The sequence below is a fragment of the Larimichthys crocea genome, chromosome XV, assembly GCF_000972845.2.
Source record: "Larimichthys crocea isolate SSNF chromosome XV, L_crocea_2.0, whole genome shotgun sequence".
NCBI classification, from domain to species: domain Eukaryota; kingdom Metazoa; phylum Chordata; class Actinopteri; family Sciaenidae; genus Larimichthys; species Larimichthys crocea.
In genome coordinates this window covers 19,053,312-20,104,395 of record NC_040025.1, presented here as the reverse complement: position 1 = coordinate 20,104,395, position 1,051,084 = coordinate 19,053,312, and the positions used below count along the sequence as shown (strand labels likewise).

The 1,051,084-nt window shown below is 40.3% G+C and overlaps 45 protein-coding genes and 4 long non-coding RNA genes across 113 annotated transcripts in view; 20 read left to right on the top strand and 29 right to left on the bottom strand.

The window, feature by feature from the left end:
* Positions 1–4,075: 4,075 nt before the first annotated feature.
* LOC109142456 (taste receptor type 1 member 1-like) lies at positions 4,076–8,792 on the bottom strand. Its single transcript, XM_027288807.1, has 6 exons — positions 8,562–8,792; positions 7,760–8,066; positions 6,929–7,654; positions 5,657–5,863; positions 5,312–5,432; positions 4,076–5,004 (listed from the first exon to the last, which is right to left on the bottom strand). Exons 1-6 carry the CDS (start codon positions 8,741–8,743, stop codon positions 4,076–4,078), a joined length of 2,472 nt encoding a protein of 823 aa, XP_027144608.1. The 5' UTR covers positions 8,744–8,792.
* Positions 8,793–16,377: 7,585 nt separating this feature from the next.
* LOC104939893 (taste receptor type 1 member 1-like) lies at positions 16,378–20,839 on the bottom strand. Its single transcript, XM_027288792.1, has 6 exons — positions 20,418–20,839; positions 19,796–20,102; positions 18,968–19,693; positions 17,958–18,164; positions 17,614–17,734; positions 16,378–17,306 (listed from the first exon to the last, which is right to left on the bottom strand). Exons 1-6 carry the CDS (start codon positions 20,597–20,599, stop codon positions 16,378–16,380), a joined length of 2,472 nt encoding a protein of 823 aa, XP_027144593.1. The 5' UTR covers positions 20,600–20,839.
* A 5,617-nt stretch (positions 20,840–26,456) lies between these two features.
* Positions 26,457–30,939, bottom strand: LOC104938209 (taste receptor type 1 member 1-like). The gene is made up of 6 exons (XM_019256654.2): positions 30,761–30,939; positions 30,076–30,373; positions 29,171–29,896; positions 28,697–28,903; positions 28,281–28,401; positions 26,457–27,385 (listed from the first exon to the last, which is right to left on the bottom strand). The coding sequence occupies exons 1-6, from the start codon at positions 30,937–30,939 to the stop codon at positions 26,457–26,459; spliced, it is 2,460 nt and encodes an 819-aa protein (XP_019112199.2).
* Positions 30,940–33,840: 2,901 nt separating this feature from the next.
* On the bottom strand, positions 33,841–37,678 carry LOC104938210 (taste receptor type 1 member 1-like). Its single transcript, XM_010754567.3, has 6 exons — positions 37,497–37,678; positions 36,882–37,179; positions 36,068–36,793; positions 35,678–35,881; positions 35,161–35,281; positions 33,841–34,769 (listed from the first exon to the last, which is right to left on the bottom strand). Exons 1-6 carry the CDS (start codon positions 37,676–37,678, stop codon positions 33,841–33,843), a joined length of 2,460 nt encoding a protein of 819 aa, XP_010752869.3.
* A 5,388-nt stretch (positions 37,679–43,066) lies between these two features.
* Positions 43,067–46,962, bottom strand: LOC113747725 (taste receptor type 1 member 1-like). Its single transcript, XM_027288556.1, has 6 exons — positions 46,784–46,962; positions 46,198–46,495; positions 45,339–46,064; positions 44,722–44,928; positions 44,200–44,320; positions 43,067–43,995 (listed from the first exon to the last, which is right to left on the bottom strand). The coding sequence occupies exons 1-6, from the start codon at positions 46,960–46,962 to the stop codon at positions 43,067–43,069; spliced, it is 2,460 nt and encodes an 819-aa protein (XP_027144357.1).
* Positions 46,963–50,580: 3,618 nt separating this feature from the next.
* On the bottom strand, positions 50,581–54,542 carry LOC109137941 (taste receptor type 1 member 1). The gene is made up of 6 exons (XM_019256682.2): positions 54,361–54,542; positions 53,928–54,225; positions 52,910–53,635; positions 52,234–52,440; positions 51,626–51,746; positions 50,581–51,509 (listed from the first exon to the last, which is right to left on the bottom strand). The coding sequence occupies exons 1-6, from the start codon at positions 54,540–54,542 to the stop codon at positions 50,581–50,583; spliced, it is 2,463 nt and encodes an 820-aa protein (XP_019112227.2).
* Positions 54,543–76,364: 21,822 nt separating this feature from the next.
* LOC104934085 (taste receptor type 1 member 1-like) lies at positions 76,365–80,464 on the bottom strand. Its single transcript, XM_019256653.2, has 6 exons — positions 80,124–80,464; positions 79,560–79,857; positions 78,701–79,420; positions 78,246–78,449; positions 77,786–77,906; positions 76,365–77,421 (listed from the first exon to the last, which is right to left on the bottom strand). Exons 1-6 carry the CDS (start codon positions 80,297–80,299, stop codon positions 76,493–76,495), a joined length of 2,448 nt encoding a protein of 815 aa, XP_019112198.2. The 5' UTR covers positions 80,300–80,464; the 3' UTR covers positions 76,365–76,492.
* Positions 80,465–88,020: 7,556 nt separating this feature from the next.
* LOC104934080 (taste receptor type 1 member 1-like) lies at positions 88,021–92,145 on the bottom strand. Its single transcript, XM_019256652.2, has 6 exons — positions 91,724–92,145; positions 91,183–91,480; positions 90,318–91,043; positions 89,724–89,927; positions 89,299–89,419; positions 88,021–88,949 (listed from the first exon to the last, which is right to left on the bottom strand). Exons 1-6 carry the CDS (start codon positions 91,903–91,905, stop codon positions 88,021–88,023), a joined length of 2,460 nt encoding a protein of 819 aa, XP_019112197.2. The 5' UTR covers positions 91,906–92,145.
* A 2,445-nt stretch (positions 92,146–94,590) lies between these two features.
* Positions 94,591–102,261, bottom strand: rer1 (retention in endoplasmic reticulum sorting receptor 1). Of its 4 annotated transcripts, XM_010749658.3 has the most exons (8): positions 102,072–102,261; positions 100,076–100,157; positions 98,352–98,456; positions 97,853–97,949; positions 97,552–97,630; positions 96,983–97,118; positions 96,567–96,621; positions 94,591–95,110 (listed from the first exon to the last, which is right to left on the bottom strand). In XM_010749658.3, the coding sequence occupies exons 2-8, from the start codon at positions 100,154–100,156 to the stop codon at positions 95,100–95,102; spliced, it is 564 nt and encodes a 187-aa protein (XP_010747960.1). In that variant the 5' UTR covers position 100,157; positions 102,072–102,261; the 3' UTR covers positions 94,591–95,099. The 4 variants fall into 4 exon arrangements, with proteins under 4 accessions (XP_010747960.1, XP_010747958.1, XP_010747959.1 ...); XM_010749656.3 differs by having other exon boundaries at positions 94,591–96,621; positions 102,072–102,260; XM_010749657.3 differs by lacking the exon at positions 102,072–102,261 and adding an exon at positions 101,578–101,694 and having other exon boundaries at positions 94,591–96,621.
* A 200-nt stretch (positions 102,262–102,461) lies between these two features.
* On the bottom strand, positions 102,462–124,137 carry tp73 (tumor protein p73). 3 transcript variants are annotated; one of them, XM_019256722.2, is made up of 14 exons: positions 123,347–124,137; positions 122,741–122,836; positions 121,855–122,005; positions 116,767–117,015; positions 108,665–108,851; positions 108,312–108,427; positions 107,665–107,774; positions 107,343–107,485; positions 107,069–107,157; positions 106,696–106,823; positions 106,336–106,490; positions 106,103–106,232; positions 104,738–104,831; positions 102,462–104,456 (listed from the first exon to the last, which is right to left on the bottom strand). In XM_019256722.2, exons 2-14 carry the CDS (start codon positions 122,797–122,799, stop codon positions 104,055–104,057), a joined length of 2,013 nt encoding a protein of 670 aa, XP_019112267.1. In that variant the 5' UTR covers positions 122,800–122,836; positions 123,347–124,137; the 3' UTR covers positions 102,462–104,054. The 3 variants fall into 3 exon arrangements, with proteins under 3 accessions (XP_019112267.1, XP_019112268.1, XP_010747964.1); XM_019256723.2 differs by lacking the exons at positions 121,855–122,005; positions 122,741–122,836; positions 123,347–124,137 and adding an exon at positions 120,867–121,088 and having other exon boundaries at positions 102,463–104,456; XM_010749662.3 differs by lacking the exons at positions 121,855–122,005; positions 122,741–122,836; positions 123,347–124,137 and adding an exon at positions 118,086–118,397 and having other exon boundaries at positions 102,464–104,456.
* Positions 124,138–126,189: 2,052 nt separating this feature from the next.
* On the top strand, positions 126,190–139,907 carry wrap73 (WD repeat containing, antisense to TP73). The gene is made up of 13 exons (XM_010749659.3): positions 126,190–126,373; positions 126,938–127,025; positions 127,156–127,308; positions 128,716–128,832; positions 135,357–135,429; positions 136,167–136,270; positions 136,696–136,782; positions 137,555–137,689; positions 138,102–138,179; positions 138,259–138,361; positions 138,472–138,597; positions 138,834–139,025; positions 139,448–139,907. The coding sequence occupies exons 2-13, from the start codon at positions 126,957–126,959 to the stop codon at positions 139,558–139,560; spliced, it is 1,350 nt and encodes a 449-aa protein (XP_010747961.1). The 5' UTR covers positions 126,190–126,373; positions 126,938–126,956; the 3' UTR covers positions 139,561–139,907.
* A 217-nt stretch (positions 139,908–140,124) lies between these two features.
* tprg1l (tumor protein p63 regulated 1-like) lies at positions 140,125–144,662 on the bottom strand. The gene is made up of 6 exons (XM_010749663.3): positions 144,270–144,662; positions 143,914–144,005; positions 143,694–143,744; positions 143,290–143,415; positions 142,900–143,053; positions 140,125–142,231 (listed from the first exon to the last, which is right to left on the bottom strand). Exons 1-6 carry the CDS (start codon positions 144,495–144,497, stop codon positions 142,037–142,039), a joined length of 846 nt encoding a protein of 281 aa, XP_010747965.1. The 5' UTR covers positions 144,498–144,662; the 3' UTR covers positions 140,125–142,036.
* A 1,385-nt stretch (positions 144,663–146,047) lies between these two features.
* On the bottom strand, positions 146,048–147,320 carry LOC109137926 (uncharacterized). The gene is made up of 2 exons (XR_002041786.2): positions 147,199–147,320; positions 146,048–147,105 (listed from the first exon to the last, which is right to left on the bottom strand). It is a non-coding gene; the product is annotated as an uncharacterized LOC109137926 (long non-coding RNA).
* Positions 147,321–157,494: 10,174 nt separating this feature from the next.
* On the top strand, positions 157,495–158,883 carry LOC104939814 (complement C1q-like protein 2). The gene is made up of 5 exons (XM_010756363.3): positions 157,495–157,684; positions 157,811–157,882; positions 158,008–158,091; positions 158,249–158,380; positions 158,503–158,883. Exons 1-5 carry the CDS (start codon positions 157,624–157,626, stop codon positions 158,784–158,786), a joined length of 633 nt encoding a protein of 210 aa, XP_010754665.2. The 5' UTR covers positions 157,495–157,623; the 3' UTR covers positions 158,787–158,883.
* A 3,381-nt stretch (positions 158,884–162,264) lies between these two features.
* LOC104920230 (uncharacterized) lies at positions 162,265–164,006 on the top strand. The gene is made up of 5 exons (XM_019256647.2): positions 162,265–162,593; positions 162,676–162,789; positions 163,157–163,240; positions 163,396–163,533; positions 163,658–164,006. The coding sequence occupies exons 1-5, from the start codon at positions 162,344–162,346 to the stop codon at positions 163,939–163,941; spliced, it is 870 nt and encodes a 289-aa protein (XP_019112192.2). The 5' UTR covers positions 162,265–162,343; the 3' UTR covers positions 163,942–164,006.
* A 1,174-nt stretch (positions 164,007–165,180) lies between these two features.
* LOC113747686 (uncharacterized) lies at positions 165,181–167,213 on the top strand. Its single transcript, XM_027288236.1, has 5 exons — positions 165,181–165,509; positions 165,589–165,681; positions 166,046–166,129; positions 166,289–166,420; positions 166,545–167,213. Exons 1-5 carry the CDS (start codon positions 165,260–165,262, stop codon positions 166,826–166,828), a joined length of 843 nt encoding a protein of 280 aa, XP_027144037.1. The 5' UTR covers positions 165,181–165,259; the 3' UTR covers positions 166,829–167,213.
* A 2,002-nt stretch (positions 167,214–169,215) lies between these two features.
* LOC109137927 (uncharacterized) lies at positions 169,216–169,774 on the top strand. Its single transcript, XR_003463784.1, has 3 exons — positions 169,216–169,243; positions 169,373–169,444; positions 169,701–169,774. It is a non-coding gene; the product is annotated as an uncharacterized LOC109137927 (long non-coding RNA).
* Positions 169,775–172,098: 2,324 nt separating this feature from the next.
* On the bottom strand, positions 172,099–419,790 carry prdm16 (PR domain containing 16). Of its 9 annotated transcripts, XM_027288338.1 has the most exons (19): positions 419,626–419,790; positions 417,012–417,080; positions 416,717–416,792; positions 362,618–362,751; positions 288,754–289,223; positions 254,407–254,457; positions 198,101–198,241; positions 192,719–192,821; positions 188,329–188,530; positions 188,018–188,183; positions 187,599–187,752; positions 185,403–187,080; positions 185,160–185,247; positions 183,186–183,358; positions 182,935–183,012; positions 181,899–182,068; positions 180,035–180,206; positions 176,813–177,070; positions 175,498–175,645 (listed from the first exon to the last, which is right to left on the bottom strand). In XM_027288338.1, exons 5-19 carry the CDS (start codon positions 289,198–289,200, stop codon positions 175,633–175,635), a joined length of 3,894 nt encoding a protein of 1,297 aa, XP_027144139.1. In that variant the 5' UTR covers positions 289,201–289,223; positions 362,618–362,751; positions 416,717–416,792; positions 417,012–417,080; positions 419,626–419,790; the 3' UTR covers positions 175,498–175,632. The 9 variants fall into 9 exon arrangements, with proteins under 9 accessions (XP_019112266.1, XP_027144139.1, XP_019112260.1 ...); XM_019256721.2 differs by lacking the exons at positions 362,618–362,751; positions 416,717–416,792; positions 417,012–417,080; positions 419,626–419,790 and adding exons at positions 176,163–176,343; positions 348,844–349,135 and having other exon boundaries at positions 172,099–175,645; positions 185,403–187,047; positions 188,036–188,183; XM_019256715.2 differs by lacking the exons at positions 362,618–362,751; positions 416,717–416,792; positions 417,012–417,080; positions 419,626–419,790 and adding an exon at positions 348,844–349,135.
* A 1,547-nt stretch (positions 419,791–421,337) lies between these two features.
* On the bottom strand, positions 421,338–424,008 carry LOC104920226 (chymotrypsin-like elastase family member 2A). Its single transcript, XM_010732416.3, has 8 exons — positions 423,868–424,008; positions 423,542–423,630; positions 423,350–423,447; positions 423,006–423,128; positions 422,744–422,880; positions 422,005–422,150; positions 421,742–421,894; positions 421,338–421,423 (listed from the first exon to the last, which is right to left on the bottom strand). The coding sequence occupies exons 1-8, from the start codon at positions 423,902–423,904 to the stop codon at positions 421,406–421,408; spliced, it is 801 nt and encodes a 266-aa protein (XP_010730718.2). The 5' UTR covers positions 423,905–424,008; the 3' UTR covers positions 421,338–421,405.
* Positions 424,009–425,715: 1,707 nt separating this feature from the next.
* On the top strand, positions 425,716–428,423 carry LOC104920225 (chymotrypsin-C-like). Of its 2 annotated transcripts, XM_010732415.3 has the most exons (8): positions 425,716–425,830; positions 425,967–426,055; positions 426,552–426,649; positions 426,844–426,966; positions 427,094–427,230; positions 427,647–427,792; positions 427,993–428,145; positions 428,328–428,423. In XM_010732415.3, the coding sequence occupies exons 1-8, from the start codon at positions 425,794–425,796 to the stop codon at positions 428,343–428,345; spliced, it is 801 nt and encodes a 266-aa protein (XP_010730717.2). In that variant the 5' UTR covers positions 425,716–425,793; the 3' UTR covers positions 428,346–428,423. The 2 variants fall into 2 exon arrangements, with proteins under 2 accessions (XP_010730717.2, XP_027144089.1); XM_027288288.1 differs by lacking the exon at positions 428,328–428,423 and having other exon boundaries at positions 427,993–428,169.
* A 284-nt stretch (positions 428,424–428,707) lies between these two features.
* Positions 428,708–432,180, top strand: LOC104920224 (chymotrypsin-like elastase family member 2A). 2 transcript variants are annotated; one of them, XM_027288289.1, is made up of 9 exons: positions 428,708–428,778; positions 428,867–428,868; positions 429,073–429,159; positions 429,361–429,458; positions 430,358–430,480; positions 430,623–430,759; positions 431,506–431,651; positions 431,840–431,992; positions 432,115–432,180. In XM_027288289.1, exons 1-9 carry the CDS (start codon positions 428,739–428,741, stop codon positions 432,130–432,132), a joined length of 804 nt encoding a protein of 267 aa, XP_027144090.1. In that variant the 5' UTR covers positions 428,708–428,738; the 3' UTR covers positions 432,133–432,180. The 2 variants fall into 2 exon arrangements, with proteins under 2 accessions (XP_027144090.1, XP_027144091.1); XM_027288290.1 differs by lacking the exon at positions 428,867–428,868 and having other exon boundaries at positions 428,724–428,780.
* Positions 432,181–433,729: 1,549 nt separating this feature from the next.
* On the bottom strand, positions 433,730–437,564 carry tmem51a (transmembrane protein 51a). Its single transcript, XM_010732413.3, has 3 exons — positions 437,388–437,564; positions 435,690–436,134; positions 433,730–435,568 (listed from the first exon to the last, which is right to left on the bottom strand). Exons 2-3 carry the CDS (start codon positions 436,097–436,099, stop codon positions 435,172–435,174), a joined length of 807 nt encoding a protein of 268 aa, XP_010730715.1. The 5' UTR covers positions 436,100–436,134; positions 437,388–437,564; the 3' UTR covers positions 433,730–435,171.
* A 4,770-nt stretch (positions 437,565–442,334) lies between these two features.
* Positions 442,335–446,808, bottom strand: LOC109137930 (kazrin-A-like). The gene is made up of 7 exons (XM_027288291.1): positions 446,474–446,808; positions 446,228–446,346; positions 444,736–444,967; positions 444,522–444,623; positions 443,711–443,877; positions 443,444–443,585; positions 442,335–443,294 (listed from the first exon to the last, which is right to left on the bottom strand). Exons 1-7 carry the CDS (start codon positions 446,573–446,575, stop codon positions 443,136–443,138), a joined length of 1,023 nt encoding a protein of 340 aa, XP_027144092.1. The 5' UTR covers positions 446,576–446,808; the 3' UTR covers positions 442,335–443,135.
* LOC104920222 (kazrin) lies at positions 446,604–605,217 on the bottom strand. Of its 5 annotated transcripts, XR_003463788.1 has the most exons (12): positions 604,522–605,020; positions 584,761–584,918; positions 550,983–551,169; positions 493,680–493,787; positions 467,673–467,864; positions 457,088–457,224; positions 456,739–456,909; positions 456,223–456,306; positions 454,987–455,176; positions 452,962–453,129; positions 452,485–452,596; positions 446,604–446,682 (listed from the first exon to the last, which is right to left on the bottom strand). XR_003463788.1 is itself a non-coding variant. In XM_027288284.1 (11 exons), the coding sequence occupies exons 1-11, from the start codon at positions 604,595–604,597 to the stop codon at positions 452,426–452,428; spliced, it is 1,611 nt and encodes a 536-aa protein (XP_027144085.1). In that variant the 5' UTR covers positions 604,598–605,017; the 3' UTR covers positions 449,501–452,425. The 5 variants fall into 5 exon arrangements, 4 of the variants coding, with proteins under 4 accessions (XP_027144085.1, XP_027144088.1, XP_027144086.1 ...); XM_027288284.1 differs by lacking the exon at positions 446,604–446,682 and having other exon boundaries at positions 449,501–452,596; positions 452,993–453,129; positions 604,522–605,017; XM_027288285.1 differs by lacking the exon at positions 446,604–446,682 and having other exon boundaries at positions 452,449–452,596.
* Positions 605,218–612,223: 7,006 nt separating this feature from the next.
* prdm2a (PR domain containing 2, with ZNF domain a) lies at positions 612,224–620,912 on the bottom strand. Of its 4 annotated transcripts, XM_019260087.2 has the most exons (5): positions 620,804–620,912; positions 619,321–619,391; positions 616,944–618,786; positions 614,534–616,901; positions 612,224–614,056 (listed from the first exon to the last, which is right to left on the bottom strand). In XM_019260087.2, exons 3-4 carry the CDS (start codon positions 618,716–618,718, stop codon positions 614,567–614,569), a joined length of 4,110 nt encoding a protein of 1,369 aa, XP_019115632.2. In that variant the 5' UTR covers positions 618,719–618,786; positions 619,321–619,391; positions 620,804–620,912; the 3' UTR covers positions 612,224–614,056; positions 614,534–614,566. The 4 variants fall into 4 exon arrangements, with proteins under 4 accessions (XP_019115632.2, XP_019115630.2, XP_010730713.3 ...); XM_019260085.2 differs by having other exon boundaries at positions 614,534–618,786; XM_010732411.3 differs by having other exon boundaries at positions 614,534–618,786; positions 619,321–619,388; positions 620,804–620,910.
* A 5,297-nt stretch (positions 620,913–626,209) lies between these two features.
* pdpn (podoplanin) lies at positions 626,210–636,855 on the bottom strand. Of its 2 annotated transcripts, XM_019260078.2 has the most exons (5): positions 636,172–636,855; positions 629,318–629,737; positions 628,962–629,070; positions 628,540–628,588; positions 626,210–627,792 (listed from the first exon to the last, which is right to left on the bottom strand). In XM_019260078.2, exons 1-5 carry the CDS (start codon positions 636,233–636,235, stop codon positions 627,736–627,738), a joined length of 699 nt encoding a protein of 232 aa, XP_019115623.1. In that variant the 5' UTR covers positions 636,236–636,855; the 3' UTR covers positions 626,210–627,735. The 2 variants fall into 2 exon arrangements, with proteins under 2 accessions (XP_019115623.1, XP_019119477.1); XM_019263932.2 differs by lacking the exon at positions 628,540–628,588 and having other exon boundaries at positions 636,172–636,836.
* Positions 636,856–637,509: 654 nt separating this feature from the next.
* Positions 637,510–701,910, bottom strand: LOC109138771 (forkhead box protein J3). Of its 9 annotated transcripts, XM_027288891.1 has the most exons (16): positions 696,771–697,079; positions 687,859–687,913; positions 687,615–687,702; positions 685,894–686,017; positions 685,135–685,612; positions 666,433–666,507; positions 662,818–662,901; positions 659,372–659,437; positions 656,749–656,850; positions 651,607–651,765; positions 647,115–647,334; positions 643,951–644,238; positions 642,187–642,288; positions 640,898–641,170; positions 640,184–640,312; positions 637,510–639,624 (listed from the first exon to the last, which is right to left on the bottom strand). In XM_027288891.1, the coding sequence occupies exons 5-16, from the start codon at positions 685,495–685,497 to the stop codon at positions 639,500–639,502; spliced, it is 1,986 nt and encodes a 661-aa protein (XP_027144692.1). In that variant the 5' UTR covers positions 685,498–685,612; positions 685,894–686,017; positions 687,615–687,702; positions 687,859–687,913; positions 696,771–697,079; the 3' UTR covers positions 637,510–639,499. The 9 variants fall into 9 exon arrangements, with proteins under 9 accessions (XP_027144692.1, XP_027144693.1, XP_027144691.1 ...); XM_027288892.1 differs by lacking the exons at positions 687,859–687,913; positions 696,771–697,079 and adding an exon at positions 701,798–701,896; XM_027288890.1 differs by lacking the exons at positions 687,615–687,702; positions 687,859–687,913 and adding an exon at positions 692,612–692,682.
* An 878-nt stretch (positions 701,911–702,788) lies between these two features.
* On the top strand, positions 702,789–716,322 carry rimkla (ribosomal modification protein rimK-like family member A). Its single transcript, XM_010732407.3, has 5 exons — positions 702,789–702,967; positions 709,149–709,379; positions 711,275–711,361; positions 712,645–712,848; positions 713,630–716,322. The coding sequence occupies exons 1-5, from the start codon at positions 702,805–702,807 to the stop codon at positions 714,124–714,126; spliced, it is 1,182 nt and encodes a 393-aa protein (XP_010730709.2). The 5' UTR covers positions 702,789–702,804; the 3' UTR covers positions 714,127–716,322.
* On the bottom strand, positions 715,358–724,167 carry zmynd12 (zinc finger, MYND-type containing 12). 4 transcript variants are annotated; one of them, XM_027288897.1, is made up of 9 exons: positions 723,915–724,167; positions 722,213–722,342; positions 721,861–722,032; positions 721,285–721,454; positions 721,039–721,161; positions 720,853–720,946; positions 720,090–720,235; positions 719,459–719,516; positions 719,123–719,362 (listed from the first exon to the last, which is right to left on the bottom strand). In XM_027288897.1, exons 1-8 carry the CDS (start codon positions 724,052–724,054, stop codon positions 719,505–719,507), a joined length of 987 nt encoding a protein of 328 aa, XP_027144698.1. In that variant the 5' UTR covers positions 724,055–724,167; the 3' UTR covers positions 719,123–719,362; positions 719,459–719,504. The 4 variants fall into 4 exon arrangements, with proteins under 4 accessions (XP_010730706.3, XP_019119489.2, XP_027144698.1 ...); XM_010732404.3 differs by lacking the exons at positions 719,123–719,362; positions 719,459–719,516 and adding an exon at positions 715,358–718,472 and having other exon boundaries at positions 723,915–724,166; XM_019263944.2 differs by lacking the exons at positions 719,123–719,362; positions 719,459–719,516; positions 723,915–724,167 and adding exons at positions 715,358–718,472; positions 723,370–723,720.
* A 440-nt stretch (positions 724,168–724,607) lies between these two features.
* On the bottom strand, positions 724,608–729,400 carry LOC104920217 (epithelial membrane protein 3). Of its 2 annotated transcripts, XM_027288470.1 has the most exons (6): positions 728,918–729,400; positions 727,454–727,831; positions 726,295–726,382; positions 726,095–726,197; positions 725,866–726,006; positions 724,608–725,317 (listed from the first exon to the last, which is right to left on the bottom strand). In XM_027288470.1, exons 3-6 carry the CDS (start codon positions 726,370–726,372, stop codon positions 725,142–725,144), a joined length of 498 nt encoding a protein of 165 aa, XP_027144271.1. In that variant the 5' UTR covers positions 726,373–726,382; positions 727,454–727,831; positions 728,918–729,400; the 3' UTR covers positions 724,608–725,141. The 2 variants fall into 2 exon arrangements, with proteins under 2 accessions (XP_027144271.1, XP_010730705.3); XM_010732403.3 differs by lacking the exon at positions 728,918–729,400 and having other exon boundaries at positions 727,454–728,353.
* ccdc30 (coiled-coil domain containing 30) lies at positions 728,545–743,087 on the top strand. Of its 5 annotated transcripts, none has more exons than XM_019263948.2 (28): positions 728,545–728,659; positions 729,409–729,675; positions 730,618–730,800; positions 730,970–731,090; positions 731,354–731,544; positions 731,678–731,758; positions 731,893–731,967; positions 732,442–732,598; positions 733,004–733,075; positions 733,829–733,944; positions 734,046–734,164; positions 734,256–734,448; positions 734,693–734,791; positions 735,188–735,316; positions 735,499–735,636; positions 735,910–736,088; positions 736,242–736,509; positions 736,785–736,907; positions 738,175–738,345; positions 738,570–738,779; positions 739,230–739,387; positions 739,542–739,707; positions 740,177–740,298; positions 740,465–740,606; positions 740,722–740,858; positions 740,959–741,076; positions 741,357–741,421; positions 741,500–743,087. In XM_019263948.2, the coding sequence occupies exons 2-28, from the start codon at positions 729,655–729,657 to the stop codon at positions 741,705–741,707; spliced, it is 3,762 nt and encodes a 1,253-aa protein (XP_019119493.1). In that variant the 5' UTR covers positions 728,545–728,659; positions 729,409–729,654; the 3' UTR covers positions 741,708–743,087. The 5 variants fall into 5 exon arrangements, with proteins under 5 accessions (XP_019119493.1, XP_027144270.1, XP_019119494.1 ...); XM_027288469.1 differs by having other exon boundaries at positions 731,890–731,967; XM_019263947.2 differs by having other exon boundaries at positions 728,578–728,659; positions 729,439–729,675; positions 731,890–731,967.
* Positions 743,088–743,199: 112 nt separating this feature from the next.
* znf362b (zinc finger protein 362b) lies at positions 743,200–751,808 on the bottom strand. Of its 3 annotated transcripts, none has more exons than XM_010732402.3 (9): positions 751,425–751,808; positions 749,313–749,376; positions 748,781–749,009; positions 748,538–748,642; positions 747,398–747,731; positions 746,623–746,847; positions 746,446–746,524; positions 746,186–746,344; positions 743,200–745,423 (listed from the first exon to the last, which is right to left on the bottom strand). In XM_010732402.3, exons 2-9 carry the CDS (start codon positions 749,373–749,375, stop codon positions 745,307–745,309), a joined length of 1,311 nt encoding a protein of 436 aa, XP_010730704.1. In that variant the 5' UTR covers position 749,376; positions 751,425–751,808; the 3' UTR covers positions 743,200–745,306. The 3 variants fall into 3 exon arrangements, with proteins under 3 accessions (XP_010730704.1, XP_010730701.1, XP_010730702.1); XM_010732399.3 differs by having other exon boundaries at positions 748,781–749,036; positions 751,425–751,807; XM_010732400.3 differs by having other exon boundaries at positions 747,398–747,716; positions 748,781–749,036; positions 751,425–751,807.
* A 1,391-nt stretch (positions 751,809–753,199) lies between these two features.
* Positions 753,200–765,550, top strand: si:ch211-112c15.8 (tumor necrosis factor receptor superfamily member 1A). 2 transcript variants are annotated; one of them, XM_019263930.2, is made up of 10 exons: positions 753,200–753,769; positions 755,439–755,520; positions 755,727–755,852; positions 756,138–756,269; positions 756,420–756,468; positions 757,666–757,847; positions 758,220–758,387; positions 759,215–759,252; positions 759,522–759,627; positions 763,964–765,550. In XM_019263930.2, exons 1-10 carry the CDS (start codon positions 753,755–753,757, stop codon positions 764,320–764,322), a joined length of 1,257 nt encoding a protein of 418 aa, XP_019119475.2. In that variant the 5' UTR covers positions 753,200–753,754; the 3' UTR covers positions 764,323–765,550. The 2 variants fall into 2 exon arrangements, with proteins under 2 accessions (XP_019119475.2, XP_010730700.3); XM_010732398.3 differs by lacking the exon at positions 753,200–753,769 and having other exon boundaries at positions 753,803–755,520.
* A 509-nt stretch (positions 765,551–766,059) lies between these two features.
* ttc34 (tetratricopeptide repeat domain 34) lies at positions 766,060–773,835 on the top strand. Of its 7 annotated transcripts, none has more exons than XR_003463863.1 (8): positions 766,060–766,396; positions 767,485–769,247; positions 769,456–769,678; positions 770,713–770,905; positions 771,268–771,434; positions 771,808–772,081; positions 772,166–772,418; positions 773,184–773,427. XR_003463863.1 is itself a non-coding variant. In XM_027288729.1 (8 exons), exons 2-8 carry the CDS (start codon positions 767,548–767,550, stop codon positions 773,178–773,180), a joined length of 2,793 nt encoding a protein of 930 aa, XP_027144530.1. In that variant the 5' UTR covers positions 766,061–766,396; positions 767,485–767,547; the 3' UTR covers positions 773,181–773,267. The 7 variants fall into 7 exon arrangements, 6 of the variants coding, with proteins under 6 accessions (XP_027144530.1, XP_027144527.1, XP_027144526.1 ...); XM_027288729.1 differs by having other exon boundaries at positions 766,061–766,396; positions 772,204–772,418; positions 773,160–773,267; XM_027288726.1 differs by having other exon boundaries at positions 766,064–766,400; positions 772,204–772,418; positions 773,184–773,835.
* A 142-nt stretch (positions 773,836–773,977) lies between these two features.
* Positions 773,978–781,112, bottom strand: LOC104920213 (aminolevulinate, delta-, synthase 2). 2 transcript variants are annotated; one of them, XM_010732396.3, is made up of 10 exons: positions 780,983–781,112; positions 779,347–779,698; positions 779,121–779,219; positions 778,767–778,989; positions 778,285–778,469; positions 778,014–778,193; positions 777,064–777,228; positions 775,744–776,012; positions 774,917–775,079; positions 773,978–774,614 (listed from the first exon to the last, which is right to left on the bottom strand). In XM_010732396.3, exons 2-10 carry the CDS (start codon positions 779,675–779,677, stop codon positions 774,451–774,453), a joined length of 1,779 nt encoding a protein of 592 aa, XP_010730698.2. In that variant the 5' UTR covers positions 779,678–779,698; positions 780,983–781,112; the 3' UTR covers positions 773,978–774,450. The 2 variants fall into 2 exon arrangements, with proteins under 2 accessions (XP_010730698.2, XP_010730699.2); XM_010732397.3 differs by lacking the exon at positions 779,121–779,219.
* A 1,925-nt stretch (positions 781,113–783,037) lies between these two features.
* Positions 783,038–800,580, top strand: LOC104920211 (N-terminal EF-hand calcium-binding protein 1). The gene is made up of 12 exons (XM_010732394.3): positions 783,038–783,357; positions 786,757–786,781; positions 791,179–791,287; positions 792,570–792,595; positions 792,925–793,022; positions 796,328–796,586; positions 796,708–796,787; positions 797,675–797,728; positions 797,892–798,004; positions 798,167–798,244; positions 798,415–798,506; positions 799,338–800,580. The coding sequence occupies exons 1-12, from the start codon at positions 783,241–783,243 to the stop codon at positions 799,364–799,366; spliced, it is 1,080 nt and encodes a 359-aa protein (XP_010730696.1). The 5' UTR covers positions 783,038–783,240; the 3' UTR covers positions 799,367–800,580.
* Positions 800,581–807,597: 7,017 nt separating this feature from the next.
* Positions 807,598–817,091, top strand: LOC104920210 (large neutral amino acids transporter small subunit 1). 2 transcript variants are annotated; one of them, XM_019274693.2, is made up of 11 exons: positions 807,598–808,069; positions 808,621–809,151; positions 809,281–809,406; positions 811,243–811,348; positions 811,506–811,550; positions 811,771–811,894; positions 812,004–812,107; positions 812,297–812,393; positions 812,702–812,851; positions 814,350–814,524; positions 814,709–817,091. In XM_019274693.2, exons 1-11 carry the CDS (start codon positions 807,994–807,996, stop codon positions 814,783–814,785), a joined length of 1,611 nt encoding a protein of 536 aa, XP_019130238.2. In that variant the 5' UTR covers positions 807,598–807,993; the 3' UTR covers positions 814,786–817,091. The 2 variants fall into 2 exon arrangements, with proteins under 2 accessions (XP_019130238.2, XP_010730694.3); XM_010732392.3 differs by having other exon boundaries at positions 807,600–808,069; positions 808,618–809,151.
* A 2,182-nt stretch (positions 817,092–819,273) lies between these two features.
* Positions 819,274–892,456, bottom strand: LOC104919424 (thymocyte selection-associated high mobility group box protein TOX). Of its 3 annotated transcripts, none has more exons than XM_010731440.3 (9): positions 891,768–892,456; positions 865,651–865,743; positions 856,783–856,842; positions 842,600–842,860; positions 827,118–827,348; positions 824,740–824,820; positions 822,364–822,762; positions 821,895–822,034; positions 819,274–820,974 (listed from the first exon to the last, which is right to left on the bottom strand). In XM_010731440.3, exons 1-9 carry the CDS (start codon positions 891,870–891,872, stop codon positions 820,935–820,937), a joined length of 1,410 nt encoding a protein of 469 aa, XP_010729742.1. In that variant the 5' UTR covers positions 891,873–892,456; the 3' UTR covers positions 819,274–820,934. The 3 variants fall into 3 exon arrangements, with proteins under 3 accessions (XP_010729742.1, XP_010729741.1, XP_019130234.1); XM_010731439.3 differs by having other exon boundaries at positions 819,274–820,977; positions 891,768–892,455; XM_019274689.2 differs by lacking the exon at positions 865,651–865,743 and having other exon boundaries at positions 819,274–820,977; positions 891,768–892,454.
* LOC113747747 (uncharacterized) lies at positions 890,359–910,264 on the top strand. Its single transcript, XR_003463857.1, has 3 exons — positions 890,359–890,665; positions 898,434–898,525; positions 909,289–910,264. It is a non-coding gene; the product is annotated as an uncharacterized LOC113747747 (long non-coding RNA).
* Positions 910,265–925,840: 15,576 nt separating this feature from the next.
* wfdc2 (WAP four-disulfide core domain 2) lies at positions 925,841–927,364 on the top strand. Of its 2 annotated transcripts, XM_010731441.3 has the most exons (4): positions 925,841–925,987; positions 926,161–926,304; positions 926,476–926,613; positions 926,699–927,364. In XM_010731441.3, the coding sequence occupies exons 1-4, from the start codon at positions 925,885–925,887 to the stop codon at positions 926,830–926,832; spliced, it is 519 nt and encodes a 172-aa protein (XP_010729743.2). In that variant the 5' UTR covers positions 925,841–925,884; the 3' UTR covers positions 926,833–927,364. The 2 variants fall into 2 exon arrangements, with proteins under 2 accessions (XP_010729743.2, XP_010729744.2); XM_010731442.3 differs by lacking the exon at positions 926,161–926,304 and having other exon boundaries at positions 925,843–925,987.
* Positions 927,365–928,088: 724 nt separating this feature from the next.
* pigt (phosphatidylinositol glycan anchor biosynthesis, class T) lies at positions 928,089–935,408 on the bottom strand. The gene is made up of 11 exons (XM_019274661.2): positions 934,947–935,408; positions 934,263–934,440; positions 933,825–933,952; positions 933,608–933,708; positions 933,277–933,451; positions 933,068–933,165; positions 932,374–932,530; positions 931,461–931,661; positions 930,441–930,606; positions 929,571–929,654; positions 928,089–929,458 (listed from the first exon to the last, which is right to left on the bottom strand). The coding sequence occupies exons 1-11, from the start codon at positions 935,320–935,322 to the stop codon at positions 929,209–929,211; spliced, it is 1,914 nt and encodes a 637-aa protein (XP_019130206.1). The 5' UTR covers positions 935,323–935,408; the 3' UTR covers positions 928,089–929,208.
* A 632-nt stretch (positions 935,409–936,040) lies between these two features.
* Positions 936,041–966,949, top strand: phactr3a (phosphatase and actin regulator 3a). 2 transcript variants are annotated; one of them, XM_019274665.2, is made up of 12 exons: positions 936,041–936,353; positions 954,551–954,715; positions 956,057–956,224; positions 956,855–957,067; positions 958,452–958,680; positions 958,988–959,238; positions 960,207–960,360; positions 964,639–964,694; positions 965,084–965,145; positions 965,300–965,440; positions 965,798–965,874; positions 966,328–966,949. In XM_019274665.2, the coding sequence occupies exons 1-12, from the start codon at positions 936,251–936,253 to the stop codon at positions 966,341–966,343; spliced, it is 1,635 nt and encodes a 544-aa protein (XP_019130210.1). In that variant the 5' UTR covers positions 936,041–936,250; the 3' UTR covers positions 966,344–966,949. The 2 variants fall into 2 exon arrangements, with proteins under 2 accessions (XP_019130210.1, XP_019130209.1); XM_019274664.2 differs by having other exon boundaries at positions 936,042–936,353; positions 956,852–957,067.
* Positions 966,950–966,991: 42 nt separating this feature from the next.
* On the bottom strand, positions 966,992–984,725 carry sycp2 (synaptonemal complex protein 2). 8 transcript variants are annotated; one of them, XM_027288479.1, is made up of 47 exons: positions 984,613–984,725; positions 984,106–984,163; positions 983,849–983,989; positions 983,630–983,764; positions 983,441–983,545; positions 983,304–983,328; positions 982,814–982,899; positions 982,615–982,709; positions 982,491–982,525; positions 982,256–982,398; positions 982,099–982,151; positions 981,781–981,826; positions 981,509–981,613; positions 981,336–981,396; positions 981,107–981,255; positions 980,878–980,952; positions 980,580–980,666; positions 980,051–980,159; positions 978,574–978,731; positions 978,425–978,493; positions 978,175–978,238; positions 978,028–978,073; positions 977,817–977,887; positions 977,287–977,714; positions 977,072–977,190; positions 976,925–976,964; positions 976,782–976,843; positions 976,642–976,690; positions 976,492–976,535; positions 976,332–976,389; positions 975,889–976,054; positions 975,689–975,753; positions 975,418–975,594; positions 974,885–975,043; positions 974,332–974,430; positions 973,984–974,140; positions 972,968–973,260; positions 971,846–972,118; positions 971,623–971,674; positions 971,312–971,440; positions 970,957–971,138; positions 970,637–970,731; positions 970,233–970,332; positions 969,920–969,978; positions 968,089–968,167; positions 967,705–967,761; positions 966,992–967,549 (listed from the first exon to the last, which is right to left on the bottom strand). In XM_027288479.1, the coding sequence occupies exons 2-47, from the start codon at positions 984,127–984,129 to the stop codon at positions 967,493–967,495; spliced, it is 4,881 nt and encodes a 1,626-aa protein (XP_027144280.1). In that variant the 5' UTR covers positions 984,130–984,163; positions 984,613–984,725; the 3' UTR covers positions 966,992–967,492. The 8 variants fall into 8 exon arrangements, with proteins under 8 accessions (XP_027144280.1, XP_027144283.1, XP_027144284.1 ...); XM_027288482.1 differs by having other exon boundaries at positions 973,984–974,137; XM_027288483.1 differs by having other exon boundaries at positions 974,332–974,427.
* On the top strand, positions 984,066–986,063 carry LOC113747706 (uncharacterized). 2 transcript variants are annotated; one of them, XR_003463821.1, is made up of 3 exons: positions 984,066–984,171; positions 984,661–984,726; positions 985,960–986,063. It is a non-coding gene; the product is annotated as an uncharacterized LOC113747706 (long non-coding RNA). The 2 variants fall into 2 exon arrangements; XR_003463822.1 differs by having other exon boundaries at positions 984,661–984,730; positions 985,960–986,037.
* Positions 985,224–987,404, bottom strand: ppp1r3da (protein phosphatase 1, regulatory subunit 3Da). 2 transcript variants are annotated; one of them, XM_027288489.1, is made up of 2 exons: positions 987,259–987,404; positions 985,224–986,685 (listed from the first exon to the last, which is right to left on the bottom strand). In XM_027288489.1, exon 2 carries the CDS (start codon positions 986,667–986,669, stop codon positions 985,734–985,736), a length of 936 nt encoding a protein of 311 aa, XP_027144290.1. In that variant the 5' UTR covers positions 986,670–986,685; positions 987,259–987,404; the 3' UTR covers positions 985,224–985,733. The 2 variants fall into 2 exon arrangements, with proteins under 2 accessions (XP_027144290.1, XP_010729746.1); XM_010731444.3 differs by lacking the exon at positions 987,259–987,404 and adding an exon at positions 986,958–987,226.
* A 44-nt stretch (positions 987,405–987,448) lies between these two features.
* On the top strand, positions 987,449–991,326 carry fam217ba (family with sequence similarity 217 member Ba). Its single transcript, XM_010731446.3, has 4 exons — positions 987,449–987,961; positions 988,051–988,150; positions 988,305–988,366; positions 988,477–991,326. Exons 1-4 carry the CDS (start codon positions 987,855–987,857, stop codon positions 989,906–989,908), a joined length of 1,701 nt encoding a protein of 566 aa, XP_010729748.3. The 5' UTR covers positions 987,449–987,854; the 3' UTR covers positions 989,909–991,326.
* A 67-nt stretch (positions 991,327–991,393) lies between these two features.
* Positions 991,394–995,428, bottom strand: ttll9 (tubulin tyrosine ligase-like family, member 9). 2 transcript variants are annotated; one of them, XM_027288488.1, is made up of 14 exons: positions 995,276–995,428; positions 994,955–995,001; positions 994,779–994,871; positions 994,581–994,692; positions 994,297–994,482; positions 994,083–994,154; positions 993,886–993,976; positions 993,714–993,754; positions 993,524–993,611; positions 993,184–993,242; positions 992,856–993,052; positions 992,316–992,429; positions 991,930–992,051; positions 991,394–991,770 (listed from the first exon to the last, which is right to left on the bottom strand). In XM_027288488.1, exons 1-14 carry the CDS (start codon positions 995,288–995,290, stop codon positions 991,700–991,702), a joined length of 1,308 nt encoding a protein of 435 aa, XP_027144289.1. In that variant the 5' UTR covers positions 995,291–995,428; the 3' UTR covers positions 991,394–991,699. The 2 variants fall into 2 exon arrangements, with proteins under 2 accessions (XP_027144289.1, XP_010729749.1); XM_010731447.3 differs by having other exon boundaries at positions 994,086–994,154; positions 995,276–995,427.
* A 9,220-nt stretch (positions 995,429–1,004,648) lies between these two features.
* edn3b (endothelin 3b) lies at positions 1,004,649–1,010,943 on the top strand. Its single transcript, XM_019274662.2, has 4 exons — positions 1,004,649–1,005,000; positions 1,005,120–1,005,297; positions 1,008,639–1,008,797; positions 1,009,091–1,010,943. Exons 1-4 carry the CDS (start codon positions 1,004,931–1,004,933, stop codon positions 1,009,143–1,009,145), a joined length of 462 nt encoding a protein of 153 aa, XP_019130207.2. The 5' UTR covers positions 1,004,649–1,004,930; the 3' UTR covers positions 1,009,146–1,010,943.
* Positions 1,010,944–1,031,891: 20,948 nt separating this feature from the next.
* The window catches only part of LOC104919431 (band 4.1-like protein 1), a 40,496-nt gene continuing 21,303 nt past the window's right edge, over positions 1,031,892–1,051,084 (top strand). The window contains exons 1-3 of the mRNA XM_019274682.2: positions 1,031,892–1,032,176; positions 1,047,893–1,047,982; positions 1,048,321–1,048,467. Coding sequence (XP_019130227.2) covers positions 1,047,911–1,047,982; positions 1,048,321–1,048,467 — 219 coding nt within the window. The 5' untranslated portion in view covers positions 1,031,892–1,032,176; positions 1,047,893–1,047,910. The remainder of the gene's footprint in view (positions 1,032,177–1,047,892; positions 1,047,983–1,048,320; positions 1,048,468–1,051,084) is intronic.

Below are 1,051,084 nucleotides of genomic sequence, written 5' to 3'. Positions count from 1 at the left end.
TAATATTGTTTCCAGTGAGCCTCTTATCAATTAACAGAAAAATACATCAAACAAACAGCACCAGGATTAAATAACAATCAGAGCAGCTTTTGCAGCCTTGTGACAGTTTCAGTGTGATGGTGAGCTCTCAGCTTTCTGTCATCACTACATACTGTTGATAATCAAAGAAGCTCCGAAGCTTTACATCTGTTATATATGTTAGAATACGAGATTTCAGCACTGAGGTACAATCAGGCTACATTCATGATTTTTTACCATCAAACTAACCAAATAACTTCTTATTGATTATCATTATAAAGTTTCAGGGCATCTCACATGTTGACTAAACTTTAACTGAGTCTCAAAATGACGTCATAGCTCTTTGAGGAGTCCATGCTAGCTAAGCAGCTAAACTTTAGTGCCGATGATCCATGTTTAGATCTCGCCCTGTGTGGGTCTTTACATTGTCATTGGTCAGGCATGCATACACTGTAAACGATACCATTTGCTGAAGAGTGTGACAATCTGCCAATAAAAATCAGCCATTAGCCAACACTTTCTTTGTTCTTCTCCGATCTATGTTGATCTCATAAGTCGCCTCTGTGAAGACTGAATGACGGAAATTGAGTAACGAGGTTGTTTTAAAAATGTAAGGAGTAGAAAGTACAGATAATTGCGTGAAAATGTAAGGAATAGAAGTAAAAAGTCGGCTGAAAACTAATTACTCCAGTGAAGTATAGATACCCAAAAATTCTACTTAAGTAAGGTAACAAAGTATTTGTACTTCGTTACTTGACACCTCTGGAAATGTGGATCTCTTATCAACAAAATGGACGAGCTAACGGAGCGGTAAGCGGACAGGTGGGGGGGGGGCTTGCCGTTCTAGTTAACAGCAGATGGTGTAATCCCGGTCACATCACAATTAAAGAACAGCTCTGTAGCCCGGATGTTGACCTGCTAGCCATTGGACTCCGTCCATACTATCTGCTGAGAGAGATCCCGCATGTCATCATAGTTGTCCTGTACATCCCTCCTTCTGCAAACCCAACATCTGCCTGCAGCACCAATCATACCATCATCTCCAAACTGCAGACCCAACACCCCAGTGGCCTTATCATCATGTCGGGAGACTTTAATATCACCTTGGAGTCCTGCCGACTTTCAAACAGTATGTAAGATGTCCTACCAGAGAAGACAGGACCCTGGACCCTGCTGTATGCTAACATTAAGGACGCATACATCTCCTCTTCTCTCCCCCCTGTGGGCAGTTCAGATCATAACCTGTGCTATGCTATGTGCCTCTGGTGAAGAGGAAGCCTATGACCACAAGGACTGTGAGGAGGCTTATGAGGCACTGCAGGGCTGCTTTGAAGTGACTGACTGGCCTGCACTCTGTGAGCCTATCAATGTCCACCCTGTGGGGCTCACAGAGTGCATCACTGACTATATCGACTTCTGTGTGGACTGCAATGTCCCAGCTCGAACTGTCACCTGTTTTGCCAATAATAAACCTTGGATCACCAAGGACATTAAGTCCATCCTTAATGACAAGAAGAGGGCGTTCAGAGATGGCAATCATGATGAGGTGAGAAGAGTGCAGAGGGTACTCAAACTTAAAATCAGGGAGGCTAAAGACAATTATGGGAGAAAGTTGGAGAACTCCAGCGAAACAACATGAGGAATGTGTGGAGTGGCATGAGAACCATCACCGGGTTCCAGAAGACTGGTAGCATGGGGCTGGAGGGACGTGTGGACCGAGCCAATAAACTGAACCTATTTTTCAATAGGTTTGATACTGTGACTCTGCTGCTGGCTGCCCAACATCCACTACCACTCTACCGCCCCCTACTCCTCCTCCTTACAGACCCCTTGTCTGCCCCTCACCACCTCAATTCACTACTACCTACTCCACCCTCCCCCCTGCTCTGCATCATGTCCCCCACAACCTGAGGATCTCACCCCTCCCCCAACTGTCATCTTTACAGTGTCCTTCACACCTGACCTGGTGAGAAGACAGCTGACGAAACTCCACCCCGGCAAAGCTGTAGGCCCCGACGGTGTTTTTCCCAAGGTGCTTAAAGCCTGTGCCCACCAGCTGTGTGGAGTACTGAGTCATGTCTTCAGCCTGAGCATGCACCTTCCAAGGGTCCCAGTGTTGTGGAAGATGTCCTGCCTCATTCCTGTGCCAAAGACGAAGCGTCCCAGAGGCCCTCAGGACTACAGACCGGTGGTCCTGACGTCCCACATCATGAAGACCCTTGAGAGGCTTGTCCTGGATCAGCTAAAGCATATTGTCAGGCCCTTCACTGATCCACTACAGCTTGCCTACCACCCTGGGAGTTGAGGACGGCATCATCTACCTGCTGAACAGAGTCTACACTCATCTGGACAAGCCCGCGAGCACTGTGAGAATCATGTTCTTTGCCTTCTCCAGTGCTTTTAACACCATCCGTCCAGCTCTACTGGGTGAGAAGATGACTGCAATGCAGGTCTGGACACTCTGACGACTGTGGCAGAGAGGAGGATGCTGTCCAGACGTCAGTCCATATTGGACAATGTTTCACACCCTCTCTACGACACACTGGCTCAGCAGAGGAGCTCCTTCAGCAGAACACTCCTCTGACTTGGATGCAACACAGAGCGACACAGGAAATCATTCCTGCCTGCGGTCATTAAACTCGGCAACGCCTCCCTCAGAGAGTCAGACACACCCCCTTCTGTAATCTGTAGATGATTACTTGTTTAAAATATGTTGTTTTTGTTTGTTTGTATACCTGGAGTATTGTAAAAAAATAATTTCCCCCTGGGATTATTAAAGTTTTTCTGATTCTGATTAAACTCACTGAAAATGGCAGTAAATAAGGAAATTTGTCATCACTTAATACTTTGACAGTGGACACTCACTTTCAGGTACATACACAAAGGCTGAGTAGCCCTTCTTGAATACTCCAAGGTACAAGTTTGATTATAATTACATGTAGAATTAATGTTTGAACAAAGTTTTGTACACAAATCCCACGCAATCTGAACCTTTACATAATCTGCGCAAAAGCCTTATGTGGAATAGAAAAAGGCAAAAAAATAACACCAGAGATAATATGTGTTCACTCTCAGGCATTATTAGAGATACCTTTTACATTTGAGGAAACTGAAGCCATGCAAATTAGGTGCGCCTGTAGATAGTATTACATTGAAGTGGTGCCATCATGTGGTGAGATTGTTTTATAGCAATCTCAAATAACAATTGAACAGAGAAAAAACACAGTCAGCCCATAAATATATATTTTTATTATATCATTCTTATAATTATATTACTCTAGGTAATGTAGTCAGAAATTCACAAATGTAGATATTCATTTAAAATGAAAACACGTCCTCCTAAAGTATACTGTACATTCACTCTTCCAGTTGTATATATTGTATGAATCCATATGCCAATAACATTACAAGCACATATTCTCTGGGATTTAATTACTCAAGTACAAAGATTCAACTTATAACAACAGCTGTTTCTTAAGTGTAATACATTTCTGACCTGGTAGTGTTCATAAACTAATGGGTAGTTCAGTACTGTGGAAGATTTACTATCTTAACTAAGAGATTAATTAAGAGACATACATTTGTATCAAGTATAATATATCAGGTTTATATGTAATATGTTTGTTAATTTGACTAAAGAACTGACTACATTTTTTTCAGGGAAACCATCACTGTTAGTATTTACCCTGTCCTTTAATGAGACTTGTAAAATCAAAAATTACTACAAATTATATTACAGTCAGAGCAAGGCAAAATCCCTGACTGCCGACCAAAGGTCCAAGTCTTGAAAAGGCTTAATTAAAATATGTTTGAGGAGATGTTGTGATACAGCTTGGAAAATTCAGAACATTTGACTTTTGTTGTTTTATACATCAATACATGCTTTGGATTAGATCAATTTGCGACTCTAGGGAAAAATGTGAAAAGAGACAAAAATTAAATTATGTACTGTTTTCCTTACTCTAAAAGACAAGATTACTAGAGTAGCATTTCAAATATTCAGAAATATGAAGCACATTACTTTTTCTGGTTTTAGAAACTCATTCACTGAAGGCATCTATTGGCTGATGGTTTTGGTATAATTCTGAATGAGACCTTGGAAGTACTGCTGTGTGTTTTTGTGGGGTTGGAAAATGATGATGTAACATTTTGGGAGGAAATACCACAACAGAAACGAGTAGAGACTGGAGAGCACTGCCAGAGCGTTTAGTGTTGGGATGTACTTGCCACGGTAAAGTACATATACAGTAGCAAAGATGATCCAGGTGAGGATCAGCAGCAGCAGGCAGAAGGTTATTGCTTTGGCCTCATTGTAATTTTTTGGGAGGTCTTTTCCCATGTAGGAGAAAATAAAGCAAAGGGAGGACAAAGCAGTAAGTAAAACCACAGAACTAGAGGCTGCATAAAGATTAATGTCACAGCCAAGTATGATTTTGTCTGGATACCAAACTGTTTCATTGTAGGGCTTGGGTGGGGCACAAGAATAGCTAATAACAAGTAAGAGTGCCTGAATTACAAATGCCACAGTGATGAGCAGCCATTGTCCATGATATTTCATCCACCAACTGTGGAGCTTGGGGAACTTGGCAGCTATTTTAAAAATGCAAACAATTTGAAAAGAACGAACAACAAAACATGCCAGACAAACAGTGTAGAACAAAAGAAATGGTAGGAGCCTAAAGATACAAAAGGAAATTGTTGGAGTACCAAAGTAAAAGAACACACTAAGACTGCACAGACTGAGGCAGCCTAAAATTAGGAAGCACATTGGTCCCCCAGCAGATCTGACAACAGGTGTGTTGTAGTTGATGGCAAAGAGAACAGACATGGCTAGTGTGAGACCCACCAAGGCCCAGGTCCCAACCATGATCAGGATAGCCCCACTGTCTGTGAATGGGATGTACTCCACCAGTCGCAAATTGCATGATGTACTTCCTACTGCAGACCATTCTGTGTCCTTACAGGGGATGCATTTGTAGGGATCCTCTGTTTTACACAGGAAAAGATCAGATTGCCAATAAAGTTAGGGATAACTTTTGAAAAAGAGAGATCAGGCTTTTACTTAATGTTCAAATTGCTTTAGTTGTTTATAGTAATAACAATAATTGGCATATGTTCAGGGTAAACATGGGAGCCACTGTATATAGCTTTGTCCAGTCAACAAGAATGACTGTTAAACTCTGTCAGCCATGAAAAAAAATACATTGTTTAAGATCCCATATAGCTCCCATTAAGTAAAGAATGGCAGCAGTGCTTTTAATTTATTTTCTTACACTCACGTATAGTAACATACCTGTACTGTTGATGTAAGTACCATTTGGACAGATCTTACAATCGAAGCAGCATTTGTGGACTCCATTGTGCTTTTTTGCATATCCTACAGGACATTCTGGGGAACACAGTGAAGTAGGCACCTGGACAAGACAATTATTTAGCAACAAACCAAATTTCAAGTAAGCCAAATTAATACTGTAAAATGTGGAGAAAAAGTATTCAATGTAAGTATCACTAATTAGGCGTATATAGCATTTAAAAAGTTTCAGTTTTGTAAATATAATTAGACCATGAGCAACTACTGATGCTGAACTGCTGATGTTCCAGATTTTGTGTCTTGACCTTGTCCCTGCACACAACTTACCTCTCCTTTCATGTGCCACTGAATTTTGCTGTTGTTGATGAAGAAATGGACTGATGGGTGAAGTTTGTAAAAGCCGACCTCCTCAGCATCACCACTATTGTTCCAGAAAACTATAGAATAGGGGTTGTACTTGAGGTCACCGTTCTCATCAAACTCAATCTTCATGTTTAAAAGTGTAAAGTTTGACTTCTTCAGCTCTTCCAGAACCTGATGTAAGTACACAAAGTTTAGATGACCATGACTTTATTGTATTTAAATTGAAATTCAAACCGATTAAAATTGTATATGGTAATTAAACACAAAATAAAATAAAAAATAGAATTGTATGAATGAGTTGACTAATTAATTAGTTGATTAACAGAAAAACAATCGCCAACTATTTTGATAATCCCTGAAGTAATTTTTCATGCAGATATGCTGCCATCAAAGAAATTTGGTGTTCCCTCTTTTATATCATACTAAATATATTTGGACTTTGAACTGACAATACAAGATATTTAAAGACATCACCTTGGACTTTGTGATCTTTGAAAGACCAAACGATTTTAGAAAAGAATGAACAGAATAATTAATAATGATAATAATTGTGAGTTGCATCCCTAAAATATTCAAGTAAAGGTATAAAATGTAGCTTCATTCCCTCCTTTAGAGGATTTAGGAAGTGGTGAGATCATAGACTACCTTTTGAGTTCTCTTCAAATGCAAATGTTTTGTCAGTCCAAACCACACAGTCATCTTGATGATCATTACAAAGCCTGACAAAGATCTCTGTGAGAGAATGAATTGTTGCTACATTACATTAAATGTAATAGCAGTGTCTGGATGTATTGACTGATTTCTACTATATGTATGACAGTTAAGTGTCTGGATGTATTGACTGATTTCTACTATATGTATGACAGTTAAAAGCTTTCAAGGTTTTATTTATGTCAGCTATTGATGTATTTTTTGCAGTTATTTCTTTATTTGCATAGGGGTTCACTATTCCTAACTTGAACATACCAAGTACATAAATATACCATGTATTGAGACTATATTAAATTATAATTCTAAATACTGATTTTTGCCCACCCTATTCCCAAACCATCTCACTCATTTACCCATCTACCCATCCAAATTCACCCCACCACCCTGTCCCTGTCCTGTTCACATCAGTTATACATGTAAGATAGAACACAACAGACTAATAGATTACCTTCAAATGATCAAAAACACCAAGGAGCAAAATTCAATTACTGATTGACAAAAATCTTAAATGATTTCTATGCTTACCATGTGTGGGTACACTGTAATATTGCCATCACATCTGCCAGCTCCGCATTGCAAAGTATTATGTAAGGCATAAGCGATGGCATATATAGCAGAATAAACAGGAAAAGAGAAAGATGGGTCTGCAGCAATGACATCATCTGGACTCAGGCTACTGCAGTTGCAAACCTGATTGCAAAACTTCTGTTTTTGTGAATTTTCACAATGATTCTGGCTTTTTGCAGAATAGACAAAATCACTGAATCCAGGTATTGTCACTACTGGCTGAGACACCCCAAGTACAGTTCCAATATTTTTGATTCCTTTCTCTTTGGGGAGCTTCTTGTTTAAGGACCATGCAATTCCTCCAATCCACACCTTGTTTGTGATATTCATTTGTATTGCTGACTTAATGACAGCTTCAGCAGTCCATTCAGCACCAAAAACAATTATGACACCTATCTTTTGTGCCTTTATCTGTTTGAATATTTGAGAGTAATCTGCATTGTTGTTAAGACTTTTGGTGTATCCCAGGCAGATTTCCGTATCCTTTATCGTGTTTATGAACAATTCTTGTCCATCATTTCCATAATCGTTATCACTGTTCAGGAAAGCAACCCAGCGCCAGTTGAAGTACTGCAAAATTTTAACAATCACTTCTATGGTGTTTTTATTGGAATATATTGTTCGCAAGAAAGAGGGGAATTTCACTTTTTTTGAAAAGACAGAACCAGCAGATCCATAACTAACCTGTTAAAAGTGTAATCAAGAAATCCATAATTTTCAGTGACAATAATGTTTCAAATGAACGAAATGACATATACTGTATTCCATTGATAGACTGAAAAAACTTACCATAGGAATGAGATCCATCATGAACAGGGGTGCCACAGTCAGGACCCGAGTGCTTGAAAAAGGGCCAACCACTGCAATCACTTTGGATTTGTGTGTTTGTTGCTTGTATTGTTCACCCCAAGGATGGATCAAGCCATCGGCAGACATGAGTTTCAAAACCCCTGGAAAATTGTGTGTATCTGTGCAGTAGTCAAATATCTCATAGCCAAGAGACACATTTGGCAGGAGGTTGGTAGAATTATTAATTTGCTCTACAGCGAATCTCATCAACTGGAACCTCTGATAACCTGACATTATGAAGGGTCGACTGAGGGCAGAGAAAGGACAACATGAAAGAAGAGTTAAGTCTATTGGCATGTTTGCCTCAGTGCATTAATATTTGCGATGGCTAAAATGACACTATTGTTCTTGAGACCCCTGTACTAACCAACCATGGAATTTAATGTATTCCTTATGCCTAAGCTCAAATGTTCCATGTACAATGCATATTTTTATGTGGCTAAAACACAGCTGACCCTGTCCACAGCAGTGCGTTGCTTTAATTTTGTCCTAGGACTTCTGTCTGCTACTCCAAAGTTGGTGTCCACTTACCTACTATGCATAAGTACCTCATACAACCCCTTACTTCAAAAACCGGAACCGTCCCTTTAATGTTTGACTGTGCAGCAATTAACTACACTGATTTATTTTTAAAATAAGGAAAGGTATGGCAAAATTATTGAATGTACAAAATATACCAGTGACACTTACTGTGCATTAGTTTTAACTTCAAAAGATATCTCAGATTTGTTGTAAGACTCACCTGAAACAGTCAACGGCTTCTGGTCTGTTATGATAGAATGAGGTACTGACATGATGAATATTAAAAAGCCCACCTATCAAAAAATCTCCATCCAGCTGAAACTCTGAGGCTGGAACAGTGCATTGAGTCAAAGCATGCAGAAAGGTTCCCAGGATACACAGAAAAGCAAGACAGCGTTTCATTGCTGTAGTTACTGTTTACCAGTCTGAACTGGTACTGATGGGATTTGGCTCTGCCTTTAGTAAGTTATGAGACACTGATGATGGTTGATCAGTGATCATTTCCATGCACTTGGGAATGCATGAGGTGTGATAAATGCATACCAATAAGTGGTTGGAGGAGAATTCACAAATCAGTATGCAAAAACATCTAAACTGCTGCTGTAGATCACTGTGATTCTGTGATTACTACGTGTACTATTTAACAACCCTTCCATATTTTACAAATTTTACACTTTAGATTCTTTTAATTACTCAATGAAGATATAAAGATGACAAGAACAAAACAAAACAAAAAACAAACAAATAGTGAAAAACAGAAAATACATCTTTTTTTAAAATCTTGGAGACATATTTCAACATTTGGCAAAAAGGAGTAAAGATCTATATATATTTATCATAAGCATTTATTTAGTTAGCTAACGAGTTCAAACTTTTGAGTATTATGATGAGGATTTTTCAAACAAATTGATAACACCTGACACTTTATATGGAGAATACTCCGGAACATAACATTTCCATCACCCAATAATATAACCATCAGTTTAAAAGAAAACACTATTACAATAATATCAAAGCATTAATTTAATGAAATTAACAAAATACTAGTTGTACAAATCATGTGGAGTTATGCTGTTGTACTAATTCCAAAACTTTCAGAAAAAAGGGGGTTTCAAATTTGAAAAATCCATCAGATTTTCTACTTCATCCTGTTGTGGAGAAATTGCTGAAGTCAAAGGTCAATGGTGAGGTCACGAAGGAAGAAAGTGTTCAGGAGCCTCTGATAACTTATGCTGTATTATTTATTGACGCTTGGCCAAGGAGAATTAGAGACACACTCAAAGTACATCAGAAGTGCCTAAGTCGGTCTTGCATTCTGCCCAACTCATCCTGGGGGATAGACTTTAAACCCCAAGATAACACCACAAATACTACACGCCCAGAATTAGTCAAAGAGAATGTTTTTATTCATGGGGGTGTTATTGTCAGCATATTCTAGTCTGGAGACACAGATGTCTGTTTACGCAGATTGGAACATCAACGGCAAGCTATCTATTATGTCTAAGAAATCAGCAATGGGTCTCTTCGACCCTGGTCACCACAGTGTTGAGAATGACTGGCACCTACTGTTCTCAAGCAAAGCCAAACAACTAAAACTGCCGAGGACCTCAAGGCCCATAAGTGACCTTGTGTAACCTAAGGATAGAAAATTCCATAACAATCCAACATGTTGCATGTATGATGCTCAGCAGAGCACTTGTCCTTGGTGTATGCATGCAGGGAATGTTTAACAACTGAATGGTTCTTTAGGAGAAAGGTATCATAATTACCACCAAATACAAATGAGCCTGTAAGATCACACAGGATGGACAATTTAAATTTATTCAACCCAGTATCTTTGGTTTTGCCTAAAAAGCCACGTCCTCTTACAAATGATCCCTGCACGATTTAACACTGAACCACACAGGTAATCTGAAATGGGAAAATTTGCAATCACTCAGCAGATAAAGTGATAAATGGCCAGGACTGTCACCAGAATTTGAATTAATGCAACCTGCTGGTGGAAAGGCGGAACTCTTGGTAGGAAGGGCTAAGCCTTCATCAAGTGAGACACAAATTGGCAAGGTTTTCTTTTTTTTCGGCCGCTCGTGCACCCTCACGGAGACTGTGCCCTGGGCGGTCGCCCACATTGCCCATAGCTAAAACCGGCCCTGCTCATAAATGATATACAAGTTCGTTTCACTATGTTTAATTTCTTGAAAAGACCAAATTACTATAAAACTGACATTAGTCTGAAAAATGTTTACATGCTATACTAATTCTATACTAATGTTTTTAAGAAAGCTGAACTGACAATATGGTAGGTAAAGCATTTCACAATAGAGATTTGCATTTTAATGTCAAGAGGTTAATCATTTGTTAATAGGCATTTTATTTTCTTCGTTATTATGATTAGGTTCTACGTTTTAGTATGAAGTGCAATTTCCACTCAAAGGTTACATATAAAGTGAGAGATGTAATCACTTTTTTACTTTTCACTTTTTTTGATAATTATAATACACACCCACAGCAATCTGTGAAATTTCAGTCAAAGGTGCATTCATAACTTTTACTTGAAATAGTGATGCATTTCAGCATTCTTTTATATTTATACTGAAGGCACTAATTTCCTGTTCATGATCTTTTATGTTTATCCTCAACAATGAGGTAATTTGTAAGGTTTAGTTAACTCCATGCTGACACATGTTTGTTTTTTCTTCGTGTTTTTTATTCTCACGCTGCCTTTGTTTACTCCGGGGAACAGCTGATCACGTTAATGCCGGCCAGCATAGTGGCAAGACCACCCGATATTACCAGCTGAACTCTGGAGAAAAACACACAGGGGATGCAGAGGAGGGAAGCAACGTTGTGGGGACAGAGGAGGGTCGAGACGGGCTTATGGAGAGGAGAAGATTTCAGCCATGTCTCCTCTCTGTTGTTATGGGAAATGTGCAGAGGTGTCAAAATTATTCACATTCATTACCCAAGTAGAAGTAAAGACTTCTGTAGAAGTTAAAGTATCACCTCAAGCTTTTTGCTCAAGTAGAAGTGTAAAAGTACTGGCTTCAAAAGTACTTAAAGTATAAAAGTAAAAGTAATGTAAAGGCACTGGGCATACTGTAGAGCCATCAAATGTTATAGGCCCCGCGCCTCAGTGGCCTATAATGCTCTACACGACCTCCCCCCAAAAAACATCAACATCAAGGCCATAATGACTACAATGTTATATTAAAATGTTAATATTGAAAGATTTGTGATGCACTAGGCTTCCTGTTTCAGCCTCATATATGCCCAATGAAAATGAATGCATTTTAGTTAATATGTGTGCTACTGAGCATTAACATGTGTTTCATGGAGCAGAAGATACGATGACTAGTTATATAACTATAAGTAAATACGTAAATAAATATTGTAATGGTATACATGCTATGCTATGTATAACAGCACTATACAGAATAGTGCTGTCAAAATTAATGATTAATCCAAGTGATTCATCAAAAATAATAATAATAATTCTCATAAAAAGCAACAACTCAGATTTCTCTTGAGTTCTCTTGAGTCTCTGCTACAAACATTTTCGTACTAGGCTACATAAATTCTTCTTGCTTGCGTGTGACATGATTTGTAATGTGCAGGGGTGATGCATCACCTACAAACCAATAGTGTTTCGGAATGGTATATGTTTATACTTCTCATCCAATCACAATCAAATTCACTCTATCGTGGAAGTATTTTGTGAAAGATGGTACAGGAAACGTTACTTTACACGTGCTAAATAAGATTTACAGCCTGACTGCTCTCATAACCATGTTCTCTAATGCAGACTGACCCACACAGTTCTACAGCAGGATGCTTTAAAGAGCTGTTCTGTTCACACTTTTCTTTAATCATGCCAAACTCGTTTCAAGTTTTTGTCATCATCATTATTATTAATTATTATTATTAATATTGTTTCCAGTGAGCCTCTTATCAATTAACAGAAAAATACATCAAACAAACAGCACCAGGATTAAATAACAATCAGAGCAGCTTTTGCAGCCTTGTGACAGTTTCAGTGTGATGGTGAGCTCTCACCTTTCTGTCATCACTACATACTGTTGATAATCAAAGAAGCTCCGAAGCTTTACATCTGTTATATATGTTAGAATACGAGATTTCAGCATTGAGGTACAATCAGGCTACATTCATGATTTTTTACCATCAAACTAACCAAATAACTTCTTATTGATTATCATTATAAAGTTTCAGGGCATCTCACATGTTGACTAAACTTTAACTGAGTCTCAAAATGACGTCATAGCTCTTTGAGGAGTCCATGCTAGCTAAGCAGCTAAACTTTAGTGCCGATGATCCATGTTTAGATCTCGCCCTGTGTGGGTCTTTACATTGTCATTGGTCAGGCATGCATACACTGTAAACGATACCATTTGCTGAAGAGTGTGACAATCTGCCAATAAAAATCAGCCATTAGCCAACACTTTCTTTGTTCTTCTCCGATCTATGTTGATCTCATAAGTCGCCTCTGTGAAGACTGAATGACGGAAATTGAGTAACGAGGTTGTTTTAAAAATGTAAGGAGTAGAAAGTACAGATAATTGCGTGAAAATGTAAGGAATAGAAGTAAAAAGTCGGCTGAAAACTAATTACTCCAGTGAAGTATAGATACCCAAAAATTCTACTTAAGTAAGGTAACAAAGTATTTGTACTTCGTTACTTGACACCTCTGGAAATGTGGATCTCTTATCAACAAAATGGACGAGCTAACGGAGCGGTAAGCGGACAGGTGGGGGGGGGGCTTGCCGTTCTAGTTAACAGCAGATGGTGTAATCCCGGTCACATCACAATTAAAGAACAGCTCTGTAGCCCGGATGTTGACCTGCTAGCCATTGGACTCCGTCCATACTATCTGCTGAGAGAGATCCCGCATGTCATCATAGTTGTCCTGTACATCCCTCCTTCTGCAAACCCAACATCTGCCTGCAGCACCAATCATACCATCATCTCCAAACTGCAGACCCAACACCCCAGTGGCCTTATCATCATGTCGGGAGACTTTAATATCACCTTGGAGTCCTGCCGACTTTCAAACAGTATGTAAGATGTCCTACCAGAGAAGACAGGACCCTGGACCCTGCTGTATGCTAACATTAAGGACGCATACATCTCCTCTTCTCTCCCCCCTGTGGGCAGTTCAGATCATAACCTGTGCTATGCTATGTGCCTCTGGTGAAGAGGAAGCCTATGACCACAAGGACTGTGAGGAGGCTTATGAGGCACTGCAGGGCTGCTTTGAAGTGACTGACTGGCCTGCACTCTGTGAGCCTATCAATGTCCACCCTGTGGGGCTCACAGAGTGCATCACTGACTATATCGACTTCTGTGTGGACTGCAATGTCCCAGCTCGAACTGTCACCTGTTTTGCCAATAATAAACCTTGGATCACCAAGGACATTAAGTCCATCCTTAATGACAAGAAGAGGGCGTTCAGAGATGGCAATCATGATGAGGTGAGAAGAGTGCAGAGGGTACTCAAACTTAAAATCAGGGAGGCTAAAGACAATTATGGGAGAAAGTTGGAGAACTCCAGCGAAACAACATGAGGAATGTGTGGAGTGGCATGAGAACCATCACCGGGTTCCAGAAGACTGGTAGCATGGGGCTGGAGGGACGTGTGGACCGAGCCAATAAACTGAACCTATTTTTCAATAGGTTTGATACTGTGACTCTGCTGCTGGCTGCCCAACATCCACTACCACTCTACCGCCCCCTACTCCTCCTCCTTACAGACCCCTTGTCTGCCCCTCACCACCTCAATTCACTACTACCTACTCCACCCTCCCCCCTGCTCTGCATCATGTCCCCCACAACCTGAGGATCTCACCCCTCCCCCAACTGTCATCTTTACAGTGTCCTTCACACCTGACCTGGTGAGAAGACAGCTGACGAAACTCCACCCCGGCAAAGCTGTAGGCCCCGACGGTGTTTTTCCCAAGGTGCTTAAAGCCTGTGCCCACCAGCTGTGTGGAGTACTGAGTCATGTCTTCAGCCTGAGCATGCACCTTCCAAGGGTCCCAGTGTTGTGGAAGATGTCCTGCCTCATTCCTGTGCCAAAGACGAAGCGTCCCAGAGGCCCTCAGGACTACAGACCGGTGGTCCTGACGTCCCACATCATGAAGACCCTTGAGAGGCTTGTCCTGGATCAGCTAAAGCATATTGTCAGGCCCTTCACTGATCCACTACAGCTTGCCTACCACCCTGGGAGTTGAGGACGGCATCATCTACCTGCTGAACAGAGTCTACACTCATCTGGACAAGCCCGCGAGCACTGTGAGAATCATGTTCTTTGCCTTCTCCAGTGCTTTTAACACCATCCGTCCAGCTCTACTGGGTGAGAAGATGACTGCAATGCAGGTCTGGACACTCTGACGACTGTGGCAGAGAGGAGGATGCTGTCCAGACGTCAGTCCATATTGGACAATGTTTCACACCCTCTCTACGACACACTGGCTCAGCAGAGGAGCTCCTTCAGCAGAACACTCCTCTGACTTGGATGCAACACAGAGCGACACAGGAAATCATTCCTGCCTGCGGTCATTAAACTCGGCAACGCCTCCCTCAGAGAGTCAGACACACCCCCTTCTGTAATCTGTAGATGATTACTTGTTTAAAATATGTTGTTTTTGTTTGTTTGTATACCTGGAGTATTGTAAAAAAATAATTTCCCCCTGGGATTATTAAAGTTTTTCTGATTCTGATTAAACTCACTGAAAATGGCAGTAAATAAGGAAATTTGTCATCACTTAATACTTTGACAGTGGACACTCACTTTCAGGTACATACACAAAGGCTGAGTAGCCCTTCTTGAATACTCCAAGGTACAAGTTTGATTATAATTACATGTAGAATTAATGTTTGAACAAAGTTTTGTACACAAATCCCACGCAATCTGAACCTTTACATAATCTGCGCAAAAGCCTTATGTGGAATAGAAAAAGGCAAAAAAATAACACCAGAGATAATATGTGTTCACTCTCAGGCATTATTAGAGATACCTTTTACATTTGAGGAAACTGAAGCCATGCAAATTAGGTGCGCCTGTAGATAGTATTACATTGAAGTGGTGCCATCATGTGGTGAGATTGTTTTATAGCAATCTCAAATAACAATTGAACAGAGAAAAAACACAGTCATCCCATCAATATATATTTTTATTATATCATTCTTATAATTATATTACTCTAGGTAATGTAGTCAGAAATTCACAAATGTAGATATTCATTTAAAATGAAAACACGTCCTCCTAAAGTATACTGTACATTCACTCTTCCAGTTGTATATATTGTATGAATCCATATGCCAATAACATTACAAGCACATATTCTCTGGGATTTAATTACTCAAGTACAAAGATTCAACTTATAACAACAGCTGTTTCTTGAGTGTAATACATTTCTGACCTGGTAGTGTTCATAAACTAATGGGTAGTTCAGTACTGTGGAAGATTTACTATATTAACTAAGAATTTATTTGTCACAAGTATGGATGTTCAGTTTAGCATTAAGAGACATACATTTGTATCAAGTATAATGTATCAGGTTTATATGTAACATGTTTGTTAATTTGACTAAAGAACTGACTACATTTTTTTCAGGGAAACCATCACTGTTAGTATTTACCCCATCCTTTAATGAGACTTGTAAAATCAAAAATTACTACAAATTATATTACAGTCAGAGCAAGGCAAAATCCCTGACTGCGACCAAAGGTCCAATTCTTGAAAAAGGTTAATTAAAATATGTTTGAGGAGATGTTGTGATACAGCTTGGAAAATTCAGAACATTTGACTTTTGTTGTTTTATACATGAATACATGCTTTGGATTAGATCAATTTGCGACTCTAGGGAAAAATGTGAAAAGAGACAAAAATTAAACAAAATTAAATTATGTACTGTTTTCCTTACTCTACAAGACAAGATTACTAGAATAGCATTTCAAATATTCAGAAATATGAAGCACATTACTTTTTCTGTTTTTAGAAACTCATTCACTGAAGGCATCTATTGGCTAATTGTTTTGGTATAATTCTGAATGAGACCTTGGAAGTACTGCTGTGTGTTTTTGTGGGGTTGAAAAATGATGATGTAACATTTTGGGAGGAAGTACCACAACAGAAACGAGTAGAGACTGGAGAGCACTGCCAGAGCATTTAGTGTTGGGATATACTTTCCACGGTAAAGTACATATACAGTGGCAAAAATGATCCAGGTGAGGATCAGCAGCAGCAGGCAGAAGGTTATTGCTTTGGCCTCATTGTAATTTTTTGGGAGGTCTTTTCCCATGTAGGAGAAAATAAAGCAAAGGGAGGACAAAGCAGTAAGTAAAACCACAGAACTAGAGGCTGCATAAAGATTAATGTCACAGCCAAGTATGATTTTGTCTGGATACCAAACTGTTTCATTGTAGGGCTTGGGTGGGGCACAAGAATAGCTAATAACAAGTAAGAGTGCCTGAATTACAAATGCCACAGTGATGACCAGCCATTGTCCATGATATTTCATCCACCAACTGTGGAGCTTGGGGAACTTGGCAGCTATTTTAAAAATGCAAACAATTTGAAAAGAACGAACAACAAAACATGCCAGACAAACAGTGTAGAACAAAAGAAATGGTAGGAGCCTAAAGATACAAAAGGAAATTGTTGGAGTACCAAAGTAAAAGAACACACTAAGACTGCACAGACTGAGGCAGCCTAAAATTAGGAAGCACATTGGTCCCCCAGCAGATCTGACAACAGGTGTGTTGTAGTTGATGGCAAAGAGAACAGACATGGCTAGTGTGAGACCCACCAAGGCCCAGGTCCCAACCATGATCAGGATAGCCCCACTGTCTGTGAATGGGATGTACTCCACCACCCGCAGACTGCATGATGTACTTCCTACTGCAGACCATTCTGTGTCCTTACAGGGGATGCATTTGTAGGGATCCTCTGTTTTACACAGGAAAAGATCAGATTGCCAATAAAGTTAGGGATAACTTTTGAAAAAGAGAGATCAGGCTTTTACTTAATGTTCAAATTGCTTTAGTTGTTTATAGTAATAACAATAATTGGCATATGTTCAGGGTAAACATGGGAGCCACTGTATATAGTTTTGTCCAGTCAACAAGAATGACTGTTAAACTCTGTGAGCCATGAAAAAAAGATACATAGTTTAAGATCACATATAGCTCCCATTAAGTAAAGAATGACAGCAGTGTTTTTATTTATTTTCTTACACTCACATATAATAACATACCTGTACTGTTGATGTAAGTACCATTTGGACAGATCTTACAATCGAAGCAGCATTTGTGGACTCCATTGTGCTTTTTTGCATATCCTACAGGACATTCTGGGGAACACAGTGAAGTAGGCACCTGGACAAGACAATTATTTAGCAACAAACCAAATTTTAGCTAAGCCAAATTAATACTGTAAAATGTGGAGAAAAGTATTCAATGTAAGTATCACTAATTAGGCATATATAGCATTTAAAAAGTTTCAGTTTTGTAAATATAATTACACCATGAGAAACCACTGATGCTGAACTGCTGATGTTCCAGATTTTGTGTCTTGACCTTGTCCCTGCACACAACTTACCTCTCCTTTCATGTGCCACTGAATGTTACTGTTGTTGATGAAGAAATGAACTGATGGGTCAAGTTTGTAAAAGCCGACCTCCTCAGCATCACCACTATTGTTCCAGAAAACTATAGAATAGTTTTTGTACTTTAGGTCACCGTTCTCATCAAACTCAATCCTTGTGTTTAAAAGTGTAAAGTTTGACTTCTTCAGCTCTTCCAGCACCTGATGTAAGTACACAAAGTTTTATATGACCATGACCTTATTGTATTTAAATTGAAATTCAAACCGATTAAAATTGTATAAACCAAACGATTTTAGAAAAGAATGAACAGAATAATAATAATGAAAATAATTGTGAGTTGCAGCCCTAAAATATTCATGTGAAGTTATGAAATACAGCTTCATTCCCCCCTTCAGAGGATTTAGGAAGTGGTGAGACCATAGACCACCTTTGAGATTTCTTCAAATGCAAATGTTTTGTCAGTCCAAACCACACATATTTGCACATTGTGCAAATGATTGTCAGCTGTTGTCAAGTGGCATTTTAATGGTCATTACAAAGTCTGACAAAGATCTCTGTGAGAGAATGAATTGTTGCTTCATTACATTAAATGTAATAACAGTGTCTGGATGTATTGGCTGATTTTTACTATATGAATGAATGAGCTTTCAAGGTTTTATTTATGTCAGCTATTGATGTATTTTTTGCAGTTATTTCTTTATTTGCATAGGGGTTCACTATTGCTAACTTGAACATACCAAGTACATAAATATACCATGTATTGAGACTATATTAAATTATAACTCTAAATACTCATTTTCCTACCCTATTCCCAAACCATCTCACTCCTTTACCCATCTAGCCATCCAAATTCACCCCACCACCCTGTCCCTGTCCTGTTCATATCAGTTATACATGTAAGATAGAACACAACAGACCAATAGATTACCTTCAAATGATCGAAAACACCAAGGAGCAAAATTCTGTTACTGATTGAAAAAACTTAAATGATTTCTATACGTACCATGTGTGGGTACACTGTAATATTGCCATCACATCTGCCAGCTCCGCATTGCAAAGTATTATGTAAGGCATAAGCGATGGCATATATAGCAGAATACACAGGAAAAGCGAGATGTGGGTCTGCAGCAATGACATCATCTGGACTCAGGCTACTGCAGTTGCAAACCTGATTGCAAAACTTCTGTTTTTGTGAATTTTCACAATGATTCTGGCTTTTTGCAGAATAGACAAAATCACTAAATCCAGGTATTGTCACTACTGGCTGAGACACCCCAAGTACAGTTCCAATATTTTTGATTCCTTTCTCTTTGGGGAGCTTCTTGTTTAAGGACCATGCAATTCCTCCGATCCACACCTTGTTTGTGATATTCAGTTGTATTGCTGACTTAATGACAGCTTCAGCAGTCCATTCAGCACCAAAAACAATAATGACACCTATCTTTTGTGCCTTTATTTGTTTGAATATTTGAGAGTAATCTGCATTGTCGTTAAGACTTTGGGTGTATCCCAGGCATATTTCCGTATCCTTTATCGTGTTTATGAACAAGTCTTGTCCATCATTTCCATAATCGTTATCACTGTTCAGGAAAGCAACCCAGCGCCAGTTGAAGTACTGCAAAATTTTAACAATCACTTCTATGGTGTTTTTATTGGAATACATTGTTCGCAAGAAAGAGGGGAATTTCTCTTTTTTTGAAAAGACAGAACCAGCAGATCCATAACTAACCTGTTAAAAGTGTAATCAAGAAATTCATTTTCAGTGACAATAATGTTTGAAATAAACGAAATGACATATACTGTATTCCATTGATAGACTGAAAAAACTTACCATAGGAATGAGATCCATCATGAACAGGGGTGCTACAGTCAGGACCCAAGTGCTTGAATAAGGGCCAACCACTGCAATCACTTTGGATTTGTGTGTTTGTTGCTTGTATTGTTCACCCCAAGGATGGATCAAGCCATCGGCAGACATGAGTTTCAAAACCCCTGGAAAATTGTGTGTATCTGTGCAGTAGTCAAATATCTCATAGCCAAGAGACACATTTGGCAGGAGGTTGGTAGAATTATTAATTTGCTCTACAGCGAATCTCATCAACTGGAACGTCTGATAACCTGACATTATGAAGGGTCGACTGAGGGCAGAGAAAGGACAACATGAAAGAAGAGTTAAGTCTATTGGCATGTTTGCCTCAGTGCATTAATGTTTGCGATGGCTAAAATAACACTACTGTTCTTGAGACCCCTGTACTAACCAACCATGGAATTTAATGTATGAACCATCTCTTTAATGTGACACAGCTTTGACTGTGTAGCAATTAACTACACATATTTTTTTTTTTTTACAAGTTAAGGTATGGCAAAATTATTGAATGTACAAAATATACCAGTGACACTAACTGTACATTAGTTTTAACTTCAAAAGATATCTCAGATGTTGTACGACTTACCTGGAACAGTCAAGGGCTTCTGGTCTGTTATGATAGAATGAGGTACTGACATGATGAATATTAAAAAGCCCACCTATCAAAAAATCTCCATCCAGCTGAAACTCTGAGGCTAGAAAAGTGCATTGAGTCAAAGCATGCAGAAAGGTTCCCAGGATACACAGAAAAGCAAGACAGCGTTTCATTGCTGTAGTTACTGTTTACCAGTCTGAACTGGTACTGATGGGATTTGGCTCTGCCTTTAGTAAGTTATGAGACACTGATGATGGTTAAGCCTCAGTGATCATGCAGGTGTGATAAATGCATATCAATTAGTGGTTGGAGGAGAATTCACAAATCGGTATGCAAAAACATCTAAACTGCTGCTGTAGATTACTGTGATTCTGTGACTATGTGCAGAATTTAACAATCCTTCCGTGATTTTTTTTAATGAACTCAATGAAGATATAAAGATGACAAGAACAAAACAAAACAAAAAAACAAAAAACAAATAGTGAAAACATAGAAAACATATCTGTTTTTAAGTCTTGGAGACAGATTTCAACATTTGGCTTTCAAGGGCTTACATTAATTTAAAAAAAACTAGTAAAAATCTATAAAATTATATCATAAGCACTTATTTATTGAGATAACCAGTTCAAACCTTTGAGTATTATGATGCAGATTTTTCAAACAAATTGAACACCTGACGCTTTATATAGAGAATACTCCGGAACATAACATTTCCATCACCCATTAATATAACCATCAGTTTAAAAGAAAACACTATTACAATAATATCAAAGTATTCATTTAATGAAACAAAATACTAGTTGTACAAATCATGTGGAGTTATGCTGTTGTACTAATTCCAAAACTTTCAGAAAAAAGGGGGTTTCAAATTTGAAAAATCCGTCAGATTTTCTACGTCATCCTGTTGTGGAGAAATTGCTGAAGTCAAAGGTCAATGGTGAGGTCACGAAGGAAGAAAGTGTTCAGGAGCCTCTGAAAACAATTTCCCTATGGGGATTAATAAAGTACTTCTGATTCTGATTCTGATTCTGATGTCTCATGCTGTATTATTTATTGACGCTTAGTCAAGGAGAATTAGAGACACTCTCAAAGTACATCAGAAGTGCCTGAGCTGGTCTCACATTCTGCCCAACTCATCCTGGGGGATAGACTTTAAACCCCAAGATAACACATAAATACTACACGCCCAGAATTAGTCAAAGACAATGTTTTTATTCATGGAGGTGTTATTGTCAGCATATACTAGTCTGGAGACACAGATGTCTGTTTACGCAGATTGGAATGTTAACAGCAAGCTATCTATTATGTCTAAGAAGTGTTGAGATTGACTGGCACCTACTGTTCTCAAGCAAAGCCAAACAACTAAAACTGCCGAGGACCTCAAGGCCCACACATGACCTCGTGTAACCTAAGGATAGAAAATTCCATAACAATCCAACATGTTGCATGTATGATGCTCAGCAGAGCACTTGTCCTTGGTGTATGCATGCAGGGAATGTTTAACAATTGAATGGTTCTTTAGGAGAAAGGTATCATAATTACCACCAAATACAAATGAGCCTGTAAGATCACACAGGATGGACTCACCCAATTTAAATTTATTCAACCCAGTATCTTTGGTTTTGCTTAAAAGCCACGTCCTCTTACAAATGATCCCTGCACAATTTAACACTGAACCACACAGGTAATCTGAAATGGGAAAATTTGCAATCACTCAGCAGATGAAGTGATAAATGGCCAGGACTGTCACCAGAATTTGAATTAATGTAACCTGCTGGTGGAAAGGCGGAACTCTTGGTAGGAAGGGCTAAGCCTTCATCAAGTGAGACACTTTTAGACTGTCTGATAATATGGTAGGTAAAGCATTTCACAATAGTGATTTGCATTTTAATGTCAAGAGGTGAATCATTTGTTAATCAGCATTTTATTTTCTTGGTTAGTATGGTTTAGTTCTAAGTTTTAGTATGAAGTGCAATTTCCACTCAATTGTTACATATAAAGTGAGAGATGTAATCACTTTTTTACTCTTCACTTTTTTTGATTATATTATCATAATTATAATACACACCCACAGCAATCTGTGAAATTTCAGTCAAATGTGCATTCATAACTTTTACTTGAAATAGTGATGCATTTCGGCATTCTTACTGAAGGCAAATTTCTTGTTTATGATCTTTTATCTTTCTCATCTTTTATCTCCTCAACAATGAGTTAGTTTGTAAAGTTTAGTGAACTCCATCCTGACACATGTTTTTCTTCGTGTTTCTCACGCTGCCTTTGTTTACTGCCGGCCGGCATAGTGGCAAGACCACCCGATATTACCAGCTGAACTCTGGAGAAAATCACACAGGGGATGCAGAGGAGGGAAGCAACGTCGTGGGGACAGAGGAGGGTCGAGACGGGCTTATGGAGAGGAGAAGATTTCAGCCATGTCTCCTCTCTGTTGTTATGGGAAATGTGGGTCTCCTATCAACAAAATGGACGAGCTAACGGAGCGGTAAGCAGACAGGCGGGGGGGCTTGCCGTTCTAGTTAACAGCAGATGGTGTAATCCAGGTCACATCACAATTAAAGAACAGCTCTATAGCCCGGATGTTGACCTGCTAGCCGTTGGACTCCATCCAATCTGCTGAGAGAGATCCCGCATGTCATCATCGCATACATCTCCTCTTCTCTCCCCCCTGTGGGCAGTTCAGATCATAACCTGGTTCACCTTAAACCTATGCTATGCTATGTGCCTCTGGTGAAGAGGAAGCCTATGACCACAAGGACTGTGAGGAGGCTTATGAGGCACTGCAGGGCTGCTTTGAAGTGACTGACTGGCCTGCACTCTGTGAGCCTATCAATGTCCACCCTGTGGGGCTCACAGAGTGCATCACTGACTATATCGACTTCTGTGTGGACTGCAATGTCCCAGCTCGAACTGTCACCTGTTTTGCCAATAATAAACCTTGGATCACCAAGGACATTAAGTCCATCCTTAATGACAAGAAGAGGGCGTTCAGAGATGGCAATCATGATGAGGTGAGAAGAGTGCAGAGGGTACTCAAACTTAAAATCAGGGAGGCTAAAGACAATTATGGGAGAAAGTTGGAGAACTCCAGCGAAACAACATGAGGAATGTGTGGAGTGGCATGAGAACCATCACCGGGTTCCAGAAGACTGGTAGCATGGGGCTGGAGGGACGTGTGGACCGAGCCAATAAACTGAACCTATTTTTCAATAGGTTTGATACTGTGACTCTGCTGCTGGCTGCCCAACATCCACTACCACTCTACCGCCCCCTACTCCTCCTCCTTACAGACCCCTTGTCTGCCCCTCACCACCTCAATTCACTACCACCTACTCCACCCTCCCCCCTGCTCTGCATCATGTCCCCCACAACCTGAGGATCTCACCCCTCCCCCAACTGTCATCTTTACAGTGTCCTTCACACCTGACCTGGTGAGAAGACAGCTGACGAGACTCCACCCTGGCAAAGCTGTAGGCCCCAGCGTTTTCTTTTTCCAAGGTGCTTAAAGCCTGTGCCCACCAGCTGAGTAGAGTACTTTGTCATGTCTTCAGCCTGAGCATGCACCTCCAGAGGGTCCCAGTGTTGTGGAAGATGTCCTGCCTCCTTCCTGTGCCAAAGACGCTGTGTCTCACAGGCCCTCAGGACTACAGGCCTGTGGCCCTGACATCCCACATCATGGAGACCCTTAAGAGGCTTGTCCTGGAGCAGCTAAAGCATACGGTCAGACCCTTCACTGATCCACTACAGCTCGCCTACCAGCCCCGCCTGGGAGTTGAGGACGGCATCTACACTCATCTGGACAAGCCGGCGAGCACTGTGAGAATCATGTTCTTTGCCTTCTCCAGTGCTTTTAACACCATCCATCCGGCTCTACTGGGTGAGAAAATGACTGCAATGCAGGTGGAGGCCCCCATCGTGTCCTGGATTGTTGACTATCTAATGGGCATACCACAGTATGTATGCCTACAGAACTGTGTGTCTGACAGGGTGGTCAGCAACACTGGGCCCCACAGGGGACTGTCCTCTCTCCCTTCCTCTTCACCCTCTTCACCTCAGATTTCAACTATTGTCGCCACTATCCTGCCACCTTCAGAAGTGCTCTGATGACTCAGCAATAGTTGGTTGTATTGAAAAGGGTGATGATAGTGAATACAGGGCTGCTGTGGGTAATTTTGTCACTTGGACTGTTTCCATCCAGGGGGTCCCTGTGGATATTGTAGAGGTACTTGGTGGTGTACTTGAATAATAAGTGGACAAGAAATACAGAGTCTGTCTACAAAAAGGGCCAAAGCCGACTCTTCTTCTGAAGGAGGCTAAGGTCCTTTAACATCTGCCGGACGATGCTAAGGATGTTTTATCAGTCTGTTGTGGCCAGTAGATCTTCTTCGCTGTCACATGCTGGGGCAGTGGGCTGAAGGTAGCAGACACCAACAGACTAAATAAACTAATCAGGAGAGCTGGTGATGTCGTGGGGGAGGAGCTGGACACTCTGACGACTGTGGCAGGGAGGAGGATGCTGTCCAGGCTGCAGTCCATATTGGACAATGTTTCACACCCTCTCTATGACACACTGACTCCACTCAGCAGAGGAGCTTCTTCAGCAGAACAATCCTCTGACTTAGATGCAACACAGAGCGACACATCCATAAACTCTACAATGCCTCCCACAGACAGTCAGACACACCCCTTCTGTAACCTTCTGTAATCTGACACAAACACGGACAATTACTTTTTGCAGTTGTTGCACATTATTTAACTGTAAATTTTATGTATATATATATATTGTTTTAATAGATGATTACTTGTTTAAAATAGGTTGTTTTTGTTTGTTTGTATACCTGCAGTATTGTAGCAAAAATAATTTCCCCCTTTCCCCCTGGGATTATTAAAGTATTTCTGATTCTGATTCTGTCTAAACTCACTGAAAACGGTAGTAAATAAGGAAGGTTGTAAATACACGAAGGCTGAGTAGCCTTTCTTGAATACTCCAAGGTACGAGTTTGAAAAAAATTACATGTAGAATTAATGTTTGAACAAAGTTTTGTACACAAACCCCACGCAATCTGAACCTTTACATAATCTGCGCAAAAGCCTTATGTGGAATAGAAAAAGGCAAAAAAATAACACCAGAGATAATATGTGTTCACTCTCAGGCATTATTAGAGATACCTTTTACATTTGAGGAAACTGAAGCCATGCAAATTAGGTGCGCCTGTAGATAGTATTACATTGACGTGGTGCCATCATGTGGTGAGATTGTTTTATAGCAATCTCAAATAACAATTGAACAGAGAAAATACACAGTCATCCCATCAATATATATTTTTATTATATCATTCTTATAATTATATTACTCTAGGTAGTGTAGTCAGAGATTCACAAATCCAGATATTAATTCAAAATGAAAACATGTCTCTAAAAGTATACTGTACATTCACTCTTCCAGTTGTATATATTGTATAAATCCATATGCCAATAAGATTACAAGCACATATTCTCTGGGATTTAATTACTCAAGTACAAAGATTCAACTTATAACAACAGCTGTTTCTTGAGTGTAATACATTTCTGACCTGGTAGTGTTCATAAACTAATGGGTAGTTCAGTACTGTGGAAGATTTACTATCTTAACTAAGAATTTATTTGACACAAGAATAGATGTTCAGTTTAGCATTAGGAGACATACATTTGTATCAAGTATAATGTATCAGGTTTATATGTAACATGTTTGTTAATTTAACTAAAGAATCGATTTCTTTTCATGGAAACCATCACCGCTAGTATTTACCCCCCTGTTTAATGAGACTTGTAAAATCAAAAATCACTACAAATTATATTACAGTCAGAGCAAGGCAAAATCCCTGACTGCGACCAAAGGTCCAAGTCTTGAAAAGGCTTAATAGTTTGAGGAGATGTTGTGATACAGCTTGGAAAGTTCAGAACATTTGGCTCTTGTTATTTTATACATCAATACATGCTTTGGATTAGATTATTACATCCGTTTTTCACTGAAGGCATCTATTGGCTAATTGTTTTAGTATAATTCTGAATGAGACCTTGGAAGTACTGCTGTGTGTTTTTGTGGGGTTGAAAAATGATGATGTAACATTTTGGGAGGAAATACCACAACAGAAACGAGTAGAGACTGGAGAGTACTGCTAGAGCATTAAGCATCAGGATGTACTTGCCACGGTAAAACATGTACTCAGTGGCAAAGATGATCCAGGTGAAGATCAGCAGCAGCAGGCAGAAGGTTATTGCTTTGGCCTCATTGTAATTTTTTGGGAGGTCTTTTCCCATGTAGGAGAAAATAAAGCAAAGGGAGGACAAAGCAGTAAGTAAAACCACAGAACCAGAGGATTCTTTAAGATGAATGTCACAGCCAAGTACGATTTTGTCTGGGTACCAAACTGTTTCATTGTAGGGCTTGGGCGGGGCATAAGAATAGCTAATAACAAGTAAGAGTGCTTGAGCAACAAATGCCACAGTGATGAGCAGCCATTGTCCATGATATTTCATCCACCAACTGTGGAGCTTGGGGAACTTGGCAGCTATTTTAAAAATGCAAACAATTTGAAAAGAACGAACAACAAAACATGCCAGACAAACAGTGTAGAACAAAATGAATGGTAAGCTCCTCAAAATACAAAAGGAAATTGTTGGAGTGCCAAAGTAAAAGAACACACTAAGACTAGACAGACTGAGGCAGCCTAAAATTAGGAAGCACATTGGTCCCCCAGCAGATCTGACAACAGGTGTGTTGTAGTTGATGGCAAAGAGAACAGACATGGCTAGTGCGAGACCCACCAAGGCCCAGGTCCCAACCATGATCAGGATAGCCCCACTGTCTGTGAATGGGATGTACTCCACCACTCGCAGACTGCATGATGTACTTCCTTCTGCAGACCATTCTGTCTCCTTACAGGGGATGCATTTGTAGGGATCCTCTGTTTTACATGAGAGACATTTTGTTAGTAAAGTTAGAGTTTTGGAAAAAAAAAATGGACAAAAGATATGAATTCATTTTTTCAATAAACAACATGCAGCTGAGGAAGCAATGTTCCAATTTTCATCTTTTTCATCTTTTATATTGTATGTTCTCCAGAGATAAAGTTTGTTTAATTCAAGCCTGCTTTAATTTTTGGTAGTATTAACTGTCTTAGAGGTCATTTTAAAGAGATGGCAATGTATTGCATGATGAAAGGACACTGGGTCAATGCGTGTCCGGAGTGTCCTTACAGTAAAGAGAATGGATGATATGGGCGTGACGCCACCCATAGGTTTCTGAAGACTCTCTTTGAAGCTCAGAATATGTGGCTGTGGCTGCCGCCATTTTGGCAATTGTGCCTGTTCTGCTTCCAGGCTAATCTAAAAATCTGCAAAGTTGTGGGTCATTGAAGGTCCTGAGATGGGCTGAATGACACCTAGGTACTCAAACAAGCCATCTGTAACAGCACCTACCTGTCAATCAAAGCCAACACTCTGTTAAATCTGCATAACTTTAGACCTTAATATAATTTTAACGGGTGAGCTAAAAAAATAAAACAAAAACCAGACAGTAGAGTTGTCATAAACAGGGAATTAGCTATTGAGACAAAACTTTTTTTCTGTACCAGGCTGTTTCTGTACCATGTTTATTTCTGCTGCGTGGAGTGTCTTTTTTATACTGCTGTGAAGTTGGACATTTAATATGGAGGCTTATGGAGACTGTCTTGTTCTGTAGCCAGCATCAAGTGGCCTTTCAAGGAGTACAGTTTTGGCACTTCAGCATAAGCTTCACTTCACAGCCACAGATGTTGCTGCTGCTTTTACGTTCTCTTCCACTTGTGTTTAAAAACTTACCCGTGCTGTTAATATAAGTACCATTTGGACAGATTTCACAAATGAAGCAGCATTTGTGGATTCCATCTTGCTCTTTTACATATCCTACAGGACATTCTGGGGAACACAGTGAAGTAGGCACCTGTACAAGACAATTATTTAGCAACAAATAAAATGTAAGTCGAGCACATTGAAGATTACCTCTGTGCAGCCAAAAGTTTAGACCTCCCAGCAAATCAAACCCTAACCAACCGTTACTTGCACACGATTTTGTATTTCAAGCCTTCTCACAGCTGTTACGAAAGAAATCTAACTTTGTACATGTGTGCACTCGACCAAACCCAAACAAACCACTTTTATTATCATTATATACTGTATAAACTGTGAATATACTATACTATGTTGTACATACTATAATTAGGAAAAAAGCAACTTACTTTTCCTTTTGTGTACCACTGGATTTTAGTTATGTTGATGAAAAAATTGACCAATGGGTAAAACTGATAAAAGCCAATCTCGTCTGCATCGCCACTGTCGTTCCAGAAAACTATAGAATAGGATCCAAACTTGGGGTCACCATTCTCATCAAACTTAATACTCTGGTTTAGAAGTGTGAAGTTTGACTTCTTCAGCTCTGCTAGAACCTTATGTGGGTACAAAAAGTTCAGATAACCATTACTTGCATGTGTTCACAATGGACATATGAGCTGTTGATTAAATAGATCTTGATCATTTGATATTTGAAAGGTAAACAGAGTAGAGAGAGTGCACGTTTAAAAACTTTGACAGGTTTACAAGTAACTGGACTAACTAAATAAAAATAAGATGTTACTTTCCAAAAGGCTTGTATTTAAGATAAAACAATCACAAACATAAAAAAATTTAGATAGTGTAATTATTTGTGTACTTACCTTATGGGGGTACACTGTAATATTGCCATTACATCTGCCAGCTTCACATTGCAAGGTATTATGTAAGGCATGAGCGATGGCATATATAGCAGAATACACAGGGAAAGAGAAAGATGGGTCTGCAGCAATGACATCATCTGGACTCAGGCCGCTGCAGTTGCAAACCTGATTGCAAAACTTCTGTTTTTGTGAATTTTCACAATGATTCTCGCTTTTTGCAGAAAAGACAAAATCACTGAATCCAGGTATTGTCACTACTGGCTGCGACACCCCAAGTATAGTTCCAATATTTTTGATTCCTTTCTCTTTGGGGAGCTTCTTGTTTAAGGACCATCCATCATCTGCCATCCAAACCTTGTTTGTGATATTCAGTCGTATTGCTGACTTAATGACAGCTTCAGCAGTTGTTTTTGGAGCAAAAACAATAATGACACCTATCTTTTGTGCCTCTATCTGTTGGAATATTTCAGAGTAATCTGTATTTATGTTGACATTTTTGGTGTATGCCAGGCAGATCTCAGTGTCCTCAATCATTTTCATGAACAATTCCCGTCCATCAATGCCAAAATCATTATCACTGTTAAGGAAAGCAACCCAGCGCCAGTTGAAATGCTGCAGAATGTTAACAATCACTTTGATGGTGTCTTTATTGGGATGCACTGTTCGTAAGAAAGAGGGGTATTTCTCTTTTTTTGAAAAGATAGTACTAGAAGATCCATAACTAACCTGCCAATAGAGTAATAGAGAGATTCATTATTTTCAGCGATAATAAAATCTCAAATGTAACGTTTAAACCCATTTTAGATAAAACAATTAAATCAATAAAAACATAAATTGACAACATGTTTTTAAAAACTGTATCTGTCTGGAAAATAATGTTAAAATACAATAGTTAGCAAATTTACCATAGGAATGAAATCCACCATGAACAGTGGGCCCACAGTCAGGGCCTGAGTGCTTGTAAAAGGACCGATCACTGCTATCACTTTGGACAGATTCTTGTATGGTTCACCCCAGGGTTGGATCAAGCCATTGGCTGAGATTTGCTTTAAAATATCTGGAAAATTTTGTGTATCTGAGCAGTGGTCAAATATCTCATAGCCAAGAGACACATTTGGCAGGAGGTTGGTAGAGTTATTGATTTCTTCTACAGAGAATCTCATTAACAGAAACCTTCGATAATTTGGGAGAAGGAAGGGTTGGCTGAGCACAGAGAAAGGACAACAGGAGAGACAGATTACCTGTTCAGAATTTGAACTGTAGCAAAAAAATAATAATATCATATTTCTAAGATTTAGCTTGATGCTTTAAACATTATTGCTTGTAAAGGCTTAAATAACATTTACATTCTTGGGCCTCTATATGGATATGGATGTCAGAAAATAGATGGAACAAGGACTCAGGTCATACTTAACATCAGCAAATGTGAGAATGTAGCAATCAACTGGATTAGGCTTGTCAAGGAATTTGCTACCTAGCTATAGCTAATGGTCCCATGTGGCAAAATTATTGATATCTCTTACACTAGCCATTGTACATTTTTTGTTTGATCTTAAGAAGATATCTACTCAGATTTGTTATAAAACTCACCTGGAGCAGTCAATGGCTTCTGGTCTATTATGATAGAATGAGGTACTGACATGATGAATATCAAAAAGTCCACCTATCAAATAATCTCCATCCAGCTGAAACTCTGAGGCTGGGACAGTGCATTGAGCCAAAAAATGCACAAAAGACAGGAGGGACAGAAAAGCAAGCAAATGGTCCATTTTTGTAGTTTGTTTACCAATCTGATATGAACTCGACTGGAGTTTGCCTCTGCCTTTAGTAAGTTATAGTATCACATGGCAATGGTTTAGCCTCAGTGATCATTTCCATATATGTGGGAAAGAAATACATATCATTTAATGGTTGGGTGACAGTTTACAAATCAGTATGCAAAACCTGCTGCTGCTGCAGAGACTTTGCGTGATGTATAGGCTGCGGGTTTAACGATCATCACAATAAAGCAAGTTTAATGCCTCAACCAAGAATAAATCTGGTAATCCTTTTAAAAGAAGTAGAAGTTCTCTCTGGGAAAATTTGACAAATTCACACTCATACTCAAGATCAGTATACTTACGTGGTCACAATAACAACAATGACAACAACAGCTGATGTACTTTTTAAGGTGTGAATAGATGTTTTTAGTCGGGCCACACAGACCTGATAGCCCATATCATTCTATATGACTCAACTGATAGGAACTTTATATGAAGAATATACAAACATTATTTTATCACATAATGAAATTACCAACAGTTTAAATTAAACAGCCAATGTTCTCACAGTGATATCAAAATACTGATATCTGATACTGATACTGAATTTATATATATCTATACGATATATATATATATCTATATATCTATATATATTTCTATTTATATTATATCTATTATATATATATATATATCACATCAAGAGATGCAGTGATATCCAATCACTATGCAAAGAGTATAGTTTATAGGAAAGGGTTTATAAACCTATAATAGGTTTTTCTTTGCACATTGTCATTGCATGTATGGTACTCAGAAAACATTTTTCTTAATATGCCCTTTTAAAATAATTATTTATATAAACTAATGTACCTTGAGGCTCTTGCTATTGCAGGAAATGTTTCACAATTGAATGGTTCTTTAAAAGTAAAATAGACTAAAATCAGAATGCTCACCAAGTATAGATAAGCTTCTAAGATCACACAGGATGGACTCACAAGCAAATACACCCAATTTAAATTTATTCAACCCAGTATCTTTGGTTTAGGTTAAAAAGCCACGTCCTCTTACAAATGATCTCTGCATGATTAAACACTAAACCACACAGGTAATCTGAAATGGGAAAATTTGCAATCACTCAGCAGATGAAGTGATAAATGGTCAGGACTCTCACCAGAATTTGAATTAATGCAACCTGTTGGCGGAAAGGCGGAACTCTTGGTAGGATGGGCTAGGCCTTCATCAAGTGAGACAGACAGACATGGAAGTTAATAAAAAAAAAAGTGAATCAGCTATGAGCTTTAACCATATCAAATCAAATTAAACACATATCCATTTTATGCCTTTATTGAATTGAATTTATGACTTAGTTAACTGTGATTTAACATTTAATGTCCAGAGGCAGTTAAATAACACATAACCTAAAACATGAATCTTTTTAAAGTATAGTGTACATTGAATCTTACAGTTATATATGTTTTAATCCATATGCCTGTACAACCTTACAACCTTACAACCACATATTATCTTGAAATTGGTTATTCAAGTGCAAAAGAACAGGTTATCACAACAGCTCATTCTCATGTGCAAGTACATTTCTTGAAATCCAATTTAAAAAATCTTTATTTCTCACAGACATCATTATATCATCATAAGTACAATGTCTAGAGAAATGCTACATTGCCATGGTTGAATATTGGCGCAGTAGCAATTATTTGCAAAATGCACATCTATACTTATATTTTATAGGTTAATGAATAAGAAGAAAAATTTCTAAAGAATTTTTTAGTGTGCCTGACTCTGGCCCAGTCACCCCCATACATTATTATTGACACTGCTCAGCAAATTCAGTATTAATACAACAAGCTGTGTCATTATTGCCTTTTTAATGGGCTCTTATTTTGAAGGGATTTTTATTTTGAAAGACTTTTGTCTTGTGTGTGCATGCTCGGGTGGGTAGCGTGCCAAAAAAAGTGTGTAAGAATAATAATAATAATCGCAGTGAATAGTATATAGTGTGCTCTTTCAGGCACAGTCAATAAAGTGGCTAAAGCACTTCACAAGCATGTTTGTTGCAAAGCAGTCATTGCATTGATATCTCAGCCTTAAGGTAAACAATTCTGTTCACCTTACAACATTCAGCCATATAAATATATTTAAGGTCCAGCAGTAGTCTAGCACGCTGACAGCATTACAGTAAAGTGTTGCCATTATTCAGTGAGATCAGTGTTATACCCCAAAACAAACATATCCATTTTATGGCTTTTATGAATTGATTTTATAACTTAGTTAACTGTGATTTAACATTTAATGTCCAGATGCTGTTAAATAACACACACAATTAATCTATATTATATAGTGTACATTGAATCTTACAGTTGTGTATATTTTAATACATATGCCAAAAATGGTACATGCTTATATTCTCTCGGATTTAGTTATTCAATTGCAAAGGGCATTTCATGTTTGAGTACATTTCTTACCTGTTAGTGTCTATTAGCTGATGAGTAGCTCAGTATTGCAGAATTTTGAAATAACCAAGATCACAAATTTATATTACCTCACTGTATTAACTCACTGTGAACATTGTGCACAATTTAGTACTAGTCAAGCAAGGCCAGAAAGATCTGGCCTTACAGGTACAGTGTGTAAGATTTAGTGGCCTCTAGTGGTGAGATTGCAATCAATTCAACTGTTAGCCAGAACCAGCAAATGCTTCTTCTTTTTCTGCTACATATGGAGCCCTTTGACTGTTCTGGGCTACTGTAACAAAGATGGTGGACCCGCTCCTAATGTAAATATAAAAGGTTCATTTTAAGGTTATAAAAATGTACAATTAGTAGTTCATTTTCTATCAGTGAAAACATAGTTATGCAGGTTATATTCCATCAGACATCTTTTCTGTCTGGGCAGCTACTGGCTAATTGTTTTGGTATAATTCTGAATGAGACCTTGGAAGTACTGTTGTGTATTTTTGTCAGGCTGAAAAATTATAATGTAACATTTTGGGAGGAAATAAAACAACAGGAATGAATAGAGACTAGAGAGTACTGCCAGTGCGTTGAGAGTTTGGATGTACTTGCCATTGTAAAGCATGTATTCAGTGGCAAAGGTGATCCAGATGAGGATCAGCAGGAGCAGGCAGAAGGTTATTGCTTTGGCCTCATTGTAATTTTTTGGGAGGTCTTTTCCCATGTAGGAAAAAATAAAGCAAAGGCAGCACAACGATAAAAGTAAAGCCACAGGACCAGAGGATGCTATAAGATTAATGTCACAACCAAGTATGATTTTGTCTGGGTACCAAAATGTTTCATTGTAGGGCTTGGGTGGGGCACAAGAATAGCTGATAACAAGTAAGAGTGCCTGAATTACAAATGCCACAGTGATGACCAGCCATTGTCCATGATATTTCATCCACAAACTGTGGAGCTTGGGGAACTTAGCAGCTATTTTGAAAATACAAACAATTTGAAAAGAACGAACAACAAAACATGCCAGACAAACAGTGTAGAATAAAATGAATGGCAAGAACCTTAAAATACAAAAGGACATTGTTGGAGTACCAAAGTAAAAGAACACACTAAGACTAGACAGACTGAGGCAGCATAAAATTAGGAAGCACATTGGTCCCCCAGCAGATCTGACAACAGGTGTGTTGTAGTTTATGGCAAAGAGAACAGACATGGCTAGTGTGAGACCTACCAAGGCCCAGGTCCCAACCATGATCAGGATAGCCCCACTGTCTGTGAATGGGATGTACTCCACCACTCGCAAATTGCATGATGTACTTCCTACTGCAGACCATTCTGTGTCCTTACAGGGGATGCATTTGTAGGGATCCTCTGTTTTACATCAAAAAGAATAAAATGTATATAAAGTTAGGGTTAATTTTTGAAAATACGTCCATACAGCTAATTAATAAATTGACATCTGAAAATGATCCGCAAATTAAACTTTGATGTTCATAGTAATGACTAAACTTTTCTTCTTTTTTTTTTGCAAGTATGTGCTGCATGATGAAATGAGAAATAGTTTTGAGATTAGTTGCCATTTCAATGCAGAGTGAAAACTGAAGCTGAATTTGCTATAACAGTTACTTTATGTCCAATTAACAAAAAATGATGGTAACCTTAACCATGAAAAACAAGCTTAGTCTAAAATAAGAACCCATCAAGTAAAGAACAGCAGCCGTGCTTTTACTTCATTTTCTTCCTCTAAAATATAATATTTTACCTGTGCTGTTGATATAAGTACCATTTGGACAGATTTCACAATTGAAGCAGCATTTGTGGATCCCATCTTTTTTTTTTGCATATCCTACAGCACATTCTGGGGAACACAGTGAAGTAGGTACCTGGACAAGACAATTATTTAGCAACAAATAAAATGTAAGTCAAGCAAAGAGAATACTGTGGAAGATGGAGGCAAATGAGAGGGAAGTCATGACAGCAACATAGCTTTTAAAGTTTTCAACAGGAATTGTAAAAAATGAACATCCTATTAGACACTGAATGATATGTTTATGTTTATGTTTTGACAACATTAACAACCTCCTTATGTTCATTTTCTTGATAATGGGTGATAAGTTCTCCCACTGTCACTGCTATTACCAAACCAATGTGCCTTTGTATAGACTTACAAATTGCTGTAGGAGGGGAAAGAAACAATCAAAGCATTTTTAATTACCATATAATGTTATAACTCTTGATATACTGCATTGCACCACACAAAATTATGAAAAACAACTTACTTCATTTCTGTACCAATTAATTTTCGTTCTGTTGATGAAAAAATTAGTCCGTGGTTGAAAATGATAAAAGCCTATCTCCTCTGCGTCGCCACTCTGATTCCAGAAAACTATAGAATAGGATCCGAACTTGGCGCCACCATTCTCATCAAACTCAATACTTTGGTTTAAAAGTGTGAAGTTTGACTTCATCAGCTCTGCTAGAACCTTATGTGGAAATAAAAAGTTCAGATGACTGTTACTTTATCTGATTTCACACTGCTAAATTATATCCCTTAGAGGGAGACATATATTAGGCTAGTATTTTTAGTTCTTAAAGACAGTTTCATGTCATAGCTATACATGTAAACTATTCAGATAGTTAATTAACTGAATTATCTAATTATTACTTACCATGTGTGGGTACACTGTAATATTATCATTACATTGGTCAAATCCACATTGCAAGGTATTATGTAAGGCATGTGCAATGGCATATACAGCAGAATAAACAGGAAAAGAGAAAGATGGGTCCTCTGTAAGGATATCTTCTGGGCTCAGGTTACTGCAGTTGCAATCCTGATTACAAAACATATGTTGTTCTTCATTTTCACAATGATTCTGGCTTTTTGCAGAATAAATAAAATCACTGAAACCCGGTATCGTCACTACTGGCTGAGACACCCCAAGTACAGTTCCAATATTTTTGATTCCTTTCTCTTTGGGGAGCTTCTTATTTAAGGACCAGGTGTCCGCTGCTATCCACACCTTATTTGTGATATTCAGTTGTATTGCTGATTCAATGACAGCTTCAGCAGCCAATTTTGGAGCAAAAACAATAATGATATGTACTTTTTGTGCTTCTATTTGTTTGAACATTTGTACATAATTTGTATTGTCGTTGAGGTCTTTGGTGTATGCCAAGCAGATCTCAGTCTCTGTAATTCTCTTCAAGAACAATGTCAGTCCATCTTTTCCAAAATCATTATCACTATTGAGAAAAGCCACCCAACGCCAGTTGAAGTGCAGTATGATGTTAACAATCACTTCTATGATGTTTTTGTTGGAATGCACTGTTCGTAGAAACGAGGGAAATTTAGCTTTCTCTGTAAAGGCAGAGGCAGCAGCTCCATAACTGACCTGATGAAAGAGTAATCAAGAAATTGTCATAATTTTCTGTGAAAATGAATGAATCTGCAAATGTCAGGTTAAGCTGTTTCAAACTTACTATAGGAATGAGATCCATCATGAACAGTGGTGCTACAGTCAGGGTGTCAGTACTTGAAAAAGGGCCAACCACTGCTATTACATTGGACATATTCTTCCATTGTCCACTCCATGGATGGGGCAAGCCATCAGCAGAGATGAGTTTGAAAGTTCCTGGGAAACTGTGTATATCTGAGCAGAGGTCAAATATCTCAAAGCCAAGAGACACATTTGGCAGGAGGTTGGTAGAGTTATTGATTTCTTCTACAGAGAATCTCATCAACTGAAACCTCCGATAACTTGACAGAATGAATAATTGACTATGAACAGAGAGAGGACAACAGAAGAGTAGGATTACATTTTAATTAAAACGATTAGTCTTCAGACCCTTACACAGATACAGATACAGATGCAACAAAATGCAATGAGCATGGACTGAGGTCAGATCTAATGTTATACCTCAAATTTGATAACAATAAATTTGATAGCAATTTATAATAGATTATGGGTGAAATGTGCTACAGCAATGGCTATTGAATTTGCATTTGGGGCAATTGTTATAATCTATTGCACTATTGCATCACTTTGTCATTAGTTTCAACTTATGCATTTATTAAGTATTTTTTATGAAACTCACCTGGAGCAGTCGGTGGCTTCTGGTCTGTACTGATAAACAGGGCCAGAACCATGATGAATATCAAAAAGTCCACCTATCAAATAATCTCCTCCCAGATGAAACTCTGAGGCTGGAACAGTGCATTGGGTAAAGACATGTAAAAGAGATTTAAGTAGACAAATAAAGACTAGAAAGTATTCCATTGTTGTAGTTACCATTTCCCAATCTGATGTGATCTCTAATTAGGTTTAGCCTCTACCTTTAATAAGCAATAGGATGTTCGTAAAGGCAAACCCCCAGTATGCATTTCCATGTGCTTGCATGATTTCAGATGTCATTAGGACATACTTGTAAAAGGCTGGTGGAGGTTACTCAAATCAGTATGCAAAAAGCATTTAAGCTGCACACACTCTGTGATGACCACAGAGAATAACAATGTTTACAGTAACTATGATAAATGACTTGGTTCAGCCAAGATGACAAATGCACTATATACTGTTTGTGTATGTTTGTGAAATCCTGTTTCTTTCCTGTAACATTTGTATTGTTTAGCATGCATACTTTTCTTCAGAGCAGGCCATTGTGTCAACATAAGTGTACCTGCAGCAAATTTTCCAAACTAAATGGAAAGTTAGGTGTTGAAGGGACAGTCTGGGTATTTTGAAGTGGGATTGTATGATGCACTGATCTATAGTCAGTGTATTACTTACAGTACACTGCAGTGTTATGGTATTTAAGCCACATAAAGTGTAAGCTATATTTGAAATATTTTCACCATTCAATATCTTCCCATCAGACCGCCTTTTTCTTTAGCACTAACCAGTGGCGGACTGGCTATCGGGAGCACTGGGACATTTCCGAGGACCAAAGGCTCGGTTCGGGTTGCGTTTAATTTTTAAATAAACAGTCCGTCATGCAGCTCATTAAGTTATCTGCCTCGCTAAAGCTCACACAGACTGAGCAGCAACGTTGCCCCCCCTTCCTCTCTTTTTGTGAGGCTCTCTGTCCCAGAACTGCAGGGACACGCACACCAACCTTTATTTAACCAGGTAAAATCCAATTTAGATTAAGAACATATTTGTTGTTATATGAACATAGCCAATGCATATAAAAATGGTCAATTACTGAATTTGAATAACTGGGAAATTCTAGGTGGCTTTTGGATTTTTTTTACAAAGGTGGAGAAGGGAGCAGTGTCAGCACAGTCAGCAGCACTAGTGCTGCAAGAGCTCCTGCTGTCATAGCAGTGGTGGACAACAGCAGTGAAAAGTCAGAGCAGGAACCTTCAGATACAATTTAAGTACAACAACCAAACATGCAGGCTATATTTTACATACTGACATCAGTAGGCGCCCAACCTAACTTACTCTTAGTGTTTTGCGTTAATCGGGTGGTGGCCTGGAATGGTATTCAAATTCTTTTCTGTCATTCTCGTGTATCAAATTGCTACTCAGACTGCAATCATAGGGGTTGATTTTTTTTGAGGGGTTGAGGGTTAAGGTTGAAGAGAAGCTGTACAGTATTTTCCAGATGTGGTCTATACTTCACTATGTCCAGACATTGTGCCGTGGCCTCCACAAAACAAGAACATAATTCTGGCTTAGTACTCCTGGCACACAGGGCCAGTGATAAAGATTATACCACCCAATCTCCAGGTCTGAGAAGGTGTTGAGGCTTATGTCCTCGACCCTGCCCTGAGCTAATTGAGATTCGTTCTAATATTGGGAATTGGGAATTAATGTTACATACAGTCTCTGACATCTGGCCTGAGTGTTTTACTGTTTGGTCACTTTGAAGTGGTAGTCTCCTATATGGAGCATGAGATCCACATTGATCCTGTGTTTTATAGCTACACATGATTGACTGACAAACCCAATGACATAGTTTGACTGGGTATAAGGGATGAACACAATAACAGAAACACTTGGACAAAATAATGCAAGTGAATGCATTGAATATGGATGTTTTTGGATAAGGCTTGCCAGATCTATTGTAACTTTTGAATTATTGTTATTATTAATATCATTATATAGGAAAGAGTTCTTGATATTTTATCCCACTTATGTGAATAATGGAATAATTTTCACATCAACCAAAAAACCAAAACCAAAAAAAAAAAAAAAAAGGAAATACTGAACTAAAGTTAAAACTGTGTACATCTGTTGCATTTAGGAACCATACGTCAACATTATCCACAACTCTTGCTCACAAAATGTTACTTGGTTATTTATATATTAATGTTAAAATAACTCATTTTCAAAATAATTAAAATTACCCAATAACAGTGCACATATGAAACATCTGGAAAGAACAACTAAAGATCATCTTTTTATACATTGGGCAAATGTCATATGTTAACTCAGGGGTCGCGAGCCAGATGGCTGGCTCTTTTGATGACTGCAGACCGGGGTGAAGGTAAGCCGGTACGGTCCGGTACGGTCCGGTACTGCGTACCACTAAAGCATTCCGTGGCAGTACGCAGTACCAGGAAGATGGGAGAGCGGCTGTCTGCTATAAAGCCCTCATTTAGAACAAGTCATGGCCGCACTCTGGGTCTTTTTCTGTTTAAACATTGCTTTTAACTCCGTGCTGTGTTTTAGTCCACGCTGGACGGAGCCTTGGCCGGGCATCTCCCTCTCTCCCCCCGGTGGTCTTTTCTGCGCCCAGCCTTTGAGACGTGTACCACACCTTTAATGTCTTTACGTTCATTGCAAAATGAAAATCAGTAGGAGAGTAAGCAGTTGCGTTTCGTGTTATTTTGTTCAATTTTTACGATAGACAACAGCTCGGAAATATACTACTGATGAGCTAATGATTAATGACTCAGCAGTACGTGAGTGCGCATGCGCGTCTACATCCGAAACACAGCGGTGCTGCAAGATCGGGACCATGCAGCACCAGAAGTTACATTAATGTTAAGAAGTATTTTATTTATTATTGGTTAGCTTCAGTACAACAACGTTATTAAACAGAATAAATCCAGAGACTTATTATACTCTAAAATTGTTGTCTTACTTAAAAATGCACGCATTTATTTGTATTCAGTGTTAAAGAATATTATATGGCTCTCACAGAAATACATTTTAAAATATGTGGCTTTCATGGTTCTCTCAGCCAAAAAGGTTCCTGACCCCTGTGTTACTGCAAAATCACTTTCCTTTCTTGCTGCTTTGATACACTTCCGTACTAGAAGACACAGAACTATATAAACGTACATCTTTTTTGAATGTCTAAAACAGTGAAGCAAACTCATGTCTGTCAAAGTGAAAGTCCAATGAAATGTTTTAAAATGAAAAGTTTTGCTATAGTAATGATCTATTAATGACATAAATGAATTTAAGTTCAGATGAGGCAGAAAGATCACACAGGGTCACAAACAAATACACATACAAATGAATTAATTAATTCAACCGTGTATCTTTGGTTTATGCTAAAGTGCTACATCCACTTACAAATGAGCTCTGCATGACTTAAGCTTTGGCCACATAGGTCATTTGAAAGGAAATCATTTGCAATCACTTTATGGATGAAAGCAATATATACCCAAACCATGAGGTGGACTCTCACGGAAGTTTGAATCCAGCAACCTCCTGATGAAAGATAGTGTGGCCTGTAGAGGTATAGTCTTCACTGCCCTCATGTTTGAATTTGACTATGATTTTGATTGATAAAATCTGTCAATAATTTCAATGCACAATTATTATTGCTCTATCTCAGTGCATTTTAATGTATTGTATCCTCAATTTTCTATATTACTGCACATGGCTACTTTTTCATCAATTCATTTAAGTCAATACCAGTATCTGTGTGACCCAATTCAGTACATAAACATGATCCTCCTCACTCTCTCAAATTCAGAAGGCAAAGTTGGCTTTGCCTTCTCAATGGCTTTTTTTTTTAATGAAAACAACTTGATTGTCAATCTCTCTTTTGGGGATAGAATACATAGATAGACTTCTACTGGTGTCTAAAGGGATAAGTAATACAGTGCATCTCTGCGTTTCTCATGCTAATTTCTTCCTGGGTGGCAGCATGTCTTCCTGACTATAAATCATGGTACCAAGACATAACACATCTAAAGAACACAAACAAAAAGATTAACTGAGCATTGAATGTACCTAATAACAATTTTACAACAGCAAAGGAGTAATACAGATTTTGGGGTCAGCTTGTATGTGATGTGATTAACTATGATTCAATTTAGATGGAGAATTGCAATACCTCTGAGTACACAAAAATAAAATCGGTGCACAGAGAGACCAGATTGATACCCATGCAGACTACAGACATTTGGACAAGGGCCTGCAGAACAAATCTAGTGTAGCTCTGCTAGGAAATAAGAGACTAAACATTGGTGATGTAACTTAAACATAAATTATCACAACATTTTTTTGTGTCTACAGTGCATGGTATGTGTAATAAGCCGCTCCGGTCAAATAAACAAGTCACAGCAACCCGTCACACTGTGGGTGAATGTCATTATCGAGTGTCAATATCAGCATAATTAAAACCAGTTACTGTTGGTAAAGTGGAAAGGATGTATTTAAAGTTCAGCTCTCACAAACTATGCAACACCTAGTATTCACTCAGTCTCTTACATAGAGCAGTGATTTCATCACAGATGTATTACTGTAGAGTTACAGCATAATTCATTACAGGAATAATAAAGATAGAAAAGATTATATGATGAATAATATGTTACAATATGGGTGTATAAGTAAGTAGAGAAATTGGTAAAATGAGGTGGACCAATAGGTGAAGAGGTTGGATTCTTACAGTGGCATCCCGTTTTTAAGTTGTGCTCTATATTGGATTGAGATGAAAGAAAAATATTGCAGTAAGACACACAATTAAGAAATAATCACATTATATTCAAGAAAAACAGTTGGCATACAGTCTGGCTATGTAGCCTTTATTTATTACTCCAGGGTAAAGTATTGTATATTTTAACACAGAATCTGTAATAAAACTGCACATGAACACTGACATTCTACAGCCTAATGTTAATCTCAATACAGAAAGTTTGATTATACCATGAGTATTATCAGACATCCAAATAAGAAATAATCACATTATATTTCCAAAAATCGATGCATCCATAAAGAAAGAGAAACACACTGGACATAGGCACTGAGAAAAAATGGCAGCATAGTCTAATATCCTAAGTAGCCTTTATTTATTACTCCAGGGTAAAGTAAAGTAAGTAAATTTCACTAAATCTGAATCTGTAATACAACTGCACTTAAATACTGACATCCCACACCCTAATCTCAATACAAAAAGTTTATTGATACAATTTTATTCCAAGTATGCCTGTAGTACAGCCTGGAGACAGCATCACAGTGCCTTCAGGTGGTGATGTCACTGACATAAGAAATGACATAATGAGAATATAGATCTGAGTAAAACAGCCAAATAACATAGTAACATGATTTGGTTCAAACTAAACAAAGAGATGAAGATTTAAACTACTATGTACTTTTTTGTCTTACTATGTACCATGGTTATCCTTTGATTGAAAGTATTTAGAAGGCCTGAAGTACATCTGTCACATCTGTCTACTATACAGAGTAACACATATTGACTGGAAGCTACTGGCTAATTGTTTTTGTATAATTCTGAATGAGACCCTGGAAGTACTGCTGTGTGTTTTTGTATGATTGAAAAATGATGATGTAACATTTTGGGAGGAAATACCACAACAGAAAGGAGTAAAGACTGGAGAGTACTGCCAGAGCGTTTAGTGTTGGGATGTACTTGCCACGGTAAAGTACATATACAGTGGCAAAGATGATCCAGGTGAGGATCAGCAGCAGCAGGCAGAAGGTTATTGCTTTGGCCTCATTGTAATTTTTTGGGAGGTCTTTTCCCATGTAGGAGAAAATAAAGCAAAGGCAGCACAAACACAAAAGTAAAACCACAGAACCAGAGGATTCTCTAAGATGAATGTCACAACTAAGTATGATTTTTTCTGGATACAAAACGGTTTCATTGTAGGGGTTGGGTGGGGCATAAGAATAGCTGATAAGAAGTAAGAGTGCCTGAATTACAAATGCTACAGTAATGAGCAGCCATTGTCCATGATATCTCATCCACCAACTGTGGAGCTTGGGGAACTTGGCAGTTATTTTAAAAATGCAAACAATTTGAAAAGAACGAACAACAAAACATGCCAGACAAACAGTGTAGAATAAAATGAATGGCAAGAACCTTAAAATACAAAAGGTAATTGTTGGAGTACCAAAGTAAAAGAACACACTAAGACTAGACAGACTGAGGCAGCCTAAAATTAGGAAGCACATTGGTCCCCCAGCAGATCTGACAACAGGTGTGTTGTAGTTGATGGCAAAGAGAACAGACATGGCTAGTGTGAGACCCACAAAGGCCCAGGTCCCAACTATGATCAGGATAGCCCCACTGTCTGTGAATGGGATGTACTCCACCACTCGCAGACTGCATGATGTACTTCCTACTGCAGACCATTCTGTCTCCTTACAGGGGATGCATTTGTAGGGATCCTCTGTTTTACACAGGAAAAGAACAATTTCATTAAAGTTAGGGTTAACTTTTGAAAAATGTGTTCAAAATCAATTTACAAAGCAGTGTTAGATGTGGTGTTCAGAGTGAAAATGCAAGCTTCTTACATTAACTACGTTCAACCAATATGAAAATTCCAGGTAAACCCTGTTAGCCATAAAAAATGCTCTCATGTATAATAACTTACCTGTGCTGTTGACATAGGTTCCATTTTGACAGATTTCACAATCGAAGCAGCATTTGTGGACTCCGTTGTACTTTTTTGCGTATCCTACAGGACATTCTGGGGAACACAGTGAAGTAGGTACCTGAACAAGACATTTTTTTTTTGCAGAAAAATAATGTAAGTGCAAGATAATACAGTGAGGGGTGGAGGCAAATGATAGAGAATGATAGTGATAGAGAAATAGCAGTAATTAGACCAACAGAACTTCTTAAAACTCTAAACAGAATAATAAATAAATAAATAAATAAATAAATAAATAAATAAATAAATATAGTCAGATAGAATGTTAAACTAATCCATGAATAACCATTGGTTGATGTTTCTGATATCATGTTTTGTTCCCTGTCACAGGTATCACTAAACAAAGGTATAATTTTTCATATTTGCATTCATCCACACAGACATCCTTGCAGAATTGGGAAAACCAGAGCAAAGTGTTTTTAAGTTAACCTTATAAACTTTTGATAGGAATAAACAACTTACTTCTCCCTTTGTGTGCCAGTGAATTTTGCTACTGTTGATGAAGAATTGAAACGATGGACGAAAATTATTAAAGCCAACCTCCTCTGTATAGCCATTGGGGTTCCAGAAAAGTATAGAATATGATCCGTACTTGGGGTCACCATTCTCATCAAATTCAATACTTCGATTTAAAAGTCTAAAGTTTGACTTCTTCAGCTCTTCCAGAACCTGATGCGGGTACACAAAGTTCAGATAGCTCACATGTGTTCGCAATGTGATGTGTTGATTAAATGGTTCTTAGTTCTCTAGATTGTACACATTGTCTGAAATGTTCGATACCAAGGCATTTTTTGCAAGGTAATAAGTGTAGAAAGCATGTACTCCCAGGTGAAGGATCAATTAACTCAATATTAATTGCAGCAATCAGACAAAATATTTCCAAACTGTGCTGTGCTTTGACAGCAATGAACCTCACAGAGATCTAATGAGATTAAAGTTTAACAGAGGTACAATTCTCTTTTGATGACTATATGGTTTAAAGACTTAGTTCACATTACTTCTATCTAATGACAAAACAGATCAGCATTTAGTGTATAATTGTTTACTATATTGAATTCTGAAATTATTTGTGTACTTACCATGTGTGGGTACACTGTAATATTGTCATTACATCTGCCAGCTCCACATTGCAAGGTATTATGTAAGGCATGAGCGATGGCATACACGGCAGAATAAACAGAAAAAGAGAAAGACGGGTCTGCACCAATGACATCACTTGCATTCAGGCTGCTGCAGTTGCAGACATAATTACAAAAGTTCTGTTGTTCAGCATTTTCACAATGATTCTGGCTTTTTGCAGAATGTACAAAATCACTGAATCCAGGTATTGCCACTACTGGCTCTGCAACCCCGAGTACAGTTCCGATACTTTTGATTCCTTTCTCTTTTGGGAGCTCCTTGTTTAAGGACCATGCATCTCCTGCTATCCACACCTTGTTTGTGATATTCAGTTCTATTGCTGACTTAATGACAGCTTCAGCAGTCCATTCAGCAGCAAAAACAATAATGACACCTATCTTTTGTGCCCGTATTTGTCTGAATATTGAGGAGTAATCAGAATCATAATGCAGGCCTTTGGTGTATGCCAGGCATATTTCAGTGTCCTTAATCATCTTTATGAACAAGTCCCGTCCATCATTGCCATAGTCATCATCAATGTTTAGGAAAGCAACCCAGTGCCATTTGAAGTGCTGCAAAATGTTAACAATCACTTCTATGACGTCTTTATTGGGATGCACTGTTCGTAAGAAAGAGGGATAATTCTGTTTTCTTGAAAAGACAGAGCTCGCAGCTCCATAACTGATCTGTGAGAAACATAGAAATTGTCATTATTTTCAGTGACAATAAATTCTCAAAATATATACTTAATATAAAAAAAAATTAGGATTTGGTCTATCAGTTAAATATATGTTATAAAACACTAATTGGCGAACCTACCATAGGAATGAGATTCATCATGAAGAGTGGGGCTACAGTCCGTGTCTCAGTGCTTGTATAAGTGCCGACCACTGCTATCAATTTAGACAGACTCTTGTATGGTTCACCCCAGGGTTCGATTAAGCCATTGACTGAGACAAGTTTCAAAATTCCTGGGAAATTCTGTAGATCTGTGCAGTGGTCAAATATCTCATAGCCAAGAGACACATTTGGCAAGAGGTTGGTAGAGTTATTGATTTCTTCTACAGAAAATCTCATGACCTGAAACCTCCGATAACTCGATAAAATGAAGTCTTTACTATGGAAGGACAGTGAGAGAATGTAAGAATTATTTTTATTGTTCAAGTATGCAGACATGGATATTTAAAGAAGGATTCCATGGAAGTAGGACTGAGGTCTATAACGCAAACTTGTCCTTCAACGTTTATAATTGTGCAATTAATTAAATTAGTTTTGGTGTAAATGGACTTCACACTAATTCATTCACCTGAAGCAAAACTCTTACATTTATAATGACATATAATCTGTTATACTAGCTCTTCATTAATTTCAGGTACGATTCAACCAGATTTATTTTAAAACTCACCTGGCGCAGTCAGTCAGTTCTGGTCTGTCATGATATGCAGGGCCATTGGCATGATGAATATCAAAAAGTCCACCTATCAAATAATCTCCTTCCAGATGAAACTCTGAACTTGGGACAGTGCATGGAGCCAGGACATGTAGAAAAGTTCCCATAAGACAAAAAGCAAGAAGATATGTCATCATTGTTGTTAGTTTATCAATCTGATGTGATCCCTCCTGTGATTTGTCTCTGCCACTAGAAAATTATGAGACATACATCATGGCCAAAACTCATTTCCATTAAATTTGGGAGTATAGCCAACCCACTTAAAATGGCTGGAGGAGAATAAACAAATAGCATGCAAAAAATATCAACACTTCTACTTCAGAATCCCTGTTATGTATACCAACAGTGTTTAACAAACACCATGGATAGACAAATGTATTGCTTCTATCATTAAGAAATCTAGAAATTCTGGAAGTAAACACATTTATTAGTATTCATTTTAAATGTATGCGTGGAAGTAAAGAAATAAACAAATATATTATTGTATTCATGTCGAAAAATCATGGAGACACTTCTCATTTGTTACATTGGAATTTACCTTCCCCCAGCCCAGGTTTAATCAGGCTATTTTTGCCCATCAATGGTTTTAGACCAATTTAAAGAAAATCATAGTGATGATGCCTTGTGTAGCTCATTGAAAAATGACAGGACCTCAATTAAAACAACCACAGCCATCCACATTTATATCATTGAGGCAGTATCACATGTTAACATCAACATTAACATCTGCAACTCTAACTCACATGTATTTCCTGATTCCTGATAAATTTGATTAAAATATGAGGGTTAATATGAGTGTTAACCCTAACCCTAAACTTAAACCTAACCCTGTCTCTAATGTATTCTGACCTTAGGTTTAGTTAAAGCAGTAAGTCTTAAATCAACTGATTAATAAACTTCAATCCTATTAAAGTTTTCACATAATTATAAAAATAGCCTGGCCCTTTACAGTATATTATGTTGGCTGATGCAAACATACTTTCCTCTCTTCCTGCATTGGTACACACAAGACAGAGTTTGCATAAATGCCTGTCAGGCAAGGTTTAACACAAACTATCAATGGTAGAACACAATGAACTTTATGTTGAAGAAAAACTCAAAACGCAGCATTTTAATGTTTCACTCTTGCAGTGAACATTTGTCAGGCCATGTTTACAAAAGTCTGTAGAAAGCATTTCATACATTGCTCCTCAAACTTGGGTGCATAGATGACTAGGTGAAAAATACTGAGTGAAACTAAGTTGAATGAATATTAGGAAAATAACCATGAGTTTGCTCATTCTATCATGTTGGATGCTTTCTCATTAGTTGCTTCCATTTATCATTGTTTACATGAATATGATAAAAATTGTGGATTGGGGGACTGAACTTTTCTTTTTGCTTCTCTTGAGGGGCATGCCAGAAAAAGTTTGAGAACCATTGCTAGAGGGAAAGTGCATGATTTAAACTTCTGCTTAACAAGTCATTCAGAAGAATTTATGATAACTCTGTGGATGAAAGCACTTGACACTCAGACCAAAAGCTGGACTCACCAGAATTTGTAAAAGGGAAACCCTCTGATGAAAGGGCTATCAGTACTGTATAGGCTTGCAATGTTTTTTTATTTATTTATGAAAGACAGATTCATTTACTACTTCACAATAAGCTTTGGTGCATGGAAGTCATTGCTGTGAAATATGTGCACTTTACTTCCAAGAGATCACTTGCATGGGGAGTCTGCCATCAGCCACTGTGGCCTTAGTCTCTGGAATACTTTGACTGTGGATCTAAAGGGACTCCATCTCTGTAGACATTTTTAAAAGAAACCTTGAACTTTACCTTTTTAGCCTGGCTTTTATTTACTTGTCATTTACTGTTAGAGAGAACAGTAGCAGACACAAAGGTGCAAACACAAACCAGAGAACTGACTCAGGTTTAGACAGTTTATTGACTTCACAAAGGTAATGGTACCGATCAACTGGATTGAAATCAGCTTGGTTAATCAGCACCTAGACAAAGATCCTCAGAACAAAAACAAACATGACAAAATGTCTGGCTGTAACAGTAGTACTAGTACTGAGTAGTGCCAAATTTTCTTTGATGTCGGGAGACTTGAACAATGCTGTACCAAAAAGATAACAGGATATGAACCAGATAACTAGATCTCCAAACTGTCATAAAGCTGTACAACTTCAAGCCTCATCTGTGCTAAAACAAAAGGGATCATGAAAAAAAAAACTAATACTATTATGAACAATTAAATATTTTGGGATTGTCTTCTGTGGAATTAAGCAGATCAGATGTAAAACGATATTAACTATTTTCAAGAATCCCTGGATTTATAGAAGAAATTTTGAGACATTCCAAAAAAGTAACATTGTGTCTTTCTAATAAGATCTGATTGATGTTATTCACTTAGCCATATACCACCTATGGCTGCAAAGTGCAGGTTAATTTATCACGTTGATGTCTATGATTTTTTTCCACTGAAAATCTAAAAATGGTTCTGCTGACAAAACATTCCCAGGTCTACAATCTTATGTGTTGTGAGGAATATCCTGACTCACCATGCTTAGTGATAAGCACCAAAGACATGTTCCACATTTTTTTATCATATAAGTTCCCAAAACACTACCCACTACCACATTACTGTTGTTTGTGTCACAATGTGTGTTGCTTGAAATTACATCACATAATCACCATAAATAGACAACAGGACTCACTCGACTGCAAATTGGAATGGCTGACCAGTGGTTTATTTTGTTTTATTAAATCACTCTTTTCCATCACTCTGTTATAAAACTGTTGTACATAAATATCTATAAATATTTAAATTAGTGCAGACCTTAACAAAATTGACATTATGTGAAGCAGTTATATAACATAACATAAACAAGCAATAACATAAATAAGATTTTAAAGTGTATGTAAAATAAATATATAAAGCATATAATGTACATTAAATTGTAATCCATATGTCAGAAATATTCTTTTTGATTTAGTAGTGCATAGATACATCTCATCACAACTTCTTCTTTCTCATGTTTCAGTCCATTTGTAAACTGGTAGTATTCATGACCTGATGACTTCAGCATTTTAGAAGTTTAAATTTTAAAATAATTAAAAATTATAACTTAAAATAAGTGGCTAAATTGTATATAATTATCTTAACAATTTGGATGAAAAACATCACACTTGATATCCACCCCTATTTAATGATAGCTGTACAACTGAGGAATATTATCAAACAAGAAGAGTATTAATGCTAGTGGCTCTGTGAAGCTTTACTTGCTATAATTACATCCTGTCAGCTTCAGTACACTTTGTATTTGGAGTTTAGCAACTGTATGCTAACAGGCTAGATTAAAATGGTGACTATAGCAACGTTATACTTATAGCATCAGCATGTAAGCAGAGTAAGTATGAGCATATTAGCATGCTGATGTTAGTATTTGGGCTAAGGCACTAAGTCTATAAGGACAGTAACACATAGACAGTAGCTGTAGATTATTAGTCTTGTTTAGCTTCCGAAGTCAGAAGCTCTGAGTAGGACTGCGCCATGCCTATGAAACCACAATATTTATATTGTATATTGTGAAAGCTAATTTCACTTTGCTCATTAATATATCTTTCAGTAAAACAAACTAATAATTAATCCAAAATATATGTAACATGATTCTGTTACAATAAAACAAAGAGACAAAGATTTAAACTACTGGGTTGTTACTGTTACCCTGTCATTGAAAGTATTCAGAAGGCCTGAAGGACATATGCTACTGGCTAATTGTTTTGGTATAATTCTGAATGAGACCTTGGAAGTACTGCTGTGTGTTTTTGTGGGGTTGAAAAATGATGATGTAACATTTTGGAAGGAAATAAAACAACAGAAAGGAGTAGAGACTAGAGAGTACTGCCAGAGCATTAAGAGTGTGGATGTACTTGCCATGGTAAAGTACATATACAGTGGCAAAGATGATCCAGGTGAGGATCAGCAGGAACAAGCAGAAGGTTATTGCTTTGGCCTCATTGTAATTTTTTGGGAGGTCTTTTCCCATGTAGGAGAAAATAAAGCAAAGGCAGCACAAACACAAAAGTAAAACAACAGAACCAGAGGATTCTCTAAGATTATTATTGCAACGAAGTATGATTCTATCTGGATACAAAACTGTGTCATTGTAGGGCTTGGGCGGGGCACAAGAATAGCTGATAACAAGTAAGATTGCCTGAATTACAAATGCTACAGTGATGACCAGCCATTGTCCATGATATTTCATCCACCAACTGTGGACTTGGGGGAACTTGGCAGTTATTTTAAAAATGCAAACAATTTGAAAAGAACGAACAACAAAACATGCCAGACAAACAGTGTAGAACAAAATGAATGGCAAGAACCTTAAAATACAAAAGGAAATTGTTGGAGTACCAAAGTAAAAGAACACACTAAGACTAGACAGACTGAGGCAGCCTAAAATTAGGAAGCACATTGGTCCCCCAGCAGATCTGACAACAGGTGTGTTGTAGTTGATGGCAAAGAGAACAGACATGGCTAGTGTGAGACCCACCAAGACCCAGGTCCCAACCATGATCAGGATAGCCCCACTGTCTGTGAATGGGATGTACTCCACCACTCGCAGACTGCATGATGTACTTCCTACTGCAGACCATTCTGTCGCCTTACAGGGGATGCATTTGTAGGGATCCTCTGTTTTACACAGGAAAAGAACAATTTCAGTAAAGTTAGGGTTATCTTTTGAAAAATGTGGGGTGAATAGATAGATCAATTTACGAAGCAGTGTATCTATCTACTATCTACTTTACCTGTGCTGTTGACATAAGTTCCACTTTGACAGATTTCACAATCAAAGCAGCATTTGTGGATCCCATTATATTTTTTTTTATATCCTTCCTGACATTTTGGGGAACACCGTGAAGTAGGCACCTGAACAAGAAAAGTATTGAGTAGAAAATTCAGTATAAATGCAAGATAATACAATAAGGAGGAAAGGGAAATGATAGAGACAGCTCAAGAGAAACAGGAATGCGGAAAGAGAGAGATGGGGAATGACATGCGCGAAAGAGCCACAGGTCAGATTCAAACCCTGGGCATCTGCAGCAAGGACTGAGCCTTGGCACATGGGGCGGCTGCTCTACTAACTGAGCTAAACACTGCCCCCAGTTGTGCATCTTAAAATTCAAAACAGTTTCTAAAATATATTCAGATTGAATGGTAGATCTAGATGAAAATGACTCCATGAACAACCACCCTTGGTTGGTGTTCTGTTTTGTTCTGTGTCACAGGCTAAACAAAGGTATAATTTTTCATATTTGCATTCATGCACACAGACATCCTTGCAGAACTGGAAAAACCAAAGCAAAGCGTTTTTTAAAGTAACCTTATAAACTTTTGATAGGAATAAACAACTTACTTCTCCCATTGTGTGCCAGTGAATTTTGCTGCTGTTGATGAAGAAATGCAACGATGGACGAAAATCATTAAAGCCGACCTCCTCTGCATCGCCTCTGTGGTTCCAGAAAACTATAGAATATGATCCGTGCTTGGGGTCACCATTCTCATCAAACTCAATACGTCGGTCTAAAAGTCTAAAGTTTGACTTCTTTAGCTCTTCCAGAACCTGATGTGGGTACACAAAGTTCAGATTACTTGCATGTGTTCACAATGTGATGTGTTGATTAAATAGGTCTTTAAAATATTCTCCTGTGGAAGGAGGAACTGCAGTATGATGCCACTTTATGAAGTGCTTGAGATTATACATGTCTTTCATCATGAAATTTGCTGTGTGAGATTTTCATACCAAGGCTATGTTTGTAAGATAATAAGATTAGAGAGTGCGCATATCCAGTTTCAGGATCAACTTTTCATACTGTGCTGGTAGCTCCAAGTCAATTAAATTTGACACAGCCTCACAGTTGAACCTCACAGAGATCTAATGAGATTAAAGTTTAACAGAGGTACAATTCTCTTTTGATGACTATATGGTTTGAAAACTTTGTTCACATTACTTCCATCTAATGACAAAACAGATCAGCATTTAGTGTATAATTGTTTACTATATTGAATTCTGAAATTATTTGTGTACTTACCATGTGTGGGTACACTGTAATATTGCCATTACATCTGCCAGCTCCACATTGCAAGGTATTATGTAAGGCATGAGCGATGGCATACACGGCAGAATAAACAGGAAAAGAGAAAGACGGGTCTGCACCAATGACATCACTTGCACTCAGGCTGCTGCAGTTGCAGACATAATTACAAAAGTTCGGTTGTTCAGCATTTTTACAATGATTCTGGCTTTTTGCAGAATGCACAAAATCACTGAATCCAGGTATTGCCACTACTGGCTCTGCAACCCCGAGTACAGTTCCGATACTTTTGATTCCTTTCTCTTTTGGGAGCTCCTTGTTTAAGGACCATGCATCTCCTGCTATCCACACCTTGTTTGTGATATTCAGTTGTATTGCTGACTTAATGAGATCTTCAGCAGTCCATTCAGCAGCAAAAACAATAATGACACCTATCTTTTGTGCCTGTATTTGTCTGAATACTGAGGAGTAATCGGTATCATGATGCAGGCCTTTGGTGTATCCCAGGCAGATTTCAGTGTCCTTTATCATTTTTATGAACAAGTCCCGTCCATCATTGCCATAGTCATCATCAATGTTAAGGAAAGCAACCCAGCGCCATTTGAAGTGCAGTATGATGTTAACAACCACTTCTATGACGTCTTTATTTGGATGCAATGTTCTTAAGAAAGAGGGATAATTCTGTTTTCTTGAAAAGATAGAGCTAGCAGCTCCATAACTGATCTGTGAAAAGACATAGAAACATAGAAATTGACATTATTTTTTGTGATAGCAAGTTCAGAGACTCAGGTTTAGTGTTCAATAGTCTGATGGCAGTGGGGTAGAAACTGTTTCTGACCCTCACAGTCTTGGTTCGCAAACTGCAGTACCTCCTGCCAGAGGGGGAGAAGGACAAAGAGTCTGTGGCTGTGGTGGGTGGAGTCTTTGATGTTACCTTTTGCTCAAAAGCCAAAAGCTTGATATAAACTACTTGATCTATCTGCTTAAACATAAAAACACTAGTTGGCAAACTTACCATAGGAATGTGATTCATCATGAAGAGTGGGGCTACAGTCCGTGTCTCAGTGCTTGTATAAGTGCCGACCACTGCTATCAATTTAGAAAGACTCTTGTATGGTTCACCCCAAGGTTGGATCGAGCCATTGACTGAGATAAGTTTCAGTATTCCTGGGAAATTCTGTAGATCTGTGCAGTGGTCAAATATCTCATAGCCAAGAGATACATTTGGCAGGAGGTTGGTAGAGTTATTGATTTCTTCTACAGAAAATCTCATGACCTGAAACCTCCGATAACTCGATAAAATGAAGTCTTTACTGTGGAAGGACAGTGAGAGAATGTATGAATTATTTTTATTGTTCAGGTATGCAGACATGGATATTTAAAGAAGGATTCCATGAAAGAAGGACTGAGGTCTATAATGAATATTATAGATTTATTTTAAAACTCACCTGGCACAGTCAGTCAGTTCTGGTCTGTCATGATAGGCAGGGCCATTGGCATGATGAATATCAAATAGTCCACCAATCAAATAATCTCCTTCCAGATGAAACTCTGAACTTGGGACACTGCACTGAGCCAAGGCATGTAGAAAAGTTCCCATGAGACAAAGAGAAGCACGAAAATGTGTCATTGTTGTAGTTAGTTTGTAAAGCTGATGTAAACTCTAACCAAGTTTGCCTCTGCCTTTCTAAAGTTATGAGACACTGATGTTGGACAAACCTCATTTCCATTATTTGGGAGTGTACCAATACAGCTAGAAATGGCTGGATAAACAAATCGGTATGCAAAAATCATCCCTGGTATGTACATCAAGAGTGTTTACTAAACACTATGAACAGACTAGTTTATCGTTTTTGTTTTTTCATGAAGGAATCTAGTAAACCTGGAAAAAAAACACACGTATATGTGGCAAATATAAAAATAAAAAACATTTTTATGTTAAATAATAACGGGAGATTATTTTCCCTTCCTGTTCTGTTAAGGTCAATAAAAAAACATCTGAAAAAAGGTGCAAATCATGGTGAAACAGTTCAGCCACATTTATATCATTGAGGCAGTATGAATAAAACATCAATGTTAACATCCGCAGCTCTAACTCACAGCGATTTCCTGATTGTACAGGAAAGAGAAATGGAAAACAAATTTGATTAAAAACTTTTATCAATTAACCGTTAACCTAACCCTATCTCTTATGTCTGTCCAATTCTGTTTTCTCATGTTTAGTTGAAGCAGTAAGTAAGTTGTTAAAACAACTGATTAATAAACAGCCTTATCAAGTATATGTGTTAGTATATAAACACCTGGAAAGGGGAACCAAGTGTCAACTGCAGGGTGTACTTTCCTCTCTTCCTGCATTCGTACACAAGACACAGAATTTGCATGCACCTGTCATGCAAAGTTTAAAACAAACTATCAATGGTAGAACACATAGAAACATAGTATTTTTAACCTTATCATCCTTGTCAAGAGTGAAAGATTGAAATGCTGAGTGAAACTAAGTTGAATTAATATGAGGAAAACAAACATATTCATATTAGTTTAGACCGCTAACTCTAACCCTATCTCTAATGTATTTTAACCTATACTGTTTGTTTAAAGCACTAAGTCTTAAAACAACTGATTAATAAACTTCAGTCCTATTACAGTTTATGCGTTTTATTTTAAAAACAAACTGGTCTTTTACTTATTTATTTTTAACCACACGAAAAACGAAATGAGGCACATTTAAGTTGTATGTTGGCTGCTGCAAAAATACTTTCCTCCTGCTTTAAGATTTAAGAAAGTTATTCACGCTATTTTAGTGGGAGAAGACCATCAGAATCAGTAGCAAACTGTACTAAAGTTTTCCTGCTATTTTTGTGTTTTGTTAAAGTTGCTGGAACCTCAATAAAAAAAACAACTCCAACCTACAGTTATTTCTGGACATACAGGGAAGTGGAAAACAAATTTGATCAAGAACTCTTGTCAATATGAACAGATGGTTGTTGGCTGAATGTAATATATGTATTGCATTTGAACCTATTATGTTTTCTCATGTTATATACAGTATATATATACACAGTACAGTGGGTTGCAACCATGAAAAAGTTGCCAATTCTTCTCTGACAGTGCCAAACAGCTTTTCTTTGCCGGGGTTGAGGTCAGGACAGCTGGCAGGCCATTCCATCCTCTCCACTCCCAGATTCTGGAGGTCATTTCTGATAAACCCTGCCCTAGGGGCAAGCGTTGTTATCTTGGAGGATAGAGTTTGGTCCCAAACTGTGGAGATATGGGAGACTGCCACTGGATTTAGGATTTCACCTTGATATATCTCTGCATTGAGACTGCCTCCAATCATGACAAGTATCATTTTTCCAGTGAGGGGGATGCCGCCCCACACCATCACAATGCCTCCACCAAAAGATGTTACTCTGTAGATACTGTTATGGTTCCGTTTATTATGTCGTTTATTATGTTGGTTGTGCTGTTTGTGCTCTTTCTGTCTGCCCCCCCCCCATTTCTGTTTTCCTGCACAGCTTGTGTGTTGCAGGGGGTGTGGCTGGCTCCTCCCATTTGTTTTCACTCGCCATTGTCTGTCTTTGACACCATTTAAAAGGGAAATAATCATGTTTCCACTAGCATGAGATTTGTTGCCAAGAAACATTGTCAAAACAAAGAAATTACTTACCAATAACAATTTTCTTTACTTTTTGTGTGTAGTTTTTATAGATCAACTCCTTCACTCCTCTTTTAAACTACCTGTCTAAAATACAAACATTATTGTCACTAATAAGTGTCTCTTCGGTGAAGGGATAGTGCAAAGGGATGACAATGTTGTATCAATCCTTCTTGTCTTCATCTCCCATTCTGAGTGCGTCCTTCAAATATGAAAAGTTTTCTTTGTTTCTTGGTTCCTTTTCTTGGGCTTGGGCACTCGTTGGTACTTTATCAGTCCTGTGTTGCCGGGGTTTGCTTGTGTTCTAGTGGGTGGTGAGAGTCAAAGAGTAGATACTGGTCTGTGTGTGTGTGGGTTTCGTCTTATCCCAATATGAAGGTTCCTGTCTTCATTAATACATATGTCACAGTACAAGAAATGCAAGCTGTTGTTAACGTCCTCCTCATGTGAACTTGTTGCTGTTCCTGTCCACTAAGATGATATCTTGTGTGAATACTTGGACTTCCTGGATCTCAATTTTGAACCGCAAATTTTATTCATTGTTGTCTGTTTCTGTTTTTACTTGTTGGTCTGTGCAAGGACTTTAGGCTGCATGTTTTCATGAAAGGTGCAATATAAATAAATAAAGTTTAAGTTTTAATCAGTATTGTGTACTACTATACTGTGATTTATTGTTTTCCCATGAATGTTAAGATGATAAGTTTGATTTTGTAGCTCTAGCGTTCCATTCATTGTCTGTGTGCATACATGTCTTCTGAAATGACACGTCATCAATGCAACATTTTTCACTTTTTACTACATGGTCAAAATGTCAGTGGTAGAAAGCAAATCAGTGTGACCCTGATGCTTATCTTGCAAATACCATGATCCATAACTATCATTACATTTTCTAATTTAAATATCCCCTAACCATTAAAAAAAAAAAAAAAAAGATATTTTTTTAGCTGTATTTGACAGAGACAGCTTGAAGAGTGACAGAAAATGTGGGGAGAGAGAGGGATGGGGAATGACCCACAGGTCAGATTCGAATCCTGGGCTGCCACAGCAAGGACTGATCCTTTGTACATGGGGCGGATGCTCTACCAACTGAGCTAAACAACACCCCTAAATTCCTTATCTTTCTTTATCCAGAACCAGACATGCTGACTTCACATTTATTGTTCATTAAGTAGCACTAGTTGGTATGTTTAAGTACCAAATCCTTTTATGTTGGGAGACAACTTAAACATTGTGTTTTTTTAAGTTTTTAAGTTCTCGTTGAATATACTGTATATCGTCTTTAGCTTTTTTCTAGTGCTAAAAATCTGCGTCTTGTGCGTTGGTCCCAAGGAGAGACAGAGCAAAGAGAACTGGCTTGTGTGTGATGTGGTCCTCTCACTATGATTGAATTTAGATAGAGAATGCAATACCTCTATCTATTGATACACAAAAATTAAACCAGTGCATAAAGAGACCAGATTGATGTCCATGCAGATTACAGACATAGGTTTAAGTTAATTAAGTATAGCTCAACAACAAATATCACACATTGATATGTAAGCATAACTAATGATGACAGTTTTGTGTCCATAGTGCATGGTATATGTAACTAGCAGACCTGGTTAAATAAACATGTCCCATATGACATCATAATTCAGCACAATCAAAACTGTTGGTAAAGTAGAAAGGGTGAAAATAAAATTCCACCCTTTACAAACCACAAAACACATCTAGTACAGTATTAACACATCCATCAGTAGCCTTTATTACTCCAGAATTGTGTATTTTAACACACAAAGTTCCCTAAACTTGAATCAGTAACATTTCCGACATTCTACAGCCTTATTTTAATCTCAATACAGAAAGTTTGATTATACAAGTACACAAAGTATGTTTGGAGTATAGGCTGAAGACAATGTCAGAGGAAACTTGTGTCCTCATGTGGTGACATAATGCTATAACAGCCATAAATAACTGAACAGAAAGGAATAAACTCACATTTCATTTTCTTTTATGAAATCACTTTTGCTTCCATATAACTGTTGTACACATAAATATCACATTGGTAAATACACATTAATATAAAAGAATTCACTTTATGTGAATTATCACTGAATGTTCTGCCCTGTTAAATAACATACAACCTAATCATATTTTAATCTATATGTTTAAAGCGTCTAAGCTACATCAACTTTAATAAGTTAAGTTTTAATCCACATGTTATGTATATATTTATATCAAAATATGTAAATATTTTTGATTAAATTCAGATTTGCAACTGTTCTGTCCTGTTTGTAAGTACATTTGTAATCTATTTGTTAAGTAAAGAGTTCAGTATTTTAGAAGTATATATAAAAGCTAGCATGCTGAAATTTAATCAAAATATACAGTATGCATTAAGATTTTAAATGGCGTCAAAAATGCACCACATCAGCTCCTATCAGCCTCTAACCCCAACCCTCTACAATAAAAGCAGTGGGCAGTGAGCTTAGAAGATGGTCAAAGCTTGCCCTCTTGACAAATCTGTTTTTCTCTGGGAAGAAGAAAAACAGACAGTGCCATTATTTAATAAAGATTAATATGCAGCAGTAACCTATAATAGCGCCCAATTAATGTTAATATATTAAATTTCTCACCTATAAAATGACCCTAATCTATCAGAACCTACAGTATCCCATATATTCATATAGATTTTAAGGACATAATATTAAATTTATACTGAAATTGAACAAATGCAACGCAATCAGGGCTACATGTTTCCATTAGTGTTGTTCGTTAACTGAATGTTCACAATTACTTGAATTAAAAGGAGGCATTAGTCAAAGGAGGGTGTACTGTACACAGCAATGCCACTACTGTAAAAAAAAATGTCAGACACAGTGTATTATACTCAGAAAAATGGGAGATTTCACTGAAGTGCTGATCCATCAAGTCATTATTGAGATATTTCATATTTCATAAAGTGAAACTGACCTGCTTGTAACACTAGAGAATTAGAAAAAGTTAAGGGTCTCCCAACCAGGGAATCTGCTTCTGGGGACCACAAATAATTGTGCTAAATTTCATGTTATTGATCTGATAGTTGATGAGATATTTCAACCTGAACTAAAGTGGTAGACCAACTGACATACCAATAGATCGGCCTGCTCTCAGCGTAGCACAAAAGACTGACAAGACATAGCTTGTCAGATGCTAACAGCATGGTTCTATAAATGGGCGTGCCAGTTTGGTGATATAAATATCTATGATGCCCGGAGGATGAATTTTGTGGTTTCTTTTGGTAATATGGCAATAGTGGTTTCTTAACTGTTCTTCCAGAAGGTCAAAGGTTTCAGTTATCCAATGAAATATCTTCACATCTGCTTTGATGTTCACATTTGTGGTTTTGAGTGAAATGTCTCAATAACCATGAGATGGATTGCCATGAATATTAGTTCAGACATCCAACATGGAAAGAATTTTGTTTAGTTCCATCAGTGGATCACATTTTTGATTTACGTTATCCCAGAAGCAGCCTCAGTTGCTCATGTTTGCTACTACTTAGTAAATGTTAGTGTGCTAACAGGCTTAGGTAAGCTGGTGACCATAGTAACCATTTAGTCGACTGTTATTATTATTATTACTACTTATTTCTAAGTACATTGGAACAAGGAACTCGTTGAAATTGGATGATGTGGGCCACGTGCAGGAGTTTTTTCTTCCTCTCTAAAGTATTGTTTTCACCATTTCAGCATTACTGCTATGACATTTTGAAGGAGTACTTCTCCCTAGATGGGGACCATACTTCTCAAAAGGGAAGATAAATACAATTGATTTTTATTGATTTTTATATTGCATAAAACACATACAGTCAAGGTCAGATTAACTTGTTCGGAGTCAAAGAACAAAAGTTTACTGCTGCCTCAATTGTCCACTTCCACCTTGTTCATGCTTACCTGCTGCCTCCATGTTCATATCAAGCACACAGCAGACCTTACATAGTAGCTTCATTGTTTTCCCTCACATCAAGAACCCAACAAGGACTCCTGGATTAAAACATCTGGCTCCAGGTTTTCAGTCTGTCAGTTTGATTGTGGTCATTTCATTAAATACAACTTTATTTAGAAATATATGCAGTCAGGAGGCAAATGTCAACGGAAATAATAAAGATGATGGAATTAGATTTGACACAGGGCCGCTGCTGGACCTGCAGGCGACCCACCTGCAGACTCTCCACCTCCACCTCCGAGCCTCATTCTACAACCTGGAGCACTGGCAAACAGCAGTAGCCGCAAGTGTCAGCCAACAATCTGCAGATAACCACACCTACCAGCTTCTGTCCAGAACCTACAAGCCACCTCCACCTGGAAAAATTGGTAGAAGGTTGTAGTCTAAAACTCCACCTACCAATTAAATTAAATTAAATTCAAGTCATGAATGGTTAGCTCCTAAAACTGATGAGCAGTTGGCACTTTGCATGGCAGCCAGTGCCATCAATCTATGGATGTGTGTGAATTGGTGAATGAAATATGTAAAAGCAGTTTCAGTGGTCAGATGACTAGAAAGGTGCAATGTTAGTAAAGTCCATTTACTATTTATCGTTTTAGTGTATTAATTTAAGCAAAGCAAAGTGGAAATTAGCTGCTGGGCCTCCTATTAATGCCTGTTGATGTCTGTAATGTATTTGATAAATTTATTTATATATTTATTTATTTTCCATGATCATTCAGATACATGTTAAAATAAAGGTCTAAGTAATTATTACAGACATTCAAGACACACATTTTAGAACAAAAACATATATAATAGACAATATATTATTATTAATCGTATTATTCAAACATTCTATAGAATGTTTGAATAATAATAATATATTGTATATATGGTTGCTATATATTGTATATATGGTTGCTATGTTTTGTCTCCAGGTGCATCATTTTAATAGATCATAACTAGGGAAAGATCATAACTTGAACATAAACAAAACTGAACGGTCACGAAAAAGTTTGTCTCCTGTTTCACCGACTATTAACGAAAAATTAACCCTTCAACTGCGGATTGTTTACATCCACTCGACGATTAAAAGAACACAGAGTGAAGAAGCCGACCAAGAAACTTGCATAATGGAAAATGTGAGATTTGATTTTTTTTTTTTTTACTTTTTAAAATGTTTTATATCGATTTACCGGACTGTACCGGATCAATCAATCTATTTGTTTGAAAACAGGCCAAACATGCGCATGAAATAATTACTTTATAACAAATATTAAGATTTAAATGTGCAAACGAAGTATTATCTGATTAGAAATGTGTTCATTTCCATACATGTCCAGAACATGAATGTGAACACTGGATAAAAATCATGTTGACGTATCATATCGAGTCAAAGGTTTTCAGAGGGGATTTTGTAGGCCTATATCTCTTTTTATCTCTGAATAAACCAGTAAATACTGTCAACAGACAGAAAAAATTAGGAATTAAATATGAACAAACCCCTCGTGTATTGTAAAATTACACTGCAGGTATTAACAAATCCATATCACCGTCAAACTTCCTCAGTTGATTAGATACATTGAGATAATTATTTTTGGTATTCTTCCTGACATGTTATGTTAAATTATGTAAATGAGCTTTTTGGTAAATTCAGGAGAAATCTACAGACACAAATAAACAAAATATTTACATACATTTATGTTCTTATAACAACTTAGTGTGTTTTTAGCATCGTCTTTAGTCTTGTCTGAAAAAAAACATTTTATGGAGGCAAAAATGTCCAAAATCATAAAATTGACCAGTTTTAGTATGCAGTCTCAGCCGAAACTATACTATCTAATAAATTATTTATGTCACACATTGATATAAACAAACGTTGAACGTTAACTGAGGCCAAAGTCTTTGACTTTGAAAGCCTGCACTAGAGGTTAGATGGGCACAGCCTGTCACTTGTTCTCTGGTAGATAAATGTGTCTGTGTTAACGAGGAAAGAACAGAACTCTATGGGTTGAAAGGGCTCCGATGTAATTATCTAAGAGAAGTTCATTTTTTGCAGGAAATGTGAAATTGACATTATAGCAAAGTGGAAATTAGCTGCTGGGCCTCCTATTAATGCCTGTTGATGTCTGTAATGTATTTGATAAATGTATTTATATATTTATTTATTTTCCATGATCATTCAGATACATGTTAAAATAAAGGTCTAAGTAATTATTACAGACATTCAAGACAGACACATTTTAGAACAAAAAAATATATAATAGACAATATATTATTATTAATCTTATTATTCAAACATTCTATAGAATGTTTGAATAATAATAATATATTGTATATATGGTTGCTATATATTGTATATATGGTTGCTATGTTTTGTCTCCAGGTGCATCATTTTAATAGATCATAACTAGGGAAAGATCATAACTTGAACATAAACAAAACCGAACGGTCACGAAAAAGTTTGTCTCCTGTTTCACCGACTATTAACGAAAAATTAACCCTTCAACTGCGGATTTTTTACATCCACTCGACGATTAAAAGCACACAGAGTGAAGAAGCCGACCAAGAAACTTGCATAATGGAAAATGTGAGATTTGATTACTTTTTTTTACTTTTTTAAATGTTTTATATCGATTTTACCGGACTGTACCGGATTTTTTAAATGTTTTATATCGATTTTACCGGACTGTACCGGATCAATCAATCTATTCGTTTGAAAACAGGCCAAACATGCGCATGAAAATATTAAGATTTAAATGTGCAAACGAAGTATTATCTAATTAGAAATGCGTTCATTTTTATACATCTCCAAAACATAATTGTGAACACTGGATAAAAATCATGTTGATATATCAAGTCAAAGGTTTTCTGAGGGAATGTTGTATATCTCTTTTTATCTCTGAATAAATCAGTAAATACAGACAAAGAAAAATTTAGGAATTAAATATTAACAAACCCCTCGTGTATTGTAAAATTACATATACTTAACTTAAGACTGCAGGTGAAGAGGGTAAAAAATATTAACAAATCCATATCACCATCAAACTTCCCCAGTTGATTAGATACATTAAGATAATTATTTTTGGTATTTTTCCTGACAGTTTATGTTAAATTATGTAAATGAGCTTTTGGTGAATTCAGAAATCTACAGACACAAATAAACAAAATATTTACATACATTTATTTTCTTATAACAACTTAGTGTGTTTTTAGCATCGTCTTTAGTCTTGTCTGAAAAAAGACATTTTATAGAGGCAAAATAGTCCAAAATCATAAAATTGACCAGTTTTAGTCTGCAGTCTCAGCCGAAACTATACTATCTAATAAATAATTTATGTCACACATTTAAATAAACAAACGTTGAATGTTGTCTGAGAGGAGGCCCAAAGTCTTTGACTTTGAAAGCCTGCACTAGAGGTTAGAGGGCACAGCCTGTCACTTGTTCCCTGGTAGATAAATGTGTCTGTGTTAATGAGGAAAGAACAGAACTCTATGGGTTGAAAGGGCTCAGACATTTATGTTGCTCAAATGTAATTATCTAAGAGAAGTTCATTTTTTTGCAGGAAATGTGAAATTGATATTATTCGGTGCTGTTTGTTGCATATTATGTAATTGTAAAGCCTCATTCTAATGTGTGTGTATCCTTTCAGTGTAATGTGGTAAACCAAGACCATAACTACAGCAGTAAAAGACAAATTGCTGTACGTCGGTCAGAGAGAACAAAGAAGCCTTCAGCTCACAGGCAGTGTCCGTGCTGCAGGGACGACCAGGTTAGAAATCTGGGATTTATTTTTAATATATTTATTTTTCAGTGGTTTATGTCCCAAATTGTTCAAAATGCCACTCTCCAGAACGAGAGAATTAGACTGCTTGACAAAATGTAGAAATCATGACAGAATCTATTTTCAACACTGAGTGTTTTGAGACATCGTACAGGCAGATTGCACTGTATATAGCAGTCATTTACATTTACATGAGTGTAATAAGCAGTGCATTTCCATCTAATCTCTGACAAATTTAAAACTTTGCTCTGTGAAATCTTCACTTTTCAATTTCAACTTGTTTAGTAAGTAAGTTTACTAAGCCTGACATCCTCTTTCTTAATTCTCCAAAGCACCAGCACTCTGCTACACCTACTAGCCTGCCCCAGAAGAGGAAGCGGACCTCTGTAGCCCGTCCTTCCCAGCCTTCTCCTGGTCACGTTTCCACTGCTTCTTCCAGCTCGTTGGACTTGGTCCCAAGTTGCCAACATGATTTGTTGAGGTATGATTTAGACAAAATCTCTTTTCAACACAACACGTGACATTTTCCATGAAATAGATCATAATTGTTTCATTTCTGTTTCTCTGCTCCTCACAGGTACAAGAATGGACACCCGCGTCCATACACTTTAGAGCTGGGACGTCGGATCAAAACCGAGCTGTGGGAGCGACTGGGTCGTCCTAGCTTCACAGAATCAGTAAGTGAAGATGGACTGGTGACTATCAACCAGCATTTTGGGGTCGGAGTCCATCCTCCTCATTATGATGTGGACATTTCTGGCGAACCAAAGCCTGGCAAGCCAAAACAGAAGAGAGCCAGGAAGTAGAAATTGAATGCTCCATTTCATCCTCCACCTACAACCTCCTACCTCATCAACCAACAAACCTATCATCCACCTTAAGTCTCAAAATAACAAAAGACAACCAAAAGACAGATCCATCTCAGACAACAGCATCCACCTGAAGCCTCCTTTAACTTTACCTGCAAGCCTCCTTCACCTGCAGACTCTGACCACCACCTGTAACACAAGCCTCTGACTACCAACCTCAGCCAACAAGCTATAGAGCTTCTCCACCTGCAGACTCTGTAAAACAGCTGACTCCTGGCCCTCCACCAACCAGCTTCAACCTACAACCTGTGAGCCTCCTCCAGCTTCAAATCCTGAACACCACCCACTGTCTGTCTCTGCCAACGACCTGCGTGGACTGCAGGTCGTTGGCAGAGACAGACACTTCCACATTCTGGCAACAAGCTGTAGCCTGACCCTCCACCCACCAGCCAACACAATGCAGGTCTCCTCCACCTGCAGATTCTGACCACCACCTGTAGCACAAGGCTGTACTTGCCAACCTCTGTCAATGACCTGCAGGCCAACTCCACCTGCATATATTGGCAGAAAAGTACAACAGAAAATCATCTATGAGCCTCTAAGAACAACCTGGAGGTCCTCCACCTGCAGATTCTGGCAAGCAGCTGACTCCTGACACTCCACTAACCTTCTACAGCCTATGTCTTCGAAGCCTCCTCCACCATCAAATTCTGAATACCACCTGTACCACAAGGCTCTGCCTGCCAATGACCTGCAGGCTACCTCCACCTTTACACTTGCCAGCCTCTGCCTCCAGCCATAAGGCTGTCTCCAGCTGCAGACCAGCCATAAGGCTGTCTCCAGCTGCAGACTCTGGCAAGAAGCTTTGACTGACCCTCCATCTACCAGCCTCTGCCACCAGTCTTCAGGCCGCCTCCACCTGCAGACTGTGGCAAACAGCTGTACCCTGACCCTCCACCTACCTGCCTTTGCCAACAGTCTGCAGCCCGTCTCCACCTGCAGACGGTGAAAAGCAGCTTTACACTGACCATCAATCTACCAGCCTCTGCCTCCAGTCTTCAGTCCGCCTCCACCTGTAGACTGTGGCAAGAAGCTCTGAATAACCCTCCATCTACCAGCCTCTACATTCAGCCTTCAGGCCGCCTACACCTGCAGACTGTAGCAGCCAGCTTTGAGGGACCCTCCACCTACCAGCCTCTGCCTCCAGCCTTCAGGCCGCCTTCACCTGCAGGCTGCCAAGCAGCTTTGACTGACCCTCCACCTTCCTGCCTGTGCCACCAGCCTGCAGGCCAACTCCACCTGCTGCCTGTTTCAAGCAGCTGTACCCTGACACAGCACCTGTCAGGCTCCTCCACCAACATTCTGTCCACATCCACCTGTATACTGTGGATAGCAGCTTTAGACTGACCCTCCACCAACCAGCCTCTGCCTCCAGTCTTCAGCCCACCTCCACCTGCAGACTGTGGCAAGAAGCTTTGAATAACCCTCCATCTACCAGCCTCTACATTCAGCCTTCAGGCCGCCTACACCTGCAGACTGTGGCAGCCACCTTTAAAGGACCCTCCACCTACCAGCCTCTGCCTCCAGCCTTCAGGCCACCTCCACCTACAGACTGTGGCAAGCAGCTCAAGCCTGATCCTCCACCTACCTGCCTCTGCCACCAGCCTGCAGACTGTAGCAAGATGCTTTGACTGGCACACCATCTACCACTCTCTGTCTCCAGTCTTCAGGGTGCCTCCACCTGTAGACTATGGCAAGCAGCTGGTAGATGGAGGGTCAGTCAAAGCTTCTTGCCACAGTCTGCAAGTGGAGATGGCCTGCAGGCTGGTCGCAGAGGCTGGCAGGTGGGGGTTCAGGGGGCAGCTGCTTTTCTGCTGTCCATCTTCCAGCCTCTGCCTCCAGTCTTCAGGCCACCTCCACCTGCAGACTGTGGCAAGCAGCTCAAGCCTGACCCTCCACCTACCAGCCTCTGCCACCAGCCTTTAGTCTACAGGCCGCCTCCACTTGGAGACTCTGGCAAGCAGCTCGAGCCTGATCCTCCACCTGCCAGCCTGCAGGCCACCTCCACCTGCAGACTCTGGCAAGCATCTCTGACTGACACTCCGCCTACCAGCCTTTGCCAACAGCCTGCAGGCCACCTCCACCTGCAGACTGTGGCAAGAAGCTTTGACTGGCATTCCATCTACCACTCTCTGTCTCCAGCCTTCAGGGTGCCTCCACCTGTAGACTATGGCAACTAGCTGGAGCCTGACTGTCCACCTACCTGCCACCAAGCTGCCTGCAGGCTTGTGGCAGAGGCTGGTAGGTGGAGGGTCAATCAAAGCTTCTTACCAGAGTCTGCAGGTGGAGGCGGCCTGCAAGGTTGGAAGCAGAGGCTGTAGATGAATGGTCAGGATGCAGTTGCTTGCCACACTCTGCAGGTGGAGGCAGCATTATGGCTGAAACCTGAGGCTGGCAAGTGGAGGGTCAGACTACAGCTGCTTACTAGAGTCTGCAGGTGGAGGCAGCCTGCAGGCTGGTGGTAGAGGCAGGTAGATGGAGGGTCAGTCTAAAGCTGCTTTCCAGAGTCTGCAGGTGGAGGCGGCCTGAAGTCTCTGAAGTCAACCCTGACCCTCCACCTACCTGCCTTTGCCAACAGCCTACAGCCCACCTCCACCTGCAGACTGTGGCAAGAAGCTTTGACTGACCCTCCACCTACTAGCTTCTGCCTCCAGCCTTCAGGACACCTCCACTTGCAGACTATGGCAATTAGCTGGAGCCTGACCCTACCTGCCTCTGCCACCAGCCTGCAAGCCGCCTCCACCTGCAGACACTGGCAAGCAACTTTGACTGATCCTTCACCTACCTGCCTCTGCCTCCAGGCCACCTCAACCTGCAAACTCTGGCAAGCACCTTGAGCCTGACCCTCTACCTATCTGCCTTTGCCATCAGCCTGCAGGCCGCCTCCACCTGCAGACTGTGGCAAGCGGCAGTACCCTGACCCTCCACCTGCAGGCCGCTGCCACCAGCCACCAACCTGCCTCCACCTGCAGACTCTGGCAAGCAACTTTGACTGACTCTCCACCTACCTGCCTCTGTCACCAGCCTGCAGTCCGCCTCCACCTGCAGACTGTGGCAAGCAGCTGAAGCCTGATCCTCCACCTACCTACCTCTGCCTCCAGGCCACCCCCAGTTGCAGACTCTGGCAAGCAACTTGAGTCTGACCCTCCACCTACCTGCATCTGCCACCAGCCTGCAGTCTGCCTCCACATGCAGACTCTGGTAAGAAGCTTTGATTGACCCACCACCTACCAGCCTCTGCCTCCAGCCTTGAGGCAAACAGCTATACCCCGATCCTCCACCTGCCTGCCTCTGCCTCCAGGCCACCTCCACCTGCAGACTCTGGCAAGCAGCTCAACCCTGACCCTCCACCTACCAGCCTTTGCCAACAGCCTGCAGCCCACCTCCACCTGCAGACTGTGGCGAGAAGCTTTGACTGACCCTCCACCTACTAGCTTCTGCCTCCAGCCTTCAGGACACCTCCACTTGCAGATTATGGCAATTAGCTGGAGCCTGACCCTACCTGCCTCTGCCACCAGCTTGCAAGCCGCCTCCACCTGCAGACACTGGCAAGCAACTTTGACTGATCCTTCACCTACCTGCCTCTGCCTCCAGGCCACCTCAACCTGCAAACTCTGGCAAGCACCTTGAGCCTGACCCTCTACCTATCTGCCTTTGCCATCAGCCTGCAGGCCGCCTCCACCTGCAGACTGGGGCAAGCAGCAGTACCCTGACCCTCCACCTACCTGCCTCTGCCACCAGCCTGCAGTCCGCCTCCACCTGCAGACTGTGGCAAGCAGCTGGAGCCTGATCCTCCACCTACCTACCTCTGCCTCCAGGCCACCCCCACTTGCAGACTCTGGCAAGCAACTTGAGCCTGACCCTCCACCTACCTGCCTCTGCCACCAGCCTGCAGTCCGCCTCCACCTGCAGACTGTGGCAAGCAGCTGGAGCCTGATCCTCCACCTACCTACCTCTGCCTCCAGGCCACCCCCACTTGCAGACTCTGTCAAGCAACTTGAGCCTGACCCTCCACCTACCTGCCTCTGCCACCAGCCTGCAGTCCGCCTCCACCTGCAGACTGTGGCAAGCAGCTGGAGCCTGATCCTCCACCTACCTACCTCTGCCTCCAGGCCACCCCCACTTGCAGACTCTGGCAAGCAACTTGAGTCTGACCCTCCACCTACCTGCCTCTGCCACCAGCCTGCAGTCTGCCTCCACCTGCAGACTGTGGCAAGCAGCTGGAGCCTGATCCTCCACCTACCTACCTCTGCCTCCAGGCCACCCCCACTTGCAGACTCTGGCAAGCAACTTGAGTCTGACCCTCCACCTACCTGCCTCTGCCACCAGCCTGCAGTCCGCCTCCACATGCAGACTCTGGTAAGAAGCTTTGATTGACCCTCCACCTACCAGCCTCTGCCTCCAGCCTTCAGGCAAACAGCTATACCCCGATCCTCCACCTGCCTGCCTCTGCCTCCAGGCCACCTCCACCTGCAGACTCTGGCAAGCAGCTCAACCCTGACCCTCCACCTACCAGCCTTTGCCAACAGCCTGCAGCCCACCTCCACCTGCAGACTGTGGCGAGAAGCTTTGACTGACCCTCCACCTACTAGCTTCTGCCACCAGCCTTCAGGACACCTCCACTTGCAGACTATGGCAATTAGCTGGAGCCTGACCCTACCTGCCTCTGCCACCAGCCTGCAAGCCGCCTCCACCTGCAGACACTGGCAAGCAACTTTGACTGATCCTTCACCTACCTGCCTCTGCCTCCAGGCCACCTCAACCTGCAAACTCTGGCAAGCACCTTGAGCCTGACCCTCTACCTATCTGCCTTTGCCATCAGCCTGCAGGCCGCCTCCACCTGCAGACTGGGGCAAGCAGCAGTACCCTGACCCTCCACCTACCTGCCTCTGCCACCAGCCTGCAGTCCGCCTCCACCTGCAGACTGTGGCAAGCAGCTGGAGCCTGATCCTCCACCTACCTACCTCTGCCTCCAGGCCACCCCCACTTGCAGACCCTGTCAAGCAACTTGAGCCTGACCCTCCACCTACCTGCCTCTGCCACCAGCCTGCAGTCCGCCTCCACCTGCAGACTGTGGCAAGCAGCTGGAGCCTGATCCTCCACCTACCTACCTCTGCCTCCAGGCCACCCCCACTTGCAGACCCTGTCAAGCAACTTGAGTCTGACCCTCCACCTACCTGCCTCTGCCACCAGCCTGCAGTCTGCCTCCACATGCAGACTGTGGCAAGCAGCTGGAGCCTGATCCTCCACCTACCTACCTCTGCCTCCAGGCCACCCCCACTTGCAGACTCTGGCAAGCAACTTGAGTCTGACCCTCCACCTACCTGCCTCTGCCACCAGCCTGCAGTCCGCCTCCACCTGCAGACTGTGGCAAGCAGCTGGAGCCTGATCCTCCACCTACCTACCTCTGCCTCCAGGCCACCCCCACTTGCAGACTCTGGCAAGCAACTTGAGTCTGACCCTCCACCTACCTGCCTCTGCCACCAGCCTGCAGTCCGCCTCCACATGCAGACTCTGGTAAGAAGCTTTGATTGACCCTCCACCTACCAGCCTCTGCCTCCAGCCTTCAGGCAAACAGCTATACCCCGATCCTCCACCTGCCTGCCTCTGCCTCCAGGCCACCTCCACCTGCAGACTCTGGCAAGCAGCTCAACCCTGACCCTCCACCTACCAGCCTTTGCCAACAGCCTGCAGCCCACCTCCACCTGCAGACTGTGGCAAGAAGCTTTGACTGACCCTCCACCTACTAGCTTCTGCCTCCAGCCTTCAGGACACCTCCACTTGCAGACTATGGCAATTAGCTGGAGCCTGACCCTACCTGCCTCTGCCACCAGCCTGCAAGCCGCCTCCACCTGCAGACACTGGCAAGCAACTTTGACTGATCCTTCACCTACCTGCCTCTGCCTCCAGGCCACCTCAACCTGCAAACTCTGGCAAGCACCTTGAGCCTGACCCTCTACCTATCTGCCTTTGCCATCAGCCTGCAGGCCGCCTCCACCTGCAGACTGTGGCAAGCAGCAGTACCCTGACCCTCCACCTGCAGGCCGCTGCCACCAGCCACCATCCTGCCTCCACCTGCAGACTCTGGCAAGCAACTTTGACTGACTCTCCACCTACCTGCCTCTGCCACCAGCCTCCAGGCCACCCCCACTTGCAGACTCTGGCAAGCAACTTGAGTCTGACCCTCCACCTACCTGCCTCTGCCACCAGCCTGCAGTCTGCCTCCACATGCAGACTCTGGTAAGAAGCTTTGATTGACCCTCCACCTACCAGCCTCTGCCTCCAGCCTTCAGGCAAACAGCTATACCCCGATCCTCCACCTGCCTGCCTCTGCCTCCAGGCCACCTCCACCTGCAGACTCTGGCAAGCAGCTCAACCCTGACCCTCTACCTACCAGCCTTTGCCAACAGCCTGCAGCCCACCTCCACCTGCAGACTGTGGCAAGAAGCTTTGACTGACCCTCCACCTACCTGCCGCTGCCACCAGCCTTCAGGACACCTCCACTTGCAGACTATGGCAATTAGCTGGAGCCTGACCCTACCTGCCTCTGCCACCAGCCTGCAAGCCGCCTCCACCTGCAGACACTGGCAAGCAACTTTGACTGATCCTTCACCTACCTGCCTCTGCCTCCAGGCCACCTCAACCTGCAAACTCTGGCAAGCACCTTGAGCCTGACCCTCTACCTATCTGCCTTTGCCATCAGCCTGCAGGCCGCCTCCACCTGCAGACTGTGGCAAGCAGCAGTACCCTGACCCAGCACCTGCCAGGTTCTTCCACCAGCCTGCAGCCTGCCTCCAAGACAAGCTCCGACTCTGGCAAGCAGCTGGAGCCCGACCCTCCTTCTACCAACCCTTGCCAACAACCTGCAGGCCACCTCCACCTGCAGCCTGTGACAAGTAGACATGGCCTGACCATCCACCTACCAGCCTTTGATAACAATCTGTAAGCAACCTCCACCTGTAGAAAGTGGCAGACGGTTGCAGTCCAAAGCTCCACTTATTAATTCAATATAATTCAATTCACTTCAATTCACTTCAACGCAATCCATGTACCACCAAATCACAACAACGTCAACAAGTTATCTCATTGCACTTTTTATATAGAGCAGGTTTATTAAATAATTTACAGAGACACAACAGTCCCACCAGGAGCAAGCACTTGGTGAGGCAGTAGCTTGATTATCCACCTCCAAGCCTCAGGCTACAATATGCAGGTGGAGGCAGCCTGCAGGTTGTAGCCTGTAGTGGTGGATAGTTAGTTCTTACTTTTAAGGAAATGTAATTGACCAAACTCCACCTTCTGTTTGTCTGTCTCTCTGTTTTGTGTGTTGCTGGATGTGACCTCCAGCCTCTCACCTGACTGTCAGCTCACCACCTGCTGCTCATCAATCAGTCATCCTATATAGAGGACTGATTCAAGCTTCCAGACTTCCAGATTTGTTTTTTTTTATTCTGTTTAACCTTACTTTCCCTGTGCTTCAGGAAATCCTGCCAGTCATCCATCCAGCTCAGTCTTATCTAAACACCTGCTCCTGAAGTTTGCTGCCACCACCAGCTTTGCACTGTTTTGTTTCTCTAACCTTTAAGATCTCATCCAGTTACCCTGCTCCTGAGTTGCACTATTAATTTGGTTTAATAAACTGTATAAATGTATTCTCTTCTGTGGTTGGTGTTTGCAGTTTGGGTCCTCTACTGTTCATTATAATAATCTGTGTATATAGTATCATACCTTAATCAAAGCAAAGTGGAAATTAGCTGCTGAGCCACCTATCAAGGCCTTGTTCCTCATTATCTCTGTGCAGTGTGTGCAATATTCCTGTGCTAGAATACATCGTCAGGTTTGCTGTGTGATAATGTGATCAAACACAAAAATAATTCTTTAACATAAATCATCTAAGCACACTGTCAATATCAGTCTAAAACTGGATTTTTAAACATAAGAACCCTGATAAGCCTGAGGAGCACATCCACACAGTCCTGACAAGAGGCCTAATTAGACAACATGTGGAACGACCTTGTGGGTGAACCAGGCTTCACTTAATAAACCACAGGCTCAAATATCAAACATGTTAACACACCTAAAAAAGTTTGGCATCCAGAAAAGGTTCAAGGGCTTTTTAAACCTCATCACACCTACACTTTAACCCTCGTGTATTTACAGGACACATCATGTTCATCACTGCCTGTTTTCTCTTCACTTTTCGTCAGAAAGCAGTTGTGTTTGGTTTAGTGTTAGGTTTGTCCTGGTATGCCTTCACATGGAGGAGAGGAGCAGTCAATGAAATGGCTCAGATACAGTAAACTAAGATTTCTGGAGCAGGGTTTTATTTTTAAAACGACATTTCAAGCACAAAACGTCTAGCTTGGATGGATTCGTAGCTTCATCATGTTAATAAAAAATAGCATCTTTAGGAGGTCGTGGTATTATTATGATTCATTTTTTTCAGTTCCACAATATTGTCAAAGTTTTATTCTGCAATATATTGTCATTAGTGCCATGTAACTGTGTCTGGTTTGTTTACGTATAATCTACATATGTAGTGGTGTGTTAAATTATTTCTGATGTGAGCAAACGTTTTACGAACGGCCCCATCTTGAACTACCTTGATGACGTCACGTGTAAAAACTCAAACCCCCTATGCACGAGGACAGATGTCGCCGGGTGCGGTGGCGCGCGCCTGTAATCCACGTTACCGGGAGGCTGAGGCTGGAGGATCCTTTGAGCTCAGGAGCTCTGAGCTGCAGCGGACTATGTCGATCGGGTGTCCGCACTAAGTTCGGTATCGATATGGTGCTCCTGGGGGAGCCCGGGACCACCAGGTCGTCTAAGGAGGGGTGCACCGGCCCAGGTTGGACACGGAGCAGGTCAGTAGTGGGATCGCGCCTGTGAATAGACGCTGTAGTGCAGCCTGAGTAACACAGCGGGACCCAGTCTTTTTACACTCTTTGTACTGTTCAACAAACAGCTGGGACAATACACACGGTCAACAACAAGCTCCTTCTATGTTCGACAGCTTCATCACAGCCTTGTATTTTCTTGTTGCCATGAAAAACCTCCAGAAACCACTTGTGTTTGTTTGTCCTACAGCGCCTCCACCTGGAGGAGAGCAGCAATGAGCAGCAGTCACAGCAGTCAATGAAACAGCACACATTCAGTAAACTAACAGGTTTTTCTGTCACTGATTCAATGAACTTCATCCAGAGGAGAAAATCTTAAAAAACATGAATGTGCAAAAATGAATGATGTCTCACTTTTGAGGGATTTTGCGTTTTGCTGTGTTACGTCACCATGAGGTCTGTGACCCCTCAGTGATTGCTTGTAATATTTATTTGTAATATTTGCCTTCAAAGAGCTGTTGGAAGTTGTAAAGTTAGCACCAAATTAAAGGTTTGTCTGACAGCAAAGTTAAACACTGAAAATATTCTTAATGTGGTGAACACTTAAACAGATGTTGAATTTTTATTTAGATGAGCCTTTTTATGTGGCAAAAACATATTTTTCTGCTGACCCTGTTCACAGCAGTGCATAGCTCTACTTCTCTACTGTAGCTATAAGTACCTCATACAACGCCACTTCAAAATACCACAACTGTACCTTTGTAGGTGCCATATGTAAGATTCGGAGGCATTCTACGTATTTTTTTCATATTTTAATCAGTTTTTATTGGTAATGGGTAAACCAGTTGTATTGTAGCTTAAAAAAATCAACCCTTCCATGAATTTCTCAGTTGCCTATGACTGTGAAGGACAAAAAAGGAATTTAGCATAAACATTTAAAAATAATAAAATATTTGAATGAATATTAAAATTGAATCTTTACTCATGATACAGTCATGATTACATTGCAATATTTTTATATCATGGTCACTTTTACCTTCAGTACTTGTTTTTGTTTTTTTTGCACATTGTCTGTTGTTTGCAGGCTATTTTGTTCTTTTGTTTTATTGTGTAGGTTATAAGATACCTCTGTCTGTTTGCTGTGTTTTGCCCTTTCTACTTTAATATAGTATATTACACTCTGGTGCTGTAACAAGTACATTTCCCCTTTGTGGGATGAATGAAGTACAATCCCTATATATATATATATATATTGTACTTCATTCATCCCACAAAGGGGATGTCATCCTAAATCAAGATAAGATACAGACAGAAGAAGTACTGTACAACTACAAAAACTACAAAAATATAACAATATCTGAATTCTTTTCTTTTTTTTAAATTGCTAGTTTATATATGTGACGGGTTCTCTTCCAGACAGAAGGTGGTCCTGCTGTCCTCTCTGGAACAACAGGACTGATGGTCTCCTGCTGCTCGCACTGCTTCTCCTCATTGACTTCAGTCTCCTTCAGTGGTTCGAGCAGCAGTGCAGGACTGATGGATTTCTGTTGTTTGCATGGCTCATTCTCACATTCGTCATAACAGCTGGTGATTTTTTGGGGCTCAGCCTTGAGCTCAGTGAACAGCTTTAGGCTGAGTGAGATCTGAACACTGAGCTGAGTTTTCATCTTCTCCAGGTCTCTCCCAAAAATCTCCTCATTCTCGAGAGCATTTTGCTGCAGGACAGTGATCTCCTCCACCATCTTTTGACAGAGGGCTTCCTGCTTAGCCCTCAAGTTGTGGATAGCACGCCAGCCCTGTGACACTGAGTCTGCATGAGACTTGATTTCTTTGTCAAGCTCACGCTGAAGGGTGTCAGCCTGCTGTCTGACCATGATGACATCAGTTTCATACTTCTGGGTAATCTCACCATGTGAAATGTGGATCTTGTCCATTTCTTACTGGAGAATCTTGTTCTTCTCCTTCTCTGCATCAAGCTGAGCAGAAAACTTCTCCTGGTTCAGTTTGTGTGCCTCTTGCAGCTCCTCATAAGTTGTTTGCAGGAGTTCTCGTTATCGAGATCATGCTGAAGAGCATCAGCCTGCTTTCTGATTTCTGGAACATCAATTTTATACCTTGCATTTTCATACCTTCACAAAGCTGCCTTCACAAGTAACTGAAGTCAGAAGCTCTGATTAGGACAAAGCAATGAATACCATCAACACTATGAGTGCCTCCTGTTGAAATGTTTAATTGCTATTTTCAAGATGCTTATAAATATATACCTCAGTAAAACAATCAAATAACTACTCAAAAATAAAATATATATATATATAATAGATCAAAAATATCAGCATGCAACATATACATTACAACAAAACAAGATTTAAAGTATGTACTTATTTGACCACAAGAAAAAGCCAAATTATTATCTTTTAATTGAAAATATTTAGAGAGCCTAAGTACGTCTGTATTTCTGTATAGAGTAACATATTGACTGGCAGCTACTACTGGCTAATTGTTTTGGTATAATTCTGAATGAGACCTTGGAAGTACTGCTGTGTGTTTTTGTGGGGTTGAAAAATGATAATGTAACATTTTGGGAGGAAATAAAACAACAGAAAGGAGTAGAGACTAGAGAGTACTGCCAGAGCATTAAGAGTTTGGATGTACTTGCCATGGTAAAGTACATATACAGTGGCAAAGATGATCCAGGTGAGGATCAGCAGGAACAAGCAGAAGGTTATTGCTTTGGCCTCATTGTAATTTTTTGGGAGGTCTTTTCCCATGTAGGAGAAAATAAAGCAAAGGCAGCACAAACACAAAAGTAAAACAACAGAACCAGAGGATTCTCTAAGATGAATGTCACAACTAAGTATGATTTTGTCTGGATACCAAACTGTTTCATTGTAGGGCTTGGGTGGGGCACAAGAATAGTTGATAACAAGTAAGAGTGCCTGAATTACAAATGCTACAGTGATGAGCAGCCATTGTCCATGATATTTCATCCACCAACTGTGGACTTTGGGGAACTTGGCAGTTATTTTAAAAATGCAAACAATTTGAAAAGAACGAACAACAAAACATGCCAGACAAACAGTGTAGAACAAAATGAATGGTAAGAACCTTAAAATACAAAAGGAAATTGTTGGAGTACCAAAGTAAAAGAACACACTAAGACTAGACAGACTGAGGCAGCCTAAAATTAGGAAGCACATTGGTCCCCCAGCAGATCTGACAACAGGTGTGTTGTAGTTGATGGCAAAGAGAACAGACATGGCTAGTGTGAGACCCACCAAGACCCAGGTCCCAGCCATGATCAGGATAGCCCCACTGTCTGTGAATGGGATGTACTCCACCACTCGCAGACTGCATGATGTACTTCCTTCTGCAGACCATTCTGTGTCCTTACAGGGGATGCATTTGTAGGGATCCTCTGTTTTACACAGGAAAAGAACAATTTCATTAAAGTTAGGGTTAACATCAGAAAAACCCTCTGTACGCTGAGAGAGAAATGTACTATCTGTGTAATCTGTGCATGTTTTCCTAAAATGAGTTTATACTTTATGTAAAATTTACTTCAGTAATAGACACTTGAGGAAATTAAAACAAGATAAATAATTTGTTACTCTAGTTTAGTTGGTGTGTCCAGTGTTCAGAGTGAAAACAATCTTAGCTGTGTCCGACCAAAAGAGTTTAAATGACTGTTAAACTCTCTCAGCCATATAATAAGCTACAATAAAAAAAAAAAAATAGATCCATCAAGGCCAGACTGACAGAACTGTTTTATAATTACTTACCTTTGCTGTTGACATAAGTTCCATTTGGACAGATTTCACAATTGAAGCAGCATTTGTGGATTCCGTGATACTTTTTTTTATATCCTTTACGGCATTTTTTGGAACACAGTGAAATAGGCACCTCAGTAAGACAAATATTGAGAGAAAAAAAAAATCAATGTAATGATAGAGAAAGAGAAGTATAATAGGAGTAAATAGAGCAATAGAACTTCTTAATATTCTAAAAAGAGTTTCTAAAATACAATCAGATTGAGTATTATATATAGATAATCCATGAACACTCATTGGTTGGTGTTCTTGACATGATGTTTTTTCTTTCCCTGTCACAGATATTACTAAACAAAGTTATCTTTGTGCATTCATCCACACACACATTCCTGCAGAAGTGAGAAAACCAAAGAAAAGTATTTTTAAATCAACATGTACCTTATAAACTCTCTGTAGGAAAAAAACAACTTACTTTCTTTGTGAACCACTGAATTTTGCTAGTGTTGATGAAGAGAGGACGCGATGAATGAAAATTATAATAGCCGACCTCCTCTGCATCGCCATTGTCGTTCCAGAAAACTATAGAATGCGATCCGTGCTTGGGGTCACCATTCTCATCAAACTCAATACTTTGGTTTAGAAGGGTGAGGTTTGATTTCTTCAGCTCTTCCAAAACCTGATATGTGGACACAAAGATCATGTTACTCTTATATATTCCCAATGGATCTGTTATTTGATTCCTGATGTCTGACAGGTAAAAATCAATTTTGATTGTATTCTAAAGATTTAAAGGCTTATATAAAATCTTTTATATAGCACAACAAAACAGACCAGTATTTTGTCTTATGACAATTCTAATGTAAAAAAAATTTCAGGACAGAAATATACATGGCTAATAAATTAAATACATTATTTGTTTTTCCTTACCATGTGTGGGTACACTGTGATATTGCAATTACATCTGCCAGTTTCACATTGCAAGACTTTGTGTAAAGCATGAGCGATGGCATACACAGCAGAATAAACAGGAAAAGAGAATGATGGGTCCACTTTAAGGATATCGTCTGGGCTTAGTTTACTGCAATTGCTAATCTGATTACAAAACTTCTGACCTTCATTTTCAGAATAATTTTGGCTTTTTGCAGAATAGATAAAATCACTGAATCCAGGTATTGTCACTACTCGGTGAGACACTCCGAGTACAGTTCCAATACTTTTGATTCCTTCCTTCTCACGGAGCTCTTTGTTTAAGGACCATCCATCTGCTATCCACACCTTGTTTTTGATATTATCTCGTATTGCTGACTTAATGAGATCTTCAGCAGTCCATTCAGCAGCAAAAACAATAATGACACCTATCTTTTGTGCCCGTATTTGTCTGAATATTGAGGAGTAATCGGTATCATGATGCAGGCCTTTGGTGTATGCCAGGCAGATTTCAGTGTCCTTAATCATCTTTATGAACAAGTCCCGTCCATCATTGCCATAATCATCATCATTGTTCAGGAAAGCAACCCAGCGCCATTTGAAGTGCTGCACAATGTTAATAATCACTTCTATGACGTCTTTATTGGATTTCACTGTTCGTAAGAAAGAGGGATAATTCTGTTTTCTTGAAAAGATAGAGCTCGCAGCTCCATAACTGATCTGTGAAAAGAGAAACACAGATATTGTCATTATTTTCAGTGACAATGAATTCTCAAAATATATACTTAATATAAAAAAGATTTTAGGATTTGGTCTATCAGCTAAAAATATGTTGTAAAAAACTAGTTGGCAAACTTACCATAGGAATGTGATTCATCATAAAGAGTGGGGCTACAGTCCGTGTCTTAAGGCTTGTATAAGTGCCGACCACTGCTATCAATTTAGACAGACTGTTGTATGGTTCATCCCAAGGTTGGATCGAGCCATTGACTGAGATAAGTTTCAGTATTCCTGGGAAACTCTGTAGATCTGTGCAGTGGTCAAATATCTCATAGCCAAGACACACATTTGGCAGGAGGTTGGTAGAGTTATTGATTTCTTCTACAGAGAATCTCATCACCTGAAACCTCTGACAACTTGATCGAATTAACTTTTTACTGTGGAAGGACAGTGAGAGAATGTTTTCTATTGAATTTTTATTGTTCAAGTATGCAGACATGGATATTTAAAGGAGGATTCCATGAAAGAAGGACTGAGGTTCTTCAGCTTTAATAATATTCCAATTTACTAATTTACATTAGTTAACTAGCTTTATCCATTAAACTGATATCTGAAGGAAAGCTCTTAATACTATTATATGTTATACTAGGTCTTCATTAGTTGCATTGATTCATGATTCACTACCATTTATTTTAAAACTCACCTGGTGCAGTCAGTCGATTCCGGTCTGTCAGCAGGACCATTAGCATTATGAATGTCAAAAAGTCCACCTATCAAATAATGTCCTCCCAGCTGAAACTCTGAGGTTGGGACAGTGCATTGTGCCGAGGCATGTAGAAAGGTTACCATGAGACAAAGAGAGGCAAAAAGATGTTTCATGGTTGTACTAACTGCTTACCAAAATGATGTGAACTCTAATGCAATTTGCCTCTGCCTTTGGAAAGTCATGAGACACTGATAATGATCAAGCTTCATTTCCATGAATTTGGGAGTATAGCCATACAGTTAGAAAGAAAGAGGGAATACACAAATCAGCATGCAAAAATCATCGACACTGCTGCAATGTTTACCAAAAGTGTGGGGCTTGGAGGTAGAGAGGGTCGTCCACGAATCAGATGATCAGCGGTTTGATCTCTGTCTCCTCCAATCTGCATGTCGAAGTGTCCTTGGGCAAGATATTGAACCCCAGATTGCCCATTACCAATAAATAGCTAATGCCATCAGTCTGTGAATGTGTGTGAATGGGTGAAGGAGATATATAGTGTAAAAGCGCTTTGAGTGGTCAGAACACTAGAAAGGTGTCATATAAGTACAGTCCATTTACCATTTACCATGAAAATAGCCATACAGTGAGAAATGGCTGGAGGACAATAAATGATCAATTGTAAATGAACTGTACTTATATACCGGTACCGTTTTTGCTGCCATGCAAGGTGTCATCTGCTATCAGTCAAATCAGTTTTTGAAAGCTAACCATTCATACACATTCACACACCAATTGTGTAGCCTTTGGCAGCAATTTGGGGTTTAGTATCTTACCCAAGGACACCTTAACATGCAGACTGGAGGAGCCGGGGATCAAACCACCGATTATCTGATTAGTGGATGACCCGCTCTACCTCCTGAGCCACAGCTGCCCCAATACACAAATCAGCATGCAAAAATCTTCCCTGTTATGTTATCAAGAGTGTTCATCAAATACCATGAACAAACAATGAAAGCAGTGTTTAACAAAAATGTTGTTTCATTTGCATTGCTTGATCAGCCTCCAGCATTACCTACCGTCTGGGAAAAATATTACGGCAATCTCCCTCTAAGTAATATTACATATTAATGATTCTAATTCAATTACGTTTTATTTATATAGAAATCATAACAAAAATTACATTCCATAGAACAGGTCTAGACCATACTCTTTATCTAGAGAGACCCAACAATTCCTACCACGAGCAAGCACTTGGCAACAGTGGTAAACTGGGACGATTCCTAATCTTTTCAGATGATCTATGGCGATGTAATAGTCCCTAACATTTAACAGGCTCAAGTACATTAACAGATGCAGCATGTTTCTGAGTAAAAACTAAATAACTTCACTTACTTAAATGGAAAAAAAATAATGGGCTATCATCCATATTAATGTGTAAACAATAAAAAAATTCAAATAAAGAAAAAGTAGTAAGAATAATGCTGATGTTTTTACGAAACATTTACATGTAACACTGCAACCACTTCAGTACCATTTTGGATCTGTTTCTGTGATTGTGGTATGTATAACCACAAGTCCGACGTTTTAGGCCACTGCACAGGATCAACAGAAATAAAAAAAAAATTAAAAATCTATTCTATCTATTATTATTTTGATGCCATGATGCTATTGTTAATGGTGCTGTGATGGCCACAGCTGTGGCTACACAGCCATAAAAATGTCGGTAACCTTCTGCACTCACACACTTGTTTCTATAGTTAGATTTTGGTTATACACATTATACATTTAATTAAGTTATTAGTCTAAATTGGTTTAACACTTATCTGTTTCAGATAACACACTTTATTGTATGACAGTACATTGGTTTTCTATTTGAAGCGGGCACATTTAGTTAGCTTTTGTACAGTCTTCATTTAATACGGTTTCTAAATCCACCCCACAAGCTCAGCCATTTTGTAGCAGAGGATGCAGATTGGGCCTTGGGTTGGGTTAGTGCTTTACTGTTTATTCCTTTTGAGAAAATTAGTAATTTCACTTGGTTTTGTTAAGTATGGATTATGTTTATTTCAAGGAGTTCATTTTCCTGATTTGCTTTGGTAAATTAGCTGTTGTCTTTTGTGTTTGTTTACCCCCCTTGTGTTGGTATGGGCTGATCACCCAGTATATAAGTTTCCCTCTTGTGTTTAGTTATCAGGTCCGTTTGTTTTGTCTTCTGTTAGCTTGTTCCATTAACGTTTATACAGTTTTGTTAATTTGACCTCTTTTATGGGCCCAGTTCTTTATTGCTTTTGTTTGGAAATTTTGTTCTTTCATACTTTGGGTAAATAAAAAACCCTTTTTTGAAAATACTACCTGTTGTCCTCATTGCCGGCTGACTTGGTCCCTCACAAGTGCCTACCATTATTTTCCTCCTTCCTGCAGTGAATGGTGGACGACTGTCATTCATGCTTCCATACCAGTCGGCAGACGTCACTCACTGGCTGTGTGACAGGTCAGTCCAAAGATGATTTTGACTTAAATACCCCACAAACAGAAGTCACAGCTTCCCTATCATAGCAGCTTGGATTTGCTTATAACCTATAAAAAAGCTTAAATGTTTTCTGAAGCATATAAATGCTTCACATAACAAATATGGGGGTTTGCCTGGCTACAAATAAAGACAGGTACTTTTAATTCTCCCAATATATATTGAGGCTGAGCTTGCAGCTTGGCCGTATACATCTGCATAGTCTGCATATAGCAGGAAACGGCTCTGGTGGTAAAAAAAAAAAAGCTCCCTTTTAACAGGCAAGAACCTTGAGCAGAACCTAGCTCATTGGTGGACAGTCATCTGCTGCGCCTGGTTGAGTTAAAGAGAGATAGAGGCAGAGAGGGAGATTGAGTCGATAGATAATTGGAGAGACAGACGGGGCCGACTGTTGGCATAAGCAGGCTATGCGGTTGCTTAGGGCCACAGCTGCAACGTGGGGCCACAGACTAACTTGGACTTATGTTGCTCACTTTGTATGGTGTTAAGTTGACTAAGAGGCTGCCAAGTCTTACACAAAGACCATAACGTTATCAGTTATCAGTTCGATTTTGACTGCGTTACAGACATGTGTTGTCATTTTGAGAGGTTTGTAAAGTTTTGTCAACATGTGAGAACACGTCTGAAAAAAACCCCAACCCAGTCTGGACTCGTTCTTATTGATCAGACAGGACCACTGGTTAGCACAACAGCACAATCAGATAGATGTCTGCTGTAGGTGATTCTGCCTATAGACCAGTAATATGAATTCAAAGGTTACTAAATATTGGTCAGATAGAAGAGGATTTTGCGGAAAGACTATTAAATGTTCATTTACACTCTGACAGAAGCCAATTGAATATAATAAAGAAATAAACACAGTATCAACTAATCATTATGGACGTCCACCTCAATGTCAAAATCACCTACAATAATTACTTTATGGACTAAACCTTATAAAAACAAAAAAAAACACTACTCTGGAATAAGGACCAGGAGAATGATACACTATAACAAATACAACTGTCTGTAGTGTTTTCCAGGTTGGCTGTGAAAAACTAAGAACAAGGCTTTCAAATTAATTATAATTTAGTTTAGGTCCAGGATTAATAAGTAGCTAGTAAAACTGGTTAAATTAAACAAACTATCAGAACTGTAACATAACTGTTGTCGTGAGCAATATAAGAACATCCGTTTGAGTGACCAAGAGCAGAAAATACAGTAGCAATATCACAGACAACTGACAGAATAAGCCTACGATACGTACGTCTAATTCTTTACGTTTCTTTATGTTTGTAAAAACGCATGACTCTAGAAGCACAAGATACAGGCCTTCATGTTGCTGCTGTTACAGTCTTTTAGTGACTTTAACATAAAGAACCTCAATAAAAAAACAACTCCAACCTACAGTTATTTCTGGACATACAGAGAAGTGGAAAACAAATTTGATTAAGAACTCCTGTCAATATGAACAGAAGGTTGTTGACTAAAGTAATATCTCTAATGCATCATGTTATCATGTTACATACAGCATATGTGTTCAAATGCAATAGATATATTATTTTTCCACTTCCCAGCACATCCTGAAATAACCTTGGTTATGCAAAAACACTTTCCTTTCTTCCGGCATTAGTACACAAGAAGACACAGAATTTGCATAAATACCTGTCAGGCAAGTTTTCACACAAACTATCAATGTGAGAACACAAAGAACTTCCTATGAGTGGTTTTAGGCCAATTTAGGGAAAAGGTTATACTTACATGTACTATATATACTTATACAATACCCCCCTGTAGAAAATCAATCAACACACACAGTCAATTTCAGACAAACATCATCATATTGTAAAACGTACCATGTTTCTGTAGCTGTGGCAAAATGTTGAAAGAAAAATACGTATTAGCAGTTTAAATTAAACTAAAGCAATTAACGATGTCTGAAAAAATATATATATATACAGCAATCTCCCTTCAAGTAATATGACATGTTGAAAATTGGTAATATGACATAACACAAACACTTGTGTTTTGATAAGGTCAGTAAAGAACATCTAAAAAAAGAAAACAAATTTGATTAAAAAACATTTGTCAATTAACCCTTAACCTAACCCTATCTCTTATGTCTGTCCAATTCTGTTTTCTCATGTTTAGTTGAAGCAATAAGTAAGTTGTTAAAACAACAGCCTGGTCCAGTATATTTTTAAACACATGGAAGGGGAAGGGGAACCAGGTAAATGTCAACTTTAGAGTTATGCAAAAACACTTTCCCCTCTTCCTGCATTAGTACACAAGAAGACATAGAATTTACATAAATACCTGTCAGGAAAGGTTTAACACAAACTATCAATGGTAGAACACAGAGAACTTTATGTTGAATTAATATGAGGAAAATAAACATATTCATATTAGTTTGCTGACCCTATCATGCTGACCTTTATTTTCAAATCAAATTATCATTATTACTATTATCAAATTTAACTTGCATGCTTTTTTCATTTGTTGCTCAGAAAAGGTTTGGGAACCATTGCTTGAAGGAAAGTGCATAACTTTAATCTTTGACACACAAGTCATTCAAAACTGTGGATGAAAGCAATAGACACTCAGACCAAAGCAAGAATCAGCAGAATTTGAAATTGGGTAACCTATTGATGAAAGGGTTATAGGTTATAGGTATTGGTTGTGATGTAGGCAGTGATGTTGGTTTTATGAAAGACATGTGAAGTTGGCAAACTACTTTACAATAAGCTTTGGTGCATGGCAGTCTGTGAAATATGTGCACTTTACTTCCAAGAGATCAGTTACATGGGGAGTCTGCCATTCGCCACTGTGGCCTTGAAATAGTCTGACAGTGGACCTGAGGGACTCCACCTCTGTAGACATTTTTAAAAGAAACCTTGAACTTTAACTTTTTAGCCTGGCTTTTATTTACTTGTCATTTATTGTTAGAGATGGCAGCAGACACAAAAGTTCATAAGCAGAAGTGAATCAGGTTTAGGCAGTTTATTGAGTTCACAAAGAGAATGGTACAGTGTGAATGGCACTGTAAATTTGTTTGGGATGTCCTTATTATGACAGCTTGACATTAGTGACATAATGGTGTCATGCAGTCAGTTTTGGGTATCCTGTCTGTATCCTGTCAAACATCTATGACCAAGTGCTAAAATTTGTCTGTAACCTTGCACATCTAATTATAGTAATCATCATTATGTCAACTTGCTATAAACACAAATAGATGCATATTTTGTTAATGTCAAGTTGTCATGGCAAAGAAAATTTCTGGTAATGTCACTAATGTCAAGTTGTCATAATAAGGACATCCCAAACAAATTTAATGTCAAATTGTAATGACAAAGACAACTTCTGGTCATGTCACTTTGATTAATGTCAAAACCCAAATAATGTCGACTTGTCAATACAAAAACCGAATGACATAGCAGTCATAAACGTTTATGACATTGACATGTTTATGACACGTTCATGACTGTGTCATGTTACAATTATGACAGTGTCATGTCACTGTTATGACAATACCTTCAAGTAAAGTGTTACCAAATATTTATGATGCCTAGAGGATACATTGGCATGAAAATTAGTTCAGACATCCAACATGAAAAAAAATTACTTTGATGATCCCTTGCAACTTTCCATTTACTTCCATCAATGGGTTAAAAGTATTATTATTTAATTTATGTATCTTGTCTTGTGTGATAGTTTATCCCAAAATGTGCTTGGTGGTACTTAAATGATAATGACTTAAATGATAGCATGCTAAAAGGCTTAGGTAAGATGGTGACTAGAGTATACATGATGATCAGCATTTAGCTTAACTGACTGTTGTACCTGTGAGTACATTGTCACAAAGTTGGCACCATGGCTGTAACTATCTTGTATAGTTTTGATGTCATGAGTCTCTGAGTTGGACTAAGCGATGAATCAACACTATGAGTGGCTCCTGTTGAAATGTATTGTTATAGCTAATTTCAAGATGCCTATAACAATCAAATAACAATCAAAAATATCAAAATAAAACATAAAAAATATGAATAAAAATAACATATTTACTGGAAGCTGCTGCTGGCTAATTGTTGTGGTATAATTCTGAATGAGACCTTGTAAGTAATGCTAGAAGGTTCTCATGACACAAAGAGAAGCAAGAAAATGTTTCATTGTTGCCTTTAGAAAGTTATGAGACAATGGTAATGGTTAAGCCTCATTTCCATAAATTTGGTTCCATGAATTTGAGAGTATAGACATACAGCTATATGGCTAGATAAGATTAAACAAATCAGCATGCATCATCACTGTTATATTTACATAGTGTTCATCAAATACCACGAACAAACAATTATAGCAGTGTTTAACAGCTATGTCATGTCAAGTTTGCCATATCATGAATGAATCTGGCCATCCTGGAAATAAACACATTTCTTCTTTGGTCTCTAAGTTTTAAAACTTGTTGTTGGCAAATTTAAAATGCACTCCAGTTTATCTTCTCCCATAGCAGCCGAGGTTTAAAAATATTAAAATTGTACCAAACTTTGCACGACATGATCAGTCTCCAGCATCAAACCAATGACTAACAGTTGTCAACGTCAGAAAACCTTATCACAGTTTAAAAGGTTCTTGGCCGACATTAAAAGTTACCTGCTGTGTTTCTGTAGTTTTGACTAAATATTTAAGATATACATATTGTAACTATGCTACTTGCGCTGTTTGGGAAAAATATAATAATCATATAGTTATTATTATTATTATTATTATTATTATTAGTAGTAGTAGTAGTAGTAGTAGTTGTTGTATTATCAAACACTAAGAGTTTACTGCTAGTGGCTCTGTGAGGCTGTACTTTGGCTGAATTACATCCATTATCTTCAGTACGCATTGTATTTTCTTCTTATCAACTGCTAGTATGCTAACAGGCTAAATTAAAATGGTGACTAACTAATGGTGACCAAACATTATATATAGCATCAGCATGGAAGAAGGCATTGTTGAGTAGTACAATAACACAAAGCCAGTAGCATAGCTGTAGACTGTAGTCTTGTTTAATTTATAAAGTCAGATGCTCTATGAGACGATACCTCCCCTTCCTCAAAACCACAATATGAGTGCCTCTTGTTAAAATGTATATTAAATTATTAATAATTGTATATTGTTTTAGCTACTTTTACAATGCTTATGGATATATCTCTCAGTAAAACAACTGAACAATTAATCAAAAATCTGTAACATGATTCTGTTACAATAAAACAAAGAGACAAAGAGGCTACAACTACTAAACTATTACTTGTCTTACTATATACCACTATTATCCCTTATACAAACATTCAGAAGGCCTGAAGTGCGTCTGTTCTACTATACAGAGTAACACATATTCACTGGCAGCTGCTACTGGCTAATTGTTTTGGTATAATTCTGAATGAGACCTTGGAAGTACTGCTGTGTGTTTTTGTACGATTGAAAAATTATGATGTAACATTTTGGGAGGAAATAAAACAACAGAAAGGAGTAAAGACTGGAGAGCACTGCCAGAGCGTTTAGTGTTGGGATGTACTTGCCACGGTAAAGTACATATACAGTAGCAAAGATGATCCAGGTGAGGATCAGCAGCAGCAGGCAGAAGGTTATTGCTTTGGCCTCATTGTAATTTTTTGGGAGGTCTTTTCCCATGTAGGAGAAAATAAAGCAAAGGCAGCACAAACACAAAAGTAAAACAACAGAACCAGAGGATGTTTTAAGATTAATGCCACAACCAAGTATGATTTTGTCTGGATACCAAACTGTTTCATTGTAGGGGTTGGGTGGGGCATAAGAATAGCTAATAACAAGTAAGAGTGCCTGAATTACAAATGCTACAGTGATGACCAGCCATTGTCCATGACATTTTTTCCACCAACTGTGGACTTGGGGGAACTTGGCAGTTATTTTAAAAATGCAAACAATTTGAAAAGAACGAACGACAAAACATGCCAGACAAACAGTGTAGAACAAAATGAATGGCAAGAATCTTAAAATACAAAAGGAAATTGTTGGAGTACCAAAGTAAAAGAACACACTAAGACTGCACAGACTGAGGCAGCCTAAAATTAGGAAGCACATTGGTCCCCCAGCAGATCTGACAACAGGTGTGTTGTAGTTGATGGCAAAGAGAACAGACATGGCTAGTGCGAGACCCACCAAGGCCCAGGTCCCAGCCATGATCAGGATAGCCCCACTGTCTGTGAATGGGATGTACTCCACCACTCGCAGACTGCATGATGTACTTCCTACTGCAGACCATTCTGTCCCCTTACAGGGGATGCATTTGTAGGGATCCTCTGTTTTACACAGGAAAAGAACAATTTCAATAAAATTAAGATGAACTAAAATCAGGTTAAGAGAGGTCAATTTACAAAAAAGTGTTAGATTTAAATGTGTAAACTATATACCGTCACCTAAACTTTATACCTCATGTAGAATTTACTTCTGTAATATACGCTTAAGGAAATTGTAACAAGACAGTAATTTAATGCTCTAGTTTAGTTTTTTTTTTGGCATGTTCAGTGTTCAGAGTGAAAAGCTTTTTGGCTGTGTCTGACCAACATGAAATGGCAACAACACTTTAAATTTAGATCCATCATGGCTAGAGTGACGGCACTGCTGTTTCTCATTCATATAATAACTTACCTGTGCTGTTGACATAAGTTCTCTTTGGACAGATTTCACAATCAAAGCAGCATTTGTGGATCCCATGATACTTTTTTTTGTATCCTATGTGACATTCTTTAGAACACAGTGAAGTAGGCACCTGAACAAGACAAATATAATCACAGGAAAGAAAATGTGTGCAATATGTAAGATAATACCGTAAGAGGTGGAGAATTCTATAATAATTATACAGATAATTATAGATATAATATATAAAAATGGCTTCATGAATAACCACCAGTGGTTGGTGTTCTTGATATGATGTTTTGTTCCCTGTCACAGGTATCACTAAACAAAGGTATCTTTCTGCATATTTGTATTCACACACACATCCTTGCAAAAGTGGGAAAACCAAAGCAATGCATTTTTAAATCCTAATAAACTCCTAATAAAAAACAACTTACTTTCTCTGTGTGCCAGTGAATTTTGCTGCTGTTGATGAAGAAATGCAACGATGGACGAAAATCATTAAAGCCGACCTCCTCTGCATCGCCTCTGTGGTTCCAGAAAACTATGGAATATGATCCGTGCTTGGGGTCACCATTCTCATCAAACTCAATACGTCGGTCTAAAAGACTAAAGTTTGACTTCTTTAGCTCTTCCAGAACCTGATGTGGGTACACAAAGTTCAGATTACTTACATGTGTTCACAATGTGATGTGTTGATTAAATAGGTCTTTAAAAAAATGTTTCTGTGGAGGGAGTAACTGCAGTATGATGCACCTATAGAGGTTTTTATGAAGTGCTTGAAATTATACATGTCTTTCATCATGAAATTTGCTGTGTGAGATTTTTGGACCAAGGCAATATTTGTTAGGTAATTAGAGTAGCTTAACAAAGTTAAAATCTTCTTTTGATTACTACATGATTTAAAGGCTTTGTTCACATTACTTATATCTGATAACAAAACAGGTCAGCATTTAGTTAAGCATTTAAATTGTCAAGAATAAGATGGTGGTAATAAATTAAATGACTTCTGAAATGATTTCTATACTTACCATGTGTGGGTGCACTGTAATATTGCCATTACATCTGCCAGCTCCACATTGCAAGGTATTATGTAAGGCATGAGCGATGGCATACACGGCAGAATAAACAGAAAAAGAGAAAGACGGGTCTGCACCAATGACATCACTTGCATTCAGGCTGCTGCAGTTGCAAACATAATTACAAAAGTTCTGTTGTTCAGCATTTTCACAATGATTCTGGCTTTTTGCAGAATGCACAAAATCACTGAATCCAGGTATTGCCACTACTGGCTCTGCAACCCCGAGTACAGTTCCGATACTTTTGATTCCTTTCTCTTTTGGGAGCTCCTTGTTTAAGGACCATGCATCTCCTGCTATCCACACCTTGTTTGTGATATTCAGTTGTATTGCTGACTTAATGAGAGCTTTAGCAGTCCATTCAGCAGCAAAAACAATAATGACACCTATCTTTTGTGCCCGTATTTGTCTGAATATTGAGGAGTAATCAGTATCATAATGCAGGCCTTTGGTGTATGCCAGGCAGATTTTTGTGTCCTTAATCATCTTTATGAACAAGTCCCGTCCATCATTGCCATAGTCATCATCAATGTTTAGGAAAGCAACCCAGCGCCATTTGAAGTGCTGCAAAATGTTAACAATCACTTCTATGACGTCTTTATTGGATTGCACTGTTCGTAAGAAAGAGGGATAATTCTGTTTTCTTGAAAAGATAGAGCTCGCAGCTCCATAACTGATCTGTGAAAAGAAAAACACAGAAATTGTCATTATTTTCAGTAACAATGAATTCTCAAAATATATACTTAATATAAAAAAGATTTTATGAATTGGTCTATCAGTTAAATATATGTTGTAAAAAACTAGTTGGCAAACTTACCATAGGAATGAGATTCATCATGAAGAGTGGGGCTACAGTCCGTGTCTCAGTGCTTGTATAAGTTCCGACCACTGCTATCAATTTAGACAGACTGTTGTATGGTTCATCCCAAGGTTGGATCGAGCCATTGACTGAGATAAGTTTCAGTATTCCTGGGAAATTCTGTAGATCTGTGCAGTGGTCAAATATCTCATAGCCAAGAGACACATTTGGCAAGAGGTTGGTAGAGTTATTGATTTCTTCTACAGAAAATCTCATGACCTGAAACCTCCGATAACTTGATGAAATGAAGTCTTTACTGTGGAAGGACAGTGGGAGAATGTAAGAATTATTTTTATTGTTCAGGTATGCAGACATGAATATTTAAAGAAGGACTGAGGTCTACAATGCAGACTTGTCCTTCAACTTTAATTATAGTGCAATTAGTTAACTAGCTATATCCATTTACCTGATATTTGAGGGAAAACTTATATTATTTTGTCTCATACTAGCTCTTCATTAGTTTCAGATATGATTTACTCACATTTATTTTAACACTCACCTGGCGCAGTCAGTCAGTGCTGGTCTGGCATGATAAGCAGGGCCATTGGCATGATGAATGTCAAAAAGTCCACCTATCAAATAATCTCCTTCTAGCTGAAACTCTGAGGCTCTGACAGTGCATTGAGCCGAGGCATGTAGAAAAGTTCCAATAAGGCAAAGAGAAACAAGAAAATGTTTCATGGTTGTACTGAGTGTTTACCAAAATGAAGGTTATGAGACACTGATGATGACCAAGCTTCATTTCCATGAATTTGGGAGTACATACAGCTAGAAATGGATGGAAGAGAATACACAAATCGGCATGCAAATATCACAGATACTGCTGCTTCAGAGTCCCTGTAATGTATGTATTTAATAAACACCATGAACAAGTTTATTGCTTCTATGAATGCTTGCTCCTGAATGAATCTGGTAATCCTGGAAATAAACACATTTCTTCTTCTGCCTATACGTTTTAGGTAAAATTATATTTGGCAATTCTACTAATAAAAAATAAAACAAAAATTCACGTTTAAGAATGACACTTTTCATTTGTTAGACCATTGGAGTTCCCTCATAGCAGCCCAGGTTTAAACAGACTAATATTGCCCACGAGTGGTTTTAGACTTGTTTAGGGAAAAATTCTACTGTACTTGTTCCCATGATGCAATGAGAATGCCTGCAGAAAACGACAAACAGATATCTCAGACAATTTGATAAAAACATTTTTTAACAAACTTTGCACCACATGATAACCCTTTTGGCAGTAAACCAATAACAAACAGCAGTGAACATCAGACAACATTATTATACTTTAAAAGGTTTTTGACTGAACTTGTAAGTTACCAAGTGTTTTTGTAGTTGTGACAACAAAATAATATATACATAATCACAGTTTGAATTAAACTAAAGCTACTGGTGTTATTTGGAAAAATTATATCACAACAATCACAAGATATAGACTTTCATGTTGACAGTCTTTTTTTGGCAATTTAATCCATAAACTGTATTTCTGTACAACTTTACCTCTTTGACCTTGTCATCCCGACAACTTGATACTAACCATTCATTGCTTAGCTGCACTATTTTAGTGGGAGGAGAAATTAGGGAATGAGTGGCAAATTGTTTGCCACTCAAACATCCATGTAGTTTCTGACAAATTTTACTGACAATATTCTTTTTTGAAAAGCTGACCTACACCCTATGTCATAGTATTTATTAAGGTATGGCAGCCAGTCTTGGACATGACACCTGTCAGGCAAGGTTTAATACAAGCTGTCATGTCACATTTAATATTTGTCAGGCCTTGTTTGATTAATTAATTTTGTCAAGTCTATGGAAAACATTTTATGTCTAACATCTTTGTTTTGGGGATTGCTCCTCAGACCTGGAGGTATGGAAGGTAAGGTGAAAAAAGATGAATGAAAATAAGTTAAATGAATATGAAGAAAATAAACGTGCAGGATTTTGCTGATGCTATCATACTGACCTTTATTTCACTCAAATTCAACTTGGCTTTTTATTAGTTGCTTCCCCTATCACTGTTAATAACTGATAAAAAAATATGTGCAGTGGGGGGCTTTTTTTTTTCTTCCTTAGAGGGCCATGCCAGAAAGAGTTTGAAAACCATTGCTTAAGCACAGTTAGCTTTGATACAGGGTTGTTGTGAAATATGTACACTTTATTTTTTTTTAGAAACTTTATTAATTACATTGAATGTAAAATTATTTCTCTGCATTTATCCCATCCAGGCTGGCACCTGTTGGAACACACACATGCACAGGGTCACACACTCAAATTGACAGATGCCAGATGCGCCCGGGCATTTATAAAACTTATATTATTTTCTCTTATACTAGCTCTTCATTAGTTTCATATTTGATTCCCTCACACTTACTTTAAAACTCACCTGGTGCAGTCAGTCAGTTCTGGTCTGTCATAATATGCAGGGCCATTGGCATGATAAATATCTAAAAGTCCACCTATCAAATAATCTCCTTCTAGCTGAAACTCAGCAGAGGAATGCAGAAAAGTTCCCATGAGACAATGAGAAGCAAGAAAATGTTTCTTTGTTGTACTGACTGTTTAACAAACCTCTAAGGGGATTAACCCCTGCTTTTAGACAGTTATGACGACAAATAAGCTTCATTTACATGAATTTGGGAGTGAATTAGTTGTCATAAATAGATACTATAAATGGCTGGAAAACAATACACATAAACATGCAAAAAGTTGCAGAGACCCTTTTTTTTACCTAAATAACCTTGGGCCCAGATCAAATTATTAGCACTTCTTCCATTGATAGCTAGAAAATATGAGGCACTCAGATCACTCATACAACAAAAAACAATAATATGAAATCCAAGAGAAACATGCTGCATTTAATTCATTATAGCTCAGCTATCATCAATTTTGGTTGAAATGTATTTTAACACCTGACTGTTCACCAAACTGATGTGAACACTGATGATGAGACACTGGTGATGGCTAAGCATCATTTCCATAAATTTGGAAGTGCAAAAAAGTGGCCTAAGTAGATAGCCATCAATAGCTGAGAAAGAATATACAAATCAGTATGCAAAGATTCCTGCTGCGGAGTCCCTGTAAACAGTGTTTGCTTCTTTCAAGAATAGATCTTGTAATGGTGAAAGCTGAAATCAAAAAGGATTAAAGCACCTTTTCCATAGTTTTTTTCTTGTAATTTTAATCACCAATCTAGGGACATTTGAGTAAGGAAAACATTATGTTAATTATAAACTGGACTGAAAGGGTGTTGAGTTTTGGAAACATACGTGTAGTGACATCTTGGACCGACGTCTTATTATTTGATATTTGCCCCTTCACTATCCATGAATAACTACAAAATATGAAGCCGAGACACCTAAGTACTGTATGAAGGGACACAGCCTCTTTAATAGCATTTGGAGTGAAAAAATTACACTTAAGTTATTAAAATCAAGTTTCTGTTTATAACTGTAGCACAAGAAAACAATAACATGCAATCCATGAGAAACATCTGTATTTAATTCATTAAATTTATAACCCAATTAACCAATTCTGCTTTCATCAATTTCAATTGAAATGGATTTAAACACTTGGAAACAGTACGGTGGTTCGAAGAAAAAACAAAAAATAAAATAATCTCAAAAAAATTTCATATTTTAAAATATATATATATACAAATCCTCCAGACAGTCCTTTGAAACACAAACTTTTTACAGGAAAATGTTTTGATCCCTTACTACAGTGCAGATCAAAGTTTAGTAATGACAGATAATCCCCAGCATTCTGATAAAAATGCAGAAAAAAAAAATCAACAGGTTTATAGAAAAGAAAGTGTGATCACCACCCACTTCATCCATTTGTTATAATAAAAGCTCTCAATCTCTGTTTTCTTATGTTTCCTCTGCAAAAGAAAGAGAACAAAAGTTTGCTTGGAATGACTATATTTACCATAACTTTTCAAAGTAAACACATATTACAAAGGACTACAACAGCTAGTCTACACAAATCGAATGGACCCCAGCCTTTGAAACACAGATGGGGAAATGCTTCAAAGAGAGAATATTGTTGGGGTAAATGTGTTATTGCTCGACTATTATCTCAGATTAGCACTTAATATGAATTGGCCTTGACTACCGGTTGTGCACTTCGAAGACACTGTGTATTTTTAAATAATTATCCACATAACAAGTGTAAAATTTTGAGATAAAGCAAATTCATTGACTTGCTATTGCAGGCTTAATGTCACCTAAAATAATGAAGAAATTTGGTTTATCGGGGTGGTCAATGACACAGTATCCCATCTGTTAAACACTACAAAGACGCAAAAGTAGAAACAACTGATTTAAAGTTAGACTACAGGCTACAGGAAACTAAATGGCTTGGGGTTAGTGACACTTGCTTTGAATTATGCATTCAATGATGAGGTGGGTGGCTGGGAGATCCAGATTAAGTCACTGATGATCAACCATATTGATCTTGCTTCACTAGTTATGCTAGTGAGAATCAGGTAACACAGAGATTCAGTTCCCAATTCAACATCCATCAAAAGATTTTTGTGCTGAGTGTATTTATTTCAAGAGATGAATTACGATAGGCGTTTTTGTGCCTGTCATGAATGCATATTCAAGTGAAATGTGACTAATTTCTCCATAGTGTCTGCATTTAGTACAGAGGATATCTGGCTGAGACATTTGTGATCCAGAGCAGCCGCACACTTGTATCTCAAAAATTAAATGATGACTGTTGGATTTCCTTCAGATTTAATCTTACACATCTAATCATGTCTTTTTTCTGCTACTAATACTACTGATTTCAATGTATAACGTGTTACAAATAAGTAGATACCAATATATTAAATTAAAAGTTGGCAGATTTGTTTCACTTGGGAGAAGGACATGTACTGGAATCACCATCATAGGGGAAAAAACAAAACAAAAAAACACAAATTTCACTGCAATTTATTTTCAGTGTGGTTCCTTCGGATGACTTTATACTTACCCCATGGGGTTAAAAAGGCAAAAGGCAACAATGAGTCTCACCTACTACTGAAAAATGCAGACCAATCCTAAAATGAGGATTGTGGTCATTAAAAGAAAAAAAATCCTACCCCTTAATAGACAAAGGCAATAATTTGATCCATGCTGCTCATATCCTCATCCAACAATTTGAACCATGGATCAAAACTCGTTTTTGTCATGTTATGTTTTCATGTTACTGTCCTGCTTACAAAAAAAGAAAATAAATCTCAAACCCTGGTTACTCTCCACTAGCTGTGACAAATAAATTTCAAATGAGAAGGAGGGGAAGGGTAGGTGGGAGTTTTTAACTAGCAAAAGTTTTCCCTGTCTCTTCCTTGCCTTTGTATGTTCTCTTCCCATGTGTGAAGGGTAGGTATCTGTACTTGACCATGTGCTGGAGAAAGAAGAAAAAGAGGAGAATAATTAGGAGAGGCTTTTTGCTCACTTGCTTACAAAATATTCCATGTGATCACAAAGATGGTTGGCTGGTTTCATCAAATAGATAAAAAATGAAAAAAGAAATGAAATTAGCATTTAACACGAGCTATTCAGGTACTCAAAATGACAGTTGTTGAATCATCTCTACTTTCATTTCTGTATTAAATTATATATTTTATACTACTACGCATTTAATAGTTTTTCTGTTTATTCTAAAGAAATTTGTTTTCATTACTCTGTGACTCAGTACAGCAACGCTGTAACTATATATACACACACACTATATGTATGAACTGTAGTCAGTGTATACTATTTACCTTGATCTGCCGCTTCATGGTGATGCAGAAGAGCATGATGAAGTACATTACAAGTATAGGCCAGAACACTGGCACATTGAAGGCATCAAAAAATGTGCAAATCATGGCGATGACGATGCCTTTCGTCGCCGAATGCCTGCCAAGAAAGATGACATGAGCTCAGTTGACAGTGACATTAAACCAGGAGGCATTTCAATTCAACACATCCTCATGCTCTTACCCACAGTCATTTACTTTATGTGTCATATATGTCTAGATGCAAAAGGAAGGAAGTGATTTAGGAGTTCTTAATGTGAAATAAAGCAATATTGGAAAATTCAAGAAAACATAAGTGGAAAACATTTTAACATCTAATGTCATTTTAGGGGATGGTAATGCTGCAACGAAGTAGAGATTAGGTTTGGATGAGGATGTCACATTGGGTCACGAACAAATACAAGCAGATTAATTCAATCCAGTAGCTTTGGTTTATGCTCCCTCCTTTTACAAATGAGGCTTTGAGTTCAGCCAGCAAAAACACTAAATTGCATAAGAGCAATAGATGCCCCGACCAGCTGGGCTGGACTCACCAGAATTTGAACTCAGGCAACCTCCTGATGAAAGGGCGGAACTCCTCATTCTGCTTGGTAGGAAGGGATGGGCCCTCGTCTACAGGTGAGATAGGCATGGGGTCATATAGAAGTTACAAAAAAAAATGGGAACGAACAATGACGACTCAGCAACATCCGAGACAAAACATAAACACTATTCGATCAAATGTATTCATACATGTATAAAGTAAGTTAGGTTAGTTACTAGTCAAATGCAACGTACTGCCAATCACAAACCATGACCACATAACAAAACAATGTTCTAACTGAATAAACTTGCCTTCGTCAAGCAGTGAAGGATCCACTTTTGGCGATAGAAAAGCAATGAACAGGTTGAGATGGTAGATTCCCAAAGCGTATGTTACTATATACCAACCCTGAAAAAAAACATATGGAACATCACTACATTAAAAGGCTAGAAGTGCACCATTGTTAGTAAAACATTATGTACACAAATGAGCAATCGAACAAGGCAAGAGAAATCACACATGAGACAGGTGAGTCCTCTAAACCAAATCTCTGACCTTTAGTGAAAATCAGTCAATACAATGAGTCTAAAAGATCGTACAATCCAGAACAACAAAAGCACAAATTACTTGCAATTTATTAGTCCAGGTAAATAAACACCTCTCACTCTCTGACAAACTCAAAAAAATGGACATTGCAGGGCAAGTAAACATTGTGTAATGGAATTGCTTTTACTACAACTATGCTGACTTCCCTGACCAAAGAACAACATAGTAAATTGGCCAAAAGAGAAATAAACTGATATAAATTACCTGTAGTATGTACACTCTGATCATGTAGACAGCAGTGAGTAGTAGAGTGGCTGCCCATCGCACTGCATAGAATGGCGTGGACTTGTCTAGCCATGACTGGTAGATCTGTGGGGAAAAAAATAAACAAAATGTAGCCATCAGAGGTAGACAAGTAAGACACAACCTCAGATAAAACACTGCAGAGCCTCTGAAAGACACCGTCATGTTGCTGAGATATAAACTATATTGACAAAAGTATTCGCTCACCTGCCTTGACTCGCATATGAACTTAAGTGACATCCTATTCCTAATCCATATGAATATTAATATAACTTCGGTCCACCCTTTGCAGCTACAACAGCTTCAACTCTTCTGTGAAGGCTGTCCAGACGGTTTAGGAGTGCGTTTATGGCAATTTTTCCAGAAGCACATTTGTGAGGTCACACACTGATGTTGGACGAGAAGGCCTGGCTCTCAGTCTCCGCTTGAATTCATCCCATAGGTGTTCTATCGGGTTGAGGTTAGGACTCTGTGCACGGTACCTGTCTGACTGCATTGAACCAAGTGTAAAGTTTGGTGGAGGGGGGATTATGGAGTGGGGTTGTTTTTCAGGAGCTGGGCTTGGCCCCTTAGTTCCAGTGAAAGGAAATTTCAATGCTTCAGCATACCAAGAGACTTTGGACAATTCCATGCTCCCAACTTTGTGGGAACAGTTTGGAGATGGCCCCTTCCTCTTCCAACATGACAGGGTCCACAAAGACATGGATGAGAGAGTTTGGTGTGGATGAACTTGACTGGCCTGCACAGAATCCTGAGACTGAGAGCCAGGCCTTCTTGTCCAACATCAGTGTGTGACCTCACAAATGTGCTTCTGGAAGAATGGTCAAAAATTCCCTTAAAGACACTGCTAAACTTTGTGGACAGCCTTCCCAGAACAGTTGAAGCTGTTATAGCTGCAAAGGGTGGACTGACGTCATATTAAACCCTATGGATTAAGAATGGGATGTCACTTAAGTTCATATGCGAGTCAAGTCAGGTGAGTGAATACTTTTGGCAAGATAGTGTATATTTAAATTTAAGTATCCTCTACCCCTTGATCCCACGTCTTTCTCTGCCTGACTGACCAATACAATTAGATAAATTGACGTCACCTTCCCACTTTTAGTCAGGATGCACAGATAACACTTCTTCAGCACCGATACCACTACTGAGTACCAAGCTTGAAGAATCCTGCTACAGAAGTGATTGTTTTCACTAATGGAAAGCAAGTAAAGTAATACACTGGAACACTGTATTGCTTATTTTCAGTTTGTATAAATGACATATTAACCACAAAAGAAAGAAAGCAATTCATCTGTTTCTTTGATTCCACTAGAAAACATCGCCTGTGCGTGGTAAATGACTTCCACTTCCACTTCCACCAGCAGGTGTGCTACTTTTAGGAATTTTGAATATGGCCAATGTGATAACAGGCACAACAGCACTGGTCTTGTAACATTCCAGTACAGAAGTATTTCTTGGAATAAAAAGCCACTGACGTAACTAATGCACTCCTTAGAGGTGACTTTAATCACCGCCAGTTTAACTGATACCTATTCAACATGTTGGCAGCACATCTGAATATTAAAACTTTTATTTTATTAGCAAGGTAATGAGGCTGGTTGTCATGAGACATACATTCCAATGTTAAGACACTAAACACTGACCTATAGTATAATAAATGATAAATAAATATGACATATTACCTGTCCAATCCGTGTGAAAAAGGCAGCGACTACAGATGGTTTCCCATGGATTGACTCCCCAACACTGTCCCCTTCTGACATTCTGCCAGCAAAGATAAAAAAGGACATTTTGATTAGTGGGGCATGAATATTGACAACTTGGCTAGTTTGACTGAAACAGACTTTATAAGCTGCAGTAGGTAGTACTATTATCTAGCATGACCAAATCCAGCAGCTCCCTTTCTTGGGTGTATTGACTGGAATCTCAGTCAAGTTTGTAAGACAGCATGGAGGAGCTATTTTCAATTTAAACAGTTTTGGTAAATCATATTCACTTCATTTGTTGTTCATTGTCTCTTTTTAGTCTTCTTTGACTTCCAATAAGAAGTCAGAGAAGACTAGTCAAGCATGAAATGTGGGACATTTTAAATACCTAATTTCTCTGAATTTGGTTTACAACCTAAACAAGATTCTCCTTAAACAGAAACTGAAACAGAAACAAGTACACTCACACTGAAACATGTCTAATTTCTAGTCACAGCTATAACCACAATGAGAAATAAGAAACGATATAGCAATTATTGGAATAACATTTTTTTTTTAATAATTTTATAGTATATACCATACTTTGTGATTTCAGGTTTTAAATATACATTTCTACAAGGCCTTTTCGAGAGATCATCCTAAATACGGATGTGATTCTAGAAGAAGCTGATCTAGGGGCAAATAATAAGCACCCGGTGTGCTGAAAAAAAAGATGAAACTGCAAAAGAGGAAATGGGTATTTCTGTCTATTCATCAGTTGGTGTGTTTTCAATTCTAAATAAATGTCGATGTCTATTTATTTTTTTTTACTGGTGGTATTGACAAATAGCTCTAGTAATGTGTTCAGCCGTTTGGAGCTGTGCCGAGGAGAATCAGGCAGTGATGAGTCCAGAGGGTCAGCTGTTTGACAATACGTGTCTATCAGGTACACATGATCACTACACGGGGAGATCACAATGATGCCCATGTAGATTGTAGTGTAGTATGACTATACATGTGGTATAGTCATCACTCTGTTAAAACTAACATGTTCAGTGACGATTTTAATAGCTATGTCTAACCAATGACTTCCTTTTTCGACTATGTACTCACTGATGACTTCGTAGCGAGTGCATCAGGGATATTCTAGGCAACGATAGCTGGTTGCCCACCTTTAGCAGTTCAGTTTGAGGTCATGTTTCAGATATACGATTACCATCTCACATTGCGTTGGCGTAGCAATTACATGGCATTTCAATGATTAATTTTGACGCGTAATGTCAGCTTAAAAAGGCAAGATCGCTTTAGACTATGTATGCTTATGGCTAACGTTAGCTGCATAAGTAGCTAACAGGCTTAGACAGTCACGAAGACGCCTAATAACCCGTATTAATTAAAACAGGCTCATTTATGAAACCATAATATGACTACGATCGAAACAAATATTGTAATAACAGTTACTAACCTTTCGTCGATGATATTATTTAGAAATTACTCACGTTAGCTTACAAATTAGCCCTCGAAGAAGCTAACTAGCCATCTAAATGTACATTGCCCTTTGGCCCAAATTACCGCTTGTATGGGTAATGTAGTTTTAGTGAAGCTTCAGTTAACACCAGCGGCCCTTATGCAACTACATTTCCCACAACTCCAGCAAAGCGCCCATTAACGCCTTATAAAATGAAATGTAGTTCCTGACTCACTCTCTTCCCGTTGTAATGAACGTCTATCGGGAAACCGGAAAACTACAAATACCAGCAACGAATTTTAGAATTTGACAACTCACTTCCGGAGAAACAGTACTACGTTGCCAACGGCTCCGAAGCTAGCCAGCTAGCCCAGTTAGAAATCAAACTATTCTCTAATAACCACAACAGCATTCACAGGACGCTTCGATAATTTTGAAATGTGCTTCTTAGTGTCAATACCTGTCTGCGTCTCTTCGCTGCGTTTCTAATTACTGTGAAAATAATCAATGACAGTACTTTCTTACCTGAAACGGCCGCTGTGTCACTACCCGGCTCTACCTAGCTAGCTAAACTAGCTACCTCTCGTGCAAGCTGGTGTGAACACGTCAGTACTTCCGCGAGGATTCGAACATAGCGCAGGCGGGATAATCGAGCTCCGAAAACGGAGCGATGTGCTGAGACACTGCGGCCAGTGGACAATGGAGGAACACAGGCCCATACACTTGCCTACTAATAATACAAATAAATAGCCTCGTACTCTCGATGCATGTCTCCTTCAATCCCACATAGATGTAAACAGTTTCCCTTGACAATCATCCTAAATGTTCATTCAAATAAAACGTTGTTAAATAAATGAAACCATTTTGAGTTCGATAAAGAGAGACATTAAAGGAAGGCAAATATTTTAATATCCATGATTTTAAGAAAAAACACAATTTAACAACATTAGAAACTAATGGACTGATGAACAGCAATAGTTATATAGGTACACTTCTTAATAATCTTTACAAAACTGATAACAAAAAACTTACCAGGAATATCAAAACAAGCACTATTTCTATTTGCATCGTGGTAATGCATAATACTGATCATAAGCACAAATAATCCTAGATTATTTTACTTTTAAAGCATTAAAGTGCTCTTTCTTTGACCAGTTGGTGGTTTGTGGGTGAAAGTATATCTATCTGTTAGTGATAAGGCCTTTATAATGAAAATGGCTGCAAGTTAAGTACAAATTATCATCATGGTACAATGTGATGTACTTACTACAAACAATTTTGACACCATTACTAGAATTGCACCATGATTAATCATGTTAGATGGCCACCTAGAAATAAAACTGGAATGTTGCTATTCAATATCCACAAACAAGTGCCATGAAGATACATACGAGGTACACAACTAGCTAAAATCAGTATATGAGGACCTTGCCCTGCAAGGTTTTTTCAAAATACACAGCAAAGGACAAACATGCTACTGTTTTATCTTGTGTCTTGGTAAACAGGGATGAGATTTCTAATTTAGTCACAATTCTGATTCTGAAATCCCTGCTAAGATATAATACTGACTTTGATATTTTGTCTTTCAACTGTTCTGAAATGTGTATTTATACAAGAATCATTTAAGAATATTTCCTATGACTTAAAAAAAAGTAATGGATGCAATGAATACATACTATTAATACCTAAGCCCATTAAACACATTTTTAACAATGAAATTACTGAACTAGAGATCATCACATTATCATAGTCATTTAAAATATGCATGACTATGAGTTTCTGTAGCTGTGAGTTTGATTTACCATTCAATACATTCTATACATTTGGTTCAACCAGGAGATGCACACTTTTAAGTCTAAATACCCCTTTTTAAGCACATCTACTCCAAAACATTTACAGAATACAGTATATACATTTGTACAAGTGAAGGAAAACTGAGAGAACAATAAATAAGTCAGCTGAGAACATTTCTTTTGTATTCAAACACCAAATGGAAACTGGCAAATTATGAAATTTGTGATTTGTCAACTGCGACATTTGTGTGATTGCGTAATTGCTACATTTTATGTTAACCATAAATGAAAGAAGATGCTGTAAAACATGTGATGTAATATTGCACAGTGCAATCAAACAACATCCAGAAAAAATTATATTTCCCTATTTTAACCTGCAGAGTTCCCAAAACTCTAGTCCAGACCATGTGTGTTTAGCATTTCATCATCCTCAACAATGCTATTGCCACAGTGGCATTTGCTATTTAGACTTGATATGTCCTTTTGTGTCTTGGGTGGGTCAATTGTTGAAGCATAAAATAAAGACTGCACAGGATGGTGTATTAACACACTAAAAATATCCCACATATTCATGATTCGCTGCAAAATCACGGACTGAAATGTGGCAGCAGGACATAAAAGCACATTTAAAGACCCTATCCACATGGTTTTACTCAGCAAATAGGCTAATTCTGACAATAATATTGGTAAAACAGTCCAAAGATGCTGTTTGGGCTCAGTGAACATCACTTTCCATGAACTCCTCCTTGATGGAGTGCTTGCTCCGTGACAGCTTGCAGTCAGGCATGTCGAAGCCAAAGTCAGCCCACTCATCAGTAGCTGCTGCCATTCCCCCTGTCCCAACGACACCTGATCTGTTGGGGATGGTGATGGTGTGGCGAACACGAAAGTGCACAGCCTCCATGACGCGCTGACGTTGCAGTTCCCCACCAGTGGCTCCAATGGCGGCCATGGCAGAGGCAGCCATGTTGCTGCTGGAGCGAAGAAGTTGCTGGCCATGATAGTCATGGTGATGAGTAGGGGCAGGCAGTTGGAGGGAAGAACCTTGTTTCATGTCCTGCAGACCTCGCCAGATGGCAAGACGGGACTGCTCTGGTATCTTCAATGCAGCTAAATCCTGGTGAAGGATGAAGGAGTGAAGAAAATAATAAAAGACAGATGATAAGAGTGCATGTACATCCTTGTGTGCTGCTTATAGATACAAAAACAAATGGCACCAAAAAATACATGTAGTAAGAAAAGGCACAATTAACTGTTTTATGTTCACAATTGTTTATTTTTTCCATTACTGTTTTATTTTCCCTTTGTTTTCTATGAAGATCTGTACACATAAAAATTTTTATTCATTAATTATTACTTATTAATGTGAGATTATAAGTGCAGGAATGCAGTGGTTACCTCCATGGAGAGAGTCTGGAGATGGTAGATAGATTGGAGGCCTTGGGAGGTGAAGTACTCAATGAAGTTCTGACAGCCCAGACTGGTTAGAAAACTGTATGGGGAGAAAAGCAGGGCTGCTTAGACTGCCATTACACCACAGCTACAAAGCTAAAAGTAGGACTATAATGTAAAAATCAACTTCATTAATACAAAAGAAAGGTTGTGCTTGAGTAGAAGAAAGAATATCTTGATAATTAGGGTCAGCACTTTTTTTAGACAGAACTGAATAGAAAAGCACTCGTTCTATTATGTTACATCATCATGCCACCATCTACTCAAGCTATTATGAGTTTATTTCAAAACCAAGTGAAAGAATTAGGGCACAGATCTAGCCTCACATGTAGAGAAACTATACATCTTGATGGATGCAGTGGAAGTAAAATCATAAACATGCATTTTTATTAATGATTCATAAGGCCATTCTTGCTTTGATGAAGAACCTTTATTATAAATACATGAAATGTTAAAGTTTTGGCAACATACAGAAAAATAAGCTAACTGTGCAATTCATCTGTACAATAAACATAACAATCTAGAAACATGTTTAAAAAAAAAAGTTAAAGCAAAGCCTGAGTATGAAAACGACTGCATTGACACATCATGTTAGAAAAAATATGAAAAAAAGAAAATTAAAATGAAAAAGAACTTAAACAGTGGAAATTTCTTTTGAAGAAAATTCTCTGTAGTGCATTGCAAAGGATGGCTGTATACACAGTGACAGTGTGAATGATTTTATATGTAAGTTTATGATACACAATTTTCGGCTTTTGTGTGACATAAACCCATAGTGGAGGTCTACAACTCTTGAGCAGCTTGGCTGTATGATCAGAGTAAATAGACATGATTAATGTGCTGCAACATGATTTTGACACTTAGTATTTGCAACGAGTAGGGGCTAATACACTATTCACTTACAATATAGTGCTACTACTATAATAATAGTACTTAAAACATTAGTTTTACTCCCATAATGCAACCTTTCCAGGGAATGTCTTTTTCCAGTTGTATTATATATAGACATTATTTCCATGCAGCCAATTCTCCAGTGGACCTTCAGTATGGCACCAGCCATGGTTGCAAGGAGATTTGCGATGTAATTGCAAGCCTTTACAAAGCAGCCATAATCAAATCAAACTGTATAACACAGTTCCACCTAGACACATTTTGCTGCAAAAGGGAACTTTTCCAAAAAACTGTTTGAAAAAGTCTAAATTTGTACAAACATGGCCACACAAACTACCTATTTTGGCTTCAACGTGGCACTCTTTGGTGTTTAACCTTTACAGGAGGATAAAGAAGGAGTGTCATTGGAGGGTGAGGTACCTGACGAGGCTGGGGTCAGGGTTATACGGGGGTGGGCTGCAGTGGGAAGCAGACACTATAGACTGACTGCTGTGGCCACCATTCATGTCACCATTGGCCTGCATGTGGTGGTTGTTGAGCATGTTTGAACCTGTCGGAAAGGGAGGGGTGATCAATAAAATAATGAGCAGCAAAAAAACACCAAGAATTGTAATATAATGGCACAAACAGGCCCTCTTGACATAGATACTCACCCATATGAGCTATGGAGGTGGGGGCAGTGGCGTGTTGCTGGGGCTGCTGCCCCACCAGCTGGTTGACTGAGGGTGGTTTGCTGAGCCCTCCGTGGGCATGAAGCTTGTTCATGTTGGACAGTGGAGAGTAAGAGGTTGGAGATGCTATATGGCTCCTAGAGAAAAAGAGGAGAGTGTGGCTGAGGTTAGAGAAACGTGTGTCTGTGAAGTATACCAGTCTTAAATTTAGCTTTAGGTACCTTTTGTGTGTTTGTATGTTTGGGCTGATCAAATCTTTTCACTCACACATTTATATACACAGTATGTGATGTGTATGTACCAACAGGTATCTCTGTGCTTGTGCATATGTTAGTGACTCACGGTCTCTGCAGAAGTTGCTGCTGAGTTTGTTGTCTGTAGGAGTCCACCAGTGACTGTGGTACCAGCTCAACCAGTTCCAAACTGTCTTTAATCTTCATCAGCAGCTCAAAGTTTTCCCGACCACGAACCTACACACAAACACAACACATATGATACCATGACATATTATTCCCAGTCAGGGAATAATGACTTTTAAGCCTGTCCTTTAAAAATAATTCATTTGTTTTAAATGTTTAAAAGAATGGTATCTGACTCTCTTGCAGTCAGTGTAAATATTCCCACATACTGCCACATGAATAAATTTAAATAAATTTAAAGGGCAAAAATCTTATACATCAAATCTAAATCATCCAAGTCTGTGAAATACACTTACAGGAATATAGTAAATCTCTTCTTCTCCATGCCGCCTCTTCCTCATGTTAATATTTGGACTGGGAATATTCGGTGGACTCTGTTTGAAGTCTGCAGATGACAGAAACGGGATTGTGATCAAACAGTTTTCAAACCCATGAATCAAAAATACAACCTCCAATATATGTTAGACAATTTTGGTCAGGCAAGTATCACAATATACATAAAGTAATTGACCTTTAATTGTTTAAATGTGCCATTAACATGACAGTGTCATTCGATTTAATTCAACTCACTGCGTTTGTTGGCACCGCCATTTTTGACCACACTGTCATTCAGAGCCTGTTGTTCCCTGAAGTGGTCCTCATCTGCTTTGCGATCTCGGCCAGGACACGCACATATCCGACCTTCAAATGACCTTCTGCCCAACACTTGACCACTGCAGAGATGATTGGGCAAGAAAATATACTCATCAAGGAAAGTTTGTTAAGAGGTTAATTGAGTTTAAATAAATGTCACTGGGTATGTCAATTCTCAAACTTTACAAATTGAGTCCAACAAGGTAAAATCAAAAGAAGAACCTTGCCTTAGTGTATGAAATATGAATTGCTGACTTACTCCCTGGTTTCCAAAGTGATTATGATGAGGATGGGTCTCCTGTTCATGCCGCCCACACAACTGCTGTTGCACATGAAGTTATACAGGATGGTGGTAAACTCAGTTCCCACCTGAAACACAGAGAAAATAATCCCACCAATAAGTGGATCCTGAAGAATGACATATTGTTGGCTTAATTTCTGGTTTAGAGGAATAATTTCCTTCAACCTGAACAAGCAAACCTCCTGTTTTACAGTAAATGTGACCAAACTACCAGCAGAGGGCAGTGTTGCAGTGCACTCTGATGTGTGGCGAGACAATGCGCTTTTCATTAACTTCCTCAGGTGCAATCACAGACATGATGATTTCTCACTCTTGTGCTTGTTTGGACATGCCTGGTATCTTTATTTATAGATGTGCTTCCTCTGAAGTACCTCAATGGAATTGACTGTTTCTTTGGTATGACTGGTCCATTGTGTGTCTTGAACGACAACATTTGGACTAAAGGTTTTCTCTACATCTGCTTTAATTTGCCATCAGCCCAAATCTCCATTTTTAATGGTACTATAGAAATCAGCTTCATCAGTATGATTCACGAAAGGGGTAAATATTCTGAACTGGCCTAATTGCGTCTCTGTATAATACACAGTATCTGACGAAGCACCAACCTGTGGAGCCTCATAAGGAACGAAGACACTCTGCCGGCCAGTGACAGGATCATCTACATACTGACAGAGGTTACTGCCTTCCACTCGGATCAGGTGACTGGCCGGGGCTGTTTGACCTGTGGAAAGCATAATGGAAGAAAGGTGAGTACAGAGTTGACAGCCACACACATACTAGACAGTCTTATTTATTAGGAGTGTAATGCACAGATTAAAATCACACCAAGGTTATGATGAATGAATTTTGCATCCTAAGCATATTTCTCAGACGTCATAATCTAGAAATAATGGCGTATTTTGGGGGAAGAAAATAAAAAAATATCCATTTAGTTAAGGTTAACAACCAGGCTTCATACCATCATTGAAGTCTCGTCCTAGTTCGTGGTTGGGGCAGCGTTTGACCACTTCTGTGACATGCTCCGCCTTCTTGTAGACGGGCATGGCCCTGATGATGCTGCCATGTGGAGGAGAGGAGGACAGCTTGATTTGGATTGGGCAGGTCTTGGCAATCTGACAATAGAGCTTCTTCAGCAATGGAGAGTACTGGATGAGAGAAGAACACACAAAGGCTCAGCGATCTAGGTTGATAAATGACAATTATGTGTGCATGCATATGTGAGAAAAAACAACAGTGAAAGAGCTGACCACATCTGATATTCTCAGGTGATCATACAGAAAGAATTCTCAAACAAATATAATTAATGCCATCACATTTACATTTTTCCAACAATCTACTGTGAATTAAACGTAAGACATCAAGACACAAATTGAGAGCTGTGTTGACTCAAGTCAAAAAGGGAAAAAACTGTGTAACCACAGAAATCATATCAGGAGGTGAAGTTGTTCCAAAACTAAAAAGCTTTTCATTTAAGCCATCAGTCAGCACAGCAGCTATTTTAAATAGTCATGGTGGACAAATACAGATCTGGTAATAATATAATGACAAAATAGAGGGGTGTGACCACAGGACAGTGTAATTATCACATAAAATCTATAAATTGTGTCATTTAAAGGAAAGGGAGAGTCTGAAAGGAAGGGGAGAAAGGGAAAATATGAAGACTGTAAAACAGTCAGCAGTAAATTTACGTCTGTGTAGTAAAGGTAATTGCTGTGTTATTAGAATGAATAAATAAATAATTATTATCCAGTCAACTGGGTTTGTGGGTAGTAATGAGAGATGTTACAGCTGGCAGAAGAGAAGTTAAAGTTCAAAAGGACAGATAAAAAAAAAAGAAGGTCTCAGCGTGTGCAGATGAACAACAGCACAAAGAATGGATGATATTCAATTTAGGTCTCCAGTGATTCCTTAGTTTACGATGTGTGTAAATGCCAGAACAGATGTATCTAAAGACGCTGGGACAAGGGATAGAAAAGATTTAACATGCCCCAACACAATCACGAAATCTCAAAAATCTTCCCTGTGGAATCAAACAGGGACCTTCCAGGAAAAAAAAAAAAGAACTGAGAAGACACTTGTCCTGTGTGGACTTGCTATAATAAGCCTGAATACAAATGCAACAGCGCAACCTATAACATAAATACGGAAGTACATGCAGCTCAAGATCTGTGCACTGCATTTTGGCTTTTTGTATTTCATAGATGAGCAAAAGATTCCCATTTAAAGTATGAAGTCTTTGTTTCAACATACACCTTTTTGTTATGTTTTCAGCATTGTATTTTACTTACCTTGAACCCTGGTGTTAACCATATATGTTAGCCATTTATCACCCATCTATCATCTGATTGCTTATCAATTATTTTCAGAAAGTTCACAACATAAGCCAACATGTGGAAGCATATACATCCGCCTAGCAGTCTACCAAAAGTTCAGTTGACTCATCTTTAGTGAAAACAGTTGTCTTCTGTGGCTCTGGAGGGAGCTTTCAAAAGTAAAAAAACAAAAACAAAACACTAATGATGTCATCTGGGTTTTCTCAGCTAAGGCCTGAGACTTATATTGTGTTTAAAGCCTGTATTACTAAGTGGCTGTATGGAGTTTGAAAGAAGTAGGCCTTCAAGGAGGGTCTAACAAAAGATTTGAGTCCTGGGAAATGTAGTATCCATTAAGGACTGAAAGTAAGTATATCTTTTAGGCCTGTCCTTTTTCTTTACTTTTATTTCTAAACCTGTCCTTCATGCAAGATTTTTCCTGGATATTGATTACAATTACATTTCTTTTGTGTGATTCTGTTGCACAAACATCAGTTCAATTCAAGTTAAATGTAGAAACCCTTTAAAATGTTTCACTTATCATCTAGATTCAAATTTGACTCTCCTAACAAACAGCCTCTGGCTCAATGACGGCTGGGAAAGAGTCAGTCCTACACCAACAGCTTCTTGGATTCCTTGTTGTGACATCGTTACTAAGCCCCTCACAGCCACACACAAATTTCAAATTCTCATACACACACACGCCCTTAGCCACGAGCTCTCCCTTGAGGGTTATGGAAATACCTGTGCACAACATTACCTTTTCCCACCTAGTTTTCCCTGACAAGTCTCAACAGCCCGTCCATACCATGAATAAATAATTTCTGAGATGCAACAGCCAGACAGACTTCTTGTTTACAGACTGGGGGACTTTTCCTTCAACAATCGCATCTCGGAAACTGATGATCACAATAAAGGGAATAGCATTTGAAAAGGCAACATGGGAAATGTGGTTTAATGGATTAGTTTGCAGTGTCACATAGAGGAGTCACTGACTATTTAGTGTCTTTATTCTGCATCACTACTTCAATGCTTTTTAGCAGCTGTGTGAGTCAAGTCCGATATGAGTGTCAGATGTGGAGCCAACAAAGTTTTTAAACAAAGTTTTTACAAATATCCATGTTTTCATCTAAATTATTATGCAATGATGTCACTTCAACAAAAGAAAAATTACTCATATTAAAGGACATGTTCAGTCATGTGAGTTCATTAGTCATTAACAAAGACAAGAAACTTCTTTTTCTGCAGGTTAACTGGGTAAATTAGGTTTTGAAAAAGAGACTGACTGGAGGACCAAAGACCATGCAACACAAACACACCCGAACCATTTACCTTTACTCTAAACTTTAATATTTACAGATGGATACAGTACTTATGTATAGCCATGATGGTGCCAGATGATTTTCAATCAATAATTATGTGGAATTACACATCAATATTAAAATTGGCCCTGTATTCATAGGAACCATTCTAAACAAAAACATTTGGTTCTTCATCCACAGAAAAAAAGGGGATCAAAAGGGATCAGCATTTGGTGATATTGTTTTTGAACACCTCGGAATACATGAAAAAGTCAAATTACTTTTTGTGTTTTCAGTCTTCCCATGGGATGCCATGGGAGGCGTCTAAACTCGTCCAGCATACAGACTAGTGTGCACAGGCACCAACGACACATAGGCATGCACACACACGCATACACGCGGATCTCCAAAAGTGAAGCACAGCATTAATAAAAGTACTACAGTATCTGATGCGTATCTTCGTGTATAGACCATGAGGATTGGATGAAATTGACTTCAGTTCAATTTCAGGACATGGTTAAGGATGATGGGATGGAAAGAAATGGAAAAAAGGTAGAGAGAGACGAACACAATTAACGACTAAAGAGACTTCAAGAAATCTTCAAATCTTCATGGTGAGAGAGAAGGAGAAATTAAGAATGTGAAGGAGGAAAATTGGATCAAGTGAAGCAAAGCAATACAATTCTGAAAGTGTTAAAAGAATGTTACGAAATCTTTGAGAAATTTCCTGAATCTGATCAATCAGTCTTGGCCAAGTGCCTACCTTTGCACCAATTTTCTTGTATGTACATAAATGTACATATTAGAGTTCTTTGTTTTCTGTAGGTCTTTTTTTGTTTTATTACATACATTCCAATGCTATTTGAGCCACAAAATATATTAAATCAAATGTGCTGATCTTTGGAGCAGAAACATTCATCTCAAAATGTTGTGAGGTGATCCTGACATTACAACAGCACTGTACAATGCATGTTTTCATTGCAATTTCATTAATTGATCATCCATCCATCCATCCATCCATCCATCCATCCATCCATCCATCCATCCATCCATCCATCCATCCAAACATCCATCCATCCATCCATCCAAACATCCATCCAAACATCCATCCCTGCTTCTGCACAGTGGACCAGTGGAGGCAGGTCCCAACAGGCTCCTGGAGACAGGGTGATAATTGCCAGACCGTCATCCATAAATACAAGCAACAGCTTGCCTGCTGCAAATTCGCTTAACTGTCCAAATATCGAATATGTTCATGCACACACACACACACACACACACACACGGGCACACAGAATGCATGTTGTTCACATCCACACAGTCTAAGCTGAATATCTATATAGTCTATAATTATATTGGATTCAAATCAATATAGAAAATTGGAGAATCTTCAACACTGTCTTTGACGTCATGATAATTGCTGTTTGTCTCTATGAGAGAGACTATTGAGGAAATAAGGAAAGATGTAATGGCCTTTAGAGGCTGTTTTTTTTAACAACAGCTATTATCTAAACGTGGTTCTCTGTAGTTAAAGATTTAACTTTGAAATGATTGATGAGTCATTCAAACCTAACATTTCTGTCAAACATTTTTTCCTCAGATAGCAGTAAATTAGAAATCTCACAGGAAAGTGTTAGTGTTGAGGGAATCATTTGAGCCACTTATGATGTGAAAATAATAATTTTGTCGCCTCCAACCTGTTGACAGATCACACACTCTAAGTAGTAGTTGAATAGCTTCATACTGGATGCATTTACAGTACTGACACAGTCTGTGAAGATTGAAGTTCAGTCTTCTGTACATGATAGCACATGCACAGTGTTTAAGGACACACAGCAGAATAGTGGATCAATGGCATGCCACAGTCCAAAACATTTCCTAATGTTTATACTGGCCAATGTACAATGTTAGATATCAAGCTTGGAGGCTGTTTTCTTTAAGCATGCCACTAAGTGCAGTACAAATAATGTGAATCACACAATCTCATATACAGTACGTATGAATAACTTCATGTATTTGCTTGTGCACTGCAATTGATAAACAACAGCACCGAAATGTGTGAAAAACCTTTCTTATTGAGTGTATTTTCCCAGATCAGTTGCTCACCAGGAAGGCCAGCGATGATGTGGCCGTGGATGATGCATGAGGAAAGGAAGGGAAGGATGCATTGTGCAGGGCGTGTTCAGACCTGTGTTCTAACGGAGAGAGGCTAATAGCTGGGAAGAGCAGCTTCTGACAAACCGCCTTGCAGTGCATGCTTGAGCCCGCAGCCACCGAATCACACCGCCTCCCACTCCTGACACATACTGTACACACACACACACACACACACACACACACACACACACACACACACACACACACACACACACTAAAGTCTGAGTGTATTAAAGGAGGTCTTATTATTTGACAAGGCTGAGGTGTTAGTTCTCATTTCCAGCCACGGTGACGCTTGCCTGCGTCCAAGCCAAGAGTCATCTTCAAGACGCAGAGCGGCAGAGTTTCAGAGCTATTATCACTAATGCATGGTGTCTTGACGAGACAGGAGGGGGACTGGAGGATTACCAGACTAGCTTAACATGGGCTTGAATGGACTTACTGTATGTGGAAACATTATGATTGTGTTTTCTGTTCCCATCAGCTCTTCTCTTCTCTTCTCTTCTCTTCTCTTCTCTTCTCTTCTCTTCTCCCTGAATGGTGAAGCGGATGTGTACTGACTGTACTTAGTAGCCAGATGTGTGCAGACACAAATCTAACTTCCCGTCAGTCATCCACTTGACAACTTGAGAAGGGGGAATTTAATGAGAAATGCTTGATGCAATAGGCATTTCTTGTAATCTCCCAAAGCACTGCATGCCACCCGCTCTTGGTGGGAGGCAGACGGGTGGGGATATAGGGCGGCGAGGCAACTGATTATAGTCAATATGCCCCTATGGCATTCCCCACCGCCTGGGGCCATGAAAAATTAGACAGAAACCCAGAGACTGTTAACTCCTTCATTCAAACAAGGTGACTCAACCTGGTCCACATTGTCATGTTTCTTTTCAAGCATGTTCAAACCTGGGCCTCCCACTTAATTTTGCATAAATTCACATAGCCAGATGTGCATGCAAGTTGGAAACACACACACACACACACACACACACACACACACACACACACCTGGTATTATTTTAGGGGAATCTCCAAAAATCGTTCTGAAAGGCTTGACCGTAATCTTTTTTCTTTTCAAAACTAACACTTCTGAAATAACTCGCCATCATGATCTGATCTGATGCGTTCAAATGTAGCCTTTATGTGTATTTGGTTTGCATTTTCTGTGAAACTATTTTCTGCCTGCTTTCATTACTTTTCTTTTTTTGCCTGCAATTCAAGCTTCCTGTATGGCCATGGTATCATATTTTATCCTACAGGATCAGACATGCATCATTTCACACTTCAAAAATGCTGTTGTTCTGTATCCACTGTATACTAACACTTAAATACATCCTCTGATACTTTGCCAATCGTATAATCAGGTGTGCAAGATGAAAACAAAGCATTACAGTAAACTCCATAAAAGCTAAAAGCAATCACCCAGTCTCTCTCTCATTGTAATCCCTCCCGTTTAATGGCAGCAAAGGCATCTGAATAATCATAGGTTTCTTTACAATCCTTTTTTTGCTGCGCCATCATCTGTATCTTAAGTCATGTGCCAGTCAAAAACCTTCTCTCTCATCTCCTGGTAATAAAAAAAACTGCTGGCAGCTGAATTAAAATCTTCTTCTTTGTTCATAAAATTGGGATCATTTTAAACTATTATACATGCAAATCAAAGTAGATGTTATTTTGTGGTTAGGGGTAGGAGGGACTGCAGCAGGCTGGTGTAGTGAGCAAAGATACTGAATCAGAAAATCTGCTGACAAGCACTCTTCAATTCAAAATAAAAACATTTTATTCTATTTAATGTATTTCAAAATCAAGTTATTAAGAACTTATGAAACTAAACTAATGGGATGTCATGGTGAGTAAGGCAGGTTAATATGAAGGGCAGAGTAGTACGCATCATGTTTAACCAAACAGGTTAAAACAGGTTTTGCCATATTTTAAGGATTTGATTTCATTACAGTAATTTCTAAGGTAAAACAAATAATGTTTATAATTTTTTAATATCTTAAAAAAAAAAATCCCTGTTTTGCTTTGTTTCTGTCAATGTAGCCTGGCCGTGAGAACGACCTAAGTCAGTGGAAGTAAAAGAAAGGAGATGATAGACATATTTTAGGAGAGGACAGGCGAAACTTTAGGCGCCAGAGGTGACAGCTATGAGTGTGCGTTAAGAGTGGAGGAAGAAAGAGACAGAAAAAGAAAAGCAACAGGTCAAAGACCACCGCTCTAATGTCCCGAGGGGGATCTTCTTACATCACTGAAGGCTGAGTAAAGGAGCGCACCACGCATGGTTACTTTCGGCAAACAGAGCCACAGAAGAGCCCCTTAGTCGATCACATGGAGATATTCATAGGCCTGAACGCTCACAGACACACGAAGAAACACACACAGTTTGTCTCTTGGTTCTCTTGTTTCAGAGAGGTCAACTGTGTGACAGTCGGAGGTGACACCTTTCTAGCAGAAGACCTCTCATCGGGTCATGACAAATTACACAGCTCCCATTTCACCTGTCTCTCACCACCATCACATCACATAGTTGTGTGTTTTGGTGAAGTCTTGCCTGGAGTTCCTGAGTTTTTGTTTATTCTTGTATCCCATAAATGGTAAAATGTAGTAGTGTATTGTTGCTACTGTGTATTGATAGTAAGAGCAGTAGCAGTAAGAGACAGCAACCCAATACAAATAAATACATGTAAAGGTGTAAATGCAAAACTAATAATAACACGTGTAGCCCCTCTTACAATGTATTAGAACTGAACTGATCTCATTTTATGAAGCAGCATATGAGGCAATGATTACTTATACTCATACACAAACTTGAGGGAAACTATTTTTAACTTGTAAAAATAAAATCGTCTCTCATGGCGATCTCAGGAACCAGAATGTAGTTCTGTTGTCGTTTTGTTTTATTTTAATAAAGTGAGTGCAAGAATTTTTAAAAAGTCGTACACACAGAGGACAAAAACTTTCTCAACTGCGCAGCAAACTTTCCCTGTTGCATTTATTACATTAGATTTCACTACGGCAGGTGAGTAGAGGACAAGATGAATCAGTGAATGATGCACTACTTTCTCTTGCACACGACAAGCTTGCACATGTGCTGGCTTGATTGAGTATGTGTAAGTGTACATTTGTATGTGGGTGTGTGTGTGAGAGAGAGAGAGAGTGTGTGTTTGTGAACTTGTGTCATGTGCATGTGAGTGCAATTGCTCAGTAAGACAGAAGGCCCGAAACAGAGAAAGAAAAAAGACACAGACACGCAAACACACTGCATGCCAAAACCAGAAAGTGTGTGTACTCACGGTCCATGTGGCAGACTTGGCAGTGCTAGACTGCTGGAAGGACACCTGGAAGGAATGCAGTCCGGGATAGTCGGTGTTAGAGGGGATGGCCGGGGCAGGCGACAGGCCCTCAAAGGTGGAGTTGGGTTGAGAGTAGGGTGAGGGGGTGGGCACGGCCGATGAGGAGGCGTTCTCGGAGCTATAGGGGCTGGCGGACGTCGCACGGCTCCCCAGGCTCTCCATGCTGCTGCTCAGCAAGTTGTATTGGGACTGGGGAGAAAAGAAGAGGGAAGAGAATGAGGGAGGCGAAGAGGGAGGGAGGAGAGACACGGAGGGAGGGCACAGGTAGAGGTGCCAAAGAGACAGGGGCTCAGAGGCTTGAAGGAAGGTCGGATTACACTGGGATGGAGAGTTGTTGGAAGTGTGTGTGTGTGTGTGTGTGTGTGTGTGTGTGTGTGTGTGTGTGTGAGTTTGCATGTTCAACTGTCTAGGTAGATGTCCATGATTGACAATTTTTTGTGTGATTTACACATGAAAAATGAAAATTGGTGATAAAATAATTATGAATGGAGGCACACAAATGTGTGTGTGTGTGTGTGTGTGTGTGTGTGTGTTTGCCTGTTTGTGTGTGTATGTGTATGTGAGTGAGTGAGTGAGTGAGTGAGCAAGTGAGCGACTGAGCGACTGAGTGAGTGAGTGAGTGAGTGGCTGTTGCAGTGTGGTCCCCACAGTAGCCTCCTTGGGGCTATATGAGGCAAGTTGTAAAACACAGGCGTAATCTGCCTAATTGCCTGCCATTCCCCTCTTGTCCTCTCCGCTGTGTTTGAGCAGAGGGAAGATTTGTTGCACTGTCAAAGTTAACACACTCAGTGAGGCCCATATATAGCTGTACACAAACTCAGAAGCTACTGTAGACAAAAAAATAAACTGCTTTGTAGCTACTGCTTTTTTTATTATCCAAATTCATTTGTTAATCTCACACTATTTAAACAAAAATACAGAAAAGTCAAAAACCACAAACAGCCAACTACAATACTGTAAGTCCTCCTGCCCACCTTCTACTTATCAAAATCACACATTTACTTCTTTGAACAACAATAAATCTATTATCCAATCAATTCAACACCAGATTTAACAAGACAAACCAACCATAAATATCAACATAGTAATATAAAAACACAAATAATGTAAATCATTCATAAACAATAAAACCCTAGATTTATCTCCACTGCTGTATTGTACATGTGTGTGTCAAAAATATATGACACTGATGGTTCACACATGTCTACAGCATTACACACACACTATTAGTCCATGAGCAGAATAAACAGAATTGTTACCTTCTTTTTCACGTAGTACATCCTCTAGTGCTTTAGTCTCATTTGCCAACTCTTCAGTCAGAAACGTCCAAAGACAGCAAAGCAAAGAGAGTGCGGGACCATAGCCTAACCAGAGAGTTCAAGCGAGGTGTCCATCAGTGGACACACCACAAACACATAGACAGACACATGTGCAGCCAGAACAGGGAGAAAAAGGTGAGGACTGGTGTGGAGAGAGAGAAACTATAGACTGAGGCAAAGGGAGAGAGGTGGAGAGGGAAAGAGAGGGATGGGAACCCAAAAAATGGTACGACGTTCTAATTATGGCATGCCCGGACATAGACGGCAATGCCGGGGCGCATGTACACACACGCTCCAAAACACCTTGTGAAGGCCTGCACTAAGTAAACACTGTCTGGTCTGACTGAGTGAGAGAGAAGGAGAGAGAGACAGAGGGAGAGAGACAGAAAACATATGAAAGAACAAGAGTTCAAAGGTCAGACCCCCCTCCACCCACCCAGTATTGTATATCAATACAGCATTAAATCAGCATTCAGGGCTGAACATGTTTAAAAAAAGAAACCCTTTGGACACCTTAAAGTAAATATTTAATCCTGGATGGAAATGTTGTTATTTTGTTTTGTTTTTTAAGATTATTTTTTTGGTCTTTTCAAGCTTTATTTTGATAGAAACGAAGAAGAGTGACGGGAATGTGGGGAGAAAGAGATGGGGAATGACATGCGGGAAAGAGCCACAGGTTGGATTCAAATCCTGGGCTTCTGCAGCAAGGACTGAGCCTTCGCACATGGGGCATCTGCTCTACCATCTGAGCTAAACACCGCCTCATAAATTGTTAATTTTATCTGTATATTCTATGGATCTAACCTGAAGAGTTTTATTTTTTTATTTTAAGTCAGAAACCAGATTTAGAATCCAATTATTTGGCAAATAAAATGTACCCCTTTAATTTAGATATTAATATTTATTATCTAAATATTAATATCTAAATATCTAAACCAACTTGGTGGAAAAAAAACTCAAATAGGTTCACTAAATGTCTTTTTCATTATATTTACCTATACCACTTCCTTAGTCATAAATCCCCAACCTAAAGTAATACCAAGCAGACCCCAGAGTTACACAAGGATAGGTAAACTTGATGTCTGTCCATGCCACTGTCTGTCTGATGAACGCAAAAGGACGGGTCAATGTCCTAAATGTAATACAAACTATAGGTTAAATAAGACTGCAGACATGTGTGGGTGCTTGGATCTATAATTTCACTCTAACTCAGGTTCATACAGCAAAACACATCAGGAGGGAGGCAGTTCAAAACAACTCATGCCACATAGTTGTTCACCTTGTGTGCTCCACACAAGGTCCCCAACTAATCATGCATATTAAATTCAGAGCTGGATGGACAGAAAATAGACAAATAGACAAAGACTTTTCACCCTCATGAAAAGTATGAAAGTAAGTGTCCAGGCTGATGTGCTCTAATGTCTGCTTTCATGTGATAGATGTATGAAAGAGTCATTCTATCCTCCCTTTAATAACTGTCAGTTTACTGCCATTGAAATCTTCCCCTAACAGGTATTGTCAAAGGGGCTTTATATGCACAAGGTGAGCCCAGGTGTATGTGGAAAAAAAACACACACACACACACACACACACACAAAAAAACCCCACTTCTCACACACTCCCATACACTGTGACACAGACTCACGCACTCACAGGTGTGCTTGCTCGTAATACCTGAACTCGATATGCAACAAGTTGAAACACAGCTAAAACCTCCGCCGCCACTGTGTGAGCAAATGTGTGTATGTGTGTGTGTGTGTGTGTGTGTGTGTGTGTGTGTGTGTGTGTGTGTGTGTGTGTGTGTGGGTGTGTGTGTGGGTGTGTGTGTGTTCACTCACTGTGCATAAGTGTTTAAGCCTCTCATCCCATCAACATCTGACGTTGCCTATGGGCAGCCATCCTGGTAGCTGCCACTCAAAGTCGAGCTTTAAAGGCTCAAAACATTTAGAAACGAAGATAAGCCGGCCACAACAACCCTTACTTGTCAAGATGAGTGAAACATAATAGTCTGAGGATAGGGAGAGTATCACCCTGCTAATGACTTCTGTTTACAGACTTTTAGCAAGACTCACATGTCACATGGCCCTACTAAAATAAGGAAATAACATGACCAAAATGAAGGAACGAAACACATAAATGAGTGATATGACATCATGTGAAAACTGAACCATGTCTAAACGACGCCAGCTATGTTCGACAGAGTTAAGGATGAGAGGAGGTAAAATGTGGAGAGAAGGCTGCCACCTGTTGGGAATATTTAGCAAAAGTGCAGCAACTGGATTTACCATTCATTCTTAAGCGGTCCACATTCATGCCAACCTGTAGAATATACAGTGTATATAAATATATTTAATAAACACCAAGTATGTAGTGATGATTACTATAATTACTATACTTTTCTCCAGATGAATCCAACTTGTTCATGTAATAATAATCAAACTAGCTGTATTATATCAGCATCTCTGATAATACTATAATAAGCACACAAGGTCATTGCCATGGCCACTTATGCATGCATAAAAAATACAAGAGCAGATCAACAGCGTGATGAGTCATGAGCAAACAACTTCACCTGTTCATCCGTTCAGTCTGAACCAAAGTAATACTACAACTTCTACACTCCATAACACAAACCATCTTCACTACCAGACACCATTTTCAAACATTTTTTTAAAGTTCTGAATATGTCAGAAGACAAACAGTTTACTCTAATCCACTTACCACACTACACAGCATCTTACGACTGCTGAAAGATAAGATGAGGCTTTTTCTATGATGTCCCTGTTTCCTGGCTGTTTCTCATAGGACTTACACTCTGCTGTGGTCAAGTGTGACTGTAAGAGTCGAACCCTCCATGGACAGCTGACCTCTCTGTGGAGCAGTACATGATGGAGCATAGAGGAGACAGTCTGCCTCTCTTCTCCTCCACTTGTTTCCCTTGCCTAACTGGGCCTTCTCAACTTGCCTAGCATCTAACAACAAATCCTGGCTCCACCCCCTTATTTCTGTCATGACTATTCATTAACCGGCCAGGCAGGCCCAGGCTTGCCCTCTTAAAGATTAGATCAGACCAATATTTCAGATCAGAAGGGAAGGGAAACATTGGTGTGTAAAAATGTGTGTCCTCCAAAAACTTTATAACTGACCATCAGTAAAAAAAAAAAATGCTTTTGTCTCTGTGGACTCAAAAAAAAATCATTTCAAATTCTCTCAGGAAAGCTATGATGGTCAATTCATAAAAAGATGGCATACTCTGAATAGAAAGTTTCCATCCAGGAAGAGAAATGTGCAGGTGCATGCATACACCTGCAAACATATGTCATGTTTGTTAATGCACACAGACACACCCCAACCTACAGATGGCTCTACGGTGAAGCAGCAAGGGGTCCAGGCTTGGGGTTTAATTAGCCCTTCCCCAACATACACACACACACGCACACACACACACACACACACACACAGTCCCTACAGGCTGCCCAGCAGGGAGTTAGAGAGAGGGAAAAGGCTGCAGAGGAGAGGGAAACTACATAGGAGGGAATCTCCCCTTCACTGGAGGGAAAAAGTGAAAGGATACAACAAACAAAACAAGATTTGACACCATCAGACCAGAGGAGGAGAAAACCCTTCAGGTAACAGAAATAAGCTCCAGCTTATTTTATCTTAAACAACAGATACAATCTGAAATTAACATGAAAGCTCATGTCCCTACCATCACATTGTCATTCATGTCCCTTAGGTGGTATACATCCATGGAGCCCTCTGCTGCATTACGGTGGCTCCCGGGGGTGCTGGTAGAAGGCATGGGGCGCTCACCAGGCTGACTACCTGGGGGGAGTTCAAAATAGGTGCTGTCTGGCTCCCTGTGAACACACAACATCATGAATACAAGTTAATCAAAGATGGAAAGTTTTCAATTCAAAGGTTTTGAAAGGAAAATTAACATACGCATGTCTTTGTGTAATATAGCAAAGTACCTGATGTGCAAAGAAACAGGAAGGAAAAGGTTGAGTAAATATAGGTAAAGTAAATCCTTTTAATTATTATTTCTGTAATTCTGTAATATTGTTATTGTATTAAAATAAAGAACATTTTCAGGTGTGCTTGTTTTATTACAGGTAAGCAAACTCTCATTTCCATATATATATGTATAGAAAAATGTATAGAAAAGCCTTAGCTGTTAATAATTTTTTCTTAATTTTCCAGGTATAGGAAAGCTGTTTTAGCCAACGGTAGACATCCTTACTACTAACTGATGTGATCTTTTACTCCAAAATGTTAACCTGGTTAAATGCATACATTTAGAAAGAAGCTGAAATATAAAATAATAATAATTAATAATGTTTTTTTACTATGGAAATATTTATTACAGTTTATCATGTACAGAAGTTAAATGCTCTCAGGAAGCAAGACATGAACATGTGGCTGAAAATGCAGATCTCTTTTGCTCATCTTTGACTCAGTTATCTCTACGTACCAGAAGTTCTAATTTATTATTGACTCCATAGGCTGCTGGTATCAAAACCATTACGTCAATGGGAAAATATGTTCATTGTAAGGAACTAAAACAATTGTCAACAGGTGTTGTTGACACTTACAAAGAACTCCACAGGTGCTCGAAGGTGCCTCCTTCTTCAGCAACAGTAGACTGGGACATCTTAGAGGATGGATAGTCTGGTGAGGGGCAGATTACTCTGTAGAGAGCATGCACATGTGCGTACACACACACACACACACACACACACACACACACACACACAAATGTACAATTAACAGCTTGAATAAATACAATAATTGTAAATTGTACATGTTAGAAAAGCTTGAAACAAACTATTAGTTCATACATGATAATTTCATCAGAAGTTCGAAACACACACACACACACACACACACAAACATACACCCACACACACTCATCCAGGTGTGATCACACCAATGTAGTCCCAGTGAGGTGGTACAGGGTGTCAGGGGGCCTAGGCCTGCCTAGACCTGCCTGCCTCATCACAGTCTCACTCCGAAGGGAAGCGTCCTTCCCCTTTGTAAAATCTGAGCATCACCTCCTCCGACTCTGTCTCAAAATAACACAACCCTGTACTGCAACCTTTAAATGTGCTCAGAACTTTACAGAACTCTGCAGAATCATTGACAGAAAACTGGGTGCCTTATTTTCAGAGTAAATGATAAAAGAGAGCTTAGAAATATACCTGCAAGGGGAACATCCGGGGATCTTTGATGATTTGAGTCAAAATACTTCGAGTAAATCCGTATTTGTCGTAAACAGACAGTCAGTTGGATAGCAGGCCTGTCGCGTAAAGCTGACAAAGGGACGTCTCCATAGTCTGCAGTTTGATGTGCCAGTGATCACATCCAACACTAACCCCTGTCGGGCATTTTTGGTCGTACCAAAGTTTACTATATTCACAGCTGCGCACCACAACAGCGTCACATCTCCTTAGTAACCCCTCTGATGGACTGCACAAGAAAAAGTGTGGCAAAGGTGCATTTCTTTAAAGACGCACACAGAAAACGTTCCTCTGGGATTAATGAGTTATTATCTGAATTTATTGCTACATAATAAGGACCTCTCAGTTTCTATCTGTAAACTACTGTAACTTTATCTCTACACAAGTGTGACACGTTTCACTTTGGCCTGTACTCGATCGATTGAAGATACGCAGCTCAGTAAACACAAAAGTGATGTCTTGCGTAAAGACAGTTGTTTTCTTGTCCTCAAGCTGATCCTGAGGCTAACACTACACATAGGCTCGTCTAATGTCTGAATTGATTCAGCTGTGACATAAGAAAACAGCAAAACAAGATACATGTTAGAGAGGCCTGCAGCACGCACACACGCGTATCATTTGCTCCGCAGCAGCTGCGTCGCTGCAGGTTCCCGCTGTTCCCGAGGTGGCTGCCGCCGCAGAAACCAGCTCCCCTCTCCCCAGCTCGTTGTTCATTGCCGCCTCGTCAGATCCCAGAGCAGCTCGTGTGTACGCGCAGGGGATCTGACAAAGCGCCACTGCATGACGAGCAGAAGATAAGACAGACAACGGGACGGCCTCAGAGCTCTGCTCCGCTCATTGGAGCTGCTTAATTGGGATTCCACCTGGACGCAGACGACTTTTTCACTTTGCCTGCACTTCGGGGAACGGACGTCTTCTTGTCTTACACTGTCCAGAAATAAACACAGCGTAATACTTCGTCCAGCAGGGCCTACTGATTATTTATCAGCCTACTTTTGATCTAATACAGACTACATGCGCATGTCAGAATGTTGGTTTGCGTGTTTTTAGTAAAGATGGAAAAACGTGTTTCACCAGTGAGAAAATAAAACCTATATTTTTGTAATACGGGCCCTATAGAATCAAACAGAAAGGTTGAAGATAGATGTAGAAAATGTAGCATAGTGAAGAGCAATTTAAATTTGACACAAACATGTTCCATTATATGACATGCATGGAACAGTTCTTTAATACTCCATATCCTACAAAGAAGCAAACACATGCATGTGTTATTTCTGTAAAGCACGGCCTCTGCTGGTTCTTTGCCTAAATGTCACATCATCCTTTAAAGTTTGACATTGTGGTTTTCTGAGAGTCACCTGTCCCTACTTTGTGTCTTCACTCCCGGGTTACGGCACCCATGACAACACACACATACACATACACATACACACACACACTGCATTCCCAAGGGCCATTTTATGCAAGAAAATACACAGTCCCTACTGAGAAGAAATTAATTTTAAAATTGTTTTAGATTTGATCCCTCCTAAGTGAAATATTTCATACACAAGGACCCAAAGGACGAGCTTGTCAGAGTCGCTCGTTATTCCCATCAAATATACTGAAATAAGACTAGAAAATATAAAAAGCAGTATTTATTTATAGAAATAACTCTGCCTTTTATGTTAGTCACAAAAGAATGATGCTGATCTATATGTTAATAATTATAATCAACAGATTTTTCCTACTAGTTACAATTTCAACACAAAAATCGAAAGAAGGACAGGCCCTGTAATATTATAATTGTGCATATGTGATTATTTCTATATGGCCTACATTTTTATTTATATAGGCAGATTTATTGTTTAGGCCTCTGTCCTAAAAATCATAGCGCAGACCCCTAACAAACTATTACCCCAACCACGATCAGTTAAAAAAATCTAATCAGCAAAACAATCTGATAGATTTTAAATTACAACTTTATATGCAACCACTTCTCAAGCTAATTTTTAGAAAATTATTCTTCCATCACAGTGATAGGCCTGCTGCTGAATAAAAAAAAGAAAATGACATGACAAATCTAAATCACTATTTCTATTATAATTAAATCAACATACCTGAAGGTTATTATTATTCCAGTCCAAACACCCAAGAATTATGTTGCGCCGAGCACCTGTGTATTTATTATCGAACATGCCAAGAGAGTGACCCTCCATAAAAAACAGCAACAACAAAAAACAAAGGAAAAAAATCGACCGAGTTTACTGTATGATAACAGTGGCTGGAGATGATTGACTTTTCGGAGAAACAAAATTAACTGCGAGGAAACAGGAGGAAAGCTGCATGCTGTTCAGGGAAGTGTGAGCTTTTGCTGAGGGAGATCAAGGAGGAGGTGAAGCGTTTTTTGAGCTGGGTGAAGTAGGGAGGCGGTAGCGCGGTTTGGCCGCACATAAGCGGGAAAGCCTCTCCAGCAGAGGGATAATGGTGGGGGATGTAAAAAAAAAAAAAATCAAACTGTGCCATACATATAGCACAAGACAGATTTTATTATTTATAATGATTAAACATAAACTACTGGAAGAGGAAATATGATGGGAGAGCTATGACAAATATATTTATAAAAAAACATCTATTAGCCTACACAATGCAAAATAACAAGCTCATTAGCCTGAAATAGAAAGAAAATATTGTTGCTCATATACGTCTGTATTAATCTGACACACACACGCACGTACACGCGCACACGTTCACACAAACACTCGCAGAAATAAAAACGGAAACACAATAATGAACTACATTTCCCAGAAGGCAAAACACTCGCAGCCCGACGCTGATTGGACGGCACCGCTGTGTCGTCATCTGCTCGTACAAACTAACCAGCAACAGTTAGATCCATAACCTGTGCCGCGAAGACAGTCATGCGAAGAAAAAAACTTTAATAAGCCGACTGTGGGACTTTTGGCGTCTCTCATCTGGTCGACAGAAGCAGCACACTTGTCGTTAGAGGTACGTTTTATCACCGAGTGTGAAGATAGTGATGGTTAGCAACCTGCTAAGTTGCTAGTAACGTTAAACGCTAACGTTAGCGTCGAGCGAGTCCAGTCTAACTTTAGCATGTAGTGTTTGTTTCTCTCTGTCTGCTGGCTCGGATATCATGTGAAATATATGAATAAGCAAGGCGACAAAATGGCAAAGAAGTCGTGATTCAGTCGGGATTCGTGCGTGGCTTTATTTTGCTTTAGCTACTTATTGTTATTGCAGCGAGCTGTGCTAACATAAGCACCTGTAGCTCAGCTCTTTCTCCCTGTGTCGTGTTTCAAACAGACCTAACCAGTTTTTAGCAGGTGCACACTTTCCCCACGTAACAACTCATGAGACGCAGAAGATGAAAACTGTTCCTGTGTGTGTTTACTGTCTGAAGCCTGCTTCATTTACTGGACTTATGGCGCCATCACGTGTTGACATTTGGACACTACACGATTTGATTCGTGTAGTCACAAACCGCCTCATACAAGTATGGATGTAAAGAAACTCCGTTTTTTAAAAAACTGTAACATTTTTCTTGTGCAGGAACAGTTGTGATTATAAAATGAATTTCTCTGAGGTCTTCAAGCAATCCAACCAACTTTGTAAAGTTTCCCCTGATGGGAAATATTTGGTAAGTGGTTGAAATATTTTGCCAATATGTGGTTTTGTAGTCCATGTATTGTAATGTAGTACAGTACATACTTGATTATTTAAAAGAAGCCATTTCCTTTCTGACTTGTCTCATTGGTTGTACTCCTCAGGCTACCTGTGTGCAGTACAGGCTGGTGGTGCGAGATGTGAGCACCTTGCAGATCCTGCAGCTCTATACCTGCCTGGACCAGATATCCCACATGGACTGGTCTTCTGACTCCCTCTTTATCCTCTGTGCTATGTACAAGAGAGGACTGGTACAGGTAGGCTATGAGAAGAAGACAGTACTGTGAAGATATAACTTAACGTGTAGTGTAAAGGCTTGTGATGACTCAAATGCTCGATAGGTGGTGATATGATTAATCAGTGGTTATTTTGAATGACAGAACATTTTTTATATGTTCTTGCCTTTCTTCGTAGAGTATCACTATAAATGGTATACTTTGATTGTTGGTCAGACAATATAAATAATATGAAAGCATCTCTGAAAACTAGAGTAGAATATATGGCGGTCACATACCATTAATCTCGATGTTATTTTTGACACTTCATGGATTCAACAATAAACTAAGTGATCTAAGAAATCACTGAGAAATTAATAAACAACTAAAGTGTATAATTGCAGCTCTACAACAACAGAAAATCACAAGTTTTCTATCGCTTGTGATACAAAGTTAACAACAAAAGTAACATTTTATCAACTGTACATATGTACACAGCTATATGCCATGTAATTATTCATAATAAGTTTGCGACAGTACAGTACAGTACAGTAAACAATAAGTTACATTATTGAAACAATGTGAGTTAGTATCAATTGATTTTATCTTTATTTTCTTTTGTGGCTAGTAAATTAATCATTTTTAGCTTGAGTTTTGCCTTGAGATAAGACAACATGTGATCGGGTGCTATCCAGATTTTATGTGCATAGAATTTATTCTATTGCACTACTAAAACTGTTATTCGGGTTAAAAATGCTTTTTAAATTCCAATGTTTGCAGAAATGGAATATAATATTCATAAGCATGTTTGTCTTGGTGTGTAATCACCTGAAAATAAGAATAGAAGAATCAACCCATTATATCTACAGAGGTAGCGGGTCCTCCTCCACATAGTACACAATGTTGGACCACCATGTTTCTACAGTAGCCCAGAAAACAGACAGACCAAATAAATTTGAATTTTAAAAAGATCCAAATGTACCTATAAGTCTTACTTTAGTATGTCTTCTTGTTAAATAGTTGTGTTGTTAAGAGGTGTTTCACATTATTTGTTCTGCACCTTTTTATGGCTAATTTACACCAGATCCTTTTTCCATAGGCTCAAGTATCTAAAAATGTATTAAATTATTAATTATTTCATTCACTATTGAGAATAGAGACACTACATTTTGAATTTATGTCCATAAATGTTTTTAAACTTGCAACTTAATCAACAGACAGAGATTATAATAATCACTGTCCTGTAGTAGTGAAAACAAGATCTGCATACAAAGGTAGTGTCAGTGCATCACAGGGCAAGTAGCTTACCTTTGAAGGGGTATCCAACGCCAGTCCTTCATGGTTTCTGATGCTTAAGTTTTTCTTACTGTTGAAAATCAAGTTTATGGAGGGATGTCATCAGTGATGGATGATTCCTATCTTTCTGTCACTCTCTGTCTTTCTCTTCAGGTGTGGTCTCTCGAACAGCCGGACTGGCACTGTAAGATTGATGAGGGCTCAATAGGACTACTCTCCTCACGCTGGAGTCCAGACGGACGTCACATTCTCAACACCACTGAGTTCCATGTAAGTGTGAAGTTGGTGCGTGCATGGGTGCATGTATTCATGCGCATGAAAGTATGTTTATGCATATGCTTGTCTGGTTTCAACTGTTGCTGCCCCGCAAGGAAGGGGGACCTGAAAATAGCCAGACACCAGAGCCTTTCTTGACCACCCCTACTACCCACCCACCCGATGCATGTATTCAGCCTGATTTCATAGCTTCCCTCCTGTTAGCGTCCTGTCATACATGGGTCTCAAGTACCTCTGGAACATGGTTGCAATGTGTATGTGCCCTTTTTGAATATGGGTTTGGTATTTTCTTTGGCAGCAAGTCGTAGAAAGATGTTCAGTCACTCAAATACTAATAGTGAACTTACTAACTTAGTGAACCAGAGTGAAGCAAAAAAGACACCAAAACCAATATAGTACAAATAGATGGTAAAACAATAATTCAAAGTTTCATTAATCTACAAAAAGTAACTTTTTAAGAAGTGATTTATTCAACCAGTCTGAGCTCCTTAGTTTTATTGTTACACAAATTCACTGTCATTGAGTAAAATGGTTTGTTCTTGTTGTAAATATTGGCTACCACATCAGCAAAGGCATGGATGGAAACATTTTGGTTTAGTTTATCATGAACCTTAAAGAAATTATGTAGTACGCTGAGATCTTGCAAGACCAAAAGTTAGACCTTGGGGAACACCAGCTACAAGAAAATATGTTGAGCTTGGTAGTAATGAATGCAGCAGTTAGATTCTACTCTCCAGTTTGTTTATTTTTGTTGTTGTTATTGTTGTTTTATTTATAATGGAATCATCCCTCAGCAGTGGGTGTGGCTAGCGGAAGTTCTCTCCTAATGAATATTGTTTCTCTAACACAGGCGTGTCCAAACTTCCTTTAAAAGGGGCCAGATTTGACAATAAAAACATTTTTAAAAAATGAAAAAATCACCAAAAAAAGTTATATACAAATGCACTTCTTTAACTATTTTGTTTTTGTTGTCACAATACATTATAATACAAATGACAATGTAACCAAATCTAAACCAATTGGGCGTGAACAAATCTAAAACCAGTTCTGCCTTTCTTTCACATCTGGAGTCAGATAACAAAGGATAAAATGTATGGAATACGTTAAACTTGCATGAAGATCATGTTCATTCTAAACATGATTTATTATGAGTAATGCAGATCATGTTCATTCTAAACATGATTTATTATGAGTAATGCAAAGTCTAAGTGTAAAATGCGTCACTATCACTCTTCTTTTTCACAAAATCATTCAGAAAGTAATATTTTGTGTCACATCCAGAGGTATGTAACACCAGCAGTTATATTAAAGGTTCAAATGCTTTGTTATGTCAACCAAAAAAGCCATATCTGACAATCATAGAAGGCCATAAATAATATACTACAAAAATAATGCTTCGGGCCGCATGAAATCTTATCGTGGGCCGTGATTGACCCCCGGCTGGGCCGTACTTTGAACATCCCTGCTCAAGGGTACAAATGTCATATTGACCACCAGGAGGAATCAGAAGGTTTTAAACATGTATAATGGTCTGCAGAATGAAACCCAGACTAATAAAAATGTGTTTGGTACAAGTCTGTGCCTCTTGACTCCTGGTTTAAAGTCACTCCATCGCAAGCACGTGTTGCAAGAGGTGAGAAGCGACAGCAACTACCCTCAGGCCATGTGGAAATATGACAGGGGCACCGTGGTGGGCTCTGTCTGTCATGCTGAAGCTGACTCCAGGAATCCTTTGACAGGTGTTGTGCACCAACACACAACTGTGTCTGGTCTGAAGAAGGGTGCAGGGAGTGCAAATGTCTGTGGCATGTCTGCTTTGTGTCTGTCTGCGTCTTCAAGAAAAGAAAAAATAAGGAATAGGATAGAAAAGAACGGCAGCTCTCCTAAGGAGAATAGTGTAGTGTCAGTGTTGAGTTAGTCGTATCTCCAGTTTGATTACAGTCAGAAAAATAATCAGCAACTATTCTTATAATCAGTTGAGTTTTGAATTGTAAGTGTTTCTCCAGTAAAAATATCAGATATTGGTTTGCTTCTCAGTTGTGGGCATTTTCTTTTTTTTCCCCCTTTGATTTATGTTGTAGTTAAATGACGTTAAGTGAAGGTTTGTTGTTGCATCGTTGGCAGACCTTTGTTTCCTGTTGATTTCAACTCAGAGTTGACTGTTTCTTGAGAAAGGTAATCCTGTATTGATGCTTTCACTGGGAACTAACAAAGGTCAGGTAACCATACTATGCCTAATTTAAAGTTGCACTTTGAAAGGTAGTTGAATTCTATTCTAAGTGAGCCACTCCAAATCAATATTTCTGGCAGAGAGCTCTGAGAAAACGCTGTTGTCCTGCAGGAAAATAGATGTGAAGCCCTGACACTGTACCTTTTAATATTATGGACACATTATTACCATTCTCTAGATTCCTTAGAGATGATTGATGGGTTGGTACAACATCCTGTCAGCTGTACTGTTGTGCATTCAAAAACCTGTCACTGACTTCCCTTATCAGCTGTCTAAATCTGAGCAGAAATTTAAGTACTCCTTATTGTTACTGAGCATCCTTTTGTTACAAATTGAATTTAACAGAGCAAAGTGGCACTGGCTACCACATTGCCAAGGGGCCCACTGAACTTGCCTTCACCCCAGTCCAAGATTTCATTAAGGCTGTGCCAGACGGGTGTTCGTGTCAGGCTTGAATTTCAGCCCCACTCATAAACAGCCTGCTATATTAACTTGTTTAGGGACAGCTGCCTTTGGCGTGGATCGTGCCTCTGTGTGTGTGTTTGCCTGTCTGTCTATGTGTCAGTAAATCTGCTTAGCTAGCTGTGTGTGTGTCTGGCTGTCTCTTTGTAGCTCTTGCGGGTGTGTTCGTTTTTTAAAATTTTAAACAAAATATCATCAGACAATAATTCAGTAGTTCACAATGACATTGTAACAATTGGAAAAGTGTTTTAGTCTCAGGGAGTTTCAGTAGCAGCCCCTAATAGGCTACAGGTGGGGATGGGATGGCGCCATGTCACAGATTTAATAGAAAGTCACATTGCTGAAACCTCCTGCGTATGTATTGTGAGACTTCACGCAAGTCATCTCCTATTTGAATTCCGATCGTTTATCTTAGGACCTCACAAAATGCCACTCACACATCCACGTTAATCCACCTTTACCAGCTGAGGGGTGATAAACTGAGGGTGGAAAAACTCCAGCCAAGGCCATCATTGAGCTTGACTTCTCTAATGGTTTTTACATTGTTGGGGTCGGATTAGCAATAGCATTCTTGGCCAGTACTGCTGGAGCCTTGCTAACATGTAGCATTGTTGGCAACAACGCTACTGGACTAAACTGCAAATGTAGGCAGCTGCTGCACTGCAACGTGGAACAATAGCTCACCCGTACTTACGTGTGGCCTGCAAGAGGCTCCAGTTCCTTGGTAGAATCATGAGGCTGTAACAGGAGAAATGGGCTATATTGGTTTGAGATGGCTTCCTATGGGAAATGCCTACAGTCTAATCCTCTGCTGACAGATAGGCCTATAAGGCATCAAATACACTCGCCCATTCTCTCGCTTTGGCCAAGGCGTGCAATAAGAATGGCTGATGGATAGGTTTGTATTCCAGGTTGCTGTCAGTAACTTTGGTCTACAAGTGATCGTAGTTATCATGTTGCCCACAGGCTGTCCTGTTGGGAATGTTCCATAATTTTGTGGTTTTCTTGTTATGAATACTTGCTAATAGATGCTAAATGGATGTGATGGTGGAAATTAGCCGTAGTTGTCCCATTTGGCAGTGTCTTGAGAAGATTGTCTTGTCACAACATGTCAAATGAAGTTCAGCACAGCTCTTAATTACAGTTATAGTCTCAAAGGGTTTTACAACAGCCATGTGAAACAATAATTTTCAGGCCATCCACCCCTTTATCTAAAACCTTTACAACCACCCCATTTAGTGAGGGATCCCTAGGACGCATCTCCTAATGACGAATCCATGGTCATGTCATGATCAAACCAATACTAAAATAAAAAGATGTACGTGTCTGTAATTTCAGCCTGTACTGATCAGCGTTGCAGTTATGCTAACCCCAGCACAGACGTGAATTTTTCCATCTCTGATGGATAAACAGCAGCTGTTGTAGTGGAGTTTTGCCTTTTCACACCACCCTCAAACGCGTAGACCTCATCAACATACTGCTGCTCACCTTTGGTGAGGATACTTTATCTAAAGTGTAGATTTACCAACTAAGGATCTTGTTGCATACCACCACACATGGTAAAGCATTTCCCACCTATTTTCCTCATGCTATCCTTCCTCCACCAGGTTTTAAGTTACACTGCCTTTCGGGTCTTGATCTCCCCGCATCCCCTATGTGGTGGGTTCAAGGCATCTAAGAAGTGTAAGTGTGTTTGTGTTTGAGCACTGTTGATACTGGTTGCCATGGCACCATGTCTGAGGGGATGTCCAGGAAGCGTGTAGTGAGGTGATATTACAGGGTCCACACAGCTGGATGTCTTGACCGAAGAGGAGGGTCGACACTTCAGCCCAGTTCGGTAACAGTCTTGGCCCAGTTCAAATGTCTGTCTGGACAATATGATGAAAGCCTTGTCACTTTGGTAGATTTAGCCCTGCACATTCTCAGACACAAAATACATCATTTGTATTACCATATTGCCATTTATATATATGTACACTTGGTTGTCTCCTGGCTATGATGGTGCTAAGAATTTCAATGTAGTACAAGATAGTCAAGTGTCAATAGCACAAGAATACATAGCGCTCTTATTTAGAAGTGCACTGTAATTTGTCGTTTCTGTTTCTATTGACTTTACTTGTTTCTCTATAAGAAAAGGAATCTGTTTAACTTTCTTCTTGGCTTGTGTGTACGTAACCAGTTTAGTTCAGCATTTTCACATCTTAAACATTCAAAGCATGATCACACAGGGCTTCATGCACCCACGTTACATAGGCTTACTGTAAGCTGTAAAGGGGACAGTATGAGGGCCATGCATTTAACACCTTACTGTTGCATTGTCGAGCTTGCATGCCTTTGCTATTAGTATTGTTAGTAATGACTACTGTCACAAGTTGTGACCACCACAGGTTCTCTTACAGTGTCCCAAAGACAGCCACGTGTTCCTTGTTTCTTGAAGGGCAAGACGCCACATGTCATACTGGTCCTTGGGTCAAAATATGCTGCACTGTTGGCTGTGTGCCACTTGCTTTTGTTGGCATCAGTCTTGTGAGACTGGTGGATTATTTGAGTGACTCCTGTCAAAACTGAGCATTAACACATGTGGTCTCTGTTTTTATGTCGACTTGTGGCCAGATAGTTATTATTGGCGCTGCTTCATATTTGTGGGGATGTACACAACCCGCAGGCTACCCAACTTGCTGTTAATTTGTCACACTTGTAGCAAACATCTAACATTACATCTTGGCTAAATGGACCAGTCCCACGTTGCCGCTATGTGCCAAGATGTTGTTTTGGATATGTTGATTTCATAAGTCCTAATTTAACCTGTATAATCTCTTTTGATCCCTGTCCCTGCAACCATTAAACATATACCTCCATTCCCAGTGGAAATACAGATAGACTACACTCCACTCACTCAGGGCCCTACAGAGCATCCATCTAGGATACCATATCAGTGTCTCATATCTCTTAGAAATGTATCATAGACCGCTTGAAAGACACAAGGCACCCTGTCCACAGGCCTTAAAGGGCATGATGGACTTTAGTTTTGACTGTTTGTCAGCTGACGGACAAGTCTTTGGGTGTAGAGGAACACTTCATTGCGCTAGTGTCCCGGTTGATTGAGCTCTTGTTAGGTCACTGTTGACACTTACTCACCATACGCAACACTTATTAGATAACAGCCTCTCAGATCTTCTTACAGAAAACTTATCAAGCTGATTATACACTAAAGTAGTCATGCAGTCTAAAAGTGGTTTGTTTGTACCAGCTTGCACTGTCAAAACCCAATCCCTAATCCAGTATCTTTCCTTTAAATGTGGCATTTGGTTTCAAGGGCTACTGATGTGTGGTCAGTATTATTATAAAATGTAGCTTATGACAGATATAGCTGTCATTTTATGTATTGGCTAGTAAGTAACAAGGAGTTGCAGACAAAATAAATATATGTTTGAGGTAGTTTAGAGTTGTCAGTACACTGTTTGTCCACTAGAGGGAACTGAAAATTCTTTCTAACTGTAAAATGTCCCACTCAGTAAATATCTTGTTCACAATTCTTTAACATCCACATTTAAAAGATCCTTATCAAAATATCTGTTTAGGTTTTTGTGTCTAAAAATGTTTTTTTTAAAATGGAATATTCGCTGATATATTGTTGTCAGATCTTTTAAACTCTAAATCATCAGTATCTCATCCTAGCATTTCTCATGGTCTAACCTGGATGTGTTTATACCCTTTGTGCTGCCAGCCTTCCACAAAGGTATGCTTGTTATACTTTCACTTGGAAATAATGCATGATTTGTTTGTGGGTTTTTTCTTTCTTTCTTTTCCTCTGGTGCCTTGACAGCTGAGAGTCACCGTCTGGTCCCTGTGCACCAAAGCCGTGTCATACATCAAATATCCCAAAGCATGTCAGAAGGGTCAGTATGAGAATAATATTGTTTTATTTGTCTTGCTGTGGCTTACGAGGATATGTATCATCAGGAGTACCTGAGGACAGGGCCAGTTTTCTAAGTGCATCGGCATGCCCCATGAATCACATGCCGTCCTTTACCTTGTGGCGCGACCCTGGGTGTGTAGCCAAACTATGGTCTTTGCTGACAGCTGTGCCCCTCTTCAGTAAATGGGGCATGCTCCTCATAACAGGCCTGTCAGCAGCTAGCGGAAAAATGATTGTCTATGACTCTCCCCATTTTCCGCATGCAATACTATGCGTTTCTGCGACCTGTGTATCATATAAATAATATGGTTGTGATGGTTACATACCACCGACCTGATGGTGCCGAAGTGTCGCATAATTACATTGAATGAAATACGCAGCGAGTGATGAAGTTACAGTTCAGTTTGCAGAATCAAATGATAGAAAAGACAGCAAATAAAGTATTTTCAGTATGTCAGCTAACTTTTTTGAGTCTTGATTACACTGGCCCAAAACTGAATGTGCAAAGCCTTATTTTCAAGGACTATAAAACATTACCTTTTAAGAATTAAAAAGAACTAACGCATGATTTTCTAGTACGGCTTCTAGTCTAGTCTAGTCTAGTGTTTAGTTCAATGCAGCAGTGCCATTGTCTTTGAAAGATTTGTATCATACTTATGCCATAACTGGTAGTTGTCTATAAAAGTCTAACTTCCTCCCATCATCTTCCACCCACAGGTATAGATTTCAGCAGAGATGGCAGCTATATGGCCTTGGCTGAACGGCGTGACTGTAAAGACTATGTTAGTGTATTTGTGTGTGACGACTGGCATTTACTCAGGGTAAGTAGGAGCAGTTTTACGACCATCATTATACGTTTAACATTTGAGTAAACTCATTAAGTAAATATTAAGTAAGCAACAGTGACCACAAAGATATATAATTTCAGCCTGTGACAGTCAAAATATAATTTAGTATAGTGTTTTGTTACAGCTTTACATAATGATTTACAGTGGTGTAAAAACTTCCTTTCCTCATAGACTCTAAATATTTTTTCTTTGAAATTGTCATTGACCAAATGAAGAGTAGTCCTCTACGAGATGTGATGCAGATGCATTCATGGACACAGTGAAACTAAAAAAAAACAAACAGAAATCGAAATTTTAATTTTTGTTCTCTTTAGGAATCACTTGCATATGTTTTATTTTCTGTAAATGTGTAGTGTAAATAATTTCTTCTTTTATATTTAAATTGAACTCTTGCACAGCATTTTGAGACTGAGACACAGGACCTGGCAGGGGTGGAGTGGTCTCCCAATGGCTGTGTGTTGGCTGTGTGGGATAGCTGTCTGGAGGTGAGTCATTTGCCTTATAGACTCATGATTCAACAAGAGAGTGTGAAAGATGAAATTCTCTGAGACCTTTGCTGAGCAGGAGTTTATTGTTTCTGCCCTAGTGGATCATCTTTTTTTTTTTTTTAAGATTATTTTTTTGGCCTTTTATGCCTTTAATGATAGAGAGCTGAAGATAGACAGGAAGCAGGGGGGCAGAGAGAGGGGGAGTGACACGCAGTAAATGGCCGCCCGATGCGAGATTCGAACCGGGGCCAGCTGCAGCGAGGACTGTAGCCTCCACACACGGGGCGGCCGCTTAACCCACTACGCTACCGACCGCCCCAGATCATCTTTTAAGGTGTTGGATTAAAAACAGAGGCAGCTGTTGCACACACTGATACAGAAGGTGAAGCAGCTCACTGAGAATGGTCAGTTAAGATTTGAATACTGCACGCCGGGGCTGTCAGTCAACCGTTTGACTTTTAAGGCTAGAATATCTTGATTTATGATTTCATTTAAGCACATATACAGGATAAGACTCTAATAACACAAGATACCCTCGATCTGTGACATGCAGCATTGGAAATTATATGATATCTTAAATATATGCTATGTTTTTACACCCTGTCAAATCCTAGTGCAGGAGAACTGTAAATTAAGTGACAATTGATAAGTAGTCACCTGCTATTGTGAGGCATCCTTGTTGTCAAAGTACTGCATTATTGCAGTTGATGAAGCCTAGTGAGGATACAAACAGAACAAAGTACTTCACGTGTGTGTATCATCCTCACAGTACAAGGTGTTGCTGTATTCGTTGGACGGCCGGTTGCTGTCAACCTACAGTGCCTATGTGTGGTCGCTGGGTGTGAAGTCTGTGACCTGGAGCCCCAGCAGCCAGTTCCTGGCCATCGGCAGCTATGATGAAAAAGTATGGACAAGTTCTTTAAAAAATTAATGGCTGATGATATTGAGAAATAATATATCACTTTGCAGCTTGACAGAACACAACAAACACAAAGTAATCATTGCCACGTGTCCTTCCATTAACCATTAACCACAATGCAGCGGTGTCCTATGCTTTCAGCGGCCATTGTAGCATGTAGTATTCATCGCCAACCAACACAAACAATGTGGCAGTTTATCAGATTTTATGAGCCACAAGGCTTCACAGAACTTTTCAGACTGACGGACTTTGATTTGTGGAGTTCCCCTTTAAGAAACAGATGAAGTAATTTCTGTAAAGTAAGAAAAGTGTAAACGTCAAACATATATCTGGATTATGATTCGTTGTGTATTCGTCACGATCAGTACAAACTAAGATTTTACTACCCTCATGTCAGGTGCGCATCCTGAATCATATCACATGGAAGAAAATCACACAGTTTGAGCACCCAGCTAACATCAACAACGCAAAAGCTGTGAGTATTTTCCAGTCTTCATGATGAGCCTTAAAAAAAAAAAATCATTTCACTAATTGACTGTTTTTTATGTCTCTAGGTTGTTTATAAGGAAGTTGAGAGAAGGCCAGCTGTTGGCAGTGACGACCTTTCGCTACACAACATCACAATTGGCACCACCCTCTTTAACACCCAAAGCAAATGTATGTCAGCCTCAGCCATTATGAAAATATTCTAATAAATTAAAATAAAACTTCTGATGTCAGGAGCTTTGTCTAATCACAAACTCAATTGTTGTTGTCGCCTAATCCAGACGAGATCTGCCAACCGCCAGTCCAAATTCCTGTGATCAAACCAGACCCAGACCGAGCCAACCCTAAGATCGGTGTCTCCACTTTGGCATTCAGCTCAGACAGTCGCTATCTAGCCACCAAAAACGGTGAAACTTTACAGCTGTTTACTTACCTATACCTGACCACCCAGAAAACTGTAATATGTAAACCGTGTACATATTTTCAATCATACACCTAAACTTCTGTGAACTTCTTTTTGCTGCAAAGCTAGTGTTTCATGGTTCTTTAAGCTGAGAATGGCTTTGAATGTGTGTATCTGTGTTTCGGTTCTTTAAGCTGAGAATGGCTTTGAATGTGTGTATCTGTGTTTCTCTGACCATAGACAACATGTCCAGTGTTGTCTGGGTGTGGGACATGCAGACGATGAGCTTGGAGGCTGTGCTTGAGCAGACATCGGCTGTGCGTTGCTTTCAATGGGACCCCCAACGCCCTCGGCTGGCACTATGTACAGGCAACACCAAACTCTATCTCTGGTCCCCGGCAGGCTGCGTCTCTGTCCAAGTCCCCACTGAAGGTAAGATGTGCAGTCACTGAGAGTTAGAAGCAGCTAGAATAGACTGCTCCATTACTCTAATGTCCTTCCATTCAGGTTCACTTAAGTTTTACAAGGCAACTTCTGCATGTTAGCAGCAAAAGGTCACAGTTTACGTTTAAAGACTCAACTCATATTGTATGACATCAGCTTGGTCCTAGTGACATGCTGGCAAGGTCATGGGTTAAGTCTTGTTCTTCAATTTCAAATCATTCCTTTCTGTGCAAAGAAATCCCACCAGTGATCTAATGTACGAAAATGCAAACAAGAACAAATCTGCAGTCTCTCAGTTTTTACCTTTGTGATGCTCATCTGTGATACATTTTGATTTAGTCTGAAAGATGGGTGTGTTTTACTTCAGTTGATGCATTATGATCACACTTGCTCTCCCTCTGTCCTGCCAGGTGGTTTCCAGGTCCAATCACTTAACTGGCACTGCAGTGGAGACACTCTGATCCTTCTTGGAAAGGAGCAGCTGTGTTTGTGCTACATGGACACTGACCAGGAGGACAAGTAAAAGACACAAAACAATGGGACTCGCTGGATTACAGTTCACGCTTATTTAACCATACACACTTGGCGGGTAATGTGTTATGGCGATGACCAAAAGACTGCTCACCGAGCCCTCAGTTCAAGTTTCTGGGACACTAAAAACCCCAACATGACATTCCTCCTGAGAGACGTAGAATGGATAGCCACACTTTTTAAATTACCAAAGGCAGACTGAAGCACTAGTTTGAAACACTGTGAGAAGATAGAGGTTTACAAGTTTTATAGATTTAACTGCACTTGTAGCTTTTTTATGTGTTCACCTTGAAATTGTTTAATTATTTTTGAATAAATGCAGTCATAAATAATGCATCACATGGTGGGTTCCTCAAGTGTATGCGTCATTTAGTTTCAGTTTTCATACTACTTTACGTAATTTTTCTATCTTTTTTTATTATTATTTTTTTTTTATCCACAGGACGTTTTGGTTTAGATTCATGGTACCACAAAAGGTTCCAACTCCTGACTATTTGACACAAAGCTTTTATGTTTATGGTAATGATTTCGCTCGGTGGAACAAAGACACGAGACAGATTTTTCAAAGTGTATTTCTAAAGCATTGTACAGTGTGCAGTTCTTACTGTCACATGAGTGGCATCATCTTATTCTGGAAACACTGCATCATCACTGTTAGGATTTAATAGCTGTTACCCGCTATGACCAAACTGAAAATCCAGTAAAGAATTCAAACAACAACCAGGCAGTGCTAAATATATGAGGACTGTATTACATGGCTGAAAGGCATCATCTGTGCGTATGATGTCCCATTTATAAAAGCTTCAATTGTACAGCAACCTGAACTGTAATTTAGTCCTTGACAGTACAAACATAATGCAAATGCATTTCTTAACAATGACGGTCCAGACAAGAACATGTAGACATGTATTATTTTCCATTGTGACGACTGTGCTACAGGTACCTAGAACAAAAAGTAAGCCTTCACATCATTTGTAATAACGGATTAATCTCTTTTTAAACCCTTAAATGAAATACTGAAGAACTGGCAATGAAATGTTCATTTTCTAGAAGCATTCATAAGTTAACTGCATCAAAATATCATCAGATAAATAAAACCTAATCACTATTTACAATTCCATTAAGGATATTCCTTTAAAAAACATTTGTCATGCAAACTCAACGTGCAGGGAACATGCACAAGTTACGATCAGAGAAAGGCATTCTAGGACACAATTATTCATTGGCATTGTCGAACATGAAAATATGGCCTGTTACCTTTGGTAGCACAATAATAAAATAAAATCACCTAAATTCTGTGACAGATACATACAGCATGTGGGTTAATGAATTGATGCAGAGCTTTGTCTGTATGTATTTCATTTTGTAACCCAACCATTATTCCCAGTGCAAATAACTGCTCAAAACAAATGCAAGTTGTAGGGCCGTTAAGGCAACTTACAAACAAACATAAACAGGGTTAACAAATTGCATAAAACATCTGTAACATATGTTTAGCTGTAGCTAATGCAGCTTTCCAAGTGGCACATCAGTTCCCTACTCTGAGCAATGACCTAATTTAGGTGGACGTAAACATGGAGACCACAACTGTGTTCAAGAGAAAAAGGTCACAACATGTAATTCATTTCCACTGAACAAGTTTCAATAGTGAATTCCAGCTGTTATTTTCCAAGTAACACAGCGGAGCTCACAGATTTTCAGTATAGCCGTTCAGTTCCTGGAACAGTTTCCCTATAAATAGCATTTATTACAATAATCATGTGACATGACCGTTAATCAATCAGCTGCTATTCCATACCGTGAAGTTACCCCATGACCCTCTGAATAGCACAATCCTTCATTTCAAACCATATTTGTGTAGCAAATACGGAACATCTTCTTGGCTGATGTTACTGTTTCATTGCATGTTCCACAGCTTCCCTCTGGGCCTGTTTTATTATTTATTTATTTATTTGTGCTGCAGAAAAATATCTCAAACAAAGCACATCATTAACCCTGAAATAACAACCCTGATGTTTGTATCCCTCTACCAACATCTAAACATCACAGTATGTCAATCAGCGATTAAATAAGGAGCAGTAGACTACAAGAAACTTAATTTAGAATAAGTCCAGTGGTGATGAATTAATGCAAGTGCTGTGTTCTTTCTCTCCAGCTTATGTCACATGGGCATACACTCCTAAGGCCCCTGAGGGTATGGCAGATCTGAGAGCAAAGGGGGGGGACTGGAGACGTAATAACAAATTAGCAAACAGTCCATGCACTGCTGCGCATCATTCGCCTACAGTAGGCTGACCACTTGTCTGTAACACCAACTTCAGGAGGTGTGGACATCTCATGGGATCAACGTACACACACAGATTGGTTGCGCATTATACTGCAGTGGAGCGACAGCTTCCCTCAGACAGCGCAGTGTTAACACAGACACATGGGTTGAACTCTGTTGTGATAATGAGAAACTGTGGATCTTAGAAGCCGATCTTGCCACGGGTCATGGAGTAGCCCAGTTTGGCCTCATTGTTGATGAAGGACATGATGCCCAGATAGGTCTCGATGAGCAGGGGTCTCTCCAGGATCAGGACACCGTTAGCCCGACCGGGGATGGGGTGCTCTTTGTGGGCTTTCTTTACCGCCTGCACCAGCTGGGTCCTGAAGTTGTCCATCTTGTCAAGTAAAAGAAAAAGAACATGAAACCTCCAAAAACTACCAATCAATGATGTTTGTTTTACATAGTATACAATTCATTTCTATATAAAAGTTAACAATATCTGAAATAAAATCAAAATTTCCTGGAGCTGCTCTCAAGTTTGGAAAACTGGGTACTGTAGCAATGCTCTGAATGAGAAAATGCGGTCATATCCCCCGAGAACCACCCCAGGCCCCTGATGTTGCCTTGCCAATAAGCAATAAACAAACAGCTTTGAAAATAAGTTCATACACAAAGCCGTGACTACACGGTTTAAAGATATATGAATAACTGGCTTTCTCTGAATGGGTGATTTCTGTTTCTAAGGCAGCAATTAGCCTTTTGTTTTCAGTTGAACTGTGACTGCCCGTTGTGCATGAATGAAATCCTGCACCGGTGGTCACCATTGTTTGTACTTGCGTGTGAAATAAGCAGAAGGCCAACACACACACAAAAAAGCAAAAGTATCTTACATTTCAAGCCTTAAATCCTTAGATGATTTTAAAACATCAAATAACATAATTTTTTACCTGTATGGTGACATGTGACAATTACATTTGAACAAATCTATTAGATGACTGACTCAAAATGCATTTTTAACATTATTTAGCTGATTTATGATTAGTTTAGTTTAGGTGATTATACCTGGCAAAGAGAGGCCACCTTCTCATCAGCGTGGGCCATGGGGTGCTCTGTGAAGGTGGCATAGGGCATGTCTGTGGACCAGGGGTTCCAGCGGTTTAAGAACGAGGCCCGAGGGCGTTTGTCCCACTGGACACGAATCCCATAGCCTTCTCTCCTGTAAGAAAAACACAACGCACTTTAACTCTCCCTATTCTAAAATAACAATAATACCACTAACAACGCAGAACTTGAACTGTTAAGGGAGCAGTTACATCTAGGCAACAACAAAATCACAGCTGCAATGTTTTAATGATTACTCATGCCAAGAGAGAGGTCCTATTCTTAACACTGGCATTGATACACAGAGTAAATACTAGTTTGCTCTTGGCAGACTAAAACGTGTTGTCGTACTTGTTCAGGGATTTGGGTGGGAACTCAAATTCGCCCACTGAGATGGTGTCTACGGCGTTGAGAGAGATCCTGACGACCTGCTGGCACAACAGGTTGATGAAGTCGTACTTGCACACCAGCAGCGACCTGCGCACAAAACCAAAAGATGTCAACTCGTGTCAAACAGACAATATCATCTGCTGGACAAAATAATCTTTTATTGATCCCTAAGAGAGGAAAGTCAGTTGTTACAACATAAGCACACATAAAAGACAAATGAGAGCAAATACACAAATGTGTATAACATATGAACAGAATAAAATAGAAACTATAAAGAGCAATTAGACACATAAGACAAAAAATATATAGGCAATAGCAGGAGACATGAATGTTATGTCATGTTAAGCATGAGTAAACGGACTTACCTATCAGTTATGAGCACAAGTCTCTCCCTCTCATTGTTCCAGTGGTCAACTCTTTAGAAATGGACAAATAAATAAAAATACAAGATGAGGAGGCAAAAATATTAAAAATTAGACACTTATTTATTATCATATATGTACACGTACACTTGTTTCCCAACAGTTGCGTCATGTGTGAGGCTGATAATAATATTAAACCACATGCTGCTGCTGGGATACTCACTCAGCCAGCAGCCAGACACTGAGCACCTCTCCATCCTCAGAAGGGAGTGCCACGGTCCTGATGTCACTCACCGCCTGCTCAATGGTACCTGGCTGAGATCAGTGTAGCATCACACAACTGTCAGTCATCAGCATCATCTCCCATTCCTGCCTGTGATGGTGCTGCTGTCGTGCGTTATGGCACTGTAATGGACTGCTACTTAGGCGTGGTATATTAGTGGCCGTGTGTCTTTACCACAAGCACCTTTTAAGAGCACGAGTGTACTGGAGGTTTATGTTGACACATGCATACAGTCTAATTAATAACAAACTGGGCCTTGGTGCCGAATAGCCGTCATATATTAAGGAGAAACTTACCCTGAACACGAAATAGTCCTTCACTTTGGCTTGGATTGTGGGGTTGTGAACGTGAAAAGGCGTCAGTGTTTGTAACGGGGGGCAGCAGGCCACGGAGACTCCGTGTCCGAGGCTTCGTCCGGCCTCCGGCGGCGTGAAGGCAACCTCGACCCCTTCCTCTGCTTCTGCGGGGTGGAGAATCGCAGCGCCCGGGCTCTCCGGATCCACCGTGTCGTTCAGCTGAAGCATGGTGCAACAAACGCTGTCCGCGGAGCTTCCCGACAATGTGCGCCAAATGCTAGACTAGGAGATGTCCTTTTGGGGATGCAGACTCTCCCATTGCGCACGAATAATGTTTTGATTGCGAGGGCTACAAGGAAGTGGTGCCCCACTCCCCCTTCCTGTAATTTCCTTCCTCTTAAAGGGGCATGAGCTAATGTTTCAACCGAGCTAATTACAGAAACAAATGTTTGGATGAGCCCACTTAAAGATAAGTAAAGTAAACATATAACTAACACATATCACTATAATGTACAGTACATGTTATGAATCTATATAATTTGATGTTATTGTATATTGTCCACTTTCCTTTTGTGTTGCCTATTAACGGCACTGTCTCATGCACTTCATGGTCACCTGTCACAGGGGGCACAGGTGTCAACAGCCTTTCCAACATGTTCTGCTTTGTTAGAAATTAAGAGTTTGATTGACTGTTTACAAGTTCTGTTTTACATGTAAAGCTTGTGATTGTGCAGTGTTTGTTTTTGTATATATATTACTTATTAGTTCACAGAGCACTGGTATCCTGCAGTTTGTGTTAAATTGTATCGTGATGGGATGGTTTCTGAAACTGACTAAATATGGCACAGCCCCACCTAGAATATTTTCCACCAGCCGCCACTGCCCACAGCATTAAAATGTTGCACAGATTGTAATCTATATTTGACATTTTTTTAAAATTTTTTTATATTGCTTTTATTTTTTTTTGGTATCAAAGAAAATCATTCTCTTGTGGCTTCCAGCATGGCGATAGATCTTTAGTTTTATATTATGAGTGAAGAAAGCATCACAAAGTAATACTTAATTACGGTATGAAATAGTCTTGCTACACTAAACTGTTAACTGTAATTTAGGAAACAAACACTGTAGTAGAAAAAGCCTTTTAAATGTCATAAATCATATATTGGTTCATGTAAAGTCATTTTCTTTTTTTATTCCTGGTCACCCTGCATTGATTTCTTTACAGTTATGTTCATAGACTTTTTGAAGTTCTCATAATTTGTGATCAGAAATGTGATCATCTTCTTAATCCCCTGACTTTTTGCTGGTTTTCTCAGAAATGTTGGATCTGCAGGAATACTTTATTCTTCAACCTTTTTCATCCCAAGGAACCCTTAGACAAGCCAACCTTTTTTCTGTTTTTAGCCTAGCTTATAATAACTTTTATATTTAGTTCATTCAACTTTTATTTCAAAAATGCCAAGATAATTTCTCAATGATCTGCACCCTCACAGTCACCATTATTTTGGTGAAAATTGTCAATTATTATGACAAAAAACTGGCGGACCCCCTGCAGTATCTCTACGGACTGCCTAGGGGTCGTGGACCCATGGTTGAAGACTCCTTTTAATAGACAGATTAAAGTTGAATCTGTGCGTGAACTGATTTAATATGACTCTGTGTACTTGCTGAATTTGGTTGTTTTAACAACAGTTTAACTAGATTTTATGACGCTTAAAACTGATTCACACGAACCAAACATCAGTGATTTTAAAGAAAATCTCACAATATAGTGTCACTTCAGACGTCTGAGTGTTTTATTTAACATTAATACAGTTAAGTTTTAAAGCAGAGTGACAAAGTCAGTTCAGTGGACTGATGTGACGGTTTATTTGAGTGCTTTGGTTTTCATCCTCGTTCAGGGGGCCTCGGGACACAGTGAACAGCGGCAGCTCAGGCAGTGGGTAAGGAGACAAAATTACGTTGAGACAGACAAATAACCCTTGAATTGCTAAATAAGTAATATATGATTCACAATAACATGAATGATGATGTATGGTGTGAACGGCAGCGACTCGGGAGGCAGAGAAAGACAAAAGCATGAGTCAAACAATCTGTGAGTTGTGCTGTTACTTTTTTTTACCCGTCCACAGCTCCGGGGATGGAGTAAGAGAGAAGAAACAGTGATAAGTAAGAGAGACAAATAATATTTAAATTGATATGTAAGTGATATTATTTTAAGTGAGAAGCTTGTACTTACTTTTTTCGTCTGGTGAGAGAAAAATTGGTTAGTAAGCTTGTTTTTGAATTTTTGAATTAATCATATTCAATGTTGAAATTTGCTCAGAAGCTCGTACTTACCTGAAGAAGACAGAGCTCCACAAGATGTTATCTGTTTGGTCAGAGTTTGGTTGTTTTGGGTTTTGCTCCAAATGCTCCATTAAGAAGTTTTCTTGGTGGTGAGTGGAAGTGGCTTTGTTTGATATTTCTTTGCAGCTTTTTGCCGTCTTTCTCTCTCTCTCACCACACAATTAAGTTGTTATCCTATCCTGCCCTTTAGACGAGGGGTCAACAGCCCTGCCAGTTGCAAGGGCTTCCCACAGCATTTCCACCCAGGAGGAAAGAAAAGTCAACCCAGTTGTTGTGTCAAAGCAAGGAGGAAGGATTAAAACTCCCAGACGCAGAGGCTGTCGGGATATGTTTGCCCCGCCAGACACAGAGGCTGTCGGGATTTGTTTGCCCAGCCAGACGCAAAGGCCGCCGCACAGACTTAAATAACTTAACTAAATGATAACTAATAAATGTTTGGAACTATTTACATACAGAGACGATGGATGGTCCCAGTGCAAGACGCTACCTGAAACAGGAACAAAGACAACAAAGATCAAATATACAAATATTTACGTGAAAAGAATATTTAAGATGTACGAGATGATGTGTGTTAATGTACCTGGGTTTTCATAACCATTCTCAATCTGAGTCGCTGACGTCACCAACGGGGCACCTTGGCAGCAGGCTCCTCGTCCTCCGAGTCGCTGTCCTTCCTGCGCCTCCTTTCAGAGGAGCCGAGGAAAATATCCTCTAGGTCAGAAGATGAGACAGTGTCATTAGGGGAGGGAGATCTGAGGAGGAGGAAGTTGTCCTCGTCAGACTCCACAAACAAATCCAATATGTCACCATCAAGATCGGCAGAGGAGGCAGGCGAGTGTGTATCTTCCCCTTTAATGAGCAGCGTGTGGCATTAATAAGGCACCAAAGTGCTAAAGAGTTGAAGCTGTTGTGGATTGGGCGCACATATAGCATCATACTAAATATATTAATGGCTGATCATATTTTTTACATATATGCACTTGCTGCTTGATCAGCTATATTGATTTAGATCAAGTTTAGATCAATAATTGTCTCTTGTCTGTCTCAGTCTGCAAAGGAAGTAGCTGCTCAGCCTGCAGAGGAAGAAGTTGCAGCTTGAGCTATAGAGGAAGTCAGTTACGCAAGTACAAACCGTCTCTAATGCCATATATGGAGCAGTCTTGAGTGTATAACCTTTAACCTGGGGACCTGGGGAATTTAGGACCCCCAAATTTTATTTACTGGGTTTGAGGCCCTCGGAGTGCAATACCTCCATAAATTCTAGTGGGTTTGAGGCCCTCGGAGTGCAATACCTCCGTAAATTCTAGTGGGTTAGAGGCCCTCGAAGCTAGAACTTCGTAAATTTTGAAACAAAAGGTGAGTGTAAAACATGTTGAATGTATGAGTGTGTTGTGTGTGTGAAAAACATCAGGGTTATTGGGTGTGGGAAGAATAAAACTTTGAGGTGTCTTCAGTAAGAGTCATATAGAGCAGTGTCTTGACAAAAAACAGACAGAGGAAACCTTTGCAGTGTTAACGTAATCTGTCTGGGCCACGGAAACCTTTGCGGTGTTAACAGTAGTGGTCATTTTTGTCACAAAGGTCAGTTGCTCGGGTGTATGCCATACAAACTGACTGGCTGCTCTGACTCTACTACTGAATAGGACTGGTTGCTCGGGTGTATTCCATACAAACCAGTTGGCCTCAAAGTTTAGCATTAAAGCATTATTATTAAATAAATTAGGTAAGAAGAGATGGACAGGGAGTTTGATAGGGAGATAGATGATGATGAGTGGGGCCCAGTAGCAGGGTTCTGGACACAGGTCGGCAATGTAGTGCTAGTGGTAAGTAAGATGATGAGTGATAAAGAGAAAGACAAGAGGCTGAGGGAGATAAAGGAGAGACTAGAGGGGTTGGTGCAGATAAAAGGAAGAAAGCTGCCTGACACAGGGGCATTAGGACCCTGGTTATGGGAGAAGGAGCGGGAGTGTATAGTTAAGAGAGATGAGGCAAAAAAAAAAAAAAAACAGGAAGAGAAAGCAAGCATTTTAAATAAAGAGAAGTGGAGAAAGGAAGGGAAAGCTCAAGAAGAGGAACGAAGAGAATGGTCTGAACTGGTGGTAGAGCGTGGAACATCTGCATCGAGCTGGAAATCAGGAGCCAACCAACTCAAAGGTAGGACCTGACAACCCACCCACACCGCGCCCACCTCCATATGCCCCTCCCACTCCCAAGCCAGAATCAGTTAGGGGTGTCTATCCTGCATTAAATATAACTGAAGCTTATTGCTATGTGAGTGATGCCAACACAACTCTCCCCAGAAGTAGACAAAGCTTCGTGTTAGGATGTCCTAACGTGGGCACAGGTGAGTCAGAATCAGGGGACAGTGACAGATACTGGCAACAAATACAGACCATTCGGGATAGGAGACATACAGGCTATCGTAGACAAACTACCACCTGTAGCCGAGGGCGGTGCCATGTGGCTAGGCAAATTAGACAGCCTTACTGCCGGCCAAAAGTTAGCTTTAGGAGATTTTAGAGCAGTAATTGTGAGGTGTCTGACAGGTGCTGATGCTAGGGAAATAGAAGAACAGGCCGGTACCAACCGTAACAGCGATCAAATGCCATTCACACGAGTTAGCACCAACATAGGTCGCGTTCTAAGAGAAAAATATCCTCTGCCAAATGCCACAGTAATGCCAAAAATGAGATGGGATCCTAATTAAAATCTATGCGAGTTTCTGGACAAAGCCAAGCACCTGTGGCTTAAGTACACAGGCTGTCATCCAGGCAAAGCAGGAGCACAGAGGGAGTCCCAGACAAAGTCAGAGAGGCGATTAAAGACAATCCAGACTTATTAGGGTGTGAGTCACATGTGTGGGAGAAACACTTAATTCATCATTTATCACGTGCACAGGATTCATGTCAATAGGAACAGAACGACATTAAAGACCTGCAGGCTCATTTATTGAAACTTCAGCTTAATGATGCACGACAGAAGGTACAAGACGGGAGACGTGACTAAACTAATGGTGTCTGCCGCACAACAATCTAGTGACCCTGACTCGTTACCTGTTCCCCCTTGGGTTTCATAACCACCACAGCATCGAGGGGGTTACGGGGGAGGGCCTGCGAGGGGTAGAGGGGGATGGAGAGGACGTGGTGGAAGGGGCGGACCACCAAGGGGACCGCCGGGAGGAGGCCGCTGCTACTACTGTGAGGAGACGGGTCACTGGGTACGTGACTGCCTCAACCCTGCGGCTTGGACACCGTGCGATGCCCCATCGTAGGCCAATGTACAACTCACCCACTGAAACTACAGCTGCCCGTGACAGAGTGGGATCGCTGGGAACATATCAGCAGCAATGACATGCCCCACAGAGAGACTCAGACAGCATCAATATGGCAGACCCAATGCTGTCAGTACAGGTCGGAAAAAAGGAACTGCCTTTTTTGATTGACACTGGGGCTACATGCTCTACATTGAATGAAGCATCTCTTAACATGCTGTCAGGCAATAACATTACCGTAATGGGCTTCTCTGGGGAAAAACAGACACTGCCAATCATTAAACCATTGCTCACCAAGGTGGGAAAACAAACGTTAGTCCAACCATTTGTATATTCTCCAACAGTGCCACTGAACCTGTTGGGAAGAGACCTTTTGATTAAGCTAGGGGCGTCGATCCTGTGCCACCCAGACAGACTTGTGACTTTGCCCGACGGCACAAAACTAACATGTTCTAGCCCTAATCTTGGGGGACAGTATCCTCTACAGCCAGTAGAGGAACAGTATGTCTCCCGTCTTGTACCTTCTGTCGTGCATCATTAAGCTGAAGTTTCAATAAATGAGCCTGCAGGTCTTTAATGTCGTTCTGTTCCTATTGACATGAATCCTGTGCACGTGATAAATGATGAATTAAGTGTTTCTCCCACACATGTGACTCACACCCTAATAAGTCTGGATTGTCTTTAATCGCCTCTCTGACTTTGTCTGGGACTCCCTCTGTGCTCCTGCTTTGCCTGGATGACAGCCTGTGTACTTAAGCCACAGGTGCTTGGCTTTGTCCAGAAACTCGCATAGATTTTAATTAGGATCCCATCTCATTTTTGGCATTACTGTGGCATTTGGCAGAGGATATTTTTCTCTTAGAACGCGACCTATGTTGGTGCTAACTCGTGTGAATGGCATTTGATCGCTGTTACGGTTGGTACCGGCCTGTTCTTCTATTTCCCTAGCATCAGCACCTGTCAGACACCTCACAATTACTGCTCTAAAATCTCCTAAAGCTAACTTTTGGCCGGCAGTAAGGCTGTCTAATTTGCCTAGCCACATGGCACCGCCCTCGGCTACAGGTGGTAGTTTGTCTACGATAGCCTGTATGTCTCCTATCCCGAATGGTCTGTATTTGTTGCCAGTATCTGTCACTGTCCCCTGATTCTGACTCACCTGTGCCCACGTTAGGACATCCTAACACGAAGCTTTGTCTACTTCTGGGGAGAGTTGTGTTGGCATCACTCACATAGCAATAAGCTTCAGTTATATTTAATGCAGGATAGACACCCCTAACTGATTCTGGCTTGGGAGTGGGAGGGGCATATGGAGGTGGGCGCGGTGTGGGTGGGTTGTCAGGTCCTACCTTTGAGTTGGTTGGCTCCTGATTTCCAGCTCGATGCAGATGTTCCACGCTCTACCACCAGTTCAGACCATTCTCTTCGTTCCTCTTCTTGAGCTTTCCCTTCCTTTCTCCACTTCTCTTTATTTAAAATGCTTGCTTTCTCTTCCTGTTTTTTTTTTTTTTTTGCCTCATCTCTCTTAACTATACACTCCCGCTCCTTCTCCCATAACCAGGGTCCTAATGCCCCTGTGTCAGGCAGCTTTCTTCCTTTTATCTGCACCAACCCCTCTAGTCTCTCCTTTATCTCCCTCAGCCTCTTGTCTTTCTCTTTATCACTCATCATCTTACTTACCACTAGCACTACATTGCCGACCTGTGTCCAGAACCCTGCTACTGGGCCCCACTCATCATCATCTATCTCCCTATCAAACTCCCTGTCCATCTCTTCTTACCTAATTTATTTAATAATAATGCTTTAATGCTAAACTTTGAGGCCAACTGGTTTGTATGGAATACACCCGAGCAACCAGTCCTATTCAGTAGTAGAGTCAGAGCAGCCAGTCAGTTTGTATGGCATACACCCGAGCAACTGACCTTTGTGACAAAAATGACCACTACTGTTAACACCGCAAAGGTTTCCGTGGCCCAGACAGATTACGTTAACACTGCAAAGGTTTCCTCTGTCTGTTTTTTGTCAAGACACTGCTCTATAAGACTCTTACTGAAGACACCTCAAAGTTTTATTCTTCCCACACCCAATAACCCTGATGTTTTTCACATACACAACACACTCATACATTCAACATGTTTTACACTCACCTTTTGTTTCAAAATTTACGAAGTTTTAGCTTCGAGGGCCTCTAACCCACTAGAATTTACGGAGGTATTGCACTCCGAGGGCCTCAAACCCACTAGAATTTATGAAGGTATTGCACTCCGAGGGCCTCAAACCTAGTAAATAAAATTTGGGGGTCCTAAATTCCCCAGGTCCCCAGGTTAAAGGTTATACACTCAAGACTGCTCCATATATGGCATTAGAGACGGTTTGTACTTGCGTAACTGACTTCCTCTATAGCTCAAGCTGCAACTTCTTCCTCTGCAGGCTGAGCAGCTACTTCCTCTGCAGGCTGAGACAGACAAGAGACAATTATTGATGCCACGTAACATCTATCGCTACATTCATTGCAAGAATTAGAGAATTGGAAAAGGTGATCTCCTTGAGGGAGATCAAAAGAGGGAATTGTGGATTAGGCACACATATAGCATCGTACAAAATATATTAATGGCTGATCATATTTTTTACATATATACTTGCTGCTTGATCAGCTATACTTGGGGTTAAGTTTAGATCAATAATTGTCTCTTGTCTGTCTCAGCCTGCAGAGGAAGAAGTTGCAGCTTGAGCTATAGAGGAAGTCAGTTACACAAGTACAAACCGTCTCTAATGCCATATATGGAGCAGTCTTGAGTGTATAACTTTTAACCTAAGTCACCTAAGAGTGACACAAGACTGCCACTAAAATAGCGGGTTCCTCTTTGATTGGCTGTGACAGATAGGATGGTTTATGGGATGTGACTTTACGCAGAGTATATATGAGCTTGATATTGAGGAAGTTATTCAGATCTCGCTTGGTGTTTTACTGTGACAGAGGTATCCTCTAAGGCGAGATCTCCAGGAGCTCCTGTTAAAAATAATAAAGCTTGCTTGTGTGATATTCAACTACTCTCAGAACTCATCTTCACATTAACCAACTCGGGTGGAAGCAGCAAGGATGCTTTCAACACTGTATTCATTCAGATTTAGTTATGACATTCAGTACTTCTGTCTCTGCTCATTAAAGGATGAGTCAGTCAAGTTAACCCACGTTTGTGTGACAGAAACAGAAATCCACATAAAAAAAACCCTGCAACATTCCTGTTTCAGCTCCTGAAAACATCTTGGTCAATAAAATAAAATGAATATCTGAAGCATGAGCTACAGATCTTTCACACTGCATCATACTTATGTTATATTAAATATGGAAAAGGAAATAATACTGTGTGGGTGGGAACTAATGTAGTAACATTGTTTTTCATGTCTAGTCCCTTCAACTAAAATGTAAGATATTTTTTAACATTTTGCGCCTGACCGGAAACATTCAGCCAATGTTTACCATCTAGAAATCATTTTACACCGAGAAAAACGGCGAGTGTCGCCAAAAAAGTAAAAAATCTATTTACATAAATCCCTTTTTAATTACTACACAACTACATTCAGTCGAATTTCTTATCATCTAATAAACAATTTAAACTGAGAAAAACAACGCGTAGGATTGTTGTTTTTCTAACCCTAACCCTAACCCCTGTTATGACAGGCCAGTTTACATGAATTAAATACATTTTGTAGTAAAAGATGAAGATGATTAAATACATTTGGGAAAAGTTTAAAAGTTGTCTTACGTGGCATGTCTCAGCAGGTTGGTCTTTTGGTCTTTTACGGAGCTTTTCTCTCGCGTAGGATGAGTTTTCAGGTTGGGTTCAACTTTTTCACAGACAGGTATTCACAAAAGTCAACATGTCTCGAGTCCAAGTGCAAATGAGCAAATCCGCCAGTCTGCGTGCTTTACGTCACCACGGTCGTGCGTGACCTTTTCGTCTCCATGACAATGACGGATGCACATGCGTGCGTGATGGAGATGATGTGCAGTAAATCCATTTAGTACATGTACGGCATCAATAAAGGGATGTGTGTGGTATTTGATTGACACAAGTAAACTGACAGAAACTGCTGAGTTACTGCAGGTCACACCATCTTCACCCAACCACCCACCCAACTTTATGCATTTGTTTGTAATTTTATACACACAATAATGAATATAAATCTCTGCAGACAGTAAATATAAATCAGTGCATGTTTCCATCAGCTATTGGAATATATAATCCCAGTGGAAATTACATAATTTACTTTATTTATTACTTTATTATATAATATACTTTAATTGGCCAATAGAGGGTGGTAGGGCGCCGCCCTCCGTAAACCACAAAAAAAGAAAGAAAGAAAAATAATAATAATAATAACATTAAATCAATCATATTTTCAATATTTGTGTGTTTAAATAATGGAATACATCCAAAGAAAGAGAACTTTGCTGAACAAACTACGTGTGAAAGAGCTCGGCCCAGATAAGCCTGACCTTGATATCAGACAGAAAGCTATCAAAAAAGGGAAGCTCATGTTACTATATATGTAGTTATATGTAAGATTTGAGTTCAACCACTTGATATACATTTCTATATTGTATGTCCTTTATACAGTGTAAGAATATAGATTCTATATATAGATTGTATATGAATAAATAAATATTGGGTTTGGAATAAATACTGAATGGGTATGTAAGAGATTCATTTATACACATGCAGTAGGTGGATATGTACAGCATATGAATCCATACATGTTTATATACAGTACATACAGCACACCTAGATTTATATATAATGATGTACATATATTTACATGTTAAGAAACCCAGTGTGTATTTAAACTATAAATGATAATTTATAGGTATAGTTGTTTAGTGTTGCACAGTTATTGCTTTCCTCCTTTCTAGAGAAAGTTTTTACTCTTTGATTCAGAGCAGCCGGCTCAAATCTGACCATCTGTTTTAGATTTTCTGTAGTTGTGCTGTATGTGTCTTGATTTAAAGTTTACATTGCTAGTTTGTCAACCAGAAATTTGCCACCAAATAACAAAATGATGGTATGTGGCGCTCCAGTATGTAAAGCGTGTGTATGTAGAGCACACATACAGTAATGGCTGCATTTCATCCCATCTCTCTCCCCTCCTGTTTCTGTCACAAATGGCAGTGTCTATTTTTAGCTGCAGATTGATACAGTGAAAAGGGATGTAGAAATTGGCGTAGTGTTGTCTCAGGAGGAGGGTTGACTGGAGTGATTTTTTTCATATGATAGTAACGCCCTTTCAATAGACAGGAATTGACCCCAATAGTGTGAGCTGTACACTCCCTGAACCCACTTTTTAACCTATTTTTTCACTAAAAACGGAAATACAGTAACTATATTCAGCTTATAGTATCTAAGAAGTAACAAAATACTGAACAAATAGTATCCAAGGAAGATACACTGCTGCAGAAAAAACACTTTTTTCTACCATGCTTCATTAACCCTGAGAGAAATTACCTCAATTAATAAACCTAAATAACCAGGAGGGGGCACTGTAGTACACAAAAATAGAAAGTAGAACAGATCACCACCAAAAACTACCTACTTACTGTTTGGCCCACAGGAGCTCACTAAAGCATCACACCTTTACTGTTTAATGTTTTTAACTTTTTTTTTTTGCTTTGTTCTGAAGAAACGTAGCTGAAGAAATGGTAGCTGGAGAGGTGTCAGTTCACCTCCTGGGCATTGCCGAGGTGCCCTTAAGCAAGGCACCGACCCCTCCCCAACTGCTCGCTGGGCGCTCCTCAGGGGGGCTGCCCATCACTCCACCATCTCTTTTCATAATTGCATGTCATGTCTATGAGCTCTTGTACTGCATGTGTGTGTGTGTCTGGGTCAAAAAATGCATGTAAAAAAAATAGAGTGTAAAAAGAATTACCCTGTGGTGGGAAGTACATCTTCTAAAACGTGGACGTGGACATAAAGATTCTTCCATTATATAATAGTTGTGTTGTTTTGTTTGTTTTATATGTTTTACTCACTGAATCTTTTTTTGTAGATTTGCAGTAATCTGCATACCAAACAGTGCAATAATGTATAAATTATTTATGCAGTTTAGATCCTTTTAATCTCTGCAATTTAAATGAAAACATTGAGCTTATTATCTGTGCAATTTTCATGAACCCATTGTAAATCTTTCTATATGCCCACCACAGAGGGCACATTATCTTGTTTATGTACTATTGGAGCATCCAAGAAGGAGGTTTTGCAACATTCTTTTTAAACATGGGGGCAATTTCAAGCTAAATTTAAACTTTTTAAAATACTACACTTTGATACTCAGTGGTAAAAAATTACATATCCCAGGCTAGCACAACTGAAAAGGACTAAACTTTACAGGGAATTAACATAACAGCCCCCTATAGTGAAATGGGAGATTAAAGTGCAAGATTGTGAATGATCTCATATAAAAAAACTAACATTAGTTGTTTCCATTGGTTAAAGGATGAGGCGTTTTAATTATAATACAATTGTGATGTGAACTGGGGTTTCGTTTCAGTTTCAGTTACTTTGAGTATTGGCCTACTATTTGTTTGTGACCAGGTTGTAACACAGTATAAGACTATTCTTAACACATAGGTGTTATTAAGATTACAATCTCAGTCATCAAGAGTCACATCCATTTCCAGTTGAGGCGCTTTGCACTTTGTCATATTATGATTTTATGATTTAGCACTTGTGTTTTGTTTGGGGAGAAACTTGTTCATGTCAGGTAGGAAAACTGATTGAAGATCACATGACCTGTATGCCAGTGCCAGCGGATGTTTTTGTAATATTGTGTTGTTACTCCTTTAAGAACAATCTTTATTGCTGTTGTGGATTTATTGAGGAAGCAAAGAGAGAAAAATATTGTTTACTGCTCATCTAACTTGGGTTTCTGGTAAGTCCTATCTTATCTTAGCCAATTAACAACCTGAGGTAGGTCAATATATTTAACAATGTCTTTAATGTTTGAACAGGTAGGAATGATAATTTTTTGTTTACTACCCCTAATTTTTTCATGTTTTCTTCATATGAAGTTAGTCAATATTTCTAATCTTAAACTTCAGGTAGGATGACATTTCTATCTAGCACTGTCTTTATTAGAACCTGTCAGTGTTATCAGACCTGAATTGATTTTAGATACTGATTTTATATTTTGATAATCCACATAATAGTAATTAAAATGTGTTTGCATCTCCTAAAATTTTACAGTGCGATTTCCTAGATAGACACACCTTTGAGAATAGATATTAAAATATACTCCATAGAATTTGAGTAAACTTACTATTCAATGCATGAGATCTACATGCCAACATACAGATACTCATAAATCATTAATGTTTCTGTTTTCAGTGTTTTACAGATGCCATTCTTGAAAAAATAAATGTTATCAAACCGATCTCCTGCACGTGTCTCTTATCTTAAATATTTCTAGTAAATTAAAAACACCTTAAGACACATATAAGTGGTATTGACACAGAAACTACAGAGAAAAACATAGACTGGCTACTTTGAGAATGGAGATGACAATGCATTTTCCCACTGTTGCTGCTGCTGCTCTCTCTGCTCAGCTCAGCTTCAAACAGAGTCTGACAATGAAGTCATTCCACTTGCAAAGGAAACTGAACCCCAGAGAAGAGAACCAACAAATGCTTCAGACCGACAACAGACCTGTGTGCAAGACATCCATGCTGTGGTGAGAGAGATGAGCATCGCCTTGGCTGAACAGAGAGTGGAGATAAGGCACTTACAGCGAGAGAATGAAGGTAAAGTTGTATGTATGGTAAAGAAGAAAGAAACAGCAATAGGAAATACGTCTTTATAGTAGGTTTTATCGCTCATACACAAATAACATAAATGCTATATGCAAACAATGTCTTTTTTTTCTATAGCACAGGCAGCTAAGCTGAGAGAGCTGGAGCTGCAGAAGACTGAGGTGGACAAGCTGAAGCAACAGCTACAAGGTATATATGGATATTGAGTAATGACAAACAGTTATAGGGTTTGTCAAAATTAGAGATGAAGACACTATATTAAAACCAGTGATGATAACATACTTAACTTTTAACTTTTTCTTTATTTAATTCAGCACAAACAGCAGAGCTGATCACCATTAAAGCCAGAACAAATGTCACAGAAAACCAGGTGGAGGCTCTAAAGAAAGATGAACAAGGTGAGACTTAAAACTAAATTAAAAATTTAGTAATAGAACAAATCAGTTTGAATGTTGGAAAAACTTAAAACCCCACTAAGAATGCTGACCATTGTACCCATCACATTGCTATGACATTAGTCACTTTAAAATAAGTATGCCTCTTGCTCTTTCTTAGTCAAACAGGTGGCTTTCTCAGCCTCTCTGTTGGCTTCAGGATCAGGAACTCTTGGACCATTTAACACACACACTCCTCTGGTCTTCAGGCATGTCCCCACAAACATTGGGAATGCCTACAACCCAAACACAGGTACTTTAATCCACAAATTTCAATAATTAATTTAACTATTTGTTTATGTTGTTTTCAACCTGGTTGACTGATTTTGCAACAAATAATTATCCATTTATATTCTCTGTCAAAAACTTCCATAGGTTTTTTCATTGCACCAGTGAGAGGAGCCTACCACTTTGAGTTCTACATAGGTGCACATGGACATGCTTCACATCCTTCAGGTGCTGTGTTGGTAAAGAATGGAGAGCATATTTTTATTGCATATGAGCACCAGCCGTCCCATTATGCGAGTACTTCTAACGGAGTCACCCTGCTTCTAGAGGTCGGAGATGTTGTGTTTTTGCGTCTGTGGCACAACACAAGGATATTTGACAATGAAAATCACCATAGCACCTTCAGCGGACATCTGCTTTTCACCATTTGAGCAGGAAATTAGTCGGGTTTTTTTAACCTGAATCTGTAAAAACATTTGTAAAAAGTAAATTTACAATATGTATCCTGTGTATGAAAACTGGATGACAAATCGTCATAGCAACAATAATTTGTAAATACATTTTTATTATTGTGTTGCCTTACATTTAAATAAAAAACAAAACATATCATTGCAGAAGTGCCTGGACCTTTCTTTAACGAAGAATGAATTTTGTTTAAAAAGAAATAACCTCTCATTGCTGGCAGGAAAACCAAATAAATGTGTCATATCTGTTTGTGAGTACAAAGTATAATAACAATAGTTAGACCCAACCCACACTCAAACAGCACCACTCAAACAGAACAATATAATGTACATACAAGTAAATTATAATTTGTAGATACAGTTGATTTAGTTTAGTATTACAGAGTTATTGACCCTATTTGACTGATCCAACTGTGGCCTGCAGAGAGAAACTGTTAGCGTCTGGTTGTTTCAGCTTACAGTGTTCTGTAGCGCCTACCAGAGGGCAGAAGTTGGAACAGGCTGTGTCCTGTGTGTGGTGTATGAAGGGCAGGTTGTATCGGCCTGCTTTGGTTTCCTCCTTGTCGAATTGTTTAGGTTCAGTGCAAAAGTGTCTAGATGGGATAGACAGAAGTTCTTACTCTTCTTCTGGCAGCGGGTATCAATCTGACCATATGTTTTAGATTTTCAGTAATTGTGCTATATGTGTGTTATTTGAAGTTTACATTGCTTTACATTATTTGTCTCCCAGAAATTTGCCACCAAATAGCAAAATGAAAGAAATGCAAAGCATGTGGCAGCCGAGTAGCTAATCTGGTAGAGCATGTACCACATATAATAACTGAGGCCTGGGCCCTTTGCTGCATTTCATCCCGTCTCATTCCTGCCTTTTCTGCCACTGTCAGAAAAGGCAGTATTTTCTGGTGCAGACTGGTACAGTGATGAGAAGTGATGTGGTTAACTGGAGCAGTATTGTCTCAAGAGGAGGGTGGACTGGAGTGTGTTGTTGCATATGATAGTAGTGCCCTTTCAAAACAAGAACACAAATGTGTTACTACCAAAAATTCTATATTTTCAGAACTTGGAGGGGCAGTTGGTTTGTTATTCATCCAGGCAAGCTACACCGCAACACCACTGACTGTCATTTTTGCTTAAAAACAAGCAACAGAGAATAGAGAATAATAGGAGGCAAGAAATTTTCTAAAATATCAGTTTTAAAATGTGGATTCAAAGTGGCGATTCTTACACAATGGCAACAAACTTGAACTCGCTGTTAAACATTTTTTTCACTAAAAACAAAAATACAGTAACTATATACAGCTTATAGTATCTAAAAAGTATTAAAATACTTATGAATAAATTGTGTCCAAGGCAGCCATGTAGGAAGATACATTGCTGCAGTAGAAGAGAGAAATTCCCTGAATGAATAAACCTGAATAACTAGGAGGGGGCACTGCAGTACACAAAAATAGAAAGTAGAACAAATAGCGATCACTGAAAATACATACTTACTCTCTCTCTCTATCTCTCAGAGTACTGACAAACATGAATACTGTAACAATACCTGCAGATAAATGTATACTCATTTTTTAATTCTAATTTATTGTTTCCATATAAAGAAGAAAACTTCATAACAATGCAGTGCAAAACCAATAATGTTTCTGTATATATGCAATCTGCATCCTCATCCTCCAAAAAAAAAAAGAAAAAAAGAAAAGCTTATTATCTGTGCAATTTTCATGAACCCAATGTAAATTCTGATTCAAAATCAAATATCCTCTTTTATCCTCTATTGTTAAACCATGCAAAATTGTCATAGCTGTCTGGAAATCAGAAACGTTTGTTTTGGGCAGAAGTACTTATGTTTGACGGACAGTAGAGGTAGAAACAATAATCTTTTTCTTGCACACTGGGCCACCTAAGGAGGCACATTATCTTGTTTATGTATGCTTAGTGTGTGTTTACTGTGTCTTATGCTGCTACTAGATGCTTCCAAGAGGGAAGTTTTGCAAAATTCTTTTAAACATGTGGGCAAATTCAAAATAAAAACATTTATAAATACTACACTTTGATACTCAGTGGTAAAGAGTTACATATTCCGGTTGTAAATGATCTCAACCGACATTAGATGGCGATTTTTATGATTTGTTTTTAGGGGTTGGGTTGCCAACTTTTCACATTTAAATTTTCAATAGCTGTAGTCACAGATGTTGATAAGATTACAAGCTCATTCAAAACAGTCACATGTATTTTCAGTTGAGGAGATTTGCACTTTCTCATATTATGACTTTATGACTTACAGCTTGTGTTTTGTTTTGGGAGAGGCTTGTTCATGTCAACGCAGTGAAGATAACATGACCTTGTATGCATGACTGCTACTTTGTTACAGCAGATGTTTTTGTAATATTGTGTTGTTGCTCTTCAAGAACAAGACTTTATTACTGTTGTGGATTTATTGAGGAAGCAAAGAGAGAAAAATATTATTTACTGCTCATTTCACTTGGATTTTTGGTAAGTCCTATCTTATCTTAGCCAATTAACAACCTGAGGTACAGTAGGTCAATATATTTAACAATGTCTTTACTGTTTAAACAGGTAGGAATGCTATTTTTTGTTTGTTTACTACTCCTATTTTTTTTGTTTTTTCATATGAAGTTAGTCAATATTTCTAATCTCAAACTTCAGGTAGGATGACATTTCTGTCTAGCACTGTCTTTATTCGAACCTGTGTTATCAGACCTGAATTGATTTTAGATACTGATTTTATATTTTGATAATCCACATAATAGTAATTAAAATGTGTTTGCATTTACAGTGCGTTTTCCTAGATAGACACACCTTTGAGAACAGATATTAAAATATACATAGAATTTGAGTGAACTTACTATTCAATGCATGAGATCTACATGCCAACATACAGATACTCATAAATCATCAATGTTTCTGTTTTCAGTGTTTTACAGATGCCATTCTTGAAATAATAAATGTTATCAAACAGATCTCCTGCACGTGTCTCTTTTCTTAAATATTTCTAGTAATAATTACACACCCTAAGACACTATATAAGGCTGGTATTACGTTTACTGATACTTTTAATAATCCATAAAATACTAATTAAAATGTGTTTACAAATCCTAAAATTTCATAGTGAGATTTCCTAGACATACACACCTTTGAGAATAGATATTAAAATAAACTTGACAAACTTGAACTTTGGTAAACTTGCTATATTCGCAACATCTAAAATTTCACAGTGAGTTTTCCTAGACATATACACAAATAGATAATAAGATGTACGTCTCTGAGTTTTGGTAATCTTTCTATTCAAGGCATAGGATCTACATTTCAACATACAGATACTAATAAATCATTTATATTTGTGTTTTACAGTTGCCATACTGAAAATAATAAATGTTATCAAACAGACCTCCTCACATGTCTCTTATCTTAAATATTTCTAGTAATAATTAAACACCCTAAGACACTATATAAGGCTGGTATTGACACAGAAACTACAGAGAACAACATAGACTGCTACTTTGAGAATGGAGATGACAATGCATTTTCCACTGTTGCTGCTGATCTGCTCTCTCTGCTCAGCTCAGCTTCAAACAGAGTCTGACAATGAAGTCATTCCACTTGCAAAGGAAACTGAACCCCAGAGAAGAGAACCAACAAATGCTTCAGACCGACAACAGACCTGTGTGCAAGACATCCATGCTGTGGTGAGAGAGATGAGCATCGCCTTGGCTGAACAGAGAGTGGAGATAAAGCACTTACAGAGAGAGAATGAAGGTAAAGTTAGTAGTGAAGGAAGTTTTAGACTAGTTTAGCATATTATCAAATCTAACATACTGTCATGTTTTCTTTATTTAAGCACAAGCAATGAAACTGAAAGAAGTGGACCTCCAAAAGATTGAGCTGGACCTCCAGAAGACTGAACTGGACTTCCAGAAGACTGAGGTGGTCAAGTTAAAGCAACAACTTCAAGGTACTTGTCAAGGAACTTGTCCCTGATATTGTATAGTGGGGAAATACAAATAATATAAGATCAATGTTACAAAAACAAATACAACAACTTCAAGGTACATCATATGTCTGATATTTTCTAATTAAAGTGACTTAAAATAGTGTGTCATAAGTTCAAATGAATGAATGATATAATAAAAATCAGTCTGAGTATTTGTAATTTGTAATTTGTTCTATAAATGTTATTCTACATGAACTGATTTAAGTGTTTTATTTAACAAAATATCTAAATGTTCAATGTTCAAACTTTTAAAAAGACAGTGATGATGAAATAACAAACATCATTTTCAGCACAGACAGTTATGCCATGATGTCACTTTTTTTTCCAGCACAAACAGCAGAGCTGATCACCATTAAAGCCAGAACAAATGTCACAGAAAACCAGGTGGAGGCTCTAAAGAGAGATGGAGAAGGTAAGTCTCAAATTAAAACCAGAAATGTCCTGTTTGAAAAGGTTAATTCTAAAAATATGATCTGGTGGATGGTGGATAGCACAAAAATAAATAAAATATATGTGCTTGTTCCACATTAAAGTTAGAACAATGACATCGCTTTATATCTCTCTCAGTCAAACAGGTGGCTTTCTCAGCCTCTCTGTTCGCTTCAGGATCAGGATCAGGATATATTGGCCCATTTAACACACACACTCTTCTGGTCTTCAGACATGTTGTTGCAAACATTGGAAATGCCTACAACCCAAACACAGGTACCTGAATTCACAAATGTCAGTAATTAATTTAACTTCTTGTCTATGTTGTTTTCAACCTGGTTGACAGATGATGCAACAGACGATACTCCATTTATATTCTCTGTCAAAAAATGTCCCACAGGTTTTTTCATTGCACCAGTGAGAGGAGCCTACCACTTTGAGTTCCACATAGGTGCAGGTGGACTTGCTTCACATGCTTCAGCTGCTTGGTTGATCAAGAACGGAGAGCATATTTCTTCTGCATATGCGCTTCAGCCATCCGGTCATGTGACAGCTGCTAATGGTGCCAATCTGCTTCTAGAGGTCGGAGATGTTGTGTTTTTGCAACAGTGGGCAAACACAAGGATATATGACAATGGAGATCACCATACTAGCTTCAGTGGACATCTGCTTTTCACCATGTAAGCAGGAATTTTTTGTGAGCTAGCGATGCATAAACTGTATCAGTGTATCAAGACTTGTTAATTTATTAGTCATTTATCTTTTCCTTTTATATGAAAACTAATTGACAATACTGCACAACAACAATAATATTTTATAAAGTGCATGATTTTTTAAAATTTATTTATTATTATTTTTTTTATACCTGCATCTGTTTCTGGGTTTGTATCAAATTTGTAAAAAGTAAATCATATAAGCATATATGATAAATCCTCCATTCTCCTTGACCAAGCTTGGTTATGTACTTCATCTTCATCATTGATAAATAAAAATCTTCACAACACACAGTAGTTGTGTTTTGATTACTCCATTTCTAATTATAATGTTGTAATATTTCTTTCTGCCTGTTCATTCACATTCAGTTTTTAAATGGCTTTCATCACAAGCACTGACGAAGCACAATCACCACACAGTCTCTCTGATCCATTTTCAATTGAGAAGCTTTGAACTTTGAACTCATATTATGACTTTATGACTTTGAGTTGTCTGCCAGTGAATGTTTTTGTAATGTGTTGTTGCTCTTGAGGACCAGACTTTGAGGCTATGCTGGATATATTGATGGTGTAAAGCGAGAAAAATGTTATTTATTACATATCTAACTTTGGTTCCAGTTAAGTCTTATCTCAGTCAATTAACAACCTGAGGGAGGTCACTATATCTGAGTGTTATCAATGTTTGAACAGGCAAGGCTGATATTTTTCTTAATTTACTACTCCTTCAATTAATTGTTTTTATGTCAAGTTGGGAAGATGACATTTATATTCACCTAGTATTGTCCTTTTTTAGAACCTGAGGTGATTTTAAACACTGATTTTAACATTTGATACTGTTAATAATCCATATAATACTAATTAAAATGTGTTTACAAATCCTAAAATTTCATAGAGAGATTTCCTAGACATACACACCTTTGAGAATAGATATTAAAATAAACTTGACAAACTTGAACTTTGGTAAACTTGCTATATTCGCAACATCGAAAATTTCACAGTGAGTTTTCTTAGACATATACACAAATAGATAATAACATGTACGTCTTTGAGTTTTGGTAATCTTTCTGTTCAGGGCATAGGATCTACATTTCAACATACAGATACTAATAAATCATTTATATTTGTTTTTTACAGTTGCCATACTGAAAATAATAAATGTTATCAAACAGACCTCCTCACATGTCTCTTATCTTAAATATTTCTAGTAATAATTAAACACCCTAAGACACTATATAAGGCTGGTATTGACACAGAAACTACAGAGAACAACATAGACTGCTACTTTGAGAATGGAGATGACAATGCATTTTCCACTGTTGCTGCTGATCTGCTCTCTCTGCTCAGCTCAGCTTCAAACAGAGTCTGACAATGAAGTCATTCCACTTGCAAAGGAAACTGAACCCCAGAGAAGAGAACCAACAAATGCTTCTGACCGACAACAGACCTGTGTGCAAGACATCCATGCTGTGGTGAGAGAGATGAGCATCGCCTTGGCTGAACAGAGAGTGGAGATAAAGCACTTACAGAGGGAGAATGAAGGTAAAGTCAGTGAGGGAAGTTTTAGACTAGTTTAGCATATTGTCAAATCTAACATACTGTCATGTTTTCTTTATTTAAGCACAAGCAATTAAACTGAAAGAAGTGGACCTCCAGAAGACTGAGCTGGACCTCCAGAAGACTGAGGTGGTCAAGTTAAAGCAACAACTTCAAGGTACTTGTCAAGGAACTTGTCCCTGATATTGTATAGTGGGGAAATACAAATAATACAATATCAATGTTACAAATTAAAAACAAATACAACAACTTCAAGGTACATCATATCTCTGATATTTTCTAATTAAAATAGTGTGTCATGAGTTCAAATGAAAAAAAAAATCAGTCTGAGTAATTGTAATTTGTTCTATGAATGTTGTTGTACATGGGTCAAATTTCATGAACCGATTTAGGTGTTTTATTTCACAAAATATCTAAATGTTCAATGTCTAAAGCAAACTTTTAAAAAGACAGTGACGATGAAATAATAAACATCATTTTCAGCACAGACAGTTATGCCATGATGTCACTTTTTTTTCCAGCACAAACAGCAGAGCTGATCACCATTAAAGCCAGAACAAATGTCACAGAAAACCAGGTGGAGGCTCTAAAGAGAGATGGAGAAGGTAAGACTCAAATTAAAACCAGAAATGTCCTGTTTGAAAAAGTTAATTCTAAAAATATGCGCCTAATTTAAAAACAGATCTAGTGGATGAATATATAAAATATATGTGCTCGTTCCACATTAAAGTTAGAACAATGACATTGCTTTATATCTCTCTCAGTCAAACAGGTGGCTTTCTCAGCCTCTCTGTCGGCTTCAGGATCAGCATTACTTGGCCCATTTAACACACACACTCTTCTGGTCTTCCGACATGTTGTTGCAAACATTGGAAATGCCTACAACCCAAACACAGGTACCTGAATTCACAAATGTCAGTAATTCATTTAACTTTTTGTCTATGTTGTTTTCAACCTGGTTGACAGATGATGCAACAGATGATACTCCATTTATATTCTCTGTCAAAAAATGTCCCACAGGTTTTTTCATTGCACCAGTGAGAGGAGCCTACCACTTTGAGTTCTACATAGGTGCACAGGGACATGCTTCACATGCTTCAGCTGCTGTGTTGTTCAAGAACGGAGAGCATATTTTCATTACATATGAGCATCAGCCATCTGGTCGTGGGTCTTCTGCTAATGGTGCCACCCTGCTTCTAGAGGTCGGAGATGTTGTGTTTTTGCATCTGTGGGCAAACGCAAGAATATATGACGATGATAATCACTTTAGTACCTTCAGTGGACATCTGCTTTTCACCATGTGAGCAGGAAATTAGTCATTTTTTTGTGAGCTTGCGATGCATATACTGTATCAGTGTATCAAGGCTTGATAAATAAAATTGTCATTTATTTTTTCCTTTCATATGAAAACTAATTGACAATACTGCAAACAACAATAATATTTTATAAAATGCATGAGTTTTTTATTTTTTATTTTTTTCACCTGCATCTGTCTCTGGGTTTGTATCAAATTTGTAAAAAGTAAATTTACAGTATTTACCCTGTGTATGAAAACTGGATTACAAAGCTTCACAGCAACAATAATTTCTAGATATTAAATTAACAATGTCGGACCAAAAAAAGCATGAACATTTTTCTAGCTTGTAGACCAGTGACCTATTGGAAAATACTTACACTGTAGATCCATTGAGTATGAGCATTTAGGGTAGTTGTGGCATTATTATGTGAAGACACAGACAAGCCAGAGAGGATTCTTTAGAATTGAGGCGGCATCATGTCATCATAAGCATGTATGATAAATCCTCCATTCTCCTTGACCAAGCTTGGTTATGCACTTCATCTTCATTGATGAATAAAAATCTTCACAACACACAGTAGTTGTGTTTTGATTCCTCCATTTCTAATTATAATGTTGTAATATTTCTTTCTGCCTGTTCATTCACATTCAGTTTTTAAATGGCTTTCATCACAAGCATTAACGAAGCACAATCACCACACAGTCTCTCTGATCCATTTTCAATTAAGAAGCTTTGAAATTTGAACTCATATTATGACTTTATGACTTTGAGTTGTCTGCCAGTGAATGTTTTTGTATTGTGTTGTTGCTCTTGAGGACCAGACTTTAAGGCTATGCTGGATATATTGAGGGAGCAAAGCGAGAACAATGTTATTTATTACATATCTAACTTGGGTTCCAGTTAAGTCTTATCTCAGTCAATTAACAACCTGAGGGAGGTCACTATATCTGAGTGTTATCAATGTTTGAACAGGCAAGGCTGATATTTTTCTAAATTTACTGCTCCTTCAATTAATTGTTTTTATGTCAAGTTGGGAAGATGACATTTATATTCACCTAGTATTGTCCTTTTTTAGAACCTGAGGTGATTTTAAACACTGATTCTAACATTTGATACTTTTAATAATCCATATAATACTAATTAAAATGTGTTTACAAATCCTAAGATTTCATAGAGAGATTTCCTAGACATACACACCTTTGAGAAAAGATATTAAAATAAACTTGACAAACTTGAACTTTGGTAATCTTGCTATATTCGCAACGTCGAAAATTTCACAGTGAGTTTTCCTAGACATATACACAAATAGATAATAAGATGTACGTCTTTGAGTTTTGGTAATCTTTCTATTCAGGGCATAGGATCTACATTTCAACATACAGATACTAATAAATCATTTATATTTGTGTTTTACAGTTGCCATACTGAAAATAATAAATGTTATCAAACAGACCTCCTCACATGTCTCTTATCTTATATATTTCTAGTAATAATTAAACACCCTAAGACACTATATAAGGCTGGTATTGACACAGAAACTACAGAGAACAACATAGACTGCTACTTTGAGAATGGAGATGACAATGCATTTTCCACTGTTGCTGCTGATCTGCTCTCTCTGCTCAGCTCAGCTTCAAACAGAGTCTGACAATGAAGTCATTCCACTTGCAAAGGAAACTGAACCCCAGAGAAGAGAACCAACAAATGCTTCTGACCGACAACAGACCTGTGTGCAAGACATCCATGCTGTGGTGAGAGAGATGAGCATCGCCTTGGCTGAACAGAGAGTGGAGATAAAGCACTTACAGCGAGAGAATGAAGGTAAAGTCATTTGTAATGTAGTCAGGGACGTTTTAGACTAGTTTGGCATATTAGCATGTCAACATGTGCTAATTCAGGCTAACACAAAGTATAGCTGAGGCTGATGGCAGCATATGTACTTTTGGTTTAAACCAAAGTATGGACTAATTATGATGTTGATGAAATGTTAATGGGGTCATAAAAGACGTTGCAATCCATCTTTGTGGAGAACATGAATGTGTGTACCACATTTCATGACAATGTTTGTGAGATATTTTAGTTGAAAGGCACTTACCACCAAATGTCAAACTAATTGTAGTGTTAATTAAAAATATTGACCTGTTAAGGGTAGAGATCATAGGGTTATTACAGTTTATCCTCTGGGGACAAATATATCTGTACAAAATTTAATCAAAGTAGTGGACTGACTGGATAATTGACCTGCCATCCCTCATGCAACCGGCATGGCCAAAAATAACCCCACAATTACAGTAGTTGTTGTTTGTGTGATGTTTCTTTATTTAAGACAAGCAACTAAACTGAAAGAAGTGGACTTCAAAGCGAGCGAACTGAACGGACTTCCAGAAGACTGAGTGGTCAAGTTAAAGCAACAACTTCAAGGTACTAGTCAATGAACTTGTCCCTGATATTGTATAGTGAGGAAATACAAATAATACAAGATCAATGTTACAAATTCAAAACAAGAACAATACAAGGTTGTGCAATCATGTTATCATTTTTTATTTTAAGTGCAGACAAATAAATTGAAAGAACTGGACTTACAGAAGACTGAGTTGGAAAAACAAAAACAACAACTTCAAGGTACATCATATCTCTGATATTTTCTAATATAAGTGACTTAAAATAGTGTGTCATGAGTTCAAATGAAAAAAATAAAATCAGTCTGAGATTTGTAATTTGTTCTATGAGTTATTGTACATGAACTGATATAAGTGTTTTATTTAACAAATACTAAATGTTCAATGTCTAAAGCAAACTTTTAAAAAGACAGTGATGATGAAATAACAAACATCATTTTCAGCACAGACAGTTATGCCATGATGTCACTTTTTTCCAGCACAAACAGCAGAGCTGATCACCATTAAAGCCAGAACAAATGTCACAGAAAACCAGGGTGGAGGCTCTAAAGAGAGATGAGGAAGGTAAGTCTCAAATTAAAACCAGAATGTCCTCTTTTGAAAAGGTTTAATTCTAAAATATGCGCCTAATTTAAAAACAGATCTATGGATGGTGGATAGCACAAAAAAATATAAAATGTATGTGCTCGTTCCACATTAAAGTTAGAACCAATGGCATTGCTTTATATCTCTCTCAGTCAACAGGTGGCTTTCTCAGCCTCTCTGTTGGCTTCAGGATCAGGAACTCTTGCCCATTTAAACACACACACCTTCTGGTCTCAGTCATGTTGTTGCAAACATTGGAAATGCCTACAACCCAAACACAGGTACCTGAATTCACAAATGTCAGTAATTAATTTAACTTCTTGTCTATGTTGTTTTCAACCTGGTTGACAGATGATGCAACAGACGATACTCCATTTATATTCTCTGTCAAAAAATGTCCCACAGGTTTTTTCATTGCACCAGTGAGAGGAGCCTACCACTTTGAGTTCTACATAGGTTCACATGGACATGCTTCACATGCTACAGGTGCTTGGTTGGTCAAGAACGGAGAGCATATTTTCATTGCATATGAGCATCAGCCATCTGGTTATGGGACATCTGCTAATGGCGCCACCCTGTTTCTCGAGGTCGGAGATGTTGTGTTTTTGCGTATGCGGGTAAACACAAAGATATATGACGATGGAAACCACCATAGCACCTTCAGTGGACATCTGCTTTTCACCATGTGAGCAGGAAATTAGTCATTTTTTGTCAGCTAGCGATGCATAAACTGTATCAGTGTATCAAGACTTCTGGTCTGATCTGGTTCCCTGTGGAATATTAAAAACAATATTAAAACAGGTGTTTTTGAGCATTCAACAGCTTTCCCAGTTTTTTGTTGTCCCTCTCCAAACTTAAAAAAAAAGTTTTGTTCAGTTTGAACATTCAGTTAAATATATAGTACAAGTCAAGTTTGGACACACCTTCACATTCAATGATTTTGTAGATTAATGCAGAAGAAATTCTGTTTAAAAAGTGTATGATAAAAATTATATGTATATTATAGATTGTTATAGGTAGACACCTTTTGCCACAGTTTTACACACTGTTGGTATTATTTCAGTCAGTTTCATGTCTCCCGTAATGGTTTTCCCATCCGTCTTAAAGGTGTTCTCATATAAGCTGAACATTTCTTGGCTGCTTTTCCTTTACCCTGCAGTCCAACTTATCCTATACTATCTCAGTTGGATCTCAGTTAGGTCAGGTGATTGTGGCGCCCAGGTGATCTGATGTACAGTAGCACTCCATCACTCTTCTTGCTCAGATAACTCTTAAAGAGCCTGGAGGTGTGTTTAGATCATTGTCCTGCTGAAAAGCAAGTGATGGTCCTACTATGCTCTCACCAGATGAGATGACGGGATGAGATGCAGAATGATATGGAAACTATGCTGGTTCAGTGTGCCCTGACTTTTTAAAAACATTTGCCACAGTGTCACTAACACTAACACCCCCACATCATTATACCGTGCTTCATAGCAGGAACTACACATGCAGATACAATCTGTTCACCTTCTTTGTGTCTCACATAGACTTCAAGGAACTGTGTGGAGAACATCATAGCTGTGATAATGAACCTAATAATAGTGACTCATAGACTAAAATAAAAAAGAAAATAAGGATAATACTGTTTGAGTATAAATATTCCAAGAAATGTTATCAAATATACTGTTCTGTTTTTAGACAAAATACCTAAATGATAATGGCTAAAGTAAACTTTTAAATAGACACTGATGATGAACTATTTGTTATAGTAATTTTCATCAGAGACAGTTATGTCATGATGACACCTTTTTCCACATATTTCAAGTTGCATCTTCACGTTGTAGCTACAGTAACTGATGCATCTCATTTTAATAGGTTGCAGCTATGTTTAAATGTCTAGTTTAACTTATAGCTATAGTGCAACAGCCCGCAAAAAGCAGGCAAACTGTTTAATGAAGTTGGCTGGAGGGCTGAAACTAATTATTTTTAGTCATTTTAAAAAAATGAAATATTCAGTGTAAAATCAATGTGACTGTAAATGTAAGAAGTAAAAGATTGTCCATCAGTTTCCCAGAGGCCGAGGTGATTTCTGAATAGCTCGTTTGGTCCAATAATCATCCTAAAACCCAAATGTGTTCAATTTACTAAACAACAAAGTAGCAAATAAGTTTTGCTTTATAAATGACAAACAATTAATTAACTTGTTTGAGCTTTAGCCATAAATGATAAATCAGAAACTGGGAGGGAAAACACTTGATGTGTCTTTCACTGGTCATTTTCTTTGCTCACAAATACACAGTGGACATTTCATTTAAAAAGCACACAGGTTTTATTGCATATCAATTTCATGTATAAATTCTTCATAGCATTGGAAAGATTACATTTGGTATACATCGCTATTCTACAGAATTAACATCAGAGTCATATCTTTTCAATGAAATTTCTCTAAAGTACATCTTCAATAATCACAAGCATCAAAAGAACTGCAATTTCAGAGTTGTTCAATATTATTCTACAATCCTTTATTGTTTTTCATTATGTCTTGTCCCACAAGTCTTTTCTATGTCTTTCAGAGCCACCTGTAAGGCAGTCAAGAACTTGAAGTCAAACCTACTAACCTAACCACATGTACAATAAGTGCATCTACGGATTTATTTTTTTCTTTTCTTTTTTTTTTTCTCATTTTTTGATTTGATACACATTTCACAAATGGACATCATTATGACTGCTAAACACGTCATGCACAATATCTTTTTTTTTTGTTTGTTTTCAATAAACATAACAGAGGCGATATACAACTCAGATTCAAACAAAACAAGCACCATCCATTTAAACCCATATTTTTCAATGATTTTTTTTTTCTTCAGACAAATGCATCATTGTTTTTCATTCTTTAAAATACTATACAGTTAAAAAGAAACAATATGTATATTTTTTACTTTCTCCTGTAACAGTGGGGGGAAAACAGCAACCATGTTCTATTATGCTGAAACATATTTCAGTGACCATCTGCCAGAATACTTTCTGAAGTTGGCAAAATGGAATACTTCAATGCCTTCAATTACTTTGCTTTACACAGCGCGTACTTATTACAGTAGTCCATGACATGAATTACTACATATAGTCAACCTAAAAACTTAGCAACCCAAGTCTTTACATTTTATAACCACGAGTTGGAAAAAAATGTGTTTACCTTGAATGAAATCTCATTCAGTAGAATTATAAAAAAGACTTCTGTCTTTAGAAAAATGAGATGATGCATCAGTCCTAGCATCACACCACCACCACCACCACCACCTGCTGTGGTGAAAAATTACAGTGCTTCTGTTTCAGATTTTTCCTAACTCTCCATGTTGAGCATGCGTTGCTCATCTACTGAAAGTGAAACTAGTCTGAAAATGTATCTGTTCTAAGTTCTAGAGACCTAAGCCTGATCAATTTATGGCTTGGACCCATATGGTTTAAGTACTAGTTTGAAAATACAGCATCAGGCCTAGTTCTGAAAGTCCCAGTACGCAGGGAGGATCAAGGCAACAATGATCAACAATGCTTACCCCCCCTACCTCCTGCAGCTATCTACAGTTATCTACAGTAAATGACTCACGCCCTCCATGGCACAGCTACCTTATAGACCACATGGAATGAGTTTTCAGTATGATCTCACAGGAAGAACAGGGAATATAAATTTAAACTCATAATCAAGTGTTTCTGATTTCCCCATCCAGAATCAAGCCATTTTTTTGTTTTTAGGAAGGACCGACCAGCAGAATTACGATGTCCATTTTAACACTATCTGTGGTTTAGTTTACTTTTTTTTTTTTTGGTTTCATGAGTCCTTGCTTTACTTCCTGACCGGTGATTTTATCCAATACAGTGGAAACCAGATGTCCATCCAGATGTGACTGTGTGTTTTAGACTTTTAGACCATGTAATATAGGACAACTAACTAAAAAAAGAATATTCATTGGTTACACTAGTTGTACCAAATGAAATACAGAGAAAGGGGAGCTTGATGTGTGGAAACTAGACAGATTCAATAGTGTGATAACATAATGCCCTTTTCTGACATTCATAAGTTGCCACCCTCCCCCCTCCCGCCGCCATAACACTTGAGCCAATTTGAACAAGACACATTCAGCATACTGGGTAATGGTTGAACTAAAAGAAAAAAATAAAATAAACACTGCAGGACGTTACAATGCCAAATTGGACCTAAAACTAACTACAGCTATCTTTCACTATAAATAAAAACAATTAATTTCATGGGTTCTTTCCATTTTGGCACACTAACGCATCAAAACCAGAGATTCAGAATCTCCCTCACGCTCTGATAGGCGTTCAATCCTTCAGCAACAAGAAAAGAGGGATAAAATGACTTTTCTTCATTTTCACTCCTCCAGTCATGACGAAACAACCAAAAATAAATACATACACACACTTCTGAAATCAATTTTATAAGAGCGTAATAAGAAAAAAAAAAAAAAAAAAAAAAATCTATGACAGCAAAGGCAAGACCCTTGGAAATGAAATGATTGTCAGAGAACAAAACATTTTCTATGGGTTATTTGGCACATACCACTCTTGCTATGAACATCTAGGTTATTTTGTACATCATATGACAATATCATACAATTTTGGTCCTTCTCTAAAATAATTATATTAACAATTTAGCACTGTGGTGCCTACAAAGAAACAATACTGTGGTATCTAAGAGGGAAAAAAAGTAAATAAAATTAACACATGACGATGAAATAAACAAGCAGAGAAAGACTTTCCTCATTTTTTTTTCTGAGTATGATTTAAATTCATTTTCAGCATGATCAAATCGGGTAACCAATTACGATGGCTAGTGTCCCAGATAGCTCAATAAAATCACCAGTTGCTGTGCACATTTGAACATCATTCTCTGTGTAATCATTCAAAAATCAACAGTCTACTGGAACTGTCATTTCCTCAAGTAACATTTAGTGTGGTGCTATTGTTGATTCTGCAGTTCTAACTGAAACAAGATCAGTAAATGAGTCGCCCATGATTGATGGGATAAACCTGGAGACAATAGTGCACGCGCCCACTATGTTCCTAGTGAAACAGCACCACCTTGTGGACATGCAGTGCTAATGCAGTGCTGATGCTGCAGTGCTTGTAGTAGGCGGTGTACACAGACTTTAGAGACATACTAGTCATTAAGTGTCTTTATGAGAGCCTTACGTAGGGTCTCTGTGGTGCTGGGGTGAGCCTTGTGGACTTGGGGAGGATCAGAGTAATGCAGAGTTTTAATGCTGTTGAGAAGCATTCATCATGTCCTTCACATCAACAGGAGCTTAGCAGTGCTTTCTCTTTGACAGAGTCTTGCGAGACGCCTCACTATGGGACAATCTCTCCCTCCTCTCTCTCACTCACTCACTCACACAAACACAAACAAACACAAACAAACACACACACACACACACACACACACACACACACACACACACACACACACACACACACACACACACACACACACACACACACACACACACACACACACGTATCCACACAAACATATTCTTTCTACCTTGAATGTATGTGACACTGAATTCTTCTCCGTCCTCCACGTCTTCTCACTACTCATGTCCACTCAATCTTTTGCTTCTGTCTATCCTCTTCCTCCCACTTCCTCTTTCTCTCTGCCTCTCTCACTCTCACTCTCTCTCTCTCTCTCTCTCTCTTTCTCTCTCGTCTAGATGTGGTTGAGCGGGTGAAAGCTGCTTGTCTCAGACGGTCCACCTCCCATGCTCAGCCAAGCGTCCAGAGAGTTCTGGGAGGGCGCGTGCAAAGGGTTGTTCTCCGAGAGCGACAGCATCATTGCATAAGCCTGCAAGAGAAGACAGGTGACTTTTAACAACAGGAAACTTTACAGCTCCTTATTCTTTTGTCCAATGACCTGTCAAGAAATTACAGTTTTGGTTTAATAGTTTAACATTTCTGTTGCTTTAGCGATCATTTCTAATGGTAATAATAAGATTGTCAGGCCACTTGTGTTTTTTTTTTGGCCCCTGGCTTTCATTGAAGCAGTATTGCCATGTTCTCAGATGAGATGTAATAAACAATAATTATCCTGTTAAATACTAAGAAAAAGTAAGAAAGACAGGAGCACTTTACATGTAATATGTTAGTACATTAAGTGAGAGAAAAAGACATTTTTTATCAAAAAGTTTCAGCAAATGTTAACCTTTTTTTTTTTTTAAATTAAGCACCTCAACATGTGAAAGGATCCCTCTCATCGCTTTATTTCTCGATCAGTTTTTTGTCCTTCCTTGTGTCTTATCGGAACAAACAAGCCTTTCCTGTCCCTCCCTCATTTAGTGGACATCCAAAAGCCAGTCACATACCTGGGTTTTAGCCTGCCTGTACAATGTCTCTTTCAATGCCTCCGACTCTAGTGAAGTGTTAAATATGTCTTTAACGTCAAAGGGTTGCTCGCCACTGGCTGCTTTACGTAACCCCTCCAGGCTCTTGGGAAAGGTGGGCAGACCCTCCAGGTCCAAGAGAGAGCCCTCCTCCTCTATACACCTGCACACGAGGGTTGGATGGATGAAATGGCGCAGTATGGATGGGTTGGATGGTGGACGGATGGATGGGTAAATGTATGGACGAAAAGATGCAGGGAAGGGATAGATGAAGAGTTAATGCGATGAAGGAGGAAAGTTAAAAAGAGGAAATGTAAGAGAAAGGAAATATGAAGAGAAGAGAAAAGGAGATGTATCATTAATAAAAGGACAGGTAGAGGGAATAACAGGGAGAAGAAAAAGGAGAGAAAAGAAGGAGCAGGAGCTGGACTGTAACTGAAACACTGACTTTTGAGTTTAGATCTTTACGTTTAATCCATGTTTTAATTTTGTCTGTCTTTTCCAGTGTGGAGAGTTGTTTAGTTTTGACATTAGTTATAATATAAGAAGGTATAATGGGTGGTTTCTGTTGTTGTTTGCTGTGGTTGTTAAGTATAGATTCTGTTTTTTTGTATAGTTGACAAAATAAATACCTGCGAGTGTGTTCATAGCTCATAGCTAATGGAGCCGTCTCCGTCTCTTCCTCCTCCTCATCCTCCTCATACACTCCTGTTGTGACGGGAGACGGGGACTCAGGTGCCTCGTCATGAGACTTCTCTGTCAGGCTGCCTTCCTCCTCTTCTTCATCGTCCCCCTCCACTTCCTCTTCCTCCTCCTCCAGCCCCTGGAGCCCTAGCTTGGAGTTGGACAAACTGTGACTGGGCGGGCGCTCCTCCTCAGCCTGGTCTGATCTGGAGAGGGATCAAAGGTCAGAGCAGAGAGGAATTGTTACTAATGTTGGCAACTGTTTCTGAAACCATTGCCTTATTCCTCATGTATTCGTGACATTTCAGTGTATTTAGAGCTCATGTAAAGTTATGTTCATCCTGTCTGTGGAGCTGCATGTTTCTGAAAACTGTGAGTCTACCAGCTAATAAGGGAGGGTGTAAGGAAAAGGGCTATAAATATGAATCATGGGCAGTAAAATATCCAGAGTTTTTTTTTTAGAGAATGATGAGCATAGGAACAGAAATGGAGCACGTATAATGGGGAAAAAAAGAGCTTTGTGCTCATTTTATTGTTTTCCTACAATGATTACGAGCTTATTTTAGTTTCTTCCATGAGAAGTATATCCAGTTTAGAGCTTGGTGGCTGTATTACCATTTCCCGACTAACTAAAGACATGACTCATCACAAGCAGAGAGTGAAACATAAATAATCTGTTGACAGCACGCACAGTCCAACTCCAGTGTCCACACAAACAACATGGGTGCTGACAGTCTGCCTGGAGTGCTTTTCAAATGGGCCGCACATGATTAATTGACTGGCTCTTCAGACACAGAGCAGGAGATGGCCCGCTTCAGACTGGTTCCCCTAAATCCTGTAATGGTGGAACATACTTTGTGTGACTGAAGGAAGACGATGGTTGATCTGCAAACAGGCTATCAGCACACCACCATTACGACCTGCCATCTGTACATTTTCCAGCCAGCACCCCGACTCCCCCCTCCATCACCCCAGACCACGATGTCATGGCTCATGATATCATTTCCTTTGGGACGGCAAATTTACCCTTTCCATTTTTTGCCACACAGTGGACATTTATCAAATCAGACAGGATTACCTCTGGGAAGGGCTGCACAGGGACAGGATTGGGTCACACACAGTGGGTGGGTAAATGTGGGTAGGGGGACTTTCGGAGTGGTGGTGTTGAGGGGGGGGGGGTTCTCCTCTTTCAATCTAGATTAAATATCACCATAATCAAATTGCAGAGCTAGTTGGCGGGGAAAAAGTCCATGCCTGAGTACAGAGAAAGAAGCGTAGCTCTGACATAGGGGGCCCTGGATTTTGTCATTTAGTCTAAACACGTCAGTTGGGTGTTTGTGTTAGCGGGCTGGGGGTATGGATATAGCGGGTGGATGGGGGAAGAGCTCCATCATCAGTGGATCTCCTAGATAAATGCCTCAACCTGAGTCCCCCTTAGGGTCCAAACTGCCAGCCATTGTAACCCAGACCCAGACAAGGAACCAGCTCCAACTGAAGTTTTATCCAAACCATATAGCTCAAGCCATGGCCTGGGTCCTTGTTCCAGCTTTAATTATGACCTGGATCGTGGTCCCTCAGAGACAGATACCTCTTTAACACTGCAGTGCTGGAAATATCTGTGTACATCTAAACCCTCTAACTTTTTTGTTTGAATCTTCCCACCCTCAGCGCAGCAGTGCTGCCTCAGCATCTACGAAGTCCCCAGCTTGGAAACTGGTCAAACAAAGTTTTCATGTGAAAACCAGAGCTACCAGGGACTTTTATTTTGACTGGCTATGATGCTGAAAAAGGAGTTTTAAAGGGAAGGAAAACTATGTTGCAAGAGCGGTTAAGAGCGATTACAGATAGTCATCCATGAATGTGTGTTTGCATTCGCCATTTGACTTCAGTCACTCAGAGGGAGAATAAACAGTGGGCTGTCTGGTGGGAGGATAGAAAGCACAATACTTAGTCTGAATTACAGATATTAAAATGTCAGGCCAGCTTGTTGTGGATGAGACTCAGTATTGATCCCAGATGGCAGAGGGGCTAAATTGCCACTGGGTCTGCTGGCCATAATGCGTGTTGACAAGAGGGAGGGGGGATGATGGAAGAAGAGACAGACAGAAAGTGAGACTACCAGAAAGGAATTCACTTTGAGAATGAGAGAGAGAGAGAGAGAGAGAGAGAGAGAGAGAGAGAGAGATGAAGAGTGCATAGAGTCAAGGAAAGAGGCAACCACTGACTGAGAGAGAAAAACATTTCATCCTCCATTTCTTTTCCGATACCCTCTTCTTGCCTGAAACCTCTGAAGCTTCCCACCAACTGAGCTCCTAACACTGAAAGCATTTCAGTACTTCAAGCAGGGAGCTGACCTTTTGATCCGCTGGAGTGGATGTTAGGTTTAAAAATAAGCCAACCATTTTCATTATTTTACAAGCAAGTTATGGTTTTTAGATTGCAGGAAAAAAAACAAAAACACAGGATGATCATTCATGCCAGTTACTGGTGATGTCCCAAACTTTTAAAACTATGTACTGAAATATAAAATCATGAAATTCAGAATGCACCCAAGACAATTAGAAGCAACAGTTGCAAAAGTGTGGACAAATTGTGGATAGTGTCAAAAATGCTGCAGGCAAATCTTAGAAAACAAACTAAGTATAAAATAAAATTGTAATTTTAATATTTGTTTTATTTTTGTCAAAATAAATTAGCTGCAGATTAAAAAAAAAAAAATGCAGTTAAATTAACCGTTAATCCAACTGCGACTGCTGTATGCAGTCCAGTGTGGAATTAGGATTTAGCTCTGATGTTGGTTGCCATACACATTATAGCCACTAGAGAGCACTGTGCACCAACTACTAGTATGAAGAACAGAAAAAGAAGGAAGAAATAAGAGCACAACTGTAACTTTTAGTTTAACAGAATGTATGTTTTTATCCTGCTTATTCATACATATCAAGACTGCATGTTCTGATAAGAAGGAATATATAAAAAAGTGAAACATTTCACCAGTACTTCTTCCTTTAGAGTTTGGATTACAGTTAGATTTAGGATGAGGTTGGGGCAAGAATTAGAGCTTGGCTTGAAGAGTACAAGGTTAGACTCGTGGATCAAATGTAATTATTGAAGACCTTTGCAAAAATCTTAATTCAAATGTGGTCCGTGAGAGTGAGTTTTCGTGTTACCTTTTATCCGTGGAGCTGGAGGCCTGGTTCATCTCACTATTGGAAATAAAGTTGCGGATTTCTGAGAAGTACGAGTCCTCCTTCTCATCTAAAAGTGCATGATTGTCTGGCTCGGAGTTTGGGGAGGAGATGGTGGTTCCTAGGTTGGAAAGCATCCCGGACTGTTGGCTCACTGTTGGGGAAAGCGTGCAGACACACACACACACACACACACACACACACACACACACACACACACACACAGACAGACATGCACACCAGACACACACATAACCAAATACACAAGCACGATTAGTTTGATGATCATCAGACATACATAATAAATGAGTTTTAAAAAATGCTTAACATTATAAAGGTTATTATACACATTATTCACATTTTATCAAAAAGTTGATGGATTTCTTTGGTTTAAACTTGTTTGTTTGTGGAATTTTGTGTAGCAGATAAACAGTGACAGAAGACAGAAGATGAGCCTTGTCGCATTTTGACAGAAAGTCACATTACATCTTACATTTTCCTGCATTTTTAAAAATTTTTTACATAACCCTCCTTAGAAAATTCTAAAATACGAATATCACAGTAACATACTGTGGGACAGTTAACTGAGGAAACGCATTTCTTTTACTAATTTGTTGTTGGTCTGGCACTTAAATTTATCCACAAAGGGTGAGGGTTTCCAAGGTTTTTCCATAAAACACATTTCTATCAGATAACAATAATGGACAGATGACAGGAAATGAGGGATTTGAATTGAAGACATAGCAGTCATATTATATCTACTAAAGAAGGATGTGACACAATCCAGGAAGGACTGAACTGAACTGTAGTGGTTATTTTTTCTACTTTGTTGTTAGCTTTCCCCCTGGTGTCCTGCTCATGTGACAACACTTGTCCATTCGTCTCTCCCTACAGTAGTCAGACATGAGTCAGACATGTCCTTTATTGGCAGCACCCAGTTGAACATTCACATACAGGAGATGGCCAGTTATACCACAGTCTTTTACTGTCGGTCAATGTGTAGCCAAACTCGAACCTTACTTTAGACTTTTAGGTTGCATTTTTAGGTTCAGAAGAAAGTCTTGGATGAATCACTAGTATTTAAGGGGAAGGGATGGTGGAACTTACAAAATATCTGTGTTTGCATTTAAGAACAGTGCTGGAGTGCATGGAATATTTTGAATGAAAGATAATATACTTCAATCAATCAATGTTTTCTGTATCTTTGCAGTTTATATTGAATAATTTTAGCAGATGCTATTGCTTACATTCATTCAAATAAGGATACAACCCGAGACAAAACATCTCACTCTGTCACAAGGAAGTTGTATAAATTGTTTCTTACTAACATCCTCACATCCTCAAACAATGACAGTCCTTGATATCAGACAGATTTAGTTTGTATGTTGGTGACGTCAGCAGCTCACAGCTCCACTGGGGACAAGTTGCATGAGGTGAATGTATTGCCTTGTTTCATTGGGGTGTCATTTCTAGTGTAGAAATGACAGCATAATTGTGAAGCTTGGATCATTCGGATGTAAATGCTCAAATCATTCAGTTCAAAAAGTTTGTGTTCCATCATATTCAGTGGCATACTTCCATGCTGGACATAAATAGGTTGTTTTTGGCAACTCTTGTAGGAAAAGTAAGTGTGAATTCTTTAATTAAGTGGTTTTCCTACTTTAAATCATTTGCAGCACCAAGCTAAACATTTATTGAGGTGAAGATTTTTTTTTTCAAGCTGGGTAATGTGAGCCATTCATTATACAGTTCATTAACATAACACAAAATACCAAGTCTCTGTTTAATAATTGCATTTCAGTTCACACAGCTTCACTTTTTTGAGTCATGGATGTTGCAAACTGACCAGGAATGTTCTCATGCTCGTGCTTCTTGAGATGGCGGTCGAGGTTGGTTTGCTGACCAAAGCAGCGGTTGCACAGGTGACACTTGAACGGTTTCTCCTTGTTATGGATGTTGCGAACGTGGCGTTGAAGATTGGATGAGATGCTGAATGAGCGGTCACAGTATTTACACCTGCCAAAGGAGAAGAGAAGGTGGTGAATGTTGGTTAAAACACATGCTGCACGGTAGTATAGTGAGCGAGAATGCCCGTCACTCAGATAAAGGCAGGGTTCATGGTGACTTCATTATCCACATGCTGAGGTGAGCAAGAAACTCCTCAAGCCTCAACTTATTGTAAAAAAACACAAAGGAGTAAATTGGTTTTAGACAGTTTCATGAGAAGCACAACTTGGAAAATGTTTCAGTAGAGTCTGCTAGTTAAAATTCTAATAATCTAAACTACATAGTGGTTGCAATGTATCCATGGTAAATCTAGCCACAGATACACCATTCTGTGTTGAGCTATTTCCAATTTCCAATCTGATTCCACTCTCTTTTTCCAAAATTAAATATTTATACCACAGGGTGTGAAAGTCATTGGGGTCATTGGTATGTAAGAAAAATTAGGCTAGGTATATCTCTGGCTCTAAAAACTGAGTCAGTCATGGGTTAATCAATGTGAGTGACTTTACAGTTATATAGATCGCTAATGTCTGGCTGATTCCCAATTCACTTAATAAGACTAGTATTAGTCCCCAATACTAAACCAGCAGATTATATAGGTGCATCCCTAATTCTGAAACCTTGTTTTAAATAAAACACAGCTAAATTCCTGGATATGGAACAAAAAACAACAGCCCTGTGTCTCCTGTTGATTCATCCAAACACAAAGAGAATAAAGTCTCAGGAAAGGCAGTCCCAAGCAAAGGGATGCCAAGTGTGTAGAATAGCACTAAGACAAGCAGACAAAAGGAAATACATCAATGACAGCATCTGTGGGAGCAAAGAGCCCTTCACAAAGATTAAAGACTAGACTGAACTTGAATAGAATAGAATACCTGTAGGGTTGTTCCCCTGTGTGTGTCCGCAAGTGTCTGGTGAGGTTTGCTGAACGAGGGAAGATTTTCCCACAGTACCTGGAGGGGTGAATGGATGGAAAGGCAGGGAAGCAATGTGAGGGAATTAAGAATGGTTGAGTAACATAAAGTGAAATGTGTATTTAATTGTCACTGCAAGCATTTTATGTAATATGGTGCAGTTTCATGTACGTAAACATCTGGAAATAACACACTTCACCACAAGCACTTACCTGCAGGCGTAACGCTCCTTGCCCTTGCGGAGAATGGCGTCGGAGAGGGATGGTGGTGGCGAGCGGAAATTGAACAGTGAATGAGCCGAGTGTTGCAGTGAATTGGGCGGCGCGTCCAGTTTTAGAGCGCCAAAGCTCTCCAGCTTCTCTGTCATGTTCTCCATAGCTGACATCTGGGAGGGAGGAGAATGAGGAGACAGGTAAGATAAAATAGTTTGATGAGAGACTTTGATTTTTAAAAGAGAATCACATTCACGCGACCATATTTTTATTACTTGTATATCAAAGGTTTAGTTAGAAAACTTGCAGTGATAAGCTCAATACAATCACATCTTAAGAGAAGCCACTAAAAACAGACTGTGTGTGTCTGTGTGTTTGAAAAGGAAGCATTGAAAACAAAGGCACAATGTCCAAAAAAAAAAAAAAAAAAAAAAAACGGAGCAAGGGAAAGAGACAGAGAGCGGAAGCAGTATATCAGAGGTTAGCCTCGTTGTTTGTGCTAAAGGCGAGTCACCTCCATGACCTATAACACATTCACAAATGCTCAAGTACCATTCCTGCAGTACTCCCCTCCATACACCCACACCTCCAGCTTCAGCCAGGGCTTTGTTCTCTACCTCTTGCGTTTGCCTGCTGAGGCTACTGTTGCAGGCCGGCAAACTGGCTAAATGAGGCATTCAAGAGCCCCGATTGGAGCTGTACAATATAGTTTGAGATACCCCCAACTGATAGCCGCTTCCCCTCCCCTAGAAGCCTGTGAACAAAGGGGGCCGGTTATGTAGGAGTTTATTTGCCAAAAACAGCTTACATCCTTCCTTTTTTAGTGAATACGAGACGGGAGAGACACAGGGACAGACACTCCGTCTCAATGTGTTTATTCGCAGTCTGAGAACCGGTGGAGGGGGAGAGGGTGATTTCGTCATGAGACTGAATTAGAGGTGGCATTGTGTTTGGATCACTGGGAGTGTCACAGCTGAGACATGTTTTTACATGGGAGCCTGTGAAAACTTTTCATCCTGGGGATATTGATCAATTACGACTTGATGCCTTCAAAAAGGCAGCACAGTGGAGATTGTAGCTGAACTCTTCTGAATTCTTATCATCCAATGATCAATAATAAACTGTTCAATTGTACAATTACTCATTTGTTAGGAATAACTACACACATATATGATATATAAATTTATCTATCTGCATTATGCACTAAATGAGTGTATTGCAAAGTCACAGTTGATAGAGGACACAGATTTCCAGGTCAGATTAAACTGTTTCCCCAACGAGAGCCCCCCATTCTCCTGGAGACAAATACAGGATGTCCTTGATGGACACGGTGCTATTATCTAGCCAGCCAGCCAGCCAGCCACAGAGAAAAAAAACTTGGAGGGGGTTGAGTTATTAGCTGGCCTGTGGGCTCCCAGCACATGAAACAATGCCACAACTAAGATTAGCGTGGCCAAGAGAGGCAGTTTGTTGCAATTCAAACGGTTATTATTCTCTCTTTTATTAATACTATCATTCCTGGTAATCAAGATTTTAGAGGTAGGGAGGGTCTGGGGACAGTCAAACAATGTGACTGATTATCAAAGGAGCTGCGATAACAGACTGTGTCTTCTGAAAAAGGTAGAAGTGACGAGGTACACAGGCGCCATTCAGTAAACAAAGGAAGAAATCATACAGAACCCTTGAGAAAATAACATCAACACTGTGGAATGATGGTGCATAGGGCCCTATCAATTCAGGTTGAAGCAGCGTGGGAGGCAGGAGTGAGGTATTTTCACATAATACATGGTTTGAAAATAATAGTCGATAGCATCTGGGAATAATCAGCCTGTATGCAATACCTGGACGTCAATTCCCCTGTTTGGTGTTCCCTTGCTGTAGGTTTGTTCAAAGTACATGTACTGTTTCTTCCTAAGAACATACCAAGTGCCTTCCTAGATATGAAATGTCCACATGTGTGTGCTGTAAGCCTACCTGTGGATGGAAGAGTGGCGGTGAAGGCCTGAGGAACTTTTCCTTCAGAGCTCCTACAGGGTCGAGTAGCTTCCTCTTCTCCACCCTGCTGGACCAACAACAAGGCAGAGGGTTACGTACCAGAGTTCATCTACAACCTACAACCACACATGACTACAAAACAACAACCTCTACCTTTGTCAATGTGTGAACATAAAAGCGTTGCTCATGTGAAAATTTCTGGTCTAATCGGGGCTGAAATACCTGTATATGGGGTCCATGAAGAATGCTGAGGGCTTGGCGTAGTGCAGGGGTGGTGGCTGGTGTGGCTGTGCCTGAGGCTGCTGGTGCTGGGCAATGGAGGATTGGTGTAATAACTGGGAATGGGGGTGTGGAAATCCAGCTGGGGTTTCATCCTTGATGGAGACCCCCTTTCCGGCACCAAAAAGGTGGTTCTTTCTATTTTGTGGCTCAGGTGCCACACCATTATGACCGCCTCGGCTCCGGCTGCCAATACTGAGGTCCAATGGCTGTTCTTCACCGCTAGATATTGCTAAAGGTCCACTACTGCTCCCAGTACTACTGTTGGGGTTTGAGGGGTTTGTTGGGGTGGGAGGGGCTAACTTGGTTTCCTTGGACTTTGTGGTGAGATCAAATGGTGACTCTGCTGTGGAAGCAGGAGCTCCTGGGGCACCAGAAACCATCTTGTGCAGCTGTTCGCGTGGTGACTTGGGTTCTGCCTTAAAAAACATGCTAGGATTGAGGGCACCTCGATCAGCACTGAAGGGATACAGGGAGTTGTGGAAGTTGGGCAGGAACTGGAAAGGAAACATGGAATGGTAGGGCAATGGACCCATCTTCTTCTCCTGATGAAGACCAATTAAACCTGGACCAAAATATTTCTCAGCAATAGAGGCAATGGCTTTGATGGAATCTGTGGTGGCTGCATTGGCATTTGTGGTGGTGGGCGGGAGGGCTTGTTCATCAGGAGGAGGAAAGAAGGAGTGCTGGGATGTTGCGGAGAGAAAGGGACGATCAATAGCAAGGTTCCCCGAACTAGTCACTGCTGATATCAATGCACTGTTCGTCTCTTCTAACTGGTGGCCTTCTTGACTTGATACCGCACCAGATGGCTTCCTTCTTTTACCACTTCGCTCACGTTCACTATCTCCATCACTCTCCAGGTCAGAACCATCACCTGAAGCAGTACCAGTGGTGGTGTCCAAATCTGTCCCACTTGTGGTATTTACATCTTCAAGGTCACTACCATCAGACATGTCTACCATCTTGGATTTTGGCTTTGCTTCTCCACTAGACGACAAATCCAGTTTATTCTCTTTTTCTTTGTCTTCCAGCTGACTGAAACTATTACCTCCATTGCTGTTTGTGGAGCTAACCAGGGACAGTGGTGGGGCATCTAGGGGACTCCGAGGCAGTTTCACTTCCTGACTGCTGCCACCCAGCGGGCTCTTTATCAACGGACTTGCCGGCAATAAAGGTGGTCGCGGATACAGTGATGGGGGGAAGATACCTGGGAAACCATGGGGAAGGGATGGGAAGCCATGGGGTCCAGGGGAGAAGGGCAAGCCAGCATGAGGGTGATGTCGGGAGGGAAAGTAGTCAGCGAAGCCTAAACCTGCCTGGTTTAGACCTGCAAGATGGGGATGGTGAGATTTTGCCTTGGGCATGATGGGGCTAGAGCTCATGGGGATGCCAGGGTTGAACATCCCTGCTGGAGAGCCGTAATGGTTTTTGCCCTCACAGAAGCGGCGATGCTTGTTGAGGGAGGAGGTAGTGCTGAACAACTGCCCACAGTCCTTACACTTTATCTGTGTGCGGCAGTCAGCATGCATACGCTTGTGGCGGCAGAGGTTGGAGAACTGGGTGTAGGATTTGTGGCACACCTCGCCTGGGGGAACAAAAAGACGTAGCCCATCAGGGCCTGGTTAAACCCATTTTAACACTGTCTCTAACTTTGTATACCAAATCAATAGCAAAACCTACATCTGAATGGAAACTGAAGATGAAATGGCTCTAGAAAGTTTTCTAAGAATAAAACCAATCACTTGAAACTGTCAAAACACTCTATGTATTTTACTGCCAAATAATTACTAAACATATGCAAGAAAGATCATAAAACACATATTTAATTAGCTTAAAGAGAGCAAAAAAAAATATGTCACTGATTTAAATGTATGTATCAACATGTTTCATTATTGTAAAGTAGTCCAAACTAATAATTAATAGCAATACGAATAATCTCCTTGGACCTGTCTTCTTGGTTCAGAAGATGTTAACAGCATCAAAAAGTTGGTGCAAAGAAAGGAACTGCAAGGTGTTGGAAAAGTGGATGAGGTGGAAAGATATACAAAAGGTATAAAATAAAATGACTGATGATTTTAAAATTCAAGGTTCAAGTTAACAATAAGGTGGTCTTTAACTTCCAAAGCTCTCACTTACAGATAAAGGGTTTGACACTGCTGTGGATATGCTTATGCTGCTTGAGGCCTGACGAGGTGGCAAAGGTCTTGCCACACTCAGGGCATGTGTGAGCGCGAGCCCCCACGTGCTGGGAGCGGATGTGGCGCTGAAGGTTGCTGGGATCTGTGAACACCTGAAATTTGAAATAAACGTATAAAAATACAATGTGCAACATAATTAAAAAGAAAAAAAAACATTTTCCCCCATGTATATTATATTTAGCCATTCTTAACATTGTTAATGAAAATATACAGTTTCCATTACTTTAATGTCTAAATTAGGTATGTTCTTTCAGAATGAATAAGTCTATGTCCAGTACCATTATGAGTGAAGCCTAAAAACAAGACCAGCAGAATTTCTGAAGCAGATAAAGCCTGTGTGTCCAGTGCACAACTTACGTGCCGGGTATGCTGTACCTTATCACAGTTTTCACACTCAAAGCGCTTGCCACTGTCATGTGACATCTGGTGACGGATGAGGTTGGACTTCCAGTTGAAGGCTTTAGGGCACTGGTCACACTTGTACTCCCTCTCCTCTGTATGGACTATCATGTGTTGGCCCAGACTTGATAAGAAGAACACATGCTCATCAGTGAATTCATCATACAAGTCACATTTGTATGACCCATAGGATAATTGGATTGCATTCAACGTGTACATCTTTATAAGAACTAAAGTCGTGTAGATATTGTTCCACTGTCGCTGTGTACCTGTACTCATTCGGAAAGATCTTCTCACAGTCTTTACACTCGTGGACTGGCTCATCGCTGTCCTCACGTTCCTGTTTGAAGTCTTCTCTCAGTGTGTCAAAGATAGAGCCGGTACTGGAGCATGAATACTTCTGGTGCCGCCGTAGCTCAAGTGTTGAAGAGAACAGCTCATCACAGTCTTCACAGCGGTACATCTGCTCGTCTGCACACACAAACATAGACAAAAGATTTGTTTAGTCACACAATTCAGCTCCCTGAAATACATAATACGCCTTGAAATTCACCTTAAATGCTTGAAGAAAAACTTTTGACATGAATAATGAAGGTTCTTTATTTATTCCTGTTCTCAAAACTGCATTACCAGTTTCACCATTATTTAACAAAATATATATTTATTGGATATTATCCTATACATATATTATCTGTATTATGCTAAACTATATATTACATTAAAAAGTAAGAGTTTTTGTTTTTACAATCAGAATTCATCTAAATAAAAGTAGACTGTCCCCATAAAGATAAAGAACAAATAATAAAACTTAATAAAAGCTATTTTATCTTCACACAAAACAATGTTATATTTTTCTGTACTATAAGCTTGTGAATTTTTTTGTGCAAGAGAATTTATAGTGTTAATGGAAGACATTTAACTGTGTCCAAATTAGGAAACTAAATCAATGAATAAATACTTTTTATGGGAGTCAAGACAAACTACTAACTTGTAGGTTGCATCATCTTGAAGATGCAAACCCAAGTGTCCAATTGTATAAAATGTGGACAAAGGGGAAAACTCTGGGCTTATTTCAGGCACACTTGCACTAAGGAGTAATAGAATGTTAGGGTGAAATAAAAATGCTTTTTTTAGTAAGGCATATTTAAGTTAAAAAACACAAATGGAGAATGTCAACTGCTTTGGACCACCTCTGGGTTTTGCTCACGGTGAAGCTGGAAAGAGGATTCAACCAGAAAAACTGTTGATACTAAAGAACACAAATCTATTAGCTATCTCTGTGTTAGTTACAGCTAAATGTCCCATTCAAGTGGTAAAAGCAACAATCTTGCAATTGACATTCACATAAAATGGAAATCAATTAACAGTGAAATGTAACCTTCATTAACACAGTTAATTGCTTGTTAAAGCAAGTGTTTGCTTGGGACTGTAGGTGTAATAGCACACAGGGGAAACAATAGGGGCCGGTCTTCCCCTTCCATGTTGATAACCTTTACAATACTTCTCACCACCAAGGTCAAACGCATAAAACTCGGGCCAGCTTTTTCAATAGCAAGTTCCTGAGTCAGACGCCAAGTTCAACAGATCAGGGGAAAGCCCAGTGGAGTGTCTTTGTGCACAGGCATATGTGTGTGTATGTGGGAGTGTGTAAATGTGTTTATGTGAACATTTCCAAAAAGAATGAGCCACAAGGAACAGAGGTAAGCAGGGGCACAGTGGCGCCAACCCCATGGTGATTTCAGCGCCAACCTGCCATACCCTCTTTGCCATGACCCAAACAACCAACTCCTGAGTTGGCCCCCCAGGTGTCCCAACACGCCATGCACACCAATCCATCATTTCAAGCAGCACTAAATGAGTTTATCCAAAATGACTTACAGTGCATGGCTCACCTGCTTTCTACTGCATGTGACCGTTTATCCAGCTGGAACTTCTTGGACACATTAAAAGGGCATTAGTGTAGCAACATCAATGTGTCTAACCTTGGGGAGAAGGATAAATGACCTTCTGGTCAATGGGCCATTACACTGAGCTCAAATACTAAACTAACTTGCTCACTTGGACACCAGTGTGCACAGATTTCATGGGGAGCGTGTGTTTAACTGTGAGAGAGTTGGTTATCATTTGCTCACAGACAAACTCCTCATACTTTTTATCTGTCTGTTAAACAAAAAAGATGATTCATACACAACAACAATCAACTTTGTTGCATTTAAAAATATGAAAAAGCATGTGTGCATGTGCCTGCAAACACCGGAAGAAGGAGAGAATCCCAGAGCGGATAATCAGGTGTAAATGTGTGTGAATTTCAGTGAGGATGCACGTAAATGAAGGTGCTTGCGTGTGTGCATCAGCAGGCCTGTGTTTTTTTAGTTAGTCTGGTCTGGGTGAGTAGGGTAGGGTGCAGGGTGTGTGTGTGTGTGTGTGTGTGTGTGTGTGTGGAGGGGGTGGGGGTGAGGGGGTTATAAAGGGGAGACTAATAGCTCTCTGGGAGACGAAGGGAAGCACAATTATGTGCAGTTTAGCAGCTAATCTGGGAGCATGGGTGAGGTCTCAGGGGACTCCTCAAGTCCTCTACTTCAAATTCCTTCACCGATAAGCCAGACACAGAGAGCAGGGCTGCACTGCCAAGCTCCCACTCAACTCTGCTACTTTTCTCTCTCTCTCAGACGCACACACAAATACATGGAGACACACACACACAGCAGACACCCTCATCCCTACAGTAGACTGACTGTCTCTCTTTGTCCTCCTCTCTTTCTGCTTTTCCGTCTCTCTCGTTAACAAACAAACATCTTTGAACAGTAGATGAACTGTTGCCCTTTATTTTTGCCTCTATCCCTCTCTCACACTAACACACAACGCCAAATACTTTGGCTCTGACACGCACATTCTGGCAGGTGGAGAGTCTCTCTTTTCTCTCTATCTGCCTCCATCCCTCTGTATTTCACATACATACATACACACAGAGGAATTGAACAAATCATTTACAAGTCTGCTCCATCTTTGACACACTCCTACAACATGCCAATCTGTTTCTTTTCAATAATCAAGCTTGCTTTCAGCTCCCGTTTTCTTCCTGTTCCTTTTGTGTGGAGATCCGTGCATCATGCAAACTGCGAGCATCTCACGAACATCTTGTTCTTCCCTCCACCATTTTATAATCAATGACAAGTAAGAATAATCAGATTTTTTTTCTCCATCCATAGTTCCAGAAAGACTGGAAACACAACAAAACAATGTTACCTGACAACAGCAGTTCACCACAATAAATCCAAGATGTTTAAAGAAATACAGCGGAACTACGGCCCCTTTTCCGCTTAAGTGAACTTTGAAAGAAAAGCCCAGATCGACAGTGAACAGCTGTCCAAGTTAGATTATGAGATAAAATATTGGACATATTCAGTCTGACGTATAGAGGCATGGTTGAAAGGTAGAGAATCAAGTGAATCAGGTTACCCGCTCAGACCGAAGACGAGTGGGTGAGAGCACCCAAAAACATGACACGCTTTGAAATGTGAGCCAAATTTGCAGAAAACAGTTGTACAGCAAGGTGTAGCGGAGCACTTAACACACATGATCTTACAGATTTTAGTGTTAGAACTCAAAAAAAGAAAAAGAAAAAAATTATATATACACAGAAAATTATCTGAAAGACAGACAGAAATTATTGGATATTATTATTTATTTATTTGACACTACTGACTGACAGCCAGTGTTAGGAAATATGGTTTTTCTCTCAACATAAACTGTAATACTTGCATAATATTTAACATATATCCATCTAAAAAGGTGAGCTAAGAGATGACTGATTCTAAGAGATGAATGAAAAAAAGGATTATAGGCTGCTGCATCAGGTTCAATCACATTATTTCTTATTTCTATTATTTAATGATTAAATAGTGCATCTAGATCTCATGTGCTTCTTCTGCTAATGTTTTAAAGGTGCAAAAGTTCATTTACTTATTGAAATATTTGAACTCGGAACAAGCTGCCGATTCCCAGGGGCATCAGGTCACCAAACGCATCGCAAAGTTCTTGAGTAAAAAAAAAAGAAAAGAAAAAAAACTAAAGAAAAGAGGCGCTTAAGCTGAATTTCGGGAGAAAATCTGCATAATTATCATTATTGTTTGGCTGATATAATAAAAATAAAAAAATGTAAAACTCTCGGCTTAAAGGTTCTGAGTGCTCCCATATAATGTGTTCTTGAGGACATGGCTTCCTAATAATTTCTGTTTGATCCGGGCTTTCTGTTAACAGAAAATTTCTGCTCACTTTGGATGGAATATGACAAGTGCCAATTGACGCCCTAATACAGTATTTCAGGCGAGGAGGCCCCATTACATTGCAGCATTGTAAAGGCGCACAATTCAGACCAGACTCTTACGAGAAGCCTTCATTATTGGCAGGCCTATTTTAAATGACAGGTCCAAAACGGCCTTCAACCAGATGCTTTAATGCGGGATTTAATTCCATCCTGGAAATTTATGATTCGAATAATTCACATTTCTTAAGGAAAAAAAAAATTTGGAGGGAGAAATGGTGACTTTTTCCCCCGTCACATTAGCGAGGTTATGGAGTGTGTTGGCCGTGAAAGCAGCACAGGATGCAGGTTGGAGTTTGTTTAAAATGTGCGCTAATGACGCGCATTAATCTTACCTTGTAGGTTGGGTGCCATGGATCCCTCGGGGAAAATACCGTCCTTCATATACACTAAAAGCTCCTCCCCTGCCTCAATGTCCCGGACAGCTTTATAATAAATCTGAGGAGAGAGAAAAAGAGAAAGGGAGACTTTAACTTAAGGTCAAGATGGAATTAATAAGTCTGGACCCCCGCGTATTTATTATCGATGTTGAAATTGATAATATTAACATATTAATGGGGTTGTTATTACGAAAATAAACTACATTACCCAGGTTGCAGCACAGTTATGGAAACATATTTTGTTCAGAAATGTTTCACTTTTGTATTTGTACAAAATAAAAGCCGGCCGTTCAGATGTGGTTCTGATATATAATGCACATATAATGATTTATTTTATTTCACACTCACTCAAACTTTATAAAAATAAATAACGAATATAAAATTATATTTTTTTTCCAACCTGCAAAACATTTAAAATGCAATACAAAAATGTCTGCGTTCTTTCACAGAGAATTAACTCACTCCAGCATTCAAACAGAAGAAAAAACAGAAGAAATCCAGACGATACAAATAGTGCTGTAATGAGTCTAAACAGTCTGAAAGAAAAGTGGTGAGAGAAACGAAAATAAACATCAAACCGCTCAGCTGCTCTCCTGCTTTTTTTTTTTTCTCCTTTCATTTACAGCTGCAGCAAACCGGGAAATGGCGACTCTTTATCTGCACACAACTATACATTTGACTGAGGTCATTTAACTTGTGTGATCGGGAATAACTTTCTGCTGCACTGTGACTTTTTGTTTATTGTTGTTATTGCTCAATGTAAAGACAAGACAAACAGGAATAATATTCGAGGCCATTCAGAGCCGAGGCCTTTATCCACACTCCATCCAACATCTAGAAAATCTGTGAACCAAACCAAGCTTATATATATATACACACACACGCGCGAATAAAGCATCAAGAATACTCAATCACAATGAACGTGTATAGCAATACATTTTCCAATAAATAATATTACAGCTCCATGCATCCCAATAAACCACGGCGCAAAGTGCCCACTTCAAAGTGCACGCAGATAAGAAGCTGTGAACACGTGGGGGCGCTCTGCACCAACTCAACGATGTCACCACAACAAGGAAACAAGGAAGGCTGAACACACTCAGTCATATCACACACACACACACGGACACACCGAGTCGTAGATGCACACAGAGAAAGGCCGGTAAAAGTAACTTCCAAGACTTAGTGTTCTTAAGATGAGACAAGGAGCAAAGGCTTAAAATCAATGAAATATTTCGCATTATTATTATTATCTTATTATTATTATTATTATTGTTGTTGTTATTATTATTATTACTACAGGTATTTACAACAACTACACAGCCGGCTGCGGCAGCCTCTCTACACGGTTTCGACCTGACCTTTCTTTTCTCCGTGAGACGGAAGAGTTGAGAAAGTTGCGCGGCGCTGCGGAGAGCCTCCAGCTGCTGCAGTAGCACTTCAGTCCCGGTGGAGTTGGCGACGCAACCCATAGTAGGTCTACCGGAGAGGGAGCGGTGCGCTGGAGCGGACAGGGCCGGGGAGAGGACGTCGCGGAGCGGCCAGGCACGCTGCGGACGGTCGGTGATTGTTTCCTCTGACTGGATGAAGCCCGATGCTCCTCTGCTGGACTACTCTCTAATCTAGTCAGTGAGCGCGTCTTTGATGATGATGATGAGTCTCTCTCTCTCTCCCCCTTTCTCTATCTCTCTCTCTCTCTCTCCCTCTCTCTCTCTTTCTGACTCTCTCTCTTTCTCATTAGTGATTCCCTATTGCCCCTCGGTGCTCTCTCGGTTGCCCGTCGGCCACTCCTCCTCGTCTTATCTCCAGCCAAAAGGATTGAGGGATCTGCGGCGCAGACCCCTCCCCGCATCTCCGATCCCAGCCGCCGCTTTGGCCGCTTGATAAATCTATTATTGATGTAAATAATGGATAAAGCAGCCGGACAGACTTGCAGTCACTCGATCACTCGCAAACACACTCATGTAAACACGTGCACGCACGACAAGCAGAGAAAATGTACCAACAGGCCTTTTATTGATTCATGTTATTTAAGTTTTCTTCAGAGCGCAGTGACATGATTTCGTTCTCTTTCTTCCAGTCTGGCCTAAACACACCTGCACTAACGACGGGATCAACTTCTTTAAACTCTGAGGTCAAGTTTGGATTAAACGGGGTCAAAACAGTAACGTGGTTTTAAGACTTTTTAATACATCTCGTGACAAATGAAAATGCATTCATAATCGAATAGTTTTTTTGTTTAAAATAAAACGCTTTTAATTATTAATGTAATTATTCGATGTTTCCACTCAATTATTTTAATCTATATTTATAACCAGATAAACAAAGAAAATCATTTAATATGAAAGACAGAATATTGACAATGAAGAAATAAATGATAAAGGATGAAGAACATCAAAACATCCTATTTAATTTTTTTAAATAATATACTTTGATATCAATTTATTTTAATCTTTTAAAATAACTTTATTTGTGATATTAATAACATGTCTTCCCTGTTAGGGTTCAATAATGTTACATATTTTTGACTTTTTAATGAATACAGCCATTTGATAAATAAGGACATTTTAATTACATTCCTAATTAATATTTATAATGTCTGCAGCATTTTGAATCTTTACAAATCCTTGTATGTGTGTGTTTTCTACAGTAAGTCCCGCACACTCAGACCTGTCTTGACCTCTTTCCATCTCTGCCCAGTGTTCAGGGGACAGATGTCTCATCGATCAATGCCAGCCGTAGGGCTCACCATAATCCCCGACTGTGGCCTCATATGCACACACACACTGAATACACACACACACACACACACACACACACACACACACACTGCATACACACACACACACCAATGTCTATTTATTGATGGATCCATCGCGGGGTAGAAGGGCAGATCAAACAGCATTGGAAAAGGCTCCACTCCAAAACACAAAAGATGAAGGACTGACAAGAAGGTGGACAAGGTTCATCTTCTCTTCAAACCTCATCAACTACCCACCCTACACCCACCCACCTACACACACACACACACACACACACACACACACATATACACACCACCCCCTGCACTCTCTCAGCCGTTTCCTTCACTAGATGCAACTTGGCCTTTGAAACACTGAATGGGCTCGCTTACAAACCAGTTTTGGGTGATTGTTGGATTGAATAGGAACTGTTTCATTGGGGTACACACACACACACACACATACACATTCACAGACACACACACACAGGGGAAATTGTTGACTTGTTTTGTTGGATTATTATTTAAGGTGCCTGAATATTGAATTATGATGAAATTCGCTATCAGGATTAAGTGAGAACCAGAAATGTGTGTGTGTGTGTGCGTGTGTGTGTTTGTGTGTGTGAGAGAAAGAGGACTGATTGTGAAGAACAGACAGTAACATGAATCTCAGCATTTTTTTCTAGTTCTAACTCAAAGTCCAACAGTTGCACATTATGCATTTGATGTATAAGGAAGCAAATATATAAAATAATACCAAATTATTGTATGACCATAAATATCTAAATTATACATGATCACACACACTTTTGTTCACCTTACATCATTAATGACAAACAAATAAACAAATACATTATCCACTTGCTTTTTAAAAGGTTACTGCCCGCATTTGAATTTGCCCCGTGTGCACATATTTCCATAAACTCATGCATTGTGCAAAAGAAGAGAAAAATCACTGAATACGTCTGTTAAATTATACATTCTTTCACTGAGTGGCTGTACATATGTGTGTGTTATGTTGGTAAATAAATGATAGGGTCATACCTGTGAGCCACTATACCAAACAACTGGTATGGCAAACACAAGCAAAGCTGTTGGCTCAGTACAAACAACCGCAAAACATATAAAAAAAGAAAAAGGAAAAAAAAAATGTGCACATGGCCTTTTCTGGGTCTGATAATTCTCCACAATTTTCCCGGTGCCCTGATTCTTTCTTTGACATTGTGTGGCAGTGGCAGGGGGCACTGATGTGAAAATCTTAAAAGGATTAGACGGGTTGGTGTTGCCAGCCAATTGGTGCTTGTCAATCTCAGAGGCCCCTGTGTGTTGCCTCTCTTACTCTCTTGGTCCAAGCCCCCTTTTCTCTCTATCGGTCAGGCTTAATGTCTGAAGCTTAAATGGACACACTAGCCTGTCCCCTCGGTGTGACAGAGTGACAGGTGGCAGATCAAGACATGAGGACAGAGAAAGGAGACAAAGACAGCGAGGAACAGGCGGCTAGAGACCAAGACAGGAGGGGGAAAGAGCCATGTAGGCAGGGATTAGGAAACAAATAAGAGCAGAGTGACAGGAATGTGGAAACACACGGGCAAGTCATATGTATGCATTTGGATACTGTCATAATGCCATCATGTTTCCTTAGTTTGCTTCTTTTGTCTTTGTTTTGAGTTGACACATTTTTATTCTCATTGCTCCTTTTTCTTTTCTTTTCTCTGTCTTTTATGTTTTGTCAATTTCTGCAGTTATATTCTAGTAGTTGACTGTGAGCTATCTGAACTGAACTGAACTAAAAGTGAAATGTGTGTCAAATAATGGCAGAGTAATGGCACAGGTATTTCATTTAACACCAAAAAAAAAACAAACAAAAAAAAAAAACACCCTCTGCAGGATAAACAGAAACAGAGAAATATGCTACTATATTGCAGTGGTAAGTTGTGGCACACACATTGCATGGGGTTGGGGTTAGGGCCTAGTTAAGCAGTTGGGGTTTTTATGGGCACTGGCTGGGCATCTTTCCAAAAGTATCCGATGCCTTACCCAGGTTTCTTGAGAGGGAGGGGGAGAGAGAGAGAGAGAGAGAGAGGGAGAGAGAGAGAGAGAGAGAGAGAGAGACAGAGAGAGAGAGAGAGAGAGAGAGAGAGAGACAGAGAGAGAGAGAGAGAGAGAGAGAGAGAGACAGGGAGAGAGAGAGAGAGAGAGAGAGAGAGACAGCGAGAGAGAGAGAGAGAGAGAGAGAGAGAGAGAGAGAGAGAGAGAGAGCTGGGACATAAGAGCAAAATAGGGAGAGAAACTGCTGCCTCCACAGAAGAAGACTGTGCCTTGGATAATGGCTATTATGGGACTCAGGAGTGTCAGGCTATTCTTTAGCCTCTTTACATGGGTCATTTCCTAACAGCGCTGGCAACTGTCCCAGCCACGGACACACAATAGAGCCATTCCCTGGTCATTACCAGCACACACATTTTGCTACCTCAACAGTAAACACACACACACACACACACACTCACGCACACACCCAAACATGCATGCCTAGATCAACCCAGTGTCCCTTGCTAACAACACATAATGTAGCTGTTTTTCTCTGTGATGTCACTCACCTGGTCTCCGGTGAGGTGACAAGCAGCAAGGTTTTGCTCCTCAAATGACGGGGCAGAGCGGACATATTTGAGCCAGCTATTGCCAGTGGCGTCCGGGCCTGTGTCCAGCGCAAACTTGACGTTGCCCATGTCATCCACCACCTGTTGGAGACAGGAAACAGGTTAGATGTTATAAAAGGGACAAAAAAGTAATTTAGAAAAAAAACAACAACTAGCAAAGATATTTATATAAATGACATTTTCTAAGGGGGTTCCTTACAGTTTAACAATGCAGCATTTTTAAGGTGAACATCAGAGTATAAGAAGGTTGTGCCAAAAGTTTGATGTCCGTCAACTTTAAGACACACAGAGGCAACATGTCAGCGGGTGTTAGGGCCACCTAACCCTGTCAATCCCGACAACAAGAAGAGGAAAGAGAGAAAGGAGGAGGGAGTAGACAAACTGTGGCTTCTTTCACTTGTCTAAAGACTTTCTCTGGCACATATTGATCACCCTTTGTAACCCCTACGCCCCCCTGAGACTCCAAGAGAGAGTTTCATGTTACCCGCTTTCACAGAAAATGAAGGCGGATGGAGGTAGAGGTGAAGGAGGAAAGGGAGGAGAAGGAGGAGAAGAGGGACTTATTGTGGAGCAAAAACATAAGGGGGGAAAACCAGAAAGGAGTAACAATGTTCTATGTATGCATATGAAAATAGGACCTTATTCTTCACAAAACTGAAAATTCTGACAAATCTGAATGAGGAAATGAGAAAAGTCCTCAAATTTGCCAAAAGAACAGATATTGGAAATCAATTTAAGAAGCAGCAGAGATTGTACTATATACATTTTAAAAAGCCTTGCCTCCTTTGACTACATTTGTGTGTGTGTGGTGGTGGTGTTGGCAAATCTGGGGGTTGCTGGGCTGAACCCCCTAAGCTCACCCTCGCCACCAAGTTAGGGTTGAAGCTCCGATTTCGGCCCAGCGCTGCATGTGATACTGAGCCTGTGCGAATCCTCTGGGGAGAAGTGGCCTGAGACAGGGCAACTCCTCTAATTACAACTCCCAATCAGCCTGGCCTGAGTTCAGCACTGACCTCTAGCTTGACTTTCTGCACTCCTAATCACAGTCAAATGTCTGCCGAAGGAAATCGAGGTGTGATGGAGAAGAACCAACAAGCCATCTGACGTTTTTAGATGTGCAAAGTTCGTGAACCTCTCTAACTGGCTGCTTTTTTGAAAGCAATGTTCGTGTTTTTTTTTTTTCTTTTCTCCAGCTCGTAAAGTGTGAATGGTCATGTTCTTGTTGTCTGGGTGTACGCGTGCAGAAGGTGTATTTTCATGGGTGGGGGTGCAGGTGCCAAGTTTGGTGAGTAAATATGTAAAGGGTCTGGTTGGAGGTGTGGAAGAACTGCCATGTGCTTGTTTGTACAAATACGGCAACCGTTTTAGGCGAATGCATGTGTGCATGTTTGAGTTAACAGCTTGATGTAACAGAAATGTTGTTCTACTTTTGAGCCAAGGTGTGAGTTTACCCTCTTCGCTAAATGTGCCTGCCTTAGAATGCCTGTTAGTGCCTTGGCTAAAAATAATCAAAACCTTGTCCTATGTTTAAAAAGCATGTTCCACAAGCCCAAAATAAAAAAACTGTAGCTTCTGTTTATGTAAATATATTTGCTGATTGTGAGAGTGTGGAAGAAGCTTATGCAAATCAGTTCCTGTAATTCACACTGAGATAGTCAGAAGCAAGTAATGTGACACTGTTCACTGGAAAAGCTTATTAATAAAAACAATCTCATCCATTCCCCACACACTCATCTCACATCCACAGCTACCGCCTCTTCTGCTTCCAGTTTACAACTTAAACACTCAGCTTGATCGAGTCCAGGCCTTTATTTTATGTGTGAAAACAGTCACTGAAAACTAACCAGGCATACCCCCTCCTACACACCTTCTACTCCACCCAATATCTTTTCAGCAGGCGGTGGAGTCAGAGTGCACTTGTCACGGTGTTGCCAGGGAGCTGCGACAGATATCATACATGTTTTATGAACACATGGAGAAAAGCTAAAGATCCAGGTGGAGTCAAGATGGGATTATTTCTTTTTTAGGGGGAATAGGTGTGGGAATGGAGACAGGGAACTGCACAGGCTCACACACATGTAAGAATACTACCATGCCTACATACTGGGTACGGTAGTTTACACTCACGTTTTGGTCCCCCACCATCTCCTACACACACACACCCAAGGGTCTGATCATGGGCTTAATGAGCAGCAGACCTGTGTGTGTCGTGCGTTCTTGAATGTGCTTGTGTGTGTGCGTGTTGTCAGAGAGGCCTGCTAACACCCTGTCTCCGGGTGGAAGCCTGATTTATAAGGCTTCAAATGAGGTGCAACAGAGAAGGAGAGCCAGAACAAGCCTGCGGCTGATTGTTTGTTTATTTACCTTTCTTTTTCATTCTTTCCCACTCCCTACGTCACGGGGGGGGAGGAGGACACGGGTGGAAATCATCAGCTCCACGTGTGAAAGGGTTTCAGCAAAACAAAAGCAAACCAGGCTCCTCAAAGTTCAGACTCAGCGGCCAGAAACAGAAATTGTGACGCTAAAGACGTCAAAAATGTTTTATGATGGTACTTTCACACTACCATCATGGCTCACACCCTATCATTCATAGTTTTGGTGATTATTCCTCTCAATAATACCAAAATTGTCTTCACTACGTTAACTGCTGCGCCCTTGGAGTGTAGCAAAATTACTAAAAGGAAGTTTGGGGAAAAAAAAAGAAATACCACTCTCAGGTTTTTTCTGTCTTCAAAAAAATGAAGACAGACAATAAATCTAATACCCAAAGATCCATCACAGTTTAGAGATCGATTTCCTTGTTTAACTTTCAACTTTCAACTTGTGTAATGAGAGATTATTGCTGACGTCTCAGGGTTTGATACATGGTTTAGATAAACTGTTTGCTTGTTTACAACTTGACTGATCATTGGCCTGGTTGTGTTTGCAGCCTTGTCACACTTCGCTGTAGTCATTTTGCTGGCTTTCTATGTTATTATAACTGATACAAATGATAGCAAAATATCTGAGTAAAAAATCAAAGTCAAAATAAGCAAAGTATATGATCCTTTCAGAAAACAGTTACCCGTATTATGTTCACTTCACAATTACTTATATAGAAAGAAAACACATTTTAAAGATTTCCATTTCAGAGCTTGACCTACAGTTTTATTTGATTAAACAGCACCAGAAAATGACTCGCATGACAGCACACACACACACATGTACCAACACATGCACACAGACACAATAAGACTTCAGTGAAAGAGAAGCAGCTCTGAGTGGACAGGATGCAGAGCAAACTCCACAGGAAGCTCTGATAAGAGCACGACACTTATATCGCTCCTCACAACACAAAGGGGAACCTTTGACAGCTAGGAACCTTTAATGGATGTCTCGGCATGCCCTCTCCTCAGCCAGTTATATCTGACGGATGTGTGTGGTGCGCAGTCCTGAATTAGTAGAGGAAAGTTGCTTGTACGGATAGACGTTGGTGACAAGGTACATATTATTTTCTGTTTGACGGAGGGCAGAAAATGGAAATGGCAGCTCTGAGCGCAGTGGTGATTGTGATTTTGATGTGAGATGGAGATAGAAGCAGACTTACAGCATGTGAGACATAACTGCTAGATTATTGTGTGTCTTGAAGGGAATATATTTATCAAGTGTGATCTTAGTGCTTTGTTGCACTCTCTCGGGTTTCAATGTGTGAACACACCCTAGTTTGCATGTATTTGTGTATGTGCTGTGTGTGATAGAGAGCAAACTAGCTGTTTTCATAATGTTTTTTTTAAAACCCTATGTTACATCTTTATTCTGACTTAAATGTTTTCCATGTCAGGAAACAGACAAAGGTTTCATGTTTCAGAGGACTGAGAGATCAGTGATCAGTGGTAACAGCAACACGCAGTGGCAATCCATCTATGTGAAAGTCTACAAAAGTCTTTTCTGGATTCCGCTTCTCAAACCTGAATTACATAAAGACACATAGAGAAGTAAACTCCTTTTTTGACAAAAGTTAGCTCTAAATTGAAGGTTGTTCTGCCTGTGGAAAACAGGAAAGCAGCACTTTGAACATGGAGAGGGTGACTCTCCCCTGGTTCACCTACTCATATCCTGGGGAAGTGGCTGACAAATGAAAAGTGTTTCAAAGAGAAAGAGCAAAGAGCAGGAGACAGATTGCCTTTCGATATGGATCCTGCTTTTAATCTATCTAGATGAAGAATATGTGAAAATGTAGAGAAAGACAAGCAGTGAGAGAGACAAGGAGTAAAAAGAGAGGGATGCAGGATTTAATGCACTTCTCCTTGCAGCAGCTAGGGGGCAGCCTGGAATGAAATCTCTCCATGTAGAAGAACAGAAGTGGAAATGAAACTTCCCTCCGCTCTCTGCAGCTGTACACACATGCATATACAAAAACAAAAATATAAAAATGGTAGACATGGTAAGAATTACACACACACGTACACCCTTTACCCTGACGAGAGTGCCAGTCATGGAAACACAGCAGTGACAGTGACAGATTGAGTGGCTGTGAGGAGGGCTGCAGAGCTGGTTGTTAGAGGTGTTGCAAATTAAGGCGCAAGACGACTAACAAGAAATAAAGAAGTGTGTGTGAGAGTGTGTATCCTTTCTAGAGAAGGGTCTGTTTCCAGTTGGGAGGCCCCTTAACATGCACACACACACACACACACACACACGGACTAATAAAGCGCCTGACAGAGTACAGATCCCCACAGCCTTCGATGTCTTTGTGCACATTCACATGTATGTATGTGTGTGTGACTGCGTGTGATGGATGGGGTCCTGCAGAGATGACCCTACCCTGCCACATCACTCAACAGTCTAAATGAGTGTGTGTCCGTCCACATTTGTGTGTGTGTATGTGTGGAGGTGAGAGGTGGACAGGCACACAAGGGGTCCTGTCAATAGAGCAGGAAGGAAAAAGACGGAGAATAAAAGACAGAAAGAAATAGAAAGAAAGAGCGATTATTCATATTTTATTAACCTCAGTGGATTCTGGGTACAGGTGATGTGTTGTTACTAAAGAGACACACAAACAGATGAAAGTATCTGATTTCTTTGTGCAAGTTAGTAAACCTGGGAGGAAGGTGTTGAGTTTTTGTTTTTACAGTTTTAAAAAAGGTGATATTCAATCACAAGCTTTGAGATTATTTCTGAACAGTAAACTCAAAATCTTACTGAGCCTTATTTGAACCAATAGAAAATGCTACACACTTGTTTTGCTATGTCAAAAAAGCAACATTATTATGGGAAAAACCACACACCAGAACAGATGTAGGAGAGTTGATATATTCCTCGATTACGATTTCAGTTAATTCAAGATCATATTTATAGTGAAACCACAATCCAGGGAAATTTGCTATTTTCAGCACTGCTCTGATGGTGAAGTTGACAGCATTTGTCAAGCATGACTCATTCATTTTTTTATCCAAATCTTTCCCAGCCAGTCCCAAGATTTAAGCAGATACAATCCCTAGCAGAATGAGTTTGTGTTAATGCTGCACATCCTCGTATGAGAGTCCTTATCTTGGTACTGGTATTTGCAAACTACAGCATAAAAAAAGTAACTGTCAAATGTAGCAGCCAATAATCTGTTTGTCCAGCTAAATTCAAATTATATTCAAATATTATTCTAATGTGTTCCCCTAACAGCTGGAATGTGAGAAGATGTTTGAACTTCAACTGTCTTAGCCCATAAAATCGTGTTGATAATGTGGTTTTTATTCATGCTCATGTTTAGGAACTTAAATCAAACCACTGGAATTATTAAATCACAGATTTAGCTGCTGTCACTAACACATGCGTTGGTTAAAATGAAAGATTTTTTAAATATTCTGAAATATAAAAATATGTTAAGCTCAGATAAAGAGAATCAGTAGCAGAACCAAAGTGTTTCATCAGGAGGAGCCATACTGTGAGTATGGATTGGGCCTTTAAGGTTAGAGTGTATTTATGTGTGTGTGTGTGTGTGTGTGTGTGTGTGTGTGTGTGGATTTACAGCCTGTTTCCTCTTTAGCTGTCATTAGGCTGCCAGACATGGCTACACAGGTGTACTATTACCAGCATCAGTAATTGGCCTTAGACACACTCACACATACACACCTACACCTACACGCACACACACACACACACACACACATATATACACACACTTCCTTTTATAAGAGCCCTTATTAAGAGCCCTTGTGTTGAATATCACATATTTGCCGTTCGTCTCTATCAGAAGTACAAGTGAATACCACTGTAAAAGTGTGTTTGTCTGTAACTTGTGTGAGTGTTAGTTGTATGACTGGTAATATGTATGCAAGGTGTTGGAATTTGTGTTCACGGTGTGTAAGTGTATGTGTGTGTGAAGGTGAGTGAAGGCGTGTTAAATGTGACCCATTTTATCTGGGCCGGGCAGCCATCGACATAATTAAAAACCAGGCAGGCAGGCCAGGGAGGGCCTGGGGCCTTGTAAAAGCCATCTGGGTTGTAGTGTGTGTGTGTGTGCGTGTGTGTGAATGTGTGTGTTTCTACATGCATTGTGAGTGTCAGAATGTGGCCCGGCTCACTAATGACCCATCTTGCTTCTCTTAAATCAGCATCTCAACAGTCAGCGTCACACAAGCTATCATTTGTGGTGAGTGTGCATGTGCCACACTGAACACAGCATGTGAAAAGTTCCAGTTTCTATCTCCCACACTTAAAATCATTGTAAAGTCAAATCTCATTTAGTTTGAGTTTGACTCATGTAACCTTTCCCTTTCCCCATGCTGGTTGGGAATATGAGACTACATAGGGTGATTAATAATGATTTTATTTCAAACTTGTTCTGTTTTGTAGATATTATACACATAAGGGCAGGGCAGTATGACAGATTAAATATTAAAAATGCACTTATGATCATTGTTTAGCTGTATGTGATAATAATAATAGTCCTAATATAATAGCATTTTGTTTAGCTCCTGTTTAATGTCATAATTAAACATGATGCCATGTACTTGCTGATATATAATAATACAAACTAATATGGATTATTGCATTAAAATGTTTCAATACATTTTGACTTATTCTGTAAAGTTATCATTAATTTTGCATGATCAGACCGTCAGTAGCTACATAAGTTTTCCACTCTCTGCTACTCTTTTTCTAACAGCAGGATGCCAGACATCAATTCTGCCTTTAAAACCTACTAATAACCGTTTTTCAAATCTAGGCTGCTAATATGTCTAAATGAAACAGGACAGGAGCTTTTCATGTGTGCAGCCAGTGATTACATATCTGCATCGCTGTGTTATTTTTAGCATCACGCCACCATGTCCACCTCCGCACCCCTGCAGCTCATCTGAATGAGCAGGTTGCCATGTGCTGGGTTGCCAGGTTAGGGTAACTTTAAACAGGAAGTGTGCGCGCTTTAAAAGAAGAGAGGCAGTGAGTTTTCAGGCTGGACCTCGTTAATGAAATGGCTTTGTGTTATTTACAGCCCCTTGTTAAAAGGCTGGATGAGTGTGTGTGTAAGACCGTCTGCTTGTGCACGCGCTAATGCTTGTGTGTGCCATCTTATATGTGTTGTGTGTACGCGCAGGTGTATGTGCGCGACTTTTTGCCGGTGTACATGTGTGGTTTTATGTATGTGTGATGTGTTCAGTGTACACGTGTATATATGTGTGTGTGCACAGAGGTTACCATCATGCCATGTCTGTTTTACTGTTGGACAGCCTTTTACAGGCCGGGCTTTATGATATGTATTTAGGGCAATTAGTGAGCAGATATATTGGCTCATTATAGTGAAGCAGGTGCAGTGTAAATGGGGAAATATATGAACAGTACATCAGGGTCACACACTCTGTCTTTGGTGTTTGAAGGCTGACAGCTAGACTTATGTGTGTGACAAACAAGAGCACACACACTGAACTCAGTGAGAGCCAGACTGAGGAAACATTTTCTCAAAGAAATCATAAGGTCAAACATTTATCACATTTTAAAATGAGCTGAAATAATTGTTAACAGGCTCAAGAGGAGAACAAGGGAAGTAAACTGGTTGAATATTAACAGAGCAAAGCAGATTTAGTAAAGTATGTGTTATTGGCTGGAAGGAATGCACAGTAAGCAAAGTGTTTGTTTATTGGTTACAGAGAATAATGTTTGATGGTGCACACACACAGACAAATATGAATCTACAAACACAAATATTCATACTGAATTACACGTATGCACAGCCACTATGTGTATGTTTTTTTTTTTGTATGAACAAATTATTTTCCCACATTTTCTGATGTCATTTGTCATGTTTTTTTTTTTTTTTAAAGAGACAATCCCAGTGAAGACTACTTATTTACGCGTCTCCATGGGAGGGGAAATTCTCAAATTTCTCAACAACAGGAATTCTTAAATTTTATACAGTGCTTTCTATTTTTTTCTAGAGCAAAATTACATGTGCATGTGTGTTCTTTCATATCACTGCAGCAGCCAAGTTTTGTGTTTTATACTGTTTGCATTCTCTAGAAAACTAAACAACAAAACTTGGCAAACCATTCTGGAAATATATAAAAGATCAAAAATCCTCTTTAGTCACCATATTTCTGCCCTCCTCAAAATGAGCATATAATGCATATCAGCAAACACAGCTTACTCTTTTATAAGCTCTCAAGTGGGGATATAAAATAAAATTCCCTGAGCTCGAACAAAGCAACTAAATCAATCAAGCCTAATGCATCCATGCCAAGAATAATGGGAAATAATAACGCAAGGAAGCTTGCATTCAACACTAACACAAGTTGACCTCCACTCTATCGACTGACATCGGAAGTGAAACACAAAATAGGACAATTCCTGGAACTGTGCAAACACAAATAGGGAAGTGGTGTTCGCTAGAAATTTATAGAGCACATAACACTATCAATTATTTATTAACACCCTAATAAAGGAATACTTCCTTCAACAACATTTACTTTTGTGATACAATGGAGCATGATGGAGGGAGAGCGAGAAACAGAGAATGAAAGACTGAGGGCCGCAGTGACAAAAACTATTCATTTACAATCAGATATCTAGTGATCTAAACCAGACAACAGGGGTTTCCAATATGAACGGAAGGAGAATTTTCTCTCTGCATGTCAGCTCCTACTCAGTTATCAAATCAACACTGGCCTCAGCATTTATCCCATCTACTACCTCATTCCTTGAATCTCGGAGAAGGAGACTGACACAAAACAGAAGATGCCTCTTTAAGTTTCATTTTTTGGTGGAATCTCATTTGGTTGCGACATTGTAGAAAGTTGCAGCGTCCTTGTGTGTTACGAGATCAGTACAGAGTCGAGACAAGATGAAATGTAAACTCTTTTTGTCTTGTAGTCTTTCTCACAACATTATCATCACGCACACTCCACCTGGGTTCATGCAGGAGGTTTGAATTTGAGAGTTAGCTCAAATCGCCAAAAAATGCCCCCCCCCCACCAAAAAAAGAAGCGTTTTTCAGCAGCTGGCCAGGACAGCATGTGGCAGAACCCCTGTGTAGCTGCAGGCCTGGGACTTATTGGAACCATCTGAGCAGAACTCTTCGTTTACTGTAACAACCAGACTCCACTTTCTCCTCTCACCACCTCCTCTCTCCTCCTCACCTGTAGTGACTAGCCAGACTTTTACACTTCAGTCCAATAAAAAATAAAAGATTCACTTCAGATTCAAACATTTACAGATGTGAAAAAAGACTTTTATTAGCTCATTACAAACAAGAGCCTCATTGTTTTAGTGACACTGTGTTGTAAAGACTTATTTCCAGATGAAGAAGACTTTTTGAAGAATTAAATATGATATTATGTTATTAATGTAAAGTCACATAATTAACAAAAATAATGTTTTTTTTTTCCATACAAAACACATCACCGAATTAAGTTTAAGTTCATTAGTTGTAAATTAAGTTCATTAGTTGTAAATAAAATAAAGTAAACACATCAAACTAGAGCCTTCTGGTCTTTTGAGAAATTAAAATGTGACAGTAAAGTTCTTGGCTGCTTTACTGATCACTTCGTCTGGGCCTATTTGTTTCCATTGCAGTAAAACAACAAAATCTGCTGCTGTAAAAATAGAAATATACTTTACATACAATGAAAACCCAACATTTTTGTAAATCCAGAGAAAATAAACACTGTTGCACATCAATATTATTGCCCGAACAAGGTAACTGCGGCCAGTTTCCATCCCTTACACTTTAAAAGTATCGAAAAAGTCCACCTCCCCTCTCCTTTTTTAATTATTTTTTTTTACAAAAGAAGACAGTAAAGAGAAAAAAACAACACGTTCTAACTCTTGACTACTCTGTGTGGAGAGGTGCTCTGCCCAAAAGGATTAGCTGTAGCCATAGAGGAATTTGTGATGCTATGAGACGTGTTGCTCTCCTTGAACAGGATTAGTAGAATATCTGGCTATTCTCATTTCTACCAAAGGATAATTTAATCTGTGTGTTCTCATCTGCGCACTGTGTGTGGCTGCTGAACATGGGTCTGCCTATCAGAGTGTACTAGCCTGTACGTCTGTCTACACACATATCGGCTCAGCTCAGCCCGGCCCTCCCCTCTTCTGCCCCACCAGGGGCTGAGACTAGCCAGGACAGGAGGGCCAATAAAGCTTACTCTCTGAGTGTTGGGCCTGCTGGCGAGAAGCAGAGGAAAAGACCTATTTCACTGTTGTGTAAACCATTGTTTCATTTCCACACTTCTCTCTCCCTCTCTCTGCTCTGATATTTCACAGGGTTTTTGGCCCCCGTTCAAGTGTGAACACAATACAGCTATTGACATCATGGCTCGCACCTCCTGGCCTGAGCTGGGCCCGGCGATAGCTTTAGCACTTGCAGCTACCACCTCATGAGATTTTTTTTTTTTTTTTAGAGCGCTATAAGTACATTTAGCTTTTTTTTTTTTTTTCCAGTCCTCAAATTTTGGTTTGACTCAGGATGCGGTACAGACAGACTCACCATAACTCCCTTCCCCATCCCCCTCATCATCTTTAGCTTTGTTCTGGAGGGCCCCAATGTGCAGGTAATGGATCCTGCTTGACCACCTCCACCCAGAGGCCCATATATCCAACTTTTAATTAAGAACGCTCATCCCCTCTCCTGAGACAGAGAGGCAAACGGTAGAAGAGGCTGGGGGTAACAGTGTGTGAGTATATTGTGTGTGTGCGAGCTGCAGAAGAGCCTGCAGCCATCTGGTTTGTGTTAGACACAATATTAAGAGTGTGTCAGTGGCCGAGGCCTGGCTGATGGCTATCAATCTGCCCTTTAATGTATGACGGGATATATGGAGGGATGGATGGATATGGGCCCCCCTCAGAGAAGCTAATGGCCAAACGGGTGCATTAAGGTGATTGAGGTCCACAGTGGAGATGGGGCCCAAAGTGGAGCTGTATGAGGAGGCTTGGGGGCCTTCCTATCTCCTATGGCCTTGACGCTATTTTAACTGCGGGATAGCTGTTAAGGGGATGGATGAGTGGAAGAAAAAAATAGCGGAGGAGTAGAGATGGATGAGTGCAATGCTAAATCAACAAGAAATCTCAGGAAAATGTACAGTGCTGAAACACTTTTTTTAACATTTATTTTTCATTTTATTTATTTATTTATTTATTTTTTTTACAATTATTCATAAAAACAACAGATAGATCAATAATTTATATAATTATTAGTATCTTAACAGCGCTAAGCAAAGCACAGCATGCTTTGTTTAATTTGTGAGGAAAATAAAATGGTAGGAGGGGGAGAGGAGGAACAGGGAGATAGAGAGAAGTGAGATAAATGAGGAGGAGGAGCAGCTGTTGACACAAGCCCTCTCCTCTCCGTCAGATAAGAGATAACTGGGCTGCCAGTGTTTAGACACACCATTAGTAGTGTCATTAATCACACACACACACACACACACACACACACACACACACACACACACACACACACACACACACAGTGAGGATTGCTGGGGGGTGACAACATATTGCTCTATTACTGCTCCAAGCATGTCAAACTACATCCTTTTCTTTACAGCTCATCACACACACACACACTAGAGGCCCCTAATACTACTGTGGAACACAGGCAGCAGTCCGTCATCAAACTGAGCTGAAGAGCAGATTGATGCACATAAAAGTTTTTTTTCTTTCTTACAGCTCTTACTTGTAATTGCATGCAGTATATGTATATGTAGGGGAGTTTATGTGTATATGAATATTAACATGTATTGAATTATTATATAATTATATATATATATATATTATTATATATATATATATATATATAATATCTATATATATATATTATTCATTATATATTGTCATATTAATTTCAGTAATAAATGGCATCAGAGCTACTGCATGCAGTTGGAGCTCGATATACAGAGTTGGGGCTGGTTATACAGAGGGGTCATGAAGGACATAGAAAGGGCGCATATCCAACTTAAACTCCCACCTGGAAACTTCTCATTAAAGCTCAAACGGCCCACGGCATCCAGGTCGCCATTAAAGTCACACTAGCAAATAACAATGACTTTCAAACTATCCTTTGACTAATAATGCTGTCAGTACAAGTTACTTGTGGCTTTGCAAAGACTAAAAAAACTTTTTTTCTGGAGTGGTCCTGGACTCCCCATGGTCACATTAAAAGCTAAAGCATAATTTGGCCATTCACTAACAACTCTTGGAGAATGCTTCCCTCAAGGAACACAATCAGGCATAATTGGCCAATCAACATTAGGAACAAACACAACAATATACCTCACACAGTGAGGCTGTTGGATGCAGTCATGTGGACAAGACTTCAAACTCAAAAATAAACACTGTTTTACTGCTATACTCTTGATAATTTACATAGCTCTGTGTGAAGGCTGGCTGATTGAAAACATGATAAATGTGATGTATTTCACTCTTAAAGCAGAGAGATGTACAGGTATGTAGAGTGAAGGAATCATAGAAAGAAGTAATAACTTCCTCACTTAACCCCTAATGTACAGTCTATACATCATATTATTTCTGACCATAGAAATGATGGTAACATTTAGGTGTATATAACTATACTACTATAACGCATGTTTATCTATGAAATTACAAACCCTGAATTTTAAGTGATCCTTAAATGTGATTCCTTACAGATATGTTCTGAGTTTTGGGGGTGACGTGACGCTTTTGATCACACATAACACCACTGAATTTTTGCTTGAATGATCTTGCCATTCATTAGGAGATGATGTCCACTCAGCCTCAACAGGTTGTAAAAAAGCGATAAATAATATATAAAAAAGTTTTAATATTTATTTGAGGTATCAGTCAAGAAGTCGAAATGTTCATGATTGTCTTTTTTTTCTTGAGTTCCTGCATTGTACATTTGGAGATGCAGGGCTTTCAACCAACAACGGGGATATGAATAAAACCGATGCCAGTAAAAAGCTGATCTATGATGCTGTTCGAGTATGATCAATAACACTGAGGACACTAAAGGTGCAGCGTGTCATCGCTCAGCACTTAGACATCATTATCTATTATTGACAAACTATCGATCAGCTCAGCCAAGAGGAGTCAATACAAGCAGACCTAATTTGATAGACTCTGTAAAGTCGATAGACAGTATCTTAATTTGATGACATGAAAGAAGCAGGTAAACTCATCCTGAATGTATAAAAAATAACTCTTGTTTTGGTAGCGTACCTTGAAGGCATCATGGACATGCATTTTCATGCATTTTGTAATCACAATAAAAGAAATAAAATGAAATGAATTTATTTAAACAACTTCTGTATGAGTTTGTATGTATGTAAACGTGTGTGTGTGTGTCTGTACAGTATACAGTATCTCTCTTAATGTGGGCTTGAGCTTGTTAGTTGTACTAATTACTCCAAACAGCACAATGGATCTTTTTAGCCTGAGGGGCGTATCCACTATGACCTCCCCGTGTGCTGGAGCTCAGTGGTCCTGGGGGGTATTTAGGAGGTAAACATGTTGACTGCACCTCTACCCCACCGTACCACCATCCATTTACTTCCTCACACGTCCAATTAATGAGCCACTAGCTAATTTGGGGTCGGTGCATATATGTAAATGAAAGGCAAACAAAAGGAATGGGTGATGGATGACAAGAAAGGGAGCTTGGGAAGGGTCCATGAGGGACACTTAGCACTGCAACACTAATTAAAAAGCCATAGCACTGAGAGCACTGAGGTAACTCATTAGCCGCAACCTGCTTCTGAGCCACACAGAGCACTGATGCTAATGCTACCTAGCTGTGAAAGAAGGAAAGCCACATAGAGAAAGAGAGGAAAAAAACCCAGCAAGGGAATGATGGACATGGGCATTGTGCTAGACTGAGGTGTCCATGTGGGCATATAAGCCCAGCCAAATTAGCTTGGTTGCATTAGCCCTCCTGTGCCATTACCCATTAGTTTAGTGCAGGGGGTAGAAAGCTGAAGAAAGGTTACCATAAGCATGGCAATTAGGGCTATAATAGGATAAACAACAACCTAGCCGATGGAGGGAGTGAAGCAGAACACAGTGTTGGGAATGATTACAGAGGCCAAGTGTGTGGAGGTGGGTGACTTTAGCTATATTGATCTGTGGCACTGCGGTGGAGGGAGCTCAAAGAGGCACCCACTGAGCCTGCAAGGCTTCTCTAGTCAGTGGAGACAGTGCCAACAGTGTCCACATAAAAATAAAGGCACAAACTGATGTGCACAGGCTCTTTATTCTCTCACACCACACCGATACACACTGTACATGTATGTGATTTGTGTGCGTACAGTATGCAACACAGACTATGTGAGTAACCCCTCTCCATCAGTGTCTATGCCTGCCGTGTGTGTGTGTGTGTGTGTGTTTCTCCTCTGGAGATTTATTTCATCTCAGTATGAATCGTCACGGTCTTTCCCCTGCTGCTCTTTATAAAACGCAGCCATCTCCTAACATTTACTTCATCTCTTAACAACAAAACCTGCAGAAAACATTTTCATAGAGGAGGACCAGGAGGAGAAAAAAAAACAGGAGGGAGAAACAAGTGCTGTGGGATCAATGGTGCAAAAAATTGTTTTTATCGAATGCTGCGTAGCTCACATTTCCTGCAGACACAGATAAGAGAATGGGAGCGAGCAGACCCTTCTGTGTATTTGTGTACGTGGTTGGTTAGGTGAGAGAAGGGGGGAGGGGGGGGGCAAGAAAATAAATGAGATTATTGATGTTACATGTCAAATATAATTGCTGAAATCTGAGAAAAGAGGAGAAGAGGGTAGTCTGATGGGCTCGCTGATCCGTGGAATGCTTCATTTGGGAGAAAGGCCAACAAGTCACAGAATTTGGATTGTGACCTCGGGTGTGTGCATACGTGTTGTGATGTGTGTGATTCTGTGGGGGAATGAGATCGCTTAGCCTAAAAAAAACACACACACCCACACACACACACACACACAAACAGAGTTGTCAACTTTTCAACTTTACGGACACACATGGACACACACATCTCTTGCCTGCATGTCATAATTCCAAAACAAGGTGTCAGAGTCACAGTCTGTCAGATGTAATATAATCTGATGTTTGCCTGTACATGTACTCTTGATTTTTCACCTCTCAGGTCAGACCTTTTGGAAACACCCTCCCTTTAAGATTCTTTGTGGCCTTGAAGCATGCTTTATTTCCCCTGTGGATCAGGCTTAAATCAGAGAAGAGCTGAATGGTAACTTGGGTATGCCTACACAGTACTAGATCTGCATATGTGATGAAAAATCGTTTCAAAGCTTTAAAGATGAAGATAGAAAAATAGATGGATGAATGGATATATGTGTGTTTTGTATTTAAAGTCCTGATGCAGTAAGAGAGAGATGTTCAGAAATTGTGCAGAGTTAGAGATCATCTGCAAATGGACATCCTGTCTGTGTGTGTGTGTGTGTGCGTGTGTGTGTTTGTGCGTGTGTGTTTGTGCGTGTGTGTCCACCTCTCACAAAGACACATTCAGAGGCCCTATGGCTCTAGAGAGGTTTGGGCTTCATGATGGAGTCAGAAATCTCATCTCATTCACAAAGCAAACATTCCAACTTTGCACAGCTTTTCAACACTTTCCACTAATTCTGCTCATTTTCAGCGTACATCGTCTTCAAGTAAACAGCTGCTCTCGCCTGGAGGAAAATCTCAAATCCTAACTTATCCCTCTTAAAAGGTAACATTTTCCAGCTCTGTGGCCAAGGTGGCCCTCCAGCTCGATCATTATTTAAATGTCAAATGTCAGCATCAACTTCAGGACAATTTGTTCCTTTTAACAGAGAGATGTGTTTGTGGCAACGGAGGAAAGTCATAAAGAGACATGTCAAAAATGTGCCTGATGGCTTAACAAAGTAGTTTAAAGGCCTGAGCTGTCTGCATACACAGAGGAAATATGAGGGTTCATTATGAGATAAATGTACTACAAATGGCATAATACAGTGTTCCTGCTGCATTGTAGAGCCAATTTTGAAAGAGTAACAAAATATAACACAATCATATTTTTTTTAAAGCAAAAAAAGAACAAAAAAAATTAAAAAGTTTATATAGTTTTATGTCCCTTTTAAAAAATTTTTTTAGAACCCCCAAATACTGTTCAATTCAATTTACATAATTACAAGCAACAAATGTAGAGAAAGATGGAAAGAAAATACAAATCAGTGCCCCAAAGTACCATAATTAAACAATTTTTACACAAATTTTCAAAAAAAACACTAGCACATTTATTTTAATAAAACATTTAAATGAAAGCCTAAAGACACACAGTAAGTGTAATGGTGTACTGTGTCCTTTAACCGCTACAATTTATATTACGGCTTTCCACTTATAACACAAACCTACAAATACAGGAGTTGTGTGTCTGTCAACAAGCTTGTGGGTGACTTTGTGTGTTTGTGTCCGAGTGTCTTTTTTTCCTCCTTTTGTTTCCTGTGTATCTCTCTTCGAAGAACATCCTGTCCATCTCCAGTTAAAGCAGGCCAATTTGCAATAGGATCCCAAAGGTAGTCAAATCCCACTGCCAAGTCTCTCATATTTTCAAGCTGACCGTTTTATGGCAAGATCTGTAAAATAAGCTCTCCACCTTGGCCTTGGGTTCACGCCACCCTCATAAACACTGAGCTTATGACAACAGGGCACAAAGGTCAGTCCAGACTGAAGAGAGTGGTGGACATCTTCAAGCCAAATTTAGTTAGATTCTTTGAGTCTTTTATCACCGTTTAATTCTTGTTTTACTTCCAGTGTTCACAGCACACTTTTCAAAAATACGACTATTACAGTTGTGTTTATAGTGATTTGTAGTTGTATGCCAGCAATCATTTTAAGTGTTGCATTTTAAACTTGGCAGATATGTATTCCCTCATACTGCCTCTCTTCTCTCTCCCCACCCGTCTCTTTCTGTCCACAATCACTCCACACTGTGTGTGTGTTTGTGTGTCTGTGTGTGTGTATTCAGATGCTGGTTGAGAATGTATCTAATGACTCCAGTGCTGCTCTATCCATCAACGGCCTTATGTGGACAGTGAAAATCAATGGTTCCACACAGAGCTACCTGAGGTCCCTCACACTTCCTTTGTCATAACCGCTCAATATGTCAATAAGCAGAAAGTACAACACATTTCAGTAAGGAGGCTATTGGCAGGCGTGGTGGGTGTAAATCTTTTTGGTGTTTTCCGATGATTGTGAACTTCTCCATTTCAAAGCATCATTGTGTTGTGTCAAAGATCACCTATTCAAGTCTGCGGCTATAGTCTTTCTTTCATTGATAATTCATTCATCCGTTTTCTTTGTTCAACCCAGCCTCTCATATTTTGCGTGTGTGATCTTTCTTTGATAGATTCAGCTTTTTTCTCTTTTTCCTGTCTACATTTCTCCCTCACTTTCTCTCCTTCCAGCTCCTAACTCTCTTCTCTCTGGGCGCTTATTGACATTTCCCTGCTAACCTTCTCTTTTACGCTCACCTTAATGTGTGCTGCCTTATCAGATGCACAGGTGGTTTGGAGTTTCATTCGACCTCACTCCTTACTCTCCTCCTTTCCTCCGGGTTATTCATCCCTCCTTCCTGTGCTCTGAAAGTCAAGCTTCCCTTTACAAAACCCCTGTGGTCTTATCTGGGAGACCCCGCGACCCCACAGTCATTGCAGCAGGCAGCGGGAGAGAATAGAGACCACAGCTCCCTCGAGAGGAGGACAACGGGACCATGGTGTGTGTGTGCGTGCGTGTGCAAGGGTGTGCGAGTGTGAGTTCAGTGCCATTAGAGTAGTCTATTTACTGCCCAACTGTCACTGTCACAACACTTGTGATAACATACAGTAGATGACAGTACTCCAGGGACAGTGCTGATGCTGCTCAACATGAAGTGAAACTTAAAACTAGAACTGCAACTATTTTCAGTATTGATTCATTCATTGATTATTCACTGTTATGAACTGATTTATTGGTTTGTGGTGACTCCTCAAACCACTTGTCTGAAACCCAAAGAAATTTGACACTGATACAAATGATGTTGGATTTTGCTCAATGAATAGCTTAAATGATGAATCTGTCATGAATTTTCTATTTAATCAACTGATCATTTATTTCAGTGTTAACAAACATGTTGCCAGGGCCTTCTGCTGGCAAACTAACCAACACATGTGTCTCTCATTTCAAGGGAGAGAGAGAGAAAGATCAAGTTAAAGAGCAGTAGCAAGAAGTTTTTTGTTTTGCTCGTTTGTTGTCTTTTTTGTTTTTATCATGTTTTCTTTGCCTCTGATTTTTAAATAGAGAATTGTTTTACTTGTGTGGACTCAAGTAGGAATAGTAGTTGCTACCTTAGGAGTGGCTAATGGGGAGCCACATAAACTAATAAACAGATACATCAACACCTAAATAACTTGCTCTTATGCTGTTTCTTACGATTTGTCAAGTAACCAATAAGAGCATGTCATCAAAGAGCATTTCCTCCCTATGTTGTTTGCTTGTGTGCGTGCTTGCTTGTGTTTGTGTGCATGCATGTGTGGTCCTTTTTCACAGTCTCTGCAGGTGCACATATCCTATATTCATATCCTTATTCTATTCTGGCCAAGAGAGCTCCCCAAGGAGAGCACCTGCCACAAACACACGCACACACACACACACACACACACACACACACACACACACACACACACACACACACACACACACACACACACACACACACACACACATACACACACACACACAGATTTTGATTAACGTAGAGAACAATGGAGAAAATCCGCATGGAAGAGCAGGAAAGAAACCGACACCAAAGGGAATATATAGGAACTAGAATGATATGAATGGGTACTGAAAATACAATGAACCCCCAAGCTCAACAATGAAGGCCTCTAAACAAATTAAGAAGTGATCAGTAAGCAATGATCGAATGAAATCACAGGAACAAGATTATATACACAACACATTATAAAGATTGCTGAGTGTTAAACTTTTATTTCACACAAACCCTTTGTATTTTTAATCCTATAAACTTAAAGTCAATTTTGGACTAAAGTGGTCTGTGCCAAAACATTTTCATATATGACTATTTAAGGTCATACATTCCAAAATGGTGAGATGGGTAGAGATAGACAGACAGGGCCTGGCTGCTGCCGCTGCCGAGTGTATTTATAGGTATTATCATCCAGTCTGTAATGTTGGCAATCTACGCTGAAGGCATGCTATTAGGTTACATCGGGATAATGACATCACATCAAAACGAGAAGGACAGATGATCAAGACATTACAGTTACTCACAAAACTTTACTTCAATTACCCTTTTTGGAAAAAAAAACATGCTCACTTCACGTCTGATGTCAGATCTTTTTTGAAAACTGAATTTGGGAAACAGTTATGAGCTCATTGTTACGGACGCAACAAACCAGTTCCTTTACAGCTACCTACAGGGGTTTCATTTTTTTTCGACAAGTTGATTATAGAGTGTGCAATCCTGCCGTTTTCCCAGTCTGAAGTACACAATGAAAGATGATGGAGTGGGCAGCACCTGTGATAACAGGTAAACCATCTTGAGGAGCCTATCGATTTTTTGATTGCAAAGTATTTGATCCCATGAGAAAAAAAAAAGGGACCAAAGGGACCGAAAAATAAATTCACAGATACCGAGTTGTGACCTGAAGTGCAACATGGGTGTAAGCCCACAACAGGATTCATTTGCTGGATCATTGCCATTTATAGAAACTTATTCAACAGAAAAACTTTAAAAGAAGTTGCTAATAAGACTGCTATTCACTGACTTTACTATGTACTTTGCAATACATAATGTAAAATATATGCCTGTGCAGTGTACAATGCAGTGTTTTGAGAGGGGTATTTTTCCCTATTTTTAACACCACTACAATTCATGTATTCAACAAGTTGCCACCTAACATTTCAACCGTACTTCTTAACCTTACAAGTGGTGAAGTAAACAACCACCTTTGGGTATGTAGAATTTGTCCTGTTGTGAGGGTAAGTGCAGCAACGCCTACATCTACACCCTTAGAAGATGGAGGATAAAGGACACGTAGAGAAAGAGGAGGAAGATTAAAAGTGTGAGTGAGAGAAAGAAAGCTCTACGTGGAGTTAAAGGCAGGAGGTGAGAGAACATTACGCAGGAAGTGACAATTTGGTTGTCACATAGTGCTCTATAATCTACACCTCATTCTGGAGCAGCCATGCTTTGCCTGTTGGACACTACCCAAGGTCTGTGTGTGTATGTGTGTGTGTGTGTGTGTGTGCCAACTGTTCATGCTTGTGTCTTGGTTGTAATGGAGGATAGTGTTTCAATGCATACATAACATTAGCTTGTTCCTGTGGAGGTTGGTACACGTTGATATTAAAGCCAGTTTTTCCTGGTTTACTTGCAGTTTACCGTTTGTACGCAAACAGTTTCTAACGCAAAACAGATGATAAGACAGTGTTATTACTCATAAACACTTACATGAATATGCAAACAAACACCTTGCAGCATTCAGTTAATATTTTCGTGAAGATTTTTCCTTGGATTGTCACTTTCTTCTGTACACTTTTAACACAGTATTCTTCTCAGTTTAACTTGATGACACCGCATGGAATATATTTATCATGTTGTAGATTTCTTTACTGCTAAGAATAACTTAATATGACAACATTAATAACATTCTTTGTTCGGTCAACAACCACAATATTCTATACAAAGCTGATATCTGTGAACTGTGTCCAGTGCTGTGTCTTGTCTACCCACTCACAATAATTTAACTCAACTGTAATCCAGCTGCTGCATTTATCACAATACAGATTACATCTGCTACACTACACGCCATCATTTTTATTCTCTAAATGCTTTTGGTGCCCCTTCTTATGCATCATAGACGCTGTGTTCACGTACATACATGTTCATGTTTAAGTTCACGTGAACACAAAGACTCTCTGTATTAAATAAAGACTAATATGTAAGGCTCAGTGCATGATAACCAGCCATCTAACTGGACAGTTTGTTACTGAGACCTGGGGATCTGTGAAACTGCCGAGACGCCAGCATGGATTAAGCTGACATGTTTGCAGAGGGGCACCGGGAGTCCACATATGCACACCCGTACACACTCACACACCGGTGACATCATAATCCAGACAGCCAAAAGTTTAGACGACAAAACTAAGGTGCATGGGACTATGAGGAGGAGTGTGTTTGAATTGGGGTACTTTTACTGAGCGTACGCTCGTATGAGATGAATATATATTATACATTTAGCTGTACATGTAAACACACACACGCACACACACACACACACTCCACACACTGAACATCCAGCCGAAGGATACAGTAGCTCAACTTTCAGACAGAAGACAAGTCTTGCCTTTCACCTAAACACTAAAGGTTCTCTGTCTTTTCAACTATTAGCCCAGGGGCCAACAGATATGTTGTTAATGGCTAAAATAAATGGTTCTCCAATCACAGAGGGCGAGCGGTGGAGGTTATCATCCCTGGTGTAGGGAGAGAGAGAAAGAGAGAGACAGCCTAATTCCTTCCAGCTGTAAGGCTAAGAGTGTGTGTGTTGGTGTGTCTGTGAGTGACTGAATGTTCAGGGGTTGAAATGACAGATTTACTTGGCCCCTTAAATGCACCAGACAGGCCGGGCTGCATATACTGTAAGAGAGGCCTTGTTAGAAGAAGACGAGGCCCCTCAGACCAGACTGTGTGCATGTGTGTGTCCGAGTGTGTGTATGTTTAAGGAATCCATTTGTTGATTTAAACAAATGCAATGATTCCAATATTAACACTTAAGTGCAGCTGTTGTCATGTAGAATTCAGATATTTTATGTACTTGCACCTTTATTTGTGCGCATGTGTTTAATCTGGATATAGCAGCCACCTGGACACATACACTATCTACACACACCTTTTCTCCTAAGTCCACTTAATTCATTTCCTCACTTATGTAGTTACAGTTGTGGGACCACCACAACCTCTCCTGCAAAGCCCACCTTGTGGCGAGAGGCACCTAGTTCACAGCCTCACACAAACATATAAACACACACACACACACACTAAGTGGGTTTCCCAGACCTATACAGTACGTTGGTCTTGGCCAATGCTTGTCGAAACGCATACTCTATGAGCGAGGTTGGCAGTGCTCACTGTAAGGAAGCCACACATTTGGAAAGGAAGAGTGGTGGACAGGAGGGACAGGAAGAGGACGCGGGAAACGTGAAGATATTTGGGTCTTTTTTTTCTCGGCTTTTGATTCAGGAGGCGGCCCTCTATTTGTCCCTAAGGTCAAATACATGTATTGTCTGAACAACAGTCCCAAACCTAAAGATATTCAAATATTCAACGTTGATATGAATCAGGGAAAACCAGCAAACACTCATATTTGAGAGGCTGGAACTATTTCAGCACAATTACATTTTGCAAAACTGCAAACACATTTTAAATCTGACATTTCTATAACCATTCTATAATATAGCTCTAACTTACATAAAGTTATTAAGGTCCAGGGTGGCAAAATACATGCTATATACACGTTTTAATGATCTTTAGGACTTTGGTGAGAGGAGACTATGAGCTCATGATAACCGGGTTACACTGGAAAGACACTGATTTGGTCAAGGACAGATGGGTACACTGACATGTGCAAAAGTAGATGCACAGACATTGAGAGAGCAAAAGCACATGGATGGTGCACTTATACAGTATAAGCACACACACGAATCCACATGCACGCATGAAGCCCCACATAGCCAAAAGTACACCTTATAGCACATACTGTACATTTGGTCCCTTGACATGTATGCATATGTGCACACACAAAGAAAAAGAAAAAAGAAAAAAAGACGGAGGGGGAGCACAGAAGAAAATGCAAAGGGTATAATTTTCCACAATCAGCCTCCGCTTGAAACAAGCAATTAGGGAGAATGTGCAGAGCATCCCCTTGTGCTGGGGGAGGCTCTGTGTGTGTGTGTGTGTGTGTGTGTGTGTGTGTCCATGTTTGTGTAGACCTTTCGTCTCCTCCTCTAGGTCTTTCTTGTGGTTGGGTAGGCTGGTTCAGGGGCAGTGCACAGCAAATTCGATAATTCCACCATCAAATGGGCCAGAGCATGCCCTCATATCACGGCTATCCCACACAGCATTACAATGCAAGTTATCTGTTATGCTTACAGTAAAATACAGACAATATATATGTGTACGGCAGCTTACTTAGGTTACATTTTATCAGATGAGTTACATTTTTCTCAAGATGTTATTAGTATTTTTAATAAATTGCAAAAAATACTGAAATTTATTTACTTTATTAGCTAATTTAGCTATTTCTTTCTACAAACAACCTCTTTTAGTGTTATTATTGACAAGGACTAACACATGCAGTCACGTAGAATAATAAGAATGAAAGAATAAAAACACGCCAGTTTTTAAAGATGCTTCCCTGATTTGAACATAATATAATTTCTACACACCAGAAGTCATTTGCAGTACACTATATTAGGAGGATCACTTTACTTTTAGACTCACAAACAGACTCGGATAGTAGGATGTAATGAATATCTTGTACATCATATATGGATATAAGCTATTAGGGTTCGCCTTGGGGGGTTTCTTTATGATGATCTTGCTGATGAAGAGAAGAGAAGCAATGATACAAGACGAGCAGAACAGAAATATATTGTCCGAGGCAGCCATGGCAGTAAATTGGGGAAACACAAGCCTTAATCCCAGAGGTGGAGTTTCCTACTTCAGGTTCCTTCAGGAGGAAAAAGAACAGAGCACACTCTTTTATCTGTGTGGTCCACCGGCTCAGCTTTCTTTCTCTCTGTCTGTCTCTGCCCCTCTTTCCCCTCCTGCTATGCCTCCTTCACAGTTCACAGATGCGGCTTGTTCTCTGTTCAGGTAGTGTGTGTATGTGCATGTGAAGTCTGATCTCCTCCCCCGAGATGCCCCTTTACCCCACAAGTCACCTGTATGACCTGCCCTTCCTATTAAGGCTAACTATTTACATTCATGCAAAAACCTAAAATTTACACTGCAGACCATTTCCCATATCTTATTTACTCTGTAACATTCATCGTCTATTTCGTCCATTGACCTTTAACCCTTCTTCCCACCAGTTTCAGAATCCACCACATGCAATCGCAGAACATGTGAGGTAACAGGATATGTGGTGGCTGCTATCAGCTTGCAGCCTTGTCTGTCTATAGAATAGACACCAGTGTTTGTTCTCCAGATCGCTTCAATACGTGTTCCCATCCAAAGTACACGGTGGCAGGATCTTACGCTTAAAAACTCACATTCTCTGGCGTGATTATTTTCCTACAGGGTACTTCTGCCTAACACATGTGTATGTGTGAGGTTGTGTGTTTATCTTAGATTAATTACCAAGGCCTGTGTGTCTGTAGGAAGAAGTGAGCATGTACATGTGTGTGTATGTGTAGGTGTAGGTGTGAATGTGTGTGCACAGCGTCCAGGGGCCAGGTTTATTGAAAGCCGCCGTCTCTCAGATAAACATACAAGCACCGACAAGATTCTCCAAAGAGGAACAAGGTGTCATGGGAGATGCAGGGAAAATAATCGGCCGAGTTCAGGGGTGGAGAGAAGAAAAGCGCAGAAGGGAGAAGAGCACCGAAAACAACATGAGAGAAAAATAAACGGCAGGTGTTTGAGAAGATTTAGTGTAGCACTTGCAAAAACGGGAAACGGGTTCATGCAGAGGAGGAGGAGGAATTCCACATTCTTGGGAAAAGACTAGCATCAGGGGTACTTTGGAGTAGCAAAGCAAGCGGGAAGACGAAACGTAAACCTTTTTCTATTGTTATGCTACACTCCCCCTTTTGCTTGGAAAAACACAAGTAATTCAATAAACATTTACCGCTTGAACAAGAAGGGACTCCTACTGCAGTCTATAGACTGGGGGAGAACTGTGCACCCAAATGGCAGCTGGATTGAGGCCGGCCGGGCTTTGCTCTGTGGGCGGGTATTAAAATGAAGTGGTTGTGGCTGGTGTGCAGAGAGCGAGGCATCTGATATGGGGTCTGTAAATGGGAGTAGTAAAGGATGGAGACTCATTCCACCTCCTCATTTGGGGGAATTACGGTGACAAAGAGCAGGCCTAGCAAAACCAGCAGCATCCTGCCATACATGTGCGCACAGACATGCACAAACGGGGGCATGAAAACAGACGCAGAAGAATTCTCATGCATCTCTGTTTAAATGTGTCATTCATTGACTGCATGCTCCACAGTGAAAGAAGGAAAAAAAAAAAGTACCATGATTCAATAAAAACTCTGTAGTCCTAACCTAGCAGGAACACAGATTAAAATAGGAACACCTCACAAACCACAGACTTGCTTTGTTGGAGAGAAATTCCCAAAAAATCCCAGAGGGGGAAAAAAACAGAGCAACGTATGGAGAAGACAAGGAAAAAAAAAAAAAAAGTTGCCTTGCTTAAGAGGTTCTTCCTTGCCGCCATGGTGGCAAAAGCCACAGAACGATGGCAGTACCTGCTTCCCAGGACTGGAAATACGAGCACTCCTAAAATAAACCTTTAACTCTTGCCACCAGGCAAAAAACAGGCACTAAATGGGGTTTTCAAAACAGCAACAGCTAAAAATACAATATTGGTGGAGTGTGAGGTCCAGCAGCTGTGCATGTGTGTGTGAGAGAGACAGAAAGAGAGGCTGGCATTTCTGTGGCGGGCCACGAAGCGTGAGCCAAAGGACCTGAGGCAGGCTCGCCGCTGGAATGCCTGGGCCAACCACCAGCTTCCTCCTAACAGTTATTGACAAGTCGCTGCTGGCACCTGCTAGGGACGCCCGTGGGACAGCAAGTAGCCTCCCCCCTCCCCTTTTCTCAGTTCTAATAGTAAGATATAATACATTTCATATTTAATCATGGTACATCCTTTCTGTATTACTAACTTTAATTTGCTTATTATATATGACACAGGAAAATATAGCAGGAGATCTGTTCCATAAAAGGAGCTGCAATTGCTTCACAGTTCATCTGATGTGGATGCAATCACCCTGAATGCAAAGCTGAGAGTCAGGACTTTGACCTCATAAACACTGTTTTCTTTCATACTAAATACACTTCTCTTCTACATTGATTAGCCTATGGCAGGAAAATTAATTCACAGGCATTTTTAGAACATTTTAAAGACTAAATGATTAACTGATTAATCAATAATGTATGTAATAGATGTATTCTAATATGCAAAAAAAAACAAAACAGTAAAACATTCGGCACAGAAATCATGCAAAAGTACAATTCCTGTCGCCAATTTCCACCTCAGTGAAACATTATTTAACATTAGTCATCTGGAAATTGAACAGAGATTTCTTTTATAGCTGTCACTTTTCATCATGATACTGATGTGGTGTATAACTATGGACAGGAAGAATGAAGCAGGGCAAGATTACTTGGGCATGCCAGGTAAAATATGAGCCATGTTTCTTTTGGCTGAATGGAAGCTAATGGGGGGGAGGGGTTTGGTGGTTTAATGGGGGGGCAATGGTCGGCGCATCTGCAAGCACTGTCAGCGTCTGGCATAACATCTTCCCTTGTTTTAGGAGGCCAGGAGAAACCACTGTGGGCCTTTGAGAGTGTGTATGTCTGTGTCTGTTAGTGTGTGTATGTGTGTGTACGTGTGTGTGTGTGTGTTCTGGGCCCATCTCCAGAACCAATGTATTACAAGTGTTCCCACTGTAAGATTATATTTAGATTCTCTAGGCTCGCTTCCAATTATTACTGGCACTTAATACTTTTCGCACCATTCACAGATCCCCTTACCCCAACACCAGTCATCCTCTCTCTCTCTCTCTCTCTCTCTCTCTCTCTCTCTCTCTCTCTCTCTCTCTCTCTCTCTCTCTCTCTCTTTCTATCTCTCTCACACACACACACACACCTCGTCAGCAGCTTTTGGATGTCTTATCAGTTTAGGACGCATTGTATAGAGGCAGAAGATTGAATTGAATCAGAAGAGTGTTTAGAACTTTTTTTTTTAGAAAGAAACACAAAGCTACAGGCAAAAACATCATGTATACACAGAGGAAATAATTTATTTCTATTGAAATGCAATTTAACTAAAGACAGACAGAATCTTCTGTCCATATTTAAAAGGATGAGATTAAAGTCTGTATATTTTACTATTGAACTGTTACTCCAGACATACATAAACAGTGACATTAAGCAGTGCAGTGCCACTGACCAAAGAGGAAAACAGAGGAAGAGACTATTAGGCGAGAAAGCGAGACAGCGGGGGTGAAAGAATGAAAGAGGAGAGGTAGAGACAGTGAGTGACAGGCTGTAACAGAACAGGGATTGTTTCAGCACTGATCTGTTTTTCATTACACAGGAGGTGTGTGTGTGTGTGTGTGTCTGTGTGTGTGTATGTGTGGTATGGCTGGAAAATTTTAAAGGGAAGGACATTAGATGAACCCTTTTTCGTGTGTGCATGTGTGTGTCAACTATAAATGAGCATATTAATAATTAAATGTGAGGAGGTGTAAAAAAAATAAATAAAATAATCACACACTTTTGCTACAAATATATGCATAAATGTTAGCATTTAAAACGAAACATCCAAAAACAACATACTGAAGTGTTATCCAAAGCATAATTGCCATTATGCCAACTCAATACTGATTCATTCTTTTAAGACCAGTGAAATGTTTTAAGAAGTTGTTTTGCCACTAGGAAAGCCCAGAGCTGGGAAAAGACAAGAATTGTAATGATGTTATTTTTCTTTCCTGGCGTGAAATGGAGGTCAGCATGCTGCCAAAGTGTGCCAAATGCACAGTCTCTTTAACAAGCTTTTAAAGTAGTACAAAGGATACAAGCTGCCAACCAAAAGTAACCCAACATCTTGTTTTATAATGAATGGAGACCGTGTTTGTTTGGATTTTATTACATTAATGATAGAACAGCGTAGTTACATGCATGTAAAGGTGCAAGTTTGTGGAAATTCAGCCTGGTTCAAGTGCAACGTCTGCCAGTAAATCAAACTCAGTGTTTGGTAACTATTATAAAATGTGATGACTTGGCAAAGGTCCTGTCATAATAAAGATATTGTTTTAATGGTTACATCAAACAGTGGACTGGACTTAGCATGCAAGCAATACTCTTGATGAATCTTTTTTTATCTTCAAGGACCCATTGATTCTTTAAGGCACTTGACAGGCTATAAATTAGCTTGCTTGTCTGTTATTAAGTGCAAGTAAGGTATTATGATTATTTCCACTGCAGATAAAGTGAGAATGCACCACTAGGGAGCACTAATGTTGGGTTAGCGCTAATTCTGCTATAGATTTTTTTCTCTTATTATCACCTGGCTTGACTCATGTCAATAATATAGCAGCAGTGATTGAAATGATGTCAAGCAAATATTATTCACAGCCTGTGTCTTTCAGGCTTATGATATTTTATTATCACTCCTATACAGTAGAGTGATGGGTCTTTCATGCACTTAGAGCAGTAAAAGTTTCAGGCTTTGATTAAGTTCAGTAGCAGGACTATTGTTTTAGATGCAGAAGCTTACAGAGCATGCTTGCTCAGCAGCACATCGAAGCTCCGTGTTTGAAGTTCAACCAAGTTCTATTTTATGGAGCAGAAAGACACGCTCTGACTTGGATTTCTCAGAGGTCTGCTTGGTATCCAGCGGTACGCCTGGTGTGTTCAAAGCTTTTTGCTCTCATCTTCGGATGGAGGGGGTTTGTTCTGATTTATTCAACAAGCCTGAAAATAAATGCACAATCTAGCAACATGACATGTGCATTAAGGTGCTATTACAAAGAGGTATAAGGTATACTTCAGCTCACAGATGCTCAAACACTCATACCAATCAATTGGCCATGCCCCCCTGAGAGCACACCTTTCTTGGGGGAAAAAAAAGGAATTATAATAATTCAATAAATAAACAAGTGTATTTCCCAAGTCAGCAGAAACAGCATATTCCATTGTGTATGTGTGTGTGTGTGTGCGTGCAAGATTCCTTTTAGTTCACAGAGGTACAACATCCCCCAACACCAAACACACACACACAACCGACACACACATCCAGCCTGTGTCTCATCATCTGTGAAGAAATAATGGAATTATATATATTTTCTCCCCTGCGCGCGGCGAAGCATCAAAGTTCAGTGCTGTGATAAGTTGCCTGTGTGCTTTGCCCCTGGCCATAACGGTGTGTGGTGTTTTCCTATTACTGGCATGTCCTGTTTCATAGATGGATGGACCTCAGGCTGACGTCTGCCACTGCCTCTGCTCTGCTCTCCGTGTTATTACCGAAATCGATGTCCATGTCTGCCGCCATTTATTATCCCCCCACCACCTCAACAAACAACCACACACACACACACACTCAACTAAACACACACACACACACACACACACACGCACACAGCATAAACTGAAACAAGATGAAGGGGGAATATTGGGAAGTTCTATAGCATGGAAATTCTGCTGGGCTTGTGAATCTCTGAGTGTGTGTGCGTCAGAGTACACTTTCGCCTCGAGATAAGCAACGGCTTGCAGATTTTGAAAAGTAAGTAATGTTATTTGTCTCATGGCGCCTGTTTCTTCCTCCCAGTTTAATTTGCTCTGTATGCGTGGCCCATAATTTACTTTTTGTATTGTTTCTCACAACATGAGATCACCATAACAAGGCCAAAGAGAACAGATGTTAATGAGCAGAACTAATGAAAACCAAATTTATTAAATTAACATGCAGTTTTATGAATACAAATACTAAAAAAGATCAGATGACATCTTCATTGATAAGAGGCATAACATAAATTCAACTGGGGCAAGAAGGCAAGTAAACTTGACATATTTTCCTCTATGACAGTTTGTTAGTTGTCATTTCAGCAGTCTGATTTTCTATGCATGTTCTTTACAGGCACTGTGGCAGAGGAGTGATGTATCATGTGTCGTAAAGTTACCTCAGACCTTCATCCATACATATAGTCAGACTCTTTTTTTGTTGCATTAACTGAAAAATCACTACACCTCCTGGTGGCAGAAAGGTCTGAAAGGTCCCCTTGGAGCAGGAGTGAAGCTTCTGACACTAACATCAGGCCCAGTAAAAAAAAGTTAGATTTTAAGCACTGCATGAACACATGCATGCACGAGAATGTGTGCTTATACCTGTATGTATGTGACTGTGTGTGTCAGTTTGAATGCACGTGTCCTTGTCCATGTGTGCGTGTGTGTGTGTTATGTGAAGGTAGCATCTCAGCTGAGCCCCTGCGGTGCTCCGGCCTTTCTATCCTCCCCTCATAACCTCACAAAGACACTAATAAGCCCCCCGATGATGGACGCTTATGGATTTCTGCGCCGCTAATTTCCGTAACTATCACTGTTTGAAAGATAGCTGAGGGATTTAGCAGAGGGGGCCAAGAGAAGGCCCCCTTGTATTCTGTGGGAACACAAGAGCTGTATTATGTGATATAAAAAAAAAAAAAAAAAAATTGAATGTCCCCCCCTTTTCTCTCCCTCAGGCTAAGTCCATGATATTTATCTGCACACAGTCACATGAGACCATTATGTTTATGGAATATCAAATGCAGGCCAACACTGTTGTATTGAGTTGAGCCTCCATAATTACCAGGGGGGATGCACAAGGCTTATGCCACAATCCACTCTTTCAGAGGTGACATTTGAACTTTGGTTAATAGTCTGAGATAAATTTGTGTGGCCCATGGAGTGAAAAGTGCAATAGCTTACTAATGTTACAGTAAAACTGTATCAGCATTATACACCTGGATGGCAACAAAGATGACTCCCTGATAAACACACACAGAAAAACAAGCTAACGTGAATGCCAGTTCTTTCAAAAGCAACGACCAGGTGGTTACAAAATGTATTAACTTTCTACAATTGATTTGCTAATAGATTTCCTATAAAGCGCCCAGCTCTCCATGCAAGAGGAGTTTGTCATTCTGAGGCCGTAGGCCCCAAAAATCCCTTAATTACATTGTAAAGACAAATGCAGGCGAACTCCTGTAACCCTATCCCATGCAGCTGAAGCAAACACTGGCCAGAGACTGCACAGCCTGATAAAGCCAGAGAGCAGAACTTTTACACCACACGCACCACATAACAAAATGTCCAACTTTCCTCTTGCAATTGAAAAAGCTCTGTTAATGTTATACGGCTGTTTACACTTCCACTTTAAGAGGGTTTAAAATGTAGCTTATTTACGCTGCTTCCAATATCCAGTACTGTTACAATGTTCACTTTCTTTTCTCAGGCTTTCACAGTTTCACACATGCTGCAATCTCTAAAAAGTGAACGTGGAACAGGTTTGCCCCCACGTCCCCACTTACTGCTGAGTCCAACACTAAACACCATCCATCACTGCCTGTCATATCAACATGCTACAGAGCTGAATACACTGGTCTAGGTAAGTCAGACCACATGCACAGTAGCTGCACACACCAGAACATGAGTGTATGTGTGTGCGTGCGCGTGTGTGTGCACGCACGTCTTCTTTTCCACTTGCATTAATTAATTTGTCATCACCGGTTATCCCCCCACCTCCACCTTCACCTCTACAGTGGATGGATCCTCCCTGTGCTCCAGCCATGCTATGGCGGGTTTTGCTACCTGGGCCTTTTGCGGGAGTGGTCAGGGGCCAACTTTCTGTCAGTGAGGAATGTAATTAGGGAGAATTAAGCGGCATGGGGCTACAAGGGAGGTCAGGAAGAGCTGGCAGGGTCGAGTCGGGTCACTACCAAACATTCTCTCTCTTTCTCCCTTTCTCTCTCTCTCTTACTCTTCTCTTGTAAGACAGGGTCAGGGTGAAGAGGTGTCATATTTAGTCCTTTGCTGCACTGTGGGAGGCTGACACAATAAGCCATGGATATTTTTTCTCTATGTTCCTCTTGCTCCACACATCTACTGTCTCCCCCACTCTCCCTTGGCTTTAAGATTTGACTCTTGGCTCTTGTTTCAGGTATGCCCTTCACTTAACTTCCTCCTCTTAACTGCAGTGAATCATTACTGCTTGAGAGTCCCAGACATTATGGTCATGTTTCTTTGTATAGTCAAATATAACATGCAATGTCTCAATGTGGTTTACAGTCTCAGAACAGTCTCAATCTTTGCTCATCTCAGCCCAGATCAACTCCAGCACATTTCAGCTGCCCAAATATGGCATTTATTGCCCATTTAATAGACAATGATGGTGTGAGTGGTGAACCTACAGACATATTAAACCATATTTTAAGATGGTGTTCATTTCTATGAAAGTTCCTCTCTGGGCATACACATCGAAAAAGTCTGTAGGACCTTGAGAGCATGAGCGCTGGAGTCCTTTACTGGTCGAGCTTGGTGAGCTCTAACCAAGCTGGCTGACTTCCTGTTGGCTCCCCACACAAATAAATGGCATAAAATAATTTTATTCAGCTCTTCTAGACCTTTTAATTTTATTGGACCTAATGGATCAAATTCTGATTATACAGGAATCATTTCTGGGTGTTTGGGGTGATAAAAAAATATGTATTTAGCGTTTTACAGCTGCTCATTTTCTTATGATTGTGCATGGGAAAAATGCTTTTTAGGCCAGTGTGTGTTCATTGATACTGCACTACAGAGTGTGGCTTCCACACCAAAAATGTCTCACAGCCCAGAGGTGCAACTGGGGGCTTGGGAAAACCCACATCCAAACATCAAAACTTCCCACCTATCAATGATGTCACACTTACTAGCTCCAGATTTTTATACAATCTATGCTCCTCGCACAGATATGTGAGCAACATCAACAACAACAGAAGAAGAAAATGTGTTTTGGTGTCCAATAAAGTCACGTACAAATGCACTCAAATTATACTTGCAGAATATTCCAATGACATCTGCAGTGCAATCCTGGGAGGTTAGGTGTGTATGCAAGTTTGAGTGTGTGTTTGTGTGCGAGACATAAAAACCACATGTGTGTTAAGGCCATCAGATACAGTGTGGAACAACATTAAGACAAAATCAGGCAGGAAGCCCCAGCCAGAATACATCCAAACGAACAGAACTGCTCCCGGCCATCTGAGTGGGAGGCCTATATGACTCTGAATATATTAGGGCCTGTGTTTGTGTGTGTGTGTGTGAAAGTGTGTGTGTGTGTTCCAGAAGAAGGTCTGTATAAGTGCTTTTGGATGACATAATATAGACAGGGAGTCCTCGGGGTAGAATACACTGTATAAACTGAATACACCCCTCTGACTGTCTCAATTACACTACACACACACATACGCACACAGATACACACACAGTGCAGCTGGGTGATTTTATTGAATGTGTGCACAGAGGGGATTTCCCCACTCATCTCCGGTTCAGTCTGTCTGTCATTGGGCTACTCACTCGCTAACTCACCCTACCCTTCTCTCTCTCGGGACGTCTCCTCTTGCGCTGCCTCTGCATCTCCTCGTCTCCTTCCTTCCTTGTTTTTGGCTCTGACTCCTTCTCTCTTTTGGCTCAGTGTGCATTTTCCCTCCCTGTCTCTCCTTTGCTTGTCCTAGAAATCAACTCCTCATCTGTCAATTCACCTGCACTTTTCTGTCATCTATGTGTCTCGGTTTGGTCCCTCTCTGTCCACACTTCATAACTAAATAACAATCTGTTCTGTGAAATTATTTTATCATTTAAAAGCCAATTTTAAAAGGATTAACAGGATTGTTAGAAATTTGATGATAAAACATTTTTGAAATTCTGGCAATAGAAAAATACTGACTCCAGACCACTGAAGCCACTCACATCTCGGATCTTTTTTCATTGGTTTAAATAGATTTGGTGTTATGATAACTGTTTGGCGACCGAGCCAATCAGAGCTTTACAGGTGGGATTAAGAGTGATGGCGCCTTCTTCCTGTTCCAGAGCCAAACAACGGCTACAAGCATCGATGACATTAATACAAGTATACAGGTTGTTCAAAGTCATGTCACATATATAAAAACAATTTAACCTGCCAGTTTCTTTTACCAACATGACAAATGTTAACTGCACCAAGCAACCACCACTGCAGCTTCTGTGTCAACAGAAAATGGCATCAGCGGGATGAATATGTTATTCACCACTGATCACTTAATGGAAAATGGCTAACATGAACTCAGTGTCAGACTGAAGGATGAGGTGAAAATGAAATGGCAATTTAGGACTTCACCAGTTTTGAATAGGATTCACAGCCTCACCTATGACACATACGATCTGTCAGCTCAAATAAAAACAGGCAAAATACATATTAAAAGTCTTTTCTGTGACAGCAGGGAGAATTCCTTTGTGATCTAACCAGGGCTTTACAACACTACAGTGAAAACAAATACCTCTTTTCCTTCCTTTCTCCTCCCTCAACATCTCCTTCTCCCCCTTGTTTTCTAAAAAACTGATGAGACTGACAGGCAGCAGTGTGTGTTTTGCACTCCTCTCCTTCTTTGGCTTACAGCAACTGCCAAATCCTCTGAGGTAGACGTGGAGAGAGGTAGAAGTGGAGAGAGGAGGTGGTCGAGGAGGCGGGAGGGAAGTGAAGAAAAGTCCTAGAGTTTGTGTTGTGTCTGCTGGATCTAATAAGAATGTATGAGAATAGACAAAGACTGGCTAGACAGAGAGAGCAAAAGGGAGACAGCAAGATATGTCATGTGAAGGTTAAATCATGCCAGGTTCCATTTCCATGGCCACCATTTGACAAAAGTAACAAGAATGACTGCACGATTGTGCAGGTGATTTGTTACCAAAATGTCATACCATTTTAGACATTTATATCATATGAATGTGGATTTTAAAATAAAGGCTGCCTTGTATTTTTGACACTATACTGTCAAAAACACTAAAACCACTTTCAGTTGTAGTATTAGCTATGTACTGTATTTATTTGGGCCTAGAAACATTAAATATCTCTATATTGGTCACGTAGGCTTTGAATGACATCTATACACAATGCCTTCCGTCCTCCATATGTTTTATGTAACAGCTGGAAAGAATTACAGCTATGTACGGTCTTGGAAAGCGATCCAGAGGTTTTGAAGAGACAAGCCAGATTTAGGCCTAACATACAGTGTTTTAGACCATAATTACATATGTATCGTATAATCGTCCAAAATAGAAAATGAATGGTAAAAAGCATAATAAGGAAGAAGTGCTCCTGCTGGTGACACAGCCTAAGTTAGAGCTTGCGGTGCAAAGAGGTGATAGAGTTTTATTTGGTGGTAGTTGGGTAATTTATAAAAGAAATCAAATTTGAATAATCGAAAGGGGGTCAGAGCAAGACTTGTTTTATGGTTTCAGTAAAATAAGTAACAAGTTCAGTTCAAGTTTTATCTTCCAACTTCAGTAATGAAGACAGATATATCTCCCAGGTCTTCAACTATCAACTTCCTGTTTCTGTCGTAAAGCCTGAGGTTGCCAATCATGCTTTTGCAACTCAATCTTTCCACTAAACATGAGGCAGTAACACACGGGCAGAGATACACACACACATATACATAAACACACCTTAACAAGTATCATTACACGACGGACGGTTGTATGGGATGGTGTTTCTGTCGACCAGTGGGGGGATATTGGAGCCAGACGTGTGGAGCTGTCAGGGTCTAGTGATAGGAATAGGTGTCAGTCACATCCCAGGGGTCCACACACACAGACGCAGACACACACACACCTACACACACAGATGAGTGTGATTTGATGTGCTGTAGCAGATGTAAGTGGACACCCTTATTCTCTTTAATGAAGATATATTCCTGTCCAGGGGTGGATGTGGGGCTCTGACTCTGCACCTTTACCATGCAGGGCTCAGTCCACATCTGCTTCCCATCAGCCACAAGGCTTACCTTTTTAAGGCAGAGGCGAGGGCGGGCGGGGAAACGAAGCAGCGTTCGGTTTTGGCTTGATTCAATTACTAGCACCACCGTGAGAGAACATTCCCCCTCGGGTGTCTAACTCTGTGTATATGTGCATGTTTGCATGTGTTTGTGCTGCTGTATTAGTGTGTGTGTTGGTTGACAACACAGGGTCACTGACATGTTGGCTGGTCACTCAGTGACCCACTAAGGTCCATAAAAAAGTTTCTGGTCTTTCTATTATTTTTCACCTGGTAATAAGACTATTACATTTCCTTACTGTTCAGCGAGTGGCGCACTCTTCTCTGTTATGCTTTCTGACAAATCAGAGTGGGTGGTTCTTCAAAATTAGTAGAGAAAGAGTGGATATGGTTAGTGGAATTAGTAAATAAAGGACTCTTACTTAGTTTATGGAACCATAATTTTATTTGGGTTGAAAAAAAAAAAGGATATATCCCAGTTTGTACCGCTTCTCAGCATTTAATGACTGGCATACATTTTTAAGGGCACCGACAGTCACCACAAATATTCACTCAGTGCCCATGATAACAACCGGCAGCACATGGCCCGTGTGTTGGCAAAGAGGGTAGCTGACAACTACTCATCAGGACCCTTTAAAATAAAGTGGATGAATACAGACCAGACGCAATTCTCCTTCTGGTTTATGTTATTTTCATGTTACTGCTGGTTACAATTACAGAAAAGCTTGAGGTAGTTACGAGGGCTCATCTGTGACTACAATCCTTGCAACAGGAGCCGGTTCATACGCTGGCATTTAACAGTTGTCAACAATCACACATTTTGAATTTGTTCACAATTCATTTGCTAATTACGTTCTTTAGACTCATGTGTCACAAGGGGGGTGGATTCATGAAGGTGTTCTTCCTGACCAAAGACGACATCAGATAATTAGCACAACCACATTACATTAGGTACTGTCACGTTTTGTGATCCCTTGCCTAAATGTATCAAAAAGTGCTTACTTTCATATTCGCTGTGATTGTGTAACACATACATTTACATGAAAGCTGCTGACATTATCATTTAGTGAAAGAGAAACTCCTGCTGTATAATTGGATTTTTCATCATGCCCCCCCCCCTTCAAACTATGTGACATTTTCATTTTAATAAATGTCATACTGATAAGGAACGCAGGTTAGCCACATATGGACAGAGATGGACTGTACCGACTGTTGCAGTGCTGCCTCTTAAATATATATGTATAAATGATGACAGAGGTGCTGTCTATGCATCTTATATGGATGCTCCTATGTGGATTTATAATCTAAAGCTAAATTACACTAGCCATTCATTGGTAGAATATGACATATGGCATCCACACTAATCAGCAAAACGAGCAACATTACTTGTATTTGTGGGATACTGACAGACCTTGAATACAAGTACAGAGAGAACAATGCAACAGAACATTACATTCTCACAGTAGCTTTTACTATACATGGTATCACTGGCTCTGAATAAAACAACTATTACTAAGCTATTTAGATATTTTTAAAACATAATTCATCCAAATGCTTTTGCGGTGAAACTCCACTAAACCAGCCATCACTCTCTATCGGCTTTATTTGCATGGAATCAGATATCAGATGCATCTGTGACATCTTTAATAATAATAATAATGATCAAAATGTGTAAAACTTTGATCAAAATCATTGCAATTAATAGTCATTTTTATAACTTTTACACTTCACTTCATACAAACCAAGTAGAAAATATAAATCTAACTGCAACATCTTGGCTTCAAACACTATAGTCTTATGTCTCTATATCACATAGACACATATACCTTTCTACTCTTTTTTCCCACTGTGGCATGCTGTGAGTTTCAGAGAGTGGCTGCCTGATGGGTTCACTTCTTTTTTTTTTTTTTTTTTTTTTTTTTGGGGGGGTGTTGGTGTCTCAGACGGTGAACAATGGCCAAACTGTTGAGCAGCGACTCAGCTCAGCCCAGAGGATTTCCTCCTCAACCCTGGACCACCTAATACTGTATGACACGCTACATCATGAAGAGAGGAGACACGCATTAAAAAAAAACACAGCAAAGGGCAGAGCGGGGTACATTCTGCACCGTTTTGTCAAATCAGAGCTTTGCCAGGTTTGTTGTCAAAAACTGGGGCTTGTTTTCACTGACGCTGACAATAAATGGACCTTTTTAAGACGGACATTCACACCCAAAATCCTGGCTTATTATCAGATTCCCCATAAAAACTAACTTAGCTTGGACAGTGGAAACAGTTGTTGGGGAAAAAAACATGTGTGTGTGATTTAAAAAGCAGTAGACAGACAGACAGACAGCTATACCTCTCACTACACACACCCCCTTACCTTCTCTGCACACATCATCATCAAATCGACTATTTGACTCACACATGGGTTCTCTTCCATTGCTTCCCCGGCCCAAATGCTTTTACATCATAAATCAGTAGTAAAAACATCGCTCCGTGTAGCAGCTCCACTCGTCACATGACTAGCTTTGACCTTCTCCATCAAATATCTCCCACCTCGGCCTACTGTAGCCTTTAGCAGTGCTGCTAACCAGACACAGATGGATATTTACAACTGACAGCAGATGGAGAGAACTTCACAGACTGCGTCACGCCTCGACATTGTAGCTTTGTCTACGGCCTAATACGTCCTGTTTTTATAATTATCTGTCCTACACCATTTAAGTCTTTTCAGTCCATTTTTTTTCTATGTTTGACTAGTTTAAATCTAAAAACTGATGATAAGTAGTGTACTGCCATGTACACACATGTAAATCAACATAATGTAGCTATAAGAGAAGTTGGGGAGACAGTTCATGCATTGTCATCTGGCAATAAATGATTAAAACAATTTCTGTCAGTTTAGAATAAGTTCAAACAATTAAAAAAACCTTCTTAATGCCTGATGATACTTTCCCAACATATATCTATGAAAACATGAGTTTGTTTGTATTTCAATGCCTGATTGTCATTATCAGCATGGGATATGCAGTTGTCATGCCCATAAAACATTTCTTTTTTCTGCGGCTATCTTCTTCTCATAACCCCACCTACCCTAAACACACCCGGGGTTGTCCTGCGGTGGGCAGACAGGGCTTAGGCCTGGGGATAAGAGAAAGTGCTTGGTAGACGACGCGGGCTAATTTGTAAAAGATACAGCGGCTGCATGGCTTTCCAAGTCACTGTGGGGGAACCAAAACATTCAGCAGTTGTCCAAACAGATTCCTCGCTCCACTCCGCAGTGGACGACACAGCACTGCTATAATTTACACACACACACACACACACACACACACACACACACACACACAAACACACAGGCTCACTCTTTCCTCCGGCGCAGGAATTTATTTTGCTTGGGGTGATTGCTGTGTCTGCAAGTTTTGAAGCCTTGTTAATGAATTTGAAACGGGGTCACGCTGGGATTGATGGGTGAGAATTATGTGCGTGTGTGTGTGTGCTGCAGGAAAGGGAAGTAATGTGTGGAGCTATTATGAGATCACGCAAGCTAAGCACCTTTGTTTCACTAGAAAGTCTGACATTATTTTGATAAAGATGTTCAACTGTGGCAGGTTTGATCGATGTATGATCAGAGATACGGCTATAACACGACTGTTGCTACATGCATTTATGTAAGCCCATGTGTGCGTGTACGTGCGTTCGCATGTGTAACTTTTTCCTTGTTTGCTTTCTTCAGAGAGGAAAGTGAAAGGTAATGTGCAATAGGGGGCGCCTGCACACAGCTGGACATTCAAGTAATGCCACTGCATCTACACAGAGTACACACACACGCATACGCATAAACAAAAAAAACACATACACACACTGTGACAAGAGAAAGTTGCGTATGAACCCTTTGTCATACATTATCTTTATTCAAATATGTGTTCAAACACTAATAGTAAATATCCTGGGTGAGTAATCTTTTTCAGCGCTAATAATTTTGGCATAATGTTGGATCTGGTCTCCGGGTACAAGCCGTGCCAGTGTGTGTTTGTGTGTGTATGAGTGTGTGACCACTGCCGCTGCCCTTCCCATATCTGTCTCCCATCGCTCTGTCTTATCACAGCACACATACCTCAGCATTGCCTCCTGTGATTGTGTAAAATGCCTGGGGCTTTTTTTCCACGCCACAGAGACAAGGAGAGGAAAAGTGAGCCTAGTTATTTGTGACAATACCAGGGTGAACAGGCGCTGCGGTGCTTGGGAGATTCTGTTGTTATAGGGACAAAACAAATAAAGTGTCAGCCATTCAAAAGATGGCTCGGCTCAAGAGGGTCAGGCCAAGCTAATTCCCTTGGAAAACAATCAGCTGCCATCTTGTTCTCTCCCTCAGCAGCTGTCTTGACTTTTTTGCTTGGATAACTTGGATGGACATTTTGAAAAACTCTCCAGTAGTGGCAAGGTCAAGGGTTAGGTTACAAGCAGATATATACAATTATGTTAAATTGGTTGTTTCACACATAGCAGTAGTTGGGAGCAGATAGTTTTGAGATCTCTGTCTCAGATATTTCTGTATAAAACCCTTCATTTGTGATGATCACAGCTTTGTATCTTTCTATTACCACTGCTCTTTGGATGGTCTGCACAAAAAGTCCGCTCCTTAAAACTACCTGTCAATGAAAATGAAATTAAATGATGATGATGTGTTCTGTGGATTATGAGATACTAGAAAGAGGTCCTGAAAATATGCGTTTTTTTAATTTGGGGTAAACTGACCCTTTAAACTCTGCACAGCCATTACGTTAACCGTGCCTCTTTAAAATTTCTGACAACATTTGCTCAAACATTTGATGCCAGGTTAGGCAGGTTGCCAGTTCATCCTTGGCCTGCCACGTTGTTTACGGGCAGCAGTCCAGTAGCTCTCTTTCCCTCTCTTTGTGAGACTCAATGCGTTTAACTTGTGTTAGCACTGGAAATGGCTGCGCTAGCTGGCTCAATACATAGGTCAGCCAGGATAACCCCATATCCTGATTACTGACACAGAGTGCCCTCTGGAACATAGGCCAGCAATAAAAAAAGGCTTCAATGAGCTGGTGCAATCCCGCCTGCACGGCTAGTATGGCTGACTGAGACAGAAGCTGTAACTATGAACAGAAAGATTTATTTACTGTGGAGAAAATGTGGTGTGGTGTTACTTGCTTAGTGGCTGAGAGAGGACTACGAACGGTAAAAAAGTGAATATGTATGGGTAAAGAAATCAGTAGGATGTTCAGCTAAACAAGAACTAGTCACAATGTTTTTGTGGGTAGGACATCGGAGAGCTTTTTGTTTCCCCTGCTGCCTCCACTTTGTCTGAACAGGCTGAAGGATTGATGGGGAGAAAAGAGTAAAAGAGATGGAGACACATAGAAAGAGAGAGAGAGAGAGAGAGAGAGAGAGAGATACAAAGAATGAGAGAGACTGTGTGTGGAGAAGAAAAAAAAAACAGGGCTTTTAAATCTTCAGCTGATATGGCAGAGTGAGAGCCCCCCCCCACATGTCTATGAATATCTCTTTTATTAATACTATTGACCCATGTGCCATAAAGAACAGCAGGGGCTCTGCATTACTCAAGCCACAGAATTATGCGGCTACTATTAAAGGGCAACGGGCTCACAAACAAACAAACAAACACTTGCACATATATATTATTGTGCCCATTAATGTCAGATTGTCCTTACATACAAATCATCAAAAGGTCCTATTGATGATTCAATAGAGTAATACGAGTAAAGTAATACGCAGAAATGTAGTATCGACAAAGCTCTACATCTAATTTTTATTTTAAAATTAGGAATTGCTTACAAATGTTAATGGACAACAGAAATGTGTTATGTATGTTAATGTTCATAATATCATGAAAAATTCCTGAAAAACATGAATGTGACAACTCACTCGCTTCTAGCTAACTGGTGGAGAAATCGGAGAAGAAAGTTGTACTAGATATGCATTGTACTACTGCCAAACAGCTTTTTGCACCACTTAGACAATACTTTGGCACGATTCCTCTAATGTGTGTATGTGTGTGTGTTTGTGTGTGTGTGTTTGTGCGCGAGTGAGTGCCTTTGTATGTGCGTGTACTGGGGGGACACTTTGATAAATGGCCAGTTTATGGTGCTGTCACACTGAGGATGTCTATGGGGAAATACTTCCCCACAAGCGCTAGTGTGTGTTTCTGTGTGTGTGTGTGTGTGTGTGTGTGTAGAGAGGGGTACAATGCTCTGGTCATCTGATTGTAAGACTGTGGTCTGGCGCATGATTAATCAAACTGATTGGATGGGGCAAATATGGTTTGTGATAGCACAAAGAGGGAAAGGGTCAGAGAGAGAGAAATGGATTACTTTGTTGTATGTGAAGATGTGTGCGTGGGTGTGTGTGTGTGTGTGTGTGTGTGTTTATGAACGTGTAAGTGTGTGTGTTATTGCACATGAAGGTGTAGAGGTGTGTATGAAGGGGGCTGAAGTGAAGCCGCTGTGTGTTTGAGGGTCAGGGGTCAAATAAATGGAACATGAAAGACTAGAAACACAGTGCGGCGCTGCTGACACAGCCACAACCCTGTTAATATCTCACAGGGGCTACGCACTCACTGTGAGTACACAGACATTTTCTCGCACACTAACACACACACACACGTACACACTCACCTACAAACACATGTATCCCAACGCGGTACACAGCAACGTTTGAGTAATTGAGCTGTGCCATTGCAGCTTTGTAATCGCTGACGTGTCTTTACATAGCCTTTGTGCCTGAACAATAGAGTGCCGGGACTAAGTTGTCGCTGGTCACAAGGAAGGAGGAAGAGAGAGAGAGAGAGAGAGGGGGAGAGCGAGGGAGAGAGAGAAAGAGAGGGACAGAGAGGGAGGGGGTAAAAAAGCAAACAAGCAGCTCAGCCTGCGTGTATGGGTGCCACCTGGTCTTAGATCAATGCACTGACACATAGGTCATTTTTAATATGCTTTGATCTGTCACCCCAGCTGGGTGTGTGTGTGTGTGTGTGTGTGTGTGTCTGCTCTATCAAGCACATCTTGTTTCAGGACGCCAGACACGGTGTGTGTACTATCAAATTGTCCCTTTAATGGGCCCATTCTTCTTCACTCATTATCTCTCTAACCGCCTCCCTGGAGATGTGGAGGGGGGGGCAAAGATAGACTAACAATATGAAGGAGAAGTGACATGGGAGCAATTTTATGTAGTTATTAATTAGAAATTAATTCTGTTAATTTATGAAATATTTCTAAGCATATCATTTATTGTATTTCATCAGCTGGGCCATGAGTTAGCAGTGCCTGCTTTCCGACCCCCCAGCTGAACCACAACACCTATTAAAGCAGCGAAAAAAAAGCAAAACTGAAGCTCAGATAAGTATCTTTTTATATTTTAGTATTTTCTTTCCACATTTACACAAACACACACACAAACCAAAGTCAATCTTCTCTTCTCTCAACCTCACATTCTTCTCCCCTTGTACCACAGCGCCCTTGCCAATCATGTGCCGTATGTGAGAAAAACAACTCCTAATTGTGAGAAAGAGGTGGTGCCACATAAGAGCATCCCTGGGTTTACTGATTCATTACACCCAATCAACCCAAGACATGAATATAATAATACATGTTCTCCGTCTTTCTTTACTCCTCGCTCTCTTTCATTTTCTTGTCTCTTTCTCTATGTCTTTTTCCTCTCTTTCTCTCATTAAATCTGTTCTACCCTTTAACCCTGTGGGCAGGTGCTACTGTAATTAGCCATTATTTGACTATCAAAAGTCAGGAGTTGATTAAATGGCCACGAAGCAGCACGCAGAGCACTTTCCCTCTGAGCCCAGCCCCATAATTTCAAAAGCTTCTTGCAACCTGCTGAGGGCCTTTCAGGTCTGTGAGACGCCGCTTCCGACCGCTGGTAAGAGCCTGTTGCAGGCGGTAATCAAAACTGATAATCTTACAGGAGAGAAAGGGGGAGGGGGAGTGGGGTGTGGGTGGATGAGAGAAAAGAGAGCGAAAGAAAGAAATGGTTGGGGGCTTTCGGGAGGTTGGAGCTCAAGCAGAGAGCCTTCCATTAGAAATGTGTTGTGGCTCTAAGGGGGCCGGTGGCCAGCAAGTGGTGAAAAATGCTGCCTTCTTAAGGCAAGTGAATGGCATCTCTTTAGTGATTAGGAGCAGTAATAATGGGCACCCCTGCCTCTTACCCCTAAGTCCATTTTATTGCTAATTCATTTACCTGTTATTTCAGACAAACTTGACAGGAGTCACCTGCTAAGAAGTCATGTTTGTCAGGCAGGTATGCCCATTAGCTAGGGATCTTAAATCAGCTTCACAAAGGCGCCAATAGGGGAGTAGAAAGGCTGGCCTTGCCGTTAGCAGATAACACCACACCACAGTTATCCTGACCAATGTGGAAAATCTTTTCTGCTCCGAATAATTAGACTTCATCCCCGGAGCGATTCTTAATTAATGCATTTTGTTGTTTTTTTTTTTCCATTGTAAGTGGATTTTAAGCCAAGCTAATCTGCTTTTGTGCTCTGCTGTGAAAATCCTGTACACACAGGAAAAAATATTACATCTGACCTGGTGCATTAAGGAAAAACAGCTGATTGAAAATGAGTTATGAAAACATGTAATAATACTTTTTTTTGTGTGTGAATTAAATTAAATTAGATTTTGTATTCGGTACAGTTTCAGTTGTGCGCCAACCTTTATGCATTTTCACGGCAGAATCCCTTTTCACTGAGCAAACCTATTAACATCCAAATAAATATTTGACTAGATATAGTTTATATTAGAATAAATCATGTCATATACATGCTATTATATTCCCCAAGGAGAATTGAGGCAAAATAATCACTTTGACTCTCTGGTTAATGTTGTGGATAATTCTCCCTAGGGAAACACTCTCTATGATAATATCCTCATATGAGCATCTCGATCTGAAATGTCACAGCTGAGATTAGAGCGGGGTTGATTCCCAGTGTATGGTGTATTCCCATGGAGTGTGGAAAAACAAAATGGGTTTTGGTATTAACGTAGCGGAGTGAAGAAGCACAACAAAAATATGTAAATATATACAAAGATTTGATTGGATTATTACATTTGGGTATTGAATTTTTCGGTGAAAGTCTACTGCTTGAGACAATAATCAGCACTGAAAAAGAAAGGAGGTGTAATTGCATTTAAATTGAGCCTTCGCCTAACATCTCAGCCTTGCTTTAGATCGCCCTCTCCTTCAGTGGCCAGGCCACAGGCATTGTCTATGAGGGTTTGTATCAGCAGAGTGCAGGTCACTCTCCTGACTGCACTGTTCATATCAGCCTCAATGTTGTTAGCTGAATAAAAGGATTATCCACTATGAACGAGTACTAAGACACAGAAAAGCCCTCTCTCGGGACACTCTGTATGTATGTGTGTGTGTGTGTGTGTGGGATCCCATCTCACTGCCTGCCTCTCCTGGGATCCCCCACTCGGCCTAATCATTGTTTCTCTAACAGATAATTCTCCATGTCCTCACACGTGTCTGTGTGCGTGTTTGTGTATGTGTTAATTAGCGCTGTGCCGGCTGAGAGTGCTCTTCCTTGTAATCACTTAATTAGGGGTGACGGCCCCGATGCTTGTTTACTCAATTAGCCATCCTCTTTAATTATCTAATTCACAGCAAGTCAACTGTCCTTGTTAGCAAGCTCGGTGAAGGACTGATCTATGTTTCTGTGTGTGTGTTTGTTTAAAAATGTACTTCCGCTGGAAAGTGCGTGTGCAGTGATGTGTTGGAGAAAATTTGCAAACCACGAAATGATTAAAAGCCAAATGCAGAAAAGGGAAACTAGAGCCATGTAAAACAGAGAACGCACACACATATGCATCATCAGACACTAGGCCATGCTCACGGACTGCATATGGGCACTGAGCCACATGCCTCAGATTACTGTCGCTCTGATTCCCTGAGATTTAGTCATTAATGATAAAATCTATGTAAAAAAAAAGAAAAAGAAAAGAAAGTGAAATCTCATGGTGAGTATGATTGATGGTTGCTTTAAATGGAGGGGTCCAGGGCCAGCTCTATTGTTTCTCCTGACCAGTCATGCCACCTACTCCACCTCTTCCACCCCCGCTCCTTCATGTGGATTAAGGCCTGCCGTTTATTTAACAGTTCATTTGAGCGAAGGGGTGACCAAGGTGAAGCCAGCGGGGGGTGAGGAGGGTGAGGGTGGGGGAAGGTTGGCAGGGTGTCTGCGCTGTGCCGTTGCGGGACGTCCCTTGCGGGACAGTGCCAGGCTGCGCTGTGGGGAGACGAGACATGGCCTCCCCAGTGGACTAATGCCCTGTAATGAAGATTAAGACTCAGTCAAAGACCATACTGTTCAGCCGAGATCGGAGGGGAGGAGAGAGGGATGGAAGGAGGGGGAGAGGGAAGGAAGTGAGGATAAAGGATAAAGTAGGGATAGAGAGGACAGAAACGCTGGTCTTCACAATGTGTCTGCGGGAGGATTATCCTAATTTGCAGCAACAGGTACTGATACCACCAACTATGGAAAAAAAATGAATGCATTAAAATGCTGTGATTAATTGTAAACCCACATTTTTTACGTCTTCTAGTGCATTCTTAATCAAAATATCAGAATTTTCTGGGAACAAAAACAGATTTTCATCAATAATACGCTGATTGAATTACAAGCTATGTAGAGTGATCGCCTCTTAAACCATGTTTGCAGCCACAAACGTTCATAGAAAAAAAATCAGTGAAACAAAAAACGCTATAAAAATCACCATTCTGTATTCAAGCAGCCACAAAGTGTAAACTAGGAACAACAAAAACATTTATTAGGATAACATTTGGTAAATTTATTTGAGCCCTGTTTCATTATAAAAAAAATCATCCAGATGTGAAAATTGTGCCAAGCCAAGAGGCCAGAATTTTATTAACAAAAACTGACTGACACAGTTAGGAAGAACAAGAAAAAGCTACTGTGCTGCTTACCTCCACATATAGTATAGATACAGAGTGTCAGTATTATCTCATATTCCTGAAAAAACTCAATATTCATCACCCTTTTAGCTTAGGTTTTGTTTCCTGAGAACAAAAAAAAAAACAAACTGCTACATGTTCAACTTTCTTCTAGCAACATTGCTAACTTTGTCGGTTTCGCTGGTGAGTGTAGAAAGGTGTATTAGGGACCTGAGAGTCTATATCATATAGACAATTTTCATAAAACCAAATCAACAAGATAAAAGACCACAGAGTCAGTTAAACTGACAGTTAGCAACCCAAGAGTCCTGGAGTACTTTTTGTATCTCTCTCTAATTTCCTTGTTCTAAACATAATTGCGTATGATTTTCATAAAACTAGCTGCTGAATATTGAAACTTTCCAGCCATTATAACTGGCGTATCTAGAAGCCACCGAACACATGCTAAAAGACAGAGATTTACACACACATGTGTCTATGTGTGTCTGAGGCTCTTGCTTAAAGTATGAGGACAGTTAACAAGAGCTGCCTCAACACACGGCGCGCTTCACTTACCACTCTGAGGCTAAAAGCTCCCCTAAGACTTGTTACGCCCAGACACACTTCCACTGTCTCCCGCCATCTCCTCATCGACTCAGTTCTCTCTCCCCTCCTTTTCTCTTCTTTTCTTTTTTCCCCTGAACAATTTTCAAATGTTTTGTCTACCTAAAATATTCAAGGGGGCAGAGTGATGTGCTGCCACAGGGATGGATAGATGGATAGATGGATGGATGGATGGATGGATGGATGGATGGATGGACGGATGGATAGATGGGTAGGTGGGTGGGTGGAGAAAGGGGGATCTTTTTTCACATGACCTTGTGCTGGCGGGGCCAGCCTCTCACCCCCACTCTCTGTCTCTCTTCCCCAGACGGGCTGTGTCTGTGACTGGCCTGGCAGTTCTTGCCTCTCTTGGGCATTCTGGCATTCCTCCCCATCATGCCCTCCCCCCCATCCCCCTGCCTCCGGCTGTCTCTTGCCCTCTGAGGGTTTCCATCTTTACTGACGCTCGCACTCTTGCTCGAGCTCCATCTTATGCGCGTCTATCTATAGACACTGTGTTGTGTCAACACGTCACCATCTCTCACGCCATCTTCGTTTCTCTGCCGTTTTTTTTGTCTTTCCTCTTTTTCGTGCTGATTTGTGAAGTGTTGTGAAAAACAACGGAGCTCACGATACACGTAGCGATCCTCGAAGCACAAATAGGTATTCAGTGAGATATTCTGAGCTGCGTACAATATTAAGATTTTGTGGAAGATATTGTTAGCTGCAACAGCTGAGGCTGCAGTACAGTGTGACCAGAGGACTTTTCTAACACAAAAGAAATACTCCCTCTTGTGATGTGAAGTTTTAAATGCACCCAGCCGTTCTCACGCACAGATGAACCTTTATCTCCCTTGTCTGACACGTGAAACATTTTTGAAAAGCAGGACCACACAACTCTCTGTTCTCCGCCTCCCTCCGGGCTCCTAGGTCTCCCTGGCAACGCCATGCAGGTCGTCTTGTTATTATCACCAATGCTTGACCAGTCGGCCTTCTGCATTCACTCTATCAACATTAATGGGCTTGCTACTTTCTTGACAGACAAGACAAAAGAGAGAGTGTGTATGTGTTTTCATGTCAATTCTGAAGTGTATGAGCACCAAGATGTCCTTACAAGCACAGAGAGATGATTCTAATCCTGGGGACATTTTACCAATAAGAGGATAGAGATGTCAAGTGAAGTGACGTCTGTTTTGCATTTTATTACAGAAATATCTCTGCTTATCTCAAAATGTTCATTCGTTCGGCATCAAATATCAGAGCATCAGCATTGGGATAAAGTTTAGAGAAGCATGAAGGTTGAAGGATGTTAAATGGTTTCCAGGAGGGATGCAGTGCTGAAATGCTTTTTCAGGTTGTGATTGTTTTTGCCTCTACTGTAATGGATTTGTTAGCTGAGTACAATCAACAGTTGGTGAGCCCAGACAGTATAAAGTTGTATGTATGAAGATAAGCATGAAGAAAATTTCATCTATGCGCCAGGTTATTTACAAGAACATAAAAAATAGTTACACGATATGTCGAAAAGTGTTTCATTTAACAACAAAATAAACCCAGAAGTTCAAGTGTTTTTGGAGGGGAACCTTGTTTCTTTAGATATAGTGGTGAGGGTGATCATTAAGGAGCAGCACAATGTCCTCATACGAATAGTAAAAACAAAAGTGTGAAAGCGAGTGTGTGCGTGTATGTGTGAGGAAACTCATATGACAGCCCCCGCAACTGTCAGACTATCGCCCTCCTCCTTTTGTTGGGTGACCCCGGAGAATGTGGTGGGAATGGCCACTGGGAGAGAGATTATGGAGAGACAAAGAGTGCAAGAGAGGGAAGGAGAGAAGGATAGAAAGAGTGAAAGGCGCAAGAAAAGAAAGAGAGGGAGAGAAAGAGAGGGAGAGAGAGAAAGAGGTCAGGAGCCAGCTGATGTGAAAGTGCCTCCGATCACCTCGTGCTTCTCCTCCACCCCCTCGTTCTGTCTCTCTCTATCTGTTCCACTCTTTCTTTCTTTCGTTCCCACTTGAATTCCTCTCCCAGCGCTTCACTCCATTGTGACGTCAGGTTTCGATCAGCGATAACAACAGAGATGCGTCAGTCAGGGCCCACACATACAAACTGGACACACACACACACACAAACTAAAAGTGCCACTGCAAGTTAAAAGTGGCCCTCAGACACTCGGGCGCACACATACACACTCACACACATACATGAACGCAGTGACACAGCAGTGGCCTTTGAGTGAAAGCTCCTCACAAGGCATAATGACAGCATTCTGCAGTAACCATAGCTGGGACGGTTCCCACAGACAAGACAGACAGAGAGAGAGAAAGACCATTTCTTTCTGTCTTCACCTCTCCTCCTACTCCCCACCTCCTCTCTAACAACCCTGACTTTGTCCAGACCATGTGACCTACCACAGATCAACGCTATTGGCTAACAAAATCTGGACAGATGAATCTTCCAGGGGTTATGGACACATGAAATGAATACTACAAGGTTGTAGCTGATTAATCAGTAAATAGAGTTTTAGAGCTAAGGGGTGCAAGACAGAGAAGGAGTGTATTTAGCTATGTTGTGCACTTATTTTGAGTGTTTGGAATCATCAATAGCAGTGCACTGCTCATCAATAGCAGCGCACTGCTCTGCTTTGAAATGGATCTTTGTTGCCATTGACATCCATCCATCTTCTGCAAAGGGACAAGCATCAAACTTTTCAGAGCTACCTTTCAAACTTACATGCAGCGAGTATTTTGGAGTATTCCTTTAGCCGAGTTCATTTTCAGTTTAATCTTGTGTATGCCCAGGATGATGTTAGAAGGCTAACGCCATGCTTTGAAAGATTATCCTGCCTTCGGATGCAAACATTCCATCATACATGATTTCCACCATGTGAGCTCAGCCTCTGCATATTTGTCTGTCTGTCTGCGACGGACCACTCCCCATCCCTCCGTAACCTACCACACAAACGCTACATGGACGTTTAGTGCTGACTAGATCTCTACCTCTTTTTTTTTTCATCTGACCTGACACAGTGTAGGATTTTGCAGTGTATATTTTGAAGGGGGGGATAGGGGATGAAGGTGGTGATGGTGGTGCTGGGTGGTGGTGCTGGGTGGGGGGGCAGGTTACGGAGCCAAATGAAAACATGTCACTCAGGGCCCATTAAAACGTAACCCTGCCCAGCAGAAGAAAGGGACCCATATCATCATTAAGTCATCTTGGGGCGAAGTGAAAACCGCAAATATTATTCCTGCACCCCCCCACCACCACCACACCCAATACACACACGCTCACACTCCCTCCCCTTCTTTTCCTTCAGATGACAGAGAAGACGGGATGATTGGAGCTACGGTGTGTTTGCTCACTGCCTGAGAATGACAAGAAGATGTTTGGGAACTTCCTGATCATGGAATGGTTTATATGTTTTCAAGGGCAGGCATGAAGAAATGTGAAGAGTATATATAGTCTGTTTTTAAAGTCGGTGTCTGATCTATCTGTCTATGTATGTATCTATGTATCTATCTGTCTATCTGTCTATCTATCTATCTATCTATCTATCTATCTATCTATCTATCTATCTATCTATCTATCTATCTGTCTGTCTGTCTGTCTGTCTGTCTGTCTGTCTGTCTGTCTGTCTGTCTGTCTGTGCAATAGTGAGTGGAAAATCCAGCTTTCTAGACCTGTACTATAGGCTTTCTATTTATGTGTGTGTGTATGTGTGTGTATGTGTGTGTATGTGTGTGTGTTCAGGCTATTTCTTGCTCTTTGGGTTCATCACTCCACAGTCAAGTCATGGCTCTGGGGAGCCCACTGCCAAGCCCTGGGCATTCTACACAAACAGATAAACACACACATACACACACACACACACATAGAGCCACCCCTAACCAGGAGGCATTTGTGATGTTCTGCATTATGAAAAATGACTTGCCCCCATGGCGCACCGGGGTGGCAGTGATTATAATATCCAGATAATCATTTCAAACAAATTATCATAATTATCAATCAATCATGAGCCTATTTAAGCAGGGGGAGGGATGGGGAAGTGTGGTGCTGTTGGCAGGGGGTAAACTATGGCCCGGAGCACTGGATCACTTCTGTGACCCATGAGCCTCCCTCTGTCCACATAATAGCCCTCATACATTTAGGGTCATTTAGCTAGCGTATTTAGAGACTCAATTCCCCAGCTTGATATCAGAAAAAAAAAGATATTCACACATTCACACACAAGAGCATGCACATACACACCCATGGAGTCACAGATGCAGCTGACCCCCATTTGGTGCCCTAGTCTTTCAACAAGGAGTGGGAAAAATCTACTTATAGGTCAGAGTTCATATCAACCCCTCTCATTTTCCCATTTAGAACTGACACTGCACCTAATATCACACATTTAGTGCATACTTTAGATTGTGATGCAAATTAAATGATAACTAGTGCCTCGGCTTGACTAAAATAACATGAAAGCACATGTCAAGAATAGAAAGAAAAACACTATCTGGAAATCATCGATATGTTCACTCAGACAAATAGGAGAGGAAGAGCGATACAGACAGAGGAACAGAGACTTAAAGAGATATTCTGTTGTATCTTTTCACAGTAAATCCCCTGTGAAAAGCAGCATGAATTGATTCAATCTCAGCGGTATTGAGAGGTGAATGAATGGGGATCGGAGAGAGAGACAGAGAGAGAGAGATAGAAAAACAGAGAGATAGATAGTAGCCTTCGGGAGGAGATGGTCGTCTTGGGAAAAAAGCAATCAGTGCTCATTGATTTTCTCTGCTGGTTGAATGGAGGGTGTCTATCTGGAAGTCATTATCTGCCATCTGATCTGCTGGAGTGTTTACACACGACGGGATGGACAGCGGCGCTCCTCTGGAGAAGAGGATTAGCACAAACACACACACAGAACATAGACTGCCTACTTTTCTCCTGCTGCCTACCTGCCCACCACTTAAATCAAAGGAATCCAAAAAGAAACACAAGTTGCCCAATACCCTATTAACTTCCACACACACAGACTTAAGTGTATGTGCAGTGCGTGGATGAGAATATACGTAAGCAGGGCCTAGACAGCTAAATAGACAGTCCTGTTTTGTATGGCTGGACCAGACCAACCCAAACAATCCCCGATCCTATCACCAATAGCCACTGATAGCAATCTATAGCTCCAACAACACCATGCTGTCTACTGAGAGACAGAAAGAGGGGAAAGGGGGAGAGCGGAGGGGTGGAATGAAAGGACGAGGATGGAGTAAGGGGAGAGGGGATTCAGATAACACATCTTTTTATTTTCTGTCTGTGGGTGGGGTGTGAAGATGCATGTGTGTAAGCCAATACGGCTCGACCCACGTCTTAGGAAGCACAGGATATGAATCCATGGCCTTAAGCCTCATACACACACACACACACACACACACACAGACACACACACACACACGTACAGCTGTAAGCTCTGGGCAGCTTTCAGTAAGTGGGCTTGAGAAGCTACAATAACATCTTTGCTTCCGTTTTATCCCTCGCCTTAACCCCGACTCTGCCAGTGCCCCCCACTTGCCTTTACACTCAGACTTACTCAGCAGTGTGGAATGAGCCTGTGTTTGTGGTCAGTTTGTTAATGCGTGGAAAGGGTGAACACATGTTTGTATAATAATTATGCTATTACTGTAAAGTAAGTACTTCTTTTATCAGAGAGAATGTGCTTATTTTACTGGAACTGCATTTTTAATTCTGTTATTAATTATTTTTAATTGAAGTTTTTCAATATATGAGTACTTTAAAACGAGTTTAGAGTTTAATCTGTACAGTGTCTGGTATAATTTAGCATAATAAATTCAGCAATGAACTCTGCAGAACAATCTATTTTTTCAGCACCAGAACCTTAAACATGGGGTTTGTGTGGGGCAGTGGTATTGATAAAGTTACTAAATATTCTGTAACTTATCAAATATCTTGGTCAGTGCTAAGACAGTGCTAAGACTAGACAGTCCTCCAGAAGCAATTTAAAATTAGAAGCCAAAAGTGAGTCCTCTTTATGTCTGCTCGTATGTGTCATCTCATTTATTTTGTGCAGCAGCATGTCGGCATAGACTAAAACTGTGACTTACATGGACTCAGTAATGAATACTGTAGTCATATGTAGATATTTCTTTCGATATAAAACATAGTATAAACACATCAGGTCTGTTTTAATGTGACCTAAAACACAGCAACAAAAAACAACTAATAACACATACAGTCATGCAAACACACACGCCTTTCAGCAGTGAACTGGTTTATTCACAAGCAACAGCTCAATTAACATTCTGCCTTAATCAAGCATAGCGATGGTAATGACATGGTGCAGCTAGGAGAAGTCAATGTTTACGTGCATGTGTGCGTGCCCATGCCCTGTGTGTGTGTGACTGAACGATGTGGATGAATGAGTCATGTCATAAGGAATGGCTCATGCATAATTTCATTCATATTCATAACAGGCATGTGGTCTGCCACCGCCCGATGAGGGCCCACCGCAACTCACACTCTGCATAATGAGATGTGGCCAGTGAGTGTGTGTGTGTTTGCGTTTTTTGATTTTATGTACTGTAGGTGTAAGTGTAATGTATGTCTGTGTTCTGTCATCCGTGTGTGTGTATATTACGTATGCTTCTATCAGTGTATGTATGTATGAGTATGCGCGTCTTTGTACTTGCAAATGTGTAAATGTGTGTGCGTGCGAGCGGAGTGCACGCACGACTTTCATGTGAACGGTGGTTAGGTAGTTTATAAAACAGCCTAGGTTTTTCCACATTGTACGAACATGTGGGGAACAGGGAACAGCCCTAACCACCTGCGGTCAACTCCTAAAATAAGCTCATTGACTAATGTAGGATTTCAAATCAACCAAGCCGTCGGTGACTTGCATGCCTGCCTGTTTATAGAAAGCACAGCAACAAGACCCTTGACCTAAAAATGCAAATGAGGAAATTTAAGTGATCTTGTTTTTCTAAGGGCCAAATTGGTCATAATTGTAAATTACGGCAAAAGAGATTTGAAGTGAAATACGTCTTGTTATGGTTGCTCACGAAGTGTCTCTGCAAATATGCTCTTTCCTGATGATTTGACTGCACATACAGATTTACAGATAAAGTTCAAATCTCAGTTTAAATTTCTTTGACAAATGAATGATGAAAACAAGTTGGCAACAACAGCAGCATACCAGTCACATTTTTAACTCTGCTCTGTATATAAACCCTAAATATATTAATCCAAAAGTCCACATAAGACGTATAAACAAATGTTTCCATATAATACTCATTTTTCAACCATGTCACACTGATGCTTATTGCACAAGGTTAGTCAATCAATTTTAAAGTGAAAAAGAAAAAAAATCAAAAACATCAAAGACAATGCCAATAGTCATTTTGGAGTATTGTCGTACTGCTCCTCTTAAACTCAAATCAGATAAAACCCCACATAATTCACAACTGTCCCATTTTCAGCCATTGATTTAGGTTTCAACTGCCCTGCCATTGACTTGAGTTGGAGCTACGCCTGCATGGCTTCAGTCATTCTCAGAAAGAGTGCCCACTCTGCTGCGGCCATTGTTCTTTCATGGACCATTAGGTGGACGTGAACTCTCTCGCCGTCCTGTCTTGACCCGGCGACACCGGCCGTAAAAACAAACTGCCCAGCCCCTTCAATAAATTTATCACCTCATAAAGTGGTCAGTGACTGGTCAATGGGACGTATCGGCCACAGTGTGTGTGTGTGTGTGAGAGAGACTTTCCTAGATTGCAGATCATTGTTAGTCTCCTTTGATCAGCAAGGCTTATTAATAACTCAATCACATCAATGAATCCAGAGAAAGAAAGATGATTTATTCGTTCAAGCCTTTAATCTATGACCTTTTGTAGATATTTAATAGTAGAAATTAATTAGTTAATTAGTTAGTTAAGCTTTATTTATTTCACAAATCTCATTGACATGAAAATGTCTTTTGCAAGAGAGACCAGAGAACAAATTGCATATACACGAGAAGACAAGAAACAAGAAAACACATTCAACCCTCAAAAAAATAAAAAAAAAATAAATAAAAAAACATCACACACACACACACACACACACACACACACACACACACAGCCAAACTAATTTAAATAAGCACAAATATTATGACAATATAATGAGAAAAGTCCTTTCAGGATTGGTATGAGGAACCTTTAAAGTCCAAGTGTCATGTGATGTGGTGTCATGGTTATATTAGGCCAAAATCTGATTCTAATGAGTTTTTGTTTACCAGGTAAATTGGTAACTGGTCCTACTTTTTGTGCTTGCTATAAACTGCCACTTTATTACTTCACAATCCCAATGACTTTGGTTTGTTTGATGTGTAGGTGAACACAGCAGAATAGTTGTTATGCAAGACAGAAACAGGTTCAGAGAAAGAATCCGTAATGGTATAAACAGGTATAACAATCCTACCTTTTTGATGCAGCTGTCAGGGGAGGCTTCTTCGTGGTCATTCATCATCTGCTGAGAAACAGAAAAAAAAAGGAAATACATTTGTGGTTCATGGTATAAAAGAAAACACACTTATATTCAAAATTCTGTTTATTGAAGCATTAAAAGAGAATATTGATCCCTGTGTTGCACAGGCTTCGACCATGGGTTGTGACCATCGCAACTTGATGACATGAGCACATGGTGTTCACAGTTCATCACACAGACCCTCTGGGCTACAAATGTGACCAGAGTGATATAATAATGGACTGAGAGGTCACAAAAGACACATATACACACACACACACAGAAGCAAACATAACACTTCACACACACACCCACTCTGATGAATGAATGCCCCACAGATTTGATGTTAATTCTCCGCTTCAGCGTTGCAGGAAATTTCGCTGAGACTGTGTCTGTGTGTATATGTGTGTGTGTGTGTGTGTGTGTATAATTAAGCCTTCAAGCAATATTTACTGGGGGCAGATGGGTGGTAGAATGCTCCCAGTGTCTGCCAGAGGAAATGAAGGAAGTGGGGGAATGATGAAGAGATGGGGCTGCTCTGCTGCAATGAGGGGGCATTTCACATATAATGGCAACCCAGAGTCTCTATCCATCTTTCTCCCTCTCTGAAGCCCATTGATGCCAACCGAGGATCAAAGAAGAGATGCAGACTGTTTTCAGAGCAGTTTTAGGTGGGGTGGGGATCAGCATGGTACTTTAGTTCAAGTGAAATTAGGCCTATAAAACTTCCTCAAGCACAGACACACGGCATATCTGAACCTCCCTTTTCCTGCTCCCTATCCTCCCCATCTGCCCTTTAACAGTAGGTATGTTGTTTGGGTGATGTGACAAGACTGGCTGTCTTTATATTAAAGCTGACATATTTACGTTTGGATTTCCTAAACCAATGTGGCCCACCGTGATTGGGAAAAGAGACATTTATCTGCTGTGGAATCTGCCATGAAACTGTGGAGCTTTTCTTTGAATTTTGTCAAACAGCAACTTCTTTTATGCACCTTTCTATACAAAGACTCAATTCACAGGAAGTGATTATGAATTGTGCGTATGACCACGAGATAAAGGTGGCCATAAGTTTGTCCGTAAGACTATTTATTCCTCACTGAATAGAAACAGTTATTTGAAAACACAGCAGCACATAGAAGCTCACTCTCAATTCTTCTTTCTCTCCTCTCACCATACAGTGAACCAGATGGGCCATATGTGCACCGATGTACCGTACACCATGGTTTCCTACATTAAGCTGTCAAGGGATCTGTTTCTTAGCCTCCTCAAATGGGAGCAATTACACCACAGATACTTACAACAGTGTTCCCAGCCTACTTACACATCATCTAAACCTTTACAGAAGCATCCTGTTCCTGAAATCAGTTTCAAGCAACGCAACAGTAAACATGCCACAACTCCCCAGAAGAGTTATAGTCTCCCTTACGGCCAATGCAGTTTGTCACATTGGTTTGACTTGTAACTGTAGCATAGCAACTATTCTGAAAATGTGTAAATCGGGAAAGAAGTCAGATTTTCATGACTCACTCTTCATGACTCACATTGCATTTTATGTTTTTGAAAGATGCATGAGGATGAAAACCTCATGAAAGTAAAGAATGAATGAGTAACTATAATATGTGCAGTGCTCCTTAAGTTCTTTGCATATTATGTTTAAGATTGCCATTTAGCTCCTGCATAGATCCTAATGAATCAGTAGATAAGAACGAAATGATCTGTATGTGTTGTATTTCTGAAAGACTGAAAGAAATGGTTTCACTCTAGCCACAGATTCATGTTCTGGTTTTAAGGAACAAAAGAGAGACTACAAAATTATTTTAATTGCTTTTCTTTTAGTCATTTATTTCTTCAATGCAACAACTGTGTTGGGGAAAGTAAAGCAAAGTAGGGGAGAAAGTAACTATTAAGTGGAAAGAAAGATAAATTAGAGTTAATGAGTCTGCTCTGTAAGTAAAAATGTGCCTGTGAACTTTAAACATGGCGATAGAGTAGATAGTGAAAAAGAAAGAGTAAGAGAGACAAAGAGAGAGAAAGAGAGAGAGAGAGAGAGAGAGAGAGAGGACTTCCCCTTTCTTGTAATGCACAAGACCAGCTGCAACAGTTTACAAAACCAACAGCTTGGCTGGGTCGTCTAAAATGCTACCAGGCGTTCAACAACTATAGGACAATTTCTGGACTTTCCCTCTGCTCTGTTCAGCTGCATGCCAAGTGTAAATATGTGTGTGTATCAAATTGTGCAAGAGTAACCTAAAACCATAGAAGACATGCAAGCAGACATGAGTGGTTTTACTGATGCCTTAATGTCTTTCAGCTTCAGGTGGGGGGTCGGGACGCTGTGGGCTTTCTAGCGTCCAAACCTCAGTTTTGGGTCCAGAAACACTGAGCTGACTGTTAGGAAAATGCTAATTATAAAGCTTCCTGGCTTTGAACTCTATATAATTCTAATCCAAATTGTTTGTATGTTGAAAAGTTACCCAATCAGGGTTTTGTTTTTTGTTTTTGTTAAAAGTAACATTTAAAGATCAATGGTTAACAGGGTTTCCCAGTGGTGAAAAGCAGGGGCTTGTGCAATAATTACAATAACTGTAACACAAAGGCAGGTGGAGATGCTCTTTCAACGCTGCCATACTGTATACACACACACACACACACACACGCACGCACACATACACTGACACACATACCAGACAGACACACGCAGACAGAAACACACAGAATAGCGTAGCCTTGCAGCAGGACCCCGCCAAGCAAATAAATAAGCTATTAATTAGGGAAGGAAAATTTGATTGGCCACTGACTGGCGGTGCTATGATTTATTGCACGTGTCACCGTCATCTCAAAGTGACTTTTACTCTGGCTTGGTGAGACAGGTCCAAATAGAGCCTGGCCTATGCTGAGAGGGATGGATTTTCCACTACACAGTGAGAGGTAAAATTGTCCATTTGTTCTGTATCTTGCCTGCTGAATGCTGACATGTCAATATGTCTTATGGAAAAGAGAAAACACTGAAGCGAGGGTAATTAGAAAGTGTGTGTAAGTGTGTGTCTGGGCACACAAACTTCTCTCTCTGGCCCATATGACCTCAAACATAAACAAATCCAGTCGTGGCTTGATGAAAGTGCAGCCACCTGCAGAATCCTTCCACCAAGAGCTGTCCAGACCCTCATTAGGGGTATGCATAAATGTGTGTGTTTGTGTGTGTGTGTGTGTGTGTGTGTGTGTGTGTCTCTCTCACCATGTCTGTGGTGTGTGCTTTCACACTAGGCTGGAGGGAAAACCCCACCATTATTAGTGTTTCATAGCACAGCTTTTGTTTTTGGACAGAGTCAGGAGTTTTTCATCACCACTTTAGCACCATGCGTATTGACATGCCATGATGACCAAGCGGACAAAAGAAAACACAACGTGGGGAGAGACACTCAGTGAGTGGACTGCCTCATTGTTTTTACAAGACCTGTCACAGCCTAAAACACATGACGAAGCGAAATCCCGCTCAGTTTATTTCCAGAACTCATTTAACGTGAAAAAACATCAGAAATGCCCCAAAGGGAGTTTCCGTACTGTATAGGGCCCATAAACCATATGTAGTCTTGCACTTAAGTCATACCTTGAGAGAACGACCCATGCAGTAATCTTCTAGTCATACAATTCACCAATGAGAAAGCTCAGTAAGTAGCCATAGCAACTAGAGGAGGACCTTACAAAGCTTGCTCATCATCATCATCAGGCGTGAGGAGAAGAAGAGGGCCCCACTTGGAGGTTTGCGTTGTAGGAAAATGTTAGCATTCTGTTGCCAAAAACAATTCTCCTCAACTCTGGATAATATGAGGCAATACAGCAACATGGCCCAATGGATGGCTGCGGATGTCACAAAGCCACAAGTTTCCAAAAAGAACCAGCAGCAAACAAACCTCAGGGCTTTTTGAACCAGGGCCCTGACTGACAACCCATTGGCTGCAAGAGCCACACCAAGAAAGCCACAAATTGAAAGTTTTGCTACGCATTTATTGGGAACCTTTGCAGCTTCTTGGCACGTTGACAGGATTTCATTGTGGTGGCAATGCCTGGGATGGATTATTGATCTTTTTGACGTATAGATGGGAGAGGAAGCAGGCTTTTACTGTGGGTCGTGTTGAATAATAAACTGCAGAGAAAGTGTATTTGTGTCAGAGAGCAAGAAAGAAAGAAAAAAGGAGAGAAAAAAATGAAAAGGGAGACTCTGTTTCTCATTGATGGAGCATTTAAAATAGGAGCTAACTATTATGTCAAACATGATCTCAACAAATGGATCTGACTCCTGTGACTCTTCAATGCTGGCAAATCTGATCGGAACACTTTACAATCAATAAAACGACACAACTGCCCCAAAAAAGGAAGAAAAAGTGGGGATATCGAGTCTCCAGTGTTTTTCTCCGAGGTCTCTTGCTATCATTTGAACTCCATGATAACGAACCTTTTACACGTTCCTGCCAGAATCTGCTAGAGATTGTTTAACTAAGGATACAGGTCTGATTCTGTCTGCTTTTTAGCATCAAGTCAGATGGGGCCTGGTTGTGGTTCCAAGTCCTGTCTCTAGCTTGTCCTTTAAAAGGGTGTAAAATGTAGCTATTTTGGGACTTCCCAGAGATAGGGGCCTTGACAGCTGACCCAAGACAAGACCAGAGCTAGGACTTCTTAAAAACATGCCTTAACAATGAGGTTGCTTATAGAGCTTAAGTGGGGAGGTGGGAAGACTAAGGCAGGAGAGGAGGAAACAGGGTAGAAATTTGCACTGCTAAATACCAGGAAGTTGGGCGTCCATCAGATAGAATATAGTTATGATGACTTTAATAAGCGGAAGACTTAAGGTGCTTTGGCCAAGGCAAACATCAAGGAGAGTGCTGATAGTAAACTTTCCCTCTCGTTCTCTGTCTTAGTTGATAAAGAAGGTAATTATGAATGTAATCATTTTTTCGGTTCCTTATCTCCATCTGCACTTTGCTGTGAAGCCTAATGTGAGAAAATTATAGAGCTCATTGGCAAAAGCAAAATAAATTGATGCCAAAGGAATGCATGTGATGCCATTGTCTGAAAGAAAGAGGAGAGGTCAGATTAGTTTGACACTTATCACACCACTCTAAAGCTAACACAGTTACCCAACCCTACATCCAGATGGGTCTATGCAGGGTGCGGCCTGTGACGGAACTAAGAACTGTTGGTGAGATAGAGCTTAGCGCACAAAGGTTAGATTTGGAAGGCAAACACTCAGAACTATTGTGCGACTCTGGAAAGTCACGGCCACTTGTCAAATACAAACGGCTGGTATTTACAGAACGAGCAATGACCCCGTGTGTCCTAAGAGTCTTTGTGTGATTAATGAAGAAAATGCCACAGTGAAATATCCTGGCAGGTTTTACATTGACTTCGGACAGGCTTGTCCCATCCTTTCAGTGTCCTGTTTGATACACAGGTCTTGCACAGACATGTGCGGCTTAGGTGCCACACATTATATACTCAGTACAAATGAGTGATTCAAATATTTGTATTCACAGGTCTGACAGTTGCAGCGTTTGAAGTCATTTCTCTGTAAGAAAGTGATGTCTCAAGGTGAGGTTAGCACTTAGTCAGCAAACAAACCTTGGGAAAGAAGCTCACTTTCATAAAAATGAGAGTAAGATTAATGCAAAGGGAGGGAGGGAGTTAGGGTGGAGAAAGCGAGCAGGATTCTGCAAATTCATTAAAAGGGTCATATTTTCATGGCAGCCTTGTACAACCATCCATCATCTGACGTCCAAGGCCCCTTATCCTTTTAAGGCCGTTGACTCTGAACTTGATATCGACAGAACCATAGAGATAAATTATCTGCTTGGCCTCCGCTTTATTGATAAGTCATTTGGGCAGATGATCAGTAATAATCATAAGTGAATAAGGGTGTGCCAATAGATCTTCTGCCAGCAGATGTTGTGACAGCCGTAGGGTTGAGGCCCAATAAATAACCCTACCTTTTGGCCTAAGAGGATTGCCTACACAGCATCGGCAGCTGATGTGGCATGCCTTTCAGATAATGATATATCATGCTCTCCCTCTTCATTTTGATAAAGGTTGTAGTTTATCGATACGTGGCAGCAGGAAGAAAAATAATATTGCCTTATTTCTAATGATGTTCTATTCTTCCCATGACACATATTGCCTCTTAGCAAGCAGGGGGTTATGGGAGTAAGATTTAGGGTCTTGACTTGAGGGCATATAGATCGAATCAAAGGTCATGCCACGGATACTTTTCATTTCACATACCTCAGCTGAGCGAGATGCCTATGCAGCCTATGCATAAATGAATGTTTACATTTATGCACTACATAAATCTGATATTGGCTTTTCAGCTCAGCAATGTCATATGTTTCATATCTCCATTTCCCCTTGCAAACTGAATTTGTGTATTTAGAAACATACACCAGACCACACTGTCTGTTCCTCTGTCTAGTGCCAATATGAATCCCTAATTCAAACCAGGAATTCCTTTAGGTAGGTAGAAAAGGACGCGGAAACACAGAGAGGGGGATCTCTCATCACATCAGGGGCTTTTCTGGACAGCAGCCACTGAGATATTGTCACGTGACGACGGATAACTGGCGAGTAAATTGCATATCGTTTATCGGGGTCCGGCTAAATATTTACACCGTTTGCATATTTCAACATAAACAAAGGGGTTTTGGTAGCTTTTCACTTCTCCTCTCTCTCTCTTACTTCAAATCCAATCTATGTACAAGAAGGACAAGCTGGCTTATACAAGATGGAGGCTAGACAGAGAAATTAGACAAGACTGTGTTTTCGCTTTAAAGAGTGCATTTGTTTTGTATCCGTACTTGTGTGTCTTAGTTGGTCAGGCATCCCCTTGCAAATCCATCCTGTGGCTTTTCTACATTTTTGGACCACACACACATACACACACATATATACAAGGAGCTTGGGCGCGGGCCCAAACATAGAAGTGAAAAGTCTCTAGTGACTTGGAGGCTAAGTGCATGTATATACGGGTCTATGCCTGGGACAAGCAAGGGCTTTCTTCAGGGCTCTGAGGGTTTATACCGAGGTCAAGCCCTACACACGATGATGATGATGATGATGATGCTTGAGAAGGCCTAAGCCATGCTGAGTGAGTTGCTGATGAGATTTCTCCAGCAGATAAATAAACAAGGCCTGACCGTGGATTTCCTGCTCAGGGGTATGGTTGTGTTTTTGTTTGTGTGTAGCACGGTACTTTGGATATGTGAGATTGATCTGATGCACCAAACAGAGACAAATTATACACATACTAGAACCATTACATAATTACGGTAGTAACAGTTATGCAGATCAATTATCACCTCCCACAGGTCCTCTGTCTTCTGTATGTTTGAAGTATCCACTTAGTTCTTCAGCCTGACTTCAGTCTCTAAATGGTCTTTTTGTACAGGTATGGTGTGTTTACAGCTTAGATGTTAGGTCATTAGTAGGACAGAGGTAGATGCTGTGGCGTGTGCTGAGGAAAGAGTAAACAGATTCAAGTATTCATAAGACACTCTTTGTTAGATAGGTAAGCTTGTGTATTTTGTTGGTTTCATTGCACCAATACGCTTGAACACAATCTTTTTCCTATTTTTTATTAACCACCTCAAACATGTAAGTAAAATGACTGAGACATACTGAATGCTGCGTCTGTTAGACATGACGCCGACTTTCCTTCTACTTCACCGTAGGAATAAAGAGTGCGTGTCAGCATTATACAATTGCTTTGAAATTCTGCAATGCCATTGTTAAGTAAAGTCCAAAAACTTAAAACAAACCTTTTTTTAAGGTTGGATTCAAACAGAATTACGACTGACTGAAGCACGTACACGATATAAATATCAACAATAATAACGGCAGCTTAATAGTTCTAATGGCTGCTATTAGCATGTGTATTATTTTGAGCATGATGTGCAGATAAAACACAAAAAGCGTTTGTGTATAACAAATGGACTGTAACTAGTGCACTGTTTATCCTTGTGATTTCTTTTGGTGGCCAATCAGATTATTTACATGGTGGAAACATATAAAAGCCAGAGCAGTTAAGGCAGCTGCTACTGCCAAAAGATACTGTCTGGAGATAATGGCTACAAATGGTTTCTTTCACTATGGTGGCCAGTGAGGAACACATTTTATATTGGGTTTATGCAAAGGAAAGAAGAAAAAACAACAACTTGATTGCCAAATACACATAATGGCCCCTAAATAATGATGACTGGTTATTTTCAAATTCTGTTCTTCCACCAGTCATTAAGTAGACGAACAATTAAATATGGTTCAAATAATGGCGTAAATTCCACAGTTTTTCTGACTATAAGAACTGAACAATAAACAAAACAATCGTATCTGCCCTTGGATTATTTGCTGACAGATTTTATTACGAAAATGAATTTTGTAAATTGCTGCGCTCGACAATCCACATGGAAAAAAATGACTTGAAAGTACTGAAAAATACACTAAGTGGAACCACAAAGGTAACACTGAGAAATGATAGATCGAGCCCATGGTTCAAATGAATCTTTCACCAGTCTGCGCTCATTGATTTGCTCCATCTAATATTTGTCGCTGCACAGCAACCTCTTTGGGGCTCTCATGCTCTGTGTCCATTTTATTTTCTTTCTTTCTAACCCTCCCTGTGTCTTTCTGAACACACGCTCTATTTATCCTTGCTCTCAAGAGATAGCAACATTTATCACCACGAGAGCTGTCTCCAAGTCCACAGGATCAACCCATCACCTCCACAATAAATGTCAAGCTGTCATGATTTACACAGCTAATGAAATTGATTAGATGGCTACAGAACATTGTAATCTCATGATTCACTACTGTCCTGTTAACTGCACTTGCTTTGAGAGATGTGTGCGTGGGTCTGGGATGAAACCGGTACTGGGTGGTTAGAACAGGTTGTGTGGCATCTTGTTAACCACCACTTGGCAATGTACAGTTACAATTTGGAGCCTCTGTCATCAGTCTTTATGATTTGGCCTTGAGGACTCTTAGAAGAAGATATAATTGAGTGGAGATAATGTAGCAGTCCCACTCCCTTGTACAAAGGCCATTGCCTGATGTTTTTGCCATCAAAAACCAGGATGAGTTCAAGTGCTACTTGACATTGATAATTTCAAGGATGGTCTCAGACTTCAAAAGACTGGCTGGTAATGATGTTGCAAAAGCGATGATATGATGCTGCTGGATATCCTGAGAGAATGACTGGAAAAACTGTGTATAAGAGTGGACTTTGTGGTGCAAGACACTGCCAAGTAGAGATTTAATATCTGACAGATACCTCATGTCATTCCAAAGTTCAATCTCTCTTATAAAAACTGTTGCATCAGTATCCGTATCATCACATGTATGACAAATACTGTAGACTTTTGTCAAAGACAAAACCCACCTCTAATGTGCAGGTGAATGTGAGTATCCATTTAGTTGACCTTCGGGCTCATCACAAATGAGTTTATTAGCTGGGCCATATAAGGTTAAGGTCCTTTACAACCCTATTAGTGTGAAGCAAAGACTATCTCTGTCACTAAGATTGATGTTCCCCAGCTTATCGAGCGCTTCCGTTATCAGTAAAAACCTTCAGCGAGGGATACTAAGTCCCACTTGCACACCTCAGACTTGAGACTCATCAACCCTCACAGGTTTTTATCATTGGCATCATCAACTGCTAAAAACTCTTATCATCATTATCTTCATTGGTGTCACTGATAGAGTTTTATTTTTTTAATGCAGAGCTATCACTATCATCCTGGTTGTTGGAATAACAAAGGTATGATATGTACAGATGAACCCTGGTTTATAGCTGTCTGTCTGTCTGGCCTGTCCACGGGATGATGACAGATGACTTTATTGGGGGAGTTGCATGGTCACAACTTGCAGCAGGGACTTTCCATTAGTCATCTAACTAGAGCAATCAGCATGGAAAATGTTTGCGAACACCCTCTTGACCCTTTTTGTTGTTTTTATATCTGCACAGCCAGAATGTAAGCTATTCTTCGCCCACGCCTTAGTCTATTTCAATGACAAAACAGAAAAAAAATGACCAAACAAACAAGGAGCAGGGAAGAAACTGATTTTGGAGTAGTTCGCTCATGTAATTTCTTCTCGTTTTTGGCCCCTGCGGTTGTAATAGATGACTTAGGGAGAGAGTTATTGGACAAAGGAGGAGGGAGGGCGAGGGGCAAGCTTGGTGAGAGGAAACTTATCTGTCCTTGGGCTGTGGGACAGAACACAGTGCCGGCTTTATTCCACGTCTCGGACCCGTCGTTAAGGAACGATGACACACTCCTCCAGGCCCACATTAATCTTTAACAGTGTGATTTCTAAAATAACACCAGCGTTTTCCCTACGGCACGTGGAGAGAGAGAAGGCCCCGTTCAGTCCTGCTGAGCTCAGTCAAGTTTTGTTTGTTTTTTTTCTTATTCCCCACACTGTTAACATCGCAGAGCGGAGACCAGGGGAAGGGCTTAGAAAACTCAAAAGATGGTCAAGAGTTTTAACAGAGAGGGGAGAAGAAACCCACTGCGTGGAAGTATGGACAGCGTTAAAGAGGAGCTGGAGCAGATTTGGAGCAACGTCACCAGATCTTAAAAGCCCTTGACCTCACTTACTCACCCTGACAGTGGCAGCTCCAGTGGCTCCCTCGCACCACACATTACTGTTGTTAACAGTGTTATCACAAGGCTGCCCTGGGCAAGATAAAGACTGTGGCCGCTGATTGGCCTTAAGTGAATGAGGGACTGGCTGCAGACATATAGACGGAGAGGGGAGTGTCAGTCAGTCTGCCTCTGGTTAATGACAGTGGAGAGATAGAAGCTGAAACAACATTTTGTGGGGAACTATGTGTGTTTAACAGCGGGCTGGGAAAGGGAGCACGGGAGAAATAGGACAGTGCCACTAATGTTGTTTGGGTTTTGGGAGCCAGACAGGAATCTCTCTTTCTCTCTCTCCCTATCAGGGACGAGGGAGGTAGCTTGGCCGCTTGCTAGTGACCATTACACAGCTTGATAGCGCCGCAGCTTTGAGGTTTCCCATCGGGACAAGCAGGAGGCCTCATAAGGCACAAAGAAAAAGATGGAAGATCCAGTGAGCTGATTCTGACACAACTTATGAAGCCAATGAATTCTTGCAAGCATCTTGTCTCACAAAATAGCATCCCGCTCCCTTTATCTCTCTGCTTCTCACCCACTTCCTAAATATAGTACTGTATAGCATTTTTAATTCAGCAGATACAAGAGTGATGGGAGTGCTCGCTTTAAGACTTTTTAAGACTTTTTTGAGACTGTTAAGCTGTCGGATTGGCTTATCCTTTCTGTAGCTTTCAATAACTTCCATGTGCATTTAATTTCTCATCTCCTCCCTCCTTCCTCTGTCTCCTTTCCGCTGAGTGCTCCACACAGTATACAGAAGGTCGGGCCAAGGCTAACATGTATCTATAATGTGTTCGTCTCAGGCAGCCCCCTGAGGAGTGGAGCGCTGCTTTGGCTCCTTGGCACAGTGGACAATGTGGGTGTTGTGTGGAGGAGCTGGCTCGCTGTACACTCATAGACGAGTCAATCTGGGGCCACTGCTGAACTGCTGCCTGTCCTGCCGCTCTGGTGCCTCAATAAGACCCCTCTTCACTGATTTTTTTTTTTTTTTTTAAATGTGCTTCCCTTATTTGTTTTGCATTAATTTAAAAAAAAATGACTTAACTTTTTCTTTTCCTCCCCATGCTGGATTTGATCTGTTCTCACCCCCTCACACTCAGTACAGCATGCTTTCTTTTATGGGCTTGTGTGTCTCTATAAGTGTGTGTGTGCCTACATGAGAGTACTCCTTTTCACAGTGCTGACACCCGGCAGATTGAGACATCAGGCGTCTGCTCGCTGTGGTAAATTAGCCATTCTTCTCAGAGGCTAATTGGAAATCTAAATGTTTTGCAGGGGGAGAGAAGAGCTGTGAAGGAATGCGGTCTGCCTGGGAGCGGAAAATCAGATTACACATTTGTTTCCTAATATTTTTATCTAGTGATATTTGATATAAATTTACTCTGATGAACAATATATTGAGGGAAACCCCAAAGAACAAAACATATTTAGTGAAAATGGATAGTGGAATGCAGTAAACAATGTTTATCAAGAAATCTTTGTGGCGATGTATTCCAATCCTGAAACCCCTACCACTTTTAATGAGCAAACATGCAAAGCTCTGAATTAGAGGGAAATACATTTCCATGCATAATGACCCAACCACAAAAAAGAAAAAAGGGCATTAATTACAGTGCCTCAATCTACATAATTCAGAATAAAATATGAAACAAAAAATGCCACTAACACTAATTGACTAATTCATCACAGGACCTTGTTGGTAAATGTTCTTCCCTGCTTGAGTAGTTTCGGCAAAATGAAAACATTTGCATAAAGTTAAGGTTTTAGGCCTGCCAGTGAACAATGAAAAGTGAGACAAAATATTGTTAAGCGATATAGTATTTCTTTATGTAATAATTCTGAATACCACTTTCAGTAATGAGTTTTGTTTAGCTAAAACAAACAACAACAACGTCAACGTCATTGCACAGCTGCAATGTATGGAGTACACAAAAAGGAGCAGACGTACATTAAATGTACATTCAATTTATTAGGTCTGCTTTGTCTTAAAATTTCAAAGCATAACTTGGTTGAAATTTTATGTGATGTTTTAAAACTATAATAATAAAAGCACATATTTGCAATGGTACATTTTCTGGCAAACATTATTGTCAAAGTATCTTGACAAGTCAAAGTGGTGTGACTTTGTTCTTTATAGACAGACAGTCCTGTGAATGTGGCCGGAGGCTGGCCCGTGCACAGTTATGGGCGGTACTCCCCGTTGTTGGGGGTGAGTTTGAGGTGCTGGGAAAAAGGGCTGTGCATTCACAGTAAATGAAGCCTTGTGAGTAACCGTGGAGAGAGTGCTTCTTAACTGATGAGTCCAGAGACAACTTCCCAGATCTTCTCTGCCACATGGAGACACCCACAATGCTAAAGACCTACTGCCATCTTTAGAGCAAACCACAGAAAGCCACTGAATAGCTTAGTTTTAGCCTCGGCCATGAAAACAAATCTAAACACCGTGAATTGAGTTTTGTCTCATTCTTCTTAATTGGCAGCAGCAGGTTTTTGCCTCTTTTTCTTCTCCGTTCAATATGAATAAATGCGACAAGCTTCTGATCCCAGCTTTTCAGCCTATGACTGTTTATTTATCTATTTCAACTACACCCAAGGGAACAAAAGGCATGCAGAATGGCCACTGACAGCCATGTCGAATATCTCTTTCTGCCAAATCTGGCTGTTTTCTCTCACTGCTGTCACTTGATGTCTTTATGCGAGGCTGAGAGTTCGCCACTATGAAAAGGGTGGGGGCGAGCTTAGTGAGTGACCCCCACAGGAGGGGAGTATTAAAAGTAAAAAAGAGACCGAAAGCGAGGGATGGATGAACCACAAGGCGGGAGAAAAGTGTAAGGGGGAGAGGGGGCACCCCTGCCGGGTCCCAGGCATCTCGGCTGGCAGTCCCCATCTTGGCTTCAGACGGCTTTTGTCAAAGAGGGGAAAAGAGGGTCTCTTCTTCACTTGGGCATGGGACAATAGATGTTTTGTCAGTCGGGGGGGTGTCAGTGGGGGAGTATGGAGGGATGCTGAAAGAGGAATAAAGCCAAGGACCCATCTTCACAGGGGTGGGGTGGCGGTGGTGGGCAGCCCTTTGGGACTGGGCAGATGTTGAAATGAGGATGATTTATTAGCTTTAGTGTCCTTGGTGGCACTTGGCCACCATCCCAGAATTAGGAGTGACTGAGAGTAACAGGAGGAGGAGGAGAAGAAGGAGGAGGTGGAGGGCAACTATGTATCGGAGACATCTTAATACCTTCTATGGGCATGGGGCGCTTCTTGCTCTCCGACCGTCATGGTATTTTTGTCTGATTCTCTCGTAGAAAATAACTTGGTTGGGAGTCATCTGCATCACTGAGCTGGACCTTGTCACCCAGCATTACCCTCTCCCTCCACCACAACCTCCTCCCCAACAAACCCAAACACACAGACTGTGTGTGCTGCCCTCGCTGCGCTACCGCCATCACCACCTTCCCTCCCCTGCTTATATAAAACAACAAATTACCAAATTAACATTCCCAACAGTCCCTGCTCTCCCTTCACAGTTCTGGGCAGAGACGCTCTCAAACTTGCCAGAGAACAAGTGTAAAAGAGAAGACGTTCTATGGGTGCATGTGGCTGTGTGCGTGTGTTTGTGTGTATTACGCATGTTTTGCATGCGTGTGTGGTCAGCAAGATCTCCACTTGTTGCCTCTGCTGCTAAAAAAAGGAAAAATTAAAAGAAAGTAGTTAAGTAGTTTCTGTGTGTGCATACTATGTTTCTGTGTCTCAGGCAGCTGCAGATACTTGTAGCTTTAGCCCGGTGCTGTGCTGTAACTGGGAGGTGTCACATGTTTTAAGTCATAGCATGTCACCCTGTCATGCCACCCATGAAGACCCAATGAGCCTAGATTTGTAAGTGTGTGCGTGTGTGTATGTGTGTGTGTCAGAAGCTACTAAACCCAAAGTGAGAAGAAATACGACACATTCCTCAGTGCAAACCTTCCTTAACAGTTTCCATTTTTTCTATAGTGCATGAGTGCCTCTTTCCATCCCCACAGCACATCTCTGCCTGTTCTTCAGTCCAAACTCTACTCTCTTCACACATACACACTCATTTTCTCTCGAACTTGACCTCCCAATTTCTCTCCATTCCTACGGTCCTCTCTGTTTTTTACTCTACTTTCCTCTCTCCTCCCAGCAACATTTAATCTTGTGACTTGTTTGTCCACCCTATTTCCCAGCCCTCTGCTGACAAACTGTAGGAGGGTTACTTAAAGTAGTGGGGGAAACTTTGGACAGCTTTCATCAAGGGTACCCAGGGGGAAGATTGATTGGCAAAGTAATTTACTGCCCAGTGTCCGTTCTGCACTCCTCGTTCTACACCTCTCCCCGCCCTTTTCCAGATCCGTCTATCCATCCATTCATTCGTCTCCAACTCTTTACAAATCCATACCTGCTGCCTGGAGGTAAAGGTCTCAGTGGGAGTGATAGCGAGTGTGTGTGTCTGTATATATGTGTGTCTATGACAAATTCTGTAGGTCTACATGTAAGGTTGAAAAGAGTCTCGCTAAGCACTGGCACAGATGAAAAAGACTGATGGTCTTTGGGTTGATGAGGAGATGGACTAGACGGCTGCGACAGTGTGTGTACGCGGCGTGCGCGTGCATGTGCGTATGTGCACATGTGTAGACAATAGGCATGTGACTTCGGAGGTCTGAGGGGGGCAAGAGCTTTTGACATGAATGAGAGGGAGGGTCATCTATCATCTACAGAGAAGGGTTGAGGAGGGGTTGGAGGAAAAGGCAAGAGAAAGGAGGGAAGGGGTTGCAGGGGTCAAGTCTCCATCACTCTCGCTGTCTTCTGTTCTCTCACTGTCAACCTCATGGCGACTGACCACTCAGTAGACCCCACTTCAGCCTTGCTTCGGCTGTTCTCTCTCACAAACCGTTCCCCCCTTCCAAAGGGCCCCCGGAAACTTTTGTTCCGTTCATTAGTACAACAAATACATACAGATGCTCGGGGAAGGAGGACGCGGAGAGAGAAAGGATTTCTAAGCACATGCTCCCCCCCCAAAATGACTGCTGATTTGGAGACAATCTGCTTCTTTGTAAACAAATGGCATGCTGAGGAGCTCATGCGAGAAGTGGTCTCATTATTCAATGTAAACGTGGACAGTTAAGTATTTAAACAGGGTATTAGTGATAGGATGTGATGTGTCTGTGATTTACTTTACTTATTTTCAGGTTAATAGGGGAAATGCAGGATGGGAAAAAAAAAGTGCAAATGCAGCATGTGACAATGAGACACCTATAAATACTGTAAAACAAGCGCCCATGGGACATTTAGAAATGCTTGAGGTGCTGATTTTATGTGTTTCTCAGTGTCTTATGTGTGAATATCATGTGAACATGTCTGAGAATGAATCTTTATGGCTAACGTCAGCATCACCTCACCATAATCAAGTTTAATTTCATCTAACCAAAGCTCTGCCTCTCCCTTTCTCTGCCTTGATAGCTACAGTACGTTCAGGTTAATGACTTTTGCCTCTGTGGTGTCCATCAAAATGTCTACATCAGCAAAGAAAAGGGCCACGAAACATCTATTTCCCTGGTTTGCCAAGACATGATGAAATTATTTCTTTCCCATGGAGACATGTCTTGATAGGAAGAGAGGCGGCTGACTTATACCAGAGGTTAATGACGAACATGGGACAATGACTGTGTGTGTGGGGAGTGGTGATGAATGGAGAAAAGCAGGGAAGATGGGTCCGGGGGCACAAAGACTGGCATACATATCCCTCCACCCCCCATGACTGCTCCATCCAAACTTTTTTTTACTACTCAATGGCTCGTTTTCTCCTGTGTGTCCCATGAATTATGTAAACGACTATGGAATCCCTTTCTTCCCCTGGCCAGAGCAAGGCAGGAAAAGGGAGGAAGAAAAGACAGAAGTGAGAGAAAAATGCCTCCTCCTCACTTTTTTCTCTTCCGTATGCTGCTTCTGAACAACCTTTCATGTTGGCAGTGTGGGCCTGGGTTTCGGCTCTGCGGCCATGTGAAAGGATGATGGTGGCCGCCGAGTTGGTGGAGGGGGAGGGTCAGGGCACAATGACATATACGAGGAACCGAGGAGGCAGGCAGGGAAAGAATGCCGGCCTTGTTGTTGGACGGCTTGACATTGATTAATGAGAGAGAGAAAGACAGAGAGAGAAGAGAGAAAATAAGAAGAGAGGGGTGGCATTGGTATAGTAGGCCAGACAGGGGGGAGTTGGACTCATAGGGGTGAGAGACTCCGGAAGAGCCCGGGGCTGCACTACTGATCAGGAAGAGGGTAGCTGCAGTGTAACACCAACCATCAAAAAATGTGTGTGTGTGCGCGCGCCTGGTGATACCCTGACTATATAGCCTGAGGGGATTGTCTGTCTTCTCTCATACACAAAAACGCATGTAGGCACACAATTCAACGTAGGTCACATCAATCCTCATCCATCAAAGTGGTGCTAAAAGACTGCCATCATCATTATCATCATCATCATCATCATTAGGAGTTACTTTGTTGTCAGTTGTCACACACACTTAAAAAGCTCAGCTGCTCCATGGAAAGGGAAAACAGCAGTAGTAAAAACTAACAGTGCATGTGGTGCTGAAGTTGTATTTTGATCACAGTTTGGAATCTTAACATCCTGATAGTGAGCATGCGACTTGATAAGTAATGTGCTGCATTGTGTGTACACCAAGATTTTAGAAGCAATTAAAAATACCGTAAGAAAAATAGGCTTACAGGGCATAGAAGAGGCCTTAACAACAGTTCATAGTTCAAGTGATGAGAAAATGTGGATTTTAGTGATGTGAGAAGTTTCTTTATTTTTTCCCCTCAGGCAAATGGTGAAATTGATTGTGAAATTAATTTAGGCTGACTACAGGAGGGAACAACTTTCACCATCCACCTTTCAAGCCTACAGTGAATATTTGATACTGAAAGACAAGTTTGCAATTTTGCAAGAATTCCAGTCACTTTTAATTCAAATGATGGAAATCTAATTTTCTAATCTAAGGTTCCTATCTTTTCCATCCTCTCAAATTCTCAAGTTAAATCCTCCTCAATTCGGTGTCTATGCTGACTGAGCACTGTTGACCTTTTCTACACCAGGAGCTACTCCAGGCCGCCTCCGTCTCCAGCCAAGAGGGATTTCAAAGCCTCTCCTGGATGTCCCAGGATCTTTTGTCTCCACTCTCATCTATAGGTAAGCGCAGTGTGCACCCCCCTCCCACCACCAGCCTCTTCAAAACTCTGCACAATAGCCAGATTTCCTCCCAATTTGCTGGTAGAGAATAGGAGGCTCAGGAACTCCATTCACTAGCTTTGAATGGTGGGCCTAATTCAGACTCAATCTTTGGGTTTGCCAGGCCTCACCCCAACCTTAGCTGGCCTTACTTTGGAGCTCCTGACTTTGGCTAATGCTCGGGCAATCCCACTGTTGAAGGACTTAGCCTCGTGCACATTTGTGCCTCTTTGGCAAAACACACTGGCTTGCATTTATACTTTTGTCTATGCCAACTGATATTTCAAATCTTACTTGCAGAGGGTAAGCCGACAAAACACATAAGCTCTTTCTCAGTAATGTCATGCTTCACACACTTATTTTCATCTGGGAGCTTCCCACTACAAACCTCAGGCTTCTGTTGTTGGACATCCCTGCCTGGGGAGTAGAACTAGTAACTTTTTCCATCACAGCCTCTCTTCACTAACCTCAAAGTGACCAGTGCACCTTAAACATACATACATATGTGGTGAGTGCTTGTGTTTTTTTATAGACTTTGAGTTCACTCCGCTGACCATTTGTTCTACTTGACCTCGCTGCACTCCTCTCTGCCCCAATTATGCAAGTGCACACGTCCACTTTGCATATTTGTACTTCTTTTTCTCCTGACACTCTTGAGGTCAGTTCTAATCAACCACCCTTTGGTCGTACACACAGTGCACACACACATACACACACCGTTCTCACCAGAGTTCCTTAAAGACGCCCACCTTCCAGGTCCAAGGACTGCTATTAAAGCAATCAGGAGCTTTCTAAGCTAGGTCAAGAGCAAGGTGCTCACATGGGGATTCTGATTTGAATTATGCAAAGGGGGAATAGGAGGAGAAGAAAGAAAATAGAAAGAGAAGGAGAGACACAGAAAAAGATGGGAAAGAAAACAACCAAGCCTTTTGTAGTCACACAGAGGCGAAATCTTGCAAACAAAAGAAACAGTAGAAGTGAAAGCGATAAAGGTGGGCAAGTGACTTCTGATAAGACAAAAGGGACTGAAACAGTGAGGAATTTAAAAGATTAGTCTTAAGTCCAAGACCCTGACCTACGGACCTGATGAAGCAAACACGGAGAGGACTAAAATGGTGGGACCACACGCAGTTTTGTGTGTGTGCGTACGTGTGTGTGTGTGTGTGTGTGTGTGTGTGTGTGCGCGCGCTTGTGTGAAGTGTGTGTGTGAATATGTGTCTCTGAGATCAGCTTTCCCTGTGGTCCATTCAGTGTCTAGTGGCTCAGGATACCGAGACAAGAGCAGCGAGAGGAGAGAGAATTATCTTGAAATACGATTGGATCCTGTGTGTGTTTTTGTGTGTGTGTGTGTTTGTGTGTGTGTGTGTGTGCAAAAGAGACAGTCAGTAAGTGAATAGAGACAGTAAACATGGTAACCGTAGAGCTGATATAGTGGCGAGAAGGGAAATGGGACAGGCAGAGTAAGTGTGCCTACTTTGTCATTTGGGTGAATCGACCCTTTAAAAAGATAAAGACTTTAGTCTTATTTTGTATCTAATGAAAGTTCTCACTTGTTAAAACAAGTATCATCAAATGATACCTCAATGCACAGCAAAACAATAAAAATAGAATTGAAATAGAATTGAATAAAAAGCCAAAAACTAACTGAAACTCCTGAAACACAGAAAGTGACTTGCGGAAAATATAAGCCTATAATTGCCCCAGTGTCAACATATGTCATTGTATGCATGTCCCTTTGTGTGTATAGTTGAGCGTCCTTTGGCCAAGCCTACCCTGCGGTGAACATAATCATGGCCCTGTCGTCCCCAGGTTAAAGGCTCACTGCTGGGTCTTCTGGCACTAATGCAGTGCCAAACTATAGGGGTCACATTATGCATTACAGTAAAAAAGAACTCTATTCCCCATTAAAAGCCACCAGCAGGCTATGATGTGGACCTACCTGTGATGGCCTAAATGAGTCACTTAATGATAACCGTGCTGCAGGGAAGGAGTGCTCAGACAAAGAAATACTGATTGGATACTGATTTAGTGCGAGGGTCAGAAGAATATGAGTCAGTGTGTAATATCAGTTCTGTCACTTTCGTCACTTCAGGAATAGCAGGGGCCCAAGCTTTGAGTGGATATTATTAGAAATCGTGCACTTTACATACTTTTTGTTACTTTTTGTCACATTTCAGTATACAGTTTACTATCCATGCTGCAAAACTATATGTGCTTTTAGATTTTTACCACATCTCCCACAACCGTACTTTATGGATAAGACCAAAGATATCACAAATTATGAACAGTAGTAATTAATTCCACAGTGTGTGTATGCTATTCTTTATCTGTAGATACCCTTAGCATCTCCACAAATACATAACTTTCTCCTCCTTTATCTCCTGATTCTTTGTATTGTATTCTCTGTATTGATGAATAGGTCGGTGGCAGTGGCCTAGGAGGTAGACGAGGTCGTTCACTAATTGGGTTGGCACTTAAAACTCTTAGCTCCTATTGTCAACATGTTGAAGTGTTCTTGAGCAAGACACTGAATCCCAGGTTGCATGGGCGCTATGGTGTGTACATGTGTGTGTTAGTGTGTCTGGAAATGAGTGAGTGCACTCCATTAATGTACAAAAACATGAAACATGAAGAAAAGAAATTCCAGCCATGTTTAGATAATCTCTCAGAGCACAAGTTGACATATTTGTATTGTTTGCTTTGTTTGGTTGAACATCCAAAGATATTCAATTTACAACAAAAACAAGCAGCAAATTCACACTTAACACTTAAACAGCTGGAATAACTCAATGCTTGGCATTTATTCTTGATAAATTACTTAAATGTAAATTAATTCAGTCTCAAAACTGTTGATTCACTTTCTATTGATCAACTAATTAATTAATTGGCTAATCTTTTCAGAATTGCTTAAGAGCAATGGCTTTGCAAACAGCAAGGTGATACATCATCATAGTCTGATACTGTTTCCTAGCCTTCACTGGAAGTCTACTGTGTATTATGCTTCTTGTTCATTTGTGTTTCTTTAAGTGAACAAACATAAACCACCTGTGGGTCATTGTAAGATGACTGGAGCTCCATTCATCTATCTATGAGTTCATCTATTTATCCAGCAGACCAGGAAGAAGGTCCACAACATTGGATGACAGAAATCAACCCCTGCGTTCCCCTGGGTACATCACCAAGGTCAAGTGCACAGGTTCAGAGCCTCCTTGGAGTCTGGAGCCATATGGCAGGTAAGCAGCATGATTAATGAGAAATCTGGGCTGATATTAGGGTTAATTGACTGTGTTAGTCACCCCTTGGATATGGAGTTTCTTGTCCTTTGCACTACTAGTGTTGACAGCAGAAGTTACTAAATAGTGTTTTTTAGATGACTTTTAGAGCTTTCATATTTCCTTTTTCAAGTAGTCAACCAAACGTTAGGGTTTTTCAAGTGCACGTTCCCTGTGCCAGTATGGATCTTTTCCCCCTAACTCTCCTTCTTCCTTCTCACTAGAAGCCCTTTTGTTGGCTATAAAGCAAATAACCCAACGGAAATCAATGAACTCTGAAAACTGAAGATTAAATACACAATTCCAGTGTTTGTTTATTTGAAAAAAGTCTGGCAATTGTAGAAAAACGTGAAAATCCTGAGTTTCTAATTGGCTAGCATTCACATAGATTTTGGGTTATCTCGGCGAACCTTTAGAGAGAAATTGGGTGTAAACATACACGAAAACTTTCTCAATGGATATGTTTGTATCCTAGCTGAGGGGTGTGGGAAGAGAGGGTGAGTGTGTCCCAGCAGCGGAGATGAGAAGAGGGTAAGTGAGCCATGTGGAGGAAGCCAGAGGGTGAGTGGTGATCTGTAAGACGATACCCTGCTACCTTCCCTGACCCCCCTGTCGGGCCACTCTGTTACCTGGACAAGATGGGAGGTATTAAGTGGCCCGCTGTCCCGCTAGGTTGAGTTGCTGATCCGCTAGCCAGAGAGGAAAGCCAACCCCTACTCCCATCTTCACTTCAGTGGGAGCGTTTGTTTTGATTTTTGTCCTCTCTTTCTCACAGACAAACCTGAGAGGCCCAATTTATCTGGGATAGAGTGAGGGGAAATAGGGCGCCTTGCCACTTGAACACTAGAACTTTAAGCCTGCAACGGTTCGCCGACTCTCTCTGCCAATGTCTTCCTTGACTGTAACGCAATGCTGACATACACAGAACAACAGAAGGCTTTTGATAATACATTAATGACAGATTAATAAATAATCATCATGATATAATCATAACATTGTAGAAAATTGGAAGCCATGACTGAATCATCTGGTTCTTTGATGGATCTGGCACCCAAAGGCCAAAAAGCAGATGAAAAGTGGAATCAAAAGCCACCACTTCCGCCATGATTTATTTTTTTCCTTTCTTTTAAACTGGAGGACATCTCTAGATTTCCTGTGAGGAGTCAACAATGTGTGCTGGTGCCCACCCACATCTTTAGGCCGGGCAACATAGGGACTGCAGAGAGAACAGGAGGAACAATTTGCTCATTCTCAACCAAGACATGGGGGCTTTGGACGAAGGGAAAAAAAGACACCCAATATCCAAAATCCCTCTCTCAGGGCCATCATGTGAAGAATTCCCCCTCTTCTCCTCCTCCTGTGCCCTCAACTCCACCCCCCCTCCCTCCTTTCCTCCTCTCTTCTCTTCTTTTCTTTTTTAATCAAGCCGTCTGGGGTTGTCAGGTCTTTTGAGACGAGGACTCCCAGCCATGTGAAAAGTTAATCCCTTGTGGGCCTTCTTCTCCGTGGCGCTCATCTCCCTGGGAACACTGGTGGTGGCTTGCAGGCAGGTGGTGGTGGGCGGGGGGAGGTGGAAAGGAGGAGGGATGGATGGATGGAGGGATGAAGGGTGGGATGAACACAGGGCCACCCTGACCAACGGATCTTGTGGTGCAGATTCTCTCTGATCCATCACTAACTCTGAAGCCTACACCTGAACTTAGGGCCCTGTTATGCTCCTGTCCCTTGCCCCCCACCCTGATTCTTCACGTCTTGCTTCCCACCCTGTTTCTCTCCATCCACTCTCTCAATCCCGAACTCCAAGACCTTTTGATGAGGTTCCCTGCCTGACCGACAGACGGCTGGAATAGAGAGCAGAGAGGATTTGCAGCGTGGAGAGCTAGTTGAGTGGATTCTGAAGGATGACAGTGGTTCACAAAGGAGAGGGTACTCTTGTTGCATTGTGCCCAAAACCTCCCGGGCACAGCAACCACCACCCCCCACCCGACCCACCCCCCCAGCCACTTGGCTATAACCGTTCCTCTCTAGCCGTTTCACTGTGTGTCAAAGCAACAATCCCGACAGACTCCTCTTGGGCCTTCTGCCAAGGAATGAGGGACATGATAGATAACAATGGAGGTAAGGCGAGGGGTTCAACGGTGCTTTTGTCAGGATTCTCTCAATGAGCCATTTCAGGAACATCGACAGCAAGTAAAAGACACTAAGAAACAAGCTGTCTTTTATGGCAAAGAAATCATATTTCTGGTTGAACATTGAAGGCAGGAAGGTCAGGGAATGTGTCTCACAAAAGCCTTCTCTGGCAGCCTAAAGCCTAAAGGAGACAGAAAAATGCACACTTGAATGCTTTGCTCGCAGTGCACTTTTTCCTCCTCTGCCTCCCTCTCAGAACGAAGTGCCATTGGAAATATAGACAGGCTCAGTCAGCCATCTTAATCCCTCTCCCCTGTCCATCTCACGCTCACTCAATCCACCCTGACCCCACACACTCTCACTCTTTCACACACATGCACACATACTCATCCACCTTCTCCCTCCCACTTGATGTCCACCAAGCCCCCACCCAACCCGAAAAAAAAAAAGAGCTTGAGGCAGAGAGAATCTCTGTTGGAGGGGTGTACAGAGTGAGATTTGGGAGTTTGTAAAGGTCAGCGCGGACTTTGTTCAATCTGAGGGTTTATCTCAGCAACAGCAGGGCAGGACAATGGGGCCGCTCGCCGCGCAACAGAAACCCAAGCTGTGGCAGCTAAATTACTTCACTGATAAGGCCGAATTAGAAGCACTGGGACCCCGGAGGCCAGGAAAAGAGGAGGAGGGAGCAAAAAGAAAAGAAGGAAAGGAGAAATAGAGAGGAAGGGCATGTAAGATTGAGGGGGTTGAAAAATCAATGAATCACAAAAGAAAAGATTTGAGTCTGTGATCTGGGTATAATTAAAGCACATGCTCTGTATCTTGTCATGAAAGCACATAAAGTCTAATGCATAGACATCAGAACTTGACAGTACATTGGCAAGTCAAAATAGATCAGTCTGCCATCTGCAAAAATTGTAATGGCACATTAGTATGTTTGTATATACGTGTACAGCTGAACACAAGGCTCTGTGAGTGATGCTCAGAAGGCCCTGTGGTGATCCATCATGTGAATGCTAGAAAGGGGGCTGTGGTGTGTGTGTGTGTGTGTGTGTGTGTGTGTGTGTGTGTGTACTTGTGAATATATGTGCAAGTGTGAGAGAAGAGGGGTAAAAGTAAAAAAAAGAGAAAATAGCATATGGAAAGCAGCGTAAAAGACAAAAAAAAAGTGTTGGTGACTTCTGTTGCTCATGCCCCACTGCACAGGAGAGGAAGAGGGGTTGGGAAAAAAGCTGACTTGTACTGCTCGAGTGCACCATGCTTCAAGTGTGTGCACACTGCGTGTTTGCTGGGGTGCTCTTGTACTGTACACTTTCTACAGTTGTACTAGTTATCTTCCTCTCTCTTTCTCATTCTCTCTTTCTCCCTCCCTGAATAAACAACGTCAGGCACACAACACTAAAAGCACTTAGAACTTGCTCAGAAAGTGGCATTGTGAGCTCTTGGCCAGCAGAGGGGAGCAGGCTTTGTCACCAGAAACACCGCCCAATAAAATAACAGCCGGAAGAACGACATATATTTATTATAAACTATGGTGTCCAGTATTTGATCTCAGCTATTAAATAATAAGGAATGGGAAAAAAAGACGAAGAGATGAAGATGATAACACGGGGATAGCAAGTGTCATTATGTTGTCCAATAGATACATTTGTAACATGAACGTTATCAAGGTAAGGGTGGGGGTCATGTGCACATACAGTCACACTCTCCCACAATGTTACAATGCTTCGTTCTGTTGTTTGGCATAACCTCTGCATCACATGGCTCAAGCCTAAGAGTTTCAGAGAGCTAGAATATTATTCAGGGGTTTTTTTTCACCCTTGTGTGGTACTGGGTGGCATGCTGGGTACCGCTGCGTACCAACATCAGCTCACCTCCTCTTCAGAAAGAGTGACACAGAGTAGAATCATATGACATTTCCAGAGGACTGAGAGGCTTGCAGAGCTCTGCTCTGACCATTAAGACGATATGCAGAAATCCAGCCTCTCTCACCTTCCCTTTGCCTCTGGACACCCAGAGTAATAGTCTAGACTGCACACTATTAAGGTTTCAGCATTGACAGAGCAGTATTCTAGAAAATAGCCATTTTACTGGACTAGTAAACACTGCTTTCTATACATTCACATAACTTCATGTAAAGCCTTTTTTGGTCCTTTGCATTACTTTAGAATATCAATCTATTTCACACCTAGATGTAAATAAAATGACACAACATATTAAGCAAGTTATGACACCTATCATGTCATCACTTGCATAACATGTTGTGTAATTTCCTGACATATGATTAAAAATACTTTATATGTTACCTGAGGTCTAAATATCTTTTAAAGACTCTCGTGCTGTTGTTTTTAGACTCCTCAAGCATAAATACATCTCCCAGTTAACACATTTTCAAACAGTTGCAAGACATATTCTTACAGTTACTGTGCCTCTGATGATGACAGTCATAGTAAACATAAAACTCAACTACATACCACAGCCCTGATGCTTTACAAACAGCAAATAAACATCAATATTCACTGTCACAGTGACTAGCGTGCAGAATAATGCAAACAACACTGAACAAGGCAATGATAGCTCATAAATGAAATGTCTGGGAAACATCTGTTTAATCTGTTGTTTGTCATCTTGACACAAGCACTGGTACTAAAGTAAGATATTACACCAAACTCCTAGAGAGATCTTGTTTTAGTTGGGGAAATTTGACAGATTTAAGGTTATGTGGACGGTGGACCAGTGCCCAAGAAGATTAAGAGAGTAATGTGGACATGTGCGTCAGTGTGCACATAGATAGATACACACACACACTAACACACAAACGCGCCTCTACAAATCTTGACTCTGTCTCCTTGTTGTCTCATGCAGACAAGACTCCCAATGACAGTGGTGGAGAAAATGAGTGAAAATCACTCGAGCGATTCCGGAGACTTTCCAAAGTCAAGACGTCCCAGCGTGTTCGACACTTCAACAATTCAACACTGTTTTTAGATCTAATGTCGTCATCGTGCTTAGCTTCTCACTCTACCCTGTTATTCTAAATGACCGAGTAGAGGAAAGAATAACATAGGAGAATGTCTTTTTCCTGCCTGCCTGTGTCTCTTTATGTTTGTGTGGACATATGTGTGTGTGTGGTACAGGTTATATATGCCTATACACGTTCGTGGTGAACCACATTACAGTATACACACACCCAAACATAAAGGTACATTATATGAAGATTAAAAAAAAAACAGACTAATAAGGTTACCTGAACTTTTATACTCATTATAAGACGATTGGTTAATGAGATTTTTCCCTCTCCTTCTACCAGTCATATGCTTATGAGGGCCATTTATACTCTCTCCCTGTACCATAACTGTTTGACACAGACAAAGACACACTGCGCTGCCACTTTAGTCCTTATACCTAATAAAATGTAATTAAAAAGCACAGCCATGTGCTCCAGGTTCCTCCTGGGCTCAGTCCTCATGGATTGAGTTCTACAATAGAGCACAAGAACTGTAAGGAGTTAACGAAAGTAAGTATTTCTTCAGCCAAAGCTTTTGGACTGTGTTGTGTATCTGATTATGGAAAATGGCAATCACAACAGCCACGGGAACCTGATTAATAGGTCACCACCTCCTGCTTGAACCACAGAAAAGTTAAGCAGCACAGGGGATTGAGATTTAAAGTAAGGGAGAAAGGGAAAGTGAGTGAAAGAGTTAGTGATCTGTGATGACCAACAGAGGTTTCGCATGGCTCACACCTATACCTAAATGAACACGTAAATAAAATACAAATATCTGACAAAACCTGACAGAAAATTTAGAGCTGACCTAAGATGAGCCTTGTTTCATGACTAATTTATAAATATCAGCCTGGCAGCGAGAGCTCGAAAGGCGGAAAAGGTTATGTATATATAATAGCATAAATCTAATCACCAATATAAACAGAATTTGACAAATGTCATCATCATCCACTGTGGCAAAGAGCAGTATCATTGTCTGCTCCTGCCCTGAGGCTCTAACTGATGGGACTATTCATCAGTGCAATGATGAACGATGAGGGTTTCACTAGACACATAGTGAAGGAGAAGGGGAGAGAGGGACTGGACAAGAGTTACCTGCGCTTCACCACACACGACTGATGGGCCAGTGTGAGGGTTTTTAAATTAATGTTTAAAGCACCTCTGCTAAGAGAAACCTCATGCAATAAAGGATAGCATTGTGGTGGAGATGCGTGAGGAGACTGTGGGGGGGTTATTCGGGCAAACAAGAGGTTCCATTGAGAATGCTTGGCTGGAGTGGCTGAGGTCTGAAACCAATGACCAAGTAATAACAGCCCAAATCCCAGGGACAATATTTGTCGAGTCCCACTCTCTTCAAAGATGGATGACTTTGCCCCATGTACTTCCTTGGGAGTCTGCGCCCCTTTCATCTGAGCCCCGCAGATTAATTTATTAACTAATTAACAGATGTTGGTAACGAGTTATGAACAAATGATAAGGTATCAGGCTTCTAATCAAACCTGACATTTAATTTGCTGCCTTGCTTCCTCGTTATCAATTACCGTGTTCATTGAAGATAATTGACAACGGTTTGCACTGGGACACAGGAGGCTTGTCTTTAACAGCTTTCTTTAAAAAAAAAAAAAACACTGCTGCTGTGGTGTTTCTAGGGGCAACGGCAACCATATGTTTAATATTAGATGGAATCTGTTCCACTGGAGTGCTCCGAAAGCTGGGAAAATTGGATTAAATTGGCTAATGGCATGTTTAAAACCTACATAAAATGAACGTGAATGGAAGATATTACAAAACCCAGACCTGAGACTTGTGGTGTTACGCTCTCTGGTGTTTTTGCTCTGTGTGTAAACTTGGGGTTTCTGTCAAAGTCAAATAATGATGACAGAAAACCGCACACTGTTGGTCAATACTGTTATTAGAAACCACAGGTTTGATATCCTTTCATTACAATGTGGGACTATATGCACATGTGCCAAAGTAACTCCTTACGTTAACACATAAGTTCATACATCCAATCATGAAAAAAATGCAGTTAGTTATGAATATAAAGAAATTTTCATCATGCACAATCAGCATTAAATGTGGATCTTGTCAGTTAAACAAAAAAACAAAAAAATGGACACCCAGATCACAAAATCATGTTTTTGTGCTCATCCCTGTTAACAGATAATTGCATATAGTTTTAGTTTGAAAAACTGGTTCTGAGAAACTAGCTTTTCCCAAAACATTCAATGTTTTTTGCACCAAAAAATGAATTTGTTCTCCGTTGTACAGGGGTGCAATCAGAAGTCTCAGTGTTGAATATCTCAAAATCATATCTAGATAAGGCAAAGTGGGAAATGTGTTTTTTCTGGTGTGGCATTTAGGTGAACTGACCCTTTAATATACAATTATCCTCTACTTTCCAATGAAACTAGATCTGAGGAGGTAAAACTAAGAAGGCCTGCTGTTTTCCCTGTTGTGACTTTAAGGGGAAGTACTCTCAGCTCAAGGCCATGCTCATCAGAGCATGGTCCTGATTTGATTACTAAAAGACATGATAATGACCCCATTTACGTCAAGAGCTTCACTCATGCTATACAATAGTCCACACTGTGGGGGGTTCAAGTTAACTGGAGGTAATGTTAGGTCTGAGTGTCTATAAATGACTGATGAACAAATGGATTCCTGTATTGTGGTTAGCGAATGCTTACTTTCTGTGACATTAACCAAGAGTCATAATCAAAGCGGGAGAACATGACAGTCACCATGAGAACACTGGAAAGCACATTAGTCAAATCAAGCAGGAAATAACTCTATCTCATGTTATCTCACTCGCTCTCTTTCTCATTCTATGCATTCACTTGGTGTGACTACTGTCTCCTGGCAGTCCCAGGGAGTTGCTGCCCTATCAGTTTGGTACCAGTCACCTTAAGGGCCAAACATCATGATAAGGAACACCTTTCTGGAGAAGGCAAACAGATCAGACAAGTTTCAAGCTGCACCTTGAATGCCCTATAGGGATATCTTGAAGCATAAGAACTTGGCCATCCGCCCTTCTCATGCACAACACAAAAGGCGAGCAAACACTTTAGGAGGCGAGAGGTGGGTCAGGACAGATAAGTGTCAGGGTGTGCCAGGACTTCTTCGTTCTAAAGTTTGGAGACAAGGACGTTGGCTTAGCACATTGATTAGGTCAAGAACAAAGGGGCACATCGTCAGCATGAAAAGCGAGCTGTCAAACTAGAGATAAAGCGTTTGATAGTGGGTGAGGGAGATGCATGATGCCATGGCCGGATGGTATCTGTCACGTAGAACCTTGGCGACATGAGAGTGCCCGCCAGATGTCTTAGCTTATCACTAAGTCAATAACAGGGTAAACAGAAGAGCCAGCATACTTTTCTCCCCTTTCCACACATCACTGGATGAATGATACTGATATGGAAAATCACACCACAAAAAGTAAACAGAAAAAGAATGAGGGACAGAGAAAAAGAAGTTTGCCTGGCAACAAAGTCATCCCAAGGTCCACTGCTACAAAGAGACAAATATGGCTGCAGGGCTGACACGGAGTCTATGATACATGATTTTGTGTGTGAAAGCATTTGTGTCGACCTTGTCCAAAGGGTCTACATCACTGCACATCCCTAAAATCAAAATGCACAATATGTCCTTTGTATATCCCATGAATCATGCCTCAGAATATGCAATACCCCGAGGGTATCATGCTGTGTACCGTTTATATTCTATAACTTGACAATGGCAGAGGTGAACTGACCTTTATAGGGTTGTTCTCTTTATAGGGTTATACCTTTATAGGGCTATTCTCTTTATAGGGTTATTCCATTTATATTCTATAACTTGACAATAGCAGAGCACCAAGATTGGTAATTAGTTCAGCAGCCAGTAAATTGTCCAAAACTGACAAGCAAGTGGCTCTGTCTTCTCACAGTTGAGATTGTGCCTCAACACCTGATGTGCGTTGACCTTCGAGCAAGAACTTAGTGAGATAGCAAACACACAAGCTGGAGAAACAAAAGATAGTGAGGAAAGACAAAGCTAATAGGTGCTAGAGGAGTTTCAAAAGCAATGATTCAGAGGTGCAAGGACACACCCAGTGGTCACAGGGTAAGAAGTGAGAGTAAACACCATTAATATTGCTTCAAAAGGGCTTGGCCGTATCGTTTTTGTTTGCTTCACGAATACAGACATAACAGAGATTTGATTTTCTCAAGTCATTACTGAAGGAAGGATTTATTGTTGCTCATAGATCCTGGCTGTAAATGTTTGTTCCTCTTAACATGCTCCAAACACATCCACAATTGTGTTGCACTCCTGCCATCTGAACTGAGTTAGATCAGTGAGTCCATTCAGTGCCAGTCAGTGAAGAGCACAATACCTCCAGCCATTGTATGGTGACATGACTCTATCAATAGGCAAGTCAGGTCAATCTACCAGCCAGATAATAGCAGCAGTCACTCTGACAGTAGATCCCCATAGTGGACTCTCTGAGGGCCTTGCCTCACTCTGCTTGCTCAGGCCTTCCTATCCTGAGGGGTTGGCAGCCCTATACGCACACACACACAACCAGAGACACACACACACACATACGCAGACCTGGGGCCCTGGCGTTCTATCATGTTGTGCTAAAGGGAGAGCATAATGGTTTTTAAATGGATGACTCGGTGCTGGCCCAGAGAGGGAGTCTGCGACAGAAGAGAATAGCCATGGCCTGCAGCGAAGCAGCTCTTAGATTGAGCTGTCCGTCTCGCTGAAATGAGTCTGAGTTAACACCTCTTCCAGTCCCCGGTGCCCCAGGACAGACAATAGTAGGCTTCCTCTCTGCCTTCCTCTTTCTTCTTTCTCTCACTCCTACTCTTTCACGCTCTCTTTTTTTTTTATTACTCCCTCTGTTTCTCTCCACCAATCTACACTTCCACTCAGATATCCAGAAAGTACTACCGCATCGGCCATGTGATTGTTAGAGCTGTTTGGCTTCGTTGGTAGACCGCGGGCTTGCAAAGCCAGCATAATGAGTTATTGCCAGTCTTAGTAAAAAATCCACAAAAATGCAGTCAGTGTAGTTAAACTGTTTTGGATTCGAGTACTGCAGATGGCATATATCATTGTTGATGATGTAAAAAAACCTTGTCACTGCAATTTTGGTGATTTCATGTTTCTAAGGATTATAGGGCTACATGTACAGTATAGTCCACAGCCTTTGATTTTAAGATAATTCAATCAACTTCAAATGAAGTGGTCACCATGAAGAAAACAAGGCGTTTTAACTCTTAGGAGCACTGTGCAAATTGTGTTATACAGCAAAACGTATATATTGCAGCTTATTATGAAATGGAAGCACAGTTAAACTAATCACTCTGATAAGCAAATTCGACACTTAATCCAATTTTTGCCTTCCTACCAAGAAGGTTTGAGCAATAATGTATGAGGCCTTGGGTAGATATGATCACATTTATACTCCAGAGATCTCAGATGACTTCACATATTATCTCTCATAACATATCCCCCTGTTTTGGCAGGGGACTGGGGTAACATACATACATTCACAGAATTTCCACGAAGAGTATTAGACTCCTCCAGCATTTCTGATGCTGTGAGAAATATGTTTTCTGCATCTTTTCTTTTCATACACTATCCATCTCCATTAATCCTTGTTTCTCTCTCATTTCTTTTAGCTTCTTTCTTCACTCAGCCATAGCGCTGTCACTCCCTCGCCTGTCTATTTGTCTAAGACCAGAGGCAGTAGATGAGTAGAGGGGTAGATGGTGAAAAGGGGGAGAAAGGGGGTGTATGGGACTCCTAGGGGAGTCTGTTGATGACTATCAACAGGCTGACTGTTATGACTATCTGTGATAAGAGTCTGGGAGAGGAGAGCCCCCGAAGGCTTCCAGCCCCAAACCAGACAGGATATCTTAAAAAAATAATACAGCCTATGAGTCCTCCAACAAGCACTCAGGAGGAGGAGGGTGAGGAGGAGGAGACGGATCAATTCCCTTTTGACAGGTTGGGAAGCAAAAACTAATGATTTTTCCTTGAGGGGAAACAAAATTGACCTCAGGCTTACATGCTTGTTATTAATCTGAGAAATGGCATTGCTCATAAACAAAACTTCAGAAATGTCGCCAAAAAATGAGCCAAAGTCAGAGGTAGTATCTGAACATGGTGTTCGCGTACACACTGTATCATACCTCATCTTCACTTCAAACTCCCTCTTAACGTGGTAAAAAAAATAGACATCTTAAAAATGCAACAATATGCTGAGTCTCTCCCTTTTTGAGGAGGTGTGCGTGCGTGTGTATGTGTGTATGCCAGCATATTTCCGTGAGTGCATAAGTGAATGTATCTCTTTAGAGTTGAAGGTGTTTTTTTTTTCTTCTGCAAGCCAGAGGGCTAAAGCTTCGCTGATGAATATGCATTAGGCGGGTGTCTGGGGAGAAAAAAGGAAGGAGGAGGAAAACTGAGAGAAAACATGAGAGCTATGGGGAGAGTGTAGCTTTTGGACAGGTGCCCTTTGCACCCCGAATGGCTAGCCATAATATGAACTTTAAAAAGGAAAATGTTCAGCCTGGCACAGTGCCACATAGCGTGTGCCTGTGTGCTCTAATCGTCTACTCTTACAACTGTTAAGAAGAAAACAGGGTGAAAAAAGAAATGACAGCTTTGGTGGAAAACCACCAGGAATTGATCAGACTGAACCTTGTAAGGGAACCCTTAGAGATTCCTTTAAAATCTTGTCATTGAGGGAATCATCAACAGTATTTTTATGAGCCAAGTTTTAGAGATATTCATTTACAATTTCTTTCACAAGGGAGACATGGAAATAATTAGCCACATGCTCTGAGAATATAACTGTCAATATTAATTGTAAATGCCTTTAACGCCTAAATTTAATACTCTCCAATATCTTTACACCCAATTTAACTGTACTACTACACCAGTAGCAGGCATCTGTGATGTTTTAATTAAAATAATGTCCTTGCTTATCTGATTAGAGATATGTCAGCTGCAGAACAAATTCTCCCTGCTCTACGAGTAAACTTCATCATTTTATCTCATCATTTTATGTGGCCCAATGTGCAAACATTCAATATGAAATATTTACTTCAAATGCACAACAGCTTCTTAAATCATAGTTACCAGAAACTACAATTTAACAGCGTGAAAATTTTAGAAACATGTAACTGTGTACATGAGCTGGTGGTGTCTAATTCAAGCTCATCATGCGCTTTCCAACATGGTGTTCCAATGATTAACTTGTCAAAGTCCTTTTTCCTTATTACATACAAATGTAATATTAGACTATGTGAATGACCGGCCCCCTAAAAATGAAGAGTCAAGGAGTCAGTGAAATGAAAAGCAGGCCAGCATATTTCATCTCTGATTAGGCCTATAAGAAAGAGAGAAAGGGAGACATAGAGAGAGACAGAGATCAGGAGTTTCCTTTTTTTTCCCTAATGAGCTTACTGAAGCAACTTCAATATCCTCTAATGTCATGTTGAAATGAAAATTAATAGTTCAATATGCCGCCACCGCATTGGGCCATGCTTCTTCCATTTCCATATCGTGTGGCGTGACCAAATGAGTGTGCTCGCTCGGACCGACGCCCAGAAAAGCTGATACCTCCACTAATCAGCTAGATTTTTCCATCCGACATTGCTGTGCTGCTTGAATTCTGGACGAGTGTGTCCTGAATGTGTGTGTGTGTGTGTGTGTGTATGTCTGTGTGTATGTGTGGGATCAAAGATGGGGTCCAATCATACAAAGGATGCTGCAAGAGTAATGGCTTGAAATGTGAATGCATGAATGAAGTGCAGATCATTCATTCCTTTACCCCGACTCAGAGTCGCTTCATTCTTTCTTCATTATTCATGACATGTCTTTTGTGCCACAAATTATGTAAGTGGTCAAACAAGATGGACAGTTGTAGTGAAATGAAAATGAAATGAAGGGGGAAATAACAACAAACAGGCTGGTTCCTACCTCCCATCCAAAGGAGCTGTCTTTGCTTGTGGCCCCATGATGCAGCGTGCTGTGCAGACCAAACCTCTCACCAGCACTAATGCGGGTCTTGGCCCAAACACCCAGGCCAGCACCAGGCACCGAGGACTCCCTCAGCTCCAGGTCACTGGGAATGGGAATGTCGTCTGGAATGTAGACAGGTGCCTCGTAGGGCGAGCCCTCCTTGGGTGTGGTGAAGTCCTGATCATTGCTGCTGCTGTTGCTGCTGTTGAGAAGGTGGTGGTGGTGGTGGGTGGCGTAAATGTGGGGATGCAGCAGATGGTGGTGGTTGTTGTTTGGATGGGAAGGAGTCGGTGAGGGCAGGGGGGACATGTTGATGATGCCGTCTTCTGCGTCATCTTCTGGGCTGTCAGCACCACCTCCACTGCTGGCTGCTAAACCGGGGAGGTCGGCCTCTGTGTCGTACATGCTGTCCACTGGCTCACTGTCATCTACGAGACAAAACACACAAACAGAGATGATTGTTAATGGGCAGGTAATGGAGGTATAACAACAATGTTTTGTTGGAGCCCCAGCTCAGTCAACAGACCGGCTCCAATTGAAATAAATGAGAGGGTGCCATTTCTTTCACCTAGGACTATTGGCGGTCTAACCATATCTCCATCCTCAGTAAACACTCCAGATCCAATGACTTCTTGACCCTAAATCACATAAAACCACTCACCCAATCTCCAAACCTCTAAACCGTTAGAAAACCACACTTGCAATGAGAGAATTTGGGGGTCCTCAGAAAAGAATACCTATCCATCTAATGGTCTTCAGCTACAAGATGCTGAGTTCACAGATTTGTAAGTTATGTGAGAAGAGCCAGACAGATGAAGAGAGAAGAAACTTTAGGTTAGCCAAGTTCTTGATGGGAAAAGTTCTCAATTCCATCGCAGACGCTGTTTTCTGCCAGGACTCATCTTACAAATAATGGTCGTGTCTATCACTGACCTAGTTAGCCTCGTCACCTATCATTATTGTCACGTTCAGAGATTGACAATATGATTGTGCCTGCGCTCCAGGATCCCACCATTCCAACATGAGTGAAAAATGATGATGAGCACTACAAGTGTGTGCGCACGCAGATGCAAAAAACATTTGCCTTCACCCATTTCTCTAAGTGTGTTATTAAAGATTGTTTTGTGGACAGTGAAGGTTTGTAAATGTGCATGTGAAAATGCCACTCGCTGTGTGGGGTATGTGGGAATTTCTCAAATGTTGGTCATACAAGAACTTTGCCTTAATAAAAGAGTACACAACTTGTAAAATTAGGATTTAAATCAGGAACAATCTGATCAAAGATTAAGAAAGATCACAAATATGACCAGACATCTGATGCAAGCCCCATGCTGTAATTGACAGTTTTTAATATTCAGTGCTGCCAGTGCACTTCATCAGTACCAAAAAAGGTTCAATATCCAGCCCTAGTCTGTACAAATTTGTTTGTGTGTGTGTGTGTGTTTGCCACATTTATGTGTGTCTCCTTCTTTTCCTCTCTGGACAGATCCTGGTGTCTTTAGTCAAAGCACCACTGCAGTTTTACTATCTAAACACAGGGACTGGCAATCAGCAGGCTAACTAGGCCCAAAATTACAGCAGGAGTGGTTCCAATCAAGCTCTCTCCCTCCGTTAGCCTCCATCTAGCCTGCTGCCAAGACTGCCACCACTTCCCAGGTTTTTAGCTGGAGCTGCAACATGGCCTTTTAAAAAAAAAATTGCTTGTTACTACATGGACATTTATTAGGTCACAATGAAGGTTTTTGGGGCAGGATATTAGTAAAACGTCATGTAAGTTTAACTAAAACAACAATCAGTGCACTTTCTCTGTGTATTTAGAGTATACTAATTTCTAAACTATCTTTCCGTATATACTTGATAAGGTGAGGAGGAAAACCCTGACTGTAAATTGTAGAAAGACTGAATGAGCTAATCAAGAAACCAAAGTAGAAAAAATCATCACTGAAATAGTCCAAGAGCACATTCATCGTACAATGCATCATTTTTTTTGTTCTTTGATAAATATTTGGGTTTCTGCCCACTGACAGATGTGGACTGTGAAAGTTGTTAAATTAACTGACATGTACGTTTTAAATGTGAAATGTGAAACTATGAAAGCATGCGACAAGGGCTTTTCAGCACTGGCAAACCTGCAGCCTGTCCAAGCAGATCCGGGAAACTTATCATATAAAGCTGCAGCAATAAAATCCAGCCTTTTATGACTGATTCTGCGTCATCCAGTGATTTTGACTGGAAAAGAACCCATTTTTTAATGATCACTGTTTCATAGGGGCTCAGACCAGGCGTGCAATTAAGCATTGGAACATGTGAGCCAGAAGTAGCTTCCACTTTTCACAGATCAATTAAAGTTTTATAACTCAGCCCTATCTGCTGCTCCCCATGCACAATCAAAAGTGTTTTCAGGCTGTTAAACACTTTTTCACTCACTCTCCCTCTTCACGCCCCCACACTCACTGGCACTTGACCCACTGAGAGCAATTTTGACAAGCAGAGAGACAGCCTCGGAAAATCTATTAAATACTATTTGGCTTTAAGAGCCTCTGTGCACAAAAAAATGCACAGATCACTACATCAAATAATTAAGTAACAAGGAGAAAGAGGAAAAAAACCCTCTTAATTTTAATGAACAAAACATCTTTTGTGAGACACATGAAGCAGTAAAGTGAGGCAGAAATGGCAGACGCAGTGTGATATTAAACAAGTTCAATTCTCAGTCTTAGTTAATTCATAAAAATGTTGCCTGGAGAGAAAACTGGGAATTTTTTTAGATTACTCGCCATTAGAGACAAGCTCTTTTACTCTCTCTCTCTCCTCCCCTCTGTTAGACAAGTTGACCATGTTCGACCAGTGGTGAAAAAAGTCACAGATGAGGAAAGTAAGCAGGAAAATAGGGAAAGGGGCCAGGAAGAGGACGAAGAGGAGGAGGCGAAGAGTCTAAAAACTGACGACTGAGCTGCTTTTAAACAGCTGTATGTTAGCTTTGGGTCTCAAAAGACCCAGAAAGAGATGTTAGGTCCGTCTCCCGGAGGGCTTCTTAAAAAACACCCGGGCCAGATAGTGCCTTCCTCTCCCTGGCTCCTTATGTTGTTCTTTCTCTCTCTGTTCCTCTCGCCATCTCTTTCTCTTTTACGGGGAGCTATTTATCCTGATTACATCAGGGGTCAATCATTAATTCGCACCTTGGGGGTCCCGGTGCTGGCTGTGGCTACAATGGGCTGCTTGTTCAGCGGCTGTTATTCCAGTGGAAAACTACGCTGCTCTGCCTGAGAGCCGGGCCCAGGCCACATGAAGGCATCCCATTTATTTGATAAATTGTAAATGTGTGCCATAAACGGAGCTCTTTGCTTTGTAGCATGGCTTGCAATAACAAAGATTTTAGGGCACGTATGAACACAGATGCAGGCTATCACACAAACACATCTGTTTGCAACTGCAGGAGCTGTTACTGTACTCTAAACACATGTGCAAGAGATCAGATGGTGTTGTAGGTAAAGATGATATCTCTATAATTACGGCATGTCACAGTTATGAGATGTGAGATAGATATGACATTTATAGAGAACAACCTCTAAGATTTAACAATGTCAAAAATATTTCAAAAGACACGCACATAACACTCGTTCAAACCATTAAAGAAAAATCTGACTATGCTTCCTTTCAAGAGTCAAGATTAGAAAACTAAAAATACAAAAAAAATAAAAAAATAAATATGAAAAGCTGTTAACATTGTAATCAGCGTTGCCATGGCAAAATAACTTGACACGGTGCTGAAAATCAGCGGTTTAATCGGAGGGCCTTACAACAGGCAAATTGTTCTGTGGTTGTGTTTAATCAGAGCACTCTAGACTTAAATGCAGAAAGATAGAGATCTGGAGTCATTTTCTGCCGTCTGCCTGGACGCACACAAACACATGTGCCTTGTGGCATATAGACTGAGCTGTATTATTGACCTAGTCTGGATAGAAAGAAACAACTCTGACTGCATGCACAATTTTTTTGGGACAGGAACCTATAAATACTCCATCAAATAAGGAACGACTTCTCGCAGAATAAGCAATCATGCCTTCATTGAGAAAAATCACAAATCTTTAATTGAAACTGGAGTTAAAGATGAATTTTACTTGTATACAGCGATGCATGTACTGTAAAGCACTGCAGACCAGAGGCTAGAATAGGTGCCAACAATAGCTAGAGTATTCAGAGCCAGGTGCATGCTTTGCTAGAGAGCAAGCAGCAGAGTGGAGCCATGGCTGTGGCTATGATAACAATAAAAGAGAGCTGGAAATAGGACGTGTGCGCCAATGATGGCCATCATAAAGCACACACGTCCTATTTCCCTCACTGCCTTCCCTCTCCAACGCACACAGAGACTCTATCTTTGTCTGGCCGTAAATTGATCTGGTTCAATTCAAAAGGAAAGCCAGCCACTGATGAAAAGACAGTATCCAGGGAAAAGGCAAAACTATGCAAAATTCTGCACAGGCTCCAAATATGGGGAGAAAAGATCGCCTGGTGAAAGAAAAAAAATCACAGGCAGAGGGAGAATGTGTGGACTATGACAGATATGAAAAATGGGTAGCTGGTTGAGCAATAAATGACCAAACATTCTGATGTGGGCGCTCTGTGCATACATGTGCCACATATGTGAGGGGAGGCATTCAAACCCAAGCTTAATCTGCTGTTTGTGCGGCTATGTTGTGTCAATATGGTCCCACTTAGCTGCCTTATTGGGCCACAGAGTGATATTGGTACCTGTTCCTCTGTAGTAAGCAGGCCTTTGATGATTCTGTCTCCACACAAAAGAGCCTAAACACCCTCTGCTTTAAAACAGGAGGGGCGGAGGAGAGAGGCAGCTGTATAAATCAAACGAGTGCAAATCAAAGGTGGAGAGTGAGAGGTGAAAAACTGTACAATGGTGTATTTTTCCACGGTGGCACCATATATTCAAAATGACGTATAAATGGAAGCATGTGACGAGGCAGCCAAAGGAGGGTGTTCGGGGGAAGAACGTGTGTGTGTGTGTGTGTGTTTGGTGTGTGAGTTTGTGTGTGTGTGTTTGGAAGTAGTGAGCGAGCAATGAGGGCACGGTCAGCCATAATACCAGCAAGCCTCTCGAGAACGAGAACGCCACACTGTTTCCCCTTGTAAAAGCACCAGGGAACATTTCCAAGCAACACTTAAAACTACAACATGGCTTCTTTAGAGCGGGTAAAAGAGGATCACAGTGGCAGAAAAAAATTAAAGGAACACAGAAAGAAAGAAAGAAAGAAAGAAAGAAAGAAAGAAAGAAAGAAAGAAAGAAAGAAAGAAAGAAAGAAAGAGCAAATCAAAAATAAATTGTATGATTGTATTTACAATAATTACACTGTAACCATTTTAACTAGTTATTGCTGCATTAAAGTTTATTCTATTGTGAGTCACAGTTTATTCAGCTTATGTCCTCGACAAAAGGTGTGGTGAAATGTAAAGTGTTTTTTTATTACTTTAAAGCCCTGATGTGTACCCTTTCTACACATTTTAAATCATTGTTTCTGCACTTGGCAACTTTGTGCAAACTTCAAACTATAGCTGCTGATTTGCTGTATATGTATGCTAATGTTAGCTCAGTTTGTTAGTGTTTTGGACCAATGGGAAGAGGAGTTTTTTAGGCCCAGGGCCCCAGACAGGGAGCAGCGCCAGTGTCATGCTAGAACCAGAGCTGAGCGAACATAGACTGGCTTAGCAGCTTTTTTTTTAATGGACAAAGCTAATGGTGAAGACACCAAATAGAGAACTTCATTAAGTAATATTCTGAAAGACAGACACCAAGCTGGGCTTCTTGCAATTGGACTACTAAGTAATGTTTGCTGGCTTCTATGTCTTGTGTTTTTGCACTTTCTTGATGTTTGGCTGTTAGCAAAGTAGTCGACTCGCTAGTTTTTGATCATAAATAATATAAAGACGACAAAAACACAGCTGTCCACATTTACAACAATGGAATTGCACTTTGAAGCTGGGGGCACTAAATGGCAAAAATATGTGACCAAAATGAAAACAAAACTGAAATAATGTTCTCATTTATTATCTATACAGTTCACGCAGCACATGGACTGCGTATGAACTTGTAGGTTGAAATGCATACCGTGTTGCTTGCCAACATTCAGGGCATAGTCTTTTCATGTATATATCTGTGTGCGTGTCTGTGTGAGCAGTCTAAATGGGTGCTCCTTCCTGACTATCTTTGACTGGTATGGTTGTCTGTATCTGTGTCTATAAAACCTGCTAGGGGGAGCTGTCTCTAGCCTGTTCTCTGCCTCTGTGCAGTAGTTTGTTTTTCCCTCACTTCCTTTGTCTTGTAGTTGTGAACAGTAAAAAAACTATAATCACAGCACTTGTAAACAGTTCAACATTTCCACATAAAAACAACAGACAACTGGACTGAATTTGGTCACTGCAGGCTCAATAAGGAACAGACTGGAGCGTTTGTGTGTTTTTATCCGTGAGTGTGCACTTTTGTGTTTGTGTGCAGTGCCGATACAACTCGGATGATGTATTGATGTGTTATTTGTGCTGAGCAGCCTAGAGGCATTCTGTCCTCCAATAGTGGGTGTGTGTCTGTGTATACGCTGAGATCAAGCCTCCAAGCAAATAGAAGACAGCAGGCAACCTCCTACAGCTGAGAGCAGGTGTGTGTGCGTGGGTGGGTGTGTGTGTGGTGGCCCTGGGGTCCCAAGGGTCCTCGGGGCCCAGGCTGCTGCAGACATTTATTAACAGGGCAGATTAATAGCACTAGAAGAAAGCATGTTCACAAACATGATAAATATTAATAATAATCAATATTGAGTTACATTTGCCAAATTGACTTGCAAACATCACCCAGGGGGAGAGGGAGGGAGAGAGAGAGCAGTACGAACAGAGAGGATGGAAACAAGAAAAAAGGTATAAGCAGTTGAAATGAAAGTAAAAATGAAGATTCACATGAAAAATAAGACAAGAAGAGATAGAAATAGAACGGTACATGATTTATCTACATGAAACTTTGATGAGAAACACCAAGACCTTCACAGAGGGGGCTCAGTTTCACGAGAAGACAGGTCTTATCTTTACAGTAAATAGACTATTTAAATGAGTGTCTGAGTCACCTTTACTGTGACAAACCTGTCCAGGCACATCAAAACATATCTAAACAAGATGTTTTATATATTTCCCTTCCTGCCAGACATGGGAAACATTTGTGGGTGGTGGCACCAGACTAGTGACATCATCAACCCTTGAAAACATTTACAAACAAGGTGGTGGAGCAGAGTTTGAATGTCCACCGCCATAGTCAAATCTTTTCTCCTCTTCCATGTAAAACAATTCATAGACTTATTTTATAGTTCATATCCTATCCTGTTGTCAGGGTGAAGAACAGTGAGTGTCAATATCCAGAGAAGTGATAAAAAGTATTTTGAACATAATTTAACCTAAATACAATTTTTCAACAACAGTAAGGCAATTGAGGGATGTATTATAATAGAAAGAAGAACAGGATAATAAGAACAGGAAGATTTTTTTTTTAGAAATCGTCCTTTACAAACTCCGGTTAAACATTAATGTTACGGCATATAAGGTGAACTGATGCAGTTGTCCCAGATAACAGGACAGAAGTCAGGGTGAACAGAGAACACCTTCCACTATGCAGGAACAAACTATTGCACAACTCCTCAGTGTCTCTTTCTTTTATTCTCTTCTTCTGTGTGTGTGTGTGTGCCCCTACACCCACTCCTGGTGCTGCTTCATTTAGCAAGCCACTCGGGAGGCCAGACAGCCAGCTAAGGGAGCACCAAGGCAGACAGCGTGCAGAACAAACCCATCCATTCTTATTAACCAGGGAGCAGAGAGGGTTAGCTTGTGTGTCTACTTGTGTGCATGTCAGTGTGCATATGTTTAAGGGAGACATCATTTCGCCAGCATCTATTGTTTTACTGTTTGCAATGTGAAGCGGTGGTCACATCTTTTGTTCGATTTAATAAAACCTCATAACATCTTGGTCAACTTCTTGTCACGTCAATCTAAGTTTTGTACTGTATGTCGTCCCCCGTGTCCAGCCTAAACACTAGAAAAGAGTGATTGCATACAGTATCTAATGTGTGCTATATCTATTGTAAAGCAATGTGAAGCGGATAGAATGCTTAGTGCAGGCACAAACTTAGCGAAGCTTAATACTTTTTTTCTCTTTGTTATTTCACTTAAAAATTAACCAGTCCTTCTGACAAGTCACAATGTTGCAATAGCAGCAGTTACCACAAACATGCTCATGCAAGGTACAGTAATTCATTTATAAATTCTAGGAAATTTCCACAAAATATGGTGGAAAGAAGCAGAAATGAACTAATGCAGAAATGCAGAAACCTAAAAACTCGCTGGAACTTACAGCTGTCCTTTTGTTACACAGTTGATCTCTTGAAATTTTTAGAAAAATATTTTGGAAAAGTAATTTAAAACCTATGTATAAATTTTACTGTGACATCCTCGCAAATCTGATAAAGTTCAGCAGGAACTATTTCAATAAACAGTATATCCAGATATCAATGCCTACATGTATGGTTGCACGCGAGTGTGTGTGTGTGTAACATCGTAGATTATCCTGGTTATGATACAGCAGCTGTATGTCTGAGGTTGTACTTGTGTGTATGAGGAGTGGCGGTGGTGTGGATTGATGGGGGGGTGGAGGGGTTTGGGGTGATGATATTCACCTCTGCCACTGGAAGCAGCCTACACTCATACATCAGTCTATTACTCTCCAGCCTCGCTCCGCTCTGCTCCTCTCTTCTTCTCGCCTGCTCCCTCCAGTCATTAGCCAGTGAATTAACGACAATCCAGCGTGCTATTAATCACCCTGACAAAAGTGTTAGCATTGCCTGGCTAGTCCGGCACGAGACTATGGAGGAGGAGGAGGAGGAGGAGGAGGAGGTAGAGGAGGAGGAGAGTGGTGGGGTAAGAGGAGGGTGAGAGAGAAAGAGAGAGAGAGCGAGTGAATGAGGTGGTCGGGTCACGGGAGCCTAGAGAGTCTGTGTGGTAGGAGAGGAGAAGTGAGAAAGGATGGAAAGGCAGCGAAGGAGAAGATGAGGTGTGAGAGAAGCAAAGCGGGTGAGATGAAGAGGAGTACTGTAGAACTGTAGAAGAGAGGAAGGCCGGTGTGAGCGAGAAAAAAGAAAAGGCAGGAAATATGACTGCGTTTGATTTTCTGTTATAGAACCGTTATGGACAGTTAAATATAGTTACAGAAAGCAAACTACACTCAGAGTAAGTGACTATCAGTGAACAAAAATAATAAACCGGCTGACCAGCAGTGGTCTTGTGGAGCTGCTGCAATTAGGAGGTCCACGTTTAAAATAACACAACTACCTATTTTGAGCATACCACTCAGCATATAATTACCTCTATTTTTAGTTCCAATTCAATGAAATAACCTTTAGTGAAATAAAAATAAAAACTTGTATGTAAAATGTTGTGACACAAATTATTATATGTACTTCTTATGTCAACAACCATTGTTTATGGTTTGTGTTTTACATAATTATTTCCATTTTCATACTGACTCCGTGATGACATGCAAAATACACACACATACTCTTATCTCCTGACACACACAACGTATTAAATATAAACTAAAATTTGTATGAAATTCTACTCAGCCGTTGCTGTTTTTTCATAGGTGCTTTATTTACAGAAGCAAAAGCACTCGTTCTCCACAGCTAGGCTCAGAAACAAAAGGGTGTTTTTGCTGCCCACCTAAAAACTGCTGAAAGCACAACTTCGCCCATCTCTGATTCCACCCACCTCTCTTTCTCTCTCTCTGCCTCCCAGTGTCAGACCACCTGCTGGGAGGCCTGAGCCGTGGACGTCAGGTGGGTCGTGGCCGTCACACAGTCCCATGTCATCAGGCTGTCACAGTGAATGGAGCTGACATGGGAGATATGCTAATCCACTTAGCTTCAAACTCAGCCAGGAGGCCGGTACGCAGCCCTGTCTCAGTCCGCAATGAACACACACACATCTGAGGCAGACACATTAAGTCATGTAACACTGAACTTTCCACAATATGTATATTAGATTGGATCAGATGTAGCTTAAATGATCCCTGTGGGGATATTAAGCTGGCACTCAATAGGATATATATTATACGAGAAGAATAGGCTGTACAGGGGGTGGACAAATTAACACAAACACCTGTAAATATAAGACAAGTCGATACAATAGGCCTTTAGTAAATAATGGCTTTGGGAAGATTTGAATGTTTAGGTTTTGTTAAGACTGTGTGAGAAGGAAGCTGATTCTGGTCTATGCTAAATTAAAAATACAAGAAAACAATCTTATTATTAGCCATATAAATAACAAAATATGTCCAACACATTTTTTTTTGCTTGAAAATTATAAATATTCTCTCGTTCCAGCTTTCCAGGTGTGATGATGCTTTTCTTATTTAGTGCACTAAGTCTTGTAAACTGAATATTATTTTTTTTTAATTTTGTTTGTAAGTTTGTTGGATAAAACAAGATATAAACTGTAGCATTTATGCAGATTGTGATGGCCATGTTTCAGTTCTTTTTTTTGGACGTTTAATCTGAAGAAGTTCAGTGTCAGTTCCTGTCAATAATTATGCCTCTTAATTAACACAGACTGAACTGGGAATTAATGTGAAGTGTGTGATTAGACAAGAAGACTTCGATGATCAATTTAAGTTATTAATAAAGTAGCAATGGACAAACATTCCCATTGTCAGACAGTGTGGACACTCTCTCACACATTCCTTAAAAATAAATGTTTTATCAGAAAAATGAATCGACAGAGTAGTTAACTACATTAAATACAATTAACTACAGAGAGCTGAATCACTCTCATCGAATGCAGTTATATTATAGGCTTACCTAAGGACGTTACTGCATGGTACTTCCTGCATCAAGTCTTATCATGTTCACCTCATGTAAGTGAGAATGCAGCCAGGTAAAGGTCCTATAAATACATCAACTGATGAACAGCAGGAGGTGGAGAATTACAACAATGCATCGATATCTAAATTCCATCTTGCACGTACACACACACTCTACTCCAAAGTGATCAAAGTCGGCCAGCGAGCAGCTAGGTGTCAGAGTTCAAAACTATTGCACCACTCAGCCAGATGATATCGCAAACCTATCCATCGTATTTCCCGACCATGACTTCCCCTATTAGGAGCCGTGGCGGTGCTATTACTAATCAGTTCACTATCCCACAGAAACAGGAAGGAAGAGAGGGAAACAGATGGGAAGTCAGGAGAATGGCGAGCAAGGGACACAATGCTTACTGCTCCCTTCCTCCTCCTCCTCATCCCCTCTCTCTCCGTCTCCCTCCTCTACTCTGCCTGCTCTCTAGCCGTCCGCGAGCACGAGAGAGCGGAGGCTCACAATCAGTCTGACAATACTGTATACAAGTGGTGGCGAACAATGGGGGCCAACCACAAAGAATTCTGGGAACAGGGGCACAGCCTTCTTCTCCTTCGGGTGGCTCCTGCATGCCGGACCCATCGATACACATCGGCCTGCTGAGACTGACCGGTGCCAGAGAGAAAGAGAGAGAGAGTGAAGGAGTGTGAGAGAAAACTGCTTTATAATACAGTATTTCTGTGTGTGTCTGTGTGTGTTTGTGTGTGTGTCTGTGTGTGTGTAAACGTGAAAATGACAATAAACTGTTTCCTGTTTATTACAATCAAATACACATGGACGCAGGCTCAGTGTCAAAAATCTTCCTATAATTAGGCCACTTAATTAACCAAAGAAGCACAGAGTGAACTGGGAATAAATATGATGTGTGTGTGTGTGTGTGTGCGTGTGTGTGTGTTTGAGTGAGCGGTTGGCTTAGCTGACTGCATAGGCTGCAACAATAAGCGCAAAATTATTTCTCAGTGGGTAAAAAATGCTGAAACAAGAGAAGGAGAGAGAAAAAGAAAGACCGTTTATTTTGAAGAACGAATGAGTTTGACAGAGAGAGAGAGAGCGAGAGAGAGAGAGAGAGAGAGAGAGAGAGGCAATTTTGTTCCTCTCCTCTTTAAGTGTGCAGGGTGTGGGGTGAATGCGGTCCATTTGGAAATAATTGGCTGGTAATTAGGCGGGGGTCGACAGGTCGATTTGGGAACAAATGGCTGTCTTTAGCTCAGGTGGCCCTCCACACGAGATAATGGGACCTTTCCCTCCAAACCCCACTGTCTCCTCTCTACCTCCCTCTCCTCCTCTCCTCTCCTGTCCTCTCCCTTTTCATTTCCTTGACTTCCATATCCACTAGCATGAAAAAGAAAAAAAAGAAAAAAAAGAAACCAAAGCCATGCTGACAGCTAAATATGATGACAAACTTTTTTTTCTTCTATTGGTTAAAGTAGCAACATACTACAAATATAACATAAATATAAAAGAAAGGTACTTTAGCTTAGAAACACATATAAACATGTATTGTACTTTATGTACATGTACATATTGCACAAATGTTAAAGGTGCAAAATGGCCGTACAGCCGTATAATTTACATAAATATGCAGATAGTTGTGATGTAAAATGTATCAGTCCCTGTCCTCCATCACACTCTATAGTGCTACCATGATCATGTTTCCCTAACAAACCCCTTTGCTTCCTGTCACAAACAGGATGTTGCTACTTTCGAGCCTCTCCTCCTTTTTTGCTTTGTATGTATTTAATTCACATTTCACATTATTAAAAAGTGAAGGGGATAAATATGTTGAAAATGGGTTTCGACTGGCTTTTGTAAGATTCTATGAATGACTGCACTTAAAAAAAAACAAAAAACAAAAAAAAACAAAACATGCTGCATGCTGTTCAGAATCGCTGTATCTCTTGCAGCATGCACACTGTACTGCCTAATTGTGAAGTGAAAGTGCCCCAGTTTATGGGCCCCTGAGTTTTACTTAACCTTTATTTAAATCACAGGGAACATGTCGAGGGTGGAGAGCTCTCATTTACAATGGTGCTGTGTTGTAACAGCATAATGAGAGAGCAAAGTAAGAATAAATGAAGGCAACTGCCGTTCACACAAAACCAAACTGAGAATTAAATAATTGATTCAGTGCTACCACACTGTCAAGCATAAAGTGATATTCATGCAAGGCAACACAGAACACGTCTGGAGTCTATCAAAGACCAAAAGTTAATAATGCATACATTTAAATATATATTTATATGAAAGTAAACAGTAATATAATTGATCCAGCATCTAAACAGTGTGTGTATGTGTGTGCATGTGTGTGAGCCCCCCACCCTCAACTACAGGCTCTCTCTTTCTGTTTGTCTCTCTTTCCCTCTCCCGTCCTCCCATTCAGCAGTGCCGGGGTCTTGTTTGGCTTCCTGCTGTTTGTGTCCAGACAAGGCCTTGATTTGAATACTGATTCCCCATTGATAGGCCCGCACTTCCGATCTAATTAACTTGTTTTGTCTTTGGCTAAATGGAAACGTCCGAGGGAGGGTGAGAGAGAGAGAGAGGGAGAGAGAAAAAAGAGAAGCGACACCAAACAATGTCACTGATCCTTGCAGGAGACGCGCCGTAAATAACAACAAGTAAATACAAACAGGATGGAGGTTAAAGAAGGACATGTTGAGATTAAAGAGACTCACAGTGTGCACATTAAAAGGATCACAAGTAATTAAAGAGTGCATATTTTCAAAAAAAACAAAAAAAAAAAAACTGAGAGGATTTGATTTGAATTCAGAGAAATTAGGGGAGGATGGAGCCCGAATGTTGGTGCAACTGTGCTGAGTGGTGACTAGAGAAATAAAAAGACACTACTTAATATAAATCTCTTGAATAAATATGGAATTACTAAATGCTAGTAAAATACTAAATGTCAACTTAATTTAAAAAACAACTGCTAAGGTTGAGATGTAATTGTGTGGCCATTTTCGACACATTTTCCCTCAAAGTTGGGAAAGAGATCAATCAAGATGATTTTCTTTTATTTCCAACTTATTTAACCCAGATGTTTGCTGACTTATTAGCCAAAATATCAGCCGCATCAAATCACCATGTCCTTCGATTCGATGTCTAGTCGAATACACGTTATCCCTCTCAGCTGATTGATTTAATTCATGTCTAACTGTTAATTTTATGGTTATTTTATAATATCAGTTAATGTCTATATCATGAGCTGCAGATGAGAATGAGTAAAACAAGTGTGCATGTGGTTTCCCTGCTGCGTATTGTCCTCTGGTCCCCTGTGTGCGTCTATTTGTGTGCGTATGTGGCCCTTGCAGCTATTTAGCCTCAGCTCGGGTCACGGAGGGAAACATCGGCAAAGAGGGCACCAGAGGACAATACACAACATAGAAGACACACAGGAGGAGGAGGAGAGGCAGACGTCACTGAGAGAAAGATGACAACAACGAGAGGCTACCGACAAGAAAAGGCAGGAAGGCAGAGGGGTGGAGGGGCAGATAATGACATACGACCAAAAATAAACTGCATAAACAAAAGAAAGAGAGGCTGAGATGGGCTAAAGGAAGAGGAGAGGGGGAGATGGAGGAAGGATCAAAGGGGATGTCCGTCACTGATACCACACCTCAGATAATGTGTGGTGCAATTAGCGCGCTGTGACGATTTCCATTAGGGCTAATCAAATATTTATACTGCCTTCTGAGCATGTCACAATGCTGCCCTGGCCCTTCATATCAATGTGACAAATGCCTAATGAAAGAGCGGGCGTATAGACAGTGAGAGGAGGTGGAGAGACAGATAGAAAGAAAAGAAGAAAGAAAGAAAGAAAGAAAGAAAGAAAGAAAGAAAGAGGTGGGGAGGTGTTAGAAGCAGAGTTTGCTCTGTCTCCCATTTCCACATTTGGTTTGCAAATGCTTAGCCCTCTGTCATCAATTACAAGGCTGGTCTGGTGGCAATGAGTTGTTATATGTGTGCGTGTGTGTCAGTGTTTGTACGTGTGTGTGTGTGTGTGTGTGTGTGATGAAACAAGGACGAGGCAGCACTGATGCTACCTCACCTAAGCCATTAATCAAACTGGGCCGGCTGCAGAACCAGTCCAAATTGGGCTCATCAGTCTGGGCATTAAGTAGGAATCAAGGTACAAGGACGGGGAGAGGGGGAGAAGGAGAGACGGAGAAGGATGAAGGGGGTGAAATAAATTTAAATCCACGCTATTTTACTTTTATGCTCCTCTATGAAGACATCATTCCACTGGAGAGAATAATGTTCCTCAGCGATACTGATGATCTCGTTCATCTCAGGGTTTTTGACTCTTGACTGAAACTCGTGTGAGATGTAGTGAGTGTAAGTGACTGGGGGTAAAATTCACATACGACATACAAACTAAGAATACATCAGTTGCCTTAGGACCACAATGTGGCAGAGGTCCTGCAGTTGTGTTCAAAATGGGGATAACAATTTCATCTCATTACTTTTAATGAATGTCCAACCTCTGAATTAACTATGTTTAAAATCGTCTGTGGTATAATACTCTGTGGTATTATTCTACGTCTACTCCCCTGTCCAACCAAGTGCAGACAATTTATCTTAATATTTATACAGGCTACACTCCTGTATTTTAAAATATTACAAGAACCTTAATTTAGTTTTCAACCTGAGTGATTTTCTTTATGTCATTTTAAAGTTGGCTTTCAATAATTTTCCTCTGAACCCTGTTTCCCTAAATGTTCTCTTTTCAGAGAGAGTGAAAAAAGACACATTAACCATTGCTGGTCAGTGACACAATCAACTGGAGGTTAGGAGTAACAAGATGGGCGGGCCTCCAGAGGTGAGAGGTCAAGTCCCGGCCTGACAGACAGATGGAGGAGAGTGGTCAGGACTTGAAGGATGAGAGAGGAATGAAGGATGGACCTGCTTGGGTGCTGTGACAGTGGGATATGGATGACCCTCCACACCAATGTGACGGGGAGAGGGTCCCACGTTAATAACCTTTTATTTTGTCTTTTGATTCAGTTGTGTTTTAGAAGACTGTCGAAAGAAGAATATGGTTGAAAAACAGACAAATGAAATACAAAATTTGTGGTTGTTGCACCTGGCCAAACACAAGCTGCAATACATAAACTATAAATGTGCGTGTGGAGCACCTCCTAACAGGGCTACTTTTTGCTCAGTAATAAAAACAATAATGTGACAAAAGGGTGAGCACACATTTTTTTACAAGCTTCATAAGTCTATTACTGAAAAAAACATGCTAGACATGTAACAAACATGCTCTGCAACTCTGTAAACATTATTTCTTCGGTATGAGGCTATTGGATAAGTAAAGCCTGGAAAGCACTGAGCTAGACCTCTCCTTCTAACCTACATAACTCAGGATAACAGAAAATGTCAGGATAAGATGCTACAGCGGGCTAATCTCCGGCACAAGCGATAACATTCAGTGGGTGAAACAATGACGGATGGGTATTGATCCAGGTTGTTGAAGGGGGGTAAAATAGATAACTAGACCACTTTATTGATATTGATGGAAGAGTCAAACAGGAGAAAATAACTTCCCTAAAAAAATAAAAAAAAAAGAGACCTTGTTGAATAAATTGGCAGTAAATGTTGATTAGGTTCGGCGGAAAAAGAAAACATCAAGATTAATGTTTTATATTTGTGGCAACTGTAAATTTTAGCATTTAGCTACAGGAGACACTGCTATCGAACTGCGTATGAATTAAAGGTACTTCACATGCATAGACACACACAGACACATAATGAGACAGATGCAAATATTTAGCGACATCCACATTTAAATGTAAGATGGTCGTCCCTCTCAACAAGGACAGCCATGGGACAAAGACGACAGTGCGGCGACACAACCTGAAATTCAAGCGGCACGCGCAATAGCCCTAATCTCACACAGCGCCCTGCTTCAGACATACATCTCAAAAACTCACACGCGTGGTCATAACTCACCAAAAGCCGACATATTATCTCACGCGTCTTCTCGCTGCAGCGAAGTCGAAGTATTAGTTCCCGTCTACCCATAAAATCTAGTTACCAATTAACCATGTGTGTGTGTTTGTGTGTGTGTGTGTGTGTGACAGAGATACTAGCAGAGCACAGGGGGTGTCTGGCAGGCCTATCTGCGGCGCTGCGATGCGCTAACGTGAAAGAATGCCAGTGTCAATGTGACAGAGATAGGGGAAGTGCAGGGGGCCAATGAGTTGGGTGAAGGTCGATGTCGAGGTCAAGTCCTAAAGTGGTGGACACTCCAGCAACCGCCACGCTTTTGGAAGGTGGTAAGAAACCTCAAATTGTGATCTGTGTTGACAAGTATTTGTTATTATTTAATGTTAAAGTGGTACGAATGTGACTTTCAGTGAAGTGGGTTTGTCCGGGCAGTGTGACAGCTTGCTGTGAGCTAAAGCGAGAGCAGCACTTCCAGGTGTAATCCACCTTCTGTCGGCACATTTTCTGAAGCCTTTTCAACCCTGTCTCCTTGATATTCCCTCCATACTTCCCTTTGCCCCATCCTTTCTCTGTCACTGAAACACATTTTTCATTTTCATTATCCATCCTAACCTGACAAAATATCTGCTCCCTCCACAACACTGTATTTAACCACCCACTCATGGTGATCTCTGTTTCTTCTGGTGATGGCTGGAGACCGGTCTCGAGTCAATTGAGGAAAGTCTAGGTCGAGACCTAAGTTGTTGAAGTTAGGTCTGAAGTCATTTGAGTCCAAGTCAGACTGAGTTGTAATTGTCCATTTCAATTTCTCAGAGCAAAAGGTGCGACCAAACAAAACAAAAAGCAGCTGTATCCTTAAATGTTTTTCTTTTTAATCTAATTCAAATTTAAATAATGTCTCACAGCACTTAAGTTCAAGCCAGAGGTTCTTATTTTAATGACTTAAGTCTGACGTTAGTCCAAGTGTCATGTGTCAGGTACAAGCTCTGGCAGGATATGACCAGAGGGGTGAATGGGTGCTTGGATGGGTAAAGGCATGGGACACTGGAGCTGGAACAGACCAGCATTCCTTATGAAGGGATGATACTGGCCAGGACGGAGTGATGTGGGGGATGGGGGTTGGAGGAATGGGTGGCAGAGGGCTGGGCACAAAATGGAGGGGGGGAGGTTTAAGGGGGGCATTAGCACTAAATCTGTTCCATATGACACACTCACATGGCCTCTGTCTGGACTCTCTCTTTCTGTCTGTCTGTCTGTCTGTCTGTCTGACTGACTGTCTCCCCACCTCTCTCTCGCCGCTCTCTCTCTGAGCTGTGCGATGAGGGAAAGGAGGTGGGGGGATGAGGGAGGGGTAGACGTGGATATTTCTCAGCCACAACAGGAGCTCTGTGATGACAGGGGCCAGGCCATGTCACACACCAGGGACTCTGGTGGCTCTCCTTATCATGCAGAGAGGGCTTCATTAAATACCCCTCTTCTTTCCCTCCCTATCTCTCTCTTTGCTTCTGTAGCTCCACAAAAACAACAGTCCGCTGCTGACGACTAACGCACTCACTGTGTGTCCAAAATACATTCAGCATGGCCCCACAGATTCACAGAGAACAACTCGGTGTCTCTGTGTTTTAGGTTTAACAATTCAAATGGGAGAGTGATTTTTTTTTTTTCATGTCTGAGTGCTGAACATCCGCTGCATACCTTTCACCTTCATTGGAGACAGTTAGAATCTGCCTTGTGGGTGGCCGTTTGTCCCTTTGACTCTGAGTTCACAAGCTATTGGGTTTTTGTTTTTAAATGTAGCTCGCAATTTAAAAACATGTTTTCACCAACATCCCATCATTTGTTTGAATCACTCAATATACATAATTCTGTTTAGACTATCCATGTTTGTTCATCATCTGCTCTCCAGGTTTCATTTTCTGACATGAATAGAATGGTGTTCGGCATCTGTCCTGAAGGCCTTGAAAGTCGGACCTAACACACGAACAAACAAAGATTCATACAAACACCATACTCATTTACTGTTTGTTATATTCTCAGTCAAATTTAGTTTCAACACAGTAGCTTAAGTGAACTTCATATTTACTATGATTAATATTCTTAATTGTATTGCTTTGGTCAAGCTGTGCATGTTGTTTGCTGATAGAGCTTATATTTTTAAGACTGTAAATTCAATATAGACATGTGACTTATAGATTATTCACAGATGTGTTCTGTTTTCTCATCTCTATCGCTCTCCTATTTCTTTCTCTCTCTTGGGTGAAGACTATAATCTCACTGCTAATACCTGGCCTGCTTGTTATGCAAGTACCACCAACACACACTGGCCGGGATCAGTCTTGTCCTCTCATCCTGCACACCACAGGCCTGATGACTCTCCACCACGTACACACACACACACACACACACAAATCACACAGTGTGCCATGCCTTGGCCTGTGAAACAAAAGCAGGCCTTGTCTGACCAGGTCCGACGCTTGTACAAGAGGCTTAGGGACATTTTTCTCATTTTTGAACAGCTAATATCTTGCAAAAGTTGTCTAATCTCTTTGCGTTTAAGTTGAGATTTGCGCGCACCCACGCCACAACACCCCACCTTCTCCACATGCCTAACACCTACCCCTGCTAGGCCCTGACGCATGGTGCTTAACCAGGCCATTTTAATTAGGTTAGATGTGTGTGTCTGTGTGGTGTGTGGTGTGTGTGTGTGTGTGTGTGTGTGTGTGTGTGTGTGTGTGTGTGTGTCAGCATCAGGGCCCCATAGACTTACAAGCTGATATAATGAAACACAGCAGGTGATGAAAAGATCAGGACCGCTTTGAAATCAACCAACTCAATTTGTATAGAGACTGAACAAATATGAACTGGTTCCAGGACAAAAAACAATTTGTAGTATGTGTTTTCTTATATGATGCCTCTGAATAAAACTTCTATATTAACGGGTTATCTACACTTTGCCTGAAATGTTTTGTTTAATGTTTGCTAAATAATATATTATATTTTTCTACATTTCATACATATCTGTTACATTCGTCTAGTCTGCACAGCATCTATGGCATGTTTGTCTAGAAAAAAATAATATATATATAGTATCTAAGTATTGGATTGTAAAGCCTTCAAGCCAAACTTGTGATTTATGCTAAATAATAGGACATACTGTATATACAATATTCCCATAAATTGACATTTGGAAACAATACACATTGTAGATCTCAGTTTTAACTAAAGGTGAAGAAGAGGTAGATGTAGAGGTTTGCACTGAATCCACTTTAGTCTCCCTCCCTCCCTCTCTGCCTGCCTACAGCATGAAAGGGACTATAGACACTAAAGCTAGACAATGCGCTGGGAGCTGCAGTGCAACTGCAAACCAATTCTCTCAGTAAAAGGAATAAAGGATACCAGGGTTACAGGAAGTACAACCAAGTTGGACAGTGACAAAAAGACACAGAAAGGAAAGAGAGAGAAAGAGAAGAAGAAGGGCTGCTTTTGAGAGAACCGAGAGACAGACGGGCTGTTTTCCGACAGTTTGCCATGCCAGCTCCAAGTGTGCTGACGGCTGTGATTTCTAACAGGCTTTAAAGAGGGTCATTTTCTGGGCTCTGCTTCTCTTTGTCTGTCTACCTCACAATCTATCTTCCTCTATTTGTCATTCTTAATGCCATTCTGTCTGCTATGCTATCTCGCTGTCTGTATGTGCACAAGATTGCATGTGTGTGTGTATCTACGTATATCTGTGGCAGTGTTGAGACAAAGTCAGATAGAAAAGGCAAGGATACGGAAAAAGGTATTCTTATAAATGTTCCAAAAAGTGTTTTTCCTTGTGTGTAGGTGTGCATGTATGCATGTGTGCTGCTTCTATGTTCTGGTATCGGGGCCCTGCGCTCTACAAAGGCAGCTGATTAGAAACAGTAGGTGAGCTTTGCTAACAATTCCCAGTGAATATGCAAAAGAGGACAGGAGTAAGAAAGACACAGAGATGAAAATAGTGAGGAGAGAGAATAAAGAAATTTCAGGGGTGGAAAAAAAAAATGGCAGTGATACGTAGAGATCTCAGCCAGATGAAAACGAGCTCAGCTCTGTTTCTCTTTCTCGTGACTCCTCTACTGCAGCTTTTGAACTGAGACCTTATATGGCATCATTTCACAAAACAACACACACACACGCAAACACATGTATCCACAGATACATACAAGAAAAAGACACAAACACAACATGTACACAGGACCAGGTTGCCTATATTTTAGACCTGAAGTTTAGGCATCATCATGCATCAAGTGTATTACATCTTAAACAACGGGCTGCTTATGTTGTGTTATAGATACCTGAAACACAGAGACAAAGACTCTTTCAACTCTTACTAGTTCTGCAGTTCAACAGGAAGTTTAATAAAAGTTTGACCCACGGAGCATTGTGTTTTAACTTTTTATACTTCATCACTTAAACATGTAGTGTGCTCAAGTATTACAGTACATCCATAATTGTATTGTATTAAATCAAATACATATGGGAGAAGGCTGCGATTACTACTTGTTTGCTCGTCTTTGCCAAATATTACATATTCTCCTGTAATATTCCAGAGAAGCGTGAGGGTTGTCAGGCTGATCTAGAGTCCTTTCCAGGCGTTGCTGAGAGTCTGATCCAAAAGAAGTCAAACTGATTCCAGAACAGCACTTACACTCTCAAGAGCTTAACTTCCATCCCTATTACTAGAATCAAGCACTGTAGCTGGCAGCCATTCCTGTCCTCAGACAGCTGCTGAAACACTGAAACTGAAATCAGGCAAACTAGGCTCCCAGACAAAATAGTGCTTCATGTTCAGGGAATCTTGCTAATAACTGACCTCTTTATTACTTCTACCTGTCTCCTCTGTCTTCCCCCTGTAACAGAAATTAACTTTTCTGTGAGTTTAAGTCAAACAGTCAGCGTCCTCTCTTCATAATAAAAATACCAATTTTTCCCTCAGCTTGGGAAGTTGGCAGACAACTCCAGTAGACATTCTCTTCCTGTTGCTTCATGTTTTTGGATGGGGGCAGCGTGTACCCTTGACTCGCTGCCTTAGAGATTCTAAATAAAAAGTGTTTGGGCTATTTTGAGGCCAGATATGTTTTCAACCCTCTTTGGCTGGGTCAGACAGGTCTAGGGTCAATGATAAAAGAAGGAGAGTCGGAGATAAATAAAGAGGGAAGCTGGGTAAATAAGGAGTGTTTCTTGAAATGAACACACATCCTCTCACATAAAGCCGCCTCTTTTTTTTTTTTTTTTTTTTTGTATTTCGGCAGTCAGAGTGTGTGCATGTGCTCGTGTGCATCTGCATGTCACAGCAGGGCACTTGTATTCAGGCTTGCAGAGGCTCTCGCCATCAGCTGCTCTGATTAGAGACGTAATTAAAAGCTGTGTTAATTGGTGTTGAGGCCAACACTGGCCACCCAGTTCATTAAGGGCCTCTATACAATTCTCCTTCTGCATTCCACTGAATGGTGAAAGAACTAGCATTATTAATCTGCTATACCCGGGGGACAAGTCAAGTGTGAAGGAGCCAAACAAAAGAGAGAAAGAGAGAGCTCTTTCTATATCGATCAAGTTGATTCCTGCTTTGTCAGTGTTTAAAAGGTGAAGGGTTCACAGTGATAGATTAAAGCAACCTGAAGAAAAATCAGAGAAAAGGTGAGAAGATAATTTACTCAATGTTTCCAAAGTTGGGTTGCACAAAATCTGAAGGAACTCACCGCAGAGAACAGCAGCACAGTAACTCTGAACACAAATCTTAATGTCACAGCTTTAACTACAATCTTTTAGTGAATAATAAATATATATTATATATGAATTCTCTGTCCCTCTCTGTCAAAATAGCTTAAAGCCATTAGCATGCAAGCTAGAATTTTTTTTTAACTATAGGTGTGTGAACTGATTGGTTTCAAATGTAAGCACCGCTGTATTCAACTACAGGAGGTATAGGAGAAGTCAGTCTATTCTATTGACAAACTGACCGAGTCCCTCCTAACATCTATACTAACCTCCATCTGATTTTGCTAATTGCACTCAAGTGCCAAGTTACCGGCAGTCTCATTATCACCCATTTCCCCAAATTACTAAACAAGATCCAAGAAACAATTACTCTTCTCAGGTTCGCTGCAGCAAGCGCTAAAACATGTGGTGCTGATAATGACTTTTTTGTTGTTGTTGTTTTTTTCTGGTGGTTCTTGCCCACACCTTGCCTTACCTTGTCTGGTTTGTGTGTGTCTAAGAGTGTGTTGTAGGTCGGGTGGGGTCTCTCGGCTCTTTCTCTATACAGATGTCTATCTCACTGCCCTGCCTTCCAGGAACAAGCTCAAGAAAAGCATTCATGCTTCAAGGAATGCCACTTTCTGCCAAACAGACCAACAATGTTTAGAAAATGTACCAGCGGAAGTCTGTGATACCTGAAAGGTCTTTAACTCCTCAATGCCAATATTCACTGGGGCCAACATTTAAGACCTTGTTTTCTACATCAATTTCCTGCCCTCCTAAACTCTTGAGAGAACAATTTGTTTTTTCAAACCTGTCTTATGAATGTGATACATCCGCACAGCGACATCACTGTAAGAAACCGAGGGGGAGGATCTCAACACCCTTCCGTGACAAAAATGTTGCTTTTACTGATTAGTTAACCGGGTGCATGTAAAGGTGAACTGCACATTAAATAACTCCCCTTTACACCGCTCCCTTTGTCAGTAAATAGTCTAGACTGTGCCCCCTTTTCCCTCGTGGAGTTCACCAGCTAAGATGTTGACACAATGAATCCCTCGCAATAACACTTTTGTTTTTGCGCCCTCTCTGGTTGTGCTTACATTCACCAAACTCACAGACAAGGAAGCTGTTCAGTGTCCAATGGCCAAAGTTTCTGTATGTGTGTGCGGTTGAAGTGGGAGGGGGAGAGGGAGGAGACGCAGGAGGAGGGTCCTGGTAATTTCCCACTTTTTTTTTTTTTTTTGACATCACGGAGGGTGGAACGACAGGTACAAAGTAGAGAAAGAGCGAACAAACAGAAGGGAGCAGAGGGGGAGGAGCTTCAGACTTTTTCAGGTGCCTGACATTTAGACGTGGTGGAAGCAACTCGAGTTTCACCCACCCGTCCCAAGGTCAGACGCTGCTTTTCATGCAGCCTGGCCTGGAACAAACACCTGGCACGCTCCAGAGACAGGCCACTAGCCATGCCCAGCATTCGTTAGTCATTACTGGCTCGACAACATGGCCCCGCCATTCTCATGTAAATATCCACACCGGTCGGCATTTTGCATGGAAGCCTTTGATTAATGATCTAAATCAAAAGAAAATGGTGCTTCAGTATGTGCGATGTAAATGTATTGAAAATGACAACAAAAGCTACGATCATGAAGAAATAAAGATAAACAAGCGATTGCAATGTCGTGTTTAATGCATCCATGACATGCTTTTAGCAGCATGCAGCTGGGTTACAGCTCCATCATGTTTGAATCAAAAGTAAGCCCGAGCCCTTCCTCATACACTAAGCAAACACAAGCCAGCATTCCTCTGTGTCTGCCATTTTAGCTCCAGTCAAACCCACGTCGATGCGAGGGCATTAAAGCATTAGTGGCTAATGTTTTGAAAAGTGTATGGTATCTTGGAGGGATTGTGGAGGTGGGCGCCGTGTGCGTGTGTGTAATGGTGGATGAGATGGGTCCGCACATGGCAACCATTACACACACAGCCCCTCTAATCGCTGCCGACCTGCCTCCTCGCCTGCAGCCATCCCACCTCTGACTGGTGTGTGTGTGTGTGTGTGTGTGTGTGTGTATGTATGTGTGTGTCTGTGTGTGTCAGGGGGCATCCCAGGTTCAGGAGGGCAGAATGTTCACATAGATGCATATTTTGCCACATTAACACAGTATTCAACACACACACTCACTCACACACACTCACACGTATACATATATGAACACACACGTGAGTTTCTGAACATTTTTAGACAAAACTTTCCACAAATAAATAAATATGAATTAACATACATAAATAAACATAACACTCCTCCTTCGCAGCTTTCTCCAGTCAATGAATTAGTGCCTGTGTTCAACAGATTGTGTTTGCTTGTGTTGATGAAAAGTGGCTGCAAGCAACTTTGGCAGACAGAGAGGGGAGGACTGACGAGATGGACAGAGGGGGAGAGAGCCAAGAGGAAGCATGGAGAAATAAAAAGCGATACGTGGGAGAGTTTGAAAGACTTTAGAATGACATCATAGAGCATTATGGATAGAGTAAAATAAATGAGGCTAGAATAAATAAAAATAGATGGACAAATCGACAGATAGATAGGACTTGGTGTTGTTTACAATTTTTTATGCCAGTGCTATAATAAAACCTTTTTCAACACCTTACTTTGAGGACTGTAAACATGTTTTCTCACAGTACTCTTATTTTATTAAACAAAAGAAACAAGCCAAACTTCTGAAATATGAAATGCTGCCTAAACACAAGCAGCTGTAGAAAATGTTTGCCTAAATAAAACACAGCTTAAAAGTGACTGAATTACATCACTTTACCTCAGAAATTGTCTCATCATATAAGAGTAACAAGTATGCAACGCCAGCAACAAGTACACAAACGCCAGCTATTTGATTCTCAATGCTACAAAAGCCAAAACCCAAACGGTGTTGAGGTTCAACATGCAGTCTTTACAGATGGATGGATGGATGGATGGATGGATGGATGTAGGATCGGTTGTTTGACTGACGAGGCGCTCGTCAAAACTGCCATATGCTCAAACTCTTGAGTGTGTGTGAGGCTGAAGCAAAAACAGATATGAAGCCAGACGGAAAGAAGCAAGAACAATGTGTCCTCGTGTGTATATATACATGGGTGTGCACATGTCTGGAGTTGTGCGCATAAGGAAATATCTAAATATTATGGAAGATTTTGTTGTATGTTTATGTCTTATGTCTCTGTATACGTGTGTGTCTGTGTGCACATGTGTGTTCCCGGACATCGGTGGGAAGAGCAGTGTGCCCCAATAATTCGTAAAAAGATGCGTCACATGTTGTACCTACACCTACTCATCTCCGTGAAGACAAGGACACACGCGCGCGCATGCATACTCGTGCACAACAAACATACATACACTGCCTCAGGTGAGCGTGTGTGTGATCTGGAGGGGGATAACTTTGTGGCGAGACCACACAGGAGACAGCTTTCAACTGAGTAAACACCACATCAAACACACACACACACACACATGCTCTCTCTCACACACACACACACACACACACACACACACACACACACACACACACACACACACACACACACACACACACAGACACACACACACATGCACACACACACATATAGCACTGGATACAGTTTGCCTGCCTCCCTCCTGCGTAATTGCGAAAAGCTGCCGTCCATTAAAACTTGCTGACATCACTTAGACAGCTAAATATGCAGGGAGCTAACGAGCTAGTGGGGCCTTTGATTGAGCTTCCAAACAGGTTCAAACTTTATCGCCAGCTACCCGCAGGACAGGACACAGGCCTGCCTCACACTCGCAATTGAGCATCTCAAACAAACAATCCCAGACACCAGCGGTGGAGGTAAATATCTGCGGAGAGGAGAGCAGCATTTTTCCCATCCTCTATACATGCAACCTTGTCCATCACACTGTGCCCACTCTAAACAGCAGGCGGCATCACTAATTCAACTTTTGTGTGGTTGTGTAGGTTTACTGTAGCATCTGTGCGGACATGCTCATGCTTAGTTTGAATGTTTTTTCGGTGTGTTTCAAGAGTGTAGCTAGCCAACACACAAGAGGCCTGACTGCAATCTTCAATTCCTCCCCCACATCCTTTCATCGCTCGCTCACTACATCACCTCAGAGAAAGATATAAGGTTGGCTGGAGCCTGAACAAGCCTAATTAAGTCTGGTTAACTTAGCTCTGAGACTTCTATTACACGCATGCACTCACACACACACACACACAAGAAACGCACACTTATACACACACTCTTACTGTGGCTCTCTCCTCTCTCTATTAACACCTGCTTCTTTTCCAATTAGCCCTCCAAATAGAGACAAATGGGCCAGAGGGGTCTGATTAATTCACTTCTGTCAAGGACTCTGCTACACAATGCCGTCAGGGCGCTCAGGCAGGCATGGACTCATGCGTGTGCAGACACACACGCGCACATACACACAAATGTAGTGTACCTCGAGCACGTCATCACAAACACAGTACTTAACGCCCCAAAAGATTTGAAATTTGTAACACAAAATGGGCTATGATCATGCCAATGTGAATTTTGAACAAAATATATTTTCCCTGTTCGGTGTCAAGACGTTCAGTAAAGAGAGCTGCTGGGATGTGTCGTTAAAAAAAACACAGACATGGACTTATCCTTCTTTTCATCCTCGTACAGATCGACGGTTTATCTCAACCACTCCTCTTCCGGGGACAAATTCCTCTCGTCTTTGCTCTACTGAGTTTGTGAGTGTATACCTGCATCTGTGTACGTGTGTGTGTGTGTCTATACATGTGTATGTAAGCTGCATGGATCCCATCATTAGTCTTGCTCTCCTGTCCTCCCCTGTTTGTTTAAGCAGAGCTCAGTGTTTGCTTGGAGCTGCATGTCCTCCAAAGAGACTGCTACAACACAACCACTTCAAAACCTGACCTGTTCCCTCTACACACACCTACACATAAACACAAGCAGGTAGCACATAGACAGGCCATGGCTTGTTAATCTGTGACTTTGACTTTTCAAGGCACCCATCTTATTGATAAACACACAGGGTTTTTGTCTAAGGACATGGCTGTATGGTTTCAGGCAGCTACGTAAGGTTTCAAGATATCTGATGCAGCTTCAACTTATACTTACACTGCAATCAAATGAAGATTTTCACTATCATAATCCTCATCGGCAGGATGACTTAAAAAAACAGACAAAAAACTTATCCCCAAGCTGCTGTGCGTTAATTTTATATATTAAGAAGTAAGTGAAAAAATATAGTATGAATGTAATGTCATCTAAAAATGTATCAAACTGAATAGAAAGGGAGAAAGTTGAACTTGTGAGCTCATAACAGCACAGGAATATTTGATGAATAGTTGCAGAGAAGGCATGACAATCTCACCTTTGAACTATGAATAATGAAGACCGATCTTTTTATGAAGATTACCACTGTTTACTCAGTGGGTGGAGGTTTGCATTACTCTCAGAGTGACAGAATGATGCAATGCCTTACACTCTTTTAAAAAGGCAGGTGCCTATTTGTACATTTTCTTTGCCTAGAAGCTTGCATCCACCTAAAAATAGATAGCTAATGCCCTTAACATTTGGATGTTAGGTTCAAAGTAAAAACAGCTGCAGTGCTGAAGGAATAGTATCCCTAATTGGAAAAAGAAGTCTTGGTTTTGTCCTTTTGCCATAGCTTTATTGGTTTTCTGACAGATGTCATTTAAGTCAGCTCCAGTTGTCAGTGGTCTTGAAATGGTATTAGCACTCAAGTCTGCTGACCACCAGCTTATCCAAGCGCACAGCAACTCAAACACAATGCTAACATTGCTTCAAATCTCCGCACAATGGTGCGGCCACATATTAGTTCCACACCAAATAAATAGCTGCTGCTTCAGTTCATAAACTCTGGGTTCAGAGGTCGAGCTATGTCAAGTAGGGCGCTGAATGAGACGCCATGGGATAAAAGAAGAACAGAGAAAGGGATTTGGACGAGGAGGTGGGTGGGGGTGCTTATAGAATACCCCGGCATCTCCCTTTCTCCGGTCCACCCGTTGAGTCTCAAATGCCACTCTACCGTTGGTCCTATTGTGCGTCCGTCTCAAAGAGCTTGTCTTCAATTAGCCTGATAAGAGGAGAGAGGACGAGGGTGGGGCAGATTTGGGGAGGGGGGTTACCTGGGCAGCCACTAATCGCTTTGATACCATTGGGCCCTTGGTTGCTTTTGTCGTTTTTTGCCCCCTGCGTTGATGCTAAATTTGAGTGTGCAATTTATCTTGTGGCTGGGGCAAATGGCAGTTCTGGAGGCAGCCACCTTTACTTTTGTTGTTTTAATGACATCAGTTGGCTCATGTAAGAGAGACAACAGGCAAGTAGATGTCTGAACGCCAGACAGCATGTTAGGGTTCATGTTGATCGATGTGTATATGTCAAAATAAAATGATATGAATGAAAATAATAAAATTAAATAATAAATGCATTGCTTAAATACATGAAAAAAAAGGTGCAGGGAACAGAAAATAGTATGTGGATGAAGTCAATCTCGTGTCTTATTAAATCTTCTCTGTGTATGTTGCACCTGTCACAGACCTGAATCATGATTCCTCCTCTATATTCTGCATCTGTCATCAAGGCTTCAAGAAAAGCCTGAAGAAGCAGGGGCCTCTTTCCCCTTCTTTCTCCTCCTCCCCCACCCTCCTCTTTTTTTTCACAATCTATTTGCTGAATGAAGTTAATTTTGTGCATGTGATGTATCACACCAGGGCGAGCCGATATTCATTCGGTGCCCTTTGTACTGGAAGGTAGGTGGGATATAATCAGAGGAAAGAGAGGTAGGGGATGTGAAAAAGAAAGAGTGAGGGAGCCAAAAAGAGAAGATAGAGGAGGAAAAAGTGCACGAGGGAAAGTTATTACCAGCGGTGTCTGCTGATTGCATTCGGCAGGGGATAGGAAATGGGCAACCATCTAAACTCTGCTCTGAGATCCTACTGATGTAGGAGGTCGGGGAAAGAGTTAAAAAGAGATAAGACAGAGAGAAGGGATCTGAAAGAAAATCAGGCACTGATAAAGACAAAGTGTAGACCGTTTCTACTGTTAAGGGCTATACAAATAAACCTGACTACACACGCTACAGTAGTAATGTCTTGTTATGGTCACTACAAATGATGTATAGTCGAGGTGCATAATATATCCCACCTCGCTCCCCTGCAGCTTTGTACTGCCCCTGGTCTTCACCTGTTGATGGAATAAGCTGTTGTGACAATCCGCCGACACTGTCTGCCAGTATCTTGTCAATGTGTTATCACCACGAGGCCTGATTTGGCAAGGCCACAGGCTGTCACAGCTGTAAGCTCTCACACACCAACAGACTCACACTTCTGTATGCTAGCAATGTCCCTGACCCCGACACATCACGATTCCAACCAACCTGCTCCACAAATGCAATTCTCATTATCCAATGTTTGATATTTGAGTGGATTATCATGTTAGAATATTTATTTATAGATAAAAAGTAGATATGCATTAACGTATGTTACATCTTATGTCAAATGCACCTGAGAATAGTTTGCTCGTCCAATCAGTACCCACAGTCAGTAAAACTCTGCTGCAATCCACCTACTCTGCTAGTAAACAGCTAAATCACAAATGTACTGCATTACGCACTAATAACGGAAAGAAATTAGCTTAGCTGTTTGCTAATACAGGTACGGAATGTGCTAAGCCAGGGAATGTGGGGATAGGACGGAGTGTGCGCGTGTGTGTGTGTTAGATGGCAGAGCAGGGATCTACAAGCATTGTGTGCGTCCTGCTTAATCACTGTCATATGGAAGGGATTGAAGTGACCACTGCCACGCAATGGGCCGGACCACACTACATCTGTCACCAACTAGGCCCCCTGTGTGTGTGTGTGTGTGTGTGTGTGTGTGTGTGTGTGTGTACCATTTGTATTAAATGTCAGACATATAACGAACAGCCTCTTATCCAGACTGAATGAGAGAACAGGTAGAGGTTCAGTGTCTTGCTCAAGGACACTGACCAGATATGTGGCTATTGATAGACATGAGTGTAATACATGCTATCTTCCAGTTATCATTGCTGTAACGTGCCTGCTCTGTGTGTGTGTGTGCACGTGTTGTATCTATGTGAGGTGAAGTTCTTCTCAGTTGACTGTCTAAATGACATTGACGATAGACACTAGGAAGATATCCTATTGTATACAGGCATAAATTGTTCTCGTAAATCATGTGACAACTTTAGAAAACGCCTCTGTTTGTCCGGTACACCTTTGCTTTTGTGTCTACAGTCACGCAATATCTCCTGAACTTCTGAAAAGAAACAAAACGAGCTTACTAGCATGACAGGGATAGCAGCCCATCTGTAAGTGCTTATCGTGATGGATCCAGCCCTCTAACCACACATCTAGCTGTTTGAGAAGGACAGCGATAGAGGGATGGAGAAAAGACTGAGGTCATGAGAAATGAGACAGATGACAGAAGACAGCCCAGCCCAGGCAGAAGAGGCTAAACAAAGCTGAGGCCTGCACATTTTCATAAACTCCCTTTCCAAATAAAGAACACATTATAAGACTCTGTATCAATCAAAAATAAAAATGTGTAATCACATAAAGGACTCCAGAGTTGATGACATTTGGTGGATTGATGATTATTTAGTCAGATTCAATCATGTGGATCTTGATGGTAATTTGATGCTTGAATCAACAGTAACATACTCTCTCTTCTAGTACTTCTTTCTTCTTATGTAAAGTCCCCATGAAATGGAAATGGGAAGCAGAGTGCTATTTACTTCCTCACATTCACACCCCTGTAAAAACGGTCAGATAGGGTGGGACCTGCTGCTATGCATTGCAGCTAGTCCTAAAACCTAGTGTCAACATCTATCATCCAGTGAACGGTACCGGACCTGGGACCAAACACAACTTCTGAAGGCAGCCGTGGCCAGTCTGGCAGAGAATACAGTAGCATACCCAGATGGTTTTCTTGCCGGGTTTCGGTCCTGGCATCACAGGGCTCAGTCAGTTCAGCTAGATACATGCCTGACCAAGCTAACAACAGATAGCAGTTTACTACTTAGCTTGTTTTATATTAAGAAAGTCTGTAAATCACCTCGGTGGTGTAATTTTATTCACTGTTGGTCTCAGAAGCTGTGCTGGAACCCGGTCCAGTCCAACTTCTGAGCCCAGTTCTGTTGCCTGCTAATGGCAGATTAATTTAGCAGTTAATTAAACCAGGTAATTAGTGGTTAGCTACTATTCACAATAGATAAATCAAAGATTAAAGACACAAAATAAACATTGTTTTTGGGAGCAGAATTAGGTTTCTTAATTAAGAATAATTCTCTAGCCTTGGTCACCAAAAAGTTTTTGTGACGCACTTTGAAGGTCCTATCACTCTGTACTGTGCAGTTCATGTCCTGCACTAGCAGCAGACAGAAAAAGCAGTAGCCATGGACCAGGAACAAACAGCAGTTGCTGTTGTGCAGATGTGTTCCCACAATGGCGACTGTCACCTCTGACCCTGCACACCCAAACACTGTGCAGGAGACTATTTGTCCCCACAATACACCAACCAATTGCCCAAATCTCTCCATCCCTTTGGCCAACCCCATTTCCTCAACTGAAAACAAGTCATCACCCCCTCCTACACCCACTACCACCCCAGCATCCAACAGAACATGAGGCCCAGCACCAGCCACTAAGCAGCCTCTTCTTTATTGTACCCTCTTCCTGCTGTACTTTTCTCCTGACCCCCTGTTGTTGTCTTTCCTCTGCCACCCCCCGCCTCTTCCTCGTCTTCGCCCACACCCTCCCTCCACGATCCCTGTTTCGTGCTAATTAATTTAATCCTGTAAGCAGGTGTAAGCCCCGTCATTAAGTGGAGCCAAGTCACGGTAAATGGGGGTTGAAGGAAAGGAGGGGTGCATTGTGCAAGCGAGGACAGAGTGGGCATAAACAACAAATGGGGAAATTGGTGGCAAAGCGGAAAAATCCTGTTTTTTCATACAAGGGGCAAGAGGAGGAGACTTTGGTGGCACAAGGGAGTCCAAGGGAAGGTTTTCACTTTTTCTAATGAGAGGAGTGCTAATGTGAAGGGGCATTCAGTGAATGTTATATCGATATATCTCTCTCACCATCCATTTCTCTCGCTTTCTCTCTTCTCTCTTTTTGTGTCTCTTCCTGGAGATAGCTCCAATAGGGGTAGTGAAAGAGAAAGGGAGAAAGGGGTGAAAAATGGGGACGCAAGGCTTGTTTTTCTCCTTGGGCCAAACAGAGCAGGACTATAGGCCTGAGTCTGCACAAGTTCTTTTTATTTGCCAACCATCCTTTCTCTGTCTCTGTCTATCCCTTTTCGTGGGACCAGGGGGGTCTGAATTGAATCTGTTCGGAGGGGGTGTGGGACATCCAAGTGTTGTGAAGCAGTAGGTCTTAGCAACTGGTGATGCCTCCTGGACTGGAGTTACAGAGATGCTGCTGTAGCAATAGGGTGCAAAGTAAAGGGAAGAAAGGGAAGGAGGGGGTGAGTTTGTTAGGTGGCATCCAGACCGCATGCCAGGAGCTCACAAGTGGTTTCTTCCGCTGGGGCACCTCTCTCTGTCCTCCAATGGGGCAGCAGTTTACCATGCTGCTCGCACTCCCGGAGAAAGCAGACTGAGCGGGCCACTATTCTTCTCTGCTGGCCTCAATCCCCCGGCAGCAGTCAATCAATCCCGCTCTCCCGTCCCCTCTCCTTCAGTCAGCTTCTATCGGCACCTCAATCTGCCTCCCAGTGCACATCCTCTGGCAAAATAGAGGTCGCAATTCAGGCGCTCACTTTCTCTCACTCTCTCTTTTTGCACCCCCCCTAATTCCTTTTTAACTCAGTGAGCGGGTGTCAGGGATACAACTTGGTGCATTCCTGCCTGGCTTGTAGCGCAACAAGCTATTGAGCAGGAGATAAGCCTCTCTTTTAGGAGGGGTTGAGGAGAATTGAATACAGGCCCTGAGTGACGGGAGGAGGAAGATTTATCCCCGTCGGTGGACAATGCCGCCTTTTCGGGGACTTTAATCTCCCCAGGACAATGGGCCTGGTTTTCCTCCTACCACCAAGTGCAGCACCACCGCTACCTCCATCCCCCTGTGCTTTTCCCACGATAGTCGCTGATTAGCACCACGGGCCTATTGGACATAAGCCATTATCTCTATCTTCTGGGTTTTTTTGTTTGTTTTGTTGTTTTTTTTTTCAAGGGGACTCATCTACGTTTTTGTCAAGAGAGGAATAAGGCAGCTAGGACGAACGTAGTGAGAGGGTAAAGGATCTGTAAGGCGATGAAGAGAAATTAGGAGACAGACAGACAGGGAAGAGAAAGTGAAAGGAAGCTGGGAGTGGTGAAAAAGGTGGAGTGAGTGCCAAGTTCATTGAGTGTGCCCAGGACTGAGGGTGATTCCACTCAGCTGGGTAGACACTCACACACACACACATGCACAGTTAATACCATGAAGTGTACAACTCAGAAGAAAAAAGGAAGGGATAGGAAAGGATTTTCCAGGATTTGGTGTGGGGTCGGGGTTGGGTTCGGATAAGGTAACCTTTACCAGTGAACCAATGTGGTCTAATAGTCGTGACACTTACTCGAGACACTGGGATGACAGGCACAAATGTCTAAATGTCTAAAGGCAAGATGAACTATTACTTCAACTGGGAATTTCCATTGCTTTACTACTTGTAGGTGTGTGTATGTACAGCTGTCGTTCAAGGCCATAGATTATTATAAGAGGGCAGACTTGTTTATCCCAGTCTGAACACCTGAGGACAGTGTCATCCCATCCCTGTTTCTTTACAGAAACACTAGTGAGTAAGTTGTGTCGTATGAGAAGAGACAAAACTAAAAGAGGAGTCAAAACTATGAAATTGCATAATATGTTTTGCTTATGACTCATTTGGGAACATTTGTAATTTCCCCAACATGGGATCATTAAAGTATATCTTATCTTACCTTATCTTACTTAGATAAACTGTAAACGTTTAGTCTCAAAAGAAAATTGTATGATAATGTAGAGCGATGAAAATAACGATAGTTTAATTATTAATTAATCTTTTGATTTTTTTTTAATCAAACATTTACTGATCGACTCTATAAAAGGTTTTGAAAAGTACTATCCCAATTTCTGAAGAGCTGAAACATTGTTTTGTTTTTGTAGAACAAAGTGCAAAGAAGATAGATATTCCAGAAGAGAGAAAAAGCAACAAATCAATACATTTGATGATCAATTATAAAGTGTTGATGATTCTCCCAATTAGTTAATTGACCAATAGTTTCAGCAATGTGTTTGCAAAAATCCTCCTTGAAATGTATTGAGTAAACCAATAGTTTTATAGTTATGCCTGGAAATTTACAGACAAACTTTGACTTTAAATTTCAGCCTGAGATACTGATGAGATGTACAACTCGTGTAAAGCAATAAAGCTCTAAATTTATGAATAAATTACACATGCAAAGGTTGTTACAAAGTCAGTCAGGCATAATGGCGGTGGTTCATAAGTGTTATATAATGCAAAGAGACGTTATAATATCAAATCTCACTCTCTTGGCATTGGCAAGACTCAATCTGTCGAGCGTTTGCTCCGCTGTGAAAAGTTACAGCCTCGCTCCCTCTCTCCAATACTTGCATTCACAGCTGTGCACAAAAACACACACACATACACACACGCACACTTCCTCCACATTACATTAAATCTCTGAATTATGGGTTACCAATTTCTAGTCAATGTACTGTGCGCCATTTTTTTCTGCTAAGCTGGATGTCTTGAGCGGAGTGTGTTTCCATGTCCAAAACCACACCACGGGACGCTCCTAACCCAGCGGGACGATCTGAAAAAATAAATACTGCCATAATTACAGAAGAGAGAGACATGGGCCATGTCTGACATGACAAACCCCAGATGAATATCTCAGGCTGACCCTGTATGTGTTTGTGTGTGTGTATGTGTGTGTGTGCATGCGTGTGTAGTAGGCATGTTTGTGTATATGTTTGTACACCCTTTTTTGTGAGTTGGTGTGTGTGCTTGAGTGGAAACATGACCTGTGTTCCACGTCTTCATGGGCCCCTACTCTGCTGTTAGTTTTGTGGGGGACCATGATGGAGAATGAGAGTCAATGAAAAAGAAGAAAGCGAAGGACAAAATGAGGAGGAAAAGGGCAGAAGCAGGACAGACTGACTGAAATACAGAGGGACAGAAATGAGGGACAAACGAAGAAGAGACAGAAAACGCAGACAGAAATCTCTGGATGTGATTTGGGGAAGCTTAGAGTAAATATTTATTTCCCATCGCTGGGCCTGTCAGTGGTAGCGTGATGGATTCACCGCCTGATGTCTTCCAACACACACTGCTGCTATTCCAAGACGCCTGTCCCCCCTCGTGTTTATGGTGGCATGACTTGCACTGCGGCAGACTGCTACACAATACAAACGAAAAATGAGATACTTATGCTGTGGGCGAGCGAATACACAGTCACAGCCCCACACATTTACACACACATACAAGCACACACAAACAGACAAACACACGTGTCTCGTAAATGCATTCCTTTGTTGAAGGGAAGATTACCAGCTCTGCTTATCCCCGCTTGTTCTGCACTCATTGCCTTTCTACGTGAAAGTGTGTGTGTGTTTGTGTGATACCTGTCTTTATAGCTACACAATATGCTGAATCCAAGATATCTCTCGCCAGCTCTCTCTTGCCCACACACACACACACACACATACACACACACACTCTCAGACACCCACATACATATAATTTGTGCTTGTGTGATGTCTCTATCTTTGCTAAACACATGCTCGTTTGGAAACAAAGTAGAGACGAGAAGACAAAGAATAGAAGTAAAACTCAGCCATTGCGCAAGAAGAAAATAACGGGGAATGAAGCTCCTTTGATATATTTGATCTGATAATTTTCAGTCACCACATCCAGCCTTTCCATTTCTGTCACTGCTCAAAGTGTTTCTCACTTTTTCAGAGTTGTGAAATCCTGTCCGGGAAGCCTGCGCGGATCTCAGTCTCAGGAGGCCTTTTTCCCAGAGAAAGCCAGATCTTTGGCTCATCTCTCGTTCAACACATCGCAATTGGACAGGCCAGTCTGCGAGCCTCTGCGGGCTCTCTGTCCCTCTGCACACCCCCTTCTGGTCATTCTTCTCCCCTCAAGCCCTTTCCCTCCCATCTTCCGAAATAGTCTTCCTAACGAGTGTTGGCCCATCCCTGTTCCCAGCTATAAAAACAGGCCCCGGTGGCCGAAGATGCTTAGAGAATGTGGTTATTATTGCACATACACACACACATACGCAGGGGCCCCTCTCCAGTAGTTTGGTAAATGATGCCCCAAACTTAGCTCGAAGCAGGAATGAGTCCAAGGTTTCTTCTCATCATCATCATCATCATCATTCCTCGGCAGGCCCATGACTCAGCCCGAGTCACATTATTTGTTCCAGAGAAAACATCATTTTTTTCTGTCAAACCTCTCCCTCCCTCTGTTTTCTCTCGTGCTAAGTTGCGCTGTTATTCTTTCTTTTCATATCTTCCTATGTCTTTATCTCTTTTGCTCCCACTGTAAATTACCTCTCGTGTCTTTCTTTCCCCCCATTTCTTCCTCTGTCTGTCTCTCGCTTTTCTTACTCAATACATGCTCACTGCCCACATTTTTTTTTTTTCCACAGGCAGACTGTTCTTTAAGAAGCAGGCCGGAGTAATTCAAACAACATGGCTCTAATTTGCTATGACATGTTTCATTTCTGACCTCACTTCAGATAACCATCTTGCTCTCTCGCTTTCTTTTTGCATGTCTCTTTTCTCTCTCTCTCACATCCAGGGACATGCTTTGGATGAGCCGGGCCTATTTGTGGAGGATTCTTCTAACCATGCGCTCATGCTAACGGTTTTGTGGGTACTCAAAAAGACCAAAATGTTTGCTTTTGCTTTGTAGGTCATTTAAACGAATGTATTCCTCGGGATCCAAAATTTGCTGAAGACTCCATGAGCCGTCAGTCAATTTCTTATCTGGATTCAAGAGGTTTTCAGCGATCATGTTTTTTGGAAGGCCACTTTCTTTATACATTAAGCGTGGGCGACTATTTTGTACAGGAAAAGACGCGCTACAGGACGTGATGTTTTGCCCCATCGGACTCAACAATGAAATGTGACATTATTGGCAAATGTGGGATAGGGAGGTGGTTGAGGGGGGATGACAGGAAATGACTGAACAGTTCAATTTGGGTGCTGGGGTAAGTCGGAGTGAAAAAACTTGACAGGCGCAGCACACTTTGCTGCCAACCCCGAAAGCCACAAATATGAGCGTGTTCCCTGAGAAGTCGGCCATGTGAAAACAAAAGTGCCTGGCAGTGGGCAGCGGAGAGAGGTTGAGGGAGGAGAAGAGAGGGAGCGAACTGTGGAAGTTTAATTTGGGTGAGAGGTCAACGCGAAGCCAAAGCCAGAGGACGCTCACTGAAGATGACATGTCTTTCTGCTGCTCTGTGCCAACACACACACATATAAAACATGTTGATGCTTTCTGTCGCTCCCTCCTACACATACATACACCACTTCAGGGCCTTCAGCACAATTTTGCGCCCCACTCCTGGGCGTTTGCAGCCTCCGAAGGAAGAGCAGGCGAGTTCACATGCTCTGTGGAGAGCTGTCACACATCATCATCATTTGCAACCACACGGAGAAAAAAACATCTGTCTTAAAATATTATTGTTTTGAAAAAATAAAATAAAATACATTTTTTTAACAAAAAATGTTAATTAAGTAATGTTTTCCTCTTTTCAGTTACAAAGAAGAAGAAGAAGAAAAACAGACAAAACTGGTGATTTGTGAGATGTGAATGGGCTGGTTCCACAATATGCTGTAAATATTACGCTCCAGTCTGTGAATGTTGCTTTTTGGAACTCTCCAAACTGGCCAAATTTTATGACTGAGCTATGGAAGGCAACAATTCATGAATTTACAGCCATCACAACACACATCATATATATGCCAATAGTTGTGTATGTGAGACAGTCATTGTACGTGACGGCTGCCACACAAAGACCCCATCCAGGACACTGATGTAACTCATGTTCATCTCTTCTAACAGAAGCTGTATTATTCGGGTGTGGATATATCGTACAGTAGGCATCACTGTGATAAAATGTGGAATCAGGGTGGCCTTGTAGATGTGGAAAGAATCACATTAACTTAAGTCACCTCTGACTTCTACAAGAACTAAAGCCCATCAACATCCATGTGTCCTGTCGAGCTGAACTTGGATCCTCTTATTCTTTGTCAGCAGGTCACTGCAGTTCACTCTGAATAAAAGCGACAGCTAAATGGATAAAATGTATGTGAAACAACATCTGAGAGCGCTTCGCATGGTAACTCATTTGTCATTTGACACAGACTTTCTTACTATGTCTAGCGAGAGCTCAGGCCAGGGATTTTTCCTCAGCATGTAATCTACCCAACAGAAACACGCATCCAACCTCCTCCGGACTAATTTAAAAACTGTGTGATTCTCATCCGGTTACTGAGCATTGGGACAGATGCTTGGTATCTATCGCATACCCTGTATTCCCCCTGGAAATTCAGAGCACTGCAAATGGCTAGAAACTCTGAAAACAAGGCCACCCCCCAATCAAACAACACTGGGCCAATGCAAAGCTGCTAAACTGTACCAGCTAATGCCTTTGGCTGCTTCAACAGCTGCGCTGCCCTGCCCCGTCCCTCATGTGCACTAATAAGTGATGTGTGCGTAAATGAAAAACGGTGTGTTTTTCTGAGGGAGGAGGCACTTTGTGCGTGTGTGTGCACTTACCGCATGTGCGTACGCATGAAGCCATTTGCATAGCGCGGGCCATAAGAAAGACTTCATTCACAGCTTCTGTGAAGTTAGCCAGAGGCTCACCTCAAGATGTTCACACTCCAGACCTGCCAATTGTAAACAGACTCAACTCTGTCTCTCTGAATTTACTCCCTTCCTCTCTCACTCTCCCGTTGGGTTTTTATTTTGATGAGATGCCTCAGAGTTAAGTCAAAGAAGCAGCAAATTTTTTACAAATATCAGTGAAACAAAACGTAAATTTGCGTGTTTTTATCAACTACCTTTATGAAAAAAGAGGATGTGAGATTGCACAAGTTCACTGTGCACCAGTAACTCTCATAAATCACATCATTTAAGATGGCACTTATGTTTGTTTGCCTTATTTAATCAACTTGTCCTCTGATACCCTGAGGCATTTCAACAGCTGCTAAAGTGATAGAGAAGGGTGGCATGCAACAAGGGTTGCTGCCCCGGGGATGCTTGGGTTAGACCCACTTTTATATACTGTGTATTTTGTATTTCTCTCTATTTTGACTTTCTAGTATAGTGGAGGCATGTAACGGACAACTTATACAAGGTCTGTTTGGAAAATATATTCCTATCAGCCTTCATCACATCTTTGTTTCTCGATATGGAAACTGTTCAACCCCAGAGAAGTGTAAAAACAAACATTTATGGTTCACTTTTCCTGGCATCGGGACTGAAAATGCATTTTGTGGTACATGGTGACTGGTTCATCTTTTCAGCAATACGATATGTTGCCTGAACACCGCTTGTAAACTGAGGCTACCATTGGTTATTTCTCAAAAATTATTTTAGAGAATTTGTTCCAGTTCATGACATGTTCCTGAAGCCTAGCATCGAACCAATGACCCCTCAATGGCCAGTACTTCCTCTGATGGCAGAAAACCTGCAGAGTCAATTTGATTAGCCGCCACTCTTTCTTCCAACACAGCCTCAGGTAATGAGGTATGTCTGGAAGAAGGTAAGGCAAGATAAAGTGGGGGTTTCGGGGAGGGGGGGCATTGACTAAGGGAGGGCGTGTGGAGGGGCAAAGGGACCTTTCAAACTTCAAAGGCTTCAGATTGGACACGAAACACACGTTTCGCAGAGGGGGAAGAGGCGGGACCACACAAATCTAATTTTCCTAAATAGGGGAAATGCAGACAATGAGGAGGTGGAGGTAAACTACTTGTGACCCCACTTTTACCTGGTTACCCCCACCTCTCTGTTCCTCGTCCTTTCCTCCCTCCCTCCCTCCTTTCCAGATCTGATTAAGCCGCAGTGGAAGGGAGCCTCCACTCGTTAAGGAACCCTGTCATGACAAATAGAAACACAAAGCATGACCTGCCTTCAATTGGAAACGGATCCACAGTGGAGGGGCAAATAGGGAGGGAGGCAGAGGAAAAGAAAGAGGGAGAGAGGTGGAGATAATTGAATCAAGGCTGTGGGGGAAGACAGATAAATCTTATTATTGATACTTCAGTTGAGCAGAGAGACAGAGAGAAAGAGAGAGAGAGATCAGTCTCACTTCATTAAAAGACAGCTTATATATCTGGATCATTTAGCTGCCTGCTGAAGTTTAGAAAGTCGGTAGATGGGCAGGGCATGCCTGTTTCTCCTTTTTAATACTCTCTGAGGAAAGTCGGGCAAAGTTGGGCTCAGATGATTTCCCTCAGATTCACTGCTAAAGACAAACTAAGAAGAATCTGGTCTGGGACCTTTGGTTGGTAACTATCTGGTAATGTGAGGGGTAATGTTTGATATTTATTTAAAATCTGGATGATTATGTCAATCTCCTTAAGCGGGATCAGGATAACCAATGAGAGAGACAAGTCAACAAAGATACAGAGGAGCTGATGTGTTGCTAAGCAACAGCTAACAAGTCCTTGAGGCTAACCATAGCTAGCATACTATTATTGACAGATAATAAAACAGTTAAAACTGCACTTCCAGATGATCCCCAAACATTTTCTCACCCAGACTTGTTTAGCCTTCCGCTTTGTTTTTTTTCTCATTGCATTATTACAGCTTGCTGCACCACCTCAAGCTGACATGTGAGATTATGCGAGATATAACATGAGGTGGTGGATTGTTCCCCCGGCATGACAATCTCAATAATATCCTTCCAAGCATGTTGCAACCCAAATTTCAAAACCGGGGACTTCTGCAGTCTGAGCTCTGGCTTTAGTCAACCAACATTTCATTTGTTTGACAGTCCTAAAAAATAAAAATATGTTACTTATAACAATCTTTCTCAGCTCTGGAACTCAAACCATTATATCTGATGCCCTAAAAACATACATAAGTAATTATAATAATAATAAATTAATACCAGAAATGTGTGATGGCTAGTTGACTAATGGCTACAGCTACTAGTCGACAGGGAAAACATTTTTAGTTGGGGGCAGCCCTGCACCATTCTATTATTCAACTCAAAAACTCTCACAATGATCCCGTGCTGTAAAATACATCCCAATTTACTTCTTCATAGATCTCTCATGATGCCTCTGAAGGATTTCCAATCACAAGAGACGGAAAATAAAGAAAGCAGACTCTGATTTGTCTTTTCCCAAAACAAGGTATTCTGTCCAGAACAAACACAGAACAAATGTGTCATATTTCCAGCTTTCCAACTGGATAATTTATTGAGGCCTCATGTTGTTATTCTAATGTTCCTCTTCACAGAAATGCCAGCTAAAACAATTGTTGTCTTGGTAACCATGTTCAGATAGGTGGCTGAGCAGTTATTTTCTCTCACTCACTCGCTGGCTGCGCTGAACTGCCGAGCTCCTGCACCTGAGTTTCAAGAAAATAAACTACAAAATGTATGCACATGTGTATTTCTAGGTGTGTGCAATGTAAGAGTGTCTGAATGTGGGACCCAGTGTTCAACTTCACAGCAGTGCTGAGGAAACAACTTACAAATCTGTAAATTATCCCGATGACAGCTTTGGTCTGCAATGGTCACCTCAGCCACACTGATGAGCTCATACCCTTGTGCGAACACACACACACACACACACACACACACACGCACTAGATGTTGGGCTATATCACTCCTTGGAGAGAAGTTAGAAAAACAAATGCACTCTTCTCCTTAGAAAGCCACACAGGAGTTGTAATGAGTTCTTGAGACTGGTGTGAATGAATGTGGTCAATAATGGATGAAGAGGACACTAGCTATGTGGAAACTCAAGAGGCAGGCAAGCTGAGGAAACTGTCGCTCACCTCTTCTCTGCCATCTCTCTTCCTCCCCCCGAGTCTTTATCTCTCACATGCAAACATGCAATGCGCAGCTGGCATGTACACAAGTGAGCGAACGCAGCATATATGCATCGAGATATGCACACAGAGACGCACAGACGCACGTACAGAAGGAGAGTCAGCTGCCATTTGAAACATTCTAATGTGTAAATAAACACCTAGGAGCGTTCCAGCCAAACAAATCCAATTTTCAAAGCTCCACAAACAGCGCTGGACCAATCGTGACACTGGCCTTTCTTTTCTTTAGAGGAACTGCTCAATTAATATGTCACCACAAGTCAAGACCACGAGACCCTGCTAAAATAAGCGAGCCACTTCAGCCTCTCGCCTCTGGAGAGAGACGAGAGAGGGACATAAATTGCCCTCTTTAGAGTAAAAGAGTCATCCAAAAAACCAATAAGCTGTGAGCGAGCACCTGCGGCACTGAAAATAAATAAGTTGTCTTTTTTTTTTTTTTTTTTTGTTCCCACTCTGCTTATTCCCTCAGTGCCTCATGAGCAACCTGTTAAAACAAATGTATTTATCCCCCTTCATCAGGTATTCCCCACCACCTCTGCAGGAGCCAACATCATTTCCATCGATGTTCTGCTCTTTATACTAGTCATTTAACCAATTCAGACCTCCATCATATACATGAACTACATTCACATACATATACTCATGACTTTTAATCCATTTTTTATCAGTACCAAGTTCTGAATTCCATTCAAAATACAGTATATATTTCTAATTTGTGGCAGTTGTCATCGGTCAAATTTTTATCATCTCAGTTTTTGTTTGAATACCTCCTGATTTTTAACAGTTTATCACAAGAATGAATAAATGACATGATCGGTGTCAAAACTGCCACTTTTGTTCAGGCACAATGTTTTTTTTTTTTGGCCAGCGATGTTCCTCACACGTGCTGTGACTGTAGGTGATGAAAGCAGAGAGGAGCAGCTTTGAGGAGGGCACTACCGCTGTCACTGTCACAGACACCGAGTTGGCTCGCCGCTACGCATCCCTGCATTGTCCCTCGCTACACCTGACACTGCCCCTTCCACCTGTGTGTGTGTGTGTGTGTGTGTGTGTGTGTGTGTGTGTGTGTGTGTGTGTGTGTGTGTGCGTGTGTGTGTGTGATCTGATCTTGAACACAATGAAGGTAGCAGAGGAAGTGATCAAAGTGTCAACCAGAACCACTGAAACTCGCAGGGTTCCTTGCTCAGAAACACTATCTACACAGATAGATACCAACAAAGTACTATGAAGCTTTGATGCTACTTTAATGAATATTCAAGTTCAAAACATTAACTGACTTTGCAGCCTTTACATTGTCTACAAAGAATAAGATCTAATAATCTTTATGTTTTCTAAAAGGATGTCTTGCTGATTGAGCTATTGAGGAATCTAATAGATGCTATTTGGATGCTGAGCAACGTGACACTCAGCAGAATAGAAATAAGCCGTAAACATTTCAAAAACCATCCGATATTGACTCAACAGTCCTTATAAACAGAGACAAAGTGAATGTTGAGATCTGTATTTGTCTGCGGTTTCTGCAAGTTTGTATCAGTTTTTTCAAATCTGTTTGAATATGATTATTTTAGAAATCGGCCATATAAAAGCACGATGTAAACTGTTCACCTCGGAATAAAAACTGTTAGAACTGTAAGAAAGAGCACTTTGAGAGAAAAAAAATGTTTGATTCTTTATATCAGAACAAAAGAAAAGAGAAGCGAGAAGTTGAGAACATAGATGGTGGACTCCATTTATCGCTTCTCGTCTGTGTGATATTGGTTTCAAAGGTACACTTGTAAGTGAAAGACACAGGTTAGAGCATGAGGACCCCTGTCCTTACTATGTTGTGTGTGTGTGCGTAGGTGTACAAGTGTGTGTATGTGTGTGTGTGTCTCTTGGCAGACCCAGATGGCAGGCGGGCAAGGGGGAAGGTGGGCCAAGTGGACAGGAAGCAGTAAAGGAGAGTTCTGGTTACGAGGATCAGACGGCAGGATGAACCGCGCTCAAAGCTACCGCCGCTACCGTACTCAAGGTGTGGGTTACACTCCTGGACACAAGGGACACACACACACACACACACTCTTGTATATATACTACCTAGAGGGTACTGTGCTGGTGTGTGTGTGTGTGGGAGTGTGTCTATTAGTATCCTACTTAACATGCAAAGGCAAATGTGCACACACATGCGCGTGTATTCGGTCGCACACAGGCTCTCACACGGCCTGCCCCACCCCCTCTTCAACCAAGCAGATCCACTTAAAAGGCCTCGTATCAATTGTCAACGGCCATGTTTAGTTGTTTAGGCCCCTTCTTCCCACTGATGAGGACCAGACCATGGAAAATGCAGCCACCCATTAGCCACATGTTGCTTCTAATACTGACCCAATAAAATGCCATTCCCCCCTGCCACGGAGAGTTCATCTGGCCTACCACACAGAGAGATGAGGGATAAGGGGAAAAAGACAGGAAACAAAAATTTAAGAAGCAAGGGAGGGATGGACGGAGAGAAGGAGGTGATTTTAAATAAAGATGTAACAGTGTCAAAGAAAGAGGGAAGCACGTAGGCCTGCTGCTAATTTCCCGCCCTGAGTGCAGTAATCTGAGGGGAAGATTAAGGTGAAGGAGTTATTCTTGACTATTTTATTAAGAGGTGCTTTAGGCGCTGGAAGAAGGGGCTTTAGCGCTCCTCCAGCAGCGTGCCATACAATACAAGACAAACATTTGCTGTTATTTCACCAAAGTACTCTCAGATGTGCTGGGTCGGGGCCTTGCCTTTTGCCGCGGAGGAACTTGGCATCAAAGTTCCCCGCAGTTCTCTAAAAACAAAAAATCTGCCCTTCTTTTCCGCGGGTCCTGCCCTCAGCCCGTGTCAGACAGATAAATAGTGAGGTGTCAAAAGAAAGGACGGCAAAACCTCACACCCAGTTTTAATTAAAATGGGAGAGGGAAGGACAAGGAGAAGCAGAGAAAGAGCAACAAAAAGATGCATGAATATGTTTCTTATATTAGGAAAAAAACACCACCAGATGCTACCAGAGGGTCTGAGTACTGATATTAATATTTGTAATTTCATCTAAGTAATGTACATAAAAGTGTTTTCAAAATGTAGACTGCCCCTGTTGGCCTCACAGTTAAAGAAAAATGCTCAATTCTCTAGAAATGTAGAAAATATCTTCAGCAGAATGCAAAGAAAAATAAAAGCAGAGTATCTCCTGTTACAAATATCTTTGAAAACTAAATGAAAAACTCTTTTTTGTGTCATACAAAACAAAAAGGACATTGCGGTATATTAAAAAAAAAAGTTTAAAATGGAGCCAAGGCCAGCGACAGGCCAGCAGCCGCCTCACCCACCTGCCTCTTTTGTTTGCTTTGTCATTGCTTCACCGTGCCATTCTTAAACACTTACTGCTCTTCAGTGCTCTTGAAAAACAAGATGCCTCTGTCAGTGCATGTGTGCATGTGTGTGTGTGTTTGTGCAAGCGGTCATCCAAGTGAGTTTTTACTGCATTCAGGGGAATGAAGAGAAACAGATTTGCAAAGCCAACGTGGCGTTGAAACAAAGAAATAACAGTAACACCAAGCTGCATGTCATCAGCTGCCGCTACTTCGACCAACACGCAGCACACAAACATTTGTTTGGAATAACATCGTCCCAATTAAAACAGCCTAATTGACATGTCTCAAAAACCTCAGGAACTTTGAGTCGAACGGTCAGCGCGGACAGACAAAAACCACAGAAGTGGCCGTTTCAACCACTCATAAAACACAATTCAGAAACCGGATCTTCCTCTTTCCTTTTCTGTACTCTAAAGAGAGGATGTGGCTAGACTTGATGAGGAGTGAGGTGGAGAGTGAGGGAGACATGAGACTCGGGAAGCCTCTCCTTAAACCCAAACTATAGAAAGTCTAAATGCGCCAACTCACAATGTAGAGACAATGAAGTCCAACTGATTAAAAATTGTAAATGTTTAGGTGTCATTCCCGAGATGCTTTTGTAAAGTCACCATTTTGTTCATTAATAATACAGGAGGAGGAGGAATCCTTCATAGTATGGAAGAAGATATCAGTTTCTCCACTGACAGTACCAACAATACCACAGTGCAAATCAGACACAGGATATGTTTAGTATCTGAAGATTAATGCTCTTCCTCAACAGCAACGACTCATTCCAGTGGAACAAATTCATGCACATTCTATGAAGAAAATTGACCCCCAGACTGCATCAAATTACACAAATTTATACCTAACAGTGTAAAAGTATCCAAGTGTGGAACTTCACTTTAATGCCTGGACGACCCAACATAGATGTAACATCCAGTTGACGGTCATTATGGTTGTGGCCGACGAGGAAGAAGCAGCCTGGTTCATGACATCATCCAAGTCCTATAGGTGATGATGTGTGAACTGCACAGGGAAGGGCAGCTGTGGCTGGGAAATGACAGCAACAGAGAGGATGTCCAGACTGGATGGCAGGCGATGTTTGAGACAAGTTGTAATTTTCATTGAAAGAAAGTAGGATTTAAATCTTGTATGCAACAACAGCCACAATAGCTGTTGGTTTCACAAAGCAATCATCACAAATTCAAATTTACCTTTGATGTGAGCTACATAGATGTTCCAGCCATGTTTTTTTTTTTTTAAATCCAGATTCAGTTCAAACATTTCTGAAGCTTGCTAAAACCCTGTCTATCAAACTCCAAATCCTGGTGGCTTTAAGGTCCTCTGTGTGTTAACTAAACTAGTCCCAGTCTTACAAAACCAAAGGCAAACTACACTACACTTGTGTAACTGGTCTGGGTGTGTGTTCTGCCAGTGTCGTGTCGGAGTCAACACAGGACAAGCAACCAATGCTTTGCAGAACAGGGCTTTTTTTTGTGTGTGTGTGTGTGTGTGTGTGTGTGTGTGTGTGTGTGTGTGTGTGTGTGCGTGCGTGCGTGCGTGCGTGCGTGTGTGTGTGTGTGTTTCCTCTTTACTGGAAACATTAGAAATAAACATAACACAGAAAATGAGTTATTCTGTCCATGCATGACATATTTTTAAAAACTCAATGTAGACCAAAAATTAGATTAACAAGGAAAGTTTCATCTGTCTGTCATGTATTACAGATCCAGTTTATTCAACCAATTTATTTCATCATATCCTTTCACTACGATAATATAATTCTTTTTTTCTTTTCTTTTTTTTTTGCTGTAGCTTAGTCTCACTGCTGCCTTTCGGGAAGATTTTGCCAATATTTGTGCAACACTCTTCTTTCTGGACATACAATTAATACAGGCAAAGTACTTTGCCTTTGGGACACTGAGCATCACAAAGACGCAAGCTTGTAATAGAGCTATTTGTTTTCCTCAGAAAGCTGTCTAAATGCCCTCGCTGGGATCGCTAGACTGCACAAAGGCGTGCTATGAATTGGTCAAATCCACTGGGGCAGGATATTGATTAGGCCTACGGCTAGTAGAACGCAAATATGCAACTAAATTAGATATTTGTCTTCCTCTGTGTGTGTGTGTGTGTGTGTGTGTGTGTGTGTGTGTGTGTGTGTGTGTGTGTGTGTGTGTGTAATGCTGTTGCAGTAACACCAACTTAATCTGCATCAACACCCGGTCAAGTTTTATACACCACAGGCCTCTACATGCAATATTAATTTCAAACACCTTCTTTTGAGCAAAGTCTGACTCAGCACCTCGATGAAGGAAGGAATCAATTCTACAAACCTGTGATTTTATATAATTTGTATTTTTTTATATTTTATTAGTTATTTTGGCAGGGACTGTGCTCACTGATCGACAGAAAAAAGAAAAAAATTGTAACCCAACGAGTCTCCAATTTTTATCTGCTGTCCTTATTTAACTCTGCAACCATAAAAATGAAGGTGTTTTAATATTTTAAGATAAGAGGAAACACCTCTTTGTTCCTGTTTAACATCATGTTAAACAAGTAGTTAAAAGTCAAAGTACCATATCCAGTCTCCTTAGGGGCAAATTGGGGTTAGTGAGGGGTTGGATGCTTCTCAGGCAAACTTACAGAGTCTGATGCACTATAGTTACATGCATGCATAACAACTTTCTACTGCCTCCCTTGTCTCTTCCATTTCTCGCTCACATCCGCTGCCCTCCCTCTTCGACATCTCCCTTTTCAACAAGAGCAGTTTGTCAGGGTCAGAAAGCAATTTAAAACCTCTAGTAATGAGAGTCAGTGAGAGAGAGAAGTGAGAGAGGGAGAAGTTAAAGGGAGGGAGAGAAAGAGAGATGAGGTAGTGGGGCGGAGAGAAGAAGAGGATGAGGAAGGAGGGAGGGGTAGGCTGGGGTGTCAGCCATCAAAGCAGGCCAGGAGAAAAGAAGGCCAGGTGCTGGTTGTGGGAATGTGCCGTCCATGGTTCCAGGGACCAGGGAGCTGGTGGGGGCTGTGAGGGGGGGAGCACGGTGGTAATTAGCCAAGCCTGGAGGAGAGAGAGGGCCCTCCAGGGCCCGCGGGGATAGCCCCTCCGAGAGGATACCATTTGCACTTCTACAGGAGCCGCCAGCCCCGGGCCACAAAGAAGGGGAAAAGGGGAACTATGGCATCCTTTATCAGGCCGGACAAAGACGCCGCATCTTTTCAAAGGAGACCGGAGAGAGAGAGAAACTCCAGTGTTCCAGAGAAGGAGGGGAAAAAGAGAAAAAGAGAAGAGAAGAAAGAATCCTAGGACTGGTCAGGAGAGAGACAGAGAGAGAGATGCCAGTGTGTGGGTTGCAAAGCGAGACAGGAGGTTACGGTCAAACTGTGACCCAGTCGGTCCTCTGAGACATCAGAAATTCACTAGTGTCCCACACACACACTTAGATAACACATAGAGTTGAGTTACACAACCATATTCCCAGTGCATAGCAACTAAAAACAATACCATGTTGTTTTTTCACATTTCTATCATTTTCCATCTCAGTTCCCATCCGTTATGGAAAATTTGAAATGTCTCTTTATCCAAAAGAATAGTTTTGCCACAAAAGAGGTTTGCTTTACACTTCATCTCATGGGAGCCAAGCAGTGGAGGCAGTGGACAAGGAGCCAAAATGGCCACCCTCTACCTCTGACATTATCAGGGAATCTTAAGAGTTTTGCCCTCCTGTAGAGGGAAGGAAAGTGGAGGTCATTGACATTACTTTTACCTATTACCTTTGGAGTACGGCTGCACGGGGGGGGTGAATGGTAGCCTTTGAGGCTGTGAGGCTTTGCGCTCCCTGTTGGAGAGCAGCCTGACAGCCTTGGCTGAGTGGAGGGCAAAGGTCAGACAGGTCATGTGATAAGGCATTTCAGACCTGCATATAGGGCCCCAGACTGGTGAGGTCTGAAAAACCTCAAGACCCCCCCGCCCCCCTCAATGTCTCCCGTCTTCTTTTCTCTTTCCCCTCTCTGTCCCCTCTCTCCCTCTCTCTCTGGACACAAAATGCCATTTGTTGTCCGTCAGTCAGTAGCGCAGGCCCTGGGTCGGGCCCGGCGCTGAAAGCTCCATTCACACACCCTCTCACCCAGGGATGTTTTTGCAATTCAATATTTTCACACGCAGGCAGCTTCATCGTTACTTTGGAACCGTACACTTGGCAGGATGAGGCTGGGGGCCTCTGGGACAGAGGGGCTGAGAGGTGGAGGGGTGGAGTAGAGGGGGTCAGCACAGAGGAATCCTAGTGTCGGGAGGGGATGGGTCTGTGCCGGCTAATGGGCCATCTTGAAATGTTTTACCCAAGACCCCTCCGACACCTACACACACACAGAAACAAGTGCGTTCACACACACACACAGACAAACAAATTTGGCCCTGCTCATCGACTCACATCCAATCTGACTGCAGGTTAACGAGGAGGGCTCTCACTTCCTACATCAAAATTTCTGGGCTAATATAGTCACACCATCCTTGCCAGGAAAAGACTTTCTTCACATTCCCTCGCTCACACCACACAGGCCACAGTTAGTAACAACCAAATTAGAATGGCTTCACATCTATATGAGCAAAGTTCATATCTGTCAAAAAAAAGGCACCTTTCTCTAGAGACAACATGGTGAAATTCAGCAACCTCAGCACAAGCGGATGAATAAAAAATACATTTTGAGAACATGTATTTGATGTTCAACAGGTGCTGTACACAGATTGCCAGAGTAAACAGGAAACAACAGTCAGAAAACATCCCAGAACAAAAGTATTAACTTCATGGAAATGTGCCTCGTTTTAAACCAAACCATTTCATCAAGAGATTTGTTCCAATTCTACAACTGTAACACCAAAGGATTTGCTTAGCACACAGAGTGGCTGAGGTAAACGGGGGGGAGCTCTTAATATATTTATCCTGTGCGCCACACTCTACTTAATGAAATTAAACCGCACCAATAGTGGCCCTTTGTCTCTGGGGAGTTCAGTAATCAACGTGCCACCAGTTTTCATTTTGTATGAAAATAAATGGCAGCTGGTGATATGGACCTAATTGTGTTGCACCAGGGAGGAGCTGTGTGTGAGAAAAGAAACTTGCAGCGGTGATGTAGTGGAGCCCATTTTCATGGACAGCGGCGCTCAAGAGAGGTGGTCAAATAAGCAGAGGCATTCATCTGGGGAGCGGTACCCCGCTTCCACTCTCTCCCCCTCTCCCCTCCTTCTCTTTCTATCCATCATACTCACAAAGAAAGTTAGCCAAGTATTAAACAAATAGAGAACTGGTGAGCCTTACGCACTAGCGCCTGGCAGGGTCACTGGATAATGACAGCTCAATTACGGTGAATCTCCTTCTACACCACCCCCTCAACCCCCACCCAATCCCAAGCACAATCCCCACAGCCACCCCACCCAGCACGGCAAATTTGTCAAACTCGCCAAAACGATGGGTCTGACAGTGTAATCGCTAACCGTCCCCACCGACATGAAAGAGGTCTTTATCTGGCCAAATCAAAGAACCTGATCTCTGAGAGAAAAGGGTGGAGGGGGGGGTGACTAGAGTAGAGAAATGTCCCGCTCTGCCCCTGTGAGACATGGAGATGTCTCTAATCCGCTTTAATGAGTGTGTCCCATCTTTGCGGTAATGAGAAACACAGTGAGAAAGACGGTGGGGGAGAGAGGAGAGGGATGAGTGGGAGAGATAGAAGCGAAGATGGAGCCAAGGCTTTGAACTGGCGGCATGATGAAAGGGGAAGCTGGCGGAGGGAAGTTTAGAGCCACGCTACCGCTACACACCACTGTCTGTTTTAGACACAAAACAGCCCTGGGGACAGAGCAGTTTGTCTGCTTATCATATCAAGACAGGATGAGGAGCCATCATCACCAGCACCGGACTGGGACTGGGGCTGGAGTGTGTGTGTGTGTGTGTGTGTGTGTGTGTGTGTGTGTGTGTCAAGGGATGAGCTCAAATTTGTGAAACCACTCCAGAAGAAGAAGAAAACTTCAGATGAAAAGATGAAAAAAGTTCACTGAGAATTTCAAGATAATCAAGTGTCATTTTTCACATTGTAGAAAGTTTGTTTTTGTTTTTTTTGTTACTGGTGGCAAAGTTTTGCTTTCTTCATGTCCACAAACTACACCTTGAGTTGACTTTGTGTTGTATTGTCATTATACTGTTTATGTTAATAAGAGATTCAGCCGGATGATGCTATACACTGCATTAGCTAATATTCCAAAATTGATATTATGATCTAACTAGTGTCTGCAAATTTCAGTCAACAGTCGTCCTTATTAGTAGATCATATTATTACAATATGTTTCAGCAGAAACATATTGAAAAATAACACAATTAATAAATGCCTAATTCTTGTTAATAAAGGCAGAAATGTTGTCTTCACGCCAAGACACAGCGTTCCCGCACAGCGAACAGAGAACACGGTGTAAATGAAAGAGAGGACAACATAAAGGAGACGGGGAAGTTCAGGAATGGATAAAAGGAAAAGAGCAGGGTAAGGACAAATGAAGAAATAAAAGGAAAGAGCGAGAAAGAGGGATAAAGTGCACGGGCTAATACCAAACAAATCGGGATTAGACCCAGATAAGACTAGTCACAATGCTGAGCAATCCCTGGGATATCACAATGCAAGGGGGAATCATGAGGGCTGCTAAAACACGCTAATTAGGGACTCGACACATTTGCCCCTTGTTTTGCAAACAACACACACTGTTTAACAGCGGGTGGTGCACAATCACACCAGACACACAGAGAGATAATCATTTAGCGTTAATCAGCGCACTCAACAAAGTAAGGATGAGGTATTTCCTATGGGATGACTCCAGCCGTCACGATGTATTCTTAGCCCTGAGAAGCTGGGATGCAGCTCCAAGATACGGACCAGCAGTGGTTGGACGTAACTCGATAAGCAGCCACAGGTCAAGACAAAATGCATTTAACTGCAGTGTAATGGCTTTTCATTTTTTGAAGGCCCTTTTCGCCAACACATACCGCTGTTCGAATACTGCTCGGCTATTTTTAACAAGACCCTGCCCCCATATGCAGGCTGAAAACGAGGGCTATGAGGAGAGACGAAAACAGGGGGGCCGCTTAAAAAGAAAACATCAGGGATATATCTTAAATTCTCTTGGGCATGCCACAGTCTCCGCTGCCAAATGATTGGGAGATTGCTGTGTTTTTACAAACATGGCGGATGAGGTCATGGTGCAAAGAGGCATATTTGCCAACTGGATAATGTGAGGTCAATGTATCAATGGAATGAATGGGATTTAGAGCCATGTGCAAGAGCTTAATGCAATGGTATTTGTATGTCAACTCAAAATTTGACTTAGCCAGCATGAGACCAAGCTGGAAGCATGAGGCTGAAATGTGTGTGTGTGTGTGTGTGTGTGTGTGTGTGTGTGTGTGTGTGTGTGTATGTGAGTGCCTACGTGTGTCCAGGTATAAGACGTGCCCACCCATCACAGTGCCAGACTTGGCCAAGGTCAAAGCTCAGAACAGTGACAGGACCTCCAACAACTCAACAACTGTACAAAATGACACACACACTGATTTTCACACACACACACACACACACGTGTATTTAGCCAGCCAACAGTGCCAGCTCCTGCTGTTTGGATGACATTTACACTCAACCTTTCTCGTTTTTGATTGATTGGGGTTAAATCCTAACATTGCCCAAAAATCTGTCACCACTAAGGTGTGTGCGTATGTATGTGTGTGTGTGTGTGTCCATCCAGGATCCATCTGCATTAGTGTGTATGTATGGTTTCTCGGTGTACATGCACGTGTCAGAGAGCTGTTTTCAAGCCTTCAGTGAGTCTCAGTGACTTTACATTCAAGACAAGAGTCACAGTGACTTTAACTTTTGGCTAAACTGCAACTTGAGTTTCTGTTTCTGCCAAAAACCAAAAACCAAAGTTCTGTCTTCATTTCTATCTCTTTTACACAGAATGAAACAATGCAACTGTCTCAAAAAAGAGTGTATTGACCATGTATTGTATCGAGCAAATACATATTTTAACCAATGAACACATAAATCTTACATTTGAACCATCCAGAGTTCCTCTTTTTATCATTACAATTCATTTTAAGTGATAAAATTTATATTATTCAGGGCCAAAAAATGAATATAACGGACAAATATTACATCTCACTAGACAGAATAAAACACGGTGATGCCTGAAACTGCTAAATAATGACTTTCCTTATAATCACAGAAGGGTATTGAAAGGTTTTCACATTTTATGGCAGCTGTATACTTGACTGAGATTAGACATCAGACATCACTTTTCTAAGAGACACTTGGCCAAAACAGCAGCAGCAGCAACACATTTACAGCAGTAACAGACTGAATAACAATAAAAACATTTCCACAGAGATAAAACACACGCGTCCAGGGAGGAAGAGAGGGAGTCATTGATAGTGAAAGAAAACATTAAGAAGTTGGCAGCGGAACAGTCGTAAAACAGACTATTTAAACAAATTATTGTTATATTCCATTTGAACTATGCTCGAGTAAATTAACCTTCCCCCTTTAAGCTTTAGAGCGCAGGTAATTCATGGAGTAACCGGTAAGCATTGTAATTCTTTCTTCGGTTTACTCCCTGCACAGGTGGAAGAGATCATGAACATTTTCTTTATTGGCTGGCTGTTTCAGAGATTTAGGACTAGTAAGCAGAACTGAGACTTTAGACTACACTGGCCTGCACATTTCAGGGTAATACGAATACTTTACTGGAAAGAATATTCTTCACTAGTCTGCTCTCCCAGGAAATTTGAAGATATGGTTACAAAAGGCAATGCATCTTTATTTGTAGCATATTATGTGAATCAAATGGGGACCATATGTTACTGACATTTAACCAGCAGTAACCATGACCAAAACCTTACCCTAACCTTAACCAAAGTCACTTCCCTTATGACAAATGAATATGTTACAAATAGGCAGATTTATGACGATGTTATAAATAAAAGTGCCTTCGCTTTTGGGGCGCTGTGATAGAGTAAGTTACTCCTTAGCATACCATACAGTATGCTCTGAGAATTACAGTTGCCTTTCATGAACAGGACAAAGGTATTTCAGTGAACACACATGAACAAAGATGCGGAAGCAGTCCTGGAAATAAATATGGAAAGTCCTGGAGCTTCACAACACCCACTACACTGTATCCTACATGTGCACACACACTAGAATGAGGAACTCATATCCAACAAACTTCCATAATCAAGTACTTATGCAGCATATGTGCCTGTGCCAAATGTGAACTGATGCAATTAGTTAGGCTACACAATTTTTCAATCCCTCAGAAATTGACACAAATGGTTCTAAAATCGGTCCAAAGGCTCGGGGGAAAAAAACTTCCCAATAGCATGAAAAAGAGAGCAAGTGAACATTTCTGTATCAAAAACCCCAATATCTCAAAATCTCTGCATCTTCCTAATTTTAGAGTGAAAAGTATTTCTGTAAATCGGGAGATTCCTAATTTTAGAGTGAAAAGTATTTCTGTAAATCGGGAGAAAAAAAGACTGTACAGTACCAAGGTATACAGTCTGACGTCACCTGAATGGCTTCAGTTTTATTTTAGGGGTGCTAAGATTCATGAGAGTGTGCAGTCATTTTAGACCAAGACGTAAAACTGCAAAACTGGTGTCGCCTGATTCAGAGCACGGCTAAGATGATTCACATCATCACACATGAATGCAAATTGGCTTTGTGGAACCACAAGAGTCTCAAGTTTCTCATCGCATTTTATCTACGAAAGGTCTACAGCAAGAAAATAAAGATCTCACAGGTATTTTTTTTTTATTTTGCATGAAATCCAGCATGACGCACAGTCAATATAAAATAAAATGAGCACTGTAGGCTAATCACTAGTGGCAGTATTAAAGTGAACTAGTCAAAATTACCTGCAATATGAGGAGGTCTTCAAAGTAAGAGTGATGAAGAAGATTTCTGTTGTCTTAACTCACCAACTTCAAAATAAAAGCAACTAAAACTGAGAATTGTATTTCAAAGAAAATTGCTGACGTCACATTTCCTTTTCATTCCATGATCCTATCATTTTTATGTTCAGGCTCTAATCTGTGAACATGGTGGAGGGCTATCTGACAAACATTACAGCTGCACAGCAGTAATACATGGAAGCTTGCACAGGACCCTGAACGTTTAGCCATAAGTTCAACATAGCTACCATTGTTGGTTTTAAAGTGTTATGGGTTGGGTTTTATTACTTCTGTCAAAACATCAGAAGCTGTTGAGCCAAGCCAAGTTCATGACTGGGAGTCCATCTAATAAGAGGCATTTAACACAAAGATCAATAGGATAGCTGGCAATTAGTATATATATATATGTATATATTTATAGGCCAAACTGATAGAGAGAGAGAGTGAGGTGTATGGGAGAGGAGGACTTGTGTGCGTTTCTTCAGTGCGGTGGGTGAGGAGAGAGGTGAGGGTGGAGGTCATTTTGTGCAAAATCAGCAAAAGAAAAAAGAAAAAGAAAAAATCAGGTGGTTAAAAAAAACAACCCCCCCTCCAAAAAAAAAAAAAAAAAGTGTGGAGCTACGTTTCATTTTATTGACTTGATAATGCAGACGGCCCCAGTAACTAAAATAGGTTTTAGAAAATCAATAACGTGTGTAAGATGTCGTCAGAATCAGTGGATTCAAACACCTTCTTGTTTCTCCGGCTGTGTGAAAAGCTGATACATGTTTCTAATTGAATTATATTTCTTTAGCTTTCTGTGGAGACGGTGCTGCGTGCGTGCAGCAGAGCGAGAGCGTCTGTTTTATGTGTGTGTGTGTGTGTGTGTGTGTGCGTGTGTGTGTGTGTGTGCGTGTGTGTGTGTGTGTGTGTATGAGAGCTGGTCTCACCTGCACACTGCAAAAATACCGAAGAAGAAGAAAAAAAAAACATCTACACTCACTCTACTGGAAGTCTTAACTGATCCAAACCCCAATTTTAAAAGCTACATATGGAGCCAGCACAATTCCACAATCAAACAGCCGCAAGGTGTTTAACTTTACGCACACACATACAGCCCTCTGCGGCGCGCACACACACAGATACGTGAGGCTTGATGTGAGCAAAAAAAAAAAACCTCGCTCATTCGCATTTTCTGTGTTGTTTTTAGGATAACAGGAGTCTGATACCAAAGGCGTAATCTTCGAGAAAATGAGATGCGCTGTGAGATCTCGCAAGGATTGCAAAAATAATAATCTGGGAAAATATAGGACATTTTAAAATTCTAATAATTAATTAGAGAGAGCACTGTTGCAGCTACAATTAAATGTGATAAAAAAAATCCTAAATTAAAGCCTGCAGAGAGGGAAAAAAATCCAATAATAAAGAAAATATTGTGGGATAAGAGCAACAGAGTGATATTTCTTTATAATAAACAAAAGGTTGACTTCGTGAGGGCGATATCATATTATAGTCCAAACACACTAACGTTCACTTAATCATGACCACCAAAGCATTATGTAAACAAACCAGAGCGACTGCATGCTAATCAATGCGAGCCTCTATTAAAACACGCACATATCCATATTCTGTGTGCGGATGCGGAGTTTCTACACAGTCGTGTTGCAATGTGCCGAGAGAAGAAAAACATACACGAAGCCTTGAAAAAAAATAAATGATAAAGCAGCTGCATGCTGAATAATGCTGTGGGCCTTCAGTTGCAGGAGAGTATTTTACCTAAGCGGCAGAAAAAGGAAGAAGGAAAAAAGGGAGGGTGGAACATACTCCCACGCGTTGTATTCAAAAGTTGTGGGCCTGCATGTTTTGAATGTTAAGAAGAACAAGATATTTTTCATGGCTGCTTGTCTCCTGTTGTTTCTCTCTCTTCTCCCGCAGCACCACAACACACATCTGAGGGCCTCTGAGGCTGCACAGGCTTGCAGCGGTCCAGCGATGTGAGAGTGCTACAAAGCCAGGTATTTGTGTTCATTAGCACCCGGATCAACAGACTATCAAGGCTGTTTAGAGATCAAGACCAAGTGCAATTACTGGACCAGAAGCAGGATCCTCGACATGTTTAAGTATTTTCACAAAGTAGCCCAATTAGCGTTTTCATTCTTTCCTTTTTCTTTTTTTTTTCTCCCCCTCAACAATTTTCTTTTCTGTCTTTGTTCTAAACTTGATCCCTTGTGCACCAATCATAGAGTACATACACGAATAAGAAGATAATAACAAAAACATGACCGCAAAAAAAAAACAAAGAGTTGCTTATTCTTTTTTTTATTATTATAATTATTTATCTGAATGCACATGTACACAAACATTTAATAATAATCTAACAGATGGAACAGCGTTTTTTGTTTGTTTTTTTTGGTATAAATGTAGGCCTCTTGTAATTTCAAATAAACACGTTGCAGGTTTGTTTTAAAAATCTGTGCACACATATTTATTCCACTTAAGGTCTAACATGTAAATAGTATACGTTTTAAAATAGTAGATGTGTTTTTATTTTTTATTTTATTGTAAAAAGTCTAAACTGTGTCTAATATAAAGCTCCATGTTCGGGTTGAATTAAAGCCAACAGCTTTGGCAAAGTTACAAACCTTTTTAAAGGCCTGTAAACATGCAATCGTGCATGCCCAACATAAAAACAATAACAGGTATATTTTTATTATTTTTAATTTTTTTTAATAAGCTTGTTTTTTTTTAAAGAGTAAATAAACACAAAGCTTGTCGTGGTCTGTGTTTTAGCTCTGCGTTTTCACTAAACTACAAATCGAAACTCAGCATGAGTCAATTATAACAAACATATTTCAGACATAACAAATGCCAACAGGCCTGCAGAAATCGTTCACCTATTCAGCATTCATCTTTAAAATTGTGGATTTAAAAAAAAATGAAAATAAAAAAAAGCATGCTGACCCTCATCACTGGCCGCAGAAAACAAAATGCATTCATGCAGGAATTAGAAAAAAAAAAAAAGAGAGAGAAGACGGCGATTCGTAAAATCAACCCACCAACAATAAACACAATGTCAAACAATAAACATGGTCCACTTCCAACAACAAAGTGCAACTGAATACATGAATTTTCCGTGTGACGCGAGCAGCAGTCCACTAAGCAGTAGACTTGTAGTAAGGGCGCTTTCTTGCACAAGACGCATTATTGATTGGCATTCCCTGGAGGAGGAACCAGTCTGCAGCAGTCCGAGGGCCCTGGGACAAAACAAAGTTACCGGGAAGCGAAATCTTCTGCGGTTCAAGCAGGATTGACTAAGAAAAAAAAATTCTGCATTAAAATATTGCTCTTTCTGTCCAAATTCACATCTTGGCGTCTCCGGGTTTTTTGTTTTTTTTTTGCAGGCGAGTGAAAAGAGTGCGCTCAGCTCGGTGTGAGCTGTGCAGCAGCTCGCACGCAGACAGCAGTGCCACAGCGCCCACTATTTCAGAAGCCGGGAATATTATTTCACAAGACTTGGTACGGCTCTATATATAAAAAAAGAAGTTACTATCCATTTCGTCAACTTTGGTTGGTAACTTTCGGGAAACGATTCTGCGCCTTCAGTGAAACTCCAACACCCGAAATGAGCAAATTACGAGATCGAGCTCAGATTTTTAGTTGTTTTTTTTTTTAACTGAACGGCATTGTTGATCTGCTGTGCCTTTACAGGAGCGTAATCAACTAAAGCACCAGCGGCGTTTCTCATCACACATGAAACTTTCTGACGCCGGGAAACCAACGAAGCCAAGACCGCAGCATGCGGGGAAACGACGCAGAGAAGCCGGAGCGGAGCACATTTTTTTAGCAGAAAAAGTTAACTCTGGACAAAAGAGTCGCCCCCTCCTCTCTTAAGGATATGACAAATGACAAGGACACACTGGACATGTAAGAGACGCAGGAGTTTGGAGCCGGTGGCCGAAAGCGATAAGAAGGAGAAAAAAGAACACCTACTTTTGGCCAGTTTTCTCGCCCTCGCCTTGGATCTCATCTTGTCGGCTTGTAGATTCCTCTCGTCGTCCTCCGTGAGCCCAGAAGCAGCAACAACACTATCTTCATCTCACCAGCATTGTCAGTTTGGACACCTTCGCACATGCGCACAGGCCATTCAATCTGACACCCTCGCCAGGGCCAAAAAACTTTCCAATGTATTCATCATCATCACTTTTTTGTCCTATCGTCTCCCCTTTAGATCACTTATCTCTTCCCCTCCTCCTCTTCCTCCTCCTCCTGCTCTCCCCTTCACCATCTCACCTCCACCACCCCCCCACCCCCCCATCTTGCCATCCCCTTACCCTCGTCCCCCTCCTCGCCCCCCACCCCCCCCCCTCCCAAAACTCCCCCCCCCCCCTCACCCCCGCACCCACCCCATTCAGCTCCTGCCAGCACCTTCTTGGATTTTTACCCCTTTAACAGCGACAAGTTGGTTTTCTCCAACCGGCGGGTGGACACAGGGAGGTATGGTGAGGTCAAGGTCGTATTATAATAACAGAAACGCACCAGACTTATTATTAATATTATTATGATTTTTATTTCATGATTTTATTTTGTAATTCTTCTGATCACATTTATGTTTTTTGTATATAAAATGTTTTTTTGTTTTTTTTTTAAAGAATTTTATTTTGGATTTAAGGGACTTTAGAGAAACTTTGGATGCGAGATGTAGACGGAGCCAAAAAGTGCTCGAATTTCAGGGACTATTTTTAACTTCATTAATTCACATGTGGGTGTAAAAAGGTGCAAGACTCGATTGGAGTTGCACTTTACAGGATTTGGTTGTGTGTGTGTGGAGGTGTGTGAGTGTATGTATGTGGTGTGTGTGTAAACCTTGTTGCCCTCAGGACAAGCAGCGGCCAGCAGCTGTTTGACGCATGCATGGAGCCACCACCACCACCACCACCGCCAGCAGCAGCAGCAGCAGCAGCAGCAGAGAGAGTCCATACCGGAGAGAAATCCAGCCTTTTTTTTTCTCTCTTTCACATTTGTAACAATCGTATTTGCAGCAGTTGTTTCTTGGAGAAGTGTTTGTGTTCGCTGTTAGAGCCTCTGTGCCGCGTAAAGTTAAGCGCAGATCACCTGAACGGAGGTGGATAGACGCTTTCTCTTTGTAAGTATGACTTTTGCCTCGCACCTGTTTGTTTGTCTGTCTGTCTGTCTGTCTGTGTGCTGCAGGCAGGAGGAGACCGGATTCACGTTAGTGCATGCATCCAGCAGTGTGATGGAGTCTGAAGGACTACAAGGTAATTTTTACATTTTTACTGACAGATTTTTTTTTATATTCAAACACAAATATCGAACAAGGACGTGAGTCTGTAGCGTTATTTTTTTTTATTACGTTGTATGTCAGTATTGAAGTTTGATATGAGGCAAAATGACAGATTTTATTCATGTTATTACAACTATTTTGCATGATTTCAAATGTAATATATTGCATGACCAAAACTATTATTGTAATAATTATAATTATTATTATTACTACATTAAATCACACTGTGTTGATAAATTAACGTTGTATATTTTTGTTGTCATTGACACGTTGACTTCTTAAAACAAACTAAAGGAGTTCACGATAGAAGCTGCAGACGTTCAAAGGAATCTGAATTTTATTACAGATAAAACGTAATAAAGTCCAGTTTGACTGATGGTGGCAGGCTGCTCGTCATATTCATGCGCTGCCTGCATGCATGGGCCTTTAGCCTACATGTCATATGGGAATGGTTTCCGTCTAGTTTGGCTGCATAAAGGCGGCTCTATGTTGGAGCCTATTAAAGATCGGTGGTGATGGAGCAACTGCAGTCCGCTGGGAGAGCGGCGGGGATCAATTCTCTGCACACTAATCACGCCGCACGTTTATGGGAAGCTCTCAAATCCATGCTTTAAGAATGCTTATGAATATTATTCTGATTACTGCTATTATTATTTTATTTATTTATACATATAATATATTCTATATATTTTGTGCTTTTCAGTTCAGATGAGTCGCGGTGTGCCTGACATGTCTTTGGTGGTTGGACCGCAGCTTGTTGCTCATTATGATGCACATGAAACAATTGATTTGAATAAAAAGGAGCTCGACTTCATCAAACACCTCTTCAGTCTATATTGGACAGAAATTGCCGTGGGATGTTTTCCCACGAGTTTGAGGTGAAATGAATCATTAACCAATAATAATCAGCAGTAATTAGCATACATTATCTGTATATTAGGGAGTTTGTCTTGGCATCATGAGGCGGGGAGGTTCATTTTATTGGCTCTGCAGAATGCAAGGAAGCGTGCGAGGTGTTCTTTCATATACCAAAGGGGGGAGTGTGAGGAGTTTGGAGGTGTAACATTGCTTTTCTTTAAAAAAAAAAAAAAAAAACTAAAAATATTTCATTCAGAATCAAGAGGTTTTTTTAAAAAAAAAAGACAAAAGCTCTGCGGCCTTGCAGCGCAGAGGTGGGAGTGACAAAACAGGTCGATAAACAAATAATAAATTATGTGAATAGTGTACAAAGGTTTTGTTTATTCCTTGGTCTGTCTGAAGGCAGCGTGGCGACAACCTATCAATAATCCATTGTCTTAATCGATTGGCTCTATCGATACCGCGTCCTTCATCCAGCTTTAGTCAGAGAAAAACTGAGAGGAGGGAGAAGAAAGAAAAAAAATCTGCAGAAGTTTCCTCAGTTTGGGGTGGAAATTATTTCCATCAGCCACCCGAGACAGCTCAGCCCGGGCCTGTGAATATTTCTCGCACATCAGGTTGGACAAATTATTTCACATGGTGCAACACCTTTTTTAAAAGAGAGCAATTAACTGTGATTAGGCTCGCAAAACAAAAGTGTTGCTCTCTCTCCGACACTGTGGGCCGTTAAGGGAATACTTTCCTGCGTAATTTTAAACGTCAACCTTTCCCTTTTGCGGCGTTTTGTAGCGTGTCTGCTCTCCACAAATGTGCCTCTTTTTTTCCCCCCCTCTTTTGTCCCGAGGCTGGACGGAGCGCACGAAGGCAGCACCGCTGACTCTGTCCCCCGGAAGAGAGGTGCGCTGCTGCACTCGTGTTCAATCATGTCCAAACAGGACCCCTCTGTGTTTTATTAATCCGTCTCATTAGACCGAAGAGAGGCAGATTCCTAATCAACTGGATGTGACAACAAACAAAAATAGTACGATCCAGTTTAATAAAAACGCACCGAGAGGCCTTTATCCGGATTTTATAGTTTATCGAGTATTTTACGCGGATTCTTTCTTAAACTGTGACCTCTATGACTTCTGTTTGTACGTCCTGATACTGTCTCCACGGCCCCTCGCACAGGCACAGGCCTGTTTCTGTACATGTCTGTACAGTGCAGTGCGTCAAGGACACAATCTGCGTCAAATCGGTTCAGTTTCCTTAATCTCATCTTGGTGAAGAGATGACGTCTTCACATCACCTGGAACTGACAGGTCGGGCTCCAGCCTCACCCAAACGTGTTCATGTTTGTGTCACATATAGTTTTTTCATTGGAATTTTGAAGCTTTCACACTGTGTTTACAACCAGAGTAACCAAACGTATGAGCCGGAACAGCTTGAGCGTACCTGGAAAATCGTCCCTTCAGACAATTATTCAATTAAGGAGGATGAGATGACTGTTAAGAGTTCGTTTACAACAGTTTGTAGGTGACAACACAGGAACAAAAATATAATGCTATAAAAAGATTAACCTCTGAATCTTACACAAATAAACATAATCTTACTCAGTATCAACATCATCGTCGATTATTAGGCGTGCGCTCTGACGACGATAAGTGCGTAAGGGTAGGTGGTGGATGTGGGGGGGCTACAGAAGTTTATAACACTGTGGACTGGTGTGGTCAGACTGCGGTGACTGTATAGCCCCCCCCTTTCCTCCCTCCTCCCACCCACTCACACACATACAGACTCGCTGAAACCCAAGCTTTATCCACGGTGGAAAAGGCTCCGGGTCTCTGGATTAGACGTTACGCGCAGATAACATCAGCGCACATTAGATATGTGAAACGGAGAACCTCGCGGTCCGGCCTGTGGATGAGGAGGGGACATCAAAAAAAAAAAAAAGAAAAAAAAAAAAAAACCTTTTGTGAGCGCTGTGAGCATTGTAAATTTGCTAACTGCAATTCTGCCACAGTCGATGTAATGGGAGAGTAAACATGGTAACTAGCTGCGGCAGGGCGCTCGGACTTGCGTGGAGGCACGTGTGCGGTGATGATGGGAGCGCCGGCACGAGGTGGGAAGGATGAGCCACACACACACACATGTCAAGAGAGAAATGGTATACACAATAATAATCACCTGCACCAACACTGTTTTTTTTTTAAAAAAGAGATCGATAAATACAAACAAATTCCCCAAGAGTTGTGTGTGTGTGTGTGGAGGGGGGGCTTTCTAAAGTATTAGTCTAGAGTGCCACTCCACAGCGGGCCGCTCCCTCCTTCCCTCTAATGAAGTCCCCAGAAGCGGTCATAGTGAAGTTGCCTTGGTAATTATTAGCCATTAATTGGGTTCAGGACCTTGTGCGTCTATGGGAAATGGGAAATCTGACCGCTAATCCAAGACGTTTCTTTGGGGCCTTTTGCAGCGTTGTTAACATGCTGTCAGAGACAGACGGGCGCTGCGCCACAGCTACTGATAGCAGGAATATGAAGAGGTTAGAGGGCAGCGACTGTACTGATACAGACACACTGCAGGAGGCCTGCACTCCAGCGGTGCTTAACTGGCAGCACATCTGGAGACACAATAAAGCCAAAATACAACATATGTGTGTGTGTGTGTGTGTGTGTGTGTGTCAGACAGATTTTATGAAATATACAGTTTGCAACATATATATTTTTTTGTGGGTAAATCTGATTTTTAACCCTTTGATTAAAACATTATGGCATCATATTTATCCTACATTAATCTTCATGCGTTAAAGGGTTAAAATCCTCTTATTTGAATCTTGAAATGTGAGTCAGCTCCGTTGATGTTTGAAACATACATTCAGCACACCCGCCATCGATCCAAACACAAACCAATAAATGCATTTAATCATTTTCGTTTTTCCCTTTCGAGCCTGGAAAAAAACAAAAACAAAACAACAATAACAACAATAATGTCATGATTCCGCCGGATGGATTTTCAGTGACAACTAATTCCGCATAAAATGAGGAATCATATTTAATTGCAGCAATGAAAATTACAGGGTACCCGTGAAGATATTTTTCTTATGACAAATGCTAACAGATATATATTTTCAACCATCCTCATCATGTGGTCGAAGTTAAAGAAAACTAATTATGATTCAACAAACAAAAAATGAAACCACAACTGGCTAAATGTAAACATGCAAAATCTGACTGAATCTGACATAAAGGAATACAGAGGAATAAAATTATATAAATATATAAAAATAAAAAATTTAAAAAAACGCCTCCCGTCCCATCATCATCATCATCATCAATGTTGTTGTTTTTAATTAATCGCTCGTTAATGTCGCCATCCATTTCCCCGCAGATCAGAGGAGCGAGGAACCGACAACCCCGCCAAACAAATGCACATTAAAATATCGCCGGGAGGCATGAGTGAAAATTACCCCGATGTAGAAATGACCTTAATATGATGTAATCAATCAAGCTGTCTGCTGGGACACTGGGAATCACAATGTTAATCTTTTAGTTTGGAGCGGCGGGGGGAAAATAGCCTGTCATATTTTACAACTCAGCCAAAGAGCACAACGGTTTATGCAAGTTCACTGACATATACTGCAGAGATACACGCTTTATAATACATATATAATATATAATACACGGAGTATTTACAGGAAAGTACAAGCATTTTGTGGTATAGGCCGAAAAGGCCTCTGGGCCTCAATCTTTTTTTCTAAATATTTCACCTCATTAACACCAAAGTGTTTGTAACTAAAGGCAAAATAATGAAAAAAATAAATAGCACATCGGTTGGCTATTTATTTTAACATTATATGATGAATAATCTAAACTGAAATCATATCAAATCAATTCTGCAATTTAGAAACATATTCTGATAACATCATTTTTCACAAGGTTATGTCAAAATTCCTGATTGAACACAATTCACTTTGAATTCATTAAAATAAGAAATGGATAAAACCATAGATATTTTTAAGAAAATATATTTGAGTCCTTTCGTTGCAGGTTTGAATTAAACTGGTTTGGCATTAATAAAGTCAATGCAAAACAAGCCAGGATGAGGTTTCCCTGGTTTTCACATGAGCAATGAAAAAAAAAAAAAAGGTCAGCTGACGTGGTAGGCTGCTGAATAAATCTATGACTATCGCAGAAATAAATGTTGCTGTCGACAGTGATTTCCTTCGCTAAACTCGCTGAGAGCTGTTGTGCAGAATGAGTCCAGTAGGTACCGAACACAGGTGCAGAAGTATTAGCACCAAGTACATATACACAAGTTGGCAGGCGACAAGAGGCTCATGTGGGCAGCATGAAGTGCTGAGGCCGGTGCATGTTATCATTAACAACTGTGGACAGATAGAGCAGGCCGAGCCCACAAGTGTCCATTTCAACCAGCCTGGCATGGCAGCGGGTTAGGACTCCAGAGAGCCGTCTGCCACCCCCCTCAGCTGCCCTTTGAAGCACACCAGCTTCTGGGATTTCTGGTTCTCATCTTTGAAACAAACCCCCTTGAAGGTTTCCAACCTGAGATGTGTGTTCTCACCTCTAGTAAAGATCTGATCTGGGATTTTGTTCTCATCATACCAGCTTCACTGACCCCTTTTCACCGCTACTGGGCTTTGATAACACACCGAGGCTTAGAGAAATGTGTAGTTATGAGGTGCAATGGACAAATGGAGTTGTAGCTGTGCGGCTATATCAATATAATATACTGTACATTCAAAGCAGGGCCAGGTGTGTTTATTATGATGAGGCATATAGCTGATTCAAACTCACTTCAATACATTGTCCATTCACGATCTGTCTAACTAATAAAGTCACAGGTTAAAAAAATAAATAAATAAACACACAAACCCAACAAGACTAAAAAACATTCACAGCTCAAAATCCAGTGAAAATAAAAAAAAGTCCTATTTATGAATACGGACGATTTCTTGTTGGATTTCCAAACAGCTCCAGATCCCACGATCGCCATTCAACCACTGAACCAGCCCTGGTGTATTATAATACTGTATGTAGAGAGTGACGTCACTGCAGCCAGCTATAGTGGGGCCCCACAACACAACACACACATACTCATGGTGGTGAAAATGCTTAGCAGGAGGGATGGGGAAAGGTTCACTATTGGAGCGTTTTCTCCGCCCTGTCTTGAAGTGAAATCAATGCTGAAACGCGTGCAGCGTGGACATACTGGACACGGCACATTCAGTTTGCCCGAATAGCCTTCACGAGTGGGTGTCTCTTAAATGTATTTACGTAAAGAAGCTGTTCGCCGTAGCAGAGTTATCATCTCTTACCCCAAATCCATAAGTCCTGTTGACATTCTCAGGCTAAATGGAACTGATTTTTTGTGATGTGTTTCCACTGCCAAGATATGCAGACCTTCAGTCCAAGGGGCACTGTAAGGGATTTCAGCAAATCACAAAAATGGCTAAAAACTTAACCTGATACACATCCATCCACGCAGACACACGCACATTTCTCCATGTGTACGCACACACTTTTACCAATCTAGAGCTCTGCTGCTGCTGCTGCTGTGTGCTGCAGTGTACAGTATTGTACTTGGAGGCAAACATTTTCAACTTAGCCTCTTTTCCCAACAGGAGCGGGTGACTTCCCAGCACAAGGGGAAAAAATAGCTTAGGCCAAGCTGCACACTTACACTATAAGCCTGACATCACGTAGGAAACAAACCATAAAACACCAAACACTCTACAACCCAACAAAGACCAATAAAGGTTTCAATGACTGAAGCACAAACATTGCAAGCAGCAAACAAACCCGGCAGCTCTCCTGCTCCGTATCCATTTCCATAGAGATTATTTTCCCATTCTCTCTTTAGACTTCTGCAGCCTGGCAGTGACCAGCTGCATTATTTATTTGTTTGTTTCGTTGCACAATCTATACGCGTGGTGGTGGTGTGTCCGTGGCGACAAAGCATATGTGTGTGTTGCCGGACTGACAGGATGATTAATAGGAGCTCCAGCCAGGAGGGTGTGCTGGTGGGGTGGGGGGTTGATGGTGATGGTGAGTGGAGGTGGAGGTGGGGGCTGGGTAAGACTTCAGCAACACATCAAAAACAACAGCACTTCCCGGGGTTTGCCGCCACTTCCTCTGTAGGACCACCCCACCACCCCCCAAAAAATCTCCATCCCGGCACATAACCACAGGGGTGGCTGGATGGGGATAAACGGAGAGGAGTTAATGAAGAATGTCTTTACAACACACAGAGTCACAGAAACAGGCTGCACCAAATGCATAATTAGTCTGCTTACTGCAAGAAGAGGGGGGGGGGGGGGGAAGAAACACAAGCAGAGGAATTTCAATGTGCATCAGAGCTGCATGTTGTTTGTTGACTGGGCACAGCAAGTGCTGAAATGGCAGACAGCTTCATGCGCGAACCGGGATAAATATTGACTCTGGACTTGTTTCACTTAGGAGGGCTTAAGCAGAAGTTTTAAGCGTTTTAGGGTGAAAAAAGAGTGACGGAGGGATGGGTGATGTAGTGACGGTGACAAGAGGAGGCTGAGGATGTTAAAAACTTGAGCAAAAGTTTAAGGAATTTAAGGACAACGGAGGTAAAGAGCAAAGAGATGTTAGTTTCATGCTAAGGTGAGGTTCAAGCAGACACATTTTCTCTCTCATCAAGACGACGGGAATGAAAACATGAATGACTTGACATCATTATTGGAGAACATGTACAACTGCAAAGGCCCAGACCTGAGAGTACAGTGCAGCTCAACAGTTAGCTGGTCCCCTCCACAGACGAAGGGAAGCTTTGAAAGACTGCCCTCCTGTGTCAGACGCACAAACACATGTTGCACAGTGGACCTTAGTCTGTCTCTGTCACTTCACTTATTGAAAACTGACCTCCTTTAGGAGACATAGCTGGGAGTATTTGTGCTGGGAGGGTTACTGGATCTGGATGTATGTTGAAGTTAAACAGTGTATGAAAGGAGAGCTTTCTGTTTTAATTTGTGTACAGTACATGTATTTATACAATGGTTGGATGGGAGTCAACACTCGCTTTGTATTTACCAAATGCGCCTAAAAGCACCTACATAATACAAATCCTGCTTCACGTGTTCATGTGCGCTCCTTTCTCCACCTAATCACGAGAGAGAGAAACAAACACAGGATTTTAACAGGTTGTCATCGTCCACTCCTGCTCTTTTCCGAAGGAAGCCGGCTGCCAAATCCCTGAGCATGCTTAACAATTCCATTACCGCCGTGCAGAACACCCACACTACTCTTTTGAAGCCAGGGCATTTTAGAGGAGAAGAGTTTATTGACTTCAAATTGTTACCACTTGGGCCTTCTCCTCTCATTTCTGAAAAAAAAAGAACAATAAACCTGCATGTCAAAGTGCAGCGTGTGTAGCTCCGAGGTGAATTTTAAGTGATGTTTGTTCAGATGAGGTCGGGAGAAGGGGGGGTTGGAGGAGGAGCAGCACGTGGTGACAGTTGCTCAGTGGGATGTCGGCGTGCAAATGTTAGCCCGCACACTAATCCTGATTGCTCATCATTGGAAGGATTTTATTCGGCAGTGTGGTTTCTGTTAACATCCAATGGCTTGTTTTATAGCGGAGCTCATCTGTGGACCAAATGTGTCACACAGTAAGATGGGAAAGATTCGGTCCTTCTGGTTGCGCTAATAAAGTGTGACAGACGATTGGATTCGCCGTCCGCCCTGTCTTCGCTTGCCATTTTCATAAGCCTGTATATGTCACACGGTGACATTTGCCATGTGGTAAAACCGGACAACTTGCCACTCTATTTTAGGGATTTTTTTTCTTTCCCCCCACCGTCACATCACACATACGCTGAAAATAATGTTTTGTTGTGACCCATGCAGTGTAACCTTTGAAGTTGTCAGTTGGAACAAGGCTTCTGTGGGACACTTATAGCCTGTCAGCTGCTGGGACTTCAGTGTGTGGAAGACTGGGCTTACAGACACCTGTAGGCCTCGGGTCATGGTGGCACCTCTCAACTTTCTCAGTCCTGTGGGATGGTCTGTGTGTGTGTGTACTCATGCAACTCTAAACTCTAACTACAGGGAATTACCTACCTCAAAACTAAATTATCCCTCCACAATAAAATGGTTTTATTTTGAAATGGAATGGTCACTGTTAACATCTGGGCTTGATTGCCACATGAAGTACTACTCTACTAAAGGTTATTGCAGCGTAAAACTGAGTTTTATCATTCTATCACACGCTCTGCTGTGTCCACACCATCAGTCACAACATGACCGTGTTGTGATTTCTGATTTACGCCGCCTGGTTTTTTTTAGCGTTGTCCTCATGTGTGATGTCATGCAACAGTTCAGCTTCAGTCGACTCTCCAGTGCCAGCGAGGAGGAAATGAAGTGACCACGGTTAACACCAGCTGACGTCTTTGTGGTGCTTAAAAATAAATGGGTTTTTGGTTTTTGGTTGCCTGCAACAACAAATGCTGAATGTCCAGAATCTGACTGTTCTTTTAATGCCATGTAGTGATTTTACAATCAAACCCAAAGGCCAATAACATTTGACTTTTTTTGTCACAAAAGGCTTGGAAAACAAATTACTGCGTCAATTGTTGCCACGCAGAAAAATATTATTAAAAAAAAAAAACATTTTGTTATGCTGATTGCCATCGGGAGACAGACTGTGCCAGTGTTCGTGGGATGGAAGAGAAAGGGAAGAGTTTGTTTGCAGAATACTCTAAGTCCATTTTGGAAAGAAGGATTAACTGAGGTTTATCATTCAATATCTCTGGAATATAGATGACTTAGAGTCTAATTATACAGACATGTTTATTTCCCTCATTTTGGAAGATCAAATGGAAAATAATCAAGTGCAGAAAAAACAAAAAGAAAATGAATTTACTGTACAGACACGTGTACATGACTATGTCCCAACCACACATACAGCTTGAGAGATGGGAGTCAATGCGGCGGCATCAGTCATCACTCAAATAGCAAAATACTGTGGCGCTTGTAGCCAGGCAGACTGATCTGTTTCCTCACATTCACAATCGGCTGCTGTCTGCTCTCAGCAGCTCAGCCCTGCCCGGCTGCCTACCTGCACTGAAAAAAAAACCTTCATCCACAATATACAAACTGAAAAGGCGCAATCAAAGAAAAAGAGGAAAATCACACATTTGTCTTTGTTCCGTTATGCATTTGGTATTAGATCAAGACGGGAGAGATGGTGGGAAGGAAGGAGGTGAGGCGTGCAATATAGGAATAAACGTGCATTTGTGTGTAAGTATGATGAGGGGTGTGTGGTGGGGGGATTCTCTGCCACTGGGTGAGCTTATCCAGAGGATCTGTTCTGCTTCAAGAGAAGGAGAGAGAGGTCTGATAGGAACAGTGTGCCACACACTTGCACTGATACACACACACACACACACACACAAGCCAGGACTTTGTCAGCTTTACCTACCGCTGAGTGTATGAGCACCCCTGGTCCAAAATCAGAGCTTCAATAACAAACTCTACCCGCTCCTCTGATTGGACGTGACGAATGCTCTCTGCTCACCGGACCCGGGTAATGTCTGCCACGAGGGGTTTGACGGCCTGCCACCTTTATTTCATGCAAGTCCATGACTGTGTGTGTGTGTGTAAGACTTTTTTCATGTCAATATACATGCACGCAAGTAATATTTGTTCGAAGCATCGCAGCATTTTTCAAATCTGACATCGCAGATATAATAAAATGCATTAAAAATTAAAAAGATGCCTCTTTATTCATGTCACAACCTTAACGTCAGGGTCAGCGAATGACTGCGTAAAAAGCACACAGTGTGTTTTTTTCTCATTACCACATGATGCATGCAGAGTTATGAGAGGTCAAACTCATCCTTCACAAGCGACAAGGATGAAGGGCATTTTATTCATTTGAAAAGTCAACACAACGACAAGAGCAAGTAATGATGTAGTGTGCAAAAGTGTTCTATCTATCTAGTTGCCGAGATAGTAGCAAAGGCTAGGAAGCCACACATGATTGCAGAGATGATCACATTGCCAGCATGCTCAGCAATTTGTAGAGTGTGTCAAGTGTTCTTTAATGACTTTTAGACTAAGGTGACTTCAGATCAGATTGAAGAAAAATGGTTGAGAAATGCTGGCAAAAGTGAGAGAAGAAACAATACTAATGCAAACATCAAAAGAATGAAGCTTTCAGAAAATAAGATCCATCTATTTATTCAAGCTGTTTTGCCTTGGCTTTAATTAAAATGTACTTTGTCTTTTATCGGAGAGTGGGCAGGGGGGTGTGGTGGATTTGCCCTTTATTCCGTCCACCACCTTTTTCAGTGAGGAAAACCAGTGGGTGCCAAACGGCAAAGCCTGCTGGATCATTATTTGAGTGCCAAAACGGCGGGAGAGGAAAAGGCAGCAGAAAGCTGGTCATTAAAATTCCTACCACCTTGTTGACTGCATCTCCCCAACCAGTTTTCATTTCCCTCTCAGGACTTGGATGCAAGGAGACAGTGAGGGAGTGCAGCTTGGCTAACGACAAGAGAGACAAACTTTAAATTGGATGTGGAACGGATGGCCTGGAAAACAGCTCAAGACACTGAGATGTATCTAAGAGTAAAACAATGCTGACCTCAGATCTGTTGGAGTTTGTGAGTCAGAGGATGGGGAAAAGAAATACTATATCAGCTCATCACTACATTTGATGTTTAATACCAAAACAAGACAAAAAAAACCCAAGAGTCAGATTAACTTGTCCACACGAAGCTTCAACGGTAGCAGACGTATGACGCAAAGATGAGTGTTACATCTTCTACATCTTTTTTTTTTTTTTTTTTAGTTTTTAGAGCCACAGAAGAAGAAAGAACCAGACGGGAAAGCAGCTCGCTTCTGATCTAAATTGCACCTCAGAGTCTCTGCCATAGATATCGGATAGGTGGCTGCCAGAAAAAGGCAGAGCATCTCAGACAGAGATGTCAGCTCTCTTTACCATTTCCCCCTTTTGTCTTTGATGAAGCACGGAGGAGGACCACACAGAGAGCCGAGGGCGCACAGTCAGCGCGTATTAACGGACTGGATGGCGCAGAGGGGGATTTATTCAGTGAACCTTGGAGGCTCTCGGGGGTCTGGTGGTGGCCCTAGGTATTGGTGACAGTGTCCAGGCTACTAGAAACTGAGGAGAAAGGGGGCGACCATATGTCTCTAAGGTTAACTAAAGACTGGTAGGATTGAGTGTAAACAGGGGTGACCATGTAAAAGTAGATAACTTCATTGACTTTATGACTTCATTTGAACTATAACTCAGCAGTACTGATGATGACGTGTAGTTTGGACCCACTTCCGATTGAAATAAACTCATGCTGTTGGATACTGTAAGAAGTTATGTAAGTATAGTACCTAAATCAGTAAGATTCTGTTGTCTCCAGATGCATTTACAACATCTGGACAGGTTTGTAGAAATGTGAAAGAATAACATATTCTCAAAGTAAAAAAGAAGAATTATTCTGAGTAATGATGGATAAACATTAAATAACAGAGGTGGCCTTGCCTGTTCACTCATACGTATGAGTGTGTGTGTGTGTGTGTGTCTGTGTGGGGCGTAGACCCCCCCTCTGGTCTAAATTACCTGCTGATGGACAGGCCGACGGCTGTCAGCGAGGATGTGCTGATGGGCAAACAGTGGCGCGCTCCTCCCTCCCCATCAACGGTTTTCTCCCTCCTCCTCACTCGCTCCAGCCTTCCTCTGCGCCCCGTGATGCGCTGCGGTAGGTCAGGTAGGTAGAGACGGTGAGCAGAAAGAGAGAAAGAGAGAGGCACACGGGGTGAAAGGGGAGACTTTTATTATCACCATTGTTTCAAGCTCACTGATTCCCCCCCCCATCGCTGACTGCTCGAATGTCCTGTCTTTTCAACACACCTGAGCTCCCTCCCCCCACTCCTCACTCTCCTCACCCCCTCCGTCCGCACCGCTACCCTCCTCTTTTTCTCTCCAATCTCAGTCCTGCAAATCCCTCCTTACCCCCGCACGACTCCTCCACTCCCCATTTGCTCCTCTCCTGTTTCTACCTTCCCTCTCAATGGGCTCACACTGCGTTTGGAGGATTGGGGAGAGGGGGGGAGAAAAAGAGGGGGATAGAAAGAGAGAGAAAGAGAGAGAGAGGAGAGTGCACCAGGCCTCTGGCTGTAAGGGAGAGTGCACCTGGATGGGCAGGCTTCCTGGACACGCTGTGAGGGGCTATTGTCCTGCATGTCAGCAGCCCCTCTCTTTTAATGGGGCCCGTATATCATCGTTCTGATTATGGCAGATGACTGGGACTTGGGGAGGAGGGGTGAAGGGGTGGAGATGGTAGATCTGGGAGAGACGTACATGTCTGTGTGTGTGTGTGTGTGTGAGTGAAAGAGCAAGCGAAAGAAAGAGAGTGTGTCTTGGGGAGGGAGGTTGGATGAAGGCGAGGTTTGGGGACAGAGGCTTAAAAACGCAGGGACCCCCAAATCCCCCATCGACTGAAATCCTAGCACTTAACCCCAGCTATGGCATTGTGTGCTGCCGTGGGTATTTTTTTTTTCGTCATTCTTTTTAATGGACTCTCTCTCTCGCTCCATCTACCCCTCCCTCTCTGCATTCACCCGGTGGATTCTTTAGCTGAGAAAGTTTTTTTTTTTTTTTTCCTTCTTTTGGTTTATGACTTGTTTTTCTTTTCAGGAGGTAGGAGGAAAAGAGGTGAAGGGCGGTCACCTGTCCTCTCAGACCTGAACACTCTCTCCAGACCAGAAATGGTTAACAGATCTCACAAAAGGTAGAGAACCATGGAGACCGCTGCAATGAACCATCTTTTTCAACATACTCAGTTATAATTCTTGCGACCATGTAAACGTCAGACAGTGACAGGCGGCAGGATTTATACACGCTCAGCTAAAATATAAAGAACGAGTTATTAACCTAATGAAAAATCATACTCTCCTGGTACATGATCTTCTTGACACATGACATCTACAGCACATTTATCTCTCCATTATCAACCCATCAGATTAGACTTACTTTACCCCTCACCTTTGTGCGATGTACCCTCCTTCAATGTGCGAGTGCCTTAACATGATGCACTGCCTTATAGGCTGCCCTTTATGCTACAAAAAAAGAGTACCACTTCACCATTACTGCATCTTTCTGCATGCTGGACCTCCATCACATGCAGCTGGTCACCCAGCCCACCTTTTTTTCCCTGCCCCTGCCCCTCAGACAGCCTGAGTCTGCCACTGATTTGCATACTGCATAATTAGGAAACATCTATTACCAGCCAGTCACAGGAGCCGCTAGCTGTCCTACAGTCAAGTTTAGAAAAGGACTTTTGTCTCAGTAGCTGAAATTTCAAATTAGCTTGCTTCTTTTTTTTTCATCATGTTTCATTCATTTTGTTGCAGTTTCAATATAAAGTCTTAACTTCTCGCTAATTAAACGGCATTGTTTTTCATTGACAATACTTCTGACAGACTTCATCACTGGTATAAGGCCTCTATAATGAAGTGAAGCATTTCCACTCACTCATATTTCAGTAAATTACAACTAGTCCATTAAAAATCTGCCATGAAACTATTCTCATTAAGTCTTTAAACAGCTAAATCTGTTTCAACATATTTTCTTCATTTTTATGATAGAGTTTATGGAGGTATGGTTTGTACAGCTAAGCCATTTAAATAAAAATGTACACCCTTTTCCCACTGCACTGCTACCATTTGACTGCTAAGTGTTTCACTTGTGGAAGATCTGATCCTCTGTTTAACTCAACAGCAGATCAAAGACTGAAGTGTTCGTGTTTTGGGTGACTGAGGAGAGAGCGAGTCATTCATTTCAAGGGGACAAATGGCAGCTAATTGAGTAGGTGTTGTAAGAGCTTGTCTGGATACCTTTCAAATGAGTAAAGGGTCATTTCCCTCATAATTAGCTACCTATGTTGGATTTTGTACGGCGTGAGAGTGTGTCTGCGTGTCTGCGTGTGTGTGTGTGTGTGTGTGTGTGTGTGAGTCAGCAGGGAGTGTTAGGTTGTATATATTTAGAAACAGAGTAAGCTAAGTTAAGCCCTATACCAAGAGAGTAAATAAATGAAAATAAAACTTTATTAACTCAAAACTCTTTGCATTTTTCTAAACAGGTATGACAATTTAAAAAAAAATCATTATATATATCATAATATTTACTGACCACAGATTTCAATAAACTAGATCAAAAACTTTGTTCACATTTACTGAAACATTACAACGACTTGTTTGTGTGTCTAATGTGCATGTGCATGTGTTAGGGTTAGTGCTCATTTCCCAGAGCTGATTAGGTGACAGGGGCCATACATCACACTGTGACCCTGTGGGTGCTGAATCTGGAACAAATATTTACACAATTAGACTAAAGCAACAACCCCGCTACCTTCATCATTTTTTAAAAGAAATCCTTTTAACTCCTGTGTCATAGCATAAAATGATCAGAATGTTGAATTCATTATTACTTTAGATTTGCTAAGAGCCTGAAATATATATATATATAAAAAAAACAAAAAACATTATGCTGAACGTTGGGGAAAGATGCGTGCCCCTTTAAAGTCGCAGATGGGATGACATTACAGAGGGTATGTTTTGCAGTAAGGGGTTCATTACTTTTCTGCACAGATGGAACTTTATTCAATTTATGTACGTTTCTTTAAATACAAATACTGTGGCTGACTTGAAAAAAAACAACTGATGAACACCTATAGTAGATCATATATTCCTTTTTTTTTATTTTTCCAAGAAAAAACATGAGGTGGTAGATTTACAGAGTGTGAGTGCATGTCAGAGTACTTCCTATTTGGATGGCGGTAGCCATGTAGAGGGCAGAAAGAAACCTATAATCCCTCTATGCCGCTTGAATAGAGTCATTCTGAAAACAGTGAGTCAGTGTCCGCTCGCTGCTTGGTGCGTCAGATGAGAAGCAGTTAATGTGTCAGTAATTGGACAAGCAATATATTTTTGGGAAAAGCCCTTTATAAAAATATCCACCCACAGACTCGGCGTGGGTGTGTGTGCGTGTATGTGTGCGGCGCACAGGCAGCCCTCTTTAAAGCCTGCAAAACAAGCAAACAAACAAAAAGAAAAGAAGAGATGGAGGGCAGTTAAGGAGGTTGAAATAGCAGCTGTATTCTTCTGGTGTGTCTGGCTGGCAGCTCTCAGCTCAGGATTGGCGGGATTAAGTGAGAGCTGCGGATGACATCACGGGTAAGGACGGCCGCTTAACTCGTAAAGTGCCCCTTCGGTTTGTGCATCCACAGGCCGGGTGCCAGAGCCAGGGTGTGGGCGAGGAGGGGTAAGGGGGATCATTAGTGAGGTTTTATTGGAGCACTGGGGAGGAACCGCTGGTACATGGGTGCAGACTCACAGGAAAACAGGATTCAGACGGGCTCTGTAGTGCAGCTATTTGATTGCTCCCAGACCCTCACTGCAGTGTGTGTGTGTGTGTGTGTGTGTGAGACAGAGAGAAAGTATTGTGTGTTTCATATGAGATTCATACACATGTTGTGGAAGCCAGTGTGTGCGGCTGAGATTTCACTTGTACTTGTGTTTGAGGCACAAAAGTGCGTGTGTGTGTGTGTGTGTGTGTGTGTGCGTTTGCAAGGATTTGTTGGCACGTGTGTCTAATTGTCCTTTTATACATGCTCGTGCACGTTCATGCGCGCGTCCTCCTTCGTGATGGAAACCAGAGATATCCTATAGCCGCGGGGGCCTGATCTGCTAGTGGGCTGTCCAATGACGTTTGCGCCGAGTTTCTCATTAAATGCACGAGGCAAAAGCCAGAATTCCTTTTGGTTTCCAGAGCCAGCCACCCCTTCGCTACTCCTTCTCCCTCGCCTCTTTTCTCCTTACATATAAAAGACGACAGCGAGGATATCCAGCGCTGGCTGATACAAATCCCACTCAGTCACCTCCAGATGGGATGGCTGCCTTTTACATTGAGAGCCCTGCAGTAGCCCGTCCTGACTCATTGTTTCACTCCATATAAAATGAAATCAACCACATCTTCTGGGGGTGGCTAAATACTAGCTACCTTTTCCAGTTACACTGGAACAGATCTTCTTTGAGTGATCCGGGTCTTCCGCAGAGATCTGTCGCGCTGAAACGGCTCATAATTGACCCATGTGGTGTTCGGTACATGAAGCAGGGCTTGCAGACAGTGGTTTGACACGCTCTTTAAGATTTGCTCTGTCTGTGCGTCTCGTCACTAACAGGCCCGGAGGAAAGGATAGAGGAACTGTATCCTCTCCATCATGCCACGGCTAGGAAATGAGCCATTCACTCTGACCGCTGCTGTCGAGCCGTCTGACCTCTCAGGGCTGGAAGGCCCACTGTGGTCTCATAAAAAATGCCAGTCATAAAACAGCTGAGGGGGTAAGTCACTCTTGAGCTATTAGCTGGCGATACTGGATGAGATTTCAGTAGGTGTCAGGGTGTAAGATTGGACGAGGCTAGGAGGTAGGGCTTGTGTCTTGGAAATGATAGATATGCTGAGCGTGGTGAAAACGTCATATCACGCAGAGGTGAGGTGAAGTTATTAACTTGATCATTATATTACCTCCATGGGCCTTTTATTTACAATATTAGCAGCACAGCCCATTTAACATAAATATGCTGGCTACGCCTGTCAAACAAGAACACAGTTGGCCTTTAAACTAACACTAACAGTACCATTAGTTCACTTTCTCAGAGTTTACATTCAAACAAATCGCAACCCACACGCAGTCTCAAAGCACTAAATGCACTTGTTATCAATTGGGGGGAAAGGCATTATTACCTATTAGCTGTTTTAATGGTGCAAACAGGGGCGCACAAAGTAAATACTGAGGTTTACGACTTCCCGTACTTCAGAACAGCATATGTTTGATTGTGGTTGCTAATGTTCAACTAATTAGGGGGGTCTGAACTGAAATACTGTGCAGAACGTTCATGTTCACTCGTTTGTGACGAAACGCGGGTTAACTGTGAGCAGAGTGGGAGCATCCATGCCTAATAATGGCACATAATAATACATTCTGTATGTATCTGTTATGGTTAAATATAATTAACCAGCCATTAGAAAGGAAGTAGGATGGTGGTCTTCTTAGAAGAGCTCTTTCTCCATTGTGGAAAAATGTGTTTTGCAAAGAACGTTAACTAGAGTTTTATCTGAAAAAACAAATCCTAGGTACAATATTAGCCGGTAATTTCCCTGTAGAGATAAAGAAATAACATTACATTTATAAGCCACTAGTTTCCACCTGTTTTGTGAGCATTAGCTCTTCTGCACACTGTGGATAATATGATGTGTTTAAGCATATATCACTGCTGAATGATTTTATACTATTTGGGGAAAAAATACACACAAAATGGTTTGTCTCAGAAGACACGGGAAAATTGATTTCAAATTCAATTTTCAGGGAGTTTAACGGATTAAGTTCCTTAAATTTAAACACTCGAGTGGTAAACCACCAAATACAGTGTGGACTAGCATAATAATATTAGAATAAAAATGTATTTATGTATCTCATGTTTTCAGTGATGTAAGGGTTTCTCTGTGTGTATATCTTACACCAGACTATAACAGAGGATAAAACCTATACAGCAAATACAAACACTGATAAACTGTTTAGGTGTGTTCATGATTATATCCCTATTAGGGATTTCTACTGTTGATCTTATATCTTTGCTCATAAAAGGCCTGCCCTGAATAATGTTTCCATATACAGATAGAGTATTCTAACACAAACAAGTGGTCTTACTTGGATCCGGTGTTATAAAAATATGGAAACATTCTTTTCAAACATGGCAATGCCCTTAGGTCAGGGTGAAAAAATGGCGTTATCTTAAAAGACTGCGGAGAGACAATTTTTCAACTGGACTGGCATGTCTCAAAGAGAGCGTATGCTGATAGAAGAGACGGGAGGACTGCAGCAGTGACGTCAGACACTCCGAGAATATTGATGGTCAACAAACAAAATCTTATTTTTCTTCATTTTTTTGGTCTTTGGTTCCTCTGAAAATGATACATTCCTCACGGATCCCAGATGAAATCAGGAATTTACTGGGACTATTTTATGTGTGAATTTGTGTGTGTGTGTGTGTGGTGCGGGTTTCTATACGGTGTACAGAATTAGCCTGGAGGAGTGACAGAGAAACAGTGCTGGCATTTATTCATAAACTAGTTTCCTCCAACAAGGAAAGAAAAAAAAACGACTAAACACCATTTCCAAAGCACTTCACTCAGCAGAAAAACTGCCTGGGCAGTATGTCAGTCAGCTGACCCCTATCAAACACTCGCTCACCCACACACACACACACACACAAAATTCATTCTTGACCCCCCACCATTCTCTTAATCCCGTAAATGTTTTTACAACTTGGTCTGTCACTGAGAGCGCCGGACATCGAGGTGTTTACATTTGGCTAACCATGCTAGCTAGCGGCAGTGCGCGCCGCATGGTCGTCGATCACAATGAAAGTGCTCTCATAAACATACTAATCAGGCCGAGCTTTATTGATATTTTGCCCACAGATCGTTAGGTTAGTGTAAACCAACACATTAACCTCTGATTGGGTTGGCTCTGCTAATACTGTGTCATCACTGCGCCACATTTATCATAGCATTTAACATAACATTTATTACAGGGTCAGTCACCTGTAGCAGCGTTGAACGGCTCATTAATCATGTTAATATCCCAAATTACAAATTATGGTGGCATGGCAGCTCTAAAGGTTTATAATCGAGAAGAGAAGAGATGAAGCTAATAACATTATAGAAACATTAAGGTTTTTAATGCATGTGTGTATATTAGCTTGGCTGCAACTGATGACTATTTTCATTATCAATTAAACTTTTGATTATTTTGTCGATTAATCAGTTAACTGTTTGATCCATAAACTTTTCTCAAAGCCCCAGGAGATGTCCTCAAATGCCTTGTTTTGTCCACAACCCAAAAATATTCAGTTTACTGTCTTAGAGGACTTAAACTAGAAAATGTTTTCGAGACAATTTTAACAAAATAGCAACCCATTAATTCAATAGTTAACAGCAAATCAATCAATTGACGAATTGTTGCAGCTCTAGTGTGTATGTTACATTAATCCAGTTGTGAATGATATATCATAGATCTGTATCATTCTTACTTCACTGTATTTCAGGAAGGCAATGGCTTCAAAACAGCTTTGATCAAAGCCAAATATGATTATGGTATATTTAATTACTCACTGAAACAAAAGCACAGTGTCACTTATCAATATTTGTTATGATTCACACACATAGTAGCAGTGAAAACTGTTGGTTACACTCATCTTACAAACATTTATGCATTTTCTATTTTTTGCTTTTAGAAGCCACCAAAGTTCAGCGCTGTCACATATATTTACATCCACAGATTCAGGTCCACGTGATCCAAGACCAGCTGACAGGCTTACTGTAGCAGTAAGTGAAGCAGCAGGAAAGAGGAGGAAAGAAGAAGGTGGTGCAGTTGGACTTTCAGGTACGACTATATTAAATTAGCATGCTTTAGTTAAAGAAATAGGAGTCCATGACATGGGCAACAAGCTGGTGGTGCTGGGAGACTCCTGCTGCTTTCAGCTGAGGCACGACAAGTAGTGCTGAATACTGTGAGCTGACAGCACATGGGGAACTACTAAAACTGTAATGTGTTATACATACGATCATTTATCTCTCTCAGTGCTTAATGTCTTACTCACTATGTTCCAGGTAAGAAGCCAAAGAAAAACTAAAATCGGAGAAACGTGTCATTTTTAGTTTTGAGGACGTTTCTCTGCAACATTTCAGTACCTAGAATATTGTGCATTTTAATGTAATCTTTCATGATGGCTAGATTATGAATGGATAGATTTGTGACAAACAAAAAAGGAATACAGTATTTGCCTTAGCTGGGAATTATTCTAAGGGGAAAATATGCTGTTTGGGACATTGCCCTTAAATGAAATCCTGTGTGAACGGAGACGTCTGGAGCTAATATAACACACAAAGGCTTTTAAAAGTTGAGAGATCAAACACCGTGAATCAAGGCTTTACAGTGCTACCATTACTGTTGTTCTGCATTTAGAGTTTAATCAGGAGATCAATCCGTTTTTGGAAAAAGAAAATCTCCTCAATTTGCACACAACTTATGCAGACAATATGGAGTGTAGAACTCAACTCGGTGGCTAATTACATTTTATTGATATGGAGAGAGCAGCCTGATGTTAAGAATTAAGCTACAGGAAACTAGAAATATTTAACTTGCAAATATTTGAGAGTGCGCTGTGTTGGCTGCCTTTATTCTTCTTCTGGAAACATCGTCAATACTCAAGGTTGCATATATCTTCATTATTGTTCCAAATGCCAAAAGTTGATTGTGAACAATTGTCTTGCAAGTTTCTCGTTGAGATTCATTTTCAATTCAAGCTTTTTGAGGGAATAAACAATATTTACATGCAGCATGGATTTCATCCAGGACTGAAAAATAGAGAAACACTAAATGGTCTAAATGTGCAGAATGTGGTCCCATTGTTACGTCACAGGCAGATTGTCTATCCTGTAGACAACCACAATATAACCACAATATAACACGTCTTTTATAATTACCGCACTAGCTTTGGGCGGACATATGACTGTAAACGTCCTGCTGGCATCGCTTAATTGTCTCAGTAAGGCTTCTGTTTCCCTTGTACTCTCCTTAGCTCAAACATACACATCACAAAGTACAGGCACACACACACACAAACCACAAATTTAAACTTAGTTACAGTATTAATTAATGATTTGGGTTTAATTAATTTAGTGCTCAAAAGCTAAAACCGCAGCTCCCTCATAGTTAAATACCCACTCTGTGAATCATCAACATCTGTAAATAATCTTAAACTACTTGTTAATAAACATAGGAGGGCCTCCTACATGTTATTTTAATTATTATTTTTTTAATTACTTTTCAGATTGTTGAGGTGTTAAGTACATTTCTGGTAAAAAAAAAAAAAAAAGGTAACGTAATATGCCACTGTTTGAACCACGTGTATTTTCTGTAATGAGTCTTTGCATTATTTTGATGGTTTATCATTCGCAAACTAAAGAAATGCCCCCTGCTAAAGCCAGGCTGCAAATTTTATTTTTGTTACATTATGGTGAGGAGAGAGAAGAGAACAGAGAAAACTGCAAAATATATAATATGACTGAGCTTAATTTCATCGATTTATTCAACATCGAATTTAATCACTTGAAAACAATAATTGTTATGTGTCCATCACCTTCCATAATCCACCTTCAGTCATGTTTCTACAGTGGCCCAAAACCAACAAACTGAACACTGGCTCTAGAAAAAGTCTTTTGCATTTTTCATGTGCTTCTCGTCCATGGAAGGAGAGAGTGAGGCGAGGCAGTCGCAATCGCTAAAATAGGCCCCTCGAGATGCTAAATACTATACTATAAACACTGCTCCTTTAAACAACTGAATCTGAAAACTTTTTAAGCACCCCTGGTGCTCATCAGATCACTGGTCTTATTCATTAATGTGTTACTTTTTTTTAAATATTCATATTTGCTGTAGTCCTAGTCAAAGTGCACACATTCATGTTATATTATAAATATGTTGGTCTCACTCTTTAGATCATAAATACAATGGTCAATAAAGCCTAACAATGTCACTTTTACATTTAGTCAAGACCATCTGTAGAAAACTGTAAAATGCCCAAATGAGACATTGGACACTGTCCATTAGCAGTTATCAGTGGTCACAATAGTATTAACATAGCTCTTGTGTGGAGCGGTTTGCTTTGTGGTGAACTTCCTCCTCTCAGTTCTGCTTTGGCTGCAGAATAGTGAAGTCATTGTTTCCATTTTTTTCACTCTTGCATATCTCACAACAATGCTCAAGTACACCACCCACATTTGTGCATTTTACCCCATTTATAACATTTAATTAGAGAAGTCTAACATTGCGGTGTATTCACATGCTGTTTTATGCTGTCAGATATTTGAGAGCTGCTTAACAGCAGCCTCTTTGATCCAAGTAGTTCCCACACTCACGTTATCCCTTTACAACATCTACCTTTGCTAACAGTTTGTCTTTGGGTTTGCTGTCTGATGTCAGAGCTTGTGAATGCAGCGCTGTCTGCTATTCAGCGCTGCCGCAATGCAACACCAACAACACAAACATGCAGAGCATTCTGTATACATTTTGTCTTTTGTTTTCCACCCTGACTCACACCGCACGCATGACTACTCATATTTGGTTTCCACATTCTGAATTGACCCCCATCACTGCTCCAACAAGTCATGGAGCAGATCAAAACCACAGTGACTGGAGCAGACTAAACACCTAAATACTGAAACTAAACGAGACAGCCTTAATAAACATGGGCGCACACCTGCTTTATGTGCACAGTATTACTGCATCTGATGTGACGATCCAGCCTAGAGTGCAGATGCTGAAATTTTCACCTGCTTCACGCCCACCTTCAGAAAAGACCTTCACTTGCTGCTAATGTAGGTAGCAATGTTTTTGGCATAGGTCACACGATTTACAGGAATGGTCAGTGACAGACAGGAATGCTTAAAGAAGTAGCTGCTTAAAGGTGTAGTTGCTGACTGCAACCTCTTTCCCTCCAAGCGTGATGGAGACAGTAGCTGGGAAACAACATAGAAGACCGTATCTGGAGTCAGTGTTTAGTTTGTCCACTCTGGGCTACTGTAGAAACATTGCAGCACAACATGGCGGACTCTGTGGAAGTTTGGCATGTGTAGATACAAAAGGCTCATTCTAGTAAAAACTTAACCATTCTTATTTTGAGGTGATTATACAGTAATGAAAACACTGTTATGCATATTCTATTCCATTTCTGCCAAATTGTGTAAATGAAGCGTAAATCTTACACACTGGACCTTCAAAGTATGTTAGATGATTAATTATCAAATGTTATTGGTGTCAGAGGAAGTTTGGCATCCCATAAAAGAGTCCCTGGTCTTAATGTGAATGGTTCTGGCCCAAACTAAGCCCTGTTGCTGTCCATACTTCTGTGTCACCCCCAAGTCTACAAAGGCTTTAGTCGAGGTCAATGTCTCCTTGAAAAGTTCCAGGATCTGAACAATCACCACATAAATTCTAAACTATTTTCTCTGACTCTGATTATGTGAACATACTGCGCAATGCTGGATAAAAATCGCATTTCAATCATGTTGGTGATTTATATGGGCCATTATCAAGTTCACATCTTCCTTCCTCTAAACAATGAAATCCAAAAATCTATAGACAGATTACTCTAAATCCAGAGGATGGTTTGGTGATTACAGTAACGACTTGAAATAGCACATAATGACAGACGTAGTGGAACAACATGCAGCAGGAAAAAAGCCGGAGGGTAGAAATCTTTCTGGGGGAATATTATTGCTGACATCACACCACTAATGCTTTTTATGGACATCTTCATTATCAGACATTGGCATTCACTTAGGGAGATCAGGGGAAATAATCCTGGTGAGAGAAACACATTTACAGGGGTGTGCAAGCAGGTGTGCATGCTTGTGTGTGTAAATGCATGCACAGGTATGTATATACTGTAGCTTAGTACATATATATCTGTATGTGTGTGTATAAGGAAGAAAACTCTGGGGCTGAGTAGATCTTTGCGTGAGTGTCTATAATTGGCGGCAGAGGGAGAGAATCTGTGAGCTGACATCTGCAGTTGATTTTTGGTGATAATAAATCAGGTTTCTTTCTCCGCTGGTGTGCTTTCACACAGCTCTCACTCTCGTCTGTGTTTCTCTACGTATTACACACGCTCTCTTCTCTTCCTCTTCTCCTCCTCATTTCCTCCAGCCTGTGGAAACCCAAGGACTAGCTGTAACAGAGTTCCTGCAAAACTTTGGACTCAGCTGTACTTTTTGGGTGGCCACACAAGCTGAGTTGTGAAAGCTCCTTCCTGGCCAAAGCTAGTAGTGGGAGAAAAAGGAAAGGAGTGTAAAAAAGGAGAGACCTGCTTTGTGATTATCAGCGAGTGGAGGTGGATGGAGACAACGAGGTGTGAACAGGCCGCAGCTGAGGTCAAAACCTAAAACTACGTGTGTGGAGCCCAATTTTTGCTGACTGCACCTATCTTTACCATGCATGGCTGAGTTAATGGTAAAGGTTTGCCACTGAGCCATTTCTTTCCACATCAATTTCCTGTCTAGCCACAGCCTCGACACCAGATTTAGGGCTCAATGACTGCTGTTTTGATTATCCTTCTTCTTGTTACATTAAACATGATCTGGAGTCAGACAGAGTGAAAAAAGTCAGGAAAATCCCTCTGGAGTGCAGTAGGAGGTGACTCCGTTTGTTCAAAACATATTCCACTGACGATTACAGAATTCATGCTCCGAAACATGATCTGTATTGCAAAAGATTACCCAAGGTAAATACCGTAAACACTAAAACTTTTGATTATTGTGTTTTTTCAGTTAACTGACTTAAGCGACTAAAGAAAACAATTCAAGATTATGTTTACTTAAAATGTTTCTCCTATTCAAGTGCATTTTGTGCAGAACATATCATGTTCGCTTTAAAAAGACCTGCCTGATCCTGAATACTGACACTGCCATGCAGGATGTACAAGATTATGCCTCAACATTTTAGTTTTGTAGCTTAGTGAGCACTTTCATATGCATCTCCCAACATACTGTACACTCTAGTAGAGAGAGTACCAGCAGATCATTTCGAGGTCAGACAGAATGTTATGTTTTACAAAGTGGAGCTCTGTCATGTTGGCTTGCAATCGGGATAAAAAGAAGTGGATCCAGATACATGAAATACTCACACAGAAACTCACTGGACAGGTAGGTTTAAGTTGATCTAAGTTAAGCAAAGCAGGCCATTTTTATCGAGCTAATTTATAACATACTATTGTTTTTTGACAAAGGCTGTCATAAACGTGATGTGTAAATACAGACCAGGATGCCATACAGACATTTGATATACAGGTCAGAGTTATAAGACAGAATAAAAGAGTTAGAAAGCATAGTGTGGCTTCATGTGGACTATTCTTCCCTTTGTCTTTCTCTGAGGATATTGATTCATGTGTGACATGAGGAAAAATCCAATGATGAACAACCAAACAAACATCATGCATACCTCAATATTGACTTTGGAACAAATCTGTGTTTGTGTGCATGCACACACGGAATGAGGGGCTGAACTATGAATATGGATGTGTCTGTGTGTATATTTGTATGTGTACAGTGTGCACGTGTGAATGCAAAACAGTTGCCAAACTTCTGGTGGGAGACAAGAGCACGCAGTCCTTCAGCGCACTGGGCGTACAATATTTCCTTGGATCATTTCCACTACAGCAATTTTACACATGCAAGTTCATTCCTCAGGGTATCAGAGAGTAGACAGGTGAAATGATCAGCCTTTGAACCTGGAATACAACTTCCCAGCTCATCTGTCAAAACTTCAAACAGGAAGAGCATTTCTTATAAATTGAAATATTTACAGCAGAGAAAAAGATGAAGATTTTGACTAGAAAGTAAAGTTAGAGGCACATCACCTGATTGATCTGCAATCAGACTCAAACTGATCATAATTTCATTAATTAACTAACAGAGAGGAGATCTCACTCAGTGTCTATGCAGTATGTCTATAACTGATTTGAGAGGGCGTTGTGGTATGTGTGTATTCGTAAAACATCTTTTCCTCACAACCAAAAATAAGCAGCATCATTCCCTCAGGCAACTGTAAACATTGGGCCTCAGCCTGTCAACGCTGTTGTGTGTTTAGACATCTGTTTCAACCACAACTTTGCACTGATCGTCAGTATCATGTGGCTGTAGTCTGGAGTTACATCCGCACTCCCAAATACATGTTGTCTATTACCACATTTGGATCTAATTCTAAGGAGTGCTTAGCGGTTGCGGTGGTGAAAGACCTATCCCCTCTTGTTGTTATGAAATTTGTAAGAGATGGTTAGCATCAGAGCGTGCGTGTGGTGCAGTGTTTCAGAATTAGCCATGTGTGCTCTGAATGATAAAAGTTGAACTGACAAGAATACACGTAAAGTATCATCACTGAGGTTGTAAACTGTTCTGTGAAGAGTGCTGCGTTTAACACACATTCAATTGACTATGAGGGAAAATACTGGGTGCGTATTTGGTTGAACAATTCACTTTTCTTTCATTCATTTTACAATGCAGCTCAAAGTCCAATCTGTAAAAGCGGCATGCTTTTGGACAGTTTTCAGAAAACACAGCAGTGTCACAAACGACACAATCTTAGCACGTAAATCTACGATGACGAGAGACCGACTTACTGAAGATGGTACTCGTTAAAATATATACAGTACATCAAACTCACGAGCTGGACCACAAACCTCTTCCCCCTTACCTTAGCTTTTTGAATCTCACATATGAAAAGAAATATATGACTTGGTCCAGTGTACCATTAAAGTATATGGAGCATTACCCATACTGCACATAGGGGCCATGCCGCAGTTTTATTGCAGGTTTACAGCTCGCTGGTGGAATAACAGCGGCTTGTTTCCTTAGGTGGAAGATGGGAATAGAGAAAGAAGTGAAGCGTGTGTGTGTGTGTGCACCTATTAGGACCAGGTGTACTGTAGGAGGCCAGGTAGCTAAAAGTAGCAGCCAGTCCATCATTAGTCAAGATGATGACGCAAAAATGTCACAATATCCTTTCTATGCACAGGGTAAAGTTACAAATTGAAACAGTACATTCATATATAAGCGCACCACTGGGTATCTTATATTGATGGTAGGATGTGAAGTTGTCACGATACCAGAATTTTAAACTGTGATACACTAGTATAAAATATAAATATAAATAAATATATATATATATACACATATCTTGTTTTTCTTGTGTTAAAGTTAACAACATGCACACTGTGCTGATACAGAAAAAAATCACAAATAACTTATAATGTTCTGTTAAGATCTGTTTTTTTCCTTTCTTCCTTCGACCCAATTGAATGATGTATTGTGGTACTAAAAAAAGGTATCAATACTTGTGACAACCTTATGAAGATGATGGTCAAATAAAATAAAAACGGTGTAAAAAAAAACAAAAAAGTTACAATAATTGGGATCCCACCAATTACGACTTCAGCAAGTTATTTTAACACAACGTCTGCACCTACAATCTCTGATCTAAGACCCACTACCAATCATGCAATTATTTGCTGATACCTCAGTCCTTCAAAAACACCTCAAAACGCATTCTATCAGCTCCCAACTATTAGGCTAACAAGAAACACATGAATGTGTTATGTAACAAAACATTTTTGAACTAAACTGTAGTAGTAGTAGCAGAAGTAGTAGTGATGAAGATTATTAATAATTATGGTAAGAACAACATTTTACTCCTACTGGACTTACATATAACAGGTGCAATCATTTTGCTCCAAATTAACAACGAACTTCACAAACAGCATCACAGTTTTTATAGAAAAACACAGCAACTTTAACTCCACAAGATTGAATGACTTTGGTAACTGGCATTATTATAGACATATGCATTCGGTGAGTGTGCAAAAATTGCTCCTTCAGCACAAGAGTCATTACTAATTGCTTAACACTTGTGTGTAGATGCAGCAGTCTTTAGTGGGAAGGAAAGTTATTTTCATTGGATACAACAAAAAATTTGTCAGAATAGTAGGAGTAAAGTCCGTATGTTCATCCTGATATTGTTTGAGCATTTCTGAGGATTCCAAAGGACACAGTGGTGTGTGGAAATGTAATATTAACCAGTTACCATTCAAGTTGACTCAGACATGTGAAAATGGACCCTGTGTCAAGCCCTGTGTATTGCCCAAGAGTGAATTTCACTGCTCATACAGAAAGTAATCACATTAATCTCTCTAATGGCAATAGATCTCAAATAACCTGAGTGACTTGGAAAACAATACCTGTTAAAAGCCTTTTTTATATCTATACAATGCAGGACTTGCAGCTTAATCGCACGATTGAGGTTGTTAATCTATACAGAACTAAATCAATACTGGACGGTAGTGTGGTGGGATCAATTCCCTGAGGGGGAGGTTTGCCATTGAACATGACACCAAGGGACGAGCGTGCCTAATCCATGTTTGAACTTTAAGTGAGCGTGGGCCTCTCTCTTCTTTACATGACCACTCCATTCCAGCAGGACCTTCCAAAGCTGACATGGTTACTCAGTGATAATATGCAAAAGGTCCAGTGCCCATGTGAGATAGCGCTATATTCACTCATTCACCCAAACGTCTACCAGCTCTCTGAGAAAAGCAACTTTTCCCTGCGCTCCCATAGTTCCAGGTGTTTTGGTCATTAGGGCCTCTAGCTATTAGAAGCGCCATGGTGCTTGCTTAACGGTTATAAGGCCAACCGTCGTGCTCGGATCACACCTCCACAGCTGTAAAGAGCGATGGGGAGGGGTGGCAGCCGGGGAGGCATGCGCAAGGGGGGATCGGGCCAAAACGCCCGCTTTGTTCTCTGGGGGCTCCGGTTACCCCCAGCTCTCCCCACAGCCTGCGTGACATTCAATACTGCAACTGTAAATTTTACATTAAGCGTGTGAAATCACAGATGCACATGTCACAGCACTGTCATAAAGTGAATTTACTTAGCTCGACTTCAGCACGCACCTCAACTCTTTAAGTCTCTGTAGGGGGCAGTAGGGGGTGGGGATGCAGGACAAAATTACAGCAATTAATTCTTAAAAATGGTTCCCAAAAAGTGCATTATGTTGACGTGCTCACGGTGCACACCTGGTCCTATTCACCTTATTAACAATAGCCCGCCGTCATTATAGTTTCTTTGGTACTGCGCATTAAAGAATAATTGATATTCAGTCTTGGCTTACAGCTTGTTAAAGGTTTAATGGTCTGTGAATGTGAATAATAACTATGGGTGAAAACTAAGAGAGTGAGAATGACCTTTACAGTACATGCAAATAGTATAGTATAAGTGCAATGTGTGTACACACAAACAGGGAGTACAATTCACAAACAGGATATGAGAGTGGAATATGGAAAAGACAGTAAAGTTTATGTGCTATGGTATCACATCTACAAGTTACAACACTTTATTCCAGTCTAATGACATTTTTAACATTCACAGACACAAACAGAGCTGCAAATCTGTGTGCTTACTGGTGACAGAGCCCGAGTCCACCTGTTCTCTCTCAGATCATCCCTCCACTAAAAATACAAAGAGAGGAATCTAGACAAGTCTCAGTCGTAAACAGCAACCAAAGGGAGCCCCATACATAATGTGCCTCCATGCTCGTGTTAAACAACCATGACTGTGCAAGTGCCAGAATTAGGCTTTGATTATGTCACCCATTAAAGAATTTGGTCATTCACCACTCTTTGATTTTTGGACACTTGTCTTTTTTTCTTTTTTTATTCTATTAATGCAATATTAAGTCATCAGCACCCAACATGTGGTCAGCTACGCTGTGTGTGTGACTTCGCATAGAGACTTGAGAAAAAGAAAAAGAAAAAAAAAACGTAGGAGGGTCAATCCCATGCAACTTCCCCACTTCCTATGCATAAAATGCTGAATATGACTAATTCATGCATTCCCTTAACCCCCACAGTTCATTTGGCAATGGCTCAATAAATTCTGCAGAGCACCCCGTGCCGCCTACCCTGTAAGAGTATTCCCCTGCTCAAAGGGTAAGGGGGAGCCAACATTAAGACTGGTGGCTTGTAAAGTGAGCTGGGAAGTTTAATTGATCTAAAAGAATTTAATGTGGCGTAGTGAATCGCGGTAGACAGCATGGATTTATATCGCAACCCTGCAGAAACGAACATAATATAGCCAGGGTTTTACAGCAGAAGGGGGATTTTTTTAATTGTGGCCACAAAAATGATTGACTTTGTGTTGAGTAAAACTGCAGTTCAATAACAGCCCTGAATGGCTATTTTAATTCACACTCTTGCATAAAAAGTTGTGGAAAGTTTAAGACAATATACTTTATTTCAGACCAAAATGAGTTTATTCGACAGATACGTTTTAGAATATTAATTAAACCCATCTCTCTTGCAGGAGACTATTTTTTGGCACTGATCCATTTCACACATCACAAAGCAATATTCACGCCTGAGCTGTATCATTTTAAACTAAGCTCTTGCTCTCTCAAGTGTTAAGTCCATCCTGCAAGGACCTCTATAAAAGCACAGAGAACTCTGCAATGTGTTAGAGATTTTGAATGTAAAACCAAGATTACCACACAGCCACAGGGAAGGGGATTCAGCACAATCCCCACAGGATGTGTAGCGGCCAAGTCAAACAAGAGTGCAGATATTTACTAATATGTTCTGGATATTGTGGCCACACAGATATAGAGATGCACATGACAAATAGCAGATGGATGTTAAATAACTTTTCTTTTTATTGTCTTTTGCTTTATTTTCTTTTTCTTCTTTGTTCAAACACTTTTCACACACTGCTACAAATAAATTTAAAAAAAATCATAAATGTTATGTTTTTCTTGCAGAATAATAAGTATGATTGCAGAGGATTAAATAATAATAAATACTAATACTTAAATAATAATAATTAAATACTAATAATAACTAATCATAAGAATAACAACAACAACAATTATAGGCTAAAAGTCAGATCAGATATTTTTGACATACAACATACAACCTAATATATTTACTCTATATTTACTGTGCTGCAAAACACAATCTAATATTATCAAAAAGTTTTTTGTCCAAGTTTGAATAATCCTAATTAATACACTTGTACTCATTACTTATACTGTAGGACCATTTGAAGGCAGAGAAATAGTTTTGGTATCAGTGCCCACCAAATTGACTGTGATGATAATTAGGCCTAACAGGTTTGCACTGGCTGAACTGGGTTTAAAATAAAAAAATAAAAAAAATAAAAAGAATTACACTGAGAAATGCCTGATGTGTTAAATTTTAGTATGTAACTAAGCATAATCTGAAGCTCAACTAATGCTCTTGTTGACTTAGCTTAGCCATCCTATCTGGGAAAAACCAGATAGACCACAGCTCAGCAAAACCTATTTACATTACGGTAGGGAGCACCGGATGAGGAAGATTGAGTCAGGGAAAATGTACGATGTATCATAAAAAATGTGATTCTTCTCCAAAGGGGGAAAAAAATGTTCCACTGTGACTTCCCGTTGGAATGATTTTCAGACAGACACAAACTCACAGGAGGAAACCAAGCACTCGTTAAACCTACCAGACCTGGCTCAGACCACACCTAAACCTGGCTATCCATCAGACTGACTGGACAGAATTTACAGTGTGACCTGATCGGTCATCATTTATTACTTTTACTGGTCCTAAGTGGAGGCAATCACCGGCTGGTGTTTGTGTAAGAGGAGACCTCCACCTGCGAGGGTCTCCCATTAACACAAACCTAACTTGGGGGGAGATATGTCATCTGTCGACGTTCGTTTGGACTGGGCCCGAGGTTTTTTCCTGACAGAAGTCTGTGGGGGACTTTTTTTTTCTCCCTAAATGAGCTGCTGTGTATCTTTATTCAAAAATGATGATTGACCATTCTGGATGCGTAATACTGCTCTTAAATAATTCCTCAGAACTGACTTTCCTCATGCAGGAACTGCCCTTTAACCAGTCATCTGGAACACTATCAAAGACAAAGATGTGCAACGAAATTAACATATCTCAGTAAACAGAGAATAATGGGCAGGAAGTGTAACACAGAAATCGACCATGTGTGCAAGACACTAGCTCTCAACCAGATCTTGCCGCGGTCTTATCTTCTTGATCGGTAAAAGATCTAAGGGACAGGTCGAACTGAAAACCTACAGGCTTGATGATGGTCTAACTACTCGAGCTAGTAACACAGCTTCCCTGAGGCTACCGTCACCTCAGGGGGTATAGGTAGTTTGTGGCTTTGAAATGCCGCTGATATTGGCTTCTGTTCAAGCACATGACACGTCCTTTAGACGCTCCATTGAACTTGATCAGTCACTCAGCAACTAAAAGTACAAACCAAAGAGAGGGACAAAGAGGGGCAGATAAAGAAGGAAGCAATCATAAAATAACAATACATGGGTGACACACACCATGAAGTTTACAGAAGGTCATTCCTTCTAGATACTTCATGTTGAACACTGCTCATATTTGGGTCTGGGTGCTAATGTTTTAAACAGGGAGGATAGAAAGAGAAAACAGAGAAGGAGATCCAGTGCCAGGGCATCTGATGAAAATATGTTTGGCCCCGCACCATATCCCTCTTTTGGATGCTCATCAATTAGCCAAATTTGATCAAATGCCACAGGTGAAACACTCCAGCATGTGCATCCCGACACTCTTGACATGACAACACGGGGCTAATTCTGCATAATGGGCCTCGAGGGGATGTGTGAGGGGCTGTGGGCGAGGGTTAACAATTTGGTGAGAGAAAGAGAGTAATAAAAAAAAAAAAGAAATAATAGACAGACGAGGTCCACCTGAGGCTCACCTTTACTTCCCTGTCTAATCACAACCACATGCTGATGAGAGGCACATGGGACTACACATTCTTTCTTATTCACCTCACTTCCCAGGTTGTGAAGGGTTTGGGATTTCCCAAAAACATTTTTATATTTAAGTTACTCAGTGTATGACTAAGTCGTAGCTAACATCTAATTTCAAAAGATAATATCAAGTGAAACAACGACTAAATGACAGAGCTCAGAACTTGTAATTGTAATGTTGAAATGGCATTGCTAATGATTGTATGGGAAGTAAATTCCTTTGACTATGTGGTATCCGGGGCAGGTTAAAACCACCAAAAGGCAAAGTATCTCCTCCCGGCTCATGCATAAAAAAACCTCACCAAAAGCAACCATAACTGTCCCAGTGAAGGTGTGGGAACCCAAGCCACAACCTGGCATTACATAGCTGACAAATAAATAGCATTCCCTACCTCAACTCTCATCTAATTACAGGTATGGTTTACCAGCTACGGCTTATTAGTGTTTCCTTAGCAAACTATAAAATCTAATGACACCATTTTGTAGTTGCCTTGGTTTTCTTGCACCTCCCTTTCTTTCCATGTTCTTGGACAGCGCAGCTTATTTTTAGCCCCGACTGGTGAGAGTTAAACACTCACAGCCAAGGCTAAGGTCTGTTTTCTCCCTGGGTCAGCATTTAACATCCTGCAGAATTTGGTTTGAGTTTTAAGACACTGCGGCTGCTTTGACTGAAACCAAGATGGAGCATAATTTGTAATGAAATAATACCTGTATGTCTCCTGTGGCTGTGTCTCTTACATTTTAGAAAAAATAATCAACTGTATGTTTTGATAGTGAAATGATAAATTTAAAATGGACGATAAATTATTCTTTAATGAATTCACCACAGAAACCGCCACAAATTTACCACAGTGTCTTCCAGCCCAGTCCTCTTAGAACACCACTCTGACACAGCAGTCCTCTGTAGTGAGTACTTTTAATAGACTTGCTCCCCCTAGTGCCAGGGCTTTTAACTTCAGTCAGAGCTCTTCTAAATCTGCACTTTGCTTTTTTGTCACAAGCCTGATTCTTTCAAACATGTATGCTTGTCACAGGCCATCGTTTAAGATTAATATACAGATTTTAAGTAAGACTCTGCACTTTTCTTTGACTTCATCATTTGGCGGACCTCCTTTGAACTCTGGAACATTAAGCCATAGATGCACAGTGCCAAATGTATTTGAATACTGGGACACTTTGGCCAAACATAAAGCCAAGGCCACCATGTGAGTGATCAGAGACCACAGGCTTGTACTCAGTTTCACTGCCACAGGTCATGCTTAAGCTGTGTGTGAGTATCAGGGTGTCTGGACACTAAAACAGGCTTGAATGACTTTAGTGCTGTCCTCAGGGCAGCCAGAGTGCTCTGACCTTCCTGAACACACTTCACAGACAGTGCTGCTGAATACTTTGCAGCGCATGTTTATTAACGTTCGGTTCTGCTTGGGTAGGAATGGACACACAACACGAAATAAGACTAAAGGTCATCTTAAGTTGAATGGAGTTACGCTTGAAATATAAATGATTGTAAGGATTTCTTTTTTCGAGTGGTTATTATGACAAAGAATGTGCTTTAGGATCATTTGTGTATGCACCTGTGCTTGAAAAACATGAATTTCTCATGCAGTGTTCACAGATGAGCAAACCTACCTGTGTGAGCGCTGAAAAGCGGGTTTCAGAAATACATTAAGATTAGTGGTGAAACATCTCTAAAATATACACGCAAGCAAAACTGTCACATTCCTTTTGTCTAGAAAACCATGTGCATGTAGTCTCGCATCCATTATCAAGCATTCACCACCATCCATTAAAACATATTGTTTGCTTGTTTGTTTACTTGTCTATGTAGAAGCCCAGGGTTGTCACCACGTCGTATATACATTCCACCTATTCAGCGGTGTTTCAATATTCACAATGATGTAAAACATGCACATCTAATATATTATTTAGTCACATTCTCCAGTAATAAAACACATTTTTGATTCTCTCTGGTGTGATCCTGACATTGTATTTCCATTATTTTCTCTTTAAACATTAACCATGGCTTTGTTGGGGATGCATTCCATCTTCTTCTTCTGCTTAAAGATTCAAATGGCCTGCTGCTCAGGACAGAGAGGGTATAATGTTTAAACAGAGCTGACAGAGGAAGCAGAGGAAGGAATGTTTTGCCTAAAATCTGCTGAAAATTCACTTTTTCCAGGTCTCTCTCTCTCTCCCCCATTATAGTACAGTGCTATGACTGCAGTTTGAGGCTGGCTAGATGCTGAGTGAGGACTTCTTCTACACTAACGTTGATAATAACCTTGCATAACACACATACACTAACGCACACACACGCAGCATTTATTGTATGTTTACTGATCTATATAGTAAAATGAGCATCTGAAATGCTTTGACAGTAGAAGTAGGAATATTCCTAATATTTTTTATCCCAATATATATATTTTAATAATAAATTAGAAATATAGTAAAATATAGTAAACAGAATGTGGTTTCTAGACAGCCACTTTGACTTTGATATATTAAAAATCATTATTATTGCTGTATTGCTTCTTTAAAAAAGTCTGGATATTACACATTTCTAAAAAGCTAGTATTCTAATATTAGTCAAGTCACATTGGATATGGATATAACAATAATATATGATAAAACAGATCTTCTATTCTGTGGCCACTTTAATGAATTCTGAAGAAGTGTTTAAGTTTTACAGTAGTGAAAAATTTTCACAACCTGAAATAGATCATTGTAATTGGTTTATACTCACGTACATGACATAAACGCTCATTAGTCAATCAGTTTGTCTAATTTATTAAATTGAATAGCACAGTCTTATTTTACTGTTTAATCCATTAATGAAGCCATAACTCCTCTCTTAATTTAGTTTGGCTAAATATTTGGAAACTCTTTGATTGTGTTTAATTGCTACACTTAATCCACAATTGTCATATATTTATTTATTTAAATTAATGAAACATTTAAGAGCAACCAAGTACCTCCACATACATTTCAGTTCTCAATTCAAAATCTGTAACAAAATGAATATGAATATGCCATCGGTACAGGATATTTTTAACTTCTAACACACCTTATGGCATGACCAAATCCAGAATTTTATGCAACAAATATCCCATGCATTGTAAAACAATGTTACTGAATGAATCACTTGACCAAGGTAGACTAGGTAGTGGTAGACCACCTGTCAAGACCACCCTGCAGGTGGAAGAAAAGAGCCTTGTTATCCCGAAAGTTCCCATTCTGTTTCGGTGATTATAGAAGCCATGGGTCTCCTCCAGAAGCGCTGATGTCCCCTCTTGCTGCTAGCTGGTTGATTGGCGAGCTGCTCGAAGCCTTTCTCACATGGCGTCCTGACTGAATCTGAATCAGATCCTGATTAGATCAAATTGCGGAGGGAAACCTGTGTACCCCTGTGTGTCCACCTTTATATGGTCTCAGTGCCAGCATTTAAATTGGACTTTTGGAGGTAGGGAAGCCCTGTCTTTGATTATACATTAACATCTTTGGGATGCTGTCCATGGGGTTTTATATCTCTCTGTCCTTAACAGAGGAACTCAGACTTTAGGTGTCTTGCCACCAATTTAATCCCAGCTGGCAGCAGAGAATAGTATGGAGGGACAGGATACAGCCAAACTACAAACTCAAAATGCTGCACAATTACCTAGCCGTAGTCTTCCTCTAGCCTTTGACCTTTGCTCAATGACAAAGACGTGGTTGCAGATTCCCTATCATGACATTCATGCATCAAAGGAACAGATAAATTCATTTTAGAGGCACAGAGAGGAGGGGCAGCACCCCGACTGTCTGGTTAACATTACAAATGAGCAACGCGTGTCTCCGTCTCATCATTTATCTGTCAGGAATGCTCTCAGGATGTTAGCGCTGGCTTTGACACAGCTCAGGCAAAAGACAGAGTCTATAGAGCAGAAATGTTAATGAGAGGATGGAAAGAAAGATGGCAGGTGTGGGGGGGCAGAGGTGTATAAGTGAATTTGTCCCCTCTCTATAATTGTTTTATTATACGTGCAGCTTATTATTAGTGAAGGAGACAGGAGGGTAATGAATGACACAAATAGACGTCCTCTGCGGCTGACAGCTGCGTCAGGATGAAGAAGCGTCTCCTTGGGACAGAGACAGAGAGCAGAGGAGTGTGTGTGTGTGTGTGTGTAGCAGATATTACTATACTTCTGGGTCTTCCAATTAAATTTCAACCACAATATACTATACAATAAAGCAAAACAGTTGTGTCATAAAATTAATTCATTTGTTGGACATCTGAAGGTCTCATAGGGAGAGCTTTAGGACAGGCGACTGAGCATGTCTTGTCTTCATGAGCATGGTAATAACACTGCAGTATATGTGTAAAATGAGTGTGCACGTAAAGGCAAAAGAAAGTGAGCCATAGGGAGAAAACTGAAAAAACAGACAGCAGTAGAGGAAAAAAGATGATGATCATTAGCTTTTGATGGATCTAATGACCGGCTGGATTTATGTAAAGCGGAGCTGGATAATGGGAAAGAGGCGAGAGGAAGGAGAAAATCATTTAGAAGAAGAGAGGAGGAGGGGGGAGTATATCAATGGCATGCTGAGGGGCTAACGACAACAAGCTGAGAGGCATCGTGACCAAAGATATAGATCAATAACTTCTCCATTACGTTATGAAGAACAGGGAGATGACAAGAGGAGGGGTGGCAATGGAGAATAATTTGCTTGATAAGTACACGGGGGAGAAGAACGTGTGTATGTGTATGGGGGTTACTGACAGGGTCACATAAACAAGTGGCAGCGTCTCTCCCCAGAGGACCAACAGTGATGATGAGGAGAGGAGGCGCCGCTGGAGTCTGGAGGGGTGAACGGCGGGACGCGCTCTGGCAGCATCTCTCTCTTGGCAGGTAAAAATAAAAGTCAACAGGAAAGGGCTGGCGCACGGGTGCCGCCGTGATAGCTGCCATCCGTTACGGGTAAATTGAACTGTCAACCCCTCGGTGTCATTTCCATGGCTGGATGAGAGGGAGAGGCAGAGGCAGAGAGAATTATGAGGGTATTCACTAGGTGATCACAGTGTGCAGTGGGAATGTTCCGGCAAATTAACTCCCAGCGGAGAGGGGGAACGATGTTATGGCTGTCAGGGAGATAGAAGGATGGGAGGATAAACAGGCAGAGGGGAGGAGAGAAAATGTGCACCAGTAAGCTTTGGAAAGGTGTCCGCCCTCTTTTTCCTTTGCCTAGTTATGGCGTTCAAACACGTTTTGTCAGCAGATGCATTTGGCTCATGTTAGCACCTCGCGTGCAGCTAAAACATCGCTGTTGTTTATATTCTGCCAAAACCAGGTTCGCTGTGTTTACAGAGGGTTGTAGCTCCGGAGTTGATTGCCTGTGATTTGAGATATACACTTTGTGCAAACATTAAAACATTTAATCAGTTTCACTTAAAGTTGCCCACGCGCTGCCATTTTTGACACGTATGTGTGCGCATCTATTATGGATTAGCCTGCATGTGCACATACACACAGGCAGCCTCTTATAGGTGAATAAAGCACAAGATGTGGACCTACTTCTGCCTTCTTGTTTTTTCACTGTTTATCTGCATGAGTGTGCATATGCACCAGTGTTACTTTTATGCACTCAGTACGACACACAGCTCCTCTGACTTTTTGCCCCCACCTCTTTTATTCTCTTACTTAAATATTTATAAAGATTCCTATTATTGTATTAACTATTTATTGATTTATAATTTAAAAGATTTATACTGGGCCACTAGAACTGCAGGGGGAGAGTAATTCCCCTGTAAGAGGCAGACGTCCATTGCCATTGTTTGTCTTTTAATGGTCAAACTGTGCCTGTGTGCCTCTTGGCATTCAGAAGAAGAAAAAAACAGGATCCGAGAGAGACAGACACACAGCGAGAGAAAGACAGAGAGAAAATGAACAGGAAGGACAATCTGGCTCAATAACAGTCCTGGTTAGATGGCGCTGAGTTATACTCCATCTCCCTCTGGAGCAGGTCACGCACTGGCAGTCCAAGCAGAGCCTCAACAATGAAAACGTATTGCCTTGCTCCATCTCTTATTGATTTACATTTTAACACTCTTTGGATGTGAAGTGTTCTTCTATAGGGCTTCAGCTCTCACCTCGGCTGTCAATGGGCCAAAATACAGACTGATTTCGTCTAAAGATCAGATATTAAATTCTTAGTTTAATATGAATGTTAGTTGTCAAGCTGAATCAAAATCTCTAAGATGAAGGTTCAACTATCAGCACTTGTAACAAAACTAGTTTATCACAGCATCATCGGTTGACATGAGGATTCTGTAAACTTCGATTATATAGGGAGGTGTTTCCACATTTTCCCCACCAGTGTTTTGAATTCGTGACTGTCAAATTACTTGTAACACTGCAGTTTGTGAGGGGAAAACTATGTTTCTGTATACAGTAGTGAAAAAAACAAAACAAACAACAGTTATTTGGCAAGTCCAGAGACTGTTTGATGGCAGCACTGGAGAAGCAAAAAAACTGTATTTTAGTTAACACGAATGTAGCAAGTGAGTAATTTGTTCTCTCGTTAGGAAGGGGTGGGGGAACCTCCTAAACCAGACAAGGGGCAGACTCATCATAATTCAAGAGCTCAATCAGAAGACAAGGAATGAAGGGAGGGAATAAAAGAAGAGGTCTGTGGTGGTCAGCAGGAGGAAGGATGCTTGGATCTAGGAGTGGTGGGCTCGAGTAGGAGGGACAGAGCAGAAAGAAAGAAAGGTGTTGGGAGTGAAAAGCAGAGCTTGCTTTTATGCAGTGCCCGGTGAGTGACAAGGAAACCATTAACGGAGTAGCGCTGGCCAAAGGGATTAAGTCCACACATGCATGGCTATTATTCAAGCTAATTAAAGGCTCTTTTTTTCTGGAGGCCAGGTTTACCTCTACAACAAAGCCAGCAGAGAAAGAAGCAGGAAACAGCTCAGGCGATTTTGCTTAGCTGGCAAATCTTTAGCATACATTGATCCAGAGGGGACAATGATTCGAACAATTTGGAGAAGCTTGTCTGTACTAAATCTAATAAATGACAAGCTGTTTTAAAGGGCCTGCTCCAAAGGACTCATTTTTCTACGATCTTTCATTCAAACCATTCTCACAATATGCTCAGAAGACTGAGATTTTCTTACCGCACTCCACCAAAGTAATCAATTATAACACCTCCGCTGCTCTGCTGGTAGGTTTAAATGAGAAAAAAATAAGAAACAGATTTTTTGAAGCACATACTGATGGCATACTCATGTGATGACCAAAGGTCTGTATCAAAGAGAACTATGGTTAATAACAGTAAACTATATGGTGGACAGCATATAATTAACTGTCGAATAATATATGTATATATTCTACATATTGTGGGAAGCAGTCAACAAAATCAGTCAAAAAATGTACAAAGTCAACTTAATAGACTAAATTTCTTTTTTTTTCTTCTTATTTTTACTAGAGCCAGTTAATTGTCTAATCTGATATCCGTCAATATTAGTTTATTGGAGATGTCAGCCTGTGAGTAAATAAACTATATCACAGAAATGCTAAAGATTTGTTTGAAGTAGTTTCAACAAAATGGCACCTTCACATAGTTTGTCCACCTGAGAGCAGTTCATTTTGCAAAATGTCCAAAGCAGCGCATATCATGGTCATAACAAATTTAAGCAATCATCTAAAAATGTTTAGTTATCTCACTGTATGTATTTATGTCTACAACAACAACAAAAAAAAGACTTCAGCTGATATATTGTTAGCCAAAACACTCAAATATCAGTACGGTTATCCGCTTCAAAAATCCACCAATAGGCAGGCTCGAGCTTTCACTATGAGCCATCAGTTAGATTACATTAAACTGAATCTAGCCTGAACTACCTGAACAGGCTGAGGGGCAGGGCCTATTGTCACACACCTGTCTCCAATGAAACCCTATAATCAGACCTAACTCTTCACTTGGTCTTGATGACTCCAGTTCTGGATGGACGGTGGGGTAGCTGTTGGCTGGTCGCTGGCATCAGCATTAGGAGCTGGAGGCAGCATGCTACAGGTGCAGCTAATTGAGTTAATAAGGAACACAATGATGAGTAACGGTCCTTCATGTGGTTAAGGAGTAGTTTTAGGCTTAGGTTTTAGGCTTGATTGGATAGTGTGATCCAGGAAAGCCTCTTGCACTTTAAACTGATAGCAAAGTAGAGGACAAATAGATGTGCGAGGCATATGAATGGGCAGCAGCCAAGTACAACATGGGGACAGTGATAAATGAAGAGTGAGTAGAGGAGAAAAATTTGATTCACTTCATGTATTTCCACTTAATATTACAGTGAAATTCTGTTTAGGGGGCCATATAAAGAAGAGTAATGATAGTGTTATGAACTTATAAGCATTATTGAAGAGGCATTCCTTCAGTCTCAGACATTTATTTACTTTTCACAAGGAGTACTACTCTGTGAAAACAGTTAATTAATAATGTCTCCTGCGAAAATAGAACATGAGAAAATAGCAGTCAGACATCAGGGTTATCTCTGGGGCTGGGCTTGGAGTGAAAAATAGGGTCCAGGGTTCGTGGAGCTTGACTCATACAAGGACTTAAACACGTCTCTCAAGTCTCCCAACTTCATATGTGCGAGTTACTATCAGTATCAGACAACAAACTGGGTTTTGGAGCTAATCTTTCTGGTGTTTAAACTGGTAACCACAAGCCCTGAAATAATAAGCCAGTCACTCGAGCACCACCACAGACTCAGCCTGTCAATCTGGACAAAAAAGTAAAAGGAGACTGCAACCAATGAATGTCCTGTGACACACAGCCTGTTACTCACCAACAGTGCAGTACAACTGTGGGATCAGTAGAGGTTCTGTCCCTAGTGGCTGCAAATGGCTGCCAAGTATCTTTGCTGGGGGGATTTCACCCTAACAGCTCCTTGGAGACCGCTGAGGGCCTGCTGGCCTCTCAACAAGCAGGAGCTTTACCAATGCAGACAACCCCGGGGACAGAGGGAGGGATGTGGGAGAAAGAGAGGGGAGTGAGTGGGGGACATCACTTTACTGGTTTTACACCCACACACACGCCACAGCGGATCAGTCAGCTGGGATTGCACCTGACACTTGACATGTAGCCAACAAAGCAGACAAGCATGGAGAGATGAGAGAGAGCGTGAGGAGAATGAGGACGGCAAAGAGAGAGGGAGGGGATGTTAGAGCTCAGTGAGTGACAGACAACAAGCTGATGGGAAGAGGCGGGTGTAATGGGGTGTGAAGTGGAAGACCTCTGGAGACAGCGAGAGAGACCATCTGCCTGTCAGCACGGCACAGACTCTCCTCTCCCTCTCTCCATCTTTTACTGTCTCATTCAGGCCATCGTTCAGACACACACACACACACACACACACACACACACAAACGTGCAAACACACCATTTCAGGTCAAGAGAGATAAATTAACGAGACAATCCCTGTTCATCTCTTTAACAGGCTGACACTTGTTGGAAATAGGCTGGCAGCCACTAAACTGAAGCTGCAACACTTGAACTGTAGTTACGAACAGAATGCAAGAAGATGAAAGTAAAGAGGAATTAGAAAAAAAAATCTGTCTGGTAATAAGGAAACCATGAGATGATAAACTGTTATTCCACTCCATTCATCACAAAAAAATAATCAATTTACCAGGAGTTACAGACATTGTATTATGTGAACAGTTGGTCAGTCTTCCCTCATCTACTCTAGGTATATACGTGTCAGGAATAATTGCATCATGTGGAATTGAGATTAGATGAACCTAAAACTTGAAGGACTGGATGTGTATAATTTAGTTGCAACCCCATCGCCCCACCATCTCCTTCCTAGCATGAAGGAGAAACTACATTGCAAAAAGCCCTATCTGAAGCCAGCCTTACTTAAGAGAGTAGAAGAGGACCTGCAGCATCTGTGGATATAAAAGGCTCACTCGAAGATAAAGCATAAAGAGTGATGAGTGATAGTACTGATATACAATTTAAGTATCAATATCATTAAATGTTTTAGATTTAAATGTCTAGGAGGGTGTTTTATATAGTTTTGGGGCATCAGTTTGAAATTGATGTAACAGTTCTTGTTTAAAGTATAAAATCTGTAGAAACAGATACACAAATACAAGCTTACTCAGTGGTCAACTAGAGAAACTACACACTGTACTGTGCAGGAGCTCAACGTTTTTTTTTTTTTTTCAAATCAAATCATTTCTAATGTGATTTTGTTTTAGAAACATTGAAATAGTGACAATTTCACTATATGGAAGATATATATATATATGTTTTAAGATTTAAAAATTGAACGTTTACTTCATGGTTCTCTTCAATAAAAAGTCAGATTAGCAGTTAATTGGTTTAGCAGAGTATTGGCTCAAAGAAAGGTCGAGTCAATTCTGTTTATATTAGAGCTAGTCCAATACATTGGTCAATATTAACCTTTTGCAGATGCATTGATACTGGGGACTATATCAAAAGCATAACCTCGAGCGGATGCTTGAGAGAGGCTCCATAAGCACCTGTATTAAAATGACCAACTTCACAGCAGAAATAAACATGTTTACATGTTTACAGCCTGGTACAAAAAACATTTTTGGTCTTTATAGCTAATTTCCTCATTCATGACAACTGTACTGAGGGTGTTTTTCTTTTTTTTTTCTTTTTTTAATTGACAGTGCAGCCACTTTGATTGACAGGTAAGTGCCATTACAGATGGCTTGTTTGAGCACCCAGTCATCATTCGGACCGCCTTACATTCGTCAATGATTCACGTCTTTGCCGAAATTTAGATTAGCTGGAGATGGAAGAAGCAATACAGCCAACCTGGCGGCAGCCATCGCCACATATTTTCACATTTTCATCATTAAGCTGACGTATAACTGAATAGGATCCTTCCTTCCATCCATTATCTGACCGGTTTATCCTCATCATGGCAGCAGGGTGGTGGAGCCTACCCTAGCTAACTTTGGGGCTAGAGGTAGGGTACACCCTTTGACAAGTCTCCAGTGGCAAAAATGACATGTTTTCAGTTTCTGCAACTAAAAGCTGGTTGCCTGCCTAGTAACCACTTTTAGGAATTAGTGCTGGACTATGACAAAATTACAATATGGAAAATCATGATGACCATATTAAACATAGATGCCGTGAAGGAAAAATAAGCATCTGAGAGAACATCAATCAACTTCCAGGTGCAGGCAAAGAGATCAGACCTGGGCCACATGACCTCCTCTCCACCAGGGGTCTCCGTCAAGTGACAAAAAGACACACCCACACAAATATCTATACAGCACATTGAGTGATTTTGTATCATGACAGCTAACCATCACTTGATAAACTCTGTTATTGAAAAACTATCACAAGTATAAGACTTAGACTAAGATTAGACAATGATTTTCCCTTTATGTACACAAGTAACCTGACTGAAGAACAATAATTTAAGCTGCAATTGTTGACAAAGATCACAAGTTGAAGGGAGGTGGGCAGCATGAGGGCCTCTTGCCACGATAAGACGATGAGTATTAAGTCATTTAAATCACAATCTGCACACACACTCTATTGCTCTCTCTCTCTCAGACACACACAGACACACAAAAAGTAGAACAAGCCCAAGACATACAGATTACAACTCCTACAACTATTATTCATTGTATTATTGTACACTAATTATACCCTGATCTATTTGTCTGAAGCCTCATCATCAAGACCAGCTGTCTGAATGACCGATAAATAAATATATAAAAAAGAAAGACATGCAATAGTTCCCTCATTTATCCATCCATCCATGTCTTCTTCTGAGGGGTCTGTTTTTGGTGCCTAATTACCTCTCTCTACCTTCTGTTTGGTCTCTTCATCTGTTTATCTGCTGACGCTTGCTCTCTCTCTCTCTCTCTCTCTCTCTCTCTCTCTCTCTCTCCCTCTCTCTCTCACGCTCTCTCTTTCTCTCTCTCTCTCTCTTTCTAGCCGTGATAAAAAACAGTAACACGGGAGGGGAACCAAACTGCTTCTTAATTTTCCCTGACAGCCTCCTTTAAACACACGGGCCCAAATCCACACTCTAATTGAAAGCACATTCCTATTCCAAACAAATTAAGCACAATTAAGGCCCCTGAGTTATGAGTATCTATCACTGTGCGATGTTTTTGTAAAAATCACTGCGCTCTAGATCAAAGTCTCTCGACCCCTCAGCTTAATTGCCTCATTAAGAGCTCCCTTCTTTGTGCTACGGGCTTCATAAATACAGGGCCTGCTCGTTTCATTTGGGAATTACACTAAAAGACGCCCCTTAAACTAATCGCTTCCACGTTTTCAATAAAAGTTCATCTGTTTTTAGGTAGAGAACAGAATGAGATTTTCCTCCATTTATAGAGCATAATTTGCCCTTTTAGCTCAGAGTGTGATATATTAGTTCATTGTGTCTGTGACAAGGCACAAACCTGTAACCATGTTTAGCTACTTTATAACGTGTTAAAAAGGCTTCCATAACATTTCAAAAAAAAAAAAAAAGATGCGAGAACTCATAACCCTGGATACATTAGCTTTAGGGTCTTAGGTGTGCCATTTGACACATCATAGCAGGTGACAGGAAGAAGGTGTCACCACCAGGAACCAGCAAATCACATGACAGGAAGATGATTGTGTGCAGCTGAAACCGTTCCCTCCCTCCCATAACCTCCCTCCTCCTTCTCCTCATCATCACAAAATGCCATCCGAGCATGGCTGGCTTTTAATTTAATCTTATAAATGAGGTGCGCACTCCTAGACAACATGCTGTTCCAATTTGAAATGGCTGCTTTATTGGGGGACAGCGACACAGGGGAGAGAGGGGGGGCAAGAGAGAGAGAGAGAGAGAGACGGAGAGATAGAGTGAGAGAGGAGGGGGACTGTGAAGAAAGAAAGAAAAAAAGGCCAGGGGAAAGACGGTGGTATGGAACATTTGTTAGTAATCCAATTCCACATACCATATGGCTTCATTACCATTATGCGGGAGAGAAGACTTCAGTCAGTCTGAAAATAAAGACCTACTTAGCCCCATCCAAACTGACCCCAAATGAGACATGTTTGTCTCCGTGTGACAGTGTTAGTGTTATTGCCCTGCTCTTGCATTTTTTGTGGTCGGTTTAGATTGAGCCTGCAGCTGTGCATGGTTTCAACGCGTGCGTGTGTGTGTGCGCGTGCACGTGGCCGCCTGTGTCTGGGTGTGTGTAAGATAGGGATCGGGCGGTTTCCCAATGACTGATTATTACTAAAGACAGTCCTAAGTCATTACTAGAGAGAGCGAGAGAGAGAGAGAGAGAGAGAGAGAGAGAGAGAGAGAGAGAGAGAGAGAAGAGAAGAGAAGAGAAGAGAAGAGAAGGCCCATAAGCCAGCTCCATTCAGATGTGAAGATGACTGATAATGCAGGAGCAGCAGGACCCCTCGCTGGGTTCATTGGCCCCTAAGTGCTCCTTTGCTGAATGTGTCCCTTATCTTGCCCTGACAGCAGTAATAGAATATGCATAGCTCTATTAGCATACAAGGTAATGGCACCCTTGAGGGAGGGCACTGACATAAAACTTTAAGTAGAAATCAAAACATTGGTGAAGGCAGAAGCAGAATAAAAGGGGTTATTGTCACCCAGTGCAAACACGGCCCGAGGCCTTGACTGTGGCTGCGCACAAGGTATGCTCCCTTTTACGCTTCCATGCACATCTGTCTGTACACACACACACACACACACTGTCTCACACACGGATACACAGAAAATTTAATAAGCTTGTTATACCCATACATACAAATATGTTTCATTTTATCATACACAAAGAACACATTACATATTATGTGCACGTAGGCATGCAGGAACACGCCCTACTGAATCATCCTCCTCAGGGCATCTAAGTAAATGAAATGGGGTGCAAAAAATGGCACTGTACCATCTCGCCTCAAAGTCTTCAAATGAAGGAGAATAACAGTGAATTTATGGCAAGAGAAAAACATTTGCCATTTACATGAACATTCACACAGTATAACAGATCTGAGAAAGCTCAGAATCTCTGCTAAAGTGCCAAAATGAGCTGTAATGAAAAGGCATTTGGAAGAAATAAAGCAGTCCTTGAAGAAGCCTGTAGAGAAATTTGGCTGACACGAGAGGCTGACACGAAGAAAGGCGGAGAGGTGATGGGTAAGACAAGGTGATGAGAGAGGTTGTACACACATTATCTGACTGTAGTTTCCACCAAACCACAGGCTGCAGCCATGAAAGTTTAAATCAAAGCAGGTCAGACAAACAACACAAGGCTGTCTGCAGGACGAACGTTCGGCATAAGAAAGCAATTTACTGCTGCTCACACGTCACCCAAAAAAATGATACAGTGAGAGGCCGGGTCCAGTGAGAAGTCTAATTTAGTCTGGTGGGACAAACCCAGAGAGTGTTAGCTTTTCCACATATTAACTTTTATTAAAGATATTAACCTTGCGGAAGAGGCCAAGGAAGCCGTGTCAGTAGAGGTTAAGAATTAACGCCACCAGGGCAAGCAGTTAAAGAAGTACAGTGCTCACGTACAGGACAACCTCTACCTCTTCTCTTTTCTTTGTTCAGCTCTGGTAAGTGTGTGAAACAAAATCAACACTAATAAGGCAATAATATCAGTAATTGCATCCTCAATTGTAATTATGGTGATTATGCCGTCCTCTTTGATATGCAGTTCTGCTCCACTGTCGATACGAGCCATATGTGAGCATGGGACAATTATGCTAATCACTCCACATCCAAGCATGTAATTCTAAAGTGAAATAAAGTTCACCACCTTGGGTAGGAAAGCCCAGTGAAGAATGCCCCCCTATGTTGGACCATTAAGAAATAAAAATTATGGTATGGTCAGTCATCAGTGTAGGTCTTTGAAGTAAATTCAAGAGTGACTGACCAGTTATTGACTGTTTTATGCTAATTACCATAAAGATGTAGACTATATATCAACTATAAAGCAATGTTGACGCATTCCAAAATACTTAATATTATAACACTGGCACATAATTAGACTTGGCCCAACTTTTATGGGCTATTTTGGCCCCTGCTAATGGCTCTGTGCTCGGACTCAAACAGACCAATAAAGCATAGTCTAGCGTTGTAGACTGGGCATTATTAAATAGAGGCAGACACTATTAAGAGCCATCAAATCCATCTCAAACTGGGCAGCGCAATTTCTTTGCTGCGAGACCGGTAAAACAAAAAGACAGCCTTTTCTAATCTGTGGTTTATTTAATATGTTTATTGCATGGGTGGCCAGTTTAATGAGCAGTCTCTGGGCTGCATCTCTTCGGGAATATAATAGAGATCAGTTCCAGCAAGAATCCACTCGGCGAATGCAGCACAACAACTGCGTAATGTCAAAAATATTTTGTCTCCATGGTAACCCCACAGCATTCATATATGCAGTGGATGTTCATTGAAAGTGGCTTTTTCATTGTTAAGGATTTCAACATTCAGTTCAGGCTGTGGGGTCCCGCTGGTAGGTTGCTCCTGCTGGTTGGTCGGTTTAGTTAAAGATGGATAGGAGTAGAGCAAATACTGTTTTGACTTTCCCTCTGGTCTATACAGATGGTTTGGCATGGTGACAAGACAAACTGGGCCTGGCATCAAACTCCAACCTCTATTTCATGGTGGCTTAGCACTTTCTCTTTCACTAAATTACACTTGCTGTATTACGAAGGTCCAGCCCTTCAGACTGATTTACCAATCCAATGACCAATCCATTTTGCCAGATATTATTGTAGAGAGCTTGTAACAGGGGAGCAAATAAGACCTGATCAAAGATGCCACAGTCCCATTCAATCCACAACTTTCTTCATTCGAGGCAACTGCAATTCATTTTGAAGGTGTGGCGTTAATGTCAAGAATGATCTGTTGATTAGAACCATAACTGCTACACGAGTGTGAGTCAGAGAGCGTAGGGCTGCGTAATGTGATATGCATTGTGCGAATGATTGTTTGAGTATGAGCTTCTCTCTACATGGTCTTTCCTCCAGGCCCAGGCTGAAAGCCACTAACACATAAAGCGCACAGCATACACTAGACACACATAAAACACATATCTATTCAAGAAACGGGACCAGAGCCTAGGATTTCCTGGATTTCTCTGTGGGCCTCTTTCTCCACCACATATACACATACACATGCATGAACGGCCACACAAACCGCATGAGCACACACACTCGGACATGGACAGCTTCAGTCAGCAGAGGAACAGGCAGAGGAATGAGGTGACTCATACTGGTCTATTAACTGTAGTGGGAGAAATGAGACGGTGCCTCAACTCAGCTTCACACTGACCACAAACCAACAGTTTGAGGTTATGAGGATTTAAAAATGAGACTAAAAAGCATCACTAGTATTTTAAACACCATACCTGAGAGAGAATGAGAGTGACAACTTCGCTAAATGTGTGTGTACGGTGATACTGAACATTAATTTTCATAAAAATGTTATTGCTGTCATTATGGTACAGGAGGACAGTGGAGAATAAGTGAGTCTTTGAAATGCCACAAAGATTGGGCCTTGTTCCCATGTTGACAGCACTGACATCATTACAGGTCAATGGTCAATGGATGTGTCGTTGTGTCATCACAATCTGTTTTTAGCCAGCCTTAGTCAGCCTCTTTTCTACAGGGCAGCAGTTGCAAACTTAGTTACACAGAAAAAAAGATTTCCTAGTAGTAAAATACAGATACATGCAACAGAGAGCTTCAAAGAAGAGCCAAGAGAGGGAAATAAAACTACAGAAAACACTAGTATTGACCTTCAACTCAGCTTAGTAAAACATTTTCCACAATCCTAAGAGGTGATGCCTTAGGCACCAAGGTTATGTGCCTACAGTGCAACCTAACCTTGTGCAATATCTGTTTTGATGAGCAGGGATTCTTTTTTTTATTTTTTGGAGGGCCTAGGCATTTTAGCTATACTTTACAGCGACATTAAAGACAGATAGAAAAGGAGAGGAGATGACGTGCAGAATAGAGTTAGAGTCAGACTTAAACCCGGGGCCACTGTGGTCTTGGCCTTGATACATGTTAGGTGGTCTGTTAGGGAAGACACCAAGCAGGGATTCTGACTGCATACAGTGGTGCGGTGGTCTCTGGAGAAGTGGGTATGCTTTTTATTTACGCCTCAAATGTTTTTAAAGCGGCCCATCCAGCAAAGAATAAAAGCCCTGTGTCATAAACAGTGACATTAAGACTACTTTTGCATATTTAGCTCAACTAAAAATGGGCAAGTAGTAATTTGACTTCAGTAGAGTAAGGATCATTATGAAATTAACATCTGCCACAGAAGAGGTGTAGATTTTGCGATTAATTCTGACCTATAGACAAATAAGACAGGTACGTAATGATGCATTTTGAGTGAAGTGCTACTTACTCCTTATTACATCCTCTCTGGAAAATTGGACAATCTGTGTATACACCACAGTGAATATAGTAACAGTATCTCACGCATTTCATAAATGGGAATAATAGAAATTGGATCTTCCTTCAAAAAACATCACTTGAGTGAGTTCACACCTATTATCTTTGTGCAGATGCCAATGGGACAGAAAGTGATTAAAGCTTTACCTAAGTTTACTTAAGTTACTTAATACACTGTTGCTTTGTTAGTTAAAAAAAAAAAAAATTGTTTTGTACTACTGATTGCTGGAAAAAAGGGAAAGATGAGCAAAGTCTAGCCATATTTAGCAGTTATATCAATAGCCATGCCAGGCTGTGCGACTGTTACTACATCAGTGGGGCAAATATAATCCTTATATGTCATACTATGATAGAATAAGCAAGGTAACAAATTCTGATGCCCCTTTACTTTGTCTGCTTCTCTCTACTTCTTTGTTGATTTATTCATCAAAACCGCCAGGTGTCCAAAGGGGATTCTACTCGAGCACAGCTATGGCTCACTTAACCATGAGATTGAGTGGAGTATGCATACACACAGAAGGTACTATTTTGATTACTTATTACTTAACCTGTAATGTATTCTGCCCCTTTTTTGTCTGCATGTCCTGCTTCGCCCCCCCAATTCCTCTCCTCCACCCACCCCCCTAAATAAATGGAAAAATATTCACTGCCCTGGGCTACTGCTGAACTTCTCACTCTCTGCATCCAATTTGAAGCGGAGCTGCTGTGATGTCACCGGAGCGTCCAAACAGAGAGAAAGAGGAAAGGGGAGGAGGCCAGGAGGGAAGGAAAAAGAGAGAAGAGCTGGCAACCTTCAGACCTCCAAGGTCACACTTCTTAACCCCACTGCTAAAAATCCAATAACACTTTATGAATGTTTTAGTTAGAAGTCGTTAATGCAGCAGAGCATCTGTTTCGAAAAGAATACAAATGAGGTGCTCTCTTGCACTGCACTTTCCCAGCTTCTCTCACACACACACACACACACACACACACACACACACACATATATACATACACGCACTGTGCCTCTGGGCACAACATCCTGATGTTCAGGGAAAAAGTGGCCCCTAGGACCTGGAGTCCACAGTGCTAAGCCAGAACCATCTCTTTGGATTTGACTGGGCGCATATTTAAAATCACCAGTCAGGTTAAACATCTGGCCCTTCAAATTCAAAGCAATGCAGCAACTCTGTTACAAAGCAACTTGCTGGCTTGCATTACCTCTTACTGAGGCTGCAGCTCAAGAACAAAGGGTCGGCTATGTATTGACTGTTTAACAGCAAATGCTAAAATCACAGAGGTTCAAACTTTGCCATTGGATATGTATATATATGGCTTCTATGTACCAAGTGGAGCCAGGTAGCAGAGAATGAAAGAAATCAATGCCTCAATGTCAAGGTCGGTTGAAATATTCTTTGGTGAAATCATCCCAGTGGTTTTAGCGGCGCAAGCTTCTAGCAGAGGTCTGAGTGCTGCAGACCTCAGAGTGGATTAAGTGGTAGACCTATATTTCCAGATAGAACAGTCGCTCAAGCACGACTCAATACCAAACAGTCCACGACACACTCTGCAAGCTACATGCTCAATCCAATTGGTAGAAATAAATTCAATACAACACTATAAGAAAACCTGCATTAAAAGGAGGGAGCGGGTGTTTGTGCGTCTGTGTGCATATTCTCCACATGAGCGTCTCTGTGGCACAAAAGTGAGTAAGAAGGCGCAGCAGTTTAAATAAGCCAACAGGGTTGTGTACCCCTCTATTTACCCGTGTGGGAGCTTGTGGTCACAGGAGAAAAGGCCACGGGGAAGAAGGGAATAGAGGTGTCGCAGTGGCCATGATGATGATGGAGTGTCTACAAATATGACTCCAAACAGGGTCATTTTGATTTGGCGGCAATACGCAGAGGCTGGCCCGTTAACTCCTGACCTTTTGAGTTTGACCTGTGGGGGAGGGGTCTATCTGCCAGGAGAGGACAGAAAGAAAGGGAGAAAGAGAGAGAGAGAGAGAAAGAGGGGCTGTGCAGTGTCAGGCCCATTATGACCCGCTAAAAACTCGGGCTGCTCTCCGGCGAGGAGCCATCCATCATCCGGGCCTCTCTAATCAGCATGTTTGTCACTGTAACTAAACAGTGGGCTGAGCCACATCGCCACGCTATTGGCCCTGACAGGGAGAAATAAATCTGCTGCTGGCCAATCGGCTGCAGGCAGCCGAGCGTGACAGGAAAGGTGACAGACTCTTGAGGTCTCAACTAGTACGAGATTAAGGGGAACTAGCCCAGACTCTGGGGCGGAGGAAACATTTGAACAGTTTTACTGGTCTTTAGGCAGCAGTCGGGCTGGGGGCTACAGTGGCGTGGGTGTTGAAAGTGAGAATGCCTTTGTCCCCCTCTCGCACAAGACAGGTCCATTTGTTCAGTTAGGAGGAACTCTGGTTCCCTTTGTAAAAGGTAACAGATAGGTGTTCTGTTCGCGTTCCCCATGACATCTCACGAGTGAAAATCCTTTCTGCTCTGGTCACACAGGATTAAATCCAGCACATTCTTCAGGAGAAAATGCTTCTGCGAAAAACAAGGTGGATTATAGTAAAGTGTGTGTGATATACCTCAAATTCATGATCATCATCTTTACGTCCAGAATATTTAGAATATCCTGTGCATCTTTGGAAAAGTGTTACATTATAATGAATAAATGCAATGTCCAACCAATACTGACCGTATATCTTTTATAAATGTTAGGGGGAAAAGGATTTCTCAGATTACCATCGCTCTTGCTAAACTGAAACAAAGGCCCTTCTGGTAATACTACCTTTGGAGAAAAATATCATTGTTCTTACATTGTTCTTTGCAAAGGCAATCCAGTCCGTTGAGCCCGCTTACTGTTGTTTTGTTTGGTTTTCTCTGGCCCCTTGCTTACATCTCAGCGGGCGGGCTGTACACAGAAGCTGAAAAGAGCTGCAGTTATTTGACCACTTGGAGCAGGGACCTTTTTTCCACTCACAACAGCTAACAGCCGAAAAAGGGGGAAAACAAAATCTTCCTACGATGCAATGCCGTTTACTACCAGCAGCTTGAAACTAAAAATTCTGGGAAATCTCAGGAAATCACAACTGGCACTGTTATTTTGAAGGTTTGATGGCTTACATCATAACATTGTACTTCTTGCTTTCTCCTCTGGTCCTCAGAAAATTTGGCTGGTGCTTGTGCTGTACTGTACTCTATGGGTCCTGGATTCCTCCCAAACACACATTTTTACCTGCAGCCTTCTGCTTACAGGCTGAAAACAATAGTGTACATCAGTCATTTCACAGTCTGTTACAGCCTTGTAGTTTGGAGCATTTCTACCCCTAAAACATTACATGGAGAAGGCAAAAATAATTCTCAACTGCACGGCGTGTGTGCTATGAATACATAGTAGAGATCATTTGAAAGGCTGTAGTTAAAAAAAAAAAGAAACTCCCAAGAACTGAGTGCGACTCCAAGGTCTTAATGACGTCAGACATTATTTAAAAAAAGGAAACAGTACATGTAGAGAATAAAACACAGACACTGTCTGCTGCTAGTAAAAATACAGTATGATTTATGTGAGGAGAATTTATGTTAGGAGAAGAAAAAGACGACAAATGATTGATTTTCCTAATCATATCCTCTTTGATATTAACATTTTATTAATCACCATAGACCTAAATATTTAAACCTCAAATGGCTTAAATTCAGTGAAATGTCAGAACTGACACAATATTGTAGCAGAAAGCAAGAAATTCCCTGTAAAAAGATTTTGGCCAATTTTGATGAATGTAGGATTTTTTTTTTCCATTATTGTTCAACATTTATGCATTGTGCTGATGTGTCCAAGAACAGGGCTCAGGGAAAAATCCAGGATTAATATGTTTTACATATCTCCTTCATGTACGCATTATAAGACATACCGTACCATGTCCTCTTATCAGGCATAAAGTGACTGATTCTCAGAGTGAAAAATGACTTTCAAGCGCCAATCCATAACCATCTTGTGTAAGTAGATAATTATTTAATAAGAAGTGTGTTCTTTTTTTAACAGCACTGGTAGTAACCGTGGATCGCATTTCACACTCTATGGGTTATAGGGATGGCGGTGGCGGGTTGCAGAAAGGAGGAGAACATGCATATACTCATTTGTGCAAAGTAAAATGACACTATATCAAATCAAGCATTTCCATATGTGGACTGTTGCTGCTGTTGTGGGTCTGGCAGCATAGGGGCAGGGAAGCAGACCAAAAGATGGGCTGTGCTCTTCAACTTAAGTGAGAGACGAGGACATTCTGTGATCTCTGGTGCCTCCTATTGAGAGAAAACAAGAACTGCTCTCATTCCTACTGGGCTGTCTCTAAACTAGTGTGTATCAGATATAAGGCAACAATCTATTTCTGGTCCTCTGACTTACCATACTGACTTATTAGACATATCATAAAACATCATCAGCTACATGAACATAGAGTTATAATATTGTTTTTCGCTCAAATCCCCTGCCCTGTAGAGCAGCTGTAGTCATTGTTAATCAGGCAATTAAACTAAGCCTGTGCAGACACAAAAATGAAGGGGGACATGGGTGCATGGCTATGAGAGACAGACTTACTTTGAAAAGTTAATAACTTCTGCTTTACCATTAGATGTGGGAATTCGGGCCATAAATCTCAAGGGCACTCTAGACTTGTCTGGAGGCCAGCTAAGATAATTGGGCAGTGTTCTGCAGTGTTGGCCTTTCTACTATAAGAGGATGTGTTTCGTGAATTAGGGAGCCACATGTTGTCATCCGTTGCAGACTCATAGCAAAGGTCAGCATGACCCTCTTGACTCTCATCACAAGTCGTCTGAATGGGGCAGGGGAAAAAAAACACATTCAGGAGAACATCTGTGTAGCCCCAAAGTTTCCAAGATGGTAGATTTTTTTTTTCTTTGCGTGGTAATAGAGACATTACCGCTTCCTCCTCCCATCTAAAATAAATTCAATTAGCCACTTTGCCGCAGTGTGGGTCAGTGGCTCAGGCAGTGGCCTTTTACTGGAAGCTCCCCTTTGCCAAGCTTGTCTTTACAGACATAAATTAGGCCAGGAGTGCTTGGCTAAAACATGTCAGGGGCTAAACGAAGATTGAGTGATGAGGTCGAACAGGGGAGACTGAGGACCAGGAGGACTGGCGAAATGGAGAAACTCTTGTCCTTCACCCCTCCCTCGCTGATGGCCCCACTCACCCAAAATAAAGGAGGAGGGGACCTCTAGTTCCACAGTACATGAGTTGGCACAAGTTAGAGCTCAGGAAGTCCAGGAGACGCCTCTGCCTGCCCTGAGAGTGAAACCTAAAACCAGTGACATAGCCAATACATGTCATATTCTTTCAGTCAAGAATGGTTTATTTTTCAAGGAATTTCAACCTAAAACCTGTTCTTCATAATTATCCTGATTTGTTTGAAAAACCAAGGTGGATAGGTCTGGCCCAATTGCCAACAAGAGACCACTGTTATGTTTGGTTGTTAAAAAAATATATGCTTTTCAGCAAGGCATAATTTTTCACATTTCCAAAACAATGACAAAATGTCTTGTTCTGCAGTGGAAGCAGTAAATATCTTCTCAGCAGCTGTGGTTATTGAGGCAAAAATTCAGCAAATCTGTTCAAAAAGACAGAATATTGGGGCATCAACATGCATGTTGTAAAGGCAGCCAGAATCACATATATTCAGTCTGAGTGCCTACGGGTGTTTGGAGCTACTCCAGGTGCTGTTCTCCATCTAAATAACCCAAGTCATTGAAAAAGGCCAGGGAGAGCCTGATCCAACCGCTCCCTGCTTTTGGCGGAATCTCACTACAGGTCTCAAGGAGACGTTTTTATGTAAAGGAACAACAAGAATTACTGGACATCCTCCCAGAGCTGTGTTGAAACAGATTGTAGGAAACATATTTAAACTTGGGCAACTGAAGAGTTTAAATTGTGTATAAAATCTGTTTCTTCTCGTTTTCAATTGCAAATACCAGCATCTTTCTGCCAATGAACTGCTAATGCTTTGTCATACTACAAATAATTACAGACTCACTGGTGTAAAGGGAATGTGTAAGTACAGGAATGTTAAAGTTTAATTCCCCTGACCAGCTTGCCTCAAACATTAAGGATGGAAATACAGTATTTATGTCATAGCAGAAACTTTGTGTGCTTTTTCCGTTTCAGATTTTATCAGCAGTAAACTAACCGCACATTTGCAGGGTGGAAAACAATACTGACAGCAAGACAGGAAACAATAGTACGCCATTCGTATAATTCTGTAAATATTTATGTTATTTAGCGTCATGAGCAGGAGACTCTTGTTCAGCTTCATATGTTCAGGGGAATGTACTGTGTCTATAGCTTTATGTCAATTAAAAAAATCTGTATTTTGCCATTGCAACCATCATTATCTAAACAACACAAATGAAAACATGTGTGAATATTAATAATATTACCCAACCTGTACTTTTTGGGTATCATGCTTCAACATTTTGGGTGCATTTTCGAAATAATTTAATTATATTAATTGGATTCAATTTGAGATTTGTTTACAGTTTGCTTATGTAGCCTGAGGTGTGACTACCCGTGTGGTCCCATGACCCCGTCATTAAAGCGGTGATTAAAACATGATCATATCCAATCCATAACAATGACGCACAAAGATATTAAAAAAATGTTTATTTTAAATTTTTAAATATGTTTGACATAAAATGCAAAAAAAATCTCCAAGTTCTAACACCAGGGTTGCCAGGGTACCACAAGCTCAATATCAATAAAATCAAAGAATCAAAATTAACATGAGGAATGTAAAAAATAATGATAATTCTATAGTCAGTGAAAAAATTACGCCTGTGCCTTTAAAAGTTCTCGTTCCACTATTAACACCAAGTTGGTGAGGCTTGGCGTAGAATGGGTGGGGGCTGGAGGGGCTCCGCTCTTCTGTTTAAAAAACCCTGAGGTATTAGGGTGGACTAATCTTTAAAAGGTTAATTTATTCATAGAGATTTTGACAGAGATGTATGGCCGAACCAACATCTCAGGCACCTCTTCCCAGAGGGAGACGACTTGTGCAAAGAACAGAGAGGGAGAAAGAGAGGCGGAGGAGGTGGGGGAGTGAGGCAGAAAGATGGAGTGCACAAGAGAGACAGAGTGGGAAGTCAACATGCTATAAACACAAACACATAATTACCTCATAGGGGCTGTCAATGACTCTGGCCTTTCACCCATTACACTTAAGAGTTCTCTAGTCTGTCCTTTGAGCTCAAGAGGAGAATGTAAACTCACTGTAATCTTTTCTCTCCACGTAATGTTTAAATGATAATAAAAATACATCAGATATGTGCAATAATTTGGTTTTTCCCATTTTGGTTTTTGTTTTTTTTTTCCATTTTCTCCATTGGTAGTTTGATATTTACAGAACAACACAAAGGGATTTTTGTTGCAGCCATATCCAACTCAGAATTTCCCAACAATTATTTACAATAACTCACTTATTCTGAATTACTTTGTGTGTGGAAGGGGTGGATCACCAACAGACTGATTTTTTCTTTTTCTTTTTTTTCTCAAAACACAGGCCTCACAATCACACCTATTAGTCAAACTATAACTCTTAATAGAAATAATCAATTGAATTTTTTTTTGGTTTGTTTGTTTTGGCAAGCAATAGTTGCAATAGTACCTCTTGCACCATTTTAAATATTCTGTAACTGTAGAGGCAATCAGGTCATTCTTATGAATGAAAACTACTATTACTGTCACTGCCATGCCACAGTGAAACTGTGAATGGCTGGGATGAAACTATGCGTGGAAGCTAGCACCACGTGGTTGGGCGAAAAAACAATTGAGCATTATCTAAATGAAACAACAATGAACTGAAGTTAGTGTATCAGTATTAATGATTAACTGCTGTGCCTTTGGAAGCAAGCAGGGATGGATTGTGGAGAGCTGTAGTTTTTGTTGAAAACCAACCTCACAAATTCACCATTGCAACAACAAGTGCAGTGGAAAAATGATAGGACATGGTTATAAACAACACAAGAATGAGCGTGTGCACACACACGCGCACACAGACACACACTCTCTCTCTAGTTTTGTTCATCTTGTGGCTTTACTAATGGAAAAATATCCTTGCCACGCCTGAAGAAATATGCTGCAATTATTGGTGTGGTTCTAATGCTTTATTGTTTGCTGAGATTTAGCTATTTGAGTTTATATAAGCTGTTGTGTCATTGAATGCCTTTTGCTCATGCACACACAATAGGCACCATGGATAACACTTGAAATACATTTACACATACTTCTATTCTTCTCATCCTTGCTTTGTGTTTAGGTCGAGCTGTGTAATGAATAATTAGCTTTAATAAGTAACATGCCATTAAAAAATCTAATACAGTTCAATAGTGATGCCTCTATATGATCTATATGAACAAACAGACCATCAGCAGGAAGATTGACTATTTCTATGTAGTTTTTCTTAATACCTGTCACTCGGTGACAGATACGCGATAGAAAGACTCCTGCTTTCGTCCACAGGGGCCGACAGAATTACATTTTTTTTCCCAATGCTGATTTAAGGACCAATGTGGTGTACACCAAGTATTTTCTGAAGATAAATGAGGCCAGCTAGATTTTATCATGTATTGAAAGGAATTATTTGAGGAAATTATGATTCTCAGACAGATTTTTATGATCAAATTTGAGGAAATTATGATTCTCAGACAGATTTTTATGATCAAATTTAATCTCATTTTTATTCAATTTCTAAAAAATCTTTTAAGTATCTGTTTAGGAACAAAAACACCCAGCTCTAAATTTAACACCAATCAAAATCAGATGTCACCAACATCTTTTAGAGTAGCAACTCACGTTTGATATTGATGGTTAAACATCCAAACCTCTTAGTGCAGCTACACTTCGTCAGGCATAGTGAGAGTTTATGACCTTTGAAAAATTATATACAAATGCCCATAGGAGTCAGCTTTTAAAGTAGACAGGGGCAGACTGCAGGAATGAAACTGCATGCATACAAACCCTTCAGTCTGAGTTAAATGATGCTGAAAGCATAACAGAGATTTCAGGCTGTCAATCTTTTACGGTGAGGGGTTTTCTCTAAAACATTTAGAGACTGTGAAAATAAACAGCAAATTCTAAACAATCGAGGCTTTTGCATGGCTGTGCCAACAAAAACCTAAACACAGGAGGGGCTGATGTGGCATTTCATACAAAAGACCAGCACTATGGATCGGCAAGACGAGGAAATGAAGTGATGCCTTGTAAGACTCCATTAACAACATCTGTGGGGGTTTCAGACTCATCAGCTAAATTTAGAGTGCTCGTATTATGTGATGTCTGCTTATGTATGCCAGTGTATTTGTTAAAAACATTTTCTAACATTAGCTACGTCGTTTCAGCAGCCAAGTGTCTCTCAGCACGAGTACCCAGGTAAATAAAACCTTAAGAAAATCAGTCTCCCTCATCAGATACCTAAAAAACGCCTCATCTAAAAAACACCTGGTGTATGTCTGCAAGTCACTCACCACTCACTGAGACATAACTTAATTTGTACTGTGAGGGGTTTTTCCTCAAAGTGGCCACGCATCACCGCACATTCACATTTTTACCTTTCCTCTACTTGAGTTATCTTATGCTGTGAACTGCTGAATTGTTCCAACTGCCTTAAATATTTAATGTTTCAGACAGTTATCGTGACTAATTTCTTTCACATTTTCCACATATGACCTTTTTAATTTGACCTTCTCAGCTTGGTAATACATTGTGAAACTACCTAAATACGGAAAATGGCATGTGTTCTGCATAGAACGGTCAGTATGAGAACTACAGACAGACAAGTCTGTACATTTGTACAGTCGATGTATGACAGCTACTGTTTGCCATTAAGAAGGTCAGCTCCAGGTCATCAGACAGACATCATGGCTGCAGAACACAATGAGGTTGAACCTTCTGTGTGCACAGTGGGCAGCATGCCCAATGGTTGTCACATACACGAGTGTCATGACTGGAAAGTTTCAGTTGAGTTACATGTGTGCTGTTCTACGTATGCAATGACATGTTAAACCTGGTCCCATGTGAATGTGCCATCTCTGATTATGGCTGATGACACCAGCCATCACATGACTCCTTCTGAGGACATTGACATTGAAAGGTGTAACAATTTAGCCTGCCAGTTCATTAGCAGTGTATATGCAGGAACACTGAAGTCAAATTCAATACTTTTTAATACATACATTTTGCGGCCGCATTGCTAATTTAGGTTTTAAATAGCTTTATCAGTGACACATTTTAACTTACATCTACTATACACTGATTGTAAGTTAGCACATTTAAACAGTCTTAGTTTGTGATAACTGATTGGACTATTGTATCAATGCAACAGAATACACTGGCAGGCTGGAAACTTCTATCATCACAAGGCGGGTGGGTGGTGATGTAGCACCTACATGGCGAAAGTACTCAGGAGGTGAAAGAAGTGGGTTTGTGATCAAAAAGCTGTTGATGTGCCCTTGAGCAAGGCATTTAACCTACAATTAATCCAGTAGAGTTGTGCTCAGTGAGCACAGAAGAAGACGACAGAAGGTGGTTTTCAAAGTCAGAATAGAAAGTAAGTATAGTGTACTTTCTCTTGATCAATGCAGATTAAAACTGAAAAAAAAATAAATAAATAAGGGAATAGTGATGCTGTCGTTGCGTGTTGTCGTGGATCTGCTGTACTGTGACACACAGACATAATCTGGACAGCCCAGACTCTGGCAATGACATGCAGGAAGAGGAGGAGGTGGGAACACAACTCTAACTTTTCTTTCACCTTTCTTCCCTCCTTGGCCCAGACGATTTGGGCCATGCTAGTCTCTCACCCTCCCTGTCTCCCCAGTACCCTTGCTCTGGGCGCATCTAATTGAAAGCGATCTCGGGGCTGAGAGAGTTCCGTTCCTTCTCTAATCCCTCCACTGGGGGAGGCTCACATGGTCTCAATTACCCCCACCCCACCCCAGAACACTGGGTCCCCTCTCTCTGCTCTCTCTCTATCCGTCTCACCGGCCTGCTCCTCTGCCAATGCACCGGCCCGGGCCCTTTTTCAGCAGTTTATGTTATTAAGCACACACTGCCGAGTTCCTGTCCTTCACAGGGGCCTAGAGATGTTATCTCCCCTGCCGCCGTATACAGTTACCTCCAAAATATTCCATAAATTAGATTGGGATTGGCAATTCGGAATATAGAGGTGGAGGCTGAGGTGGTCAGGGATTGGCTGGGGATGGGAGGGTGTGGGGGTTGGCAGTGAGGTTGAGGATCAGGGAAGCGCGGTGTAAGTAATAGCATAGGAGGATCTCCTTGTGTTTACACTGGATGGAGAACCACTGGGAGGTATGTCACTGGCAAAGTGAAGGTGAACAGAGGAGAAGTGGAGGGTGCTTAAGAGCTTTGGGATAAGGAGGAGAGGAGACCCAAAACCAGTTCCTATTTGGATAGAGATTCTTTTAGAGGTGGAGTTGAATATCTAGTCTGAAAAGAGTTAGACTGGGCATTTATTGGGCTTGGGGGGGTTGTGTGCAGTGATACGCATGCATCCTCTCCTCTAATTAAACAAGGCTGTATTTGGACAAGTGACTTTTCAAGACCTGAACAGCTCTGTCAATCCGCAGAGCATGGAGAAAGGTCCTGAGCCAGGACATCCGCGGCCAATTAGATTAGGAGGAACCTGTGAGGTCTTCAAACAATGGGCTCTCAGAGGATCTGCAATAACACAAACATGGCCCCTGACACACTGCTCCAGCACTTCAAAAGAAACCATTATGGATCTTAGTTGAAGCAGTTAAGGATACATATTAACAATCACAAATTAATTATACTGGCCCCCTAACTGCTAAAGTTCAAGGCTGTTTTGACTCCAGAAAACAGACCCCAGAAATTATTCTGAGTCTATTAACCAGCTCGTCATACAGACAGAAACTGAATTCCTAATTATTGGTTGGTTTTTAAACATTAAACTGCATAAACAGCTGTGAATTGCTATATAACCTCCTGGCCTCCATTTAACACAAATGAAACAGTGTAATCGCAAACCAGACCAAAACAGGGAGAAACATGTAGCAACTTCTATTGATTACAGCCAAGCAGCTCCCAAATCTGAGCTGAGAAAAAGTATTGTAGCAGTAATATTGGTATGAGACAGAAACACTAACAGAGAGAGAGCAACTCAATGAGACATTGTTTGGTCCTTGTTCAGTGGGCAGACATTCAGCTAAGCTAAGTAATAAAGGTATGAGCCAGCATTAGAAAAGAAAAGAAGAGGGAAATTGGGGCACTGGGTCTGGGTCAAGGGTTCAGCCTTAACCTTGGGGGCTGACTGATTTAAATTCGGTTACCAGCTTGACTCCATGCATGGCTAATGTGGCACACTGTCCCTTTAATTAGGGCTGACCTCCTAGGGAGGCAGCATTACTTTAAAGCATTTCAAGACACAGCACCTAATGATCTGAGAAGGGTGGGGAATCAATCGAAAATGAACTCCTACCAACTTGCTAATTACCACAGTCCACATTCAGTAAGAGCTCTATGGGAATTGTAAAACTTTATTGGACTGGGAGAAGAATGGAAACACAATACTGAACAACAGGAGCGAAACGGCAGCTCCAGCCTTAACATCGGTTTTATTAAGGAAAACACCACAACCGACAAGTTTTTCAAATAATTTAGACAGCTACTGTTGACCAAACACAGTAGCTCTGGTAACAGTTATCCAGCTAAAGATGCAAAGAGACTATATGGAAAATGTTTGTTGGGAAATTTGGGATGAAATCGCATTTTTTTTGCCTACCCATTTGCTTCAAACTATTATCAACAAACGTACTGTAGTTGGCAGAGAAATGTTCTAAACTCTCTACCCACTCACCTGATTTTGTTCCAGCCACTTGGGATTGACATCTCAGATATGAAATTGGTAGGCAATACTGTCTATCCTTGCATTAAAACATATCAAAATCACTTCAGGGAAGTTAATATAGCACATACATAGAATGATAATAATAATAATAAATCATTAAATCTGATAAACTTTTGCTACTATTTTGGCTCAATAATGGTGTTATAGTTGAAGTTATTCTGTGGCTGACTGGCAGTTATGTTTGGCATGTTCTGTAAGTGACTGTGAGCTACAAGCTATTGGAAAGCAGATCCATTTTAACATCTATGTGTAGAATATTACACAATACAGTAAAGGGTAAAAAGGTGCACAAGATCTGTTCAAGAAATGTTTTAAACTTATTCAGTGGCAAATGACATGTTCAGTTGTATTTAAAATGTGTCAAACCAAATGTGTGTGTTTCTTCCCTCAAACACCAATCGGCATCATCCCGCAGCATTTTTTTGTCAGGGACAATCTGTTTTTGATTTGAGTTTCCTGATACATATAAAATTCACCATGTTGAACGAGAGTGTTGCATTGGAGGCAAAAAGGAGCCCCTGAGCCCCCGATGATAGGGCACCAACTCCTGATGTGGAGCTGCAGAGGCTGCCTGTGTTTGTCTGTCCTCCACTCTGGAACATGTGGTTTTAGTTACAGAATGTTTTACTGCTCAACAATGTTTCTGCCTTGGAGCTCGGCACACTGCATAAAGACTACTTTGTCCCCTGATGCCCACACGGGAAGAGTCTGCCTCATTGTACACACACACGCACACAGGGTGATGATGACATCACCAAGGCCATTGAGCCCACGATAAAGGTACTATTTTCCCCCCAGACACTTTAATAGTGCCTTGCCCCACTGTACCCCTTCTAAAATAGCTCAACTAAAAGTCAAAACTAATATTTTCAATACTGTCCATTTCCACTGTGCTGGTATTAAAGTCTGCCTGCCTGCATGTCCGCTATCCACCACAGTACCGCTGCATGCTAAAACAGCACATGGTTGTACCAAAACGCAGGCCTATGACAGACGGATCACTGGATAAAAGCAAAACCAGACGTGCCACCATGCCATGTGCACAGTACTCAAACTAATAAAGATCAGACATACCGAGTAGTGCATTTAATAAAAAAATAAAAATGAAACAAGAAAAAGTGGAATTACACATGTGCACATGAAAGCAAATAAAACTTCAATACTGAACTGTAAATTACTGAATTGTTACAATTGGATCCCATCAGCCAATAATCCTGTTTGCAAAAGTACAAAGTCAAAGGGGTGACAAGTGAACACATTTAATATCACTAACACAACATCACGCCTGCACCTCTTTTCGTTCACAGTGGCCTTTTACAACAAGAAAATGTGATTGTGATCTCATGGACCTATTTGAAGAAGGTGATTACCACACCCAGGAGTGCAAAGTGAAAGGCTATGGCCGAGTTGGAGGATGTCTGGCATGAAGTCACTGCGGTTGTCACTTGGCACACTGAAATCATGTTCTTCAGTGCCGAAGTGGTGCTAAACACTGGTCATATGCATTGACAGACCTGGTGCAGAGGGGCCACTTAACAGCTTCTACCCTGTGCTATGTTTAAACTCCATTTCCCAGCAGCAAATCCACCCTGGCCAGCAAGTCCTGACTAATACTGGGGTGGCATAGAGAAACACTTAATAAATGAAACTGTATTTCTTTTATTCTGTTTTTTTTTTTTTTTTAACATTGCCAAACTGGGATGTCAGCTGTCACTTTATTTAAAAATGTTATTAAAGCAGGGATTTATGGATTATTTCAATCACACAGGCACAATTGAAATTGTAGTTGTAAAGTGTGCAGCAAATGACTGCATCAGATACAGAGCAGTTGCTTCAACTGTGTTGGAACTTGAAAGGTCCACGCATAGGCCAGATATCTTCCCCAAACAGTTCATCACAGCATCCACCCTACACCCAAAACATTTTGCCCACACCCTGAGGCCAACAACATGTGTAGCATTCGGTTGCCTTCTAACCCTGGACATGGTAACAGATGGGCGAGGGTCAAAGCTGAGTCAGAGAGAGCCATCCAGGAATTCTACAGAGCGCCAATAACATCTCATCGCAACACAGGAGAGGCTGAAAGGTTACATTTGTTCGACATTAGTGCTTGTTGGGTTCAATGCATGGACCGGAAACCTCACACCTGCTGGTGTCCGAGGTTCAGCCAGCCATTGCTGTGACACAGGCTGTTTTATATCAAAGAAAATCTGTTCAACGACAACGCAGAATTTTTTTTACTTCTCTGAAAAATAATGCATGTTTTCTGACAAATCTATTCTCATGTACTCACTGACAGCGTCACATGCCCACACACACTAAATCAGATTGGAGTAAATTAGAAATTACTGTGATGAAAAAGGAAAATGAGGGGAAAGTGCCATGGATTCATTTAATTAAAGAGTTTCAAATCCAGCACTAATACATTTTGCTGTTACTAATTTCACCACAGCTGATTCACCGATGTTAGTTACAGAAAAGTTACAGCTAACATGAAAAATAAATATTCTCCACCTGCTTCATACCTAGTGACCAAATACTGTGATGTTGTGTGTGGTTTACTGTCTGTATTTTAGCTTTTTAAAATGTTATGTAGCCCTTATGATGAGAGGCCTTAGACAGATTTCTTCACAACTGATCACAAAATAACTGTCATTGGTAAAAATAAATAAATAATGCATTTTAAAAAGGTGTTGATCTAAAATGGGTATTATCATTTTAAGCAATACACAGTTGTTTAGAGTATAAGAGATTAATTGTTGTTGCTGTTTTTGTCTAATCTTTGCTCACACAAAGATCAAATTCATTACTTACCTCTTACTTGGATAACAGCAGGTAAAGCAGCTTTTTCACTGTGTGAAGTGGCTCCAGAACAGTAATCTGTCGCCATCTTGTGGCAAAATAAAACAATTTTCACTCTAAACGGACCACTGGACCCTTGCCATTTTTCAGTAAAAGGACTCGTTTCAGGTGCCATGGTGTCATTATAGATTCATTTTTTGGAAAGAGACACACAGTATAAATATTTACTGAAGAATATCCTACGTAGAATAAAATATATGCAGGTTTATGCTGTTAAATGTCAACAGCAAGTGAATCAAAGTTTTACCTGCCTTGCAAAACTCCATTGGCATCTGCCCAGCAAAGTGTTCCCTCTTGAAATTTGACTCAGCATAACCTGGAAAAACATAAAAAAATCAAACGATGACCTTTATTCTGAAGCTTGTATCATCAATCACAGTTTTATGATACATTTTAATAAAATGCTTGAATGTGCTATATTGTGTGTTTTTTCATGTCAATTCCCTGTCTACTATACAGGTCCATTATAATTCAGCGGCTCAACTCTTTCAGTGTAGTCTGTCTCTGTTTATTATGTCATCTATGGTATTTTCTTTGACATATAACATATGTGTGAGGCATTTATACAAGTTTCTTTACCCCTCTAAATACCAAACAGTCACTTGTCTTAGCAACATTTCAGGAGGCTCATCAAAGAAATTCCAATATTCTATTAAAACAGAGGTTGTGAGAAAAGTGTTAACAACCAAGGTGAAAACTCTTGAACATTATGGAAGTAATCTGGATACATCAGAGCAACAGTGGAGGAGAAATGAAAGATAAGGTTGCTGCCATGACTTGTTTGCCTGTGCTGCTAATGATAATTAACATGCAAATGAGCCCTGGGAGCAAAATAGGAGCATAGTGGTTCTCTGTTAATAATTACTGTGGAACATCATGGTTATAAATGAGATCTTTCCAGGTACAAGACAGGACAGTAATTGGGGTTGTGACTAAAGAACCGAGAACATAGAAAAATGTTATAATAATGGTTTCTGTTCATTTTATGTGTGTCTGTTCCCAGGAGAAGGTGGTCTATAGTGGCTATAGAGTATGATCCTAATTAAAAATATTTTTGGTCTATTTTTGTCAAAAACAAGAAACCACTAAAAGATCCATCTTGGCTTGTCCTCTGTGTATACTGAAATGAAAGCTGATTTCCCAGATTTACAATTAAGTAATCAGATAAGACATAAAATAGTATGATCCTTTATTGATCCCCCTGGTGTGAAATGCTGGTGTTACAGCAGCACAAATAAGTGCTTATGTAAAAATATAATCAGCTAGACAAATGGATTTCAGGAGGTTTATCCAGAAGAGCATCATGGTGCCATTGATTTTAAAAAATGTCATTTTTGTATGCAAAACTACACCAGAATACAAACTTAACACCAATGTTTAAGGTGGAATGGAAAGCCTTCAAGAAAAAGACTTTCTTAAGGAAAGCCTGGTGATCTGGTACAAACTAAATATTCAGATTAACAGCTTTTATTTCCATACAGTGATAAGAAGGCACAGACTGTAAAGAATATATCAAAAACCAAATCACCTTACGATGGGCAGAAGTTAATTTTTTTTCAAGCAAGGACATCCAAAAACAGGCTGCACTAATATTCCCATTGCGCTCACTGAGGAGGCTGTATTGACTTAAGAAATAACTCTTAAACTGTCTCTTCCATAACCTCATCACATCATTTAAAAGCACCAGCTACAGTGAATACATCAACTAATAGAACAACCATATACTTGAAAGCTGTATATAGTGTATATATATTTTTTTATTTTGTTTATCACAGTTTTCATATATTTATATATTTATGTATTTTTCTATTTTATTTTTGTTTATAAGTATTTTTATCTAACTTATGTACTGTGAGTTGCTGGAACAAATTAATTTCCTGGTGTGGGATCAATAAAGTCCATCTTATCTTACAACAAGATGCAAAATAATTTTGATCACACAGTGATCAAGCTGTTTTGCATGATGGACGGCTCCCAGGTAGTCATTTCAAACAGGTTTAAATGCATCCCATCAACCAATGCTTTGTGTTTTTTTTTTTTTTTTGCTGAACACATAAAACACCACCCTCTATTAATTTTCCTCCTCTTTCTTATGACTGTGGTGACATCATACACACAGGCTGCACCAGCATATAGCCTGTGGCTGTCCTTCATCACAGTGTAGGTACAGAAACAGTGCTGAGGCCACAAAGTGGGATGTTTATTTTACTCTGAAAATGAAATAGGGCTCGGGACTTCACTGGCTCTCCAGTCCAAAGGTAAATGGATCAAATTCATATATATTCAATCAGATCTTTTACAATGTACTGAATGTCTCATGTTAGCGTGCATACACTATTCTTTGCAAAGTATACTTCTAAAAGCTTTAACTCTCAATAAACTAAGCCACTAAACTAAACTAAAGCTCAGACAAATCCGCATATAACTGTTTTTAAAGCAAGTTAATGACTATATCAACTGTAATGCTGCCATTAAGATGGCTTGTTTACCTCCACCTAGTTGTAATGATTAATTTGGCATTAACTTGGGCATGCTCCGTTTTTTAAAAGCACAAACAAACAAACAAAAATCTACAAAGTGTCAGTCAAATCTGAATATCAATATCGTTTTCATATCGTTTCAGTGTTAACTACACAAACAAATGAAGTGGCACCCTTCACAAGCTAGTTTATTTATGTCCCACTCTATTATGGAGTGAAATTTGAGCACCTTGCCGTCTTGATAAAGATAAACTTTACTTTGTTAGCATCCAAAGTTATATCATTTAAGCTCTCCCTGTGGGACTATTAAAAAGAATAATTATTTACAAACATTTGGCGATTATATTTTAATTTAATTTAACACTAATAGAACGAGCCTACCTGGAGAGGAGGTAAACTTTTCAGCGATAGTTCAGAAGACGTCGACTGAAGACAGGTGTGTGTAAAATACAGAACCACGTGACGGAGCGCAGGTACACGAACAAACAAACAAACAAACAAACAACAAACAAACGTAATACAAGATGGCGACTCATTTCTTCTTCGCTATTCCTGAAACAGCGACAGCCTACGCTGCAGTGTTGGCATAGTGGACATAGTCGGAATAACAAGTTGTTCAGCTCCATAATCACACACGAAGTGTAAGAGAGACAGAGAACAAAAAGGGAAATTAATAAACCCACACACATTCACAAAAGACCTAGTCAAAGCAGAAATAGTCGGGTAAACACACGTGTTACCAATGATACTAATTAAGGTTCAGCTCCATTCTGCTCCATTCTAATCCACGCAGGGAAACTGTGTTCAATACAGCAGCTTTCAAACGGTAAGTTAGATAGTAAGTCATAGCAAGACAAACATTTGAACACTATAAAGGTTGGATAGTAAAATCCCAAGAAAAAACTTTAACACTATACACTTATATTGACTGTTACTTTAGAGTTAGTCATATGATTTAGTAACAGGTCCCTACATATTCCCATACAGCAGATGGCAGGATGCACATTTAAAGTTAGTTTAACCTTTTCCTGCAGTAAACACAAAAAAAGAGAAAGAAAAAGAGGAGACAGTGATAAGAAAGAAGACATAGATATGGGGCACAAACACTGGGCACAGAACAGACCAAAACAGTGACAGAACATTATCGTGAGAACAACATGGAACAAAGTTGTTTTGCTGTAAACTGCTCAAGTCAGATGAGCGATGGGTGGAAACTGTTCAAAGCATCCCTTCCAGCTACAGAGGGAAAGGTTTAGCTGGAGACGATAAGAAGACCTGACCAGAATCCTGATGGATGTAGGAGATCAGAGAGCTTGTTTAGTGCACATTTCATCTCCAGTGACTGTTTACAGCTTAATGTTTCATCTTGTAGTTGTCAGGAACATCTTGACTGATTGCAGGGTTGTTTCATCCAAATTTTGAATAAAAGAAAAGAGCAAAAAGTAATATTTTCACTTTCCTCTAATCTTTCCCAGGATCTTCTGATGTTTCTGCTGTCCGACTTGTTTGTGCCGTTTATATGTTTACACATGGTAAGCACAAAAATCACAGCAACATTTCACAGTTACTTTGGATAATCCACAGTGCCACTGTGGACAGTTTTGATAGCAACTGCATATAAATGTGCACTACCCAGGACTTACGTATAGTTTTTTTCAATGTTGTTGGCATAACAAATGAAATTCAATTTGAAATTAATTTCTCGATTGTGCAGAGGTAGAGGCAGACATTTCAGAAGCAAAAACAAAACTCTTTGTCTTATGTAGCTGGTAGCTAAACTAAGACAATAAGTGTTACCATGTTATATTTATGAATATCAGTATTTTCTGGCCTTAATGTCAAATTATCTTATATCAGAGAAACTATAGGCTACTTAGCACTCTGAGCAGTCAGGGAACCATATCATTTTTCAATTGAGACCGTTTGCACTAACAAGCATTTGATGCAGGAGATGTTCAGTGGTTAAATACATGACTACAGCTGAAGTTTCAGTGTTCAATCCACAATAAACAGTAAATATATTATTATTTTGTGACAGTTGTCTTTTACATAAAATTACGTTTTGTTGTGTAACTAAGCAAACAGAGAGGACATTGCATTAGCCATTATGCTTTATTTAATACTGAAGTGTAGCAACCAACAATGACAAGTGATCCACATCTTAGTTACTGGCCATGACCTGGAAAAAAAAAGAAAAACATAAAGATATTATTATAAAATGCTCCACTAGAGGGTACTACAGTACCTGCACATCTGCATCATAACATTCCTACACTTCTCAGTTACAGAGTAGATCAAATTAAAATTGGACATTAGTATTACTGTATTGTAATTTCATTGAATAAATCCTGGAAAACTATTAATACAAAGAAAACTATTGAATAAAACAATTACTCGGATTTTGTATAATTCTAACAGCCACATATTAAGCACAAACATGTCCAACAGTAGTTTAAAGTCTTTCTCTTTTTTTTTTTTTTGATTTGGCTTCACTTACGTTGTTGATCCAGCCGATGTAGGCACTGACCCTAGTGAAGACGGAGGGCTTCTTGGGGTAGTTGCAGCCCATGCTTGAGCCGAAGCTCACCACACCGTGGACGTCCCAGGAGCCATCAGGGTTCTGACAGTTCAGAGGGCCACCAGAGTCTCCCTAAAGTGGACCAGAGACATATGTGAGTGTAAGGCTGGGATTTAGTTTTACAGGAACTTTTATTGAACATTATATATATATGTATGTAAAATAAAATGACTCAAACTCACATTGCAGCTAGCCAGCTGTCCATCTCCTCCAGCACAGATCATGTTGTTGGTGACCAGGCTGCCCCACCAGTCTGGCCTAGTGCAGGTAGAGTGGCTGACCACAGGGAGGAGGGCCTGCTGCAGGATGTCGGCAATAGGACCTCCAGCTTTAGAAGAGAACAGTGCAATCAGATTCATGGCTGCAATCAAGGCCACCCAGCCTATTTCACTATTCCACTAGGCCCAGTTTTCATTCAAAAGTGAATGAAACGGGGTGTCGATTAGCTCAGTTGGTAGAGCATCCGCCCCATGTACAAAGGCTTAGCAGCAGCCCAAAGTTCGAATCCAACCTCTGGACCTTTGCTGCATGTCATTCCCTATCTCTCTCTCTCCACGTTCCTGTCACTCTTCAGCTGTCTCTATCATAAATAAAGTTTGAAAAAGCCCCCAAAATATCTTTAAAAAAAGTGAGTGAAAACCTTTTAATTTGTTTTCTTGTTGAAAAAAGATTATATATCATGTCTGTTTGTATAAGGTTGTATAACATTTTGAATTAGTGGTGAGAAAGAGGTCTAACTCAATTTCTGTATTGCAAGATCTAACTCTTTATATACTTAGATTAGTAGGGGAAAAGTCATTATCCAAAAGAGACTGGACAAATCATAGGTTGTTCACTTGTTCAAATTATTGGCCAGTAACATTTCAGTTGATGATTAAACCTTTGAGTCCTATGTAACTTTCTTTGGTTGGCAAAACTCACTCCAAAGACGGCCCCAGCCAGTCACGTAGCAGGGAGCATTGTTAGGCATGATGTCACCAGAGGTGGGAAGACAGGCAGCCATGATGCTATCAGTGAACATGACAGGAGTCTGGAGCTTGATCAGGGCAATGTCGTTACTAAAGTGCAAATACCACATTTAGAAACAGAATGTTAAGAACATGGTTAAAGTAAAACAAAACAGTAACAGCAGCATAATATATAGAGTCTACTCGACAAGCTGAAGGTGAACGACTTAACCCACCGGATTCTGTAAGAGTCCCAGTTCTCGTGGACGATAATCTTGGCGGGGCTGATGGCCATGGAACCAGCCTCATTGTTGTTCTTCAGATTGTGTTTTCCCAGGTAGACTCTGTAAGTGCGACTGCTGCTTGACCACAAAAAACACAGGTACACGGGTCAGAGTTTATTTGGTCTGGGATTTATTTAAGAACTCTTTATGAAAACATCCATCTTATAACAAGTTATAACAAGTACCAATACAGCTAACGCTATTATATCGCTCTAGGACTACTAACACTGCCAAAAGCCTACAAAAGTGGGATTACCAATTAGTAATATTCAGATTTCAGAAGTTTTTAGCCGTACCCGATGCAGTGAGCAGCAGTGAGGACCCACTCGTTGGAGATCAGGGTGGCACCGCAAGTGTGGTAGAAGTTGCTGCCACTCTTGTACTGCAGAGACGCCTGAAGAGAACACACAAGGACAGTACACGCATGTTTTATGACTGGAGGAAATAGACAGAAAAATAGAGAAGAAAAATATATTAAAGCAGCATACCTGCCAGGGCCAGCTGTTCTCACGAACATCATCTCCACCAACCACCCTGGTGACAACAGGAGGGTAGGTGGGCAGGCCACACCCGTAGGCTGAAACAACAAAAAGAAACAACAATACAGAATATAGAGATTTATGATGGTGTCTTAATACCAACAATAATTGCAATTGTATCCTTTAAACATAAAAATGCTTCAAAACATTATTTTTAGCATAACGATATAATGTGAATCTCAATGCTTTCATATCAAATGTTGACAACGCTTTGTGTAGAAAGAATGTGAAGAGTCGTATGCAGCAACACATTTAGTCATCTAAACAGAACTCACCGCCGGCAACAAACAAAGCCAAGATCACGAACTTCATTGTGACTGTCTTCAGCAGACGTTCAGGAGGCTCTGCTCGTCCTTATATAGCGCTTTAACACACCTATTTAAAAACTTCAAATGTGTTGCTTAACATTCCCCCTAGAGCAGCCAGGAAAAGTTGGTGGAAAAAAATAAATCAACCTTGGAGATAAGTAACCGCAGATATTCTCAAATACACCTTATCGGCCCAACTCAACCTCTGTGTGAACCTCACAGGTGTCTCACTGTGAGCTGGTGAGGTCTTTACATAAGAGATGATATTTACATTCTTTGGTTCCACATGTTCTGTCTTGTTCTATTAAAGAAAATAAAAGTGTGAATTTATTTTATATGTGAATGTTTCCAGGCTTTGACTACAGATGTCAGTTTCATCTCAGAACAGGAGTTCTGGTTTCAGTGTATCTTGTATTTGGATATAAACAATCTTACTACAGAACAGAGCTGCTAAATATGTAAAAGGGTGCACTTTGTTAAATTCTAGAAATATTTTGGGGCAAATCAGAATACATACAGCAACGTAAATAGTTTAATTACCCCAACACCTGTGTTTTAATGTGATTTTATGCCACATAAAACACTGCAAATACTGTAATAGAACATTACTGTTTTGCAGACATAATTCTTAGCATTAAATATAATTGTATTAATGAAAAATGAATGCTTTATCAAAGTGGAAAATTGATTTATGTGCTTTGTAATAATTATTTTTGTTGATTGATATGATGAAAAGGGGGAATGTACCTCTTCTAGTGCATTCGCATGTTTGATACTTTGTGTATTTACAAGAAAAATACATCTAGACAACAATCACATATTCATAACTGTTGCAATATTTTTTTATTTTTTATTATTATTATTGTATAATATATTTATTGCATTATTGTGATGCAAAAGTCAGTGGAGAAGAATCACAGTTTTATCCACTAAATTTAAGAGCAGATATTGAGATCAAACCTTATGAACAGTTTTTAAACAGATATACACTACTCACAAAAAGTTAGGGATATTCAGCTTTTGGATGAAATGTCACCTAAAATGCACATGTCCGACTGGTCAGTGTTTCAGTACTTATTGCATAACATGCTGTTCTCTAACAAGGTGATTAACCACAAAACTCACAACAAGTGCCTGATCCATGAATTGGACACTAAATGTTCTGGTTCAACGTCAATTTGTATTTAAACAGTCCTCTTCATCATGCTGTTCACATTTTGACATCATGAGACCAAGACGACACCTAACAAGGTTTCAAACCAGATGTACTCAAGGGTACAAGGGTAGTTGCCACTGAGCTTAGAGTGTCACAGAGTGTCATCAGCAGGTTACAATAAGTCGACTTTTGTGTTGTGGTATACCCACCACTGTTGTTAGCTTTTGTTTCAAAAAATGGTTTGAGATGAAGAAATTACAATTGCATGCTTCTACTTAAATGCCCTGCTTTCATGATATAATATCAATGTAGCATGAACTTGTTATTAGTACTTGAACTATTAACTATGTACTGATTATTTGCATTTAAGTACTACAGTACAGTCACAGGAAATGTTCATGAGCAATGGAAACTTCCACTACTTGAGAAGGCAATATATTTCTTTAAAGGGAGTAGGGAGGGCTACATGGATGGGAGCAAGGCGCTTTGTGTCAACTCTTGATGATTAAAAGTTAAAAAAACACTTCAAAAAATATAAATCACACAACTCCAGGACACTTTGGCCTTGGCCTAGTATTCCTGGTCAGTTCTGGCCACTCTGATATCCATTTAGCTCCACCCCAAACTGTACAATTTGTCAGAGGGAACATTTCTGAGAATTTGATCCAGTTTTTGTGGTTACATAACATCACAGAAGGTATAAAGGTTTTACTTTAAAGTGTAGAGATACAGACACGATGAAGTTTGTGGTTTTCGCTCTCCTTGTTGCTGGTGGTAAGTATCTTTCACACGCAACATTGCTATAAATATCTGCTTTAAGTCACGTTCATGTACAGTTTCTCAACAAACTGAAACAGTTGTCTGCATTCATTCTCAGTTATTAAGAATCTGTCTTTGTCTGTCCCCTCAGCCTACGGGTGTGGCCTGCCCACCTTCCCCCCTGTGGTGACCAGGGTGGTTGGAGGAGAAGATGTCAGGCCTAACAGCTGGCCCTGGCAGGTAAAACATGCTGTGTGGGGAGTGACTCAGAAAACAAGACATCAACTGTCTGAAAAAAGATTTATTTTAGACTGCAGACTTCAAGAGAGTAAAGTAATTGTAGTCTTAGACCTAAAATGTAAAGTGAGGAATGTGATATATGTGTATATGAGTATGTAGACTAAAACTCACAATATTAAGCTATGTGGAATCACAGAAAATATTAATTTCAACATGCTTTACAGAAGGCAAATAAATGCATTAAAACAATGTTGAAAAAAACAATAACAAAGGACATAAATAAATGAATGTAGAATAAAATAAGATTAAATAAAATACAAATAGACAAAAACATAATCAAGGCTAAAATTGAGATTTATTTATATCGGACACTTAAGTAGGAGGCAAAAAGGGCACCAGTGGAGACACAGCTTCATCTAAGCAGTACGTCTTTGAGAGCAGACACAAGAAACAAAAAGACAAAATGTAGTGAAAGTTCAGTGTCTGTCTGTTTTAGATTTCTCTGCAGTACAACAGACAGGGAGAATGGAGACACACCTGTGGAGGTACTCTGATCTCTAGCCAGTGGGTTCTTACCGCAGCTCACTGTATCAGGTATGAAACAAACTAAATAATTTCGCGCTGATACAAATATAAAGTAAAGAGTACGGACTAAACTTGCTCTGTATGGAAAGTGTCATGAGATAACTTTTGTTATGAATTGAACTGAAATATATTTATTACTGTATTAGCAATCAGTGGCTTTTCAGACTTGATATTCTTCTCATATTCTTCTCTCAAACATGCAGCAATGGCAGGGAGTACAGAGTGGCCATGGGAAAGCACAACCTGGTCCAGACAGAGGAGAGTGCTGTGTTCATGGGCACCGCTAACATCATTGTGCATGAGAAGTGGAACCCCTTTTTCATTCGGTAAAAATGACTTCTCACTAAGGGTCTAGCAATAAATTCACTGAAAATCTAAAAAATATAAGATAATATGCGGAAACAAACAGATGCATGTTAATGGTGATTCAAAATATGTGTGTTTCCTCCACAGTAATGACATTGCCCTGATTAAGCTGGAGTCTCCTGTCACCTTCTCTGATGCCATCATGGCTGCTTGTATGCCTGATGCTGGCGTCGTCCTTCCCCATAACGAGCCCTGCTACGTCACTGGATGGGGTCGCACCTACAGTGAGTGCACAGGCTCCTTCCTCTCTTTGATACAAAATCAGACAATAGTTCTGAAGTGGTATTCAATAATCCTATCTCAAACAACAAACTATATGAAACTGTGTCAGTTACATTAGTTTACATTTAGATTTAGTTGTTTTTTTTTTTTCAATTCTTGAATTTAGCTTTGGTGGATTTGCCAGTTTCCATGTCCGTGTCACCTGCTTCATGGCAGTCGCACGTAATATGTTAAAGAGATATATCTCAGCTAATATTGTTGTTATCACAGTTACCTAAGGTTAACAGGATGGATGGACAATATCCGTTTGCTTGATCCTTTCTAACCATACTGTTACAATCTGATGAAACATCTAGCTTGTCAAATGTTTTGTTTCTCACCCTTTCCTATCCTTTCTATTCATTTCTCCTCCACACAGCCGGAGGTCCCATTGCTGACATCCTGCAGCAGGCTCTTCTGCCAGTGGTGGACCACGCCACCTGCACCAAGCCTGACTGGTGGGGTTTTCAGGTGAAGGACACCATGGTCTGTGCAGGTGGAGATGGAGTTGTGTCGGGCTGCAACGTGAGTCTAAAATAATAAAAATGACACAAAATGACACATCATATTGCAACACCAATGTTTGACATAAAATTCAGTATTTCAGAGAAATGTCTGTAAGTTAACACTAGGCGCACTCAGAGTGTTTTTAAAGGGCATGAAGTTATTGCTTGTTGCATGTGGAATTTGCACACTGATCATATGTTTTCTGTCACATGAATCAGGGCGACTCTGGTGGACCTTTGAACTGTCAGAACACTAGTGGTGCCTGGGAGGTTCATGGCATTGTCAGCTTTGGCTCCGGGCTCAGCTGCAACCTCGCCAAGAAGCCCACTGTCTTCACCAAAGTCAGCTCCTACATCGACTGGATCAACTCTGTAAGCTCCAGAACCTCACATTAAATCACTTGAGGGTGAAGTCTTGAAATCTTTAGCTGTTGCTTGCTTTATGTTATTATATAGATTTAAACAATCTAGATCAATTCAAATATATACTGTATATATATTCCATGTTGCTGAAAACATGATGGTGCACTAAATCTAACATGTCTCTTTTACAGAAAATGGTGGCCTACTGAGAGGACAGACTTTCGGGGATCATATAAAATAAATAAAATGTGGAACTATAAATGAAATAAGATGTTTGTGTCATTTCATGTTTTGTACAATTTTCTGTCTTAATTATCAGGTTAGCAATTTCACAAAAAATATGATTTTTACATATCATCTTGTAAGTTTTATCACTTAAACAGCAGAAAGGGATCCGATGCTTCCCAGTGTGAGTAGTGATGGGAAAACCCTATCACCAACCACATGCTGTGCCCTCTGTCTCCAAACATCTGTTTGTTTTTCTGCAAGTCAGCCGGGTTTTTGAGGACAGATGATACACTGCTTAGAAGTTGTTAACATACACTATAAATACAAGCTATTTCTACACAACACTGTAGAACAACACTACGTACTCTACAGTCATGAGGAGCCTGGTGGTTCTCACTTTTCTGGTAGCTAGCGGTAAGACAGCTTCAGTCTTCTCACATAACTAAAACTCATTTGTTGTAGTAATAATCCAGATGAATAGTCCCTTAATTGTTTTGTAAAGCTGTTTTATTTAAGCTACACTGAGCTTTGATACTCATTCTATATTCTATAATTAATCAAAAATGTGCTATAATAAAACAACTACCTGCTTTTTAAAGTGTCTATTCTGGTTAAAAAAAATAAAAATAAAAAAATAACAATATAAATTACTAACCTTGTGCCAGTTTATGGATGTGGCCTTCCCACCTTCCCTCCTGTGCTGAGCAGTATGGATGTGGCCTTCCCACCTTCCCTCCTGTGCTGAGCAGGGTGGTGGCAGGAGAGGATGTCAGGCCTCACAGCTGGCCCTGGCAGGTAAGGTGCGCTCTAAATGTGTAAAAACATATTCACTCTGACAGCCACAGGGCAGTATGAACGCTACATTTCCATTTCACTACGACAGATAGAAGTGACACTTACACATTTACTCACTTCTGTCATAGAGATGACAGATGAAATGCGTTTGTAGGGTGCTGGATTGAGTGACATTTTAACGTGTAGTAATGCTCTGCTCAGATCTCACTCCAATCAGACAGCAGTGGGCGCTGGAGGCACGTCTGTGGAGGCAGCCTCATCTCTTCTGAATGGGTCCTCACTGCTGCACACTGCATCAAGTATGTTTAACTTCCCTTGAGGAAGGTTGTCAGCATAATCAAATTTACAATACAGCATGGAAACCTAGGGTGGGAACGTTTTTAAACATAGTTGTTTATGGTTACAAATATTTATAGTAATATTTGAACTAGGAACAAAGTCATTTTTCAAGGATTAAGTATATTTTTATTGTCCTTGAGGCCAATAATAACAGGAACAATTTAATTTTTAAGTTTATTGATCCTGCATCTTGGAAGTAACTTGAACTACTTAGACAGGAGGTGGCCAGGATCAGCCAGGAAAGACTGGGCCTTCTTCAAATACTTCAAATACCAAATACCTTGTACAGGTGTGGAAGGTCATTTAGTTTCATTTTGCTGCACACTCAAAAGATAAACTGCTAAATGTGAACTGTCCCTTTTTCTCCGAGGGTTAGTACCCCCTTGTAACTTGATGATGATCCAGTTTTACCTAATTATGAACTTTCACTACTGTGATTTAATACGCCCATGATGAAAGCATATTGTTTAAACCAAAGGTCAGTGTTAGGAAAGACTCCTTTGCCAAACAGGAAATGATGCGTTTGGCATTTTTGCTGTTGCTTTTGGGAAGGAACTGAAAAACAGGGTAGTTCTTCCTAAAATTGGAAGCAATGCCACCATGCATGACCAGACAAAAAAAAGAGTGGCATGTAGAGAAACCTCACCTCAAAAAACACACTGCTTACAAAGAAGAAGAGACCTCAAGAGCCAGTTAAAAAATGTTTGGTCACTGAAACAGCCATGTATTACCTTTGCTGGATTGCGAAACATGTGCAGCCCACCATTGGCTTAAACATAATGTTGTGGCGACAGGCAGAAAAGTCAGTACTACTGTATGATCCCTCTACGGAAACACTGTGTCATCTGCCATCCCACAGTGACCGCTACAGCTACAGAGTGCAGCTGGGTAAGCACAGCCTGAAGGCGAGCGAGGAGGGCTCAGTAGCTCGGATGGCAGCCACAATCGTCACTCATGAGGACTACAACATCATGCTAAGCCGGTAATAGCAACAGCCAGTGTCACATCATGAGTGAACAGGTCACCGGTTCATTTGACATAGGAAAAATAATAACACAGCATAAACTATGTTTTTATTTGCCATTACTTCCTTAATGTGGGTCTATTGTTTTTGTCTTTTGCAGTAATGATATTGCTCTGATCAAGCTGTCTTCCCCTGTCATCTTCTCTGACACAATAATGCCTGCTTGCCTCCCAGACCGGGGCGTTGTCCTGCCCCACGATACTCCCTGCTATGTCACCGGCTGGGGTCGACTCTCCAGTGAGTAAACACACCTCAGCAGAATGAATCACTGCATTACAAATTTCAAACCTTGGACTCACTGACCAGCCATTTTAATAGTGTCTAGACAGTGTCTGAGCAGTTGTTGAGGATATTTCACAACCATTAATTGCCTGCAATAATAAACAGAGACCATATCTGGGGTAGGAGTTCAATTTCTACTGTAGCTACCAATGATGAATCTATGATTATCCTCATAAATGTATGTTGAAAGAAATGATAAGAGGGGCAGGGCGTAGATACAGTGCATTCATTTGTCCTAGTTTCAAGGAATGTGCCACACTGCTGCAAATTCTCACTTGACTGAACACAGACACAGTGAGGTGATAGTTTTGACTTCACAAACAGGATGAATGTTGTTTTTATGATTGGGAAACTCAGCTTGATTATTTTTATGTTCCTCTTGAGATTTTTGATTAGGTTTAAGTTATGTGTTTTGCTCAGATTACTGCCTTTATAGATGTAGATATATGATGTGAAAAATGTGATTTGCAACCCTCTTATCAGTGAAACATATAGCCATGTGTGACTGTCCTGTGAGCGTCCTGTCTTTAACTGGTAGTACTAAAGCTTTGGTACTACCAAACCTCTAACTTCAAACTCCTGTAAAAGACCATCTACAGCAAAAAACTATCTCCATCCTGCACCCCATCTGACACCCAAGTGAACCCCCCCTCAAAGCAAAATCTTTTCTTACCCAAGTTAAGCACGTTTCTCCCCAACAGCCAGCGGTCCTCTTGCTGACATCCTGCAGCAGGCTCTCCTGCCAGTGGTTGGTCACGATACCTGCTCACAGCCCGACTGGTGGAGCGTCCTGGCAACGGACAAGATGGTGTGTGCCGGAGGTGATGGCATCACTGCTGGGTGCAATGTAAGTTCAAAATCATGAAAGGTTATTTTGATGGCTGATTACGGCAATCACCATCTGTAACAATTCAGTCTAGGAATTCAAGGAAAGGGTGTGAAAGGATAATTAACTATGACTAAATGATTACTGGTAGCCATACCGCCTCAGTGTCTGTACACATGCTAGCATACAATGTGTGTGCTTACCCACAGGGAGACTCTGGTGGCCCCCTGAATTGCCAGAACCCTGATGGCTCCTGGGACGTCCATGGTGTGGTGAGCTTTGGCTCCGGTCAGGGCTGCAACGTCTTCCAGAAGCCCACTGTCTTCACACAAGTCAGCTCCTACATCAACTGGATGAACACAGTGAGGAACTTTTTCGTGATTACCTTGCCAGGATAAACAATGTGGCCCGAAGAAAACAAAAGCCTTGCCTTTCGAAAACAGGAAGTGTATTATAATTGTGTTTTCTATTGTTTTCTCTGCAGGTAATGACCACCTACTGAGGAAGCTATTTAAGTGCTTTTGTCAGAAATAAGAACAACTATAATTTATGTGTTGTCTCATTTATTTATTGCAAAAGGAAATTGTATGTTAATGTAACTAAGTGCTGTCCATGTCCTGAACAATGAAAAACAAGAAACCCTTTCTTAACTGTAACAACTAGCTCCAGATGTTTCACTCAACTTTAGTTTTCAATATAGTAGCTGCATATTAACTAAGAATTGGTGAACAGTAACAAAGTGAGAAAATATGAATGTTGAAATGTTCAGTGGCATATGAGTGAACATGGAGTTCTACTCAAAGCAAAATACACTTCCGGGTTAATTAAATACTTCCTTTTATTTCTCATAAAATATTCATGAGATACATTTGTTTTCACTCATCAGAAAAATAGAAATAGAAAAAAAGTTATCATAGAAAAGCACATTTTCACAGTACATATAAAAGAAATATAGTATTAAGTAATAAAAAAGGCACTAATAAATGAAACATAGGACAAACAGCAATTGTGTACTAAACAAAGCAGAAAGTGACAAGTAAAATCAAGATACTCAATGTTTCATCAATGTAAAACACTTTTCTACACAGTAATACAATCAATCATGTAGTTAACTGGTCCCTTGCAAATGAGGTACAATGAGTTTGTCTGCAGCACTGAACATGATGAAATGAAATGATGATTAATACACTCTGTGGCAAGTTTCAACTTCAAAAACAAGTCGGAGAAATGTAGGCATACTGCAGTGGTGGTGAATTCCAATGACAAACCTGGAGTGAGTCAATGACATTGCTGCCTTGTGATTCACTGAAAACTTCAGCTGACAATGATTGAGTAGCTTTTTTTTGCATTAACTACACTGAGTTTTACTCAAAAGTTTTCAGTGTAGAACTAGGTCATGAAGTCATCAATGAAAAGTGCATTTTCTCTCACAAGATAAAACAGGAACATGTTTTAGTTGTGCAAAATTCCAAACATTTTTGTGGTGAACTGATAAACCCTTCTGTTTGGCTTCAGCAGTTTATAACTAAACAAGTCTAACCTGAAGGAGAAGAAAGTAGAGTCTGATGTCAGCTACTGATAAAGTAATATCTGGCGATGAAATGAAAACCATTTCCCTGTACAGAGCTCAGAGCTGTCTGTGAAAACAGGGCTGCGAATGAAGCTGTGGCTGGAGGAATGGCGATGAGCAAGCGAGTGAGCAATCGCTGCTGTTATTACGGCGCAGCTGCACGGTCAAAGAGTCTTTCTGTTGGTCATCTCGAAGAAGAACAAAAACAAGCCCAGAGAGAAGCGGAGTCCACACTACTGCTTTCACCATGGCTACAGGACAATGGCTCCCAACTATTCACAAGCTCCTTCCATCAGGCTCTCACAAAGAGTAAAAAGGCAACACTGCACTGGAAGAACATTAGTGCTCAGGTTCAGTCATAGCATGTCTTCTGAAATGTTTTAAGAAGAGAAGCAGTGCTTTTAAGAACACAAACAATTTAGTGTACTTTGGTGTGTACCACTGGAGGGCAAACACAGAGCTCCAGTCAGTTAGCATTACCACTCCATGAAATGAGACCTTCATCGTCCTAGAAAGTAGTTTCTCTTAAAAAAGTAACCTAAAAGGTGACCTTAATGGTGTCCCATTAGTGCTGCACTAGTAAGCGTGAATAATAATCAGCTGATTAACCCATTACAGCTCATCTATTGTTCTCAATATGGTTCAGTCTCATGCTGGCCGTCTGTCACAAAGAACCAGATTAACCAAAGTAAACAAGTTCACAATGTGGAGTGTTTAACAATTAGCAAACAAATGCTCAGCCATTTTTCTCAAGAGCTCATGATATGTTAGTGCTGTGTCTCTAAATACGGCAATTTAATGACTGTGGATCTAAAGAAATACCTACAACTTCAACACTGAACAGCTTATATCCCACTCTGTTTTCAAGCTAACCTCAGTTCCACCAGCCTTGATAGCTCCATGTACTGTACAGGGTTTCTTCTATTTGCATTTTTTTAAATGGAAACATGAAACTAGCACTTTTAGTGTCTTGTTATGATAACTAAGATAATCCAAATAAGATTTTGTTAGCATTCAACAGCTGCCTTTAGATTTAAGTGCCTATGGTCAAGAGTTACTGGGCTGTACTTAATAAATGCTTACCAAAGCTTTATTCGGTTTTGGTTTAAAGAATAGATTCTTAAATAGTTCTGTCCAGTTAGATACCTTAGAATATGTGAAGAAAACTTTAAGGAGACAGATGAAGAAATCCCTCTGAACCAAAAGCTAGTGGAACAGAAGCTAGCACAGAAGTGGGGCACAACTCCAACTCTGTTTGTACTCTTTCCAACACCAATTAACATTTAATCAAAATGATCTCCAATTAGATGGAAACCTCCAACGAACCGGGAGAGACAACATTCTCGACAAAGAGTGAGAGTTTCTGTGCAGCATACTACATCAGGTCAATCCAGCTGAGTACCTGAGTACATCCAATGTTTAATCACTCACCGTGGAGCCCACATTTTAAACCACTGGCAGTAGTAATCCAAAGTCTTCCAGGGCAAAATGCTGCTGAAACGGCAGCTACTTCACAAGTTGAGCACCCTGCACGTCTCTATTTAGGTGTGCACACAAATCCTCACTTTAACTGCTCATTGATTTCCCATGATCTCTTCCACCGTCAACTCATGTGCACAGTCAGTGCACAGGGGAGGTCGGTTACATAAAATGAATGCTTGGACAGAAATGTACTTTGACATGAAGGAAAAACCCCATTTGGTGAGTGTGCTTTTAACACAATGTGCCACAGTGTGCCAGAAACTGTCACAGTAAGGAAGGATCCAGCAACTATGTCTGTCATTAGCCGTCTGTTGTTTCCGAGATCCAGTCAGATCCAAAGTAGATATTAAAATTCATTGCTCGTTCATTGCTTTGCCACTGAGAATGCTGACGCTTTCCTAACAAGCAGATCCGGATCCACAAAAGGTGAACAGAAATACATCAGAGAGAATTCCAGGAATTTCAGTAGATAACAGGACCAGCTTGATCTTAAATTGGAGGCACTTTATCCTCATACTGCGGTGGTGGTGTGAGTGGTTCTATACTGATTCCTGCTGCTGGCTGGGTGTTATCAATGTTTTTCATGTGCAGCTTCTCTGATTTAATCCTGCGGATCTTGATAGGGAGGAGCTTGCGGTTATTTTTCCCAGGTCTGCGATTCGATGTGGAAGCAGCAGCAGAGGAAGCCGAAGCAGTCTGTGATCCGGTAGTCGTGACCTCCGACCCCTCAAATTCATACTGCACACCATCAACTTGGACCAGGTCATCATAGGAAGGTAGCTGGGAGTTGCTTGGTCGAAGGTTGCTCTGACGGACAGGATACTGGCCACTGCCTACTGCCTCTTCATAGGTGGGTACAGCATAACGCTGGGCTTGTTCTTCAGCCCTGCAGATATTTATAGAAACACACAGATATAAATGACACACATGAATCATTATGAGCCAGGTCCATATATATATAAAATTTTAAAATGTTGTGTCACTTGAAAGCAGTGATTTGGACTCACGTTTCACTTTGCCCCTGTGCATTAGCTGCCACTCCTGCCTGGTTCTGGGCCCGCCAGAGCTGCTCCCGCTGTTTGTTCCTCATTCCTACACACAGGGACAGCAGCAGCATGGCTACCCCAGACCCCACCAATACGAACGCCACAGAGGACGCTTTATTTTTCCTGTCACCAGTATCCACAGATCCTCCTGTATTGCTGCTGCTATTACCGGACATGTCTGCAGGTACGACGCTCCACACAATCATCACAATGCCGAGGGCAACAAGGCCAACCCCCAGAGCACACAACGCATACTGGGAGCCTGAATTTCCACTGTTTTCACTGCTGTGGTTGTTGTTGTTGTTATTGTTAGTGCTGCCAGTGCCTCCTCTGCCATGGGGGACTGGCGGTCCATCCACACTCGAACGCATCTTGTCAGTCGGACCAGCTCCAGTGAGGTCAGAAACTGATGTAGAGAGAAAAACATGAGGTTGGACAAAAATAAAAACTTCCTGTAAAACTCACACTGAAAAGACAAGAAAGTTGTATGGCTCTCACCAGTCAGAACCCGGTATGAGGGAACGTGTTGCTGCTGCTCATGCTTTTGTGTTTTATAAAGAGCCCAAGCCCAGTTTTCATTGGTAGTAGAGGAACTTCTCAGAATGGGTGTGTTTTATGGTAAAGATTTACAAGCAGACCTGCCTTTCAGAGTTACTAGTAACCCAGTGTGTGTTACGAGGGTAGATAAGGGCAGCTACTGTAAATGACCACCATAAAATAAGGATCTCAAGAAATATTCCAATATCATCTTGGCTGTGCAGTCATGCATTTAACTGTTATTCACAGTAAAAGGATTCTCTGAAAATGCAGGAAGCATGACCAAATACTGCATACTTATAACATGCCATTGATCACAAGGCCACCACACATAATGCCTTTTATTTTCACATCTTTGCTGGATCAGAGAGCAGAGGAGGGAACTGCTGGGAAGAGGGAACTATAAATACATTCAGAGGTTAACTATCTCTAACACGCCCTGACTTGCTTGGAGTGAAGGTAGGGACTGTGTAAAGTAGATAAACCCAGCCCCAAGTTAGGAAGACCCTCTTACTAAAGAATGCATGGCATGGGACTGAACTATGCTCATCATGACAGCTGGATACAAAGCAGTCTGTTACACACACACACACACACACACACACACACACACACATATAAGCCTGTTACAGTTGTGAAATACAGACACATGAAGATGTCACATGTTGTGGACGCGTGTTGTGTTTGTTTAGGAGGGTTGGGGGCTTGTCACAGTCCAGATTAAAGGTTATATTTCACTACAGGACACATGTACACATGTAATTAGAGTGTGTGATCGTGTGTGTGTGTGTTTCTGTTGGAAATAGTTGTACCTCTGCAGCCAGCTGTTTACAAAATGCCTCTTTTCTCGCATATACTCAATAAACTCAAATGTTACAAACAGGTTGTGGGTGTCTACGTGTCGGGGTCGACCCTGTTTGAGCTCTCGGTCAGACCTCACGGTGAAACTATTTGTTTGAGTGTCCGGTTTGTTTTAACATGGGCGGGTTTTCACAAACGACACGCAATGCGGCGTAAACTAAACTTTCCACGTTGCAAACTTCAGCTTTTATGTAACTCTTTTAGGTAACTATTTTCCAAAAAAACGAGCGAGCGAGTACACATCTGCTGCTTTCCACTCACCCCTGCATCGCTTGACAACACGTTGACTCTTCTTCCTCTTCTCGTTCAGCTCGGAGATGAAGGGTGTGGGCTCTGTCTTCACACTGTGCCGTCGCTGACGGGACTTTTTGTGGCATAATATGGTGACAAATAACGTTTATGGGTCAGGAACTTTTCCTCTGAGACGGATGGGCCCGGAGAAAGAGAGGGAGAGACAGAGGGAGGGGAGAAGCAGGAAGGAGGGGGCTCAGACTGCCAGTTTTTATTAACCCGTTCACTGTCTACTCCAGCGACATGGTGGGAAAGTATGTGAGAAAATATTTGAGGTATTTTACCTCTGCTTGTTTGGCTTGTATCTGCAGTTTTCTTCTGTATCTTTACACGGAGAAGCTTGTGCTAATCTATCTTTGCAGCGAGTTTAACTTTCTAACAAACTTTGACGGTCAAACAGTGGTAAATGCTTGTTTTCAATTCATACCTACGAATAATCTAGAAATATTTTCCTGAAATGACCATGTAAGTTATAGCTAAGCTATACTGTGTTTTAATTCGTACGCTTCCATACATACGTTTACTATTTTAAGTGCATTCACACTGTCAATTATGGCAAAATAGAGTTTACTGTGAATACATAGAGCATCTGTGACATCACCCATACATTTCAAAAGAGTCATAGTGAAGTGAGTGTGGTAGCTTCAAACTACATCCTGAACCGTGGCTAGGAAATAAAGCTAATGCAGAAGTGCCAAAAACTGTAAAACCTCGAACAGCCACTTGAGGCTGGCTACAGAAAACTTTCCATAAAACTTCATGTTAAAATGTCCAAACTTCACAGCAGAAATAAACATGTTTACAGCATGGTACAACAAACTGTTTTGGTCCCGGTAACTCATTTCCTCATTCATGACAACTGTACTGAGTCTGATGTATGTTTGTTTGTATGTTTTTGTTTTTTTATTCACCAGTATAAATTATACACAAATATGTTTTATATTTATATTTTGGTGGTCAAATGATGGCACTAATTCTCTGCAAAATGTTGCTTTTGTCATTTCTGATAATTGCACAACAGCCCTACTTGAATTGAGACAACACTAGCCTGCCAAAATGTGCACACTACACCAGGAAGTGTATCATGTACCCAGTGTACTACATAGAAGTGTACTAACAGAAGTACTAGTGAGGCTTCAGCAGGTCAGCTGAACATGAGACAACATGTTCAACAAATTAGCCGTTTGTCTATAGCAGCATATGTAAAACGAAGTACTCAACGACAAATAAATAATGAATTATTAATTACGCCGGTTTAAATGACAACAGTGAAAAGCACAGGTGTTACTCATAGCATTAACGGTGACTGTTTCTATTGAAACCTTCCAGTGAGCTGTGACAGTGAGTCAGCATGAACAATACCTGGATCCTGAAACTGAAGCAAGTAAACAGAATTTAGCTGAATGGTTTCAGGTTTTAGGTTATTTAATTTTGCCAAAATTCTTTCTGCAAAAGAGATTTTCTATTAAAAGTCGTTACCTCTATGGATGCATTAAAGACATTTGTGTTTTCTGTTAACTCCATAATTTAAAAAAAAAAAACTTGTTTTAGTTTGATGAGTAAGAAAAGATGCCCTGTGTTTTCCATGGTGACACATGATGTAGTCATCAAAGACCAGGAGAACTTTGGGGTGGTGTTAGCTAGGGAAGTAGTTGTTTATGAACTGAGGTATGTAATAAACTGAATGAAAATCCCAGAGTGGAATTTTTTTGTGTGGACATAAGTATTGAAGATAATGACCTAGACAAATTTGTAAAATGTGTTTATTGTGTGTAACAGCTGTCGATCAGGCGAATTAATCATTAGTCATTGAACGGTTTTGAAGAGATATGAGAATATATGGCTCGTTTACAGTAACTTTCCATCTGTTTGCTTTTCTCTCTTCTGCGTCAAACTGGTGTCTTACACCACAAATCACAAAAGCTATCAAGAAATATGACCAGATGTCACTGACTCACTCTTTGCTCAGTACTTCCTCGTGTAGTAAACACTACCAAGTCAGTCAGTTTTATGCTACTCTTATGCGATCAGACTTTTACTTCCCCTTTGCAGATTTACCAAACTCACCGAGCCCAGAGCCCACTCCTCTCGAGCCCAGAACTAACCACGAGGTTTCTCCCTGCTGGCACTCACATGACATAGATGATCTTTCAGCATTCATCTAGACAACAGATGTTTGTGTGTTTGTGCTTGTACTGTATGTGTGTTGTTTTAATGTTGGAAGCAGTCTAGTGGTGTCTAGAGAAGTGGGTGTACTCTTATGCACTCTTAGTTCTTTTAAAGATCAACCCCCTGTGTTACAAACAATAACGTGTAAGATGAGCCACAGAACATTTTGCAGTAAATACTGACCCACAGATGCATGACACAACTACATAATTGCGTAATCTGACTAAAGTATTCTTTATTCCTTTACTCCATTAACTCATGAAACCTATGTCAAGGCTTTGCCATCATGCGCATCAGAGGGGATTTAAAGCCCTGTACGCCTCTTTCTGCATGATGTAACTTTGTGCTACTGGTACAATCAAATGCAGCTAAAAAGTTTTTTTTGCACCACAGGCGTTTTGGACCACCGGGTGGAGGATTGCAGATGGGAAACAGAACCAGGGTCCTGCCAGAACTGAAGCACAACAACAAAATAAAAGGCTGAAAGACAGACGCCGAGCTGGACTCTTGCTGTTGGACTAGTAAGTAATATTAGTGGGCTGCTATGTCTTGTGTTGTTGCACTATAGTTGTAGTAACCCAAGACAGTAAAAAAAAGGGCTATACTTCCTTTTCCCAGTGTCCTCCTCTGTATCGGCTCCCTGGAACAAGGATTGGACTATTTTACAATAATGACAAAACCAGTCCTAACTTTGCTCCTGACTGTATTGTTCCTTTTGAGTGAGGCAACCCTGTTGTTGGGCTCTAGGGAGATTTTCTTCCTCCTAAGCTTTTGTCTGGTTCCTCTGTTTTACCACACGTACACTCACACACAGCAACACCCGCCCTCACACACACATACAGAGGGAAAGATAGACACAGAACACAGTGAACAGACCATAATTACATCTGGATTTCCCATATTAGCCTCTAATCAAATTAATTAATCGGCAGCCACAAAGTAAATATGTTAGGAGAGTATAATATAAATAAACCTGATTTAGAGGGCCTCATTGCTTTAGGAGTATCAGATTAACTTGATATGATACATAGCATTAAATCCTTCAGTCAATATTCTATGCACTGTACCTTTCCTTACAAATCAAACAATACATAAATAAAGTAACTGATTTTATTAATGCAGTCCAGGCTGCAAACTCATTCACATCCACTGATGTGTAATTATTGATCTTGGTTTTATGGCTGCTACATGAACACATAATTACATTTTTCCTAATAGGCAGTTAATACCTCCTATCTCCTGACATGCCTTCTCACATCATACCTGATATCCCAGAGTACAAAGGGCCATCACATAATGATTTTTTTATTTTTCCCAACAGTGGGTGGATTACGTGGAAGGTCGTATGTAAGGCAGTGTTGGTAGTCAGAGCCTAGACATCTCATTTGGTGCTATGTCATCATTAGCTTGCAGCAATGATTGAGCCACCCTGAGACAGAGTAGGAAGTTGCACAATGCTGTATTGCGTAGAGGCAGATAGGCGCTTGAGTTAACATGCCCAACACGGAACAAAGAAAGGAGGAACTGAAGTGACTCACCAAAATACTGCTGTGAAATCAGTCAAGTACAGAAAGTCAATAGTAGCACACAAAAGGTAATCTGTGTTTAGTATGGACCCCCCCGTACCGTGGAGGCAGCGTATCCACACATTTCCTCATGCAAATAAGTTTAATAAGAAGGATTGTTTCTCTCACATTTACTGTTTAATTCTCCTAATGGTGAGTTTCTACTATCTGATTCCCACGCTCTGTTGTCATCCTTTATTCATACTTTCCAGCGCCTCCATCATTTCCTCTTTCTCGCACTGTCAAAGCTCTCATTCATAAATTTAATAAACTACCACAAATATGACCAAACAACATCTTTCTACAAACAAATCACTTGTTGCATGTAGATTTCTAAAGCTGCAATAATCACATTTTTGTTTATTTTGTTGGTGTTTTCTGGCTACTAGGGGACAGAAAAAGGCAAAAACAACCAGATAGACAGAGAATCTATGAATATTATTATATGAAATGTTGTTATGGCTAATGCGTTAGCAAACATTTGCCTATTTAAACATTGAGCCGAGGCGGTTATGGAGTTTTTGGCCCTCTGATGAATTTCAGTCAAATATTCCTTCTAGCCTCCGACCACTCCGAGACTTTTCTTACCAGCGAGTTGCTAACCTTTGTTGTTTGGTGCTGGGCAAGTTGTCTATAATAAGTTTACTATAGCTTTTTTTGGTGAAAAAAGGGCGTCGAGAACTGCAGCATTGAAAAAAAGGACCTCATCATCTGCAGTGTCCTAGCTAGCACCAGTGGTTCAGGTAGGAAAACGATGGAGCTTGATGGGTATTTTAATCTAATAGTTATTCTGTAGTAGGGCGGCACGGTGGGGCACTCGTGAGCACGTGGTTCGAACCTTTCTGTGTGGAGTTGTTCTCCCCATGTCTGTGTGGGTTCTCTCCAGGTAGTCCGGCTTCCTCCCACAGTCCAAAGACATAACTGGTGACTCTAAATTGTCTTTAGGTGTGAATGTGAGTGTGAATGGTTGTCTCTGTGTGCTCTGCGACTGGCGACTTGTCCAAAATGTACCCCGCCTCTCGCCCCAAGGTCAGCTGGGATAGGCTCCAGCCCCACTGTGACCCTAAGGATAAATGGTTACAGATAATGGATGGATACATGGAGTTACTCTGTAGTTATCTGAGTTTTATTCTGATTCTTTTGAAATTAATTGCACTTTCTACTGAAGAAGGGTGTGACAGGACCACCAAAAATTAGATGTCATCTTTATTTCTTTAAAAGGAACTATTTTATTTTCACATATGTGCATCCTCACGCTTCTCAGCCCTTAGGCTTTTCATGGACAAACAGCTCATGAGTCGTCTTTTGCTGACAGTGTTCAAATATTTTTCCATGTTTACTGCACAGTATAAAACATCAGAAGAGGATGCTACATTTGTTAGACACAACTGTGTAAATGTGTAAGATGGAAAATGACTATTAAACATAAACTCCAGAATTTAAAATCCAGTTAATCTTTTTTTTTTTGTCCATTGACAAGGCATCACAAACAGCAGAATTGAATAAAACAAACAATTTACATTGCATTGAGTTGACTTCTTTTCATTTTCTCATAAAGTACCCTGTATTTTACAAACAGTCTTTTTTTTCACTCAGATAAACAGACTGTCTGTCAATAGCAACTAATCAACAACAACAAGTCACATCTCGGTTCACAAAGAACCATGTACACACACAAAATAGAAAAATAATGATTTAGCTTGAGTCCTTCATCTTGTGATTCTGATGTTGTGGAAGTGAAATGACTGTGTCCTCAAAAACATCAAAATAGCACCTTCCCACAGTGAGTTTTTCTCAAACCAGGAAACTTGTAAAAAAGAATCCTGCCCTGTTTAAAAAGTGCAATCTGTCCTTTAAAGGCTAAAAGGTCATTTAGAACAAATAACCATCCCATGTTCAGGTGCACATGGAAGACAAATGTCCATAATGTGGATTTAGCTGTGACAAAGCTGATGTCTAGTTTTTTGTCGCAACTCTGATGACCTCACACATTTGTGACCTCAATGCTGGTGTAAGCGCGTATCGGGCTTCCCTCAGTTCTGGGCGGTGTCTGGTCTCGAACCTCCCGAGGCAGGGAGCCATAGCTGCTGTGGCAGCTCAAGTCCCGCCCACTGCGGGCTTTGGGGCTGAACCCTGCTGGAGGCTGGAACACAAACACAAATACACTTAAACAAGGCTTTTTCACCTGTTTACTTTCATGGGAGAACTAAGCTCCATTTCATCTGAGTGTATTTGCAGAGTAAAAGTGACAAAACGTGTCAAAACATATACTGCATAAAACACATGCTTCACCTTGACAGCCCTCCTCCTCAGAGATCCTTCGTCATCAGTGTGTCGGCCAGTAGAACTAGGCGGTCTGCCCAGGGAATTCTGACGAAGGAGGGTGGGTGGCGTTCCCAGGCCTAGACGCTCATAGTCCTGCTTGGCATCCGTCCTGAAGGGAACATGGGGAGGAGCAGTTTCTCTCTCAGGTTAAAGAATCTCTAATCTAGTCTACACATTAACAGAAGCTACAGTAAGAGGAACGACAGTGGGGTCTGTCTTGACGTCTCCTCTTACCTGGCCGAGGCAATCAGGGTTTTCATCTCCTCAACAAGGTGTCGACGAACCATGTGCTTGTTGTTGGGGATCCCCAGTGCTGTTGCCATGGTGTCAGTGTTAAAAGTCGGGTCAAGCACCATGACAGCTCCGTGAACTCCGCTATTTAGAAGATTTTCTGCAAACTCCTAGACAGGTGCAACGAAAGAAGATCAAAGAGTGACTTCTTTAATGTTTAACATGAAATCTTAAACTCTAGTGTAATACTGTAGCCATCGCTGGCTAAATAAAAGGCCACTGATAACAACAACCCCAAAAACTACACAAAGACCTGATTTATTTGTTGATGTCAGTATATATCGAGCTCTGAGGATATTAACAGGATGTCAGACCAGACCTTATCTCTGCACAACCTGAATGTGGTCATGCCTCATAATGGAAATCATGTGTTTCTATGCTAAGACAGTAGACAATGTTGACTGGATACTCATATCTCACCATAGAGGCTGCAGTCTGGAAGGCTTTGTAATCAACTAGTAACAGCTTAGAAATACAATCACAAAGGCCTCCTATCACTGTGTAGATATGGAGCGCTGAGTAAACACAAAAGCCTTGATTACCACAAAGCTATGTGATAGTGTTCTCAATACATTAGTTTGTCTTGATAATTAATTTTTAATCAACGTATTTGCTTTCTTGCAACAATTGTAGGGCAAGTTTTGCTTGACAATTTGTCAGCATCAAGATGTAAGTTTAGAAAATTAATGTATAGTTTATATAGTGTTTTACATGTGTTCACTTAAAGGTGCATTGTCTTTCTGTCCGTCCCCACCTTCAGGTCAATATCTTTGATCCATTTGATGACCCGATGAGAGGTCCATACTAATGGATCCATGTTCTGGTGCTCACTCTGTATCCGGCGTGCCTGCAGTGCCTGGAAACCATTTTAACAAACACCTTTTATTATTTTCATCTGCTGCTAGAGCATACTCATGTATATTCACTGTTGTCCTCTGCTTGTGGACATGGTGTGGAGTCTTACTTACCTCCTTGTCGAAATTGAGTAAGTGCAGCAGTTCGATGCCCAACAGCAAGCTGACCTGATGGAACTTCTTGCTGATGTTAAGGTGACGTTCGAGGTCACGACGTGTCAGGGAGTTTAACATGCGACCGTCTACCAAGTGGTTGTGAAAGGCCTGGGAATACTGAGGCAGGCCCATGTCGCTTAACCAGGCCTTGGCCACCCAGTGGTGGTCCATATCTGCAGCCTTGGACAGCCTGCAGACAAACAGTACAACAGTTTTTTAAAGAGTCACTTCTTTTTTTACTTCACTCTCGCCCCAGTGGTAATGGTATTTATCCATGAACACACACCCGTGGCTTTTTTTGATGGATGGCAACGTCTGTCAATTGGTCTAGGCAATATCTCAGAAGCTATTCAATGGCTTGCCATCCCCAAATAATTAATCCTACTGACTTTGGTGCCACCATGAAGTTTATCTTTGCAGTGAAGACCACTGTTGGATGGATTTCTATCAAATTTGGTCACTTTCAGGAAAGAAATTATTTTAAGAACTTATAACAACTCACCAACATCATCATCAGATAAAAAGAAACAAACAACAAAACAATTAATCAGCAGCAAATTGTATCATCTAATAACCATTTAAACATATATTTTTAATTAAAGAGCTCAAATTCCCCCTTATCAAGTAAGAATGTTGCTGGTTTTGTAAGTATTTTATGATAGTAAACTGAATATCTGTGACTGACTATTTTAACCCATGTCGAAATATAAAAATTATGATCAGAATCACAATTTCAGAATCAACTGATTAATTAAGAGGATAATCGTAAGATGATTCAATAATGAAAGTAATTGCTGGTTCAGCCCTAAAAATTACATTTGAAATTATTTTTATTTTTCAGAAAAAGGCTTTTCTGTGTGCGGAGCTAACTGTCAACAGTTTTCAAAGGGACTATTTCTTTGGTGTAAAGTAGTTCCTAAGAAAACAGTTTAATGTGCGGTCTGTGGACTGACTCTGGAAAGGCTAATTGCTTTTGAATTTGAAAGTATAATATTTTAGTGCTTTGAGGTTGCACTGAACTGAATACCAACCACAACCCAAACTATAGTAGCTGCATGAATAAATACCACAAGGGGGAAGTAAGAAAATATGATTTGTGTTTTGTGGTTTTGGGGATTTTGTGGGAAATGACCCTTTAAGCTATTTAATACTGTTGTTTATAAAGGCACTCTGGACAGATCACCAGCATATAGCTAACAGACACATTCAAATACGAAGATGTTTTAAATTGTTTATTATAGACAGTGAAATTGGATTGTATTTATTGAAGCTTTATGTCCAGACATTTATCTCTCTATTTAAAGTCAATATTGTGACTTCTGGGACTTAGAAGGAAAGATGATCCCACACTACATTTTGTAAATGTTGTAGCTATAAATCACCAACAGATGGCCCTCTTGCACTACACCATGTCAGATTTATACAAGAATCCTCTGTTTCCCTTCCTCACCCTCTACCATTCTCAGCATCTCTGTAATCCTCAATGGCCAAGCGAAGTTTCCGGCGATGCATTAAGCTGCTCACACCTAAACCCAGCTCCAGGTCTTCATCTGTTAGCCCAAGTAAAACCTGCAAAATGTCAAAGAAGCCTGGTACAGTCGCTGCAAATAAAGCCACACAAGTGTCTCTAAAAACAAAAGCCAATATTATACTTAAAATACAGTCCAGCTGCATCATGTCTGTGATTTTATCCTACCTTTCCACTCTTGACATTTTCTGAGCAGGTGCGGATGTACATGGGCATCGCCATGACAACCTCCAGCCAGGCCTGCACAGTGCCCGCCCTCCACTGGGACATAGGTGTGGTTCTGGCCAGTTCCACCTGCTGGAGGCGGTCCAACTGGTCCTCTGACCCGTCTGACAGGCTAAGGCTGTGGCGAGTGGGGCTGGAGAGGCTGTCCGAGTCTGGGTGAGTGAGGGGGGGTGGGAGGGGACATGTGGGTGATGTAGTTGAGGGTGTGAGTGAAGGCAGAGGTGGTAGTAGGTATAGTGAGCAATGACAAAACAAAATGTTAATGCCAACATACTGCACCGAATTTTAATCAGTTCATAAAATCCGCCCGGTGGGGGGAATGAAACTAGACGGTGAGTAATTTCTTCAAAGCAAACAGGCTTTTAACAACTTCCTAAGCTTTTGGCAGCATGACAACAAGACACGCGTTTGCCAGCGATGCTGTAAACAGAGTTGCAGCTTTTATTAACAAGCTCTTCACTTAAGAAGTCCATATAACGGACAGCTGGTTAAGCTGTTGAATTAACATGAGTCATCTGTCTAAATTAGCCTGCAGCAAACAGCTTGATAAAAAAAAAAAATTTTTTTAACTGTTTTCATGGTAAAAAAAAAACAACAACAGAAATGTTATTTATATTTTGATGCATGATCACATGAACTCTGCCTCACATTTTCATAATCTACTGTGGGTAAGTAAGTTTGGGCCTTTAAATGTGTTGCTTACCTTTTATGTTACTAAGCTGGGCCAAATATTTTTTTTATCATTCATAAGATATCATAAGATTCAATAACTGGAGGAATCATGCTAAGAAAACAACACAGTTCACTTTGTTTCACTGAGAGGCATTTCTCTTTCTTTACCAGCGGGTGGAAACCTAGTACCAGTTTTCAGCTCAGCAGTCAGTATAGCATGATGTATTTCTTTTAATACTGAAAATATTGCCATTGTTTTGATTGCTCATGACATGCACATGTGTGGTGTATGCTAATCTGCCTAAAGTATGAGGTGGTGTTTTTTTTTTGTTTGTTTGTTTTTCACTGACAGACAGAGAAATAGTCCTGCCAATGCAGTAAGACTTCATTTCTTTCTATCTGATACCAAAAATGACATACCTCAAAGTCACCTGTCACCTGTCTCGTCTAATACTTTATGAAAACCTCTGCATCAGCACAAATACTGGACTGCTCTTGATGCAGTCCTCAGAATATAACAGCACTGTTTGGCTCTTCCAGTGACTGTACCTGACTTTATCCATCAAGGCTAAAACTGTAAGGACTGCAGTCATGATGGATTGCCACTGAATCTTTGTCCTGCTTGTTGGACCCTTTATTCGGAAAAGCATCCATTTTGTTGTTGTTATTCCAATGGAAAAATAAAGATGTGAGATTGAATGATGCTCACTATCTGAATCATTCAGTTTAAACATCTTTTTTTCCCCCTGTAGCTTTAAAACAGACCGAAACATAAATAAATCAACAAGTTCTTTGTTTCCCCTGTCATTCTGTTTCTTTGTCCTTGTTTCCCAGCAAAGACAGCAAATGGAAACCTGACTTTCTGGTAAGCTTCACTGGACTGCTGTTTATTCCAAATAGAAGCATGGCTGAATGATTGCAGGGATCAAATAATTCTTAGTAAACTCAATTTCAGCCATTCATCTCAAGCTGGATGCTTTTATATACCCTTCTAAGAGCAATGAATAAACTGAAGGTGCACTTCTGAGTGCCCCCTGTGAGAGCAATTCATATTAAGCTGAATAAATCTGCTCTTTGGACAGAAATGGTCGCTTGTCCAGAAACAAGATCTGCTTTTCATTCTGTCATTAATAACTGCAGAATTGATCTGGTCTGATCCAGTTGAAGGCTAAAGTGTTCAGTGTCCAGTGGTGACTGGACTGTCTGGGACCTGAGAGTTGTGTCCTCTTACCTATCGTTTTAAAAACCAACTGAAAGTGTGTGAGTCAGAAGAACATCAAGCAGTATGTAGTCATGTAAACAATGGAACGGATCATTAATCCTTTTGTATTGGAAAGAATAGCAGTATGTGCTCTTCACATACGACACAGGAGGCTGTTTTGTTCAAGCAATCAATTGTTAAATGCCCGTCAATAGCGGGTGTGATAGATGTTATCGCTACAATACTACAGAGTGTGATGAGCAGGTCGTCTTGTGTTCCAGGATGCAGGTGACACATTGGTAGAAATTGGAGTTCTAGATGGACATAAGTTCATAATTTAAAAAAGTACAATTCACCCCAAAACTGATGTTAAAAAATCTATTTGAAATACTCAACAGCAATGAAATCATTCCAGAAGTAATGACTTGGTTTACTGAAGATACCTGCCTGCAAACAGTCTCATGTAGGAACTGTTTTATTTCCAGCATAGAAGGAAGTGTGTATCTATTCATGGTTGAGAGGCTCATGCTCATGACAACACAGGATCCTTAACTGAGCTGTAATGTTATGTAGCTCAGTTATCTCTATGGCTCCAGTAGCCTTAATTTTTAGTTAAAGGAAGTTAAAAGAATAGTTTGACCTAAAGACATAAGAAATGTGTTTCCAAAATGAGAAAACTGATGCGCAAAAAAGAATATTTCCCTGAAATCTGAAGCTATTCCTTTAACAACTAAATTCAAGAGGCCATTGTTGTTAAGCTTATAACAGTTACTGAGCATCTCAAGTGTTGAACTCATCATATTATGTTAGGAAATGTTCCAGGAAGAGACTGATGAAGTAATACCAAGAAACAAAACATTTGCCTTTGCCCTCAAAAAGCATTTCTATATGTATTTATATATACTGTAGCACTCAATTGTTTTTAGATGGTTATCAACAGAATTAGATTCAACTTGAAGAAGTGCGTAATTCCAAGGTCATTTTGTGATATTGTGCGGGAGTTAAAAGGCATCTGCAAACACAGCTTGCAACCCAGCATCAGAGCTCATTTTTAAAGCAAGTGGGACTGGTGTACTTCACTGAGTCTGATTGATTACTTCTAGGGTCACTTCACTGTGTTGAGAGTCCCGTGGTGGTCAGACAAGAGGGGTCAGTGTTAGAGGTCAGGGGGTCAAATCAAAGCAGAATATTATTGACACCATGTGCTGACACATATGAGTTCTGTTCCAACAATCTGACATGGCTTCCTGTCCCCTCGCCTCTATATTTTCTGATTGTTAATTCCGATATCATGGGAGGAAAAGGAAGAAAAAAATGTTTTGAGTTCAAATTGGGAAGGAGAGGATAGGAGGCCATTTGGAAGCTTTTGGGATGCAGTCCTCTCACAGATGGGCTTGCAGGGCTGAGGGAGGCTAACACATATGTTAGAAATGGCAGCCCCCTCAGCATAAAAAAGACTAATCAGGATTAGAGCCATACACAACAAATGAACACATACACACACAAACATTAAACACAGGGAAAGAGAGGACAGGCACATGGAAATTCAATGTTATTTATTTTATTTTAAAATAATCTTATTTTTCTCATTTAGTTCTTTTAAGCGTAATTTTGTTGGCATGCCTTTAAAAGTTTGCTACTATCCACTTCTAAACATCTCAGGACCTCACAATAGAAGTCCTCCACTGAGGCCTACATCTTTGACTTTAAATAAAACTCTTCAATAATAATATTAATTTTGTTTCTGTAATGTTATCTCATTTACAAAAAGTAAAATATTTGTGTAAAACAAAACAAAACAAAACAAAGACTGTGGCTCAAAACATAAGTCATACAATGTTTTTCATTTGATATGTTTTTTTCCCCCGTCAGAAAGGAGCATAGCGGTTGGTTAAATGAAAAAATAAAAATATCCTAGATTTTTCATACATTTCATTAAATGTTTTAATGAAATCAACTGGTTGAGCTGTTGTTTTTATACATACAACTGAATACATGATGACTTATCTTTAAATTACCTTAGTGTTTCACCTCTAAATCCAATATGTGTGAGCACAAATGTAGGTTGAGCTAAGGGTTAAATGATAATCCCCTCACTGCTTACATGGGCACTCTTTTGACAAGCATTGTGGTTAAATACAGCTCCAATGTAATCTGTGACTCTATAGTGTTTCAGATGAGACTGACAAATACCCAGTGTTAGTTTAATATCAAGGAGAGAAAAGATTTCCTGGGGATGGCAGTGCAGACTCCGGCTCAATCCAATGAAAGGATGAAAATAATCCAATGTCTGTAGTCATTCTTTTGCTTGAAGAAATGCTATTAACCTTTGGCACAAAGTTAATTGCTTTTTTCAGCAATGGCCTGAACTCTGCATCTGAATTTTTTGGGGGGAGTTCATGGGGGTCATGGGAGAAGGTATGCATTTGCGTCAGAGTGATTAGCCTGCTTAAATCTGATTTACAACCTCCTCTGTTGGCACTCAATATTGTTATAACAGTTCATTTAACATCTGCTCCATGCTAAGTCCTCTAAACTGAAGCCCTGATTTTCTGATTTTCAGTCTAATATCTACTATGTTAGCATAATTGAAGTTTAAGCTGTCACTTATTTTGCAATAATCACTTTCTTTTTTTAGACTAACTTTTCCCAGAATAATTCTACTTTCATCAGCCTTTTTTTTAAGTATTATTAAACGATAGCTACAAGCTACTGCAAGGTCCTAAAGAATGAAAATGGTACCACGCCTCATGAATGATTGGAATAATTGTTTAATCATATTAAGTATTACTGAGTTTTCTTTGTGACTGTTGACTTTTTCTGACCTTTAATATTTCAAATGTAGTTTGACAAGAGCCTTGTAGGTGCAGATTAAAAAGTTCTGTTTAATTTGGTACGTTCACATTAATCAGAACGTTTTCTGAATAACAAATCTTCATTTAAAATAGAGGAAATCATGAATAAACATCATGAAATCAGCAACTGACCTCTCTCTCTTTTTTTCTTTTTTTTTTTTTCTCTTTAAAACAGACACTTTATCGCCTCCTTGACAACATACCCAGAGAAAGACATTTCTGTTTAGGAGGGTTTTGTTCAACATGCATTTAGGGACTGGGACTATGTGCATGCATGTCATACATGTACCTTCTATCTTAACAGATAGAAAACACATCTCTTACATTTCCTGTTTGGCTTCATGTCGCCGTGAAACAAACTGTTCTGCATAGAAAGTTCATTCTTCGCTCAGCAGCGTCTTTGAAGTCTCATTTGAGCAAACATCAAGCAGTGCACAGTTTTCTTGGTGGGTTGAGGGATGTGCCGTACAACCGAATTGGGAGGTGGATTTGAGGAGTCTGCATGTTGCCTACAGGAAACTGTTCTCGTCATGGCAGTGTGGAAGGAGAGGGGGGGGTGGATCAAGCAGGACAATAAACAGGGAGGAGTTTAAGTTAAAAGGTAGTGAGAGGAAGGGGGAGTACATGTCAAAAATAACAAAAGGCATTCAGGACAAGGAGACATTTACACGCACAGAGTGCACATCAACTGTTGTTATTTACAAGTACAGCAGTCCTTCAAGTTTCCAGTTGAGTGAAAACAAAAAGTCAAAATGTAAAGAACAATTAAAAGATCCAATAACACAGCTGTTTTGGAGGGCAGATACAATAGAACATATCCACATGGTCGCTGTGTCACACTATTTACAGGACTGTACATACATACATACAGGTGCAATTTGCTCGTAAGGTTTACACTTCAAGCGAAGCAAGACGCGTCTCCGGCTTCTGACATGGCCTCTGACCATGGGCGACGCACGCACGCATGCACACACCCTCACACGCACGCACACGCAAGTATGCATGCATGTGAGACTGCACAGGCACACACATTGTTATATCTGTACACTGCTGACATCAAACACACGCCCATCCTCTCACACACGCGTTTCAAAACACAATGCTGTCTTCTGATATTTGCCACAAAGGATCCCCAGGTGGCTCGCTCTCGCTCGGACATGTGTGCTTTTACCAGTCTGCATCTTCCTCTATGTAATAATCAGGCGTTGAAGTACCATCAAACAAACCAGGGTCGAGGGATTTGCGCTGCTTTCCCCGGGCGAAGACACGCGACAGAGAGCCCAGCCCCATCTTCTCTTTCTTCTTCTTACGCTTCGCCTCCTCCAGATCTTCTAGGGACTGGAAGAAGAAAGAGAAATGGAGAGCAGTGAGAAGAAGTAGAAGAAGAAGATGAAGAGATGAGTGAAGGAACAGTGAGACGCAAGAGCAGAGAAGTCAGTGAAGGGGTGCAGAGTGGGCGATAAAGACCAGGACAGATAAAGATCACAATACAGAGAGGGAGTGACACTTGACATGCTGCCAGACATGCATGTATCAACAACCACAACTGGTTTTCACATAAATTCAAGTCACAGCTGCAGAGTGAGATCGCGACAGGCTGCGTGGGGCAAACATGAATTCAGCCAGAACGATGGTGTAGGGGGAAAACGGCAGCGGCCAGGGAAGCAGGTCAGTCAGGCAGTTACTACAAAGGAGGTGATTACTTGGGAGGGTGCAGTGGTGGGCAGGTCTTACATTGCAGAGGGAGTGAGTCCGATGGCGTGGCGAGTTGATGTCACTGGGTGTGGATGACCTGTCTCCCTCCAGCGCAGAGGCGTCAGAGATGATGGAGGGCTGGCGCGAGTGGCACGGGCTCACCCGCACGGCAGCCACTAAAACGGGACGAGAGGGAAAAGAGTAAAAAAAAAAGGCTTGCTTTTCTTTGGGGTGTGTTTGGGCACCGAAAGTAATGAACTGGGACAATCTGATTCCTCTCAACAATGCCACAACACCCTCAAATAAAAATATATTTCAAACGCCTGAAATTATTTGCAATCATCTGCAGTTGCTAAGCAACAGTGAAAACAGCTTCACAGAGGTTGAGCGAGTGTGTGCCTGTGTGTGTGTGTGTACCAGTGAGACTGATACGTACAGCATAACCAATTGCACAGCAATTTGGGGGTTCGTGACTGTTCACACATTTTCCTTGTTTTTTGTCTTTGTCTGCTTCTTCCTCCAGATGTCCCCAATTAGTCATCAACCCATTTGAACTCGAGGCTGCCCTTTAAATCAAGCTGGAGGAGGATTGAGATACTCCTCCTCTGCTGAAAGCTAAGGCTAATTTGTGTAGAACTTACACAACTTTAGTCTGGGGGTTGCCAGTAGTTTTTGCACTTGCTCTTATGTTTAGATAAGTTTAGTAGAAGTTTTAGATGAGCCTCTGAGGCAGATTCTGTATGGTTGGCCCAGAAACATGGATAACACTTAACTATCCAAGTATGTCTTCTGAGGGGGGATTATCGACCTGTAATACAGTTCAAACTCAAAACTTTATTATATGTCAAATATAACTCTTTAAATAAAAAGCATTAAAAGGTCCAGTGTGTAGGATTCAGTACAGATTGCAACCAAATGAATACTCTCCCACATCTCACTGCTTCTTCCAGGCATGTAGGTAAAACTTACATCAAATGTAAAAGTCCATATCTAGAACAGTGTTTGGTTTGTCTGTTCAGGGCTACTGTATAAAAATGGCAGTTCAACATGGCGGACTCCATTGAAGAGGACCCGCTCTGACTGTAGATATAGAGAGCTCATTTTAAGGCAACAAATACACAATGATTCTTATTTTCAGGTGATTATACACTAATGAAAACATACTAATGAATGTTGTATTAAATTCCTGACAATAGATCTTCCTAAATCTTACACACTGGATCTTTAAGTGAAAAAAAGTTATATTATGATGACTAAAAATAAAAACAAACATTTGTATGTTACTGACTTTTATATGTTGATTCCAAAGAAACTGGACCACTGTAGACTTTTTTTAAATTTCACTTCAATGTTAAAAAAAACTACATTTTATTTAATATGAAGATGAGCCACGATTTGCTAGCTGCACTGTTGCAATGCAACATGGGAAAAGACAAGGACAGATTTCTATTTTTCAGTCACAAGGAATAACTGAAGTCCAAGCTTTGCAAGGAAAAGCAGCGTGTTATTCGTGTTTTGTTCTTTTGATGGGAGCCAATGACGGACCATGCTTACGCTATGGTTCAGATACTGTAGTAAAGAAAGAGAACGTTATTTTTCCTCCTTTGTCTGTGGTGTATGTTATTAGTTAAATGGTGAACAGTGGAAAGCCACGTAATAAAGACTGGCTCCCTCAAAACCTGGGTCACGTTACTGCAACATGAAATACATTTAAGTAGACATCATCGGCTGTCACTGATCCTCAGCTGCCACCATTCTCTCAAACAGAGGAAACACATCTGCGCAGCAAAAACAAATGGAACCAAAAAATAAATAAATAAAGCCAAAACTATGTTCACTGTAACGGCTACATAAAAGCGCATGAAATGTCACGACCGGAGCATCATCAGTGGCCAACAATATGGTCATACTGAGCAGATGGCAAGGTGTGAAGCAGGTTCACATGAGCATGCAGAGGGTAAATGATCACCTCATGTGAGTCAGTTCATGTACAGGATGAGGATGTTACGGGACGTGTGCTCTTGTTGGCCTACCTTGTCTGTCAGTGGGATGCCCCGTGTGGACATAGAGGGTCTGCTGACTCTGTCTGATAGCAGCAGTCAGGGGAAGGTCAGCCTGCATCACCCACTCCTGGTTGTTGCCGTTGACAACTGTTTCCGTAGGCATGGCCAGAGAGTGACGCTTGGGCACGTCCTTGGTCAGGGTGGCTAATGACTGTTTGGCCTTAAGAAGGTAGACAGACAGATGCAGTCAGCCAAGAAGAAAATAACAAGCGATAATCCTGGAGGAAATATTATACTTTTATGCAGCATCTTGGTTGATTTTGAGTGAATTAGTGTTCCTATTTATATGTACATATATGTGTGCCTACATGTACATGTCAAGTTATGTATTCAGAATCCTACAACAAGACTGAGTGCATGCAGACATGTGAGTTCTCTCCCCCGGGCTCCTCATGTGGTTGTCTCATGAAAAATGCAGCTGTATTCATGTTCGTCTTTTGTTGTGTGAAATCTCTTGTTACCTACTCCTGGGAGTGTGGCGGGGAGAAAATAAAAGGACAGAATATCTGGAGGAGGTGTTTTGCTGTTTGATTTCCTTTTGGGGGTGGATGTTAAGAATTGGTAGGGTATAAAAATTGGAGAAACTGGAAATAATGAATCTTTTCTATACGTTTAATGAATATATTTTCTCTGCAGTGCCTCCTCACAAAGCACAATTCACCACATTTGAACAGGAACAAAAATAAGCTGCTGGAGCCTTGAGAGATGTGTTTGTGCATCTTGTGTGTTTCTGATTAGCCTTGATATGTTGGTGTTTAACAAATGCTTGCAACCTTATTATTGTGTGAATCCTATCATCATGCCCAGCAATGGCAGGCTGCAAATCAACACCACAATCAGCTTCATTGCAATCATCTCTATCTACCAGCGGTCAAACGATTATCAATCATAGTCTTTAACATGCAAAACAGAATACAATCACAAACCTTTGGAGCAATGATTAGTTGTCAGAATACTGATGTATTTTTACCCAAGCATTTCATTGCTTAATTAGACTCAAAACACACTCAGATCAATCACAGCGAGTATCCGTGGGATGACTTATGTTAGGATCACTGGGATCGGGGTCGGCTGAGGGTTAGTCAAAAAAACGTGCAGCTAAGGAGGGGCTGTCCAAAAACGACAATTAGGTCACAAGTAGGAGAGATATCCAGGGAGTGGGAGGGTCAAGAAAGGTCAAAATTTAAAGCTGGGGGCCCATCTTACCGCCATGACCCTAGAGGTGTAGTCCCTGTCTGCAACCCGCTCAAACACCCGGTACTCCATTCTCTGATTGACACAGTTACTCATCTGGGGGGTTGGAGACATGAGGGATGGCTATACTGTACATTCAAAGATTTTCTGTGTTTGATTTATATGCAGTATACCCCAAATCAGGCATAGTGACAGACATTGTAAAAAGAATCATATGAATTATATGATATTGTTTGTCAAACGTATCCTCTTTTTTCCTGGTTCTTGATAACTGTACTTTGGTTCAGATCAGTATGCATTTAGTGTCCTCCTGCCTCTTCTTCTGCCCTTTTGTATTCAAGAATGCATTTTACCATTTCTACTAGCACCACTTTCAAAGACGCATACTAAACATGGAAAAAATACATTTTAACAAAGAAAAAGATCAAATGAGTCTACCTCGCTGCCTGTCTCTCTAGTTGCCTCTCTGATTGTCTGTCTGTCTGTCTCTTTTGTTACCCCCCCCTCCTGTCTGTCCTTGTCTCTCACCATGGCCAGCTCAGCCTCTAGCTCCTTGATGCGGTTCTCCTTGAGGTCGAGCTGGGAGCGCAGCATCCCTGTGTGCTCTGTTGCTTCCTTGGTCTGCCGCCGCAGGTCCCACTTCTCTCTCTCCAGCAGGTCCTTCTCTTTGGCCAGCGCCTTCACCGCATCCTCGCTCTCCTAGTAGACACAAAGATCCTGATGAAATGGTTCACATATCAAGCATACCTTCGGAAAATAAACAGACAATGCTATGTACATTCGGCCAACACAGCCGGCCAACACAGCTCCAAAAGAAAAGAGTCTTTTTTTTTTTTTTTTTACATCTTTTTGTGCCTGCGTAACAAGGGTGCCATACTTTTCTGTGCTGCTCATAGTTGCGTATGAAGTCGCGGAGCTGCTCCTCCCGGCTCTCCAGTGTGGCATAAAGCTGCTGCATTTGGTTCACCAGGTCTGCTTTCTCTGCCTTCAGACGCTTACGGTCTGACTTCATGGCTGCAAGGAGGGTGAGAGAGAAAGATGCATAAGCATGAGGAGACTTTACAATATTCGGTTGTGCGGTGAAGTGTCTGTATGTTGGTGTGTGTGCATGTATCCCAGTGAATATAGGTTGTAGCAGTGACTTCATGAAGAAAAACTAAGTTATTAAGCACTTTCAGATATGAAGGGCTTTAAGTAAAAGCATTGAATACTGTTACTGGTCTAATGTGGCGTGACTAGGTGTTGATAAAGGGGTGAATCACACATGAACCCTCCTGTCAATCTTCTCCCTGCTGCTGGATTCGTTAGAGGCTCGGTCTCTCCTTTCATCTATTTCTCTGCCACACACTCCCTCTAATCCTCGAGCACCTCACCCACACATCATGATATAGAATGTAGTTCAGCGTAGTTATTCACAGAAGCTTTAATTTTCTCAAAGACAACATATCCCTTTTTTTCCCTCTTCCCTGCATCTGCCTCTTCGCCTGCCTTTCTTTTGATTTTCATGCAAGGCTGTTTTTCAGACATCTGCTCGCTTAAAGCTGAGTTTCCCCTCCAGCTATCTTTCCGACCTGACAATATATGCTGTGTTTACATTTTATGTATTCTTGCTGTGTCTGTCCACCTTTGTGTGCTTCACTTTTACATGAATTTACTTACAGCACAGCAGCTGGGACTGTTGGATATTTCATAACATCACACGGTTCTCTGTTTTCCTTTTGATGCTTGTTATCAGGGTGTTCACCTTTCTTTTTCTTCCTGCTGTATTCTCCCCCCTCCGAGCCAGCTGTGTGTCATTAATTAACTTATATCACAGCCTGGTTAATTGCTTGACATCCACAAGTTGTGTCTGGGGAGCATGCTCGGGCAAGTGGAATGGAAGTGCAATTTTACAAGGACAGATTCACCCTCTTGTTACCTCTAATTTTTTTTTCCTGTCACCTTTTCATGTGACTCCCTTTCACCCGATATTCAGACGTGGAATCCCTGATCGAAAAGGATACTCAAGCCAAACTAGCCTGCAAGCGAATAGATAAAAAAAAAAATCCCTCATTGGCCAAGAGAAACAGGAAACCTCCCAGCACCTGCCTCAGGAAGTGTAATCAAAGCCGTCTTTGAGATGAGCCAAAAATGCCACTGCTGCCTCACATCCTGCACCTGTGACCGTTTGGCAACATCAACCCTCCTGGTGTCGGATACAAGAAAGCACTCACTGTGACTCTGTAAAAGGGTCTATTCACACTCGCAAATCATGTTAGCACCGTTACTTACCATTGATAATCAATAAATGAAGACCTTGAATGAACAAAGATGGTCCACAGAGCTCAATACTAGTTGGCTTACATTAAAGAATGTAGGGTTGCTTGGTCCAAATCTCTAAGAATTATTACCACATGAAACAAAGAGGAAAACACCTGGGAACCATAGAGAGCCGAAGCTAATGTGTGTTGAGCTGGAGGAGGAGAACGATACAGAGAGGAAGCTACTGGAGAGCCTTCAATTAAATAGCCTTTTAATGGAGGAATCTGTGGAAACACTTATCTCCTTTGTTGAGTATGTTGAGTATTTGTGTTCCTCTATATCTAAAATGTGCATAAACCCTCCAGAAGACGAGATCAGGACTCGACAAGCATTTATCATCAGAAGTCCAAGCCATTGTTCCCTACTTGCCTGTATCATGCTCTCCTGGCACATTCTTTAAAATCTGTATTGTGGCTATAAGTGTTGTTGTTTTTTTAGCTTATTACATAAATGTTCTTCTCCTACCAAAGGCTGTGTGCTTTTAAGTAGTTTAATGTGAGCATCTACCACTGTAGTGGGCTGAAAGCCTTTGTCTGTTCAGCTCTTCTATGATGCTTTGCTTTACTGGAGGGCTTAGATTGCCTCCAATGAGTAGGCCAACTCATGAGCTACCAAGCAGTAATGTTGATCCCCTCAGGGAGATCGTACTAACTGGAGGCACCTCTGTACCAAAAATAACTTACAAGAATAGTTATTCTGGGAAATACTAGAGGAGCTAGAGGAGAAGATTGGTACCACTCTCATGTTTGTAGGATAAATATGAAGCTACAGTCAGCAGCTGGTTGGTTTAGCTTAGCAGGAAAACACTGAGTCTACTGCAATGGTGATGACAAGACTCCAAGAAGTTACAGAAAAATAATCCTGACCATAAACCGGATTTTGTCACCTCAAGACAGACCAGGCAAGGTGCTTCTAGTTCGTATTCTAACCTAGATTATATATTTAGCATACAAATGACAGTGTGGTATCTTCTCATCTCGCTCCTGGCAAGAAAGTGAAGGGTATGAATCCGACCTGCGGCCCTTTGCTGCATGTCGTTCCCCACCTCTCTCTCCCCACATTCCTGTCTCTCTGTTAAAAATAAAGCTTGGAAAAGGCAAAAAAAAAATACCTTTAAAAAAATATATGGTGGATATATGGTGGTCAGATAAGCAAAGGACAGGCGACAAGGTAAGGTGATAAGGTGGTTATTATTTGACCAGGGTATTTCTTTAAATATCTAACTTTGTTAGATTTTTTATTTGAATTGTTTCCTATTTGTCATTGTGCTTCCTCTCAGCAGTAGTGCTGGGGTTGGGGGGGGGACGTTCCTGTCACTGTCTTGCAATAGCCTGCTCCTGAGCATGTATGGACAGAAGAGTGGCTCGTACTGCAGGAGGAGAGATTTCTTGTGTGCTCTGAAACTTTTTTTTTCCCTTCTGTGAAAACATGTCACCACAGGAATCCCTTTTGTATGTGACATGAATTGAGTTGACCAGCGTTGCCGTTCATGAAGAAGCAAAACTACAAACTGTCACCTTTCAAGCCTACAGGGGGTCACTGTTTGGTACTCAGCGAACACATTTCTAGTGAAATATTACTTTAAAATGCTACATGAATATATTTTATACTCTGTGGGTATTTGTCAAAAGTTACTCATACTAAAGGAAAATACTTTGACTGATACTGGACTATAAAGAAAGAAAATCAACCTCTGCTTTCTTGGTCACTGCCGTTCTTACCCATCACTGTTGTACGCTTTTCATATCCCACTCACTGCTTCTCTCGGCTTAAATAACAACCCTCATTATCTACTGTGCCCCATTTATTATGGCGCCAATATAACAAGACCCCAGCAATTATTTCAGCTAAATAACGTGGATTTCTACATGGATAAATAAATGACAAGAGACTGTGTAAAAGGATACACAGGTCTTCAAGGAGTTAATGTCTGTAGCACATATGCAGTCCTTTAACAGCGGGCACCAGGAAAGACAAAGAGAGACACTTATCAACATTTCCTCTCAGAAAATGATGTTCTTCGTGTTAATGAATGAAACCACTCCACACTGACGCTACTCCATATAACTTCAGTCCTAGAGAGAAAGGACAGGCTTTTAGTCGGCTCTTAACATAATTATTTGGGGGAGAGAACAAAAGAGACATCGGCTCATTGGAGGGAGTCCAGTGTTCACGGGTTTTGGGATTTTAAATCTGCCAGCTGAATAATGAAGTAGGAGCCTCAGAGCTGCTCGCTTCCTCAGTAAAAACAAACTCATGGGTTGTATGAGGTTGATATCATATTATTACTGTATCAGACTTCTTTGCAGTCTTGATGATAGTCCAACACGATAATTAAAAGTGAATTAATGTTTTTATCACGGATCTACAAACAACAGCAATGACATTTTACCCTTGTTATAGATTTATGCACCACCTACAGTAATAAGCTGGCCATTAAAAACAGATCAAACATTGCTCACTAATAGGTGATCAGGAGGGGTGTGTCGCTCTGTGTCTGTGTGTGAGTACAAGCTATTTAAACAGCAGAACTGACGCATCAGGGAATCAAGAGGGAGAATCATGCTTTGATCCCATAACAGCACCTCATTACTCACCTCTCGGTCTTTGCTGGATGAAAAACAAAATTAACAGGCGCTGTAAAAGGCTGAGCTATAAACACTGCTGCAACAGGCAAGTGCAAAGAGTCTGAGCTGATGTATTCTGATACAGCAGTGCTGACTGAGGTACACTTGATTACCACTAGGGGCCACTGTGATCCAAACACGTGTTCTCACTCGGGACCATCCAATTTGAATAGATTAAGGTGCAAATTTAATAGCAAAACCATCCTCATCAAGTGTTATGATGAAGCTGCTGCCAGCATTGAGGAAATAAATCACAAAAGATTTGCAAACACACACCGGCCCACCGTGATTTCCCCGGGTTTCCAAAATTCAATTAGAGTTTGTTTTTGTTTAAAGGCTTAATTTGTTTAAAAATTAAAGACATCACTAAAACCAATGCAATTACTTTAACGTTATCAGGTTAAGTAGCCTGATGAGATTTGGCAACAATGACTCTGTGTGTGTGTGTGTGTGTGTGTGTGTATACTGTGGCGTTTAAACACCTAGTGAAGGAAGAGGCCTTGTCGTCAAGGACAGAGCTTTTTTTCTGCGTACAGTGTAGTGTGAAATGACACTAAACAGAGCAGGCAGACTGTGCTTTGATGATACATAGCTGTCTGCTGCTTTCATTTGAGCTCTGGATTGACTGAGAGTCCCTCAGTGATAGTAATTAGCCAAAGCAGAAATAGCTAATTAAAAACAGTAGAGAAGGCCAGCTATACTTTGAAAATTCATTAAACACAACTTTGATCTGACTTTTTTTTTCTCTCCTCATTGTACCTTCACTTTAAGCTTCTGAGACTGAGGACTGTTTCAGTTCCTTGCTATTTGTGTATCTAAAATACAGAGGGATAAAATGACTCCAAGCATCAGTTCTTGGGTTGGACAGAGCACCCACGGGCATCATAACAAAACCTGCAATTGTGAGAGGTTGGCAATTACCCACAATCACAATTACAGTGTTCACATACTAATGTCTGGCACACAGTGGGAGTGAGCTCAGGCCTTAACATTGAAATGGTCTGGACATCACACCAAACAAAAGCAGAGGGGGTGACTGAGGAAGAGATAGCGAAGATGAAAATAAAGAATAACAGACTGAGAAGTGGTGCTCCACTCCACGTTCTCTATTTTGTATTCATTGGCAGCGGAAATAATCTGCATGTAATGTAGCCACGAACCGTCTGAACTCAGGTAGGAGTGGCAGCACAGTTTCTGTGAACTATTCCCAAAGTAAACAGGTATTATCTCAAGTAGCAGAGAGCAAAACAAGGGATGATGCATTTGGTTCACCGAACTTCATCACTCCAGCCTTTTACGTTTCCATCCAAAGCAGATGAACGGGAAAATAAATAAGTAAAAACAAAACAAAACACAAAGCTACTCTTCTCAATAATTGTTGGTAGCACTTCAATAACCCCCCCAAGGCCTTTAAGTTCTCCAAACATTGCTCTCATTCTTTGAGGAAAACACTTTGCCAGCATCTGGCAGGATGTTCACAATATGCCAGCCCTGTGAAAACTGAAGGAAATCAAAAGTCGACATCTTGCCTCCAATTGGCAGCATACGGAAATTGCTGTAGTTAATGAGGTATTCTCAAGAACATTTGGCCTATGTTTTTTTTTTTTTTTTTGCATCAGTTGTTGGAGTTAAAACAGAACTCCAACAACTAATTAGTCTTTTGTCTGTATTTCGAACCCTTAGACACACACAAAGTAACCAAACAAAGAATCTCGAGGAAAATTGTACCTGTTCTTCTAGGAGTGATCCATACAAGACTTTCTGAGTCAGCAACCAGTTGACTTACAGGTTTACCTGACATCTAACAATCCAACCCTACATTAAATCTAATAATAATCATGGCGCAAAGTAATTTATTGCAATTAGCCAAAATTTAATCGCATGGAGGAATAAATATTCTCTTCCTCATGAGTAATCAAACGTATCAAACCCACAAATGAATAAGGTGTACTGAAGGTCTCAGTATGCTTAAAATGAAGCTCCTGCTGGATTGTTAATCAGCACCTTCATAAGGAAATCGAAGGAAATCGCACTCATCGCCATGAATGCCTTTGAGGAAAGGCTGAAAGTGTGAGCTGTAATCCACATTGGTACATTTCAATGCATCTCACCTTTCGGTATGACAGAAGCGTTTCATCCTGCCCTCAAGTGCGGGCAATTGAAACAGGTATAACTTCTGCTTTTAGAGATGAGTGAGTGAGGATGACCTTTAACAGCTGTGTTTCAGGCATAGATGTGAAACGTTCTATCCCAGACACATTTTGAGAACTGTCTCAAAAGTCCTCTGGTACACAGTGAACTCAGAAATGAAGTTTTTCTCATGATACCTACTTATAGTGCAATGACAAAAAATATTACAAGCTGGTTGATATTTGTTAATATATATGTTAATATTTTTTTCTGCTTCCTCACTTTCACCCTGAATGTCTTTAGTTGCCTCACTACCTTTTACCGACCTGTGGCTCTTTCCCGCATGTCATTCCCCATCTCTCTCTCCCCACATTCCTGTCACTCTTCAGCTGTCTCTATCAAAATAAAGTGATAGAAATGACTCTGAGAGCTCATTAACATATTAATATACACAAAACAAACATGTCTTTTCTTGACTTTCAGAGTTTCTTCTCTACAGGCTGTCCTCATCAATTAAAAAACCCACACACTGCAATTATCACCAGTGTCGTCAGTACCATGGCCAAGAATCTGCAGCACAGAACATGAACACATTTGCATCTGGAAAGGCAACACAAACAAGGAAATGAGACAAAATGGGATGACGGATGTGTTTCCACTTTCTGCTTGGAAGCAGCTGTAAATATTGCTGGGGAAAAAGCCAGGATTCACTGGCTGCTACCCACTTTATGAAAACGGTATAAGAGCAAAGAGCGGGCCTTTCATATCTGTTTTAAAAAATAGTATCCTTGGCATCTGAGAAAGCCACAGTGTCTAAAGATGGAGTGCAACAACTGTGCACTAACAAAAGATCTGGGAACCAGCTACTGATGTACAGGCCAGGTCATGTGGAAAATAACAATAAAAAATATAAATAATTCAAAAATCTTGCTATGTTCACCACTGAAGGCAAATGCATTTTTTCCATGGGTCACTGTATGGCCAAGAGCTGTACTTGAACCTCTTGAACTAGCTGGTATAAAATAGCTTTGAGAGCAAAAGCTATTACAAAATAGCAACAGGAATGCCCTTCTAACTCACTCTTCTCTGAAACTATTCCAACACAACCAAACTCCAATATGACAATAGCCAATTTCCTGTTGTCCTCCCACATACCCCGTTTTAATTGCAGTCCAGATCCACCCTGCTTAACATTTCTGGACATGGTAAGCCAACCTAAAGTCCCCCTGTATGAAGCTTTCATTAGCTACCGATTCCTGTCAGTGCCTGTTGGGCTTGGGAGGCTTTGTCCTTCATTAAGAGGCCTGAGTCATACAAACGACTGTATTAGTATGTGTGCAGTCTCTTCAGACATCCAGCTGAAGAAGAGATATGTATTTATTTGATGTGTGCTCTATTGTACTCTGCCCCAGTCCGTTTTGTTTTTGTTCAATCCTTCCAAAAAGGCGTAGGCCGCAAGTGTCAAGTGAAATGTCGCACCAACAAAATCCCCTGACAGCATGTCACGCGTTTGTCTGATACCAAGTGGTGGTTTTGTGCTCTGCCTCTTTCCATGGGCAACAATTCTTTGAAAAGAATGATTCACTGCCACGCTGATGACATCTCTGCTTGATGCCCTGCAATCCACCGTGCTCTGCCTGGCAGAACTTGTTTATTACTTTACCCTGTGCAAAGACTCCATGAAGGGAATATGTGAGTGTATTCGCATTTTGCATACACAAACAGAGGGCATAAAAAAATAAAAAATCCAAATATTGTTGATCATTAACAGAAAGCAATATGAACTATACATGCTTTATCAGCTCTGAAAGGATAATTATTGAGTGTTAATGCACTCCGACGTGCTCTCTTTGGCTAATGAAATTCGTGCAAACCTGTAGTCAGAAGGTTAATGTATACATGATTACATTTAACCTTTAATCTTTTGTAGCAGCCTTTTCCTTTTCAAAGCATCCATATTTCCATATCTCTGATCCGCACCTGCAGGAAAAGCACTAATGATTAACTTAAATAAACACACAAAAAAGAAAACTGCAAGTCTGTCAGTCGTGTTCTATGTATTGGAGGCAAAGTCCTTTTAACATATTGCCCTAATAATTAAATAGACCTGGCAATGCAAGAGCTGCCGTAGTCTTTTTAAAAAAAAATACTTCATCATTTTTTGTTTTAATGAAACACTAATACGCAGGTCAGCAGGGGTAATAGAACACAGCTCATATTATATTAGCACAGTAGTTTTGTGTTCAGAGTTACATTCCCAATAGTCTTAGTCCACCTACTCCTCAAACTGAATTTGAATAACTGTTATGTACATATAAAACATGCAAGTGTAAGTACTATTGAGCAAATAAATCACTAAAAAGAAATTAGGAAAGAATTATGAATGTGAAAATACTAGTAGGTGGCATGGTGGTGCAGTGGTTCGCATTGTTGCCTCCTGGTTCCTTTCTATGTTCTCCCTGTGCCTGCATGTGTGGCTTCTCTCCGTGTACTCCGGCTCCCACATTCCAAAGACATCCAGGTTAATATGTTAATTTGTGACTTAAAACTGCCTCTCACCCAAAGATAAGGATAAGTGGTTATGGAGGATGGATGGAAAATAATAGTAGCTCACAAACATAAAGTTAAGAAGAAAAAAAACATCCGCTGTGCCAAGTTTCTTTTCATTCTTTGTCATAAGACCTGTCACTGTCTTAAATGGGTTTTATTGTTCACTGAGTTAAAACATACAGACATGAATGCTTTTGCTTTTAAGTCAAATCTTCAGACAGTCAAGTCTTCTTACAGCTTCAAATCCAAGTCGAGTCTTTTGTCCCTATTTGTGTGAAGTCAAATATCAGTCTGAAGTCAGCAGCTACAAGAGCTACATTACAGAAAAATGCACTTAAACACTGAGCTGAAAGGTTTTGGGTTTTTTTTAAAGCTAATATAGATATGTTAACATTTAAATTGTATTTCTTGTCATCCAGCTGTATCCAGCATTGTTGTGATGATACAGTGCAGCAGTGTATTGTGCTGTTGTATGTACATGGCGGTACTGTATGTGGGCGGTGCAGAGTGGGAACAGAGTGGCAGGATTTGCCTGCAGTGTAGAGCCGAGAAGTCAAAGCATCAGCGTCCCCTCTCACCCCTAAGATACCACTTCATCTCTCAGGCGGAACACATGCTAATGGACCATAATGCAGCTAATGGGCAGCATTAACCACATTGTTACAGACACTCATGTTAATATAATGGTGACAAGGAAAAATTCAACGGTTTCAAGCCCTATGGAGCAAAATGCATTTCTCTCAGCATGAGTGGGGAGTGGTGAACAGAAATCCTAAAGCCTGGCAGCTAAAGGATTACAGAAGGAGTTCACTCTGCTTTGCATATGTCCAATTTTCTCATTTTTGCCTAACAAGGCAAAACCAGCTACAGCTACTTTTGTTGTGTTCATCAAAGTCTCCTTCTAAATGTATACATTTGTCTAATGTCCAGTGGGTGGATATTAATTATCCCTGCACATTGTAGTTTGTACCAAAATACTGCTTTTAGGCCGTTATTTTGACATCTGAGATGACAGGTAAAAATTCATTTTCTAGGCAAGATTTCTTTTGTTTTTTTGTTTGTGTTGAACGACGACAGCTATCCATGAAAAGTAATCTAGAAATTTTATGATAACCAATAAATAACAATATATTCATTTAGTATATTTTCAAGAGAGAAATGTGAAAAATGACAGACTTAAAGGAAGAAAATAAGCGTAAAATAAAGAGGCAAACAATAAAACATAAGCAACTACAAAACACTGAAACAATAGACAGCAGGTGAGTGAAAGGCCGTTTTAAAGAACGAAAGTCTACAGAGCGTTTCACCACTGGAGTCATCAATTCAAAGATTGATTCAAAGAAAGAAGACCTAAGTGACCTACTTGTGATATCAGGTTGGAGCAGATCAGGGATGTATGCTGGTCCCTGACAATGCAGAGCTCTATATGTGAGAATTGGACCTGGTCGACAGTGATCTGGACCAGTTCAGTTTATGATATAGCCGTGAGTTTGCTGACGTTTCTTAAAAATGTAACTACTTTGGATAACTTTACGACTTCCAGATGTAGAAAAACGGAAGAATGTTAAGGAGAAAGATCACATCAGAAAATTGTTTTATGTTGAAGGTAACAATAGAAAACAAATGTGCAGAGAGAGAGAGAGAGAGTTATGAAAGAGAAAGTATGAAATGCAACAATGATCCCCACGCAGCCAGAATCAAAGTGAGGCGTTGCATAAATTATTATTTCTTGTACCAGAAACATTTGAGCCAAACTGTTAATGTCTTGCCTTTTTCTCTTATATTTTATTACAATAACAATGTTATTGTTTCAAATAACACACACAGTTGCTTGTTTACTAGCGAGGTCTTTACCTTGCAGAGCCTCCTTGGCTCGGTCCAGCTCCTGCTCCTTTTGTGCCAGCTGCACTCGTAGCTCAGTGGCAGAGAGCACGTCGGCCGAGCAGCTTCCCTGGGTCTCCTCCAGGTCCTTGCTCAACATGTCCTTCATCTGGCGCAGCAGGTGCACCTCCTCCTGTAGCTGGGCCACCTCCTCGCGCAGCAGGACTACAACAAACAGAAAGGAAAGGAAGCTGTAGCAAGCTGAAACCAAACGACCCTTTCTATTTATTTTTTTAGTGAAAATTTGTGCGGTTTTGATTCCGGCACACAACCTTAACAATAAAGTCAAAATGTAATTTCTGTAGCTAGAGAAGGGTCAAATGCATACTGGGATCCAATCTCACAGAGGTGCGTTTGCTTTGAAAAGATACACGACGGCAGAAATAGTTATTCCTGAAATGCAAAATCAATTTAACATCACCATAGGAGGTCATGGTTCCATTTGTAATTGAGATAACTGTAGTGCCCAATTACTGTCTGTAATAAGCATCAGAGGGGTAGACTAGGTCCAGTATATGAATAGAGACAAGACATTGATATTATAATGAAATTTGTCTTTGTAGCTGTTCAACGTGCTCTGTGTTGGCAGAAATTATGAGAAAATCACTGAGGTGTATCCATTTATTATTCAGTGCTTTAAGTAGCACCACCCTGCCACTGTGACAAAGAAGCAAACAATAAAATGAAAACAGCAGCAGAAAGAAGTCGACTTTTCATGACAATCTGAGGCACTGAAAAGTTCAAAGAGTTCAAAGCTTCAGCAGCAGAGAGGACTTCACGCGCTTTTAAAACAAGCCACAACAGACAAATGTCACGCTTCAATTTCTCACATCAAACCTCAAAAGAGAAATATTTAATCTACAAATGTGTCTTTTTTGCACACTGAATGGGCTCGTCTAGGTGGAGCATATGGAGAGTAATTCATATAAGGATGAGTGGAGTCATTCTGCTCAATTTCATGGATCCTCAGGGCAAAGGGGGGGGGGCTGCTCAGCACAATCTCGCATAGCTCCACTATCAAGTGCCTCGTATAAATCACACTTCATACGCTCATATCCCAGCTCCAATATTACTGTCTGAAAAACTAAAATCAATCAGGGATGAATGGAAGTTCTGCGAATAGGAGAGTGAATAAGACAAACTACTGTGAAAGGAACAGAAAACTTAAAGACAGAATACAGATTGCAGTTCAGCCCTTCTTTAATAAAGCGTAGGATGGTTATTATAACATGTAGAGCTAGAAGTGCATTTTCAGCAATGTTTGCCAATTTATCCAAAACAGAGCATCAATGGAAATAATCCTCTCGTACAGTAAGTTCACCCACATTGTCCATTTAATACTGCATGGTGTCTTTCACTATAATTACACCACGCCATCAAAGAGATTCATTTAGAAAATGTTTATATTTCCACTGACCAATTTCTGGTCGATGATCCCCCATAAACCGAACAGCGATTGAGCCTTGTGTTGTAATGTTTCATTAATTCAGAGAGAAAACTAGTGTCGTATGCATATAACAATACAAATTTAGAATCTTGTAAGTCCATGCTACCTGATCAATTTCATCTGTATTGCCACTGAAAATGTGTCTGTCATTGTCACATTTTTACAGCTGTGATGACAGAAACGTGTTGCCAGTATATGTACAGTTTAAGACAGCATCTTTTTTCCTAAAGCTGAACCTCCTGTCAAAAAATTTGATGAGTCGCATTGGAAACAATTTCTACAAAGAAAGTTTGAAAGGTAACCAAAAATCACATTTTCTTGATATATTCATATCAAAAAATGAATCTCATTTTGTCTTTTGTGCAAGCAAAACCTCTAGCAGAGGGGAAAATTACTGGATTTTCCCACCAATTTTTCAATAAAGTAACCATTGGACTGTCATTCTCAGTGGGTGTTTCTGGTATTTTGTCCAGACAAAATACAAAGCTCCCAATGATCACAATACCACATACTAGAACCTAACGTATTGCCATAGCTTGAAGCAACACCTGAAGTGAACATGATAAGCTTCACAAAGACAGTATCTATTAAAGGGGTCGTGCATTGAATTCACGTTACAGTACTTGTGTTTGTGTTTTTCTGTCTTTTACTTGAATGTGTAACAGGTGTTGTTATTTGTTCTTCACTAATATGGAAATGACATATCATCATCTTTAGTGCCGTGCTTCTGCCATGACTAACAATTCACTCCTGACTCGTCTTACAGCAGACATGGTGTTATACTCCCATTTTCCCCTCCTGCACTCACAGCTGTTTTTGATATTACTCATGTTACTCACTGAAGGAAACTAGATAATTCAACACTGCAACAAACGGTTTCAACAAACTATTATGGAGGATATGTGGTCTGTGCAGCCTTTCTCTGATCACATCAGCTCACACCTTTCCTCCCCTGAAACTAAGAGAAAGTTCACTGCTTGTGCGATGTGCACCTGCTTCCAAGGGCTTTTGAGTCCTTAAATTTGAGTTCAATGACTAAATGTAAGTAGATGAGGAAAAGGGCCACCTGCTAAATAACAAAAATGAAATGTAAAAGAGGTTATTAGGAGAAGGGTCGAGAGAAAAACGTCGGAGAGTGGAGTGTCATTACACAGAGGTATACTTAATGGACCCGATAATAGAACCACATTTTACGGAGCAACTCAAGCAGCAACGGCCTTATTGGCAAACCAAAGAGCTGGTCCGTTCTGGAAACAACCGGCCGCAAGACACAGTTCACTGGTGTTTAAAAATACTATAATAGTCACATACTCGATTACTTATTCATTAAGTTTGCATGTATTGATCGTGCAAAGGCAGCAAAATAGGGAGCCATAAATAAAATACAAGGATATTGAAAATGTGGGTTTTATTTTTAATAGCCAATCCATAAATACTGGCTAATTATTATGGTTTATGGATGGTTTATGGATGACACTCACTCCCTTATAGAATTAAGTTGCTTCTCTGATAACTAGGGTCGTGTTTGCAGATGAAGTCACCAGTACAAATGTTTGAACGCAAAATATAGACACTGGGTTCGACTTGATTTGTTAATGTAAGCTCATTCACATCATTACTTCCCACATTAAGTATTACAAATAAGTTCACCACTGCAACAAAGAGAGGAAAACTGCACTTGTTACTCCACTTCCTGCTACTTCCTGTTTATAAATACCATGTCATCAAGTTAGACAGGGAACATGGTAAACTAGCTGCCTCGTGGTAGCTGTCTGTTTAATGGCCACAGTCCAAATTAAACTCTGAAGGTAGCATTTAGTTATTACGCAACATAGAGCGGCAACATCACATGATACAAGACTATCTGCAACTTTCACTTCCTTATTACTCTTTTAATTATCTCCGCCAAGCAGGTTATGTATTTCAGCACGATGTTTATGAAACTTGGTGGAAAGATGTAGCATGGGCCACGGAAGAAGCCATTATGTTTTGGAGCAGATCCGAATCACAGGGCAGATATTATTTTTCACTTTCATTAACCTTGTGACAAAGGTCATTTGTAATAGTGGTTGTGCTTGAAGATTAACTGAAGACCGGTCTTTGAGCAGAGATCTGCTCTCAGAGAGTGAACATTTTTTTTTTTTATATATCTTTGTAAATGAAATATAAAATGTACTTTTACATTACATTATATTAGTTTGGCAGACTCCTGTCCAAGGCAACTACCCAAAGGAGTCCTTAAATTATAAATGCAACCCTTACAAACAAACAACTAAGATGGAGTCCTACAGCGCTTGGAGTTTTTGAGACGTCAGTAAGTGCTAGACTGGGGTGATGATGTGTAATTAATAAAATGACATACATGGTAAACCAGGAAGCAACCTTGGAATTCATTGGCTGTCGGCTGATAATGATTTCACCTACTCACAGTCAATGTTTCTGGACTTCCGGTGTAGCCAGAAAACAGATAGCAGCCAGGCCAAGACTTCCACTGCAGTCTGATTAGCAACTTGATATATGAAAATGACGAGGAACACATTCCTGATCATCTTTATATAATATATGAATGCAGATAACGTTTTCAGCCACTTCTGCTCTCAACATGGACTGTTGCAATCACAGCCCGCTCAAACGTGACTGGTCAAGACTACTCGGACTAAAACCAGGATGCTTCCAGTGCCAAAATCTTGGTCAGCCACCTACATAAATATGATTTCAGTTTATAAAGATTATGCTTATGAATAGAGTATTACTTATACTACTTGAACATATTAGGGTGGCCATGTAAATTTAGGATGAATATGCTTTGTACAATACATAACTTCACCGAAAAGAGAAAAGACGCGTGCTCAGTCAAATCTCTGACTTCAAACTGTGCATACCGACAAATACCGTGATTCTCAAAGATTCATGAGGGAACCGATAAGAATAAAGCTATGGGAAATATGGAGAAGATTTACATTTTACATCTTCACACTTTGCTTCCTGATTTAAACGAAACACTCAGTGACAATGTGTCATAACACTGAATAAGACGGTCCAAATGGAAAATTCCTGCACTTTACCAGCGAGAGGACCCTCAGCATCTACAGCATGATAGGAAATTCGAGATTAACTGTCTTAAGTATGCCACAGTAGTTATTAGAGTATGTGAAGTGGAAACAGATATGTTATTGTCTTCTGCAGCTTTCTGCAGGCGAGCACAGTGCTGGAGCACTCTAGATAAGACAGTCAGAGGTGTAAGGGGGGGAGGGGAGTGAAGACAGCCACCTATTTTTCAATGTCCGCATCGTCTCTAGTTTGGCAAGAAGCATGCACTGTAGCGCTGCATTACAAATGACAGTCTGAGTGGGAGCTTCCTGATAAGTGCAATCTCTCCTGCTCCCACTCCCACCCTCCAGGACTGCAGGATATGCAGCTCATTCCCATGGGGTCACAGGGTCCTCTCTGCAACGGTTGCCATATTTGATGTCATGGAAAGTGTGAGTCTTATAATTTAGCATACAAAGGGCAAATAAACAAATACATTTTTGGTTTTTATATATGATACTGGGAACTTTTACAAACAGCATCCATAAAGTGGATTTCTTTGGCTTTAAGTCTATAAAACATCTCACATGTGGTGGAGAGAAGCCAGAAAACATCTGAAAACACACATGTATAAATGTTCATGTGTCTTTATTGATGGCGAGGTCTGGAAGAATGATGTACAATAACAACTTCATTGCAAAATCCCAGAGAAATGCATAAAATATGACAGATACAGAAACATAAATAACTGGCATTCATATTAAACATGTACCTTGAGAAATGTTTTGAGCAAATTGTAAAAAAAACTATGCAACCCTGAGAGGAAAACCACAAAAAAGTTCACCTCTGCGTTCATGAAATCACATCACCGCAGCAACCACAGTCAAATGTTTCACATTTCAACCAAGGCAAGGCCGCTGTTTTTAGCTTCACTCCTGCTCATCCGTCAACATGAACCTTCTGGCCTTAATTACTTATCTACCCAAATAGGAAAAAAAAGGAGAAAAGACATATACTGTATATATATATATATATATATAAATAAAGAGATGCTTTTGTCAGTGTGTAGGACTGTAAGCACACACGGTTTGACAACACAGGGTTGTGTTTTAGTTTGCTGTGGTGTGAGTCTGCAGCCATCTCAAACTTGATGTTTGCTGCGGAGGCAGTGGAGGTTTTGCTCCTCAATGAAAGCTACATACTCTCTGACATGCAGCACAGCATATAGCTAAAAGATTGAACTTAAAGGATATTCCCGCTCTTTCGGGTTTTATTTTTGTAGGTCTTTTTTTGTCGTTTTAGAATGATTATTGTTTTGTATTGTACTCACTGAAGTAAATGCTCAGATTTGGGATATTGTATATTGCTAAAACAAAGTCATAAAGTAGTCAAACAATCAGAAAAGCCAACAGTTGAACCAGATTATTTAAATGGTTTGACGCCCCAAATATGTCTGTAATAATCTCTGTGACAGGCTAGTAAGTCCAAGCTGAATCACGAAGTTGGTCTGTAACCTGTGATGAATGCTACACTATGGACGTAGAAAGAAACACTGGATACAGCGTTGGAGGTGGGCTCCATTGATTTTTATGGAAGCTGCTCAGTGGCGCATGAAGCCAAAAAAGAAGTTTGATTTCTGGGCGTAACATCACTCTGATCTTTGAGCGTATGCTTCTGCATTGTGAAGCCCACAGAACAAACGCACTGGAGACTTCATCCAGCCGAGTGTGGCCAAGCTGCTAACTTGAATGTGAACGAAAAGATTAAATCATGCAGCTTTTCTAGATGTTCCAAATTTTACTGAATTGTTATTGACTGTTATTGATGGATCAAGTTCATTTCACAGATGTTGTGTTGTTAAAAAAAAAATGTATCCACTGTTTGACAGCCTCTTCTTTCACAGTGTTAGCTTATGGTAAAAGGTCTTTTTGGACCACTGTGCATCCCGTGATGGAACATGGTTCAGTCACAATGTCAAACTGGCTTTACAGCCTGGTGCCCTTCTGGGGGTCTTGGTTTAAAATGTGCATTAACCATTTTTTTGGCCACTTATGAGATATGAAAATAAACTGTGAACAAATCACTATCTTTTTAAGTTGATATGGCTAACTTGATGTAAACAGTTGCCTATTTACGAATTTATGGAGCAACAACATCATCATTCACATGTTTCTGGGCACTTGATGAATGAAAGTCCAATATGCACTTTAGCTCTGTTTTAGGTTTCTATCATTTCCTAAGGGAAATATGGCTCTCTACCTGCTAAATACTCCACTATGTTGAGTTTCCTGATGCAACTGAGGCATGCAACTGTGAGAATGAATGAGACAAAACAGTGCACTTGAAAATGGCACAACAAAAATATATCTGCTCGTCGTTGAAGTTCACTGTTGACTTGTAAGCAAATGTGAAAAACAGTTTTCCAACACATTTAGAGCTTTGCTAGTCAAAGCATTAGCTTGATGTTTACACTTTATGTTTCAAACATAAAATTGTGAACGGGGTGCTTCTTTAAAGAGTAAAGGCTTAATGTGTTTCTCCGACTGAAGAATTATGCAACTTTGAAGTACCACAGGGACTAAACTGAGGCTAATGATGACTGTCTCTGACTCGATCTGTGAAGAAATGTGTGCATTCATTGACCCCCCTTCTATCTCTGTCTCCACTCCATTCCAATTCCCTAAACGGGCTCGCCTCGAGTTATTATGATTCATCGAAACAGTAAATAAAATCTCCATCCTCGGCCACTGATGTAAATGACTGCTTAAATGTGTGCATTTGCATAATAGCGCCCATGCATCATCTGACATGCAATTGGTACCAGTGAATTATGAATCTGATCAGTGTCATTTCCTATTTGTATGATTTAAGCAAAATGGCTGAAACTATCCTCCTAAATAATCTTTCAGCCTTTGTGGAACAGCTTTGGTGTGGAAGAAGCCAGTCATAAAAAATGTTAGAGAATATCATAACTTCTCTGGGGATAAAATCAGTCATCCTTTTTTTTTGTGGATTTCATGGAGCAAAAAAGAGCGATTCAACATTTGAGGAGGAAATAGACCTTTTTCAAAAATTACAATGGTTTCTTTTAACTGTGTGCAAATGCTTCTTTTTGGCCCTAAGATACCATTTGTCTTGAAATCTGCTGGTTTTCTGGTTCCATTATATTCAGTCGATCTCTTCTAGAGTAACATATTTCTCTGGAGTGTCCTTATTTTTTTGGCCTTTCCAAGCTTTATTTGATAGAGACAGCTGAAGAGTGACAGGAATGTGGGGAGAGAGAGATGGGGATTGACTGATGCTCGGATTCGAACCCTGGGCTTCCGCAGCAAAAACTGAGCCTTTGTACATGGGGTGGCTGCTCTACCAACTGAGCTAAACAACACCCCTGGGGTGTCCTTTTGAAGATTGTTTGTCTGGCCCCTCTCAATTTCTCCCACCTGCCTTTTTCCTATCTCTTCCAGTTCCTCCTCACCCCACATCTACAACAACAGCTGGACTCAGAGACCAGTGAGAGAGTCCAGTGGTCATAAGGCATCTGAAATTGGACTTGGCTGAAACGGGATTGGAGGTCGAAAATTGATAGAGAATGACAGTAAGTGTCTAGAGGGGGGAAATTTTTTAGATTGGTTTTTCCTCTTCAGAGTGAACGGGCGGGAAAAGACCGGGTAGGGTTCAATTTTTGCCTGTTACTGGAGACAAAATCAATTAACGGGCCTATTGTTCCCACCGAATTCTCATTCAGCCAGCTGGCAGAGCGAGGACATACAGCACAGGCCAGCAGTAAAGAGCTGACGATGGCTGCTACTGTGACAGGCAATCCTACTCCACCACACATACTATATAATGGGTGCACAAACTGTATGCAGTCTGGTTAACAATGTATAAATATGGAGCACACTAACTTCAGAAAATCCTGATGAGATGTTTCTTTTGCATAGTAACTTAGTGATTTAGACACATTATGTGAATTTACTGCTCTGATTACTGGTCAACGGACAAAGTCAACGCATCACGATGCAGAAACAGTACATAATTGACTTTATTGAAGAATGTCATATTTAATGACGGGACAAGGCTGTAAAGAAGTGCAGCACTAGCTAAGCTCCGAAATCATTTCGCTGGGTCTATGCACAGTAAAAGCTTATCCACAGTCTGAATGCAGAGTACAACAGGACAAAGGAACAACCCAAATCAGGAATGTGTTAAATAATAAAGGGAATAAAAGAGCAGTCAGGGTCAAGAATGCGAGCAGCAAGTGCTTTCATGACGGGAGGCTACAGCCCACATCCTCTTATTTGTTTTGGACTTGGCAACTCAGCCATGGCCCTGTTTGAATAATTACATTCAAACAGATGCTCTCTAAAACTCAGATCAGAGACACTGGGTGCTGGGTTAAAGGCTTAAACCCTCCACAGCATTCATTTGAATATACTTGAAATAAGAATAAATGATTGATTTTACAATGCTAATGTGATTCAGATTTCTTTAAGAAGCGAATGTTTGAGCCAGTGTACACTCAAAATCTGTACAATATTACCTATTTACATGTGCTTCTTTACATTGCATAAAAGAATTGCACTTCATAATTATAAAACCTGCAATGTTGTCCTTTTTAAAGACAATAATTAATAATTATTGATGATTCATTTGAATCTAATGTATCTGTGAAGGAATATTCTGTTTTCACTCCCTTCATCCAAAAGCTCCTCAGGTTCAGAAGGTATTTTGACTGACTATGCTTCTTGATGCCTTTTTGTGACACGGCAGGGAGCCACCGAGCCAGCGCCAGCTCTACCCCTAGAAAATCCATGAGAATCAGCAGTGTTATTCCTATATGCAAGAGAGCCCTCAGGCTAATGCACCCCCCCGACATGGCTTTGTTTTCCTGTAGTGATTAGATCCCGGAAAACATGATTTTATCCACAATCTGTAGTGTTGGAAATTGACACAGGGAGATGTTGTTATAGATGCCTTTATAGAAACGCAGTTACAACATTTAGTATGATGATTTATTCTATTTAAATATTCAGATAAGTAGGTGCACACTGCATGATGTGATACCTATTAATGTTTGCCATTAACTGACCTTTCCTTCCCAAGGTAATCTGTGTCCTCAGGACAAAAAAAAATCTGTTTTGCAAATGGTGTTACGCGTAAAAAACATTTCTACTCTGCACTCTTTAAAGTACCATACCAGTGAATTATAATAATTTACTGCCAATTGTGGAGTGTTACTGATTTCCATTCATTCTACATTGTACAACGAGGTAATGCAGTGCTGACATTTTTAAATCAATCTGCATTTGAACTGCATAACGATACCACCGCTGTTACTCTGACACAGATAAATGCAGACCTTTTGCTCAATGCTGTGATGAATTACACAACTCAAGAAAGTTTCAGGGGTCTGCTGATTGAGTTTCAGATTGTACAGAAATGAATGGAAACCAAATGAATGAAAAATAGAATACATTCAAAAATGGTCAGCATGAATTGGTACACAATGTAGATAAGGAACTAAAACATGCACAACACGCAGATACAGTCCCTTTAAGCTGTTTGCAAGTGTCAGCCTGATTTTTGAACAATTTAATAATATCCTGGTGTTAAACACTGTGAGAAAGGATCATCACAGGTACAAATAAGGTGTTAAAAATTGCCAGACAGGCAGCAGAGGTGAAACGCATCACAGGCAGATTCTCATGAAAACGAAAGAACATGCACAGTTCCACATCAGACTGTGCATGGTATTCAGGTTGCAGAAAAAAAATATAGAAACTCATAGAGCCTTTTATTTCAATGAGATGCTGGAGTCATTAATAAAAGTCAGAGAGTATGTATGTCACACACACATACACACACACACTCATCTTTATGGACCATTGATAGCAAATTCATCAGTGGATCATGACGGTAGTAACGCCTAAGCTCTGACTGATGAAGGCAGCCTGCAGTGTCTGCTCTGTCTGGGAGTGCTTTGCTCTGGATTACCTAGTCAATTCTCATGAGCAGAACAATCTCCTCGCGTTGCCTGAGGAGATGACAGGGTCATGCCTGATGAAAACGGGAAGGAGAAAAAAAAACAAAAAAACACACCTTTCCTCGGGGCACTCCATCATAGAAATCAGCCTCTAATAATACTCTGTATTAACAGAGACAGTGATGAAGAGAGATTGGTATTCAGGATAACACCATGCAGAGATGGATTGCTATTTATTGATGAGCCCACTGGTGTGAAGGCAAGCCTCAAGTCCCCATGGTCTTTAGCCTCATATAAACTCATGATTGCTTTGAAGTTGGATAATCATAAAAAGCAGAAAATGAAGATGTCACTGAAGCTTATAGGTGCTAGAAAATGTTCAGAAAAAAATTCCAACAGAGAAAATTCTTATTTTTGGAACCAACAAAGATTTTTTTTCTTGATTAATGAGCATCAATGAAACAGCTAACAGTCTCAACCCTGAAGATGTTTCACCTCGCATGACTTGATGCTTTCACGATACAAACTACAGAATTCGAGGCTGTCGCCGTTAATTCACATCAAAAGCATTTAAATGGCGATGTCACCCGCTGCATGACTCCCTTGCTTCAAGTCAGCCAGTGTCGATCAAGTAGTCCATGCTTTAACATCACAGAATCTGACATCCACATGCTGGCAAGCCTATTTCATGCTTCAGGTCCTTGGTGTAATAGGGCTGAATTTGTGAGAGAGTGCGGTTAGAACAGAGCACGACAGTGAGCAAAAAAACTGATCAAAGAGAAAGATAGGCAGTAATCTCAGCCGCATTCCACCACGATTGGCGTCCGTTAGGCTTAAAACTCTCTCGCATGTCTGTGGATAGCATCAGTCACACTCGCCAGAACTTGTATTGCTGTTCTCAGAATGACACAAAAATGCAAACAAAGTTGACTTGTATATAAAGTATAAGCAGGTACTATAAAGGAAAAAGAAACTATATAGATTTGCTTTTTTGTCTTCAAAAAGTCTAATTTGTTCTTTGGTGGACGGAGCTCGGAGATTTAGAACCCTCTTCATGTCTGATGGAGTTACATAAGCAGCCCTCTCACTAATTTTCACAGTCTGTGCTTGTGCCAAACTGACACTAAGCCGTCAAAACAGCATGTTTGTTTTAAAGGCTGTCTCCCATCTATGACGTGATAAACCACAAACAGTCAGATTACTGCTGCGCTGAGGCTGCAGATGGACAGATACGCTGGACAGCTTTTTTCAAACGTCTTTGTCATGGAGATTAGCAGCAGAGTTTCCATGAAACTGGAAGAGGTGCTGCTAGGGTCATGAGGGGCGGACGGTTGGATGGAAGATAAGATGGCTGGTAGATACAAGGATGGATGGATGGAGCCATGAAATACAACTGTGTGAGTCAGAGACTGCAATTGAGTCAAAATGGCAACCCTTATAGCAGTGATAATGAATGGTCTTGGATTGGATTGATTGAATGAAGGTGCAGGCTGGCAACTATCTACCTTGTGATCTTATTAGCTCTGTGCTATGTATAATACAAAATACTGGAGGATGGTACTCCAGTATTTTGTATTAATAGGCATTTAGGTGTAAAATAATGCTGCAAGAATACACACAGAGCCGATTCCAGGATATTGTTTTTGCAGGAATGTTGCTTATTTTGCAGGATAAATACTTAGGTGTACATTGCACTCTGAGTTGGTGTGCTAATGAATTGGATAGAAGCTACTGTTTATGGTTTTATTATGGACAGCTTATACCACACATGATGAGAATGTTAATTGGTTGCATCAGGCCAGGCAATAATTGCTGCCATGGTGATGCTTGATGAGCTGTGCTAGAATTACAATGTCCAAAGGAACATGTCATTCTTTCAGCCATAATATGAAATAGCATCCACGTGAATGCATGAGGAAATCAACATTCAGCTTGTTTTGTAACATCTATTTTCACTTGGTTTTCCGTCTGGTTCCGTTTTCATTGTTACACGTTAACACTGCGCTATTATGTTTACCAGATTTTCCCCGGGTGGTGCAGTTAAGTATGCTGCAAACAAACAACAGTTATTTTCAGAGAATAGTCTTGTTGTTCATGAGTGGGAGTCAAGCAGATAAAGCAACAATTCCTGATGCAATAGGAACAATAAACAAGTTCTATTTAGGAGAGGGACTGTTCAAGTTCTATTTAGGAGAGGGACTAAGTGTGAAAACTTAAATTCAGCTCATTATAAACAGATTACCTGAGACAGGTAGCCAAGAGGTGTTGGGATGTGTCCATGCATGTGTGATATAGCAGGTGCATGTTTGTGTGCATATACTGAGAAATGACCTTTGGTGCCTGAAGGCTAACAGTGCTGTTATTTATAGTCTGGGCCAAATGGAAGGGCAGACACAGTGTCACCATGGATATTTCATCAAACTGTGGACACAAACAAGCGTACCTGTATGAGGTGGCTGCTATCGCTCTGACGAAACCACATGCTTCTTCAAATCAACCAACATTGACAAAAATACATCTGTTGCCAAAAATAAAATGTTGCCACCTAGAAGCGTCCAGGCAAGATGACAATGATGATTTGGCAGACAAATTAGAGTATGGAGGTGCCAAAACAATCCCAGTTGCCTCTTGAGATACTCGATAAGATTCTGGGAGTGAAAAATAATGGTTGTGGAGTTGCATTTGTTCCCGGGCTTCAGAATGAGCAGGGCGTCTGCTGACAGCTTCAGTAAATAAAGCTGCAACACTGAGACGCCTGTCACTGCAAATGTGAGTTACCTTTTCAGTGACTTACAGAGAGCAAGTTCTGTCATCCATCCATGTATATTTGATGAGCAGAGGAGGAATGGACAGTGTCTGACAACAGCAGCCAACAGTGAGATGAATTTGATTTGTGATAGTGGCAGAGTAAGCAGCCAAATTAATCTGCGATTTTTCTTTAGAGTAAATGTGATTAGGCACAGAGGTGTTCAAACAGGGAGAGATGGATGGGACATAACAGAGGCTGCAATCAGTCCACCCTCAATGAAATACTAAATTATCTCATGCTCTCAGGGGGTAGTGGCAAATCTAACTTAGCATGGCTTATGAGCATCACAGTTGCTTTACCATTATCCTTGACTTGATTCTGACAGGCAGCTGATTATCTTTAACTCGTTCCAAATTATCTTCTGTGTCTGGCACAATGGGGAAGAAACCGGTTAGTACCCGTGGGAGCAGCTTGCTGCATTCACCTGCAGCACAGTCAGTAAAAAGAAGGCAATTACGCAGCTAGGACCAAACTCAGCTGCTCTCGCAATTATGCTGCCATACCGAGCCTGCCGGAAGCACATACAGGCACATGCAGGCACACGCCTGATATATATGCACAGATGGACATGTGTGTGCATTTGGATGGCATTACATTTGGTGAACGCCCACAGCCCAGACCCGAGTGAGTGTCAGGTCATTCAGAGATTAACAGGCGGCCCAGTGGAAACTAACAACAGCTTCTGTTTTAAAGCCTGGTTTATGGAAGGTGTTAGCCTTCTCCGACATCATGTCACTCCTTCTAAAAACCCTGCTTTCTTTCTGGCTGACAGCCGTGAGACATAAAGGAGCAACGTAATATAAAATGGTTTTGGGTGTCATTGCTTGACTGGCAGGTCCGTCAAAACCGAGGAACCAGGGGTTTGATGTGAATTCACACTTCAACATAAGAACACCAAAAACAGATCATTCCTGCTTGAAAACCATAAAAGGGAGACACTATCTACAGCAATTCTTGCAAGAAATAATAGCTGCATAAGTGACCTCAGCTGTAATCACATTACAGAAATGTGAGACGGAGAAACTGAGCACAACTGCAAATACAATACCACCCCTTGGATAGTAAGGGTTCGGTAAAAATGGCCATCTATAGCCTCCAGGTTTGTTTTACTTTGAAAATACTAATTGTGTCCAAACCACACCTCATGGTTAATTTTGAAGGAGTTATATGACATGCTTGAAAAGCATATAACTCCAGTTCTACGTCATTTCTGGGTTGCTGGCAGATGGAATTTCTACAAAACATAACAGGCAGAAAACACAGAGTTCATCTCTCCTGCTATGTGAACTTTTACCTCTGGGTTTTTGACTATTTGGTCAAGGTTGAAGGTCATGTGAACTACCAGTATATAGGGGAAAAAATGCAGGTGTTTGGAGGCATAACAGCAGAGAAGAAAAAGTGTAGTGTAGTAGTGTAGTTCTCAAAATCAATTTAGTGCTTTCCAGGTAAAATAGTCTGAAACCAGCATGGCTGAGACAGCAAGAATTCCTGTGTGAATGTAAAATGTGCATTCATGCTAAAAAAACAACCTACCAGCCAATAACCGCGGTCCACAGTGTTTACAATAGAAACAGAACACAATGCCTTCTTTACAGACCATAAAACACTGTTGTTTAGAGATAAGCTTCCCCAAACAAATCCCTAAGACAGAGATATAGTCATTGACAGGCAGCAAACCTCTTTGACAGTATATTCAGAGCAAATACTAGATTGCACTAGAATGACACCTCTGTGAAAGAAAGAACTCAGAAGTCAAGGGTTTTTAACGGAGTCTGACAAAGTTGAACTAAACTGATCCCCACATTAATGCTTTAGTTCAAAGCACAGATCTCTACCAGCCCATTCTCTGCAAGTCAATTTGAGTCCCAGCTCAAACTAACAAGACAACCGACTGCAGAATTAACAAAAAATTAATGGTGTAGTCCTTGCCCCCATGTTCAGACAATAAAAACTACTCTGAGGTCGGTGCAGGTTAAAGTCTCCCAACGGTTTTCCAACAAAACAGGTGACTGAGGGTGACTCACTATCAGATATGACACCTGCCCACATGTGAACATGTCGCTCCTCAAGCTTAAAAGCGATATCTCCACTCCTGGGATCTTTAGTGTAGTAAGACACTAACCTTTGAGTTTTCACTGCAAAACCTTTGAAAATGCAGGACTGAAACTTATATCATACTGTTGTGTAATAAGGCACAACAGAGAGGCAGCTGCACTTGTCGTTTCCACTCACTCACCACACTTTCCTTACTCACCGTCTGACTTCATCCCCTCCTCCGAGGGGAGTTTTCCAGAGGATTCCAGGATCTGTAAGGTGTGAGCTGGAGACTTTCAGGAACCAAAAACAAAAAACCCCTCCAAAAAAAATCCTCCTCTTTCTCAAGCAATCCTTACTCCAACCGCATCCATTTTTATTTTATTTTCCCAAACAAAAATCAGGCTCAGTTGACACCAGGAAATACATCCAGAAGCTGCCGCTGTGTCTTTCCTTCAGTGAGTGTACCTGTTCAAAGTGACTCCCACAGGTTCTATGATACAGTACATTCTGCCCCTCCCCCTCAACTCAAAGGTTTACTCTGTAAGGAGGAGGAGGAGTAGCTCAGTGAGGCTGTCACCAGGATTTTCCCACATTACTCAAACATACAAACACACACATGCACCGAAGAGGGGAGGAGCTCACCGCAGGTGTGGGTTAGCAGGCAGGTAAGCGTCAATGTGTGTGTAGTTTAACACCGGCAGGGAGCACAGCAACAGGTCTGCCAGCTGTTGACTTGCCTGAGGGTCTCAGTAACCTAATCCCTTTAAAGCCCCATTCAAATGATCAGTGCAGTGGGAAACACTTGCAAAAGAAAAACACTGTGTATTCTTGTTTTTGTCTGCACTCAAGATCAGTCAGTTAAAAAACTTTGGTCCCAGAAGCATCATAATAATGAGTGGATTTAGAACTAAAACCATGGGATACAGACGGGATGCTGTCATCACTTAGAGGATTAAAATTCAGCTCCCTTTTAAATTGCAATAAACGGGATAGGTTTACATTTCGTTGTCCTTCAAAGCCTTCAACATTTTAATTTAACTGCATCTTTTTCATTTCTCCGGTTGGCATGGAAAGTAAGCAAACAGAACTTTGCTATTAGTGATGATAGAGGCTGGCAGGTGAATGAAGGATTAATGAAGTGCAAGTGGTCAGACTGAAGAAGCCCTGGTTTTAGACAAAGGTGATAAGCCGAATGCATTAAAGAAGCTTTATTCATCTGTCTGCTTGGTCAGAAGTTAAAACCTCTAAAAATAAGCAGAATTATAAGTCAGACCATAAATATAATCCCCACAACTGAAGTCATAAGAAATGGCAAAGCAGAAACCCGAGTGATAAAAGTGAATATCTATATCTAGTTATTTCCTTTTCATCCTCGAAATAATTTAGAATAAAGCAGTGTTCTCTGCAGAGCCTTTGTGTGCCAACCTGAATATTATCAGTGTGTTGTTTTATTCAAAACAATTCATATTTTATCGGTCACATTCAAACAGAACAATAAAACAATTTATTCTTATTATTATTTATTTCTCTCTCTTTATTGATTTATTTATCTCAAACTTCCATTTGCAGATTCTGATATATTCACATTAATGTTTGGGCCACACAGCCGTGCTGCTGCAGACATAAAAATGAGTTCACACTAGTGCATTAACAGGATCCTTCACTGGCCTCCTGGTGGCCTTTCTCAAGCTCCATTAATTAACAAGGCCACTTCAGACTCAACCTTGTATAAATATTCTCTTAGAACCTGCTTCAACAACAATGTGGCAAAACAATGCAGGTTGTGAAATGTGAATTTAATTAAACTCTAAAATGTGTTTCAGTGTATCTATTAATTAATCAACAATAATTAACTACCAAGCATTGCTTAATTACAAGGCTCGCTGGAGCACTCAGAAAAGCATGTTCTAGGCTCAACAATGACAAATCACAAAACTGTGGACATGTGTACTCAGCAAATAACTTTAATCGATGGTGTTTTTATTGTTTCATATCAAGCTAATATTAGTATCAAAAGGCCATTTCGGACACAGAACAGCTATGCCAGAAACTTTACTGGCTTTTCTGCAGAGTGTGACATTTGATAATCATTCAGTGTATCATCTCTCTCTTTGTCTCAGAGACAATAAGCAGCTGTAAAAATAATCTCTTGTTGTCTATTGTGTCCATGCATAATGGACAGAGTGAAGGAAGTGAATACTGCCTACTCAAAGGGGTGTTTGTGGTCCACGGAGGCCCGCAGCTCGGCTGCCTCCTCCTCTACGCCCAACTGATACGCAGCAGATTAAAAGATGAAGTACAGGCACACAATGCTACTAGCTACATTTTTTTGTGAGGGCCAGATGACAGTGTGAGGGTTTGTGCTATGAACAAGTGTGTGCATGTGAGTATATGATGATTTCACTTCATGATAACAAAGGATACTAGCAGATAACAGGGAGAGAGCTGCTGAGCTACTTTGTACTACACAATTGGTCATTGATTTTTGTTGGACTTTATTTTCCTCTGTCACAAGGCCATTTCATAAAATGGTAACAGATGACTTTTAATGCCAGTGAAGAAGAAGGCTGGAGTAGTTATATTAGCTATAAAGAACATCATGTGCCTATGCCTACTACCCAAAAATGGCCTAAGATTGCATATCCAAGGATGAGCAATGATTCAGCAATTTCCCCCATTCTGGAGAGTGAAAAGAAACTCTGAAAGAGAATCTGAGAAAGAATATAATCGTATCATTTATCATTTGAAGCTGTGGGTTGTGAAATAATTTAAAGAATCGTGCTGGGAAAATTGTCTCCTGGAGTGCATGAGAAATGATTGCAGGGCAGCTCCCTAAATGCTAAATGTCTGAAGGAAGGCGATTTTATAAAAAAAAGGATGCTTTACCATCTAAAATGAGGTCATGCTAGCAGGATACTACAATTATTATCAGTCTGGGCTACCGAGCTTCCAACTGCACACGTGAAAAAGCTTGCATATTTAACAAATACAGAAACTTACAAGCAATTTACACGGACAACATTAACCAAAACCATCTTGCTTAGTTAATGGCAGACTACAACACATTAATTACACTGCTCTTGCACAAGACCTGTTGGGACATGAAGCTAGAGTGTAAGGTAACTAGGAAGTGGTCCAGCTGCAGCTCAGGCTGAGACACTTATGAAGATAAAGTGGTAATCAGCAGGCCTGTTAGGTTTCCTAATTAAAAGAATGTACTTGGCACGCTCTGGCTATTTACACTACATTAAGACAGCATCAAATCACACTACAGGGACTGATGCACAACAGGAAATGAGCTTTCTGTGACACGCATGGTTCATGTTCACCTTGTACAATGCAGCATCACACACAAGCACACACGTGTTCCTACATTTTGCGATGCCTGAAGGAGCTGAGAGCATTACTACTTAAATGAAAATCAATGGAAGGAGCCGGTCTCTCTCTGTCTCTCTCTCCCTCAATGCAGTCAGTTTACATGATACCTCAAAGGAGAGTAGCACCACCATGGCAGAAAGACGTTCATGTTTCATTGTTTATGTGGGAAAGAGATGAGAGTATAACAGAGACAATGAGGGAAAGATTAGAAATTAATTCGACGTGTGTGTTTGTGCATGTGCAGATGGTCAACTTTTTATCACTGCAGTTCTTTTCTGTGGCAGGGTGCTGTCCATCTTTTTAATGGCTGTCTTCAGCTCCAGCAACTGACCTTTGTTCCAAGACACAATGCACAATGTGTTAAAGGAACAGTCTGTTGAACACACTATTTGTTTAGTTTGTCTGCTCTGGGCTCCTGTAGAATATTCTCAAAATGGAGAACTTCTGTATATATAAAATGTAATAAAAACATTTTTATAAGGTGATTATACTCTGATGTAAACATAGTCATGTTATCAATGGACACCCTCTCCTCACACTTTGCAGTTTACCTGTTCTCATGATTTTTCCCCAACACTGCAGCTTGCACTGCAAAACCTTGACACATCCCCATCTGAAAAACCACAAAGTGTGAACTAGGAGTGGAAAAAAAAAATAGCTAGTGAACTGTAAAGATGACAAAGTAGAACGGAAGAAACAGAAGGATTTATTATTACCTACACAACAAAAATAATGGAGGGAAATGTCACTGTCATGTCATGGTAATAGCAGTCTGAGTCCTTGTAAAACACTGAAGGCTAAACCAGTTCTGGATATGTTGCTATAGGTAACAGTGAAAAGATCAGTGACGGAAAATAAAATGAATGCATTTACCGAAGTACTGTGCTGTCCATATTCCAGGCATTGTATTACCTCTAGTTATTCTACTATATACTTCTACTCCACTACATTTCAGAATGAAAAAAAATACTTTGATTCATTCTTCTAGATGTATTCCTAATATATTATAGATGTATTACTAAACATCCCAACAATATAAATAACAGTTAAAGTTTCATAGAGCTACAACTCATTTAACTACAACATAAATGCGTCCACATCATTAATAATTAATTTTTTTAATGGAAAGGGAAAAAAGTCACCATAATAAGTACTTAAAGCTAATAATACTTTTGTTGGGAGTGTTTTGTCGCAGTGCTGTTGATCTAAATACAACGTTAACAAAAGTACAGTCAGCTGACAAGTGGATTTTTAAAATTTATGACAGTTATGTGTCTATGCATATTTTAACAAAGAGAGTCACTTGATGGAAAACTAAAGGGATTTAACAAGGAATGTTGAGGTCCTAGAAAAGTAAGTCATTTCCTCTCCCATAACTTTTTTAACCCTCCCCCAACAGTTTTACTTTTTTACCTCAGGCAAAAACACATACATGTGGAGGGTGGGTCAACGTTAAAATGTCAACTTAAAGTGTTTTGTTTGAAAAGACACCTGAGGGTGTGCAATCTTATATTGCTGATCTACTGTGAGTCTAAAAAGTTACTGCACTTCGACTTTTCTAACTGACTTGCTTGCTCGATTTCTCAGTATACTCGTTGCTACTGGAGTCCTACTGTGCATCCTCTATTTATACCTTTCCATGTACTCACCCAGACCAGCTCTGTCGATCTTCGTCTCCATCAGCTATGTGATTTGGCTCTATTCCCAATTTCATGTTCGGTAGTCAGTGAGAAGGAACCAACAGGTACAGGTGCCACTCTACAACTCTCGTCCAGATCTTCCAACTACGACAGCCACTGTCCCTCTCCACCATCACCTGTGCTACCAATTCACTACTGCCAGACACCAGCTCAAATTAGCTGCCTGTGGGACTTTTTAACGGAGATTTGAAGGGCAGGCAGAAGGTATTACAAGCATTGACTGGTTGTACCAGTTGGCTGTTCGCCTCATGTCAAGACTCCAAGGTGGAATTCAGAAATAGAAAACACACCACTAGTACCACCTTGGCACAGTGCTGCACTAGGGTGTAAATCCACAACCTAATGAGGTGTAGTAGGTGCTAAGTGAAAAATTTGGAATGTTTTCTTAGGCTGCAAAACAAACACTAGCCAGGTGATTCATCCAGAGTGCTGTACAATATAATGTCGAACATGTATTGGAGTAGTTCTTTAGTGCGTTTCTAGATGTCTGATCTCCTCTGGAGGAGTCCAGACAGTTTGCAAAGTATTTCTGCTTGGATGACCTCAGCTGAGGGTAACGAAGATGCACTTATCAATTCTGATCAAACACATCCCTGCCAAAGCTGCTTATATCTACCAGTTCATCTCATGCTTCATCTTTGCACCTTAGCCTTAGATTTGGAAGTGTAGATTCCCACACCAATCATCGCATAGTGCATAGTGGAGGACACGGCCCACTGAACAGAATTACTTCACTGGCAATAAGCAAAAATGTAAACCTTGGGACAGACTGAACCCCACTAACACAGCTCTCACTCCAGGTGAACACGGACAGGATTTGTCAGATTAATGGTCCGAGTACAACCACAGACATCCAATGGGACATACTTAAAAAGCCTTCTCCAAGTCTTCGAAACACTTTTTCCTTCCAGTATCCCTGTGAGAATAGTCGGCACTTCAACTTGGATGGATTTGGTGTAGAACCAAGACTTGAAAAACATCTTTCTTCATGACAGCTTTTTAACTACAGGTGTCCAACAGTAAAGGTTAGTTCTTGGGGTTAGGTTTTTCTGGTTTTGTTGAGAAAGGTTTCAATTTTGAATGTAACTCAGGTTGTACAAAAAAATAGGATAAAAAGATTTTATCCATTTTAAAACGACGGCTGTGGTTCAGGTGGTAAAATGGGTCATGTAGCGTAGAAATTATAGGGTTGATCCCCAGTCCAGTCAAAGTATCCTTGAGTAGGATACTGAACCCCAAATTGCTGTGAATGCGTGCATGTGTGCGTGCGTATGGGTGAGCTTGAGTATTATTGTGAAAGCTATCTATGGATGGAAGTACTATATTAGTCCTGATGAGCATTTGGCAGCCTCTGTCATCAGTATGTGAATGTGTAAATGTGACAAGCACTTGAGTTGTCAGTAGACCAGAAAAGATCTATATAAATACAAGTCCACCGCCCATTTAACAAACATATTTAACAACATCTTAAGGATAATGTTTAATTATCACTAAGTGGTTTCAATTCGAAACAACTTAGATGTAATACTTATGAATACATCAAATCAACCATTACAAGGAATCTAGTAGACTTTGTTTGGGGTATTTGATGTCACATGTGTTCTTCTAGATACATTTGATGTGACTGGGTATAAATGCTTGCTGAGCTATAAGACAAAGGCCACTGAATGCACATTTGCTGTTTCCGGTCCATTTGCTAAAGAAAAAGTGATGTGCTTACAACAACAGTCTGAGACCTGGTAATTTTGGATCCAATGATAGCACACATCACACACATTCATACCTGCAGCAAGCACAGTGCTTAGCAACTGAGGAAAATAATGAAAACAGGTAATGTGTGCTTGACTGACGTATGTTCAGGCACATTTTTAGACCTGCATTTAGAGCATTTTAGTATATAAATGATTGATTGATTAATTGAAAAGCGCAGCTTCAGATCTAAATTTAGAAGATAATGCAGTATGTGGGAAAGTTAAATGTAACACTTTGGAAGGTCAGTTTATTTATATACAGTATATCCCTTGTTGGTGCAACCTGCCAAAGAGAGGAGAAAATAACTTGATGACTGCTCGAATTATGTCCTAAAATGTAGTTTTTTTTTAACTTTGTGACCTTTGAGTTCCACTTGGCAGCAGCTGCATTTAATGAAGTAGTTAGAAAGTGACAGAGACTGCACATAATCAGACTGCTGCTCTGCTCTCTTTGTCAGTTTCAACCTCGCAGTAGCCTTTTAGTAGAAAAGGCCGGAGGAAACACACAAAAAACCCTGTTGTCTATGAACATTGCAGCACAGTTTTTGAGATTTTCTTAAATCACATGTCCATAGTGTGAAACTCCCACAACAGGTCTACAATGATTATATATCTCAAGTCTGTATTACCTTTTCTCTCCTTTTTTTGGTCGGATGAGCAGTCTGGCTGGATCATGTTGATACTGCAGGGTTTTTAATCACAATGCAAGCATGACCACTTCCAAATTTGATTTTGAGGATGACAATACACACAATATCCAGTTATTGTATCCCAGCGTAATTAAATGAGTCACATTTCTAACAAGTTCGACTACAACTATTGGGTCTGAGCATTTCTGAGTAGCTATATCTAATGTGTGTAAATTACAGTGGAGAGGCATGGATATTGTTACTGAAGGCAATTTAAGTGCCGCTCTCCCAATGGCTATAAGAGGGCTTCGGTGGGGGCAGGTGTTTTGGAAAGTGTCAGCGCATGAGAAAAATGAAAGTGCTCAGCAGAGACCGCTCCACACATTCACCCACACTGACACATACACCCTCACATTGTCCCTTTCTTTATTGTTCTTTTGTTCATTTCCCTCTGCTCCCTCTCTTCACTGCATGATTTTCTCTTATTAATCAGAATACATTTGCACGGATCACTATGTCCTCATGCAATCTTTCACCTTGTCCTTCTCCTCACAGGGCTCTTCACTGTTTTTGTCCACCTATATTCCCCTCTCCTTCTCTGTCTCTCCTTTGCTCCTAAGCCTATTTTTTTTTCTGGACACCCTGTTTGACCTCTCTGCACTGACCTTCCTATTTAAACAAGCCCACAAGCCAAGCCTGACGCGGCTAGTGACATCATTGCCAGTGTTAATGTGCAGAAGCAGCACCTGTCTCAATAATGATACAGTGCTCACTGCTTACGTTTGTTTCCCCTCTCCTTCCCTGTCTCCCTGTCTCTCTCTTGCTGCAGACCTGAGATGAATTTGCTGATAACACAGCCCCTCAGTTCCCTGTTCTCATTCTGATGAAACTTGTGGTGATGCACGTGGCCTTGGCCACTGCAGGGGTTGTCGCTGTGTGTGTGTATGTGTTTTTCCTGAGCCTGCACATTTCCAGCACCCAGGAAATGACCGCAGACCTAATGCACCAGCTGGTCCGTGCTGAAGGAGAGTGCATACGTGTGCATGTACAGACATGTTGACTTATAAATTTGCATGCATTTGTCCATAACTGACCTCATCAAGTAACAGTATTGGCTCTTTTGACTTCTAAATGACTCCCAAAGAATACAAATATACACAACTGTCATTATACCTTTCAGTATTCAATTCGACACAAACATCAGCAGAAAAGCTGACCCCAGACCAGCAGTGGTAGAAGTTCGACTGAGATTTTTCACTCAAGTCCGGAATTTACATTTTTAACAAAATGTACTAAAATATATCAAAAGTAAAACTCTGTAACTTTAAGAACTTTATACACAGTTGGGTAGTTTAATCGACTGTATGATGTATAAAATATTCAACTAAAAACTATAGCTGCTATAACAGATATATGTAGTGGAGCAAACAGTACAATATATGCCAAAAGAAGTAGCTCAAACTATATTTAACTATATTCCTCCACTGCGAGTCAGTGTCACATATGGTAACAGGTTTGTACTAATACACCAAAATACCCCAAAAGCCAGCAACACTGTTCCCTTTCTTTGGGAACACTCTCTGTATCATCGCAACATTGACAGATGCTAATTGGAGAGAAAAGAGAACTGGCAGCCAAATAGACCCCTAAGCAGGACTCTTTAATGAGGAAAGAGCCCCCCCGGAGGGCTCCCTGGGTGACACTAGAGATCCATACTGGATCTGGCAGTTTTACAGGATCCACAATCCATGAGATGCGTCTGTACTGGTGCCATGGTTAGTTACTTTGATCCTCTCTACAAGACTCCAGCTCCTTGAAAAGAAGCTTTTGTCATGAAAGAACTAGAACATGGAAACAGACTACAGATAAACTACTGTAACTGTGTTTGTCTGGAGAGCGGATGACGCTAATGCGAGACCGTCTGACCACCCACTTAGATAAGAGTCTGGGAATAAATAAAGACTTTAGAGTTTATAGGCTGCTTTTTGAGATGGTTCATGATGACTGAGCACTAACAGCAGCACTGTAAAAAAAGACAAGTATGAAGCAGGATAGTATCCACTGTTGACAGAGCCGCAGTGTAGCATCATTTTACAGGAGGACTGGAGGCTATGAATGCATTAAATTTAAAAGCAATAACAATTCAGATTTGTCCTCACAAGAACCATAAGAATGTCTTCACTAGCTCAGAGCTCATGAAATATGAACGCAGGCTACTACTGACTCAGCTCACTGAATTGAAACATTTTCCTGATGAATTTTCATCCATTTTGAAATTCACAAAGTGTAAACAGCTGCTGCAAGGGGCTTAAAATTACAATATTTCACATTATAATGTTTGTAAGTTAAGAGAGTTACAGACTGAACTATGCCTATATTAACAGCATTGTATTGTGGTTGGTTCTTACATAATTAACCATGATTTACCGGCAATTGCTACTAACTTTTCAACATGTTTAACCAATTGCATAAAACTTGTACTTACTCACATGATGTTGAGCTCATATGTTATTCTTACAAATATAATTTATGCATTTAATTATGGTCTTAGAGAACATTTTCAGCTAGGACTATTATTTGCTCACTGTATTATTACTATGCATGTAGCAGTGAGAGTTATAATTTCTGCCTTGCTCGTCTGTTCAAGTATGCAAAAAAAAAAAGGCCAAACTACTCGAATATAAACTGCACATAAACATAAACATGCAGTGGTAAATTATTGTTCTGTTTCTGGTTCAATACCAACATGCACGCTGTAAATAAAGAAGCAGCCTTTGTAACAGTGTGATTATTTGAAATGTCTATGATGTTTTTTTTAAAAACAGGACTTGTTGGGTTCATTAGCAGCTGTTAGCTAGAATAATGTGTAGTAGATGCCTATCGCTCCGAAGACAAGTGCAAGCTGCAAAAGCTGAAAGAAGAGAAGAGAGAGAAAAGGAACTGATGTGAACAGAAGTGCTACTATTAGCTGCTCTTGTTCTCGCCCATTATGAAATCCTGGCTTACCTTCTGTAAAAGCACTTTACCTCATACTGTGGATTACCTCAAGGCAAAATGCATTTGCAGGTGGCAAATGATCCATATTTGCACGTGCATTCCATTTTTGGATACTGTATGTTTGTCCTATTGCCACAACATCTCCAATCATGGCACTGCAGAACACAAAAAATCTACTTTGAATCCAACCAGCTCTGGTTCAAACTGATCAGGTCTTACCTTTGTCCAGGGAAGCATCCGGAGAGTTGAAGTCCATTAGACTGCTGATTTCAGTCTTGTAGCAGAGGTCAGTGGCCGGCGGCTTCTGCCTCGGCTGCGAAGAGGGGTCTGTGAGAAAAACAAATGACAGACAGGGTTAACTTAACAGACGGCATACACTATGAAGGCATTTAGAACAATAACAAGGATAGACAGATAGTGGAATTCTTCCGTGCTCTTGGAAATAAAGTTTGAGCTCAGGCAGCAGATCATGCAAAGATACTAAGCAATTTAAGACAAATACAAAGAGATTTTCAAATATATCTTCCACTGATTATGGTTATGTTAACTCGTGTTTCTATGTTTTGGATGGTGTTTGTTGAAGCATGTAGGACAGACTTGCAACTGGAGCTGTAAAATGTGTTTCGAACATTTAAAAAACGACTATGGAGATGGCACCAGCAAAATGAGAAAGACGGAAAAGGCCTGTGTATACACAAACTGCATGAACGAATGATGTTTCATTCATGCAGTCCTCATCAGTGTAAGTTTTCCTCTTTAAACAGAATGCATGAAGACATTTGGGAAACAAAATGATTAATGCAGCACACTGCATCATTCCTCTCAAGACACACATAATGAACTTTTACTCCTTACACTGTACTCCACAGTAGCTTGCCATTTATCAACACAGCTACTGTCTCTGGGGCGAGTATGAACACACAGCTGTGGCAAAAGTCTACGAGCTTAAACACATGCAGCCACACAAACAAAGTCACTACTTTGAGAGACTGCTGAATATAAATATTAGCATTTTTATGACCACAGTGTGATTTGATTTCTGGTGAGGTTCAGTGGTTTCTAATATAGTTTTGGCCAGACTCACCAGTAGCACGCGGTGAATACATATTGAAAGCATTGCTCCGGGTCAGCTCACATAAAAGTGTTTGCTAAATGACTTTGTCACTTCAGCATGTGCTGTCCACATCTGCTGTCCTCCCGTTCCAGCCCACAGACGCAGGGAGAGTTTTTTCCAAAGTAAAATTTGCAAAAAGGTCATTCCGAGTGTTACAAGAGCTTTTTTTTAAATAGATAAATAGTCTTTGGTTGGCAAAAAAAATGACGGATGCTCCGTTAAATTCACATTCCAGCAAACTACATCTCTTTCATAAGCTCCTCTGTCCCTCTTGCTATCAGTCCACCGCCCACCTAACATGCTGTTGAATTATTTGCACTAATTGAGCGCAGATGTGTCTGGGTGAAGAGCTTGAGGTCTAGTTGTGTGTGTGTGTGTGTGTGTGTGTGTGTGTGTGTGTGTGCGCACGCTGTCATTATGGCAAGATTACTAATCACGCTTGTCGAGTTGGACTTTATAAGGCTACAAATAATAGCCTGGCTAACTGTTCTCACCTAAGGTGACACCTTAGTTGAGAGCACCTTGCAAATGTATAATTTTTCAAACTTGCCCACAGTGCAGCCTTTGGTATTAGGAACACAGTTGTCACTTCTTTTTGAATAATGTATTGTAATTTACAGCTCATACTTATCTGGCAAGCTTCAAGCCACTGCTGCCCAGTAGCCTCATGAAAATGTTTTATCTTCCCTGTGTTGTCCCCTTGACCGTCTCTCAACAACATTTAGAAACTTTAGTGGAATTTATGCAAAGGAACAAGCAAACTATGATGGTTGCTTGACGGGGATGGAGAGGAAGAGCTGATATGGAGGAATATGCTACAGTAAGCTCAAGTGTGACTTGACATTTTGTTTTCTGTTTAACATAAAGTGAGATTGAAACTAAAACAATAGGTGAAAAACTTCCAAAAGATGAACTTAACTTTTTATTTATTACTAAACTCATGCACTGTATTCACTCAGAAAACCAGTCTTGGATATTATAAAATGCTTACTGCCACAGTGTTGCATCAGAAATATGAATGTAAATAGCCTATTAAACCTAAAATAAAACAAATGGTAGCACACATATTTCAGTGTTTTTTCATTATTGAATCATTGTGACATAAATGCAATCCTGATACAATTACTTACCTGTAAGCAATCATTGCCCGCTATTAATAGGTTGGCTGATTATGTCAAAAAATTAATTTGCATGCGACTCTTTATTATGAGAGATTTCCTACTAATGATAGCACAAAAACAATTATTTTATCATAATTTGGATACATAGTGTGACTCATTTATTGAGTCACAATTATGGATGTTTTTCTCCACTGCAGTCTTTCTTAATGATTCACTCTGTTAAACTGTTTGTTTCACTGAAATCTTGCAGAACCATGCAGATTCAAGATACATGAAGCAACAAATCATTATCACTTGCTTCGGCTGCAAACATTTTTTAATGATTTCTATTCCCTGGTAGACCAATTGGATGTTAGAGGTAAGGAGAGAGAATGGTCAGGCTGCTGTTCCTATTATTGCTTCAGCTTTCAGACTTTGTGGTGATGTGTGCAGCAGTGTGTGTTTGTGTATGTGTGCAAGTGCATAGCAATAGGATTTTTTATTTTTTAAAAGCTACATTGAGTTATCAAGCAGGTAATTGCAATGTTTTCTAGGTCATTCTCCATAAGTCTGAATCAATGTCTGATGAGGTCCAAGTGCCTCGTATTGATCTTTTAGTCTCTATCTCAGAAAAACAGTGAAACACAGAGTGGGTAGACAGACAGTGGGTGGGAGAAAAATACTGGAGACATCAGAAGCTGGTGAGAGTTGTAGAGATAATCAAAAACATCATCTTTTTTTGTTGCTTTGCCTCCCTGCATTCGCTACCTGCAATGAGAGTACAACGTTGTACAAACCTTTACTCACGCTTGCTGTGTTTGGGGTGATCTATTAAGGATTTGAGATAAGAGCATCATTTCCTCTCTCTGCTTCCACTTTCATTCTGCTCTTTCCTCATTTCCTCACATGCCAGCAGGAGCATTATCTGACAAAGACACAAGCTCGCCTATCATCTCTCTGCAAGTATGGATGTCTGCCACAGAGTTTCTTTTTCTTTGGCATAAAAATCTGAGCATATGCGATATTTATGTTTGCAAAAGTAAAATGATGACTAATAAAAGAAGAGAAAGAAGTGGGCTGAAAGGATCATCTGTCTTTTTACTCTTCATAACTGAAATACGATAATCTGTCTGAAACTCCTCTTTCAAGCTACCTAGAAAACAGACAGCTTATGGGGAATAATTTAATGTTCATATAACTTTTATCTTCTTCCTCACATTAAACTTATATTTGTTTTTTGTCTCTGTGAAAAGGTTTATGTGCACACAATCGCTGTGCAAGACATGGGTAGTAAAAATCTTGTAAGATATATAAGCAATGAACTGCGCTGCAGAGAGACTTTTTCTTTAAACGCTGATGAGAATTTATCACACTTTATGGCTTGCTTACATTTTCCTCACCATCAAACTTCCTTGATTTACTTTATCAATAATAAGCTGTTTAACCAGCCGAGCACACAACTGAGGGAAATGGTAATTCTGCTGTGATGAAATAAATAATGATTTGGCACAGAGACTAAAACAACTGTTGTACACCATGTGGCTTTGTAATGATGTAATTATCCAAATCACCGTGTCCTTGCCAAACAGGGTCTATTTACACTGAAAGAACAACCGTTAGACTTAAAACAGCTCCTTCCTGCACTGCATACCGCTCACAGGAAATTTAATTACATTCAACTTTCAGAAGCAGACAATCTGCAATCTCCACAGTGAGGTTGAGTTTGAAATCCATAAACCTTTTCAGTCTTCACATACAGGCCAAAAGTGTGTGCCAATATATCCCCATTTGGACAATGTATTGGATTGAGATTACAAAGACATTCAGAAGACACGTAGTTCTTCATGTAGAGATCAGAGTTACGGTGAGATGCGAGGTATGACAGCAGAATGTCCACCCTGCTGTTAAGCCATTCTGAACACACATCAACATTTGTGTTGTTTGAAATGTTGTCAGATAACACATCGTACATCCTGTTTCATTTCAATCATCTAAAGCCTTTAGTCTGCAGGTACATACAGAAATACATACAGAAAAGAAAACCGGTAGTTGGTCCGAAGTCTTTGGAAAGAATAAGAGACTGCAGTACAGAGAATGTCAAACTAGGCATGAGGTTATTTAGAAAATGACTTCATTATATAGTTTATTTATAGATTTTAAATATAATATTAGTTTGCTCAGTATTTATATTGGATACAATTCTTTAAACATGTGATGAAATAATTAAGTGGCTGATGGAAACATTTCTTTCATGCCAAATTTATCTTTAAGTCTTTAAGCTTCATAAATGGGAGGATTTGCTACGTTTTTCTTTCATATCTGTGCAGATTGACTCTCTTTTGGTTTTGAGGCGTTGATTCGACAAAGACATTAACAATATTTTCAATATTTATAAGAAAAGAAAAGATATTTGGTGGACTAAACAATTTCTATGTTGACAGGATGGACTGATAATGCAATAATGAGAATGAAAGTGTTAATTAAACTACTTTAAATCATTTTATCTACCTCAAACTGTTTTCAGGACACTGGTCAAATAATAACTGAATGACTGAGTGAAAGGTTGTAAGGCACCTGTTGGGTACTGTATAAGGTCACTTTGAAATAACACCATGAAAAATATTATTTTGAATGTGAGACTCAACAGACGTGTCTCTTCAGTGGCCCTACCTAACTGGTGAATCCTATGAGTGTGATGCCAAACTTTGCAGTGTTGCAGTAAAACTTAAATGGAGGACTCAGTGACTCCTTGTCACACAAGCTTCCTGTTGTTCTTCTCAGCATGGATGAAACACAGAATCCTCGTCAGAGAGGGATGCATCTCCAAAAATAAATTATTCCTTCAGAATAAAAGCAGCCAAGCCTCTGCTGCCCCAATGATTTAAGTGAGATTTAAACTACAGACTTTTTCTTTCTGCTTGTGGGGATCCAAGTATTTAGTAGTCAGTCAAAAGAAAATCTAGGAAGCTGAGGTAACGCCTCAGTTTGATTGTTTTCTAAAACTAGGTGTCATTAAATAGTTCTTCTTCCGAGTGCATAATATTGTTAACTGTGGCTTAATTTTACGTAAACTGAGCAGAGATGGGAAGTATTACTATATTTGCATTGGCCCATATGTCCATCTGCTCAGTTTAAACTGGCAGAAGTTTATATTTCACAGAGTATTTCTCTGTAATCAGCCTCCAAACACTGTAATGATCACTAGTGTGGACATTATATTAAAGCGGTTTAGCTGTTATGGTTCTCAGCTGTTGGCACAATCACATGCAAAACATTCCTCTTCCCTTTTCTCTCTGTATAGCTCTGACACTGGCAAGCACTTAGGGTGAGATTACTCTCAATGGAACACATTAACTAGGCATAATGATAACTTATAAAAGACCTCGATACCTTTACATAGCAAGACAGGGACTCCTGCACTCCATTAGGAAGTAGAATGATTGAATAAAACCTCTAATTTACATCCAGTTACTGTACTAAAATGCAATACCTCATGTTCAGTTCAAGTTCACAGGTTTGTGGATATTATTGTAGATGTAATTCAAGTGATCACAGCTATAATGAGCTGAACTCTCCATGGTTATAATATCAAACTTTCCATGCTGTAACGCTCCTCTGGTTGAGCGTTCCAACAGTCCTAAAAGGAAGATCGAGAGGAATTACTGGCCTTCATGGTCGGACAGTTCTCTCTCTGTGTCTCACACTGCTGTCACCACCCCTCTCCCCTGAGTCCTCTCTTCTTCCTTAGCTGACTGACTCCACCACTCCAACGTCACTTCTCCTTTTTCCCTCCTCATTCTCCATCCTTTCTCTGTCACCGTTTAATGGGGTTCCCCAAGCTCTTCTCTCGTCTGAGCCTGCCATACTTTATCTGCTGGCACAGTGCAGGAGAAGACGGCGGCTGGAACAAAAGAAGACCCTAATGAGTAGTGGAGGTGATTAAGGAATGAATAGACGCCGTTGCTGGAACCTTCACTGAGCCGCCAATGTTCCCCGACTCGGTCTGCAATCTGCAGATAGCCACTGCCTCGCTTTTCTTACGTCTGCCACTCGTCTTTAATTGCACTGACAGTCCTTGGTCCCGAGGCTGTTGGACTTGTGATAAAACTCACATATTCATGCATTAATCACCACCAGCTGGGACAGCCCCCCAGTTCTCATCACCTGCCTCAAGACCCCAGTTCAAGGTGCCCTATAAATATCCCTCAGACAAATAGAACGAAAGGACTAGGGGTGTGATGGTGGGCAGCTTGCACTTAACGTTTATCCGCCCATGCTAACCATTCCTGAATCTCTAGACTACATGTTGTCAATTCATATTGTAATGAAAGGCTGCTGAATGTATTGGGCGGGACATTCATGGGAAGTGTGTAGGTTGGGGATGTTATTAGTTGGAGTAAGGAGGACTCAGGAGAAAATGAGCTGTTGCCTGAGAGACTAAACTGAGGAGAAGCTGGCTTTTGTTAGCGTGTGAATGTCATTGTCACAGTGGCCATCAAGGGAATGAACATATCACCATTGTATGCAGGGTTGGAAAAATGGCCCATTTGTAGAGCTCTATGACAGACAAGAGACAGGTGCCTGCAGGCACTACAGCTTCAAAATGGCCTGTACATGGTCACTTCAACGCCATATTTGTCCCTGGGATCAAAGCGCTCTGGGAGACGGAAACAATAGAACTAAAATAATAATAATATATGTTCTTATCTTTACAGCCTTCATATTCAATATCCTTCAACAGTCTCGTAAGTATAGACATTGACAACACCTAACTGTTATTGGTTAGAAGCAGAGAGACAGCTGTTGTTAACTGACCTGCCATTTATGTGTGAAGACCCCATGGTGCACTAAGATGGTGTGAAGCAGTCATGGGGATAAATTAAAGAATGGGCATATTCATTTTGTCAAATTTACAGAATAATTCGTTTATCGTGGGAAAATTCTTAAGTTACATTTTTGGAACGATAAGGAGAAAAGTACTTCTAAATTACAAGTCACAAACTAAATAATTCAGCGTTAGATGAAAAGATCGATACCATCTTCGTATTTTTCCGGTAAGCTAGAAGCATTTATCGGAAAACTACTTAAATTTAGAATAGCCAAACCAAAAATACTGCATTAATGATATTCTCACAACACATAGTCATACTGTAGTACATAGCAAGGTACCTTGGGACATAACAACCACATTATATGAAACAAAAATCAGTGAAACTGTGTATATTTAAAACTTGCCTCAAGAATGAATATGAAGATATTTGAATAATCATCCCGATGCAATTATACAAAAAACCTAGAAGGTAAAATTTAAAATAAATCCTCTTCAGTGCCCTCAATTTGTACAGAATCAATTTAATAAATACTGTCTATACCAAATATGTTTCATGAGAAGCTTTTAACAGCAATTATGACTCAAAGGCAGCGCAAAATTATTCAAATGTTGTATTCTCCAAAGGACCTTGGGAGGCTGTTGTTATTATTCCCCTGCCATGGCAACGCATATTAAACCTTGATGTTATGTGCATTGTTCATAGCTTATCTCTTAGTGCTGCTAAGTGTAATATTACATAATATGATAATTTACTAGCGTTTCATAACATTTCATTGGAAAAGCTACTTAAATACCAAAGTGTTTGGGGTGGAAATTTCATATTCTACCTCTGTCACTTTAATGGGTTTCTAATTGAGTCTCTTGGGCTGGGTGGCAGGTCTGACAGGGAAGGTTCAGTCAAAAGGCTGAGGCTTACTCTGGCGGCAGATGCAAGTGGACAGGCAGAAGGAAGTGAGCAAGAGAAAAGGGAGACTAAATGTGAGCAGATATGTCAAGTGGGAGCGTGAGAGATGGAGACAGGAGGGAAGAGGGAGAAAATGAGGGGAACAGCGAGGCACAGGGAGTAATGAACAAGTAGGAGGAAGGTTAAGAGGGAGAGATGGCAGGAAATAAAGACAATATATGAAGATGAAGTTTCCATCTCCTCAATCAAGGAGTAATGTAATTGCAGAGTGGGTGGGAATGATGGAAAGAGCTCAGCAGCCGAGAGAGCGATCACAAAAGAGGCATAAGAAAACCGTCACATCTGAATATGCTGCAGTGGGAAAGCGAGTGTGTCGGTTGGTACTGTAAATTCTCACATATTTATCTTAAATGCAGAGAATAAAGTCTTCTATGTATTTATACATCTTTAGCTCATGAGACTAGTGTAATATGTTGCACATTCTTGTTATTTTTTATTGCATTTAGTTTATAAGTCTGTCTTTGGTGTATTTAAATGGACTGTAGCTGTGTGTAGCACTACTGTCCAAGTCAATTTTCCCCTTGCTGATAATAAAGTATATCTCATCTTATCAAAAAAAATATAAAATGCCACATTGAATCGCCTATTTCTTATTACATTTTACATTTATGACTCAATCATTGCAGATTGCAACAGCAGCTATTATCTCTTTCCGTCTACATGATTCTGGGCCATATGGTGTGCCACAGGCAAAAGAGGTTAATGGTGTTTTAGTCTGTTGTGGCGACGGGTCTGCGGTATAATTTGTCAGATAATGTTATGATTTTCGGGTTTGTGTCTAAAAGCAAAAAAAAAAGAAAAAACTTATTTTACTACTCAAATCAGCAGCTGGGAGAAAACAACACACCCACACACACACACACACACACACCCACACACACGTTTCCCATTATGATATAAAGCACCCACTCCTCTCCAACTCATCCCAGACAGCAACAATCCTTCTATCTCTCGTTCATGAGAGGCTTTCGGCTCAAGCTCTTTCCACTTTCTCCCCACATTCTCAAACTCACTAACACCTGACAAATACCCATCTAAGTTTCCCCACTTTCTCTTTCATCTGCTGACTGTACATGATTTCTCTCACTGTCCTCTACTCCTAAAAGGACTCCTGCTCCCACCTCCAGATCTCAGCTCATTCCCGCCTTGTCTGTCTCTGCTTCCTCTTACCTTCTGCAAATGTAGCCTTTTCTGACTTCTTCCTACCTTTTCAGCTGTTTTTTTTCTTCCCTTTCTCACTCCCTCTCTCTCGGACACACACACTAACTGTTTTTCAGTCTGTTTATCTTCCACCCTTTAACACTCCCAGGCAACATTTGGGAAATGAGGCGAGCATCAAAAGCCGATATTGAGTGATGACAGTTAACTACCATCCAGGCACGATAACAACACCAAGCCGATTTGCGAACAAGACAAGAACAGAAAAGCTGGCAAATTGATGGATTCTGTAATGTGTGAGCCTTTTGTTCGGGATGTTCATATTTCTCTGCAGAGCGACGGCACTTTGTGGAAAACGTGAACCAAAGCAGAGTTTGTGGAGAATCTTCTATAGCTTGTGACACTGTCGCTACTGACAACCACATTAGCGAATGATGGTGTGCTACACAGTGCTGTTTAAATCACAGCATCTCTGACCCACGGTAAATATAAACCTGTGTTGTTGGCTACATTACATTTGTTTGGGTGTTTTTCAGTTAACAGTAACATTTTGACATGGAGTATAATTCAGCCTTCAGTTTTGTGTTTCAATTTGTGCAAAACTTAGCCACTGATTCGACATTGAACTGAAAATGAACTCACTTGTGTATCTCACATTTGCAGAAACATCACGATGGTGGCCATGGACGCCTCGACTTCTATCCTGACTGCCTCAGTGTGCTGTGTTTTTATTTGGACTGGAATGTAGGTGAAGGACACCAGGAGAGGGCAGTGAAAATTTGGAAACTCTCAGGAAAACTGAGCTGGCAATGTATTTCTTCTCCCCACTGATGTGGCTGAGTCTTTGGCAGGAGGATTTGATGCCATATTGAAGACATTAAACTGCCTGCTGTGTAATTTCTCTCAAAGTGGGGAGTCTGGACTCGTCCAGGCAAAGCATGCAGTTTGACATTAAACTGGTATCGTTCAACAGGGAGTTTTAAACTGGGCTAAACTGCATTTGTATGAATGATGTTTAAACATTTAGACACTTTTGGAAATGTAACATTTTTTGTTCATCCAAACCTCTAATTATTATTAGTTTAAGTCAAAATCCATTATTGTTGCTGTAATGTTGCTATTTTTCCTGTAGCATCATTTGTTTCATAATGCTTGAGTAGTATATATTAAGTGTATTAGGAACGTCATACTCTGGCTTGGTGCTCTGCCAATCCTTAAAGGTCATAGCCACCCAGTGTGGAGTTGGTACGAGTTTGCAGTTTTTGGAAGCTCTTTCAGCCCAATAATAGCTATCTGCTCGTGGTCTTGAAACAACAAACCAGAAAAAAAAAAAGAATAAAACTAGAATCAGAAACTTAGTCATCAAACAGCTCAAACAAGAAAACAACTTTACTCAGAATGAGAAATGATCAAGAGGGATTTGGGCGAATTCATCCTTTCAGTGAGCGCTGTATTTTGTCGATACACAGGGCAGCAGTGTGCACTCGTGAATTGGATTTTTCTTTCCAATTAAGGCAGTTGTAGGCAACACAGGAGTCTGTTCATTCAGGGATTATTATGTGTATATGTGTTCTTGCGCTATTGTGCGTGGCTACGTGTGTTATGATAGATGCGCCACAGCATTGCCCGGAAGCAACAACAAATGTTCCCAGTTATAAGACAACATGTGAAAAATGACAGGCAGTGGATGAAAAGGAACGAGAGAGCAAAGCTTGAGGGAAGTACATGTATGTAAGGTGAACTGTCTTTGTGTGTGTGTGTTTATGTGTTTGTGTACTAAATGCATCCATGTTGGTTTTACTTTGTTTTTTGTTTGTTTATTTTAAATTTTTTAAATTATTCATACTATTCTATTCACCTGATAAAAGCACACTGTATAACAGAGTGGTGACTCTGTTTCACTGCATGTGGTATCATGTAATGCTGAGTGATGGGCCTAATAAGTGAGCTACAGCTGCATTCATTTCAATATCTTGAAATCGGCCAAAGTTAACAAAATGTTTATGCATGCTTGTCGGTCTGAAAAGCTGAATAATAGAAAAATGCCAGTCTTCACTTTAACTTCAAATAAAATTCATGTTTGGTCATTATTTGTGCAAGTATGTCAGAATAGAGAGTGACAGAAAACTCTCTCTGCTCTGCTGCCCCCTGCATGACTTTAGACCTACTTTCAAGTTTCATAACTAAGTTGGAAAACTTGATGAAAGTGTAAAAATGATCACAAATGTTTGTCAGTCTGCATAGACTAAAAGGATTAATTCGATTTGGTTGTTTTGTTTATTATTAAAATGTGAAGATTTTGCTCTTTTTCTTACATATATCTGGGTTAGTTTTTGCCTCAAGCTTCATGGTAGAAAAGGCTGTAATACAGTATAACCTTTGTAAATGTTTATGCAATCAAATTCCAGTAATATAATGCTCTACAATGTAAAAAAAAAAAAAATATTATATTGCGTACATAGATGAACTCTCTGTCAATATGCACATCAAATTGGTCTCAGAAGGAAGGAAACACTCACCCTCCTCCAGAGAGGAGCAAAGCTGTGCAGATACAACAAATCAAACAGGTTACCAAACTACCGTGAAGCTCGCGGAGCATGACGGTGCCCAGCGATACACTACTTATTCAATATTTCAGACTGCAAAACAAATTGCCAGTAAAACATTGCTTACCCCCACTTCAAGGCCAACCAACCGTCAGACATAAACTTCAGTGGGCTCTGAGGCATGTTACACATCGGGATCAAAATCTTTTCACAACTCAGCAATTCAGTCATCGACCAGGGAAAATCCTGCATCATGAATACCAAATGATGATGCTGGTATTTCCTCAGAGTTCCGGAGGACATGAGATATGGATAGCGGAACAAACTACTCTAGTCTCTGTCTCTTGGTAGCCAAGCTATAAATTTTTCATACAGTAAAATAGTGCAAAGTGTTTTATATTGTTATTATAACTGTCTGTTCAGAATAAATTCTTTGATTGTCTTTTAAAAGCTGAACTGATCAGTAAAACACAAAACAACGATTTTTGCATGTATTGAACACGATTTAGGAATAATAACTTGGTATAACAAGATATGTGACATCTGTATAAGCAAAGAAATACTGCCTGACATTGACAAAATTTGCTTTTTTCATAGGATATTTACTGGTGTGGAAATGTACTATGAACCTGTTTTATCCTGTCTAGGACTAGAGTTCAGATTGTTCTGGAAACTACACTACCTGACTGCAATCAAAATAATTTCATGAGGAGAAAAAAAGCAGACATAACATACAGTAACATGTTGCTTTGACCTTGCACGGGTGTGAGATTCCATGAAGATGAAAAATCCGGAAATAGAGAAAAACCGACGCCTGGCGCACATGAGACTAGAACGGGTCAAGGGGTTCAGATCCCAGATCGGTTTAGGAAATGTGGGTGGGAAAAGTGAACGAGTTCCTCCTCTATCAACTGACACAGCTGGGGTTCATGTTCAACAAGCCACTTAACCCCTCGCTGCTCCAGTGGAGTGTTCCAGCAGTCACCAGCAGATAGCTGAGGAAGCACTGGAGGAAGCAACTCCCAGATGCTTGTAGAGGTGGGTCACAGTGTGTGCGGGAAGGATGGTGAGGCTGGGAAAGAACAAGAGTGCTTATCAACTTTATCCATATTAAAAAAAAAGATAAATGTGTAAGGCATGTCACCTCACCTGCATAATAAATCAGGATTTGGGAGAATAAGCATTGTTTTATGACTTTCAATTCTTTAATAGGCCTATTTATCTGATTACATATTTTTCATTATGACTGGAATGCTACCTTTTTCCACCAAAATATCTATTGGGGAGGGAAACCTTTTCTTCTCATCCACAAGCCCCAAATGCACAGACTCAAAAGGTCAATATGTCCCATAGGCCTGTGCACATAATTTATGTGAACTGACTTGACATAAAACATTAGAGAAAGATGAATATTATGAATTATTTGGGTCATGGGTATAAAAACGCTCTGTTGGATTTAAACAATGAGTAATTTGGCTGCCTTATTCTCCTTTTTATCGTCTGACTCACTTTCACACATGCACACACACACACACACACACACTCAAAAATAATGGCTCCAATAGCCTGCTTATAAAGTTTAGCCATAACCACATAGCATCTCCAGATGCTCGTGTGATGGCTGTTAGGTTCTATAAAGCCTAACAAACCCTCTTCATCACTCCACAGAAGCACTCAGCAGCAGCAGCATTGTGGCGGTAACCGCTCAGGTGTGCCTTAGAGTTTTATTGATTGGCTAATAGGGAAAGGAGGGGACAGAAGAGGAGGGGAGAGGGGTTCTAGGAAAACTCAGCAGGGGGCAGCAGGCTGCAGTCTGCACCAATCAGCATCTGAGCTTCAGCAACGTGCTTGTGCATTATGGATCAATCCACACCCACTGTGCTTACACAGTGTGTTTTCATATGTGTGTATTGTGTGTGGAAGTTTTTATACCCAAATTTCCTGAAGTATAAAAATGAATTGACTCTCCTAATCTAACTTACCAAAACATTATCAAAACAAATCCTCCCTGTTCATCTAAATCAATAGTGACATTTACGTCTTTTAAATTCTCGTGTACGTTTGAAAACAGTTAAAAGGTCAATTGGTTGTCGCCTAAAGTTGAGTTCTCCCATCTAGAAAAGGCAGTTAGGAGGAAAAATAAAGAAAATCAGTAACTTTTTCGGCTTCCCGGGAACAGGCGAGGGCGTCTGGGTCACTGCAGGTCTGTGGCTAACAAGCTCCTAAGAGACATATTGGTTGGGGGTTGGCACTGGAGCGGTCACATTAGTCAATGTGCCATGAGAGAACGGAGTGGAAAACTCACTGGCTGTAAAACCTTTCCTTCTAGCAAGATGAATGTACAACAATATACACCATATAACATTTAAAGACACATGTTTATATCTTTGTACTAGAGTTGACAGAGTAATGGCATCCAGAGGGGAAATATATACAATTATACAGTAGCCTATTACACATGCAGCTCTCCCAACTTATCTTTGTAGGAGCTGACAATGGCTGTAGGGCTCAGGCCTTTTGTCTAATACATCCTCTCAGGAGGACGGAAATATCTGACATTTTCAGCCCAGATCAAGCATGCGTTGAATGTAAATATAGAAAAAAAACTCTTGTTCAAAGGCCATGCAACACTATTTGGACGTGACATCACCATCGCCATGTTTGAATGGCACATGACTAGCTGTGTGAATAAATAAAGGGTTTGGCACGTATGTTTGATCACAGTGCAAACACTTGACATTTACTGTCACTCCAGTCACAGGATTAATAAAACAGTTCAAATGCCTTTTCCATGTGTCATCACGGATTAGAGCAAGTTGTAAAAGATACCAGGGCTGAGGATGGTTCCATATCATTTTCCAACATTCAGTGGAGTCATGTATCTATTAATGTATTTGTTTTATTATATGTTAGAAACATGTTAGTCCTATACTGTACAGCAGCAGCCACAGACATATGAGATTTAATCTGACATCCCCACAGTGAAATTGGACCGTTTATCTCTGAATAGCTGCGAGTGTGTCTGATGGCATACGCAGGTCTCTGTGTGCTTACAACTGCGTGACTGTTAAAATGCCGTACCTAATAGAGTAAAATTTTCATCATTCATGCCATCCGGGATTCATGAAAATGGTAGGGAAAAGAAAATATTTGGTTCCTCCAGCAATCTTAACCAGAACACTCTCGAAAATATAAAAAGGCGAATATAACTGGGAATATGCGCCGACTGAGAGCGCTAAATTAATATTCTTATCATTGTGTACACTTTGTTGTGATAGTTAAATTTATAATGAAAAGCAGATGCAGGGACCATATGAGGGATAATTAGACTCCCTGTTGCCCCGCTAATATAATAAATGACACAAAGCTCCATTCCTCTAATAAATACACGCCTCTAAAGACATGCGTTACCAATGGAGAAATCATTAACAATGAGAGATGTCATTTACAACAGACAGGAGCATGAAATTCATGACTGCCGCCTGGAAGGGAATAAATTAGATTGTTAGCTGAAAAGCATGAAGGCATACGTCACATACACAGGTGAATAATGACACTCTGGATGGCTTGAACATGAGATGCTTTCACTGCACTCATGTGTGCGTACGCCATCAGAGGCACAAAGTAAGACAGACCACAAAGCCACCATTAACTTACAAGAATTCATGTCTGACAAACAATGTCACAAAATGGAGCCTAATTGTTGTCAGCTGGGTGCCTTTTAAGCGTTTCCTGTCACTTTTTCATGTATCACGCTTTGCCTTTTCCCATTTGCAGATAACCGCTGAGAGGTTTGCAGCGGAGCACTCTGCCAGCAAGCTTGGTGATGTATGCTGTCACTGCAATGTGTTGCTAGGCAAAGAGGTGGAGGGAGTTTCTAAGTGCGGCGGTTACTGGGTGTTGACATTTCTTCTGCCTGCCACCAACAAGAAGTGCTGTTTTGAGTAAACACTGCCAACAACAGCAGGAGATCGACAGGCAGAGGTTGGTGCTCTTTGAACCATGACACTGCCAGGTTTTTGACCCTGCCAAGTAGCTCTATCACTAAATTTGTCCCCATGCTATTACACAACTCTCCATGTCAAGCTACTGCCCTGTCCTGACAATTATTTCTCTCATTTCCACCACAGCTGACATATAACTGACAGAGAGGTTTGTGGCTGTCTCGCCAATAACCACTGATGGCTTCAGAGCTCATGTTGTTTCACTCATTGCATCTCCTGCAACTAATGAAACAGTGTCAAGAATCAACTTTAATTAGTACTAAAATAAACCGTTAAAATCGTTACTACACCATGTGTGAAGGCTCAGTCCTTGCTGCGGAAGCCCAGGGTTCGAAACCGACCTGTGGCTCTTTCCCACATGTCAATCCCCATCTCTCTCTCCGCACATTCCTGTCACTCTTCAGCTGTCTCTATCAAATAAAGCTTAGAAAGGCCAAAATAATAATCATTACTACACTACACTCTATGTTCACTGGTTCCAGCTTCTCAGCAGTGAGGAATTGCTGGCTCATATCAGTGTCACTAAGTGCTTACTCATGATGAGAATTGCTGGGTCTCTGTCAATAATATTATAAAGAATAGAGTCTAGACCTGCCCTATAAGCAAAATGTCATGAAATAACCTCTGTTATAATTATGCGCTATATAAATAAAACTGGATTGAAGCTGTCTTCGGGTTATAGACTGATTCATTGGCAGTCATAATAATCTAATCAAAGGTTTTCCTGACATGGTAGACATTGGTGGAAAATATGTAGTCTAGACAGCAGGCCTTGCTTTTGGACTGATTGGTATAAAAACCTCACATTAGAACATTTCGGTATTCAACATATTTGTAGTTGTGCTTTTGGAATACTAGATGACAACCTCCAATCTTTTAGGGGAAAAATGCCCAAAATGTAGACACAAAACACGAACCTCGGCTTTTTTAGCAAACATGCATTTCTGATAAAGGTCCTAAAACGCTCTGAAAAACATAAATCAGAACAGAATGCAATGGTTTGCAAATTCTTTTTCAGCTACATTTAACTGAATACGGTACAAACAGATATTTCATGATCAAACTGATTTGTAAATGTAGCATCACTTTGAATTTAATACATTCTGTTTGTTATTTATATTTTGCACAAGGGGCCCCAACTTGAATTAGTATTGAGGTTGAAAGACAAAAACGGCCAACGACTGTCTGCAGAGTTAGAATCGTGACATCAGGGAGCTGACTTGCTGCATGGACCTGATAGTGTCCTATATTCAAAATAGCACAGTGGAGGAGCCAATCCGGTAGTTTGGTCACAGGTCACCTACAGTTGCGCCTCAGCTAAATTAGATTGGGGAGGGCTCTCAGTTAAAAACAGCTTCTTGTAATGGATACTTCACTGCAGCATCACCACTGGGGTCATTTACGCACAGACAACGTGGCGGAGTGTGTGGTAGTTGCTTGCACTTTTTATGAATAGAAGCCTCTTGAGATGAGAACAGTGTACCGAGGCTAAGAGACAAAAATATATATATATCCTTACTACAACCTCGGGATGCTGAGTGGATAATGTTTGGTCAAGGTTACACAACAGGCAAATCACCCTCTGTGTGGCCCTCATTTAGTAACACAAGTCAAGTTTCTACCCTCACTACACCTGTGTCCTAGTTGGTAGCCCTAAATATGTCCATTGAATAAGCCCTCGGTACCTAACGCAGAGCCAGCGTGCCTCAAGAGCCTCAGGAGACCCCCCTCAGCTCCCTACAGTCCAGCTCTTCTCCTCTACATCCTTCACATATTCCTATACATGAAACACTCCCTCTGCCCCTCAGGTGTCTCTCTCTCTCTCTCTCTCTCTCTCTCTCTAGTTGCATGTTGGGTACTGTAGTTGTAGAGTTTGTTTTTTTGCCCTCCAGCATAGCAAAGAAAGTCAGCAACAGTGAAAACAGCAGTGTGTGTCTTTGTAAACAAGCTTAGGGTCTGACCTGGCATCATTAATCCCTCTGCAGTAGGCCCCGAGGCTGGCCTGCCCCACAAACTCTCCTTTTTAGGTCTGTCGTACTCGCTGTTACTGTGTCACTTTGCCTCTCTCCCTCTTTAGATCTCTCGTTCTCTTTCACCGTGTCTCCGGCTGTCTCTCCACCTCTCTGGCTTTAGATCTCCCCTGTGAATCGCTCTCTGTCACTCCGGGCTCTCCCACACTTCAAGGATACTCATCCAACGAGTCAGCATTTTAGTTCCTTGTCTGTCTGTTTTTTTTTGTTTCCTGTCAGTTTTCCTTGCAGGTGGAGAAGCTGTCATTTGCTGTCCCATCTAACCTTCCTTGCGTGTTTTTAGGGCTTTAGCACAGAAGGAGCAGGCACTGATGGAGTTCAGATCAATGTCCTTTGACACTGATCTGAACTGAAGGGGATTACGTTATATATCCCCGACATGCTATGTGTCTTGTACTTTGATTGCTTTCTTGTATTTTATTTCTCTGTGATGTATTGCTTTATTTCATCCTCCTATTGATTGTTGACTAGTTAGACGTAGATCCTTTGTATTATCTGTAAGTCACTTGAGACACTTTTGCAATGAAGAGCTATTTAAATAAATGAACTGGAAATTATGCTGCAAACTATTATGTGGAAAATAAATATCCTCTATTTGCCCTTAATGGTAAATGGAGTAATGCTAATGTTCAATAGGTACCATTCCTTCCTTTAACTTTAGAGTTGTAGATTAATAAAGTGCTTAGATAACAGTTCAGTAGGTGATTCAGAGTGGGTATAGCTCAGATTCCCTTTTCATCAGCTCATCATCTTCACACAAAAAAAGAATAGCTTCTCAGCAGAGCTATTGTGCTGCCATCATGCTGTACTTTAAGGAAAGTTTCCCCACAGGGATAACCTTAACCTCAGGGCATTCCACAATGTATGTTGTGATAAATCCTTCAGAATTTAACTTAACTTTTTTTTTATCCACTAACAATGTTAACACCTTGGAAATCATCAAATACAATAGCTCTGCTCTGCTCATAAAGCTTGTAATATTTCCAATTTCTTATACTGCATCACAGATGGATTGGAATCATAATTTGTAATGTTGTTATGGTTTATTTCATTATATGGCATGGTGTTTTTGAGCACAGTATGTGAGCAGCACATAATATAGCCTCAAAAATGACTGCAGTACTGAGTGACTCTCTATGAGTATCTATCTCTATGAGCGACGCATTATGAGCTTGAGACAGATTCATTGCAGACTGACTATCTGATTGCGCCAGCCTTTATTAATAATAGTGATAGTAACGGCAAAGAAAACAAAGAGTGTGTTTGTCCAGAGAAAACTGAAATGAACTACAGTTAACACATGCACACACACACACAGGCTACTGTCAGTGGACATTTTTGTGTCTCTATTTCAGTGATGGATTTTTTCCTATGAGGTTGTCACACACAAATAAATTGCTGGATTTAGTTTACTGCTGTACTGCTTTAAGAAATTCTTTCCTTGACATGATGTCATGCAACTAATGATGATGTTCATTAGTGAATTTCCTGAAGTCTTTCAAATTGCCTAAAAATCCAAACATATTCATTTTACTTGTAAAGTTAGACAAGAAACAACTTCTGTTTTATTTCACCGCTAGAATAACTTCTGTTGTTTTTGGGGGTATTTTTGCTTTGTTGTTTAAAATGTGAATCAGTCGTGTCTGTAGAATTTTCTCAGTCTTAGTCATCAACTCATTGACAAATTGTCTCAGTTTCTAATTTGTGTGTGCGTGAGTGTAGCTGTTAAAGTGTCATATTCCGGGTGTTTATTTAAATAGCTTCCATTAACAGTCATTGTTTGTTTATTCCGTCTGACTTGGTTTCTCCTCCTATCTCTTCTCCTTCCCCTGACTCTGTTTCAATTGTCCCTTCTGTCCACTGGTATCTTATTACCGCTATGTCCTCACTCTCCAAACAAGAATAGGCTGCTCTCATCCGGCCTGTGCATGTTTGTGTCAGACAGGTTACCATGCAAATTAGACAATGACAGCTTCTTCTCTCCTCCTCTCACCTCTTTTCCCCAAAGCTGTGCAAAAACAGCAATCAGCTCAAATCAAATGATGAAAGCCAAATGAAAAATATGACTACTTCCACAGTTGCACTGTCAATGGATGACACTGTGCATAACAACAGTCAAATCCCTGATCTATACTGACATAATTCTGTGCCTGCTTAATGATTCTCCTTATAACTTTGTCAATAACACAAGCATCTCATCGGTGTGTGATAGAAGAGTCCTAACATCGAATTCAGAAGTGCAAACTATGTGAGGTTTCCAGTGAAAGTAGACTTTTTACCTCCTTAGCCTCAACATTTCAGAGTCTAGACAAATGTATGACAGATTACTCCATTTGTGAAGCTGTAAAGATCTAAAAAATGCCTGAGTGAGCCTGTCCAATGTCAATCTGACACCTTATGTGTAGATTCTAATTATGCTGGTGCCAGCTGACACCTTTCCAGAGGGAAGAGGGAGAGACAGAAGGTGTCTGGGGACAGATGATTTGATGAATGAAGCAGCATACCGCTGTACGCCAGCTTTAAAAGTTAGTGTATCATAGGGACAAATAAAGGTCTTTTATCTATTAAGCCTCAAGATCCAACATCACAAAAGCCAGTTGACTCATTTTGTCTCTGGCAGTAAGATCTAAAAAGAAACAATAAATTCAGGTTGTAGAAACAACAGGTTACAGCCTCAGAAAAAAAAAGTAGTTTATCCTAAATTGGGGTCAAGCAGCTGCAAGAAAGACTAATTTCAACAAAAAGACCACTCATCATTCTCCTTACAAAATAAAACTGTAAGGCTTGGACCACAGTAAGACTGCAGTTTTCTGACATGAATAAAGAGAACACAAAGACATTATTACGAAGGAGAAGAAGAATATGCCCCCAATAACAATGGTAAAATGCTGATGTGTGGCAGGCACTTTAGTTTAGCATTTTAAGTAGTAGGCTGATGGCTATTTGGAAGAAACCAGTAACACTATACCCAGATCTTTTTTTTTTTTCACCATAAAACACACATTCAGACTCTCACAATCCTAGATTTACTGCTGAATTGATTTCGCCAACCAAGCATCAGCAGGTAACCCAGGATATCTGGAGTCAGTGAGTTCAGTGCCCAGTTTTGTTGTGACAGCCTGCCATTTTAGTCAATCACTTATCAGAGCGTGACGAAAGGCTGAGGTGAAATCAAGCTGGCTTAGCCAAGCGAGTGTGCCATTTTCTGGATAAGAGGCAAAGAACAGTAGAGGTCAAAGCTCCATGGCTGACCTGGAACAATCCTGTCACTGCCTCAGCGGCTGACACAAATTGCGTAGTTGGGGGCGAGGACAAGTTCGGGCGAAGGAGAGTCCTTTGGGAACAGAGTGAGAGAGAGAAACTGTCAAGCCATGGCGCAACTCCTAATTGTACAAAATTTTCCTGCCACATTACGGTGCAGGATCTTGTTAGATCCGCCAAAGCTCAACTAATTTTCATACATAGCTTACAGAAGCATGTGTCTGAGATGGAAGGGAGAAGAAGAAAAACACATCAGTCCACCCACACTGACTAACCTTTAAACAAATCACAGAAAAATAAATCTGGAACAGCAAAGCTAAAAACAAGCTGAAGAGTGAGGAGAAATCACACAAACAGGAATCTCAATTAAGAGAATGCACAAAACTCAAACGCATAAGCAGAGAACACCTGAAGTTAACATTTGGAGAGAATGAAAAATACATATCAGACAATCAATATCAGAGAGATAGAGAAAAAAATGAGATGGAGAAGAAAACTCCAAACCTTTAAATAGCTAAATCATTTTCTACCACATAGCAATTGACAGTTAACTGAGACCAGATTGACCAGAGGAGGAGAAACACGGATTGATTCGTACATATAACACCATCAAGTATTACATTTTGCCTGATGGAGGGAGGGGAAGTGAAAATATGGAGTTGTTCAAGCTTCTAAAAAAGCACAAGACCAAGGGGTTATTATAAGAGAAACAAACATCACAACACTGCAATCAAAGAGAGGCTATAATATCTTACTTTGCCAAAGAGGCTCAATAACAGAAAATTTCCAACAACAAATAAAAAACCTCCTCCGTGCGCCGCGGTTAGAATGCAAAAGTCTGTTTTGCTGGTTTGTTAGTATTAATCACATTATGAAACTGTATGTTCCCGAGCGAACATAGTTTGTATTTCCTCTGTAATCCGGGAAGAAAAATTGATTTTGCTGTTACAGCAAGCTTTTACCCAAAGCTTGCTGTAACTACATATTTGATTTGCTGTATATCAGTGATTTGCTCTTCCTAGAGAGACGGCATTCCGGTAATCAAACAGTCAATTTGTAACATTACTCTGCCTGTTTGTATTTCATTTCCAAATTCATTAGGCAGCAAATATGTTCAACAAATTGCTTTTGGCAATATCAACAAGGATTGTCACTCTGAATTATACCTTCTATGCTGACAGACAGAGAAGAAACACACTTTCACTATCGGTGCCTTATATTATTCGGAGAACTCTGGTTTGTGTGTTGGCACTGGCATTAGCATTAGCACCACAGTTTACTTAAGATTGCCTTTGTTTGCTGCGATTTGCTTGTTTAACGGAAAGTTGTGCAGACAGTGAGAAACAAGGTAATGTAGTCTATAGCCATATAATGCATGGTAAATCAACCAGTTCTGCAAAGGTAATACACTGGCTACCTTACACTATCTGTATATTTAATGTGGTGATCATATAATGTAATGCTTTTTTATTCACTACCACTGCTTTGTTGGAGCAATATGCATTCATTTTCAAAATCAAAGTAGGCAAACAAGCACAAAAGATTTAAATTGTCTGCTGAATCTGATCAGTTGGAATTACATGTGACACCTTAAGCAGTCTGGAGAGGTAAGCATTGGTTTTGCAATAAAGATCAATATCAAAATAATCACCATGGCTACATATAAGATGTATGGTGTCATGTATATGGTAGTGAACTCATGGCTTTGTAGATGATTGTACTGCAGTTGTGATAAATGCAGCCTCTCTGCTCCCTTGGCACCACATATTAGACGCTGTGGTGACTGCTGGATCCATTTTCGCCTATAAAAATGATGTGATGGGTTGAAATGAATAAGAGCATAGCAATGCTTTATGGGATACATTATACACTTAAACAATAATAAAGCAAAGTGAACTTGTTTGCTCCCAATCAAAAAAGTGATCAATACTGCTGGCCAAAAAGAGGGACGTGAGTAAAATCACTCTTCAACAGGACAAATGTGAGTGGTTAGCCACCTTGAATGTAGGTCAGAAATAATAAATAATTATTACTTCATTCTCACTCTGAGAATAAAGCCTACTTTAGACTGTCACATGCAAGGTTGGGATTTCTTATTTCTTCTTAAGTATGATGGATAATGTTTAGATTCACTCACATATGAATTCGTGTGATAAAAAGAGTAAGAGGAAGAAAGAAAGGGAGAAAGATACCGCTCAGAACAGGTCAAACTGCTAAATTTTCCACCATGCATCATCATCAAATGGTAAATGACAGCTAACGCTATTATATATTTACCACATGCCCGTGTCACATTTATGAATGGCTTTCCTCTCTCATGTGCACCTTACAGCTGTTAATATGAACAGTCATCAATTTCAATAAGGCAGCCGACATCGCCCGTGGTGTGGCAGATAATGTTTGTAGAGAAGACCCAGCTGCAGTCCAAATCAGAGCCATTGATTTGGCCCTCAGCTCCACGGGACAGTTAGCCTCCCAGAGGAGACAGCACAAGTGCAATCGCAGGGCTCAGCTGGCCTCTTGGCCCCCCGCATTAATAATTATTCCAATTAGAAAGAAAATGTCCAGATGCTCATCCGGTTACATAATGGTTCTTCCCTTCTATTAGTGCCCCCAAGTCTAACTTGACTGACAGGCACCTGCACAATTTGAAGATGCCATTTGGGGTGGTTTCACTCTGATGGTCTATTTCATTTATGTGGCTTGTTTCTGTCCATTTAGGCTCTACATGTTTAATTCAACACCTCCATCAGGCAGTTTACTTGAGGATAAATACTTCCTTCGAGTTTAACTCTTACAAATGTCTTTTTTGTTATAAACTGACTCCAAAATCTCCAGAACGCTGTCTACCTTCATGACAAGGAGAACCAGATCTTAGAGAATGTGAAATCGGGATGTTTATGACTGTGCCTGAAGAGGGTAAGGTACCCTTCTGACTACAGACAAATTTTTTGAAGTAGGATTCTTCTTGTGTTGTGAGGCCTTTTCATTATCCAGCAGAGATGGTGACAGCGTATTTTACATTTTCCATATATCATTCTTCTCCTCTCTTGTTCTCTTCTCTTTCTCCTTCTCCTCACAGGATACTACATCAAAAGCACTTCATAGCCAAAACAATGTTTTTCAAGCTGCAGGAGAACAGAAAAAATACTTGTCTGATATTGAACAGCATTGCCAAGTGCCTGACCGACAGCAGGATTACTGATCTTACAAGCAGCAAGTTAAATTACTACTTTCTCATGAGCTTCCATGCATGTCTCAACTTAATATCTGTCCTACTTGTACAGAGAAAAGGCCAGAGATCATTGTGTACATGACAAAGTGTAATCATCTGCTTACTATTCTGATACATCCTCTTAAAAATACCTGCAAGCTGTTTAGCTTTTGGTAGCCTCAACACAACAAAGTCATGGGCACATTAAAGTCTGTGTAAAGTAAGAATAAATATGTACTCTAAGTGTTATTAACCACCCAGCCAAATTTGAATATATCAAAATATCTCCATTTTGTGCATTATATAGACTAAGATTAATCGATGAATCAAAAACATTATGGTATATGTAAAAATAGACTAATATGTTCTATTGTGACTGTATGTCTGTTCAATTTTCAGCTAGTCCCTGTGTTGTGCAACATTATTTAATATGATTTGGAGTTCTGATAACGTGCGACTGAACCTCTCCACCCTGATCTCAGTATTAGCAATGCAATTGTCTGATTTCAGCAGCCTTCTCTGTGTAATCTCTGATTAAGCCATTTGTCTCACCCCTGATTTGCACAGTGCTTCCCTCAAGTGCAATCTGCGGCTACTTTTAAAAAACTGAAACATAAGGAGATGAAAAACAAACACTGGTTTAGAGAACTTAACGATGCAGCCAGAAGTGCGTGTGTTTAACTTTGATATGAGGTGTTTATTCCTTTTTCCAATAAAAATGTGGGAAAAGGCACTTCAGGCCAAGTTTCTGCTTTATAAATGTCGGCCACTCTATTTTCTCTCCAAGACTGAAGAGTGATGAAAGGCCTGTTTTCATTAGTAACAGCTGATCCTCTCTCTTGACCTATCGGGTGATGTTTGTTATCTTGTAGAAGACAGGGAGCTGGAGGATCAGATAGGCTGTCTGTCAACCGATACGCAGATTGTCTGCTGCTTTCTGTCAAATTACAAATGGCCTGTCTGACTGATTAACTAGTCATCAAGTCTTGGCCCGACTACCATGATAATAAAAAGGATATTTTCCTCCCATAAAATCAATCAGACGTGTCAATAGTTTTACAGCCCTATTAGGGCTATTTAAGCCGCTCCATATGGCTGATATAAGCTAGATCTTAACTGTTTCTGTCATTACCGTTCTGATCAGACTGCAATATGTGAGGGTCAATGTACATACACCATTCCCACCCTGTAAATATCCTGTGATTTCATCCCTCCACTTTACTCACGCAATGTTTCAGTTTGGTTTCTGTTCCAACTTGAATGCGACCTGACTTGACTCCACATTTTTAGCGCTTTGAAACACCCATCAACTCAAAACCAACTTTAAGGTTTGTTTGGAAACACCGTCAAATGCAAAGAATGGTTTCCTTTTCCGCTCTGCTTTACAGAAGAAGAAAAAAGAGCCTATTCAGACATGTTTGGCTTCATTGCCATCTCACCACCTCTCTTCCTTCATGTGTGGCAACAATTCATGTGAAGCCTCTTTTGACAGCTTGTGCACAAAAATCCGAGCACTTGGCTATTTGCAACATATAACAGCCTCTTTTCAGTATTTAACATATTTTAGTGGAGGTTACCACAGGGACCCAAAAAGAGTCAAGAGTGGCAGCCCCATTGCACATCCCCAGTGAATGGCATCATTAATGTGGGGCATTGGCAGCTGGGTATTGATGGTCTGTTTCACCATGTGACTGGGGAGTTAGGGTGTGAGGGCAAGGAGGTGGGGGTGGCTGTTGCTGTGTTAATGTGTTTCATACACACCCTTTTTTTATAATAGGACTTGTCCCTGTGCCAGGGGAAGCGGGTGGCATAAACTAGTGGGTGATTACGTTAAACAAATGACTGCCTCATTAGCTCGAACCCCGAGAGTGTTGCGTGTATACATACAAACAAAGACACACAAACTCGTGCTGTCCTATGATTTCTCTCTTCCTCACACACACACACATTCAGACATTTACACTGACACAAGCATTAGGTTGGCTTTGTACACAGAAAAGGGCAACGCACAAAAGCAATACTCAGGAGGGTACAAGCTCCATCCAATAGACTAATTAGCATATCCCAATTACACCAGCCAGCACTCTATGGTGCTCCAGTTAGCTATGGATGATACTACACAATACAACAGAATGTGTCACTACGAAAGTCCATGTCCAAACAACATCTGAGCCGCTCCCCTTAAGCCAAGCTAATGACTGCAATTAGCATCATTAGATTTCGAGCTCGAGCTGGTGTAAATTTGGACAGATATTTCATGATTTTTGCCACACAGCTCAATGTAGGACAAGCGATTTAGCTTGTTGTGTATTCAACATTATAATGAGAGCGGCAATTGATATCTCAGGTCCTTAATTAGATGACCTGATTTCCCCCCGAAACATCTACCTCATACGGCCTCAAAGAGGAATAGAGTCTGGCGTAATCACAAGGCAAAACCATGCAAGGACAAATAAGGCTACAACTATTTTCCTTATTGACCTTTCCCTTGAATATTTTTTACTCATTCATAAATTGACTCTACATGAAATAAACTTTCACAATTAACCATTAGCAAAGCGAGATACGGTTTCTCTGTCAATAATAACAGCTGTAAGTATTCTCTGAATGTGTTAACCTACTTATATAAAGTTTATTAGTTAATCAGTGATTGGGGTGTCATGATTCGATATGACATTCAGTTTTAAGGTCATTATTTAATTCAAGATAAACATTTAAGCACTGATGGTCATTGTTAGACTATTAAGTCTTAAATTGTACATTTCAACCAGTCACATATTATTTGTTTTATGCCTTAACAACTGTTATTTACATTTTCAGATTATTCTTTAAAAATATAAACTTGATACCATATCAAGTTTGATAAACCCCCCTTTGAGGAAGGTAGCCTGAACCCTAATGTGTGACAAAGACAGTCTCTCCCGGTGCTTGCACTTTGCCAGAGTCACAGAATGCAGTGTTACTTTTCCGTCCTTCAGAACTCGTCACAGCAGAATTTTGTGAAACACTACTTACTTTACCACAAATGCTACAAGTAGAAACAATGGTAATGAATAACCTTAGCAACCATGGACAGTGAGGTTTAGGGAACTGACTCTGACTGTGGCCATGGTGTCAAAGTGAAGAGTGCAGCTGACTACGCTGCGTCAACATTGTTTTTAATTCTACAGACACACGTCAGATGTGCACGTGTTAACGAGTGGAGAGAAATAAATACTGCAAAAATCATCAATCCTGCTTTTGATTTTGATTCGACCATGATCAGAGATCACAGGAAACATGACCCCCCTAATGTTTTAAGCCAAAATAAAACTGAGCACACCACTGGCTTTGACTTGTAACTTGTCTCTGGCCTGCTTTGGTATCCTGGCGTGGATAGTCCAAATTGTTTTAATCATCGTGTAAATGAGACTCAGATAATAGCTGTCAAAACTGTGGGTGGGTGAAAGCTTTCAGACATAAGCCCCTGCAAGGCCACATTAACTACTGAGAGGATACCCAGAAAAACCACAGTGAGCTCACTGACCACCGAAGAGAAAAATAACTGATCTCACTTCGAAAAAATGAGGTGATTGGAGAGGCGTATGCCCACAGGGACACTGGTCTCACTACAAGCACTCCAGCATCTGCCACCTGACCATAAGCTAAATAATGCATAGAGCTTGTATGAAGCCTGTCACAACCACCCTCATACTCATTACTGCTGCTGAGTGGTGTGAAAAGTCAAGTCAGCAAATGCGCTAGAGCAGGAAAGACGACGACAATGAATGCAAACATGCAGAAAACCCCACACACAAACACACAAGCAAAGTGTGGCCTCCCAGAGGCTTATAGTGAAAGCTTGCAGACAACCGCGGGATTAAAGAACGTTCTTGAGATTATGTGGAATAGCTAAGTGTGGGCAGATTAAGCCCACTATAAGACTGTGATCAAAGTTCAGGACATGACCTGTTCATCTGTCAATCTTCATTGCAGCAACAAGATTAACCAGCATGTATCAAAATAAAAGAGTGTGGGTGTTGTGTATATGTATCTTTGAGTGTCACAGATAAAGCAGGCTTTTGAACAGTGAACAGCAGTAGACTTGCTGTAGATCCGCATCTCTGCAGGCCCAAAAGTCACAGTGACCCAAGGCTTTCTCTCCCTTCAGGAGCATTTCCCATCAGAAGCTTGTTACACCGCAAAGGCCATTTTACTCCCAGAATAGCAAATCTGTGGAAATGTAATCTTTGAAGCCTCCACTAAAATAGCCTGACAAAGCCATTTTCTGGCAGAGCAACAGAAGGAAAGCTCAGACACCGGAGCTAAATTTTAAATGATTCACTCTTAGGCCAAATGAGTGTAAAAAAGACTTTTACACTATTGGTTCTTTGTCTGACATTGCTGTTATTTTGGTTGACCCAAAGCACAGTGCTTAAAAGTATTGACTTCCACAGACATGAAAGCAGTTTTGTTTAGTACGACAGGAATACCGATAAGTTTTATTAATTGATTATATTTGCTGTAATGGATATGCAAAGCATTTCATTTCTATTAACATAACACTGAGAAAAAAGGAGCAGATCCTCACATTTTAGCTGGGACAAGAGAATGTGCATAACCACAAATACTATAACACTCCACCGCAGGACTCTATCAAAGTGCCTCCTATCCCCTTGCCACCCATCCCATTGCCATAAACTCCCCCTTGCCCTGGATAATTAACAATTGGGTAAGGCCTAATCACGTGAACATGGGAATTGATTTGATTTAACCTTGATTTAACTGGGAGAACCTCGCGAGACACTAGCAGGAGGTTCGTGCATAGGACATAAATGGTAAACCGACAGAGAAGCAGCGGGAATTTGATAAGCGCCATCAGCTGCTCTTCCAATCTGGCGAGGTGATGGCACGAGACAACAAAACCACTGCTATCACAGAAAGAGGACGCAGGGTTTTGATTTTGTGTGTGTGCCTGCATAATTGTACATATACACGTGTACAATTATGCAGGCACACGCACGAAATCAAAATGGCATGCACATGTGCAAACAGGTACGGACAGCCATATGTACCCACACACATCCAGCTCCTTCTGATCTGCACTACTGAACAAACCATCTGTTCGGGACTTTTTGTACAGTCTATATGTTGTGGACCTCATTTTGCACAAGGTCCAGTGACATGACTGTAATAAAATAAGATAGTTGTTAAATGGTTGTTTTCCTCGCATTCTAGGCAGCACCTCAATTAGACCACAAACACAATACAGTATCTAATTTACATACTATAGGTACAATGCAGTGTTGAGCACCCTTCTACTGAAAGAATGACAAAAAAGACAATTATTTTGACTGAAAACTGCAAATTTATTTGCGTTTTGAGGAGAATGCTGACCTGCTTTGCCAATATATAAATAAAGACATCGCTATATGAACTCACACTGCACACATAGCTCACAAAAGACTACAACTGATGCTCAAAATCCAACAGCTGCTAGGTGTGTTGTGCAAGTATGCAGCAGGAGTGGTCACACAGACATTCACCCAGAAGAAAACATCTTACATCTTGCTCACAAAGCAGTTGCAAAACAGTGCTTTGACTCCCCAGCATCTTGCCTAATAGACTGGTTATATGTAGTGTCTTCATGCACCAGGAGGAGCAGCTGACAAAGGCCTTTTCTGAAACAACTGTTTTTGGACTTCAAATACTTTTGGACATGAAGGGGAACAATTGCAGAGAACCAGACAAAACAAACCCTTGACGTGTCAAAAGTTAAGTAAAGAAAAGTGAACATGATGTCTCGAGATGTTCAAGTCGGTATTTATTTTTTTGAGGCATCAGATATTCTTTTGACGATTTTGTTTTGTTTTGTTTTGTTTTATTTTATTTTATTCACCCATGCAGTTCCCCGTGTTCAGTGACAACAAGTCTGTCCTAGAAATGTCAACATGCCAAAATGAGACTGCAGGATCACAGTTAATTTTTCGCTTGGTAATTCCTAAAGCCTGTCGCGACACTGAAAAGAAGGTTTCAGTATGAGTAAATTGACTTTGAGCAACAAAACAGGTCCAGAAGATGACAACCTCTGAAAGCCCTGAGACGAAAGTGGATTTTAAGTGTCACAATTCAATTTGCAACCTAAATTGCACTGAGCCTTGCCTATTAGTTTTGACTTGTCTGTGCAGATAGATGAGGGACAGACTAATGTGTTTGACACTACAGCGGTGCTGAATAAAGTGTAGCTGACACGATTAATCCACCTTACCTGTCGTGAACATCTTTTCTTTACAGATTCATTGTTTGATTTCAGCAAAAGAACTAAAAAGATAATTCAAGTACTTACTGCAACACGATCTAACCCCACAATTAAAGACCAAGCAGCAACCCAGCCAATTAGGTGATGATTATTTCAACAACTACTACATTTCCCCTTCATCTGAGCCAAGTAGTGGTGGATTAATGTGGCAGATCACTGTTATCTATACTAATGACACCAGTTCCATCAGTTTATAACTGACTATCAGCATCGGGCCATCTGGCCTCATAATGTACTGTACAACAAGGATGCATGTCCCATCATAATACCTCTGCTCCTGTTTCAACTAAAGGGACAGGACTTACTTAACCACTGTGTCACATCTGGTGTACTGCAAATCATGTCACTTCAAACAAGAGAGTACATTTTTTATGGAAAACTTTAGGATTTTGTCATTCAAGAGCAAAGTCCGGCTCTTCAATTTTCTATTTTTTTAACAGTGCTTCTTTTCTACAGTGTCACTTGCTTTTTTTTTTTTACATTTTTAATACAAAAGTTCAAGTACTTTTGAGGGAAAACATATTATGACTTATTATGACACTGAATAGACCAGCAATGTCACCTGTCCTTGTCACTATAAAAAAAGGACAAGGGGTTTCCCAGGAATCGCAATAATCTTTCCAAGGCACAGTATCTAGTTCCCATTCACACTGCCGTTGGCCCCAGGCAAAAAAAAAAACCAACAAAAAAACAAGTATGCATATGTGTCTGTTAGCCATTACCTCCACTTGTCCCCATTCTCCCAGGTTCAGGGCTGATGCATATCCAACGTGGCAGCCGGTCTCCAACACTGTGCCGGGATGAATAGTTCGTCATCCCTGCTTCCCTCTCTCCCTCTCCGCCCTGCTTTCTGCCTCTTGCCAGAGCTGTTTGCTCAGCTGTTCCCCTCTCTGACCACATTTATCCCAGATGAGCGCCACAGCTTACCCCGTTAATCTGTGTGTGAGTGTGTCTGTGTGTGTGTGTGTGTGTGTGGGGTGTGTGTGTGTGTGTCCATTCCATGCATCCTCTCATTGGCCCCCTGATGACCATCTGAAGACACGCCCTGATCAACGGGGGCACACACACACACACACACACACACCATCACACATGAGACAGGACTCACAGGACAGGCAGTTTAAAGTGGAGGTCATTTGAAGCATATCTGAGGTTCATAAAAATGTCACAGCACATAAATGTCTTATGAATCCTCTGGTCAGTAATGTTGATTTCACCCCTACCCTCACATTAATTCAGCAAGGCTATAATAATAGTCCCTAAACAGTGGTGAAGGCAAGGAAATGGGTATATGTGTGTTGATGTTTGATGAAATGGTTGACACCCACCAGAGATTGGTGTAAGGCTGAAGCTGGAGAACAATTCAGAATATGTATTGTTTGTTTACTCTGTGATTAGGAGGAATCATGCTGACTGATGACAATGAGAGGGGTAAACAAATGGCTAAGTGCGATATTAAGACATGTTTTTTTTCCAAATGCTGACTTAATGTAAGATATTTAACTTTAGAAGTATAATGGGATTTATAGAAGAAAGATACACACTGTGGAGCTGATATCAGTAACAAAAACTTTTTTAAATTGACCTCCAGACTGGTATTCTGGCCAGAGTGAAGACATTCACTGTGAATAACTTTTTCAACTTCAGTGGACACACTTTTTTTCCTCCACAAATCTTCATCTGTTTACCTCAATTTGCATGTTCCCATTCACTTTGCATTCACGCCACCTCTGAAGGTCTTCTCACACTGTATAATGCAGCACAACAGCTGCGTCCATTAGAGTTTTAGAAATTGGGCTGTGCGCCCACCTAAGTGTGTTTGGCCGACAAAGTTCGGCCATTCATACAGTATTCGGAGGGAGGGAGCTCGTTGTGTCATTATATCCAACGGGGACAGAAGGATTGAGAGAGAGGACTGTCTTAATGAGGACACTTTGCTTCATATTTGAAAATAAGCTTTTAATTACAATTATTATAACTAATTTAGTTTATTACGTGAAACTTATTTCACATAAAAATCTATAAAGTATTACAGAAAACTACATTTTAAATATTTAATCGGGATATAAATACATTTCGGATTGTCAGATTGTAGTTAGTCAAACATCAATGTGTTGTGTGCTTCAAAATGTGAACCCTGCATTGTGCCTTGAGCTGACTCTACAGCCCTGCTACTGAATACAATCGCAACTAACTGCAAAATACGGCATTCAGAGCAGGTTGTGTAATGCACAAGAACTTTGTGTGTCTGGTACAAATACAGCGCTTGCTTTCATACACTGAAAATAAACAGTGTCTTCCTATTCACAGACTGCAAGGCTGGCTGTGGCCAACATGGCAGTGGCCAGACATGAGCAGCTGTTGTTGTGGTTGAACCAATCCCTAGCTACCTTATTCTCTGCCAATGTGTGTGTGTGTGTGTGTGTGTGTGTGTGTGTGTGTGTGTGTGTGTGTGTAAGACAGAGAGAGAGAAATGACATGACTGTCTGATTTCTTTTTGATATGAAACTTGTAATCACTCAACTCTACTCCTGTACAGGACAGAATTACAATCCTTCCCATCAAATGTATCCACAGCCAATATACTGTATAAGACAGTGGTTTATTTTACTCTAAAGAAAGCTCATAAAGTGTGCCAGTCTGACAATGTTTTTAATAATGCATATTATGGCACAACACTATCATATATCCATGTCTGTTCAGTATTGTTCTGTCTGTACTCCTTCATCAGGGTCTAAAACTTTCGCTAAGATAAGGTGAAATCTCTACCACCCACCTCCAACGGACTCCCCCGCAAAGTGAAACAAATAACCTCTCTCACCCCTCTTAGAGGAAGCACTCTGTATGCCTTGACCGAGATTTATTCCATAGACGACAGCAAAGAACAGTGGGCTGCTAGGAGCTTAAATGCTGGCTTTGTTTTTCTACACACTGGCTGTTTTGCGATCCATCATTTTTGCAAGGGAGAGATGCGACTCCGCGGCCTAGTCTCCTGCTCAGTCAGAGGTGAGATAGGTTGCTGCAGTTTATTGTAAGTTTATATGAGTATTTTACACAAAACACAAAACTTTTGCCCAGAAATAATATTGCAACTACATGCATTTTCCAGATGAGATGAGATGAAACATCATTGATAATCAAACTAGGATGGAAAGGACACAGAAAAGAGAAGTCTCAGCATCAACCTAGGATAAGGTTGATACAGAGACCTCTCTTTTAAACAGGAAACCAAGTTATTATTGTTGATTTTCATAAACAACAGCTTAAAGATCATTTCAATCAAACAAATCATTTAATTTTATCATGTATCCATGTGATTACTCTTCCAGAGCTGCTTGCATGCACTGTAAATGCAGTAGAAAATGCTATAAAGAAATTGATAGTGACCCGTTATGCTGTTTATTTCTAATACTCCCGCCATACAATTATTAGCTCTAGAGGTGTTTATACCACAATCAAGATGCAACCAAGAAGTGCCACAAACTGCAGTTCCTCAAATGGCCACTTGAAGCTGACTACAAAATGAGTCGATCTCCATAAGGCCCCATGTCCAACTTCACAGCAGAAATAAACATGTTTACCGCCTGGTACAAAAAACTGTTTTGGTTTGTTTAGCTAACTTCCCTGTTCATGACAACTGTACTGAGTCTGAATTTCTATTTAATTCACCCGTAAAATTTTAATAAGGCTTAAAATCATGTGTAATTGGCTGCTTTGACCACCAGGTGGGTGCCGTTACAGATGGCTTGTTTAAGCACCCAGGTGTCAGATCAACCAATGACCCACATCTTTGTTGATTTTTAGATTAGCCAGGAGGCGGAAGAGGCACCCAACACTCAACATGGCAGTGGCCAGAACCATCACATCCTGAGCTTCAAAACGTCCCTTCAGAAACCTGTGGGTGATGTCACTGATACAACGTCCATTCTTTATACAGTCTATGGATGCAACAAGAGTTCTCCGTAATGATGAAGATCACTGGGTCAAATCCTCCAAATATCAAAACAGAAAACATGGCAATCCAAACTGCTGTTAGCGACTGCAGGGTCTACTGTAATAGCTGGATAAAATACATGCTTCTTTCAAATATGGCACTCCTTCACAGTGATTTTTTTTTTCTCACACAGCACCCCACCACCACACACTGGTATTTTGTCTCAGTATGTCTCTCGAGCTTACTCTGGACCATTGCCGCATGTAATAGCTTTTCCCAGCAGACAGAGCATTTACAGTCAATCTCTTTCAAATTGTACCATACACTGGATCCCAAAGTTTTGTTGGTTTGTTGTATACTTTGACATTACATAGCTTACGTAGCAGCTCCTGGATGCAACAATGGAACTCACACATAGTGAAAAGAAAGAAGAAAAAAAAAAGCCTGTCAAATCGAAACGCATTCATCATCTCAGCTATCTGTGGTGAAGGAGGGAACAGAAAGCTGTCTTCACCCTGGATGATGAACTGAGATGCATTTGTGGGATGTTGTGTGGGCCAGCAGCATGTGTGAGTCAGTGGGGACTTTATTGTCTGGTTCATCAGAAAAGTCCATTCTGAAAATCTTTAGGGATGTAAAAAAAAAAAAAAAAAAAGAGTAAGCGTAGTGAAAATGATCTGGGAGGTGCAGGCTATATCTTACATCTGTGTAAATTATAGACGCTGTGTGCCATCGAGGGATCCTGGTGGGTTTGGAGAATATCAGAGAATAAAATGTGAACATCTGAAGATGGCACTCTGAATCAGTTTGTGGAAACAGACGATGTGTCTCACTAGAGTTCTAGTATCCACAGCTGCCGTTTGTTAAGTTAAAATCCACTCATCAGCACAAGTAAACACACACATTCATCATGGTTGACGGCCATTCCGAAAGTTTACAGTGGAGAAGCTGTTCATTTTCAGCATGACACTGAGGCTTTCTTGTCTGGTTTAGTATGCACAGCGCTCCATCTTCTTGAGAAACCCCGGTGCTAATAATTCTATATTGAGATGCAATGGCCAGCTCTCAGTTTTAATGGTGAATGATGGAGGTCGCAGATGCATTATTACTCGCCGTTCATCAAGTTAACTTTGCACATTAGGAAGTTGAATGAGTTTCTAGGAGATTCTATCAGAGGTAATTATAGGATGAGCTGGGATTTAAAGTGGGGGAAGATTTTTAATGGGTTAACCTTTTATCCAGACTGCACGTAGCACCTAACGAGGATGTTGTACATAAAATCATGCGTGGATCTGGATTTTTATAACATTAAACTAAGCCTAAATCCCAAGATTACAAGATTTTCAAGCAAGGAGAGACAAGGAGAGACAAAGGGTGATAACATAATGACCAAACGGAGTATGGCATGCTCTTGCTGTGTCTGTGTATGTCTTATCTCATCTATTTCATTCTCCTTCCTCCTCTTTGTGCATCCCTGCCTTCAATCTCCTCACTGAATGTTTGTCACTTTCTTTCTCAGCCCCTCTCTCATCTTTTCCATCTCCCCCATTTCTCTTTTCCAATTTCCGTCCTCTCCTCCCTTAGCTGCGCTGCAGATTGCAGTAAACCCAGAAAATCCTCTTCATCACATAGTGCAAATACCATCTGTATTGGGTGTGCCCTCGGCTCCAATTAATGGCTAGATATGTGCCCCGTAGCATCTGGGACAGTGTTGGGCACTCTGACATGTGAGCTGCACAATTTATACACAAACACCGCATCACAGGGCAGAATGTCAAGCACCTGCACTGTTACAAGCCTGAAGGGTCACATATGCTGCTAAATGCTTGTGAACAGTGTGTGAATGTAGATGTTGTTGAGTCTCATCACACTCTGGTCTAAAATTGCTTATAATGTAGACTTTGGGAAAAAGAAAAGCATTAACATTACCATTTTGTCCGACCTTTAGAGAATGGAAGTGCTCCTCTCTAATTAATCCCTACAGCCGGCATTACTTTTCAGAATTTGGAACCTTATATTTATTAGTCACAGACGATTGCACAGATAGATTTTTAGATAGATTCATGGGGATGAATTAAAATGAAGGTGATTTAATTGAGTAGGCTTGTGAAAATTATTTTATTTTATTTTTTGCAGAGGTGATGTCAACTGTTGGGGCAGCTGATAACAGCAGCCCAGCAACTTTCATTTAAAAGTATTTCAAAACAAATAAAAACAACGTCATCAGGCAACATTAGGTTTGTTTAAAAATCAATGACAGTATCACCCGTAGGTTTCCCAAGCGCTGTTTTGAACCCGGAAATATGACACGCTGGACGTCGCCACATTGGATGTATTGCTTCTTCTGCCTCCCAGCTAATCTAAATATCGGCAAAGACGTGGATCATCACTGGACCTGAGGCAGGCAGAATGACGTCAGGGTGCTCGAATAAGACATGTGTATCTATAATCAAGCAGCAACGCTGGTAATTATGTGCAACTATTTGAGCGGGTGAGTTCACCCCCCTCATATTTGTCATGAATGGGGAAATTAGCTATTGAGATCAGGCTGTAAACATGTTTATTTCTGCTGTGAAGTTGGACATTTATATACGGCTGCTTATGGAGCTTGACTCACTTCTGCAGCCTGTCTCAAGCAGCCGCTCGTGGAATTACAGTTTTCAGCGCTTGCACATTGGCTTCATTTCCCAGCAACGGAGGTTGCCGAGGTTGCCAAAACAAAATGGTGCACAGTGTTTCTGTTTTCAGCTTTAAAAGTAAAAGGGAATTAATATCTTGTTTATTTCTGTTTAGTTCCTTTGTTTAGTCAGCAGCCATTGAAACTAAGCTACAATGCTGTGTTGGGTTATTTCCAAGACACAGCTTTGCCCACACCAGCTCCAGATATGACCTGAAGCTTACACTGAGCTCACAGTGCGAGAGGGGCTGTCTTAACAACCGAATGTGACAAAACCACCCGTCTGTGCTTTGTGTGTGGGCAGGTGCCTCGGTATGTAATTAGCCGGCTAGTAATGACTTGTGACTCTGCAGCAGCAACTGTGGTAGCAAGAGAGTGAGTCAGAGCTTAAAGGCATAAATAAACGACATAGCAGCTTTGTGCTCTCGTTTAGAATTAAGAACATTAATAATTAAATTGAACAATAAATGGAGGTGGCCCAAGGGTGGGTGGGTGACGGTGAGGCGGGTAATGGCAGCGGAGAACAGCAGGCAGCAGAAGGACAAAGAAAGCATTTAATTGCACAAATTGTACAAATGATGGTGTTACAGCTACATCAAATGAAGAAACACACATTAAAAATGTTGTGCTGAGGCTGTATGGAGATGTATGGAATTATTCATCTGTGCATTGGAGAAAAAATGGCTTTTAGAAAGTTAATTCTCAGACGAGGCAAAAAGTAAAACACAAGGATGGTGAGTTAGAGGGTTGCACAGGAATAAAAAAAAAACAAAGTGAGTTGGGTGGTAGTCACGGTGAGGGTGGTCTAGTGAATCTAATGAAAAGGTCCTGAGAGAAAAAGATTACCAAAAACAAGCTCCCACGACATCCTCAAACACTGCGGTGTGTTTTTGTGGCCACAGATGCAGGCACAGACCCTAGAAGCATTAACCTTGGTATTGTTTATTCTAGCCAGGGCCTTCAAAGACACCAAGCACGGGGCAGTGCCAGCAACTTTACCTCAGTCTCCATGGAGACGGTGTACTTTTGACTGGGAACTTTCCAGGCTCATTACCAGATGAGGTAGTGGGGTTCTACCTCGCTGCCTCGCTCTATTTGCTTCCTTTCCACTCATGGATTCACAGAAATACAAGCAAGAAAGAAAGACGGGTGGGGGGACAAACAGAGAGGCAGAGCAAGGAGAGAGGAGGCTAAAAGAAAATATTGCCTGAATAAAAGAAGGACTGGAGGAAAATCAGAAAAAAAGAGAGAAATGAGATGTATGTAGAGGAGGAGAGAAAGGTTAACCAACTTGAAGGATGAAGAAGAGAAATGACTAAAGGCGATGTTTCTTAAATGTCGTCCATCCACAGAGCACCAGAACGACCAGCACACAGCTAATGGTCTGTTCGGAGAGAAGGGGGAGGCATGGAGTGAGATAGTGAACTTGCTGAACTGAGGGTCACATTTTCAAGGAGCTGTAATTATCTAATTTGGACACTGGATGCACAGCTCATACTAAAAAGATTGTGGAAAAAAAAACTTCCTTTCGATAAATCATTACGACAGAAAACTAAATGTGCTTTTAACGCCCTCGAAACTGAAATGCACTCAAACTTTGCCTGCGCTGCTGTGATGCGCAGCTCGACAGATGAAAGACTGAGAGGCCTTGAAAAACAGTAGAAAGATGATGAAGGCCAGAGGACAAACAGCCACTTGGCCACTGACAGACCAACCGCATGAAGTGAGTCAGACTAATGGAGCAGAAAATAGAAGAATCATGAGCCTCTTATCTCTCGACTAATCACAGTCAGAACAGCAAAACTAAAAGGAGATAACAGGCAGAGAGGAAAGACATGGAGTGAAAGAAAAGAGAGCAGAGGAAAGCTTCAGGGTTTCTCTAATCTTCATCCTTCCCAATCACAACCAAGACCGCTTCTTACTGTTATCAGCATTCCTAAATACTTCCCATCATTAGCAGCCTAGCTTGTTCGCTGTTTCTATCATTCTCCTGGGCGCCTCTCTATCTGCAATCCAGTCAGACAGCTCCATTTAGCGTGTCCAGCCTTACAGGGCCAACATTCCTTCCCTCCCTGTGCCCACCAGTACTCTGGACTCCAGTTTGGTTTTGATCTATTTCTGGCTCTCCGCTGCCTCTCGTCTCATCAGTTCTTCTCATCTCAGCCTCACTCGGCGGCCACTGCAGAATCCTAATGAGCAGAAAAAACTCGCACTGACGCCGTCATTGAGCTTGCACATAGGTGGAACCGTCGGGCACACCTACAGCGAGAGGACACAATTAGGCTATTTTGCATGACTGTGGGGTACTTCATCTCGCAGAGCTGTTTCGATTTTTTAAAAGGGCTGGTGGACACTTATGCTGAGGCGTGGGCATGAGCTTTGATAATGTGATCATGTGGCTGTGATAACTATGTTGCTGAATTGGAAGCAAACGCTTAGAAAGTCACTTTAATCCTCAAGCAAGGCTCTGATCTGTGGCAGCAAAGCAAAGCCCTCGCCAACCTAAACAGAGTGTAAAGCTTTGTGTGAAGTCGACAAGGTCGTCCCAGTATGGGGATATTTCATGTGGTGATCCAACATGTTGCGTTATACTTTTATTATACTCAATTAAAATGAACCAGAAGAAGCTGTGACTCTTTTACAGGTTTTAGAAATATAGTTTATCTATATGTCTGTACTCAGAAATATTTATACTATATGAATTGTTAAACAGTAGTATGCAGTAAAGTAAGTAGAAAAAAACCCACCGAACATGAGCAGCACTAAAATATAGTTCTAAAACCATTCTCCGGTGTAGAAAACATGACATGAGGCGAACAGCATGAATAACAAATACTGCAGAGGAACCACAAAGTTTTATGTCTTGTCAGAGTTTCAAGAGAGGAAAATTGGAAAATCTCGCCTGTGCCTTTTCCATTATATAGTTACCATTCAATTTCCTTTTTCATAGCCAAAGGGCCATTTCTTATAACCACTGCATATTTACCTGCCCTCTACTGAACAGCTCCATGTCTCAATAGACCACCGGTAGCAAGACTCAGAGGCTGGAGCGGAACTAAAAAAAAAAATTCACATATAAACCACACACATTAGATGAGATTTATTCAAACAGAGTGTCACGTTTAACAGCAGTCTTTTCCTAAGACAGGTTTGTGGTAATATTATATTGATGGTTTAATTTGTCAGAACTGTCAATAAGGGAAAGGCGATAGCTCCATCTGAATCCTACACACGTTGAGTCAGTGACACTAGGGAATCATTACCAAGGCCGGATACAAATATTTGACTATTATTTATTCACTGGGAATGTATTCAGAACTCAATTTTGGGATCTGCAAAATACTACTGACAGTATAAAGATTGGACTGCGAATCCATGACGTCACCCAAAGGTGAAGCTCAGAGTGTGGTATCTCTGGCCACCATCATGTTGGTAGTCCTGTGACTTCCACCTGCTGGCTAATATAAAAATCAGTAAAGACATGGATCATCTGCAGACCTGAGGCGGGCTGAATGACGCCTGGGTGCTCAAACAAGCCATCTGTCACGGCATCCACCTATCGGTCAAAGCAGGCATCCTAATGTTTGTATGTAAGTTAATTATGCATAACTTTAAGCCTTAAAATAATTGAATGGGTGAGTTAAAAACAATTCAGACACAGTACAGTTGTCATCAACAGGGAAACTAGCTATAGAAACCGTGCCATTGTAAGCCACAGTGACAATGGCACCTTGTGCAGCCGATGCAGTGAATAGCAAGAACTCTAAGAGGCCGACAATCAATGACTCAATGATACACTTTGGTGTCATGGTGTGGAGCATAAGCCTGAGAACAGTTCTCTGACACCCTGAGCAGCAGAGCAATATCTGAGCAGTAAGCCTAATGTAAGTCAATTTTGTGGAGGGAGCCAGACAATGCACAGGCTGGCACGTCACTCCTGACAATGATCGATTATCTAAGAGGAGACAGACTTTATTCCTCCTCACAAGCCGTTTCACCCGCCACTGAGATCCTCCTACCCATCTATCCATTCAAGTAAGATATGCAAAAGGAAAACATCGACTGGATTACAAGCTGCAGATTTATAGGACATTATAAGGTTGAGGGTTCTGGCAATCCATCAGTGATTTTTTTGGAGCCTCCAAATAAAGTTTGTGTGAATGGTGTGATTAGAAAATGAAAGCCAAGACGTTGTTTGGTGATCTGAGGGATTTAAAACCTAATATAAGCAGCTTACTGCATTGGATCCAGATACACACTGACATCAATCTCAGGGATATTCTTACAATAACAAAACATAATGACAAGGATCCAGATATAGATACAGGCAGATACCTACAACATAATATTCTATGCAGTCTAAAGCTACTCTTTATTAAAATAGTACTGTTTTTTTTACTGTGATTATGAATGCAGTGGTAGTTATGTGAAAGGAACATCCATCAAGGTTTAGGACCGAACTGACTTGTCCTGAAATTAATGTACACTCTCCAAACTAAATCTTGTGCAGATGAAAATCAGTTGCACTGATCTTTGTGGCTTAGGTTTTAAATTTGTTAGACTACTTAACATAGTATCTGACTCTTATTCATGTTGCTTTTGCTAAAATAAACCTGTAAAACAGATGGTTTCAAGGAGGGTTGTGTGACAGAAAATGTATTGGCCAAGAACTTCCTGGAGTCTTATCATCACTGTGAGATTACTAAGTGTAACTGAAAGAAAGCAAAAAAAAAAGCTTTTCGCTTTAATCCTAAAAATGTGTTCTGTGGAGTTTTCTACCGCGCAAATAGAAGCAAAAGTTATGTTTACACTTAGCGTCGCTCACCAAAAAGCATTGTGTAGCTCTAACTAATGTGATAAATACATTTTCTTCCTCGTTAAACTTTTGCAAAGATGTTTTTTTTTTAAGTTTTTATGTATTTTAAATGTAGCATTGCCTCCATGTTTACCCGTTTTCTTCTTCTCTTACTTTGGTGGTACATTGCAACATACTGTATCTTGGTTTGTCAGTGCAATACTGTGAAACCAGTGGAAGGACTGTGGTTTGCGTCACATACATGCACAAGACAAGAAAAAAAAAAGCTCCACAGAGCTACTAGGGATTAAACACTCCATAGGGAATTGTACAGTATACTTGTGTTAGATTTACCAACTGACTGGCAGCTGACAACAGTGTCACTTTATTTCAGTTTCACTTAGAAAAAGTAAAGAGGAACATATAGGGGCATCTCCATCATAACCATTTTCAGTACATCAGAAGTGAAACACAAAATGTGTACTGGAACTTTTCTTTGACCCTTGAATTAGAGTGTTTGGCTGAAAATATCTATTTGTATCAAGATTATTATCCAATATACTGCTGCCGCAGTAGAGATACCAAGTTGATACAGCAAAAGCACGATAGGCCAGTATGTTATCGTGGAATAAAGTTGTTTTTTTCTATATCCATTGCATTATCCATAAATCTGTTCAATGGTGGCATCAACTTCCTCTCAAGGTAATGGCCTTGTAGGTTCTGACAGTGAAGAGCTGTTGCATTGTGCTTTATGGCCTGCATCAGAAATCAATTCTGTCTACATAACAAGCCACATCAATGCATGGCCACAGAGCATGTCAGCACATGGATCACTTACTACACAAAGCAAATAACTTAGTAAGGCTGTCTGTATGTGTGTGTGTCAGGTTTCCCACACCTTCTACAACATCAACTTGAAGGACTTTTCAAGGACCTTCCAGGCCCTCAAATTTAAGGACCAAACAATTGTCTAAGACACGGATGAAGGTTTGTTACTTTTACAATGCTGAGAAATTATAGAATGAGAACTAGCAGGCTTTGCAGAAATTCTCATGGAGTTCAAGGACCCGTGGGAACCATGGTGTGCCTGTTTGTGAGAATGTGTGTACATGCATGTATACGTCCATACATGCAAAACATCAAGCCTTGCCAAAGGGCATGTTAACCTTAGAGCAGTTAAGTAATTGGCATCGAGTCCTCCTGCCCTCAAAGTCCCAATGACATGTTCAACACAATTCCTCATCATGCTGTCATCATTTTCTACCAAACCCAAGGTGCAAGCTGTTTTGTTCTCCCATGCATCATTTCTAACTTGCTATTTCTAACTATTATTTTTAAGTTCAAATCTGTGTCACATGGGTTTTTCCACTGGCCGGGCAGTTTGTGCAGTGTTCCTTCACAATCTTTGATTAGTGAAAGTGTTTCCCTGGGGCTGTCTGAGTCAGAGATCCCTCTTGATATTTCCTGAAAGATGCCAAACTCTCCTTTACTGCATGCTTGTTTCACATAAGAAGCTGGTAGAAAGAAATATGTTTCCCACACATACAGAATCTGCAACCCCTACCAGCTGTCAAATCAAACGCTTCTCTTGCCAGGTGGGGAGTAACTGACACAGGAGGAAGTGAAAATCTCTCCCTCTCAACTTCTTTTTAAACTCTGGCTGAACTCTCCTTGTTTGGATGGGGGATACGAAACAAAGCTTTTTTGCTCAAGAGAGATGAAGTGTCATGACTACTTCTAGACTGACAGAGCACCTGGCAGTACTTGTCGCTTTGTCATGGCTCAGATAAGAAACAACATTGAAAATACAAATAGGTCATGCCATTTTGAGGCTTTTTCTGTGGTAGGAGGGAGACATTTTCATGATTTGATTTTAAAGTAAATAATTTACAGCTTTTTGGATGTCTGTCTGCAACCAAGTAAATGCAACATTAACAGTTCGAGTAAAGGGCAGAAAATATCAATACAAGCTACATGACATGCAAAACAAACATTTTGTGAGGAGATGATATATCACTGTGAAAAATCTAACTGTTTTGCCATAAGCTAATTTGTCTTGAGAATAAAAGGTGTTACATTGCCAGTCACGCACCTCCTCCTTCATTGAGAAATTGAAAATGCAACTATGTGGGGGTTTGTTTACAGGAGTATGGGCCAGAATGTGCAATTCTGAATGCCAGAAATCCCAGCAATGAGTAAAGTAATCATTATATCACTGGTGTTTATCCTGAACTCTGCCATCCCCCTGCAGTTTCACAGTGTTATGGTCCAATAACACAGCTAAAATCTTGCTGAGTGCACATTAATATCACACACAAGTCTGCCTGACTAAAAGCATGGAAAGGATGAAAGGATAAAGTTAAAAAGACTAACACCCTTAATATTTCATAGACCATTAAGAACATTACCAAAATGTGAACAAATTTCAGTCGTTTGCATTCAGCCTTGTAAACAATAGCTCAAAAAGAGCGAACCAGGCTCTTTCTTTGGGTGACTACTTACAAAGGAGGCATGTTTTAGAAGTGGCTCTTTCGTTCCTTTCTGCCTCCCTGCCTATTGATTAGACATCTGCCGAGCATCCTGCTGATAAAGATTCAATGGGCCTTAAACAGGCATGGTGACGCATTGTAGACTTTCTAATGAGTGTGAGGGCATCACAGCCTCAGTTTGGAGGTCATGTGGCCCACAGTTAAGGGTCATGTGGACTCAATGAGAGTCAAAGGATGCCTTCAGACACATCGACCCAAAACTAACACCCTTGCTTGTTGGGTCTTAGGGGGCATCTACATTGCTTGCATCGTGATATGCTCCCTCAGACCAGCAGTTCAGATAATCAATGTCGGTTAAATTCAATTAACAATACAGACAGACTTTGTATTGCTCTCAACATAACATCTGATATATTTACTTACTGTGTAATGTCTTCATTACATAATAAAAGCTGCATAGTCGGCTACGGAGTTGGTCATTGCAGTATTATTCCGATCAATAAAATGAAAGACGATGACAGGATTGATCCTTAAGTGGGATGAGGCAAATACAGATCTCCATCTGCCAACTGAGACCCAGCCTTTGTTTATGTCTTGTCAAACCAGTAAATCAGTTTGAATGAACAGACTGACAAGTAAAGGTTAGTCTTTGCAACGCAGGAGACACTTAAGACACTAAATCCCCATTTTTCTGAGGTGAAACCAACTGTAAGAAATCTATAATTGCTTTAATTTAGTGTAAATGATTTTTTTTTTGCTGCAGCTTGCTAATGAAGGTCTGAGGTAATGATGCAAAATATTCAGTTCACACCTGCAATTTCTTTGACAGTTAGCCACCTGTTTGTTTTTTTCAGTAAGTAAACTTCTTGGTTGGCGTGGCCTGGTTGGTTGCAGCAAAATACAAGTTTGAGAGTGATCAGTGTACCTCATAGTAACCTTTACGTACACTATGCAAAATAATACCAATCAGAGAGTTTACAGCAGGATCTATTAGGAGCACCTAATTCCGTTTGGAGTTTGAAGTATGACATGATGTTTTTCACTGAATATATCATTTAATTCAATTGTAACAAATTACATTTTAGGTAATTCAGTGTTGCCAATTTTTCTTTGACAACCATGTAGTGGGAACTACACCTACACCTAACACCTCCTTTACGTTTAGGTAGCACTGTTCCCTTGCTAAATAACTAGCTAACCAACTTCTCTAGAGATTGCTATGTACTGTCTGGCCTCTTATTTTGATGGAACAAACAGTGCATCTAACCTGACACTGCTGTGCCCGTGCCCATTTTACAAAGCATAAATGTATCAGCATATAAAATATGACTTTCAAGTCATTTTTCACACGAGGTAATAGGGGGCAGAAAGGCAAAAAATTTGGTTTATGACACGTGAAAAAAACTAATGAGGTATAGGAGGAAGAGTATCCCCAGATGCACACTGTGTACGTGTGAAAATAGCACCATCGGCAGTATTTTGTTAGCCTTGTTAAGGGCAGGTCATCTCTCTCTCTCTCACACACACACACAGATATACAGAGTCTGTTTATGTCCATTTGCGTAACTAATGCTTTCTCTCCTTCAGCATGATGCCAGGCTTATGATGACACACACATCTGCTCTCCGCCACCCTCACCCCTCCCACCCTCTGCCCACTCCACCCACTGTGCCAGTCCTCCTCATATGTCAGCCTCACACTGCCACTGCCCTCCCTATCCACTGGAGGCTTTATCCAATTTGTCAGGGTTGGCATACACATGACTCAAGATGCCTCCCTCACTCCTCCACCACAAATGTCCCGTCCCTTTCCCATCCCGCCACTCTGAGACAGCCCCGTCTGTGCCAGTGGGCATTATGGTACCTGATGGCAGGGCCCACCTGCCACCACGGCGACTTCCAGGCTTGCCCAATCTGCCTCTCCAACCCAGCAGGCACCAGCTGGCCGGACAGCCTGCATGCTGATAGATGGACAATTGTACACTGGATGATCACTCATATACACAACAGCCAGGCCTGACTAACTGTCTAGAACAGACACAGAAACAGCATTGTGTCTGTGCTGATTGTTGTTATGATAATTAGAAGAGAAAACCAGAGGCAGGGTAATAAAAATGTAAAGAAAAGAGTTTATTTAGTCATTTGGACGCATGTGATTATTTTCAACAATTTGTTACTTCTACTTAACTAGCTCATGCAACATGGGTATCTTGCTTGTTATCAACCCTTGTGTTGCATAGCAACAAGAATGCTGATGTAATGTGTCTGCACCCATTGACCTCTGGCTCTCTGTTACTGATTCACAGCTGCACATTTTGTTTAAACACGAGTGCCCAGTGATCGCAGCCAAAGAAAGAGTAACGCCTAGAACACAGTGTAAAGTACGACCAGACATCTGTAATCCCAAAATCTCTCATGAACACAGCAATGGCAGGACTTAAAGCCAAAGCCATCCTTTAGCCAATATCATCAGCACCTAAATTATATTACCAAAAAGCATCAACGGAGGAAGAAAAATCATATTGATGTACCTCAATAGTGAACGTCTAGACTCAGCACCCTCAACAAGATTTAAGGGCATCATTCCAAGCACCATGTCAAGCACAAAATGTGGGAGGTGAAGGGGAGTGTTTAATACTCAAATAGCTACATTAGTGCCTGCTGTTCACGAGTAGCTCTACACTCCCACTGATCGTTTTCTGTAAACACTGAACATTAAACCAAGAATATAACATCCTGTGCCCCTCGACGATGTAGCAATTTCAGCAAAAACTTTTAAAAAACACCTTCACAGCTGGTCCTCATGAGCTGGTGGAAGCCGTTTGACACAGTAGAATAGAGGCTTTACAGAATCACTGATCCGAGATCCTACTCTATTTGTCAGCTCCTAAACGGTTGCAGTGGGATGTGTGCGAGGAGAAATCTGACCCAGGACCAGTGCATACATCTGAAAATGCTCCGAGGCAAGCCAATGCCTCTGCAGAGCTATGCAGTAATTCTATTCGGCTATACCTACGCCCAAAATACCCTTATCATCTTAGGTTGCACACACCATGTACCCCTGCAGCAAGGATCCAAAATTAACATCCTGTTGTAGAAGAAGACCTGACGAAGATGAACATTTCTCTGCATTGAATGTCGTTAATGATACAGTTATTTCTTGTCAGTTAAATTATATCAATATTTAATGTTTTGTAACAATTCTTTGGATGTCTCGCAGGTAGGAAAACTGATATTATGCCTAAAAATCAAATGAAAACATAAAGAGAAATAAAGTACAAGGTATAACGTCAGGATTTCCAATGCTACAGTGCTTTGTAAACATTTATACTACACGGCGCCAGCCTCACAGAAGTGAAAGAAGACAGAAATAAGTAAAACTCAGATTCTTTCAATCTACCACTGCCCAAAAAGTGAGATGAATAGAGGAAATGTCATTTCACCATTGCTGCTGCCACAGCCAACCGTCTGACTGCACCTCATTGTGAATAATTTCTGACAAAATCTTAGGAAGCCCCGCAGTGGACCCCCTCCTCCATAGTCCCCGTCACATCACATCATTCATAAATCACTGGGGGGCTCCGCTACTGACGAGCACACACTTTCCTCATCTTCTATCTCAACCTATTAAGAGCCATTCTCTGGGGCAACAGAGCAGACCTATCAGCTTCCACGGTGCAGATTTCTACAGCGGAGTCCCATCTCATGTAATTGCAATATTACTTGCATAGATTCAGCTGCTCTAACCTAACTTTTCCCTTTATGATCACTGGCAAAGATACAGTTACGAATGATTCTCGCCCACAATATCCGGAAGACCAAGTTTGTACTAATATGTTCGAGCAGGGCCCTGTGGCAAACATGTAAAATGAAGGCCATATAGAGACTAATGGAGATGCGGTATAAAAACATGATGCCTACCATCTCCCACTAATGAAGCTTTCCATCAAATTAATGATAGTTTTAATCATTGTTCACAGTAGTCTATCCACATTGCGCTCCATCCATTATACTGGCCTGTCACCTTCATGGACGGAAAAGTCCAAATGCTTTTGCAAATGTTTTTTCTGTGACGAGTGACATTTACATTCTACTAAAGCCCCCACCCCACCCCACCCCTTCTTTCTCGCCCTCCACTTTCACGGTTTTGCATGAGACAGCTCAACGTTTGCACTTCATGGCATCTGAATATGTGGAATGTCGCAGATTACCGAGCACACTCGCTCGTGCCATCTGCCGCTGTGCGTGAGAGTGCTGTTAGCATCAGGCAGGCTGAAGGACAGAGGGCAACATTCATTTACATACCCGAGAGCCACTCAAACTCATTAATTCATACTGTGACCAACCCAAAACATCAAATTTACGCTACAGACCTGACCTACCCAAATGCGACAAAGGGCATCAAATTGTCTATTCAGATGGAGAATAAATAATATGTGTGTGTAGTCATGGGGGTGCGAGTTAATTAGAGGTAGAGTTGTAATGTCAAACAAAGCCACTACTAGTGTGTCAAGGCCTGTTGGTACCTGATGACCGTCTGGAAAACACTTCCCTCCTCTGCTCAATAACTTATGAAAAGGCCACACTGTGTATGTGTGTGGCAGCTCCTTGAATACATGTCACAGTCTGTATTTTAACCGTATACTAAGTTGTAATCAATCTAAGTCATGAAGTTCTTTCACTCAGTTGATGACTACATGTGTATGTAAATGAGTGACCTTTGAACATATGGTTACAGACTACCATGATTAACATGCTTTATAGGCAAGTAATTACTACCTCCAACCACATGTTAGGGTTTCAGCCTTATTAATTATGCTGACATGGGTTGTTCCATTTGAGATACAACCTCCAGTGATGGTGGTGATTTAGTCTCCACTTGCAATTCATGAGGAAAGTTACTGCGGTCGACGCCAGGAGAGGAGCTAAATGAACTTTGCCGAAGGCAGTTGTTACGTTTCCAATTTTTGTTGCACTTTTGAGGACTACTTTCATGAGCAACCATCTGTTGGGTAGCTTTGTCAAATAAATGTCTATAAAACGTGCCATAAACATGAAACCTGAAGAGGACTATCATTTTTCCTCACACAAGTCATTAAGTTTCTCATTGCGATAGACAGAGAGGGATTCAGAAGCCATCTCCAGCGACAAAAAAAAACACTAATGAGATTTGGTGCCATTTTCACAGCTTGAGGTAATACATTGTGGGCTTTTTATGACTGCATTATCCTGTTATATCTTTCCTGTCTTTTTGTTTCTTTGTTGTACAGACACCCAGCTGGCATTTTGCACCTAATGCCTCTCGAAGTGACAGCAGCTTTACACCTATCCCTCTTCATCAAACCAATGATAGGGAGTGTGAAAGGATACAAAGGTAATGCCAAGTCAGGTTTTCCAGACATCGTCTGTGCAGACAATGACAGCAGGAAATGCAATTCATGGGAAAACCTGTAATCTATGTGAGGACACTCTACACTTGAGTGACTGAAGGCAAGAAGACAATGGTGGAAATGATCTCTTTGCCCTAGGGCTTGATGCGGCAAAGGCAGTGATCAAATGATCAGCTCTATAGCATCTGTATCTGTATCGGTTTTCCATTCCACACTGGTTTCCAAAAGTGTCGCCCTGTGCTTTTTCATAGCCATATATATCATTCATAAGTAGGTTTATTCATATATTTCCTTCCCATTTTATAAATTAATGAGATAAAGTGACGCTGACATAGTATATTTCCACAGCTATTGATATGTAATCATAAAAATGAGTGTGGTATAACCGAGCACTCAAATCATACCCTTAAAAAGAAAGCTGTGACATTTAAAGCAACTCTAGCGAAATTCATGCCAAAGTCCCCTTTTTGCATACATTACTCTAATTGAAGAGAGTAGAACATTATGTGAAAGCCTGTTGACATTTTCAAACAGCTGAGATATAAAAGTGTCTTTCCAAATTATGAAAATCCTGTCTTTATTCCATATATTTATGTTATGAATCAACTGTGAGTCTTTGCTTGTAAAACTATGGAGGAGAGGAGGAGAGATAATCCACTCTTTTTGAAATATTGCCTTAAAAATAAAATGTAGAAACACTGTTCCATGTACAGCACAGTAGCAAGTAATAAGTACTTACAGCAACTAACATTGTGCTCTCACTACTGCAGCAAAGTCCTGCATGTTTCAAAAATCTGTAATTTTAGTTTTACTTAAACGTTTTTTTATCTCATGTATTGGTCCTCACTACATTTCAAGGTGCATCTGTTACAGAGTAAAAAGTTACATCTAAAAAAAAGTGATAATGGAACGAAAGAAATCAGAGCTCGAGAGAGCCTCGTGCTCAGAGAGGTGCAACTCAGCCAACACTCAACATACATGTTTGTGTTGTACTACAAGCATTGACAGGCTGTACTACTACTGACTGTAGTATGTGAACAGTAATGAAGAAAGAAGAGGCCTTTCGGCTGTTTCCATCAAAAATGCCTCCTCCTGTCTTTCTCTTTCTTTCAGCTCAGAACGTCTGAAACATTTGAGAAGTGCAGTGGAAGGGAGAGGCTGAGATGACTGGTTATGTTATGTTATGAGAATGAGGCAGCAAAGAAGTTGATTGCAGAGCAGATTGTGGAGGACTGTGCAGTGGTTAAGACTCCCAGACTGCTGTTCAGACAGGTGAGTAAAACATCAAACTCTCTCCAGAGGAGAACATCAATGGGCTGAGTGTACAATGTGAACAGCTCTCTTCTTGCTTCAAATACGCTTGTGGTACAAGCTGCACAAAGTGGCCTATAGGAAAGGGTTATATAGTTATATAGTTGGTTTGGACGTAGGGGCTCTGTGAAGTACAGTTTTACACAAACTATTTTACTTGTACTAGACATTTCTTCAAAAGTAACAATACTTTTGAGTAAAATATTCTAGCACTCTTTCCATCACTGCTGCTATATATACATGATGGATTTGGTTATTGTGAGTTTGTATGTATTAATGCAAGCTTGTAGTAAAGCATTTATTTTTCCAGTAGTGTCTTTCTAATATACTGGCAATTAAATGTTAATGCTGTACACAGAAGAACGAGAACCCCACTGAGCGGAGAGGATCTGCACTCACGCATAAAAATTGTAATCACAGAGCAAAGTAATTTCCCTGAAATGCCATGTTACCTTAGTAACCCTGAGGTCTGATACCAGAGGAGTCAATGTTGGGGAAAAAGCAGTGTGTTTTTGTTTCACAGAGAGTAAAACAAAAGCATATTGGACATCTATTGCTGATTTTAAAATGTCTGATACTCAGAGGTGCAGGGAAGAGGCATAAATGTATTGCCCGTCTCCCATTGTAAGGGTTCTGCCACACAGCTGGTGCAGAAAAGGTTAGCCTCTTGCATTCGCTTTCAAAATCCTCTATTGACGAATGGCCAGCCATCACAATACTGCATCGATCTGAAGACTGCAGGTGGGCCCAGTCTGACAAAGATGCAGGCTGGCCCACCTGCTTTAAGGTGCTTGTGAAATAGAGTATTAAAAAAAACACCCAATGCCACACACTGTGCAGATTCTAGGTCCTGAATACTTGGGCCTTTTTCACTCCAATTTAAGCCCTCGCTAATAGTATTAAAAGCATGAGTAGTCTTGTCATGTCTCTGTTGCTCTTCTCTTCACCTCTAAAAGAGCAACTACTTTTTACGCAAATAGGCTCCCGATATTCTTAATCCTGTTTAATATCCAATGTGAATGACCAAGGAGGCTTTTCGTGAAGAGAATTACAGAACACCACCTAACTGTCGTCTCAGTAGCATTTAAACATGCAGAGCTTGTCTGTTCATTAATGATGTATAGAGACCGTAAATCCTCCTTGCTAAATGATATAATAAGCCTAGCTCATTTTTGATCTTCTGGATAAGGCTTCCTTATAGATTAATATATTTTTGTGTTTTTAATTATCGTGAGGATAAACTGTGTTTGACTCCAATGATTACCATGACATCATGTAAAACCTTTCCGTGAGTTTCAGATGGAAGAGCATGCGCTTTGTGTTGAGGCAGTGATGTAGTCAATATTCTTATGAATGCTTGACCAACCACACTTTGGCTCAAATACTTTCACCCTCAACTATAAGAATTGGTGAGTCATTAAATGAAGGACTGACCTTCTCTCATAACCTTTGAATGCTGAATAAATAACCATTATCATCCCTCGAGGTGTTTAGAATATAGTCTCAATGTTGTCAACTTGCATTTTATGACAGCAACATCAGAATTTTACACTCAGACCCAAAGTAAGCTCTGGAGTAGTCAGTGACATTGAGCAAGTATGATGAACATTATAACAGACTGAATAGAGCTTGTTACAACTCTATTAAAGACATAGTTCTGTTGGTCAAGGATCTTTTTTTCTATTCTCCTGGAACAGATCACTAGTATGTGATGTATCCTTAGCCTCTAGCAACTGCGCTAGCTTTGAAGCCAATTTGACATAGCGGCCACACCGTAAAATTACAACTTCTGGGTCCCTCACATGATGCACACTGGCCCAAAAAAGACTTTGTGACTTCTTTCACAAGACTTACTTATGAAAGAAGCAGCTGTAAAACAGACGACACATTTCTTTGAGCATCATCATGCCACCATCAGAATTTGATGAAGTCTGTTAACATTCGTAAAGTTTTATCCCCATTTCCAGTTTGCGGAGGGCTAACAGCAAAGTTAGCGGGCTCAGTCGTGAGTTGGGGCTCATAGTGCATGCATTCATCTGTGTAATTTCTTTTCTTCTTTTTCTAACAGGAAGTGTTATTAGCTACTGCTAGTCCGTTTCATGTACTGTAACAGACATTTAACAAAAAAAATTGTCATGATAATGTGTGGAAATATGGGTTGGAACAGAGTACCTGTTGTAACACAGTAGCGTTTATATACAGTGAGAAAATGGAGCCTGTAAATGCTATTACAGCACGATAAAGTCATATTTAATTGAAAAGAAAGAGAAAATGAACATTACATTTGTATATTTTATATGTTTACATGCACTTTGACGTATGTGTAACACTGCCAAAAGGCAGTGATTAAAATGCTCAAGACATCTTAGGTCAGGTGATAACAACTGAACTATGTCTCCATGACAACAGAACAAATTTCTGCTCCTAAGATGCAGCTTAAAGCTCTGGAAAAAGTTTCTAAGTGGACCTCGCCAAACTGATAACTGTGTTCACAATGAAATAAAGTATGACGTCTGAATCTGACACACTGTTTTCAAGTGTAAAATAATGTAAACAATCTGTTTCAATTTATTCATAAAATTAGCATGTGGTTTAGGCCTGGGTATCGATTCAAATTCCAAGAATCGATTCGATTCCGATTCTCAAGACTGAGAATCGATTATCATAATCCAATCCGATCCAATCCAATCCGATCCGATCTCAATTCGGGTTAGTGTTATTAAAACCATTTTTTTGGTCGCCTGAAGCCCTCGTTTTTAACAACAGAATACGGGCGCATATCTTTGCAAATGTAACCGCAATTGCCTCAGTTATTTTAAGAGAACGTACAGAAGTGGCTGGTAATTGTAAAGTTTTCCTTGAGTGTTCTGTTGTCTGTAGTTTTATTATATTTCCGGTGAATTTCCATTTTTCCCACGTTCATGAACGCATCACAGTCATTCCGACGGTCATTGAACGCACCTCGCATAGAGCAGTGTGTGATGTATTTCTTGTCTGTGTTTTTCCTATATCCTGCATCGTGGGTTTATTGCGTGTGAATGAGAAAAGGTGAGCGTCTCCACCAACTTACCGTCCAGGTTGGATGTCGTGTTGTGTTAATTATTATTTGTAATATGTTGACGCTACTTTATATTGTGTTAATGCTCGGCTAATTAACCGTCAAAGCTGTAAGCCTCGTGTGAGGTATTTGTTTACATAAGACGTGCATATCTTTCAGTACAGTATTATTATTTGTGCATTATGTATAGCTCATGCTATTCTGATTGCTGTTTGTATTTTATTATAGAACCGCAATAATGTTTTAATGTTTTACGTTATGGGTGTATGCTCCTTTTAGTATTTAGTATTTATTTTGATTTTAGCATATGTTTAATTTTATTTATTTTAGTACATTTTAATGTCTCAGGTATTTTTATTCTTATTTATTCTAGTTATTTTAACACTCACTAGTCACTTTAATGCTAGGATTTTATTGCACTGACTAGAAGCACTTTCAATCTCGTTGTACCTGTGACAATGACAATAAAGATCTATTCTATTCTATAAACACTGGACACCCCCATACACCTTGCCGCTCTAATTGATCAGTCCCACCTGGAGCAAGCCCGTGTCTCCCTTTTAAACACGGTGCACGCCTGTTTCCATTTAGTGACGCGACTAGTGGGGTTAAAGTTCACAGGGGGGAAATGTAAAAATGTATTTAATTAAATCGATCTTTGGATGTAAGAATCGATCTTAAGAAATTAATATGCAAATCGATTCAGAATCGGATTTTTTCAACACAGGCCTAATGTGGTTCACTGTAGCCACACGCGTACCTATACTGCATGCATGATGTCACCATCTCTAACACTGTGTAGAATACAAAAGAAATATCACACAGTTTGATGGGCACAACACACAGAGAAATCTGTTTACTCAAGGTTAATCACAGTGGATTTGGTGTATGCAATTAGAATACAAAGCGCCCTGCACACCACGACAATCACTGAAACTTTTACAAAAGTAAAAATGACAGACACCTCAAAAATACCACTACTTAAAGGCAGCCACAAAGAATAATATATAGCAGATAAACAGTATGGCACAATGCACACTAGAACGTGCTTTTCATTCACCTTACCGTGGAGTTGGATGTGACATTCTATCCCACACACAAAGACAAAATGAGAACGGCACGAATTGGGGCCACAGGCACAAGTTTTGAGTCAGTTTTATGGCTGCTCAGCATTTCTCTATATAGGCAGCCCCACAGCGGCGCAACAAAGCTAAATGCAGTCCGTTTAAGTCCAGGGGGGAAGCTCATGAACCAGACAAGGTGGTGGATGGTTCCAAAGAGATAAGTGGTGGCTGGATCTTGTGGGTTGTATGTGTTTTAGAAACAATTATGAGAATATACCTCTCCACAGACCACCACAAAAAGATAATACATGAAGTACTCCCATTTACTCATAATATTTGCACTTGCTGGGATGAATGGAACATGCAAATGCAAATCCCCAGGCAATGGGAATGCAATTAAGGTAAGCTAGCCTGGTAGCAAGGTTAGTGCTGCTGGTAGCGGAGTGCCAGGTAGCACCTCCAACACAGCTTCCCTCAGGACTCCGACTCTGCCGGCTGCGCAATGAACCAACGACCCTTAGCACACACCTCCCTTCCCAACACAGCCACTGGTGATGAATTACCTAATCCCCCTATCCCCAGCCGTTTCTATTATACACCCTGGGCTTGTAAAGAACAGCTTGGAGGAGAGAGGGGGGGGCGGTGGGGGGTGAGAAAAGACAGTGAGAGGTGGCTGCGAAGCGAAATGAAAAGACTTATTGACAGAGACAAAATGACTGCGTGGAGATATACAGGCCAAACAAAGGCAGGAATCAGCAACCATAATCTTCAGTATCAAAAGGACATGTGTGTCATTTATTATTGGAAAAAAAAAAGGACCACTCAGAACCACTTAGCACTGAATTTTCTTGACAATCATGTCTGACAAAATCCATCTCGAGAGAGAGAGAGAGATCTGCAGATAGGTGTCAGCTTCTCAAAGTGTATCATTTCAAATACGCTGCAAACATTTTAAGAACGGACCAGTCAGAAAGTCTTTTTCTGATGTTAATGTGACATTTCTGTGAGTTTTAATTAATCTCCCGAACAGATGAATGTGGTTCCACTGCTGAACATGCACATCTCAGGCATCGTTTCATCCGAGTAGAGAAGCAGCTACAAGGGACAATGACATCAGTGCAAAAACTCCCCCCGGAGGAATGCTTGTCGTCACTCACACTGGCACACACACTGCTATGGAAACAGCATGAGTGCGAGCATACATCAGGGTTAAAGAGATACCACAAGGCAGGCACACACACACTCAAACACAGACTCCCTCATTCTAACACACATGCAAACTCACTGAAAAACAAAGCGACAGAAGCAGTCCATTGAAAAAACAATGCTGACACATGACCAAACTGTTTCTGACCAGGCAGCCCGCGTTCACATTTTTCCCTCACTACCGAGGTCAGCGGAGGCCTAAATGACTCTGACATTGTAAAGGGAAAGTTAGCCAACACTTTTTCCTTGTGAAATGTGAGAGAGGAAATAGAGCAGACCTTTTCCTGAGTTTGATCTCCAAAGTGCATGAGAGATATTTGTTTTCAAAGCAGAGCGCTGCCAAAGCCAAGATGGAACGTATCCTATCAGACAGCTCACTGTACCAGCTGACTGCTATGGAAACAGCAAAGAGTGTCTGACTACGTGTGTGCCAGAAGTTAAAAGGACATGACAACCCATGGGCACTTATGCATGTGCATAAACTCATACTGAGTGTAAAAAAAAGTTGGCAAAGGGAGCAGTTACAGCACACACACACACACACACACACTCGCAGAGGACAGCATTCTACAGACTGGGCAGCCATTCAAACAGCTCTCGGTAACAGTAACCCACGGCAACCCTAATACCAGCCCCTTTCCCTTCCTCCTCAAGAGACACAGATCCATTGCCCGGTTAAGGGAGAACCGAATGAACTAGCAGACAGAGAGTGCCCGACAGTGAAAAGAGGTTGTAACTTTACCCACTCTGCCCTGACTAAAGTGCAGCACTACCCCCCTCTTCAAGGTTCAGGAGGTTAATTATTCAACATGAGAGGGGATTTGTGGGAGAACTGAGAGTGGACACAAGCCAGCAGAAACCCCTCACCTCTTTTGTTCAACTCATCCACTGATTTTCAAATATGCGCTTATTCCCATGAAGAGGGGCTTTTTCAAATCCCTCTTGGACATCATCCATTACATGCAGAGACACACGTGCACAAAGACACTGCAAGATTATACACAGCTGCATCAGAGCATACCACAAATGTTCGCAGCTACTCAGCTACACAGTTTTTGTCTCACTCCACTCTTTCCTACCGTTGTGGTTGTGCTGCAGGGTCTCAAGCATGCTGGCAGACTCGCTTGCCCCCAACTCGGCCAGTCTGCGGCTGGTGGCGCTCAGCTCTGACCGCAGGTTGGTCACCTCCTGGCTGGCGGACTGAATGGCCCCATCGATGCGTTGGGCCAACTGCTTGTTGTCATCCATCATTTTCAGGATTTTTGCCTGAGGAGTAGAGGGGAATCCAGACAAGGTGTCATGCTGACAAGTTGACCATTTCCTGTGAGGGAAAGTGTCCCCAAATAAATCCCTCCTCTTTCCCTTTTCTGTCTGTTCGCGCTCCTTTTCTGTGAGAAAGCCAAGTTAAATCCTCAAAGCAGTTTGTCCTTTTCCCTTAAAGAGAGGCATCCAGCTCAGGGGAAATGTGTATCTGCTGGGAGGAGTGTGCGCTTTGGAGATAGTGTATGTGTGGTCTGTGTGTGTGTGTCAGCGTGCAAGCATATGTGTGTGTGTATGTGTCTGAGAGTTCCGTAACAGCACGAGAGTGTGTGTTTGTGTGTGTTCGTGTAAGTGTGTGTAAGTGTGTGTGTGTGTGTGTGTGTATGTGTTTGTTGGGAGAGCCAGCACTGCCTCTGTGAAATGTGCTCCCTGCAGCTGACTGTTGAAAGGACACAGAGCATTGAGAGATGACAAGCACCTTTTTAAATGGACTGTACCATTTGCAGAGTAAGTCAGGGGGGTGGGGGACTGAGCTAGACCATGTGAGCACATGGAAGTCAGAGGTCCTCAGCACAGCTGTCTTCTGGAGATACTGCTGTAAGGTTCTGGGATTGTGTGTTTGACTGAACTGGCACACGAGAAATTTCTCTAAGCCTGGAAAAAACGGACTTGAGTGAAACACTGCAGCTTCCTGCCTCTTTCTCTCTCTGTGTGTTCACTGCATGCACCTCCCTCCATAGACTCATGGACAAAAGGAAGGAAATCATTAGTTTGACAAAGAAGCAGTTGTGGAGTGAAAACAATAATAGTTATGCAAACAAAGCTTTCATCACAGTACTACAGCGAGGTATTCCTCGTGCAAACAAATGCGGCTATAAAGCTCGGCTGTAATGTTTGAGAGAAGTTAAACAGAGCAGCCTGGCTTACGCGTCTGGCTAAAGCTAAGGAAGATGTGTATTTGTGCATGCATTCAAGTGTGTCCCGGAATCCGGCAGAAATGCTTTTTCTTTAAAACATTTTGAGGTCTATAAAACACAATAATGTTGAATTTTGATTAATGGATCTACAGAAAACCAACCATGCTTTTATATGGAGTTTATATCACTGGAAATGTCTTTGGATTTTGGAAGTATTCATAGAAAATGTAATACAAATTGTTGTTAGTTGCAGCCCACAGTGTGATAATCAAACCCAAAAGGATGTTCATTATCACACTAAGAAGGTCCGGTATATTTATCTTTGAGAATGCAAGCATGTGCTTTTTCCCCATTCAGTCTGGGAAAGTGGAGAATGTTGCTCACTTGTTTTTCCTTAGCAGACCTTCCTAGTCAGGCTATTTTCCTAAACTTAGAGATGACAGCCACACCTTGAAAGGACCTGCACTACTGCATGTGCACTTAACAAAGTAACACAAATGGATCTTTCAGTATATCTTATATCTAACCCTTCCTTAAGTTCTGCTCTGCTTTATTCACTCTTCTCCTTTCTTTATAGAGAAGTAAAGGGCTACAGATATAGGCAGCAGACAGAGTGAGTGCCACCTGTTTACAGATAAGGCTAATCACTCACAGTAAATGAAACATTAATGCTTATTTCTGTTTTTTGCAGCCCCAAGAAGAGCTAATGTTGAAAGCATCTGTGGTAAGGATGTGAAAATGGTTACCTTTATTGTTGTTGAAGCACTGCAGGCCAATCACAATACTTCCAAATATGAAATATACTGCAGAAATCAAGTAAGAATAATAATAACAAATTCAAAGTAGCTCAATATGGAGACTGCAGAGTTGACAGACAATTAACACGTTTGAGAAGATTAAACTGTATTTCTTTTTCAGGTGACTATACATGCATTTATAGTTTGATTGACTGGCGATAGTGTATATGTACACAATACTAATAAAGCAATATTGGTTATATATATTATTTCATTATTATTATTTCATCATTCATGTATGTGTTTTGGCAGTGCTCTTCTCACTTGTGTTAAGAGGGCAAGGCTCTGTTAGAGAAAGATGATGTAACATACAGTATTTGCACATACCTATCAGAATATAACACTACGGCAACGTTGGTGAGAAAAAATGATGACAGTTGTCGAGCAATTTGCTCATGTTACCAGGGAGACAACAATGTCAATCAAATCTGTGCCAATCACACCCACACAGTCCAAAGAGAAGATGAGTTGAATAATAACTGAGGATGTTTTTTTAAGCTGAATTAATCAATAGTATTATACTCACAATGGAAAAAATACTACATGTCTCCTATAGTGACAAAGCCACAGAGAATTGTCATCCGTTTCCCTCAGCTATGGCATGTTTAGCCTCTTTCAGCTAGTTGTTTTGGTTTTTATAGCACCCAAACTTTACTGTTACTTTTACTTTAATTGTCAAGGCTCTCATCAACCTTGTTGCCAGCAGCAGCAGGCAGCTGTTTTCAGTTAAAAAAACAAGAAAAGAAAATTGATAGATCCTTTCACCTGTCGAGCACCAAATGGTAGACAGAAACAGTCTAGCTGGTGAACATTTTCAGAGGTGGGGGACAGACCCAAACAAAGCTAAAATGAATATTTTTTATATGATATTTGAGTTACGGTTGCCAGGTTGCCAGAAACACAACTCCTAAATAATTCTACTGTTGCTCTGTGTCTGCTGCGTGAGTCAAATAATAAAAATTATAACATGACATGAAGCCCCATATTTGGATTACAACTAAAGAGTTTCAAAGGTGAAACAATTCCCCTCAGGGTCAGCTACAAATCAGTATCCATGGATGTAGAGATTAAGTGTTAAGAGCAGCTGTTGACCAGCAGTGTAGCGGGCTAAATACACAACACTGATACATCATTAAATGCTAGAGCAAAAAGTTTTATAAGAAGGTTCACAGAGAGAAAAAAATCTATTCTCATGCTCTCGGTATCTAATCTCACAGCCCAGAAAAGAAGTTTTGACAGTATAGACTCTAATTGTTGGTTGTAAAAAAATAAGCACATGTAATTAACTACTCTGTATAGTTGTCTTTAGGCCCCAGGAGGAGGAAAACTGCCCCAGTTCCCACCCAACACCCCAACTCAATCTTGCATTTCTCAGCTATAATCTAACATTCGGCTGTCAAAGCATGCCCACTCGCTCAGCAGTACAGCTGTGCTGTTATTGTTTCCTAACGTTATGTGAACTTAGACCTCCAACCCACCCTGCATGCGGTAAGCACAAATCATCCATCGCACTGCACAAGATGAGGTAGCGCACAACTGCTGTGTACTCTCAGAAAATCTTACCCTAGCTTCAGGCACTCTATGTGGATGTGTGTGGGCCAAATACTGAGGTCTCAAATAAAACCGAACTGACCGCCCGCTACAGTATGCAAGCAAGGAAATAGGGAACAACGCACACACCACCCGTTCATCCATCTGCCTAGACACAAGTCACCCTTCCCGTTCAGTAAATGAACATCGTGTTGTTATTTATAGACGACCCTCCCGCCGCATATGATACATTAGTCACAGGGGAGGCCAGGCATAGACACACACACATACTGTGCACTCATTCACACACACACACACACACACACACACACACACACACACATACACTAGGGGGCTAATAATCCCAAAGTCATTTGATGTTCATTAATGAAATTCATCTCTTGTCAGGTGTCATAAAAGTCTATTGGACCCTTGCGAGTAATTAAGACACTGTGATGTCTAATTTTATAAGAAGATTTGTTTTTATCTATTTATATATCTTATATCTTACCTTGACACTGTTCTCCCCTAAGGAGTATGTGTCCTATCAGAAAATAAACCCTACCCTATATGTTGATACACACATTTTCCGAAGGCTAGGACTTCAAGCTGCATGTGACTCAGTCAGTTTTTCCTCAGTCAGTTCACATTGATGCGATTCTCCTAGAAAAATTGTGACATTTTACCTTTTTCCCCCACATTTACCCTGAAACATGCCATCGCCCTTGGTTATTTTTGTCATGATTTACTCAGAAAGCCCTACGGAACAGCAGATAAACAACAAGCAACATGCTCATGGTGTATGTTTTGGGTAATCGTGAGCTGCTGGTTCAGGGATACAACTCAACATTTAAGAGTAGGTTACTGGTTTGTTATGAGTTCACCTCCAAACGTGAAAATATAAGTTTTAGACTTGATTCACATCTGTGATGGTGTCACATAAATGACCCGTCGCTCAAGTCTCTCTCTCTCTCTCTCTCTCTCTCTCTCTCTCTCTCTCTGTCTCTTGGGGTTTTGTATGTGTCTGCTGGTCAGTGGAGTGAATCAGGACCCACTGGCTGACTGAGGCTCTGTAATTAGTGGGTGTGCTTGGGATGTTGATTACCATATGAAAAGAGACAGTGGGGAGTGGGATCATTTGTCATTGTGCTGCTACAGAGTATCTGTTCACACAGCAGGCCTCTTACAGCCAAGTTACTGAATTCAACTAAAGTCATGCAGAAAAAAAAAAGGTTGCAGCGGTGAGGTCTGTGTACAGTAGTTTTTAAGCCTGAATGATTAAATTTTGGGGTGGAATTTTGTTGCTAAGCAATAACAGTCAAGACTCACAAGTATTCCCTGGGATGGTATTTGTTGCCTGGCAACAATAGAAACAGGATTCAGCTGCGGTAGTGACAAAAAACATATTCATCTTTCAACAGTCTGTCAGTGTTTGTAAGAGTTTAAGCCTTATGTGCAAAACTGAAAAGCTCTGAAAATCAGCAATGTGTTACTAAAATAATTATTTAGAATGTGTTTTTTTCTCTTTCTTTTTTTTCACAGTAGTTCCTCTAATGTTGTATTAGCACAACAAAAGCATAAAAATCCTAATTTGTAACACTGTCAAACTTTTTCAGATCACTTTTTCAAGAGTTGAAGGTGTAAATGAGCAGCAAACTAAAACATAAATAAGGCATAGTACAAATGAAAAGATGACATGAGAAAAAGTGGAGGGCAGGGTACATTGGTTAGCACAAGAAGGTGGTTCGAACCTTGGCTGGGGTCTTTCTGTGTGGAGTTTGCCTGTTCCCCCTGTGTCTGCATGGGTTCTCTCCAGGTACTTCCTTCCACAGTCCAAAGACATGCAGGTTAATTGGTGACTCTAAAAGTGTGAATGTGAGTGTGAATGATTGTTTTTTGTCTCTATGTACACTGAAATAAGCTGTCCAGCATGTACCCTGCCTCTCACCTAAAGTCAGCTGGGTTAGGCTCCAGCCCCACCGTGACCCTCATGAGGACAAGTGGTTACAGATAATGGATGGATGGAGAAAAAGTGGGGCTATCTACAGAAAAGGATTTTCACTGAATTGTGTTTTTCTATAGTGTCTCGTAGACACTATAGAAGGACTAAGATAAGTGATTTGTCACAGCATGTACCTTGCATGCAGAAGATGCAGCAACCTCAGTCCATCTGATAGCAAAGAATACATTTTATGTGCTTCATTCACATGGAAAGAAACATTTTGGCCCAACTCAAATATGATACTACTTATTTTACCTTGAAAAGGAGGAATTATACTGTATTATATTTATAGTACTTCTGTTTTCAGCAGTCAAGGTTCTGTCTCTAAGTCAGAGCCACTGCTGTGTGGACAATCTAAATACAATGTAAAGATACATGGACCACAATCTGTATTTAGTGATTCAGACTATGCCTCTGCAATGCAGAACTTATGGGCTGCACCAAAATCACCTGCTCATTGATAGCATCTGGAAAGGCCAGCCAATGAGGTGGAAAAGATGCTGTAATGCAGAGCCGTGCTGATGTGAATTCTTGGGCTGCTTGATTTTTATTTTTTTTAACAAAAGGAAATGGTTTAATGTCCCTGGAGGAATAAGGAAATGGAGTTTTTGTAGCTCAACAGTATCTTGATCTCTTATCAAGATCATCTTATCTATTGGGAGAATGGGGCTCAGCAAAAAAAGGTCTTTCTCTGCAGAGGCAGAACACACAGTACACCAAAATAACACAGAGGGGTGGTGGTGGAGAGATGGTTGGGGGGGGATTAAGGAAAAGCTAGAGAGAGAAAGAGACGGAGAGTGGAGAGATGTTCCCCAATAAGATCAGAACATTTACCACGCCTGTGTCATTTATGACCACTGTTGTGCAGGAAGCCTTACATCTTGTCACTAGTGGGTAGAAGCTGCAGACAGCACCCAAAGGAAAGAAACTGAACATGCCCTCAGGCTCCGTCTACAAATAGAGAGCTTACATTGGGGCAACAGATTCTGTGTGACAGGATCAGAATGATCAGAAACTATTGTGCTCTTCCTCGTATGAGTCACGACTTAAAGAAAAACAATGCAGTACTTCCCAGAGAATGTTTTTGTTGTTCAGGACGGCATCCAAGTGAAACATTTGTATTTGCTCATGCTCGGTCTTCATGGATCTGCATTGGTTACATTTGACAAAATGGCCTTACTGGATTTGTGGTCAAGCCTACAGTGAAAGTTCACAGTATGTAATGATTGTTTAAAGTTCTACATAATGAAGCAACACAATAGCCCTTGACCTACCACCATGCATTACTGTAATTTGGCAACTGCCCATAGGTCCTCCTCTATCCAGCTGCTTTAATGTAATCAATGAAGGTCTCTTAGCACAGCTAAATAGAAAAAAAGCTATTTGAGAAGGTTTAAGTGTTTGAAAGTAGTAAGTAGTTTGTAGGCGTATACAGCAAGAAGCAATAACAAGTCAGAGATCAAATTAAGCTAAAGACGTAAGTTAAAGGCCAATGTTGACAATGAGGTGCAGCACTCATCCAACAAGACACACCCAGATGACTCAAGTGCAAAGCAATGCTCCACTGCTTTGTGCCAAAGTTTCTTAAAAGCAGTTCCCCATACCAATAACATACACACTATCTCTATTATGCATAAAGGATCATTTTTGCAGAGGCAGCGGACAAGTTAGTAGTTGACACAAGAAGACTCATGAGCTCATTCCACTAGGGTGGGTCAAACCAAGACAGAGAACAGGCACAAGTCTTATGAAAACACTGAATTATGTTCACTGTGCTAATCTGTTTATTCTCAGCACTTCTCTCACTTCACTATAAGAGGATGGCAGATGTTTAAACTATCTGAAAATGGATAATACTGAGCAGCTGGAAGAGAGAAACAGCTCCATGCTGTGGTGTTTATGTAATCCCTTGAAATGTGTGTGTAACTAAAAGATCACCAGTTTCATGTCAAGTGTTAGTCCATACCAGCTGTATTCTGTGTTAGTAAAGGACACTTGCTTCAGTTCCTTATCACAACATAGTGGGGCATTTAGCAGCAAACTGTCAGATCTTTTTCTCAGGAGTTAGAGATGAATACAGAGCTAAGGCCCAGACCAAATCCGGCGAAAATGCAGGTTATCCCATTAATTTGAACAGGGGTACAGCATTTTAGCTGCAGCAGTGCGGGTCACAGGGTATGCCAAAAGACACAGCGACCTGTGGTTGACTCAGATTCAACTTTTGGAGAAACACAACCCAACGTCACGCTGTGGTGTCAAATGTAACGATGGACCAGACAAACTCCTCCACAGTCAGCCTGATATGTCCCTGAAACAGCCTAAAAACAGAGAGAATAATTTGCACGATTGAAAGAATATACTGACTACTACTACTGAGAACTTAGTCCATTGCTGGTTGTTTTTTTGTCAAAATAGTAACGTAATTTATGTGCCAATACTGCTAATGTGTTAATGTTTGTCATTTTAAAAGCAATGTTTGTTTTGTACAATGTGCAGATAGATAAAAGATACAATAATAAACTTGTTAGCCTTGGAGCTCATTGAATTGAAATACTTTACCAACCAGCTGTTAAAAACTGCCAAATTGACTTAACATTTCTCAGTTTACGCTGCTTTATTAACTGAAAATGATTACAAAAAAGAATGCTGTTGGTTACTGAACATTAAAAAAAAAACTAAGTCAAGGTATTGCTTTAGCTCAAATAAATCTTAGTTTTGAATCAATCTGTTTTTATGTTTCTTTCTTTTTCTTTTTTTTATCTTTTCCTTTGCCTGGTGCCTCATTATCCATCTATCTTAAAGACTGTTTGTGATTCTAATCACCTCACTGAGATGAGCAACTCATGTTAGGTAGAAAACTGTCTGTTGTAGCCTCGGCTTTCCTTACCACCATCAGCACAGCATGTACTGCTGGCCAAGAAAAAAAATACACAGATGCAGCCGGGTAAACACAGTTTGTTGACACACACACAGATAAGTTTTCTGTTTTGTTCGACAAGGTTGGGAAGGTTAGAGATTGGGGAGTGTGTTATTGAAATATCCTGTATCCTCATCCCAACTTTCCCAATTTCTCTAATCTCTTGTTCCATTCTGGTTAAGCCCTTGCTTTCACATGGCCACTGTCAGTGTGAGGCAGATCCAGACAGCGATGGCAAACAGACATTTTTGGGCACGCCATACGTCAAATGGACCCTTCCTCTGCAGTAAAGGCACAAGGCTAATCTCCGACACAAACAGGTTTGCAGGCTTTGGTGGGAATTAAGATACATGCTCCTTTGAAGTGAGACAAATCAGGGACGAAGATCTCCTACAGCTTTATGGGTTTATACAGGTTTATAGGCAAAGGGGAAAATGCTTTTATGTATGTCTGAAACCGGTTGTGTGATATCATCGATCGCCTTGCACAAAAGGTGGTGAGGTTGTGTTTGTGTTAGAGATGATGGAAGTGGATTTTGTGGCTAAGCCGATGTCTTAACCTTAAAATAGAAAAAGCAACCATTAATAAAACCTTGAAACTGAATACACAGAGTATTCATCAAAATGTCTAAATACATTTTAAAACTCATGTTACTGGGATGGTATTTGATGCAGCATTAGGGCATTTTTGGTCAATTTTAAAGTCCATGTAAAGGCAATTTTAAATAGTAGTAAAATATTTAGTTATAATAGTTGGAAAATAGTTGCTGAAAATGTGAAAAAACAAAACAATATATTACAGAAATGTGGAATTAGAGGTTAAAACAGGTTTTCACCAGTTTTCAGTCCAGGATTTTGTGTGCGGTTACTTCTTTGGTCTGACAAACTCAGAACACATATTCATTCTTACTTTACACCGACTTTAACATGTTGCAGGATTTCATTGTCAAAAAACAAGATAAGTGAGTCAGGAGTCACAATCGTTCGTCAGTTCATCTCTAATCCACATCAATCATTTTTAGGATTAATATATTTTAACAAGGACACAGTTATCATTTTTCCAACCTAATTTAGATGAAGCCACCAGTGTTATATTAATCATGACCAAGACCAGAGTGTAGTAGCATTGCAGAATATACATACTGCGGTGTGTTTTCTCTTTGATGCTGTTTTGCAGAACTCTTTGAGGATTAGGACTTTGAGATATGCTATCTGATTTTTTAAAGATTTTATTACAGAAGATTTGTCTGACATCTCCCTCCAGACAGCCACAGCTTTATCTCCTGTCTCTTGCAGTAACTTTCTTGGTGCAAAGCAGGGCGGGGGATGACGGGCAACCAAATTATTGGTTAAATTTGAAGCAGGATGTTTCACCTCCAATCACAGTAAGTATTACAAATTAATCAGATAATGTACAAGGATTTAGTGATGTCAGTACCGTTGTGAACTTGAAATAAGTAAATAAATCCAAATGTGAGTAAGAATTCAATCAAAACCGAGACAAGACTTTTTCAAAAAGTGGTCTTGAGTCCATTCTTAAGTGGATTACAACACTGAAAACCTTTCATACTACACAAACCTCAACACAGGACTGCATTACCTTGAAGACCACTTTCAGATGAGTCATTCCTCTGCACTAGACTTTACAGTTTGAGTCAAGCCTTGGAGGATGTATTATGTTTGGCTGTGGTTGTGTTTTTCTTGCAGTCGGTTTGGTACAGGGGGTTTTGAGCTGTAGTTTTCCTGGTAAACACACTGATTTCTTCAGCTGGGTCAGTGCCTCCTGAACGCCCTGCTGCTGCTCCTCTCGGGAGCGAACAGTAAATTCACCAAATTCAGTTAGCCATATCTCTTTTTTACAATACATATGGCAATGAGGCTTTTGTAATAAGGAAGTAGCCATGGTTTTATCTAAATTGAGCTGGAAAGATGATGCCAGAACCTCCAGTATTTGGATCAGCTAATGATGAGTCAGATACATATTCAGTCAGAATTTAAGTAAATAGTGGATCTGTCTTGGTATTGGACGATACTCAATATTAAAAGACTCAGGATCAAAGATAGATTGAGACGCCGACTCAATATGCCCAAGAAGATGGCAGTGACTTTCAAACTAAGCAATTTGGTTATCAGAGCAGTCCATTTTCCGAGATGCCATGTGAGAATAAATTTCTTTTGCGTTTTTTTACCACCTCTGTGCATTTGTTCAAAGATAAGATGACTGTAGTAAACAGTATACAATAACTGAACATTAATTGGAGCTTAGTTCTATCAAAGTGACTTTTTTCACATCCACACTCAGATGTTTGCAAAACAACAAGAACAAAAAAGGCCTTTCAAATACCAAATAATAGAGATGGCTGAACAAAGACTCAAAATGCAGTTCACGGCTGCTGTTAAAATGAGTCCTAAACAATGTCATTGGCTGGTGGCCTGAAGAGCTCACAGATGGTCCATTTTTCCTGCTGAAAGGGAGTGTGAGGTTGCATGCCTGATGCTGTTAGTGTTCTTTGCACAAAAAAACCTACATAGGTGTGTGCGGTTTCAGTTAGTGTAGTTAATTGCCTGTGTGTGTGCATATGCATGTTTGTGTGTGTGTGTGTGAGAGAGAGAGAGCGAGAGAGTCAGTGAGATAGAGAGAGAATAATTGTGTGTTTCAGGTTGAGGGCAGCTCCTGTCTCTTCTGCTCAGTATTCAGCAGCCGTCGTCTCTGTGACGGGGATTGAGAGAAGCTCTGTTTAGGTGCTGTAGGGGGGTTGACGCTGGCTGGCTTGATGCATCCTTTCAAAACCACTTTCCTTCAAAAGCACAGCACATGGATGACAAGCTTTTCTCCACCTCAACAACAAAGGTGGTAAAAAATAAAAGACAAAATATATTCTGTAATTTATAACATTATGAGCGAAGATATGTTATACAACAGGAAACCTCTCTTTCAGACATTTTTCCTAAAAAAAATGAATTAATATATATTAGTATTTGTTTTATTTAGTGTACTTATATGGTCAAATTAGTATTTACCAAAATGAAGCAAAAAATAAGTAATTTTTATCTTTTTTTGGTAATATTTTTCTTAACTGACAGCGTCTACATTAGTTTTCTCCTTTTATTACCACTGAAATATTCTGCCTGTGCCTTATCTGTATGGATGAGAAATAGAAATAGTTTGTTATCAATTCACTTCCAGCTGTCTAATAGGCTTTTAATCAGCTGGTGACCAAAGACATTTCCAATTGCTTTTTATTATCTATGATTTCAATGCTGCATAAGTTACTATTACTCCATAATTTGAATGATGACCAGGGAAGCAAACACAGTGCTGAGGTCAAGGGACTACTCCCTGCTGGGAGTTTTTAAACAGTCTGGTCATTTGTTAGACCTCCTTCTTTCTACGATGCAGGATGAGCACAGCAGTGAGGAAAAGCTGTGGATGACTCAGCGTGTTTTGCAGTAACATGAGCAAAAAGAAAAACAAGAGAATCAGTGGGAATTTGTGGTAACATAAGCTAGCTAAGCTAACTAGTGAAATACAAACTTGACACCATGACATGTCCTCACAAATGTTTAATGTTGTCGAGTGACAGATGGCTTTAATCACTAATGGCTGATAGCTAACACAGTAGGGACTAGGGAAGTTATGTAGTATGAAGTCTCCCATCGATGCCAGCTCTTAACCAATGCCATGGGAAATACCCATTCAGAGCCTTAGATGCTTTTTACACAAATATGTCCTTAAATTATTTTATATATTATATCTGTCCATTTTGGTTGGTGAGCTAATCAGCACTGGTGAGTGAATGTGCCCATTTTGGTTTAAATGCCATAAAGTTGTCATAGTGATACACCAATTACGACAGCATGTCTCCACATGACTAGTGGAGGCCAATTTTCTCCAATAACAATAGTTTTAAAAATGTCCACCAATTAATCTGCCAAATTGATGAAGTGGTTATAAGTATTACTGTAAATTCACAAAAAAAAAAATCCAAACTACTGGCACAGTTCATCAAGAAAAAATGTTTTACATTCAAAGCCCCCAGCTTCAATTTAAATGGTATAAAACCTCCACAGGACAGGATCAGTTGGACTCATGAGTTCAGGAAAGTGAATATAGATGCTTCTGTTTAGTGGGAAATTACTGTATCTCTATGTTTTAGGCACTTTAGAGTCTATTACTTTATGTCTACCAAAAACTGCATGTTTTTCCCCCCTATTAGTTTGTCTTTGTGTCTTTCACTTTTCTCAAAATCTAAACTTCATGCCTGCATGTGGTGAAGAGCAAGGCCAAGATCCTGGGAGCAAGAAAAATACAAAAGTCTGCGCTGTAACTACAAAACCAATGAATATGAATTAGATGTAAGAACTAGTCAAGACCATTGCTTAAGAATGTATGGTTGTTGCAATATGCAAAGATGAATGAAAAACGAAATGATGAATAAAAAAACTCAACTGAATTTATTTCCCTTATCTATATCTGGATTCAGCTCAGTGCCAATGAGTTAATGTAGTCAAGAGTAAAAAACGTAATTTTGTAAATGGATGCAATTCATATCAATATCTAATGATGTTTACACTTGATTCATTTGCAGCAAAATTAAGTAGTCCCCCATTGCTATTATGATTACAGAGAAGAAACAGGAATCAGTTGTTGGAAAGCCTCTAACTCACCATAGGGAATCAGCTTTTCTATCACTCCTGGTATTTTGCATTGTACCACTCCTCAAAATATGCAGATCTTTGCAAATGAACTCATTACCTTCAGTATCAAATTAGCGTAGAGTGCTTGCCAACAGCCTAAGTGCTGATTATGAAAACAATGGGATGTGGACACCTATGGGTGCTTTGTGATTACATCTTGTGCCAAGCAGTGCAGCCAAAATCAACACCTGTACTGTATAAAGTAAAGGGTTATGTGTTGTTATGTGGGAGAAACATGCCCGATGTCACAGATAACTACTGTTACTCTTTCTGCCGCATAGTGTGCTTGGTCATAAGCCAGACAGCAATATCAGTGTGATTATAACAAACCAGTTGTTTGTCAATTAAAAGAATCATTCTCCTAAACTGGAATGAATGTAAGATGGCTTGTTTTTCAAGACTCATGGTTTACCCATTTTAACATGCGGCGGTGACAAATGTGGGAATATTCGGATATTACTGATGAACCTTTCGTCTACTGAATATAAAAAATCAGATTGCATAAGGGGAGATGATTAATTAGTTACCACCCTCAGAACTGAGGGGCTATACTGTACAAACTCAACTCACGTATGCTCAGTCTGGGTACATTTTGAGTTTCTCTGTTTCCTGAAGTTTTGATTTAAATGGTCCCCAGGAGTCCACAAGAATGTTCAAACATTATACCGGTAATTGACTGATCTACATGACAAAACAATGCCCCCATCACCATCTGCAATACATCCGCAGTACATACATTTTTAATTTTCTAAGCCAGTTTTAATATAAAACTATTTTTATCCCCCAGGTGGGTGTCCACAGAATAAATAATGAAAACTATGTGACATTAAAGCAAGAAAAGCACCTTATTTGAAGGCCAGGTTGCATTATGACAAGCCACTAACTCACACACTCACAGATGTGATGAAGGTGACATACAGTGTTGTCTCACAATCAATCAAAAGTTCAGAGTGTTTCTCTTCTGTAAAAACTAACCACAGCAATGACTCAACAGACTCAAATATCTGTACCAGTTGTGAAAATGCTGAGTTGAACTTGAAGGACTACATTGATCAAATGGAAGGCCTTGAATTAATTCATCTTTAGAGCAAGGCCAATTTACAACATTAATGTAGCAGTAATATTAATCTTAAGACATCATATATAATGGGGAAACAATTTAGCACTTTGAGGAAATTTTGCTCTAATACATATTTTGATCTGCACACCCACAGCCAAAGCTGAATAGACCCTTCAGACCAGAACAGGTGTGGTGAATACAGCCTCTACTGTTCATTTGAATTGGAATAATCAGGTGACCCTCGGTTATGTTGGGGAAAAAAATGGTCTGTCCTGTGATCAGACCAGTCCAATTGCTCCATAACCTGAATATCACTGAAACTGGGCACTACCCAAAAATATGATGCTCTCCCAGTTATGCCCTCATTAGATTTATTTAATGGACACAGCTTCTACGTTTGTATCTGACTTCAAGCAACACAACTGAACAAGGAGAGGGAGCGCTGGTATCGAGAAAGCCAGTGAAAATCAAAATAAGTAAAATAGTGGTGTGTGACTTAGTGCTGTAAAGCTTTACGTACTTCCATCGGAGATCAAAATACATCAAAATGATTTTTTTTTTTTTTAAATACAATGTTTCTTTAAAGGCACAATGGCCAGTTCAAAACAGGGCATGACAAACTAGCCGTGTGGGTTAGTTAATTTTAGAAAGAGCATTCTGTCCACACACAGGGGCATCCATGGCATCGGCTGTTTGACCGTGGTATAATTCCTGCCCTGAAATGGTGACAAACAGATGGATATCCATGTTTCGTTCTTGCTAGCTCTGCCTTGCTAGGCAATATCCTAATCTATAAAGATATTCCCTTCTGTTTAAAACAAAAGGTCATCTCTGTTTGACCCTGAGCTGACAGAGCAACGCATGGCCCAACATCCTCCAGCACTCTACAGCTGAGTTTAGAAAGCAAATGAAGGAAAGGGCTGCATTAATAGAGCTCAAAAGTATGATATAAAAAAAAAAGTCTTGAAGAGACTAATCCGAATTTTGCCAATGGGGAGATAAAGCACCGCAACTAAACATTTGAGGATGCCTTGCAGCTGTTACCAGTCTGGTCCAGTTCTGCATGGTTAGGATTAGTTTGCTAGCTGTGTATCCAAATATGATTTTCTAACTCAGTGAGCACTGTGAGCCCCCCGTGAAGTCAATTATAACGGAAAAAGTAGAGTCTTAAAGAAGTGAATTAAGCAGAGGCGCTAAGTGAGTAAATATTAACATATTAACATGTCAGTCATTCAGCTCACCAGTTGTTTGTATATGCTTATATGACTTGTTCAGAGTGTACCCTGCCTCTTGCCCTATGGATGGATGGATGTGCATGTCTGAGTGTCTGCATGTGGCCCTCCTTCAACGTCACAAGGCAAACAAAGCTAAAGTGAGAAACATGTTGAGGACCTTGGTGACACCTGAAAATTGCAGCATCTGAGGATCTTGCCAGGTACCTTAATCTGATGTGATATTTTATTGATTTCTTTTTTTTGTACCTTCATCCACAAGACTTCTGTGAACACTTGAGGTCAAAGGTTCCTTTAGTTGGAAGACTTTCTCTCCCTGCTGATCAAACCACCCTCCAGCTCAATTTCATAACCAGTAAAAACGTTCTTTATAAAAACATAGTGATTTTTCTTATTTATTCTTACAGAACATTCTGCCTTAGTTTGAGTTTGTGGGATGTTTTCAGTGTTAATTATACATTGATTTAAATTTTGGGAGCAGGAACTATATTTCCTTAAAGTGTCATTTAATGAGAAATTAATTTCTTTTCAACACAAGTTTGCTATCGTATAATAATTCTTATATTCTCATAATTCTATTTCAATTATATCAGTGGGAAAAGACTCACAGGTGGACCTCAAAGGCACGCAAGTGATCAATCAGGATGAGAGGTCTGGAGGAAGAATTACCATGATTTATGGTCTTTCTCACTGTTATTTACTGCTCGTGTCGAAAGCATCCACGAAGAGTGTAACTCGTGAGAGCGTCCCGAGGGTACAGGAAATCAAAGATAACTAAAGTGTAATTATATGAGGGAGAGAGAGGAAAAGGAAAAGAAACTAAAATCCAGTCCTTGTGTCAAGGTAAGCGTGTCCACAGCCGAGCACAAAGGTTCAATAAACTGAGTTAGACAGAACGTGGTGGAGAAACACATATTTCAAAACATTTCCTGCTTGTAAGTTCTGACAGCTGGAAATCAATTTGAATAAGGAAGAAGCAATAATGTGTTTAAACACATCTTCCTTTTCACTTTTTCAAAAAGGCAGATGAAAATATTTGATGCTGGCGTGCTCTGCAGGGCCCAGTCAAGTGAATGATCAATATTCAGCAACACTCTTCTGTGATGAGTCATTCAACTAACGATACAGCCTGGATCAATGATCCGCTGCTGAAAAATTCAAGCTATTCTTATTCCAAACTTAATGCACACCCTCTGCAAACATTATGAATATTTCATAACGGTGACACACATTCTGACATCAGAGCGGCGCATGACTTTGTCACCTGCTTTCTTTTTGCGCTACAACTTGGAGAATTTGTCAACATTTTTATAGCGCCAAGACAGAATCTCATAGTTCAAGGTGAATGATAAGGGAAATAATAAATGTTTATGTCATGAGTGTAACTGTCAGCAAGGACACTTTCATATCTCCTTTCTCCAATTCTAAGGTGCTGAAATGTGTATTTTTTTCTTCTAGTTTCTAGATCATTTTCCTACAGAGATCCAACATGCAACTTCCTCTTTAAAGCCTGTATCACCTAACAATCCAGAAATGTTTCGTCCTTTCTGAAGTAACAACCGCATAGCACACTGCTGAGTGTGACGCATCAAAGGTTTCTTCCATTATAATGCTGCTGTTTACATACTGTGATCATCTGACCTTTTCAAACACAGCCACAGCACTGCAAACACAGCGAGGAAGTCAGATGTACGAAACTCTGACCTTTTTTTTAATTTGGCAGGAGCTCAGTCTGGTAGTGAAGTTATCAGACCTTTCTATCAAACTGAATATGAATTGACATCAATCAAAAATGACTCAGCTTTCTTTCGCTCTCCTGGTTCTAGCTGGGTAATCGACCCCTGCAGAGCCTCGAATAGATCATGCTAATTCTACCTTAGGTCGGGTCATTTCCATTTCCTGCAGTTAATTAATGCACAAAATATATTAAACGCATCTTGCAGTATTTATTGAAAAATGTCAATCATTTTCCTGCACAATTCACCAGCTCCTGATTTGCATATGACTAATTTCTCATATGGTGTCTGGAATTGAAATGTAAATTACTGCAAGCCATTAATATCCATATGCAAAACACGGGAGACCGCTAGCTCACTCTTATTTGATAATGAATGGCGTTGTCTTCAAAGAGAGGTCACACTGCAGCTAAATAGCTGAGGACAGATTCTGCAGCGCTGTGCAACATTACGCAGTTCTCTCCAAGTGAGCCCTCTCACTGAGGATTTTTCATGCTTAAAAAAATTAAACTCAGTCTAGCAGGATTGAAATTAGCATACTGTAAGCAAAAATAAATAGTCATTTTATTTATTTTCAAATCCATATGGCGTCAGGCATAGAGGCTTTGCAGCTGCATTGCAGATGTACCAAGAAGAAACTGCCTTCTCATTTTTCTCTCGGACAAAATGACAGCATTGGTCGTTCTTTCAAACTGCATAATAACAACTCATGTTTAGAGTCAGAGCCAAAACAGGACAAGTCATACAAACTAAACTTTTGTTCAGTTTAGTTGTTAGTGCCACATATGAGGACTGTCTGAATTACTGATTTTGGTTTACATTAAGTCTCCTACCTCCTAAATTTCCTGGTTTTCCACTGTTTTAATCCTATAAACCTAGATTTCCATGGATGCATGCTGTTTCTTTTTCTTTTGGTCCTCACAACATCTAGCAAATCCCACATCAAAGAAAGTGTTTCTACATTGTAATCCTAACATCACTCATATTTTCAGATGCCTTACTTCAAGACCACAAATTAAAAGAATAGTACTTTTCGTCTACACTGAAGGGAAAAATATATGTTCTGTCAGAGACATTCATATCAGTGAGCTCCATGTATCTTCCTGTGCCATTTTTCTTAGCTAAGAGGCAACATGTAAGTGATACCATGACAGCTTTATCCACCCATACTGTCCTAGAACCAAAGAGGAGAGTACATTTATACAAAGAGGAGTACATACTATATAGTGTTTGTTAGTTACCTTGATTCAAATTGTATTTTACCCTTGTAAGTGATTAGCACAATCAGTGTATGAGTATTTATACAATACTTACATACATGCTGTACAGTGATTGTAAAAGATAGTTGAAGACTATTTATTCCATAAATAAATAAAAAACAAAAAGATGGTTTGAAAAGACTTCAGGATAACAAATAAATAGACCAGCTAAAGGCCAGATAGGCCAGCAGACAGATGGTGTATCAATCTTACAAAGATGGATTTAAGAACAGAGATATAGGAATTGCATGCTTGCTTCAGGATATTCCTCCAGATTGCTCCAAACTGAGGTCTTGCTGCTGCTACACAGAGCTATATGAGCTATCTGTAGCAGCTTGCAGTATAGCAGCACGTCCCTATCACACAAACCATCTAATAACTTGTGCCAGATAGTCAGATGCTACACAATATTACCTTCATCCAAAAGTGATCCCCTGGGGGCGACACCCAATCAAACTCACTTGTCTTTTGCCATCCAAATCATGTTATACTAATAATGTTACACAGTCAAACAGGCTTACAGGATTACAACCTTCACTGGAACCTAGAATCTGTGCTAAAAACAAACATGAAAAGGATTTGCAAAGAAGAGTATTTCAGTATGTATGAGACACTTATCATGCGTAAAAGCGTTCCAGCAAACCATATCTAGCTTTCACTTTAAAAGTCCATCTGAAATCCTATCCTCCGCATTAATGAGGAATATCCATAAATGCAGTTTAAATGAAAGAAATGCGGTGCATTTAGCAGTTTGTGACCTCTCCCCTGCGAATATACAGAGCTCATCTGAATAATGTCCAGTTATCCTGGGGAGGCAGCTGGATGGTTACCATCGATAATGCAAAGGGCGTTAATTTAGCAGCTCAAATGTGTTGGTGTGTGCTTTGTTGTTGTTGGGTTTTTTTTTTCCATTTCTAATTACAGATAGCAGCACCACTTGTTTGGCTGATGCTAAAAGCCTCAGGGAAAGAGGACGCAATTGCCTGCTGAGAAAGTGAGAGTCATTTGTTCTAATTTAATATTTATCTATTGGAGGAGGCTGGGTTATCAGAAGGAGCTAAATTGAAAGACGCCCAAGCGTGCCCAGACACGAGTCAGCAAAAAAATTACAGAAACAGCCAGCTCTGATGACCCTTGAACAGAAACCGAAGAAAAAGTATGTGAGCAAGAGGGGGACACTTTATGCCTGTGTGTGAGAGAGATTGTGGGGGACCAAGAGAAAGATGCTCATGTGAATATTAGAGCAGGGTTCATGCACCCACCACACCAGCCACACACAAAGAAAGTGAGACAGAGACAGAGTGAGAACGCTTTGCTCTCGAATGACGCTTTGCTCTCTACCTGTGTTACCTGTTTGGGCCTGAAACGTTGCCTCACTTGAAGAGAACTATAGTTCAGAGCACACTCGTTTCTTTAGAACAAGTTAGCCTGGCTCACAGCTGGTAACTAGGCTTACTTCATTTAGTAAAACAAACTCAGAGAAGTGACTGAAGTGAATGTCCTGTATTAACCAGAATATGATGAATACATGTCCCTTCCTTTGATTTTACAGCTTGGTCAGCTTGGTCCCTTTAGGGACTCTGAAACACAGCTATGGTTCTTTATGAAAGAAAAACTCCTGACTCCCACTTTTACAGAGGCCATTGTATTTTTTTGTCCTCAGTATGCCCAAATTACTAAAAACTGTATATCCTATCATATCCTTGGGTCAGATGCAAATCTCACTGAACTGAAATGCTAAGTACGATCAGGCACACTGTGTCTGCTTTGCCTGTGGTAACGGCAGAGCAGCAGCTCTCACTAAAGTCATTCAGTAAAATATGGGAATTCATTGTTCTGCCTAGGGTTTCAGAAATCAATTAAAGCCATGGCAAGAACACTTTTATGCAAATTCAGTCTACTGTCCAGGTAAGTCCTCTGAAAATGCCTCATGATGAAATTAGAAAGGGTTAGACATGCACACACAGTGGCAGTATGACCAAAGGAAAAGTTGCTGTTTTCTATTACTCTGGAAGCACTGTGTTCATCCTGAGTGTGTCAGCTTTGTAGAAAGGCTCAGTAGACCTCATGGGAAACTGAAACCTAATCCCATTTACTCTGGTATTTAACCACGAGGAGATCTATCCTTTCTACATTTACAGACTGTAATCGCTGCCTAAGATCAAAGACAAGACTGGTTCCTCTACGTTAGACAGAAGACTTTCCTAAACAAGACAGAAGATTGATTGGACAGTGGACAGAAGGGCTTGAACCTTGTTTACAAGGGAACAATTTACCTATTTGGTGTATGCAAGTTTGGTCCTCAGCCCTTTTGCTGCTGCCTTGAGTGTTTTTTGCAGATTTATTTTTTTTGTCGTATTCAGAAGGGAATGTCTTGACAGACAAATATGCCCTGGGGAATAGGCACTCTTAAACGTTTCTGTGAGTATGAATATAACAGTGCGTCAGGAATGTGTTATGGAAAATCGAACAGTTGAAATGAAGTATTAGAAGCATCTGTTATTGCAGAGGACTATACTAGAACGCATTCTGAAAGCTATAGTTGTTTCATTTTCTTTTCTTTTCGGATGGATGGCTGATTTGCCATGAGGATTAAAACCATTCCGTGCACCACCCTTGACCTTGGAGTCTCACAGCTGGGAAGAATCTGTATCAGAGACGTGAGCCGTACAGTGTGTTACATCTTTGTATGATTGGATGACCATACAAGTAGCACACAGGGTAATTCTATTAGATTCCTCCATCTCCTCTGAAGATATACTCTACTGTTTTTGTGTGAATGGACGTATGGTGAGGAATGGAATTCTAATTAAATTTCCCCAATGGCAAGACTTGTTTATTTCTTAAAACTAACCAACAACATTATTATTATTTTTTGTAACTGTGAGCTCAAGCCCCTGAAGATAAAAATAAAAGACTTGTTTTCTGTGCTTTCAACACAGGCTCACTTGGTATTTCAAAAGACAGGTTAGAGAAAGAATCTTCACTCTAAATGAATTTAGGAAAAATCAAACTCAAAGTGTAGGACCGGGTATTCTTATCTAAAGGCTTCCACCAGATCCAATAAGCTTTTCCCACAGCTGCACTACATAGATAAATTCCTCAAAACTGCTGAAATGGAGAGGGCTGGCCTCAATTCATGCTGGAGAACAACATGTTAATGATTTTAAAGATAATACCATTTTTGTTTTCTTTTCTTTTTTATTATGAGCCACTGGTTTGTTCCAAAAGCAAACACTGCTGAGCCTTGTATTGTTGAGTTCAATCCCTTAATTCATTCCTTTAAAAGTAATTCAAGAGAGAACGGGGCTTTGATCAGAGCACAAGTGCTTTTCAAATCATGAATTAGGCCACGATGACTTGCTCTATTTGGCATCTCATTCTTACTCGCCTTGCTGTGTTTACTAAAATGATACGTATCGGGCAAAGTGACACACCTCCACACCTTCACCACACATTTCACGTCTTATCATCTTTCAGTCAGCGTAGTCCAAAGCGGTGCTCCCTCTCTGTTAGTTTTTTTCCATCAAGACTTGTATAAAATGAGCAGCTTCTGGCTAAACAATTGCTATTGTGTTTAAAAGAAAGTGAAGAAACATCCGATATGAAGGAAAATCTATTTGTCCATGAATCCAACGTTACAAAGCCAACCACAGTAGCAGTAGTTTGACAGATGGAAGGAAAAGTACAGTTCATCAGAAACTTATTGATTATTCTCTGTCTGACCTGAAATGTGATAACACGCTTTTCTCAGCGGCCCCTAGCTGTGAATGTGACTAATAATGTTTTGTCTGTCTGTGTTAGCCTGACGGACCTCTCTCTCGTCCGTTTTCAGCCTCACTGCAGTGTCACCAACTCTTTCTAATGGAAAATGACTAAAGCCTTCTCAAAACGCTCATTTGTATGTCACCGCATCACTATATGTCATATTGATGTATACATGTTGGTGTAAAGACATCCATCAAAGTGATACAAAGTCTTTTCAAAACCAAAAAGTTTCTACATTTGTCACTATAGGCAAAAAAAAAGATACTAAAAAATCTTAAATGTCGCTAAATTTAGCTTGTAAGTCACCTTGTTGGCAACAGTGACCCTGACCAAGGAGTTAAATGAATGTTCTTGTTATACTGTGGTATTTATTTATGTATTTATTCATTTATTTTTTGTTACGATGAGGCTCATTGACTCGTAATCCTTCGACTCCCTTTTGTTTCTGTCTGTCTTTCTTTGTCTTGCTTGTTGCTGGCCATGTCCTCTTGTTCCCTCTCACCTGACTGATCACCTCACCGCCTGCTTCTCATCATCCAACAAACGCTTGCAGTATTTAACACAACAGTTCAACCTCCCACACTCCGTCAGATCGCTCAGTCTCCATTATGTTAACTACATGACATGTCATTTTGGGTGACTTTTGCTAATCTTTATCTCTCCCTGTGTATCCTTGAGACTTCTGCCAGTAACTCACCAGCCATGTGTAGCCCTGTCTCATCGTCTCTCCTGTTTTTGGATTCTTGCCATCACTAGATCTGGACCATTTTAGATTTCCCTCACTAGCAGATCTCTACCTGCCACCGCAGCCTCTGGTTTTGTCAATACAACGTTCTTGGTTTCAGTGGAAAGAGAGACACGAGGGAAAGATACCGCATGACAAAAGGCAAAAGGGACAGGTGCATGCTGCTGTTGAAAAAAACAACTGGAAGTTAGTTATTGTAGTTTGGCGACATTTGGCCCGTGTATCAAGACAGTCATCAGCTGTGACAGCAAATAATGTGACACAACTCATAGATGCAATTACTTTAAGACCTTTAGCACCTGATTTCTGAAATATCAATCAAAGAGTCAACTCAGTCAAACTTGAACACGGACACACGATGCACGTCTTTTCAGATACCATGAACCTGTGTTCAACTTACATACAGGATAGCATTATCTCTGAGGAATATCTTGTATAAACATCCATAAATCTTATAAATCATATGAAATGTTATGAAAAGTGGCTCCTTATAATTCCAGTACTTGCCTAAGATGTCATGTTCCTTCAGTATGACAGTAATCCTGTGATAGCTGCAACATTATACTTCCTGTTTACATCAGACAAGGCTAAAATTATGGGAATTATTGTTCTAAAACTTATGATGAATATCCTTCAAATCAAAGTGAGACAAATAATAATTGGAGTTACAGAACAAGTGATCGGGGTGTTGTTCAGGGGGCAGAGGGGGCGTCCATAGTGTCAGACACTGAAAACAACTGCGGCAGCAATGTTATGATTGTTTTTGGATCACAGGGTTGTTCTTCAAAAAGTCTTCTATCCAAGTAGCAGTTGGTTCCAGTTGTCTTGTACTAATCATTATCTAATATATCCAACAAAGTGCGCTGTGTGAAACATACTGTGCAGAGACAGGAATAGAGCACAGAGCTATTGCACCTCACTCATAATGTAGATTTCAAACTTTACAATCACACCTACACACCACACCACCTACTGCTGTCATTAGTTTGATTTATTTTCCAAAGTCTTGTAACCTTGGTATGATGCTGCTGTTACCAGGGATACTGCACCACATTTGACACTTTGATGCAAAGTCAAAGTTAATTTTGGGCAGCACGAGGAAGACGAGGAAAAGGTCGGAGCAGTCATCCGTGAGGTAGATCACTTGTTGCAGGTTACAGAAACGGGCACAGAGGTGACTCCGCGTGCATGCTTGCACACGAGACGATGCTTTAAAGCACGAGTCACACTCGAGGGTCATGAGTTTACCTCAACTAAACAGTGTAGCTATGGGCACAGCACACATCTGCGTCAGTGGCGGGCCAATATAGCTCTGAAACCCTGTCCTGAAATTGAGGGCAAAGCCTTTGATCTTGGCAGATAGCTGGGTAGCTGGAAGGTAATATGAAGAAAACTAACACGGGGAGAATACAGGGAGCAAGAAGACAGAGCGAGAGGAACCCACATATAAACAAGCTTGGTTTATTACCTCTCTCTGCCTATATCGCTTGTTTATACGATCAAAATAATCTTCTGATGGTCTGTTTCCATAGTAACACACTGCTTCATTTGGATGTATACACACAAACACACACCTGAGGCAGCAATCTTGTCAACTGTGTTTTCCAAATCAATGGATGAGCTAGTTAGATTAGGAGTGTTGTATCTGATGCAGCTCGGCCTCACTGAGACAGAAACTGTTCTCTACACGAAGAAGGAGATCACCCAGCCACTGTGACCAGCAGGCTGCTAACTGAATCATCCTATAGTTGGCACCCATCTCTCGGTTTGTGATTTTCTAAGTTTAACCATGACGCACTCTACTCCAGGTGTGCTGGCACAGAGCAAAGAACCTTAAAAAAAAACAATCAAATGAATTAAATAAAATCAATATTCCTGCAATGCCAGAGCACACACAGGCACATTTTAGATGAAGGTATCTTTTTTTTTTTTACTATCACAAGCCAAGAAAAAACAAAGCTGATGAAAAAAAAAGAATTACCAAAAACACAGATTCAACCATGAACATGGCTGTCTGTGACATTGGCTGTTAGACAAGCCAGGTTGCCTAGCAACCTAGGCACGACTTGGCCAGTTATGCAAATATTTCCATTCAAAACCGAAAAGCATAAGTTATTGAGCAGATTGAATTTCCCCCGAGTGTCATATTCTGGTTCATTAAACACAACAATAAATGCATTGTCAGACAGTCTAAGAGGTCTAATAGCATATAATACTCTACCCTTACTAAATTCATTCACAACCTAAAAGAAAAACAAAGGCTGTGTCTGATAACAGTTCACAATCGTAGTTTTAGTAAATGAGGTCATCTACGAGCCACTTAGTACCTAACATTGTAGAGGATATAAATCTTGTTATTAGCTTTAGTTATTTTGATTTTCTTTTTATCTGCACCTCTCTGCAGACAATCCTATGTGGCGTTCACACCCATTTGATGCAGCCAGATCAAGCTGAAGTGGACCACTCACTCAATACATCAATAGCAAAATCAAACACAACTGATTTAGGGAGAACAAGTTCAGCATTTCAAGCCGTTGATTAATCTACAATCTGAAAACATTTTCTTCTGGGTTAACTGTCTTAGCTGTTTGCTTGAATCTGACCTCAGGCTTGCATTTCACTTTGAAGGATGCACATTTATCTTTCACTATCTCAAGGGACTGGAAAGGACAGTTAGTCATTCCTCCAGCTGTGTTCGAAGACTCGGAGGGTTGGTAGTCACAGAGGCGTTGAATTCTGAATCAATGCAGCCTATTAACCATGTTGTGTTGTTATTCCCACTGCTTGTGTATGTCTTTATTAGAGCCAGACCTTGACCTCTAATGGAAAGGGTTAAAGCTTGTTGGGAATAGGGTTTGCGCAGTCATCAGTTCTCTCTCGCTTGCTCTGTTAAGTGCACCTCCCAAATCGATAGACCAGTCATTTTCAGTTTTCGTTGTGGAAAAGAAAAGGAGCTAGCTTGAAACATGACATTATTTATTCTATGTAATGGGTCTTTAGATGTAAGGTGAGTGTCCCCACAGACTTCTACTGTGGCAAAGTATTTACAGACTTGGGATGTTAGCGCAATACCATGTGCAACCCACACACTTAACAAATATCCAAAAAATGACTCACGCAGCTACTTTGAATTAACAAAGAAAAGGGAACAACATTCAGAATACTAAGTAGCTCCTTTTGAAAGGCAGAACCAGCACACAAGTTTTTCGTTTTTATTCAGATTCATGTGGAGTAACAGTGGGTATGTGCTATGTAGGACATTTTGCAATACAGAAATACTTACAGACACTTATCTGCTGATATGTGCTGATAATCAAAGATATTAACATACAACAAGATTAACATATAATAGATGGTTTGACTGAACCTGTCAAGCTCTACTGTGCTGCACTACTGCACTATGCCTAATTATTCTCTTTTTGTTGTTTACGTCTTTCTCTCTAAAGTACGATGCAAACTGCAGGAAAAAGCGGATTTGGTCACAAGCTGGGAGAACTAATTACCACGCATGTCAGGTTACAGGAAAGTTAGGCAGTGTAGTAGGATAATTAGAAGTCTTTTGTTTTTCTAAGTCTAACTCTTTGTACAGTAATGTACGGTATGGGAATTGATTTTAAATCGCTGATAGCAGTTGATGTAGGCTTCCCATCATGTAATATTATGCTTTTAGTGCATAGTTTTAAATGTCAGGTCAGTCATGTTTAAAGCTGTGCCCACATTCATTTCAGTGAGTTCACTGCTTCGGTACTGCAGAGGGTACACAACTCCAACATAAAATGTACGTTGCAAATTACATTACTTTGCAATGCAGAATTGACAATGACATTCCAGAGTTGTAAAATCAAATCGGCTTGTATTTCATAAGTATACCTGCTCGCCTTTTTTTTTTTTTTAACACAGTGTAATTTAATGGAATAAAGGATTCAAAGTAACAGTAAAAAGCCTAATGACTACCGTTCCTCTTTGTCGTAACGTTTTTTGTTTTTTTGTTTGTTTGTTTTTGGCATTGCTCACCTGAGACCAAAACTGACTTTTACATGGTGAATACTGATGGGGAGAGCAGATTATGGTTTATTTTTTTAGATATATAATAAAAAATATATTTAATGTAAAAAAATATGTTTAATTCTGTAAATGTCTTTCATAAAACATTCCTTGTGTGTCCAAATATTCAACTGCCTAACGCCAACGTGTAAAGACATATTTAGATGAATTGGTTATACATTTTTGAAGCTAATTATACTGTGTGACTTCCCACACTGATTATCAGAATTCAAGTAGGAAGGATACAGTTTCTTACATTACATGATTTACTACTGACTCATGACAATTCCCATAGCATTACCGTTTCACTATGATAGAGCTCTTTTCTCTGCAGGCATCATTCAGAACTGTATTCCTATAATGAAATGGTTTTCAATTCATTCCTTACAAGATAAGCCGTCATTTTCAATCTGCTCAGCATACAAGTCCACCAGCTAGAGGAGTAATAGTATGCATCTCGCAGCGACAATTCAATTTTTGTGTGGCCCCAAAATAAAAAAAATGTTGATCGCAAGTAGCAGATAAAGAGTAAAAGACATAATTTTACATATTGCTTCTGGATGCTATCCCCTCCAGGAATGAGATCTCCCAGTGAAAATTTCATTAAGTGCAACACTACTGAGCGCAGTAGCATTAAAAATGACAAGGGTTTGACCTTGTCTGTGTAAGTACCATCACTATGAATAACATTCACCAAGATGAGGCAATATAACGTTGGCAAACAGAAATAGGAATAAACTAATCTAAACTGTGGAAATGACGGAGACTTTTAAACAAATGACCTGAAGTTCAAGCTTGCTGTCTTTGATGTGAAAGAATCATATTTAAATTCAAAGAACACAACGAAGTCATGAACTTGGGTTATCAAAATTCATGTGTTTTGAAAATACTGGTGGATGTTTTGACAGCAGAGAAAAACCCAGGGAACTTTCCAAGGCTCTTTCCAACAGTAGATGAAGACAAAACTCTCTTTGAACCAAATTACCCAATTTCCATTCTCATTTGTCACACTCTGGGATTGAGCTGGGCTGCAATAAGCCATCACCATAGTAGCACATGGCAGCATGTCTGGTTGGCCCTTAGTGGAGAGGGGGCCTATTAGACAGGCCTGGTGGAGTCAGAGGAAGGGCTGAGAGGGCAGATGGGACGAAGGTGATGTATTATGCATGGGTAAGAATCATACTCTGGAGGACCAGCTGAGGCCCCAGTTGGAGAGGGGCTAACTGACCCAGCCAGACCCATCACATACTCGCTCCCTCTAACAGCACCTCCTCCCAGCTCACTGAGCCTTAGGGAAGCCTGTGGTCTTCCGTGACCCTGGGCACAGGTCCAGCACTATTGGCTAATATATGTGGAAGTCAGTCCTTTGTGTTGAAATATTAATTTGGACAGTTCCAAGATAGGTCTTCGTCAAGGCAAGATTAGTTGTATGGCACATTTTATACACCAGGGTAATTCAAAGTGTTTTTCGGGAGAATAAAAATACATCAACAATAAAATATTTACAATTTTTAACAGGTGCAAAAGTGCAGCCAAGCCATAAGACATAAAAAATTGTAAACTACAGTTTAAATAAAGTGAAATACAGCAAATATTCCCATATTTAGATGTACAACATGAAAACAATAATAATGAAGGATTTTTAAAAGCTAAACTAAGAAGATAAGTCTCTGGCCATTACAGGGTAGATTAGGCAATGCAAAATTTAGCTTTGAGTTAAAAGTGTCTAATATCAACTGGGAGGTCATTCGAGGTCTGTGTTGCATGAAAACATAATACTGCTTCACTGTCTTTTGCCGTGACTCTCAACCGACAACCAGTCGGCTCCAGTGTGAGTGAGTGTGTAGCCGGTAGATAGATAGGGGGATTCATTCAGCATATGCTAAGCAGAACATCAGTAAATACAACAATTACAATTTATCAGCTTCAGTAGAAAACAGCAATCTATTTCCATGTTCAGCAGACATGAAGCAACATTAGCACTGGAAATGAGGTCGATGAGAGCAGTGAGACCGTAACACCAAAACAATGAGCATGAAGACGCTAAAATGCGCCATAGCTGAGGGTAACTACAGAGCTGGGTGATATTTAGTTACAAAGACAGAGCCTCTTTCACTTTGTCATTTTACCTATTGTTAATATGATGATATTAAAATAGAGTGCAGCTTTAAGTTACAATTACTATGTATTCACATTTTAATAATACTGTATAAATGTCACTGAATTCAGACAAAAGTAGACTCTGTAAATCTACAATACTTAACGACACCTTTATATTTACTTATTATCTAAAAGGACCACTGTGTGTTTGAATCTGCTTTGCGTTTCCTGTAAGAGTGACAGACGTGTCTCCAGCTTTCCACTGATGATTAGACCTAGTGGAGGTAGGAGGGAGTCAGACAGATCTTATTTATCAGTGTCTCCACTCAGTCACTGTCAAAGTCACCTTTATTGGCCTCCGAACTGCGTCCACATCCCCCCAGTGCTTAAACTTTCCCTTTCTCTACCCCCATTCTCCTCCTTTGATGAGTGACAGCTCAGCTAATGTAGTCACAGTCGGGTACAACACGAGGAAGGGGAGATAGAGGTAGGGTCGGTAGCAAAAGCTCAGCAGACAATCTCCTCCCAGCTTGATTGCAGGAAACGCAGCAGATGGGCCTTTGGAGGAAAAGAAGGATCCACAGGAAGCAGCTCTGCAGTGAGCTGCCTTTTGCAGGACAATAATAATGGTTTGTTCAAATTTACATTTTCTAATGATATGTCGACATAAAGCTGAGAACGTTTTTCAGAGATTTGTAGTCAGCTACCTGTCTGTGTCTGTGTTTCTCAGCTGGTGTGGTACGCCATCCCTCCTCAGAACTGCAGTGGATCAGTCAAGGTGGAAGTAATACACAAAGCAGCAACCAATTTCATCTGATCACAGACGGAAACGCAAAAAAATTTAAAACACAAAAAAAGTTACAATTTCAATACTTGTAGTATCTTTAATATTTAACATGTATTAAAATATCACAATAATCCATGTGTGGTCTGTTAAATGTTTTTTTTAAACACTTAATGCTAAGCTCTGACTTTATCAAACATATAATACTTTTAATTATTCATTATTATTCATACACTTTTAATTATTCATTCATCATTTTAGGCAAATATGACAATTGTAACAATCTTAATTGTTTGTCTCAATTTTCTATTTACTGAAACTTTAGCTACAGTCCACTAGCATTTGCGATGCTAGTACTTACATCTCTACATTTAAAGGTTTAATTTTGTTATTAGGTACACAATTCATGTATTATTTTTAGGTTTTAATTACTTTTTTTTAATTTTGCCTACTGTTTGCAGGTTACTTTGTGTCTTGGAGTTGCGAGGTGGCTTATCTTAGCTTTGCTTGCTAGCTAACATTATCGCTATTAAAACACTAAAAGCTTGCCAAATTACTTCACCAGCTAACTTGATCCATGATCATAACTTTAAGACAAAAGGTGTTTATTTGAGCCAATAATAATTGATGTCACGGTACAAAGCAAAGATCCAACTAACGACTGCTATTTTCTAGTCAAGAATGATGCAGGGCAAAGACCAGCTAGAGAACTGTAACATAAGATAAGTTGGGGTTGGCCGGCTGGCTGTGGATTGTCTGCATGGAGTTGGTCTGGTACAGTAGTGGTTGTTTTGTGGTGTTGGCTGAGGTGATAATTTGCAAATGGCAAGCTAATTAGTACCATGGAGTTCAGGAAGCTGACCGCAGTTCACTTAATGCCCAAATGTGTCATTATAAGCAAAGTTTTTTTGTTTTGTTTGTTTATCTTAGATAGAGAACATTTAAATTCAGCATTTTAATTTCCCATTTCGTGTCTTCTGGCACTGTTTTCTCAAAGTTAATTATCATTTGGATATTTGAGTGATCAAGAAATGTTTTGTCATACTGTACCAATAAAATGTCAAAACTGCTTTAATTGTCAATTTATGAGAACATTTCCATAAACAGCTTTTGAAAAGTGAATTGTTTTTCAAACCATCAAATGTCTGGAGACACATTTCCAGGTCTGTGACATTTCGAGGTTCTCATGACAACAGAAACCTTCTAATTACTTATAGTGACACTTAATCATCTTGTATTTAACACATGAAAACTGTTCTGGCATCACCATATTTTACATACTACAGATTCAATCTTGTCAATTAAATATAAATGAATGTCATATATTCTCAATATGGACACTACTCACTTTATACTGAATGGAGTTCATTGTTCGGAGGAAACAAAAAGGACAGGAATCCTTTCTTACAGACAGCTGCTTCATGACATTTTTCTTGTGCTATGACTAAAACGAAAAGAGCAACGTTCAAAAGAGTGCTGACAGAATGAGAAGTACCTGGACTGCAAGCAAATTAGTCTGCTATGTTGGTGAAAGAAAGATGGCTACCTGTCTTTTAGAGAGAGAACGAGAGATAAAGTGATAATGTGAAGAAAAAAAAGAAGAAAAAGGCATGTTCAATGTCAGTCAGTAGTCACTCAGTCTCCACGTGTCCTGTCCTGGTATACATGTGGATTTTTTTGTACTTTGAGCATTAAACACACTATTTAGCTTCAGAGAGAAATAGGCAACAGAAGCAAAGACACAAAAATGCTAAGTGGGTACACTTAGCACAGTGAAATGCTGAGTGGATACACTTAGTACTTTTTTGCACTTTTGGTATCCCATTTTAATTTGGTATTAGTGATGGAATTATGGCCAAATAGACCAGGGAAACAGCAAGCACTTAAAGCCATGCAACCTTATAAAGATTAGAGTTTATGACCAGTTAGAGTTATCCAACAACATCTGTTACATTGTAGCTCACGCAATCTTGCAGCACAAAATGTATTTGTGTAAGGCGATATAAATGATACTGTAGCAAATGAACACAACAAGCATATGCGCGTTAAATCTCAAACAGCTCAATCAAACTCTTGACATTGCAACTCCAGCTGGTGGCATCCTCCCTCTCCTAATTGGAGCTAGTAGGGATCCAGCCTCTCATCTCCTCCTCTTAAAGGTTATGAGAAATTATCGGCAAGAACGTGACTGTAACATGAGCACACATAGGAGAGGAGGTGCCAATAATGTCATGTCTCCCTCATCTTTATTTGACATAACAGTAATGGTTCAGCAAATTTATTTATTAACAAAAGCTGCCACACTAGCAGTCCATGAACATCAATCCTCAAACGTTTTCACACCTGCTTACTTGGGTGATTGATGCCAAAGAAAATTCATTTTTGAGGACACTGGGGTCATCTCTGAATGAGAGGAATATTCAGTCAAAGGAGGCGAGTGTGGAGCGAGGAGGCAAGGAAAAACAAATTTACTGTTAGAATACTTTTTTAACACTATGTTGGATAAAGGAACCATCGTTGTGCTGAGGGAATTTAAGTGGCAGTTGACTCTGATGGAGGAAATGTAACCTTGTTGCTGCGCCTCTATTACACACAGTCAATATTTTCATTTCATCTGAGACCCTTTGCCAGTGCAGCTCACAAATAGCATTTGGTGTCTTCACAAACAATTTACACTGGTACACAATGAAGCATGAAGTCTACTCCTACGACACAAGTCTGCCAGGTGTGGGCACAAACCAGGTTTTAGTCTGTGAGGAGTTCATAAATTCCAACCATCTTTTTTGGACATTCGTCAGATGAGTTCAGAAAATGACATGACTTACTTTGAAACACTCTGAGAAAGATCAATTAATCTCTCTGCTAGGGGTGCAGGGGTATGCTCAGGGTGGCCTCAGTGTGTCATCGAGCCACCCTTTAGGACTGCCCACAAAATCCTGGACTGAAAACTGGTAAAAACTGTTTTAACTTCTAACTCCACATTTTAGTCTTTTCACATTTCCAGCAACAATTTCCCAACATATTTACATATTTAATGTATTTTAAAAGAAATCTCAGAATTGAATTTAATGGATCAATGTCGAGGACACTATTGTTTAAAATCATGAATGCAAGTGCCATGATCACACCTAGAAAATCGTACAGCTCAAAATCACTCAAAATCACTGGTGCTAGAAGGTTGTGACATTGTGACTTCATCGAGAATGTGAATTAGAATTAAAGCTTCCAACGATTAGTCAACCACACAAATTTGTATAACAAAGTCTCTCACTCACTACTTTTATACAAATGAATTCATTCTTGTGGAGATTTTTAGGGCTGTCCTGTAAAAGTCAATGAGTCAACTTGCATTTTGTCAGTTGAGTCAGTGAACTGCGATGAAAGGCGAAAAGGGTGACAGAAACAAAGAGAAGCGTGACGGTGGACAGCGTGAGGTAGAGCAGAGGCTGCTCCAGTCTGTTGACTGCTCCCACTCTCGTCTCCAGTGATGAAGGTCAGTGAAGTCGTCTAAACCACATAAGGCGGTGGTGCAACCACCTCTACTGCCGTCCAGTGTGATTGTCTCTTCGTTTGACAGCACTGTCAGCAGCCCGGCAGGAGAGCCGCTCCATGGTGTGCTGGGATGGTGTACTGACTATAAGCACGATGCACACTTTTACTTTCTCTGTGTGAAAATCTGATGTTTTCACATCAAAGATGATGACAGATGGCATTTAAATGTGAGACTCGTATAGGCTGGTTTAGGAGTTTAATGTGGCACTAAACTGACAATAACTGTACAAGGGGACGGAATATATAGTGTATTGAAGAACACTGTAATAATGTTGAGTCTTCAAAAGAAATAATAGATCAAAAAAGCATGAACTAATGAAAACTGGCCATTGGTCATTGACCAAGCATAACATTTGTTGGGATCCGAGGAGCTAAAACCCCTCAACCTGTATCCAGCAACCAATTTTTTTAACCCACCTGACTTCTTGTGGGCTAATAAATGTTATATTCGTTGTACCTGTGCATCCACGAGAAGGTGTCTCATCAGGGTCATTGACTTCTGCAGTGTCTCCTTCTCAGGGGGACGGAAGGCATGCTCCTCCTGCTCCAGGGGCTTGGGGCCAGTAACCATGAAGCTTGCAATCTGGTCATTCAGGCTGTTCAGAGACTGCACGGCTAGAGGGAGACACAATAATGAATGTCATCACAAATCAGGCTGTTAACACACAGCATTTTGACACGCTGATTTAAAAAATAGCAGTCATTAATCTGGTGAATTTCACTGAAACTGCACTCCTCTTGATCCTTTTGGAAATAAAAAATCTGGCATTACAAAAGACAATTAAAGAGTGAAAGATACAGCTTTTTATATGAGTGCAGGCAGGCTTAAGTGGATCATAAAATGCTTTCAATACAAGAGCTCAACCACACATACACACACACACATATTTCTTCTTCCTGTGCAGAAACAGGAGAGATAACACAGTGGAAGAACATGTCTTCCTACTGTCACATTGTCACCGACTTTCTCCGTCAACGCCCTTTCTGGTCCAGAATGTTCCATGTCGGCCTGAGAGCCATCCTGTTTTTGTTTCCCTGTTCTTGCCCTTATGTGTCCCTGGCAATCCTTTCAGGTTTCCTCCCCAGCTAAGCTTCCACATTAAAAACTAGCCAGCCCCTACTGTATTTCCTACTTCTCACACACATGCACACACACACACACACACACATACACACATAGACTTCCTCTACCCGCTTCCATTTGCCATTAATCCCACTTAGTCTTTGAAAGGTCAACACAACTATTTCCGAGGCCACCCACATAGTGGAAGTGTTGGATAAATGAAAGAGTTGAAGAAAAAGCAATTTCCATATTTTTTCTGCCTTTTTAGCATAAGTATCTTTTGTTTTTTTCATGAGCTGCTACACTAACCCCTAATGTCTCATTATCTATCTTCCTGGCATTTAAACTTTTCTAAAACCTCAAACTTACAGCTTTGTCAGTTATAAAGAGAGTCGAAGGTGCAGTGATCAAAGGTCGACCTTCTGTCCAGAGGTCATCTGATACAGACTGTGGCCTATCTCTAAATCTCTTGTGTTTTGCTGGAATCATACACTGACACATTTCTGCCAAATAAAGAAACCCAAACCTGCTAAATCCATACAGAGAAGGATGATTTTAGGCCAAGAATTTGGATAGAGTCTTTCAGGATGAAAATATAAAGCCTCTTTTATACACAAAAGCCCACGCGGGGGGAAAAAAAAAGAAAAAAGAAAAAAAAAAGAGACAGAGAGCATAGATTAATGTGTTACATAACCGAACATTTTTTTCACCGTGGTTGACATTTCCAAGCAACCAAGCTTTGAGTAGGAAATTTGACAAGTCGGCACCGAAGGCGGCGGAAGATAAGAAGGGAAAGAGGGGGTTGAAGAGGAAGACTGTGTCCCCTCGAGGTGAGAGTTGAAAAGACGTCAGATGTTTGAATACGTGAGTGGGCTGGTTGTCGCCTGAGTTCACAGACAAGCCAGCCAGTTCACCTCTCTAAACGCTGTCTTAACACATAAGTAGATGGGCTACAGTAAGGTGGTGGGTGAGCAGGAGTCTGTTCTTACACATTTTACAGTTCTTTGATTGTAATTGATTTAAAGGCAAAGAGACACATTTTCTATTCCTGCTAATTTCTGCATATTTTTAGTGGGAACCACACCAATAATGCATATAGCCTCTTCTCTCCTTCAATCTAGCATTGGTGGATGTGATTTCAGCTGCTTACTCCTAGTGCCCTCTACAGGCCCATTAATGAACATGCAGGCACTTGGTGACTCAATTGTGTAATATTGATCATTTCCCTGCTCATATCCTGAGAACACAAACACTGAACAGCCTTAGGTTTTGTGAACCAGCACAGCTTCGAGATGCACAGTAAGGGAAATCATTTCAAAGGCAGACACAAAAAATGCAGGAGCAAAGTCAGGATGTAGATTCAGCTCTAGTTATGTAGGACATGCAGAGGAGATCAGTGAAGGGCTAGAGTGTGCTTTGGATATTTCCAAGTTTTAGGCTTGGATGTGAAATAATACACCCACTCTCAAATTCTACATTTACAAGGAAAATTCATGAAGGGCGGATATATTGCAGGACTGTTGTATCAGACCGCATTAGTATCAGCAACATAGTAGTTTGCAGTTCTGTTAAACTGGACTAAAACTGAAATGTGTTTGTAATATTCTTACCCTCTTGAGTTTGCAAATGTGGTCAGCAAAACATTCACATCTAGTCGGCACTTGGATTAAACCAAAAAAAATAATTGCAATTTGTGAAAGATGTTACAGGTTACGTTACTTGACGCGTGCTAAAAAGATTTACATCCCCACTCCATGCATGACCATGTTCTCTAATGCAGTTTAAATATTTGACCAACAGTGTTTTACAGTGTTTGACTTCAATGTCATTTTTAATCTATGAAATCAAATTGATACTTTTTTTCTTTGCCAAGATTGTCTCTTGTCTTGTTTTACTCTTTTTAAATAATCAACCATCTACAGAACTTCACTACGTTATTTTTCTACTTCTTCTAATCATCATTATTATTAACTATTATTAATATTATTAATATTGTTTCCAGTGAACCTCTTATCATTTAAAAATACATCATACAAACAGCACCAGGATTAATGACGCCGTTCACACAGATACACTGCAGACAAAGTCCACACTATAGTTGTTATTTCACACATGAAGCAACAACAGGAGACTCTCTGTGTCAGACGAGTTCTCACATGTTGACTAAACTTTACAAACTGAGTCTCAAAATGACGTCACAGCTCTGTGACGCAGTCAAAAACTAATTGTTCCATTGCAGTCCATGCTAGCTAAGCAGCTAAACTTTTTTTGTGTTTAGATCCCGTCCTGTGTGGGTCATTACACTGTCATTGGTCAGGCGTGCACACACACAGTGTGACAATCTGTCAATATAAATCAGCCATCAGCCAACACTTTTTTGTTCTCCTCCGATCTTCATTGATCTCATAAGTGGCCTCTGTGAAGACTGAATGACGGAAATCCGTTGTAGCTACGGAGAACTCGACTCGAAGTCGACTAGCTGATCAACAACTATTTTGATCATTTATTATTTTTTTCATTCATTAAACTTTGGTCTTTTGGTCAAGCAAAACATCATTTGAAGACATTATCTTGTGATGGAAATTCTTCACTTTTTTCAGATATTTTATAGACAAAGCCATGAATCATAATCAATACAGAAAATAATTGTTACCTAGTACTCTCAGTATAATTAAGGCCAGCTCTACACACCAGTCGTGGCCAGGGCCATGCCTCAGTGTTTCCCTCTTCCCCTGCACACCTGCCAATCATCAGCAATCAGTACTCCTGTCTGCCACCAAGCAATCACCTCTGCCTCCAAGAGCTCTGGACAAGCTGACACTCCTGGCTGGATCGTAGTTGTACTCACGGTTTGTTTTTGTACTATGCATCCTGCTCAGCAGCCTATTTGATTTTGTACCAGTCTATAGCAGTTTGTTTGCCTGCCAGTCCGTGAGGCTTACAACTATTCTCCCTGTCTCAGGATTGTCTGCCTGCCTGCTTGTCTCGTCATCCACAAAGCCCGTCAACCAGCTCATCATCCCTCGGATTCTCTCTACCAAGTCTCCACCCGGACTCCTTCCGCCTCACCACAGCCTGCCACATCTCTCCCGGTTACTGCCGGTATTCTCAATAAAAGACTTGATTCAGTTTACCTTCCTGTTCAGTGTCTGTTTTTGGGTTCAGTTTAAGTATATCATGACAACACCACTGCGAACTACAACATCGATAGTAAGCAGTTGATTGAATACATCTGACAGTGTCAGTCAAAAAAATTGTAAAAATCTTTGTAAATGTAAAAATTACGACTGGTTGCATGAGATCTTACAGATGTATCTATTATAATAAAATGGCCACTTACAAAAGTAAAATTAAAAGGTAGTATGGATGAAGACATTTTAAAACAAATAATGGAGTTTAAAATCAAGATTCATAGCCATTGATCATCAAAGCTGCACCACGCAAGTCAATATAGACATTTGCTGCAGAACGATGGGTCAAAGCGCACTAACCTTTACCACATACGTTCAACATCAAATATCGACTCTCCAGTCGCCAATACTGCGATCATTAAGCCTTCCAAGCAACAAGATGCAGTCAAATGGTTTGGAAGCATCACGCATCATTTCACAGACAAACTATTACCAGTTTAATGAAGCACACAATCAATACTGTTTCCTTCATGTGTATCAACAGAAATCAATAATCATATACACACAAACACTTCTCTCCATCCTACATGCTGCGCTTTCTACACCTACAATTATTGATTACAGTTTTCATCATATTATAGATTATATAAAACATCATTACTACTTGGAGCTGGTGCTTTGGTGTGTTTAACTGTTCCCTCAGTTCAGGCCCTGTAACAACAAACATTGTAGTATAAAACTTTTATAGGCTCTAACTAATATTAGCCATATAAAACATTTACGATGTTACTTTCAACCACGTATTCTGTTTCCAAAGTAACCCAATATATCACTGTGACAGAAAGGCTAATTCAGTGACATTGCTGCCAAGGATAACGGTGCAAAACAGACCAAACTACAGGGACTGTCATTCTGTGTCTTGAATCTGCAAACTGTAATAGATTTCACCTGCAGCTTGCCTTCAGCGAATCTGAAAGCTGATGAAAGAGAGGCAACGGTATGGAGGTGGGAAGGGAAAAGAACGAAGAAATTGCAGTACTTAGGTTAAAATGAAAAAATCAAATTGTCATTCCAGCTCAGCCCTTCTGCTTTACCTGTCTCCTTTCCTCTTTCTGTCGTCTCTCTTCTATCTGTGTCTTGCTAGCATAGGCAAATCGCACAGTGCCTTCCATGTCCTCCTATAGAGCAGGGAACAGCACAACAAATGAGGAGGGGAGGCCGAGGCAGCACCCCATCAGGCCTTTATCTGCTCAGGAGGGAGAACTCTAGGGTGCCGGGGGGAAATCAGATCACTTCAGATGAAAAATGTTTGAATGAGTCTATGCAGCAAACCTAATAGGATAACGTGCAGTACTCAGGCTAAAGTCGGGATGAAAGGGGCTCATTTCATGGGAATTGTTCATGGAATACGTGAAATCTTGGTGAAATGTTGAGAAACATGGAGAGGTGATGGTCCAAAATCAATTTCTGGGGTTTCTGATGTCAGTCTTACATTTGCTGCTGAGCTGTATAACATTATACTCATCCAAGGTCTTTATCTTGGTGTGTGAAGTATTTAATAACTTACTTTACACTGCACATTTTACCATCTGTGTTAGAAAGCAGTTTATGTTTTAGCTCAAACTGAGAGTAACTAATGTATTTCTTTTAAGGCTTTGGAGATCAACATAATTATTTTTCCACAACGTGAGGTTTTGAAAGCATTGTTTTACTCAGTACTGAAACACTTCCTTTGTATGAACCAGCATTAAAATTTTCACACAATACCGAGGCCTAATTATCAGATCTCTCTGAGATGTTTCATTTGTCCTGTGATTGATTATTAATTATTTAAAGCTAAGCAAGCCTTTTCTGTTTTTTGTAAAAAAAAAAAAATCCTTTGAGGCATTCTTTTGAAGAAAGGCAGCATAAATAAATTCAATTTAAGTCCATCCCTCTGCAGTCATCCATGAGAGTGGGTAACTCTTTCACATACCCAGCCGATGGCTCCCTTTTTGATTGTTCATACAATGGTTCAATTTAAAAAGAACTTGCACATTTTTTTTTTTGTTAATAAAAAGAAGTTGGCCTTATTTAGCCTGTTTCTTCTCCAAAATCTTATTTTCCAGGCGGGTTTGCTCGAGCCAGGGAATAGTGCTTTTTGTGTTCATTTTAGTGAGACTAATTCCTTTGGGCTTAACGGGAAGTCTGGCATGTGGTTTAGTGTGTGTGTGCACAATTAAGCACAGTATAAAATGATGCACTTCTTAAACATCTGGCAAATTGAACAGATGGGCTATAAGAGCTGTAAAGATAAAGCAAATTAATTCAAGTATGTGTGAGTCCATAAATGGCATCATTAACGTCATAATAATAGAGTTATTTTAGACCACGGTAAACTCCTGTTAGGCTCTGAGAAGCAGCAGAAGATTGTGAATGTGGAGAGAACACACAAATAAATCAGATTTTCATACAGAAAATGGGATTCTAAAACTACATTTTAAAGGATAAATGAAAAGACAAGACATTTTTAGCAAAGACTACAACCCGGACCAAGACTCTGAAGTAAGAGTGGCAGTAAATACTTTAAAATACAAGACGGCAAGTGGGAAGAGCTAAAACTGACTTAATGTGAGATATTCTGAATCAGAGACATCAGTCCTGATCTCATGCCACAGAATGTTATGGCATAAATTTAAGTACAGTCTCCAAAAGCATTTCAACAGGAAATACTTGGTAGTAGTGCTATACAACATTGCCCCCTAATGGTGACAATAAAACACCACAGTATAGGCCCATTGTTGATCTTAATGTAAACCAAAGTAGTCTTATTAATAGTCTTGTTTACATTGCAGCACTTCCATTAAATTTAATTTCCACTGAGAAAGAAATCACTGAGGTGAGAAACATTCACGTCATAAAACATGAAAAGGAGCACAGCAATCATTAAAAAATTAATATCAAGTTCAAGTCTGTTAGTGTGAAAACACACGGCCTGATAAGAACGTGTTTGTGCACAGTTCAGTCTCATGAGGAAATCTCAGAGGACATTTTAAGCATATTATATGTTATGAAGTGTTTTTACTGCTCGACACCTGATGTGTGCTCAGATGACGTTTGAAGTGTTTTCAGAAGCTCTCTCTGGATCTTTGAATGTGGAGGCTGGTGGGAGATATGAAGGCAGGCAGTCAAAAGGAACCATCTTCACTGAAAACTAGACACAATGAGCATCGGCATACAATATGCATGAACGTAGGCTGGAAAATCTGTGGTCCTATGCAGTGATATATGAATCAAAGTACAAATCACAAATCACAAGAAAATGATTTTTGTGCAGGGGGTTTGTGGGAATGAGGGTTTGACAGCAATTTGAGATGCTGTAAGCATGACAGCAACTATTAAATCAAGCCAAAATTTGACTTTACAAGTACGAATAGATGTCAGTTTTTGACAAAGACAGAAATATGAAGTCATCACTTTGGGCTCTGAGAAATTGTGATGTGCATTTTTCACAATCTTTTGACATTCTCTGATAAATGGAAATCATTATTTGCAGCCCTATTCTGCATGCGTTCTTCTGTGCACACGTGAAAACATGACGCAGGACAGAATTTAACATTCATGAATAAACCACAGGTCATTGGCAAACCATAAGCAGGCTGCAAATAGGTTCACACATTATCCATGTTTACAAGCATGTACACAAATGCACATAATGCCACCCGACTTCCCAGTTGCAAGATTCACATGCTAATGATAAAGAGACAGAGATGGCGCAGGAACATTTCACATCATTTGTTTGGTGGAGCCGAACCCCGAGGGTTCTGTTTCTGTGAAGTAGAAAGCAGCAAGCAGAACTCTCCCATCTCTGCAGAGCTCATTAAACTCCACTAATCGTATATGTTACCGCTGTAATGGGTGGAATAAAGGGAGAGAAGGCGAAATGAGATGTGGGTTCCTGGAGGTGGTTATCTGTGCACTTAAAAAAATGGTTTGTGTGCATGCCTGTGATAGAGAAATCTGGCACTGGCTCGCTATATCATCCTATTTTTCCCTTCAGCAGAGTATGTAGCCCCCTCAATTTCTCCCTCATGTTTCTGAAGATCTTTACATGACTGAAGCTCTCTTCTCTTTGGCCTCATTCTTATTATTTTCTGCTGCACTTGAAACAACATCCTCAACTGTTAAATGGATTACAGGCAGGTTTGAGTTTGTACTTGTATTTCAGCATGAGAGAATAATAAAAAAGCAGTATCTGATGTCCAGGCACAAAGGCACAGCAGCTGTAACATGATTAGACTAATGTTGTTTGTGCATGAACTTCATCTTCTAATAATGTAGCCTCATAAACAGACTCTGGGCTCTTAAGTTAAAAGGAAAGGCCTCATATTTCATGCTTTGTAATCTCTGGTCGGTCACAGCCAACACAAAGCTCTGCACAAACAGGAAGGATTCCATACAAAAAGCCCCGCTGCCAATGTCTAGATGAGATTAAACTGTTATGTCAACTCAAAACCGTCTGGCTTTTTTTTTTATGCCTTGAGAACGTTGTGTGAAGTCTTTTCATAGATACCGGGTGGTCTGAGAATGTGCTGTTCGCAGCGTATCTCTGAACGGAGAAGAACTTCCTTTGTAAATATTGTCAAAGTTTGAATCTAGGCCAAGTATCTAGAGGCTGATGAATCTCTGCCTATGTTTGTTGCAAAAACAGATTTTCATTTGTTTGTTGAATCTACCCCAACTATGATGATTAAAATGTGAATCCCAGGATAAACTGAAGTTCAGAGTTGAACGTCTGAGCACTGCAACAACATCTCACATCCACGAGGTGGGATTTTTGAATGCTACATATTTTCTGTGCAATGCTGTGTGAATTTTAACAGGGGGAGGGGGGGCTCGCTGTGAAATGATTTCAAATGCTCTCTAACCGGATTATGCACTTTCTCTGAACTCACGGAAGAACAAAGTTAATGGCTAATGTTGAGTGCATTAGCAGGAAAGTCTGACTACAGTAACTGGCCTTAATGTTTTCATGTTTTTAGTTAAACTGACAAACCACTACTACTCCCACACATCACACAACCTATACACTCTGAAAAATTCATGGTGTTTTTGGTGGCAAAAGTTGCTGGTCAGTGAAAATGATGCTGTGAATATGAGGCACGGTTGCCTGTAATGCAAGTAGACATATCTGCTGTACCGCAGCTTCTCAAACTACACTTGAGGAGTCTGTATACTGGCATCAGGAGAGACGGTGGGAGGGGGTGCCATGAATCACACTTGACAAGACCATTTCCTTTCACTGTCATCCCTGCTGATTTGGCTGTGGGGGCTGGCAGCCGCTGCCAAAACATAAACAAGAGGGATTACATGTATAATGACAGTCCACTGTCAGGGTTTAGTGTTTAAGTTAAAACTGAATGTTGCGTTTCATCAGGGAACTTCTATTTAATGAAGCAGCTTCTGTGGACTTGTGTCTAATTAAATGTGATTTAAATGGTCTCTGAGCACTGAGAAATCAAGAAAATGCTCATTAAATTGACTGCGTTGTATTGTTTTTTTTTTCTTGCATAGTCATCTACAAAGACTACAATGATCAAGAACAAGTGCTTAGATGATCTAATAATGACCAGAAAAAAGTGTTATCTCTTCATGCAGAGTTACGGTTTATTTGCCAACATTTCACAATATTTGTCTATAACTTCTGCTCTAACCACAGTATAAAGGAAGGGGAGGATAGTGATGCTCACAGCATTAAAAATTTGATTTACGTGACATATGAATGATTTTGAATTGATGCAATTCCTATAAGGATCCCTTAAGCATTGAGTAGGATATTGACGAATGAGTGTATTGGGAGTTATGGACATTTTGCAGTTGAAAAAAATAGTTTTTTATAAACAAATGCACAATACATTACATAATAAACAAATTACATAATGATCAATCAACCTTCTTCAGTGTGAGTATTTGATGATGATAAACTCAATATGAATTGATATGAAAGGATCAATTTAAAGACATCTGCATGGCTTTATCTGGCTCTTTTTTTATTTATTTATTTATTTTTGTGACTTTATCATCTATGAAACAAACAAGAAATCTATTGATCTGGAAAGTAATTGGCAGTTTTATAATACTTTTCAGCTGACATAAATTGGTAGATAGCATCGTCCATACCAGTGTGAGTTGGGTGTGAGAGACTAACCTATCAGTAGAAAATTATTGACAACCTGCTCATAATTAGGTGATCTATGATCTATGATCTATGCAGAGTGACACAGACATGTTTTTTTTTGTAAAGAAACAGACAAGTTCATTGGTGAGCTTTAGAGGTGTTGATAGGCAGATTTGGTTTCCTTTGCACAGAGCCAGGCTACTTGTTTCCCCACACTTTCAGTCGGTCAGTCTGCAGCTTCAGACAGACCTGTTCGAGCCATATCAATCTTCTCACCTCAGTCTCAGTAAGAATATGAATAAGCAAAATTTTCCTTCTTTAAGATCGTTTTAAATTCATAATAATTCATTTCCATGACAGGAATTTAAAAAATCTAACATGTTGTTAGGTTTGGTTTCTCTTAAATGTTGTCGCAGTACTTGCAGTAAACTCAACACGGACATCTTAACTGTTCTGACATGACCGATCTTTGGGGTCAGCTCAGTCTCACAGCCCTGCGTGGTTTTCCAGCCTGCTGTGTCGTTCCATCCTAACACCTCGGCTAGAGTGAGATTACTCCCTTAGGCAGCGGGGCCTCTGATAATTACAGTGGAAGGTGAGATTTTAAGCCTCTGCGCACATCCAGAGAATTAAATATAGTCCTCTAACCTTGGTTAAATGATATAGTATAGCATTTTTATTATGTCTTTGCCTGATAACTGAGAAAAACTTTACAATTAGTCCTGACTGAGTATTCAGCTTTTAATTAATTTAATGAGAACATCATTTCTTCACCTATAATGCTGTTCTAGTCGATCAGTGAGAGAACAGCAAAAAGCAAGGACATCTGAGAAAATAAGAACTGTGTTTGTGTCCATTATACTGATATATTACATATATTATTCTCTCATTAGGCTCTTTGTACACCACATGAGGCATTATGGTTACTCTTCGCTGGTTTCCCACTTGCAATAAAAGTAATAAGGGATGTTTCTTCTCTTCTCTTGTTTATTAGGTTACCAGTGCTGACATTAACAGTATCGACTTCAAGCTCCTTTCTCTCCTGCTGCTTTTAACAACCTGAAGTGTTTGGAGTTTCTTGTGCGTAATATGTGACACTGAGGACCAAAAAACTTTCTGCACTGCCAAAATATTATGTTATGCTTATTGAATACACAGCAGGAAGCAAAATCATTTCAGCCACTGGCCCTCATCAGGGTTTAATCAGTCATTTTGCAACACACTAATATAAGCCAAGGGTTGCAGTACAGTTATTTCTTAGTGGAGTTAATTAGAATATTCTAACATAATGTTTGAGTGGAGGCATTTCAATTTGTGACTCCATCTACTGGTTTCTGTGTTGGTACGGGACAGCTAATTTAAACAGGCGATTTCTTGTGAAGCTTCAATTAGCTTTTGGAAAATCTCTCACAATTCCGAGTTTTCCGAGCCGAAATTGTTGCAAATTTTTTACACATCAGAAGGAAGTTACTGCAATGTGTTCAAGAAAAAGTAGCTATTATCTCATCAGCTAACCGTGGATACAGTATGTTCTGTTCAATTTAGTGTTGATAGATATTTTTATAGATGTTATAGATAGTTTTTGGACAATCATTACCGTTCCCACTTTGTCTTCTCAAAGTCACAGCAGGTGCTATTCTTATACTTCAAATGTACAACACTTGTCCTCTAATCCTGGATGTGTTTGGGATTAAACTCTAATCTTTTATCATTCATCAATGATCTCTCGTCTGACAGAAGAAAGCTTGGCGGAGATGGATTGTCTAGATGAGGGAGCACGGATGCCTGGAGGGAGGATTTAGAAGCGGGAAAAGTGAAGGATTAGAGACTAGGATTGACGTGATTGGCCCAAAAAAAAAAAAATCACATGCTGCCCATGATGCATCATCCACCTGCCGCTGCAGATAAATGCAGTCAACAGAAAAAAAAACAACAACATGGGAATAGAAACACGTGTCATGTGAATACCAAACAATAGGAAACATGCTGTGAAACAATCACAACTGCAAACATAATCAACTTTATGTGATTAGTGGGGATTACAGTTTGCTTGCAGATGAGCCAGAAGAGAAATGATTTGTCCTAAATCATGGCATGATTCCCCGTGATCGTTCAAATAGAGTTAAACCGACACTCTGGCTCTGAGTTTTATTCAAAATCCTGTAATTCTATTGTGAGCACGATGGGAAAATCTGACGCAATGCTCCCCCATTGCGCATTGCGCCGGAAGTCAGACTGTGCCAGTCTCTCAAATGTGTAACCACCTGAGAGCAGAAATTACATTTTTACTTCACGAGCAGGACTATAGATTCTATTTTCTTAATTATACTACATCTACCGCCAAGGGAAAGCAAATTATGAGATCAAGAATCTGCACAATTGGAGAAGAATTTAACACAATTATCTATTCATATTCCATGTACAGTAATACATGTGCTTTTCCAGCTGTCACAAAACGATTAATAGCTACTTTTTATGGTTTCTAAGGCTCAGTTGAAACACACAGCTGTGGAATGGAGGTAGCTGGTTGAGACCGCCTGCAGCCTGGCTATTGGCGAACATCCAGCCCTGCCAGCTTGTGGCCCGGCCCATGCTGCTGCTGTGCATCACTGCTAGCTGATATGATAATCACAGAACTACTGAGAGGAGAGCTGACTGGTTGCTTGTACACCAGTTGGACACTTATGCCAACGAAAATCGAATCAGTACGCCGCAGTGAGTCTCAGTGAGGACTGATTATGTTATGCTGAGTGTGTTGCCCGCACCTGTGCAGTGGCGTATATAGTTGGGTGCCACATTAGCACTCATTCAGTCACTTCAGGGACTGATGTGCAATGCAGGAAATGTCACTTTTCCTGCAGATCCAAAACTCTCATGCAATCTCATGCAAAATCTGATCTCAAATGACTCGCCTGCTTGAATCACTTTTATTAAAATGATAAAGTAATCCATAATCCTCCAGAGACCACAATGCTTTTCAAACAGCTCAAGCAGCGACAGATATCAGTGTGATTCATATCACTAATTTAAAGTAGCCCCCTGGGTTAGTAATAATATTAATTAATGATATCATTTCATAAGCCCTTCTCTCAAAAAGTAGTAAAAAATAAAACAAAGTCAGAGTGCCTGCTCACCTTTAAACATCCACAGTCTACCCTTGCAACTGAAATAACAAAGAGTGGCTCATCGTACTACAGTGGGAAATGGGATTTTTCTTCACTGTCCATCTGTCAGAGCTAGATATAAGATATGCAGATATGGAAAAACACAGGACTGTTTATTTATAGGCCAAACTACAAGTAAACAGCTTTATGCATCCATACAGGAAGATGTCAACACGTCTGTTGGTAACTCTGATAAAACACAAAGAAATGTTGTATTGTATATGGACTAAGTGACATGAACTGGGACTCACTACCAATTAGCAAAACATTGCTTATGCAAACAGTCGGGGTGCTGATTGAACCAACAATAATCATTAGTATCAACGTTTGGTAGTAGAACAGCTGTCTTCCCTTAATGCTGGTGTTTTCTTTGCTTTCCTCTGTACTGAAACATACACGACTAAACTCAGACTCCCGTAAAGTCCATACTGCTCTCCTCTTGATTTTACGAGTTCATTTCTTCAGCCAAAGATCACAACTATGAAAATGTGCGCTAGCTGACTGTTAACTGCTGCAGGTCAGTTGATTCCTGTTAGCAGGGTTAATGTCTCTGCTTTCATTATCTTCTTCTCTGTCAGTTACATGACCTGTTTCTGCAAATTTTGGTTTAGTTCACCCACCATTTGAAAATGTGTCTGTGGGAGACAGGATGTTTACAGCTTATGAGAGCTCACCTAAAATATATAAAAGAAAAAAAAGTATTTTTGGTTTTATTTGCAATATCCATCTTTGAGATTACTCTCTTTCCAGAGACCATATCCCTGTTATTCTGGATAATCCACAGGAAATGCTGTTAACATAATTTCTTTGGTAGAAAGTAGTTCCAATAAGTGTTCACAGTGAGGTGTTTTGGTTTAACTGGCCATTATAGATCTAGTTTGTAGGATTTAGTGGCATCTAGGTATGGTAGCTGATTGCAAACCAATCCTAGTGTGAAGGAAAAACTATGGTAGTCATGAAATATGCAAAAATGTGAATGGCACTAGAGCAAATGTTTAGTCCATGTTTTTGTCCATTCTGAGTTACTGAAACACGGCAGTTCAACATGGCACACTGGAAGAACATAAAAGACTCTTTCTAAGGTTAAAAAAAAAATACATTATTTTTAGACCACAGTTTTCTGGCAATATTCTTTTTGCCCTTAACTTTTCCAACAATTCAGAAAAAGTTGCAATTTTCAATTGTTTTATATTATAAATGTTTTGTTTTTGTTTTTCACATTTGTCCGGAGGCTGCTCTGATAAAAAAGTCCCAAATACATTACTGCACTTCTTTGTCTTGTGGGCATGTGGATGTAGATGAACATGACAAACACTCAGCCAAGAGTGAATTTTGAATTAAGCTGGAAATTAACTTTTAAAAAAGAACAGATCTTTTTGTGGCCTTTATCTGATGCATGAATAATATATTAATTGATTAAGACTAGCGTAATTGATGATTGACTTAAAGTCAGAAATAATGATGTTCAAATAGCTTTAGATGCAGCAAATATGTTACATTGATCTGCTGTTAAATAATGCATGCTAGACTGGAGCAGCAAGCAGTCAAAGTGTTACAGTACATCTATTTGAAGCTCCAAAGCACAGATACCATCTACTGTAACGTCCTTGAAGGTATGGTATACCATAGCCCACTCTGCACACAATGCAGCACCACATCTTTGCAGTAATAAACATGTTATCTTTTTATGGCATTAGCTTTCATTGCACTGTAGATACAATCAGTAGGCTAAAGTGTTTCTTTATCCGGGCTTACTGGTGCTATATTTCTTTTATATGATCCTGAGGAGAAAGACACGAAAGGCGCCACAACAATTTTAAACACACAGAATCTGTATTCAGAATGAACCCTATATGCGACAGGATGTGCTAACAGGTCATATTATTATATTTTTAAGGCCGTTCAGCACAAGAGAGGACAAGTAGAGTGAGACGCAGGACATGCAGACACAAAGCCTGCTGACCCAAACTCTGCTTTCAATCAGGGTCCTCTGGCAGCGCGCTTATTCATCTGAAGGTTAATGGAAGTTGGAGATGTCCAATTCTGAGCACAGGAATGGGTAAGAGGGGGTGGCACTGTAAATTTTGAGTGTGCCAGGTGTCCCATGGTCTGCTGCTTAAACTCAAATGACTGCCTTGACAGCAGTTTTCCCCCTCTGTGAGGAGTTTTGAATAATAGACTTTGCCCGCTTTGAAAACGATTCCCAGCACAACTTGACACAAATGTTTTGCTGCCACCGAAAAAACATTTACAAGTACCCATCATCTCTGTATGTGCAATTTGAAAAAAAAAAAGATTTGCATAGTTCATATAGTCTTCCATGTGGCTGAGTGAGCAAGCTCTATATTTTGCATGTGATCCTCACGCCCTGCTGGGATTTAGCTTTGCAGATGGCAATACAAAGATTCATGTGAGGAAGAGTAGAGCCGCTGGTACACATGGATGACCTGCATTCATCTGTGATTGACCTGTCAAGAACAGGTCTAGACATAAAGTACGTCAGGGTGTGTTACGTATTTAGAATCTCTTTTTCCTGTGAGGTAGGCAAAAGTTTTTGTTGTTTACTTATGTTTAAAAAAAATGTACGATTAATCAAGACTTTTCCGAAGCAGATACCCACTGAGCTGAAGACAAATGTCTACTGAAACCACATTACAGTCACAACATTATCTGAGTTATACTGTATTCTCACTGTTGTTCGTAAGATAAACACAAGTATGCAGCAATGTTCACCCCAAACCACTGCACAGCATGTTCTCTGACAGTTATCAGGAGTCATGATTGTGCTTTCTGTCGGAAAACTGAATTATTTTCTGTGGTAAAACATTTTCCCCCTCTCTGACTGAATCTGTGCGAGATGGTTTTAAATCTGGCTGAGTGATAATGTATCTCCTGTGGCTTCATTTCTTCAATTATGTGACATGAACTTAACTTAATAGCACATCAAAATGGCAGCAGATGAAGCGTGAATGATAGTATCACTACAGTTTCCTATAAGAGCAAACGAAAACAAACCAAAATCTCGAGAACAAATCTGTGACTCACCACGTGAAAAAAAAAAAAAAAGATGTTACCTTGCTGAGTGCACACATTGACTGTACCGGCAGACCTCTTGCAACGTGACTCCTTCATGACTCTACATGATTAGCAACACCAGAAGCATGAAGCTAATCTCTTACTGCAGGAAAGCCCACCGGGTAAGGGGGTGTGAGGAATCTGTGAGTGTGCAGCAGCCATAACCCAAGTGGAAGAAGGAGAGGAATTAATCACTTCAAAGAAGACCAAAATAAGTTCTACACCTGCAGTGGTCACGTATTAAAACTTCAAATCACGTTCACCTCTTCTGAGCAGGGATTTACCAACGTTTTATTGAGGTATTAAAGGGGACATTCAAGGGTAAAGTGGTCTGTAAGAAAGCAGTCTCTAACTTTGACTGACGATATGCACTCTCCTCCAGTCAGCGTTTGTAATGTCTCTGAAAGTCGGAATGTTATTTGGGTTTTAATGGAAATAAAGCGATGATTAAATCAAGCATCAAGTCATCATCACATCTATCTATGAGTGACAACCAAGATCAGACAAACAGATCATTAATATTAATATGTACTAATGATTTATCATTTGTTAAATGCTCTGTTCTTTACATGGGATTAAATAATATGTATTATGTATTTTAATCATTGATTTCAACACATTAAAAGCAGAAAAGTATAGGGTGCAAAATCCACTTCAACACACATGTAGAAATTCATAGTCAAAATTAGCGTTAAACATGAATCATTTCACCTGCTGATTGATTTGCAGACTGACAACATATTATATTTGGAATTTGGGCCACGAGATGATAGCAGACAAGCAACAGCCAAAAATCTCAAGTCCTGGTGAATAATATCGATCAACAATTACATCAAAAGCCTGCAAGCTTCAAATAATTTTCTGTTTCTACATTATTGGCTGTTTAAACAGACATTACTGTGTTGGGAATTGTGTGCAGTGTTGGGAAAACCTTTTTATGTCCATAGCTGTCAACAAGAAGCGTAGATGACAGCACAATTACAGGCGATGGGTGATCGATAGAGATAACGCTCCACCTTGAATGAACCAACCTTGAAAAGTCATACACATAAGAAATGAAGTTTTCCCTGAATGCTTTGACTATTTCAGAGCGAGGGAAGGAAGTTGTCACACTCCCTCGACAAACGGGAGCAGCGGCTGCTCAGGGGATTTCTGACAACGCATCACAACACTGAACTCAGAACAAATCACACCTCCAGCGGGGAGTAAGAGAATTGTAGCAGGATTATGCACCTGGCAGTGCCACGTGAATGTGATTCATGAGTTTAAAAAAAAAAATCTGTCAAGTGTTTATTCTGCCAGAGTACCACCAGAAGGTTGTTAATATTCAAGTCTTTGGGCATGTGCAACACTCATGTAATGGATTTTCTCTCTGCAATTGAGGCAGGCCTTTGCATATAGCTGAGGGACTTCTGATCCAATGATGGGTGACAGCCAAAGATAACACAAAAAAAAATAAAAATCCGCCTTATAATTACTGTTCAGATATTGCCAACCAGCGCTACTGTGGATTAGTCTTCCAGCAGCTCTGTAACAGTATGTAAGGTTGTTGCTAAAAATAGAAAAAAAAAAAACATGCATCTCTTATTCACACAATTTGCAGCTTGCTCACTTTCTTGCCCCCGTCCCCTCCCTCTTCACTCCTTCCATCTCCCGTTCTCTTCCATTCCCTCCCTCACACATCCGAAATCACAGACATGCAGCACAAGCTTCAAAGAGCATAGATAACTCGGCGAGTACAAGACTGACTGTAATTCACCACAACAGTAATGCCATTTTGCACAATCACAGAGAGTGGCATTTGGGTTTAATTCACTCAGCACTCACCTTTCTCGACTATGCTGTGACCGATAAGTCAAGGCATTAAAGGGGAGTCACGTTGAGTGAGCTCCACAGTTTGATTTCAAGTTGTCTTGAAGTTTGGTTTTGAATGTGAGAAATCAATCAAGGCGGGGTAAGAGCATATTTAAAATAAATGTGCATCAACTATTGAATATTCAGAGTGACTGTATTTTCAGCCAAAAAACAAATTGCACAAAGGAGGCTCGACATGCCTCTTGACATTTTCCCCAAAAAGTCTGATCCGTTGCCTGCTGCGTTCTCTGCTCTGCGTGGATGTGAAGTGCGTAATCATTTCAATCCAAATCAAATCAATTCAAATCAAGAAACCTATCCAATCTAAGCTATTCTGATTACAACTAAAGACTCCAACAAATAAACAACCCTGAACCTACAAAAAGAACAAATAACAGAGGAGCAGTTCTGTGAAAGAAGCAATTCAAAGAAAGTTTCGGTTGTGCATAGAAAGAAGTCTAACATTTGCTTTCATTTTGCAAAAAAAGCAGCTCAACTCAATTCAAAGGGAAAAACCAAGGTCCAGCCTTATATGGCAGTTGAACTGGAGAAAGAAAATCTGCTCTTGTGCCACAGTAGAAGAACATACCCAGCAGATACAAATATGTATATAGAATCATTGAAATCTGTCGCAAACCTGCGAAAAATCATACTCAGTCGACTACACATCAGGTCAGTGATGGGGCATTTTTTTGTTTTAGGAATAATGTAACCTACATGAGAGCACCCGAGGAGGATTTTGTCATGCTGTCAAGTTTGTTCCTGCAAAAAGAACCCAAGCAAAACTCAAACATACACTCTCATGCAAGTGATATATACAAATAATGCATACATGCACCCACATATGCAGAGTTTGAATGGGGGTCTGTGGGTGTCTGGCAGCCATGCTGCAGAAAATCCCCTTCAAATATTGATAGAAATAAATTCCCATGAAGTACATAAGCATAATTATGAACAAACATCATCTGTTTTTTATTGCTAATTCACTCGGCAGCCTCTGACACATTTGCAAAAATGAAATCTGCGGAAATTAATTTGTAGAGTTGGTGCAGCATTTAATGCAGAAGCACCTGTTAAACTTCATGTGGATTAGAGAATAAAATGTGCTAATTGTCAGTCTACTGGGAATCAACACTGCATTCTGTCGTTTGGGCGAACCAGATGGATGAAAATCAAACATTAGAAACTTCACAATTTAATAATTTTCCCTGTAATTTTGGACTGTGATCATTTTTGTTTTGTTAGACCTGTGGCATGTTCAGTCAGACACAGATCAAAGGTTTGCACACATACACGAAGTGCACAAGACACATCGCCCACATCTTCACACCTGACAACTCTCTTGTGCATGAAGGGAGCGTCACAGTCCGTCAGCATTAACACATCGCAGTGTCAAACCGCATTACGCCAGAAATTATTCAGTATTGAAAATATAACAGCCTAGCCTGTCTACATGACGTAGTATAAAATATAAATTGTATCAAGACAAAACATGATTCAAATATTGAGAGAACTAAATGATTAATTGTACCACAAGCTGCTTTAAAATGAAAGCAATGATAAAATATTTTATTGTTGGTAAAAAAAAAAAAACTGGGACACACATCAACTGTTGCCATCCTAATATTTCTGTTTACTTTAAAAGACTCTGTGCATCTGTTAAATACAAAAAGGACATGGGTGCACCCATTATTGAAACACTGCATGCAATCAAATTAAACTCAATCAAAAAACTTTGATATTTTGCAGACTTTAGGCGGCTTACAACACTCACTGGCTTGCATGAGCTGACCCTGACGCCCAAACACCTGAGAGAAAGGGCTGCGGCTGCAGGTGAGCATCTCCTCCATGGCTGAATTCTTCTGGGAGGGGGGGAAAGGTCCTTCGTCTTCAGAGAGAGAAAGTGCACTGAGGGTCAGCCTCCGAGTGTGGAGAGGGTTGACAGTTGCACTGGAGCGATCCTTTCCTCTCACTCTCTCAACTGACTGTTAATTTGCAGATGAAGCCACCTCACGACCTCTCCTACGCCTTTCCAGAGGTTGTCATTTGTTTTTTTTTTGTTTTTTTTACAGCTGCCTCCCCGCTGACTGCAGATCAGTCCTGTGTCTCGTTGCCTCAGATGCCGTCAGGGGCTGCTTCTGCTCTTCAGCTGATGGGAGATCTGTGTTGGGTTGCTCTCAGCCTGCTCATTAGTGCTCCAGTGTGGCGCTGCTTCAGACAGAGAGCACAGCAAACACAGCATGAACAAAGCGAGAGAGAGAGAGAGAGAGAGAGAGAGAGAGAGAGAGAGGAGGGAGAGGAGGGAGAGTAAGCAATAAGAAGGAGAAGCCTGCTGCAGAGAGAAGACAGACTCTCTCCCCTGACGGAAGTGAGAATGGAGATGACAGTATGTGCATGTGTGTGTAAGTGTGTGTACAGCCGATTCTAACATTACACCGTAGCTGCTGCTGATAGTCTCTGGCTTGTTTCTTCTTCATCTCCTTTTATCTCCCATTTTTTTTAATGGAATCTGAATCCTCCTGAGTTGACAGGCATATGTGTTGGAGAAATGGAAGATGCACAACAGATAAGCACGATAACATCCGTGTGTGAGGCTGGAAACTCTAAAACAAAATTGCTAAGTTCATAGACAAACACCCGCATGCTCTCAATATGGCCTGGGGTCTGTTCATCCATGGGAGCTTGGAAGTCACAGAGAGGCAAAACAGGTCTTGCAGTTCCTCAGAAAGGGGCTAAAATAATGACTTCATTGACCACTGGCAGAGAAAGGTGGACTGAGGTGAGGGAAGAAGAGCCAAATGTAGGACTCGTCATTGAATTTCAATTTGGTGCACACTTGAATCATAACTTTTTTCTTTTGTGTCCTGTAGATATAAATCCAGACTCCAAAACTAAATTTCCTTCAGGATAATAAAGTTTCTTTCTTCCTTACTCCCCCCCCTCCTTACTCTCCTACTTCAGAATCATCTTCCAAATATAGACAGAGAAGACTGATTCTGTCTCTGTTACTCACTCACAAACAGTCGGATATATGCAGGTCTTATGCAGCACTTTGCTTGTGCAGGCAAAAAATAGCACATTCTCGGGGTGCCTCTCAAAGCAAAACACAGATTGCGAGCAGAAAACTCAACCGCGGACACGAAAATCAGTTTCAAACTAAAAGGGGCCAGTGAATCATTAAAAATGGATCCACATCCTTTATTAATGTCCTCATTACCATGTCTATTCTGCTCCCGCATGAATAGCATACAGAAAGGGAAGAGAAGACTTGTACAAAAGTATGTAATCCCAGTATCCTGTTTGTGTTCCTTCCACCCGGTGCTGCTCAGAGGGAGCTGATTACCTTTATAATGCCAGAGACCGGTTTGTCTTTCCCTTTGAACTCAGTCTTACATAAGTTGCCGCACATAAGATCTGTTTTATGAGGAGACCTGCAAGTCTAAAATGTTCAATTTTCAATACATTTAAGAATGTGTTTTTCAAGGGACATCTGGCCCAAATTACCCTGAGCATAGTCAAAAAAAAGGCTAAGTAATGGTTTATTTTATATGACGACATCCTAACAATTTTCCCTCAGAATACATCCATGTCACATCATCCAGAACAAGCAGTGCCAGAGGTGCCGTGACTCAGCTCTCTCATGTTGTTATCCTGACACATCCTTTGTCTTTATTTCAAGCACTGCTTAGTTGTACATGCTGACTTAATCATCTCTTCATTCTCTACTCGTCTTTTTGCCTTTGTACAAAGCAGACCCATGTACAGACCTATGTTACCAGTTTCATCTCAATATATATATATATATATATTTTTTTTTTGTATCAAACATTTAGTAAGGTTGATGAAATTAACAAGAATGAGATCAAAAGGTTTCTCTTTAGACTTCTGGGATAAATGTGTTTTTTTTGTTTTGTTTTCAATCATCTCTGATCCTGTGTCCTCACTTCTCATCATAACTTCCTTGGAGAATTCAACACGGCCCTGGGCTACAGTCCTAAGCTGTGTTGAGCATACAAATGCAGCATCGCAGTTTGAAGTTCTTGCTGAGCTGGTGAGCTCTGGGAGATCCTGTACCTCAGGGCTGTGGTTTGTCGTTATAGGTAGACTGGCACAACTCCTAACTAAAAAAAAAAAAAAAAAAAAAAAAATCATGTGCTTGATACTTCTGCTTAAAGCACCTGAAGGTTGATCCCTTATTCCCACAGACTGTAATTAGACTTTTTTTTTAATTACTATCATGTGTAAAACGCCTCATTATAGATGTGTGCAATTACTCCTAAGAGATACTGTATCTGACCGCTTCTGGTTTTTCCTCATTTCAATTACAAAGTTACATTACAACACACGCTCTCACCCTTATGTGTTAAACAAAATTCATTTGCTGGCGTTTTGAACTTGTAAGAGTAAAATAAAAACCGAACCACTTGTGTTGATTTGTCACAGAAGCACTAAAAGCTTCTAAACAGTGAAAATATAAGCTGCACCAAGGGGAGCAACAGACAGCTCTCTACACCTGCTGCTGCCGAGTCGTTTGCATCTGTGTTTTATTATGCCGTGAGCTATAGCCATGACACGAGGGGATAGGGGGAATTACAGTGATATGTCAATGTCACAGCTACTGTTTCCAAGGCATTCTCACAATACTGAAGAATCATAAAAATCATCTTTCCCCTGGATCCACGTATTATTCACCTGTAGCAAATAAGATTCTGCATAACTGCCAAAATTCCAATTAAATGAATGCCCACTGTGCTGCAAGTTGATGAACAATTATGTTCAGGCAGAGATTAATTTTCGTCCATTAATGTTTGAGAGAGCATGCTGGCACAGGCCAGCACTTAGACCTGGTCTGCACAGACAACTTTAGCCAACATTAAAGTTGATGTTAAATTTATAAAGTGGTCTGTCAAGGCTGCCTTTCATAGTGTTTCATCTTGGTAAAAGAAAAATATTCATGTATATGTTATGTTATACTGCTGTTATACTGTACAGTATAGCACAAAACTTAGACTGACCCTTTGGAGTTTTTGACCACTAGTAGTGCTATGGAGTCATGTTTTTACAAGTGGGCCCACATTTTGTCAATTCTCACGGATGCACATAATGCAGGTGATGCCGTACACGTTCCTTTCAATGGTTTGAGACTGTTCCACAGATCTACAGGTGACGTAAGGCACCAAGAGAATGCAGCTAACACACTTCTAACGAGTAAACATGACAGGAAACCATACAGGTCTCAGCCTTGCAAATGTTTTATAAGGAAGGCTTTGACCATGTTTGTTAGGCCTCACAGACACACAATGCATTTGGTGAATATTTAGTTACGTCCTTGGAGGTGCTTAACTAAACTAAACTTTACTGTCATGGCAAGACTTTAAGAAGCTGTTAAAAGTCACTGTAAATATCACAAACCAAAGGTTCCAGCATGCACCTCTTCATAAAACCACAAGTTGATGTCTTACATGATTTATGTACAGGTTAAACAAATGATACATTGTGAATTAAATATAAAGTCACATTTAGAAGTGTTAGGCTTGTCCTTCACTTCAAGCTCAGCTAGGCTAACCACAGCTCTGTACTTAAGACTGATAACTATCCCCTCATCTAACTCTTGGGGGAAAAAGTGATCAAGCAGAAATAAATAATAAAAATATTGGGATTTCCATTTTAAAAAAATAAGGTTACTACTGCTCAGATGGCCTATTTGGAGGGCACTGTCTGCCACAAAATACATAAAAAATATTTTTCTGAAATTTTATATTTTATGTTTATGTTTAATACTCTACATGGTCCCGTTAAATAAATGAATGAATGAATGAAATGAGCTTTCACATCATAGTCCACCCCAAACCATGAAGCAAGGTGCGTGTTGCTGGTCATCCTCTGCCAGTGTAAGACCCTTAGACACTCCAGTCACTAGTTTTTATCTTCAAGCACTTGTTTTATTTACTACCAAGTTTTTTTTTTTTTTTTCAGCCTCGAGTTTGTACTGACAGAATTGTCAACTGTGCAGTGTGTGGATTCCAAAGGTCTGGAACCATGCAGGTAGCTCTGACTCTCAGCTCATCATTGTCAATACATGGTCACTCTTCCACGCTACTGAACAGAAATCTTTGTACATACATGTTATACATACTTGTGATCTTAAATTTCATTTCACATTTAGAGCAACTCACTGCTGCAAATGACTAATGAATCAAAGTGTGCTACTTGCTAGTGACCAACATTTGTTTTTTAACATGTGGGAGAGCTTATATGGTAGCACATAGTGTTTGTCCAATTAAAGGCACTATTTTTACACAAAGTGTCATGGCATTACCGGGAGCAATATCAAGTGAGCAGCGGAGAGCTAAAATTTCAGAAACATTTCTTAACATGTGGCGTAGGCTATTGTGTGGACTGTTTTCATTTAATGATTAAGGAACAAGAATGGTGGTGTAGGAGGCATGGGGGTTTGTCAATCAGCACAAGAAATTAAAACTGACACATTGCTGAATAAAGTCTGATGGAAATTATGCTCTGTAAAAAGTTATGTGTACAAAGACCTACTGTATATAAGATGTAAAAGCTTCCAGACCAGTGGTTCTTAACCTGGGTTCGATGGAACCCTAGGGGTTCGGTGAGTCGGTCTCAGGGGTTCGGTGGAGCCTCCGCCCTGGAATTTTTTATACCATTTGTTACAACATATCTTTGTGAGCAATCGTTTTCGAGGATGCTGGACATAAAAACTAAGAAAAGGAACAGACTTTGCTGTGAAAATGACATGAGACTGGCACTTGCCAAGGTGAAGCCACGCATATCTGAACTGGTCTCTCAAAGGCAACAGCAGAAGTCACACTGAGGTAAGTTGTTGTGAGTTCATGCACTGTGTTGGTTTTGTTATTTGAACAAGGTGATGTTAATGCACGGTTCATTTTGTGCACCAGTAAAAAAATCATATTTTATTTTTTACTAAAGAAGGGTTCGGTGAATGAGCATATGAAACTGGTGGGGTTCGGTACCTCCAACAAGGTTAAGAACCACTGATCTAGACCCTTAGCAGCACAAAGTGGGATTAGAAATAACACTGTTCATTATTCATTTTCATAACAAACATGACTATTTCATCTGTCTCCATCTCTGACAATGACAATGATAGATGTAAATCATGAACTTTATAAACAGAATCCCTCATATGTTTATTATGTTTAACACAAATACAGAATACAGAGATGTGGATTTTGACTCTGGATAATTTATTTCACACTACTTAGATAAAAATGGTTCATGGCAATCGTTAATTACATTATGATGAAAACCAAACAGTCATTAACCGAAAGTACGAAATGTTAGTGCCAGCTTGCTATGGATGTTAGAGTGAGAGATCAAATCAGAAGTAAAAATAACACCTTACATGTACATGTGACGATACACACTCACAGGTATAACTGAATGACTAAATTCAAGGTGGATTATCAACTGCAAGTGTCTTTCCTGTGTTTATACACATATATAAAAAATGTTGTGCTCATGGTTCTGCATATTGACAGGTGTCTTCATTCCAAACCCCAACCGACCCAGCAGCCCACAGCCCATCCTATGTAAGAATCCCAGCACCAGCCTGCTCTTCCTCTTCTTCAATCTCTTCCCCTCACAGCTCCCCCCCGGAGCTCCTACACCCCAGGCTCAGAGGAGGAACACGGGACTCGTGTGCCCTCAGATGATCCCACCAACATCACTATAAGAAAGATGCCAACTAGTCAACTTCATGCATCCAGTGAGCCTTTGAAAGCATACCCTGCTAAACCACCTCAGGCACTGAGTGAGCCTCTGTGGTTACTGAACAGGCAGTGGGTGGAGAATTTGGAGGCTTGTGATGACAGGGAGAAAACAGTTTGGCGGCAGGTGGTGCAAGAGAGCCGCAGAACCTTAGATAAGTCTGCAGGTATGTGATTTTATTCTTCAACTTGAATTGAACTAAACCGTGTTATTTGCATTGGTTTTAATTGAAATGCTTTGAACTGAAATGTTGTGCATAGATTTGAATTAATTAGAATTTAATTGAACTGAATTTATTAACTTAAATTTGTTATTAGGACAGTACTCCAGTGAGAATTTTGTCTTTATTGTTGCACCAGGCAAGGTTCATATGTCTGTTGACGCCCACCCTAGACCAACATGGAGTCTGCAGTGCAGAGGTCCACATGGAGTAGACAAGGGGAAGAAATAATTGTAGTGGTAAAAGTTGTAACAGTTGTATCAGCAAAAAGGTATTTAAAAAGGTGCACCTCATACAGGGGTCCAACATGCGGGGTTATTGCATAAGTAATATGAGGAAGAATGAAGGAAAGACCTGTGAATAAGAGGAGGAAAAAGAAAAGAGGAGGCAAGAAGAAACAAGAGGAGACAAGAGCCATGACAGGAAGAAACAACCAAGGAGGAGAAAAGATATGTTTGCCTGAGGACAGGAGAGGAGAGGAGAGGAGAGGAGAGGAGAGGATTAAAGAAAAAGATACATGAGACACGGACACTGAACCATATAGCATTAAGGCTATTAATGCCCACGCAATGACATCCTGAAAGCTCTATGCATATTTGCTTATTTATATTATTTTACATTATCTAGGACAGTGTTTGCAATAAGTGGAGAATCTATTTGTGGTGGTTGACCCCTGGGCAGGGTTATGCGCACATCTATACATTTATTAGCTAATTTTGTAAACATGTAATGAGACCCTGAGTCCTGAGACTTGAGCTGCCTAAAATGTAGTGAAGCACTTTTTTCAGCAAAAGCGAATGTACATATATTTTTCCATTTCTCGTATTTCTGAATATATGTCTTATTTGTGTTAATTTAGCTCCAGTGTGTGATTACAAAACAATGTTTAATGTTACATGAGAAGCACAAAGTGGATCTTGGTTAATGTTTATTAGATTTGATGACGAGTTGGTCAGGGAATACAATGCAAAGACAAAGAAGTCAATTTAATTGTCAATGGAACTAAATAAACAAAAGTAGTGGTAGTAATAATAATCATCATCATAATAGTCATCCTCAGTCAACTGCAATATTCTTTGTATAAAAAAAATGGGAAAAACAAATGAATTAGGTCATTAATAAAAATAACAATATTATTCACTGCTTTCACTGAAAACAGGTCACAGACTGGTGACTCTGGATACCTTCACATGGAGACTTTTTACAGAATCAGACTGTAAATGTTGAAATACTTAAACCTAAAAATAGCATAAACACATGTGCCATTTGAAATGGATTTTTCAAACAGAATGTGGGAGTGCAGGAGAGATGCAGTGCTGTAACAAACCCCTCCTCTGTACTGAAGCCTTTGATCCAGTGGTTAAAGTAAGGGAAGTGTGCCACCACCTGGACATTTTATTACTCTCTTGCAAAGAATATAACACAGTGGACTACATGCGAATACTGTGAAAAATGAAAATATAACTTCTCCATAAAGAATGTGCTGACAGAAATGTGATTAATTTAATGTGTTTATTAAAGAAAGTTTCACACAAACTTCACACATAACCTGAACATTCTCAATTTATTTTTAATACTCGCTTGAAAAACCTTTAGTGCAAATCATACAGAAGAACTGTTCAGAGATTGATAACATGATTTTAAATTATTAATAAATATACATGACTTATTTTACACTTTGAAATGCTACAAGCACTTTTCACAGTTAAATAACAGTCTCCAAACGGTCCTGTACATCCAACACACTGCAGTTTATCTCAATAAAAGGAAATATTACCAGCAAAGACTGAAAAGGCAAAAATGTAAAATAGAAGTACCGTTACACTCTCTCTTTCAGATACAGGCCACTGTCAAGTTTTAGTTTGCCAAAATGAATATAACTTCATTAAATCATAATGAAAGAACTACCCTGTATAGCATTAGATCATCAAACTAGTAACTTACAAAAAATTAAATAAAACATTTTCACGTGTCACTACAGGGTTCTAGCAAAAAAATATCCCGTGATCCATTTCCGTTTTGTGATTTATAATTATTGGAAATCATTACACACATTTCACACACTGTTATACAGATTATAAGCAATGATGAAGTGCCTGTATGCTACGGATGACAAAGACCTAAAGAGACTGCACTTTTAATATGAAGAAATCTAGTCGTTGAATGAGAAAACAAAACAAAACAACACACACACACACACACACACACACACACACACACACACACACACACACATATATTTCTGACAAGCATTTTGTGAAACCTTTGCAAAAATAAAGCCTACATGCCAAACTGGACTACTGTAAAATATTTCAGGAGGCCAAGCATTGGAGCTGGCTCTGTCGACGCTGTTTCAAATTGAACTCTCATTGTTGTAAAAGTGGCAATGATGCATCCGAACTGTACAGAACATTACATGGTACTTCTGTTCTGTTGGATTGCAGTGCAAGTACACTGTAGTCATTGCCTTTATGCCATATTTAGTCATATTACATATATACTTGCTGGCACATAGAGAGCATTATTCTCAAAACCTTCATACAAATACGTACAGTAGCAACTGGACCGACCAGATTATATACAATTTAGATTTGCAAAGTCGCAGCATTAAATCTAACAGCATTACATTCACACCAATAATGAAAACACTGACATTATTGGCTGCTGATATCCTTAATTAATTGTACATGACCCTATACTATAGAGCGTGTTACTTTTCTATCATTCCGGATCTTGTGTTTAGAAGCAATCTTGATCTGTCTTCCATGTAATTACACTGGTTATTATCAGTCAGACCAACATCAGATTCACTGTTTAAGGCCTAATTTCATCAACATAATCCATCCGAACTTAATGTAGCTGTCGTACGAGCTCACAGCATGCAGTAAGAGTTGAACCCAAAAAGGCCACAGACAACAGATAAGGAAAAGTGCAAATGCATGCTGAAAATGATTGCCACCTGCCATCCTCTCTAAACAACCCACCAAGTATGAAATTAGAGCAGCCTTCCAGCTCTATTCCTCCCACTTCCCTTCCAATTTGTGACATGTAGCATTCAGATTAACTTCAAAGTGCAAATCCAAGCCGTTGTCAGAAAGTTTTAGAAATGAAGGAGAAATTTACAAAACTCCAAAGCTACTACAAAAGCATTTAAATACTTTAAACGTGTCCACTCACTGCAGTATCTTAACTCATCTTTGATCCGTCCTCAATTCAGTCCTTTATTGTACAGTATGATGTCATCTATGAATACATGGGCTTTACAGTGGGATTAGCAGTTATCTACCTTTAGTATCACCGTGACACAAGTGTGTGTCCACACAGCAGGGTCCTGAAAACGACAAAACAAAACATATATTGAGGAAGACTTGGACATGAGGTTGCATGCAATCATCTGGTTAGGGATAACATGATTAGTTAACATTGCATGACTATCTGTGCAGAATTTCAATTGCATAATCATATTGTATATCAAGGTTTTATTATTGTGAGAACTGCTTATACGTTGTTTAAAAGGACCAGTGTGTAGGATTAACTGCAGTGTTTAGACACTCTGTGGCGTCGGTAGATATTAAAGGCTCATTCTAAGGTGACATCAACATAATGATTCTTATTTTCAGGTCATTATACTTTAATGAATATTGCCATATTTTGTAAAAAAAAAAGAGCCCCCTAAATCTTACACAGTGGACCTTTAAACTTTAACCTCCCAAATGTGGGATTAATATTATGTCTTATGTTTGAAATAACATTGCTTGATCATTATAATAATTTTGCAAAAAAAAACAAACAAATGTGCTTTAACTACCTGGTGATCCCCGTTGGGCCTGCTGAGTCGTCCTCAAGCTGTGCGACTCTGCTCAGAGCTGCTGCTAACGCCTCCGGATGCTTCTTCTCGGCTCTGGGCGGGAGGCAGCTCATCCCTCTGTGGTGCAGTCTGTTGTGGTTTCACTATGGTGATTTTAATGGGGAGTCCTTTGACGCTATGCTGCACTCTGCTATACTGACGCATAGAGGGGTTGAAAGTGCGAACAATTGGGAGCTCATTCAGAGTGGGTGCCTCTTGTTTCCGCTGCATGCTCTCTTTGATAATTATTTTACTTCTTTTGTTTGAAAAGACAGTTTGCACTGGCAGGATGGCGGGCCTCTTGGCCGGGCCAGAAGTCTGGAGTCTTGTTTTGTGTGGAGGTGAGGATTGTTTCTCTTCAACTCCTCGATGCAAGTGTCCATCATTTTCCTTTGTCACAGAGATTCCTCCTTCTTTCCTTTTCTTCACCTCTTTCGGTTTCTTGGGGCAGACCGCCATGTGCTTGGTTCTGCTGCGACGCATTGTGAACTCCCTGCTACAGTGCGGGCAGACAAAGTTCTCCTGCTGCTCATCCACCTGTGCAGGTGACATTTTATTCGATGAAGACACTGACTTATTCCTCTGTGGCATGACCCTTTGGGCCAACCTTTTCTTCCTTTTGTTCATCACCTTGAACTTCACCTTTACTGGTGATTCTTGGTTGTGTTTGGACCTGTTTGACTGGCTGGGTCTGTTAGCATTAAGTCCATTGGTAGAATTAGTGGTAGACAGAACTCCATTTTGAGCTTTTGCAAAATGGCGTAGTGGGATGGGATTCTTTTTGGGTGTATATCGCCTTTTATCACTGGCATTTGCACAGGCCAGAATATGCTTGTGTAGCTCTGGCATGTTATCAAAGCTTTTTCCACACTTGGTGCATCGAATAGCCGTACTAAAAGTTTGTGGGATGTTGTGGGTGGTGAAGTTTGTGGCCGAAGCTAGTGAGCCAGCAGGCGATCTGTTATGGTAAGGAAATGGAGGGGGCTTAAAACTGGGATAATGTTGGTTAATGCCAAAACGAACATCAGGTCCTTTGATTTTGCCTCCATCTGAGGCCATGATTTTTATTGTTGTAAACAGTTCTTCAGCTGCCACATCTACCTCACCTTCTTCCTTTTTCACCAGTTTCTTGGGTTCCTCTGAAGCATCGGGCACTGAAGCCTCCACGTTGACTTTTATGGAGTTGTTGTAGTTCTGAGGTCTTAGTTTTCCCTTTTCTTCTTCTGTGTATGTGCACTGCTGGCCGGGATGTAATTCTTCCTGGTGCTGTTTCAGATTGCAAAGGTAGACAAATTCTTTTGTACACACACTGCATACGTAAGTCTTGCCGACACCGTGGAGGCTTAATCTATGGTCAAGCAAAGCGGACGGTTTGCCAAAGAGCAACACGCAGAACTCACATTTATAAGGCCATTCATCAGCATGGTCGCCCACATGGTCGCCTAGTTCTTTCATTGAATGGAAAAGCTTATCGCACACATTGCAGATGAAATTCTTGGTGAATGTCGGATGTTGCGTATCATTCGGTGTGCTGTTTGACGATTCGTCCTCTTCAACTTTCTCAGATGAAGGTGAGGTTTTAGATGGGATTTTGGGTGTGGAAACGGTACTGTCAGCAGCTTTCTCCTCTTTAACAGTTGGTGGCTCTGAATCAACAACAGGCTCTGGGTCAGGACTTGACTCACCCACAGGAGGACAATCAGATATTACTGAGGTGGTGGCAGATAGAGATACCGACTCTGAGATGGAGGAGACAAGAACGTTGGGCTCCACAGTTTGAGAGTTGGGCACTGATACAATCTGTTGCTGTTCTATATGATTAACAACCACCTGCGCTGGAGGCTCAGCTGTGTTTTCTTGTAAGGTAATTGCAGTAGGGACTACACTCCCTGGGGCCTCAAGAGCTATTGTGCACTCTATCAACACTGTGTTGCTGGTTATGTTATAAGAGTTGATGAGGGAATCATTTAAAGTCACAGTGGGTGTGAACGGCACTTCTGACACAGGAGTTGACTCAACCATAGGTGTGTTGAGAGATATTTGATCAGTGAGAAACACGTGGCTGGGTAAATTTAGAGTCGGGTCAAGGGATTGGGAAAGAGTGACAAGGTTTGCAGAATTTGTGGTGGCAAATGCAGTAGTTAAATCGCACTCTGAAGAACTTAATGCATTTTCCGTGCAAATTACCAAGGGCTCAGGAGAAAGGTTTGGGGCTAATACCTGGATTGGTCGGGTCGAAGGGTTAGAAATGGGTGGTGGTGACAAAACTGTGATTAATGAAGTAGTCGTTGGAAGCATGGTGTGTGAGGGTGGGGAAGCAAATGCTATAGTGCACGGTGAAGCTGGCTGCATAGCAACTGGGGTAAGGGAAGCCGGTGATGGAGTCAGAGAATTGGGGGGTAGGGCAAGTCCATAAACAAGTCCTTCTGCAACAGGTTCCATTGGGGTCATCATATCTGGACCTGTAACTATGGTGAAGTCTGTGACTAAAGGGGTCTCAAGATTCCCTTGGCTTATATTTTGCTCTCCGGTGTTCACCAAGTCCTTCGCCACTATGCATGTATTTGATTTTCCTTCTTTCAAAACTGCCTGTGAAACAAAATTTAAGCTCTGTTCAGATTCACCTTGGGTCTTTTTCTGTAAACTCAAATCCAGCACAGCATCAGCTAAAGTTACATCTTCATCTCTTTTGACTGTATTAGAGAGATCCAGTGGTTGCTGGTTACAGGAATTACCTCCGGTCATGGTGGGCCAGTTCTCTGTCAAGACAGGTTTCACTGCTTGATCCTCTACAGACGGAGTTGTGTCATCCTTCTCGATGACTGTTTGGTGCACAGGTGAGGAGCTATGCTGAGTCTCCATCTGTCCTGTGTTTACAGCGTCACTATCTGCGGAATCTAGAGTTGGTGTTTCTTCGTTAGATGCTGGGATTTGCTGCGGGGAGCTTGGTGGAGATCCAGTCCTTCTTTTAAACCTCCCTGTTCCAGCAGGCAGGACGGAGAGAGAGACAGGTGAACAAGGCTTCTGACCATCTGTGATGAGGGCAAGTGTAGGTTTAAGGCCATCCTGTTTCTCCAGGAGCTGCTTAAGCTTAGGTGACAGAAACACTGTTCTTTCCTTCTGCACAATGGTAGACTCTGTATTTTGAGGAAGTAGATTCTCTATTAAAGAAGATACAAGTGATGATGAGGATGACGACACAACCACCTCAGACTCCAGTTCAGTTTTAATTTGTGGTAAAAGAGGTGGTGTTGCAGTTCTTCTCTTGGTCAATGGTTGACCAGGTATCTCTTTGCCTGCAACTGAGTCAATATTTAAAACCTGATTGATTTGGGTGGGGTCTAGAATCAGAGAATCCAGTCTAACTAAAGTTGAAGACCCAGAATGAACCTCAGCTGTTTCACAACTACTCACAGTACTTGTTGACACTATCTTCCCATCAATGTAAAAGCTGAGATTCTCTGAAATATTGCTAGAGACATCTAGCATGTATTGTTCTCCTTCATTCTCCAGAGGAGTTGCAGGTGCCATATTGTCACTAAGCTCTGTTTTGTGTTGAGATGTTTCACTCAATATCCGTTCAAGATTTTCCTCCTGGGGTGGCTCTTGGGTTTTTTCCACCTGTGTGAGCTGCAAATGCTGCTCGTGGATCCTGCGCTCATGCCGTCGCTTGTTGGTATGTGTAGTGAATATCTTTTCACAGTACTTGCAAGCATGATGGCCGTCTGATAGCTCCTGTCTGTCTGGCTGAGCAGTGATGGTGGATGAAGTAGGAAACTGCATGGCTAAGCCTTCTGAATCCACAGGCTTCACCTTCTCGTGCTGCACCTTATCCACATTTGAACTAAAAGACAAGTTGCTCTTATTGCCTTTCAAAGTGTGTGCCTCGCTGTTTGCCAAAGTGTGAATGTGCATGTGTCGTTCCAAGCCTTGTTTGCTGGTAAAATGTCTCTCACAGTGCTGGCAGGGAAAAGAGTTCCACTCTCTCTCAGTATCCTGAATGGGGTGTTTCTGATCTGGGTACAGTGAATTCATCATGTCTGGTTCCATGTTTACTTCCTCTTCATAAACATCTTCATCCTCCCCCTCCTCCATATCCTCATTGTGTCGAAATTCAGAGATGTACACGTGAGGGCTGTCCTCCATCTTTGTGGAGGTTGTGTCCAGTTTTCTGAAGGAAGTTTGTCAAACAGAACTTTTGACAGCTGTTACACCTATTGAATAGATAAAGAAGATGTTGTCACTCAGCACACCAACACATAATATAGCTGAGGTGCCTCTCATTAACAATCATTCGCACTTGACACTATAATACAACATAATACATGCTCGTGATACTGTCTAAATCTTAGATATCACAACACAGTGATATTCTCTTCATAATAGTCTATTTTTTACATTTTAGAGAAGGCCATCCCTCATCTGCAATATGTTAAGAGCTACATAGGTTCAACCTAGGTTCATAGGTTCAAGACCTTCCAATCGTAAATCATCGTTGAATTAAAATTGTATTTATTTCATTTAACCTTTAATGTTTAACACAGGCTGTATTATAAAACATAGCAGTCAAGATAATAAAGTGCAGTACAAGCTATTAATTCAATAATATCTCCAGATATTTCAGAACGGATTTCAAAGCATTCAAAGAAATCAGATCATTGAGTCCTATAAGGTTTTGTAAATTATTCCAGTCTGACGGTGCAGAATACTACTAATAATACATAGAAATGTTATCACAAACTTCTTACCATTTTAACAGTCAGTGCAGAGTACGAGGTGTGTTCTGTTGGACAGATGAACCCACAGGCTTTTCTTTCTGCTGGAAGAAAATCGCAAAGCAAACATTTAAAAAAAAAACAGTTTCATAATATAGCATCACTTGCTCAAACGACTGAATGATAAGAAGCACAGACTGATCACAGGGAACATCTGTGGTGTGGGAGTAGTTGAGCCCAGTGTACTTCTTCAGTCATTTGGCTGCTGAATAAGCCTAACAAGTCCTGTCTTGTTAACTTATGCTGATGTCCCTTGAGCATATCAAGGTTACATTATGAACCTACAAACACAGCATAAGCTAATGGACCCACACTTTATAGCACTTAATATTCTCCACAGTAAGTATTTTCTTTTTTGTTTTTTTTAATTACTGGTAGCCTGCGGTGAGTACAGTCCCAAAATACAGCTAATCTGTCCCAATGATTAACAGCTACCTTATTTAACCTGGTTTTCCTGCCTTACACACCTCAATCATTATAATCTTTAATAGCTACATTTCATCATGCAGAGTTATATATATATAAAAAAAGATCAAGTTTGGGACATTGTGGCATTCATCTAATGCTTGGTGGGACAAAATGGCAGGCTCATAACGTGAGCCAGATTTGTCGTGATCTTCCACCTGCTCCTCACGACTGCATGAACACTCACAGACAAAATGTGTTTCACTCCATTTATACATTTTTATCGATTTGCTCGCTGACCCCAAATTTATTTCATTTATCTCGCAGTGTCCAGACACTTGTAGACACAGAGGAAAATGTAAACAAAGACCTTACAGCGTATGTTAATACACGTTTTGTTTTGGTGATTTTAATCATGTGGTCAGTTCTTCAATCACGATGTCATATTATAGCAAAACCGAAAAGTGTTTCAACGTCATCCAAGGGCCTACATGCTGAATTATTTCAGCCCAGTCTCGCAATATATACAACTTCTATTTCTATCCATCCCCCGCTGCAACAGGCTTATTTAACACTCATCACACGTGAAATAGATTTAAAACAAACAAAAAAAATCTATTTGTATTATTATCATTACAACTGGGATTAGCTCAGGGGTGAGCTTCACCTGGTTTGATGACGCTTCCCCCGTCCTTGCACCATTGCTAGCTGGTCACACAACACGTCGTCACTTTTACTGTTTGGCTACAGAGGCTGCTAGCACGTCCACTGAGAAAAAAACAAACTCGCTCCTCTGAAATAACCCCACCACTGTCCTCTTGACACAAGGCAGCCTCTGGCGAATTCAGTCCCTCTAAAACCGTCAAGGTCCTGACACAAGGTTTTCACTCAGCAAGTGAAAGAAATCAGCTGTTATCACCAATATACTGCTAGCTGCGATGCTAGCTCGCAAGCCCTGGCTATATATATATATAGGGTAGAATGTTCTTACACGACCGTTACGAACGCCTGACCGTTACACAAAACTGCACGTTACAGTTCCCGTACATACTTCAGTTAGCAGCCAAACAAACGGCCGTGGATGGAACGGTTTGAAATGTTCCTCCTGTGCAGGTTGTAGACAGTTTGTGTGTGTGTGTGTGTGTGTGTGTGTGTTTTCTTCCCCCAACGTACTAACAAGGTTCTGGCGTTCTGATTGGTCAGAGAATGTGCATGTCAAATTTTGGACCAATCAGCAACAGGTTTGTTAAAGCGCTGAGAAGCAGCAAAAGGCAGCTGTCACTTGAGAGTAAAATGAGAACATTAGCGCATCGACGTCAGCCTGTGCACACTGAACACACGACACATCAAAGAAGAGGTTGAGATAATATTATTAATCTAAGAGTACAAAATATGTACGCTGTCTTCTAAAATTCTGATTATTAGAATTGAAACTATCCAAACTCAGGAGCGGATACCTTTACCTGCAGGCTCATCTACACGTTCACAAAACTTGCATTTGAATTTCAAATGACCTGCATGCGTTTGAATTTGAAAGTCGTTTAAACAAATGCACACAAAATATAAGTTATGCATCAACTTCTTAAAACACCATCGCCATCCATATATAATTTATTTATGAACTACATACTTGCAATGTATTGATTTGGCCTGTAGAGGGCGCAACATAATAACAAAAAGATATTACGGTCAGTATAAAGAACTTGTTACTGATCTCAGTGGACTGCTATGTCTACTGAGACTTTGCTCATTGACATCAGTGGTGTATTTCTATGTTGCATGCGCAATGTAATAAGATATTATCGTATTACATTAATGGTTTTACTATTATCTTTTACTATTTACTATTATTACTATTTTTTCTTTATATAATCAGACATATTAATTAAAGTAAGATACATTTTTACAATTATTTTAATATTTTGCATATATGCATTCACATGTGACTTGGTTTATTTTCAGTTAAATCTTGTAAAAAAAATAAAGACATACTGTATGTGCTGGTCCATTGGCACTTTTCATTCCGATGTTATAACTAGGCCATATGTCAATGTCATGTCTGTTTCGCAGCTGTTGAGAAAACAGAAGCCAAACTGAGACAAGCCGAAGATTTATGATGTCCTGTTGTATGTGTTCTCTGTTTTCCCCAACAATCGTCAACTGAATCACAAGGCACTGGCTCATATGAAACTCACACCTACACTGATAGAAAGCTACCCCATGGTTTCACATCATAGCTATTTCCACCTCCGGGATCATACCAACATAAAAGATATTCTTTGACAGGATCTGTAGGAGTTCATTAGAACAACATGTACAGTACATCTGTGACATTGTGCAGCACATGGGTGGTGTTCTCATGGTACATGCATGGCATGTCGCTATCAAACTACATGCAGGGCATAAAAGAAGATCATAAACAACAGGCTTCTCTATGCTCAGGCCTTCTTGCTTCTCTATATATTAAACTTCCCAAACTTTGCAGTAAAGTTGCTGACACAGTGCAGTGTGATGAAATTACAAAACTCTTGAGGAACAAAAGGTCTGTATAAGGTTCTCACATATGGTTAATTTAGTAGCAAGTGGACCATAATCATGTTTATTTATAGCCAGTCACTCTGGACATGCCCATGGCTCCAGCATGTCTTTCACAGTTGATGGCAATTGCAGCTGTGGAGTTATGATGAGTAGTTCACAATTGGGTCTACTAGTCAGACACATACGTCAAATCATCATATAAGCAGGTGTTGACCGCTTAGAAGCTACGTCACACACATGGCTAAGCAGTCAAACTCTGTCATGCAGTAGGAATGAGTTTTGCGAGAACTGAAAGCAAATTCAATACATAAATAGCTCTATCAGAATCTGTACTCTGTTGCATCATGGTTGCATAGAGGTAGGAAATCTTCGCAACAGCAACTGAGACTTTGGGTATACTGTATACTATTTTTAGAAATGCCCCGTCTTTTAATTGATGTAGTTGTTTATTTTTTCCCCAGATTTGTTGCATCACTGCCAACTGTAGTGTAATGAGACTAAGCATTCATAGATATCTACTATGTTATGATTCCTAGTAGTGTTGTTCTTTGAATCTAAGTTGGAGGTGGCTATTTTCTGCAAATAAAAGCACAATAACAATTAATACATGATCTAAAAGTTGAGGTTTGAAAGTTATTAATAGTCTTGAGGTCAACCTTAAAAGCAAACAGGAAATTGAGTGATTGCGAGAGGGGAATGAGACAAAGTGTGCCCCAGATTACGTGCATGGTAATGTATACTGTGGCAGTGGGCGCCTGTTCGTGCCAACGACTCTGTCCACAATGATACATTCACTATCCATTTGAACATATAGGACAAGAGAGACAAAGAGGGAGAGGTGGTCCACAATGTGTCTGTGTATCAGTGAGCCGGGCTTTTACATGAAACAATAAGGGGCCCTTACATAAAATTTATGGCACACAGCACACACAAAGCCTTGTCTTGACAACATTTTATGTCGCTGAGACAGAATCAGATTATGTTGCTTCATGTCGTGGGATGCCAGATGTGCAGGGAAGAACATGTTAATGTGAACACGTTGGAACACAAATACAAACTGTTCAGTGCAAAAACACATGATACTTTACATAAGCGCACTCTGTAGCCCACTGTAGTGTTTATTTATGTACTGACAGTGCACGTACCACACACCACACCCAGGTCAATAATCCCCCAAAGTCCAATAAACACACGTGCCTTCCAGAATGTCTGCCCCCTCTCACTCCTGCACACACACATACATTTAGAGATGTACCCTGACCCCCATAAAGTAACACGCCATATGTAAAGATTCTGTACACACACACACACATACACATACTTACATACCACACACACATCATCAATCCTTCTCCCCTTTCACTGTTTTTCACACTCTGCGGCCACACAGACACACACAGGGAAATTTACCTATTCCTTGCATCATCCATCCTGTATCTGACCACACACACACCCACACACACACTATCTGACCCAACTTTATCAACCACTATCCCTCCTTCCGCTCCTGCCCCACCTTCTTTATTCACCCAGCTGTCTGTGGTACTCAAAGCCAACGGGCCTATTGGCGGACGTTTATCTCATGACATCACAAACTCTTGCACTCCACAGGCTTGACATGTGGTGCTCCTCGCACGCAAGCAGACCTGCACACTCTACAGAGATCCAATCTCTGCAGGATGGCATTCATGTCGACTCCATGAATACGGCAGTGTGCAGACACTAGTGTCTTGTTGTCATATAGCATAGCATGTGAAAATACTCATACTTCTTTTGTATCTGTAACAATAATAAAACTTCCAAAATACTTCCTGCAGATCTGAACGAATCATCAACCTAAAAGCACAAATGCATTTTAGTTTAGTAAACGCACTGAATTTAGGGCACTTATATTCCGATAGGGCCAGCTGTAGGCTGCGTGACAAACGGTGACGTGATAGTAGAAAGAAGGTCCTTGCCAGTTGAGGCCTTAATGTGTTTTTGTATCATCCACACACCCACAATCTGACACATGAAGGGCTTTATGTTGCTTGAGAATCATTATTGTTATTATTTTTTGTTGATTTCTTTTAAATTTCTCTCTGGAAGGCATTAAATGTATGTATGTCATCTGTTTGTTTTTTCATTAATAAAGGTAAGTAGAGATAGGCTACAAGGCAAAACATCTTGCAGGACAGACAGCCTCACCTGCCAAAAACAAATGCAAGAGAATTATCCTGATGCCTAATGTCCATTTTAAGCCCTACATTCAGAAAAACCTCATTCCTCTATTGTTATACAATCTGTGCTTTCTTTACACTGTTAGGATTATAACTTGCTGAGTGAGCACCAACAGTTTTCCTACCAATAAAAATGAAGTCCAGTTGAGACCACTGGTTTCTTCTGTGTGCAATATAACAGGCAGCTCACAGTCAGCTATAACTAACCTGGTATTTCTGGTTCCCATTGCACAGCGAAAAATACATGTACACACACATTCTCCCGTTAAATCAAAATACACCAGTCTGGTTTTATTTAGAGGGAAAGATATTTCCTCATCTGTCTGTCTGCTGGAGCTGAGCCTTTTCTTCCTTCATTTTTCACTCAGTTCGAGATGAGAGGAAAAAGGGAGGGAAACGTCTAAAAGATGACACCATTGCCGGGATTTATTTCGTGTGTGCAAATATGGGCTCATACAGTACATTGTGTATGTTTTTACAGGTACGGTGCATAACATGTACAACCCAGACACACACACACACACACACACACACACGGTGGAGCACAGAAACACATGTGACTATGCAGAACTTCCATGCACTCAGCTCATATTTATGCCCGTACACCACATAAGCAGGCGGTTTTGAGTCTAATAATTAAGTATGAGACAGACCTGCGTGTGTACTGGTGAAACCATGTGTGATGAATCTGACTGAATCACACACTTTTATGGTGCGTCTTAATAGCTGCTTCTGCTGGGACATTTTGCCGGAGGATGACTGTTATGATAGGTTTAACATGTGTTCATCTGCATCTGCACAGAGGGCACAGAGTTAGCGATTTAGGTCTCTTTTAGAGTTTTCCTAAGAGTGTGTAAATGCACATGATCAATGCTAGGGCCCACCCAGGAAGTGACTCCACCCTGTAGCGATATACAGAATTCCCCCTTGCTTGAAGGGGAGAGACAGAGCTGCTGGCGAACAGCTTCACAGCCACGGCCCATAGCCTCTCCATCTGCCCCTCTCAAAAGACTCCATTGTTCCCAACAGTCTGGGGCGAGAGAGTGAGCTAAAGAGAGTTATGAAGCTCGCTGGTGGAGCAGAGGCTGGGGAGGTGGGCATTGGGCCGCTGCCTAAAACCACACGGAGGAGAGGAAGCCAGACACAGAGCATCTCTGTCCGACTCACAGCCTAATGTTGGAGCCTTGCCTCAGCTTAACAGCACTGTATGAAAAAGTCCACAACATGACATAAAAAACACACTTAACTGTCAGAGGGCTCAACCGACTCAACGGTTTCGGGGCCATGTGTTCCTCCATATTTGGTGCTGTTTGTCTCCCTGCTGAAAAGAGGTTGTTTTTAAAAAAATAAAAAAATAAAAAATCAATTTGAGGCATTACTTGAATGAACCAATCGGAGTGGACTGGATGCTGCCTGCGTGGAGGCTTGTTAATGATGTGTGTAGAGTGCACTTGGGAATAGAAAATAAGTGTCATGAGATTTTAACTGTCAAGTATTTTGGCCTGACTCAAGACTGAATACAGTGCAGCCCAAGAATGTGTTGGCTTTAAGGCGTCGCCACGGTAACTACGTAATCTAATTGATAGGAAATGTCTAGGGACAATAAACAGATATTGGAAAACGCTGTTCAGGGATATTTTCGCGCATTAAAAGACAAAAGAAAGCTTTCAGTTAACAAATTTAGAGACGTATTTTGTGGAGTGTTTTCAGTTTTTTATTGAAACAGTATGAACAAAAAACACTGCAATTAAATTAAAAGGGTTCAAACAAATCAGATGGCACAAAAATTAAAGACCTAAAACTGATAATATGTGACAAAGCAGAAGGGAGGAAACAAACACGTCGTTGCAAACATTTGCAGTGTCTAAAGCCTATTCATTAAACGTTACATCACTCATTCAGTGCACATATTAAACGAGTTTGTAAAGCTAGCAGAGCGAAGCTGAGATTTCATTATTTGTACACCCATTTAGCACACTTACAATTGCAAAAATAACAAAAAAGGGCATTGCTGCCTAACACTGTGCACTAAAACTAAGTGCAACTACAATACGAAACATCAGCCTGTGCACACAATCTGGGGTTAGCTCAAATTAAAGACTGGATGGCTGTTCTGGTAATCTAACTATTAACAGAAGTACTCTGAATACATTGTTATAACAATGCTATCACTATATCTAATAACCAGTGGCTGCGTGTGAGCCTGTATAAAGCGACACACCAGAAGTCATGAAAGCTGTTTGTTTGTTTTGTTTTTTTTTGGAATGGGTGGCAGTTAAAAAGTACAGTCATTTCACATTAATAATGCACTTCAAAAGTTAAAATCCTCCTAACTACCTAGAGAATACCAGAGACAGTGGCACAAACCCTTCTGCTAAATTTCACAGATATGTATTAGGTTTTTATATGTCAGTGTTAAAGTGGGCAGAATGTCACGTTAGTCTTGCAAATGAGGGTGCCTTTTTTCTTTTCTGTTAGCTCCGCGCTAGCCCTCAGAGCTCTATGAGTGCTATGTCAAAACAACTTCTTCACACGGTGCTTCATATAGTTTGACCAACATATCAGGGATTCGGGTCGATGTGAGGAAATGTTTTAACCAGTGCTCAGGGGTGAGTCCGCTAGCCACGACAACAATAGCCTGTATGTACTGTGTATTCCATAATATCAAATGCTAGCCTATGCAACTGCAACAAATGAGAAAGTCGTTAGCTGTATACTATGTAGTCCCCTTGCATTGTATATACATCCTGTGGAATTTGTAACAGTCTCTCCTGCTTTCTCTTCCGCTCCCGCTTTCTTCGTGTGTCTAATTTCCTTTAGTTTTGTCAGTATTTTCCATTTTAAGTCCTCCCAAACTCTTTTTTTTTTACCCCTACATGTCAGATAATCCCCAACCCTTCTTTCTCTCTCTCTCTTTATTTAACAAAATGCATTTGAAAAGGCCTGAAATTCTTTGTGACATCCTTTTGTCACCTTGTTTTGTTCTCTCAGAGGAAGTAAGGGAGGACGGAGCCCTTTTATATCAGCGCCACCTGGGGGTGAGGGAGGTAGCGGGGGAGGTGAGGATGTTTGCTCATATACCCCTCTTGTCTCACATACACAAACACACACAACCCTCCCTCCCCCTCTTTTTTTTTTGGCAACAGTCCAGAGTCCTGGTTAGAATAGTTTAGTTCTGGTATCGTGCTTGATTTAATGATCGGAAATGACGTCACAGCTCAGTAGTTCAAAATTTCCAGAACTTTGGGCGCTCCTGCTGCTTGGCCGACTTCTTCCTCAAGGGCTGTGGGATGATGAAAAAAGAGAGAGAGAGAGAGTGAGCGAGTGGTTGAAAAAGAGGATTATTGTATTATTACGTTTTTAACGTTAAGTAACCTGCGCACTTGTTATGTTTAATGTAATTTCATGGTGTAATAGTAACGACGGTGAGGACACATGGACAACAAAATGGCTAGTTTGTAGATTTAGGATTAAAGTTGTAGTTAAATATACAAAAACAACAAAAAAAAACAACTTAAGGTTTACGTAAATGTTGACACGATTAGTTTCTGGACTACGTTTGCTCGTTTTAGAGTGTATTTTAAGTCAACGAAGTCCTTAAGACGACATACTGTGAAATAAACAGGAAATAATGAAAACGGACCACATAAAGACTGATAATTAGAAAAACAAATAGAAGCTGCCCCACTTCTGACAAACACAAGCCCTCTGTTTCTCGGGATAAAATCTGTTGATATAAAACTAGTCTGCTTTATGACCATTACCCACATAGACAGACACTGAGTCAATAAACAAGCTCATTTCAAGGCAAAATAGAGCCACTTGTTACCATGAATGCCCAATTTTTCCTCCGAGGACCATGGAGCTGAGTGTCAGTAAAAGCAGCAACAAGCATTAAACTTTGTCAGGGTTTTTTTTTTTTTTTTTCCAGGTTGGGGGGGGGCATCTTGTTTATGTCTTGTACGAATTAGGATCACGATGGGGAAGGGGTTAAAATGATTAGCTGAAAGAATCAAATAGAGACATTTACAGAAACCATAACGCTGTCTTTTTTTGCAGGTTTTTTGTTCTTGGCAGACCTGTGACACAAGAAACATTCATCATTAACAAGACATGCAGCTCATGACAGTACTCTCAGAGGGGAGGGTGTGGTCCGTGGGAATACTGTCATTTGGATGAGACCTCTTTTACTCTCATAAGGTCAACTTCTAAATACATTTAACAGCAGAGACCAGTTATGTCGAAATGCTACGTAGTTTGTGTTGGACATGCGAGGTCATCTTCTTAACTCTCACTTCAAGAGCCATTACATAACTGCCTTTTATTTCATCAAAGCATGTGTCAGTGATGACTAAAAGCTCATGCTGTTTCACCCCATATTTAGACAAAGCCAGAAGTGATGATTCACTGCACAACATTAATATAAATGTCTGCATTCGTAGAGGTACTTACGAGTATTTGCCCATCCTCCTCACCACAGCAATCACCACGGCGATGACGATGACCACTGCCAACAGGGCACCAATCACAATGCCGACTATCTGGCCATAACTCAGGTCGCCTGTGGGACAGAAAGAAAAGAAGTAATTCATTTTTCGGACTTCAGTTAGATTTTGATGTCACTATTTCTTGTGTTTAAGTAGACTAGTCAAAGAGCATTAAGTTTCAAGGGTAATTTTAACACAAAGAGAATGTGCATGTGACTTTCAAACCCTTTACGGTGCCAAACTGACACACTTTCACATTAGGAGTATGAGTATCTGATCAAAACTAACCACATTTACACTACCCCTGCCACCGTCACACACCTGGCGTATCATCAGTGAGCAACACATCTTCTGACTTTTCCGTCACCTCTGCTACGACCTCAGCCTCTCCTGCCATAGTGGGGGCTGCGGTCTCCACAATAGGAGGGTCAGTGATAAGGGGTTCGGGTGCTTCATTAGTAGCAGCGGCGGGAGTAGGGGCTACTGTCTCAACGATTGCCTCTTCAGTATTGACTGTAACTGCAGGTGGCGCCGCTTCTGTGACAACTTCTGTTGCAACCTCTTCAGGGGCCGCTGCGGGTTCTGTTGCAGGAGGACCCGTGACAATAGAAAGGTCCGCATCTAGAGTGCCTTGAGTGGCTGGAGCGTCAGGAGTGTCAGGAGCGGCTGTAGCATCAGCACTGATGTCTGTTTCTGTTGCAGTGACCATATCAGAAACCTCTGTAGGAAGTGCTGTGGGGCCTGGGGAGAGCAATTAGAGGACAAAAATGAGTTCACATGCAGGTATAAATCTAGGAATATCACCTGTAGCTGTTGCTGTGGAGCTGTTGAAAATGTACATATGTATGTTGTTTTTGTCACAGGTGATGCTGCATCATATATAACTATAAGTTGAATATGGTTGTAACTTTTTTTGTGCATACAGATGTCATAATATCACATTTATTGACATAGCATTGTTTTGATATAGATATATTTAAAGTCTTTACTGAAGCTACCCTGAGCAAAAAGTCTAATTAATATTTATCCCATCGAGTGAAATGTTTTTTTTTTTTATTGACTTCAATGTATAAAATGTTTTTTAAAGTCTGTGTAAAGTAAGAATAAATGTGTTCTAAGTTTGTCAGACCAAAGAAGAAAGTGTCATTAACCACCCAGCCAAATTTGAATGATTAAAAATATCGACAAGTTCATGAAATTAGGTGTCAAAATCGGGTAAAATGAGCAGTATTATCAGCTTCAGGACTGTGGGGGCGTGTCCGCTGAATGCAATGAAACCACGACCACTTGTGGGAGCGGTCAAGCAGCAATTTTGAAGTGACTGAAACATGTGTCAGATGAGTTCAGAAACTGACATGACTAACTTTGAAACACTGAGCGAGTGGAATTAATCTCTATCTCTCTGCTAGCGGTGCAGGAGTATGCTCAGGGTGGCCTCAGTGTGTCATCGAGCCACCCTTTAGGACCGCCCAGAAATTCCTGGACTGAAAACTGGTAAAAAAAACTTTTTTAACCTCCAACTCCACATTTCAGTAATATATCATTCAAAGTCTTTTCATGTGTTTTCAGCAACAATTTTCCAACATATTAATGTATTTTTTTAAAGAAATTAACTTGCAATTAACTTAGAGAAGACAATTATAACTTGATATGTGAACTTCATAACAACATGACTATATAAAAGGGACAATAGAATACAATACTGAATGATTGCCCAGTCCTACTATAGCATTTGCTATAGTGACCCACTACAGTGTGCTATATTGTTTTGCCTGATGGCAAATTGACACAGAGAAGACCCAGAGTCTGTCTGGATGGATACAAAAACAGGTCAAAATGTACAAGGTAGATATTTAGATTTCTCCCTGACATAATATGACGACAGGACCTTTCCTCTCTCTCATCATACCCCATCACCAGCACATAGCTACCGTGCCAGCATGACCACCACACCCCATGACCTAATAAAATGCACATCCTCCCCTCCATCCTGTCTTTAAGGCTCTGTGTTAGCATGCTGGCATGCCACATCCTCTGCCTCATTTCCTGTGAAGGGAGCTTCTTTTGCAGCAGCTGACGTGTGAGGGGAGTGCAGGAAGGCTTGTTAACCCTCAGCCTCCTAACATGTGTAGTCACTGAAGGGTGGGGTGTATGGACAACGCCTAATCATGTGAAGAGACACCACAGCTGGACGACCTCCATGTTTTTTTTTTAAGAGAATCTCAGAGAGATTAATTAAATATCCTAAGGCAGATTTGATGAAATGGTAGAAAACCTTGACCTTAAAGTTTTTATGATGAATATTCAAAATCAGGTTTTGTCAGACCCTTTGTGCTTGCAGTAAAATGGAGGCTCCCATTTTCTATTTAGTAGCTGTATAAAGACATGTATTTACCCTACTGTCTTTCATCAAGGTCTGGACTATGAAGCGGCCTTGGTTCAACCTAATCATTTCCCTCCAATAACCCAAACTCCATCTCCCCACGCTCAACATCCTCCCAGCCACAACTGAAAGCTTAGCCTGGACAGCACTGCTTCAAAATTAAGGAGGTAGATTTCAGTGTGGCACTAAAATTACGGTCTACAGTTAACTTTCCACTGACAAGATGTTGGACTGAAATCACTTCTTCTCTTTTGGAAAAAAAAAATCCCCTTTAAATCTGCTTCTCCCTCAAAATGTTCTTACTCTAGAGACCAGAAACAAGCGTCTATGTGAGTTTTCTAAACTTAGCGTCTGACATCATGCTCTCTCCATCTCCTCTTTTTCCAATTGTTCTAAATAGTTGAAATAATAGAGAATACTTTACAAGGGTAAAAATAACACTGACTGACTGGACGCTAACAACCGGTGCAGTTATTCCTGGTCCTGTGTTGGCTAGTGTGTTCATTAGCAACAGGAGGGATAAATATAACAAAACATTTGTTCCCACTGAGTACTAAAGGGGGGTTTTCAAACGGCGACTCAGACTTTTGTTTGTTTGGAAGGTCTGTAAGCGATGATAAAATGGTCTGTGCTTCACAGAGTATGGCCGAACGCTATGTGTAATCGCCCCCTCAACCTCCTCTAACAATTGTTTCATTATGTGTATAGTTCCCACAATTATCTCTGAGTAGTATTTCCTCCCCACTGGGCTGACTGTCCTAAATACAGCTCTATTAGTGAGCAACACTGATGTAGTTTACATCCTTGCCTTTCCTTTTAATATGCTTCTCGTTTGTCTTTCTCTCCCTGAACCCTGACAATCCCTAAGGATAGGTTTGTTGCTGCTGAAACCTTTGAGAAGGCTGAATCCCTGGAGAGAAAAAGAAAGAAAGAAAAGGAGTGCAGAAGGGAATGCAAAAGGGTGGAGGAATAGCCGGTGAGCAGTACCGTGTCCCCTTCTATGGGGTGAACAAGGTCTGTGCTTCTGGTTTGCTTCTTTGGTTTAGCAAGAAGTACTGCCTGTGTGTGTTTTCGTTCATATGTAAGTCAATCCTCAGGGGTGTCAGAGCACAGGGGTGAGATCCAGAACATGACCCCAGAAGCTGGTAAGTATTTCTACCAACATGGGTGTTTGAGGGATCAACACATGACACTCATGCTTCTCATGATGACCAGACACATTAAAACGTCAGGGCTTAAGGGCCATTGCGAGGAAACTCTGCTCCACGCAGCCCTCAGCAAGTTAAACCAGAGAGTTGGAAGCAGTTCCAGTTTCTTTTTCAGAGAAACATTTACGTAACTGTGGCGTTGTCTTTATTATTCCAAAATTTTCAGTGGTGCACCCAGGTTGTTTTACCCACAATCACGTCATCTTGACCACACATGCTCTCTCACATCCATTTCCATGTGAAGCATGAGATGGCCTGAAATCATCCTGCCAGTTAGTCAGTGTATTCATACTGCATGTGTATGTGTGTGTGTGTGTATATAAACTTATGGCTGAGAATTTAAAGGATGAAAACATGTTTTCTCACTCATTATGTAAAAGTTAAAGACAAGGACAAAAGTGTGTGGACAACCAGGATGCAGACAGTAATTTCAATAATGACAGACTTTTAACTGTGACTCTCAATGATACCAAATTTAAAATTTCCCCCTAAATAATGTTTGATGATGGGATGTAGATACACTGGGAGGGAGAGGGAAGTGTGTAAAAGGCAGGGAGGAGAAAACATTTCAAACTAAGAGAGGTGGTGAAGCAATACAGCAAAAAGCTGAGAGAGAGAGAGAGAGAGAGAGAGGCACCCATATGGGGCTTCACTCCTGCCTGGCATAAATAAAACCTCCAGAGAGAGTGAAAGAGTGAGGGAGGGATACAACGATATACAGTGTGAGACAGAAAAGGAGGGAGTAGCAGCTTCCATCCATTATGATCACAATCAGCTGTCACTGAGGCCCCCCGTTTGTGTGTGCGCGAGAGAGTTACTAATTCACAGTCCTGTGTAGGAGGGGAAACGGGCCATGCAGACGGTGTGAGGGAGTGTGAGAGTGTCCACCTTCGGAGCCCAGGAATGTTTTTTCGGCGCTGGAGGAGGGAAATATGAGAAAGATAGGCGCCTTGTCCATCTTTACTGATGATGTGTTACCTCCCTTACTCCCTTGCTGAACTAGTAAGAGTCAGCTGTTGAGATACTGGGGCGTGCCATGCACTGTACACTGGAGAGTTTAAGCAGGAGACAGGCTGGAGTGGAATATTCTCAGCCGGTCTTATCACAGATGCAACACAATGAGCATCCACACTCGCACAGGGACTCATTTTTCCCCCTCCTGGTTTAACTTAGATAGGAGGACACGCAGCAGGTTCCATCTGGACTCTATCGCCTGGGGCAGAAACTGGTCCAGACCTAGTTCAAGTGTGCCTTTAATCTTAGGCTTAACAGGTCTGATTAAATTCCTAAAATGTAATGAATCAGGGCAGAGATGACACGAAACCACTGTAGGTATGAGGTATGAGATCAGGCTGTGGCATCACGATTTTCTTTCAAACAAACACTTCAGATAAAAGCAACACTCCAGTCCAACAGTTTTATCAAGCGATGTCTTAATGTATTTCTAATCATATAGCTTTAAACTTTCGAATCCGACATCATAAAACACCCTCCCAGTTGTCCAAGTGTTCCTTAGTCAGCAGCTCTATTTTTTTTTCTAACTTTCTCTTGCACCATGTCTCACCCTTAGGCACACATAGGTGCTAGTGATATGAGACATTTGTGTCAGTACTCACAGAGGAGACACACACACACACACACACACACACACAAAAAAAACTCCACCGGGAGATTTGGGTCGTACCCTGAAGCCCTGCTTCAGTCCTGAGTCGTTAGGGCTTGGCCCCGGCCAAAAATGGCCTCACACTCCTTTCCATAAACAGATGTTTCTTTCTCCTTGCGGAAAATTTTGAAAGCATGACTGTGCGTTTTTCTTCTCAAAACGATTCTCAGTTGACGTGAGAAGTGCTCCAACGTCACAACGTCTTTACCGGCATGCATCTCATATTTGGAGTATGAGCGCAACATTTGAGTCATAGAAGCGGGCACGGACAAAGGGCATTGACCTCTCCCTTCAGCAGCCAGATGTGACGGGGATGTTATAGGCCCAGAGAAGCAGACAAAACTCATTAAGAAGGAGACCGGAGGAGGTGGGGGTGGCGGTGTGGGGGAGGAGGTGGAGGGTTTTTACAGGATACATGGGGTTTGCTAGTTAAGTGAGAAGGCATGAGGGAGTTAAAAGACCCTATTTGTGAAGCATAGACGTGGAATGAGCTATTTTCTTTGTTTCCCCCTTTTTTTTGGAAAGCTGTGACGGCTGAGTGAAGAAACATGCTGAAAGTTTAAGGACTTTCTTTTTCAGAGTAAACCTCCATGGAAATGAAGCAGGCACGTCGTCTCCGACCGGTAAAGGTTGTCGTTTAAAAATAGACCCAGCCCCTCTCTGTTCGCCCCTTGGTCTACACCAACCCTGTCCCCTGGGGTCCAGCTTCATCAAGCTGCAACAGAGGATAGGGGTAGAGAGTTGGAGAAAGGCAGAGGACTGTTAAGAGATAGGGGAGAGAAGTGGGACGGGGGTTCAAGTGGTAAAGTTTGATATCCCACCAAAGATGGGTAAATGCCAAGGGGCGGCGCACCGCATGGTCTAACAACATGTGGGTAAAGGAGGGTGGGGCACGTCTTTAAGCTCATCATGTACCGGGTGTTCTCTCTCTTCCCATCCCTTGCTCCTCACTCATCCATATGACCCTCTTAAATATAGAGCCTCTCTCTAATAATACTCACACGCAAACCAGCCCTGCCCTGCTCTACAGTTCCCTCAGCCACACCTCCTGTGCCCGCCTATTTCCTCTGGGCAAAGGAAGCAGAATGAAAGAAAGGAAGAAAGGAAAAATATACATACATAACGTACAAGGAGAAAAGGGAGGCAGGAGAAAGCAGAGATGCAAAGAGAAAATCAGAGGAAAGCGGGGAAGGTAGTTGCAGTGAGAGGGAAATTAGAGAATCGGGGGTAAAGTGAGAGGAGACAGTGGATAAGCTTTCAGATAAATCTGTACGGTGTGTGTTACAGTTTACAGCCCTCTCCCCTCCCTCCCTCCATCCCTCTCTGTGTATGAGCACTGTTTTGGGAGCCATCCAAAGGATATTCCTTTCTTCTCTTTGCCAGTGCCAAGAATTTACAGACACGAGGCAGCAGAGCCGCTGCTATTACATCACATCTCTCCCTCGTGTCTGCAAATCAAACTTTTCCTCCTGTCCACAGCTCAGGAGTAGTGTGAAAATGAGATAACGAGCCAGATGTAAGTTAATCTGTGTAAATAAACACAGCCTGTTCTTTTGAGTTGCCCCCTCTTTGTTAAATTAACACCTTCAACCTTCAGGTTTTGCTTGTCCATCAGGGTGATAAGGTTGAACATGTGGCTGGAAGTTGTCAGGATTTATTTTTGTGATGATTCATCAATAAAAACATTAAAAATGTTTTTTCAGTTATTTGACCAACAAGAATTTATTTCATTACTTAGTGGATATCAAAGCAAAACCTGAGTTTATTCTACCTTCTGAGAGCAGCCTCCAGAGAGTTACTGTTCCATCAACAGGGATTAAAAACAGACAAAGAGTGGTGTGGTGTAGGCACATGGAAGCAGAAAGAGTGAGGGGACACAGTGTGCTAACAGCAGGACGGTGATAGCAGAGAGTTCACTTACTTGCATGTGTGAAGGCGCAGAAAGGGCCAACCAGGGCCAACAGGAGCAGCAGCTGAACATTCATCGTGGTGAAAATGTCTCTCCGTCAGTCACAACCTTTAGGGGCTCCCTCAGGGCAAAGAACACGACACCAGAGCCCTCGCACACGCGCCAGACACACACCAACCGGCCACTCCAGAGGAGAAGGGTTAAGGCCCCCTCCCAAAAAAATAAAAATAAATAAATAGAAGAAGTCAAGAATGAAAATAAAGACTTCGGGAGAAGTTTGGGAAAAGTATAGCAGCCAGAGATTCTTTTAACTTGGTAAATGTGGACAGGAGCACTGGTCAGTCTCACAGCTGGAGGAGGGAGTGAAAGAGTGGTGGAGAGATGTAAAGAGGACAAGAGTGAAGAGAGGAGCTCTGGCCACTTTGAGGAAGTGGAGGGAGAGAGGGACTGGCACACACAGCAGGAGAGAGAAAGGAGAGTGTGTGAGTGACTGAGCTGGGAGTGGAGGAGGGGTGCTGGTACTGGTGGTGGGCTGGGCGGGTTGAGGATCAAGGGGCAGGTTGAGTTGGGAGGAGGGCGTCTGGATTGGGGCAAGGTGGTTTCAGCCCTCGTGGTCCAGCCCCATGTAGGACGCACTCTACTCTTGGTGCGCAGTCAGCCCTCCTTTTTTCAAAGCCTGCAATATCAGCAACACACACACACACACACACACTTGGAAATAGAGATACATAAATACTATTGACTTATAAGCCAGAATACAAAAGAAATACAATATAAGTGGCCAGGTTATGCAATTAGAAAGCTAAAGCAACAAGCGTTTTAAACACTGAATGAATGAATGGAGTGAGAAGTAAACAGAGCATGAGCTGTCTCAAATAATACTTAATCACAGAGTTAAGAGTGCAGAGCGCGTCTGTAACACAGCACAGGTTCACTACACGTTATCCATCCCGAAATTTAAGCAAACATTAAATGACACAAACGTCCACAGCGCATCCGCATTGATCCGTTAAATCATTCAATTGTGGCAGCGTACATCTGTAGCTGACAGACAGTGACAAGAAAGAGGTTCTTTTAAAAACAGGTTTTCCTAATGAAAAGGAGCTGTAAATACAGTTAGAACATTGTGTGACTTTCACACAAGCAAGCATGGGTGGTCTGCTGAGTTTACGTGCAACAAACTGTTGCTTGGCACTAGGCTGACACCTGTTGGACAACAAGCAACGAGGGTCAAAACAGCCCAAGGCCAAGGAGAAAAAACGTATCCAATAACCAATAATTAAGTATCTCTCTGTTGTTGTAGTTTTGTCATGCACAAGTGTTGATGAAATAACGACAGCAGATGCGAGGTTAGCGCAGTAAAAATGATCAATGACATTTTAATAAACACTGAAACAGATCTTAACTGTTGAACCGCCATACACAGATTATTTATGACACACAAAACGCCAAATGCCAATTCTTTTTTTATCACTTATTTACAATATACTGAAGGTATGTACACACGGTGTCTCCTGAAGGACAAATAACAAAATACTTTCTCTCCATTTCATTTTTCTTTCTTTCTTTTTTTTTTATCAGTCTGTGTTTTTCATGGGCAAACATAGGAGTAACATACTTATTTACAAGGACTACAACACACAAAGACAAGATATATATGCTGGTCACTGTAATACAGCATTTAATGGCAATAATAAAGAGTATTTTTCTTTTCTTTTCTTTTTTTTTAACATGAGACCTTGTATTGACCATTCGAACAATCACTGAGATCTTCCAAACCAAAAAGAGCACTTTAAGGTCCCATATTTTACTGTGTACCCACTTAATACAAACAAATTACTAGTTTCTTATGTGTATTTTTTGAGCTGTACGCTAAAGGAAATCAGAGAGGACTATACACACTATACACACAGACAAAATTAAACATCACAGTAAAAAAAAAGTTGAGCATTTAAAACTTTTGTTTAGTCTTTGTTGATCTTTTTTTTTTCTTTTGAAATAAACAACTAAAATGTTCACCGTTTTCTTTTATTTCTCATTCACTAAGATGCTATCAAGTTTGGTGTTGTGCAAAAACTGCTCGTCGTCTCCTAAATGAGGCTTCTTAAAATAACGTCCGACCTTCACTGCCTGGTCATAATTGATATGCACTTTCCCCAAATTATAAAACCTTGAAAAACTGAATTATATCTCAGAAAACTATGTATTACTGTTGACAAAGTCCACGTCTAGCCAGCGTCTCATTTTCTTTTTCATTAGTGGCTGCTTTTTGAGCTACTGAAAAGCTTATTCCACAGTATTTTTGTATCAGATAGCTTATAAGCTGAACAAAAGAAGATAAACTTTTTGACCAGTTGCCAGGAGGCTCACTGTTCGCCAACAGGAAGTAAACACACACAGCACCGTACGACACGCAAGTAACCTCTACATACAGACATGTAAATGGCTTTGTGTTGGTCTGATATGGTACATGAATGTAACACCCTGAGAACATGGCACTATGCACTGTTCCACACACACGATAATGACATTTAAAATGATGTAACAGAACAAAGATAAACAAAAACAAACACATTATGGTGCATAGAACTTTTTTTAGGCAAAGGAAGCTATGTGGTGCCTGTTTGAACCAGTAGGTGGTGCTCCACTCAACCATTACTGATTGAAGTTGATCAGGTACACCCATCTTTATTTTCTCAGTGTAGTTGTATCAGACCACACAGACGCCCAGTACTAAAGCGAACAAAGATGATGAAATGGTTACTCCTGCTTAATGTGTGTGTGTAAGATGGGTTGAATTATTTATTTTTTTTGCACAGAGTTTGGTGAAAACCAGGTTTCTATCCATTTCAGGCACGAGTGCTGAAACTGTGTAGACACGGAACACAAGTTGAAGCAGAAAACACAAAAGATTTAAACAATTCACAGACGATTTGACAACACTTTGGCGACTTGTAACCCTGTTGGCACTGGGGGAAAGGGGGGACAAAACATAAAACAATTCAGTAAGCTTCAGACGTCCTTTTTGCTTTGGATGATGTATGTTCACATCTTGGCTTGGTCCAATCCCGAATAAGTCTTTTTTTTTTTTTTCAATGATTGTCTTTAGAGCCACCATCCACTTGGTTCAGAAAAAAAGGCCAGCGAGATCAAAAAAATGAAATCCATTTTTGTTTTCTGTTGGATTGTCTTCTGTTTTTTCACCCAGGTGAAAAGGAGCAGGTCGGCCAGTCAATACCTCACCTGCCATCACATGTCTCTCTCTTTCCCATTTCCAGTCTGTCTCTCTCTCTCTCTCTCTCTCTCTCTCTTCATCCCTCTGATCCACCAGCGGCTCAGTTTAGACGATGGAATCCCAGTCAAAGTCGTCCTGGATGTCGTCTGCAGTGAGCATGCGTCTCACCTGGAAGTGTCCCAGAGGCAGCCTGTGTTGTTGCTGCTGCTGGCTCAGCTGGCTGAGATGGCCTGAAACATGGAAGGACAGCAAAAGCTTGAATACTCAACTCACTTTTTTATGTATTTGTCAGTAGGATGAAGAAGAATCAGCAGAAAATCCACCATGTCTTACATTTTTATCCACCTGGACTGGCTAATACTTATTATTTATCACCTGAGCATGTTTAACACTAAGATTTTGACACAAAATAAACAAAGGGGGTGAACACGTATAAACCAGTGCTGTTGTATCGTTACGAAGCTTAGTAAATATTATCTTTTAGACTGTGACAAAGGTGTTATACATTAGTGTGTGCATAATTAAATGTTGTATCTTTATCCTTAGACGCATACTCTGCATTTAATTGATTAAATTAATGACTTTAATTTATATAACCAAAGTCATTAAATATGCAGTATATTTATAGTCTGTTCTAAGTATTCATAATGAATTTATAGTTCTTATCACTGCTTTTTGTTTAAGACTACTTACTGGCAAAACACTGGAGACATTCAGATCCATACGAACATACACTTGCATGGATGTAACACACATATATACACTTCATTTCTACCGGCTCCTCCTGACCTGTTAAGAGAGCGATGGAGGAGTCACCTGTCATGGAGGGGGCCGTGTTGCTCATGGGAGGCATGTGGGGGTATCCTGGTGGGCCCATCAGAGAGGAAATGCTCTGTCTCGAGTCTATGTACATGTTCCCTGTGGGAGAACAGACAAAAGGGCAATGACTAACCGTCAGATTAGTATCCCGACTTTCACACATGCATCACTGTCCTCGCAGAACACTCGCTGCCGCCGTGTGCGCACACACGTTTACTGCTATCTTATGCTAATCTTGAGAAATCCTACAGAATGTGCTGTCTCTCGGTGGATTTGCCAATGGTGAAATATTCCCTCGTCTTCATACCTCCAGTTGTCCGTGAAGCTGACAACATCCATAATTCCTTTGTAAATCTATAATGGGCAAATGATGGCACAGTGGGAAGCAGTGAGTGCAGAAATGTTGCTGAACAAGTATTTGAATCTTGGGAGATATTCTACTTTTCTTTCACTAAATTTTAGCGGGGAAATATTCTGTTTTTATTGTATTTTATTTTACTCAAACACATTATTATTTGACAGCTGGAGTAAGTAAGTGAGAGCTTTTTATTGAAAGAAAATCAGAATTAAAGAAACCTTAAATCGACTATCTAATCGATTTACCTTTGATAGTAAAACTGAAATGCTTTGCTGCATTTCTAAAAAAACATAGTCAGAAAAAAAAGCAGTAAAATATATACTAACCCGTGCTGATGTGTTGATTGTGTTGGTTGTGTTGCCCGTGCTGATTGTGCTGGCTGGCCTTTGGGTGCATCGCCCCGTGTGGCTGAGCTGGGTGCTGCGGCGCTCCTGGTGGTGTCGGGTGTTGGACCTGAGGTTGTGGGTGAGCTGCGCCCTGAGGGGGGATGACCCCTGTGGCCGTGAAGAACTGGTTAATGGAGGAACACAGGTCGGCCATCTGGGCGGCGTCCAGCGACCAGTTGTTGAGCTCAGCCTGCCGCATGCTCTCCTTTAGACCTTGCGGACAGACAGAGGAGATGAAGTTTCCACAAAAGTACAGTAGATAAAACCGTTCTACTCTACTGTATCTATATTACAGAGAATTATCAGTTTCTATAGTTTCATTTCATTTATGAGGATTCAAAATGTGTGAGGATAAAAATGAGATTTAAAACCAAGCAGCAACACTTTTGCAACACTGGTCCAATCTTATTCCATATTGAATCATATCTGGCACTGACAGTTGCATTTCCTTTATATTACACCAACGTTTCAATCTTTCCCAGTCACTGAAAACATCTTTTTAAAGTCTCTATTGGTCCATCTGCTCACAGACCCTGAACCCATAACACCTCCTCCTCTTATTTAGTTCTTCAAACACAGACACACCTATGTGTCTATTCAACAAACTCCCGTCTGATATTACCTAAAATCTAATTCATAAGGCTTTGTGTTTGGTGGCAAGAGAGACGGGAGGCTCCGTCCCTGCTCTCTGGACGTGAGCCAGAGACGCTGTAGGATGAAGTTACGGCAGTGTGAGGGAGGTCAAGCGCTGCAGGAGGAGAGGCAGTGGGGCCTGTGTGTGTTATAAGACCAGCCGTCGTCATCCATCGTGTGTGGATGTTGCGGCTTTGTGTGCTGACCGTGATAAGAGGCTGTTACTGAGCCGGGGCCTAATTGGATTATTCACATCATACAATTGGGAGAGAGGGAGTGTGTATGTGTGTGTGTGTGTGTGAGAGAGAGAGAGAAACACAGAGTGGCAACCTCTCAGATGCAGGATAATGACGTTTATTAGGCCAGTACTATTACAACACTGGGTATTATAATATTGTGCCTCAAGGGTGAGTGTATATGAAAGCGCGGAGAGGAATCATAATGGTTTAATCAAAGTAACTGATCAGCATCACAAGCATTTTATCAATTCTCACTGTGTAGAAAGTGGCTGTGTTAGACAGCTTTATCAAAGTTCATTTCAGATGCCGTTCACACTGATGACTCTTAGCGATGTGCGTGTACAGTACGTGTGTTACCTTGAAATGGGGAGAGGTCTACGTCAGCCCAGTTGTAGCTGGTAGCAATGCGGCAGCTCTCCTTCAGCCAGTCCAGGTTGGGATACCAGTCTGATGACATGCCTGTGAGGAAGCACACACAGAAATACAGTACACCTTTAAAAAGAAATGCTGTCAAATGGTTGGATATAGAAAAAAAAATCAGTTATTTTGTTCTGTTCAGTCATTTGGTTAATAAAATGTCAGAAATTGTGGATAATGCCAAATGCGCATCATAATTTCCCAGAGCCCAAGGTGACATCTTCAAATTGTTTGTTTTGTCTAACTCACAGTACAAAATACAGATGATATTATACAACTAAAAAGCAAATTCTCACGTTTGAGATGAAACAGAACTAGGAAATATTTTGCTGACTTAAATAATTAATTAATTATCGGAGTTATTAACTAATTTCTTCAACTCTGAAATGGATACTAGTCTGATCAGTGGGATGGTGTTAAATGATCTGAAACAGGTGAACTGATGTAGATAAGACAAAGTGAAATTTGCCTCTGCAGTCAACCACAAGGTGGTGTGACTTCACACGGAAATAAATCCAGCCACAGCTCTGCTTTTCAAAAAAATAAAAAATAAATAAACCCAAAACAAAAATAGGAGATGCTTTCCACTGCCTTCACCGCCACAAACTAAACAACAATACATTCTGAGGCCGTGGATCAAAGACAGAGGGATTGCTTTCATTCATCCTCAGCTTGGTTGAGGGGAATACTAACCTAGATAAATAATGTCTGAATAGTCCCTCTTTTGGCCTGAGAGCTGTGTTGCAGAGACACAAAGGGAGAAAAAAACAACAACAACAAAAAAAGAGAGAGAGAGAGAGAGACTGGGAATATGAGGAGGAAAAGCCTCGGTGAAGCTTTGGAGATGTCTGTCTGTATCAGCCCAGCCTCATAATCTCAACTGCTCTGGGACCTTACAGAGGCAAGGAGTACAATATAAACGCAATGAGTCTATGCAGACACAAGCCTGTTCTGGTGTGTTAGGTGAATTGCATTTACACCAATGTGGCGTTGGGAGTTAGGAGAGGTAGAATCTTTGTTTGGTGCTGTACAGCATCAATATATATGAAACAGGAAACTATAATGTACACTGTGTGGGCTCCTTTCACAAGAATTAGTTACAAGGTGTAGCAGAGTACAGAAATATTATATTGGGAATCCTGGCTTCTAAAGTAAAAGCCCTGTTCGTTTGTTGTCATTCTTTCTTTTAAATAATGTGAGCTGAACATGTCAAATTTCTGGTTCACTGATTAAAAAGTATGTGACTGTGTGACGAAAAAAGTCAAGTACAACTATCAGGGAGGACTGTGGTTAATACTTTTCAGGTACCTGCACTGCTCCTGGCAAGTTGAGGAGATTTAATTTAAAGACACCCCGTTAATACATTTGGCAGTTTGAATCCATTCACTTGCAGATTCTGGATCAATTCAGCAACTATGAAATATTCTGAATGTGCTGCTGAATCGCTGTGGTGGAGGCTTCTCCTAATGCTGCATTCACACCACGGCACCAGAGTGGGAGAACAGGGAAACATCTTGTTATGATTTAGGAGCATTAACCCACTCAGGGTTCCCACACCTTTTAAGAAATCATTTTCCAGGACCTTTCCAGGATATTTTCTTGATAATAGACGACAGGACTTGCTCATAAATTGTCATATAACGGTAGGCTGAGTACTGACATATTTAAACCCAGATAGATTTTAACTGCCGACTCTGTTCTCACCTGTTGTGGGGCAAGTCTGTCCAGTGTGACTCTGGTGGGAGAGAGACGGGTGCTGCTGGGAATGAGAAGGGTGTTGTTGATGCTGAGCATGCTGACCGTGTGCCTGATGCTGGCTGTGGGTGGAGTGAGGGGAGAGGTGCTGCTGAGGGTGGTGGGAGTGGTGCGATGCCTGACCGTGGTTGTGTTGGTGGTGGTGGCCGCCACCGCCGCTTCCTGCACCAGGTGAGTGCTGGTAGGAGCAGGCGGTCCGGGCCTGCTGGCTAGAATCACCAGGCATGCCCATCAAACCTGTTGCAGAGCAAAACACCGAAACACGTACAGGTGAAGACAACAGACAGGAACACGACAAAAGTGGAGAAAAAACTAAAAAGGAAATTGTTGAACTATCCGTAACAAGACAAACTGGACGTTTACTGTGAATAAAAAGGCTGCGGTTTTATTTTCGCATATTTACATGCACCAACTCGTCAGTGTCACCACAGCCAAAGTTTGTTTATGGGCTCTGTTGCTCTCAAGAAATTATTTTTGGAAAATTCAATCATAAATAAAACTTTGAAAACTAGTTTATGACCTGTGCTACAGCACCAAAGGAGCGCTAAGATTAATTTGTTTTATGGTTCAGTTCCCGGTGCTTATAAATCCCTGAGCATCAAACCATAACAGCATATTCCTTATGCTCATCGCCATCATCCAGCCTGCCAGTTACTGTCTTCTGAGCACTGAAAGGACAGTTGGATGGAGGACATTTTTATTATTTTTTTTCATTCATTCATTTTTTTTCATTATTATTATTTTAAGCTTTGTGTGAAAAAAATCTGATTCTTTCAAAATAATGAACCATGAGTAACTGAACAATGCCCAGAATAAAAGGAGAGTAAAGAGATGTTGAGGGATGTACAGGATGAAATTAACAGGGCTAATAAATTATGTAGGAATAAAGTGGACTCATGGTAGTGGCGTTTTGACCTTCAGAGTGAAAAGAATTAAGCCTATGTCCTTTATTAACCACAGAGCTGACAGAATAATTAGAAGAGCTGCACTGCGTAAATTACAATTACACCATGTGCTGAACAGACTACTAGTCTCTCCTTTTCTTTTACTTCTAGTCAAATTACCATAATTTGTGGGAATCTTCCATTGTGGTGCTGTTTCCAAAAATAAGTAACGTTATTTTGGTTATGATGAAATGTTATGATTTCAGTCCAGTGGCCCTTCTGTTGCTTGTTATGAAAATCTCTTTTTCTGACACACACATGCGCACACACACTACCTCAGATTTGAGATTTTTTTGACGGACAGACAGCAGAGGAATCTTGTCAGTGGCTGTTTTTTGAATGCACGGCTTCACCTCGAGAGCGTGTTTTATCTCCTTTACTTTTTCATCATGGATACTGACAGCTGCAGAAACTGTAAAATCGACAGCAAGCTTGTTAAATTTTCAGACGATGACGCATTGTCTTTTCTTCAGGCACAGAGTTGGACCCTGGTTGTGCTCTTCCTGCTTCTGTGTCGTAGTACAACAACATTTTTTAATGTACGTTAAATATAAGTGATTTTAGTACTTTGTTACAGCGTTCAATAACTCTATTAAGGGTGGATATGAACACCGTGGGCAAAGGAGTGCACCTCCGTCATAAATGTAATTCCTTTCCATAAGTGCATTTATTCTTAAGTTCTTTATCGTCTGTTGAGACTCTTTTAACCTTTTCTTTTATCTTCTGGTTCATTGCTTATCGCTGAAAGACAGAGAGTGGCTGAACAGTAGCCTTAAGATCTCTTCAAAGATCAGCGGAGTGAAACAGAGGGACTTGAGTTCCTTTTTGTGACCAACAAATCAGAAGGGAATCGATGAGCGTACTGTGTCTATCAAAGCACATCTTGCTGGGTCAATGTTCATTCCCGCCACCAGGGAGCTGTTACGCTTTACCTGCTTGTTAAAGTATCTTTTATTCCCACTGCTACATGTCTGATCAATGCTTTCTGAAAAAAAATGCTTTTATAGCCACTGTTTATCATTTCTGATTTAGTGAAAGTTTTAACTGTCTTGGCTGTGTTTTTCCTTCCTAATTTATTGTACAGGTTTTGTGAGAGTTGTCACCACGTCTTTAAGGGGCAAATAAAAACGATTGTGAGTTGATTCAAATCCCTTTGATTTTAATGTGACATAAAGAAAAGTACCTGGTTGTAAAATGAGTTGTAATTTATGAGGTCTGTCAGAAAATGAACTACCGGAGTCAGTTACAGTCTAGTGTAAAGTCTTGGACTGTTTGCGGTTTTTCAAGGGAGTCGATGAATTCTGCTGTCTGAGTGACTCACTGTGACTCAAACTCTAAAATACAATGACTGCTGACACTGCCTCACACTTAAGGGGCCCTTTCAAGGATTCGCTAAATCCGTTCTCTCCTTCATTTTCTTTCTAGGTCTCCGTGTCCTGTGCAATCCCCCCCCCCCCCCACACACTAGTATTCTCATTGTCTTATCTTTTCTGCATTCGCACCCCTGACCACAAATTGAAAGGGACCTTGTCAGTGGATGAATCCAAGCAACAGTTGCTTGTAGAGTTCAACAGAGCGCATCAATCTCTTTGCCTACGGAGCATATAAGCGGATGTGTACAGGGGAGAAGAATGCAGGAGAGGGAAGGTGATCGCGGGGGGGGGGGGGCCAAGAGGGAGGAGGCCTGGTGACCTGAAAGCTTCAGGAAGCAATTAGCAAGATGCTACACAAACTTTAGAACCAATCTAATTAGCTGCTATCAAAGCTGCAGAACCCTTTGCTCTGCTCGACTGCAGATGTGTTTGCAGGTTTTTTTCCCCCCCCTCCTTCTGTTGAATTCTTCCTCTTAATTGCCTTTACTCATTTGACTGAGCGAGCAGTAAAATGCAGATATGCGGAACAACAGATTGTTTTGTTTATTAAAATACAACAGAGTAGGAGTACTGTGTGGCGGAGGTTAATACTGGAATGCTTTTACTGCTATGAAAGCAATGTTAAATTATTTCCATTTCATTAGGAGCTTAAGCTTGACAGTTAATTATGCGCATGAAGCCTGACATAGGGGTTTACAAGTTGTTGTGTTTTCTATGAACACGTGTCAATTAAGATGTTGCACGGGCACACATGAACAGATATACACTAATCCGTGGAATGAGCGTCGACACCCACCTTGCTGCGAGAAGGACTGCTCAAACACGCACTTGTAAAGACTGCGGAAAGAAGCGCTGAGGTCCTCGAAGTCTGAGAAACAGAGCTGCTTGTCCCGCGATTCCGGGACGGGCAAACCGTACTGGGGATGTGGGGGAGGAGGGGGAGGCGGCGGCGGCTGCTGTTGGGCGGGCTGCTGAAGGCTCAGGGACTGAGACGAAGGTTCTGAGTGGCTACTCACCTTCAAGACAGACAGAGAGGAAGAGAAAACAGACAGACTGTGAGAGGTACAAAAAGACAAACAGGGGAAATCAATGAAGGTATTGGTTTCAGAAAAATGCATCAAAGGCTGAATTCACACTGCAGCTCAAAGTGTAAGCTGCTGTCAGACCGGCGAAAATAAAAAAAACAAACAAAAAAAAAAACAGAAAAAAATAAAATAAAATCAACACAGGGCCGTCAAGCAAAAAGTTGATGCTGGTGCAAGTTTTACCACAACAAAATGCAACACCATGCATTAAAGCACCACACTGGCAAATAGTACACATTCCTGGTGGATTATTGTTCTGTCATGACATTCAAGTCTAAGAATTTTAGTTCATGGTGGTTTTGGAGGGGCTCTGCTCGAATTTTATCTGAGCTCCCTCACAGAGCCGGACATATACATTCCCACACACATAATCTGGATTTAAAATACATGACACCACAAACACCTAAAGGCTAGTACAGGAGGAAGTTGTGGTTATGCAGATTTCAGTTAAATATTCATGGCCTGCTTGGTGTTTGGTGATTTTATATAAAACCTGTGATAATAACAACGACATTGAGGCTCAATTATAAAAAGGCACATTGTGTAGTAATTAAGTTTATACTATCATGAAATACTGTAGGTGCCGGCAGAAGCTTTGTCAAGCAGATTTTTGCATCAAGGAGCAAGAACTGTATCAAAAACCCTACAACTTTACTGTAAGAGGAAAACAACATGACCTGGTTGGCCAAAGTGAAGAGTGTGAGGCCACAAACACGAGCACTGGAGTGGCTCGCTATCTGTCAGTCAACACACGGGGAAGCAAAGTGTTTCTAGCAGCTGAATCTAAACTAAGATACCTGAATTTCAATTGGGAGAGCTGCATTGCAAAATGGATAAAAAGTCAAATTCAATAATAATGACATTCAGTTTCAAGAAATTCTTCCAATTGTGTCATTCAAATTCAGTTTCCACATGAATTCTTTTCGAGAAATCATTTTGTTTTAATTCACTATGGCCAAATTCAAATTCACACAATTAAAAGGAAGTATTTGCTGGCACTCGTTTCTTTTCATACAAACACAAAAACAAAATACTTTTGAAATAAATTTATGTCTCATATTGTGAACGCAGCCTGTCTTCCTCCACCCTCCTTCGTCTCATCCCAGCTGTCATCTCCCTCACCATCCACCCAGCAAGCACGGGCAATATGCTGTGATCAGTGTGCCTCCGCAAAATATAAGCCTACGTAGCATGACACATCTCCCACACATCTACCTCCACCCAATAAGGTCAGCTTTTCCATCAACTTCCTTGGAATCTTTGAGCTCTCTGCCACCAGTAATCACTGTCAGTTAGGAGAGTATCACCTGTGCCAGGTAATGAGGCCGAACTAACCCTGATCCCACTGGACTAGACCACAGATGAGGTCTGAGGCGATGATGGAGGAGGAGGAGGAGGAGGAGGAGGAGGAGGAAGGATGAACAGGTGGAGGGAGGTGAAGCAGGGAGGAGGAAAACAAAAGATGGCCTCTAGAAATGAGAGGTTAACGAGATGAGATTGCACTGACCTTTGCTAATGCAGGTGCGAGGTGAGTGGGGAAAAGTGATTGATGGTAAAAAGGTGAGCAGCTGTAACAAGGGAAAAATAATGAAGAGTTGGGATTTTTTCAGCGCTCCTGTAATTTTGGACCAAATGTTTTTGGACTGAGACTGGCCTTTAAAATTGTATTATATTTGGTTTAAAGGGACAGACACAAACACTTTGACAAACAAGTCAAATACACTGCAAGTCTATCAAAAGTCCACATAATTAGATTAGTCTGAATAGAACTTTAATGACCACAATGGGAAAATCAAGCAGCATGGAGTAATACAGAATAAAACAGATTGAATGAAGTGATATTCAAAGGAAAATTGAACATTTCAAGTAACTCTGGGAGCATTAATATTGCAATTAAAAGTGGAAAGAGTCCTATAGACTCTCCAAAAAGAGTGCAGAGGATGAAAGGTTCATCTTCCGGAGAGCCTGAATCTGCCAGCTAAATGTTATGGCATGTGTCATTTAGATTCTAGATGTTTCTTGTGGACAAATAGAGGTTTTGGCCTGATGGAGGAGCTATAACAAAGGCCTACCAAAAACATTAGGATTTGTCCTCTGGGGACCATGAATATCAAAAAACAAAGAAGAAGAGAAGTTTGGATATGTTGGTTGCGCCAGACAAATAATCAGATTCACCTCTGGGGTGCATGAATATGTATTTCCAATTTTATAGGAATCTAGCCAGGAGTTGACAAGGCTTGACAGACCAATTGAGGTCTTCAGGCCACTTTTATTCAGTCAACTGGGAGGGAAAATTTGCTCATGTGTCTTGTGAACAGCAGGATGTTGCAATTAAATGAAACTTACATTATATGTAAATGATTTACAATTACAAATATTTACATGATTAGTCTTGAAAAGCCTTTAAAAAAAGATATCTACATCTCTAAAGTATGCATCTATGTACATTCTGTGTGTGTATATATCTACTAATTCACAGTCTGCATCCATACTGAAATTTAAGCACCTTAGCCAAAGAAAACTGGGAACAATAAATATAAAATATTGATCTACGTTTGTCTGTTTGTCCTGCTGCCAATTTAAGTAAAACCAGAGGTGGGAACACTGTTGTTATTTTGGTCAGATGCCTTTGTTATTCCAAGGACTCCTGTTGCAGCCATGGTTTCTGCATCTGATCACCCGGTAATAAACTGTTTATTGTTTCCTATTAAATATTTGTTTTACAAATTTAAATCACTCGGCATGGGACAGTTTAGTTCCTGACAGAAGCCTTGGCTAATCTAGCCCCTCCTTTACAAAAAAGGCAACTCATTATCACACGCACACACCTACACACACATATACACTGGTTAGGACTAATCAATTCATATAGCCAAAGGACCTTTTGTAATAAAGGATAAAGAGTCATTTAAACAGACAGCGTAAGATCTGTCCAAACATGTCTCAGTGTGTCAGTAGCCTGCCAAGTCTGGGGTGTACTTTACACGGGCCAAGACTGTAGGCACCTTACAGCAGTTGACATGGGATGGCCTGGATTTAAATAAACCTCACTGTGAGAGTATGTGTGGTAAATGGCACAGACAAAGCACAATCTAAGTGTTTAATTACTGGCTAACAGAGTTAATCTGCTTTTAATTGCATGCAGTTGCCTCAGATTCGTTAATACTGGAGTTGTCAGGCATCATTGGATGTATACGCATCAGAGACGATAAAGGTGAACTGTCAACACAAAGGGATGACTGATGTTTCCCGCTGTTTTATTTTTCTGTATTTTTATCAAAGCAAAACAGCATTTCCCACGGGTTTAGAATATATTTGTGCTGGTCGACCCTGAGGGGTGTGAGGCGCTGCAAACAGTATTGATAGTCGGCTGCAAAACAAAATTCGATTCACAAGCTAAATAATCATTGCATATGAATGTGGTATTCAACACCAAGCAACAGAGTTTAAAATCAATCTGCACTTTCAATTGCATTTCCACACCTCTTGAAAAGAAGAAATGCTAAATACAAAGATCTTTATGGATAGGGGCAATTTGATTTATGTGAGGAGCCCAAATAAATTTGCAATACGATACGTTACTGGCTCAAATTGCCCTTTTGACTGCTTGTTTGACTATGCATGTCAAAATAAAACAGCAGCAATAAGATTCACTATTTAGCAATGATTTTTTAAATTATTTAGAAAGGAAGAACAACAGAAATGTAGACACAAGAATCAAGAATGTGTCTTTGTGTGCCATATATATATATATATATATGTGTGTGTGTCATCTAAGCACAGTGAATGAAAATACTGAAAATATACAATATGTGATCTCAAAGTCAGAACATCAAAAAGAAATTGAGAGTTTCAGCAGTGTGCTGTAGATCCAGCGTTGTTAGCTGGTTACCACCTCCTCAGTCTGCTAAAGGTGCAGCAGACACCTTCTGTACCGACTGAGAGTGTCTGGAACGACGACTGAATCATCCAGATTATGTCTGAAGCACTTTTAGTTTGAATTCAGGTACTTGAAAAATTGCCTAAAACTTCAAGATAAAACAAAAGTTGAAGAAAAGTGGAAGAAAGCGCCGTCCCATGTGAAGGCCAAGTCTTTGCTGCAGCAGTGTCAGGTCAGCAGCTGTCCTTGTGAAGACGGACATAAGAAAAGAGCAATTCTCCTGCAGCAATGGTTAGAACATTTAAAGAAAGAAACAGCCTTACTGGTGTGTAGCTGTGCACGTTGCTGCCACTGCTGACGGCGGTGTTCAGGTTGTTAAGGTTGACGGACGCCAAACTCTGCTCTGAAAGACTGTTGCTCAGGCTGCCACCCAGACTGCTGGGGCTCTCGCTGCCTTCTGCCTCGGGGTTGTACAGCGCTACCTTCACACACACACACACACACACACACCACAACACACACACACACACACACACACACACACACACACACACACACACACGTAAAGGATCCATGTTAATGTGACAGTAAAGGCAATTATACAGGGACAAAATGTTGATACAATGCACCATCTAAACTCCTAAATTGGCAGTGATCCATTTTGCTACTCTCCCTTATTTTATCCATTTGCTAATTCACATCCAGGCTAAAGTGAACACTGCCCACCTCAAGAAGTTACCCATGCACCATTAACTTATGAGACAACTCATGAGGAAAATGGAAATTAAAGTGCTGGTCTATGCAAATTGGTCCTGCTGCTGCATAAAAGCACAGAACATAAACTACCGGGGATTTTTTTCCCCTTGAACATGGTGATTTTTATTAAATGTGTTGACCACTGGGTGACTTCAGACATGACTTTATTATCTGAAAGCACCGCCAATGAAGACACAAGTCTCGCTTCAGAGGAAGTCTACTGTATATTATCTTGTGGTGACAGATCACAATGCTTTTAAAAGAAAGGCCTCAGGATTATGTTGAATCGTGTTTCTCTTGTTTTGTTTGACTGTCAGTACTTGTGAAGCAGAGCACTAGCGTTGCCTCAAGGCTACATTTAATTGTATAGACAAATGTGAAATCATAGCCTTCGGGTGAGACAACAGTAAAGGCTCTCTGGAGCAGTGCTCTACCCTGTGGAACATCTTACAAGTCTTTTCAGAAGACAGTTTTTATTTTTTTTATTTTTTTTAGGTATTAATCATGAACATTTTCGGTTTTGGTAGATTTGGTGACATCTGAGTGAACCTGTAATTCTACTTGCTGTATGACTGTAGTTATATGCAAATGAGTATGTGGTTTACGGGAACATTTTAGGTTTACTTCTATGCATTTGAAAAGAAAAAAAAAATGATAATGAAAACACCTTCAAACGTGTTTTTTTCAGACTCAGCAGAGCTTCAATTACAAGGAATTTATAAGTCTGAATATATTGATGATTATAACAACTTTTCACAGGGAAAATATTTTCTGTTATGCCAGTTTTCAAGTATCATATTATAGGAATGTCTTCTCAAAAGCGCAGGCACTCTCCAATGCAAACAGAGTAAAGCGAATGTGTTGGAGAGGTTCTGACGCACTGCTGTGCCTGCAGGACGCCACCTGTCTGGCTGTGGGTGGATATCATTGACGTTGGCATCAGCTTTATTATCATCAAGGTCTTCCTCTCCCTGCTCTAAATCTCCTTTTTTTTCAGATGTATAGTGATGACTAAGATGAGTCGAGTTGGAGTCTTTCCTGGAGTAAAACAGAATTAGTGCAAACTGACGCGCTGAAGGTAAATTAACGGCTTTCTGTTGCCTGTGTCAAACCAAACTAAAGCTGGATTTGTTACAACAATAATCGCTTGATGCTGATATTCCTGGCTATTAACATGAAATGAAAATGCTCAATTATGTCAGGGAGGGGGCAAAAAGTGAAACCACACTGAAAATATTCTCATAGAAACCTGAAAATTATCAGAAAGTTTAAGGAATCAGGACTAAGTAAAAGTGTCAGAAGTTAAATTGTTGCTTTAAGCAAAGACTTGCAGCATCAAATTATGACCAGACTAAATGTTTCTAAGGATGCAGTGCAGGGAGCTCCAAAATGATTTGCAAAAGCCGGACCAGTTGTATCAAAAGCATGTTCAAGCTTACCAAAAAATGACCATACCAATCGAGGTTCAATACATCAGGTTTAGTTCATTGAGTGATAGAAAAGCCTGGCTTTGTCACCGATACAGAATTTTCTAAATAAAGAAAGCAAGACTCCAATCAGAAAAAGTTTTGTCAAATAAATCTTGTTGTGGTCTCAGAGCACGAGTAGCAGTTTCTGAATGTCTTCTCGGGAGAGGAAAGAAAGCCAAACACTCGGGTGGACTAAGAAATACGAGCAGTGGATGACTGGAAAAAGTCCTAGTGATGAATCCAAGTCTGAGATTTATGGCTGTAACAGAAGGGAGTACGTAAGGAGATGATCGGGAGATAGAATGATACTGCAATTTATCAAACCCACAGTGAAACATGGTGAATATTCTGGAGTTGGACACCTATGGTGATTTGACTACACCCTGACCAAGGGGAAGTACTCCATTCTTCGGAGACATACTTTACAATATTCATACAGCAGCAGGATAATGACCAACCTAAAAGCTTTGCATGAACTACGTGAAGACAAAGGATGACCCAAAGATTCCTGACAGTCATGGACTTTCCTTCACAGTCACCTGACCTCAACCCACTGTGTTTAGTGGGGGTACCTGAAGACTGAGAAAGCCAAACATTCTAGGACGTCATAAGAAGATCTCTGGAACAGTGGTCAAACATCGGTCAAATCAGGTTTTACCTGTTTGAGTGCATGCAGTCTTCTAATCTATATTTTTCAAAGATTCAACTTTGCACTCCAATTGTTGCTGATATTATCATTTGAAATGAAAATAAATAGCATTACATTCAAAAGTAATGCAAAATATAAGCATCTTGACTGATGGTTTCTGATTTTTGGGCCCCACTGCACATGGTGCAAAATGTGATGGTACTGACTGTAAATACTGTTTTAGGGAACAGGATAGAAACTAAAGCAACTATTTAGATGATCGTCCTATTATATATTGATTTCATATCTGTATTCAACTGTTTAGAGTCATGTTTAAGATTAGAAAATGTCAAAATTATTGACAAATAACAAATCTTTGCCTATTTTTTTGTAATGGTTTGAAACAGAGAACATCAGCAGTTTTCATATTACAGAAGCAAGAACCAGCAAATACTTAATATTTTTACATGATAAGTAACAAATAACTGGTTATAAAAATTACAAGTGAACACATGGCTATATAATGCTAGTGAGAAAACCTTTCAAAACAATTGAACTTTGCGATAAAGGTGTTTCATTTTGACAATTCTGGGAAGTATGAGTCAAGATCTGTGAAAAGTGCAGAATGGAAAACTAGAATAAGCCGTCAAGTCCAGACCTCCACATCACATCCAGGCCAAACGCTGAAGAGTTATGTGAGCTGCTGCTGTGGGACAAATTTTCTCTTTGGTCGGGGTCAGACGAAAGGGTCACGTACCACACATCATCATTCTGTGTGTGTGTGTGAGTGTGTTTGCCAGTTCTGAGAGGCGTCAGAGGTCCCAGTCGTTGCTTGATCTTTGACCCTCATACAGACGGTCACACCCAGTTTGCTTTTTTTAAAAGCAGTGTGTGTGTCTGTGTGTGGGTGTGTGTTGATGTGTCATCGCACAGGCTGTGCCTTAAAGTGAAGAACAGTATAACACTGTATGTCCAGGACACTGATAGTGAAAGAGGAAAATACTCATTCTGCTGCACTATCCACGCCTTATAGCTAGTTAGTATTAATTATAGCCCAAACTAAGTTCAACATATTCTTCTCAACTGCAAGTACAAATGACTACATCTTCCTGACTAATTTATTTGTCAAAAAACATCACTGAGAAATGAATATTAATTACATCTAAATGGCCACTAAGTAACATCTTTTCTAGTTGAGCTAAGCTACTTAAAAATATATCCTGAAGCATAATGTGACTTATCAGCATCTCGTGCTTATTGGTAGTTAGTTAATTGTCAGGAAAAAACTAAAGGAGCCTGCACAAGCTTTGTGGTTAGAAGCTGTGTGATGCCCTGACCAGCTGAAACTCAGTCAGCCAAACATCCAAAAAGAATTACTTAACCGGGTAGCTAATATTAACATCTATAACAAGCCTTTATGAACTCATCAATATGGAAACAGCTAAAAAGTTACCACTTCAAAATATGATCAACGGAGACAACAAACTAATAATCAGAGTGGTTTATCTCGCCTGCACAGGAACTTGTTATTTCTTGTGGTTTGTCTTGTCTTCTTTGTGGTTTTGTATGTGCTGAATATCACTTCAGCTACATCCATATTTGAATTTGCATATTTCCTAAAACAGTGAACCTATGGTGATGATCTACCTTGTGACTAACGTTCAGCTATTTCTGACTTAAAGCTAGGAAATATAAACTATCCTTTTAAGTTACTACTTGGAAGTCAGGTATATTTTCCGTCACATTAATTTTCATTAAATTCAATAATTAACACATTTTATTGATTAATTTTTTTGTGGATAAAATGTCAGCAAATAACAAAAACTGCCCATCACAGCTCGGAGCCAAACCAGACGTATTCAAATTGTTTTTGTTTTTTTTAAATCGACTAAGAGGACAAAATACAAAGACTATGACAAAGAAAAGCATCACAGCTTCATATTTAAGAGGATGGAACCAGCACATTTTCACTGCTTGAAAAATGAATAAGCGATTATCAAAATAGTTGCTGATTAATCTTCAAAAGATCAGATCATCCATTACATGACTAGTCATTGCACCTCTACAGTCAATGCACAATACAGATAATGCACATTCATGCACAACTGTTCAGCCTTAAAAACAGATATATTACATACGTAGACTTACAATATGTACAATATATATATAATTCAATACTATAATTCATCATATTTTCTATTATAAAGTTCATATTATCTATATATATATATGTTTAGTATATGCTTCCTATCTTATTTATTTTCACTCACTATTTGAATGGCTGTGTGTCAAACGTCTAGGAGAAATTGCCCTTGTATGTGAAAACCTACTTGGCAATAAACCTGATTAGCATAGCATGTTTTAAGATTTATCAGCATAACAACACAGTTAACAACATTTGGCTCCACATGTATTGCTAAAGGTTTCTGGTGCTTATTAGCAGCAACACAATTCATCTGTTTTTCAAACCCAGGAAACAACAGCCCTATTTGTCCGGTGGAATATTTTTTATACGTGCTTTGGTACCTTATTTTGAATCGTTTTTATTAATGAATAGTGAATTAAGGTGCTCATAAAACTAGACCTTCATGAGGGAGTAGCTTGTGTCGTACCTTGTTTGTTACGGTATTGATGGCCAGAGTTGGAGAGGCTCCTCCTGACATAATGCAGTCCATTCTCAGAGACTCTGATTCCAGGCTGTAAGGAGTTGATGCCTGAAAGCAGAGGACAGGAGGAGTGAGACAATTCATGAGCTGATCATATAAATGAAGATACTAAAGTAATCTATGCCTGCAGCAAAGGCCATTTTTAGAACATACTTTAACATGTCAAATGAGAAGAAAATGCTAAAAGCTGTAAGCAATTAATGATGGTTGAATTCCACTTAGCTGCTTCAGTTTCAGGGTCGTGGTATTGTGCATGCTCTGAAAAGGCCTTTTCGTTTAGCTTATAATACAGATTTATTGAATACTTGATTCTGAATGGTCATTAAAGCATTCTACTTATTTCTGCACAGCATACCACTGCTATGGATGCAGTTCAGTCGTAGACTCTTGAGGACTACAACGGATACAATCAGTTTTAAATCAATATTTTGCGTCAAATAATTTATTTCTTTATTAAGTAGCTGTGTAATAAGCAGAATGATGTATAGTAAACCAGGTCATTATTGCCACATAAACCCATTCAGGGTTGCTGCATTAAATTATTATTATTGACATTATCCATTACTTTAGCAGTCCCCCCCAAAAAATCAAGATGTTCAATCAATTATGTGTTTTTTGTGCTTATTCTATTGTGAGTCCCGACCAGCTGTGTCCGACTTTAAGCTGTTTGTTCTGATACAGCTGCATCTCAAACAATGAGCTCAGTAGATTGCTTTAGATCAGTGAATTGTTACACTGCAGGGAGATTAATGAAATTTACAGAAAAAAAAAATAATAATGAAGTAGCAAAGACCACTTTTTCTGTTCAACGTGACAAACAATAAAAGATATATAATACCATGTAATAACTATTTAGCATGACTGCTGACCTGATATAAACCTTAATAAGCTATACTGAGTTAATCATCTTACATTATTGAATCCATGTACCACAGAATGAAAACTGTCACAGAAAGATCAGCCTGGATCACTGGCTGTGGTATTTAATGGATACGTTAAGCAGTGCATAGTATAGTATAGTATAGTATAGTATAGTATAGTATAGTATAGTATAGTATAGTATAGTGGAAGAAATAGTATGTAGGATGTATACTTTTATTACCAGTGACTAATAAGTCTTGCCTAGTAATTAATGCAGAGGTATTTTTAAAATGCTCTCCAGTGATTGGAAATGTGCAGAGGAGAGTGACAGTAAAAATGAGGAAGGAAATAAAATGTGACGAAGGTTATGAGAAATTTCTGCACGCTGCAAGTTTCATGATTCTGTCCTGAGCCTCCTGAATCATCATCATGCCCCAGGCTCCAACTATGTGAACTAGTTGAGGCGCACTTCATTTAAATTGCCGGATACTTAAACAGCATGAAAAGTGGACACATCACTTGCACTTGATAAGATAAATCAAGCCGTCCTCATGCATTATTCAAGTGTCTAAAATGTATTCGGCAGCAATTCATTTTCTGCCGTCCTCACAAAGAGCTAAAGTAGGGTTAACTGAGTGTGAGGATATGAGGAACTATTCGAAGATCGATGAGGGGCTAAAGTGACGCCCGCAAAGTGGAAAGAAAATTAAAAATAAATATAAAAAAATGAGGACAATATTTTTTTTTCCCCTTTTCTGACTCCTTTCAGGGTTCAAGACAGCTTGCCTGCCTTCCCAAACTGCTTACAGTAAGAGGATTGGTTGGTAACAATGCAATCTTTAATTTATGATAAACTCCCAGTGAAACGGGATGTCGGTTCCCTGGTGGAGGCACTTAAAAAGAAGACAAGGGAGAGGTGAAGAGAGGAGTGAGGAAGGCTTGTGGAAAAAGGCGAGCGAAAAGGGAGAATAGGTAGAGAGATAATTGAGTGGTGACGGACAGATAGACAGACATACAGGAAATGAAAGAGAGTGATTATGCTAAGGGCACCGGAGACGCAGGTACTTAACTAAGTGTACACTGCCTGTCTACACATTTATACAATACATTTATACAGCTGACGTTTAGCCTCACTGCCAACTTCAAATCTTCTCATTTGCACAGCCACTGTCATCAGGAGACTTTAAAGATTTTGACTGTGTAGCCTTGGTGCAACAAAAACCCTAATAAAAACAGTACGACATATTTAGCCCACCTTTTTTCCCCCCCCTCAGACGGTAACACTGCTATAAATCTTAGCATTTAAACCTCCCTGTTTCTCCTTAGCCCATGTGACAGCCCACAGTGTGTCTGCCAGCGGTGCAAGTGAGGCGTAAGAAAAGGGGTCGAAGGGCCCATCCATGTAAGACGAGATGACAAGGCTCTGAATTAATTAATGTTTGTAATAAAAAAAAAAATGGCGAAGAAAATATGTCTAACGGCAGCCCCAGGGCCTTCTGTGGTAATTAACTGGAACACAAGCCTAGAATACTCTCCCTCGTACTTTTTTCCCTTCCTTCCCCCCCTTGCAGCTTGACTTTTCCCTCTCTGCTCACTCCACCTTGATGTCTTTTTCGCTCTTTTTTTCCCCTGCATCCTTTCTTTCACACTTTTTTTCTAATCCCCCATTTTATTTATTCCCCTGCCCCTCCCCTTTTCTCTCTTTTACCTCAATTCTTCCTCCAATGAGCAACTGTGATTGTGCACTTTGCTTCTCCACGCCTGCCTGAGTTCCCTGGAGAGGAGAAGGCTAAAGCAGTGATACAGGCAGAGAGGGGAGAAGACAGAGGAAAGAGTGGCAGATAAACAGGCGCACAGAAAGATAATGATCGGATGCACAAACAGCGACAGAGACACAGGATGAGAAAAGATGGGAGATGACCAGTTGTGCTGCACAATGATGAAAGACTGGTTTTATTCAATGCAACAACCTCTCAAATAGTAAAAACTTTAATGGGTCAGCTGCTGGTTGCAAAGATCTAAAGTGTGCAATAAAAAAAAACAGGAACTGTACCTGCATACTGGATCTAAAGTTCCCTAGTGAAATTGGCTTTACTGATGATGTTTCGACCCAGCAGGTCTTCTGCTCGGTCCGTGAGACGACAGCTCATCTCACTAATTGGTTGCTCAACCTTGGCTGAAGGAAAAGGGGTTGTCATGCTACCTGAAGTTTAGCGTTGATACTGGATATCAATACTCAGTATCACTACTTCTCATAGCAACATTTTTCATTATTTTTTTTTACGCCTTCCAATCAAGACATATATAGTGTGTGGCATCATGCCCAATCAGGCTGGTGCGGCACGCACTTCCTTTACATGATCATATCGGACCGATGCTATTTTAGCATCACCTCGTCACATAGTTTAGGAGTTAACGTTACACAACAGTGCTGCACATTACTTTTGCTAAAAAGAGAGCTGAAATAGAGGCTAGGATGAGCCCTTGTCTTAAAACGTAGAATAATAACAGTTATAAACGACCAGTCTGATGTGTATATATACCTGTATGGTTATGCTGTAGCAGCGTGCTGTCTTTTTCTGGCGATTAATGAAGGTAAACAATGAACGGCTGCGCGTAATAGCACTGCGCTCCGGCGCGGCACTTCTCAGAAGCTGAGGATTTACAAACAAATCAGTCCTGCCACATTCCGGTGATGTAGGAATTTCAATAACGAAAGAAGCTTTTCATATAGTGTAAGCCACATGTGGACATCAGATACTGTTAGAATCACCCAAATTCATTCATAGATCCATACGGACTAATTTATCGACCACATTTAACCACATTAAACATTATACTGTAAATATAGCTACAGTATTGTCATGTTGACAGGTTCTTTTCATATGTGGTTTTATTATTCTTTAATCATGATGATTCATTTAAAAGAATAATAAAACCACATATAAAGTCTTTATTTGAATGTATGCCCCTTTTTGGATGAAGCAAACAAAAGAAATCGCAGCAGTGTAATTTTCAGGAACCTTAATAGCACAAATAAATGACACAATAAATATACAGTATTTACCTTAATATACAAAAACTACAAAAGGCTACAAAAACTGATTTTGTTTGACATATATAAGTCTGAATATGAATATATATCATTTTTTGGGAGATGGAAAGACCCCATGCCCCCCACTCTCTAGTTATGAGTGTGATGGTAAACAACAGAGATAGAGACAACGAGAGGACCCGCAATACATCATGGAGTTCACAATTTTTGTATTCAGATCCTCAGGTTGAAGACTGAACACCAGCAGCATTCTGCCGGGTTGACACAGGGTTCATGTATTTATAGCCTTGGCTGCTGTCAATCAATTTCTCCAAACCACTTTTCATTTTTAGCTGCATGTTTCTAAATTTTTTCTGTAGCTTGTTCCTGCCTTTTCTCTCACATCTTTAAAACTACAAATACTGGAGCATGTGGTTAACATATGTTAAGATGTTAGTCAGCCCTACTTTATGTACTACATCCTATGACCATGACGTGAGACTATATGGCAAATAATACATAGAAAATGTTTTTTTTTAATCATACTACATATCAGACATAGGCATGTTTTCTTGCATTCTCTGATATGAAAAGGTCCAACAAATCCATGTCAAGGGTAACCCTGCCTATTCAACCCAGCTAAGGAAAAAGCTACGTGATTGTTGATCACTGTTGATTGCTGCATGATAATTGAGGTCTGCTATTTTTGCAGATTTACAAAGTCTTTTTTTCTGGTATGATAGACAATTAGACTTAGATAGACCCCTTCAATCAAGCATAACATGCAGCAAGACAAAAAAGCACAAGGTAAGCAAAATGCTGCCTGCTTCATCCTCTCCATAACGAGATTTATTTTTACCCGGTTAAGCAGGTAGCTGACCATGTCGCTGTGAAATAAATGTTCTAGGCAAAACTGCAAAGTATCAGTTTATAAAACGTGGAGTCTGGGAAGATGATCTCCTGTGATCTTCTCAGCTGTGATGCAGGTGCACCGTGTGCCTCTGGTCAAGAAGTTACCAACAATATGTCATCAGGAACAATAAATAGAATAAATATTAGCTATGCTGTCATCTGTTGCTCATGATTCAGCACTGAGTCCCATGTACTCTAACACGCTTCTGCCAAGAGCTTTCTTTATGACACGGCTCTACAGTATATGGATGGTTAAGTCAGTCAGTCTTTTGACACATCCAACTGGTCCAAACTTCTTGGATTCATTGCCATGATGAGACATTCATGGTGCCCAAGGATCAATTGGACTGACTTAGGTGATCCCGTGACTTTTCCTCCAGCGTATCAACAACTATCCTAAGTGTGTTCACAACTATTAGATAGATTGTCTTGAAATTCATTCCAAATTGTGTCCTCCTAAGGATAAATTGCAATGAGCTCTGTGATCTCCTGACTTTTAATGTAGCAGCATCATCAGGGCAGAATTAGTCCAGTATTTTGGTTTATGGCTGCAACTAAATAAATGAAATTCCCATTTGTCTTATTGTTAATTGACAAATGTTAGTATCGCTAAGCTAAGGTGGTGAACATGGTAAACATTATACCTTAGCATATGTTGCCCACAAAGCACGGGACAAAAACAAAAGAACAAAGAGTCAGTGTTTGATTTGACCGTTGTGGGCTTCTGTAAAAACATGGCTGTGCAACATGGCGTACTGCGTGGAACACAAGCTAAGGTAACAAAACGTGACGAGTATTATTTTTAGGTGACACTAGTCATGAACTTCCGGACTTTTAAATGCATCTTGTTGGTACACACTTGTGTCATTATACTGGGGAAAAAACTAAACTAAAGGAAACATTTCTGTAGCATTTTAGTTGGATGGAGTAGCTTATTTTATTTCAATCTCTTGTTTTCTCACACTGCTACACCTGCTAAACATTTCATGCTCACGGTGTCAGCAATGGCACAATGTTGCACATTTGATGACAGTGAGCTTGAACAGTTATAAAGAAATAACTGACTAAAGACTTTAATAACTAAAGAAAGGAAAGAGGGATACTGTGGCAGCAAAAAACAATAATAACGAGTCTTTTATCAGTTTTTTTAAAACAATGAGCTCTAGAGTTTAAAGGAGGACTTTATGATGCATGACTGAGGTACTTACCCTTTCTCCAGAGCGCGGTCTCTTCTTTGGCCTGCTGGGTACTGTGTCTTCTTTAGGATTGGTGTCTATGGCCCAGTAGGAACCCTGCAGAGTGACCCCAATAAAACAAAGAGATAAGCCTTGTGTTTGATGGAAGCTGCTTGGTTTGTGTGTTTCTCCAGTGCTTTTGATTGCTTTGTAGGTCTAGGTACCCTTTTTATATTATTTTTGTGTCTTTCTTTAATAAGGAGTCAGTGGTGGAAGAAGCCCTCAAATAATCACTTTAAACAAAGATAGCAACACCACAGGAGTTGGAAAGGTAAAGTTACTTGATTCAATTTTCACCACTGTAAAATAAACACAAAAATGTATATTGACTATCAAGCATAAAACGTTGTAAAACAGATCTTGAAGGTAACTAGTAATTAAAACAATTTTCTCAAATATAAACTGAAAATTGCCTTTAAATATGGTCCTTTGTATATATAATTAGTTGCTCCTCACTTCTTTCATTAATTTTATGAATCATCAGAAGGTAAACAAATTTGGTTGTTCATGCAGCAAGCACGATACGACAGACAAACAGCTATAACTTACACATACTCTAAGAAAACATCGGGGTAGCTCAGGAGGATTTAGTCAGAAAATAAACCAGCTAACCACAAGTCTACCAAAAAAACAGGTTATAATTCTTTAAACAACCACTGAAAACACCAAACAAGGGGTTTACCTTTACCCTTAAAGTTTAAACTGTTCCTCCAAAACCTTTTTTTATGAATCAGTGTTAGGCAAGTTGAAAAATGTCATAAATTATTCATCACACGTTGAGAAAGTAATTAGGTTACATTACTAATTAGATACTTCAATAGCGCAAGTAATTAGGCAGTGCAACTCCAAAGCCTCCACTCCTAGCGAGCTTAATGTTATTCCTCTTTTTATCTTTTTAGTTCAAATTGCAAAATAACAATGAAAGATAGACCTTTCAAATGCAGTCAGTAGGTTATAAACTGAACTAGAGGTGGGCGATTTCAACATACTGACCTAAGAAAACATTGAATATTGGTAGGAATAACACTGTTGATGCTACCCTCATCAGTTGTTAATACACAACGCACAATAATATAATGAATGAGACAACTTTGGAGTTACCAGTAGACATATTTCTGCTCTTCTGCTAAAGGCTAACCACCTGTGTGGAGACACCTCGAGTCCCTGCGCCACACTCCGCTGAATAGACACAGATGAAACTGATATCAACCCTGCACCCAACCTCCTGGTTAACTAGCAAACAAGCTGACCCTCACAATGTCAAAGGAACTCATGGCTATGTGTAAAGACTAAACTACAAATTGTAATCCCTTACGCGTCACTAAAAATGACATGTTACCACGTAGTGCAATATCGTCCTGGTCAGTCTTTTTGTGAATAGTTTGAATCTCATAATCAATATAAAGCCCCAGATATTTGGGTGAGGAAATAATTTCAACATAATTTGTTACCACGTTTCCTGTGCTGTCATTATTCCATTTTGATTTTGTCATTTGCACATCATTTCTCCCCTGTTTTACGACGGTAGAATTAGACACATATATTATATTCATTATAGCTCTATTATCTGTCATTATTTACTTGAGTAATACCCATCTGATTTTTACAACATTTCCATTTGTTTCTGGTGCTTTTTCCTCCTATTGTGGCTACTATTAGTGCAAGTCTCTTCTTCTTGTCCTCAGTGAGGCTGCTTCAATCCCTTTAATGGGAAACAAGTCACTAAACAAAAAAGGTGCTGTTGGGGTGTCATTTAGCTCAGTACAAAGGCTCAGTCCTTGCTGCGGCGGCCCAGGGTTTGAATCCGACCTGTGGCTCTTTCCCACGTGTCTTTCCCCATCTCTCTCTCTCCCCACATTTCCTGTCACTGTTCAAGCTGTCTCTGTCAAAAAAAGGCCAAAAAATATCTTTAAAAAAAAGAAAGAAAAAAAAAAGGTGCTGTTGATGGATCCCCCTTGCATCTGATAAAACCAATATATCCACTCCTGTATCCCATCAGTTTTCTCTAAGTCAAGCTTTTTTGTGGTGTGTATCTCCTTCCCCAGCTTCCCTTCCCCAGAAAATCTACTGCAATCCTTTTGATACACAATGTTAAAACACAGCAGCCTCCAAAATAAACACATACAATGAGCGAGGAGGAAATCAATTGCTTTTAGGTCCTTGATTTCCTCCTGGTCTGATTTTTTTTCCCTCCTTTCATTTTTTCTCTTCCCTCCCAAGGAGGTCCAAAGCTGCAGACGGAATTCAGGAGGTTCATCTAGGCCACACACACACACACACACACACACGCACACACACACACACACACGGCTCAACTCTCAACATCGAGCCGCCCCCCTCCACCTCCCCCATCCTCGCCTCTTCTCCTCCCCCTGTCTCTCAGTCCCACATCACTGAACAGTACACAGCCAATTAACGTTAGCACATGCATGATTTAGCTTCTCTCCTCTCTCTATGGCTTCAAACAGGGCTTGTACATTCAACTTCTCCACACACACACACACACACACACACACACACACACACGACCTCCCCCCTATGCCGAGGTATCGACCACTTCGATCCATGGTGTGAATTAAGGTGCTGGTCAGGTCCAAGTCAGGCTAATCAGGGGGGAGCCGCACTCTTTGTGTCTTTGCAGACTATAGACCTTCTCTAAAGCCCAAGGATTTTTTTTTTGAATTATTTAAACCTTCTTCCCCCTAATTCATTTTTCAATGGCTCCAAAATCCCCTCAGTCTGGAGAACCCCCCCCCCCCAAAAAAAAAAATGAACGTTCAATGAAAACTTTTGGCTTGTCGGTTTTTGTAAAAGTGGTGGATTGCTTCTCACATTAACCCTGTGATGAGTTGAAACGCGGACATTTGAGCTTTTATTAAAAAATCTTGTAAGGGCAAGCTTCAGTGATCAACAGTAATTATATACTTTCTCCGTACGAGCGATTCCTCTGATTCAGCACAAACAAGGACTTGACAAATTGTTGTTATCAAACCAGTGCTGCTGAAGTGGCCGTGGAAACTCCATTGCTTACTAACCACAGTGGTGGCAGTGGTGAAAAATATCTAATGCTTCCACTGACTCTGTGTGTGTGTGTGTGTGTGTGTGTGTGAGCGTGTGTGTGTGTGTGTGCGAGAGGGTGGAGTGGAATAGGGCCTAATAAAGCATAACAGATGCGTGAACGGCCTTGCATCTGAAGGAGTGTACCTACATATACTTATTATTCATTACTCCCTGTACCACATTATTACTTGGCAGAATCAATATCGGAAGAGGCGCAGAAAACAGAGAAAGCGGCATTAGGCATTCAGCTGGTTATGGAGCTACAAATTGCTTTTAAGTGCAGACACTCGTGTGTGTGTTTGTGTGTGTGAGAGAGATACAAAAAAGGTGTGTATGAGTGTCGTTGGGTACAGCTATTCACAAGTGTGCACACGTGCGTCACGAGGGTGACTCAACACGTGAAAAGTAAATCGGCGTTGCCTCGGCCTTATTTGTAAGCCTGCTGAAATAGACTTGCAATTTCATTGTGTCGCACCGTAATTCAAGCTGAGCTTTTCAGTCACATTACATTGTTCAGGAAATACTTACTTTTCCAGGGTCGTCTTTGGAGCGAGGCACTTTGAGAAAACACTTGTTCAAGGACAGGTTGTGTCGTATAGAATTCTGCAGGGAGAGAAAAAGAAAGACAGAAAGGGCAAAAGAGAAGAAGAAACAGGAGAAGGAAATAGTTAGAGTAAATTAACACTGAATACACTCTTTTGTATAAGGAAATTAAATTCACAGTCACTTTATTATATTACATCAACTGAACCTGGTCAGAGTCTACAGTGTTTATCTTGCAAAACAAGATTGGATATTCTGTCCTCTACACCAGTGGTTCATAACCTGAGGGGTTGGACCACCAGTTTTTCAAGGTCTCAATGTTTGAGTGAAGATACTGGTGTCATATGAAACTAAAACATCTAAGGAATCCATTGGTACCAACCATGTCATGCTAGCTTGTGAGAAATTTAAGTAATGTAAAAACTGGCATGATAATTTTTAAATGAGGGCCCTTGACCTCTCACCTCACGATATCTAAATGAAAATGGCTTCTCTCCTTTACAGACATGCCCGCTTTATGCTAATCCCACGCAGCTCTGGGCAAAAACCATGCAGTTTCACCGAGTGTATTTGAATATTTCTGCATACTGAACTCTATAAACAGTATTGGAACTGCATGAATTGGGAATGGCTGGAAAGCTGAGAGTCTTGTGAATTCAATGAACCCAACTGTATTCAGGTGTGATGATGCTAACCCCCATAGAAGAAAATTAAATTGTACTGAGACCATTTCTGAAACTTGACCTTACTGTGTTAAATGACCTATTTTGACCATTAGAATAATCACAGCCTTGTGAACTTTTCTTAGATATTGACAATACGAGGGTTTCTGAGCAATTTCCAAGAGAAAGGTGTTCACCATCCAATCACTGAAAGATGCAGTTCCTACAGAAAGGTCTTAAGCTACACACTATCTCACCCTAAAGTCCAAAAAAGACAAAAATCATAGGGGGGTGGGAGGAGTGGAAGAGGTTAATGGGATAGGAGATAATAAAAAAATATATGTCTTCTTTTCTTGTGAAATACTGTTTTTTAGAGAAAATTACTTTGGTTGAACTACACTTAAACCTGTGACGAGGAGTCACTATTTTTGAGGGTATGCTTCAAGACAAACCGAAAATCAATTGGCGATGTAGAAAGTTGCAATTTGGAGAGAGAGCAAGAAGATCGGACTGAGAGTAGAAGTAATAGCAGTCGTATACAGTCTCTATCGCTTCTGCTGCGTCCACGAAATGTAGAGTTTCCAGACCATCGTCTTAGTGAAGGTATTTGAAAGTAGAGCAGTCTTCCACTTTCCAATGTTTACCATGTTAGAAAGACACGTCGGGTCACAGGTACACAGGAGTGAAACGTGAGCAATTATGCAGCAGATGTAGACAGCTGTACTGATTAAAGCCGTGTCTGTTCCGTGAGACACACCCAAGACTCGCCGATTGAAAAAAGGAGGTAAAAATGCATTTAAGAAAGGGCAAAAGGGAAACAGGGGGAGGTCGGGGTAACAATTTGTGAGAGCTGTGAGGAGGGGGTGTGAATGTCAGCACTTGTGAGGTGTCCTATTTTGGGGTGCTCTGAGATGGAATGCAATTTTGAATATGCAAAGCTAAAACAGGGTGTTAAATTGGGCTTTATGAGAAGTCTGCCACTTTTGAAGCATATAACAAATTCACAGTTTCGGTCATTAATGAGTGAAAACTGACATTTCTACAATTTGTAACACCTCCTATTGTTTGTGTGTGCGCGTTGTGAGGGAAGAGAGAAAGAGAGATGGAGGGCCCACAACAGTGCAGGCTAACCTGACATGAACCTGTTCTCCCTTCAGGCTCCCGTTCTCCACTCATCTGCTGCTGCTAATTAATACCACTGGGGAGGAGGAGGGGAGAAGACAGAGGGATGGGAGGTATTTCTCTGCTCTTTCTCCTGAGCTCTCACTGCTCAATACCGGCTTTGTTTCTCTTACAAAAAAAAAAAAAAAAAAAACAGCTTCGCTCTCTCTGTCTCTAGCATACCATAACAGCCTGGTCCACCTCTGCCTCGCCCTGCTCCTCCTGGAGAAAAGGCTCCGGCAGTTTTCAGCTGCTCTACTTAGCGGGTCACTGGCTGTTTATGGCTGTCCATCAAGAAAACGCATGGCAGCCGGGTGATGAAAACGGCAAGGAGGACTGCCACAAGCTCAGCACACAAAGGCAACCATCTGTTCCAAAAAACTTTCCTGTGGGAGGAGGCGCCTGATCATTAACACCAAGTCTGCCCGTCACTTCAGCAGCCAGCCCGTCTAACTTTGCTAACCTCTACCAACTGTTTGTTTATTTACACACTATTTTTTTTATTACCCAAGCAGTTTTTGCACACCTGTGCACTACTTGCAATGTCTGCACAACTCTGTGTATTTCAGACTTTGCACACTCTGGCACTTTTCACTTTCAGGCATGTGTGTTGGGGCCAGGCAGTGTAATGAAAAGTTACCAATGCTGATGTTAAAAATCTCTTATCGACCTAAATTTGTTCATGCCGTTAAATTTGGTAAAAGTTTTCTCCACTGTGTGGAGTCATAGCCTGTCCCCTTAAAGTAAATGAAGAGTTTCAAGTTTTATTTCTCGGAGAGCTAATTTTTCTCATGAGTGATGGCAAATTCAGGATACAAGGCAAAATTAATTTCCTTATGTCTTTAATGGCCAGTGTTTACAGTTTGGCTTATTTAAAACAAATTTCAGCAGATCAGTTAATACTGAACTTTAGTGATGGCAGAAAAAGGAGTGTTGTAAAATTTATTTGGGAACCACACATCTCCTCACTTACGACATTAAACGTAAATCTTTTACCAAAAAATTAAAAATAAATGATAAAACCTAAATTACAATGCAAAATATATTAGCTGAATCCTCCATGTACAGGATATTTGTCCTAGTATTAGTGGTGACAACTTGCGACACCAAGTCTCATGATCCATCTAAAAAGTGTAAAAATGAGTCAAACCCACAAATATCAACCTCGTAGAGTGCTAGAAGGAAAGTCAATGGATCACTAAAGGCATTAAAATTATTTAAAAATGTCTTCAACCAATTGTTGATCATGGCGATCTATGAATGCCTCTGCCTGATTTCTCAAAATGTTCCAGTCATTATCTTCTTAATGCTCCAACTGTCATTCACAAAAATACTGTCAGCATCACATCATGAAATATAGTAAAATTTGATTTAGTCAAGATAACAAGCTTAAATATCATCCAATATAATTACAATGTTATCTGTTCAAATTAATTCAAATTGAATGTGTATCTTAGTCACACAAAAAAGGTCAATGACGCGTAAACTGTTTTACAGTTCAGACAGCTGCAAGGACATATATGTAGAAGAAGAAAATTGTGTGTGTAGAATATAACTGTGTAGTGAGAAAGAAGAACTGTCCTTTCACTCGAAAAGATTCAGTCTGCTTGTGTGCACATACCGTACATGTGGATACAGTACGAATGCCTTCTTTCCGACGTGCTACGGAAACAGCAATCTCCTCTCGCTGAACGGGAATAGTCATCATCAATAAACGTACTGATTAGCGATGCTGTGAAGAAAGGTAATGAGATTCACTGCTGTGTCCTCCTTCCACCCACTCCTCACCCTGCCTGATTAATGAGCTTATTGGGCCGCGTTGGGGCCATGCCATTCCTGCCCAGTAGCTGATGGATCACACAGGCACAGGCATCGTTTGTGAGTGTGTCTGCATGTTTGTGTGAAACGTCGGAAGGACACTGAAGACGACTACCCGTAACTTTAGCATGAGAAGAATTGCATGCGCAAAATAAATGCGCGCTGCAGGAAAAGAGGTATCACTTTAGACTCCCACTGATTCTTATGACATATTACCTCCATCTGAGTATGCACTTTAAAACTGTTTTCATGTCTCCTCTCTTCTTATGCATTGTTCAGCACCATTCATAACAATATCTCAACTGACTGAGCACCCTTAATGCAGTGACTAGTAAGTGACTGTGTGTCTGGTAGTAAATATCTCATGAGGTTGAATGGACTGATGACTTTATTGATTGATTCACTGGATCACTAATTGACTTGATCCAGTCTGACCACCTCCTGAGCTCTGCTCTTCCTTATGGAGAACTCAGCAGACCACCACTGGGCCATCTTATGGAGGCTCCTTGGATGAAGATCCAGCTGACTGGTCTGAAGGAGAATTATCCAATGTCACCTGTGACAAAGAGCCATCAGACTGGGCTTCTGATGGAGCTCAAGCCGAAGATTTGTATGCAGATCCAGCAACTGCTGGGTCATCTGATAAAAGACATTCTCTTTCCATGGATAAAGACCCGAGTCTCTGGTCTTTTGATGGAGTTATGCCTTCATTGGATTGGAAGGCTTTAGTCATGCTGAAATGATGAAGATCTAGCTGCCAGGTCTTCTGGAGGAGCGAAAACAGACTGCTGCACTTAGCCTCCTCTGGTTGAAACAGTATTCAGTAACAGTAAGTTCTTCAGTTGAGTTGCAGCAACCTTAAGTTGCTGCTGCCGCCCACTGTGGAGGATTGATTAATATGTTCGAGTGTATATTTTTTGATGTGTCACTGTGATATTTTTTGAATACATTTGATTGTTTGTTTGCAGTGGGGTCTCCATTTATTACATAAGACACAATCATTTACCATTATTCATCATTTTACACTCTTCTGAGTATTCCAACCTTTGTCAGTATCTCATTTATCAACAATAAAAAACCTGAGCAATTGTTCTGTACGTATACTTTTAGTCCATTTTGTATTCTATTCTTTTGGATGTTTCTCGTAACAGTTTGACTTGACAGAGTCTAAAGATAACATGTTGATGCTTTACATTAATAATAGTGATTGATTACAGAACAAAATTATGCGAGTGACAGTCCCAATGCTCAGTGTGTGAACTGACTAAATCCTGAAAGGATAAGACAGTTTAATTTTTGATCACTGCCATTATTTACATAGATTTGTGAAAAAATTTACCTGTAAGTGTAACGTGCACACAAATCTGTCACAAAAAACTAAATGAGGTCCAATTAGATGCCACTAGAACTCACTCACTGCAAACACATAGACCACCAATTTCAAAATGGGTTCATTTTTATGCAAACAAAAGATGAAATCAAGGTGCACAAAATTCAGTGCTGCCAGACTCAAAATTTCACTGACATACGCTGTGACCTTCAATAAACATAAAAGAAAGACCTCTTATGCCTTTATGTTATAATATTGGTCTTATTCGTTTTCATATTACGTTCACCTTATTTCTCAAGTATTCAATTGACAATGGAGTCAAACCTAACTTTTCACAAACTTGACAAGCTTTTCTACATGCATTGTGACTTTTTTAAAAGCTTCTGTCGGGCTGCTGACAAAGAGTGAGACATCAATCAGCAGCCAATGGTGGACTTTCTGTGTGCTATGTGAAAGAATTACTAGGCTATTAGGTTAAATATGAATTGTTTTGGAAGTAGAGTCTTTCTGTCAAAACGCCTACTGTCATATGGGTTTTTTTTTTTGATAAATCTCAAGTCTGAGACAAGTTTGTAACAAAGACACCTCATGTTATGAACAGGGAGTGTAGAGTTTTAAAGACATGGGCATTTACCAGTGAGGGACAGCTTCTAGTATGGGTCAAGCTCGAGAAATGCTTGAGCTCAAACTCCAAACAGTCTTTGGTTAGAACAGGGTTATGCTCGAGCAGTTTGTCCCACCCATCAGAAGGCAAGTTTGGGTCTCTGCAAATCATTAGATAAGCTGAGCTCAAGGATGTTTTTGAAGAACTGGATGTATTTAATCAAACGCTAGTCGTCATAGGTCGATTTCACACAGGTGACCTCCGTTCAACACAGTATGAATTCTAAACCAGCGGCTGCAGTGATGATTTAGGTGCATCCAAGTGAAGAATGTGCATATTTATATGTTTTGTATTTGCACTTACTTTAGGTCTAGTGGTTTTGTACTTTTTTTTGTTAATCGCCGAAAAAAACAAATAGAAAGACAAAGAAACAGAGTAAGAAATAGATATTTGTTTTGTCTGACTAGGATTGTGTGTATGCACATGTGCATAAATACACTATATGTATCATTTTGAGTGCAGACTACAGTGCACCTGCATCCATTCATTTTACGATCTACCGTACGTAGACAGTTCCCATAATGCCTCCTGATTTTATGGGCAATTTTTAGAGACTGGAGATTAAGAGTTATGTCAGAGAAAAATAAGGTCAAACAACCGTTTTTACGCCGTTATTATTAGATATGAGGTTTTGTGCATGCATGTGTGGTATATATTCACTTTATGTGTGTATGTGGTAGTTGATGGTTGGTGCTGCTGCTGCTGCTGCTGCTTAACGTAGGGCGCAGCATCCTGGACTTGAAGAGATTAGTTATATAAGGCGGGCTTGATAAGCATGGATGACTTTTTGACAAAATGCAATGTGATATAATGTGATGTGTGACAAAAAGTCAGGTTTTGGAAAGATGCTTTCGGGTAGAGAGACAGAGGAAAGGCATGTAAGACTGTGTGTGCGTATGTGTGTGTGCGCGTGTGCATGTGTGTGTGTGTATGTGTGTGTGTGTGTGTGTGTGTCTGTGTATAGTTCAGTCAGAGAAAGTGATCAAAGAAAGTGACAAGTTAACAGAATTGGTTGAAGAGGTTAAAGTATGTGCGAGTGTGCAGAGGAGGTAGGCTGTAAATGTGTTTAGATACACGAAGAGGTCACACGGAGAAGACTGATGTTGCGTAAGCAGGTAGGTTTGGAAGATTTGAGTCACGGCATTTGAGTTAAATACAGAGGGGCAATGAGAGATGGCATTTCCTTTAAACTGAATTAAACAGTCTTGAAAAGAGATGTTTCACAAGCGAAGCAACAACGCTAAAACTAAATTTAACAAAAACAATGCTGATTACAGTGAAATGGTTGGTTGGTGATGTTGGGTGCAATGGAAAGATGCAGTACAGCCCAACTTGTGTGGAGCTGCAAAGTGGGAGGAAGTATTTTCAGGCGCCAAGGTTCGTATCCGCCTGAAGAGCCGTTATGAAGAATTACTGTTATTGAATGTTTTTGTAATATCTCTTTTCGGTGTTGCACTTTGTAGACGGTCCCTGCGTGCTGCTCTCACAGCGGGCTGCATGTAAACACTAATGTTCTTGTCTATCTTACTATGGTTGAAAATATGCGTGTTTTGTGTTTTAACAACGTTTCACTTCAGAGTTCTTGATCCCCGATGTTCTAATCTGCCGAAGTTAATAGTGTTCTACACACTGTACAAGTGACAAGGTTGCGACAAGGTCCTGCCTCTTCCGGCTCCTGGCTAATCTAAAAATCGGCAAAGACGTGGATCAAACAGTTGTCATGAATGAGGAAATTAGCTATAGAGACCAACACCGTTTTTTGTACCAGGCTGTAAACATGTTTATTTCTGCTGTGAAGTTGGACATTTTAACATGGGTGCTTATGGAGAATGACTCATTTTGTACCCAGCATCAAGTGGCCGTTCAAAGGAGTGCAGTTTTTAGCACTTCTGCTGTGAACAATGATTAAGATCCTGCTATAGTTTTGGTTATTCCAGATTAGATTTCTGTTTTTCTGAATTGATCGAGGTGGGTGGGGCTCCGTTAGAAAAATGTGTGAGGGATTGTTTGCTAATGTTGCCAGACCACTATCAATCAAATCCGATGTAACCACAAATACAGCTAGTAAAACAGTTTCTTCACTGATAAAAAAATGTAAGCCTAGTTTAAGACTATTATTTTATGAGCTAAAAAGCTGTAATGCAAAACATACATCATCTCTTTCACATTAAAGTCCTTCCAGCAGTTCACAGGGCATGATCTCTTTCTTTCCCTGGAATGACCTGAACGGTGTTCAAGCACCTTTACAGTCACACTTGCACTCACCGTGTGTCACTATCTATAGAAAACAGATTTTATACCTATTTTATATTTTATATAAAATATGTACTTTATATAGATAAAAACAGAAAATTCTCAATTTTCTGAAGCAGGAACTAGATGTGGGAAAACTTTAACCGTGTGTTGGGAGAAACGTATTACAGACCCAGCTATTATTTAAGCGTTTTTAAATTATTTTAATTTTATATGAGAAGTTACCTGACATTAAACAGAGAGATAGACCTGTAAACTTCTGGTCTGCTGTAAAAATATTAAAGCTTAAGATGGCACTTAAAAGATAAAGTACATTTTTATGTGAACACATGCAATGAATAAATAACAGGACAGCTGAAAACAAAAGCAGAAATACAGGAAACATTCAAATTCCAATTCAGAGCAGTATTGTCTAAAATCCAACATACTGAACCATTGTGGAGTTTTGGAGATGTGTGAGCCTCAGAGGCCAGAGAAAAGTACATTTTTAAGCTGTTGTTGTTGAATAAATTCACTAATGTGGCTTGGCAGGCTGCAACAGAAAAGACTGTAACGTGTAACAGAAAGGAACCCTTCATGTTTGCTGCTAAATCCGGCTGATTAACTGTATGTCTGCAGGGAGAGGTTAAAGGGCAAGAGGTCTGCTGGGCAGAGTATTAACCTATGGAGGGCCTATGGAGTTAGATGTGCACGCACAAAATACACACCCACACAGCAGTATTCAGGAGAGCCTCTCCCATGCCCTTCAGGATGAATGTATTGTGGTGTCAGAGAGGTAGTCCTTGTTTGTACACAGACAGAACAATAGATAAAGAAATAGAGAAAAAGAAGGAAGAAACAGCAAGAAGGGATATTTGGAGGAGATTTTATTAACTTTCAGCTGAACTCATACAGTGCATAAAGAGAGGGTAAAATGTGGTAAAGTTTGAAGGTAAGGCAGAGGAGAAGGAGCTGGGAGGAGGGAGGGAAGGAGCAAGAGACACAAAGAAATCAAGAGCTGGAGTCGGCTGGTAGAGGGAGTGTGGGGGTACGTGCACATACGGACAGGTGTCTTAGATGTGAAAGTCTCCTGGGTTTTGAGTATCATTGAGATGCCTTATTATATCCTGACGGTGACGGAGTGACAGACGCTCCGTGAGAATGCGAGGCTGAATACAAGTCACTGCTTCAAACCCCATCTTATACATATTCATTTCATTTGATGGACCCTTCCCCCGCCCTCTTCACTCCCTCACTGAAGTTCTTCACACAAGTCATTTATAAGATGAGAAGTGTGTGTGTGTGTGTGTGCAGGGTAGGTGCTCGTGAACGTGCGTGCAGCCGTGCACATTTCGGTGTTCACTCGCGGTTTTGGCTTGTTCATGCACCTGCACACAAGTGTGTATGTAGGCAGGTGTGTATGCACCTGTGCATGCGCCTGTGAGCAGTTACACACCTGTTCATCTGCGTGAATGTGTGTTCATGTGCACGCGTGTTTGACAGCGATAGCGCGCCAGGGCCTGCTCACAGATATGTGTGAGTGTGTGTGTGTTGGGAAGAGAAGGAGAGGAAGGGCATGGGTGAGTGTGTGTGTGTGTGTGTGTGAGTGAGTGTGTGAGTGGTACAAAGCCATCTCAGACAAGGTGGAAGTAGGATTGCTGCTGCTCCAAGACAATAAGAGTATACTCCAATTCAGTGTTATCATGCCAACCCCCAGCTGCTGCAAAATCATCGTCTACTGACAAACTCTTGTCGCAGGTTACATATGTCTAATGTCACGTTTCCACTGTTCTTCTGCTTTAATTAAAGCCGTAAACACATGCTTTTCCTCTGTGTCCTCAAAGCAGGGGAAATCGGAGCCACGCTAATGTGGTCCATGACGGTCATCCCCCTGAAACAACCCGTGTCTTTGCAAATCAACACCGTCCATATTGGTATTGGGAAAAAAAGTCTCTCTGTATTGATCTCTCAGTACTTTGGTAGCTTCTAACTGAATCACCATTGTTCGGAGTTTAGTTTCACTCATCTGTTCTCGTTTGTGCTGGTGAATATAACCAAATGCGACATGAACAAAGTCAGTTCATTCCACAATGACTGTCTGAATCATCTGCTGTATATTCTGTGTGGAGGAACATTATTGAGGCCTTATGCAAACAAAGGGGACAAAGAGCAGGAGTAAGTAAGTTACATCCGTACTGATGCTATGTTACGTTACCGCTGATACAAACTGAACATTCTGCTGCTTCACATTAAAAGCTTCCTCTGACTAATCAGCGGGAGGCTTTTATTGATGTACCTATGCTTATTGTTAAACTAATAGAGCAGTGCTGTTTTCCAGTAAAAGTACGAGTAAAAGGAGACACAGCGAGTGGTTAAATGGAGAGCTGCACGTGATAAGATTTTTACAGCTGTAAACCAGTACACCTCCGACACGTCATCAAGGTGAATAATTTCTTTGACCTCGCTTTGCTGCAGAAAAACACTCACATTGTGGCAATGTGGACTGAGTGGCCGCTCACACCGCAGGTTAGCAAGATTATTCCAAGCCACTATCATAAAATGGCTCATGAGTCGTGAGTAGTTCAACCAAAGTGTTCATTTAAATAGTTCCCTGGGGCCTGAAAAAGTAAAACTGCCCAGTCTTTCACAATACAAGAGCTTAGAGAAAAGTACCACCTTTTTTTATTGTCTGTCCCGACTTCGAGGCTGGCAATCACTCTCCTGACCCACCAAATGTTAGACCATCCTCCCTGTGTCACATCAGGAGGATTTCTCATCTCACAACTAATTTAGAAAGACAAATCCTTTCAGCTGTTATTCGAACATAGTGTTTCCAAAATAACACTGAGACCAAACTAGGCTGCAGAGTAGCAAGAGGTCATGGTGAGACACTTCCTGTTGCTGGCTGTGTCGAGTAAAGCGCTGCAGCGGAGTGACAGATTCTGTCAGCGGCTTTCCGGGACAGGAGGCGAGTTAGGTGGGGAAGGAGAAGGCAGGAGGAAGGAGTGCCCTGGATGTACTGTGCATCCCAATAAAGTTTGACAGCCTCCTTTTTCTGACAAACTGTCTAGATTCAATTTTTCGAGAGTCACATCTACTGAAAAAAAACAGGCAGGCCAGTTTAGCACTTTCGACTACGGAGCCATGTTGTTGGAATACGTGCAGAATGTGGTTTGGCATTGTCTTGCTGAAATAAGCATGGCCGTCGCTAAAAAGAATATTGTCCACTTGGCAGCGTATGTTGCTCCAAAATCTGTATATATCATTCAGCATTAACGGTGCCTTCATAAATGTGCAGGTTACCCATCATGCTGTGTACACTAATGCGCTCCCATGCGATCATGGATGCTGCCATTCGAAAGCTGCGCTGATAACGAGCCGGATGGTCTCTCTCCTCTTTAGCCCGGAGGATGCAGCGTCCAGAATTTCCAACCAGAATTTCAAATTTGGACTCGTCAGACCACAGGATAGTTTTCCACTTTGCCTCAGTCCATCTTAAATGAGCTCAGGCCCACAGAAGATGGTGGAGTTTTTTGGTTTATATATGGTTCCCTTTTTGCATGGTAGAGTTTCAACTGTCATTTGTGGATGTAGCAACAAACTGTGTTCACAGACAATGGGTTTGGAAGTGCTCCTCAGCCCATGCAGTGATGTCCAGGACAGAATTGTGTCTGTTTTAGATGCAGTGCCGTCTGAGGGCCTGAAGATTGCAGCCATCTATGAATTTTTCAAAAATATTATGTACTGTAGACGAGTAAATCCCGAGATTCTTTGCAATTTTATGTTGAGAAAGATTATTCTTAAATTGTTGCAGTATGTGGTGAACCCCTCCCTATCTTTACTTCGGAAAGACTCAGCCTCTCTGGGATACCATTTTTATACCCAATCATCATCACCACAATTACCAGGTGTTTTCTTTTAGTGTTTCGCAACTTTTCCAGTCTTTTGTTGCCACTGTCTAAACTTTTGTGAAATGTCTCGCTCGCATCACATTCAAAATGGCCATATCATTTTGCAACAAAAATTTCTCAGTTTCAACATTTGAAACATTTAATTTGTTTTTGTCCTATTTTTAATTAAATATCAATGTTTTGCATCACATTTTGTTTTAATTTACAGTTTTTAGCATCTCATTTCTGGATTATGACCTCCAAAAAAGTTTTCATATCAGCGCATATCGGGCAACATAGACATTGATATCGATATACATCAGTCAGGCTCTAGTAGCAACTTGGAAGTTGCTGATCTAACCATCATCATCACATCATAATATCTTTTTCTTGGCTCGGCTGTCTGACTACAAAAAAATCTTACAATTAGAACAAATGATGAGTTTGGAATTTAAGCGCATGAGATTCAGCAAAATAACCAAAAAGTCACACTCTTCTGCAGATCTTGGCTCAGATGCAGAATTTTCCACATGCACAATGTGTTTGTGGTTTAGATTATGCTAATGTTCAGTGTGGATGCACTAAGAAACAGTCATAGATTATTTGAAGTAACACTTTCATGTAAAAGTGTACATTGAATAATACTAATAATAATACTACTAATAATAATACTTCCACTGTCATTCCATAGACTTTTGGAAACCATAAAACCGATGATACCAGTGCTCATTTTATCTGAATAGGCTTCCTTAGAAAAGCACTGCACACGTTTTACTAACACAAAAATCACGGCATACACTTGAGCAGTGTTCCTAACTTAGTCAACTTTTGGTTTATGGAACACTGATGTTATTTAGGGTCTGACAAAAGACAGGCCCATGTCTCTTTGCGGGATACAAACACTGGGACTGGCGAATAAGCTTATTCTGTGGTATAATTGTTGCATTCCAGAGTGCTATGGAAACCAGCCTTAAGCCTATTATTAGCCATATGGAGAGTGCTACAGGCCTGGCTGGTTAGAGAGGGAAATGCGGTGCTGGATGGGTGCCAAACCCTCGAGGAGATAGCAAGAGAAATTCCTCGCTTTTAATTAAGAATTTAATACTGAGACTGCTATTAGTGATTAGTATGTAATTAAAAGCTCAAGCAGTGTCACACATACAAGAATAATTAAAAGCTGCATGTGTGTATGTATATGTGCGTCTGTGTGTATGGAGGAAGCCTAAACATGAGACTCTGCTGATAATCCGAATTTGTTCTTCAAGCAACAGTTTATATTAAAAATACAAATGTGGTCGTGGGAATGTGCCCCTGGTATATATTACCTCATAAAGAAATGTCATCACATGCAGAAAAATTGTGTCTTTTATTGTTTTTCACGGTTCACCTTTAATTTCTACCAGATTGGCCAAGCAAACAATATTTCTTGCATAATGGATGTCCACAGTTATAAATCATTGCCAGTGAAGTTTCTAGTTAGTTAGTTTTCTATTGTACAAAAAAAATATTTTGTTGTTCGTAATAAGAAAGAATTTTTTTTCAAGCTCGACAGGATATTGTAGCTCACCTGTCCCAAGAAGTTTTCATGTTACAGAAGTGAAAGTATAATTTTGAGTTAAAGTTGTTTCTTATCATCTCTGTGTAAAAAAAAAAATAAATACAATTTTTACAACCAGCTATGACGTGGTAAATTGTGAACAACAGTCAGTGTATTTTCTACAGCGATAAGGTTCTGTGTATACACTTTATTACTCCCTCACTAATGTGATCATGGCAGGGTGATATTTTCTAAAATGTTACATTTATCTGTTTATTTTCTATCAGACATAAGCATCAGTGTGACAAAACATTTGATTTTAGAGTTGTTGAATTTCTTGGAATCTACGTATCGAAATCTATAACACAATGTCAGGAGACTTTCACCTTGAAACCCAGACACACACACCAACATCTGGACAGCAGACTGGTCTAATGTGACGTGTATACTGGGAATGCTGGGCTACATGTAACAGTTCTGTATGTGTTACTTCGTGACGACGGGATCAACACAAAGCTGGAGTTGAGACTCAATAAAAAAAAACAGACGTCTGTGGCATTTTTCCCGTCGCTGCTTTCAGACTCTTTTAAAATGACTCTCTGGAAAATACAGACAAAAGCACACAAACACGCTGACACAAGAAAGCGGCTGTACACACATAAACACGTTACGTTAAACGCGCTACGTACTGTATACACACAGGCTACACACTGTGTTTTCCACGGATCTTCCACAGATTGTCTCAAAGCTGAATCGCAACAAGCAAAGCACAGTGGTGAATTTTTAGCTGTCCTCATAAGACACAGGGCTCAGGAGCCTCAGTGCAGATCCAGCCACATAATGACTCTCAGCAGCCAATGACAACAGCCTTCCTGCACATACGTAAGTACACTTGACACTGTGCACAAACCTCCACTGCACTCAGTCACAGATCTCCCACAGAGCAGGCAGGAGACGATTGGAGCCAGAATAATGGCTCAGCGCTGATTCATTTCAGGTGATTGTCTGTGACATGTGGTGTTCAGCCAAAGGCCAAAGGCCATTGCGGTACCGCTGCCCTTTACAACGTCACATTAGGCCTTGCTAATTCACAGGCAATTAGCCTGGCTGCATGGGAGCTAGCCTGAGGCGACGGGGGTCGCAGGAGAGCAGGTTAGTCAGCACAGACTGCGACAAGCACTGAAGGTACAGGTCTAGGCTGTATTTCTCGAGTGGTAAATAATGGGAAGGCCTGCACATTTCAATAAGCATAATAATATAATAGTAACCTTTGAACAAACAACATTTCACGTCATTATATTCACCTTTATTGAAATAGAGCAGCATAGAATTCTGATTCAGCTATAACTTAGTTTTCATTTAATCGGTTCATCATTTACTTTTGTGAAAAATCGCCATCGTCAGTTCGCCAAGCTAAATTCCTGGTTTTGTCTGACGAGTGGCCCAAAACCAGATATTCTATTTACATACCCGAAACATTTGAGAAGCTGAAATCATTGAATGTTTTTCTTGATAAACGATCACGCTGTAACCCAAACTGCTCTGTCAACCGACTTATTGTTTCAAAACTTAACAGAATAAAACTAAATAGGATAGAAAACAATGGTATTATCCCCCCCAAGATTACAAGATATTCTCAAAACACTATACGCTGATTTCATTACAGTTGACTCACTGTTACAAACTGGCACAAAAGACACAAAGACAGGAAACAAACAAACAAAAAAAAGCCCTGTGTGGCTTTGGTCTCCTGCTGCAGGCATACTGGCTATGAGTTGTGGTAAAGGTGGACCCTAGAGTGGAGGGACACGTGGGTGTGAAGGGGCTGTGAGGGGGCTATGCAGGGCATGGGAAAATAGAGCGGTGCACGGTGTAGAACACAGACAGAGAGCGGAAAAGGGTGGTAAAGAGAACACAGTGTAGGGGTGATAATGCTGTTCCAGAGATACAAAATAACGGCGCAGCCTGATGCAACGCTGTTTGCATTCCCCTCCAGTGTACTGGACATCCACTCGAGTTGAATCCTTTGTTTTAAAAAACGGAAATGCCATGCATGCATGCTGCACAAGATGAATTCATGAGCGTCAACGAGTTCCATAAACAAATGGCTTCTGCATTTGTGTGCTATTTAATTTCAGGATTTTTTTGTTACAGATTCTAAACCTCCTCCACAGCTCCGGAGGAAGGTTCTCATCATTACTTCTCAGATGAAAAGAGCTCTCCATATTCATTTCCAGCAAAGACACAAAAATCTCACGACCTTGGAAAGCTACATGATTATAACAGCTACCTAGATTTAGGCTGCTTAATGCTCGCGAAAGTGTGCGTGCGTGCATGGTTGTCTGTGTGTAGCTGCAACACATGCCGTTAGCCTGTGGTGTTTAACCAGTGTACACATTTGTGTGATTTCTAAGGATGGGAGCTGATGTGCGTGTGTGTGTGCTTTTGTGTGTGTGTGTGTGCATGTGTGTGTGTGTGTGAGTGAGTGACTGTGTGTTGTCCTGGTTTCAACTCTGCCGTTCCTGCACTCTCACATTATCATACAGAGCAGACGGAGTGCGTGTGCTGGGTAGTAAAACTCTCCTCTGCTCTCTGACAGTCTCCTCTCTCTTCTCCAACCCCCCACCCGCCTCCACCCTCATCTCCTCTCCTGCTGAGCTCCCCATGTGTAATCTGTAGACTGCACACGTACACTGCCTACCTGAGTGGGAGTCTCTCAGTGGGTATACAAGCTTGTGTGCGTGTGTGCATGCATGTGTGGCAGAGGGTGAAGGAGTCGGCAAGCACGACGGACCATGTATGAGGTGTTTCCTGAAAATCTCAAGCGTCCGCCTTGAGTCGCTACGTTCACAAAACACACATTTCAGAATGTGTGTGTTCGCAACGCGTGTGCGTGTGTGTGTGTGTGCGCGCGAGCCGACGATGTCTGCCGAACGTGGCAGCCAGACAATCTCTGCGTCTGCGTCCCACTGTGTACAGCTGACAGCAATCACCTGAACTGGAATGAACCGGACTTATGTAACTTTCCCTGTGACGGCCATGGCTGGTATAAAACAAACCTCACTGTGGTGAGTCGGGTCATCCAGGAAGCAAAAGTTTACAGCCTTTTCTCAAACACATAAAAATGTGTTTACCTTGAAGTACTGCAGTGTGCTTAATTTCTTACTTTGCATGCTTCTAAAATGTCAGTTCATGCACAGGTCAGTGGTTGTGAAAATGTTTTTTTCTTCACAGATCTGTTTTTTTCCCCTTTCTTCTTCTTCTTCTGTCATACACTGTGACATATACTGACAAATAGGCCCTTAGCCTAAGTGTAAAGCAACACAACAACTTTAGGTTGTGTATCTCACAACAAACTCCCCACACTGATATCATGGTCAAATGCCAGAACATGGGAAAATATAACCACGTTGCCAACAGTACTGTGCTTTAATGATGCTACTAGAATGCAGCCACACACACAAATCAATGAATCTAGAGGTGTAATTATGGGATACTAAAACATCCTGGCACTGAAATACAACCAGCAGGAGAAGGCAGTCATGAGCTGCAGTGAGGGAAAGCCTGAATGGTCTTAATAACCCCTATCCTCTCTCTCCGAACAGAAAAACGAATTGATTGAATCCTACATGCAGGTAAGAAGCTCTGCCAACACAACCTGGCTTGTATCATAACCTTTTTGTCTCTGTTTCTGGCATGCAGCCCTGCTTAGGGAATGGTGTGTTGAAGATTATAGACGGGGAACAAACGCAGGTTTGTGAAAGGGAAAGGAGAAGAGGGGAGAGGAGTGAGTGACTAAGAGAGAGAAGGATAGAGAGACGGGGGGAGGGGGTGGGTTGGTGAAGTGCAAGTACTTGGGAGATGAAGATGAAAAGTGAAAGAGAGAGAAATAATGAGAGAGAAGAAGAAAAATGTTCCCGCTCTCAGAGAGATGAATTGGTTGATAGTTTGCAGACAGCCCTTTCTGTGTGTCAGTGGAAGGACTATATCCATCCCCTTCTTCACTAATAAGGGAGAGAATTCCCAAGACACAACCGTCGGGATCTATTCATTTGTCTCCAATAACACAGCCACCTTTCTGCTCATATTAGCCAGGATTTACATAGTTACATTTACATAAGGTTTTAATAATGTTGTCTGAATGAGACGAAATAGATCTGTCAATCATTTGTGGTTCACTAAAAGGTTTTTGTGCTCTTCGAGGCAACTGTTGGATCAGATTTTTTGCATTTTTCCACTAGCAGGAGAGTTGAGGTTTGATTGTATTTGATCACATTTGAATCCAGTATGAAATCCACGTGTTAAATCTGTTTTGTTTTTTTAAATATCTAATCAAATCTAGGTTTAGATTTCCGTATTTGTTAGTTTTATATATATACATATACATTAGATTCAGATGTGTGATCACCTTTTGTTTGTTGACGAAGTTAGAAGCACTATGATTATGTTGTCACCTACTTACTTTTGCACACAGGGGGTCCACATTCACTAAGCTGCTAAGATTGAAATCTATATACACATATATAAGTATAAAGTGGCATGTTAGATGTGATCTGAGCAGACCCTTAGAAAATCTTCTCAGAACCAACATTCATAAATCATTCAAATCATTTATAAAGACCCCAACCCCGGCAGCAGCATGATGCATCTCTTAACAAGTAGCAGGAGCAGCAGTATAATAATAACGTCCTGAGAATAATGTCGCAGAAACTCAGTGCAAAAATAAGTTCATGACTTCAAATATTTAATATCAGTGAATTGAATTCCAAAAACCAATTCACTCATTTAATATGACAAACCTTTTCCATCTGCTGACTTCCTAAAATATTTTCTCCAGCTGTGATTATGAAGAAGCACGTGACCAGAGCTGGAGTGCACAGAGATCCATGTGGATTCACTAGGGTATTAGATATGTTGACACACAGACACAAGATCCATGGCAGTAAAACGACAACCTATCAGAGAGACTGAGTATACTTTGGACCCGGTTTGACGCAGGTCCTGGGTTTAATCTCAGACGTAATTGGACCCATTAGGACCTCTAATTCCCACTACAGAAACTGACATGATTCACCTCTCTATTGGTCTGTCCCCAGTCCAACCACAGTTACTGCGTTGTATTAGTCAAGTAAATTACATAATTCATGTTAATTAGCTACAGCTGATATGATTTGCATTTGCTGATGTTTGCCAAGTCCATGAAAGTGTCTGAAAGTCCTGAATGTTTTGTACTTGTGAGGAGAGATTTTAAAATAGTGGCTAAGCTAGTATTTGTTAGCCTTGAGTACTTAGCAAATACCAGTATTTTATTATCCTGGAGCCAGACACATATTGGAACCAGCTAAACAGCAAGAATCTGTAACAAATAGTTTATGTTGTTTGTCTCGTCTTACCTTCCAACCGCTGCCTGCTTCTCGGTAGTAGGGGAAGTTGTCACAGATCCACTGGTAGATCTCACTGAGGGTCATCCGTTTGCGCGGCGAGCCGTTGATTGCAAAGGTGATGAGGCTGGCGTAGCTGTAGGGTGGTTTACCATCTCTGTGCTGCGCAGCCTCCTCCTGGTCCAGCGTTGTTCCTGGATCCAGGTGGACGATTTTTTTGCCAGGCCCGTGCCCGTGATGGTGGCCGTGGTGGTGGTGTCCGTGGTGGTGGCCATGGTGGTGTCCTCCTCCATCTGACTTCTGGATGGCTGCCCTCATGCTGAGCTGGGGAAGCCAGTCCATTGAGGTCAGGCTACTCTCCAGTTCAGAGGTCATGGCGCTTGTAGGTCGAGGGGTCAAAAGGGAAGGGTGAGAGGCTCAGCGACGTGGCGTATGGAGGATCTCCTGTTGGCTCACTGAATGGGTGCTGTGCAGCAGCCTTGGCTCAAGTCTGGAAGAGCAGGAGGTTTGTTTACTACGCCTATTCATCTCCTTTAGCTGGAGCAGAAAGCACACTTGGCAGAGACACAGATGTTAACTTGCACATTATTTTCCACATACAGTGAAGCTTTGTATAATGGAAAACTAAATATTTTGGCATGTTCATCACTTGGTCTTTAACACTGCACATAAGAATGATCTGCAATGAGAGCGACAATATGAACAAACTCCATTAATTACACAGTGAAAAGCAAAGCAACATGGGGACTAGGTATGAGTTAAGTGTCTTACTCTTCCCATTCCTTTCCATCTTTCTTTGGGCCAAAGCATCTGGGGAAGTCACCGAAGTGAAAGGTAGAGTCCTTCCCTCGTGCATGTTCACAAGTTCTTCATTTAGCCACTGCAATGGCCGCTGCTGCAACGCACAAACACAAAACCACACAAGACGGTGAGCTTGCACTGCCAGACAGCCTTCATAAGATATTAATATCGCACAACTGCTCAACTGGCCTCGGCATCTGTCCAACCCGATTAAAACTCTTCTCTCTTTCTCTCTCTGTATTCTGTCTATCTGGATTGCCTCTCACTCTCGTTCCCTCCAAAGTGGAAATGGCAATTGGATCTGCAGAGTGACTAAAAGCTGGGGAATTGTTTTCACAAGTGCCTGCCAAATGGGGGGAACAGCTCGGGAGGAATTCCAACCCTCTAGAGGAGCCGAAAGGCTCGTCCCCTTTCCCTCTCTGTGTAACCCCCCCACCCTGTGTTCCCATTCTCTGACACTCGACGTGCCTCACTCTCCTGTCAAGTCCATGCCCACCCCTACACCCCCCCACCCCCATCCTCCCATCCCAGTGTCTCAGATCCTGCTCAGACAGACACAAACAATAAAATAACTCAAGAAGCCTCAACATTTCAATTTGGTAGCTATTTTTAGAGTGGCACTGAACTTTAAAAATGTGTCCTGTGCAGGAACTTTTTTTTAATGGTAGTGGGGGCTTTTGCAAATAGTTTTAGCATGATTCAGAAAAAGAAAAAAAAACCCCAAAGACAATCATTTGGTACAACAGAGAGAACTTACACACCAATTGTTCTGCACTTTTGTCAGTCACAGAACATTTGTAGATTTGTCACTACTGGACTGAGAATGTCATGTAACTGTTAGTCATCACAGGAGTGAAGATGTTATGTTCACAAATAAAATTGCCTTGTTTAGTGCTTCATGCTTTCGGAAATGTCCTACATACTGGGAAATGCCGGTAAACCTACGAGTTTTCCGAAAGAGACAGATACAGAGTGGGCAAATGCCAGTGAATAATGGCTGCATGAATTCAGCCTCCTAAGGATACAGAAATCTACATCTAAGCCTTCATCTACTATCCCATGCAGTAACCTTCATATGTCCTTGAACAACAAAGAGCCTATTGGCCCACGCATTTTCCATTCATGCTCACTGTATATAATCAAGGTGGGAGAACTTCAATGTGCCTTCCTAGCAGCAGAAACACAAACCCCTCTGTCTCCCTTTCCACCAAACCCCCTGGAGAGCCACAATGAAGAAGAAGAAGAAGAAGAAGAAGAAGAAGAAGGGAAATACTCGGCTCCTGCAAAAACCTTGCTTAATTACAAGCAGAAAAAAAAACAAATGTTTAGCAGCAGACTCATCAAGCCAAACAAGCCAGGCAGTGGGACTAGGGTAAGGAAAGAGGAACCGAGAAAAGAGATATGCCCGATGAGGCTTCTTGCACAACACCACCCCCATCTCCTCCTCAAGGCTCTGCCACTGTGGGAGAAGCCATAGCCAACCCCCCTCTTCCAAATCCCAGGAAGCCATCTTAATTAGTGCACTTTTTTTTTGTCCTTTTTTTTTGCTGAAGGGAAGGTAGCAGTACTAGTTGTAGTAGTGGTGGTGGGTAGGTGGGGATGGGGGTGGTGACACACAAGACAACAAGTACTTATTTTCCCCTCATTAAGAGGAGGCTCAAGCTGCAAATCAGCCTGCCACAAGCCCTGACCTGCTGTGCTGCCGTGGCTGTTGTTGTTGAGAAGTTTGGGAGCGTGGGCTGGCTGCATGGCGGCACGGTGTAGCTTCACACCACTAGCCTGGTGAGGCGTTGGGATGATGAGTAATAGAAGAGAGCGGAGAGAGAAGAGGAGGGGCATGACTTGGCTTCTGGGGAGAGGGGCCCTGCTGGGCGGGTAGACGCACTCAATTACCTAGTCGACTCAGTCAACTGGTCCCACAGTGACTGGGCTAACCTGTGTGCACTGTGCCTCTTGTATCTGATACCTGCTGTGGTTCAGCCTCAGACGCCTGCATGGTATCAGGGGAGAAGAAATGATCACTGCAGGGAAGACAGCTCACAGTATATCTCTGCCTTTCTTACAACCATCAGTTTCCGAGAGAAATGCATTGCATGCATAGATGCTGAGAGGAAAAGTCTTAGTTAAATGGTAGTTTATTTATCTCAGCTCATTATTCATGGTTATTTGAGTGTACTGACACATCAATATAACCCACACTGAGAGAGAAAATTAACCAATCTATGTCATACTCGGTTTAAATCCATATCAGAAAGTGTCTGCTTACGATGTCATTTTTTTAAAAGATGGATTTAATGTAGGTGTCCATTTAATCACTATACTTCTATAATCATCTGATATCATGTTATTATGACAATTAAAACTGTAAATAGGACATTTTCAAATGGAACCTCGTTAAGAAAACGAAATAGTTGGAATGCTTGTAGGATGAATGTGCATGTGAACATACATTTTCAGAGATCGACATTTGGCTAACGTTAGCAGGTATCAAAGGAGGTTCAACATCATGTGGCATCTCAGATTTTCATCTTTTACCTGACGAAAAATGCATGTAAAAAGTTAACTTTGCTAACTTGAAAGTTGTGAGACATTAGCTGGCACTTCCAGCTGAAAAAGATTACAAGCACTAATATAAAAAGAAGAGCACGGATTTGGACGGTTATGAACAAGAAATCTTTCTTCTCTAAAGCATTTAAATACATCACTCTCTGCACTGTGGATGGAGCTTTCATGACTGGGAACATTGTCCCTTTAAAAGAGTTGAGGGTCTCTGTGTGATTGAATGTATTCACCCATTAGACTTTGTAGCTGTGATGCACTCACTCAGCTGTATACATCACTAACAGCTAACAGTCCCCCGCTGCTAGCAGGCTTTTAGACTGAGAGAGGCTTTACAGTTCTGCATTTTAATAGAGAACTTTGAATGGAGTGACGGGGGATGGGTGAGAGAAGGGGGAGGGAGCCGAAAGAAAGAGGCATCAAAATATTTTCTGAGGAAAATGAAGTAATGACAAAATACCCACCCGGAGTGTACCGAGCAGAGGGGGTTTCTGGGAAGGACTGCCTTGGCAAGGGTAAGGCTAATGTGTCAAAAGAAAGTCTGTAGGCATACTGAGCGCTGTCATGTCTAGGAGTGTGGGCCATTCAAAGGAAGGAGGAAAAGGTCCAAAAAGCAGTATTGAACGTCTTAATTACTTTCTGCTTCAGTGCCAGAAAACATACCCCTGAAAAGCTTCAATTATAAGATATCAAGGCAAATCAGCTGCCCTTATGGTGGCTGCTTGCTCATCTCTCAATGGAGCTGGGTTAAGCAATTATCGTTTGATACTGTCTACTTATTCTCAAAGGAGACCTAGAGAGGCATTGATGTAATGCGCCATTTCAAACTGAGATACGCATTGTGTCCTTAGTCGTTATAGTGAGTGGTCAGGCAAACTAATGCCTCAAAGGAAAAAATAAGAGAGAAAAAGAGTAATACAGAGAGAGGACAATTATTTTATCCATGACAGAGCAACACATTCATCAGCGGTTTCTGAAAACTCATGGCTGGCCCATGTCAACCAAGTCAATCAAGTGGCATCTCAGTTGAAACAGAAAGGATGAACTCAGGAAAAAGAAAATCCCAAATAATTCTCAGGTCTGACAGAAAACCTGATTGAAAGAAAGTAGGAAAATCAGAAGGTTCCACTGAATCCCTGAAGACCTAGAATAAAATATTTAACTCACTAAGCCCACACAGAACATAACACCTGAAAACATCTGCCAAGGTAGAGGGAAGTTAGCGACCCAGAAGACTTACACTGCAGACTAGGAAAAAGCTATCACAATTCTAGATTCTGACAACGACAAAGTTAAAAAGGCATATTTTGTCATAAATAAAACATAGGAGTGCAGCATTTCGGCAAACTCCCCCAACGAACAGTCCCAGGAGACAGATGCTGTTTGTGAACTCATGCTTTGCACTGTAAAGGGGGCTATAGCACTGCGTCACCAGGACTCAAACTACATCCCCACATCCAGCCCTATTCAGCAAGGACTAGTCCTCTTTAAAAATTCATTAATTTACAGCAAAAATAGATTAAAGCGCCCAACTGCATCAACCTAAAAAGTTTGGCTTGTGAATAGCATTAATAATGGAAGCAAGCATCCAAAACCTAGAGGCCCTGGCTCGGAGGCATGGCTTAGGTTTTGTTGCGCTTTATAATGGAGAGTCATTTACATTTTTTAGAAGTATTACAGCTTTTTGATGCTTGTTTATAATTATATTGTTTTACATGCAAATTGGCTAACAATTGTTACTCATTAAAACATAACCAGTAGAGTGCAACAACAACCTCAGCTTGTGTAAGAAAAAGGATTTACATCAGGTTCACAAGAGAAGCTTTTTGCACCGAACTCTTGTTGCTGGCAGCACCGCTGCCGAGTTCAATCCAAATGACGGCCCTTTAAAAGTGATCATCCCCTATCTTATCTTTTACATCTTTCTCTTTCAAATCGTAGCGATGCTTTACTAACAGAATCAAAGAGGATTTTGACTAGATAAAAGGATTTGCTGCATTTGTATTCGAATTACGTGTACTTTCCTGGGGACAAAAATCAGTGATTGGGAGCACTCAGACAACTTAAATGTACTTAAAAGAGAGAATGTCTGCTTTAATGTGTTGTCATACTTCATGTCTTTCCAGCCTGATGATAGAGGAGTTACAGTATGCTATGGTACAGTACGTACGCAAACCAGCATCTGAAGGAACAGCTGAATTCATATTCTGATATTAGTGTATGGTTGTGGTAATTGCTTATAATATCACGTCATTTCAGTGATCATTTTGTCTAAATGATGATTTACACAGTTGATTACTGATATGACCTGAGGTGATTAAAATGACCTGTTGATCTTGTAACGTTGTCATGGCCTAATTATTAGATGCAGATTAGAAAGCCTCTGGTTGAAGCAAATGAGACCTCGTCCTCGCTTCTTTTTAAAGCTAAACTATCTTCATGCAAGGTAGTTTACCCACAAATACTATAGCAAAGTGTTGATGATAAAGAAGAAAAGACGGCTCCCAGGTATGACTCCATACAACAAGAACACATATCTTTCCAAGGTTAAATGTACATTCTGTGAAAGGGCAGAGGTATGAAAAGGTAAGTCTTTCATATTGTGAGCTCATATCCTGTCTGCTTCCTAGTTCAACAATGCGGCGGAGACAGAGAAACATTTTCCACTCACGACATCAAAGAGATTGTTTTGTACTTCTGAGCTGTAAAGAAATACTTCTGGATGACACATGCTAACATTAATCATACTGGGTTATAATTAACTGCACAAACAACATGTTGGGATCGTTGCTGAGAACGAGCCTTTATGCACTTAAACACTCATCTTCATGGTTCAAAAATGTAAATATGCACAGTACCAGTCTAAAGTTTGGACACGTCTTCTCATTCTCATGTTTTTCTTCATTTTTTTTGTTAGTTTCTACGTTGTAGATAAACACTAAGGCATCAAAACAAAAACTGAAATAATACATTAAAAAAATAATCATTAAAATTGTCTTTCTCTCAGTCAATGTCATGAGGTAGTCACCTGGAATGTTTTTTTAATTAACAGGTGTGCCTTGCCAAAAGTTAATAAGTAGTTTCTTGCCTTTTAAATGTTTTTGAGACCACCACTTGTGTAGTTCAGAGGTGGTATTGGCATACAGTAAATAGCCCATTTCAACTTCAATGTAGCAATCTATATTCTAAGTAAGGAAGAATCATTCTTATGAGGACCACTCAAGGAAAGGAAGACCAGGAGTTACCTCTGCTGCACAGGATAAGTTCTTACAGTTACCAGCCTCAGAAATGGTCAATTAACGGGACCTCAGATTAGAGTCCACATAAATGCTTCACAGAGTTCAAGTAGCAAAAACGTCGCTATCAACTGTTCAGAGGAGAGACTGTGTGAATCCAGCCTTCATGGTCGAACTGCTGCAAAGAAAGAGGCAGTGGAAATCTTTGGTCTGATGAGTCCAAATTTGAGAATTTGGTTCCAAATGCTGTGACGTTGTGAGACACAGAGAAGGTGAACGGATGGTATCTGCATGTGTGGTTCAAACCGCGAAGCATGGAGGAGGAGGTGTGATGGTGCTTTGCTGGTGACACTGTAAGTAATTTATTAAAAAATTCAAGGCATACTTAACCAGAATAGCCACACATACCAAATTGTATTCAGTAATATATGAATTCCTTTTTCTATTTAGTATGTGTGAATTTCATTTCTTTGATAAATGTGCATGGAATGCTCTCGATGCACTACTGAGGATAGAGAAGGCAGAAAAACTGATTTTAGTCACCTAAAAAAAAAAAAAAAAAAAAAAAAACAGTTTTAGGGCACATATTTCCACTTATCTTGAGCCCTTTTTGACAGGAAACTAGAGCCTTCATATTGATCTCTCCAAAGCCACCAGTCTTCTTTGACAAAAACATTTTTACAGTGTGGTGTTCCTATGTTATACCATACCTTATACCATATGTTCATGATGCTTTTGTAAATGCTTTTTTTCCAAAACAATTAGTAATTTTACGTTTCTGGTCTACCACTGCCTCGATTTGCAGCAAATAACATTAGTTTGGATGCAAATACATGCTAAAGTAATGATAGTATTGTAGTTTTGCCTGGGACATTACAAAGAAAAACGCTCACAGTGCTGCTTTGCTTTGACGTGGGTCCAGATGTGCAGTCCAACGTGAAGACAATATATATGTGTTATATTCCTGCAGACAGAGGAAAAAAATCAATCACTTGACTATTTCTACGTCCAACTAACTTCCACACCCAGTAGTACTGATGTCGTTTACCATGCCATTGTTTAATTTTTGTCTATTCAGGGGTGATTTTTAGGAACGCCCGGATCACATTCACAGTTATACCTGGACGCTGTCCAGTACAACCACAGTCTGATCTGCTGGCCACTGAGTTCACTTGCTCAAGGGCGCTGCTTTTCCCTTTCTCCACCCAGATTTATCCTGCCAGAAATGGCATCGACAACCTTCTGGTCACAAGCACAATTCTACGTTCTTTAGGCCACTACTGTCCCAAACCTTCTGCTTCTACCACCCAGAATGCACACTATAAGGTTACCAAACATGACATTCCTCATGTGACAATCCATATTAAGCCACAAAGAGAACAGAGACATTCAGAGGTGACAGCACTGACAAATAATCAGGGGAGGACTGGACTGACATGACTAAAACTCATCTCAGAAAGCAAGAGGTAGCTGTGCATGAACAACAACCCAGTCAAAGATAAGTCAAGCACTTCTGGCCAGACTGCCTTTTGGAAAACCAAGGCAAGGTGGTTCCAAAATGATGTCCCTGATTTGCTCAAGAATGAAGTCCTGAAAAGAGTTCACACGATGCCATACAACAGGCTTGCATCAAAAGCATCAGCTCAACAAGACAGAAGTTTTTCTGCTTAGACATTGACAGAAAAGCCATTGTAAGCGATGCTAGACAGTCAAATCTTCTAGACTCGAGGAAAAAGTTGATCAATGCCTTTGTGATAATACACCATTTTACGGGGATGGCTCAGGCATTTCCTTGTAAACACCAGTCATCTCTGTGACCAACGAGCTAAGCTAGATTCAGCTAAGAAAGTCTCAAGTGTCAAGAAATCACACACAACCCTCTACCATCCAGTGGGAGGGGGACAGGGCTCCTTACCCCTGATCCAGAGTCTGTGGAAAGGAGCACAATAGAATGGATTACACAATTGTCTCTACAAAGTCTGTTATAAGTGAATATTACTGACCTCTGCACCTGAGGACATCTCAACCATTTCTGAAACCACAATAACTGACACCAACACTGCTGCTAATGTTTCTTGTACAGACACTGGCCTTGACACCATGACACAGACAGATAACACACTCAGGACACGGTTGATCAGAACTCACCCGCACACCGTGATCACAAACACAGTTCAGTTCTGAGATCTGGTCGCAGAGTTAAACCAGCAAATAGGCTGGATGTTGTCCGGGACAAGATCAGTGTTAAAACTGCTGGCAAGTCAATGCTCCAGGGTTTAACTTCGCCCGGTAGTGTTATGTAAAGGTGTAAACCGAGTCTTATAGGTTGTCTAAAACACCCTATTCACAGCAGCTGGAATGGGAAATAAGTGCTGCTCTCATACTAATTTATCCATATGGCATACGTGTAAGATTTTTTAAATTTTTTTTTGACGGACCCTTATTTGTTCGTTTGTGGTGTTTCCTCAGGTGCATAGTGAGTCATCAAAGCTCAAATTCGAGTGGTAATTCAATCTCCCTTAACGTACCTGCAGAGTTTCCATGACTCCCCCACTCACAGTGCTGCTTTGCATTGATGAGGATAATATATATGAAATGCTCTACTGTTGTCTTTGATAAATAAATCATTTAAATTGTGACCTTAAATGCATATTGTTTACAATATGCTGTCCCACTGTTTTATTTTTTTTATTACAGCTAGACCGTCTCGTTTTCTAGACGCTTTAATTTCAACTTTGTGCCATTCCTAGCATACCAGGCCACCTTGTATCATATGACTCATGTAGCCCTGTGGAGATTTTTGCTGCAGTTTCTTGTGTAAATTCTATTATTTAATATAGCTCCAGATGTGCAGTGACTGACATGGACACTATATGGTATGTTGTCTTCGTGCCCTGGTTATGTTTAGTACGTTAACTTCATGCATCTTTTTACGTAGTTAGATTACACTGGTTTATGTTTTCATGGCTTACCGTCTATTCTTTTTAGAGCAAGTTTGTGTTTTGTTACACTTATATAATTAACAACAATTATCTAAGCTCTCAGCTAATAGTTTTCTAACATTAGGATCACACTGTTCTATCATTTTCTAAGCAATTTATACACCGTAATGTCACAGGTATGTAGTGTTGTTGTGTTGCTTTAGAAATTATAACAAAATGCTTTCTTTGCACTGATGAGGGTCCAGATGTACAGTGACCAAACCTGGAGACAATGTATGTGTGTGTGTGTATGTTATATTTTCTTCCTACAGAAAGAGGAAGAAATGGTGGAAATTGGTCCTCTGAGTCTTTCTCATCTATGCCCGACTAACATCCGTTGACACTGACATATGGAGTTCATCTTTATCAAAGAAACTGAAATTCATGTGGTGTATCCACAAATAGCCCTTAATTCAACTTTCAAAAAGTCATCACTACACCCGTTCCTTAGCATTGCATTTGCTGACATTGACGATAATTACGACGACCTTTCCGATGATAAAACACAAATCAGTAAAATATTATGAGGGTTCCTTCTCTTCACGTTTCATGCGATTCTGCATAACGTTTTAATGAGGCATTTAGGGGTCTATGAGTGATCTACTGAGAAAGTCTACAATGGCAATCAGCAGTGAGTGTGGCAGCTGTTCAGCAATTAAAAAGCCAAATTACCCTCAATCAACACCATTTACAAGCGCAAGTAAATCTCAGAGCAAATAATGATGAGAGAAATCTGTTCAGACAGCTCTCATCTTGATAGGAATTAGAGGCGCATCCAAATCAGGAGCAGGGTACTCTCTCAAACGCTTTCTCGGTCTGTCACACACACACACACCGCTTGTCTGTGTGTTTTTGGAGAGATGAAATCGTACAGTATTGGTTGGCTCTCCACACTGCAGCATGATTAAAGATAATGACTGCTACTACCGTATAAGATGGTCAACACTGATGGTAAGGTTAGGGTCTTTTTATAGAAATAGACTACAGCGGTCCATTTGAGGCTGCCTCTAGAAGCGAAATCCATAGTGGGTGAGCATAACTGCACCAATCAACAAACCCGTGTTTGCTGGAAAACATAAAAAAAAAAGTGGCCTGCATGCACCGAAAAAATATATAGGCACTCTATGGGCAGTTATTGCAAGTTACAGTATCTTCTGCATCAGATAAACTGCTTAGACGTTTCACTCAACTTTACATCTGCACATATGCACAACGTTACATCTGTAACTTGAGTTAACTTTCAACAAAATGTGAACTGATTTGGTCATTTAAGCTCTGATACTATAACATGTGCTTTATAAGTTAATTACATGCATGCATACTGTACATCCCAACAGTGCAGACACAAGAATACTGTAAAAATCTACTAAAAGAAATCACCTGCAAATGCCATGTTAATGACACCCTGGCATGCATTCATACACTGATATATAAACGTCCATGGAATAGTTTAGGCTGGGAAACAGCCTGAAACTAATTACTTCAAATGACTTGTACAACCTTTTGTTACCAATTTTCCTCCTTAACCAGGGTTAACTACAACCTAAATGTGTTTTAAACTTGCTAGTTGATTCACCACTTTAAAAGAATATTTTCCTCTCATTACAATTACGTTGCTGCCAGCAGGGCTCACATCACTGTGCACAGCTCTGTGAGCTCGGTTCCGGCTTTAAGCTTTCACTGTTATCACTTCAAAAGTGTTTTCAGCTGTGCAAGTCACCGTTTTCTGTTGATGCATATTTGCGCTTCCAATACGATTCCCCCTCCCTTGGATAATTGTTTTATTAAACACCACTTTCTCTGTAGCCTGTTTCCCAAATAAGCCCCTCTTGTCTGAATGGTACCACGAGAGCAGCATTGTAAAGTTAACATAAGTTGACTTTATCTGACGGACATTCGGGATAAAGACAAACGCTCCAGTGTCTGCATGCATGCACATTGTGACAGGCAGCGAACTTGTCATAGCCTGCCATTAAGTCAAACCGCTGGCCATTACTAACACTAAATCATTATTTGGCACAAACCTTAATGACTGACATTCAAAAAAAATAAATCTGCACAGACTACTCACCGTCGTAGGTGAACGTGAACCGGCTCAATTTTTTTTTTTTTGTACTCTGCTACAGAAGCTCCAGACGCCTATTCTGCACTTGAAAATTCCCCCTCGAAGACAAAAGCTGTGGCGGCGCCTTGACGCTGTCACTCGGGCAGCATGCACGGTGCTCTGCGGGCGTCAAACTGACCGCTGCTGTGGTCACTCGACAGTCATGACAGGCGGACTCGACCCGCTGTTCGCTTTTGCGCTCAGCGGCAACATGAAGATCCCGGGTCTCTGTGCGCTGCTCGGCTGCTAAACCACCGGAACTACTTCCAACGCCAGCCGGAGCACGTTGAAGATAAATTCATGCACCACAATGGGAAAAAATGAAATCACATCCATTTAACTAGTTCCCACTTTCAGTATTAATGAGATTCTGCGAGGGCACAGACATAATAACAGGGCCTATGATGATGATGATAATAATAACAACAACAACAATAATAATAATAATAATAATAATAATAATAATTCCACATCATTATCATCATTGCTATTATGTTTTATGTTATTATGTATTGTGTTTTTGTTTATGTATTTGGACCCTATTATTAATTATTAGGTTATTTTTATTAGTAGTGGTAGTTTTAGTAGTAGAGGGAGAAGTGGGTAGATAATTGAAACATAATGGTTTTGCTAAAGACTGAAGATTATAGAACATCTAGACACATAAACTCAGAGGTTTTGTGGGTTCAATAATATTTATACACACTGCTCAAAGTGCAACAACACACAAATGCTGCAAATTAGTGGTATTCAGTGGCACCTGTGCTGTTCTCTTGCACCAATAAGTAGGAGGTTTGGTAAGTCCAATTTTATCTGTTATAGGTGAGGCATTCCTCGGTCAGGCTGCATGCCTGTAATAATTTCTTGATTAAGTGTGAAGCACAGCGCACCCACCTGGACGGGGCATCAGTCAGAGCAGGATGTTGGGGATGGCCAATTAGAGAGTGCAATGATATGTGTGTAGGTTTACACAGTCTCTAGTCAGGATGTGTATTTCAGTGTTTACTATACATTAGACTACTGCTATTTAGGCTGAACACTGTTTTCCTTCACTTTGCAAATGATTGCCCAAAATAGAGATTTAAAGCTCTTAAGACATGAAAGACGAGCGTCAGTTTTGTTCTGCTAATCATCACCTGTTCACTCGGATACACACATACAACCAGTGCAATGTTATGTAAAGGGGCTATGTGTAAATGCTGGTCTTAAATACAAATTTTGAGTGACATCTGCAATACACAGGTTTTATAACAATAACAAATACCAAAAATATACATACATGTACAACTCAGTTATAAGTACAGAGGAAATGAGGAGATGAGTGAAATGGTACATTATGGACATTGTATGGACATTGTTGTTTGAGTTTCCTCTTTATGACTTATGTAAAGCACCTTGAATTGCCTTGTTAAATAATGTTATATAAATAAACTTCCCTTGCCTTGAAAAAACTGATTAAAATTGTTTTGATGCTGATAAAAGGAGCAAATAAAACGAAGTGGAAAACATTCAGTTTACAAGTACACCCTCAGACACACTCAGAAATCCGCTTTGCTTATCTCTCCATGACATGGCTGCTTGTCCTTCAATGTGCAGAATGATGCATGTGCAGAGTTGGACATTGGTTTCTCTCTCTGCGTTTATCACAAACCTCTAATGCCCAGTAAAGATGCAGAGAATGAAGTTGTCATCTTGTCTAAGAGTTAAACTCTTGAAATGAAAATAATATTTACCTACTGTGGGTTTTAGATGAGGGAGAAGGATTTAAAAGTGATTAACAAGGTAATCATATCAGATACAGATGAGCAAACAAGATTTATAATGTCTGGAGATGGAGGTTTCCTGCAAACACCATTGTTCAAGTAGCTTTCTAATCAGTATTCTTGTAATATAATGTCTTCACTAATGTTTTATCACCACTACATTGACTACATGCTCACATGGATCCATCCACTTTATTAGTCTTGAACTTAGAAACAACTCAGTGCTGCACTCATCTGGATGGTGGGGGTGCTTGCAATGAAATATTTGTTATAGAATTTGAGGGTTTTCAAAGCAGTGATGGAATTTATATTTCTTCATTAATTACATACTCTGGATTATAAAACTGTAATCCTGAAAAACTGCTGTAAATATCAGTAATTATTCTCTAACTTGTCACACTATGTGGGCAATATTTTGCACATTCCTGCACAACTGTACAGCTCTTCATTTAATGGTAATATTGTACATATTGTCATTGTATTTGGACATGTAGGGCTTCTATTGTCTTTATGATATTTTGTCAGCTTGTGCTTCTTAACTGCAGTACTTTCATCCTTACTTTTGCTCCTACTATGTTTATTGTTATGCACCAGCATACTTAGGCAAATTCCTTGTATGTGAAAACCTGCTTGGCAATAAACCTAAATCCTGAACAACAATGCAGGCGTATGTCTGTGGAGGTTCTCAATCATCTGGTCATCTCTCTTCAAGAAGAACTAAATCTGGGGTACCAGGACTTGGTTGTAGATCTGTGAAGACCTTTAACCTCTCATCAAAGAGGCTTCTTCAGTTCTGACTGACTGGTGGAGAGACACAGGTCTATAGCCTAGGTGGGATCATTGACCAGGCCATTGTTTCCACTTGATATACACAATGACAGAATAAAGAACAGGATATACCTGGATGTGACAAAAGGTGAAACGTCTTCACAGAGCTACAACCAAGTACAATTGGCCCAGATTAAACTCTTCTTATAAAATGCAGAGTTGTGTTAAACATTTCCAAAATAACACACATGTTAATAACAACCATGCCTATATATGTATATAAATATAAACATTAATAATGAAAAACAAAAGGCAGAGACTGTAATGTTTGAATTTGGTCTGGGACAACTGTTGTAATCTGTGAGTCCACCACCAGAGAGCTCTCTAACCTAAGACAATGTGCTGCTCCCCTACAGATGGCTGTTGGAGTGGGCACTTATCTGTGTTTTGCATTTAATTTAATCAAATGTAGGTAAATACTGGGAGCTCTCAACAACCACCTGAAACACTCTTGATCTTTTTAATCATTAAATGACTTCTCATGTGTGTCATCCTTGTTAAATGCAACCCAGGTGCCTGATAATAACCTCAGAGCTAATAACAATGAAACGTGTGTTCACCTCGTGAGGACAAAATGAGCACATCTTATTATCTCAATCTTCTGTGCTGGCTCTCTATCAAACATTACAGTAAGGGAAAACCGAGTCATGACTTGATGTCTGTTGCTTTAACAGTCCTTTGGGGAATCATGTCTGTGTGAAAGTATTTAATTTATTTATTTATTTTGCTGTGTGTGCTTGTAAAACATCGGATTTAACCAGCAGTTCACATTGCAACAGGATGAAGCGAGGGCAGCCTCACAGTTAAACGCTTGGAGATTTATGTTTCTGTTGTGAACGTGACGAATGAGACGAGAGGCTGGTCCTGCAGCAGAAAACTGTCTGTCTTGTGGACTGCTCGACGTTCATCATGAGGAATGTGTCTACTTCGGCGCCTTCCCCCTACTTTGCGATGCAGCACGACGACTGGCTCTGCCCGGTTTGATCCTGTTGGCTCTCCTACGTTGCAGTGTGCGACTAAAGCTCAGGGCTAAAGCTAAAAGGAGGCAGTGAAAACATAATATGGAGACAAGGTTTTTCATCGTAGTCTCTAGTTTTGAGGCTTTATCCATCTCTCGTATAAGTATTAACAATTATCCCATGACAACAAAATTAAATGTTTATTTAAATGTGGCTAATCCCATTATATTTTGCACACATGTACGTGTTAATGGTTTTACAATGATGTGTTATCTCTGTTAATAAGAGAAACAGATCATTTATTGCCCAGTTAGATGAGTCACTTTTAACTTCATCATCTTCCATGTTTGATGTTAGAGGGGGGGAGAGCATGGTCTAATCTCGCGAGAATACGCCCAGAGGAGACCACCGAGATGAGGGTGGCGCATGCGCAGCTGCAACCCACAAGAGAAACACAAGGCGTGTTTGGTGATTGTTTGTGTCTTTTTTTTTCCAACAGAGTTAAGTTTATTAGCTGAGGTTTAACATTCAGGAGGCGTCTCAGTGGAAACAACACACATCAGCTGGAATTAATCAGATCATCTATGCACAGCTGTTTTAATGATCATATTTTTCTTTTGTTTACTGTAATAAAAACATCGACTCATCCTTTCTGTAAGCTTATCATGCTGTTTTAGTGTAACAGACTTTTCTACGTGGTAAGTTTAGAAAGCAGCACCATCAATATTTGCGCCACGCCTATTATTCCTGTGATGAGTGGGAGAAAACCATGCACAAGTTTCAGAACTACTGTTCCCATAATGCTTTGGGTATATAAACAGGAAACATAACAATGCAGTGGAGTTAGCAAGTCAACGGGGTGCTTTTTTTTAGCACTACTTTTATTTACATTTTTGGCAAGTTAGCGCAATAAAAAGAAAGCCGAATTAGTTGTTAGTAGTTTGTGTTTGCTACACGCACATGGACGGACATGTGTCTCTCGCTGGATTACTTTAACACTGAAGAAAACTTAAAAGCACGATGATTCTCAGGCAAATACGGAGATTTTAAAGACCGCCTTTTTTTTTCTTTTTTTCTTAACCCCCCTATGCGGGTTTGTGGACGTTATTCGCGTTGGACATTGGAAACACTGATATCATCGGAAAGTCCCACTGAATCCAAAAATATGTGCGTAATGTCGGTGTGAACAGGTTACACTGGGTTATCCCACAGTAGTGTCTACGCGGGAATAGGGAGAACAAGGAAAGTGGGTCACTCGCATAAATTGGCAGCATTATCACAGGGGAGTGTTTCCCCTCCGCTCCGCAGACACACGCTGTCCCCGGATGAGACTACTTGAACAGCAGCCGTCGTCTAAACACACGTTATCTGTCCTGGCTCGACGGCGCGGAGGAAAACACAAAAGAAGAAGATGGATAACTCTGTGTGCTCGGTCTGCGCTGACCTTGTTTCATCTCCTGCCTCCTCAGCATGGAGACAGTGCTGTCGGTATTAGCCAAACCTCCTCGCACCGTCTGGTCTGAACCGGTTCGGGAAAAGTGCGCGGTCTCGTGCGCACTGCAGACAGCACGCACTGGTTTCACACACTCCCACCACTCCGCGCGCGCGCGTGCGTGCGTGCGCCCTCCCCCAGGCTCTGCCTCCCTTCGTCCCGCCTACAAACCTCTCTGATTGGTCAGAACCACCGCGGCTCGCCCACCCTCGCCCCCTCGCTGATTGGACGATGAGAAAGTCCCCGACTTGCGATTGGTCAATGCCCCTCCGAACCTTTTATTTTGGGGCAGACCCCGTTTGGTGTGCACGCGGATAAGTTGAGTTGTAAACGAAGCGCGTGCACTTTTCAGCACCAGCACCTTGTGGATAGCAGCCAAACGGAGCAGAAAGGGGAGTCGTTGTGGGCTTAGTTCATTGTAACAAACCGACGACTTTGCGGTTTGCACCGCCATACAGCCGCCGCGATCGCGGGAAAACTTTATTGGTAGTTCGGAGTCGGCGAGCGGACGATATATAAAGCGGCACCGCTTGAGCTTTGTTTGCCCCCGCGGGCGAATACTGCCACGAGCAACATCTCGGTCGACAGACACAAGTTTGTGCGGGTGATCGTACCGTTATTTTCGGCTCGCTTGTGTCGAAATTTGCGCGGTCTACGCTTCAACTAACGGCGCCTCGGGGAAGACTAGATGGCTTCACACGAAGGGAAACAAAGGTGATAAAAGAAGATCATTCATCCTCGCCGGTTCGGTCCAGACAACGGTTGACTCGTGGTCCTGTTTTTAGCCACACACACACACACACACCACACGCAGCCTGCTCGCACCGCTTTAGCCGCCGAGGTCTCCATTGTGTGAGCATCTCTGTGCTACTCCACCGCCACACCACCGCTCACCTGTGTGTTTTCAAACCGGATCTCTGTTTTTATTTTTTTACACTTTTTTTTTTTAAACATCCACAATGTGTTCACGGGTTTGGTTCGTGACCGACCGGCGTATCAGCCAGGAATACCCTCAACTTCAGATCCTCCGGGCGCTGAAAGAGCGCTGCGCCGACGAGGATGTTGAATTCCGCTCCCTGCTCATGGATCAGATCGTGCTCACGATCAGCGAGGGACAATTAGGCAAGTATCACACACGATCGATCGTTAAAAATAGAAACAATGTGATAAAGTTTTGCACGATTTCACACGACTCGTGCTCGCACGGCCCAGGTGCTCATTGTTTGGGGGGAAACGCACTGCCGTAAAGCAAGTAGGAGAGGGTTAGCCCGGTGTGCCTGCTGCTAGCGAGGAAGCGGAGTGTAACCACAGCCGTGACCGCCTAACCCACTTTCCAGCTAGACTGCCTCCAGACCGAGGGGAGCAGTGATGCTTGATTTAATTTCGCTGAATACGTTGCAGTCGTTGTGGCTGATACGATTTGCTTAAGTGACAGAGGGGGAAATCGCTTTTTTATTAATGTAGCAGAAAGCTTGTTCATTAAAGACGTGGTGTGGTTTGTCTGCACATGCGTGGCTCTGATGCTGCATCTGGAGTTTTTTTTTTTTTTTTTTTTTGTGATTTATTCTCTCACGTGTTTGTGCTGCGTTTTAATGTGGAAACCGGCTACCGGGCAGATTTCCTGTAGCAACAGGCCCAAGAAAAACAGAAAAGGTCGCAACCCAGACTAGTCTTTTTAATGTTTAAAGGGGGGAATGATTGAATGTGTATCAGATGGTTAAGCCGGGTTTCTCATCCCTGGAACTATAAACAAGTGTAGTGTATTGTTATTACATGATTATTACAGCTGTTCTGCTGTATAATAATTTCACCCTGTCTGACCTGCCCACATGAAGCCATGCTGGCATCTCTTCAATCAGCCTCATGTCACATCATGTCACATCATTGCTCCTGTTTCGCCCCGAGCACACGCTTTGCTTTTTCTGCTTGTTATGAAATGACAACATTTTCCAGCACTGACTCAGGAGGCCTTGATAAAGTGATGGTAACAAAAGGGAACTCTCAGCAAACACACACACACACGCACACACACACACATTGAATTCGGCAAGGCAGTGTGAAGTGGGGGCCCTGTCACCAGATGAAGAGGCGTGTAGGTCTCAGTTAACACATAAACGGTGTAGGCTGGCACTGGCGGAGGCTGAATAGTTTGGGAGAGGATGTGGGTTGAATAGGGGTGAGTTTAGGCAACACGTCTCATTGCAGACCACACGCTTGTTGCATCAGGTCTACTGTACAGCTGGACTTCATACTCAAAGGCCAACTATATTCCAAAAAGATGCATATTTTCCTACCACGCGTAGATAACTCGGCCTAACGAACAGGCCGACCTGTGGATATCATGAAATGCTAAATTCATGAAAATAAGAGCTTACAGATAAGTCTATCTAGACCTGTAGCTTAGCAGGATGCACACAGCCGAAGCAGGGCGGATAGCATGACCTGTAATCCATGCCGGCTCCAAGTCTGCATGAGGTAAATGTCTTCTGAGATTAACAGCCGGTGAACAGATTGGCCACGCTTTAGGCTTTCTACAGAGGAAGCTGTATAGAGGACATACTCTATAGCTGAGGTCAGGAGGTGCATGCCGGCCCTGTACACCTGGCTTTACACGCAGCATTTATCTACATTATTATTAGTCACACTTCATTTACACCTAGGCTACAAACATTTGGAAGAAGCTTTAAAATGTCAAACCCGATCTGGCAGTTTGACAGCATCGGTAAAGGCGTGTGCTCTTGATTTTCATAAGATGACAGCACCGGAGGCAATACATGCATTAAGGTCACGAACTATGCACACCTACCAATACAGATACAGCTAACAAGACCGGTTCTGTTAGTGCTTACAGTCCACATTTGTACTGCAGAGGAGTATAAGTGGTATTTTACATTAATGCAATCAATAATGCCCATGTGGTCAGTAACCACCTCTTTAAGTGGTTAGACTTATTCATCACTACTGACTGTTGTGTCGCATTTGAGTACATTTTATATTTACACCACTATTTAATATTAATTAAACAAGCTATTTCAGAAGAAAATGTACAAACCTGTTGTACAAAACAGTGACATGTCAAAGTAAAAAATCACATGGGCAAACTCTCATAGCAGATCAGCTTTCTACTAGTAGTAGATGCTATATAACAACCCCAAACCAAAACGAGTTCTTGCACATGTAGTGTTTGTTTTAAGGCAGGTCAGAATGCAACCCCGATCCTAAAACACCTGATAACACCTTTTTACAGCTCACTGTTTCAAAGGTTTTCTCATGCTCTTGCCTCATTTGTGTGTTCTCAAGTCAGGTTGAGGTCTCTGTTTCACACCGAAGTAAATGGGTTCAATGTGTCCTCTGGATGAGTACACACACACACACCAGCCTATTTTAATTACCAACGACGGCCCCTCACATAAGACAGCCAAGTGCAGCATTCAGCCAGCTAGAGGCATTTCACATCCCATGATTTGCACTGCGAGGCATTTAAACAGAGACCGGATATGAATTGATGTTACAATCCGTTGTGATCCATGCGCATGACAGTGGATACACTTTTACCCCAAAGATGTTAAATGCAACACTCCTGTATCAGTGAACAGGAGGATAGAACATTAAGGCAGGTTCAGTGATTGACCACCAGACACGTGAGCGTGTATCAGCGTGTGTCTTCGCTTATTTATGACGTGCAGACTCCCCGTTTTATTAGAAATGACACTATATAAAGATCAGCAGTATGACGTTGCTTCTGTCTGTTATTTCATACATAAGAGTGAGTTTATGACCCTTCATTGCAGTAATAACTCCTGTCCTACTGTTGCTTACCCACTTTAGATTGTTTAGATGGTTGCATAGCCCTAAAACCTGTTACAGCTTGTTGGCCACTTAGGCAGCAGTAGCGTTAATTTATCACTTGAAGCCCGAACAGGTATATTTGCATTTTATTGGCATTCCCAAAGAGGCTTGCTCTGTGTGTTTGTGTGTGTGTGACCCTGCCTGCCCGCTAACACGGTTGCTGTTGTTGTATCTGAATTTTTACAAAACACTACTCCTAAGCACATGGAACCTTGAATAACTTGAATGTGAGCAGCTCACACGTCTTTCCACATCAAATCTGACTATGTGGTTGTGAATGTACGGCTTTTCTCTTCTAATGTATTATATCACACCGAAAATGAGCACTTGCGCTTTGCAATTTGCATAGTTGCAGCAGCCAAGGAGAACAGTGTGTGATTACTGGACTCGCTTCATACTTTCTGATGCTGAGTAATGTTGCATCACTGTAAAAAAATGTGGTGGGTGCAGGCATGCGAGTGACCACAAACATTATTATTGAGAGAATGAAGCAGTGTTTTCTCTTGTCTCACTCTCCTGTTAACGCCACCTACAACAATAGAAGCAATGCAGTTTATCAGTAGTAAAGTTGATAGCAGCCACCACTAAAACCGTCTTCACCCTGCCGGTGAAGCCAAACTCTCTGCGAGAGTGTCAACACTTGGACGCGTCAAATAAACATCAGTTAAAATAGCGGTGGTTTATTTCCAGACAGAAAATAAATACAGAGTATTTATTCTAATGCATGCATGCATATATATATATATATTACTATGTTTATTGGAGTTAAATAAACAAACCGATGTTCACCACAGTGAACTGCGTGTTGCTGTGAAAGTGTGACTATAGATATCGTTGACGCGTTTTTATAAACACGGTTCATACTTTCCATCAGTTTCGATTGGGTGTCATCATATTAAAGCTTCTAAAAGATATATCTGTGAATTATAATATAGCTTTGGTATGGGTGTGAACTATTTATTTTTGATAATTCTCCACTTGTAGGTGTACATGCCCTCTGTGGTTGATGGACTACAGTATTTTAAAAAAAAAATCTGGTGTGTGTCACTGATATGCAACTAGACTGTAAAAGGCAAACCAGAAGAGGCCGTGCGTGGGCGAGCCTGCTACCCCACCAGGCCAATTCAGACAGGACACCTAGGCCCAGACTCGTTCAGGACTGGCAGGACCCACCAGCCAAACACTGGCACAGTATTTGTTGGCACCGCCAGCTCTGTGACGTTGCAGCGGTATGCATAGAATGCTTGTCATGCTTGTTAGCTTTGGCAGATTGGAAATGGTACACACATATACAGTCCAGTGAACCATAAACAAAAGCCTGTCAGTCGCAACTCTAAACAGATCCCATCCACACTAAATGTAGATATCGTCGCACAAAAACCTATGTTGCCTTTGTTATACACCAAAACGCTCAGGCGGGTTTCTGAATGTTTTTTTTTTTCTTTTTTTTTTGCAATAGTCACATGACAGGCAGTGCAGCGCGCACGAACAACTCGCACAAATGAATAGGACTGATTCATCTGGCTGCCTCATTGGTCTATGTGTGGTTCCCCTGGAGATGGAGACGAGCAACGTGAACAGTGAATACTGTCTGTCAAAAACCATGAGACCACATCCCCTGACACTTCCCACTGTAACACCACTCAGTGCGCTCAATGGCTGCACAATCAGATCAGTGTGGAAGAGTGTTGAATAGGGCCCGGACAGACAGTGAATCCTCCTGCTTCTATACTGAGATTGTGAGGAGGAGGAGGAGGAGGAGGAAAAAGGGAGGGGTGGCAGTCTTTTCATAGCTTCATCCTTTTTTCATGCGCCTCCTTTTTTTTTTGTCCCCTCCCCTTCCTCTGTGCTAAGGCAAGACATCCTCGACTTTTTCCGCCTGCTGCCTCTCTTGTCTCTTGTCTACCTGTCTGTGCACAGAATGAACCTTTAGGACAAGTGTTGGTCCCACCCCATAGTGCATCTACCGGGCGTGCCAATAGCAGTGTGTCTGATGTTATTACGAATGCAGCAACCATCGAGCTTCTCGTGACCCCTCATGATCTCAGCAAGTGGCGCTGTCACTACTGTGAGCCTGCAGATTCTAAGATGGCTGAAAATCAGGTCACGGTAGAGGTGAAGCGCTGTTGACAAATGCGTCTCCGCCCTTTTTCTTTTTTTGCCGTTCGTATATATATATGTATATTCCTATATGCATACCCACACGTACACATGGGTTTTTGTTTTCGCCCAATCTGTTCGTCCTGATGAGCTGTTGGGTTGCATCGCCTGCTCAGAAATCTCACAGTCTGTCTCTGTTTCCTCTTCTCATCCAGGGTGACAAAGTAACACCAGTCACCAGTAAAAATTCTGCCAAATCTTCAGCTATGGCTGGTGAATTTGCCATCTGTGTCTGGCAAAAACCCGAGCCAATATTCTGTTATTTCCAAATCTCATTCTGTTCTGCAGATCCAGATAGCTGTTGATAGAAACTGGAGATGGCCAGTGAGTGTTGAAATCCGCCTGATTTTTATTTTATTTTTTTTTAGCCTTGTAGAAAAGTTAGTGTATACAAAGTCAAGCCAGCTTCATTCCCGCCATTGCGCTCTCCTCAAGCTCCTCTTTGTCGGCGCTTGCCGTGGCTTGTACATGCTGGGCTGAATTGAAATAGCTGATCAGTGACCTATTCAGATGGGTTCAGTTAGCCTGTTGTATTTTCTTAGCTCACATTTGCATAATAAAAGCGGCGTCAGGCTGAGACATTGAAAACCAATGTTAGTTTGACTTTCAATAAAGTCGCTCGGTGACAATTTTGCATCGCGACTGGATCAAATCTTAAACTAACTAATGTAAACCAATGCAGTCCTAATTTCCCCCCCCCAGAAGTGTGTTCATGTGTGATTAAATTCAAGATATGAACTCTTGGGGTTTCAGATATCTCTCCCCACCCCACTGCCCTACATTGAGACAAAGTAGTGTATCAGGAAGGATATCTCTTTCTCAGTCAAAGGGGAAGACACCATTGGCCCAAAAGGCAGAGGAGCTGGCAGCAATGCAGGGGTAGCACTGTATCTGGATAAGGTATGTCAGCTGGCCAAGCAGGCTCTTGGCTTAACACCACCAGCCTTGGAGCTTGCTGCCTCTGCCTGGTCCTGTAACGTGGCCAACTCTCTCAGAGCTGTGTGGCAGCGACAACGAGAGCAACGTCCACAAACAGTCTCCATAAGAGGAGTAATCTTTTCCACCAGTAAATTATGGATTCCAAATCTCGCTTTCATAATGTTTCCACCAATATGATTTATAGGATGTAATGCTATCTGTAAACACTGACGCATTACAAGCCAGGTGTTGCTCTGAAGAAATCTTTTTTGGACTCGGGCGCAAAGTTTTTGTTGTCATTTCTGCATGGCTGCAGGCTGACAGACAAATTAATTTCTATCTATCTAATGTTTATCTTGTTTCCATCACCCTCCAGGTCTGCGAGTGGAGCAGGAATTGGTGACATCTTACCCACAGGTGGTGGTGGTACGGGTACCCACGCCCTGGGTGCAGTCAGATAGTGATATCACCGTGCTGCGCCACCTGGAGAAGATGGGCTGTCGGCTGATCAACCGACCACAGGCTATACTCAACTGTGTCAACAAGTTCTGGACCTTTCAGGAGCTGGCTGGCCACGGGGTGCCTCTTCCTGACACCTTCTCCTACGGTAAATGAACACCCGATGTTTATCTTTTTCACAGTGCAGGCATGTTGTGGTTACTGTGTTGTTGTAGGGTTTGAAGCGGTAAGTTTCTCTTATAACCAGCAAATAATCTGACAAATGTGTGATGCAGATGGCTTTATTAATACATCTTACTTTCAAGCGCTACTCTCTACCAGCCTTGAGTTGGATGATCCATTGTCCCCCATGTAGGGCTCCAGGCGGTCTGTGAAGACTACAGAATGAAAACTGTAGCTCCCTTAGCAGAGAACATAGAAGAAGTGTTACACACAAATGCACAAATTAATAAACACCCTGGTTCTAATGGAGGTGTCCATCACAACTTCTTATAGGAAGTCCCACAGACTCAGTCATCCCAGCTTCGATGTGTAAATTGTACATCAGTTTCTTTATGAATCGTTTCCATCATGCTATTGACAGCTCTTGCTGCTTAGGTCAGTAATATGAGTTTCGGTACTTTAGTCAAATGAGATGAGAGTGAGTAAACAGAAGTAGATCATGAGAAACGACATAGATATACAGTAAATATTGTGTGTAAATATATAGAAGCAAATTATACAGGAATATAGCTGCATTGTCTTTGTTACAGTTAAATGGATATTAACGTAACTTTGTTGACATTTTAATCACATTAGTTGCATGATCAGCTTTAGACCACGTGTCTATATCACAGATTAATAATAAGCCATCAGTCAGATTTGTCCAGTCCACAGCAGAGAGCAAACTCCGTTTACATACCCGATCGAACCCTCAAAGCGCTCCACCAAACCACATATTTCTCATTTTCATGACGGCAGGGTACACGTGGAAGCAGCCCTCGCAAACTGAGCCGGCCTGATGTTTTTTTTTATTTGTTGTGGTCTGTTGATTTTTATAGAGAGAAAAAAGGCTGACAAGCAGCCCCACACATTTCTTTCTGTTCCCCCCCCCCCAAAAAAAATCCACAGTGCTGTGGTGTTTGCGAGAGCAGAAAGGGAAGGATACAGACAGAGGGAAAGAAGGAAAGAAGGAAAGAAAGAAAGAAAGAAAGAAAGAAAGAAAGAAAGAGGAGGGGGTGTTTGGCCTACATTCCATTCGTCTCTCTGCACAGTAGGCCAGGCGATGCATGCAGAGCGGGTGGAGAGCTTATGTAACAACCCCAGTGCCCCACCCCATGCCCTCTCATGATTTTTCAAAATAAAACATGCAGTCGCCTATCTTCCCTTCTCTCCACCTCAGCAGCTTATGACGTGGTTGAACCCGCGTTTGCCGTCCACTCTCTCTCTCGCTCCCCTCGCCTCTGCTTCCCTTCTGTTCTTTCTCCCCTCGCACTGAAACCACATGTGAATCAGTGCATCTGGAAAAAGAGCCATGTGACGGGTTAGCTCACATCTGTTCCCTTGACTGAACGCCAGATGAGACCAGGCAGGCACACAGAGAGAGAGAGAGAGGGAGAAGGAGAGGGGAGTGGATAGGAAGTGAGCAAGGAGGGGGGAAAAGTTATTAACACCTCCCCTTTTTTTAAATATATATTTATATATATATATTTTTGACACATTTTTGAATCACTTCTCAAGCCAGAGCGGAGAAAGCTGAAGCTGCGCTGTTGCTGCATGCCGTTCTGAATCCATGTCAGATATGGTCAGCTGCTTCACATTAATGCCTCCTTCAGTGACTGCCCTGTTCCACTCTCATGAATCAAGCAGCAAAATAAGTATACGCTCAGGACACTCCTCCTACACTCCTACTGCCTTGCTGTTTTGAGTCACTTTTGTTTCCATAGCAACGGGCAACATTCTCCCCCCTTCTCCCCAAGCCTGCTCAGTCGACTGTAATGTGTGTACCATCAAAACAGGGACAATTTGAAAAATATATTTATGTGTGTGTGTGTGTGTTCCCAGGAGGGCACGACAACTTCCGTAAGATGATTGACGAGGCAGAGCCGCTGGGCTACCCCGTGGTGGTGAAGAACGCACGTGGCCACAGAGGTAAGACAATCAGGGTGTTTCTTCCTGTCACCAGATCTATTCACAACGCCACACCTCAAAAAAAAAAAAAAAAAAATCTGTACGCTGCAGGCCCCTGATGGCAGCTCAGGTCCACCCTTATACGAAATTCATTAACGGAGTGTTAAATGATTAGGACTGAGGTGCTGCAACAAACACGAAAACAGAAGCTTGTAATGCACGCAGCATGACAGCAGTGCTAGTTCACAAATTGTCCTCGTTTTTCTTTCTTTATCTTGCCTGAATTCACGGGGGACTTGTGTGGAAAGTTTCAGCCTTGTCATTAATGTCCTTCTAAGAAATGAGCCCCAGTGTCCGCTGACCCATTAGCCCTTTCCCTTTCATAGTTATCGACACTTGACTGGCTCTGCCATTGTGTGAAGGAATAACAAAGGGCCTTTGCATGCCCGGGCTGCCACCACAGTGCATTGTTAGGGAAAGCAGCCGTTGGTCAACCACTAACTTGACCCTTTTTTATGGAGTTCGGCAGCTCAAGGGTTGCCTTCCTCCGCTCTGTGGTTGACCATTGACACTGGCTGAAGTCCAACTTGTCCTCCTCTTCATAAGGAAATGAGGCTTGTAAACAAATATAAAGGGCTGTTTCAAAATCTTAACAATCATTGGTATTAATAGCTCTATCCTAGATCCTAAATTTAAATGTCATATGCTCTACCTGGCCACTTTTTGGGATGTGAAATATTCAAATTATCGACATAGTGTATGTATCAATACAAAGTAGTCATGTTCACGTATCTTGCTGTCACAGGACCATGATTGCTTGCTTGTTTTTGACTTGTGAAGTGTTACATCATGCCTGCCGCCGTCCATCCATGCATCCTCATGATGTTACCAAAGGACTGACAACGTCTTGTTTGGCTTGTCACGTACACACAATGTGCACACACACACACACACACAGCAAGCACATGATTGTCCCTGGTGCTGGAACAAGGGTCAGAGGGCTTGACAACCAGGAGACCGAGCCAAAAGGTGCTAATTAAAACAGTCTTCTATCCTCTGTGAGAATCAGTTCTGCGGCTGCTAAGAGGAGTGTCCTTATCCGTTATATGAGAAAAGGGTACTGACATGAGAACTGGTCAGCAGAATCGGCGTCTTGTCAGCAAAACTCTTGAGGAAGTTACCCAACCTCAGTTAAGACCGCCAGACCCTGCAAGCATTTTTTAATATAAACAAGTCTTAATAATCCAGACAGCCCGAACACAAGCTCACCGCTCCTTCCCTCCTTCCCTCCCTCTCTCTCCCAGGCAAGGCTGTGTTCTTGGCACGGGACAAACACCACCTGACAGATCTGTGCCACTTGATTCGCCACGACACCCCCTACCTGTTTCAAGAGTACGTCAAGGAATCGCACGGCCGTGACGTGCGGGTGGTCCTGGTGGGCGGCCGTGTCATCGGCTCAATGCTGCGCTGCTCCACCGATGGCCGAATGCAGAGCAACTGCTCCCTGGGTAAGGCAGACGCCTGAGGTTCAATTATGACCCAATGAATTACTCAACTGTTGATTGCTGTTAGGCACATATTACATTTACTGAACTCATTCCCCTTCCCCTCATTATAGTTACCAACAATGCCAGCAGTGCTACACTGGAACAGTTCTTGAGGTTTTTTTTTTTTTGTTACTTTTAATGTACTGATTATTTGGATCATATAAATCTGTCTCGAGTTGACTTGAGTCTTGTAATGTTTTATTTCTAGTAGTGTGATTCAATGGCCCCACTGTTCTCACAGAACCAAAGCTGTTCTGGTTGTTATTAACATTTAGAGACGCAGCAGTTTTTGTTTTTTTTTTTAAAACACGGGTGTGCCACATTGAAGTGACTGCCACTGGATTGCTCTAATCATAGGACAATATTTAACGATTATAACCTCGAGCATAGCATCTGCTCGATAAACCGGTTTTGGGGGAACGATGCCAAATCAAGAAGCTTGTGCTGAATCTGCCCTGGAGACATCATCGTTTCAGCTGACAGGACTGATATTCAATGTCAGAGCCAAGCAGTTGTGGCTGAGTTGTCTGTAATGCACAGTGACGTTTTTAGAACATCAGTGATTAGATTATTACAGATCGTGTTGACACTTGGATTGACTTTAGGTGAACCCGATGTGGTATTTGATCGTATCACAATTTACATATATATTTTTAGGATTGCTCTTGATTTGATTATCTAAAGGAGCCACAGATCATGATGGGTCTTAACCAGCTTAATGTCTCTCTCTCTGGATTGTTAGGTGGTGTAGGTATGATGTGCCCACTGAGCGAGCAGGGCAAGCAGCTGGCCATAGAGGTGTCTAACATCCTCGGCATGGATGTGTGTGGCATCGACCTCCTGCAACTCAACGACGGCTCGTTTGTGGTCTGCGAAGCCAACGCCAACGTGGGCTTTATCGCCTTCGACCAGGCCTGCGGCATGGACGTGGCAGGAATTGTCGCCGACTACGCCCTGTCGATGCTCCCCAGCCGCCTCACCCGTAAGATGTCCCTGCTGTCCGTCGTGTCGAGCACCAGCGAGACCAGCAGCGAGCCAGAGGTGTGCCCCGTGCCCACAGGCGGCGGCTCGCTACCCGAGGCAGTATGCAACATGAGCGTCGGTTCTACGTCCAGCGAGAGCGACCCGGAGCTGGCCGAACCCTCCCAGTCCACGGCCCCCAGTCTGCCTGATCTCCCCGACCCAGCCTACAATTTCAACACCCTCCTCGCCAATGAGATCAAGTTATTGACTGAGTGAGATTCAAGCAGCTTCATGCACCCACAAACACCACAAATGCATAACAAACATACACATCACCTGTACGCATGACAACAGACATTCCTTTTAAAGACACATATCAATTGAAACGTAGGCTGTTAAATGCAAAACAAGAGCAGAGAAACACACACATAGAAATGCAAACACCAAAACATGAGCCTTTTCCTATTAACTCCCCACAAATACAAAAAAAAACAACAACAAAACAACAAAGATCTGAGGCTGCTCCCCTGACTCCTCGCTTTGCACCTCTACTCCCAAACCACACGATCCAAACTTACACTGCAGCATGGTGGCGAGAGTGGAATATAAAAAAAAACAACTGCCAAACTGGCCTAGTTTCGTTTTTTTGCAAAATAGTGAGGTTGAAGGTGACTGCGGGATTCCCAGAGAGAGGCATACACCTGCCATGTTTCTATCTCTGCAACACAATAACATTATTTAAAGAAGAAGTATGTTGTCATAAAAAAAAGGGGTTTCCTGCTGAGGTTTGGTGGCTGAGTCAGGTTTGGTGGATCGGAGGTGATATGAAGTGTTTCCCCCCACCCCCAAGTGATTAGCTCCTTGTAAGAGGAATACATCCTCATGCTAGGCACATTTTACTGTCAGTTCCAATGTAGCAATGAAGTGTGCACCTGTCAACGACACAGAACAGGGTGGGGACCATCCTGCAACAACTGGAGGAGTCAAATTTACTGATTTTTTTGATACTTTACAACAATCGATGAATTCACTCCTCACTACAAGACGATATGTCAGGCTGTAAATCCATTTAAAACACTTTGTAAACGCAAGATAACATTAAACTTAACTTTGTTATTAAAATCCATTAAAAAAAAAACTGATATTAAAATGTAGCTGAAGCTGCAGCATGTGACCAAGATTACACACCCATAGCAGCAGAAAATCATCCTAAGTGTTATCACAGTGTCCATAAATTAAATGCCTGTTTACTGTGAATGAAGCCGGCTGATTTTTAAATGGAATCTAAACTGCCATAACCCAAAAACAAATACCAGCGTGAGCTGGATTATAAAAACGAATTGAGTGCCATTACTCGATTTCTTTCTTCTTTTTTTTTTTTTTTTTTTTAAACATTCCTACATAGCTTGTTTGATTAGCCTTACCAGCAGCGACAGTCTGCTGCTTTTTAAAATTCATTCAATGTCTAGCACTTTATGATAAACAGATGCATTTTTTTTTTCTCTCGCTCCGATAACGTATTTAGGAAACACGAGACATGAGAGTGTGAACAAAATATACCTCAAAACAGTGACTTCTCACTGCCATAGGATGACCTAGATATTCAAACATACAGTACATATCAGCCAGGATCCTTGTGGTTTTCAAATGGCCCCTGATATACCAGGTGTTCCTTCCCTTTATGTCTAAGAGCTAAATAGGTGGTTGTGTATTATTTCCTATTTCTTTTTTTTTTAAGCTTTTTTTTTTTTTGTAAATATTTAGGTAGTGAATAAGCTTCAGTGCATACTAGTATCCAGGTGATGAAACTGGAACGGCTGAAATAACTGCCAACATTGACATTTTTTCATAAGCTATGAAATGTGGACAAACTGTTTGTACAGACCTGCAATATTGAAAGGTTGAAACTGAAATTTGGTGCTAACATTTCTGGATTTGATTAGATGTGATTTCTCAGTCATATGATTTGTAGATTTTTACTTTTCTTGTTTTTACCTTGTTTTTTTTTTGATAAATAAATAAAAATGAAGTATTCTGACCCGCAAAATATGTTGGCATGATGTACAAATAAAAGAAAAAGAGGAAACTATATTTTTTCAGTCTCTTTGAATAGAATGTTACATTTTCTTTCCTTAGAAAAGAAAGGAAAAAAATACAGGGATTTCAGTGGCCAAGAGCTTATTGCTTATGGTTTTTGTTCCTGTTGAGTTACCTTCTGAAATAGTTACCTGATAACACCATTCATTCAAGAATCATTTGCAGCTCCGATCAAAAGCACAAGTGTAAACCCAAAGTTGATTTGCATAGTGACGTCCGTGTTGTCAGCCTCTTACTGTAACCCTTTCTGTTGAACACAACTCAGGGAAGCAGCCTGGATCTCACCCCTGACCCCCCCCAAAGGCACGACATATCCATCCGAGCTAGAGACATGTCAAAAACACAACACACATACCTACAGGCAGACAAAAAAAAACAAACAAAAAAAAGACACACAAACAACAATGAAAAAAAGGTTGTAAACTACAGTATAAGACAATGTGGTGTATACCATGGTTAACATGCACTTTTTTTCCTTGCTTGTTTTATATTGTTCCTTGTTTTCTTCCTAATTTATGGTATTTTTAAAGAAAAAAAAGTGGTTTGTGTGCACTAATATTGTCTCAATAAAGTGAAACCGCTGTGAAGCTTGATTTTATCTTCCTTTCTTGTGGGCCGAATTTACTAACTGTCTGGAATCTAAGGGGCCTGCTTGAGGTTGCCAAATCTAAACCCGCCAGACAACGGGAAAGGCAGCTTTTTTTTTTTTTTTTTAAAACCCTGCTGTCAAGTGATCACAGTGGCTCCACTGAGAGAATAACACCATTTACACTACTGTGATGTTGTCTGGTATCGATATAATGAAAGTATCTTACAAACAAACTGTGAAATCCACTGATGTCTGCTCTCCTGACATGCAAGGGGCCGGTGGGCTTGATCATCGTCAAGTTACATGCCAACATAAAAACTTACATGGGTGAACTATCTCCAGTTGTTGTTGTCCCCTTTTTTTTTTTGGAAGTCTTTGTCATTGTATTGAAGCCTGTGTCATTCTACATTGTGTACACCAGTGTAAATCAAAGATCACATATCCTTTCATGACATTAAAAAGCCAGCCATATGCAGGAGTGAAATGATCATTTCTCTCTTACAGCCCCTGTTATTTAAATCTGTATTTTATACAGCATCCATATGCAGACAGAGCACATCTAGTCAGGTTCATTTAACTGTGCCCTAACAACTTACAAAATGCCTTTTCATTGTCTGGTTTTCTTTACTCATGTTGATTTGAGGATCATAGTTGAGTCATGGTCCCAGTTCAGATGGGTTTCTTTCTGCTCAGTCTTTATAGATCAGTGATAAAGGGGACACACAGCATGGAAGCTCTTGAGAGAAATGGGTATCACATGCTAGTGACACAAGGAAGGAAGAAAAAAAAATTGTGTGTAAAACATGAAAGTGTATTGGTCTGTGTGGTGCTTGGCCAGCCTGGAACAAACCTTTATGGACCTCTGGACTAGTCACTGTGTACACAACAGAGCACAAGGTTACTATTTAATTCCAAACTGCTGCTAATGTATATTTGGCTCAAAAAACGGAAAAAGGGAATATGCGGAAATCAAAGTGTTTCCAATGTTGTTGCTGCCTCTCGACACATGAAAATGAATCTGAATGCCAAAAAAAAACAAAAAAACTTTTGTTGTATAATTCAGTACTAATAACACTAGTAGTGAGATGATTTTAAAAGATGATTCTTTGTTTTGATATAATGAATAAATGTCAGAATTGTACATAATATGTAGGATTTCACTGCAATCATCGGGTTCATTTTACGTCAGCGTGTTAAAATGAACCTGAGGTTTGCTTAAAGGTTTACAGTATACTTTTTGATTTGCAGGACAAAAATGCAATGTTTATGCTTCAATGGATGCAGCTCTCTGTTAACGATTCGTTAGAAATCGTAACTTTTATTCTATATGAATTGATGAAGAGGCTCTGTACGAGCAAAAACATTGCATAAAAAAGATTCTTAGTAAATGCCCTCACCATTATTCTGTTCTGTATCATTCTGACAGTGTTACAAACTGGATCCTAAAACATGTCATTCAAATTGTGCAAAATGATGTAAATATATATCCCTCTTCTTTTTTTTTTTTTAGATTAAAATAAAGATGAGTCATTATTCAAAACCAATGAAAATGTGTCTCCTCTTTTTATCAAACATTTCAACATTTGTTTGCCATTTTCTAGCCCTTTGTATTTTTTTTTATGATCCGCTTAAGATACCAGTTCACAACATCTGGGTAAACGTTATTAAGCTGTGCACTCATAAAACGTTTTATTTGTTATCAGTTCAATGGTTTCTGCATTTACACGGGGTGAATCAGTGTGAAGTTAAAACAGATGTCCTCATGGAGCAGACGTCCTCTTCAAGCAGAGGGATGGGCAGGTGACTAGTCAGAACCAGGATGTGGTTCTGTATGTAGACCCTGCACCAGCTGCAGCAGGGCCTGGATGGGCTCAGTCAGGTCATGGTTTGGTATCAGCTGGCTGGCCTGCAGGGCCGTGCTGCAAAATCCCAGTGCCTGACACATAAACACAAATGGAAACAAACACAGCAGCTGCAGCTGTTAGACTCTCCGGAGAGAGTAAAGCTGACTTATATAATAATATCATTGAAAATTGGACTGTAACCCGGTCAGCTTAACTTATCCCACTTTACCCTTCTGACAACCCGATCTGCCGGGCTGTTGCATCATCCTTTATAATTTATAATTGAGAAAAAATTAGGACATAAAACCATTGTTGACAAAACCAGGCATGCTTTGATGGAAACAATGTGGAATTCATTGAGGTTTGCAGTGGCATCCATGGAATTCCTTCAGTTTCTTGGGATTTGTCAACAGCTGGGAATATGCATTGTATGTGTGTTACTCATTTGTTCAGTGTTATATCCACCCACAGCTCTCTCAGCAGCGAATACAAAGCTGACACACCAAGCTATGGGTCATTTCTTCCACAGATAAAAAAATGTGAAAGAAGTTAACCGCACTTCCCTCAAAATAACAAGACATCCTAATGATAACAAGTGTCTGTTGTTACAATTATGCACTTTTCAAAGCGTTTGCACTGGAACCCACAATGGAACCACTACGTGGACAAGAACATGGGCAGAATTCAAACTACAATTATCATCACACACACTGCTACATAAAAAGAGGAAAAGTGGTCATTAAAACACCACGCCTAGCTTTTTTTTTTTTATTCACTTTGTAGTTCAACAAATATAAGTAAAAAGAGACAGTTGGACGGAACAGTAAGACTTGTGGCTGGAAGGCACAGCGTGAGCAAATCATCTTTCGTCCAGGGTACCCTGACAAACACACACGCCCAGGAAGCATCCACCCAGCAGAAATCTTTGAGAAGACAGAGAGTCCCTTTAACTCAGAGGGCAGTTTGTCATAGCTGACTCTCTCTGTCGAAGGAGACAAATAAATATGTCGCAGTGGAGATCAAAAATACAGTTGGAACACCCTTCAGTTAACTTAGGCATCATTCTGACATGGCGGACCTTGTCTCTGATCACTAGAGCCGCCACCGCGCCATTCAACGGGTAATCAACAGCGAGCCTTAGAGAAAAGGCACCATTAAAAATACTTCCAGTAGTTTTGCAACTCTGGTTGTATTTCATCTAGCACTAACAGCCCACCAAACCACCAGAAACAACCAAAAGAATAAACATATTGGAGTGTATTTGTGGAACTGTCTGGTGCTCGATCTAGTTATATGTTTACTGTCTGTTAGAATGAGGCTACCTCTGCTTAGCCCTGAGATCTCATCCAACCCACTGAACTTAGACCCTGACAAGGTTTTAAGTCTGTGGCAGTCACTTGTCTGATGCAGAACATCCTGTGCAGTCAGGGGAGCGACAGCTGGTATGACACACTAGAGATCTGCTCATTCATGCCACATATAAAGAGGTGGTGTTTACGCACTCAAGTAGCCTCCAGTGGTATTACCGGGAGATTGGAAGCCAAAGAGGAAGTCATGGCGTCGAGACAGTTCCGTCAGCTCCCGCTAATTCAAACGTTATCTTTACGGCTTTACCAATTAGAAATAATCCTGTCTTGAGACGGCCCTCTAAATGGGCTAATTGGGGAAATGTGTCACTGTGTCAAACTGAACTTTTAATGCCTCCTCACCTTTAGGAAGTCTCCTCCCAGAAACCACAGCATGGCCAGGCAGTGGGCCACCAGTGCAATCTGAGCTGAGTCTTTTCTTGAGTCATTCTGCATAAATTCCAACATGGTTGTCAACATCTTGTCCACTTCAACTTGCTTGGATTTATCTGATTGAAAGTTATGGATAGAGACAAAGAAGCAATGTATTTTTTAGCTTTAATGGTATATTACCATGGGCATAAACACACTGTGCACTTGAAAGTTGAAAAGTGGTACATGTGCTTTTAATAAAGGTCAACATAAAATATAGGTCTGTCTGTATCTTCTGTAGGGTTTATGGAAGTGTCCCTTCCTTCCATATCCACTTTAACCCTGTAAACATCCCAGAAATCCTGAGAAATTACATTGAAGCTAACAGGCTTAGCATCATATGTAGGCCAGCAGCTGAATAGAGGGTAGTGGTGCGGATGCTGCAGAGCCAGAGTTATGTCAGCATCGGCCACTAGTCATCCCTAAGCACAGTAGTGTAAATCTGGGGTTTAACTTTCAGATTGCACAGCAAGACAGCTCAGCTAAATATAGCACTGTTGACCTTATTTTTTTCAAGGATACCAAATGGATCTCTTTACCGTTTAAGCAGGTCGAGCAGTATTTTAATAGTACGGTAGAATTGGACTGTTTTATTCTTTATTGTTTTATTGTTTTATTGTGGTTTTATGTGGTTCTAGATTACACACACACACACACACACACACACATATATATATATATATTAAAGATATACCATAAGAGGGCTCCAACAACATATCAGGATTCTGGATATTTTGTATGTGGGTCTCGAGGAGTTTAGTCAGATAGCAGTGCCAAGTATGTGCCACCTACAATATGAGCAATACAGGATAAACCATGAAACACATAAACAAATATAGATTTACACTTCATAATCACCTTATATGTCTATTTTTTTTACCTCAGAGTACAAGGAACGAACAATGGGCGTCTTCCCCTGTTTGGCAAACACATCAGCCATGAGAAAGTAGCCATTACAGGTGACTGTGCTGTCCAGACCATACTCCTCACTGGCAAAGTATATCTGAAAAAGAAGATTATGTTGTTTTGTTTTTTTACATTTTTCTCCTCACAATATCAATAGTTATTTCTATGCCGAAAATACTTCATGATGCCATTTCTGGTGAGTGCACTAATTGACACAGACATCATTTGCAAAGTAAAGCAGGGCTGCTTCCAGGTTTCCAGTTGCCATGTGGAGCTGGCCCAGACTCCTGTGCAGCCAGTGTTGGACTCCATGACCACATTCTGGACTCTTTAACACCGCCCACTCCGCTTGGGACAGGAGCTCTGCCACCACAGCTAGATTACCCAAACCTAGAATTCCAAGTACAAATACAGATACAGTGTGATGGAAAATCAACTATCAACTTGCTATGTGTGAACTGTTTTTCTCTCTTGTAGTCATCACAATCACCGTCGTCTTCTTACTCTCACGTTTTTCTTCCTTGTGTTATCTTTAGATGAACAGGATGCCCCAGACAACTATTTGCGTCCTTGGACTATGATAACTGGCATATGATGTCTAAACTGGTCTGCCTGTATTGCTAGACTATGGGAAGAAGGTCATCGTCTCTGATAAATACTTTCTGTGTAGTTACACAGAAAAGAAAAGTATTTCTGTGTAGCTACAGTTGCACACAGACACATGCATGCATTACACATATATAGAAAAGAAAAGAGAGCATTTGAGCTGAGAAACCATTTTGAGCTCCTTCCTCACCCAAGTTGGCCTCAGCGAGCAGCAGGTAGGCAGGGACCATTTCTACATTAGTGGGGCCATGGACGTCTTTGGAACAGCGCAGGCAGAACTGGGCGGCAGGTAGAGCTTCCTGGTGTTTCCCCTCAGACAGCTTGCTCTGAGCCACCAGCCTGCAAATTTCAATCAGCTCCAGCTAAGATGGGAGCCAAACCCAAGAAATGAGTCAGGTTGCTTTTATATTCTGCATCAATTAAAACTACAAACCACCGTTCCACCGTTTGAAAAGAATTGGCTGAGAAGAAACTTTCAAAAACTGTGCTGTATGTTTTATATTCTTTCATATGTGGTCTCAATGCATCACATTCACCCTCACTTTTTTAAGCTGCATTTCAATTTGGCCTTCCTGCTGCAGACTCCAGAGTGTCGCCATGCGAATGGGAACAAGCAGCTGACAGATTCTCTCATGGATCCCCACCCAATCGGCCTGCTGGTGGTCTGCATCACTGAGGTACAACAGAAAAGTTGAAGATGGCAACTTTAGATGAATTTTATGTTATAGGACTGACTCCTCCTTAGATTCGCAGAGTTTCCATGGATTTATGTGAAACTTTGCTTTATGGAATCTCCCCTGTGAGCACATTGTGACTGATGTTTTCCCATGAACTGCTGAGCTTGCACCTTCAAGTGTAGCACGGCCTTGGTTATGCACTAAAAGGGTGGATTGGACTGACTACAGATATAATAATGTTTAACATAAAATGTTTCTATACAGTACACATCAGCTAGTTTGAATTGAATTGAAGTGCTAACATTTCCAAAGCCGAGCCTCTGTCCCATTTAGAAAATATCATCTGAGTGCACAGAGGGCATACTAAATTGTATGCCATTACATAACTGGTCTGTAATTTTGTTCATCTGTCTCTCCTCTCCTGCACACTTCTGTGGAAACTTTTTTCCCTACTGAGGAGCATGCGTGCTCACTCCAGTGTGTTTCTTGCAGGCAGTGATCTGGCCACGTCACATCAACAGTAGCACTGACATAGCTTGTGTGTGTGTGTATGTGCATGTGTAGACACACACAAATCAAGGGGTCTTGTCAGGACTCCACTTTCATGTCTCTGCTGGGTTTTCTTTGCTTACACTTCTCCATCTGCCAGATAATAAACAGTCACCAAAAAAACTAGTGAGGACACTTAAGAGGCCAGCAGTTTAATAATACAATATGCCTCATTGGTTCTCCAATAAACCATTGCCCTATTAACGATGTGATAGCTTTACAGTCTTATTCTGAGCCAAAGGAAAACACAAAAAGGATAAATAACAAAAGCAACTCTTAATTGGAAACATGTATAACCTACTGTATTTGCTTCAGTCCCAATGGAAAGTTTAGTTTTCTGCTCTCTATCCTTTGTTTTGATGAATAGCTGAATGACTGCCATTTCTCATCTAGTTCATGAAATGTGCTTGACTTCTTCTTTTTTTTTTTTGAAGACTGTGAGTAGCAAGCACAATAAAGTGGCTGTAACCTACCTTTAAGAGACTGGATTTAGTGGCTCATCCCTTTGCATAAATCCCTGCAGGCAGGGAGGGATGTGGCCACATGCTCACTCCCAATACTGTGCCTATGAGGATTTCACCAGGCACCATCTTATGATCTGTGATACAGTCTGTAGACATGTCCACCAAAAGGTAATGTTGGCTCACATATAAAACTCTGATGTTTGACCTACTTAAAATGATCGGAAAGAGACGCAGGCTACAATATCGCAGCAGTCACATGAACAAAACAAAAAAAAAATCGTTGTGGTAATTTAATTTCCAGCTGTTCCTTTCCCCCCCAGACGATACACACAGTCACATGAGCGCTGCTCATGCCGACGTGTTCAGTGATTTGTGCTTTGTAAAAAAATTTAAATATGGCAAACACTGCCACCTGACGTCCAAACTGTGGACGTGATTTTGATTTGGTACACTAAAAATAGCCACAAGACTAACTTGTGGCATTTGAATATTATGCTTTCACATTTTTCAGTAGCAATGACCATCATAATAAAAAGCGACTAGCTTCATCTCACCAGTAAAACGTGACCCGACACTTGGTGCACTGCAGGTTTGCTCTTCTTTCACAAAGTTCACACAACTTTTCGGTTCCTTTGGGTAAAGCAAGAGGGATTATCTCGGATGTTGTCCCCAAAACCTCGGGTTTAGCCTCCATTAGAACAAAAAAAAGCTTCCTTACAGCGATGGGGTTGCGACATAAAATTAGCTAATGAAGCTAACAGCAGTCGTCGTTCACAAGTAGGTTTGCTGTCGCTATAGCAACCGCGGCAGTAGTTTCTCTCTCTCTGGACAATCCAATGTAATCTATTACAACAACTCTGTCATAAATTACACTTTTACGAGCTTTGCAATGTTTCATTTTTGTTGCCACTGTCAGAGAGGTGATAATTCTACTTAATGATTATTATTGAGGTCGTAGTGGGTGCTGTTTTTGTACAGGACTGCATTATATTGTGAGGTGTTTCTAATAATATGGTCCTCTCATGTAAAATATTAGAAACATCTTTCAAGATAATGAGGTCAGCAACACTACTGTAAACTACAACCTCGACATTTGTACCTCTTTGATGGTGTCAACAAAAACTGAAAAATGATAAGCTTTGTAAAAGCACAATTGATCTTGTTCTGGGTCACATTGAACATTGCACAAGTATACCTGTGCCTATGTGTAATAATAATATTAACAACAACAATGATACACAACAGTGTTTGGCATCAAATGTGTAATTTATTATCATCACAACTGAAAAGAAAAAATGTTAGGACAGCAGCAATGGACTTGTACACATTCTGATTCTTTGTGTGATAGAAGTTACTAAATATATTCTCATCTATTCCATATCAATGTTAGGTACAAAAATATATATATATTTATATATCCAGTTTGCTCTAGGGACAAAAAAAAAAGTCCAAATACCTCATATAAGGCTTACGACACTAATTTTAAAGATCCATAACATTGCTTTGGAGTTTTCCATCACAGGACAACAGTGACAACAAAAACCTCTTTGAGTAAACGTAAATGTAAATGTCTCAAAATAGAAGGTGAGCATTATATAATGTGCATATAAAAGATGTTTGCTACAAAGATAGACCATTATTCCTTGGTAACTTTTCCACTATACATGTATCCACAAGTCAAAAACATAATCACATCAATCAAAGCCTGAGCAAAAATCATAACATAGGCAACTGTGACTCCAGCAAAATTAGCATTTCTGATTAACAAGAAGTTTTTCTGGTCACTCTTTTTTACGCAAGTGTACGTATATGATTCCACTACACAGCAACAAGGGGACACACACCCAGGCCAGAATGAAGCAGTAGCCAAAATGTCCTGAAGTCAGCTCCCTGGAGTCCTGAAGGATTTCCTTATTGTGTAATGTGTAGATGAGAGCTGCAGAAAAGGCGGCGAGTCCTAAAGAAAAAAAAAAGGAAATATGATGTTTGTGGATGTGTGGAAAAGTTTGCAATGTTTGTAACCTGCTTTATTTCATTTAACGATTAACGTCACATACAATAGAGAACCGCCTGCTGCCCCTTTGTACATGTTGTACAGGCACTGTACACTATATACATGACTTTATTATAAACACATCAAAGAATAAAGCATGTTTTCCACAAGGGGCACAGTTGTAGATGTATACTTGATCCATATCACACAAATGTGTACCAAATCATCCATAACTAAGAGCAAACTAAAGGTACAGCAACTGTACATAATGATTATGGCATTGTTTAAAGGTATGTTTCGGTTACCTGCAGTACAAAACTTCATGTTTAAAAGGAACAGTTCTGCTGTACCTAAAGTATAAATGTACTGGTCTAATCATTTAGCTTATCTGCCAACCATGGGCATTGGACAAATGCTTCCCCTCCCTGTTTGCAAGAGAAAGGGTCACCATTTTCAAATGGTCGCATCACACAGAGACATGTCTGTGGTGCATTGTTTCACTCCACTGTTACCTGCAAAGACTTGACACAGCCCAGTGAAGTAGAAGAGTCCACCCTTAGACATGGTGAACAGTTGGCCGAGGAACACCAAGAAGGAGACCGAGGAGAAGACCACAGAGAGAACCATCAGGACTTGAACTGCCTGAAGCCACTCTGAAAAAAAGGAAAACATTCCCACATGTAAAAAAAACAACAACTTAATTCTCAGATGGAGGTATAAGAAAATCAAATGACTGCTTACCAGTCTCTTTTGAGGATGCACACAACCAGGTTCCTGTGAAGTTGTCAAACCTACAGTTGTACCATAGGTCTGAGTTCTCCATGCCTTCCCACTCCCACCAGGACTTTAAAGAGAGATTTAGACAAGACACATGCATGATGGTTGCACTTGTATAATAATGCAGTTAAGAACAAACACCATGTCCTAAATGTGATTACTACCTTCTCCATGGTTGCAATGAACAGCATTGCCAGTGTGATGAGATGCAGCAGGGTCACAAACATAAGCAGGTATGCCATTTTTAATTCCCTGCCGAAAAAAACAAACACTGTTTAAATTTAGCCTTCCCGAGCAACATTGCAGTTAGCACAGAAATAGCATGTGACCATTTTAACAAGTTTGTGTTAGTTCCACAGTGAAAATCATTGTTGGGAAACTTTCCTGTTTTCCCTTGAAACATAAAATGGAAAATGTGAGTAGCTGAACAGAGTATACTCTGTGTTACGTAAGACCACGTTTCAAAACACAGACTTATTTCTGAAACTTCTCTTTGACTGGCCTGCATGTCTGTGTTACAACAAACCTGCAGAGAACCTGGGCGGGCCTACTGAAATCTAAATGGTTCCAAAATATTTACCCAATTAACCTCTTTACCCAATTAACCTCTCTGCCCTTCTGAATGGTTGTTTATATGGTAAACAGCCTGTAATTCAGTGTGCGTTTGGATTTCATTAAAGTTGCTTCACGCGTACATTTAGAGGAAATTAAATTCTGAGGCTGTGTTCTCAAAGCTATTTGACATGGTAGCTACAGTAGTAGAGCACAAGTGAACACGTCGGGTCACAATAAAGAGACTCGGCATGAGACAAATTATAGGGAAATATGAGACAGGATAGAAATTGCCTGTGTAGATCTTTATCTGTAGGAGAGGTCCATTCGGGTGGGCAGTGGAAGTCACGATTACTGTCAAATTATGTCATTACACTAGATCTCAACCATCACACTTAAGTGAGAGAAAGGTAAAAATCATTTGAAGTGGTGAAAAGAATTACTATAGTGTAAAGAATCCAATAAAATACACATATTACAACAATATGGTTTTAAAATATAGAGATACTGTATTGAAATAAATGAGCTTTTTTCTGTTGCAGGGCTGTTAAATAAGTTATCTTACTATAGCACACATAGGAAGAAGAAGAAAAACATGCATCTTTTAGTGGCATGATGTTTGCCACCCATTACTTTTAGAGCTTGTGTTGTTAGGAGATGTGACGCAATAGTCACTAGAGTTACCATCTTTGATTTAAAATGAACTGGGACTGAAGATTTCACAACATATTCATTAAAATTCCACGAAAAGTCAAAAAGATATCTACTTACCCTGGGTATTGTATGTTCCTCTAAGTCAGATCTCAGGAGCAGTTTAAGTGCAGCTTCACCACTCTACAATATTGCGCCCCTCTTGGTGGTCCTCTCCTTTCTAGACTTGCCGCACCCCCTTTATTTTTTCAGTCACTCCATCCAAACTTTCCAAGGAGCACGCCCATTTCCTCTGAGCAGAACAGAGCTCCCTTTTGCTCTGCCTCGTAGTCCCTCAGTACAACATCACCATCCCAGAAAGCCTCAAATGAGACCCACCCATGGGCAGTGGAGGCACACAAAACCACATGAAAAGACCTCTTCTGTAAACAGTCCACTTGGAATGCTCCTTGGCATGACGTGTATTCTATCATACCTTATCCATTCATGACCCAGGTCCTGTTGGTGCAGATATGACAAATAAACACACAGTTGCAACATAGCCACACCAGAACATAATGAGTTTTTAAGAGTGCACTGGTCACACAGAAAACATTTGGGCGGGACTCAAAATAGGCCTCACGTAGTACATGTAGTGGAGTCAGTGGAGGTAACAGGAAAACTAATTATGAAGTTTCAAAACACCAATTAACTTATAGATTTACATCAGTGTTAAAAAAAAGAAAGAAGAAGAAGCAAGCATTTCTGTACATGAAAAGGGTTTGTATTAATGCATGCATTCATTTTAAATACATAATTTCAGGATATTATAGGGTGATTAAACTGAATGCTAAAAAATCATGGCAAATTTCTAACATTAATTCTAATATATTACTTCACAGGAGGAAAAGAGTGATGTTGTGTTATGTAATGTTTGTCGCCATCTGGTGTTTACATATATGGATTCATGAGAAAAGCTTAATTCAAACCAGTGTCCATTAGGTTGCACTGAGAACAGTGAATAAAGCATGATATTCATATAGACTGCATAGACATGCATATAAACAGCTGCCAAGGACGAAACCATTTTTAAAACCCGATTAAGTAAACACATTAGAGCTGCCAAATTGTAAAAGTGTCGTTCACAACAACGATATAGCCTTCAGATATAATTTCTTTATAAACTAAACCACCACCTGGTGGTTGATTCCAACTTTCCTAATCGACTGTTCCCCGCGTCCTGTGAATGGTACGGTCCGTTGCCTAGGTGCTAGTAGAAGCCAATTCACTCCGCCACGCCTGTGCTCAGCACTTGGCTTACTTGTGTCGCCTTTACCCCTTTGAAAGGTGAGTACAACTTTAAACCCCACGCTGCACACTCAGCTTCACCACGGCGAAGAAGTTGCCATTTAAAGCGGGAGCCTTCAGTTATCACAACAACAACAACAAAACATTACGGCGTTCAACCAGTTGCTGCCAAGCTACGGCTAACGTTAGCGAGCTAGCGCTAGCTGAACGTGAACTGCACTAATTTAACTTTGGGACTAACTTCGCTAACCAGCTAACAGCTGCAGGCAGCTCCAGCTGTCAGTGCTGCTCACTTACAAGCTTACTGCAACACATCGTGGTCAACAAATGAGTTGATTACTGGCTAACACCACATCTTTCTGACTGGTGAGCTTGCGTGGCTGAAAGGAATGCAAGTGGCTGCTCTCCCACTAAAACCCTCGTTTGCTCCTCCTCGTCAGACATTTTGGGAAGAATAGTCAACTGGAAAACAAAGATTTTTAATATATATTTTTTTGAAACCCCAAAAGTCGTTATTTATTGGGAATAACTCTGTCCACATTGAAATGAAATCGGCTGCCTCGATGATAGACATGTTACCATCATCGCTGCTGTTTATATTAAATGCCTCATAAAAGCAGCTGCAGATCAGATATAGCTCATCAGCCTGAAACTTTGCATAGCCTCAGGCGATGCAATGTTACCTACAATGTTGTGTGCCTGCGCCTGTCTAACCTGAGGTAGCTAGTCTGATCATCCAAGTTTGTGACTGCAGGTCCTGACATGACTTTTTTTTTTTTTTTTCACAGCACTGTTGTGAAGCATCTCATGTTTTACAGGGAACTCAAAGACAAGAGACGTTTCCATGGATGAACTGCAACAACAATGGGAGTGATGAAGTTCGAGGACCTGCTGCTCTTTGCCTCATCACTGCACTTTGACTTGTGCTCTGTTGGGTACCGTGTAGGCTAAATTGTCGTTTTGGGATCAGTACTTTTCACCATCAAGGAAAAAAACGTCATCATTCACTGATGTGGCTTCATCAAACCTAATGTATGACCATGGATCATGAAGAGGTAACGTGCATCGCTGTTCATTTGCTTGTAGATAACATGCTGCCAGTCACTGTAATGCTTTGTGCCACACATCTGAAATATTAGAAACAGCTCTTGTGACATTGTTTTGCTATTTTCAGATGCTTTTTCTGTCCACTGGCCACAGTGCCTGCTGGACATTTTTACTTTTTCATCAGTAAACTAGTATAACCTCTGTTGCACCACAAAGAAATAAAGAAAGTGGCTGTCAGGCTAGTAGAATTCACCAGTATGAGGATTTTGGTTGTGATTAATGTCTGATCGTTTAGCCGCTTGTTCCATAACGCCAAGAGCAAAGACCAGTTGCTGTCATGTTTAAGTACAACGGGCACCTGAGACCTGATACCCAGCTTGTGACAATATGGTGCATGTTGTCGGAGCAGCGGTCGCTCTTGGAGTAGTTTAAATGCTGCACAGAGGGGGGGCCTGCTCATGTTACAAGCCCAACAATGTACAGTATTGAATTCAGCAACAGGTGTTTAGTGTTGGCATGCCACTCGTTTTGTGTTTTGGCCTTCTCCCATGTGTCACGCAAATGGATCAGTTTTCAGTGAGACTGACAGCCGTGATGTCGCTGTAGATTGCAGGGTAATTTGCTGGATCATTGTTTGGGAAAAGTAAGTCATTCACAAACAAAAGTAGTTTGCTTATTATGTTGTAGGTGCCAAAGTGTGTGGTATACACCAGCATAAGGTATTCAACATTTGAGCATAAATAGCTTCGGAGCTGTATCAGCTTTTAGCTGAATGACAAGGTTTTATAATGACAGTATGTCCAAGGCAAGGCTCCTTGATTCACCACAGTACTGAGAGGTTCACTTTATAAAAATCTTGTAAGCTGTAGTTTAACAACAACAGTTCAACACTTCATTGATGAATATGATATCTGGTTGCAAAACATTCATCTCCTTCTCTGGGTTCTCAGGTGCACACAGAGCTGGACCAGCTTTCTATGCGGCTTCAGGAGGATGGCTTGCCTTCGGGGGCAAGTGTTGAGGAGCGGCAGCGCCACCTGTGGCAGCAGCTGCTCGACACTGAGGCAAAGCTTCGGTCGTCCACCCAGGAGCTGCAGATCTTACGTACGCAGCAGGCCAATGAGATGAAGGAGGTGAACACTTTGGATTATTTGAGGTTTTAGTTCACCAGTTTTTGAAGCAGTGTCATAGACCTCTTGACAGCTTTCAATCTAACATAGTGTGCTCCTCCTTTTCCTTGAAAATGACAAAAAAAATCATATCTCACAGCTGAATCCTTTTTGTAAAACTTTTGTCTGTCAGGTGGAGAGCTACGTTGCACATATTCGAGGGCTGCTGGAAGAGCGTGAGTGTCTGACTGCAGACTACGAGAGAGACAATGAACACTTGCGACAAGAGCTTCACCAGATCAGACAACAACAAGGTGAATTCAGTGAAAATGAAATTGGCTGTTGGCAGTCTTTCCTGTGGGTTGTAGGATAGCTCATCAGAGCTCCTGAGCACAATATTTCAAACACACATTATTCATTTTTATTTGCCATGAATGATCTGTCAAGCATAAGTTCCCTGAGTTAGATATTTGCTCATGTTTATCCTTAATGTGCTGCCATACAGCAATACTTGTGTTAAATCTTTTTTTCACAGTCCTTCAAGACACACTGACCAGAAAGCTCCCCTTTCTTTCAGAGAGTCAGAGCAAGGAGCTGGCAGAGCTGTTGGCTCAGGAGGACCTCGGGGAGATGGGCTTGAGCAGCCCAAGTGAACAGGTGGCATACTTGCTGGTGGAGAGGGCCACACTGCTGGAAAGGCTGGAGGCTGCTGAGAGGAGACTGGAAAGTCAGAGTCTCACTGACAGTCTGAGGGAAGTCCAGCACCAGGTAAAGGACTGAACTGTGTACAGCAGAGGCTGTGTAGCGATGAACCTATCCTAATTTGATGGTTAACTGTCCAATGCAAATGCAGAGAACATGTAAATGTGGTTGAGTAAGTGTCTGTCTCTCTGTGACGCAGGAGCATATTTGCCACACGATGGGGGAGGAGCTTAAGCAGCATAGGGAGGAGATGCAGAAAACCATAGATAATGTGACGAAGGTGAGGCGACTGTCATTGTGGCTTGGCCGAGTTACAGATCTGTATATCTTCTGGTTGAATTAAGTTTGTGGAAAAAGGAAGCAAAGTACAGGGATGATTGTGATTCTACACACATGGGTCTTTCCTCTCAGCAGTGTTCATCCCAGAGTCCATTGAAGAAGCTGTTTGGGCTGCGCAGGTCTGGTCAGAGCAAACACAATATTACCCCTGTAGGTTTCCACCTCGCAGCTTCTACTAACTAAGTAACTAACACTAATGTTGTGATGAAGCGTATCGCGGGCACTACTTTTCGAAACACACGCCAAGCACGCTGATGATGAGCATTAATCTCTGCATGACCACTATGACGCAGACGACATTGCTTGTCTCAATAACACGTATGTGAATGTAATTATCTAACAACAGATGGGTGCTCGATATGGGTGGAACAGTAATGGCATGTCACAGGTGACAGCACGTGTACTTTTTGTCCCACTGGACTCTCTATGCAGGTGAATGCCGACATATAAATATTATAACCTCAGTCCTTTCCAGGCCTGCAGTGATGATGAATCTCAACCTCAGAATGCATGTGTCTTACAACAGCATGTCGGGCCACTTGCATCTCCAGTCTTGACTACCAGTGTTCTTTCCTGCTGTACTCCTCCCACTCTAACCATCCATGCTTCGCTCTTTTATATCAGGCCCACAGTGAGGAGGTTTCCCGGGAGCGAAATGAACGCCAGAGGCTGGAGCGGGACCTGGAAGAGGCATCTAGAAGATTGGCAATGGCTCATCAGGATATCAGAAGACTTACCAATGAGCTGGATGCTGCCAAGAACAACAATCTAGACCCAAGTGGTATGTTGCAAAGACTGAGTGTGTATCCCTCAAAGAAATGTGAGTCTACGTTAGACTATGTGATGTTTCCTAATATATATGCTCACTGTTTAGTATGTTGTTTTTGCGCATTGTTGCTGTATCAAGTGGTTGTAGGAAACATACACATGATGGCTTTTAGTTGCTCACATTTACACATTCAGCCACAATTTCTTGTCTAACCAACTGGTCATACCCAGAAACTTGATATCAGGCTACAGATTTGGTTAATTTAACAACTTAAGTACATTTGAATGTGAACTGGTGTGTTATTATTATTATAGCCAAGTTATTAGCGACATATGAAAAGTAATGCCTAAAAGGCACGAAAGAGCAAAAAGCTAATATTCAGCTTTACAGGATTTAAAAATATGCTTATAATCTCAGGATCTCAGCTTGAGGGAACGGTCCAGGAGGTAGAAAACCTGAGGAAGGAAGTGGACAAACTGAAACACTGTGGTGAGACGGCGTGGACAGAGTGTGACATAAACACCAGCCACATTGTTTGGAGATTTGACTGTTCCTCAAATTTTGCTTGGCTGGCGAGTTTTATTTCCCTTGTGTTAATATTTAGATACATTTTGAACCTAGCAAATGAAACTAAGCTTGGAAATCCGATGATGATTGATGTATTTTGATTTCTCTTAAATTTAACAACAGACGCTATTACTAGAGACACAGCCCAACTAGGAAACCGAATTACTTATTATGACTTTCACATTTTCCACTCCAATGGTCTCGCACTTTGAAGATAGAAAAATCTATTATTCCTCTTATGTTCATATCAGGCTGCTGCAAAATTTGTTTATGTTGGTGTTGGTGGAATATGTCGCCTTCCCCCATATTGATAGTGTTTTTGACTTTTCTGAGGAGGCTCAGTCAAATCTCAGATTACATGCATCCATGATTTGGCAATTTTGTTAGTAAACAATGTCCATGACCAGATGGATACAGTTGGTTAAAATGCTTTAAGGACTAAAAAAGCAAATTTGAATTGTTGGTGCCCCTTTTTCTCAAATCCACCGTTCTGGACAAATTGAGCAACTTTCATTAATCACTGCATTAGCTATACATATTATCATCTTAATTACTTTATACAGTATATGTGTAAAATATTGTATAATGTTGTAGTAGGGTTTAAAAAGGCAAAGCAAGACAGATGCAGTATATTTTTTCTGCGATATTCACAGTCGAGGTTTTGTCTCTTCATAGATATGATGAAGCTGCAAAGAGCCAAAGAACAAAACGACAGGTTAGATGCTGAGAACCGAGCTCTGAGGGAGAGAGTCCGCACTATAGAGTCTGAGAAGAAAAATCTCTCAGACCAGGTTGGTAATTTACTGATTTTTTAAAATTTTTTATTAGGATAAAAACTTTAAATACTGTTGCAGCAGCTTGGCATTTTGTTTGATGTTGTGTTTTTTTCAAGCTGGCAATAAATGATGCAGACAAAGATGTTGTAGCCAAAGAGGATCAAAAAGACAAGAGCATCAGCAGTGAACCACAAAACAATCTGTCTGGAAACGAAAAGGATTACATTCACAAACGGTAAATACATTAATTCATGCATGCATCCTGGTCACTAATGTGAGAAATACTTACCCGCCCGATGACTTTGATCATCATCATACTTGGTCAGGTGTCGTGAGGCGATGGAAGATGGGCTTGTACAGGTTAGGGAACTGCAACGGCAACTCCAGAGGCTACGCAAGGACCAGGAAGAGCTGGAGGAGAGGAACGAGGAGCTGGAGGCACTGCTGGGGGAGGCTCAGAACGCCAGCAAGGAAGAGAGGCATCGCCATGAGGGAGAACTGGAGGGACTGCACAGGAGGGTAATGAGCACCACTAAATTCTTCCTCAAAATCTCATTTTCTTAACTGTACATGTTCTTGTTGATGGATTTCTGCTGATTATTATTGTAGTTTAGAAACATTTTCTCTGAGAAGTTGAAGAAACCAGAAAGTTTTGCAGACATTCACTAATTCACTAATTAACTCAGTATAATTTAGTCAAGGACCTCTCTTGGAAAACAGTCGTCTCTAATAGCTGACTAATAATCTTAAACGGTCAATGCAGATCAAAAGCCTGGAAGCAGAGCTGAAGAAACAGGATACACAAGAAAAGATGTTAAAGAACGGAGAAGATGTCAAACCCACTGAATCCTACTTACAGCTGGTAAGAAATAACTCACTTTAGAATATCATGAGTGTTTCCTCTTTGTACATAATAAATAGATTTGTTCAAAGATCCTTCTGAGGCACAAAGATGTGTAATCCTACTCCTTAAAATGCCAAATAAACTGTTGTATAATGAGCAGCAGCAGGACAATAAAGAGAGAGGTATGGCCATCAATATGTGCTACATAAAATCAGAGGAAACTATTACAGTATCTCAGAAAAGAATTTATTTGAACTATCCAGTGAAATTCTTACCATACTGACCTCTCAGATTGCCATGCTTGGGAAGTTAAATATGGAAAAAGAGAAATAAACAAACCTACAACAAAAGAATTTATATACTTCAAATTCCATGACTCAGTATTTTATTTCACCCCTGTCACCATGTATGAAGCACCTAAGAGACAGCAGCCAGGAGAGATTGGCTCTGCTAGAGGCTCGTCTAACTGAGGAGAAAGACTGGAGGAAACAGCTGGAGGTAGACCTCAGTGCTGCACAGGCTGCCCTCAAAAAAGACAAGGAGGTAAAAACCACATATATCCCATGTCTGATAGAAAGCAATAACACCACTGCTACAAAAACATGTGAAATTCAATTTACAGTTCAAGAGACTTAACCCTGAAGCAAAGGTTGCTATATTTTCCAAAGATAAAGTGAAAAGCCCCACGGAAACTGTATATAACTCCCTCACTCTTTGCACCAAAGGCTTTGCAGATAGGTGAGCGAGAGCTGAAGAAGCTTAGACTTGAGGTCAACAGCCTGCAGACAGAATGCCAACAAGGAAAAACACTCATCAAGAGCCTCACCCAAGTCAAGGGGGAAAAAGCAGTTCTGGAGGAAAAGGTTTGTTAATTCTAAGTCTGCTGGCCACTGCGGACATCTTACATAATAACATAATAATAACATAATTAAGAAAATAAAATGGAAACATGCAGTATGCATTACAGATTATGCATGGTATGCAGTAAAACATAATATAAATGCATCTGTTGCAGTTGTTGACAAAAAAATATGAATATAATAATATGAAAATCTAGCTTTTTTTATGTGTGTCAACATAAGTTCACAGCATTTTGACATTTACACCATTAAAATGAGTTTCTCTCTGCCCGACAGGTGGCCCAGATGGAGCGTGCCCACAGTCGGCTCCAGACTGAGCTGGAGCGCTACAAAGACAGTAACCGGGACCAGGAGGACCTCAGGGAAAACAGGCTTCAGGTCGACCAGTTGCAGGAGCAGGCTGACAGACTAACTGCTGAACTCAGCAGCCTCCAGACAGCACACAATGCCTTGAGGTTGTTATCAGCTCAAAATGTATTTCCTCATGCTGTAGTATTTTTGAAGTACATCAGTGTGATAGAGCCACAACTGATAGTTCTGTCTTTTATCTTGACCAGTCTCAAGACACCAGAGCTTACTTGTTTTGCATAAATGTGCATATTTTCCAGAGCTGAGATGGTTTCTGAGCGGCAGCAGACTGCCGAGCTGCAGGCCAAGCTGAGCTCCAGTGTCCAGGAGAAGCTGACAGCTGACGGGGAAAGAGAGAGACTGGAGCTTGAGATACAGCGCCTCAAAGAGCAGCTCAAGTGGCATCAAGAGCAGCTCGCCTCTACAAAGGAAGCACTTATTAGCAGCCAGAAGCCCGAATTACACACAGCTCATGCAGAATCTAGGCTTAGTCCAGTGGAGAGGAACAAAGATGAGTGCTTGGATCAGGTAACTGGATTACACATCCATTGGTATGGTCATTATTTGTAAAAAAAAAAAAAAAAAAGTTTGTATGTGAAATCATCTTGTCATGACAGTTTTTTTAGAGTGTCCCTTAGCATTAAAGTCCTGGTTCAAAGTGCAGCTGTCCTGCTTTTGTGTCTTTGAGCAAGCAAGCTGATCCTAACCTTTGACCTGCTCATAGAGGGGGCAGACACAAAGGAAATTTTTTTCTGGCAGAATCATATGATTCATATATATGTGTGTGTGTGTTGTTATCATAGCTTTCGGTTCTGAAGGGGGAGCTGAATCATCTGCAGACCAAGCTTGGGGAGGAGCGGCAGCTGGCCTCTCAGCACCAACTGGCCCTGCAGGCCCAGGTCAATGAAGCCCAGGCGCGCATCAAGGTATGGTATGATCATAACCCCAACATGCCCAGACAGTCATGCTGTTTCTGCAGTTCAGTTTTCACCATGTCACATAACACATCATTGGCTTTTTGTTGCTTGGCTCTTTTATACAATTCCTTACAAATCTGAATGAAATGACACAAAGGCAAATGTCTAAACATTTTGTATACAGTAGCTTAGCCTGTAGCAATTCTGGCAATAGTCCTCTCTTTTCTGTTCATAAGAAATGCTTAACTCTGAATGATTAACACAAGTTCCAGTGGATTATCATTCTTTTTAATTCAAATTATAAACAGCATGTGGGATTGCTTGAAAGTAAAAGTAACCACTTTTTGCTTTGATGATAGCTTTGCACACTCTTGGCATTCTCAAGGTTTTCAATTACCAGGTGTGCCTTCTCAAAAGTTAATGAGTGAAATTTCTTGTCCTCTTAACAACCATCAGTTGTGTTGTTCAGAGGTCATGTTGGCATACAGTAATTAGCTTTATAAGACTACTATAGTAATTCATATTATGACAAGAGACGTCAAGTAAGTAGAGAAACAGTCCGTCATAACAATCCATGTTCGTTGTGTCTCTTGGCACGAGCAGTTCTCTTCTTTTTCTTGGTCACCCTCAGTTGTGGACAAGAAATGGAAGTTAGACCAGTGGAAATACTGTCTGAGGAGTCAAATCTGAGAAATTTTATTCCAACTGGCTTGTCTTCTTTCTCTGCCTTGTGAGGTCTAATCTAATCTGAGGTGCCGTTAACTGTTGATTTCTGAGACTGGTAACTGTAAGAGCTTATCCTCTGCATGACGGTTCTTGTGACTGCACATGATGATACACTCATCATGTGTACAAAGCTCTTGAACTCTTGTTTTTCTCTACTTAGTGTAATATGAATCACAACAATAGTTGAATAGAGCTATTTACCGTATGTACTGTATGCATACAGTACAACTGGTGGTTTCAAACACAGGCAAGAAACTCTTAACTTTTGACAAGGATCACCTGTTGATTAAAATCAATCCAGGTGAATACCTCATGAATCTGACTGAGAGAAAGCCAAGAATCTAAATTAAAAATCTAAAATACATTTTGCATGTTTGCACTTTTTTTTGATTTCCACATAATTCCATATGAGTTATTTCATAGTTTCGATGTCTTCAGTGTTAATGTACAATATAGAAAATAATAATAAAAATAAAGAAAAAACATCAAATGTCCTCTAGTATCCATACTCCACTTCAGCGTAAACCTATCCCAAACTTTCCCTCTTCAGTCGCAAGACTTAGTGCTGAGCCAGAAGGCAGAGGAGGCTAAACAGATGAAGCAGGACCTGCAGAGGGCCCAGAGCCTGTTCACCTCTGCCGAGAGAGAGCTACGCTACGAGAAGGAGAAGAACATGGACCTGAAGAGACACAACACCCTGCTTGACCAGGAAAAACTCAAGGTCAGTATCTAATCACACATTTGGAATTTCCTGTAGGACTCTCACATTTATCGCTTAACCGTTATCCTAATCACTCTCTTACTCACCCAGTCGCCCTATTGGGAATGCAAATGTGTAACTGTAATCTAAACCAACTAAAAGGGAAGCTGCCATACAAAAAGCTAGAACTGTTAGAATAGTTGTTACCTTGATGTTAAGCATCCGTTTCTCTGTGCTTCCTTCAGCTTTGTGCAGAGCTGAAGCAGGTCCAGACCAAGCTAATTCAGGTGGAGCAGAGTGTTCACGCTCAGGTGGCTGAGTGCGAACGTCAGCAGCAGAAAATCAGGGAACTGGAGTTGGATCTGGCACGCAACTCCACAAACCGCAGTGCCACCACCAGTCTGCAAGAGGACTTGCAGGCCGAGAGGGCGCGGCTCATTGCTGCTGACAAAAAGGTCAGCTCTGGGGCAAATTCTGCACAGGGAACGGTTATTTCATCTGATCTGCTGCTTTTTTTCTGTTGCTGTTGCACCTTGTTAGTTTAGAATTAACTGGATGTCATTTCCCATCTCTTGAAAATGCTACGTATTCACATATGCTACATGAATATGTATCTTCACGCATATCAAAACATCCTGATACATACTCTTTTTTTGTTTAATTTGTGGTATGATTTCTATGATCTAAGTGGACCTTTATCTTAATAATAATATATTAATAAGTGCACAGATTAAGAAGTTGTCCCTCAGTTTATAAAGAAACCTCGGGACGTGATTGTTGCTTCTGTAGAGATGTTGTAAAATGTGTTCTGTGTACTTACATTTGTAGACAGTTTCAGGAAATCCTGGGATACCTAGGATGAACGGGAGGTTGGGAGCTTCATGTTTGTCTGTTTGTGATGGCAGGTGTTGGAGCTGCAGCAGCAGCTTAAGAATGCCCAGCATCAGCTGCGGGTGGAGGAAGCCCGGGCTGGCGAAAGCAGCCGCCTGGAGAGGGACAGCAGGGATCTGTCTGACACCTTGTCAGCCTTGAGAGCCAAGCAACAGGAGGAGCACATCACCAGGTCACTAAAACTCCAGAGCTGCTGACACTGTTCAGTTTGACTTAGTCCGAGTTCTAGTAGTGACCGTGCCATTAAGCAGCACTGCAAGATTTAGGGCACTGATCTGATTCCCTTTTATTTGTTGACCATCTCTTCCTCCATTTCCTTATCTCAGGAAGCTGTTAGAGCAGCGTGAAGAGGAGCTGCATCAGCAGGTACGCTCCCTGAGGTTGAAGGAGGCCACCCTGACCAGGACAAATGCAGAGCTCAGCCACCGTGCCCAGCAGCTGGACACCCGTCTGGCTATCCTGGAGGCTGAGCTTAGCAAGGCCAGAGAGGAGGTAGGAAACAGCAGTTCAACAGATGTAACTAAAGGGTTCTGGTCACCTGAGGCATCTTTCACACTCCTAATATGTCTGTTTCACACATCTTCACATGTCAATATTTTAATCAACTGTGATTTACTAATTAAATCTGTTGTCACATTCTCAGCTTTTATTCAGTTTTTCAATGTAATTTAGGTTACATGGGATTGAAATGTATTTAATCTCATCTTGTTTTTTTTCAGAGTTTCACAGTGTCACACTTTATCTCAACTCGCTGTATCTTGTTTAATCTTGTTTCTGTAACCCAGTAAATTCCCACAAGCAGGGTGATAGAATCTGTTTGACCTCTGGCATTTTTTACAAAGTGTGCATAGCCTTGTCATTAAACTGCTGATCACGTTTATTTACCAATGTTTCAAAATATGTTAATCCAGTTTGAATTTAGATCGAAATGTACATCACGTACTGTACATGTGTTCTGCAGGCAAGAGACAGCCAGAAGTCAAACCATAAGCTACAGGAGGAGCTGGTGTCCAGTCAGCAGGAGTGTGACAGACTGCAGGGGGAGCTGCAGCAAGTTCTCCTCCAACTAGACACACACGTCAGGTGAGACACACAAATATAGACATTTATGTTGAATGCAATATTAGAAAATGACCCTGGCTGTTCCCATGCCCTTTCTGGTAATAAGGTTAAAGCATAATCGGTTATTAATACACATGGAGAAGTTGTTACATTTCCTGTGGTTCATTTCCTCTGCTCCTCCAATCAGGAAGTACAACGAAAAGCAGAGTCAGCACAAGACCAAGCTGCGTCAAGCCAAGCAGGTCTTCCTCAAGGTGACCGCGCAGAGGGACCGCATCATCCAGAAACTGGAGAACGACCTGGTGCTGGCCTCCAGCCTCTCACACAAGGTCACATACATGGCACAGAACGCTCCATTCACTTCTAGACATCCCACAAGAGATGTCTGTGTCAGAAAAAAAATCTGTTTCTTATTCCTCTTGTCTCGTCCTTGACGACTATCAGGAGAAGGAGCGGATCAATACAGTGATGGAGGAAAATGAGAAACTTTTGGAGGAGAAGAGGGAGCTGCTGCGGAAGATAAGTGAAGCAGAGGAGATGGGCAGCAATGGCATGAGGACCGCCTCCACTGTCCAACACAGGTACCTTAATGACACACTAAATATTATTTAGTGTTGGTGATGACATAAAGGACACACTGGGTAAATTGTGAGTGAGTGTGTACATGAATCTGTGTTGTAGGGTTAACGTCTTAGAGGTGGAAAACCGACAACTTCAGGATCGAACTCTGAAGCTCTCCAATCAAGTCAGTTCCTTAGAGCGAGCCCTGAGGAACGTCCAGTCGTACTACAGCCTGGAGGTAACACCACACAGATCTTTTCTGCCTTAATGGGACATGCCACCCAAACTTCACAGGATCTCTTTATTGTTTTAAAAACCTTTCATTCAGCATAAGTGATGTGAGATGAAGAAATTCTAATTTAAATGTTTGCTGTTTGGTGGATTCAATCACGACCGAGGCTGTTTTTAAAGGTAAGAGAAGCAACTTGACCAAATGTAAAATGGGTGACATGTCCCTTTTTTATAGCATTAAAAAACATTGATGAGTTTTGATCGTAAAATATTCAAATCATCAACAGAACACAAAGAAAGTGCTCCCCTCCGAAAGTCTCTGTGATGGCATCCTGCATACATCTACACTAAGGTAAGGCCAGCTTCATTTTCATGTAACATATAGATTGATGCGTATATGTGCATTTTCTCACTATGTCTGTGTTACCAGCCTGACATCAGGATCATGTGACCCGCTTGACTTCCTGGACGCAATCTGCCGTGTGAAGGTGGGCGAGCGCGTGGCGTTAGACAGCACCCGAGCGTCCGTCTCTACGCACCAACCATCAGAGCAGGGCTACCTGAATCTTACCTCTCCACTGGTTCCTCCAGACGCCAAAGGCACAGAGGAGAGCTCTAAAACCAGTGAGCAGGTATGAGAGGTGGGAGGCTGTTTGCAACAGCAAACCACCAGCGAGGAAGAGTGTCAAAGTATCGGGTAGCACTTACAGCATCCGCCCACTTCCACCGGAGAAAAAGTCAGAATAAATGAGTGAAAGAATATGTAGAATGCAAATAATCCATGTTAAAAAAAAAAGTAATAATGAAAGAGAGCTTCCACTGCAGTTCTGCTCAGGGTGGTATTTCTTTTGTTTGGCCTGAAAGTACTGTGATCCAGGTTCAGATTGAGGGTGAACATTTGGGAGATTTGTAAAAACCTGTGCAAGTGTCAATCAAATATTTTATATGACATATTTTACATGAAGCCAGATAGATTTGATTTGGAAGCTAAACACAATGCACTCTTGTCTGATTCCACAGATATGCAGATATGTCTCAGAGGTTTGTTTGCATCGGCACAACAAATCAAATGAGAAAGCCTGAAAGACTTGTGTTGGTTTCGAGGACAGATTATCATTTTGCAAAGATATAATGGTTCAAGATAAGACGAATGTCAAAAAGACATTTCATGAGAGAGATTTGAGTGAGGGTAGTTTAAACTGAGCACTTTATGAAAGAAGTTTTACTTGCGTTTACATTTTTGGAAATGTAGCAGTGGAGTATAATAGTATATTTTTAATCTTGGCAGTGTTTTCAATGAAAAAGGCGCCTGTGGTGTTGTATCTTTATGGTTTTACTGTGTCAAAAAAAAAAATCTTAGAACACATCAGCATTTTTACAAGTTTACAAAAATCACACTTTTTTCATATATAACAATGATAATACTGCGGACTTGCGTTATGTCTAAAAAGAGACTGTGTGCTAAACAGAGTCTAAATGTTTGGGTCCTTTCTGAGATCTGTCAAACTCTTTGCTTGTCAGCTGTAGCCACTCCAGTATTTACAATGTACGGCTTTGCTTGTAGTTAAAAAAAAAACAGCCAAAATGAAAAGCCACAGAATTCCAGGAGCTTTTTCTTTTTCTATTTTGAGCATCCTGAGCTGTTTTTTTGTTTTTTTCCCTCACATTGGTCAACCTCAGTGGTTTCCTCCAGGGAAACAATCAGAAAGTACTTATATTCTCACACACAGATGTGTGTAACATAAAACACACATGAACTATTTCACACCACTACTATTATTTAGTGTCAATAATAGTTATACACTGTAGAAACAAATGTCTATTTTGTCTTCAATGTGCCTGAAATGATGAAGTGTTAACTTTATCTTGCTGCTGCGTGAAAACGTCGAATAATAAAAGCCCTTTTGGCGACAGACATGTAAACTGAGGTCTAATGGACAAGAAACATTTGTTGTATCTGTGTACATACATTTTTAAGCAAACATATTTTCATAAATAAAAGTGAATAAACAAACTTACTAGTTGATTTCTACGTTTTTTTTTCTTTCTCCATCTTGCTTTTGAAAATTGCCGATTTGTTGGCAGGTACAGTTTTTTTTTTTTTTTTTCCTTTGGAAAAGCAATCAGTGATGAATTTATAACAGTCTGTTTATTAAACAAGGTAAAGATACAAAGCTTTTTTTCCTTTTTTAAACATTGATAACCTTAGTTTAACTTCTCAGTCTTGGCTGTGCATATTTAGTTGTCTAGAAACCGTATATGAAACCACAATGCAAGACAGGAAAAAGTGTAATAAATCTACGCAATATCTTTTCATAGAGAACATGGGTTAAACAGTTATCATACAGATTACAGCTCAGGAACTCCATGCGGAAGGAAGAAAAAAATTAAAATGTTTACACGACTGAATACTGCAGAACACAATACAGAGTAATGGAAAATGGGATGATAAAACAGTTAAGGCTTACATGTAAATAACTGATATAAAACATGAATATTAATAACATACGGGTAGACTAAAATAATTACAGTAAGTTCATACATAAACTTTTACAAAACCCAAACAGAACGTGTTCATGAAAACTTAAAAATAGGTACTATAAATGAGTAACATGTTTTACAGTACAGCAACATGTACATTTTCCCATTATCTCAAAAGTTGAGAGTAAGTTGAAGAGGCAGGGTCTGTTGTTGGCGTAAATGTCTGTTTTCAGGCCAGTGGCTTGAGTAATAAGTTTTTATTCTTTTGAAAACATACTATATACTGTATATGTATTTTACATTATTCTCAGTTCCATCTCCAACGTAACGTCTAGCCGTAGCACCTTTTTCTGAAGTGCCCTGAAGAATACAGGGTACCCTAATTGTACCATCCAGAGGTTAAAGTTACAGTAAAAATACAACAAACAATACTGTGTACAATAAAAAGAATACTAAGGAGAAAAAAAATAAATCAAAAGGAGAAGCATCACCTCCATGTGAACTTATAATACAGATCTATGGAATATGACTTATACTGCAGTTTATTCCAAATGGGTAAAGCTTATTAAGGATAAAAAAAAAAAACTTAACTGGGTCGTAGTAGCTGTACAGTCACATTTTGGTCCAATGTTTAAGTTTAAAATTTACCACTCGAGTAAAATTTAATGTCAGCTGAGGTGTATTTTAAAAGTCGGGCTGAGTAGAGCTGGCACTGATACATGTGCAATGTATTCAACCTCTAATACTTAAAAAAAAAACAAGAGTCAAAGCTTAGCTGAGTAGAGAAAGCAGACACAGACACTAGAACAAGATTTGCTTTCTCTTTAAACCCCAACAAGGTTCATATATGGCACTAGTTAATGGGACGTGAGGAAAACGTAATATAAAAAGCAGTGTTTTCTTTGATCATGTTATGACCATAAAAGGTGCCATAGAAGGTGAACATTTAATATGGAGTGAAAGATTTTAGAAATTAAAAACAAAAAAACAAAAAAACATTCATCTTTCTTCCCTTACATGTTGCTGTATTTTTTTTTTTTTTTTTTTTTTTGCCTCCCCAAGTCAATAACACAGCTCCTTAATACAATCATTAAATGTTTCAATTGTCATCTACCTAGATTGCCTTTCTTCAATTTTAGATGACCCTGTAAATGTGAGTGAGAACAATGAAAGTAACAGAAAAAGACTGTTATTCATACACAGTCAGTACTCATAGCTGCCACAAGTAATGCCCTTTGGCATTTTCCATCCAACAAGATTGAAACAATTTGAGCCAAAACCACAAGGCCTAAAAGTGCTTTAAGATTATCTTTGGATGTCTCCAGAATACACCCAATTCTACTTTCTCAATTCTTTATAAGGGCAAATATCATCTGGCACATTTTGGAAACCCATTTCATGGAAGAAGAGAGAGAAAAAAAACAACTAAACTAAAACGTTTATGATGGCCAATGCATCCGGCAGTTTACATGACGCTTACGAAAGTGCTTATTAAATCTGACGCAAGACATTCTTTGCCACTCGATCCTCCGGACAACATCTAGCTGTATTGTTACATTCACAAAATAACGCTGTGCTCATTTTTGACAGACGGCCTGTGTCAAGATGGATGGAGGCAGCCTGTTTACTGAATGCTTATGTCAGCTGTCATAATGCTAATGTAAGCCTTATGTAGATGGCTGTGGGTGCAGGGCCTCATAAGCTCCAGCCTAACGTAGACTCTGAATCCGACCTGCTGCTGAGCAGCTGAGGGGGCTCAGATGAGGGAGATGCGTATGGGGATGCTGGGCGACTCGGTCCTCTGAGGTGACTGGTGGCTCACTAGGTGCTCCACCACTGTGTGTTTGGACATGTGCTTCATAAGGTAGGTCTCCTACAAAGACATGAAAACACACCAAAAGGTCAACAGAAAGAAACAACAGCCTTAGATAACCCGCCTGCCTCAACCTTTTTTTTTTTTTTATCTTAATCTGTGATCACAGTCAAATTTCCTGAATTACTGCTTGTTGACATTTATCTGACATCTTAAGGACACTTGACCCTTTGACAACCTCAGTAGGTGTGCATTAATTAGGAAAAACCACATTTTTTTGTTTTTTCGTGAGAAAACATGAGACTATTAGTTCAGCCCTTGATTTAACTTAAGTTATGTTTAGATTCATCTGAAAATATTTTAAATCAATTAAACTATCAGAAGAATATCAATCACAACTTTCCAGAGCTTAACTAACTTCAATGAAATCAATTAAAATAGCTTTTATGTCCAACCAACTATTCAAAATATTAAAGTTTGTTATGAAAGCAGAAACAACAAATATTCACATTTTAGAGGCTGGGATCATATTTCATTTTCAGTTTGAGCAATCAATGAATCATTTCTAGATAAATCTGTTGGGCTTTAAGAGATATTTAAAGATGGAAGAAAACATTTAAAAAAAAAAAGAAACTTGATTAGAAGCAAGAAGATACTGCATCTTTAAATCTAACAGACAGGAAGTTTCAGGCCGAGCTGAACTATATCCAACACCATCATCCTATCAGTCATATTATATAATACCATATCATACTATACTAAAAATGTGAGGATCACACACAGACAAAAATATACATATATGACTCTATGTGGTTTACTCACTGAGGTGTATGCCCGGCCACACATGCTACAGCAGTAGGCCTTAGCGTTTTTGATGGCGTGCGCTGACAAGTGGATCTGCAATGATGCGGAGTCTGAGTAGGCACGGTAGCAGTTAGGACATTTATACGGCTTGTCTTTATTGTGCTGCCTCTGGTGAGACTGTCGGAAAACACAGGAAAATGTTGTTCATTTGGATATGTATGATCACGTTGAAGTGTTGAAATAGGCAGAATTATTAAGTTGTATGAGCACGTACTGACCTGGAGGTTAGACAGCTGGGTAAAAGCTTTTTCACATCCGGGGTGAGCACATTTATAAGGCCTATCGCCAGTGTGGATTCTGCGGATAAAGGAGCGGATCAGAAAGGTTGTGAGTAAACATCAGTATTCTGTGTGTTAGCTAGACGTTCCCTGCTTTGTGTTAACAGCTGGACCGACCTGGTGTGCTGCTGCAGGTGTGACAGCTGACGGAACGAGTTCTCGCAGTAGGAGCAGTGGTAGGGTTTGATCCCCAGGTGGATGCGCAGGTGTTGGGACAGGTAGGAGGCGTTGGCGAATGTCTTGGAGCAGTGGGGACACTTGTGTGGTTTGGCCTCCGTGTGGGACTTCGAGTGAATCTGCATCTCTGACTTGGTTAAGAAGGTGAGCGGGCACACTTTGCATCTTGGTGACAGAAAAACAGGAACACAATGTAAAAAAAAAAAAAATGTCTATCAGATTATAGATAGAGCCTTAAAGAGATAGAGTTTATGATTATTCAGGGTTTTGAGTGTTGCTGGCCCCGAATTTCTAAGACAATAACAAAGAACATGACCTAAGTCAGAGTCATGTTTCATTCTGGATCAATTCAAAAGGAGTATGTCAGACCTTTATTGTGCTAACCTCACAAATCATATTTTGCAAGCTTCGTCTTTTCTACAGGGTTTTCTTGTGGAAAACAACTTCTAGCTGGGAGTCCGAATATTAAATAATGATGTGACTCACTGCTTCTGAAAACTCCTGATTCTCATGAAAAACTAAAATGGAATAACAAGGAAGGAGTGAATCATGCATCTTGTCAGCTGATAAGCAGAAGCACATCTCAGTCATGTAGAGCTTACTTAAAACCTCACTTGTCTCAAGCAAATGCCTATTGATCCTTTGCAGACCACAATTAAATTTAAATTGTCTTTGTGAGGCTTCACAACAATAGTAGCAGCTTCTTGTGTCCAACCTGTAGGTTTTGCCTTCTTTGGGTGCGATAGTAACACAGCCTTGATCAGCTAGGATTGGGTAGGGCACCACCAACAGAGGACCGGTCGAGTTTTCAGCTTTGATCTTCTTCCGTCCCCGGGGTGCCTTGGGTGGGGGGCCTAAGAGTCCAGCCAAGCCTCCAGCTTTCATGTGGTCCATTCCAGGACCACTAGCCAGCCCAGATATGATGTTCACAGAGGGGGCACCGCCCAGGCGGTTGTGGCTGCTGGAGGTTGGAGTCGTAGGGGTCAGGGCCTCTGAGGTGCTGTGGCTGTCGGGCCGGGATGAAGGAGCCAGACCTGTGTAAGTGAAGACTACACTGGTTTAACACCTACTACAGCACTACGTGTGACTATTTTAAAAAACGACTTCATTGTTTGTGCAAGTTAGCTGGCTCAACTAAAGATTTACATTGTTGGTACACAGACAGATTTATAATGACCACGTTTGGATGCGTGCTACACGATTTTAAATTTAGTTGCGGAATCCGTCACAGTTAAACATCAAGTTTATGTGATGTGTACAACTATGTTTCCAAAATCTATGCACTGATTTTTACACAGATGAATCAGTAGGTTAGGTTGCAAAGAAAAAGAAAACATAATCTCATAACAAGCTGTGTAGACTGTGTGCTACATGTGTATCACTTGGGGTTAGAACAACATATTGTATTTATATCTTGTCGGTTTACCATGTCAGCCTAAAATTCTTTGCACTAATCTTCAAAACCCCATATCTGTTTACCCTCATCACCAGCCATCTGCCTGAAAACCAGCAACTGTCTCTCTCTGTATTATTCCGTCAGCGTTGCTGGCACTGGCTCAGCCTGCACAATACAAACTCTCATTGTTTATTTCCTGACTTTAAGCCTCAGGAACTGTTTAATAAAAAGTGTTATTTGACGTGTTGCACACTCTTCTACCAGCTCACTAATGATACATACTGCCTGCCTGTAAATGCCAGTACTTGTCGTCTGTGGTATTTCCTCCATTGTAGCTTTACCGTGTGTGTTTTTCAGACACTATTAAACTGATCACACTGCTGTCAGTCTAAACAACACCAGAGGCTGCTGATATTTTCCCTGTCCCAGCAGACCATAGACACCAGCTGACTGCAGTACCTGAGCGATGGTTGATCCGGCCCGGTTGCTCCCCGAGCTGCCTCATGTGCCAGTCTTCCCACAGTCCTTTGGCCTTCACTGCCGACTTGTCGTCCATATTTCCATCTGGAAGTTGCCAGGCGATGGCATTTTTAATCAGTGAGCAGTCAATCTTGACCACACATCTTACCAACAACAATTGTGATCTATAGAGAGGTCCTAGAGGAGTACCCAGGCCTACAAACAACATAGTGATGACAGTACCTGGTCCAGAGCTGGAGGCAGGGCGAGCGTGTAGAGCGATGTCCGGTTGTCCAGAGCCCTGCGGCTGTGGGTGGTGGCCTGGCACTTGCTGCGGCTTCTGCACTGACATGCCATGCTGAGCGCTACCGTCCGGGGACGAGGTGGGTACCAGCAAGGGCTGCTGGGAAGGGGTGGAGGTAGGCGGCAGGTGCAGGGGTCGGATCTTCTCAGCCATCAGCTGCTCCTTGATCTTGTTAATGAGCACCAGGTTATCCAGCTGAAAGGGTTAACGGGTCATGCTCAACAGAAAACAGCCACCGTGTGTGAATGTCATTCACGCCCCAGAAAACACATCCCAGGACAGAAAACACTAACCAGCACACAGAACGAGATCCTTTTTTTAAATATATTTTTTAATATACAAGAACAAACTGTGACAGATTCTCTGAGAATTTGTCTGGTGCTGAATGGCTGAAAAGACATTCACACATGGAAATAAATGGCAATTAAAGGTGAAAGTGACACCGTAATTACATGTTACGAGTGGACTTACCTGGCCTGGCATGGATGGAGGTGGCGGCCAGAAATACGGGTTATTAAATCGAGGCTCCGCCATCCTGAAATGAAAAGCATTTATTTTAACACACTCAAAAGTCAAGTCCCACTTAACAAACTGTTATCTTACTACACATTTATAAAAGCCAGTCGGGATCAGAGAGGAGTTAATGATGCAAAAGTTTATAATTGTTTAAATATTCAGGACAAATTGTGTCGGCAGAGTAGAGAATGAGACTTTGAGGGTGAAACTGATGACACAGAAACTACATACTGGTGGGTTTCATGTTTAGTAGAAAGGGTGAGCGTTTTCCTTTAACCCCCGTCTTACGGTACACTTTCAGATAGTTTCCATCACGTTCACTTTCATGTAGCTTAGTATCTGTTTCACTGCATAGGTGACACAATTAGGTTAATGACGTCCATAAAAGTTATTAACATATTTTAAAGGACTTATTACACTTTATTATTACATGTCCTTTTTTCCAGTTTCCTCTAGGACAAATACCAATGTTATTTTAAAATTTTCTATTAAAAAAAGGAGGTTGTGTTAATATGTATGTATGTATGTATGTATGTATGTATGTATGTATGTATGTATGGCCACACACAGAGGTAAAACTTAAATATGTCAAATGATTTGGACAATAAACAACATCTAATTGAAGCCATTATAAAAAGGATTAAGCTTGTATTGTATTAAATACATATAATACAGATGTATACAGATGTAAATACAACATTACAATGGATGTCAGTGAGTGAGTGAACTTAATAATTAATGATTCATCATTACTACTGTACACTGAAATTGTTTAAGATTTAACCTTGGAAGCGTCTAGTTAGACAAATTCAAGGTTCTCTTATTACATTTTTTTTTCTAACCTTCATCCATATCTCATGGTCTTCCTCAGCAGATTGCTCGGTTGTCATGGATGAGTTATCATGAGCAAACTCTGAGTTAAAAATGTCATTTAAAAAAAAAGGGATATTTAAGATATATTTTTAAATATGTAATAACATAACCTTTAAGATAAAATTATTTAGTTACAAATAATTAAATAAAGATGTTAAGGCTCATTTGTTTTGTGTATTTAAGATAAGTGTGTGAATTAAGCCTATACAGTCACCTTTAAGTGAGCACAGGTCAAAGAGCTAAATGTCAAATAGAAATATGGTGCCTCTTGTAAAAACACATTAGTCTGAGTGAGTCTGAGGCGTTCAGCTTGGACATTTGAGCCCCTGTGCTCCTTTTGTCTGAGACTGAATTCCTGAAAATAAGTGGACGTCGCTTTAAATGTTCACATAAACGCAATGGGGGAAAAAAAAAAAAAAAAAAAAAAAAAACTTTCCCTTCTTTGACTTTTTTTCGGACATGTCGGCAGTCTGGGATCACCTCTGGACCCAAAACTGATGGAGGCTTTTCACGGATCGACCCTCCCGGTGCGACTCAGACATTCTCAGACAGTTTTCTTTAAACATTTCCAGACAAAAGAGAAACAAAAATGGCAGCCTTATTTTTATAAGGCGGGACGCCATATTCTGCAGACCCCAAAAAATTTAGGAGCAATGAACGTGTTTGTTCGTGAGGATGATGTTCAGGGCTTGAGAGAAGCGGGGGTTTGCCGACGCGGACACACAAAGGTGTGTTTATCATGTCAAAGGCATGAATGATTGTTTACGGCGAATAGCAGGTTTGAATAGCCCGGCCTCCCCACCTCTTAAAAAAACTGACACTTCCTACAACAACCATGCCCTGCAAAAAAAAAAAAAAAACACACACACACACACACACAGCACGGAAACGGACAAGATGCAGGCTCAACCCAAAACCTCACACCGATTAAAACACCCGTACCAACGCGATAAGGTCCACACATAAACCGGCACACAATGCTCTGTCTAGCCGAGAGACGCTGAGCCATCTTAAACCAAATCTCACTTTTAGGTCTGCTTTTCTTTTTTTTTTTTCTCTTCCACATTCTGCAACTTTTAGGACCGCTATTGCATTTCGTGCAACAATGCACGCATTTTAGCGGGGAGGCTTATACCGCTTATCCGAGAAATGCACCGCAGCGAAGACACGAAAAAGACATGCACAATAAAATACCTTGTGTCCTGATTGCAGATATTGTCTTGCGAGTACAGCTATAATATAAAAGCTTGATGTTCTTTCTGCCTGCCTCCAGTCGGACCACCGCTTCCGGGTCGCTTTGTTCACTTCTGGGTGCCGCTGCAGGCTCAGTACAGTACACACACACACACACACACACACACTCAGAGGAGATATTCTGCTATTGTTGCTTTGGGTTTTTGTCTTTTTCATGCAAGACGATCTATGCATGTCGATGCATGCATGGTGAATGTAATAACGTTATTTCAGCGCGTTTTCTTTTTCTTTTTCTTTTTTTTGGGTGGCTCGATTCAGCCAACAGGATCTGGAAGGGTGGAAGTAGTACTCAAAGCATGAATAGCAGCGCCACAGTGTGTAAAAAAAATAATAAAAATAAATCAATAAATACTCGATTACAAAGAAAAGTACTGCGTTCAGGATTACATTTAAGTCTAAAACTGGCTGCTTAAATGCTTTCATGGTTTCATGAGAGTTGAAACACTGAAGCAATGCTGTTTAATTCTGCAGCAGTGCATCACACTTTCTCAATAAGCTCAATAAAAAGTAAAACTACAATATTTCTATGATGTAGTGAAGGAGTGTCAAAACTTAAAGGTCCAGTGTGTCAGATTTAGGTGGCTCCATTTTATGAAAACATACATAACTGTGTTTTTACAAGTGTATAAGTACCTAAAAAATAAAAAGTTGGTATGTTTTTGTTACCTTTAGAAGGAGCTTTTATACCTTCAGAGGCTGCAGGTTATCTTCCGTAAAGTCTGGCACATTGAGCATGTTTCTACAGTAGCCCAGAGCGAAACATTGGCGTTAGATGGGGAGTTTTGCATTTTTGGTGGTTTTTGCAGCCACTGTGGCTTTTCATTCATACTAGAAAAGAGAGAGAGGGAGGTGAGGGCGTTGTAGTCAGTATGGTATGCAATCCTACACACTCCTTGAATGAGCCAATATGTAAACTCCCCAGTCACTGAGATAAAATAGACATTAGACATTGCCAAGAAGGCAGCATAAAAACATTGCTAGAAAATAAATACAATACACACATTAAAAACAGGCTAATACAACCACGCCATGCTTTAAAAGAACATGAATGCTAAGGAGATAGTATCTGAAATAAAGTAAAAACAATAAATTAAAGGTGAAAACATTTACAAAGAGTCATTTTTATCAAAGAAATGGGCTAAAAGTTTATGTTTATTATAAATATCTAGGTTACATACTGTTTGTATAACTACACTGACTGACGGAGTACAGGGATCTGGTTGATCGCTTTGTGGCGTGGAGTAGGAGCAGCCACCTCGTCTTGAATGTGGCCAAAACGAGGGAGATGATTGTGGACTTTAGGAGGACTAGGTCTGACCTGAGTTTCCATCACAGTTTCCATCCTGGGTGAGGAGGTGGAGGTGATGCAGGAGTACTTGGGCGTGCACCTGGATAACAGACTGGACTGGAGATGCAACACTGAGGCTTTCGGCCTTTTAATATGTGCAGCCAGATGTTGCAGATGTTCCACCAGTCTGCTGTTGCGAGTGCAATCTTCTTTGCAGCCATCTGTTAGATCGATCTATCTATCGATCTATCTATCGATCTATCTATCTATCTATCTATCTATCTATCTGTTTCTTTGTGTAGAAGGTTCAAGTAATTTATGTGCACTTGCTTTCTGCTGTGCATAATTACAATAAGTTTAGTGTTTTGTGCTGTTTGAATGAACAATGAAACATGGGATATTTATATCAAGAAAATAAGACTTAAGTCTAAGAGGAACAGGTGGAAATATTAACCACACTTCTCTTTTTTGTTTAAATATGAATAATAGACTGACAATAACTGACATGATATTTGGTATTGCCAGCATGACATTTACTAATATCTGGCTCATGAGTATGTCAGCAGTCTGTGTCGGTGTCAGTTGTGTCTGAACCACATTTTTATCAAAAAGGAATTATAGGAAAAAATCAGACAGAGGGACTCATGTGCTGACGTTGTCATGAACAGTTACGTTACCATGTGTACGTGTGTGTGTGTGTGATCTCACTGTTTCCTGTTTCTGTCATTACTTCTCTGAAGACTCCAAAGAACTGACAACTCTGACCGACAAACACACCACACAGAATAACGCTTTATTTGACTCAGCTTGAGAGGAAATCTACAGATGGCTTAAAGCCAGAATGTCTCTTCCTGTTGGTAAATTAAGAGGCGTCCTCGCCTGGTGATATGTTGTGATACCCTGAAATTTCTTTATCCAGTGCTTGAAACGATTATTTATTTAAAGTTGGTTGTTTAACTTCATCACACTCAACTCTTCCAACATGGACTTTGTCTTGGTAAGTAACCTTTTTATCATATTTAATTTGGGTTTTCATGGTTGTTGTATTCTGATTAATTCTGATAGGAAGTGTTGCCACAGTGTTGTTGTTACCAAAAGGCTTACAGTAAGTCTCAATATCTGACTGCCTAGGTTGTTCAAAGGTTGGTTGTTCACTTTTTAAGAATTTGTCATCACTGGAGTGTAATATGCAAACAACTGTGACAGAGACCTTCACACTGTAGTGGTTTCAGTGGTTTCAAGAGTTGGCATTAAGACTCAACATGTTGCTTCTTGTCTTCTCAAAACAATTGCTCTGATGCTAGCAATTAATTATGTTATTGTTAAACTACAAACTATTCGCTTGATTAATCATTTGGCCAGTAGAACGCCTAAATGTGTTCAGTTTTCTTTCATAAAAGACTAAGAAAACTAAAATATTCCCCTTTGAGAGACTGAAACCACTTAATGTTTGTATTTTAAACAATACTGCTACTTATACAGAGGTAATCTTTCAAAATAAACACACATCTCAATACATTTGGTATTAAAATCCGGTCCAAACAAAGAGTGAAGGCAGAAGAAAGAATAGAGGGTTGTCTCTGCCAAATTAAATGTATTATTATTGGGCAGCTAACATCCATGAACTGGTCTAGGCAGAGGTGGATGAAGAAATCTCCTATGTCGTCTCAACCCTTAAACCTGTTGCCTTGTTACACTAAACTCTCTGTGCCCTGCTGCCATTTCGAAAGTGTCTTTTTACAAACAGACCTGTTGTCTATGGAGCTTTTAAGATTTTGGGTCAGTTAAGGATTCATTTTATCTATAAATACTTCTTTGTTAAGGGTCCCATTTTGAGTAATTCTCTGTTCCCTGCCTCCATCATTGACCCGGCTTTCCAACTGCAGGGTAGAAAAGGTGTGACCTGTGTAAAGGGCCTCTTTACACCTATTGGTAGTTACAGGTGTTTGTGTAGTTGGATTCCAGTAACCTATATTTATTTCTCTCTGACTTTTGAGCCCTCACAGAACATTTCAACAGAAGACTGTTTAAAAATGTAGTTATTTCAAAAGCATGTATTGTCTGTTTTATACAGATAATCCATGTAGCTGGGCTTCAATGGGGAGAGGAGCTGGGCTTATAGATCACAGTTAGTGACTAGTCTGAGTCATTCCTTATCATAGTACACCAGGGATGTGCTATTACAGTTTCACAGGCTCTATCTGATCAGCAGCAAACTGGCAATACTCTTTTGAGGAAAAGTTCAAGATGTGAACATAAAACACCATTAGCTATATGTTTGCACTGTTCTTTTAATTTTTTTATGCCCTTTCAAATATTTGTGACACAGTTATTAATTCCAACCCAAAGCCACATTCAGGGTAGTACCCAAGGACGTAAAGATCAACGCTTACCAAGGTCAGCAAGATTTCACTACTCTGTTTACTCAACTGAATCCCATCAACTCTCATAAGCGCTGGATGGTGACTGTAATGCCACATGACAACTCAAACAGCTAAAGGATGGTACTATACTACTCAAAGCTCAGCCAGAAAGTTTTGATTTTTGGGTGTGGTATGATGTTACAGGTGTCCTCTTGAAATGGCAGCTGTGGTGTTCAAATGTCAGGCCAGTTGATATATCACCATCTTCCTCTCCACACAGTCAAACCTCGTCTTTTGTTTCAGGTTGTGCCACTGATACTTCCCCTGATTACCACTGGTTACACCATGGTGGCCAATAATTCATGTTATACAAAGTGCCCAGCTGGTGAGTTATAACATTATAACAAGGAAATATGTTGGCTTTGTACTGAGCTATCTCTCTCCCTCTCACTCTCATCAGCTTTAGTTACTAGATCATAATCTAGTTGCACATCCTGTAGTAACGCCCTATATGTACTGTACAGTGGTAGTGTGACTTCCCACATCCATGTCTTAACCCACTCTCTTTCTCTTCTCTCCACTGTTTCTTAGGATATTATGAAATTGGTAACTGTGAAGACTCAAGCGCACCACACAGATGCAAAAAGTGCAGTCATGGCACATACACAGAAATAGAAAATTCTTTAACAGAATGCCGTAGGTGTGTCCCGTGTGGTTGTAAGTATCTTGTTCAAATACCGCTGATTTGGTTGGTTGATAGAAATGAATGCTGTCAGTTTATAGGATATTTTGTAAGTTTTGAAATTATATTAAAGCAGATAGACCTTTTTTGGTTATTTAAATAAGAAATATGATGCTATTTGTTGTAGTTAACATTCACCTCTCTTTTTTTCTGATGAAGTATAGACAGTTAGGTAATGTAATATAATGTTAGATTTTTATTGAACAATGAGTTATTGCTGTGGCGTGAGACAAAAACACTGTGTTTTGATATTCCCCCAGTTTATGAGAGGGAAATTAGGCCTTGCTCCTTTAACAGCAATGTGGTATGTGGATGTAAAAAGGGATATTACAATGCAAGCCCTGGCAGCCATATGAGGGATTGTAAGAAGTGCCACTGTGATCATTGTCAAGGTAAGTCAAGTCAAAGGAAGTTCAAGTCCAGTTTGGTATTTACATATTAATATGATTAATTCCTTGTTTTATTTAAAATATTATAAACACTCTTAAAAGAAAAGAAGATTTTTTTTTAGTTCTCACAATCATCCTTATATTTTGTTTCAGGGACCATTAAAACTGAATCCCAAAGGATGTGCATGGACTACTGCACAGGGTATGAGATCTTACAATATCATATACGAAAACCCAGAGAAGCTTATATTTGTAGTTTTTGTGAGAGTGTACACAGCACTGCAATGAATCTTGGGAGCTCAGGAAAGTATTAATTTTGACACTTACAATTACAGTATGATTTTGACATCATTTTTCTATCTTAGTAGTTATATTTACCCTCTTTCTGCCTAAATTGCTTCCCTTTTGGATAATTATCTGTATTCTATGTACATTTCCTGATGAGGCTGTTCTGTTGCCTCATTGGCTTAGTGTTGGAGCAGATTGATTTTTAATTATGCAGATTGCAAACAGAGTATTATACTGTGTTATCGCCCCCTCTCTGTGATGTTTGAGAGTCCGACAAAAACCTGGGGTTGAAACCAAAGCTGATCTATTAGTCGGTCGTCAGAAAATGAACCTGCGATAGTTCTGACAATTGATTGTTTCAGTAGTTTAATTAGTTTAATTGGTTTAATTAGTTTGGATTAGTTAGTTTTTGACTTGGGGAAGACATTTTCACAAACAATAAGATCTTTTGATCTTTTGACTGGCTTTAAGTCTTTGTGGTCAAATCAGTGGTCATGGTGTCTTTTTGCTACATTGAAGGAAACTTCAACAGTTCTGTTGAAAAGTAACATATTTCCTTTTTTATGTATCTGTCACTTCCTGTGGTTTCACTGACGCTCTGCTTGCTGTGCTGAACAGAGTGACTGCAGATGTTTAAAGTCGCAACATAAATCAGGTGTTGTCGAGACAGTTAGCCTTACTGATAAAGGGTTGCTATGTGCGTACGAGAACGCTGGTTTGCTTTTTAAAAAAACACATATTAAGGACTGCTGATCAGGTGCAGATTAGCATCGAAGCCATTTGCTTCGCTAATTTGTCACAGTTAAGCAAATTAATTATACGTTACAGGATTTGTAGTTACTATACGACCCCTCCACACTGCCAAGCCAAACACAAAGAGGGAATCGAACTAAAAACAACAAATATTAAAGCTATCTGCTTGATTTGACTAATTGTGGTCTTACACTGAAATCGCATTAGGAAGAGGTCATTCAAGCCGGTATGAACAAGAGGAATGATTACAGCAATTTTCAAATGTTCATATGCGCACTTGTGAACATGCCCTCTAATCTATGTATAAATGTGTTGTCCGAGCCCACTGTTGTCTATATGAAACTCTCATTTTTTTCAGTTGTTTGAATAATCCAAGATGCAAGAAGAAATGTATGCCAACAGGTCCACCTACAACTCCTTCTACAACTCTACCTACAACTCCTTCTACAACTCTACCTACAACTCCTTCTACAACTCCATCTGCGACTCCTTCTACAACTCCATCTACAACTCCTTCTACAACCCCATCTCCACCTAAAGGTACAACACTATTTTATCTATTTTATTATATTATATTTATGACTACAAAGGCCACAGCTAAAAGAGCCACATCTTCAAACAGCACATCAGGTTCTATTGTTAATCCACATATCTGTTAGTTAACATGTTCCATAATTATGTACTCAAAATGTCAGATTAGCTCACTGGGCTGGTTTTATGACTCATATGCCCTTTACACTTACATTAGCTTATAATGTAGCCTGATTGTTTTCCCTTTTGCTACGCCATGTGTGGTCTACTTTGAATAATCTAAATGATCTGGAGGATCCTTCATGTTTCCATCGTCATTTTCAGTTTGTTTGATCTGATGATTGGCGGAATGATGTCAGTGTTTCTTCATGTCCACAACAGTTAACCAAATACCCTGGCTGTTTCTCGTGGGGGTTATGGTGACATTTCTGGTGCTCTTTTGGCTCCTGCTGTTCTTCACCAGGAACCCACTCAGATTCCCAGACAGGTGTCTCTGCTGGCATTTGAACAAAGCTCAGGAGGTGCCTCTTGAGGAGCCCAAATTAAACGGTAACCAGTGGTGGAAGTATTGTTTTCAAATATAGTTTTTGGGTACATTCACAGGTATTTAAATTTTATACAACCTGTTATATATACAACCTCTACTTCACTATATTTCAGCACATAGTGTACTCCACTTTTTTTTTTTTTTGTTGTTGTTTTTACAGTTTAAAGTTATTTTAGAGTTTGGCAGTTTACATACAAAACATATGTTCAACTTATAAATATGACAGTGTTATAGATGAAACTACCCTAAATACTATGTAAAATACAACATTAACATGTAAGTGCTTACACATGAATGCATCTGACATATGATAAGACACCACAGCCGGTGGCCATACTGGTGCTTAATTTATCAAAGCTTCAGCATTTAACTATACAAAGTACAGGCTGTTTAAAATTAAATGAAGAATAAAAAATTCCTGTAGCTTTTTTTGTAGATAGCTAACAGGCGATGTCACCACATCAGATTTCCAATTTCAAAATATGTGTGTATGGATGTGGAGAGAGTATCTAACCATAACTGTACAAAAGTGTACAAAAAGAGAAATTACACAGTGGGAAAACACGTGAGAATGTGAGAAATGAAAATGATTGAATATGTACGCAATGTATGTATTACTAAAATGAGATCAGTATTTCATATTTAATATGTCACCTTTGTGGTCAATACCAGTGTACTGCAGCAACCGTAAGCGCAACATAAAGAGGAAAACACAAGTTAAAGAGACATTTATTGCCACAAAATATTTTTCTTGTAATAATCTAAAAAAAACCAGCTGAACACGTTCAAGCAGGAAGCTAACTGATAATATCTGCTTTCCTCCTAACAGAACAAGACATTCATCAAAGCAGCTGTCCCACCACGCTGGTTTGTGCTCAGTTTCATACATTTTGTCTTCTGTTGAGATATAGATCTTGACTGAAGCTCTATTGTAGGTTGATAGTCAGACACACTTATTTAAGAAAAACCCAAACAAGTAAAGGTCAATTACAACAAAAATAATTACAATTTGTACTAAAGCTGTAATAAATTATGAAGTTGATGTAAATTAGACAAACTGAAGAATTTCATTCATCACTCTGTTTAACAGAGTTACTTCAACAATGATTTTTACCTCTTCTTTCTTGTTTGTTAAGACATTAAACATATCAGAGGAAACCCCCATGATGGCTCTCAATCAGAGTCCAGCCACCCCTGATCCAGCCTGCGTCGGTCCTGTACTACCAGATGCCGAACACAAAGGTAAGAGATTCCCAGCTACAATACAAAGTCTTTGTTCCTTATATGACATAATATACTGTATTTATATGACAAAATGTTTGACATCATTGTTCCTCTCTAAACCTGGTGCAGGAGGTGCATAACTCATATATGGGAAACGTATCAGTGGAATATAGTTTGAACAAGTGGTTGTGTAAGCATCAGAAATATGTCTATGTAAAATATGTTAGATCAATATTTAACTTATAGATTCCTGCAAAAGAAACTTGCATTACATCGTAGCATAAAACAAACCTAAATTAAGTGAGATATGACATGTTAAAATAGTCTTTAAGGCCTAATCATTGCAGCTATCTAATTATTATCAATACTGATAACTTACAATGTAACAATGTGACAATGCATTTATCTGCACAATTTATTTCTTAAATTAAATAATAATTGTAATAATAATAACTGAATATCACAGGTCATTCCATGATGACGCATATTATTTGTATTATTGTTGCCACAACAGTTACCACACCTACTCCTAACAACAAGGTTAATATAGTCAGCGTGTCTCAAAGGCAGCTTGTCAGTGTTATGATCTATTCTAAATTAAGCTGTATTGAGGTCATCACCCTCAAAGCACTTTTGATATTGTGGTGAGATGTGACGCCAGATACATATATCAAAGACATGTTTTTCCTCATTAAAGTAAAAAATTACTTTCTCTGCAACATATGAAAAAGTGACTTTTGTGAAATTGGTCAATAACTAGCTAATTTCAAGAAAGGAGTGTATGAGTGTTGTTTAGCTCATTTGGTAGAGCATCCGCCCCATGTACAAAGGCTCAGGTCATCATGTCACTCATGGGGGCGGAGGGGGGCGGGGGGTGACACAAAGGCTTGTCATTACCAGAGGGGAAGTAGCACAAAGATTTGTCATTACCAGATTAGGGCGGAGCTGAAAATAAAAGAAGAAGTTCAGATACATTTGTTTAAAAGATGATACATTTAAAAATATCTGCCTACCTTTTGTCACTTAAGAATAAAAGAAAAAACCTCAGTCACTGCTACTTAGACATGAAATGGAGGTGTTTTATGGAGCAGTGGATTACATTTTTTCAATACTTAATAAAGCTGTCTACACAGTAAATATGCACTTATGATAGCTCTGTTGCCTCACAGCAAGAAGGTTCCTGGTTCAAACCTTGGCTGGCCTTTCTGTGTGGAGTTTGCCTGTTCTTCCTGTGTCCGCCTGGGTTCTCCAGCTTCCTCCAACAGTCCAAAGACATGCACTTGCACTAGGTTAATTGGTGACTCTAAATTGCCCATAGGTGTTAATGTGAGTGTTAATTGTTGTTTATCTCTATGTACCCTGCGATGAGCTGGCGGCCTGTCTAGGGTGTACCCCGCCTTTCACTAAGTCAGTTGGAATTGGCTGCAGCTCCCCTATGATCCTCATGAGGATAAGCAATCACAGAAAATGGATGGATAGATAAGCATGTATGACGTACTATGCAATTATTCTCAATAATGATTTGTAGAACCCATTGTTAAGCTATTATATGTTGACAGTTTAGATTTTTAATAATTAATTAATGAAAAGTTGATTTAGTCCAATCAGCACAACAACATGAACAACATGACATATCTTTGACCAATCAGCACAACAACATGAACAACATGACATATCTTTGATAGAACCAGGAGAAATGTAGGGGCTGATTTGATAAATCAGATTACATAAAACTAGAACTTAACCTCAACTCAGAACCTTAAATGATACAGATGAAACTACAAATCCCAGTGTCAACATTACAGCAGCACTTTTTGTATTTAAAAGTACTCTCCAACTATCACATGTAAAAGATTTAGTCTTTTGCACAAAGGCAGAGACGATGCTTGCATGCAAAGACTTGAACTTGTGTTATTCTGGTCATCATGCCAAATGTCTCGTGGAGAAAAAAAAACAGTGACGCTTTCCTTCATCTGATTACTGTTGTGGTGTACAAACTTCAGCTGCACTGTGTTCATGCTCAGAGCAACAGCCTTTTCATCTCTGCTTGTTCAGCACACTATTTATCATTGATCGACTAAGTGGCCCGCAGTGTGGAGGTGGAAACTGGGAAACAGGACGCCCTCACTTTTTCAGTCAGCAATTCCCCTACAGCAAAACAGTAGGGGAAATGGCAAATCAGATAGTGAGTACACGAGACTTACATGAAATTTGCATCCCTGTACACCGTGTTTTATCAAATGGTAAGATTTTTTTTTTATAGAATGTGGAGAATAAAAGGTTAATGAAGCCAGATAGATATTTCCACTGCTTTTTCTTTTCTTTGTTTGCTCATTCTAAGCATCCATAAAACTTGATTAGGTTCCTATATATATTTAAAATGAATTACCTTTGTCACCAGGTCAACTCCTGAAAGCCTTTTCGCCTTATAGAGCTTAAATACAACATGCATTTCCTATCATTAGTAAAGTCACGTTGTTGTTTCTTGGCATTTGTGGCTGAGCTAAAAAACCCCTTGTGGTTTGTCGTGCTGTCTACATCGTGGTTATCTATTTCTGTCCATAATGTAAAGGATAGTAACTGTAGCTTTGCTTTACTGTTCATTGTATGTTGGGGAATTTTATTAGGTGAACACATCATAACGAACCCGCATCAAAGCCTCCTGTTGGTGACTGCCCCGTGCCCTGTGTTCTGTAGCATTATGTTGAGTGACAGTACGGCTGCTAGATGTTTATGGAGGAGGCAATTTTTATGCAGAGTGAGATGTACAGATCTACAGATGACATTTGAAGCAACGTTGTGTAACTTTTCTGCTATTAAATAACTTTTTTACTTTCTCTTTACACTGAAATCAATTCAAGTCAGTTTTATTGTAACACTGCTATATGTACAGGTCATAAAGAAATTTCATTTCCATCACATCCCCAGTGCAAAACAAGCAATGAACATGAAATATTAAATATATACAAGTGATATAAAGAGATATTAAAAAAACTACGGCGAAAAGATATAAACAGTGTAAATATTGAGATGAATTGGGTCTCTTTCATTCCTACTCTGCACCCTGTACATGTGTTTCTGCACTATGTAACTTTGTGTTCCGGGTACGATCACCCGTGAAAAGTATGTTTTACTGCACTAAGTTGCACATCACAAACTATTTGACTGATTTTGGTGAAACTGGATCAATTTTTATAGAGAAAATGTTTTCTGCTTTCCCACTAAAGTCGTCCAGCTGCTCTGCATCAGTGTGATGAACAGTATAAAGTAAACTGCTGTGAACCATAGCTGCTGTCAGTTTATAGTAGCACAGTCTGTGAGTCTGTGAGCTCAGACCACCATGGGGGGTGGGATGCTGATGAGTTGTGGAGCCGGTGTGCCAGAACCGGAGCTGGGCATGTGGGCACTGAAACTGGACTCAGCAGCCTCTATGGACATAATGATAGAGGCAAAAAGACCAAAGGGGACATTGACAGAGGAAGGAGAGAGTGACAGAGCAAGAAGCTGCTTGACAAGACTAGATCTGGGGCTGACTTTTAGTTGTTGGTGAGAGCTTTGTGAAACAAAAGGGTGAAAGACAGATGCTGAGCTGAACTTCTTGTTGTTGGACTAATAAGTAATATTAGCTGGCGACTAGTTTTTGATCATAAGTTATCATAACAAATACATGTGTACTGTCCATATTTTAATGACAGTGATATACACTGAAACTGAGAGCGCTGAAGCACAAAAAAATCCAAATTTCTGCATAATGTTGCTTTCATTTTAAAGCTTTCAACAGGTTGCACTATAGCAGCTGTTTATCATTCGCCCTCTTGATTCACATGGGTTTCACAAGGAATTCACATTCGGAGTTTCGTTGTTAAACAAAATGTCACACTCTAACACAGCTGGGCACTGAAATTTTCAGGAACTATTACTTAAAAGGAGGATGTAGATATTATGAGTAAGTGAATAATGGTAAATGATGAACCCAGTGAGCTCTATGGAACAGAGGAATATGCTATAGGGTATATGGGGTTTGTTGAAAGTAAGAAGTCTAGAGAATGTCACCAAACATATCCGTTAAGAGCATCTGAACCTTTTACGTAGTGACATTCATTCTGAAAAGGTTCAGGGCTGATCTTTGCACATGGTTTGCTCAAATGCCTCTGCACACCTTCTGTATCTTGATGACCTTTAGGTTGAATTTTGGCGAAAGAACATAACATTTAGCAGGACGGCGCTGTACATTGAATCATAAACGGAAAACCTAAGAGATTTGAAAGCACAAAAAGCTAAATGTGGTTAAGCAGTAGCACATAGGTCAACACAAAGGACAACACACTGATTGTTTGTAATACTCTACTTGCAGCTGCCAGACAAGAAGCGCAATCGGGTCACTGGCCGGCCATCGTCCTGTACGCAGTTATCAAGGAGGTGCCCTTGCGTAGGTGGAAAGAATTCTTGCGTCTGCTCTCAGTGGATGATCAGCAGCTGGAGCGGGTGGAGCTGGAGGCTGGTTTGGGTCTGGGCTCCATGGAAAGGCAGTACCAGATGCTGAGACTGTGGAGCCAACGTGCCTCTTCGAGCATGAACGATGTCTTCTCTGCCTTGCACTACATGGATTTATCTGGCTGTGCTCAGCTGCTGCAGGAAAGCCTGGAGAAGCTGCCATGGAAGCCTGAGCTGAAGCAAGGTTGCACAGACAATGGGGCAAAGCAGGACAGCTGAGGCTTCACCTGGGGACACACAGTACCACACTATCATACAATGAGAGACATCAGCACATAAGACTTGACTAAAGACTAAACTTGAAATTCCCAGAAAGGATGTTATTAATTGTAGCAACTGCGTGGTGTGACCACAGGCTGCAATAATGTCACAAATGACCATAATGGGGAACTATGGAGATCCCGATAGGCCCAACTAAAATTGGAGTATTCCTGCTACTAATGAAATACATTCAAGACGGATGTATAATTGTTCCTTTCGCAAATCTCAATTGTTGAGCTTTATGTTAACTCCAAATTGACTCTTTAAATGCAGAAAATAATGTATTATTTGCAGTACAGAGTCAGTTGCAGAACTGGTGCTTAGGTTATTAGTTGGTTTCTTCAAATGCAGAAGGACACTACTATCTAGTAATCTAGGTAGAGAGGAATTATATTTAAATAAGTATTACGGTAAAACCCCCATATTAGTTTGCTATACTGTGAAAACACCACAGTTTCTTGTATGTAGTCTTAAAGGCCAACAGTGGAGGGTTGTGGTTTTACAGCACAGTGCTGAAATGTAAATGAGTGTGTATGTGGTAAACCAGGAAATGGTTAACAGGAAAAAGAAAAAAAAAACTTGTTTGATTTCTAAAGAACTCGGTGCTTAGATTTTTCTTTTTCCTCAATTCTTCAGTTTGAGTATATAAACTGTGTGAACTTTTTAGTGTACATCTATGATGTTTTCACCACATATGACAATCTCCTTCATCTGGTTTGACACCAGCCACTGGTTTTAGGTTGTGCACCCCTGCAGAAGAAAAAAAACAACAACAAAAAAATAAATAAAACTGAAATACCCACAGGATGTCAGATATTCAGTTTCCTGCAAATAAATAGTCTCAGGGTGCAGTGCAGTGGGCTGGGTTTTTCCTCACCACACATATTCCATTCAAAGTGAAGGTTTCCTGTTTTGAGGTTGCGGTATCTCACTTTGAGAGTTTTAATGTAATTTTTGTTACTGACCGTAAAGCAGTTGGGTTTTCCAGTAAATGGAGTTTATTAATGAATGTTTGATTATGTATCTAGATCTGTGGTTTTGTGTAAATGGGCCTTGAGACATGTGTGTATATAATTTATAATTATTATTTTATTTTATTCTCTGAAACCTTTAGTAGACCTTCAGTAGATTGTTATATATCAGGGTTAGGAAGTTTATTCTCACTGATCTCAATTTTGGTACATATGTGAAGCAACGTGGTACTGTCACTGATCTCAATTTTGGTACATATGTGAAGCAACGTGGTACTGTGAAATGCCATAGTCTTTGTCATCATACAATATGTCATAAATAAACTTCTTGGCCACAAGGTGGGAGTATTGGCTGAGTGTTTGAACAGCAGCAGCAGCAGCTGCTGGTGGTGATTGTGTGCAGTTTTAAGCAAAGGACTCCATACAAAGAAAATGTAGGGGTGCTTGAGGAGCTTTTATTCTTGAGGTGGATTAGAGCAGTCTCATGAATTGCAAATTTTTTTTTGCTTCAGCACAAAGAACAGCTGTCCTACATTGTCCACATCCCCTGAATAGAAAACTCATAGATCCCATACAGAGAGACATTTATCATATTCACAATATGTTTATACACACATTCACCTGTTTTTTGCACAGCTGTGTCATTTTTACAACTCTTCTTCTTGAATGCAATATTTTAGTAGAAAATGTCAGTGCTGACGTTTGATAAGACATACAAACTAATCTATGAATATGGTCCATTTTTAGTTACCATCTTTGTAGGGGAAAAGTAATGAAGGCATTCCTGGAGGTTGTTCTAAATTTCACAACTTTTTCCTCGTGCAGTAGTTTCGAGTGATTTTGATCGCACATTTGGTGTCATCTGCTCTTAGTGAGTACAAAACACCACCTCTGTGCCCTGCTCTGCTTTGTTGTGGTCTTCCTATGAGCACGAGCGTTAGTGGTTTCCATTAGCAACCGGACCCGTGCTCAGAAAGAACAACAGCTCGCGCAGCCGGAGTGTCCCAGACAGACTACACACAGAGCCAGGAGGAGGTCATCGTGATGTGGAGATAGTTGTGGTTGGTTTGTATTTTTCTTTTCTTTTTTATCTTGTTGCTGTGTGTCTTTCCCCTTGATAGAGACTTAGAAAAAAAAAAAACTTAGCTTTTTGTTGTGTGACGGGACACACCGTGTTGCCAAGGCAACTGAGCCTATTGAATTACAAAAAATGGCTCCGAGGTTTTCTGTTCTCCATGGAAGAGAACTGACACCGACCGTATCGGTGAGTTGTTTCCTAACTTTAAAAAAAGTCAGGGTTTTGTTCAAGTTCAGACGCTTTTTTTTTTTTTTTTCAGCAAAATTCAAAGGAGCAGGTAGGTGAGCCATGTCCACAGGAAGCAGGACGTCTTCTGTAATTACACAGAGGGCTGACAAAATTTAAAGTTTGCAAAACGACTTGCATTGCCTGTCAATAAAAGTAGTATCAGCAGTTCCTCTGTTTACCAATGTGTGTCTCTTGTTTTGCAATACTGATGCAAAGCAGGTTATGATTTTCAAACATGTTTGGCTGAAGATAAAATAATTTATTCTTTTTAATAAAACACAAATACTGCTGCTAAAACAGGGACTTGCATCAGTATCATACTAGTAAAAAAAAAAAAAAAAAAAAAAAAAAAAAAAAAATATATATTATTATATAATATTATATATATATATATATATATATATATATATATATATATATAATATATATATGTGTGTGTGTGTATATATATATATATGTATATATATTATTTTTTTTATTTTATTTATTTTATATATATATCTATAATATATAAATATAATTATATATATATATTATATTATGTGTGTGTGTGTATATATATATATATAATATATATATTATATATATATATATATTATATATATATCTCATCAGTGAAATTCAAGCCGATAATAATAAACTTAATCATATGGATGCTTTGGTTTCAGGGCTCTTGTGTCACTGTTAATGTCATTACAAACACGTGTGTCTTTCCAGCTATGGTATAGTCAAAATGTTTGTCGTACATGCTATTTAACCCAATGAATGGTATAGTCAAAATGTTTGTCGTACATGCTATTTAACCCAATGATTTGAAAGTTATTTCCTGTTTTTAATCATCAGGTGACATCGCTGTGAAGAGGTGAAGTGAGGCAAACAGATAAAGGGGGTCCCGCTGCACTGATCATGACTGCTGTGGTTCGACCTGGAGACACTGTTTCTGAGCTATGTGAGGAAGCAGACAAGTTCCTCGAGGCTGGAGAGCTCGGTAGGGCCACCTCTCTCTACATGTCTGCCTTCAGGACTCACGCCGCCTCCACCGTGTCTCACATGCGCAAAATGAAATCCAGCCTGGGTGCGGTGATCTCTACCCTTGAAGGTTGGCTTGACGGTAACGAGGAGAACCAGCCTGCTGAGGGTCTTAACAAAGGTCTCGCAGCTGTGTTTCTATCCACACTCTGCCCCAACAATCTGTCAGCCACCATTTTCAAAATGGAGTCTCTCCTTCAGAGTGGCGGGCATGGCTGCGAGGAGATTTTTGCTCGCTGCACTGCTCTGCTTGATGGGAAGCGAAACTCTCATCTACAGGGTGCGACCAGTATGGTGTTAGAGATAACTCGTGCCCTGGCCTGCTTGTTGTCAGAGCCTCACAGCATCAAGGGGCTGAAGCTTTACCTCAAAGCTTATCAGAATAACAAATTGGACACCGTCACATTGATTAAGAACAGACAAGCTCAGCACTTGCCCAAAATAGTGAGGGCTTTTACAGACCAGGTACTGCACATACATCCTTCTCTGATGTTTGAGAGCGAGTATCTAGTTACAACAAAGGAGGATGAAAAGATAGATGGAGAGGCCTCTTCTATACTTATTGAGTTTTTGTTGGCTATCTCACCTGCTGATAGAGAAGTTCAGGAACTTCAAGCAGCATATTTGTTTTTGGCAGGCAGGTTTGGGGACAGTGCAGAGGTGTACTCTGCTCTCTTGCATCATGGTCAGAAAACATCCGACAGTAGTACACACAAGTCACTCCAAGACACTTCTGAGAAGAGGGCTGGATTCCTAACCGGTCGTGCAGCTGCCTGCTTGTCAGCAGGTGGGCGTGCTGCAGAAGCGTGCAGAGATCTAGGGGAGGCATTTGAGATCCACCCGGCCACTGCTCGAATTTATTTCCAAAAGCTATTCACAGATCATGGCACAGGGGTGGCTGCTCGCAAGCATCTCCGTCAGCAGGCAGAAAGGGGCCTGTCTGCTTACAGAGAAAGGGTTCTCATCCGCCCAGACCTGCGGTCCACTGATGGAGTTGAGCTGCTGGACCCTGTGATCACCCAGTTACGGACTCTGTGCCATTTAGAGCCTGACGGGGGAGGCAGAGAGCTGCGGGTACGACTGGCTGACTGTCTTCTCCTCAGAGGAGAACACAAAGAGGCCCTCTCAATCTGTAGCCAGCTAGCTGCTGCCCAAGGCCACCAGAGCTATCAAAACACAGTGCAGGTTCTTCGTGGATATGCGCGACTTCTCTCTGATGACCATAAGGGGGCGTTGGAAGACTTCCAGGCTGTGATTGAACACAATGCCCCCCATCCGTCCAGCTGTGTGCGGGCGCTGTGTGGCAGGGGCCTCCTCCGCATGATGGGCAGCTTAAACTACCTCACAGCTCTAGACTATGTGACAGCAAGCAGACTGCATCCTCAGGAAACAGCACTGACTGTTCGCTGCTTAGTGCCATGGAACTACCGGGGGCTGCTGTTTACTGTTTTACTTGAGCAGGGACGAGTCATGCTGGAGGGGACTGGAGAGCACGAATCCAGGTCTAGTACCAGTGGAGACTCCCAGCAAGAGAATCAGCTTCATGCACCAACAAAAAGAGAAAACCACAGATCAGGGTATGATATTTAAATCACAGACAGCCTACTCAATAGGCCTTCGGAAGAGATTATGACATATCACAGTATGAAAAGCAATGAGTAATAAAATTAATGATAAAACTGAGTCATTAGAAACATCTGTGCTATTCCTATGATCAAAATGTCTAGCAATTTTTAGTTTACTTATTCTTTAATAAAGTTCAGCTCAATACACTCTTTACATTAGGACTCCTGCTGGTGTCCAGTCCCTGGCTGTGCTGTTGATGGAGCTCCAGCCCAGTGCTGATGGGTCTCAAATCCTGGCAGCAGATGCTTTGTACCAGCTTGGCCGAGTGGAGGAGGCTTACAGGTTACTACTTTCTGTTGGCCCCATCAGTCCTCGGGCACCCATACTGGCTCGCCTCGCCCTGCTGCAGCTGCACAGAGGCTTTCTTTATGACACCAATCAGGTATGTATGTTTTGGGGCAGTGATGGCAGCAATGTTTTCACAACTCAGACCCAGTTTCAATCAGTGATTTTACAATCCTAATTGTAATTTCTGCACATATACCATACATGAAATTGACATTTTTGTTCCTTTCCTGGTGTATATGTGTTACACAAGGTCACATTTGCATGATTTGGTTTGTTTGGGAACACCTGTCACTAAGGTTTTGAGTTTGCAACAAGTTGCAGTGTATCCTCTTTAAGTGGCTTGAGCTGAATTGTCCTGCTGTTGATTAGAATAAAATAAAATAAAATTCACAATAGTGTTATTGCAAGAAAGGCCTGTGTTATTCTCATTCATCCACATTGCTCTCTGGACACAGCTTCAATGTGTCTACATTTAATAAATAAGGAACCACAAGGATTAATTATTATTATTTACCCTCGCTAATTAGATTTTAAAATTTGTATATGAGATATTTTTGCCTTTTTCACCAAGCACAGTCCCACACATGCATATAAATAAACAAAAAAGAGAAACATTTAAAACAGTCTAATCACCAATGATGTTTTAGACCGACCAATCAGATTGTTTTTCTCTAATTCACTGAATGATTGAGTCTGAATTGTTTTTATGTCGTTTTTGTTAGTCACAGATATGCAGCAGAGCTTTTGCTGTGACTTTCCTTTTATTTAAATATCACAAACATCCCTCTAAGATTCAAATGACATTCAGTTATTGGGTTTCAAGGCAAATTAGATGGGCCTGGTTTACATACAGTATGTCACTGAGTGACAAACCATTTTTTAGATTTTAGAAATGCTGAAATGCTGCAACACATAACCACATAATAAAAAAAACACTTTTTATTGATTGTTATACATTAGTAGTCAACAAGTGTAGTCTCAGCCGATCTCAAATGATTAACTGGACTGAACTGAATAACATTTGTAGTAAACATTATTCTGAAGCGATGCACCACAAGCACAAGGTTGTATCAAGTCAGGTAGCCTTCAGTGAAAGAGCTAAAGATGCTCTGTCTGTTTTCCCTGCAGCTGCTGAAAAAACTCATTCAGTGCGGTGATACAAGCTGCTTGCGCCCCCTGTTGGCGGTGGCACGACCAAAGGATCGGGGACTGCTGCAGGCACACTGTCACTCTGCTGCGAAACGCATCCTGGAGGCCACACGAGAGGAAAGAGCTGTCAGGGAGGCTGTGGCATATCTCTCCATCGCTATCATGGCCTCTGGTGATTAGAGTCAAATTGATGAGATATTGATGGTTGTTGTTGGTCAGATTCTGATTGTTGACTTAATTAATAGTGGGTAATACTTTAACCTAGATAGGGGGAACAACTGCAGAGATAAAGGGCACAAACCAGGAGCTTTGTTTTTGTGTGTTTGGCTTCAGTCCAGCAGAGGTACATCATTCAATAAAGTGAACACATTATAGAGGGCAGCCAACCTGAGAAGAAACGTGAAGCCATTTCAATATGTGCTATTAAACTGTGTTTGAATCAGTGCTTGTTTATGTCTGTGTAAAGGAGTAGCAAATGCAATGGAAAACAATAATGCTGTCAATATTGCAAAACCAATTACATATTTTTCCAAGGTGGTGAGGCAGCAGACTCTTTGCTGGAGAGAGGGAGGTGTTATGTCCTGCTGGGCCAACGAAAGACAGCCATCTTTGATTTCAGTGCCATCCTGAAGGAGCACCCAAAACATGTTCAGGCACTCTGTGGACGAGGCTTCACCTATCTCGTGCTGAACCAACAAAAGGTTATAATTTATAAAGTGAATTCTTTTTCTCTCAACTTCAAGCTACACTAGACAGCTTTACACATTAGCTGCTGAAACTCGCAGTGAAAGGTAATTTTACTTTTTAATTTCATATATATTTCACATAACATATAGTGACATCTGTAAAGCACCAGTATCCAGATGTCTCATTTTGTGTTGGCAGATAAGCCAGCACACCAAACACAAGGAATCATTTGGGCAAATCAAATCTATAGGATCTCATGCTTTTCTTTCATAAATATATTTACATTTTGGCTCATAAGACAGATATGTTTTTACACGGTACAGCTGCAGGCAATATGGTTTATGTTCAATTTCAATATATAACATTCAAATTGACTTTTCCCCTTAGGAGTGCACTCAAGATATCCTGGCAGCACTTCAGATAAGTACTGACATAGTCATCAAAGACATCCTTTCACTCAAGGACAAAGCACGGAAGCTGGTCTGTGATTGGCTGCATCAGTTCTGTCGTGCCAATCTGTCAGACATCCTGATCGTTAATGCTGTCCCCTGCCACGAAGAGCACCTCAGAGAGGCTTTTATAATCGGTGGAGCTCTGATGAGGACAGACTGCAGAGACCCAAGATGGCATCTCCTCTATGTGGACATACTGTTAGCCAAAGGTGAGATGGGAACTTGGCCAAACATTGCTGCCAGAAGTTGTTGGTTTGATAAAAGAACCATTTAACTGTGCTCCTTCTTTACAGTAATCCTTACTCCTGCTGTTATGGTCCATCTGCTCCAGGTGAAGTTAAGGCAGCAGGTGCTCATCTGTGTCAGGTGTTTGGCCAGGAGCCAAGAGATGCAGTGGCCCAGGCCAGGGTGGGGGTGGTAGAGGCCTGGCAGCAGAACTACCGCAGCGCGGCACGCAGGCTCAGCAAACTGACTGAGAAAGACTCATCCAGTCTAGACTTCCTGCTGGCTCTGATCCCATTCAATCAGCGAAAACACATGGCACAGGTAGGCCTACTCACAGAAATCCTAGACTCAGTACAGAATGAGCAACTTTGTTCAAGCTGTTGCTGCATTTCTTATTATACCATTATCAGCAAATTAGTCTCTCATCATTTATTGCATACATTTTCATAACAGGACTAAAAAATGTGCTTACATCTCTGCCTGTTTAGATAGAAGACATATAGACAGGTGTTGCAAATAAATAAAACCAACATATAAGATTAAACAACTGTTAAGGCATATTATGTAGTTATTGGATTTTAGAATAAACTCACTCACTAAATGGATTATAAAACTGAATCATTGCTGTCACACTGTCAGAACTGATCTCCTCTGTGATTTCATGATGGCCCTGTTATCTTTTCTGAAAACAATTTAATGTTACTTTCACAAAGTTTGTGCTGTCTGATGTTTTTACATGGTACCATTCTTATTTACTTCACTGTTTACATCTAAATACTAAAATGCTAAAATGTTAATATACTAAGAAGCTGAAATACATTAAAAAATAGATATAAATAGACATATACTGTATAATCTTTGAAGTATATGCAAGCACACAAGAGAGGTAGGAGTTTCAGATCAGGATCTCTCCTTGAAATGGACAGTAGGGTCAGAAAAAATGCAGTATCCATAACGAATGATGATGAACATCATTGAACAATTTTACAATACTTACAGCAGCATATTTTGTTCACCAAGCTAAAGTATTAGAAATAAAGAGTATGCATTTATAAATTGCAGATGAATTGCTCTGTATTGTAACAGGCAGCAGCACAGGAGGCCGGCAGTGTGGCATCTGTTGGCCAGTGGGATCAGGCAGTCACACTCCTGACTGTGGCTGTACAAGCAGTTGGCAATCACAGACTCCAGTATCTTCGCCAGCGGGCTGCCTGCCTCGCTCAGCTGGGCTTACACGAGCGAGCCATAGCTGACCTGGACAAAGTTATCCAGAGACACAGTGACTCCAGCTGCTCAGACGACCCCCAAATATGGGTGGAGGACTTGTGTCGGCGAGGCCGAAGCCTGGTGCTCTGTTCCAGAGAAGGAGCAGCTCTGGAGGACTTCACTCAGGCCTTGGAGCTCCACAAGAACCGGGCCATTCAGTGTGTGGAGGCTGGTCTGGGGAGGCTACGTGTGGCTGAGTGCTTCCTGCGGGGGGCGTTGCAGCACTATGGAGAGCAGCAGCTCGATAAAGCCTGGACATTGATTGAATGTGGCCTTGTTGTGGACAGTGAGAACACAGAGCTTCGTAGATTGAGGGCAAGGGTCAAACGAGAAGTGGCCAGCCCCTGCAATGTCAACTAGAATCGCACAGGGAGCAGGAGCTCCAGCAGTGTCAGTGCCTATACCTAAAGATGTCGTATTATGGAGGTTCAATCCAACTGATGAGATATCTTTTAAAGGTTCTTTGAGGACACAGTGCTTCAGTTCATATTATGTCTTCCAGTTTCTACATAGGTTTGTAGGATTGACAGCAGTATTTGTTAAAACATTTAATATCTTTATAATGACACAAACGCAATATATTGAATAAGAGAAGGGTATGTGAATGGTAGAGATTCTCAACACCATAAATTTATTGAATGTTTTGAGGCTTTGATTATAGTTCATACATTTTATGACTGAAACTTCAGCTATTGAGTTATTGTGGAAATGGACGCAAAGCATGATGATTAAATGGTGTTAAGGAAATCACGCAACATGAAATAAAATAGCATAGTTTAATTCAAACCATCACACCTAGATAAATAATTTAAAGAAAGTGCCCAGTGTGCAGGTTTTATGCTTAAAAAATAAATAAATGGAGGATGCACAACTTTATTTAATCATGTCCATGACAGCAAACACAATTTAGTGAGCATAAATGCAGGAAAACAGAAATAAATAAACTGCAATTTGGCCAAATGTGCTACAAATCAGTACCTCAGTACACGTCTCAGAGCATCTGGACTTCACAAATTAAAAGGATGTTGAATATACCTATCATTAAATGTATACATATACTGTATGAGTAACTACATGCACTTTGGTATTATGCATACACAGTAATATATTGTGGTTCCATGTTGCCGAAGCAGGATTTCTCCCACTCGCTCATAAGGTCAAGGTGTAGCGGACGGTCACAGAAGGTGCAAGAAGCCGAGGCCGAGTTGTTGAGGGGGAGTCCTGCTTCCTTCCACACCTCCACCAGTTTATCTGTCAATGAAACAGACATTAATGAGGATTAAATGCCAATATTTATTTCTATTTAACTGTCTTAAAATGTCATGTCTGGTTATTTCAGCGAGCACACACTAAAGTTATGGTGTAGTTTTGCTGCTAAAGGACAACGATTTAAAGATGTCTACAGAGTATTGTCATTTTGACTGCACTGCAGTATGTGATGACAGGTGGATGCCAAGAAGACAGAGCTCACTACAGACAGACATAAATCACTTGTACCAGCCATTGTCCCCACTTAACTCTGACCTAATTTCAGTAAGCATCCCAACACTCACCCACAAAGTACTCCATCATTGGGGGTTTGTGATGAGGAGATGGAGCCAGGCGCAGCAGCTCCTCGCCACGAGGCACTGTGGGGTAGTTGATGGCCTGGACATAGATGTTATGTCTCTCCAGCAGGGTGTCACACATCTTGGTGTTCAGTTCAGCGTTGCCCACCTAGAAAATGGAAGTGATATTGTTTTGGAATTTTTGAATTTTCTACCCTTAGGCTACACATGGTCACATGTGGGCCCTGAGGTCTTTAGCAGTATTAATTGTTTGTCTTTGACTAGGTGCCACCATATCTCAACACTGTGGTGGCCGGGGTCGAAGAGACCTATTGCTGCTTTCTTAGACATAACAGATAGCTTGTTGTTGACGTTACAATCTGCGTAAACAGACATCTGTGTCTCCAGACTAGAATATGCTGACAATAACACCTCCATGAATTCTGGGCGTGTACTATTTGGGGTGTGATCTTTGGGCTTAAAGTCTATCCACCAAGATGAGTTTGTCAGAACGTGAGACCGACTCAGGCACTTCTGATATACTTTGAGTGTGTCTCTAATTCTTCTTGGCCAAGTGTCAATAAATAATACAGCATAAGACATCAGAGGCTCCTTTCTTTCTTCCTGACCTCACCATTGACCTTTGACTTCAGCAATTTCTCCACAACAGATATAATGCTTCTATTCAACACAATCCACTATGGTTATACTTTATGTGTGATAAAGGCTGCTGGTAATATTATTATTGAATATTTCTGTTTATTTTATATTTTTATTAATTAAATTAAACACTACGGACTCTATGTTTCGAGTCCAAGGCTAATTCTTCGTACATGTATGGGGATGATGTGACTGGGACAGTTGACCACAGGCAGGCCCTTGTCCATGAGCAGCTGCCTCATGTGTTTGACGTTCCTCTGGTGGTCTCTGCGGAGCTTCTGTCCCTCAGGGCTCTTCAGGACTCGGACGGACTCCAGGGCTCCAGACAGGACCATCGGGGGCAGGGCAGTGGTGAAGATGAAGCCAGCTGCGTAGGAGCGCACAGTGTCCACCAGGGCGGCGCTGCTGGCGATATAGCCTCCAACACAGCCAAAGGCTTTGCCTGGAACAACAGATGACAGAGGCTATGTGAGGTGAGGAAATAATCAGTGTTGGGAAGTATAGATATAGATATAGGTATAGATAGATAGATAGATATAGCATAACAGTTCAAAAACCACAGCGAATTGATAATGATTATGTATTTCTACAATAAAATATTCAGCGAATTGATAATGATTATGTATTTCTACAATAAAATATTGCTACTTTTACTAAAATCAAGAATCTGATGGATATTTTCTCCACCAACAACAAAAATGGCTATATATTCTGAAATTTTAGTGTCTGAAAACTTAGTGAAATTAGGATTTAAACTTTTTTTAAAGGGTGCCCTGTATGTAACAGTAATAATACAAGGCTCTGACACCGTGACTGGAGTGTGGGTGGTGCAGTGGTTGTTAAGGTAGCTCTGCAGAGACCAACTTCTGTTGCAATATTTAAATGAATATATGAATTTATATACATTTTATTTCACTTAAGCTGTTGATAACGCTCACTGTTCTATTTTGAAGTCCCACACACTTTAATATATTTTATAAAATGTTCAAGTTAAACTGTGTGTTCATATGTCACTATCCATTTATTTCAGTTTAAGCTTATTAAATGCAGAGTGAACAGTGAAGTTAAATGTTGTAATCCAGGATTAGTTTACACTTGATGTGTTCTTGACAGGGATTTCAACCTAAGACCCTACGCTTATCATAAAGTTGCCCACAGCACAGACTCTCTGCTGACGTTTTATCAGTGCCACCAGAGAGGGTGTAGAGCCAGCATCCAGCTGATAAAACCTCTGCTTTTTTTGATGAGAGCTCACTCCTTTCTTGTCCTCATTTAACCAACATTGGAACAGTGTCACCCTTGTTGAGTGTTATTGGTGCCACGTTGGCAATACGACAGTGTCGGTTAGTGCAAGTGGCTGTAAACTGGAGTTTGGCCAAAAAGTGCGGCAATTAATCTATGACTGTTTCAAGCCATTTGCTTTGCCCTTTTAGTGTCATCTTTCATGACAATATTATAATGACATGAAGCTGATTTATTCTAAATATACTCACCTAAAGTCCCAGAAACAATGTCAATCTTGTGCATAACATTGTCCCTCTCTCCCACTCCGGCTCCATGGGCTCCGTACAGACCCACAGCGTGAACCTCATCAACAAACGTCAGAGCTCCATAACGATGAGCTACATCGCACAGCTCTTCCAGAGGACATATGGCACCTGAAAGCCCCAGAGAATAAGGTGTTATAATTAGCACTGTGCAATATAGGTGAACAACAGGAAATCCATGCTTCAAATGTCATCACTGTGAAAGATAAAAATATGTACTACACACTTATATCATACACTCATCACTCCTACGTATAGAAATAATAAGACATTTCTATCAAACAACCTTTTTGTGTTAAAAAATCCTCCTCGATATGTTCACAGTCATCCATTCAGTCTACCTCAGCTTGTGCTTTATGGAGCTGTCAGTGGTGTAATATCACACAGAGAAATAGAGTTGAGGTGGAAACTATTTCCTCCCTTAGTAGACAGTGATGAATGACAGACTGAATAATTATATATTTTAGAAATATAAGCACCCCAGACTTGGCTTTTTTTTTATTGCCTAACAATTATGAACTTTGCTCATAATGACTGGTGGACTATAATATACATATAGAATTAGCAAAGTGACATTTCTTCTCATTAATGGCACTTGCAGAGTTTTTCTTGCTTTATCAGAACTGTATCACCACTGCACAGTAAACAACAGTAAAAGATAATGCCATAAAAATATATTTTTCAATTTTAAAACTATACATCACATTTGTCAGATCAGTATCTTGACTTTTAATGTAACTAATTTATGTCTAAACTCTTCATCTAAAGGTTTGGGTTAAGTAGATTTACTCTCCAACATGTATCTAAATAAACAAACAAAAAATTGAATAATCAAAAAAAGTGGAAAATCTAAATGATCTCCTCTATCACTACAAATAACATTTCACACTACTCACCGTCCATTGAATGCACCGTCTCAAACGCCACTATTTTGGGTGTCTTGGGGTCAGACTTTTTCAGCAATTCCTCAAGGTGACGGCTGTCATTGTGGCGGAAGATGAAGCGTTTGGCTCTGCTGTTCCTGATGCCCTGAATCATTGATGCGTGGTTCCCTGCATCAGAGTAGATCTCGCATCCTGTAAGCGACATTGAACACACCATGAAACCCTCTAAACAATAACAACCCCAACACACTAACCACTTCAATCTATGAATAGCAGTATTTACCTGGAAGCATCCTTGCCAAAGTGAAGAGGGTGGAGTCATTTGCCACAAAGCAGGAAGAGAAGACCAGAGCTGCATCTTTCTGGTGTAAATGAGCCAGCTCCTTCTCCAGAGACACATGATAGTTACTGGTGCCTGAGATGTTCCTGGTTCCACCTGCTCCTGCACCGTGTCTCTCCAGGGCATCTCTGGGATCATCCAGGAAAAAATGATCAGTATCACATGCCATGCCAAAAGATGTCCCATCATTTTCACTGATCAATAAATCTGTGTCTTATATTCAGAAAGAACTATCTGACCTCCATGTGTACATCTACCATCGAAACACAAATGGTGCAATGCAATGCAAAGACTCAGAGAACATGACATTGCCTCCTTGACTTGATTTGATATGCTATGATCAGACACTGACAGGCAGGTCTTTGAACCTAATACCTCACTCTTTGACAAGAACTTGACTGATTTCAACTGACTTGAGATTATACCTGATTGCACTGAGGACTCGTGGGTGCCGACTCATCCCCAGATAGTCGTTGCTGCACCAGACCGACACCTGGGAGGCCTCCCGCCCATTGATGGAGTAATCCTCAGCAAAAGGGAAGATCTCAGCGCTCCTATTTACAGTCTTGAAGACTCTGTAAGTGTGGTCCTTCTTTTTCTCAGCAATCTTCTCAATGAAGAAGCGGTCATAGTCGTAGCTGGGGCCCACTGCAGGAGTGAAAGTTTAGACTGACTTCACTTACAGTACTCAATATACAGATATGAAACATGTATTACTAGACTGCATATTGAATAGGTAATATTAATGTCTTTCAGCTCATTTTAACTGTAAAACATACTCATGCTGTCCTTGAGGAGGTGGGTGACTGTGTTGTTTTGATCTGATGTTGGGAGCATCCTTAAATCCTTAAAACTCTTCAGCAGTGAAATCATTTTATCTGTAAAATGTAACAGATTGCAGGTCTATCAGTGTGAGATGTTTCTAATTGCTTGCCCTCTTCACTTTGATATTTAAGAAATGTAAAAGTTACTCTGAGGTCACCACAGCTGATTCATTCCCCTTACCTTCTTTGACATCCTCCTGTACTTCTGGTCTGGCTCGGACCACCCCGAACTGAGAGGTAACAAAGGGGCAGTCTTTTGATACAGTCACAGCCACATGAGTAGCTGTTTGAGCAAACAGCCTCTTTTGGTCCACTGCAGAAACTCTGGGAGTTTTTGGCTTTGTGGGTGAGATGCTCAGCTTGTCCTCCAGAGAGGCTGGGCTGCTCACACTGACCTGGCGAGCGATGATGGGGCATCGATCGGCCAGAGACATTAAGGTGGCCCCTGTTCTCCTCAGAGCCGGCTTAGGGGCAGACTTCAGAAAGGGGCAGTGATGAAGAAAGGCAGCCATTGTACTGCAGCTGCTTTTAGTCTGAGAGAAGGATAGAGGATTAATTTTGCTTTATTAAACACCCAAGGCTGACTCATCATATGAAATACATCCGTAAAGAGTGTTGTAAAAGAAACATCCCATCACTTCTACAGTATAGTCAGGTGACTGAACTTGTCACTGAGTTTCATAAAGCTAAAATCATATTATAGTTTAAAAAGTTAAACACGCTCAAAAGGACTCGAAATGCATTTGTTGATTCAGTTTAACTACAGAGAGCAGACGGTGCCTCCTTCAGGGTGCGGCAGGTTGCTGCTGCTTATCTTCGTCCTGCAGGCGCTCAAGTTCTGCCCTAAAAGACATCATCAGCTGATTACTGCAGTACCTATCAATTAGTCCTCTATTAAACACAGCAGGAGTGCAACGTTTTAAAATATATATATATATGTTATTTCCCTGCTGTTTAAAGTTTCTCAGATTCATAGGGTAAAATGGATGTTGGATAGAAAATTATAGTCTGCCCATTAATAATCCACCAAATTAAGACAAAACAATAATAACAATATTTGATCCAGATTTTAATAACTGATGACAGCCTCAATGTGAAGTTTAATTAACAGACTCAGGCCAGCTGTATTATTTCCCCCACAATCTTCTGCGGTCAGCAGATAAGGCAGTTCTTGGAATCTGTGGCTTTCTTTTGTGGTGAAATATTATCTTTACGTCATCCTGTCAGGGTCTTTTAAACACCACAAGTAGGTCAAAAAAATATACTTTATCTTTTTTGTTGTTATAGAATACATTACACTATTTAACACATGCAAAAAAAAGAAAAAAGAGAAAAAGAAAAAAATGCCACTTATGCATTAGTTAGCTATCTTTGTAGTATCCATACAGTATGTCATGTTTCAGTTCATGAACTGTCAACAAAAATCATTTAGTATTCCTAAATGCGTGTCCAAAAATAAATATTCAGATTCAATATTCATGCAGTCAACATACTAGGCACATTAGTTTAAATAAATATCAATAATATAATACATATAAACAATTGATGTAATAGCAACAAGAAATAATAATAATAATAAATAGTATTATATAGAAATATATATGACAATAACAATGCTAATAAGAATATTCATGATTGAATTATCACCATCACTTATCACCACCACAACAACAAAAATTAATTAATAATCATTTAATACTAATAACAACAATAAACAAACAATAAAATAATATCATCACCATCATCATCACCATAATAATCACATATATAATCATAATATAATAAATATACATAAATAATAACAGTCAGAAGCTCACCGGTTGACCTGCACTGAGGACGAACTTCAAACCAGCAAATAGACAGAAGGTCAGAAAGTGTTAACAGTTATGGTCAGATGTTGTAGAGTATATGCAATCATCTCCACTCCCACCCCTCAGAGATGTCATGGCCATCTCAGCTTGGGGCCACCCAGAAGTTTGAGTGCGTGTGCATGGGAGGTGCAAAGATGCTGAATGGCTCCACTGAAGCTGTGTCATTCTGTCATGTAAAATGACTTAATGGTGGACAGTAAACCAGTGAGAATGCCTCAAAATGTTACAGTTATATATAGTAAATAACACAGTAATAACTTAGTTTTGGTGATATTAGTTTATAACAGACTATAACACACAATAATGCAGTTGAAAGCAGAAATAATGTATTTGTTATCAACTATAACTCCTGTGAAGAATCTATAATTGGTTAGTAAATTATTGAGCACATAGTAGTGGTGTGTCTTTTCATTCATTTTTGTATGAAAGCGAAAAGTTTTTATTTTATCTATTTATATATTAATTAAGTATTTTTGTCATTCACTTGTTCACTCTCCATGACAACTGAGCAAATCCATCTGCTTATAAAGGCCATGAGAAGAGATGAAGCTTCAGAAGAAATGTAGTCATTCATTTCCTGTTTATACTCCAGTTACACAGGCTTCATAAAAATAAACACCTTAAATATCTAATTTCTGTAATATAGTGTGTTTGTATGCTGCTTACATCTGGGGTTAAAGTGTTGCGAGCCTGATGGCCTCTTTAACACACTTCATTGTTAACAGTAACAGTATAGAAAAATATTAAGAATAGCCACAATAATTAAGCTCCTAGGAAACATGTAGGGTGGGATAATTAGGCTGAGAGTCCCCCAAAGGACTATTCCAAAGAGCACTTCATCATTGTTTCAAAAAGAAAGGCACACTCTTTATCATGTTTTCCCCACCAGGAACCCGAGAACATGTCATAATTTTCTTTAATGGTCGTTTTCTCTACTGGAGGGCACTGTATCACGTTTTCTCCACCATCAGCCTTAGAGCACTGTCATTTTTTCCACTGGAAGGGCACTCTGGAAGGAACTCTAACACATTTTCTCCACTGGGACCCCTCAAGCATTTTATAATTTTCTCCACTGGAAGGGTACCCTAGAGGTCTTTATCACGTTTTCCCCCACCGGAACAGCACTGTAGAGCATACAATTATTTTCTCCACTGGAGTGGTACCCTAGAAGGCACTTAGTCACATTTTCTCCACCGGGAAGCCTAAAGCACTTTGTTATTTTCCCCAATGGAGGGGTACCCTAGGGCACGTCGTAACTTTCTCCACTAGAAGGGCCTTTCTAGAGGGCACATTATCATGTTTTCTCCACTGGAAAAGCATCCAAGGGCACTTCTCCCCTAGAAGGGCACCCTACCTAGTCAGGACCTACTATTTTCTTCACTGGAAGGGCAATCAGAGGACACTTACTCACATCACATTTTCCACAGGGCAATCTAGTGGGCAGTGTTTCATGTTTTTATCCACATTGAGCCACATTAGCGGGTACCATAGGGGCATCCAAGAGGGCACTTTGACATGTTTATTTTTAGAACATGAGGCCACCAGGGGCTCTACCCTGCCAGCCTTGAGTCCACCAGTGATAGATGATAAGTCTCTAATGAATAATAATAATAACACCTACAGTACAGTACAAATGCCACAAATAAAGGTTTCATTTTACAATACAAAAAATATCAATATCACAGTAATGCAAGTAAATCTATTACAGATTACTATTACAATTACTATTATAACAAGTAATATTACATTACTTAACACATGAACTCACATTTAAGTCCATTTGGGAGCGATACAGATTGCAGTACCAGTTCAAATTAGTTCTCAGGAGATAAACATTGCCTGCAGCTCCCTCTTTTCTTTCCTTTGTTCAGTCTTTCCTCACTCCCTGTCAAGCAAGCAAGGTTGTAATTAAGTGTTTGTCTAACAGGGTGTTTTCACCAGCAGATGGTGCATTCCTCGCCCTTTAATGAATCGTTGCTGTTGGTCGTGTAGAGGCGGAGTTTGTTTCTGCTGTCGTCGACGCACAGGCTGAGTCCATCTCCATCCTGACTGGATCACAGGACCGACATCATCATCCACCATCCACCATCCACCCTGAGAAGGACAACGGCTCTCCAAAGTGTTAACACAGGGACAGGATCTTTTTGGGGGTTTATTTATTTATTTTTTGAAAGAAAAGCAGAAATCACACCAAAAGCATCAAGATGCTGGCCTGTACAGAGATTATCACCATGTGTCTTCAATCTGCCAAGCACGAACACTTGAGGAAACAGCAGGAGCTTGACCACAATCAAAATCAAGGAATCTCTCTGGTCCAGGATGTAAGTAGCATATACTCAGATTTTTCATTAAAGAAATGTTTTTTTGTTTAATGATATGCACGATTGTATCCATATTTAGAGGTGTTTTGCTCACACGCACCTTCTGAAGGGTCGTCTCTCTAAAGCACAGTATGAGTGATAACACTTTCCTTAATTCTCTTTATGAATGGCTCATTTTGAGGTAATGTCTGTCCGCTTCCCATTCACATGTGCTTGATCTACAGCATCCCTATTGCGTAAGAGAGGTGAGTGCATGCCCATTAGTGCGTGAATAACAAAAGAGATGCCATAACACAGTCATCTAACACGCAAATGTTTTCATTCATTTCACCTTTTTAAGCTGCTAAAGCATCACAATGTGGCTGTTTTAATCTGGTTGTTGTGCCCATTCTTTTTCCCTATGACAATGAGGGTCATGACATTGGTTGCACCCTAGATGAAAAAGCACTATAAGCACATAAAACATGATATGCTATACATTTTTAATGAGCAGCCTTCCCTTCACATAACTCTAAACAGAAACATAAAAATAGAAAGCTGAGCATTAGATGTAGAAATACAAGATATAATAAGATGGATACAGCCTGCACACATGTACAAAAATGTTCTCTAACTACAGTGCTTGCTACAGTATGAAATTGCAGGTGATCCCTTCATAAAAAAATATGCTTATATTTAAAAACAGCTGCTTTATGTATGGCCCCTTTTGCCTCTGGTTTACTGAGGACATCAGATAATATAAGCAGCGTCATTTCCTAGTCAGACTTCTGGACAGCTGGCTGTAGATATCATTCTCCAGTCTCCTCGAGGCAGATTATTGGCCAGCGATGGGAACATTAGACTGCAGCAAGTACGCATTTGGTTTAAATGCAGTTAGCATCCATTCCCTCCAGCCCAACACTGCAGAACCTCCAAACTGGCATTTCTTCACTGAACCTATTACACTGGCTAATGGACGGTAATTTATTTTCTACTAGCTGGAAACTAATAGTGTGATCACTGGAAGGCAACTTATCGATCAACCAGCACTGATTTCTTTCTCTTTTATTCCTCTGACCTCCTAACAACTAAATCATGCATGTGCTCACACTCACATTTTCAGTTTTTTGGCAGAAAACTGAGCCTCATTTGTGCTTTTCTTCCTCTACACAGACTCATTACAGCTCACTTTGACTTGAGGAAGGCTTCTGTGTGTTTTACTCTATAAAAAAAGGCTGTTTGTCCATATAATTAGACAAGTCGAAGGACTCATTGTTTGATTTCAAAGGCTCGCAGTTGTGCAAAGGCTGTAGTTTTTTATATCCCAGAGAGGTGTTTTACAGCTCTTTTTGAGATAATAATTTGCTTTAAAGGCTGACGGGGAGCATTTCAGATGAAGCTAAGATGTTGTAGATGCTCAAAGAGTGTCAGGTACTCCTCCTGCTGTAGTTTTATATTGTGTTCAGTAGGACTCAGTGTGACATTTTAACAGGCCCCAGGGACTTGCGGGGATAGAAATTACAACAGAGCATCCATGTAGTTAATACTGCCTTTAGAAGATCTTCATTGGCTCTGTGGGTTGACAACATCGACTCCACCAACCTCCCACTTAACAGCACAAAGGAGGAGGCCGCCAGTAAATCTCCAGTTTCTCTAGAGCCAATGTTTATTGCTCTCGGTTTGTTTCCCAGATTTAATTGAGCAGGTCCCTATTGGCGTCCTCTGACATGTCTTAGACCAGATGCTTGCGTCAGCTCTTATGGTTTATATTCAGCTTTGACAGCCACCAGGTTTCATGCCATCACCTGCATCCAAACGTCAGTGCAGAGATGTTAAAGGACTTTAGTTTAGCATGTTTTAGTCCATTCACTACACATCACATTTGTACTTGATTTTGTCTGTGTTTTGGACCCGGATGATACATCAGGGTTGATATTTTACCTTCAGAGTTTTTCTTATTTTGGGGCACAGACACTGCAGTGCAGAACTGACAAATTGTGTTTTGAAAGAGTTCGATCTGTTGACAAAAATAAAGCTTACTGTACATTGAAGAGTACAAATAAATAATTCATTTAATCATTGATGATTATTTTATTGTGGTAACTGCACCAAAACTGAGAATGTGCATTAAAATTTCTGACCTTTTAATGTCATTTTTGGGGCTCCACTCTATTTTACCAAAAAATATGGTTTTGTTAGTTCATAATACAGGTTTGCATTTACCACAAAGTACTACATTTTAAGTGTTTTAGTGTCTTATCTGTTTGAGTGTTTTTGTTCTGTATGAGTTGTTTATAGTTTTTATGAGAACTAATTTGATCTGGCTCTAATTTAAATCTTGATTTAATTAATTTCCATATCATATCATATCATAAGTCTTTTAGCTGAGTCTTAAATTGATCTTGAGTTGTGTAAACATCACGTCTGCATTCATTTAAGTAAGTGTTACATTATTGTTTTGGGGTAAGTGTATGACTTGCAAACGCACTGGTATCATTCTTTAAGTGCACACTGAATTGGATCATAAAGACTCAGTTTCCTGAGATATTTCATGCAGTCCTCCTAATTCTGCTTCAGTGCCATTTTTCCTTGAATTGATTTTTTTCGAGGCTCAGTCAATCTGTCGAGAAAGAAGCAGGGATGTTTTCAAAAAATGTTATGCAAGCAGAGTGTATCCAAGCCTTGACACTTCGATGTGCTCGGAAGGTGACAGCTGGTTTTGAGTGCACCGCTCCACTCTGATGATACAGTTAATCAAACAGCCACTCGGACTTTATTCGTCCACATGGGGTGATTGAGCAGAAGAAAAAAAAAGCTGCCACCTTGAGCTCAAACAACACCACACACTCCACAAACAGTTCTGACTTCTCACAGGTTTGATGTTACACAGTGATGAAGCTGATTTTACAGCATAAATTAATGAACACAAAGAACTGTCGCTTCCTGCTTTCAGATTTTGCACAAGCTATCTTAAAGCAGCATGATTCTTCTAAATGCTCGGAGAGAGGAAAAACCAATAAAAGCTATCATTCCAAAGCTCCTCATGGGTGCATATTAATGTCAGCATTTCATTTCCTGAGATGTCTCACGTCTCTCTTGCTATTGAAGTGCAGAAATTACAGATTTTCTTAAATGTTCTCCTGTGCACCCAGAAAAAAACAATATGCCAAAAAACAGATCTTACACAGATGGATTGCCTTACGGGTTGGCTTTCTTCACTGCTTCTCCAATAAATCTTTGCATTTGTGTTGCATTTCATCACAGATTATTAAAATAAATTGTTGCCGTATGAAGACCCTCTTGGTAATTGTTCAAAACAATTCAAATATTGTTGCTGTAGTTTTTTCATTTTGTTGCACACTCATTTCTACCTTTACCCAGACCTAAAACCTTTAATACAACCTTCTCCTTTTATTGCAGATATTCCGCCGGGCAGACAAAAATGGTGAGTAAGCAAAAATATATCGCTAATCAGATTACATGGTTAATTAAAACTCAATTGAAAATCTCTTTGAAGGCGTTGCTGCACACAAAAACAAGGTGCACTAACGGCAGAAAGGCACAGCTTTGATGGCCCTGTTCATACAGGCAGCTTGTTTTGGCTCTGAGGGGGATTTAAGTGACTCTGACTCGTTTATGATGCACCCCACCTCTCACGCAATGCCAGCTGGGATAGGCTCCAGCCCCCCTGCGACTCTGATAAGGATAATGGGTTACAGAAAATGGATGGATGGATGAGTTGAACTGAATCTTTCTATTCAGTGGCAGCCTTTAGAGATCCAGAGAGGATATATATAACCAAGTTCAGGTGCAGCTGCATCTTTTTAAGTTCGTAATGTGATTGGATTTGATGGGATGAACTCTTTCGATGCAGCCGCTCACCGTGCAATGCTCATCTTAGTGATATCCAGTGATACTGTATATCCTCGGTGAGATTGCAACATGCTGAATGTAAACACAGATTTGTAGTATGTGATCTTGCTGTGCTGTTTTCAACTCACAATGTTACAAACTCACGAGAGACTTGCAACTGATGTACTCCCCTAACAGACGTGTTTCTGTTACATTTGATTAACGTGTTACAACGTTACATTTAAATCTCCTCTTTACTTCAAAGCAGGTCCTCCACATTAATATCTCCTGGGAAAACACAGAGCATTCAGCTGTGCATTAAAAAAAAGGGCTGACAAACAGGAAAATGATTTTGCTCTTAAATATTTCATTTGCATACTGCGACTCAATTTAATGGAATGCAAAATGCAAAAAGGGCCATGTGATTAATGCATGTAGGGTATCTGTGAACTCTGATCGGTTTCTCAGGAGGATGGTGAATGTGTTGCATAAGAGCAGGATTAATGATGCAACTTGTGCCGCTGTGAGCAGGGGTTGTCTGGGTTGCCTCGCAGCTCGCGTGGAGATATTTAGGTACAAGAAAAACTGTAAATTATGAAAGAGTTCTTAAAAGATGCTTTTTCTTTGATGTCATGAGGAAGTCACAGGCGATACAACAAAAAGCATGGGTAGATTTTCATTTCTTCAAGTCATGTCTCGTCTCAAATGACCACTTTGTGAATTAGCGACCGGAAGCACAACAAGTCTGTGACATTTTAATAGAAAGAGACTCCATCACAGTAAAATAAGTACATGCATTTTTGCAAAGCCTCGAGTCTGTTCCTCATGTTCTTTCTTTCCACTCGCTGCCCTCCAGCGATCACACAAAGCTCTCACTCTTTGAAGGAAGAAGGAAGAGAAAGCTATAGTAGAGAACTCTGTCTCATGTTTGTGGTAGTTATCTTCAATTTGCAGCTGAGGTCTGCTTTTGGTTCTCATCTTCACAAACTCACTGAGTCGTGCACCAGAGAGGAAAAGTGCCTCCTACCAATCAGCACTGAGTGGGCTGCCATGATACGCCTCGAGCACTGCGGATTTACCACATAATGAGGGCTGGCTACCAACCCACTACACTCTATTCCTTTACACTATTGTAATGAGGAATTAATTTTTGAAGCAGAAAACAATTGCATGAGTGCTGGAATATAGAGCAGCCTTGCGCTGTGATTAGTTTTTAACACATTTTTGTTGCCACACGTTTGAGCTCAGAGATGTTCACACGGATGACAGTGTATGGAAATGAAAGTGTGATAAATGATATTAGAATTCAATAAACCAGCGATTATAATTAGTCTTTTAAAATAAACAAGAAGAGCGATGAATTGGTCTGATAAGTTACAGATTTGCCTTCAGGAGACTTTTATCATAAACACACTGAAGTCTTATCATCTGAGTTGAATGGGCCGAAACATGATTTGTCAAGGCCATTGACTAGTTTCACACACAGACGAGGGTGTTTTATTTATATATATATTCATGATTTTTTGGATTTTTGTATTGTTGCAGATTTGAATTTAAATGTGATGTGTGGTGTGGTTGTGGCTTTTTCTTGCTATATAATAAGAATCACTGTGAGATTTCTGCCTCGGGTTAATGCTGTACTCAGTGCTGTGGCAGGGAGGATTGTAGATGACAGCAGGATCCTGCAGCGATGTACAGAGGTGGTGCAACACCGGATGGAGGAGAGTAACATTATCACAAATGGATATTCAGCTGTCATGTTTCCATTGACTATTTTAGGAGCAAAATGACTCCATTAATTAGTCCAAGAAAAGTTTTGACACCTAGTATGCACAACACTAAAATTAATTTAAGGCTGAAGTTCTGTCAGCCTTGGTTCACCGTGGTTCTCAGTGAGTTGCGTTATTTATTGTCAGTGTCTATCTTTCAGTCTATTCTTATCTCTCATTTTCTCCTGAATTGCACTGTTGGGCTTCATGCATTATTGCTGCTGCTTCGGTGTTGGCGCTTTTAGCTTTAGGACTCCCTCAAGAAAAAAGCAGTCCTGGATATATACCTGAGCTCTGGAGAAGGAGAGATTTTGCAGTTGCAGTTTTACTTAGTGTGAAGCGAGACAATTAAAGCTAGTAAGCTGCCTACCATCTGTCGTGAGGTAGTGATTTATCATCCATCTAAATGACGCTTTAATTTCCCTGCAGAGGTGTCGTATTGACACTTGTTAGTCACGAAGCCTTTTGGCTCGGCTGCTGCAAAATATCCAGGTGAAACCTATTTTGAATTTGTTTAAATTTTTTTTACATTTATAGAAAACAGAAAAAGGCAGCAAATTGTCACATTTGAGTACGTGGAAGCAGCAGATGCCATATTTGCATGTTAAATTATGACAGATTATCAAATTTATTGATGATCGATGCACTAATCCAACAAATTATCCAACATAAACGACAAAACATGTTCTAAAATGATCCATTTGAGCATTTCCTGACCTGTTTTCCCCGTGGTTTAGGTTATGATTAAGGTTTTAAGTTTAGGAAACTAAAGGCACTAAAAGCATCTCTCTACTTTATTCTGCTTCCACAACAATCTGTATTCCCACAGCCACAAGAGTCAGGAATACAGAAGCATAAGTCAAACTGTCTGTAGCCTGAAGCTCTACCTCTCTACAACTCTACCACTGCAGCTCTCCTCTCCGAGGAACAGTGAACACTTGCATATTATGCCATCTGAGCTACACTGTAACTTGTATTCGGGTGTCTAATTGGGTGTGAATACACCAAAGCAGTCCGGATGGGAGAAGGCTGGAGAATGAGTCAGAGGTGCAACAGCCTGTGTTTACTCCTACATCATGTGAAAAGAAGATTTTGATTTTTTTGCAGGAAAGTCTGAGAAACAAATTCTGTCGTCTGTAATAGCGATTATTTAACAGCTCAGATTTAACATCGCCAGACGACAACTAATGTTCAGTAAACAGATTTCTGTCTTAAGGGTATGATCTCTGTGTAATAATTTGTGATAAAGCGACAGTAAATCTCTTCTGGAAATGTGTCATTTTGCTAACAGGCCTTTGCTGCAAATGTATGATATACAGAGCCACCCGCCATGTAAGCTGGCAAGAAGATAATATAGTTCTTAGAAACTAACAGATGATATGATTTACTGTTGGCTCTGTCGTATCAGCGTGAGTTCTTTTCCCTGGCAGAAATCTCAGAGACAGGCCTCAAAAGGTTTCAGTGCTTACAGAGCGAAGCTGGTTGAAATGGAGGCCAGATCTCATTATTGTCTGAAGTTTGTTCGTTACTGAGCTCTTCTCTGACTACTCAAACTAACCCTCAATCCTTGTTCCCAATTTCCTCAGGACTCTGCAGGCCCTGCAGCATGCAGCCTTTAGATGCTGTTAGTCAGAGGCTTACCAGCCAGCAGACGCTTGCGTTTTTATCCTCCGAGCTGCCCTTAACTTCACAACGCTATGAGATTGGTTCATGTGCAAATTGTGGTTATGTGATTTTGACAGCATTATCATAGGAGGAATGATGTGCAACAGAAATCAAAACAGGTTTCAGCAGCTGAGGAAATAAAAACAATGATATGGTCTAAATTAAAAAGAAAATGTGGTGCATTATTACTCCCAAGAGAACAAATTAAATTTTCAGCTGTATCCCATCACTAACAAATAATATTATTTGCTGCAGTAATGGAGTTGGATGAGGGGAAATGACTGCAAAGCTGCATGGGAAAGACTTTTAATTGTAGTGTTTTGCCTAAAGTTTTGTCCTTGACAAAGACACTTAATGAAGACAGGCTTTGGGACTATGCCAATTAATGTTAACTATTTTAATTTGCTACCCCTCTGACTGCAATTCATTTAGTTTTGTGAAGTCAAAGGAGCTTTGTTCCATTTTATTGGATACTTAGACAAACTCTTCATTAAGGTGATAAAAACCTCTCAAACTTCAGTGAGGTGTTGTTTTTCACGGGTTTGTCTTCTTTCAGACGACGGGAAGCTGTCCTTGGAGGAGTTCCAGTCGTACTTCACTGATGGGATCCTCACTGACGAGCAGATGCAGGAGCTGTATTACTCCATCGACAGGCAGCAGACGGAGTAAGCTCATCTTCCTTTTGGACGTCCTCCAACTCTGCTGCCATCTGTAGCCCCTCCTGCTCTCCTGCTGCCTGGCAGTGAGATGTCAACACCTCACTTCAGTGAAGATGATGTCAATTTCCCTCAGAGAGCCTTAATTCTGGCGTGAAGGCTCCAGAGTTTGCGGCACAATGTTTGCACACTGGAGAACACAAATAAGATTATCAAACATGTAAACATTTGCCTGTGCCTCCAGCTTACAGCTAAACCGAGTCAGATTCCTTGTATGTGTACCCATACTTGGCCGATAATCCTGAAAACATTTGGTAATATAGCAAAAAAAAATAAAAAATCTGGTGGCACAACACTGATGAAATAGAAATGAGATAGCACTGTATGCTATTGAAATCACAGATCTACCAACCAGTCACAGTGAAGAATAACCTCTCAGTTGTATGAGCTTTAGCTACACTCTTAAATGTGCAGCTCAACTACATGTAATATTGAATGAAACAACAGCACAACCATGCAATGTTTCTTCAGTTACTTGACTTTATAGTACATTATAATTACTATAAATACAATAGATTATACTGTACATTATGTGCTGTAAAAGTTTTATGTTTAATTGCATGGCACACATGCTTATCTGTTAAGTGCCTTATATAAATGCTCTTCACTGAGCAAGTGAAAATCAATTAGGGTCCAACATATTACTGATTTTAAAGGAGGAAAGTTCACCAATTACTTAAGTGGTGGCCAATATAGTGGATTCTTAAGCTGGAATGAAAATGTCAAAGTTGATGTAAATGTATTCAAGAAATACATTTTTAAACATGTTAAATATTTTAACGAACACATCGTAAATTGTAGTAAATCACACTTGACACCAATATATTGCCACAAGCATTTTAGTCTGCATTATATACTGGAAAAAGAATCATATTGGTGCATAATAGATAACACGTACACTGATAACTGATCAAGATTGATATATCGAGCTGTAGAATCAAGCTGAATGCTGATGTTGGCATATTAACATGCCGATGTTAAGCAGATATAAACAGGTGTCATGCTCACAATCTCAGTTTACAGGAGGGGGGGTGATGGGAATGGCAGTATTTTTACAGGTATTTGGTCAGAAAGACTAGTCTGGACCAAAGTTGTGGACAGACCGATAGACCTTCACATTGCCAAAAAAGACAAAAGACTGTTTATAGTGTGCTGGCCAAAAAATATTTCAGGCTTCCCGATGACATCTCTTGTAGTTACATGTCTCTTCTTATCTCCCATTGTCTCTCAGCAACCTGGACATAGACAAACTCTCAGGTAATTATGTGTCATTTTTGCTTTACTTTACTGACTTAGGTTATAAATACACGATGATTTCTCCTTTATGTGTCACACAAGCTTTGTGGTTTCGTGGTTTCATATGTTGCTAATGGCTAAAGCTGTCTGATGATGATCATAACTCAAACACAAACAGGCCCCAGTTAGTTTCAGTGACTCAGCAATCAGTGGCCAAACTGCTTTAATTCTTATTAATGTCATCAGTGTTGTATTGATTTATGTCCTTCTTGTAGAAAGCACTACTGATCTGTGTGCTGATCAGACACAAAGCACGTTAAAAGTGCTCAACAAATCTTCTTTTCCTCCAGAGTACTTCACTCCACATCTGGGAGAGTACGTCAGCGTCCTGTCGGCTCTAGAAAAGCTGAACGTGGCCATTTTAAAGGCAATGGATAAAACTAAGGAGGTGGGTGTTAAGATTTGCAGCACTTTAAATGTGACACCTGGGGACTATAATCCATTTCCAGAGCTTTTAGAACATTTGTAAGCATCCTTCGTTCCTCCAAGCGTTTAGACAAGCTCTTTTGTTTGTGCCTCAGCTGTCATTTCGAAACATTCTCAGAGGTCTTTGAGATCACTCTGCTGTGGCAGCGATACAGAAGAAAAGAAAACTGCCCAGCATGACTGACTCTCTGCTAAATCTGCTCTGCCTCTCCTCACTGACAATACATTTTCAAACATAAGCTCACAGAACCTTACAAGGCGAGTCGTGCCTTTATAAATGTCCTCTATTTAGTCATAAACCACATTATTAGTGGAGAAGTTAATGAATCCTGGGGGGAACATGAACATATTAACCAAATGTCATAGCAGTCTGTTCAACTGTTATGAAGACATTTCACTCAAAACTACAAATCTGAACAAGAGGAAAGGAGAGGAGGAGAGAGAAGAGGAAAAGAGTGGAGGTACCAGGCTGTAGACATGTTTATTCCTGCTGTGAAGTTGATCATTTTAATATGGGGGCTTATGGAGATCGGCCTGTTTTGTAGCCAGCCCCAAGAGGCCATCCGAGGAACTGCAGTTTTTGACACCTTGCATTGGCTTCACTTCACAGCCATGAAGGCTGCTGCTTTAGACCACAGATTTAGTCCTCTTCTCACCATGAAGTTCTGTACAACGTTTCATGGCAGTCCATCTAGAAGTAACTGAGATATTTCAGTCTGAACTATGCTGCTAGTGCGCCTTATAAATATGATAATCAATAAAGATATAAGACAGAGAAAAGCAGCAGATCTTCACATTTGATCAGTGTCATGTTTCATGTCACTCTGGAGACAAGCAGGTGTTCAAAATGATTGCATATCAACATCTATTCAACATGAAGATGTTGCCGCATCTTCTGTAACATGCATAAATAAAAATATCACTGTCATGTGAGAGCAAAATTTCCTCTGGCAACATGTTTGATGTTATTACTGGTGTTAACTTGTGCATCTTACATTTTCATATGATAGGGCTGATTGCATTGCTTTGACCGTTTGACATGATATTAAATAATTCACTTTTTATTTAAAACCAGTGTCACATTTTTTTCACCAAGTTTCCATCCGTATTACAAACTAAAGAAAAAAGGCTTTGAAGCTGAAATAGAGATCAATGCTGCTCAGTTCAAAAGAACGAAACTTTTGCACCAATGTTTCTTTTACATATATTTCCAGATAATGAGACACAGTATCACATCAAATCATCAGCCTTGAGTGGTGAATCGCTAATTAGAGCGTTACTAAATCTTGTTATGACGCCTGGTTGAGTAGCACTGTATAATCCAGGAGATGTAGAGGGGATTAAACCTGAACAGATCAGCATCAGAGGACTTCCAGTAATACATAATCAATAGCTTAGCTCTCTCTTTATTGATATGTTAAGCCAACTGGTAAATATGTATTCCTATTTGGCAGAGGAAAGAGAATCAGTTGCAGGCTGTGAATAGACAGATGCTTGGACGTGGATGCAGAAGTATAATCAGGATTTTTTTTGTGGTATGCAGCGAGTTATTTTCACTGCAGTGCAGGAAGTTGGTGATGATATTAAGCAAGAGAGCACAAGGTGATAGTAGAGCGTAGATGACAGTAAGTAAGGCTGACAAACCCCCCCAGCTGTCCAACTGACATCAGATGTCCTCCACAGAGCTGCACCACAAACACACGGCAATTTTTCAGCTGCTCTAATCTCTTTCTCTTTCAGTTTCTTCAGTCTTTCTTAATCCTAGTATATTATTCGTTCAGGAGCACACCCCTGTTTCTCTCTGTTTTATCTGCTTTTAATGTACATCCATCTTCTCCGACATTTTCTTCCTGTCTGCCCCCCTCCTTGTGCTTTCACTGTCTCTATATCATCCTTGCCTTCCTAAAGCTCATGCATTTTTCATGTTGCTATTAGTCAAAAAGCTTTCTTTGCCCTGAAGAGCAGGCACTGGTTTACCATCTTGAGATCAGCCTTATTTATTAAATTCCTATTGCTAAACCAACAAAACTGCTCAACGGGCACCAAGACTCCCATGTAGCCTTAAGCTAAACTTTTACATGAACTCCAGTTTATAATGCTCTCACAATGCCTGGAAAAACAAGCGGTAATTGATGAAACAGACTAAAACGTATCCTCGTTGTTGTTGTGGTGCCCTGAGATAAAAAGAAAACCTCGGCTCTGTTGCAGCTCTTCTGTCTCAAAAAGAAAGGGAGGAGAATTTGAGAACAGCACCACGGTTCATTACTCATGTAGTGCAGCGTCTTTGCTGTCGAGAAAAACGAGGCACATAGAAACAAGGATTCCAACAAGGTCGGTGGTCATTTTTCAGATGTCTCCCTGTCATTTTTCTTTTTTCAACTCTATTTTGTTGCACCATGGGGTGCTGGTGAGAGTGGCGGGGTTCATTATCCACAAATATTGCACTGAAACTAGTTAGAAAGGTCTCAGCATCAGATAGCCATAAATTATCATAATTAATCATCACATCACTTTGCAGTTCATGGAATAGACCATTATCACCTTTTCTGCTTTGCCTTCATTAAGTCAGGGTAATTACACAGTGACATGTTTGCACCATTCGTATTTATATATTTAGTTTCTCTGTTTTTAGCAGGTGGAAATAATGCAATTTTAGCTTGTTTCCTTGGATCAAATAGTTGCACTAAGGTACTTGATAATTATATATAAGATATATATTTTTTGGCCTTTTTCAAGCTTTGTTTTGAAGGGGACAGCTGAAGAGTGACAGGAATGTGGAGAGAGAGATGGGGAACATGTGGATACAGAGCCACAGGTCGGATTTGAACTCTGGGCTTCCACAGCAAGGACTGAGCCTTTGCAAATGGGGTGGCTCCTCCACCAACTGAGCTAAACGCCGCCCCAGATACTTGATAATTAAAGATCTCACTTTTTTTTTTGAAGGGGAGTGAGAACATAATCCTTACAAACCACAAATAGCCTCAAAGTACAAGGTTTTAAGGCTATAAGGAGATTATGTTGAAAAAGCTGAGCATAACATGAATGAAGAATCAATTGCTGTCTCGACTTCTTTTTCACGCGTCACCATTCATATAATCACCCTAACTGAAGATTAGCAGACAGACAGGTCTGTCATCTCAACTACAAAAAGACTTCTTGAACTAGAGATAAGATAATAAATAAGTGAATGATAGAAAAACATTATTCATTTCCCCACATCATGGCTGATTTTTTCCCTTTTATGCTTACATTTCCTCTTCCATACAGGAGTATCAGGGTTCATCAGTTCTGGGTCAGTTTGTGACACGCTTCCTGCTGAGGGAGACCTCCACCCAGCTGCAGTCCCTGCAGTCATCACTGGACTGTGCGATGGAGGCCGTTCATGACCAGGGCTGCACAGGGAGGAGGATAGTGAAGAAGCCTGAGGAACTGCCTATCCAAAGGGTGGCCAAGCGCCCTGGTAGACGCATCCAGAAAAACATGTGTCTGTCCCCTACTGACCCTTACTCTGGCATGCTCACCACAGGTATGTTTCAGGAACACAGCGGTTAAAACAGCGGAGGTAAACCTGATCAAGTCAAACTTAACAAATTACTAGAAATTTAAACTGGCATACTGAAAGTGATATGTTGTGTTTCTGCGGCCAGGTGTCAGTGTGGAGTCAGACAACCACTGGGACACCCAGATCAACCAACTGGAGCAGCTCATGGACAAACTGGAATGTGAGGTTTGTATGAAATCTGTTTTAGTACCACCAGTCTTTATGTTAAGCTAAGCTATCCATCTTTGCTGGCTCTAGCTTCATATTTAGGCATACCGTGATATCGATCTTTTTATCGACAAGAAGAGCCGATCGAGCCCTTTAATAGATCATATTTTTATTTCTAAAGTTTGTCATTGTAGAATTGTAGATAATAGTACAATTGGTTTGAATTCTTTGCCTCAAAAAGCTCAAAGAAATAAATGCAAAAGTTGTAGAAATCTCATCTCTGGATCTTGAAGAAAGAAAAAAACAAATATTGCTGATCAATTTCAATGCCGTATGAGAGAACAAGATCAAGAGTGTGGTTCAGACAATGAGTCGTTTTATTTACACTCTGACAGAAGTCGATCGAATCGAATGAAGAGATAAAATTGTACTAAGACTATCATTGTGGTTGTCCACATGGATATTAAAATCACCTACAATAATTACTTCCTAACATTTAACAGATGTTGAATTTCTTCACATTTTCAAAAATCCGTTCTGTGGGTCTGAAGAAGAGCACAAATATCATCTGTGTGCTGCTGTGGGATTTGTTTCATTTTCAATTCTAATTATATCTATAGATGAGGCATTTTCTAACATTAGATATGAGCGCTGCAAAGATAAAAATATACACATATAATTACATTTTCTTATCTTGGTTGTGCAGACAGAAATATAGTTTAACAACCCCAAGGCTGCAGTGAGGCTATTGGAGTATGACATGAATATGGTGGTCTCTTCCTTGTAAATGCCAATGTTCTGTGACAGACTATAACTAGAGGCCACACTTTTGCTGGATTCGGTTGAGCCATTCTGCCACTAATTCTACTCATGGCTGACTGAAATATTTATGCACCCATTTTCAGAGTCCACATCTCGAACCTCTCAAAGAGGACACATTGGCCGGGACGTATAAATCGGTGAGTCAAACGTGTGGTGATTGTATTGGTGAGGTTTTTTATGTATTTGATTTGCAGATGATATTTTTCAAAAGCTATAAGTCACCACCAATCCAAAATGAGCCTAATCTTTTGATGTTATATGAAGATGTGATTATGACTTCTTTCTTATGTCCCCCTCTAGAACATACTTCTGGTCCAGAGACAAATGTCCGTGAAGGAGAGAGATGTGGAGCAGTTTCAGCAAGCTCTGAAAATCTACACAGATGCCACCTGCAGCCAGCTAAACAACCTGCAGTACGTCCCTTTGTCTGCCTCTGTTCCATTGTTTGCCTCAAGATCTCTGTGATTTGATACAGCCACTTCAAATTGACTCAATCTTCCAAAACATGTGACCCCCACTGCCCTCTTTTTTCTCTCTCTATCTGCCTCTCTCTCCCTGGCTGTTTCTATTTTTAGCGTTTCAGTCCAGAACCTGCCAGACAGATCATGCTTCATCATGTATGAATTTTGGCAGGACCGTCTCTCCTGGATGAGGTAGGATCAGAAGGGATTCATGGCATATTAGGCTAGAAAACTGAGAATGTCACCACTGCACCAACATTTGCACAGCATGTCGAGATGCTCACAGGCGTCTGTGAAGTGTTATAGTCTTGCTGAGAGCCAAATGGCAGTCTCATCCTTTCCTTGTCCCTCTTTCCTCTCAGCTACCTGCAGTCGTCCATCAGTAAGACCTTCCAGCGCTGCATTATCGACTCACTGGAAGAGCCAGAGATGGTCTCCACCATGCTTCTCCCAGGTAGAAACCACTCTTAAACATTAGAGTATCGAAAGCTGCTATTTCATGCACAAAGTCTCACATAAATCCTGCTTGAATTAGTAGAGTCTTATGAATTAATGATTACTATTCTCAGTAAAACTATGAGAATAAAATAAAGAAAATAATGAAAAAATATTATTCTATTCCTCATAAAATAAAAAACGGGTTTCCAGTAGCTGAAGGATTATACTGTAGATATAGGACTTAAAGAACTTAGTACTTCTGAGTGAACCCTTTCACATTCATAATCAATATTTTTATAGTAACAATGGATCAAATGAATATGTATGAAAGGATTCGCCTATAGCTTCTCTCAGCTCATTTTTTTGTTTTTCTGGACGATAACTTTACTGTTTTAGCTCTCTCTTTTTTTTGCTGAAAACTTCTAAAAACCCTTGGTGTGTTACCTGGACAACACTGAATTACAGACAGAGTCAGCATCTAGCTGGTGAACATGGTGTAACCTTTAGCAACTAAAGAATCAGATATTTCCCTCAGGAGTTGGTCCAAAGCAGAGCTAAGAGCTGATCGATATTAAAATACTTGACCACAAATGAAAGCTATCCAATAGGTTCACCATGTAAACTTAAAAAGTCATATGTCAGTGTTGTGTTTACAGCTTGTTTCCACTGCTGCTGACTGAGACATCCGTTATTCAGGCTTCAAGTGTGAGATAGTGTGCTATATTAGATAATGAGTTGTAATAGGAGGCCGTTTTGTCCTTTAAGACAAATATTATATTTAGCCTCTCTTCCTATTGTTATTGCTCATCTGAAAACACTGATGCTTAATTATTGTTTCATTTAACAGCTTCTTGGTGGATTATGAACAACAACTGACGGAGCAAAGCTGCTGCTCTTCAACACAATAAAAGCAGGAGGAAGAGCCGACTGTATCATCGTTTTATCTTTTTTGTTCTTTGATATCCACTTTTTCCCCATGGCATGACCAGGATTGTTTTTGCAAAGCTTTGCTCCGAGGTTATAAAAAAGAAGACTGCTTGGATAAATCCGTCTATAAAGTGAAACAAATCAAACCCTTGGAGGAAAAAAAGAAATTAGGGAATGCAATAGTTTATTGTGTGATCGGGATCTGTGCCAAGATTCATGTACAGTATTGGCTCATTTCTTGTTTCTGATTTAATAGAAGAAAAAAAAAGATTTGCATGATTTATTATTTCTCTGTGCTAGTTTATTTCAATCGAAACTACATCCTAGAATAGATATAATGTCAGTGATGCCACAAAAATAGGAAGACGTGAATGACAGCTGATCTGTCCATCCGTCACTATCCATCACTCACTCTTCAGTACAGACAAAAACAGAAATAGTGGTAGGGTTGACTTGCATTTCCCCTTGTTCTCTCTGTGGTATTGTGCTTTGTGGTCTCCTTCAAAGCTTTGCAACCAAGCGTCTTTATGTTGATGGGTTAGACAACCATTAGATAGAGAGCATAGTTAACGAACACTTATGGTCCGCATCTAAACTTTTAACATCCGTGTGTCACTCCTGCACTTTAGAAAAACATGAAACATGGACCTAATTGTGAAGAATGGATATTACATTGTTGATTGTCTATTTAAAAATGTAGAATTAACTGGTGTCATAACGAGCCAAGAGCTTGTGGGCGATAACAGTTCACCAAATAATTCTGCAGTTTGCCTGTACTGTTACTCAAGAGATAAAAATCAAAAGCCATTATAGTACATTTGCAGTGTTTACTCAGAGTTTGACGGCACAACACACACCCAAATAGAAGTTTATATTTTGAGTACAGAGATTAAGCAGAAACCGTTCAGTGTAATGTCATTAGAAAGAAGGTCTTAAGATTGTGTACAGTAGTTAACAAGGTTGTAAGATGTACTGTAAGTAATTGTTGTAGAACACTGGTAAATGTACAGTATGATAATATATTGAGTTTTGGTTGCTTTGAGGAGGTATGAATGTGTTCACTCTTTCTTTAAAGTTTTTATTTTATGAAGAATATACAGTTGTTATGTGGATGCTATGTTTGTTTTTTGGCATGAAATAAAGTTCATGACTTGTTGATGACATGAAATGATGCATTTATTGTCCCCCTGATTAAGATGGGTATATTATTTTTTTAAATGTGATCTAATAGAAGAAAATACATACAGTATATATAAGTAAATGAATGGCTTCAGAAACCATCTTATAGTGTGTTTATGTTTATTGTCCTCTCCCTTATGTCAAGAATCTTTAGCACAGCTTTTCAGCCAGGATTTTATTTTTATCAGAATCCAATTTACATTTACATAACAGCTGTCAAAGAGACTGCATAAAAAGGAAATTATTTCCCTTTTCCTTGGCTGAATAGGACTGAAATCCTTGGTAATTATAAACCCTTGATGTCACCACCTGAGAAACGTCTAAAAAACAATGGAACAATTTCAAGCCCACCAGCAGTTGGCTGGTTTTCAAACTTCTAAGCCATTTTGCTCTTTTAGTCAATTTCTTCTCCTCGAAGACAAACATCAAACAGCTTTAACTCAGAAAGTTTAAGCCCAAAGTTTCCACCCACAGCAGCTGTTGACAGCTCACATTCAGTTTTAATAATACATCAGGCTATATTATATAACAACATCCTCATCCCAGAGTGCAATAAGTACAGAAAAGAAGCCGTTTAAGTTGCAGAGGTTCTGTACTTTATGCCTTCTAATACATCATTTCTGTAGAATATAACATTAATATAACAACATAACATCCCATCACTCACATATGAAGGTTTCCTTTAAGTACCAACATTATATTGTTGTGTACGTAAACACTTATTATCCATAAGTGGAGATTGAAAAATGTAATGTGTTACTCTATATTATAGCAGCTGTAAGTATTTAGAAGTAGAACTTGACATATGAATTATATTTCCATATCTCACTTGACAAAAATAGCTTGAAAGCAGTAAATGGAATTGCTTCTCTCTTGAAAACGGTGAGCGCGGGTGGCCTTTTACAGCTGCAGCCTTTCACGGAGAGAAATGATTCTACCGCTTCAGATCTCACATCCTAATCCTTCCCTGCTGCTATTTTCTCCTCAGTGACAGTGGGGCTTCTGCAAGGATATTTGGGCCAAAACAACTGCCAGATATGTGGGCTGGTACTATATGTTACATGTGCATGTATAAGCAGCAGGTCAGGGCTTTCAGAATCCAAACACAGAAGAACCTATACAATACATTCATGCCATTGTTTCTTTTTGAGCAATTTCCTAGTGCAAACTGGGCAGAGAAGAGTCGATTTTCACAGGAGACGGAGCAGACACTAATGGAGGTAAGGTGCACATAAGAGGCCAGTCACTCAATACATGGTGTTGATTAATTGCCTGTGAATGGATGCCATTTGTGATGTCTGGCACCCATTAGTAGACAAGGCTTTTCTGTCAATTCACCTGAGTGTCACCATGCAGCTATTTGATCAATTAAGAGCTTATGTGCATGTGTTTTTGCTCGTGTCTAAATAAGAATAAGTGGTTAGCAGTTGGAGACCTAGTGAGGGGGATGAGCCAGTCTATAGAGCAGAATAATGCTTAACAAAAACATGAGGAAATGGAGAGAAAGAGAGAGAAAAGAAATGGTGTGTAAGACATTGGCAGAGGAAAATCAGGGTCAACTGTCAGGACACATTGACGCTGTAGGAAAACAAACTCAAGCGGAGAGTCTGAGCTCTGATTTCCTCAAGTGTATCGTGCACACACACACACACACACACACACAGCCCAGATTTATGATAAGCTATAAGATAGCAGGAGGATGGAGGATGGGGGGAGGAGGAAAAGGTGGAAGTGGAGGATTCAGGGAATGCAGCAAAGGGTACAGTTACATGTCTTCTAGCATCTTCCAGGCCAGCTTTATGACACAGAAAGAGAGGGATTATTTACAGCCCGAGGCACAAAATATATTTCTGGGATTAGAAGACGTTTGATCTGCCTTATCAGATCGGCTCCGCTGCATACTTTCATTGGACACACACTCGCTTTAGCATTGGCAGCAGGTGAATATAAATCGAGGAGTGCACTCTGTGGAGAGTCTTTTTTTTTTTCAATTTAATGATATAAATCTGAATAAAACACACTTGGTGACACTCAGCACGGGGGTTAGTCTATGTTCCTGCACCTGCCAATAAAAATGAGAGAGATGGATTGTGTGGTTTCAGTGCAGAGATGAAGTAAAAAGTCACTGTAGTAATCACATTGTTTCATTTTACTTGAGGTTTTAAGTCTTACGGTGCTGTTATTTGTCAGTAAATGGTATTGTCATCTTAAAGATACCATGATTAGACATAGTTGTGTCCTTTAACAGTCACTGTCTGGATAGTCTGGCTAGAAAGAAAAAAACACTTGACCAACCAAAGAGCAGTGAAGAGGTTCAAGAGGATGTGGAGCTAAAAAGACTCACAGTGAAGGATCATAGAAGCAGACACAGACCGAAGACAATTACATGAAAACTGAGGTGAAACGCAATAGAAAGCAATACGGAAGCAATGAAGAAATGAGCGGAGGAGCGGTAAAATAAAACCAGTTTGCCACATCATCATCTTGTTCAGGCAGAGTGTGGTTATCAAGGGGAAATGAAGGAGGTTCTAGTGGAGGAGGACTGATGAAAAGAAATATGAAACAGGGAGGAATGTCGGTGGATAATGGAGGCGGCGGATGGATGTTCTTAAAGAGTGGAGAGACAAACTGGAACCTTGAAATACAGGACAAAAAACTAGAGGAGATGAGGTGTGAATGAAGGAGTAAAAAATGAAAGTATATAGGACAGGATAGGTGAGGTGGCTGCATGTGACATAAAAATATGTGGCTATTCTAACATCTCTAGGTAGAAAAAATGAGAGTAATGATTAACATTGCACTCCTGTAATACTCCTGTATTAACATATTTTGTCCCATTCTGCAGGCAAATCCCTGCAGCCAGGTTTCAGAATATCACGGTAAGAGGAGTAGAGGCTGTTATAGCAGCATACTCAAGATGTGGTTTTAAATGTTTAACAATCACATCACATATATAGTTTGTGAAATGTAATATACGTGTAGTATCTCAATTACAAACTGTGTTGAAGGAAAAATAAACTCATGGGCTTATTGCATCATGACATACGTTTCATCGCTTTCTCTCTTCACTTTTAAACAGACAACAATTATAAAAAAGATATTTCTCCTGTGGAAAAGTGTGGGAGAGAAAAGTGGAGGCAGATAGACCAGGAAAATGGGTGGAGTGAGAATCGAGTGAGAGAGAAATTCACTAGTAAAAAAAAAAAAGAAGAAGATAGGATTAAAAGGTGAAAACAGAGGAGTTTGAAGCAGCCTGTGCAGAGAATACAGAGTTGAGACAAGTGTAAGTGAGAAGAAAGCCGGAGAAACAAGAGAACAAGCAGCGGTAAAAATAGAAAGGCCAAAAATAAATGAAAGCAAAGCAAAGGAGAAAAACAAGAAAACATCATGAAATGAGAACAGAAAACCGGTTGCCTGCAGAGAGAAGAAAAAAAAAGTATATGAGTAAAATGAAAGACGAGAATGATGAGATGAGATTCAGTTTAGGGTTTTTGACATGTTATGTTTAAAACTATGTCCATGTCCTTATGGTCAGAATCAGAATCAGAAAGGGCTTTATTGCCAAGTATGATTTTACACATACAAGGAATTTGTTCTGGTGTCGTTGGAGCATAACAAACATTCTCTAAATATAAACAATTGAAAATTAAAAATATAACAATATAACAATTCTTCGTGAGCTTAGGTACAACATTGAGGTACTGGTATTTACTTCATTGCAGATTAAGATGGTACAGTGAAAATGACTCATGGGATGAGTTTTTTGAAATATTGTTCTTGTGGTGAAAAACAATGTCATTTTAGCTATTATGATTAGGCATTCTTATGTTCTATTAAGTGCAAATAAGCTGTTATTTTATTTGAAATCACAAAATTAGAGATACTGTTTACTCACCAGTAACTGAACATGCTGAACTGACCCACCTCCTCACAATGAGTCCTTTAGCATTTGAATATTTGTGGGTGCATTTTGTGTCAGGACTTTAAATAAAATATTTTTCCTACAGTGGGTGTACTTTTACTTAGGTCAGAATGTGAATTCTTCCTCTACTTCGGGTAAACACTAGTTATTATCTATTTTCATACTGTGTCTAAAAAAATACTTGAACTGTCTGCTTGTAACACACCGATGTCTCATGGACGAGATGAGCTGCCTCACTTTAAAATTTGCCTGACAAAACTCTGCACCGCTTGCACCTCTGTGTGGGCAGCAGCAGCACGACCTGTCTTTCCATCATCGTCTCTCATCTCATCACTTTCAGCAGAAGTAGTCATTTATGTGTCATCATATTGATGCAACATTTTGGGTATAATTTTCATATCAGTGCAATCATGCAAGCAATGTATTATTAAGCAATCATTGCCTGATAACCTCAGCAATTTCCATTATGACTCAGCATAATTTTAAAGGGATATGTTACACTTGTTACTTTTATTACATTGCTTTTTATACATTTGTTTATAGCTGCAGTTACTTTACAGGTTAGGAAGCATGGGATCAGATTCTAGAGTTTGATGCATTGTTATTGATGAACCAGTATAAAGTAGTTAAAGCTTCAAAATGCTGCATTGACACTGATACATCAATAATTATTAGTATTATATATGAACACCCATCAAGGGACTATTGGGCATAATAAATACTTTCAGTTTGTAATACCACATTTTCTTCACAATACTTTGAACAAAGAACCTTTATTAGTAGTATTGTTAGGCTGGTAAACTTTGAATTAAGTAAAAGAGTTAAATCTCTTCCACCAGCGGAACACATACAGGTAAATGAAAAGAATTAAAACGTTTTATTTAAGATTAATTCAATATTAGTTTAGTCACATCTGTATCTTGCAGTCTGTTAATGTATTAATTGCACTACCTGTACATTATGCTCCCATAAGTTATTTGTATATAATCTGCCCGTAACTACTGCCCACATTGTTTATCTGTACATACTCTGCACATAGCTATACACACCTTGCACTTTTGCACTACTGTAAATACTGCATTTATCTGTATCTATTGCACTTTTCCATTTGCACTTCTGATTAGATGCTAAACTGCATTTCGTTGCCTTGTATTTATACATGTGTAATGACAATAAAGTTGAATCTAATCTAATCTAATCTAATCTAATCATCTCTTACATTTCAGTCATCTGAAATGTTGACCGTTTTCAAAATGTGAATGATTACGTCCCAGTGTATCATCAGAGATAAAAGTGGGTGAGAGAGTAGTTTAAACTGAGTCCTAGAGCTGCCCTCCTTTATCAGTCCTCAATAAAACTAAGTCAGTAGGTTTGATTGTAGCTGTGTTAAAACATGTCGGAGGCGGCTCCAGAGGCGCTGGACTACGCCTTTTAAATTTCCCATGATCCCTCGCGGTTCGAAACGTTGTGATTAAAGAGCTGCCTCCTCACTTTGAAATAACACGAACGATCTTTGTCAGAGAAAACTGACGCTCGTACTCACACATACAATTAGTTTCAGCCTTCCGAAACATTTCCAACTTTTGCCACACCGTGACTCTGGATAGCTCGCCTGCTGACTCTCTATATATGCGTCTCCCCCACCTTCTCACATCCGGGCATTCGGAAGGCTTGCACTCTGGGCTACACGCTGAGAACCTGTTTCTCTCCCCCCGCCCAGGGGAAAGTCCCCGGACACCGAGCAGAGAGTGCTCCTGGGTGATCCCAGCGTCGGCCTGCGCTCCACCGCTGTGAAGCTAAGACGTTCACCCGAACAGAGCTTGGTGATCGCTGGTCGGCTTTGTCAGCGTTAATAGTAATGCAAGTGAGCAGTTACTGACGCCGAAACAGAACGGGGCTCATTCTCGGAATGCACATTTTACATTACAACAACAATAAACTTTATATAATAAATGTTTTATTATTTTATTATTTTATTATGGTAACACTGGTGCTACTTAGCGCGTTAGCTTGTAGTTAGCATGTTAGCACTTCCGTCTGTGGAACACTGGTTACCAAGCAACGCATGAAGTGTGCTGGTTCACTGTGGAAACTTGACCAAATCATATGCTTATTTATTTATTTATTTCGACAAAAAAGGCCACAAAGTAAATGCATTACACCACAAGAACGTTTTTTTTCTACATGTGCATCATCCCCGTCTTAATTTTATTTTTACCGCATTATTATTTGTCCATAATGTGGAGGAAACCAGTTTGAAACGTGTATAAGTCGACATCTAGCGGTTGGAAATGAGAAGTGCAAGCCATTAACCCAGCACCCCAGATACATCCAGGCAAGTTATACGGCTTATAATTTGCAAATAAAAGCCGAAAAGTTATCATAAATAATGTCACAACCTCTTTCCTCATGATGTGCCTTGAGCCTTTTTTTCCCCTTCCAATAATTCAAATAGTTAAATGGGTTACATTCCCTATGAGCGCTCATATTTTAAATAAATCCCGGCACTTTATTTTCCCCAATTGTCCAGAATTTCCAGATTAATAATTTCCATAAATGTCCTCTTTAAAGCTCTACCACACAGAGCAACATGTGCACCTTCAGTAGGCTACACTGCTCTTTGTGTTTTGAAGCAGTATGTGCACATGTGTGGCATTGTGGCGATGTAAAGATTTTGCTCAGTTACAAACACCATGAAAAACACTTCACAATATCGAGACGGTGGAAAGGTCATCAGACATCGCCTGTGCCTCATCATTATTAATCTGTATTGTCTCTGCTGAAGTAGGCCAATGGGTCTCCATTTTCTCTGCGGTGTCACCTTTCTGTGTGACAGAGAACAAAGACACTTGATATTTCATGTTGACGCCACTAGAGGGAGCAATAGATTTACAACATCCCTCCTGGTACACACTTCACATGAAAGCACACACACACACACACACACACACACACGTTGACATACTGTATAATACTGGATTAGGCAGCGCACAAAAAGATTACAGCATCACGTGGTGTCCCCTCCAAATGGTGTCTGCCAGTAACCTACTTCCCCCCCTCTGACATTTCCCATCATTCATTTGGAGTGGGCGTAGGCTCAGGCAGCAGCAGCATCACAAAGGTTCAGCTCCTCCTGTATCCTGGGGAGGGAGGGAGGAAGGGAGGGAGGGAGAGACGGAGAGGATCAGGGTCAGATACATTCTAGTCTAGAGTGACGAAGGCAGTGTGTGCAAATGAAGAGGAGAGTGTGTGTGCAAGTGTGTGAGAGAGGACGAATCAGGGAGGGTTAGAGAGACAGACAGAGAGAGAGAGAGAGACAGAGTTGAGGGGGGTGGGTTGAGTGTGTGTGTGTGTGTGTGTTAGAGAGACAGAGAGGAAATCCAGGCAGGGTGGAGGAAGGGGGACATAAAGGGAGGAAGGAAAAGGGGGGCAGGAGGAAAAAGACAAGACAAGGGGACACAGATTAAGAGGGAAGATGGCTGAGCCAGAGCTGAAATTACGGAGCAGCAGGGAGAGCGTTGCCAAGGAGGCGAGCCAGGAGAAGATGGAGGGTAGGTACAGTGCATGCTCACACTCCTGTAGATACCACATGGTGCAGGGCTGCATTATTCCGCCATGCGCTCTGATGCAACATTGCCGGATGCAAACTACGTTCACACTGATGTTACTGATATGCACGCGTGGTGTTTTGTGTGTGTGATGGTGACAGGTGGCTGAGGTGACAGTTGAAGGAAATGTTTCATATACATATTTACCTCACAAGTCCTTTTGCTGCGCATGTAAACACAGTTACCTGATGCAATGTAAGCCACAAACAGATAGGTTAATAAGGGAGATAATGTGTCATTATTAAGAAGAAGGCTTCTACAGTTACCGAGATGAGCTTGTTTAACCTGTTTGTTAACCGTCCAGACACATAGACTGATATTAGAAAGGAAATGTCTGTGTTGTTCCTGTTGCTGTGTGTAGTCATATAAGTTTGGTATTGTATGTCAAACGAACCTCTGCTTAAAGTGTCTCGGCTTGTCTCTCTTTTTCGGGAGCACTAAATGTGAAACTCTCTTCGTCATCTTCTGCTCTGCTGTCGTCTCTCCTCCAGCAGCTGAAGCAGACCCAGACCAAGATGGCCTGATTGTAGAACAGCCAGTGTCTCCATCCACACCCATGGTCTCTGATCCCACTGCCACCAGCCCTAATGATGGCTCACCTGCCAAAGGGGAGAAGATTGTACTCAAACGCAGCATCACCCTCTTCAATGGTGTGGGAATGATCATTGGCACCATCATCGGCTCTGGCATTTTCGTCACTCCCACAGGAGTGATCAAAGAGACCGGCTCAGCTGGGCTCTCCCTCATCGTCTGGTCTGTATGTGGAGTGATCTCTACCATGGGTGCCCTATGCTACGCTGAGCTGGGTACAACCATCACCAAGTCGGGGGGAGACTACACTTACATTTTAGAGGTGTACGGCGAACTGGCGGCCTTTCTGAAGCTGTGGGTGGAGATGCTCATCATCCGGCCGTCATCACAGTATGTGGTGTCGCTGGTGTTCGCTACCTACCTTCTGAAACCTCTCTACCCAAACTGTGCCGTGCCCGACAGTGCTGCTAAACTCATTGCCTGCCTGTGTCTCAGTGAGTGGAGGTTGTTGGCCATGCGGTCAAGCGTTGACAAATATTCTCATTCATATCACAGTTAATTAAAACTCGCAGCTTAATATTCCCCTAATTCATAATTCTACTCTTTGCATCTATCTCCCTTAGCCTCCCTAACCTTTGTAAACTGTATCAGCGTAAGAGCAGCCACCAAGGTCCAGGACTTGTTCACGGCCTCCAAATTGCTGGCCTTGATCATCATCATCCTCTTTGGCTTCATCCAGATTTCCACAGGTGAGTCCCATATACCCATAGAACAACACACAGTGCCACAAAGTCATTTAAAACTCTAGATTGGCTTTATTTTTCTTGATTTGTCATGGTCAGACTTTTTCAGGGATCCATGTAACACTGTGTTGTATTTTGTGGCCACAGCTCTACGAAACACAAAAAATAGCACAATAATTAAACAGATAATTTTATTACTCAGCCGCGGCTGTAACTACCAGCTGGATTTTGCAGTTCAGTCTATTTCTGTATCTGGTATCATTTTGTTAAGTTAATACTAACATCTTGATGACAAGTTCAGTGGAAAAAATGGTTTAAAGTTTATACTTGAGTCTGTCTTCTGTTTGACATGTGTCTGTCTGTGCATCAGGAATGTGAACATTTGTAGTAGGATAATCTTGGTCAGATTAAGCCTAACTCTAATCCTGGTTATTATTTAAATATAATCCTTTAACAGTCTAAAAATCTCATTTTCGTATGGCTGCCCTTGTCTCTTAAGTGTGTATTTCCCTGCATGCAGCTGTGTACAGTGTGATAAACCAACTCTTCTTTGTTGTTGTTTATCGCACTAATGATCTGTAAAGTGTAATAAAAACAAGGTTTTATCACAGTATAGTTAAATCCATTATTTTCCCATCCTCACTGTACGTGTGTGAGTACTTGATGACACGGCAGAAAGTGGGGTTTATTTCTTTTGTCTCTAATGATCAACAAATTGTTGACTAACACTAATGAGTCCAGTCAAGCAGACTGCCCTCCTTTCAGTTTGTTAGCACAGTTGCTGAGGCTGAACACAAGGCTTGTCTGTCTGCAGCCATGTGATTGAGTCCGGGCAAGTGTGCATCCATGTGCATGTGTGTGTCTGCGTGGGTGTATGAAGCTGAACACTGCCGAGGGTAATTAGTTTTATACATGGCTCATCTGTGCTGTATGAGTCTAACAGAACATGGTAGAGAAGTCACAGTTTTTGTAGAAATCTTTAGAAATATTGATGATTGTTGCAAAAAAAAGAGCCTTAGGTTTGGAGGGAAACACTACTAATGTGACTCACATGTGTAATCTCAGCTCCATCTTGAATAGACAAAGACATATGCTTTTAATAACTGAAATAGCAAAGCAACTGGATCAGCTCCACCGTTCAAAATAAAACAGCGCGGGAAGACAGTATGGCCACCGCTTAATCCATGCTACATCTGCTCCCCCCCCTTTTTTTTTACCACACCACACCCACCGCCATTGTGTGCTACACAGTGTTGCCATGGAAACTAGGTGGCGTAGCTGTGGTCTTTCACAACGCAGAGGGAGAAGGACAGAGTGAGAAATAATGTGTGCGTAATAGGCCTCACGGAAAGCATGGTCATTACCATCTGAAAGCGACAGGTAGAGAAAAAGGAGCACAACCGAGACTTCAAGCACACACACACTTCTGAACAGACACACACACACACACCTACTTGACAATTAACCCTTGAGAACGATACACTGGATTTGTTAGCTGCTGTGGATAAATGAGCAGATTGAAGTTTTTCTTATCGAAAGATATTTCTGTTCATTTTTAAATGTCAGCGGAGCCGGAGCTGATTGTGTTTTAGTACATCAAACCTGGAGGCAAAGTACTTAGACGGAGTCCCAACTGGCTTGGAAATGTCAAGCCTGTCAAAGGGCAGGCAGACAACAGACAAGCCATGCAGGAAATAAAACGCAGCAGCCGCCCTTGAATGAGAATCCATTAAATCTCTATGAATGCACATGATTACTTTGTGAACTAAAGTGTAGACAGATGAACATTTCTGTTACAATGCTTTTAGATTCATTTAACTTCTTTTTTCTGTGTTTTTGCAGGCGATGTGCCATACCTGACACCAGAAAAGGCATTTGAAGGCAGCAAACTGGGAGTGGACAATATTGTCTTGGCTCTGTACAGTGGTCTTTTTGCTTTTGGAGGCTGGTGAGGCATTTCATGACCTATTTTGATGTAATCACCAACCAGAAATAGAATAATTTATTCATAGCTGCTAACTATTTGCTTTTGCATTTACAATAAACAGTAACTAGAGTCTTTGTCCAGTCACTAAAACGATGTTGAACTCTGTATTCTCTTCTAGGAATTACCTGAATTACGTAACAGAGGAGATGATCAATCCAGAGAGGTGATTTAAATGTGATGAGTGTTTTGACGATATATCTATATATAGCATGACTGATCACTGTACGCAGCTGATCAGATATAAAGTATGTCACAATTGCCAATTAGATTCTGAAGACCTGAACATAAATTTAGTTACTGATCTTATTAAATTGGAAATAATGAGTCATTACTAGAAAATATGTCTGGTGTTCTTTCCTCAAATGACCTTTGACCTCTCACAGGAACCTGCCATTGTCCATCATCATATCCATGCCTATAGTGACGGTGGTGTACGTTCTGACCAACCTGGCCTATTTCACCACCATCTCTCCTGAAGTCATGGTCGAGTCTGATGCTGTCGCTGTGGTGAGCATCGCAGAATTACCACAACTATGACTTTCACACTACACCATGTAACCCATTAGTTGTGTTTTTCCCAAAAATGAGCTTTCATACACGTTATGCTGTTTGACAGAGTTTTGGGGAGTACCATCTTGGTGTGATGTCCTGGCTGATTCCTGTCTTTGTGGGACTGTCCTGCTTTGGAGCTGTCAACGGCTCCCTGTTCACCTCAGCACGGTGTGTGTTTGCACACAGAGAATAACACGTTTTACTACTGTAATACAACACTTTGGTACAGCTTCTTACAGTTCATACAATAAGTTTGGGGGAAGAAATAAGCTTAGGAGAGATTTTCCAAGCTCTTCACTACTAAATGGCCAAGTATTTAATCACAGAATACCTATTAAAGAGCTGTCTCTCTTCTAGCTTGTTCTATGCTGGAGCTCGAGAAGGTCAACTCCCTGCTGCTCTGGGATTGGTCCACACAGACCTCTTCACACCGGTGCCGTCCCTCATCTTCACAGTAAGACCTTGCTGCTACTAATAGCAACCACCTGACAGTTACAAATAATCACTATTAGAAATTCATGGTGTCAAATAACCAAAAAGGTAATAGTTATATTGACATTTGTCTGCAAAGAATTGCAACAGCATCAACAGGTTTCTGACACGTGCCCACCAATCTTTAAGCAGCTGAATATGATTATTAGCTAGAAAGAGTACAGGAGCTCACAAACTCAACAAATAATTTGAGTGTAACATATGAGTACCGCGTGCGCCTTTATATGATGTGTATGAAAGACTAAAACAATCTTGTCTTTCTTGTATCAGTGTTTGCTGTCCATGATGTACGCCATCTCTCAGGACATCTTCTCTGTCATCAATCTCTTCAGCTTCTTCACCTGGCTCTGTGTTGGTATGGCCATTGCTGGCATGCTCTGGCTGCGCTTTAAAAAGCCAGAGCTCAGGAGGCCCATTAAGGTAGCGTACCCATGTCTGAAAGGTTGTATCAAAGGTGGTAAATGTTGTCGTGGCGCAGGAGATTCATCTGTGAAGGAGAATTGGCGAAAGATATACAAGTGATGCAACACCTTTGTTCTACCTGAACCTCAGCCAGTTCTCTTTGTCTGCCCAAAACATCCACTATTTCATAGATCATCCATTATATTTTAATTTATTTGTTATTTTTTTTAATGAAAGCACCATTGTATCACTGCTCTTGTTATTAGATGGAAGTAGGGACATATTGTGTTTTCAGGATAGGAGGGAGTGGCTCTTTGTTTCTGTTTCATCATGGGAACATTACTTTGATTGACCACAGTCTTTCATCTTTCCTTTGAGCCTGAGCACTCTCAGCCTATTTGTTTTTTAAAATGAACCTCAAGTAAATAACCATTCATAAGTAAACCATTCATGAAACAAGACACCTTGACTATTTCTTAGATCTAAATTCAGATCCTCAGACAGGGCAACAATGCACGTTGCTTCATTAGCTTGTGATGCTTAGTTGGCTCAGAAAATAGTTTCCCAAAATACTGTATGTACTTCTTAATACTTCATACATCTAACTATTAATACCACGGGTACACCTTTGAATTTATTCAAATGTAATAATACGCGTTAATATGATAAATAACAATGGAAACACATTATTACTAGAACGGATGGCTCTCACTTCATAAAGGATCTAACCAGATGTGGAAGAAGTAGTAAATTCTTTTTCCGAAAAGTAATATTATTACAGTGTAAAAATATTCTCTTACAAGTAAAGGTCATAATTTATTTTACTAACCTACTAACTACTAACCCTTACCCTACCTAACACCTAAATCTAACCCTAACCATTACTACTAAGCATGTTTTATAAAATGAAAATTAAAAAGTATTAGCATCAAGCTAAAAAAAATACTCAACGTCACTTATATATACTACTGAGTGACCTGTAAAGTAACTTGGAAGTCTTATATTTAAGTATAAATACTTTTTTGTTCTTTGATTATATTTTGTAGAATTAATCTGAATTTGCAAGGTACCAGTTAATAAAGTTCAAATAAATTAAGTAAAACAAAAAGTAGTATAGTGGAGTAGTATTTTCCTCACTCTGAATTGTTATTATTGATAGATAAGAAGTATAATGTAACAGAAAATGGATATACTTAAGGGACTAAAACGTGTATGTATGAATGTACTCACTTTCTAGCACTGATTTTAATGTGCGATAACATACACAACACCCCGATAAGGTTGCTTATTGTCATTATCATCATTAATATAACATCATCAATAAAATGAAAGCATGGTTATGAATGAATCATCATGATGTAATGTGATACAGTATATAACATTTATACTGATTGATTTATACATTTTCCAACTACTATCAACACATTTTAGAATGATTTAGTTAGATATTAGTACTGTATGTACTCTCCTTGTTTCTAGAACAAATGCCTACATCTGTTGTATTTCCTTTCTGCAGGTTCCTCTGTTAGTTCCTGTGCTTTTTGTTTTGGGCTGTGTCTTCATGATCGTTGTGTCCTTCTGGGCAGCTCCGGTTGAGTGCCTGATAGGCAGCAGCATTATTCTCACAGGCATCCCGGCGTACCTACTGGGCTACAAGTGGAAAAAACCCCATGTGGTCAAGAAGATGCTGGGTGAGTAGACATTTTATAGCGCCGTTCTCTATTTGCTCAGGCAAGGCTGAAAAAGCATATATTACAGTTTGTTATGAAATTCATGTTTGAATATCTGCTGGAGTGAGATCTGACAGCACTTGTCCTGTAGTAACCCAGTAAAAGAAAACAAACACGGCTAACATGATGAGTTGTTTCTCCTCAGAAATCTTCACCATGTTCTGTCAGAAGATCTTCATGTCTGTTCCTGAGGAGAGGGAGCAACATGAGGCATCTGAATAATGCTGGACAGACTGAACAACATGAAGGACTTAGTCAATATTTTTGTCTGAACATTCTTGACATGTTTACATTCATTCACTTGTGATTTGGCTACACCAGTTTTAAAAAAACAAAAAAACATTTACCTAACCAGGCAGGTAACTGTGGAACAAATCTGGTATTTTCAAGGATGGCCTGCTAATCCAGCAAAAGGAGAGTTTACATGAACAAAGTATGATGGCATATTTTACAAAAATATTTCAAATTTGAGAGAGACCTAATCTAAATCATGACATTTAGACATTTTCCACTGCCTTTATTCTGAATTTGTTTGACAATTGTATCAACTTAATGCTGGAACATGATTATATGTTACATATTAGTCAGTTAATGGACAGTCATACAGTTAATTACTTGTACACGGCATCTGAAGCTGCATAATCTAATGGCCTAAAACGTACAAGTCACTCGCCTAAAGAGTACAAACGAGTTGCTTGGCGAGACAAGAAAAACTTTTTTTTTTTACTTTCTTTACATTTTAATAAACAACAATTAACAACCAAACCTTCTTATTATAGTTTACAGTTTACTAGAATATGAAAGCTACCTGAGAGATTAACTACAGTTAATGATGAGTGGAGTGATTTTAGGTTAAAAGACCTCATATATGAAACAGTGAATGACAGTGTACAGTGTATCAATAAGGTCAGGGTTGGAAGAAGAAGTGGTTAGCATACTACTGATTACATCATACTCATACGCTACTAATATTTATGTTAACTAACAACTGATTTTTAATATTTGTAATTTTTTTTTCTATTCATTAGTGAAATGAGTCCACAGCACCATCTATCTTTAAGCACAAACTAAAGTGAGAAAACAGTGTATGTAATGTTTCCTTAAGACGTGTTGCTGTGAATCAGTTTCTTGTGTCATTTTATTTTTACATCAACATATCAGAGTCAGTGCTCCGTATGTGATGATATTTGATGAAATGATACCAGCACCTGTTTGTGAGGCATCCTTATAAGAAACTGAAGAGCTGTATAGATGTCACTTTGGTTGTATTTAGTAAACTCCATTGTAGTGTTAGTGTTTGGTATTGTGTGTATCTATAATCTGTGCCAGACATGTCAGTGCTGATATTCCAGTTGTCTTGTTTTATTGTCACTGTAAGACCAGAACGAATGTTGCAAATTTAGTGACATAAGCTTTTATTTTGTCATAGGAAACATACCTTTAAAATCATAAAAAAAATGAATATATGATGTTTTCCCAAAGTTACTGCAAGCACTTTCTCAGTCTACTCAAGATCCCAGAGGGGGAAAAAAGGGAGTGGAGGTTGTGTGGGTTGGGAAAGGTTTCTGGATTTTGCACAGAAGAGAGAGAGAGAGAGAGAGAGAGAGAGAGAGAGAGAGAGAGAGAGAGAGAGAGAGAGAGTCCCCGTAAACATCAACCATTGGTTAGTGGATTTTCACCCTCTGCTCATTGAGCTGACAGTCCAGATTTATGCAGGACACTGGAATCAACTGGAAATACATATACTGAAATTAGATAGTGACGCATATTAGTTGACACAAAAATGAGCACAGCTTCAGCACAAACTGAGCGAAATCTTTGAGAACATTTTTTATTCATTGGAACATCCTTCTCGTGACAGGAGATGAAATGTGTTCTGTCTCTTTCGAGAAATACAAGTGCTCTTAAAACATCATGTTGATGGAAATTGGACCATGTCATCACAACACATTGGACAATAATCAATCAATCAGTTTCAAAGTACCACCATGGAAGTGAATTTACACATGGAGGGAGAGAAAAGCACATATTTAACACCCAATGGCAACATCGCCCTACAGCATGTAATGTTAACACCAGATATGAAGAATAAAGATATATTTCTGAACATAACACACCTTTCCCTCCATGTTTTATTCATCTTCAGCTGTCATATAGTTGTAAGCACATCAATAAACAGCACAAAGCTAGAAGAAAGGATTTGGTGTGTGCACATTAAAAGACAGGGCATGTGTTGCTAAAACACACAGATTGTGACTATGAAGATAAATGGTTTCTGAAGACCCATCATAGGTTTTGTTTTGCACAACATACTGTATTCCTGTGTGGAAACTATTGCTGTATGTATAAGTTTATAATACCTTTCATGGTATTTGCCTAAAGGAATGTTATAGAGAAAAAAACAAACAAACTCTTATAGCATATTTTTAATCCTAAAAATGGAAAGTACCTATGTCAAATATTGTAACAGTTGTATGTCAGTGACCATGGCAGGTACATGTAACATTAAAAAAATATTTTTGTTCAAAGTTTGCCTGCTTGTGTTATGTCAAGCCAAAGCCAACAAAAGAATTGTTCCTCAGAGGGTTCAAATCAGATTCCTCACTCCTAATATACTTGCATCAGTTAACATGCAAGCAGCCTCTCTGCAGATAACTCTTTTAAATAGAGAAAGCCATCCTAAACCACGAGATAGCTTCTATCCAAATGAGGACGTTTCACAAGCACCATTTTCTCAAAATGTCGTCCAGCGTTGTTATCGTCTCAGCCATCAAGTGTTTAGTTAGTGAGCTGTATGAAATGCTCTGTCCTTTCTTGTTTGCCTTGTCGTGTTTGCTGGCTGTCAGACAATGATGCTGCTGATGCCTGTGCTGTCAGCAGAGTTCATATCCGTCTGAAGAGGAAATGAGAGGGTCTGATGGCTACTGATGAAACCAGTATCAGAGCTGCTGGAGACAATATTAGTGATGGGAGATTGGACAGGCAAGGAGCCAATATTGCACAAGTGACGTATAGAATATTTCTGGAAAAAACAAAAGAAGAAGAAGAGAAAAAAAAGGATGGTATCAAACAAGCTCATTTAATTTGTACTACAATCATATACTATAATCAGCACAGTGTAATAAAGCCCAGCTCCTGTGCAGTCAAATATAAATATAAAAAGCGCATATGAAAAACTGATCTGAAAGGTCACAAAGCAGGAGTTAGTCTGATCAAATGAAAACGTGGTGAGATTTTATTTATTACAAGCAGTTCTTCACATGTAACATGCAGATTTAAATAACAATCACATGACCCCTGAGAAAAAAAACTATATCTGCATGGAGTTTCAATTATATAACTTGTGAGATGATACTGGTTCAGCTTCTTCTTCTTCTTTTTTAAATTTTTTTTTTTAGAAAAGAGACATTTCTTTAAGGGACATTTCAAAATCTTACCCTATGGGTAGCTTTTTTGTCTTAATATCTAGACGCATTGTTGAAATGAGAATAAACATATTTCAGATCTCACAGATCAGGTGTGTCTTGTGTTTTCTCTACATATATATATTATTTAGCATTCTCTGACACATATACATATATATGTTGGGAATTGTTTATGCTGTTAGAGACTTTTACCACCAGCACTGGATGTCACCAGCAGATGGAGATAGAGGAACATCAGTGGCAGATGGTAAAACAGTAAAACAGTAGAGAGGTCCAGTCAACGTATTATTGCTGTAAGTAATCAGCCATAACAGTGTTTGTATATGGAACAATATACAAACACTGTTATTGCAATATGTGTATTGTGTGTCTGATCATCTTTTTCTTATTTATTTTATTTGAAATTCATGTGACATCTCAAGTGTTGATTTTATGAAACTTTTAAATACATTTTTGAAGGTACCTTTGTTGCAAATGATGCCATCTGTTTTCAGGAATGCCCTTCTTTATTGTTGCCCACATTTACACAGTTAAACACATTCACATCTGGAAACAGCAACCACAGTCATGGAGTAACAATGTGGCTCAAGGGCACCTCCGAGGTGTTAATGACAGTGCGCTGAGGCCTTTTGATGTCCTTTATTGTCATTAGAACACATTAGCGTTACACTTCACCAATAGTCTAAATGAAGTCATTGAACTGTAATGAACTGATTCTTCTTTAGGGTAAAGGAGCTGAAAAACAGTGTGGTCATTATTATGAATGAGCTCTAGGGGGCACTGCGTCATCATCACCATGGAGAGAGAGAGAGAGAGAGAGAGAGAGAGAGAGAGAGAGAGATGATAGATTCCATTTCTATTCTACCTTTAATCCAACTGTGAAATTCATAAGTAAAAGGCAGTCTCTTTTTTCCCTCTCAGGTAGTTCTCTGAAAGGCAGAGTCCTGCTGCATCAACTCTTGAGTTTCATCATCACACCTTTACCAAAAAAAACATGACCAGCGGGCAGAAATATGTTGCTTGATATATTATATTGATCATATTTTTCACATGAGGTTAAAGTTCATTAAATTAAGGTACGGTGGGAAGCCTAAACTCCCTGCTAATGAGCTGTGCGACAGCATCAAAGATAATTCTCCTAATTAACCCCTGACACATGCAGGAGAATGCAAAGTTATGCTTACGGCTCTCAGGTGCTGCTCATCTAATTACTAATGAATGTGTTTAGACTGAGTGATGTAAAGCACAGCAAACTGAACCAAATAAGCAGAGTCGTGCACGTCCATTTCTCCACTTTAAACATTTTATTACAGACAAAAGAAAACAAAAGAAGAATTTGTGACACAAAATGAATCTAATGCCGGTGCACCGGAGTTGCACCAACAACAATTTCTGAAAAAATATTTATTATTCTAATAATCATGGTGTTTGATCAATAATAATAATAATAATAATAATAATAATAATAATAATAATAATAATAATAATGCACCCTGATGAAAATAAGCCAAAATGTTACTTCATATCATTCATAAATAGATGTGAAACCTGCAACCAAATTAAATAGAATGACCATATTGTAAAACATATGATATTCAACAAAACAAAATGGGTTCTCTCGTCACTGGCTTTACAAATTAAAGAAGTACATTTGGCAGGTTTATACACAAAAATTAAAATATCTAGCCCCATGACCGTTCCTCCGAAACGCAAATCCTGCTACAGTGAAAAAAAAAAAAAGAAAATATCTTCAGAATTTTTTTTTTCTTCACAAAAAATGATAAAGATGAGTTCAACACAATTCTAAAACACCTAATAAAACTAGTCAAAAACTTTAAAACCCACTGTTATGTTTTTTTTTTTCTTTAGTAACATTTCACATTTAGCAACTTTTTTTTTTTTATTCACCTGTACAAGTGGTGTTGGGACTAAAGGGGTGGGGGTGGGCGGGGTTACAGGTGGGGGCGGCCCTTACTGACCAAGAGGAGGAGGAGCTAAAAGGAGAGGTATCAACCTTTGACCTCTACATTTCGGTAACGTCCTGAGGCCATGAGAAGACAGTGACTCTCTCTATCAGAGCTCCGCCAGTTAAAGAGGAAATGGAGAGCTTGTCAGTCTTTTCTCTCTCATTTGGAGAGAACCAAGACCAGTGAACACAGTTTCAACACAACTTTTAGTGTGTGTATTCCCTCACTGAATCCGCCTGCACGAAAATCACTTAACCAAAAAAAAAGAAATAAAAAAAAAAAGAAAGCAAGGGATTGCAGCTAAATACACACATAAGAGGGATCCATTTTGGTGATATTTACAATCACTCTGTGACAAAGAAAGGAATGAGGGAGTCCTTTACTATGGGCAAGGATGATTTACAAATGTCTTATGTGTTTGTGACTATCTTCATTAAAATTTCGCATTGTTTCCACTCAGTCAGGGTGTTTCAGTCGGTCCTGAAGTATATCCACCCCTGCTGAGGTGACTATATTCTAGTTTCCTGCATTAGCTTTTCTATCCAAGACCTCTACACTTTGAGTATGCTTAGAGCATTTCATCTCCCCGATGAGGGCAGTCCATGGCAAACAGAGTAATGCAATGTGAAGAGAAGAGAAAGCATCTTTAAAAAATTCAAAACAAAATGAGAAGACATTTTTTTGGTCTTCATTTCCAGTATGTTGGCATGAACTTAAAGCTCACTGCCCCCGCAAAAAAAAAAAAGGAAAGTTCGCTGATAAGGAAAAATAAAAAAGCAAGAGAAGTGCCTCAGGCTTCTGGCCGATCTAAGTGCTTGGCAAACAGGTGAAGTTACTGTAGCAGTCTTTGGGATTTTCAAAATCCGTCACAAAAAAAAAAGAAAAAGAAAAAGAAAAACAAAATGGTGTAGAAGCTGATGCATCGATGATGTTATGTTGGATAGCTCCCTGGAGTATGACATTTGGAGGTCTTTCAACTTCAAGTGAGGTAGAGAGGCTTGTCCCGAGCTCCCATACCACTGCTGAGAAAGGAGAAAGTGCATTAATGTATGTCCTGATTATTTCCTCTTTATCCTAAACTTTCACCAGGAACTCCTAGTGAGATTATGAATATTTTTTTTCCTTAAAAAAGAAGGAGGGAAGAAAGGAAGGAAGTCCTGGCTAGGAAAACAGCTGCAAAACAACCATACATCAATCAGTATATTTAGTAAGAACATTTTTTTGCAGATCACTTGGTACTTGAAATGTCAAATACAAAGTCTGTTCTCCACTTATCTTTACTGACACACTGGAAATAATTCAGTATCCTCTAAAACTGCAAACTACAATGATTTGACATTAAGGGTTTTAGGCAAAAGACTCAATCTACTTCAAAGAGCATCAAGCATGATTTGACCCAGGCGCGATCCCATTTGACATACAGATGAATCAGCTCTAAAAACAGGAGATACTGACTTCCAGCTCTGCTGCCTGTGAGAATAGCAACACCAAGTTTCAGGTGTGAGACAAAACAACATTCCTCTTGTACCTGCTTGAATAGCTTGATTCAATAAGGCAATGTGTGCCGACTGAAACACAAGGAAACTTAATTGGATGTCACACTTTTTCTGAGCTGGGTAATAGCATTGTTCTACTGCTGCATTACTCATTTCAATTTCAAGGAGATGCTTTGCTTTAGCAGGGAAATCACAGTTTATGATTAATACTGTCTGAGTCTCTGAGTGTGAAAGTGAAGTGCTTTAGCGCAACTCATTTGGAAAATGAGTAACTGTCAGACAACCACTTGCTATTCTCAACAATCGGATGTCTTGGAGACATTTTTATTTCTGAGCATCCTTTCGTGGCTAACTCATTGTGATTTCTTTTTGTTTATCGTGATCTTTGCACAACATCCACCGCTACCATAACACAGTATGATGACTGATGTGACTGAGCTCACCCGCAGTGGTTGGGTCCGCAGTCCCTGTTGCAGTACTCGCTGTCCCAGTCAGGGTTCTGGCCGTGCACTGGGTTCGGGGCCCCTGGAGACTGTGAGCCCCCGACACTGTTCTGGTAATCAGCCTGGATGTGGGAGAATCCCTGTAGATTGGAGAAGAGGAGAGAAGATAGGAAAAGGTTTGAGACCCACTAGAGTCTGCTGAGCCATGATACTGTATGAGACCAATTATTGTCAGTGGTCTTTATCAATTGCTCCTGAATTTAGTGCACAGGAAACAGGAATAGCTCATTTTTCTCTCTCAATTTACTTCTTAATCAATTCACACAGTTCTTACACTGATATAACCCCCTGCAAGATTAGAGATAGACTTTGCAGCTAAATGTGTAAAAAAAAAAAAATATATATATATATCAGATGCATGTGTTTCATCATTATTCACATACAGATGTTTAATAATGACCAGACCAACCTGTTGGCTGAGAGGAGGGGAATGCAGTGGTGCCTGGAGCCCCATTTGGTGTGAGATGATTGGCTGCGACTGCTGCATGCGGATTGGTTGATTGAGCAGGGAGCTCTGATGCAGGGAGAGCTGGGCGTGGGGGTGCAGAGGTGGGCTGATCTGGAAGGGAGCTGGGGGAGAGGCACTCATGCTAGGCGGCAGCATCTGGGATTGGCTGAGGGTCGGGGCCAAGGTGTGGCGGGGCGGCCCGGCATAGCTCTGGAGGTCCGACAGTGGGAAGGAGCCTGGCGGGCCCAGGTAGGGTGAGGAGGGCTGGGGGGGCACACTGTACAGAGGCTGCTTCGGGGGCAGCAGGTGGGAGGGCTGGCTGGTCTGCTGGGCACTTTTTGGTTCGGGGTCATTGTAAGTCTGTGGATGAATGAAAGATTTAAATAAGATCACTGATTTTTAATTAATGACATGCAAACTGTAATCTGAAACCTCCCGACACGTCACACATTAATCACCATTCATCAAACCCTGATTAAACACATCTCCTCTCTTGTTTTTTAACAGCAGCATCCATTACGCTTGAAACTAAACTTGACCTGACCTGTATCTTAAAGGGATGTTATCTGTCAACCTGGGTATCATACAGCAAGTACGTCAGCCAAGTTCAAAAGGACATGGACCACTATGCTATGCTGTTTGCTACAACAGCTGCAGGGATTTCCTGGAGACTGCTTTCTGTCTTCACGTTTTGTTGGACTCGCAGACAAAGTTTTAAAAGAATGGAGTGTGAGAGATAGATGAGAAGATTGTTTCCAGTTTAAATGCTGAGTTAAGATAACTACCTCCTGGCTTCAGGTTCATATTAAACAGACAGACAGGAGAGTGGTTTCTATCTTCTCACGTAAGAAGTATATTTCAAATTTACTGTATCTCTACAACTGAGGGGGCGAGTAAAATGTCAACAGGACAAATAGTCACAATTAGCTGACAAATACTGGAGTTTCCCTTTAATCATTTCCCACGCTGCCTCATCAGCACTGGCTGATTTTGTCCAAATTCTTGTCAGCTGTTTCACTTCAGAGCTGCTTGTTTCTTGATTCCCTGTTGCAGCTGTCTGGTACAGTCTTAACATGACAGTTAACACTCAAAGCTCCTAACAGCAAATATTTTTAAGCATACTGATGTTCCTTGTTTAATGAGACTATATATTCAATTTTCAGTCTATCATTGGTCTGACAGCTTACACTATTTATTTTGCACCGCTTCACACACACACACACACACACACGTAGACATGCTTGACAGATGGGGAAACAGGGTCGAGGTTGAAAATAGATGCATAGATGAAAATAGATACTCTGATATCACTCAAAACTTCACACTTTTTCTCATTTTGGACAGTATCACTCTGAGCAGGTGCAGCACCTACAAAATACCCCGCCTCCACCTCCACCCCCACCCGACCCTCTCCAGGCCCATATGATGAGCTGTCAGATTGCTCATCTCTAGCCATCAGTGTTGATTAGAAGGTAATGGAGACCATTTGTATGAATAGAGCTGGGGCCGAGGTAATGATCAATAGACACCTTGACAGATAGATAGGAAAAGGAGAAGGGCACACACAAACACACGCATACATTCACACTCACACTGACACACACACACATATGCAGGAGCCCAGGCCGAGAAATGAGGCTGTTTGCCTGCAGAACAAATGGAATGACAAAAGGAATCTTCCCCGCACTACATTGTGTGTTGTTAATACAAGACGGCACTAAACAATGCAATCCACAGCCCTCTCCCTCGCCTTTTCTTTATTCTCGCGCTACTATACCGGTGTATACAAGACACCATCGTTCACTGGGCAACGGGATGTCATAGATCTGAATTAGCAGGAAGGTGTCAGAGGCGCAAACAGCAGGAAATCCTATGATTGCTCGCTTGATTTGGATGTACTTCCTGTTGTAGCCGATGAGATGGAGGAAATCGATGATCTAATGCATGACACAGGTGTCTGTCTTAATGCAGGGTTTTGTATTTTCTAAAAGATCCATATAAAACAGACTCAAACCTGAGCACAGCACACGAGAGAGCAATAATTTTCCACCCTCCATCTCTAATATACGTAGCCATATGCTTGTGCGCTCCAATTGGCTGACCCCTCCCCCGACTATATCACCATACCAGCTACAACCCCCAACCCCCAACATCTGCACCCTATGGAAATCAGGTATTGTTCCTGTTCTTTTTGCATCAGATGCCCCAACCATTCCACCTCCACCACCAACACTACCACCACCTCATCTCAAGGAAGCCCCGCCCAGCCCATTAGCAGGGATTTTCCATCCAATCCATCATCAGTCTTAGCCAGGTCCTATGTGTCATAAGTGTTACCTTGGAAACCAGACTGGCTCGGTACGCAGCCAAGGCTTTCAGGTACTCTTTCTTAGCCGCCTCGGTTTTCCTCTTGTACGCCTGTGAAGAAAAAAGAATCAAAATAAGAGGCTTCGTGTGAGAGGAGAGGTTGACATGCTCATAAATGTGCAGACACACATGTTTGTCTCTCGACACACACACACACACTTTTTATCTAAGACTTTCTTAAACACATGGTGCATACACACACACACGCACACACACACACACACACACACACACACCCTTAATGTTTCCCTTTCCATCAGAGCCAATGGCACAGAACACCTCTATTTCCTCATCACAGCACTAAAACTCCCTCATCTCAATGTGTCTTCCTCTATTGTAGCAACACATCATTTCCATTCCAATCCACCTAGAGAAATGAACTGGAACTTCTCTCTCTCTCTCTCTCTTTTTAGCTTGACAATAACACTCCTATCAGCATACTGACATTAGTGATACACCAGAATGGTTGCTGTCATTTGGCACATTAGGATACGATCCCTGCCTGTGTATGAGTTTTGTCTGAAACTGCCTTCCACATTGTTACAGTGTCGTACAACTAACTGCTGCTGCTGCTGTGTTTCAATGAACTCAGTGTGTTTGCATAAAGGATGTGGCTTTATGAGTGCATATGGATGGGTTTTTGCATGCAGGTATTTCTTTCAGGTATTGTCCATGTAGGATGTAGAGAATAGGGCTATTAGCTATGAAATCATGTCTATTATGCAAAACAAAAAGGAGAGAGAAGTTTGCTTGTCATAACCAAAGTATTTATGCAGTGTACTTTTTAACTCAAACTTCTCAAATGTTAAATGTTGTGTGAACAACGCAAACGTAGGAAGTAGAAAATGGCAACTTTTGATTGAAATATCTAATCAAATATTAAGTAATTATGAATGTGATGATCCCAGCTTTTGTCATTTGACAATTTTGGATACTCTGCGACACATTTGGTCGGTCATTAAAAAAGAAGAAGCAGTTACTCCTTTTTTTTGTGTGCTGTAGAGCAGATGCTCCACACCAATAAGAAACAGTTGTAAAAAATGTAATGCTTTCAAATGCATATCATATTCTACAACATTAACAGCAGTATCCTCGCTCAAAAGCAAACCCTCCTCGCCCCAAGAGAATTGCGTACAGCAAAATAAGCTAACAACCGTGGTTCCTCTTAGACTTGAATACCCATGAGGCAAAACATCATGACCTCCTGTAACTCCATCATCATTAGCATTTCCTACCTATTACTGCTGAGCTCGGGATGACGTTAAATAGCAACAAAAACAATAGAACACTCTTTCTGGATAGCTGAGATGCCCTTCAGCTAAATCCAAGGACGAGACGATAGCGAGGGGGGGGGGGGGGTCACTAATTCTGTATTCTAGGCAGGATCAAAATAGCAGGCGAGAGATATAAATAAAGAGAGTGGAAATGAGAACTTCACACATCCCTGCTTGACAGAGGGCCAATGAAGATGCATGGTGTGGAGGCATCATCTAAGGAGGCTGGAGGGACACAGGAAGCGTGGACCGTACCTGAGCCTGGAGCTTTGTGGGAGTTTCGTTTTGGCAAAGAAGACGATTTTTTTACTTTTTCAACTGTATTTTTGGAAAGTACTTTTTTTAGTTTTGATGGACTTGGCGCTGCTAAGAAAATCTCAGAGGATGCTTTTGCATGACAGTTGAGAGTTTGTGTGTCTGTATTCATATCTGACTGTTTGCTTTTACAGGGCTACACTACCATGTGGGTATGAGAATATTTACACACTGCACAACCAGTCCCAGACTGCTGAAATCTCCCAGATAAGTTTATATTTTTCCCACACTGACCATTTCTTGCCTGTAAAACGTCCAACTTTGTGAGTCTCAGACTGCTTTATGGGCTGCTGTTGCACAGAATACTACACCAACCCTCCCCTTTCCTTTGCTAGAATTAAATTTAGAAAGAAAATCATTTTTATGAGAGTCATGGGAGTAGGGATAAACGGATGGATTATCTTTAGAAAGAGAAGAAGTAGCTCATTAAGGTGAGCTGTATCTCACAGCAATGTTCTGGTAATTACACAGCACATAATGCCAGGGAGAAGCTGCTCGCCTGCTGCAGCATATATGCCATCTACTGGTTGGACCAGAATGTGTGTAAGTGACTGTGTGTCGATGTATGTGTATGTACACCTTTGTGTGAGCACAGAAAATATACATATGCGTTTACTTTTTTTAGTATGTTGTTAATGCAGTAAATATGAGGCCTAAAAAACTATTTCTCCCTTTCATCAATTATAATTTTCACTGCAGGTTCCTGTGTGTTTCCCTATTCACTTTGTTTCAGATTTTCCAGACTCCCATATTTTATACCTGCTTCTGTTCCTCTCCTAGGCTGTCCCACATGGAGGCCACAATCTTGGAGACGTCTCCAAAGGTGGCGTTGGGATTTTGGCCCTTGATGGCCGCTTGGGTGTCTCTGAAGAAGAGCGCATAGGCCGACACAGGTTTCTGTGGCTCATTGGGGTCCTTCTTCTTCTTCTTCTTTTGAGGTTTGGGTTTGGGCTTCATCATTTCTGCTGAGGCCCGCTTCTCACTGCTTATCTGGAGGCACAAAGAGGGATAGGGGAGACGAGAGAAAGGGACGTTGCTGGTCATAAATCAGTTGATTAAAATAACTCTATGCTGCAGCTACTACAAAAAGAAGCTTGATGAGTCTTTTCAGTACGCAACGTATTTATGGGCATGATGCACCGACTAAATCAGATATGCACTTTTTCGAGGTTAAATGATCAACATCAACCACTGTGCACATGACGCTCAGCATAAATGAAATAGCCAAATAGAACACTTAATAAACTCTGGACAGAGGGTGAAAACAGTAGAGTTCTGCGAAGAGCAGCAGCAGCTTGTTCTGAGAAGAGAAAACAGATCAATTTACGGACATGGGTGAATGAAGACTAACAGGACGTCAGTGAGACAGGTAGGCTCTGGAGTGTAGGGGTTAGGGAGGTATGGTCCGGGAGAAATTGGCCAAACATGGAATGGGTTGGAGAGACTCCTGGGCTAATTAAAATCTCATTGATAGCAGTTCCACTCGGTTTCACATTGGTACGACTTTATCAGTTGTTAAATAGCTGGATTCATGGATATTTTCTGGTTTTCTCCCAATCTTTATTTGCCTCTTTCATGTAGATCACAAATAATTGAATTCCACTTTTCTGAGGAAACCATAAAAAATCTATATTTTTCCATAGCATGTACCCAGTTGGTCTGTCAACAATAACACACTGCAATCTCACTACATTTTCAGGAGGCAAAAAAAAACCCCTGCTCACATCTGTGTGATGCACTCGATCCAATACACATGAATACATTTTCATTTTCCGTGCAGGGCTTTGACGGGGAGTCAAATCCAGGTCACCTGATCCTGGTTGTGATTCTATATGGAAATTGCCTTCTTTGCTGAGGAGAGAACACATCAAGCACGAGAGAAAGAGGGAGAGGAAAGGGAGTGGGGAGTGAGAGAGAAAGATAAGGAGAAAGAGAGAGAAGAGGTGCAGCTGAGGGAGGATGGCGAGGAAGAAGTGATGGCTTGATGTTGCCATTAGTATCGGTGGAACATCAGTTAACCTGATTTCTTGGTTGCTATAAAGGCAGGAAAAAACAATCCAATTTCCATCCATATAATAGATGGTATAATGACATACTGAATATATAATGATATACATTGGTATTGTGTCAAATGAAGGATATTTATGTGCACAAATTACGGTTGAGGGGTTATGAGGAATTACTCAAACGTTGTTAGGAGCTTTGAGTGAAGTGAGAGTGAACTCCTTTCTTCATTTTTTATTTATTTTTTTTGTTGGCAAAGAGAGCCCATCTCCAAGGCCAAGATCCTATTTCATCAGGTTGCATTTTCGAAATTTTAAACAGCTTTGAATGTTCTCTTACATGATCCACTGATCCTGGGTTTCGGTGTTAAAACTCAGCAGGAGGGGAAGAACAGACCATGAAAAAGATTTGTCCCTGTGCGAGTATCAAACAGCAACTTGAGGACATTTAAAGACGTTCACATCCATCTAATGCATACTTATCACAGGATTAAGCAACAGCCGTGTTTTTCCCCTTTAACTGTCAATTGGAAAACAGGAAATGACTGCCTTTGAAAATCGCATTGTTTCAGCAAAGCATTTGCAGCCAAACAACACACTGTATTCCACCCAGCATGAAATTAACTAATCAAAATTCAAGGTCCAGGAGCACATTTGGCAGCTAAAGAAAAACTTCAAAATGTCTTTTGTGGTGTGTGGAAATGAATGGATGTTCTCATTCAGGGTGATGTGAAAGTATTGCTTGTCTATTTCACAGCTTACAGGTAATTTTTTGTGTGAGTACGCCTGGTTTCATTAAAAAATAATCATCCCTCACTTTTAGGCAATGAGGCAGAAGACAGGCATTTGAAACGACATCTGTTCCACCCGAGCCTTTGAAGTGAAAATAGAATAAACTGAAGGTAGAGCTAATGGAATGACAAAATAGAAAAAAAAGAAGGCTAAATAATCTCCAGGAAAATTCGCATGTATTCACACAGAGGAAAGAGAAATGACATTCAGCAGCTTGCAGCTATACGCAATCAACCAGGAGTTAAAAAAAAAGACATATTCTTTCATTCCTTCATTTATTCCCTTTATTTATTTTCCTCTCTTTTTGTGAACTTATAGGAGGCAGACAGAGGAAGATGAAATATCAGTGAAAGACTGTAAAGAACACAGATGAAAAATGAATGAAGATGGCTCAACATATCTCTTAAAAAAGAGCATAATAAACCAAAGCTCCACTACGGGTGACAGTGTTAATAATTTTCCTTCAGTCACAGCGTACAAATAGAGGACAAACCCAGAACCTAGAAACTAGATAAATAAGCAATTTGGGGTTTTTCACCAGCTTTCGTTTTCTCTCAACTTGTCTAATCAACATCTTCCTACATTTCCCAGAATACCTTAAGAAAAAAAAAAGAAGAAAAAAAACAAGAGTGGGTGTGAACAAACACTGCAAAAAGGCCAAAAAAGTCATAATAGGCAAATGTATTTTAGGATGATTACATCTTACCAAGAAACATTTGCTTTAGCATGTTTATCTTGTTTCAAGGTAACTGGTCTTGATATGACTTATATAGATATACAAATTATTTTTAATGGCAAGAGCTGACAAGAAACAAGAGTTAATGTGAATTGCCTGACTGAAACACTCATATCCCAGACATCTATTTAGATAAAAGTGAAGTCATGCACTTTCAAGAAGCAGACTTCACTGCAAAATGTATTTATCTACACTAGGAAAGCATAACAATTATAACATTCATCTTGCTAAAAAGACAAATAATCGAGTTTGGTTTATTTTGATTATTTTATTTTAGACTTAGAGTTTGGGTCAAAATGTGTTTTACAGCTGCCTGATTTTAAGATAGCTTAAACAAGTCTCCTTTGCTTACCTCATCATCCGATTTTTGGATTGATTATAGCAAATTCCTCAAGATCAACATTTGTAATTGAGTTTGTAATCTCATGGATAAAATTACTCAAGTATTGGATGCAGAGGTTACTTTTGTTTCTTTCTCTTTTCCTCAGTCACAAACACATTCATGAGTGGTTTTACTAGCTGCCTTTACAGATTACTGACGGTGGATAAACAAAAATCCACCGTGTATCCACTATACAATATCAAGCTCATTTTCCTTTCTTAGTTTTGTCATTCAGGTGCACAGAACAGTAATGATCCTGACAGCTGTTGTTGTCAGTTGAGAAAAAGAGAGAGTCACATCCCTTATTCATAACACAACATCTTGTGGCTGCACTGCATTCTGGTCTATTTTCTGATACTGTCAGTGAAGAGATTGGTATCTGGTCCTCTTCTACGATGGATTTCTCCCTGTGCGCCTGTTGATGCAAAATGGTGAGCCTGTAAAGTAGCTCTTTGATTCTGATGTGCTGACACTGGATCCTGACGTTTACCATCCGTATTTTAGACTGTTGGACATTTATCTCCTGTCCTACAACACTGTAGTTCTGCTGGAGATATCGTGATGTGACATGATGTAATTTTCTCTACGTTTGGCCAGACATGCACAGTAATAGGAAAAAAATACATGTATACCCACCAAACAACAGAGTGCATCACAATATATAATAGCAATATTGCTGTGGCAATTTGAGTTGAAATGCTCGGTTTCCTATTTGTTGGAAAGCTATCGCCTTAAAACTATGGGAATTATTATGTATCTGAAGTCAAGTCAGGTTTAGTCAGAGGATCAGGCTCCACTTCCCAATGAATATTCACAATTTTAATTAGTGTGTCAGATGATTTGACAGGGCGAGTAACATAAACTCCAGTGAACATGTGCAGAAGTCTGCTTCAGATCATCATCGTCTTCTGTTGCTTCTACTGTACTTTAACTGGAGTTTTAGTTTGGAAGCCAATCCGCACACATGTTTTGGTTGAAAAGTGGAAATGAAGATCTATTAACCGGCTGATCCCAACATTTCCATCTCGTGGAAAAAAAAAATCCTGAACATCGACTAAAGAATAGCAGCAAAGGCTTTTCAGATGCAAAGAGAATTGATGACAGTCAATGACACAGTGGGTAAAAAATGTATGAATGTTTCAGTCAAAGGACCATTTAAAGACCATGTGTTCTTAGAGACATAAATCCTGTAGCGATACTGTAACTTTACTCGTGTCAATACAATGTCTAAGTTTCAGTTCTAATACCAAACCATATTTCTTTCAATAGTTCAATAGCTTCCCTTGAAATAATATCTAATATATATAATTTAACAAAAGAAGACAAACTTCTTAAATGTTAAATGTTTTTTGTTTTTTTTTAGTATTTTTGTTTTTCAGGAACTTTGCCAGAATTTGTCAAAAATCGAATATCAAATCATCAAATATTTGATGGCAGCTTTTGTCACATGACATTGTTATGTACACAATTTATACTCTTTTTATTAACTACTGACTAAACTAAACTAAAATAATATTAGTTCTTGGATACTGAGGACACAATGCCCATTTACAAGGCATTGAGAGAGAAAGAGAGAGAGAGAGAGAGAGAGAGAGAGAGAGAGAGAGAGAGGGATAGAAGGGGTGGTGGATGTGGAGAGAGAGATAGGGAGGAGGGGGTAGCTGTAATTCTGAATGGACAGCACTGCACTGGCAAGACAAGATTAGAATTGACAGCCTGATAACTGCGTCACTATCAAAACAGCAGAGACAGAGAGGGAGATAGAGAGAAAGGGAGAGAATGAGGGAGTGAGAGAAAGAGTGAGGGAAGAGTGCAGAGTGTGAGATGCAAAGGAAAAGAGAGAGAGAGAGAGAGTTGATGTAGAGAGAGCAGATAAAAGGAGGAGAGGCGGTGGAGTGATGTAGAGAGAAGAGGTTTGATAACAACAACAAAAAAAAAAGGACGGGCGTAAATGCAAAGACTGACAGAGTATAAGAGACATGAACATTAGATAATAAAACCAGGTAATAGTATGGGAGAGTATAAAAGTGTTTTTCCAATCACAACCTCCTGAATATATGCATCATCATCATCATCATCATCATATACACTGAGCAGTGGAGAGTGCGGCATGGTGTATCGATTTCAAAAGGCCATAAAAACAAACAGGAACTACTCAGAGGTGATGCACAGATACACTTTCTCTTTACAGTGATGGCCATTACACCAAAGCATGATGCAGATACTGAACATGCCACTAAATCAAATCTGAATGCCAACAATTATGGAAATGGGAAAATACACACAGCAGTGATATTCACTGTGTTCTACGGTTTGTAGTACAGAGTTTGTGTGCAAACATGAACAGAGAATACATGATAAACCCATTTTTGCAGGGCGATATCCTTTGAATGTGCACTGGTCTGAAGAACGAGACAACGTACAAGTAGTACTCAGCAGCAGACGGTGATACAGAAGAGGGTCTTCAAAACAGCAGTTCGGGAACATCAATCAAAGATTCGGAGTGAAATAGTCTGATCAGAGACTAAAAAAAGCCAGTAAAAGTAGTTTTACCAGAGAAGAATAATAGCATATTTACCATTGTTTTCAATACTGAACTGCGTAATTGGCATGAACAAAGCTTATGATGCAACTGAGAACTCGAACAACACCTATTCGCACACCTAGCTCTTTTTTGGACTCCACTACTGTGGGAAATATCTTTAACTGCTTAAATGTTCCACCAGCTAGTCATTAACTTTGCCACTGTTGCTGCAGGGTGCTGAGGTTTTTTTAAATTCTCGAGCCAATGTTGATAGGAGCGTTGAGAAAGAAAACCCATACAGTGAAACTGTAGACCAGAAAACCATAGCAATGACTGAAAGATGCTATCGGAGCTAAATGGAACTGTGGTCTAATGATAACGCTTGATGGGTTTGTCAGTACGAGCGACCACTTCATTAATGTAAAAATATTGATTATAGCTGCTTCTTTAGTCTCATGTAAAAAGGATCAAAAGCTCAAACTAACCAGGGTGAATAGTGCTCAGATGGTTCAAGGCACTATGTCCTTCTGTATTTTTTATTTCATTTTAAAGACACTGAGAAAAGAAATGAAATAATTATATCTGTAAAAAATGTATATGTAGTCTGGTGGAATAGACTTCTTCAACTCCTAAACCAAGCACGGACCTCTCCACACAGGCATACTGGAGCGAAGTGCAGCTTAGTGCAGCTGTTACCGACTCTAAGCCTTTGTGGGTTTATAAATAGATAAATGTCCATGGTTAGAGAAGCAGCAGTTAGAATAATGTAATTTTAAAATGCCATATATAATTTTTCTGCAATTTTCACCACCAACTGTAACTTGCAGCCTTAAGGAATAAGTGGGTTGTGTAGTGCAACAAAAATATCAGAAGAAAAGATTATCGTGGCTCACGTCTTCCATGGTTGGCTACAAAGTCAGCTGGTATAAAAAGAGTTTGCCAACTGAATCATCCATCCAGTTGTTAGCTGCAGCTTGTAACAACGCAGGCAGTGCAGAAACGTATGATGAATAGTGAAAACTATCCAAAGTTTTTCCAAAACGACATGTTTTTAAAATCGCATATCAAATGTTTGTTATGTCAGTCTACCTGACTGTGAGATCAGATGATTCTGGAGCAGAAGAGAATAAATGCTGGAGTGGGTTTTTGCGAGAGCAAGTCTTTGTTAAGTTTCCATAATTAGGGGAGAGGATTATGTGGGCTTACGTTTTGGTTTTTATTACATGCATTTAGTTGTTAGTTAGATATCGGTTTCACCTAGCATTTCAAAGTGCCCCTGTGTGTAATGCTGTCAGGATTGTAGCCTTAAAAATGTTGGCAGGCAAGACGAGAATGTAAACAAAGCTGTTTGAGATCTGAATGATTCAACCTTCTCTAAACTAAGACTGCCTGTAGATGCCATGAATAGAATCCAAAATAAGGTGCTTGTTAAAATAGCTAGATCCTGTGCAAATATTACACGTGTGATAGTCATAAATCCTTCATATATTATACATCTTAAACTACCTGTCAATTATTTTACAGTTACCCATGTGTTCTTGCTCTTGCCTTTGTGTATCCCCCATCATCTAGTTCACCATAAAGGCTTCATGGATTAAAATATGGCTTAAAAATATATACTGTGCCCTTCTCATCTGGAAACGATTAGAGCTCCATGTCAGACTGCCCATCTGTAAGTAATGAGCAGGACTGCATGTCAAAGCCGCCGCACAGATCTCTGAGTAGAACCAGGCATTTGTCCAGAGAGCAGCACTCATCAAATAAAAATACAGCCCGGCCAAAACAATAATGAACCGGAAGTGCCGAATCATGGCTGTGATCTAAAAGACATGAAAGGACATCAGTGGGAATCTCATAGACCTGGTCCATAAACCATAAATGGTCCCATTATGGAATTTGTATCCAGTTATGATACCATGCCATTACAAATATACAAGGTCTTTATGATGTGGAGTATTTCATTAGCGTTTTTCAGACATGCAGGCTAGCACTACCAAGCTGGCAATGTGGATTTGATTTCAACCAATATTCCCATTGCAGATATTTTAATTCAAACTCCAGCCCAAAGCCATTGCTGAACTAAGCTGCATGATTTATCTGACTCTGAAAAATGACTGACAGCTCTGAAGAGCTCCTCCCTACAAGCTCTGCCTAACAGCACTGGACCTACTTAATCAGCCTAAATTGCAAAGTCGAGGCCCTTGTATTTGGTAATGTGGTGAAAACAGTGGCAAGTGAGAGCTAATTAGATTAACGGTAGTTTAACGAGCTGTTGGAGGGGCCCCCGCAGATTGGATTTTAATAAATAGTGGCAAAAGCATCTGCTATGCACTTCCTGGCTCTGCTGGCATCCTAATTGGCCCCAGTGGGTTGCTGTAGCTCAGCACTACACAGTGTAATTTAGGAGGGGGGAAAAAGGCAAAATGCTTATCTTCAGTGCAGGTAAGTATGGGAAATGAAATTTTAAAAAAGTCTTTAGGACTCTAAGGCTTCACTGGCAAAGATTTATCAACATTATTACTACACTAATGCACAATTTCTAAGACTTTTATCACCACAGAACATCCACAAAATGTCCACAAAGCAGGAAGAGAGAATACAACTGATTTGGACAGATTCATCTTTTCCTATTATTTGTTTTCAAGATGAAATGTTCCCATGATGAGGTCTATGTAGAGGCAACAGCATAGAAAGGGAAAAAAACAATTAATCAAACATGAATGAGCGACCATAGCAGGGTTATTTCCATAGCAACAGCCCGAGGGGACAACTTGAACCCTTTAATGTGAGCTGGTGATGTCTCTTTGTAAACATCTGCGCAGTGGGGGGAGAAAGCCAATGAGAGAGCCTGGCAACAGAGGCATCACAGGGCAGCAACCTCTTGGTAACAATCGAAGTGTCCATTATCTAGTGTTGAAAGGACCTAAAAGTGCTCGGAAATATTGTATTCTGGTGCATTTGAAGTTGAAAAGCGTCTTTCTATTACTGCTGTTAAGTGTCAGAAAACATTGACTAAGTTTACAGTGAGGCTGCTAAAAAACAACATGCAAATGATGAGGGAAAAATGAACTGACATCAAAGCCATTTACGCAAACAAATTGTCGACGTTATTCCTCTTACACCAGGCAACAAATCACTCATAATCTCTCTCATACTTATGCCTTATGCAACCAGCAACCAGTTGGCTCGTTCAGCCTGCAGCTGTGACCAACAGAAGGCGATATGTAAGTGTACACAAAGAGCACACATTGCTATTATCAAGGGTCGCTTTTTGGTGGCCATAAAGACACTAGACTGTCATTTCACAAGTCCCAGATAGAGGAGGGAGGAATTGTTGTCAAAGCAATCTGTTTTCTTTGTCCACTAACAAGATACATGAGTAAAACTCCTTAAATTTCAGAGTTACAAGAGTAATGCATGAGCTGAAGAGGAAAAAAACGAGAGCACAAAGCTCTGAAAGTAACCTGATTGCAGTCTAAAAATGACGAGGGCAGCTTAAGTATACAGTAGCAGAATAGTAATTCAGTCAACCACAATGCTTGTCGCATGTAAAAGGGAACAAGAGCAGCCAATAGTTTTTAGTGGTCCATCCTCAACTCAACAATCCCTTGTTCTAATCTTCATTCAGTTCTTTGTGAAGGGCAGAGAAATAAAGTGAAGTGCACAAAAATCCCCAAATTTCAGTAACAACAAAGCCAGTAACGGCCTTTAAAAGCTCTAGAAAGGATGTGAATGAGGCCTTTTTCACGCTCCCTCAGCGCTCAAACAGCTCATCAGTGACTGGGCAGTATGTGGATCCTGGCAGCACCACCGCTGGCAGGAGCAGGTATCCATAAACCTCTTGTCCCAAACCTCAGTGGTTCCTTGGGCGAGAGTAATGGCTTCTTTGCAATGGGCTGCGCTGTGCTATTGTAGAATCACAGAGCGGTTAATTGAAACAAATGACTCTAATAATGGGACATTATCCCCACAGGCTGGCTTTGTGGTGGGCCTAATTAGCATTACGGTGGTGGCGAGGAGGACGAGTCACCACGCTGATCCCTCAAAGGAAACAGCCGAGGCCCCTTTTTAAGTGGGCAGTACGGGATTCTCCTACTTACTGTGTGTGACGGTGCTGGGCTTTTTCAAAACCAGCGTGGTAAATGTAAACATGTTTAGTCACCCGCGGTGAGGGTGACTAAACATGAGGGTGAGCCGGGCTCTGTTAGCCGCTGTGCCGATACTGCTTCTCCTTTCTTGTTCTTGAACCTCCCCTGGACGAGAGAGCTCAAAAGATTTGATGTCAGTACAAGCAAAACAAATGGCTATTTTTATTGCCAGATTAGGACTGCAAATCAAGATCTTTATAGGTAAATTAATTGAATAAGTAAATTAATAACCTGATCTATAAAATGTCAGAAATATAGACAAATACCTAGAACACTTTCCAAAAAAATGCATCTTCATATTGCTTGTTTTGTGCAACCAACAGTTAAATGTATTAAAAAGCAGCACACTCTTTAAATCCGGCAACTAGAACCTAAGAATATATTTTTTTATTGACTAACTGATTGATCAACTAATCGCTTCGCCAACTGCTCACCTTGCTGTCCTCTTGCATGTCATCACGTCCTCCTTTGTGGCGTCAATGGCCTGTAACTAATGTGACAACATGAGATATTGTTTTCCAGATGTATTTTGATCACCACTGAAATCTGTTTTTGCCATTCCTAATTGTTTACCCTTGTACATGATGATCCCAGAAAGTCAGCTGTAATGCGGTGTTCAAATCTCTGTGACCAAGCTGTTTTAAATATTCATTAGTCGTAACAGTCGCCTAAGGTTATTTGAATTAGTCGCATGAATATTCATGACCGGCAATGAATGAGCATTTGTTTTTAATGCTCAATCCGTTAATACTCATCTTCATTACTTCACTCCGAACCCTGCACGCTAACCTGCACAAAACAAAGCTTTACTTTGAAAGCACATTCTGTTTGGAAACCTATTTGTTTCAGTTTAAATGAAACGGGAGTGCCCTCCCAATTATCTCGCTGCCATTTCTCTTGACAACTACAAGCCACATTGTTCACCCCTGTTGTGGAGTGCAGCACTGAAGGGCATCTGTTTTTTTTTTTTTTTTTTTTAAATGAAAAGCCACAACAGAAAACATTTCAACTGTTACAAAAAGTGATTTATCTGGGAACGTCACTGAGATGTCATATCTATCCCAGTGAAAGGCAGCAGAGCAAGCAGGTCATATGAGATATGTCTAAAACCTACATTGGAAAAAAAAAAAAAAAAGATTGCTGTTTCAATTTAAAAAACACAAGTAATCCAGCTGCACTGAGCATGTGAAGTCAAGTCAAACTGAAATTTTCAGCGACATGGTTTTTCTTTTAGATAAAGTTTATTTGAAGGCAGTTCTCGTCGTAACATTGTAGGGAGAGTGTGAGGCCTGGAAATTTTTAAAAAAGATTTCACTGTGTGGTGCCTCATAGAACAGATTACACCTTGTTTATATTCACACTTTTGCTTTCTGTGCATTGTCATATCTGTCTGAATATCACTTGTATAAGATGTTTTGCGACACAGATTCGTGTACACTGTTGGCAGGCTTACTCTGACCTTTTTAATGGCTTGATTGTGCCTCCATCTAACTGTCCCTGTGCTGTCAATAACCACAGCTGTCAATATAGTTTTTATGTTGCTGCATTAAAATAGTTATGGCCTTTCCCCAGGCCTCTGTGTCTATGTCCTAAATGCCAAGTGATGCAAAATAAATTTCCTTTCACCGATTAAACGAAGTCAAATTAAGTCAAGCTCACATAACCTTGTAGCAATCAGTGACAAAGTCTGATCCTGGAAATACACAGAAGCATTGCGCTGTACTTAAACAATGTGCACAACATGTACCGGGTCATACAGGCCAGGATTAGATGGTTTTATTTTAAAACCTCTAGTCAATATTATCTATATTACTAATGAATCAAATAACTATGTGTAACATATAAGTTGCTCGCAGTGAATTATCCTCTAACCCTTCAGCTTTTTTGCCTCTTTAAGTCAATTGTTTTGGCGCTTTGGTGCTTTACACATATTTCATCAGGTGGCCAATAACGTGACTCTAAACGAATGCTAATGTTATTATTGGATAGATGGGCTAACATGTAAGCAGTAACAACTTTAAAAAGTGATAATATGTTTAGGGTTGGCTGTTAATGCAGCCTTAAAAAATAAATAACCAAAGCAGTATCTTTAACTGACAAATTATCCATGATATCAACAGTAACTTGTCAAAATAGCTTGTCACCGTCTCAAAAGAGCAGAACATTAAAAATCGACTGCTGGTAGCCTGTCACACATCACAAATCTTGCCAAAAATATTAATATGGCACCACATGTTTAACAAAACTGAACAAAGTTCCCATTAGGAGTCATCTGACTGAGTGACATGAACTTGTAAAACTGGCAGCTGCTTTTTTGGCAGCAGGGGCTTTCCTCCTCTTTAACCAGCCTCATTACACCGGTAATGAGACAGGGGTTGGTGCTCTCTTTCAATATTTAAACACGCTGGCGCCCCTCAAGACTCTGTGTTGGGGCCGTTCTGCAAACTCCTCCACGACCCCTCATTACTGTCTACTGGTGAGGATCCCTCCTCTTTATTTTTTCAAAGGGCTGGATCATGCTCGCATCTCCCACGCCGTAGCCTCAGCCAGACCTGAACGATCAGGGGGCTTGTTGAACATGAGACCCCTGGGTGCCACCTCTTCCCCGAGCGCCACGCTGACAGCTAAGGGTGAGACAGGGATTCTCCCTTTGCAATGAGCATTCACATGAAGGCATGTTACATTTCACAGTATCCAGTCAACCAAGACCTGGCTTTTTCTGCCTCAATTTAGAGGAGCTGACAGAGTAGGTCAGTGTTGTGGGGAGGAGTTAAAAGAATGTAAGAACATTTCTGATGGACAGCTCTGTCTTTTATAATGCCGATGTTGATCCTTCTGCTTGTTGGAGTCCTTGTAAATGGTGCAATTTCAGGTGAGAAATGGTTCAAGACTGGCAGTTAAGACTATTATGAACAACATGCGACTGCAGGAGAAAGGATCGAGCCTTACACCTAAACAAAGTGCTAAATCTACCGGTTGAAAATAAATAGAAAAAACAAACCTCAATGCACAGCAAGTTCTGAAATTTGCCTAAGACTCAACACATGTATTTGACACCTGTTTTATTCATCTACTGCACTTTTTCTCTGCTGCCTGTGGAGTCATAATTAGATGGAAAAGAGGAGGTTGTCAGACAGAATAAATTTAGCCTGAAAAAACATGGCTCTTGCAGAGACATATGCTGTTCTTCAGACCAGAAATCTAAAGACTATTATATAGTCAACTCTAAATGAACAGAAATTACAGTCTTTAAAGCTACAACGATGAACTGATGCTAAATTGTGTGTCTATGCAACGTGTGGATGATGGCCAGTCCGCTGCTCTCAATCCTGTAATGATTTAACTGTGTTTGCTGTAGGATCGATGTGCGCTGAAAAAGAGAATCCCAAAGCAGGGAGAAGTTTATAGAGCTTTAGCCTTAGGCTAAATGTTGTACAAAAAACAGCAACAACATCCCTTGAGATGAAGCGTATCTGTTGCTCCAGCTGAGCTTGTACTTGTAGGAGGTTTATATGTGCACTGAAGAATAGCTTTTATTGAAGAGAAGTGTATCCTTAAGGTAATGCTGTTGACTTTTTATTTGCTTCTTCAGCGACGGCGAAAGAAGACTGCTGAATGATTAGCGTTTTGGTTTTCCGGCTATCTCCTTCAATTTCTGTCTGTAAGGGTTTTGTTAATACAAAACAACAAAGGTTCGTCTCTTCATTTCCGACCCTGGTTACACCATGAGCCTATTTCCATCCGCCCTCGTTATTCTTTAAGCATTCAGCAGACGTAAATGCAATCTTCCTTATTATGCCTTTATCAGTATGAAATTAAGGTTAATTGACTTTGTTGGGGAAGCGTCAAATGAAACATCCCTAATGGAAGCAAAATGAAAATAACGTCATCTTCGATTGCTTTAAAATATTTCTCAATATACAGCCTACTTTCCTATTCCGCAGCCTCAGAAATAAGCTCCTCTTGTCCCAGGAGATAATAAATGAATTGAATCCCCCAACTCCAACCCCCCCACCACCCCCCCCTCTTCCTTATCGGTCATCTATTTTTCCAGAGTAAGCTATTACTTGCTGGGGTTGCTAGGCAACAAGAAATATTAATAGCGGCTATTATTAGCCAGGCTCTGCTAGAGTAGTACTAAAATGTGGAAGTGGGAAACATGAATGTGTTACATAAATCTCTGGACCTTTCACAGTGTGTGCAAGTCTCTGTTTGTGCAGTGATTTATTGCAATGACGGTTCATTTATGAGAAAAGGGGGTGTGAAATAAGAAAATGGAACATTACCCTGAAGGGCTATTTGAGAATAAATAATTGCAAAGGTGAAACAAAAGCTGTGTAAGAAGCAGGCACTCCCTCTCTGTTTCCTTTTTAAAAGGGGCTGCTTTGTTACACATACTTGTGCGTGGACATCACATAAATATAAACTTTATACACAAACACTGCATACATGCATTCAGAGATGCAGTTTATATGTTGTCTTCTAATAAAATCAACCCATCCAAATTATTGTATAGGTTTCCAGGGATTTATTGGAAAATTCCAGTCAACAGCATCTTTCTCCTGCACCAAGCATGTTCAGCATAGTAGCCATTGGATTGTGACCTAATCCTGAAGACAGGCTTTAATGGAGGCCTTAGCTACCACCCACGAAAAAAATGGGAGTCTGCAACTTATGCAGTTTGATTCTGAAAATCACATAAGACCTGATTAACGGAGGATAAATGCCACGGATGCTCACATTAAAGCATAAATATTCATGATGGAGGGCAGAGAGAAAAAAAGTAATATTTATGTCAGATGAAAGTATATAATGTTGAATAATTCACCGCACAGGCCATCTATAATTCATCTGGTTCGATCCTATGATTAAAGCATTTGAATGTGTTCGCCAGGGGTGTTTACATGTTCAGTCTGAAGCATGTTTAACACAAGAAAAAGTCCCTTTTCTGGAAGGGGGGGGTCCTCAGCATCCTTTTGAAAATGAAAAGTAGCTGACAAGGAATACCCCCCCCCCCTGCTTCTCGTCAAGATTTTCTGTTCAAACCCCTCTCTTCAATCCCTCCCCGTTCCTTTTTTTTGCTTTGCCGATCATAACGAATAAAAATGTGCAGCGCCGAGTTTCTTGCTCCCTTTCTTAGCTCACTTTGAGGCAATGAAATCTTTGAGTTGTGCAGCTGAATAGATATTAAAGCAGCTCTGCTGCAAAAGTCTCGGTGTTAAGGAGGCAGCAGCTCTCTGTATTTATAAATGTTGCACGTATAGACTCTGACCTTGCTCAGACTTCACTGTCTCAGCTTCCTTGGCCTCTAACCAGGCTAATTATCGCTATATTAGACGAACGCTTTGCTATAATAAAAAAAAAAGATCTGAGACTATTAAGAGCAGCACAGAGAAGAATTAGTCACTTTACTGTTTCATTGCTGTTCTATAGTTGCTATGGAGAGTAATAAGGTCACTAGTATTTTGGAAACATTTTTGAAAAGACTGAACCCTCCATGACACGAACATGTGAAACCTTCAGAGAAACTGTTCTCTGAGCTGACTTCCTGCCTTCAGACCATGAAGACTAATAGCCTACCACAGAGCTAGACTTTCACGATCACAAAGAGCCGCAGCTAAAAAGGGACGGACAAAAAAAGGTATACAGTACTCACTGAGTGCATAGGCCCCGAAAGGAGGTGGGTGTCCTGACCCAGCATGTTGGACATCATGAGGGCGGGCAGCTCGGGGTAGGAGTAGGTGTTGAGCAGGCCATTGTGAGGCAGGGAGTGGAAGGGGTAACCTGACTCGTGCTCCATGAGATGCAGCAGAGAAGGGTCGGCGTGGTTGGGGGGTGTGATGGGGGGGATCTCGTAGTCTTCATCCCCTGCTCCTCCTCCTCCACCACTGCTGCCTCTACCCTGACTGGAGTAGCTCTGGAAATGCAGAGAAAAGAAAGGAATCCATTTTTATTTTTTTTTAGAAGAGGCTGAATCAGGAAAACTGCAATCACAGCAACCTTTACTCATTTACAAACGTTTGCTACATTTTCAGGGTTGCAAGTGGATAATTTGTTCCCACACTTTAATATGTATAGGCAACTTTAGAGTCTATAACCCACCTACATTAATTTTCATATCTTTGGAACGTGGGATGAAACGCACAGGGAAAACCCACATGGCCATAAATAAAACAGAATAAAAAAAGTTAAGGGTCTGGCTTCAACACTTGAACATCTTGCGAAAAATGCGGCCATCGCTCAGTCGTACTGCAACACAACATCTTAAGAGTGTTAGAGAGTTAAGTTCAGTAACAATCCAGGAGAGGAACAGCTGACAAACCTTGATCCAGAGTAATTAAAAAAGCTTCATAATTGGCTTTTAAATGCACCTGTTGATTTCTGTTGTTCAGATTTGTGCTTGCAGCAGACACTGAACTGCAGCAGTCAATTCAGGCTGAAAACAAAAATAATTAGAAAATGCAAATTGTTGCGCCTACAAAAGTGTAAAGAATTAATTCAACACAAATGTACACAGGAAATTAATTAGAGTTAGACAACAACAGCTGCTGTACAGAGTAATTTGCTTCAGAAATCTTGACAGCTTTAAAGCAACAAACATACTGTCAGCCGGCACGCCTTAAAATACAGTTAATCAAATTCAATAAGTGGGAAAACACCAATGGCACTCACTTTGTGGCTATTTTATAATCTCATAATTATAATGCTAATCATATGCTTTAGCAATACAGTAACTGGACTAAACAAACCTCACATTCCTCATCATGAAATTTATCTAGTATGTCCCCCACCAAATGACCCCCACCACATAAAACAGCACAGACTTTATGGTACTAATAAGGTGATACATGAGCAGAGCCTGTGGTTGTCTTTTCCAGGGCCTATCTTGACATAATATTGCACAGAGAAATATGGTTTTGTGCTCTCAAAAAGCATACTGAGGGTATTCACCAGGGAATGAAAAGCAATTTTGTCAGAGGCAATCTGATGCCAACTCCCCTTTATAATGACTGAAGAAAATTAATCATCACAAATAATATTCCAGTGTCAGCCATTCAAGAGCTTTTTAATAGAATTTTTATTATTCATGTCTCGTGGTACACATCAACTAGTCCGTTCTGCAACATTTCAGAAATCAATTCAATATCATCTTCGTGTAGGCTGTCATCTCGCCTGCCAGTGCAGCAATTCATCTTGCAAACAAATACTTTTAGCAAACAAATGGCAAGAAATGACGAGAAACAGCTACAATGTCCCCAATAACAGAACTGGTGCTTGAAGATAGGATAAAAGTCTCATAATGTGAACTATCATTAGGGAGAAAATAATAATAAAAAAAAAGGGAGTATGTTTACTATCAGTGCTATTTTCTCTTCCCATAACACTCACTCTCCTCGTTTGGTGCTTTTTTGGAAATGTTATCCCTGACAATTTCTTTTCCCACAATAAAATGTCTGTGCTATTGTTGTCATGTGTTATTATTGTTAACAAGCATATGCACTATGTTTAATTCAAAAGGAATTTGACTGATGTGTGCAGTTATTACTGCATATATAAAATATGATTTGTTCATACATTAATCAGACCACAGCCAGACCATGGAAAGTGAAAGGTTCAGTCTGTTGATTCACAAACTGTGCCCTGAAAGACATCGGCTATGAAAATGCAAAAAGAAAATATGTCTTCAGATGATAGAGAAGAAAAAAAAACTGCCTGGCCAAGGACAAACAGACATGCCGCAGTCCCTTTACAAGATTAGAGGTGAAATGGTTAGTCGACTGATCAATTAGTCAGTCAATCAAGAATTGGCAATAGTTATGACAATCAAGAAATGGTTTACTGGCATTTATAAAGGAATTACAAATTATTTTCTCATACATGATAATGAACTTAACGTCTTTGTCTTTCCAAACAAAACAAATTATCTGAAGGTGTCACCTTGGATTCTGAGAAACTGTGATAGTGACTCTGTCCCGCTCTCTCCAAGAAATTAATGAATTTATTCTAGGAATTACCAGCCATACTGGGAAGTAGCTGCAGTGTGTAAAATTTTTTCTAAGATGACTTACAAGACAGGAAAGAAAAAAAAGAAAACCTCCAGTCCTCCAGTCTAAATGTGTAAACGTGTAGTTTGACAGTATTGCCTGATCTGACACACCGCACAAAAAAATGATTCATGTGACCCGTTCTCGTCTTTCACTATGATGGTGAACGTTTGGATGGTTTGGTTTCTAATCATTGTAAACAGGAAAAGAAGAGGCTTGTTTGGCAAGAAAGAGTAATTTAACACATTGGGGGTATGTACCAAGATTTAAATGCTGTCAGAGGCTACTTTACGACCGTGCCTTCCATCGCTTTGGTGATTTTTTTTTCTTTACAGCTTCTTATGATGCCCTTGGAGATAAGACACGGGACAAGGACATCACAAGTTTAATATTTTCAAACATAGATAAATAATTCATAAATATCTTGTCTTTCAGGACATGGAGGAGAGTGGATAAAAGAGAGAGGGGTCAAAAAGAAACGCCAAATGTTGATTCAGCCTTCTCTCGCTAACCTTCACCCCGCCCCCTTCCCTCTAGAGGTGAAATTTAAGCAAATCTGTCATTCTTCTAGACAAGGACGTTACTTTGGATGTTGAAGAATCTACACATCAGTTCTTTCCTCATTTTCTTCCTGTGACTTAAACAATATAGTGCCGAGCTTCTTTCGTACATCAGTTGTTTTTTGACATCAAAACCACATATTGCTTTAACATAGTTTATAGATGTAAGATATTGCTCCAAGGCATATTGACTATCATCATACATAAAGCAGACCCTGGTTCTTTGAAAGAAAAACAGGGAGATGATTCACCCCAAGGGAACAATGTTGACTTTGTATCTATGGAAGATCTAGACATGCAAAATGTGTATATTTTCTGATGCTCTGAGGTCTGTTTAAACAAAAACATACATTAAAAACTCGAAAAATGAAGCACACCTTTAACTAAACATACTGTTTTGAAGCTAAGATATTCTTGCTTTTTTTGCTTTCAAAGGTAGCAAATACTGTAAGTAAGCAGCATGCTAGGGTTGTTTTAATATTTCATGAGATGAATTTTGCATTTTGCATGTTTGGAGGTAAAAACTTTTTTCATCACTTTAAATGACGCCTGAAGCCCACTGACCTCAACAACTCTCCACTGCACAATTTAACTGTTGAGCTGCAATAGGAATTGGTATTAAACCACCAAATTGTGTTTGTATTGTTTCAGTATTAAACTGTCAAGTATTTAAAATTGCTACTGATGCTTTATCAGATTCTTCAAATTGTTTTACCTCTTATTTTATCTGAAACTGCCTGAATGATGCACGTTTAATAATCTGTCTTTAAAGGGCAACAGCAGCTGAAAACCTTTGCTCTTGTTGCACTGATGCAGAAGTGTACTCCTTGGTGTGTTGGTGCATAGTGACATCACTGTTGGGCGTGGTTACACGTGTCACTTCTGATCAATTTCAACAAGACAGGGCAATCAAATACTGATTTTTAGTCTGGTATTAAGATATTCAAGACAGTGTAGTCATGTATGCTTGAAAAAGTTAAATTGAATCTTGAAATTTAGTTTGTGGACGCAGCATAGACATGTTAAATTCACAAAACATTGGTGTAAATAATGTAGCAACTGTTGGGCAGGCAAAGCTACACTAACTAAATTTCACCTTTACATGTAAGCTTGCAGTTTGAAAAGTCTCTGCAGCCAAACACAGCTCCACCTTGAAATAATGTCCTATGTAATTAAGTTATCTTAAGTGGAAACAAATTAATCAGCTGAGCTAAAAGTTTTCTTGACACAAACGGCTGGGAAGATGAGATGAAGTCATTAGCTTGGTGATGGAGTCATTCATGGCCTATGAGGTGTTTAGTGGAAGACAGCTCATCTGGGAACAATGATGTGTTCGTCAAAGGGAGGAGAATGAAAATGTTGCACAGTACACTAGAGAACCTGTCATGGCTGATGAGGGGCAAATTGTCCAAAGACAAGAGCTGTCTGTCTTTGATGGACTTTATTACATCTTCAGTGACTGACTCACTCAAAGTGTTTTCTGTTACACAAAACACTGATACGCTTTTAGAAATAACTAATCAAAAAAAGACGACTCTTTTGCGTCAGAAAAAAAACACATAACTTTGAATGAGTGTACAGTGTCCTATGGAAAGTCATCCGGCCATATGCTACTTTCTGAAAAAAAAATGACAGAGCAGCATGGTTTTTTGCGACAAACAACAGCTGGTCATGCATACATAAAGGTCTTCACGTCCACTCTGTGTATTCCGGATAGACGGATGGCAACAGTAAATCTTTAAAACATCTTATGGAGAATTTCAAAATTCACCTTCAACGATCAACCTTGCAGAGCAGAGAAAGGGCAGAAATCAAACTCATCATCAGCGGGTGTTGAACACTGCACAAGTGACCATTACAGCAGTGGTCTGCAGGGTCCACAAAGGCTATCTGACCTGACTCTGAAACGACAAGGGACTCCATTTGGGTGATGTATCAAGAAAAGTAGACAGAGCAGTACAATAGAAGGAGAATGGAATAGCAGACCCACTGGGTTGACTGACAGCAAGACAGAACTGGGATAAGTGAAGTGTGCAAGGAGGGTTTCGAGGTGGGGGTGTTTCACCATGACCGATAGTAGCTCAGGGTCATTCATACCGTCCGTCACTAAAGGTGGGCTGTGGTGTGTTTCAACCAATGGCAAAGACGTGAGCTAACCTCTTCCCTGCTCCCCCATGCGCTGGTAATTCTCTCAAATGTCACATCAAAATGGATCTCATTTAGGTGGGTAAAAAAGGACCTGACTCTCCATTGCAGATGCGGTAAGACCTGTGCTGGATTGTACCTGAACTCTAAAAACACATCTGCAAAGAAAGTATTTTGAAAAGGTGTGAAAAGGGCCCATGTGCCGCACATTTCTGTCAGTTCAGTTAAAAAAACTAACTAAAAAAAAAAACAAACCACACAGTTATAGATCAAAGATGAAGGGTGAAAAAATATCTCTGATCTTTGTACCGGAACAGAGAAATAGAAAATTCTTTAATGTTTGGACCAAAGGCTGTGTTTCCTTTTTTTTTGACAGGAGGTGGGGGTGGAGGGGCAATACCGTGGTCTCTCTACATTTCCTATTCTTATTCATTAGAAAGAATCGTATAAATAAATAAAATATGTTGTCTCGTAGTCACTCATCCCCCCCAAGGGAACATGGAAGACCCAGTAATCACATATGGCACAATAGCTCGCCCATAATCCCCTTTATTTTTATTTTCATGATGTCACTCTCTTTAAGCCCCTTGCTTTATGAGTCGCAAACAGAGTGAAGAGGGGAGGAGAGGAGGAGACAGGAGAAAAGGAGAGGAAAAAGCAAGGGAGGGGTGAAAACAAATGATGTGGATCCCTCATTGTTCTTTCTCTATGCCCTCATTCCAGTCAGGGTAATAAGAGAACATTGTGATTTACTGTCAGTGAAGCGCAAGAGTGCATCAGAGAGAATCCACTGCGGCAGGGGCCATTAAAATAGATTTAACTTCCCACAGTATTAGGCCAGATGTCTACACTTCTATTATATTTCAATCAGCCATGACCTTGGTCTCCATATGATGAGAAAGATCACTGAGAGAGAGGGAAAGAGAGAGTGAAAATACACGCAGAAAACCAATAGAAATATCAAACTACTTAGTCCCACTAAATCCCTCTGCTCCATCGTGCAGCATACACACAGAGAGGGCCGGGACCGAAATAGAGCCAAGGTTTCAAGTTCTCTTAAAAGAGTGTATGAATCATTGAGTGCACTCTCGGCTGATAAGTTGCTTGCTTTTTTTTTTTTCTTCTTCTTTTTTTTGAAGGGGGGGGGGGGCTTCTTTTCTGCAGGCTATGTATTTGAGGAGGGACCGAGGGACTACAGTGGAAAGAGGGGGACAGTGGGTCGTTCTGATGTTCTTTAAAGCCTCTGATATCAACAGACGTCGTGAAAAGATGAGGCTTTTCATATTCTTCCAACGAGTGAAAACACAGATTTTTCACATCGCCACAGATCTCTGCCTGAAATATTTTTCATCCTGCTGTTTACTCAAGACTTACTAATATGTTACTATTCTCAACAAATAACATCCTTACTCCGAGTCTCCATTCATTTTAGCTCCATGAAAGCAGAACAGCAGAGCAGAGGTCATAGTTCGTTCTCTTTCAGAGGCTGATGTTAATTGGACTTATTGGCTGACATGGACTGACCTACATAAAGAACTACCGATCCCTAGTTACAACTGTAACTTACAATCCACCCTCCAAGCATGGGTGTGGATGTTGTGCTGATGCTCCTCTGATGTTCCTCCAGCATTGTTTTCAGATATCGACGCTCCAGCGCTGGTTTAGAGCTGAAAAACTGTTTTGAGCCTGAATTCACCTACTGAAATCGTACTCTCTCTTGAAATTTAAATACCGTACAGTATGTATCTCCACTTCATTCTTGCAACCTTGCCAGCGGCACCGTACCGGCCTCCTCAAAGAAGGAGTGAGATGTGTGTTGGTGTTTTCAGACCCTCAATTTTCATTTTTCATCCTTTGTCTCAAATGTCCCCCTAACTTTTCTTAAAGCAAAAAAAAGCAAGGATGGAGAATAGGAGAGATAGGAGAACGCTCACTGAAGTGTAAGGGTGAGAGGGGTGAGGGAGGGGTGTAAGATGGGAAGGGGGAGTTCTGGGAAGTGGTGGAGAGTGTTGCAGTTGTGGTGGGGGTATAATGGTGCACTGTGAGTCACTGTTAAGTAACGGAGCCTTTTTCACATCAGCATCGCCCACATTGGGTGTGCGGTGCCAGGGTGTACAGAGGTGCCTTAGAAAGAGAAAGAGAGAAAGAGAGAGGGAGAGAATGGGCGAGGTGTTACGACATCAGGCCAAACAAGCATCTGAATTTCTAATGGTCGATTGACAAAACATCATCATGTCAGCTGCTTGTAACAGAATTATCCTTTTGGAAAATATCTATATTTGAAGACCACTTTAATATCTGTAAGCTAAAAATGGAACTACAGCCAGCAGCTAGTTAGTTTATATCGTTATATCTTTTATCATTTAATCATAGTATTTTGATAAGTTTGTTAGTCTCACGGTAAGTAAATTAGTGTATCACATTCAGAGCCATTTTATAACTTATAATTATGAGTTCAAATCATAAAATGACTGATCATTAAATTAAAGAAATAGTTCAACATTTTGGTAAATTTTGGTGTGCTTATTTTCTTCCTTTCTGAGCATTAGATTGACACCACTTTAGAAGCTGCAACCAGGTTTCCGAAGAGCTGTTTTGAAGCTCAAAATCTGTCGCTCTGGTTGCTGCCATGTTCCTGCCTCTTCTAAAAATCAGTCAAATCAGGTCAAATAATGCCTGGGTGCTCAAGGTTTATTTCTGCTGTGAAATTGGACATTTTAATATGGGGGCTTATGGAGATGTACTTGTTCTGTAGCAAGCCTCAAGTGGATGTATTAGGAACAGAAGTTTTTGCCCCCTTTGCATTGGCTTCACTTTAAAGTCACGGAGGATACAACAAGCTTAGCTCTGTCCAAAGGTAACAAAACCTGCCAACATATCTAAATGAATTAAGAAATTATATGTTGTTTATTTAGTCAACTAAACAAACTAGGTATCAGTTTTATGGGTTATGTCTACATCCAGTCTTAATGGTAAGCTCACTGGCTTCTGGCTTTAGCTTTATATTTACCGTACAAACATTGCAGTGGCTTTTCATCTAATGTTTGGCAAGAAAGTGAATAAGAGCATTTTCAGAAAATTAGCATACTTCCAAGCATGCATTAGGCTAAAAATCCAGAGTGTTTTTTAATTTGTAGAAATATAGCTTTAAAAATAAAATTTAAAAAATAGCTTTTGTTGTATATATTTTCACAGTCTCCTCTCTGACCAAAATGAACATGTGCGCTTCAACCACTTCCCATACTGTCTGTTTTGGTACTTGCGTAGTATATAAGGGGTGAGACTAGAAACTGCTTTACTAGATTAAAATTGCAGGAAATCAAAAATATGTAACCTACAAGTTGTAAGCTAAACTTAATCTACTTTAACTTAATTTAAACTTAAATAATAATCACATTTTTAAAAGAAGGCTTATATTTTGGAAAAAAAAAATTACAGTGTAAATTTGACAATCTATATTTAATTGCTTTGTGTATATGTGCACATTTAAGATGTGACGTCCAAAATCTTTTTTGATCCAAGCATAACACCACTAAAGTTTCAGTGAACTGAGCTTAAGTGAATTGACAGGGTTGACAGAGTTGTGTGGATGAAGTTTAGTCGATGTATGTGAGTATGTGAAAGCCATACATTTCCAGGAGAAAGGAGATGGGTAGGTGAACGTGGGTGAAAAATAACAGAGAAAGACAGAATGAGAGAGTATGAGGGAGTGTCAGAGTTAAGAAAAACACAAAAATAAACAGACAGAGACAGAAAGACAAGGAGAAAGAGAGAGAGAGAGCGAGCCTGTATCCAACAAGTGAGGTTTCTATTCTAATCTTGACCATCAGCCACTGTTCTCTTGCAGCTGGCCAAATCGATAGAGACACATGGCTCAGCAAGGCACCTGGAAACAGAAAAACACAGAGGCACAAACAAGCTGAAACTTGCTGCTTCTCCGAAGACCAGTGGCCCCTGAGCTTCCTGTCCTGCACAGGAACACAACACGAGAGGAAGAGACACACAAAATGACTCTCCCTCTTCCTGCCACTGGTTTGTTTTCTCTTTCAAGCTTCCTCCCTAACCAGCTTCTTTTTTTTTTGGTCTCTAATTTTCCCTAATCTATTGCATGCACACGTATACACATGGACATGCATCCACATGATGCAGACACTGATTATAGGGTGAGGACAAGCCAGCCAAAACACACAAAAATACACATGGAGGTACAAGTCTGCACAATCACTCAAACACATCAGACCTGATATGAATGAAGAATGAAGAACACTAATTGTCCTTTTGTCCAAAATTAGAATATGTGTGGGTGTGGTTGGAGGCAGCCATTTTGGTTTGGATGTGATCATTTTCATGCAGCTATTGTAGTGCTGCAAAAATAGACGCTGCAGTCAGCAGTATTTGGAATGCATGTTCATGATAGCCTGATAATCAGACTGAATTGACTTGAATTTTCAGCTTTATTATTCCATCTAAAATCATGTTCCCATCTGTCCCATCGACGTCATTTCAAGTTGACGCAGATGCTCCATTTGCTAGAGCACTTTTCCCTCGTTTCTCTTGGAAGAAATATGCCGATTTAATCAGTAGTCAATGAGCACACACCAGACCTACATGTATTTGAATCGCTGACAAAGTCTGGTATGTGGGCAGTATTTGAGGCCTCTGGAACAAGGCTATACGAGTGATTAAAAGCTCTATATAGCTCACAAGAACATTCCCAGTCAATCAGGATAATTGAGATGTTTAATAATCTTCAGTTCAACAAACTATCCTCTTAGTAGCTGTGTGTGGGGGCAGATATAAACAATGCTGATCAACAAAATAACACGCCCACAGTTTTGCTTATACGCTGAAACCTCAACAGATGAACCAAATAAAAAAAACATCAATATCATCAAAACGTCTGGGAGCTCCATATGTGCAGCTCGTATGCATATCTCATACAGAAACCATACAGTATTCAAAGCTTTGAAAACATCTTGTTTGAATGGACAGATTGTGTCCAAGCATACAGTAAACGGCCCCTTTAAAGCTGTTTCTGATTAGCGGTTTTCTCTTTTTAAAAGCTCAGAGATGTTATGTGTAATGCAATCTCCTGGCTGTGTCAAACTGCTACCTCAGTGCGTACGCTGTGGAAGACCCCGAGACATGCAAACAAAGGAGCCTCTGTTCTGGCTTTGTGCACCTTTTTCACAGGCACACATCATGTAAAGGCTCGGGTGGGCATCTCGACGCTGTGTTAAAACTTGCATTAAGGCATGCAGAGTCCTTCTTTCACTACATGTTTGACCATTGTGAAAGTACTGTAAGCTCTAAGCTTTTCCCTCAGAAGCAAAGAATGAAAGTTTCACTGCAGTGCTGCTCACACAGAATAAACAGGGAAGAAATAGCAGTAATGCTATGCTTTCCAAACACAGCCGGGGAACATTCAAATCAACACATTTGAAAAAACCTCTAATTTCTCTTTCTAATTTGTCTGGTTTAACTTCAAAAGACAAAGCACCACACAGCTAGTGCGTACACTTAAGCATCAATTAAGAAATGATTGGCTCACATGCACAGCAAGCAGCCAGAATGGTGAATATTGCATGACATATAAAAAGAAAACGCAGATATTCTTCAGATGTGGCAGCTTTGAAGATATTTAAGGGTTAACCTCTTTAACCATTTGGCTGGTTAACCATTGGAAATGCGTGGCCTAGACCCAAGTACTGTTCAAATTCTTAGAAATTATTCATTCTGGCAAAAGTCCCATCATCAGAGGACATATGCACAAGACAACTAGAATGTAATAGAATGTAATTCGGTATGTAACACAACTGAATGAAAACATACATAAAGGAACCACCGGTGTTAAGGGTTTTTATGTTGTCAGATATCAAGATCAGGTATTTGTCACTGAGGCTGCAATTAATGATTCCTTTCGTTAAAACTCTATATGCATCTTTCAACTTATAGACAAAGGCGCACAAGTTCCCTCTTCTAAAATTAAATCGGATGTATTAGAATATCGAAAGCCAAACAGTGAGCTCTATGTTCAGTGGGTTATTTAAAACTGGTGTGTAAGCTTCTATTTGACGGCACTGACAGAGCATCAACTGCAACTGACATGTTTTGAAAAGCCCAAATTGCCTTATCCACTAAGAAGGTATTTGTTGACACAACAGTGCAAACCTGGAGTGGGTGTCGATGATTGACACATGACCGCTGTAGAAGAGAAACTACAAAGCTGGACATTTATCCCAATTAGTACACACCGATGAAAGCAAGGAAAGTGACATAATTAGGGCAGATCAGGAAACGTGGCTAACAACGATGGACTTCATCGTCTGTGATGTGTGTTGTATGTAGACAATAAGCTGCTAAAGCTCCCCTCGACCCCTCATTATAGTCACTCAATCCCAACATCAAAGGAAAGACAACCTTATGGCTATAGGACGACTGTGATGTGTGCGTGCATGTGTGTTTGAGGGGTTTACGAGAGTGTGTGTGCATGGGTTTATGAGCGTATATGTGTGCGTGTTTATGTGCACATGCACGTGTTCTTGTTCGCCAGTCTTTGCAAAGACCCATTTAACTTTTACACTGAGAGTAAGCGCATTTTTGCAAAGTGAGGACATGTTAGCTGGTCTTCACTTGTTCAAAGGGCTGTTTGAGGGTTAATACAGGGTTTTAGGGTTAATGTTATGATTGGTTTTATTTTTAAGGTTCAGTTCACACAAATTACTAAGAAAAACTAATTGGTAGGAGGTAGCTATAGTAAAAACAGTTGAAAGCAAGGTTGGTAGATTATCCAGACTACCCAGAAAGTTGTTTCTGGAAAGGGAAGTGGCTGTTGAGTTTTTCAGACAAATTGCACGTATTGAATTTCATCCATCCCCATTGTATTGAGGTGGTGGCAGACGTTTCAGAGGCAGCTATCTCAAACTTTCAGTATGTTAAACCAAAACCATACACATGGCCAGACACTGCTCAGGAAAAAAGAGATTTTGTAAATTAGGTAACTCACCCTGTAACGTCAAGACAAATCTTAGGTAGTCATGGTGGTTATGGTTGGGCAGGGTTTGTATGGACGTGGGAACGCATAAGGGTCCTTACAAGTATAGAAGCATGAGTATATGTGTGTGTGTGCAGTTTGTTCAATATGTGAGTGAAACAAACTGAAATTGAGGATGTCTACTTGCACATGTGCTTATGACTTATGCATAACTTTGTGTCAGAGAATATGTCACTTCCTATTACAGTATGTCTACATTTCTGTGTGTGAGTGTGCGCACCAGCGTCCCCAGCCTTCTGGCCTTGTCCCATGACTCTGACAGTATTTGGCGAGGCGCTAATTGACGAGGAGCCTCCAACTCGTTGTGTTTTGTCAAAACATAAAGGCCTTGCCGCTGTATCAACAAATCCTAGAGCTCCAAATTCTGCCATATGTCCAGCCATGTGTTCCCATCTACCAGCTGGGAGCACTCAGTGCCGCGCCTGTCTAACTCACTGACAGTCTGACTGGGACTATACCGCACCAGACTGGGACCAGTACTTTAACAAGCCCGGAATGGTAAAACATTAGTGTGGGTTTATCTATGAGTGACCTGTTTAGCTCAGCAGGCTGACATTATAGTTACACTGTCGGGTTTGATGGTTTAATCCCTCTAATGTTAAAGATATATATTATGTTCATGTGCTTTTCATAAAATCAACTATCAAATGGCACATGTTGGAAGGATATGTTTGGCTTATATGGAATTAAATGTGTTTTCCTACTTAGCAAGAGAGACTCAAAGTCATGGCCGCTTTTTTTTAGTTTTATGTTTCAAGGCTACTGATACTGATCGCTGATTTAATGTTTGAATCAGAGGATCTGACACAGTAAATGATCAGTTGCTGATTTTAAATCCTGCAAAATACACAACTTCTGACTTATTATTTTGTAAGTTTGTAAGTTCTGACTTAAAAGCCTAAAAGTTGAAATTATCTGAGAAAACTGCATATGTTATATACATTTCAGACAACTGCCATCTAGGAAATTACATTGTATTTTAATTCATTCTCACTATAAAACGGTGATGAAGCTGAGATCCACCTTGGTCAGAAAACTGGATTAACATAAAAAAACAACAATTTCAAAACAAATCCTAACATACCAAATGTGTGGATTCATAAAAGCGATGCTATACATTAAAAAACACAACTGTGACCACACTGTGAGGCTGCACCTACAGTGGGCATAGTTAAATGCTAACAGTAGCGTGCTACATGCTCTCAATGTCAGTACCTGTTTAGCAGGTCTAACGTATTCATGTTAACATTTGCTGACCACTGAAAACAAATCTAGACTGACTGATAGAAAGGTCTTTAGTTCGGCAGGTATACGATCCTTAACTAAAGTATTTGACCTGCTAGGGACAATACAGGAAAAGATATGGAGACCACCTAAGTCAGTAGGTTTCATCCTCTGGGTACCATAATTATCTGTACAAAATTGACTCATAGAATAGCATTGCCAGTGCTTAAGTAGTGGAATCAGGGCAGCCATGATGGATCAGGTAGTGAAAACACATCTTGAAGAAATTGTTTGTTCTGGTAAGACATTTAAAGACCACTGACTGAGTCATTTGTAGTGCTTAAAAGATCAATAAAGTTTAAAGGTATGCTGTAGGGAAAGATTAGTTCAACTCAAGGACCTAAAGGTTATAAGATCCTCATATATTTCCTAACGTAGGGAAATACAGCTTTTCCACATAGTGATGGATGATCTAATTAAATATATGTTAAATTCCAATATTCATATTCAGGCATCAGAAGTCGAAACAGTGGACCATGACGCCTATAAATATAAAAAGAGTTGATAGTGGCTTGTGTTTGTGTTTTCCACTCACATTAACCAGTATTACCTTGCTTTGTGTCAGTTTACAACCAACCCAAGTTTAAGAGAGAACTTTTACTGACAAACATTTACATTTTTAATATTTTCCAACATTTACCAAAATACACAAACATATTTTATTAGCTATTGCTGTTTACACCAGCAATACTGAGGCCAGTAACTCCATCAAGTCTGTGGGGTTTATAGGAAAAGACGTGGGCTGCCTTACCTGGTTTGGAGACCGAAACTCTTGGTTATTGTCATTCATGTACATGTTGTCACCATCAAACTGTGGACAGAAAAAGAGAAAAGAGAAATGAACATGGTGCGCAAGGGAAGGCGGAAAAAAAAGAAGAATTGGGGGTCGAGGAGGAGGTGCGAAGAGGAAAAGCTCTTTACGGGTGGCCTGAAGTGTGAGACTAATGACTTTGTCACTTTGGTTAAACCTCTTGGTGGCATGGCAGCGTGGGTAATTACTGTTCGTCAGCGGGCCGGTAATTAGGCTACATGAGCACAGTGACGAGAGATGGGCTTTTCCCTGTGGGCTCTGCTGTGTGTATGAGGGAGAGAATGAGTGTGAATGAATGTGTGAGTGCATACAGTAGTAAATGGTGCATGTGCCTGTCTTTGAGACTGTGGATCCAGTGTGTGTGTGTGTGTGTGTGTGTGTGAGGACATGCTGTGTCTTCAGGGCTGAGTTAATCAGGCCTTGAAAGATCACTTGCTGCAGGTGCCAAAACACTATTTGACACGGGGTTAGGACTCGAGTAACAACAAATGACCCTTGACCCCCAAGGGTGCCAGGAAACAATGGCAGTTCACTAGTTGAGCGCTACATGCAACATGTTAGCTCTGCTGTGTTGGTGAGCTAAATCCCTGAAGAATTCCCCACAGCCCAGCTTTGAGTGGGCTACAAATGAAGAAAAAAACAAGACAAATTCTGTTTTTAGCTCGAGAGAAAATGAGATTCTGCCCCACAAACGTCTCAGTAAGTGAACCTGTGCAGTGTCAAGGTGACTGAGAAACTGCTACCACGTTAAGAAGAGCCTTATTGTGAAATGCCCTTGGCTTCTGAAGGCATAAAGCTTTGTCATACCACGCTTGCCGCAAATGGAACAAACCTTGACTGGACTGGATAATGACACACACACAAACAGAAACCCAACGTGTCAAATAAAGTCTCCTTTTTGTTTGTTGACGGAGGTCATCCTTTGTGAAAACAGTGCACAGAAGACTCAGGAACAGACAGCAGAGACAACATGATCAAACTAGACAGCATTCCATGTCAAATTCCTCAGATGTGAAGATACGGGGGAGGCCTTTTCATTTGGGGTGGTCTGCTTTATGCCTATGGGCAAAGTGACAGCCGGCTTGAAAGAAAAAACACACGGTGTATATGAGCGAACACAAATGGATCATAAGATATACCTGCTCAAAAACAATGCCCAACTAGGTAGACTAATGGACGGAAATGGGCAGAATTCCTGGGGGTGAAATCTAATATCTACTCTGGAAGACAGGGAAAAGTCGAAGTAGCTAAATGAGCATGTGAGTGGTGAGAAAGAGAAATTGCTGTACATTATTGCAGGAGAAAGGCCGGGGGAATGAGCGCCTGCCTCAGGGCAATGCTTGGTTAACGATGCATATCATGGAAGCCCTTGTGAGGATTCACATGGTTATTCTAATGATTACATTTACATTCACCCACGGACGCAAAAATGAAACTGAGACAAGCACTTGCATTTAAGCATCATTCACACCTTACATGATTAATCTGAAAAACCTACACCAGCGGTAAAGACTGTATGTTTATTCCGAGCGAAACTGAATGCTCACTAATTGTTCAAGGCTTACATGCTGGACACAATAATTTGTTTAATGAAGCATGGCGGCGTTTATCACCTGACAGAGAGGAGTGACAGTAGCGCACTAAGAAGGCCAAAGTGATGTTGACCTTGGTGACATATCTGCAATAAACTCTTCGCTCCACACATGAAAGCCTCTTGTCCTCGCCTAACTGAGCAATTTCATTCCATTGAAATCCACTTTGATATCACTGGTGACGTAAAGCCATTTTGAGAGCTTCAAGACTCTCCAGAGTGAAAAGAGACTACAACCGTTGAATAACGCAATTTTAAAAACTACAAAACGCTGCCAGATCTTGTATTTCAGCTTATTTTGCTGAACTGAATTCTTTGAGTGCAAAGACGTACTGCTGTTTCTTTCGGCTCTAAATGAAGCAATAAAGTCAAGCGGTGCTCATTTTCACCAGTTAATCTGTAATATAACATTCACCAAAAAGGCCAAATACAGCCTAGAAAGGTCAGCCATTTTGTGCTTCAACATGGCTGCCCATATATTGCAATGTAAAGCCGTTTCCCCCAGCTCTTCTCTCGATAGGTCTCCTTTGCACTGCCTCGCTCTCCCACTTAAAATGCCAATTTATCCTCGGCTCAATGCTATCAGCTCTGCCATTACTCCACATTTACTGCAGAAACCATCTTCTCTTTCTCTTCATTTTCTCACTCTCTCCATCTTTCTCTTTCCACTCCCCCTTATGTTTCACCGTTTCTTCCTCTTTTTCTATTTTCCCTCCTTGGTGCTTTCTCTCTCCTCTGTTCCCATGTTCTCATCGTCCCCACCTCTCACCGTGTTACAACCTCCCTCTACTTCTCCATCTCCCTCCCCACCCCTCATCCCCCCCCCTCTTCCCTCTTTTTCTTCAGTGGGCCTTGGCATCGCTTTCTCATCGGCAGTCTAATTGGGCATTCTGCCTGAGACAAGGGCCTCATTAAGCAGTAATTACACACATGTTGTTTTCGGCAAACATCTCTATTTGGATTGCTTTGCATGGTAATTGTTCAGCAGGGACCACTGCTTGCAATGTTTCCCTCTGTGACACACGTGGTGCTGTGAAAGAGGAATAAAAACATGGAGAAGAGGGATAGAGAGGCAGGAAGGGGTGGAGTGAGTGAGGGAGGGGTGAGAATAGAGAAAAATAATAACAGGTCGTGGAAAGAAGACAAATTGAGAAATAAAGAATGCATACATGAGAGAGAAGGACGGTGAGAGTAGCAGAGAGGCAGAAAAGAGACCGACTAAAAGGATGAAGGCAATGCTGAGGCAGTAAATAGAGAAAGACAGGGAATAAATGACAAAGAAAGGGGTAGACAGATTCAACGTGAGGAGAAAATGAGGTGGAGAGGTAGAGGGAGAGAGTGAGGAAGACACAGAGAATGACTAAATGAGGAAGAAAAGGGAGAAAGTAACGACAGCGAAAGAGAGAGACAGAGAGTGTGAGTCCCAGAACTAGGTCATGCCTCGCAATCATCGACAAAGCTGAGTGTTTCAAAAATAATGAAGCCACAAGGTGGAAGTAATGCTAACTAGCATATCCAGGGAAAATATGTAATATTTACACAGTGCTAATGGTGCAATACAATGCAGGGATCTTTTCATCTTGAAGTGCACCAGTGAGACAGTTGATGGCAGGATTGGAGGCAAAATTACAGACTCCAGTGAAGATTGTTTTTGATTGATGGACAATTCATATAAGCTCCTCATAAAGCCTTCTCTGCAGCATCTGTTTGGGAAGGGGGTGGGGAGGAGATGAACTACTTGTGTGCAATGTGTAATGCCACGACTGTCCAATCATTAGAGAGAAAAATGACCTGGTAATGATGGAAAAAAAAAAAGAATTTTGAAAACTAGGAAACCAATTATAAGAAGAGGCAGAAGCAGAATATTTGCCATGACTTTCATAACTGGATCTGATGATTTGAAATACACAACTACCACAGAAATATTATTAGCAAACATATAAAGGTTTATTTATATAACATTATCAGAGGCTTGTCTTAAAGGGCTTTACATGTGGTGGAAACTAAGTACATTTGCTCAAGTACTGCACTTATATAACAGTTTGAAGTACTTTGAGTGTTTTCACTGCACTTTTTATTCACTACATTCATTTAACGGATTTAACGGCTATAGTTACTGAGAAATAAATATGATTAGCTTGTAAAATATGATGCATTGTTGTAGGTTAAACTATTCAAAGTTTATAAAGTAGTTTAAAATCTACCTTGACCGTCTGTAACATTAAAATGCTGCTTATATGTTAGTTCATTAACATTAACTCTGAAACGTGCAAATCTCTTAACTGAGGCAGTATTTTTACATTGTGACATAGTGCTTTTACTGAGGTGGATTATATCTTCTGCCACTGGGCTTTACTACCATATCATATACCACAACAGTTCATGTAGTATGGTATATGATATGACAGGATTTAAGTAAGAGTAAAAAGGGCAGACTTTTATCCAATCAACCTTCAAGTAAACCATTGCAACATTTGTAAAAGTATATATAAAAACCATAGAGTATGATACTAAAGAACAACCACAACAAACTTTTAGAACTTTTCAACTTATAAAAGGGAATCTATAAGCAGAACGTGTAATACTTGTGACTTTAAAAGCCTTTGCCAGTACACCAAGTCTCTAAAAATAATTCTCTCACCGAGCGGAATTAATAAGCCCAGAACAGTACACAGCCATTCTGTGAAGAAAGGGGTGTGGTGGTGGAGGTGGTGGTGGTGATGGTGGGCGGGGGACTCATGCAATATGTATGCCTGTTTGAGCACCCTTCTTCCTCATCTTCCCCCTCTTCCCCTTCTTCTTCTCTTTATACATCTCTCTCTCTCTCCCTCTCTCTCTTTCTCTCGTCCTCTGTTCAATTAAGCTGTAGGAGAGACCTAACAAACCTCAGCCTGAGACAATGTGCCACTGAATTTTGATGTTGCCCAACTTGTCACTGCCGGTTCAAAGATAGACGAGGGGAGGATGAGACAGACAGACAGACAGACAGACAGACAGACAGACAGACAGACAGACCGAGACAAAGAGGTTGAGAGGCAGCAAGAGACAGAATAAAAAGAAAGACAGAAAGAACGTTATAGTAGATAGATTTCAGAGTTGCATGGGAGGAGAAGAGAGAAAGAGGCAAGAGAGAGGAGAGAGTATAGTAACAATTCTGGTGTTGTACCACGCCCCAAGCAAACAATGAACATGGGCAAACAATGAACATGGCACACACACACACACACAAACACACACACGCACACAAAGCCCATAAAAAGCGCAGCCTGTGGCCATGGCGACACATGCTCTGTTGTCGTTAGATAAGGGAAACAGGGCCTCTTCCTGGGTGTGAGAGTTTGATCCTACACACACACACACACACACACACTATACACACACACACACACGCATGTACACGTGCACACTCAGCTGCAGCACTGGGGTCACATCCACCAACGCCCATCATCTTATGTATCCTCACCTTTATCAGCTCCATGGTTCATTTTCATATGCAAAACCCGGGCTATGTTTATCTGGACACACAGTGCTCCGGTCAGCGGACCACATAGACGGCACGATCAGATATCTACAAGATAGACGCAGCAGCTCCCCGTATCTCTCCAGGGGATTTTGATGGAATTCTGTTTGGAATTTGCTGGCCTCATGCCATCCTGGAAAGTATTTAGTTAGAAGAATTGGAAACACGAATCTTTGCAGAGTTACATTTCCTCAAAGGACTGCTTCACAAGTGTTTGAAAGACTATCTGCATTACCCCTTTTGCTGATTTTGTTAGAGAAATATTTTGCTTTACTGTCAGCGATGGTGCGATCCATCAGTTCACATCTAATGAGCATCAGCTCTGTTTGTTATGATTAGGTCTGAAGCATTCCACAGTGAACAATACACACAAACACACAGCGCCCTTCCCATCAGAAATGGCTTGGAAAAAAACCCCCCAAAACAAAACAACCATTTTTTTTTTTTTTTTTCACAAAAGACATGATACAGGTTCCAACCGCTTCCGGCTCCACCTATACCTTGTGATGTGTAAAAATAAAAAGGCAGGCTGAAGCTCTCATTCATCCACTTTCTGTTGCGCTGGAGCAACCACAAAACAGAACCAACAGTCAACAGCAGAGATGGGAGGGGAGATTGAGGAGAAAGGCAGTGTGTGTGTGTGTGTGTGTGTGTGTGTGTGTGTGTGTGTGTGTGTGTGTGTGTGTGTGTGTGTGTGCAGGGAGGCCAGGTGGGGTGGTGCTAAATAAGGTTTTGTTTCCACTGTGAACTCAGGTTCACTGTGAGTTAGTGAGTTCACAACAAGATAAAAATCTAAACGGTGATGGTGAAGCGTGATAACTCACATTGTTTTAACAGCAATCACAGTCAAAGCTTCAGAAATCACTTTTTCTGTCTTTATTTTCCCACCTTTTTCTCTTTTTCAAAACAATTTCATAAAGCAATCATTTCTAATAACAATGTAGTTCCTGTTCCAAATGCAGTCAATGCAAAACCACCAAAAAACCCCTGAGTAATAACAGACTTGTGTATTACAATGAGCTTACAATAACTCACTTCTATTTGTGGTTGCAATTGGCAGTCACAAAAACCTGGTTGGAAAATTTGAACTCCGGTACACAGAAATCATATCACATGGTGTCAAAAACCCCGTCGTACATCTGTCTCGTGTTTATCAACATGCCACGTTTCATACCAATAGATAATGTGCCAGATAAAATATAGTCACACTGTGTCACATCTTTGAGATAAATGTATGTCACTTTGAACTTTTATCCATTACTGTCTGTGGATTTGGTGGTGTTCATTAAAGATATTTGTATATATTTAGTAAAGTGGCTGTAATCAATATCTTTATGTGAACAATCGATCACGCGACTACTTGTACGTGAAAGGGGTCACTCATGCTGTTGAACTCGGAGAGAATGATCACCCAGCTCTACAGTTCCTGTCAATTTACACTTTTCTATTTTGGTTACATACTGCAAAAGCTGTGAAAACCTACTTTACACTAGCACTGAATCACTACTGTATGCACCAAATGGCAGACAAAGTAAGCAACTAGCTGGTACAGCAGGCAGACAGAAGACAGATATATCCCACAGGAGTTGGTGGAGAACAAAACAGAGCTATTAGGGATATTATACTTAATGTTCGTCAAATTGTCAGAAAAACTACTCCAAGTAAATGCTAATGTTTCTCTAAGCTGTATATGTAAACTGGCTAATGTCAGTGTTGTGTTTTTAGCCTATATCTGGTACACACAAGTGGCCAAAAGGTTGTTACTGCAGATTTAAATGTTTCAAATGTACTTTAGTGTAAAGTCTATCCAGGTGCAGCTTTAGGGTAAAGCTTCTGTGTCTGCTGGAGTCGCTGGATTAAAACATGGCTGCACTGCCAGTCAAAGAGGAACAGTATGTCAAACATGCAGCTTGGTTGTGGATCATCAATACAATCCCTTGTCTGTACAGTTTCAAAAACAGAGAGCAAAAGAGGTCATAAACATGGTGTAAGCCACGTGTGAGTGCAAAGTGTGCAAAGGTATAACAGAAAAAAAAAATATGTCAGACCAAAGTGCCACCCACACAACCTCCCTCATCCTGCCGCGGTGGCCTTCAACAGCCTGTCTGCTAACCAGTACTGGGAAACACCTTCTTAGCACCAAGCACAGTAGCATCACATGCAATTAGGAGCAAGCTCCAGCAGGTGCAGTAGTGCTATACTTATCAACATGGACGCTACTAGGAGGAAAGTGGTTATCCCACCAGTCTACCCGATACTTTATACTGTCTGGTCTAGGGTGAGAACGTGTGTGTTTGTGTGTAGAATATGTGCATCCGTACAGTAAGTCCATGTCTCTATGTGAGTCTATGTCAGTGAGGTTTCTCTGACAGCAGGAGAGGATGCAGAGCACAAGCCACTTTTAACTGACTGGGGTAAACAGCGATGAGAGAAGATAAAGGGCAGAGTGAATGTCACATTACCCCAGCCCTTTGCCTCTGCTCACCGCAGCATCAGATAACTGCAGCAAGGAAAAAAAAGTCTGGTTTCCTCTAGCATATAATTGGTTATCTTATAACAATCTACTGCTCTCTTGCCTCTGCACAGAATAAAGTATGAAAGAGCAAAGAAGGAAGAAGAAGAAGAAAAAAAACGAAGTCTGACTGTTCTGGCAGTGACTAAAATAAATCATTACGGGCATAGGAAACACATCAATCTATTTCTATAGGTGTCTAATTTGCTGGGACACACAAAATGTTCTATCTGTGTTTTGGATTCATTCTCATGCGTGCACAAACATGCCATGGGTTTTACTGTAACATGCAGCATATAACTTAAAGGTGTAGACAGTAAGAGGGAAGTGTTGTAATTGTTGAATTGCTGTCACTGATAACTAGGTTGTGGCACGTTCACTGTGTCTCAAATAGCAAGTAATTACAGCAATAGTAGTACACACACAGATATTAACACAAAAACAGTTTTACAGTTAACTACATTATGTAGCACGAGTGCACTACATTATTACTGATTATCAGATCAGCCGGATAGATTAGTGTAGTTTCAACAAAAGATATGAATTCACAGGAAGTAACATTGCAACATCTGATTCTGATAGCATCCTGGCTGATGAAATATCTGTTATTGGGAACTATTTGCACTTTGTCTGTAAAATAATTTTGTATTATAGTTGTTTATTCATCATTACATAAACTTGTAATTAAAGATTAACTATAAAGATTTTCTGAACCAGACTTCATTTGTTTCTATGCATTCCTACACAATGTGACCTGACTACATAACAACTACAGAGGCGTTTTTTGCACCTTTGCATGTTTTCACACATGTTGCTGCAATTAAAAAAAACAAAACTCTTGTTCTTAACAACTCTTGTGACTTCCAGTAAGTGTGCCTATTTTTGAATGCAAATGAAATATTTGCAAAGCGTGGTGGAGAAAATAAAATAATGTTTTTCTAATGTATTCACACATGTATGTATAAAGCAGGGACAGTATGCTTATATGTGTGTTCTTGTAGGGATTTTCACGAGGTTAAATAAATATGTCTCTCCATGAAGAGCAATTTCATCACAATTCTAGATATTCTCAGTTTGGAGACTCCAAGTTATCACTGGGCCAAAGTCTGTACCTTGTGGTACACCTTACTAAATCAATTGGCTACACAGATTTTAGAAACTGGAGGCTTGGCTACTGTATCTCACCACAGCAGTGGGCAGTCTTTTCCTAGCTGGATTGATTCCTGGGGGGGGTGCAGTGTGGAGCCTAACCCCTCGTTCACCCACACTGTACCGGGCCTGTGGTTAGAGAGAGAAAGCAGGGAGAGAAAGGAAAGAGACAGAGAAGACAAAAGTGGGGAAGGAAACGAGATGGCTGGGCTTTAGTTTTTGCGAGATACAAGCAGGGCATTTGTAAAGGAACATGTCAAGGGCCCCCCACCACCCCCCTCCGGTGTGAACCTTTCCCTCCTTCTCCCTTTCTCTGATTGCTCTTCTCTTCCCTCATGCCCAGCACATGCATGCAGGGGGAGGAGTAATGACATGAAACTTACACAGTGACTCTACGCAGCGCCATGCTAGGGGAAGAATGGAGGTTAATGAGCTGACATCCCCTCCACCCCAAACACGCCTCCTCCCTGTGCCCACCTCCCTACTCTCTTACACACACTGACAAGCATATACACAAACCCCCCACAAGACAGTGGGGCTGAACACTGGCAATGAGCCAAGGATCTGGAGACTAAAGGAGTATCATGAAGCAACGAGTGGATTTACGCTTTCTCCATGCACGTTAAACAGATCTCAAAGCAATCGTTGGGTTATGAAAACAACTGTGACAGTAATCTAATACAGTCTACATTATCAAGATGACCTGCAAACATCGGCTCACATAATCATCACCACATAACATGGTCACATCAGCCACACAAGTTGCCTAACGAGAAACGCTCATGTCACACAGGAAACATGGCAAAACATGGCACCATGTTGTTACTTAAATCAAAATGATTCATCCTCTGCACACTACTGTTTTAGGATATTTGATACTCCCTCATTAGAGGTATCCTATCATCAAGTGTTGGAGAAGTGGAATTTATCTACTTATCTATTACAAGGAAGAGAATATTAATAGTAAGAGAACTTATTAGGTAACATCCCCTAAGGACCTTACATGTTCATACCAAATGTCAAAACATTTCTCTCTGAGAGTGTTTTACCAAAAGACAAATGTACTGTGATACAGCTAACACTCACCCCGAGAATAACCATACTAAGGCTAAAAGAGAATCCAACCGCATGTGTCAGTAGCTTACTAAATACTACACAAACTCTGCACAATTGTTGACTTATTAAGGACAAACAGCTCGTGCACCTAGACCACAGACCACGGGCTAAATGCATCATGCTATTACAGTGCATAGAGTTCTGTGAATAACTGATCAGACCTTCATATGCTCCCCCATTTCTTGGTTGTCACATGGTGGTGAGTGGGTGTAGAAGATCTCAAATAAAACCTCAGTGGCCTTTAAGTTGCATCACCGGAAAACCGACATGTAAGGTGACAATTCTTAACAGATAAGAGCTGAAGCATGCGCTGACATAAATAAAAGACACAGAGGTGAAGCAGTGTGGTTCAAAGGAAAGCTTTAGAAAACCTTCCAGCAGATAAAAACTTAGCAGGATGCAAATTAATGTAAAAAAAAAAAAAAAAAAAAAGATATTTGCATGAGTCTATCTGAGGTTAAATAAACAGATGCAGGTGCACTCAACACTGACTTGAGGCAGATTTATTAGCTTGTCAATGTGACATCCCAAGACTGCTAGTGTTTGATCTATGTACTGTATAACATAAACTCTATTCATATAGCTCCATACGGGCCTGCTGCACCCCTGGTTGACAGCTCCATTATGCCCTCCACACCTCTTCTTGAGAAGCTACCATTTAAGAAACTGGCTTTTAAAACTGGAAGGTATTCCACTGTGATAGCTGATGGGCCTTAATCACCTCAAATAAAATGAGTAGAAACTAAGAAAAAGCATGAGGGTAAAATAAAATCCTTCATAAAAGACCATTACCAAAAGCAGAAAAAGAATTGGTGCAGCGAAACACTTTTACAGAGCTTGAAAACAATGGAAGATTGATGGTTAGTCATTAGCGCCCATTGTGAATCTTTCCAGTGAGTAATCTGTGGAAAGGCTTGTGCATTTTTAATATTCTTAAACTGAAGAGCCCTAAGAACACAAACTCCATAAAATAATAACAGGCATTTCACCTTAGCACTATCTGAGCTTCTCAATTATTTACCACTAATGAATTGCTTCAGGCAATATTCTTCCTAAGTACAATATCAACCATCCCAGAGAGGCTGAATCAGCTCAGTCAAATACTTAAATACATTTACTCAATTATGCTCGCTGTCCCTATTATGAAAGAGACAAGGATGCACCGGCTTTCTTCTACCTGCCCGTTCATATGCTCTCATTCAACCTATTTCAATAAAACCTTCACATGCACAACGACACTTCAAATGATTAATTTATAAAACATATCCATGAAAAAAAAAAAAAAAGCAATGACAAGGTTCTTGACTTTTCTTCTATTTCTGCATCTGTGGTGTGGGAGGATACAATAAAAGGATGTATGCTGTTCTTGTGTTGTCTAGCCTCAGTAACATAACAGTACTGCAGGCCAGTTGCCAGGCATCCACCAGACTGCACTTTGCAGCCTAACATGCCACCTAGAAATATCTTGTTGTTGCCATATGGCTGATGAGCCTTCAGGAGCCTGAGCAGAGTGTGGGGCATCACATCACCAGCTCGCAGGACAGGTAACCAACAGGTAAGTATGGAAATGAGCAGGAAGAGTATGGTATGATAGCAAGTCAAAAAGTAATGAAAGTAGCAATGAAGAGTAATAAAACCATCAAACATGAACGGTATGAGTGCAACTCCACTGTTGTCTATACGTGACAAAAACAAAGTCTCTGCTAAGTGCAGGAACCTGAAGAACAGTCTTAAGCATATATACTCATCACCTAAGTGAATGTAAATAGCTTCTACCATCTGTTAGCTTCATCTATAGGGGACAACTTCATACTGGGAGTGTTTGTGTGCTTCAGGCACTGTTCATTATATCACTTCTGAAAGCAAATATCATTATAAGCTTTTCTGATATTTCACATGAGAAAAATAAGAATCTCACAAATAGGCAAATCGCCTGTGAAAACATGACAAACAAGAGCTTTTTTTCCCCCAACAGTTTGTTAACTGATTTTCACATACGAAAAAATGCTGTATTCCTGCGACGCTGTGCCTCTTTTTTGTTTTTTTCACATCCAGTGTGCTTGAGCATGTGCAAGTGTTTATAAATGCGCATATTTAAAATCTGCAGTCCACTCCCAAGTAACAAACTGAACATTCAGCTGTATTTGTATGATCGACACTGTTCAATCAGAAAGATTTCACACTGCGTAACAAAGCAGTTCGGGCCTGACAAGCTTAAGTCAATTCCATGGTATCCAAATATAATCATCAGTCTTTGAGTGTAACTACACCAGAGAGAAATTTAAGTGCAAAGGATCCTGTTCATGGACAGCTGGTAGTTGTAAATTCCTATCAGGGAATAAAAAAACAGCGAGGGAGGGAAAGAGTTTGAAAGAAAACATATACTATTTTCATTTCAACTGCTTTAGGGATTAAGGCTCGGGGCTCTGGAAAAAAAAATGCATTAAAATAATCCACCATTTGCATGTTTTATCTCACAAAGAAGGCTCACACATACACACCAACCCCCACTCTCCCTCCATCCTCCCTTCTTCTCCTCCTTCCCCTCCCCCATTATGGGTGAGCACATACGCACACAGGCACGCGCTCATATGCATGTCACACATATACACACTGTCATCATTAAACACACACACACACACACACACACACACACACACACACTGAGATCAACCTGCTGCCATCTGCTCTACGCGCTCTGTACAATCCTCGCAGAATACATTATTCACTACAATACATCACATCACATTCCCTCAATGTCATAGCCTTGTGCTGGAGAAGAGTGTGAGAGAGAGAGAGAGAAAGGAGGAGAGTGGAGAGCAAAACAGCTATTGTGCTCTAAAGACAGAGAGAAATGGAGAGAAGGGGGAGAGAGAGAAAGAGAGAGAGAGAGAGAGAGAGCCTGTTACATGGTAGTGGTAGAGAAAATTAAAGACAGTTTGATTTGGCTTTTAGGTGAAACAAGGTTCTTAGCAAAACTTGTTCCAGTTACACCTACCAGGCTAGATTGAACATCCAGACAAGGAGGTTAGTGTTTGAAAGTGAAGGACAAGAGTGCTTGAGAAAGTGAGAGGACACCTGGCATAACTGGCAGGAGCATAAGAGTATAACTTCTTGTCATACACCACATTTTTTTTCTTCTTTATTTCTCTTAGTGTTTTCAAGTGTTAGAGAATAAGACAGGTGTTATTTGAACAGTCAGCAATCCAACAAAAAGACCAAAACCAACATTGTGTGAGTCCGTCTTCTCTAACCTGTCTGTAGCGCTCAGCTGTACCATTGTTCCTACAGAAAATGTCGATCTTTAAAAAATGGGGCACAAATATAGAGTTTCTCTTCTTTTGTTTCATTTCTTAAGTTCTCTCTTTTAAAGTAGTTTTTAATAGTTCATATGAGAGAAGAAGAAAATGTGTTTCTCACAGACAAACCAACGACAATCATCTTTATTATCTATCTATTTTAGCATCTTTGAGCTCACTCTTTTGGTTTTACAACCCGCAACCCACAACCCACGCTCTCATCAGCATCATATGCTGCCACATCGTGTACATGTAGTTGTTATTATTAAAAAAAAAATGCTCTGATGAAGTCAGTGTGTGCTAACTGCCCAGAAACAAACAACAGACAGACAAAGTCATCCACTCGCCACTCGCTGGTGAACATAGCGGAGCATTTATCAGCTAAAAAGCCACATTCTCCTCAGGAGTTGGTTGAGAGTAACACAGAGCTAAAAAGAGTGAATATTGGATTTACATTTTCTAGGTGGACAGAATCAAGACTCTAAATGAATTTTAATGTTGCTCCATGTCTGCTGGAGAGAGTTTGTTAGAAAGTTCACCAATGCTAGGTTTACAGCTTGTTACCCCAAGTGGCCAAAAAAAAAAATCAATTTGTTCGGGTTTACCATTTTTCAAGCAGGACCAAAGTGCATTATGCAGGGGTTATTTTCAGCTGCGGACTAATAGGCATGAATGAATGTGTTTTTATGGCTTTAGATATCAATGGAGGGCTATGAAACATAGAATTAATCTATATTCGGCTTTGCCTACAGGTAATACTAGTTAAATAAAAGATAAATTTATCATTGTTTTGTTTCATGGGAATTGCTGAAAATCTAAAAAATATATGACTCCTGTCTTATCCTTCTAGTGTTATACTATATATGACTACTTAATAATGCATCACTGCATTTATTATTTATCGTTTGTGTATATACATTACCAAATTTAATTTAAATGACAGAAATGCATAAAAAAAAGAGTAGATTTGACTTTGTTTACATGCTTGACTCCCTGCCGCTGTTATTTCTTGTGTGCAAGGCATGAACATGTGTGTGCATGCGTGTGTCACTATTGTGCGGAGGTGGCAGAGCAGAGGGAGTGAACAGCTGGCAGGCCCACACTTGACTACGTATTGACCTGCTTTGCATTCACCTGTTATTCAGCCGAACCTAATGTTTCCACTTGGCTCTGCTGCAGCTGAGCTGCAATTAACCTCGCTGTGAGAGCAAGGGAAGCAAGACTTAAGTCATTTGTCAAAGTAGTTTGTAGAACTTTGCTAAATGTCATTCTACCTAATACTGTAAAATTAATCATTTTCTTCTACTTCCATTTTCACAGTTTTTTTTTTGCCCAAAGAAGGACCCCTCTCACACTTACAGTGCCTGTAAATACAGCCTACATTCAACACATCGTGAACATACTCTTGTGCTTCTCGACAGGGTGCAGGTGATCTCCTGCCTGCAGGTAATTAGCCTTTGAAAATGTCATTTGCCTGTCTAAACACACCATTTGAATGGGAAAAAGCTCTGCTGCATCAGATGCTTCCCTTCTCTCCACTCCTCCTCCTCCTCCTCCTCCTCCTCCTCCTCGCCTCCTCGTTTTTTTTTCCCACCCTCCACACCCGTCCTCCCCCCACCCTCCCTCCTTTTTTTCGCAGATGCACTCTCGGCTCTTGTCTGTGTTTGGGCTGCGACTGTGAGGGGTCACCGCCTGCCTTGTTCTCACACGTGGAGCACTGAGCCTGTGTGTGTGTTTGTATGTGTGTGTCTATGAGTGATTACATGAATGAGTGTGTGTGTGTGTGTGTGTGTGTGTGTGTGTGTGTGTGTGTGTGTGTGTGAAAATGTCAAAAAAAAAAAGAAGGTGTTTAAGTGTGTGAATTTATCCAAATGTCTGTGCAGTTGAGCCTGAGTGCCTTTCCCACTGTGTGTGTTTCAAAGTGTCTGAGAGTGTATCTTTGTGTGTGTGTGTGTGTGTGTGTATGCCTTGCTAGCTCAGTGCCAGGTCTCTCTAATGAGTCTGTCAGGCGCTGTTAGCGACGGCGTGCTCCCCTGGCTCAGCGCACTCCTACAGACACACTGTGATTAGCCGGGCCAACGGCACGCCACCAGGCCAGATTAAACACTCACCACGCCGCCAGGGAACACACACACACACATACACACTCAACACACATTACAGCAAGCATTACACTCGCTAGCACAAGCGCAACACACACACACACAGATGTACTTAGACACACAGCTTCATCATCATTGTGCCTATTAGCCTGTTGTGATACAGTAACACGTACTTGCCCTCCAGAGCCAGGTGTTGACGCTGCTGGAATTGTAAATGAATAAGAAACATAAACACAATACAAGTCATCTATGCCGCTTGGAGAAAAAAAATCTTAATATTTCATTAATATGTCTCCCTTTATTAAATTCCTGCCTGCCACTAATCTTGAACATCACTCAGAATTAAGGCCAGCCCTTCTGGCTCCGGCAGCTTTCAACATCTTCATTAAAGCGACATGATTCACTAATTACAGGTAATTACCCTTTAATGAGCGGCCCAGATGAATGAGCAGATATGCAGAGGAGGGGCGGGCAAGAGGACATGTCGTTTTTCAATTCCTCAAGGGCCAAGAGTGGACCATTGGTGGCTTGACATGATGGTCTGGTTAGAAAGGGCTAGGTTGACCGCCAGGTTATTTGAATATTTGGACTAGATACGTACATACTGGGTTGTCTCTGTTCATACAAGACCAGGGTCAAATATTTACATATGCTTAATATAAAGCAGTGTCTGCCTGTTACAGGCTGCATATATCTATGAATTCTGTCCATTAAAAGCATCCTTCCCAAAGTTTATCTGAAGCTAACATGAGGCTTCAACACTCTGAGTTAGTCAAATCAAGAGGTTATCTTCCAGGTACAGCTCTTTTAGTACGAAATTCCTTCTTTGTGTTTTCTTTGACAGTGTTTCTCGTTGAGCTGCAGTGGAGGGACAGTAACAAAAAGGGACTCATGTGCCTCACTACAGATAAACCTCTGAATATATTTTTGCACTGAACGATGACTGTGGATTTTGTCCGCCATCACAGCCGATTAGGAAAGGATCTTCTTAATGGGTTAGTATGAAAAAGGAGGAACTAATTACAGCATTGTTTTATGATAGACCTGAGAAAATGTGAATCTATGCTATGTGGTTCTTTTTTATTCGACATATCCAAAGCTGCCGTTTGATGACCTTATACACTGGCAACAAATATGGGTTTTTCCTGGGGGTAACATTTAGCAAAAATATTACTGACACCGTTAAGAAGTGAGATTTGTAACACACTCGAGGCAGTAATTGGTTAAAGTGGGCAGCTTTTCTAACTGTGAAGGTGTAGGAGGTGCAGACTGTAAACTCAAAAGAGAGAGGTGTTCATTGTTCCTCTGTTGTCTCTCTCTCTCTCAGAAAACGAACAAGCGAAAATGAGACTGATCTAACAACTTGACAACATTAAAGAGTGAAGTTTCTTATCTCAGGCTTGCAGAAAAAAAAGTCCCTAAGACACTCTACATCAATTTTCCCTTCTTTCTGATTCTTCTCCTCGCCCTCGCTCACTGACTCTCGTGCCAAGTGGTCTATTTTTACCCCTCGGTGAGGCATCTCAGGGTTTTCCTTGTCACCACCACGTTTCCTGTCATCCGTGTGTAGGTACGGTTGAACGGTGCAGTTACTGAAAAGGCCCTGACACTGTATGTCTAACTGTCTCTCTCTAAGATGTGGTCACAGATCTTTGTCTTCATATCCTAGGTAGTGTAGCCTTTTATAGTTCATGAATTAAAAGATTTCCTCTATACAGTATGTTAGACACGTTAACATACTAAAGCGGAAATATTGGAAACATTTGTTGGTTCACTGTCTCCTGTTTGTTTGCTTTTAATCCAGGCCCCCCGGGATTAGGATATTTACAGAAATAACCCATTGTTTACAATGCACTAATCCAATCACCACGCTAAAGTTCATTCAATTTGTGCCCTGACAGTGACCCTCCCTCCTCCAACCCTCACCCTCCTCCTCTAAAGCATATTTATCATGATGCCATATGCCCCAGCACAACACTGCGTCTTTTCTCTGGCTGAGATGTGCAGAATGTGATATACTGTACTGTGTGACACAATGGAGTAATTGTGTTTTGTCCCTAGAGGGAAAGTATGAGAAGAGGAGAAATATCGGCGCGGTATGTATGCTTTCCAGCCTCATAAGACGATGCAGTTGTGAGTGAAGGTGGCTTGTGGAGATCTAAATGAGCAACTTGATTTCTAGGATGTAACTGTGTTGCCTGACCTCTATTACAGCAGGCTTTGGTGGTTTTCTTAGCTTTTTAATGTCAAGCCATATCGTGTTTTTTTTTTTTTTTTGCAGCACTTTACTACAATATGCTTTAATAACCTTTCCGTCTGCAGGGCAAAACAGTACATTTGGCCTATACATTTCAAACTATCCAAAATCAGTTCCAGATGTATGTGAGAGGCTAAAATTCTTTCATGAAAGACAAATATACATTTGGACTTGAAATGATAAACAATGAAATGCCAATAGACTGCATGAAGTTGACTGTCCTCTTTGTACTGCACCTCTCCTCTAAGCGTGACGCACAGTGCCTCTTTTGTTCTGCCACTCATTGCTTATGTTACTGTAGAGCACTAATGCACACAGATCGATAGCATACTTTCCATTTCAACACATTGAGCTGATGTACGGACACGCAGTTGGAATTGATCCTGTCCTGTCAACACAAAGTTTTAGCTCTGTATGTCTGTTTTTTTCCCTGCTGCAAAATAAATGGTGTTTAAATAAAAAGCTTTTTTCACAGCGTGTTCACAGTCTCTATCCCCTTTGTAGCTTGACATCTCTGTATTACACACTGAATAACTGCATTGCTGATGATGATCTAAGGCATGGTGGGTGGGAGACAGAGCAACAGAGACATAGACACAACACATCAGGATCAAAACAGAACATCTGGCCCATTCACATAAATCAAATCCAAAAATGTTCTGTCACTTCCAAATGCCTTCTTTTGCACATTTATAGACCTTTTATGATTGAGGAAAAAAAACATAAATCTATTTGGAAAAAGCTATAAAGCCATAACAGCCATAAAGCATGTTAATACACCAATAAAACGATCAGTCTGAAATGTAAAGATATAATAAAAACAAAACAAAACAATGCATGTCGCCTGTCTAGAACAAACAAACCCAGCAAAATCAATTTCCTCCCCCACAGGATGTCCATCGCATGCTAGCAGGTTTTTTTACGACCACGGCTGAAAGGTGCAAAAACACCAAGCATGTTTGAAGCAAGCAAAACTATCAATCTGCACTTTTAACGAGCTAGCAGTACAAGGTGCACACAGTCTGAATATAGTCTGAAATCTTTACTAGCATGAAGGCTGAAAACAGAAACGAGCTTGCCTCAGTAAAACAGGGTCACAGTGTGCGTTTTTTTTTTTGTTGTTTTTTTAAAATCTGTTCTTACAACAACTTACTTTTGCAGGACACGTTTGAAACACAAAAAGAAGAAATGTTTGCTTTGCTTTTCATCTAATGTGACTAATCTCTGAAAGTACTAAGAACTGTCAAAGCATGGCATGTACACATAAACAATCAACTCTGTTAAGATTTCTGTTCCTTCCTCTACATGGCTGTTATAGAAACAGCCCCACCCCCCCATCTATAAATCATATAGTGGTCTTCTAAAATGATACATAATAGGAGGAAACTCTAAATTTTGTGAAGCTCACGGCCCACATAATACAGTAGGTGCTTCTGAGACCAAGATAAAATGTTTTCCGTGATAACAATAAAACAGCTCTCCTTGGTTCGATGAACCAAACCATCAGCTTCTGAAAGGCAGAGATGGAGAGAGAAACAGAGAGAGAGGGAGAGCACTAATCTCATTACCTTCTCTTCCTGGCATGAGAGAATATTCATCTCTCTGTGGCAACTGGCAGGAAGAGAAAAAAAAAATTCAATCGCACATCCCACCATTTCATTTTCCATGTAATTAAATCAGTTAAATGCTATAAAAACATGTAAACTCCGTCAATGACTTTGAGCCATTTGCATTTTTAATCAGGCCAGATTAATTCTAATAAGCAAGCTGGGCTAAGGCGATGACAGTGCAGGCCTATTGTGTGTCTGTCAGACTCATTTAATTCTGTCATTATGTCCCATATCCTATTATCATAATTGGCTTTTTATTCTCAATCAACAACCAGCCAATGCTATTAAGTAATAATCTCTGACTAGTGCACTTTTAACCTTAAATGTGTTAGAAATTTGCCACCTTAAAAAACAACAAGCGGCTGATAAAAGAAGGGAAAATGCAAAAACTGTGCAATGTGCAGGCTTATTCAACCTAGCTACTTGCTCCAAATGAAAAATGACTGTCAAGAAGCTGCATGTTGACACTTGGCATAGGGTGTAAAAGCAAACACATTAGACGGGGGGAAATGGGTATCACCATCTTCCCCCTGCAAGGTAACTAAGCAGAGAAGACAAATGTGTCTGATGTGTTCAGCCATTTCCTCTGCTCCCTCTCTGGGGAGTCACTCGAAAAAAGAAATCTCTGTAGAAACTGGCCCTGCTGTTTAATTGAAAGACATTGCAGCAAACAAATAGCAGATTACAGCCAGGGAGACATGCAGCAACTTAAATGACTCTGACAGAAATAAACGATGATATTCAATATAGAATGCAGCTGCAAGAAAACCACCAAGTCACATAATGGCTTATTAATTAGAGACTGTTTTATAAAATCAAAATCTATAAAAGCAGCATGACTGGCTTAAAACTCAATGAAAGGGTGCAATCAAGCATCTGAAGTTAGTGTATGTAATTCACAAAACTGAACAGCAAAGTAGTACATCTAAATAAAAAAAATACAAACAACTTTACCATTTAAAAACTCATGAATCAACATGGCATTTATATCTTTAGAAGGCTGCAGGCTAGTTATTTACTATCTATGGTAATTGCTGGAACATTATTTATGTTTGGGTGGTAAGCTAAGCTAAAGGCTAATCTGAAAGTTTTTGTAGTTTTTCAGCAGACCAACTTAGTCATTACTTTTCATCACTGCACGTCTCTGTGGTTCCTTGGCTCCACCCAGTGAGGTTTAAATAAAACCAAATATAATTTCTGTCTCTGAGAAATAAATGAAGCTCCCTTTTGCATGTCTATTCCTGAAATGCGTATCTAATTTCATGATATAATTACTTCTATTATAATGTAGACCTCGCAAAAGAAAGTACAAACAACCTAATGCTATCTTGCACTGCAGCAATTGTGCTCCCTTATTGCTGCCTCAGCAGCATTAGCAAAGAGCGGCAGTCACATGATGATGATGATGATGATGATGATGTGTGTATGTGTGTGTGTGTGTTAATGCAAACATGTAGGACAGAAAAAGCCAACAAGTCACATCATTAATCACCACGAAGGATCCCGTGGGACATTGTCTATCAAGTCATAATACTGAAACTTTTCTATAAAAAGGTTAAACAGATAATGCACGTTGAGCTTTAGCAAAGTCAATTTTTGAACACTCAAGCAAAAAATGAAAAAAAGTGTTTTTGTTCATCACACTCAAAAATGTAAACAAAATTAGAATACATCTTTCTTTAATCAATGGTAAATGTCCTTACACGTTTATGAATGTAAATATAATCGTACAGAAAGAACATTTTTAATTAATGATCATTTTTTAACATTCTTTCATTCTTTGCTTTATTTTTTTTTTACTTTTTCTCAATTATAAAAAGTAGTTTTTGTTTCCAAGTGAGATATTTCTGTGCTTCATTTAATCTGTACTGAAGCTAATTTCCTACTACTAAGGAAATTACACAGCATACTCATCCTCCCTACAATATAAAATGTTTATATTTATGTGTGTCATTCCCTTTGTCCGAAGCCAGTATAATAATGGAAAAAAAATGTCCTCCATTCAATCGCTCAAAATCTACTGTAAACAATGCCAGGAAGGCGGTGGGGGCTGGGAGGGCTTTGTTTCAACAGAAGCCATCCTGATGCAATTGACGGTTGGACCTTTTAATGTTCACGGTTTCTTACTGGCTGCTCGCCTCTCAACAAAATGCTTGTGCAGTCATCTCACTCATATTCTTAATTCTAAAATTAGCTGTGGAGTGCAGCAAGCTGTCAGTGCTGATTCACTTGGACAGGTACAGCTAGAATGTATTAATTTTCTCATACAGGAGAAAAGTGCTTTTCCAGGTTTCAGTACCCCCCACTTTGCCTATATCCCTGTGCATTAGTGTCCTTTTGAGAAGCCACTTTTTCTTCGTTTACCAGATTTTAGAGAGATTTTCTCCAGCCACACAAGACAGACGCAGAAAAGGCAAAGCAAGTACAGCCTCTCAAACAGTCCAATAACATGTGCTCTGCTTTATCAAAGAGAGAAAGCCACAGTTTCTCAACTCTCACTCACTAATGTTATGAGTAAGTCAGATGTCTATTCACGGTGCAAAACTGTTTCTCACTCCCACAAGCCAATTTCACTTTTAGTATGCTGAAGACAGGGTTTAATAAACCTTTTCATTTCATAGTCAGACCTTATAAAAGTGCCGTATGGCCTCACAATTTACATTTTACTCACTATTTATCTGTAAAGAGGACTTAATAAGTTCCCTCTTGAGTACACACAAGGTGAGCGTTACTATGGGGACGCAGAGTGCTCCTCTGTGCTCCGTGGCACTGAGGCCTGTTCCATTGTGGCGAGAGACAACAGCTGTCTTTACCTTTGGCAGGCAAACAGGCTCATTAAGGGCAGCCATGTTTGTTTTTGTGCCCGATACCTAGCCCTAAGCAAACACTGCCATATCTCCACTCCACAGCCCTCGCAGCCTCAACATTTCCTTCCCTATTGTGGAGGGAGGCCCTGGCACGTTGAGCCTGCCGTACATTTTTTTTTTTTTTCCCTTTCCCCCGCGAGCTGTGGCTGAGCTGCCAATGGCTCTCAAAGAATGCGTGCTTAATTGAGAAATTTACTGGAGGTTTAGGCTGATGAAATGCTGCGTAGCTGGCGTACTGCTGAGATGCTATGAATATTGCGCACGTCTTATATACTGTACATAATGTATGTCATTATACTGCAAGATATCACATCTTGTGGTATGTCACAAGAAAGCCTTCTTTGTTTGTTGTGCTGTAGACGTGATAAAGGCGTCATTATTTGGTCTGCTCACAGCTAACAGTGAAATCTGCAGTGAAAGGTTTCATTCGCATATTTTCTCCTCTCTCAGCACTGTCTGTGCTTTGAGTGACAAGGCAGGTTGAATTCATAACGCTTTGACAAAAATTCCATTTAAAAGGGAAAATGGCATTGAATGTCATTCCATTACTGCAGACGGCAAACATGGAAACACTTTAACCCAGAAGGCATTCACATTAACTTATACAAAATAGCAAAAAAACACATTTTTTTTTTTTTGCCTTCCCTTTAATATATGTACAGTACGGGAGTATTTTCAGCCCGAGCATTTCAAGAGAAGTCTTCCAAAATCTACACACTTATTTGATTTCATCCCTTTTCACCATTTGTCAAGCCCAAAGTCACAATGCATTCTGAAATGACTTCTTAATGTGGAGTAATGAGGCTGTCATGGCAAAGCAGTCTCTGCTTGTTTGAATTTGACTCATGTCGTATATTCAATTAAATCAGCTGAAGTCAAGCTGGCCCCGGGCCAGATCGGTAATGGGTGACCTCATTCAAACAATGTTCTGACATATTGAAACAATAAGAGGAAGGGCCTTGAGTCAGTTGCAAAAGCAAACTCCACTCAAAAGCGATAAGGTAGAAAAATTACAGTGAAGTCACCAAAGTGGTTGAGAGATTCATGTTGTCATAGTCTTCTGGGGTGCTCGTGTGGATTTCTTTTTTTTGAAACATCTTTTTTGGTGTCACAGCTGTTGCTTGTGTAGTACCTCACATGAAGTGCAATAATACTCAAAATGCAACAAACACAAACATGGCAAAAGCAATCTTTTACTGTAAAGACAAACGTCCATATTGCCAATATGCTAAACCACATATGCTCTGTGAACTCTGACCCCCATTTCCTTTGCTTGAAATAATTGAAAACAAAATTGCTGGAGCTCCAGAGATAAGACTACCTTACAGATTTTAAACACAGCTGGCCCGTTTCTTCTTTTTAGAGGTTTATTTGTCCTCAGAAGTCTAAACTGATTTATTTGGATGTTGAAATGCCTGGAATCTAAATCATGACACAAACACTCCCAAGGCTATGTAAACAACCTTTCTAGTTCCAGTCTATGGCCACGCTTTCTGAGCAATAACTTGACTGCCAAGGGCAAAAGCACTTCTCACTTTTGGAAGGGTCTCCACTGTCACACAGTTATTAAGAGAGGGCGCTCCTTGGGTTTGTATAAAAGGGAGTAGGTATCACTAAAAGGCGTATTCTGACTCCGCTGTCAGTGTACAATCAATTATGCTACTTGTTTCAAGGTACATTTACCATTTATTATGTGTAAATTTACAGTTTGGAAAGACAGAGACATCCTGAGTGCTTTGTAGAATAAACAGAAACAAGGTAACAGGATCAAAATGGAACATCTTGCTTTACTCAATTGTTTCTCTATTCACCAGGGCAATAGCAGTTACAGTAAACAGATAAAAGAGCCTGCAAGCACGCACACACACACACACACACACACACACACGCATGCACACAGACATGTACACACACACACTAACTAGTAACTGCATCTCATTAGGTGGCATTCCCTCTGGCCCTTATTCCATTAGAAATTAAAACTCGGGACAATTAGCGGCAAATTGGTCTCAGCTCAAGGCTCCGAGATGACTTAATTACAGGCTCAACTGAAAACTGTGCGATGGCACTGTGCTGGAGCACACAGTGAATACCTGGAGTAAGGGTCAGTCACAACAGAGTTCAATAGATGAAGAATTAACTGCTGGAAATAAAAGCGCAGTTTTATACCGGCGAAAAAAGCGATTAACCAAGTCATTGCAAAGGCAGAAAAGGTTTAATAAATAAAGTGTCAGCTATGAGAAGGTGCATGTGGTATCACAACTGTTGTTTGTTCTTCACTTTAATAACTTTAGTAAACATTAACATCAGTACTGAGGAATTATAAACTACATGACACTTAACACTCTTAAGTTTTCAACTGTAATCTCCTACAGATGGAGAGGGTGTACACAACTGATAAGACTTTAATTTGTGCAAATATTCTAAATCTATGGCATCTCTACTGGTCAGGATGGCACGCTCCTTTGCAGTGCAGCCCCCTGTAGTCATTTTAAACTGACAATACAGGTGTATTTTTACATAAAACATTAAGTAGTGCAACTTAATTTTAGCAGTCAAACCTGATTGAAGCATCCCAGCCTCGCAGCAGTATGGCTTTGTGAATAGAATGAGCACAAAAATGATCGTATTTTATCAAAATCCTCAAAGAACACGGCTAACTAACTTGTTTTTTTTTATCTGCTTCATCACTCTGCTTATGACAAGGACACAAAGCACATTTTTCAGTAATTGAACCAACTCTAGTTTATGTAACGACTGACCGTTCTGCCCTTCAAGCTAGAGAGAGAGGGAGAGAAAGAGGGAGACTGAGAGAACGATTTGATCGCTCCATGTACTTGCTCTTGTCACGTGACACCATGTCCCATTATATTGTGATGTTGTCATAGGAGGAGAGGAAATGAAATGCCTTGAAGCTGTGTGGCAAGTGTGCGTGTGTGTGTGTGGCTGGATGGTCGGAGACTCAGAGGTGTAAAAGTGAGTGATTATATATGACCCTGCGTGTGTGTGTGTGTGTGTATGTGTGAGTGTGAGGGGTCCTGCAGGGCTAAAAATTAGTTTAAAAGTTGGGCAACTTGGCATTTTTTTGTTATCATCTCCATCCAGTCATAGCACCTCTTGGCCCAAACTGATGTCTGGTCTTCAACATCGACAAAAATGATCAAATATTGCTACATAATGACACAACTGTGCAGTCCCAGTGAGAGTCGTCACACAACCCTGTATTTTAAGCATTAAACTTTGTAAGCCAACATTAAATTAGCATGCAGAGAAACACTTTAGTGGCTGGCTCTGTAGCACTTTATTGAGCTTGATGACAAATTGAAAGAGAGCATTTTATGTATGGTAATGATTGACAACCAGTGGCGCCAATCAAACCGGCAGAAACAGGAAATAGATGTCAAGTTTCCCCAGACCTCAAACTGATATGAGCTGAGGTCTGGCCTCATGAGTCTAAAGTCCAATTTATCTTCTGCTTAACAACTTCACTGTTGTTTTCCTGCTTTATTTTGTGTTTCTGGTTCCTTAGCTACCCATATTAAAAAAAAACACACACACACACCTACGTGATCGAGATAAAGAGCCACTGGTAGCTATTAGCTACCTCAACTCTTAAAAGCCTTCTAGCACTGCCAATAATGACCATGCTACTTGAACATTTTGAATATAGCTCAGTTTTGCATTTTGATACATTTTTATGCAAATGTGATGCCTGATGGTATATGAGCTATTTGAAAGCTTGTTTTCTACATGGCAGCAATATGAAAACATATCCCTATGAAATATGGCGCCTGTATCTCCTCTGAGTCTGAATAAATGATCATTCATAAGACATCCTCCAGTGGCTCTGGAGGTTAATGAGTTCAATATGAGTGTGGATAATCTCACATAACAGGAGTACTGTTAATTATTTTTGGCTGCTGTTGATGACAATACTGTTATCATGTGTACTCATAATGATAAAATTCAAAACAGTTTGCTAATACTTCTTCCTTCAATGATTCATACAGCGCACACTGTAGGATGTTTATGAGTTGGCACGGAGATACAGAGGAGATAAATGCATACTGCTTCTGTACAGTTGGTTTTATTATTCCTTTCATGGCTTCTTTTATGTAAAGGGGATTTTTTTTTTGCTCAAACCACCAGGCGTGACAAAAAATTTTAGGGGAAATACTGCACGCATTCAACTCTGTGGGTTACAGTTTGAACCTGCTTTTCATCCAGTCTTTGCACCTATACCATTTTTTGAGTTTATGGTAGGAGGCAGCTGATGCCTTTTGCTCTAAAACTGTGCCAGATTGCATCATTATTTCCCACCTGACATGTAGACAGTTTAATGGAGTCGCTGTCACAATCCCAGCAAAGATAGTAATTATATAACTGTGTGCAAGTAAACATGGCTACTGTTTTACACGTGGTGATGGCCAAATCTAGATACAGAGAAACATTTCTTGGTTTTTAACAATGGAAAAATTGCGGACAATGAGCGATGAAAGAAGCTGTTGTTTTTTTCAACAAGTCACCGTGTCAGTTGAGAATTTCCTTTGTGTGTGTCTGTGTGTTCGGGGGATGTTGCATGAATGGGCAGTCAGCATTTAGGGTTCAAAAGAAAACAGCAGCCTGAGCTCCTGTCTGTGTGAAAACCAAGGCTACGGTGCTCTGTATCAAGTGCCATTGTTTTGGTAATAGTAAACCTGGGGCACTTGCCAGGAGGCATTAGTCATTCATCTAACAAGTTCCACAAAACAAACCACAAAGTGCTCCACTGTCGACTTCCTCTTATTGAATTCTGAGCACATAAGCACATTTCCAAGTGTCTTACAGCAAGGTATAGACTTTCTGATGACTAGCTACCTGAAGTATGGCTGCCATGTTTGTTTATTTGTGTGTTTTCCTGACAGGAAGCCAGCTCATTTGGAAGCATAAAGGTTTTTTTGTGAGTGTGTGTGTGTGTGTGTGTGTGTGTGTGTGTGTGAGGGAGGGAATGAAGAGAAAGAAGAAGGGAAGTGGCGGGTGAAAGGCGGATAGGAGGGGATTAGGGCGGAGTGCAATTTTTCAGCAGGCCAGGCATACGACATGATCTCTAATTACCCACAAAGCACTGTGTAACCCGAGCCACAGATTAGGCTGCATTATCAGGCTTAATAAAACATGACCATCTCTCAGTTTCACTCCCTTTCCCTGCCCTGCTGCCACAAACATTTGTTCCTGATTATGACATTCCCGATGCCTTTGCTAAGACTGTACCTGTTGCTGTTTTAACCGCAGTACCCCTGAGGTGCGTGAGATGATTTATGGGGTTTAAGGGGCAAGAAGAAAAGGAAAAATTCTGATACACAAATTTTGAATGCATTTTTTTTATTTTACTTTTATCTGATTTGCGAAATACTAGAAAGTTTAGAGAGCAGTTATTTTAATAAAAGGGGAAGTGACTCTTTCACTTGGTGGAAGTCATCTAAGGTCTAAGACGTTTTAAACTTGTGCTAAAGTAACAACATTTCCTTTTGAAATGTCTTGAAGTTGAAGTATCAAGTACCATACAATGGAAATACTCAAGTACCTCAAACAGTACAGCACTTGAGTAAATGTACTTAGTTATATATGCTATGGTAACATAGCACAGATGGGGGTATTTATACTTTTAATACTACATTTTGTTGTACTTTTAGGTAGAAAATAGAGTATTTACACAGTGTGATGTTGCTAATTTTACTTAAGTAATGGATCTGAATATGTCTTTCACCACTGCCAAGGTGCCAGTAACACATACACACACATATGCACACACATACGCATATACTTACTTGCTTGGTTCACGTGGGTTGTGCCAGTAAGTGCTGCTTTAGGCTATGGTTTTTCACTACTGTCTACTGTGTTATTAACAATTCTATAAAAAGATCTGCTCAAGTTTCCCTTTCCTGTGTGTTAACAACCCTACAGAGCTGCTGTGAGGTTGTCGAGGCCTAGTTAAGAGAAAGATGGAGTCCTCAATAGCATAACACCATTGACCGTATATCATAATTTCCAAAATCCTACTTTTCTTTCCTCTGTTTGTTTTTCTTAGCGACATCAGTCATCGGCATGGCTCATGGCCAGCTTGAGACTAAATAGGTCGACAACACAAAGAGAGGGCCTCTTTCTCTTGCTTTCCCTCCCTTTTCTCAACCCACAAGTCTCCTCCAACCTCTCTACCTCCCTTTTTCTTTAACAACATCTATCTCTATTCTTTTCTCTATCCATAATTCTACAGCTAACTTTTCCATTTTTCCAATGCCTTAAAGAAAATAGAGAACTAAAACCATGATATTACCACTGTACTTTCTGTCACACCTTTCTCTCTGTCCATTGTAAGCAATCATAGACCTCATCATTAGCCCTCAAAGAGGAAGAATGAACCACAGTTTGATTACCTCGGTGACTCTGCGGGCTCCCGCAGTCTCTGCTGCCTGAGTCTGGACGCAGACGATTACAGCCTTACACAGGCAATTATATCTAGCTGCTAAATATGTCACACATAATAAACACATGCTCCTGACAGACAAGGGACAAGGCTAGACAGTCACAGCTGGGGAAAGAGGAAAGAGAGCAAATTCAGGATCATATGGATTTATCAGCCTTGTCTTCCTCAAGTGGAAACCTCTCACGGGCCAAATCAATGCATGTCAGTGAACTAATGAAAGACAACAGCGCTCGGGTTAGAAGTCAAAGATCTGCTAGTGAATGGCAACCTAAAAAACTATTTTGATTGATAATTTATCTCCCAAAAGACTGCGGTCGATTTTGAGGCAGTATGATGAAAAATAGTCAGATCGTTGTACATTATACATGTACTGTTTCTGTGTAACTGAATTTTCATATGGGTACTGTCCCTTCAGGCTGCAGTTCAAACATGGCTCTGACACCAGGCCGATAATATTTGTAAAGGATATTCAGTGAAAACAAGGGCGGGAAAGAGCCTTAAATCCCTGGCAAGGAGCTTATACCATGGCCCATGTTGTTTGCACAGGACATACCTCAGGAAGCTGAGACAACTGGGAATGTTTGTCCAGCGTCCAGCCTCTTCCATGCATACATACATACATACAGTACATATATACATCATACAGTACATGCATATAGTACATGCATCAATACGTACATACAGTACATACAGACATATAATACATACGTAGATACATATACTGTAAACTGTACATAAATACATGCCTATGCATATCATGCATACATTGAGTATATACATAAACTCACAGTAGTAATGCTGTACATATATACTAGAGCTATGACTATTGATTGATTTTTTTAAATCACTGATTCATCTATTGATTCTTTTATCAATGAATCGTGTCCCAGAGGCCAAGGAGACAACTTCAAATTGCGTTTTTTGTACCCAACAAACATGTGTATGTATATACATCTCCTATAGAAAGAGGCTGTCTTGGCACATTGTACATCTGAGTTCTGTATGAACTCAGATGTATAATATCTGTGATATATTGTAGTTTTTCCAATCATTCCCTTGGGGAAAGGAATCCTTTGTTTTCTATTGCTAAACAAAATAAAATCTCATGACAGGACAGCTCAAAGCTCCAATAATCCTGTCAGAGCAAGTGAGTGTAAACCACTAGAAAAACAACAATATGGTTACAACAAATGCATGTTTAATTAGACAGACAGACAGACAGACAGACAGACAGACAGACAGACAGACAGACAGACAGACAGACAGACAGACAGATAGATAGATAGATAGATAGATAGATAGATAGATAGATAGATAGATAGATAGATAGATAGATAGATAGCACATCGTCACACATCATTCCTTCTGAGAGTTTGCAGCCATTAGCAAACATAATCAACATTTAACTAGACACCCAGGGGCCTACTCTACAGCAGGTGCTGGCTCTGTTTCTTGTTCTTTCTTCTTCTGCAGTAAGAATGAGAATGCCATCGCACTGCCCCATGGGAAGGCCCGGGCTGACTAATGTAAGCACACTACAGTGGGGCGGCTGGTCTTAATTACGGTAACAGACGCTGAGGGGGACGCACTGCTACCCACCAACGAGCAAGTAGCTTAGCACTGCCAGGGCCAATAATTAGCACATGGGTAACCCCCCACCACCATCACTACCTACCACACACACATACACATAACACAAATACACACGCATCCATACTGTCACTCTCATAACTGACATCAAACACAAACATTTAAAGGCCAGGCGAAAAAAGCCATTCATGATCCCACGTGTGGTATTACAGCATCACGTGTCTTATTTCCTTTCATAAATATTTATGTCTGTCTACATCTATCAGAACTCAAAAATCCCCCCCTCAAAAACAAAACAAAACAGAGTCACCTAAATATATATATATATATATATATATAGGGCAAGAAATCTCTGTGCCGTATGCTGTCTCTGTGACTCAGCCAATGTCAGAGCCAATTCCAGTTTTATTGAAATGATTTCAAATGGTTGGAATCCCTATTAAAAATCTCCTCCGTGTGTCTGGGCGGAGAGAATATGATTTAGTGGCTGTTTTTGCCCCTGCTCGCTATGTGTCACCGGCCCTTACTGTGGTATGCATGGCCTTCCTCTGCACAGGGCTATGAAAGCAATTGTGATTGTGATTCCGTAGTCAGCAAAACGCTTGAATGGCCCCGAGTTAGCATGTGCCGCCACACACACACACACACACACACACACACACACACACACACATACACAGACACATACACACAAATGCACTGTCCCCATACTGGGCCACTGATTACTTCAACCCATTTGACTCTCACTCATCCTTTGATTCTCTCTTTCTGCCTCTCTGTCACATACCACAGGGTTTGTCATTAGCTAATAGCGACAACACCACTCAACATGAACATAATACCACAGCCTGCATTACAGGGACTGGTTAATTTGTCGGCCATGTTTAAGTACTCAGGGTATTAAAAAATAACCCTTGTGCTGTAAGCCAAATAAATATGTCTTTGTTTATTTAAGAGTTTGTGTTTCACTTGAGGATGATCAGATCATGTGGAAACTGACTGAATATGTTAACGCAAAGTAATCAAACCTTTGCATGGCATATCCAAGCAGTTCTGTAATAAGAAATAAAACCGAGATAAGGCATTCAAATGGAGCACATCATTCCCCCAGCTTATCTGAGGCAGAGGAGACCACCAACTAACAAAGCCAGCTCTTCAGTCATGCCCTATCTAAGCAGATATCAGTTGTTGGGAGGATATATGAGCTGGGTGGGGCTTGTGTGTATAAACACAGGGCCTACTCTCTCTGTACTGTGTGCTATTGCTATACTGTAGGCAGCAGATCACCTCGGCAGCAGCAGCAGCAGTCGGCACTGTTTGATTAAGGTATTCAAATAAAAGCGCAGACACTGTGTTCCCATTTCACAGAGCAAACTAAAAGTCCCTGACAAACAACTTGCCACAGTACAATTACAGTTGTACATGCTGTAAAAAAAACAAGATGCACCATCATGTCTTTAGTGCTTCAATGCTTTCAATAAAGCGTAAATGTCTACAGTATTTGCACATGAGTAATATATGGATGTACCATGTAGCCTTTAAGGCAGCAGCCAACATTATAACATAGCACAGTCTAATATTACCATCAGTGCACAAAGCTGTTGTTCTTCTCGGCTGTGGGAGAGCGCCACAGCAATAAAAGAGACGCACACTCACAGTGAAATGAAGTCAGTATTGAAAGTATTGAAGTAGACATCTTCAGGGTTATTTATGGATCTCTCTGAATCATCTCAACCTGCACTTGAAGTACCTTCTCTGCTAATTTTTTGCATCTCTTTCTTTGCCTGCATTCTTCACTTGTTCTCTGCTTTACAGTATTGAACTTCTCACTGAATACACTCTTAGCACAAATTGACTTGGCTATCAGCATGATTCATGTTATTAAAGCACCAGTCAATGGCAGATGTTGGCTGCCAAATTTGAGAAAAGGTTCACACTTCCTCTTCACAAGTTTTTGTTGATTGTGGAAAACGAGAGCCTAAGTAAACGGAAGTGACTCACGCAATGATTGGTGATCACATTAATTATGAGCACATTGAATAAGGTGAAAGAAAGAATACAACCAGAAGCATGCATGCACATCGACTTATTATGAGCTAAACAAATGAGCAGTGTGACAAAGGCTGAAAGCATGAAAGCAGCACACGTGTTCCCTGGTAGTCACATAAACTTGCTAATTACTCAAACTAGGCTTGTGTCCGCACACAGCATCATAGTGCACCGGTAGCACACAAAACAGGTTCGCAAATAAACAGACTATAAAGCAAAAAATACCAGCACATGCTCATTTTATCCAATTAAGCTTGTGCGTGACTCATATTAACATTGTAAATTTCACAGCGATAAAAGGAGAAATGTTTTCTCAGGCTGTAAATTGCATTTTTTTCAAAAGAAAAAATAACAACTGCAACAATAAAAAACAAAAAACAAAACAAAAAAAACCCCCAGAGCAACCAGAAAGCAATAACTATGCTAAATCTCAATATGGTAGCCAAATTGCAACCATCTTACCAAAAGTGTCTTTTTATTCAAATTATTTTGACTCTTTTCCAACAATACTATCCCCAAAGAATATCCTTATAAACTAAGATACAAGCCAACAAATGCTGCTACTTTGTAATTCAGCTACAAACCAAAAGAATCCACATAAATATGCAAAGTAAGCCCAAAAAAAAAAACAATTGACCTTAATGCTATGATTAGCCTTTTGCCTCCACGCTGCTTTGGAAAAGTGACCTGGGCAGAATTTGAAATTGGCCAACCAGTGCTGTCAGAGATGATTAGCAGCAGGCAGATCTGATCCGTAGATACAGTGCCTACATAACAAATCAGATGTCTCTTTAATGCCACAGCCAGTTTGACAAGCGTTTGAGGAGGGGAACTTGACCTCGTGCGCTGTGTTAACAGGACACCAAATGATCCCTGCTGCTCCTGGTCTCATTTGCATTGCTAGTGAAGGTAGTTAGTGTTACACATGTGATGATGGCAAATTATACCTCCCCTTGTGGAAAGAACTCCCCCCTTTTACCCCCTCAAGCGAAGGGAGATTTCAATAATTCAAATGAACACTTGTAATTTTGAGGGGCGCCACACTTTTGTATCGGTGACAGTAGTTGGTGTCACTTTCTCCCTTGTGAAAGCACTTTATATCACTTATTATCTAGTGGCTTTGTTTCCAGGATTCATGCAGTGTGTGGATATCATCATATTCTTGGGATTATCCGCATGGAGGATGATCCTAATTCGTTTGACCTACAAAAAGATAGCCTGTGCGGAGAAGACAGTTATGTGAGCTCGTTTGTGTGTCACAGGTGTAAACCAGGCCTCATCAGTAAATGTTTTATATAGATCTTATTTCATCTGTGATCGAATCAGGCTAAATAAACTGTCTACTGATTTTTTTTCTCTCTCTCTTTCGCAACCCAACAAGCTCCCACACCTGATCAAAGATTATCGCAGAACAAAAGACATTTTTTTTTAAATCTAAACTGGAAGAGGATGATGTTTTCAGTTGATTACTGGAATGTTCCGTTCAGTTACAGAGATTTTCCATTTGCCCACACAGTGAAAGAAAAACATCCCCAACTGTTCATCATTCCCCTCATTGTCATACCTGAAATCAACCATCTTTATCTAGAGACAGCAAGCCAATGAACTCCAGACCATCTTTATAATCTCTTAAGAACTTCATCTACAGCAGGCACGTCAACGGCAAGAGCCTGTTTTTATGCAATATTTTCACCACGGGTAAGTGACAACAACAAAGTCTAATTCTGTGATTGCAGATGGCTGAGATGCTGGTAGCACTAGTGGAAGCTGTTAATCTGTTAATGAAACAGTTTTAAATAGTTTTCATGGTGTTTCCACAGGGCATATCTTATGTTTGCATTGCTCATTAGTACTTTTGCTGAGAGCTCATCTTACTTTGTGGTGGTTTCATCTCCTGTGAGTTTCATTATAACGCACCTAAAGATTTCTAGTGTTGCACCACCCTTCTGTTCTTTAAAACGGGATTACAATAAGAATTGTTTTTTGATGGTGATGATTTTTTTCTTGGAAATTGTCAACATATATATATATCTATATATATATACTATATATATATATAATCTAATATATATATATATATATTCATAATGTTGTTTTAAATGTCACCTGCGCACTTGCAATACAGTCAGTGCAGGTCACAAGCTAAAAGCGGCGGGGTGTCAAAGCTGAGAAAGACAGAGACAGAGAGAGAGAGAAAAGAGTGATACTTATACCAGCCAGACTCTGTGGTTTCTCCTTACAAAGTAATTAACAGTACATTACTGGCACACATCCATTTAATCGTTGAACTCCCAGCGGAAAAAAACATGTAAGCTATAAGAAATCGTTGAGAGGGAAGATAATGTTGGAGCAGAGAGCAGAGTGGGGCAGTATGGATTCTATACAGCCCCTGGTATTCCACACCGGGTGGGACACTTAATGCCAGCTTTGTGCAAAACACAACTGCACAATCTCACCGGCGAAATAACATAATGACTATGTTGGTTAAAGGAGGAAAAAGAAAAAAAAAGTTGCACTACACATTTTTCTTTCAACAGCAAAATAGAATGATTGCAGGTTTCGCTGCAAAGTAACAACAGACTAAATAGAAATTTTGTGTCCTGCTGCACACTAAATTAAAACCAGTCCACCCTGGCTCAGGTCACTTTACTTGCTGACACTTGACATTTTGTTTTTGTGCGTGTAGCGTTTGGAGCAAGCGTGCGTTTTTTTGGCATTGCGTGAGTGTTGCACAGGCTGTATATGGAGAGACAGGTGAGACATTAAGCATTTGAATGCACACACAGTTTTTGTTATTTACCTTGTTCGAGTGGTAATAGTCCAACGAGCTCAGACAACTTGGATCAGTCGGTAGGGAGCATGAACCCACATTTGCCGGGGGCGCAGGATAAAATCTCACGTCCATCTCAGGTTGTGCGAGACTGAAGGCATGAAATCACTTTCAGCGTCTTTGACTCACTATTGTCTCAGCAAACACAACGCCGAAGCAGGAGATACACACACACATACACACACACGCACACACACACATACACACACACAGAGAAAAAAAAAGAAGTGGGGGAGTTTTACTCGGTACACTCTTCCCTCACATCCGTTCGCGGCCGAACTTCGGCACCAACTCTGGTGATGCGCAGTCCTCCTCAGAGCTCCGCACCAGGATGCGAAACACTCACTCACTCAAAACGCACGAGTACGAATTTCATGGATACACACGTGTTGGCAAAAAAAAAAACAACAACTATCCCGTTGTTCCAAAACAAATAAAAGCAAAACCCCCAACTTAGATCCTCTCTCTCTTTAAAAAAAACAAAAACTGTTTAACAGCAGCCCATGAATTTGCAGCCTCTTGTTTTTCCCTCTACTGCTCTCAGGACTCCACACAGGCTTTGTTATGGAGGTGCATATTCTTGCATTGGTTCCAGTACAGAAGTGGTTGGACTTCCCTCTGCCATGCGACCTCTGCCGATAATAAACGGGAAAGAGGAACGGAGGGAGAAGGGGGAGGGGAGATTGGTGGCTGCCTTGGCAACCGCTCTCCTTTCTGCAACTGCGCGCTTCTGATTAGCTGGAAATGTAGTAGTGTGCACGGCCGTGCATTATAAAGCGCACTCCGCTTCCATCAGTGCTTCATAAAGGCTTCCATTCGGGTTATTGTGCCAAGGTGGATGGGAGGAGGTTTGCGCAGAGTCTCTCTGTAGTTCAACCATGTTTTGTTTTTGTTTTAAGTGTATTTTTATTTTTCATTTGCATGACTACAACCTGAACCTGTTGTGTTTAATGTCGACATCACCTGATTATACAAGTCTGTAGCCTAAAGCAGTGAGGAAAATTCACTCGGACAGGCCTCTGTACCTTGTAATACTCATAAAAAAGGTTAAAGTAAGAACTCAAGAGTTCAATCTGTGTTAGGCTTTTGAATTTGAAATCAGTTAAAGTTGTTTTTACCTCTAGTTGTGCATTCATTTTCACAGTTTTAGTTAGTTATTTGAATAAAAAACCACACAATGCAGAGAGATGCAAGTCTAACTGTGAGCACTTTCAAAAGAGTGTAAAATATGGCATGCTCAGGGTGGAATATGTATAAGGAGGTTTAATCTTGTATTGCCATGCAGTTGCAAATGTGTGCGGAGAGAAGCCGGAGCTGTGAGCTGCCTCTGACAGCTCACTGAATGTGATGGATAGCACACCCTTGCCCTGTGATGTGCATGCACATTTGATGTTGAAATGGCCTATCCATGGGACCATTGTCTTTCAATCATGTCAAGGCAAAGTACAGAACAGAGCACATTTTCTGCTGCCTGGCGTTATTACTATGCCACAGTTTACAGCACAATCCACACCCCTGCCTGCACAGAAATGTTTCTTTATTCTTCTGATGCTGTTCTGTTTAAAGATACCTAATTTGATCTGTTTTTAGGCTGCATCAGCCTTAAAACGGTGATAATATATCCTCTTGATCACTCCTTAACAGTATCGCAGACAGGCTTTCATTAGGTGAACCTGCATGTGAATAAAGGAGCATGTAACACTGAGAAGGGTGCAATTGTTTTTACACAAATCATGACAGGAGCATCTGCCCACTGCTGCAGCTCTTATGTTCCCAACCTTCAGAAATGTAAAAAGCTGGTCATTATTTCAGCAGGTCTATTATGTTACAGTGCAGCCTCTTTATTTTACAGTGTGGGCCTTCGCTGGTAGGCACAGCCTGCCACTCTCGACGGCCCAGCACACAGGGGGTTAACCACATGGCTCAGTGCCATGGCTTCATGGGAATGGAATGTGGAGTGCTGTGTGTGCAGGGCTCCTTTCCCAGCATCCCTCACTGCCCAGGCGCATGCTAATGATCAGTATTATTGAAGCACAATTGATGGGCTAGCAACCAAACAAGAGAAACTAATTACTACTAAGGCTTTATTGTCCTTTAATTACTGAAGCTCTATGGCAATTAGTGCTGCACAAAGACACAGCCCTACTTTAATCTCAAATAAAATGTGATGCAGATGAAAAAATTTGGAAGATGAAAGGTAGATAAGATAATTTGGCTGTCGGTTCGTCCTGCAGAAATGATGGCTGATTTGAGTAAAGCGTGGGAGAACAAAAGAAGTGCTGAGGGTTGTGCTAGTTTAAACCGAAAATCATCTCAAAACTGAATCGGCACATGATGTTTCTGTGACCTTGGATGGCTGAATTTAAAAAAAAAAAAAAAATGAATGCTGAACATCTCTTTCCCAAAGTCAGAAAACAGTAAACTAGTGTGTGATGTCATCAAAAGTGAACTCGCAAAGCTACTGATACGATAAAGAACGGCAACTTTGCAGATTGTTTTACACTTATATACTTTGAGTGCAGCTGAATGCATTCAGTACAAACTTTTCACAGTTCTGAAAGTATCACAGCCTTTTTAAACATCATTAATCCCGATATACGCATCATTAAAGCAGTTTCAAAACATGAAGTAATTACTGTGCAGCATAGCATGAAGTTACATATGTGCTGTGAGCCTCTATGCATTTGTACTGTAATATTTTTCTGATACTGAGAGTCAGCTGCCTCATCTAGTGCGACACAAAAGAAGGAAATTGCATCATATTTTGGTCTGAGAGTTTTGTGGGTGACAATGTAGGTGTTATAGATAATCAAGAGGAACGTGTTTTTTATTTTCTTCCTATGACAAACTTTAAATGAAGTTACAGTACAATATTTACATTGTCAGACTGTGGTTTTCTGGCTGTCATCTGTTGATGTTTGGGTATTATAAGCTGTAGTATTTTGCATATTTGCTATTGCAGATGTGATTATTTTAATAATGTAATGTGAGTTGGGCAGTACCCAGATTCAGGTAGTTGGTTGAATTATCCCATTGATTTTCTTTATTCAGGATTTGAGAATAAAAATTCTGTCTGTTAATTATGTTGCTGGATAAGTTGACAGTATATTTAAAGAACAACAGATGACTTGCTTTGTCCTCACTTACAGTTTTCATGCACAAAAATACTTCTACGTCTATTAGAAACTCTGCCAAACCAGTTCTTCGTTCCTGATGTACAGCATGACACACCCACAGAAGTGCAGTACATGTTGTACTTGCACTATCCAGCATTTAGCATAATCTGATCTGTTCATGCAAACTGTGATGCCTCAGGGCGGCTATGGTGAGGTACATGCAAATCACACCATTAGAGTATTGTTGCTCTCACTCATCGAATTCTAAAAACTTGTCTTATTTCCCCATATAAACCATGACTCATTAGTCTGTCATTCACATAATATTTTAATACACATTATTATTTATGTTAAGATAAAAAGACACATAATGTAGATTGATTGATGTAATTTATTTGTTTATTGTTGAGGTTATTAGCATAAACATCACAAAATCATGTGACTTTATTTTTTTAGTTTTATATCACCACTATAAAAAAATATCTTGTGCCCCACTAAGTTCTGTTTATTACCACAGTCTGGCTCTTGTACCTGTAGCTATTCTGCAACGAGTTGTACAGTGAGACTGGAGGGCATTTGGTTCATCTCATGGCTAAGAAATAAATGTTAAAGATTGTTCATTTACTAAGAATCAACATTAATTTAGTGAGATTCAGTGGCTCTGTCTCACTGCTCCCTTATGAATGTAGTTAAGAAGTAAGAATATATAAATATGACTTGCCTCTGGTGCAGTAAGTTGAAGTTATACTTTTGGGACGTGGGTAAAAGCAAACACAGAGACATATCAGGACTTCCAAAAACAATGATTTTTAAATCTCATTTAAATCACCTGAGGGAAACTTGGGGGCATTTTTCTGGCCCATCTTGCTGACCTATGACCCCTGCATGTTTCAGCAGGGCATGGGAACCAACAGTGTGTCCTGAGTGTGTCAACAATCTGCTCCAAGAGCACAAACAGCAGTTAAGATAATGATTCTGGGATCATTCATTTACCCAAGAACAAAAGAATGAGTTGTAATTTTCCATCTGTCATGAGTGTTGTTTTTACTGTGGTAATACAGAGCGAAACATGAACCAGTCTCCTCTTCCTTCCAGAATCCTGATTGAAATAGATGTAGTGATCCTATAATGTCTTCAATGCAGCTCTGTAGACAAGGAGGTCATGACCTAGTTTCCCCAGGGGTCAGCTCCCATACTCTGTTGCAGGACTTTAAGCCTCTGACATGTGAACCACTAAAAGATTACGTCCATGTGAGTTGTTGTTTTTTTTTCCTGATTTAGTCCATACATGGAAATTGCTGACTCCCTAACAGAACTCAGAAACAGTACAGTGCGCTTGTAAATCTGAGCTTGCAGTGAAGAAAAAAGCTGGGATATTATTTGACTGACATCATGTCCTCATTGTGTCATCCACCTTGCAAATCACCCCGAAGCATAATTAAGGAAAATCACCACAGGGCTTACATGCATTGACTCTTGATTTGGTTAAAAAAGAGACGTGTATACCTTTCCCCTGCTGCACGAGGAGCTGCAGGAAGACAGAGAAGCTCAGTGAAAAAGAGAGCAGACTTGTCAGTCTGACCACGTTTCATTTAGCACTTCATTTCAAGGAAATTCTAGAGACTCTTCTAATTGCCTATAGCATTTCAGCTCTCATTTGGGGGAGAATGTATTGCAGTCTGCAGGAGCTTAGCTCAGTGTTTTCATATCATTAAAAAGGCCAACATTTGCACATGGTGATAATGCCAGGCGAGTTAAAGTTTCATACTTGTGAACATTGTTTAAAAACCGAGAGATTGTGAGTTCTTTTTTTTGTTGTTGTTGTTTGGTTTTTGTGATCAAGACAAGTCAGTGACATTTAGCCTTTTTTTTTTTTTTTTTGCATTTTGGTCTGCAATTTATTTCATGCATATATGACCGAGTGAATGTTTTGTGCACATGTCGGAAAACAGAACCTATTCTTATTCCTGCTCAACAAGACACATGGCATCATTTGCCAGAGAAAATTGTTTGTCATTCAAGTGGAGGAATAGTGAGTCATTCCTATATAAAGAAATTCAAGCATCCAATCATAGTCCCTTTCAGATGAGCAATTAGTATTCTTTTTGAGTAGCTGAAATTATAGATGTTTTTACCGAGTGGGGGGAAAAAAAGAGAAGAGACAAGAAAAAAAATGAGGCTAATTTGAATTCAGGCATCTTTTTAATGTGACCTAATAGCAATAACAACCATTAAATACATTTTATTTTCCAGTGACTGCACATTTTGGAATTTATTTGGTCAAAAGTCAACATTTTATTTTTGTATAATCCTTTTGCTGGAGCTGTTAACCTCCCCAGCATTGCTCCAAACTGATGCTGAAATCCTCTCTTTATGCAGATGTGTAGATAATATGATACGAGAATCATTTTCCGTAAAACCCTTCTCCATTTTCACTTTCTGTTTATGTCAACAGATGCAGATCCTATGTAATCTCTATCATGCATGGTGGTGAAACAATGCTTTTGCATCTCATGTTCCATCCACTGATTAAATGAAGTATACTTGATCTTTATCTGGGCTGAAGGATGATGTCTACACTGGCCTCTATCCAGGTCTTGTAGGTTGTGAATTAAGGAGACAAATAAGCTAAATTTATTACAGACATTGAAATGTTTTGTATGGCCTCAAACCTGTGGATGGACTCCTAGTCAAATATTATACTGGTTGTTGATATCTATGTATTAAATGTTATTATGATCATCTGCTAAACTCCGCCCCTGAAGTACAACTGTCCAATCACAGCTTAGCAACCGTAACAAGGCATGGTAGATAAAGAAAAGGGTCAGGTGGAAACTTCTAAATTCAGTTACTGGAGCAAATGTTGGCTTCATAAATTAGCTACCCGGCTAAGAAAACAAAACCAATGAAAGTTTTCATTTTAGCTGGCAAAATCGGCATTGGAAAACAAGAACCCAAAATTCTAGTAAATCTAACACTGTCATTGCAGTGTCATGTGCCATGTCGGAACAGAAAGAAGGGCGAGGATTAGCCAAGGGTCAATGATGAAACACACTAGATGTTAAATTGATATTTCAGCTAGGAATTATATTATTTACTTGGCAAAAAAGGAATATTTAATGCAAATAAGGTGAATTCTGAAACATACTGGATATTAAAAAATATTTCAGCCAATATCATCAATTTACAAACATTTGTTGCCATTTAAAAATACAACATAAAAAAACTTCTCTTGTTTTCCTTTACACTTTATTTTCCTTTTACAACCAACAAGACTATTCCAACATGTTTGTCAAACTTCTCAAACTGACTGGATTATTGAGAAAAGGTGGTGGTCTGGTGAACACAATGTTTGAGCAGACATGTTATCGTCATCTTTGGTATGTGTTAAAATTTGTTTTATGATGAATCGTAATTGTACGAGAAATGTTCTCCATGAAGCAATCTGCCTACACTTTACAATTTATGACAACGATTTGTACCAGGAGTCAGTAATTGATACAAATTGTGTAATTCTTAGGTCAGAAATTGGACCTCCTGAGCAGTGCCTCATTCTGGGGAGGGAAAAAAACAGGAAAAACCCACAAGTAAAAGGCCACTGTACAGTGAAATGTGAGTAAAAGAAACTAGAATCAATCTTTTGTCAGCTGAGTATAAAGTAGATTCAGTATTCTCACAATTCAAGGCTACGTTTGTAATGCCTTCTCACCTGGGCTTTATAAACGGACAAATCATATGATAATCTCACTTTACAAGTGGATTCATGTGGTGAGAAATGTCAGTGATTACAAGATATGTGGAACGTGTGTGTTTCATGGTCAAATTCCTGTGAAAACTGCTCATTCTCATGCTTGTAATATATCAGACATATTATTGCAATTTTCCCCCTGTAATTGTACACTGAATTATATCGAACAATCCAAGGGTTGGTGCACTGCTAGTTTTTCTTGAGCAGCACGATGCTGTATGTTTGATGGAGAGAAAATCTACGCTCTATTTTTTCCTCAGTGTTGATTTCTTGTTAATCTCCACCTACCCTCTTTCCTGGCATTAAACAGCTGGGAGATTTGAAAGAGATGGTTATGCAATTTTGACCTATTGCAGAGAAGGTGCCTGCTGGGAGGCCTGAGTGCCTTATAATGTATAAGCACACTTACGGCTTGGACCTCTATCCGCCTGGAAGGAGTGGCATTGTTGCACAATGGAAAGCAGGATGGAGAAAATAGTTTCTCATTCGATCCCTTGAGAGATTGGAGATTAGAGTTTTATCTACGCTACCTTGCAACAGGATGAGGATTTTCTCCCAGAGACAGACAGAGTTGAGCTAAGTTGATGTACTGTATGGGTCTCTGTGTTGGACATGACTGCCCGCATGAATAAAATATGGCTGGTGAAAATGCTGTTCAACACTCTTTGGGAACAACAATATCCTTTTAAGAGTAATTTCACTTAGGCTGGGTCTCCTCACTAGCCTCACCCCTTCTTTCTTCCTCTTTTACAGACACAGAAACAAACACACACACACACACTCACATTTTCAAGGGTGAGAGAATGCTACATTGCCATTACCAGTAAACACACAGGCTAGGGGAAAAAGAGAGAAGAAAGAGGGAGGGAGGGAGGGAGGGAGGGATGGGATAAAATCCATCAGATTTGATGGCATGGTGATGTAGATAATGTTTTCTCTTTTCAGCTCAGCTCAGAGAAAAGAAGGCAGAACACAACCACTTTCACTCTCTCACACCCTCTGTTTTGAATGAAAGGGAGCACAATGTACCGAGTTTGTGTGTCTAACATGTCTCTCTGTGCACAAACACCGTGCCTTTTTACCTATCAGAATGATTGCCCCACCATTATGTGATTTAATGGTAAAACACACATACTCTTAATCCGGCTATACCACTCTGGCAGAGGAGCTGGGCTTATAGTCGGCGAGGATAAAAAAAATAAATTAAAAAAACTGAATATAATTAGTCTGGGTCTCTATCACAGGTTCCACTGCTACTGTAATCATTTTATCATTCATTGTAATTGTACAATTGTACAATATGTTGATTTGTTCTGTACACGTGACATCTATTGCACGTCTGTCCGTCCTGGGAGAGGGATTTTTTTGTGGGCAAGTTTTTCCTCACTCGAACCCGAGGGTCTAGGGATAGAGGATGTCACTCCCTGTACAGATTGTAAAGCCCTCCGAGGCAAATGTACTTTGTGACTTTGGGCTATAGAAATAAAATTTGATTTGATTTGATTATCCAGTTTTCTCATCTGTTTGCACAAATACGACAGAAAACCCCTCAAAAAGTGTGCAATGCAACGGTAATTTGCCGCACAGAAACATTGGAAAACAAACGCGTTCAGGAAATGTAGATGGGTTTTTAAGGTCTGAAAGCCACAGCTGCTTGGCAAGCAGAAGCTGGCTCCTTTTGTCTTTTATCTTCTTCTGTAATGTGCACAGGTGCTGCTTAATTCAATTGGAGAACGTTGCCATGGTTTTACATTAATATATTTCCATGTTACCATTACGACTGTTGTCATGGAGATGATAGGACCTATTTGAACTGAAAGCAGAGACGGTTTTATGGGGGTATTGCTCTCTCCCTCTCTCTCTCTCTCTCTCTCTCTCTCTCTCTCTCTGTCTCTCTCTCTCTTTTTCATTCGTTTGCTCCATGTCAAGTCACATGGTATGCAGCCAGATTTAAGGCTTGACTTCACTGTTCATTTTTACCCTTTTTTTTTTTTTTACTGGTTCTAACTCAGTGTTGCTGGAACAGAAGATGCATTTCAGTTGTACCTGGCAAACAACAGCATTCTGGGATAAAACACAGCTCTTATTTGTTCATAACAGGGCTTTCATAGCGCTGTGTTTGCAAATCAAATTCATTATTGTGCAGAAGAATCATTCAAACATGTGACATTGAAGAGAATTTTCACTGATGTTTCCACCGACTTTTTTCATTACCACTGTTAATTGAATGTCTTCTAAATCCACCAGGGAAAATGTATACAGAGGAAAATGAACAGTCTAATCAGGTACAAAGGTTGGGGCTGCACTGGAAATGGAATTTGCTCAAAATCAAAACAACTGTAAAATGCAGACATTTTTTTGAACATAGCTTACTACGAACCATCTAATCGAGACACGGTTATCTCAATTAAAGTAATTGCACACTTTCATAAAATCAATACTGCTCCCTGGAACCGTAATTGCTTCTTTCAATCAATTTGATGCATTTTCTAGAACAAAAGGCAAAGCAGGGGTATTCAATTTACTCAAGCATACCAAAGTTGATGGAATGCTTGTATGCTTGTATTGGCTATTAAGGCATTGGTTGTTTTCTTCTTCTTAAGGATGCCAGTGGAATGTCTTCAGAGGCAAGTTCAAAGTCACCTTGTTATCTCTGAAATTTTTGTCTTGGATACCACTGTAACTCATTATATCTGCACGCACAAGAGCAGAAACATATTAGCACCGTGGTACCTTTCTGAAATGAGATGCAAAATGTATCAAAATATGCAGTAACTTCATTGAAATCGACCTTAGGTTCTGCTAATGAACGTGCTGACACGGAGACGCACACACCTTGGTTGAAGGTCCAAACAAATATAGAGAAACTCGAACAAAAGCACCCATGAGAAACTGGGCTATTCTGACAGCTTTGATCCATCAGGAAACCATGATGCAAAGCAAAGTGAAATGTGTCCTACTTTTCTTTGCATTAACTGAGTTCGAAACATTTTTTTTTAAACATACTGTATTTTAGGCCACTCTCCCCTCTGTGCTGTTTTGAAATGAAATGCCTTAGAATTAGAAATGGGTTACAGTCTGTGTCTTTCTTCCTCTCACTCTATCTCAGTCACACACACACATTCTGCACAGACAGACAGTCAGACAGACAAACCCATGTTTAAGCCACCACCATTTTCTCTTTTTCTGCATTTCATTCCTTTTTTTTTATGATATGAAACTCTGGACTCGCGGCGCAGCACCCAGCTCTCTGCTATTCTTATACAAACACAAAGTGACAAGATGGTTACTCTCTCTGCACACTGACAGTTCATTCCGGACTAGGAAAAATGTCAAAAATGTTTAGTCACGGCTGAGTGGACTTAATTACCGTCCTCTAGGCTGCCTCAGAACTCAGTGCCACTAATGGTCCCGAGCTACAGATAAAATTCCATTTACAAGAATGTTGCAGCCACAAGATCTGATTTGGCCAATATGAAATATTTACATTGATGTAATTAAAGTGACAAAGCTTATCACCCATTCTGGCCCCCAAAAAAGAAGGAATTGGCCAGTTTAGATTTAATATGAAAACAATGATTGTTAACCTTTTGAATCAAGATGAGATGTAAATTTAGCGTTTGTTTTATCTGTGGATAATTGGACTAGTGTTATGATAAATGGTGATTTTAAACTTTCAGGCATATTTGCACACACAGAGCATGGGTCCTTACCTTTTTGGAATCAATCTTCTTAACACCGTTTTGTATTGTTACATGTAAACTACATACCTTGATGACAATAATAAGTTATTTTTACTTTTTGACCTAGTAAGGTCATCTACTAATTACAACACTCTTTTTGAGCCACAATCCATAATCTCAATCTAAACAAAAGTGTTTACCCCCCCAGGTAAAAACACAGGACTGGAATCATTGCTGTCACTTCCAGTTGATTGACAGGTCTGCACACAATAATGATAAACCACAACCAAACTTAGTTTATTAAGGTTTTCTGGTGCTCGTCAAGGTTTGCACAGTAATGCTTAGAAAACTTTAATTAAACCTACATTTTAAATGACCTGTTGCAAGTACACAATAATGTGTATTTTCTGACACAAACTAATTAAACCAGTATTTGATATTCTAAATGCAATCATCATGTCGTCATGCTCAGTCAGATATGAAGATGCTACCTTATTATTCACAGATATAGTGTAACTCGATTTATTCAAGACAACATGGAAATTCAATCAACCAACATCAAAGGTTTATGGAAGTCTCTTAACCCAAACTAGAGCACTATTGCTCTATGTCCTGGTCATCTCTATACATGCAAATGTAGGCAGTGTCAGGGTATTATATTAAGTAAGAAATCTGGTGGACACATTTCAGTCCTTTCAGTAACATTTAGGTCCTTTTCTGTTGTATGAAAGCACACTTTAGATATGGGTTTCACTCGTGGGAGCAGGGCTAATGTCTACCTACTGGGCTACTCAAGACTGCAGTATGTGAAAATAGTTCTCCAGGGTCCCTATTCATACACAATTTCTGAAACCAGGTTACCTTTGAAAGAAGTTGATTCACCCAACTTACAAAAAATCCTCCAGATTTTACCTAAAGTTCTATCCAACCATGAAGATAGTTTTTGTGATATCTGTCCTTGAAACCTTTGCCCCCACCCCAGTACAATAGAGGTGAAAATAATTTTGTTTGTGGTGCTCACAGCATTCAAAAGTAACATTACAACAACAACAAAAAAAACTTAACAAACTCTGTCCCTGTTTCTGAAAACATCAATTTCCTCAACTTGAAAAATGTCAAAAGGGACTACAACGTGGCTCAGATGAAAACTTCACAGTGAGGTAACAGGGACATTGTTATTGGAAAGACAGAAATTCACAGCAACTGTTCTGAGGTGAAGGCAAAATTGTGAGAGAAAGATATCTTATATCTTAAGACCTGAATGACTAAAACCAAACTAGAGTGTTAAAAAACAAAATATGAAGACATGCTAGCAGCTCTGTGAAACTCAAAACACAAGCTCCTAAGCTAAACAATGACAATGTTAATTGCTAATAAGCACAAAACAAAAATAGCAACGGTGGCTGATGAGAATTAGTTTTGCAGGTATTTGGACAAATTAAAACGTATTGTTCTCTCTGGCTACCATGGCCGTAAGGACACAATCCATGCAGTAGTTGTTGAGATATTTCAGTCTGAATTCTATCAGACATCTATAGTATGCACATGTATTCATAATGTGGTTTTTCATTGTAAAACGCACAGGAAGTTACTGTTTTCACACTCATAGATGAGCTATTGTATGACGCCATTGTGTCTCTCCCCCACCCTTCACATCCATCATGTGAAAATGAGTTCATATGCATCACTGCTAACATAATGGTCTTAAGAGGCTGAGAGGGAGGCTCACCTAACATGCAGGATGGCACAATGAAGAAGAACTCATTGACATTAATGAAAATGTATACCATTTAAAACTAGTAGAAGCAGTGGCTGAGTGGAAGACGGAGCATTATTTATTAATTGTAAATGGCTAAGTGACTGGCTGTTGATGGCATGGGCTATTTTCATACCGTCTCTATACACTTGATGTTCTTCCCTTGTTGCCAAGTTTTTTTAGTCAAGGAAAAAAGCTACATTATTGTGTTCTGTTGCTTATTGGTGTTGTTGGCTTTGCATCCAGTAATATTGGATAATTACTGACTTTTTCCAAAAGGCTTTAATGTGTGAAAAATATAGAATGCTGTTACATAAAGAAAAACATACAGCCAAAAAGATTAATTACAGATTCACAGATTTTGTTTTATTTTAGCATCTTAATGTGAGTTCCCAGCCCACATGAATCTATAAGCCAAAGTCAAGTGTAGAATATTTTTGGCAATGAAACATTTGAAAGACAGCAATTAGAGGACTCGCCAAGCTTAAAAGGTCTGACATACTCCTGAGAAGCAGCAAATGATTTTTGATTGATTGCTACATACAAACATGCAAAATAGTGATTATTTTTTCTCCGTAGTGTTTAAATGGTAAAAAAGGTGTCCCCATGCACTGATGTACTGCTGTTGCTTTACATCCTATTCCTCTGCAGCCCTAGTTTACAGGTCCATATTTACCTCAGTGAGACTAACATGCAAACGCCCTGCTGTGCATGTGTCCCCCCCCCTCCTTCCCCCCCTCTCTCCTCATCTCCCTCAGCTTGTAACCTGAATTCAGTAGCGCAGTGGACCAATCGATCACAGGGAGTCCTTTTTTTTTTTCATCCCAGCAATTTTCCTCTGAGGAAAGGGGGAATCATGTGAGCTAACAGTGTGGAAAATCAATGCTCCACTGGCATAGAATAACTTGGAGTCTGGCTGGCAGAGAGCACTGGGCTCCATGAGGCCAGTTTGAGTGATAAAGCCACCCCACGTCCCGTCTCTCATCCTGCATGATATGCAGCCACCCCTGCTGAGCCAGACTCTCTCTCAACAGTGGGTTAACAGTTTTATTCCCCAAATCCTGTGGATTTATAAGGTGTACGTTTAAGCCATGAAGCTTTGTGTGCATAATGGCCTTGTGAGTGCCACTGTGTCTGCACCATGCATGTTTGTATATATTTCAGTGCTATATATGTATACACCACAGGGCTGTGTCATGTATTAAAAACCTCTGACATGTAAACCACTCTGACCTGTCAGTGCAGCCATTACAAGCTTGTGATGTGCAGCCAAAAAATGTTGAAAACCCGCAGAGTTTTATTTTAAATTCTAGTGGAGAAACTTTCCAAAGATACAAAATAGGTCAGGCTGAATTTTGAAGAAATGTGTATAAAATGATGCACACAATATTTAGAATATTTATATTTGATGGAAAGGTACAGCCATAAAAACACATTCGGTTTGGGGTTTGAATATTTCATACAGTGAACTGAAGAGTTGGAACAAACCAGTACTGCCAGATAGTGCTGAATAAGAAGATATTTTTTCAATCCTAAATAAACTTAAGGGAAACTTGAGGGAGGTGAAATAAGTTTTAAGGACTCTCATTGTATTTAAATGGAGGAAATAGATTTGTAATCACCACATCAAGAGTGAAGAGTGAATCATAGACACCGTCACTCCACAAGTAAGCAAGCAGGCTTGTGTATGTACAAGATTTGCGCACATGCAGCACTGCAGCAAAACAGTGCGTCAGTGTGTGAAATAGGTTTCATAATCAACAAGAAACTGGTTGACACACTGTCATCCTTCATAACAGTACTGTCGCAGGTACACCGCAAAAGTGTGCTTGTGCTTGTCTGCTTGTGTTTGTGTGTTTATGTGTGTCCTTTCAATGGGATGCCATCCTTTCGTCAACACCACCCACACTGACCCAGACAGTGTCAAACCTGCTGATGGTGCTTTCAGTAAAGTTTTTTTTTCTTTTGGATTTCAGATCTCAGAGGGAGATGTAACAACTTCAATCCTATAGATAGATAGATAGATAGATAGATAGATAGATAGATAGATATGACAACACAACATAATCGCGAGCCACTTGCCTCTTCATTAAGAACTGCATGTTTTAACAAAGCATGGATCCACTTGGGAGACACCAGTCACATCGTGTCCTGCCAATTACACTTTGCATGATTCCTCCCCCAAATTAGGATGAGCCAAGATGGAAAATGATTCTTGGCATGTCGTGGGCCCTAATTATCCATTGAACAAATGGAAATATCATTGATGTTGTGTTCTTAATCCAGCCGTATACAGAAAGCAACAAAGCATGCTGGCATCTTTTTGGCTTGTGAAATACAATGTGCCCAACAGTGTGTTTTGATGAACAGCCTGAGAGTTTAAACACATACCTGGTCATTAAAAGTTTATTTGTGGCTGATGGAGATCTCTAACTTAATCATGTTGTTGTGACGGGATAACATGGTCTGTTACTGATGACAAAGACATCATGAACGCTAAGCTTCTTGGTGCAAACACCATTGAAAACAAACAGCTTTGTATTGCAGGAAGTTTTCAATTGTGTTGTTGTCTTTGAAGAGCAGAGCTTGAATCATGAGAACACACTCAGAGTGAATATGGAGACACAGATTGGAAAAGAAGAAAATACCACCCGTCCAATTTTCGAGCATCACGTCCATAGGTGAGACGCAAACAGATCTCAGCAGCTACCTCCAAACACTTTGCTTGTTATTCCCAAATACACACCACAATGAGACAAATATTATTTTAAAAGAAACTTTAGATATGTTGTGCATCTGCAAATTTGACTTTATAGGAATAGCAGTGAAATAACATTACCATAAGCTTGGTGCAATGCATGCATAATAGATTGTTGTTTTCACTCTGCATATGGTAGGAGCTGGATTCGCTTCAAAGTGCACCAAATTTGCATGATTCGATGTGAGGGATTCTGGGATTAGAGAACACCACTTCCTCCCCCCCCTCCCCACCCCTATTTCACTCAGCTATAGAAAGGTATCACATTCCCACAGATGGTGGAGGAACATTGTGAAAATATTGCCATTACGATACAAAAGAGTAAGCACAGAAAACTGAGCAAATAAACACAGCAAGATTTTGTTTCTTTCCTCTAAATTAACAGTCTAATTCTGAAACATTATTTTAATTAAATGCATTTTACCAATAAGTTCTGGCACCGACTGCGTCATTTCTTTCAGATTCTAAATAATATTCATAAATCAAACTGTATTAAGATGGTGGTCAAAGATTTGAAAAAAAAAAATCATTTCTGCCTCCGTGTTTTCACACCAAGACGCAGATTTTGTGATTGAGAGGAAAAGTGACAGCTCTACATGTGCCAAGAGAGACCAGCATCAACAGACTCCTGTACAGCTGCTTGTTGCCGACATCCCTCACCCTTGTCTTCTATCACTTAAAACTGACAGAAAACAGAGGAAGAGAGGAGAAAGGCTGTTTGACTGTAGACAAGCCCCAGAGGCTGCTACTGAACACTGTCTGGCAAACACGAACAAATTGACACACAAAGTATTAACAGCACTCAGAGCTGCGGTATTTCTGTAAAAAAAAAAAAAAATGGCAGAAGAGGAGTGAACTGCTTCTCTACAATGCTCGTGAATCTTTTTTTTTTGTTGTTGTTTTTGTTCAACGCCTGTTGTCTTGTCTTTTTGTGACTGTGAATTGGGCACTGTGCATTCCTAGATAAAGTGAACCGAAGGCATATGTCACAGGCTATGAGGGGGTTTTCACAAGCAGTGTGTACTTTTATGCAAATGACATGCCCATCAATGATGAGCTGTCCCTCTTCTCACTGGATAACCTGATTATAATTTAGATCAGGATGTCCATCTGTTAGGTGAACACCCACGCACGGCGTTGTGCATATAGGATGAATGAAACTGCCTCATGGTTTTCCCCATTTCTTACTGAGAAACAATGTCAGAGAAGGCAGTCAAAGAGAATTGCTTTTGTTTATGCCCGTCTCCTGCAGTTATTTGTGGTGTTTTGGGCCAAACTGAATGGATTAGCACTGAGATGACACGGGGTGAGAATAACACAGCACTATCTCAGTGTGAGAAAACCTAAACAAGCTAAATCCAGCGTGGTTCTGATATGAAACATAAGCTGATATGATGTTTACCATGTTCACATCTTAGTTTAGTGTGTTAGTGTGCTAACAGTTAATGATTATCAAAGAATAGCTGAGGATAAATACATTTTAATTTTGTTTTGCAGGTGTTTAATCATAGATAAATTAAAAGTTAGATCTGATGATGGTGCTAGAACATTTTTCCAATCGTCCCTTATGAGGACAATAATGTCTGAGCCAAATGTCATGGCAGTGTAGCCAAAAGTTGTCCAGATGTTGCAGTCAACCGCACGGTGGTGCTAGAGGAAAAGTCATTGGGGATCCCCAATGACTAGGACTCAACTTCTGAAGACTATGAATATCTGTCATCAAAATGTCATGATCATTTATCCAGTAGTTGTCAAAATATTCCAGTCTGGACCAAAGTCGCAGAACAACTGACTGACATTGCCATCCCTAGAGATGCAACTAGCATGGCTAAAAATAAAACTGGAGTCCACCCTTATTAAAGGGTTCATTTCTTTTCCAACCCACACACATCACTTTGCTTTAATTTCCCCACATTTTGAAATATCTCTGAGATTTTTGCCTCCTCATAGTACACTAGAGGTGAATGGAATTTTGTTGTCGAAATATTGTCGAAAGCACTGGAAACTTTACATTTTAAAAATTCAACAGCTATGTGGCTTCCCAGAAACAGAGTCCCAGTTACAAATAATCCAGAAGAACACTCTGTTTCTATAGAGACGATCGCAATAATCTGTGCAAATAAAACCCAAAAACTATCAGCCTAATTAATTTGTCATATCGCTGCCATTTTCATCTTTATTTTCAAAACAGAACAGGCTTTATTAATTGTTTTGTGCAAGCAATTAAGCCTGAGTGTTTTTTTCCTGCTTTGCTGATAGACAGAAAGGCTCCATAGCAGTTATTATCTGCTGCCACATTTTGGATTAAAATTTTGTTTCATCAGCAAACCAAAGATTTTTACAAATCCACAGGTGACATGTCTTCCATCGGCTGCATGGATTATCTGGCTCTGAAAAAAAAAATATATATTTCCTCCTCTTTCTTTTCAGGTGAACTGGAGACTTTGACAGAGAAAAGATGAGCTGCTGATGTGTCTCCCTCTGGCAGGTGGTGGAGGATCAGGTCTTGTGATGTTCCTGACCTAATATGGCCAGGTCTGGACTATCAGCTGAGAATCAGGTGCTTGCTAAATATTCAGGAGGATGAAGACGCCCTGCTGGGCTGAGGCATGCATCAACAGGCTTGGCTCAGGGTGTCTTGTCTCTGTCTTACAGTGAGGAAATATAACTAAGTACTATAATGTATTACTATATTACTATACTATACATAAGTACAAGTACTAAACTTAAGCACATTTTTTATGTATTTCAATTTTAGGCTACTTCATACTCCACCATATAACAGAAGGAAATATTATACTTTCCATGTGAAACACATCATGATTTTTTTTTAATATGTTGCTTAAGATTAAAACACCCATCTGTTATAAAAATTAGGTTCATACTGTGTTTCAGATGTCTTGACTCATATGATGTGTACATATGTTCCTACTCCTCACATGTTCTGTTTTCCCTTCTCTAATAAGATTTTGTTGCTAAGGCTGGCAGGGTAAGGTAAAGTCCAGGTTAATATATAAATAGAAGAAATCCAGAACAGAATAAGGGCCAGGGACAGGTCAGAGAGGTGACATTTAAATTGGGGAAATGCTAACTATTAAAGGACATTAAGAAGACTTATGATGTTATTTGTATCTATGGGGAGGGGTCCGAGACAGCCCATTAGAGAGTTTATAAGAACCAACTGTTAGAGCTCCACGGCGAGCCTTTTTCTCTGTAACCCCTTTTGTGTGTTGCACTGTGAAACGCTCCTTCTTGTACAAGAATAAACTCTTCAACTTCGAATCCAGTCCTTCTTATTAAAGGGTCATTTGAAAATTTTTATATTAAATTGTTAAAATAAGCTTGACAACATTAAATGCGTAATATGCAAATGCATCATTACAACTACTGCATGATCAGTATAACACTCTGACACTCAGTGCCATTTCGTATAGCGAGTAATTTTACTTTTGCTGTTCTGTACTTTTACTTCAGTAACAGTTTAAATGTTTGAATGTAATGTAGTATTTTCATCCTGTTACATAAGTAAAAGATCTTATACTCAGTCCGTATCTCACTCCTTTCTCTTTTCCTCATACCCACTCATGCTCACTCTGTGTCTTCTTTGTGTCTTTGTGTTTCGTTGCTGTTTTCCTCTTTGCTGCAAATGATCACATCTACTGAAGGCATCCTAGAGATTTTGTGTAGGAAGAAAATATTTTTGCGTGGGTAGAAATAGTTTTTTAAACAAAGGGTTTCAGTTCTCTGAAAGGATTTCAAGTATCTTTTAAACACTTTAAAATGTTAGAGGTGAGACGCATGTTGCTCATTTTCACTAGTTAAATTTTCATTGTTAACAAGTAAAGATTTTTTCATCCAGTAATTTGATGCTGACAAGTGTTTACTACACAGCTGTTTGTCCACTTACTGGGCTGATGGCTTTAACCTGCATATACAAAATCAGAAATTAAGTGGTATGAATCTAATTAAACACCAACATATTTCTAATTTCAGATTTAAATGAAGCCCTCCCCTAGTTTCATTTAACGTACTCTGCTGTTTGCCTCCACACAGCCCACAGACAGTGTCTCCGAATCCCCACTGATTAAATTCCACCATAAAATATTATACTTAATGAAATGCAAGCAATTAAAGTAAAAGCCTGATCAAATGGTGGCTGACGGTCAGTCAAATATGCTGACATGTAATTGAAAATGTCCCCTTTCTCTTGCTCTCCACTGCCCCTGTAATATGAATCCATTTAAAAACAGATCAGGTTTCCGGTGGCAACATGGGAGTAGATGATACTTAATCAACTAATTGACACAACAAAGACCTTTCTGGATGTGTGTGTTCAATAACATCTGGCCCCCTCTCATGTTTAATGCTAAATTATTCACCAGGATGACAGTTTTTTTTTTCTACATCCAAACTAGCTGTAACTTAACATTTCAGCTGCTCATGAACATGTCAGGCAGCAAAGGTTAAAGGTGAAACTAAAGTAAAGTAAACTCAAGAAAACTTAACAACTTTGTGGCAATACCTCGGGTGTAAATCACAATTTCTCTTTGTGAATATGATTATAAACAAGCTGGTACCTTCTGTAAAACTGTCTCATCGAACATGAAAAAAACACAGAGGCTCAGTTTCATTGATCAGCTATAGCATTAAATGTTATTACTCGTCAGGCTTTTTGGATCAAAGGCAATTATTCATAATTCACCTTTCCAAAATCCTGTGGAGTCGCTCTGTACTACAAAAGCAACATAGAACACGGAATACAATTTAATGGATTACCATTTTTTCTTGTGCCTTATGACACAATGACACAATTACCTTGAAGCTTATTTTCGAGGCGGGAAAAAGGGGATTGGGTGACAGAAAAATAAGGCGGATAATATGCTCTCTTGTATTTAACTTTGACAAACTTACAGGCTCAAGGCGTAACCGTTTCCTAGTCCTTTCTGTCATGCTTGAGAGAGAGGGAAGGGCCCTGAATACTGTAGCTACAGGTCATTGTTGCCGTACAGATGAACTAAGTGACAATAATTGAGTTAAGAGGGGAAACAAATGATGTCATGAGTGCATGAAGTGGAAAGAGTCGACTGATTTATTTTCCAAAACAATACATGCCAGAGCAAATCAGTTTTATTGGGAGGTGCTGCTGGGGTGAGGGGAGTGGGGGTGGGGTGAGGTGGCGTTGTTCAAACTGTAGCTTTGGTTCACTGGGCTTCACCACGGTGCCATGGAAAGTGACTGCGTACACCAGAGATGAACCGCTCCGCAATAAGTCACTTTTATCTGTGATTAGTGGCAAAACAGAGAGAAAGGTCAGGAAGTTAGTTATCAAGGAAGTATTTCAATGTTTGAACCACAATAAGGCAGCGATATGATAATGCTGAATAAAAAGTGCTTCTGCAAAGCTCTTTTCTGGATGCCTTGACATGTAAGCAGCATTTTAACGTAACATATAACAATTCACAATATTCTCTAAGATGATTAAAATGCTTTGTGCATAACATCTGCAAAGGCACAGCGTCTGGAGAAGTATAAAGTGGTAATATTCAAGTACACTACATTAGATTTGATAAGCAAACCTTTTATGCAACAAATAGAGGTCATATGATATGTAACACCACGACATGAGGCAAAACGAAAGACCGAAAGAAACTTACGAAACCAAAAACAGCGTAGGTGTGTGTGAAACAACAGAAACACGAGCCGTTTACTTACCACATTTCACCTCGATTTGTCATTTAGCCTCAACGGCCACAGTGAAGAAACATATTACTTTTAAAGTACTTCAAAGAGTATTAACTGTTGATCTGAACATCTCCTTGATTTTCTATTAACTGCAGAAAATAAAACACGTCCTCTCCACAAGTCTCTGATTTTGGATGCATTCTTGAGCTACTTTTATGAATAAATAAATCCAATAATCAATGTACCAAGCTGATATTTTCTAAAGTCAGAATCACTTTATAGATGAAAAGCATGTTGTGTTGACTGATATATTGAATTATAAGTACATTCTGCACACAGCTGATAAGGACTAATTCACTAATCACCAATTCTGTAACAAGATATTTAGCTTCAGAATGAAATGTGAAATGTTAATCATGGTATAATTCGACACAGTGGTCAGTGTGTTGAAGATCTGTGTTTGAAATAACATTAACATGGTGCTTCTCATGTCCCTTAACATACAGCACAGGTTGACAGTGTCACAGTATCAACTCAAAGAAGAGCGCTAATGATGTAAAGTAAGCCTGAAGGACACGTTGAATTGTTGACATTCAGCTGTAGGGAACTCATTCCATTCCACTGTGTGGAAAAAAAACAGAGCAATGATTAAAGCGACAAAGGTTTTGTCTGCTCTTGTCCTTTATCTGACTGACGACTTCACAGAAGAGAGACTAATTGCACAGAGGATGAAAGTAGCCACAATTATTTTCCTATAATGGCACTGATGCATCCATTTCAAAGGGAGTTTGCAACTTCAGATTAAGTTTACTTAATTAACTCCGAGTCTAGGGTCTTTGTTCCTGCATGTTTACACTCTATCTATCTATCTATCTATCTATCTATCTATCTATCTATCTATCTATTACAAAATAAAAAAATTAAAATTTTTAAAGCGATGCAAAGTTTCAAAGGTCAAAGGCTTCATATCAGTCACCATTTCCTCACCACTGTGGAGATTGTTTACTCCTCTGAAGTCAGTTTAAACTTGATCCAATCACATCTGTTGAACATTCGAGCTGGAAAAAAAAAGAAAAGAAAAAAAAAAGCGATTGTCCCAGTTTTAGCATAGTTGACAGTCACAGGCATGCTGAGGTGGTAACTTCAGTCTGTGAAAAGTTTCCCTGTCTGTAGGTGTGTGGTAAAGCCGGGGCTCTTGTTGTACTGAGGCAGAATATGACTCATAATCCCAGATGACTCATGTGGTACATTGAAGTCACACTGAGGTTCTCAATATACCCTGATTTTCATGCTGATACAGGATGGATACAGTGTTGGCAATGATGGAGCTTCCTCTTTCTGTTCCACTTTTTGGAAGGGGAGGGGAGGTGGAAGTTCTTAAAGTATGCTCCGAGATTGGGCTTATCTCTAAAAAAAACTTGATATGAATTACTACGTGAGAGAAACTAGAGAGTCTGTTAAATATGCACTTAACTGCAACAAGAAATACACCCGGTGAAACTAGCTTTAAGGGATATGGTAGCTTTAGATATCACAGCAAATGATGTGCTGTGAACACAGTCCTTGCCTCGGGCCAACACGGTGACTAATGCATTTAGCTGTGATTAAACAGCCTATATATTTAATGTGAAAACTGGTCGTGTTTAACAAGAAAGAAAAGGGAGAGCATCAAACTTGTGTTGGCCGAGAAATGTGGTTATATAATATTATTTTAGCAAATTCCAGCCAAAAAAAAAATCTTTAAAGTTTATTTAATAACCATTGAAATAGAGATTTTTCTTGTGTTTCAGCACAGGGCAGTGCATTGTGGGCAAAGGATGATGCACTAATTCACTGTTTACTTGTTATTGTGGGCTAAGCCCTTTCCATTGTTCCTCACAATCCAATCGTACAGTAGAACAAAAGGATGCCTACTAAAAGAGGTTTAAGCTCAGGAAAATGTGTGGCCAGAAGGAAACGTACTATTAATATGTTCTCAGTCACACACACACTCACTCACACACACACACACACACCTATACACCGCAATTTAAATAAATATAACTGCATACTGTGTATCTTTGCACTTTTCAAATACCACTGGGAAAATGCAGTTTCTGGGTCATACCATGGAACCTCAGAGAAATGCATTTAATACATGTGATTTTCCAATACTGCATGGACTCATGCATACAATACTGTTTATGATTATGATATGAAAATAAAATGAAAACAGTCTTGGATGTCCTCTCACTCATGAAACAGCCCTGCATGTGATCTTTAGTCCAAATTTACTGGATTATTTAAACATTTGATCACATCTCACAGTTTAGTAATTCCTGTAATTGTGCATCCTGCTGCAAAACATCCAGTTACACAGTCTGAGGATCCCTTTAATATGCAGTATAAATATGCATTCTGTTTAAGGTGATGTTCCAGTGCCTCATTCAAATAAGAAATATCTGTGTGGAAAGCTGGTTAGTGTCATATTCCCATGTGGATGAACCGAAACGACATCAGATCTCAGTGTTGACACTGGACTCATTTATTGATGTTTGCTGGCAACACGTACAGGACAGACGCAGACAATGTTAACGCCATACTTGAAGGAGCTCATTCCCTCTGTATTTTCAGGTCAGTGGCTTTCATCAGATGTAATGGGGAGGAGGAGGCGGAGGGGGGGTTGGGGGCGTTAAATTATGAATGAAGAACCACTCTGTGGACGTTGAGGATGATGCAGATTATTCATCCCTGCTTCCTTCGAAGCCACTTCTCAGCAGAGGGATTTCACACCAGAGGGATGAAGACTGTATTACTCCTCAGAGTAAAATAAGTAGATTACAGGCCGCAGCCAACGACTGGTATCACCATCTGGATTATAGTCTGGATCAGGGCTTCCAAAACTTTTTAATGTCAAAGACTTACACATCAATATACATCATATGATAAGATTTTATCTGAAACAGCTTCTGCTCAGAGTTGTTTTGCTGTAGGTATTGATGTGTCTCACTGACACTTTATCTCTCATTTAAATGTAACCTTTATTTCACCTGCAGAGCTTTTGGGATCAGGATGTTTTTTTGGAAGTTTTTTTTGGACAAAATTACAAAGTTGCAACACATATGACAAAGGGATCAAAAAACCGAAGATGAGATACTGTTTAGTTGTAGAAAATCTCAGAAAGTGAAAAGATAAAATGAAGCTTTTTTGGCGGGGAAATGAAATTTTTGTGGCAAAAATCAGATTTTTAGTCCTCGTTTACCCTGAGCAAAAGAATTTGCAATAACGATGTTATCAGGATATCTAAAGAAAGACTGCATTTTTTCAATTAGAGAACTTCATTTCTTTCTTCGTGTCTTGTCTCCGTTTTTTTGGCAAATGAATCACACTCAACTGTAACACTGGCACAACCAGTGTTTAGGTGTGGTACTGCCATCTTCTATCTTGGAGTGTGAACAACAAGGCGTAACGGAAAGAAACGGAAATTATTCAAAAGGCGTTGTCAATATTGGTATGTTGTGACACCCCTAGTTCAGATGGTAGAGTATATCACTGTATGTCACTGATTTAAAAAAAAAATCGTTTATTTTAACCCTTAAAACAGCCAGTGCAGTAATAAAAAAGTGAAGAAAACCATCAAATCAAAGAACAAATTCAAGGTATTTCTGAGAGATGGTAACATGGACCGTAGCTTGGAAAATACCTAAAGGTGATGATAATGTGTGGGTGGAGGAGCAAAAACAGCATAAAATGGCGATGACGGAGATGATGAACACCATGAACTTCACCCTCACTTCCTCTGTTGACTACAAGCGAGCTATTTAGCAGCAGAATAAATGTTTTTAATTTACTTTTAAAACACGGCCATGCCTGGCACTTTGTGGGCCCCCCGGGCTAAACATGAGCGACGTGGCAGGGGAAGAATGACTGCTGCTGATCATGCAGTATGCCGTCTGCTGATGACTTTATCGGAACAGATCAAGTTATGGATGATTAATTTAGACACTGAATCAATGTGTGCCGTTGGCTTCATCAGGGCCTCGCTGACCTCACAGGCTTTCATTAGGTGGTGTATAGTGACATATGTAAAAGGTTTCCCTGCTCTTGAAATGGTTGATTACTTTAAAGAAAAAAAATGTCACTTTCAACATAACACAAAAAAAACAGTCTTTTACTTTATTTCACACGTTTTATTTACCTTACTTCAGCCTATCAGATCACAGTGAATCAATAAATAAGCTAGTAAGTCAATCTTTGCACTCAACTTTTGCCAGATATCTCACCTGCGCCCCAATTCCTATCTCAAACATGTCAGCGAGCAGCCACCTGAGCAAGACCTGGATAATAAACACAGATATGGTAGATGTTCAGTCCTGAAAGCTCGATCCTGTACTGTTTCCTCCCTGCTGTCTGATGGAGGTGCAGGGAGGAGAAAAGGAGGGAGGGGCGAGGAGAGGAGAAATGAGGTTGAGCTCTGATGAGGATGAATAGTGAAGAGAGGAAGAGGAAAAAAGAGGAGGAGGAGGAGGGTGGGGTAAAGAGAAAAAAAGGGGGGGTTGGGGAGGAGAAGGGGGGAGGGGGGGAGAGAAAGGAGAGATGGGGAGGGAGAGAAAGGGTGCTGAGAGGGGTCTAACTCTGGCATAAAAGTAAATTCAAATGCATTATTCATGGCTCTCTGTGTCAAAATATCATTTACGTGTGCTGTGTTGACTCATGGCTCGTAAAATGAGAAGGACATGAAAAGAAAGAAAGGATGGAGGAAATAAACAACTCAGGAGGCTTTCTCTATTCTTGGCCCGAAAAAAAAAAAAAGGAACCCTGGTGCGCTCTCCCTCAACTTATTAGGCATCAATTATTTATTGTACTCTTTGTTTACTATTCTTTATCTGTGTAATAAGCACCTTGTCAGAGAAAGTCTCAAATCCATCTTCGAAGTTTGCAGGTTTGAAAGCGACTGAAGGAGACTAGTGTATTCCACAATCATAATGCAGATGTATCCTAAAGGAGAAAAAAAAGACTCCCTTCTTGTTACTGACCTTAAAACCTAACACACCACACGTATGTGAGGGTGACAGTTTTCAAATCAACCCCAATCCTCTTGTCAATAAACCTCTGTCTTCAGTTGCCTGCTTAAAATCTGGGCCAAGATATCCAGCTGTTTCTGGGATTTTTGTTTTTTGGCCATTTTAATTTTTTGGATTTTGTATAATGAGTACTGCCACTACTGTACCATCAGCAAGCCTCTCTCTCTCTCTCTCTCTCTCTCTCTCTCTCTCTCTCTCTGTGTTCAGAATCATTGGCTTCATACTGTAGGTGCACTGACACCACAGCAGCCCCTACAGGTGGAGGGCAGTACTGCCACCCCCCTTCAGCTTCAATCGTGCTTAATTACAGTAGTAGTAGTTTCCAAACTGGGAGACCGCCAGTGGGCCCCCTGAAAGCCAAGTCTTGAGGGATCGTGAGATGATTAACAGGGTAAAACATTTATATTGCACAAACCTTTATTAATTTTTTTTTTCAGGGGTTTCGCTAATCATTGCTTTTTCTTGTGAATTATTAGATCATTTTACCTCTTGGACCTCTTGGACCTAAACCTGGAAAACACACTTTTGTGGATCTGCATATAACACACATTTTCATTTTCTGTGGTGTAACAAACAGGCATTATTTGAGGGGTTACAAAGTAGAAAAGGTTGGCAAAATATCTGTTTTCTGAGCTTCGAAAATAGTTTCACATTTCTATGAATGGTGTAAGTGAGGTTTAAGATGATATTAAGAAATTTGATCATAGTTGGTCTTTTCTGCAATTATTTAATGCAAATAAACAGCTGATATGCATGCAAATGTACAAGAAACAACAGTTTTAATTCGAAGTAAGCTTTAATTTAAGGAGACGTTATGTTGGTTACAAATAGATGGTTCTTCTTGTATTTTCGGCTGCCTTCTTCTTGTTCTTCTTCTGTATTAGTATGCATGCATGTGACTGTGAGCGTGTGTGTGTGTATACATATACATATATATCTGTGTGTGTGTACCCAGTAAGGGTGGGGGCACATATGACCTGCTCCACTTTTATTTTGATTTATAAGGCTGGTGGAGAGCATCATCACAGAATCGCTTCATCTTCTCTCCTTTATTACACCACATTTGTTTTCATTTTACTCCCAAGGCCTGGCTGAATACATTACAGATTTCCCATGGGGCTGCGGGGGCCAGCTACTCCGCCACGGGAGACAATGGGATGACGGGGAGGGATTTCTGAGCACGCTTCATCATTAGAGGCATTAGCATTATTTTGACTTCAAAACATCATCACAGGATTATCATTATTCTCGGTATTAGCGGGATAAGTAGGCACATTTGTGAGGGCATTGGTCAAACGCACTTGGTTGTAATAACAAAAGTAATAATTGGTGAAACCAGCAAAAGATGATTAGAGACATTAAAAGTGTCAGAGGGGCCTTTTCTAAAGAGCTACGTTTTTATTTTATTTTATTTTTTTATGTTTTTTACATTTTTAAATCCACTGTTTCTAATCAGGAAATAACATTTGTGACTGTGTCTTACATCCAAACTTTCCTTTCCAGCAGCAGAAAAGAAAAGTCCTCTGCCCTCTTTACTGATGCAGCTTCTCTCTTAGATCCCATTTTTGGTGATTTAGATGAGACAACTCCCCCACCCCCATCCTCTCATCCTCTCCATAGGCCCTAGCAGTCATTTGAGGCATTTTTTGATGCCTGAGGGTAAAGTGGGGCACAAAATCTGATTCAGTTCTAGGGAGATAACTAAGGGTAGAACATTACGGTGGAAATAATATGGCAATTGGGTTTAGCATACAGAGGTCAATGGCAGGTTAATGCGCAATGTAAAACATGATTGACTATTGGAGCCCATGGGGGAGGGGGCTTGAGGTCAAGGGGTGGCATTGAGACTTGTTTTGGGTCAGTCTGGAAACAATATGAGCACGAGGTGGAGAATTATTCCCATTTATCATGTTTGTCATGTGACTTTGGCCTGAAAGATCTCTGGACTATACCACAATTGCTTCCAAAGCACTGTATCCGCATCCAAAAGGCTCTGAAATATATGTGTAGCCATTTTCTCATAGCCTCAAAAGAATGATTTGCTTTAATAAATTGCTGTTAGATCATTACAGTGTCACAAAAAAAGGTGGACAGTGAATTTTATAAAGCCACTCATGCTAAAAAACTGCAGTCAACTATTAATATTTGCTGACACGTCTTGATTTTACTTCATGTCAGCCATATTTCCCCTTTCCTTGGTTCCATTATGCAAGCATATCAGTTTGCTATTGTTCATCTCCATCTTCCATCTACAAGCCCGTCTTTTGGCGACAATAGAAGAGGCACAAGAAGGCCATAAAAATAAGGCAGATTGTCCTATTTTAACTCTTACTCTTAGACTCAACATTTCCCACAACTCTAGTCATCATCGTGCCTGCTCTAACTTTCACTTACAGTCATACTGAACCTTTTTTCCCATCTCATTCACATGTTCAACATTCATAGCCAGCAGTGAAACTGATAGCATCTACATCATTTCAAGGACATACAATAACACCCACTAGCCCAGCCTTGTTACATGAATACATAGAGGAAAGGTTTCCAGCAACATTATTCCATGATTGAATTCCCAAGGACAAGAAGAAAAAAGGAAAAAATGGAAAATGGGGAGATGGAAAGGGAGGGGAGGGAGCAGGAAAAAGGTGCTTCTAAGGTTTGGTGTGGTGAGAACATTATATATATATATATATATAAAAGACAAAAATATTAAAATACTATAACCTTGTTTATGTGTACATGTCTTCTGAGCGTACATGTACAGTATATGCAAACTCAGGAGCAAGTGTCAGATACAGTAGATAGCGTGTGAAAGTAACAGATATTAGATCTTAAAAAGCTCCCAGCTAAGATCCCATTGGCTACTGAGCTTGCCATAAGCAATGCAGTTGGACATGTAAATTGCATGGCCTTTCCACTCCTGGGGGTAAAATTACTCCTCACTGCTCACTGCACCCTGAATAATAACCCTCTGGATTCTCCCTGTCTGAGAGTTTGGGGGATAGCTGTCAATCAAATCAAAGCCAGACAGAATACATTTACATAGTTACACTACATTGCAACATCTGGGAGACACTGAAAAGATATATTTTAGAAGAAAAGAAAGATCAGATTTTGGCCCAAGAAATATATGATAGTGTCAGATTTGGTCATTTTGGCTTAAAGATATATACAAGCACAATAATACTGAACCATGTCTATTGTAAGGAAGTGATTTCTGGTCGGTTGTAATCATATTTCATCACAGAACTTATTGGACTTCAGTAATAATGGTCAGATTGGTGGAAGATTAAACAACAGGCCAAGGCTTCCAAGATCTTCAAGTGTAGACCCCCACCCAGAGGTTATGAACAGTACTGCACCTGGAGCAGCGCACTATTGTACTCATACCGACCTATAAAAGAAAGACAGTATGGATGAATCTCATAGTCACACAGCTGGGCTCCTATAGGATTATAGTAGTATTGAGTTCAACAAACCATAAAATAACTTTTGTTGGGTTTTTTTTTTTCTTCATTGTTGTTTTTATTGAGAAATCTGCAGGTTTGGAGTGTATCTCAAGGGATGTACTTCAGAAAATCTTGTGGTATGTCTACTTTACTTAAATAATTCCATTTTGTTCTCTTTTATACTTATACTACAGTACATGTCAGAGGGAAATAATATACATGTTACTCCACTATATTAACTTAACATCTATGCTTACTTTATAGATTATATCACATAAAAAACATGTCACCTGTTTACGAAATATGATGCAAGTTTAGAGGTTTATAGTAGTTTACATTAGCTGGCTTTTGACCTGCTACAACATTAAAGTCCTGCTTACATATCAGTACCATCCATCCATCCATCCATCCATCCATCCATCCATCCATCCATCCATCCATCCATCCATCCATCCATCCTCAATAACCGCTTATCCCTATCAGGGTCTCGAGGGCCTGGAGCCAATCACAGCTGGCATAGGGCCTGAGATGGGGTACACCCCTGGACAAGTCACCAGTTCATCACAGGGGCATGTTAATGCATCAGTATTAATAATATGATAATATGTCACAATTTATCACCGAAATTCTGCTGCAAACACATACACATAATGTAATGGAGTATTTTTTAAATTTGTGGTATTACTACCTTTACTTAAGTAACAGATCTGAATGCAGTGGAAGTGAATGTTTTGTGGTGCTCACAGCACTGAACGATTACATTTAATAACTCAGAGGTAGTTTTCCTGTTACTCAGAAAAATCCACAGACATCTTTGTGAACAGTTTTCATTGGGCCTACTTTTTACTGAAGAAACATGAAAACTCTCTGGGTGACCCTTTCATGAATCTGTTGCTTTACCCAGTACTGGCTAGTACACCATGACACAGCAGCACAGTAGATTGGGTGCATTGGCACCACCTTATCAGGATCAGGGAGAATGAATCAGATAGAGAGCCCAGTCTCACGGCAAAAGGGAGCTCAGCCATACTCATCTGAAATCAAATACCTACTGACTCACGGAGAGACAAAATGTAATTGGTCAGACTATCTCATTAATTTGCTACTATCATGGCTTATGGACGCGGTGTTCTTTTGGACAAAAATCAGATTTCATCTGCAGAAGACAGAAGAAGAAGAAAAAGTGGAGACAAATGGAAACAAGCAAATGAGATGTAAACTACCTTTCTGTCGCTGTTCAGTATGAGAGCAGGGACGACTGATGAATGTGAAGAGGTGCAATCTAAAAGGCTGGTACATGTATGGATAATGTAAACCTCAGCTTTTCTGAAAGAAAGAAACTATTCACTTACAGATGCTGGTACAACAAAGACTCGCCAGGTTACAGGGAGGGTCTCTCAGAGTCCCACAGGGTGTTAAACTAAAAGCAAAAAACAACAGAGTAAGAAGAAGACAGTGTATGAAACCCAAGAACAATAACGCCTAACAGCTGATTCATAAGGAAGTAATAAAATATGAAACTTTCTGCTTCCATCTGAGGGGAAGAGTGAAAAGAAAATATCTGGATAAGCAGAGTAAAAATAAACACACATTTACACATTTAAAGCTGTCACCTTTCTCTCTCTGGCACATGTGACTTGTTAAAAAACACACTGCGTATAAACATACTATGGGTTTGGAAACCTCTGTGTTGTCTTATTAAGACACTGTGAGAATATTTGTGAGAACCTAACTAAACCACCTTTTATTTAACAGTTTAAATGTAACTCCTGATTATGTCTATAGATGGCAATAGAGGGTCAGACTGAGAATGCTCCATGCTGTGGAGGACTGTTTGAAAAGAAAACATACACATATAACTGCTCTGTAAGATACATCACAGTCATTGGGGATGATTGATTGTGACATGTTGTAAACTAAAAGCCACAAATCAATATTTCACATTAAAAGAACAACTAAAGCAGACATATGAAACATATGAAATGCTGTTAAAGGAAATGTTTGTGTTCAGGTCACTCACCTTATTTGTGTCTTCTCTTCAGGGTGCTCAGGCCAAAAGAGTCCCCAGACTATCTGAGCACCAATTCAAAGGTTCCAGGAGATACCATGTGCTAATTAGTGTAAGGGTAGTGTAATTTAATCTGTTCATTTAGTTTTCATTTTATTTTGTAATGTGTAAAATAAAAAAATAAAAAGTAAAAATCATGCAGACTAATTGACATTAGAGTAAAATACTGTATTATATATAAGATTTCAAGGTATTTTGTTGTGTTGACAATGTGTCAGCTGACAATATAAGGCTGCCATGCAGTAAGACCAGCTGCTGTCAGGACCACATTTTACCTATAGACTGCAATGTTATTATGGAAAAATGTTTGTATTGTTAACATGTCATAATTAGTGTAACATGCAGAAATACGCAAATAATCAATAACAGCTACAGCAGTTTGACATGAATTTATTCATGTCATTCTTCTGCTACAACTTGCTCAAGAATACAATCATTGTAATTATATTATGTTACAATTTAGGTGTGATTTTTTTTGTTACAAAATTATTCTTGAAGATGTTTTTTTAGGTTTCTAGTTTTGTTTCAAGAAAAAAAGATCACTTTTTTGGCAACAAAGACGACTTTCAAAAATACAAACTACGACACTGCTCAAAAAAAATTAAAGGAACACTTTGAAAACACATCAGATCTCAACAGGAAAAGAAATCACGCTGGATATCTTTTCTGATATGGACTGGGTAATGTGTTAAGAACGAAAGGATGCCACATCATTAATGGAAAAGAAAACTATCAACCTACAGAGGGCTGAATTCAAAGACATCCCCAAAATCAAAGCAAAAAAAATGATGTGGCAGGGTAGTCCATTTTGCCAAAATGTCTTTGTATCAACTCATAATGGTAATCAGTAGTTCGTATGGCCTCCACGTGCTTGTATGCATGCCTGACAACGTCGGGGCAGGCTCTTAATGAGACAACGGATGGTGTCCTGGGGGATCTCCTCCCAGATCTGGACCAGGGCATCACTGGGCTCCTGGATAGTCTGAGGTGCAATCTGGCAGCATCGGATGGACCAAGACATAACGACCAAAGGGTGTTCTATTGGATTTAGGTCAGTCGAGCATAGGGGCCAGTCAATGGTATCAATTCCTTCATCCTCCAGGAACTACCTGCATACTCTCGCCACATGAGGCTGGGCATTGTCGTGCACCAGGAGGAACCCACTGTTATGGAATTTTCTATCTTTAGGTTACACATGGTCACATGTGTGCCTTGAGGTCCTCGGCAGTATTAATTGTTTGTCTTTGACTAGGTGCCACCATATCTCAACACTGTGGTGGCCGGGGTCGAAGAGACCTATTGCTGCCTTCCTAGTCATAATAGATAGCTTGTTGTTGACGTTCCAATCTGCGTAAACAGACATATGTGTCTCCAGACTAGAATATGTTGACAATAACACCTCCAAGGGTAAAGACATTCTCTTTGACTAATTCTGGGCATATAGTATTTGGTGTGTGATCTTTGGGTTTAAAGTTTATCCACCAGCACGAGTTCGTCAGAACGTGAGACCGACTCAAGCACCAAAGACATACTTTGAGAGTGTCTCTAATTCTCCTTGATCAAGCGTCAATAAATAATACAGCATAAGACATCAGAGGCTCCTGAACACTTTCTTCCCTCCTGACCTCACCATGACCTCTGACTTCAGCAATTTCTCCACAACAATAGGACCCACTGCACCAGCGTAGGGTCTGACAATGGGTCGTTGTGTAACCTGTAGAGGTCTGTGCGTCCTTCCAGGGATATGCCTCCCAAATCCATCACTGACCCATCACCAAACCGGTCATGCTGAATGATGATGGAGGCAGCAAAACGTTCTCCATGGCGTCTCCAGACCTGTTCACGTCTATCACATGTGCTCAGGTTGAACCTGCTCTCATCTGTGAAATCACAGAGCGCCAGTGGAGGACCTGCCAATTGTGGTGTTCTGTGGCAAATGCCAGTCGAGCTCCATGGTGCCGGGCAGTAAGCACAGGGTCCAGTACAGGACGTCGGGCCCTCAGGCCACCCTCATGAAGTCTGTTTCTGATTGTTTTGTGAGAGACATTTACACCAGTGGCCTCCTGTAGGTCTTTTGTAGGGCTCTGGCAGTACTCATCCTGTTCCTCCTCACACAAAGGAGCAGATACTGGTCCTGCTGGTGGGTTAAGGACCTTCTACGGCCCTGTCCAGGTCTCCTAGATTAACTGACCATCTCCTGGAATCTCCTCCATGCTCTTGAGACTGTGCTGGGAGACACAGCAAACCATCTGGCAATGGCCCATATTGATGTCCCATCCTGGAGGAGTTGGACTACCTGTGTCGGGTGCAGGTACTGCACCATGCTACCCATAGTGATACTGACTCTAGCCAAATGCAAAACTGATGAGAAATTGGTCAGAAAAGATGAGCAGGGAAAACATGTCAGTGGCCTCCACCTGTAAAACCATTCCTGTTTTGGGGGTCGTCTCATTGTTGCCCCTCTAGTGTACCTGTTGTTAATTTCATTAACAACAAAACAGATGAAAATGATTAACAACCCCCCCTTCCTTTAATTTTTTTGAGCAGTGTACATAAACATCATGTGATTAAAGATAATCATTAGGTCCTAAGAAACTCTTTTAGACTGACTGGGAAGGTGTCTGCTGTCACATATAAAGTGCAGACATGGGGAATGTAACTCTACAGGCACAAGGACCCAGCATCCTGTCTGGGTTGCTCAGCCTGCAGGTTGTGTACTGGGATATTTGTCCAAACAGGAGTACATTCTTGTGTGCAAGAGGTTAACATGGAGAAACACTGGTCTGCTGTTTGTGCACTGATTTTAACACTCGGTGCATTTGTGCACTTTAACATAGTTTTTGCTGCTGAAGCTGATGGCATTTTACAAGGTATGTTTGTTTTGACTCAGATATGTGTTTAATGTGTCTGGAAAAGAAGAAGAAGAAAAAAAAAGGCTGCATGTTTGTCTGTTTAATTCCAGAATTGTTTGGCAACCAGCTTCTTTAATGTAATCCCACAGCTGATCTTTCTCCTTTTCTGCTTCACCACCTCTTTCTCTCAGTGATTCTTCCAAAACCAGGACACTGCCCACGTCTCCTTAATGTTGTCCCATCACATAAGGGCTGTGTGTGTGATGAAGACTGTCCCGCAGACCACAAATGCTGTGTCTTTGACTGTGGAGCTGTCTGTGTCCCTCCTGCTTTCAGTACGAGTCACTTTTTCTCTAGTGGGCAGCTGTTAAATCTTTGGTTAAATCTTCTCAGAGACTGAACTGATGTGGATGGACAGTCTACAGGGCAACAGAAAGTCCCCTCCAATCAAATTCAAATTTCACTTTAACCTTCTTTGTATATATTAATTTCTCTTGTCCCTTCAGCCAAGCCAGGAGTGTGTCCTCGCAGGCGCTGGGGCGCAGGGCTGTGTGCAGAGTTTTGCTCTAATGACAGTGACTGCCCCAATGAGGAGAAGTGCTGCCACAATGGATGTGGACATGAGTGCATTGCACCATACACAGGTTAGATATACTATAACAAAAATACTCACTCCAGTAGTGTTTGTGTGTGAGTGTTTTGTAACCGTTTTTGTCTTTGGTGTGTCAGTGAAGCCGGGCCGCTGTGCTCTGCCCCAGGGAACACCCATGTGTGCTGAGTACTGCTATCATGACGGTCAGTGTCCAGGAGAGCAGAAGTGCTGCAAGACAACCTGCGGCCACGCCTGCAGTGAGCCCTGCTGATTGGACGGTCAGCGACTCAGCTACATCTGTGCACTTGTTTGGTTTCAGCTACACGGGATGAGAAATGTTCTATCATGTTCACTTTTTCTACTTTTAAACTACATAGTAGCACACTTTGGTGCAACATTTTTGAGCATTGGTTTGCACAAAGTCTAATTAAGTCATTTTATGTGCCTGTACTTTAAGTACATACAAAAATCAGTTTTTACATTTTTTTTTTTTTTTTACCAATACTTTTTCTGATTATGCTTTCCAAGCTACACTTGGAAAAGCAATAACTGTAGAATAGCCAGCTGTTGTGTTACTATGACACATGCTGGAAAATATTTGGTAAGGTGCCATTCATAGTATTCTTAAGAAGACAGTGTGCAGTGTGTTTGCATTTCAACTTGACGAGTTTACAACTAAGTATTTCTGTACGAGTAGTAAAACTGTATATTCTGAATGGATTCAAATAATGTACTGTACTTATATATCTGTTGCTTTTAAGTGACATTTCTTTGTATTTTAAGCATTAAACATGTTTGGAGAACCTCAAAACGTTTTATGCGTTCATCACCTTGCTGGTTATGGGTCTCTGGTTTCACGGTGCCTTTTATGGGCTTTTTAGGCAAGAGCTAGGCTGAAAAAAACAAATGATGAAATATGCCAAGAATGAAAAGTACTTACTGGCAGAAAAGGAGAGCATTTAAAGAGGCGGCCAAAAAACGTCTGCTGCCCCAAGAATTCGACATTATTGCACCACAGCCTCGCATATCTTAAAATGCAGCTCAAATTGGATTTATATGAACAGCCAAATTTCATTTTGGACTTTAAAAAAGTGTGACTAAAATGTGTACTTGTCTATATAATCGCAAACATATGTCAGTGAGAGTTGTGACAAGCCAACTTATCACTGAAATACAGACTCTGGAGCACTGAGCCAGCAGAGCTCTGTTCTCTGGCTCTGTAGGTCTACTTGCTTGGAGAGATAATATAGTTTGCAGCTGAGCAGATATGAACATCACATATGTGGAATGCTGCTTTTTTCACCCTTTTGTTTTTGTTACACGCTGTTGCCAAACGTGCAGGGGTGAGAATCGCTGACCGGTTAAATACAGAGACGTCTGTGTTTGTTCTCTCTGAGTCTGCCAGAAGTGGGGCCAAGTTTGTTTACACAAAAACGTGGCCACTCAGTGAGAAGCAACACAGCTCGAGCTGGGTTTAGAGCGGTGGATATTCTTTCACAGCTAGTAATCTGAATAAAATGACAAAAATATCTTTATCAGTTTATTGAAAAGGCAATAAAGAACACCCACGCACACACACACACACAGTATCGCTTCACATTCTGCACACTTTTTCCACAGCAAATGACACAGAATGGACTTCTAGGCAGACAAGCGTAAAGGAGGATAGTGTTGCTCTTTTATGGTAGTAATTCATGGCAGAGTAAGGGTCACTTTCATAATGACAGACTTCTATTTGCTATAAGACACTGAAACTGCATTGAACTGTTGAGTGAATGAGTCAATAACCAAACAAACTAAAGGCAATTCATCATGAAGAGACCTGCAGACAGTCACATTTAACATTCAAGCATGCATCCAACAACCAAATCAGTGCAAAATAAAGATCCGGCGAGAGTGATCTTCCTTTTATATAAAACAATAGTTTCAGACAAGTAAGGCTCATGCGCATGTCCATCCTACAAACGTTTTCAAATGATGGTTTTCAGGACTTTTTAGTATTTTTGTGGGTGCAAGTTTTTCTTCTCTTTTCTCATAAATTAGAAAATACGTTAATAATTAATCATGGACTAGTTAACTTAATAGATTTTGATGCTGTGTTAATCTGCAGCTGGACATGGGAAATATTATTTTAAAGTTATTTAAAATCCTGGGAGAGGGAGATGGAAATCTACAAGTCAGGAATGCAGTTTTTGAACAAAGGTGATCAAACCGAACTCTGAGGCTTTATAATGTTGTGAAAGGTCATCATTCTCATATTTGAAGTACCAGAATTTCATCAGGTTTCCTCACAGCAACAAAATGCCACAGAGACATATTTCGATGTATCAGAGTTATGGCTTCAAACATTCACAAAACAAAAACACTCTGATGAAGTAATGACTGCAGCTCACTGCACAGCTTTGGCTCCATCCATTTGTTTAACAATAACAAAGCTCAGACTTTCCATCCAAGTAGACAAATGTGTACATTTTCTTACATTGTCCTTAGCCCGCAGGAAATCACCCTGAAATCAAAACCTTCAAGCCGACCGTTTTCAAAAACATTCATACCAGTGTTTGACTCAGTCCTTCCCTGAATATCACAGCCTACCCAGTGGCTTCACCAAAAAGAAAACTTCCTTTCTAAAAGTAGTGTGTGTCCAGCCTCAGAGAGGCGGCACGCCCCTCATCTTGCGGATGATGTTGGCTATCCGCTTGGCCAATCCTGGGCTGGGCTCTTCTATCTGGAAACTCCGTGTCAGTAGGTTGTAGAGTGAGCCGTAACCCACAGCCACCACGGTGCAGGTCAGGCAGATGACATTATAAGGCATGCTGAAGTCTGGAGTGGGCAGGTTGACCAGCAGGGGCTCTGTGTAGACGCGCACAAAGTAACTGGACTCCTCTTTACAGGGAAAACTGGAGGGAGAAGAGAAATTTGATGGTTTGACTTTCCTGACAAATGTTCTCTATGGCAACACGTGAAAGAGGAGCAACAACAGGCATCAGAAAAAGAAATATCTATACTTACAAGCTGCTGAAAAGTGGGCGTTCCTGAGTGCTGTTTGTATCCATGGCGACAATGCTTGGTACAAGAGAGCTGATTACTGAAGACCTAAAACAGATTTGAATAATTTTCCCATTAGAGCATGACTAATACATGAGTCAGCCTATACTATAGGCTGACACTGGCCTATCACTGTATCCGTATCAGTACACATGCTATCAAAATTAGAATCAATTAGGTTTTCACTTACAAGGAATTTGTCTTGGTGTAATTGGTGCACAATAAAATAAACTATGAACAATGTAAATATATAAATGCACAGTTGTTCAGGAGTTGCATTTTGTCAGGTAATGGGGAATTGTTCAGTGTGCAGAATATTTTGAATGTGCAGGTAACAAAACAAAACAATTATCTGATATGCATCGATATTCTGCTTGGTATGAAATGCAGGAAAAAAATGCTTGTGGTAATATATTGGTGTTACTTCAGAGTTATTTACAATACTGTGGCAAACAGGCCAAAGTAAGAGAGATGAAGCAGGTCTCAGCAATGTCAAATATAAATGGTTGACATACATGTTAAATTATTTCCTAAATAAAAATACTTTACTTAAATATATATTAATAAAAATATTAGTTTAGAAAGAAAGCAGCCTTCTGAGTATCTCTGCATATCGCTGAACAATCCACGTAGAAAAGGTCTGTTTTCATCTTAGCTCAAAATTCAACTGCTATGTCAGCAAATTTTTCCCCTCGAAAATATTGCATTTGCCTCAAAAAACCCACATCAGTCAGATTCTATTCAAAAATCATACACCTAAAACCTTTGAAAGGATATGAAAAGCAACAATGTGTGCATCTTATTTTTCCCAGTTTTAGAAGACTACACACATACCCAACATAGAAGCCATGGTTGGGATCAGGGGTGTATTCAGTCCATTTGAGCAGAGCCCTTTCAAACTGCACTGTGACCTCGGTGACAGAGTTGGGAGGAAGCTGGATCAACATCTCGAGCAGGTGGGGCCTCACGCGGTCCTTAGACGGCTGGTAGTGAATGTAGCCTGGAAGAGGAGGAAAAACATGAGTGACCACTTCTATGCCCTAACTACAGCTTTCATGACAGAAAATATGACTCATGTTCTCCTCCTTCTGGTGAAAAGAAGCAGCTGCATGGAATTACATGAAAAATGTTTGCTGTGGGCAAACATGCACATACAGCATGTTTAAACTCACAAAGCTGGTACAATAATACAATACAATAATTCTGCTTAAATGTGCAAACATAACATTTTTAAGCAAGAAAAAAAAACCTACAAGAATATGAACTATCATGAACAATGAAAACACAGTATTTAAGAAGTTAGTAACTTCATGATTATCCTTTCCTAAAAATGTGATCATGTATTTTCACAGGTACACAGCACCTCCACAACAGCTACACTTTCCACAACGTTTTTAATGCGCCCACTGGAATGATTCCCTGCCATTGTCTTTAAAGCACCATAATTAAAATGACTGCAAGATAATGCAGAAATATGCACGTCTGTTAGCTGATCAGGAGAACGCAAACTAACTTAGTGTAAGAAAATAGTTCTAACAACATTTGTCTGAAGTGAGAGTCATTTTGTTTCTATAATTCTGCTGTACATGTGCAGGTAGTGTCTCAAACACACGACTACCTAAAGTAATTAACACAACTCGCTACAGTTACACAGAAATGTCATGCTGTCTCATTTCAAGAATAATATTTGTATGAGGCTGACCTGACTTCCATAACCTTAAGAAATTAACCAGCTCTGAGTGGCTTTAATTCAGACAAATGTTCAGCATCTGGTAACTATTTAATGTAGTTGTGAATTTTGTGTGCTCACACAGACACACACACATCCTTTTTTTGTTTTCTAAAGTGACTCACTGGGCTTGTTGTCCTTTCCCTTGCTGGTGACGGTGAGGGTGTGGATGTAGAGACGAAGATACCAAGGCACAGAGTCTAGCAGCAGCACGGGAAAAGACCTGTAGGGGTGGTTGTTGTACATCAGCGTGTGAATCTCTCCCGTCTGCAGCCCGTAACCAGCCACATAACGCTCAGCGTGGAGCAGAGGACGCAGCATGTCACCTGCAGGCGGGTGAATATGAGACAAGGAGGTTGACCAGGTGGGAAACAATGAATCAGAGACAAGAAATATGACAACAAAACACTGCTAGTTTAAAACATATAAAGTAGTGGAGTTGGAGAATATGACTGTAGTGTATAATTGTACTTTGGTTGCAAATCAGGACTAAAGTCTGTTTCTTTTTGTGATTTTGTTAAAAACATTTGTTACTAAACAAGCTTCTCTCTAATGCTTGACAAATTACCAGGAACAGGAACAAATTGGAACTATGCTGCTTTGGTACAAAACACAATAATCTTTAATTTAAAAAAAGTGTTTTAATATGTGTTTTTTGCTTGAAAAACTGTTCCCTAAAAAAAACAAACACATGTTGCAATCTGAAAGTGACTTCAGATGCTGCTTCCTGAGAAATAAAACAAAGAACAAGTTGGAGAGGAACAGATTGCAGATGAATTAGCCAAAAAAGAAAAAAAAAAATTGAATATCATTATTGAATAATGTCAAAGGGCAGTTAAATTATGATTAAAAAGGCAAACACATAGACGAGAACAGATGAACAGTAGTTACAAGATGGAACCAAGAGAAATATTACAAACAGATGCAGCCGATACATTTGTTCTTTGTTCCTTCTTGTTGCATTGAATAATCAGGACTGCTGTATGTGCAGCTTCTTACACACCGCGGTGTGTGTCCTGCGCTGCTGTTCTCACTCACCCTCACTGGATTTCCAGCGGATCAGCAGGTTGAGGGAGCGCACAGTGCCAAAGGTGATTTGTTGGGTCAGATCGTAGACAGAGAAGGTTCGTCTGTCCCCCAGCACGACTGCCTGGCTCAGCAAAGGAGTGGCAGGGCTCACCTCAAACTGGTCTCCCTGCAAAATGACATCTGACTTCTAAGCAAAAACGGTTCCATCTCTAAGAAACACATCTTCATTTCTTGGTTCTACATGAATATCTGCTACATCTGTATTAAATAATCTAAATAATAATTAAATAATCTAAAAATAATTAAATAATGCCCTGTGAAGTTTTCCTGTAAACATTACAGTCAAAACACATTGTATCCATGAGCTCTAACAAATGTGTGGAATGCATTTCTTTCCTCAAACAACACTTACAAAGACAGTTTAAAACCTTTACGTCCATGTTTACTTGCAGTCTTCTTCTTCATTGCCTGTGCTGGCGCATTGCAGCATACCTCGTGCTTGTACATGAGAGCAACAAAATAGAAAGCTGCTCATAAATAAACAGCTCCAGAGCAGCGCTACTGGAGGTCAAAAACTCCACAAGGGACCTTTAAATATCTCCACCTTGATGCTACCTTGACAGTCAAAACTAATCCTCCGTTACTTTCTGTGGAGTTTGCACGAATTCTTCAAAGTGGACATCGTATCATGTTGGAATCAAACCTGAGGGTTGTCTGTGACGTCGATGTAGATTTTACTGGAGGAGGCCAGTGGACAAGCTTCTGTCAGTGTCCGAGAGAACATCTTAAACAGAGACCACTCTGAAGAGAACAAACAGCTGAAGTTAACTAAAGACAGGGAGATTTTTTTCTACTACAACAAACCTCAGGAACTGTACACATGAATGCAGGCAGAACATGCTTATTTCTCACCTCGTTTGCCCTGTGCAGAGGTGTGCAGGTCAAACACCACATTCAGCGTCTGTCTCAGCTCCCAGGATGTGGTTTTGCACTCCCAGTCCTGACACACGGGCCTAATGTGCACTGCCTGGGAGTGAAAACTGCTGTGGAAGAGTTTCTCTGACTTCAACAGGACAGCGAGACCAGCCTGCGAGAGGAGGAAACTGAGCTTTAAAATATGATCATGAGAATTTCCGCTTCGTATGAGCTGTTTTGAGACATAAGATCAAGGATGTCAGTACATGAACCATACAAGAAGCTCTGCTTTATTTTTCAGAAAGACGTGAATAAAAGAGACACTCACCTTGGATCCACAGGGCAAGAGTTTCTTCCAAGGTGTCAAATTCTCAGTGCAAACAATCTCTCGTGGGAGGGTGGCATAGCGAAGGAATCGGTGGTCCGTCACTTCAAGTTCAATACAACAAACAAAATCAGTCTAATGCAATCCACCTTGGACAGAATTTATACAAGCTCATCAGTACAGAGCTTTACATAATGCAAAGGAAGGAGCTTCTCTGTACCGTTGCCTATACCCAGCGGTTTGAAGGACGCACTGGGCTGAACTGTGTTGGTGGAGTCAATGAAGTTCAGGGAAGCACAGAAGATACCCGACAAAACATTTGTCAGCTCCTTCCACGTGCCATCAACGCTGCAATGAAGTATGAAATATCTTTAAATATATCTTTGAATTTTTTCAAAATTAAAATTAAAGTTGTCGTTTTATTTTATTCATGTTGAATATCGATTATAAATATAGTCCTTCATCTTCACTACATGCTTTGGTAACTGCAGTTTGTTATCGTTTCACCGACTGATTCATGCAAACAGAACAGTGAACTAACAATTCCTAGTTAATGATGATTCGAGGGGAAACAGTGCTTGCTTTAAAACTTTTTCTACAAATGCATATCGTTGATTTCACCTCTGATGGTTTGTAGCCACCAGAGGGCTGTACTCACTCTGTCACAGAGTCCTGGAACCAGACCCAGAGTTCAGCCCCGGGTGGGGATGGTTGATAGGGCTGTCCCCACCGCATGGTCCTCCAGTAGCCCTGCGTGAAGGAGATGTGCAGCTCTCGCACCGAGAACTTGGAGATGACCTGGCCCAGAGACTTGGGAAACAGTCGATAGTGGGACACTAAGGAAATAAATAAAAGGGTGAGCAAAAATCATCATGGGATGATGTGGTTATGAGTTAACGACAGGAAAAACTGTATATATATGAAATTTATGGGATGAGTAATAAGACTGGTTATTGTTCTTTCACAGTGTAGCAGTGTTAGACTAGTGAAAGGCCTCAGTCCTCAATGAATGAATGAACAGTACTTCTGTTTCTTCCCTTAAACGTTGCTAATATGTTGAGATTGATTTAATACAATCATCAAAAACTGTGTGACTAATTGATACAGGAACAAACAGACTTTTAGTGCATTTGAATGTCAGCGAGAAGAGAAAATAAACAAAGCCCCATTCATATCTGAAAAACAGAAAACTGAACTAAAACATGCAGCATGAGACCCTCACTGTTTCCATGCATCACCGCCATCATTCAGGGGGTGCACTCTGCTGCCACATGCAAACATCAGTCTATATTTCTGATTAAATATTGATCACATGTTTACTGACCGCTAACAGCTGGCTCACCTTTGTTTCCCTTCATGAAATCAGTCTCCCACACGGTGCGAAACTGGAAGCTGGCATAAATATCTCCCGAGTGCAGAGGTCTGATCACCAGCTCCTCCTGAAAATCGTCTCTGGGCCGCGGTACCGACGCGGGCAGCGAGCTCTCCCCGGCAGTGGTGTCCTGTCTGTCGGCTGCAGCTTCAGCCTCGGTCGCTTCCCATCGCCCCTCTCCGACAGCTTGCTCCGCTGTTTCGGTGGCTGTTTGCGGACTGTTGACCGCGTTGTTATCACGTTGGCCGCCATTTGATGTCGTTGCTTGACTGTCTGTGATGATAAACACCGACAAACAACAAATAATGAGCAACACAGCCGAGCGGCTGCACCTGTGAGCTGCCATCTTTGTCTTCCGGCGGTGCTTCACTTCCGCGTTGACGCGTCATACGCGCAACCAGCCAATGGGCTGCTTCCATATAGACGCCTGTGGCACTGATGTGAAGCTTTGTTTTTAGCAGAATATTCGTTTTTCTGCTGTTTTTACGAGTAAATGCTAAATGCTAAAACATTAAATAGTTTATTTTACAAATAGCATTTCAGTACATTTAAGAAGTATTTTTAATGTGGAAGCGGTCTTGCTTTTCATTTCAATTGTTTAGATTTCAGATTTGTGCATTCTTCATAAATAAATTGTGCTTTGTGGAGACAAATATAAATATACCTCATCAATACAGCTTCTGTTTCTGTATATATCGAAGAACACATCATCAGTTTACTAATTAACCAATTACATGCAATGTCATGAAAAATGGATTAATTCAGTCTATTACAGTGCACGCTCGAGTTCATCTGGCATTTCTTATAGCGTCACCTGCGCTGCTTAAACCAATGATGAATCTTATAGACCCTAAATAAACGATTTAAATGTGGGGGTGCATATAAAAGGACACCATAGGCCTAAAAGCATAAAACATATAAATGTCCAGGATAAGCATGCATCAGTGTGTGCAGCATGGTAGACGCTGTGTAGAATATTTGGTCGTGTTGCTGGACAGGGACGGGCATCATCGGGGGCATATCACCCCTCCCACTTCCACACATCATCGCGCGCACAGCCCAGACACACACACACACACACACACACACACACACACACACAAACACACACACACACAGAATTTCTGCTCAGCCATGGCTCCCTGGTAGATGCTCAAAGCGGCTGTTGTCAGAGCGAATTAAATCTGCACTCGCTCGCTGCTTTTCCTCCTGACCTTGCCTGCCTCTGGTTGGGTTTTTAAATATTTTATTCAGGATTCCGGTGCTGTCTCCCCATGGCTACATCGGATGGACTAGACGGCTGTCTGCAACGAGGCAGATCTCAAAGTGACCCGAACATACTCACCGAACCGGGCATCGATTTGGAACACGGCACAGGTAAGATAGACGCGTCATTGTCTGGATATTTATTTGCCATGTAGACAAATTAGACATATGTTTTTTTTTTGTTTTTTTTTGGAGATGCAGCGGTTTCCAAAAGACATCCTCGCATGCCCAGTGGGATATCAGAAAAACCAAGGGATAATTAGCGCATATGCTTCCAACCTTGGACGTAAAAATACACTACTGTTGCAACGAATCGTGGAGCTGCAAATTGAAAATGAATGTGCCATATCAGCGTCTATGAATGGCTGCATGCCCCTTCAAGATTTGCGCGTTAGACAGACGCCTGTAGCCCAATGTGCTGTTATGGCTGCAAGTAGTATTTAGGAAAACAGCGTGTAGGCCATTTAATATAACATTAACGCGTGCAACATTTACAGTGCATTGCCATCTGCATGATGCCAACCTCCCTATTCGGCACATATATTTATCATTACAAAATCCGCATGCATGTGTTAGACACCGGGCTGCCTGAACGTATTTGTTGTCTTATCTAAGCCACCATTAAAGCCCCGTTATTCAGGAGCCACATGGGTTTTTTTTGCGTTAGGTTTTTCGTGTGTTGCATCTTAAAAAGGCACATGGACATCTTTTAATATAAACCCTACAGGTCTGACCCTGCGTATTGACAGCTCTGTCATTCCTCCCCCAATACCACTCATTCCCTCTTCCTCATACTGAACTGATCACTCTTGTGATCAATGGTCGGCCGTCCACGTGATGCAGGCTATAGTTGGAAATATCCTCAATCCAGCAGAGCCATGCACTCACAAGAGATCGATCGACCAATTCATGGATGCTGCAGGTGCGCTGTCCAACATGGTGCCCTTATTTATCTGTGTGGTCTGTTAGTCCTCCCCCCTCTGCATATGGAATAATGAATTGATCTTTTATTAATAAGAGAACACGAGGGAGCAGTCATGTTCAGCACTTCTCTCATGAACTCCTACAAATAGACTTCAGTGGCTCATCTGTGTGTGTGTGTGTCTTAGCCGTAATATATATAATATATGTTTATTGCAAAAACATGGTTTTGGTTTTTATGTAAGTGATGCTATTTATGGGCATATTGTGTGGGCTTGGAAAGAGTCATTGCTTACTCCCACACATAGTGAGTTTTTACGCACATGAAGAATGCTTGACTGAATGATTCAGAAAAAGGAAGAAGAAAAAAAAAAGAGTCATTCACCTTTCAACTGTTCGCTAATGAGGCCCCATGTTTTTTCACATCTTTGAAATCACACCTGTCTGCACTCATCATCTGCCCCATAGCGCATCTTTAATGGACTCTTGCTGAATTCAACCCTCCTATGGATGATTTCATTCACACATAGGTGGATGTGATAATGTCACACTGGGTCTTTTTGACACACCTGAATAAACAACACAGCAGCTTGGCAGCTTAACCACACCAGCGATGAGAGCTAAAGCTATTAGGGAGCACTGAATATCAGCCTCTTACCGCTGGAATATGCACAACTGCATTATTGTCTCAGACGTGAATGTACTGTACTATGCAAATGGGAGAGACAGTAAATACAGTTGTCAGTTGTGCAAGGACGATGTCAGTGTCTGGTGACCCAAAGTACACAACATCACATCGCCCACTTCCTCTCTGTGTGGATCATCACTGCGCTAGCGTCTGGGACACCAGTCTTTGCCAAAGGATTACTTTGGCGGACACTGCCTTTTTCCTCCAGCACAGTGGCCCTTGCAGCTGCAGAGGCTGACACTGTATTCATCCACTTACTCAACACTGTGGGGAAGAGTCAATAGAGACGGCAGTTACAGCTGACCATCACAGAGAATCAGAGCTATGTTTTCTCTTGAATGAAGGTGCAGTAACCATACAGCAGAGAAGAGCAAGTCAGTGTAGGACACAACTGTTTAGGTTTGACTCTGTTTTCTCTGGTTTTATTTATCCTGAGAGCTGAATGGACACATGCTCCGTCAGCTACTGATTTACAACTACATTTAAGTTATTTAGGTACGTGAGTCCAGTAACGGGAGCAGCAGTATTAAAACTTGTTTAGTGAGTTTGTTCAGACAAAGACCCTTTAGATTCTCCTGCTAATAAAATGTCGCTTTCACTAAAACTTCCACTTAGTCATTGCAGAATGTCGACCAAGGTAATGGTGTGGAGAGGACACCTTGACGCTTTGCGGACAGGGAGCGTGTCCAAGCAGGGCTGTCCCTGTGGCTTCATTCCATAAAGTAATTCCTATGTCCTATAGAAATATGTGCACAGCTAGAGAAGCACTGGTGAGGAAGATTTAGACAGGAGATTTAGAAGGAGTTATATCAGACACATGCCAGGAAAGAGTAGAATGACAACATCAGTGATCATACAAGGTATAAAAACACAAATACAGTGCAGATGTGGCTGCAACTAATGATTATTTTCATCATCAGTTGGCCTGTTTAAGTTTTAAGTTTTTTTTGAATAAACAATTAATATTTTAATCTATAAAATGTCATAAAGAGTACATTTTCCAGAGTCCAAAGCAGATGTCTTCAGATTGCTTGTTAAGTCAGACCCCCCAAATATTAAATTTACAATGATATAAAACTGAGAAAAGCAGCACATCCTTCTCCTTGGCAGTCGGATTGGCATTTTTTCTTACTATAACAAAATAAAGAAATAAGTGAAACTTTTGTTTATCAATAGTTTCAGCTGTACTGTGGCTGCAAATGACCAACTATTCCACTCGACTCAACAAAATGGTGTAATTGTTCATGGAGAAAATCTCTTTGCACTTGCCCTCCCCTCTCGGGGAGTTAGACAGCAGTGTAAATGAGCTCCCAGGAATTCGTCATTCTTGCTCAAGGCAACTTCAACATGGTGGATCTTCACTTACATGGCGGCTTAAACCCGTGAATGGCTGGTTCCAATTTGTTCAGTTATAGAACAGTGTATGTTACCACCAGTGTCCACTGATCAGGATTTTTTTTTAGGTCTCATCCTCCTCTGAGCCTCACTGATACCTGGATAATCCTCTCAGACCTGACATAAGAAGAATCTCTGAGGATTGCAGGTATAAGTGGACCCCCCCTTAATGAGCAAGGACACATATCAAACCCTGTGAAAGCTGATACTGAGCTGTGACGATGACTCACCCCAAACCAGAGCAATGTCTTGTACATAATACCTCCCTTATGCTCGGGCCTTGATGAGTAAATATGAGAAATTCTGAGTCAGCAGGACTTATATAATGTGCTCCCCATTTAACTTCTTTGTTAAAGTCTTTGTTAAAAACATATTAGGGCATACATGTTTAAGCCTACATAGCCAACATTAATACAATCTATCTATCATCTGTGGATCTGCTAGTAATTCACATTTTTGCTCAAAGACACTTCAGAGAACACTTTTGTAAACTGCGGATAGTTATCTTACAGAATCGAGAGTGGTATCAGTTCTCTCGTATAATCGGCAAGAAAGCTAATGAGCATATTTCCTCCAAAATAGACAAATGATGTTATATTACATAGTGACATTTGACTTGAGGTACATTTCAAGATGATGCCAGTTTTTCTGAATGATTTTCAACATCACAGTGTAGAGACAGGGTGTGAACTTGTTGTATTCAGCTGTAGATAAACAGCGAGAGCAAAGTCACTGAGAAGTGAGAAGTTTTGCAGTCTATAAAAAAGTGACAACAAGTGAGAATAAGACACTAGAAAAATAATTCCTCTATCACAGTTCAAGTCTGTAAATATCTCATTCCAACCTCATGCTGTTTTTTTACTCAGCATTACGAAGCAAAAATACACCTCAACACGCCTTAATATTGTAAACCAAAGAATGCAAAGTAGTTGCCAATAACTGTTTTATTCTTGTTAGTGTAAGGGGAGATTCAAAAATATGTTTGAATAATATTTCTTCCTGTGTTTCCTTGGAAAGTATTTCTCATCAAAGTAAGCAAATTGAGATGGACCTGAAATTTGATGATTATTGTCAGGTAAATACTGATTTTAGTATTTCGATCTTTTTCAAAGTAACAACAGAAAATTGATTGGCAACGATTTTGATAATCAATTATTGAAATAATTTTTTCAAACAAAAATGCCCCAAATATACTGGTTCAAGCTTCTTATATACCAGAATGTGCTGCTTTTCTGTTTTATATCACGAATAACTGAATATCTGTGGGTTCTAGAGTGTTGGATGTACAAAAAAAGATATGACAACATAATTTTGGACTTATTGGGTGCAGTAATTCTTACAATGGATTTTGGGGCTTCCTGTATGTGCTTACTGGCCATATCCCAATGTGATGCACCATTGATTACACAGAAAAGTCTGTAGCTAGATTCGGTCCCTAGAAGAACCACCTGCATCTACATCAAGCCCAGCCTAATTAAGTCTTTACTTCCTATTTCTAGTAGCAGAGCTGTAATTCATGCCAGAGTCACGACTCATTCGTCATGGTTAGCCTTAAGGGACTCTGAGTCAGTCAAGGCCACCTGTTAGTAGTAACCACTGGAGAGAGCGATTCATTCCTCTCCTCCATGATGCACAGAGGTCCCCACAGAGGCCAAGGAGAAACACAACCATCTAAAGCCTGAGAGTAGCTTCCTGGTTGACTAACAAAATATCTTCTCTTACCATCATGAAAAGTTGTTTATTATTAATAGATATGGTTGAGATTGTGGGAAGCAAATTTTCCAAAAAGCAGAATTTAGGATAGTGATACATATCAGTCAGTCCATGACTCATCCAGTCATTTTATAGTTTACTGTACTCTGTGGGTGATATGAATAAAGTGTCCTGTAACATTATCAATTTATAGTTTAGAGACGGGTGACGCATTAAAGGAAATTCTGAATAAATGAGTCAAAAACAGTCACATCTGCTGTGGCCTTCACAGTCACCGGATCTCAATCCAACTTAACACCTGCTATATAGGTGGTTTTAAGGGCGATGAGTTGAATGCTGTATATACCTCCAGCTGAGTTGGAGGATCCCTGCCAAGAATCCCTTTAATTTGTCACCCATGTGATTATTTATATTTCTAAACTAATGGAAATTCAGTTGGCAAAATTATAGAGGTAAAAATAACACAAAAGCACTGAAAGACAAAATATAAAATTATAGGGATAAGCATTAGTTAAATGGAGAAACTGAATCAATGAAGTATACACTCAGTCATATATTGAACATATCACACAGCAATAATGCCCCCAAAACATCAATATAATAACATGATAGTAAGTATGAAGCTTTAACAATAACTATCACATCTTCAACCGTCAAAAGAAGCGGCAAATGTCTTGTTTTGTCCAACCAACAGTCCAAAAAAGACAGATACTCAATTTGTAATAATATAAATTAGAAAAGCAAACAATCTGTAAGTTTGAGAAACTGCAAATGTTTGACATTCCTGCTTTGTGTTAGTCTTATTCATTCCCTTCTCCTCTCTGTCTGTGACATAACTGTCCTGTCACATTGTGGGTCCACGACCACTGAGTAGTGAATGAGAGGATAAGCTGCATCTGGACGTCTTGTTGAGCTTTGATCTCTGTGGACGCCTTCAGTGTCTTTCAGCTGCCCGTGGGAATGGAGCGGAGAAATGACGACAACAACAAAAACCCTGCATTATGCCTGTTCCCTGTGGACGTGGGAGCAGATTAGGCATTTGACAGTATTTGAACCTTGTGTTGCTGCGGCTGTTGTCTGCATGCGTACACCTGCGTGTCTGCAAGATTTTTGGCGTGTGCGTCCATGTGTGCACTGATCTGGCAGGTCTGTGCAGACTTGTGCAATGAAAAGGATCACAGTCGAAATATGCTAAAATGAGACAGTCAGGCAGTTGAAAAGACAGCCCTTGGAGAACAGAAAATGAAGACCCAAGCAGCCCTGAACACCTGTCAGAGACCCCAGTGTAAAGGCAGAATGTAATGGAGCTATTTAGCCTTTAAAGGCTGAGGTTAAATGGAGTTCAGAAAGTTGCATGTTCTATGCTGTGAAGGTTGAAGAGCTAAGAGAGGAAACTCCTCCGGGTATCGAGCCTGTAGAGCAGTGGAGAGATTTTTTTTTGGAGGAAAAGAGAAGAAAAGGGGCTGGAGAAAAAAAGGACAGAGGACTGAATTAGTGAGGCAGAGAGGAGACGGAGGAGAGGAAAGCAGTGCAAGGAGAGACAGAGAAGAGGAGGAGGAGGAGGAGGAGGAGGCAGTCTTCATTGAAAGAAAGCCAAGAAGTTGTCCTTATTGCTAACTGGCCACAGTGAGATGATGGATGGTCTATAAGAGACCATTAACAAAGAGGTAGTGGCTGTGTGGGTCTGATTTGGGAAGCTCCATTACCAGGCCAGTTTTTCCATGGATCCCATATAGACCTTTAAGTCATATAGTTAAACCAAGAATACTAAATTCCTGATTTGACCTTTTTGCTTAGGTATTTACTCTCCTGGCTGATTGGCTAATTGTACAGCCACACCTTAGGGTTTGTCTTTCTACTCTATCATGATTTTTATGGATTGATTTCTTTCATCCAGGCAAGTACCCACAAACCAAAATGTCAAAACAAAAGACGCTAAACTACTTGATTTAATTGAATAATTATTTTTAGCACTGGTGTCTTGTATTGAACAGGTTATTTCTTTACTGAAGGGCTGTGTTTAAAGTAGAAAATGGGTTACCATGAATGGGAGACACATAAAGTGGCTTGGAGCGAGTCACAGTAAGCAAGACAACCAAAAGTGTTGTTATTTGACGACATTGGAATGAGACTTAACAACCTAATCTCTCTTTCTGCAGAATGTCTTCATGTTGGATTATTTCCTCTTTTTTCCACATTTACACCCCCTGAAAACTGGTTAAACCTACAATAAATGATTGTTTTGGCCACTTGGGGGCAGCTGAAATGAGTTGTGACCCAACACTGACATATTATCTCCTTATGAAACCGATACTGCAAACTTGTTAGCAAACAGTTGCCTACATCCAACGGATACAATTCAACATTAGTGGTCAGTCAGAGTGGCATTTCTGTCCACTCAAATATCGTTCGAGGCTACTCTTCTTTCATTCAGTTCATTGGTTCATTGTTAAAGTTCCAAAGTGTAGTATTTAGAGGCACGCAGCAGTGAAGTTGTGCTACATTAGAACCAACTGAAAACCACTCGACTCATCCTACCCTTCCAAGTGTGTAGGAGAAATTATGGGTAATTACAGTAGAATCATGCACACTGGATCTGGCAAAGAAATATTGATTATAACTGCTTTAATTAAGGCTGTCCTCTTGTTTCCACAGCTTCCAGTCAGTATGTTTGTAACATCCACAGCAGCACTCAGTGTCTCTCCCTCTCTCTTTCTTTCTCTCTCTCTCTCACCGTCACAAACAGAGACAATCATAAATCGATGTATTGTTTCCTCTCACCTGTTTGTAGCCACAGTGTCCCTCTCTCGTAACAAACCTGCCAGATTTAGTCAGAGATAGATGAAGAGGGCAGAGGGGAGTCCTGGGTTTATCACAGATAAACGCTCCTGTCTGGGACAGAGAAACGTAGGGAACAGGAAGGAAGGAAGCATAGATGAAAGCTGGAGTGAGAGAAAAAAAAAAGCCCATGTACCTAAGGCAGAGGAGGCATGATGAGGCAGATTGACAGTCTTTAAACCACCACAGAGAGTTGAGAGAAAGTGGTATGAATGGAGTGATTGTTTGATAGGCACTTACACTACAGTGTTATTGAACATCTCCGCCAGGGCCTCTCAGGAGATGGTAAATTAAATACAAAGCCAGATCAGATAACTGTACTAGAAGGCATACCATCACAGGAAGGAAATGAATCGAAGCTTTTCATAGTGTTGTTGGACTGATTGTGTGTAAGCGAAAATATCTTGGAGGAAAGTGGGTGGAAGGTTCTTTGGCTGTGTTAAAAATCACTCCATTTGTATTTTAATTATTGTTTTATAGGGAAAAGTGCATAATATCGACCAATGCCAAATAAGGTAGTAAAGGTAGTACACACGCTATCACTTTTACTATGTCTGAAATCATTTACTATCACACATCTACTATCCGTTACTCACGACACAGTGAATTCTGCTGCATGTAGAGGACTACATAGTTTGTCAGAGAAAAACAATATTTCAGATCAGTTTCAAATACTACTATGGTCAGCTTTCTTTCATCTGGCAGCCGTCTAAATGTACCTCTTTCCTGCTGTCTGCACAATGCATGATGGTAGATACATCTTTAAACATACTACTTATGTATTATGTTGCATTGAGAAAACACTATATTCATCTTTTGAGACTAAAGAAATGCCCGTCAGTATTTCCCAGAGATGATGATTTTTAAATAACTTGTTTTGTCCAAAACCCAGAAAGAGAAAATCAGCAGTAGTAGTAGATTTAGGATTACAGTTTATGACATATGGATGATAATAACTGTAGTTGTGGTGTAGATGAATAATGTATCAGTAAAGTAACCGAAATTTGAGCAACAGCTATTTTGATTGATCGATTATTTGTCATTTGCAACAAAGCTAAACTGGCTTCACCAGTGTTAGACTAGCTGCTGTTCTCTGTTTTATTATGATTATTGTAGACTGAGTTGAGTTTTGAACTGTTGGTCTGACAAAGTAAGAGTTTGGTAACTTGGGCTCAGGGAATTGAAATATTTTTTACTTTGTTCCACTATTTTTGACTGATTCATAGAGGAAATGAATCAATAATAATATTAGTTTTTAGTTAAAGCTCTATTGTGGTGAACACACTATCTATAGTGGATGAGGCTCTCCAGTTCTGGTTGTGTTATAGTAGTGAGCTTCAGCACCATGGACAGTAACAGACTTTGCATCACAGCAGGCTGAGCTGAGCAGAGCCGTGGCCTGTGTGCTGATGAATTTGTCCTGGATCACCGATACTACGGCTCAACCAGTGCTTTTTTCCCTCTCTTTTGCACCAATGACACATTAATGAGGAAAGCATACCGTGCAAATCTAGGCACAAATTCCATTTAATTTAATCATCCCATACATCCATGTAATCCAAAAGCCCCAATCCAATCCCATTAAAACTGCTGTGGCCAAGCCTGTAATACAGACTCTGTGGTCATTATTGATGAGTGAGTGGCTTCTAGCAGCTTCTTCATCAACACTGATTCATCATATGGTCCAAACCTGTTCGACAACCAGATAATGTCTTTTTCACCACGGCAGCATCCCTCTGGCACTGAGCGACTGCAAGCAAGCTTGTGTGGTCACACAATTCACACAAATGTGTTTGTGTAAGTGGGCAAAATCTTTTGTAGACAGTTTTTCTGTCTTCCATCAGTCTCAGACAGCTCACAACGGATATCACTGAGGAGTAGGAGTGACTTATTTTCGCTCTACTCAGACCAAAACAATTTAGGAGTGACCTATTTTCGCTCTAGTCCGACCAAAACAATTTACAAAATGGCAACATTTTGTTCTCTTCACATCAAGTCAGACAAACGTCACAGAATCTAGCTCGTCATATTAATCTGGATCTACTTGTTGGTGTTTTTGATTGAGCTTTTTACTTAATGTTACTTTATGAAATCCAGCCTAAAGTCAAGCAGGAATCTTTAAATTTCTAACTACTACGAGTATCATTTTAACACACATCCCATTTTCTACCTCTGGTGTGAATAGATTCAGCAGGCAGCATTTGTTTGACCCCGTGTCCTCAATATGTCTTCCATGATATGCATGAAACGGCTATTGACATGGTGATTACATGGTTATAATGACAAATACGACCATGCATGAAACGTCTGGCCTTTTTAAGCACTGACACGTGTCTGTACTGTCTTGCGTCACAAAAGGAGCCACTGTTCATCCTGACCCAGGCGTGATATATCTGAGGTCCAACACATGCGATAAAAAAAGCTTTTCGGATAGTAACATGGTGAAAAATGTCATGCTATTTTTACTCTTTTGTGTTTCCCCTGAGGAGTAGCAGCTTTGCACACACTACTGTACACTATGGCTCCCTGTTCTAGTTCCAGCTGCTGCTCGTGCAGTTACATCAAGTTGTTTTTAATAGGCTCAAACCGTCCCACGATCGCATTGCTGTACACTTGAGGGAATCCAAATGTTAGCTCCATCCTTGCAGAGGGAACCTGTTTGGAGATTACAGTGCTAATAGTGATGGTTTGTGCTGTTCCTCTGTGCAGCTCCCATTGTCTTTTCCTGCCTGGAGACCATGATGTGCTTTCCTCCCTGCAGAGCGATGGGAGCCCAATGGAACTGAGCAGTCGGCTTCTGTATCACGTCTAGACATAAAAAAGCACTCATGTAGTTGCATATATGGGTTCAGTGAATATTTACTCTCCTATGCTCTCCCTTAATTTGCCAAATGTTTCAGGCACTGACCTAAATCAGCAGAAATAAAAGGAACAAATTACACACCATTGCTCACCCACCTGACTCCTGATACTGGAGTCTATAACTAGCCTCTTCGACTGAAAACACCCACGCCCCATTGAAGACCTGCAGATAACTCACCTGTGCATAAACTTTGAGAGTACTAAATCAAATCAAATCAAATCAAATTTTGTATAGCTCAAAGTCACATAGTACATTTGCCTCGGAGGGCTTTACAATCTGTACAGGGAGTGACACCCTCTGTCCTTAGACCCTCGGTTCGAGTGAGGAAAAACTTGCCCACAAAAAACCCTTTTAACAGTGAAAAAAGGTGAAAGAAACCTCAGGAAGAGCCACAGAGGACGGGTCCCTCTCCCAGGACGGACATACGTGCAATAGATGTCACGTGTACAGAACAAATCAACACAAACATATTGTAAAATTACAATAACTGACAAAATGACAATGAATCACAATGAATGATAAAATGATTACAGTAGCAGTGGAACCTGTGAAAGAGATAGAGAGACAGAGATGCACAGCGGCAGCAAATCATAAACTAACTATAAACTGTGATGGAGATATGGTAGCAATAATGACAGTAATAATATATGTAGTGGACGTCATGCAGGACCACAGCAGCAGCCATGATAAATAAATAAATAAAAAGTTTAGTTAGTGACATGCATTAATGAGACATGTATGTTTACAGATGGTGATGGTAATGGTGATGGGAAGAGAGAGAGCTACTACTAGCTGCTGCCAGGAAGCTATGACGGCTTACATTTGCTATTATCTCAAGGGATTGAAAAAGACTGAGTCAGTGGGAGTGCAGGATATTGTTCAAGGACACTTTTAAAACTGTTGATGGACATATTGGCTGTTTCAGGATTGAAGCTGTGACCTTTTTGTTGGCGGGAAAGTCTTTGTAAACACAAGCCAGCCTGAAAACGTTGTAGACAGCAAGATCTAAAAGTGTAATTTTATAATTAAACCGTCCCTGTGAAGAGGCTAATTCTTTGCAAGCAGCACTTTTAAAAGGTATAAAAGGAGCTGAATGAGTCAATATTAATCTTGCACTTTGATGTGTCAATGTGATAGACTGCAGGAACATCCCAAGGTACGAAGGGTGAATTTGAATTCTTTCATTACCTGATTGGAGGGAGCTTTTCGATGCAATAAGAAGAGATTTCTAACGGGAACGTAGCCTAGTCAGCGCCTTCTTCCTCTTCTGGTGGTTGTTGTTGGGAGGCTCGCCCTATTGTGTGGGTGACAGGAAAAGCACTTTTAGCAGCAACATTTTCGGCCCACTGGGTGGATGTGATTGCTGCAGTGAGGCTTTCACAGTTGGTCAAAGATAGCCTATCTTTTTTTGGTGGAAACGCAGAGGTGTGTCTGTGTGTAAATGTGTCATGTGTGTGTACATTTGTGTGTGTGTGTGTGTGTGTGTTGAGGAATTGTGTGCAGTGGTGTATAAGCAGTGGTACCCATTTTTAACATTAATGGTCAATTACTGTCCAGGCCAACAACCAGTGCTGAACTAACCTGAACTTAAACTTTTATTCAGTCCTGTTAGAGTTAATTTAACATACATTTTTAATAAGTCTTAACTCTACAGATTTCTGTATTTGTGTGTTTGTGTCTGTACTCCTTGCACTGGTTTGAATCTTTCCAATATTTTAATGAAATCTGTCCGATTTAAACTTTGAATGCTTATTTAATCATGAATATTGTTAGGAAAAACATAATTTAAAAGAAAGTTTTAAGGGTCTTTAAATAGTCACAAACAGATGTGAGTTATGAGTTATGTCTGTCAACAAAATGATGAGAGACATAACTTTAACAAAGGATGGTCAACTGTGAAACAGAAGGTCCTGACTATTAGTCCCAAGTATGAGTCAAGCTCCAAAAGCACTCTTAAATGCCATGCCCCCAGTTTGTAACAAAGCCTTTCCAATAAAAGTTTGATGTCTCCAAGCTGAAACCATTAACCCTGATGGCATCATATTATTTTTTTCAGACTTGACAAATGTTCTATAGCCACAAAATACACCGACTGAATAAAACTACTGTAAGTAAACTAACCTCAGTGTTTAAATCATTACTCACTTATTATTATTATTATTATTATTTTATTGTTTAAGAATATTACATTATGCAACATAACATCTAACATTGTCAGAAAAAAACCTTCCTCCCAACATCTCTCACCAAGTGAAAATCGAAGCTGGCGAGTGAAAAAAGAGAAACAGCTTTTCATCAGAAAGAATGAACTAGATTCTTAGTTCTCTCTTTTGATGCTGCAGCAAAGGCTTACACATGAAGCCACCCACTAGTCCTCATGCGCAACACCAACATATGGTAACAAACAAGGGCCTCAGGCATTTCCTATTGGTTGCTGGCCTCACTGACATCATTTCACTCTCTTGATGCCAGTAGCCCACACACTGGAGTTTCACACTTGGGCTGTAATCACTTTGATGATCTGGTGCTTGACCTTTGTAGACTCATGTTGCCTTATCCTGTTTCCCCAGAAATTGTTCTCAAATAAGTTACAGTACACAACAAACTGTTAGTACAAGTCATCTTCACACATTTAGCACCACTAGTTTTGGTTTGTTTAGGGTTAATATGGACCGCTCAGTAGGATATACAATGTGCTGTTTTCCCTTTAATGTTAATAATGTAATTAAGGGTCGGCTGTAAAATGATTATTATGACTATGTACTTTAATTTTCCTTTAAAAAACAGATTATTCTTTCCCCTTTTAATGAAGTGCATTGTGGTATGGAAGATGGAAATGAACAAGTAACAGGGGTAACAGAGAAACAAGGACATGACCTCAATGTCCTCAGTGGTGGTTATGGTCCTCTGCTTAATGAATAGAAGAACTGTTCAATATGAATTTTATAATAAGACTGTCCTGAAGGGATAAAAGGTCTTTTGCTCATTAGTAATTGGACTATTTATGTATTGTTGAAACACAGTTCAATGGGATGAGTATTGGTGATTGGATATGCAAATTTGTGCTAAGGGGGATTTCCTGGGACAAGGTTTAGAAGAGTGAAAAAAGAATCTCATAGAAGAAAGAAATCTTTATGAGACAAAGCTTTCAGGTATTATTAATGTCATTGTTTGGAAGACTTTGTTCTTTGTGACGGGGTTCATTATTCTCTCTGCTTTTCCTCTAATAAATTACTCTATACTTGACCACAACCATTCTTGATCTCTTTTAATTTTACATTGTTTAGCCCTTCTGCTCCTCATTCTCTCCCTGCGAGTCATTAGCTGTGTGCCCTGACTGTGGCCGGGCCCCCGAGGCAGCAAGGCTACAGACAGATGGCAGCACAGTTGTAAAGCCAGGGGGGTAAAATGAGGAGGTTAGCTGGCGTGGCAGTGGGTAAGGAGGTGGTCCATTCAAGGGCACATTGTCAGTTGCCTGGGTGAAAGGAGCAGGGTGACTGGAGCGAGGAGCTGAGGCTCGATGGGGCCTGCAGAGATGATGGAAGTTCTTTATCAATTTATTTAACAGGAAAGGTTGCATTGGGGTTAGCATAGCACGGTGCTTATGCATTTTAGCATTGGACTAATAAAGGCCTCATAATGGTGCTAAAAGAAAATGATCACCAAACTTATTATAGTTCATCCTGAGGGGGGCATGAATGTCTGAACCAAATGATGGAAATCCATCCAACAGTGTTCCTCAAAAAAGGAAAACATTTTTTGGCGGCGCTAGAGGAAGTCAGGGGATCACCAAAATCATTAGAAGGCATCCTCTGGGAACCATGAATGTCTATACAAAAACTTTGCCAATCCATTAGGTAGATGTTGAAATTAGAGAAAACTTTAGCTGTGGTGGCTCTAGAAGAATCGTCAAAGCATCACAAAGTAATTAACGGTTATACTAATGACTTGACCACTTGATTCTGGGGACCATGAATGTACAAAACCTATCGGCAGTGTACTGTAATAATTAACCGATTAGGAGAATTTCTTAACATTGTCTGTCTGAGCCATCAGATCAATAACAATAAAACTGTACTGTAATCTCTACAGTTGTAAATGTACTGTAACGTGAAGGACACTTGACACTCACTTGACAGACCTTTTCAACTTTTTTTCCAGATATCTGAGGGGCTAATTGTGTTTAGGAGGTTTAAACACCTGCTTAAATGTTGTACCTGTAATGCAGGCGAATGGTGCAAAAACACAAGTCCCAGTGGACTACTAGATTAATACCGGAGATGTCTTTTAATACTACTGAGAGAGAGAGAGAGCTTTAAAAACACAAACCTAGTTATTAGATCAGTCTACTAGGTGATTCAGCAATGCTTTGCCTCATACAACCTCATTGCTGAAACTATGCCGTTGATATTATCCTACCCCTCAGAGTGAATCCCATTCATTGTAAAATCTGAAAAGGTCACAGACAGATTCAGTTGTATTCATTTCTCAGTCACATTCTTTGCTTTTGTGGTGTCGCAATGGAGCAGAAAAATTGGCACTTCATCACTGACAAAGCACTTTTTTAAAAAAGTTACCTATCACATTCACACTTCATCCTGTTGGTTAGCTCACCTTAGACACTTGGAGAGGGGGATGTGCTCATTGTGCACATGTGGGGAGAGAGATCTTGTGTTCCCAAATGTGCTGACAAGCTGGTTAAGTGGGGTGTGGTCCCTGGTGGCACACTTAGACTCTCTGTTGTAGTTTTCTTGCCAAGTCACATTATCATATTGCCCACTTTATTCCAGTGCTAAATCATTTCTTCTGTTCTGCACTAATGCAGTATAGAGTGCAGCATTCAAAGGTTACATTCGCCTGCATTCCTGAGGTATTATATGTATTATATTATGCTTTCTGTTTGGAGTTTAATCTTTTATCTTGTGTAAAGCCGTGCCAGCATCACCTGATTGGAATTACAGTGTGTGCAGACTTGTGTTGGAGAGGACTGTGAGCGTACAGCAAACAGACAATTGGTCCACTGCATCAGCATGACACATGGATTTAATAAATCCTATTTAGCATTAGCATATTAATTAGAATCACACATCGTGGCCACATGGTGCATGTAGTCCATTCATGCTTATCTGACACACATTTTGATACATCCTTATAATCTCCATGCACATGCATGTGTTTTCACTTAATTCCTGTGCTCTGCCCAGACTCCTGTCATTTTTCTCTGAACAACCACCCTTCTATGAAAAATGAAGAGTTACTTGATATGCATTATAAATAGCTGCACCATGATTGGACGAGCCCAGATTCTCCTGCAAGCTCTTCCGTATAGCAACAGCCCCCTCCCATCTCTCCTTCTCGCCTCTTCTCCCTGGAATCCCCCTTCTCTCCTCCTCCTCCCCCCTCCCATCTCCTTCCCCTCTTTCAAAATGCAGACAGCTCTCGTCCTCCATGTGGCTTCACCCTCCTACCCACAATGCACTGGGTGCTGCCACTGGCTTTAGATGTGGCAGGCAGTGTCTGTGTAGGAGGCTCCTCTGCTCTCCTCCTCTCCTCTAAGCTACAGACTGGCTCGCTCCTCCCGCTGGCTACCACTGCTGCGGCAGCATCTGGATGTGGTCGCCATGGCAACAGCAGCGGGCCTGACCCCACCTCCTTTTCCCCCGCTCTCTCCACACACACACACACGCACACACACACAAACACAACGCTGCTACCCCTCCTACTCCCCCTCTCCTTCTCTTAAGCTTTTTTTCCCCTTCTTCTTCTTCTTCTCTGCGCGACTGGGTGCGTTTCCTTCAAGCTTGACCTGGATTCTGCGTGTGACGCCACGTCTGCCACGCTGCATGTGTGACAGAAGTGATTATGACATGGTGAGACGGGTGTGCTTGGTTAACTGACCTGTTTCCTGGAACTTTTTACGGTCAAACACCAAGCTGGAAATGACCTGCTTTCATCTCATCTATCCTCCTTTACTACTCCCTTTGGTTTCTGTCTTGCAGTTACTTTTCCTTTTATCCTTTTTGTTCTTTTTGCTTTCCTCTCATCACCTTCTTTCTCCCTTCCACTTTGTTCTTGCCATTACCCTCTCTTTCCTCTTCTCTCCCTGCTCTTCTTTCCTGCTTCTCTTTCACTTTTCCTTTCTGCTATCATCCTTCATTTTCTTTCCTCTCCCTGTCCTTGTTTCTTCTCTCCCTTTTCATCTCCTTCCCTTGTTTCCTCCTCCTCTCCTCTTCTGTTCTTCTCTCCTCTCCTCCCCTAATCACTACCACCATCCTCTTTCTACTCCATACCCATGTGTTTCAGGGAAGTAGCAAGGGGCTGCATAAAAAGCATGAAAGGGAGTCAGCTGTATCATCCCTCCTCCATCACTGTACTCCATATCACACCCTAAGCCACTCTCCCCAACACCCTCCCCTTCTCTCCCTATCCTCCCCCATCACAAATCCTTGCCTCCTCCTCAGCTGAATATTTGAACAAAGATATCAGCCTCCTGAAGGCACATGTCACTGCGTTTGTGTCACACTGACGTATGTAGCTCTTAAATACGTGGAATTTATTGTGCGTTTCCTCTTTCTTGGTGCCATGTGTGAGCACATGTGGGCAACCCAGCAGCAATGTATCTGTAGACCCTGATACATGTGCCTGATATGAGTCACAGCCATTATTCATTGAAATACAACTTTATTTTACAGAGGAAAAAAAGACTGTGCAGGGATGGCAGCACAGTGGATGTGACAGCTCATTTATTATTATAGTTAATTAAACTAATCTGCACTCGTCATAGATTGCTGCCTACTGTTTAATTTAATTATATGCAGCTAAATCTGTTCTAAATCTTTTTTTTCACATTCATTGTTTCACATTAATTGTTTGTTTGATTTAAATCAATTTTATTGTTAACCCTTTCATTCGCAAAATCAGCTCACTTACTCACTTCATGAGCGTTAAGTGCATTTCTGTGTGAATTTTTATTATTTTACGTCGACCCCTGGAAGATCAGCATGCACTTTGTGGGCATTCAGTGTGATCCAGAACAAATCACTCTGTCTGCATGTAGAACATAAGCACATGAGCACATGTGGTTCAAATATTCCCTGCACCTAAGAGGACATGAACACACCCAAATCGTTGTGGCTTTTTGGGATGGAAAAAGAAAAATACACTGCATGCTAACCATGTTTTGTCTGTTTTGTGGCATTATGGAACATCTTGCAGAGGTATTTGCACTTCCTAAAAACACTGATCCCTTCAGAGATGCGTCCTGTGGGAGCTTGGACAGAGAACACATACATGTAGCAGAGGAGCAGTATAAGATAAAAAAAATAAAAAAAGGAAGGCTTACACAATGAAACAATCGTCCTTGTTTCACCAGGCAGCCAGGTCTAATGCTGTTTCTGGGAAAGCAGCAAGGGCTGGCACACCTGTTGTTCTCCGGGGAAATGCATCGTTTGTAGTCTGTCTGTGTCTGTGTGCTCTTATGTTCCCTCCAAATTTGGATTGTAAGAGTTATTTATTTTGATACATGACGTATGGCTCGGTGGGAGGGGATTCGCAGGGAAATAACAGCCGTGAGGGAGTGTGCCTGAATCAAATTAGTCTTTCTAATTCAATCTGTTCACAGCACTTGGAGTCCATCATGGTTTATTCAGTAAGGTGAGCATACTAATTGTGCTCTGGTTTCTCTCTCTCCCTCATTCTTTTTCCTCTCACCTACTTTTGCACGTTTGGTGTTTTTTTTTTTCTTCTTCCCTCCCTCCTCACCTCCATACTGCAACACACACTTGCCTGCCACCCCCCACCCACCCACTCTATCCTTAACCCATTTCATCCTGCTGTAACAACTCTCGACCCTTCTCTGGGCTTCTTTTACCATTTCCTCTGTCGCTGTAGTAGAGTTGGTGGACCAGCAGAGGGTGCTTAGGACCGGTTGCCTGGTGACTGGGGTCCACACTCCACCCATCCGACGTAACAGCAAGCTGGCCACCCTGGGGCGCATCTTCAAGCCCTGGAAGTGGAGGAAAAAGAAAAATGAGAAGCTCAAGCAGAGCTCCACAGGTACAATGCAGGATTGGTGGGTGGACGGAGGGTCAAGGGATGGTAAAGGGACATTCAAGTTCACTAACAGATGCACACACATTCAAATGAATTAGGTTAGGACAAGATAACAAGAGGATGTGGGTGAAAAAGTGTTTGTTTATATTAAGTCAGTCCTCATCAATTTATAATGACACCAGAGAGTTTTATACATCTTTACTTTGTTGAAGCCACTGAGATGTGCAGCACACAATTTTATTTGATAAACAATAAACAGTGCTTGCTGATTTAGCACTGTTTTTTAATTTCCGTGCTGCTGAAATGGTTTCTCAGACAGTCTGTTTCTCTATTATCATCACATCTGAGTCAGAGAGCTGAACACCATTTCCCAAAAAAACCAACAAAAAAAAACTGAAGATTGTCCACAATCCTCAGAAGAAGAATATTCTGTTTGTTCTTTTTGTAAAACACAAGAAAAATTTGAATGCTATTCAGTTTGAAAATCTAACACAGACAAATTTAAGTGATAGCAAAAAAAACGGAGCAAAGACATGTCATTTCTGGCTACCGTCTTTGTTTGTATTAGGAGACACTTGGGAAACAGATTTAAAACACAAATTTCATTGTGCAGCAGACAGGATATCGTTTCAGCCAGATGGTGGAAATAAGTCTTTGAGGATTCTGGAAATACTGTCAGAAAAGCAGGAAGCACTTTGTAAAAAGACCTTCTGGGGTTTCTCAAACATTGCCTAGTATTTTTTTTTTTTTTCTTGGAAAATGTCGCTCTGTGATTCAAATGTAACAGTAACACATGAGAGAGAATGCTGTTAAACAAAACTCAATTTCTTAATCTTTAATTTCAGTTTCTTTCCAAACATTAATTTGGACATCTGATTATCATTATGATAACATGATGCACTCATTTTCACTGCAACAGTAATATTGACTTTTTGCTCAGTCACTTGTGTTAAAAGTGAGCATAGCAAGATGCTACAGAATGTCTAGCACTATATTTGCTGAACACAAGGCTAAATGTGATACTCTTGCTGTAATGGAGAGTGCCATTGAATCAAGGTGACATAAAGAGTAAAAGTCACTTAGGGAAATGGGGACAGTTATTCACATCAGAGGTCTGTTGCAGTGTTTCTCAGTGCATCCCTCCACTAGCTGCTCTAACTCTACTCACATATACACCTGCTCCACCAGGAATCAAGGAAAAGTCTCAAAATGACTTTTAATTGTAACCTGTCACCTCAATTCATCAGTAGTAGAAATGAAGAAAGAAAGAGATAACATTTGTATATCTACAACACCGAAATCCTGGCAGCTACATAACCTTCTCCACCTCTTATCCTCTCGCAGATGTAGCATTATCCAGCGGTCTTCTATGCCACGACCCAAGCTCTCCCACCCAGGGCTGCTGCTCAGATGGTGCAGTCCTGCTTGGAGGATTCGGGGGACCTTTGCACCCAAACCTCACAGTTAGCAGTGTGGAATACCTTGGTCCTGAGGAAGAGCATCCCCCTCCAGGTAGGACAATCCCTCATCGTACACAGAGGCAACTAATCAATGGACGTTATGGAGCCACAAAAGTAACAGATGAGGGAAAAATTGATTTGTAAAGTGGCTGGGTGTCTTTTCCTCAGCTTTATAGTAGATCAATATGAGACGGTATAAGATTGCTGTGATTAATTTGATAAAATGCTTGAAACCAAACTGAATGATTTTTTTTTCATCAAAGGTTGACAAAAAAAAAGAAAAAAGAATTGTGTACATTTTTCACACTAACCACAAAGCTATGGAACAGATGAAACTGAGAAGTAAGGTTGATTCGATCCTCTAGACATGAATAACCATTAGGGGGCAGCAAAGACAATGTAATAACGTTATTTGCTTCCAGTGTCATCCGCTATAAGAGGTCTACAATATGTATATTTGCATGTAGAAAACCAGTATGATACAGTACATTTCAGTATGGTTGGACATCAGCAGAACCACTCAGTTATGAGTTAGCTGACTGTGTTGAACTGCCCTGATCTTCAAAACAGTCTTCTACAAGCTGTTCCAAACAGCTGTCATCGTTTCCATACTGGCTTTATATTTGTATTTTGTACTGCAAAAACTTTTGCTTTGTTTTCAATTTTTTGTGTCCTCCAGTAGCTGCCCCTCTCCAGGACTGTGAACGGGTGGAAGAGAACGTACCACTACCGGAGGAGGACGGAGGCGAGGAGGTGCATCCTGCCGGGGATTTACCTGAGGGGCTGCAGGATGTGGGAGAGCAGATGGAAGACAGACCAGAGGAGGAGATTCCTCCAGGAACTTCCCCACCACAAGTACCTCCAAAACTTTTGTCCCAGCTGAGTACTGGAGATGGTGAGTGCTGAGAAGAGGAAAGATCACTTGTATCACATGTACAGTAAATGCGGCTGTGTAAAACCTGTTTTTGCTCACTTTGGACTAGAGATGGTTGAAAAATGAAGAAAAAAATGAATAAATGAATGGAGAAAAATAACACACCTCTCTATACAGTAATAAAACTAAATATGAGCGATATGTACTTCAGGTAAGCGTGTTCACCCCTGTGACTAATACATTTTTATATATTATTATTGTTGTTGATACTGCTCAATGAATGACCAACATTTTATTGTTACTGCTGCTTTAACTATACACTTAAGTAGTTTCAAATCTGGAGATTGCTGAAATAAATCTGATTTGTGAGATGATTAATGGGAGAGGAAATAAACAACAAAGTTCTGTTTCATAACACTGTGTTCCCTTTATAGACACTTCTCTAATATTTGCTTTTTATGTGAAATATTTTCTATTTTTACCACGTTGGGTCTCAAACTATAATTTAAATGAAATGAGAAGTTTAGAGGAGAAAGGTATAGTTGCTGCCACCATCTCATAGACATCTGAAACATAATAGGCAGCCCCATCTACAAGATACTGTTATATTCTAAAAAGTTGGGAAACACTACTGTAATGATTTACAATGTGATCTGTTTAACAAAGTTATCATGTTTTTCAATGTCACATCTTAATCTGAAATAACTAGAAAGTAAACAGTACAATATTTTCTGAAACATTGTGGATTAAAAATATGAAGTGGCACTCAAGCAAAGTACAAGTACCAATGTACTTAGTTACTTTCCACTGATGCTGAATATTTAGATGAGGTAGTATCTTTTAGAGTGTTTAGAATAGTGTTTATCCCTCCATGTAGAGTTCCAGAGAATTTATGAGCCTATATGCAGAGATGTATTGAAACTGCTGTGGTGTTTCATGGTAGCTCAGCATGTTTCTACGACAAGTCATTTATTCTTTTAGTTCTGTAGTTAGACAAATCCTAAATTTCATACTGATACCTTGTTTGAAAGCAGAACGAACTCACACACGCATGTGTAACTACCAAGGTAGCTCCACAATCTCTAGCGATTTAATGGAACACACACACTGTAGATACACTGCAGATGGCAAAGTTTGCTCTCTAATTTCTTTGCAAGAAAACTTGTGGAGTTTTTCCTGTGCTCATATTTTTCCTCCAGATGTTCAAATTCCCTCTCATATTAAACAGCTGTGCAAGTCAAGTGTACTGGAGAGTCTGAATTCCCTTAAGTGCAAATATAAATCTATTTCCCAAACTTCAGCTCAGTGTTTTAAGATAAACTCTAGCCCAGATGACTGAATATGAAAAAAAGAGAGATTCTGTTAATTATCCACCAATGTTTATCTGCTCACGCCTCTCTTTCAGATTCAGGCCCTGTATCACTCCCCACTCACTTGCCCAACTCCTACCTCCCCAAGGAGCCTCCACCCAGGGCCACAGAAAGTATGTCTTCAATGACCATACCGCTACGAGGGCCCCTGGCCAACTCCTCAGGGTCCCCACATTTAGGCAATATGATGCACCCTCCCATGCCCCCTAGCTGCATTATGGAGGAACTGCAGAGAGCCTTCGCTTCCAAGAACAGACAGGAGAGGTAAGTCCTCAGGTTGACTCCACACATCTGTTTATAAAAGCTTCCTCACGCCGACATACTGGGACTGTGAAAGCAAATATGTTGCTTTGTTTGTTGTCTTACTGGTGTTAAAGATCATGCTGGCTTTGATGAAAGGATTTTATTAATTTTGAAGCTTGCTCAGGAATCTCCCAATAGTTACAATACATTAAGTGTTGCTTTATAGAGTGACAGCCTTTAAAGCTTCTATATTTAAATTCCAGATGTTATTCCAAACTCCTCCCACTGCTATCAACATTAATTTTTCCATCTCTCTGTGTCCCCTCAGTGTCCACGAAGGGTGTGAGCAGGGCTCACCCCCGCGCCTGTGGTGTTCTGACGGACGGCTCTCTCGCTCCTGCAGCTCCGAAAATCAACACACATCATTTTTGGGGGGCGGCTGTGTGGGAGGTGGAGGGTCCGACTGGCCAAAGAAGGAGGCGGAGGAGAATAAGGAGAATGTGCGGCTGGACCAGTGCTTCTCCAACACCTCAGGCCTCCCCAACGACTTAGACGGCTGGAATGAATCCGTCATCTCTGGTAGGTTGAAGAGCTTACAAGTATAAATTACAATGCGTGATACAAAGCATTGACATTTATTGAATGTGTTTACATCTGTACTGGGAAAGCATTGTAGGAAATGTACTACTTATTGCATGGTCTAGAAATTAACTGTCACTGCCAGCATGTTAATTATAGTTTACTTTGAACCCTAGAGACCAGTACTCCTATCCTTATATCCTTTATATTAATAATGGGTCAAATAAGTATGTGTAATGTGAAAAGTGTTGATCATAGTGACCAAGCGGCATCCTCTGAGACTGTGAAATTAATGCACAAGTGCCAAAAACTGCAGCCACTTAAGGGTTGGCTGCAAAAGCAAGTCAGTTTCCATAAGCCCCATATTAAAATGCACAACTCCACAGCAGAAGTTAACATGTTTACAGCCTGAAGTCATTCTCAGTCGTCCAGTTCATCTTTCTTTGAGAAGAGTTCAATCTGAGGCAACTGGACTTGGCTGTAGATCTTTGAAGACGTTTCAGCTCTCATCCAAGAGGCTTCTTCTTCAGAAGAAGCAGATATTCAACCAAGTCCAGGTGCCCCAGATTTAACTCTTCTCTTCTTGGTCACTCTGAGTGGCAGGTGGGTGTTGTCACAGACGGCTTCATTCAGCTTTTCTCAGCTGCACCCACGCTCCATGTCTTTGCCCATTTTTGGATTAGCTGTGAGCTGATGGTAGTAGGACAGCCAGAGCCGCCACACTCTGAACACTCACAAACACCCTTAAAGTTGAGAGTTGGCTTTTTACCCTCAGAGTCATTGTTTCATTTCAAATCCAATTAGCTGCAGTAGAGAGCAAAAATGAGGGTGAAGTGGTCATTGACATTTGGTATCAATGAAGGACTGGAAGGCTTCATTCATTAACACTATGATTTTAAGTATATATTTTGATTGTACATTGGATGATAATAAGTTAGAATTTCCTGTGTGATAATGCGTGCTTGCAGGTACACTTCCTCGCAGGCTAAGGAAGGAGTTGCTTGCTGTCAAACTACGAAACAGGCCCAGCAAGCAGGAGTTGGAGGACAGGAATATCTTCCCAGCAAGAAGCGACCAGGAACGACAGGAAATTCGCCAGCAGATCGAAATGAAACTTGCCAAGTAAGAAATGAAATCTTCACTACATTTCTATCTGTGTCTCTGCCATGTTAGTGATGTATTTGTTGATTAATTAATTAAACCTTTCCATGATCATTGTTGAACACCAGGTTTTAAAATGTATTTCGTCTTGTGATAGACATGGAATGTTTTAATCACACTGTATACCTTTTTAGCTACAATCCCTTAATATGACTCTGCAGTTAGTTAGTGGTTTCTGTGGTAATCTTGTTGCAACAATGGAAACCTGCACCCATGACAGCTTTGGACAATTGATTTTGGCTGGGTAAACCTATATGCTTAATTGCTTCAGTGACATAACACCCTACAGTAAGAGGAGGTGAGATAAAAAATCAGATCTAAGCGGATTATGTTGTTGTTTTGCACAGACTTGATTTATGTTGTGTAATCTGCTACTGCTCAGAGGAGACTGTCTCCGTATAATACTTTTTACTCAAGGCTGTGAAGCGTCTCTATTATATTCCAGCACAGCACTTAATCATTTTAACTACCACTGAGAAGATTCCCTAATGTGGAGAAATGGTATATCTATTCATGCCCCAGAAATCATTTGGCACAAAAAAACACACGTGATGAGGAAACTTGTGGATGCTTTCAAAAGAACAATCTAGGTTTCTGTAGTGCAACAAGTACAGACAGATGCATCTGTGTTCCTCTGTCAGGACGTTAATAAACCTGGATTTTCTAATACAACTGAGAAACGTAGTGTCCAGAGACTGACATAAGCGGTCTCGTGTGTGAATGTGTCACAAGACCCGGGTATTTTAACACCAGAGTATCAAACCGGGGCACACCACAGAGTTACATAACTTGCTGTGCAATAACACGACCGAGCACAGAGCACCACCCACACTTTCTCGAAAACAAGATCTATCGTCTGTCTGTGAGACAACTAAGAATACTGCCTCCCTGATCTATTCTTAGATTAACTGGAAGAACACATCTTTATTGTTACTTGAGAAAAGGTGTTCAGAGGTTCACGAGCAAACAGCTTATGTAAAGGTGAGGATGGAGCGTTCCACTTGTAGCACAGAGGCGAGAAAAGCTGCTTGTTATATAAAAACCTAGTTCTGCACTAGCACTGGGTTCAACCGATTTACTCTGTTTTGATTTATATCTGTTTAAATGTCTCTACAAGGACAGACTAATGAGCTCAGCTTTATGTGTGCTTCATGCTGACGCTGCTGGAAAATTACCTTTGCCTTGCTCCATGATTTTAGAGACTGTGTAAAATGTAGAAGGCTTCATAAAAAGACAGCTGTTCCAGTTTGCTGTTTTGATTTGTTCTGAGGTATTATCACAGCTATAATCTGTAAAAGCCCAAGGCTCTAAATAAGTTATTTAAATATTATTCCTTCACCTACACTTGGCAAGAAAAAAAAGCCTTTTCATCCAACAGTGCAGTATATGAATAAATTGAAGTCAAGCTGCACCATTTTAGGAAGAAATCCTGGCTAAATATAGCTCAGAATGGTGAAGAAAGGGGATGGGGGGCGGCTCATTCCCCCTGAGAATTCATAGTGAATGACAAAACAATCCATCACACACTCCTCTGGATTTCTCCGAGTGACTCCCACTATAGATTCAATCTGAACCTGAAAATGAAAACCTACTGTTACATATGCTGCCGATCAGGCATAAAATGCCATCAGGACTTATGGTGGATAGTGACACCTTGTCTGTCCATTGTGTCAGTGATAGATGACCTTTCTATCTTTAGATAGACTCCCCGCCTGGCACTTGTTCTGCAGCCACACTCTGCTGTTTCTAATCTTAGCTGCTGACACTGTTCAATAATGCATCTCCCCATGCACTCCCCTCTTTTCCACAAATGTGCTGTCGGGGAGTTATATCAGCAGAAATAATATGGGGAGGGGGGGACAGAAGGGGGTCCGCTACTGTATTTGAAAAAGGAAGAAAGCTTTGAATGGCCAATTTTGTCTTCTTGTGCAGTTGGCAGCTGATATAAAAGACTGGAAGCCTCTGCCACCCACTCCTAGTTTTTTTTCTTTTGTTATAATTTTTCATTCTTCCGTTGGCTGGCATGGTTACACTTCCTATTCTAACTCTCAGAACATCCTGAGTAGCAAATGGAAACCTTTTTGCCAACAGGCGTTAATGCGTCATCATGATATTCGGGGGATACCTCTCAAACTCTCTATTTCAGCAATTAAACCCGGATGTAGAGAGCAGTGGGTGAGAAACTGGCACAAAAAGCCAATGTGTAGTCTCATAGTAATATATTATACTTGTATTTAAAAAAAGCATCTTCTATCTCCTGCGAGTGGCACAGAGTAATATGTGACTCATCTGGCTCACAAAGAAGTGACTCTGACTTTCTTATTGAAATAGCGTTTAATATTGACAGTGATCTCTGCTTTATTCAGCTTGCGGACAAAGACGGTGAAAAAAAGAGACGGGGGTCTGTTTCTAAAAATAGCCACAGACTCTCAAAGCACATACAGCGCTGTGTGTAATGGTGAAATCTCCATTAGTGTGTTGCTAGGGAGAATTGAGAATTTCTGTGGGAGGACTCTTTTCTCTCAAAGATACCAAGTGTTGTTGCTAAGCAACTCAGCGACCAGGTCAATAATACGGTAGATGGTCGTATTCACTGGGGCTTTGGAAGTGATTTTCAGTTTCATCTGTTTAAAGTGTAATACTGTAAGAGCTGTGGAACACTTTGTCTCTTGGTTTGTTTTGCAGAGAGTCGTGAAGACAAGGAGTGGTCGTGTTGGGCTGTTCCACACCTCATCAGATTTGACAGTAGTGGCATGAAACATGTCTGATTTGATTCAAAACTACTAAAGGGTTCCACTTTTTATTTTATTTTATCCAAGACAGAGAAAGAAGATGCAAAAATTGAAAATGGATGAAAGTGTTCTGACAACTTCCAACTATTTTTATGTTTCTCAGAAGAGGAGTCAAACTGTTGAATTATTCCTCATGCTGTTGCTGGATGTAGTCATGCATGTGTTAATTAACACAGATTGTGAGCTGGCTTCATTAGTGTACAGATATGTACAAGTGTGATTTAGCTTCTGTGCAGCCAGCTTTCTTTCCTCAGCCAATGTTGCTTCACTGATGTAGAAGAGATGTAGAGAACAAATCGAAGACACGGATTCATTACATGACACTCAGTCCAGTACTGGTACTTATTTCTATTTAAATGGCGGTATCAGTTGTGGTTTTTAGTCCCACACCTAAATGCCCATCTACCCAGTGGGTACCCACATTGGTCCGCCTGCTTTGTGGGTGTCGTGACCTAACTTTGATCCTTTACAGGACAGAACTATAAAGTGTCCAATATTATCTTGGGGTAAAGGGGATAAAGAGAGTCCTGCTGTGTGGTGGCATTCTGCCCTCTCTGTCCTTTCAACCTCTGGAGGTGTGCAGTGGGGTGTGCCACATGCTGTCTGGAGCCGAGTCCTGTTGTGCAGCTCACATTTATAATTTAGACAAAGTATGAATAGTTCACACGCACACAGCACTCCGGGAATACATTAGATTCTAAAAGACCTTTAGGACGCTTTGATGGTGAAGAGACAGCTTGAAATAAATGTACAAAGTGTGATATGAATGTTTAAACTTAGTCAACAAATAAAGAGCATATTGGAATTGTATTAAACGTAAGATAAGCTTTGGTATTTGAATATTTTATCCCCTGTTTGAAATGAAAGAGTTATTTTCCTCCCTTAAAAAACAACAACTGTGTTATACGTGACTAAAAATAAAATGAGCTGGTGCAACGTGGGTAGAATGACTGTGCCAGTAGCCCAGTGCACATCAGGAGGAGGTTGGGGATGCCGTGAGTGGGAGCCCATCAAGCTCCTCCCACTACAAATTATGCATGCAGTAACCAGGGAAACAAGGGGAGTCGCACCCCAGCAGCTCATCACGACCCAGTTGAAAAGCGCCTGTAGTCTGAGGCGGATAGTAGAGAGGAGTGCCTGAGCTGCTGATCGCAACACGTCAGCTGCACCTGAGATGCAGCATCTCGAAAACGGGAAATAAATTTTGGTGGAGAATTCTCAAAACAGAGAGAGAATTTGGCTCTTCATCGGTTATTCCAGATGTGGGGAGCGCCTCTGCCCAAGCAGCACAGCCGCGGTTTGGATGCGAGATGGAGACATAGGGGATTCCTCTCGAGAACGCGCACAGTGAAGAAACTACAGCCGGTTTAAAGAGGATAAAGAGGACAGGGGACAGACAGCTGGAGTCAAAAATGGTTCAAAACGTGGTTTTGGTGTTTCTCCGCAGGAGGCTGAGCCAGAGACCGAATGTGGAGGAGCTGGAGAGTCGGAACATCTTGAAACGTAAGTTCAATCATGTTTCCAAACTACCTCAATTCTATATTGTAGCTCCATATATGTGTAAAAAAAGAAAACAAACAACACTTATAATAATAACAATAATAGCACGGATTGTCCAGTGTGGTTCATTATTCAGGAGCAAAAGGACGCATGAGTGCACTTTCCTTCTCTTCACTGTGAAAGCTGGTGGGAAGTGAATTTGTACAGAGATTTAAAGCAGGATAAACCTGCTCAGGCTTATATATGTTCACAAATGTATTACATTACTGTTTGAAGATGCTCCCTAATTATTTATATTTTCAGTTATTGTTTTTTATGTATTTATTTTTTTAAATATGCCTGTATAATATGATTTTTTAAAATTTGGCTATCTTCTTTTTTTCCCCCCCCAGAGAGAAACGACCAGACAGAGCAAGAGGAGAGGAGGGAGATCAAACAGCGGCTAAACAGAAAGGTACAATATTGTGTGATTGAGTATTTTCCCAGGTATTTACATGAGACTAACACCAAAACTAACAAACACACAGCACATGGCAGACTCTGACTCATTCACACTGCACGGCAGTAACATCAAATTGAATGTCTGTCCATCTTCTTGTGTGTTCCAGCTCAACCAGCGACCCACAGTAGATGAACTACGAGACAGAAAGATTCTGATCCGCTTCAGTGACTACGTGGAGGTTGCCAAAGCTCAGGACTATGACAGGAGAGCAGACAAACCCTGGACTCGGCTCTCAGCAGCAGACAAGGTATGTGTGTTTGTATGGACAAATGCTGTGTGACAGTGAAGAAACCTTTTCATATACCAGCCACACACGTCAGCACTTATCACCTAAAATGAGTTCAATATTTAGGTCAGACTGATAACAAAATCCCCCAAAATTCTATGACCTATTGCTCACCGAGCATGATGCATCACGTTGCTGTCATCAGCTTATCTCACCAAATCCCCCTGTTCCCTTTAGTTTATTTTTTTATTTTTAGGCTGATTATATTCTCTCTTCCTCCTGCTGTCACTTTTAGCGTTCAAAGGTTGCAGCACCCCAATGGCTCGGGAAGTACTTAGGGATGCACTAATGCTTGTTTTTTTTTCCTCTCCCCCACAGGCTGCAATCCGAAAAGAGCTGAACGAATTTAAAAGCACCGAGATGGAAGTGCACGCCTCAAGCAAACACCTAACGAGGTCAGTATTCACAAGCATATGTCTGTGTGTATGTGTTTGGGATTGCATGTTTTCTATTCTGGCCAGCCGTGGTCTATATTTAGCTCTCCTTGCTCATCCAGAGAACACAGAGGAGCTAAAGATAGATGGGAGTGCTTTAAAAAGGGTGGGGGTGTACTGTAAGGATGCTGTCCTCTGGAGAGCTCGTGCTGCTGAGCAGAGAGAAATGATAAAATGCCAAGGTGTCCTTGGCTAAGCTTGTCTGGAAAGCAGGGGTCCTTGTTGTGAGTTGTAACAGTGACCCAGAGGGACCATGGGATGCGAGTACGTGTTCAGCCCCCTCACCGCATTTACTGGCTGTGCTAAAAATAGCTCCACGGAGCTGATTAATAACCCCCAATCATATGATCACATGATGACAAAGGCACCCTCTGCTCCTTTTACACCGTCTCACTGCATGTTTTGTCTCTCCAGGTTCCACCGACCATGAAAACAGGGAGTTTTCTTCTGTGAAGAAATGCTGAGCGTGGAAATTTTCTGAAGCTGCTAGAAGCTGCTCAGCGGTGACAGTCCGAAGAAGCCTGGAGCCTTTTTTGTCTTCGGCGCGTCTTTAAACATTCTTCCAGCACCCTTTGACTATCATATCACGAGTATGAGGGGAGCGGGTGTGGGAGAGGAGATGACGGTAATGTTTGCGGCAGTGTGTCCTGGAGACTGCTGAATGTCGCCACGTGGAAGCTGGCTGGTGTGAAGAAGACTTTTGTGGAGCCTCTGACTCTCGGGGTGAGAGCGGAGGGGGGAAAAACAATCTTGTCAGTCAGTGTTGTTTTTTTTTTTTGTACTATTTCATGGACTCCTTTGACAAGACGGCGTGAATCCGTGTAGTGGGAGGAAGTTGTGCATGTGACCAGCTTCACCTTTTCTTAACTGATGAATAATGTGTCACTTGGACTGTGTAAAGACTGTGCAGTCTGGGGCAGGTGGTATTTGGGGATGAATTTGATATTAACTGTACATACAGTATGTCAATCTGAATGAGACCGTTGATGTCTTCACTGAAAAGAGAAATACCTTTGTAAGCACTTCTTGTCTTCAAAATACAAGGTCTTTTTTAAAAATGACTTCTCTCTTCTTTCACACCTTTTTTATTTTTTAATTAAAACTCAGGTTGAAGAGGATTAAAAAAACAAACAAACAATTGATTACCTAACATTTTAAATATTTAGTTTTTCCAGTACTTAACTAACCAACATGAATAAATCCAAAAAAATATCACAGCACCAAGAAAACTTAAGACATGGAAAACACCTATTACCTGTACTTACTTTCAAAGAACGCTTAAAATGACTGAATTCATTAATTTGATCAAATAATAAATATTAATTAGAATAGGAACATTTGTAATAAAAACATAAACATAAAGCAACAACACATCCAGGTCAGAATAAACCAAACACGCCCACGTTCAATAAAAGCAGAGCCTGGAAAAATCAACACTTCAGGCAAACACTCTGAAATGAAATGAGCACAGCTGAAGCACACAATGCAGCGTGCGCCGTGCGGTGAAATACACAACCTTGTTTAGAGTGTAGAGACCTTTGGCAGGACTTTGTTCAACTGAAACCCATGATGGGTCCCATCAGGGGAAAAACAAAGCATGTAGACCTCTCTTCACACTCTGGATCTCCCCCTCTTGCTACAAAAAGGTACACAAGCACAAAGAAACATTCAGGAATCGGTACACATCATCACCTGAGTCGTAAATTCTCTCCACACTTTGTTAATGGACACACCTCAACTGTTCCAGTCTAATCCTTGCTGATGAGTCAGCTATGTATCATGTCTACTCACCATCTGACTGAGGAGTCTCTCCTGAACTGACTTCATGTCTTTTCTTATCAGGCACATCTGAAAACAGCAGGCAGAGCAGCAGGGATTTAGAGGCACTAACACGGGATATGACAGTCATGGACACACAGGGGACGAGTTGACACGTGAGACAATGAGATAAGCAAAATGTTGTAAAGCCAGCTCAGCAAAAATGACTGGACAGACAGGTCGAGAGGCGGAGGTGACACGTTCTATTTAAAGGACAGATGTACTGTAAATAAAGATTCTTCATTCCGAGGTAACTGAGCTATGGATCTGCACAGCTAATTAGAAATCTAACACTTGGGCAACAATATGAAGCACACATTAGATGTTAGCTGTGAAGTTCGGGTCTAAGGATCAAACCTGGTTTGTGAATATTTTCTCTTCGTACTCCACGTTGTGACACACGTTACTCTGGAGGGCTTTGGTCAGGGACCCATTTCTGGAGGCAGCCGAAGAAGGTGGGAAAACACAGAAGATAAAGGTAAAGGAAACGTGAATATACTGACAGATAAGGGGACACTAATAAACATTAAATCTATTTTCTTGCACTTGGAGTGGAAAGGATTTAATTCACCACACAATAACAGTACTTGGTAAGTCAAAATTGTTTAAATTAGTGACTTAATTTAAAGTTGTATTGGATTTTCTTTTCATGATTTTCATATTTCTCAGCAATTTTCAACACCGAGCTGCTTCGTTGGACGTCAGTGATTCACAATCCAAAACACATTTCTAACAACGTCGATGAACGATGAATGAATCTGGGGGAGCATAAGAAAAACATTCTACAGTTTTGTGTTAAAGAAGTAACCACCCAACAAGATGGCAAAGTACTTAAGACTACTGACAAAATATAGTGAAAGCCCTTGCTACAACGACCATAGTCACTTCCTGGAATCATGTCACATAAAATCTGTGCTGTAAGGCAGAATGGCAAAAAATAGAGGCCATGGCTCGCACACCAAACTCTCAGAATCATGGAGGCAATCGGGTAATTTACATGGTGCTTTTCAACAGATGGAACTGAGACGCTCATATGGCCAGGAGGAACAATAAATGGGGTCAAATAAAAAACAAAGTCAGCCAGAGATTATTTGTTAGCCAGCCACGTACATGTATGACAGAGCAGTGCTCATATCATACGTGTTGAAGGTAACGTTTTTCAACCGAATGCTGAAACAACAAAGTGATTAAAGGGGACGAGAAGTTTTGGTTTTGGTCATGTATTGCAGGAAAGCCATGAAAGGGACCACATTGTAATCCTCGTGGGCAAAATAGGTCTCTCTATTAAAAGTGCTGTTCTTGCTACTACTACTTTTTTTTTTTTTTTTTTGGCTTGACCCGACCTGGGAAATTGCCTCTATGGGCATATGATCACAGCACCCACAGGAACAACACCTGTGTACTGACCTATGAAACCCCACCCCGACCCCCACCCCCATCCATACACTCCGGCTCAAATAAAGGCCAGAGAGGCATCGACTTCAAATGCCTCATCCACATTGCTCAGCTAAATATTCAGGTATGACAGTGAAAATATTTGAATGTATTGTTAGCACTTTTAATGGACGCACACTGACAGTGCACAATGGCCCATGAGGATTAGGTTGTAGTTTGTTTAACGGCTGCTGGCTGCAGCGCTCGCACCCATTATGTTACTCTGACATAAAAAACAGTGGAAAATAACAAAGTTACCCTTTATGAATGGATCCATGAATTTGGATGCTCTATATTAACACACAAAAAAAATCAAGTACTTTCATAGCCGTTCATTCATTTTAAAAGCCTCGATAATCTTATTATATTTTGTTATGCCTATTAACTTTGACTATGAGAAACCTGGGTATAACAGGAAGGCCCTTTGCAGTCAGAGCAGCAGTGTCTGGCTGGATAATGGTAGAGGGAATGTTTGATAAATAAACATGAGTGAACTCTCAAGCACTCCCTCCAAAAAAAAAATAGCTTATGCTGTTGGGTACGTATCTACCATATGATAAGCCTGAGGAAAAATGAATTTTAAAGTCAATCCTTTTAATCCATGTTCCCTGGAATAAACAAGTGTGCTATTCAACCTTTTACAGAGTATAAGGGTTTAAGCCTGTGGCAACAGCATTGATCAAAGCGTGGCAGAAAAACATGGATCTTTTAGCGCTCACACAAACACACATAGACACGCAGGCCTAAATTTCACCTCATGTTTTCTCGGTCCTGGTAGGAATGGAACGCCGTGATCTGCTTTTTCCAGTACATCTGTGAGAGGACAGAGGTCAAACGCTGATCAGAGTATTGACCAAATCAACATAAAAAATAAAATTAAAAAAACTCATCATCTCATCTCGTTGCTATCATTTAACAGAATATTGTATGACTGGACATTTTGTTTTGAATATTACTTTCTGCATTCTCCTCCACAATGTTACACAGCAAAAGTGTGTGTGTGTGTGTGTGTGTGTGTGTGTGTAAGACAGTAAGAGATACAGAGAGACAAAGACACGGTGGCATACAGTCAGGTCTTTTTCCATGTTTTTCAGCACGGTGTCGTCCTGCTCCAATTTATGGATCTCTTCCAAGAGGACACCCTGAACCTGTTCGAGCCTCTGAGTCCTGTACAGAGGACAGAGAATTAACCAGTGAAGTGGCAAACAAAACAAGTATCTTTAGAGAGATCACTGTAGATATGCAAAACACTGAATCCTGACTGTGTGTTGTGTAGTCGTCAAAACGTACACTGACGGACAACGAGCAAATCAAATTAAGCTGTACATTAATGGTAAAAAAAAAAAGTTTGTATATTAACTTCATCATTATTATTCATTCAATTCATTCACCTGTTAAGCAACATAAGCAGTGAATGGAAAAGATAGTTAAGTCTGTGTTTTGGTATGATACTAACTACAAATTAACTGACCTGTATTTGGTAACTTCCACGTTGAGGGAGGAGACATGTTGCTGGACGGTCTTCAAAGAATGTTTGTTGTAGACCTCCATCATCTGATAACGTTTCTGAATACAAACACATATAATGGAGAGGTTGGTTCAGTAAGGTCATCACGACAATCTCAGGATCATGAGAACAGAGCTGAAGGAGAGAAATCAAGTGCTCATGGGATGTTGTGAGAATATACCTAATACAAAACACATCAAAACAGAAACTACGTCATGTACTACGTCAGTATTCTCTTGCTCTGTTGATGATTTGAACGTGTGTTGTGTGTGTGTGTGTCCAACCTGGAACTTCTTCTTTAGCTCAGAGCTGAATTGCTGGCATAGGTTACTCGGGGTTACAGCACTTTTTGGCAACTCTAAATCCTCGTCGATGTCCAAGTCTCCGTTCTCAACTTCAGCCTCCCAGTGCCTGGAGCTCATCGTGTGGGAAGAAGACATCACTCGGCTCACCTGACTCTTAGTGACTGACGGTAACAGACAAAAGTTATGAACAGTTGACTTCAATTACAGATTACCACGCAGACAATAATACAACTAAAATCGTTTTGTTGGTTTATGAACAAAGCGTAACATTCAACATTTGTAAATGCACACTGAATTTATTACCTATTTACTTAGTACAAGTAACATGTCTTACAGGACTTGAATAACTTCCTTGGTTTCATTCGAGGAGAACGCTGCCCTCTCATCTTGCTTTTCTTCTTCTCTTCCTTCTCGTCTTCCTCAGAGTCCCTGGATGAGGAGATGTGCCGCTTGCGGGTGGGTCCTGTGACAAGAACCAGCAGTTGTAACGCATTACCGAGTGTACGACTGTTTCATAACACGGGGGGTTCCTTTAAAACAGATCAGTGGCTTCCTCTGTGGTACTTAAAATGACTATTGCAATGTTGTTTAGGTGTAGAGGAGGCATCGCATTGGGGACAGACTTCAGCACAAAAGGTCTTTTACCTGAAACATGAAGCTGTGCAGGCTTTCGTCCTCGGTCTGAAGGCGGTGATTTCTATCAGGATGGACAGTGATGCATTAGTGGTTTGTTTGATGGCTACAGCTATTTAAATATTACATTAACTCAGTAACTCATCAGTGGTTTCAGTGCTCCCATCCGTCCATCTATTTATCCATCAAATTATAATCAAGCAATCATAAAACCTACAGGGTGGTGAAGTCCTACCTCTTCTTCAACATCAAGGACTTCAGCGGAGCTGTCCTTAACTCTGATACTGAACACGGATGACTTAGTGGATGACAGGCTCACTGAAGACACTTTACTAAAATCAAAATTGAAGCCATAGTTGTGTGCGGTGTCTTCAAGTAATGGTGACTGAGGAGGAGAGGGTATGGGTATGGGCGGCTTCTCCAACTCCAGGAGTGTGGATGTCAACAGGGGCAGAGTGGACAAAGCCAAAGGAGACCGAGGTGGTGAGGACTGCTGGGTCAAACTCGTCTGGAAACAAATCAAGGAATGGAGAAGGGACAGAAAGTGATGAGAAAACGATGGACAAGAAGAAATACGGCGAGTCATTTAGTGGTTATCTAATCGCCTCGTCTGTCATGGATTAGTGAGAGTAAAGGGATGAAGACATTTTCTGTGATGCATTACGAGGCACAGATGAAATGTTGAAGTGCTATTATCTGCTCAGGCTGGAGTTAGTCATTTCAATCATGCTCCTTAATCGTTCAGATCATCATGAACAATTCCAACATTATCTACATAATTACATGATGTATCTATCAGGAAAAGTTGAATTCAGACTCATGGTTACACACGTTTACCCCTAAGAATGTCTTGGTATTAGAAGTTGAGGTTGAGATTCAATATGACATATACAATATAGTGCTTAAAAAGAGAACATGAAAACTCAAGTGGCAAGTGGTACTTTACTTTCTCTAACCACATTTTCTCAGCTGGTCTGAGAATTTCTATCAGCCAAGTCACAAACCTACTTCTTTAAATTCCATGTTCATGTTCCATGTCACTTCAGTGTTTCTCACATGACTGCTGACTGACGTCAGTGACATCCGCGTAGTGTTAAGGTGTGTGAATCACATAACCACGTGAAATACCAGGGAACTTTCCACCAGTCGTGTGAACTGAATATAACTCTAAGATGAGTTATTAAACACCTTTTAGTCTATAACACATTTTTTATACACCATCCAGATTCACTACATCATGAATGGGAGCATGTGGTATTATGGTCCATTAAAGAAATCTCTGAATGTGGCTCTATTCTTTGACACAGAATCCACATATGAAGCACGATATGTAGGGTGTCAGAGAGTGCAGTATTACCTCTACCACACTAGGTCCAATGGAGGTTTGATGTATGGGGGTCAGTGAAGGGATCGAGTTGACAGACTGGATGGATAGCGTCTTGGATGAGCCGTGCTTCTTCTCCACACTGTACAAGGAAGAGGGCTTGAAGTTTCCTTTACTGCTGACTGTAGGTTGAGGTTTGGGTAGCAGCAGGATTGGCGAGGGGGTGTCCTGGCAGGGAGGGTCAGGGGAGGCAGGGAGTGGGGATCCCCGCGGGGTGAGGTGAGGGGAGAAGGTCAAATCCAAGGTTGGGGCTGACCTCTCAGCAGCTGTGAGGGTCCAAAATAAGCACAGATGTTCAAACAGCTGGCCTCAGAAGTTGGACAGAGAGTCAAAGGTCAATATGTACATGCTTTTCTACATATCAATTTACAGTTAAGAGGTTGGAGAGCAACAGGATCATTTATGCAACTTTAAAATGCATGAAGGTGGTGGGAATAAAAATGCAACCGCATACAAACTGTTTTACACTTTGAGCAACCAAGTAAAGGAAGTACAATGTGGGTTTAAGGTGAAGAATATTCTATAATACATGTACCCATTCCAGATTAGATTTTTCTGGCCTTCAAAATAAAATTCTTTTTTCACATCAGGGCCACGAGGACCTGACTAGTTAGCCCTTCAATCAGACTAAATAATCTCAAAGGCAGATGATTTCATTCTCTCGAGCTAGTCAACTTAACATGCAACTACGACACTAAGCAAAATCCATTATCATTATCATGTTATCATCAACAACATTATCTTGCGATACAATCGGCTACATTTAAGTGGAGTTTAAGCAAAGGCAAGTTTGTCAATGATGGAAAACAAGTTTAGGAACTAAAGCGTCAAAAAGGCCATTAAGTAATATACAGTGTGTGGCTTCTGTGATAAAATTAACAAACCGTTTAATCCAGTATGAAGCATGAAAAAGACATTAGCTGATGTCAAAGGAGTCAAATGACTGTTATCTAACTCTGATGTTGGTGAGTGACTTCCCGCAGTCTTACATCTCATCCTCTCGATGTAAGGAGGGGACTGACATAAAGAGGTCTGGCGGGCAGCCCAGGAATCCTTCAATGCATTCATCTGTTCTTGAACTGGGGCATGGACATTTCTCTTATTCAACTTGGAAGTTTCTGGAAGAACATTCGCAGGCCTCTGCTGCTGTAAAACAAAGTGTTTCCGTTATATATGGTGTTCAACAAACATGAAACCCATTCTAGACCACATGTTCATATCCAAAAAGCCATGCTTTATTTCCGGCTAATACAGCTAAAATGTGTATAGATTTTTGCTGAAGCTGGTTTAAAGATGTTGATGCTGGAGTTATCTAAAAAAAAAGGATGGGCTCCCACTTTGAGCTTTTTCAGATCTGACTGGTTGCTGTTGTCCAGTCTGTTTTTTCTCTTCTTCACCTCTGGGACCTCTGAACACGTCTTCTCATTTTTCCCCTGCTGGCAGACAAACCAAAAAGAAAATGGAACGTTGCTACAACTATCCATTCAAAAAGTAATTCCCAGTGTGTCACATTTCACATTATTATCTAGTCACACTACAAGATCGGCGACTAATGAGAAGTTTTGTATATTCTATAAGAGCTCAGTTAGGTTGAGTAAGAGATGTGTGGACTGTCAACAAGCTTTACAGCTGACAATAGTCGCATGTTTCTGAACAACTGCATCCATCTGTGGAGTTCACTGTGACCTCTGATGCTGATTTTTTTTTTGTTTCATCTTGATGAACGCTAACTGAAAGGCTCCATAGCTAGGTTTGTTACCTCATTAAAATAATGTGCATGTGGTGATATGGATTTGTTTTTGATATATTCGTGTACAGATGCTTTATGACACGCAGAATAGATAATCCCTTAATCAGGATAAAAGGGGATTTAAACTCTACGACCTTTACCTTGGAGGTGGTTGACTGCTCTGGCACCGACGCTGAGTGGCCGCTGTGAAGGTTGGTCATGTAGCTTTTGGTCAGTCTTTTGCTGGCAGTACTTTTCTGTGTCACCTGGGCAGCCTCACCCATTTTCTCAGCATTCTCCAGATGATCAGTGGAGGAGTACTATTATTAGTGGACAAAGACAGTTTCATCAAAAGAATCTAGTGTTTCCCATCGTTCAAACAACATTCATTCATCACACTTTACTACTACTACTTTAACAACAGTGCCTGACGCCAAACATTTTAAACAATATCTACCAATCACATGTTCAGGTGGACTGTTTTTACGGCATAGCGTGTCTGACAGCATGAAAGATAGTATTATAAGTTAAGCATTACAATGTCTGTCCTATTGCAATGATGACTTGGATCACACTGGTCTGTACTCTTACTAAAAAAGATGTGCACGTGTAAACACATTAAAAGCAGCAACGACGATGGTAGTTGTTCAGCGGTGTTTCAAAAGTAGATAAACAATATAGGGTAGTCGTTTGCCTTGGAAACAGGAGGTTCGTCTGATTCCGACTGGCTGTAATCGGTGTCCGGCTCCTTGTAGCTCTTTGCAGAGGCGGCTGCAGCTCTCTGGGGCCTCCTGCCTGCTGCATGTCGTCTGTTGGGTGCTGCTGCTGGCTTCAACGTCTTCTTTGGATGCTCCACTCTCTCTGCCTTCTTCTGATTAAACAATGACACACTGTGGCTGACTGGGATAGTGCATCAAAGGCTTAAAACACATTATTTTGCAAGAAAACCAAACATACTGCTTTACCTTGTTTGGTTTAGTATTGCCCTTTACAGGTTTTGGTGAGGGCGGGGGTAAATCTGGGGATTCATCTGTTAAGAAAGAAAGACAATTTCTGTTTACAGAAATACTAACGTCTTCGATAAATAACTGTATCATCATCCAGTCTTAATGTGATGAATTTTAGACTGTGAGCAGCATGAATGTGTGGGGCTTTAATGGCATACATGAAGTATGAGGAGACACAGCTTTAGGCTTGACAGGCGCCTGCCTGGGGTATTTGGTAACTTTGGGTTTGGGTTTCCTGCCTGACTCCCTCAGCCAGCTGACCTCCGTCATGGCATTGTCTGTGTCTGTGTCGCTGAACAGATGCTTCTTAATATGCCGCTTCTCCTACAAGTAGGTAGTTTTTAGAGGGAGATAGACAGACAGAGAAAAAGAGAGAGAAACGCTATATTGGCTAACATGAGGTTCACTTTTTCGGTGTAATTGCTGCATAATTCTTCCCCTAATTACAAGTGTTAACTATAACTTTGTGTGATTTCCTTGTTGGATTTGTGTGCTGTCCTCCCTTTACCTGATAAAAGCAGAGTTACATGAACACACATTCTGCAAGCATACACACACACACACACACACACACACACACACACACACACAGAAAGTATACCTTTGCCACAGGTTGTCCTTTCTTGGTTGTGCTGAGTCCTGATTTATTGATGGAAACACTGGAAAACAATATGGAATAATGCAAATACAAATGTTGCTGTTTCAAAGACTGAATGTCTTGACAAACAAGTCCACATGCCATTTTCAATTGACTGACCTACCTGCTTGATACGGCAGAGGTGTTAGTGAAGGTTTTGTCTTTTCCCTAAAGAGAAACGACAGACTTTAAAGAGTACACTTGCATACCAAGTACTCAGACACGAATTATCCAAAACTCAAGATATAAATGAACTAACATTAGTAAAACTTACGCTGATGCAATCCAACTGTGAATCAATGTTGAATGCAAAAATATCTTTTCTGTACAAAAAAAGAGAAAAGGCATTAAAAACATCCTTACATGCAATGAGAGCCAATAAAATATCCAAACTGTTTAATTGTATTGTATTACCCATGACTTGTAGAGCATGTAGCTGATTTGTTGTGTGATTTCACAGCTCCAAATACATCTCTCTGTAGCAGATAAAGATCGTTGTTAGTCAAGCAGGAGGTAAGTGACTTAAAGTTACTACAAACCAAGTAATGAATACTTACTTTTACAGATGGTAACCAGCTCATATTGAAGCTTGGCCTACTGCAAAAGCACAAACAATAATAAGTAGGACAGTTAGGCTAGCAGTGACATTTATTTATGTACTACAGTACAACATAATGTACAATCTACAATCATCGGTGTATGACCTGTTGACAAAAGAAGAACTCTGGGGGATCTGGGGGATCTTTTCTGTGGTATCTTTTGCTGTGGACTCATAACGGCTAGAGATGAGCTTCACCATGCCGCCTGCAACCTCTGCATCTCTCTGAGGAGACACAGTAGAAGGTGTGAGAATCATAGTATACAACTTGAATAACCTCAGGATGGACATTAAGCTGCTTAAAACTTACAGAATCCATACCTTCTCTTTGCTTGAAAGTGCTCTGTTAGTTTCAACCATAACGTTGGGCGTTTTTCTCTCCTGCAAACCTTTGGTTGTGGAGGCCTTGGCTGGAGCTTTGATTAGAGCAGCATCTACCTCCAGGGGTATTTGGCCTTTGCTCTTCCCTTTGGCCAGGTCACTTCTCTGGGCCTTCTGCTCTTTGGGAGCAGTCCGGTTTGCAGAGCTTCTGCCTTTAGAGTCCTCTCTGACAGCAGACATTTTTCTCTGCAGAGGTGCAGTTGTCTCCTCAAGTGCTGGATCTTGGTTCCTCTCACTGAGGACCTGCTGCAGACGCTGAGTGAGTTCGGTGTGGAGCTGCTTTTGGCTGATTGGGCCGTGAATTGGAGCTGATAGTCTCTGTGCTGAGGACTGGCGATCCCGATGCTGTGACAAACCTGAATGAGGCTCTAAAGAGAAAAGAAAATATTAATTTTAAAACTAAATAGTAGATTTAAATATGCAATGATGCGTCAGTGGTAGTAAAGATATTTGATGACTTCTATCCTTACCAGGTCTCGGCAGAGAATTGATTTTCTGTGTGGGCATCATCAGCATTTCAGAAACTGAGAGTTTGGTCCACCTAGAAGATATGCAATTTGAACAATTTAATATTATTAATATAAATTTAATATAATATATAACATCATTAGCAATCAGAGCGTTTGCTACACTAATGGCAGCAAATTTTCAAACAGTGCGGAGGCTTTTCACAATGCTTACGTGTTCTGCTTAGTTCTGGGTTGGGTGTCAGGCACGAAGTTAGGCTCTGTAAGGAAAAAGATCAGTAGAGGGTTCAAAAGTCTGAAAGAAAACAGTGTGGCTGAATTTCTGAGATAAGCAAAAGAAAAAAAATCACTATGTCAATACCCAGAGAATGCTCTTCTCCCTGTCCAGACAGAATCATGTCTACTGCTTTCGCCACTGGTATGTTCTGCAGGACAAGCAGAGACAGCAAATACAAAAGATTTCTATATTTTGTGTAAATACAACATTCCTTCCACTGATATAATAACATGTAAAATCCACACGGGATTGTCATACAAATTATGCCAGACTTGCTTGATAGCTGGAAGCGAAATCACAAACGTAACTTTATTTGCAAAGATAGCAATTATACCTTTTTGTGTTTGTCAACTTTATCCTTATTGGCCTGTTTGGAAGCCGTGCTCTGTAGAGATGCATCACTCTGAGACAGACACCATGAAATTACCAGCATATTTGCAATAATATCACATTTACATGCAGTACGCTCAGTACGTGTCATACCTGCTCTATCATGCCACCTGCTATTGTGCTGTTAGGTGTTGTGTCATGGCTGCAGGTCTTAGCGGTTGTCCTTAGCTCTCCCGTGAAAAATTCACTTTTCCGATCACATGAACGAACCATCTGCAGAGATGGCTTCCCTTTAGTCTTGGCTGGAATGTCTAAAAGAGAGAAAAAACTAATTGAGAGCTGAATAAGGAGCTTCGATCAGGCTGGACAAACTGCCTGGAATGCTTTGGGCTACAATACTGTGAATGTCAACGTGGATATGACGAGAATCTTGATACATGTAGGCACACTGCTGAAATGAATTTGCACTTTATTTGTCAAAGAAACCTCATTTGACAAACCTTAAACTTAAAACTTAAACATCTTGATCTATGAAGAAAAACTAGGTAATGTCATAAACTGTCTAACAATGGTCCACAGAAAACTTTTAATATTTTCTTGATATCAAAAAAGTTCAGGAGGCCCTGCAGTGAGAAACATATAATCCAATCCAAGTTTAGTAAAAAATGTTTGCATGTTGTGCTACTAACAGATCTGTGACTCTGTTACAAAAGCTACATTTTAAAAATGAAGATATTACAGTTTTTCTCCATTGGTTTGGCTCATTTCTCGAAAAAGAAATGACATTCTCAAAACTCTAAAATCAAAACAGTCTTACAGTTCAGCACGACACCATAGCTCACTTGCAAAAGCGCACGTCTCTCCCAAAACAGTTCACTCGTGTGTCAAAACTACATTTCTTTCTCATATAAATAGTCAGTACCTCCAAAATGCATCGATCCTTTGGCATTGTGTGAGCACTGCAAGTCAAGTTTAGTCATGTTTAGATGTTTTGTCACTATGGCAGAGGATCATATCCCTCATGTCCACCTCTCAGTCTTAACCAGTCCTTCATTCACAATGGTTACTGTACTATTTTTTTGTCTAGCTAACACAATACAATTGTGTATGAAAAAATAAAAATAAAAAACAGGATTTTAGGGTAAGAGTAGCCTCTAAGGTTTGACATCACACATTGCACAAGGAAAGCTAGCCATTTTTATTCACATATATAAAGTAACCTCCAGATCAGAGTAAAAAGTAAATGAATAACACATAAACAAAAACAAGGAAAATGATATGTAGCCTACAGTGCTGTAAATAAATACAGTAGATGGTATTCATGGTATTATGTTGCATGTGATGACTTATAGAATGAAATGATGCTGACATGTTTTGGAGAGAACAACTGTTAGACTCAATCAATTAGTTCAGATCAACAGGATCTATTCACTTGGAAATTGTGCTACCTGTACTTAATCATTTGCAAAGATGTACTAAGACATTTGCAATGTGATGAAATCAATGAGAAATACAATTCAGTTTGTCCATGTTGTTTTGAGAATGTCATTTCCGTTTGGAGAAATGAGCCAAACCAATGGAGAAAAACTGGAATAATAACTGGAACTAGGTGGTTTCTAGTGTCACCTACTTGCTGGCATAACAGCAGAGAGGGAACTGGAACCATGCACGCTTCCTGCCGCACTGCTGCTGATGAAGGTGGTAGACTCTGAAATCCTCATCTTAGCGGGGGTCACCATCTGGAAGGAAAATCAGAATATTATATGTGAATTTTTTAAAAATATGTAATTCATCCCACATGATGCTATTGACACAGGAACAAGAATAAAATGATTCTTTGGTAGGGCAAATACTTGATATTGTTGGTTCCCTAGCTCTCGACGCCCCCTACTGGCCCTGACTGCAAGTTCTTAAGATGTTTCAGTTCAAGTGACATAATTTTCACAGCAAAATCACTGTTTAATGCACTTAACTTGTAAATGGTAATTAGAAAAGAAATACTGACTACTTCATTTGCATGAATTACTGTAATCACAAAAAAAACTAGAGAGCCTGGTAATGTTTATGAGTCACTGTCACTGTCAAGACCATTGTCTCTTAAAGTATATTTAGATCCTACATACACAAGTAAATTTAATATAAAATACAATATATTTCACCTGGACAGGTGCAGACGGGGCAGGTAAAGGGTAGGGAGCAGTATTTTTCTCACTATCACCAAGGGACACCTGACTCTCTGGAACAACCTGCATGAAGATAAACATACAGTAAGAATGCTACACTAGGTTCGCACTTCAGAATGCATTTCTGATACAATAAAACACTGATGTCGTCTGTAAGCAGATCATGGACTGAATGTAACTATCTATCTCACTAATGAGTCTGTCACCATGCCACAGTGTCCAGTCCACATTTAGAGATTTGTAATGATGTTGTATTATGCTTTGATTTTTTTACCTGGGAATTGTTCTCGTCCATTATAATTTTAACTGTAGTCTTCACTACAGATGTGCCTGTTTTCCCCACAAAGCCCTGACAGGAAGAGAAGACACTTATTAATAAAAAACAGATTTATTATGAACACAAGCAAAACAATAAATCTCTCTATCATCTAACAGTTGTGTATTTAAATATTCTTATTAATATCGTGGCCAATACGGATGAAGTGAATAAAGCTAAAGCTTACTTTGTCTTTACGGTGTCCATAGACTCTTCGAGCAGCCTGCAGGATATCCAGGGAGGAGCTGAAGTGGATGGTAAGACTTGATCCTTCCACCGCACCCACAACCACCACCTCTGTCAGCTTTAACTGCAAGACCTTCATCGTCCCCTCCTCTGGAGATGTGTTGTGAGATAATTTTGTTGACTGTTTGGACTAAATTTGTAGCTGGAGTGATGAGTGAGAGTCTGATTACCTGTGACAGTGTAGCTGTGGACTTCATGCTCGCTGATGCAAATTGTCTCCCACTGGCCATCCTTCATGAAGGGAAAACCAGACTGCGTTAGGCTCTAACAAATATATATCCATTGTTCTTTATGTAAATGACACATTACTTTTATTTTATTTTGATTAATGATCTTCAGGTACCTGTGCTTCTTCATCGGGTAAAGAGAAGTAGAAGGAAATGCTGTGGCTGCCGAGGTTGAAGTCGATCCAAAATTCTTCCAGCTTTTCATCAGCGGGCATCAGCAGCTGACAACATAACCACAATCCTTTCAACCACATCTACTGATACACTTAGAGCACATGATGGATTGTAACATTCCACCTTACATACAAACTATCTCAACAGCGGACAGCTAATTGTGAGTTCTACCTCACTGCTTTGGATGTGCAACAGAAGTCCTCTTGATACTGACCTCGTTCTTGTCCAGATGAACCTCCAAACAAGGGTAGGAACACACTCTATAGCACAGAGAGGACACTGTTATCCAGTTATCCCCTACCTTTGTCAAATCAGTTAGAAATTTGCCTGCACAGTATTAAACAACTGGGTGTTTTTTTTCTGTCTTCATTTTATGGGGAGAGAGGAAGTACAGTCACACGTTTTCACTCTCTGTGCTAGTCAGTGGTGTGACATAACACTTCAATTAAACTGCTCCTCTTTTGAGTGGCAACTCTAAAGACCCCTCAAGCTTTCCAGACCATGTCTCTGGAATTCTAAAATATTTGTGTACCTTCTCCTGTCGCCCTGCATCCCATTCACCAAGTTTAGAAACTTGCGACAATCCTGAAATCACACATATATATACACATTTGTTTCTATGTAGTTAACTAACATTGTAACAATAAATGATCACTTTGGTGAATGCTTGAGAGGGGTCAAGTTTTTACCGTCTCAAACTCAGAATCACAGATCTTGGTAAAGGCAGTGGCCACATGCTTCATGGTGAACCATTTATCTGCCAGCTCCTTCCTCTGGTCAGGAGCGGCCATTCTGCACAATGCCTCCATCACGGCTGTCTGCAAGTCGTAATCTGCCACAAACAGATTGTTGTTCCTTTTCCATGTCTATGTATGCTTCTGGATAAAGTTATATATATATAGTACTACTTATGAAAGAACTTACCACCACCATCCAATATCTGACCAGCCATCTTGATCCTGTAAAAATATAATGAAGAGTGTACTGCACTGTAACCAATAAGTAAAACTATAATGATCCTTATTATGAGGAAACTACCGTGACATACATGATATCTGAGGCCTCCTGTGATGTTAGGATCTTCTTCTTTTTCTTAAGCTCCACTGGGATTTTGTCCAGAATTAAGTTAAATTTACGAATAGCCTGTTGGAACATTGTTATGCATGTTAGTTTATGAGCACCTGATTTAAGGTTTTTATTGCTACGCCAAATAAAAAATAAAATAAAAAAAGAGTAAAACTTCAAACCTCTCTTTGGATCAGGATGTAGATTCTGGGGTCTACTGCCAACTGGCCAACAGGATACAGGAAGGACTCTGTGACTTTGTATGTTCCTGCAAAGAAAACATGTTTGTGTACTGTGAATAGAGACAAGGCTTTTTCTTTTATACTGAGATTCATCATGGAAGTGTTGACATCTCTATGAAGAATGCTCATTAAGTTGCACCTGAATCTGTTCCTACAATCTTTTTTTCTTTCTATAAGAACAGACCAGAATCATTAAAAACTACATTGAGAGCACCTGATTTGATATAGCCATAAGTGGCATAATAAAATCCTCTCAAGATCAAAATGACAAACTATGGCAGCAGTATGAGGAGAACTTAACATAAACAAAGAGGCTCAAGTGATACTGTGACCTTTAAATTACATTTTGTTAGAGAAACTCGGGGGCCCAAGTTGAAAATCATGGCTAATTTAAGATGAAACACACAAATATACAAATAAATAAATGTACCTTCTTTGCATGACTCGTGAACCACCTGTAACAGACAGGACAGAAAATTAGTTTACATTATGGACACTAACATGAGTAATACACGTTAAAGTAGTTTTATTATAGACAGTGTGTGTTACTGTTATAAATTATCTCACCATTAAGGCATCGAAGAACTCCTCAGAGAGGCTGAACAAGGTCTCATCCCACTGCGGGCCACACTGAATCCACAGCTGCCTGCATTTCTCAAACCACTGTACCATGTGCACAAAACAAGGCTCGATTAACAACTAAGTGTATTTACTTTGCACCTGCTGCGTGCCTGTACGTATTATATGTATACTTATCTTTTTGAGCAGGCCTTGAGCTACTATTCCTGCCAGTCCGTCGCGATAACCAGGGAGTTTCAGGTTGTTCCTACACTTGTGGAGGATAGCGAGACCCAAACTGGCTGATTTCGCTGATTCTTTTTGATCCAAACTCTACATAAACAATAAAGACATGGTTTTGTTAAAACCTACAAGCAACAGAGCATCAATGCATATGAATAAGTGGCTACGTCTTACCCCGCTGACAAGTTTATCCAATCTTGTGAGAAACTGCTGGGAGCATTTTATGGGGATCCCATCCTGCATGTCCCTTTGCAGAAATGAATCCAGCGCTTGGATATTCCCATTCTTCAACACATCATCGATAACTTTCTCCAACTGCACATTAAAACCAGGGTTAATCCAAAGCTTACCTTTCACCATTACTTCAAATATAAATATTTCAGTAACGCTACTGTGAGTGACAGTAATACAGATGAGGGTTGCATCCTTACCTGTGCGTCCTGACTCGGTGCCATTCTTCCTTCAGCTACAGCTTCACTGCCGCTTTGACTGTAGAGGTAAACACCAGCTCCAACATCAACATACCTGAACAGGAATTAACCTCATATATCATTTGTTGTGTTCGTGTGTCACTTGTTAAACTCCGTGTGCGGTTACAGTGACAGACTCTGGATGTTGTCCGATTAGCTAACCGTTGACAACCTAACATCACATTTGTCTGTTTACACTATTAACGTAACAACCTACTGTACTGTACGTAAAATAAAAACAATCTACGGTCACTGCTCAACATCTCTCTAGCCACATTTACAGCCTCGGGTTTAGTTTCGCTGTAGTAGTTTAGGAGTAACGTTAGCTCACCTGCTAACAATGCTAGCTGACGTTATCTCTCCCAACTGACGCTAATTCAACGTTCAAAACGCGCCGTTAACTCAAATCGTTAAAGGACACGACATCGGATTTATTTTATTTATTTATATTAACGTTAATGTACTTACTGTCAAGTCCAATATCAAAACCTTGACATGATGCCTATTGTTTGACAGCTTTGACAGGATCACAATCGCTCCAGCGCAAAACGCGCGAACTCTTTTCGTTGACTACGCAAGCACGTAAGTACGTACATACAATACATATATTACATATTATATATTATATATTATCATTGTAAAACTCACTGCAGCTCGTCCAAAACACATTAATTTACCAGGACATTTTATCATAAACTAACATTTACTCACACTGCTTACACATTTATAGCAATTATTCACTTTCACAAAGAGGGAACAACTATTTTAGTTTTCAACAACTACATTGCCCATGATCCCTCACGTGAGCTGTTTTTTTATTTTTGTTGGCCTACAAACTGTGATTACAGTAGTCTGTTCCCATTTTGCTTGAAAACAAAGACCAAAAGCTATGTTTAAGAATATTTGGTCACCAAGAAAATGTTTTGAACAGTTTTCTAATAAAAGAAAGTTAGAAGGAACTCAGTGAGTAACAGAAATTAGTAGAAGATAGCCAGGAAATGGTCAGCCTTCAGTAAGAATGTAAAACATACTACTACAAATATTAATAAATAACAATAATACAAGCTGAATATTGTGTACAACTATGCTTTATTGTTTAACAAAATAAGCACCCGTTTCTGATTCATTTCAAGATATTCAAATTGTATTTCTCTGGACATTTTGTTTGACAACATTTGACTGTAAAATATACTGAAATCTCTCTGCAGTCTACATTCCTGCATTGTATAAAATATGTTTTATGTCAAATACCTGACTGGAAGAAAATGTGTATTCATTTCACTTTCTCTGAATATTTACACTTCCATTGCTTCCATTGGATGTTAATTAACATTAAAAAAAAATTCAAAAGGAAAACCATGGCACTAAAGTTGGCATTACATATCAGTGCACTAGTGATTATTCATTTCACTCTGGCTATGTCTGTCCAGAGTTAATAGCGTATATTGAACTTAACTCAAGAAGTCCCATTAGCACTAGTGTATAAAAAATGTAATTGTTACAGTGCAGTTATACATTTTATAAAGTGACATAAACAGTCATAAAGTGCTCTTAATAGATTCTTCTACTTTTACTTTTTTTTCAGCATCCTAAATGAAGTGCACCATACTATCCTCACATTCTTTTGGCACAGTCAGTTTGTAGTTATGGCAAACTAACTTGTAATTTTCTCCATCATTGTTGTCCCAGTATTCAGCCCCACAGACTTTGTACTGGATGGCAAACTGTAACGCTGCCCCTGGCTGCAGGAATGGAGGTACAGGCAGGTGGAAACGAAATGTATCATAATTGATTTGGCCCCCTCCTCCTTCCCAGGTCTTGGTTACAGTGGACACCCAAGAAGCCTTAGTTTCTGTGCAGCTCTTCCACTCTGTGAAAGAATAGCGAACTGTGACATCTTTCTCAAAGTCCATATTGAGGACCTGTGTGATTCCAATGACAGCCAGCTCAAAACACAAGACTCTCTCCAGACACACTTTCTGCTCGTGGAGACGATGCAGGAATCCTGGCTGGTCGCCTGGCTGTTGGGCAAAAACTGGCTTAAGGTATGGCAAGGATATCTCCAGATGCCTTCCATCTGTCAACTCAGCAGCCATCAGCAATCTAAAGGTAACATGATGTGGTACAAATGGATCCTCTCCAGATTTGAAAAGCCTGATGTCTTCCAAATCAACTCCCAAAGCGTCAACAAACCGTACACCAGCAGTTCTGCACTGCTTCTTCTTCTGTGTGGCAGAGGGCAGAGAGTGTGACCGTTGTCGGATGATTGGTTTTGGTGTGGGTTCACAGGAGACACTGCGGTGGAACTCTTGTCCCTGTGGCTGAGAAACTCTGGGGCTTGGGGGGCGGATTGGAACTGGCTTCTTTGCTGTTTTAGGTCTGTCAGCCTGAAGCATTTCAGTCAGGTTAATTGTCATGCAGGGCCTCGAGGTGCTGCTGCAAGAGCTGAACTTCTGCTCTTCAGTTCCTGATGGGGGAATCCTCTCACGTCCAATAAACCACATTCTCTCCATGTAGTGTGACATCTAGTGTCCTGTTCACCTGTAAAGAAAGTTCAACAAAACTCACAATTACTCATTTGTAACATTAGTGCACTCTTTTTAATCAAAAAAATGCATGATGCGATGCAGATTGTTACTATAATAACTATTCTAGTTCAACTATTGGTGTTAATCGACATGGAAGCGGTCCCAGCAGGACAAGAGTGGGCGTGTATGTGAGTGTACGTGCTATACTGCATACCACTCTGTGTGTGAACAATTATAGCATTACTCAATCGCCCTTTAATACGGTTAAATAAAATAATACCTCACCATATAAAGATATGAAGCGTTAGTTACACCTAAGCTGCAGGATGGAGCCTACACTTGATCCTCCATTTAAAGAAGTATTTATTGTTGCTGCGCGTTTCCGTGTATCATGGAGTCTCCGCTTTTGGCCACAATCACACGACCGGATCTATAACTCATGTTAACTATGTTAACACACAAATATCCGTGGTGTGCTCTCGGTGGAGATCTGCTAACATGCGCGCAGTTAACAGGAAGCTTGCAAACACACCAGAATATCACTGACGCTGCATGGGAGATTGAGTAATTTAAGACCAAGGGTTACATTTGTTTCAATGGTGCCTAACTTCTTTCCTCAAACACACAGCGGCTCGTCTTCCAAACTGTATTCTCCATTGTTTATGTACAGGAAACAGACTCTTTAAAGAGCGATCGTGTATTTCGCTCGAAAAGGCGAACAGCACGCGTGTACTTCATGTCCCAGGATGCACCGCGCATGCCCACTTCGACACAAGCGGCGAGCCAGTGAGCAGCAGGTAAACAAACCTATCTGACTGGGACTGCGAGCCAAACAAAGCGTATGCGCTTGTTTGACCGTGTTGCATTTTCAACGGCGAGCAAGATGACAGTCGAAAAAAAGATGAAACTAATGTCACTAATTCTTTAAAAATAATCGCTCAGTTGTTATTCACAACAGAGAGGCGAGTCGACGGTGAAGAGAAGGACGAGTTCAACCTGCCGCGGAGAAACGACTGTCGACATCTGCGCATGATGCATTGCAGCACTTTTGGGAAAATGGGTGTTTTTAGCCTCATTCTCAGAATAGAGTATCTGATCCGAGATGTCGGTTGGGTTCTTTAGCTACCGTATAATTTAATTGTGCTGGACTCGGAAACAACATCCCCCCTGGCGACCTGCAACATGGGGCCCATCATGCAGGAACGCACAGCATCCACGACACTGAAACGCGTAGTCTCCAAAGAGAAGATTCGGGTAAAAAATACTGAAAATAGCGGACCAGTAACCAGGTAGGTCTCATTTTAAGACATTTTTATGTTTTGTCTCTGAGATAGGTTAGAAGCAAGCCTGATAAAAAACCACTGTTATGTTTCCACAGTTCAAAGAAGGGTAACAAGATGAAGAAAGCAGTGGGCCAAGTGAAAAATGGCCCCCCAGGACCAGGTCAGGATAAGGACACAGTGACAACAGCGCAGAGGGTGAGTGGATGGCTTCCTGCTAAATTAAAGAGAGATAATGTTTCCGCATTAATGCTCTTTGACAGGATAGCTCAACAGTGTTGCATGTGTCATGTGTTGTCGGATATATCAAGACAGAAATAATCAAACAATTTACATCATGATTGTTTCACAGGGTGCACAGTCTAAAGGTGGCAGGGTCAAGTCAACTTCACGAAATACAAGCAAACTCTCCAGGTATGTGTGGAGAGGGGGTTGCACTCTTAACTGAATGTTTTGCTTCAGGTACACTAAATCCCCAAATCCCCAGCAGCTTTTCCTGACACACATCTCATCTCTCTTTACAGCCCCGAAGAAGATGGAGATTTGAGACCTCAACTCCGCAAACACTTGTCTGTGCACAGGAGAGAGGAGAAACGCGAAAATCAACGGATGTCACAATGCAGCAATGAGCTCCCCCAGAATCGCCTGGGGGCGGGGAAGAATCGTCGAGCCCTATCCCTGCCTCTCTCCCCAATATCAGGGCTACGACACATGCCAGCACACCCGCTAACACACTCCCCAGCCCCCACCTCGGAGGCACTACAGCAGCACTACAACCAGAAGGATGTTGACACTGACAGTGCCAGTGATCTGTCAGACTCTGAGAGGCTGCCTGTACTGCCCTCTCCCTGCACCCCCTGCACCCCTCCTCACCTCAATCTCCGGGCCGAGGTCATCAACAGCAATGACTTTCCCCCGGACTTCCCAGGACCTCGTGGGACTGTAGGTGATGAAGATGAGAGTGACAAACCCAGCTACAGTTACCCAGACTTTCTTCCACCTCCCTTCAACAGCTGGAGCCTGAGACAGCTGGCAGTGTTTCTTCATACAGACGGCCGTGGCGCCCCTCGGCCCAAGCCTGTAGGGCCCTTAGAGAATTACCTGGAGAGGCTGCTGCAGCTCGAGTGGCTCCAGATCCAAACAGTCCAAGGAGAGAGCAGCCGTCCACCAGGGAGCCGTTCAAGGCCACAGGGATTCCCCTCTGCCACTACCGCTCACCCACCACGACCTCACACCGCGCCCCCATCCCGACTCAACTCCCCTAAAGGGCTGCGGCACAGCCAGCGAGCCTTTCCATTCACACCTGTCAACAATCCCCCGTCACCTGCTTCAACCCAGCACCAGCACTCCCGCTTCCCAGTTTGCCCTCACTGTCACATTCGCTACCCATTGTGCAATGGAAGCTGCTCTGCCTATGCCTACCAACGCCACTCACGGCTCAGCCCGCTGCTTGAGCGCAAACCCAGACCTGGGGCACCAACGAAGAGAAGCAACAGCGAGACCCGAGCTACCTCCACAGAAGGTAGGAGCCCAGCAGGACAAGGCAGTGGAGGAGGAGCCCAGACCCCAGTTAGCCCCTCAGCTGGAAAGAGTCATCTCAGGCACATGCAGGCTGCAGGCAATGCCCGTAAGCAACCGCAGGAATCTGGATGTAACCCAAATGGCAAAGGTCAGGTGAGGAAAAGCCGTGTCAGAGCTAACTCTGAGACAGATGTTAAAAAGGAGCCCAGTGGCAGTAAAGCTGCTGGTGCAGAGAAACGTGTCTTTGCTGCGAATAAGAGAGAGGCCCTCACCTCCAAGAGAGTAGAGAAGGACTGGCAGAGGACAGAGGCAGTAGGTCAAGCCTCTAAAACTACCATGAAAAGAGCCGCTAAAGAGCCGCAGTCTCTCTCCAAAGCACCACTTAGTAGTAAGCAGAATGGCAAAACAAAAAATGTGCACTTTGTTGCAAAGTAACCCCCGTAGACCTACAATATAGTGCTTTCCTTAGTGGTTACTCGGTACAGGAGCTTGAACCTATGCTTGCTTTCTGTGTAATCTGTGTAATACTAACATGTTGTAACTGTTGTACAGCAGTCTACAGTAAATCAGTCAGTGGCGTACAGCCTTCAAAAGGTCAAAACTAACAAGAAGTTGAGCAGCTAGAATAGAAATAAAACTGCAACGATTTCCAAGCATAATAAGACACTTAAATCTAATAGACTTATATCTACATGTTGTATTTCATTCAAGATGTACAGTAAATATGTTGAACTGACAGAAGGTTCATTATGACCCTAAACACTAGTAGAATTCTAAAAACACAGCTTTGGTGTAAACTGAACTCTGCTGCACTGCACAGCCATCTCTCAGTGTTCTACTAATGTTTAAATAGGCATAAAATAAGCATCCACTGTACCACTGGACAGCTTTCAGCATAAGTAATCCATAGTGAAGTTTAACACAGAACAATACATTTTAGTCAGTGTATACAACCATAGCCGTTACTAGTGGAGTTTGATGTTGGAATGTATTTGTTTTCATCGCTCTTCCTTTACTCGATGTTTGCTTTTTGTCTTTTCTTTGGTGCCTCATGTTTTAAGATGTACGTTCAGTTGAAGCATCTTTGGGCGAAATGAAGGAGGCGCAATAAGTGGTGGTGTGCCGCAGTAATGTAATTTGTTTCAAGATATATTTGTGCAGTGGTATTACATTTTTGGTTACAAGGGCTTTCACGTTTGAACAGCTTGAATTGTAGTCGATGATAATATATTGTATTTTGCCTAGAGCTGAGCTCTTTCTATCATTGAAGACAGTGTAATGTTTGCTACGAATGTAAATGCATATTTTTCCAAATTTTATATACCATAGTTATATTTATGAAAAGTGTTGTGGTTGACTTGTATTCATCATTGTCATTATTATGTTTACATCATCATGCACAAAAAGAAAATGTTTAGTCAGCTGAATGTAGCTTAATGTCTACTGTGCTGTACCATTGGTCATTCCTGTGGTTCAATGGACTTTCAACACATCATAGCTGTTCGGCTGTAACGGTAATGTTATACATATCATCATATTCCACACATACTTGAATTCTTTAGAACACCGTGTTTACATTAGATTGTCTTATGTGTTTGTTGTGATTCATCACGCGTGCTTGATTCATGCAAACACTACATCAATGTAAATAATGTGATATGTATTCAGATTGCACCTCTTTACTTAATATTCATGAAAAATATCAAAGCCATAGATAAGGGGCCAGGAGGGGGCGGTGTTATTATAAATGTGTACATGATGTTGACACGCACGCAGAAAGATTGTCCTATGTATTTTCTTTATGTTGAATGCAAGTATTTGTAACGCATAGAAATAAATGTTTTGCACTCAAATGACATTGATCTATTGGTCATTCTTTGGAACAAATGGAGAAATTATGCACAGCTCATAATTGTCTTTATTACTGGGATACTGCTAAAATCCCAAACCACTTTAATTTGTAGTTATTAATCATGTTAATTGCTGCACAAGAAAATATCTGCATACCAGTATACTTTGAACTCTGAAAATCTACAAGGAAGGAAGCACTACAAGGAAGGAAATGTAGTTTTCATTCATTTGCATTCAGATTTCAACCTAGGTGCTTAGATCAGGTCATCAGAGAGCGCTCATTTTTCATGAAATATTACTAAGGTCACTGGAGCCTGTCTCCCCTGAGACACATACCAAACACTATAATGGTGGGAGATAAAACTGATGGGTGTGTTACATCTTCTTCTGGCCTGGAAATGGTTTTAGAAGACGGCGAAGCTGCTTCTCTCTGTCATTCACACACCCTGCACAGAATAGTAACAGACTGTAAGTGATTAGTAATAACAGAATGATAAAGACTTTTATGAATGCATGTATAGTTTCTTCACATTTATCAGAATGCCTCAAAAATGCTGATTTTTGGTCCCTCCGGTAAGTTTGCAATAGCACCGCAGTCAGGTTACCTAAGTGTGTGTTGGCAGTGAAACATGAACCAAATGTTTCTACGTTGACATCCTCTCTGTAGACAGGCCCATCGTTCCACATTAGATCATAGCCACCCACCCTTTTCTCCTTGCCAGTGAGCCTGATTGAAAAAAAAAAAAAGTTAAAACGCAGCATCAGTGTGTCACAAAGAGATAAAAGGAACTCGTTGTTTGCACAGCATTCACCCTGTGATCTAAGATGGTAGTATATTTTGTTTATTGTTGCTATGACACAATTTGTTAAAGTGTTTCTCAAAGATGCTTCTCTTGGCTGACAAGATTATACTTGTGATGTGATGTCTACATATAATGAACAGGGACGATGACAAAAAAAGGCAAAGACATAATGAGAAATGGGCCGTTACCTTCCCTCCATATCAACAACGTTCAAAGTATCTTCCAGCAGCCGGCACTTCATTTCGTAATCCTCTTGACTACTGGCTGTGTGTGAGGGAGACGCGTTCACCTCAATTAACCACCTGCAAAGACATGGGTGATGACATCCACCAAACATTTACTTAGCCTTTAGAGCCGGCATTAGTCCAATCCACGAGGAACAGCAAACAGTTCAATAGAGATTGTTAGGTAGGCACAAGTGCTTGAATGTTAACAATATTTGCATTTGAGAACAGCATGCACAGTCATTGGTGTGTTTTTTCATCATTTACAGCAGGATTATTGCCCATCTGTCAGTATTTCAAATATGCAGTGGAGTTTTATGAGGTGTTTGTACATGGTATTTTCACACTAGCAGATTTACGGCTTTGTTTTTAAGTATCCAGGAAGGGTAAGTTAATTGTGTGCCATGTTGACTTGTCTGTGCATGTGCTCTCTCTTCGTGTTCGTGTTGATGCGTATGTTTGTTTGCAAGTAAGTGTGTATATGAAGACAGTTCGATCACTTACGGTTTGAGGTTCTGATCCAGTAGAATGTCATACCCATAGAGCTCAAAGCAGTGTTTGTCATTTATAATGACCTTTTGTACACTCTGTAGACTGCGGACAAATATATTATCCATCTCTTTAAACAGGATTTCTACTGTCTCTCTGCCATGTTTTGCAGTCAGGTATCTTCGAAGCTGCTGTATTTGCCACTTGCATCCCTATTTTGAGATGAATAGTAGAGTAATAAAGAGGAGAAAGCATCTGTTCAAGGGGATTTTTCAGAAAAACTGACTTAAATATACAGTAACATGATCTGTTAACTACTGTTTGAAGTTCCTGTTATACGCACCTTTTCAGGATCATAGTCTGGCGCTGTTTTCTGAACAGCCACATTGGTGAGGTGCATATCTGAAAAGAGACACTAAGTAGAATTTGGGAACTTGAATGATGTAATCACGCCTTCCACAGGGATGTGGATGAAAGAGACAAAATTAGGAACAACAGCCTCAGAAAATGGGTCAAACTGGGCTATTTAAAACCGACTTTGCTTGAATATTTCAATAGACAAAGGCTCAACTTGGTAAAGGACAACTGGCACATTTGTACTAAAAACTCAGAGCAAGACTTCACTTCAGATCACTTCAGCGTATCAATGGAGACAAAATGTTATGACGGCAAAAAATGGATACACTTGTCATCAATAGTGCTGAGAGAAAAGCGGGTGCTTGAGAAGCGGGCAAAGCCATCTCGATACAGCCAAGCCTTCAAGGGAACATACTGAAACACAAACGCACACATTGTACATGCATGCACACACACTGTTGCAGCAAAATGAACATTGTGTGTAAAACACTGTGATTAACAAGGTTCAGTACGTACTGATGTGACCAGCACATAGACCCTCAGATCAAATTTCCTGCCTGTGGGGACAAAAAGCACAAAGGGAAGTATAATTTGTCCATGATTAATTTATGTAATTTTCTTGGTACTACACTTGATGTGTTTTCTAAATTGTGTATGTGTAAAGTGTGTTTTTCATTCGGTTCATTACCATTAATGAGGTAGGGGTTCTCTATATAGCGTTGAGCCACATAGCTTTCCACTTGAGCTGCATCCTTCTGTTCCTCTGAGCGCGTGCCATCCTGTGTAAGAGCAATATTATCAATCTGAATATGTAGGTGTGTATGGAGAATTTCTATTTTTAATAATTTAATCTACACCCAATTCCTTGATGAAATAAATACACAATACCTTCTTCCAATCCATGATGTCTTTCAGTTTCCGGAACAGGAAAATGCCTTTTCCTTGAGATTTTGCTACCTAAATAAACATATAGTAAAATTTTAATTTTCATGACTGAAATGCAATTTGGTGCTAATTTAACTTTAGTTCCATCATCCAAATACTGAATTAAAGATCATTTCATTGCACTGGATTACATCTATGATCTACTTAAGCTTACCGGCTTCATGATCCATGTGCTGCCAGGGCTTCTTTTGAACTCCTCTACAAAGAGATGATATTCGCTGGGCAGTGCAAAGGTGCAGGGGAAAAAATCACATTTGGATGCCTCCACACGACCAACTTCCCTTTCGAGATTTTTCCTGTATCTTTTGAGGTTTTTCACCATGAGGTTTTTGCGACTCAGCTGTAACATAAAACACAGAAAAAGACAAGACGAGTTTTGATTTGAAGGATATAAGATCATTTCTGTTGAAATCTGAGTTCATAGTGTCAAAGGCTCACCTCATAATGGTTGCGAAAGTGGTTTATTCTTACATGTTCCTCCATGTACGAGTGATCAAAATTCTCCCTGAGCCAGCCTACATCACACCAGTGGAAATCCCACTCTCCATCACTGTGAGAAAAAGTAGATACCAGAGTCAAGCCACAAATATGATGACAGAGAATCTGATGTGATGATGAAGAGACAACCGTACTCACTCTTTGACTTCAACCCAACCTGGTCTTTGGCGCAGCACATCCAGTATGGTGTTGATTAGGCCACATTTGTAACGCACACAACTTCTTCCCTCCCTGAGGAGAAATTATAACATCATTACTGTTACCAGTATTTGTGAATAACAGTTTATTTAAATCAACTTAAGAGCAACACTCACCGCTCCTCAGTTTTGGTATAGTCATATGGACCTTTGTATCCAGATGTCTGAAGAAAGCAAACCATGACTCAGCTTAATTCCTCATGTTCTTGTACAAATTTACACTTTACAGCAGAAACATCAATTAGCAAATCCTCTGGTTCGGTAATTACTACAGTTAACTCTAAACCCACTACATAATTATTTGCTAATTATAACAAACAAGTATATGTAGTAATTAGCTGAAACATCCATTTAACTTGAGCACAAACTAGTTATTATTTTTGTCTAAGTCTAAAGTCGACAAGACAACACAACCTACACACAGTGCTTTCTATTTACCTTATGCTTTGACATGGAGGCGCACACTAAATAAAATAAAATAGAAACCCGTAGTAACTATATGCAAAATATGCGGAAGTAATTTGCAGCATTAGCATGTAGTTAGCGGTTAGCTCGTCCAAGCGGTGTTTGATGACAGTCGTCTAGGTAACCACGTTGCCATGCGACAACGGGGAAATGTATGTCGTGCCGTAGCTGTTAGTAACCTCATTAAAACACAGATGACCGAAATGGTTTAATATTAGTATTAAGACAGAGTTTTCAGTCGTCATTATATATGGTTGTATTTTTATTTTCTAGAGAATGGCGAAATCTTTGAATTATAAAAAAAAAAACATGGCACAATTCCATATAAAAAATGATATGCGTTTGGATCGATTATCAATGTACGAAGTGTCACTTTTGTTTTTATTTTATTTTGCTGATGTGGGTTTGCTCAGTATGATTTCACAGTTTTATTGAATGTGTAATAGGATGATCATACTTTCAAATAAAGAAAAATAGTCTTGAAATTAGGTCTGTTACAATAATCAAAAGTTACAGTTACAGTGTTGTCTTAACAGTAGTAGTAAAATTGATTAAGGCCAGAGTTTTATAAATGCATTATACCTTCAAACGTCAAAAACGTCACATCTTTCCCCAGCCTCAACTTTACCATAAAATCACCACTTAGTGGCGCCAAAACCTCATTTAACTCAATGAAGTGTCATGAGATGTAACCTGTATCAAAGCAACACACCTGTTTATTACCTACATGTATTATCTGTGTTAACCTACAGCATCAGTGCTTTGCATAGAATGGGAGCTATAGGCTTGATGTCAAAATTAGACCAACTTCTACTTTGCAAATGCATAGGTAATGCCAATTCTTCCATTAACTCCACCCCTTCTTGGATCCTGTTAAAAGTCTGTAAATGCTTTATTCCATCTAACTAACTGAAAGTATTAAGTGGTAAATCAGCACAGAAAATTAAACATAATGCATTTTTTGAATATTGAACAAAATCAACATTTCTGGATTCATGTTGCAAACCTTTCCATATGGTATTGTAGTATTCTGTTTATGTTTCTTGCTGACAGACACTTGCTTCGGTGTGTATTACTTTCCTTGAAGAAATTAGCCAGTATCTGTCTGACTGAACCTTAAGTTGTTGTTTGTTGATGAGTACAAGGATTATAAAGCATAATAGCAGCCCAGCCAATACTGTGTTCATAACAACATTACTGTATATCTGAAAATGATTTCAATGCCAAGGTAAGTAAATGTGTAGATTACTATCAACTGTGACTGTTACCCACCACTAATCAAACAATCAATCAACATACTTTAGACTCTGACATAAGTAATCAAAACAGGCAGAATTAAGTGGGCTTCAAATTGAAATTTAATGTATGGTTTGGCTTTCCACCAATGTGTCCATACTGTCCAGGCCTCTAGGCAGTGTGTAATAGGAACAGCCTACACGCCAAAACCCAGTCTCAAAACCTCCCTCCCATGCAGAAATCTTAGAGAATCAAGTGCTTTATTAGTATGTATTTCATGGAACTAATGGCTGTTCCAAAACATAACATACAGATAAGAAACAATTTGCTAAGATTTGTCATACAGGAAGTTTGGTATCATTTCCAACAATTACAAAGAATAGACAATAAACTCCAGCGAAATGTGGTAATGCTAAATATTGTATTTCCTATCTAAACAGCTGGCTATACGATGCCATCATCTTTGGGCTGGCCTCAGACAAGAAAAATGTTCACTGGTCTTTCTTTTTATTATGTTAGCTGCAGAGGAGTTGTGCATTAATGAAATTTTAATTCAGTGCCTAATAAAGTGTTGGTAAATATTTCCATTCTCTAAAGAACAGCAGTACATGTCATATCTGTAATGGCTAATTGAAATAAACTAGAATGTGATTAGAGTAACCAATGCAGTGGCTTGATAAGTGACGAGTCCTTGATATCATATTGGCCCAAATCCACTTATCTTCAACTCAGTGAAAAAGTAATGTAGATGGTGACATTGAAAACTGAAATCTGTGCTTGAAATAGCAAATACAAACCTAAGGCCTGTTTTTAATAGCCATCTCAGTTTACAGTTGCTCAGATATTTTCTACTTTTGTGGAAGGAACATCAGTCAATCAGTCAACAACAAATGACTTAGTATTTATACACAATATAGTTAGCCATACGTAAATTGCTATGTCTTCCAAAGTCCAAATGTTAGTCTTTGCCAGGACTTTCCATTTACCTCACCACCCCAGGATCATAAATCCCATTTAGTGCTTCATGTTTTATTGCACACAACCGTTTAAGAGCATATTTTCCCCTTCATGCCTTCCACAACCCAGCCTCTGCAAAACTCCTATAATCGGTTAAACCATAGGATTCAATCATGGGTCAACCTCGCAGCAATCTTTTATTTTGAAGCAAGTTTCCTGCATTTGTTTACGTGCAGATTTTGGTTTGGCAATCGTTACTCAAGAGAATTTCTATCAGACTTTGTACCTATTATGCTTATGATTCTGGCTACCACTTAAATTTTTGTCCTTATGCAACATAAAAAAAAGAACTCCATGATTGGAATGGAAATTGTTTCTGAGAATCAACCCATGTGTCTTCCAACGTGCATCCTATGTTTTATATGGAAGTTAAATTCCAACTGCCTCCTTTGACAGCGCTGATTTGATCAAGGTGTGGGTTTGCATAAATCTCAGCTATGAAGCACCACTTACTGTGAAGCATCCCGCAGGTCAATTCTAGTGAACCAAATGCTCTCTAACAGTGACCACAAAGCAGGGAATCTGTGGGATTGGGATACAAGGGCATCAGCTGTTATTCATAAGGGAGGCCCCTAGCTGACTTTAGTGTGATAATCCTCACCTTGGAATCATGTTCTATTTGGTGGAAAGTTCAACTCGCCCATAGATCTTTCTGAAGAGTCTTAGTACCCTGTTCAAACAGCTTTGGTGGGTCACTGATGCAGGTTAAGGAAGCAAAGGCAAGTAAAGGCAAATCTCTGAAGCATATAAAGGTAAAAGGGATAATGAGACTGGGATAATAAGTCGATCTGACACTGTAATAATGGCCTGACACTGCGACATGACACATTGTCTTATACCTAACTACAAAGAATATTCTTCGAAGAATACTGACAGCATACAGTTAGGAAATAATTGCCTTTTATGAGAGGCTTCTTTTAAGGACCAGTGTAGGAGTCCTTGAATCCAATTCCTCGAGCGGCTGCTTGAGACAGGCTCCAGAAGTGAGTCTCCACAAGCGCCCATATTAAAAGGCCCACCTTCACAGCAGAAATAAACATGTTTACAGCCTGGTACACACAATGGTTTTGGTTTCTATAGCTAATTTCCCCATTCATGACAACTGTTTAAATGATAATAAAGCTTAAAGTTCCAAGTGTCATTCTGACCGCTTCAGGTCTGCCGATGATCCATGTCTTTGCTGACATTTAGATTAAATGGAAGGCAGAAGAAACAGTATAAGATAGCGGCGGCCAGCGTCCCACATTTTCAGCTTCAAAACAGCGCTCTGAAAAACCTACAGGTGATGTCACTGTCCATTCTTTATACTGTCATTGGTTTAGTGGCATTTAGCAATGTAGTTGTAACTGTCAACTCTCTCCTTCCTAGTGTAGGAGATACTACCATGAAATGCGAAAAATGTGAGACAGGTAACATGAAAAGTCCTATTTAGAGCCAGTGTTTAGTTTGTCCTAACAGGGCTACTCTAGAAACATGGTGGTTCAACATGGCAGACACAGTGGTATGTTGAACCTAACAACTTTTATCTGGAGATAAAAATTGCTTATTCTAAAGTAATAGATTAGTAATATATTCACCTGGTCTTTAAGATGGCAGGACAAGAATGTAGTGTAATGTGTGTGCAACTAGTGTTGCTTTTGTCTTTTTTCATGTGTCACTGACGCTACAGTTAAAATCCACTTCTTTTCTGTGCATGATTTCTTTCTCTTATGTGTACATCTTCATTTCAACAGGCTTATATATCTGCAGCCTCTGAGATGTTAATGCCACCTGTTTATTGTTTCTCCGCTTCCTACCTCAGTAGCTCCACTGTACTCCAGGGGTAATGACTGTTCATATCCCTCGGCTTTGCACACCCAAAATGTTTTTTGATAAAAAATAAGCAGAGGCCAAGAAAAACAAGACAAAGTGGCAGCTGGAATCCTTCTTGAAATGTATTACATTCCCAGTTGTCTGCCAGTTAAGGCTAGAATCTACTATGAGTTTCCTTCTGACGACTACATCAAGGGCAGCTGTAATCAACACTACACAAGCAGATGTTGGCAGGCAGAAGGTGAACATGCAGTTGTTTTGTTGTAGTATGAAACCATATGTCTAACCTCTAAAGCAGGGAGAAAAACAGGTAGGGAAAAATTCTGTAAAATCATTATGTAGCAGAAAAAGTTGTTAGGTCTGGGATAGATATTTTAAAATGACATTGCTAACATGAGGTAAACAACTTAAGAAAGAAAATAAATGTGTGGCCATTAGATTTAGTGGTAATAACCATACGTGATCATATGAACTCTCATTGCAACATTAGATTCACCAGACCAGGTTGTAAGAGGTCTTTAAATTATGCGACCACTGAACCACAAGCAGTCAGCTTTCTGATAGGGCTCTGTCTCCACAACTCCAGTCAAGGGAAAGAAAACAGAATATGGTCTTCATTTATCTGGAATTTCTATCTGTTTCCCAGCTCGGGGTTTGTGCCAGAGAACTGGGGTATGGCACAAAACCCTAGCCTTTGTGAATTTGGGGAGGAACCAGAGGGCAGTCACGAGTCAGACAGAACTGGATGCTTCTGCATGTACAAATCCAGGACACTTATTGTATATAGTGAGATGGTACAGTAAAACGTGTGGGAGACTTGACTTTTCTCATCATGACAAATACTTAAATTTAGATGGATTTTCATTTACTCCACAAGGAATGGAAAAGCAGTGCAGTCAGACGAGAACATTACAGGAAATCTAAACAGATTAACAGGTTTCCCCTGTGCCAGTTTATTATGGTAGTCTGGTGTTTGGTAGTAATGATCGCCCCAGGAGGCAACACAAAGTGAAAGGAAATTGGAATTGGAGACAGGGAGGTATGTTTGTTTTCATAATAGTGATTTGAGCAAAACTGTAGGTACACTGTCATAAAATCTGCTACTGGCCTTTTTTTTTAAAAGTTTCCTACAGCATCTCCTTCAAATTCCCAAAGGTGTTCCCATACAGCATCTATGATTATTTCATACAGCTTTTGTGAGTTGTGTTCAATTAACTCAGGACTTCAGAAACAGACACACATGTCCCATAGCAGTTTTCACACAATGGATAAATGTAATGGTTTTGACTTTAATTACATTACATCATTTAGCAAGATTCAGAATTACTTTGACTTATGCTTTCACAACACAGTCGTGTTGTGGTCCTCAATCGAATTGGATTGGCATTTATATTTGTTTGAAGTGCTGCTCTACCAGACTTGAACTGTTTAGAAATCTTTTTACTTTTGATCATGGTCTTCATGCTATCTTTGACTAAAGTCAGGAGAGTGACTCAATCAAACAGTATGCTCAAGGTCAAAGATCCTGCTGCATGACCTCCTCCTTCTCCATGTCTGACAGATAAGTTGGTATGCCTTCAATTATGAACTTTTTTTTCCCCCCTCCATACTTTCCACTTTTTATCATACTGGAACAGATTGATCTTTGTCTCATCTGTTCGTAACCGTTAGTTTCACATATTTCACATATACGCAGGTTTTTCTTCAAACTTGTGAATCCTCTGAAGTTATGCTTTGACACATCTCCACCTACATTCTTCAACAGTGTACTGATAAGCTCATTAGTACTTTCTTACATTTAAACCAAAAAGTAGCTTTCAACACTTTGGCTGATTTATTTGTTCAGATTTTTCTCACCTCTCAGTGGCCAGATTTCTTCATGCTGAGAGATAACAGAGCTCAATAGCAAAACACCAAGAATCAACTTCAGACCAGACTCAGAGGCACTACAGAAATCACCCATACAATTTGGGGTTCATATACATGAAAGAGAAAGAGAAGTACATACTACATAGGCTGTGCTTCTCTCTGGCTCTTTGCCAAAAATGCTTCAAAAAGCAGATGTAGATTTGCAGAGGCTTTTCGTACCAACTCATCTCCCTCCTAAACAGAATAAATAATTTCCCCCTGGGATTATTAAAGTAATTCTGATTCTGATTCTGATGTGAAGATTTTAGCCAAAGCTCTTGCCTTGTGGCTGGAAACCACAATGCATGATGTGATCTCCACAGACCAAACCAGATTTATTTCAGGGCGCCACTCTTTTACAAATGTCCGCAGACTCCTAAATATTATTTACTCTCCTGCGTCCAGTGTGGTGCCCGAGATGGTTATTGCAGTGGATGCAGAGAAAGCTTTTGATAGAGTGGAATGGGAATATTTGCTTGAATGTTTAAAGAAATGTGGATACAGCCCTAATTTTATTTCATGGATTAAACTTTTATATACCTCACCTAAAGCATGTATAATTACAAATGGTAAGCAATCATGGTATTTTCAGTTGTCAAAGGGGACCCGTCCACTATTATTTACTTTGGCTATAGAACCCTTATCTATTACACTAAAATCACTGGCATCAGTGAGTAGAATTCATAGAGGGGGAGGGGAGTATAGGGTATCCCTATATGCAGACGATTTATTGTTATATTTATCAGATCCTATTTCAAGTGTACCCCCAATTATCTATTCTCAAGGCAGATTTGGTACATTTTCTGGGTACAAATTGAACCTTGGTAAAAGTGAGTGTTACCTTGTGAATGATCTGGCTCTTCAAATACAGGACAATACCTTCCCGTTCCAGATGTCTAGAGGTAGCTTTAAGTATTTGGTCATTAATATTACAAGAGACATGCAAAGGCTCTATCAGGAAAACTGCTGTCCGCTATTTGAGAAAGTCAAATTAGATCTGAAGAAATGGAAATCACTTCATCTCTCATTGGCAGGGAAAGTGAACTGTATTAAAATGAATGTTCTCCCCAAATTTTTATATCTGTTTCAGTGTGTCCCACTCTTTCTGCCCGAATCTTTCTTTAAATCTATTGATAAAGTTTTTATCTCATTCATATGGGACGGTAAGAAACCTAGAAGGAGATTGGAACTGCTACAGAGACCTAAATCAAAGGGTGGGTTAGCTCTTCCAAATCTTTGTCATTATGATTGGGTCACAAATGTTCAAAAAAATTATTTACTGGCTCCACACTCCTGACATAGATTGGTGCCGCTTTGAAGCTGCTTCTTGCATCTCAACATCTCTCAGAGCTCTGGTTGCTTCCAGTCTTCCTCTGTCTGTCTCAGATTTGACCAACAATCTTGTTGTGATAAATACCCTCAAGATATGGTCTCAATTGAGACGGAATTTTGGGTTCAACTGCTTTCTCCACATTAGCCCTTTACATAATAATTACCTTTTTCCCCCAGCCAAACTAGACTCTGAATTTAATCTATGGCTAAGACAAGGCATTTATGAGTTTAAGGACATGTACATAAATGCTGTGTTTGCAAGCTTTGGTGAATTATCATTCAAATTCAGCCTCCCTCAGTCCAGCCTGTTCCGGTATTTCCAAGTCCGCCATTTTCTTCGGTGCCATGATCCCAACTTTCCATACATACCTTCAGTTTCTGCTTTAGACAATCTACTAAAAACTCATTAACCACAAAAGGCTAATTTCAAGAATTCATGACTGCATTGCCTCTTTTAAAAATACAACACTTGTAAAGATCAGGGTGGAGTGTGTAAAAGAGTTGGGGGAGGAATTTGATGAGGAAACCTGGAACAGTGCTCTACAAAGAGTAAACGACAGTACTTCCTGTGCAAAATTAAATATAATACAATTCAAGATTTTACATCGCTTTCACTACTCTAAAGCAAAACTGGCAAAAATATATCCCAACATAGATGCAGGCTGTGACAGGTGTTATAACACTCCTGCCAATTTAATAAAACTCTGTCAGAGGTGCTCAACATAAATCTCCAGCCCAACGCTACAATGGCAATTGTAGTACAATTAGGAAAAGACATAAAAACATAATTGCTTTTACAACTCTACTTGCACGCAGAAGAATATTACTGCACTGGAAATCCAAAAGTCCACCTAAAGTGTCTTTGTGGCTGAGCGACCTGATGCAATTCATACAACTAGAAAAGATTAAATATACACTCAGAGTGTCTAGGGATAATTTTTTCTCCATGTGGAATCCAATGTTGGCATACTTAAATGTTCTCAAAACTATGCCTCCTTAGTGTCACTGAGTAGCAGTGTCACTTTATAGTAAACAGTGTATGGTTAAACTATGGTGAATCAGAATTATAATAAACTATATTATATATACATTTGCAAGGCAGATGCTATGTATCACCTAAATAATGTAAACAATGAGCACAGCTGCTAAAAACTAAACTCACATTAACTGTGGCCATTTGTGTGAACACAAAGAAACACTGACTGATACTAACACTGATATGTTTATGTAAACTCTGTCATAACCCATAGCTCTCCCTAAAAACTTTGCTTTCCCCAAAGTTATGCTGCAGCTAGGAAACCAATAGTCCTGTGTGGCAGCTGCACTGTGTGTAGATAGCCTTTTAGGGGTCTTTGTCTAGATCAATAGGATTAGGAACTTCAAAACAGTAACTCTCCTGCCCAACAGTAATACCAGATTGATCCTCTGGGCCCGGATGCTCATGCAGGGATTGATCCCCAGGAATGATGTGATCATCCAAATGTTCTCAAAATGGTGTTCAAGCAGCACTGACCGGCTTCTCTGTTTAGTCTCCATTGTCAGGGCATGTTGGGTAAAAATATTTTTGCTATTGAACAAGCAGTACCTCATCTTCGCCTTAGGGCAGGCTGATCATTTCCACATTCACTCTTATGTAACAAAGGTACATAAATGTAAAGATTTTAGGTCTTTTCTCCGGATGATTATGTTGTTATGTGTGTTTATGTGTCTGTGATTTTAATTAAAATAATAATAATTAAAAGTGGTTCTGTTTTAACAGCAACAGAAACTCTCAGGATGTGAGACTATAATTACTGGCCTAGGCTTTGCCCTACACTGTTAGGTGTTGCTGAATGACCCTTTTTATTATGTTTAAATGGAACATATATCATTATTTTATATGTCATGCATTAACTGGAACACAAGTTGAGTAATTCCTCAGTGAGCACAGACACTGGAGTGCTGCTGCATTTCACAGAGGGGGTGTTAAAGGGGGAGTGGGCGTGTACCCAAACCTCGCCAAAAGCTTTATCTTTCATTTTGGGCTTTTAGAAGGCGAAGGGACCTTTGAGGAGCATCGTTGCGCTATTTTGCTCTAAAGATCACTTATATAAGGACAAGCGTTATTTACTTCACACGTCAGTGAGCGTGCTACAGGTTTATGATTTATGACATGACACAAGCTGTAAATTATGAGAGGAACTGTACGACAAACATCCTCTGATTCGTTATCTGACGTCTGGATCATATGAGATGAGCTGCACATGGACATGCTGGTGGGAGATTGATTTGACAATTGCGCTGCATCCTCTTCAGGCTATGATTCATTTTGGGAATATCTGACATGGCCAGGATACTATCTGTCCTCGTGAAAATCATGCTTTTCAATATTCTGTCATTGATTGTCTTACAAGGTGAGTATGACTGCGACAAAGTTTTACAACACATTTCCAAACGTATTGCTTTATTTCTTTGTTATTGTGTCTGTCACCTTACTACGCTTATATCTAACATGCGTCTTGTACAATACAAGGTGTCTTCGATGCCTTGGTGTTATCCGAGGTCAACCCCGGAGGGCTCCCAGAGTCCAGCAGGGTGTCTGAAGCAACAGAGGCAAAGTCCAGAACCAAGCGCTGCACTTGTTATTCCTACAAGGATAAAGAGTGCGTCTACTACTGCCACTTGGATATAATCTGGATCAACACTCCCGAGTAAGAAATGCTTTATGAAATACTGTTAAACATCTACAATTCTCCAATCATCCATCCGTATGCGCAACTATCTCTTGATTTTCATGATATCTCGTCTTTTGTCAGTGAAAGTAATGCGGTATATTAAAAAAACAAAAACACACACATTTTCATGTAGCTTGTTTGTGCAAATCAAATTGGAGTCAATATAATGCAGCTAGTCACGCCCGGTAATTGCCTCCCTGAGGCACCACACGCAGTGGTTCAAGTGATAGCAAGCCCAAGAGAAACAAAGTTTGGAGGGTTATTGCAAGACTGAATGTCTCTCTTGTAATGTTTTTTTATTTAACCTTAACCAATCTGTGGCCAGAGCCACAATCTACAGGTGCTGGATTGGGCATTTAATTAACTATTTTAGTGATGGTTCATGTCCATGTTGCTGTAGGCCTATTTTAAGTTCAGGTTTAAATACATTGTTGTTTTAAGAAGACTTAAATCTCCCTGGTGACGTTACATCCAAAAGCAGGAGTAACAACTTGATATCTTTATCAAAACTTGCTTCCTGCACCATGACGATAGGATTATTTATTAGACTGCATAAATTCATTTTCATGCATCAAAGCACCAGAATCCCCAAATTTAATACATACTGAATGCATGCTTGAATCTGAAATAGTCGAATCCTCAATTCACTCACAACACTGGGGAAGAGAAAAATGAACAGAAATTACAGATTACTCCTCATTAATCATCATAATAGGTGCAGCTACTGTATAACTCCCCTTTCATGGGCTAACAAAGACTCGGGGATCCCAGTCAGCTGAACTATTTTTAATCTGCAGTGCAGAGGTTGTGAGGCTGAATGGATGGAGATCAGAGAGAAATCTGTCATGCAAAGCTAATGGTCTACATGGGCTGGTGAAGAATTGACACAGTTCTTCATGGTGGATCTATCCAAATTCAAATAGTTAGTCATCACACACAGCTAGGATTTATTTAAAGAGAGTTTACTGGTTACCAAAATTGCACCACAATAGTCACTATGGCTGTAGATAGATAGATAGATAGATAGATAGATAGATAGATAGATAGATCAATAACAATATCACTGAATTCATTAAAAGATTAATTAATCTTTCATTTAGATAAAGGCAGAACTGGCCTGTGGCATCTTATGCTGTCATGTATGGACAACTTAATTCAGTTATTATTGTTACTGATAATGACTGAAATAACTTGGTGGATTGATCCCAGAGCCATCAATGCATGAATGTTCCTGTTACCAAAGCCCAGCGGCCTTTCTTGGGCATAGGTGTGTTAACTGCACCTCAGGAGTTGCAGTATGTTGGCTCTGCAGGTGACGAAGAACCATGAAAATTGAACAGCTGGTTACCAGCTGGCATAATTGCAGTAGGTAGCAGTTTTTTTCACACCAAGTGCGTTCAACATGTGGCCTATCATACCACATAATATATGTAATACCTCAAATATAGTTCCAACACTTTCCTGTCTTTGTTATGCCATCTCCTAACCGCATATTAAAATCCTTGGCAAGATGGCAGGACAGCATTCTTTCTTCCTCTGTCTTCTTGTTCCAGGACTGCTGTGGGCTGTTTCAGGTAAACAGCGCTCTTTATAGCAAGTTGGGACAAATTGACATATTTTAAAGACTGAGTGAGATATTGACATGTGCCACAGTATCAACAGTATAAAAAAGCTAAAGTGTGTGCTCATATCATGGAAGATAAACTCACAAAGAAAGAACTTTCATAAAATGTAGTATGGCCTATGGAGTATGGTAAGTAAATAAGAGAATGTCACTCCTCTCCAATAGTTACTCATTACTGGCTCCCGAGACTGGGGTTAAACTGTGGGTATCTTCCAAGTGTCAGTGTGTGTTTGTCTGACTTCAGTGGTTTTCCCCAGCTTACCATGTTGTTTCAAAGGCTTAAAATGCCTTTCTTTCTCTCTGAGATAATAGCCCCCAAGTGATGACAGCAGACCGTTTGTGAAACATTAAGACAGAACTTTGACTCTCAGCAGCCATGTTGGAAAGACCTTTTGCCCAGAGGTCATGCTCGTCCTAAACAGAGAGGCTGCAGGATCTGGCAGACAGCACATCAACAACACTACTTAGTAAGACAAAGGCAGCAGACAGCCTGACAGAAATCTATGCAGGGAAATCATTTTATACTTAATGAATTATTTATTTCAAACGCCTCAAAGATCTTTGTTTTTCCATTACCAATTCCCCAAAACCTGAGTCTATAACAGATACAGATAGATAGGGTGAAACTGTTTATGGACAATCATAAAAACTTGAACCTGGAGGTGAAGCAATTCATTTATTACAGCATAATGTAATGATATAATATTTAATAATACAGATAAGATATAAGATTTCGGTCCTGGATGATTCAGCGACACCTGTGATTAGAGCAGGTTCTGTTTAATACTGCAGGTAAACAGTTTATGGTCAAAACACTCCTCAAGTTAATTTTTCAGAAATAACCAGAACATAGGAGCAACTGGTGTATTTGTTTACAGTGCAGCCAAACATACCAAGCAATAATTGGCCTTTTTCTATCATTATGTGAGCAACCATGGACCGTTCTATCCTGCACATAGCATGAAAGAAGTAGTTTGTTGCTGGGTTGAGAAGTTGGAGGTAGGCAGGTTGTCGCCTGAAGCTCTTCATCTAACATCTCACTGTGGCTGCTCCTTCTTTTTCCTTACTCACGGCAATATTTTAAATTGATCCACTGTGAAAACAATTTAATGCATGTAATGTCATATGGTACAAATTGGCTATTTTAAAGTCTTTATAATAAGTTATTGTCAGTTGAAAAACACATTGCACTTCTTGTGACTTCCTAATAATAAAAATGTATTTGTGTTTCACCAGTCAAATCCTTTTGATGTGAAGCTGCAGGAAATGTACAGTTTCCATTAGCAACAACATTCAGCAACAACAATACTGTAACAATACTGCAGAATAGCTTTAATATGCTCTCCTCAGTGGGCCATAGGCTCAGTCACTATTGTGTCACTTTATTTTCTGATTTATTTAAATGAAATACTTCAAAATAACAATTACAAGTAGTAGGTATATTTCCCTGATTAATACACTTTTGAGTACTTTTACAGTGTGGTATTATTACTAGGACCTGAATACCTCCTCCACTACTGCGGAAAAAGGAAGATATGTCTAGAAGACTAGGAGATATGTCCAAGAACTCTATAAGCCTAACCATATCGAATATTAATTTTCAAGTCTCTCCCTCTGTGTGCCCAAGAATGTGATTTATGTCACATTTTTACCATCACTGAAAAAGAGTTCTCTGTTTGTCTTAATTCCTCAGACACACTGTGCCCTATGGAATGTCGAGCTACAGAGGATCTCAGCGAGTTAGACGTGCTGTTGGTGAACAAGCAACTGAACGTGAGGAGGCAAAGACTCAGCGCTGCATTTGTGCCATGCTTGACACAGACCCTGAGTGCCATGATTTTTGTCTGTCAAGGTGAGTCTGATTTTTTTTTTGTAAGAAATGACATTTACTGTGACATTGATCATTGACATTGATCAGGCATCAGACAGGGGAAATTGAAAAAGAAGTAGCTGTTGTAGGATTGTAGGATGTAGGATTCAAAGGTTTTGAAGCTTGATCCATACAGGGGACAAAAAAATACATAATTAAATATCAAGGATATCTCAGCCTATTGTGATTCCCTGATACTTATGGATGTCTAATACTCAGTTACTGGATTGGTCCTTTGATATTACAGATTTAATGTGTAAATGTTCTCTTTAAAGCCCCCTGCAGACAGTGCCCATCAGGAATCTCCACAGAGTCCCTGGTCCTGGATGAAAATTTGAAGCTTCTCCATCTTCTGCTCTTCTCCTCGGGAGAATGGACCCTTCCCTCTTCTTCGACCCCTTCTCTCTCCATTTGGCACTCTTGCCTCCGCAGGTATACTCACATTCAAGAAAAGAGTTTTGGAGTTTGACACTGCCGACATTCCTCTGCATCAATAACTCTTGGAGCAAGTTCCATCAGGCCGTGTGGTTTCAAGAACTCTTCAGCAAATTCGATACAGATCCCTGGAGGCTATCCCCTTTTTGTTCCCCCTTGAACACAACATGGGGATTATTTTCATCATGATATAATAGCCAGTGACCTTGTGTCTGTCAAGCTTGATCAGACCAACCGTTTCTACTTTACACCTACTAACCCAGTGGACTACATTCGATTCTCTCTTTCAAAACTATGAGATCAACTTATTTAAATCTTTCAGGGACAACAACAACATAGACAACAAAGTGTCACAAGGAGCAATGGAAAGTAGTCGCAAGGCATGACACTGTCATATAACGACTTCAAAATATTGAAACATGCAAACAAAAAAAGTGGGAGAAGCTTTTTTCCACCTGTGTTACAGGGCATATTGTTGAACTTTGATTTATGAGACTATTTACAGTCGGTATGGAAAGCATTCACACCCTGACAGTTGGCATATTTTGTTCATATCACGTCTTTCAGCAATAAGATATCAATCTATCACCAAACTATTTGGTATATTTGTTTGTTCTTTTACCTCACTATGCTTGGCTAACATGCTGTAATCTGTAGGAACTGTATGACCGCTATAGCTGCAGTGAATTTATTCAGCCATCCATCATCGCTTTTACCCCAGATGAGGCCAAATACTCGGTAGTTCCATGTTTCAGTGTAGCTATTAACAACACATGGAGGCATCAGTTGCTGTAGTTGCCAGTAATTAACAAACAAGGGAACTATAGTTTAAATCAATCCCACATGCATGGTCCTTTTGCCACACATACTCACTATTCAGTGAGTTCTTTTATTCAGTGAGTCTTTGGCGTAAAGAAAAAATTAAATCATGCAAATGTTGCCTAAGAACTAAATGGACTGTGGTTTAAGTGTGTTGAATTTCATGAAGCTATACCACTAATAGAGTTAAAAATTATAAAATAATAAGCATTGCTCCACCATAGTTGGATGATTGTATTCCATGTTTCTGTTTCTTTCCATGTGCTCTCCCACTGACCAATAATTGAACCCTTCCAGTTGCTCTCTCTTGGACCACCCCTATTAGGTATTTAACTTATTTACCAAATTTAAATGTTTCCGTATATAATTGACCACCTATAGCATAAATAGTTCTCCTGTCACTCGCATACATAAGTCAGGCAGAACTGTTACTCATGAAACCAAATTGTTTGGTAAAATTTTGTGGTCTACTCTAGAAAACAAAACAAAACAAAACAATGAAGAACAGTATGTGAACAAGTATTCCTCGGTGCCTGTTGGTTTGCGGGCCATGTGGTTACAGTACATGGGGAGCACTCATGAAAATGGAGTTTAATTTGAGGAGACATTTCACTCAGTTTGGCACAAAGTTCCTGTGTATTACAGTTTATAAAATTTATAACAATTTTCCCAATTTCTTACCAAGAATGCATCACCACTTCGGTTGTGGCTAAGGGGTTTAATAAAAGTACCGTAAACAGGATTTAAGCTGGCTCAAAGTGGGTGGTGAACTGGTCAACATTTCAAATCAAATCAACAGTGACTTTTCACAAACTGTATTATGTCACATTGTATACAAGATATGTATTTGTTTAATATTTTTTGTTTATATGAATTATATATATATATATATATATATACGGTTCTGGCTACATTTGCGCCCTGGGCGAACAAACAACATATATATATATATATATAATACATGATATAAAATACTTCCACTACAATCACAATAATGGTGTAGTTCTTGGTGTCAATGGTGAATGTAGTACATACACCATATATATAATGCGTGTATATATATATGTGTGTGAGAGAGAGGAACATTAAAGAAGGTGCTTTATGACTTTATAAAACCTATTTTATCTGACAAGCATACAGGAGAGTTTCTCATTCAGTGAATAACTACAGTTCTCATAGTTTTTTAAAATGTCACAAAACTCTTCTTCAGGAGTCTAACGCTGATCATACCCATGATCTGACATATAGACCAGACCGGCACATACAGGTACAACGTCTATAGCTGACAGTTCAATTTAAAATGTTTGGAATACAATTTTGACAAGTTTGTATGCATTCCTAACATAATAAACAATCCTTTCTCTTATAGACATGTCTAATAATTATGTTACCTGAACCTGAGCTTTTGTATCTTCATAAGTTAAGATCAATTGGTCAGCTGTCATACCCCTTTCTAGTCCTCCCCTGTCCAAGTAGGTCAATGACCCACAGTGGCCAGACATATTTGAACATCTATAGATATTTCACCAAATCACCAGGTAGTATTACTGTAAGCATTAAGTGTTGTCTGTAAAAAATCAACATTTTAATACCCAACTGTTTGATCCAGGCTAGTCTGGAGACGACAGTTATGTTTACTGATGTTGCTATACAGAAGCCTTCCACTCAAGCTAGCCATCAATCAGCAGGAACAGCCACCAGTGTTATCAAGCTTTTTAACACACTGACAGTGCCTTAAATCTTAGTGTGAAATTGTTGTTTCTAGTTTCTTATCCAACATAATTTAAATGAGAGACCCTATGGTCCTGAGATTTGTCGTTTCCATTTGTTATGAATCATTATTCACATAAAAATAGAATTATGATGATAGTTCAGTTATAAAACATATTTATTGTTGTCAAGGTACAAGGTCAAGCTATTTACCCTGTTACCAAAATGAAGAATTACCTTTCCTTTGGCATCCGATGACACAAGGCTGATCTGGTCGTCTAGGAAAAATGGGAAAATAAATGAACCCCCACCCTTTCAAAAAATAGATGTTTCCTCACATTGACATTATGAATAGTATGTACGTATTACAAAATGTACATTTATAAATCTCATATTTATATATCCTAATACACCAACACATAATGGGATGATATCAAGGAAAAATGCAATATGCATTTTGCATTATGCAATATATTAACCACATGGAAAAACATGTGGTCAGAAACTGTGTTGTAAATCTTTAATTACTCAGAATAAACCGCTAGTATTTATATTTTATAAATAGATACTTCTTGCCAGAGAGTTATTTCACTGTTGGTATGCACATGACAATTGGCTAGTAATAGAAGTAAAATATCTGTGTGTACTACTCAAATTTCTTTGACCATTATCAATTTCTATTTTCATTCTTGTGCACTTGTGTCTTCTGTCACTAAAAATAATGAGATTATGTTGACTTCTGATGTTGATCTGTATGTCGTCTACATGTAAATACTGATGTTTTTTTAGTCGTACACATTTTATGGAGTGGAAGAAATGGCACTGTGGGTTTGACAAACTTCATCACTAATTTTAAAGTGAATCGTGAATTGTCATTTGGCCTATGCGTACACTGCTCTTTACATAGATAACATGAACATGTATGTTTTACTTTTGTGTGGAACAAATATATTTTCCTATAATTTACAGCCCTCTAGTGAACAGTAAACCAGAATACAAACTCAGTGAAGTGAAATTCTTTCATGGGGATATTTGTGCTTCTAGGCGGGGGAATAGTTGTGGGGAGGTGCACAGCTGGGTAGCCTGGGGCTTTATTGTGTTTCGGGTGTGTATGAGGTTAACTGCAGGGCTTTAACCCTCATTGTGCCCGGATTGCTATAGGTCATGGCCATTTGAGTAGTGTTCATGTGTACTGAAATTAATTTATGGCATGTCAACACTCCATTCTTCCCCCATGTTGTGAGGTGAGGAATACAAAAATGAATTGCCGGAAACTGACATAACTCTGTACAAAAGTACACAATATTTATAGAAACTGAAAAGGCATTAGTTGTTATAAGTTATTTATCTTAATAACAAAGTTGATTTTTCATGTTAACAGCACCACTTTCTTTTTTATCTGGAGAAAACAAATATAATTTTCTTGTGATAATAGGTTAATATCTTGTTAATAAAATGTTTTCCCAAGATAAGAAGAAAGTTACCCTGTTATTACAGGACTATCATTTCGAAATTGTGAGATAATTTAACTTGAGGTAACAAGACTTTTTTTTTTTTGTCTTTCTTTTTCATGAATTATTTGTTTTTTCCATTTTCCATCACAGAGCTGCATTCCTGCCATGCAAACACCTCTCTCTTAATAAGATAGAACATGAGACTAACTGGACCCCTTGAAACCCCAATACCACTTATCATCCTGGAATGTCACGCTAAGTCTATTCTCAATAAGCCTACCCTGGAGCCTCAATGTAAACCTTCTGCGGTGAGCACTAGTAATATCACTCAAGGAGAAAGGCCTTATTCCCACAGTATACCCTGGGAAATATTTCTGTGCAGACATCCTGACCATGCAACCCCAGGTTCAGGGCCCCTACCATGGCTTACAATTTGTTGTTTGTGCTCAGGTTCATTTAATGAATAAACCTTTTGTGCCATACAGTAAATGTGTGCTGGTTATTGACAACTGAAGGTTAATAACAACTGCCCCGGCCTCATTTCCAGACACAATAGTATCATGTTCATATTTTGGAGAGTGTCTGTGCTGTTTTGGAGTTGCAGTGTTATATGGATCTTTTACCATAATCCATTCCAAAGGCATTGTTTTATATTTATCTAATTGCACACAAAAAAACAAGTCTAAATATAATATATAATATATGCAGTAGGGTTTTGTACACAGAGATATGTATGTAATTATGATGTAATTATGCATTAAACTCCTTTTTCTTTTGGTTAAAACATAACCCACATCTGTGATTTTATTATTTTTATTTTATTTTATTTTATTTTACGTGCATAAGAAACAATTATTAATGTTGTATGGAGTGCTGGAGATGTGCTTATTTACTTGTGTAGAGTGTAGAAATAAATAATTTCTTATAAATGCATGTGTTGTGTTATTTTCCTTTCATATTTTTCCTATTCAGTGATCAGTGAACAACTCATACCTAACTTTACAGTTTTTTCCAGTTGCTAACACACTGAAATGACATGGATAGCACAAATATTTAAACTGGCACAAAGGGAGCAAAACCTCATCTCAAATCTCCAAAATTTTAAACACATTTTCTGCTTTACACACATTTTGCCATTCGAAGTGGCTCTTTTTAAGTGTACTGAACACGGTTCTCTGCATAAGACACAACAATTTCAAAACACTGCCATTTAAAATGACACTACATGAGTTCATTGGCCACTACATGTGCCACCTGGCCAAACAGGTGTTATGTAATTGTTAACACTTCAATCAAGAAGTAAGCCATAAAAGACCACAGATGAGCATCTTTTTTCTTTTACAAAAACAATGGAAGACATTGCTGAGAGAGGAAGAGGAAGAGGGAGGGTGGGAATGGGAGGGGGAGGAAGAGTGAGAGGTAAGGGTAGAGCATTTTTTATGCAATTGTATTTTTCAGCTTACTGTTTTGTGAGCATATTTTAGTTCACTCCAATGTAAATATATCTGCTGTGTATATGTGTCACTGACTTGTTTGGTTAGACAAAAATCCGTAATACAAATGAAGTGTGTGCCATCTGGTGCAAAAGTTAGATTTTGGTTGCAGTGCTTCATTTTGCAGGATATATGAGGTATTTTGCAGTTTGGGTGTGTGGTTTGGTGAATTGTGTTAATAAGACCAGCCTAGTTTGCAAAATTGTGTTTAAACAATTGGAAAAAAAAAACTGTAAGCAATTGGAAAAAAAAGGCCCTGTGTAATATTTAGTGGCATTTAGGTGAAGCTGCAGATTGCAACCAACTGAATACCCTTCACCTCAAGTTAGGAGAAAATATAGAGGTCAAACAGGTGTCATTACTGCCAATAGATCCTCATAAATCTTCATCATCCCAGACTTTAAAGACAACTTAGAATTTACTGTTTTCCAGCCAAGCCTGTGATTTATGACAAACCGGACTACTAAATTGTGGCTGGATATAAAAAGGTCTGATGGGTTGATTTTGAGTCAAACATTTTATAATGTGTTTTGAGTGATATTTGCACTGTGTCTCTCTACAGGGAGTAGATCAAATAACTGCAACTCTGTGTTACAGCACATAAATCACAATTGTAAACTGCTGCCAGGCTGTGAAATATTATACAGAACACCATATAGCACCACTCACTTATATATATAAAAAAGTGTTTAATCAGTTAAGATTACAATAGATTAGTTAAATTAAGATGACATTTTGGATCATAAACATGTTCACTACAAGCTTCTGTATTTAAAAATCACACTTTCCATCCCTCTCTTGTAGATGGAGATTTTTCCATGCGGTTTAAACTTTGCATAAACTAATTTAATGAGTTGGAGGCATATTTGCATCCTTCCAACAGAATTCAAATGAATTTAGTATTCCAAAAAGTCACTTTTTAAAATACTTCCAAGCTCCCAATTTCCTTCTCCGCCTGCAAGCCCTTCCATCGATGCTTTTTTATTACCAGCCCCAACGTCAGAAGGTATCTTCTAATCTTTATTACTTCGACGTTAATCATTGTTAGCTGTCAAGACATAATGGGAGAAGGATAAAGGCTGAGAATTTACAACAACAATTTCAGTGGAATACCACTGTTGTCAATGGACAGCCAGGGCCGGCCCTACGATTTTGGTGGCCCTAAGCAAGACTTTGTGTGTGGCCCCAAAACACTCACAGGGCAACCACCAAATCACATGCCCTGCTCGTACCTGAATGACACTTGAATTAACATAATGTGTTAATGTATGTTTGTATGAGATACAAAAATACAATTTAACATAGCTTGGAAAGTAAATGGATAGCCTGAAACTATTTGGGCCAATTTGGACATTTAATATGTTCTGTATTAAAATAATATATCAAAACACAGAATATTAATAACACAAAATATTAGAAGCTAGTTAACAAGTAAAACTAGACTCCTACTCATGTTAATGCTTGGCCTCTGGTATTGTTGCTTCAACACATAGAAAAATGAATACTACTGATGTGATGTGTGAATGAGTATACCAACAAGGCAAAAGAAACTAACATTTACATTATACACAGATGTTATAGTTCATCTTTTCTCATATCAAGTGTAGTGAGGACTAAATAATATATAACAGAGTGCTTCTGCATCCTAAAGTAAAATGGATTGATTGACTATATAATATCACAAAGGATTTGTGCTTATTTGAAACATACTGTCTTGAACTGCTTGCAAGTCTGTTCATAGTCCATTCTTCATTTAAAGCTGCGGTGCTAGCAAGAAATAGCAGCAGATTATTTAATCTGATTGAAATCAAATGAATCAAACAGTCACATTATAACATACCTTTATCTTGTGATCTTCTTTCCGTCTCGATTTTTCTTTTCTTTTTTGTCCCTCCGCACCACTCCGAAAGTTTCTTTTAAGAGCCATTGTAGTGTTGTTACAGTTTTGTCCAGTTGCTAACACACTGAAATGACATGGATAGCACAAATATTTAAACTGACACACAGGGAGCAAAACCTCATCTCAAATCTCCAAAACTTTAAACACATTTTCTGCTTTACACACATTTTGCAATTCAAAGTGGCACTTTTTAGGTGTACCGAACGTGGTTCTCTGCATAAGACACAACAATCTGACATAAAGTCACATGTTTGCAGTTTCAAAATACGCCATTTGAAATGACACTACATGAGCTCATTGGCCACTATATGTGCCACCTGGCCAAACAGATGTTATGTAATTGTTAACACTTCAGTCAGGAAGTAAGCAATAAAAGAGAACAGGTGAGCATTTTTGGAAGACATTGTTGAGAGAGGAAGAGGAAGAGGGAGGGTGAGATTTTTCTTTGTGAGCATATTTTAGTTCAGTCCAATGTAAATATATCTGCTGTGCATACACTGCACTGACTTGTTTGGATGAAAAATAAATAAAATAAATATTTCAATAGCACCTGTGTGTATATGCAAGTATTTCTGTGCATGTGAACAATCTGAAGAATTCTCTACAGTTTGAACTATGTTAGTATTATGGCAAAGCATACTAAAGATGAGAGTGCTTTTTATTATGCCCAACAGTGTGTAGTTGGTTAGAGAAAAATCTAAGAATACGAATGAAGTGTGTGATATATGAGGTGTTTTGCAGTTTGGGTGTGTGGTTTGGTGAATTGTGTTAGTATTTTGATAAAACCAGCCTAGTTGGCAAAATTGTGTTTAAGCAAATGGAAAAAAACTGTAATTTCCCACACCAGCGAAAATAATGATACCCACAATGCAGCGGTTGCCAACCACTGCGGCTGCGTTGTCAGCATGGTTACGCACGGAGGAGGGAGCGATCACAAACTAACTTTACTGGTTTATTTTTCACTGCTGTACTAATATGTCTGTTTAAATTGATTGTAAATTGATATGTCGTCATTATCGTCATTGTAGTATATGCTGAAATAAAGAGAGGGTCAAAAAAATATTAGGCTGCTTACTAGTCCAACAGCAAAAAAGTCCAGCTCACCGTCTGTCTTTTAGCCTTTTATTTCACAAAGCTCTCGCCAACGATTATAAGACAGTCCTAGATTAACTCTTATCGAGCGGCTTTGTTAATGTCCTCTTCTGTCTTTCTGTTTCTGTCATTGCTGAGCCCAGCTCTGGTTCTGGCACAGCACAGTACCACTCCCCATCAGCATTCGTTCATGCCAACAAGGGGTCTAAAACGCAAACTTACAACAAACACTCCCCCGGTCCTCTGAGCATACAGTTTTAGTTTAACACACATACAAGCTAACAGCAGCTAAAAATCACAGGAGTTTACTGTCTACCAAGAATTTCTGTAAATCATAGAGTTGATGACATTAGAGGGAGCATCGGAGGAATAAACATTTTCCCCATAAAATATGATGCAGTTTCAGCAAAATTTTTATTGTGTGTACCATCACATTAGCCATCTCTTTAAAATTACTAGTCTAATGTTTTTGAAACGTTATAACCATAGGCACCCTTCGATGCAGTTGCATTAACAGCACTCTTAGAGGTAATACTGGATCCAGTGTCCCTGCCAAAAATGAAAGAAGACCTTCTTTACCCTATTGGTTAGACAGCTGATATTACTCTGTTGAATGTCATCCTCGCCCTCATCACATGAGACTCGGTTTAGAGATATTAGAATATAATAATAAGAATATAAGATACACTACATTTCCTCTACTCATTTGATGGTGCCAGTGAAGAGATCTTATCTGTTAAGTTTTTAATTTCTTTTTGTCAGTGATTTTATCATTTTACCCATGGAAGGAAATGTGTTGATATGGACTGAAATTATGCAATATAATCTATTATATTACATTCACTTCACTAATACAGCACATACACATAATTACATATATGCAAAAGTACAATGAGGTAAGACAAGTAAGGGTTATTTTCTAGTAGCTTCAGTAATCCTGTAGTATTATTGCTGCCTTGTGGGCCCATGATGTTTTTAATTTATTTGCTCTCACACACTGATGCATGTTTAACACAATTCTCTGACATATGGAATGGGGAAAACAACATCTAATTTACGATATAATAGCTCAGTGCAAATTAAGACATTAAATTGTACATGTTACTCCACATATAGCCTACAGTCATCGCTGAGTGGAAGTGTGCAGTTGGTGTTGAACCATTGTTGCATAAAGCTGATATGTTAGTATGAAACAAGAATCCAGAGCTGACATGTGTCTGGCATATGTTCATAACTAACATGAAGACACATTTCCTTTTTTTCAGCCAGACACAGCGGGATTCCTCTGTCTTTCCAGATTGCATTTCTAAACATGCAAGATTGAATTTCTCAACTGCATTTTGAACTGCAGGCATAGGTGTCCTTTTATTCTGGGGATGCTGAGGACCCTCTACTATACTTTTTAAAATAGTCAATTTAGTAAAAGCAACATTTGTTAAAAAATGTTCTGAAACCCGAACCCCTGTCTGTCTGTTTGTCTACCTGTATGGACAGGATCTGTATGAAGCTTCCTGCAGTACTGTAAGTTATCGGTGTTACTGCCACAGTGCTCTCTGTTCTGCTCACCTAAACAGATTTTCGTATATTTCTCACATCAGTGATTATCTACATATCTCTACACTATCCTTAGACTTATTCTGCCTGTGCACGAACAGGTCTTATAACTTTAGTAAACACCAGTTTCTATTATTTTTCATTAACTAGCCGAACTATAGCAATGGCTTCTCTCTGCTCTCCTAATCTCTCCTCTCCTGCTCTCCTCTGCCTGGTGTGCCACATGTTTGGCTACTCCTCGTCCTCTTTTACAGTACTTGTAATAAATGTAGTTTATTTGTTGCTGCATCAGACAAAGGGCTCATCTCTGTACTTGTCCTGTTAGATCTTAGTGCTGTATTTGACACCATTGACCATCAAATTCTTTTACAGAAACTGAAACATCAAATTGGCATCAAAGGAACCGCCCCAAGTTGGTTTAAGTCGTATTTCTTAGGTCGATCTCAGTTTGTTCACGTCAATGATGAATCCTCCATGCATACCAAAGTTTGTCACAGTGTCCCACAAGGTTCTGTACTAGGACCACTTCTATTCAGTTTATATATGCTTCCTTTAGGGAACATTATTTCATTGTCATGCCGATGACACCCAATTCTATTTATCGATCAAGCCTGATGAAACCAATCAGTTAACTAAACTCTAAGCATGCCTTAAGGATATAAAAAGTTGGATGGCCTACAATTTTCTGATGTTAAATTCAGACAAAACTGCAGTTTTTGTAATTGGACTCAAACACCTCAGAAACTCTCTTTCTAGAGACTTAGTTACGTTAGACTCGATCACTCTGGCCTCCAGCTCCACTGTAAAGAATTGTGGAGTTGTTTTTGACCAGGATTTGCCATTTAACCTCCACATAAAACAAATTTCGAGGACTGCATTCTTCCACATACTGTATGTAACATCGCCAAAATGAAACACATCGTGTCTCAAGTGGATGCAGAAAAACTAGTCCATGCATTTGTTACTTCTAGGCTGGACTATTGTAACTCTTTGTTATCAGGCAGCTCCAATAAGTCTTTTAGGACTTTGCAGCTAATTCAGAATGCTGCTGCACGTGTTCTGACAGGAACCAAGATCAGAGATCACATCTCTCCCATTTTGGCTTCCTTGCATTGGCTACCTGTTAAATCTAGAATAGAATTTAAAATTATCCTCCTTACATACAAAGCTCTTCATGGTCAGGCACCATCATATCTAAAAGAGCTCATAGTACCTTACTACCCCTCTAGAACACTGTGCTCTCAGAATGCTGGGTTCCTTGTGGTTACGAAAGTTTTCAAAAGTAGATTGGGAGCCAGAGCTTTCAGCTATTAAGCTCCTCTTCTGTGGAACAAACTACCATTTTGGGTTCGTTTTAAGAGTAGACTTAAGACTTTCCTTTTTGATAGAGCTTATAGTTAGGGCTGGCTCAGACCATCTCTTAGTTATGCTGCTATAGTGTTGTGGAGAAATTGCTGAAGCCAGAGGTCAGTGGTGAGGTCAGAAAGAAAGTGTTCAGGAGAATCTCTCTCTCTTTCTCTCTCTATCTCTCTCTCTCTCTCTCCCTTCCTCTCTCTCACCATCTGTAAACATACATGTTTACAGATGGTGAGACATGTAAACATACATGTCTCATGAATGCATGTTAATGCATGTTACTATCTAAATATAAACAGTCTAATGCATACTCCACTTAAATTAAGTTGGTGCACATCAATATTTAAACCTTATGCTTAGAATGAGTCATGGTTGGCTGAATTTATTAAATCATATGCACCATCAAAAAAAGGTATGGTTGATTTATTATGTTAAGCCAATGTTGTTACTGTTATTTCTTCAGCTGTTTCTATTTTGTCATACCTAAAGGCAGCGATATTAGATATTGTTATCTCTGGGCTGATTGACAGGCCCTGGTGCTTTAGATGTGATTGTTTGATCGTGGTCAATGGTGTTGCAGCTTTGGATATGATGGATGGCTGTTACTTGCATGGTTGACATTTTCTGTGCATTTATTTTCGGATTGTCGACTCTGTAGTAGTCTAGGCGATGTCCTTTTGACGTGCCATTGTGCACGTTTCCCCAACCTGCTGTAATTATCTACTCTGGCCTCATACCAGTCCCCCAATTACATTGCCAAAAATCACATCCCGCATGTTGAAATATGTTTTTTCATTTGAGCCCTCATGTCCTCACCACTTTTCAACACAAAGTGCATCCCTATAGGTACAACTCTATTAGGATGTCTGACACATGACCTTGTTGCATCACTTGCCATTTTCCAATGTATATTGTATGCAGTGTAAAAAGAAAACACACTAAAGAGAAAACATATTTCAACTGCCCAAAGGCTCATGTTTGGGCTTGAAATAATGTAGAGAAAAACAAAACAGTCTCTAACAATCCACTGTATGCAGACAACACTATAACTGGCATAATCAGAATGTAAAGCTACTTAAAATACTAACCTTTATAGTGATGCCAAGAACAAAATAAGTTTTGTGCATATTTATTATAATTTATTCATATGAATTATTTGGAGGAGAAGGAACTTGATAAATTCTTCACATACCATTGCCTACATTCTACATTACATAAAAATTAGTATTTTACAATTCCACATCCCCATTACCAATGTCATAATTATGGACAGTTGTACACATGCATTGTCCAGGACCCTCTTGAAAAAGGATTGAAATATTTTCAAGGCCCTAAAAACCCACTCTATACTACCTGCCCACCACCTAATAACCAACAGGTAAAGTCACCAACTAGCTTGTGAACGCATGAAATAGGAATTCAGAGCTGCCATCTGTCTGGCATATGTTCATATCTAACGTGAAGATGTTTTTTCAGGCAGACACAGCAAGACTGGGTCTGGGTGCTCACATAAAAGACCTCTCTATCTCAAAGTCTCTGGCTGAATTTCAGTCCCAATACAACCTTGAGCAAACAAGGGCCATGTTGTGCCTCTCCCACCAACTTACAGTGACCATTATGTAAAAATGGTCCTGCCCTTTGCTCTGAAAAGGCAGTTTTTAAAGAACTTGACCCCACTATTATCACCTAAGAGCTGTTCTGGTATCTGAACAATGACAATTTTAAGTTCTGGTGCCTCTTCACCTCAAGAGAAGCACATTCTTTTCTCCTTGTGGCTCTTCCCAACACTGATGAGGCAGATCTAGAATTGATTGGGGAAAAGGTTATAAAAGTGTCCAGTAAATTGACAACATGCTGGGCATATGAAGTTCCTCACTGATCCACAATTCTCTCATAATTTCTCTCTTCCTGCTTCTTCTTAATTAGCTGACTGAGTTTATTCTTTCAGTTAGACTAAAGAGATTTTGACATGATCTCATCAGCCAGTCATTTTGCTGCATGGGGAACATCAAATCTCTTCTTTTTACCAGCTGTCATCAACTGTGTTTTCAATGTGAAATCATTGTGACCCTCTTCCACCCTACTTACCTCCAGTCCATCACACCTGGTGCCCAAGTGGAGCTTTTCTTCTCCTCCCATCCAGATCTTCAGCCAAGATTCTCTTCACACCTTCACCATCACACCATTTCGTAAAACTACAACCCCCCATAAAATGATCACAGTACGATGGGGTTCAATCAAAGACTCTCATGTTTCTTTCTTTACCCATCTGTTTAATCAGAATGAAGTCTTTCCTGAGAAACTTGCATGCACAAACTATCTGCTAGAATAAGGTGGTTTGTTTCAGAAAGTTCAAGACTTAGTGCTGGCCTGAGGCATGAATCTGTAAAATTCTTCACCACAAAGGTAAATCATACAAGTCTTTCATAACATTAGAGTTCTTAAGCAGCTGAGAGTTGAATCTCACCTCAAGGAAAGGAGTAACATGCAAACACTGGTTCCATCAAGTGCGGAATGTGAGAGGGTGTTGCCATTTGAACCGTTCACACTCAGTGACCTCTGTTGCTTCATTAAAATTATGATAAACAAGTAGTTAATGAAACATCATGCGTTGTTTTGAGATTTTAAATGTGCTCCATGTTTACCACTCCAGTATTTTTAAGCTCTTGGACTCAACTCTTTTAGAAAATAGAGCTTTAAAGTCTCTGAAAATGTATTTTCTCAATCTGCCTTACTCCAAGTGATTCAATCTGACAGGAAGATGCTGCTAAACTTTGAAATAATGTTTTTTTCATGAGAGATTTCTGTATTTCACTGTGTTTTTCCCATTGGTTTGAGATAGAGAAGGAGCAATGATGTCACATACCATCCACCAATCAGGATTTAGAAGAATTTGATTAAAAATCTGATGACAGATGACGGGTTGCTAAATTTACTGTCAATCAAATCTCATCAAATCACACCCAGTCAGTCCTCATGAAGCAGATTAGCTGTGCTGCTGAATGTAAAAATCCTGAAGTAGAAATAAATAACTTCATAGGGAACCAATCTAAACACGAACACTGTGCAACGAAAATTTACTTCATAATGATAAATTAAAACAAAAAAGTAATTTAGTTCCACTTAAACTAATATTTGTTTTTACTTTGTTGCTTTTTTAGTCATGGAAGATTAGAGGATGGCTAAAAATATTATTGCTCTTTAAGCCAAAGTTTCCAGGAACTTCCAGGAAAAGAAAAATGTTTGTTTTGGATGAAAGAGTTGAGATGAACAATAATACTGCAAGAAAGAAATGTGGCTCAACGAAAGCAGCAGTCTCTTGATGTATATGTATTACATTATTTAAGCCTGTCTGTTAAGTCACTAAGTACATTTTCAAGGTCATACATGAAAATAAAACTTTTATTATTTTGATTTATTTTAAATGGGGCTTCAAACTGTATTTTGAAATGACAATCTAAAAATATCTACATGTCAAATGTAGTGACAGTGTAGATATATTGACAAAGAGGAAAAAAAAACATGAGCTAATGACATTCACCAAGAGGAATCCTCCGGATTCTCCAGTACTGATTTTGGCAGACCAGTTGCATCAATGAATCATTCTCTCTCTCTCTCTAGTTTGATGATTGATGCTATGAATGAAGGAAGTGAATTCATACAGGCTTCAAAACACTACCAAATGCTTATGTACGCAACAGAGGAAAACACACATATAAGTAAAAGCATCATCAAAAGTGCTAAATAAGATCTCAAAGTAAAACATGTTTATTAGCTGCAATAAAAAGGTTTGTACTTCTGTAAATCAGGCTGTTTTGGATCAAGATTACACTTCATTTAGCTGAATAGACATGTCTGTCAGATCCTTATTTCGATAACATGCCTACAGGGTATTGAGAAGCACTATATAGTGTATCAGAGCATGCTGTAGCACCTCACCTGCTGCAACTACAAGCAATTATGTTTGAGGGTTCCTAAAAGAATTTAAAAGCATAATTTAATGATTTGTTGGCAACGTGTGTGTCATTTGTTCCAATTTACTTCAGTGTGATTATTCTTACTTTTGAAGAAATGTCATACATGATCCCCATTTTCATTCCACTGTGGTTAAGGCTCGCAAAAGATTTCACAATTTTGTAGAAGAATGTCAACAGCTATTATGTGTGTGAAAGGCTTTTTCCCCCTCTTATTCTTTGGAATAGAAACCATAAGTGATCAGATGGTTGCAGGCCAGAGGGATTTAGTATGAGTGACAGTGATAGAATATACCGATTATGTGGTTATACACCTTGGGAGCAATAAGTAATATTTGGACTTACTTTTACCCACTGGGTTTATTTCTGCTTTCAGCACTTTTGGGATTTTTGGGATGTGTGTACTTCAACATGCTTCTGATAAATCCCACAGTTGAAGCATCATTCTGTAATACGAATCCAGACTTCTACTTCTGTGACGCTCAGGAAAAAATAATAGAATATATAAAACAAAAATATCCTGCGGTGATCAGTTTATCTCTTGATTGTCTGGATTTTTTATTTAAAATTTATGTTGGCATCACTGAACACGCCTCAAGGCCACATTTTATTGTCAGATTGATGAAGTAATTAGGTGCAACATCATCAGTCATCTTGCACCTCTTGATGTCAAGATCACTGACAGATTTTAACATGTTTCTTCCAAACAGTCTCTGTGTGCACGTACAAGAGTACAAAACAATGAAACATTTATGTAACTTTCTACACAGGAGTCTGGCGCAATAAGTTCCTCTAACCTTGTAAGTAAGTATGCAGTATGAATCTTGGGTGCAAAAGTTCACTTTGGAAACAATAATTTAGTAAAAAAGAAAAAAAAAAAAGAAAAAGAAAAAAATGAAAAAATGAAAAAGCTTTTTTGTCACACACACCTTTTGTAACTTTACAACCCTCCCCAAATGTTTAGGTGCAGAGAAGATTAGTTCCTTTGATCATTATGTGAAACTAGCACTCTGAAGAGTGGTTTAGTGTGAAGGGGCAAGTGTTCCTACTATGCAATGCCTGAAATCATGGCTGACATTTTGGGGAGGGGATGTGGGGGTATTTACCTACATCAGTATTTGCGTCTTATACACCGTTATTCTCATTCAGCACTACAGGGAGTGGCAAAGAATAACAAAAGACGCCCAAACAGAGTCTGAAAATCTGTGTAAAGCATGTTACTGTACAAGTATTTGTTCTTGTTTGAGGCTGCTACCCAAAGAGACATCTGGCATGACTTCACACAAGAAACACATCTGGAGTCCAAGCTTGACTGAATGGATGTGACTCGCAGGGCTGTAAAAGATGCAGTCACAGATGCCCACAGCTCAAAAACTCATCAAATCCATGAAAGAAACATGGTTACTTGTCTTATCCTTTCAGTTTCTTAAAAAATGTGTCTGCTTATGACTTTCACATTTTCTACAAAACAGAAACAAAGTGCCAGAGTTGTGCTTTAAAAGCAGCTGCCAGGAAGCCCATAGCACAGACTGTTTTGCATGGTTTTGGTTTCGTAGAATTTAGTTTTACTGTGATTTACTGTAGAGATTTAATGTGTTAGACTTGTGTTTCTGGGAAGTATACGGTCACACCATTTTCTTATGATTTCAGTAAATTTCTTTTTTATGCTGCACAATAGGTGTGAAAATAAGATGTTAGATTTTATGCATTTTTCCTTCAGTTTGAATAGCTTGATTCCAATTATTGCAATGTATTACAGACTAAGGCGATAAAAGACTATAATGTAACCATTCATAAACACACACACAAAGTCTTTGAAACTGATAAACATGCATCAAAAACATCAGTGACTTTGTTAACTTTATTTTATAGCCACATATTAGGACATTTGATGGTCTTTTAACTAATTAATCAAACATTTATGGCCCAACAGTAAAGCAAAAGCTATACATCTTCATTGTTTCCATTGATCCTCCACGGAACATGTATTGTAGAATTTACGAATGCGTTGCTGGGATTTAACAGGAGGATTAAAATATTGATTTTTTGGCTGTAATATAATTATGTCCTGCAGAAAGAGAGTCTGAATCCATGTGAAATTAATAAAAACTTTCGGAGGTTCCAAAGAGAAGTGAAGCTATTCGGATAATGTCACAACTTCAGTCAACTCCTCGTCAAGCCTGGTTATTTAATGAGGCTCCAGAAAGTTTGTTGGAAAGTGCACAGAAATGAATTATTCAAATAAAATAAAATGTATTCTTCCTTTGATCCCCCTCTCATGGTTTTATTGCTAGGTTTTTCTAATCAAGTTTCTCTGGAAGGCTCTTCACCTCTCACTCCCTGTCTCTCTCAAGGAGCAAATGAGGAATGCCCCCTCAGTGTCTTGGTCACTACCAAGAGCTGTAAAAATGTTATGCTCAGCTCTGCACTGCTTGGGTAGACCATATGTTCTGATTCACCAGCTAATTGAATGATCACAATGAATTCATCTTTTATTGTTTTTAATATGAAGAACTGCAGAGCCTCTGATCCTACCACACTTACTTTTATTGCTTCAGTACACATTGCCAATATACGTTAGCCCCTGTCAGCCCCCACTTTGGAGAAGCAGACAGAAATCCTGCTAGAGAAGCAGAGCTATGCACTGCTCCTTGCTGTGCTGTGCACTGTATTATACCACAGATTAGCAGTTTGGGTTAAAAAGTTGCAAGACTGGTCTGAAATAAAACTTCACATTGCTACTCATTTCAATTTTGGTGCGTGTTAGAGTTTTCCTGGAGTGTAACTCTGATCCAAATAGCTGATCTATGATGTAATACAATAATACATTCGGTCTTATGTGTAGGAAGTACTACGGTTAGTGTCAAAGTAAAAAGCTGTCTGATGGCAAGATAAACCAGTAAAGTTGGCTTGGCTTGGGAACCGGAGGGTGGCCGGTTCAAGTCCCACATGGACCAAATATGGAAGGTGGACTGGTAGCTGGAGAGGTGCCAGTTCACCTCCTAAGCACTGCCGAGGTGCCCTTGAGCAAGGCACCGACTCCCCCCAACCTCTCACTGGGTGCTGGTCTGGCTGGCTGCCCATCACTCCACCATCTCTCTTTCCACATTTGCATGTCTATGCCGTTGTACTGCATGTGTGTGTGTCCAGGTAAAATGCATGTAAATAAAAAAAAAAATAGAGTGAAAAAAGAATTTCCCCATTGAGGGATTAATAAAGTATATCTTCTTCTTCTTCTTCTAAAAAAATGATTTTTCTGCAGTGGGCCTTTTTTAATGTGGCTAAAATACATTTTTTCTATTGACCCTGTGCACAGCAGTGCATAGACTATCACTACACTATCTGTGCCAGGATCTCTGTCTGCTTCTCCAAACTGGGGATGTGCTGATCGCTTTCCCCTGTACAAAAAACACTGACTGTGTGCCTCACATGATGTATAAGTACCTCATACATCACCACTTCAACATATATAAAGTATCATTTTAATCATCCCAGGATCTCAATACAAATGTGTACTGTTTTCATCCATTACACTCAATTCATGGTAAATGGTTCAGCCAAAGTCTGTTACAAGCCACATGTTCTAGACAGCTGCATACAGTACAGTGTGATTTTTAAAAAGCACACACATTGTAACTCTATGATAAGTGCAATATTTCACTGAGATCCAGATGTTGAATTCATTTTCAGTGTTTTTGGCTCAGCCTAAATTATGCAAAGCCTCAGTGGGGAGGAGATGGCAGCAGTCAGATGAAGTAAGCAGGTTGGTTGGTGGTCTTGAAATGAGGACGAACATAGTACACAGCCTGTCAGATGGTGCTGATGGACGAGCAGCATGTTAAGGAGTGGGTAAGCAAAGTCTGTGGTCTACAGGTGTAAGCATGTTCACTGACAAGATGTTCTCAGTTAAAAAAGAAAATCATCTGAGTAATGTGTTTGGTTACCCTGTCAGTCCCCACCTTCACCTGATCCTGTTGGCTTTTTACTGCAGCTTTATCAGTAACTGTCACATGGGTTTTCTGGACGTTTATCTAATAAGCCCGGGTGAGTCTGAGTGTTCACAAGCTGTCAATCATAAAGAAAGACATGTGGTCGAGGGCTTCTGTCTTGGGTTTAAGTGCTCAGTAGTTGGTCGTAATGTTGCACTCAACAGGATAAAAAATTGCTGATGGAAGTTAAAGGCTTGAAACTTGAAACAAAACTTTCTGCATCTTATCTCGTAAATGAGGAGCTGAGGGACTCATAAACAAAACAGCAGGGAAGCTGAAAAAACAACTGTAATCCAAGGAGACAGGAGCACACTGTGGGTGTTTTTCCACCAGTCAACATTTATAACCTGCACTTTTAGTGTTCTCGTTTAATTATTTGACACAGAACATTTAATTGACCACTTACAACCGGATTAACACTCAACTGTAAGTGGGATTGGTGCCATTGTTCTATTTAACTGGCAAATATTCAGCATAAACAGACCTGAAAGACCTGTATTTTTTAATGAAGACTTATTAGAAAAAGCCATTCCGACTGAAACTGAAACTGTGGTGTATTCTATACTATACTGCTTGTGCTATACTATATTATATTTGATTGTGTGTTATATTGCTGTACTGTTCATATGGTAATAGACTAATCACATCAAATCGCTTTCTTTTTCTTTAATTGCTATTGTATACTTTCTATTTTTATTTCTATTCTAAGTTTCATATGCCTTTTAGTATTTATTGATTTGTTTTACTTTCTTTATTTATCTGGGATTATTTCTGTCCTGAACTGAATTCTCCCTCTTGACATGAGTAAAGGCTCATATTATCTTATCTTATTCCAGCATTTTCTCTCTGTAAAACATTTCAAGCTGGTTCAGCTTAAAAACTCCAACGTTGGCTCATCAATTGAAAAAATTGAGTTAAGTTTATTTATTTTAAGATAAACAAGTTCAATAAATTGAGGATTAAAGTTCAAGTTAGGGACAGATCTGCCTGGCAACACTGAAGGCTGCTTTCTGTGACTTTGTCAAATAAATTACTGGAGTAGCAGCTAAATCTGTATGAGTATTAGGGCCATTGTTACAATAATAAATTTGACATTTCCAAAATTGCATACATACATACATATATATATGTATATATCACAAGAATAAAATAAAACATTTTGGTGAAAAAGTTAAGTAAAAATGTCATAAAAGAATTACTAGTGTAAAATGCCTCCAGCTGCTGCTTCAAAACACATCTGGTTTTTGACTCGAACAACATGTACCTGTTTTCATTTTTTTCTGATAGCAGATAATGCACTTATTGTTGAAACCTGTAACTTTTCTCTAAAAATTGCAACTTTATTTTCATAATTTATGATTATCTCCTTAATCTGGTTTTAATATTTCATCATAATTTGTTACAGTGGTTTACATAATACCAAGAGAAATAACTATGACTTCACTTCACATGTATTAAAGTCACACTGCAAGTTTCATGTCTGTTGTCTTTAAATTATAAAAAGAGGGGTCTTTTTGAGGGCTTTAACTCTGGGAAGTCTGCAAAGACACTAATCATACATAAATGGTTAAATAAACTCTCAGAATTACACTCATTCATAATTCCAGGGCAAAAGACTTCAAGTCGAAAATGAAATGCATACATTTTAAGTTGAATGAACTGACATTATATTTAATAATATATTTACTTCAAGTTAATAATAAAACATTCCTCTGACAGTGCTGAAACTGAAATTTCTTTAACACTTGGATACCTCTTCTCATATCTCAAAAGGAAAATCAGTAGCTATAACGTTGCATATGTATATTTAAAAAAAGAAGAAGATGCATAGCTCTTTGCCGTTGGGGCAACAAAGCAGGGATGTCGAGGTTGCTCTTAAAAAATGCAGCATATATACATCATGTGTAAGGGGACATGGTGATATTATCTTTAGTCCCATTCTCATCCTTCCCAGAGAAATATTTAATTTCTGTGCCTCAGGGAAATACAACCATATGATACAAGATGGCAGTTTAAATGATGTAAGGTAGGCCTACTTAGTACAGTAGTAAAAAGATTTATGGCTCTGCACAGAGTAATAACTGCAAAATGTATACATTGTTATGTGTGAGAAATACAGTTTACATTAGAGTACATTGTACACTGCCCTTATGAGTGTTATGAGTGTGTTGATGGAATATGACTGCCACCATGTGGAGAAATCTCTTCACAGCTTCTTGGAGAGACTTTGGCTTCTTACACTCACAAGAAAAGTGTGACATTGATGACGTTAACATGGCTATCTGCTAGTCAGTTTATTCAATATTTTTTTTCCCTCATTAAATACATGTATAAAAATGAAGATATATCCTACATAGCATGAGCTTACACTCCAGAAAATCTTCCCCATATGGCAATGAAGTCATTCCGCTGCTCATTTTAGCATATCCTGTAAGCAACTGGAGGAGACCCACTGGAGCGTGACAGGAATTGATTTTCCTGTATGCATATTTGCATTTGAACAGAACACTTGTGCTTGAAAGCCAAAGAGGGCGTTCAGCACAGAAGGTTCTTATGAGTCACCAATGCAATACCCACCCACTTAGCCTTTATCCATTCAACATGCTTCTCTATGCAGGCAGTATGACAATTTTACACTGCCCCTGAATGTAATATATGTCAGGGGTTAAGAAGGTTGTGTGTGTGAATATAAAACTGCTAACTGAGCTTTTTTCTAACACAACAGAACAGAAAGTGAATAAAACACAATAAATGATCTAAAATATTATAACGCACGACCATTCAACAATATGTCTTTTGCTCAGTTGTGGTCAAAGCAAGGCATAAGTTCACTTTAACATTGCATTGCTCTCTGTGGCCTAAATCCTGATGTCAACGACTGCCAATAACTCTTTCCATCAACTGCAAGTTGAAAAGCCAATAGCATTGATGTGCAATTAAGATGTCAAATGCACATTGCATCTGGGCGTTTGGAGCTGACAGGTGCATAAAGACATTTGAAGGGGCTTTGACACAGATAGGCTGCAGCATTGTGCGTTGCTAAAAGCTCTGGACCAGCAGCTCAGCAGGTGCTCTCCCATCTTCATTTTAAGGTAACATCTGGGGAGTACAAATGTGCTCTGCCCCTTATAAATAAAACCAATCAATACAGGAGGAGGTGGTGCAGTCCTGAGGCAGGAAACTCATTAAGATGATGATATTTATTATTTATTCTAATGATCAAATTGTGTTTAACTATATTTAGTGGAACTATGATTTAAAGAAAGGATGACCCCAAAACCAGTAGAGCAAGTGATAGGAGACGCTAGGTGTCATAAACGAAGCGGTCCTCGCATATCACGCACGACGCTAAGGAGTTCCCTCGCTTACACCGTGAAAACGCCCCTCTACTCTCCTCCCTTCGCCGACCGATAAGCCATCCCTGCCGGCTTGTGCCTGTCTGCTGTCCCAGCCTGCAGGGCTGCATCTCTCGCGGCGGAGAAAAGGCGCATCTGGGGCGGTGGCGGCGTCCGTCTTCCAGTTTCCTGCAATCTCAATGATCAGAACCTGGACTGAAAAGCTTGACACCCGGACCTGACAGGACAGGTATGCGTTTTTTATTTGTTTGGCTGATGACAGCGGAACAGGTGCATGCTGCATTTGCCGGTTGTTATGAAATGACATTGGAAAGCAGCTTCATACCGGTGACAAGCTTCTTTCTTTTTTTTTTTTTTTTTGCACAAAAGCGCGCTGTGCGTGCTCAGCAAACACACCGCTTTGTGCTTCAAGTGTCAAGGACGGATGGAGAGGGTGTAACCACAGAGGTTTAATCCGACCAATATGGTCGGCAGGCTTTTTTAATGAGCTGCATAGAATCAGGGCATCCTTTATTTCATGCATATCAAGGCCCAGTAGGCAGAAAGAGTCAGCAGGTGCACCTTTTCTTATCGTCTTACTGAATTACATAGCGCCAGATCAGCTCCACTGTACCCATACAGCTCACTTACAATTGTTCAAACCTATTCTTGGACATGGCAGTGTGCGTGAGGATTGTGATTTCTCTATGTGGAGCTGTAGGCTAACAGCTGATGCTCAAGATAATGAGCTAATTGGAGACGGAGTGTATTGTCGCGGGTGTGGCAGAGGGGGCAGGCGTGGGCGCCTCATGCAATCCAAAGGTCTAATAAATGTGTGAATTGCACTCTGTGAAAGTGGGCCATTAAACTGGAGATGGCCAAAAACTGGCAGAATATTTTATTTAAGAAAGAAACTTCACATTTTTTCAGTAGATGAAAAAAAAAACTGGCTTTAATTCAGTGGATGGGATTGCTTTCTTTGTATGTGTATATACACAAATATATATTTGTATATATAATAATAAATTGGTTAATTAGGATATGAGTGTAAAACATTACTTGAATGTCTCTGCAATGGGTTTTAAATGTCCTCAATTTTAAAAAACTGTAACTCAAGACTCAGCTGTAAACCACAGTCATGAAACAATGAGTCATTTTTTTACGGTGTATTTCTATTCTCAAAATGCAAAATTATCTTCAACCCTGCATTTCGGATAATGTGACAAAGTGAATTAAAATTTGATATTGTTTTGCTGTGTAAACAGATAATATTTTGACAGTTATAGCAGATACAGCAATCTGCATGAAGCATAAAACCATAAACCAAAGTACTTCCTTCCTCTTAAGGACAGAAACAAATAACAACTATTACAGTAAAAGTGCAGCAAAGAGAGAAATGTCAAAGAGAAATTACTAGCAAATAAAGCCTACATAACTGCACCATTCAGCAAGTTTTATTTCAACACCTACAGACAAGTCAGACTGTACAAATTCCCATTATCAGCAATGCATCCTTCTGTTCGTCCCCCATCCTACTCAAACACACTGTCAGCCCTCGTGTATCTGGCTCCTATGCAGCCACGCCACAGGCTAGAGTAACTCCCAGACTCTGAATTTGCGGGGGCAGAGTCCAGCAGGGGGGCAAATTAGACCTAAATCCATCCATCTGTCCGTCTGTGGTTCTGCCCCTCCATGCATCCTCCAGTCTCATTTTCCCTTTCTTTCACATGCTCCACTTTCAGCCTCCCTGGTGTGCAATGCAATGGTGCAACTATATGCAGTGTGGTGCTCCTCTGTCACGCACTTTTGCTTGTTCACATTAAAGGGCAAAGCTTCTTTGTTTGACTGCATGTTGTGTTAAACACCTACAGGTAAAAAACATTGAATACCTGTTTTCTAGGATGTTGTCAAGGTTGTTCAAGGAGCTTAGCTGCAGGTATTACAGTAATGAAATTACATGCTACATTTCACACAGAGTCATTTGCTCTTATCTATGACAGGTAAGCTGTAACAGACATTCAAGCAAAACTCTTCAGTTGAAACATAGAGGGACTAGCAAGGTTATATACCGGATGTACTCCCTGCATTCACAGGCGGTGACTCCATTACTTTTCGGTCAATGTGCGACCTCTGTGCAATCTGTTACCAATGCACATGCTGTAAGGGTAAAGGTTAGATTGTATGTTGTACAGCTGCAGGATACACTTTTGTCTATGTGTGCATGTGTGTGTTTCTGTGCATGCTTGTTTAAGGTAGGACACAATCGACACGATTCTCCCCCGAGTCCTATTTCAAGTCATCGTGTGATCGATTTGTAATAGCTCATTGAAGCGGGGCCAGTGGTCTGTTCACAGCCAAATTGGAATTCTCCACAAGATAAACTCACGTCGCTTAGAAGTGAGAGGAGCTTTCAAAGGCATATTAAAGATAACAGCATGTAATAAACTGTCACTTTTTGCATTATCATCACAAATGATGCATTGTAGGATACAGTGTCTAACTCAGCAAGACATCCCATTTTCTGCCGATCTCCTCTCTAACATCATATTAAAATGATGACTGGTAACACAGTGTGAAAAAGGTATATTCTATTGCCATCATTAAATGTTAAGCCACAAATCAAAAACAGTCATAAGATGAGACTGACAGTGTTCCAATTTAAAATGAGAAAAAGTACATCTGCTGATAGGGTGAGGCTAAAACTTGAGAATATATAAATGTACTGAGTTTTTCCGAGACAACGACAATGACAAGATAAGTCTGAGATATATTTCAGTTTGAAAGTTAGGATGACCCAACGTGTTGAAGAGTTGAACAGCAGGCTTCAACTTTTTTTTTTTTTTTACAATCTTCCCATGGACTTTCATCGTAAAAAATGTAAACGTAATCTGAATATTTGTTAAACAAACTTATTAAAGACTTGACTTCAGTACTTTATGTAGAAGTTGTAGAAGTTTGCATACTCCTGATTAACTTTCATAATACCTATAAAGACAGACTATTATTTTAAGTTGAATATTTTTTTTCATTCACAAGTCCCACATTTAAAGACTTCTGGCATAATTTCACATTACATATCTTGAACTGAGATTACATAGTGATGATTTACAGTGCAGTAAAAGTCATAAGAATGATCTCTGTCATAAAAAGAGAATCCACTCCACCATTTTTATTGAAGCTAAATTGTAAATCATGTATTGCATATTTGATTTGAATAGTATAATCTTAAATATTCTTGCCCCTCCACTGTGACACACATACTATAAATCTACATCATGTTTTACTGACCTTTTGTGTTCATGGCAAACCATTTTAAAGCTGACTAGAAGCTGACATCCCTCCGTACATAATAACTGTTGGTCATCCTCTTCCACCCACCACCACCGTCTCCACCGTGTCAACTTCAGTGCACCCACCTCTACATGAACTGTCAAATTCGTCAGTACAGTGCCATGTGATTGTGCACCTCTACTTCTCTGTGTATGTGTCAGCTCGCAAAAATAGTGCCTCCAGACTGCTCTCTCTCTCTTTTATTCTCTTTTTCTTTGTCTTATTTTGATATGCCTGACAGATGCTGTTAGGCTAGGGTTCCCATGGTAACTGCATCTTAAACAGGCACGCATGATGTCTCTGTGTTAACCATCGTTAGTAGTGACACTGTGCTCTTTGGTCAGACAGAAAAACAGTGAACTGCACTGCTGGGGCCTGTCATTTTCCTGTCATTGTGGTGACAAGGGAAGATGTGTTTTGCTTTGTCTATTTGCAAGTAAATGCCCTTAAAAGTGCATTGAAGGAAGAGGGGATTCATCCGTGTGTACATTATGAGCATGCAGACGGCGCTTTTACTGTAGGACTGTGAGAAAGATGGTTGTCTTCAGTTTAACTGAGTGTTGTGATAGAGTGAAGTATAATCTAAGAGTTGTAGGGCTTTTTTCTTTCATTATCTTCATTCTTTTCTCATTTCTATTCATTATCACATAAACAATTACAAAAAATGCTCTTACTTACTCTGTCCAGCTAAGGTCATGATAATCACCAGGCTGCTCGAATATGCTGAATAAGAGCAATACCAGTGAATCAGTGAAATAGCACTGCAAGAAATATTAACTTTGTGACTGTTTCTGTGGGGGCTGTGTCAAGTAGGTGCTGATTCCACTCTATGGTCAGTTCTAAGGGTGCAGTTTGAGATGTTTAATGTATTAAATTGCAATATTTGACACACTGCACACACACACTATGGAGTTGTATAAAAAAAGAGTGATATTTATAGTATACACTCTTGCTCTGTCTCACTATGCAAACTGCTGCAGCACGTCTGACAGGACTGTGTTTGTCAGTGAGTGTATCAACATTATGTCAACATGTCTCACAATCAGTGTCACCCACACGAGTGTCTGCACAGTGGTGGTTCTTAAAATATTTTTTAGGGGGGATTTTTTTTAAAATCTGGCAGTCTGGGTACTCCAATCATGTCATAGGAATTGAATTTGCTTTTGACCTTTAATGTAATTATTAGAGAATCATGACGGAAAACTGTTGTGCTGGGGACACTTCACCCGTGAGCGTACTCCTGTTAGAGAGCAAGAAGGACACCGCTGACGTTGTTAACTCTTTAATACGGGCCGATCAATACATACATCCATCCACAACACTGACTCTGATAGGACCCCCAAACATAAACATAGCTGTCCCGGTAAACTGCTTGACCCAAAACAGACTAACTTAAAGAAGCCTGACTGAAATTATCCAGATATTTAAGTCAAGATTATATTTCAACAAATTGACCTGTGACTAATATGAATGTGCCTACTCTCAAGTAGAAATTTATAACAGTAATATTCTCATGCCTTGTTACACATCCCCCCCACCCCTTCACTAAATGAAAGTATGATTACTTTGTGGTCAAGAACAGAAGAGGTTGGCTTTTCCACTTGTGTAAACTGATTCAATATTTAAGATATTCATCTCATAAATCAACAGTGCATTTTGACAGATCATTTTGAGAGATTTCACTGCCTGATTTGTTTTTCATTCGGCACCTTCTTTGACTGCAAGTGATAATGAAGCAGACACAGATAAGTTCGCAATCACGCAATCTGTCTTTTTATATTGGCTCAAAAAGGGGAACTTAGCACTTCAGTTGTTGAGTGTAGAAACTTTACCAGTCCTTGTAATTTTCCTGTTGTAGTGCAGAACCTTCCCCTGAGAGAGTGCTTTTACTGTCGATGCAGGTAGCACCACTCCCTCTGAGCTTGCTTTCTCTTTGGGAGGACGATCTTGCAGCCTCATTGGTTCGTAAGTCGCATCATTTATCTCTGTTGTGGTGTGACATGATTTGCAGCAGACTTAACAGTCGTGCTATGCAATCTCCGCCCAAGACTGCTGAATGCCAAAGGTTTGCAGACAGTGTGTATGTGGTTTCCACTGAACAAGGACATCTCGCCACTCCCACTTCTTCCCCAGCCCCCACCGTCCTGTACCTGGTTTCCAAGAGCCAGCTTCTGCCCAGCAAGGATTGATGGACTGGCTGCGAATGCCATTAGAAGGGAAACACTGATTATAAAGCCAAGATGTGGAGGGAGCTGCATGATAAAATGGCAAGGCTCATTGAGGGATGTTCAGTGATTGGTTAATACAGTAGGTGGCCTCTGTGGTTGTCAGTGTAGATACTGTAATTTAGCATGACATGTGCTAATAATGCTAATAATCAGTAAGGACAGAATACAAAAAGTAAAACAAATATTATATTATAAATAAGTCAACAGTCATGCTATGGCTCTGTGTGGCTGTCCTTAAATTAAATTAACTGTGACTCCCTTAATCCTTCAATGATTTTCATGAAATTTGCTTTTTATAAATGTGCAAAATTTGTGCTAATTAGAATTAAATTCAATTACATGGGTTGGAGTTAACTGTGGAGCCACAACTTCCATTGGGACATGCAGGCTCCCATCTATCAATAGGCAGCATCAAGTGTAAAATATTCAGAATTTCAACCTTCACAAATTGAGACCATAGTATACAAAAACTCATTTTAAAACTTTTGCAAATCTCTGCAGGTTGCATCTGGCACTTATGGTGGCATTGCAGTAGGTGTTTCACCATCTGCTGCCTGGCAGCGATCTGAACTCTATTGAGTGCACTCTTCTAGTCTACATCTGAAATGATAAAAACAACGTACTGTTCTGCATTTCTGATGACATCAACATCTCAGTTATGTTAAAAATAGATTAAGATATTTGAGCTACCTTCTGCAGAGCTATTTGAAATTGGAAGCTCTGGGAAACACTTCAACACTCTTGTTTTGCTTAAAGGTAAAACTGTGTTTTGCGATGATGTAGATGAAATGAATCTATTCGCATATTTGGAACTGAATGTTTTAAATCACATTTAGCGGTGCTATAGCTTGCGCCTATCTGTTGTGATGTCAGACGGATGACTGTGAATGTTGTAGCTGAGTGACAGATAGAAATGAATGTTTGGACTTTTGTTTTTTCAGCATCAGACCATTAACAGGATGTAATCTAAAGATGAGGTCCTGACAAAACGATAGATATTTATGAATTTTTATTGAATCCTGGCCCGTTGCCATGGCAGATCATCAGTCCCTCTACAGTGAAGATGTTTAAAGATAAACAGTGAGGTTGTTGTTTGTGCTAGTTAAAGGCACCATGTAGAGGAATTAACCTCCAAAAAGTGCCAAACTCCCCATTATGGCAGCCAACCTGTCCAATTAACATCGTGGAAAACAACAAGGATACTTTTACACTTGGCAGAAAGAGGAGAGACACAGATCCATATTTACAGTCAGTTATAATTAAAATGTCCTGAAAGCAGACAGATGGTTTGGTTGGAGCAAACTGGCTTTTTTTTTAGCACAAGTAATATCCCTTTAAATCTCTAAATTAATGAATAGCCTAATTAACAGGAGCACAGTTTGAGGCATGCTTTGTTCATCTTTGTAAATGATGTAGTCACAAAAGACGTTTTGGCAAAGGAAGAAGACTGCCTGGAGATCACAGTAAGCACATTATCTGCATGCTCCTCTCGACAGCACATTATACATGACGACAGTACTAATGCTACTATTGCAACTACTACTATCTTTGTTTTAGTTATGAGATTAATTATCCAGCAATATTAAAAAGAAATTTTTAAAAAGCTTCAATTAGGAAGAGCAAAGAGCGGTGATAAAAATATGTTTTATTAAAGCCTTTCTGTAAAAATGAGCCTTAAAAGTCATCACTTTATTATAACTCGTATTCTTATCTTACACAGTAAGTGAAGCAGTTCATAAGCTGATGACACTTTTTGTAGTCAGAACTTTATGGTTAAATGGGCCATTGCTAAAATAAAATAAAATAATAAGAATGATATTAAACTATTAACCTATTAAATCAGTGTTTTTATTTAAGGGTCAGTTAACCGTAATTACAAAACAAATAAAACCATGTTTTCATCTTTCCTTACTTATCCCTCATGATATTTAGCCATACAGAGAGTTTTATTTGCCACTCAGCACAATTGCAGCCTGTGGATGATCCTGAGAAACTGGGACATCGTTTCTGGAAAGATGTGTAGCTGTTTAGTTTGTCATAATTATTCAAACCCCTAATTTAAAAGGTCTTAAGCACCACAAATGAAATTCTTTTTCACGTCCACTATCTGTGTAGCCAGACACTTTCACTATCCTCTAAGTGGGAAAACTTTCTTTTGTGTAATTTAGGTGACCAGATTCTTTAAGCATCCTCAGTTGTTTCTTTTATTCTTGTTATGCAAGAGCTTTGACAATGAAGGAGGCTCCTGGAATCACTGGTTTGTATGAAAACATATTGCTTTTGCAAGTAGGTTGACCAAGTGGAAACAAGTGTGAAATGCTACATAGAGGCTAAAAGTCTTGGGGGATGTTGTGAGAAATGCTAAAGAGGATGATGTTTTTCTTATAACAACACCATAACAGCTGTCAAAAAAGGATATATATATATATAAATGCTGCAGTTTGATCTAAAAGCTCTAAAATGGTGCAATCAGCGGCATCAACAGTGAGGGGGAGGCAGCTCTGTTGTGCTGATGAGTGCTTTAAAACCTCACACAAATAGTTGTTTTTTCAATCTGATTGGGTTATTATTCAGTAATAGCTTAGTAATAGCTATATTTATGGGGATTTCTTTTGATATGTTGTTTAAAATCAGTTTAAAATATCTCTGGAGCCCAGCTGTACAAGTACACAACACTTTACGTGCAAAGTTTAGAAATGGTGACAAGAGGTGGTGCCGATGACACTGTGACTTCTGCTATCGTCACTGTTTTGCTCTCGTGCTGCACCCCAGACTTCCTTTTTTTTTTTTTTTTCCAACACACTCTGGAGGGAGACACTGGAACACTGGACGCTGTTAGCACATGCACAGTTTCTTGACAACAAACTGTGAAGTGCGAAAGAAGTCCACAAGCTGTGTTTCCCTTGCGCTACTGTGACATATTTTTGAGATGATATATTTGACAGATTTCTCCTGCCCACCTGCTGATGAACGATGCGTGCAAGTGACGCCTGCCTGAAGACGCATCCATTTTTGGGGCCTCTAAATTGACAGACTCTTTGTTTGGGAGATGGCATGAAGACAAATGAGCACAGGCAGGCTGCGGTGAATGGTGCATCATGGACATCATTCTGCCCTAGATGATCAGCCATCATGTCCGTTACTATCTGACAATTTATCTGAGCTGACCCAACTGCAGACAATTGTTTTTTTCCAGGCATCACATTGTCTGCATTTTGCTTCCTTTTGTTGGAGAGGAGTTGACGTTCTGCAGAGACTTCTTTCCTCTTCAGTGAGTGCGGTTTCAAAGTCTTGTGGTTGATCCTGGCTTACATCAGGACAGCCGCGCTGCTCAGTAATGATTACTGTGTATCAGGACTGACTCTGAAATGTAGAGTGCAGAGGAGGTCATCTCCAGAGATAGACTGACATGCCAAGGTTGACAGAGTCCTGAATGAGAGCACTCAGTGATAGAGAAGTCTGTGTGCATGTGTATGTGTGCCTATGAGGACAGTGTGTTTTTGACTCACTATAGGCTGAGTCTTGCTTATCTGTGTCTTATCTTAAAAGATTTTCAATAGCTGATCAGCTTAGCTTATCTTATTGATTCCTGCGGTGTTTTGTAGCACGCTTCAGTAGGCAACACTTCTAATGGAAACAAAGCATATTCATTTGATCTATAGATACAATCTGTTCTATTTCACAGTCGGAGATGCTGTACATCATGGACGTTAGATTTATCATCTTTACTTCTCACCCGTAAAAAATATTTTAAACAAAGTGCAATGATGTGAAAAATGTTTGAAATGTGGAGGCAAGTACTTCACTGCAGAGAAATACAAGTTTCTCATATTTTAATACAGTAACCATCTGTACACTCTCTGTTTTTACAGTCAGCCTCGGAAGTGTACAGTAAATGACTCATGGCTGCATCCCATTCTGAATAAATCGCAGGGTTTATACAGGTAAATGTGATTAGTGTTGAAGGATCTTGTGTGCTACCAGCAGCCAAGACGATCAGATTATATCCTTTTTATTTTAGGGGGAATTTGGATGTTTTAAGGATCAGTCTGGGCTGGGATTTCATCCTGCAATTTAAGGTTGAGACAAATTCTTTTTTTTTTTAAATGACAGTAACCTTCTTAAGCAGAATTTAACTTCTGGTGATGCAGATAAGGCTTTGAAGAAAAAAATATTCCTTGTAGGGAAATAATGTTTACATAAAATGTAATAAAAAAATGAATTGAATGAATAATAATTATAGAGCTTTTTTACATTCTGGTCAAATGTCAGGGTGGTGGTGTAGCAGTGGGAGGAATTCGCCCATGGCACAAACAGACAAGCAGTAATTATTTGGTTCCTGAATTGAAACATGATGAATTCCAGGGTTAGAAAATTATATACTGAATGAAAACATGTAATCCACACTTGTAATTAAATTATATATATGTAATTGAGATTCGACACCTGACTCAGGATAAAATGAAACTTTGAAGCTGCAAAAATTTAATTTATTGCATAACTTTTGCAGTGGATTGCGTTTCTGTATTTCTGTGGATTTCACCTGTAAGAGTTTATGATTCTCATGATATTGTTCTTGTTTTTGGGGTGGTCAAGGCACATGGGTCTTGAAGCAGCAGCAACATGGAGGAGAGTAAAGCACCTGTAATGTAAAAGACGTCACTCATAGTGACAAACCAGTCAAGATATATCATCTTCATCGTTTTGGGTAACGGTTTTGGTCTTCTGATCATATTCACTTGGTTCACTCTCACTCAAATTTTCGGTTTGCCATGCAAAATAGCTCTAAAAACCAACTGTCTGCCCAGCAACAACTGACAGACAGACACAGTTAGCAAATAACTGGTGAACAGAGTGAAGCATTTAACAGCTAGAGAATCAGATATTTCTTTCAGGAGTTGGTAGAGACCAAAAACAGAACAAACAAAGGAGAATAAATATTGGACTAAGATTCATCAGGTGGTTATCTGCTTGATGTAGGCTATAGGGCTGGTAACATTCCCCAGAAATTGAATTCGAATATTAGTCTTAAAAAATGGTCCGAATATCGAATATATTCGAATATTCTTAATTAATTAATTAATTAATTAATTATTTTCCCCCCGCGGAGAATAGGACTTGTAACAGTATTGTAACAGTACCCCGTTATATCCAACAGAGGGCGTTGCACTGCCAAATGTCAAGAAAAACGACCAGTGGTAGTCAAACGCTGATTTATTTTCGGTCTTCAAACTAAATCCAAGCGTCATGTTCAACATGTTACATTTAGTGTAACTTCAGTGCAATTTATGCAAAACTGTACTGCTCATCGGGATCACTGGTGTGTAGCCTGCTCTTCATTGAGGTGGGGAGCGGGATGGGGTGCTTCCTTGTTGTGTCACGTGACTGCAGATAGCTAGCCTACAGGTCAGTAAGGGACGCACCATGGGACACAACGGAGGAGAATCAATGCGCGCGCTGCCCTGAGCAAATAGTAAATATTCGAATATTCATTTTTACGTTCGAATATACATATTTTTATCATATTCGAATAATATTCGAAATTCGAATATTAGTTTACCAGTCCTAGTAGGCTACTGGATGTTGCTAAAAAGTACATCAACCTAAAAGCCCCCACATAGGCCATTTCTGAGTCTCTATAACATGAAATGTTTAGAACAACAATAAACAGCAATGTATTATATTTATTAACGTTATTATTAATTAATTAAAACTTTCAAAAACAAAAACTTGGCTCTGGTTTGATCAGATCTTACCAACAGAGACATCACCCTGGCAACCTAACGCATCAGCTGTCATCCCGATCTGGTTATTATCGATTTGATATGTTGCTCAGTTCTGATTGGTGAATGGAAAATGATCACCTTAGCACAGAGGAAAACATGAGTTTTAGTTAGATAGATGTTCGGGGCCTTTACCATAGTGAATACTGATCATTCGCCTCTGTGGATAAACAGTAAGAATGGGCTGCAAAGCTTCCCCTTTTGTTATATCAATATCGCATTGAATTCTGCCTCTTGATGTCTGATACAATTACTATCAGTATGGGACTCCTGCGACCTTTACTGAGCTGCAGGTACAGGTTCTGTTTTCATTAGGACAAAAACACAAAAAACTACCCACACAGGCATTAACAGACAGGAGTGTAGGTGAGAGGAAGCTGTCTGGGATTATTTTGGTTGCTCTATGACTCAAGCCTAAGTTAAAACTTGTAGTACAGTATCACAGTGGTGACTGACTGAAATGATATCCATTTGCTATATAACCATCTGAATATAGGCACTTTCCCACATCTAGTCTGTTAAGTTGATCCATAAACTTCTAACGTATAATTAAAAGATTTCTCTCTGACTGAAAGAAAAGCCAACTCAAATAATGCAGTTATTATTGAAGGCCTTCAATTCTGCACATTGTTTTCAGGGATTCACTCACCTCGATGCTGTTATACTTCCCTGAGACTTTTCTTGATTTTTGAAATTTATGAACCAAAGGGCTCCAGATGATTTTGTAGAGACCTTTAATGGTAGCCTGTTTGAAGACTATTACTGTTTTTTACTGAATTTTGAGTCTAAACAGCTGCAGCATCTCACACATCTCTCCATCATCTCCCTCACACAGATGATTAGTTGTGCGAAGACCGGAAATGATGTGGAGTCAGAGTGATTGAATCACAAAGTGGCCCAAATGAAACAATTGATTGGCCTCGCGATCATGATGTGTGTGAAATGAGCGGCCCAAAGTCTCTGACACTGATCTATTCAAATTCTTCTCAAGTTTGCTTGTGATTCACTAATACATTTTCCTGACAGCTGCTTCATGGGAGTTGACATTCACACAGGGTGAAGGTGTTATAGTGGACAGATCTGATTGGCTCGTGTGAGCAAATGTTTGGGAGAACTGGTGTTTGTCAGGGGAATGAGATCACATTAGAGATGGATGTCAGGGTAAAAGAATTGAATCTGGATAATCTTTTCTGTGTTTCTCAGTAGTGTTCTGGAGAAATTGCTGAAGTCAAAGGTCAATGGTGAGGTCAGGAAGGAAGAAAGTGTTCAGGAGCCTCTGATGTCTTATGCTGTATTATTTATTGACGCTTGATCAAGGAGAATTAGAAACACTCTCAAAGTACATCAGAAGTGCCTGAGTCGGTCTCACATTCTGCCCAACTCATCCTGGTGTATAGACTTTAAACCCCAAGATAACACCACAAATACTACACGCCCAGAAATAGTCTGAGAGAATATTTTTATTCATGCAGGTGTTATTGTCAGTATATTCTAGTCTGGAGACACAGATGTCTGTTTACGCAGATTGGAACGTCAACGGCAAGCTATCTATTATGTCTATGAAGGCAGCAATGGGTCTCTTCGACCCTGGTCACCACAGTGTTGAGATAGACTGGCACCTACTGTTCTCAACTAAAGCCAAACAACTAATACTGCTGAGGGCCAGGGTCCATTTGCAAATATGGACACTTTACCGTGAAACAAGAGGCAGTTAGGCACTGTTGTGCTTTGAGCTAATTGCTAACATCAGCCTGATAACATGCTAACTTGCTCACAATGATAATGCTATCATGCTGATATTGCTTAGTAATTTACACTAAACCCAAAAGTACATTTGTGAATAATACGAATATCATTAGTTCTGCAGGTATTTGTTTATAAACAAATGTTTTGGACACAAATGAAACCCATAAAGATTTTGGACTGATGATGGCGCTGCATAAAAGGGATCACCAAAGTTATTCATCCTCTGAGCCTCTGCTTTAGTTTACTCAGAACCACAGTAGTCAACCCTATGGTGACATTCGAGGAAAAGACATGGGAGTTCAAAGTCAGTTCATCCACTGGGGACCATGATTTTTGTTAGAAAATTGAGATTTGGTGAAAGAATATTTGCTTTACTTACAAAGTGACATCTGGAGAGAGTCAGGGGATAGCATGCAGTGAAAGGCCCAGGGTAGATTTAGTCTCAGCCTTACCATGTGGTGTGTGTTCTACATGACACACTATCACCATCACTATGACTGTATGTATGACATTTCAGACAATGGACCAGCTGACCAACCATAAAACGTGTCAGTGCTATGACATTAATAACATATAATTAATAGTGGATTCCATCGAAGGTCAATTTATGATAACATTGAATAATTCGCTCCTGTAATAAAATACATAGATAAAGTTGTGTAGTACTGAACTTGTGAATCTACACTATGACTTTGAGATGTTTTTAGATTACTGGGAGGATGTTTTTGATGAGATGTGTGTATTTATTGAACAGGTTCACTCATCAGTAAGCTCCATGCAGCGTTTTGTTATTATTATTCCAACAGAGCACTGTATATATATGCATTAATGTAAATTGGCTCTTCTCTTGTCTGACTTTGACAGTGTTTCATTGCATAAACATGAGTCCTAAACATAAATCAACGCAGAATCTGGTTTGGAAAGTATAATCTAACTTGATTTTGACTACTTTAACTTGAAAAACATGCCTATAATATAAAGTCATAATGAGAATATGTTTTAAATCAATTATATTATTATTCAATAATTAATTGGATTAATTAAACAACCTGCAGGCTCTTCAAAGTTGTAAAGGAACACTCACATGGTGGTGAGGGTGACATCTGCCGCCTTTCTGGAGCCAGACTGCACTCGTCTTTGATCTGGCTTCATTATGCAGAGGGAGGCTGACCTATCATGAAAGCTGAGATGTGCTGTGTTCCAGCCTCTCAAATTGTAAACACAGGGATGTCAGGGACAGCTGGTTGACTGAAAAATTGTTAATTAGGACCTATTATTTGTAGGGAAATATTACCATATCTTTTCCCAGTTTACACTTTATTGTCCATTATTAGACCAGTTTAAGCCTCTGTTTTCCCTGGAAGCGTTGTACTTTTTATAAGAGCTTCCCTGGTCCCCTCCTCACTAATCCCTTCCGCTCATTAACCTCTTGCCTTACTTTATGCTTTTTTTCACATTCAAGTTTCAATATTTGCATTAGAAATGTCTTCTCAGTATGTGTGATACAAATTTAGAGCAACTGATGTTTTCATTTTCGAATCAATAATTGATGATAGTTTGCTATGAAATGAAAACCACGTTGTCTTTATGGCTGTTTTAAACTTTATAGGTCGTCATTAATTTAGTAGATGGAGCTCTCTGGGTTTTAAACAATATTACACATGCCTTAGTCAACACATTTCCTGGAGTTACTAAGAAACTGTTTCATTATACTATGGAATTTACATTTTAAGCATGCAGCCTTTCTCTTCAAAATGAAAAATGAGAATTCTCCAAGATAAATTATATACTTGAGCCAAGAAACAACCACCCTATGTTTTTGCCAGATTGGGAAGAGGAACCTACATAACACCTACATAAAACTCTGCATCATTATCCCATCCCAATCCAATCCCTCTCAAGAACTTGCCTAAGTATAGAATCTAAACAAACTGTAATTAGGAAGAAAATGCCCCGTGTTACCTCTAAAAATCTCAACTCAGGAATGTTAAACCCGTGACCCCATGCTCACTTTTCATACTAAAGCCACAGATTGACTCTGGACTTTATCGTGAGTAATTCATTCCTCTTAGCTGTACCAACTAATCTGAATATCAGCTATTGTAACTGCGTGTCATCCAGAGCGTTGTGTAAGAGTCCACTATGGCAATGGTCACCTTCAAATGACAGCCTCATCTGTCTCCAGTTTGCCCGAATATTGTATCAGCATTGTTATGTCTCACGCTCCAGCCCCCTCTCTTGTCCCTTCCCTGGTGTCTCTCTCCTCATAACCTCTGCCTTTTATTCTCCGCTACTCTTTCCTTCCTCCTGTCTCATCCTCAGATTGTTGTCACATTTCCAGTGCCCATTCCTTCCTTGTCACCGCTCCCCTCCCTCTTTCTCTTTCTCTATCTCGGTGTGTCTGCTGTCTTCTGCTGTGCCGCAGGGCTCTCTGGCTGATGTAATTTATGCTATCTCCTTTGCTAGTGTGAGAAGAGAGAGTCCTGAAGCCAACACTCTTCATGCAGAGTGCTCCTGTGGGAGGCTGTGAGCCAGCACTGCCTGAACTACCTGCTTTCAGCATCTCTCGATGCACAATGCAATGACCATGCATGTGACAAAGACGCTTAATCTGCATGGCAGTGCAGGTTAATTAAAAGATACATCGCAGTAGCTGTCTGCCTGCAAAATAAATTGGATGTGATGTTGCCACAGGTATCTGTGGCCATTCATCAGACCGAAATGTCAGTTTAAGTGAAGATTCCTTATGCTGTGTACAGATGGAAAAGTGTTTTTCTTACATCTCAAGAGTCAAATCCATCAGGAGTACATAGGCGGACAGTGTTTTTTAGAGCAGGGAAATATTTGATGTTGACTGAATTTGTTTGTCTGGTTTTCAGGACTTGCAATCCATTTCAATGACAACAGAGGAGGCTTTGGCTGGGGAGATGAAGAGTGCAATGGAGGGTGACTTCAGGAGAACCAATCAGGTGGGAGCACTGTGGAACTCACACTCACAGCAGCTGTAGATCATTTTACTCAGGTCTTTCAATCACTCAGGGACCTTCCGGCTTCCTGTTTGATATGCAAGGCAGCTAGCCCCCTCTGCCTGTGCCAGTAACTTAACATCTTAACATCTTAGAGCACCAGCTCACACCATAATCCATGCATCTGATGATTGCTTCACACGATCAGAGATTTAGGCCTTAAATCACTTTGCAAGACAAGTGCAAAATGGCTCTCATGAGACGCAGAATTCAAATATAAGAAGACAAAGTAGAGTGACTTGAAGCTCACCCACTCAGAGGATGGATTTTCTCTCTCCTAGGTTCCAGAGGACCACGGGGAAGATGATAGCTCTGAGAAGACCCCTAGCAAAGCCTCCAAATCTCCCCAGAAAACCACCAAACGGCCCAAGACTGTCCCTGTTAAAGTTACTCTACTTGACGGCTCAGACTATGAGGCTGCAGTTGAGGTATGTTACTCACTTCACATTCACTCACTTTTCAAGGATGGGAAAAAAATGGCTTTAAATACATTTTCAATTGCAGCATAAGAAAACCTAAGTGGAAACAGAAGTTGAGTAGAAAATAAACAAAACATCAAGCATGCAAACATAAGACGTTTTTAGAGTGCTGAGGAGACTAACATTGCTCAAATTCACACACGAAACACTGTTGTTGTTGCTGATTTGATTTAATTATGCTTATTTTTTTGAAGCGTCCAAGACCTAATATTCTTATAACACTAGTGGATGGAAACACCCATTAATTCACTTTTTTGCTATAAATTTGTTTACTCTACAAGGGGATTGAACTTGTCTACTTCACTTTCATCTCTCAAAATGGTTACTTTTCATTTGTTCACAACTAACACTGATACTGGACGGTATACTGTGTTCTGTATCAGGGTTGTGCATGGCTGCCCCTCAGAAAATTTTCAGTCACAGGTCATAAAATTTGTAATACTATGTGTTGTTTGCTGCCTCCATCACAGGATGGCAGGAAATCGTTTTATTGACCTACAAGACAGATAAGAAGATATTACATGCTTTGTATTGACTTTTGTTGTGCTCTGTCAGAACAAAACACCTTTTCTGTTACTTTACCTTTCATTTTCCAGGTTCATAGGTTGCTAAGATGATTTACAAACATCTGTGAGTTTGTACTCTTTTGGATCAGACTAGATCGCAACAATAGACTGGATAAAACATGGACGTGGTATACATGGTGTCACCATCACATGTTTCTGTAGAGCTCTTGTGAAACTCATGGTGTGGTGGCGCTGGTCATCGCCATTTTGGCAGTCCTACATCCGTCAGCTCCCCGCTAATCTAAAAATGGGCAAAGATTTGGAGCTTGGGTGGAGCTGAGGTGGGCTGAATGAAGTCTAATTGCTTAAACAAGCCATCTTTAATGGCACCCAAATGTCAATTAATGTGTCCACGCTGTGAAATGTGCATAACTCTAAAACTTAATATGATTTAAATGGGTGAGTTAAAAAAACTAATCGGACTCAGTACAGCTGTCATGAACAGAGAAATAAGCTATAGTGAGCAAGTTTGTTTTTCTACCAGGCTGTAAACATGTTTATTTCTGCTGTGAAGTTAGATTTTAATATGAGCGAGACTGACTTGTTTTGTAGCCATTCGAAGAAAGGCAGTGTCTAGCACTTCTGCCTTTGCTTCACTTCACAGCTGCGGAGGTTGCCACGTGTTCACAACCTGCCTGATTGCATGTTTGGTGCTAAATCATAGTTCATTGTAGAGTTTTCAGGTTTTCACTACGTTTCCAGATCTCAGCAATCACATAGTTATAACAGGAAAAAATGATGATGGCCAAAATAAAACCTTTCAAGCTTCTTCCACAGCTAAACACACAAGCAATTTTGCAAACATGCAGAAACATAATTGGACTTTTCAGGGATTTCGATGAAAATGATGTTTTGCAGTGGTATTAAAACACAGTTTGGCTGTCTCTCCACGCTGAAATGCACATAAAATGCATATCTTGCTGTACAGGGTGACAAGAAATACAGTATTTTAAAGAAGCTGGTGTCCGTCTCTCTGGTTGAACAGAGTCCTTGACTCAGCACACCACACCACAGTACCCCTCAGTGGGATTTAGTCTCCCTCTGTAATACACGCTACTGAGTCAGGAAATGCAGCTCTGCTGCTATTCTCATCGAGAGGGGGAGTGATGGGTGGAGGGAGGTAAGACAAGCTCTACTTTGTGGGGGATGGAAGGCTCAGATGAGCAATCCCTAGCTTCCATTAATCGTGACTGTAGCCTTTTGTGTTTGTAAACAGACAATTTCCCACAGCTCATGGTTTATTTGAATATAACAGCAGCCCACACACTCATCATGATCGAGCAGTGTAGAGAAATGAATCTGCTCCTGGACTGAAATGACTTCTTAAGCTGTGCGAGTTGTATCGAAAGGGCTGTTCCACACCAGAGGGAGATCCTGGGCAGGACTTGCATAGCTGCTATGAATCACATTGAAGCAAGCGCTGGAACCCCATTGGATGCTGCTGCTCATGATGGAGTGTGATCTTTGACGAGAATGATCTTGTTGGCTGCTCGACCTCATTCATGTCAACTATATTCCTTTTATGGCTTACTGCCTCTCACGTGACCTCCCATATTTTACTTACCAGAGCCAGCGAGAGGAAAAATATGTCCTGAATGAGGCATCACACACATTATCCTTCAACTCAACCCCCTTACCACCCCCCATCTCTCCTTCCACACACACACACACACACACACACATTTCTTCGTGTCACCTGGGCAGTGACACTAGAGGTATTGGGCTTTGACAGAAAATCCATACAGCTGACAGATGAGTGCTCTTATGTTTGACCGGGGGAGAAAATAGAAGGGCTGAAGGAAAGAGGAGGAGGAAAAGATGAAGAGAGTGGGGGAGGAGGTAGAGAGGAAGATGAAGAGGGGGTAGATGCCAGGAGGGCTTGCTTATGTACTGTAGTATGTATGAGTGTGTATATCACTGTGCCTGTAATGGGGGAAAAGGCAAGTGGGGACACAATGATGAATGCAATGAAATCATTACTTTAATTACAGTCATGATGT

Coding starts and splice junctions, on each gene's coding strand:
- LOC109142456 (XM_027288807.1), bottom strand. CDS start 8,743: ATGAAACGCTGTCTTGCTTTTCTGTGTATCCTGGGAACCTTTCTGCAT. Junction 7,655..7,759: donor TGATGGATCTCATTCCTATG/GTAAGTTTTTTC, acceptor CACTTTTAACAG/GTTAGTTATGGATCTGCTGG. Junction 5,864..6,928: donor TTACAGTGTACCCACACATG/GTAAGCATAGAA, acceptor TACTTACATCAG/GTTCTGGAAGAGCTGAAGAA.
- LOC104939893 (XM_027288792.1), bottom strand. CDS start 20,599: ATGAAACGCTGTCTTGCTTTTCTGTGTATCCTGGGAACCTTTCTGCAT. Junction 20,103..20,417: donor GAAGCCCTTGACTGTTCCAG/GTAAGTCGTACA, acceptor CTCTGCCCTCAG/TCGACCCTTCATAATGTCAG. Junction 18,165..18,967: donor TTACAGTGTACCCACACATG/GTACGTATAGAA, acceptor TACTTACATCAG/GTGCTGGAAGAGCTGAAGAA.
- LOC104938209 (XM_019256654.2), bottom strand. CDS start 30,939: ATGGACCATTTGCTTGCTTTTCTGTCCCTCCTGTCTTTTGTGCATTTT. Junction 30,374..30,760: donor GAAGCCATTGACTGCTCCAG/GTGAGTTTTATA, acceptor CTCTGTGCTCAG/CCAACCCTTCCTTCTCCCAA. Junction 28,904..29,170: donor TTACAGTGTACCCCCATAAG/GTAAGTACACAA, acceptor TACCCACATAAG/GTTCTAGCAGAGCTGAAGAA.
- LOC104938210 (XM_010754567.3), bottom strand. CDS start 37,678: ATGGAATACTTTCTAGTCTTTATTTGTCTACTTAAATCTCTTTTACAT. Junction 35,882..36,067: donor TTACAGTGTACCCACACATG/GTAAGTAATAAT, acceptor TTTCCACATAAG/GTTCTAGCAGAGCTGATGAA. Junction 35,282..35,677: donor TTAATTGGTACAGAAATGAA/GTAAGTTGTTTT, acceptor TGTCTTGTCCAG/GTACCTACTTCACTGTGTTC.
- LOC113747725 (XM_027288556.1), bottom strand. CDS start 46,962: ATGACATATCTTCTTGCTTTTTGTCTTATGGGAACTTTTCTACATGTC. Junction 46,496..46,783: donor GAACTGACTGACTGCGCCAG/GTGAGTTTTAAA, acceptor GTCCTTCCATAG/TAAAGACTTCATTTTATCGA. Junction 44,321..44,721: donor ACTGGCACACAAAGGGAGAA/GTAAGTTGTTTA, acceptor TGTCTTGTTCAG/GTACCTACTTCACTGTGTTC.
- LOC109137941 (XM_019256682.2), bottom strand. CDS start 54,542: ATGACACATTTTCGTGCTTCTCTTTGTCTCATGGGAACTTTTCTACAT. Junction 53,636..53,927: donor TGATGAATCACATTCCTATG/GTAAGTTTGCCA, acceptor GTCTTTTCACAG/ATCAGTTATGGAGCTGCTAG. Junction 52,441..52,909: donor TTACAGTGTACCCACACATG/GTAAGTACACAA, acceptor TACCCACATCAG/GTTCTGGAAGAGCTAAAGAA.
- LOC104934085 (XM_019256653.2), bottom strand. CDS start 80,299: ATGAAACATCTTTTTGCCTCTCTTTGTCTCATGGTAACCTTTCTACAT. Junction 79,858..80,123: donor GAATCGACTGACTGCACCAG/GTGAGTTTTAAA, acceptor GTCCTTCCACAG/TAAAAAGTTAATTCGATCAA. Junction 79,421..79,559: donor TGATGAATCACATTCCTATG/GTAAGTTTGCCA, acceptor CTCTTTTCACAG/ATCAGTTATGGAGCTGCGAG.
- LOC104934080 (XM_019256652.2), bottom strand. CDS start 91,905: ATGAAACATTTTCTTGTTTCTCTTTGCCTTATTGGAACTTTTCTACAT. Junction 89,928..90,317: donor TTACAGTGCACCCACACATG/GTAAGTATAGAA, acceptor TACCCACATCAG/GTTCTGGAAGAGCTAAAGAA. Junction 88,950..89,298: donor AACTTATGTCAACAGCACAG/GTAAGTTATTAT, acceptor TGTGTAAAACAG/AGGATCCCTACAAATGCATC.
- rer1 (XM_010749656.3), bottom strand. CDS start 100,156: ATGTCAGAAGGGGACAGTGTTGGGGAGTCAATCCATGGGAAACCATCT. Junction 97,119..97,551: donor TTGCCTGAGTTCAAATTCTG/GTGAGTCCAGCC, acceptor CTTTCTTGGCAG/GCATTCGGCGACGAAAGGCA. Junction 96,622..96,982: donor CCATGAAGCGGCAGATCAAG/GTAAATAGTATA, acceptor TTCTTTCTCCAG/CACATGGTCAAGTACAGATA.
- tp73 (XM_019256722.2), bottom strand. CDS start 122,799: ATGTCCCAGTCTACTGTTGCTGAAGAAGGAGGCACCTTCGAGCACCTG. Junction 106,824..107,068: donor AAGAGATTTACTATATTCCT/GTAAGTGTATTT, acceptor GTTTGTGTGTAG/GTTCGTGGTCGGGAAAACTT. Junction 106,233..106,335: donor CACCTCCATAGCTCATATGG/GTGAGTATCTAT, acceptor CCTTTCCGACAG/GTTCAAACATGCTCAACAAC.
- wrap73 (XM_010749659.3), top strand. CDS start 126,957: ATGAATTTCTCTGAGGTCTTCAAGCAATCCAACCAACTTTGTAAAGTT. Junction 136,271..136,695: donor ACGACTGGCATTTACTCAGG/GTAAGTAGGAGC, acceptor ACTCTTGCACAG/CATTTTGAGACTGAGACACA. Junction 137,690..138,101: donor TCGGCAGCTATGATGAAAAA/GTATGGACAAGT, acceptor CCCTCATGTCAG/GTGCGCATCCTGAATCATAT.
- tprg1l (XM_010749663.3), bottom strand. CDS start 144,497: ATGCTTCAGCTGAACGACACGGTGGATCCGGAGAGCCCGGGCGCTGCG. Junction 143,745..143,913: donor AGTGTCTGGCTGCTGGCTGA/GTGAGTATCCCA, acceptor CCATTTCTAAAG/AGTTGACCACTGGAACAATG. Junction 142,232..142,899: donor AGGTGGCCTCTCTTTGCCAG/GTATAATCACCT, acceptor TTACTTGACAAG/ATGGACAACTTCAGGACCCA.
- LOC104939814 (XM_010756363.3), top strand. CDS start 157,624: ATGAGCATCGCCTTGGCTGAACAGAGAGTGGAGATAAGGCACTTACAG. Junction 157,685..157,810: donor CTTACAGCGAGAGAATGAAG/GTAAAGTTGTAT, acceptor TTTTTTCTATAG/CACAGGCAGCTAAGCTGAGA. Junction 158,092..158,248: donor TCTAAAGAAAGATGAACAAG/GTGAGACTTAAA, acceptor GCTCTTTCTTAG/TCAAACAGGTGGCTTTCTCA.
- LOC104920230 (XM_019256647.2), top strand. CDS start 162,344: ATGGAGATGACAATGCATTTTCCACTGTTGCTGCTGATCTGCTCTCTC. Junction 163,241..163,395: donor TCTAAAGAGAGATGGAGAAG/GTAAGTCTCAAA, acceptor TATCTCTCTCAG/TCAAACAGGTGGCTTTCTCA. Junction 163,534..163,657: donor TGCCTACAACCCAAACACAG/GTACCTGAATTC, acceptor AATGTCCCACAG/GTTTTTTCATTGCACCAGTG.
- LOC113747686 (XM_027288236.1), top strand. CDS start 165,260: ATGGAGATGACAATGCATTTTCCACTGTTGCTGCTGATCTGCTCTCTC. Junction 165,510..165,588: donor CTTACAGAGGGAGAATGAAG/GTAAAGTCAGTG, acceptor TCTTTATTTAAG/CACAAGCAATTAAACTGAAA. Junction 165,682..166,045: donor GTTAAAGCAACAACTTCAAG/GTACTTGTCAAG, acceptor TTTTTTTTCCAG/CACAAACAGCAGAGCTGATC.
- prdm16 (XM_019256721.2), bottom strand. CDS start 348,880: ATGAGATCCAAGGCGAGGGCGAGAAAACTGGCCAAAA. Junction 188,184..188,328: donor ATCTTTCCGAATGAGTACAG/GTACACAGCGAC, acceptor CTTCTTATCAAG/TCTGGGCCAACACATGATAG. Junction 187,048..187,598: donor CAGTGTCAAACCCTTTATCT/GTAAGTGAGAGC, acceptor TTGTTCCCCCAG/GCGAGGTGTGCCACAAATCC.
- LOC104920226 (XM_010732416.3), bottom strand. CDS start 423,904: ATGAAGTTCGTGATCTTGGCTTTGTTTGTTGCCGGCG. Junction 423,448..423,541: donor AGAACAGCTGGCCCTGGCAG/GTATGCTGCTTT, acceptor TGTTCTCTTCAG/GCGTCTCTGCAGTACAAGAG. Junction 423,129..423,349: donor ACTGCTGCTCACTGCATCGG/GTACGGCTAAAA, acceptor GTGGTCAAGCAG/CAGTCGCACTTACAGAGTCT.
- LOC104920225 (XM_027288288.1), top strand. CDS start 425,794: ATGAAGTTTGTGGTTTTCGCTCTCCTTGTTGCTGGTG. Junction 426,056..426,551: donor CTAACAGCTGGCCCTGGCAG/GTAAAACATGCT, acceptor TGTCTGTTTTAG/ATTTCTCTGCAGTACAACAG. Junction 426,967..427,093: donor TGGAACCCCTTTTTCATTCG/GTAAAAATGACT, acceptor TTTCCTCCACAG/TAATGACATTGCCCTGATTA.
- LOC104920224 (XM_027288289.1), top strand. CDS start 428,739: ATGAGGAGCCTGGTGGTTCTCACTTTTCTGGTAGCTAGCG. Junction 429,160..429,360: donor CTCACAGCTGGCCCTGGCAG/GTAAGGTGCGCT, acceptor TGCTCTGCTCAG/ATCTCACTCCAATCAGACAG. Junction 429,459..430,357: donor ACTGCTGCACACTGCATCAA/GTATGTTTAACT, acceptor GCCATCCCACAG/TGACCGCTACAGCTACAGAG.
- tmem51a (XM_010732413.3), bottom strand. CDS start 436,099: ATGCGTTCGAGTGTGGATGGACCGCCAGTCCCCCATGGCAGAGGAGGC. Junction 435,569..435,689: donor GCACAGGGGCAAAGTGAAAC/GTGAGTCCAAAT, acceptor AAATATCTGCAG/GGCTGAAGAACAAGCCCAGC.
- LOC109137930 (XM_027288291.1), bottom strand. CDS start 446,575: ATGTCCCAGTGGAGGGCGGGCACTGTGCAGGCCTGGCTGGAGGTTGTC. Junction 444,624..444,735: donor TACTCAATTTCGACAAGGAG/GTAAGTAAGACT, acceptor AATGGTTTCCAG/GCACTGCAGGCACGCCGGAT. Junction 443,295..443,443: donor TGAGGAGGAGGGCTGTCAAG/GTGAAGCATGTG, acceptor TTTGTGTTCCAG/CCTCCAGCAGGGTTCAGCCC.
- LOC104920222 (XM_027288284.1), bottom strand. CDS start 604,597: ATGGAGGAGATGCTCACCTGCAGCCGCAGCCCTTTCTCTCAGGTGTTT. Junction 551,170..584,760: donor ACCTTCTCGTGGATGCACAG/GTACAACGAATA, acceptor TCTACTCCTCAG/GCAAAAATCCTGAAAATGAT. Junction 455,177..456,222: donor ACACCTCTAGGGTCATGGCG/GTAAGATGGGCC, acceptor TACCTTCTTAAG/GCCAAACAGTCATTAGCCAC.
- prdm2a (XM_019260085.2), bottom strand. CDS start 618,718: ATGGAGGACAGCCCTCACGTGTACATCTCTGAATTTCGACACAATGAG.
- pdpn (XM_019260078.2), bottom strand. CDS start 636,235: ATGAATGTTCAGCTGCTGCTCCTGTTGGCCCTGGTTGGCCCTTTCTGC. Junction 629,738..636,171: donor CTGCGCCTTCACACATGCAA/GTAAGTGAACTC, acceptor TGCTCTCCCCAG/GCCCCACAGCACTTCCTACA. Junction 627,793..628,539: donor AAGACAGCGTTATGGTTTCT/GTAAATGTCTCT, acceptor ATCATCCCACAG/CCCTTGAGGAAGAAGTCGGC.
- LOC109138771 (XM_027288889.1), bottom strand. CDS start 685,497: ATGACCTCTGAACTGGAGAGTAGCCTGACCTCAATGGACTGGCTTCCC. Junction 651,766..656,748: donor TCAATACCGTAACAAACAAG/GTACGACACAAG, acceptor GTGTGTGTGAAG/GTAGCGCTGTACAACCCCGA. Junction 644,239..647,114: donor GCAGTCCTTCTCGCAGCAAG/GTGGGTGTCGAC, acceptor GCTCTGCAACAG/GTTTGATGGGCATGCCTGGT.
- rimkla (XM_010732407.3), top strand. CDS start 702,805: ATGTGTTCACGGGTTTGGTTCGTGACCGACCGGCGTATCAGCCAGGAA. Junction 709,380..711,274: donor TCCTGACACCTTCTCCTACG/GTAAATGAACAC, acceptor GTGTGTTCCCAG/GAGGGCACGACAACTTCCGT. Junction 711,362..712,644: donor GAACGCACGTGGCCACAGAG/GTAAGACAATCA, acceptor TCTCTCTCCCAG/GCAAGGCTGTGTTCTTGGCA.
- zmynd12 (XM_010732404.3), bottom strand. CDS start 724,054: ATGGAGGCTAAACCCGAGGTTTTGGGGACAACATCCGAGATAATCCCT. Junction 722,033..722,212: donor TTGAAATGCAGCTTAAAAAA/GTGAGGGTGAAT, acceptor CTCCCATCTTAG/CTGGAGCTGATTGAAATTTG. Junction 721,455..721,860: donor GCTCGCTGAGGCCAACTTGG/GTGAGGAAGGAG, acceptor TTGGAATTCTAG/GTTTGGGTAATCTAGCTGTG.
- LOC104920217 (XM_027288470.1), bottom strand. CDS start 726,372: ATGGCATACCTGCTTATGTTTGTGACCCTGCTGCATCTCATCACACTG. Junction 726,007..726,094: donor TGCATCCTCAAAAGAGACTG/GTAAGCAGTCAT, acceptor CCTTTTTTTCAG/AGTGGCTTCAGGCAGTTCAA. Junction 725,318..725,865: donor GCTGTGTCAAGTCTTTGCAG/GTAACAGTGGAG, acceptor TTTTTTCTTTAG/GACTCGCCGCCTTTTCTGCA.
- ccdc30 (XM_027288469.1), top strand. CDS start 729,655: ATGACCATGGATCATGAAGAG. Junction 735,317..735,498: donor CCCTCAAAAAAGACAAGGAG/GTAAAAACCACA, acceptor TTTGCACCAAAG/GCTTTGCAGATAGGTGAGCG. Junction 735,637..735,909: donor AAGCAGTTCTGGAGGAAAAG/GTTTGTTAATTC, acceptor TCTGCCCGACAG/GTGGCCCAGATGGAGCGTGC.
- znf362b (XM_010732399.3), bottom strand. CDS start 749,375: ATGGCGGAGCCTCGATTTAATAACCCGTATTTCTGGCCGCCACCTCCA. Junction 746,345..746,445: donor CCCAGCTGTCTAACCTCCAG/GTCAGTACGTGC, acceptor GTTTTCCGACAG/TCTCACCAGAGGCAGCACAA. Junction 745,424..746,185: donor GTGGCCGGGCATACACCTCA/GTGAGTAAACCA, acceptor ATGTCTTTGTAG/GAGACCTACCTTATGAAGCA.
- si:ch211-112c15.8 (XM_010732398.3), top strand. CDS start 755,373: ATGTCAGGCCAGTTGATATATCACCATCTTCCTCTCCACACAGTCAAA. Junction 756,270..756,419: donor CCACTGTGATCATTGTCAAG/GTAAGTCAAGTC, acceptor ATTTTGTTTCAG/GGACCATTAAAACTGAATCC. Junction 759,628..763,963: donor ACCAGATGCCGAACACAAAG/GTAAGAGATTCC, acceptor CTCTACTTGCAG/CTGCCAGACAAGAAGCGCAA.
- ttc34 (XM_027288726.1), top strand. CDS start 767,548: ATGACTGCTGTGGTTCGACCTGGAGACACTGTTTCTGAGCTATGTGAG. Junction 769,248..769,455: donor AGAGAAAACCACAGATCAGG/GTATGATATTTA, acceptor TCTTTACATTAG/GACTCCTGCTGGTGTCCAGT. Junction 770,906..771,267: donor CATCGCTATCATGGCCTCTG/GTGATTAGAGTC, acceptor TATTTTTCCAAG/GTGGTGAGGCAGCAGACTCT.
- LOC104920213 (XM_010732396.3), bottom strand. CDS start 779,677: ATGGCTGCCTTTCTTCATCACTGCCCCTTTCTGAAGTCTGCCCCTAAG. Junction 778,990..779,120: donor CCTCCTCAAGGACAGCATGA/GTATGTTTTACA, acceptor TCACTCCTGCAG/TGGGCCCCAGCTACGACTAT. Junction 774,615..774,916: donor AATGATGGAGTACTTTGTGG/GTGAGTGTTGGG, acceptor TTTCATTGACAG/ATAAACTGGTGGAGGTGTGG.
- LOC104920211 (XM_010732394.3), top strand. CDS start 783,241: ATGCTGGCCTGTACAGAGATTATCACCATGTGTCTTCAATCTGCCAAG. Junction 793,023..796,327: donor CAATGGATAAAACTAAGGAG/GTGGGTGTTAAG, acceptor TCTTCCATACAG/GAGTATCAGGGTTCATCAGT. Junction 798,507..799,337: donor CTCCACCATGCTTCTCCCAG/GTAGAAACCACT, acceptor TTCATTTAACAG/CTTCTTGGTGGATTATGAAC.
- LOC104920210 (XM_010732392.3), top strand. CDS start 807,994: ATGGCTGAGCCAGAGCTGAAATTACGGAGCAGCAGGGAGAGCGTTGCC. Junction 811,895..812,003: donor AGTCTGATGCTGTCGCTGTG/GTGAGCATCGCA, acceptor GCTGTTTGACAG/AGTTTTGGGGAGTACCATCT. Junction 812,108..812,296: donor TCCCTGTTCACCTCAGCACG/GTGTGTGTTTGC, acceptor TCTCTCTTCTAG/CTTGTTCTATGCTGGAGCTC.
- LOC104919424 (XM_010731439.3), bottom strand. CDS start 891,872: ATGGACGTGAGATTTTATCCTGCGCCCCCGGCAAATGTGGGTTCATGC. Junction 856,843..865,650: donor AAAGACTGCCCACTGCTGTG/GTGAGATACAGT, acceptor TTCTGTCCACAG/TTTGATGGTGACAACATGTA. Junction 824,821..827,117: donor TAGGAGAGGAACAGAAGCAG/GTATAAAATATG, acceptor TTTTCTTCACAG/GCGTACAAGAGGAAAACCGA.
- wfdc2 (XM_010731441.3), top strand. CDS start 925,885: ATGGAGAAACACTGGTCTGCTGTTTGTGCACTGATTTTAACACTCGGT. Junction 925,988..926,160: donor AGCTGATGGCATTTTACAAG/GTATGTTTGTTT, acceptor TCTTTCTCTCAG/TGATTCTTCCAAAACCAGGA. Junction 926,614..926,698: donor GTGCATTGCACCATACACAG/GTTAGATATACT, acceptor TTGGTGTGTCAG/TGAAGCCGGGCCGCTGTGCT.
- pigt (XM_019274661.2), bottom strand. CDS start 935,322: ATGGCAGCTCACAGGTGCAGCCGCTCGGCTGTGTTGCTCATTATTTGT. Junction 929,655..930,440: donor AACCATGGCTTCTATGTTGG/GTATGTGTGTAG, acceptor AATCTGTTTTAG/GTCTTCAGTAATCAGCTCTC. Junction 929,459..929,570: donor CGCCCACTTTTCAGCAGCTT/GTAAGTATAGAT, acceptor TTCTCCCTCCAG/TTTTCCCTGTAAAGAGGAGT.
- phactr3a (XM_019274664.2), top strand. CDS start 936,251: ATGGCTACATCGGATGGACTAGACGGCTGTCTGCAACGAGGCAGATCT. Junction 936,354..954,550: donor CGATTTGGAACACGGCACAG/GTAAGATAGACG, acceptor CTGTCGCTGTAG/TAGAGTTGGTGGACCAGCAG. Junction 957,068..958,451: donor CCAGCTGAGTACTGGAGATG/GTGAGTGCTGAG, acceptor CCTCTCTTTCAG/ATTCAGGCCCTGTATCACTC.
- sycp2 (XM_027288479.1), bottom strand. CDS start 984,129: ATGGCACCGAGTCAGGACGCACAG. Junction 981,256..981,335: donor CCACAGCTACACTGTCACAG/GTAATCAGACTC, acceptor ACACATCTCCAG/AGGAGGGGACGATGAAGGTC. Junction 976,390..976,491: donor ACCTCTGCCGTATCAAGCAG/GTAGGTCAGTCA, acceptor ATTGTTTTCCAG/TGTTTCCATCAATAAATCAG.
- ppp1r3da (XM_027288489.1), bottom strand. CDS start 986,669: ATGTCACACTACATGGAGAGAATGTGGTTTATTGGACGTGAGAGGATT.
- fam217ba (XM_010731446.3), top strand. CDS start 987,855: ATGGGGCCCATCATGCAGGAACGCACAGCATCCACGACACTGAAACGC. Junction 987,962..988,050: donor AATAGCGGACCAGTAACCAG/GTAGGTCTCATT, acceptor ATGTTTCCACAG/TTCAAAGAAGGGTAACAAGA. Junction 988,367..988,476: donor AATACAAGCAAACTCTCCAG/GTATGTGTGGAG, acceptor CTCTCTTTACAG/CCCCGAAGAAGATGGAGATT.
- ttll9 (XM_027288488.1), bottom strand. Junction 994,155..994,296: donor GCACATGGATCATGAAGCCG/GTAAGCTTAAGT, acceptor ATGTTTATTTAG/GTAGCAAAATCTCAAGGAAA. Junction 991,771..991,929: donor CACTGCCAACACACACTTAG/GTAACCTGACTG, acceptor TATTCTGTGCAG/GGTGTGTGAATGACAGAGAG.
- edn3b (XM_019274662.2), top strand. CDS start 1,004,931: ATGGCCAGGATACTATCTGTCCTCGTGAAAATCATGCTTTTCAATATT. Junction 1,005,001..1,005,119: donor GTCATTGATTGTCTTACAAG/GTGAGTATGACT, acceptor GTACAATACAAG/GTGTCTTCGATGCCTTGGTG. Junction 1,005,298..1,008,638: donor ATCTGGATCAACACTCCCGA/GTAAGAAATGCT, acceptor TTAATTCCTCAG/ACACACTGTGCCCTATGGAA.